Source organism: Cyrtonyx montezumae, unplaced genomic scaffold (genome assembly GCF_038088225.1).
Source record: "Cyrtonyx montezumae isolate F1298 unplaced genomic scaffold, pur_monq_1.0 scaffold_3, whole genome shotgun sequence".
Classification (NCBI taxonomy): Eukaryota; Metazoa; Chordata; class Aves; order Galliformes; family Odontophoridae; genus Cyrtonyx; species Cyrtonyx montezumae.
Window position 1 is genome coordinate 49,131,452 of NW_027072034.1, and position 880,075 is coordinate 50,011,526.

Consider the following 880,075-nt stretch of genomic DNA (forward strand, 5'->3'; position numbering starts at 1 on the left):
AGGAGCTACCAATATGTGTAACATTTCACTGGAAAGAAGCATTTTATACATGTAAAATCTTTAATTGCAGCACAATGGAAGAAAATAAATATTTAGGGACCACAGTATTCTACAGTCTACCCCTAACTCTCTAGGGGTAGGATATTAGAGTGAGTAGGTAAGAAATGGATAGAGAGGCTCATATTTTTAAAGCTCTTGTTTGTGTGTATGTGTCTGGGTGAGAGGGGAACAAAGGAGAAGTACAGTTAGACTGTGAAAAGCGGTAATACAGTACTGCAATATAAAGCTTCTGTGCTAGCTCTGTTGGTATTATTGCACACTACTGCATCAAGATTAATGTAACTCCATTAAGATATCTAATATTAATAGTTTAAAAAAGTGCAGAAAAATGTAAAATGAATTGTAAACATTTAAAAAAATTGTTTACCTGTCAAAAGAAGAGCAACAACAGATGCATCACTCAGAAAGAAAATGCTTGTACTTAAGGGTAACTAGATGAGGGCGGTTTGTAACTGAAACATATCAGCTGTTCCTCAGATGTGAAATGCTCAGTTCTGGGCTTCTGGTTTGTCCTCAGAGGGGTCACTGCTAACAAAAAGAATGAACAGGTCTTCGTGTTATTCTCAGAAAGGATTAATGTGTCTGGATTTGAGTATAATTTAAGCTTCTTAACTATGCAAATGTCCTCATTGGATTATGAAAAACAAACTAAACTTCCATTACCATTATGAGCTGTTAACTGTAGATTGCCTTTCTTGTCACACAACAATGAATATGAGTGAATTCATCTCTGGAACAGTTCTGTCATACATTTTTCGGAAAGTTAATGTATGGAAATGGAAGAAATGAGAGAGTTGTATCAGTGGGCAGTTACATGATAGCAGAGGATTCTGAATTTTAGATGTTATAGTTAATGTAACTGTGCATGGGAAGAGAAAGGATTAAAATAAATGTTCTGAAAAGCACACAGTTTTGCTTGAAGATGACTGTCGTTTCTGAGCATTGGAACTAGTTTCAAATGAATGCAAAAATGTTTTTTACTTTTTTGAAAAAAATAAAAACAAATAGTAAAGAAACTTAATCAGGACTTATGGGAAGATAAGGATGGGGAGGTGAAAAAAGAGAAAAGCTTGATGCTTGTGTATCTTCTGCTGGTGAAAAAATTTAAACAGAAATATTACAAGTAGGAAAAAAAGCCTAATAGCTCAGAATGTTATTAGGAGACAGAATCAAAATGTCTAATGCCATAGCTAACTTCCTGCCATCCCTGCCATAACATACCTTATTTTTGGTTCAGCTCATAGCACACAGCACACACATTTGTAGTTATGTGCTTATGAGCTAAGATACAAATCCTAAAATATTTGCACATTTATGTGCAGTCATAAAATACCATGTATTAATGGGTTAATGTGTAACCTAAATAATATGTCTGGATTTTCAGTATGCTACTTGGACAATGCCTTACTTTTTACCCCAAAATTTCCCAGTACTTCCAATTCTTCCATTGGTTCCTGTGGTATGTAGCATAGCTTGAACATGTAAGGATATAAAGCTAACTTTGGAGATATTCTGAGCATTCAGTATTAATGGTGTGTTAGTCAAGAGATTAAAGTGCCTAACAGAATGTGGCCTGATTTGTGTTTTAGCTCAAAGATAGACAAGTTGTCTTGTTTGTTTTCCTATGGCAACAGAAAATAACACTAGTGCTTTTGAAAGCATCTGCAAATATGGATTAATCAGTTCTGCCTTTGTGAATACTTAGTCTACATGTGTGATATACTGATAACACTATTTACAACATCACTGTCTCTGTGCAAGTGCTTTCAAACATTTGATATATTTTAATAGGGAGGGTGTAATGTATTCTGAATGAATGAGTTGTGAAGATTTGGGTGTTACTGTTACCTAAGAAGATGACTGGGAGGAAGTAGGGACTAAAATTCAATATGAACAGGAAGATATTTTGTGCTCCTATCTCAGATACCATTAATGTTGTTCTCTAGAGATATTTATGCATTCAAATGTGGTGATTATTGAGGGTAGAATATTTCTATCTGTTAATTTTTTTTCATTGAGTGCATTTGGATTCATTAAAGTGCTGACTAGGTGTACAAATCTGTGGCTGATACTGGAGAAGCAGTAGTGGACGTTTATCACATGACAGGTACAGTTTAGGTATGTTTGGTCTGAGGCAAGGTTGGCATCCTTTTGAATGTGTCTTTCTTAACTGTTGTACTTATCCCCTCCCTTCATCTCTTTGAAAATATTCTGGTTTTGCCAGACTAATGTATGGAAAAAGATACTACAGAAGCCCTTGAACAAACAACTGTGACATTATAACCTTTCAAGCAATCAGAGGAAGATTTGCTTATGACAGATGTCCTACTACTAAGTAGGTAGTAAATTGGAATTCAGTTTGAAATTTGTGTGGGGTTTTGATCTTTTAGGATATATTATGATAGATATGGTGCCTACAGGCACACTTTTTAAAAATAATTATCACTAAAGGATACTAAACTGAATCTAAAAGAGCGTTTTATTCATTGTTGTATAACTGATACATGGAATAACTGGAAATGTCATCTTAGTTAATGAAATGCAAAAACGCTAAACCAAAACAAACAAACAAAAAAAAAAACATCCTGAACTTTCTTATTCTTACTACTTAATTTGGGTAAGCTATATGTTTTGCTGCAGTTTTTATGGCTTCATAATTCATACTGGAAGTTTTTAAAGTGGTAATGTTAATACTACTTTACATAAAGTTGTTGGTTTCACTAGTCGTGTGATCTAAAGTAGGTCATGCATATAAAAATGAATAACAAACAAAACCTAAAAATGCTGTTCTTTCCCAGCTCCTATGTACCTGAGCTGAGTGCTGTTATGTGATGAGTACTGAACAGCCAGCTGTAAATTGTCTTGAGTAGACCAGACCTGAGAAGGCTGTCTAGAGCAATACAATGCAATGAGTTTGACCCTGGAACACTGACTCATAAATTCTCATCTCCTGCTATGGTTTTGCTGCATGGTGGTTACTAAGGCTGCTTGAACCACTTGGCATTAAAATAAATAATAATAAAAAAGTCAGCAGCAGCAGCAGCTCTGTTTAAAAAGTAGAATGTAACACTTGTCTCCCAAAGGTACCACAGAGATTAAGCAGGGAACTGTAATTGTCCATTAATTATTACTAAAAAACATAGTGAAACATGATCAATGAATGAACAATATATGCAGTTTACTGAGCACATGGATAGCACCATTTCTACCTTAGTTTCTTCAAAAGGACTATAATTTTTTGCCTTATTTTCCCTTTTGGCACAATATTTACAGTGTAGCTGCAAAAATGATGGATTAACTTGTGAACGACTTCATGGAATGGTATATAATACTGGTGTATAAAATGGTAGGAAAGCATTATACTCATGTTTCACAGACATTGTGCTTTTTTGGTGAAACATTTTACATTATATTAACTGCCTAGTGATTGGGAATTAATTACAAATTCGTTGTCTTTTGCCTTTTTCTAGCTGAACTAAAACAGTATATTTACTGTTGCAGAAATATTCTTTAGTGACAAGGAGAGCAGTGTACTTCTAGTTGTTCTTTTTCTTTTTTTAACACAAAACTGTTAGCAGAAACAGTTGGAATTTAAATTGGAGAAAAGAAAAGCTTACCATATTTATGTTTACAATCAGGAATGCAGTGAACAATGTTTACTTACTATTAACAAAGAAACAGATTTTTTTTGTCACTAAAAGTAATTCTGCTACTTCCTTAATTACGTCATTGATTTTTCAGCCTGTGGGATATAAAATGCAGAATTTCTATTTTTTCAGTTCTTTGCTGAGTTTCAACTTCCAGGTGACGAGAAGGATTTCTTCTGGTACCATTACCTAAAAAGCAGTGAGGGGGAGGACACTCACACCAATGGTTCTATTCTGCCTGTTAAACTTTAAAATTCTGATTGAGTTAGTGTATGGCGGCAACTGCTGAGTCAGGTCCTGAACCACTGATTGAGCGCCTGGAAAAAAGACCTGGTCAGCCCTGGGAGCACAGGTGAAGGCGATTCACCTGTATGACCAGAAGGGGGTGGTGGAGCCAGGCTGCACCCCTTGTAGACCTTATTTAAGGGCTGACTGCCACTGAGGAAGGATCTCTTGTTGGAGATCCCTCTTTTGTGGAGTTATTCCTGCAAGCCTAGGTCCTCAGAGATAGGTGAGCATTCAGTTTTCTTCTTTTTTTTGTAACACATTTTCATTGTGTTGGTCCTGTTGCAGTTACAGTAGGTGAAGTATTAAAGGTCTGTTTTCTCCTTCTATGTGTATAATAGCATGTTTGAAGGCCTGTGTAACTTGTGTCAGCTTTGGGATGGCAATGAATATTCATTCCTTCAGTCTTTGTCTACAATCTGAAAACTTGCAGTGAAATTCTGCCTTCCATAAACGCCATACTGTGCCTCTAGCTCTATAGAGGCTCTTCTTTCCATCAAATCTGTAAACTTTCTGTAATCTTCCTCTCACAAGTAATACTTAGTTTCCTTCAAAAGTCTCCCATTTCAGGTAAGTAGCAGTGGGAGTAGGAAAGGAGCACTGCACACATTTCTTTACCTCTGGTAAAGAACACCTGCTTATTGTGTTTCCCAAGGAAGGATGCACAGCCTTGCAAGATTTTTTCCCATGGCTGCAAACTGTCCTTTGCAATGTTGGAGCAGAGTAACTAGGAACAAGTCTCCCAACCAGGCTTCCACTGTACTGTTATTTACATCTGTTTCAGTAGACTGAAACATACACTGCCTGTACAATGAGCTATAAGCAATCAGTTTGTTACAAAATTACACTATCTAGATTACATGCCTAGTTCAATTCACCATGTGTCAGTGTTTACAACACTGATCAGTGTACTACCTCAGAATTCCCTATGTTGATGTCTTGCCTGACCCAAAGCGCTGCTTGTGGCACTGCAGAGGTACATCTAAGCATCTTAGTCTGGAGGCAGACAGCACTGTTTTTTTTTTTAATAGGTACCATTGTGAGATCCTGACAAAATTCTGAGAACTTCTAGAGCTTAATTTCTTACATTCCTATTGGCATGAATGTCTTGTGATGTTTGTACTCCAGAAAGTAGGAGTTCATTGCAAAGTGGAATACATTTGTGTGCTTTGTTGGTTGTGTATTATGTTAATAAGTTTGAAGTCTTAGGAGGTTTCTTTTCTTCTTTCCCTCCTGAACCTCAGAAACAAAGACAGAACTTCTCAAGAGAGATGGGAGTTAAATAAAATGTTGTAGGAAGTATGGTGACTGGGGCCTTTCAAAGGTAGAGGAGGGAATGAAATGTTCTCTCATCTTTGTGAATGTTTGTTGTGTGAAAAAACCCAACAGATCATAACAAGGCCTCTCCTTGGTTGCCCTTAGTGCTGCTGTTGGGTATTCTGTTATTCTGAAGAACTTCATTCTTTAGCATGCATGTAAGCTTTCCTTCTCTTAGCCATTTTGTATTGTAACACAGGAATGGCTTTTGTAATGAATGAGGACTGCACAGCTCTTATTACTGTCTAGTGATCCTTGCCAGTATTCATTCTTCTGCAGTGTGTACTGAGCTGCTGCAGTTTAAGATAAAGCTCTGTTAGTCTATATCATTCAAATGAAAAAAAAAAGAGTTCTACAGTGCAATGGAAAAAATGCAAAAGAATAAATTGTTTTAAAGCTCATCCTTAAGAATGAAGCTTGCATATCTATCCAGGCATTTGCAACACCTATGCAGGTTATTAAATCATGTAAAAAACCTTATGGCAAGCCTTATGGCTGGCCTGAGTCCCTTTTCTTGTCAGTGATGGGTATGGCAGATTGCAATAACCTTCAGGCTTAGCTAGAAGAAAAAGTATTTTTTAGCATAAAGAAAGTAAAGAAAGCATGGAAGTAATGGCAAAGATAAGGAGACAGTGTGCTTCCCTTCAGGGAAAAAAGCTGGCTAGAAAATCATCAGTGAATCATGAGCTGATGACTGAGAAAGACAGTGTATGGTAACTGACCTGGAAAAAAGGCATTATGTTTAAATCCTCTGCCGTCCTACTCTTTCTGCCTCCTACTCAGCTTCCACCTCCACGGAAGAATTGGAAGGGAATTCAGTCTAAAGATCTAAATTTTAAGGATTTCGGAGCTGACTGAATTAGCTTTGGTGGTTACACTTGGGGTTCCTGAAATGCTGTGAGGCTCAGAAAGTGTGAAGGCATTATGGAGAGAACAGATACTGCAAGAGGCTTCACTTTCTGTGGCATTGTTTGTGGAAGGACCAAGTTTTATATATCTAAATGGATGAGAAACTATGAAAATCTGTTATTAACTCTTACATCTTAAGGTGTGAAAACTAATACTATTCATTCATATGCCATTCAATAAAATAATTATTAGAACAAAGACATCAAGTTTGTGGATGATTTCTTATGCAGAGAACATTTTTTTTTTGTTTTATTTTTATTTTTTAAAATCCATGAGAAGTGTATTTTATTTGTATATAGTTTCTGCTATTTATCTCTATCAGCCACTGCAGATTGACAATTTCAGATTCCAGGTTTCTGATTTAGAGTTATAACATGCTGTATTCTAAAGCAAACGTCCCTCTGCAGGAAGCATATAAAAACTGGTTTTGCTTCTAGAAACTGAAAGGAATCATTATTATTTGTGTTGCTATTGTCTCTCTGTTACTGCATATTTTTGGAAGAGAAGAAATTCTGTACAGTTTTATTGTAATTTAAAAGATTAAGTTTAGAAATGGGACAATGAAAAACATTATTGATATTCCTTGAATGTCACCTCTGAATATGGCTGCTTTGTTAATAGGAATTTTGTTTCCAGTTTCCAGTTGCATCTGAGAAAACTGAAACTTATACATGTTTGGACTACCTTAATAATGAAAATCTCCTTTAGTAATACTGTAACACTCTGACTTGTCTTGTACTGACATGCTTTGAAAGAGGCACCTGAAATTTTATTAAGTGCAGATCCCTCGTATATGGCATTTAGTATGTGAATATGCATACAAGTTTAATCAGCCTGTATACATAATTATACCAACTTCTGTTGTTCAGCCTCTGAAAAATCTACTCATACCTCATGTTTTTAAGTGGATTTCTATGAAGAGCTTTCATGGCTTATGACAGAAGGGCTTGGGCAGCTCTTCCTTACAGTTTTTACACTTGTTAGAGCTACCTCCAGGAGGTCCTGCATTGCTTGAAGATTTAGGCAAGAATATTCATGGTCACACACGCAAAGATTTGTGTAGCTGCAGAAGGAAGAGAGAAAATGAGAGTATGGTGTTAGATGGAGAAATTAGATCAGCAAGTGTTTCTAGGAATATGAACGGAAGTGCAGAAGACAAATACAGGTGACAGATTAAACAAGAGCTCGGGACATCAGAGAAGGTTAGGGGAGATGAAAGCTGCAGAAAAGCTTTCTATAAATAAAGTACTCATGCTTGTAGGTCCTGAGAACTTAAGAGTTGTGAACAGGTCTAGTAAAGAGTTGGTTTATGTTCTAGTAACAGTCGTGATGCTACTCCAATAGAAAATATATATGAAAGAAGTTAACAGCTTTGTACTGGGTGCTCTGGTGGATGACAGGTTGGTCATGAGCCAGCAGTGTGCCCTGGTGGCCAAGAAGGCCAATGGCATTCTGGGATGCATTAAATAGAGCATGGCCAGAAGGTGGAGGGAGGTGATCCCCTCTACTCTGCCCTGTTGAAGCCTCAGCTGGAGTACTGTGCCCAGTTCTGGGCTCCCTCGTACCAAAAAGACAAGGATCTCCTTGAAGGAGTCCAGCGGAGGGCTACAGAGGTGATAAAGGGTGTGGAACACCTTATGAGGAGAGGCTGAGAGACCTGGGTCTGTTCAGGCTTGAAAAAAAGGAGACTCAGGGGGTCTGAGGAGCAGAAGGCAAAAGGCTGGTTTCTGCTCTGCAGTGTGTGGCAGTAGGACAAGGGGAAATGGCCACAAAGTGAAGCTTAAGAAGTTCAGCATGGATGTGTATGGAAACTAATTCACAGTAAGCGTGATGAGGCGCTGGCGCAGGCTGCCCAGGGAGGTTGTGGAGACACCCTCTCTGGAGATGTTCAAGACCAGCCTGGACACCTACCTGTGCAACCTGGGCTAGGGAGCTGCTTTGGCAGGGGGCTGTACTCCATGATCTCTAGTGGTCCCTTCCAACCCCTACAGTTCTATGATTCTGTGAAGTTGGGAGAAAGTGTTGATCTGCCCCGGGGATAGGAGGACCCTACAGAAGGATCTGGACAGGCTGGATTGCTGGGCTGAGGCCAATGGGATGAGTTTCAGTAAGACCAAATGCTATGTCCTGTGCTTTAGCCCCAGGGAGTACTGCAAGCTTGGTGCAGAGTGACTGGAAGACTATGTGGAAAAGCACTAGTGAAGACAGCACCTTAAGTACTGTGGTTCAGTTTTGGGCCCCTCACTACAAGAAAAGACATCAAGGCCCAGAGGAAAGAAACAAAGCTGGTAAGGGTCCTGGGGAACAGCTGTGGGAACTAGGATTGTTTAGTCTGGAGAGAAGAAGGCTCAGGGGAGACCTTATTCTTTACAATTAACTGAAGGGAGGTTGTGGTAAGGTGGGGATCTGCGTCTTTTCCCATGTGACTAGTGTTAGGGCTATTTCATTTGTAACCAGTATTTTCGCTTGTATCTAGTAATACCAATTTTGAAGAAAACTTGCCATTACATTATTGCAAATTTTTAAATAACATCTAGACTTTGTTTTACAAGCCCCCTTTTACATGATCTTGGAGAGTTAAGCCACTGAAGCAATAAGGCCGCAGTTTGTACAGTAATTCCAGTTTACTTTGTTGCTTTGAGAGTTTTGAAGGGAGTAGTTGCAAGGATTCCCTGGAGGTAGTGTGAGAGGCACTGTGGGGAGGCCAGGTAGCTGCAAGCTGTGTTGTTGAAGCAGCAAGGTCAATTTGAAGATAAATATATTCCAGGCATATTCTTTATTCTGTTTTTTCTTTCTTTTTTTTTTTTTTAGAGCTTATGTTGATAAATTATGTTGATATGTGAATGGCCATCTGTGAATGACCTGACAAAAGCTCTAGATCATTCTTGTCCTTAGGATATAAAATCCATGATTAAACTCTGCTTTTTCAACCTGTCATATCTCCAGAGAAGATGAGGGTGCAGGGGGAGCTTGAAGTATGTTCCCCACACCTCTTGTTAGCTACCAGTCTAAGGACCACACCAAGACATTGTGGCCTTTCTCTGCTGTGAGGAGTAGGTGCCATAGAGACTTAATGGTAATGTCACAATGGGGTTTTGAGAACATCTGGAAAAACATTGAATCACCCATGAAATTAAAAATAGAGATAACATTAATCTAAAAATTCTTAAAGTTTGGAGATGTAAGAATTCACTCAGGAAATATTTTTCTAATTTCTAGATATCTTCTATTTGCTTTTTGTTTATATCAGAGAGAACGGAGTAAATACTTCTGTCCTTTGAGATACCCCTGGTCAAAGAAGAATATCTGTCACCTGTGGACAAATATTTGTTCAGTTAGTCTTTTTAGAAATGCTTCATGAAAAAAATATCCACTGAGAGAGGAATGCAAATTGCTGCTATGTGAATCTTGGAAAAAAAATAGGCAAACTTTCTCAGCAGGCAAGGGAAAATAATAGCTTGTGAAAAACTGAAAAAAGATGAGTTCTACTCCAATGGATACTAGTTTTTTTTATCAAATGATTGTTCTAATTCTCCTGACTGTATCAATTCATATTTACCTTTCTGTGTATTCACCTTGAATTGTTGCTTGAAGGTGAGGATTTTACTTTCTGTTGAATGGAATGTAGCTTTTTCCAGTGAAAGCATTTACAATATCCCTGTATAGTGTAGAATAATGTATCTGTAGCTCAATTTTCACTGAAATCTTCTGCTTTGTCATCAGTACTAATATGAAAGTTGAAAAAAATCCATGTCCACAGAAAATGAAATGGGTTACTCAGTATTCATTCAGTGTTATCAGTCTCATAAAGATTTGTAACATATAAAGCAGATATGTCTATTTTCCCCCTAATTGTTCTCAAAAACTTTATTCCTGTTTCCTAGATATTATCATTTCCTGCCTATTGAATGAAAAATGTATCTTGTGCTGGTTTATATCATATGCTGTTTCAAGATGGCATTTCAGAGATCATAATACTGGTAGAACATTGATTCTCATTACTTGTAACAACAAAGTGTTAGAGAATATTTTTAACCTTTGAGAAAATAACAGTGAATACAGTCTCTTATAATATAGTATTTTCATGTAATAGCATTGGCTTTAGTGTATCTTCAGTGTTACAAATTAAAAACCTATACTATGCTTCTGCATGCAGGAGATGTTCCCAACTCCATTTTAGGAAAATGTACACTTGAAAAAATACACATACTGGGGCTGACTTTACCAATGCTTATTCACTTGCAAAATCTCTACTTGCACAAGCAATCCTGTTGAAGTTAAAACTCCCAGATACAATGCAATTACTCACATGCTTTAAGGTTGCATGGATCTTGACAATTGTATTCTGCCCCCCAGCTAAAGGCTAGCTTGAGTTTCATCTGATGAAACCTTCCAGCTGAATGCATCCCTGCTGTGAATATATGTTTTGAAGTCTTAAGAAGCAGAAAGCCAATTATAAACTGGCAAACATTTTTTTCTACGAGGAAGCAAATTTGGTTTTCTTTCAATATTATTTCCATCTTTTCTCTGTTTTAGAACTTTGTTGTTTACCTCATTTAAGAATTGTTCTTCTTCAAGAATACATGACATAAGATTTCTTGCTGATGTTAGGAGAAGGCAGAAAGGAAATGTGAACATTCTTACTATATCCTTAACAATGGCCTTTGTTGTTGGGGTAAGAATTGATGTTGTATTTGCCACTTGTTCCCAGACTGTTCTGCAATGCTGTTCTGTTGAAGCATAGATTTTTGAAAGCAGAATTTTTTGGTAAGATGGAGACAACTGTTTGCAAAACAGCAATACCGAAGCTATTTTTTTTTTTTTTTTACTTTTTAGTGCCTTAAATACAGTATGTAGGCTGACTGCATTCTGCTCTAGGTTATACTGTCATGACTTCTAGGTACGCACTGTATGCATAGTGGATATATGTGCATAATATCTTCTAAGATAATAGGAATGATTAAATTTTCAAAGTGGATGGTGCACATGCTCTTGCATTAAACTGCCTTGGCTTTGTTAGGATAACTGTCATAAATTAATTTGACATGTCAGTAGTGGCTATTAGCTAATTATGTAATCTGGCTCTTTGATGTGCTACACATATGCAGTTTTACTTTCAGACAAAGCTGCCAACAGAAGAAGAAATGGAGTTTCCTTTCTTCCTTTCAATTACTTAACAACATACCCGTGTACTCATTTTCTGCTGTATAGAATTCAATGATTCTTAGAAAACTATTAAGTCAAGAAGTCTTTGGAACACAGTTGTGTGTGAGTGAGTGAGCACTTATGTGTGAGACAGAGAGGAAGTGATGCTGAGACTGGGGGCGTCTTTGTTATTTGTGCAAACTGAGTTAATGACCGGTTTTACTGCAAATATCCAGTGCTACATGCCAAACCTCAGAAGCATTTCCCTCTGAGTATTATTGTAATAAGCACTGTCTTTTAGGAACTTCAGTTCTCTGTGCTGGCTGTCTCTCCACAGCAACAGTAGGATTTCTGGCAGGGAGCTAGTAAGGAACATATGGGATTATGGTATTAGATAGAGATGCACTGCTGATGGAGAAAAGTGTTAGGTCTTTACCTTGCAAGGATGATGGTAAATATCTAAACAACATTCCTTGTTTGTCAATTTGAAAAGAATGATGTAGAAGTATATTGGATGGAAATGAATTCAAGTGTTTACTTTCTATTTTCTGTACATTTTTTATGGGCCATCTATTGTTTTTTGCATGGATCTTTAAATCGAGCATGTATTCCTTCACTGCAAAATGAATGTGCACCTTAGCTCATGCACTAGCTCACAGAAATTTCTGCAGCTCTATGCAAGTCAGCAAAATAATGTAAATGTATATCAGTAACACTGTGACCTGATTATTTGTTAAACTGCTGTGTGTCACCTCATTAGATATACTGAGGTTTATGAATATCAGCTGGATGTAACCTGTTTTCTGCTGTTTAGCCCATTTATCTGTTTAGCAAGCTATGAAATTACTTCTTTGTTTCATTCCTGTACTAAGGTGATATCTTGTCCACTTATTCCCTTTCCTTTCTACTGGAAAATAAGGAAGTTTTCTTGGCAGTGATCACTGTGATCCCTGATTTGTGTTATTCGTGTGAGTGCAAATGTTTTTCATATAGCATTATTTCAATTGTTCACTAACTATGAACTATCCTTGCTGATTTAAGTGGGATTGCTGTACTGCTGAATTCTGTTGAATTACATTTTTTGTCTGTTCCTGTAAGTGGAACATGGAAAGCTTTGAAAGAAAGTAAACATGGAAGCTTTGTTATCCTTATCCTGTACTAATACACATCAAGAACAATCTTCTTAAGATCAAATTGCTATTTTACGTAGAAGGGCAATGGTGAGTAGCACCCTACTACTCTATGTAAGACTGTTCATAGAATCATAGGGGTTGGAAGGGACCTCAAGAGATCACCGAGTCCAGTGCCCCTGCCAAAGCAGGTTCCCTGCACCAGGTTACTCTTGCTCTCTTTTCCTGTTTTTCCACCCACTTTTCTTGATATGATAAAGCCATTGTGGATTAAGTTGCGTTGTACTGTGCTCTGTAATTCAGAACTGAGTTTTATTGTTTTAAGCACCTCTTTATTCAACATGGAAGTGAAAACTTCCAGCAGTTTATTTATTTCATGAGGATTTTGTTAACAGAAAATTGATTAAAACATAGGAAAGAAATACTGTGTGAACAGTTGTAGGTCTCATTTGGTTGTATTCATTTAATGTTTGTTCAATACAAGTCCCTTTATGTATATTAGAAATGTTCTGATGTAACTTTTCCTGGATCATCTGCACAAGACAGCTTGTAAAATGTGGTTTGCAGAGCTCTGTGACTAGCAGTACTACTTAAGCAGTCTTAGCATATTTTTTAATAACTATCAGCCATCTAGCTGCTCCTAAATAATACTCTTATCATTTTAATGGATGTGATATTGACCTCTTTTGGCCTCAAAAGCTTCAGTAAATATCATGGGCCTGCAAGAATTATTTGAAGGAGATTATTTCCACCTGATCCCTTCTTTGTTCGCTATTTTTCTTTTTAAGAAGTCAGAGGTGTCTACTGAATGTTAATATTAAGTTACATAGAAGTTAAAACAGTGGATAAAAGGTCACTGTTTCAAATCTGAGCACTTGTGAAGTGTACCCACAATCTTGGAAGTGCAGAAGGAAAACATTATTTAGGAATGCTTAATAAAGGATGATTTTTTTGGGGGGGATACTTAATGTGTAGGTCACTGAAAGTAATGCCTCCTATTTATTTCCATGAAAACAACAACAGGTATGAAGAGTACAGTGAGACTGTTTGATAGAGTAAATTGTCATCTACAAAACATTATTTTTCCAGCATAGTCACCACTGATACGTATAGATGAGCTGATAAAGACACTCTTCATGGTGTGACAGCTGTGCACAATTATCTGGAATGTGGCTTGTCTCTCATATTGCTGTCACCAGTGCTGATACATACCACCTGCCACCTCATGGTGTGAACAGCCACTTTTCGGTCTCCATAAACATTCAGAAAGTGTGGATGAATGTCAGTGGGTGCAGTTCTTCCACATGGAAGAATTCAGTGACATACCTTTGCTTCATCCACACTTCCATGTCTGACGCTGTTGTCTCAGACTGTCCCTCTGCTTCCATCTGATGCACAGCAACATGTAAGAGGATATTGGTGGAAGGGTTCAACCAATTCTGCCAAGACTGGTGCATAGTGTACTGAATTTGTATTCAACTTACTACGTTTGATGTTGTGGTCCTTCTTCTCCATGCTTGAAAGAGGAATAGATATAAGGGAGTCAGTGCTCTGAGAATGCCATTTTGTCAGGTTTCTACTGAGGAAAAAATAGCAAGAAAATATTAAGTATGTAAGGAGTATCAGCATATTCAACAAGAAGTCAGGATACAATACTATCTTTGCTGGGTGGATTTATACTCCTGTTACATACAGGATGTTAAATAAGATGTAAACATTTAATGTAGCACATGAGCATTGGGCACTGGGAAAAGGGCTGTAGAAGCAGCTTAAATACTTGCATCTGTATTTCCTGATGCAGAGTTTCTTGCTTGTGTACCAGAGAAAAAAAATGCGATTTCCAAGCCTACCTATAATGTGAGCATATTACTTTTGGCAAGATCTTACCCTTTTGTCTGCTTCTATTTAATTGGAACAATTCCATTTTATAAAAGCAGCTTCCAAGTAATGTCACCAGAAAATCAGGAAGAGAACTGCTAGTCTGAGGGTTGGGAAGCAGCTCTTCCTTTACAGCATATAACATATTTACTAAACATGTTTGCAGTTTATTTCTTTAGTTTAGGAAAAATTCTGAATTATTGGAGAACCTTGAACTGTATTAGCCTTTAACAATACTAACCTCCATCAAGAAGTTTCATTTATTTAAAGGTGAGGGAATGATGACTATTTCAACTCTATTTTCATTTTATTGTTTTCCTGATACAATAGATGCAGAGGAAAACAAATGTTTCCAGATTCCTATGTAAATGAAAGAAAAGGGTGTGCACTGAAGCAATTTGCTGTGTTGATTTCTGCAGAGGTATAAATAGCGACTTGTACCTGATGCAGCAGAACATAGTACTTGGAGGTCAGTCACTAAAGAGGAGATGTTGCTGGAACATCCCAGTGTCTCTGCCAGACTGTTATCTGACTGTGCTATCTCACACCTACTTTGGTATATACAGGTGGTGGCTTTCACTGTTTTTATTCTGCTGCGGGAGATAAGAACATAATGGTTGTCTTTGGAAAAAGGAGTAACAAAACCAGATTTGTCTGGAACCTATTTATTGCTTGAAATGAACAGCTATTGTTAGTGCTGCCATAGAAATTATACCTTAAAAAGACTAGCATTTCCTCTCTTCATTGCATTCTATTGTATATAATATTGTGGGGGGGGGAGGAAAGTGTTTTAAATAAGTCTATGGAATGTCACAATTCTGACTGATCTCTCTTGGTCTTATTAAATTTCTTCAGTTACATCTTTCTTCTAAAAGCCCTTGAAAGATATGCTGCTGCCAGTGTAAGTGTTAGACAATTCCTGTGTTAGAAGATTATTTTCTCCTTTTTGTTAGAAGTTGTGTATCTTTTAAGCATCAGAAATGTGCTGCCAAGTACAGATCACAGCATGAAGATAAATAATGCCATTAAACTAGAACACCTTTTAATGATTGCTGGCTACTCAGTAGGTTCATTTCCTTACAGAAATTGCTGTAGTTATTCCAACTTCTAAGCCGAGGAATCAGTTCAAGACAAAGTTATAGTATTCTTTCATTAAGTAGGTCATTGGTGGTTTTCTGAAAGCTTGCCTTGGTGATTTTTGTATTCTTCTTATTCCTGTGAACAGAAAGAAATAAAGAATATGAGGATTGTTAAAATAGCATAAAATTATTTCAATTTAGCAGGGACTATCTAGGAATAAGGCATGCTGTGGAGGTCATTCTTAACTCCCATGAGGATAGCTGCAGTAAGTTGACAAATAGACTTTGCCAGATTCACTACCCCGCCCTTAGAAATTGTTAAGGAGCAGAGAAAAAATGACAGGGTCTCTTTACTACATCTGGTCAACTGTGATTTCACATTTTCTTTGTTTACTCCAGTTTCCACTACTGGTTTATGTCTTTAATTGCTTACTATCAGCACAGAAGAGACTCCAGCATTTGTTTTCCTTTTTACAACTATGTTATTATTTATACCTATATATGTTTACCTTAAATAAAATATTGCTGATTACCTTAAATAGAATATTGCTATAAAGTATATAAAACTGATCAAAATATGTATTCCCCATAATTAGAGAAATGGTTAGCAAATCTTAAAGCACATGAAAGCTTTTTAAAGACAGAAAGAAACACAATGGGGAAAAAAAAATCAATGCCAAAATTAATAACTGAAGAGGTTATGAGAAATAAAAACTAAATCCTTTGCAATCATGCATATGAAACTGATTTCTCCTTTTTTTAAAAAAAATAAATCAATTGAGCAAGCAGCAACAGAGAATAGAAAGTTTAAAGGAAACTTTTATTATTTTTTTTCCTAAATGCAGAATATCTTATGAAAGGGAGGTCAGAGTTTGGTGATTTAACATGGATCTAAAAATTATCTTCTATCTGAAGAAAATGTGTACTCAAAGCTACGCTAGGTATAAAAAAAAAATGAGTGCATTCTTTCAGATATGATAGCACTGCCTCCCTGCAAAGCTCAGCTCAGCCCTCCCCTTATGTCCCTAATAGATCTGACAGATGACATTTTCTAATTTCTTTTCCTTCCACACACATACACTGCATTTCTAAAATCTGAGTAAGATTCTGTAATATTTTTTTTGTAGCCATTAATTCATCAAAGTACTCTTATAATCTTTAAGCACATTAGTATTCAATTAAAACTTTGGAGAATATATTCCCCTCTTCTGTCCTCTCTGCTGCAGTTCTCAGTATTTATTAGTAGGCTAGTATTAAACACTAAAATCTTCTTTTGAAATCTAAAAATATAGATGTAATTGTAAATTAAGTAGCTAGATTTTCTTCATTCTTTCATAAATATTTGACTTGGTTGAAAGTTTAGGGATCGTTCCAAACAGCATTAAAGCAGAATTATTAAATATCTTCCAAACTCCCTGAAATCATATGCATAAACATGGAGCCATCTGACTGCTTGAGCAGGTTTTGTTGTTCTGATCTTTTCTAATTTACAGTCCTAAATAATTTACTGTTATTTGTTTAAGATTGTGATTTTTTTTTAGCGAGTGTTTTTCTATGAAAATTGGATGTCTGAGTAGCTTCTTAAAGAAGTCTTTCCCTCGTTGTCTTTTTGCCTAAAATTCTAAAGGCACATGAAAATGAGTAGGAAAAATATTCTAGCGTGGTGTGCATCCTCTGTGAAAATTAATTCTTAAATCTTCTGAACTTATTTCACTCCTTCAGAAGGGCTGTCATTTGGAATACAGTCAGGTAAGCTTTGTCTTAATTTTCACCTTTTGAATAAGCATGAATCTGGCAAACTTTATTTCTCCATTTACATTTTTTTTTCTTGATTTCTGACAGTAGTTCCATGCTCTTTCCAAGCCAGCTCTTAATATTCTGGATAGAAGCTACCTTAATAAGATTTCATTCCTTTATAGGAATGAAAGTTCAATTTTATTTAAATATTAAATACTAAACATGGACATTGTTATATTTCTTTGGAGCATTATTCAGTAGAAAAGCTACAGGCTTGTGGCCTGAGGGTAGTTCATTGGATGTACATGAATCATTAAGAATGAAGGGAATGTCTAAATTTTTCAGAAAAACATTCGTACAGTTGATTTTCTGAAAGTTTATTAGATTGCTAATTTAAATGAAGTGTAAAAAAAAAAAAACAACCTGGAAAATAGCTTTGAGATTATCTTAATTTGAAAAGGTGATCATCTCAATAAAATCAGAATTTGTGATAAGTCAATTTACTTTAGTACTTCAAAGGTGACTATTTTCTATTTTCTGTTATTATGCAGATAATTGTCTTCTGAGACTTCTAAGCATTAAGGTTATAGGAGCAAAATGGGAGCTGTCATCTTCTTTGAAGCAATATGACTTTAAAAAAAATAGTAAGAGAAAGGAATAAAAAAGATCTGCTAGTCCTTAAGCTGATATCCTCCAACAAGTGGCATGGTTAAAGTGAAATATAATTTGACTAATAAACTCAGGTTTTTGGTGAGGGGACTGAAAGGGTGATACTCCAGTAATCTGGAGCCTTGTCTTGCCTCTTTTAGTAATCGAACTATGCTGAGAACAAGATTACAAATTGGAGCTCTTTTGTTTCAGACAATATTATACAAGTATCATCTGTTGTTAGGGTGATACTCATCCAGGGAACAGTCATCAAAAGATAGCATGATGCCTTTGCCACTTTCAAGCTTGTAAAGACGGTTTAGTTGAAAACAGAATGGTCCCTTCCCATTTTATTTTAAGCTACACCAGCAGCTGCCATAATACATAAAACTAGCTAAATGTTTCCATAACAGTATTAATGAATTTAAATGAGAGCTGCAGTCTATTCTTCTCCAGTCCAAAATTTCAGCTAACTGGGATGAACAAACTACAGTACAAGGGAAAGTAGTTTCTTTTATCCATTAAAAAAAAAACACTAACAATTAGACTTATTCACAAAGAAGAGAGATTATCCTTGTTGAGGACATTGTACAGCAAATCAGTTGAGCTATCAACATTCAGAGGGAAAATCTGCTTGGCTGCAATACTGACATTTTCACAGAGGGAAGACAAAATTAGTAGTAAATTGGTGTCAATGATAAACCATGGAAATGAGTTTATCTGAGTTTGTTGTTGACAAAAATCACAGCTAACCTTTACTGATAACAGGCTTACAGTGGGAGTAAGCTCCCAGGATAGAGCATTCAATGCAGATTTTAGTTATTATTGAACTGGATGTCCTTAGAATGCAAGATGCATGTGCTGAGTTTCCTTATTATATGAAAGCTTCCATTTCACATGGGGAATTTAGAGAAAGAGATTCATGGAACGTTCCAGTTAAGCAGATTTAATATAACAAAAAGCTTGCATGCTTTAATGTATATATATTTAACATTTCAGTATTGACCCTACAGGAGTAATGATTACAGCAGAGAAATTATTTCATTAAATTGTTCCAGTAGAGTTTTTGTAGTTTTATTCGCATTTCAATGGATTCTGCAATACTTAGAATGCTGCTCAAAATAACAACTTTAGACACCTCACAAAATGTCATCTAAATATGTTCATGTGATAAGCAGGCAGTTAATTGCTAAACATCTTACTGAAACCACTCAATCTGGCTATTTTATTTAAAAGCAAGAAATCAATGAAAAATCAAGAATCGTTCTGATTGGATTTTGGCTCATTCCACTATAAAATGCCTTCAAGCCATTATCTGTTGAGAAGTATTGTCTCACCCACTTAGAAAATGGAAAAACAGTAGATTTGTTGAACAGGGATCATTTCACTTGCTTAAAAATTAAGCATGCCCTTAAATCCATGCTGAAATTACTCTGTGCATTTGGTGCAAATTCAATTATTTCATTTGAGAATCTGCATTTCACAAAACCTGCAAGTTTGAGGTGAACTCTTCTTACGTAGAATGTCTGAGTCCCTGAAAAAGCTCAAAAAATGGTTCTGTGCCAGAGTGATTATTTGGTCTAAAGTCGATAGCGTCATGTTTGTGAACTGTATTGACAGTTAATTGCTGCGTGGTGCCACAGTGTATTCACAGTGTTCCATAATTAACAAGTGTGTTGCATGCTAACCTTACCTGCTTTTCTGACTCAAAGCTATACTCAGACATTCCAGTAAGTGAGGTTAGTCAATGATATTTAAGAATGGCATCATAAACTATAGGTGAATTAAACCAGGGATTCAGTGACAATCTAGGCAGACCTGTGTGCTGACTGTAGCTGCGCTATCTACTTCTATCTCATCTTACCCTCTTTCATTATCTGATCTTTCCTTGGGGATTTTCTGTTTGCAGCATAAGTGAATAGCTCTTGTACGCAGCTCAGTGAAATGTGTGCTAGATACTGGCATAAACCATGGTGGGGGTAAAAACTGGAGTGAAACTATTAAACTGTAGAATCGGGTGAATAAAATTTTAAAATCAACAGAAGCTTTGGGCCCCCTCAACTACATGTTTGAAAGACAGATGTCTCGTAATATAAACATAAGGATATACCTACGCTATAATCTTGATGTTGGATCTGACTTGTTTTACTCTAGCAAATCAATCTTTTAATGTACCTGTGGCAAGCTAAGTGAAATTTCTTTCAGTACGTCAAAGTGCTGTACAGTTTCATCATGTTAAGTTGCTATGCTTTGATCTTGATGAATGTGAGTGGTGTTTCTTGTATTGGCTTCTGCAATGCCTTCTGTCAGAGGTAAGCCACTTCAAATGAAGTGTGATATTGCTACCCGGCTTTGCTACTTTCCACCCTCTCTTCAGACCTTTCTGCAAAGCTTCTTTATTATCTACCACACACCACCACATTTATCTCTCTTGTGTCTGATGGTGATTTGTCATGAATTTTCAGATGTACCAGCATATTAGCAAGGACATATTTTCAAGTGTTTAGAACTTCTTAACTAGCACAAAATACATAAACATGAGGGAACCAGAGACAGGGGTGATGGAACAAGACACCTAATTGTTCAGCCTCTACAGCTGTGCCTCAGGCCATTTTATGTACCTCTCTTGCTTCTGCTGCTGTCCTTTCTCAGCATACATGGGTTCAGTATTTCTAGGAGGAGGGAGAATGTCCTTTAATTCAGAAGAGCAGTTTTAAAATCTGCTTTGAAGGAGTGCTGTACTTTGAAGCATACTTGCAGACTGGCTGGAAAAAATGTCTTGTATGGAACGTGGTCACCACTTCTATTCTTCTAGGTCCCAAGTAGTGCTTTAACTCTTCACTATAAGGATGTATTTAAACTACTGTCAGACTAATCCTTGAAAAGGCTGTTGGTACAACTCTTATCTCAAGGAGCATGACTAAGGACAAGATAAAAATTGCCTGAGAAATAAGGACCATATTAATTCATTTAATCAAACATAACTTTTAAACCATCTATGGTTGTAGAATAGTGGACAGGCATGTTTACATAGTGACATTTGTCCAGATGTATGCAGAAATCCACCAGCAGACTCAGATTTCCATTCTTGTGCACTGGGTGTGAGAACATCCTCTCTGCCCACCAGTACTCCTGACAGCCGGACCCCAAATACAGCCAGAGATGGCCTCTTCCCCTTGGTAGCTGTGAAGACAGTTTCTCAGACAAGGCTCCCAAAGCCTGACCTGTGTAAGTCACTTCCAGGTGAGGCCCTATTGCAGGACCTGACCTGAGCTAGAGCCCCTGCTACCTCAACCCAGTCCTGCCCAACCACAAGGGTCTTGATCCAGCCTTGTCCCATCCCTGTCCACAGGGGGGTGCTGGGGCCTGGGGCTGTCTGGGTGCTGGAGCAGTAGGATGGACCCTGACTGCCAGGTTCCTCTGCCCTAAGGGCCCCACATGCGGATCTGCCCCCATGGCTCTGGTCCCAAGGAGCTGCTTCCTTCATGGAGCCCTGACATGTGTGGTAAGTCTGCTCAGTCAAAACAGAAGATGCTGTTTTGCACAATTTGCTTGAGGTTTTTAAGATTGCTTTGATGTTCCTTACCCATTTTGTTATAGTATGTTTGCTTTTAGGCTGTGTACCTTGCGTTGTATATTCTCCTTTAGACTGAGAAGAAAACAGGGATTTTTGTCTTGATAACAACAGGGTGCTTGTTTCCTCACTGTAGCCATGGCATTGCCCTCAACCTTCATAGGTGGTAGAATATTCTGGCAGCTTGGGGCCGTGCCACTGCTGTGTGCAGCCTATTCCATGCCCACCATCCTCTGGTGCAGAACCTTTCCCTAACCCTGCCTGGCGCAGCTCCATACTGTTCCTTCAGGCCCTGTTGTTGTCATCAGAGAGCAGAGCTGAAAAAAGAAGCAAAAAATGGTCCTTTATGCAAAATTGCAAGATATGTTTGTGCATGAGGCAGCCTCTTTTATTAGTTGCTTGACCCACTGTATGTAAGCAATTGAAAATACTGGGGAAAAAAATCATAGCAGGTTAAGTTGCTGTCATGCAACTGTGTGGACACAAGCATAGCAATGCTACTGTTTCATGTGGGTCTGAATTTGCTTTAAAAATTGAAGTTTAGGTTAGTTAATTGATCCAAGATTATAGCTGAAACCTCAACAGTATCTAAGGCTTGTACATAATATGGCTAAAAGCTTATTGGTAAATGTAGTGAGTTACATTAGAGCTGTGCTAATATTCTCCACTTAAACCTTTGTTTACTTCAGTATTCTCTTATTATACTTGTCTCCACTGACAGTTCATTTGCATGCAATTATGAAGAGTATATGCTTATTAAACAGAATTTTCTATGATTTTCTAAATGTATAAAAGTAAGCACTTCATGCTTTTTTTAGCTGGTCTATTTTTACATAATGATTGCAGTTATTACGCATTGCATAGTGTAAAGTGTGTAAAATTGTGAGCAGGACCTGTGGGGTGATGAACAATAGACAATGACAAGTATCAAGCTACAGTGTTTAATTTTACAAGGTACAGTGATGTTATACTCACATCTTTTGCTTAAAGTGGATCTAATGCAGATCTGCACTCTGAATTCTTCCGTTCTCCCTATTTTGTTTCCTGAACGGAAGTTACTGTGGGAGCATTGCAAGCAGATAGTCTTAAAGGTTTTCTTCTCTGTATGAATATTTTTCTATATACCTGTAGGAGCTCCTATGATTATCCAACTGTTATAAATATAAATAAAGTAGCGCTTATAAAATATTTCACTGCCTATGAAATAAATTAATATTGCAGGTGCATCCACTGCTGTTCCCTCTGTCTTGTCTCGCTCACTGGGTTTCGAGGGAGGTGATTCTTTTTCTGTCCCCTGAGTCATGCCTCCTGTAGTCAGCAAGTGGTTGCTTCCTTGATAGAGTGATCCAGAACTTGAAGGAATAATATCTATTATTTATTGAGAGCATTCTTAACAACTAACAAGTACTTGGAGGTAAACTTGGCTAATTGGCTAATTATAATTAATAAGCGTTACAAGTAAGACAATTTTATGTAATGGCTACTATGAAAAGAAGAAAAGAAACGGAGAAAAGATAGAAAACAATTAGACAAACAGATATATAAACTAAGCAAAGCAGTTCACCGCTCCTAGATCTGCCGATGTCAGGTGCTGAGCTTCAGTAGTGTTGGGTTGTTGGAGGTTGTGTTGTTCAGTTGAAGATGACTAACGACGACAGTACAAACTCTTATTTATAGTCCAGAGTGGTTGAGTCAGCCCTTTAGGAGCAACAGCTTCTGGTTTGGGTTCTCAGCAGGAACTCCTTTGTTCCTATCTTCCAGACCATGCGAATTTAAGTTATCAGACAAGAGGAAGCGGGGAGACACCAGCTTGTGTCCTGTCTGGTACGTGGTATAATCTCCCAGTCTCCCATACCAAGCTCACAGGCCAAGTCTTCAGCCAGTAAACATTCCTGAGCTCTTCCTTTTTAAGGCAACCCACTCCAAATAAATGCTTTCAAATGTAAAATTGTCCACACAGTGATGCTGATTGCCTCATGTTGCTTTGATACACCAGGTTCAGACACCTCCTGTTAACATGTGAACACAATAGCCATGAACAATCAAAAGATGAGCAGACAGGTGAGTTACTTCTTATGAGTCATCTGCTGCTACCCAGTTCAGTGCCTTCCCAGTTCACTGCCTGAGGATGGCATGGTTGCTAAGAGAGAGAAGGAAATCACACTCCTCTTTAGTGTGCAATGGGGTTGTGCATGAGCTATCAATGTACTTATTTTGAATATGTACCTACAAACACTTATTTCAGACATTTATTTTTAAAGAGCCAAAACCTTAGCAGTAATATTCTGATACAAATTTTTGTGTATGTTATTAATCTGTCATAGTAGTAGTTAGTAGCATGGATTCATGGATAAATTCATTTATATTCAGTTTTGAATTCTGTGGAAATGAGATGCGTTTCTACTGAGCTTTTAAAGTTTCCTGAGGGCTTTCACAATAGGAGCTGATAAAGTTTTATGGAATGCTTTACTTTTATGTATAGTCAATATGATGAAAATCATTCTACCCCATACAGCAGGATGCAAATTAACTGAATGGTTTTGAATGGGCCACCCATAAACACTTGCTACATTTATTTTAAGTGATAACATCTTAGTCAGTGCAAACTATTCCTTTGAAAGCACACAGTGTGTGTGTGTGTGTTATGAAGTTAGAGAACGTGGTCTAAATTTCTTTTTTTTAAGTCTTCTTGATTTGAAGAATTTGAACCCATGTTTCCCAAATCCCTTATCCAATTATTTGGATGACAGCAATCTATATCATTTCTGGCTATAACAACGCTCTGTGCATCTGTGCATGCTAAGTTCAGGAGCCTGGAAAGAGAAGCAACACAAGACAAATTGTGGCTTAATAGTTATAGCACTTCTTCAGGGAAGGAAGAGTTCTAGGATTCCAGTCTCTTCTTCTGTGTTATTTCTATGCAACATCTCCTCTGTTTTAAGATCAAAGGATTACAATTAGGGGCTTGGAATTCCATATCTGATCCACCATGGCTGAGACCATTCTGTTTCTCAGTCTCTTCCTGATTCAAAAATATTTGAAATCCCAACTTTGACACAGTAGAGGCATACCTATTCCTAGGAGGAAGACACTCAAAAAAACCCATTTTTTTGAGGATATATTTTTTTTTTCATTATTCTGAAAGCAAGATTTTGATGTATACTGTTACAGTAGCTCTCAGCTATCAAAACTGCAAGAAACATATGGAATGTACTGCAATTACTGAGTAATTAATACTCATCCTTTGACCTGGATATCTGTAAGTCTTTACAAGATTTGTTTTCCACTATTATCATCTGAATCAAATGTTAGGTGGTTTTGAAATAACCATTGTTATCCATCAGGCTATTGCAGTTTTAAGGCTGAATATCATTTATTTCATGGCTAAACACTCATAATACATTATTGGTACAGGAAACCCTTTCTCTTAAGAAACCATCCTCTTACTCTTGGCAACAAATCTAGGAAAAGTTATTAATAAGAACTGCTATTCATTAGCACTTATAAGTTCTAATTGGATTAGTCCAGGAACACTCCTTTTCTGACCTTCGATCTAAATATGGTTTTATAGAGTCATAAAGTCTCGTACTGTCATTCTGCTGTTGGGTAGTCCTACTTGCCATGAAGAATCCTTATATAGGCATAAGAAACTTGAGTCATATCCACTCTTGGAAGTTCTCTCCCTACAATTTCAATAAACTGTAAAAGTATGTGTATTTATTATATAGATATCATTAATGATGTATTCCTTTACGAGCCAATTTAATGACAGTAATCCTTGTAGTTTTTTTAATAGCTTGCATTAAGATACAGGATCTTAAGTATAAGGCAGACTTGCCTTTTTAATAAATATTTCTCTTCAGGTGGTTTCTGTTCTTGTTTGAATAGTGCATGGTTTCTTTTGTCTTAATAAGGTAGTAAATTGGCGATGAGATCCCATACAGAAACTGAATTTTTGCTACCCAGATGTCTTTATATGAGATTCACTTACCTAAAAATTTTATTATAAGCTGACATCTGAAAATAATTTGATTGTAGGTAAAGAAATTGGTAATATTGTGCACTTCTAAAACTTATTGTTTGTTCTTAACACAAACTTAATTACAATCCTTGTATTTCTAGGGGGAAGCAATGACTTTCTTCCCAGGCTGCTTAGAGCATTAAAATCTCATGACCATTTTCCTGCCAGAAGCATTCAGGCCCTGGTAAATACTGTTATTTTGGGACTTCAGACCCTGTGGAGCAGCAGGTACCTGCCTGCAGTAAGGTCTGGCTGCCCTCTTCCACTGGAAGCCGTGAGCAGTCACAGCACAGCCTGTGCCTTTGCCTATGTGCTCTGGACATTGTACTCATACCCCAAGGCTCTGGTAATGGATGAGAGACGCTCAAGGGGAGTCTGTGCAGGGCTGGGCATGCCCAGATATGATAGCAGATTACCAAAATATGCTTTGGAGAAGAATAAAGTATTTGGTAGGTGGGCTGTGCAAGAGAAGGAATAAATGAAACACCTGCTTCCACCTTTCCACAGCCCTAAATATACAGAGTGAGCTGAAATATAAGAAATGTAAATTAGAGCCACTTTCCTAACTTCTAGTATGGCAGAGTTGAGTAAGGATTAAATCGGAAACGTTGTACTCCCAAGTCTAAAGTTACCCTGCATTAATAAGATTATGTAATAAGGATCAACTATGAGAAAAATGAAAGCATATAGCCTACTGTGTGAAATATTAAAGGAAACCATTAATATTAATGCTATATAAACCAGAAATCTAAAGTGATGGTGAATAAGTTTATTATTTGGATTATTTCTACCCAGAAATTGGCCAATGGCTCAGTGTCTGGATGGAAAGTCAGTGATTACTGGTATCCCATCAGGATTCATTAATATCTTTAATAACATTATTACAGACATCGACAGTAGGATCGTGTACCAAGCTCAGTAAATTGATCTGTGTGGTCATCGTGCCTGAGAGAGTGGGATGCTATCTAGAAAGACCTAGACTTAGATTGGCTCAAACACTGGGCCCAGTGGGACTTTGTGAGGTTCAACATATCCAAGTGCTAGGTGTTGTGTCTGGGTTGTGGCAACCCCTACTAACAATACAAGCTGGGATATGTAAGGTTGCATCAAAAGAAGTATGTCCAGCAGGTTGAGGGAAGTGATCCTGCCCCTCTACTCTGCACTGATGAGACCTCACCTGTAGTACTGCGTCCAGATGTTGAGACTTGAGTACAGGAGAGACAAGGACCTGTTGGTTCTCATCCAGAGGAGAGCCAAAAAAGATCAGTGGAATGGAACTGCTCCCCTACGAGGACTGGCTGAGAGAGCTGGGGCTGCTGAGTCTAGGGAAGAGAAGGCCCTGGAGAGACCTGATAGTGTCCTTTCAGTATCAAAGAGGGGGATGTGAGGAGGAAGAGGATGGATTCTTTAGCACAATCCCCTTGTATTAGGATAAGGGGAAATGGCTTCAAACCATTTGAAGAGGGGACATTTGTACTGGATATCAGGAAAAAGTTTCTTACATTAAGGTAGTGAAGTACTGGAAGAGGTTGTCCAGAGAGGAGTTGGGTGCCTTGTCCCTGGAGGCATTCAGGGTCAGGCTGGGTGGAGCTCCGAGCTGCCTGATGTAGCTGTTGGTGTCCCTGTTCTTTGCAGGGAAGTTGGACTCCTTGACCTTTGAAAGTCACTTCCAACACATGTGATACTATGATTTTATTATCCTGAACATAAATGTTCTGTCAGAATATCTACAGTGGAGTTTCTGTCCTTCATTTTGAGGCAAAATGTCCCTGTCATTAGTGAATGAGGTGGATGATTTTATTAGAGAATTTTTGGAATTAAACTGTTCCTAGAAGTGTCATTGGGAGTCAAAGTTACTAGAATATTCTGTTATAAAACAGGCATCTGCTTGTACTAAGAACTTTGCACTGTTTTAAACTTGTGCTGGTACATATTTTTTTTCTCATGTAAAAGCTCCTAGCACTGAAAACAGAATCTTGTATATTCATTGTTTCTGTACCTCTGTGTGAATCACACACTAGCATACTTTTCCAGGGCTTTCTTTTTTATTTCTTGCCCCTATTGCACCAGCACTAGTTGCATAATGAAGTACTAGGTTTTTTTCACTCTCTCCCAGGTCACTCAGTTGTAAAAGGAGTGGTAGTCCTGGTATGTTTGATTCGTTCAGCTGAACACGTTATTTGTGCAGGCTCTGCTATGTGGGAATTAAGGCCTTGCTGCTTATCTTGCTTTCAGATGGGATGGTGAATTGCCCTTAGTTCTTTAATAAACTGAACAGCACAAAGCAGATCTAATGGATACTTCTGTCATGACTGTTCAAGAAGATGTTTAAAACAGAGTGGCCAACTTCTGTTTCTAAAAGACAGGTGTAGCTCAAGGCAAAAACATGTGCTGCTCGAAGAACATGAGTGTCACAGGACCCATCACAGCTATGTAGGCAGAGACACTTTTGACTGTTAGAGCCAACCTTGATGAGTTATGTGGGACTGATAGAAGATGTCCTGCTGACCTGTATACCACAAGACAATGTGACACCACTCAAAAGCTGTAATTTTATTGCTTTGTTTTCTTTCTCATCAGTGGTTCCCCAATGTACATGTCAGATGGTTTTCAGCTGACTTTTTAATTTATGAAAATCAATTGAATTGTTTATTCAATAGCGGATGCTCAAGGATATGGTGTATGACATTTCAATTATATGCAATCTGCTACCATTTGTTTTTTCTTAATAGAAAAAGCACTATCCAGAAGTCTTGACCACTGCCTACCACACAGAAAGTCACTTAATAACATTACTGGGAGCACATGAAGCAATGCAAGTGGTCTGTAAAATGTTTGCTAGTCTATCTCCTTAAGTGCAAATGCTACACTGATGTTGTACTCAAAAATGGAAAACAAGTAGCCCAGACAATTGTCTAGTTCTGACAGTAGGTTTCTTTCTTTATAGAATCTCTTTTTTACTACTTTAAATGTTAAAGCAAAGCAGGTTTGTTTGCTGAAACTTTTGGGAATATCAAATTTTTCTTATGTATAGGAGATTCACAGAATGCTGTTAACTAATTCTAGTCAAATCATCATTTCTACAGTATCTTGCATGAGGGACAGAGTTCATATCATTAGCAAACTAATCTTATTAATTGATATAGCATTTTAATGACAAATGAACCCTACAGTTCAGTGTTTGTGACAGGAATAATGCCAAAAGAAAGATGCCTTTTTTCTTATGCTTACGATGTAAGTATGTGTTAAGACACATACACTCGACAGATCAGTGAGAAACAATTTCTCAATTCTAGTTAGTTTGATAAGACTTCCCTAAAACCTCACTGCTATGGAACAGTTGTGAAGTATTTTGCAGGAATCATGATGTCCTACATTTTTTTTCTTTGAAGGGGATGTGGTGGAAGATAATGAAGTAGTTTAGGACTTATATAAAAGAATATCCTTCCAAGTTAGGAAGGCAGCACAGGAAGAATGATTTTCAGATAATTAGCTGATAGATAGTAGCTAGCATTTATAGACTAATGCTGAAATACAAGCCCGTAAATTTACAGTTAGAGACTGAGCCAGTAGAAAGTTTCCTATATCAATTAAGTATAATTTAGCATTTGGGAAGGACCCAAAATGAACATAAGTAAAATTAGGAAAAGAGTTTTTTTTTTTTCCTCTTTTTCATTTTATCGCTTTACAGGAATTGCTTTACTGTAGTTAATTTAATTTCTGCTGAGCTGTTTTGGGGAGCACGTGTGTAAGGGTATGCATTCTCCTCACAGTGAGTATTTATGACAACTTAAGAAAAAAATCATACTTGGCATTACCCCAAGGAACATTAGTGCTGAGATGCAGCTGTATTTCTATTTCTGACTCAACTGCAAACATACTCAGCAGTACAGATGCTAGGGGCTTCCTATGTCATTTTGGTTTCAAGCAATGACATTTTCTACAAAAAATTTTTTTTTTAAACTAATAATGTGCCCAGTTAAAACTTGTGTGGAATACCTTTATTCAGAAATATTCAACAAGATTTCATATGATGCTTCATGCAAACAAGTGACCCACTGCTGCACTTCTAGAATGGTGAATACTGCTCAGAGCTGAAAAATGCTTCCATTCTTGCTATTGTATAAAAAAGGGCAATGAAAAAAAATTAAGTATAATTTTAGTCTACTGTTCACCCAAAGAGACCAGCAGTCTTAAAGACAAAGTTTGTAAAATATACTGGTGTTCATACAACTTCAGAAGCAGCAATGAAGTCTGTAACTACCATACATTGTCTTAACTTCTGGAAGAATTAAAATGATAGACAGGCCTTTTGTACATGCATATGTCAGCTGTGTATCTGCCTACTCTTTCAAGAAACAGCAAACTTCTGTTATTTCCATTTTAAATAAGATTTTTTTAATTAATAATTCCTGCCTGTTTACTAGTAAACAACTAATTGATGAAAAAAATAGCTGTTTCCAAGCTGTTTCATAAGATATCACTTTAAGTGTTAAGAATTTGGATTCTCAGAGTTATGTTTTTATTTTGTTTTTCAGTTTAAAACCTAACTGCATCGTGGAATATAGGCCTCAGTCATGCTCATTACAGTAGCAAAAGAATTTTCTGTGTATTATGAGATCCCTCTTGGGATGTTTCTTTTTAACTTCCTTCTGACTTGCTTATTTTATCTTTGCAAGTAATTTCAACAAGGTGACATTTTTGAGAATAGTTAGTTGCTGAGACATTCACCTGGAACAGGAGACACGTGATGTTAACCACCTGCTTTGAATCAGTCATGAGAATGATGTGAGCCATGTTCTACAGCTTCCTTAATGATGTCCAAAGGCAGAAGGCACTGATTTCACTAAAGTGATCTTTAACTTGCTTGCTTTTGTTTGTTTGTGTTTTTGATTTTTAAAATGAAGACAAGGCCAGCATATAACTTGTGCTGCAGGAAAGGTAGTGGAAACCAGAAGGGTTGGAAGACCCTAGGGAGAATCTGGATAAGATCTGCTTTATTGCTCATATTGCTCCATGGAGGTAATGCCTAGTGCTGGAAGCCATTTTTTTTCCTTCACACCCTGTAATGGTAACTACTCAAAGACAGCAGCAGACTTTATTTTTCTGGAGATTTATTACAAGCTTCTTTTGCTTATGCCTTTAAGCCAGACCTTAATATCTGGTAATACCTGAGAATAAATGTGAATGGGACTGGATTCTACGGTGGCACAATGTTTTATATGCAACTCACGGTTAAAAGGGCTTTTTTTTAATAGATGTGACAATTTAAATGACTGAAATATAAATGGACCAAAACAAGTATTTAGTTGAAAGAGATGTTTCTCTTTGATATTCTTGTATTACAAAGGCTTTCTTTAATAGGTTCAAGCTCTGTAGCTTTTGCTCAATGCTTCTCTTACAAATACATGTGTACAGACATATATATTTAAAGTGTGCAGCTGTATGTATTTCATAGATTCATAGATACATTAGGTTGGAAAGGACCTACAAGATCATCTAGTCCAACCATCCTCCATCACCAACCCTACCCAACTACTAAATCAAATCCCTTAGCACCTCATCTAAACGCTTCTTGAACAGCACTAGGGATGGTGCCTCAACCACCTCCCTAGGCAGGCCATTCCAGTGCCTGACCACTCTTTCAGAGAAAAAATGTTTCCTCAAATCTAATCTAAATCTTCTCCAGTGCAACTTCTGGCCATTCCCTCTCGTCCTGTTAATAGTTATCTGGGAGAACGGGCTGACCCCCACCTCACCACAACTCCCCTCCAGGAAGTGGTAGAGTGCAATAAGGTCTCCTCTGAGCCTCCTCCAGACTAAACAATCCCAGCTCCCTCAGCCGCTCCTCATAAGACTTGTGCTCCAGACCCCTCACCAGTTTTGTTGCCCTTCTCCAATCTTGTGGGACTTCTCTAGATAACCAGGAATGCCGATAGATGGCAGAAAGTGGCTTGGCGATCACCTCTGCCAGCTCCCTCAGCACCCTTGGGCGGATCCTATCTGGTCCCATGGACTTGTGGCACAGTTCAGATGGAGGAGCAGGTCTCTTACCGTCTCTGCTTGGATCACAGGGGGTGTATTATGCACTCCGTCCCAGACTAACAGGTCAGGGCAAGTACCCCTTTTACATGTCTTTATATATTTACATGTATTTACATGTCTTTTAGAGTAATCAGGAATCTTTTTTTTTTTTTTTTTTTGGATGGTCAGTAAAGATGTTTTTGGATCTGCTTTCACAATCAGAAACTATTTACTGAATTTGTAAATGTTTAGTAATCTTCTCTTGTTGTTAGGACAGAAATAGGCTCACACAGAGTAAGGTGCTGACTCTCAGTAGCCCTTGAGGCTGAAGATATCAGCTTCAGGATTTCCTGCGGCATGTTAGTGCAGTGAGAAATGGGATTTTGATTGCAGAAATGCTTGACTCAGGTCTGCAGTAAAATGTTGCATAACACTTTGTGATATCTGTTCATTGTCTCCTGGAAATATAACTTTCATTTCTGGCTTCCAAAATGCTAAGCTTTTATGTCATTTATCATGCACATGGTTGTGTTGTTTAGTTAAACAATCTTGACTAAAAACGTTCATATTGTTGCAAATGTAGTGAAATTCCCTATGTGACATTTAATTCCTTTGCTGATAGGTGATTTATTGTCTAACCTCTGTATGGTATGTGAGCATGGATAAATTTTAGTCCTTAAGCTGCAGTACTGAAATGCTAGAGTTTGTTCACAGCCAGTGAATGTATTACTAAGCATTGTATTACTAAAGCAAATGTATTACTATTTCTTTTAATCTCTGTTTATAAATATCATTATCAAAAATTAGATAACAAAAACTGCTGTTTTCTAACTGTTTTCTCACTCATCTTTAATAAAGCCACAATCATGAATGCGTTAGGTTTGCACTTACTTCTCAAATACCCTGAAATGTTGCACTTTTGAAGATAGATTCTTCAGGAGTCATCATTGTTTAAGTAATTCTTCCCATAATGTGTTCCTTTACACCTCCACTATTTTTTATTTCCAACCTGTTCTCTTCTAAAATAAAGCTTTTTTAAGATACTGATTTCAGAAATGTCTTGGGTACTCAGTAACCTGACTGCCAATGAAAGTGCAAAAGATAAACGGTCTCTTTTGAAATCAATCCTTGAACAATGTGGTTCGAGAACATTTTCAGTTTCTGTACAGGACTGTGATCAGCAGAGGTCAATATCAAAACTCTGTTGGTTTCAACCGAGTCTTAGAAATTTCAAGAACCACTGATCACAGCCTCTTCTTTTGTTATGTAAGACTTTACATAAAATACACGTTATCATGAGATAGACTACTTTCTAAATGGTCTAAACAGAAGACTTGGCTACCTTCACAAATTAAAATATTAAAATGTAGGTTTTTAGTCCTTTCAGCTGTTTTAGAACAAAGCTGGAACAAGATCATGAGTAGATTACATCCTTACACCCTCTGAATTAACAAAATATGTGCTCCCTGTTTTCACCTGCTTCTCATACCTGAGAACATGAACAATAGAAATGTGTAGATGTATCACTGAGAACATGGTCTATAGTGATCGCAGGCACAGGTTGGTGGTTGGACTACATGATCTTACAGGTCTTTATGGTTCTGTCAATAGAAAGGGAAATCTTTGTTTACATCTGAAGAGGTGAAGGCCGAATCACAACCTGATTTGTCTCTCTCTTGTCCTAAAACATTCTCATTTGCTGCAGTGAATTTGTTTGATCTTGCTTATGGGATTTCAACTCATATAAAAGGAACTTACAGGAATCTCTGGTGGGCCTTTATAGATCTCTGTTCCCAAGAAGATGACCACATTTGATTGTAATTCATTGCTTGTTTCATTGCAAATCTTGTGCTCAGTCTGTAGAACGAATAAATGGAACCAAACCAGTGCAGAAGGGTGTTATTTTCCTTATTTTTATTTTTATTTTAGGGAAACAAAGTTACATGGTAAAGAGTAATTTGGTACTATTTTTTCAAGAAAATATAATTTTTCGTATGATGAATTCATCATAAAAGTTTCAGGAGATCTTTTTCAAGGTTTTAACAGAGACATGGTGAATTTTCAATATGTCTACAAAATTAGAATTATTTCTGTAGGTTTAAATGCGATGTGTGTATGTTTTTTCTTTAAGGTGATTTCAGTTTACATATTCTATTCAGTAACAATGTATTATTTTGGTGCATTAAGTTGCTCACAAAAAAAAACAACACAGCTGTATTCAACATTTCTAAAATGCCAGTGTTATAATTACTTGCTACAAAGTTGTTTCAATATCAACATAAAGCTAATGTTTTCTTTTTTCTTTTTTGGTATTCTAGGAAGCAGTTGTGGAAAGAGAGAAGATGAAAGTTCCTATTCCAAACTTGATTCTCTTGTATGCTACTCTAACTCAGAGCCTGAAGGTTGTGACCAAAAGAGGATCAGGTAAGTAAATCTTTATCTCTGTTCTTACAGTGCATTTTGGAAGAAGAAATTTACAAATATACACTATGATGTTGTTATAGTTGTTTGGAGCATAGTTATAAAAGGATTTCAAATTCTGCAGCGAACTCTTTAGCAACTTCTATGTATCTGTTTTTATCTGTTTGGTACGTACTTCATGGTGAAGAATCTCTTGGATATGCAGTTCAGGTAGCTTTGGCTTAGGTTGTTTTTATAACAAAAAAAACCCCAACAGTTGAAGTACATTAAATTTAATAAATTTAATAACCATGAAAAGTGAATAAGAAAATTCATTTTTGAAAGGGCTACCAGGTACGATGTTGAAGAGATTCATGCAACAAGGAAAATACAGGTGGCTTTTCAGAAATCCAGCAGAGTGTGATATAATTTGCCCATTGTCTTTCATAGTATTACTGCGAAAATAACTTTGATACTGAGACTGTGGTGTATTATTTTTATCATGAAATTCTAACTTTCCCCTCTTTTCATTGAATAATGAAAAATTGCCAGGATAATATTTCTGCAAACTCTTACTTTGATCTGTGGGTCTAGAAAACTAAATCCTTGATGGATGTCTTGATCCCATGTTGATAGGATTTATTAATTAAGTGTGTTATAGGCAGTTATTTTGCTTTAGTCATTTGATTGCTTTAGGTGGCATTTGTTGTACTGTTCTAGAAGTCTGGCCTTGATTTTTTTATTTATTTGTTTTCTTTTCCTTTTATCTGTTTCCAGCTGGAGTTGGCTGCTAGCAATGCTTGTAATAGTAAAGAGATGCTTAGGGAGATCTTTGTACGTTTTGGGCAACAGTTTAAAGAACATCTTGTTTTTTCAATAGATTCTACTTGTAACATTATGAAACGTGCTCTATCTTGTATGTTTTAATGACTGAGAAAGAAAGAAAAAAGAGTACCACTCTAATCTTAAAATATTTCTCAGTCAAGACTTGAGACAATGATATGTTTAAGCTCAGGAAAACTGGATTCTATTCACTGTGTGCAGAACAGAGGAGTTGGCGATGAGATTATTTATTTGCAAAATCATGTCTACCTAGACAGAAATCATTTTAATGTATCTGAATGAGGTTGTTCTTTTTGATCACAGTTGAGCATTTGTGAGCTTTCAGTTGAGTTCTCTTAATTCAAATGTAGTATAAACAGCACTGATCCTCTTGAAGCGATTTTTACAATATCCACCCTTTTAAAAGGAACCAAAAAAGCAGCCAGTTATAAAATGCTACCTCAGTGTGATAATAATAAATTCTCAAATTTTCTTTGCATTTTATTTCATTGTTTTTGCTTGTATCATCTTTTTGAGATGAACCAATTGAAGGAAAAGTGTTAAATATTCATTTTAATTTCTGTTTGGGAAAGTTATGATTGATGTCCAGACAAAGAAAAACAGACTTATTTCAGCTGTACTGAATATGTTCTCATCCTCTGCTGTAAAAAAGGAAATGCTTTAACGGAAGCCTTTGAATCTTACTACAACATGGGGTTCTTTATGGTCTTGCATGAAGTCTGCTTTTATGGTATTTAGTTTCAGTCAGCTATATTGCCAAGAAGACTGTTTTGTCATAGTGTATGGTGCAAAAGAAAAACCTGTCTTTTACTGAAATTTCAGGTTTTACTGTCTTTCTTCATGCCATTTAGTGACTTTAACTTGGTCTTTTATAAAAGAAGGTGGAATGTAAGCATAGATGATGATGCTTAGCTTGATTTTAGTTTTTTTTTTTTTACTTTCTATCCTTGTATGATTGGGAGGATTATATTTTAATTCTGAATCGTTTCTGTGAAGAGATTTTTTGTTGTTCATGGAAGTTTTAGGAAATAAGATTCACTTATGTGTGCTGTAAAAATGTACTGAAGCTAATCAATTTACAGTTAAAAATAAGGAAAAATATGTAGTTTAATGGTGAACACGTTAATCAGAGGCAGCTGATGCTGAGGTTCATTTATGTTTAGCTTTGTATATTGCATTCTGCCACATGGATCAGAAGTTTGGCTGTGGCTTACTTTATATTCATTACTATGTCTCTGGGAATCTCGTTATACATGACTGAAGTGTGATTTTATTTCAGACTTGAATGCAGCTGTCCTTCTCCTATTTCTTTCGTAAAGATTGAATATCAGAGCAAAATAGAAAACTGTAATGTTTTAATATGGGCAATTTTTGAATGAAAACAAGAAAAGAGAAGTAAATCTTTCATTTGGAATTTATTGTGATTCAATTTTTTAAGTGTAATGAATCAAGAGTAAACCTAAATTGAAGCATGATGTAAATGTTAATTGTAATTGAAGAAGCAGAGGCTTCAAAATGAAATCTTCTACATGCCTTTTTAGAATAATAATTTTTAATAATAATCAAATAATTGCTCTTATTGGCATCCTGCCACCTGATTCTACCTTTTTATAAAATGTTGTATTTTCATATTGATGAGATGATGTAAATAAGAAGTAGTAGCAACCATTTTTTACAGATTTATTGCTTTTTCTAATATTCATCAAAGCAATGTATTAAGAGTGAAGATGTTGTTGCATTAGTATTCTCAATGGTTGTCCTGACTGTGGCTTATTCCTTTGAGTTTGTTTTTGTTTTCTCCATCTGGTAGAATTGCATTACTGATCTTTTTTCTGATCTGTGAAGAACATGAAAACCTACCTTCAGAAAGTTAGTGAGGATTCATAGCGTGCCAAAACTCTGAAAGCATTTGCAGGTTCAAATGGTTTGGGTTTTTTTTTTCAATGGGTATTAATTCTGTCTGTCTACTAGCTTTCTGGATTTAAGTTGCATCCATAATTTTCTTTATGTATAATCAATTAGGATCAATATGACATTCTTGTCTGTGCTTGTTGTTGACTGAAATTACAACAGTATAAGAGAAGGTTTAGATTGTGCTGTTTTGAACTAAACATTTGGTCATAAGAGTTGTCATTATGCATTTGAATGACATTATTTAGAGTCAGTCTTTGGATCTTTCGTAAGCAGTAGAGCAATTACAAACTTGTTCTACCACTGTGTGGTGTTCATCACTTAAATATAATAAGTGTGTATAGGGAAAGGTACTAATGAAATATTTATTACATTTTCAGTAAAACAAGTTTTAAATTAGCTGTGTTCCATACTTGTGTAACACTTTTATATTTGATTCTCTTTCTATCTGACTGAACATACATCAGTTATTTTCTGGATTTTTTTTTAAATTAGTTCAGTTAGGCAGTGAATGATTTCAAATGACTCTTAAACATAAATGGATTTATTTTACGTTTTGAGTACTGAGTAACTGTGTTATTACATAAAAATGTCTAGGCAAGCAGTTTGAGTAACAATTCCATTAATATATAAAAATTATGCAAGAAACATATTCCTTTTTATTCAAGTGTGCCAGTAAATAAGGCTTGAACACATCTATACTTTTCCTGTCAATTTTATTTGAATGCACAACTCCTGTAAGTTTTAATGTCTTGTCAGGCAAGGAGGAAAAGATACTTCATCTTAAGCTTTGCCGTTCCAAAAACTGACTTTGATGCACTATTTAACAGCTTTTTGGTATCTTGGCTACATTTCTAAAGGTTTTTAATTCTGCAATTTTTCTACAAATTATCCTGTATTAGTTTGAACTAGGTAGATATTTTTATCCACTTGTTTTACATCCTGAGTAAAAAAAGGAAAAAAAAATTGTTCCTTAAAGTCTTTTCTTATCAGACCAAGTGGTATTTGACTGCGGTGTAGATGTGAAGAATGTTTTTTTGCATATTAACATTCTAATATTCATCAAACAGGCTAGGAAAGAGAGCCTTGTACTGATCTATATACATATTTTTCCCTGTAAAATGTATGCTAAGTAAAATACTGGAACATACTATTCCATCTTGTGATTTTTATTATTATTACTATTTTTACCAAGGTTGCTGAACAGACAGGATGAATTTTTTTTGTGTGTGCTAATTAATCTTCAAAAGGGTTGGGAAGAATGGGGAAAGAAGTTTGTTTTTAAAAAAAAAAGACAATATTATAACCACATTATGTAATTACACGATTAGGATATTGTCATTTCTGAATAATAGCAATCTGATGCTCATCTTATACAAAAAAAAAAAGCTGAGAGTTATTATTTTCTGTGTTCCACTGTTCTTCTACTGATCGTTTTGTGTGGAGTTATTGAAGAAGCTGTATTCTGTGCTCAGTTGTGTGAGGGGAAGTCTTCTCTTCAACATGTTTATTCTGTGATAGAAATAGAATTTAACTGAGAGGACAGTCTCTCCCATGATGGTTTATCAGGAGATCTTAGGAGTCCTTCACATCATTATTATGAGATTAAAGTCTGCTGATGTATTATTCATGAAGGAAAAAATGTTTCTCTTTTTAATATATGGCTTTTTTTTTTGTCTGAGCTATTATTAATGGATATGAGTACTTATAGTCATGAACTTCATGAAAACAGGAAGACAGATTTTGACTCTGCAACCCTTTTTGTTGTTTCTCAATTTAAGTTTGTCTTGTAGGAGACATTTATAAGTACATAATTGTATCCAGATAAGTGCAATTCAAGGTGCATTTTTGTTATAGAACTAGTGACATTTTGAGGAACAGAATGGAAATGTATATTAAAGTAATTGTTTTGCTTGGCTAATTTTGTAACTTTTAATAACCCTAAGAAGACATTTTTCTAAATTATGGCCCTATGAAATTTTAGGAATGATTTCTTACATACATCTAATTTAAATTATAGTAATAGTTATACAATGCATAGCTCTATACAAATGAGATACTTGTTTTCTTTTCCTAAAACATTTCCTTTAGCTTGTAACTGAACGAATGATCTTAGCAATGTTGTCCTTAGCATCAAGAATTCCAAGATTTTTTACCTTGTAACAAATGCTATAATGAGAATTCAGTAATTCATAATAAATAATAAATGCATGGAATAAAAATTCTTCACCTTAACTATATGTAATGAATTTATATATGGCATTCAAGACAGCTTTGAGAACTCTTTCAAAGGAAGTGTTATGTTTGGTTTAATCGTTTGTACCTACCAATGGAATTATCTCTACTATAAAGCAGGAAATAACAAAGAAAAATCTGCAATCCAGGTTATCTGGATTATTTTTTTTTAATATACATTGTACACAATTGAGTACTGAGCCAGAACAGGAGTCTGGTACCCATTAATTGAGTATCTGTATCTTACCTATTTTTTATAATCATTTTGGGTGAGACTTGGTGTTCCATTTGCATATTACTATATAATGGCCATTCTGTTCTTCTGAGCATCTTCCCATCAGCGATGTCATTCTCTTTGTCCTTCTGCCTGTGGTTTGTTTGCCTAAGTATTTTCTTTTGGAATCTTGTCAAAAGGTAATTAGTTGATGAATGTCATACTGGATCTGATATTCACTGAATAGTAATCTGATGGTTCAAAAATTAAAATAGGAGGCATATATTTGTTCGTTATTGTTTCTTTCTGTACAGTTTATAGACAGTGCACTCCATATATTGTATTCCCAGTACACTGAGGTTGGAGCAAAGCATTTACGATGGTTAAAGGCTAAGTTTCTTGGGAAACACAGGAGTTTGTGTCAATTAATATTAATGGCGTCTTGCTGTTGTTTACACTGTTACAGAGTGTTAGTCTTCCGTTATTAATTGATGGGTCTTGTGGCCTTTTGGTTGGTTACACAGAATCTAAGCCTATTCATGTCTATCTGACACGTAAGATTAAGTTCTATGAGTGGGGAGTTTTCTGCAGTTTAGCAATTAAAACTACTATTACTGCTAGGAAAATCATTTATCTCTGTTTAGTGACAAGAAGCAGAGAGAAAGCCCATTGAAGTCCTAAGTGAAGATGAATTTACCTTATGGGATTTAGGGGATTGAGGAGGGAAATCTTTTTGCACCATTACCTCGTTAAGTAGTTAACATTATTTTATATGAGGACTGTTTCCAAATACTCTTGTTGAATTGGCATCATAATGCACAACCTCGCTTGTTCTATATGTGAAACTGAATGGCAAAACAGTGAACCACTTTTCTTGTTGAGGGAGGAGGGAGAGAAAGATGAAGGAAGCACCATGTGTAGGTAGCAGAAGTATCCACCTTTCCGTTCTACAGCTAAAACTGGCAAAAATCTTTACTCCAGGTTTGATCTGATTCTTGCTGAGGAAAAAGTCCATGCTTTTCTATTTTTATTTTTTTTTTACTCAACGGAGAAAGTAGTTGTTTAGCATTAACTTATGTAGTAATAATAGTGCATGGTTCTAAACCAATTTCTGTGTGTTTATGCCAATTGTATATGAGAAGTGTGCATTTTCTTCTTTAAAGGAATGTTTCGTTTTCTACAGAATGCTGCATGTGTCATGTTAGTAAGGAGTGATTTTTAAACATAGCTTTTATTTCAAAGCTCTGAGGAATAATCTTGTTGGGAAAACTGCTGGTTTTGTTATTTAGCTTCAACAGATGTTTGCCATGGAGCAGTCTGGCTCTACTAGGTTTCATTCAAATTTTCTATGAAAAGGACACTGCAGTATGTCAGATGAGCAGCAATGATGGTTGCAGGAGTTGTATTATTAAGGAACAAGACAACACAATTCTGTGCCACTAGAGGATCTAGACGATAAGAAATGACTGCATCACCAGCACAGATCCTTTGTGACACATTTCTTATTTTGGAGACTGTGAAGATACTATTACTTGTCCTGTGAGCATTTATGAACAGGATGGCTGATGTCTTAAAAACAGTTATATGACCTTTCATTGTTGCTGGGATCCATACTGGTACTTACCCGAGTCTTGAGTGATGGTGAGTAATGCCCCGGTATGTGAAAAGACTGCAGAATCAAAGGGTCAGTGTTTTATAGTGTGCAAAACATATTTAGAAATGAATAATAATAGTTAAGGAGACAAAATAAAATCTAAAGCCAAGAGGACAGCAATAGATATTCTTACATAGTTAGGTCACTGAGTTTTAGTAGCTATTTAGAGTGAATCTGCTTCCATGATTCCTGTTGACTGTAGGGAAAGGTTAGCAGTAGTTTTGCTGATTGGCATCTGTTGGCAAGGGGCCTAGAAGATGTAAAAGAGCAAGTGACCTTTGATCAGAAGATTTATTTATTTGAATATTGTGCTGTCATTTTTATGTAGAATAATGACTGTGGAGAATAAGGAGACTGAAAACCCCCAAGGACAAACAATGACCATGTGGTACATTTTTCTTTTTTATTTAAGTGTAGTCAGTTGTGAAATATTAAAATAAAGAAATGAGTTGTGATAATAAGGTTTGCCCATTAGAATATGTTTTGTTGCTATGCATAAAGTAAATTAAAATTGATGAAATGTCCTAGATGAAAATGCTTACTGTCGTGTTCCTTCTGAAAGATGGAAAGAGAAGGTGCTATCAATGCAGCATGCACAAAGACCTACGGAAAACAGCTGAGTGTGAAAAGAGAAGGCTGCTGTCCTTTAGGTTCCAGTACTGAATTCTTCAGTCACTCTTACTCAAAGTAGGTTTTTTTTTTTCTGTTATGGTCTTTAATTCAAGTGTGAAATACACAACATCTGTCATTACTGTAAGATTAAAAAAAATCTGTTTCTCAGAAGAGATTTTGTATGTTTCTGTTGGGTTTGTGGTTTTTTTTTTCCTTTTTTTTTTTTTCTTCCTAGTTTTAAGGACAATTATCAGACCTCTGTGACAGTAAATTACAGCATAGTCATGTTATTTGAAAGTTGAATGCTCCTGTAATTTGAATGTCTTACTCTGAACATCTTACTCATTTCAGGAAACTGTCAGGTGTACAGATGCAAAGCAGCCAATTGTGTTGAAGCAATCTGCAAATTCGTATAGAGTAGCTCACTTCCACAAATGACTTTTTCATCCTTGGCAAAAAGGAGTGATTTTTCCAGTCTTTTAAATTAATTTTAATTCTATTTGAAATAATTCCAACTGATAATTCCAATTTTAATTATAGAGTCATTTACATTGGAAGGGACTTAAGATCATCTAGTCCAACCCTGCTGATGCAAGCAATGTCAGCTAGAGCAGCTTGCTCAGCACTGTGTCCAGTTAATTACTTCAAGAATGTTTTTTTAAACACTCTTTTGTAAGGGAATTGAGGTAAGCCTTTTAGAGACTATATGTATGTGTCCTACAGTACAGTCCATGACCCTCAATTTCCCAATTCAATCTGGCCAAAATTTATCTTTTGTAATGATCTGCCTTATCTGTCTTCCAGTGGAAGTAATGTGTTAAGGGCAATACTTCTGAGTTGCTCTAATGTGGAGTTGCAACATTGCAAGGATACACCTGGTCAAGTTTTAAAAATTGGCTTACCTGGAGGCAATGTTAGTTAAGATTGCTTGGTACCTGTTCAGGCTGTTCATTTATTTTTGCAATCAGATTGCTTCTTTAAAATTACAAATACTCATATTCTAGTTCATATGGAACTCTGTGTTCTGGTTTCTGTCCATTGCCTCTGGATCTATTCCTGAAAACTCTGAACACTTGTAGTCAAATAGCCTGAGCCATATTTGATAAGTAGTCCAACTGCTTTTTCTAGGAGCAAATTTTGGAAGGGGCCTTCAAGTATTCAGGTTTGTTGTTGTGTTGTAATTCCACTGACTGCATGAGACCACTTTCTTTACCTTTAAACAAAGATCCATTTTTGTATTGTGGGTTTAATTTTGTATTGTTGACTGATTTTTGCCCTTGGCAGTCTTTTAGTTATACTTTACATTTTTTATAATCAAATTTTAAGCATTTGATTTCTAAGAAACTGAGTAAGGATCAGTAACAGCATATTAGTCGAGTAAAAAAGACCTGTGAGACACTTATTCAGGAGAAAAATAAGTTTATTTTGCAAATACGCATGTATCATTTTATAGTTTACTACTAGCTGTGGAGTTTTAGCAAAATTGAACTGTTAAAGGACGAAGTAGTAAGAAACTTATAATGAAGACAAAAATTGTTGGAAGAAATTGTGACAAATAGTGTTTGTCAGAAATTGATTTTATTCCGGAAAAAGTAGCTATCTTGTCAAGGAGAAAAGGAACAAACCATGAATTGGCTGAGCCAAAACATTGCCTATAACTTAATGCACACAGAACATTAAATTAATTTAAATTTAGTTTCTTGATAGATTTGCATTGAGATTTTTTTCTGTGCCATAGTTCAGCACCTTTATCTACTGTCTTTACTTTTGAGTACTTCAAGTTCGTATAAATACTCTTCTCCAGCTCTTTTATAGTACCCGAATACTTAGTCATGCATCAAAATCTGAACGTAACAAAAACTTGTAAGAATTCATGGAGGGGAAAAAAAAATACACAAACATCACTTTCTGCATCAACAACTTTGGAAACGCATACCTCATCTGCAATCTAGACAGTCTTAAGAGATAAGTTCTAAGCACTTAAATTAACACGCCGTTTAGAAATACTTAAGACTTTTGTTGGGTACATTAATTAGCAGAATTCAGATTTGGTGAGGCCAAAACAGAAGTTTGGAGAATAGCAGTACTAATAGTCTTATTAGTATGTTGCTCTATTAGGCATTAAAATGCAACGTCACACAGAACAGTTGTTAGAAGGTGAAAAACATCTCTTAATAAACCAGGAAATTCAGAATGAGAGCTCAAAAAAGCTCTTAGAAAAAAGCTCTTAGTTTCCTTTGATTTTGGTTATTGGGAATGATAGAACACAGTGGCTGATATTTTTTAATCTATCATAGCCGTATTTTTGTTTATTTGATTATATGCATTCCATAAAAACACTTGAAAATTACTCATACATGAGCAAGAGAAGGGAGAAATCTGAGATATAGAAAACCTGTTTTTTTTCTTATTCTCAGATTTTTAATGAAAGCTAATCCATAACAAATGCTTCTAAGTCTGTTAGTAAATGTTATTGATTACCTTGAAAGATTATATCTGTTGCCTGATATTACTGTTTTACACTTTCTAGTTAAATTATCAAATGTCTATGCAATAGGATAAATAGTATGAGGTGATTTAACAAACATTAGTTTTTTCACAGTATCATTTAACAACCTACAGATTTATAAATATAAGAGTTTACTACAGCAGTACACCAGCATGCAAGAGGTCAGTGCCTACCCCCCACTCCAGACTAACAAACAAAAGAAGACTTAAGTTGCTATGAAAATAAGATAAATTCCAGATGGGAGAGCAGTGTTTAAAATGTGTAAAACTTCTCTTTCTGATAAGCCTAGGTGTGAGATTAAAAGAAAATACTGAAGTCCTGTATAAAGTCTACAAAACTTAGGGGAAATGTTGCATTTCTCAGTTGTTCTGGTTTTGATCTTTCACTAAAAGCTCGCTGAAAAAAAAAATGCAGTTTTCATTGTACTATAGGACTTTTTCCCATTTCATTCTTCCTTATAGAAACACAAGGTGAAAGATGTAGTAAGGTTGCCCACCACTGCACAGCAAATTGTTATATGTCCCAGTGCTGAGAAACATGGGAAAGGGCTTGAAAGCTGCTTTTCCAGATATTGGCAATTGTGATCAATAGAGGGAGGCTGCTGTCTGACACACACAATTTCTTGTGTGAATGTAGGCAGTGTAGCAACTGTCTTCCTGTTTTTAAACACTGCTCTTGGGGATTTTGTGCCTAAGTACTAAATCCTGTTGAGCAGAACTGTAATTTTATTTAAACTGAAAATCAAGTTAAGTTAGTTTTCTGATACAGGTAGTTGCAAGTATTAGTAATATATAGGAACTGGTATTGTGCTGGTTGTATAATGTTGAAGTGATCCAATTCTCTATTTTTTTGCCTGTAACAAAGATGATATGATATCCTCCAAAATTTTGCAATCCATTTCTTCTTCTACTTAAATTACATTAATTACTTCGGAGTAATTATGTGATTTACCAAGTAGATTTTATTAATAGTTCTGTTGAAAATAGCTCTTTCTTTTCTGTCCCATTTACTTGGTCTTAATTTCTAGGCCAAATTTAATATGAAGTCTGTGAATCGTTTCTCTCCCTTCCTGTAAGGGTCAGGCATCAAGTTCAATCCCACACTAGAGATGAGTATGCTCTGTTTGCTTCCTTCACAGTCTTTCATTGCTGTGATGAATTCTCAATGATAAGTCATGTGTGAGTCATTTCTGTTTATTTTATGAAAGAAAAGGTGAACTCCTTTTTTTTTTTTTTCCCTGTCTTGAAATCCTATTTATTTCTTACTGGCTTTATTGTTAATTTGTTGACTATTTTAGATATTCTACTATACATTCTACTATTTATTATGCTATAGGTAATATATTTTGAGAGAAGTTATATCTGATGAAGGAGTAGCTTTTCAAATTTGAGCAGCGTTAAGTTTTTAAAATGAACTAGTAAAGTTGCCTTGAAAAAAGAATTGTCAGTGAATTTCCATCTGAATAAGTTAAAATGAAGAAAATGCTGAGTCAGTCACAAATTATTTAGCTTTTTTTTTTGTACCCAAAATGTTTCCGCATTTAATGCATTTCCATTTCCAACCTGCTGAAGCTGACTGTTTCTTACAAATCTTCCAGTACTTTGAAAGACTGTAACTATGATTATGTTTGGATAAGAAGAAATAGAGTAGAAAAATATAATGAGGTTCTTGGTTTGTGGAAAACTTCACAATTGTTAGCGTTACCGACTGAGAAATTGTATATATGTAACTGATTTATTTTTATTTCTTATTTCTTTTCTAACAAGGTTGATTGATAAAACTAATCTGCAATAGAATTCAAAAAAAAAAAAAACTAAATTAATGCTTTCCTTGAAAAATATATTCTTGCAGTATTATTCTTCTCTCTTTACTAAAGGATCAATTGATACATATGTATTTGTGGCAAGCAGTGGAGCATCTGTACAAAACTGTCCTTGGCCACCATTCACTTTATAATAGTAATTAAATCTAGAATTTAATCACATAAAGCACTTTTGGAGTTTTCTGAATAGGATGTTCCACCTTCTAATACCTTCTACATGATTCTTTGGAGTATCTACTGGGTACCCTGAGTATAAGCTCAAGGATGTATTTTTGAGGCAGAGGTCATATCTAATAAAATAACTTGGAATCAGTTGATTATAACAGCCTAGTTATCCTTTATTTGAAATCAGCTACACTAAGAGTTTATTTCAGATGCTGGAATATCTGAAAAGTGTTATTACTGATTTCAAAGAATGTAAAAGATGTAATTTAACAATTATTTTAAGTATTGTTAAGCATAACAAATACATTCCCACTCAAAATAATTTATACGAAGAAAACTTAGCAAATTAAGTCTCAGTCTCAATTAAGACTCAGTCTATCATGATATTTACTTAGATTTTAATTAATTGCATATTAATAGTCCGTAACTTTTCAGATCTACTCAGGTCTCCTTTCTGGGTATTCATTTTTTTTTCTAACCAGCAATTTCTCTATCCAACAAACCAGGTCTTCCAGCAAATTTTCCCTCTTCACTTTTGAGGTGTTACTAAGCTTCTCAACTTGATGGTCTCTGTCCACAGAATGTCTTTCCTCTAACTGTTTTTGAAGATCACCACTGCTGACAATCAGATTCTCCGCAAATCTTTATGATATATTCTCAACAGTAATAAATCTCTTCAAATTGAAGGACCTTAATGGATTTCTGGGGCCCTTTTTTTTTTTCTTTTTTGACACTTTATTCCTTTGCTTTAGAGGAAGAAAGAAAATGGCAAATGACTCCTCAGTTATAGCCTTTAGGAATCATCCATATATTTCAAAATAGATGGAACTTTTATCTGCTTTCTCCCAGTAATTGATTTTAGCATTGTATTTCCTTTGTTAAGTACAGAAAGTGCAATGGTGGAGCTCTGTTATTTCATGAAATGTCCTAAGGGCGTCAAAACTCAGGCAAGCAGCTGAGTCACAGCTCCTGTGTCACTGTTGCTCTGGGCAAAAAGGATGATAATTTGCTCCTGGCCTAATTTTACTAGCACAGAATTTCTAGTCTCTCCTCTACCATCTCTTCCTGTCTTTACCACTTCAATTCTTTGGCCAGGAAATGCTCCCTGATCCAAATTTTCAGCAGGCTGCACAAGGAATGAGGGGAGATTAATCTTGAGAAAATCTCTTGTTCAGTAATGATTGAACTCATCACTTTTAAACTCTTTCCAATAGAACCTCTGTTGTGTTTAGACACTTAAAAATCCACATTAAAAAATGAAAAAGTGATGATATTAGAGATGTTTTCCTTGCATTTCAGCTAGATTGTGGATGAATGCTAACTTCCACGATTTTTCTATGTTTAAAGGCAGTTTCTTGTCTTTAGAGAGTATGTTTCCTTCTGTGTTCAATAAACCAACATGTACAGCTTGAAATCAATGGATATATAGACAAAGTCCAATTCATTGCTTAAAAAGCAAAATGTCATTTTTAGATGGAAGGTGTCAGAAGTCAGAATTTGACTTCTGAAATACCTTTAGATCCTTGTTGTTGTTTCTCTGTGCATGATTATGTACCTCATAATTTATTTTTCTGTGTTGTGCTACACATCCCTGATATGCTGACTGATAACTTTTTCCTGTAACATTATGGTTTTTTGAGAGAGATTCTATGGGATGACATTCATTTCTCCTGTGTTTTTTTTTTTCTTCAATATTTCTATGACTTTTTGTCTAAAATATGTTAGTAGTTTAAAAATGGGGTAACCTGCCAGGTTGGTTGCAGAGTGGACTGGGAGGCCAGCAGTCAGGCAGACTGTAAGGAATGTTTGGGTTTTATACAAAATTGTAGTATTTAATTAGGAACATAATCATTTTAAATCCCATTAAATAGGACTTAAGTTTTAAATTGGTGTTAAAATCACAGAGGTGGGCTATTTTCTGATGTTTTACTTTAAGTAAACTGAAATTCCAATTTGTTACCATGCAGTTTTATATTACTAAGGAATCAGTTTACATAAACATCCCTCAGCTGTAAGCAGACTCTATAAAATACTTTTAGACAAAACTAATAATATTGAAAGTTACATAGTATTTTGCAGTTGAATACTTATCAGTTTAAATAGAGTATTCCTCACAAGTATTTGATTCTTTCTTGATGCGGGAGATCATAATATGGAGGTAAAATTAGCACCACCTAAGAAACTGACTTATAAGTTATGTAATTTCTAATAATAAAGGTTCGAGTCAATTTAGACTTTGTATTCAGCAGAGTAAAGAAGAAAAGATGGGAAAGTTGGAACACACATTTGGTGCCAAACGTGCAGTCTGATAAAAATTGCTGTGACTACCACAGTCATCATGATGTATGAAACCAAAGTGCTAAAAGTTCACCTGAAACTGACAGACAAAAGTCTCTGGTGACCAAACAGTGGAGGCTTTTTGGATGTACATGATTTCACCATCAACAGTATAGGACCAGTTTTGACCAGTTCAGTTTTACTAAGACTAAGAGATGCCTTGCAATAGACTTCTAGTTGAACAGAGAACATTGCAGAGCATCTCTATGGGTCTCAAGCTATAAACTACTTCCCAGCATCCCACAACAAATCCAACTGTATCAGTGCCACGGTCAAAGATTTCACAAATGGAATTTCACTGGTTAATGTAACCATGTGATTGCTGGTAAAGACAGAACATTTCTTCTGTGATGAGTAGAGCAGAAACCAGTCCTGTTAATTCAGCCTTACTTTTCATTTTTCATCAGCAATCACAGTATTGTAGGGATTGGAAGGGACCTCTAAGATCATCTAATCCAACCCCTCCTGAGCCCAGGTTGTGCAGGTAGGCGTCCAGGCGGGTCTGGAACATCTCCAGAGAAGGAGACTCCACCACCACTCTGGGCAGCTGTGCCACTGCTCCGTCACTGCACTGTTAAAAAGTTCCCACACTCAATATGAGAACTACTAGCATTTTCTAAAAAGCATGTAACATCTGTCTCACTGCATTTATGAAACTTCTAATGATGATGATCTTTTTCTGGGTAATATGTTGCAATACTTCATCTCAACATTTCAAGAAAAAATCATCCTCTTTCTTTACTCCAATCTTCTGACTGTATTGCACGTTGCTTCCTGTTTCTTTTACCCAGGCAGGAATAGGCTATTAAATACATTTGTAACTTTGTTCAGTTCCCGTTCTCTGAGTTTCCTTGCTATGAATATATGATAAAATGTATTTCCTCGTCTGTGATAATGTAATAAGCTACATCCATTCCTGTTTGCTTAAATGAAGTATTCTCTGAGTGAAGGGAAGATTAAAATCACTAAAAATATCTCGTTTTAATTATCAGTTTTTCAAAGCCTCAGAAGTTGACTTTAAATTTTTTAAATCCATGTTCTCTTCAAAAGGTTGAGGAATTAAGTCAACAGTTTTGTTTTTCTTTGATTACTTCTTTCAAAGTTGGATTAATTATCTCTACAAAACTATCATTTAAATAAACCACCTTGTTTTTGTTTTTTGTCTTCTTTTTGAAAGATTGGTGCTTAGAAGTGTTGATTTGGAAGAAATAGCATGCTTTGAATCGAATTATGTAATGTTACAGAACAGTGAATAGTAAAAGGCTTCTACCAATCCATCGTCACCTCTCTTTCTTCTTCCCTTAACTCCTCCTAGTACAGGAAGTTTAACTTCATTTTTCCCAACACAAACTTTATTGACAGCTCAGTGTAATAAAACAATTCTATAAAACAATTCTAGAAACTGTAAACTGTGTGATTGTTTTTGAACTGTAGGTAAATGGGGCTACAGGTAGACATGTACCTTAAACTTTCTAGAATAAAGTAGTCCTGGGTGTGAATAAATCCTAATTCCATGTGTGTGAATGATAACAGCAAGATCATACACAATAAGGTTGACGCCTGTTTAATGTGGGAATGAAGAAAATACATTTGAACTCTCAAAGAAGTTTTGAGGAAGAAACTTTTGAAATGATGTGGTTGGAGCCAGATCACCAGAAGAAAATATCTGTGCACTTGTGTGCAATAAATACTTGAAATTTCATATAGATTACTCAAACAACTATTTGGGGTATGATTTTGGTCATAAGTAAAAAAAAAAAAAAAAAATTGATTCAATTACAACATGCTCGTCATATTTTCCATTTCCTCCCAGTTCAGTTACCAGTGGTGAATGGAGTGAACCACATATTCTAATTTCCAGAAACTTCTTCTGAGTCTGATTATATTCTTTAAATTTATCTTGGTCAATTTTAGCTTCATCTCAACTAGTATTTATTTGAGATGTCCCTGGGGTGATTTTTTTTTATTTATTTTTTTTTTACAATTTGCTAACAGACAGCAGAAAGTAATAAGTTTCTTGGTTCATCTGTTAATCAATAAATTAACCCTGTTAATGTCCTTTTAGTTTACTCAGATATATTAATGCTGTAAAACCAGTGTTTAGGTTGGATGGTGCACAATTCTCCCACCGTTTGTAAAAATCAGTGCAAGAAAATTCATAGATTTATGATTCCTTTGGATTTATTTTTTCCTCCTTGACTCTGTTGATGTTATGCATGTAGAATTTAACTTTGTATTATGTATTTTTCCATATGCTGCTCTATTTGAATCTATATTCTGGATTCAGGCAGCTTTTGCATACTCTTACAATTAAGGAGATTTGCTGAAAGCAAGAGAGTGCTTTGGTTTCCAATTACACAGATTACTTATAGGTTTAAATGCATTCAGGAAGGTTCCAGTCGTTTCTGCTTTTTGCTTTTTTTTCTGCCAATTCTTATTTTCTTATGTGTTCTTTTCTCTCGATACATGGAGATTTTTCATGTCAGTTAAGCAATAATGGAAGCCAGATTCTTCTAATTCAGATTATTAAATTAAATTCAGATTATTTTAATTTTTAATTAATTTTTAGCTTTAGAATGTTTACAAAAAAAAAATGAATTGGCAAACATTTTAAAACTAAAACTAAATTCTTATATTATATATTCTAATAAGTATTAGAGGCAAGAGAATGGAAATTACTGTAATACCAGTTCTGAACATCTAACCTGAACCTTTAGCAATTTTTAATGAATTGCAATGGCTTGTGATTGAATAATGCTGAAGGAAGTGTATGTATTTAACGTTACACTGAGTAAACAATGGAAGAAATAGAACAATAAAATGAAAAAGTTACATGTCTAATACTTACAGTCTTCAAAGAAAGAACAAGTTTTTTTTTAACATCTTGTTATTGCTAATTTTTAAGCGATTTTTAACAGAGTGCCTGAGGACAGTGTGAGGATTATTTATGACTTCTGTTCTGCAATTTCCAATTTTTCTCATTTCATATGTTTCTAAACTTCTTTAGAAAAATGTTATTATTTGGTTAATTTGATACTCCAGCGTTTGATTTCAGGCACTTAGCTACTGCATATCCTATTACTGAGGACTGATCCTGTGGCCTGAGAAACTGCAGTAGAAGGATCAGAATGTAATCAAAGAAGCATAACTCAACTACATATTACCAGTCTTTCACAGATGCCTAAGTTCTAATGTTGCCATTGTGTGGTGTAGTTGCAGCTGGGCCAGGTTGGAGTTAGTTCTTCATAATTATGCACAACTGTCAAGGTGTAAAAACAGAGTAGCTGTAGGAATTTGCCTACTACAAATGGGCTTAATTATGGTTACAAGATGTCTCCCTTCTCTGTATTTTGCAAACTTCAGAGTGCATGGTTCTAGCCCATGTCTTGGCAAGATCTTAAATTAATAGATTATCATATACCTGCCTCACGTGCCACAGTGTATCTTAGAAGTATCTTAAAATCTATCATCAGATATTGATCCACTGAGTGTCCTGTCAATAAGATAGCAGATGGCACCAAATTGGCAGGAAGTGTTGGACTGCCTGGGAGTAAGAAGGTCATACAAAGGGGTCTGGACAGGCTAGATACCTGGGCTGAGGCAAATGGGATGAAGTTCACTAAGTCCAAATGTCCCAGGCAGTGCTACAGGCTTGGGGCAGAATGGCTGGAGGACTGCGTGGAATAAATGGTCCTGGGGATGTGTTGGTCAAAGCTTGGCTGAACATGAGCCAGCGGTGTGCCCAGTTGGCCAAGATGGCCAACAGCATCCTGGCTAGTATACATTCCTGTGTTGCTAACAGGAGCAGGGAAGTGATCATCCCTTTGTATTCAGCTCTGGTGATGCCTCACCTCAAGTACTGTGTTCAGTTTTGGGCCCCTCACTACAAGAAGGACATTGAGGCCCTGTAGCGAGTTCAGAGAAGGGCAGCAAAGCTGTGAGAGGTCTGGAGCACAAGTCTTATGTAGAGCAGCTGAAGGAACTGCGATTATTTAGTCTGTAGAAGAAAAGGCTCGAGGGAGACCTTATCGCCCTCTATTACTACCTGAAGAGAGGTTATATCAAGGTGGGGGTTGGCCTCTTCTCCCACGTAACTAGCTATAGAACTAGAGGGAATGGCCTCAAGTTGCACCAGGGGATATTCATGTTGGATGTTAGAATATACTTCTCCAAGAGAGTAGTCAAGTGCTGGAACGGGCTGTCCAGGGAGGTGGTTTAGATGTTGTACTGAGGGATGTAGTTTAGTGGGAAAAACTGATAGGTGATAGGTGGATGGTTGGACTGGATGATCTTGGAGGCCTTTTCCAACCTTGTTGATTCTGTGTTCTTTGGCCTTATGATTCTTATTCTACTAGTGAACTTCTAGTATTCTTCTTTTTCTATTCATTGGTTTTAACCTCTGGGATCTCTTACAACTGTCTTCTAGTAACTACACTTAATAGTTTGTTTGTTTTCCTTTTTTTTTTTTATATATATATATATAATCCTGAAGGTGTGAACATGTACTGTTAGGTTGGATTTTTTTTCTTTTTTTTTTCTTTTTGCTTAAACCAAAATAACTTATCATTTTTAAACCCTATGTATTTTCGATGTTGTTAGAGAAAGAAAAATTATTTATAAAATTCTTGCAATTCAGTAATAGCATTTTTATACTCATATTTTCTCACAAACTATATTGAATAAATATATATATGTATATTATTTTTTTTTTCCAGGAGAATCCAATGTTCAGAGTTTACAAGAATGAATATTCATTTCATTCGGTAAATTCATTTCTCAGTTGTAACTACAATGTATGTGAAGTTATTTTTGCAAAATTATACAGTTTACACAGTATACAGAAGACTTACTGCAGTCTTGTTGAGTGAGCAAAGACCTTTCTGAGAGTGTATGTAATTATATACTAATAGCTTTTTCCACTTTCTGCTTTTATGATTTTTCTGACTGTAGAAAGAAAGGATTTAAATTAAAATAGTTTATAATACATATGAATTTGTACTTGTTGTGTCATGGTGTTTGTGTTTGGCTGTGTTTCTCTTTCCGCATGTGGCTTTTTTTTGCATGTATGGTTCTCTGGCCTGTTTGACCCTATTGTCTCACACTGACTTTAAATATGATGGTAATTCCAACACATTTATCACCAGATATGTGTGCAATTTTCCATAACTTAAGTGTTCTGCACTTAAAATAATATGTTTGTGCTCTTTTTATAAAGTACCCTGTATTTGTCCACATGAGCTCTCTATTCTTTTTGTAGTAAAATAAAAACTGTAAACCAGTTTGGTTTAGCTCAGCTCAAAACTGTTTAGATAACAAGTTAAATCACCAACCAGTTATCACAGGGGAATTTTATTTTTGTGTAGTTTAAGTGGAAATATTTCACTTCAGCAACTCACTCATGGTGTGCATTCCTCTCAGATTCTTTGTCAGTCATGCGTCTGTGTCAGTTGAGTATAATAGGAACATATTTTTTCTGCAGACTTTACAACCTCCAAATTCTTTGCTGTTTTATACAATACTAGTGACTAGTGACTTCTGCTTTCTGAAAGCATAAGGGGCTATCTAATAGGGACATGACATCTAATACGTATGATATCTAACATCTAATATCAGGGTCATAGCTGGAAGACTCCCAGATTTGATGCACCCCACTGACTACTATCCGTTACTCATAGTTCAGGCAGACACCGATGAAATAACTCAAAGAAGTGTGCTAACTATGAAAAGAGATTTCAGGGGTTTATGGTGATTAGTTCAAGGGGTGGGAACACAAGTGGTGTTTGCTTCAATACCTTCTGGGTTGGTGAAGGACACAGAATGGGCTAGGAAAACACAGGTGATGAATAATTGGCTGAGAGGCTGGTGTAGAGACAGACACTTCAGGTTTTTTGACCATGGGGCAGTTTACTCGGCTCCTGGCCTGTTATCTGTTGATGGGATGCACCTGTCTCAAAATGGGAAACGAATCCTAGCACAGGAGCTAGCTGGACTCATTGAGAGAGCTTTAAACTAGCTGTGATGGGGGAAGGGGATAAAACAGGGCTCACCAGTAAGGAGCCCAGGGGGGCTGTGCTGGAGCAAGGGGTGGGGCAGATGTCTCAGCTGAAGTGCATCTACACCAATGCACGCAGCATGGGCAATAAACAAGAGGAGCTTGAAGCCATTGTGAGGCAGGGTAACTATGACCTTGTGGCTATTACAGAAACATGGTGGGACCCCTCCCATGACTGGAATACTGGGATTGATGGCTACATGCTCTTCAGAAGGGATAGACAGGGAAGAAAGGGTGGTGGCATAGCTCTCTATATCAAAGAGTGTTTTGATGTTGAAGAGCTTGAGATTGGAAATTACAAAGTAGAGTGTCTATGGATAAGGATCAGGGGGATGGCCTGTAAGGGTGACATTGTGGTGGGGGTATGTTATAGACCGCCTAGTCAGGATAAAAGAGGTAGATGAGATATTCTGCAAGCAACTAGTAGATGTTGAACGATGGCCAGCACTTGTTCTCATGGGAGACTTCAACTTCCCTGATATATGCTGGAAATATAATATTGTGCAGAGGAAGAAGTCCATGAGATTTCTAGAGTGTGTGGAAGATTGCTTACTGACACAGCTGGTGCAAGAATCTACCGGGAAGGTGCCTTGCTAGACCTGCTCTTCACTAACAGAGGACTAGTAGGAGATGTGAAGGTTGGGGATTGTCTTGGCCAGAGTGACCATGAAATGGTGGAGTTTGCTATTCTGGGTGATGTCAAGAAAATGACTAGCAAAACTACTACCTTGGACTTCCGGAGGGCAGACTTTGACCTGTTCAGGACGCTTGTTGCAAGGGTCCCCTGGGACTTGCTCCTGAGGGGTAAAGGGGTCCAGGAAGCCTGGATGCTCCTCAAGATGGAAATCTTAAAGGCACAGGAGCAGGCTGTCCCTGAGTCCCGTAAGTTGAGCTGGAGAAGAAGACTAGTGTGGATGAACCGAGAACTTTTGTTGAGACTCTGGGAGAAAAAGAGAGTCTGTGTCCTCTGGAAGATGGGACAGGCTACTTGGGGAGACTACAGAGAACTGGCCAAGATTTGCAGGCAGGAAGTTAGAAATGCAAAAGCCCAGCTTGAAATTAGGCTGGCTACTGCAGTAAAGGAGGACAGAAAATCCTTTTACAAATATATTAACAGCAAGAGAAGAACTAAGGAGAATTTCTGTCCTTTACTTGATGCAGCAGGGAATGTAACCACAGAGGATAAGGAAAAGGCTGAGGTTCTCAATGCCTTCTTCACATCTGTCTTTAATAGACAGAGCAGTTATCCTCAGGGTACTTTTTGCCCTGATCTGGAAGTCTGGGATGGAGCGCATAATACACCCACTGTGATCCAAGCAGAGACAGTGAGATACCTTCTCCTCCATCTGAACTGCCACAAGTCCATGGGGCCAGATGGGATCCGCCCAAGGTTGCTGAGGGAGCTGGCAGAGGTGATTGCCGAGCCACTTTCTGCCATCTATCAGCATTCCTGGTTTTCTGGAGAGGTCCCACAAGATTGGAGGCTTGCCGATGTGACTCCCATCTACAAGAAAGGCTGTAAGGAAAACCCGGGGAACTACAGGCCTGTCACCCTGACCTCGGTATCAGGGAAAGTTATGGAGCAGATGATCTTGAGGGAGATCACACAGCACGTGCATGGTAACCAGGGGATCAGACCTAGCCAGCACAGGTTCACAAAGGGCAGGTCGTGCTTGTCCAGCCTCATCTCCTTCTATGACTGGGTGACCAGACTGGTAGATGAGGGGAAAGGCTGTTGATGTAGTCTACCTGGACTTCAGCAAGGCCTTCGACACGGTCTCCCACAGTATTCTCCTAAGGAAACTGGCAGCCCGTGGTGTGGACAGGTTCACTCTTCTCTGGGTGGAGAACTGGCTGGAGGGCCGTGCCCAGAGGGTAGTGGTTAATGGAGTTAAGTCCAGCTGGCGTCCTGTTATGAGTGGTGTCCCCCAAGGGTTGGTACTGGGGCCCATCTTATTTAATATCTTTACTGATGACCTAGACGAGGGAATTGAGTGTACCCTCAGTAAGTTTGCAGATGACACCAAGTTGGGAGGATGTGTCAAACTGCCTGAGGGTAGGGAGGCCCTTCAGAGGGATCTGGATAGGCTGAATAGCTGGGCCGAGCTCAATGGGATGAAGTTCAATAAGGCCATGTGCCGGGTCCTGCACTTTGGCCACAATAACCCCATGCAATGCTATAGGCTTGGAGCAGAATGGCTTGAAGAATGTAGAGAGGAAAAGGACCTGGGGGTGTTGGTTGATGGCCTAACATGAGCCAGCAGTGTGCCCAGGTGGCCAAGAAGGCCAACAGCATCCTGGCCTGTATTAGAAATAGTGTAGCCAGCAGGAGCAGGGAGGTGATCATCCCCCTGTACTCAGCTCTGGTGCGGCCCCACCTCGAGTACTGTGTTCAGTTTTGGGCCCCTCACTACCAGAAGGACATTGAGGCCCTGGAGCGTGTTCAGAGAAGGGCAACAAAACTGGTGAGGGGTCTGGAGCACAAGTCTTATGAGGAGCGGCTGAGGGAGCTGGGATTGTTTAGTCTGGAGAAGAGGAGGCTCAGAGGAGACCTTATTACACTCTACCACTTCCTGAAGGGAGGTTGTGGTGAGGAGGGGGTGGGCCTCTTCTCCCTGATAACTATTAACAGGACGAGAGGGAATGGCCACAAGTTGCGCCGGGGAAGATTTAGATTAGATTTGAGGAAGCATTTTTTCTCTGAAAGAGTGGTCAGGCACTGGAATGGCCTGCCTAGGGAGGTGGTTGAGGCACCATCCCTAGCGCTGTTCAAGAAGCGTTTAGATGAGGTGCTAAGGGATTTGATTTAGTAGTTTAGTGGGTAGGGATGGTGATAGGAGGATGGTTGGACTTGATGATCTTGTAGGTCCTTTCCATCCTAATGTATCTGTGAATCTGTGAATATCCTAAGAAAAACCACAATCTTTGCTCATAACCTTTTGTAGGAAAATTCAAAATACCATGATGTCATTTTAAAGATTTTAATTGTATTTGTACTTTTATATTGCTAGTACCTTCTTGCAAACTTTTTTAATATTGTTTTTCTATACATCTTCTTCATCTCATTTTTTTTCTGATGGAACACAAATCAGAAGTCACTTAGAATTCATTTTTCCCTTTTTTATACCCGGTTAATATTTCTGTCTGCATAGCAGTGGGAACAGGGCATGAACTTTTACTGCTTACTGTGCATGAGCACAGAACAAATCCTTTTCTTTATACATAGGCGTTTTCTTCTTACCTTTAAAAGAGATCAGGAAATTGCTGAGTTGAATCTTGGAGATGAAGAAAGCATTGCGCTAAATGCACCACTGAAATACACAACAGGAAATTGAATATTGTCTTACTCATACTGCTGCTTAGTATTGAAAAGGAGAAAATAAGGAAGATAAAGCTCTTCCTAAGCGTTACAGAATTATGTTGCCATATATGATTGTTTAAAATAGTTATATCAGTTCCTGATTATTCAAGCTAGTTTTTCACTGCCAGGCCATCTTGGAATATTCTATTTCAGAAAATGGGAGGGATTAAGTGAGCGGGAGAGAAAAAAAGATGAGATAAATCTATGTATGTTAGCCTCTGAAGGATTTCAGAGAACATTTGTGGTCAAAAAAGCTTTTGACATGCATGAATTCTGAGACTAAAGAAAGAAGTAAATCCCACCAGACTCTTATCTATTATATCAACAGTGTTATCTGGGCTTTTCTGATTTCCAAATTTCATCCATAGTTGTCATGATTAACACAATTTTCAGATCTTTGTTTATGATAACATACATACATATCAGCTTTCCTTACACGATTTTTAAATAGAAACAAAATTCTTTACGTTTCCATTCTCCCATTCCTTTGCCTTGAGGACAGTGTAAGGATACAGCCTTGGTTCTCTTGGTTGCATTACATTTGTGTGTCTGCTTTTTCTATGAAACCAGTCAAGTCAGACTGTGGAAAATTAAGTGGAGGATATATTTTTTCACATGCTTTATGAATTTTCATCAGTTTGCAGTAAATCACTGTGTAAATGTAGTTGTAGCAAACTAAGATATTTCCTAAAGTATCCTCAAATTCCAAAGGAACTGCTGGAAGTCTTCAATAAAAATTTTTATGATCTGTATAGTCTGTGTTCTTGGATTTATGATGTATTTCTACATTTTTAAATGATTCACCTGTATCATTTTTTATGTCTGTATTTTATGGAGAATGGTAAGTACAAGTAATCTGGGAATTATTTCGTGGAAATGGCATGGGCTTGCTATCAGCTTTAGGACTGCTAGTGTGAACTGTTGCTGTAAAGAATAGATGCTAGCACCTAATGAAAAGAGAGAAAAGGTACAGTATTTTTTTGTTGCAATTCTGTTTGTTTTCTCGTTTACTAGGAAGGCTAAAGGGTTCATTTTCATTAGCACTTTTTGCCACTCTTAGATCATATGAAAAATTTTTACTGGTGCTGATTAGTATAAAGTTCTTTGGATTATCAAGAAAATAAATGGATTAACTTACAGTTTTTACTCTATAGGTGCTCTCAAAAGTATTGCTTTGTCAAATTAGGTTGCATGTGGCAGATTATGGCAGATATTTTTAGTTATGTTCAGTGGTAGGAAAAATAGGGTGTTGATGTTTGGTCTCATTGTAAAATATGCTTATAATTAAGGGTTATTATATAATTAATTATAAAGTAATTTGAAGATAGTGGGGGAATTTAAAAGCAAAACTTGTCAAATTTAAAATTCAGACCCTCATCAGTAGTATTTGAAGTGATGCGCAGTCAGTTCTATATGGCTGCACGATACTCCTAACCTCTCCTGAGGTTTGGAAGAATAGACTTCAGGAGTATTGCACTATAAAATCTTACTACTTTAAAAAGCTGTTAGTTTCTTCAGAATATAGACTGTGCATTTTAGCTCCTTTGCAAAATGGAAAACTCAGCAAGATTTGCAGGAAGGTCAAGTATTGTCTAAAATGGCTCCTATAGTTCTACTAGTACATTTCTGTGTGGTCTGAGAAATTTTCCTGATACTCAGAGCTAGTCTATAAATGAACCAGTGAATGCCTGTTGAAATCCAGACTTAAATGTGAAATCCAGATTTATTTTAAAACTAAGCAATATTTTACTGTGAAGGAGATAAACAAGCTTGTCCAGAAATACTTGATGACTGAATCGCAATAGCTTTGCATAGAAATTTAGCCTAGTACAAATCGAATCTTATATACATAATAACATTTTGCGTTTTTAATACTCACTTTGGACTTTCTTTTTTCAAGTATCAGCATCTTTTCATCTTGCAAGTCCCAGAAGCAGTGTTTGAAATTTTCTTGAAGGATAGCAAAAATGCTGGTACATGCATAAAAAATATTTAGGAAGTATAGGTCTGATAGATTTCAATCAACAAGACTGACTTTTCAGAATTTGTCAATCTGTAAGTATCTTAGTTCGCATGAGATGTATTCCCTAGTAAATCAGCCTTTCCTATAATTTTGCCACTGCTATATAAAATTGACTACATGTGATAATAGTTAAATATTTTTTACATTTTAAGTGTTCTATGTTAGGATTTTACATACATTGAGTTTTCATGACTTAATTAGCTAGTTCAGGCATCTGTTTACATCAAAGAATAGAAATAAGGTTTCCATCTTTTTTTGCTATTTCCCTGAAACCTGGAAAAAAATATCCCGTAACTTTACATTTACTGGCAAAGCCTTTCAAAACAATTTATATCATGCCCTGGCTATACATACATTTGAATAAATCTTCCTGTCAGCAGTATTGAAAAGACTTATTTATTGATAAGCACAGTCAGGGTAAGGTTAGGGAAGTAAATGCAATATAGGCTACATAGTCTCTTACTAAAAATATTTAATAGCATTAGGATTTTGTTCTATCCTCTCTCTTTTCTTATTCAATTAAAAGTAACCCATTTAAGCAATGTTTGTCAGATTCAGTAATTAAAATTTCATTAGTCATAGATATTTTTCTTTTCACGTGTAGCAAAATATTCTTCTGGGGTCATCTTACCCTATCTGATTCTCCTAATTAGACTGCTGTCATCTTGTGTGATGATCAAAAGACATTTATCATTACTTATTTCATCCCAGACAAACTTGTTTTTTTTTTCTCTTAAAGAACAGAATCTTCTGCTGATATTTTGCTTTTAATAATAAAAGATTTATATGAAACAACACAAAAAATAACTTTCTCTGTGTAGTTCTAAGTTTCTGTGACCACTGTGGAACTATGTGGATCATTTTTTAAATTAATAAATTTATTTTAATAAAATCTGTGCAAGTAAAACCTAAGGGGACATATTAGTTTTTTTTCATCTTTTATTATTCAAATTATAAAATTGTGAAACTATAATCAGTTCTGTAATCAACTGCATACTTGTGTAATGAGATACATCTTCCAGAATTACAGTTATTATTTTCCTTTAGTTCTTAATTTTCAGATTTCAGTTTTCAAGCTATTCTTTTATTCACATGGGTTAGATTTTTTTTTTCTCATTAAAAAAAAAAAAGAAAAAAGATGAAAACAGAGGTGTTTAAAAGTGCTTTGCTTTAATGAAAGGAAAACCAAGAAACTGATGACTCAAGGGGCTAAGAATGCTCCTTTTTTTTTTTTTTTTTTTTTTGGATATTGCAGTGCCCCACAAACAATAATTAAAAAAAATAAATTAAGAAGTCCAAAACATTAAAAATTATTTTCTGTTTATTTTTTGAGAGGACTTATAAGTCCTGTCATGTCTTAAATAAATTTTCCTCTAAGACAAGTAACCTGGATGCTGTAAAGTCTGCAGTTTAATGGCACTGTATTCACCAACTGTCACAGTATTTGCACAGCTTTTTTCAGGCTTTGTGGTGATCCGTACTGTAACTAACTGACAAAACTGTCATAATTCTATGTATGGTCATTTTCATCTCTGATGATATACAATATGATTTTGTTTTGAAGCCATTAAAATATTTCTAGAAATATTTCTGTATTTTTCAGAAAGGGAGAAAATGCTCAAATACTTAGATTGTTTTTATTTTTTTTTCTCCTTGCTGAACATAAGAGAATTACTAGGATAATACAGTATGTTTCTTACTTTTAATTTAACAGGTAGTGTTAATTTTTTTTCCCATATACTATTTATCTTCTAACGTATTCATAGACTGTACAAAGGCATATGGGAGCTAACATATATTATTAACTGGAAAAGCTCAAGATTTAAATTAAAGATCCAAGAATCCTAAGACAGCTGTATAATTTTTTTAAGCTGCTCCATGTTGAATGGACATAAAAATACACATTTTTTTGTGAGTTCATAAAATTCTATCGTTTATAAATGCTGCTCGCTATTGCAAACATGTATCTTGATTTGGATAAAAGAAATAAGTTAAATTGCCTCTTCTTGTTGCTTAGAGTTCTGTTTTACTTTTATAAAATACTTCAATTGAATCTGGACTGGTTTCTATTATGTAAGAAATTTCTCTACATAATTATTTCCACTACAGAGGTATGACTGCCTTCTTTTTTTCTAATATATGTACATGAGGGGTTGGACTCAATGATCTCTAGAGGTCCCTTCCAATCCCTACAATTCATGATTCTGAGATAAGCCACAAAATGCCTCAAATAGCCACTTTTTTTTGATGTGAGATAAAGTAGTATGCTCTTGTGGGTGGATGATGTGGAAAAGAAGTTGTATCTTTGAAATATATCAGGATTTGAATTATATTTTAGAGTAATTAATGAGTCTACTTAGTCACTTATATCTTTCTGTTTGCCTAATGTGCCATAGGGGATTCATATTTGTCACTTCACAAATCGAAAAAAAAACAAGCACCCTTCTTCAGATTTTAATTAAGAACCTATTATACCCAGTATGCTTTCCAATCTAATTCCTTTTGTGGAATATAAATAGTGGAAATAAAAATAAACTTCTCAACCTCTCACAACTGAATTCTTTAGAGATTTTTTTTTTCAAAATGAAAATTTTTAAGAGAATCAAAATATTTTCTGAATTGTGTAGTGTTGCAATTCAGTCTAATTATTTAAACTTATAAATTCTGTAAAGTGTGCAGATAGGACCAAGCCTTCACTGTTAAGCAGTGTACTTAGTTAACATTCTAAATCTGTGCTTTCCTTATTATTTTCTCTTGATGTGGATTTGGCATTAGGAAAAGCATATTATACCAACATACTCTGAAATATTAAAATCAGTACATTTAAACTGATTTGAAATAACCAAAGAACTGAAACACACTATCTCGTAAATCTTGAAAATTACCTGGTGATTCACAAACTTTTCTTGTGAGCTATCAAAAGGGATGATTTTCATTTTATTTCTTACAATTACTTGAAACAATTACTTTAGTGCTTCTAGAAGCACTAAATACATCTACTCTGAATGTGCAGTCAGATGTTTAATTGTGTGTCTGGATATGACTCCTGGAGCAAAACTGTACACCACAAAAGTGAAAGGAGTTAGAGAAAATAAGTTGCTGAAGTTTTGCAAAGGTACTGAAATTGATTTTCACTTTGCGTTATTTTCTTAGAATGGTACAATATCCTGAAGTTGGAAAGGACCCATTAGGATTGAGTCCAGCTCCTGACTACATGCAGTACTACCAAAATCACCATGTTTGGAAAAGACTTTCTAGATCATCCAGTCCAACTGTCCACCTATCACCAATATTGCCCACTAAACCATACTGGACACCGCAGCTACACATTTCTTGAATATCTCCAGGGATGGTGACGCCACCACCTCCCTGGGCAGCCGGTTCCAGTGCCCAGCTGCTCTTTCAGAGAATAAATTTTTCCTAGTTTCCAACTTGAACCTCCTCTCATGCAACTTTGGGGCCATTCTATCTCATTCTCTCTAGTCCTATTGTGAGTTACGTGGGAGAAGAGGCCAACTCCCACCTCACCTTCTAAAAAGTTGTAGAGAGTGCTGCTCATTTGTCTTCCCATCTAGAACCCTTGTTGGATTTGGCCAATGATACACTGTCCTAAAAGATTTTTTAATGACATTAATTTGTTTATATTTCATATATGTAGAGAGCATTGTTTTAATATGCTTCATGTCCAATTCTGAATTGTTTTCTTCCCAGTTCCTACTAAACATATTTTGAGAAAACTGCTGAAAATTAAGGATTGAATATTCTTTAGCAGGGCGATTTCTACAGTGCATTTACACTTTTGGCAGTGCATGGGAGCTGTGGGATGTCCTCTATTCTCCACTTCTGAGTCTTTCAAAACTTTGTAGATTTGCCATATGGTGGTATTTTGATTTGAGTTAAATTAGACAATGTAAATGATCTTGTTTAATTTTTGTACTTGTTTTCTTGAAACATGCATTACTTCTCTTGTTAAGATTGCAATGAGTTATTTTTATAATAGTTTTGTGAAGTCATAAGCTGTGATTCTATTGACGTAGCCATGAATGGGGAAAGAGCATACATGGATTTTTTAATGGAAGAGGGCAGATTGAGTTTTATTTAGACGTAGGTTGTACACATAAATATTTTCATCAATACCTGACGTTTTTTCTGCCCTCAGTTGTCTCAGGATGTAATAATTACTTTTTTTTTTTTTTTATCATAAAACCAAGCATTCTGGATTATTACAGTGTTTTACTTAATCCAAAAAGTATAAGATAGGCTACTTAATAGTTGTGGATTTAAACAAACAAAAAAAAAAAAGAAGGAAGAAAAATTATAATTTTTGTTTTAGCAGATGTGGTCTTACTTACTATACTGAAATATATTTCAATTTACATGATGTATACTGTGCCTAAAAGATTGTTTCAGGATCATCATTGTCAAATAAGCATTTTATCCTTCAGAAGACTCTAGTTTCTTGTGAATGTTTGGCAAAAATTTTTATGGAAAGTTCTATCTATAAGGTTGACATCATAATGAGGAATAAAACTTAAACATTTCTGGAAAGGATGTGAAATTAAGGGTTTCACTTAGTACCAAATATATAAAAATTGGTGTTGCCTGTAAATATATTGTCATCAGTCTTCTTTTGGTAATGTTTTTTTACTTAGGCTAAAGCACTTTTTTTTTTACCTTGGGGATTCTGGCTAGTGTAACCAGAGGTTGTTATTGATCACTCAAATGCTGGAAGGATTAAAAGAAAATACACAGTTAGATTGAACATGTTTTAAGTAATTTTCATAAAGCTGTGCAGCTGAGGTAATCTGTGCCTCCAGTATATTTTCCAGAGTCAAAGAGAGTTGTTTATCACTCTCTACAAGGCTTCTCTTCTTAGTAAAGAATATTGTTTTCAGCCAAGAAAAGGCATTTTATCAGAATTCTTCAAGATTAAGAACAAGGATTTATTTCTGCATTTTTTGTGTACGGAGGATTTCAGTTAATAGAATAACACATTTACGAAGTTAGTATAACTAACTCCAGTAATCAAATAACTTAGTAGAAAACTTCTTACTCGTGTAAGTCCTAATGTTTAACTCCTAGTTCAGATATCAGCATTTTGTCTCTTTCCTTTTCTTGTGTTTGATGTATCTGCTATATTTGAAGTACTGCTTTTAAACAGTGATGTAATTTATTTTTTTCCATGATGAGAGAGCATTAATATGGAAAGTTTTTCATGATTATAAATGTGATACATGCTAGAAAAGCTCCTGTTTCCATATGAAATTACGTGGGCTATCATAAAGAGTCATTCAATAAAAGATTCTCACCAGGAAGTTTATCGATACTGGCAAAGATAAGGCAATGTTACAGTGTAGTGTGCAAAGCTATAGGAGAGATGGAAACATTATTTTTGTTTATTTCTTATGTTCATGCTGATGGGCTGAATTCAGTGTTTGACCAAAATGCCATGCTGACTGACATTCAGCCTTGTGCTTCTCATAACATAATTGACAGAATCCAGTGCACCCTGAGCAAGTTTGCTGATGACACACAGCTGAGTTATGTGGTTGACATGACAGAAGGAGGAGATGCTGTCTGGGGTACTCCTTGATGAATTCGAAACATGGGCCCATGTGAACCTAATGAGGTTTAACAAAGCAAAATGCAAGGTTCTGCACTTGGGTCACAGTAATTCCATATACATATACAGACTGGGAAAGGAAGTTCTTGAGGGTAGCCCTATGAAGAAGGACATGGGGTTTCTGGTAGACGAAAAACTCAACATGAGCCAGCAGCGTGCTTTTGCAGCCCATAGGACCAGTGGTATCCTGGGCTGCATCAGAAGAGGGGTTGCCAAGAAGGGCAAGGGAGATGACTGGCTCTCTCTCCTCCACCCTCAATGCCATCTGGAGCTTTGTGTCCAGGTCTGGGCCCCCCAGTATAGGAAAGATGTTAAGCTTTCGGAGAGGATTTGGAGGAGGTAAATGAAGATGATCAGGGGGCTGGAGCACCTCTCCTACAAAGACAGGCGGAAGGAGCTGGGCTTGTTCAGTTTGGAGAAGAGAAGGCTACAGGGAAACCTCACTGCAGCCTTCTAGTATTTAAAGGAAGTTTATAAACATGAGAAAAATCAATTTTTTACATGAGTAGATAGTGACAGGAAAAGGGGGAATTGTTTTAAAGTAAGGAAAGGGGGATTTAGATCTGATGTGAGGGGCAAGTTTTTCAGAGGATTGTCAGGTGTTGGAACAGACTGTCCAAAAAGACTGTGGATACTCCATCCATGGAGGTGTTCAAGGCCAGGTTGGATGTGATCTTGGGCAACCTGATCCAGTACTTGATCTAGTGTTTGCAACACTGCCTGTGGCAGTGAGGTTGGAATCTGGTGATCTTTGAGTTCCCTTCCAATCCATACTATTGTCTCATTCTCTAATTCCATGGTTCCCTCTGATTGGCTATTAAATGGCAATCCTGAAACTGCTTTTGCATGAGGAAGCCCTGAAATGAAAGCTATGGAGTTCCACAGGCAGGAGTCAGCAGCGCTGAGGGGAATTGGAGAACTAAATAGGAGAATGGTTAGCCTGGCATCTCAGGGAGACCAAAAGACAAATGCTTCTTGTGAAAGTAACAAGCAAGTAAAACAATTAGACAGTCACTGACTAATACTATTAAAGGAAGCATTTTCTGAAACCTCCTTTCTCTGTAGCAGAAGAACTAGTCCTGGGAATTTCTTTCACGAATCCTATACGTGCTGCCATCTGCTTTTATGTATTTGTTTTCTCCTAACACCTAAGTATTTGTTCTTTATTCTTGAAGACAATATTTCTTTCTATAGGTCATCATAAATAGAATTCTATAAATGAAATATGCTTTGGAATGTTTTTTGAGACATAAAACAGCCATGTGTATTAAATCTCTTTCAAGAATTTTGGGCTCAGGTTTTTTGAATTTGTGTAGACAGCATGTACATTTTGAGATTATTTTCGGTAGTATGGGGAGCAGCAGGAGGAACAGTCATAATTTTAAACAAAAAACCCATCAACATGCTCAGTATTGTACTTAGAATAAAAAGAAAACAAATTAAACACTGATATTTCACCATAAACATTAGCTTCAGTCAGCAAAATTCTCTTTAAAATGTATGTATAATTTTATTTTTGCATTGCAGTTGGAAAAAAAAAAGAACACTGAGGTTGCTGAATCAGATATTTCAGAAATGTCATCTCTCTCACATCAATAGTTATATCAAATAGCATACTTTGATAAAACATCTCTGCAGATGTACATTTTCTGCTTTTCTGTATATTTTTCTTTGATAGCTCATTCCTGTTAGCTGTTAATCTCTTAAGATTCATAAAATCATTCTGTAGGATTTGGAGCTGTTTCAGGAGAACAGTGACCAGTAGCGCTTCTATGAGCAGAAGACTTTTTAGGAAAACTCTAAAATAGATACTCTCCCAGAAATGCCACTATGAAAGTAACATTTGTAAGTGTATGTATGCTTGAGATTTAGAGGACTTTTGAGATCTTTAGATGTCTTAGGAACCAGTAGTGTTCAAAGCAGTTGTTTTCCAATTGATTTGTAAGAATCCAGGAAGCTGAATGTAACTCTCATGTACATGTGTTGAAGGCACAGAATTTAGTCATTAGTAAGACTTACAGGACATATGCCAAGAGAGGAATGTTCTAAAACTTTCTTCTGGTTTTCTAGTGTATATTTTTACACGTTACTTCATAAATTATGTCTGTTCTTCTGAATTTATCTAAACTCTAGAGTCAACAGTCAATGATGGGAATTATAAGACTAGACTTAGGTTCATCTCAGAAATACACTTTTTCAGATCAAAATGGTTAATATATTTTTTCTGTGAAACAGAAGTGGATTTAAATATACTCTGAGTTGCATATATTGTATCTGTATTTCCAGCACTGTTATGTAGGAGTTCAAAAGCTGAAAGGTTAAAAGTTGGAGGCACAGGAGTTTTGATATTTTCCATTAATGAAAAGTCTAGATGCAAAAAAACAAAAATAAAGTGTTTCCCTTTTCATCTTTTTTGTCAAGGATAGAGTTTCATGCCATTCATTTATGCAACCTCTAAGCTTAGGACTAAATCTTTTTGTGGTTATTGTGGATGCACAACACTATTAAATTAGAACAGATTTGACAACTAACTAATATAGTAATAACCTAGGTGTGCATCTTGCCATGTACTTTTGGCCTTTTAAACCTTACATACACTGCCATTATCAAACACCATTAGGTGATTTTACCATAGGCAGCATTATTCTAGTCTAGTTTGTGGGTACTTATGGTTTCCTTAGATAACTTCTGTAATAAGTTAAGAAGGAAGACAGTCTTTTCACTAAAGAGCTATGCTTTTGTGCTGTAAAATAATGAGGAAAGTTTTTCGATATTAATTTTCTCTATGGATTTAAAGTTCAAATTTAACACCTTGGATTTAAAACAGAAATACACAACATTCATAAATTATTAAAAGCAATGTTGAAGGAAGGATTAAAGATGCAAAGGTCTTTAAAAATATGAAGTGATAAAGGTACTGCTGTGGAGGAAAGCAGGAAGAGGTGAAACAACAAAGAATAATCCATTGCTCTTTCCTCACAGTCTCATTTCCTTCCGTATATTAATGCTCGAACGTAGATCTTCATAAGTGGATTAGAAGTATGTGGAACTGCACAAGAAATATATTAGGTACTCTAACTTTGCAGTCTCTGGTTGCCTTCTTGCAAATGTCGTTTCAAAAAAGAAACTTCTGTCACATTAACTACGAAATAAATACACTAGCTTGCCTGCAGCAAGCAGCATTCCCCTGGGGTCAGTACTGGGGTCAGTACTGGGTCCAGTCTTGTTTAACGTCCTCATCGATGACCTGGACAAAGGGACATGAGAGTTATTTCTTTTCTGATTAGTTCTGCATATAGTTTTTTTTCTTTAATTTACATCTCTCTTAAGTAGAGCTTCTCAGATTTAGGTTTCTGCTGAAGTGCTTATACATCTGTATATATACAGATGTTTGTGTTTAAATGCTCCTCCACTAGAATATGCCAGTCAAAGCTTAAAAAAACCCAACAGTCCTCTTAGATATTGGGTAGTTGATAGGATCTGTATTTCAGTATTTACCATATTCACCTAGTCTGTGTCTTTTACTCTGAACACTCCTCAAAATGTAGAACTATATGTATCCAGAATCCACAAAGAAAATAAAAGTAGATTACCTAGGAGACTTACTATATACTATGAAACAGAAGAATGGAGCAGTAAATTATATGACTGTCCGAAATGCTACTGAAATGCATTAGATTGGAAATACTCCAAGGAAAAAAAAACAAAAAAAAAGCACACAAAAAAAAACAATATAGCTTTGATATTTTGGCAAGACACTTGCTATTTAAGTAAATAATTAGGAAATTAGTGGGAAGGGGATTAATCAACTTCATTGATAAATCATATCTGTTTGAATTCCTATTCGGGGTATTTGCAGCTTCCCAAGGTCGAAGAGGAAATAGCCAGGGGAGCCTTGGTAGGACACGTTACCTGAAATAACTGCATTTCTTTCACTGCAAAAGAAATTTACTCTTTAACAAATGAATAAAATTGCAATTTTAATAGAAGAGGAGCAGTAAGACATTTAAAAATAGAACACATAAGCAGAATTTTTTATGCTTCATTCAAATTAAAAAAAAAAAAAAAAAAGCAATGCAATTCATTCTTCTGTGGCAAAGAAGCCCTTCATGGATGATATATTCATAGTCACCACTTATCTGACAGGAATGCTGCCATTATAAATAGGAATATTGATGAGTTTGATAAAATTCTGCATACACATGCAAACAAATATGATTCTTTTTTGAGTATGCATGTTATTAATGTAATTTGTTTGAAAGAGGCTGTGTATTTCAAACATGTTGTCTTATTGCATATGCTGGCAATTCTTGTGTAATTTTCTATATCCATTGTGTTTATTATATTGCCTCTAATAAGCCAGATATAAGTGATATTTAGTGGGAAGATAACTTTTCAGTGTAATTGAAAAGAATGTTTGGAGTTCTAGTGAAAATGTAGCTACCTGCATCAAGCTTCTAAGCAATATTTTTTTCTTTTTTTTTCCCCGAAATGTCTTTTTCAATATCTATTGCATCCAAATATTCTATGATTCTTAATATTTCAATAGACTGAAGAACAGACATGTTTACAGCTACTATATTCACCCTTGAGCATTTTATGAAGTTGAAAACTGAAGGCTTTATAACTACTTTATTGCATGATAGGATTTAAAAACTAAATATATCTTACCTTGAGAACAAATAAAAATAGGCAATAAAATACTGTCATATTCACACTGCCATATTGAGGCTTGCTGTACTGGAGCAGTGGTATGTTTTCCATTTGATACTATTATTACATCTTAATTTGTTAGTTGATAAGGAGAATCTGATATTTTGATCCTACTTAGAATTACAAGTATCTGTGACCTAAACTAAAACAAGACTGGTTTGCCAGTGACCTTTATAGTGTGTTCTGTATACTCTCTCACAGTCTTCTGTATGAGCCTATGATTTTATCTTCTTAAAACAGAAAATGAAGTTCAAGGTTAGTATACCATTGTTTTGGTAAGACATGAGTTTCACTGACTCTCAAATCCATGACTTATCTCATCTTATGATTAAATCATACTTAATTAGTGTTAGAAATCCACTGAGCACTTAGTTTTCTTTGCTCTGTGACTGACTTTCCATCCAGCAATGTACTGCATGTTGACATTAGCATCATTGTGACAATGAGTTCCAGATGATTTTTGACCCCAAATCTGTTACTCAGACTTGCTGAAGTTAACTGCTTGGTTTGCAGGGGCATCTTTAGATTGATAAGAACCAACACTGTAATAAATATTTGTGACTTTAGATCAAAATCTGGAATACAATTCTGATTTTGATACCAAAAGCAAGGATTGGCTATTAGTTTTCATTCTACAAAATTATTTTTCCAATTGCACATTGTTTGTCCACCTTGGTCTGAGAAGAAAAAAGCTAGTCTGTTTCCTTAGAATAAAATTCCTTTATCTTAGACAATAAATTTACTTATTCAAAATTATCAGTGAATGTGTCTATAGCAAAGATGCCTTGAGGATGTACAGTGATAAAAGGATCACGTTATGCAATCCTGCTATACAGTCAGACACAGAAGGTTTCATTCTTCAAACATATCTCTAATACTCTTTCTTCCTATTTACTTACTAGCAAAACAGTGATTTGCAGGAACAAATTCTGGCCTTTGTTTTTCCCTGCCTCAGAGGCTGATCTGAGGTGCCCAAGCCATTGATTTGAAGAGAGTGAAGACAGAATGAAATTTGCCAAGCCTTCACTTTCAAAATGATTGGGTGTTTGAAAGGACAATGAACCAGGATGTAGTATAGCAATTACTTTTCTCTTTCTGATTATTGACTATGGCTATGAGGAGTAGGAGCTAGCTAAAGCTGACCCTGAAGCCACACTTCATCTTATATCTGAAGGATATATGTAGTTAAAATGAGGATCTAGCTTCATTTCTGGATGTAAACCTGCAGTGATATAGCATGTAATGCTTCCTTTAGCCAACTGGAATCATATGAGGATCTGTACTCTATTTCTTGTGCTGACCTATGTGATTTTTTTGCTGTCATTTATTTTCAGTGAAGGTCTAAAAAAGTGCAGGTATTTGACGAATACACGTTTTCCACAATTAGATGAAACTGCTGTGAAACTCAGTTAAACTTAGGGAAAAAAATCTACCATCCATATTGAAAAACTCACTATCTGCCTGTAACCACTGTCATTAAATGGAGCTTGAGGAAATAATGAAAATGTAAAGCAAGCATAAATTACCTCAGAGAATACCAATCTACAATCAGTAATTTTACTGTCAAAACATGGAGTTTTCACTAGGGGGTAACATGCAGGCACTAAAATTAAGAAAAAATATATTATGCATTTTGAAAAGGCATTTCAAAGCCATAGATTATTGATGGCTGTACTTTTTTTACTTGCAGTGTACCACAGGGTGATAGAAGTGCTGACTCGATATAGGGATAGTGATTTATTCTTTGTCAGACATCTTTACCGTCGACTAAATATTATTTTAGTGCATGAATTCTTTTACAAGTCTACCAGACAAAATAGTTTGTAATGATTGAAATTTTAATTTCAGGTAAATTATCACTGCTGTACACATAGGTAAGCTGCAGTGTCAGTGGATACAGACTTGAGTAATGCAAGGAATAAAATAAGAAGGTCCTGAAAATCATTCTCCTAATCAGAAAGAGTTTGAATGTTTTTTTTTTCCCTTGGCGATTCATTAATAATGCTGTTACAAGCTATTTTTACTAGTTTTGTAAATAAAATAAAATAGGCTTAAAAATTCTGCCATTTGTACAGACATTTTAGTTGTTTCTTTTCGAGTGGTATAATTGGAATTATTTGAAATACAGTGAATCATATCTGTGACCAGAGGACCACAGAAATGATGAGGGGCCTGGAGTGCCTCCCATATGAGGGCTGGCAGAGAGCATTGGGACTATTCAGCCTGGAGAAGAGAAGGCTGAGAGGGGATCTCATCAATGCTTATAAATACCTAAAGGGCGAGAGTCAGAAGATGTGCCAGGCTCTTGTCAGTGGTGCTCAGAAACAGGACAATGTCTTGCAAAAGACACAAACTGGAACACGGGAAGTTCCATATGAACAGAAAGCAAAACTTACTGATTTTGGGGGTGATAAAGCACTAGAACAGAAACCCAAAAGAGGTCTTTGGAGATACTCAAAACCTGTCTGAATGCGTTCCTATATAACCTGCTGTAAGGAACCTGACTAAGCAGGAGGGTGAACTTGACCTCTCCAGGTTCCTTCCAACACCTATGATTCTGTGATTATAAAACATTACTGATACTCATTGTTACTGCCTTGATACTCTCTGCATGTTTTATGTGGAATGTTAACATTGCAACTTCTACATGACTTAACCTACTTTATATTTAAAAACAAACTGAATTATTAAACAAAAGGTCCATCTGTCAAAAGCGCTGTTCTGTGCTCTTTGGTATCTCTGTGTTGGCTTAGGTCAGCAAGAATGAATATGAATGAAGCAACACTGATACGCTGTCTAACAACTTATTACGATCACTGTAAATGATCATTCTTATTTATGTGCGTTATTTTATTTCAGCAATGACAGAAAACATCATAACTCACCATACTGCAATATTATTGTAAATAAATTACTGAATTTGGATCAATTTTGTAAACAGTAATGAAACAACTAAATGGTATATGATAATGTGATCTCATTCAGCAATATGAATGAGAACTGTTTGAAATTATGGCTGAAAAACTGAAATTCCAAGTTATCAGTACAAGTAAGTTGAGTTTGAAAAAGATTTTTCTTTTACATCTCTTAATACATCAGTCATTTTTACAAATATACTAGCTTTTGGTTTTGCAATGTGTGATTTTTGCAGACAGAATGTTTTCAAACTTTGTGACAGTCCGGATTGCTTCATTTAAAGGAAAATATTTTAACATCCCTCACTAATCTTGATCACTGATACTGGTCTAAAAATTGCTAGCAAGTATTATGGACTTGGACTTTATAAATTTTCATATTCTACATTGTTTTCATTTACAAATGTTTCTACAGAGAGTGAGAAGTTATATCTCTGCACAATTGACACACCTGCAATTTCTTTTTTTCCTGTTACTCCCTGAAAAGGAAAATCAGAAGGGAATGGAGAAGTGAAAATCAGTTTGCTCCTGAAATGAGTAACCAGAGAGATCGCGGGACTGGCTAATTAGTGAACAAGTTTGTTCTCTCTCTTTTACTAACTTGTAGTTTGCACATAATATTTAAATTATAAGCATACTATTCAAATAGAGAAGAATGTATAAAATGTTGGAAATAAGAGCAGGGCACTCTGAGTGCTTCCACGTGGGTTCCCTATTGCTATGGAAACTAGGTATTGATATATTCTTTTTGCTTTGACTCCAGGAGGAAAGGAAATCCTATGTGGTTTCAGAGAAAGAAACAGATGAATTAAGGATGTAATGAATGTAGGAAAATGTCTAGTTTTTAGCTGAGTGACACAGGGTTAGTCTCTGTTAACTTTTGTGGTATCTCTGATATACAAATTCTTTTGGCTTTTTGTGAAGGACTTTCTAGATGCTTTAAAACAGGAAATAGAGAATATGAATTTTATACAAGCTCTGGAATTATCTCATTTTTAATTCTTTTTTTCAGTGAAATATCTTCAGACACTAAAGATCTATGATTCTTTTGAGCATGGCAGAAGGAATCATTTAAAATTGCTAGGTTTGCTCTTCAATCTTTTTTCTGTTTCTTTAGGTCACAGTCTCTAGGATAATCCCAAATCCTGCATTATGTTTATGCTACCTTTTTTTTTTTCCCTGCTAATCCAAGCTAACACTTGTTTAGCTTCAACTGTCCTGTCCTGAAAGGAAATTAATTTTTCCCTGCTGAAGACTTTCTTTTATGTGTTAAGTTTCATTTGGAATTTGAATAGCACGTGTATGTCTTCTCACTGTTCAGTGACACTAGTAGCCCAGAAAGCAGTAAACATGGCTGGCAAGCTCTGCTAGCAAACTACAAAGAGATTCCATTTTTGTTTTGATTTCTGTAGCATATGAGTATAAAGGCTGCTTTCTAACACTATATCTTCTGATTAAAATTGAGCACATCACAAAGATGTATCAGTGACAAGCAGTGAAATATAGTGGTAACCATTGTGTACTGTAGAAAGCTATTAATATTAGCCTTTAGTATTCAATATCTGATTTTCTCCAGGGTGCTTCAGTAAGCATTGGTTTGAGAGGTTAAGATCCTAAAAATAATGCACAAAAATAATTCTCATTTCATTTAAAGCTTTTACTAATCACTTTAAGTCATAATAAAGTTGCTTAATCTTCCATGGAATAGTTGAACATTCCTTTTGACTGTGAAGTACACTGTGTAAGTTAAAATTTGTATGTGAATGTATTTGTTATGTTTTTAACAGAATTTCTTTCATAGTGGCCAAAAAAGTTGGGAAAGCAGTTTCTTTTAAAAGTAGAGAATGGGCATGAGGTGCTTCTTGTATAGTCAGAGCAGCTGAGGTATAATTTTCAATTTTACAATTATCTTTTCATTGTTCTTGATTACTCATTTTTACCTGTAATCATGTTGACAGTGAAGAATTCAAGGCCATGTGCACAATGTTGAAAGAATGGAAAAAGGCTTTTTCGTATAAAAAAATTTGAAACTTGAGTCACAGCCTTGAAGACAGCAAAGAAAAATTTCTTCAGACAGAAATCTTAGATCCAGTTGCTCATTTCAGGAAGGTTATGCAAAATGATTGAAATGAAAAAAACTAAACAATCACTGTCATACAGTTTCTTTTATGATATTAATACAAAAAAAAAAGTATACTTTTGTTGTCTTCAAGAATAGGACAGATAGGATTTGACAGATAGAAAATCACAAACAGGAGGTGAGGAGAGAAATAAGGTAAAAGGATATTATAAGAAAAATCATGAGACAGTTTATTTTCCTCCAAATAAGTAAATGTTCTAAAGCATTTGAGGATCTGGGGTGGTACGTAAGCATTATTATTACTGTGTTTTCAGTTGAGATGACAGACTATAATATAAATTCTATAATTTTTAAATATCTTTCTGAAACAAATCATAGTTATGAATTAATAAAAATATTTTCAAAAGACAGGCAATTTAACTTAAAAACCCTGTTGTGTATTGTTATATGGTTCTTCTTAATCTTAGTTTTGGAAAGAAAATAAGTGTAGTGGAATTGAGAAGTGTTTGTATTTGATTAGCTGTGATGGTCTATATGAATACAAGAAGCATGACAGATGCCAAAATGAAATGGATGTAGAATCCTTCTCAAAGATAATTATTATGATTTTTAATTTAGAAAAGCATGTAAGTCATTTTTTTTTTACTACAGCTTAAGCAACTAATATAAATAGTTCAGAATTTACATATTTACTGAAAATGAGCTTCAAATTCATTTGATACATTTAAAAACCTATGTAGAGAAAATTACACAGGATAAATCGTCAGTTAGATGACTTTTGGTTTGATGGCAGAATTGTGTGTTCTATAAGCTGGGAAGTGATTGTCCCTCTCTACTTAAGTGAGGCCCCATCTGGAATACTGTGTCCAAATCTGGAGCCCCCAATGCAAGAAAGGCAGAGAGCTGTTGGAGAGGGTCCAGAGGAGAGCCATGGGGATGATCGGAGGGCTGGAGCATGTCCTGCACAAAGACCGGCTGAGGGAGCTGGGCTTGTTCAGCCTAGAGAAAAGAAGGCTGCGGGGTGACCTAATTGCAGCCTTTCAGTACCTAAAGGAAGCCTATAAACAGGACGGGTGTAAACTCATTGAAAGGGTAGAAAACAGCAGGACAATGGGAAATGGTTTTAAGCTGATGGAGGGAAGATTTAGGTTGGATCCTGGGGGAAGTTTACGATGAGAGTCGTGAAATGCTGGAACAGGCTGCCCAGAGAGGGAGTGGATGCCCTGTCCCTGGAGGTGTTCAAGGCCAGATTGGATGGAGCCCTGGGTAACCTGGTCTAGTATTAAATGGGGAGGTTGGTGACCCTGTCTGTGGCAGGGGGATTGGAGATTCATGATCCTTGAGGTTCCTTCCAACCCAGGCAATTCTGTGATTCAGTGTTTCTGTGATAAGCTCTCAGGCTAATTTCCATGAGGAACTTCATAAGAAGTGGATAAATTTTCCAAAAAAGGTGAGGATAATATAGTAATTTGGAACACAGCCAGGAGGTAAGAGACAGTATTCCCACTCTTAAAAAAGTTGGTGGAATTGATGTCACTAATTATTTTCAGAGCAAATCAATTTGAATCATTTTGTGGCTTGTGACAGAAAGTGGATGTTTTCTGCCAAAATCACTAAGCAGTTAAAAGTCTACCCAGCCAACTGATTGGCCAGCTTCAACATTTAAAAAGGTGAAAAAAAACTGAAGTAATTTGTCCTACAAGTGTGAAAAGTTTTTGAATTTCATGTGAGGTTCCATGTATGTTTAAGAAGACAAGAAACCTATTTAAATTCTAACCTCTGATCAAATACCAAATGATGAATTCAAAGTTCTGTACACATATGATTAGTTTAGCACCTCTTTTAAAGGCAAAAAGATTTCATTATTGACCAGACTTTCTTGTCCCATTGTGTGCAATGTTGATGGTTTTTCATTTAAGCTCTTTATCAGAGAAGTCTGCTAGTTTTGTAGGTTTGTCAGTTCTGTGTTGTTCATCCATTGCTGTTGCAAGTATTGGTCCCAAGTGTTAATTTACTTTTATTTTTTAAGATTTTAAGTTTGTTTTTTCTACATCTTGATGTAAGCGGAGACTTCAAAATGATGTGGTGGAAGCACTGTTTATTTTGTGATTTGAATGGGGTAGGAGAAACTGTTTTCAGCAGAGAAATGGCGTACTGTGGAGGAGTATACCGTTACCACTTGTAAAATCAGTATCTCCTGCTTTATCTTTCACCTTCTTTTAACACCATTGACTTGGAGAGAATGGAGGTGAACTCTGAAGTATCTTCTGGATGTAGGAGATAAGCAACTTGAATATGTTTGTTTTTTTTTTAATAAAAGTATTGACTGTCATAATATCAGAGTTCTAAGAATGGCTTGCTTCTCACAAGACTGTGATGTTAACAAATGGTCTTTTAGATGAGGTCCCCCACATCAAAGTGTCATCTTTGACTGTACTGCAATATTCAAACACAGTGCAATCATAAACTATAGTACACATGCTCTATTGCAGATGCTAATACTTCTCTTACTGGACACTTTACATCAACATTATAATCAGACTACCAACATGGAAGCTTTATAGTGAACCTATGCACTGGGTATCCCTTCTTGTCTTTAAAAATCACTGCTAGCTTTTATACAGAGCTTTCAATTGTGTTATGATGTTTGGATTAGTGAAAAATCTGAAATAAATAAACAGCCTGTTTGGATAGATTTGAATTTTTGTATCATAATCAGATTCTCAGGTTTCTAAAGTACTGTAGTAAAAATTGTTCTGCCAGACTCCTATTCCTGTAGATCCTTTCAAGTAAAATGTTGTTACATTTCTTCAGTTTCTCTTCTGGTTGTGCCTGAAATGGTCGAACTCTGCTGGAAAGCTTACTGAAATCACCACCTCCTTTTAAACACATTGCGCTCTCTTTTAACTTATTCATTGATCTCTTATTTATTTTTTTTATACTTCTTCAGTTCTGTTTTCTGTTGCCTCCATTTCCACTCCTTGCCATTATTTTCCCTTTCAGTACTTTTATTTTTGTTTCTCGTAGTTCTTTCCTTTCTTTCTGAGTAGACCACTCAGTCGGGATCCACTAAAAGACAGTCCCCTTTCTTTCTTACAATACTACATAATATCTGTAAGTTTTTGGTTCTTCACCTGTGAAAGTATTTTAAATAATTCTATAACACGTTACTGTGTCTGTGTGACTGTGATCCACAATGTAAACACAAATATAGAAGAAAACGAATTAATTTTATGATCAGTATGAAAGTGTGCATTAACATTTCATTGTGTATTCTTAGCCCAAGTGAACGTACCACATAGTCAGGAAATGGCCAAAGGTCGCACAATAGAAAGCAGTTCTGCAATAGTATCACACTCAGTGAAAGAAAATAAGGCATATATGCACGTTTTATGCAGAATGTACACTCAGTAACTAAGCCATCACTATATGTTTGTTTTGAGTAAGTAAGGGAGAAATAGAGATAGTAGGAAATTGGGAATCTCCAGGTAACATTCTCCTCAACTGTCCCAGATAAAGTGGATACAAATTTACTCACTGAGGGTATACTGAGTCTGCAAGATAATTTATTTGTAGGCAGAGTTGAGCTCTTCAAGCCTCTTGCACTGAGGTTAAGTTACTTCAATAAAAATTCTATTAAAGAAAGTTATCTCCAACATTCTGACACATCTGGATGGATGAGTGAATACAATTAATCTGGTAATCCCTGACCTAATTGTCAAAATAGAGTTTTAGGTACTGTCATTTTTGCCACGATATATTAAATACTGAGAATTTTGTTTAACAGAGCAATAGCATTCTTCACAGCTGTAAATAGTTGCCTGTCTTATATTAATTCATGTCACTTGTGACTCATGTCACAAGGTTTTTCCTCAGAGGCAGTAAAAAGGGTTTCTCTTAGTGTTATACCTTTATCCCTATTTTTAGTTTTATTTTTTTCTGTTTAAAGTAGGACTATAATGTGTTGATTACAATATTTTTAATATCTGATTATCATAGAATGACCACTCCCATATGATCACTTTGGTATGGTTTATTTTTCTTCCCATGCTTTACCCAGCAAATTCAACAGCAGTGCTGGCCCACCTAGCAGGATTATCTTTGGTGTACTGTTGCCTTCCTATCTCCCTTTGCTGAGAAAGAGAACAGCAGTCATAAACAACACATAGACGTACAGAACTCACAAGTTTTCCCTCTTGACCTTAATCTGGTACCTAAGTGTGAATATATGTCAGTATAATAAGGTAGATTGGTAACATTTGGTACCTGCTGATATTTTCTTTCTGAACCTTGTAATGTATCGCTTTAATATAGTTAATGGTAGCAGCATAGGTAAGTAGAAAAGTGAAAACAAACAAGTACACAAAATGTATTTGCTAAACAAAAATCTGAATAATGCTTGTGTTTTTTGCTGTGACATTATCCTTACAGATGACTGAATTTTTTATTTAATTTTACTGGAAGCAATGAGTTTTTTTTAAGGGCAATTTATATTTAAGAGCTAGTGCTACTTAGGGCCTGTGATAAAAAGTACCTCAAACTAGTCAGATTGCTTGTGATACCACTTCTCCAGCTCTAAAACGAATTTAAGAAAATTGAGAGATTGGATAAGAAAAGAAGAACATCAGCTACATGCAAGCTGAAGAAAAAACATAAAAATAGGGAAAAGCCAATAAAAGAATCAGAGAGGAAAAGCTGAAATGGTTACAACATTTGATATGTAAGACCAGTATCATCCTGACATAACTATAATTCCTGGTAATTAATTTGTATCTTCACATATTTTAACTACTGCTCAGTGTTTGATAAATCAAAGATTATTTATATATATTTTTTGCTGTTTTTCAGATTATATTTTTTTAGTGCTTACAAATGTATTTCCAACTTTTAAGTTGTAAAAGATATGGATTTAATTTGCGGCCTATTCAGTGGATGAAGATGTGGCTGCAGGGTCTAGTCCAGAAAGTGGTGGCCAGTGGCTCCGTGACTGCCAGACTCTTCAGCAGGATCTGTGGTGATAGAACAAGGGGAAATGGTTTCAAGCTTAAAGAGGGTAGATTTAGGTTTGATAAAAGGAAAAATCTTTTACAGTGAGGGTGGTGAGGCACTGAAAACAGGTTGCTTAGAGATGTTGATGCCTCAACCCTGAAGTATTTCAAGGTCCTGGACCTGGGCATGCTGATCTAGCTGTAATGTCCATGTTCGTTACAGTGGAGTTGGACTAGATGACCTTTGAAGATCCCTTCCAACTCTAAGGATTCTGTGATTCTATAATAGAATATAATAGTAATAATGTAATAGAATATTTGAACAGAAATAGAAATCAATAATTTAATCAAAACCTTTTAGTAGAAATAGAATATTTTAATGCATTTCCTGTACAATCCCAATTCTATAGTAAATACATCTGTGTACTTTAATTTCTGAACCAAAACATAATATATATATGCTGTATATTTCCCTGTTAAAAAAAAGACAGGGATCTCCTCAATGAGTCCAGTAGAGAGCTACAGAGATAATAACGGGTGTGGAACACCTCCCCTACGAGGGAAGGCTGAGAGACCTGGATGCATTCAGCCATGAAAAGAGAAGACTCAGAGGGGATCTGATCCATGTCTATAAATATCTAAGGAGCAGGAAGCAAAGGGATGAGGCTGGCTCTTCTCAGCAGAGTGTGGTGATAGGATGAGGGGAAATGGCCACAAGGTGAAGCATAGGAAGTTCTGCACAAATGTGCGTGGGAACTTCTTCCCAGTGCAGTGACGGAGCAGTGGCACAGCTGCACGGAGAGGTGGTGGAGTCTCCTTCTCTGGAGACGTTCCAGACCCGCCTGGACGCCTACCTGTGCAACCTGGGCTAGGGAGCTGCTTTGGCAGGGGAGTTGGACTAGATGATCTCTAGAGGTCCCTTCCAATCCCTACGATTCTGTGACTCTGTGATTCATTCTGTTATTAGAGTCAACATGAAAGTATCTTATTAATGTTTTGAATAAATATTGTTAAGAGTTTCACAAGAATATAATAAAGAAGAGATGAAGCATCATCTCTGTAAGATAAAGGAATTTAAAAAGCAAAACCTATAGTTTTCAGTTTCCAAAAAATATAGAAAGCTCTAACCTATTGAAGTATCTGTCTAAGTGATTCAAGACTACTCTCACACAATTGATAAACTGTTTAACTTCTATTCCTGCTTGTTTTTTCATCAGTTTACTTAAGTTGCTGGAAGAATTTTCAGTCTGGATCAATTTCTTCCAGTACCTTCTGTGGTACAAGCTGTTCTGGTCATAAATGGACAGAGATTGTCTCCGTCTTTTGGGGCTAAACAAGCTATTTCCTTCTAAAGTTCTAATAGTTAAAATATGACACATTTATTTCAAGGCTTCTGTATTACTCAGTAAATATAACTTCCTTCATACTGTAATTTTTTTTTGCGGGAAACCTAATCCCTCTTCCCTTGTTACAAAACATGTAGTCTGTCTTTAATATTACAGACAGAAACTAAAAAGGCAAACAACTCTGTAATACTGATGTGGGACAATGAGCAAGAGCTTTTGACTTATGTATGAAACTGTACAGAATGGCAAAACAAATAAGACAAAGTCACCATGCTGCCCTGAAGTTCTTAAATGGATGGAAGATCTCAAATGCCAACAGAGCAGGAAGACTAGGGAGCACATCTACACGTCTGAAGATTTTAGGCTCATTACCAGAATTAAGTAGCTGGAGCAGCTGAGGTAGCTTCAGTTTTTCAGTCATGAGAAGAGGAGGCTCAAGGGAGACCTTATCACTTTCTACAAGTCCCTGAAAGGAGGTTGTGATGAAGTGGAGGGGTGGGGGGTCAGCCTTTTCTCCCATGCAACAGTGATAAGAAGTGAAGGGCTCAAGCTGAGCCAGAGATCATTCAGGTTGAATATTAGGAAATTTTTTTTCTCCGAGAGAGTGATGATGTACTGGTATAGGCTGCCCAGGGAGGTAGTGGAGTCGCCATCCCTGGAGGTGTTCAAGAAATGTGGAGACGTGATGCTGAGGGTCATGGTTAGTGGGCAGTGTTGGGGGTAGGTGGATGATTTGACTGCATGACCTTGGAACTATTTTCCCATCTTTCTGATTCTATGTTTCCCTGTGATCTGAAATGGGTAGAAGTGAGCTGATCAGTGATGGACAATTATATGCAGTTCTTAGGGATGTATAGTGAAAGTGCAAAATGTTTTTGATTTTAAAATGAAATACTGGATAATGTACTATCAGAAGTAGTATCATGAAGAATTACAGCATGGTACTTAAAAGGCTAACTCTGTTGCTTTAATTGAACAGGGTTTTTACCTTCCAGCATAGTTTCACACAAGCATTTGAAATATAGTCCTTTGCTGCTGCTGCTGCTTCCTCACTTCACATTTTTTCTTTTTTTTTTTTTTTTCCTCTTAAGGTATTGTGTCCTTCAAATTGGTATACTTTTATTCTGTCTTTAAACACAGTTCTCTGGTTTCATAGAGTGAAATGTGGCTTAATTAAAGGGAAGTGCAACAAAAGCATTTTTGCCAGAGGAATCAATGAAAACTATCAGCCTCAAAAAGTAACTGCTTACACATAGTAACAAAGAAAGATTAAAACTCAAAGCTGAGGTAAAGAAAAGACTTGTTGAGTATTTTGCTGTTGATGGAATTTCTGTAAAAGCTGAACAGTACAATTTTCTATCATAAATATCATACGGACAGTAGTATCTGATGTATCTTTCAGTGGCAATGCTGAGCATGAAACTTTTGTTCCCTAGCATAGCTTATAGTGCTGATTTTAAGTGTTCAGTGACTGTGTCTAGAACCTATTTCATATTATAGTTTTCTTCTGTTGTCAGTATTCATGGTTATATTTGTTTACTGTCCAACAGAGATGCAGCTACTACCTGTTATTAGAAGAGTTTTTGAGTTAGCTTTGATCAAAGTGTATGTACTGCCTGATGAGTACAGTATATTTTGATATTTGCATTAATGTTTGAAGCCAAACATTAAAATCAGTCCACAATAAGTACTTGGTCTCTGAGGTCAGTGAAAAGATGTTCATGGACTTCACTGACTTAGTATTCCATGATAAAATTCATATTCTTAAAATAACAATGAAGATCTTAACTTTGGAAAGAATTCAGTCAAGGTTTTTAGTAAACCCAATTTGACACTAAAATTAATGCTCAGCTTTGAAGCTATTTTCATCATAAAAGGCTCCTTGAATGTTAGTGAAAAGCAAGTACTTTACTAAGTATACTAAGTGGAAAAGTGCAGCGTGGAGCTTCTAAGGTACCTCATTAAGAGAAAGAAGTATAATTCTGCAGACCTTAAGTTTTCTGTTTTAAGACAATAGCAAGTTAATTGGCTTTTAAGATACTCATAGCTACTTTTGAACAGTAATTGCCATCATTTTTTTTCCATTTTTTTTGCTAAATTAATTTTCATATATACATAAATAATATATATTTATTTGTATTTCTTCCTATAAAGGAATTTGTTAGAAAATCCCCCAGTAAGATAGAAGGATGCTTCAAAGGTTTCAATAAATTCTTATAATCTGTCCGATTACTGTTTATATTACACATGGAAACAAAATCCAGTTTGTCAAATTTATTCTGAAAATTATGCTTTCTGACACTTTGCATATATTTATGTGGAGGTCTAGATGGTTGTAAAGTAGTTGGAAATGCTGAGAAGTGAAAGGTAATAAAGTAATAAATACTTTGAGTAAATACTTTACTACTAAAGTAATAAATACTTCTTAAAAAAAGTAAGGATAGACACCTTTGCTTTGTGAGTCAAACTCGTCAATTTCCTAGAGGCTAAACTAAAGTCCGTTCAAAATCAATGTAGTACCCTTCAGTGGATGCAGGATCAGGGCCTTCAAAGTGAACTGTTACTTAAGGTAAAAATGAGAAGCAGTTTTCTCAGTGAAAAGGCCTCAAGTAAAATAAGTTTTCTTTCATTATTTTTCTTCATAGATATTTGTGAAATTAATAACATTTTTTCATTTATTTCAGTAAATGAAAATAGCCCCTCATTATCCATGCTAGAAAGAAGTATGAAAAATCAATACAGAAAAAGTTAAGAAAAGGGTAACAGGCACTGACTGCTGTCCCAGCAGTTAAAATAGATAGCTTGACATCTTCCTTTTGTCATTTGCACATTCACTTATGCAAAATTATTATGGTTAACATGAGTACTTAATGATTATTTAAGGTTCAGGTTTGCCTGCTAAATGAAGTCCTTCAGAGTGTGTTCATTAAACTAGTTGAGAGTTCTTTTCCTGTAGACCTGCTCTGTTTTTTGTTTGTTTGTCTCATTTTTGTTTATTTGGTGTTTGCTGTTGTTGTTGTTTTTGGCTGGTTGTTTTCTGATGTTTTTAAAACAAGTACTTAAGCTACCTTTCTTTGTTTTCATCAGTTGGATATTGCCAGTTGGCAGTCACTGTGCCTAAAAGCCTTTAGGAATGTGGATCCAAAAAGTTAGAGACCTGTTGCTAGGTTTCTACTGTTTAAAGATACTTGAAGATTTCATAATACTTCTGAGGGCTATAATTAGGAATGACTGCCAAAATATTAGTGTCTTTACCAGCATTGATGAAAACATATTTTTCAAAAGATATTGCCCGCAGTTTTACCTCTATGTGGTTATACATTTACATATATAAGGATAACCATGGTATGCCAAGCTCCTTATTTTACAGTTGATGTGTAAATACGTTTTTGTACCCCTTTATAAATATATATTGCCACTTTACAGTCTGCATTTAGCAAGTGTATTTTCTTGTGCCAAAATGATTTTTAAAAGGAAATGTGTTGTATTTTATACTATTTTACTGTTTCTGGCAAACCGTGCAGAAGAAGAGCAATTAAGTAAGTGAGAAGGTTTGAGGGAGAAAAAGAGCAATGCTCCCTTTTGCTGAAGGGACTTCTCCTGGCAACCTCAGTGAATAAATACTTGTGTTAGGTCTGTCCTGCCTGAGCTATAAAATGTCATTTGTTTCATTTTATTTGTGACAAACTATTAATTTAATATTATGAGCATTAAGTGTGGTTTGAGTTGTTATTCATCACAGCTAAGTACCTGAGAGGACACATGTAAAAGGTGTATGCTGTACTGAATTTTTATACAGTAGGTATGAAACTAATGCACTCTAAGATCAAATCTATACATGTCCAAAGAATGAAAATTAAGCAAAAGATTCAGTTTTTCAGTTTTTCAATTTTTCAGTAGCACACATCAATACTAAGATTATTTCTGGATGTCACTATAAGATTGTAAGGGAATTTATACTCATTTTGTACTGGGAAATATGCAAGGACATTGTATGTATAATGGAAAGATAATGAGATAATAGTGCTTGAGGTCTTGTCCTAGCTCTCATTACATACTGCCATTTTTGGGTATCTTACATTTTCTTCTTCATTCATCCATGACTCACAGCTCAAAAAAGCCTACTGTTGTGGCAGTAATGTACATATATTTTTTTCTCACTCTCTTGGCACAAAGAGCGTGTGGGAGTTAGCCATGAATATTTATTTCCTAATAGGTTTCACTGTATCAGTGAAATGAGAGTTATGCTCAAAAGATTTTTTTTCCTTTCCGGATGTCTGAAAAATAACACTGAGAAATGTATTGCTAGTTAACTTGAATATCATAATCACAGATTAAGTTTTTCACAGAAAAATTTAACCTTGGACATAAGCCTGGGACAGTGATGCTTTAGTAGAGCCCAGTTCCCAGCAAATAAGCATACTGATAAAAGCCTCTGTAAGGAGCTAGGGATTTTTATCGAATGCACTGATGCCTGTATTCTTCTGAGGTATGACTGTTATGAATGAACATTCCAGCTTAGTATTTGAAATATGGAAAGAGAGAATTTTATTCAGAGAAAGAGTACTCCTTGCTTTTAGGGTGAGGCAGACCGTTCCCTAGTGCCTGCCTCTTTTCCTGTGTAGCTTACAGTCCTTTTTTAGGAGCAGATGAATAGGTGGAAAAATATGTTTGGCTAGGAAAATAGCAGTGCTAACCAAAGGGGAAAGAGCGAGATCCTGTTAACACATCCTCATGGCAGATATTTCCTTATAAGAGTTGCATACATATTGTTATTACCATACAATATTATGCTCATACACCAAACTGGAAGGAAGATTCAACCTGAGGTTTATCAGTCTTTGCTTGGATTCCAGTTTGAAGGATATAACTGGCCATGATGGTGGTACCTGCAAAGGCTTTTCCTGTTCATATTGTTTTTTTCATGATCTTCTAGTCCAGAGGACAGTGTTTGCTACTATATTATGTATCAACAAATCAGTCGTATCTGAGGGCTTTAAGTTTGCAAAGGTTTGATCAAGAGCTTCTCCATGCATAGTTTCCATTGCAGCTCCTGTTTTCAGGAGATTCTTCCAGAGTAATGAGAGTATATCACTTCTCCCATAGACCTTGTTTGAGAAAGGCATCTTATACTAGTGGGACCACTTGTTAACTGTTACCAAATGGTCGACTTCATGAAGGAAGTTCTTACCTTACTAGCATCAATATGGGGTAGAGTCATGAATTTCAACATTTTGAAGTGGCCATCTTTTCTTTTAAATGTGGAGGCCAAAATACTGTGGGAAGGACTAATCAGAAATATGTCTTTATTAGAATGTAACTGAACAACGTAATTCCCTCAACAGACAAAACCTGGATCTTCTGGATCACAGAGTCTAGTATAAGATGTTTGAAAATAAACCTTCCCAGTTCACTGTATCTTTGTGGGATGTCTCAGCCCAGTGGCTCTTTGGGTTACAAAAACTTTGTATTCTCCTTTGGGTTCCTAGGAAAATCATATGATTTTCATTATCTTTGACACCTCTGAAACTGTTGGTTTTCCCCTGTTCCTCACAGGACACTCCTGCAGTGGCTTTACTGATGCTATCATATCAGTAGAGCCAGTGCAGACTTCCTAGTTTATGCTGTATATCTGCATTCAGAAATTATTTATTTTGAGCACACTTCTTTTTTCTTGCAAGGTTAGAACTATCTCTTTTTTGATTCCAACAAGTCCAGTTCTGTGATTCTCTGTGATAGGTGGAGCAACTGTGGTGGAGTTCTGTGATTCTTTGTGATAGGTGGAGCACTGGAGCAACAGGGCAGCAGTCAGGATAAACTAGCTTTCTTTATGCTGGCCAGGCTCAATCTTAAAATCCATACTTATACAGTAAATTTTGATCAAACTAATAAAACAAGTCAGTGTTCCTATTCAGTGGGATGTCAGTGAGATGAAATTCAGCAGTACTTAGTGTGTAGGTGGTTCATCCATTATGTGGAGGTTTTGCATTTTTTTTAGAGTTTGATCTGTGTAACTTTGCTGACTTTTTCAAAAGTCATAATATCAGCCACTATTGTGGCTTTGGCTTTATTTAATTTGATACAATGATTTAACGTTTCTCTATTTTCCTTTCCTTCCCATACTGATCAAAGAAGAAAGATGACTTTATATATTTTTTATTCTCTCTATTTTATGCAAAAATGCTATAAAGATTTCAGTCATTAGAGTTCTGAAGCTGAAAATTGACTTGTAGCATACTGCCTGGGAAAAAAAAAGGGTGGTTCACTGTGAGTTATGCTTTATCTGTCTTAATATTTGCAGATCTCTTATAAAATACATCGCATTGTAAATTCAGCGGACAAAAATGGGTCTTAGACCTTTGACTCATCTTCAAATTACCAACGTCTGCATTAATTTTACACTTTTTCTATATCTATCAATGGTATCCATAGATTTTTTTCTAAAATATTTCTACTAAGATAAAGGAATGACAGTTCTTTGATGACAGATATTCTTGGAGACAAAAAAAGGCTTTCACCATCACAGATATTTTTTATTTTATCAGTATCTACTTATCTACACACTTATCTACTACAGTATCTATGTTTTGTCTACAATGCAGGTAAGAGCAATTAGTTCCTGGTGCAATATGCATACATCCTTTACAAATGAATAAAGACCATTTCATATTTGAGGAAGAGAGAACATACAATTTTCTTTAGAAGATGCGTGCTATCCATGTAATTTTGTAAGTAACTGAATGAAACAGGTGATAAAAAACAACAGAGAAAATATTCTTGAATGGCTTGCTCCAGTGGTTGGCAACCCTGCCCATGGCAGGGGGGTTAAAACATCTTTGAGGTCCTTTCAACATAGGCTGTTCTAAGATTCTATGAGAATCAGTGATGTCGATAAGAGAAAATACTCACTGATCTGTTCTTTGGGAAAGTTAGCTAATCAACAAAGAATAAGAAACTAGTTGAGATAAAAACATGAAAGAATGACATTAGAAAAAGATGTGGTGAAAAAGTAATATTTTCCATTTTGCTTCTGGACAAGCAGAAGGCTGTGAACTAAGTCTTTTCTACTTCCAAGAAAATGCAGTCTTCCAGTCTTTGTAATTGTCCAGTGAATCATCTAGATGGAAATAATACCCAATTCAGCATGAATTGGAATAACGGAATTGGTAAAATGTACTGATAATATGAGTAGTTTTGTGTTCATTTTTCGTTACTTCTTGACTGTTGTTAACTATTTCTTTTCTGAAGTCTTTATTCCCTGTGTTCTGACTGTGATTTTTTTCCTCTAGTGAATTGTATGTGTATGTGTGTGTAGTCCTCTTAGTCACGTCAAAACAGCACAGAGGATCTGATTTCTAAATCTAACAATGAAGTTTCATATTCTGAACATTATACTTAAATCTTTTCAGTGTTTTCTCTGAGATGACAGTTCATGAAAAGTCTAGTTGAGTATGTGCTTAGTGTGGAAGGTGTCTCACAGAAAGTAGCTTAAATAATTGAATGTATGTCATTAAAAGGTAGAAGTATAGTGGTATGTTACACTGAAGAAGTAAGCTGTAAAGACTTATCTCACCCAGCTTGACATAAGTCAGGCCTTTCCAGCCTGCTATATCTGTCACCAATACAAACTATGCTTTCAGTATGGTGAAATCTTTCAAGAGATCAGGTTTGCAATTTCCTGCACTGTTTCCCATTCTGAAGATTGGAAAGTGGTCAAATGAGAAGGAGAAAGAGCTGCTAAAGCAGAATGGACAATTTGAGTAGCCATGTAATCTAGATGTTCTGATTTTAGGACTTCTCTAGGATAAATATATAAAAACTACAGTTTTTAAAATTAAACTGCTTACAATGTATGGCTGTAATTTCACTGTGGCCTAAAGACCTTGTTCTAAGTGCAGAAAAAAAGTTCCCATCCTTTAAACATTTAACTAAGGTTTTGCTTTTTATTAAACCAAGGTCTTATACTATTCACTTTTCATATGTGAGATATTTTCTCCTTTGCAAAGAAATTTATCCATGCACACTTTAATGTAACTTACTCAAGTACTGTTTCCAAGATGGTAATAGAGGACATCTTTGTGAGAAGAATGCACTCACATTGATTCTTTTTCGTCACTTTGCAGAATGGGAACAGAATAAGCTTCCTCATTTAGAAAGTCTTTTTGAAGGAAAGAGGTTGTAGGGAACAAAAGAAACTGGTTTCTTCAAATCTGACAGTTTAAAGGAAAACTTTTTACAGAAAGTTAAATTCCTAAAATGTTGTCCATGTTTTATGACATTATAATTTAGATGAAAAAGTGTATAAATATCCATCCCTATTTCAAATTTTTAATGTTTTCATTGCTTATTTCTCTCAATCAGGTATAGATTCAAATCATTAAAATATATTACTAGATTTTCTAAATCAGTCTTTAAAAAAGCTAGAATGCATATGCAGTTGATGTAAATACACTGTCCTTACAGACTGCAATAAATCTTTACAATTTTTGGTACTAAGCATAGGGATAGCGAGCTTTCCTTCATCTGTAAATATAAGCTATAGACCATAGCAAAATAAGATTATCCAATCAACACTTTCCTTTACTTGTTCAATAATAAATACAATCATGTGTTTAAGAGTGTATGATATTACTTAATGTTTATAGAACTCGGTGTCCACTGTGTTGTTGTAAAAGGCTCAATGAGTACAATTTATTCACTGAAGCGATTGCAAACATATAATTATTTTTTCTATTACTAATAATTACCAAGCTGTTTTACTTAGACATAAAAAAGGCAAAATATTAAATTAAGGCAGCTTGTGAAGGAGGAAAAAATTATGTTCTTTACTTGCGAACTATAAAATAAAATATAGAGTGCCAATGGGCCAAAAAATTGCTTTTGTTAAGCAGTGAAATAACCCTTGTTTCTGATAGCTATTTTCTGTAGAACTTCCATCACATGGATATTTGTAAATTTAGCCTTTTTTTTTTTTTTTGTGGTATTTGCTGTATTGCCTATCTCATTAGGGTTTGCAAGATAATTTGTGCCACTATAAAACTGCTGATTTTGTACCATTACCTGTTGATAGAGTTGGTATCGGGAAGAAGGTGATTCTGGAGTTATCTACACTGCTGAGAAAGTCCTCCCTTGGTCTTTGAGCAGATTATGAGCTTGCAACTAATGTAATTACAGTGAAATGTAAAATAGATCTATAAAATCAGTGATTAGATCACTGGTTATTTTGTTTGTTTGTTTGTTTGTTTGTTTTTCACTAAAAAACCTGGAAGAAAGTTAAGATTCACAATTTGTAGTTTAATTATTTCAGATTATGTTTTTAAATTAGCTCACCTAGGACCTATTTCACAATAATTTACATACTGCTGGAGATACTGCACCCCTTTTTTTTTTCTGACAGTGTTGTATTTGCATTCAGATGGTGTTATGGACCAGGTATAGAGGTTCTTTGAGAAATACTGGAGAAAATAATTTAACACATTGAAAGAAAATATAAGTGACTAACTCCCTGCATATTCATGTGAACATTTCCTTCTCTTTACTGTAAGATTAAGGATCGAGGAAGAAATAAGTGTCTTAGCTAGACTAAAATTCTCAACTTCTGACTTTTTCAGCTTTCTGACAAAGCTGACTTCTGAATCCTTGTTATGAGAAAACTGGCAAATCCTCAGGGCATATTCACTGGATCAACCCACAGTGTTGGTTGCCTGAATATAAATATTAGCAGAATAGAATTTCCCTTTTGCCCATCCCTGACCCAATCCCTTAACTGTGGTCCACTGATTTCTTGGTCGTGCAGGCAAACATAATGAACAGTATTTCAGCCTGTTCTTTAAGGCTGTGTTCAGAAACTTCTGAACTAAGAATAAAGTCAAATATATTAAATAGTCAGATAGTTTGGTTAACCTAGATCCAATCAGTGATTGCTTGGAGCTTATTTATGCAATGACAACTTACAGTGAGGATTTGTGCTCGAAACTGGGCCAAAGCATAGACAAATTTTCTTTCATCTGAAATGTATTAAAATCTATTCAATATTCAACTGATCCTGTAACTGTGATAGCAGTATTGCTCTTCAGAGAAAACAGATGCAGTTATGTTAGCATTTTCAAAAGGCAACATTTCAGTTTCATAGTGGGTTTGTGGTCTCTGTAAGTACGTATCAATATAACTCATGCTAAACACTGTGGGATCAATCTAGTAAGTTGGTAGGAGGGCTAATTGTTGATATATTATCTGATTGGTCATAATCTCATATTTTGCCCTCTGGATTTGTACTGCTGTAAATATTCTTTGGTTGATTTGTACTGCTGTAAATATTCTTTTACATTTAATTAAATCTTCTCTGTATGTATCTATTTGGTAGGTTATATATGATTACACTACTTATTGTTGTTTTAAAATAACATTACCCAGTACTGTCTAATAAATGCCAAACACATACAGATCTGTTTTTGAGATACATTCTCCTCCGAAGGAAGTTTCATTACTCCCATGTGCCAGATTTCCCTTGTGTATCCTTGTTCACCCTACAGAAGCTCAAATCTTCAGAAGCTCAAAGCTTCTGTAGTTCTTTGAACAGAGCTAACCACTCCAGAACATGCTTCTATCATTTTCCAGACTTATTCCTGAAAGTTAAGGAAGAAATCTTAAACAGAACTACAGTTTCTCCTCCTGCACACCATTATAGGAAAAAATAACACTACCCCTCCCACTAACAACAAAAACAACTGATCAGAGGTAGAAAAGCTTCTGCAGAGCTAAAAATATAAGGTGCAAAAGCATACTTCTAGGCATCTCACCCTGCAACAGGTTCCTTTGCTGTATTTTCATCAGAAACCACTCAACATTTTTATAATGTACTGTTTCCCTAGAAAGAGAAAGTTATTGTTTATCAAGTGGAACTTTATCAGAAAGCAGAACAGATGCAATGAGAAAATGTACTTATATTCCAGCTTTTGATCTTTTCCTTCATTTTTCTGTATTGCTACAAGATCTGTCAGTTAGGAAGCCAGTGATACACTGCCTCTAACAAATGCATTAAGGATTGACATCTAACCTGGTTTCATTTCTGTGTGCTAAAATGTCTTCTCTCATTCTGGCAAACTACAACAGTACCATTACTGATATATAAGCAGAAGTCTTTCAGATTACAGCAATATGAGTTCAAGTGAGGCTTATATCACCCCAATTAAATCCTTGTAAGATAGTGTAGAGTGTTTCATATTATTTATTTTTGATTAGATGAAAAACAAAAGGAGAAGGAAAATGAAAGTCCACATTGATTTATTTTTAACGATTCTGCATTTAAATAATAATTCATCATTGTATCTATATCTTTATCTGTTCTCTCAAAGCTGTCTCTTTCCTCAAACAGTACTTCATTCCTTAAGCAAACTATGCAAACATCTTTTCATTCAATGTCTCCAGTCTACTTTAGCATTAAGATAACCTTCAAAGAGAGGGAAATCTGAATATACTAGCTTTATGTTGTATTTTTTTTTGTTTTATTTTTCTTTGGAGAAAAAACAAAGTAGAACTTACAGCTTAAAATAAAAGCAGAAACAGAAAAGAAGAAGCAAAAAAAAAAAAAGAAAATACTAGCAAATGACAATAATACATATCGAAAAAGTGATACATAATGGAGTTGCTCACTGCTTGCCAACTGATGTCCAACCAGTCCCCCTCCAGCCAACTACCACTGATTTTCCAAGTTTCTGTCACATTATGTCATATGGCATGGAACATCCCTTTGGCCAGTTTAGCTCAACAGTCTTGATTCTTTCCCTTTCCAGTTCCTTGTGCCTCCTCAGCCCCCATCACTGGCAAGACAGTGTCAGAAATGCAGAAACTGAAATGTCACTGTGCAATGTACAATGCTGCTCAACAACGACTAAAACTTTGTTTCGTTATCAACGTTGTTTTTTCACTTTGTGCCAAAACAGCATCATACCAGACACTGTGAATGAAAAATCCATTCTGTCCCACCTGAAACTAGGACTCTGTTCAATTCTAGATTTCATCCTTCCAGTAGCTCATGGATTGTTTATGAAAATTATGGATGGCCATGCACAAAAGCTAAAATAATGGAAAATTAATGGTAAAGTTATGCAATTTGGATATTAGATATTTATGAATTTCATTGATTAACAACTTCAGACACACCAACTGCATTAAATCTAATTCTGTAATTATAGATGATCCTAAGTACAGGAAGAACCAAATAGATTCTCTTGATACGCAGGTAAGTTACTTGCTCAGAAAAATCTTTATTTAATCTCGCATATTTCCATAGATAGCTATAATTCAACAGAGAATTATGTTCTCTCAAAGACTGAGATGTTTAGTCAATCAAAAACTTTCACAGCGTACTGTAATAAAATGAGGTAATAAAGATGATTGGAGGGCTGGAGCACCTTACCTATGAAGAAAGGTTCAGACAGTTAAGCTTGGTTAGCTTGGAAAAGAGAAGGGACAGTGGAGACCTTACTGCAGTCTTCCAGTACTTGAAGGAAGCCTACAACCAGGACTTTTTACATGGTCTTGTAGTGTTAGGGCACGGGAAATGGCTTTAAACTAAAAGAAGGGAGATTTAGGTTAGATGTCAGGAAGAAATTCTTTACCCAGAGGGTGGTGAGGCCACGCACAAGATACCCAGAGAAGCTGTAGTGCTCCACGCCTGGAGGCATTCAAGGCCAGGTTGGATGGGGCACTGGGCAGCATGAGCTTGGGGGGAGGGGACAGCTCTGCTGACAGCAGGAGCTTAGGACTTTAAGGATACCCTCCATATTAATTCTGTGATTCTATGTGGCTTCTGGAGGCTGTTGTATAATGTGGATTCAGACTGTTGAAGGAGCTTTCCTGCTCAATGGTGATTACATGATCTTTGGAAATCTCCCATGGAGTTAGATATATTACTTCACAACCTCACCACTGTTAACAGTTACTTATTCAGTGTTTTAAATTTGAGAAGGCTTCTGTTGTTATGCCATTCCTTCCACTACCTCCAATAAATTGTTCAGCTCAACAGAGTACATTATGCTTTACACTACTGTACTGCTTGTTCCATGGCCATACCAGCATAATTGATCCTTTTGTGTAAGCATTGCCACTCCTTATCAATCTTCATCATGCATAAGATTTGTATGTTTGTTTAGTCTAATGATTATTGTGGTGAAGAGATAAATCATCCTGCTAAATATTGTCACACTGGTTATTTTCTGACTCCTCAGAGAAACAAGTTAACCTGAGCAGTCTGGCATGAAATTTGTTGTGTTCTTTTCTCTTAAATAAATAAATAAATACATACATTTACATATATATATACACACACGCACAAAAAAACAAAAAAACAGTGAATCATTGAAACAGCTGGTAGAGAGCATTTTTTTTTCTTCATTTATATTGCAACTTGATTTCTACTTCGCTGACTCTGTGATAGTGGAAGATTTAGTTAAAACAAGCATGACACTGACATTTAAATCATTCTGAAGAGCTGATAATTAAAAAAAGGAAAGCCTTTTATTCTCTTAGTATTTAATCTTTCTAAATTTTTTTTAAGTGACAAAGTTTTGAAAAAATATGTTGAAGAAGTACTGGGAGAAATTTCAAGACTGAAAAGTCTCCAAAAATGCATCTCAGCGATCTGTCATCACTTTTCAATGGTATTTAAAACAAGAGTTGTAATTATCCTCATTTTTTCAATTTATTATTTTTTTTTTTTAACAAAGTGAATTTTTGGTCAGTTCCTTGTTTTGCTGCATTAAGAAAATATGTGTGTGGCAAAGCAGTACCTTCTTCATAAAATGGGAATGATTGATAGAAGGGATCTTTGGAGTTCATTACTATCTCAGAGGAAAGGGCAGATGATGTGTTGCACTTTAGGATTTCAAAGCTGACAGGCTGATATTTCTATATGTAAGTTTTATAGATGTACAGATTTTTTAAGCATTTGCTTAGCATTTGGGTGGAATTTTCAGTGCTGCAGACTGCCTATTGTGTTTATTAATTTTAGGAAATTATTCCAGAATTTAATCAGTAAAATCTTTTGGATGGTAAATTTTGAGGGGGTTTATACAACCCATTGTTATTATTTTTAACTAATAATCAGACAATGATTAGCTTAGGTGACACATCTGTATCATAAATCTTTATTGAAGTATACAAGTGACACCTAATTCTAAAAGCATAATAATGCTAGATTGGAACAAAGTTTATTTGAAAATGGAAATGACATTCACATTAATATAAAACAAATGTCTTCCGACTGCTGTTATTGCAGTGAATATCAAATGAATTTATGAAAATGAATGCTTAAAAGCATCATTCCTTCCAATATACCCTAGCGTTTAGTAATACAAATATCCATCATATGGTAGTGAAAATCCTGAATACTGAAAGTCTGAGAATGACTGGAAGTTGAAGGCAGGAAAATAAATTAGGTATGAGACAAATAATACTTCTATATTATATGAATATGTAACCACTGGAAGAATTGTTGTGGTGGATTCTCTTTTTTAGTAAAGACAAAAACTAATCACAGGGATTTTTTTTCTCCTAGAAATATTTTCCAGTACAATTAGAAATTATTAGAGGAAAAAATCCTGTAGCTAGGTGTATCTATATGTTGAAAAATTAATGATCCTTCTATTGTTTCAGGACTTTTAAACTGTTAACCAGAACAGAAAAACACACTTCGACAATTTTAAGGTGGAGATAAAATTTAGCAGTGTTAAAAAAAAAAAAAAACAACAAAAGAACATTTTTACAGATTTCTTCCAGGGTAAACTTAATCCATAACATTCTTACATTAGTTTTTAGAAGGGTATAACGCTGCTTTGTCTACCCTGCCCAAAATTCATAGAAGAGATTCCACAGGTGAGGCAAAATAGTTTCTGTATTCCTTTTTCCTTTATGTATTTCTAATTATAATATATGTTTATTTTTTCCTTTAATAGTTCAGTCTTGCTTCTTGAAAATGTGCACTTAACATGTACTGATGGGCCATTAGCATTTTTGCAAAGATCTTGCAGGCTTCTGGTAATTGAAGTCCTGATTAGGAACAGTATGCTTAAAATAATTCTGCCTTTTTTCTGTTTTATTTTTTACTGGTTTTGTTTAATCTCTCTCTATTTTCATCTTCATCGCTACATTCCCACATATTTCCAAATGCAAGTGATTTGGACTAGTGCTCATCTTCTTCCTTGCCTCTCTTGCTTTGAAAGTAAGAGTTGTCAAGTATTTCTCTTCCTTTCCTTTCCAGGTCACAGAATCACAGAGTCACAGATCTGTAGGGATTGGAAGGGGCCTGTAGAGATCACAGAGTCCAACCCCCTGCCAAAGCAGCTCCCTAGCCCAGGTTGCACAGGTAGGCGTCCAGGTGGGTCTGGAACGTCTCCAGAGAAGGAGACTCCACCACCTCTCTGTGCATCTGTGCCAGTCCTCCGTCACTGCACTGTGAAGAAGTTCCCACGCACATTTGTGCAGAACTTCCTATGCTTCACCTTGTGGCCATTTCCCCTCATCCTATCACTACACTCTGCATAGAAGAGCCAGCCTCATCCCTTTGCCTCCTGCTCCCTAGATATTTATAGACATGGATCAGATCCCCTCTGAGTCTTCTCTTTTCATGGCTGAATGCATCCAGGTCTTTCAGCCTTCCCTCGTAGGGGAGGTGTTCCACACCCGTTATTATCTCTGTAGCTCTCTACTGGACTCATTGAGGAGATCCCTGTCTTTTTTTTAACAGGGAACCCAGAACTGGACACAATACTCCAGGGAAGGCCTCACCAGTGTGGAGAAGAGGGGGAGGATCACCTCCCTCCACCTGCTGGCCATACTCCTTTTAATACACCCCAGGATCCCATTGGGCTTCTTGGCTACCAGGTCACACTGCTGGCTTATGGCCAGCCTGTCATCTACCAGGACTCCCAGGTCCCTCTCTGTAGAGCTCCTCTCTAGCAGGTCATCCCTCAACCTGTACTGGTGCAAACTCATTTGACTTCAGGAACTTGAGGTCCAAGATGCCTTTTTAATTAAAGTTTGTGATTTTTTTCACTTTTTTTTTTCCTTTTTTGATTTGTTATATTGCACAGAAAGTGAAAATAAGTTTCAATGACAAACAGAACTAACAATGAATTTGTAGAAGAAATAAAAAAAGATACTTTGGTGGCAAAAATCTAACCTCAGTCTTGGGCAGCATCTGCAAGCCTGAAATGCAGTGTTTCTTCTTAACTACTTTTTTTTATTAACTACATGCTTGGTAAATGGGCTGATGGATATATAATGACTAAGCATGTACCTTCTCTTTGAGAAGGAGAATTCATGCATCTGAGGAATAGGAACTTACATATATTATATTTATAAACAGCCATTTGTCTATTAAGCCAAAAGAATTTTACAAAGTGCTAATCCCAAAGGTGTCTTTCATGCCTTCAAGCAAGTGTTAGTGGCTTTTATTTGATGGCTCTAAATGGAAGTCTATCCATCCAGTGCTCCTGATTATTTCTTTGTCTTTGGGCAAGGACAGAAAAGAAAGAAAGAAGAGAAGGAAATGCTTGCAAACCCATCCTCCTTACATGTATAATAAAAAATAATAATTATTTCTATTCAAAAAGTTTCTCAGATTATGAGTTATATATATTAATTACCATTAACTAAGGTATTTTTTGTTTTGTTTGTTTGTTTGTTTCTAAAACTGACCTTCACAGAAGCAAAAATTTGAAGACTTGATTTGTTAATTCGGACGTATTTATATGAATGTAAAAACAGTTTTTGTTTTTTATAATTTTTCTCATTATATCCTAAAGGCTATAAGGCTATAATGGTATATCAGCAATGTATGTTGACTGAGAGTCATTCTAACTGACATTTTTTTCATGTGAACTTGATGGACTTCTTTATTTTTATTTTTTTTGTATGAATGCAAACTGTATACTGTGTGTACATACTTGGCTGTCACAGCTTTTAGTCCTCTGACATTCGTAGCTTCTGTATTAGCATTTCTAAAGACACTTTGGCACTGGCTCAGATATCTAAGCAAAAAGAGTCCTAAATCACTGCACAGTCCTATGTAAAATTTTAATTTCAGAAATAGAATAGAATAATTAACAACTTTGGTTGCACAGTTGCAGTAGAATTGTTAGGCCACAGCCTAAACCAGTGGTTGAGCATGAGGTGAGAAGGCATGACTAACCCAGGGTGCAAGCAATGTACCTGAGTGACTGGAATGGGCGGAGGCTGGATCCACCCCTCCTCACAGTCATTTAAGGATTAGCAGCTGAGGGGCCAGCTTAAAGAGTGCATTTCTGTCAAGCTGTCACTGGTCATCAGAAGAGATGAGCTAAGTTTTTTTTCATTGCCTTCTTTTGCTGTACTACAGCACTTTCTAACATTGGTTTATTTTTCACTGTGAAGCAGCAGTATGGCTTGGGAGGTACAGCTTGAGCATGCAAAAGAAGTGTGACCATCAGTATTTGCTGTGCCAACAGTCTGCTGTATCTCACAAGGAAAACACAAGAGAATGATATCTGTTACTATTTATAGGGTAAACGTCCTATGCAAATTCCAGCTGTTGTTCATGTCATCGATATTCCTTGTAACCAAATACTGCTTCCTGCAGCTAGCTCAGGCGACTGTCTGTGGTCTTTGCATTTAGAAGTCCAGTTTGAATAATTCAAAGAAATATTATCTTCCATGCACATCAGAAGTCTCTTCTCTAAGTATTTATAGAGTAGAACAATATAAGGACATGTAAGCCATTCATAGCGTCCTTATATGCCAGATATAAAGAGGATCCTATAGAAAGCAGTTAACTCCTTCAAGTTTTCATCTTCAGTCTTAAGAACTGATCTTATCTAGAAAGAATCATCACTAACATTAGTGGTCAGTTTTGAGTGTCAGGGGTACTGAAAAAAAAAAAAAAGCTGAGAATTAAGGGCTTTTGAGAGGTGCTTCTGGTGCAGAATCCCATGAAGTCTCACTCCTTGTGCTATCAAAACCCACAATAAAGCTTCACATTGCCTGCATCACTGAACTCTTGAGTGGTTTGCTTTATCATACGGCAGGAGCTACTATTGGTGCACATGTTCAGGCTCACATCCTTGGATTTGTTTTTCTTCATAAGTGAAATAACGGATTGCAGATCTCTACTTTCAGTCCCACACCTGTCGTTTTCAATGATACTTTCTAGGTCTTCCTGTCTTTATCACAGTTGCCTTCAGCAATAGATGCACACCTGCCAGTGTGAGTCAGAGACAAGTTAGCAGTCCAATGCTAATAGGAACACTCAATCACTGTCTTGCTGATAAGTTTGTGTGATGAGTATGTGTGGGCTGACAGCACATTAGTACTTTGTACAAATATATATAACACATGATCCTGGGACTTCATTAATGGCCATATAATTTTCTCTTAAGATAAGGAGTCTCTTCAACTCGGTTTATTATACTAGACACAAATGTCATTAAAAAACAAACAAACAAACAAACAAAAACAAGCTAGCAAACCAAAAAGCTTGTTCACCCTCATATTCTTTCAGTGGTCAGAGATTCTATGTTTTTGTACAAGCAGTTTTTGATTTGTATTTCAAAGCCTTTTTGCTGAATTGTTGTTCACCCACTAAAGAGATAATTTAAAGTTTAATGTGATTTTTAGTCTAATATTTCTATTAATCGAAATACTCAGTTCTTTGTATTCCATAGTCTTTGGGGCAGAAAATAGCTTTTCCTTATTCTCCTGCACTTCTTTACAGTGGCAGTCTATGTTCATCTTAATAATGAAATAATTTATAAACATTTCTTCCATGTTTTGTTTTTCTAGAGTGGACCTGATACGTCACTAGGTCCTGCAGTTCTGTTTGTTTTTTTTCTGCCCGTTCTTTCTTCCCCTTTTGGTTTTCTATTTTATTCTATTCTTTTTTTTTTTTTTTTTAACTGATAGTACTTTCTGATTTCTGTAGCCAACTTTCTCTCCTGAAATTGAACTCTCACTCATTTTGTAAATGGGACAATACCAGAAGAAAATTCCAGAGATGTGTGGAAGGCTCAATAGAAGCTAACTGAATACACAATTTCTACTGTGATACATTGCTTCTAGGACAAATAAATTGACTTAATACAAGAAAAAGGAGAATAAGAGTGCAAATCTAGAACAACACATTCTAGTATTCTGATGGAGTCCAGCTTGAAAAGAAAGGTCATAATTGTTAGTGTAAGCTTCTCCATGACTGTATATGTTTTTCCTAATGATTTATCTTTAATATTATTTTTAATCTCCTGATCCAGTTTGCATCAGTTTAAATTCATGCATTTAAGTATCTGAAATATTTTTCTTCTGTGAACAAAGTAACAGGATTCTCCTGTAGCTGAGGGGGAGGAGGGATGGGGTGGATGTGGTGGAGAAGAGGTAGAGTAAGTTGAGTGTAAGGGATTTCCAAATGATTTTGAGAAGGCCAGTCTGTCTTTTGTTTCTTACAGTACTGAAATCTTGAAAATTGGGTACGCAGCGGATAAGTAATTATGATAGTCCTTGCTACTTAGATTTTTTTGATGTAAGACCAATCTATCATTGTCTAAGTATAGCTTTATTATGGCCAAAAAAGCCATATTTAAAGCTTTTTTTTTCCTTGCTCATACTTTATCATGTTCTCAATTTTGGTATGTTGTGAGTATTTAATCATGACTTCAAGATACTTTGAGTATAATTTCAAACTACAAAGCTTTACAGTAGAACTGTTATAATACTTATATGCAAGGATGTACAGTTGTTGATAAGGATTCCAGATTAATAAGAACATATTAATAATACTTTTCCTCAGTTATTAACTATTAATTTAAATATATTCTGAATTTGAGAGAGTAATACTAGAGAAAAGGAATGTGATAATTGTTCAAACAGATAATTTTTTTTAGAAACAAAATATTTTTAGAAACAAGATATTATTTGTGTCGTCCAATTTTCTTTCATTTACAGTGCTCTTGTGGTATAAGAATCAGCAAAACACTTTTTTAGAGATATTCTAGTGTTCTACATACGTAAAGTAAAAATTTAATCATTACTGTGATATGATTAAATTTTATATATGTACATATACATATGTATATATGTACATATATATATATATGTATGTATGTATGTTATGTAATGCCTTATGAGAGAAAATTTCAGAATGGTAACTGAAACATAAAAAATGATACAGAAAACACATTTTGTACCATTATTTTCCTTTTTTTTTTTTTTTCCCTTAAATTACTTTGTAACCAACAGAAGGCTTATCACTTCCTGTGGAGTTCTTGATAATTGTCAGCTCAGTTATCTAAAGATAACTTTTAAACTTGATGTGTAGGTAGGTGTGGATATCTGCCATCATAAATGAAAGCATTTGTTTATCTTCAGTATTCCCTTCATTGCATTAAAAAAAAAAAAAGCAGGAAGGAGCTTAGCATAATATTAACTCTACTACATTAATTGTCACTTGAAAAAAAAAAAGTTTTTGATAATACTAAGGGGTTTTTCTGTAAGAGATGTTCAGTTTCCATTCTTCTTGTATTTCATTTAAATCTTAAATGGCTTCCTTTCTCACATCAAGAAGAATTTCTATTTGACCACCTGAATTAATTAAATATCTTGCAGTATTTTTTTATCCAGTCTTTTCATTTTGGTAAGCATGACCAGAGTACTAGAATTTCTCCCATATCTTGAGATATCTCTAAATTGATTGGCAAAAATAAAAGTAGTATATTTTAAATTTGGTTTGTAATATGTTAATGATAATTGTAGGCAGTAGGTAATTGTGATTAGTCTTGTTGTTTTGAGAAGATTAAATCTACAAATAGTTCTAAATACCAGATGGGATCTTAATTTCTCCCTGCCCTTTGCTTGTTTTTTTGTGACTCCGCCTCCTCATTGCTTTGTTGTTTTACTAACGAAAAGATCAAAAGTGACTGGAATTGTGAATCATTGCATTCTGGAAGACAATCACCTAGCATTTCTGCGAACACTTTATTCTGACAAATGCTTGTCTGCAAAATAACACTCTATTGTTCTCAAAGAATAAAATATTCTAATTTAAATGTTATGTACTTCATAGAAGTTTCTAAGACTCCATCAGTGCATTTATTAGAATAATATATTAGGATTCTAAAACTTCATTAATCTACTACTTATATTAACATAGTGGCTAGTAAAGAGCATAGGAATTTTTGTTGACATAAATCATATTCATTGTTTGTATTTATATGAAGTCTAAGATTTAGATTTATTTTTTTTTCGTCCATGTCTTACCATAGAAACCAAGACCACATTTCAGCAGGCTTTACCTGTATGTATTATATACAATATTACAGGTATAAGGTTTTTTTTCTATCTCCAGAAGATAACCAAACAACTTTAACAGCTAAATAACATTTCCATCCAGTTATGCAGCTATACCTTGTTGCATCACTTGCTTTGTTTCACTAACTGACCCAGAAGGTGTTTTTACTTACTGACTTCTGCAGACATGTTCTGCTTTTTCTGATATTTCACAAAGAAATGCTTCCATTTTGAAGAATTATTTGGCTATGTTTGGAAGCTGAGGGCTTGAGAAAGAAGAAAACAGAAAGAAAGAAACAGGAAGAGAATTAACAGTGTATTAGAACAGATAAGTGATTAGGAGATTCACCTGTGGTGATTTCAAATATACATCCTCATTTGCTTTATGTTAAAAATACTAAATCTAACCATCTGCACCAGCTTTTTTGCCCCCTACTGTGCCAGTAATTTTTGCTGACCTGAGCACTTAAGCTATCAGTGTGTAGTTGATTACAGACATACTGACATATGAACCACTGATGACAACCCTCTGTGCACTGCCAGTCATCTATCCCACACTTCATAAGTTTCATAATGAGATTGTGGTGGGAGATGGTGTCAAATGCCTTGCTGAAATCAAGGTACAAAACATCCACTGCTCTCTTCCCATCTACACAGTCACTGATGACCTCATAGAAGGCTCAGATTGATCAAGCATGATTTCCCCTTGGTGCATCCATGTTGACTGCTTGTGATATAACCATCTTCTCTTCCAATTGCTTGGAGAGGATATCCAGATCAAATTGCTCCATCGCCTTTCCAGGAATGGCGATGAAGCTGACAGGCCTGTTGTTTCCCAGATGTTAAACTTCCCTCTTTCTTTTGTATGCGCGCTTTCAGATGGGAGACATCCCTCAGTTTCACAGTTTCTTACTAGCCTCATCAGAAACAGTTCTGGGATGGAAAATGTCTCAAACAAAGCAGGGAGTCATCCAATCTCATCTGCTCAAGACCGTGATGTAAACTTGTTATGTAAATAGAAGCAAAAAACAAAAGAAAACAAAACAAAAATCTTGTCACCTTATTCTTCGAGGAATGCTTTTGAAAATTACCCTCACTTTTACTTACTGTCACTTAAGTGCATCTTTTCTAGTTCTGAGGAAATCCTTTTACAATCTTCAGAGTGCCAAAGGGATCTTTACTTGTTATTTGAAGAGTGCTAAGTAATGTATCAGAGGTGTTGCTTGTCTTGCTTTAAACAAAATGCAATGTAAGAGCACAGTTATTAAGAAAAATGAAAAATGCTTTTCTTTGTAATTTTAAATGTTAAATGAATCCAGATGATCATTTGAGATGGCCCCTGGAAACAAAAAAGCAAGGCCAGGAAGGATAGCTTATGACTGAAGTCTCCACTTTATCTTCATTTACATTAATGATATACTTAATTAAAAGGTTACGTAGCCCCATCCTTCCCACTTCCCTGCTCTCCAAATGCAGGTGATTATAAGGCAGGGAAATCTATTCTTCTATAAACTTAAAGATGCTGTAAATTCATTTTAAGCAGTCAAACCTGCGTTCAATCTGCATACATTATTGTCTTCAACTTATATAACTTCTGTTATCAAGTGAATATAATTGCCCCCTTACTTCAGTCTCCTTGATGAAAATGAGATAACATGAAATACAGAAGGACTGTATGATCTGAAATGAGAGAGATCCCCTTGTTTGTGTGTGAACACTGTAAGAACCTTTCTGGATTGTCAGTTCTTCATGATCAGATTGACTTGGAGGGATTCAGTATTGTTTAACCCATCTACTTTAAATGTAACTGCTGGGAAAATATATGCATATATAAATAGAACTTTGATGCAAAATTTCAATTGATCCCTTCGTAATTCTGCATTGTTTTGTGTAATAACAATCACAAACCTTGAACACTGTAGACAACTGTGATAAAATCAGACATTTGGTGGTCTTGACTTTTCTTCAGTGTTGGAAAGTGCTATGCTACTCATTTTTTTTTCTTTACTACATTACAATTTTGACAGTCTTCAAGATGGTTAGCCTATTGGAATCAAAGAAATACTAACAGTGTTTCACACAAAATGGAGAACAATGTATATACAGTTCTGAATTTGTATAATGTGAGCCTCTCTGTAATTTTGATGTGCTTTAAAGCAACATTCATGCTGTGGGAGGCTCGTGAGCTTTATGTTATAGGGCTGAATCATTAATAGTGCCGAAGTCATGTCTTGACACAGGATAAATTCATGCTTAAAGTTTTTAGAAATCTTTTAGGGAATACCTGTGTGGGAAATTAATAACATGAAGTTCAAAGGGGTTGATGAAGACGGTAAAGACTGCAGAGAGCAAGATGTGTAAAGAGCAGTTGATGTCCTTTGTTGTGCTGAGCACAGAGCAGAGGAGCTGAGGGGAGGCCTGCTGGCGGCTGCAGCTCTCCCAGGGAGCGGAGGGGCAGCGCTGAGCTCTGCTCTGTGTGACAGCGACAGGGCCCGAGGGAACGGCATGGAGCTGTGTCAGGGGAGGGGCGGCTGGGGGTTAGGGACAGTGCTGCACCACAGCGCGGTGGGCATGGTCCCAGGTGTCAGAGTTCAAGAAACTCATGTCAGAGTTCTCAGACATAGTGTTTGAATTGTGGGTGGTACTGCGTGGACCCAGGGGTTGAGCTGAGTGGTCCTTGAGTGTCCCTTCCATCTGATGATACTGAGTCTATGATTCTGTTATTCCATTATTCTATTTCAGCACTGAATTACATAAGTAAATAAACTAAGACAAAGTTCATGCTAGAGGACATACAAAAGCGTAAGTGTTGCTATTGTTTAAAACAAAAACAAGCAGACAAACAACACTAACAAAAATAGCTACTAAAAAAAGCCTGCAATGCTCTCTGCCTGTCTAATCTAATACATAATCATATATAAACATGTATAGTATGTATATATGTTACATACTCATAATTAAGATTGTTTATGATTGTTTAATATGTTCTGGTTGAACAGATTTCTGAACTGAACCACAGATAAATGTTCTCTATATAGAAGATATGTATTGAAAATACCTTATTTTCACTAAAAAACCATGACCAAACAATTTATTTGACGCTTCTGTACATAATACTGGTTGGACTCAAGTTACAAACTCTGATTTAAGTGTCAAGGTTTATTAGACCATGTGGTTTCACTGTTTCTCCTGAGATTTTTTTTTTTTTGGGGGGAGTGATATCAGAAAGAGTAACATAGACATTTCTGTCATTATACAATATCACAGAATCATAGAATCACAAATCCCCCTGCCAAAGCACGTTCCCTACACCAGGTAAATATAACCATTATATAATTTAATTTTTTTTCCCCCCTCCTTTATGAACAGTTTTTTAACTTCCTAACAGGAAAAGATGAGTAAAAGTTCTGCTGCCTATTACCTATATCATTTAGAAATTGTAGGAAGTAGATTAATCTAGCCTTTTTTTTTTTTCATTAGAGTTTGACATGAAATAGAAACTATAGTAAAAGTCAGTGTCCAGTGTAGCTTTTAGAAACAAATCTAGCAGTCTTGGTATCACCTTTTAGATGACTGATAGTATTTTTTTTTTAAATTCCCCTCTCAGGGAAGTTATGTAATAAATTGTGCTTTGTAATTCAGAGTGACTGAAGGGCTAATTTTAGCTCTGATGGGTTTTTACATCTAAATTGATCAATAAATTATATGGATTAATTAAGTTCTTCTGTCAAGGCCAAGGACTGTCAGTGTGCAGCCTTGCTGATGTATCATTTATTAGCATCTCAAAGAACAAAAACTTTAAAATGTCTCTCCATATCCTTTGCTGTTTTAAGGCCTTGAAAACATTTCAAATGAAAATAAAATTTTATCCTTCTTGGAAAATGCCAAGTCCCATCAATAATAAAGACTAGCACTCTAACTTGAAAGATAAATTCAGGAAGAATGTAATATATTAATGAAAACTGAATATGTTAGAAGTACGTTTTCTGACAAATGAATACAGTTAGATTTTGTCCACATAGCCGAAATTTCACTTGATCAGAATGAAATAATGTAGGGGAAAACTGTAGGAGTGTTGATGTATGAATAAATGTGTATAGTTACTGGCATTTTTGTAGAATCTGTTCACTGGATGTGCTTATACTGAAAATACTTGTTAATAACTAGTTAGTCCATTTCGTACTCAAAGTAAACTGCAAACCAAATTATTATTTCATAATCTCACTGGTTTACCAATTCTATAATTTTTAGTTGTTTTGAAGTTATCTTACAATGTTACTAATTAGCTGGCCATCTTGAGGAAAATTGAATTATCCATTTATTTATTTTTTTAGAATGAAGAAGCAAAAGCGTATTCATAATTATAACATTCTGTTTAAGTTTTATATACAGTATAGCATATATAGAATTTTATGACACAGTTTATATCATTCTATTTTTTGCTTCTTCATTGTCTCTAGTGGTTCTATCATTTACTCCTGAATCAGCATACAATACTTTGTCCTTTATTTTTTCAAAATGACTTTGACTTAGGGCTTTGAACTGAAAACAGTTTAACTCCAAGAGCAAAATCAGAACCTTAGGCACTTAAAATTACTGAACTTTCTTTGCATCATATATTTGCAGGAAGTTTTTGATACCTGAAGCTTCACATGGAAATGGTAAAAAATCCAGTAATCTCTTTGGTAACCATTCCCTGTAGGCATCTATATGCAGAATATGACTTTAATACTTTCAGAATCCCATCAGTGTGTGAACCGCATCGTTAAGTGCCTAAATATGTTTGTCAGTCTCGCTTTTGTTCCTTCAGACTCTACACAATGAAAGGAATAGTTACAGTGACTCAGAAGGAAACATGGTTATATGTACAATAATTAAATAAGCACGCATACATTTATGGTAGAGGTGTATGATTCTTCTATCAGTTTGAGGACAAAAAAATATTAACATCTAAACTTAAGTTTTGTATTTCTGCTTTCACAGTCATGAGCTCCATTTCTTAGGTGACTTTCTGTAGTACATTACATTACCTTAACTGACTTCAAAAAGCCTTGCACTAACTGTAAGAAATCTACTTTTCATATTACGATGTTGAAGAGTTTCTTGTCTAACTAAGCCACCATAACATTGTGTAAACGACTACAACAGCATGATAAAAACATTAATGTATTCTTAATTAGTACTAGTCAGTAGTACTTGGTACTTAGTACTGACTTCTGTTTTCCTGCTCAAAAAAAGGAAACAAGAACACAGACATTTATTGATGACATTATATTTTTTCCTGACTAGTCTGCTGGTTGTCACAGAGTAGACTGAATTGAGTCCAGGAAAGAAAGTTGAAGTTAAAATTCCTTATGAAGGTAACTTTTGCTTTCCAATAATTTATCTACAGATATCTGCAAGTATCTACTGCAAAATATGCCCATAAGTCTGATTAATAAAATGAATTTACCAAAATGCAATCTGTACATTTGAAAATAGTAATACTTCTTCAGTAGTTACTCTAGGATTAATTTTGTATTGTATGCTATAATCCAAATCAGTCTAACTTTGTTAATACTGTAGATTAAAGCTGTGTTGATCCCAAGATTAATTAAGTAGTTAAGTCATTAAGACCTGCTGTATATCCAGCATATACACTTCTCCCAGTGCTTTCTTGTGCCTGAAAATGTTACTGCTTTTATAGTATGTGGGAGTTTTTACTTGCAGTTTACTAAGCCATGACTACATTGCAAATTAAGTTTTGAGAAATGGAATGTATTTCTAGTTTATAAAATGTTTCAATATAATATGGTTGCAACAGTATAAAGTTAATTCTGCAGTTTCAGCTGTCACAGCGACAAGTTCTTCGCATGGAGGACACTTCACACTTTTATTTATTGATAAGCTGGCAATGCTGCTGTTCACCATGCTTCAGCTGACTTAGTGTACAGTTCAAGGTTTCAAGCTGTCAGGCTGAAAATAATTAGATGTTCAAGTTGCATTATGAAAAAAGAAACTGCAGCCCACAGGCCCTGAACACTGAAAATGTAAGAACTACTCTCACTAATTCAAGGAGAAAAGTACTCTTTTCCTTCTGTTTCCAGCTTGACTATTTTGATTTTTGGAAGGACAACATTTTCTGTTACTGAATTGTATTATCAGAAAATGTTCAATGGTAATTGAAGAAACAGGAAAAAATGATTGTTACAAAATCAAACATTTAATAGTAAGCACTGAAATGTCTATAAATGTTAATCACCTTGTAAAAAGGATTTCAGAAAAGGTAAATGCTAGATCCTTTGTTCTGTGCATAAGTAAATATGCATTTTATTTCTGATTTTAAATGTCAATACTTTTATAAAGTATTTTGTTCTCAGCTGTTGGTGCTTAAAGTATTTTTCTGTCAAATAGTTTCCCCTTTATTGTTGAAAATATGGATAAGAATAGAAATCTCTTGTACCTGTTTAACATTGAAAAGATTAATTTTTTTTAAATCTACTTTATTAGAAATTTCTTCTCTACAACATCCATAGCAGAACTAAATTTTTTAGCCAGAGTCTTGGATTGAAACATTGCTGGATGAATAACTTCTTTTCATTGTGGATGGATTATGATTAATGGGAGAAGATTTTGAATTGCAGCTGTCATACGTTGCAAATTGTTTTCAACCTTCCATAGATGTAGTAAATACTGCTTACTTTAGTAATATCTGAAAGTTTGTTGCAAAATCAAATTTTTGTTGATCAAGGCTGTTTCTGAAACCGCTATATTAAATTAAAAAGAAGAAAAATCATTGAGATGTATTTGACAAAGGGAAAAATCACACATGGCTGCTTGATTATGTATCATGGTACATTTTTTTTAGCTTTAGTCTGATTATTGAACATTCATCCACGACTGCTAAACAGTACTGCATCAAAAATGAGATTAGAATGTTAATTATATTACAGTATGACATTATTTTTATATTAATAAACTTATTAACTTATCATTGACTTATTTTTTATTTAGAATGCATATTTTATGGAACTTATGGGACATAAATATGGGGCAGAGTGCAATTTATTATATTGGCCTGTTTCAATACTTTTCATATTACATAGACTACAGAGCTTATTAGTCTTGTGAATTCATTATAAATATAAAATGACACTTTTTGTGCAAGACTGTTTTTTAGTGAATCCATATGGGTGAATGTACAGTAATTGGATTTAACAGGTAATGTTACATGGGAATATATGTATAGTTAGCTAAAGTAAGGATATTAACTTCTTCATTTGAGCATCTAGGGCATGAGGGTCAAACCTTTTGACTTGTCTGGGCTGCACTGAGTGAAGAGGAATTGTCGTAGGCCACTTTTAAAATAAAGAATACATTTTATAAGTAATAGATCATATGTATTTTTAAAGAAGTTTTAATGTTTTGAAATACACTTTTTTTTTCTTTTATCTGTGTTTAAGATTTTGCCATAAAATGTTTAACTTACATTACTTTGACACACAAAAAAGTGGCAACTAAATATGCCATTTGGCTAATTCACAAATTCAGAGAAAAAGTGAATAAATGTAGGTATAATAAATACCCTCTGTAAACCCATCTTTATCATGCTTCATTAGCAAACTGATGTGATTTTTTTTAGGAGGGAACACTAATCAAATTGCAAAGTGAGTTAAAAACACATCACAAATTATTTTATACTGTTTGTTTTTGAGCTTCTTGAGATGTTGAGAATTAAAAATTTTTCAGTACTGCACAAATCATATCATAGAATAGCGTGGGTTAAAAAGGATCTCAAAGATCATCTAGTTTCCCCTGTGGGCAGGACACCAATGACTAGACCAGGCTGTCCGGAGCCATATCCAACCTTACCTTGAATGCCTCTAGGGAAGGGGAATCCAAATCTCTCTGGGAAACTTTTCCAGTGTGTCATCACCCTCTATGTGAAAAACATCCTCCTAACATCTAACCTAAATCCCCCCTTAGTTTTAAACCATTCTCCCTTGTCCTATCACTGTCAACACATGTAAACAGTCATTTCCCCCTCCTGTTTATACTCCTTCAAGTATTGGAGGGCAACAGTGAGGTCTCTTTGGAGCCTTCTCCAAGCTGAACAAATCCAGTTCCCTCAACCTTTCTTCACAGGAGAGATGCTTCAGCCTCTCTGATCATTTTAGTGGCTCTCCTCTGGACCCGTTCCAAAAGCTCTGCATTTTTCTTGTGATGGGGATTCCAGGGCAGATGGTCTGGATATTTCTTCTGCAGTTAACTTACTAAATTGTTTAAAAAAATAACACTAGCCCAAGTTTAATAATTCAATGACAAAACTTACGTAAGTGCTTAGTAACAAAAAACGTCTTCTCTGGCATACATCTAGATATGTTGAATTTATTGGTAGTCACTGTGTTTTACTCACCAAGTGCTACAGGTGCATGTAACCTGCAATAAACATCAGTTTCTGTTTGACTGGGTGCATTTGGCTAGTGTGAAGGATGGAGCTGTGCCCTCGCCTCCACTGCATTCCTTAGTTGCCTAAGCAATTTGCACTTGAGCTGCTTGTAATCTATTCAGGAGAAATATTGCTAAAAATCACACACCAGTGTTAAATGTTTACAGTCTAGTGGAACTGCATTATTAGTTGTTTAGGGCTTAATGGAACCTGTGAGCTACTGATTAGACGCACTTTGTCTAGGGTGTGGTTGTCCAACTTTCTGGATTGCGTGGCTGCACTGTGTGAACAGGAATTGCTTTGACCCACATATAAAGTATGTATTTTAATGTATTTCAGTAACAAAACAAGTTTTGTAATGTATTAATTTATTGAAATATATATAAAAAAAACACAACAGTGCAACAGAAACAAAAAACTAGTGGGATATTTGACCTTATTTTTGTAAAACTGATGCAACAGTGTGGTTCAGTGTCAGTGGTTGTTGTTCCTAGTTAGTTCTTACAGTGTTTGTCAGAGATTTTTAATGAAATATTACTCTTCCTGTTCTTCATCCTTGACAATAATTTTTCACAACCATGCATACTGCCAAAAAAGCAGTGACGTGAATAAGGCATGGCTATGAAGCAAGGGATATATTTGTCCCATAATCAACACCCATACTTCTAAGGAACTCTTAGAGTTAGTGATGATTCAGTCCCTTGGACTTCATGAAATTCATAGCTTTGATGATGATTTGCATGACATTATCCATTTTTAAAGCTTTTGCGAATAAATTTTCTTGATGTCTGATGCAGTGATATTTCACCAAATGTGGGTTACCAGTGGTTACTGCATCATCTTTTGTTAAATTTATAAGTCCTTTTCTACCAACCATCACCAGAATGCCATCAGTAACTATACCAGTTAACAGTAACTATACCAGTTATGTCGACAAAGGTTAAAAAAATTGCTTCTATGTATTTTCTTCCTGATTCATACAAAGCAAGACACTTAGTTGTATCTTTCAATGGTATTTCTTCATTGATATTATACTTCTTCAGTGACATTATATTTGTTATCAATATCTGCAATGAAAATGGCAAATAGCAATCTGAGCATGTCTTCTCACTTAGATAAAGTTTATTTATGCATTCAGTTTGTAAGAGTTAAGAAGTTAAGAACTTAAGAAGTTAAGACAATATCTGGAGGAGTAAGGCTTTTCTTCTCTGATAAGTGCAGAATCAGACACTGAACGAAGAAATAAAAATTGTTAGGGCATATCAACAACTTCCCTGGATTAAACAATGATTATGTCAGTGTAGAAACTTCTATCTACATTGTATTATGTTATCTGTGTTTATTATATATTCATATTTTTTCACTTAAGAATTGGAGAGTGGCTTGAAATACTCCTTCTCAAATAACTGAAGAGAGCAATTTTGTTCAGTGGAAATGCTTAAAACAGAACACTTTTTTCCAGTGCTTTCAGTATTACTTCCAGTATGATTTCTTGAATTGTTCATTAATTAAAGCAGTACAATTCAAGTTAGTCAATTTCAGGCTTAGAAAGACCAAAATAAATAAATTTTCTGTTAAAAGGGGAAATGGTTCTATTATTGGAAAAATTCTTGTTTTATTTTATTGTTTACATAGCTGTAATTGAACTATAGTACACTTCATTCCTGCATTAAAATTTAGTACAATAAAAATATCACTTTTTAATAACATCAAATTATATGTCATTAATGAAAACTTAATTACCATGGTTCACATTAGTTATAATTAGTTAATGATCTATCAATCTATATAAAACACAATGTAATGATGTAACACTTCACATAATAAAATAGCTAATCTAAATCCAGGAAGTAACTAGATATCATCTGTGCCATTTCTCATTGCCCATGAGGAATTATCTGGTAAAATATGCAATAACAAATTTGCCCTTTTAATTTACTTGCCCACAGTTTTGTTGTTGTTCTTGTTGCTATTTTTAGTTCGTTTTTTTTTTTTTTTTTAGTTGTTATTGTTTGTGTTTAAATGATATAAATATTCTTGTCTTACTTTTCCTTTGTATTGTTTTCATTGGTGGCAGTGTATGTTGATAGTCTCTCCTTCAAGTGAGTGGTACATTAGATTTTATTAGAAATGTTGAGTTCAGTTTTCTTATGTAGTTCAGTATATCAAGAATTTTCATTAGAGAATTTAATTGTACTAAAATGAAAAATCTTCTAAAAGAGTGTTTCAAGTTTTCCATAATGAAGTTTCTCAGATATCCTCTGTAGAATTTCTGCTCCAAAATCAGTGAGAAAAGGAAGCTGTATCCAGCTAGTTCAGTTTGCCAGACAGATAGCTTACGGTTTCAGCTTCGATGTGAATATGAGGTAACCTACCTTGCAACTCCTACTTGGACTGCTGTCATTCTCTGTCGTTCCAGTTGCTTAAGAAAATACAGACAAACTAAAGTCTAAGTAACAGAATTCCCATGTCCTTAATATTCAGTTTGGGAAAAATAGGTATTACATGCCTTAGTTTTGTGTGAAATGTATAAATCAGAGAAGTGGGAAATATAAAATTAAATATTGTGTGTATTGTATTTGATATGTAAAATAATTGAAATTGAATAACTGAAACCTGCAGTGAAGTTCAAATCCATGAAAACATCTGAATCTGAAATGTATTCAAAAATATTTTCTTATAAAATATATGTAATAAAAACCATGTAATTTAAGTCATGAAGCTAGCTTTGAATTACAGTGGAAGTATTTTTTTTTCTAACTAAAAAGCATGAATGCAATAACAACATGCCCAGTCTATGTCTTATGAGTAAGTTCCTCTTTAGCCATTTTCATATCTTTGGAACACTGGGACTGATGTCATATATTTACTTGGTAATTTTTGAAATGCAGAATGCCTGACATATGGTCAGTGTCTGCACTATATCCAGAAATTGCACCAAACACTTCTATTTTAAGTTGCCTCAAATTTTTAAATTCCAGTTTCCTCTAATATCTCTGGTAAAAAACATATTTGTTGTCATGAGAATGAAAGTACACAAAGATACACTATTGTTAAGAAGTAGAAGAGCAATTTTTCACTTAAAATTATTTTTGTCTGCATATGTAATAGTCATATTCAATACTGAATTCAATAATGTTATGTCACATTTCATAAGTCAAACATATCCATGTATTAATAATGATGTAGGACTTATTTGTTGATGAAAACATCTTCCAAAATTATGAATGTTTTATAAATTAAGATCCGGACGCAAATCTATATCAACACTAGACCCTATTGGAGTCTAGAGGAGTGCAGCTGTGATTTGCCATGTGGTTTGGATTTGCTTTCAGATTTATCAGCCAGTCCTCGTGGAAAGCATACCAGACTAAACATCTTACCTAATGTATGTCAACTGAAGGAGCATACCTGCTATGCAAAATAAAAGATATAATGTTGTTCTAATCAAATAATTTCTTTTTGTGCATCTTGTTCTAATTTATAATAATTAGCACAGACCAGATACTTACAGTGTGAAGATGGTCCTTACTTGGCTCCCAGAGGAAAAAAAGAGACATAGCAATGCATTATTTTACTGATTTTTCAGACCTTGTTGTGCTTCCAGTCCAAAATCAGTAGATCCTTCTAAGCTCTGTGGGACTCGATGCATTTTGAACTGTGAAAGCTGGTGTATAGATAAGGTTTCATTTCAGTCCAGGGTTGCTTACTTTTATTTGCTGCTTTGCTTTGGTCAGAAGTATTTTGTTCTCGGTGCTTCTTGATAGAGAATGTAATTTCTTGCATTTTGCTGATGATTATCACCAAATAGGAACAGATTTGAATTGTTAGGCTAAGGAAATATACTTTCCTGTGTGCAGTTCTGCTTTATCTAAATGGCTCCATGCCACAGGCCTTAGGAGAAGGAAGATGGAGACCAAACTGTTTCTGGAGCAACAAGTTTCAATGAAACCAACACTATTCAAATGTCCAATTAGTTTTGTTTATTCAAAATAGTGAGACTGTGAAAACTGATATACAGTCTTTCTTATAACCCTTTTCTCTGTTGTGCTTTCCATTTTCCTGCTCATCTGGGTCCTAAACTCAGTGGCAGAAACCTTCTCCAGGGATAAGCAGGATCTCAAAAGGGCAGTGTTCCACGCAGTAGAAAAATGCTCAATAGTTAGTGGTAACTACATAATCAATATTTCGTGTTCCCTATCCACGAGGAACATGATGTGGGTGTGAATTGTTACAGATTTACTTATGATCCTGTTTCTCCTTTTGACGCCACAGTCTGCTTGCTTGGTCTTTCTTTAACAGTTATGCCTGAAAGCATATTTACTAAGGTTCTTTTTTGAGCAGAAATTCACCATTTATGTTTATAGCCCTAGAGACTTGTGTTTGCAGGTTCAAAGCTTTTTATTGCATCTCGTGCTTGTACTTCGAGGGACCTCAGGTACAGCTCCTTGTATTTCTTCAGAAGGTGGCTTTTGTTAAGAATGTAGCTAATAACATAATGTTTTGATAGCATAACTTAGTCTAAATATATATATATTTGTTAACGCAGTCTGTATTAGTCCAGTTAACAAAAATAATGATCTGTGAGTATACATAGAAAACCTATAGAAACGTTTTAGTACAGTCTCGTTATTAACGAGAGTTAGAATCAGTTAGAACAATACCACTGATGTTCACTCTCAAAATTTGAAGATAAATGTGTTCTTCCAATTATCTCTGAGGAGCTGCTGAGAAGTAACAGGTCAAAACAGAAGTTGTTTATTATTAATCCAAGACATCTGTCCTCAAGCAATGCCATCGTAGGTATGGAAGTCATTTAGTAATAAGACTGAAATTCCTAGCAGATTTTGCACTGCTTCATTTTTCACCTTACCTCTAACTTCTTACACACATTGATTTTTCTGCCTTTGGAGACAAAGGTTGAAATTGAATCTTTCCTTTGCACATGCTTTAATATGTTTTAAGTTATATATGGCATTTTATGCTTAACAAAGATTTAAAGAAGTCAGTTTCATTCATTGATCCTGACATGTTAGACAGTTATTAAAATTCATATCACTACATCTTATCACTCATGTCAAATCTTACTATAAGAAGTCCTAGTAATCAAAATTATCTACTTTGTCTTGGAGGAGTACAATTATTTGTTGTTACCAAAATGTCAGTGAGAAATTATTGACATATTCTCAATTATTTTTTAATTGAAAATATATTTAATATTAGTTTTATATACTGACTGATACTGCAAAAACTGTCCTGTGGCATGTTAAATAGAGTACTTTCTTATGCATACAATTCTTTCCCACATTATAAGTATTTTTTGTATTACTGTCATTATGGAATTTGCAGCTTTTTAAAACTGAAATAGTACGACTAATATGTCACTAAATAGTAATGACTGAATGTAACGCCAAAGTCGGTTTGGGGTTTCTATTCATTTCTTGCTTCTTTTCTAAAGTTGTGTTTAGATCCTTAACTGCAAAATATGCTACTCCTTGCTATCTTTAAGACTCAGGTTTACATTCTCAAAGATCTGTTATTATGCAACAGAAGTACAGGAGGCATTTCATCACAGACTGTTAAAGTTTGCCTGGGCATAAGAAGCTTAATGCATGAAAAAGTAATACGTTGGGGGATATTAAAAACAAATGGCGTAAACACTGGCTTTGCAAGACCTTGAGTCCTTGATGGAACTGGGAAGGTTAACTGGAGTTGCATTGAATATGACTGTTCTTATATTGTTTGCTGTACCACTAACCAGCGATGGAAACAGAATGCTTCGTCTTTTGAGACCTTGCATCTGTGGTCTTACCTGAAGGGAGAAAAGCACAGCTCTTAGTCACGTACTGATAGTTCCCTCCCTGGTTATTGGGACTGTGATGATTTGTAACAACAGTGGATTTTCATTTTCACTTTCTGTATTAACTGTGAGCTCAGACAAAGCATCTGTACTCACTACATGATGTAATCACCAATCACTCAGTAGAGAGTATTATGATAATGTTGTATTATTGACTTGGATTTTGAATTATTTTGGATTTTCAACAAAAGGTCAGACTTCCTTTTCACCTGGAGGGATTTGAAAGGTGTGATTGTATGTATTCAATAGAGTGAAACTAGTTTATGTATTATAGAATAGTTGAGAAATGAAAGGAAGTATTTGATTTGTGTATTTAGTGCTGATTAAGGAGGAATATTAGACATACAAACTGTTGTTACCTATTGGTAGGGCTAAAAAATGCTTGTTTTGCCTTGATCTTTGCCTGAAGCAATTCCTTGTTGGCATTGTAAAGCTCAACTTTTGTCTCTTCAGGAATATAATCATCAGTTCTACTTAAGGCAAGTTTGTGAGAAGAAAATATATTTTGCCTTCTGCTCATTTCCTTATTCTAGAAGTTTCAGCAGAGATTTGTCAGTGCTACAATCACAAACTCAGAAGTTTGTAAGAAAATAATTGTACTATCTAGCCAGGATAATCTCTCAAAGATGCAGTGTACTTAATGCAAGGAGAAGGAGACTTGTCCTTTTTAGTATTCATTATATATGAATATTTAGTCGGGATTTCTTTCATCATATTTGTGATTATCACAGCACCAAAAGTTCAGGTATAATCAGGTGTCTACACAATTCTTGGGTTTTAATTTAGGATTTACAAGAGATAATCAAAGGTTAGTTCAATAATAATCGTAAGTCTTTATAAGATATAGAGTAATATAGGAATCCTACCAACAACAACAACAAAACTTAGAATAATCTCACACTGTTTCTGGTGAAGACTGTACAGTTTGTTTGTTGTTGTTGTTGTTGTCAATTTAAGTCCTGTAATTCATTTTGTTATTCACAACTTTTTTTTTTTTGAGTAGTAAATAATTACATACCTAAACCCATAATCTTAGACCTGTACTCTTTTCTTCCTCGCCATACAAATTCTTATCTACATTTTCAAATTGGAAGTTATCAATTTTGAATCTTTCAATGTTCATTAGTAGATCAGAATATTTCATGGATAAATGCTGTTTTAGCATTTTTATTTAGATACTCTGTATAGTGATCCATTGTATATTGTACAGCACATATTTTAAGTAATCAGGTCGATTTAAAATTGGATGTGAGGGATGTTTCTGAATCGTAAACTGCAGGTGTCTGACTTTCATAGGAGGTTTTAGCTTAAGTACTATTTATCTTTTCAAAGGCTCACTTTGTATTAACAGTATTAAAAAAAAAGGACAGTGAAACTTGCAGAGTCTAAAAACTACAAATCCTGGAGAGTCGTACCTACAATGAAATCTTTAAATTGTTAGTTAACTGGGAGACAGCTTTATAATAAAAGACCATGACCAAAAGAAAGGGAGCAAGAATCAATAACATGGTGCCTTTAAGTAAAATCTTACATTTTGCTCTCTCTCCTTAAATTGATAAAAAGATTGAGAATACAGCTTCCCAGATATTTTTTATTTCTATCTCTGATTATTTTCTTCAGTTTCATCCTAACTGTTGTTACAGGCAATAACAGTCAAACCACAGAGGTTTTATTTTTCCCTTTGTGCTGTAAGTGTCCAAAATTCACTCTTCTGGTCTTTTGTCTCACAGTCTTCTTTGAGATTGCTTATTCCTGCCATAAAAATGTGTTAGAAAGAGAAACCATCCTTTTGTTGAAGCAAAAATGAGACATTATTTTCTCTCAATAATGATCATATTACGTATACTTGCAATTTGTAGTTCCTCTCTGCATTGTCACCATTTGCCATCCTGGACATATTTAGCTGAACTGTCTTTATGTACGTATTCTCAGTGTTAATATCACTCTACACTTGTGATATATACATTTACACTATATTTACACTAACCTGTTCTATGGTGGGGATGTGTGTGTTTTCTGAAGAGCTGCCCATTCCTTCTGTGAAGAAGTATTTACCCTGAAAATCCTGTTGTCATCCTTTTTATCAGCGACATACAGAATTTGCTGAAGCTTGCAAACCCTTGCAAAAGTGTTTAATCCCATGCAGCTCTTGCATGCTTATCCAAACACAAGAGTATTTGTTCACGTTGCTTTCTACATCACAGACAAATTCTTGAGCTGTGGTTTTTGGAATTCAACTGAAAACTTTATGTTTTTCACTCATGCTTAGTTTTGAATTTTAAAAAATGTGAAAACATATCAGAGAAAAAACACCATATATAAGCATTGTTCTAGATATGGTGAATTGTTTTTCTCAGAAAGCTCATATGGAAAACTTTGACTATTTACAGGTAATTCATTAATTTATTTCAGATCTGAGATTCAGTTATAATCATAGAATCATAGAATGTTTGGGCTGGAAGAGACGTTTAAGATCATCTAGTTCCAAGCCCCCTGCTATAGGCACCTCCCTCTAGACCAGGTTGCTTAGAGCCCCATCCAGCCTGACCTTGAATGCTTCCATGGAGGGGACATCCACACCCTCACTGGGCAACCTGTTCCAGTGCCTCACCACCCTCATGGTAAAGAATTTCTTCCTAATGTCTAGTCTAAATCTACTCTATTCCATTTTAAAATCATTCCCCCCCCCCCCCCCCCCCATCCTGTTGCTACATGCCCTTAAAAAAATTCCTCCCCAGCTTTCCTGTAGGCCCCTTCAGGTACTGGAAGGTCGCCTACTGTTATACAGAAAGACAACTCAAAAATGAGAGTTTCCATCTTATCTACTACATGGTCTGTGTTATTTCTTTTTGTAAATTTTCTGTTTCAGAATCTCTAACTTTTGTGTACAGTGACGAAGACATGAAATTTTGAGTATAAACTCAGTATCCAGTGGTTCAGGTTGTGATTGGCAGAAATACAGTTGTTTTGGTAGTATCTTTCTTCTGCTCCTTCAGGACTCTATAAAGTGAAGTTTTTTATGTAAGTAAGCAGATGGGAAACACTTCTTTTCATAATTTGTACTGTTCAGTGTTCACAGATGAGACACAGCACATGAAAGTATTATTATTAGGGCAGTCTTTTTTTTTTTCCTGTCTTCATTTTCTTGATGTATTTTACATTTCAGTAAGTTTAGGATAAATGAGAAATAAAAGCAGATGAAAGTCCCTAAAGGAAAGCAAATTAACAAGTTAGGCATGAGGTCATACAGAAAGTAAATTTACAGCCTGTAGGCACTTTAGAGCTATCGTACAGTAACAAATATGAGCATGCATGTGTATACTTAAAAAATAAAAAGAAACAAATATGAGCATGCATGGGTACTCAACAGAAGTAATAAACAGAAATAAACCTTGAGGTAGAAAAGTTTAAATAAGAGAGGGAAACTTAGGAGGAAAATACATTAGAATAAGTTATGTTATTTTGTGTTTTTCTTACAATGTTTGCATACTTGCTCATCATTAGGTAAAAAGAAGTAATAAAAAATAAAACCTTTTAGCAAATAAACATACCCTTCAATCTTTTGTTTCAGTTTCAATGCTGCTACAAAAAACTTATTCCTTCTTTTATTTTATGAGTATGTTCAGTGTCTATTACATAGACAGTAAATATTTAATGTTTAAATGACATTAAAAAGCACTCCATTTTCTTACCTCCAGTCAGTACATAATGGATTTAAATAAAAAAATTGTATTTAATCTAGATACATACTTTCTTTTTTTTCAGTGTTGTACAGCTTGTCATGAAATATGAAGTTCTTGAAATTTCATCTTCAGGAGGAAATCTTGGTACATATAATAAATAAATAAAAATACTCTAAGAAATTAAGGAGAGGAGTTATATATAAGTGCATTTTGATAGTACATGCACGTTCAACTTAGAAATAAACTTAGAAATGAATAATGTCAGACTTACTGTATAATTTGAGATTCATTTTGCACCCCAAATAGCTGAATCATTGTACATATAGCAAAACATACAGGTTAGGAAATGTGTCTTAAGAATATTTATTTCCTGTGAAACTGAGTAGAATGCATATTCCTCTTTCCTATTGCGATTTGCCTGTTATTTATCTGCAAGTTATGTATAAATGTCATTTGCCACGGTGAAACTAAGAAGGTACCATAACATATGGAATCCTGTCTGTCACATACATTGGTAGGACTTGATTTTGGCAGCTACTGCTCATGTATTGCTGTGGCATATTTTATGAGTGATTTTTTGAAAGCTTGCAATTGTCTTGGTATAAGTGTCAATGGTTTATGGTCTGGTTTGGCCTCGTTCTGTGGGGGGACCCGCAGACCCATGCCCTGGGAAGAGAGGAGGGAAAAAGGGAAAGGGTAGAGAAATGGGCCTAAAAACAAAACAGCTGCAACAATCTTAGTATGAAAGTTAATTCACTAAATAAGATATTTGAATGCAGGGTAACACAATATAATAAGATATAATTGGAATTGAAGGTAATACATCAAGTAAAATGATCGAGTGTCCAAAAACCAAACACCTTATTCTAATGCTGAAGGCGAGACAGCTAGGGAGCACACACTCTGCAGAGATGAGCAGAAAGGCCGTCTTGTGACTTGCAAACGGTTTTCTCTTTCCCTCTGAATGGAAATGCAAAGTCCTCTGGTGAATGTAGTTCACTTCTGAGAACCAGGTACCTGGAAATACTGAAAATCCACAGAAGTGGGGCATTAACTCTTTAACTACCAGTGCTCTACATGATGTTATGATGTGGAATATCTATAACAAAAGTCATAAAACCATCACAGTAAGTAATAATTAAATGCATAAATTGTAATTAAATCTACCTGTACAAATCAGTGATAGGATGTAAAGTTGTGGTAATCCATGATGGATAACAGAATACAAATTTAAAATCATGCTTATATTCATTCCATTCACTCAAAATGACAGTTTTTAAATGGATAAGATTTAGAAAGCAAAGTAAAATTCAGAAAAGCTATCAATGAAAACTCCCACTCTAACTGATCCATCCCTATTTCTTTTCTTTTCTATTGATTTTTTTTATTGTGATTGAAGTGTATCTACTTTTCTTTCTGTAAGAACCAGAAACATTTTCCTTGAATGCAAATGACAGTGAGTAATTCATTTCCACATTGATTTGGCTTGAAAAATGAAAGTACTAGTAAATAAACTTTGTAATGAACTTCCTTTTTTTGCTATAATAATGTGCCACACTGCTCAAGTATGTATTATTTCATAGAATCATAGAATGGCTTGGGTTGGAAGGGAATTTAAAGACCATCCAGTACAAACCCCCCTTCCTTAGGCAGGGCTGCCATCCACCAATTCAGGCTCCCAGCTCCCCATCCAGTCTTGCTTTGAATGCCTCCAGGAGTGGGACATTCACAGCTTCTCCAGGTGGCCTGCTCCCTTGCCTTACCATTCTCACTTTTCCCCATAATATGTAATCTAAATCTCCCTTCATTTAGTTAAAATCCATTCCCCTTTGTCCTTTCACTATCAGACTGTAAAAAATCAGTTTATCTTCTTTCATAAGCATTTTTTAAGCACTGAAAGGCCACAAAGATTTCTCCCAGAGGAGAATACTCTCTCCAGAGGCTCTGCATCTTTCTTGTTCTGGGTATCCTACGCCTAGGTGCAGTACTCCAGATAGGGCCCTCTCTCATCCTGCTGACAACCCATTTTTTGATCAAGCTCACTATGCACTTGTCTTTCTGGGCTGCAAGAGCACACTGCTGGCTCATGCTGAGTTTCTCACTCATCAGAACCCCAAAGTGTTTCTCCACAAGGATGCTCTCAATGAGTTCTCCCAGTTTATAGAAATATCTGGGATTGCCCAATCATGGGATTGCTCAACACCTTGCCCTTGTTGTTGTTGAATCCCACGAGGGTCTTGTGGGATAACTTTTCAAGATTGTCTAGACCCTTTTGATTGTCATTCCTTCCTTCTGTTGTATCAAATGTACCACTCAGCTCAGTGTCATCATCAAACTTGCTCAAGTACACTGCATCTCACTACTTGTGTTGTTAAAGATGTTGAATAGCACCAATCTCAAGATTGACCCCTGGAGGACACCACTCGTCACCAGTTTTCACCTGAACATAGATTGTTGACCACAATTTTCTGGCTGCAAGCATCCAACCAACTCTTTATCCACCTAATAATTTACCCCTCAAATGTACATTTCTCCAGAGGTAAGGATGTAGTGTGGCACCATGTCAAAGGCCTTACACAAGTCCAAGTAGATTTCTTCATTTGCCCTTTCTTTGTCCACTGGTGCTATCCGTCCATCATAGAAGACCAGCAGATTGGTCAGGCACAATCTGACCTTGGTGAGGACATGCTGGTTGTCTCATCTTACTCATTCCATAACATAGCTTCCAGGAAGATCTGCTTTGTGATCTTCCTGAGCACAGGCATGAGGCTCATTGATATGTAGTTCCCTGATGTTCCTTCTTCCCTTTCTTAGTAATGGGAGAGATGTTTCCCTTTTTTTTGGTTGCTATGGAATTCACCTGACAACCATGACTTTTCAAATATTATGAAGAGTGGCTTTGCAACCTCAGCTAGTTCCTTCAGGACACTCGGAGAATTTCTACCTTAGTTAAAAAGAAAAACAAAACAAAATGAAATCCATATTTTTGAAAGCTCTAGAAAGAAGTAAGTTACAGGAATTACAATTAGAACTGCTTATATACTATACCAACATATACAGTGTAAAACAGGAGGTCTATACCAAATATTAACTGAAATAGATCTTTTAATTAAAACAGCAGATAATGCTAAATAAATTTTTTAAAAAAAGAATACAAATATGGTTTCTTGTCCAGTTTTTATATATTGAATTCCAAGCATAGATGTTTTACTTGCCTAAGGCTAAAGAGTAGAACAGTGGCAGAAATGAGAATAGAGGTTAAGAGTTCTCCCCAAATATTTATTCACTTAGACTGTCTGCTCTGGGACAGGTACTAATGTATTTTTAAATCAGTAGACACCAATAGAAATTCTAAAAGAACTCTTAATATATGTTTGGGGATTTAACCAAAATAAGCCAAAGCCTCATTATGAAAAATCATTACATAAATAGAAAGTGTTATATCTTTACTCTCCAGAAGGTGAATTTTCGTATCAGAGCATGATCAAATGTATATTCTGTAAAACTTTTTTCCTCAGCTGTTCATCATTTTGAGTGGAGAAGCTGTTTGGTTCAAAAAAGCTTATTCAAATACTACGGTAATAAGCATTTCAAAAGATAATGCATGGAGTAAAAATTCATTAAAGGAACTACGTTCAGAAAACTCAAGTAGTGGAAATAAAAAAAAATTAAAAAAAAAAAACAACATGGTACACAGAGTAGAAAAATTCTAGTAATTATGGAATTATTCTTAAGAGTAAGATCGGGGCAAGATTTAAAAGAAATACAAAACCTTGAGGGAAATTCCTTGGAACATTCTATTACGCAGTGTGCAACTGTGAAATGAGTTGTTCTTTCTTCCTGCTGCTGATGGCTGGCTACAGGGCAAATCACAAAGAAGGAGAAATACATGAAAGGAAGTGTTTTGCCCAGCTAAATGAGTTGTAGTGCAAATGTTACAGAATTAGTATATCTATACTTCATGCAACATGAACATACTGTTATGTAAAAATCCCTCACAAATTAAAATATTGGTATTTTTAATAAATAGATCAAAATTTCAGCAAATAGTATTCAATAATAATATTTTAAATTAAAATTGATATTAAAGAAAAAGTTTGTTGGCATGTTTTATGACATTTATTTCTAGCATTCTGTGCTGCTTAGGAAATAAATAAAATGTTCCTATCATTTAGTCCAACACTGCTTGCTAATCCTTAAAAAAAGGTTTTATTCTAGTGGATCAGAAAGAGCTCTTTGTACAAACTGTAGACATTTCAGCATCTCAGGTTGGAGCTAGTACTACTGTTAAAGGAGTATGATCTGTAATACTGGTATAATTAACAAACAGCAAAGCATGGTCTCTCCCTTTCTTCTTAGAGGTATACGCTTCAAAAATTTTGTTGTTGATAGTGTTCAGACATCAATAACTGAAAGTCAGATAGTGAAAATTGTGGAGATATATAATCTAACCATTGTCTGATCTTTTTATTAATGTTTGATTTCCATTACAGAATGTCACGATCACTTATAATTTATTCCTTTTCTTTTTTTTCCAGCAGTTCTTAATCTTCATTTCTCACAGTATATGTGTTCTGGCAAAAACCCATGCTACAGCAAAAGCTCATCTACAGTTGTTATAACAGAACACATGCAAATTATACATTACATATAAGCCATATTCATATGATATATATTGTGTAGAAACCATTAAACGGTATACTCTTTGAGAAATAATCTATTTCTATTGCATTTATTTAAGCCTTACTAGATTGTAATGTTATGCTATTTGAGATTGGAAAGAATTATAAAATTAAGATTTATTCAAGGAATTTTCCAGACTTTAATTTTATCAAACCATATGTCTACATAAATTCATTTATTTAGATTCTTGAGAATATTTCTTGGGGCCATGATGGAATTTTGTAATTTCAATAAAAAAGGATAGAGTGAACCTAAGGAATAGAAGGACTCCTAGGAGGCCAATGGAGACTTGCAAAGATGATAAAAGGCCTGGAGCGTCTCCCATGTGAGGAAATGCTGAGTAACCTGCATCTGTTCTGCCTGGACTAAAGAAGGCTGAGAGGGAATCAAGTGTACCATCAACAAGTTTTCTTTTGACACCAAACTGAGCAGTGCAGTTAATACAGCAGAAGGAAGGAAGGTTCCAGAGGAACCTCGCAGGAGCCTTGATCAACTTGAAAAGTGAGGTGCTTTTTTTCTGAACCTTGTGAGGTTCCATAAAGGAAAGTGCAAGGTATCGCACTTGAGTCGAGATAATTGCAGATATGTATACAAACTGGGAAAACAACTCCTTTAGAGTAGCCCTGCTGAGAAGTACTTAGGGGTTCTGGTTGATGAAAAACATGATCCAGTGTGCTTGCAGCCTGGAAGGCCACTGGTATCCTGGGTTCTGTCAGAAGTGGGGTGGCCATCAGGAGAGAGAAGTGATTGTCCCTCTCTGTTCTGCCCTTGTGAGGCCCCAGCTGGAGTATTGCAATCCAAGTCAGGTCCTCAACATGGGAAAGATGTGGAATATTTGGAGAGGGTCCAGAGAAGGGCCATGAGGATGATTCAAGGGCGGGAGCACCTTTGATGTGAAGATAGGCTGAAGGAACTGGGATTGTTCAGATTGGAAAAGAGAAGACAAGGAGACCTCATTGCAGCCTTCCAGTATTTAAAGGGAAATTATAAACATGAAGAAAATCAACTTTTTACATGGGTAGATAATGACAGGACTAGGGAGAATGGTTTTAAACTAAAGAAAGGGAGATTTAAATTAAATGTTAGGGAATTATTTACTGAGAGTGGTGAGGTGTTGGAATACGGAGAGATTGTGGATGCCTAGTCCCTGGAGATGTTTAAGGCAAGGTTGGATGGGGCCCTCAGCAATCTGATCCAGTATGTGATCTAGCAGCTGGCAACCCTGCCTGTGTCAGGGAGTTTGGATCTTGATGATCCTTGAGATCCCTTCCAACTCAAACTATTCTGTGCTTCTATGACTGACCTCTTGAGATCCATTCCAACCCCTGCAATTCTGTGACTCTGTGCATAGACTGAGAGTCATACACAGTAATTTTTCAATGTAGCGGTTAGGAAGATGGAATCAGAAGGTAGCTCAATGATCCCATTTTTTCCTGTTGCTCCTGTTGCTGCTGTTGGAATTCAGAAAACTCACAGTAGTCATAAAATCTAGTTATTTTCTGCTGTTGAAGGAGTTACTAGTAATCTGTAGAACAGTTATTTTGAAATGTTATTAATTTAATGGACAATCCTTATACTTTCAAAAGAAAATAGAGTGAAAGCATCTACGATTAATTCTATGGTCTTGAAGTAGCCAACTCAACATTGCTATATTGTCTGTGCAATTCTTAAGCTAAAATAAAACAAATCTCTCTACCGATGCTTGTCTATCAAATACATGGTTTTATCTAAATAGTCAAAACAGTGAGAAATCTTTTATGTTTCATATTATCTGTAGAATATTTCTGAATAAAATAGCAGAAAATTATATTAGTTTAATCCCAAAACAACTCTGTTTTCATTAGTGTAACTGATAGAAACTGCAGTTTTAATGTCATAGTAAACAACTTAGTCCAAAAACTGGGGAGGAAATTATTTTCCTGATTAGCAAGATTTTTGAGGCATGAAATATTCCCCTCAGTGTGTATGCATGCTTGATCTTGAAAATTTTGCTCTGTCCTTTCCATAAATGGACTGTTTTTAACCTTGTGTTATGACAGTTCTTCAGATCAAGTCTTCAAAGTGAAGACATAACTAGTTATGGTAATTATTGGATTACCTGGTGGAGCAATTATTTTCTTGTAGAGAGAGTAAATATAAACTCCCTTTAATGCGTAGTATTACTAAGACCAAGATTGAGAGAAAACTGTTGAATCACCTTTATGGATTCAGTCAATAAGCCTAATAAAATGATTTTAAACACTCAAGATGTGAACATACACAAATTTAAGTGTATTTAAACATCTGCAGACCATCTCATTCAGAATTAAAGTGACTTTAGAAGGCTGTAGTTTATTAGTCGAGTGAACAGCAGCTGTGCAGTTAAACTTTGCATAATAAATATCTCATATTTATATTATCGGAGGTAGTGGTGCTGGTGTGGATGCACAGGGAGCAGTAGGAAATGTATAAAAGCTCTCAATCTGCTTCAGGTTTCATTCTTCAGTGTGCTGCTTGCACAGCTCAGCTGTGGGCTCCAACCCTCCAAGACAGATTGTTGTGAGGCTGTAATCCACTCTTTTCTGCTTCCTGACAGGTAACTATCAATTAGTTGTAAATTAAGCTGAAGGTAATTTTGAATATTCACCCAAGTCTCCTTTAATACTTCTTCTGGGAATGTTTCACTATCTAAGCTTAATCAAAGAATTTGTTTCTGTGGGTTCCCAGATCTTTGTATGTTTTATAGCTTTTGTTTTAAATCAAAATAAAGATGTGGTTTGACAAGTGAACCTGTAGACATAAAACTGTGAGTACCTAGCTTTCTATCTCAGTGACTCCAGACTGGCTTTGCCTAGCTTAACTTCAGATTACTATTTCTTTTTTTAATTGCCACTTGTTTGTAAGGATGTCAAGGTGAAATACATTGATATGAGGTTGCAAACGTATTGATGGAGGCATGGCTTGTTACACTGAAACTTTATTTCTAGTAAGGAGAGGTACTATACTTCATTGCTGTCTGTAGTATAATTTAACAGACTGAAAATTCTCAGTATCTTTTCCATAGGAAAATAAGACAATTAATGAGAAATGTAAACAGATCTGTAATTTGGAGGATTTTTAGAATCGCATTATTTTTCAGAACAGATCTTACAGTGGAGGTATCAAGGTATCACTTTGTGAAAACTTTATTCTACAAAAGATAGTGTAAAGCAAACAAGCACTTATGCACTCCTGGAAGCACAACTGGAAGCACAACTGGAAGCATCACCAAGAGGGAGAGAGAGAGAGAGAGAGAGGACAGGTGGATCTGGGCTCTTTCGCTGTGGTCACTCAGGTGATTATTTACTGGTTCAGGCTGTGACCAGGCAACTCCATTACAGATAGGTATGCAAAAATTCTTTTTGTTTTGTTTATTTTTATTTCCCATAGCCCTTATAATATGAATACTGATATCATACAGTCCTTAATGGAACATTTTGTGTATCAGTTCCATTGAAACATTGTATTAGAAACATGTAATGATGAAATAAGATAAGTATGCAGAGATCTATTTTGTCTATGAAGTGTCTTTAGAGAATGTTTTCATCTTCCAAAAAGTTTAGACTATATAGTTGAGATAGCATTATATCAATTTTGCTCTAGTCTACAAAAGATGCCACAGTTTAATTAGTTAAATGAATGCTCCTTTACATAAAGTTATTTACAAAGTCATCAAGTGCCAATACGTTTTTATAACATATAATATATTTTGGTTTTACTTTTTTTTTTCTTGTTTGAGTTGATTCATGAAACAAGAAAGTATTTTGGACTCACTGGTGGTGCTTCATTCCCTAGAGATGTTGTTCCCTGTGGTAGCTTTAATGGAGGTTATCGTGCACATAGAGCCTTAAGTCTATTGACTCTTTAATGTAAGAAAGAAAGTCTGTCATCTGTGGTCGTGGCCACTGCAGGAAAACTAGTATTGTCAGTTAAGTGATTACATCTATATTGTGTGTAAATATTTTTTCATAGTGCTTCTCAGTTACATCAATTTATGGTTTTTTTACTTGTTAATTTATATGTCTACACTGTTATTATTATTATTATTATTATTATTTTTTCCCCGTGGTTGACTGTTCTTTATTACAGTATATTTTGGAAATGGGATAAGGTAATTCTGTCTTTGCTTCTGTTACCTTTAAGGTATGATTCTACCCCTGGAGTTTTCAGTTTTTCTAGACTAATGCTATTTCTTTATATTTCAGTTTCCTCACACATTTTATCTTCTTTATCCTTTTTCATCTCTAATGTTAGTATTTTTTCTATATCTAACTTTTCTGTAGTCTTTCTAACTGGTGCTACCGGTCATCACAAAGTAAGACATAAACTTCATACAGTCAGAAGAAGAGCCCCAAATATAAAGTCTCTGAACTAAAATTTAAGGTGGCTCAACCACACTGGAAATGCCTTGGTACAAACTGATGTGTAACAATGACATTTTCAACTTCTGGCTTTAAGCAAGCCTAATCAAAATTCAACCAAAATCTTCTAAAGAAAAGTGCAATGCCTTCTCAGCTGTGCTGCACTGAGGCATAAACATTTTAACAAAAAAATTATAGTAATTGCAGATATCTATGCTATTAGGTGATACCTTCTTGGCAGAAAGTATGTTCATCACTGCTGATTTTGCATGTAAACTGTTGTGGTAAGATATATAGGGAACACATATTGGTCCTGTTTTATACTTTGTTTTTCTTATTTAAATGTAGCAACATTAAATCATGAATCATCATGGATTTCTGACTTGTTAACAATTAGTAAGTCATAGAACACATCTATTTTAAATTATTCAACTTGAAAATAAAAAATATTAGACTGTTACCTTAAGATAATTGTGTGGATCTCAAGAGTAAATCTGATTCTTTTTCTAAGGCAACTTTTAAGGCACAGACAGAAATTGAAATATCTAAAAGTTTCTAGTTCCATTTTTCATTAATGTATAAGCAAACCAAAACATCTGTAGCAGGGTAATTAAGAGAGTTTCATTTTTGTTTGACTGAGGAAGTATACCAGAACTTTAGACATAAGTCAGCATAATGATTAAGAAAAAAAAAACAAACAAACACTTCAGCAAATGGCATGCACTCAGTAGTTGAAAAGAGGGAATGCTATGAGGAAACTTAAAAATATTAATGTTGTGAGCTGACAACAGTCTGTTGGGCTTATGGGGAATATGTTTTTCTATTTAATTATTTTCATGTTAGAACAGAAAGTAAAATCCGTGACATTTCTCATATTCTGCTGGGTAATCCAAACATCCCTTTAAGGAAGAGAAAAACCTGACAAGAAAGAACCAAAATTTAACCCTATGTCTTTACTTAAAGCTGGTGAGAATCAAACCTCCTGGGACTCTTCAATTACATTTTTGAATTCATTATCCAGTCAATACTGATAGAATTGTAGCTTTTATAGGTGTACAAATGTTATGTATAGAGTAAATAAGTACCCAAGAGAATGAAACTGGCTCAGAAGTATAAGGGAGGAAGATTTCTCCTTGTTTTCTCTGTCACTTTGCAGAATGTGTGGCAAAGCATTAGTGCTCAACTGCTAATCTGCCTCAAGGCGCTTCTGGCTCTTTTTGGACCAGACTGAAGAGCAGATTTCAAGACAAATAGCAGGGAAAAATACACAGCTTTACCCACTTAAAAGTAATAGTTCTGGCAGCTAGCATACTCTACAGAAGAGAGACTTGGTCTTTGGAATAGATTTGGTATGCAGGATTGACCGTTATCTTTCCTCAGGATTTTGCAGCCTGTTTGACAAAAGCGTAAGCTAAGCTGTACGTGGGTGATAGTTGCAGTGGGAATCGTGCAGTACCCTCAGCATGGCTATGCTGAGCTGGAGGCAGCAAGTTCAGGCTGCTGTGGGTCACCTGAGTTGTCATCAGAACCAGGAGCAAGTAAAAGAAGGAGACAGTCTGTTATCTTTGTAGGAGCCTCCTACCTTTAGTAATGTATCTGTATCCTCACTCAGCATACATAATACTGTTGATATCAGATTGATTGGCTATTTACATAGTTAGTAATAAAATATTACTATTATGATATTGCTAATATTGCTAAGATTGCAATCTTATGCAACTCTTGCTGTACCCACTAATCTCAGTATGCCTGTATTTTTGCTGCCTGGCTTCCCTATTTTTCAAATCAACCCACCCTATCTCTGTATGTTTACTCTGAAGCTACACCAACTTGCTTTTCCAGCAGTGAAACTCTTGCCTCCTCCTCTATGCTTCAAATTATCCTTTTCTCTGAGGTAAGGCTAGGAATGTTGGTGGATGACGGAAATAGCACACCCTGATGCATTCTGAGATTGTGTGAGAAAATCGACTGTGTTTTAAGGGACTGAAAAGCATGGGAAGCAATCTCAGCCCTTTAGATGGGAGGGGAGTTGGAGCAGTGTGATGTGTGAGATGTCCTTGAAATCCCACCAGAAAGGCTGAAGTGAAACTTAAGCAAAAAGAGGAAGAGAAGGGAAGATAGCATCCAAGAGGATGGGTTTGTGGGCAGCTCAAATTGAGCAGGGACCAAAGGGACTGAAACTGAAGTTAGCAGAGGGGCATGGGTAGTGCCCAGGAGGAAAGTTGTGGGCAGGAGCCAGTTTTGGGAAAGCAAAGTCAAGTGAACATGGGTCAAAGCATTCTGGACAGTCATTTTTTCAATCATGATATCAGTATGTACCTTGTAGACAGTAACTTAGTATTACCAGTTACTCTGGTTCAGAAATCAATTAATAACTTATATGTTTAACCATGATTAATTCAAATGTAATAGCTTGCTATTACTAGAAACGTAAAATATATAAAATGTATTAAAAATAAATTTAAATTAATATTATTGCAGAAATATCAGAAATTGTTAGGAGGTTAACTGGTTCAGTTCTGCCCTTTTTACATTTTTATTATTAACCTGTCCAAAAACAGGAACTCTGTATAGACTGTAGGTAAGCTGAGCTTGGTTTCAAGAACAAGAAAAAAAAATTTAAAGGAGATATTTTGTAAGCACGTGACTGGAATGATTGTTTAAGTAAGAGCATGTCCTTAAATAATTCTTAAAGAGCCTACCGTCTTCTTAAAATAGTGTGGATATAGCTACAGGTCTTTACTGTTATTTCTATTAAAAAAAAAAAAAAGGGGTGACTGTTAAGGAAATCAAATATTGCTTCAAAGAGCTGAATGTGTCCCATCTATGCCAGAGAGTACATGAGTATTTTCATAGAAAAACTTATTGGCTATTTATTAATGATTGATGCATTATTTTCAAGGTTTGAATGCCATATCTTGAAGTCTGATTAACAGCTGGTCGGAACATCACTGAAAATATTGATTGCTTGTTGTAACTTTAAACCCCTGAATTTAGAAGTTACTTCTAATTTTTCATCTGTGCTTCTATTACTCTTCTCCAGAACAGGATAATAATATACTCCGGTCTCATAGTGGTGCAGAAATTGATTTATTGATAGCTATGAAGAGTCAAAAAATCCAATGAGATGTTGGTGTTTGTTTACAGACAATGATTTGAAGGATCTAACAATAAGGACGAATGAGTGTGTTAAGTAATTCTCATTAAATAAGCACTTTTTGTTATATAACTGAATGCAGCAGGGGTTCTATGGGAAGAATACTTTATTACATGTCAATAAAGATGTATATGCAGAAGGATTTTAATGTTTAAGCAAGAAATAGTTTTGTAATACTGTGAATGTTCTTTGAGAATAGTTATTTTATTTCTGTTAAATATGAGTTTAGTCATGATTTGTGTTCAGAAGCGTAAAAAATGATTTTGTCACAATGCACAACTAAATAGATGTATTTCTAATGGAGGGAACCACTAATACCTCACTTATAAATCAAAGTTCCATTGACATCCATGTGTAACTTGCATTATATTACTAGTACAGGGAGTTCACTCCACATAAATTCTTTTTCTTCTTACTTTCAGAATGTGAAAACACAGAGACCAGGATTACATTTTATATTCTAAATAAACAAATCTGCATGTTGAATGTTATTTAGATAAAAATTCATTCATTCATTCATTCATTTATTTGGGGGGTGGGGGGAGTTAATATTTCCACTTCTAATAATTTCTAATTCCATTAAGAGCCACTGCTATTGCTGTCTGTATTTCTGTATCTTTAGAATGTAGATAGGGAAGGTTTTCTTGTTTTCTTTTATTTTCCTGGATCACCAGTGAATCACCATCATTTGAAGTGAATCACCATCATTCCTACAATTTAGTCTTGACCATTTTATTATTTGATATTTAAACTATTATGTAAACAGGAGCAAATCTCACCAAAAATTTAGAAATAGAATTGAGTAAGGCTGTAGTGATACATCAATATCCTAGGATCTTTTTTTTTTTTCTTTTCACTGTGGAACCAATGCTGATTGAAATGTTTACATGTTGTACTAAGGGACATGGTTTAGGAGGAAATGTTGGTGATAGGTAGGTGGTTGGGCTGGCTGATCTTGGAGTGGATCTTTTCAACCGTGGTAATTCTGTGATTCACATTCGTGCCATCTGATTTCTGTATAAGTAACATTTGTTTACACTTGATGGTCCTTATGGATCCATTGAATTCTGGATATTCTATGATTTTATGGTCTTTTTCACTCTGTGTGTAATAACAGTATTCATAGTAGCTCAGAGGAATTTTAAAAAAGTGCTTGTTTTTTAAGATAATAACAAGTATCAAAGTGTTTACCGTAGGCTTTCCAATAAGATAGGATTCTTTTATGCCTTCCCACAGGTGAGTTTTGCTCTGTGAAGATAACATGAATGAGACTTTGCTGTATATTGTTTAAGCTTTTTTGAAAGACTAACATAGATTTATATCAGTTAGTAAAGAAATGTTTTTCTCCTCTAAGTTGATTTATGTTCTTATGCTTTGTCTTGTCTGTAACACTTTCATAATAAAACCGTATGTGCTGTAACTTTCCTGCATGGCAAATTGAGGTATGTATGTTTGTTAACTATTTGTCTTGCTTTTTTGAGCATTACTTACATTATGTATGTTGTTAGGAACAGCTCCTTCCGCAAGATGTGGGTAACAATGTGGGTAGTTGCATCTGAGTCAGAATCACTGATCCGTAGGGGTTGGAAGGGACCTGTGGAGATCATGGAGTCCAACCCCCTGCCAAAGCAGCTCCCTAGCCCAGGTTGCACAGGTAGGCGTCCAGGCGGGTCTTGAATGTCTCCAGAGAAGGAGACTCCACCACCTCTCTGTGCAGCTGTGCCACTGCTCCGTCACTGCGCTGGGAAGAAGTTCCCATGGACATTTGTGCAGAACTTCCTATGCTTCAGTTTGTGAACATTTCCCCTCATCCTATCAGCACACGCTGCTGAGAAGTGTCCCGCAGACCCAGGTCTCTCAGCCTCTCCTCATAAGAGAGGTGTTCCACACCCTTTATCATCTTTGTAGCCCTCTACTGGACTTTTTCAAGGAGATCTCTGTCTTTTTTGTACTGGGGAGCCCGGAACTGGGCATAGTACTCAGGTGAGGCCTCACCAGGGCAGAGTAGAGGGGGAGGATCACCTCCCTCCACCTGCTAGCCATGCTCTTTTTAGTGCATCCCAGGATACCATTGGGCTTCTTGGCCACCAGGGCACAATGCTGGCTCATAACATTTTGCAGCTGATTTGGACATGAACATGATTTCATCTCAGGAACTTCTGTTTATAACGTTCAAAATCAATCAATAATATTTAATGAAATTGCATTCCATAAATTTTGGACAGGACAGTCTGATGTACGAGATCAACAAGACATTTGGATAAAACAGCTAAGTAAAAGGACTTAAGTATGAGTTACAGGAATGAAATTCTGATTGTTCTGATTCTCTTTTTAATAAAATTCCTCTGTATGTATGACAATAAAACTAGAAATTTTATTGCTCTGTCATTTAAACTTTTGAAATCACAGTCCTCATCATTAGTTTTTTAAAAAATAAAAAGAATTAGAAAAGTAAGTTCTGGGTTCTGATTATGTTAGAATTGGAAACTTCCTTCGTTGGATGCAGATGCATTTTATGTATGTCTGCTGCAATCGAAATGATTTCCTACCTCTCTCCTCAGAATGTGCTTCTTCTGTGGCATATTCTTTCACTGTGCACAGAGATGTGCAACCATATAAATAGATGCATAGAGTATACTGTTCAAAATACTGTCATATCAAGTTCAGTTTGGCTTTTGTTTATTGTTCTTCAGCTTTACTCATGCTTGTTATTTCATAAGTAATAAATATTTTGGTCTTGGTAAAAACACTTTCAGATGTTAGTTAAAAAGTATTTAAGCTTTCCACTTCATAAGAGGAGTGACTTTAAGAAAAGGTTTGATTCATACCTTTATGGCTTCCCGTTTCAGTATAATTGACTGTAGATAATGTTTTCTGGGGTGAAGATGTGCATTAAGTACATGTGAAACAGAGTCTGTTAGTATAATTTCTGATTGTTGATGGTCAGTGTGTGGATCTTTGTGTGAACCTTTCCCTTCTTGAAATTTCTTGCTACCATAAAATAATTATACTCTGCTTGTTTGCCAAGGTGGCTGATGATATTGAGTTGCATCAGAATGTCAGTGACTGCTTCTCTTCTCATTAATATAATTGGAACTACACTACATCAGATACTCTCAAGGCATAAAATAGACATGAGAAAAATTACACAATTTATTTCAGAACTTGTCTCTAATGATAGGAATGTAGAAAAATATTTTTCTAATAAGGCAAAACAGTTCATTTTGCCTTTCTCACATTTTCTCTCCTTTCTCTTCCATTTATATTCACTTTCCCATCTAACTTGTTCACTGAGCCTAAAGGCTTTAGCACAGAAATACAAGAATGAAATAGCCAACTTTTCTTCCTAGTAAGTTCTTTCTCTTCGTAGTATTTTTCGCATAGGCTTATTTGATAACCAGACAATTCAGGGCAAAGTCTTTGACAAATGATGGATGTTACCACGATCAAACGATTTTCCTTTGCCAACAAATTAGAAATCTAACACAGGGACTTCCCAAGTAAAACTGTTCAGTTTCAGATTTTCTTTATAAAACACATGACATGATGATTCCTCGGAAAATCAAAGGAGTTCTGCGGTGTATATTTATGTACAGATACTCTGTTTAGTATCAATACAAAATAAGAAGGCTTCTCCAAAAATGAAACCTCCTATTTTATTACGTTGTCTCACAGTGCCAGAGGTAGATGTTGGTGGTACGGCAGTAGAGGCTGAACCTTCCCACCAATATTCCTTTACATTTTGTTGCCATGTGTCAGATGGCAGAACAGAGGAAGTCTGACGGTATGGCGTCTGACATGGAAACGCACAACATACAAGTATATATAATTGAATTCCTCTATGAAGAAAAAATTGCATCTGTTGACATTCATCGATGCTGGCTGGATGTTGATGGAGATCTGACAGTGGATGCAAGCACAGTGCGGTGCTGGGTGGTACAGTCCAGTGGTGGTTGTAGTAATATGAAAGACATGTTACATTCTGGAAGACTGTGCAGAGCTGCCACATATTAGGAGCATCTTGATCAGCTCATCTGTGCAAATCGGTGAATTTAAACCAGGGAACTGTGTATAGAGTTAATTATCACAGAATCAGAGAATTGTAGGAGTTGGAAGGGATCACTAGAGATCATCTAGTCCAACCTCCCTGCCAAAGCAGCTTCCTAGTCCAGGTTGCACAGGTAGGTGTCCAAGTGGGTCTTGAATGTCTCCAGAGAAGGAGACTCCACCACCTCTCTGTGCAGCTGTGCCAGTGCTCCATCATTGCACTGTGAACAAGTTCCCATGCACACTTGTGCGGAACTTCCTATGCTTCAGTTTGTGGCCATTTCCCCTTGTCCTATCACCACACACTGCAGAGACAAGCTCAGCCTCATCCCTTTGCCTCCTACTCCTTAGATATTTATAGAGGTGGATCAGATCTTTTCTGAGTGTTCTTTTCTCAAGGCTGAACAGACTCTGGTCTCTCGGCTTCAGTGCATGGGAAACAGTAGTGGCAATGCTGGAGTAGCACCAAGTGAGCCTCCTCTGGTGCAGATTTTTACAAGTGTGGCACGCAGGCACTTGTTCATCGCAGGTGAAAACACATAGCTAATGGTGGTGGTGGCTGTTGAAAAACAGTTTTTTTTTAGCTGAAGTTTGCTCTATCAAGTAGTGTTATTGTGTTCTTTGTATTTGTTGTTGTTTCAGTGGAAATAAGTAGAAGATGTTTTTTTCAGAGTAACACACATAAGTTTGAGTCCAGAAAATATCTCACACATGCAGAATCCTTATGCATTTTACTGTTAGAACAAAAACAGCACATGTTCTGTAGTGTCACATCTTAAATTTCTGGTTATGCATCAGTTACAATTTATATTTATTTGTTTATTTTTGAATTAAAAGTTAGTTTTGATGATGCTCTGTTCAACATTAGGAAGCAGAGAAAGCCTCTGGCTGTGAAGTAGGTGTCCTGGGGGCCCTAAACCTCTAGCTAAGTTTGTCCATCTCAGCACTTCCACGTTCTCTCATTACAGAGCCCTGAATCTTGTAAGCTCCAGGCTTTAGAACACTACAGTTCATTTTTCAGAGTTCTTGGAAAACTTCAGCACCTTCTCTTGTTGAGGCTTTCTTCTATTGCTGCCACAAGGGAGAGTATTAAAAGAATGACTTCCAAGTTGTCTAAGTAGGAAAATGCTGGAATCTGCATGACTAGGGAATTATGCTTGGATGTATTACGAAGTGTAAAACCAGAGCTATTTTCATACAGCATTTATTGTTCACTTAATTGACTTTGGAAAAATGGTTAAATTGCTAGAGAGTTCAAGGGGTTTTAGGTCAATTGGGCCTCAAGGTACCATTTCTATTGAACGGTAGCAGATGGAGGGTAACTGTTTTGGAAGCCTGACAAAATTATAATGGGGATGATAGGCAGGGACCTATTGTGAGAAAATATCCTTTTAGCTGCTGAACTTTGCAAAAAATTGTAATAAACGGTAATGCTTTAGAAAAAGAAGAGAAATTGCTATTTTGATATTAGAAGAAAATGTACTAAATCTGTTCACAACATCTCTTGAAAAAATACTTATTTGTAATTGTGCAGAAACAAAATGTAATTCAGTGATATTTGTAACTTTCTGTACTTTTATAAAAAAAGATAAATTAATGAGTGATTCCTAAACATGTTGGACAATTCCCTCATTCCTGTAGGCAGTCCAAAAAAGCTAGCAATTTTCAGTCTGTTTTTGAAAATAATAATAATAATAATAATAAAACAAAATATTAAACAATTGCTGTCTATATGAAGTCTTGTGGGGGAGTAAATGTAACTTCTACTTTCCTTACTGTGTGATCTTGGTCTGCCTATTGAAAAACATAAAATAATATGTATCTTAATTGTGTAGATTTTTAAAATAGGGAAGTGCATAATATGTCTGTGGCAAGGAGACATGAGATTAAATATTGAAATAATGAGCTGTATTAAGCTTGATGAACCTTATATATCTTAATAAAAATAATAATAATAACAATAACACAACAGCGGTGGGTTTTACTTTATAAGTTTAGGTTGATTTTAGTGAAGCAGGAACACGGGAACACATTTGCATATCATTGATATTGCTCTCAAAGGGAGATTCCTGTAAACAACACAGTAAAGTAGAAGTTTGGAATATAATTATATTTTTCTACATTTCATCAGTCTTTTGAACAGTAAACATTTCACCCAATTAAGCCACCACCCTGGGGATAATGTTGACCCTTGTAAGTGTGAGAAAGTGAAGATGCCATGAATAGCAGCAGTGAACACGATGGCCACAGTACTTCTAAGTGTTCTTTTCCTCTTTTATGTGGTCATTGAACTGCAGAAAAATTAAGTTTAAATACTAATACCCCAAGCAAATTTTTTCATCAGCTAATGTTATAAAAAATTCTGTATAATATACATCATCCTTTGACATACCACTTCTCTCAATAGAATAAGTAATCATTAAATGTTGTTGTTTTGCTTTGTTTTCTTTTCAACCTGTTTTATTTTTTTTTCTGCTTCTGTCCAGTTCTGAAGTGCTTATTCAAAACACCTTTGTTTAGAAAGATGGGCATTCTAATTAGTAATATAATTAGTAAGGACATTAGTAATTAGTATTAATAATTTAAAAAATTAGTAATTAGTATTAGTAAAATAATTAGTAAGGACAGCATAGATTTATGTCTTCTTAGCTTAATTAATAATACAGAAGTTTAACGATAAAAGAGTGGGGAATGCCATGTGCTAAACAATATATTTTTAAAAAAACTTATTCCTGTGTTTTTTGTTCATAGGCAAAATCCCTACGTAGAAACTTTCTTCCAAGTACTTCGGTATTTTTTGTACCCTTTGCATTGAATTTGCACAGCAAAAGACTGAAAAACGCTGCTGAGTCTTAACCCAGTTCAATTCCATTCGCACTGACAAACTGAAGGACTTTCAAACATGAGTTTCATGTCCTTCTTTTCACTGTACATTTTTCCCACTTCTGTTTTTCTCACCTTTTCAATCAGGGAAAGAAGAATCTTAGGTCTCCCATCACTCTGTCTTTTAAGTGTTGAATTTTGTAATTTCTTTAGTACTGTTGCTTCTGCTGGAAGTCATGCCTGTTTTCTCTGACATATTTGGTCATTAAAGCTCAGTCACCAAATAAGGAATCTTTTGTGTTATTATTATTTTTTAAAATTAGTTAAAATTATAGTTTATACCCTGAATCCAGACTCCTGGAAGCAAATGCAAATTCTGTCTCTCAGTTTCATCCACTTTTCCTATTCCTTCATGACAACAGTGAGATAAATTAATAGATACTGTCTTGTCTGTCATCCAAAAAGCTAGGACACTTGAGTAACTTACTAACCTGAATTACCTTTTAACACATCTTACTGTCACCTATAAAACTAATACATATTCTTAACCATTTCTATCTACTATTATTAATTTCTTACAGTGTTTTGGGGATAACAAGTTGATTGGCAGATATTTTACTTCTATTTTTTGTGTTTTCAATACAAAAAGCCTTTTTTCTCTCTATTTTTTTTTCCCTTCTTCAATTTACTGCAGGAGTAGGTAGGAGAAAACAACAAAACAAGAAATCTTAAGCACTATCCTAAGGACATTGCAACTATGTCATAAACCCTCTGGCTTCTAAACTTCTTTAGATCTCACTGTCACAGAGAAAAGAAGTGAAGAGGAATATTTGTTGCAGCAATTTGTGATCATGTTTATCAGGAAAGACTGAAGATGCAGAATTAGACAGGAGATAATATCCATGAAGAAATATACAGAACTCTGTAAGAAGTCTTCCACTTGCATGCATATTTAACATTATTATGTGGAGACCACAGGAATTCCTTTTCACTGGATTATCATACGGTTTCATAGTGAACACTTTAGTAAAACAAAATTTATTATCCTTAAGAGGTACATTTCACAAATATTAATACTGTGAATTACTCTTCAGTACCTAATAAATTCTCTTAAGAAAAATCTTTTGCAGCCCTGTTAAGTAACAGAAAAGCTGAGATTCTCAGTGAAAAGAGGCGATGACAGCCTCTTTTTCACATTTTAACTATTTCACAAAAAATCTATTAATTGGTTCTGTCAGTTATTAACACAAGTAAGCAAGATGCCCTCTGAATGTCTATCAGGTTGACTGGCCTAATCTGGCCCTGTAAATTCAATGAGTATTTTGCTAAGCTTAATTAAAATTCATCCCTGCATTTGAGCAAGCCGCAGTGGTTTGGCAGACCTTCAAAGGGCTATACTGCAGCACAACAATAAGTGATAAAGGCACACAATGTCAATAAATATAATGCAAATGTTCCTATTATTCACAAATCATTTAGGAAGTTGCTTCTCTAAGTATTTTCTCCTTTCTGTGGTAATAAAATTCAATTTTTTTAATTTTCAATCTCTGTGTTATTCTTAACAACCTATGATTTTGTGTTTCTAGCAAATGTAAATCAGTCAAAGAATTCAAAGCAATATTGTGTGTACTGTGTTATTCATTTATTACTCAGGGTTTACCAATCGCAAATCATGACTTTTGCTTTGCAGTGACTATGTCCTGAGAATCTTATTTGATAATGTATCAGCTGAACTAATGAATCCTTCAGGTCCTTTCATCTACTTTTCTTGACTGTATAATACTAGTTCTAGATTTTTCCTAGAATTATGTAAATTACAGTTCTTTGCCACCAGACATGAAATTGAGCCTTCCCTACTTTTACTTTTGATTTCTGTATTATGATTTGATGTCTTTGAAAATATTTGATTTCTTTTATTAAAAAATCCCCACATATCCTAAATGTCTTCATTATTTGTTATCCCATAAGAAAAATGTTATTTAGACCATAGTATTTCTTCAGAAGTAGAACTTTTCATTGAAGACTGATTTGTTAAGATCACATTGAATATACAGGCCTCTGTACCAGAAATCACTTGGAGCAAACTCCCATGTCATGTACTTAGTGATCCGTGTCCCATTGGTTTTGTAACGTTCTATGTCCTACAGCCATTTTAAATTTCTGTTTACTTTCTTAGCACTACAACCAACAATCAATGTGAGCAAAAGATTTTGTTTTTTGTTTTGTGCAGTTTATGAGGCATGGACTCAGATATGGATGATCCAAATCATTTATTACAGGTTCTAGCATCCCTTATATGCATTCACAAGTTTCCTCTTTTAACTTTCCCACCCGCCTTTCCATGTCTACAAAATACTCCCCAAACACTCCTTAACCATGCATACAGGTGCTTATCCAGTCAGGATCATGAGTCATTCCAAGCCTCTTCCTCCAATTAGGGTCTGCAATCACACAGATTGAACTTGTTTTCCTCTGGAGTCTTCTCGGTTCTCAGCCTTCCTTTCTCATGCTATTTATCTTGCACCGCAGTTTCTGCTCTGAATATACTTTCTTGTATTCCCACAGATTTGTTTTTAAGGTGGGAACTCCTGTAACAGCTGTTCCATTCCTTATTTTGTGGAGCAAATTAAACTGATAGTCATGGAACAGATTTTTATATCTGATAATGAACATAACAACCCATTTTTCAACAAGTACCTGGAGCAAAAGAGGAGAAAACAGCAAAAACTGAAGTACATTATTGATCAGCATTTCTAGAATCATAATTATGTCATAATAAATAAACCTCAGAATGCTTTAGAAAAAAAAAAGATAATTGTAAAAATAGAAAAATCACTTCGGATAAAGATGCTTTTGTAACTGTGACCTGTTGTTTGCTTTGATATTTAGTGTTTGATAAACTTCATTATCTCTACAGAGATGCAATCAGAATCATAGATATTTTGCAAGGTAAATAAAAATCTATCTATATATAAATAAAATAAAGTATACGTTGTAGTAGAAACAGTAGCTTTTCATAGGAAGGTTAAAATTTCTGATTTAAATCAAATATTCCTTGAATGATGAGAATTAAAAAGTGGTTTAGTACAATAATTAAAAGATGTTGGCTAGGTCATCTTGTACTTTACAATTCTATTTTCTGCAAATCTTATCTGGACTTTGTTTAGTGAATACCTTTGTTTTTCTTGAACAGATTTGCAGAATACAGATCTTTCACTAGGTGACTGTTCATTGTCCATTTCTATCTACTCTATTCAGGATTACTGTTGTGTTGCTTCCAAAAACAGTTTAAAATGTTAGGAAATTTCTATGTCCTGGTAAAAAGTAGAAAACAGGATGATGCAGCTTATGGATTTGGGTTTTGTTTGTTTAGTTTTGAAGTGTAGAACAGGATCTCCCAAAAAAGGAAAATGAGTAAGCATCCCATCAGGTAAAATATTATGAGTACTGTCTAACAATGTTGTGAAATTAGTCTATGAATAATTGTGAAATGTTATTGTGGAATTAATATAGATCTAAAATAACCTGAAATTTCTTGTTTAGCTTAGCATAGAAATGATAGCAGATTAGGTGTCCCTGGTTATTCAGTAGAAAGAGAACAGCCCAAATAGCTCCCATGGCACTCATACATAATGTAGGACAGTCAGAACCAGATTATGTGTGGTGAGAAGCTCAAGTGGTTGGAGCCCTTATAAGGGCACAGCTTATATTATTAATAATTTTACTGTAGCATTTATTATTGTTTGATTAAAATAGGAAAAGAAGACACAGCAGTAGAGAAAAAACAGGCAAAGATCATGGGTGAAACAGTAACTAAGTACTTCAAACACTTCAAGTATTTTGAGATCTGCAGTTTAACACTGTCCACAATAGTGTCATGGACTTTTATAAGGACTTTACTAAAGTGTACATCCAGTCCTAAAATTTTGCTGTACGTGTATATGTTGATGCTGTCTAATTAGAAAAAAATACTAAACTGAAGCAGAAAACCTTCTTACAATTTCATGTAACTTCAACCCTATGCCACATAAAGACTTGGAGTCAGTTTTGTAGTACTTAAGGGCAGTTTACTAGTCAACTGTACAGGCTGTCTGAGCTAAAACTGTATACATGTACTTCATACATATATCACATGTTTATGCTAGAAATATGCATATCTATCCATATATATATATGCCATATATGTGCATATCTGTCATGCGTGGACACCTGTAATGCTTATATAATATTTATGTCACACTGCATGTTTCTGTGCATATCAGCCTTTGGTCTATCTTCAGATACAATTCTTACTATTTATTAAACTTGTTTTTTCATTCAGCTGCATTACTTCAAAAGGTGGCACTTGACTAAAGTGTATTCTAATATTTACTAGCTGTAAGTCTAAAAATCATTGTATTATTGTAGGGAAAATGGTAGCTTATTGCACTGAAATGTGTACAACTTGAATACTTAATAATGCCAATATCATAATAATGATAATTTTAATTCTGGTTCACATGATCTTCATGTTTAAGTTTCTGGAGGATTGGGAAAGCTGTTATATCACTTCCTTTTTTTTTCATATGGTACTATGATAATCAGCATAGCAACACTATGATTGAAGTAGGTTTGAATGGCAAATATATACATTTTCTTCATTTTGTTTTGTTTGGCACTAAATCAGTCAGTCATAAAATCAGTCATAGAATTGCTCAGGTTGGAAAAGATCTTCAAGAGCATCAAGTCCAACCACAACCAAACCATACTAGCCTAATTCTAAGCACCCAGTGGTAAATCATGTCCCTGAACACCACATCCAGACAGTTTTCAAACACATCCAGAGATAGTGACTCAACCACCACCCTTGGGAGCCTATTCCAGTGCTTAACAACCCTTTCTGTAAAGTTTTTCCTGGTATCTAACCTAAACCTCCCCTAGCACAACTTCAGGCAATTTCCCCTGAACACTGATCTGTGTACAGCTCATTTCACTTTGTGTTATTTTTCCTTTAGAATTATGAGTTAAATTTTTTGAGAAGGGAATAGGAAAGAAAATTATTTCACGTTTACTTCATTTTGACTTAAAAATTCGTGACTATACTGAAACATATGAGCATGTATATAAACTTAATTTATATTATAATCTTGGAAACAATGAATATGGCAAACTGACAACATTCATGCTTATGCTTCTGTGCCTTCTATTTAATGCTAGCATCACATGTTAGTACAGTCAGAGAGAAATGCCTGAGAAATAATTTATTCCTGTAGTTACCCCAATTATTTTCCAAACCACGCAAACTATCACTCTAATCCCATGAATTTCACTAGATTCATGCACTTAGGTAAAATACAGTGCTAGGAGATTCTATGTGGTCTGTGGCCCTGTGTGTTGGGAAGCAAGAGGGATGAGACACAAAGATTAAAAAAAAAAAAAAAGAAATCTGTCTTCTTATTTTGTTGATCACATAATTTATGTTTTGAAAAATCTTCTGGCTGATTGAAGTAGATTTTGGTATGTGAGATTTAAATAATACTGACTGTGACATTTACAAATAGGAAATTATCTGAAAACAGTATTTGAATGTTTATTTCCCAGCAGTTGCAAAAACTGTTACGCTGGCATGTGTCCTTATGCTAATTAATTTCTGAAGTTATTATTTTTTCTTCCAGAATCTCTTTCAACTTTAAGTCATAAGTCTTTCAGTTTCAGTCATAGGAAAATACACAAGAAGGAGACAAGTAGTGTTGCTGTTTTCATGTCTTATTCAGCAGATACTTCATGTGACTACTTGATTATATGATGAGATCCATGGATTGATCATTTTTAGGAATGTTAATGCTACTACACAGTGCAAATCATGCATGTCTCCTCAGTTAATATCTCTCATGAGTTCCTACTTGGGCTCACTTTTGTCTGTAGCTCCTGAATCTTGAAATTATAAGCAATTATAATTATTATTAAATTATTATTATTAAGTGTAATTATGTTTATATATTTACAGAATAGCTACTTACATTTTAGTTATACAAATATTTCTGTTATAGCCTCCTGATTTAGCTAACTTACATACATTAAAGCATGTACCGGGTATGTACATGTTGGTTATTCAACTACATCAGATTAACAACCTTCACTAAGATGTTACCAGAAATTCATAACTGTACTGTGGATTCAAAAATCACCTGAACAAACATTCATTTATTTATATGTTAAGCTTCTGCTTTTGCTGAGGGACGTTTTTGGAAAAACACTTTCATGGCCTCTGCCTTCAAAGCTTCACTTAGCATTCTGTTCGTACTCAGTTTTAATTACCACTTTATAGTTTGTGAAGATGGTATGCAGCTGTAAAATTCTGCTCTTTATTGCAGCAAGAGCAATATTTATCTGAACAGGTACATTAGTGTTTCTGTAAAGAATGGGCCTATTTTACTTTATCAGCAACTAAGGGGAAGGTTAATGGTTGTGCTGTATCATTTATGTTGTGTATGAAACATGGAGTGTTCTGTACTGTAAAGATTTACAGTGTGGTTGTGAAATCTTGCAGTATCCAGGCACTTTTAACAGCATACTGTAAACTTGGGAATTAACTTCAAAGCACCTAAATAGGTTAAAACAGCATTAAGACTCAAAAAGAAAATCACAGTCTTCTCATGAATTTGTGCTTTTATTTTTATGTGCATAGGAATGCCTCAGTTTTTTAATGCTCTAAAAAATAAATAATTTAAATAACCTAGATTTTTCAGTATTTTGAGTATTTCTGTCTATAATGCATCAGAACTCAGGAACAATCACAGAGATCTTATTTATTTGTTTGTTTGTTTGTTTGTTTGTTGAAAATGAGTGAATGAATCAGTGTCTTCAGAAGGAACATCATCATCCTTTAACATACTATCTTGAAGTCCAGACTGTTCAGTGAGAAGGGCCATGTCCCAGCTTAGAACTATGTAAGTAAGTGATAAATATTACGCATAACCCTCAGCTGTTGGGTTTGCTGTCCCTCTCTCCTCCAGACAAAAGTAATAGAATGGATGGCCTACTTTCCCACCTGGCCTAGGCATCCCAGTGACTGTCAACTGAAGCAACGGAAGTGTTGGAATGCTGCTGTTTCCTTAAGACAGAATGTAATGCCATTTGGTACAAGAATAATTAGGGTTTCAGCCATTAAGGATTCTACATTCTTCAGTGATAGTAATATTGTGTTTACTATCATTAGAACAGAATTCAGAGGTACATGTTTTAGACAACTGTGCCACACATTGCAAATAAATGGTTAAGTATGTTGCAGTAGGATTCTAAAAGTGTCATCGTATGCCAACCAAAACTGCCTAAAATCTATGTGTTTACTAGAACTGTCCAATAAGACTAAGATGACAGGTTTTTCTGTAGTTCCATTTGTTTCCAGCATCAAAATAACTCTTTTAAAGTATGTTGAGATTTCTTCCATTTGACTCAGCTTATATATCTGATTTATTCTGGAGGGATTTCATCCTATACCTACACCAAAAGGCCACTCCCTCTGTGTTGCTGTCCTTTCCTAGAAAGAGGGTAAGATTCATTAGATTTAGAAAGAATATGAAAGACAGTCATTTTTGCAGTAGTATGATTAGATCATTGAGATGATTAGGAGCATTATCAGCTCTGATAGTTGTTCCCAAGAACATTTATTTTGATATATTTATACAGATTTATAGTCATTTAATTTTAAACTACTCCAAGAAGCTAGGAATCAGCTACTATGTCTCCCTTCTTAGCACTAGTTAACAAAGTTAAATTCCTATTTCTCTACTATTTGTAATTCTGAAACTTGAGTTCCTTTCATTAAGGTGACCCACCTTTAATGTCATGCAGAGGAGTGACACAGATTTCACAGAATCACAGAATTGCAAGGGTTATGAGGGACCTCAAGAGATCAAGTCTAACCCCCTTGTTAAAGCAGGGAGAGCATACAAAAAAGGTCACTTAGATAGGCATTTAGATATCTTGAATATCTCCACAGTAGGAGACAGCACAGCCTCTCTTGGAAACCTGTTTCAGTGCTCCGTCACCAATTCTGTAAAGAAGTTCTTTCACATATTCATATGGATCTTTCTGTGTTCAAGTTTTAGGCCATTACTCCTTGTCCTTTTGCTATGTACTACTGAGAAGAGTTTGACCTCATGCTTTTGCCTCCCAGTTCCATTTAGATATTTATAAACATTAATAAGATCCCCTCTCAGTCTTCTTCTCAGGCTGAATAGACCCAGGTTACTCAGTGTTTCCTCATATACCCAGGTTACTCAGTGTTTTCTCATATGGGAGATGCTCCAGAGCCTCAGTCATCTTTGTGGCGTCTGCTAGACTCCTAGGAGATCAGTATCTTCTTTTGAACGGGAGAGCCCAGAACTGGATGCAGTATTCTAAATATGGCCTCACCAGGGCAGAGTAGAGGTGGAGGATCACCTTCTCTGCCCTGCAGGCCATGCTCTTTTTAATTCGCCCCAGGATACTGTTGTTCTTCTTGGCCACAAGTGCACACACAAGTGTTCCTCTATAGGACAATTCTAATTAGTGGTTACAAGCATTTCGGGTAGCTTTTCTCTAAAGTAAAGTCTTACCTGATACTACAGGTATATTATTTGATAGATTTTCATGTTTCAAAATACAAAAGTTTGTCCTAAGAAGGGAAAAGAATTATTCCATTAGGTAGTTACTGGTATTTGTTTGAGGGCAAGTCACATTCTTGAGTGCATTAAATGCAGCATATCCAGCTGGTCGAGAGGTGACTCATTATAATTCACATTGGTGCGACCTCACCCTAAGTATTGTGTGCAGTTCTGGGCTCTAGCACATAGAAAGAATGCTGTGGTCATTGAAAGCATCCAGAGTGCAACAGAGATGGTAACAGGGCTGAAAGCATGCTCTGCAGGAGGAGGCTGGTCTGCCCAGCCTGGAAGAGAGGAGACCCAGAGGTGACCTCTGCAGCTCCCTGAAGAGGAGAAGCAGAGGGAGTTGCTGGGTTCTCCTCCTGTTGCTGACAGGACAAGAATGGCACAGATTTGCCAGGTGAGAGTCAAACTGGATGTTAGGAATTTGTTTTTACAATGAGAATTGTCAAACACTAGAAGAGGCTTCCTGGTGTGGTGGTTGATGCCCCAAGCCTATCAGTGCTCAAGAGGCAATTGTGTAATGGCATCAATGGTGAGTTGAAACCTGTGGATAGCCCTGAAGAGGATCGGGCAGTTGGACTTGATGGTTTTTGCATGTCCCTTCCAGCTGGACCATTCTATTCTGTTCTGAATTTTTAAGGGTTTCTACATTGAGTTCTGTGTCTAGTATTTTAAAGAGAATAATGCTCAATGTCACTTTAGTTAATTTACCATATTTTATTTATCCATCATCTGCACTACAAGACTTGAGAACAAAGCTGGATTTTGTGTGATGAAGTCTTCCCAAGCATGATTCTTTTTACTTACTTAAATACTCCAATGTTTTATTTTCTTTTAAACCTAAGCATTCTTCCCATTTTGGTTAGTTTACCAAGATTCTTTCTGTCTTTACATTATACTTTTTCAAGCAACAGGCATTCTTCATAGTTTCAGACCTTCAAACTGAGCATTTTTGTGATAGGGAAGAATGAAGTTTCAAGTTAGAAATAAGTGTTTTTCTAGCAAGTGTTTTTGTTGCTATTGGTTGGATGTTTTGTACTGTACTCAACTGTACATCAATTGTTCATCAGCACCATGTGGCTGATGAAACTCATGGGTTGAAATAAGAACTATTTGATAAGACAGGAATGGAAAATGGAAACAAAAAATAAGATAACTATCTCTCTCTCTTGCTCTCTCTCTATACATATATCTACAATGCAATTACACTAGCATCCAGCCCCTGACAAACTCCCCACAGATTTATGGCCTTCCGTATGATGTTGTATTATACAGGTACACTCCCATCACTCAGTAACAACCAAAACATCAGTGTGCTATTGATACTGCCTTGGCTGAAACCAGTTTTGTTTTGTGTCTATCGATCGGAAATAATTATATTTCTATGTATTAAATAAAGTTTCCAGCAAATGATGATCAGCTCAACTTTTCACTTTGAAATGAAGCTTTGTTGGTCTTTAGGAAGGGTATAATTAGTTACTCTTTATTTGTGTTTTTTTTTTTTCTTCTGTAACAGACATTGCAAATTTTTCAGACAAGGACATCCTTCACAGTGTTAGATACATTTTCAGTGTTCCATCTGCAATGTTTTTTATTCTAGCAAAAAAGAAAAGTTCCAGTAATATTTCCATATTGAAAAAAAAGTATCTTTAAAAATGCTGTTATAGCTAATGGTAATACGTATATGTTCATCATACATATATATAGTAAACACAGGATGTCTTTGATCGAGTAACATCCCATTTTACTTATTTATTTATTTTTTGGTTTTTATTTATTTTAGCTTATTGTTCTCATATGCAGTGCTAAAGTGAATAGGTAGTGGGAAAAATCTGCCGAGTTTGGTAGTTGCTGTGAGTTTGAGATCCTGCTATTGATCCTGCCGTTCTGTTTTAAGAAATTATGATTCCCGTGTCTCAGCATCACCTTTACAGAACAGTTGTTAGATTTTTTTTTATTTATTTAATTGTACTGTTGAATTGAGACTATATTGTGCATTTAACTAAGAATTAAAAATAGTAATACTCACATTACTATCATTTTCCTTCCAGAAGTCAAATTCCATGTCTATCATATGAAGTATTTAAATACTTTTTAAAAAGTTTTTATGTTAAAGAACTAACGTGCATTCATTCTTCTGGTTCATTTCTTTTATCAAAGTGTAAAACCATTTTTTACTTAAATATTTAAGATTTAGATTAAGATTAGTGAAGTTCCTATCAATCAATTTATACTTAATTTTTAAATTGGCTCTTCCCAACCTATTTTTAATTTTGTAGTTCTAAGAGAATGTCCTTTCCTTTTATCTAGAAGAAAATGAAGTATTCAAAGATTCAGTTGTTCGTCTTTGATTCTTTGGTAACACAAAGACTTTCTTCTCCCAGTATTTCAACTCCTATTCTAGCTCTATATTGCCATGATATTCTAGCATTATATTACCGTGATATATACCGTGATTGGGAACAAAGTAACCTTCTAGGAACTGTATTATTATTATTTAATGTAAAATTCATTCTATGTTTGTTGAAAGACTCTCTGATATTGCTAGATCAAATATCCATATACCTTAAACTGATAGTAGGATACTCCAAAATCTTAACATTGATACACTTACTTGTTTAAACTGTATTCATGCAACATATTCTAAAGCATTCAATCTCTATAAACTTCTATTGTGAGAACATCTTCCAAGGTGAGCAATGATACAAGTAAATCATTTGTGATCCCCGCAGAGATGCCTGAGCTGCTTAATATCTTCTCATGACCATTAAGAGCCATAAAATCCTGGATTCATAAATCATCTCTTCTGTTTCTAGTTGTTTGTTTCTTTTACACCAGCTCCTAGGGAAAGATGCACAGAGCAGAACTGTAGAAGGTTTTGGCTAATGCCTTAAATTCCACCCACCACTCCCTATTCTCTAACCATTCCACCTCATATGTCTATCTGCAGGCCTGCAGGTGAGAAAACAAGATGTTCCAGAGGAAAAGACTTCTGAGTACTGCTGTCATAATGAAAAGATCTGGCTTTTGTAGGATTTAGAAGTAAAATTCTAAATGTAATGCTATGTACTGTATTAAATTTAGCTTAAGTAATGAGTTCTTTAAGAAATTAAAGTTAATGTGAGCTTTCACTAGAATATTTACAGATGCAATTAGTAAAGCTAGCTCAAGGATACTGAATAATTTCCTCCAAATAAAAGCTATCTTAAACATGTAGAACTGGAATAAAATATTGATATTGAGACCACTGTTGAAAGTCCTGAACAACTCACTTCTCAGAAATTTGGATGAAAATTACAGTAAGCTTATAAGAATCATCTAATCTTTTAAGTTATATCCAAGCTTTCCATCTCACAGTTAAGTGATATTTTATATGTATATGCATTTTATATTTATATGCATGATATTTTATATAGTAGATGTCTCTTTCTAATATTAATTTTATTTATTGATGCCCTTTTAAAGGCTTCGTTGTATTTATTTATTTATTTTCCTTCTTACCAAACCTCTCTCAGTCCAATACAATCAATGGGAAAAATTCCAAACACCAAAAGCATGGCATAAGTAGTGAATGTAGTAACTTCAACACTTCAGGTCATGTTCATTTTTTATTTCTACTCTCAGTGATTACCCTTACTCTAACACAAAGGTTTGTTGGTCTTTAGTATTGTGATTTTTTTTTAATTTATTTCCTTTTTTTTTTTTTTTTTTGCTTGATTGATTGATCTGGCTTGAACAAAACAGGATTTTGATTCCTGCTGGTAAATATTTGTTCCATTCACACACTTGCACGGTGCAGCATGGGCACTGATGACCATGAAAACTGTCCAAGAAGAAGAAACAAAATTCATAATAAATTTTCTTTTTCTAAGAGTGCTTGACCTGCATGTTTTCTAATCCAGGAATGCTTGCTGTGAGTACTTGCTACTCTAGCACATAAGATGTGTTAAGTGAAGAAGTGAAGCTTTTTAAAGTAGCATAATAAATATTAGTGTAAAAGCGGGAGATGCTGTAGCCTCAGAGAGTGTCTGGTGTCAGAGTAGATACCTTGAGGGCATCTTCCTGAGTATTCCCCATGAAAATTCCAGTGTACTTTCCAGAACAGTGCAGGTTTCTCACATTTTTATGTATGCAAATGTCTTGCAAATCTTAGGACACTAAAAACAGCACTCAATATCACCTACTATGGAATTGCTCCTATAATAGGCCTTAGATTCAATCAATCCCAGGACATTTCATAGAATTAATAACTGATGCTACTTAATACAATAAGTTTTTTTAAATTTTCTTTGAATCTTACAATTTCTGAGTTGGCTTGGTTTCTGTCTCCACTGTGGTAATTTGGGAATGCAAGCTGAAGCTGTCTCAGAACCTTAAATTCTGTCAACTGAAAAAGTGTTTCTTATTTCACCTGTTTTAAGTGTAAAGAGATTAAGTGACTTATTCAACACTAGCCTGAAATCGTAAGAACAAAAACCAGTCGTATTGATTCTTAGTATCTTGCACAAATACAGTTTCTGTGTTGCTGCCATGAACACCTCATCATATCTGGTTCTTCTTCTTAGAGGAATTGTAAGACAAGCTTTTTCTAAGGATTTAAATTTTCTAATGTGATTGAGACGTCTCCTGATATCATAAAAAGCTCTGATTTGTTTGTTTTTCTGTCTGTTTTTGTACATTTTATTAGTATTTTTAATGCTGTGAAGGAGAGATATAGGGACAAAAACTCTGAAATTGAAGTGTATCCCTTTCCAAAGGAGTCACCATGCTCCATTTTATAACACTGTTTTTTAATTGCATATATTTTCCATTAAATTTATTGGATTCAATTGAAAATCAAGTTAGATATTTCTTCTTACAAAATCAATAGTAGCATATAATTTGTCATTAATTTTTCCATGGCTTAAGTAATTGTGATTATGCTAGATCAAAGATCTAATGGCAGAATATCTGTTAAGTGCTGTGTTTTTAATCACAAACTGTGTGATTCTTTCAGATTCACATCTTCAGATTCAGATTCAGGAGAAAAAAATAATTAGTGGAAGGCTTCATATTGTGTTTACTGTGAATGGCCACAAAAAAATAGAAGAAAATTTTTTATACTCTATTCACCTATTTAGTAATTCAACTTGCTTAACAGAAGCAGAGTGCATTGAATTTAGTGGAATGAAAAACTGATGTGAAAAAAAAATCATAATTTTAAAACTTTGAATGTTTGGATGGAAAATAATGGGAAAGCACGTTTGAGAACACTTTCAGTTAAAAAGATAAAATTCTGTACTACAGAAAGGTGAGTTTTGCTCTGACCTTGTTATTGCTTCTTTTAAAGAAAGAGAAAGGGAAATATTCTTTACGTGAATCTCTTGATGAGATCTCACTTAACTGAACTCTATCCCTAGAACACCATGGTTACATTCTAGACCAACAATGAGGATTCTTTTATGAGGATAGGAAAAGACGTATTTCATTGTCTGTTTTCTAAGACAGAAATGCTGCATATTTTCTGTTTTCGTTTTTGTTTTTAATAGCTGTGATCTATTCAGATAAATAACATTTTCTTCTATGCACAGATGTAATCAAGAATATAATCTTTAGATTTTTGTATTACAAAGAAAATAATTTTCTGATTCATGCAAGTGAATCATCAGAACTGTAAGTTTATTGAAATAAGTAAACTGTTCATGCGCTGAGGGCCAAATTTTTGTCCAAAGTACATTTTTATTCGTGATAAGAAATTTAAATCTTGTCAGATCTGCTGTCACAGTCAGATCTTAGAAGTTTTATTCATGAAAGTGGACTCCAACACTATTCAGGGTGGTTGGGCCTTAAAGAGGAAAATATAATTTTAGTCAGTGCTTTAGCCCAGGATGCTCATAGCAACTTTTGTATGAAAGCGGGATTTGGAGGCATAGGACTTCTTAGTTGCACAGCCTGAAACACACAGTCAGAAAACTTTGAAGTTGAAGCCAATTGCGTATTAACATTTGCTGAGCTTTTTATCTCCGTGCAACAGTGATCTAAGGACATTTGTACTAATATCTGCTTTTGATCCAATAGCGACATTATTTTGAAATGTCATTGCTGCTTACAAGTTTATTAGACATGCATTCTGGCAAGGTGAGTGTTTCAATATGCAGAATTATCTAAAATAAAAAAGTTTTTCAAAGGTGTTCAGTACCTCCCGTTTAAAACCATTTATTATGTAAACACTGATATTCTCAGGCTGGAAGAACTTTTCCAAAGTAGCTAGTATCATCTAGAATACAGGTAGTCAAATCAACTCATGAAGTTGCAATGTAGGACTAATAAGGGAGTTTCCAGATATTAAAGGTGATGTTAAATTGCAGTTTATTTTATCTGAGAACGAGAGATAATTGACAGTATACTACCTGCTTTTTTAATGGCTTATTCAAAATATATCCTTCTTAGTATAAGAAAGGTGAAAATTGTCACCAGTCTGCTATGAAATAAACAATTCTGTGTCCAGGTGCTGAGCTGCTAAATGTCAAGATGCTCTGTAATTTTCTTTATTTCTTATGATTATTTATTTACTTATTTGTTTGTTTGTAGGAAATCCTGCGCCATTATGTTAGTATAAAATGTACAAACATTTAAAGGGAGGATTTTCCTTTTATTCCTTCATCACTACAAAGCTTGTTAGGATGCATTTACTGGTAGGCACTGTATAAATGCAGGATGTTTGCTGACCCAGCAGAGATTAAACTAAATGAGAACACACTTGCTATAAATTTGACAGAGTTCATTTTCTAAAGTGACTGCTTTATGCATCTGCAAATGGCCAGAAATAGAGCATGAAGCTCTTAATTCTTTCTACACAAATAAAAACTGAAGTACTGAATGTCTTCATTAACATCTTCAAAGCAGCATTATTTTATTAGATGTGAGAACGAAGTACAATTTGTAAAAAAGAGGGAGATCATGTGGGATTTTTATATTATACTCCTTAAATAAAAGTGACCTGTATTTTGTTTGCTTATTTGTTTGTTTAATGATCTGTATAAATTCTTAAAATGTGCCACAAATCACTGGATTTTAATTTTTTGCAAACTTCTGTATTAACAGCTGCCTGGGGGTAGAACATGGCATAACTTTCACTGGAACATGAAAAATATTTTCTGTGGGATTTTATTTGTGATTCTGTCAATTTTTAATTCTTGTCACTCACAGTAATTCTACTGACTTGAACAGAACAGCATTACTAAAATTCATGTCAGTTGCTGTACATAAGGTACATTGAGTTTAAAGGCAGCAGTGGGCATTATGGCAGTTACATCTTTCAAAACCAATATCCCAAACAACCAGGTACTGTAAATAAACTGGTTCTCAAAAAATGAATGGTGTTACATTTTAAGTAAAAAGTTCAACAGAAAATCAAACAAAGTTAACTTTATATAGTTGTTAACTTTGATAACTGTAAAATCTTTCAAATCTATGCATGACCGCAATAAAATTTCATGTCTTTTCTCTCTTAAAAAATAGTCTAATGTAGTGTTAGAATATCGTGTTGCATTGAATATAGGTAGTAGTTAAAAAACAGTGATTCATCTCTGTATAGAAATACAATTTTGGTTTCATAGCTTGTTATATTTTTTGTGATGTTATGTTAATTTCCCCCTAGTTATAATCTGACTATCAAATGTAGTTATATTTAGTACTTTTCTAACATTAACAATGAGTCATAAATATGTCTCCTGACAGGAATGCTGGTTGAATAAGTGGAAACCAAAATTCGCGTGTGTGTATGTGTATGTATTAATAGTACACTTATATTCCCAGAAGAAAGTGTTTATTTATATTATACAAAGAACAGTAACATCTAACCGTGAAGGAAAATGTTACTACTGGCTCTTACAGATGTCTGTGCACTACCTTTATAAAATATGTCTATTTATTAGATTTCATTTGAGTTGAATAATACAATTATTATTTCCACGTGGGGGTAGGAAGATGCCTAATATCACAGTTCTAAGATACTGTATGGCAAATCCTTAAGCTGGGAGGGAAAACTGTTTATGAAAATGGTTATTGTACTTTTTCCTGCATTTGAAGTAAAGAGAGAAAGGATAGAGCAGGGAATCATCTATACTCTAAGTCTAAAGTGCCAAGGGATTAGGCATGCCAAGGCATCCCAAGAACTGTGATCACGAGACATATGTTTAAGACTTTCAGTATGTTAGCTTCATTGTCGCTGATTCTCACAGGGAAAAAAAAAACAACAACTTATATGGCATGGAGCATGGAAGTCTGCTGTGATTGTGCATCAGTCACATGTACAAGTAATATGTCAGATATTAAAATTCTAGATGTTTGGCTCTGGTAGGGAACCCTAAAAAGACTATTCCACAGCTTCTAGTTCACTGGGGCCTGTGTAGGTCCCAGCCTCTGGTTTTAGTGTGATCAGTTTTCATGGGAATGTTCAGTTTTATGGCATTAAGAAAATGACTACTGTCACTTCTCCATTTTCTCTGAAACAGTTATCCCAAATGTTATGCTGACTTGTAAATAACCTTGATTTTTCAGTCAGATAGAAATTGTTGATCTCAACTCTCTGTTTCTCTCAGCACTGTTCAACTCTGTGTTGCTAAGGGTCTCTTTCTCTTGGTCATTGGAAAGGATCAGGATCTTACCACTACCAGTGGCAGCTCTTAACTGTTTGCTCAGGGGAATGTTAGTCTAATAGCAAAAAAGTTTTGTTTTTCTCCCTGTGCTCAAACAAGCTGACACACATTTAATTGTATGAGATAGTGTTAAAATTGTGTAAAAGTCTAGATGCTAACATCTGTAGAAATGAAAAGTATAAGCAACTTCAGACTTTGATGTGAGTTAGAATTCAGAGAAGATAATGTTTGGTTTGAAACCACCTTGTGGTTATTACAGCTGTATGTTCGCTGTTTGTTGTTGGGTTTTTTTTGGCTTTGATAGTGTGTTTGTTAGGCAGTGGTACCTCTAATTATTTTTTCAATTGTAATGATGTCCATGAAAAATATGTGCACGCAAAAGTAATTGCACCCTGACAGGGTGCACTTTTCAGGAAGATGCATCATGGGAATGTGCTCTAGGCCTTAGGAAATAACTTCTGTTCCAGAAAATTCAGTGTAATTTTCAGGAGATAAGTGATTAGTTTTATAACTTGTTTTCAGAAATTGCTCTCAGGATGTTATTTTTTTTTCTTTTTTCATTTGTTCATTAGTCAGTATGTACTATGTTCATTAGTTTACATGTTTTAGTCAAAGTTGGGAAACTTTACCAATCTAAAATAAAACCCAGGAAAACATGTATGACATAGATGTCAGATACTCAGTATTGTCTGTGTTAATTTCTGTTACATGTTCTCTATTTCTTGTGGTGTTAAGAAGCCAAAGCTCAGTGATTTCAAGACTGTTTTGTTCAATTTTATTATTCTTATTATTTAACTTACAAAATGAAACTAGCAATTTGCTAAGAGCTGTATCTTTTCTACATTTGCAACTAAATCTGATCCTGTCCTCACAAATATTAAAGGAATAAATTGTACTAGTTAGATACTATTCAGAAAAGTCTCTGTTGTATTACTAATGGTCTACAAGTTGTTTGGAACTTAGGAATTCTTAAGTTATTTTTATTTAATGGACAAAGTGATGAAGCATTCCTCCCATAATATAAATATACTCCTTGAAGAACAGATTTCACATGAAAGCTGACTAGATACATTTAAATAACTGTTTCACTGGAAAAAAAAAATCATATACACTACATAAACAGAGTTGTGCCTTCCAGTTTAGAATGCTGCAGAACTGAAGCTATCCTCCCTATTTTTTATGGCTATAATAATCTGTAAACAACTATTCTGTAAACTGAATAGGCTCATTCAGTGCCTAGAAATATTAATAGGATTTTATATGCAAAGAACTTTACAGAATCCATTCAGTATCATCATGATTGTCTAAGTATTTTTGTGTGGGTTAAATACTGACAGCACCCAACTCCTGATATCTGAATTGTGATTTATCGTCCCTTCAGTGTTTGTGTAGAAAATGGAAAAAGAGAATACCTTCCAGTGGATGTTTTGGACTAGTTAGGCTCTTCATTCAGGCGCCAAGTTTAGGGTGATGATAAGCTCTCTTATTCCTTCCCCCTTCCCACTCCCTCAAATGATGTGAAACATTCATCTAGCACCTGGATGTTTACAGAAGATAAATAGAGAACTGGTAATGGTGGTGGAGAAGATATTTTCGTTAGAGTTAATTCCATTTTTTTGTTGCTGTTCTCAAATTATTGCTATTTTAAGTGTTTAAACAAATGTGTTGCTGAAAAAAGAGGTAGAGGTGCATATAAAGGTGAACGCTTGCCATGAATGGTGTTCACTCTGAAGAGACAAGTGTATGGAAAAGCTTCAACTGAATTTTCTGCACAAAATTGAGGTCTCAGTGCGCAGAATTTTCATATCAGCAGCAACTTGACTAAAATGAAGAAAAAAAGTACTACTATGAGAAGTGAGAGCTCAGGATCTTACGATCTGTCAAATCTTTGCATACAGTGTAACTCAAAAGCATTTCTCTGAAGTGGTAAGCATTTCAAAAAATGGCTTTCTGCTCTGACTGGCAATAGACCATTACTTTAAAGCAACAGTTTTGTAGCTGAAAATACAGCGTAAGATTAGATTTGCAACCTAGCATTGACTGAAATACCTGGGGGAATCGACAGCCTAACCATATGCCACAATGTTCAGTGACTTGATTTACGTTCATTCTAAAGTACAACAGCAGGAGTATGGTATTGCATTAAATGTTCACATGAATAAACATGCAGCACCCTGGGAGCCACCAGCTCCAGTTTTCTCCTCCCTACAATGCAGTAGCTTCTCCACAAGTCTTCTGCAAGATCAACAAAAGGCTACAGACAACATGGCTTAAGCATTCATAGCCAAGAAGCAGATTTTATCCTGTCTGTTTTACTTCCCTTTCACGATGTTCTTCTTATCACCTATTGGTGTTCAACTCCAGTTTTACATTAGTTAAAGGAAGGAGTAAATTGCTTTCTGACAATGAGTACAGAAATGGCTTCAGAAACTCACCTTACACTTTCATTCATTTCTCATGAGATTTGAACCAAATTTTTCCCTGCGGAAGAGCAGAGCCAGAGGCTGGAAGAGTGCAGGCACATAACCATGCTGTGAGGACTATTAATTTATTTATTTATTCTGTTTTGTTTTTAATTTAGACATTTGCTGTGGTCCAGTGTTAGACTTGGTTTTATGGTCTCCATGAGCTTTTGATATGAATCAGTGGACTCAGTGTAGCCATTTCTGTGTTCTATACTTTCACAAAATGTTCTAAGTTACAGAATAAACAGATTTTTCATCGGTATCTTACATAATACTTAAGAGAAGCCTGAAATGCCAGCATTTTTTATTAGAAAAATAAAAAATCCTGTTCCTAATAAAATTCTGCACAAAAAATGTCAGTAATTTCTGACCAGTTTCTTTTTCTTCGTGAACATTGTGCTCATTCAAATTGCGTAGTACTTGACCATTATGGAGCTCAGCCATGTGTGCAGCACACCTGCTTGCATCGGTAATATCTGTAAACTGTATTCCTCCTATAGCTGAATATTTAAAAAATCTAAAATGATCTGAAATTAGGTAGTTCATTTCAAGGGGCCATTTAAGTAGTGTTGCTGAAAATTCAAAAAAATTACACCTCAAAAAACTGTATCATGTTAACTGTGAATTAAGTAAAACAATGTATGATTTAGTATCAATAAGTGGTAGTTGATTCTTCTTCATTGCTTGTGAGTCTCTCCAAATCTTATAACTTTTCAGATTTATATTTTCCCCCCAGAGATACTGAAAGATTTGAAATTGATTTTTCAAATACAATGATGTATAGATTTTTATCACCGTAAGACCATAGCTATTTGGACCATCTAAATGCTAAAAAAAAAAAAATCCATTAAAGCAACATCTCTTTCATAATACTTAATTCCTAAGAGAAAATCCTGTACTTGCAGTAGGGCAAATTTTTGCTAGATTTGTTAGGCTTTACAAATCCCACACAGAGTCCAATAGAATCCTATCAATGCCAAGTTGGCAGTGGCTACAGTATTAGCTACAAGAGGGCTTAAGAAAGACACTGTCAACATTTCCTCCTACAGGCCCTAAATAGCTACGGGACATGAAGAGAGCTTTGTATAACACTGTGCTTTTGTCCAGCACAAAAAGAAAATCAATTCTGAATTCATGCTAGGGTGTATCGTGACAGTGCCTCTCCTCCTCTTCACTAGGTTTTTTTACTCTGTAAAACTACAGCAAAATAGTCTCAGTCTGCTCATTTTGAATTTTCATAATTTCAATAGACTAAAATAATTTCAAATAGATTAAGTTTTGAAAAAATAATATCTTCTCCTCTGTCTTTTTTTATTTTTCATTTTTTGTAATATCTCCTTTCACAAACAGAAAAACAGTCCCTGAAAAGTGCAGATTTTTTGAGGTAGCAGTGGAGTGCTTTAGGCTTAGAGGGAGGTGGATGATTCAATATCACTGTTTGACTTTAGAAGTAAGTCAAATTCTTTGACTTGAGGAAAAGTGCTGCCGCTTCTGGACCAGTGAACATAAATCCGTGTATCAGTGCTGCCCTTCCTTTATCTTGAAACAGTCAGATCTCTTTGTGATAGATGTCTTTGTTTTCCTACACCTGTCCAGTAGAGTGGCTGTTATATATTGCCACAGAACATCATCTCATTTTAAATAAGATTCAAGATATTCATCTTCGAAAATAAGCCAGTATAATGCCAATGTACAGGATCAGGCATTCGATCTTTGTCTACGACAGCTCCCAGTCAAATATTAAATATTAGTGACAGTGACAAAACTTAAGCAGAAAGTAGGGTACTTCACAGCCCACAGGCAGTCCTTGTCATAGTAAATATGTTTTTAGTTCTTCCAAACTGTGTGTGACATTTAACAGGGCTTATGCCCTGTTAAAATAATTAGTGGCTATGCCAAATGTAGGCAGATAGAGATTCATGAGGAGTTAATTACTTGATTTATTTTATTTTGCAAAATATAACAGCTCTCTGAGAAAACAAACAAACAAACAAACAAACAAACAGAACAAAGCAAAGAACCAACCCGAACCCGAAACATACATTTGATTTTGAAATGCCAGTTGTTAGTATGGTAGTTACTGAAGTATTACACAGTTCACAGAGTACAACAAAATAGGAGCTGGGCTCTTGTGCCATATGTGATTATACATAGTTGAACAATGTAAGGCTCTTATGGAATTCTTTCAACCACTGGATAAGCACAAATACTTAATGTGTAGCATAAGGCATTTCATAACATTCTTTTTCTTAGCAATACAGGAGAGCTCTTACAAACTGTGTCTTGAGATGCCTGTTTTGGGTGTTAGTGCGTTCTCACCACATGATTTGTAGTTTTGTGTGAAAACAAAAGATGTTTAGCCAAAAATCCAACATGCAAATTAACTTTATATATAGTTTATGTGCTACTACTCATTAAATACTACTTCCTTCTTTTTGATATTCTGGAGCCAAAAGTTTTCTGAAATTCTGCTTCTCCAATGAACCTCTAATGTGATATTTCAGAATTCTATTCTTCAGACATAAAATGATGAATAAAAGTGTTGTCTTCTGTGTCATAAGGGAGAAACAGCACCAGAGAATCTACTTTGACCTTTCCAACTAAATGCTTACTTTCTGAAAGGCTGATAAAGGTAAATAAAAAAAATAGAACACTTCTACCTTCTGAGAGATTAATCTTTCCCAGATCCTTCGTAAGTCAGCTACTACATCTGTAATTTTCAGTGAGTTTTTCCTATATAATGTGGAAGTCGTTCATTTTTCTGGAGGATTTTATTTTCTGTTTATTTTGTACTCATACTGAGTATTCTACAGCTTCCAATTTAAATATTTTCACTTTTATTTTTGATACCTCTTCATGAACAGTTCATTAACTTTCATTGCATTTAAGACTTGTTTTGTGGACTTCTAATAGTCTACTCAAACACTGGATAAAGAGACCAGGATAACATTCAAGAGCAAGGTACCTAACTTCAGTTGTCTGTGCATAGGAAACCGCAGTTCTGCCACGGTTTCAAGATTTCCTTATAAGTTGAGACGTGATCAATAAAATCAGTGTATTTTTACAACAATTCATTTCATGCTGAAGCTGTTATTGTAAAGATCACTGCCTGTATTAACTAGGAATGGGTTTCTCCTGCAGCAGGAGAGCTAGTATCTTAAAGACATCCCAGTACTATCGTGTGACAGAGCCTGTGGAGACTTGGACCACTTGGGAGCAACAGCTGATATCAAGGAGGGAAACAGTGCAGATGGCAATAGATAAATTTGCATAGGCAGTTGAATCATGCTTTCAAAAATATTACTATTAAATATTTCCTTCCTGCCAACACAGTGCTTAGTCTGCTGCTTAATATTTCTACCAAATAGTATATGTTTGAAGATATGTATCTGTTTTGTGATAAAGCTTTTAGCATTCCACAAGATTTGAGGTTTATGACTTCAGCATGAGTTGAGTTCTTACAAGCACATACTGCATCTGCAAATGTTAGTTTCTTATGTTTTTATGGTTTTATATCCCTAACTTCATCTTAAAACTGAGGAACTTAGCTTACAACATATCTCGGTTTTCTTCTTTGACATTTTGAGTCATTTGACTTTAAAAGAATTTGTACTTTGATTTCTCTTTCTGTTTTGAAAATGTAAGATGATGAATTGCTAATGAAGCCAAGTAAATAAAACAGATGGAAAATTTTTCTAATGGATACAGAAGGAAATGTCTGATTCTCTTACTATAACCACTCAGAATATATTACCTGGGTTTATGTATGGGTGTGTTACTTTAAAAAAAACAAAAAGATTTACAATGTCATCAGCTAAAGTCACTTATTTCTAGGTTGTGTATCATCTAGCATTGCTGGATTAACAGTTTGTCTACTGTGTTAACAGGAGTGGCTAAAACATTATTTAATGGGCAGAGATTGCTTGTTACAGAAGCATTCAACTTTCAGTTAATAAGGCCATATTATGTGTGGGTTTGTGGCTGTGTGGATTTATCCATACACAAGACTGTAAATGAAGAATGACAGAGGAAAAAAGCCCTTTAGTTATTTCCTTTTAAACCAAAATAAAGCTGTTAGATAAATGACAATAAGATATCACACAACTGTCAGCGTTACTAATTAATAGGCTTTGAAATATTAAGCAGTATGACTTCTTGTTTGTGGCTAAAACTGAATGCTAATGATCTATGTAGTTTCACAATATAGATAGCACATTGTTAGTTACTGTTATAAATGCAATCTCATTTGTACAAAGTCTGTAAGGACAAATAAATATATCTGTGATTCTTTTTAAAGTGATTATCATCTCAATTTTGTGCGCAGAATCCTAGTTCTAAATCTCTATGTGGCTGTTTTCATATTTAAGATGCTCAACATTAATGCTGCTCTATAAAGTTTTATCTTGTTCATTAAACTGAGGTATGTCTTTACTCCTGCTGAAGTTAACGTGAACTTCCTTGTTTAATTTGCTGTGTATGAGTTTCACATCTCTTTACTCTGTTAACGATAACCCTCTTGAAAATCAAATAATAACTTCTGTTTTCTACAGGAGTATAAGAGGTTATTGCAATATATATACATATAAATAACTTCTCTTTTTAGATGCATGTAATAATTATATGTAATACATACACGTAAATCAGTGTATGGTAAGAATATATTATCCTTTAGCCAGATATAATGCAGTTCAGTACTTCGTATATTTCATGAGCCTTTTACTTTTCTAGAAACCTGAATGAGTCCTGGGAGGCAATGTATGCTAATTTGAATGTGCAATCATGTATGACATTTAACCATTCACTTTTTAAAACCCTACTTAACATTAAATATATACATAAGTATTAAAGAGAAAGACCGAATAAGAAGCTGCTGAAAGACATACAGAAAAAAAAGAGACTAATAGCAAGTTTATAGACTGATCTGAGAATTTCCATTTTTCATAAGTATATGTAAATAGGTAAGTTTATTTACATAGGTAAATAAAGCAGAATCAGAGATTCAAAAATGTCAGCCATATTCAACTGTCCTTCAGTCAACCTATATCCTAGCACATTTTAAATATATCCCCTGGGATTTTTAGCACGAAAATATTGTGACACTTATCTGAAAACTACATTTGACATATGTGAGTAAAAATATTTTAAATATAACAGTTTGTAGTTAACAGTGGTATTTCAAAATTCTACAAATCCAAGTATATTTGTCTTTTAACTTCATAAAACTTCATGAGAAAATGACCCAAAGGAATAGTCATAATGAAGTGAGGAAGTGTTGACTGCATGGAAGAGATCATCTTATTTTTTTTTTCCGTTTTGATTTGTGAGGGTAAATAATGTCTAACAAACAGAGTTTGATTAAGTCTGAAGAAACAGAAAATCTGACTGAAGTTAGGAACCTTGTTGAGGCAATTAAACAACAAAGTTTGGAGAGCAATCGGGAGGGGCAGGTCAAGATGGTAAACTACCAGGGATTTGAGGAAAAAAAACCAAACTGTTCTAGGAAACTTTGGACCTAAGAGATCAGTCCAGTGCAAACTACAGTAGTTTGTATAAGATTCTGAAAGATGAATAGAAGGAAGAAGATGAACTTTTTCAGGAAGAGATTACATTTTACATAGAGCCAAAATTGTAATCTTTGCCTGCCAATGGATTTGATTTAGCACCCTAAATATTCAGTTGTCTGTTACAACCTATTGTAGATATGTTACTCAAAAAACAACAAGGACTTTCAAGTTAAGTTGACAGTTGACCAACTTGATGTCTTTTCTTCGCGTTCCTGCAGAATTCCTTTGGTTAATCCATACCTTTGAGTAAATCTGAAATACAGTACTCCTACTTGCTGGAATGAAAAAAAATATATATATACATAACAAGACAAAAACGAGCAATTAAAAATAAATAAACAAATGAACAAGCAGACTAATTAATTATTCAATACTATTGGACAGCAACAAATGCATCTTGATGTTTGGAAACTTTTGTAAATTAATTAATAAATAAGATATTCAGATAATGAAAAGAAGACTGCTGAGAAATGGGGGATTACTAGCCTGCTACCTGAATGAAAAAGACAAAAAAAACCTAACAAACAAACAAACAAAAAATTTAAAGCAAGACTGTAAATACAATATTTTTCCTACCTTGTATTATGAATGCTTATATTTTATGGAAAGAATACCAGTAATATGCTATGCTTGTTGCCAATACCAGCACTCTTATCAGTACTTATTTATTTGCTTTTAGATCATGCGCATATGCTTTCTAAAATCTGAACTGTGTAAATAAATAGCTGCCTTCGAGTAGCATCTCTGGGTTGGCACTATTTTTATTCATAAGCAAGGATACAGAGGGATCTGGACAGGCTTGATAGCTGGGCTGAGGCCAGTGGTATGAAATTCAACAAGACCAAGTGCTGGGTCCTGCACTTTGTTGACAACAACTCAGGCAATGCTACCGGCTTGGAGCAGAGTGGCTGGACGATTGTACAGGTGACACACCTAGGGGATTTGGTTGCTGCCAAGGTGGCCAGGAAGGCTAATGACATCCTGCCTTGTATCAGAAATAGTGCTGTCAGCAGGAGTAGGTGAGTGACTTGTGTACTCATCACTGGTGAGGCTGCACCTTGAGTACTATGTTCAATTTTGAACCCCTCATTACAGGAAAGACATTGAGGAGTATGTTCAGAGAAGGGCAATGAAGCTGGTGAGGGGTCTGGAGCATGAATCTTATGGGGAGCAATGGAAGGAACTGAAATTGTTTGGTCTGGAGAAGGCTCAGGGGAGAACTTATCACTACCTGAAAGGAGGATGTGAAGAGGTGGGGGTCAGCCTCTTCTCCCATGTAACTAGTGATAGGACTAGAGGGAATGGGCTCAAGTTATGCCAGGGGAGATTCAAGTTGGACATTAGAAAATATTCTCCGTAACAGTGGGCAAGAGCTGGAATTGGCTGCTCAGGGAGGTGGTGGAGTCACCATCCCTGGAGGTGTTCAAGAAATGTTTAGGTGTTGTCCTTAGGGATTTCATTTAATGGGAAATATTGGTGATAGATTGTTGGACTGGATAATCTTGGAAATCTTTTCCAACCTTGCTGATTCTGTGATACTATAGTACATTTTTCGTTTCTTCCACCAACATAGTCATCAGTTTATAAATTCACGTTGTTAATCATTAATATACAGTCACCTTCTTGAACCTTCTATTTTTTGAAAATACACTTCAAATACATAAATTTTTTTGAGATATGTCTCAGGATTCTCATATTTTACCCTAATGTTAATTAATGTTCTTAAGGAGAATCGCTCTTTATCAAGCTGTGAATGTTATACTTTATTTAATAAGTACTACTTGACTTCTTTTTTCTTTTTTTTCTTTTTTCCTATTTGTTATATTAATTCACATTTGGGCCATGGAAGCTTTGAAGAACAGTTTTTCTAAAATATTGAAGAAACCAGTTATATGCTAGATGTTCATGGGGAAAGTGGCTATTTTTAAGTGAAATGAAACCAAATACTTAAATTCCTCGGAGTCTACCTACTGTGATCTATGTCACTTATTTTATTCTGCCCTTTTATTCTAGAGCTGTTGCATTTATAACGGAGTTTATAGAAGTCTCTGATGATCTGAAGCAGGCATGCTGTGCTTTTACTGATCCCATTAAGTTTTCATTTGGAGCATCTATCATTTTGTTCCTGAGGTTGTTGCAATTTCTATTGCATTCTTTGTCCATGAGAGGATCAGTAGCTAAAAAAGGGGAAGGATTTTTTACCCATGCTCAAAATAATTTTGTTTTGAACAATCAGTTTCTGTGATACTAATAAATAACCTGAGATCCAGTGATCCAACCCCCACCTAAGATATGAATCTGTTCTGTAGACAGCATTACAAGAATCTTGAGTATATCTAGGACGTAAAGCATATCTTAGATAAAGGAGAAGCTACATGCAGAATGTAGGAGAGAGTAACTTTAGAAAACTACCCTTGTTGCAATGTGTCTTTTTCTTTCTTTATCCCCCCGCCCAATGAATCAGAAGATAGATGCAATTCTGCTAGTTCACTTTTGCTTTTCTGTTTGTGAAAGAGCACCACCAAGCTCCCACAGTTCTGAGTCAGTTGTAATAGTGATGAACTTAGTTTCCCTTTGCCTCTTGGTGAAGGGTGGAAATTATTCTTTCCTCTCTCTGTTCAGGTGAAGAGAGAGTGTGCACAGGGATGGCATGGCTAGGAGCTGCAGAGCCCTAACTAAATAATCCACTGTCTTTAGGAGAATGTGATGGAGGAAAATTACAATATACACCTTTTTGTAGTTCTGTCACAAAACATATGGTTAGCCAAATTGTAGACGCTGTCATGGATATTTTTCATCAGGTTTTAAAGGTTTGGAAGATGGAAAATCTATTGATTTTCTTTTCAGAATGTAATGTGTATTAAACTGCATTTAATTGCTTGGAACATATAGTAATGGTATTGCAAGGAAAATCTGAAGTCTTTGCTAGTTGCCAAAAAGCCTTTGCTGCTCCACTTGATATCAGTATGTTTGCTATGTGAATGGAATACTTACGAAAGACGATTTCTGTTTTATATGGTAGATCTTGCTTACAAAAGAAGTAATTTAACAAAAAAAGAAATTATAGAGCATTACAGTTACTGATCCTGACTAGACTGATACTGAGATTCGCTGGCTTTCAATTACTTCAATGAGAATAATGTACTGAGGATATTAAGAGCAGTATACTGTCCAGATATCATAAATATGTGGAAGAAATCTGTTGATTTCAGAGAACTAATCTTTATTGTTGATCACTTTACTAGCTGAACTATTTTAAAAGAAGTTCAGCCACACAATAATCTCCTAGAAGACAGCTGAAGACTCTTGCAATTATCTCCCCTAAAAGAAGCTGATTGTTGTTTTTTTTTTTTTTTTGTTGTTTGTTTTTTTCCATTCTAGGTTAGTTGTGTAGATATCTTTTAAAGTCAAAAAGAGATACTAGAAATTCCAGAAGGCACGTTTATTTCACTCATTTTAGCTAATTCTGTCCTTTAGCTTTTTTTTCTCCCTGTTAAATAAATGGAATACTTAGAAAAACAGTTCATAATAAATGCTTAACAAAATAATTAAATTTAGATGAAGTAAATTCAACTAAGTCATCCTGAAAGCTGATTAATTCTGAATGAGTCTATCTGTATGTTTTTTCCCTTTCTACCTATATGGACTTTAGCTTCTATAGCACTGATACAGGTTGAAATCAGATTTATAAAAAGGTTCTTCCCCTTCACAGGTAATCCAGATAAGAACATAACTGAAGAAAATCAATGCAGTTAGAAAAATTAGAAGCATTACAGGAAGCATTAATGTTTACTGTATGTCTTCTTAACTATGGTAGCTAAAGTGATTGACTCTTAATTTGTAAGCTATAATGCACTAAAATGATCTAAAAGGGACTGAAACTCATCAATGAAGATTGGTTGTAATTTTACTTAAGTCTGCACGTTTACTTTTCAGTCTAATACACATTGTCCTGACTTTGGGAATTCACTTGCATTTTTTACACTGAAAAATCCATTAGTACACAGAATTCTTATTAAGAATACATACTTCAGAAGTTCCATAATTACCAGTATACATTTGTATTTATCTGCCAATTGTGTTTTATGGCTCAGTGCATATTCATGATCTATTGTGTGTGAATAAAGTTTGAAGAGATTTTTAGAAAACTTTTTAGAATTTTGTTTTAATAATATATTGCAACGAAGCAAGGATCAGAAGTTTGACAAAGGAAACCGAGAAACAGAACACTGTTTATTTAATTGTTGACCTCAACTGATACAATTTTCTCATTAATTAGGTTCTGATATAGCAGTTTATTACTATTTAAAATAACATTTGAAACTAATAAATATTGTTGACTGAATATGAATTGCCTAGATATTGCTTTAAATAGAATCCTGTCCAATATTCAATTTAACAAAGTTTAATTCTGATTTTTATTACACATTAGAATAAAGAAAAGATGCAGGGCAAAATCAGCATGAAAATGGTCAGAACTGTTTGAAGAGACAAAAACATATCAATAAAAATTATTAAGAGAGGAAATCTTGACTTTTCCACTCTAATTTCTAAAATAGAGTGGCTTCCTCAAGTTAATGGCAAAAGTCAGGTGGCTTTGATATTTTTACTCTTTGATGACATTGTTCGGTGCAAACCGGTTTTCCAGAATCTGACCTTCAACATCAGTTCACTGAGTACATTCTACCTTTGTAACCTGTTAAATCTAGTGATTGTCACACATTTTTTCTGATGTGTGATATATATCACTTCCAACGACCACAAAAAGATAAAGTAATTGTGTAACAGATATGCACAGCAGGAAGACAAAATGACTACAGTCCAGGTGTTGTGGTTAGCATATGACCAGTTATTAATTTTTACTTAAATTTCCTGTATTTTATGTAAGGGAAATTGATTCATTGCTAATGTAATTCTAAGTGATTTTAACATTTTTCCTGCGAATATTACCCATGTTCCAGCCTGTCCCATTTATTAGACCACTTTGTATTTCTCTCAAGTATCTTCCTTCAAAAGGGATATCTACTGCATTTCTGTATCATATCCAGCATCAATCACTTTGATTAGGGTCTCTCTCCACAAACAGAACAGCTTTTCTTCCGTGGCAGCTCCATATGTTTGCTGCAGCTGTTACACATTCCAGGCGGAATCTGGCTGTGCTCTGTTCATAGACTGTATCCATGTCAAAGAGGCAGTAAATTATTCCTCTCTGCTTTGATTTGCCTTGAAATTAAGTGGCTTGAAATCTGTCCTACAGTTAGTCTACTGTTCCCTCCAAAGCATAGATGAAATTGTATCTACATGATCTTTTCCTAACTATCAGGAGAGTGTATGCTTCCTAGGTTTGTTCCCACAGAACTGTTTGAGTACCAACTCAATGGTTACTCCAGGGAGATTTTCAGTACAGACCCAGTGATGGAGTACTACTGTCAGTTGCAGGCTACTTTGTGGATAGAAGGGAGTTTTATTTATGATTTTAGGTTTTATCTCTTAGGAAACTATTGTTTTGTTTATTATCTTGTACTGAAGTAATACGTAGAACTACATATTACAGCATTAAAATACCAATTACTAAAGCACACTGAACACATGGTGAAGAATACACTGTCTTGCAGACAGTCTCTATTTGCAGAAACATTATTTCCATGAAGTATGCCCTCACCAGTTCACTGTGCTTTTGTAGAAGTAATACCTACATCTATTCATAGATTCATAGATACATTAGGTTGGAAAGGACCTACAAGATAATCTAGTCCAGCCATCCTCCTATCACCAACCCACAAAACTACTAAATCAAATCCCTTAGCACCTCATCTAAATGCTTCTTGAACAGCGCTAGGGATGGTGCCTCAACCACCTCCCTAGGCAGGCCATTCCAGTGCCTGACCACCCTTTCAGAGAAAAAATGTTTCCTCAGGTCTAATCTAAATCTTCCCCGGTGCAACTTGTGGCCATTCCCTCTCGTCCTGTCGTTATTTATCAGGGAGAAGAGGCCCACCCCCTCCTCACCACAACCCCCCTTCAGGAAGTGGTAGAGTGCAATAAGGTCTCCTCTGAGCCTCCTCTTCTCCAGACTAAACAATCCCAGCTCCCTCAGCCGCTCCTCATAAGACTTGTGCTCCAGACCCCTCACCAGTTTTGTTGCCCTTCTCTGAACACTCTCCAGGGCCTCAGTGTCTTTCTTGTAGTGAGGGGCCCAAAATTGAACAAATGAAGTACAGAAGCTCAAGTTATTAAAACATGTTGACTGTCCAGATAAATATGCAGCAGATCATCAAATTTTGGGAACTAAGAACCCAATTTGTCTTGTTTAAAATATGCTTGTAGTAAAACTTACAAAAAGAATTATGTTCACGTGACTGGTATATTTAGGATCCCCGTTCATCCACAGGGCTTTTAAAAATGCATTTTGACAATTAAGGTGTGCTGCCTATGAATAAATGTAGGGTATTCACTATTCTAGGAATGTGAAAAATGACCTTGGTGTCATAATAACTTATTTTGCACAGATCCTCTGCCTCTGTGATTTCACATTACTGCTCTGGTTTTAGCAACTCTGGTTACTGGAGGTGAATGCCGTTCATGCCGCTGATGTGCAGTGTTTCTCTGTATGATTTCATGATGACTGTAAGTAGCTGAACTGTCATAACACAGAAGCTTCTCTCCCACCAAGAAAGAAAAGTGGAAAGCACATGCAGGCATTCATACAAGTGCATAGTGATAGCAATAAAACGACTCTTCCAGGAGCTAAGACTGTTGACACAATAGAACTAGAGGTATGAAAAATCCTCCCCAAATCTTTTAAGACAGCTTTCTTTGTCAAAGTGCAAAGCCTCTGTCTGCAATTTTAAATTCAATAAAGTAGGCCTTTTTCAGATAATTTTTTTCTTCCTTCCCACGAAATGTAAATTTTAGCTGAATATGAAAAAAAAAAAAAACATTTTGCTTAATGTTTAACATACAGAAAACTGTCACCTAAGAGCAGAAGATTGTTATTTGAGTTTTGTTTGTCATTTTTTGGTAAAATGCTTAACCTTTTCACTGAATACAGCATTTTTCTATACAAGTTTCAAGTCATAGTATTTTGTTTATTGTTTACCTAAAAAGGCTTAAAAAACAACAACCATCAAGCCTATTCCAAAAGGAATGCTCCTGAGCTGGAATATGAAACTGAAGTATGTTATGTATATTAACCTTCTTGTCCAACAAAGCACTTAGCTTTTAAGTATGGACACCACTGATTTCAGAGACCCATCCAGGATGTTTAAGTACTTCTCTGAGCAAGGTTAGAGAGGGAAAGTTTCTGAATAGCTAAATTTGCAGATGGACACATCTGACTTTATGAGACCCATAAAAATGGTCAGTTGTGCCTTCGAATACTTGACTGATCCTTTCCCTAGTCATTAAGCACTAACTGGGTGCTCTTGTGTTCATGTAGGAAGAGAAGAAGGAAGAAAGGGAGTGATTAGGTACTTGGCAGAAGCCTATATGGGGCAAGGGGCTGAGGCTTTCTGCAGCAACTAGTCTGGCATTACTGGATATGGTGAGAAAAGCTAGTATGATTTCCGATCCCTCAGGAAGATTAAATGCTTACTGTAAGCCAGTTTGTGTTCCAGATTCAAGCACTTGTATTCTAGCTAAAATCATGTTCCCTCTGTAACTGTGACATAAATGACATTTGGAAATCATTTTTGTAAGTCAGCCCTGGTTGTTAGCTCAGACCTCAAAATTGCCAGCACCTGATGGAGCAGACTCCTTAGCTGTCTCAAACTGGTGTTTGTGAAACTGTAGACACTGTGTATCTCATTGAAGGGCTGAATCCCAGTAGCTGTGTATAAGAAACATTCTGAGAATGTAATTAGTGCTTATTTTGGCTAGAAATCATCAACTATGGGAAACACACTGCAGTGTGTGGAAATAAGACTAGACGTCACGGTAGAATCAAAGTACTCACTATTGTCCAGTCATTCTTGCCACTTATAAACCTGTTAAACACTTATAAACCTGTATAAACATGTATCTGTTCTTGTTATTTAGATTTTTATGTGCATTGTGTCAAAGTCTAGTCTCAGAGGCATGGGCAAACAGAACGTATATTCAGCCAGATATTCTAAAATAGGGGTAGTCTGTAGGTGTATATTGAATTCTTACATTTATCTTTTCCTATGTATAAACTAAACTTAATCTCATCTTTGTGTACAAAAACAATCAGTCAGTCAGACTTCTTTCAACAAATAGATTTGGTTTACTCATTTCAGGAGACAGGGATGTCATTTTGCTGTCATTGAGTGACTTAACCAGAAGCATAGCTTCTTCATTAGAATTTAGTTCTTCATTAGGATTTAACATACTTTGTAACATAATATTTGAGTATATACAAAAAATAAAAATAAAAAAAAAAAGATAAAAATCTAGACTTTAAAAGAAACAATCAGTAAGTCAGACTGCTTCCAGGTTAAACAGAATTTGGCCTGGATTCAGGAATATGTGTTACTCTTTAGATCTCAAGCACTTGGATCTGGTATCATTAGGTACAGTGTCCTATTTTTGTTTTCAGATGTTGAAATGAATTCTCAATGACTGTAATGAATTCTTTCCTTTCTGGCAGGTAATAATATGATTCCCTAATATTGATTCAGTTCCCTTGAATATTCAATGCAGAACCATTGGAGATTTGTTATTAGAAGAATTAACGTGCACCAAAAAGGAAGTACATCAGGGAGATTATATTTGCAAATAGATTTTTTTTCTGCTATGCTAAATGATGTTCTTTCTCTATAGATCTTTGTTAACACTGCCAATTCAGCATCTTTAACCTGATTGTTTCATTTGCATGCTTTGCCTTTGTGATTGGATTACAGTTTGTTTTACTTTACTCTTTATTATTAGCTCTCTGGATATATAATTAAGGTTTATTACTTAACATTCAATTTACTTTGATCAATGTTTGAATATAAAATGTTCCACAAAAGCAACAATGCATAAAACTATTTTTCTGCTCTTACAAGTTCATGTACAGTCCTTCATTTCTGCCTCAGTAATTTTGGGAAAATTCTAATTTGGAAATGAAAATATACTACCGCAGTAGCGACGGCCAGTGGAAGAACTGAAAAGTAGGCTTCGGTTGCTATATGAATTGACCATACCATTTAATAAGCAATTGTTCATGTCATTTATGAGCTCTTTTAAGACCTCCATAGGAGATTCTGTAGCACTCTCCATTCCTCCACTCTAATAAATAATGAATACACTTTTAAAATTGTCATTATTTATCTAATTTTATGTATTGTTAAGAATAAAAGATTCAACTTGGTCATTTTTCATGCGGACTGCTAGAGAAACAAGTCTACTTCTGAAGATTAAAAAAATGTAAATTTATAGAGCTGATGAAGAAAAACAACATAGTAACATAAAGATGAAAAAATAATTTAGTAATGTTTTTGTTTTTTCAAGGTCATTAGAATCTTATTAGATCACTTTCAGCGCTCCTTTATCACGGATAAGTGTTTGACATTATGCCAGGGGAACATGTTACAGTCAGTGCTGACTGTTGTTTAGAAAAGACTATAGGCAAATAATACAGAGCACTACAAAAGTAAGTATAAGAAAGATATATATATATTTAACTGAGATTGTTCCAGCTACTTGGCTACAGCACAGCGAATAGAAACAAGTCAAATGATAGAATAATGCAGACAAATTATTTGGCTCAATGGATTAAGAGCAATTTTAATAATAATATTAATAATTTATAATTATCAATAATTTTAAATTATAATAATTTGTTATTAAGAATAAGGCTTTATTAACAAAAATAGCTTTGATTCCCAATTTTAGCAGATAGTCATTATTTGAATAGACTGTAAATTTAATTTGAATTGGATGATGGTTAGTAGACAATACATAGCCATTTAATCATGAATCTGTACAAATACAGTAGTCAAAGTGCTCAACTTCTTTTAACAGGTGCTAACAATGAGAAAACAAAATGTGGCAAATAACATCTAATTGTTCAAATATGCTTTATAGTAGTAAAATAATCTCCTAGACAATCATTATATGGGATTTCTACTTAACCTAGAAGCCCTTTTGCTAAAGAGCTGGCCACTGACCAGTAAGTTTGGGCAAACTAGAAGAATACAGAGGATTGTTTATCTCATAATTTCCTAGGCCTAATCAGTGACTAATGGGGCACTAGATGGATTATAGTTTTTCTTTCTGCTTGTTTTACAAGAGGATCTTCTTTGGTTATTGTTTTAAGATCATGCACAAGTGGTTATGGAATAAAAAAACTCAAAACATTCATTACAGGCCAGGTGAAGAAGAAGCAAATAGAAATCCTTTGCAGACTTAATTATGCCTGAAAATAAGCTCTGAATTTAAGTAACAGCACTTTAAAGTTTGCTATTTTCAGACCCAGCTACAGCAAGCTGGTAAACATTTAACAGAGCACTATAAAACCTGCATGATTAAGCAGCAGCATTATGTTTAGCCCTCTGTAGTCACTGCTTAATGAGCGAATGGCTACAGCAAATGCACAGCAGCATTTGAATAGAGTTGAAAAAAGATGTTGACTAGGCAAAACCATTTTAGAAAAAAAACAAAACAAAACAAAAAAACAAACAAACAAAAACCAATAATTGATTCTGAGGCTTCTCAGATGCTAACCTTTGAAGTTGCTTCTGTTTTGAACTATTAAAAATCTTTAAAAGAAAATATTTTTGGGGTATAGCCTGTGCCTATTTTTATTGTGTTTGTTTGCATGGAAGTAAACACACCTTTTTATTACAAATTTGAGGAAGAAAGAAAATAATGAATTGGTAAACTTCATGGCTTCATCTTTGTATTACAGTAATATTTTTAAAGCTTTTAATATGAAAAAAGCAAATGTTTCAGAAAAAGTGAAGAACTACTTAAGATAAATAAGTCATTTTACGCCATTGAAATAATTTTTAGCTAGCAACATTATCTTTAAAATATGTCTGAACTAAGAATTTTATATGCTGAGGTTTTGTTGTTTTTTTTCCATTAAGTATCTCTTAATGAAATAAGAGTATGAATACCATACAAATTTCAACATAAATAAATATAAAGTATATATATATGTAAATATATATATATGTATAGATACAGCAATATTATTATTGCTAAGCAACCAGTTCCTTCTGCCTGCTTCTCTGATGAAAAGTGCATTTACTAGAGGTACATGAAATTGTATTTATCCTGAGAAATCCTTGTGTTGAGTCTAGGAGGCATTTAGTCATAGACGTGTTAGGATTAAAAACTGATGGAAGCGCATTAGAATTAAAACCTTAGCAATATTATTGACAAATCTGAAACACTGATTCAACAAACTCAGTTCACCTTGACTGTCAGTAGTTTCGATGAAACTATGATATGAAACTATGAACAGTGAAAGAAAGATTAAGTGGAATGGCTCTAATTTTTATCTTCAGAGTTATCTACACTGTTTCTAGGAAGCAGGTCGATTGACTTTACTGTATGAAGGTATATGTGAGTTTGCCATACAATTTCGATGTATTACCTGTTATTCTGTGTAGGATTTCACATGTTGCTAGAAGAGCTGACCTGCTCAATTGCAACCATTAATAATGTTCTGATTTTTTGCTTATAGAGCAGTTTCTATGCGACAAGTTCTTAATGCAAAGATATTTGCATTCTAAAACTTAAAAACTGAAAATGATTTTTACAGTATCATTTTTGTTTGACAGGTAAACAATACAAACATACATAAGAAAATGAAGTTTCCTGGTTTAGGAAATACTGTGTGTCTTGTTCTTCTACATCCACTGAGCCATTCTATGATGAAGAAGATACCATTTAGTGTGATTACTGATAAAGTGTAAATATCTCTGTTCAGTCACTCGGTACAGAGTACTGTCTATTACCTATTGTTGTACAGCATTTATATCTCTGGGCTAAAATGTACTGTATGCGTAGAAGCATTGCATTCCTCACCATTGCATGTATAAAGAAGAGACACTCATAGTGGTAATTTCAAAAGGTAGTTCCTTTTAAAGTCTTTTAGAAGATCAAAGCTTTTTTAGTGCCTAGTCAATTTTCTAAAATAATAATAATAAAAAAAGGAAAATAATCTTTTTTTATATGTCACAGAAAAGTGCACATTGTGTTGCTTTGTAAGGATAGGTGGCATATGGATAATTTTCTAAAAGTCATACATAAAAATTTTGGTACAGTGAGCAGGAAAGAAACCCTGTTCTATCACTTGAGTGGCACCATGTAGTGCTCTTAATTTCAAGGGAATATGACAAATACAATGAAGAAATATATATATGTTTTTTTTTGTTTTTGTTGTTCTGGTTTTTTTTTTTTTTCATCACTAATCCAGGAGGATTCTGAAATTGCTAACAATATTGAAGTTGGCTGTAAAGATCACTGCATCCACCACTGAAATGTAAAGTAGCAGCTGCTGAGGAGTGTATAGTGGTAATTCCTTTCTCACACTGCTGAGCAGAGTGCTGTATCCAATTGGGATTGCAAGGCTTACTGTGAAGATAGAGGGCAGTTACACTGGAATAACACCTTTGGTCCTGTGAAAAGTGTTACATGATAATTACTGACCCTAATAGTTAATGTGTCCATCACACCTAAGCTCCAGATACAAGCATGTACCTCAGTACAGTTGGTTTTAACTATTTTATTTGTGGATTTGAAAGAAATACCGTGATTTCTGTGCATCTTGCATCTTGGCCATTCTAACTGCACATGCCTATGAAATTCATCCAGAACATCACTGGATGTACAATGAGAATATGTAAATAGATTATAAGGTAATACTGGTTTAGGTATGAAATTTTGTTAGGACTTCTCTACAGAAAGACAATCAGGAAAGTTAACCCAAATTGACTAAAACTGTGAATTCAGAGCATCAAAATTAAAGTAGATTAGGGGACTCACATCCTGAATAAATTAAGTTAAATCAAATGCAAGCCTCTTTAATTCTGTATGAGAGTGTCCAGGCATGAGTTTAATGTAGTTTAACTAATCAATTTTAAAAGTTAATTTTGATTGATTTTGATAAGTGTTCATGAAAACAAGGGATGTTAAGGTGTATGTGTGTGCATGCATGCAGAATCCTATGGAAAATTAGTAAACTTATTAAAATTCAACTTTTTTCTTATACATTTGAAGGTTGGACTTGATGATTTCTAGAGGTTCATTCCAACTCCTACAGTTCTGTGATTACAGTTCTGTTTTTTGCTGTTTCATGGAGTATACTGATTAAATGTTAAGGGTCATTGATGTGGTAAAGGTAAAAAGGTTCAGAGTTTCCAGAGATGCTGTTTCTAAGAATAATGAACCTCCCAGGTCAAACTCTATGTAGGAAGGCATTATTCACTTTTGTGTGTGGATCAATCTCATTCAGCTTCCTGCTACCTTTAATAGGAGTGTTAGTCTACAGAGGCAACATGATTAATGATCTATACAGAAAACTTTAAACAAGGTAGCATTATATACAATAAATAAAAACATAAATAAAAATGTACATATACTATTACTTAAATGAAGATAATCTGTCCTCAGTGCATCTTCAAATGGAGAAATTGAACTGGAAAAATTAGAAGATATAAGAAATGCAGACATAAGAGCAAAGTAGATCACAAGCTTGTTTATAACCTCCTGTTTAACTTCCTGGTTTGTTTGCCACATATATTCCCTATGCAGCTTTTAATACTGAAAACTTTTCCTTCATTGTGCGAATTCTAAGACATGTTTTCAGCACAATTGGAAGTGTGCTACACTTGTATTTCCTTAGTATAAATGTGCCTTAATATTTACATAGTTACATATATAAAATTTATTATTGCAGTTCCTACTTTCTGAATAATTTTGTTCTTCAAAATTATTATCTGTTTGTACAGAGCACTTCTTTAGCAGCTAAGAGATTATCTAATGAGGGAAACTTTGCATGCTGCATAGCTAACGTGGAGTGTTGATAGTGAATTACTATTAATAACACTTCGTATTAGCCTCAATTTCACATTCTCTGATGCAGCAATTTGCTGCAATAAATTGATTTTAAATTTGAGCTGAAATTCAGAGATGTTTAACATAAAAAGAGAATATTTTCGTACACAAATGGACAAAAAAAAAAAGAAATTAAAGACGTGAAATTCCCATTTCTGGGTAGAAGGTTAGTGTGCTGTCGTTGCCCAGAAAGATTTGTAGACATGGTATTGCCTGCTTTCCTGCCTTCTCACCTACCTTCCAGGTGAATTTTCATCATCCTGTGAGTGAAGCCTTATATATGTAATCATATATATATATGATTCTGTAAGGTTGTGTTTCAGCTGTATATATTGGAGCTGTTGTCAGCTTCCATCTCATACAGCAATATCCTTGTGGTATCCTGTCCACATGCAACTAAGACTGAATTTCATACAGTCTTTCAACTCTTTACCATTGCTTCTACTGAAAAGAAGCAAAGATGTGTAGCCTCAAAGTATTCATGAATGTGGCAGAGTTGAAAATTGCCAGAAAGCTGACCTGTACTTGCCCTACATATTCAATAAATAATTCATAACTCCTGAATATGGCTTCTGGGAATTTTTGGTCTAACTGTTTCCATGAAAATATTAATATGCACAGCTATGAAGTGGTTGGGTTAAATAGTCTCCTTATATGACATCTAGGGGTATTATTTCAGAAAGGAAGTCATAACAGTAAATATGCTAAATTTTCAGCATATTTAATAGGAAATGTCAAATACAGATTACATCTCAATGCTTTTTGCTCTTTGAGGGGTTTTGGTATAGTATTTGCGAGTACAGAAATACCCTGTGTTGTTAGGATTCACAGTTTTACTATTAACCTTTATTTAGACAGTGAAGTTTCTTCTTTAAAAAATGAAACAGAGACAGTTTTCCTTCTAAACCACAATGGGTACAGTTTTTATTTAATGAGCTATCTCTCTGCCAGCACCAGAAATCCATCACATTAACCCACACTGTGGGAGATGTGGACTCCATCATCTACATTAGAAGTGTTATAAATATGCACCTTCCCACTTGCTTCTCTGAGGCAGGGTTCCCATTCATTTAGGATGGGTGTTTATTTTTATTTTATTTTTTATTTTTTTTAAGGCAAGAATTCAAGTATCATATGTTAAAGAGAACAGGCACCAGAAAACACGACAGTCTAGGCCAAGATACAGAACTGCTGCATTAGAAGTGAGTTTTGATCCCTGTTCTCCTGTTCATGGTGCTGCATAGAGGTTTAGTACATACAACCTGAACAAACCGTATTGTGTGGTAAAGGAAGACTGCACCTGCTATTTCTATTCTTTGTCGTACTTTCAGTGAAGGGTGATCTGTTTCTTTTTGTCTAGCTCAGAGCAGTTCCTAAAGGATTCTGGAGCCCTTGAGATGGGGCCAGAGTTGGAGTTAACTTCTTCACTGGGACTTGGTTTAGGATTTAAGTACCAGAATTATTGTATCCATATACAGGATCTGTATGTAAAATCTGTGTATAGAAAATCTGAAAATTCAATTTTATAGTCTAAACATAAGTACAGTGCTATTTGAGATATAGTAACAACACCCCCAGGGTGTTTGGTAGACAGAATAGACGACTCAGACTCTTCTGGAAGGAAAGTTGAACTGAAGTGGGATGCTAGAGTTCATCTGAAATAGCTCTATATCATCTGTATTTGGATACCAAGACAATTGTATTGAGTCCTAGCTATCCCTTTACCAAAATACCATTTTTTATCTTCTCTCAGCCCCCTAGCTCACTTAAAGACTGTTTTAAAGACACCTCTGAGGGTCACAAACATGATGAAGTTCCTGAAGCATCTCTCATATGCGGAAAGGCTGAGTAACTTGGGTCTGTTCAGCCTTGGGAAAAGATTGTGAGGGGATTTATTAATGTTTATAAATATCTAAAGGAAGGTGAGAGGCAAAAGGATGAGACCAGGCTCTTCTTGTTGCGTAGTGATAGGACAAGGAATAATGGCTTAAAATTTGTACACAGGAAGTTCCATACAAATATGTGGGAGAGCCTCTTTATGATGAGGGTAATGGAGCACTGGAACAGGTTGCTCAGAGAGGTTGTGGAGTGTCCTATGGAGATATTCAAGGCCCATCTGGACGCTTAACTTTGTGACCTATTGTAGGTGCTACCTGCTTTGTCAGGGGGGTTGGACTCGATGATCACTTGAGGTGCCTTCCAACCCCTGTGATCCTGTGGTTCTGAATTGAATCCCACCATTAATATGTAACTGAGTATCTAGGTGTACTTTACTGAGAAACATAATCTGGAATTTGGCTATCTAAGATTCATCTCTCTTAATATCTTCTATGATTGCCTATGAGTTATGCTAATACAGGTTTAAAATAAGTGTATACACTGGTGGCTTTTCCTAAGTATGTGTTGACAAATACTTCCTTTTAATTAAAAATTATTAGTTTTAATATATCTACAGTAGGCTTTAGAATCTTTTAAATGAAATGTGGTTTTGAGTATAGCATTCTGTCTACTAAAAGATTAGTTAAAAGAAGGACAGTAGCTTTTTTTTAATGTTTTATGTATGTTAAGAAAAGTAAGCACTTAAATAATTTTGTACAGTGTGACACATTTGAGGGTGGTTTTTTTTTTCTTTTTTTTTTTTCTGTGCTCACTAGGAGAAATGAAGTATTAGTTCAAAAGAGAAATAATGTTAAAAAGTCAAAATCGTATCTAACCTTGGTGAAATAGGAGACCAATCATTTTCCAAAAGCGGAAAAGTAAGAATTCCTTAGAGTACATGGAGCACTAGGCTAAAATAAAGGCGTTGCATCTGGCTTGTTACATGATTTGATAGGTAAGAGGGTTGTAACAGCCTCTGTGATAAAATTACTAGTGAAAACTGTTAGAAGCATTTTTGTGGTTGTTCTCTGTTACAAAACAAGTGGGTCTCCAACTGCCCAAGGGAGCTGGGAAACAGAAAGGTAATCGTACCATACTATTCCCTATTTTCCTTTTCAGTTCTGACCAAAAAGCCTGCAGATATACTGAGGTATGTCCAGTAGTAATTAGATTAGCATAGTAATTGGATTATAACTTCTCAATTCATGCAAATGAAGGCTTTTTTTTTCTTGTTTTGTTTTGATTATGATTATGATGAATGACCAAAAGAACAGCTTATTTGATGTCACATTTAGTTAACATTTTTCCCTAAATGTCAGACTTCTGGATAGATGAGGAAGTTCTTTGAAGCTTAAAATGATATTTTATATGAACATGAAGATGCTTTATTTTCAAGTTTAACATCATATAAGTTATGATGTTCTAATCTTTACTGGAATATATACATTGTCTCAATACAAAAGTAGCAGTATATAATTAGATATTTTTGGAATGATGTAGAGTTGAATGTCCTTTTTTTTTTTTTTTAATTTCTTCAGTTCAGTTATCACCTGCTCAATAGCTTGAGCACATCCTGCAGGCATATCTTACAGCCCCCAACCAACATTAACCTTTTTCAATGTTATTTCAATTCTATTTTAGTTGTCTTTTACTTAATCTAAATCAGACGTATTGATTGCCCCATTTCCTTAGTTAACAGAATATAGTGTGACTTACAAAGCCCTATACTCGTTGCCTGAAAGGTGATCTGATAAGTTTTACATTAGAAGTACAATCTCTTCTAGGAAACCTGATTTTGCTGAGCTGAACTAGCAATACTTCAATTGTTTCACAATATGTATTCATTACTATTTCTCTTTTATTTACTTTTACATAATTTGTAGTTAACTTACATGTAGCATGTGGGAATGGATCTCATTTGATGTGTGAATGAGCTAGTAATGCATCAGCAAACATGCACACATTCCCTACCTGTTACTTGAAATTTATTCCTTCTCCTTCTGTGAGGTAAAGTTTGGTGCTGTACTGAAATAATGCTTGTGCTCCTTATGCCAGTAAGAACAGCTATACCATAAAGTATTAATTAAAATACTGTGTTTCAGCACCATCACAAGAAAGAGCATAGTTATCCCAGATACTGGGAATACTGAACTGTGCAGCACTGCATGATCCTATGGTTTAGTCATGGCATGCTGTACAAATACAGTTCGTCAAGAGTTCATCAGTACTGTGGACTCCTCAACATTGTTAGCATATACTTAGCTTTTATCATAATAAATGTTGGGTTTTATTTCCTCAATTGACACACATTCACCTAGACACCTTTATGCATCCATATGCTCATGCACATACCCCATCACGTTTACACTCCAGTTGAATGAAGAAGTCTCTCAAATCCTGTGTTTTCTTCTCAACACAGAAGACCCCATGTGGCAAGTAATTGTGTTATCTATGGAGCTTTTAGGGAAAGGAAGACTGAAGGGAAGGTGACAACTCATATACTGTGTTATTGCTTTTTCAGTAAAATTCCTATTTTGATATATAGGCATAGGTTGAAAATTGTCATGCTTTGTAACCACAAATTCATGCAGATACAATGCAAACAAATTTGTAAAGAAATGAAAATAGCCGAAATAACAGGAAGAATTGCAGATTAGAATTTAGTTGAAAACGCTGAAGAGCATCTTGTGTTTTGGAAGAATGTAACTTTTGCAAATCCTGTTGTCTGAGGAGGAAAAGAGGATGACTTAGCTGTTACATTTTAATAGTTTGATTGCTAACTGTGAGAACAGTTTTGATACAGAAGTTTGCAAGTTATTTGTTTCTAGTTGTGTTGAAATTTATCTTAACATGTTCTTTGAGATCTGTGATAACTGTGGCATAAACAAAGCTGTAGTCATGCCCTTTTGGAAAGGTCAGATCCGTTATTTCCTAAGCTGCTGGTTAAACTTGCAGAGGAAGGAAGGGTGAAAGGAATATTTAGAGGGAACCAGAAATATTGTGTCAGCATTGCTATGAGTCAAAGTTAAAATTTGCGTAAAGAGGCATAAACACAACATCCTGACAATACGCATTTGTGGCACCTCAGGTCTCAGATAGTGGAAGATGGAAACTGCATTGACCAAATTAAAATAACTGATTTATTTATCTATTTATTTATTTATTTTCAGAATTAAGACTAGATAATTCCTCTAGTAATAGATGTAACCTGGAAAAGAGTAAGGGGATAGACCCTCTATTGTTCTCTGGTTGTACCAAGCTCTTGATATAGAAATAGGATGAAATAGGAATCAAGAAATAGGTCTTGATATAGACATAGCTATTTGTCAGATATTTTTGGATTATGTAAGTATGGCGATGAATAGACTTGAACCAGGTAAGGGTCCCTGCACGCGAACATGCTCTCATGTAAAACATTGCTTATGCCTTATGTTTCACAACTCTTAGACTTTCTTTAACTGGGACTAAAGCAGTGGTAATTGTGAGATTTGGCTGTCATTTAATTTTCTGTGAGTATCAAATAAGCCATCAACAAATGAAACCGCTCTTATATACATCTCAAATAGTTAAATGCAAACCCTTACTTGCTGCAGCCTTGAACCTTGCTGCTCAGCTGTCAGTACTGTACTTTCCATTGAATTACATGTATGTATGTAAGTATGTGGTTTTTAATTGCTAGAATCTTTTAATCTTTGCTGAAATGTATTCTTATTCATTCTAGTTTTAGAACTACTGAAATCAAAGATGCTGTGTGATGACAGTATTTTTTTTCCTCTCTTCCAAGTATAGAACTGATTACGAAGTGTGAATTTCTACTGTGTATTTTGATTTTTCTCTAACTTAATTAATGATGATCCTGGTTCTCTGTTTAATTTAATCAAACTTTGGGAACCAAATAATTTGTATTAATAAGAACATAACTTCCCCATTTTAACATGGATTAATCTCTACTAATTAAGGTACGTACGAGGGTAATTCAATTACTGACTATGAGGAGTCTGAGTAAGAGAAGAACACTCAAGAAATATCAGAAAGTGATCAGGTAGCAGACTTGTGTCTCAGGTATTGTCACTGGCACTCCATGTGGCTATCTTTCTAAGGTGTGTTAACATGCACACTGATAGCTGTGGGCTTAGAATGATCAAGAACTTTTTTTTACTCAGAGTGACTGAAAAATAAAAGGAGGGCTAGGTCTGAACTGAGAGAATCTGCTTTCTGCCATGTCACTGTCTGCTGAGGACAAGGATTGCCCAAAGCCATGTTCTGATGGGTCAGCTGGGCCATTGTGTGGTGCTGCACCCTTGAAACAACTCAGCAATGTCTAGCTACAAGATTTCTGTAACCATTATATTAAACTGTACAGTTTAACTTCTTCCTGCTGTGAAATAAAGAGAATAAGAGTGCTGGTACTGCTTCAGTCTGCTGTGACCTATGGAACCCCACACTTCTATAATGAAAATGTCTTTTTAAAGCTGTTACCAACTGTTAAAAATGAAGTACAAACATCTACAGTTCATTTCTAAAAAATATTTAGTTTTAATATTTCATTTTTGTAATACACTTAATGGTTTTAGTAGTATGCATCATAAACTGTTTAATTTAAAATATGTTTTGGACAAGTCAAACAGTTTCATTTTACAGTGATTCAGTATTAAACTAAGCCCAGAATTTTTCCATGTAGTTTGATTTTTTTTTCCCTTTTACTAGTTATCTTCAAATTAATCCTCTTTATCCCCCCTTTAATGAACATCTTGATTAAACTATAAAAATTTTCTTTCCCAGTAATCTTTGAAAAGAATAGGTGTCTCTACCACTCTTTCTTCACAAATAGTTTTAGCATTAAGATATTTTTCAGAAAAAAAAATCACTAAAAATATTTAACTGCTATATTTCTAGAGCTAGACAATATTGCCTACACATAACTGTGTGTCTTACCTCTTGGCCATCCCACATCTCGCAGAACTATCAAATGTCACAAGTCAATGACTAATACCCATCATGGCAGAAACCATAAAGCATCCAAAAATATTTTAGAACAATGAAGTTTGTTTTGTTACACATCATTAAACCAACTGATAGAGGAATAAGACAAAATGTCAGAAGTCAAAGAAATTACAGTATTAAAATTTTCACACAGTGAAGTTTCATTTAATGCAAAATGTGTTACTGCATAAATTTGTCAGTATTTCACTTTTTCATTCAAAATAAAATATGAGTAACATAGTATTAATTTGCCTATCAGGGGCTGACTTGTTTTTGTCTGTCAGATTCTTTAGGCTTAGAAATTCACTCTTCTGCTGTGGCAAAACACAGATCTGGTGACTTTGATGTAATAATTTAACTTTGTTCTTTTTTTCCCATGGTGGATTGGAATATTTATTGAAGAAAATTTAAAAGGAAAATGTAGTCAGTTTTTTTAAGAGGTATCTTTATGTAATGAAGTGTACTGGGAAAACATACAGTTCAACTGAGTTAGTAAGTGTCACGCTCCAATATAAAGGAGGGCGACGAAGGTTCATTTGATTATGTATATACCCAGCGTGAGATTAAGAAACAACGGTTCAGATGTTGGTCCGACCAGTTTATTACCACTAAAAACCAGGGAGATGGGGAAGGCGGACACTGTTAGGGTGATGGGGAAGGGAAGGTGAGCGATAGGAAAGATAGGAAGGAAGCAAGGGCTTGTACAAAGCAGGGATAGTCAGCAGCCAGGATCCCAGGGGCGGTCCGGTTGCAAGCGGCTCCGACGGTCCGAGGCAGAAGAGCAGGGGCGGCAGAAGCGGGGAGAACAGCAGCAGCGACGGGCAGCCCTGAGCAGCAAGCAGCTGTCCGTAGAAGCAGCACCGGGTCAGCACAGGAGGAGGGGTGCGGGGTCAGCACGGGAGAAGCGGCGAGGGGTCAACCCCCGGAGGGGCAGCAGCGAACAGTGATCAGCTCGTGAGGTCTCTCCAAAGAGAAGGCCTCTCCAGGAAGCAGCAGGCAGTGATCAGCTCGGGAGGTCTCTCCTAAGAGAAAGCTTCTCCAAGAGGAAGCCACTCCAGAGAAAACCCTCCTCCTTCGTGGCTGCAGGACCCGTCTATTTATCTCCCAGATTTCTCCAGTCTACATGACGAACCCCTCGAACCTCTCCTGCTTGGGCATCAGGCGGGTATCACCTAAGATGGTTATCTCCCCCTGGAGATGAGTTCCATAAACGAGTGTTCTCCGGTCATTGAGCTGCAGCACTCCGGTCATTGAGCTGCAGCGTCAGGGGAGTATCACCTGAGATGGTTATCTTCCCTTGGAGGGGAGTTCCACAAAAGAGTGTTCAATGGCCACTGAGCTGCAGCTTAGGCCGCCCCAGGACATGCCCATCAGCTTGTCCCTGAGACAAAGGATTTCACAACCCTTTCCCAGGACTAACTTGGACATGTTCGGACATGTTCATCAGCAACCTTTGAGGCAATGGTAAAAGATATTAGTCTCTTACACCACCCCGTGACTCAAAGGTTGCTTAAAAATTGGGCACTGGTGATCCATGATGGTGAGAAAAAGATAGGAAGCAGAAGGGTAAAGGAGGGAGGGGTGTAGGGAATCAAAATGTTCATATAATTGTTACACACTTTTTTAGTCTTGGTTACAATTGTTGCCCTGATATGTTTCACTTCATCAGCAGAGGAGGTTGTACAGTACATAGAAGATACCACATGTTTTCCAAGTTTACAATTGAATAAAACAGGGTATCATACAAGGAACAAACATAAGAGTTGCAGTAACACACAATAAAAATCTGTTTAGCCAAGGGCCACCTGGGAGCCAGGAAGAGGTCAAGGTCTGGGCTTTTCCAAGTTTGGACAGGAACATATGCTATTTTTCATATACCTGGAGCAATTTGTTTGCATCAATCCCATTATCATTAATTTTAGACAAAAAGTAGAATAATATAATTTGCCACAGACACCCCCTTCTTCAGCTAGCAGGTAGTCCAGAACAATGCAATGCTGGAGTACTTCTGCCCGTGTCTGTGAGGCTTGATCTGCAAGGAGATCAAGGGCATAACATTGGGTGGATTACTCCAACATAACATACCCCAGTCCAGTTGTCCAGTTTACAGGTAGTCGTTTATATGCATAATGAAAACAAATCAAATAATGTCCCTTCAGTGCTAGTTGTGAGCTTCCTAACATTCACCCTTCACCCCCCGCTCACTTGAGAGGTGAAGGTTTCCTGATGACTCTGGTAGTTCTTCTGGTGCTGGAGAGGCAACTAGGACCTAGGGTTTTGCTTTCCTCAGATCTAGTTGGCCATCCAGTCACCAGCATTTCGAGCCTATCTGTTGTCAATCCATCCATCAAATTTCGTGGAATGCCCTTTTTCCAGCCCAGAGTCCAAAGACCATTACGTTTATGATCAATGCTTCGCCTACCCGTTCTTAGTGGGCATGAGAGCTTTTCAGTTCCATCAAGCTTTGGGCTAGGTGACCTGAGGACAAGCCTGGCTGCTGCAAGCCTTACTCCTCTTGGCTCAAATTTACTGGAGGAGGAAACCACTGGCCCATATTTTCTTCCATAATCAATTAACTCTTGGGCAACCTCCCCCCATGTCCATACTTTGCATCCTGACTGCAAATTATTAGAGGTTGCAGTTCCTTCTAACATTGCCCGGGTTCTTTCTCCCTGAGGCATAGCCTGTATCTTTCCTTGCAACTGTATGCCTATGGGTTTCAGTGATTCTGGAAGCCCCCTGATTAGAGGGGTCATTCTCTCAGGATCAGCGGGCAACATCATGGGAGATTCATGGTGTAACTGTAGCTTCCTGTCATACATCATTTGGAGACAGGCAGCCTTCTGAACATTCTCTACTAGTTGATCAACAGTTCCAGTAATGGCAAGGGGGTCTCCCCTTTCTAGGGGATTAAGACCACCTGCCCAATAGGCAGCTCTCTGTGTAAGGGACCAAGGAGCACGATTGTTACCAGTAGTTAAAAATACTCCTGGTCCCCAATAGCCTTCAGCCTCCTTTTCAGTTAAAAGTATCTGATCTCCACCTGTGAGGCTGACCCTCCATACGTACTCTGTTTCTGATTCTTTAGGAGAGCGGCCAAAATCTCTTTTCAATTTTGCTAGCTCGGTAGTAGAGAAAGGGATTTCTTTAACGTTCATTTGAGGATCTAAATCCTCGCTATTATCGTATGAATACTCAGTTTTTATTAAAGGACGCAACTGAGCTGGGGAGGCTTCTAACTTGTCTACACTTGCCATTATACCTTGCAGTTCCTCCCTTGGATATGTTTTTTCTTGAGATGCACTAGCACCACTGGCATCCTTACTCGTTAACACTTCCCTTAAAGCTATTTGCAACAGATCAGAATTATGTTTTTCTCTTTCTACTTGCTCTTCTAGGTTTACAATTTGATTTTGCAGAGCTTTTATCAATTCATGACTTACTTTAACTGATTCATGCAATGCTTGTAACGCTTGGCTCTCTGCTTTAAGCTGCTGGTCGCGGAATTCTACAGCTGCAACCAGAGCAGAGCCCAATACCGCACAAATAAATACCTTCCCTTTTCCAGCTCGGGTACGAGCATTCTTTTGCAGAACACTAATACGGTCAGAGACGCTCTGCACGTTATACCAGTTCTGCCGTGCCCAGTCTACCCCTGTTAACGAGGGTTTAGCACCATGCTTTTCCAAAAGTTCAAATAATACACCTTCACAACCCATTGTGGCACTGTCACACATTTTCTCAATACCCACAAAAGGTCTACACCGAGGGAGAGAGGAGGTATTCAAAAGCACAACTAACACCTCACCCCCACCCAGGGAGGCACAACACACCTATTAAGCAAGGGTAAATACTGTTCCAATCACTCCTCCCTTTTGCTGAGAGGAGCACACAAAAAGACAAAAGCTAAAAACAACACTTTCTAAGGTAAACAAACTTCTTGAGGAGGTACACAATTCCTCACTACCCAAGAGGCGCACACGAAAAAGCTTTAGTTATCAAACACCAAATGCAGAGAGGTCTTCCCGAGGAAGCATGCACGTATTTCACAAGTCCTCGAGAGGTATACACATAAACAGTAAAGTTTCAGAATTTGGAGCGGTCTTCCTGGAGAGGTGCCCACATCTAAGTTTTCAAAAATATCGCTCCTTGCATCTCCAGGAGGTACACACAGGAAAACATTCAAATTTCACAGTTGAGTTATCAGAATTCGGAGTGATCTTCTTGGAGAGGTACACACATTTAAATGAAAAAATATCACTCCTCACAACTCCAAGAGGCACACACAGAAAAAAAGGTTCAAATTATATCTGGAAGGACAACACTCTCACGAAGGGTATCCTGCCGACTACGCCATTAAAAATGTCACGCTCCAATATAAAGGAGGGCGACGAAGGTTCATTTGATTATGTATATACCCAGCGTGAGATTAAGAAACAACGGTTCAGATGTTGGTCCGACCAGTTTATTACCACTAAAAACCAGGGAGATGGGGAAGGCGGACACTGTTAGGGTGATGGGGAAGGGAAGGTGAGCGATAGGAAAGATAGGAAGGAAGCAAGGGCTTGTACAAAGCAGGGATAGTCACCAGCCAGGATCCCAGGGGCGGTCCGGTTGCAAGCGGCTCCGACGGTCCGAGGCAGAAGAGCAGGGGCGGCAGAAGCGGGGAGAACAGCAGCAGCGACGGGCAGCCCTGAGCAGCAAGCAGCTGTCCTGGAGAAGCGGCACCGGGTCAGCACAGGAGGAGGGGTGCGGAGTCAACCCTGGGAGGGGCAGCAGCGAACAGTGATCAGCTCGTGAGGTCTCTCCAAAGAGAAGGCCTCTCCAGGAAGCAGCAGGCAGTGATCAGCTCGGGAGGTCTCTCCTAAGAGAAAGCTTCTCCAAGAGGAAGCCACTCCAGAGAAAACCCTCCTCCTTCGTGGCTGCAGGACCCGTCTATTTATCTCCCAGATTTCTCCAGTCTACATGACGAACCCCTCGAACCTCTCCTGCTTGGGCATCAGGCGGGTATCACCTAAGATGGTTATCTCCCCCTGGAGATGAGTTCCATAAACGAGTGTTCTCCGGTCATTGAGCTGCAGCACTCCGGTCATTGAGCTGCAGCGTCAGGGGAGTATCACCTGAGATGGTTATCTTCCCTTGGAGGGGAGTTCCACAAAAGAGTGTTCAATGGCCACTGAGCTGCAGCTTAGGCCGCCCCAGGACATGCCCATCAGCTTGTCCCTGAGACAAAGGATTTCACAACCCTTTCCCAGGACTAACTTGGACATGTTCGGACATGTTCATCAGCAACCTTTGAGGCAATGGTAAAAGATATTAGTCTCTTACAGTAAGTTCTTATGCTGTGATTCTGGGACCATGTCTTTCATAAAATCATTTACAACATGAAATAAATACTTCAAAAGTAAATCTGTAAAAATACAAATGAGTGCTGGCCTTTTGTGTCTGCTAAATCCCTGTTGTTTATAATGTACATTATTTACTCCTGTGCTGTATTTTATGTCATAATCTCAAACAGTGGGTTGTCTACAGAACAAAAGTAAAAATTGTTGCAAGCTTGTACCAGGAAATAAAAAACAGGTAAGAACTAGAGGTGTTGAAGTTCAAAACTGGTCATCAGGGCTTTGGCTGTATCTTAAGAAACAGGCTGGCTGCACAGAGATTATAGAAGAATAACTATGAAGATATGGAACTTTCAGTATGAAAATTATTATTGTATCTCTGGGAGTTCAGGTAGTGAAAATGACCTAGAAATATGAGCAGAGTTTCATGAGGAGTGAAACCACTAATTTATTTTTGTCCTTTTAAATAAAATCCAATACATTTACATTGACAAATGCATTATTTTTTTTCTAAAACTTAGAAATTTTGAACTGTTTCTCAGAAACTACCTTTTACTATCATTCATGTTGTTCCAGTCACACTTAGGGCAAATAGTCAAGGGAAGAGAAAAACAAGTTGAGGATTGTGGGATGCAGAGAGGAAAAGAGAAATCATAAAGCCTAGTAGTCCTAAACTTTCTTTTATTATAGCAGTTTCAATTGCATGTTAATATATGGGTACTAGAACTTTCCAGGCAGATGGCAATTCAAGACTGATTTCTTCTCTCTGTTCACAGAACTAATTCACACAAAATGGTCAAGGAAGTCCTCTTTGGACAATTCTCCTTTGGATAAGTAGTCCCTTCTTAATTCTCTTCAAGTCTATAAGTAAATACCATAACACCTCCCTACTGACCACTCTTAGGCCAGTGTCTGTACTGTTCACTATTGCCCACTCATCATCAGAGTGAGAATTGTGTTTCTCCAGTGGAGCCTTTATTGTAGCCCATCAGAAGGTAATTTAATCTGGATCAATTCTCATTCTAGGTAGTTATTGATTTTCAAATTAGGGAAACAGAGTCAGAGAATCATAGAAAAATGTAGGCAGACATAGATATTTCTGTTGTTTGTGTGACATGTGACAGCTCCAGTGCTCTGCTATTTCTTCCATCTTACCAGTACTCTTGCTGTTCATACCAATCTACTAACCTAATATTGAGGAACAGAAACGTTCTTCCTAAGAAATCTTCCATGCTCTTGCTACACTTAAGTAAATAACTGCTGAAAATCTACCAGTTGTTTATACACACTTATTCTTGTGTTAATTATTTAATTTATGTTGAAATTATTAGCTTCCTCTTGTATATGCTTTATATTTTTCTTTTCCATACATGTAAAATTTCTAATTTAACTTGTAAGTCATTCCATGGGTATAAAGCATTAACCTCATGAAAATTATTTTTTAACTGAAAAGTTAATGTTACTCCAAATCACATGTGATTTTGTTACTGTATATTTTAAAAGAAAGTGAAAGGATAAATATATACAAGATATATTTCAGAATTTAAGAATGGGAAGTTAGAGTTTACAGAACCCATTTTTAATGTAATATTTGTTATTTTTGTTTGGTTGGAGAGGGAGATCTCAAACACTATTAGGATAGGTAACTTTTCCAACCTTTTGGGTTAGCACATTATGAATGCATGAGGGACAAAAGAAAAGCTATGAAGATTAAAAAAAAAAAAGGTAACAAATTGGCCAATGTTTGAGTGAAGCTGATCTGTGAGTGATGCCAGGGGATAAGATAATTAACATGAAATGTTTGCATGGCCTATTTTGGTGTTGGCTACTATAAACATAAAAATACTGCTGTGAAGACTGATGCTATGTAGGATTTAGAGACAGATATAAAATGTTAAAATGTAAAAACAGTGCTTTAAACCCCTCAGCAACTCGTAGTATAGTAGTGAAAGAGTATTAGCATATATGTTTGAGTGGTTCACGTGAAGGATGGTAGGAGAAATGTAGTCAGGAATGTTAGAACTTTGTCCTAGAAAGCTCATTCTATTCTGTACTGGGCTTGTTCAGAAGTGTGTGTCAGATTAAAGTTCAGATTTAGGAAAGTTGCTTTCTTTGACAATAGTAGAGCACTACAGAATAGATATTAAAAAAATTACATTGAGAAATTTCAGTTTGTATCAATGTAAGTTTTCGTTTCAGAAATAGGTATTAGTTAAATAGATTACATGCATTCTACTCTTCTCTCACAATACTCCACTTGGAGTATTGCATCCAGTTATGGGGCCGCTAACTTAAGAAGGACATGGAGATGTTGGAGTGAGTCCAGACGAGGGCCATAAAGATAATCAGAGGGCTGGAGCACATCCTCTGTGAGGAGAGGCTAAATGAGCTGGAGTTCTTTAGCCTGGAGAAGAGAAGGCTCTGTGGGGACCTTATAGTGCTCTTCCAGTACCTGAAATAGAGCCTACAGGGAAGGTGGGAAAGACTTTTTATAAGGGCATGTAGTGGCAGGACAAAGGGAAATGGTTTTAAACTGGAAGAGGTAGATTTAGGGTAAATAGTAGGAAGAAGTTCTTTACTGTGAGAGTGGTGAGACACAGGAATGTGTTGCCCAGTGAGATAGTGAATGTCTCCCTCCCTGGAAGTATTCAGGATCAGGCACACCTGCACTTCACCCCTGTAAGCAAGTCTGAAAAGGCTTCTCAGATGCTGCAGAGAGCACTATAATTTTATGCAAGGAGAAAAATCAATGCTCCATACATAAGTGAACTAGGAGTAGGGGACCAAAGATCTTAAATCTCAGGACTCTAAAATTAGAACTACAACCTGTCAGTAATCACTTTTACACAGACTTTTATTTTTAAACCTCTTCCATGAAGTTATCTGGAGACAAGAAGAAGAAACACTGTGGATGCCATGCTTCTAAAGAGAAAAAAATAGATTTTAGATTACTACCTATAGTCTTGCTATAGACTATTTTTCAAATAGCTATCCATATTTCAGAGCTGTTGTCTTTACTTCTTTTAATAGCAGAGGTTGAATTTCTCTAATACCTTAACTGATTCACTATACATCTCTAGATATAAGTCAGAAGGAGGTTATATGAGTATCTGTGCATGGAAAGTTGGTTCAGAATAATTAAAATATAAGAAACAACAACAAAAGACTTAATGTGGTTAAAAAGAGGAGCACTTAAAGCTTTTGTTGATAATATTTTATTTCTGTATTACATTATAATGTAATCTTTAATTATGTGATTTCTACCTTCATGAAAGTGGAAAAACTACTGCTTCATCAAGACAGTGAATTTGCATGGAACAAATAAAATGTTTCTCCAAACCTTCGATCCAAATCTTGCAGAATAGGAAGTCTGTTGTCAGGTAGGGATTTCTTCATACAGGGATTTTTACTTCTGTTAGTGGAAATGTCCAGACAGACTATGCTTCCATTAGTGCCATTCCACCTACATTGTTGGAAGCATAAGCTGTATGAATAGTAGTGTGTAAAAATTCTGATATCAATTAGAGAATCCTGGATATTCAGTATCCTCTAAACATTACAGAGAGGCTTGCATTTGTCAGCTTTGCAGTATTGAGATTTATATAAATATATATATATACATGTAGTCATTTTGCTAGTGACACAAATGATTGGAATAGCTTACATAGCTTTTGTCTAAAAGAAAGGCATTTACTTCTAATAAACTTCATTATGTTAAATATTGACTTATCATCTGATGGTGATAAAACAGAAAAATATTATTTAGCACCGTCTTGGAATGAGGATGTGTCAATCTCCAAGTTGCAACAGGACCCCCTCAGGGGTCCCTTGGCTCTTGGGAAACCATGGTAACACTATCTTGAAGATAAGAGAGGAGGGCAAGTAAGGCCAAATATGGGCAAGACAAGACATGCCACACATCCATTGGGTAGAGATAACGGTAGCACAGGTGATTGGTAGTATTGTAATGTAGAAAGCTATAAGAAGAGTGTGTTACTTAGGATAAATGCCATTTGCCACTCATCATATTGGTGCGTTTCATGGTGGCAGGTGGACCAGGCGGGGCACAGGACCGATAGGGTCGGGCGCTGGGCCTGTAGGCTGTGAAACCACTGCAGGCCGGAGCGTACCGTAACTTAGGTTGCAGGGGAAAAGGCAAATCCTGCCATAACCTTACAAAGTGAGCAAAATGATGCATCATCTTATGCATAATAGCATTCAATCCCACAAGCTTCTCGTTAGTGAATATGCACTGTGCCTTATGAACACACGCAAAGGGTAACTGAGGAGGACTTTCTCTCTGCTAGTTCCTCTAGAAGAACAAATAAGCAATGGTTGTTTTCCCTCCTTCCTTAATGGTTTTATTTACTCTTCTCTCTTTTATGCAACCGACTTGACCTCTCTTCTGTAACTCATGAAAAACGTTCTACACCTTGTGGGTCTTGATTTTTTTCCTCTTCTCTTTTTCATTCTGCCCCATCCCCCCCCAGCAGTTGGGCCAGGGGCAAGCCATTGCAGATGGTAGAACAGAAAGGAATAATGGGAGCAGCTCATGTGATTAGAGTTTACAAATGCTCTTTTTATCATCTACACGCTCCCCTGGACGCACGTATAGCTCTGTCCTACATCACTCTTTTTTATTTACCTCTATCTACTGTTCGACTTTTTCCATCACAGTGGTGGAAAATGTGTGCTCCATTTCAACTTCCAGATACATCACAGCAATTACTATTTTGTCTGCTGCAGTGTACAGGATTTGCACCCAAACCACTCTCCAGACTTCTCCTATACCCTACACAGGTACTGGGCTTTCGCTATTCTCTTTTTATCTGAGTTAAAGTTAATAAATGAATTTGTACTCTGCTGTAGCATCTACCCAGCTGGGAAAATATCAGTGTGCAGAGTGATCATCTGTGTAAGCATATCTATTTCATTATCTTACGTAAAAGGACCAGAACTCCTTTTAAATTTGCTACAGCAATGCATATTTTTCAGAAGTCTCAGAGTTTGAGTACAGCATGTTCACTCACAGATTCTGTACAGCTTTCTTTAGTGGATGGTGTTGGAACTTGAGTGAATATGTGAAGATCTGCCTCCATTGAATTAACTTTAGGAATCAGTATTTCTCTGTTAACATAGTTTCTATGTACTCATGCACTTGTCATTACCATCAATACATCTTGCAAACTCTCTGTCTGTGAGCAGTTTGCTCAGTTTAGAAACAATTTACTGTTTTCCCGTCTAGGTGGGAAGGGCTAAATATTTAAGAAAGCAGTGGCAGAATCAGTAATGAAGCATTCAGATTCATATTTGCATGCTACAAGCCAAACCAAATCCTCACCTGGGATTTTGTGGAAGAAAATTTAAAAAAAGTGATTTTCTTTCATTTATGGGGGTGTGTTCCCTACAGTGAGAATAAATATTAGCAATCGTCTGCATGTACTTTATACAAAAAGTATTTAAAAAGTGAATTTGTCAAAAATCATTGATCCAATTTGAAATATATTATATTTTACTTTGTGATCAGTTAAAATTTACATTCTTCTCCTTCATCAAAAATATGAAAATACAGATTCCAAATGATATTTCTCCTGGAGCAGATCAATTTCTTGTTATCTTTATGGAGATCTGTCTGAGCAATTAAGTAAAATAACAATAAAACCTTAAGGAAAATATTTTCTCATTATTTGATCTTTTGTGGGAAGGGGAAGCTGCAGTTTTTTAGATAGGAAAGCAGAACTCTGTTGTCACATCTGTAAAGGTTCTTCACACAGGCAGTACCTTAGTGTGAAGATGTTCTTTGAGCCTGTACACAGATGCATTTGGTTACTGTTAGAACAGTAACTTTTTGTACCCAGAAAGTATTTCTGTCGGCAGGTCTCCTGTGTTGCTATGGACAATGGTGTATGGTGTTTGGGTAACTTATAGAAGTCTGCAGATCAATAGAAAAAGTCAAATGCATTGCATTAGGTAGGTGAGGAGTCATGAAAAATTGTATTGTACTAACTACAGAATTTCTGCTTTACCTTATGCTGTTTATTAACACTTTTTTTCCTTTTTTATTTAACTTACGGATTTTCTCTATCAGTTAAATGGAATATTCACATCCAAAGGTGTGAGTTTAAACTTGTTGAGATTAGGGGAGAGTTGTTGTTTTACTTTGAGATTTTTTACTTTCTGATCGCTAGATATGTTTGACCTCATTCTGTTGAGCAGTAAGCTTTAATATTCAGGGGGCTGTATTTTTCAAGGTCAACCTGAAGAGTGCAGGTTTCTTCTTGGAAACTTTGCTTTTGACATTTTGTTACAAGCAAACTTTTCCAGCACAATGAAAACTGAAGACTAGACCTCAGTGATAACATGAATAAAGCCTCTGACATCTAAGATTGCTTTTTCTTTTGAGATGGCTTTGCATAAAGATTGTTTGAAATTAATATATTTTTTAAAGCAAAGTAAAATATTTTACATCATATATTGGGCATCGCCAAGAGAAAAAATATATACATATATTCCTCCTATTTACAGAATGTAATCTGAATATCATCATTTAGAAGAGAAAACAACTCCTTTAGGGGAAAAAAATAACAGGCATCTCAAAATTATTTCCATAGAGAATCTCAACATTTCTGAATCTTGATAGAGGTGCTTAAATGAGTCAACTTCAGTTTGTTGGGCTTTTCTTTTGTTGATTTATATTTGGAAGGACATTAGTTCCAATTTTATTTATTAAGCTGATAACATTTTACTCAGCTGTATCTTCCCTGTAGATAGCAGGAATTGAATTTTCCTTTGAGAACTTCAGTTATTGTCTGTTGGTGTTTCACTGAACATAAAACACAAAAGATCTCATGATGTTTTAGTAGATTTTGAGGAGAACAATGGCATGTGAAATAATAAATTGATTTTTTTTTAATGTTTTTACTACTTTTTCTGTAATGAATTCACCATTGTCTATAGACATGAATATCAGATCAATATGCACAGTGTGCAATTGCTTAGAATATTTTCCTTCCTCACCATCAGTGTTCTTACCTAGTTGAAATAATGAAAAACAACTAATCTGTAGCGTATTCCAACAAGCTCAACCACAGCAAGCAGTTCAAGGTAAGCACAAAAAGAATAAAACATTCAAGTCTGTCTTCATTTCCCAGTTGGTTTACTCTGCTATTTTATTTCTGCATTAATGTCATATTTAATGCATTGAACTTCCAATAACCTACTAATGAATCAAATCAATGAAGTCAAATGCATGCTACTGATATAACAAAGCATTTGTTTTGGTCTTTAGCTGTTTTTATCTTCCTTATATCATGGAAGGTGTCAGCGGGATTCACTTAGGCCAAATTTAATTTTCAGATGTAGCCATCTGGTGCTCTCTGCATAGTTGGTGGAGTGGAAGGCAACTCTAGAAGATGAGTCATATTACCCTTGGATGGAAAGCTGCAAGAGTTCAGCAGAGCTGAAAACTGTTTTTCTTTACCTGTTTAATCACAAAAGAAAGCAAATACCTGGAGAGCTTACTTGAGGAATAAAACTCACTCAACATCTGATTTTTTAATAAGTTAACATTTAATTTTTATGTGATATTCTGCCCTGAGTAATGGACCTACAAAAAGTGTGATATGTGAAATTCATAATGACTATGTGAAATATATACGTACTCTATTATTTGTAAATATATATTGGGAAAATAGTATTCTCTCCAAATGGTACTACAGGACAAAACATCCACTGCTGTTTATATAGCACAAGCCCGTGAAGGACTGTATCTCCCAACTCAGAAATAATGGTGCTTGATGTATTATCCATTCGATGAACCTGTAGTGGGTGATTTTGCTATATTTGCTGTTCTTTTTCTATTATAGAAATTAATTAAATCAGTTGTGAAATTGACATAACTGCAGCAGTTCCTTGGAGCACATGTGGACTGTTACATAATCTTCTGTAACTGAGGGAGTTTTGAAGTAAAAGTGATTTTCAGTAGACAATCTCTAATCAATCATATACAAAAACACTCAGTTGTAAAATGTTATGTAAAGGGGATGAACACATGGAATGACTTGTATCAATTGTAAGGTCATTTAATAATCTTTGTTCTCATTTTCTTTAATGGTAATTTACCAACATGATTATATAAGTCCATTAGAATTATTTGATAACAGTATCATATTATTTGCTTTGTAGTGAATGTACGTAGATTATATCAGTGATCAGATCTTTCTTCCATAGTTAAAGTAAAATATATTTGAAGTTACAAACATGATCTGTCAACTAACATTTCACTAATTTTACACTGTATTTAAAGTGTTATTCTTGCGTAAGGGCTATTAAGGAACAATTAACTTGCCTTAACAATGAAAGGCATTTCTCATTTTATGAGATAATCAGCAGCGCCTTTTATGGTCTCCAGGTGTCTGTCCAGAAGATGAGGAATTCCTACCACAGTGCCATGTCTACCATTTAACATAGCGAATCTAAATAATATCAGACATGCTTAATTTGTATATAAGCAGCTGAACCCCCCTCCTCAGATTCATCCTATTTTCTTGTGATTACATGATACACAGAAGGACTGTGTAACAGACTTTGCTCCTATAGAAAATTCTAGGGGCTATCTAGTGGAAGACAACAGCATGTTGATAAATAATGGCCTTAGTCACTTGTGTATTTAAAATTAGAATGCTAAGATTTGTTTTTTTCAAAAGTAAGTAGCTTACAGCAGCAGATTTTAATTAGATCTTTTTAAAAGTATTTTATACTTGGTAATGAAAAGTTTAAGCCCTTAATTCTAACAGTAGTTACTTTCAGGCTAATTCAAAAAGGAATAACATTCATTAAAATGAAGTGAAGTGGGTAGATATATTTTTCAGAAGAGCTGAAATAGGGTGAACAAATAATTCTCCTTAAATTTCTAGTAACTAGGCATTTTGGAAAACAGCCCAATATCTTAACTGTGCTAGAGAAATCTTAATCTCTGCAGAAAAGTGATCCTCAGAACTTAAGTCATTACACAAAGCATAATACTAGATAAGGATGCCATATTTGTTATTGTTTTATTTATTTTGAAGGTCTTTTGTTATGTTTTTGGGAAGGTCTCTTATCTTTTGCAAAATGCTTTAAAAGCATGGGTATGAATTTTATGACTTAGGAAGTTATATGTACATAACCAAGTAAAAGTGTACCATAGTGAATGTAGTGATGGAAGTGAGACTGGAGTCAAAGCAGTAGGAAAATGAAACAAGTTTACAGAAGATAAATGTGAAAATGCTGCGGTTGGTGAAAGCTTTCTTTCTTGTTGTCTAGCCTTCAAGTAACTCTTTTCTGATGCCATTCTGAACTAATGAGTTCTTGCCATACAGTGATATGAATAATGATGTGAACACCTCACTTTAGTGACAGTTCTAAGAATTACTCAGGACAGAAGAAACCTCAAGGGTCTAACCTCTTGCTCAAAGCACTGAATTCAAACAACTCAGTCAGGAATTTGTCTTCCAGATTGTGGACACCTGGTGGTATGAATATTCTACAGCTTTTCTGGACATCTTTGTTGAGTCCTGCAAGGGCAATGAAGGGAATTTTTTTTTCAAGTAAATGAATTTGAACATCCCCTGTTTCTGCTTATCACTTGTAAACATGTTTAAATCATTTCCTTTGTTGCTTTTGAAATATAAGTATCATTTGAAAAATAAGTACTTTTTTGGTACCTCTTTGTCACTGTCTTTGCATTGTCTGTTAAATACTATCCATATTTTCTCCCACATTGTAATAACTACAAAATGAGGGTTAACTGAAATGCATATTGTCTATTGATCATTTACAGCACAGGGTTTTTTCAACACTTCCTTCCCCACTGAAGAAAAAAAAAATGGAAACAAATCTTTCTCTAATATATCAGAGTTTGTGAAAAATCGGTGTGTTTTTTGATGTTATACCTTTTCCATCAGAAAGACATTTTAATCAATGTATTGTTAAATCCCCTGACTTTCTATCTGCTCTTCAGAGATATATACTTCTTTGATTTATTCTACAATGTACTTGGAAGACATTTTGTCTACTGAAGCATAGGATTCACTGGCAGGGCCATTGCTATTCAAGCCAAAAAAGTACTGAAACCCATATGATTGCAATTTTGATAGAGGTATGCCATCTGAATCTGTATGCACTTGAAAAATCTATGTAGTGCATAAGCAAAATAGTATTGATCTTGTCTGGCTTAGTAGAGTTATTGCTTTGCACTTCTGTGAAGGAAATGATTTTCTTTCCTCTGCAAAAACACAAACCGTGCAGAAGGAAATTAGTCTAGGAATCATAAGTAACATGGATATCATAGAAGGTGTGAGATCAAAGGAAGGTGAAGGTTTATGTGAAGGTACAAGTCCTTTTGAGGAAGCTCTACTGAGTACAAAGTGGGTGGAGACAAATGCCATTGCATTTGCAGATCTATTTCTTTACACTGTCAGAACACTATCTATATATATTAATTTTGATCTTCACAATGTGCACTGATTTTAAGTGCATTCTGAAAATCTGCAGTGGATTTGTGAGGCAGTGCAGAATTAAAATTCCTGGTGTACAAACCAGAAAGGAATAACAAATTCATGTTTTAGTCTGCAGCATTTATGACAGCGACTAAAAGTACAAACAGTAAAGCACAGGCTGCATACCTCATACAAGGATATATTTGATTTCCCTAATGTGTAGGGAAAGATGCAAAAATCACTGACCTCAAAATCTCACACTGTATTTTTAAAGAGACTTACAGATAGAAATACATAACAAAAAGCCACTTGACAAAGCACCAAGAGAATCTTCTTCAGAAGCATCACCAAAATAATCCTCAATTTAGTCTCTGTCAAGTTGGCATCTCTCACTTGTGTGAGCTATTGTGTGATGGCTGCAGCATGGGAACTACAAAATTGGAGCACAGAATACACATTTAATTACAGTCTCTGCTTTTGCAACTTCTTATGAGAATAACTGTTTTTATATATGTACGTATTTAACCTACAGGCAATAAAAGGGCCACCGTAGAAAAGTTGTGTCTTAAGTAATCATGTTATCATACTCGGTTGAAAAGAGAATGGAGAATATTTTACAGGGTTTGGTTCCAGAAACACTTGATTTCCCTGTACTGACAATATAATTTGATTCAAAACAATAGAATTGTTTTTCCAGCCAGTCAGCATTTCTTCATGCATTAGCATAGACCAGGTTTAAAGACCTGTTTTAGCATTTGATGGCACAGAGCAGAATGCTGAATATGTCATGTTAGGATATGAACATTTTTGTCCACGGTTTATAATCTGAGGGCAAAGATATCAGCACTCAGGTATTTAGAGCAAAGTAGCATTTCTGAATGTAATAATACAAGGAAAAGGTGATACATAATTCAGAGTGGTATTTTTGAGTTAACTTAAACAGTAACAAAAAACAGAAATTTAACCTCTAAATAGCGATGAAAATCAGGTTTGGAAACACTGAATGTTCATAAACCAGTGGGCCTACGGACACATGGGGTGATCTTAAGTTGAAAAGAGCACTGTCAAGTAGAAATTGTATTTGTAGTTGAAGAAAACATATTGGTACAAAAATTTCTTACATAAACTTAATATTTCTTGTGGTTAAATTGGTAGATTGGTTCTTTGCATCTTGTTTTTTGAAATTGCTTGACTTTATGTATTTGATAACAGTCTTAATTACCTTTGCCAGTGCTTGGCTGGTTGACATTTTTTTTCCATCTGTGTTGTTAGATAATTTAACAATGGCAGGAGAAGCTGGAAAGTGGGAAGGAGCTGGACTTAAAGAAAGCTTTGAGACTAATGCAAATAAGAAAGTAGGGACACTGAGAAAGAAGACAGGCAATTACAGGGGCAGTAAATAAAGCAGGAATGCAAAATTTGGTAAGGGGAAATATTCAAGGAGCATAGAGAATACAAAGAGAGGAAAAGAATATATAAACATATTTTGAAAGATAGTAAAGATGGCAGATGCAAGAAACACCTAATTTTAGTTTTGTTTTGATTTTTTTTTCTCCTATCTATGGAATTGTCAAGTTCTCAAGTCCATAGAAGGGAAAGGGCTATTACTACTACATAAAATGATGTTTTTGTAACTCTGAGACAGTGTATAGGGGAAAAGATAGCAAGTTACGTTGACACTAATGTAGGTATTTTAAGGATAGGTTTCTGAATGAAAATACGCATTTTTGAATGTATGTGATATTACACGCACTATTACACTGCTAGAAAAGTACGACAAAATTAATAATAGAGTTATAGAATGGCCTGGTTTGGACAGGACCACAAAGCCCACCCAGCACCCACCCCAGCTGTGGGCAGGGCTGCCCCCCAGCATCTCAGGCTGCCCAGGGCCCCATCCAACCTGGCCTTGAGCGCCTCCAGGGATGGGGCACCACAGCTCTCTGGGCAGCTGTGCCAGGGTCTCAGCACTCTGATATGGCTGTTGTATACAAAGCACTACTCTGGGAGTATGCTGTTGGTTAGAGGTACTACATGTCTGGGCTCAGGGAATACTGGTGGGGATGAAGAAGCATCTAACTCTCATGTCATTCAAAAATGCTGAAAAGTGAGAAAAAGAAAGGAGAATGTTTCCTTCTCTTCTGTTCCTTTCTAGTATGGCCCCAGTGGCAGCTTGGAGTGTCTCAGGGATCTGTGGCAGCAAGCGAGAGAAAACGAGGGAAGTCCTGGTACTGTCCTCAGCTCTGAAAGCTCTTGTGCCAAATGGGTAATGCACTAGCTGGTGCTTGTGGTGGATATGTAATTTGATGTTTGATTCATGCAGGTCTTAACTGCCATATGAAACTACAGACTGACTTTGTTAGTTGCAGAATTCTTGGTATATTTAGTGTTATGGTACTTTATTTTCTGCAAGATAGCTTTATATCTTCTTTCACTATTTAGACAGAATTTCTATTAAAATTCTATCTGTGCATTGAGTGGAAAAAAACAAACTAAAACACCAAGCAATTTGCATTAGAAAATGAGATACTTTCTCTCAAACGTATCTTATGTTTTTTTTTTTCCTTGATATTCTGAACACGTCTGAACTATGTACTAAGTGTAACAGCAATATGCAGCTCAAAACTTAAGTAAAGAAGAGTTAGGATACTCTAAGGTCAGTTCATTTCCTGTCTTTGCTAGGGTGATAAAAATATAAAGCTAATGAAGTAAAAAAATATTTTTCATCTGTCAGGATATATGAAAACTTTCTAGCAAAAATGGCACAAGGGAAAAAAAAACTTAGTGAAAAAAAGCCACAAAGCTTTCTTTTTAAATAGTAGATCTGGGACAAAAAATGCCTAGCTGTTTTACCCCAAAACATCGTTACCTTAAGTCTTTGAAATTTGTCTGTAACTGCTTAATTATCACAGGACTCTGAAGCAGTGTGATGGACTTGTTATGAAGATAGAGAAATCTACTCAATCTGAATTCTTTAAAACTAATGGAATATTTCAGATTTATTTATTTATTTATTCAAGTAAAGAACTGAAATAAACAGTGGACTCTTCCTCCCTCAAAGGTTGCCTTTGCTGTAATAGATCTGAAGTTAATCAACCCACATAGATGTAAGAATATCTCCTATCATTTGAAATGAAACTATCAGTAGTGGAAGACAAGTATGCTCAGATAAGGCTTTATTACTTCTGGGTTAATATAACTAAATTATTTGTAAGGGAGTTGTGGGAAGGGGAAGATGTTTGTCTTCTCCTTAAGATATTCTGTATTATACTAATGATGTGTAGAAGTAACGTATCCTCTCCTAAGCTGTTTATCAACCTAGACCTTCTTTCTGTTTCTGTATGACCCTTTTAATATCATTTTTCGTTATCCTGCAGGTGCTTCCAGAAGGTTAAGTAACCCAATTATAAATTAATCAGTAAAAAACAGTATGTCTTACATTGCCACAAATAAGAACACCTTTAAGTCTTACCTTAAAGTACAGTATTCCAGAGCAATGCATTGAACAACTTTTACAAGTACAACTTACTTGTTTTTAAATATAAAAAAATATGTAAAAATATGTAAAAGAGAAAATAAAAATAATAAACACAAACAAAAAAAAGAAAGTTTTTGTATTTCCTGATTAAACCTGTGTATTGTATTGTTTCTAATACCATTTTTTTAGAAGCAGGTAGGTGTGAGATGGTGGCTCTTATTCCTAGAGAACAGTCGACAAAGCCTGAAAATCCTACCTGTAAGATAAAAGCTTCCAATAAAAATTTTTGTTCGTTTTGAAGTTTTGAGTCATTAGAGTATGCATATTAAAAGTATATTTTATTTCATTCTAATTAAAGATTACTTTCAAAAGAAGTATTTTTGTTCAGAATAAAGAGAAGTATGTGTTTCTTTCAAGATAGTGGCCTAGAGTATCAATAGTTGACACAACTGTATTGTAAAAAAGGAAAGTCATAATGCACCTCTGATGTATGCCCATTTGCAACCTGGGTTCAATTTTGTTACAAGCAAACAAAAGAATATCCTTGACACTTATGAGGTATATTTTGGAACAGTAATATTTTGCCAGAAGGGAAGATGTTTTGCTTCACATACATGTCATTTTGTCACTGAATCAAAAATGACTGAAGACTTTTTTTCTCATAGTTATTTTCCTGACATTTGGGATTTCTGTGATTTATATAACAAGGATATGAATTTTTCATTAAAGTTCAGAAATGAATTCTATAACACTACTGCCTATTATCATTGAAATGTGGAGTAATTCCTAATTAAAGGAAAATGTCCCCCTAACCAAGTAGAAAATTACTAAGAATAATTGTACAAAATTATTTTCCGCAGTCTTGTGTATGTTCTATATGTATGTTTTACATATACATGCCATCACATGAATATGTAAAACAATCATGTATTTAAGTAACAGTGTATTAAATTCAGTTAGAAATTTTTAAAATAAAATTAAAAAAAAGTAATACTTTAAGAAAATAAATACAACAGGAATTATCATGAGGGGGAGGGTCAAGATACAGGAAACAATCCTAGCAAGAGAGATTAGGATGTGGTATTGTAACACTTAGAATAGTGTTGTATAGCATTTTGTGAGAGTAGTCGTACCAGGTCAGAAAACACAGTCCATCTGGTTCAGCATCTTAATTTTGACACCTTTTTGTGGTAGACAGGGAAGAGACAGGAACATGGCCAACCACATGCTTATACTTTTCAGGTGTACTCATGCTCGTCATTAGTCACATGGAATTGTTTGGAGTCATTCTGATTGGATTTGTTTTTATTGTGTTTTGTTGGTGGTGGTGTGTTTTGTTTTGTTTTTTTTTCCCACAAGTTAAGATAAATGTTTTAAGTCTGTAAACTTACTCAATTATTTGCTAACAGGTGCGGAGTTTTAAGAATGAGCAAATTGTTGGATACCTCCTGTTTATAACTTTGAATTTGATTATTTAAGTCCTTGAATTCCTTTTTCATTTTATGACAAACAGTGAACACTCATTCCTTACCTGCCTTTTTCATGACATCTCTGGTTTCAGAGACTTCTCTTACGTGTCTGAGATTTGAAAGTTAGCTCTCATATAGTAGTGTTTATGTATTTGACAATATTTTCTGACCTTCTGTCTTTAATTTTCTAGTATTATTTTGGTGGTATGAGGATGTGAACCATTTTGTTTTCTTTTCCTTACTACTCTTAAACATGTTTCATTTATTACCCTTTTTGTCCTTTCTTTCTTTCTTATCTTATTACTGTTTAGCTAAAATTTTCATAGCAATATTTATTTTATTTGAAGCCCTTTCACCTACTTTCACCAAGTACTAAGTTTAAGAACTGGTTAAACAGTCCTGAAAAAAAATCAGAACTGTTTTTTTCCTGTATGCATCATTTTAAGATTTTAAGTATTGGTTTATATGTAGTATCATCAAGTACTATCATATTACTCTTCTGCACCTTCTGATACTTTTTTCAGGACTGTAAGTACTCAATTAATAAATAAATGCATAAATAAATAAATATTGCTTCGGAATGTCAATATTTAAAATAATCAGTGGCTTTTCTGTTGTGTTTTTTCTATGTGGCTGGTATATTTTTAATATGGTCAGTAGAGCAATGCAGCTTATCATTACCTGAGTCCCCAGAAGATGATTCTTTACCAAAAATGTATCCTCCTCACTGTTGGCTGCATTTATACTTACAAAATAGTGAAGTGTATGGCTGAAGAGTATTTTGTAATTCTCTGTATTTTAGAGGAATTACAAAACAGACGAGACCAGACTTCCAGTCTGGTACTCCGGGCTCTTTGATACTGTCAAATATAATATATTTCAAAAAGTAGCAGGCATATTCACAACAACCCATTTGCACAGTATATTTCTTTTTATATCTGTCACACTTTCCAGTTTGAAGCTTCAGTCCTTCATCCTTAAAGTCATAACCATCGCTCCTCAAGGGACAAGTTAATCTTTAACTGACAAGAGTACAAAGATATGTTTCAAGGAGCCAGGTTACTCCATCATTTTCCACCAAGGATATGTTGTGTCTTCCTCTGAAATATGCAGCCCTGGCTGGTGTTAAAAACAGAGTTCTGAACATGTCTGCTCCTATACAGCAGTTCATATAAAAGCCTGGATGATCCAGTGTGCATACAGCACTTCCTATCTACAGTATGTAAGAATTTAACTCCAGCTGAAATTGCATAGTAATGAGTATCAAAAAACCAAATGATATGTCATACATATATATATATATGCATGTATATATATATTAGATTTCATACCTGTGGTGCAAGCTTTGTTTTTTGTGGTTTTTTTTGTTGTTGTTGTTGTTTGTTTTTCTTTTAATAGAGGGCATATTTGCTATTTCTTTTGTTTTCACACATGAGAAATACTTTACAATTATTATTATAAATATTTTCCTTTACTGTGTATTGAATGGAGAAGACATCTGCAGACTGGAATTGCAGAATCGTCCATCAAAACCTCTTTTTCTCATGTATTTGTATGTGCATTCTACCTGTCATTGTTTCCATAATTTAAAATGGCCACACATAACTGAAAATAGTAATTATTCTTCGTCTCCAAAATTTTTTCATAATTAGGACTATTCAGTTTCCTACTCCATCTTGAGTAAATCACTGCTGTATGTTCAGTAGATCTAGAACCTGCTCTCCAACTAAAAACGAGTCTTTCTAACTCACTATGATGAGTTAGAAATGCACTAAAGCCATTAACAGTACTAGTGATCATCTAATAAAAGATTTGAGAGCAGTGATCATCCTTCACTGTGTTGATCACAAAGCACTAGAACATGTTACCCAAAAAGGCCATAGAATCTCACCCTTGAAGATCTTCAACATCTGTCAAGCAGTTCTGCTCAAAGTGATTGGACCAGAGTACCTCCAGAGTTCTCTTCCCTACTCCACCATTTGGTGATTCTGTTTCTGTAATCCAACATAGTTTTCTTAGACAAAATCCTCAACTGTTCCTTACTGAAATTCCTTCAGAAAAGAAATACTGTTCATGCAAACATTTCCACATATATTGACAATCTGTATGTACCATGAAACAGACTCAAAATGTTTGTATTGATCTTTGCTCCTCAGTAGACTTCTAAAATAGTGTTATAGTATTCACAACCACTTGCATACAGAAGTTATCTTTATTTTTGAACTGTCTCCTCCCCAGTTGACCACTTGTTGACAACTTGCAAAAATTTCTCTTTCACTTCCTAAATTAATTTTATCTTACATATATGTTATACAATCTGCATTGCAGAAATCAATCTTACCCTATGAGATTTTTACAGTAGATAACATTAGTTTTGAGATAGGGTAAAATTAAGGGATTTGGAATATGTCTGAACATAGACATCCAGAGTGATGCAGATAAAAAAAAGTCTATGCTGAAAAATAGCTTTAATCTGGTAAACTACAGAGAAATGTTTATTGAAATAAGAACATAGAGAATAATGTTATATAAATAACTTCTGTAAAAAAAATACATCCAAATTCTGCTGTTACTTGTATGTGTACAAAGACAGAATGTGTCTGTCTGTATGAAAATTTTGTAAACGGAAGGTCTCTTCTGTGATGTTGCTTATGTGTGTAAGAATAGAATAAGCAGCACAGCAGCTTATTAAGTAAGATGCATGTCAGGTAAAGGAAAAATACACTGGAAGATATGCTGCTAGTTAAAATAATGATTAGCATTCTGTTTCACCCCTAACCTTTTTATTTATTTATTTTTTTAAGAGCTTACTGGAATGCTTGTGGCTTTTAACACTTGTACTAGAGTTCACAGTCAAAACTACTGGGAAGCTTTTTTTATAACAATATTGTTTTAAAGACATGAACCTTTAATACAATACTTTTAAAGACCATAGGCTGTCTGGCCTCCTGTTTAATTCTCATAAATCATTTTCAGCATTTCTAGATCAAATTCTTGTTTGTTTTATAAGTGGTGACTCTGTAATGTAAATTTATTAATCAATATTGTCTTCAGTTTTAATGAATTCAGTCAGTAGATCTGTTAAGACAAATATTGAATTGTCTTCTAATTGCCGTTGGCTTAAGGAATGATTGGGTTTTAAATAATTTGGTGACTTGTTTTGCTCTAGAGTAATTTATCTCAATAGCTTTCAAAGGGTGCTTTGTAGGTTTGCTAGTTCTGTGCTTGCAGTTTTAGAGAGATGTACAAAATGTACTTTTCCTCTGAATTCTTCTTTTATCAGAGTGTACCCAGTTTTTTAAGCATTTATGTTATTTTTGTCATTTATTATTGGAACTTTTCATGCACTTGGAGGCTCTGCATAGACTTACATAACTGTATACATCGGTTTTGATTTTTTCTTAGCTTTTTTTCCAAGTATTTTTTAGTAACTATGGACTCTTTGATTATTCTTCTTGACCTTTCATTGTGATTGCCTACTTGCCTTCTTAGATAAATATATACTGTGACATTAGTTTGTGTATGAATATGCAAATGTTTCTGTGTATATTCACAAATATATCTATTTATATGCATACACATATGGATACACAGTTGTGTATATATGTATAATAACACAGAATAGGTCGATATGCATAATATCATATTTAGGCATATAAGGACGCACAAAGACCTTAGCTGCCAGAGTGGCTAGCTTAATAAAATTATCATGGAGCATAATTTTCTTTCTCTGCTCTTTTCAAGGACTCTAGCTTTTCACAACATTTTCATAAGTCAAGTGTATAGTAGTATCTGTTCATCACTGTGACAAAGCATTTTTGTCTCTGCAAATTGAAGTACATTACATTAGTGCTGATGTTCTCTCAGCAGGTGGTCGATGTCAATTATTTTTGCTTCTGTATAATGAAAGCTGCTACATATTCATTTCAATTCTGTTGCAGAGCTCTGAAGTTCTGACAAGCTGTGAGCAGTTCTTCAATCAGGTAATCTTATGACCAGCTTCATACTAGTTGGAATCATCATGTCCTGACTAACCTGGATTTCTCACAACTTGTCTCTATGTTTGCTTCATACCCAGTGGTTAGGCTGTCTTTTTTACTTTTTTGAGCTTGTGGCAGCAAATGGGCATGTAAGCCTGACTTGTTCACTTGCAACAGCTCTTTCCAGACATAGGACAAGGTGAATACCTTGCAGTGGGTGCATGCTCAAGATAGCTTTCATTGATCTGACACTTGGACCATTTCCACATGAACAACCTACCTTGCCCTTGTCCCAGACAGCACAGTCTCTAATCAGATCAAGCTGAATTCTGCACCTCCGGCAATAAAAGCTTTTCTGTCAAGATCAGAATCCTGGCTACCCTTAGCAGTCAGATGGACGTGAAACAACTTGGTCTTAAATCTTGAATAATCATACTGCATTCAAATGAAAAAGCACCAGCACTTGACCATGTGATGGTAGATTTAAAAGCTTTATTTCATCAACTATTCTACCTGCTGCACTACTCAAATTCCTAATTTCACTCATAGGAGCTTGCCTTAATTCTGATAGATTTTACACATATTTGTATATATGTATTTTTGTCTTATCTCTATCTTTAAATCTGTTGGAAAAAAATATTTATTTTTCCAATATTCAAAAAATTTTTTAGAAACATAAATGTTTTCCATAGTCTTTGTTTCTTTCATAACCCACGACAGGGAATGCAACTCATCCAGTACTCTTATTACTTAACCAAATCTACTGAGGAAGTTCAGAGTAGTTGGATATTATTGTTGTGTATATATGTTACCAGAGCACTCTCCCTAGTATATAGAAATACACTGCCAGTGATCAATAATGATGTAGGATCAAACTAATGGGGCCCCAAACATAAAGAAAAGAGAGGTGAAAAAATTCACTTGATGTAGCTGCAAAATTAGTTTTTATGGTGGAAATCAGGAAGAGTATAGCAGCTGTGGAGCTAGTTATCTTTGACAGAATTGGTTGTCCAGACTCATGTAGTACTGTGTGCATTAAGTAGGTAAAAAATTGTTTTTAGGACTGTAAAATCATCTGTCATACAAGTTTAATGTGAGAGAATCATGAAGAAAGAGATTGCAATATAGAAATAATCTTGTGGAAAAGAGGTTTAAAAGTTGCATAAATTGTTCATTAAATCACAGAATTGTAGCCTATCATACCAGCTGAAACAGACACCTCCAGTGATCATCTTTCAACTCTTTGCTCAAAGCAGGGTCAGCGAGAGTGGGTTATTCAAGACCGTGTCCAGTTGGGCTTTGAATATATCCAGGGATGGACACTTCACAGCCTCTCTGTACAACCTGTTCCTTGTTGGACCAGCTTGACAGTAAAGAAAATCTTAAGTGAAATTTCCTGTTGTGCTTCATTGACTCTCTTCCTGTCGCCAGTTACATCTAAGAAGAATCTGTCTCTCTCTTTCTTACTCTGTCAGGTATTTATACATATGGGTAAGACGCCCCTGAACTTTCTTCAGGCTGAGTAGTCTCAGCTCTCTCAGCTTCCATTCCAGTCCTTTGATAATCATTGTGGTTCTTTCCATATGTCCATATGCTTTTATGATCAGGACTGAGCAGAGGGAAAAGATCAACTCTCAGCCTTCTGGCAATGCTCTAGCCAGTGCAGCCCAGTGTGCCATCAGCCTTATTTGCCTCAGGGATTCAGTGCCTCTTCTAGATCAATGTGATGTTCACCAGGACCACCAGGGCCCTCTCCCCAAAAGTACTTTCCAGATGCATCAAGTTCATGCATCTAAGGGAGCTTAAGTTATTCCTTCTCATAGATAGGACTTGGCATTTCCCTTTGCTGAATTTCATGAAGCTATTTAAATCAGTAGCATACATTAGTCAATTAATTTTCACTTGTTGGTTGTCTAAAAAGAAGATAGTTGTCAAATGATAAAAAGCTTTGATAGTTTATTATAGTTTGTCCTTTTCAGAGTTCAGTTGTTACCCTGTTTTTAGTTCAGGAGGTTTTTATATTTACTTTACTCATTTCTGCAAAGTTCTGTAGATATTCTCAAAAAGTAGTGGGTTCCCTGAGGATCCAGGAGGGAACATTTAATGTTTCATTGAGTTGGATGTCTAATGCAGACTATTTCCCACCATTTATAAATGTGCATTAGTAATATTCTCCTATATTCTTCCAAGCATGGTGAGCCAGTTTGATATTTCTTAAGCTGTTACACTGTGAGATTATAAACTTGTCAGGCTTCTTTGCACTGAGACTTCTTTCTTATTTCATAATCTGACATGTAGGAAGTAAAAATACATAACTAGAAGCAGAAATTCAATGTTATCGTAGTGAAATTTCCTTATGCTTCCTTCCTTATCCTAATGCAGCTCTTGCAGTAGACTAAAATTCTTCTGCAATCTTCTCAAATAATGTTTTTTTTCTTGTTCATATTGTGCACTTGGAGAACAAGGATTAGCAAATATATCTCTTTTGGTCAAAGGTGCCAATGACTGAGGAAATAAGGCAGTACTGAGAAGGAGAATGACAGAAATAAAAGTGAGTATTAAGTGTATCTGTAAATGATATCAGTACAGCATCACAAAAGGTTTTAGCACCAGGCTTCAGTTAAGTACTGCCCCTTGTGCTGTTCATGGAAGCTCTTTTTAAACAAACTGTTGTTTCACCTGTATGTATCATTCAAGTGTAAAAAATATTGGTATTTTACTGTATTTATCCCTTATGGCCAGTGAGAATCCAACTGCTTAAACTAGCAAAAGTACCAGGAATTGACCCATCATACTTCTCTTATACTTCATAGTTACAAATCTGCCACAGTTTAGCCTTCTAGCCACTTTGTTAGCCTTCTTTCAGGTAATAGGACATCCTCCTCTGTAAATTACCAGTAGATATCCACGTTGGTAATGTATACAGATAGAGAGGTGCAGATGCTATAGTATCATGCTAATACAATTTTCTATATGCAAATTCTTAGAAGATCTGTAGGCTAACAATAAAGTCCTAGATCTGAAAAGAAGATGAGCTACATAGAAAAAAGATGGGTGAGGCACATCCTTAGTTTTGTACTTTTAATTAATGTTTTTGCTCAGAATATCAGCAATTAATATGCTGGACTCAAATAAGTAACTGTCAAGACCAGCAGACCCCTGTTAGTCTTTAGCTCTGCAGACATTCAACTTTCTGTTTTCATTGATAAAATGCCAGAAATTATTTGTTTTTTTCCTAAAAAGGATCCTGTCTTTATCACAAAGCTGTAATGAGGAAACTCAGGAACTAACTGTCTATGTCACCAGCAATATTTTGTGTCCAGTTCTGGGCTCCCTGGTAAAAAAAAGAGATCTCCTTGAAAGAGTCCAGTGGAGGGCTACAAAGATGATAAAGGGCATGGAGCACCTTACTTATGAAGAAAGGCTGAGAGACCTGGGTCTGTTCAGCCTTGTAAAAAGGAAACTCAGAGGGAATCCAATCCACGTCTATAAAAATCTAAGAAGTGGGAAGCAATGGGACAAGGCTGAACTTCTCTCTGCAGTGTGTGGTGATAGGACAAGGGGAAATGGCCACAAACTGAAGCATAGGAAGTTCCACACAGATGTGTATGGGAGCTTCTTCACAGTGCAGTGATGGAGCACTGGCACAGCTGCACAGAGAGGTGGTGGAGTCTCCTTATCTAGAGACAGTCAAGACCCACTTGGACACCTACCTGTGTAACCTGGGCTAGGGAGCTGCTTTGGCAGGGGGTTGGACTCAATGATCTCTAGAGGTCCCTTCCAACCCTTACAGATCAGTGATTCTGTGAATATAAATGCTTAGGAATTCATACAGATGGTACCAGTCAGCAACATTTGTACTCTGCAGGCCAAAAATGGTTGAAGAGGACCTGAAAAGCCTTAGATACAAGGCTTATATATATAATATATATACAAGGATATCCTTACCTCCTGAAAAGCTTTAGATACAAGAGGATGCCTTTCCAACCATTGTGCTCTATATTCACTTTCTACTTTTATAACATCAGAATCAAGGATATTCCTTCTTTCTGAACTAGCTTCTTTTGGGGCAAGATTTGAAATATATTGATAGTCACGATAACAAGTGATTTCTCCTGTCTCTCCTTGTTTATATACCACAAATAACTGATTTTTTTTTTGCATTAACCTTTTTTTAAATTATTATTTAATAAGAGAGTCTGATTGTAGTGTCCATCATTTCTAGTACAACAAAAATGTTTTGTTTTTCTACTTAAATCACAAGTTTAGAGAGAGAAATTTCACAGATATATCTGTTTATGAGGCTTCATTAAAACCACAGTACATTAAAAAACATTATAGCTGTCTTTTTTACTTACTACCATCCTCTGACACAAGTGATGAAAAATCAGTAAATCAGAGTAAATATGTTGTAGGCTACCAGTTGTGAAAAATCTTCTGTAGATAAATATTTATATATGTGTATAAAAATGCTTCCAGGTTCTGTCAGTCTACAATTCATGCTCAGTAAACTAATCTGAAATAAAGTTACTGATTTTTACTAGACTGTCATGATTTTTATTGGTATTCCATACTATAACATCATGCTGTAAGCTATTAGTACCGATTGCTTTACATCATGTCTATGGAACTAGCAATATTCATCTTGGTATTGAACACTTTTATAACTAATACTGTGAAAAGTCACAGAAATAAAATGTAAAATAAAAATGTCTTTTAGAACAAAATACAACAGAACTGTAATCTCTGACTATCATGATTCATACATAACAGTGTCATCAACATTACACTGGCATTACAAGTTGGAAGGAAAAAAATACATTTCTCTGAAAAAAGCACAAAAAATTGACTTGATCGTTTTCTTCTTGCAAATATAAGGCACAAAATGGGCCCTTGTCAGTACAGTTATGAACATATGAAATTTCTAATGTGAATACTAAAATAATAAGAACATGGTTAGCAATAAACTGAACATGTATTCATTTCGAGGGAACAAAATGTCTTTATTTCTTAAGATTCTTTTTTTTTTTTTTTAAGTTCTCCCATAGCTTAGATAAGTTCCCTTGAATCTGGAATTCAAGAATGAAAAAGACTGGAGATCCTTTATCAGTAGCTGATACTGTATCACTGAGAAAACTTTTAAAGGGAAAGAAAGGAATGTGTTTCAGAGAACTGTTAGTTCTAGCTTTATCCGTGTTTCTTGGCTGCTGTGGAAATGTAGAGTTTGTTCATGATTCAATGTAAATTGCTGTTATGTTAGACATCAAAGTGGATAGTCTGCTGCCTTTCTGGCATTTTCTTTTTCATTTTAACTTTCCAATGTTGAAATTAGGAATGCAAACTGAAGGTAGGAAAAGAATCTTTCAGTTTTTTACTTTAGATTCTGTAAGGTTGTTCTGTATCTTCTCTGAAACAAACTTTGTGTTCATCAACAGTATGATAACTTGAATTATCTGACAAGCAGTTCCTCATGGAACACTGAAATAAACCCTTTTTTCCATAGTTTTCTGTCTCTGTAGAAGATACACACTGTCATCTGCTTATTTTCGTTAATACTCAGTTAAAACAACCCTGTTCTCTGTTACATGACTTTTCAAGAAATGTTGGAGGTCTTTTAAATGTTGAACCTTATCTGTGTGTGTCTGTGTGCAGTGATCTCGATATAGTTGAACACAAAAGGTTTTGGTTTTTTTTTAGTCTGCATAGTCCTAGTGGATTTATTATCTTTGAAGTTAGGACACAACAAAGCAGTACTTATGTCAACTACATCATTTAGCAATTAATTTTAGAGGCCTTCAGCTAAAGATGAAAGCTCCTTGCAAAGCATGGTTTAATCAGATTTAGTGTTTTCTTTGTTTTCTGATGTCCAGCATTTCACAGTCTATTATTTCCACACTTTGTCAGTTTATTTTGTCTGTGAATAAAGCAAAAATCAGAGTTTATTTCACCTATTCCTTCGTCAGCTCAAGACCAAGGAATCAAAACTATATGAGCTTTGGGACAGCTGAGCAAGTAGTAGAAATGGGATGAGAGAAATATCATGAAGCTCAAGAAATGGAAATTTTGCCACCTCTTTGACACAGGGAAGAATAACCTCAGGCATTATCACAGGCTGTGGGCCAACCAGCTAAACTTTGCGGAGAAGGACTTTTGAGTCCTGGGAGTCTACAAGATCATGAATCAGCAACCTGCCCTTCTAGGCCAACAGCGTCCTGGCATACAGCCAGCAGGCTGAAGGAGATAAACTTTACTCTCTGTTGGTCACTGTAGAAATATGTCTGGAGTGCTGTGCCCTGTGCTGAGCTTCCAATACAAGACATTGAGAATCAGAAGGCTAGCAAGGGCTGGAGCATATAGACAAGAACAGACTGAGCGAGAAGGGTTTGCTTAGTTGGGAGAAGGCTCTTTAACTACATAGAAGGAAAACAGAAAGGCAGATTGTTCTCAGAAGTGTACCGTGAAAGAACCAGATGCTACAAGCTGCAAGAAGAGAATTTTCAAGTAGATATCAGGAAAAAAAAATCTCCACTGTGAATTGACAAACACTTGAATGGATTTCTGGAGAACTTGTGAAATCTCCATTGCTGGAATTACTGAGGGCTCAGCAGGAGAAAGCCCTGATTAGCTTGTTCTACACTGAAGTTAGGTATGCCATGAGGAAAGGTTGTACCAGGTGATCTGACAACCAGTTAATTTTCATACATAAATTATTCTGTGTTGAAATTATCTTCTATATTTTCAGCTCTACGTACAAGTAATGTAGAACTTGATTGAAAAACTGGGCCAGGAATCAGAGGTGATTCTTTTGAAGAAATAGAAAATCTCTCATATCCACTTATTATAGTGGATAATTCTGAATAATGTTCTCATATGAGAAAATTCCTCTTAATGCCATTCATCAGGGAAATATTTTCAGCAGCATGTAGGAGATTTAGTTGACTACCTCCCATTATAAACAGAGCTTCAGCACTTGGCTGTCTACCTCTAACTAAAATTTAGTCTCCTAAGAATGAGGTTAGTGAGATTAAGCTAGTTTATAAAATTTTTCACGTACATCAGTAGTGAATATTCTTGCCTGTTTCCCTGGCTTGCAACCAAATATAATATAAAAAAAAAATCATGGATTTCCTAATCCAAACTAAAATAAATGGTCTCCTTTGAGGGACTACTTCAATTAAAATTAAATTACAAACAGCAGTTCTGATTTTCTAAGTAGGCAAACAGTGGAAGGGAATCAATAAAGGGCAGATTGAAAGAAAGAAATATTAACTGAAATATTAAAATCTCATTCTGTAAAAATATTTTTTGTGAATACGTTAACTGTTTAATAATTACAATTGCTTCCTGTAAAGAGTTAAAGATATAAGCACTGGTGATGAATGCTGAAGTTATGAATTTCCTTTTCTTTAAAATATTTAATTGCATTGGGAGAATAAACATTTTACTTTGCCTTTAACACAGAATTTCAGCTTTAAAATACGTAAAAAAGAATACATCAGAGGCTTGCTAACAAAAATTAAAGCTCACACTATCATGGCAAGCAAATTAGGAAGAAACCTTCATACTTCAGCTAAGTATATTAAAAATAAGTCTCATGCAATGCTGTCAAGATCAGTAAGACTTACCACTTTCTTTCAGTTTTGCTCTTAAGAAAAAAAAATCTTATCGGAATTTGTGGTGAGGCATCGGAACAGGCTACCCAGGGAGGAGATGGATTCATCCTCCCTGGAGGTGTTCCAGAAACACATAGATGTGGCACTGAGGAGCTTGGTAGGGATGGGCTGACAATTGGACTAGCTGATCTTAGAGGTCTTTTCTAACCTTAATGATTCTATGATTCTATTCTATGATTCTGCAGTACATACAGAGACTTGCAGAAATTACTTCAGAGTTTATTGTATTTTAAGACAATGCTTTAAAAAAAATCTTAAGGGCATAACAATTCAGGCTATTGATCCATATCTTGGAGATTCAACTAATTATCTCCAAACTTCCAAGTTCAATGAAACTTTTCAAAACTAGCTTTAAAAAGTTAGGAAGATTAATTCAGGTGATCTGTAGTGTTTCCTCCTTAGGGTCAAGTATGAAACACTGTAGAAATGCTTTTTATAGCAATGCAGCTCTTTTGACTCCTGCCAGAATTGGAAAGTGTATAAAGCTTAAAGAGAAAAAAAATATGTATATGAAGAGAATTAAGCAAATTTCCTGGAACTTTCAGTTCCCTCTCATGTCTTCAGAAATTTATTTTATTACCATATTGCCCTCCAGATATCCTTCAATTTGAAATAGTTTTGCTGTAAATTCAGTCTTTTTACTTATTTAACTCTTTCTGCTCTGGGAGTATGCCCTTTGGTGAGCTTCAAATACCAAGCAAGTACATCTGTAAATCAAGTATGTTAAAAAAAAAAAAAAAAAAAAGGAATATAACATTGCTTTTCAATTTCAAACATGAAAATAAATCCTAGTATTGGCATAGCTAGGGATAGCAATACATGGGTTAAAAGCATTCTGAAATTGCTGAAATGTATGAAAAAATAAAAGCTAAAAAAAGAACAGAAGTGAAAAGAACAAGAATAAATGTGTTTTGTGTTTCTGATTGATGGTTTTGTGTGTGTGTGTTTTTTGTATTATTATTTTTTCCATGTAGACCAAGTTCAGACAAATTTAGCCACTGGTGGCCAAAAACCCTAAGGATGATGTGATGTGTCTTTCTGTTTGTCTCTAATCCTATATTCAACCTTGTATTGAAGTCTGTTAAACATTGATAAGATTTTTTTGTGTGTGTTCTGTAGGTCCTCCGAGCATTTGATATTTGTGTCTAAATTCTGTAGAGGCCTGAAATAGTTTTATACATTGTTGAGGTAGTTTAGATACATCTCACTCTTTCCAGGCGGGAACATCAGCATAACTCTATATTAAAATTGACATCATTGTAATTATTCTCTGGATAGAAGAATCTAAATACCTCTAAATTCAGTGTGAATTTCCAATGCTCATACTTGGTTATGTGAAGTGAATTTTTTCATCCTTAAGATACAGGACTTATCAAAGATATCGGAAATTCAGATAATTTCTGATGTACAAACCCTTGTTCAGAAAACTTTTCACTTTGCCTTTTTATGGAGGATTTTCAACCCATATAATACATAGATTCCAAAATGTTTTTTCTCACTCTTTTTTTTTTTTTTTTTCTTATTTGTCAGAGGTAGTAGGAACATTTTTCGGCACAATGTTTCTCCATTAGGCATAAGTTTTGCATATGGAAAAAACCTTAATATACAGGCTGTTTGAGTGAAGATTTTTTTTTTGTTCTTGTTTTCTAGGAGATAATTTTAAGGACAGAAGAAACCTTGCATTATTAACACAGTCCACCTTTACATTTTTCAGTGTCATTTTCTGAAGTCTCTTATTTTTACTCCATTAAGTACGTAGAATCATTATTTCCATATCTGCTTCTTTGTACAAATCAGTGGAGGAAGTAGGTAGGTTTACCATTTTCAGAATGCAAAAAATCCTGAACAGGATTTACTCAATGGTGTTAAAGACTGCAGAAGTATAATAAACACAAAAAGCTCTGTTTCGGTACCTTGAAAATCAGTTCTGTTTATCTTATTTGAAAATTTATTCCATATTATCTTATTTAAAGGATTTAAAAAATTAAAGAACTTGTGTTAATTAAGTAGTGGAAAATTAATCGTATCTAATGGAAAGGTTATCTATATCTAGACATATATAAAAAGTTTATTGGACTTAGCAATACTAAACCACATTGGTCTACCTGTTAGAATTTGGAACAGTACTTTCTATAGCAACTGCTAATCGGTTTGTCTGAATTATGAAAAAATATAAATTTATTTGTAGCTTAATTAAAATAAATTTATAAAGTAAATTAATATCAAAAATTCCCAGTTATTAATTTATTTTATTTTTAGAATTTTATGAAATATGTATTTTTTTATTGTACTTATTGTTCAAGTCCTGGAAATCTTGACAGTTCAAGCATAATGAAACTCAGCTGGTTCTGGCATAAACATACAGGCTAAACACACTGAATGTAGAGAGAGAAAATTCATGCTGTTACTGCTCTGTCAAAATAAACCCATAATAGTGCTATTTTTCACTCATCTTTCTTTCCTTTTTGCTGCCACCTTCTACCACTTTTTTGGTATTTTCCAACTTGTAGCCTGAATTGTATATTTTAAAAGCTAACTTAGTATGCTTTTTTATTACAATTCCTCTTAAAATGATTTACTAATTTAATTTTCTGTGCATTTGTTGACTGATATGAGCTGTGCTGAAATGCAGGCATTGTATTTTGCTCCCAGAGAAGCAGGAGTTACTCCTGGATATGCAATCCCTTTTTCAAACTCAAATGCTAGGAAAGAACAGTACAATGCATTTCTATAACTTCTGCTTAGAGCATTTTACCATCCAAACCTAGCAGATGTTGTTTATCTTTCAGTATCCATTTCTTAAAGCTATACTGCAAAGTACTCAAGAAGCTTATCTAATACATCTTCATTTGCTCTTCACTTGAATGTGCTTGTGTTTAGATGACTCTTGGATCTCTGAAAGCAGCTTAGTCCAGAGAGATTGTTCTCGGTATCTCAAGATTGCAGTTGTTCAAGGCAGTTTCCCTAGTAATATTTGTTGGTATTCCTAAATGTCTTGCTACCAAGTGGAATGTTAACCTGATTATTCTCTACTGTTTAGCCAAATGTTATCAACTCACTTCAGATTTTTCCTAAAATCTTTTATCTGCATGGTATTAAAAAATAAAATAAAATAAAATAAAATAAAATAAAATAAAATAAAATAAAATAAAATAAAATAAAATAAAATAAGATAAAATAAGATAAAATAAGATAAAATAAGATAAAATAAGATAAAATAAGATAAAATAAAATAACTTTTATCACTTTACTGTGAGTATTTTCTGGTGTATACGTTTGCTTTTGGGAGCAGACTCAGTCTGTTTCTTTCAGGATCTGATAAATAAGTATATTTTACCACAAGACAACTCAGTATTTCTATTAAATTTTCTACTGAGAGATTAGAATTGTTTCTTTCCTTCAGCTTGTCTTAGAAATCTATATGGAAATCCTTGGGGGAGGGGAAGTTACAGTTGTTAATAGTTTATTTTATAATTTCTGCTGTAAGTTCATTACAGTCACAGCATCAATGTGTCAGAAGTAAATAAAGGATCACACTTGGTATTAAAACTACTTAAAGTCCAAGCTAAAAGAAGATATGACAAGTTTAAAATGAAATGAAAGGAAACCAAAAAAGACTGCAGAGCTTTGCTTTTCTCATTTCATAACTTTCTATAGCTAGGCAAGGAGACAAGTTAGTACTAAGGAGATTTGCAGAAGCAGCCCACTGACTTTCTTCTGGATGGCAAGCTTCTCTTCTGTTTTTAAAACTTCTCATTTTCTTTTTAATTAAATTAAAATAATGTTTTTTCTCTATTGTTATGTACATTTATGTTTTCTACATCAAGAAACATTCTCAGCAGCCTGATGAAGTATATCATGTAGCACTAATACCCATTTTTTGGCATTGTCTGGTTAAACCCAGAATAAATTAATTGTTTGCAAAGTGGCATGCCAGTAGGGAGCTGTATGGCTCCCAGACTCACAGCTTGCATACACATGTCTTAAACATTGATGCTAGCACCTAATCTCAAAAGTTAGTGTATGCCCAGTGTCTCCTTTTTCTAATTTTCTTTCCTTCTTTTTTTTTTTTTTTTTTTTTTCCAAAATAGGAGGTATCATACTAAAATAAGTGATCTAACTGGAACATTCAGTAGGTAGCCAAAACAGGAAATGGAAATATACTGAAGTTAGACACATTTTATAGATGTGATGCCTTGAGAGACTGACTGTACCAGTAATGGCTGATAGAAACTTTAGCTGAGGCACTCTGTAAAATGCAGGCCTACTTTTTTTTTTTTTTTTTTTTTCCATTTGTGTGTGTATGGGAACTGTTGAATCACGGCCTGAACCACTGATTGATCACCTGGGGTGAGCACTGAGCCAGCCACAGGAGCACAGGTGAAGGTGATATACCTGTGTGATTGGAAGGGGTGGAGCCTGGCTCCACCTCTCCCAAACCCCATTTAAGGGCTGACCACCACCAGGGAAGGATCTCTTCTTGGTGATCCCTTCCACATGGAGTCCACAGTGAGCCTTTATCATCCTAAAGGTGAGCCACCCTCTTTTGCTAGCTATCTGTGTAACATCTATATAGACCTACTAAAATATACCATCTTCCATACTATTTTTGAGTACCATCCTTGGAGATTTACCCTACAGTGTGGTTCATTTGATAAGTTGCAAACTATTTAGATTGTTTGTGTGTGAAGGCATGTCTGAAAGCGCACAGGAGAGAAACACAGAACAAATCATTACTGGATATGTAATGAACTACCCCTTCCTTGGCTATGCACTGCTTGTGAAATCTTGTGCTGTGGATCAGCTCAGCAAGGTATTGCCATAGAAACAATATTTCCATAATAACATGACAAACTTGCTTTGCACATTCTTTTTAGCTTTGCCCTTCTCTACCCCCTACCACACCTCTTCTCAGTGATTTGTGTTCAAATGCTTCCGTTTTTTAAACTTGTCAATCTGGAACTGTCTGTATATGTAACACACCAAGTGTGTTCTTCCTCCATGATCAGCACACACTGAATATCAAGGTTTTCACTGTAACTATAGAAAAATCATGTATTTGATCTGAATTATGTTTCTTTTCTTTCTTTTTTTTTGTTAATATATTCAAGAGTTTTAGGAAGGTAGACAAAGGTGGTTGCTAACACAAGTGACTCTGCACTCCCATGACACTTAAAATTCTCAGTGACTTAAATATTGTAGGTCCAATCAGACACGAAAAACACAGCTTTGGAGTGGGCTTACTCAGCTTGACAAGCACGCTTTATTTTTATTGTTTTCATCAGATTTCATGTCAGCCATGACGTATTGTTCTCTAAAACCTTAGCTCCACAAGCCACTGAACTGTTCTAATGGCTTAGAAGTGTTCTCATTGCTCCTTTAATCTTTGCTGGGATAAGCCCCAAAATGCTGCTTCATTTCCAGCAATATGACACTGCTGTTAAAGAAATTCTTACTAAAAGACAAGAGGAAAAATAATTTAGGATTGCAGTGAAACATTGAGGAAATACCAGAAAACTGTCCCACACTGTCTCTTTTTCTAGGAAACTGAAGAGATAGGAGAATCCAGCTCCTTCTCCTGTACAAACACTAAGGCTGTCTACATTGAGGGCACAGAAAACTCATTATCATAACTGGTCTGAAACCAAACTAAAGTTTCATCTCATTTTTAAGTGTACAGCAATTTTAGTATATATGTATTTGTTACAGTGTCCATAGAAAAGCAAAAGGAGAACATATGCAACTGTGCAAAGTGGTGAAGCATTATTGATCCTTATTTCCTATCTCTCTACAAAGAGCTCCAGTAACTTCAGAGTGCCCCTTTTCCACTACAAAAGAGTAAAAGAAGTGTAGGGATATTTGAGAAAGAAAACAAAGGAAAAATTATACCTGAAAACCTTTAAACTGTAAAGTGTACCGATGGGCAACTTCCTGCTCAGTGTCTAATAAAAATAAAATAAAGATGATAAGGGGCCTGGAGCATCTCCTGTACAAAGAAAGGCAGAGAGACCACTGGGGCTGTTCAGCCTGGAGAAGAGGAGACTGAGAGGGGTTCTTATCAATGCTTATAAATACCAAAAGGGTGATAGATAAATGGATGAGGCCAGGCTCTTGTCGGTGGTGGCCAGAGACAGGACAAGGGGCAGCAGGCACAAACTAGAATGCGGCAAGTTCCATACAAACATGAGGAAGGACTTTAATGTGAATGTCAGAGCACTGGAACAGGCTGTCCAGAGAGGTGGTGGAGTCTCCTTCTCTGGAGATACTCAAAACCACCAGGACACTTTCCTGCTCAGCTTCCTATTGGGAGCCTTCTTTTACTGGGAAGGTTGGACTACATGATCTCTAGAGGTTCCTTCCAGCCCCTACAATTCCCTGATTCTGTGCTTCCGTATTTAACAGTTTTTTCATTCAGGTTATAGACACAAATAGTAACTATATTTTCCGCAACTCTTGGATTTAAATGATTTTGGTGGTGACCTATGAAGTTTAAGTGTCTATATTGGAGGGGAAAAGAGCGTCTGATTTTTTCGGATTAAACTGCCTTTATTCTAAATGTATTGGAAATAAAGGTTTGAGTTTTTCTTTTTTCTTTTTTCTTCTGTTACTTATGTTAAATCTTTTTTATATAGACATGATGCTACTGAACTTACTGCATTAGAAGTTCTGCTCCACAAAAGCGATAGAATCTGTTCCAACCAATTTTTAATCTGACCAAGCAATTTATTCTGTTACATGTGAAGTTTGTAAAGTTCCAGAGTGCTATTACTTCTTTTTTACATCCCTCTTCAGAAATATATTCTTAGATACATGTACACAAACTACAATTGACATCAGTAGCAGCTGTGCATATGTAACTAAGGGCAAAGCTTAGCCTTTAATCAAAATAATTTTCTGGTGCAGAAATTACAGTTATAATTATTCAGTTTATACTGCAGAGAAACCATTCAGTTATCCTTCTCTCTTCAGTAGTATATCATAAATTGTAAACCTTCAGTAACTATTTGTTTTTCATTTACATTGCCGAGTCAATTAATATGTATTTAAATTAGTCTATGTTCTAGACATGTCTTAGTATTCTGAGCTTATATGAAACAATCCAATAAGTGGTGGTCTCTCTGTAAATGAAGTATCAGCCTTGCTAGTAACACATTTCAGTACTCACAGTAGTTTTGTAGAGACTCTGGACTTTTCAGGCTCTGTCATAACTCCTTGTGGCCTGCTAGAGCTTTGTTTCAGATCATTTAGCTGTGACAACAATATTCTAATGGCCAGATGGCTATTTCCTAATTTTTTTCTTTTACTGAGCTTTATGTCGGTGTTTATCATAACCATAATAGTAGTAAGAAGGTGGAAAATGTGTTAGAAACATAAAAAATGAATCCTGGAATGAGAAGTGAGAATCTATCAACATTAATATGATTCTCCTTAGGGATCATTGTATAGATGCAGATGACATTCTACAGCCTCCCCTACCCCTAGACTGATGGTACAGACTGTAGGAGCTGTAGAAGGAGTAAAAAGGTGGAAATAACTCTACAAAAAGAGACGCATACTAAGAAGTTTTTGTACAAAACTTATTTTTATTGAGATTTTCTGACATAATATTCTTATTTTTTTGTAATAAGCAATTCAAGACCAGTATTGAGTATTTGAATAGACATTTCAATTACACTATTAACAAACACTTTACTTTGCATTAAAGGTTTTTTCTTTTGCCAGTAGAAAGATTTTGTACATAAAAAAAAATACAGATTAAGTTTCCACTGTAGAGAATGCAACCCCGCCATTGAAGTGTAGATCATGCTCATGCATTTGAGGAGTCTCTGCATCTCAGTGAGATTCTCTATGCATAACAATTCTTCAACTTATTCAAGTGTGAATTTATCTAGCAAAAATAATTTATCTAGCAAAGTACACCATAGAATTTTTCAAATTTATTGAATTAGAATTTTTGATAAGAGGTGAAGAAACCATGCATGCCTCCTCCCAAAGAGCACATCTTATACAACTGTAGAGTTCAGTGTCTTTCTGTGCTTTGTCTTGGAAAAAAAAAAAAAGTAGAAATAGTATTTTGCATTTCCAGCAAATATCACCTGTAAAGTTAACACGTGGTTTTCTAGGTTTTCCTATGTCATAAGCTAAGAAACATCATTTTTCCTTTATCTTCTGCTGTTTTTGTGGGAAATAGATATTTTAATATTAATGTAAACAATCTAGTGTGAAAATTTTCCACTACCTAGCTTATTAAGTATCTGGTTCTTGCTGTCATATCTTGACAGCAAAACCTTCTCCAGTGTTGTGAAAATGAATTCCCTGTCTTTTCATGTTACTTCAACTATTATTTATTAAGGAACTTCATTAACCATTACTAGAACCTCTTACGATTATATATATATGTGCCAATAAAGACAAATTCCTTCTATATTTTGATATGTTTCGATAGATCATTGGGTCTGATCTAAAACCTTCCTGTAAACAGAAGATAATGTTGGACCTAGTCCAAGTTGACAGAAATGAATAAATAAAAATGAAAATGGAACTCAGAAAATAAATATCATAATCTGTTTCTATTTGCATTTCTGTCCATCCTCCCTCAGTGTTTTAAGATGTTTTGTTATGAAAGTAAACAACACATTGAATGTCAAGAGCTGAACAAGAACTGAAATTCATTTTTAGGATGAGGAAAGTGACATGAAATTGAATAGAACTTTTACCATCAACATTATTCATAAGGGCCATTTGTTGATTAAACTGTCTGTTGTACTCTCAGCATGTCATATCACATCAATCACATATGAATTTAAATTAAAAGCCATATTCCGAAAGATAATAATTGTCAAGTTGCCACGTGTACCATCTGAGTGCTAAATTTAAACTTTTGCAGTACTTCAGCAGCTGCATGAACCTATGAATAATTCATTAACTATATGAAGTAGTAGATTAGAATTAACCAACTAGTTGAATATTTTTGCTAATGTTTAGAATGGAAGAAATGTAACTAAAATATATCTTAATCAAAGGCAGTTATTTTATGTAGCTTTTTGGAAGATCTGCTTAATCCTAAGTATATACTTTAGGCAAACAGAGAGGAATTGAGCTAAAATTCAGATTTACAAAAAGGAAAATAAAGCAAAACAGAAAGAACAGGAAAATAAAGTCTACAGCTAGGTAGTGCACAAGTGTAACATAGCTCCAGGGAGTCTTGCTCTTGGGTATTTTAAAAGGCAATTGTAGATTTTGTTTAATTGCTTAGTTTCATCTTTTTCATGTCCTATTTTTAATCAAGGAATTAATTATTTTCTATATGCAACAGGTTTTTTTATTATTTTTATTTTTTAATCTTTCTTCTGAGTAACTAACATAAAACTCCTCACTCCTAAATTGCCAAAGATAGACTGATATTAGACTTAAATGTTTTTTGCTGAAAGTAAGCAAAAATAAAAGCCTGGAGGACTTCTGGAAGAATTTAATCTGCAGACATTGTACAGTCACTCTCAGAAAAACATAAACAGTTCATTTAACTACACTTTGTGAGGTAATGTACTTTTAAAGGCAAGAAAATAAATGTCATATCTCACCTGATGCATAAATGATTTTCTTCAATTAACCTAGTCTAATCAATTGTACATTGATTGCTCTCAAAGTAATGCCTGGTATTTATTTCCATTGAAATGACAACAGGTGGAAAGAGCACAATAATACTGTTTGATAAAGCAAATTTGTAACTACAAAACACTGTTTTTTCAACACAGTCACTACTGTAAGCTAAACATTTTCATCAGCAATGAACAAGAATGTGTGCTGCATTTGTAACAATCTGCATCATTGGAGGTGACCCACTCCTGCTGTCACCACTGCTGAAACGCACCACTAATCGCATCACTGTCCTCACATCCACTGCCTGGTCTCCACAAATGTTCAGCAAGTGTCAATGAATGTCAATGAGTTCCATTTTTTTTCACGTGGAGGAATTCAGTTCCATCCCTTTGCTTCATGTGCACTTCCATGTCAGACCAGTGTGTCAGACTGCCCCTATCTGTCACACGACAACATCATGTAATGGCATATTGTTGGGAATGTTCAGCCTCTGCTGCCATACCACCACCATCTGCCTCTGATGTTGCAAGCCTACATCATAAAGTAGGAGGCATTACTTTCAGAGCAGTGCTTGTACAATGCTGAAGCTTATTGGAGTTAACAGGAGTAACTTTCTAAATAGTTATATATACTTGTCCTCAGACTTTTTAAAGCATGTTTCCCACAGAAGATGCAGTTCACGGCCATTGTGTCTTATCAGGAATTATTGGAAAAGGAATGATCATTTAAATACAATGAAAACCTATCTGATGTTAAGAAGTAGTACTGTTAATTTTGAAGTATTTTAAGTCAGATTATAAGATATAAATAAGACTGGTACAGAGATAGGATATTTACGGATGTAAAATGTTGTAGTTTTTCTTGATAGTCTGCTATTTTTCCATTAAAAATATGGAGGAATGGCACTTCTGTGCAACAAATTTGAACTCATACAAAGGATAGGAGACAGCTATCTTTATTTGAATGAGAATATTTAATATTTTTCAGTATTTTTCTGTGAAATAATCACTCCACCAAAGTGCAGGTAATAAAAAATATTGTTTTACTTAATATGGCTGTGAACTAATTTTGTCTATACATAAAATACATTCATTACTGAAAAATTATTAAACATCCTTTACAGATAATGTTTTACCTAGGATCCAAGTCATTCCTGAATAGTAACAAACAAAAAACACTGGTCAAGTAAAAAAATTGGTTCATCGCTAAGTGTATTTATGGCGAATAACACTTTTCTTTCCCTAAAGGTCAGGCAAAGCGTGCACATCAAAACATGTTTGTTTTCATAGATTAGTTTTATCTGATATGGGTCACAGGGAGGAAGTAGATGGGAATTCTGATCTTGAGATTAGTAAAATTTTATCATTTGAAGATTCTGACATTAGTGAACCAAAAGTAATGGTGCTAATGAATAGACAGAACCTTTTGAGAGTAGGATTTCATTCACTTCCTCTTTAATGTACTTACTGAAAACTGCAGTAGTCTTCTAAGTTATATCACTTGGGTTTTGCATTTTTCTATCTGAGGTTTACTATGAAAAGAAGAACAGTCAGGGATTAATTCTTTTAAGGACGTGTGCTGTCTGATTTTTTGAGATAAATTTTATTTCAAAGTCATTTCTTGTGTGCTACTGGACAAAAAAGGGGCAAAAAGGTCCCTCGATGGAGAGAGGAGAAGTGGAAATTTATGTTTCTTTCTAACCCTAGGTTTCCTCACCTCCAACTGTCCTGGATTAATTTCTACATATATCTAGATGCTTCTAGCTGTGTCTTCCATTGGTCCCTTATGTCTGAAATATCCATCAAGAGGATGGTGCTAAATTACTGCTACTTGGATACCTTCAAGCCTTGAAACTAAACTGATTTCCTTTTTGGCTGTTCTGAAAACATGAGTGAAAGTAAGTTTGTTGAGAAAAGAGAAAGATTGGTTATTTATCTTAGAGATTAATAATTAAAGTTAGATGACAGTTCATTAAAGTTTCACTTCTTTGTAAGAAACATCTCAAAACTAAAATGTGTCAGGATTCTGCAAAACTGGTTGTTTCAGGATGAGATGAGAAGCAATATGTTTTGTCTAGTTTCTACTGTGTGTCTGTAGGAATAAGGGACAGAATAAAAAATAAAATATCACAGCTATTTTAGAAAAATAAAAACAAAACAAAAACAAAGGGTGTCAAATTAAAGTGTTTAGGTCTTGTTTTCTCTCATGAAAAGATTCAGGTTGTAGTTGCTGGTCAGTCTGTAGAAGTTCTTTATCCCTAAATAGGTGTATTTTTTTTCAAGGTGTTTACAGTTAAGTACGGTGCAGAAAAGTACTGCTCAGACTTCTCCTTCATTTACTGTCATCCTTTCAAACCTGAGTCCCTCTGTTCAGGTTGCTTGTTTCTTTTCAGCTGAACTGGAAAAAAAAACATGCCAATTTTCTGATGTGAACAAACAAGGACATGGAAAACCTGTCTAGCATAATTTTACTTGACACTTAAATTATAGCTGTGTTTGTACTGAGGAAATAAAGAACTGAGCAGAAATCGACTGGGCCATTTTTCCTTTAGGGCCACTGCATTTTCTATTGTCATTTTCTGTACACCAAAAATAGAAAGGTTTTGTCCTTTACCCAGTGACCTAAACAAAACTAACTGAAAGTTTAGTTTTGAATATTTTTCCATGGACCTACTGTAAACTTAGAGCTCTCTTATTGTGTTTAAAAACCACCAATTTTTACCTGTTAAGCTTAATGCTATTATGATAGAATTTCACGGAGTCTACTCTCATTTATTTTTGTATGGTAGATGAAGAGCTCATCCAATTTTAAACATGTATAATGTTCAACACAAAAACAAATTAATGCATTCTAGTGGTATATTAACTTAAAACTGATGAAGTTTTAATTAAATCCAAGACAAAATTGGATTTCAGGTGTTATATAACTTTGATATTTTGCCAACTTTTGAAAAGAGATATCCTTTTGTATCAGGTATCATTTTCTGAAGCCATTATGCTTTTTTGTTTTGAGTTAGATACCTAACCTAAAATACCAATATACATTGAAAGTGAAATAAATAGGGGAAACTTTTTTAATATATATAGGGAAGCTTTTCATTTTTTTTCAGAACTATTGCAGATGGCAACAGCATGCAATTTCTAGAGATACTACTTTTGTCTGTTCCAAGGAGTTTTTACCTTGTCCATCTTGATTGTTTAAGCTAAGTCTCACCATTGCTGGCTCACAAATAGATTAGGAACACCAGTTGTTGCTAATTATATAACTAAGGCATTTCTCCAAGAAATGGACAGAAACAAAAGGACACATACATCCTATTTTATCTTCCTCACAATTTTTACAGATAGCATAATTCCTGTGGGTGTAACTTTTCCTTTATCTGTTTGTTTCTTTGTTTGAAGTTTTTTTGCTAAAAATTGCTGATGAAAGCTCCTGTTTCTGACTCACTGGGAAATGAACAAAAATGTCACTTAATATTAATCTTGGAATGAGAAACTTAAGGTTCAAGGGATTTTGATGAGCATGAAAATTTGAGATGATTATCCAAACATGAAACTTTGATTAATCACAACCTTAATCTATCATAATGCTTACTCAAACATCAGCTTTTTCAGCTTGTGGATGTTTACTTGATAAGTAAAGTTGAGTGCATTTTTTTAACTTTTTTTTCCTGCGTCTTTTCCCTGAAACTTATACAAAATTCAGAACAAAATTTATTTTATTCTTATTTTGAGTTGCTGGAAACTTACCAGAGCTGCAAAGATAGATTAAAAAAAAAAAATCTTAACCAGCAAAGCAACACAAATCTACTTTGTTTCAAAGATCTAAAAATAGGAAATTGGGAAATGTTTCATTGCCTTATAGTTCATATCTGCTCCCACGAACGGACTATGATTTAGTGTTTGATACTTATTCTTCAAGCATATTATAGACTTTTTATCAAGGCTAGGGTGATATCACCAGGTTGACCAGTAATATGATGAAATTCCTATTTACAAGAAAAATGGTTTTACCTTGTCTATGGAGAAAAAAAATGTCTTGACTGATACATCATTGTCAACCTTTTGTGCTGTTGTTTGTTCTTCTGTGTATTCTGTGGAATTTCTTCAGATTCTCTCAGTCTGTAAATCACTGATTTTGCTTTTTGAAGATGCTGGGGCAATGTAGTGTTGATTCAAAATCTTTTTATGTAATGCCTTAGGATATTTTTTTAGAAAGCACAGAGATGCACATACTAATGAATATTTGTTTGCTGTATGAAGAATAGGTGCAAAATACATGAAGTACATTGATAGCTACTTCATAGAGTTTGTTCGATCAGTTTAATAAAACACAAGGTGTCACACATGGCTTTGTATATTTTGAATTTTTGTGAACATAATGTTATAGTGTTTTATTATTTTTTTTAATAATATGTAGGTAAGGGATGGAAATGTTTTATTATATTTGGGAAGCACTAAAACTACTCGGTTAATCTAGAGAAAGAATGAAGCAATTTTCAGGAAAATAAGTAGAGGGAACAAAAATAGGCTCCAGGGTAGGCTAGCTGGCACTGACCCAACAGAATGGACTAGGTGATGGGTTTAAAACCCTCCCAGCAGTAAGCCTTATAAAAGGAGAAAGCGGCAGAAGTCAAGGAAAGCAAGAAGTTAAGAAGTAAGTAAAAATCACAGAAAAAGGAAAGGTGATCCAGGGGTTCAATACGTAACAGTGAATTATCAATCCTACAACTCAGGCAGTAAAGGCATCTTGTTTTCAGGTTGTTTGAGTCTTTTAAGTAAGCTTTTTTGCGGCCTTTTTGAAGAATGTTTATAGGTAGCTGATAAAACTTTGAAGGCCTACTCTCTGTATCAGGAATATGAACGTCCAGAGCATTGCAGAACAGATTTGTAGCTAACAGAGAAATGCCTGTTTTTTTTCTTTTTCTTTTTCTTTTTTTTTTTTTTTTGTCCTGTAGAGATGTAGAGGTTTCACAAGATATTTAGGCAAGAATACTTAGATGTTCATTAGGGTGTTGAAAAATCTTCACGTTCCTCACTTTCTTCAAAATCATGTGCAATTGTTATTCTCACCATCAAAGACTTGGACTGAATCATTCAAAAGCACTAAGAGCTGAAAGGAGGTGCCATATCTACAGTGTGCTGTATGGAAGTATCAGAATGCCATATCTACAGCTTGCAAAATGTGTTCATGGGGAAATTGTTTATATTCATGAAGCAGAGCACAACAGACTTGGCTAATATTGAAAGCCAAACTCCCAGTGCTTGTGCATGATAGCAATCAAGCTGTTCAAATACAGTTTCTTCATCAGGATTCAGACGTTGTTCCCCTAGTGTGGACTGGCTTACAGAGAGTATACAGTAGTACATTTTGAGTGAAACATTCACTCCAAAACGTGAGGATTTTTTACCTCCTTATCTCTTCATGAATTAGATATTCACATTACTTTCAGTGAAATAAAGTGCTTGTGTCAGATTCTGAATTCCCCTTCATTTTAGGCACCATGTTGTGCCTGCTAGAGGCTGGATCAGGCTAGTGTGGAGCAGGTCTTGTGGGTCTGCCAGGAGTTCTGCTTTGTGGAGCCACAGAAGTATCCTTGAGCAGCTCAGTGTACACAATGAGCATCATTTACCTTTTAGCATGCTGCAGTGTGCTATTATGGCCTATCTGGCACCTCTGCTAGCTGAGGGGGAGAAGACGCAACAGAGCAAGATGCTGGTTGCCCTTCCCCACCCTCCTGAGTGGTGCACTTGAAAAAAGGAGTACAGAGACTGTGAGACAAAAAGCCATGACTGTCAACCTGAGTCACTCTGCTTTCTCTCATGTTCTTTTCATAATCAGAGTTTAGTTCTGTTTTCTTTGAGAATTGTCATGCTATATGATTGCATGATATACTGCCACAGGATAATTTAATTTTGGAAACCCACCACTGTCCTGTGTCATTACATGGCTTGTTCACATGAAAGGCTTGATCTTCCTAACATCTCTCTGTGGTTTTACAACTCAGGGAATCCAGAACAAGCATAATTTCATTGTTACAGAAACATTTTCACACAAGTGCAGGTGTTTTTCAGGGTTTCTTTGATTGCTCTCAAATTAATAGACTTAGTCACATTAATGGTTAGCTACTGGCCACGTAATACTTAATACGTAATATGCTTAGATGACTCAAGCATTAAATGAATTTTTCATCCACCGTCATTTCCTGGGAAATATTATTCTTGTTAAAAGACTTCTGATACTGCACTGAAATCTTACTGATGTGTACAACATGATCCATATGATGTTATTTTTTCATTAATACCAGCAAGCGCATTTGAAACCCCAAAAAATAGATTGTAAACTTTTTACATTGACATTACTAAACATCAAACTTAAATACTTTAAGAAATAAAATCAGTGTAGCACTGGAAAAATAAAGGGACAAAAATATATTTCAACTATATATGACTCCTTTCCACCTATTGGGGAAGATTGGGATTTCATTTGCACAGCTATACAGAGGGCATATTTTATATGCTGTTTTTCAATCATATAAAGCAGAATTTCTTGATCCTACTGTCATATCTTTGCACTTGATATTGATTTTCCTGTACGGCTATTTCACAGGAGAAATTAAGGAAACCAAAATTGATAAAGCCAAGGGTCAGGCTGTTTAAAACCCTGTCTATAAAAGAATTTCTGAGAGCAGCCCCAACTGGGAGTATGGCTCTGTGCAAACCAGGATACTCATGGGCAAATAAGAGGATCACCTGAGCTAAGCCTGATAGAAACAATTTTGCTGGGCAGTCATCTAGTTTTGATGAGACAACTATTTGAAGGTTCTGTCAGATTGTTGATCATTTTCTGAGAGACAGAAGCATGTAGGAATGGTGCTGTAGCAGAGTCTGTATGTGGCTCTCACAGCTGAACCAGGCTGACTGAGGGAAAAGAGTTGTGAGGACATCTTCCAACTGTACCTTGTTATTTTGGTCCATCCCTGCCAACTGACTAGTATGTGTCATTTCAGAGAAAGTGTTTCAATTAATGCAAGACTCTTAAAGGCATGCTGCTAATATTGTACGGGATTTTATTGCCAGAAAATGTCAGTCAAATAAATGCTGCTTTGTCAAAAATATTAATTCAACAGAAAGTTTTGTTGGACCTATTGAAACTCAGGACTCTTGAACTCTGTTTCTGTAACTGAGGCATATGTTGCAATAGTTCAGAAGTGAAGTCTGAATCTCAGATTCCTATGACATATTATTCTTGTTATGAATATATCACATTCATTCCTATCTACCTCAGTTTGGTAAATTGCTTATCATGTATTAGAATATGGCTGTACTATAGACAATAAAGCCTGTAGCAATTCTTCCCTGTTTACATGGTGCTTGTCCCCTTCCATTTCTTACTTATTTGATAGACTCCATAATAACAGCTTTTATTTTAAAAGTTTCTTTGTTTTCTGGGTTTAAACTAATGCCTTTGTATACATCATTTTTGGAGACGCTGTCCAAAAGCATTACACAAAGGATATATTATTTAGTAGACCAAAGGGCAAAATGTTCATTATCCAGTATGCCATAGGTCACTACATTTCGAAATGACTGCATTCTTTCTGAATGATGCTAGTTCTGAAATGTAAGTTTGAAACTGACAGCACTTCAGTTAGTTTGGGAAAACACAAAGACTTCAGAAATGCATTGACTCATGATTTGTAGAGCTTAGGCAGTATAAATATATTTCTTTTGCTATGTCTTTGGTAGGAAACCGGAGTTTTAGATTCTGTATCTCTGTTCAGCATTATTTTTACATTTAATATGGTCCATGAGGAGTTATGCAATACTCATGGGTCATATTTTTTATTTACATTGCAGTTCTTAATGACATTTTGATAGGTCCGTAACGACTCAGAACTTTTTGTTATACACTATGTCCTTTTTTCATTCAAGGAGATAAATATAGTTCTCTAATTCCTACACTGTGATATATTTTAGAAATCAGCAGCCGTAATTCTGGTGTGAGTTACAGTCTTATTCCTTCCCTTCCTTTGCCAACACAGAATAGCAAGAGATGTTTTGTTGTTGCTTGTTCTTTGTTTGTGTAAGTATGGTCTCCTAGTCATATTAATTTAAGGGTTCTGTGCTTTTTCGACTATCGTCAGAAAGATTATGATGTGTTATCATGAAAAGACTCAGAGTTGTACTCTTTTCTAGTGCCATTTTTAAGGTTGGATTTATATCTTTCATAATTCTGCAAGAACAACACACAAAAAAGATCTTTTTTAAGGTGCACCAAAAAAGTATGCCACGTTACAGACAATATACATGTGTAAATGCCATAATTAATAGTTATTTGATATTAATTTCCATCAATATTGCTTATCCTGAAACACTAAAATAAGAAACATTTAATAAGCCAGCTGTTAATTAATCTAAGGATATTTCCTGAAAAAAGTATGCATATGGAAAAATCTCTAAACTTATTTATACTTTTAGGAATGCTTTTAATACTATACCTTTACATTTAAACTTATATAAAATAATGTATTTCCTATTTTAGTGCATAATAGTAGAATTCTTGAAGGAGGTTTTTGTTGTTGTTTTTTTTTCCCCCATTATAAGTCAATTATGGATATGTGAACAGTATCATTTTCTAAATGTCCAGATGTGTTTACTCAAGGCTGCTCAAGATAGGTGACCCTATGCATTGTCTGTCTGTTGGGAATGATTACAAATTTGTGGTCCGCTAACCACGCAAAAGTGGATTACTGTGTTTCCAGAAGTTACTTTCCATTGTAGTCCATTCCAGTGCCACTAGGGAGGCTAATTAATGGGTTGAGCAAGCATTGCAGCTTCCCTCCAGTGCATACGCAATAGATTCATTTAAATAGCTGCTGATCTTTAGTTAAGAGCAATCTGAGCCAGTAAATCCCCTCAGCACAGCCTTGTGTAGACATGGCAGTATCTCTCAGGAAGCATTGCAGTGTTGGGGTAGTTTCTGCTTAGTGTAGTGTGGACACATCTGGCTTCTAGGTTCAGGGCATTTCAAGGAGAGCTAGCTGAAGGGATATGCATCTCGTTTTCATCTTTCAGGATTAGCTGACACACAGTTATCTTGTACCTTTACACACTTGGTGCGGATTACCTTCAGTCACCAAGATCTTAAATGTCACTGGTTTATACTGGCACTCCCTTCAAGAGCTCAGTCTCTGAGAAGATAATGCTTTGCAAGTTTGATTGTTTGGTTGTTTTTTTTTTTGTTTGTTTTGTTTTGCTTTTTGTATTGCATTTCACACACTGTGGTCTGTGGCTGAATTCTGATAAAAACTACAGTGCAGCAACAGCACCGATAAAGATTATAAATGATTTCTGAGTGGTTTCATATTATTATTTCATAATGTTTTGATATTGGATATGACTGTTATAGAATTTCTTTAAATGTAGATGATTTTCTTTATTTTCTTATTTTTGATCAACATGGGGAAAAGTTCTCAGATGTTATACCTCCTTCTGGCAGAGGAAGAATTATCTTCTGGGAAGAATAATTATGAACATAACACTATTTTGAAAAAAAAATACTATTTTTCAAAACTGTCTGAAAATGTGTTTTGTTTTAATAGTCAATTAGTGATACTAAACAAAGAGCACCATGTCTGTAATATGAAAGACATCTTGATGAAACCATATGCTTCTTTATTGAGTCTATAAATATTAACCCTGAAACACTGTTGGGTAATAAACGTTGTCTGTAGCTTTGCAGTGAATATTCTGTGCCACCCAGGGACATTTTGCTTTTGTAACTACAAATGTTCAAACTACTTAACCAATTTTGTTGTAGTATCCTGCAGCACAAAGAAAGTAAAATGGTGAAAAAAATCAAATTGACATTATAGATACGCAGTATTTTCTTTAATTTAGTAAGTAGTATTAAGACAGCTATTTTATCCTTTGCTACAAATTAACTCATGTCCCTGTGTTTCATAGATTAGTGACATTTTCATCCATTCAGTATGTGTTGCAGATGTATACATTCTTTTGATAATCCAAAACTTTTGTACCAGATTTTAATTACTAATGATGTTTTAATGAGCAGATATTGTGTTACATTTCAATTCCCACAAAAAATCATTTTGTTTGTAAAGCTGTTTGAAGGTGTTGAGCTTACAGCGAGATATGGATGCATAGATGCATATATGTATTTATATATACATGAGCATCTGTATAGGTGGTATCTAATAACTTTCTTAGTACACATTATTTACTTGTCTTGATATATCTTTATATATATATAAAGCAAGAGCATTCAAAAATGCAGTAATTATTTTTTTGAAATTACTTTGAGAAAAGCTTGATAAATTTCATTATTGGAGTTGTAGCAGTCATTGTCATCACACAGCAGTGGGAAAACTTTCCCTGTCTGTCACATTTAAAGCCAATGTTCTTTAATCTTATTGTCACACAGAGGCTATGTAGGTTGACAAGTTACTGGGGACTCCACCTATAAAACAGAGAAAGAGCAAAAGAATGCACCTAGACTGTGTGTGTAAAGCAAAGTGTCAAAGACTCCATGTCCTCTTCTCTGATGAGGTGAGCCCAGCTTATAGCATGCTAGAGAAAGATTGCCATAGATAACGCTTCTAGCTGTGTCAGAGATGATTAATGAGAGAGATAAGAGGATATCCCCCTTTTGACATTAAGGAGCAGATAAAGGAGAATGAAAGAATGAACGGAAGCAGAGCATCTGTATCAGAAAAAGTGATGAGGGTGAGCAGAACTCTGATCTTAAATTAGAGCTGTGTCCATTTGTTGTTGAAATTTGACCCCTTCTGTCTGATAAGAAACTTTTAAGAGAAGATGGTTAAAAAAAAGTTCACTATTGAGAAATGAATGAAAATCTTTGAAGGAAACAAAGCTACCAAGAAGAATACATGATGTGAGCAAAGCAAACAAAAAACAGAACCAGGCACTTCTCAGAATCTTATGTAGTATTCTTCAGCTCTGAGGCAAGTTTTGTTGATACAGGAGTACAATAAGCCAAGTCAACTTCTTTAGTAAAGGTTCTTGAGACAATCAGAGGCAAGAGCAGTGACAGAAAGAAGTAGTATTGCAGATTGTCTTGAAATACACATAGGGTGCTGTGACTACACAGAGAATGACCTACCTCTTCGTTTCATAGAGAATCAGAATCAAAGAATCATTTGAGGTGTAAAGGACCCTTAGAGGTAATCTAATCCACCTCCCCTGCAATGAACAGGGACACCTACAGCTAGATCAGGTAGTTCAGAGTCCCATCAGACCTTCAATGATTATAGAAATGAGGCTTCCTTCTAGCACTTCTTTGGGCAACCTGTTCCAATGCCTCAACACTCTTACTGTAAAAAATTTCTTACATATATTCAGTCTAAATCTCCCCTTTTTTAATTTACATCCATTTCTGTCACCACAGACCTTCCTAAAGAGTCTGTCTCTTTCCTTCCTACAGCTCCTTTTAGCTACCGGAAGGCCACAGTATGGTCATCCCTGAGCCTTTCTTTCTCCAGGCTGAACAACCCCAGCTCTCTCAGACTGTCCTGGTAGGAGATGTGTTCTATCTATTAAGATATTAAAGGGCATCAGTCCCAGTACTGACCTCTGAGGGACTCTGCTCATCACTGATCTCCATTCTGACACTGAGACATTGAACAACACTCTCTGTGTACAGACTCACAACCGCTTCCTCATCCATCAAGCAGTCCACCTGTCAAATCCTTATCTTTACAATTTGGAGAGAAGGATGCTACAGGGGAACATTCTAAAGTCCTTTCTGAAGTCCAGTTAGATGACATCAGTGGCTTTTCCCTTGTCCATTGATGCAGTTATGCCATTATTAAAGACCACTGAGTTGGTCAGGCAGGACTTACCCTTGGTGAAGCTGTAATGTTAGTTCCCTATCACCTCCTTCTTTTCCATGTGTAGTTTCCAGGATCATCTGCTCTGTGATCTTCCCTGGCGCAGAAGTGAGATTGACAGGTCAATAGTTCTGGGGATTATCCTTCCTAGTTTTCTTAAAAATGGGTGCAGTATTGCCTTTTTTACACTCACCTTCATGTGGCTGCCGTGACCTCAAATATCATCAAAGTGTCTTGGTGTTTAGATCAGCCAATTCCCTCATGACTCTGAGGTACATCTCCTTGGAACAATAAACACTTATGGAAGTTATAGAGGATGTTATGGATTTTGGATGTACTTACTGATGTGATATATATGTTATATACTTGGGAATTAGCCAAAAGAATGTCGTCAAAGGAAGTGTCGGGAGTCATGAAGGAGCTTCCTCCTAATGCATGCTATAGAAAGAAGAGATAATTCCTCATTCAAAGTATTTGACAAGTATTTTTTGCTGTAAGCAGTTTGTAAATAGAAAGTTATTTTTTTAAACACTGAGTTTGTCATAATCAAAACCACAGTGTAATCTGTCATGTGAGTAAATTGTATCAAGCCTCATGAGGAATTTGAATGGCAGATTAAATTAGCTAAAATCTCTGATAGAAAAAACACTGCAATAAAGTTACATATTTAAAAATATATAATCAGCCCTGGGAATTATGGAATATTTGTGTTACAATGAGAGGAGAACTTACACTTTAAAAATGTTAGTTTTGCTTGTATTATAAGACACACACACAAAAAAAAGACGTTTTTTATAATTTCATTTATTTATTTTTACCTTATCCGTGTTTGGAAAAGGAAGGTATTTGGGAGTTCAGATAACTCTATGCTTAAGCTGAAAGATTGAGTGAATAAAATTCACTACCAGTATTGGAAGCTGTAGTATTCTGTTCCGGTTATCCAAGATTGCCCAAGGGAATGTAAACAGCATGTGGCAATAAATAGTCTTAAATGACTATGACAAAAGAGAACAAAATAGAAATGAAAACTTGACCTTTAGTGTTTATTATGTTCATTTCAAACTGTGTTCCAGAAATTAGGTTACTATCACATAGTATACAAGATTAATACCACTAGTTCTTCTTTGTGTCAGAGGGGGGAAAAAAGCACACTTATTTTATCACTTTATTTAAGAGATTGCTGTATTCTCTTCTCCATAATATCATAACGCTTAAAAACATAGAAATGGCCTTGGCTAATTTTGTTTTTAGAAACTTACTAGCTCTATTCTTGCATAAATTTTGTGCCTCTAAGGAAAAACAATTTCCCAAAACTTTTGTGGTAAGGTTCCAATTTAACAAAATGCTAATTCACTATATTTAGTTATAGAGTGCTGAAAGATGGACAAGAGTAGGGCCCTTGAGAGATCACTGTATGAGGCTGTATAGCAGAAGCTGCTTTCTTTTTTCTTTTCTTTTTTTAGAAAAGATGATAATGTCTAAATCAGTATTTCTTCCACATCATAGTCAGAAATCTATCACCTTTAATCTTCTCTGGCTTTACTGATTAACTTATTGATGGTACTCATTCGCATCAATTTTATATATGTGTGTGTGTATGTATGTATCCAAATTCAGCTTAACAGTTCAGTTTTCTAAAAAAAATAATAAATGAAGTGTTTGTCATATGAATAGCCTTTCACAAAGAGAAATATATAGTGAGAGACAATATAAAGTAGAAAGGTATAAAAAGATTCAGCATTTATAAGCTAGCAGCAAACAAATTCCAGCAATAAGCACTGTGCTCTTATTACTGACGACAGTTACTTTCTGGAGAAAACTATCTACAAGTTATTAAGCTTAAGGGAGAAACACATTGTTGAAATGTAATGTCCTGTAGTATATGAGGTTTGACCGGGCTTTCTTGACCTAATTTATGTTACTGTATAATGCTTCTTTTTGTGAGTAAAAAGATTGGAACGCTTAATAAGCTTAACTGTCTGGATTTAAAATGAAAGCTGTATTTACATTATTAATTTTGCAAACAAATTTAATTGTGCTCTTGCACATTTTTAATTCTGGAGAAATTTTACTTTCTTCAATTTGTTATTTGTTCACACCAGGAAATATACCTTGAACCTGGGTTATATATGACCAACTTCTTTTTTCAACGCTTTTTAAGAGGCTATTCAGCATCTTTAGCTGCATCTGCATTTTCCCTCTGAGGTTTCTGTCTAAGGCACTTGTCTGTGCTTCCTTTCCATAGAAACTATCCTCCAACTCAGAGATTGAAGAGCGTGAGCTTACTGTAGTATAGGATCATAATATGACTGGAAATTCCTACATTCCATAACTCAGATGAAATCTCTGAACTTCTTAGAGGTCGTAAATTAGGAAAACCATCTCATGAGTTCATGGCAAGTTTAAATAAGATCAAAAGTTTGGACACAAACTAATTAGAAAAATATCATAGATGAGATGCATTCTATGATTTTTTTACTTGTAACCATCAATTTTGTTATGTTCATTCATAGATTAAAATCCAAGAAACATCTCTTGTTCTGATAGAATCTTAGCTTCCTGTATGAAGGATAAGCGTACTACAGGAAGGAAAGGCAATCTAGCTTTGATTTTAGGCCATTTTGATTGTTTACTCGTTACTAGATTTAATTTATTTGTATCAAGAGGAAAAAGAAAGCAAGATCTGATAATAGTCCTTTCCTTTTTTTATTGTATGCACATGCTAGAAGGGAGACATGAATAAGTCATAGCATTTGTGGCCCCAAATAGAATCTGTGTATATTGCATTTAAAATGCTGACTCAACTCTCGGATTCTTCTACAGGCTTTTTTGAGAGATTCTTTTCAAGTTAGGCATGCACTTATATGAGTCTACAGATTGAAAGCTGAGAACTGTGAAATTTTGGTTAGGCTAATAGGAAGCCATCCATTCAGATGTATTCAGGCTTATTCTCCTTCAGACTTCTGAAAGGCAACTGCAGCAAAACAGTATGAGAGGGTGTAAGAAAATGTGATCTTTAAAATGTAATCAATTATTAGTGCTTTCTTTATCACATTTCAGAAAATATACCTGCATTCTGCCATTGTTATGTACAGAAAAAGAGTTTGAAATCTTTAAAATCGTGATCTACTGATCTGTGTTACTCAGAGGTTCTGGTTTTCACTATATGTTCTCAGATTTACAGTTGCATGTAATTGGTTCAGTGATTAAGTGCAAGTAGGTTCTTGAATGCTTTCAATTAAATTTTGTGCATAATTCTTTTTTTTTTAACTACTTAAATTTGATTTTAAATAGGGTCAGAAATCTTATATGTATGTCAATAAATCCAAAAAATAATTCCAATGTTCTTAAAGTCCATATACTGGAGTAATATTGGTGTTAAACTGGAGTCAAGTGTCAAAACGTTTTCATGACCTTGTATTCATCAGTCATGGATCCACATTAGTTTTGGAAATGTCAAAAGCAGAAATCAGAATCAGACTTTAATTTCTTCTAGAAGGTGCTTGTGGGTTCGTTATAAGGTCCAGAGGTCAAACTAATGTGCACCTGGGACCTTTGCAATCAAATGAGCACATCAAAGCATGGGATGTAAATAGAGCAAACCCAGCAAATAACTCCTCAGCTTGTAGGCTGCAGCTCCAGAATCTTTTATTTGCCAGGGCCTCAAACCCTTTTCTTCAGTTCTAATTTTCATAAAAGCAGGTTATGTACATGATAAGTAAAGTTAGACTGGATGCTGATTCAAACTACATTTTATAAAACTGGGAGCCATTCAGTTTTAGCCTCCTGAAAATGACTCAACATTCTGTTCATAGAGATTGGATTTAATGATCTTGATGGCTACTGACGCATCAGTCTTTTCAAATTCCTTTCTGTCTGTACAATTACATTGAAGGTTGGCACTAGGGAATCTGGTGCTCTGTCAGGTAATATGTTTTTTTTTCCTAACATAGAATGGAAAGACTGTACAGGCAGTGAGGTATTCTGCTTCACTGGATCTGGAGGAAAAGAAAGAGAATTATTGGCTTTTGTACAAAAGCTGAAGTTTTGTGTTCACTACACTATTGTTATTAAGAGGTCCTCTCTGAGGACTGTTTCTATATTTTGTTTACATATGTTTGCTTTGAACCACACACAAGGTTTCTATGTAATTTCACTTTGGAGAAGAAAGTATGTTGTTTTATTATGTAGTGAAATCCCCTCCATTTTCCTCTCTTTGTAGTTGTTGACAGGTCTAATTTGTCAATGGTGTCACCATACACCTTTTACACTCAAGCTGCAGTGTAGATGTGTAACGAGTCTGGCATATTTGAAGACAGACAAGCTTTTGCTCCTCTAATAATATTTGGCAATCTCAATTTGACAGATTTTTTTTTATAATTTTTGTTTCTCCATTTAGATGCATGAACATAGAAAGAGGTATGATTAGGAAATTACCATTTACAAATGTAATGACTACACAGATAACTATTAATATTCAAATGCTTGCAAATATCTCCAGAACAGAAATGCACATAGAAAATTAAGCAATAATCATGCAGCTTTTGGTTGTGTTTTTTGTCTGAGGGGTAGTTTCATTGAAGAGGAGGAATGTCGTTAACTCTGATAAGGCATAATAACATTTCCCTGGTTTATGCAAAGTCTTTGTGAAAGTGCTTTGCAAAGGGATCAACTAGTAGACCACACATAAAATGTCTGCAAGAATTTTCTGCTGTCAAAAAAACTGAAAACATAATAAACAGATATGTTTGATTAAAAAAAAAAAACAACAACTTCATAGCAGCCCTCCTGATTTCATAGTCAGGTCCTATCAGGAAAGTTATCAATGCGTGTAAATCAAGTCGTTGAGCGTGTATATGTTGTTAACAAGCATCAGTCGCAGATACATATTGTATATTTGTGGGAACACATATAGTATTCATAAAACTTAACTTGTAGGCTATTTTTTGAGATTTTTCCATACAATAATTTTCTCTTTTGCTTAAAAAAAAATGAATATAGGGAATGCTAATGGGTCATCTGGGATAGCAGTAAATAATTTCTAAAATTCCTTTTCTAAAACCGGCATGTCTGACATCTGCAGTTGCTGTCCAGTGACAAATGCAACTTCTTTTTAGTCACAGTGTATTAGCACAGATTATGACAATATTGAAGGCTGTGACCTTGGACAGTGTCTTTGCAAATGAGGAGGCCTGTGCTACTAATGGCAGAAGCAGGTTATTCATTCTCTTCCCTCGCCGTGAAGTAGTTAGTGTGATGTGATCAAGGTGATTACAAGTAGCAACATATATTCTAACTCATCTTCAGAAAAATTGTTTCTATTCAACTTCCCTTTGTGAGGCAGTAGCTAACGGAGGGATGACTGGCATTTTACTGTCCTTCTTGACCACGGCTGCACTCCATGTTCTGCTAAAAAGACTATAGTGAGTCCTTCCAAAATATGGTAGGTGATGAAAGTGCCACCGTGCATAGGAGTGGCTCACACATGAGACCATGTTAAAGGTGCACGATAAAAAACACGTGTATACACACAAATCTATCTGTCTCTCAAGGCATTGTAGATATTGACATAGTTGGCTGAAGTATCACAATCCATTTCAGAATTTCTGATAAACCATTTTTGCAAACAAAGATTTGAAATTAAAATACATAACTCTTTATGTGAGAAAATGTTGACAGAAGTCTTCTTTACAAGGATGACTTAAGTAAGAAACTGTAAGTTCTGCATCCTAGAACTGATAGAACACTGTAGTTATTTTTATGCTAATTCTTATAGCATATAAGATTATATAAAATCCTAGATTTTAAAAAATAAATAAATTGTCAAAATTTCAGAGTTAACTTAGTCTACATCAGGGAAACTTTCAATAACCATTACTGTTGCAAGTTTCACATTGAGAGTTGGCTCTGATGAGATAAAACAAAAAACCCACATATTCTCTGCTCAGTACTTTTCTATATATATATATTTTTTTCCCTTTTTTATAGCAGTCTCAATCTCTCGGCTTTGATTAAACAGACCCTTAGTAAGCTAAGGAAATAAGAACAGTGTAACCTTCTTTGTGGTTACCAGAACACTGGTAACTTATGAATGCTATGAGCTTAAGATCTGTAGAAAGATCTTCAAAGATACTCTGTAAATATTTTATTAAAAAAAAAAGTTAACTTTTTCTCATCATGTAGAATTTTATTAATCTTAAATAGTCTTAAGGCCCTGTTTTTCAAGCAAAAATGAAAGGCTGCTAGAGTAGATTTGTTGTGGCATTGCGTATGCTAAAACAAAAATTTCAGAAACAGTTGTACATGTCTATTCAGGACAAACGCAGTAAAAACGCTCAAGAGATATGCAAAATAACTGGCTGATTTAAATAACTGTGGTAGTATGCAATTTTATTTAAAAGGGAATTTGTGATTTGAATGCTACCATTATATTATATGTAATTGTTTTAGTAACGGGAGATGTCTGAAATGTGTTCAATGTTCACCTCTTTTTATTATCTCCTTTGCCCTTCAGAATAAATTCACAGAATAGAATAACTCCAGTTTTTAAATCTTAGTGTTGTATACACAGGCACTATTGTTTTGTCAGACCTGAGTTCTGATTATTACTTATGAATATGTATTTGTTCCATTGTCAGATTACCTCAATACTGTCACAGCAAAGGAAAAAAAGTACTGGAAGATATCTCATCAGTATGAGGAAGCCATTGTGGAGGAGGGGCAGGGAGCAGGATATGTTGGCAGTGGAGGTGTTGAAAAAGAAGGAAAATAAATCTTTACTGTTAGTAAAAATGAACAAGAGAGCTGAGCTGTTCGGAGAAGGAGACTCCTGTTACCATCTGATTTGGTCTAGTAACAGATTTGGAAACTTGGAAATACTTAATAGCCTCTGATGAAGAGATGAGACCATGTATTCTCCTTTCCTTAAGCTGTAACTGATGCTCATGTTTGTCTTCACCAAGCTGACAGAGGAGCTGAATGGAACACTGATTTCTTTATTGAATATTTGTTCTGGTTTCTTGGAGGTTTTCACCTTCCTTAGATCTTTGTCCTCCCTCTCAATAGCACAGAGATTTTAATATGACTTGCTGTTCTCTTGAGGTTCCTTCCAACCCCTGTGATTCTTTGATTCTGTGATTACAGGGTTGTTCAAATGTTTTCTTTCCAATAAGACCAATTACACATTGACAATTTTTTGTGACCTGAGACTCAGTGCACTGGCTGGTCATGAGAAGCATCTAACCTCTTCCTCAAAAATGTCTTTAATCTTACAATATTCTGCCATTCTGGATCATTAAAAACAGTCAAGCAAGCAAACAAACAAAACAAAGCAAACAACAAGAAAACAGTATGCATAAAGTATAAAGCATAGCTCAGGATCTATAGCATAGATACCAGAACAGAAAAAAAAAAACCTTAATTGCTTCAGGAGTTTATTATTATTATTATTATGGCTTCTAAAAGTGATGATTTTCATTTGTCTGTTTTGGATGACTGTTTCACAAGTGAGAAAATTAGGCTATTGAAGTAGTGAAACAGCAGTAGCAAAAATTTTCCCTGGGAAATGAGGTCCCTCCTATATGATAATTGGTATATAATATCCTTAGCCACTATGACTTTGAAAGAAAAGTGCAGTTTTACTTTTAAATGTGTTTTGAAAAGGTATTTTCTATACTTGTTCATGAGCCTTGAGGATTTTTTTTAGCAAATAAAACAGTGGCAGAAAATTGCATGGTCCAACCCCTTCTGGGGTGACACGCGTACATCCAGCAGCTGTACACATTGTACACAAACCAGTACATTAGGTCCTGGTTCATATCTGTTCCAGTAACCCCACATGCACAAACAAATGCAAACCTCTTTAAGTGTCCCCTGACAATGAGGTTGCTTATTTGCTGTGACATCCCTGGGATGGCCAGGACAGTGTTACCCCAGCTGTCTGTATGCCTCTTTTCGTGATGTGTATGGAGATGAACTTTTTATCATGTAACTTAATGAAAGAATTTTATATTTTATTTCGTTTTTTTTACTATGCAGCGCAGATTTCTGTGCTTGAGTTGAATGTGTGAACTGCCTATCACAAAGAAAAATAAACACCATAAATGAAAGATTTATTCCCAGAATCATTTAGATTTCCATTTCATATACAGTGCAACAAGTGGATAAGTTTGCTGATGATACAAAGGTGAGAGGAGTGGCTGACACACCAGAAGGCTGTGCTGCCACTCAACAAGACATGGTCAGGTTGAAGAGTTTGGCAGAGCAGAACTTGATGAGGTTCTGCAAAAGTAAGTGTAGAGTCCTACTCGTGGGGAGAAATAACCACACTCGTAAGTACAGGTTCAGAGCTGACCTGCTGGAGAGTAGCTCTGCAGAGAAGTAGCTGGGTGTTCTGATGGACAGCAGGCTGTCCATGAGCCATCAGGGTGTCATCGTGGCCAAGGAGGCCAATGATATCCTGGGATACATTAAAAAGAGAGTGGCCAGCAGGTTGAGGGGGGAGATCCTCCCCCTCTAATCTGCCCTAGTGAGGCCACATGTATAACTGTGTCCAGTTCTGGGCTCCCCAGTTCAAGACAGACTGGGAACTTCTAGAGGGAGTTACGCAGAGGGCCACATAGATGATAAAAGGCCTGGAGCAGCTCTCTTATGAAGAAAGGCTGAGAGACCTGGGGCTGTTCAGCCTGGAGAAGACAAGACCAAGAGATGATCTCATCAGTGCTTATAAATGTCTATAGGGCAAGAGGCAATTGGACAAGGCAGGACTTAGTTTAATGGAGTGTAGAGAGATAGAACCAGGAGCACTGGCCAAAAACTGAAATATAGGAAGTTCCAAACTAGCATACGAACTTGTTTACAATAAGAGTGGTGGAGCACTGGAACAGGCTGTCCAGATAGGTTGTGGAGTCTCCTTCTTTGAAAATATTCAAGAAACATCTGGACACCCACCTGTTCGACCTACCATAGAAGTATAGAAATACTCTTTTTTTCTAAATCATACAGTGCACAGGTAAAATGTGAAAGAGTAATAGCCAAATATTCACAAAACTTTGTTTCTTTTAAACCTTAAAGAAATTATACAATGAGTTAACGTTAACAAAATCATCCTGTTTCCCAGCTTAAAATGTAAACTTTCATCTTCTGTCCCTAAGAAGGTCATAAACATAAGCTCATCCAATTAGTTATGGCAGTATGTCCCACAATTTTAGAATTTATTGTTCAATGAGTACAATATAAATAAACATCTTCCTGACAAGTGTCTAAAATAAAATGTGTTATTCATAACCCATTAAATTATAAGGGTCTGATTTAATGGAGTGTAATATATGAAAAAAATATATATGGTTGTTTCCTGATGAACTAATTTTTTGAAGTTACTTAACCTTTAAATAGAAGTTAATAATTAATGATATAATTAATAATAATTAATTATAACAATATAATTATTAATATAATATTATTAATAATTAATAATATCCCTTTTTTGTTTGTCTGTTTGCTTGAACTTTGACATTTCTCTCTTCTACGTCTTAGCTCAGTGCAAATACTGTTTACGATTCCAGGTAAAATTGTTCTGCTTTGAGGGAGAACTCAAATGGCATGAAGGGAAAGAAGTGAACAAGAAGCTGAAGGTGGTTAGTTAAATAAAGGCAAGGAGTTGAATTTTAGAATGTGACTATTTTGTAATCCTTACACTTAATACTTTATAATACACTTAATTTGTAGTAATATCTCAGCACTGTGTTGCTTTGCCAAGAAATTTGTCCCCGCTATCTCAATTCACTTAAATGTGTCTGATTATTTGAATAGAGCACATTTCCATGAAAGGAAAGGTATTTAAAATTAAGGTCATAATTGTTTTACAGAAAGATTTCTCTTTTTTTTATTTTTCATGCAAAAAAATAATATATATATATATATATTCCTAATACCTGCTTATAGGATCTGAAAGACAAATCAGAACATTCTGTCAATGCATTTCTGAGATATGTTTAAATGAAAGGAAATTTCATTTAAAAAACTAAAAAACAAAAAAAAACAGTATTTGATAAAAATAACAAAAGGGATGGACTGGAATGCTAGTCAAGTTTTCCAGGAGCAACAACAAAACACATGTATATATCAAAGGATACTTAGGCAAAAAGTTAAAGGAAGTAAGACCTGGAGGTTGGCAGCTTTCTCACAAAATCAGAACAACTCTGATTTTTTCTTAGCCTTAGCTCTGATAATTAGATAACTCTTCTTGCCTAAAATGTAATGGAAAGAATGATCTAAGCATACTTCGTACTATTCCATACCATTTATTCCACTGTGGCCTCAAGTTGTATCAGGGGAGATTCATGTTTGATGTTAGGAAAAACTTCTCCCAAAGTATGGTCAGGTGCTAGAACAGGCTGACCAGGGAGGTGGGTGTGCCACTGTCCCTGGGGGTAAGAAATGTTTAAATGTTGTACTAAGGGATGTGATTTAGTGGGGGAATATTGGTGACAGGTGGATGCTTGGTCTGGATGGTCTTGGAGGTGTTTTCCAACTTTGGTGTTTCTAATATTCATATACAGAGCTCTACAAATGTAGGCAAGCATTATGGCCCCTCATGAAACTGACCAATATGACAGGTTGTAGTATGGCAGGTTATAGAAGTGACCAGTCTTTCTCAGTGCTACAGTTTCAACGCAACAGCATTGTCAGAGTTATCTTAACTGCTATGTTTCTTCAACTACAGTTGGAGTTGATGTGATCTGTTGTTTTCACTGAAATTTCTCAGTGTGACTAGAAGTATTGTGCACATCCCTGCAATTTGTTCCCCATCCTCCCTTACCACAACTGTGTGGAAAGTTCTCAGTTGAATAAAAAGAGAGCAGGAGATGAGAACAGAGACAGGACAATGTATTCTCTAATTACTATAAGATTAGTAGCATTTTCAGGCATGAACTTGTCTAGAAGTTACAAGGTACTCCTGAGGTCTGTTAGTGGAAAAAAAAAAAAGGAAAAAATAGTATCAGAAACGTTATTTCTGAGCTTTCAAGGGAGAAAAGTGAAGACTGAGGAAATTCTATTCATTCTTTTTATGCATAGATATTTTGAATTATATATTTCAGTCCTGTGGTCTCAACTTTTATTAGATCCTCTGAAAAAATTAATGATTTTGAATGCATGCTGTACTTTTTTTTTAGCTACTAAGACAGCATTTCCTGCTCACAAGTGGCTCTTATCTGAAAGTGTTTCCTAAAACAGCATTTTCTGGGATTGCATATTTGCTGCATGTCATTGACTTTCAGCTCAAAGCTGTTTGAATTCACACTTGTTATTATGAAGTTTTTAAACTATTTTCCTTGCAGAGCAACCAAGTCAAATCTTGCTGTGTTGACTTGTTTTGCAATGGATTTCATTGTATAAACCTGAATCTGTTACCATACTGAATGAGTATATGTAGATACAGACATCCATTCTGTGTTCAAGTAAGTTTGTGTTCTCCTCCAGGAGCTTCATTTTAGTTATGCTTTTGTTTTGTTTTGTTTCATAAATAAATTGTGAGATTGCTCCTTTTCAGTGGAAAACTACAAGATGTTCAGACAGAAATAGATATCCAATCCAAATTATCTATGCTGTTTCAACTGCAGAACACTTGTCTCCAAATTATGTTCCTGCCTTTCCCGTTAATATTGGTGAACCTACATAGTTGAAACTGAGGTCAGTTTTCCCTTATCATTCACAGAACAAGAGGTTCCAGCTGGTGTTCCCATCAGCAAGATAACTGTTCAACGACATCAGAAATAAATAAGAAAAAAAATAAAGCTAGCTTAGTTGATTAAATGAATAGATAAATGATGATTCTATGTTTATTAAACCTATGCAAAAGGGAAATGCTAAGTGTCAATAGATGCATTTGAAGAGTTGAATCATTACCTTGCAACTCATTAAACTTTTAAAGCAAATTTTAAGGACTTTAACTGGTTCAAAGACTTAACTGAGTTAAAGCAACTTAATTGAGTTTCACAGTGTTAAATTGAGCTGATACACAGTCCAGGACTTAATTAAAAAAGCCCTACATAAGCAGTATCAGAATTGCTCTTTGTATACTGTCACATCTCCTTTTTTTTTTTCTTTTTTTTTCTTTTTTGGAGAAAATAATCAAATATTAGTATTAGTTATCATTTAATCAACTCAATAGATCTAGCTCAGCTCAGGGATAGTAAGAAAAGATTTCTTCTAGCTCATGAGTCAGATTCATTTTAACATGGTTGAGAAAGTTCTGTACCTGCAGTTTGTGCCTTTGCAGTGCTGCTGCTGGTGTTTCTGTTGGTCCGTAGATATAGATTGTATCATCCAGTATCAATAACTTCAGCATTTGCAAGTGAAGATGAGATTTAATCATGGGGGATGCAGGGCAGATTTATTTTTCCTTTCCTTAATTTCAAACTTAATAAAACTTGGTCTATATATTTAAAGCTTTTTCTTTAATTTGTATAGGCTGTTTTTAAAGAAACTCAGATTTGGAATTCTCAGAAGCTGAAGAATAGTGGATAAACTACTTCAAATACTTTAGAACTCATTTAATTTAAATCAAAACAGATTCCCTTAAGTCTTAAACTGAAACAATGTTAGCTAAAGGGCTTTCATAAAAGGATTACGTTCATGAGAATTAACTACCTTATGTCTAGGTGTTAAGCTCCTAAAACATCTTGAACTGTTTGGGTGGGCTTAAATGCTTGAATTCATCAGTAATACTTTAGTTAAATATCAGCTCAGTGCTAAAATGCCTTACAGTCACTTCAAAAATTGAACTATTTTTCTTTTTCTTTTCTTTTTTTTTTTTTGTCATAATTAGGCCAACTTAATGAAGAGAAACTCTGTAATGTAACTACTCCAAACTTGGCAAGTTAATGTCGTTTAGTGAGGAATTAGAAATTTGCAGGATTTTCATCAAATAGAACGTTGTATTATGCAAAAGTTAGATTTAAGAAAGAATTTGGGGAGCATGAGGTGCAGAAAATGTGGTAAGTAGGGAAAATAATTACAGACTGATAGATTTTTTAGGAGATTGAGCTGTGCAAAATTAAAAAAAAAAACAAAACAAAAAGCAAGTACTCAAGTCGAATTGGTAAGATACCATTTGGTAGCTTTCTACAGTTATGAATGTCAGAATGAAAAGTTTTATAGGCAAAAGCTTGGCACTTCAGTGAATTTCTTAACAGAACATGTAAAATCCTGAAGAGTTAGTATGGGTGTTAAAAAGAGAAGGAAAAAAGAATAATCTTTTTATATGTAAAAGAAACATTCACTAGAAAAAAAAAGTAAAAAAGAAAACTAAAAAATTAGTTTTAAGTTATAGAGCAAATGGTAAGTCAAGGCAAAAAAAGAAAAGAAAAAAAAGAAAAGAAAAAAGAGAAAATCTGCAATTTTATAAAGATAAAATTACTTTAACTGAAAAACATTGTAACATTGAAAAAACATTGACCCTAAATTCAGTACACTGATGTTGTACTGAAATTCTATCCTAAGTAGCAGTAGTCAGTTTTAGGCTGTGTCTGTATCTCTGAAACAACTAAAATAATTGACTCATATCATGAACCCACTTTTGCAGTTGTCATAATATTTACAGCAATGTCAAGAGCTGAAAGAGCAATCCAAATATCTTCTATGAAGAAGTATATCTTTATCATTCCAGAATTATTAATTTAATTGAATGAAATTTTGCTTTGCAATTCATTTTCATGAGTTTTTGAAATCCTTAAAATGAAAGTAAGTTTATTTTGTGGATCTGTCCACTCTTGCAGTTGGAAGCTTGAATGCAAATAATCCTCCCTACTAGGTTTTCTCTAAATAATTTCAAAATGGTCACACAGCCCTGAGTTTGACAAAAAGATCCTAGGGACATTTGAACGGCTGAATTGAGATTCATTCTACACAATCTTTGTTGAAACTTACCTGTGCAGTAATAACATGCATGTAAAAAATAATACAGTAAGAGGACTGTGTTCTTATTCGGCTGACCTCGTATTTGGTTTTCTTGTCAAAAATAGCAGTAGGCTTTCACTTGCACGTAAGAGTAAATATTTCATAAAATATTAAATCATAAACATATGTTAATGATTTATTTTGCTGTCTATTATTCAGAAGATACTATCTTTAGGAGGATATAATGGAATAACCTATGACACAACAGTTGATGCTTGTGTACTAGGTGAGAGTTATGAAGATACTATCTCACAGACAATTAAAATTATACAGACTTTCTCCTAACTGTGTATAGACAAAATCTTTCATGTATTTTAAAATAACTAAGAATGAGTATCATGACTTTTGAAGCAATTTGTAATAACATGTATTAGTTACTCTATGACTGATTCAGATAACTTATATTCCTGACTGTCCTGAAGGAACTGATTCTCTAAAAATATCAAGATCCAGAATGTTACACTTCAAAGCTATCTATCAAATCAAATATGTTTTTAAGCTCACTTTGAGATTTATGAAGTTCAAAAGTTCTGGAGTACTCTGAAGACATTTTACAAGTGATGATCCCTTTAGCATATGAACATTTTTTGGGGAAAAGTTTACAACTTTATCATATTTGTTAAGTGACTGCAATGAAAGCAATTTGATTCATTAAATTATAACACTTTTCTGGAATAAAACTCATGAACTGCATCTGCTTTTTGGATTGCAGATCTTGGCAGAAACTGAAGCAAAAACCCTCTCAGCATGGTCTGTCCTCAGCATGGTGTATTTATACTCATTAGATATTTATCACAAACCTCTGGTGGCCATAGATCAATCTCTGTTCTGTGGGGAGCATTTAGAGAGCAGAATTGTAAACAATTTGTTTTGAACTAGAGTGTATCAACATAAATATTTCCATTTGCAGTGCCTAATATTCTAACACAGGCCACAGACTTGTAGTTTTGTGTTACTTTTATTTGATTGATGTATGGGAACTTCTGAGTCACAACCTGAACTACTGAACGTGCACCTGAGGGAAAGATCTGGTCAGCCCAGGGAGCATGTGTAAAGGTGATTCACCTGCATGACTAGACCTCATTTAAGGGTTGACTGCCACCGAGGAAGGATTTCTTGTTGTTGATCCCTTGTTTGTGGAGTTCCTTCCCTGTGAACCTAAATCTTTTGAGGTAGGTTAGTGGTAGTTTTCCTTCTTTTATAGGACTTCCTTGTTCATGCTGGTCTCTTTGCTTTTTCAGCCTTTCCAATTGAAATATTTTGTTTGTTTATTTGTTTTTCTTCTTAGAATGCAATTATAAACCACTTATTGTTGCAAGAAATGTAAAGTTCACTTTCTCTCATAATAAATGTCCTTATCTGTAAATGTTTTCTTATTTTAAGGCTGACTCGATAAAAAAGAAATCCCAATAAGTAGAAATCTGACCACTCAGAATTCTGTTACATGAACCTTTTGTAACTTTGTCTCCGTTTCAGCTGAGACTGCTAATAGTGTAATAGTTTTTTGGTTATAGTTCAGAAATAGGTGTGAGACTGATACCAGGCCGCTTAGCAGAGTTGCTGCCATGATGGCTGTGAGTAGAGCCTGGTCAGGTGTCCTCCGTTAGCTAAGTGACTATTTCAAACACCATAGCATGGGGCTATGAAGCTGTAGGGAGTTGGCTAGGGGACTGATTGCTGTTCAAGTATTGGCTGTGTGTTGGTTGTCCACTGGTAAGTTATTGCACTGCAGATAAATGTACAGAAATACATATGTCTGTAGATTATTATCAGAGCATTTTTGTTTCTGTTTTCCTTTTCTGCCTTAGTAAATAGTTTTTATATCTACTTTTTTGTTTCCAGCTCTCTCCCTCACCTTATTAGGTGGACAGTGGGGAAAGGAGTAAGCACCTGTGTGGCGCTGAGCTACCTACTGAATTTAACCACAAGTTTCTAAAGTAAAATAGATGTAGTGTTTTATTTGGCTTGTTTGTTTTCAATAGTGGTATAGTATCATAGCCTTGCTAGCCTACTATACGTGACTGACTGCTCCTTTACATTAGAAATCTATTCACAGGTAGCAAAAGTGTGTTTTCTCAAATGTCAGAAAAGTGTATCTATTAACTAGTATTTTAAGAGTATGTCAGTAGTAGCTCAGCAGTTACTGAGGGAAGTCACAGCTTTAACAAGACCTAGTAAGTAAAATGCTCATATTGGTTTAGATTTAATGGAAACATGGTTCTAAAATTTGGTTAACAATATACTGAGGAAAGTATCTGTGCTCAATTTGAAGTTCTGTGTCAGGACGAAGTTAAGCTTAGTTATTTTGAATGGCACTGGAAGGATTTTTCAACATAACACACAAAACTAAAGATACAAATAAATTTATATTTGTGAAACACTTTGTCTACATTCTTTTTCTGGAGGTTATTTTAGAAATGTATTTCTAAATGATGGGTTTAGGATAATACTAAGAACATAACTTCTGTCCTGTACAAAAGTCTTCATAAGTTTAGTGCTTCCTTGTTTTAAAGTCTAATTTTAGACTTTTCAGAGTCTAGTTTTAGAACTAATAGTATGTTCGACAACATGAAAAATTAGTGTCAACTGTAGTTTCGTGCTTAGATATGCTTCTTAAAAATAAACTAATCCTAAGATTAGGCAGTTTTGATGAGGTGAGAATGAAGTTCAATTATAGCTGTAAAAGCATATGTTTTATTATTTTTGGAGGACCATCAATGAAAAGATTTGTAAAAGGTAATAGTAGTAATTTTTGTAGTATACTTATTTTTTGCAAGTTTAAAACATTCATGTGAGCACAAACTCAAAAAAAAGTTGTTTAGATTTCATCTGCTATAAATAAAACTATTTTTTTCTCATCTTTCCTGTTGTATTTATATGTTATTTAATCAAGTTAAAAATAATAAGGAAATAATTTTTAAAAAAACAGTGCTGATACAAGATCAAGCAGTTATAAACTATTTGTAAATCTGTTATAACTGACAAAGGTTTTGGAACAGTCTTCGGAGAAGAAGTACTGTGCAATAATACTAAATATAAAATATTACTTGAAATATTTCATAGCCTTTCTTTCTCCCTTTACTGAATCTTGAGGTTTTCTTCCATCTGACCTTCAGGTTTACTTAATCAGTAAGAACTGTAACTATCACACAGTTGGCTCAACAAGGGCTATTAGATATAAAATAGTACAAATGCCAGAAGTCAATGTCATGATTGAGCTCTAAAAATAGAACCATTTCTTGCTATTTGAAGAGTACTTTTGCATTTTCTGGTAGACTGGTAACAATGTATTTTGGGTTATTTATACTGTTTCAGATGTCCTTTTTATTGTATTGTCTTTTATTGTATTGCCACTTCAAACTTCAGGTTTGCTTCTGAAACACACTGTGTTAAACCTCCATTAATAACTGTCCTCTAGATAAATTTCATCTGTATGTATTTTGCTGGTGGCAAAATGTAATTGAAAAGCATCTAGAACGTAGTATGAGATTTATTCTCTTTGACCTTAATGTTTCCTCAGCTATGTTGGTGAGGAGTGGAAAAATCTGTATCCTCTATTGTTGGGGTCAGTTGAATTCTTTAAATAGCCTGGAAATAAATAAATAAATTATTTCTTAAGCGTTTAAGAAACTTCATAAATGTTATTTCCAGAATTGTATGCAGTTGTATTATACTAAATCAAAGTTTCAGTGGTACTGAATGCACTATAACTGAAGATATTTAACTAGTTCTTAAAATCTGTATATGCACAGTGAAGTTTCTATGTGTGGCCATTGTACATATCACATAAATATTAGTTCCCACCAGAGTAAATGATACTGTGATTGCTCTGAGTTCTGTGCATATCATCTTACTTATCTAACCTGAAAGCTTGCCTTAAGTATTATGGGAAATCAACCTATAATGAACTCCACATCATTTGTTTGTTTCCTTTCATGATACCTTTGCAAATTATAAACTTTAGAGATCATTTGATTAAACAAATTAGTAGCATGTACTTCTCAGATTGAAATTCTAAGATTGTTTCCAAACTTTTGATTTTCTTCGTTGTGAAATCTGAAGTCAAAATTGTTTACTTTTCCATAATGTTGTTTTTGTCATCTCAGATATTTCTAGAAAAATTAACAGCTAGTTATGTTAGACTGATATGTATACCTTTTTTGTATGATCTCATGGCTATCAGTGCAGACTACATATTTACATAGTACTACATAACTCTATAAAAATCTTCTAGAATTCAAGGAAAAGTTTCAGAAAAGTTTTATACATTAGAAGAGAAACTTTTGTACCAAGAAACAAGAGTAAGGTGCTAAAAACAGTTTTGCATCTCTTCTGTTCTTTATGTATATGGTGCTTTGCAACACTGGAGGTATTCTGGCAATTTAGTGATTAAGTATGTTAAAACATTTAATATTAAAATCTTATTGTAACTTTAGTAGAATTAAGACTTCAATTGGCATCCTCAGCCTGTTCAATAGTAGCAGACTACAATGTGTTTCTGCTAGCATTAGGAGGGCAAAAGTGGCTGGGATCAGGATATCCTGAAAGGTCTTTCTTTAAGTATCTCCCATAAAATGTCTGGATTTGGACAATGTCCAAATAATGGATACTTGACTTACAAAGGTGGTGTTTCAGGAAGAGTCCTCAAATTAATAATTCCCTATCTACATTTGGCATATGCAAATGTTTTCTTTTGGAAATAACTCACCAACAGATGCCCAATGCTATTAAGCAGAATGTAAGACTGACATTAAAAAACTCATCTCTCAGAAATAGTTTTATTTTCCATTATTATTAAAATAAGTTGTTGTAGGAAAGATGAACTAATAAGAGAGAAATAGAAGTAAGAAATATTAAAAGTCAAGGAAATCATGAAAGACTTTGCTGCATTTGATAATAGACAACTTCCTAATTTATGGATATTTCATTTGCCATTCCTTATGTTTCATAGCGATCAAACTGTTTTCTTTAGATGACTCAGAACATCTGATTGGGGGGAAATTAAGTCTCAGGCTCTTGTAGAAGTCAACCAAGACGATCTGCTTCTCTCAGATAACTGCCAACTATTTTAATTGCACTTATGTCGGTATTTTGGAGCATAGACTACAGTATTGTAAGAAGCAAGACATAGTAAAGAAAGGGAAACAGTATAAGAAAATCATAAGTTCATAAGTTCATAAGTTCATTAGGTTGGAAAGGACCTATAAGATCATCTAGTCCAACCATCCTCCTATCACTATCTCTACCCAACTACTAAATTAAATCCTTTAGCACCTCATCTAAACTCTTCTTGAACAGCGCTAGGGATGGTGCCTCAACCACCTCCCTAGGCAGGCCATTCCAGTGCCTGACCACTCTTTCAGAAAATAAATGCTTCCTCAGGTCTAATCTAAATCTTCCCCGGCGCAACTTGTGGCCATTCCCTCTCGTCCTGTCGTTATTTATCAGGGAGAAGAGGCCCACCCCCTCCTCAACACAACCCCCCTTCAGGAAGTGGTAGAGTGCAATAAGGTCTCCTCTGAGCCTCCTCTTCTCCAGACTAAACAATCCCAGCTCCCTCAGCCGCTCCTCATAAGACTTGTGCTCCAGACCCCTCACCAGTTTTGTTGCCCTTCTCTGAACACTCTCCAGGGCCTCAATATCCTTCTTGTAGTGAGGGGCCCAAAACTGAACACAGTACTCGAGGTGCGGCCGTACCAGAGCTGAGTACAGGGGATACAGGTGATACAGATCACCTCCCTGCTCCTGCTGGCTACACTATTTCTAATACAGGCCAGGATGCTGTTGGCCTTCTTGGCCATCTGGGCACACTGCCGGCTCATGTTGAGCCGAGCATCAACCAACACCCCCAGGTCCTTTTCCTCTCTACATTCTTCAAGCCATTCTGCCCCAAGCCTATAGCATTGCATGGGGTTATTGTGGCCAAAGTGCAGGACGCGGCACTTGGTCTTATTGAACCTCATCCCATTGAGCTCAGCCCAGCTGTTCAGCCTATCCAAATCCCTCTGAAGGGCCTCCCTACCCTCAGGCAGTCAAATCAAATCAGTAACTTTCTTTTTTATTATTAAAAAACCCTTTTTTCTGTCCCTGTGAAAATAATACATTATTTTCAGAATACCTTCATGTGTAGCTTTGCAAATAACCATTCTCCTGTTTAATGATACTTGTAAAATTACTTTCAGGGATTTGTTGCATAATTATATTCCTAATACCAAGTTATCTTAATTACTAGGTTTCACAGATTCTTTAATAATGCATCTTCATTGAAGTTGTTGTATGTGCATGCACACATTAAAATAATAAAACAAAACAGATAAAACCAGAAACTGTTAATGATGAGGTAACATGTGTGGGAAATGAATAATGTATGTATAAATTGCAAGCATTGCTATGATTTTAATTTTTAGACACATTTATTGTCAGTATTGTTTGCCTTAAAATGTGTTGACATGGTCTATAGTTAGATTCCATTATAGATTATTTCCATCAGGTTTCTTTCATTGTACATAATTTTTATTACTGTGGGTTCTTTTGGCTTTGGAAACATTTGGATTATTGCTTTCATGCTTTCATGTTTACGTATCTAAAATCTGGGTTGAATCCCTATTCTTCAAATGTTATTTCAAAACTGGAATTTCTGAAAGAATTTTTAGAATGCAGAATTTTTACTAAAGAATGTGACAAATTTTCTACATGATAAATTTAATATTCATAATAGACAGAAAGGATTTGGCAGTAAACTGATACATTGATTATCAAGGACTAGGAAATCAAACCCAGTTGGCTTTTGAACTGCCCTTTCTCATGGGATGAAAGTGTGTATGTGCAGGCAGTAGGTTATGCCTACTGTTGTTTTCTTGATTTTTCTTGAATAGACATTGGAATGAAGAAGTCCCCCTCTTTTTTCTGGTGTATGTGTTGGTCAACTGCCTGTCATTTTCAAAGGATACTTACAAGAAAAGTCTGTTTCATTAGATTGGCAATTTTATAAATAACACTTTTAGAATTTCCTATTCAAACAAGTCATGTGATTTTTCCTGCCCTGTCAAACAGAAGCATTGATCTGTAATCATGTTTTTAGTATCCTGTTGAGAATAATTCTAAGCATTTGCAAAGTTGTAATGAGCAACTAATGAGCTGCTGGTAAACAGACAGCTGTCTTTAAAACAGTAAAGTCTGGAAATGAACAACTATGTTCTAGTTTTGAGTCGTTTTCATATCATAGATGATTAATATTATTTTGTAAATTATGATGATAGAGTCATTGAGATGGGAAATGGCCTCCAAGATCGCCTAGTCTAATTGTCAGTGCACCATCTTATGTCCACTGAGCTACATCCCTCAGTGCCACATCTACAAGTTTCTTGAATGCTTCCAGGGATTTCTCAGCCTTTTCTCTGGGTAGCCTGTTCCAGTGCCTCATTTCTTTCAGATAATTTTATTCCTTATATACAACCTGAGTGTCTTAGGTAACCTCTTTCTTTGTTGTTACAAGAAAAAATGTAAAGTTAATTGATTTTCTTGCTTATAGATGGTACAGCTGAGAGGTGTCGTGAGAAATTAAAAGCTTAAAAATGATCATAAATGCCTGTGTTGCTATGTGGCTTTTTCCCTTTAAAATAAAGGCAGAGGGGAGGAGGGCTGCATTATTATTTTTCTACTGGAGTTAATCTTCAGTGGTAGCTTTGCTCTCAAATGGTTGAAATTTCTTCTTACTCTAACATTAACATATTTGGTACTCCACTGTCTAATATGTTCTAAGGCAGTTATATGATTTCTGTAGCAGTGGCTATATTCTCTGGTGATTTGGGGGTTCAACATTGTTTTTGGTCTATGAAGTGTTGATAGGCTGTATTTCATACTCTCAAATTAAGAATCTGTTTTATTTGAAGAACGGTGTGCTTTTCTCAAAGGAAAAAAACCCTCAAAACTATCGCTCTATTGAATTCAGATATTAAACACACTGAAAGAGAAGATGTTATTATCCATTAACACGTGCTTCAACAGTGTTCAGTTTCTATACCTCTGGCCATCATTTCTGTAATATTACATTGCTCATTTATTCAAATGTTTGAAATATAAGTTAAACTTAGTGATGTTGAATATGTAACTGGATATCTCTCTAGAATTGTGTGCTTCTCATTAAATTACATTCCAAAATAATGCTGACAGGAATTTCTTTGCAACCATTTGAGAAGTTATTTACATCCATTTCTGTTATGTAGTTTACCAGAAATGCTGTCACAGCTTTGAACCAGTGATAGAGCACCTGGTGGGAAGGCAGGGCTGACCCAGAGGAGTTCAGGTGAATGCAATGCACTTGAGTGACTGAAAGTGGTAGAGCCAGGAACCACCCCTTCCCAGATCTCATTTAAGGGCTGGCAGTGGAGGCAAGGGTGTTTCACTTGAGATCCCTATATACCTGAGGCATTCCAAGGGTAACCAGCTTTTTTTCTTTATTTCTGTGCTCATAGCTGTTACATTTGAGCAAATCCTTACTTACTGCAGTCTAGGACCTTGTTATTCTTCTGTCATTGCTGTGCTTTCTATTACATTATGTGTAGTAACTTTTCTTCCTTGCCTTTATCTTCAACCAAGCAACAAAAGTGGGAAAACCTTTACTTCCAATTCTATTTTTCTTCCTTTTCTTTTTCCAAAGAGTTTGGAGTTGAGTCATTTTGCTTTATAGAAGTGTTTGATTATACTTTCTAAAACTACAGTTGTACATGTTCGAAGAAAAAAAAAAGTTAATTGTAATTTTAGCACCCATAACTCAAATATTCTTCATTTTCTTGAAGATTAAATAAAGTTTAGTTAAAAACAGTGATTTATCAGTCATGGATTTTCTTCTATGAATTTCTATGAACTGCTCTTTCTATACTGAATGCTGCATCTGTGGGAGACTACTTCTCCACAACAAAATAGTGTTATCTTTTCTGTCACAAAAGGATGGAAATAGAAATCAAAATAGTTTATGCTAAGAAATCTTATGCTCTCTTTAGTGACTTTGCTGAGGACTGGATGTTCACTTCAGGTTTTAAGCCTGGTTCAGAGAAAGTAGGTTCATAAATGTTTCCATTTTCTGAGCACTAGCATTAACCATCACTTAGATATCAAGATACTATGGTGATTAATATGTATTCTGTGACACTGTAATTTTAGTATGCCTATTTGTTTTCTTTTCCTTCACAAATAAGAGTGATATGAGACCAATAGGAGATACGTTGAGACTTAGAGGACATTGTACTAATACTGTGTTTTGGTGTCAGACAGTAAAAGTACTTCATTTTAGCTCATGCAGGTTTTTTGGACCACCACACTGCTAGCACAGGACCGAGTGATACTTAAACCATTGCTTTTTAACCTTCTATCTGCTGCGTTTGGGGTGAAATCTTGCTTCAAGCGAAATTGATGGGATTCTTGTTAGTACTGTTAATAAGGCAAGAAGATTTTTCATGACATGTTTGAAGAATTGTACTGGCAATGGTTCTAGATTTGTAGTTAACTGAGAATGTGTGTGTATCCATACTGAATACTTACGAGACTCAAGGGATCTCTAAACAAGTGTGACAAAGAACTGCACCTATAAACAATTGCAGAAATAGTGTGGGTGGTATGTATATCATCATAAGCAGCAACAGTAATGAGACAAGTTACTCTGTTTAAAATTCAGCAGAATTCAGTAGGGGAGAGAGAAGTCAAGACTTATGTACTATCATGCAAATGCCCTGTGTGTCATGGTGTTCTGTGGGATATCTTTCCGTTGATTCTGTTTGGTTATTTTCAGCTCTGTATTAGTATGCTTGTTATGCATTAAAAAAAAATAGGAAAAAATGTTATCACAGTAACAGTATATGGTGGTGGGAATCTTTCTGGCTGCAGAAGTTTGCAGTCAAACATGAAATGTAGAAAGAGTGAAAATTAACTTACAGGGAAAAAAGAAGTGAGATTTGGAGTGACTGATGTTCTAATGCAGATTAATGTACAGTAGAAGAAGTGTTATGCGATGATGGAAGATGGAGACAAGAAAGGGGAGTGTCTGTTTTTTCTGTGCAAATCAAGTATTTCTGATGTGAGTGCTTTATTGAGAGGATTTTTGTTTCTCTGCTGAGTTAGCACATGCAACTAATTGGGTAATTTCATGGTATCCTTAGAGTTGGCAGGGACCTCTGAAGGCCATCTAGTCCAGCTCCCCGGCAATGTACATGGGCATGCACAGCTAGATCAGCTTGCCCAGGACTTCATCCAAACTTGCCTTGGAATTCCCCAGAGAGCAACCACCACATCACTGGGCAACCTGTTCCTACACCTCACCACCCTCAGTGTAAAAGACTTTCCTTATATCTAACCTAAACCTGCCCTCTTTAGGCTGGAAAGCATTTCCACTTGTTCTGTCACCACAAACCCTTATTTCCTGTAGCTCCACTTTGGATACTGAAAGGCTGCACCAGTGAAGGGTATAGGGGCAGGATCAACAGAATTGTAGGGGTTGGGAGGGCCCTCTAGAGATAGAGTCCAACCCCCCTGCCAAAGCAAGCTCCCTAGACCAGGCTGCATAGGTAGATGTCCAGGCGGGCCTTGAAGACTCCACAACCACCCTGGCAGCCTGTGCCAGTGCTCTATCACCCTTAGTGTGAAGAAGTTCCCATGCACATTTGTGTGGAACTTCCTATACATCAGCTTGTGACCATTTTCCCCTTGTCCTATTGCCACGCACTACTGAGAAGAGTCCAGGAAGTTTAGTTTAGTCCTAGATGAGACGTCTTCAAGTCTCTAATGTTATTGCATGAGTCCAGACAGCTTTCCCCTACTTTAATACAAAAATTTAAATCTTTAAAATAACATATACTTACCTGTCACCTGTTTGCTCATTTTCCATGTACCAAACAGATTTTTAAAATGTTACCAAAAAGGAAAAAAAAATAAATAAACTTCAGAACTTAAAGAAAAATACATTTCATATCCTTTGCTCTTGAAGAAGTGGTTGGTGCAACTTCACAAAAGATTAAGAATTTGAGTTCCTTGTATATACACAAAGTTTTGAAAGACTAATTGACAGCAGAAAGAACAAAGCTTGTCTTAAAAGCACTTTTTGAGCTGGTGAGTGTATTAGGGAGAGAAAGTATTTTGAATTAGAGATTTTCAGTGTTGCCAAGAAAACTAATAAAAATATTCTGAGGTTTAGTAATGCAAGGAGGCTTGATTTGCAAGATTTTTGGATTTTTATGAGTTACTAATTGGCACAGTAAATCAGCTCATTTACTAGTAAATGAAATGCTAAGAAATCCCTGGAATATTGTGATTGTTTCAGTTTGGAATTTCTATACTAGACTGAATGATGTGAATTAGAGAGTTCATTCTGTATTATACAAGATAATTATTGTGGTCTTTTCTACAGTCAACTTCTGCATCCATTAGATGTCTAAATTTATTAAGTGTAATTCAGTAATTGTTGCTGGGTGATCCTCTATTAGTTTTCCTGAGAATGTGCTGTAATAACAATAATTATGTATATGTAACCTTGTGATTTATTATAAAATCTCAAACTACTTAAATTTTGGGTGCTTTCTGTATTTTTTTTTTTTTGATCCTCTGTGTAAATACTAGCATTTTTATTTTGTTTTCTGTTTTCACAGGAAGATAAAATCTAGGTGCTTTGTGACTTTTCTTAACTTTTTACATCAATGCATTTGTCAGCGCCAATGGCTGACTTACTAAGCGGTTTTATTGACTAAAAGTCTTAAGGGGTGATAAATATTCTAAAACCTTTTGCAACCTTTTTCTTACTACATGTTCTCTGACAATCACTGTCTCTTCAGATTATCTTTTTCCCCCAGGTTACCTACAGCTGTTTGCTAACTAAATTAGATAAAAATCCCTATATTGTAGTATATAGGCACTGTTGAAAGAAGATATGCTGAAAATATATGAAAATTATTTCAAATACAGTGTGTAAAAATGTTGGTCAATATCTCATATTTTTTTTAATGCAGTCAGCATATGTTGAAACAGCATTTCTTTGTATCCCCTAATGCTGCACATGATAGATCTGTACATGTACATAGGTAGACCTGATGCTTGTACGGTTTTATCTAGAAACATAACCCTGTAGATCAAGGCAAGATTCTCAAGTCAACTCCAAATCGGTTTCAAATATTTAAATCTTCTTGTTTGCTTTTTCTTTAGTCCACTTTTAGTCTTTCTGGGGGAGCGAAAGAGAGGAATATGAGTGGACTGAAGTAATAAAAGGTGCTGTGAAAACTGTACAGATGTTCCAGTTGAATTGAAGGTTATTTATAAAACATAATAGATTCTTTTTATTTCTTTTTGCTTAGGTTACTAATGAATATACTCATTTAAAGGTTACTGCAGAAGTGTGTTCTACATTCCTCTCTCCATCTTCTTAGAATATAGTATATTTCTTCAAGGGACTCTGTGAGGAAAACGTTTTCCACTCGGGATATAATTCTTCATTCAAGAGAAGAAAAAGTAAAACCAAAAATATGTACTTTATCATTGGGAGATCATATCCAAACACAAAATTCAAATCTAAAATAAATAAAATCAATTGAAGAAATAGCTGTTTGTTCAAGACTCCTTGTAATGTGTGGTGGTTGGTGGCATGTGCTGGCTTCTGAGTTTATCAGCAGAAGAGGAACAGAGGATTTGGTAACTGAGGCAGAAGGATACTGTTTAAAGCTAATCTCCAGTGATATCAGCAATTTGCTGATAGGGAAACTACAACTGGTGGTTTAGAAATGTCGGTAAAAAGTGGTCAGAAGTAATGAAATAAAGATCAAAAGCAGTGTGGGAAACCACAATGGCTTTGGCAATCTAACTGCTGAAGGAAGATTTGTCACTTAGTATCTAATCCAACAAAACTGATAGTAGTGGGAGCTTGCTGTGAAGTTTAATGAATTTAAAATAATACTGTAACTGAATCACTTTGAAATGATGAATTCATTTTCTTTTTCCTGTCTTTCTCTTATTTAAATATATTTTTTTTGAAAACTGAACTGTGACATTGAGCAGAAATGTTGAACTGTCCCCTGTATTTGAAGAGATCACCAATGCATTTGATTAGCTTTTAAAATGGTATGTGAAATACTGCATTGAAGTTATACCGATGGATACCCAATATAGCCTTAAAATATTAAGCGTTCTACAAAGAGCTGTGTGCTTTCTTTTCAGCAAGTATTCATAGTTCTGAATAAGACCAACAGTTTTTCTTAATTAAAGAAAATATGCAACTAAAACACTACTTGGGATCCACTTTAAAAAGTCGACCACTTTAGACCCATAATAATAATCAGCATTATGCCATAATTTTAAGCTTTATTAGCATATATTTCATTTTGTCTCATGATTAAATATGAAAGCTTATTTGTACCTCATGTTAGCAAAATACAGGTTTTAAGATTTAAATGTTTATTGCTGCCCTTACAGTTATAACTTTGGCGTGCAGTTTGAGTTGCATATGGATCTTTCTATTTGAGTGTTCTGTCTTAAAAACATGACTCTTACATATAAGAAAATATTAATCCTTTCTGGATGTCAGCCTGGTCAGCTTTATAGTTGGACATGCTTTAGAGTATAAGCCAATGATGGTTAGGCCTTAGTTCTTAAGATTCACTTAATTATGAGTGCTGTAAATAGCAAAATACAAATACATGCTAATATAAAACAGTTGTCACAGTACCAGAGAGGGCTATGCTTCAAATTTGTTTTAACTACTTTTGAGTGCACCTTCCAATGACAGCGCTTGTTTTCTGTTCCACATTCTAAGAAGAAACCATACCATTTACCCAAGCTTTTAAATATAATTAGGCTGAAATCTTGCTACATTTAAAGGCTGTTTAGATAAATATACCACAGAATGGGAGAACTTTCCTTTTGGATGAAATTTCCAGCATGCAGCTTGACAAGTATATGATATGATGAGTAAACAATTGTCTGACAGGTCATGATCAAAAGGCTGTAGTAAGCAGGGTTACATCAGGTTGGCAGCCAGTCACTAGGGTGTTTCCTCAGGGCTCCCTGTTCTTTTCAGTGATTCTATAGATCGTCTGGATACAGGTGGTGAATGCACACTAATAAAGTTTATGCGTGATACTGAATTAGGAGGTACTCTCAAGGGCAGAGAGATATCACAGAAAGACTTTGACAGAAAGACCTAGTATGCTGGGCAATCACCCAGCCATGTGAAATTTAAGATGAGCAAGTTCTGAATCCTTCTCTTGGGATGGGGATTGTGGGAATGTGCTCATACTAAAGGATGAAAAGCTGGAGAGGGATCTGGTTATTCTGGTTGATGGCAAACTGGGTCTGAGGCAGCAGTGTGCCTTGGCAGCCAAAAGAGCTGGTGGTATCCTGGGGTGCATGAAGCTCATCACTGCTAGCTTGGCAAGGGAAGAGACTGTCCCTCTCTACTTGGCATTGTACAGATCTGCCTCAAGCACTATCTGCAGATTTGGGCTCCACGAAATGTGGATGATATAATATTTCTAATTTGCCTCCTATGGAGGGCAGCAGGTGACTGGAGACTTGTTAATATTGTGCCTATCTACAAGAAGAGTTGGACTGAATATCTGGGGAACTATGGGACTATATCAGCCTGACCTCTATATCAGGGAAGGTTATGGAGCAGCCCATCTTGACTGCAATTATGCAGTGCATGTGAGACAAGCAGAGTATCAGGCCCATCTAGCTTGAATTCATAAAAGGCAGATCTTGCCTCTTTCTCTGACCGGGTGACTAACCTAGTGGATGAAGGAAATGCCATGGGTGTAATCTACCTAGACTTCAGTAAAACTTTTGACACTCATTCTGTTAGCATTTTCCTGGATGAGCTGAAAGCTCGTGGCTTATTATAGTGTACTCTTTGCTGGGTAAATTCTGACTAGCTGACCCGGACCTGAGAGTGATGGTGAATGGGTTTAAATCTAGCTGGTGTCCAGTTGAGTGGTGCTCCTTAGGGTGTCAGTACTGGGGTCGGTCCTGTTTAATGCCTTCATTGATTATCTGGCTGAGGGGATCAGGTACAGCCTCACTAAGTTTGTAGATGACACCAGTTAGGAGGAAGCGTTGGTCTTCCTGAGGGTAGGAAGGTCCTAAAGGATCTGGATAGGCTGGATGACTGGGCAAGTTGCATGAAGTTCAGAAAGATCAAGTGTCAGATTCTGCACTTACATCACAATGACTCCAGGCAGTGTTACGGGGTTGAAGCAGAGTGGCTGGAGAATTGTGTGGCAGAAAAAGATCTGGGTGTTGGTTGACACTTGGTTGACCGTGAGCCAGCAGTGTGCCCTTGTGGTCAAGAAGGCCCATGACATCCTGGTATCTATCAGAAATATCAAAGCTGGCAGTGCTAGGGCAGTGATTGTCTTTCCTAAGGTGAAAGCCTTCTTTCCCCATTACTGACGGTTCCTTTTAGCCCAGTTATTCTGATATCTTCCTTGAATGGGCTGACTGTGTCTTGAAATAGGCTGTTGGCAACTCAGCACTGGTGTGCCTTTCTTGTTCACTTCCTTTTTGGACTAGCGTGGTTAAGGTATTTCTTTCTAAGATGAGGAAAATTGATTATTTGAATATAGTAATATAATATGTCAGGCTAAAAAAATATTTAAATGTCCTTCATAAAACAGCATGAGGAGTGTTACCTTTGACATCATTTTGCTTTTATTTTTACATCTGTCATTTGGAGGAGGATGGAAACATATTAGTAACATTGCATGCATGCAGCAATGTAGCATTTATATTATCATATACTTGTTGTTGACAATCTCTACAGAAAAATTTAAGCCTTTTTTTCTTGAAATTTGACTTATCTAGGTTAAAGATAAATGTTCAATAACTGAAATTATATGTCCAACTAGATATAATGAAAGATGACTGTTGACATCAGTGGAACTGTTATTACTGCTATTGTTAGAGGTGCTTCTTTCCCTGTCAAGATTAAGATTTATTTGCTAATAAAAGATAATGTTCCAGATGAAAAATGTCTCCTGTCTCAAAGGAGAAAACTTTTTTTAAAGATTATAGCCTTTTCTAAAAGCCATAAATATATTGACTGAAAAACTAATCAGTGAAGTTTATTTTTCACAAACCGAAAGTGGCATGTACTTGATCTGTCATTTTTTTGTTTGTTTGATTTTACACAAAGATCACTTCATTTTCATGTTTCATAGTAAAAGCATTGAATCTGTAGGGTGTGTAGAAGAGTTTGAAAGACTAAAATGTCTTAAATATAAAATGCTTGAAGTAGAGCTGAAACTTCTATTTTTTTAATTTGCAATGATAATTTCACAAAGTAGATTTAGAGTTGTTTTTTTTTTAAGAGAAAAACACAAGTGATCAAAATGTACCATGAACTTCATAAAATCTAATGGAAGATTTAGTGACTGGGATAGGAGTGTCTATGTAAACAAATGAAATATATGTATTTCTGCTGGTATTTATGATATCTTATTCTACTATTTAAGCTTTACTCTTGTATGGTAATCCAATATGTCTCCTATAACACACTGTAAATCAAAATGTGTATTGGGAAGAAACTGTCCTCTGTCAAGTATGACTTTTCTCCAGTACAAATCCCATGAGCCATAGCAATAACATCACCAAAGCACTATCTTTGCTTTCACTTTATTTGCCAGAATAAAATATTTTCAGTTGAGGAGATGAAAGGGAAATTGAACTTTTATTTGAACTAATTTCATCATGCTGTAAAGAAAGGGAGATCGGGCTTTTAATCATGAAAGAGGAATTGTTTGGCTTCTCAGACTTACAGTATTTCTCATACAGGAATTGATTTCTACTGTAGCTAAACTGAATGCATTTGCAACAAAGGACTGAAATGTGAGTTGAGTGATATTATTTAAACTAATACATTAGTGGAACACCTATTCTAGAAGCTGGTATGTCAACAGCAGGTTGCAGTCTTGCATTTGTCTTGTATGGAATGATAGCAGTCAGTATCAGCAATCAGCAGTCATGAGTACCTGCTTATGAGAGGCAGAACAATGTCCTAGAAGATACTTTGAGAAATTGACTTGATAAGAAACTCTATATCCAAGAAGCACTCTACTGTCAAGATGTACACATGCCCTGTAGAGTGTGGAAGAAAGCCAGAAATTTCTACTTCCATTCAATTCAGAACTCGGTTTCCCTCACTCCTTCAACTTCTTGTGGGGAAGGATGGAATTGTCTGTGAAATAAACTTTTTTTTTTTTTTTAATTTAAATATGCCTTTCGCCACTTAGAGACATATTTCAGAATGAATTGTTGATATTCTTTCAATAAATCAAAAATATGAAAATATATATCTTTTAAATAGTTAGGAAGTATGCTAGTTTCATTCAGTGTGAATGATTAAAGACTTGTGTTTTACATTAAAATAGCACTTACTTTAACCCTGTCCATTTTTGATGGCTGATGGTCCTTCGATATACTCACTACCAAGGGGGGACAGTATGATGTTTCTAGTTAAGAGAGGATGTTATATCTACTTGTTTCAGCCCCAGTGAGGATAAGGAGGACTACCATGTCTCTAGAGGAGATATGTAATGACTGGAGCAAGGCAGGTTTTCCAGCACCAAGGCACAATCTGTACTCCTTGAGGCACCAAACTTGCCATACTTGAGAACACAGAGAAAACGTAGATGATGGGCATCGGATGTTGGAGCATATTTTCATTACTCTAGTCAGAGAGGATATATTAGCAGAGAGATATCATACTATAATGCAGGCTCAGAATGAGAGAAGATATATATTTCAAAGACTTATCATTGCTTCATCTTAACATTGTTCCATTAGCAAAAAATAAGTCACACAAGAGGAACTATATTTGAAAGAATCTCTATTAAATGCATGTTCCAAAATGCCCATTAATTTTAAATAAGCTGTACTGGGTATTACTGTTAACTTTTTTGTTGTTACTGCATTTTCTGTACTGATAGACTGTGATAGTTCCTTATGTATTAAGCTATAGAACTGTATATTACATGCATCCAAACTGATGTTAATTTAGATAAACTTAACAAGTTAATGAATATCCTGTTTCCATTTTGATTTTTCTTCTTCTATTCCCAATCATTACAGTTATTTAAACACTTACTGTCTTGCCAACACACTAGAGGGGATTAAAACAATTGACTAACTTCTTGGAACAGTATGAAAGTCTTTCCTCCTTTCATGCATGGCTTTCAGTAGGAGAAGAGGTACAGCTTGTTAACAAAGAGGTAGAGGTAGTGCTTGTTGCAGTGGGGAACAGGGAGCTCATAGAAGTTCTTTATAAATGTCAGGTCTTCATTTAATTGTGGCTGTGGTTTGTCTTGAGTTACATAGTTGTATGAATATCTTTGGAGTACAAGTTCTAATGAATCATGTTTTGACGCTTTGTTGACAGGACCCTGAGTTATGTCATAAATTATTTTAAAAAGTGTTCTATCTAACCACATGATCATTCTCCCTCAACTGTGTTCCTGTGAGGCAAACAACTGTGTGTTTTTGGAAACAAGCTCGATATGCTGAGAACTCTTCTTTTAGTTCTGACATAGTATTCATCATCACTGAGAACCGTAAGATATATTTGTTCTGTGGTATGCTCTTACTGTGCATACATAATTCAACAAAAATAGAGCTAAAGTAGTTTTGACACTTAAAGGTCAGTAGGAGAGTGGTGTTCTGAACTTTGGTGGGCGTGGGCACACCGGTTCAATTTTGAAGCTCACACAATCTTTAAGGACTGTATGATGTCCAGTGATTGATAATCACTACCTTCTTTAAAGAGCTAATGATGCTAAAAGTAAAACTAGTCTTCTTGATAAGGAATTTCACAAAACCCAAAAAATACAGAAAGAAAAGTGTCATATAAAATACTAACTTTAAACTGAGTTAAAACAACTTGCTGGATTTTTTTTCAAACTTTGATTTTATTGAAGTAAATTATATGCTTTATATTTCTGATGCAAGTAGCCATTGCAGTATTAGGATATATATACTTTAAGCCATTGACGACATTTTTCTGATATCATCTTATATATAAAAAAAATACTATTGCTTTCTCTAGTGCACATGGAAAATAGGCTGTTTTGGGAAGCAGGAATGGGGTTGAAGTGTCTTCCTTCAGTTACTTTCCAGTGACCCAGAAGGGTCCCAGTTAACTGGAAGCTGGCAAATGTTGTCCCAGTTTTCAAGAAGAGTAGGAAAAATGACCCTAGTAATTACAGGTCTGTCAGTCTTACTTCAGTGCCTGGTAATATTATGAATATCCTGGGACTTTCTGAAAAAGACTTGAAAGATAATGCTTTCGTCACAGCCAACATGAGTTCATGAGGAGAAAGTCCAACTTAATTTCCTTTTTTGACAAAAGTCTAGTCAACTCATCTAGTCAACCAGAGGAAGCCAGTAGATGTAATCTTTTTGGATTTCAACAAAACTTTTGATTGTCTGTCTCACAGCATCCTATGCAAAATGTCCAGCTAGACAAAAGCATAGTATGATAGCATACAACTCAGGGTCAAAGGGCTATAGTAAGTGAGATTATATTATGCTGACAGGCAGTCATTAGTGGGGTTCCCCAGGGCTCCATGATAGGGGTAGTTCTCATCAGTGATTTTATAAATAATCTGAATGAAGGAGTTTAAGTTTATGGATGATACTCAATTAGGAATAGATGTGGACTCCCTCAAAAAGTCACTCTCTCTGGTGGCAGTGATAGAACGTGAGGGCACAGCATGAAACTCTATCAGGGGAGGGTCAGGTTGAGCAAGCAAAAATGACTTTAAACTAAAATTGGTGAGATTTTAGGTGAGATATTAGGAGGAAGTCCTTTACTCAGAGAGTGATGAGGCCCTGATACAGACTGCCCAGAGAAACTGTGGTGCCCCAGGGGGTGCTCAAGGCCAGGTTGGATGGGGCTTGGGGCAGCCCTGTCCATATCTGGGATTTGTTACTTGACGATCTTTAACCCTTCCAACCCAAGCCATCCTGTGTTTCCTTCTATGATAAGGATAACTATTTCAAGCAGTAAAGAAGGACTAAGTACAATTACAATGAGCAGCTGAGTTTAGTGGTCTGATGAAAATTAAATGTTTAGCATCTTTCCTATCTTAAAACACAGTCACCACTGGCTATGTGTAATTAAAATATGAAATTATCAAGAAAAGCCCTTTTCTATCTTGTGGATTTTATGATATACTTTGACATTAGTAACAGCTTTTAAATAGAAACCCAATCAGATTTACTACTGAAGTTACATTATATATAATTGAAAGGATTCTTTTTTTTGCTTGTAAAAATATTTGGTTAAAGAACAAAAAAATGAGACTGTTTCTTGATTATAGAGAAACATTCAAAACTATATAAGAATACTAAGGTCATACCCATAGTTGGATTTAATGATGTGGAGGATGGGTATGGTTTATCAACCCCTTGATATTGTTACTAGGCTTTTTGCCTTATTTCAGAGTCAAAGAAATGTGTTTTCAGGTATTTATGGTGCCATCATGTGGAGATTTCTTAACATTGAAGTCCTTTTCTTGATTAGAGTAAGAAAAGAAAGTATGATGTCCAAACTAGTGCTTATCAGCTTGAGATGATAAAATGATGCTCTTTCATGAAATTTTAGCTCATATCGTTGTTGACAGACTTCTGATCTGTTTGTTGGCCTTAGGTGGGTTTGCATGGGCAATACTCTACCCATCAGATCTCACTTTTAAAAGAGATATTTGCCTGTGAATTGTTCTAATGTTTGTCCTTCCTAATGTAATTTGCTCTTTGCCTAACATAGCTGAATGAAGATAATGCTTCTGTCTCTTTCCTGAAATAGTTAAATAAATTTGAAATATATATATATTTCCAAGTCCTAGTACTGGCCAAAACTGTCTTGGGTTAAGTGTATGCATTTGCATGAAGACTGGAAGGTTTTACACAGTTATATTAAAAACACACGGCCAAATTTTTAGGTATCCAGACTTATTTAAGATTAGAGAAGCAGTTCTGCTTCTTTACATATCATCTTAGAAAACAAAAGAATTTTCAAATGATGCTTTCTTTTTTTTCCTCCATCTCAAGGAAGAGACCATATAATCTATTTAACTAGGCAATGTGTGTTTATATATATAATTATCCCATACTGTGAAGATATGATATTATAATAGTTCCAGTAGCACCTTTTAATTCTACGAAAGTTGGCCTGTGGATGACTGTGATTCACTGTGAGAACCTATTTATGTTCTTGTATTAGCTGTGTGAAAGTTGTTCTCTAACAGTTCTTTTATGAGCATCCAATTGGATGCCTCTGTGTATTCAGAATAAAAACCCCAGGGAAAAGGAAAAATTAACTCTCAAAGTCTGCAGTAGATTTTTTCTCTTATCTGATGAGACAATGAAATAGTTTTCACTTTCATTATAGGATGTAACACTTCTACTGCTATTTGAAGAAACCACATAGTTAATGTAATTGATGTCTCAACAGTTGGTTATTAGTTTTTTTAGATCTGTTTGTGAGAGGGTTTGTCTTTGAAGAAAATATGCTGTCATTCAATTTGGAGACTGGATTTGAGTTTATGAAATCTATTTCAAAATGTTTCCAGAAGTTTATCCAAAGAGTATTTATTTACTTATTCTTCCATATAAATCACAGTACTGTGAAAAAGGAATTTCCAACATCCCATCATGTATTTTATACATGACTTTATAAGAGATGTCAATTATTTAGATTATGGATATATCATGAAGAAATCAATTATTTAGACTTAGTCCATCTGGAAGATTTTTGTAACTTTAAACATATTAGCAGAAGATGAAGATTTATGTAAGAGACTGGCAGAAACAAATTTTGTCTCTATAAATTTTAAGTGGAATTTTGATGAAGTGATAGATAAGGCCGGAGTGGACTATGCAGGTATTCTTGTATGTACATATATTTTATTGTAAATATATGCTTTGCATTATCAATTTCTTTTTCTCCTGGGTGTTAATTTTAAAAGTTGTTTTCAGGACTCTGAGAAAAGATGTAACATGATAAGTCATATTAGAAATAGTTTGCTGTTTAGGAGAGAAATCCAGAGAATGGGGGAATTTTATACAGGCAGAAAAGATACATTTCAAAGTAAGGTAGTTGAGAAACAGGAAATGATCAAGAAAAGAAAGCAAAATACGTGACCTGAATAAAACTATCAAGCTTATTTATTTTTAAAGGATCCTTTACAAGTAGGTAACTAGTTAGAACTAGGCTGTTAAAATTCCTAAACCTGCTTTTTTTTTTTCCAGTACATGTTATTCTGTTATAAAAATAGAAATGATTATTGAGTCCTGTGGGCCTGCTAGAAATTACATAGAAAACTTATTGTATCATTACCTCTTAGCCTTGAGTAGCAAGAACAATTGGCAATCTGGGGAATTGTAGTACATCACTGTATTGTAGAATAGATATTTACTGAGCTGTATGACTTTACTGTTTGCAGGGTTAGCATTATGGTAAAAATAAGGAATTTATAATGTGTGGCATTATACTTAGCTCAAGTGGAGAAAGTGATATAAACATGTTTTCTATCAGTTTAAGACATAAGAAGGGAGGGCGGTTTCCATTTGACTTCAATTTTTGTGCTGATGAGTTTGGGGCAGAAAAAGGCTTTGCCTTTCAAATGAGATCTAAGCACTCAGAACTGCATCAGCAACCCGATTAGAGCTGTAATGATTAGGCACCTTCAAACTTTTTGGAAAATAGCTAATCAAATTTCACTTCAAGTCAATTATTTCAAATTATAGAGGAAAAAAGTTAGTATGGCTTTTGTTGTTGGGAAGTTGCGATTCTTGGAAAATATGAGGGGTGGAGATATTAGATTTTCTTCCTTTTTTATAGGAAAGTAAGATCAAATTCCTTGGAGACTAATGCTGAATTATTATTTTATCAATGCTTTTAATGATTTTTTATCAATTTTTATCAATTTTTATCAATGCTTAATGAACGACTGCTGGTGATAAAAATGAATATCTAAAAGCTTTAAAAACCCATTTTCTTTACTGGATGTAGATAGACAAGTCTGATTAGAATCAGAATTAAAAATTGTTGTTACCCTGACATTTATATTGTGTGTATGTCAAAAGTCAACAGTTTCACGTAGCTGCTGTATAAACATGTAAATGAAGAGATGGTCATGGCCACATGATTGAAAGTCCAAAAATATGAAAGCAGCAGAACAAAAAAAAAAAAAAAAAAACAGGAGTAAAACCAGGAGCCCAGACAGTCTGATTATGACAGTTTACAATCAAGATATACTAATGGTTTCATAATTGCTATCAAGGTTTGCAGCTTGAACGAAGGAAGAAAATGAGAAATTGTACCTGCATTTAAGAATATCTATTTTGTCTCTTTTTGAAGAAGCACTTCAGCCAAACAATAGCTACTTAGAGGTGGGGGGGGGAACCAAAAACTAACTTACAAGAAGATTTACAGTTCAATTGAGAATTACAACAGACCAGACTGCCAGGATCTGGCAGGAGAGTATATCATATCAGGACCTTGTGAAAGAAAGTCCAGAATTGCTGCTGAAGGAAATGGGACTATTTGGGGCACAGAGGATGAAAAGGTCAGAGAAATATGTACTATGATAAACATAAATTTGTACAACACTGATACTCTTTCTGACAGTCATATAGCAGTAAAATCTACTTGCAAAGGTGGTGCAGAACCTGCGCGCTTCCTTTCTTGAAAGAACCTAATTTTTTAAAATGGTTTAAGAATCCCCAAGACTTGTATGGGGATGTACTTCATCTTAGTTTCAGCTGGGATGGAATTCTTTTCTTCAGAGTACCTGGTCTGATACTGTGTTTTGGTTATAAGAGAAAAGCACTTTTGATAACACATTGATGTTTATTGTTGCTGCTTAGCAGAGCTGTATGGAGCCAAGGCCGATCTCAGTGAAGGGACCAAGTTGCTGGAGGGAGCAGAATTGAGATACCTAACTTAAACTGGATAAAGGGATATTCCGTACCATATGACATCATGTGAAAGGAGTTTTGAGAGGGTGGAAGTTGATCTCTCTTCCACTAGTCAGAGTCTAGCTGGACATTGGTTGGGGAGTAGTGAGCAATTGCTTGCTCCTCACTTGTTCAGTCACACATATATATATTTGTCATATTATTATCCTTTTTCTCTTAGTAAACAGTTTTATCTTACCAATGAGTTCAAATTTTCACAATTCCTTTCCTGATCCCATTGGAAAGGGGGGAAGAGAGTGAACAACTATGGGGTACTCAGTCACCTGGCCAGGTCAAATCACAACTAGTGTAATGTTAATACTTTTCCATTCATAGTTTCTTTCACTCAAGGATTCAATATGCTGATGTTAAAAAGTAGTTGAAAACTATTATGATCCTCTGTCTTCATGGGTCACTTTACTCACAACTACCATGTGTTGAAGAAGGACATAATCTTTTAGGTTGTGAGGGAAAAGAAGCAAGATGCTGTATCAGAACTAAAGTATTGAGATGTCAGCAAGTACAAGTATAATCTGATCTGGGCTAAGAACAAACAAGAGAAGCAGAAGTTCAACAAATGAGGATTTTATGGCAATTCTGTCATGAATACTCCATTATTGTAAGAAATGAAATAGGTCTTCGAAGAAATTAGAGTAGGCTTTTGTGATCAAGTCTGGTGAATAATCCCATGTCATTATGAGGCTGTTTTTCCTTCCAGAAGGCATGAAGTATAACTTGTAAAATAAATACACTTTCAAACAGTTGCATCCAATCAGAAAATTGCTAATATTCTTATTTCCACAAAATCATTCCCTTTTCTATTTGCATTATGTTAAATGATCACAGTAAACATGCAATAACTGATCTGTTTTTTGCCTTTATTTCAGGTAAATGAAATAAGCTCAAATGATAGTGAGTGGAGGTGTCTTGATTTATTGTTATTATTATGACTCTTTTTGACTTAGTAGTTCAGTGTGAATGAGTGAATACATGTTTTTTAAAACAGCGTATGTTTCTGAAAGCTTGACATATAGAAACAGTCTCTGTGAGTAAGAAGAGAGTAATAAGAAGGATTTTATCCAACATTATTTTAAAACTGAAAAACAATACTAGGTCAAATTTACCAGCCCTGCTGACTTTGCTGAAGCCTTTAGACTGATTTTGTACATTACAGGAAATTAAAGAGTAGGTAATAAAACTAATTTTGCCTTAAAAAATCCATGTTATGCAAAATTTATTTTTGTAACATTTTGTAACAAAAAAAAAAGGATATCAGAAGCAAAGTTAATTTAAAGTTATTTTGTAACACTCTTCATGGATGAAGAAAAAGTGGTAAATCATAACCATAGTATTACTATAGTCAATCTGGTAGTGGTCAGCACTGTGCACATGCTCACAAAAGCACTTTCCTATACTTAGATAACTATCAAATCAATGTGGAACAAAATAAAACAAAGCTATGAGAAAAGGAATGTCAGTATAAAGAATTGATGAAGGACAGAATTTGCTAAATGATGCAGTGTAAGCTTGTAGCTATTGGACTCTTCTGAATGACACCGAGTAATCAAAAAAATACTTTTGTTATTCATTTTGTTTACCATCTAACATTAAATGTGATAAGATTTTGTCTTTGACTTAACCCTCAGGTGCTTGGTGTTCCATGATTTAATTTTATATAGTCTCACAGCAAGGGACTAATGGGGAATTTTCTTACATAAAAGTAGTTTAGTAATCGGAGAACTCATTCCACAGATATATTCTTCAGTAATCGTGAAAGGTTTTCTTTTTCTTTTGAGTTCCATCTTTTATATGCAAGTAACATTATAATCAAAATCAGCAAACCAGTTTGTCCACCATGAAGTAACTCCTCAGCTTTGTGTTTACCTCCTGTAGTGAATGCTATTATAAATCTGTCAGTTACTTCCTCCCTGTGATATGAAGAGCCTTTTCTGACATAGCAGGAACAAAAGATCCTTTGCTGTTTTCCAGGCTTAGGACTGAGCAAGCCTCAATATTGTGAGCTGGCTGAAGGAAAAAAAAAATACTCAACATTTGCAAAGTAAAAATCAACTTAGATTGGTGATAGAATACTTTGTAACAGGTGCAGACAGATCAGTATAGTCAAAATTTTTGGAGGGAGGTATCTTAATTTTTATAATGCAGATAAATTCAAAGGTGCACAAAGAACATTTATCCAGCTGCTTTTATATAACCAGGTTTGGATGCTCAGTCCCTCACAACTCACTGCCTCACAGGGGATGGGGGAGAAAATCAGAAGTAACAGAGAATTCATTTGTTGAGATAATGACAAAGTAAGGCAAAAACAGTATTCGCAAGCAAAGCAAGACAAATTCATTCTTTGCTTTCCATTAGCAGGCAGATGTTCTGCCTAAAATGCAGGGATCTGTCACATGTCACCAATTTCCTGGAAAGATAAATTCCGCTACTCCAAATGTTCCCCTTCCTACAAATGACCATTCTAGCAATAAAACTGGACCATCACTTTCTGATAATTCAGTCTTACCATTGGAAGGTGTAATTTGAGGGAAGAGGAAAAAAAAATACCTATAGAGTTGTTAAGAGACTGCTCCTATATGTATACACATATGGAAAGGACTATCCTGTTTAAAGTTACATACAGCTTTCCCGTATATGCGTAGAGAAAAGGAGTGTAAATTACATTTTTTTCCATTATTACAATATTTTGTTTTCCTCTGAAGTTTGTATGGCTGTAAAGATTCATAATTGCATTTGTTTAGAAACAAATGTTCATATGCTTTCATAGACTATATTTTTTTTCTGTTAAATAGCCATGTGCAAATGCTGAGTTCTACTACACAGGCTGTCCATTTACATTACATTTTCAAGGAGTCACATATTGAGGACACAAAGATTTGCCAGCTGGATGTACTTTTTAATGTAATTTACTATTTTCACTCTTACACTTATTCATTTTATTCCAGGTTGTACCTCATAATATTATACTAATAATGTAATTGGAAATTCTGGTTGAAACAATCAGCACCAGAAATGCTGCATACAGAACATGCATTTGTATCAATACAGATGGTTGCATACCTCTTTAAAGAAGAGTACAAATACTGACAATGCTTGAAGGTGGAACTTGGCAAAAGCTTCTAAGACCTATGTCAGTCCTTTGGAAAAAAATCTTGTATGTAAATGGTCCTTCCTATTGTTTTAGAGGATTTCTAAGGATTTCTGTTCTCATTTCTGTCTTCTGCTTCACTGTTGAAAACAAAGTTTGTTTCTCTTCCTTCTTCAGGAAGTTACTTGTATAAATGATGAGAAGTTAAAAAAGCCAGCTGAGGGTAAGGTCAGATCAGTAGGTAGATCTCAGAGAACTATAAGGCTTTCTGAATATGTACTGAGCCTAAATTAGCATTTTTTATTTGAATATGCATCAAAATCATTGAATGATGTAATTACTCTTAAGTTTTAGCCCTAGTCACTGAGAGTCAAGCATGAATAAATCACACTTGGTTCATTGATCTCTTCTTAGATTGAGTTAATTGTTTCCACGTTTTCAGGTTTATGAAAATATATGAACAAAAATCATTAGTTCTGCTTAAAGTGGAACATTATTATTACTGAAATTAATAATTTGGTTGCAGTTGTTCCAGACTTGACTGGCTTGGTTTTAACCTTCGTGTTTCTCCTTAGATGATGTGCAATGCATCATGTCAGCATGCTATAGGAATTATCTGCAGCATATTTAAAACTAAGAAAGATTCAAGCAATTAGCATTGAGATTAGATCCAGAAAACAACAAACAGACTTTCACAGTTCTGTGTAAGTTTAGCCTTCTACAGATCTAAGAGAAATTCATTTCCCTACAAGAACACCTTACTGAAATTCCTTATGTTCTATTGGCATTAGTATAAGTTAAAGAGAAGCTTTGTGCATGATTTAAATGACTGCTATAGAAAAAGTAGACCAGTAGATTTAGAGTCTAATATCTATACATGGTAGCAGGGAGATATCTAAGATTTCTACTTACCTGAAATTCCCAGTGGCCCAATTATCTTTATAGCATGGCACTAAGACTTGATATTTTTCTTTATTTTCCCCTTCAGAAAGCAAGTTTTTATGCTCTGAATTATGCAGTGACCTTATTTATAACATAAACTCCAAAATAAGTTGACAATTCTGTCATGTATTTCATGTAAACCATTTCAAAAGAACCTAATGCTGTGAAGTAAAGCAGAGTCTTTTAGATAATATATATTGCATGTTTGGTGTTTTTGAAAAAGTGAATAATAATAATGTTACATTTCTTGAACTCGTGTATTTTGAGGAAATATATTTCACTGTGAAGAAGCCATAAAATGTAAATGTAGAAGTAACGTGTTTCACAGATAACTATTTTTGGAAAGCAGAGCAGCCTCTGAAATTATCCCTCTCTAAATAAAATATTAAAAAATAGCCTGCCATCTTTATGGAATGTTATAGGATTTCAAACAGAGCCATTTGTTTTTTTTTTTGGCAGTGTGAATAACTGAATGCAGTAAAGTAAACAACCACAACAAAAACAATGTCTTTTTTTTTTTAATTAGCTAAGCACTTTTGTAGTATTTCAGAGCAGAGTTTTTAAGTGTATGCAAAATTGGTGATTTTCAAATGGGTTGGGAGACAGACTGGAAAATTGGAAAGTTTCTAGAAGGTATAATCAGAGAACTGACAGTGTCACCCACCATTGGGAAATCAGTCTATAGCATTTAAGGTCTGGGGTCCTTTGGGGTACCAATCATATCAAGTATATATTTCTCTGGATGTCAAGTTGCATAAAACTAGACTTTTTAGTTTTCTTGAGATAATGGAAAGGATAAGCAGAACTAGTAGAGGGAGTAAAAGCTAAAACTGCTTTGAAAGTGTGGTATAGCAGCATTTTCAATTCAATTTTCAACCCTCACTCAGAGGAAGAAATGGTCCAACTACCTTTATGTGACAAAAATCAGTTACAATTTAAATAAAGGGAATTAAATTAAATGCTTTCAGCTTATATAATTTTCCTTCAGAAGCTCTTAAACAAGAACTATTTGTCTAAGGGATGCCAATTATAAGATCACCATAAGAAAACCAAAGCTTACACTGTGACTCTGTGCAAAACAAAGCTGTATCTGACTATAGTCCAAATTAGTTGCTTACCAATTAGTTTCTGTGATCTTTTGATGGATTTTCCCTAGTATAAAATTAAGTTACTTTGCTTGACTGTTGAGAAACTGGAGCTTTCATACAGCATCTGAAATTTACAACCTTCAGTGGTTCTTTCCTTCTAGTGAATAGGGATCACTGTCTTTCTCTGTAAAACGCTGCTTACCTGTTGTCTTGCAAATAATTAGGCAATAGTTCATTCTGCTGGTAATTTTCTCTCTGATTCAATATCAGTATTTCTAAGATTAATAAAATGTGTTTTATGAGAAAATTGAAAAAAAAAAGTCAAGGATTTTTTAGTTGAATTTAGTGATAGCATACAAGGTTTTGAAAATTGGAAGAAAATTCTTGCACTCTTTACTACCAGTCCAACAGTGAGATGCTATGTCATGAAGACTTTTATGTGCATTTGTGGACACTGCCCAGACAGAGGCCTGTTGAGAGTTCAAAAAGTAATAAATGTGGTGACTTTTTAAAAGAAAGTAAGCAAATTAAAAAGGTAAATTGCACGGTATCATTAAGATTTTGGCAGATATCTTGGGGCTTCAAGGTCAATAGAGAATAATATAAATTGAAATATAATAATAGTTATAATTATATAAATTCAAAACCATAGTTGTGTAATTTGAATTGTTTTGTACTCTTGGATTGAGAGTGTAGTTACCTTAAAATGTGCTTCACAATAATTTCATAAAACTAGTAAGGTCTTTCTATAGGAAAAAGTACTTCTGCTGCAGTGTACAGAAAGATTTTCTAGGAAACCTGAATTATTTGTAGTTATTGAATCAACTGGACTGCATCAAAAGCAGCATGGGCGGCAGGTTGAGAGAGGTGATCCTGCCCCTCTGCTCTGAGCTGGTGAAACCTCACCTGAAGTACTGCATCCAGATGTGCAGTTCTGAGTGGAGGAAAAACACGGACCTGTTGGAGTGTATCCTGAGGAGGATCAAAAAAAGGATACAGAGGATGAAACACCCCTCCTACAAGGACAAGCTGAGAGAGCTGGGGCTGTTCAGCCTGGAGAGGGGAAGGCTCTAGGGAAACTTCATTGTAGCCTTTCAATACCTACAGAAGGGCTATAAGAAGGAAAGAGACAGATACTTTATCAGGATATGTTGTGAATAGGACAAGGGGAAATGGTTTCAAACTAAAAAGATGAGATTAAAACTGGACATAGGGAAGGTTGATTTTTTTTTTTTTTCCAGTAAGGCTGGTGAGGCACTGGCACAGGTTGCCAGGAGTTGTAGTGAATACTTGAATGCCTAGAGATTGTCAAAGTCAGACTAAAGGAGGCTCCAAGAACACTGACCGAGCTGTCGATGTCCCTGTACATTGCAGGGGAGTTGGATTAGGTGACCTTTAAGGGTCTCTTCCAACTTAGAAGATTCTATGATGATTCTATGAATTTTCTCATTATTCAGTGATAGATCCAATACTTCTAATTCTTTTGAATGCTGCCAGTATAAGAACTTTGCTTTATCCAGTATTCCTTCTTCCTAGCTTGTATACTATATGAAATTAACTTCACTCTGAAAAAGAAAAACTTTGTAACTAGTTAGAAGTTTAAATGTTGTTATGATTTTGTGGATCTGAGTTTTGTTTATTTCTTAAAATATGTTAGATCTTGAAGATACTGTGATAGCTAGTTCATAGGAAGTATATAACCTGACAGGAGAGCTTGATTGCAGTCATTCGGGTTTGTGAGACCTGCAGACCTTGATGAGTAACAGCCTACCCCTCCTTTTCAGACGTGTAGCTGACTCAGAACATCTCTGATCAAAATGAGGAGAGGGTACTTGTGGAAGGCAAAAGATAGTACACTACTCTTAGTAATTTTAATTAAAAGCTAATTTTACATTCTTTTTCTTAGCTTAAGGAGTTGTATAAATTCTGTAGATATTCTAGTAAAAAAAGTTTGGAAACATCCCAGGAATTGATACAGGACTTCTCAGTTCTGACATGAATATATTCTTCTATAACCCATCTAGAGCAAGACTATACTAAAAAACTGAAGTTAGGGCTATGGAGAAGACCAGGACTTGGTGCAAAATAAGCTTGGAAGCACTTGGCCTAGGCACAGCTGAAAGAGTTGTGAGTAGCCTTTTTCAACTTTTGTAAGACAAAGAGAAATAATGTTGATGAAGTTTAAACACTTGCTTAAAAGACATTTGAAGCACTTTAAAACTATGGTATACTTCTGAAAAGTCAATACATTTGTATTACTAAGGTGATCCCAGCATATTAAGGATCTTGGAGAAAACACTTATTAGGGAACTATTTTCAATTTTTCATCTTTAAATTGCTTAGTATGTAGCTACCTTTTGAAGAGTTGCCACATCATTGGGAATCTAATATTAATCGTTGAAGGATGAAATGGGAAAATTTTAATCCTGCTTTAAGTGTGCATCTCAGTACAGCATGAACTATGATTTTGAGATTCTTCTGTAATATATTTGACAAATGATGCTGGACAAATTAAATGAATCAAGCATTTGATATTCAGTGAGTTTTTGTTTTTTGTGTTGGTTTTTATTTTGACAATGTTTGCTTAGGCTTTATAAAGTCTTATGGATTTTTCACGACTGTGATAAAAAATATTATTTTGGAGGGCCTGGAGCATCTCCTGTATGAGGAAAGGCTGAGTAACCTGGGTCTGTTCAGCTTGGGAAAAAGAAGTTTGAGAGGAGATCTGATAAATGTTGATAAATACCTAAAGGGAGGTGGGAGGCAAATGGACAAGGCCAGGTTTTTCTTGGTGGTGCATAGCAGTAGGACAAGGAGTAATGGCCTAAAACTAAAGAATTTCTGTACTAACATGCAGAGGGACTTATTTATGATAAGAATGAGGAGCTCTGAAACAGATTGTCCAGAGAGTTCTGGATTCTCCTATAATGGAGATATTCAAGACCCATCTGGATACTTACCTTTGTGACCTCTTGTAGGATAACTGGTTTAGCAGGGGAGTTGGTCTCAGTGATCTCTTGAGGTCCCTTCCAACTCTTGTCAATTTTGTGATTCTATGATATTAAGGTGTGTATCTTCTGAAATCTAACTACCAGAGTAGTACAATTGTAGTGGGAGTAAGCTTTTTTCCATGTATGAGTATGAACGTGATATAGTGTGTCATTTAATATCTAAAATGTCTTTTAAGGATATATGGGAAAGAAGCAAAAATCAAAACTCTTTCAAGAAATACGTTTTGCTAATTTGCTTCACTGCATTTACATATATAGACTTAAATATTATTTCACCTGTTTTCTATAGATGCTGCTTTAGACAGTATGAGTACTTTGACAACATTATACACAGATTTGTCACATGGTACTATCCCTCCCTTCCCTCTCTTCCACCACAACGATCTCAGACAGTACTAGAGGCCTGGGACAAAGTTGCTGGAAGACTGTATGGAAGAAATAGAACTGGGGGTTTTGGTCAACACTCAGCTGAACACAAACCAGCAGTGTACCCAGGTGGCAAAGAAGGCCAATAGCATCCTGCATTGTATCAGAAATAGTGCTGCCAATAGGAGCAGGGAAGTGATTTTCCTTCTGTACTCAGCACCTCAGGTACTGTGTTCAGTTTTGGGTCCCTTAATACATAAAAGTCATGAATGCCCTGAAGCATGATTCGCGAAAGGCAAGAGCTGGTGAGGAGTCTGGAACATAAGTGTTATGAGGAATGGCTTAAGAGCCTATAATTGTTTAGTGTGTAGAAGAGGATGCTGAGAGGAGACCTCATTGCTCTCTAAAACTACCTGAAAGGAGGCTGTGTTGAGGTGAGCACCAGCCTCTTCTGTCATGTAAATAGCAATAGGATAAGTGAGAATAGCCAGGGGAGATTCAGGTTGGGTGATAGGAAACATTTCTTCCTCGAAAGAGCGATCAGGGACTGTAATGGGCTGTTCAGGGAGGTGGTGGATTCACTGTCCCTGGAGGTGTTCAAGAAACTTTCTGATGTTGTACTGAAAGGCATGGTTTAGTGGAGAAATTTTGGTGGATGGTTAGACTGGATGATCATGGAGGTATTTTCCAACCATGGTGATTCTTTTCCTTCCTTTCTTCCTTCTTCTTTCTTACTTTACTGTGATAATTTTAAGCTCACTAAATATTCTGGTTAGTAATTCTGAATAATTTAATATATAAATCAAGATATTTCAAGATAGAAAGGGAAAAGCATAATTGTGACAGCTTGTCGTAGGGAATTATGAAAAATGTTAATCACTCCTGTTTAAAAGAGGAATAGAATGCAGTTAAAGACTGGATTAAATTGCTAATTCTTTTGTTGTTTAAAAAACAGGTAAGTTATACAAGATGTAGGTGGATATTTATCTTTAATTAAAAAGATATTAAAACAGAAGGGTTATAAGTATTCTGTTCAGGGACTTTTGAACCCACAGTTATTACATGGAATTATGAATTAAGTGTAGGTGTTAGGAGAAATTACGAGGCTTTGAGTTCTTGTGTTAGCTCACCTAAAATACTATGCCTGCAAAGTTCAAACTTTGTCTCAAAGATGTATGTTTTGATGTCACCACCTCTTTGCGATACTACATCTGTCATAAGGTTACACATACTGCAGTTCTACTCTATTCACATATGTTCTGGAGTTGTTTTGCAAAGGCTATCTTACATTTCTCTTTTTTGGTTAAGAGTATATTTGATTGTCACTGGAGTGGATGTCTGATGGGATGATGAACAAGGAAATTTGACTGTGTCAAAAGTAAGATCTGTAGGATAAAACAAGTTATTTTGTGTGAAGCACTGAACATTAATGCACGTAAGTATTTTATTTATTCTAAGTAAGTCTTCCAAAGCAACTTATAAACTAATAATGGTACAGTGGCTTCTGAAGGAAAAAAAACAACAGCAGTAGCTCACAAATTCTCTTTTGAAATCACATAAATATCAGTCAGTGCATGTGCCATGCTTCAATAACTTATTAGTTTTAGAATGAGTTACTTTGCAAAAGGCTGTTTTTATATTCAGAATCTTTCTTTTACACTCAGTCTTGTTATGGGCAAAAAGGGGGCTACTTGTTACGTGAAAGTCAAAAACAAAGCCCAGAGCAGCCTGTTCTTTCTAACCCTGCTATGAACAAGAGGCGGACTACATGATCTCAAGAAGTATCTTCCATCCTCATCTGGTCTGTTGTTTCCTGATTTACTAAGCTGCACAGTTACATTGTTATCTTGAGGGGTTGTTTTCAGAAAAAAATATATTTCTATTTAAAACTTTCTTATCTGAGAAGCAAAATTGTGCCATATATTGTCTAAAGATACTTTAGCAAATGGAGAGGAGGAAATGATGACCAGCAAAAAGAATACCTTATTTTGTTTGTAGCTTATTAACACTGTTGACTTCATGCATGATCTTATTTTTCTTTCTAAATCCTCTTCTAAAGGACTTCTTATATCATTAATTCCTAGTAGTTGGGAATGTTGTGGATTTATATTCAGTAGGAAATGAGATAATCAAGATTCTAATTCACTGCAAGCTTTCATTTGTCAAAGAGACCTTTTGAGATACCTAGGAACAGAAAATCATATCCTAGTTCATACTCCAATGAAGGCTAGGAAAAAAAAAAAATGGTAAAAAGTTTATTTCCAAAGTAGAAAAAACGTTGGAAATACTTTAACGAACTGCTGGTTAACATCAAATATTTTGAGGGATTTTGTTTGTTTTCATTGTTTTGTTGTGTGTTTGTTGTATGATTTTTTATTTATTTATTTTGTCAACTTTATACTTCTACCAGTTAGGATAATAAGACATGCTCACTTTGACATCACTTTCTCCCCTTCTCCCTGTTCAATTCTGGCCTGATATCATACTGTTTTCCTTAATTTGGAATTCTTTGAATTTCCATAATTAAGGAAACTGTTAGGAGGTGCACATCTACATGACTTACAGTTTTGGTTTTTTTACTCTCTTATTTTCTAGTATTTTTATTGATCTGTATTTTTTCCTTTCGGAGTAGGTATTCAAACCCACCTAATTAGTATCTCCAGTTTGTTTTTATTAAATGCTGTTCTGTACTTTGATTATGGATGAGGTTGTTCGAATGTTCAGTGATGTCTCCATTTAAAAGAAAAATGTAGCCACTCTTCTCTGAGGAAGGGAGTACCATACTTGCAATGTTACATTTGTCATGGAAGCACTTCAATATATTTATAATGGTCATGTAAGAAGTTGGGAACTGATCTAGATATCAAAGTGAAGATTTCCGTTCAAAACTGTAAAAATCTTTAGAAGACTGAAAATGATCCTACTGCTCAAATCCTATTTCTGCTTTTCAGTGTGAAGCATGAAACTGGCTGTGTCACTTTACTCATATGGTCTGATTTTTGCTTAGTCCATTACTGAGTCAGAACTTTGACTTGATGATCTTTATTGGTCCCTTCCAATTTGTGAGATTCTATGATTTTGTTATTTATTTATTTGTTATTTGATTTGCTCTTGGTCTCATCCAACCTCCAGATTATACTGTTTTCTCTGGAGAAACAGTTCTACACATTCTGAATTCATGTGACATAAATGACTCGTGTAAAATCATCACTGAAATGCTATGAGGTTGTTTGTATGTCTGTGTTTATATGAACTGTTCCCTACACCGATCTGTTTCTGTTCTAATTTACGGTATTGCTATATTTATTTATTTTGTATGGATACTAGAATTAGTAGGCAACATCCCAATTCTCTAACTAACCTTATTACACTGATCTACAGGCTGTGACATGTAAAACTTTTCCTACTGCTGAAAGAGGCACAGTACTAGTTTTCTTTTAAAAGCTTAGAGAGTTTATAGAAATAAAACATTTGTTATGTGGCAGTTTTTATGTCACTGAGAGTATTTTATTATTGTTTTGTTTTGTTTTATAAATTCAACTCTCTCATTAATTGTTTCCAAAAATGAAAAAAATAAATCCAATATCTGTGCAAGTTTCATGACTGTATCGTTATCTGAAAGGTTTAGTGAAGTGAAACAACAGATGTTTTAAAGTTGTAGCTCTTGCCTTTTTTTGAGATGCATCTGTTCAGGTAACGCTTGTTTAGCAGTGATAGCTTGGCTGTTGTCCAGCAGTTTAATTAGAACTTGTTTACCTAATCTCTTATAGCAGATAATATTACAACTGAATTCAGGGATTCTGAAAATTTCATATCTGACAAAGTAGGCTCAGTAATGAAAATCACTATGTTCTTTCATTGTATTTATCTTGGAAAGAACACCTACTAAAACACATTTATTCTCTACTAGTGAGAAAACATGCAGTTCAGGGTTGCAATCCCCGAGTTCTTTGCTCTTCTGAAAGACAGAACTGAGCAGGAATTAAAACTGAATGAAAACAGAAATGGGAGTTGAAGAGAAGGACAAAGTGTACAACAGAGCATCATTTTCTAGACAGATGTTAATTTGTTTCTCACAGGGTGAAACAGATCTGGTGTAACGTTTCTGTGTGGATTTTGAAATGTTTTTGAGCAGAATATCTATGGAGCACTGAAGGTTGACTCCAGTCTCTGTGTTGGTTCAGATGTCTGATTTCTTCACGCAGGCAGATTAACTTGATTCTCACTTGACAACTGCTGAGATGATATGTGAAGACATGTACTCGCAGAATAAAATTTTCTACTTTTTTTCTTTTTTTTTTTTCTTTGGTGAAAGGAAAGGAAGCCTGCTTAATAAGTAGTTCTCAGAAGCAAAACTGTCTTGGTTTTGTCTCTTTCCCTTCAGCCATGCTCTGGGCCCCTTTCTGGGGAAAAAGCTGAGGAAGTATATTGTTAGTGATTATGTCTGGATCACAAAAATAAGAAGCTGTATTACAGATTTTCTTTCAGTGAGAAACTGTCTTTCACTTTTTAATAAAATGAAAATGTTGGTTTGTTTCAGTTATGTTCTTCAAGATATCTCTACAAAATGTAGAGATCCTTTAGATCCTTTAGATCTTTATTTATCCTTTAGATCGGTTATATATAATAATGACCAAAGTGAGAATACAAATTTTATAATTAGTTTTTCTGTTGAGATCTCAAATTCTGCCAAGTAGTATATCGAGCTTTTAGTTGTAAAACTCAACATGTGAAACTGTTCCATTTGGAGCACAAGGGAAAAATTAAGCAAAGGAAACATGGTAACATATAAAATGATTTTTCTATTGTCAGTATGGACACTGGAATAAAACTGTTAAAGTTACAGAAGTCCTTATAGGAAATAACAGAATTTATTCTAATGGACTGTATTGGAGGAGAACAATAAAAAAAAATAAGGCTATTACCTACATTGCTTGAAGCTCACAGAAAGCTAGAACCATTAAACAGTCTATGTTTTGCTGAACACTGGATTGTTTTAATAAAGAAAAAGTGAGGATTATTTCTTTTTTTAAATACTGTACCTCATAAACTTCAGCAGTAGTTTTACTTGCTTGTATAAATTAATGGAATGGATCTTAGGACCTCAAGAAGTAACTACTAAAAGATTAAAGAGAGAATAGTGACAGGAAGATTAAGTTCAAAGATAAGCAGCTGCTGGCAACTCAGGAAAAAAAGTAGAAATATTTTATTAAATATTTAGTTTCTTTTTTATTTTCTTGATGATTTGTCATTGTCATATGCCTACTATGTAAGATTTTATTTCTAATGTTTTGGAATTTAATTTTGATATCTTTTGTCTGCAGGAGTTGCTTTGTTTACTGTTACATTGTTTAGAATGTCTGCTTTTCAGTGGGGCTTAGGTCACATGTTTATTTGCTATGGTTAAGCCATAAACACAATCAAACCTTTCCAACAGGTATGCTTATTGCCATTATAGATCATGCCTTAGAGAAATGTGGTAATTAAACTACTGATGACCCATACAGAAGCTAAGTTTACTTACATACTGCAACCCAGCAGTGTAGAAAACATTACTCAGCTGGAGATTATTTCACTTTCAAAGACAAGTTTCCCTTGATATTAGGAAGATTTCAATGAGAATAAATATTATTTCTTACTCTGTTTACAACTCTAAGTATAAAATAGGACTCCAGTTTCAAACTGGAGGCACATATGCCTTCTCCTACTGTTTAGCTAATGTGCCAAAAAATGGCATGTAAACAGCCATTCTGAGCTACTGGAACAGTGCTAATTTATTACTATAAAACAGTACAATGAATACCACCAGTTACAAAACCCTGAGGGAAGTGTGTAAAAAAAAAAAGGGGGGGGGGGGGGGGGGGGGGGTGAGATAACTTTTCTGAATGCTGTCAGAGACTGAGCTGCTTTTCCAAAGGGAAGTACAAATCATACCTCACTTTGAGATGCCAACACTGACAGTTGTGAGCTTTGCAGCTCTCCAGACTGGAATCTGTAGTGTGGTTTTGTTAACACAGTTACTCCCAGCCTAAAGAAGAAAATGGTTTCTGTGCTCCCTGCTAATATAGGGAAGATTTATGTCAAGTCAGCTCAGGCCAGGCTGAAATGAGACAACTTTCCTTGCTTTATTAATCTATAAATGGTGTTTTTGCACTCATAACAAGTACAAATATTTCATCAGGAAACAAATAAAAAATCAATGATTCAAAAATATATGTGTATATTTACATATACTTGTTTGTTTTTCCTGGTATCTTAGGTTGAGTACTTAGCAGAGTACTGCTCTTCTGTTACTGCTTCTCTTACTGCTATCCCTATTTCAGGCAATTAACCTGGTGACTAAACACCCATTCAAGCAACTAGAATGTCCCAGTTATTTTCACTGGAATGCATAGAAACTGCAAGAAGTCTAGGCTAGGTGACTTCCTTGATTATCACCAAGGATCTTGCATTCAGAAGAAATTTCCTCCCCATATTCCAATTGCAAGAAATTTAGAAATTGAATGTTGCATAAATTTCTTACATCCTTCTACTACAAATTCCTTTTCAGAAAACATTTATCTCAAGAAAGCAATGAACACAGAGACCTTAAACTAATCAATAATGCATGCTTAAACTTAGCACTGTAGTGTTTTCTAAGTTGATATATATATATAACTTACTAGGGGAAAGCAAATGGGGAGGTAATGTGAACATCCGCTTTTGTTTTTAAAATTTTACTATAAAGACTTGGATTCATGGAGGAAAAAGAAGAAGAAAAAACAAACAAAAAAGCTGATTATGCACTAACATTCATAAAAACACAGAAATCTTAATTAACTACGTTGTTTTTTGTCTGTTTTTCTCTGCCTGTCAAGACCTTTTTCTATTGTTTCCCTCACTTAATTCCCTTCAGCTTTGTTACCTTTAGTTTGAGAGAAATGAAAGAGGAAAATGGTTTCCTTCTGACCGAAAAGGTTCCTAGTGCTTTTTTTCCTCTCAGTCTGGATACACAAACATACATTCAGCTTTGCCTGCACAAATGATGGGATCTATCTCTGTTGGCCTACCTCATCCATGCCTCCTTTGGCAGAAATCTGAGCCTATGTTTGCACATTGCAAATGTAGCCTAATGCCTACAGTATTAGCAGCAGGCTGTGACACCAGTGATAGTAGGGTTGCGCAGCTCTAGTCTGGACTCAGATTACTGTCTCATCACTGTTCCTTACACTATGGAGCAAAATTCATCATTATAATTATAATGTGTATGTAAGTGTGTGAATGTGCAGAGGACACTGAGGTGGAGAAAAGGTGAATTAGTTACTAGACTGAATAATCTCTGAAGAAATTTTAAATAACCACAGATCAAAATCTATTTCAGCTCTGTGACCTTATCTTGAAAAATATACTACTGTTTTCTTTACCTCAGTGCATTTGAGGTAGCAAAAAGGCTGCACAGAGATGAAACAGAGTGAAGGGATCACTCAATAAAATTACTATCAGAGGAATATTTGGGTTATAAGGTGCTCTTACAACCATTTCTAATTTCATTGAATTTCTTTACAAAAATGTTCATTCTTCTGGTGACTACAGTGATGTACTGTGAACATGTGGGCCTTTCTTTAGTCTAAAATATAGACATTACTATTTACTTTTCTGCACTAATAGATTTTTGAACATGCCATAAGAACATTTGCTCATTTATTTTAAAGTGGTTAAATTTTCCATGTATCTGAAATATGACTGACTGATAGAATTAACTAAAAGCACAGAGAGTAAGGGGCATAAAATGTTGTATCCAGGGCTGTATGCCTAGTGCTACTTTGGAGTAATGCAAAAGCTTTGGTTTCAGGCAGACATGTGACTTCTAGACTTGACTGGAAATATAGTTTATTATAAACATTTTTGTTTTTTGCGGGAATTCTTTACATCTCAGGAGGAGGAAAAAAACAGACACCTTTCTTGAAAGAAAGAAAGAAAGAGGAAATAAAAAAAATTATAAGTGAGAGTATCACCACTGTGATGTTTGGTGCTGTAATTCCTAGTCCTGTTGATTTTGTGTGCTAGCCTTCTTTAAATAATATACTCTGTAAGGATCCATGTAACAACTAAGTGATGGAATGCTAACCTTTTCTGGAAAAGAGTTACATGTCAGCCAAGAAATCTGTCTAGCCCATGAAAGTCTGAGAGCCATGAGATTCAATTTCTTTGAATCAAACTGGTAGCATTTTCAAAACTGAAATCCTATCTTTTCAACTGGAAAGCATTCTTAAGGAAAATTTAAATTTCAGGACATATAAACACAATTAAAACACAAAGATTTTTTTTTTTGCTGCCTGGTGAAGTTAACTATTCTCCATAATGTAAACAAATGTGACAAATAACAAAGATAATCTCTTCTTTGAAATGCTATGTAAAGTAAATAATGTAATGAATCCCACAGAAATATAGTACAAATATAGATTGTGTAGGTTAGAAATGCAGGAAAAAAGATTGAGAATGCGACTGAGTTGAATTCTTCACTTAATGGCTTGAGAAATGTCAAAAAGTACTTTGCCTATTTTATATGTACACTGAAACTGTAAAGACAGTGTTAGACTCTCTCTCTCTCTATATATATATTTATATTATCCTCACAGTAATTTAATATGATTACATTTTATCTGCTACATTTATCTAGTAGAAGCACATCTTTTGAAGTTGATTTGACCCAATTTGTGTTTCATGTAAATGTGAGTTAAAACTATTCTTAAAACAATCAACATAAAATTGCATTTTTTTTTTTCCTGCCTCGGAAGGTACAATTTGAACATCCAAAGTCCAGACTGTTTCTCCCTTGCAGATTTCATGCTGAACACTATGTCTACCAGTGTAATTTCATTTGCAACATTTATAGCTTCAAGGATTATGTATCACTTGTCTGCTAGGAACTTTGGTTGTTAGGGCAAATGTGAGCCATCTGACCTGATCACAAAGAAGTAATTCCGCGAAATAAGTCTGTTAGTTAAACTCTACTATTTCCAAATATAAAAATAAAAAGCACTTTGACTTGAAGACAACATGTTTTTCCCTTGAAGAAGATCTCAGTATTTCATTCATTCAAAAAAGTACATTGCATTTATTGAGTCAAGATGCAAAAATATATTAGACGATAAAAATGTGTTTTGTTTACCTTGTCTAAAAAGTCTTAATTTTCTTTGGGATGTAGTCTGGGGAATAGCATAAGCAGCAAAAGAGAAATGCTCTGATGTGATTTTGCCTTTGAAATTCAATGCACTTCAGCATACTTACCTGATCCATAAAGATATCTGAGGAAGCTATTTCTCTGAGTCCCTGGAGATTTGCTTTCCTAACTCAATTAAATCCATTCTGTTTCTTTAGATATGCTCCAACCCAAACATTCATGGTAAGCTTTAAAATCTACTTTGGTGAAAGGAGCAAAGTTTTCTCCTCAAACTCATATAGTAATGATTTTTATTTCCGTTATCTAATGAGATTAAAGTATTGAACTACTATATTACTCTAGTGGCCTCTTTGGTAAGCGGGCTCAAGTGTGGCAAGCATGTGGCATCTGGTAAGAGAGAAAATGTCAAGCTAGGGAGCAAAGGTTTACAAAAATTTAATATCTTCGTAAGCTTTAGCTTCTAAACTTAATATTGGAAAAAAAAAAAAAAAAACAAGAAAGGAAAAGGCCAGATGCTGTAATAAGATGGGTTCCTCTAAAATGAAAGGAAAAGTGTACAAACAGATTTATAATGACTTTTTATAATCCACAAAGTGCAGATTTACTGTAGTTAATATTTTCTCTTTAAAGTTCGGTTTATATTGTTGTTTCCTACTACATCTTTCACAAGGTTCCTGTAAGCATTAAGCTATCATGTTTTGGGCTTGGTAGCCATCTGCAGGAAAAGAAAATACACCGTGAAAAGTTATTCAATTAAAAAATTATTTCTATTTCATCAGCAAATGTGTTTGGTTTTTTTTTGTCTTTTTTTTTTTAATAATTCAATGCTTATTCCTATATTGCATACAGATGTAAGTTTTCATTGCAATTGCAGGGAGAAAGCATGGGTTGTCTTTTTTTTTTTCTGCAGTCTTTTATATCCCATTTTCATTAAAAGAAAGTACTTTTAACATAAAAAGGGATCTACTTTAATTTTTAAATATATCAAATGGCAATAAATAAGTTTCTTATTCTGGCTAGAGTCAATTGTTATGCAGCTGAACATTGTAGTGTGCTGGTAGTTAGCTTCAGAGTAATATAAAAAAATCCTTTAGTCACTTGTGTATTCATCCTGTAATGCTTAAAGGGCACTTGGGAATGAAAATGCTAAACAGAAGAAATATGTGTTCTTTTAAAAGTCCAGGACATTTACATGCATGTACACAAAGTAGTACATTCAAAATTTAGCTTTATTAACTGAGAAGTGCAGATGCTGGCTTGAACTATCCCGTGGAAGAATCCTCTGGCTCCTTACTTTGTGCTAATGTCCACGTCACACATTGGTACTGTAATATCCATAACTATCCAGAATACTGTAATGACTTGCTCAGTTCTTGTGTGTAAATATACAATTAATCAAAGTGAAACAGTGATGCAACATATACTGAATTTTATTTGAAAGTAATCTTAGCTTTTGGGAGAAATAAATAATTTTATCTTATTGAGTAAAGAAAAAGAAAAAACTTTCCAAGAACTGTTTTATGCTATTAAATGTTATACTGCATATTAACACTAGATACAGGTATGAATGTCTATCTGACATATGTATGACCTATGTTTTGATTCTAGCAGTATTACTTCTGGGCTCTAAATTGTCATCAGATCTATAGGATTTCCATGCAGTTGACATATACTTCAATAAGTAAAACTAATATTGTCTGTCCAAGATTGCTTTTTAGTGTATTACTTGTCTCCTAGTATTTAAACATCAAAAGTAATGTAGACAACCAAACAGAAATATGAGTTTTTAATATGCATTATTGCAAGCAACCTCATGGCCTATGTATGCTTAATTACATGCTTAGAGCTTTCAATCTTTGAGCTTTTTAAAGTCAAAATTATCCTTTGATTCAAAGTCTGATTGAAATAAATTATGCTTCTTTGGGTCTCAGATCCTCTGAAGCACTCACTGCAAATCTTTTCATTTCTGCATAGTCCCAGTCAAACAACCATGCTACTGCAGCTGAAGAAACTTCTGGTAGCTAAGTCAAAGCAGCAAGGTGCTTGCGCTCTCCCGCACACATGGCAATTTGATCAACTGTAATCCTCTTATATTTCAAACAGTAATATAAGAATGAGTATTATATTACAAACAGTAATATTAGAGTCAGTTGGATTCTCTTGTATTTATTGCACATGGAGAAACTTTACATGTTCAATTATTTCAGTTTAGCTGATATTCCAAAACATGATTATACAGTTACATTCTTTATAGGAGAAAAAGTTTAAAGTGTGCAGCTGCTACCCAAGTGCTACTAAAATATCAGTGTGAAGAAGAACTTGATCTCATTCATAATCTCTGAAGTGAAGCTACTAGAGAACAGAATGAATTTTCAGAAGCAGTTTCAAGAGTAAGAAATGCTTTTGGGATAGATTAAATAATTTGCCATCTGCTACACAACAATACACTAGTACAGTTCAGGGAATCTTTTTTCTTGGAAATCTTTCTAAAAGCCATCCTAGCTTGTGTTTGTTAAATTTTTATAAATTAACCACTTGCTGTGGTAATTTTTCTTCAGTTTGTTAGTATTAAAGTTATTTGCAATTACAACATGATGTCTAAGGTCAATACATATATCAGAATTCAGATATGTAAATCATGCAGCTAACAATAGAATTTTTAGGTCAATGGAAATAAGGAGTTCTTTCAAAGTAAATCATATAATGTTTGTTGGGACCAGGGAGGGATGAGGCTTGCATTCTTAAGGTCTAAAAAAGAGCCACAGGTACTGTAGTGCAGTCACAAAAGAAACAAAGGCTGCAGAATTGTCCTCAAGTAAAGATGTATACTAAATAAACAAAAATCATTTCAGAAGAACACTGATCATTAATGCAGATAAGTATCAAGTCAATTGAAATTATGCTAGTAAACTAACTGTTGTGTTTTGTGATTGCTGATTACAATATGCTGCCATCTTTGTTCTGTGAATGTACAGAAGGTCTCTGTATTGAAGATGAACTATTGGAAGAAGGGAGCACAGAGAAGCACAGAAAAAAATTGGGTACCTGTTTTCTGGATCTGACTGGAAGGAGTTAATTTTGGTTTTGGCCATTTATAAGATTCTGTGTATTGCATTTGTGACTAGAACAGTGTTGCTAATGCACAAGTATTTTGATTATTGCTGACCAGTGCTTGCACAGCATCAAGGCTTTCTCCCAGTCTGCTCCCTCAGTAGAGAAGACTGGTGGGAAGGGATGGATAAAAGATTGGATGCGGTCACAGCCTGCACAGGCAACCCAAATTGGCAGAAGGAATATTCTACAACAAATAGCATCATGCTACGTAATAAAAAAAAATAAATAAATAAAGCAGTTTGGCTTATGTGGCAGCTGTTGCTTAGAGACTGGCTGAGTATTGGTTTCCTTGTGGAAATGCAAGTGAATGCTTTTGTATTAGTAGTTTTGGGTTTTATTTTTATTTTATTTTATTTTCTTGTTAAACCATCTTTACCTTGTTCCATGATATTTCATGCTTTTTCTCTTCCTATTCTTATCTTCTATCCCATTGTAAGTGAAGCTTATTGAGTGAGTAACTGTGTGGGAGCTTCTTTCTCCATTGCTTTTCTTCCTGTGGACTTGTGCATTTGCTATGGTTTGCCGGAGAACAAGTCTTCCACGTTTAATGCTTCTCTCAGCTGAGACTGAGTAATTGTAATTTATGGACTTAGCTTATTTAATAGAAGATATGATTCAAAGTAATTTTTCCATCAACATCAAATGTCCTTCAACACTCTCCTTTTCCCTTACTGACGTCACTCCATACCAGCCATCACACAGTGCTAGACAGAGATCAAAATATTTAGGTTTTTAGCTTACAGAGTAATTTTTGAGAGTTTTATACAGAATGTAAATTGGGATTTCAAATGGAAAGTGCTGTCTCAGACATGAGTGCTGCATAGTAACGTGCAAATCTGTAATAGCAGTCTTAGTGAAAAAAGGAAATCATGTATAAAATGTGTAAAAATGTATAAAATAGATATACATAAAATATATGTATAAAATATATTTTACATGGTCATTTGAAAACTTTACTACTAATGATAAATACATATTTTTTTCATGTTTCCAATTTTACACTGGTCTTCCTTGGAAATCTAAGTGGTCTAAGAATAGAAGTGACCACACACTTCTGTCTCATCTCCCCATGTACACTGCATTTTTAACTCTGTTACTTCATTTATATTGGAATTCATTTTTATAGCAAATGAGAGAATATACAAGCCCAAAACAGCCAATCTTTGCATTCTTCATAAAAAGAACACACAGCAGAATAGAGTGTTATGTTGCATACAGTGAATAGACTCAAGTATTTTAATAAGTATAGACAACGTGATATTGCAGCTAATTATCAGTGCCCACTGGAATGGTGTTCTTTTTTTTTTTCTTTTTAATGGTGCCTCATATAAGCAAAAAGAAACAACCAGGTTGAAATGAGATCATTTCAAAATGAAATGTTGAAAGTTTTAATTTTGTGATTTTGATGGTAAAACATTATTGTGAAAACTGTCACCTTACAATAATTTTGTAAAGAAAGGCTTGTGCATCTCTTGATGTACTTCTGACAAGATTTGCTATAAATAGCCAATTAGCAGAAGCTTATTTTACTAGCAGATTCTGCCTCTGAAATCCCTTCCCTACCCAACAATCTTAGCAACGTTACTGCATCATCCTTTGTTCACTTTCTCTGTCTAACATATTTTATCTCCTTAACAATTACCAACTTCTTTCGGTTTTCATTAAAGCCTTCCTCAGTAAATTCCCAGTTCTAAGATCAATACCTGGTGCCTTCTGTCTTATGTACTCATCTTTCACAATTTATGAGATTTATTCTTACCTGTCACTTTTTTGGGTTTTTTTGGCAAATGGTTTATGTTTTCAAGAATCCTGAAGTGACTGGCCACTGACAAATAGTACACTGTGATATTGCATAACTCTCTGTGTAGGTCATTAGGTTACAAATACAATAAAAAACATAAACATGGGAAAAAGAAAGGAATATGATAATTTTTCTTTTGTATTAAATGCAATTGATTTTGAAGAATTTGCTATTACAGTATTACAATTATAAATGCTTTAGGCTGTTTTCAACTAATGTCATACCTAAACTGTTTAGATTTCAGATAATTCAGATTTCCGTCAGTGTATCAGTAACCTAAGTGTCTACATGAACTCTGAAACCTATAAATTGAAGTAATACTTTTGAATGAAGCCAACTTTTGGCGGTGACTGTAGCAGTCAGTATAGATCTATTTTCTCCTTCTCAGAACTGAATTTCCCCTTGAAAATTATGCATATGATCCTGAAAAATGAAAGGGAAAACCCACTCTGTAATGTTAAATTATTCTGTATGCTAGGTCTTGTCAAAAATTACAGCTTGCAAGGAGGTTGGTTATCCAGCAGAATAATCTCATTATTTAGGACAGTGATGTAGTATGGTTTACTTCATACATTGAAATCACTCAAGGAAACAACTGAGTGAATTATATTCAGCCTGGTTACCGTGTTTTGTGATTATGTATAGCAATAAATGGCAGCATAATTAAATAGAGATCACGGACTAAAACCATTCATTTGAATTCAGTTCCAAAATTTCAAAGCTGTTGAAATATAGAAGTATTTTCCAATTTATAAGATAAAGTAATAATAATAAAGAAGATGGTTGACTGCTTGATGTGACGAAAGAAATAAAAACATTGGACAAGTCTTGGGGTTAGTTTTTTCCACAGTTTCTTTTTTTGCCACCTTTATGTTGGTTATGTGCTTGTAGCAGCTGTAATTTAAAAAGTAAACCCTGGATACTTTCTTCAGAAAATACCCTGAAGAAAAGAGAATCCAGTCAAAACTGAAACGGATCACTGTTAGAAGGCAAAACCTAACAGTAATCCATAAATTTATTTAATATTAACATGTCTGGATAAATATTAAGCCTTTGCTCTTGTATATTCCTATTTCTGAAGGTAATAACACAAGTGCTTAACACCTAACTGCAAGTATGTGATGTTTTTAAGGCACCAATGTCAACAGAATAATCCAAAGATTTCTCTGAAAGTAAAGTGTATTTTGCATATAATTCATCTTTGGGTCTTTGAAAGTTACATTCTTAAATGAGTTGGAAATCAAGATTTCAATTTGTTTTACCGTACATCCAAGTTTTTCTTGACTGAAGAAAATGCATATGTACTTCATGTACTACATGTAGAGTATATGTAGGCTGTGCCAATTACAGCACACACATGCCATCATCTGTTTGAGTGTTCACAGCAGTCTCATTTTCTGATTTTCTTTCCATTATATGTTTTTAAGCATCTATTTATACTTCTCTGTTACAGTGGAATTTGTGCATTTCAAGCACAGAGAGACAGTTACCTCCTAAAATGCCATCATTATCAAAAATATCACAGAAGAGTGACTGTGTCTTGTGTGTCTTGTGATCAGAATTATGAACTTCTTTTATAGCTGTCAAAATCACATTAGCACCTTCTTGCAGATGAAGGCACATTGGCTGAACAGTAGTGAGTGGTGTTTCCTGTGCAACTTTTATTACCTACTAAAACTTCCAGCTATGATGTGGTTAATACTGTTCTAAGTGATTTGAATGTCAGTGTTGGCAGAGTTTAACTGGTTTGGTATTTCTATAAACAGGAAGCAAAACACTGTCATGTTCACTTCATTTGAAAAACCATGCTGAAAAGAGGGCAAATAATCCTTCAAGATCACTGAAGATAACTTTAATAAATCAAGGCTATTTCTCTGAAGAGGATGAACTTTAAAGTTTTTATTTAATTCCTTAATGTGAAAAAAAAAAAGTACCCATTAACATTCATCAATGCTTGCTGAACATTTATGGAGACTGAACAGTGGATGTGAGCACAGTGAGGCAGTGTGTAGTGCGTTTCATCAGTGGGTCACCTCCACTGGTGCAGATATTTATAAGTGCAGCTCTTGTTCATCACTGGCAAAAATGTATAACTCATGGTGCTGACAGCTTTTTGTAGCTGAGAATTTGCTTTATCAAATAGTGTTAATGTGTTCTTTTTATCAGTTGTAGTTTCTATGGAAATAAATAGGAGGCATTACTTTTGGAGTGACCTACATAAACCTCAAAAATCACTATCTGTTGTGTTGCTCTCCCAAATAGGGTTTTTTATTTTTATTCTTCTTCACTTGCAATGTGCTATGCAGCTTTATCCTGCACAGTGGCTTGAATTCTCAACCAGCTCAAGGGTGAGAGGCATCAAATCTGAATTTAGCTGTGCAAAAGCAGTCTGGGCAAGCTGTTGAAGTTAACTTCGTAAACTGAAAGTTTACAAAGGAAAGTGGCAAATTCAAAGACCAAATGTTTATATAAAGTCATAGTGGCATCCGTAATCTAGGAAGAAAGCTCTCTAACTCCAGTGTGGTGTTAGAAAGTTGTATCCTTTATTCCTCATGATATACTCAGTGCTTTGACAAATCAAGCATGAGTGCTCCAGAGTTCAAGTTCTACATTTAAACAGTTAAGATATACATATGCAATATATTGGCATACATATTCATTCTTTTCCAAGAACTTATTAGTATATGCTAATGTCCCTCTGAGTATGCAGGGTAGGTGCTTTTGGTGGTCTTAGGCCACCTATTTTCTCCTCATTTTTCCATCATCAGCTTAATCACAGTGACTATTGGCCAACTTTTAGCTTTTCTTTTGTGAATTTCCATTGCTTGTGTCACGCTCCAATATAAAGAAGGGAGACGAGGTTCTTTATATGCATATGTATACCTGATGGCTAAGACACAACGGGTCGAATGTTAGCCCAACCAGTTTATTACAAATACTATTTGCTTAGGGATATGGGGAAGGGAAGGTGGGCGATAGAGAAGAGATGAAAAGCAAGGAGACTTGGCAGAAAGCAAGAGAGATATAATCACCACCGTGGATCCAGTGAGGTTCGTAGTAGGTCCGTTGATCTCAGGAACTTGTCTGGTCACCGCGGGGGATGGGAGATGGCAGCAAGCAGGCCTCGGGGTCCGTCCTAAGTCTCTTCGGGAGTTCTCCTCAAAGATCTTTTCTTTGGGAGTTCTTCTCCAAAGTTCTTTTCTGAAAGTTCTTCTCCCCCAAAATCCTTAGTTCAGTTAAGGCCTTTTATCCCTCATTTCTCAGGTGTTTTTTCCTTTTCTCTTTGTGTGACATGTCTGGCCCAACAGATAAGCCAGCAGCGGATGTGGATTGCCATGCAGGAACATTGTTGTCTTTTCTGTGGTGGTCAGCTTCTCCAAGTCGTACCCCCCCAGAAAAGACTATCTGCACCTATTTCTGCTTATCTTTACAACCATAAGCAGAGACAATGAGGCACCGTAACAGCCATCCAGATAACCGGCAGTTATCACCCAGAGTCTTGTCACCAGAAAAGGCCTTAGGAAGCAAGCTTTGAGACAAAAGAAAAGGAAAACAGTTTCTGTCTTTCACAGCTTGTTATGCCATATTGAGAAACTTTCTATCTTGGTGCACTATTATCCAAAACAATGTATGTTAAAGTAAAAATAAATAAATAAATCATTGCAACTGGTGGATGCAAAGATAAAAATAGTCTGTTGTGTCTTTTTAGCTTCTGTGAAGCTGAACCTTAAAGAAAAACAAGGCTGTTCACACACCGAGCAAAGCTAAACTGGAAAGCTTTAGAACTAAGCGCTCATTGATTCCTGTTGCTAGGCTAATACATTAGTTCTTGAACAAACATACCAATTCCTATTGCTAAACCAGCCTGTATCAATAAGTACATTTTAAGATGAAATAAATTGACCTTTGGGTGTACTGATTGCTTTATAGTGACTGTAGTGGGGGCCTTGTTAACTAGCCAATGCTGATCAACAAGGTTTTCAGTGAATGAATTTAGTGGTGAATTGCTATTGTTGAAATTCCTTTTGTAAGGCTATGTGGAAGGAGAGTATCTGCTCCTTTAAGGGTATTTGATTAAATAACATTTTCAGTGTGACACTAGTTAATGAGAAACGGAGGAAGTGATTAAGAAGAGGAAAGCTAAGTCTGGGTAGTCACACTAACCAGCAAGGGCATGTGAGACTGTGGGAATGTTTATTATAAATGGACAACCAGATCGAATATTTCTAAACTGGAAGAAAATCACAAGAAGCATAAGAGAAGGTGTGAAAAGTTTGGTTCCATATCAGTCAGTGTGATTGTCTGGCAAAGCCCTGAACCTGATCACCATAGTTTTTCCTCTCTACTTATTTTTCTCAACTGTTCGTGCTTGAGTTGCACAAAATATAAAATACAATTGCTCAATTATCTCAGAAATTACCAACATTTAACACACATACATTTCTGTGTTCTTCATAGAAAAGTGCATTAAATTAATAGCAGGAAAATGCAATTAATTTTGCCGCAATCAAAAGACTACTACTGTTCACTCAATGGACCCTTTCTTAAAGGCAGTTCTCTCCCAGAATGAAACTTACTGTATAAGCAGTAGTCTTTTGAAGCCTTTTGTAATCTCTTTTAATCTTCTCTTCTCTTTTAGCTGATGGATGCACTGACTGGTCTGTGGATTACAAGAAATATCAAGTTCTAGTGGGAGAGCCTGTTCGTATAAAATGTGCACTCTTTTATGGATACATTAGAGCTAATTACTCTCTAGCTCAAAGTGCTGGACTCAGCTTGATGTGGTACAAAAGCTCTGGACCTGGAGATTTTGAGGAGCCTATAGCTTTTGACGGAACTAGAATGAGCAAGGAAGAAGATTCCATTTGGTTCCGACCAACGGTGGTACAAGACAGTGGACTCTATGCATGTGTGATAAGGTACTGTATTTTAATATAATGCATTTTAATGACATATATTTCAAACATGGCTCTTAATAGTGAGACTTTTATGCAAAGGAAAAAATGTTTTTGAATTTTTCCTTTTTCTTCTTCTCTCGCTATTTCCTTATCTGAAGCTTTTCATGCTTAATTAGAAATTACTGTTCAATGTCTGGGATATTTGAAAAATGATGTTGTATAAATTTAGGTAATTTATAGCAATATCCAAAATTTTTAAGGTGAGTAGGACTGGATATGTAAGTCTTGTGTTGCTGCTTCTGATTCTGGTTTAACTCCTACAGTCTTTGTTCTGAAGTTAAAAGTTCCTTTTTCAAATTTGGATTTCTTTTTATATGAGTTTTGTTCTTCGGTTTCTTTTATTTCTTTTTCTTTTTTTTTTTCCTGAAAAAAGTGATTTTTTCAGTAGTTGCATGAATGCAAATAGAGTATCACTATGGTGAAGTTTCACAGATTTTTATGGACATACATATCCTATAATTAGAGCTGGTTTAACCTTATAATGGAGACTGGATGCAAGATATATTTAAGCTTCAAGGTATCAAGCTTTATCACCATAACTTGGTCTAGATTCCTATTCCTGCTTTCTAAAACAGGTGTAGAGCTTCTTTCTTTATCTTTAAAATGCTTTGCACTGAGGTATTGTTTCCAGCCCTTTGATTAATAATAATCTGGGAAATTTCTTACTTTCTAGCAGATTTACACAAGGTTTTAACTTGGTTTGAAATTATGCAGATTAGAATTTGAACCTTAGAGTTATAGAAGACAATTACTACTAATTGTTCTAGGTTTTGAAATGATTCTTTGTACTTATGTGAGCAGATGAAGCAGTGTTCCACTCCTTCAGCCTATTTATAAAAGCCATGCTACTATTCACACACCACAGAGTCAAAAAGAAAGAAAAAGTCAGCTGAGGGTCTAGACAATAAAGGCATAATGAAGCTACTCTGATACTGCAAGGAAAATAAGAATGCACCTGAAGAGTCCTGTGATATTTACTGTCTACTAATCTTTCCCTTTTGTGGGAGTCTAGGCTGTCTGGACTGTGTGTGGCAAAATATTTTTCCATTTGATGTGGTTTTTAACATTTGTTTTAGAGCTCTTTTTATCACCTGTGAGAGATTTCGCATTGCATCATTCCTCCAATAGTATTTTCAGTATGTATATTCTTCTGATCATGGCACCTTTTTTTTTTTTTTTGAATAAAATAATACACATTATGCTACTTAGGGGAACATTTATACTTTCATTAACATGTTTTGAGGTGCATAACAGTAGCCATAAAAAGGCAATGTTTCTGTCAATTATTCAGTCCTTCTACTTGAAATATCATGAATAATTTTCTCTTTAGAGAAAGAAAACTTCAAATATCTGATACTGAACTTTCCAAAAGTTATAGATACATGCTTCATTTCGTCATTCTTCAAAAATTTTTCATCATTTGAACCTGTGTTAGTGTTTTATCCAAACATATTTCTTTTAAACTAAGTAAGAACTTTTTCTACCCTACATTAAGCCACATCCTGCTTTTGTAGCACATGCTTCATTTTCAACTGTCAGTAATCTTATGTGAAGAAAGAGGAGAGATAATAAAAATAATTACAATTAGCTTGTGATCCTGAGTACTCTCATGAAAAGTTACAAAGTCTCTCAGGTTGAGGACGTCCACTAGTATGAGCAGGTGTCAGTTGAAGAGTACCCAGGAGTTTCTGCCTAATGTTTTCTATCAACGTTTCAGAAGTAAATTTTTTTCCAGGAACTTTTAAGTTGTATGATCAAAGTGATTACTGATAGAAAACAGTCTGCATCTCAGAGTATTTTATGCTTATTGTTAAAGATTATTTTCAGATAGTTTGGGATGCCCACTTACAATCAAGTTTAAAACAATAATTTGTGTTCCTGAGATAAACATATATTTAGCATTTTAACCAGATATAAATAAAATAATTTCCTCAGCAGTGTAGTAGTTCCTTTTTCTTTCTTTGTTCCTTCATAATATTATGCTATAAACTGATTATCTGAATAAAAATAAAAATAAAAGAGGCTGAATTGATGCCATCAGGCAAAAATTATGTACTCTATCTGCACTTAAAAAGTTACTGCTATCAAAATATAATATATAAATATATAGAAATAGACATATTACATAACTGTCTTCTGATGCTTCTCTCATCTTTGAAATCAGAATACTCAGCTGTAACAATCAGAATACTCTACAGCTCTCCCTGCACTCAGCGCTGGTGAGGCCACACCACGAGTACTGTTTTCAGTTTTGGGCCCCTCACTACAAGAAAGACATTGAGGCCCTGGAATGTGTCCAGAGAAGGGCAATGAAACTGGGGAGGAGTCTAGAACACAAGTCTTAAGAGGAGCACCTGAGGGAGCTAGGATTGTTTAGTCTGGGGAAAAGGAGGCACAGGGGAGACCTCATTGCATTCTACAACTTCCTGAAGGGATGCTGTGATGAGGAGGGGTCGGGCCTCCTCTCCCAGGCAACAAACAGGACACAGGTTGTACCAGAGGAGGTACTGACAATTAAACAAACAAACAAACATACAAATACATAAATAAGGTTTTATGGATCATTTAGCTTGAGTTCTGCATTGATATGTCAGTTAGATAATATGTAGAAGTCATCTTCATCACCTCACACAGTGTATGTAGGAATTCATGTATCTTTTTGAATTGAAGATGCTCTTAGAAACTAGTGACTTTTTACTTACAAAATCATCTTACAGTAAGGTCTCTATTATAACTAGAAATTCTGCTTTTAGACATAATGTCTTGTATCTTATACACTGTGGCATTAAATCATACAATTCTCCTTTGTCCTCTGTTCTTAATAATGGTGGTTGCAGTATTCTATCTACTTTTCTGCAGTTTAGTCTTTGTAAAGGCTTTTGTATTTAGGTGTTTACAAATATAATTGCTGAGATAATTAGAGGAGAACATATACAAGTGAACAAGCCCTGTTCAGATACCTGAGGAACTATAAGCAAAGTGTTAAGTTCCAGACAAATATACATAACAAAAGAAGTTAAAGTTAACAGCCATGATTTCACCAGTGGTGAAAGGAAAATACATAGTTAATTCCTTATATTAAATACTTCCAGATGCTTGAGAAAATAGAACACAAAGGCAAATAAACAGCTTGTAGATACTTTCAAAACTATTTTGTCTCCAAACGTTGCTTATAGACTTTTTTTTCTTGCTTTCAATCAAGTCAGACACCAAAGATACTTTAGGTTTGATAAAAGTAAAAATATAACACCTAAGTACTTTATACCCAAGAAATATATCTTTTTTGTTTTGTTTGTATGGGAACTGTTGAATCACGGCCTGAACCACTGATGGATAATCTGAGGCGAGCACTGAGTAAGCACAGGTGAAGGTAATGCACTGTGTGACCAGAAGGGGTGGAGTCTTGCTCCACCTCTCCTAGACCCCATTTAAGGGCTGACTAGCACTGGGAAAGGATCTGGTGTTGGGGTTCCCTCCCTTGTGCTCCCTTTGTGAGCCTCAATCTTTGGTGATAGGTGAGTGTTCTTATTATTGATCTCTTTTTCATCAGGTTAACCCTTCTTAAATACTGTTGACGCATGATATCGTTGGTATTATTCATTGTTGTTTCACCATACATCTGTTATCATAAAATGAGGTTTTGCATGTAAACATAACCTAAATAAAGGTTCATGTTGTAATGACTTTATTTTATAATGAATTTTTTTGCCAACTCTAACGGTGAATGTAGTCTTAAATTGGTGGATTTACAGATATATATCTCTTCCTGATATAACGCTTTTAAGCCAATTTACTAAGTCAAGTTATTTGTAACACTGAAAATAATGTTACGCAGACAATCCTACTGTGGAAAAAAACTAATTCTAATTGTATCTTGGTTGCTTACTTAGTGCTGCTGTCTGTCAAAATAGTACTAGTTGCTAATCCTGGCTCTGCTACTTTCATGGGTGGTGTGACTGATGAAACTGGTCTGGCAGTGTTTAATTGCAAATGGTGAAAATATAATGATCAGATACCAAGATTTGCTCCATGATCTTAGTTCCTTCTTTTAATGCAGGAAGGATCATGATATAATCTTTGAGTTAAAAAAAAAAAAGCTAGACTTCACTTATAAAACTAATCATTACTAAACAGTGAGGGGGCTCCTATTTTCATTTATTGCAGGATGCACTGCACACGTGTAAATATATCATTAAGTACATATGCATCTATCTACAAGCATGCATCAGGATATACACATCTATACACACACACACGGATGGTCTATAAGGAAGAGAATTAAAGGTATGAAAGTATAGTCTGGTTACAGCTAATGAAGATGTGCCTGACAACAGGGTTTAATTTATGTCTGTGAAATATTTCCTGTTTGAATATAGCCAAGTCATGTGACCCAATTTGGCTTTTCTCTTTCTGAGGCTACACTTTGGATTTTAACTGCTTGTTTTGGTACTAAAGTGTTGCTATCTGCAGGGCATGCTTTCAACTTTTTCTATGATATAGTGATAATAATAAAAACTATGCAAATTACATTTGTCAGTCTGCAGGATATCTTTATAACATGACCTTTGCATTATTTTGACAGTTATTTTTTCATCCTTGCATGCTAATCTTGACATAAGCTATTTAAAATGCTTTGAAGCATATAAAGAGATAAGATTGTGTTTTGGACTAGCTGCTTTATTTGTGTTCAGTTTTGTATATGTACCTGCTGTCAGAATGTGAAAATACTCCCAAAGGAATGCATTTAATGGACTTAACATAATGAAATTTATTTAGAGGATTATATATAAAAGGAAATGGATGAAATTTTTAGAAAGCAGTCTCAAAAGGAAATTATAATAACTGTGTATTTTTGCTTGATATATTAGGTTGCTGTATGAGAAGCAGAAAACATTTTTTTATATATTCAGTTTTCAGTTATTTACAATAGGTAGTGAAAAGAACAAGTAATAGTTATGTATGTTTTCCTTGCTTAACACATCTTTCTGCTCTCAGACATAAGGTGAACTGGAGAAATTTAACAGCAGGGAATAATAAACCACACAGTCAACTTTATTTCTGTGATGCTAAATTTCTGAGATTTAAGTTGGCTGGCTTCTAAGGGCGAAGTGTGCATATTAAAGTGTGTTGCCTTTAGATGTGGTCTAGTAAAATGGCAGATATTCTTTGAGTAAATGTAAGAACTAATGCATTTTCAATGATATTTTCATGATATGCTTTTTTGAGGAAGTGGTCAAGTTTGTGGGTTTTTCATGTTTGTTTTCTTTATTTTCTTTTCCTGAAATGTGTCTGTCTTGTCTGGACTTTGTATTCAGTGGAGATAATTGTGAGCAGCTCAGCTAAGTGTTTGGGCCCATGTATATTCTGCTATACTTCTGCCTCAGTATTCACACTAACCATACTGTTTTTTGTTTGTTTGTTTGTTTTAAGTCTTATGGACTTCTTTCCATGTGTAGCACCTACCCTCATGCAAAGGACAGGCATTGTGGGGCTTCTAGTATGATTATAGTAGGAGTTAAGATTATATATTCAATCCCAAGGATGCTGGAGCAAATAATGTCTGTTAAATGAGGCAACAATGCTGTATCTCTTGGATTTGCTGTGTGTTTTAACTTCCTGAACACATTCAGGATAATTGATAGGACAATGCTTTGGAAGAACTACTGGGAGAAATATTATGAGTCCTATGCTATTAGGAAAAATACAAATTATTTCTGTTCTATAACTAGGCCAGTGTTAATCTGGGGTTGAGGAAGAAGACAGAGGGATGGTGCAGGAAGGAAAAGTGATGCTATAGATAGCATGTTATAGATATTTAGAAAGGAATGTAAAGATTTATTTGTCAGTTCAAAAAGAAATTTTGAATACCAGAAAGGGAAAACTTAAGGAACTACAGGTTTTCAGTTGCACGTAAAAGCTATCATTGACCCCCTTTCAAATTCTTCTCAATGTATTTGCTATTCTGTATTCTTGTATTTCAGGTTCACCCAGTCAGAAAGCAGAATTCAGTTACTGCTACTTTTCTTGATCCAACAAGAATGAATGACTTTTCCCAAAATTTCTAGAAAATATGCTGCTAAATATTAGAAAACTGAACCCTTCTCCTTCATTCATAGATTTGTATGTGTCTATATTTGAAAATATGTACACAAGTTGCTCCAAAAGTAATGCTTCCTATTTATTTCCTTGGAAACTACAGCAGATACAAAGAGCATAACATCACTGATAGAGCAAATTCTGAGCTACAAATCATTTTTCAACATAGTCGCTACCATTAGTTGATTTGTGTGGATGAGCTGATCAAAACACTCTTTGTTTCATGGTGTGACAGCTCTGCATGGCCTTGTCTTGTCTTGTATATCACTGTTGCTGTCACCACTGCTGAAACATACCATCCATCACCTCATTGTGCTCACATCCACTGTTTTATTTGCATTCAGCAAGCCTTGATAAATTTCAGTATATGCTTTTTTGTTGTTTGTTGTTTTTTGTTTTTTTTTTGTATGGAGGAAGTCAGTGATACTCCTGTGCTTCATCCTCACTTCCGTGTCAGATGCCATTGTTTTGGAGCGCCGCTCTGCCTCATAACAACAAATAACAAAATATTGGTGGGAGAGTTCAACCCAAAACTGTAAACTGAATGAGTTTCAATAGGGTCAAGTGTCAGGTCCTGCATTTTGGCCACAACAACCCTGGGCAACCCTACAGGTTTGGGGAGGAGTGACTGGAAGTCTGATGAAAAGAGACCTTGGTTTGCAGATGGGCAGTTGGCAAAACATAAGCCCACTGTGTTCCCAGATAGCCAAGAAGGCAAACAATGTCCTGGCTTGTATCAGGAATAGTGTGTTGAGCTGGACTAGGGAAGTAATCCTGCCCCTGTACTCAGCACTGGTGAGGCCTCATGTTGAGTACTGTGTTCAGTTTTGGGCACCTCAGTACAGAAAGGACATTGAGGTGCTGGAGCAGGTCCAAAGAAGGGCAACAAGGCTTGTGAAGAGCTTGGTGAATTATGTCCTATGAGGAGTGACTGAAGGGTCTGGGGAAGAGGAGGCTGAGGGGAGAGTTTATTTCTTTCTTCAAATACCTGAAAGGTGATTTCAGTGAGAGCAGAGTTAGTTTCTTCTCACTGGTGACGGAGCAAGGGTAAATGGCCTCAAGTTGTACCGGGGGAGGTTTAAGTTAGATATCAGGAAAAACTTATTTACAGGAAGGGTTGTTGAGAACTGGAATAGGCTCTGCAGAAGGGTGGTTGAGTCACCATCCCTGAATGTGTTTGAAATCTGTTTGGATGTGGTGCTCAGGGACGTGATTTAACAGTGGGTTCTCAGAGTTAGGGTAGTATGGTTTGGTTCCAGTTGGATCTGATGACCTTGAAGGTCGTTTCCAACCTCAGCAATTCTATGATTCTCTGATCACTCCTGCTGCCACACCACCAATGTCTGCCTCTGACATCATGGGCCAACATAATAAAACAGGGTGTCATTGCTTTCAGAGTAGCCTTTGCAAGTTCATTGTACTTCCAGTGTTGTTTAAAATATGAGCATTGTTCATACGGTACTTTGATGCCAGAGTTTTGAATAATTTTTTTTAATTCATTATTTGTCTTACATAGTAAAAGTAGTTTTGCTAACACCTTTGCTTTTGATTGTATTTTGCCTGTATTGCTCTGTTTTTCAATTATATTATTTCTAATAGAAGATAAGGTTTTATATATTTACTTAATCATTTATTTCACAGAGAATGTAAATGAAAATTCAGATTAAAAACATTATCTTTTAATGGGAACGTGCTTTCAGTTACCCTTTTCATTCAGTGCTGAAGGAAAGAATAATAAGGTGCTTAGATCCCAAGGCTTTGTAGCCATTCAGCGTATGATCAGAGCAAATTCTCAGTCCCAGGAAGCCCAAGGTATTCCTACTGGAATGCAAATTAAAGATACATTGTGTGAAGTGTACTGCAGTATGTTGCTGCATAACACTCAAAAAATTAAAAATGAAGCTTCTAAATAATCAACTCTGCTCAAATCACTTCAGCAGCACTGGATAGACAATATTCTAGGACTGACTGGCATTAGGTTTGTCAGTGCCCCTACTCACAGACGAGCCTGAACAGTGCATTTTGTGATTGTACATTTCAACTAATACTACAGCAATAAATAAATAGAAATTTACTTTAGGAGCAATTCTTTTTCCAGTACACAAAAAACTATCACCAAAGTGTAGAAAATACTTCTCCACAGAGAGCTGTTAACTCCCAAAGTTTCTGAGTTTGGATTGATATTCTGAGAATGGGTTGATAACTCCAGCAAGTCCTGAATTTGCAGTTATCTTTTGTAGCACACTGCAGAACTGTTCATCACTGTGAACATATTCTTCTTGTTTAGCTAACTTAATTTCCTTTTATTACAAGGTCACCCATCCAGTTGACCAAGGGAAGCCAATTGATGTTACCTTTCTGGATTTCAGTAAAGCTTTTGATTCTTTTTCTCACAGTATCCTTCTGGAGAAAACATCCAGTCTACAGCTAGATAAAAACACAATGCAGGGGATGTGTAATTGGCTGATGGGTCGGACCTAAAGTGTTATAGTAAATGAGGTTACATCAGGCTGGTGGCTTGTCACTAGTGGAGTTTCCCAGGGCTCTATTTTAGGGCTGGTTCTCTTTAATGTCTTCATAAATGACTTGGTCAAAAGCACCTTCTAGTCCTACATCCAAGTTTGCTGGCAATACAAAGTTGGGAGGAACTATTGACTCTTTCAAAAGTGGAGAGGCCTTGCAGAGACATCTAGACAAATAAGAGAGCCAGGCAATTACTGCCTTAAGTTTAAGAAGTGCCAGTTTATGCAGCTGAGAATGGGCAACCCTGGCTATATATATGGCCTGGGGGAAGAGACTTTGGAGAGCAGTTCTGCTGAAAGGGTTATGGGAGTCTCAGTTGACTGCAAGTTGAATGTGAGTCAGCAGTATGTCCAGGCAGCCAGGAAGGCCAACTGTATCTTGGGGTGCATCAAACGTTGCATTGCCAGCCAGTCCAGTGATGGTCCTTTTTAACACTGCACTTGTGTGGCCTCACTTTGTGTAATGTGTGCAGTTTATGGCACCACAGTATAAAAAGGCCATAAAACAAGAGTGTTCAAAGTGTTGCTTCAAAGATGGGGAAGGGTCTGAAGGGCAAGGTGTGTGAAAAGCAAGTGAAGTACCCTGTTTTTTTTCAGCCCAGAACAGAGGAGGCTGAGGGGCAGCACTGAGCTCTGGTGACAGTGACAGGACCCAAGAGAACAGCATGGAGCTGTGTCAGAGGAGGATCTGGTTGGGGGTTAGGAAAAGGTTCTGCACCAGAGGGCAGTGGGCATGGAACAGGCAGCCCAGTGCAGTGGTCAAGACCCCAACTTGCCATAGTTCAAGAAGAATATGGACAATGTTCTTGGACGTTCTGGTCTGATTTTTGGGTGGTCCTGCATGGAGCCAGGAGCTGGACTTGATGATGCTTTCAAGTCCCTTTCAACTGCAGATATTTTATGATTCTATGATTCTTTTCTACACTGAAGTGTTTTCATTTGAAGTATAATTTGAGTGTTTCTGGTTATGTATTTGTTAAAGACTTCTCTTGAATGTAGAGAAGGGTACTATGTAATGCATTCAAACAGCTGAACTCCGTTCTTCAATTTGTGTCAGTTACACGTGGAGTAAGAAAAGACTTTCAGCTGAGAATTCCATGTACATGACTAAGTGGAACTGTCCTTTAAAAAGACAGGATACATTGGAGAGCAGTTCATCTGAAAACAGAAAATTTGTTACCTCTTTTAAGACAAACAACTGATGAAGTTTGTTTTACTAGTTTTGAGCAGAGGGATAGAAAAAATAATAATTTCCATGGAAGATTGCAGTCAAATATTGTGGTTTGAAAGGTGAGAGGTTAATGAAAACCTTTGATAGGGCAGTGATAAAACTATATAAAAGTTTATAAGGATATTGAATCCTTTGTATTCAGTACAGTATATGCAGTAAATAGAATTGGGACCAGCATGCTGAGCAGTAAGATAGAAAGTAAAAACAGATCAGAGCATATTTACTGGGATTGGTTATAGTGATTGTATCTCCGCAGTAGTGTTTAAGAAGAGGAGCTTGCTGATTGAAGGAAATGTTGGGAAGGAAGAAATTTGCTTGTGGTATATGAAGAAAATGTAATGTAGGCACACAAGGTGACAGGATTAAGGAAACTAATTTCTCTATTCTATTGCATTGGCTTTTCTTTGCTTTATATTTTTTCCATGTACTTTAATTCTACAATTCCGTGCTTGTTAGAATTACATTATTTTTATTTTTAATGGGCTATATGTGCACAGTTATAATTGATATGTCACCTGTGCTTCTTCTTTCCTCTGAATTTTATATTTTTATATTTTACCCCAGGCTGTATGGCATTCAAGGGAGAAAAGTCACTAACAGATTGTACAGCTTCAGGTTTACATGAAATACTATTGGATCCTCATCCTTAAAACTTTCTCTGAAACAGTAAATGTAGTAGTTGTGTGTTCAGCTTCCCTATTTCCAGTTTGTATTGCTCTCTTAAGCTGATGTGTAAGACTAAGTGGAGACAGTGTCCTCAAGTAGGCAGTTTGAGGCCAGTGATGACACTGAGGATGCATCACATCTCCCCATGGCAGAATGCTGGCTGCTGCATCCTATGCAGAAATATTTCCTTTATAGTGCCCTTGTTTTCTGTCCCTCTTCTGCTGACAACAACGTTACAGTGATTTGTTTGCCACTTTAAAGTAGAAAAATTGCCTCAGATAAGTGTAAGATGTATGGGATTGTTATGTCATTAAATACTCAATTTGTGCAATTGCTAATTTCTGTGTCTGACTCTCAGGTACTGAAGCCAAAATAGAGTGCACATTTGTTTCTTGGCCCAAGGAGCACCTCAGTCTCAAGTCTGTTCAGTATTCATGGAGTGTTACATAATTTGTCTAGCCTGAAACACTGTCCTTTGCTTTTGAAAGCCTGTTTAGTTAGTTTTCCATAACAAAGCAAATTTTTGTTTATTTTTGTGAGAATGTTTGTTTAACTTTAGGGGTTTGTTCTGAAACTGTACAGGTCCCAGCAGCAGGTTTTTTGGTCACAGGGAGTCTTCAGCAGGAAGTGAATGAAAAATAGGGACTCTTTAACATCTCATGTTGTTCACTGGAGAGAAAATACCTAGTTGTTAATTAGAGCAATAAGCCAGCAGTGTATGTAATGATCTAAAACTTGTTTAGAGTGGTAGTTGTAAGCTGTACTTTCCAATTCTTTATGAGAAAAGTCCTCCCACACAGCTTTAAATCATATGGGTGTTTGCTGCATGAAGGAAGTTGGCAAAGATCAAATGAAACAAAATCAGCTAAAATAGAAGAGTTCAGAGGTTTTTTTTCCTCCTATCTTCTAACATGCTTATATTCAATATAATAAATGCCAACCAGATTAATTGTGAGAGCTACATACTTTCAGTGCCAAATGAAAGATACAACTGCATGTACATAATAATACATTGTAGTCCAGATATTTCTGGGGCATTCTTCAAACACAAAATGATTCTGATTGCATATGCTTACCTTTGCTTTAAGATCAGCTCTTTTTTAGATATTGATTGAACATTGCATTGCTGTCAGAGAAGTCAAGGTATTCTGGACAAGGAGGTTCCTGCTGTGTCTCATACTGGACATAAAGTGAGTTAGATGAGAAAACAAGTGTCATCTGTGGGATATATGGTAGTTGTCCAGCATGTGCATCTTCTTCCTATGACAGTAGGATGGTAGGTAAATGAGTGGATAACGCTCTATAGAAGACTAAAGGTTTCACATTTGTGCACAAAGCAGAACAGCAATTATGGCATGAAAATCCTAACTTCAGTGAGCTGCAGACAGTGCTGTCACTCTCTCTAAGACTCACTCAAACTGTAACATAAAACAGCCTACTTGCTTTTTAGCTCCTTGCTGCTGCTGATGTTGCAATATTGTGTTTAAATGTAGGTGTTTTACTCATCCTGCATTACTTTGTCTGAATTCTTGTCATGATTCCCTATTTTCATATGAAGTGTTGAAGGGTCTCTTTTTTTCAGTTATTCTGTTTTCATTAATTAGCAAGTTACCTCTTCATTCAAGGGACATTCAGGAGTCTGTACATACAGAATGTTTCAAAAAGGTCTTTCTGTATATACAGTATTTGTGGTTCTGGCTAGATCATAAACTTCATACAAATTAATGCGTTTAGATAAGTGGTGGATGGAAAAGTTCTCTCAAAAAGTTTTCTCACTTCTTCTCAAAATGAGCCAAGATTCCAGAGAAAAAAATATATATACAATTAATGTTAAGAATTTTCAGTAAAGATGGTTATGTTTACCACTATCTCTGTGGAAGATTTCTTCATAACCTCAAAGATACACATTTTGTACTTGCAGACCATTAAAATGATGCCTTCCCCATTTAATCTGTTGTGACTCCAAGAACAGACGTTATGCACAAGCACGATTTTGTTCTGGAAATATGACAGATTAGCTTCTTGCAAATAATAAATGTCTTCAGCTGGAAAAATCTCTTCCAATAGTAGCTTAAAATATTCTTACAAATTCTCTGGAGGAAAAGAGGTAGAGGAGGATACGCATATTAAGAATGCGTGTATTCTAAAGCAAGTGTTTACAGTATGTATTGCTTGCATGATTTATGCAGTGAGTTAAATGTCTTAAACTATTTGGAGATCATTATATATAACTGTAATGCTTTTGAATAAGTTTTTTAAAAAAAATTATAACTCACTCATGCCTTCAGAATCATTTCATTTTCAGTAATGATACAAAACAAAACATCTGGCTAAACGTTGTGTAAAATGTTATAAACAAAGTCTGATCATTTATATGCTGCTGTTTTGAGTAAAGAATATTAGTTCAGTGTAGTGTAATATATAAGAACTATTTTAAGTCTGTGATCCACATTTTTCTGCCATCCTCTTGTGCAAACACTACTATTAGCAACCATTGTTATAAACTTGAACTGTTAGATAAGGATCTTACAAGAAAGCTAAAATTTTAGTTATATATAGTCCAGACTGTAAATACAGTTATTTGATAATTATAAGTAATATATTAATATATCTCAGTAATTATAAATTTTAGGATTCATTTAGGGGAAAAAATATTATTGTATTCATCTCATCTTTGACAGAGGTAATTAATAAGCAAAATGCCTCCAGGAAAGTATGATGACTTAGACTTTGAACCTTCCTAGACAGACAGCTGTCAAAGGTATCCCTACTGTGTATCTTTAAGGTACCACTTAAACATTTTGCTGTCAGTCACAGATTTCCATTTTCTAGAGAGAATACTGTTATTCCTGGAAGACTTCTACAAGTGAGACATTGAGCAGATGATAAGTTAGATAGCAGTATATACTGATTTTTAAGCCTCATAATGCAGAGTCAATTCAACAACATGAATGTTTAATCCCATCATAAATTAATTAACACTTCCAGAACTGAGCAGGAGTCAAACAGGATAAGAAATTCTGTATAGAAGTGCAGCGATTGTTAGTTTCACTGCAGTTATTGTAAATAATGTTCCCAAATGAGTTTCTGTTTTGTTTCTGTTGCTATTACACTAAACATGTTAGAGAGGAAGGGAGAACATTGTCAAGTAGGATGCTGATGAAGTTCTGTGGTAGGAAACAAACTACATATAGGATAGGAGCAAGTTACCCATTTATTGCTGCTGCTTTTAGAGTCTCATACTGTTGAGGTAATTTGTTAACTTGCTGGGAAGTTTAAACAAAGTAAAACTATCTCTGTAAAATATGTTACACCTCAAACAGTACTAAAATTATACACTTAGTTGCATGCATACTGAAGATGATTAGATCGCAGGGTTAAAATCCAATCCTTTGTGTTTTTTAATAAATAAAAATTAAATGAAATAAAAAGAACCAATTGTTTTGGATAATAGAACAGGTTCTGTTCCCACAAAAATGTGCTGTGTTGTGAAACAGATCCTTCCGGGAAATGTCAAAAGGAATTTTGGTAGACATTAAGAAGTTAACATCATAATGCTTTCAAATATTTACTCTCTTGTATTTTGTAAAATGATTGTGTGTGATCAATAGCATTATCACTAATTCTTTCTCATTCATCCCTCACTGTTCTTTCACTTTTTTTCCTATAAGTATATAGTAGGAGGACATGATGTATATATAATGTGAATTTCGGTCATAAAAGATGAAAAAGAATGCTCTATACAATAATAGAAAAAATTCCAGGGATTTTCAAGACTTAGCTTGTTTCCATACATCATTTGAAAAACCTCACAAGTTCTAAGGCAGATCCTTGTAAATATTTGCCATATGATGAATTTATACACACCTAGCATTGTCTGTTATTTGTGATCTGCATTATATAGGAAAAGACAAAATTGCAGAGGGGTTTATGCATTGATTAAATGCCTTGCCTTTGGTCTGGTATTTAATCAACTCCCCAAACGATTTATTCATAACACACCCAAGCAATGTAAAAATTGTTGCTTCATCTTGCAAGTAGAGACAAATACCAAAGATTCCAGATCTAGCAAGGGGAAAAGCTTACATGTTGTAGTATGCATATTCATTGTTTGTATGCATGTACATTTGTATGTGTAATATCCAGATAAGGAAAAGAATTTTTTAATCCATATGAGTAGTTCTTGACTACTGTTATCTTGTCTCATTAAGGAACTTTGTAAGTGGAAAGTTAAATCCAGAAATATTTCAAAAATCGGAGTGTGTTCTATGTAATGTAGTCTCCAGGTGGGGAGATTCTTTTGAATATTATTTTCATGATTCAATTACAAGGTCAGAATGATAAGCTTTTCATCCCATTTCTTACTACGTTTTTAAAGTTAGCAGTCAGTGGCATCGTCTAGTTCAAACTGGTTCTTCTAACACTATAGTTAATAAATTAGGTTTTATGACAGAAGATGGGGCACCCATCAAATTATTGAAGCATCAGTAATGTGAGGTATAAGAACAAAAAATAAATTAAATTGCAGCTTATCTTATCCTTTCTCATCCAGAATAACTGGAGAACTTTGGGATACTTGAAAAAGTTCAAAAAGGTTGTATAGCATGGATTGTGGAAATTAATGTGTGATGTGCCAGGAGCAAACCATTAATGTTAGATTTTATTTTTCTTGCAGTTGCTCTTACAAACTGCTGACACTGAGCAGTTTTTGTTTACAATGGAAAGATCCTACTCTGCTAAAACTAAACACTGTGGCAGCTGATGCGTTATACCAAATGGGAACTTGGTTCAATGATAGCCTTGATCTCAAGAGCACAGGACATAAAAAATGAGATAAAGGTTAACACTAAGAGCAAAAGTAAACTGACTTCAATGTGATAAAAGAGCAGGTGGAGGAGGGTTAATAGAAACTATGTTTCCAGAGTCCTGGTGCAGTTTCATATCCAGCAATATGAATCAAAAAGTAAAAAAATAGGTCAAGGTTCTATTATCGTAAGGTAAATGTTCCTGAGAGCCCTAAGAGACTGTTTAGCAACTCAGGCTTTAATGTTATCATGTTTTTCCTACATTAGTTTAAACAATTTTCTTAGATTAGAAAATATAGAGTTGACGTGAATAAGCCTAATGTTTTTTCTTTGTTTTTGTAGTTTTATTTTTATTTTAGTCTATTTTTAAGAAACTGGTAAATCACCATGGCTATTTTCTAGGTAAAATAAATTTGAGATTGTCTCTCATCCCTCTTCGCTTAAGTGAAGCATCATTATGTAAACCTGTGATTTAAACAGAAAATTATATCCACGTCACAGGAAAAAAAAAACAAACAAAACATAAGGGCACTTTAAAAGAAGCAAAAAGTGTCGCACTAGAACTAAGAGTTTAAGTGCATTAGACTAGTTTGCTGGAATCTCCACTTAAGAGTACTAAGTTTGCCTAGAATAAATGAGTCTTTGCATGCTTGCTTCATGTATAGTTTTTAATGGGATAAAGCTTTTGGAGATTTCTCATTTGTTAAACAAAATAAGTAAAAACATATTGTCCTTCTAGCACCTGCCTGTTATTTTAGTCTGCTGTTTCCCAATGTTTTCTTCATGTGTTAATCAAAAATATTCTTTTCTTTCTATTCCTCTTCTTTTCTTCTCTCATAAAAGCTTGACTACATGTGAGAATGAACTAAAAGTCCTATCAATCCACAAGGCGTAAATGTGCAAGTGTTTTACTTCAATAACATAATTTTAGCTCTTTTTATCAGTAGCTAGAAATCACTAAAAATGCAAATGATCCCTTAAAAAATAAAACAGGGTCATATCATTTTAAAAATGATATTTGCTTTGCAAAGTAAGTTTTAGTAAAATAACAAGCATGAGCTAATAATTCTGCTTTTGCATCATCAGTCTCTGATCTTGAGTCTGCAGCATCTTCTCTGATCTTGTCTCTCTGATCTTAGGGCTGTTTCCCAATAAGGCTTTTCATCACCCTACAGTGAAGCTTTTTGGAAGATGCTCTAGAAGTAGAAAACATGAGGAAGAGACAAATATTCAGAGGAAAGCCAGTAACATTCAGGATTAATTTGACCAATACTTGGATGTTTTAACAAAACTAACCTTAAAAAAAGTCATATTAGCCACTAGAACTAATGCTAACCAACATGCAAATGGGGAGGAGAAAGGGATTTTTATCCCCAGTATATTCAAACTGTGTTACAGTTAAAGTGGTATTCCCTCATTTGTGATATGTTAGATCTAATTCTGTGATAGAAGCTTTTGAGAGTTTTATAGATCTGCAAGTTACAGTTTCTAAAAGTAAAGAATGTGTTTAATGTTGTAAGTTAGTGAAAACCAGATTTCACTAACAATTTCTAAATGATTCTTTACACCCGTGGATCTTACCAGATATCTAATGATCAGGAGACACATGGATGGGGCTAGGCTACTTTTGACAGTGCCCGGTGACAGAACAAGGGGCAATGGGGACAAACTGGAATACAGGAAGTTCTGTCTGAAGACGAGGAAGAAATTTCTTACTTTGAGGGTAAGACAGAGCACAGTAACAGAGCACTGGAACAGGCTGCCCTGAGAGGGCAGCAGAGGGTTCCTGCTCAACCCCCTGTAGGTAACCTGCTTTAGCCGAGGATTGGAATAGATGATCTGCAGACGAGTCTTCAACCCCCCCCCCCCATCCCCCCAATTGTTATTCTTTTGTGTTTTGTTTTTATTTTATTTTTAATTTGGAAATAACTGAACTTGGTTTCTATTTATGTGGACAATATCACTCAAATATTTTTTTATAATAACTCTTACAGTACTTTCTAAAATAAGGTTTAAAAAAAAGGAAAATGATTTTTATTTTTTTTTTGTCTCTATTTTCCACACATACAAGTGTTCAAACCTGCAATTAAGAGTATTTCAATGCCAAGTGCTGTAGGGATTGATGTGGAAAGCAAAGCAACTAGTGTAGTGGATCTGACTTTTACATTACACGTTTCTGATGATTTTTTTAGCCTGTACATAGTCTGAAATGTTGGATTGACCTTCTGTTGGTTGTCAGAGTGCATTAAGAGTCATCCTGGAGCAATCCTTCTGTTTAGCTTTCTCTGATGTAGACTGGTCTGTACAGTCTTACACTGCAACATGGATGATCCAGAAATTATCTTTGAAAGAGCTCTCTTGATCCAAATTAAAATGCTAATGTAGATTTGCTCTTCCCCTTTTCTTATCTGTGACTCCTTTTCCTCATTTTGATGTTGGCAGTTTTATCTGCCTTAAGCTCTTCTGACGTACTGCTGCTGCTAGTTCACTGTCTCAATTATACCACCACCCGCTTCTCTTTTTTCTTCTAAACAATATACTGCTTCTTCTTCTCTGACCTTGCACTTCTTAACCATGTTTTATCTGTCAGATTTGCTACTAATTGGGCCATCAGTTCTGCCCTGATATAACTGTTTACCTGTGTTTGTGCAAAGGAGCACTCTCATTTGAAAGCCCTACAGTTTCCCTTCTCTTTCCAAAACCTTGTCAACGCTCATGTCTGTAGTAATGTATACTGCAACTTGTGGCTTAATTAGAGCTAGATAAGTGACAAGCTAGGGTTACTTAACATTTTCAAATTCTGTTTTGTAAAAAGAGTGTAATACTCATAGGGAAAATGTTTTTTAATTATCTATGTGTTCCTCTGTAAGATTTATCATTTCTATTAATTCCTTGTTATAGCTGGATTTGCAGCTGTATGTAGGACTTTTTCCTCTGACACATTTTTTCCAGAATATGTTCAGCTAAACTGAGTTCAGCAGCGGGTGGGAGAATCTCAGCTTATTCTTTGAGTGTATGTTTTTCCACATTGCCTACAGTGTTGGATATTGCTTTCAGATAGAGAAGCAGTCAGTTTGTGTAATGAGTTTGGTAAGAAATTGTTCTGTCGTATGGCAGAGTTAAGGTATTTTATTTAAGCTCTTCTGCTTTGGTTTCGGTCAGGTTTAACATAGAATGGTTTAAAGCAAGTCAGTTTGATAAAATAAATTCTAAAATATTTATCTCTTTATCTCTTGTTCTTTTTTTTTTTTTAATTCTTGTTTTCATAGAAATGTATTTTCTTCCATTTCAATTAATGATTGTTCTTTAGGAATACCAGAAACCCATATACATGTCTGCTCCGGCAGCTGACAGCTTCCTATTGACAGTGTTCCAGTGATTATTTTATTTCTATTTGTATTTTTGCCCTTTTAGAGGAAGAAAGGAGGTTTCTAGCTGTGATAGTCCTGAGTTGTAATTCTCACTGAGCCCACATATGGGTGATTGCATACGAGCCACTTGACCTCAGTATGACTCAATTAACCCAGCAGCAAAACTGTGTAAACATCAAAATCTCATTCAAAAGCAGCTGCTGCACCTAAATTGAATTGTCTAAAATTGCATTGTGACAGTATTGCCATTGGGTCTCTGAAGACCTGAATTTTAAGTGTTTTGCACCATAATGATACGTGAAAACTGCTCTAAAAAAGCATGCAAGTAATGATGTCTCTATAGTTTTCCAATGACATTGCCTGTATACTTTATGCAGGCATTTAGGGGAAAATCTATAAAGTAACTGATAAGTTTTCTTCACATTTTTCAGATTTTGTCATAACCACTTACATGAATCTTTACTTGCAAGAGGTGTGTGTTCATATAATTTTGCATCAGATAGCGGCAATTTTGTCTTGAGTTCATCAAGCAGCCTTAAGAAAGTGATTGATGTACTAGGCATCATCCTATGACAGATATTAAATTCTCCCTTGATATGAACATGCCTCTTTTCAAGTTTGTAATATCTACTCTTTCAAGTAATATTTAGATCAGGCGAGATGTTCTTTGCTTAAGCTGTGTATACAAAGCCTATAAGGCTACAGTTAACTGTGGTGGGTTTTTTGTTTGCTTTTTTCCCCAAAAGTGATGGAACCCATGCTTCTGAAGTCACGAATGGCTGGGGCTTTCTCTCTCCTGACATGTTCAGTAAAATCTTTTTGACAGGGCCTTAGATAATGCCTTAAAATTATTTTTCTCTTCACATGAAAAAAATATTTACTTGTTTGTATGTTTAAATGCGTATTCAGGCTTATCACCCTCTTTCTGTTCAATGGGATTTTAATTTGGGATTTGACAGCTACTTCCCTCAATGTACTGAGGATCCTGTATTGCTCTGGGATCTTTCAGCCACTTTGAAAATAATCACTATTACTACTGATGATCCAAGGTTGTTGTTTTGTTTGTTTTGTCATCATAGTGCCCAGAGCTTCTGAGGTTATTATTCAGTTATTATCATTCAGTGTATTGCATAAAAGTAATCATATGATGGAAATGTGATGCCTGTTTCAACAACTGGCTTTATGATGCTTGTGTGTGAATACGCAATTTGCTTACAGTCAGTAATCTGCTTAACTATGTAGCAGCAGAAAGATTAGATACTTTTTATGTTCTAAAAATTAATCAACATTTCTAGTTAGGGAAATCAAAGGACCAGCTTGCTTGCACCTAGCTCTGCATAACTTCAATTATTCTATCTTATTTACTCTTCTACTATATTTGCTAATAGAAATACTAGTACTCCCATAGTCACAAGTGTGTGATATTAGCAAAATAAAACATATCCTTGATAGAATTTCCCATACAGATTTTTTTGTCAACTGTAGGCAATATTAAAAAAAAAAACTGTATTCTTGAAATAATAAGTAGAAAAAGAGATTTCTGGAATAGTATTATAAGAATCATAAGCAAGCTTTTTTATTTAGTAATGTAAACAAAACCTAAAAATTGCTATATTCAGTATTCTTTATTAGATACCATGCATCGTGAGTAGGATATAAGACCAATATGTCCCTCTGGCAACATGAATTTCAAGTGTATTGTGTCTAGCAGTACAGATTTGATACTTTAGGTAATGTGGTAAACTACAAATGCCTGCTTTAAAAAAAACAAAAAACAATGCTTAATTTGACCTGAACTAATTTTAGGTAAATGGCTTCATATAGCAAAACATACATTGCTAAGGGGTTACATGATATAGAAAGTAAGTCCACCCATGAATCCCTGTTATGCATGGACACTTATGTAACCTTTTGCTTTTCCTTTTCCCAGCTGTGTGATGTAAATTACTGTAATGAGCTACAGGATGACCCATAATCTAGCTGTCCTACAATGAGAATTGTGAGTAAGGGTGAAGATAAATGATTTTAGCGTATTGAAGATGGAGCAGAAAGCAGTTAATTTCCAAACTTTTTAATTACTGAAGACTTTCAGAAAAGATGATAGTGTCTTAAAAGAGCTTAGTAAGTAACTATATGCCTATGAGCAATCAAATGATTGGTTGATCTGTCATCACACAATCATAGGATCCTTTCGGTTGAAAATATTCCTTCAAGATCATTAATTCCACCCATAATGACTTAATGTCTTTTTGCTTCCTCCCTGTCCATAACAAATCAGACAGCTAAGAGTGAATGGCACGTGTAAAGCAATGATTCATTTCCTGTAAAAATATGAGGCCATACTTCTTTCTTCTCAAGCTGACCAGAAGCAGCTGCAGGGCATACTTTTTCAATGTAGAGTCTGTGAATGCTGAAGATGCTGCCAAATCCCCCACCCTTTGTGCTGAAACATAGAGACCTCCTTGAATTCTCAGTCCAGCTCTCTACCTGGGATTTACAGGGGGAAATATGTCCCGCACATGCCCATGGGGCACATAAACTTATTTAACTGGTGACCTGACACCAATCAGGTCAACTCCCAAATGGGCATTTGTAAATGTTTCTGCCTTGCATCTGTGGCTCCATTTTTCTCGCTTCTGGGACCTTCTCATCCAAACACAGGTCCATTAGTGGGCAAATTTGTGCTGTCTGAATACCATGGCTCAGGATATGAGATAATTACCTCAGGAGCACAAAATAAAAAGTCCTTTTGGAGCAGTAGGTGTAACCTTGCAGTATCACTCATGGGGTCTCCTGACTGATGCCCAGTCTGTAGGAAGATGAAGATTTTGGTGCAAACATCATACTTTGCTTCATAATTCCTTTCTGACTTGTCTGAGACATCTTGTTGCTGTGGTGTTTTTTTTCCCCTTTTAATTATTTTTCATTTCCCTTTAAAAGCCCATCATCTCTTGCATTTTCTCTTGGTATTAAAAAAAAAACTGGTGCTCCACAGTCCAAAAGAGGAAAAAGGACAGGAATGGAGAGATTCCATTATCCCTAGGGATTGTGTTCTTTTCTCATGTCACATCTGTAGGCATCCCTTTTTTTATTTTGACCCTTACATCTCATATATACATATAATGCCTTCTACAGGGACTTGATTTCCACAAGCTACATTCGCTTTCCCTGTTTGAAGGATGAGGGGAGATGATTTAATACTTCTGTGTACAGCCTGAATCCTGTCCCTGTCTGGGAAAATCAATAGGAGCTGTAGTCACAAGTGTATGTTCAGGGAAGAATAATGACAGAAGAAACTATTTTCATTGAGCTCGATACTCAAGAGCACAGTTTGATATATATGGGGAGCTCAAACTTCTGCAAAATTACTCAACAGCCCAGTCACCAAAGATTTTTCTAATCCTGGTAATGTTCTGTTGCTTTGTAAGTTATCTTACAATTTTAATTGATTCTAATAATTATTTTAACCCATCCTAATGAGTAGAACCAGCCTGTAGCTCTCAGTGTTTTTATTATTAAAGAAAAATATAGTGGAAAAAATTATTCATATAGCATTAGCTTTGTTGCTTGGTATTCTAGGTTATATTTTATATTCACAAAGTTTTTGTTTTCAGAAATGAATACTAATGATTAAGAACTCATCTCAATTTAAATAATCTTTAAGAGCTTTTATTAATGTATATGAATAGCGATGTGAACAGAGTGCCCAGAACTGCCCACTTTATTTTTTAATGTTTTATTTAGCATCTGAAAAATAGCAAATTCTCTATTTCTGAAAACACAGTGGCACAACCTTCTCAATATTTTTGTTTAATGTTCAAGTGAATAAATAATGCTAGCACCAATTGTCATCAGTAATAGTAATTTGTGTTATACAACAATTTTCAGATGAAGATCTGCAAGGTTTTCACAGAGAATAATTTACTTCTGCATTAAATGGATAAACTGAGTCAAGCAGAGACATAATGTTAATGTCTCTATATTCTCTTAGTGAAAAGTGAGATGAGATTCCAGGTCTCTATTTTTAAATGCCATGAAAATTTCAAAATGCAATGCATAACATACATGCAGTACATTTGAACTGGAGAAGTATAACTAGGTAGCATTTAAGTCTTTTTCTAATCTTTTTAGTTATTAAGGATCCTAAATCCTGTTTCATTCTATGAAAATTGTATACCAAACATTTAAAAGAATCTGAAGTAGTTCAAAATCATACAGAAAAGATATGGTAGCAGATGTTGAAAAAACCTCTGCTGAATTCCTTGGCCAGCACCTCAGTCAATTGTGTGATTTTTTTCCTCCCTCCCAAAAAAGGCATTTGATTAGGAGGCTAATTTTTCAGACTTTAAGAAATATTATGCCTTTTCATGGTAGTGTTCTGCTTCTTGAAATTCTTGGCTTTTTTTTTCCTCAGCATTTATAATTGGTTTTCTCATCATATATGACTTTAAATTACATACTCTCTCACATCTTAAAACATTTTTTTCTGGGTAAAGTTAAGCCAAAATCTCTCAGTTGCACTGCACCAAATTGGCTGTGGGTTAGACAGCTAAATCCGAAGAGTGACAAGGAGCTCCAAACAAAAACTGAAATTCAGAATATGATAACATATACTACAGAATAACAGAATATTCTGCCTAAACATCATGAAGCATTTCTTTACTGTGCAGGTGATGGAGCATTAGCACGGGTTTGTCATAGAGATTGCTGAATCTTCTCCTTAAAGATCTTCAAAAGCCTCCTGATTGGGCCTTCAGAGGTCCCATCTAAACACAATCATTCTGTGAAATACTGCGTAGCATAAATTCATCTGCTAGGGATTACTCACAGCTGAGAAAAGAATAAGTTTCAAGTGCCTTTGGGGGTTCCTAGTGCCCCATTCCATCTGAATAAATAAATAAGAGTTTCTTTATTAAGATGTATGCTTGAAGAGTTCTAACTTTATTGATCTATTTTATCTTGTGAGGTAAGGGTGTCAGATGAAGTGCATCTGTACCAAGGCATGCAGCATGGGCAGCAAACAGGAGTAGCTGGAAGCCCTGGTATGGCAGGCAAACTGTGACTTAGTTGCCATTATTGAAACATGGTGGGATCGCTCCCATGACTGGAGTGCTGTGATGGATGAGCTCTTCAGAAGGGTTAGGCAAAGATACTGGAGTGGAGGCATGGCTCTCTACTTGAGAGTGTGTTTTGATGTTGTTGAGTTCAGGGCTGGGAAGGATAAGCTTGAATCTTTATGGGTGAGGATCAGGGTAGGGGGAGGAGGGGGAGTGCAACAAGGCTGTGCCATCCTGATGGGGATACGTTATAGACTGCCTAGCCAGAATGAAGAGACAGATGAGGCTTACTGTGAGCAGTTGGTATTATTTGCACAATCCCCAGCCCTTGTTCTCATGGGATAATTCAACTTGCCTGATATGTACTGGAAATATAACAGTGGAGAAGCAGCATTCTAAGAGGTTTCTAGAGTGTGTGGAAGATGCATTTCTGCTGCAGCTAGTAAGAGAGCCTACCTGGGAGATGCCCCACCACACCTGCTGTTCACAGAGAAGGACTGGTGGAAAATGTAGAAGCTGGTAGCTGTCTTGGCTGGAGCAGCCACAAAATGGTAGACTTCTCTATTCGTGGTGAAGCCAGGAAGAGGGGCAGCAAAACTATTAGGTTGGACTTCTAGACTTTGAACTATTCAGGACACTGGTAGGGAGGGTCCTTTGAGACCTTAACATAGTCTACAGAACTTCAGCAAAGCCTTTGACACTGTCTTCCACAGTATTCTGCAGAAGCTGACAGCCTGTGGCTTGAACAGGTACGCTCTTTGGTGGGTAACAAACATGCTGGAGGGCCAGGCCCAAAGTGTAGTGGTGAATGGTATTAAATCCAGCTGGTGTTCAATCACAGGTGATTTTCCCAAGGGGTCAGTATTAGAGCCTGTCCTACTTGATATCTTTACTGATGACCTGGGCAAGGGGATTCAGTGCATCCTCAGTAAGTTTGCAGATTACACCAAGTTGAGAGGAGGTGTCAATCTGTCTAGAGACACAAAGGCGCACAATAACAACCACAAACATACATATACTTGACTGTGAATATTAATTGCATTTTTATGCCTGTAAAATGTCAGTTTCTCTCTTTATGTTGAATATAAACTTCAATTTCAGCTTTTGATATTGCTTTGATGAGGTATGTGTTTTACCTCTTTAATTATTTTTAATAGTCCCTAAGCAGTAGCATTTATTCTTAATATTTTATGACCAGTTAATAATTGCACGTTGTCATATAAAAGGATGCAGATTTTCAAAGCTGGACTGAGCAGAGAACTTTCAGTGTACAGACAGGAAAATTTCTAACTAATGATTAATATTGTATTCACATTACCATAGATTTTTTTACACAGCTATATCAAAGAAAAATAGTCTTCTAATAACCAATGATCTCTTTTCTTTGTCACTTTCATAATCTTCATCATCTGTACTTAAGACTCAGCAAAGCATACTCTAATTTTTCCAATCAGAATATTTATGTTCTGAAAAAAAGTTATTGTCACTACAGGCATTGTATTTGTAGCTGATTAAGTATTTAATAAGCTAAAAAATTTTCCTTCTGCATTTCGCAGTGTTCTGAATTGCTTTTCTTTCATTATAAACCATTTTGTAATGCTACTTGAATTTGTTACATAAAATTTTTATTTCCGTGAACATCTATGGAAGATTAAGCTTGAATACAAGTAGGTCTTGCTTACATAAACAGTAATATTACTTGTATATCCTTGGGAAAACTGTAAAGCAAGTTTGCACAGGACAGCTTCCAGGTCTGTCTTATCACCTGAAGCCATACTGGTACCATTTGCCTACTTGGTTGTGCTTTCAATTTTTGTTCCGTAGTCTTTATTTCTGAGTAGTTCCATGGAGGAGTACCATGGTCCTGATTAGTACTCTAATCCCGGGTTACTGATATTGTCTACCTTCCCTGTAGGTGCTACCTTCAGCTGCAAATGGTGGGAATGTTTTTAACCAGATAACTCTAAAGTACATTTGAGTGGTCTACTACTGAAAAGAGAAATGAGCAAAAATAATTTTACTTCTTTATTTTTCCTTGGAAGATAGTGTGCTTGCAGTCCCTTGAGAGTGTTTTTTATAGTATGTCCTGCACAATTTTGTGCCTGATTTCACAAATATTTCTGTAGAGAGTGGGGAGTGATTGTATGTAGGCATATGGGTCTCTACTCTGTTAGCTTTGCCTGTTTTATCTAACTTAAAACTCTCTGCAGTTTTGATGTATGTACTCTACTGAATTGAAGAAATACATGTCTCTGAGACTGTCAAAATTACATAATGATGCAATGTACTATATGTCTGAAGAAGCATATTTTTTCCTGGCTCCATATGTAAGAAATTTGAGTAACAGCTGCTGACACAAGCAATAATTCTCAAAGCGGTTTTTTCTCTCTGCTTTCAAAGCTGTTTTGTTTCATTTCTCTGAAAACAAGAAATTATATAGTCACAGCATTTTAACTAATGTGATACAGAAATATATTTAAAAGTATATTTCACAAAACTGGGCTATCCTGGGATTGTTTTATTCCTTTTTTTTTTTTGTCTGTATCTTCCCTGCATTCTCTTTTCCATTTTATATACTATTCAGAAGTATAAATCCCTCTTTAACCTGTGTCTTCTGAGATGCTGATTTAATTATAACAAACATCCAGACAAATATATATTTTCCTACATTTGCTGGAACACATTGTCTATGACATGTTGCAGTTGATCCTATCTGCTTAGAAGATCTAAGTAGCATATGGATGTTTGTGCTCTGCAGCATCTTTACATGGATTCGTTGTATAAAACAAATTAATATACATATAAGGTTTTTCTTTTTCTTTTTGTCTTTTCAGACTAAAGTACTGCTGGAAATGGGTATATCATGCATTGGCTTCTCCTAAATTATTGGACTGGAGAAGTAGTTTCCTTAGGAATTGTATTCCTACACACTGCAGCAATTCTAACAAGATTTATTTCACTTCAGGATATTGGAAGCACCAGATGAGCAATCTCAGAAATTGCCTCCAAGAGCAATCCTAGGGCATGTTTGTGTGCTGCAGTACTGGTCCATCCGTGGGGTGTGTGATGATGTGAGCCTTGTCTCAGAGCAGCGCTGGCAGGGCTGCACCCACGCTCTGGCATATAAAGGACAAATTGCAGAGATGACTTGGGAAAGGGAAACATACTACTCTTTCTGATGCTGGCTCTCGCAGGGTGAGCTGAGGACACTGGAAGTCTAATTAAACCCTTGTGAAGACACTTAGAGTGTGTATGCACAGCACTCTGACTGACTTCTTAGAGAATTTATTCCATCTTTCTTTCTCAGGAAAGAAACTTACCAAAAAAACAACCCTGATCCAAATTTGTTCAACTAAGTTCCTGTTCACTGCAGCTGACTTTAGATAAGGAACAAAGTGACCTTAATCTTCTTCTGTGATGCTTAAGAGATCATTTATCTTGGTGTCTAGCTTTGTCCAGCCCTTCCTTCCTAACAGCCTTCCTGCATACCCTGCGTTCCTCCCACTTCTCCTCAGGATATGAACAGTTTCTTTCATATTTTTCTTAGTGATCTACCTATCTCCACTTACAGTCTAAGCATGCTCTTCCTTACTTATTTTGCCACTTTGGAAAAAGACGCAACATAAAATATTAGAGGAAAAAAAAAGTGAAAATTCAGCTTTGTATATTAAACAGTCTTTCTCCTCATTTTGTATGGTCTTTTTTAATGTAAGATTTTTAGTCATCTTATTTTGTGCTTTTACACAGCAACTTAAAAAGGGAGCTATTCATTTTGACTGAAGCATTTTGACACTACTAGAATAAAAAGTGTGTTACAATTCTAAGTCTTGGACTATAAGGAAAACAGGAATTCAGTTTTTTTCTCAGTAAACAGGCATTTGTGAGAAGGGGGTTAAAACTGATGTGTTAAGAGAGAGAAGGATTTCTAAACTCTGTTCAGTTCTAAACATTTAAATGCACCTACCATGGAGCATTTGTCACCTACCAAATAGATCACAAAGGTCAACCTGCTTAGTGAATAGCATCTATGTTCAAGTTGCTTCAATTGGCTAGACACTGAAAGCATACAAAACCCTAGCCCAAACTTTTATAACTCTTACTGTTGGTTTCAATGCTGAATGATCTGTTGCATTCAGCTTTCCTCACCAGGGAGCTGGCTAGATGGTTTGCACTCAGTGTAACACCAGTACTTCTCAGGATCCAAAGCAGTAACAGTTTTGTGCTAGTCCTGCCTACAGTAATTCTTCTTGTTACTCCATAGCTCCATTGCTAGAACTGATTTATTTTATTTACTGCAATTCTTGAATTCTTCTATTACATTTACTGCAATTCTTGAATTTGTATCTTTTGCTACTTCCACACCAACACTTGTGGTTGTGCTACCAGCATTTTGCAAAGCATATGAAAGGTGCTACTGAAAGTATGTCATTCTACGCTTATTTTTCATGATAGATAAGGGTTACATTCAAGAAGTTTTTACTCTTGATGCAATGTAGGTTAAAAAGAATATAAAGTAAAAAAAGTTGAATCATAGTTGAGATGTGGCAAATGCATCTTTAAGAGGTAATAAATAAAATGAATTATTTCAAGTAGAGAAAAGAACTCTGGCTTTGGCCAGCTGTAGATAATGATGTATTTTGAAGTGATTTCTCAGTGCATTGTGGCTCTGCTTTTTTTTTTTTTTTAAGTATTTTCTCTTCCACTGCAGTGGTTTCTGGTCATTTTTTAAAGCCAGATTTCCAATTAAGCTATGTTTTGTGGTCTTTTTTTACCATTTAATATTCAAGATTATAGTAAAATACTTGGTATGGTACATCAAAATTATGTTCTTGTCTGTGGTCCAAAAGTGATGTTTAAAACAGTGGTAGTCTTGCATACAGTTTTACCTTTGTGCTGGCTTTGTCTCCTCTTTAACTGCAGAAAATCGTGCAAGACATGTCTAATTGAATAAATTTAGACCACTCTAAAAGTAATGCCTCCTATTTATTTCCATGGAAACTACAACAGAGACAAAGAATACAATAACACTATTTGTTACAGCATACTCTCAACTATAAAACACTGTCTTTCAATGGTCACCACCATTATCTCTACATTTTCACCAGCTATGACCAAGAGATCCTATGCAGTCTCACAAAAATGAATCATGCGACTAGTGGTATTTCTCATGAGTTGGTACTGGTTCTGATCTTGTTTAACATCTTCTTCAACAGCCTGGTTGAAGGGATGGTGTTCATTCTCAGCAAGTTTGCTGATGATACGAAGTTGGGAGCTGAAACACTGTTGGCTGAAACACTGGAAGACTGTGCTACTGTCCAACAAGACCTCAACAGACTGGCGAGTTGGGCAGAGAGGAACCTGATGAGATTTAACAAGAGCAAGTGTAGAGTCTTGTGCCTGGGAGGAATAACTGCATGCATCAGTATATGTTAGGGGATGACCTGCTGGAGTTCAGCTCTGCAGAGAAGGACCTTGGTGTTCTGGTGGACAGCAGGTTATCCATGAACTATCAGGGTGCCCTTGTGGCCAAGAAGGGCAGTGGTATCCTGAGGTGCATTAAAAAGAGTATGGCTGGGAAATTGAGGGAGATGAGGCTGCATTTAGTGTACTGTGTCCAGTTCTGGGCTCCCTGGATCAAAAAAAAAAAGACAGGGATCTTGTTAGAGTCCAGTGGACGGCTGCAAAGATGATTGGAGGACAGCCTTCTTGTTTGTGAGTTTCTCCTGGGCTTCAGGGAGCTTCTGCTTGATGCTTGGAGCACTTCCCGCCTTCCTTCTGCACTGACCTTGGTGTCTTCAGGGCTGCTTCCCATTTTCTCTCACACATCTGCCATGTAGTATTTATTAGTCTTTTGTAAACATCCCATTGATATAGCTTTGGCCAGTACCAGGACAGCTTTGGCTCTGCTGGGCCTGGGGTGTCCCTGGCCTCCCACAGAGACCACCCCTGTACTCTCTCTTTTTCAAAGCCTTTTAATTTAAACCCAGTATAGCCCTTTACCTGGTTCTTCTAATGAGTACCCTGATGTATTCCTCTTTGACAAAGGTTTAGTCACCTCTATTGAGGCTACTTTGGTCTTAATGTAACTTCAAAAATTTCCCATATGTTAATACTCTGAAGTTTGATGTTAAGTATTGCTATGAACAGCTTTTGTAAGGTTCAAACAAGTGCTGGGGAAATGATAGGAGTTACAAGAATTGATTGCTTGACTTGATATGCTAAAAATAAGATGGGAATGTTTTTTGTTTTCCTGTATTCTTTCTAGCTCATTCTCCTTCATCTAATAACGTGCTAATTCAGAAACAGTGTTGGCTATAGATGGTAGATATCCAGAATTCTGTTTAAATTATTTTTGTGGTATTTAGTCGTATCGTTCTCTGGGAGGAGTGTGAATGTAGTCTTTCCATGTTAGTACTTTCTTTGCAAAATAACGCTTTTACACTTTGTGGATGATGAGGCAAATGTATTACAGAGTATTAAACACTGGGCTGTCTTTGGTTTGGGTCACAAGCAAAAATCTAGTCTAGAGAAGAATGAGTGGTTTTGTGTTTCAGAATATATCTGGTAGCGAAGTGCACACTTCATGTACTGGGTAATGGTAGTGTTGATCAGCTGCTCACTATGACAGCAACTTGTTCATTATTGAAGACTGATGAGTAGTTAATTATTCTGTCCTATAGTCTGTTTTTCTTGATCGGATTATTGCAATGGTCTCAGAACAAAACAGAAAGGCGTATCTCATTTTGTTTTGTGATGAGGCTTTCTTTTAGAGGGAGAAGAAAGCTGTATGAAGACATATGTGCATTGAAGTAGTTACTAGATATGTGTTTCCTGAGTGTTCACATATAGTGAATCAAAAAAGAGTAAATTTTTTTAACGGACAAATAGAACAGCTGTTTTAATATCCAAACTGAATATCCATAACTTTCTTCCTGCCTTATTTAGCTGACTTAAGCTTTCAAGTCTAATGTAACTTCCTCAGAAGTTGTGCTAGAATTGTGACTAATAATCTTTTCATGTTTATACAACATGTGTACGCATGTACGTGGTACATATGCAAGCATTATCCCAATATTGGCTAGGTTTCGTTGACAAAAAAAAGACAGATAATTCAATAAACATATCATTTGCTGACTTTATTGCAGTTTCATAAGCTGCACTGTTATAAAAAATGGGTATGACATTTGCATTTCTGTTTAATTGCTGTGGAGTGATCATAAAAAGATAAGAGAGCCAAGAGAGCTTATTAAAACTGAAATGAGGGCAAGTGATAAAAGAGTAATATTTTTGTGGTGCTGCAGTCATATCTAAAACAATTTTTTATTTTCATTTTTTTGCAGAGAGAGGATATAGGTTTTATACAACTGCTCGTTTTCTTTCGAGCTAAGCTTTATATACAGGATTTCTCCATGCCCGTGCTTTAACTCATGGTGCAAGGGCCCTCAGTTGCCCCAGGAACTTTCTAGAGAATAACTTGGATTCTTATGTACCATTTCCTTTTTGTTTTTCCTCTGGAAGAAATCAAGTTATAGTTCCTCGTGCCTCACTATTGTGTTGCTCATAGCTGTATCACAGAACTCCACTATGTCCAATGAGATTTACTGTTTGCATCATCTTTTAGAGAAATTATTAATAAGAGTGTTACATAGTTAGAATTGTTAAACATTTGACTAATATACACTTGTTTGAAGTTATCTAAGTTCTCAGTGAAAAGTACCTGCAGTTTACATGGCAGTTTGCACAGGCCGGGCATACAGAAAGAGAGGCTGGCAGCCTGTTTTATCTCTGCAGGAAGCAACTCTATCACAGCACTACATGCAGGCAGGGCACTATACCTGGTTTCTAGGTTCACGACTTTGGGAAGTGCTCTTGATCTCCACCACTAAGGAGCTGGGCACTCACCTGAGGGCTAAAACGCGTTCCCCTATGGGAAAATCCCCTGAGAGTTCTGATGCTTCCCCCCAGACAGAACTGGTAAGAAAGGGGTTCAGGCAGTCCATTGCACTAAGTGCCTTGAACCTTCTGCTAATGATAATCTAAGTACCTAAAGAGGGTGAGCACAAGTGGATGATCTTTTACAAGTGGATAAGTTGCAAGTAACAGCTAAAAGGCTTCATAGCATTAGGAGTGCTGAGAGAGAGACAGATATATTGTTTAATAATCAAATTCCAGCAGCAGCCAACACCGTACTTCCTTTTCTTTCTCTGCAGTGCCTGTATACCGACACATACAGTTTGGGGAATAAACAGGAAGAACTTGGGGATATGTGTGTGGTTGAAGGGGCATGATTTCATTGCAATCACAAATTCATAATGAGGCAGCTCATATGACTTGAATGCTATCATGGCTGGCTGGCTATGTACTTTTTAGGAAAGGCAGGCCAAAGAGGGGAGGTGGTGGTTGTTCTTTATGAGAAAGCAACTAGAATGTATACAGTTCCACCTGGAGATGAATGAGCAAGTGGAGAGCTTGTGGGTGAGAATTAAGGGGCAGGCTAATATGGGTGACACCATTGCGGGCGAGTACTACAGGCCACTTGATCATGAGATGAAGCTGATGAGGCCTTCTGTAGACAGCTGAAAGTAGTCTCACGATCCTAGGCACTTGTTCTCCTAGGAGACTTAACTCACACTGGTATTTGCTGGAAAAGCATCAAGTGCACAGTCTAGGAGCTTCCTGCAGTGTATAGCACTTAACTTGCTGATACGGGTGGTAGAGGAGCCAACAACTTAAGGGCAGAGTTCAGAGGTTTACAGTGAGTGGCACAGAGTCTAGTGGCGGGCCTGCAGCTTCCTCAGAGATCAGTACTTGTTCAACATCTTTATTGGTTACTTGGATGAAGGGTTAGAATGCACCCTCAGCAAGTTTGCTGATGATATTAAGCTGGGAGGAATGGTTGACGCATCAGAAGGATGTGCTAGCTTTCAGCAAGACCTGAGCAGGATGGAGAATTGATTATAGGGGGACCTTCTGAGGTTCAACAAGTACAAATGAAGAGTCCTACACCTGGGGAGGAATAAATGCATTCAACAGTACAGGTTAGGTGGCTGACCTACTGGAGAGAAGTTCTTCAGAGAAGGACCTGGTGTCTTGGTGGATAGCAGGTTGGCCATGAGCCATCAGGGTGCCTTTGTGGCCCAGAAGGCCTATGGTACCCTGGGGTGCATTAAAAAGAGCATGGCCAGCAGGTCGAGGGAGGTGATCTTCCCCCTCCACTCTGTCCTGGTGAGGCCACATCTGGAGTGCTTTGGTCAGTTTGGGGCTCCCCAGTTCAAGGCAGACAGGGAGCTTGTGTAGAAAGCCCAGAGTAAGCCTGGTAGGGCACAAGATTATTAGAGGTCTAGAGCATTTATGGAACAGGCTGCACACGGAGGTGGTGGAGTCACTGTCCCTGGAGATTTTCAAGAATAGGCTAATGTGGCACTGAGGATTATGGTTAAGTGGACATGGTGGTAATAAATTGATGGTTGAATCTTGGTGATCTTTTCCAGCTTTAACAATTCTAGGATTCTGTAATCTCCCATATGAGGAAAGACATGAGACTTGGGACTGTTGAACCTGGAGAAGAGGAGGCTGAAAGGGGAATAGTTACATAGAAGTCTGCTTTAGCAGGGGAAGGGCAGACAAGATGATCTTCGGATACCTACAATTCTGTGATTCTGTAATCATAACTACTGCATACTGTATGTACCCACATACATGAAGGTATGCATGAATTATTGATTATTTGCATTAAAACATTATAATAAAATCAATGCTTCTAAAAACAACTTTGTAAAATTATCATAGTTTTAAAACATTCAATATCTATATATAAATATACATATGCTTCTTGCCACTGTAGGGACTCCCTTCAGCTGCATCTCATATGCTGCCTTGCAGTCTGAAACAACATAGGTCATGTATTTGCTAAAGCCACAAGAGTAACTTGTGCGCAGGAACTACCAGCAGGAAGTTTTCTTGCAGGAACTTGTGTGCTAGAAAAGGTGGTAAATCTGCTTAGGCATTTCAGCAGATTGCAGTCAAATTCTGCTTTGTCAACAAAATAAACCCAGTTCTCCCAAGTGTTCAGTACAGACTTCAGTCACAAAGAAATGATGAGCTGTCAGTGAACTGGTATGAGAAACAGAACTCTCTTACATACTTTTCCCACATAAAAAAAATACTTTCAATTCCATTCTCTGCAAGGAGATCCATAATTCTCAGTATGAAGCTGTGTTAGCTTGCTACAAAATTGAGAAAAGCTACTCAAATAACTAAAATCTATTCCCGTAAGATTTATTTTTTTGTGTGTGTTCAGTCTTGCTGCTCTAGAACTGATAGCTTACATCAACTATAAAAATGAGGGGCAGTCCCCTGAAATTCAAGAGCTTTCTGGGTCTAGGTAATGAATACTAATGTCCAAGATCATCTAAGCTATTTCTAAGTGAAGCATGTCCACAATCTGGCCTCACCTCCAAACATACATCTTGATTGATTATTTGCAGACATGTATGGTCTGAAAGAACAAATTCTGAAAGCAATAATTTCTGGAATTACATCATCCTAGTGATATGGTTTAGCTGGATAGGCTGAAATGAGAAGCAGCAGGAATACAGAATAACCAAGTATTCTGTTTCTACCAAGCCTCTGCATTACTGAGACAACTAATACTCATATGCTAATGGCACTTAGAGGTGCTTTTTTGTTGTTGTTTTTGTTTGTTTGCTTGTTTGATTTGCCTGTTTGCTTGGTTGTGCTTTTTTGTTGTTGTTAGTTCCCTTGTTTATTGTGAAAGAGTAAAATCATTAACACTTGTACTAAAAAAACTGCAGAAACTAAAAAAAAAGAAAAAACATATTAAGCCATGAAAGCATTATCTTATTATGTTTTCCTAAGAGTGTTTTTTATTCTGTGAAAACGTCTTTGGTTTTATAACTGTTTTATTTTTGTAATTATAGACTGGATTGCTGTCATGCTAAAGCACTCTTGGGTAACACTGGTGTTTATCAGAGCTATCATACGTTAAAAATTATGGTTCTTTTTACACTGCAATATATTTGAATATATCATTCAATTCTAGTCTTGTTTTATAAAGCTGCCATTTTTTCAGATATTTTGACTGTGTTATGAGGAATTACCTTAACCAACTTATTCATTACTAGATTCAAACATACATAAAATATTCATTGTTGCACTTTAGGTACCATATACGTTCTTTTTGAGGCAGTGAACATTTCTATATGCATATTCTCATGTATTTCATTTAATAGCTATAGTTTAGTAATTTAGGTATGAATGACTAATATTTAAACAACAACTACAATAAAATTGTTTATTACAATTTCAGAAAAAAAGTCTATAATTCTATGGGATCCATACGGGAGGAGTAAATAAATTCTTAAGGGATTAATACTTCTGTCACCAGCATGTCTTAGGAAAGCATACTAAATACAATGTTCATGTCACTAATGCCAGCACATCTATGTGTAAAGGAAAAATGTGCCTCTGTAGATTGAAGCCTGTAGGACATTTACTATTGATCTCAGAAGTAGCAAGATTCTTTCATAAATTTCAACCAACAGAAAAAGCAAATGGAATATAATATGAAGGCTTCAAAATTGTGTTCCTCCAAAGCTTTGCATCAGTTTTCACAATTCAGCAAAACCCTTTCCTTGCATACTTTCTTTGGTGTATTACAAAAATTGTGCTTAGTCAAGATCTCAACTTTTCGGTGTTGATCTTTATCTTTCAGTAATTGGAAGCTGAGATATTTGAGTTATTTTTCTGTTCCAAAAAGGAGAGAAGAGAAAAGAGTAAAAAAATTAGTCAGAAAGTTTCAGTTTTATGGAGTAGCAGTTGCTGATCCATAATTACCATAGAATCATAGAGTGCTTATAGTTGGAAAGGACCTCTGAAAGCCACCTAGTTCAACTGCCCAGCAACGAACAGGGAAACCTCAGATAGATCAGGTTGCCCAAGGCCTGATCTTGCCTCACTTCGAAAGTCTCCAGGGACAGGGTATCAACCACGTCACTAGGCAACCTGTTCCAGCACCTCATCGCCCTCATTGTAAAAGATTTTTTACTTGTATCTAACCTAAACCTCTTTGAGCTTGAAGCCATTTCCCCTTGTTCTATCACCACAGACCCCCCTAAAGAGTCTGTCCCCTTCTTTCCTGTAGCTCCCCTTTAGATACTTGAAAGGCTGCTATTAGGTCGCCTCGGAGCCTTCTCTTCTCCAGGCTGAACAGCCCCGTCTCTCTCAGCCTGTCCTTGTAGGAGAGGTGCTCCATTCCATGGATCATTTTGTGGCTCTTTTCTGGATGCAGGTCTATGTCTCTCCTGTACTGAGGACTCCTCATCTGGATGCTGCAGTACACCAGGTGAGACTGGCCACACTTCTTTTGAAACCTTCTATCTTATGATGGAAGTTTTCCCATAATAATCACTGGTAAAAAGAAAACAAGCAGACAACAAAAGACTCCAAAAAAATCTCCTAAGATTTTTCTGAAATGTTCTATAATGTTCTTTGTGTCTCTCCTCACAGTACTTTTTGGGTTTTTTTTTTGGTGGCATTTATAATTATGGTATCTCACAATGTCAACTGTCATTTGAATTAGTATTTTATGTGTTTTGTTTGTAATATCTCCAAAACTGGTTACCTTAGAAAAAAAATAGTTGTTATTTTCTTGCTCACTATAAAAAGAAATGTTTGGCAAATTTTTTGACACGTAAGGAGTTATACTGATATTGCAGTGAATTCTGTAATGTAAGCAAATACGTTTTGAAATACATTGAATTGTGTGTACAAAGAGAATCATAAATTTGTGAGACTAATCAGGAATAAATATTACTACAAAACTGAACATTAAGCTATATTCACTAAAACAAACTGTGTTTTTAGGAAGTTGTTTAGGAGTATGCAGAGGCTAATTACATAGTTTGTATATAATTGCCTGAATTTTTTTTTAAAACTACAGAAAATCAATAGAGAACAGTTCTACTGGAATGGTATGGATTCGAAGGTAGTAATAATCACGCTCGCAGATTGTGGCTAATTTAATCAAAAGTTGCCATGGTTTTGTTGTTGTTTGTTTGTTTGTTTTTTCCTGACATTTTGAATAGATTTCAAAGTCTTCAGATTGAATAGTACAGGAAAGACAACTAACCTTGTATAGAAAAATACAGAGAAAATTGATGTATTGTTCAAGAGATACAACAAGAGACAAGTTAGAAACAAAGGCAGGAAAAACCACACTGGGAAATAAAGATGACCTGGAACAAATCTGAGGCCTGTTAAGAGTGTTACTCTGCCCCATCCTTAAGAACAAGTTGAAAATCTTCTGTTTTAAAATACTGGTACATTGACAACTCTTCTATGTGTGGTACAGTTAGACTGCTTGGTGCGTAAAGCTGATCATAGAAGCCTTGGTAAGGGTCAGGGGAGCAGGGACTGGTGAGACACAGCCATGAGCTGTGGGAGAAAAGCCGTACAAAGTAGTCATCTCAAGACTGCTCCAGAGAGTATGTAGGTTGCTCCTAAAGTAATGCCTTTTATTTATTTCCATGGAAACTACAGTGGGTACAAAAATCACAATAATACTATCTGATTGAGCAAATTCTCAGCTGCTAAACACTATTTTTTAAGATAGATAGTTACCACCATTAGCTATGCATTTTTGCCATCTATAAACAAGAGCCTGCATCCTGCATGTACAAAAATTTGCACCAGCAGAGGTGGCCCACTGTTTCACAACTGTTATTTTCATTGCTAGGAAAATGTTACCCACACAGACCATCTCTCATTGGCCTAAACAGATGGAAGTTAGTAGGCAACAAATCCAGACGATATAGTCAGTGTGGTAGTACAATCCAGCCTAGACTGACAATGTGCTTCACTGTCTTCAAACTGGTATGGGGTCTGGCATTCATATCTTGCAAGAGAAAGACTGTCTTCCTCCACTTCAGAGCCATTTTGTCTGACATTCCCCTTTGCTGCCTTCTGTCACATGGCAACTAAATGTAATGGAATACTGGTGGGAAGGTTCAACTTCTACTGTCATACCGCCACCATCTGCCTCTGATGTCACAAGGCAACATAGCAAAGCAGGAGGCAGTACTTTCTCAGCAGCCCTTGTAGTTCAGACTGAGGGACTTACAGGACTCACTGTGGGAAGCTGTAGGGAGTAGGAAATCTTTTATGGATGATTAAAGAAGTATGGTTAAATGCTGGAGATGTATTACATTTTCTGGGGAATGTGTAGAGGAAGTACAAAGATGGGAAAAAGATCAAGTATGGGGAAAAAAAGGAGAGAGTACAGGGTAAAAGAAAAGGCATAGAAAAGGAGATTAAAAGGTTGTCCAGTAAACAGGCTAATGTGAAGCAGCCTTGTCTGTAGTATCATAGAAATTGTTAAGGTTGGAAAAACCTTAAGCATTTTCTAGTCCCATCATCAACCCATCCTCACCATGCCCACTAGCTATGTCCCTCAGTGCAACATCTCCACAGTTTCTGAACACCCCCAGAGATGGTTCTGAACACCCCCAGAGACTCTACCTCCTCACTGGGCAGCCTGTTCAGTGCATCACCACTCTTTCTGAGAATAACTTTTTCCTCATATACTACCTGAACATCCCCTGGTGCAACTTAAGACCATTGCTTCTTGTCCTATCACTAGTCACCTAAGAGAAGAGACCAGATGGATAACTTGGTTGTAAAAGAAATTAAATCACTTGAGCAGGGCATTCCCCTCACAGACCTGTGTTGGCTATGTTCCACCACGTTACATTTTTGTTAAATTTGAAAGTCAGTTATCTGATACAGCCAACTTTCAGAACACATTCCTTGAATGGGTGGTTTAAAAACAGATATTTCAGTTGCATCGAAAGCTAGAAGAACAATCTCTTGTTGTGTTTTTTTGAAACACAAAATCAAATTGAGAGTATTTATCTTCTTTATTATTAAGTCTTACAGTATACCAGACACCCATGGGAGTAGCAGGCACATAAACAGGAGGGAGCTGTAAACAGCCTAGGGAATGTGGAAATGGAGTTATGTCAGCCAAATGCATCCAGGCGTGTATTTACTTTAAAATAACAGAGTCCTTTCCAAAATCAGAAAATAAATGTTTGAGCCCTTTCTCTACTCAGCAATTAACGTATCTACCATAGCAACAGATTTCAAACTTAAATACACAGAGTATATTTATTGTTCTTATAAACTCAATTATTTATCTTTCCTATGTCATATTCACAACAGATGCTTTTCCCTCTGTACAATAATTTTTATCTTCTATTCTCATTAGGAACACAAGAGGAAAATGATATGGTTACTGTATAGCAGCTTTTTGCATGATTATCCTATAGGATTTTTGTCCTAATCACTGCATCATGGTAAAACAATATGGAGTGAGTCCAGAGTTGTGGGCAACCATCTACCTATTTATAGGGATTGACAGGAGTGCTCCTGATGCTAAAGATGCTCTATAAGTCAGCATTGATTTCTTGGTCCCTTGTTTGCTGTGGCTGAGTTACCCCTGGTCAATAAAGGAGCAAGAGGGTCAGGAGGAAAAATGCCTAAGTGGTCTGCCAAAAATGAACGTGTTTCTTGCCAAATGAGAGTTAGCCAACTTTTTTGGAGCTCTCGTGGCTCTTTGGTCAGCAGCCTAAAATTGCTGCATGGAGTTGCTTTGCTACTGCCTTTCCCTTTTTGAGAAGAGAGCTCTCCAACTCCTGCAGCCTCCCCTTCCCACAGTTATCCTGCCATAGAAAAGCACAGCATACACGCTGATCAGAGACTTGGACAATTCTCATACAATTTCCTTTCAGCCTAGATTTTCTCTTAGTCTCAAATAGTCACTAGTGTCCCCATTCCCTCTCCTTCCTTTTGTAAATTATGGTAAAGATATATTACATATGTTTCCTTTCTACATTGCCAGCAATGTTCCTGAAATTATTGCAACACCTCCTCCAGCTGAAAGCAAACCATGTGCCTTAGCTATTCCATCACCAAGAAGATTATTTCCCAGCAGTCACTCTCCCTTGTCAGCTCTGCTGTGTGCAAGGCCTGGGAGCTGTTTAATGTGAAGCATTGGATAATTATTGCAGGGGACACAAAGCCAGGGGTGCTCTGTGTGCCTTTAATTGATTAATACAGATGTCGCCAAGGAGCCTAACATCAGAGTGCTTCTGTTCCTTCATTTTGCCCGTTTATCGTAGCGTGAAACTTCTGCCTTCTGCAACAGCCTGCTTCCAGTGACCCTCTTCTATACACATAGCTTGTGTAAATCTGCTCAGATGAAAATTACAGCAAGCTTCCATCAATTTTAGTGACAGTGGGACTAAGTATACAATGTTGTCATTGACCCTACTGCTTGGAGCTCAGCAAGACAAGTTTCAGTGTGGTTATTTGAGTCTAATGCCAGGTTCTGAAAAACTGCAAGTTCTTCACTGTCTTATGTAGCTATTTCTTCACACTAAGCAGTCAGACTGCGCAAGAAGCATGGGCAGGGCTTCCCTGTGCACCCTATTTCAGTGCAGTGTTTCTGAGCTGATGAAAATAGCTGTCTAACTCAAATTGTTTAAATATTTAGATAGTTGTAAATAAATATGAATTCTTCCATGAAAAATGTGACACAATATATATCTGATACAGAAATTTACAGATTCCCTTTCTCCTCCACTAATTTGAAAAGTTGTTAGTGAAATAGAGTGCAAAAAGAATACTACATAACAGAATATATTGTGCATAAATGACAATGCAGGTTAAATTTTTTATTCAGGAGGAGTTACGTACTCACTCAATTCTCTACCAGCTATACATACTGATGGCAGTGTTCTGAGCCACGGAGACTGTATGAAGTGAATTAAGCTGCTGTTTCTACGTTCAGGTAGTGAGGAGTTAAGCATGAAGTTAGGTCACGAGTAACAGGAAATGATTAAGCAGGCAACATCAGACCAAATGCAAACACTGCCCTGCTGCAGAATAGGGCAGCCAGACAAACCAGCATAAAGATTCTAATTTTCTTACAAATAAAGCTGACTTTTCTGTGAGACCACCAAGAAATAAGGTGAAGTAGCTGACTGCTACCTGTTCCTCACATGTCTGTGCCGAACTGTACTATGATACACATAAAGGCTGGGCCACGGTTCAGTGAAAAGTAAGGACGGTGAATTTAAATCATCAGAAATATATTTAGATATGTTCCGTTTACCTTTCACATTTTAGTTGTGAATTAAAATCTGTAGAGCAGAGTTTATTTTGTCAAACTAAAATAACATACACTCTACATACAGCTTGAATTAGGTAAAATTATTCAAAACGGTCAGGGCAGAAATGTTTTCGTACATTTGTACTGCTGCTATTCACATGGCTTTGGACTTTTTATGTCTGGGTATTCTGGGTGATTCATGCTTCTGAGGCTGAGAGGTAGTAAAAAGCTTGAGAACTAAAACAAGAAATGAAAATATATAGTTATGGTGTCTGGCACCTGTCTGTGCTTTATCTTCATACATCTCTGTTGGGGCAGATGAAAACTGTGGCCTTTTTACTTTTAACCTCAGAGTTGTTTATTTTGGTGGTTGATAATTAAATGAAATAAAAGAGTACAGTTTCATAAATCTGAAACTTGAGGCTATGCTGACTTCACAAATTCTGATTAGGGTCTGCCAATGAAGGTGGAAACATGGCTGTTGAGGCCAATAAAGGTACACACTTGTCCTTGTTTTCATTAAGCAAAAAGAGGGAACAAGGGAAAAGCCATTCAGCATCTTCTTTATTTCCAATTAAGCTTTCAGTTTTAGGAGTATAGAAGAAGGTGCATTGTGTTTGCAAAAAGAATGATTTGCTGCTAAAAATGTTCCAGGATTTGATGAACTTCTGAGTCATCAGGATGTAGTAACACCTGGTTGCTCCTGACAGCAGAATATTGTGTAGGCACAGCTACTAGTTCATGCATCAAAATGATAGCCATCATTTTAAGAGCCTCTGGCTTCAATGGCTATGCATTTTTTTTCCAGATTTTATATCTGTTCATTCTCCTACAAAGTCTTTTTTTTTTTTTTTTTAACTTTAACAGTTCCCAGTCCACCTCCTGCATGGGAAAAAAATAATAAGAAATTGAACAAAACAAAAACAAGAAAATAGCAACTCAGAAACAAAGCATGACCAGCAGGTTGAGGGAGTGAACTTTCCCTCTCCTCAGCACTTAAAGGGTCGTAACTGGGCTGTATCTGGTACAAAAGACCTGTTCATACTGCAGAGATTCCAGTGAAGGGCCATAAAAATGACTAAGAGACTGGAGCACTTACCTAATAAAGAGAGCCTGATAGAATTGGTACTGTTCAGCTTAGAGAAGGCTCATTCAATTTACATAAATTACTTAAGAAAGAGTAAAAAGAGGATGGAGCCAGGCTCTTTTCAGTGGTACCCTGTGTTAGTACAAGTGACAGTATGCACAAACTGAAACACGGGATGTTCCATCGGAACATCAAGAAATGATTCTTTATGCTGAGATTGACAGCACTGGCACAATTACCCAGAGAGGTTGTGGAGTCACTTCACTTGGAGATCTTCAAAAGTCACTTGGACATGGTCCTTGGAAATGGCTGTAGACATTCCAACTTGACCAGTGGGGTTGGACTAGACAAGTGGGGTTTTAACTATACTCTCCTTCATGATCACATAGATTCCAACAAAAGACGGAATTATGAGGATGTAGTCTACCTAGAGGGGTTTTGTGCAAAGGTATTATCTTACTGTAATTGTTGGAAAACTAAAACAATACTCATACATCTCTTCATATTTCTATTTCCTCTGGGAAAATATATCAATCTACTGCAGAGAAAACATTCAGTGTCATTCTGTCACTCCTCCATTTTAGCACTTTCGAACTCACTGGCCCCAAATTTCTTCACTAATGATCCCAGGAAGCCTGAAATGAGTAGAAAACTTAGCACTACATTTATAAGCAGCATTAAAATATTCAATGTATATTAAATTTAGACTAGTGCTGATTTATATTGTACTTGCCATGTATAGTCTATGAATTATGTCTTTTTGTTTAATCCCGATCTTCTTAACCAGATTCAACATGTTATCCAATGTGTTATTCCCTGAAGGAGTTCACATACCACATATTTTCTTAGAAACTTGTATTTATAATGTGTCTTTCCTCACAATATCTATAACACATAGGTATAGTATTATATAAAATGCTTTATATAACTGTACATGACATCTTTCTTAACTCATATTCACATATTCTCTCTGATTAGTTATACAGTCACTGGAATCCCAACTATTCCTACATTGCTGTTGTATATATATACATATGTAAAGACTTACAGTGTATGAGTATCTATCTAAATACTTTTGAATTGTAGGAGTATGGTAAATTTTATCTAAAATTTTGAGGAAATTTATTTGTAAGAATGCTTTAACATTAAGATATTTATTTTAACAGAGAGATTGATTAATTTTATAAAATTGTATTTTAATATAATTGTAAGTAAAATTTTCTACTTAAGGTTATTTTCACAGTTTTGTTCAAACATGTTTTATTAAAAAAATGAGGTTTTATTAATTTTAGGTGAAAATCAACGTCAAATTGATTCTAGATTGAAACGGATTAAGTTTCACTTGGGTTTTAAAATAGTCAGATAATACAGAAAATTTAGTAATGAAAATATGTATGTTTATTTTTTTTTCCTATCTTACTCACAAAAGAATCTTTGAGGTATTACATGGATAAGAAAGTTCAATTCTCTTATCTAGAGACTTATTTGCATTTCTTTTTTGTTATTAGAGCTTCAGTAAAAGGCCTTTCATGTCAGTAAGTACTTCTCTCTTACATAAGGAATACATTATTCTAACCAACTTAACACTTCCACATTCTTTTTCAATGGAGAAGGAAACTTGGGTTGGCAGCAAGTACCAATCATGTTAGAAGAAGTTATCATGTGAAACTTTACAGTTTCAAGCATAGAAGATGCTAAAGCAGATCAATATTTCCTGATGTGGCTAATTTGGACGTATTAAAACAAGTGTCTTACAGAGCATTGTTATTCAAATAGTCCTGGAGGCTTGTGTGCATTAGCTCATTTCATAATATCACGTATATAATTAGGTGACCCTTGAGTGAAGAAATCGGTATTTATGTAATTCAGTTGAGGTTGAAAGCAGTTTTCAAACTGGGTTGGCCCTCAGGGGTGTGGAAGCTGGAGATAATTCCTAAGGTGCAGTGGAAAATTTCAGCTGGCAGCTGTCTTTCTCCCTTCACTTTTCCTCTTTCTGCTCTCTCACCACTAAACCAGCATCTACAGCTCAATTCCCTCTGGAAGCATTGTGAAAAATGCAATTTGTGATTTCAGCTAACAGAGTGAGAACCAGCCGTTCCTGATCTTGGGTCATAAAACAGCAGCAACAACAAGAAAAAGTTAACCTTAACTTTGTGCAGAAAGTTTGAAGTGCAATTCTGAAAAACAATTTGAAAGCCACAGACTGCTGAAGGTATCAAACCCCACTGTGAAGGAGACCTCACTGCATGGTAGCAATTCTGGCTGCAGTATGATACTTCGACCTTCTTCTCCTGCTGTGTGGTCGAAGACTCAAAGCACATCCCCTAACAATCCCACATCTATCTAAAGGCTGGAGGTTTTCCCTTTAAATGCAATCAACCTTTATAGAAAGTGAGTACAACAAGCGGCCAAATTTACATAATGTAATTTAAAATACTGTGAAGAAAAGACATTCTGAGACCTTCTTTTTAAATGCAGATTTCATGAAGAGCTGGAAATAAGGTAACATTTCCAACACATCTTTTATGAAAGAGATAGTGTTGATTATATTTTTGTTCCTGTTTGCTTTCTTCAGTTTCTTTGCCTAGGTAAATAGCATAATCATATAAATAACTAATAGCACTTAGTATAAATAATTAATTTCTATTAACTCAAAGCTTGACACTTTTCTAAAAATGTGTAAAAAATGAATTTTCACGTACGTTGAAGGAAAATATCTGTTCTGCAACCAATTGAATTCTTGATAAGGCATGTTAGTTAATAAACACTTCAATAAGCCAGTATCTTAACAGGCTGTGTACTTCAAGTATAACCTTCTCTTCAAATGATGGAGAAGTAAAAGGTATGCACAGGATTGTCAGGACAATCCCAGATATGAGTACAAACTAGGAGATGAACTCATTGCAAGCAGCCCTGCATTGAATGAATTGGGCGTCCTGATGGACAAAAAGCTGGATATGAACCAGCAGCGTGCTCTTGCAGCCCAGAAGGCCAACAGTATCCTGGGCTGCATCAAAAGAGAGATGGCAGCAGTGAGGGGGAGGGGATTGTCCCTCTTTATTCTGCCCTCATGAGGCTCCAGCTGGCGTACTACATCCAGGCCTAGGTTTCCCTGTACAGGAAGGATTTGGAGCTGTTGGAGAAGTCCAGAGGAGGCCATGAGGATACCAGAGGGCTGGACCACCTCGCCCATGAAGACTGATTGAGGGAGCTTGGCTTGTTCATTCTGGAGAAAAGAAGGCTTTGGAGTCACCGTGACCTTTCAGTACACCAATTAGACACCAATTAGAGAGCTTATGAAAAGGAGGTAAAACAACTTTTTACACAAGCAGATAATGATAAGACAAAGAGGAATGATTTTAAGTGAAAAGAGGATATTAGATTAGATATTAAGAGGTAATTATTTACTCAGAAGATGGTGAAAGCAGTGGCACAAGCTGCCCAGAGAAGCTGTGGTGCCCCATCCCTGGAGGCACTCAAGGCCAGGTTGGATGGGGCCCTGGACCCCATGTGGCCTGGTGGGAGGCAGCCCAGCTCATGGCAGGTGATTTAGACTAAGTGATCTTTTAAGATCACAATCCCCAAACCGTTTTATGGTTCTATGAATGCAAAGAATGTAGACTGTTGTTTTATATTAAGAGAGTTAGTGGTTGTTGCTGCATTTGATTGTTTTTCTTATTGCCCTATGATTTTATTACACCTTACTTGGATCTACAGAAAGATGTTCTAGCTCCCAGTCATCAATGCCAAGATCAACAGAAGTCTTTTTCCTCTCAACTTCTACTTCGAATGCTCCATTTTTACTAGATGAAGATAGTATCATCCTACACACCTCAGATGGAACTTGATTCTTCACACAGAAAGCAAATTTTGGCTCTACTGCTCACAGCAAAACAAAATAAGAGCTGGCTCACTTCACTCCTTGGAGTAGAAGTGGAGGTAACTTTCCGCAGAGCACTTTATTCTAGTCTCAGCAACTGTATGTTTTCAGTATAAGCTATAATCCTCTGCACTGGCATCCTGGTGAAAGGAATGCATGGTAAAGCAGCAGAGTGGTCAGTGAACTGTTTAGAGTTCCAGTTTTCCCATTTCTGTGAGGAAAATAAATGATGAGGAATGCTGCCCTGGGGAGCACCAATGTGTATGGATTCACAGCAGAGCTCTGACTGGTGCAGCTGAAAGCGAGATGGCTAATTAGCCATTTGTATTTATAACATTTCAGGAAAGAGCAGTTTCATAAGAGTAACTCATCTAGACCTATTAAGAGATTTCTTGTATAAAGAAATCAGGATGTAAGTACCTAATCTTTTAGGCAGTTCATTCAAATGCAATGTCTATATTTTAATAGTTTAAATTTAGAGAAGCTGTTCTGCTGTGTTCTCTTATCTGTTTCTCCCCTTGTGTCTCCTTTTTTTTCCTCCTCCTCCCTTTTCTTTTCTCTGTAAAAAATTACACACTAATTTAATTTTGTTCAGAGAAGTTGCATTTAAATTGATTTGCTGTATTAAAGAAAAATCCCAATACATCTCGCTTTTTATTGCTGTATTACGTATGCTTAAGATCTGATCTTTTCTATGCTTGAAAATCTATTGGATGAAATAGGTAAATGAAAAGCTTACCTTATATGTGGAAATAGATACAAGTGATTTTTGCACTTGAATGTGTGTAACTAGGTCACCAACTTCTCTCATTATATCATTCAGAAATAAATAAAATAAAATAAAATAAAAAACAGGTCTGAAATTATCATATGACCAGCAAGTAGACTCATTGAGAACAGATAAAATCTGAGATTAGGCATGATGGAAAAACATTTCTTTCTCAATACTAACTGAGTTTTCCTATCCCAGAGGCACTTGACTGCTACAACAGAAATTTATAAATCAGTAGATGGTCCATATTGTTGCTTTAAGCTCCTTGAAATATGATGGTCCTACAGGAATGTACCACATAGACTATCACTATAAGTCACATATGTATCACATAGTCCATGCCTCAGACTCTGCAGTATACATTTATGCACATGAAGAGAAGTTATTAGTAACAGTCTGGCATTTGAACTTAATTCAGATGAAATAGAACTGTTACTGATTTAAATATAGCCATATTTGGTAACATGGTGCAGCTATCACTAGTCAGTGGTAATTGTTGGAATTGTTAGCAACTGCTAGTAATCTGTGATGATTGTCTTCATTATCTGTCTCTGTCAATAATGAAATTAGATCCATTTAGATTGATTTTCTTTCTTCTATTCCTAGCCTCCTTGGTTGAGTCTCTTATATATTAGCAGTAAAACAATATTTAAACTGGTTATGTGTGTGAGACTGTAGCATTTCTACCACCTACTTTTCTTTCTACAATGGCAATTATATTGGCTTTTAATTTGCTATGTTGTATTATAACATATTATAAAAAAAGTTGTGCAAAAGATTGAATATAACAGTTGAGTTATATTGAGTACATACACAAAGATGATGTGGAGCCTGGAGCATCTCCTAATGGAGAAAGACTGAGAGACCCAAAACTGTTCAGTCCTGAGAAGAGAAGACTGAGAAGGGAATCTCATCACTGTTTATGAATATCTAAACTGCGGGAGTCTCTGTGGGCACACTCTTAAATTCCATGCAGGAATAGAACAAGGAGCAACAGGGAGAAACTGAAACACGGGAAGTTCCATACAAACACAAGAAATACCTTCTTCATGTTCAGAGTGACAGAGCACTGGAACACATTGCCCAGAGAGGCTGTGGAGCCTCCTTCTATGGAAATATTCAAGACCTATCTGGATACCTACCTGTGCAACCTATTGTAGGGAACTTGCTTTAGGAGGGTCTTGGAGTTGATGATTTCTAGAGGTCCCTTCCAAAACCTACAATTCTGTGATTCTGTGAATCAAAATACGTGTATTATTTTTCTTCCCTAACGGTTTCATGTTGTGCAGATATAGTTACATTTCTGTATTGGATTAACTGATACCACACTTGACTAAGTACTGTAATATACATATAAGTGTATATCTGGAATGAAGATATTTTATCAAAACAATTGAACCTTTTGACTTTACTACCTAAGAATTCCTCATCTGTTCCTGTGCTTTTTGCTTACTAGAATGATAGGAAAACCGTAGTCTTCTGCATGACTACAGGCCTACAAAAGTATTAAGTGATTGACACTGCTGCAACTGTCAGTTCTGTCCAGTGTTTATTTTCAAAAGCTATGTTTGATCTTAAATATATGCAAGTGTATGAAAATATGCTTGAAATATTTTATCTAAAGGTCAAAAAGGTCTTGGAGATATCTAACATGGTAAAAATAGAAATATCTGAATAATTTCCTTCCTTGATTTTTCTTGTGATAGTATTAAAGTATCTGACGCAGATGATTTCTATAAGGAAAAAGAAAGTATGTATATATATATATGTATATATATGTATATATGGAGGTGTATATATATATATATACACATATTATATATATATGTATATAATATATATATATATATATATACAGCCACACACTAATATATATATATATATATATATATACAGCTACACACACACATAGGTTCATAGGTTCATAGGTTCATAAGGTTGGAAAGGACCTACAAGATCATCTAGTCCAACCATCCTCCTATCACTATCCCTACCCAACCACTAAATCAAATCCCTAAAATGGTTTAAACTGCTGCCTTTGAGCTTTCCACAGACATACCTTCGTGTTTTTCTGTTCTGATATTTTGATCTATTGGGGACTTGGACAACCAGAGACTGAGAAACTTCACTGTTGCATCACTCAGGAAATCACACATATATCCCACATCCAGTGTGGGGAATGAAAAGAAAAACAACAAATATATTTCCTTTATATAAGTATCTGTTGATCTTATTGTAGAAAATACTAACTTGGGTCAGTATTTAAGCAGGCTTATTATGATGTTGCTAGGACTGCTGGGTCGCTGTCTGGAGAAGGCAGTGGTTTTGTTAAGTGGCTATATTTATGATTGTTTAAAAGATCTCATCTCTGCATTTTTCTTCATTCCATCAATACTTCCTCTTTATTCAATTGTACTTTCATTTTCTTTGCGAGACAATTCTACAATTCATCCTCTTCTCTCACACAGACTTTACCATGTTCTTTTACTTCTGTATTTAGAGCTTTTCCACCCTTCACGTTATCACAATCCTCTGCCACATGTCTGAATATAAATATGCCATATGGCAGATATCCCATTTGTCAGATATCCCATGTGAATGTATGTCTACAATAGTTTCAAACCAACTAATGCTAAGGTGAAATAGGTACTGAGTGATGAGGTACTAAGTGGTGAGGTGAATGTCATTTCAAGCAGACAAAAGGGTGAAAAACAAGTTTAAGTCATAGACTCAGAGTAGCTTGAGTTGGAAGGGGCATTAAAGGTCACCTAGTGTTCCATATGGTTACAGATTTAACCAAGAAGTTAAATAATATCAGGTAAGAAATGATGAATTATTGCTTCAGAAAAACTATGGGAATTTGGGCATTAGAGCAATTGCTCCCTGGATATAAAGGAAGATATGGAGATTTATGTCTTTAATGTGTTTATTTGTCCTGTTGTCATCACAGGGTTCTGTCAGAGCTTCACTGCTAATGAATCCTGAATAAGGATGTTGAATGGCTACGAAAACAAAAGACCTGTAATGAAATCTGTATATTTAGTAGATACTATTGATACATTGTTTTTACTTTAAGGTTTATAGTTCAATAATGTACAAATCATAATTTAGTGTGAAGAGAGCCTTATAAATCAAACTATGGTGAAATCTCTGTCATAATTTATGGAGTATGTTTTGTACATCAATGAAGCATGTGACTTCCTACTCCTAATAAACAAGTTTGTTTATGAGGAAATATATACAGTCCTAGTACGCCCTCCACAATGTATTTATAACTTCTGTGATTTTTTATTGCTTTTTTATATTTGTATGGATTAGAAGCTTCAGACTGGTCCTCTTTTGAAAGGTAGCTGTGTAGTGCTAAAGGTGTGTTGATTGGACAATACTGTAGAATGAAAGGAAGAAAACTGTTGCATTTGCTCTTAATGGGGATTGTAAAAATGCTTGAGATGGTTTATAAAATTTTCTTAAATTCGTGATGTAGGATTTTTTATTTGCTTTTTAAATGGAGTGCCCCCAGAAGGAGACATATGGAAAATTTTCTGAACCCTAACACACTAACATTTTGACCCTCTTCAATATGCATACTTGCCAGAGGGATCTGCTGTGTGCTGCAGTTTCTGAGAGCCAAGAGGCTTCATATCCACTGCATCCATTATACCCCAGACATAATCAGAAAACTCGCCTCATATTTCTCCTTCTAATTCCCACCTAGGGACTGTTTCAGTTTTCTCTCTTTCTCTGTTATATGAGCCCATTAACTTTATTTTCTTTGCTCATATTGTTGTGCTGCTCTGGCTTTCATACCACTCTTTTTGAATTTTGTTTAATCCCAGTAGTTCTGGTTTCTGACAGTTTTGGAGAGGTCAGATTGACAGTGTAGTTAGTATTTAGAGCTTCAGTAAAAAACTCTGTGCCACCTTGGAGCAGTATTAAGTTCCTTGGATAATACTTTGGGCTGTTGAGAGTAAATTCTGCCAGAGAACTTAGCTACAAAATCACAAATTATTTCAGTACCATATACACCTGACAGGACAGGTTAGTACATAATTACCTTGAAGTCCAATTCTGTGCTTCGATGACCGGGAGACAGACATATGACTAAAATCACAAACAGATACGTCATTAAGTCATTAAATAAAACCATTGTCACAAGATCATTGATTCAAAGAATGGTTGATGTTGGAAGGGAACTCTAAGGTCATCTTATTCAACCCCACTGCTCAAGCAGGTCCATCTAGAGCTTCTTGCTCAAGATCATGTCTAGATGACTTTTGAAAATTTCCAAGGAGTGATTCCACAACCTCTCTGGACAGTTGTGCCAGTGTTCAGTCACTGTCAGAATAACTGATGCATGGAGTTGTTACAATATTTTCCTATTGTTTGTTTTAAAATCATGAGATAATATTCATTTGTGATAATATTTATGACAGTATTTAAATGTGAAATTAGTCAGTACCTCCCTGTGTACTTGCATTTATCCAGTAGTGTATACTTCTCTCAAGTAAGAGATTGATAGGTTTTTTAAACTTTCTCATTGTTTCCAAGGGATATGTTTTTCAAGAACACAGAGAGAGACCAATCTGGGAAAAAACTGACATAGGTGACTTTAAATGAGGTTCTCTAGCCGCATATAAATACTCCAAGGAGAATCTTTGTGGAGGAATAATGTAATGTACAGGGAAAAAAAAAAGTTTTCATTGCCATACTGAATGGTTTTGAATTGTATGTACATATGAGAGTGTTGATTTGCTCTTGAACAGCTTAAAACCAGCCAGAGAAATCCATATTCAAGGGATACATTTTTTGCTTTGTATAAACAACTTGATTCAGTTTAAACAGATGGGTTCTTGTAGGTAGTTCTGGAGAAAGCAACAACATTATCATGAATAGCTGCAGAATACATAGAAAAAACTGTGTTTGGTTTTCTATCACTTGATTGGGATGAAAATTACGACTTAAAATTAATGGCATGTACATCAGCCTTTTTTACATTTCAGACTTTTATTTCTATTTTTATTGCATTACAGAAACTCAACCTACTGTATGAAAGTGTCCATTTCGCTGACGGTGGGTGAAAATGACACTGGACTCTGCTACAATTCAAAGATGAAATATTTTGAAAAAGCTGAACTTAGCAAAAGCAAGGAAATCTCATGCCCCGAAATAGAGGATTTTTTGTTTCCATTTAGGGAGCCTGAGATTCTGTGGTACAAGGTAAGGAATGCAAAAGGTTTTTGCCTTCATCAATACATGATCAATATTCTAATGATTTTCACAATCTAAATACTATATAAACTTTGACTGTTTAATAATTTCTGAAGAATGGATAGAATCAAAGATATAAAAGAATGAATTAATAGATAAAGAGGGACTCAACTGCTTCTTATGGTAAACTTTAGAGCTGATAACAGATATCTGGTAACAAAACAGATAAAGAAAAAAAAGTGTTATAGGTCCAGGTTGGTTTGATATCTTCAGGGGAAGCCGTACGAGCTGTGTACACAGCAACTGCTTGCACTGTATTAGAGGAAACACTGAAGGGTATTTCTAGAAATTCAGACATAAAATATGTTTAGAAAAATGGGAACAGAATGACTGTGTGCACGATTATCTAAATGAATGACTTGATTTAGCAGCATAAAACCCAAAACTTTAAAAAATTGGATACAATAAGGTTTACTTGAAATTATCAGAGATTTGATAGTTTGTTACTTTATTTCAATACTGTGTACTTATTATCAGATTGTTACTTAGGGGTCAAGACTCATGAAAGGGCTGGGGCATCTCTTCTATGAAGAAAGTTTGAGGGAACTGGGCTCGTTTAATTTGGAGAAGGATCCAAGGAGACCTCATTGTGGCCTTCCAGTACTTGAAGGGAATGTATGAACGGAAGGGGAAACAACTGTTTAAATGAGTTGATAGTGACAGGACATGGGAGAATGGTTTTAAACTAAGACAGGCAAGATTTAGGTTAGATGTTAGGAGGACATAGGAAGTTTTCAGTCAGCGTGGTGATGCACTAGAACAGGTTGCCCGGAGAAGTTGTCCTTCAAGGCAAGGCTGGATGTGGCTCTGGACAGCCTGGTCTAGTGGTTGGTGACCCTGCCCATGACAGGGGGGTTGAAGCTGGATGATCTTTGAGGTCCTTTTCAACCCAAGCCATTCGATTATCTAATAAACAAAAAGTTGTAATCTAGAAGGATTCTGGCTAAATTAACTGGCAGAATATCTAAGAGGTATGTAATCAACTATTTGTTTATATTCCTCTCAGATTTTATGTGTATAATACAATGTATACCTGAAGATTTATCAAATTTAAAACTGTAGCTGGCTTCTAAAGAAAATCTCTGAAGATTTTAGATTTTTACAAGTCATTTACAGCATTTGCATGAACAAGTTGAAACAACCTCTAATAATTAAACATTGAAAAAGAAAGCCCATGATGTATAAACAATGGTTATGTTAAGATAACCAGGTAAATACTTTGTGACAGTCCATCAAAAGATATTATGTCTGACGAAAAACATCAGTCAGTTCATGCATTGCTTATCAAGAAAAAAAAGACCCAGAGACAAAAGAAAGCAAAATTCTAAGAACTTTTTTTCAATTATCACTTAAATTAATGGTGAAAATATAATAATCACCTCAAGGAGTCAAAAAACATGTACGGAAAATATGTCACAATTTTCACACAAAATCCAGTGTTTAGGTAGTAAAAATTGGAATGATTATTTTTGTTGTTGTTGTTACTTCTAGTTATAAAATTTATGAACATTGTAAGATGTTTACAGAATGAGATATCTAATTTATCATCATTTCTCCTTGTTCTCATCTTCTGTTTTTCTACTTTTTTTTTTAATTGCAATTTTATTTAAAGTAAACAAATTCTTCTTTGCAACCTCTAGCTACTTCTGATATAATGGTCATGAATTACAGACATAAATGTAATGGCAAATAGTTAAATGAAATAGGAGTTCCCCCCCACCCCATCAAAAACTAAAGCAAAACCACCAAATAAATAAAATTCTTTTATTTTTCTTGTCAGAATGAAAGAAATGTCAGTTGATAAAATTTTATAGTCCTTTCTTTTTCGAAATTTTACTTCACTGAACTGTTTTTTAAGATATATAATGTATATAAAGTTTGTAACTATCTCTGTCTAGCCTTCCTTTCTTTGAGTAGCATTGTTAACAGTGGCTCAAGTGTAAGAACATGGTCACTGAATTATGTTATCTTTAAACAGGAATGCAAGTCAAAGACATGGAGATCAAGTATTGGGTTTATAAAGGACACTCTTGTCATTCGGGAAGTTAGAGAGGATGACATTGGAAATTACACTTGTGAGGTTAAATATGGAATCTTTGTTGTCAGAAGAACTACGGAATTAACAGTCACAGGTAATCACAGGCTCTTATTATCTCTTATGTGTAGAAAAAAATGTTTAATTTTGTGATTAAACAAATTCTAACTATTCTCTTATTCTGTACTTTGAGTTGTACGTATTTGAGTCATCATACCTACACAAGCCCCTCTCTTTCAAAACTTTGCTATGTGTGAATGTCTGATACATCAAAATTGTCCTGAACACTTTACAGTAGCATGTTCAGCACTGTGATTAAGTCTGTGTTGTCTACTACAAAAGGTTTTGGATAGGTCATGTTTTTGAATATGGGAACTGTGGACAAGGATCAGGTACTTTCAGGAAGTGCTACCTCTAACCAAAAAATAAGATCATTAAGTCCATCATACTTTTCCTTGTGATTAAATACGTTAGGATGTAAGAATCTCTATAGCTTCATGCCAACAACAGTAGCTCTGATTGCCTTGGGACGTTAGATGAGCTGTAGCTGTAAACCAGTAGCCCAGGAAGACCTGTGCAACAAGGTAGCATATGTGTGGGCATAGTGATCAAATAGTGCATAACTGAAAAATAGTAGCATTTTTCCTCTATTATTCTCTCCCAGCATTCTATAATTGATAATTCAAGAACTTCCTGATCTCAGTGGTCAGTTAACTTATTTTCAGTTAGTCTAATTATTTTTAATCATTTATTCTCAGCTGTAAAATTATTATGAGGTATCAAGTTCCACAGACTAGTTATGTAACATAAATAAATTGTTATCAACCATCAAGCAGCAACTGAATAAGATGCATTTAATGTTATCTTCATTTAAGGCTACTTTACAGATAGGTAAAATCCCTCATAGCTGAAAACAGTGTATATATAATAACAGTAACATGCACAGCTCCAGAACGGTATGAAGAACATTAACTTTTAAATTCCTCGCTACACCTCAAGCCTCTGTTTTTGAAACACAGGAAGAGTATATCTGTATTTTAATGTAAGGCAGAGAATTAACTTCGAGAATTATAGTATGATGTTGAAAGACAGAAAAATATCATGATCAGTATAGCATAGTGCAGTTCAATAGAATCTTCCCTGAATAAATATCCCTCTGAAGCTGGTGTCATTCACGAAGAGCTCTTGCTCAAAGTACATAATAATAATAATAACAATAACAATAAACAACAAACAAATCTTAGAGACTGATTTTGTGGGCTTTTCTTGACTATTTAAATAAATAAAATTAGTTTGCATGTTGGTAATAAGTAACCACACTTATGTTGTATATCAGTTTATTTTTATGGTGAAAGGTTTGTTTTTATGGTGAAAAGTCTGCTTCTTGTTCTGATATATCACATTTACTCTACATTATCAGAAACTAAAGTGAATTATGGTTTGCAATTTTCTTCCATTAGATCAGTCTGGAAATCATATTGTTTATGTTGTTTTGAGAGAATTCTGACAATCAATCATGTTTATTTAAGTTCAATATCCAGGATCTTTTCATAATTTTTCCATTGCATGGAATTGAATTATTTGGTCAGTACAGACAGGCAATTACTGTTTAGTGATTAAGCCCACGGTAAACATCCATATCCATATAGAGTCCTCAAGAGTTTGATTTACACCAGAATGAGGGTATCTATTACCTTTTGCAGTATATGGTGTGTATACTCAAGGAATACTTATTTCCTTAGTCCTCAAGTCACCCTTATGTCCCTGTAATTGGTGCTCCACTGCCCAGCAGTATTTCAGGCAGATTTAGGTCTGAGAGAATGGGGAAAGAAAAAAGCATTGCAAGTAGACATGTTGCTATTTGTAGTAATAGTTTAAAAAAAAATAATACAACCCTTGTGGTGTAGGTAGGAGTTCTATGATTAATGTTAACTAGATAGGGTCAGAGAGAAACTTGGCTGATTTTGATGTGTTAATAGTAAATGAATGCATAATGAGATAATTACATATTTTCCATTCGTGCAAATCCTGGGAAATGTGAAGACAACCTCCAAAGGAGTAAACTGCTCAAATAGTACTGTAGTTCTTCATGTCATCTGTATAATATTATCAGATGAACTACACAGAACAGTTTTCCTACATAGTACAGCTTTAGTAATGATGTTTTCTTAAGATTTTATAAATGCTTTATAGGAAGAGATTCAGGTCTTACATGCTTCTCTTATGCTTTGTCTCTGTCCTGCAAAACAATTTGAGTTGCACTGGAAATAATACTGAGGAGTATATAGAATAAATGGATTTTAAGATTTATTTTAAAAGGAAAAAAAAACTTATTAATGGCAGCAATGTTGCACTAACATCTGTAAATAACACACAGAATCTTCACATGTTGCATACCAGTTCCTTACCAAGAGTAAGTATATACTTAAATTCCATTCCAAAATATGATTTCTTCTTACAATATAGATGCATCTTACAGGTGTTTGTTTTTTTTTGTCTGTTTGTTTTTTGTTAGGATAAATCTTTTTTCTTTGCTTTTCATTCTTTTGAAAATCTGAATCTCATACTGAAAATACATTATCATCTATATGATTTGAATTAGTTTTCTTATTATGCTATGAACTGACTTAGAAATTATCTGCTTTTCAAAATACAAACTTCATAATGATTATTCTAGCTGGTAGCTAAATTCAAAGAACCAGCATAATTGGTGGTTCCAGGATTATGGCTATGTAATTACATACTTTAAAAAGTCCACAATGTACTAAAACATTTTTAGATATCTATACCTGTAGACTGGCCAGCATTACTAATTCTTTCTTTTATATAAGGAATATTAATTAAAGCATACACGATATTCTTAATTAAGGGACAAGGTCACATTTTAACAGCATAATATCAGTACTAATTTAGTCATACTGAACCACATAGGTAAAAATGTTTTCCAGCAGTGATTTATTTTCATTAAATGCTATGTCTAATAATATTGGTTGTTGTTACTCACACTGCTAAAACATTCACAAGGACAAACTTTTCGTACAGGTCAAATGATCTGGTCTGGGTCTAAGAGAGGATATGTTCCTCACAGCAATATCACACAGTTTTTCTGGATGAACATGATAGAGCATACTGACCATCAGCCTTACTTATTCAATTCATTTATGACTTTTTTCGTTATAAATATCTGAATTTTTTTTTTTTTCATTCTATTAGAAGTTAGAAATTCTTATACCTTTCAGAAGGATTCAGAGCTAATCAGTAGGTTCCTATTCCCAAAGGCTTCTCTCAGGGATACCACTTACTGACTTTGCTCATTGATTAATCATCTTCAAAATATCTTCTTCTGGAAGGAGCACAGTTTTAGACTTAGAGCATGTTCAAAATCTAATAACACTAAATTTACTATGAGTTGATATGATCATTTATTATTTTTTACTTTTAGCCTATTTGGTTTAAATGTCGGTAACAACTTTGCAAATGCCTGTTAATTCTCTCCCATTTGCTAATTGCAACTTTCTTCTCTAGATTTTTACGTGAGAAGGTTGTATCTGTCTGCTTCATAGTTACAGGATTTCTAAACATTTGGGATTAATTGCACAAGCTTTACCTTTTTTACTTTCTGACAGGATTATTCTTTGTTAGAATAGTAGAAAGTCTTAAGTGACAATAAATATTCAGTTTTATTCTGGAAACTCTACCATGAAAATAAAAATTATTAAGTGAAAATGTTATGTATATAGCCTGAAAACTCACAACATTTAACTATAATTTATAGAATCTTCACACTGGTATTCACAATGTTTTGTGGGGAAAAAATGAGGATGGTGGACACTGAATGTTTTAGCCTGCTTAAAGTGGTCTGTATTTTCATAATGTACAACAAAATGTGCACACTTTTTTTTCTCGACAAAATGCTTGCATCGATTGTTTCCAGCTCTGCTGCACTTTCTCCTTCAAAGCATTCAGATATAGAAAAGGTGCTGTAACAAGCATTTGCTCCTTTATTTGTAGCTGGTGCTAAGTATTACAGAACAAAGAGGGTTGTTTTCTGAGCATTTAGAGCTTGAGAACAGACTGCTGGGTTTCTGCAGTTAATGACAGGGATGAGCCATTTTGGATAAACCAAGCCCCTCTTTGCTCAAGCTGATCCCAATAATTATCAAAGCTGATGTTCATTCCTTTTGTTCATCATGAATTTAATTCTACTCTAGATCATATTCAGAATGAAATTCTATTTACCAGTATTATTCTGTTCAAAGACTATATAAAATATAAAGCAAACAATAGATTCATTACGAAAGCATCATGTTCAAAATACCGACGTAGCTTTTTTATAATATAGAAAATCCTCTAGGCTTAACAAATTCATGGATGAAAAGTGGGTTAGGTGTTGGGTTCTTAATTAGAAACGAGTGATCTTCTTTCATTGTGGAATTGTTTCTGTGTGGCTGAAAACAAGGCTCTAAATTAATCACCTGGGTGCATTTCAGTAATAACAATCAGAACATTTGATTAAAACATTCTCCATAAATGTTCATTTAAGTTACTGATTGTAAATGTTTTACTGGGTTATTCAAAACCATCCTTAAATGAAGATAGCAACAAGGAAGCTTTATGAGTAAAGCTAATTCATGCATAATACACCTATAGCATTTTTCATTATTGCTGTATTTTTCAAGTCATTATAAAAATGAAAATTCCTTCATAATATGGCTAGTATTGCTAACTTTCCTTATTCAAGTACATTTTTAATTTGTATTCCCATACTATAGCCCAGGACTTCCTCTCTACCTGGTAGGGTATCTTCAGAAGAAGAGAAAAGATCAACCTCTTGTGGCTCTTTTTTTGGATGTTATAAAAATAGATCAATTGCTATAAGGTTCTAATATACAGTTGAAAGTTTTGTCTAGTACATTAAAGTAAGATTCAGCCTTAAGATGCTCATTTTAGGCATCCTTGTTCTTGTGTATCGTGATCCTTGATGCCTACATTAATCTCATAGTGTCAATGAGTAGAAAAAATACCTAAGCTTTGTAATATTTGCTTAAACAGTTGCTACAATACCATTTAATTGATTATGCAGTTCTAACTTCTGTTCCCTTAGTGTCTTGTTTCAACTCCCTGTTGAAAATACAGTGTCAGTGAAAGCAGAGTGGAGTTTTTTAGCATGTATTCATTGATAAATTATTCTTATTTGCTGATTAAAATGAATAATTCATTAAAATTAGCTACTGTTTACCAAACATAGTGTGTTCCTGTGCATACTATTGCTAAAATGATGTCATTTCTGCTTACTTCTTTCCATTATGTCATTACTAGAAACCAGGTGACTTTTTTATAATTTACATTAGATTACTTTGTTTCAGATGTTTGTATTTCTTGTGGCTTTGTGTGTAAGGTTTAAAACTAATATACAAAAACAATATCTCAAAAAAAAAAACCTATTTCAAGTTTGTTAAGAATAAATGCTATTTCTTGTTGTGAGGGAAATTTATTTGTGTGAGTCAGTTTCCTTTCATCAGTAGTCATATCGGAATATTGAAATACAAGCATTTCAAGTAGATGTTGTTACCATGGTGTTGCTTCCCATTGTTTCAGTTTGGTATGATGCAGTTGTCAGATGAGCCTCATTCTACAAAGAGAAGCATAGACAAGAAAATGTAGTGAAACATTAAGTGTTGGTGAATCCAGAAGTCACAAAAGTCCTATAAAGCCTTAGCTCATTAAGATTTTACAAAAATTAAATAAATCTCTTCTTAAGACACTCAAGGTACTTTTTAAATATCCTTTAAAATTACATTCAATGTTAATGTTTCACATTATTGCTATGGAATCAGAAGATTTCGTTTTAGTTTTACTTTACCCTTGATTATGTTAAATCCAACAATATTGTCCTAAACTAGCATTTATCTTTTCCATAGCATTTCTTTGAAAGCTTTAGATAATTTATGCATAAAGTGGAGTCTTCTAGCATGATATTTTAGTAAACTATAGTACAGTAAGTCAAAGTATGGTAACGTATGGAACTGGAGTTGCCTCCATCTTTAAAAAGTCTGTACACATCCTGAAAAAAAGTCTCTGCACAATTACACTAAATCAATATTTAGCCTTAAAATGGAGGACCACGTTGAAATATATTATATTATATTTATAATACAATTAATTGGCACTTTTTGGCATATGAGATTTTGTTTTAATGTACTGACTCTAAAATAAAGTTCAGCATTTTATATCCAACCGAAACTATTGTTCATCATGATTTACCCAGTGTTAAATTGACTGATCCTGTATTTATTGGAATCAGTGTGGCAAATATGCCCTATTGGCTTATTAGAAAGTGCAGGTTTAAATAAACTTAAAGCAGTCAGAAGAATATTTTTTTATGGATGAATGATATATGAAGAGGATTGGGAATCAATAAACCAAAGTTATTTCATAATTTAGCTTTCAGTGTTTCCATTATCTGTGTGAGAGCTTAATATAGGAATACAGTTTCAGCAGCATATATTTTCTGTGGGTCGTTGATAATACATGATAATTGCTTGAATATAAGAAAGAAACTGGAACCAAAAATGACATTTTTTAATTTCTTTGAAGTCTTTTCTTTTTCAATTTGGAGTATTATATTCACATCCAGAACTGCATTAATTTAAAAATAGGAACTATAACTTTATAGAAACAAATCTGAAGAGGGTTATAATTCAGTGGATTTACTACTTTTTTAATATATATATATAAAGTGGAAAGGTGAGAATTAGAATGCATTTGAGTTTTCTCTCTTTCTAAATTGTTCTGTCTCTTCTCACTGCATCCTTCCCATGTGAAACAAGTTGCATATTCTCCAGACACAAGGATGACAAGAATAATTCCCAGTCTTTAGTAAGTCCTTTATGGATGCAACAGTCCCACAGCATAATTTTATTCAAGTAATGGGAGACTTATTTATTGTGAGTGTATCTGTTGAGTTTTCTCCAGGTAAGATTCCTCTCACCAAGCTTTCATATTTATGGCCATTTATATAGGAGCTGGTGGCTCTTTACAGCACTTGTAGGGCATGACTTGTCTCCTCCGAATGTCAATGTATAAAATATCAGATGAGTTGTTATACAAATTTCTGCTTCTGTCTCTTGACTAACAAAGGATCTTTGAGTGACAAACACAAACATAGAATTATAATGCAGAAGTGAATTCTACTTTACTATTTTAGACTTGTTATGTTCATAACCTTTGGAAGTGGGAAGCTGGCTTTACATAGTATTTTGTTGTTATAAAACAACTCCAAAAATTATTGGTACCTTTTTCAAGCAGATGATAACAAATCTGTAGTAGAAGTTTTATCTTTTTTTAGACTGAGGTGTACAGCTAAAAAAGAAAAAGAGCTTTTGGTTATACAAGGCTTTCTTCAGACCTCAGGGGCTTAATATACCAGCTGGTCTAATAAAATACATTATTTTTACCTTGTTTTGCCTAAGCCATCATATCTACAACAACATTATTATTGTTTTTCATGGTATTTAGGTTTTCTTGCATTGGAATCACAGCATGAATTTCTTCAAGCACTATGCAAAATAAACATACTCTTTTTTTATTTAAATATTACGTTTTGATTCGTTTTGGTACCTAGAATATACTGTGCTTCATGCTTCCATTCTGTTCATTATTTGAAAGTGATGCTTGTTTTTACAAAACCACTGAAAACTTTCATGTTTTACTGTTCTGAACAGAACTCAAATTAAACATCACATAATTCAAATCCTCCCTGAAAACCAAGTTTTTCATTTGGGAACAGCAGTGAACAGAATAAATGTTTTATTAATAAGTAAATTAGATACACTGTTTCAGAATGGTACATTTATTTTAAACTAGTATGCTTGTTCACTGCTTAACTGCATCTTCTGACAGCATGTTTGTGTTTCGTTGTTTTTATTTTTTTATATCAGCTGCCATTAATGCCTGGGTGCATGAGGAACTTGAGGAGGGAGAAGACTATCATTTTATTGTTGCACACTTCTGCCAGGAGCCTCAGGCTTCTGTTCTATTCCAGGTACCATGTGACAGGCACTCACCTCCTGCTTCTTCAGCAGCCCTGGGCTCCATGATGGAGCCTAAGCACCAGTTGCCCTGGAGCATCCTATCCTCCCTCCCCAGACTTTTCACAACTAGAGATTCACATGGCTCAGACAGGCCTGTCTCACTTTGCCAAGTGAGCCCTTTGAAAGTACAGGCTGGCTCTGGGCACACTGTGGCTCTGGGCACACCTTTGGTGATGCTCTTCATGGATGGTGGCAGTGGGGAGCTCCTAAGCAGCCTCACTGCCTCTTCACAACCGGCAGTGTGGGTTGCACTGATCACTGCTTCTGTGGAACCAAAGGGAGCCCTCACCCACCAAGATCATTATCTCAATGAGGTAGCAAAGCCTTGCTGAAACCTTGTTTTGATTTTTCAGATTTTTTTTTTCCTTCAAAACAGTTCCATTAGGTTTTCAGCACTTTTGAGCTCACATTCAAAATTAAAGAAGTCACTAATGTATAACTTTGCAATGGGTAGAAAATGAATTGAGATAAGAAAATTTAAATAGAAATAGGTTCACTTTTGTGTGGGTTGTGTGTAGTTGGTTTTGTTTTGTTGTTTCTTTTTTTTTTGCTTGGTTGTTTTTTCGATATATTTTTAAATCTTGATTTTTATGAGCAAATTCAGTTTTCTAAAGAGCTACCTCTACACCTTCAGAAAAAAGGAAAACCAGTCTAGGTGAACCGTTTTTCATTTGTTTAGAGCTAACAATATTTAGACTTTGCTTTTTGATAACATTTAAAGAATGATGGTTTATTGGGATTAATGGAATGGCAGGAGCAGAGTTCAGGGAAGAACAGACACTGGAAAATGTGGATAATGTCAATTTTACTTGAAATCATGTGATAATGACAATGATAGCATTTATTTTTCCCAAATGTGCTCAAATAAGAAGCCATAGACTTGAAATAAAGTAGATGGAGCTACTTTTCTGACAAAGACAGGCTCAAGTGACTGAAGGAGAAAAACGTTTGGAAGATCTTTTCTGACTTATGGGAAAGTCAAGGACACTTCACAAAATGTTTTCATGTTCTCTTTACTGCTTTACTAATATATTATAAATGCTAGTTAGCAGATTGTATCTCACATCTTCAAAAGCTTTACTCTGTACTGTTGGGTTCTAGGTCCCTTCTTGTCTGTGTGGCTCATGAGGACTCATGATCTCTCAGAGCTGATCTGAGATGCACTTAAAGCTAAGGGAATGATGATTTATAAACTCTACTGTCATGAAACCATGACACTACTCAGGAAGATAAACAGATACTATGGGAGGGACAGGAAACATGAACTGCTGAAAATGTCTTCCTTTATGCTGCAGTTTATGCAAATTGGAAAAAATGTTTTTTACAGAAATTGAGAGTACTGCTACTCCATAATTCCATAAGAGACAGGATAATATCTTTTAAATGTTATTTTCGCTTTTTTGTTTGTTTTGTTTTGTTTTGTTTTTGTCTATTTTCCTTATCTGTTTTGTTAAAATTGTAGTTGTGGAAAAAGTTACTCAATTCAGCGAAGAAAAACACATTAAAATGATATAAATGATACTTTTAAGCCTTCTAGACCTAATTAAAAGACTTTCATGACTTGAAAATATTATTTTAATATGTGGCACAGTATTCTTCTAAAAAACATGCTAGCTGACCCAGTTTCCTTATTAAGCAGCATGCTTCATGGTATCAAAGGACAGAAAACTTGCATTAACTTGATTAAAAAGACTATCCAAAGTCTACAATGATGAATCTAGTCTTGGGATTTTAAAAGGATTTTGTGAGCCAAATGGAGACATTTTTAATAAGCAAATGGTTACAGATGTATGAAAGGTGCTTATAGCCCTTCTCTTTTATGTTATGGAAGTATAAATTGAAGAAGTGGAATAAGGTAGTCATTGCTTAAGAACTAAAATGCTCTAAATGGTTTAATTTCTGTTTTAATTCTTGTTATTGCAGTTGATAACATCTAGATAAAGTAATTGATATACTGATAAATTCTAAGAATATAAAATGCTTATTCATTGTGCAAAACGATGTTTATTCTGTCAGATACTGTTCAGCTTTATTTACAGGATAGGATAAAAAAAAGAAATGAATTCTGCAATTTCTGACATTAAAACAGAAGCTAGGCCAGTAGTCTGCCATAGAGTCAATATATCAAAGTGGGTTTATGTCCTCACTGTTTGTATTTTATCTTAGTTCATATAGGGTTTTGGAAAGATAAATATTAAAATAAAATCATCCAGTCATTAATTCTGCAGTCATTACACTAAAATATTTCACAGGAATTGATAAGTGTGTTCATCTAAGCTAGTGGACACTTTATTATTTTTTACATATTCAAGTATAAGGCATAATTATATGACTTTTTAAGTAAGTTTCACATGCCAAGTTTTCATGCCTATAGTAGTGCACAAAATCTTTTCACCAAATAAGATGCATTGCTGAGAACTGTAAATGAAACTGAATGAACAGTGTATTTCTTTGAGACAGAGGTCTTTTTTTCTAACATAAATCAAGATGTCAGAAGGACTTTAATGGTTCATAATAGGGCTGTAGGATCACAGAATGGCTCAGGTTGGAAGAGACCTCAAAGCCCACTCACCTTGACCCCAGGCATAGTCAGGGCTGACCCCCACCAGCTAAGGCTGCCCAGGGCCTGATCCAATCTGGCCTTGTGTGCCTCCAGGGATGGGGGCACCACAGCTTCTCTGGACTGCCCGTGCCAGGGCCTCACTCCCCTCTAAATGAAAAATGTCCTTCTAATAAGTAGATCTCCCATGGTTTAGTTTAAAACCGTTTATTCTTGACCTATTATTATCAGACCATGATTGTTTATATATGTATATATATACAATTAATAAATTATATATTCGAATTATTATTATTTATTTATTTATTTCTCTAAAGAAGTAGATTCTGTACAAGTTTTCACTTGATGGTACTTAACATCAAAGACTGCAGTGGCCAGAAGGAGGAAGATAGTTATGCAAATATAGTTGTGTCTGCTATCATGAACATCTACTATAATGGTAACTTCTAAGACCTGCTCTAGCAGACCATGGCACAATGGAGCTCTTCAGAAGTTAAATGACTACTGACATTCAATTAAAGAAAACTATATAAGTGAAATGCATATGCTATGACTACCAGCTATATTTATTCATGCATTCAGATAGTGAAAAATGTACCTTACGTAAATCTCACAGAAATGATACTTCTGCTTAAGTTTACTGCCCAAAATTGGTATGGATTGGTCCACATATTAGTCAAAAAACAGAGGTAGACATCATTTGCTTATTTAATAAATAATTATTTGACCCAAATTCTAGTTTTCACTAGCATTTTACAATTTATATGGAATCCATTGAAAAGTTGTCCCTTTACAGTTTTGCTTTTCCTTCCCATCATAAAATATTTCAACTGCGTTATGCAGCTTTTTCCCATTTTATTAAGATTTGTAATTGTCTTTATGATCTAATTGTCTTTATAGTCTAAGTAATATAATAACTGAGAGGTTTCAAATTCTATTTGTAACTATTGCTATATAATGTATTATAAAATTTTGGTTTATTTGCTCTAAAAATGTCATTATAGCAAAGCAAGCAATACTATCAAATAGATTAACCTATTTTCTCCCTTCCGTATGGTTGTTAGCTATTTGTTCAGAATGGCTACCTATTTAAGAAATATCCATGCATGTTATATACAAATGTTAAATAGTATTGTTATCTAAGTATATAAATAATACCAGAGCTGTAATTATTTTTTAGAGATAAAAGTCATGTTCAGTGTGGCTTTATTAAACAAAGAGCTTGTCATAGCCTGTAATCCTTTTATCATTCCACTCCCTCACAGAAAAAAGAAGTCCAACAGTTTAGCAAGACAAAAGAAGAAGCATTTTTTATTTTCTTTAGTCGAACTAAGGTAGTATTTTTGCAACTATAGATAACATTTATTTTAAATAACCTTTACTGAATTTTAGAACTTGTTTGCATATGTCTGGTACTTCTGCAAAGCATTGTTATAGGGGTCAGATAGCAAGGTTCAGAACATGTGAGTAGAGTATGAAGCAACTCAATAACTAGACAAGCAGTAGAATTTTTATAACCTTTTTTTCATGTTTCATCTTTAATGAAATAGCACTAAGGGCAGAGCCTAAGGTATTTTTTTTAATGCTATCCCCTTGGCAACTTTGGAAAGCAGAAGGGCAATTTGTCCAACCTTCTTGCTGTCACATGAGTGGAAGAAAATGTAGTTCTAGGAATGGTCTGGAGGTCATTGAGGAGCTAATGAAAGCTTTCCATGAAGTATGATATCGAAGTAGGAACTTTAACCTCCATTAGTATTCAAGTAAAACCTACTGAGTAAATTAAGTTTTAATCAACTACCCCATAGCTCTTCATAGATTTCCTCTTGTATGCAAGCAGCAGTTAAGATAAAAATGGTATAAATTCAAAATACTTCATTTTTCTGAAATAGTTGGTTTATCTTAAAAAGTGGTATAGCTCTAAACCATTCAAGGTGAATTCTATGTTATGTGGATGTCCAGACGCTGTTTGGAACATAGTATATTTATGAATCTAACTGGATTCACAGACTGAAGTCATATCCAGATGAATTTTCTTCCACTCAGAATCTGATAAAAAAAAATTAGTAACCGAAAAAACAAGCACACAGAGAAATGTTGCTTGTCTATACCTGTATTAAGAAAAGTTAGGAAAGATTTCAGAAAAAAAAAGAATTCTACATTTTACTGTGTGAAGTTTATGGTTAGCCCAACACTGTCACATCCAACCTGTCTTGATGAAATCCTATAGGTGGCAAGAAAATCTTGCTTGAAACAATCTACTTTTACCTGCCAACACCATTATTTGAAGTTTACTTCTTGTTTCAGTGGTGTAAGGCTTTACCGTCATAGGCAACTGCATATGGTGCTCTTTTCACTGTCTGTTTGATATGTTGCCTAATCTAAAAGCATCGTCATCTTTAGATAAAGAATTACCAAGTGAATCCTGCTGGAAAACATTTCACAGTTTGTCTCTGAGCAGCAGGGCTGTGTGTAGCCTGAGAACCTGCAAAGAGGGAGATGGGGTGCAGCACAGGAATATTACAGTTGACCTTTCTGGAAAGGTTCCATGTCTGTTCCAGCTCAGCGTTCTGTTTTCCAGTAGCATTGATTAGATAGAAGCAGCTGAAATGCAAGGCAGCCATGAATTCAAAGGCAATTGCTTTAGATGTGAGCAAAACACTAGCAGCAGAGTTCAAATATTCTGCCTTCCCTTCACTTCTTGGGATGAGCAGGATAAGGCAACACTGTCAGTTATCCTGTATGTTAGTTAAAAGTAAAATAATCTTTCTGAATGCTAGTATTTATATCTGCACTGCAGGCAGCAATTAAAGAAAAAAAAATAGAAATTGAGTAAAGGAGTTAAACATTTCAGTAGTTTAGAAAATAAAAATATAGTTTCCTTAACAATGATTTCACGACTGCTGTAAAATACTGCTGAATGGAAGGAATTTCTTGCAGTGACATAGGGAAATTCTGCAACTATTTTCCTTCATTCTGAGTGTTTGATAGGCTTTGAACCTAGACAAAATTTTAATACATATCTGAATTAGGCATTCAGATGTTCCTTTTCCATTTCTAAAAGAGCTGCAGACAAACAGATGAAAAATGCTTAGAAAACAGCCCATTTCATTTCAAATGAAGTAATTCATCCTGAATAGTTAATGGTCACCATACTGTGAACTAAAGTACCTTATGTATCTACAAATCTAAGAAGCAGAAAAGTTTTCTCCATCCCTCCTTGGTTATATGATAAATGGCTTATGTACATTTGGTACCCTTTCTAATAGTGAGGCTGTTATCCCAGCCAAAGCTATTCAAGTCTATCTTCTTTGCTGAGATTACCAGTGAGGGTGCCAATTAGTGCTGGCTGCAGTGGCTTTTTTTTTTTTTTTTTCATGTGATGTAGAGTTCTCAGAAAGGAATCAGAATGAGACAAATTGCCTAATTTATAAAAAAAAAATTGGTGTCTTTTTGTCATTCTCCTGCACATAACTAGGAAATCAAGTGTTTCTCTTGCTCATGAAAGATTTCATCCTTTATGTAAGTTTTAAGTGTTTGAATTAAACAGTGAAACTAAATAAAAAAATAGTGAAACTAAATTAAAAAAAAAGAGAAAAAAATGTCTCCAAACCTTAAAATGTCCAATCTAATCAAGAAAGCTCCTTTCTATTGCTTACATTATAATTCAGTGTCTGTTTAAAATATGTTTGAAACATAATTATGTTTTAAACATAATTACAAAAATATGTTTTAAACATAATAATAATTTTACATAAAATATGTAAAATATGTTTAAAATATTTGTTGGTGAAAGATTCATAGACACTTGCTAAGATATGAACATATACAGATACAAGGAAATAAGAATAAATGATGTGGCTCATAGAACCATTGAAGCGTTAAAGTTTTCCTTTTAAGCATTTCCAAAAAAAAACCCTGAAACTTCATGAAAGTTTATTTATTGTTTTTGATTTTAGTTTTTATTTTTTTTATTTGTTTATATTATAACTCATTGAGACTTTTAGTATTCTTACTAGTTATTATGTGCCCAGTACGACTGTAGTTTTAAACAAAAAAAAAGCTGAACACTACATAGTAATTTTTCAAAGCAATATCTTTTCTAACTGCTTGGTATGAAGTGTAGGTGTTGTAGTACTGGTAGTGGCCAATAGAGGGGGAAAAAAGGGAACATGAGTCTTTGTGTAGTGTTACTTGTAAACTCAAAAAATTTGCATGTGTAGTGACATAATAGTACAAAATAAAATGGCATTGAAGATTATTTGACGAATGTTTCTTACTTAATACTATTTTACAGTGCCTGAGAAGTAATGGTTCTTTTCTTAGTAAGTGATGTAAGTCAGTGCAGTGTTTCATCTATGAAAATGAATTGATAGTACTGTCTTTCAGATTAGCATATATCTGTAGCACATTTTATGAAGGAAAAAACAATTTTGCATAATAGGACAATAGTCTGGCAAACAGAAACTCACTAGTGTGACTGACTGATGGTTAGCTGTTTACATGTAAGCATTGAAATTAATTACTACCTTATAATACATTTAAAACCATTGGATCACTAGTAAGGCACTAATTGTAAATTTAGATAAGGTTTAGCTGTAAGAAAGTGAAAAAAAAACAAAGGTATTTATATAGTCTATGCCAATACTCACACAACCTGACAGTTGTCAGGTTTTATTTGATGTTTTTCAGTTCCTATATCACAAAAGCTAGCTAGTTAGTAATCCTTTGCAGTTTTTCTGTCCACTCATGATTTTATAGCTCTCTCTCATAACTGCCATACATTTTCTGAGTGTAAAGTCCCAGATTATCTACATATTCTTTATATGAGCATGTTTTCTCAAGTTGAAGGGAGTGGGAAGATTGTATGTTTGTAAGAAGACATTCAGGTATAAAAATTTTAGACAATTATTTTTGGAATAATGTCAACATGTTACTTGAGATTTGACAGTTCTTCCAAAGCCTGCAACTTCTTTACTTTTCTATATGTTTATGTTGTCTTAATCCTTTAGTATCTTTATTTCCTTTATTTACTTCAAACTTTAGTAATTATGATGTTGATCTATTTGTGTAGGTCAAAATAATTCATCCAGAAAATAGTAAAAACTTTTTTTTAACTATTTCTTTCTTCTTATCTCAGAGATTCCTCTATCATATTTGGGATAAGATAAAACAAAAATGTACATAATACATAAAACTATACATGCATATTCTCTCTAGGTAAATATCTTGAAAGGTCTATTTTACTGCTCAAAGATTAAGACTTTTGAATGCATGTCAGTTTAAAGCTGGTATTTATGATTAGTACAAGCAAATCAGAGGAAATTTAGTATACTTTAGTAAATATTGAGCGTGACTTTATATTCTTATGTACATTGCTGAAAATCAAGAACAAAGTGTTCATTTCTCTCTTACCTCTTTTTGGGGAGACCATGTACAAGTTACATGGTTGCAATTAGTGAAATTATATCCATTCAGGGTAAGCAGAAATCATCAGTCATTTTCAAATGAGTAAAACTCATAGAGAGCAACCTTGTAGCTGAAATTTAAGTGTTCTCAAGCTTTCTACTAGTTTTGACTTTTACCCTCTTTGTACCTTCATCTCTCTTTACAAAAAGAACACAACTACTTTTCTTCTATTTGTCAAGCAGTATATCTTTTTAGATTATCCTTTAAAAAAATATTTTTGAGGTCTCTTTTGCATTCTGCAATATAAATACTAAATGACAATGTTCCCTGTCGCATATGCTGGATTTAAGATATAATAACCCTCTCAAAAAGCATTGGTTTCTCACCTAATACCCCTTCTTTCATGTATTCCTTCCTTCCTTGTTGTTGCCGACCCAGAAATAGGACAGCCAAGTAATCAGGAAGTTTCTCAAAGGAAATGATTCATATTAATGAATGTCCAAATCTGCAAAACAATCTGAGTTATCAATGCTGTTCTCAGGAAAGGGTTTCAAAGTAATCAGTATCAAATGGGAAAAAAATGGAAGAGCAGTACTTATGCTGTTGAACAGCATTTTCTGGTATGAAAGACAAGAAAATAGGGCTCAAGAGATATTTTTTTATTCTGCTCAGTGCACACTATATTTCACTTTAAGCTCCAGTACTAAAAATTCCCTGCTCTCATTAATTAATCAAATTAAATTATGAAATTAAAATTTAAGTTGAAGTGCAATGAGTTATGAAGTATTGCCATTATGTTAGTAGTATTTAAACACATTTTAAATATTTTTTCTACTAATTGATTTATAATTATGATAACAGTTTACATATTAGCGAACTTATTATGACAAATATTCATTAGCAGGTGAATTAAAATATCATTGAATTTGCAATACCAAATACATTGTATGTGATTTTCAGAGAACATAACAGGGAGTCCAGTAGAATGTGTACCAGTAATACTATATGCATCCAATGTAATACTTGCTTAAGAATATGATCTGTACTGGCATTTTTAGATGGAAGTTGTGACCATATTTGAAGCTCTTTTAGAAGAGTCTGAAGCAAAAGATAGTCATGTTTAAACAGAGCAACATAACTCCATTTCTGTTCTTACAGAGAGCATGATGTCTCCAGTAAGGTACTGTAATTGTCACAGTAACTCAATAAATACTAGCAACAGCTCCCAAATAGTCATAAAATATAGCAGAGCTGAAATCTACTCAGAGCACTCCGCCATATTTTTAACTGAGCTTATGGCATCCTGGAACATTTCATTAATTCTACAGTCATCCTTCTTGAATTTGCCATGTAATTCTTTTTACTTTGATCAAGTCATTTTGTACAATTGTTACGGATGTATTGCAGCAAAATTCCTAATACCTAAGTATGATGCCCCTTACAAATTCATCTAAGCCTCCCTGCCCCCTTTTTTTATTTTTTATCCTGCTTTTATTTTCAACTTCCTCTCTTAACCCCCTCACACTGAGTCTATTCAGTCTGCAGCATCTCTCTTTTTGGCTGATGACTGGAAGTGTCTGAAATCCAATGAAGGATTTCAGACACATCTTTTCTTGCACTTTTCTTGATGTAATGATGTTAGGAAGGGCTTGAAATGGACATTATAACTATAGGTTTACAATGCTTCATATTACCATAAATACATTACCATATATTCACGTCTAATCCCTCCCGTGATTTCCCAAAGAAAATGGTGTCTCCTAATTCTGTCATGGAATAGAAAGAGAGGCTTCCCATATTTCATTTAATGAAATATTTACTTCCTTAGGACAGTGTACAGTTCTCATCATAATTATCTTTGCCAGTGTTTTCTGAAGAAACATGGTGAAAAGACATATGATTTTATGTACATTGTTCTTACATACGTCAGAACACATCAGTATTTCTACTTTATAAAAATCATTCTATCCCTTTACTTTTATCATTGCTCCCTAAATCTATTTGTTTTTCTAGAAACACTGAAACATCTGAGATTAAAGGCAAAACAAATATTGGGACTTAGAGCAGAAAATTATGCAGGTACTTTTTTGATTTTATATATTACCTGGTAAATGAAATATCTTAACACATTAATAAACCCTCAGGTACCATCTCATGAATATATTTTGTGCTGACAATCCTACTAATTGATCATTAAAAATATTCTTTTATCGCAGCAAAAAAAAATGGAAGAAAATTCATAAAACTGTTACAGACTATTATATCTTGGGACCAAATAAGATAGAAGTCCTTTCCTTTATGAAGACATTTTACATAGAAAAACAGAGCAGAAGAGTTTGAATAACTTATTATATATGTAGTGATATATATAAAATTATCAGAACAAACAGTATCTTTTCATTAAAGAGTGAAAGAAAGTTACAAAATTAAGGGAGATTGACAACAGAATGAGTAATCATGTATATTAAAAATTGAAATGCGTGGAACTTAGTTGTATACAGAATGTTTATGCTTTAGGAAAATATTCTGCTGTTTTTATTGACATTGCGAAGGAATTTAATTGTTATAGGTCTGTTGTTGCTGTTTCCAGACTGCAACATTCAGTTGTAGTCGGTTCTCAGGTGACTGTAAAGGAGCAACCTTGCTTCTTAATCTTAGAAAATAAAACCAGTGCTAGGCTTGCTGATACAAGGTGTGCATGAACTTACTGCAGTGTGCCAAGGGAAGCACCTTCTGCAGCACCTGTCATATAAAGAGAGGCTTTAGAGAGCTGGGACTGCTCAGCCTGGAGGAGAGAAGGCTTAAGGGGATTAAATCTTTATGTTTAATTGCTTGATGGTGGAAGACCATTAGAGGTAAACTTTTCCCAGTGGTGCCCAATGACAGGAGAAGCAGCAATGAACACAAACTGAAACACAGGAAATCTATGTATGTCTTTGATCATTCAAAGACTTCCCTAGCATGTACAGAGACTTGGACTACAAAACGTGCAGATGTGCATTCCTATCCTGATTGTTCTGTGAATCTTTGAACATCTATTAATGAAAGAAAAAAGAGAAAAAATAATAGCTGTGGGTAGGAAGTGCCAGTCCAAGAATCCTGCTGTGTCATGCTTCTTTCTTCATGTTTTTCATAAAAATTCATTTAATAAATTTCTGCTGCATCGGGACAGGTTGAAAGCATACCTAAATGGAGGTAGAAAAGCTAGTGATTTTAAATTATATCTGAACTTATCTTCATTTCTTTAGTTCACGAGTACTCTACGGTCATTAGGTAGCCATACAAAGGGCAAATAAGATTTGAATTTCTTAACAAACAATAAATGACTGACAGCTGCATTCTAAAAATATCAGTTTTAAATTGGGTCCAAATATAACAACACACTGAACTTTGGTGATACCAGTACGAACAAGAGAAAGTCATGTGAGAGACAGTGTTTTGTAGCTGGAATGAAATTATCCATCAGCTGGAATGTTTAGTAGCTGAAGCACATTTTAATTGTGACAGCTATCATTTTGCCAGACAATGCACAGAAAGGAAGTATGGGACTGAAAAAAAATGAGAAAGAGATGAGGTTTTATCAAGGCCTGATGGAAGCTGACAGTCTCTTTTATACTGCAGTGTCCTGGTGACTGGCTTCATTGGCCATGCTGCTATGGGTCTATCACTGAGCCAAGCTTTTACAGGTCTGTCACTGAGTTCCTGAGTAAATACTGAGATGAAGGCCAGCACTCAATAGCCACACTGAGCACTTGCTCTTTGCAGTCAGCTTTCACACTAACTGTGCTGCTTGTTGGCCCCCCTGTTCTGAACGAATTTCAGTATGCATAATTGCAATCTGCTGAATGTAATTATCCCGTGTTTCAATTTGCTGTAATACTCACTTCTGGCTTTGTGCAATTCTATGAACTGTTATTAATTATTTCATTTTTATTCCAGAAAATGCTATATTTTAGCAGAGAAGGAAATGATTTTTCACCCTCTTCCTCCCTTTCCCTCTCCTATCTCTCTGGACGCACATTTGTGCAAACTTATTAAAGCAATTAGTTACTTGTATTACAAACTATTGCTAAATAAAAACTGAAATATAACTTATCAGATATTTATGATACATAGTTTAATCTTTTTCAGATTAATTGGTTTTCTGAGCATTTCAAAGAGATTTAGAGTAGCAAGTAGAATAGTTAATACCTCTCCCATCTGGCAGTGTTTCAATTACATTCCATGATTTGAGAGGCATATCTTAACTATATCCCAGTTAGAGCAGCAAAATTTTTTGAGTTTGAGTTGATGAAACAGATATTTTAATGAGTATAACCTTAACAATACTGCAGGTATCAAGGACATCTCTGTACCAAGACAGATGTCAGACAAAATGCATTTTCCATGCAAGATAAAATTAAATCATACTAGCAGATAGAATGTATAAATCAACCACTGATTTTCAGAGATGAATGTAGAGAAGGTTAGTGGGGAAAAGTACTCCGTGTCTTCAAGGCAGTTGAAGCTGTATAATTCTCATGAAGATTAGTTGAGAGAAAATTCAAAATGTAATTTGAGCCAGAAGATCTGTTCTGAAATTTGCCTGTGTGCTTCCTCCCATGTTTCAGCTTGAGTTTCTCCATAACAGTTCACAATACAGTCCATAAAGGAACTATGTACTGATTTCACTGGGAAAAAAAAGCAGCAGTACTTATTAAAAAATATATATATATATTTTGTAATTCACCAGAAATAACTGCCTCTGATAGATACCGTGAACCTCACTTAGTTTTCTTTGTTTATGTTTACAGTGTTTCAGATCCCCAAAGTTACTGAGAAGCCCAACTTCACCAGCAGTCTATGCTTACTGAAACAGTTGCTTATACCGAATTGAATATTAGAAGCCCATTTAATTTTGGGATGAAATAACTGGTTATTTAAGAAATAAACTTCTAAACTGCTATTTTGTTTAAAAAAAAAAAGGTACAGCTAAGGACACAAAGAATCAGACACTTGCAGATCTATTGTAAACATCTTTAATCTGAACAAAAATGTGACAATTAATTTTCACTTAAGGTTAAATTTAAGCTTTTTTAGCATCACTTTATTTCAGCAAGACTTATAAGTGTTATTCACTTTTATATGAAGCATAAGTATGCAAGTTCAACACTATCCCATTTATGGTATTAAAAAGAGAATGCCTGGAACAGATTTTGTGCTATCAACCAGACTGAACGGACTGTTTGTTAGCGAGAAAGAATTATTAGACTTGGTCTTCAAATGTGATAAAATATATGAGGGTAGCTCTGGAAGTAATGCCTTCTATTTGATTATGTTGGCTCATGATGTCAGGGGTGGATGGTGGTACTTTTTGTATCTGTTGTCATTTCCATGGAAATAAATAGGAGGCATTACTTTCAGAATGACCTACATGTATATGCTGCTATGCAATGTTAGATAACACTAAATTCCATTCAAGTGAGGAAAATAGGAACAAATGTTTAATTCGAATACAAAGGACTATTATTCTCTTTTCTACTTCCAAGGCCTTGTTTAGGATTGATTACACTGTCCTGCTGAATACTAGTACTATGATCCAATCACCTTCACCTCATAAACAGTAAGCAGCCTGAGACCCTTGAGCTCTAATTCTCATAATAATCTCTCTAATCTCCCCAGTTCCTTTTAAATACTTAGAAGCTTGAGTGACTATAGTCATGGGGTGGACTATGTGGAGTAATTATTGAAAAAAACTTATTGCTATATTCCCTTCTTTGAAGAAGAGCAGCATTGGAGAAACCTGGGGTAAAATGTGACGAATATGCAAGAAGTCTGTTCCTTGACTCCTAAGCAACTCCCTAAGCAACATTAGATGTGCAAACCTTAGACTGTTGGCTGCACCAGAGGAATATGATATGCTGATTCTAAGAGGGTTTTAGATATAAGATTACAGGGTGGAGTGAGGTGTAAAACTCCACAGTGAAGTTCAGTGCTAAGATAGATTGCAGTTATGGAAACTAGGTGATACTATGGAACTGTTAGACTGTAAGAAGTCACGTGGAGTGTGAAGAGCTTTTCAATTTTCTGTTGTACCAATTGTAGTAAAGATAGGTATAATTAGTCACTCAAACTCCACCTTATAGGTAGAAAATAATACAAAAATGGCTTAAAGAGGTAAGGAATTCTGGGGGAGATTCCTTCACAGACAAGTCAGGAGGACACTGCCGACTTCCAGGACCAGAGAACAGGCTGAGCCTCTCTTCTCCTCTCATAGGGAAGCTTATTGGGTAAGATTCACACACTCAGTTATACTGAGAGCTTCCCTCAGAAATTTAGAAATGAACAGTTATTCCGTGGTTTAATGCATTTGCAGTCAATCATATTTTTCACATTATGGTTATTCATATGTGCTCTGTAGACAGTGCTTTTATCACCAGCTATTCAAAAGAATCTGTAATCTGTTGCTCCACTAAAGAGCACTATTCTGTAAGCTAGTCTTGAAAGTTCTGATTGTGCACAACGAAACTCTGTGAGGATGGTCATAAGAGTCCATTTGAACATGGCTAGATGAAAGTGCTCTCAGCTATGGATGAATTCATAATCCTATGAGTTTGCATTGGGCACGGCCAAATTCCCTAATATTAGTCATACAAGTCCTTACCAGTGTGATCAGACCTATAGTGCCAAAGGGGTATTTACCCTTTAGCATAATATCTCCTTAAATATTTTATGGTTATGTACCATTTAATATGAAGCATTAGAAAAAAAACAACAACAACAAAAAAAAAACAACAACACACTTCTTGTGGTATGTAATGCAAATTATAGCATCCTATCTTGCACAGGTATAGAAAACAATACTAACAAGCTAATGATCTTTATGCATGTTGCTGATGACATTTGGTGTCAAATTGTTTTCACTTTCTATGGTTAATGGGTAATACGTATACATCATAGAGGAAAAAGACATACTTTGAATGTAGTTAGGAGGTTCACTGTCTGAATGCGTCTCTCTCTCTGTCACTTTATCAAATTTCTGAGTACATGACTCCTTATGACAAGTATTCAGAAAGCTCATTAACACTCAAATACTGTTGATATGTATTTTAGAAACTCCCATTCTACCATTCAGCATCTGTGTATGAATTAGCATATGGAGATATGAGTAATTGTTTTAAAGAAAATGTCACCTCTTAAACCTCATTTCTCTGAGTTCATTGTGAATATAATTAAGTCTGCCATAGTTCTCTCCCTGTGAACCTGCAGATAAGGCTCAGAAAAAAAAATATGTTTCTTATGCTTTAATCCTCCTGCTTAAAGATAATAGAGAGGCAGTGATGAATTTAATACCACTAATGTTTTCTGAACTAGACTCCTCTATATAATGAAATATCATGTCTTTTTTGTTGTAAGAAACACTTGGGTTTTTTTAAATAAAGATGGAATATATCATTTAAACAAACACATTATACTGGACTGACAATAAATGGAGAAACATATCCCACTCAGGCAGGAAATCTGACACAAACTAGATTTGACCTTTCATTAATAATGACCAAAGGAATGTGTATTCTCTTGCTGTATCCTCTGTTGCTCTGTTGTAAAACCATGGTTAAATGTTTAAACAATGGTTACATTATTTTCTGTATGTGAGCAGTTATAGAAAGATTTTAACTTTGAAATGAATTCAGGGATATATTCCATATATATGTGAGACTCAATTTCATGAAAAATCTTCCATGAACTGTGAGGATTTAGCAAGTTCTAATTTTAGCATCACTTAGCTAATGGACGTTAATGTTTTTGAGCTTTGGCTGAACTCCGCAAATGCTCATCACTTTGTCACATAAAGGTACTTTATTTGAGAAAGAAATTTTCTTCAAAATTTCATTTCTAATGCAAGATGTCCTGTAAAATGAATATTCTGTTACAATAGAGGGTCTATTTTACTGGCAGCATTATTGAATTTTTATGAAATGCTCCTATTACTGAAGGAAATGACTCCAGAAAAAGAAGTGCTATCGGTGCAGTGAGTCTTTAAGTTTTATTTCATAGTTGTTTTTGGTGCACTAGAAAAGTGTTGGGTGTTTATAAAGCACAGGCAGAGCAGAAGATACTTATAGAGACAATGAATGATTTCCAGAGCTTAGGTGAAACCATAGCAATGATGCTCTTGAAAAGCTGGCTGAAGAGGTTACAAGGAATTATGATTTTATGAAAGACAGTTTACTGGTTTGTCAATGAAATGCATGCTGAATGCAAAGGTATACACAACTATCAGAATTATTCTCACCAAAACCATGTCAGAAGATAACAATGAAACATTTGGATCATCTTACATTAGGATTTCACTCATACCCCAACAAGGAAACAATTGCTTTTCTACTGTTTTGTAAATTGTAAGAGTGACAATTAATTACCAAGACAGTTTATGAGAGCAAAGGAAAAGGGTGAATTACACTGGAAGTCATCGCGATTTGTCTGGTTAAGTTATTCAGATTTATCTGTCATTATTTGCTGTTCATACAGGTCTTGAAGGGAATTTTTTTTTTCTATTTGTTGTAAAAATGAGCTACCTGATCCAAGATCAGCTGGTCAGCTGGTACTGTCAATTTTTCACATAAAGCAGACTAAGTCATTTCAGTACAGAATGCTCTCTGGAGGCTGAAAAGGTCAATTTCTGGCAATTTTAGCCAATTAAAGGAATTGGATGCAGGAATATAATAACCAAGTTTACAGAGCAATTGCTCAACTAAAATATGCTAATTCAATGTAATCACAGCAAGATAATGATAACCTTAGCTAACCCTTCAGTGAAACACATAAAGAAAAGAAAAGGGAAAATTGAAGGGAGAAGAGTCTACAAGAAGAGAACATGATGAACTGTAGTGATGGAAGGAAGGTAACAGCATGGAGTTCTGAATCACAGAATTGCAGGGCTTTTAAGGGACCTCAAGAGGTCATTGAGTCCAACTACACTGCTAAAGTAGGTTCCCTACAGTAGGTCACACAGGTAGACTTCTGTATGGATCTTGAGTATTTCCACAGATGTAGATTCCACAACCTCTCTGGGCATCATCTTCCTCTTACCACAAAGAAATTCTTTGAACTTCCTATGTTCATGTTTTGGCCATTACTACTTGTCCTGTTGCTACACACCACCAAGAAGAACCTCATCCATTTGCCTCCCACCTCCCTTTAGATATTTATAAATATTTATCTGATCCCCTCTCAGTCTTCTTTTCCCTAGGCTGAACAGACCCAGCTTACTCAGCCTTTCCTTATGTAGGAGATCCTCCAGACCTGTGATCATCTTTGCAGCCCTCTGCTGGACTCCTTCTAGGAGATCCCTATCTTTATTGAACTGGGGAGCCCAGAACTGGATGCAGTTCACAGAAATCATTATTTACACAGTTAAATTCCTACACTATATGACAACCAAGGAGTCAGTAATATATAGTTCATTGTTTCCATAGAACTGTTACAGTAAAACTTACTTATATATTTATATAAAGTTTTATGAAGAGGTCTGGCCAGTGGAAATGTGTGCTGAGAATGTCAAGGAAAGAAAGAGACATTTTTTGTGATCCAAGTACACACTTATTAATTAATTATATATATATATGTACATTATTTTTATGTATACATATAAATGCACACACGTACTCACATGCATGTGAAGGCTGCTCCAAAAGTAATGCTTCCTATTATGTTGCCCCATGATGTCAGAAACAGATGTTGGTGAGATGATGGAAGAGGAGGGGAGGGTAACCACCACACTTTAATAAATATTTCTTAGAGTTAAGTAAAAGTGTATATTTGAGCCAACCAAATAATGATTCATCAAGATGCTTTTGATTGAGACTGCTATTAATAATATAATATTTTTGTTACTATCTTCCTTTAAAAATGTTATGTATTTCTGAGTAATTGTACAATGAAAAATCATTGAAATGTAGCTGTTGATTTTGTGAATGCTTCTCAACTTGTGTCATCACAATTCACATGAGTAAATATCTAATGATTATGTTAAATAATCATTTTTTGCTATTTTTAAATTTTCTTTTTATCAAAAACAAAAGCTGTTGAAATGTAATTTTTTTACAAATATTGTGGAGCCCCTGTTTCTGACATGTGGAGATCATTATGCTTTTATCTATTCAGAAAAAATAATAATTCCCAAAGCCAAATTGCTGTCTTAGAGAATTCAAAGTGGAATATATGGTCTGTGACCTTCAGGTCATGAGTTTAAATTCACTTAGGTCATTTGCATCTTCAGATCAATATTATCTGGTAGCTCACTAATATAGGAAACTTGTACTACAGTGGTTTGGATCAATAAATAGAGGTCTTCAGTTTCCATCGCATTTCTTCCACACTTTTCATCCTTTCTGAAGTTATTGCATCCGTGTCAGAACCAAAGTCTTTTTTAATTGTCCACTTTGTCATGCAATCTGTCGTCCATACCCTCAAGTTCTAGACATCTCTGAATAATGTATGACTTTCCTTTCTAGCCCTCAAACTGACTTAAGTGCCCCTACAGTTCTTTTGGTTGATTAAGGGCCAGCATATTCAATATCACAATGGAGACAACAGTCCATTTGGAATTAATGAATTTGAGCTCCTATATTTTGGAGAAGCAAAGCAGAAATACTGTAGCCATTATGCTTATTTAATAGCTATATTAAAAACAAAAACAAAAACAAAGACCGTCAATGAAAAATAATGCTGAAAGAAGATACATATAAAAACAAAGATTTTTTTCTTTACCTCACAATTTTTGAAGCTCCTCAGATCTTGAATCTGAAGAAATAGGTCTTTTTTTTTTTTTTTTCATTTTCTGGTTTATGGCTACAAAAAAAAAAAAAAAAAAAAAAAAAAAGGGCCAGCAATGACTTCATCATGAAAATTCTTTTTTAAAAAAAAACTCCTGAAAGAGAAAAGCAACCTATCAACATAATTAAGGAACATATTCTCTTCTGGCAATCTCTTTGTCATCTGAAAGAAGATGACAAATTACATAATAAATTTCCTATAAGGTAAGGTAACATGATGTATTATTGCTTAATATTAGTAATGGAAAGGAAGACCTAAGAAATTACATTGAAGATAAGTACAGAAGTTCAAATATTTTATCAATAGTGAAAATTATAATTCAGTAATTTGATTATATAATATTTCCTATGTATGTGTTTTACTTTTATATACTCATATTATTATAAGGGAGACTTGGTAACTATGTGAATCAATAATCTCACATACAGCATTCTTTTGCTATTCATGAGTGATTCCTCTAAAAATGTATGTTTAATATTAAGATTTTTTTGTATTTCATTTTGAAATCTAAATGTGAAAGTCTTTTTCTTTGAAATATTGTTAGAGATTTTTTTTAAATGGCTATTAGTACATTAGTACAAAAATGTGAAAACCTATTGCACATCTTCCTTTGCATATAGAACATATTTAAATATACTTTAAATATATATTTAAATATAAAAATATGATTATGAATATTGTGGTGAGAATTTCAGCATCTCATTAATCTATCCACCTTGATCTATCTAGACAGAGAAATATGAAGTTATGTAAGTGAAGTATTTACAAATAAAACCTTTTTATTATTGTTTGTATACTGTTAGAGTTGGCAAATGGTTTTGAAAACTGAAGTTATAAAGATTACCAATTATTTTCATATGTGAATCTACAAGTGCACATAAGAGGGTATGACTGTTCTTTTTTATTTTTTTTTTCTGGTCTCCTCATATTAAAAAAATTGCACAGAGGGCTTTTAATGAGCAATTCGAATACTCTTTTATGTTCTTACCAACCCTAGATTTTCAGGAGTTACTTCTGATAGAGGCTGGTAAAGTAGGTTGAATATTAAATAAAAAAAAAAACTGAAGAAGTGAGTATTCTGTTCAGGAGCCAAATTGAGGGCTAGAAGTCAGAAAACCAGCTGTGAAGGCAAATTGTGATGTAGATAAAAATTTATTTGTATAGTGAAAACTATTTGAAACAAAGTGATCATTTTCTTTATTTATTACTTTAGGGTGAATACAGGAATAAGGATTAAGGGATATCCTTATAGTTTTAATTTACTAAGAATTTTCAAACCGCAGGTTGCAAGGAGTCATTTGTAATAAATCAACAGTTTTATTTTTGCAGTTAGTCTGAAAACTAAGAGACTTGGATGCTAAATTTTATATACCTCCTGCCTGCAAGGTCCATCCCGCAGAGTCAGATTTTATAAGTTTCACAAACTACTCAGGAAATAGTATGAGGGAAAATACAAATTGATTTATTAATGTTATCTCCCACAGAATGCAACTATAGAGATCAATCAGATTTGCATAAGTATCCTCTTCCTCACATCTTAACAGATAATTTTTATTAAAAAAAACAGGCATTTGGAAAATAGAAACACATCAAGATGCCCTTCAAGAAGGGTATATGAGGTCATAGCTTAAGTTTCATTTCTTGCTTTGTCTAGTGAAACGTCTGTGCCTTATATGCCTTACACAACTATACAACGATGTGTAACAGCAGTATATAAAGGCTGTGACCAACCTCATCTAACACTGACAGTAGTTGACAATAGTCTCACTCTGAGCAAATTGGATGAGGTGACCCTCCTGCAATCCCTTTCAGCCAGCATTTCTATGATAATACTGTGCTTAATTCTCAGGAAAGACAGATATAGTAACTTATCACACTAATGCTAAAATTGCCCCAAAATACGGATATGATAATGCACTGGGTGATATACTTCTTTATAGTTCTTGAAAAAATAGGACCCCTGTTCATTGGTCAAAACGTTTTGCAGACCATCATAACATGAAAGCCCTGATTGGCAGGTAAAGAATATAGCCTATCTGATCACACTTGACAGTCGTAGAAAATGGTATCAAACTTTTTTTTCTGTTGTCAGCTTTGGAAAATGTGTTCACTACCTCTATTTCAGTAATAATAAAATCAATAAAATTAGGATATATTAGTACAGAGCCATGCAATTGATCATGAATATGCAGCCCATTTGATGATGTTCTGCATTTGTGAATCAGAAGTAGAGTGGAAGGAAGCAGACTAAGGAGAGTGGTAAAATTATATGATCTACCAAAAAATTCCAATGATTTTTTCCAGAGGAAAAAACTTAAGAGAATACTTAAAATAAATAAATAAATAATGAAAAGGTAGCAGTAGTTAGAAACAAATATCTATTTCAGATCTAGATGTTACAGAGGCTACAGCATATAATAAAACTGGCTTACCAGTTTAAACTTGAAAAGATAAAACAAAAAAAGTAAGTTTGAAAACTAGCAGAAATTGAGTGAGAGATTTTTATTGACATGACTAGCAACATGTAGTATGTACATTCAGTATGTAGCAGTATATGCATAATTGTACAGCAGTAGTTTAATTGTGACTTGAAATAGGTAGTCTTCCTTAATCTCATAGATCTGTGAGGAACATGGTGAACATCAAGCTATTAGATAGTGTTAACTGTCTTCTACTGTCTCATCTTTGGTCAAAATTGGGAGGATGAGTTTGACAGTGAACATCATCTTTCTGAAATGCAATTTGACAGTTGATGGGCAGAGATATTCTGCCTGACTTGGTCACGCTGAAGTGCCATCTAGTCTCCAGTAATGTTTGTACATTTACACATTGACATATTTTTGAAAAGTTCATGTGAAGAGAACATATTTGAATGATTTACAAGAGACTCTTTTCTGTAAGTGTCATGAAAGATGGATCTTCAAATTACTGATATGTCAAGACTGAAGTGTGTTCTTACCTTATTTACCTATCTGCATTGCCAAAAAGACACAATATGCTGACTAAGCAAAAAATTCAAGTGAATCTTTATTTCCTGTTCCTCCAGTCTTCTAACAGATTTTTAGCGCAATATAACACATTCATTCTGTAAAGAACTTCAAATAATGTGGGATGCTTAGAATTTTTTTTTCCTTTGATATGAAAGTTAGACAATGATGAGTCAGCATGGTAGGTGCTTACAAGGGGCAACAGCAAGACACATTTGGCATAACAATTTATCATTATAATATTTGTAATCCCAGCATTTTATCAACCTTGCTGTTATACTTTACATCTCCAAGGTATAAAAAAGGTATTTACAAATTTGTTTAAACTTAGACATTTTAGAGCCTTTTCCATGATCATTTACAGTTTACTTCGTCATAGAAACACTGTGTATTAGAATGGAAGTAATCGTGTGCTTAATCCCTACACTGGACGTGGAAAATTAATGGGTGCCAGAATAGCTTTCTCAGGACCACAAGAATATGGTCAGGTCATGAAAGCATGACTGCTTTCTTTTAGATGTAGACAAGGAAAAATAAAGAGTGGACAAACTCCAGGAGTTGATCCCTTCTTCATCACAAATTGGAAGCTATGACATATATCAGGAAAGGATTAGAAAATTAAACCTAGGGAAGTCTGACAAAGTTTAATTTCTGTTTAATAGTTCCTGAAAGATATCTGAGCTAGGGGAGTCCAAGGCTGGCTAAGATTTCATTAAAAAATTGTTTGAATAAAAGGCACATTTGAAATTGAAATCAGAAACTTGAACTTCAGTTTCCTGAGCACAAAATATTTATTGTTTGTAACAGGTGTGTTTCATGTTATCTACAACTGCCTGAAAGGAGGTTGTCACAAGGTGGGGGTCAGCCTCTTCACCACTGTAACAGCAAATAGGATTAGAGAGAACGTCCTCAAGTTGTGCCAGGAGTGGTTCACATTGAACATGAGGAAAAAATTCTTCTCTAAAAGAGTGGTTGCAGACTGGTACACACTGCCCAGGAAGGTGGTGGAGTCACTGTCCCTGAAGGTGTTCAAGAAACGTTTAGATATGGTAGTTACAAACATGGTTTAGTGAGCAATACTGGTGGCATGTGCATGGTTGGAGCAGGTGATTTTATAGGTCTTTTTCAACTGTAATGATTCTATGCTTTCTTCTTAAATGGTAAAATATATATAAAAATAATTATAAAAAGGGAAATTCCCTACAATTATATCTTCTTTAGACAAGTATCTTATCTTACAAAGTATTTTTCTAGTCGACTAAATTTCCATCAAAAATAATCACTTGCTGAATAAATCCAATTTAGAACAAATACTAAGCAGTCATTTCTGTGACAATACAAGTTGTAATGAGATAAGATAAGAAGATCGAGTCAGATTTGCATTTTGACATAAATTATGTATTATATATATTCAAAAATTGAAAATGAAATCCGGTGCACATTATGTCCTGAATGGTAAACAAATATTTATTTTAATTGCCTGCATTAGTGATAGTTTGGTGATATGTATTAACAATAGTAGTGACAGATAATGACAAGAGTGATAGTAAGGGATTAAGCTAATGCAAGTCATTCAGTTTTAAAACTTGAAATTTATAAACTAAAGGAAACTGTGCCTCAAATAAACTCACTGTATTTTTGGAGAAATGTCATTGTTTCAAAACACTGCTTTCAAGTATATCTTCCTTCTCCTCACTGTGTTTATTCCTCATGAGCTTTTGAAACAAACACCAGAATGCATGGAATATTTCCAGCTCAGTATGAGTATTGTGATGAACTTAGAGCAAAATTATTTGAAATGCTAGAAGTCCTGAGCAATCTTTTACTTCGGTAGTGAGATACACCACCTGTAAACCTAGTGTAGAAAATCAGGTTCAAAATAACTGTCTGGTGGATTAATGTAAGGGATTTATGTGATACATAGGGAAGATTTAGACACTATGTTAAAATAGTGTCTATGGAAAGAAGGGAGAGAATGTGATCTAAATTATTATTTGCTGGCATTTAGATCAGTGTTACTACCATTTTGCTGTCTGCCACTGCTATCCAGTAGCGGGCAAAAATAAAACAAAACAAAACCCTATAATGTATACAGATACTGTATGAAAGTTATAAAATAATATTAAATTATTCTGATTTCAAAAATAGTATTGTGTAGTCTGTATAAACACAGAGATTTGATCCTTTAGGTTTCCTTATTTCGTTTGTTTTATTGTTACTATTATTATTATTAGCCAAAAGTATTTCACTGTGAAATGGTTTGCTTGCTTTTTACAGAGAAAATAGAAATGCACAATTACAATTTACTGAGTATGCGCTGAACTGAAAGCATTATGTAAATGCAGATGCCATAATGGATTTCTGTATTTAGACTTCAGTATCATATAAACACAGACAATGTGATGAGCTTAATTTCAAGATATATTAACGTTAGTGTATTTATACTATGGGTGTTGGATCAAGGACAGACCTTAAAGTCTGGGAATCATAGAATCATAACCATACATCTTTTTTCTTTTTTCCAAAATAATTTAGTCCAAACAAGCTAGAATACAGTTCTGATGTTATTTTAGTTAAGTGCTACAGTGATGAGAAAGACCAAGAAAGGAAATATGTGAGGACTTTGATCTTATGTAGAGCCTTTCGAACAATAACAGTTCTCTCCTTGCACTGCATGTAATAACGCACCACAGTTGTGAATGGTCATTCAATCCATGAAATCAGAATAGGTTGGCTTTTTTTTTCTCATGCTTTTAAAAGCGCAGTTTTCTACCCAAGCAAAACAAAATCCTGGATTGATTATATAGGAATGTCAGGTCTTTAGCACTGGCTGTTTTATTCAACTCTTCTCCTATCTATCTATACTATTTGTTGTAGACTGCCTCTGTTATTTTTGTTCAAAATACTTAAAGCACATATCAATTTTTTCACAATTAAATAAGTATATTGATAATTTTTGTCTCTAGTCTGTAAGATTTTGATTGCTGTTATTAATCTGCCAAAAGATAGACCACACTGATCAGGCTGAATGTGATCATTAAGTATTTAGTTATATTTCAGACATATATCAGCTAATCACGTAATCACAGCCAGATAAATCAAGATTTTTGTAAAAGAAAAAAAAATATGTATTTTTTTAAAAGAAGATTTCAAAAGGCTATGATCTGTGCAAATCCCTCTCATTCATTAAAGGAATTTATCTTTTATAAGTGGATTCACCTAACATCAGTTGTCTGCCACACATATTAACTGTCTAACACCTCATATTATCTTTTTTTTTTTTTTTTCATTGGAAGCCCTTGAAAATGCACTTACTTTATGTTTTATTATATCGTTTATCCCCCTTTCAGAATTCCAGACACATCATCAGTCTGGAAATACAAAACACTTTCTCCCATGTCAACATCTGCATACAGAATGTTTTCCCTAAGTTAATTTATATAAGTAGATCTTCTGTGGGTCTATTTAACACCCTCTTCTTTCAGACTGTGTTACTGACTATAAATGCATCCTTATGTACAACAACAGTTTTACTCTTTGCTGAATATCTGTGTTTATCACAGTTTTTCCCAAGCCCAAATAATGCTTATCCTTCTGCATAAATTACTACTAGGTAATCCATGCTATATTTCCACATCATGGCATGCTTGCCAAAACTTTGATTTTTTTAATAGAAAAGAATGACTAACATAAAAAAAAGAATTATCGCAGTAAGTTTTTAATGACTCCATCAATAAGTAATACATACAGTATTAATACAGTACACACTCTTTATTTTAGTAAATATAGAAAAGAGTATATAATACATTTCTGAGAGCGAGGTGTTTTGCACTAATACTATTTTATAAATGTTTTGTTCTGAATACGTAGACTCTAATGTTTCACATTTATGTTTAAAATATTTAGGCAATTAGGGAAACAAAGTACTGGGTTCTTCTGTTTGCCATACTATATGCCAAATATTGCTAAAATTAGTGAGAAAAGAAGTAATCACAAGAATTAATTCAACAGAAATTTCTATGTATTGTTGAGTATTCTTGCTCTTGCCTTTTCTTCCAAAATTTTGTATGGCAATTCAAATTATTATTAGTTGTACTACTTCTCCCAAATTAACCACGAATGAAAGTTGATTGCAAAGATAATTATGCTGCCAGCAGCTAGGCTTTACATTAATCTAAGCAGTTTGTATTTATATTACATCAAACTGCTAATAAATAGAAGCATATTATACAGCCTTATTGAACAATTTTCTAAGGAATTAAAAATATTCTCAGGCTGTTTCACAGTATTTCTATATTTATGTTAAAACTTTTTCATCATTTGGTAAAGAGTTACAAGTTACTACAGTTTAGTACAGGGCAGACTATAAATGAAACAACAATCAGAAGTACCACATTGCATGTGGGCATGGGTAAGTGACTGTGCAGTGTATAGGAAAGGATTTAATAGCATATGGTTAAGATGGGGTAGTAAAAGTTAACATTTATAGCAATTTAGTAATTTCTGTTGTTATTCTTGTTATTAGCAAACCTATATCTTTTTTAAATAACTTTGTCTTACTCAACATTCTGTTTTGTGTGCACCGCTGGCTGATTTAATGACTCATGAAACTCCTCAAAATGAAAACATGGGTAATATAATGAAAAAAACCTTCAGCGAATCATTAATAATATGGCCCATTTGTGTTTCTGTTTAATATCTTTGTTGGGCAAGAAAAAACTATCAGTGTAAATAAAATTATTAACGTTATAAGAATTATTTTAATGAATAAATAGTTCCATAAGTCAAAATAAAAATTGGGAGACATGCACAGAATCACAGAATTTTAGGGGTTGGAAGGGACCTCGAGAGATCACTTAGTCCAACCCCCCTGCCAAAGCAGGTTCTCAAGACCAGTTTGCACAGGAGGAGATCCAGCAGGTCTTGGACGTCTCCACAGAAGGAGACTCCACAATCTCTCTTTGTCCTCTGTTTCTATATTTAATCTAATATACTTTAATTGAACTTTATCATGTAGTAACATTAAAAAAAAGGAAAAGAAAAATTATTGGCTTTGATTCTCAGTATCATACTATTTCAGAACAGATATGGTAAAAGACAGGCGAGGAATAGAAGCTCAGACTTTTTATTTAGGCTGCAAATGGTAGTGCATGGTTGTGTATAAGAAGCCTGCACAGGTGTGATGGTGGGCATGGAGGTGGGCAAAGAAAGGGGCAGAGCCACAGCCCAGGCAGTCTGCAGCACAGCTAAGGGATATGAATGCCACCCATTAGATGACAGAGTAATTTTCTTGGACCAGGACAGGGAAATCATGGGGCTCTCTGTTGGGCCAAATGGCAGAGAGAGGGCTGTCAAGAAGGGAATGGTGCAAAATCTCTGCTTGCTGTGGTTCTGTCTTCTTTAATGATTTCAGGTTTCTGTTTGTAAAAAAAGCCAAGATTTCTAGTGTTTATTTAATAAAGTGTAGCTTTTTAAAATTTAAAAAGTGATTTTAGGATGTTTCTGTTTGGTTTTATTTGAGAGCTTCATAGGTTTGGTACTTGGTATCTATTATTAACTTTTAACTTCTTATCTTAATGCTTTGGTTAGAATTGACATAATTCTCACCTTGAAGTTTTGAATCTAAAATGTTTTCAGCTTTGCTGATTATGCCTTATAAATGTCTATATAATTATATACATACTGGCACATTTCATTAAAAACTATGTTTTCTATATGATAAATAAGTAAACTTATTTTCTGTCTGGTTTAGCTTAGTTTCTCTTAGTAGCTTTGTATAGTTTAGTAGCTAGTTTCTACATGCTTTCTGAACCTTCAGCTCAGGAGAGGTGTTAATTAGAATTCTAGCATACACAAAATTGATTTTATCAAGTAATTGTGTTTGAATACCTCTTTTAATTGTCAGAGAATATTTTATGTAAAAGTAGCGGGATGAGGAATAAAATGAATCTAGACTCAATCAAAATATTGAATTCTTGCAATGGGTATGAATTTTCCACTGGAAAGAATAGTAGTTAGATCGTTGTATATTTATATAATTGAAATAAGGATTTGATTTTTCAGTGCATTGAGAAGGTATGTTTTCTTTCAAACAGAAAGAAATACGACGAAGTCTCCTGGCCTGTATTTTGCAAGAGGTCTAATTATATTATAGAAAATGCTGCTGTCTGGATTTTTAGTAGAAATATATCTACTCTATTAAATTAGCTTTGTTGGTTCATTGTTTGATCTTTGGTTTCTGGAAGAATGAGGCTGGGTTTTACTCCATGTAAAGTCTTTGAATAGACGCATTTTGAAAATACTGAGTTTTTAGTGCAGAACATGGTGATACACAGATTACCTTACTCTCTTACTGACAGAAATGTACTCTGCTTCGTCTGAAATATAAAGGTTGCTCCCTGTGCTCATGGGGCTTCATTTGGGTCAACAGCTTCATTATTCTGATGGAATGCAGCAGAAGGTTGCAAGAGGAGAGATGATAGCTGCCATGGGAAAGGCAGCTACCACAGATGGCTTTAAATAGCAGAACAGATAGATTGAGCTGATCTCTGAATTCATCTGGGACAAAGTGTGCAGGAAGGGGGATAATGTGTTCTCATGGTTGCTAAGCAGATGGCCTTTTGCATCTTATGTTAATTATGGCTTTTCTTCTAGATGGGTGCTTTCCTACCTGGGTGTTCTGAGCTGCAGTAATCAAGCCTAGAGGCACAAAACTCAGAGGTTTCTGAACTCTGGGCCAGGCTGGAGCTGTTTTTCTTTCTGATACCTGACTAGCCTTCGTTGGTGCAATACTGAGAACCCAAACCCTTAACCTATCTTGAACTTGTCACCAGGAAGGTGTAGCCATAACTATCTTAAAACACTGTGACCACAGGAGGTGCTCCCTGGCCTTTCCACATCAATACAACCACAGTTTGCTTAACTTTCAGCAAGTGTTTTTCTTGCTTCTAATTTCCTAGATCCTACTTAGGAGCTGAGAGGAAGCTGAAGATATAATTTGGTGTTTGATACAAGTGGATACAAGTCTCTATGGGGTGTGCATAATCTGACATGGTAACTTGTTCTGAGATTTAATCAAGTTTCTGAATATTGGCTTGATCTGGCAGATTATTTTTCTCAGTCAGAAGACACTTGTTTGAAGGAATACAAGATCAAAGTTATCTGCAGAGAGAATTATTTTAGTTGTTTGGGTTTTGTGTGTGTGTTTTGCCCTCTACATTTATTAAATATTGCAAGCAGTGGAACTTCTTTCATTTCCATACAGAGACTTCCATACAGAGAGCTTTTTTTTTTCCTGTCATCTTCAATAGTTCCAGTGTCAGAGCAAGCCAAAAGTGAAATCTTGTGGATTATATAAACTCTATATATGAGTAAAATGCATCTGTACATAAACAAACAATCTTTCCTCATCATAGGAACTGTTCTCAAATTAATGCACAGAAAAATATCCTCTGGAAATAGATGTCTCTCAGTGGTATTATTTTGTAGTAGAGTTTTACTTTGGTTCTGTTTATTTCAAATGTTTAATGAAGATCCTATGCTTTCAGAGATTCGTTTTTACTCAAAGATCTTAGGTAGCTCCAATTACAATACATTTTGGTAGCAATAGTCTGATCCTCAAAGTATAATCTTAAAATAAATAAATTAAAAAAAAGTGAAGATTAGAATCTACTGTTTTACTTTCTGTGCTTCAGACAATTCTACAGCTGCTGTTTCAAATTTATTTGCAAAGGTACTATGGCAAAATACAATAAAAATGCTTTTAAATCCTATTTTAAGGTCATAAATGATAAGCTGGGACTAAATTTCAATCACAGTAGCTGCTGTGCATCCCAATCCATAAGGAAATGAAAATAGCTCCATTTAATGCTGGTACTTTTGTACATACTTAAATCACAAGCAACTTTGTAATATTTATATGCTTTAATTTTTGAAGTCTAAGATGAGGAAACAAAGCTTCTATTTAAAAGTAGAAACTCTTCTGTATATTAGCTTGTTTGGAACATAGTCTCTCCTCTCATTTTCTCAACATACAAGATGGAGTTTATTCTTTTGTTTAGCCAGATTTATTTTTTCCCCCGTTTCATCTGTGAGCCTTTGTGTATCAGTGAAAGACTATATGGTTAAGTACACAACAATCTATGTGCATTTATGTAAGATATTTAATTGGTACCTTTTACAACTCTGAGCCACCAGTGTGTCCTTGTGCCCAGTAAGGCCAGTGGTATCCTGGCACACTTTAGGAGAGTGGCCAACAGCACAAGGGAGCCCTCACTACTGTTCCCTGGTGAGGCCACATCTGGAGTGCTGTGTTCAGTTCCTCAGTTCAAGACAGATGGGGTTTCCTAGAAGGAGTCCAGTGGAGGCCACAAAGATGATAAAGGGCCTGAAGTACCTCTGCCCTTATGAAGAGAGGCAGAGAAACCTGGATCTGTTCTACCCAGGGAAAAGAAGACTGGAGGGGGATTAATGTTTATACATACCTAAAGGGAGGTGGGATGCAAATGGATCAGGCCAGGCTCTTAGAGGTGTGTAGTGATAGGAAAGGAGTAATGGCCTCAAATTGGAACATAGGAAATTCCATACTAACATGTGGAAGAACTTTATATTGAGGGCAATGGAATACTGGAACAGGTTGTCCAGAAAGATTGTGGAGATATTCAAGATATGTCCAGAACCTGCTTTAGCAGGGGAATTGGACTTGATGATCTCTTTAGTTCCATTTCAGTCACTGCAATTCTGTCATTCTATGGCTCTCTGAAAAGCATCATGTATAAAAATTAGGATGATTCATGTTAAATGTTCCTTTAATATAATCTTAAGTATTTGAGTCCTCTTTTAGCTTGCAGAGTACTTGACTTCTTCCATTAGCTTGTTACAATCCAAGTAATGCACTTCACCTGCCTGTCTTGTGGAAAACAATTTTTATCATGGCTACTTATGCTTTTCTTCCCCTAAATGTTACTGGTGGGTCTACTTAGCTGTTGTACCATGGTGAGACTTGATCTTACTTTGTTTTCTCAGAACTCTATTTCAGAGTTTCTCTATTTCTGTTGGTCCCTTCATTGCAACCACTGCGTTCCTTTGAGTTTCCCTGGGCTCTTTAGCTGCAGCTGTTAATGTTAGTAAGAGTTTGCCAAACGTGTACCCCACTTAATGGCATATCATATTTAATCACTCTTTTTAAATTCTTGATATGGTTTAAAACTGATGTGGAACCCACACAACATTGGTAAATAATTGATAATGATTGTGTAGAGATTTTATTCAGTTAGTGTACTAAATATGTATGTGTTTTAAAAAGATCTTTCAGCATGAAAATTCTGCATACAATCCTGAAATTTACGATGATAAATGTGGCAGGCAATTCTCTAGTTCCAAAAAAAAAAAAAAAAAAATTATGCTCTACTGATTATCTATTTCTGTACTAAACCAAGCCCCAAAATTCTGTTTCTTGCAAACATATAGGATAAATCTCCCTAAGTATTAAACTATGATATTTTTTAACTTCTTCATGCTAGTACTGTAGAGAACTTTTATGTTAATTAATGATAATTAATTAATGTTAAACGTTTCCAACAAATGGGGCAACCTAGTTTTGCCCCTATCTGGATCATATGTGTATTGAATATACATGAAAACAATGGGATTTGCATTTTTTAATCCCTGATATCATACACAAGGAATTCCACACAAATAGGAAAGGTTAAATAATTCATCCCTGTTGACACAATTATATATGGTTGTGGTAAGATATGTTATGGGAAGGATGACATGCATAAGCCTTCCTACTGTTTTCTATTGCGTTTGTCTGTCCCCCACCTCCTTAGGTGTAAAAAGTATCTTGTAAGGTCTCAGAATGAGTTTTAATTCCCTTGATAATTTTTCACCTAAAAATCCTTTCTACATACCAGCAGTTTTCAGAGTCCTCTGCTGTAACAGTATTAGCTCCTACAGGAAAGACTGCTATTCTTACACAGTTCTGAAGGCCCATAGAGCATTGTTAAAACAAGCAAATGTTAAGTGTTAATCTTTATGGGTCTCTGAACTTAATCATGCATAACCAGAAACTTCATTTTTTTTAATTAAATCCCCCTCATTCATTACTTAGGTTATCCTCAATGGAATATCAGTGAAAAGGGTCAAAGTCTGCTGGACCTCTTGCTGTTTGTTTGAATTAGCACATCTTCTGATCAAAGGTGTGCTAACTGTGAAGATTTCTACATATTAGAAAAATGGGAGTTTACTCTGAATGACAGAATGAGATCAGGATTTCTAAGAAAACCATTTGTCCACAGCCTGTGTTTGTGAATAACATGCCCATTATTTTATAGTGCTCGGCAACTATGAAAATTCTGGAACAATAAAATGCTTGTTGCAAATTGCTTTTAAAAAATTATACAGGCTATTGTAAAAGTATCTGAAGAAAAATTTATCTTCTTTTATTAGGTTCTCTATGACAGAACCAAATAACTTTGAAAACAGGCTTTAAGGAGGAGAGAGAAGGGGAGATGTTACCTCATTGTTCATATATATACCATATAAATAAAAATTACTATTTGCGAATCTAATGTTTTTCTTCATTTGTAGAATATTTACTTATCCCAGGGGCTACTTGAACTACATTGCAGAACAATTGCTGTTGACTTGCATAAGGTTGTCCAATAAAATATTTTTGTATTTCATGTTACCTATTTCAATCTTGAAAGGCTCTTTTCAGTGGTTTGTAATTGTCTAATATGTGCAAGCCACAGTTTTTAAGTTGACGTGATTTGTTACTGTATCTTTGCGAAGCTGAAAAAAGCATATGAGAAATCACTACAAATTTTTGGTTTTCATATAGTGAAAAATCATCAAGGGAATCACTTCAGTAAACATTTTGTTTTCAGAGAATAAAAGCAAGGACTGCGACCTGCAGATCTACAAAGGACTTAATTGCCATGATTCATGATTTTGCAGTGCATTGACACTATTAACTAGCTCAGAGGCTGGAGACTGGTAAAGATTTTGTGAAAATCACAACAACTTTTCAGTCATGAGCTGAATTTATGCTGAATTTATGTACCTGCTCTTTTTGTATCTTTAGAGATGTTTTAAAAAAAGGAATATGACATGTAAAGATTCTGCTGTCTTTTCTTACTCTACCTATTTTAAAAGCATGCACTGATAACAAAAAAAAAAAATTATATTACTTTAAATTTTCATGCAACAGTGGTTTTGCACCAATTATCTGCAATTATTTCCTAACATTGCAAAATTCTACATTCTTTCTGACTGCTGTTTTTCACTGTGTCAAATTTAGCTGTATATAATAACAGAGAGACTGAGCTACACATCAGAAGTGGATACGTATAAAGCAGTGGCATCCCAAGCGAGACACAATGAGGCCATTCCTTCAGGCCGTTTTCACCCCAGGGCCCTAAATTGCAGAACTGCTAGCAGACCCACCAAAGCTTGTTTGATCACAGCCAGGTGCAGCTAAGCAACTGTATCATGAAATTGCCTTTGCAGTTATGTTTTCCTTTCTATTAATGTCTACTGTTCACAGTATAAATTATCTGAACCCTGCTTGAACAGGCTCTTAATTTTTTCCGAAACTAAAATAATTTCCATACAAATATTCTAGAACTCCTGTATCCAAGCATATTGTGTTCTGCAAAATCTCTCTCAAGTTCTTGCCCTATTCATCTAGCAGCAAGTATGTTGCCACTGTGCACCATTTGGTCATATAACAAATCCTGTTCCTACCTCATACCTACCTCAGAACTAATCAATAAGAGTTGAAATCTGCTCTGTGGCATTAAGCTAACCACAGTTGTCTAACATCTTGATATGAGGGAATACCTGAAGTTTCTATAAATTTGTTAATCATCAACAAATTGATATAAAAGTTGTATGAAATTTTCCTTGTATGTGATGGAAAGCAATTTAGTCCAGCCAAAGTACACACTTGGATTTTTTGGTCATGCTAGTGTATAGACATGAGCTGATGAAAACCAGACAGATTTATTCACAATTTCTTTCCAGTTAATCCTGGTTTTTTTTTGTTTTTTTTTTTGTTTTTTTTTTTTGTCAGTCTGAATTATTCCTGTTATATAAGGCAGCCAAGAGATAAAAACTTTATAGGAGCTTCCAGTTAATAAATTTCAGTCTAGCACAGGGGAGAAGTTAGTAATCCTTTTTTACTTCAGTGAAAACAAAATGTATACTTTTAAGAATTTATCACTAATCTCATTTAAGAAGCCTTTCTGTAAGGTACAAAAGATAGAAATATGCATTTATTGCCCTGGTAGTTTGTTTACTTTTTGTCTTAAAATTTGTAATCTTGACAAATATTTACTTTTGTGTTTTACTTGCTAATTAACTGTCATCCCCATGAATGGCGCACTTAGCATGAAAAGAATTATAAAGAGAATTATGCTGATCATTATTAGTGTTTTTAAAGCCACACCAAAAATATACTGATACTTGGATGCTGCTTTGTTATTTTTCAGAAGTATGTTTGCAGTTTGATTGATTAGTTTCTACCACCAAAGAGAAGCAGCTGCAGCTCTGAAAAAAAAAGTGCTAATGAAGCTTTCAAAGTGGTGATCAAAAGAAGACTTTGCTGTTCCAATTGTATGCTTTTCTGAAGATAACTAATTGTGCTGTTTCAGCAAAGCATCCATGTCAAAGCAGCTGAATCATACATTTTGGTTGGAACTTTAGAACATCTAATACTGTGATGGCTAATCTTTGTCACATCTGGTCTGTCAGTTGCAGAAAAGTAGAAAGTAATTAACTATATTTTTAGCACTAATTCATACTCTAAAAACTGATTCAGTCAGAAGTCTATTCTATTTTGCAATATATTCTATATTTGGTCATTGAAAACTATATTTACATGTATGTGAAGACACATGTCTAGGTCATTGTTACCCTATGCAACAGTTTTGATAATACTCTAATCTCATAACTTTGAGAAGCTTTTCAGTCTGGTGGACAGATGAGGTGATGTTTGAGGGTTTCAGGCACAATAAGGCCTCACATGCCCTAGAATAATCTTCTAAAAATTAATTTCAAGCACACTACGACACATGATGTCTAAGCTGAAGCCATGTACAGTTAAGACTTTTCCATCAGGCAGAAGGCAAATTGTTCCTTTTATCTTTGCTCTAAATTCAAAAGACAAAGTTTGATGCCTACAGTGAATTGTGGGCTGACATTTTTAGACTTATATGTTATCCAACCACCTACTTTACTGTACCTCCACCTCCTTCTGAAGCACATTTAACTCCATTGCACAGCATAGGAAAACTCACACAAAGCAGGGGCATACTTTCTCATACTAAAAACTGTAGTAAAATCAAAATATAGTAAAATCACCAACATTATCAAAATTAACCGATTGAGAGATATATTAAAACAAAAGCAAACAAAAAAAAATACAAAACAATCCATGCAAGTAAATAACTGAACTTAAATGACACTTCATATAATTTTGAAAGTCAAAGTTTTGAAAGAATAAAGTGATATATATTAATGCAGTTTTTAGTACATGGAGCAAAGAGCCTATGGCAGATCTACCTGGCTTTCCTGACAAACGATGTTCGTCATGTCAGTTGAGCAGTTGTTAATTACCCTGTTGTAATTAGAGCTTTTGTACATTTAATTCAAATTATCACTCAAAGTAACCAGTGTTTCACAAAAATCCAAGGACTCTGTTAGGGATTTCAGATTCAAATTACAATGGAACATGTAGTGACCTTATCAAGCAGTTTTCCTTGTGGTGTATCTAACATAATAATGTCCTGGCAGTACTTTGAATGGTAATGAATAAAACAGCTCCTCTGAATGACACGGTTTTTCTTTTAACTCAATCCACTAGAGCTCATTACATTCTTCATTCTTGATGTTCAAACTATAAAAATAATTAAATTTTATTTTGATCCTTTTTACTGTCAACTCTGAAAGTATTTGGCTCAGTGAAGTTGGTTTGGGTTGTCACAGACAAGACACATTGTTCTAAATGGTTCTAAAAGTTTGTAAATGTTGACTCTTGAAAAGACAACATATGAAATTATTATTTCAGTTTCTGTATCAGTAGAGGATGTCTGTGAAGTTTGATAAAAATTTATTTTGATCTTTTTAAATGGTTATTAGCCCAGTATCAGGAATTATGGCCTCCACAGAAAAGACTTCTTTTCTATTCTGTCTTCCTGCTGTCTCTCTGTGCTATGTATCTTTATGTATCTTTTTAAAAAGTGTAGTTCCAATTCAGTGAAATGACATGATTAAATCCTTGCTGCACAAAAGTAATCTTTCTGATTGTGAATTATTTTAATTACAAAGATAATAACATGAAGACAGATCATAGAAAGGTCAAATTAAGAGAATTCTTAAAATTCTTCTGATTTACTTGATCAGTGGTATGTTCAATAACACCATCTTTATTTCCTATTCTTTACCAAACTAGAAATTAAGTTGAAAATTTCCCTTCATTAGCAAGAATTATAAATGTTGAACCAACATTGCTTTCAATTCTTTTTTGTTCAGTATCAAACAATATATTCTAGTAATCTACAGTATTTTATGCAAGTTGAATAGTCATATAAAAATATTTTAGATGAAGTGTGTATTTTCAGAATATCCTGATTTTTTAGCCAGTTAATTTAGAAGATATAACTTAAATGTAAACACGTCTGAACTTCTGAAACAAAATGAACTTCTTAAACAAAATATTCTGTAATCTGAATAGAGAAAATAATAGAAAGAATAAATAATAAATTAATAATAATATACAATAATAATGGAGACTGTTTTGTTTCATCTACAGCTTTTATAGTTTTCACATAGAAGATGTCCAGTTGAATCAACTTCGTAATTTCATTTTAATTAAACCCTCATTATTGCCACGACTTTGGAAAAATATGAGTACTTGCACATTCAACTCTTCTAACCATGCAAACATATAAATGTAAGCTAAAGCAGCGGACACTTAAGAGGGAGTCTATGCAATTAATTTAGTTATAGGCATATGCTTTCTATTTCTGGTTCCACCACTATAAGTTGATATATGATTGGAGTAAATCAGGAAGAAATAATGATCAAGTTGAATCTGGATGCTAAAATTGAGTCCATAGTTATTAATCTTGCTTTTAATTCTAAAATCTTGATTTTGAAGTCACACTTAAATATTTCCACTTACTTTATCTCTTTGTTTTCAACTATTATTGATTGCTTTAAAAAGTATCCTTTATCCATATATTTATGCATATAGATATAATAGATTATATTCAATATCATATCTATATTCATACATCTATGTATCTGTAATATATATAGATAGATGTATATATAGATATAAGTACAAATGTGCTTATATTCTTTGAGATGAACCTTCAACAAAAAATCTGACACTCCTTAGGATAGTATTCTGTGTTCATACTCAAAGCTGTGCAAACAAAAAATATAGATTACAGAGTTATTAGCAAAATATGTTATTTTCTCAACTACTCTTTGAGTGGTGTTTAATCTAATTTTACTTTCTCTGAATACATTTTCAGTTACAGTAATCATTTCAGATCACAGCTTAAGCTGGAGTGAGCTGAGTCTTATGAAATACACATGAAACTGAGAAAACATTCAAAATCTGGATCTTAAGAAATAATTTTAGATGACTAGATGTTATTTGAATTTAAAGACATTTTCTAGACATTAGAAAGTAAAAGAATAATTCAAAAAAAAAAAAAAAAGCATAGAGATGTCTCCCTTCCATCACTCCAGTTTCTCAAATCCTGTCACTAGAATTTTTCTCCAAAAATCTCTACAAAACAAAAAAAAAAAACAAAAAAAAAAAAACCCACTCTCATAATGTTAGTGCAGACTGAAGGTAACTTTTTTTGCCTTATTTCTTAAAGAATACAAGGTACAAAAGATACAAAGATAGAAAAAAATTTTACAAATTACAGTTTTTTTTTTATAGCCAATAATTTATTTCAGAAAGTAATTGCAGCTTTAAATTAAGTAGCATATAGCAGTTCTGTGAAGATATCTGCTGGAAATCCTAGAAAATGAATAGAAAAATTACATTTTACTTTGGAATGACTGCTCTTTTCAAGGTCTCCAACTCATATCCTTTATTAGGATTTCTTCTAATGACCTTTCTCCTAATGACCCACCGGTGCCCTTTGCTTCTTCCAACCCAATGTTGGAAAGAACCTTTAATCAGTAATCCTGCCTCACATCATTAAGGAGAGGGTTCCAAATGGCCCTCTTCTCACAGGTATAGTATTACCTCTGGGGTCCATACGTTTATATCTCTTCGTAACATTGGGTCAGATGGCCTCTAGAACAAAATCCACATGGAAAAAAAAAAAAATGGGGCTGAAAATGTAAACTAGACACGCATACCATGTAAAATCTTACGTCCTTGTGTGTCAACCTGCTTGTGCTCATGTCATATGCAGAGTGCAAATGAGAGCTGGAGAGTGTGAGTACCAGCAGCAAGACACCTGATTCAGTGCTGGGCACTACTTTTATTTCTTCAAAAAAAAAGTGCATGTAGTCATTCTGGTCATTCAGAAGGACCTTCACCATTTTTAAAGCTTCACATTTCAGATTCCTTAGAGATTTCTGCAGTCTCCATTCCTTGTGACTGCAGTTAGAGAAAAGCACCCTATTGTCTTTATCATCCCTGGGATGACAAAGCTGTATGACTATTAACAATCAAACACAGAAATCACACAGAACGTCACATATTACTAATTACATTTTCATTGTCTATCTTTTTTATTCCTTTTATTTTCAGATGTTCTACATTCCTAAGAGTCTATTACTAATTTTTCAGTGTTTTTCTAATATTTCTGAATAAATTATTTTGTTAAGGTAAATCTCCAGTATCCTAGATTAAACTCATGCTGGAACATGGCCACACAGGCCGATAGAAATATAGTAAGCTTACTGAAGACTTCGCACTAGTAAGCAGAGCAAAATTCTTTCTTAAAGGAATGTATCTTTGTGTCCCCAACTGCCAAAGTGAAAGTGTAGCTGTGGCTAACTGAAAGACAGATGGAGATAACAGGCTGTCCTGTGAAACCGTGGCTTAGTTCACTTCATATCTCACTTCCTCCTTCCACCCCAGGCTAAGGAGGCACTCCTTGAAAGGCACTTCTTGAAAGCTAGCTTCAATTAGTCAGCTGTGCCTTATTTCAGGAGCCTCAGGTGCAGTGATTCTCAGCTTGCACAACCCTGGGAGGAAGAGGGAGAAATGCAAGGTTTTTTCTTCTTTTTCTCCCCATTTTTTCCCCCCTCTTTTAAACTTAAATGAGCTGAGATGGTTGGGAGGATCCAATACTTAAAAATCTTACTGATTTGATGTCAAAAAGAAATAGGGAGTTTTATGAACAGTTTATTTTTTTTCCTGATGAATGATTTAAGGTGTATGTTTCAGTACTTCTAGTAATTTTCCAGTCCAGTTCCCTACTCCCAGTCCAGAGTAGGGCCCAATGTATCCAGTTTCTGTGCCAAGAGGGTATAACATCTCATGTGCTGTTACCATATGCTACAGTTTAATCCTGATTCAATGTGACAGTAAGATCTTTTTCCTTCTGTTCTTTTATTCTGCCTGCTGATATCACTCTGTATCCCCAGTCCACCTTTCCTTTGCAGCATTTTCCTGAGTTATGTTGGTATGTGGCTCTGTATGCATATGACCTTGCAGCTGGGAGCAGCTGTGTAACTTCTTGTGATAGGGAAGTTTTCCACTCATTTCTGGGACAGAAGAGCAGGAGTACAAATGTTGGAGCCCGCCTTCACTGAGTTTCACTAGTGTGTGACTGTTTTTAATATTTCTCTCTTGATAAAGTCTGCTGGAAGTTTCTTTGCAGTGTTATTCAAAAAATATCTGTAATATCTTTGGTTAGTGCAAAATTTGTGCTTGTTTTTGTCTGCTGAATGTATTCCCAGGCTTTTTATAGGAAAGTTGATTTCACATTCATTATATTTTCCATTAGAAAAGTACTAGTTACTGATTAAAAAAAGAAAATGTACAATAAGATCATGTTAAGTACAATAGATGTAAATGCTGCACTAGAATACCTGTTTATTTTTTCTCTGTCTGGTTTTTGTTTTCTTCCATTAAATGTGCTTGACAAATTTCCATCAAAGATTCATGGTTACATGTGCTTTCTATTACATTATGACCTAAATGAAGAGAGTAGGCTGTCTTTCCACAGTGTGGAGGAAAAAATACGAGTAGATTAGTTAGTGCTTAATTGAATTCATACATTTCCTGTACTGGATATTCGGTTAGTAGTTAAGGCATTGTGCTAGAAGTGTGAAATCTTGTGTCCACAACTCCAAAGACTTCCTTTAGCATCTTGGTTGTATAAATTAAAGTCTCTGAGCTCTTTCTCTTTATTCACAAAGTGAGCATTTCTTACATCATGAATTAGATAATAAGCATATGGTGTTATGAAGTTCACTGGGCATAGGATAGGATAAATATTTGATTCTTTTTAAAAATTTACTAATTGTCTGTTTTCTCACCCTGCTAGGCTAAAAGTCTTGTAGTTATATCTTTGTGCTGAAGTTCAGCATAGAGAAAATACTATTACCCAGTACTCATCTATGGCTGGCAGTTGTACAAATCATACATGTAGCATTAAAAAATTAGAACTCATGGGTTGACATAAAACTATAAACTAAGACAGAGAAAAGAAAAAGTATAACAATTATGACTATATATGTAATTGTATATAACAAGTAGTGCACAAGCAATTGCTCACCACCTTCCAGCCAATGCTTAACTAGTACCCCAATGGGAGGAAGATAGCCATGTGAACACCCATCCCTTTCAAAATTCCTTCTATGTGATATCATATGGTATAGAATATCTCTTTGGCCAGTTTAAGTCAGCTGTCCTAATTCTGTTCCCTCCTAGCTCTTTGGTCCCCTCACTTCTAATGCATTGGCTCTGTACAGCTCAGCTCATCAGCAACTATAAACATCAGTGTGTTATCAACAGTGATTCTCCTAGAACCAGAACATAGCATCATACCAGACACTCTGAAGAAAACAATTATGTCCTAGCTGAAAGGAAAACAAGTGAATTTTTGTTTTCTTCTCTGTTTACCTGTTGCTGTTCCCATGTTAATCATCTTGGAGAAAAAAAAAAAAAAAAAAAAGCATTCCACTACATTGAAAATAAGTGTAGAAATCTCTGCTAAACAAGGAAAAAGCATAATCTTGAGACGTGGTTCTATTTGTTTTCTGTGTATGTTCTATTTGTTTTCTATGTTTGCTTTTATTATTATTTTATTATTATTTTGTTGTTGATTTGATTTTAATCAGAGTAGTAGATACTTGATACTTTATAGAGGATAGGTCCCTCCCAAAGTGTTCAAAAGCAGGATGGACCTTTTAAACAAACTGGCCCAAATCAGGCTCCTCTATGTTTTTGTGATACTTCAGTACTTTGAACAAGATCAAACTGAGTGATAGAGTCCATCCCAGTTCTCTGTTTAAGGAGACCAAAATTTTATTTACATGCAGTTACATTGAAATAACAGCAGCCTCATCCATGAAAGGAAAGTGTTATCATCTCCTCCCCAACTCCCGAGCATGGGGATATATAATTGCTTGTGAGCAAGTGATCGTTACTATCCTCCAGTGTCTTATAGGAGAAAAGAATGTTGAAGCACTATGCAACTATGGAAAACACATCATTTTGGTGCTAATTCATCAAAAAATTTATGAATGCTCTGACAGATGTGAAATCACAGTCATCTCACATTTTATTCATAATGGGGGGTTTATAAACTACTGGGACCAATTTTACTTTTATAATTTCCATTTAAAAGCCAGAGGAATATTTAATTACTAAACATAACACTGAAGTTATTTCACTACAACTCTTAATGTACTTCAACAATAAAATGAAGCTATGAATTCTGAGAACTGAAATGCCTTCTTTAGCATAATAACATGAAGGTAACAATTGGTTCTTGTGCTCAATAGTACTCTTTCAATCCCTTAGTACTGTTCTATGACTGTGATTTTATTAATATTAAATGCATTTAATTTCTATTTATTTTTTGTTTGTTTGTTTATTGTAATGGTATGTAGACCTCACTATTGCAGTATTTTGAACTCTTAATTTTATGGTAATTCTGGACAGTTATTTACTGTGGCACAGATGAACACAATGTTTTTCTATGAAATCAAAAGATATCAAATTTTTCCATTCTCTTTTTCTGTTTACAGTCATTAAACTCAGAACTTTTTACAGAGGCTTAGTTAGGATACTCCCATGTTTTAAATGAGCTTTAGTGACATTTGCACAGCCAAAATATCTGTGTAAATCTGTGTGACTAACTTTAGATACCCTATGGTAGAAATGATATTTGTACATCTTTGTGCAATATGAGATCTGCATTTATGAAAAAAGGGGTACATTTCTTCAAGGTAAGCCCTACAAAACTACTTCTAAATATATTGCACAAAACAAATATCTTGGGAAAATACTTCCTGAATTAATGAACCTATTGTAGTTATTATTTAAGGTACAGTATTTTAATGCATTACTGTAAATACAGAAATAGTGGAACTTTCTATTAGTTTCCTTCTACTCATAAATTGCCAATTGTGTTCCTGTAAATTATCAACAATAATTCAACATGTCTTTTAACTACTTCTCGGTGAAAAATGTTTATTTTTAGATTCATAGAATCAAAGAACAGAATCAGGGAATCACAGAATCATTAAGGTTGGAAAAGACCTCCAAGATCATCTAGTCCATATCCATATCACTCTGCAGGGCCTTTTTACCCCCAGGCAGACTGACACTTCCTCCCAGCAAAATAACAGAATTGTAAGGACTGGAAGGGACTTCTAGAGGTCATTGAGTGCAACCATACTCCCAGAGTAGTCTCTCAAGTTGCACACATAGATGTCCAGGCAGGTCTTGAATGTCTCCAGGGAAGGAGACTCCAGAACCTCATCTGCAAATTTACTGATGGTGCACTCAATCCTCTTGTTCAGATGATCAGTAAAGATATTAAAAAGGACAGGCTATAGTAAAGATACCAGGGGAAGACTACTCGTGACCAGTCATAAGGACTGCATGTGCAAATAGTATTCTAGTTTGAATATTAAACAATTCCTATAAAAAACCATCAAGCTAGTGTGTTGAGTGAAAAAAAATATATATGTTCCAAAGATAGTTTTCTAATTTTGGACATCTTAGCTAGATAAAAATTTTCATTGTTTCCATGGTTCTTTATGTATATTTGTCTAACTTTTCAGGAGGGTCTCTCAAATTTAAGTTTGTGAAGGCATTGTGAGTTTGCACTGAGGACACAGCAGTGTCATTAGCTTGTGGAATACTTTAATAATTGTTATTTACCAGAGCAATGTATAATCAGCACAGGGTACATTAGACTAAATTTTTTAAAATTGTACCTTCAGTCACGGAAGCCACTTATTCATAGTGCAAAAATTGTTCAGTTATGTTTCTGTTTTCTTTAATTATCAGGATATCTTATTTTTGGACTTCTGGTTTACTCCCTTAAATCCTACTTTCCTTTCATATGTTTTCAAACAAAACATTATTTAAAATAGGTTCACCCTGCAGGTGCATTGGAAAAGATTAACTTTAGAATTTCTGGAGAACAGATGTTCAATTAATATAAAAATTGAGGTGAAAAAAAAATAATCCCTGTGAGTGACTACTTCTTCTTTATTAATTCTGGACTTTCATTTTTGTTTTCCTTTTACAACTTTGAATGGACGAATACTTTAGGGTAGATTTTTTTGTTTGTTTGTTTTTTTCCTTGACTTTCTTATATGTTGAAACAATTTTTCAAAGTCTGAAACATGAAATTGGCAAAAAAATCCCATTCTGGGATTGCAGTTCAAGGAAAAGAAAGCAGACATTTTCCGGATATTATTGAGTGACAAATCTATTTTCATACCAGTGTAGTCTTTCATCTCTCCTGAGACAAGATACTGCAAAATATACAGTGCTGAAACATGTTTAAATTTAGTGACTTAGCTTCCTTCCATGAAAAGTTGAGAGAATTCTCAAGAGAAATCTCATGGCTCAGGCATGCCTTGGTTGAACTGCATTACCAGAGTTGCAAAAAAGCAGTATAGAATCAACATAAAGAGATGAGTCCAAAATCTAAGTATTGAACTGGAGAAGACAAATTTAAATCAGTAATGAGATTACTTATTAGTTACGAAATTAAAGGAGGAAAGCAAAATAACACAAAAAAAGCAAGGAACTATAACTTGTCTAAAAGGGAATCTGAGAATTTCCATAAAGAACTGAATTATTTTGTTCTCTCTAGTTTAGCACTTCCTCTTCTGCTTCAAACTGTTGTGTTTTTTTTCAAACAAATTAAAACATTGAAAGGGCTTAATAACTGAAGACAAGTACTATGCCAGTTTTCTTGTTAAATCAGTTTGCCAGAATTTGCATAAGACATTTTTAAGACCTACTTGAATATTTAAATAGACTACTGCAGTTTGGTAAAATAAAAATGATATACTGTAAAATAAAGCTACAAAAGGATGAATAATCCTTTAAGTGTTATGGCCATGATCATCTTCAAAAGCTTTATTTGGTTTGATTTTGTTGTTTTTTTTCATGACACTGTTTTGTTTCAATTATTATTTTATTTTATTTTGCTATTAACCCTGTACTTGATATCTTATATTCTTGCCTGAGAACAACTAAATGGTAATTTTATTTTCCAGTCACTGTAAGGATTGACTTTTTATGAATCCTATAAGAATAGAGGGGCTTGGATGGTAATGAACAGTGGAATGTCACAGCAATTTACCTAACAGAAGCAAATTTTTCTGTTAATTAAATAACTTCAAAGACTTTACTGTTTATCTGTGTTTCTGAACATACAGACACTTATTTGCCTTTCTTCAAGCCTCCTTGAAATATGTGAAGTTTTCTAGTCAAATAGAAGGTGTCAAGATCACTGCTTTGATCATAATTTTCATTACTTTGTCCAAGCAAATGTAAATTGATGCTCTTATTTTCTGCACTGGAGACTATTCTGTGCCCTCAGCTTATAGTAAAAGTGAAATTTACTTATTTTATCTTAATGTAGCATCCATTACTCTCAGTCAATATATTTGTATTATGATTTCCATATTGTTCTGAATATTGGCTGAATTTCCTTTAACAAATTACTGAGTTTTAGAACTTCAGTGTGAAGCTTTTATTTTAATTTGAATGTGAATTTTTAATTTAATTTGAAATGTGAATTTCTGTTCATACTGACATGCATGGATTGATGTGTCTATTTCAGTGTGATTGTTTTCTACTGAAAACAGGTGACAAGCGTGGAAAATCTAAAGCCTTTAGGTTGACTACAAGCAAAATATAGCAACTAGTGCCTCATTACATTCATATTGAAATATTACATTACTTTTGGATATGGGAGGTTATTTCTTGTTGAGCCTGAAAATTATGTTATCAAGTAATTAATTGTAATTCTGTTTTGACAGATAAGACAAATTCAACAAAAGTTGTAGCTAAAAACTCATCTTTGAAATCTGAAGTGATTAGGAAACTTTCAACATATATTTAAGGTATTTAAAACTAATTGACTAATGTCCAAATAGCTCATAAAAAGCTACTTATTCACTTGAGTGCAATAATAACTTCTGAGGGAAAGTTTAGCATTTGTTTTTATTTTACAAGGATTAGAAAAGTACTAAATATATTTACTTTATATTTACAGAAATGTTGTCAAGGCAAAGTTTTGTTTAAAATGATGTATCTTCTGAAATCAATCACAAGCAACATAAATGTGGAAAAAAAACATTCTGCAAAAATGCTGCCTAGTAAAATTTTGCCTATTACTTATTAATGTTCAAATAGTCGTTATTGAAGAATATATTTAAATTATTTAGTAATAGCTTCAACAGCCTCCTCCAAATCATTGATTTTATGGTATTAAAAATCATTTATACATTCCCAAAATATTAGGAATAATTTCTAATTATTAATCTAGACCTACTGAGCACATTCAAGTAGCTACCATTTGCAAATCTACCAGTAGTGAAGGACAAAAAAAAAAAAAAGCTCCTTCAATTTGCACTGAAATTAGTCTTAGTCTCTCTCGAATGCAGTCACTCACAGCTAGTGTCCAGTTAATAACATGACAGAGTCTAAGTTCCTGTTATGCTCCTGCTTACATTGTATGTTCCAGTCATGGTGCCTGGAGTTCTCTTCCACATTCCTTATGACTGCTTTTGGGCTGTATGTAATCCATTACTTATATTAGAAAATCCATTACTTATATTTACTTATACTTAAGGGATAAAACTAAAATAAAGGAATGGAGACATATGAAATCTTAAATTTGCCCTGTAGTGATGCCATCAGGGAGGAAAATGAACAAATTTGCCATTAAAAATCAATTTCTTAGAATCACAGAATTGTAGGGGTTGGAAGGGACCTCTAGAGATCATCGAGTCCAGCCCCTAAACCAGGATGCACAGGTAGGCGTCCAGGCGGGTCTTGAACGTCTCCAGAGAAGGAGACTCCACCACCTCTCTGTGCAGCTGTGCCACTGCTCCGTCACTGCACTGGGAAGAAGTTCCCACTCACATTTGTGCAGAACTTCCTATGCCTCAGTTTGTGTCCATTTCCTCTTGTCCTATCACCACACACTGCTGGGAAGAGTTCAGCATCATCTCTTGGCGTCCTGCTCCTTAGATATTTATAGACATGGATCATATCCCCTCTGAGTCTCTTCTCAAGGTTGAACAGCCCCAGGTCTCTCAGCCACTCCTCATATGGGAGGTGTTCCACACCCTTTATTATCTTTGTAGCCCTCTGCTGAATTCTTTCTAGGAGATTCCTGTCTTTTTTGTACCAGGGAGCCCAGAACTGGACACAATACTCCAGGTGAGGCTTCACCAGGGCAGAGTAGAGAGGGAGGATGAGCTCCCTCCACCTGCTGGCCATGCTCTTTTTATTGCACCCCAGGATCCCATTGGCCTTCTTGGCCACCAGGGCACACTGCTGGCTCATAACCAGCCTATCATCCATGTCCCTCTACACAGGGCTCCTCTCTATCAGGTGAATTTAATGAATTTAATGAATCTAGGGTAATTATTTACTGATCATAATTACTTATTAATTTAATCTTGCAGTTAGATAAAGAAAGTTTTAAAACTATCAATCTCATATGCTATGTCTTATGCATGTGTAACTTAGATGCTCATTTTGACCATCAGGGAGTATAAGACATGCTTAGCATGAGTCACATAAGTGCAAATGAGGACTTGCTGCTTTGCCTATGAGTTTATATTTCACCCAAATATATTCAGTAGTTATTGAGGAGAGGCTTTATTTATTTACTGATGTGCTTGCAACATGCAGAATCTGGGGCATGTCAGGTTCCTGAAAGCTATGTAGAAAAAAAAATCTATACCTATACGGTGTTCTTTCTGTTTCCTTGGTAAGGAGAAGAAAATGTAATAACATCTAGTTAGCTTTCTGATTTCACTGAAGGTTTTATAAATGCTTGATTATTTTAATTTTAACAGATAGCTACTCCCAATGAAATTAACTGATGATTAAAACTGAATTAATTGCATATTACCATTGTAAAGAGGAGTTGCAGCTCTGTAACTGGACACATCTTTCTTCACTGATGAATACAGCATAAGCTAACATGTGGACAGTCATTGATTCTGCTATATACATTGCATATTCGTTATCTCATTAAGATTCCATCAACACCTTAATGAAGTACCCTTACTGGAAACATCAGACTGCTGGTTTTGGCTTTCACACACTGCAATGCAGTGCTACTTTGGCCCTAGGAGTCAAAACTTGATAGTGGCTAACATGATATGTGCCATTTTCCCTACCTTTAGGAGAAAATGCACATTGCAAAACCATGTAACTAGTCCTGGTGCCTCAGGAAATCCCATAGCATATATCTACGTTCTGGAAAGATATGTAGCTTAAGCTTGACTCTTTTGAAAATGTACAGATGGATACTTTCTTCAGCTTCCAGCATCTATGAAAACAGAGAATAAGCCCATGAAATTCTGAACAAAATGATTTTGAAATGACCCAGAAGCTGTTACCCCTCAAAATACCTGCTATGTATGTAATGTGACATTTCTTGAAAACAACATCATTAACTGTAGCAGAGAAATCATATTAAATTATATTTTCCCCCATCCTCAATTTTTGTTCTGGTCACACTCAGGTCTTACAGCTACTGTAGTGTGAATGAAAAGCTGTGATCAGCTGTGAGCTCTATTTAAGTAACCAAATGGCACAACTGACTTCAGGGATGAAACAAACAACACAGGCATAATAACTTTATTTAAAAGTGGTGTGTTATAGCAAGTCTGATTACAGCATAACGTGACTGGGGTATTTTTTTTAATGATGTGGTAATACAGCTATAAAGGGATATATCTTATCTGAATACTTTGGAACAGATTATTTGAGGATTCTGTATTGCCTGACTTACTAAAGGTGGTTTTATGGTTCAGGAGATGGAGGCACAGTTTTATCTAGATAAACTGCAATAGAAAAATTTCTATCAAAGTCAGGTTATTATGTGGTAAACTTTTGTCATACTGGCAACATCAACTGCTAGCATAAAATTTTAGTGTTTAGCTGTAAAAGAGGCATAAAACAGTGAGTGTGTCACCTTTTGTTTATCACTTGCTCTACTGAAATTACTTAACTCTGTTCCCTGCAACTCTTCTGTAAGATTTCATCATTAGAGAATTGTAGGAGCAGCCTACAGATAAAAAAATGCTAGAGAGAACTGACAACATTTATGAATTTCAATTGCGCAATTTCTGTGGCAACTTTTACAACAGTGAATTTACAAGTGAGAATTTAAGTAGAATTATGTTTTGTTTATAAAACAAGAAAAATAAATCTTGAGTCCATGAGTAAAAAGGACATGTGCAATGTATAGAGACATGCACAAAGAATGATTACTTTCAACTTCAGCTCTTATGTGCCATGTTACTTCTGGGTTTTCTTTCTTGTTGCTAGTCAGGCTCATTTTTCTTATGGCATACCTGGAGTAAAATAAATAAATAAATAAATAAATAAATAAAAATGCAGTCTTGTATAAAATTTAAGATTCTCATGGATAACTGTATTAATGACAGGATGAAAATGTAATTAGAAACAAAGTTATTTACTGTTTTGCACAAAAAAAAAAAACATGATCTTTTTCTAAAAACAAATTTCTTATCTTTTCTTCTGATGTCCTATTTCCTTAAAAGTTAGAATAGGTAAATCATTTATTTAAGAAATGATAACTGTCTCTCTTGATTCTCTCCATGTATTCCACGTGAAGTCTAACCTACTTTTTCCTTTTATTTAAAATAACAATAACAACAGCAACAAAAAGATATCTGAATTAAAAGTAAGGAAATAAAAAACAACCTTTCCAATCCCACTTATCTTGCTAATAAATTTATTGATCATAGCTTCTATATGTTTTTTGTCACCTGAGGTTTCTTTTGAAGATATGCTTATTTAATGCATTAATTGGCTGATGGGCTGCACTTCATTTGTGTGCTTTTGACTATGTGTTTGAAAGGGAAAAAAAAACTAGTTTTCTCACCTTACTTTTAAAAGATAAATGTGACTAACAGCATATAACCTGAAAAAAGGTTCTGAGTTGTATCTTTTTCATTTTCATTTACTTTAATCCTTAGTTTATAGGTGCATCCTTAAAAATGCACTAAGTAAAGAAGGTTTTCTACAGACGAGTCTTAAATGTTTGCTTAAGATAATATTTTTGAGGTAGCTTTAAAGAATCTATTTTTAATTGTCTACTGTGTTTCTTCTCTAAAACTACTGAACAAATAAGATTAGTTCTTCCTTATGTTTGAAAATAATAATTTAATTCTAATGAAGCAGAAAGCAAAGGTTTTCTACTCTAGTGTTAGAAACTGTAAAAAAGTGATGAATTGTGCTACAAAATCTTCAGAAACATGGCATATTTATGTAGCCTGTTCAAAAGTACTTGGTCTAAAAACATTTAGTGTTTGTCTTTGCTTTTTTTTTTTTTTTTACATTACACATTATGTAATCAATCAGGAAACCTCATTCCTAGGCCTCTAGAAAAGACATGACTGAGATTGTTCCTTGTTATTCCCTGTCCTCAAAAATCACCACTGCTCCTTCACCCACTCTAAGAAAAACAGCATGCAAACATCATTCCTTCCGCTGTGTAGGCAGGGAACTAACCAGGCTAATCTGTGAGATGGGAACCTAATTTAATCTTGGTACTCCAGAGCAGCCTCTCCTACAGTGTTATTCGCAATGGTTTTGCTACCGATGTTTTTAGAGATCTCAAACAGATTGGCAGTGGGAGTGTTATTTCTGTAAACTACGACAAGTGGCTGTTAGAATACCTCTAAGTATCCCAGATGCACCTCCTTGCTGCTCCATGGAAAGAGCAATGGCCACTGGACGTGCATGACAAGGTGTGTGACATTTAGTTTTAGGTAATGAGATCCAGTCTTAATGTTGTCCATTAAAAATTACTGGGGGAGGGGGGAAGAGAAAAAAAAAAGTCACCAAAGATAACATTTAAAAAATGAAGGTAATGCTAGCTAAAGTGTGGAGTTTTAAATTCTAAATTTAAATTTTAATAGAAGTTCATCAAAGATCTTAGGGTTTCTTCCAAGAAAGCTTTCTTCTTTTTAATTTCTATTAGAGTTTATACATTTTCTGCTGCAGCAGTATCTACTTGGTATAGGCCTGATTCTGTGAAACAGATAAAGTAGCTTACCAACTGATTGCATATGATACAACATCTAGGCTGACCATCAAAATATTCATATTTGATGAAGTATTCATTTGAAATATGGAATTGTTATTCCCCGACTTGTATATTTCTTTTAAAGCATAACTGCTTATTTAAAGGTGAAATATTTGTTCTGATGGTGAAGTTTTTAGGCTTTCTTGTCATAATTTCTATAAAATCTAATTCTGTCAGAAGTAAAGCTTGCTGTAGAGTGAATCAAAAGCTTGCCTTTACTGAATCAGAAGAATGACTCTAGTTATCTTTTACACTGCGGCTGAATACTGTGAAGGGTTCAGTGGTGCTTTTAAATTATAGTTTTGTTTTTTAGTTAATGAAACTTTTGTTAAGATGTTATATGAAGGAGGCATTCAGTCAGAACTAGTCTAGTTCTAGAATGCCTTGATCACAATCACTAGAGAGTCAATTCATACACTATACATGTAAACATGCATTAATGAAAATCCAAGTACTACGTGATCTGGGACTAAAAATGGAAAAAAAAAAAAGAAAAAATGAAGATATATCATGTCAGTGTATGTGTGGTATTGTGTAGATTTTCTCAAAAACAGAAGTATCTGCATACCAATTGACCTTATCTAAAACTTCATAGAACACTGCTCAAAAGGACCAAACGTCACTTGATTCTGTAGGCAAACCATCAAACTGAGACTAAATTTTGGTTGAGAGTGCTTTGGCTGCCTGGCTGGAATCTTCAAGTTGTCTTCTACTGAATATCTATTCAAATGGAAAAAGGAGCTCTTTATTATTATTATTGTTGTTATTGTTGTTATTATTTTTATTATTAATCTTTTATTTTATTTTTTCCCATGGCTTTTACCATTCTCTAGTAATAATTTAGTAGGATTATCAGTAGTGTCAGTGATGCCTGTAAATATGATCTTTTCCAATTGGGAACTCAGAAGTATATTACTGGCAGACATCTGACTGGGAATCTCAGTAGTTGTAGTGGATAGTCAGCCAGGAAAAGACTAAATTTGCATGTTCTCTATGTACTGCAAAGATCTGAAAAATGAACACTTGCATTTTTTGTGTCTGTGCTCAGGATATGATGATAGGTGGTTCTGTGCTTGGATATACAGAAAATATTTCTGACATAAGAGCATATTCTCATTATTTTCCCACAATGAACATTAGTATGTCATTGAGATTTGAGACAGTGCATGCAGTTCAGAAGTTTGGTTTTCAGAGCATTGCTGAGAATGGAATGAGTATGGAAAAATGCATATTTATCGGTTCACAGATAAACACTGGAAGCTATTGGGTTTTTTTTTTCACATAAAACAAACTTTAGAACTTCAAAAATTGTGGTGAGATTTCATTATTCTTTCTAACCTTTCAGGAAAGCAGTTCAATCAGTGTCAAAATTTTCATATCATGACATCATGCAATACAATACTGCAATTTTACTATCTCTAGTAGGCAATTCCAATGAAAATCCAGTGAAATGATTGACACCACCTCAGTGGAAATGCAGAGAAAAAGTATGTAATACTTTCCTCTAGAAAGACATATATCCTGGACATTTGGAAAGAAGGGGAGCAGATTGTTGGGAGAGAGGAAATATAATTTTTTGTTTGTGTGAAGTTTGAAGCATTTTAATCTCTGTAACTGCCCCTCTCCTATCCCCTTATCACTGCAGGGAATGCATTTTGTATGATAGGATTATGACAAATCATCTCTTTATAGTTCCACATTTTTCTCACTTTTTGGTTTAAAATGCACAACATTCTGAAAAATGTGTCACAAGAACTGAATAAAATAAGGGATCCCACCTTCCCTAATTCATCTCCTGTGTATCAGATAGGCTTTGAATACAGGTTGCAACAGAGTCTAAAGACCATAGGACCACACATGAATTGAAATTAGGAGGCTGTACCAAGCCTGCATTTATGAGATTTACGTGAATCTTTAAAAATAGCAAAAATGACCATCCTTTATAAGAGAGAGTGAGAGTGCTCAATTGTAGAAGACTTTCAAAAACAAAGAATTCTAAATATGTTTTTGAAGAAAGGGTCTCAGAGAAACTTGTTCATTTATGTTTCTGGATTTAAGTTATTGTGTTCAAAATATATGTTGTTTCTCTTTGCAAATTGGATTTTTTGGCATGGCAAATTTAGTCCAATGCCAGCAAAAATGCAGGATCTATGTACCAAGGAGCTTTTAGAATTTCTCTCCTCTGTATTGATTATTCTGTGAAAATTGTTCTCCTTCAAGAAAGCTGATAGGATCACAGAAATACTTCAGATCTCGAATTTCCATAACTCATTTTTGAAATAATAGTTCATTCTTAGAAAACTTCATGATCTTTTTTTTTGTTGTTGTTAGTTAGTTTATTTGTATTTGTTTTATACTATTCTGCTCCTCAAAATATATATGTCAGAAAGAAAAGAATGACGTCCTTTAGTAGCTCAGCTGGGAATGTAAGTAGAAATAGTAGGTAATGCTCAGATTTATTCATTCTGTTAGCCTTTTTAATTACTGTAATCGTTTATAACATTACAGTGTGTTTGGCTTTTTGCTTGTTGTTTCTCTTTAATCTTTCCAGCATTCATTTTAGACCAGTAGTGTAGCTTGTGCAGCATTAGGTGAAGTCAGGGAGAGCTTTTTGTATGTCTGTTTTACCGTTCATTCTCAATGACTCACAGTGAGTAACAGTGGTAAGATTGCTAACACAATCCTGTCCAGTGCAGTACTGTTGAATCTGCTGTTCACAGATAGATCCATTATAATGCCTGGTGTTGTATTTTTTTTTCTTTTTAATATTTGTCTTCAATTATTGAAACACTGGAGTTCCCTAAGTTTGCTTCAGATATGTAATCAAACAATAAGCAGTCTTCAGCAAGTTCTTGAATTAAAAAGAAGATGAATTCAGGCATATGTGTCAGGTAAAGATAATATTGCCGTTATGTCTGTCACACAGGCAAGCATTATTTCTTTTACCAGTAAAAATGCTGTGTAGAATTTCTTCTGCTACATTTAAACTGGTCTTGCAGAATTGCATTCACTTAACATTCACAACTGATGAACTACCAACAGGATGCCAGTACTGTTGGAAGTACTTATCTCAGTACTGAACTTTACAAGCAGCTGTTGTGTCTCCAGACTCCATTCATTCACAGTAGGTGTCAATAGCTCCAATCCAAGCAAACATGAAAAGCTGTATGAAATCTATAGAGCTTCTTTGCATCAGAGAGCTAGAAATACAATCCAGAAATTACTATTTATTTCCTACAAAAATTTCAGAGGATGAATGCTATACTCTGAAAATGCTTCATACAATTTAGAGAGTATCTGCTGTAGGAAACAGCTGCATCTAGATGTGAAGTGACATGTTAGCTTTTAGCAAAAGGAGTACGGCATCCATGTATTAAGCTACTGCCACTGTAAGCTGTAATAAGTCACAGATGAATTTGTCATGGGAGGTCTGAGACATACCTTAGCTATATTAGTAGTAGTATTTTATTACTACTTTTACATACAGAAATTCAGCAATGTATGGAAGTCTTTACCTTGGTTCTAGTTTCAGCGCATTATGCCAGATGTTCTATGATGATTTCTAAATGAACTGAAATAACTAAGAAAATTAAATTCCTTCAGTGAAAATAATAATAAGCAAAAATATTCAATTAAGTGTCTTTTTAATGCACTTTTCTTCAGTGTAAACCTAGCAGTACAATGACTATAATTATATTATACATTTTGTACTGTCATGATTTTATGATTTTTTTTTAACTTGGTATTTCATGTCATAACATCATATAGTGCACTGGGATTTAATACTCCATTTAGATTATTTTATTTAGATTTAAAAAAAAAGCAATTATTTATGTTTTGAAAGCAGATATTTAGTATCTTCATAATTTTTGAAAGGTCTGTGTTTCTGTCTTCTGGATGGAGCTTGTATATGTCTTCAAGCTGTCAAAATGTCATGAGGCTCCTGGTGTGGGAGGAGAATAATGAACTACATACAGTGAATGACCCCCTTTAAGGAATATTTTACATCCAGTTTTGCAAATGCAGAGAGGGTTATTGAAAAACTGTTTTAGATTCAAGTACATAGCTGAGTCTTATAGAATGAGATCTTCAGTGCTTGGAAAGGAACATTTCTTGGGCTTTAGGATAGGAAAACAACAAAGTACAAGAGGACCACGAATTGGATGTAGTCGTTACTGCAAATGTTCATCCTGAGAGGCTTAATAAACCTAAATTGCTTAATAAACCAATTGTCCTCTAGTTTGGTAAAACCTTTTATTTTTTTCTCTGTAGCATTGCTGAGCAATTTAAGGGTTTAATATCAAACCGATTTAAACAGTACGAAAATCCTGTATTTTCCTAACATTTGAGCTAGTTTGATTTTTATACCTGACAGAAGGAAGGAGAAATCTCTGCTTAATTACTTCAGCAAAGGTTAAAAAAAAAACCTTCTATGGATATGCTCAGAACTAAGTGAATGATGATAGGCTAACAACGTTGTCTTGCCACCAATTACTGTGATTGTATGGGAAGAGTTCCTTAAATAATGAGCTGTGAAATAAAATTTGAATTCCCATTATTATGATGTCATCAAGCTTTCAAATTCTTATGCTTTTCAAAAGCAGGATACTTTTTCCAGGCAACAGGAAATGTGGATTAATAACTTCTGTGAAAATTCTAAAAACAAGATGTTTCACATGTTTGGTACATGCAGTGACAGAAAAGTTGCTGTTTTCTTTGGATTGGACACAGTTTGCATATTGATACATATTTGGACATGATGCCTAAAAAAAATAAAGTATTTTTCGCTGGTCTAGGTTTGGCAGATCTAACAGTAGCAACCCAGTAAGTGTAAAATATCTGATTTTTCAAAGACTTCAGCACAAACAATTTGGATAATTTGAGATACATTAAATAACGTGTTCAAAGATGGTTTTATACTTTCAGGAGTCTAATTACAGTGATATTTTGCTAAAAGATACAAGTGTGTAGGAGAAGTTTATTATTTTGGGATTTATTGGGAAGAGTAATTAATAATTCATGTTGTCATGCTTGTTGAAGGTTTAAATGAAAAATCTGCTTCTAGTAGGACAGCATTTAGAGCTTCAGTTACCTCTGTTTAATTGTTGCCTATAATCCCCTGCTAGGTATGGAACTGGTTATTAAACATATTACTTTACAAATAGCTTTAACAAGCTACTTCACTCTCAGTGTAAGCATTATTATCATATAAAAATTTCAGTGGTATTGTTTTCTGCCTTTTACAGAACATAGTAGAGAAGAGCATAATTCCCCATCAAATATATCAATTAGAATAGATTGGTTACACAAATTTATAGGAAAAAGCATCATCAGGTCAAATTTGAGTAGTCAGAGCAGAACTGTGTTCCTCGATTTTGAAAGGGACTTCACCTTTCTGTCATTCTGTTCCAAAGCACAACCTTAAACTAGACTATTTTTATCAACACAAACAAAAACCTGTATACATGTGTATTCTAAATGATTTATATAATAGTTATATATATACTTGTACATATATACCAGTATATATACATATATATACTGGTAATTTACTCTTTCATAGCACTTAAAAATACTTCATAATCACTCACTAATTAGCAGAGTGCTTACAGAAAGTGGCACTACACAAATGCAGTGTGTTGAGCCATTCTGAGATGTTTTGCTTTCTGACATGAGATAAACATATACTGACTTAAGAACATACGCTCTGTTAAATGTTTTTGCTTATAAAATCCAACTTCTAATATTCTTGCAATTCATCCATTTCTATTAAAATGTTTTTGTTAGTTTCGGTATCCCCCCAAAACTGAAGACAGCTTGATTTCTATTAGCCTTTTTTTTTTTTCTTTCCTCCTTTGATTGTTTACTTTTCTGAGTTAGCCTGTTTGAAAATGTTTTGCTTGAATAACTTTAGGGAGAACTAATATTAAGTATTGTTTCATTTCTGTTTAGCAACAGAGTTGAGAAGGTGTCTTACTGACATCAAACTGTGCAGTGACAGTTGGACTGAATGGTATATGGGAGCAGCTAATTCAGGTGCTCCTGCACTTAAAAATAAGCCCAAGAAAAGGCATCAAAGTTGGCTTTTTATATTAAAAACTAAAGCTTCTTCCACTGTTAAATATGATTGGAGGAGCAAGTACTGAAAAGCTTGTTCAGAATGTCTTGTCTGATGTGAGGACAGGCCCTGGAAAACTATTCTGAAATGAACAGAGGACGTTTTAAAGCAAAAGTCATGTCTAGTCTGGAGGAAAATTTCTGTGGGTTTCCAACAGAAAATGATAGCCATATTCTTAAATGCTTATCTTTTTCTACTTACACATATGGTATTTAAAGGAAAGAGCCCTCTTATATTAGGCTCCTAATAGGCACAGTGATGGTTCTTTATAAGTAAACTGTACAAAAAATCTCTAGATATTATTGCCATGCATGAAGATTTTGAGTTTATTACTCTTTAAATGAGTCATAATTTTGTAATACTTCAGCATTTCATTGTGCATGTAAGTGTTCAAAACCATCATTGAAACAGCTCTTATTTTTCATGTAAAATGAATTAGAAGAACATGAACAGAGCAGTTAAATGATGTTTTCCCTGTATCAGTGATGTTTCAAGACTTGACTGCGTTGAGAAAAAAAGCTTGTATGTTACTGGATATCTGGAATTGTTGCTGGGATGCTTTCCATAGAGATCAGACAGCGCTCTTATTTTATCTGTATCTGAAGTATTGAATCTTTTTTGGATACTATTCTAAAACACTACTTTTGCATCATGGCTTTGGAAATTTCAAGAACAACCTTCCCTCTGCTTCTTTTTAGACTGTTTTGTATTTTGATATATTTATAAATATGTATATATAAGCAAACAGTTTACTTTGATCTGATAGACATTTTTAGGGTTGAAAAAAAAAAACCCATGCAATTGTTACAATTAAATTCTCATATAAGAATTCTTATAAAGTCTGTAAAATGTTTTGGTGACTATGGCAACATCTATCACCTGGAAATTCATATAGGATGTAGTAGTGTAGAAATTCAGACCCTACTGTTGATTTGATAAAACCATCCTGTTCTTTCAAGTGTTCAGAATCATTTAGAGACAGGATTAAAAGATGTGTAAAGACAAAGGTTTCACTAACAAATATACTTCAAATAATTTATAATCTGTAGCAAAGATCAAATGTTGCTAGTATTAATTATCTGATTAAATGGATGTGGCGTATGTGAAGGATATGGGAGCAAATTTGCAAGGTATCAAGGAAAATTCTTGTCTCCAGCCCAACCTGTTGATGAGTGGATGACAGCATAACGTTCCTTGGCTTTTTGATGAGGACATAATGATCTGAAGAATGTCTCATCAAGTTAAAACTACTCAAGTTCATCTTTTTAACCTTTTAAAAGCTTAATATAGTGTGATTATGATTACAAATCAGTCTTGTGCCTAAGACAGGAACTGACAATTCATTCTGATCAACTAGACACTTGGGGCGTGTGTGGCCAGCATCTCCTGGCAGCTCACAGCTGGAAAGGCAGCTGACCTTTTCAGATGCACGTGGAAAGGCTATGGCCTCTGGGCAGAAAGAGCAGTGGGATACAGCCCACAAACCATCAGGCAGCTATTGCAGCATGTACTGTTCTGAATACTGTCATCCTGTAAGATGTGGAACAAGGTTCTTTAGCTCATAGTGCCTGTTTATTTTGTGTGACCTGTGAGGAGTGAACCATTTGAAAGATTGTTGGGCCTGGAAGAACAAAGCATACATCAGTATATTGATTTGCTACTTATTGATTTGCTTTGAAGTTACAAAAATCTCCTCAGTCTTAAGAGTAAGTTGCTCTGGCTTATATAGCCAGTGCTAGTCTTACATTTAGGTGTAGTTTGGGAAATAGAGAAGGAATCTAAGCTGCCTTGCTTTGGCATTAGTTAAGTTTCAGCAGGGAATATTTTGGGCACATGGCACTCCAGAAACAATTTTACAGTTCTAGAATAGAGGTACAGTGTTAGCAATGTGCTTTTTAGTGGAGGCTGACTAGTCAGTGAAATAGCAGCATATTTAATATTTCAATCAACATTTTTGTATTTCTGATTAAATTCATTTTTGGTGAATCAGAGCTCTTAATCCTTTCATAATTTCAGACTATTAGAGGCATGACTGCTCTTGTTGCTCTGTTTACACCTGATTCATATAATATGTTATTTCAAAATCGCAAGAGAAGATGCTATTTCTCTTCCTAAAAAAAATTTAAAAAAAAAAGCTCATATGTTAGAGGCATATTTATCTGAAGGGATAGTGATGTAGTGAGGAAGATTTGTGAAGAAATATGTTGCTAGAGTATTGTGCCAGCTAACTTCACCTTGCTTGTAATAATCTTCTCTGGAAAGAAAAGTCATTCTTTAAATATTTTTCTCTCGGAAGGTCAGAAGCATGAAGTGTTCCTTGACTGGGACTTCATTCATAGTAGTTCCAGTATGTTTAGAACTTATATAGATATATGCATATCTACATATGTGTAGGCTTATATGTGTTTTATGGTGGGAGAAATCACCCTTATGACAGACTGTTCCAATGAATCACTTATATAACTATGTTTCAGAGGCTGCTTGTTAACCTTTTGTGACATCTATCACTTAAAAGTGTGTTTTTTAGTAGCTGTTATGCGTGCCCATGTATTTCCTTTATGATGACCTCTGGTCTTCATTTCCCTACTGTTTCAGGGAAAGGGTGATTCCAATTTGCATACAATGTTGTTTTGTTTTGTTTTTTTAAGTCTTCTTTGTGTTCTCTACTGTATTAGTGCCTCTCAAAAGTAAAACATGGTTAATAGATACCAACAGAGCTCTCAGAATCTAGATATGAGTATTGGTACATATCTGTCTTTCTTCAGTAATCTGGCAGTAAAATAAATTAAGTATGAAGCAGTTGTTTATGTTAATGATTCATGAGTCTTTTCAATAATCACATGGTTATTACTGAGGAGATGAAAACACCCTTTTTTTTTTTTTTTACCAAGTTTCACATGTGCTTTAAGGATATGAATATAAATACACTGAGCATATTTTCTAGCACTGTTACTACTGTAATTTTTGATATTGATATGACAGGTGGAAATTGCATGGAATGGGAGGTGTGATAGGATTTTGCCCTCTATTTGCAGTTACTTCTTTGCCCCAACTTAATTTATATTTAATATTTCTACCTGCTATACATACAAAAATAAGTTTTAATTTTTAATAACAATAAACAGCACTCTGGCATGCTTGTTCAGTTTATCTTTAGAAGAACCATAATTAAACTTTTGTTTTGTTTTTGCTCGAAGACAAAACTCTTGAGTGGTGTCTTTTATCTTTTTTTGTCTGAGCAAAGGAAGAAACATCATTTTCACAATCATAACCTGACTGACAAGAAAGTAATAGTTGTTGTATTCAAGTTGTTTTGTATTTATAGAGGATTATTTTGCCTTCAGATTAAATACCTGATGAAGATAGAAGAATCATAGATGTCACTATTGACTAATGTGATTAATTATGCAATTTGAAATTTGTTCTCAGAATATTAGAATTTGTAAGCTTAAATAGCGTTCTTATAAATCTAAAAAGAAAAATTTTCAAGTGCAGACAAATGACTTTTTTTAATTCAAATAAATGAAATTTTGAGCAGTTTACTTCCATCTATTCCAGCTGAACTCAACTGAATGTTCAGATGTCTTCTAGAGATGCTGAACAGCTTACTTAATGTCATTTTATTTAATGTTACTGTATTGCTTATGAACTTGCTGTTATTTATGTAGCCTTATAATAATTGTCGTAAATATAATGTGTGACAATTATAAGAACATTGACTTTAATCAGTATTTGTTATGGCTGTCCAACCTAAAAATACAGAAATTGTTTGATAAAGCATATATGAAAGTGTAGGTGTAAGTAAAATCTCCAGACTGCATTTCATGCTAAGAAGAGCTTCTTCCTTTGTGTGAAAATTCTCACTGAAAATAAATAAATAAATAAATAAATGAATAAATGAATAAATAAGTAAATAAAAATAAAAACGTAATTTCTGGAGCACTTAATCTTTCCAAATATCTGCATTTTGCCTTAGTATGCTCTGCCACGTTTAAATGCAGTGATATATTTCATCTGTATGTGTAGTGAACAATAGTGAATCCATTCTTTTTCAGTGTATACCTATAGCTCAGCACTTTTTGAGCAACTTGTACAGACATATTTAAATTATGCATATCATTTGCTTTCTTCTTCATAAATCAGAGGGTAAAAAGCCCAAGCACCACCTTCTAAGACATTTGTTTCCTACAGTCTGTAAAAGCTATTAGAAATAACCATGTGGTATATGTGCTTCAGCAATATGTTGTCATTCACTCATCATATCTTTTTTTCCCCAAAAAGCATATATCACACATCGAATGAGTTTTGTTTGTTTATTATGGTTAATTCATTATGTGAACTGTGAAATTTATGAATTGTCACTTTCTGCATGTTTTTCTAACAGGAGACAGCTTGGTTTACATTTTCATTCTATTGATTTCCTCCTTAAGACATTTTGTGTTTAAAGACAATTACATTCATAACCTTCTCCTTTAAGATTTCTCTCTATCTGTATACTGTTCCCCTTCCTCTTTCCCCAAATACTGTTTGACAACTGCCTGGCAGCAAATGTTGAAGTGACAAATGATGTTACATCTTCTACAGCTGTAACGTGCTACAATGCAGACTAGAAAATGGGTTTCTGGCAAGAGTCCTGGCTTCAGGAACCAGGTCACTAATATGCAGTGGTGGAATGGGGGTTGAATGCTGATGCTTGATTGATGTGATGTGAACTACACTGGAAGCAGCTTCCCCAACCTTTTGGCTGAAGGCAGAGAGACTATGCAAGTGGCCTCCAGCAAAATGAGAGTGAATTAATTGGGAGACAGAGGGAAGAAACTTGAAGATTAATGTAATTCTGAAAGGGTCATTTTAAAAGTTCTTACTGATTCACATGGCTTTAAGAAATTATCATCATAACTCATAAAATTGACATACATTATTCAACAATATGCCCCTAGGTATAAGCATAAACTGAGTACAAAAATAAAAACAAGTTTAAAAGTTTAATCCGTCATTTGTTTCAAGATAATTTTAAATTCTTACTTTTTGAATATTCAGAAACACTTTAAATGAGTTCTAAAGTTAAATTGCTAAGTCATGGTTGTTAAAAATAAGCTTTTATTGTTGGAGCTGGTGCAGTGGCTGGACTATTTCAGGCAAATGCAAGACATCAAATGGTGACCTTTTACCAAACAAGCACTTCCCATAATTGTAATTGCCTTGGGCTAGTGAGAGCTACGATTATGTTCATTTTCACAATAATTGTACATGTATTTGAAGATGTGTCATATGTCTTTGATGTCTAACTTAGAATGGTTCTGTATGAGTACAGCTAATTAAATCAGATAAGAAAACTGTACTTAATCACGTTAATTGCTAATAAAGAGTTCCAGCAACCTGTACGTAAAGATAATAAATTATTTCCTACAAATTCACACTGAGTTCAAATTAGGTGTGCTTTTTCTTTCTTTTTTTTTTTTTTACTTTCCCTTTTTTTTGAAGTTATGTGCACAGTATTTTTTATAGTTTTTGAAAAATCATATCACTTAGCATCTTTTCACTTCAAGTTTCAGTTAAGCATTTGTTTTTTCATTCATTTTGTAGTCCTTTTATACTGATATTTCCTAACAATTTATTTTCCCTTTTTGTTCTAGCTCAGACTTTCAAATCTAGTGAAATTAAAAAAAAAAAATCTCATGAGACACGTGACATCTCATGAGATTGGTCTCAGCCTGGACAGAGATGGAGCTTGCTCCTCGTAAAGCAGTAGTGACTTTGTAGATATTCTTGTTTCAATAGCCAGCAGATCTGCCTAAGGAGATGCAGGTGGAGCTGTAGGTCCAGCAATATTGATCCACTTATAAATCTGTGGAAATTATTTATGCTGAGGAGTTCAACATGGACTGCTATGAATATTTAGATTTGAATATAAAATACAGACAAAAGTGCTGAGCAGCAGGAAAATCTTTAAGAAAAAAAGGAGTACTGTACCATTAAGATTTAACCTTGGGGCAGAGTAGTTTAATAAATCTATAAGAAAATATTTTTCAGGAATAGGATGAATGGGATTTAGTGCATTATAATTTTCATTTTGCAAAGAACTGTTTTGTTGGTTTTTACTTTTCATCTCAGTCTATTTAATTTCCTTGAATCTCTCTTTCATTAGAGATTGGTAAGATATGTCTATTAATTGCCCAATTTTTAACCATCCTACTATTGGAAAAATGTGGCATTGTAGTTGTTAAGATATCTACCTATCATTTAAAAGATTTATTTAACGTTTTCTTACTTGTCTTATCAAATAACAGAATCTTTTGTGTGTCCAACTCCTGTCTTTTTTCATTTACATATTTACAAACAATAAACACCAGAGAAATGCACATTGTAGCTACTAAAAATATATAGGAAAGGGTGTGGAAAAGAGAAAGTAAGAAATAAATTTAGACCTATGAAGAAAAAAATATAAACATAAAGAAAATTATAAAATAGAAAATATCTACTAATGAGATAAATCCATTATAGTAAATGCTTTTCAGATGCATTTGCAATAATAAAAATGCTTAATATGTGTGCAAATCTCAGTCTCTGTCTGTGCTTAACTTTAACTTTTTTCACATTATTATTTGTAAAATTAAAGAGGACTCTCATAAGAATTCATTCTTGAGATTAAAAGAGTATTATAGATTTTCCTAAGTCCACTGCCAAGGGTCAACTATTAATGATCTTTTACTCAGAGGCAGCTATTAATATGTCAGTGTTGGTGTTTTTTGTTGTTTTAATTATAACTTGGAGATGATATTGGCCATTATTTTCTTTGCAAAGAACAATATTATTCTAGTGCGAGTTCTTCTAGCAAAACTTCATTGCAAGAACTTCTTGTGTGAGCTTAATCAAGTAGTGATGAACTTTTTTTTGCAGTTGATTTGAAAAATCTGTTACTTTTGGCACTGATCTGATACTTTGTGTGTATCTTCCCAGGTTATATATTGTCATAGAATCATAGAATTGCTCAGGCTGGAAAAGACCTTCATGATCATCAAGTCCAACCACAACCAAACCATACTCCCCTAACTCTAAAACCCATTGGTAAATCATGTCCCTGAGCACCACATCTAAATGGATTTTAAACACATTCTAGGATGGTATCTCAACCACTTCCCTGAGCAGCCTATTCCAGTTTTTAACAACAATTCTTAAAACTTCTTGAATAATTTTTTCCTTATATCCAACCTGAACCTCCTTTGGCACAACTTGAGGCTGTTTCCCCTTGTCCTGTCACCTTCACCAGGGAGAAGAGACCAACCCTGCTCTCACTGCAATCACCTTTCAGGTATTTGGGGAAAGAAATAAGGTCTCCCCTCAGCCTCCTCTTCCCCAGACTAAACAGCCCAGTTCATTCAGTCACTTCTCATAGAGCATAATCTCCAAGCTCTTCACAAGCCTTGTTGCTCTTCTTTGGACCTGTTCCAGCATCTCAATGTCTTTTCTGTATTGAGATGCTCAAAACTGAACACAGTACTCAAGGTAGGGCCTTATCAACACCGAGTACAGGGGCAGGATTACTTCCCTAGTCCTGCTAACCACATCATTCCTGATGCAGGCCATGATGCTATTGACCTTCTTGGCCACCTGGACACACTGCTGGCTCATATTCAGTTGTCTCTCCATCAGTACACCAAGGTCCCTTTCTGACAGGCAGCTTTCCAGCCACTCCTCTCCAGGCTTGTAGGGTTGCCTGGGATTGTTGTAACCAGCAGGACCTGACACTTGGCCCTACTGAAAGCATGTTATTATGAATCAGTCATGAGAAGTACCCGTGACAGCTTTTGAAATTTAAGTGGATATCACTTATAGCAGTAAAAATCAAGTGCTGGATCATACTACAATTAGCACTTACATAAAGTCAAAGAAAAAGTGAGCTAATTGTTTTTGATCCCTGCTTTCATTCCTTCTGTGTTTTTTGACTTTGTTTTGGAATGTATGCAGAAGAAGAAAGAATAATCTATTTGTTTGTCTCAGAAAATCCTCTTCCTCAAACATTGCATCTTTCTGTCCAGGCTGGGGAAGTGCTGAGTCCTTTTGTTTACTCTGTAAATATTAATAGTAACATAGAGACAATTTGACTGCTGAGTGTTTAAGATTATTAAATAGAGATGCTAGTCCTTTGTGTCTGTGATTCCTACCCAGTGCACCGCACATCAAAGACAAGGTTAGTACTGCGGGAAAGTAACTTTTATTTACATTCTTTCTATGTCTAAAGAAACCTCACAATGCAATAGTTCCTTCCCACAGCTACTTGTGGATTGAGAAATCCCTTCTTCCTATGGAAGCTGAACACAGAAGCCAAGACTGAAATATTTCCAATGAAAGATCTTTCAGTAAGAGTAAGAATAAGAATAAGAATAAGAATAAGAATAAGAATAAGAATAAGAATAAGAATAAGAATAAGAATAAGAATAAGAATAAGGAGTTTCTGAAGGTAACAAACTTTTCCTATTGTCTCTAAAGTTTAATTTGTGAAAACTACAATATTTCTCAATCTCCCTCTATTTCTCAAGAACAACTTTTTTTTTTATCAGATTGACACAGTTCTAAATTTTTAAGTTCAAATTATTATGTTCTTGTTATTTCCCAGCTCGTTTTTCTCATGTCTCCAAAGTAGCAATTTAGGTGCTTCTTTGAAGATGCAAAGGATATTGGCAGTGTAAAGAAGAAGTAGAGTGTTTGTAAGCAAAATGGGTTATATTCATACTTTCTCCACACACTCTAGCTTTCTTTTTCTACTGGGAAAGAATCTAATGTGCTGGAAAAGTGGGTCTTCAGACAAAGAGAGCTTTTCAGGCAAGTCACATGCTTTCCAGGAATTTAGATTCCTCCTTCTGGATCTGCAAAAAATTAAACAAATGAGATCCATAGCATAACATTTTGAGACTTAGCATGACATTAAGCCTCTAAGTACCTCTACCGTTTTTTGAAAACTGAATTAGTACTCTTAAATTACTAAAAGTATATCACAGTGAGGTATTACACATTGGTTCTTAGGTCATACCCTAGAAGTAGTGCGGCTTTGTTTGCAGGACACTCGTCATGAGCTCAATAGCACGGATCATTAAGCTGTTGAAATAGAACATGTCTGCCCAGACACAATGGTGTGTCAATGTGTTCATTTTAATGAGACTCAGACATCTCTGAATATCACTAAATAGCACCTTGTAGACAAACTCCAAGATAAATTTAGAAATTCTAACATAGAAGGCTAGTCCCTCTGTTGAAAATTCAAATTTGTTTTTCTAATATTTATGATCTATTAACTTTGTGTCTGATTAAAGCCAAAGTATTGTGAAATATGAAATGCTTATACTGCAAGAACCAAAATGCTGAAACCTGGGTAGATAAAAAGTATTATCAAGGTGGCCTTACTCTAAAATGTTGTATCCAAAGTGAACACATGGATTCTAACCTGCAAAAAATAAAATAACGTGTTGGGTTTTAGTTATTTGTTAGATTCTCTAACATGAAGATGTAAAGTTTCTTAAAATAATATTTACCATTACAAATGATAGTTAATTTTAAAATCTCAAATAAGCCTCACTTTTCTGTGTAAACGTAAATGTTTCATTATAAATTCCTTGTTTTATTTAAATGAAATAAGAGCTTTGGGGATAACTAATGGAAGGAAGCCTCTGAATTACATCTCTGGGTCTAAAAAATTTTTTTTTTATGAAGAGGACTGACTAATCAAAATTTCTTCTGTAATTTTATTCTGGTAGTGATTCATCAAATAGAGTGGCATAAGTTTCTTGCCAAAGTAAACAAACATTAATCTATAGATTTTCTAACAGGTATTAATTTCCTTACTTCATAAAGTAAACTTTGTCTAAACTTTTTTCCAAAAAAAAGAAATAATCCACTTGGTTCTACATTGTTTACTAGCAACATTTCTTTTTCTCAATGCATTTGTAGTTAGAAGAGGATGTTTTTGAAATTCTTTTTTGATTATTTTATGTTTCAGTGTTGCATTCAATAAGGTTTTCAGGTTTGGGTTTGTTGTTTTTTTTTCCCACATTTAGTAAATAAGTGTATGTGCATTTATTTTTTACAAGTAGATTTTTTTTTATTCACCATTAAATAAATTACTGTTGTGTAACCACAAGATTTGGTAACATTTCTGGTGACCAAATGCTTATGATATCTAAACTCTGTTTGCTGCCAAGTGACCATATGATATGTGTTAATATAAAATCTGCCATACTAGATTTGTATGGCAAGCTTTATTCAAAGTTAGGCACGTCGGTCAGGCAAAAAGTGCCGGATATAACTTTTCAGTTCAGATCTTCTACTCCCCCTTACAGGTACTGTGTAATTTTTTGCTTCTGTGTGCTTTAGTAGACATTAATATCCTACAAATCCCGTTACAGAATTGAAGATTATGCAACTTGTGTGCTTAGATTCCGCACAGGTTTGTGAAAAGATTAGACAAATCTGAAGTCCTTTGTGCCAGAATGTCTGCTGTTATAAAAGTAGCATGTATACACACCATATAGAACCAGACAGATACCTTGTATAAGCTATAGAGATATTAGTGTGGTTTATTCAGTGTAGAGCCTACCTTGATGCTCACCTACATAGGCACTACTCAGGATGGCTTGGGAATTGCCTAGATTTTCTAAACCAGACTATGAGTGCAAATAGTTACTAAAAATAAAAATAGTAATAAAAAATAATCATTCCATAAGGTCACAAGAGTGAGACTCACAACTTGTGTGGAAAAATTCATCTGGAGATTATCTGGTCCAGCCCACTGCTCACAGCAGGTTCAGTGAGGGAACGTTGCTCAGGTCTGTGTGTCCCATCAGGATTTCAGTATCTCCAAGGTTGGATACTCCACAACTTCTCTGTTCCTGTGTGTAGCCACACTCACAGTGAAGAAATTTGTTTTTAAGTAAAATTCCCTGTATTTTCACTGACTTTCCTATATAAATTTAGTATGTTTCTTGTATATCCTGTGTATACCCATTGACTCTCATCCTGTCACTTGGCACCACTGAGAAAATTCTGGTTCTCTCATTTTAATTCCTTCTGACTGGTATTTTTATGCCTGGCTGTCACGCTCCAATATAAAGGAGGGAGACGAGGTTCTTAGATTATGTGCATACCTGGCGTGAGATTAAGAAGCAACAGTTCAAAGGTTGGTCCGACCAGTTTATTACCAATATTGAACAGGGAGATGGGGAAGGCGGACACTGTTAAGGGTGATGGGGAAGGGAAGGCGAGCGATAGGAAAGATAGGAAGGAAGCAAGGGCTTGTACAAAGCGGGGATAGTCAGCAGCCAGGATCCCAGGGGCGGTCCGGTTGCAAGCGGCTCCGACGGTCCGAGGCAGAAGAGCAGGGGCGGCAGAAGCGGGGAGAACAGCAGCAGCGACGGGCAGCCCTGAGCAGCAAGCAGCTGTCCTGGAGAAGCGGCACCGGGTCAGCACGGGAGAAGTAGTAAGGGGTAAACCCTGGGAGGAGCAGCAGCGAGCAGTGATCAGCTCATGAGGGTTCAGATGGTAGAACACCTCGAAGGAGCGGCGAGGTCCAGGAGAAAGCAGCATGTGTCAGGCAGCAGGCCCAGGAGGGAGTTCAGCAGCAGGGATCAGCTCATGAGGTTTCTGATGGAAGAACACCCCAAATCTCATGGTGGTCAATCCCTCTTTTATCCTCCATTTCTCTTGCCTAAGTGACAAATCTTTTTTGGGCCACCAGAAATCATATTATGTCCACATTTCTAGCCACACAAAGGGAGATTTAGAAGACCTAAATCACTGAAATGACTTGGAGAAAAAATGAAAAAGATGTACGCATTCAAGACAGAACAAAAAGAATGAGAACAAGTTGCTTTTTAAATCACGTGATTATGAAATAGAGAAACAAAATTAAAAGGTTGACTACAAATTCTGAAGGAGAAAAGCCAATGTAATAAGTAAAAACTTTAATTGTCGGGATTTTAAATGTCAGCTTTTTGGAAGGGTGGAAGTGGTCAGGGTGCATAAAGTTCTATTCCCTTCAGAAGGCCTCCTCAGAGACAGAGAAATCTTATTCTGAAATGTCAACCTTATCAACAGAAAGATTTAATTATGGAAAAAAAGCATAAAGTATCTAGAATTTGTATTCAAAGGTTATGAGTTACAGTATTTCCAAGAAATATCTGCTTTAACTCTCTCTCTAAAAAAAAGAGGCAGTAATAAAAGCAATGCAGGAAAAGTTCCTATAATCAGTGTCATACAATGAATAGAGATGTGAGAAAGTACACTCCAGTTATTTGAAATCTAAATCTGAGACTGCATATATCAACCTATGAACCTATATGAAATAACAGGGCAGAACTGGAAAGTAATGTTAAATTTCAGGGTGAAATTTTAAAGATTCTGAAAATATCAAGAAAAAGAAATAATAATGAATAATAAAACTGAAAATTCAACAGATAAGGTCAGAAGTCAGGCTGAACAAAAAATAGTATGTTCCTCTAAATAACTGGACAACATAATGATTACTAAAGTGAGATTTTTTGTGAGCCTTCCGGTAAACATGGTAATTGTTAGGAAAATGTATGTTTGGTTTAGTCATTGAGAACATATCCCCTGTGACGCGTTCAAAATTTTCTTTCCCATATAATTCAATCTAGAGACAAAAAAAAAAAAAGACAGTAAAGGGAATTATGTGAGAGGGGAAACCAGTGATGAAATACAGAGAAATTTTAATAATGTGTGTTGCAGTATTCTTGCTTGATGTGACGTGTGAGTTTAGCTTTTCTTATTTTTTCATAAACCTCATGAGTTATATACTTTATTTTTCTTCATGAATATATAAACTATTCATGTAGCTCAGTTGTTAAGGATACTGTTTATGTTTCAGTTTGTTTCACAAGCCTTATACAAGATTTATATAGCACACAACTTTGCTGATCATAAACAAAGTCATCTTGCCATGGAACTTAAAAAATACTCAATTCAATCTGCGCCCAAGTAGTTACTATAAGAGACCATTGCTCATATAGATCCCTCTAAAAGTCATTTGTATGAGCTGCCAGACTTGAAAAGAACTAGGAAACAAACAAGATCTAAAATCTTTTCATTTGTCTTGGAATAGAAGCAGTATCAGAATCAACACCACAAAGAGCTTAACTGAAGTCAACTGGTTTTGTTTAATCCTTTTCTCATGTAGTGATAAAGAGCAAGACAGGCCCTGTATTTTAGGGCATGTAAATATTTTTTTAGGGCTGTGTGTGTATCAAACTGGTAAAAGAGAATTCAAACCAGGAGCACACTACTTGAATATTAAAATGTTACAGTTGCAGTGGTCTTCTCTGTCTTTGACTGTTTTGTCATCTAGTTGCCACTGTAAGGGCAGGAAGAAATTTGAGGCTGATCCCATTGCTTTTGTTTATAAAACTGTTTAAAAGACTGCAGTGCAAGATCACACTGACATTTTCTGTAAGTCTGTCCTTTAACATGTAATAAGCAACAAGTGGTGGTGGTCCTCTCAAGAGGTATTAACATACTTATACAAAAGAATCCATTTATGGCACTCTGGCAGGAGCAAAGATGGTCATTTTGGCATTAAGACCTCATGCAAGCCAGGAATGTAGGGAGGGCAAAACAAAATTCCTGGTGAGTGAAATTCTGTAGGCCTGTACAACAGAGAATCTCCTGATCAAAGTGGTCCTGAACGTGTGGTTTCATTTTTCTGTTAACAAGACCACTTTTAATGAAACACACGGATACTGTATCAGATACTCGTTTAAGACAACAACAGCAACAGCCATCATGTTCAACACTCCTCATTTCTTTCAGATGATCTGATGTCCCGTAGGTGGAACAAACTTAACAGACTATACAGACAGACCATGCTTCAGCATGTGATTCAAAATATGAATTCTAAATCTGTCACACAAAGAAACTGATACTGCCATAATATTAGGCTGGTATGTCACTCAGTGGTTTTAACTATATATACTATTCAGTTCTTTTGTATTTCAGGAGTGCATTAGTATCTATGATGAGAGTACTTTGATTATTAGGACTTATTTCTTGGACACTGTTGGGCAAAGCCACTGCGTTTAAGAAAATTGTCAGATAAAAGGAGGAATATATACACCTTCTCTGAAGTCACAGGAGTAGTGCAAATGTCCAATCACATTCAGCTAGAAATGAGTATATAATGAAAACCCCAACACCTGGCTGCATCTGTTCTCCTCCCCTATTTACCCTGTTGTTGATCACGGGAGACTCACAAGCCTAAAGTATTTTAGAAATATTCCTGGAAAAAATATTCTTCCCATCTGTCATAGTTTCAGCTGGGACAAAATTGTTCTCTTCACATTGTTTGGTTTGATGCTATGTTTTGGTTCTAGGAGAAAAGCAATACTGATAACACACCGAAGTTTATAGTTGCTGCTGAGCAGTGCTGTACTGAGCCAAGGCGATTCTCAGCAAAGAGCCTTAGGAGTTAGGAGGAAACAGAGTTTGGACAGATGACTTAAAACTCACCAAAGGAGCATTCCATACCATATGACATTGTTCTGAAGGAGTTTTGAGGAGTGTGGGAGCTCATCCGGCTCTCTTCCTCTCACTGGGAGGCTATCTGGGCATCAGTAAGGGGATGGTGAGCAATTGCTTGTGCAGCACTTGTTATATACATCCATATATATATAGTCGTAACTATTATCATTTTCCTTTTCTCTTATCTAAGTAAATAATGAGTTCTACTTTCTTCCCTACAGTTCTCTTCCCTGTGCCACTGGGAAGTGGGGGAAGTGAGCAAGTGACTGTGTGGTGCCAAGCCATCTTCTGGGTTAAACTGTGATCCCATCTTTACTTCCTCAGTGCCTCTTCCTTTCCCAATATGCATCATTGAAACTCTTGCATAAAAAGTCATATTTTTTATTTGCACAATAATAAAAAAAATGATGAGCACTGGGTATTTATTAACTTTGTTACTGCTTTATCTGCTTATCTACTGCATTTTTTTTTCACAGGAAGTGCTGTGCTTCCTGTGCAATAAAGTAATTTACTGCATTACATTGTCATTTTATGAAAATGAAAAATGTTAAAAAAATATATAACGTAATTTGGGAAGAAAAAAAAAAAAACCTCAGAAGGAAGGATTTGGTGTGAAAGTTAATGTTTTATTTGTATGCTCAAATCAGTAGCGTTGTTTTTTTAATTAAATGTGGTAAACATAAAACAATGCCAAAAGCATACACTGAAAGAAGAGGCCAAATTTGTCACAGAATTCAAGATTTATGGGAACGGTTCAGCAGATAAAATCTGATCTTCAGTCAGTCTTTACGATAACCAAGTCACATTAAGCAGTTAATTTATGATTATATTATTCATGTATATATCCTTAGTAGCCTTATATGGATCTTTATGTGTAATTGTCCTCAGTTTGACCTGCTTGATTGAGGGTATAATCAGGCTTGTTCACACGGTGAGGCAGAATGTTCTTGTAGAGCCACTGTGGAATCCAGGGTATTTTAAGATTTTGTGATTTTAAGTGATGCCTTTGTGAATGAAAGATAATCTGATAGTAACTGAAACATCATATTTATTAGGAATACAAATAATTTACTTCTTATAAAAGATATTGCCAAATATTTCTTTCAAAAAAGGAAAAAAATATCTAGTGGCATATCTGAATATGTATGTTCAGGCTGCACATACTTAGTTTTATTGCATTCTGTTATATACTGTTGCTACAGAGGAGTGTCTTATGGTCATTTGCTTCAGCAAAGAGTGGGCAAAAGAGGGAAAAAAAGACAAATAAAGGCTTAAAAAAGTCAGCAGGAAAGTAAATATAAATGAGAAAAGGAAACAAGTGGAGCATTTTTCTGAACAGTACTATGATTCTATCTTCCAGGGATGTGCCAGCCATCTTTTCGTCTTCAGAAAATAAGTTTTACTTCAACAAAATATCTAGACAAGAAATGTTCTAAAATACAGATAACTCAAAACGACCAAGCAAGACAACCATTCTAGTGACCTTATTTCCTTTCAGGAATTGTCCTGCCTTTCCAGACAATAAATTATTTCTGAGTTGTAGACAGCTTCCTGTCCTGTCTACCTCTATGAAATGAAGTCTATTTGTAATCAGCACAGTTTCCATAGAAGAATCTGATAAATTTGTGAGTAGACACAAACACAGATCTTTGGAATTATTATTATTATTATTATTATTATTAAACTTGTTTGCTTTGATGCTATTTAATATTTTTTTTACCCAGGATTAGTCATATTTTGACGTACAATTCAGATTAAGCTTTTCTTCATTAGTTACATGAAACTCTATCAAGTGGCCAGTCTTCTCAAATAACTAAGTTTGTATACAGTAAAAGTATATACTTTGTGATCTAAACATCTGAAGTTGAAGATGAAGCTTAGAAAGAAAAATAGAAATAAAGAAAAGATTTGATGATTGCTGGAAGACAGTAGGTCAACTTTCTAAACTAAGCAAGAATTGCAGAAGCTCTGTGCTGCCTATGAATACCGATATCTACAGACAGTATAAAATTGAAATGCAGAGGGGCAGCTGAAATCTCCTCATCTTTGTTTTGGTTCACATGGCTTAATTGCCAGGAAATAAGTTGAACCTCAGTCAGCAAGGGCCAACTGCACATCTTTTCTCAAATGTTTAGCCAGCAGGTCCAGAGAAGTATTCCTACACAAATATTTAGCACCTATGAGAGCACTCTTGGAATGTTCTTTCAAAGTTTTGGTTCCTCAGTGTAGAAAAAGACATATACTGAATTGAGTCCAGAACATAGGAGATTAAATACTTGAAGTGGTGAATTCTTTATCCCTGGAGGCATTTCAAGCTTCAATGGATGGAACTACTGACGGTCTGATCTACTGAGTTTATTTTCAGCAAGAGTTTAAACCACTCCAGAATGTCTTTTCAGCCTACATACTCCTGTGAATCTAATATATCAGCTATATATCTAATTATTTTCAACATTTCTTTCATGAAATTCTTTGTTGAACACTTGAGTATCACAAGTTATAGGAAAATTCTCTTGGGCATAAATTATGTAATAATTTCATACTGTTTTTCAAGTGTAATTTATTTATATATTGCTAATATTAATGATTTTATTCCAATTCATTTAATAGTAGGATCTTAAGTACAGGACCATAAAAGCAATGTCTTTCCTTGCTTCAATTTGAAAAATTTGAAAAAATTACTGTTTTCTAGCCTCATTTGTTACATTCAGATGAACTTAACCAATTATGTCTTTAATACAATGAAAATTTTTTTTGAAGACTCTCAAAACAGATTTAGAACAACAGTGACTCAGAAAATGCTATCTGATAAATGGTAATTGAGTTGAGAGTGATGGAACTGTAAAACTAAATTTAAATTCAAAGTGGATGATTTTTTTTTTAAATGGCAATGTGCTGATAAATTCTGAGTCTTGATGGAGAAGTTAAGATTGGGAATGACTAACTTTGTAGTTTAAGAAAAAATGCAATTTGGATCATTTTCCCTTCCACCTACTTCAGTTCAAAAGGCAAAAAAAATAAAAAGGAGAGAGAGAGATAGGGAGATCAGTGTAAAGAAAAGTAACAACCCAGAGTTGTTTAAAAATCTTTGGTAACTGTGCGCTTTCTTTGAAATCTTAAACACAGAATGATTTCCTGTGGAAAATAGAAAAATGAACTGAAAGAGTGTTTCTGTGGCCCAAATCCATGTATTTTCCCTGAAGAAATATTTTGGTTCATCCTTTGCTCTGATGGATCAGCACGTAAGATTTTGCCCCATCACTGGCGGGGTTAAAGGCCCTGAGTGACCTGATTTGGTGTTTGATTTAGTGATTGGCAATATGGCAGGGGGGAACTAGATGATCTTTAAGATCCCTTCTAACCCACGGCATTCTATGATTCTATGATATCAGTTGGGTAGGTTTATGCATTGGTCAAATAAGAAAAATATCTATGAAACAGCAAAATACGCGTTAACAATGGATTCATTCTGTACTTGTTGCATGCAGTGTTAGTATTAAAGGGCATTAGAGATTTAATCAAAGAGTAAAATGAGTGTAGTAAAGAGAAAGCCGCTCAACCTCTCCCACAATTCAACTGACAGGAGATGAGTGTGTTTAGTAGATTAAACCTACACACGTGAATGTGTGTCAGTAAGAAAAGAAGTAGTGATTTGACAAGTTTGAGGGAAAAAATATTATACAGTTATATCAAAATGTCAAAAGTACTTTAAATCTCTGACAGCCTGTAATCTATGTTAAAGACTGAAATGTGAATTAATGTTGAAAAGCTAAATACCAAAATGTTCCAGGGAGCTAAAAATTTGAGATTTCCCATGAACACTTACTAGTCTTTTAAAGAAAAAAAAAAAAAAAGAATGTTCTTTTCATATATCATGCACTTGTCTTTCAGAGATCAGTGGAACAGACTTACTAACAGTAGTTTTTAGTGCTATGAAAGTAGCAATAATCAATTTGCTATTAATTAAGTATGTATAAGGTGATGAATCTAGTTAATAGCTGCACTGTTCAGCAGCATGTTTTGAACATGCTTCGCAAAGTTCCTATTAGCACCTTCAAAATGTTTTTGACCAGGACAAAACTCTTATTCTACAATTTACATCATTCTACCATAATTAATTCAGAGTAAATTAAAAGGGAAAAGGGAAGTGATTTTAGTAGGAGTCTCAACATTACACCACTGCATCTGTCCCTTGTATTTTAAAAATAAACCCCTTTTTATTTTAGTCCACCTTCAAATCTTAGATTACTTATTTATTTCAATGATAGTTACTCTATTTGGTAGGAATGTATTTAAATATTATAATAAGCAATAAAACATTGCATTAAAGCACATCTGTAAAAACACAGAATTGTAAGATGTTGCTGTAGGGTTTTTGAGAGAGTTTGAAGATATATATATATATATATATATATATTTAAGAAATGTCTCCAGTACCTCAGAATATGAAATACTCTAATTTTGGTGCTATGTTTACTCTGTAAGTAAAAGCATTTACAGCTGCTTAAAGCATTAACATTAATTAAGGCATGAACAAACAAAGAGAAAGCATTTCTGAACCAATGTATTGAGTTTTATTCTTCACATTAATTGTCAGAAAACTATATATGTGAATTTCTTTCTTTTCTAGCGCCACTAACAGATAAACCACCAAAGCTTTTACACCCATTGGAAAGTAAGCTAACAATTCAGGAGACCCAGTTAGGTAAGTAGTAAACACATAATTTCTTAATAAATTGTATGAAGATAATTGATGTGTTAATATGGGAATGTGATAATACAATGTCATTAGTACTTTCATTGAAAATACATTAAACATTCTGTGTTGACATGCAGAGGTGTATCATATAACATCTATAAGGGTGTTTTTCCCCGGAAAAAAAAATGGTAGAAAATAAGCCTGAGTACTAAAGTCTTGAATACTACTACATTTTTTTACCGTTTTTTCCATTACCAAAAGTCAGTTGTTATGTTCATGACTGAGCATTTCTTTCTAAAGATTCCCTTTCTTGTATACTTAAATATATCCACTATATATTAAAAGCTCAGTGGGATTTTGTCATTTGAATTCTGCTTACAAGACTGACTTGGTAATTACTTGTGGAATTGCAAAGATAGTCTGTATTTATACATTCTGGTTTTTTTTTAGATTTATACTGATCTAAAATTGTTCAGCAAACAGTGACAAGTTAACGTAATTGAGTGATAATTTCAAATTTACAGATATTTATATGAGTACTGACAGAGAGAAATTAATGTATGAAGAAAACATTTTTTTCACTTTTTCCAAACTAGTGGATGGTGGGTATATTTTGTCACTTTGATCTCTTACTGCCATACATGTAATTAAGTTTCCAAAATGAATTACTATAGCTTACAGAATATAGAAATTCTTCTTCTTTGTGGACTAACAGGTGGCAACTTCTAAGAAATCAGCACTCATCAATAGGTTAAATTGGACTTATAATGTACTGTCAGAATGGTATCCTGTTGATAGATCTTTGAGCACGTTAACTGAAGACACAAAGAGAAACAATATGCTGGTTCTTTTAATCCCATAAAAATAATTTAAAAAATAGAAAGAGATAAAATAAAGGAAAGAAAACCAAACTCAGGACATTCTGCAGTACAACATCAGGAGAAATAGATAAATAGATAGATAGATAGATAGATAGATAGATAGATAGATAGATAGATAGATAGATAGATAGATAGATAGATAGACAGACAGATAGATATTAAAAAAAAAACAAACAAACACAGAATCCTTGCAAATGAGTTTGGAGAGTTAACAACAGAAAATTTTATGGCGCTTAGCAGCCTATAGCTAATAGTGGCCATGATATAACTCATCTCTGTTTCAGTATTAATAAAATGTTACTTTATAATTCAAGCTATTCAAATAATGTTCTGAGGTTCTATATACATATTTTCTGAAAGTATTATGCAGTAAAGTGGTTATAGTCCCTAATAAAGCTAATTTTTTTGGTGTCTGAAGACATAATTTCTGTGTTTGATGACTCTTAGTGATTTTTTTTTCCATTCACCTACAATTCTAGGAATTGGAAAGGAAAGTGACTTACCAGTTATTTTTCTGACTGATGTTGGTTGCTGAGATATTTTTAATGAAAAAAAAAAGATATCCTTTTTGAGCTTTGTCAGTGTTTCACCTAATGTACTTAGTGAAATTAATTCAGTAAGAGCGTAACTATTAATGGCTAGCTAGAAGCTTTTTACCTATGATTTTAAATATTAATAATACCTTTTATTTCTCATAGTTCTAAGAAACAGAATAAATTATTTGAGAAGTGGTTATGGAAAAGACACTTTTCAGACATCTAAATGGATGTTGATGAATGTGAAAGGGTTAACTTGAAAATGTCACTTTCAGACACAAGATGGAAAGACTGACAATAATAAATATGAAACAAAAGTATTTAACCTTATATTATATATATATGTATATATATATTAATTTGTTGTTTAAAAGTCTGTGAAAAGTTGTGTGAGAGCTAGAGCAAGTGAAAAAAAAAAAAAAAAAGATTATTCTCAAATATTGTTCCACTTACAGATTTAATGCTTTGATCCTTCTGGGTAATGTTTGAAAGCGCTATGTTTCACTTTCATTGTGGTAAGCTATCATTAGTTTCGGTGGGCCTATTTACACCCTGTAAAAAATGAAAAATATTTTATTACTGGAATAATGTTAGCTAAACCTTAGAAAATTATCTCAGACAGCAGCCTCCCACCCATCTAATGCCTGGGCTAATCATAACTTGGATACCAATCTAGACAGTGACAGAAAACAATAGTCCTCTACAATCTGTTTAGGATGGTGTATTTGACTTGTATTTGAAAAATAAACAAATTGATGGAAAGAGTGGCATGGAAATAGAAGAGCAAGAAGGCAGGAGCCTGAGGTATTCTGGGATTTCATGCTTCAGGTCACCAGCTGATGCAGTCCTCTCTGCTCACATTTCAGTGCTTCTTATCTCACAGTCCTCCACACTGAGTGGAAATGAAGGCAAGGCACATGTCAGTATGTGTCCTTGGGCTGCACATTATGTACGGAGATGCCTGTGATTCTATGGGCACCCAAGGTGTACTGAAACATCAACAGTAATAGTTCACCTCAAAATCCTCCAGGGCTGGCAGGGCTTTTGAGAATGGTTCTGGACACTTGAGAAAACTCTCAGTAACCTTGGTGCTTTTGTTGTTAGAATAGCTTTTGGAGTTCAATTCTTAAATCAAGGAATTGTGTAAATTCTAATGGGAATACTGGATCTATCTGATTTGTTTGTCTCCAGCACTGCAGGCACCTGGAATTTATTGCTGAGATATATTTCTCTCTTCTATATACCAGCAATTAAAATAAATGTCATGCAAATACAGAGCTGTTATTGTATTGCATGGCAGACAGTATCAGACCACAAGTTGACTAGACATAAAGAAGGAGTTTCTCTGAGTGACTAATGAAGCATTGTGATGTTTGGCTTGAAGCAAGACAGAGGTGGAGAATCAGCAGCCCTCAAGTTTTGAACTCACAGGCTCCCATGGTTTAAATGTAATCTAATTGGTCAGTTATGGAAAATGTGTCCCACTATTCACCTGGTATTTGGAAGTTTATTAAACATGGCTACAGTGCAATAAGCAACCTTAGAGAAATGCAGGAATCTTGAGACCTTCTTTGAAATGTCTTTATCACACTGAACAGTAATCAGAAAATCCCTGAATAGAAGCATGGCTTAGAAATTGAAGGAGAAATTATTTCTCAAAGGCTTTTCTTAAAAGACAGCACAAGGCAGCTAAAGCACGAGGCAGATAAATCCTTGATGAGGAAAGAAAGATTCATTCCAAACTTGTCCTGCTCTACATTTAATGTTTTTTGTTTGTATCCTCACTTCCAGTTTCATGATCGATCACTTACTGCTGTTGCAAGGGTAAAAATACTGTTTTCTTTTTAAGCTTTTCTCCTGACAAGGAGTTCCTAAGTAGCTGTGGTGACTTCAGTATAAATTTCTACTCTGGAAACAGTGACTACTGAGTTGAATATAGTCTTTAAAAGGACACAGCCTTGCAAGAATCTTGGAGCTATAAGGAGATGAGGTGTGTTCCCATTCAGCTCTGGACCATTCTGTGGGCTGGAAGCATCAGCACCAGCTGGGGAGTGGGGAAAAGCAGGAAATGAAGGGGAGATAAAGGGAGACAAGGCACAAGTAATGAAGAGCCACATGCAGGCCTAATGAGCTGCATTCCATGATATTTCCTCTCTCACTCTCAACACACTACAAAAATCAGCAAGCAAAGCCACACTAACATTAGAAAAAAAATCTAATAATAATAAAAACAAGAACCTCTTAGTTCAAACTTGAGTAGAAATGACATTTTTCTAATTGACATTATTTCTTATATATGAAAATCCTAAAATATCTTGTAATTATATTTTTTAAATTCTGGATTTATGTAGGTGATATATATATTTTTAGCAGAAATACATATATGATGCATATTTATTTAACAGCTATGTTCTGTTTTTCTGTATTGATAAATTTTTAGGCTTTTTAATTTCACCAGACTTTCAGGCAATGTTATTTTTCCCACCAGCACAGTAAAACATATTTTCTCTCTCAAAGAAACTAACAGTATATTGTTAGTCTTACTGTAGAAAATCTCATTCTGTTATCCAGTTGGTCCACAAATATGGACCAGAAGGAGACAGGTGTGTTACCATAACATAATTCAATGGATCAGAATTTAAAAAGAACAACAAATACAAATAAGCAAACAAAAAACCCACAATACATGTGCACAAAACTCAGAAACTCAGTAGTGATCTTAAGCAGCTCACAAAATTGGTTAGCCTGTGTCTTCCCTATTTTTAAGTGTATTTTCTGATTCCACACAAACCTCTAATTTGAAATGTCAAAATTCACCTAGAAAAATAAAGTAATTGTTAAATTATTTTCGTCTAGACTCGTTAGAGAAAAAAGAAAAGGAATAAAGATTCTCAGAACCATATGAATGGGTCTGAAACATAGACAGGTACCTAAGCACTTTGTGATCTGAATGAAATGTGCTTTCAAGAATTTCATTAAACGCCAAAGTTTATTCTTGTTACTAAGTCTACAGTGAATGTGGTTTTGTTGTTGTTGTTATTGTAGTAGTTGTTTTGGTGGTTTTTCTTATTTGATTTTAGGGCATTATTTCCATAAAATAAAATTGAACACTCTCTAGTGAATAGGGCTTGCATCTCTCTGTCCTGAACATGTTATTGATAAAAGTCATTATACTGGCTTTTTATGTGTTCCTTCTAAAATAAGAATATGAAAAAAGTACCAGAAGGAGCTGAGACTACTTCAGGAAGAGTAGGATACTATGTCATTTATAGCAACATATTTTCATAAAAATATTCCATACAAATTATTCTTATTAATGATAAAAAGCACTCCTTAGCTAGCCTAATTAGTAGCTGTATAAATAAATTACCTAAAGTGATGTGAAATAACCAGCAGTATGTATCTTCTTTCTGGATAATAATTAATAAGTAAGAATGCCTAAAATTATTGTTAACTATCCACAATTAATCTAACTGCCATACTGATTACATGAAACGTACAAGATCTTTAGGGATGTTAGGGATTGTTACATTGATCTATTTAATTGGTCCAGTGTTCTTAACACTAAAGTAATCTGTTTTTGAGGAAGATAGACTCAACATTTTCCCAGTGCTTCCACGTGGCTGCATGATCTTCTAACTGGAACATGTCTGTGGAAAGGAGGCCCTGGGACAGACACTAGCCCAGCAAAAATCAAAGAAAATGGGGCCAACTCCCAGCCACCTCACCAGTCCCCTGCACAGGAAGGAGCCATATTCTGATTTGTATCTCAGCCCAGCTGCTGAGTCTTAGTGCTGTGAGTCAGATCTTCAAAGCCTTGTGCTCAGGTTCCTTCACAGTGACATGAGCACATTTACATCAAGAGGGTGATATCTCCATTCTCTTTAAATACCCATCTGTGTAATTTCTGCTGAAATATGGGAAGATAAGAGTTTAGGAATAAATTATAGCTAGGCCATGGGCAGGGCTGCCATCCACAAAATCAGTCTGCCCAGACCGCATCCAACCTGGCCTTGAGCACCTCCAGGGATGAGGCACCCACAGCTTCTCTCGGGAGCCTGTGCCACAGCCTGACTACCCTAAATATTACAAGGCAGCTTTGTTTAAACTTTTCTACTAAGTTTCAGTTTAATATAATTATTCAGTCAAATAGTGGATCTCCTGCCCCAATCATAACGGAACTGGGACAAACCAGCCTGTAAACCATTGTCAGTGTAAAAAGTTTTGATGAGACTCACTTGTGAAGTTGTTAATTTAACTGAAGACTGGTTCATGAAAGCTCATGTGTTTGACATATAGTGTAGAAGGATGAAAAATAAGTGTGTTTTCAGCATCTTAATTTAAAAAAAAAAAGTATTAATTTTTATCTTCAAAGACAGACATTGAAATTTAGAATAACCATGTAGGAGAATAATCAGTGGCAATCAGGTGAAGTCATGACAGTCCTCTCTGGTGACTGGAAAAAAAGGCAACATCACACCCATTTTTAAGAAGAGTAAAAAGGATGACTCCAGGAACTACCATCCTATCAGTCTCACCTCTGTGACAAGAAAGATCATGGAGCAAGTCCTCCTGGAAGCTATGCTAAGGCACATGGAAGATAGGGAGGTGATATGGGAGAACCAGCATGGCTTTACCAAGGGCAAATCCTGCTTGACCAAGTTAGTGGCATTTTCTAATAGTGTCGCTGCATCAATGGACAAGAGAAGAGACACTGATGTCATCCATCTGGATTTCAGTAAGGCTTTTGATACAGTTCCCCAAAACATACTTCTCTCCAAATTGGAAACAAAGATTTGGATTTGAGTTGTAGACCATTCAATGGTCGAAGAACTGGCTGCAGGATCCAGCCCAGAGAGTGGTGGTCAATGGCTCAGTGTCTGGATGGAGATCAGTAATGAGTGGAGTCCCACAGTGGTCAATGATGGGACCAATATACTTTAATATCTACATCAATGACATTGACAGTGGGGTCCAAGTGCACTCTTGGCAAGTTTGCTGTCTACACTAAGCAAATGCTGTCAACTCAGCAGAGGGACAGGATGCCATCCAGAGGGACCTACATAGACTTTAGCAGTGGGTCCAGGTGAACCTCATTAGGTTCAACAAATCCAAATGCAAGGTCTTGCCCTTGAGTCAAGGCAACCCTCACTACTAATACAAGCAGGAAGATGAAAGGATGTAAAAACACCTCGGAATACTGATGGATACAAAGATGAACATGAGCCAGCAGAGTGCCTTCACAGCTAAGAAAGCTAGCCACATCATGCACTGCATCAAAAGAAGCACAGCCAGCAGTTTGAGGGAGGTGATCCTGCCACTCAACTCTGCACTGGTGAGATCTCATCTGGAGTGCTGCATCCAGATGTGGAGTTCTCGGTACAGGAAACACATGGATTTTTTTGGAGCATGTCAGAGGAGGGTGACAAAAATGATCCAAGGTTTGGAACAGCTCATAAGAGCTGGGGCTGTTCAGCCTGGAGAAGAGAAGGCTCCAAGGCAACCTGATAGTAACCTTTCAGTATCTAAAGGGGAGCTACAGGAAATAAGTGGACAGACCTATCTATCTTGGTTGATGGTGATGGAACAAGAGGAAATGGCTTCAAGCTTAAAGATGGTAGATTTAGATTACATATAAGGAAAATATCTTTTACAGTGCAGGTGGTGAGGCACTGGAACAGGTTGCCCAGAGGTGTGATGGGTGACCCATCAATGGAGACTTTCAAGGTAAGGCTGGATAAGACTCTGGGCAACCTGATGTAGCTGTGATGTCCCTGATAATTTCAGGGAATTGGACTAAATGATCGTTAAAGGTCCCTTCTGACTCTAAGGATTCTATGAACCTATGATTCTTTGATAATGTACAATAAATTTTTACTTAACTCTTACTCAGGCAGATATTTAAATATTAATCTTATTGACTTCTTTTTATAAATCATAGTATGTTGATACCTCAACTGCTTTAAGCCTTGCTTTTCTAGTCTCAATGAGGAGTGTATCAGGGAAGGTGAAGTGTCAGAAATACCAGCAATGACAGAGAGGGGTTTTTTTGAGACAATTTAAGTAAATATAATAACTGTATGAGTTATGATTTTTATTTTTACTTTTTATTAAAGTGTTCAAGTTATATTATTCAGAGAGACTCTTCCATAAGTATAGCCCTTGAGTTTCATCAGACACAAACTGATCAAAATGTCATATATGTGGTTTTACACATTCTACTGAAAAAAAACAACTTTCATATATTTCTTGGAATTTTCAGTTGAGCATTGTGTTTCTAAATGGAGAAATGTAGCAGACAAATATGTTTACAAAGTAAATGAATTGACTGAAAACTTTCAAAGGTATTGACTAAGATGAAAAGTAGAATCTAGAGAAGAAAAAAACGCAGACACTACATGTTAATAAGTGAGATTACAATCACTGGGATCTGTTTTTTTGTTTTGTTTTGTTTTGTTTTGTTTTGCAGTTTGTGTGTGTGTTTAATTTTATTAGTTAATTTTATTAGATATGTTTGCAGTTACAGCTCAGTGAGAACACATCAGCTAATTCTCCTTCCAATCTTTTTCCTTATTTAATCACACCCTTAAAAGGTTATAAATAAGATAATTAGAAAAATCGTATTAATGCATTTACAGTATTTATATTCTTTCTTTCTCCATGTGTGTACATTAGAGTATATACATATACATACAAGTATATCCACAGCAGGATATAACATCAAAACTGAGAATATCGTATATACAAAATACAATATACCAAGATACACAATCTAGAAATCAAACAGTGTCACAGAAAGAAAGAATTGTAGGGGCTGGAAGGAACCTCTGGAGATCATGGAGTCCAACCCCCTGCCACAGCAGCTCCCTAGCCCAGGTTGCACAGGTAGGCGTCCAGGCGGGTCTGGAACGTCTCCAGAGAAGGAGACTCCACCACCTCTCTGTGCAGCTGTGCCACTGCTCCGTCACTGCACTGGGAAGAAGTTCCCACACACATTTTGCAGAACTTCCTATACTTTATTTTGGGGCCATTTCCCCTCATCCTATTGCCACACACTGCTGAGAAGAGTCCAGCCTCATCCTTTTGCCTCCCACACCTTAGATATTTATAGACATGGATCAGATCCCCTCTGAGTCTTCTTTTCTGAAGGCTGAGCAGACCCAGGTCTCTCAGCCTTTCCTCATGAGGGAAGTGTTCCAGGTCCTTTAGCAACCTTGTGGCCCTCTGCTGGACTATTTCCCAGTCATTTTTGTACCGGGGAACCCAGAACTGGACAAAGTACTCCAGGTGAGGCCCTACCAGGGCAGAGTCAAGGGAGAGAATCACCTCCCCTGACCTGCTGACCACTCTCTTTTTAATGCACCCCAGGAGGCCGTATACTATATGTTATTGGTGCCCTTTGCATTTTAGTCTTAAAAAGATTGTAGTTGCATACATTTCAAACACCAGGAATCATATTGTTCACCAGATTTTTGGTTTGAAGCTGCGCTTTGTGTTTCTAAATTTGCATGTAGACACTTAATTGTATCTGATGTTAAAAGTAACACCAGTGTCTCCTTTCAGATAGAAAAATAAAATATCACTTAATGGTACTTAACAAAAAACATACAAATATTGGACAGTAAATATCAAGATCAGTGATTAATATTTTGTCCTAAGTACTTATGATTTATAACTAACATTAATGAACTTTTCCAGAATATTCTGCTGCAGAGATAACAGATCCCTTTTGAGCAACAACAATTTTCACATATAGAGCTGATCTCATTAAGTATGTCTGTGGGCTAACGGTGGAACTACAAACACTAGCATATTTTTTTCTCTCAGGATTTAGTCTGCTTTCCAGTTACAATCTTTCCAATATTATTGGTGAAGTCAGCATATGCTCATGTAGTCCAAATTAGGAGTGTTTTTTCAAGAAGCTGCACTGAAAATTGTTTTGCTTCATTTTTGTCTTAGATGTAATGTGTATTAAATTTTGTGCAGTACACAGGTTTTATTCTGGATTAAAAATACATCTAAATTAGCATAATTTCATAATATCAGGATTTGGGAAATGTAGTAACACTGAGAGATTCAGGGGCTTAAGTGTTTGTAATAAATTCTTACAGTTTAGAGCATAATTCTAAACTAGAACTGTCCTGTTTTTACATCATCTTATCCTTCTGCCGATGGTAGAATTCTGACAATGGATTAATTAGTTACTTTTTTGTTCACACACAAGAACATATAATAGAAGATTTATTAAGTGCTTAGTTTTTGTGCTGATGTGAAAATACACGAAGATCTAAAAATAAACTGGAGTGAAACAATTGTTTAAATGAACATAGAAGTAGCTCTTGGGAACTGTGGAGCTGGAAAGTTAAAACAAAGAAAGCATACAAGTTCAGTAAAATCAGGATTTGAATGTACTCCCCTGGATCTAATTTTTCATAAGGCATGTAGGGAATGTCTGCCTTGGACTACACTACAGTAAATGTTACCTTCAAGTTTATCAGCCAATTCAGCTATTTGATGTATCGTTTATATAGAAATATTACTAATACTACAAATATTCTCAACTAGTTTATATTAATGGAAAATATGTGTAGGAAATGCAATATTAGAAAAATGCCATAATTATCAAGAAATTAAACACATCAAGTCATAATTTGTATTCACAACAGAATTTAGTTCAGTTAACTCATATGAAGAGCATTAAGAAAAAATTATAGCAAGCAAAATGACAAATGACCTCTTTTTACACTAATCTAATGAACAGATTTCAAATGCAAATCTAGAGACCCATGTGTTTTGTTTCTCATCTCTTCTAGGCAATTCATTTGATGCAATAAATGCTTGTGTTTTGAATATTTGAATAGTTAAAACAGGTTCTGATTTTTTGTACGATTTCTTAAAGTTTGGGTAGTGCTTTTAGGCAAAATTAATATCATAGGAGAACTAGCTTCTTCTCACTGGCTTTATACTTTTTATAATACCATTAACACCTACAGGTTTATTATAGCATGTTGCAGAGAGTTTGATTAGTTTTGTAGTCCATATTTTTTAATCTCTTGATACATTTTTTTTAACCAGAATATTCATCTCAATCCAGTAATAATATTTTTTGATGAACAATATTTTCAACTTCTAATATGGAGATACCATTGTAATGTAAAGAGGGATGAGTTACAAGTAGAGCAACCAGTGTTGTGCAAGTGGAACCTTTCTTCTTTTCTTTTCTCGAGTGGTAATTTATATCAAAGCAGATTTTTATAAATATTTAAAATACAATACCCAAAATAATATTTTTTTTGTTTCTCAATGCTTTGTAAAATTCAGGCATTTTAAAAACTTGTGTGTACTGGTACCTCTTGCCATGTGAGTACTAAAATCCATAGGACTATTCTTTGTAGAACAAAAAAAAAAAGTTTTACAAGGTTTACAACTTTTTAAAAGTTTTACAGAGTTTTAAGTTTATATAAATAAATTTACAAGAGCAAAGACCAAGACTGAAATTATTTGGAATTACTACTGAGGAATGAACAATCTTCAGTTTATCTAAGCTGTTGTCAAATTTACCCACTGTAATAAGTATATTTGCTAGTGCGTTACCAACAATAACAGTTCAAACTGAGCTTAAACCAAAAATTAAAACGGGAATTAAGATGTAGGGAGCCTGCTTTGGCAGGGGGTTGGACTAGATGATCTCTAGAGGTCCCTTCCAACCCCTATGATTCTGTGATTCTGTGTGATTCAGTGATGTTATTTTAGTGTTTACTGGAGGGCTATAAAGAATAGCTTAGATTATTTGAAAGACTTTTCTGCAAGCATTGCTACCTGTCACAATTCCCTGCCTGCCAGCTGAGTTGAATGAATACTGCTTTTTTTTTTTCAGAGACATTTTGTTTGAGGAGTTCCTTATATCAGTCTGTCCTTAAAGTAAGGAGGACAGGATCAGTTGAAAATAAAGGCTCATTCTGAGGACAGTCTAAGACAGCATTAAGAGCAAAAGGACTGTACAAGCTTCTACTTTTATAGAGGAGTCTATAGAGGAAGCAATTTTTTTCTGCTCCTCTATAGAATCAAAATATGAAAAGATGCTTAGAGTCAGATGCACAAAATTATTCAGAAGCATAACTTCTGTTGCTCTCGATACGTTTGATTTTCTGCTGTTTATGTATTACGAAGAGTGTTATCTTTGCTCAGCTAGAGACTTCTGACTTGAAAAGGTTCTTGAATTTGTGGAGCCTCTTGAGGGCATACAATTTTACCTGGAAAGGTTAGCCAATAATGATGTGATGTTTCATGATTGCTTTAATGCAGTATAAATCTGCGCAGCTCTGACATCTGCCCCCTGGCACTCTCCTCTTCTTTAAGCCAGCTTCAGCATTCATGCTCAGAAGGGTTCATGAGATGGTTGAGGAATAATACAAGAAGAAAGGAAAACAGTTTAAGCTAAGTGACTCACTACGCTATTGGTGATGTGAGTGCAACAAACTTTAATGCCAATATATGGTGGGGGAGGGACGGCCATGGAGTGAAGTGGCAAGTAAACAGCATAAAGGTTATTTGGCTCTAACCAGTGAAACACCAGTCTGAGTCAATACAGAAAGTTTCCCACAGCAGCAATACATACAGGGTCACTAGATAGAGAGAGGCACCATTATGACATAAATCATACTGTCAGAGTGGATCTGCTCTACAGCTACCTGCATCTTCTTCTAAAAGTGGCTTTGGGTTGCACTTCAGTGCATTGATGATTCACTCTGTTCACTGTATAGTTCACCCTTTTTGCTTAGACATCTGGAATGACATACTTGAAGTTGGAGTGTGTGAGCATCTTCCTTTATGATACCTATGTACCACAGGTTAATGCTTTCAACAGTATATAAAACAAACCTTTCAAAAACATTTTATATTTATTAATTTTATAGCCAGAAATGTGACAGATACAGTGTACCATAGAAATGTATAGCCCAGATTTTCTACTGTGCTTCTATTTTTGACTGTTAAATTAATGAAAATGCAACTCCATAGTTGAAGATGTGTTAATGGTGTATCATGACCAAATAGAACAGGTAATTATATCACTAATCATTGTTTTGTTGACCTTCAAAGTTACGTATGATTCATACTGTTACTTAATTGGCTATTTGATATCCAGTTACAGAAACTTGAGAACATAGAATTCATTTTACTATGATAAAAGAAGAAATTTTGTTAGGCATATCAACTCTTTAATTATACTTTTTTAAAATTTTGTTTGTTATTTTTTCTTCAAATCTTTTGTACTCATTTATATGAGTAAAGAAGATAGTTCTTGTTTTTCATTTGAAGTATACATAATAAATAGTGATGCTGAGAACAATGTAATAAAGATTTTTGAAGGGTTGACTGTATTCATAGAGCTCATCAAACTTAAAAGACTTTTGGTTTTAGTAGATTATATTTTTACTGGTAAATTATCAATCTTTTAAAATTGTAATGGCAGAAGATTTATTTTTCAGACTTTTTTAGTCATTCCACTTACTGATATGACAAAAATAATCTTGGGATTGTTCCTGCCTCTGATATCTTGCTTTGTTACAGGAAAAAAAGCCATGCCAGTTTTGATACAATCTACACATGTAAAGTTATTGACTCTACTTTATCTATGCAATACACTGAAAAGTTATTGTATGTTTAAACTTAAGATTAAGATTAAGGTGTCTTATTTTTACTTTAGTCTGTCTCCATGTAATAAAGAATCATAAGTGGAAATGTTTCTAAATAATTTTAAAATAAAATGAGTTTATTTTTGAAACACATTCTTTTTTTCATTGCAATGAACTAAATAGTGAACTACTGTGATCTATATCTATTTGCGCCAAACTACCAAATCATCACTTTCTCTGCAAATATATTCAAGCATCCTTCTTCCCAACTTCATTTTGCTTAAGTTTTTTGGGTTTTTTTTTTTTTTTGTTTTGTTTTGTTTTATTTTGTTTTTTGTTTTTTGTGGGTTTTTTTTTTTGCTTTTTTATGTAATAGAAAGTAGAGTTTCGCTATGAATGAAGTAGATAAAAAGAAAAGACTGTATCAAGAGAAGTCAGAATCTCCCAGACGTTGAGTGTCCTCTCCTTTGAGTTTTGCTCATCATTTAGAAGTGTTATGATTGCAAGAAAATGTCAGTGATCCAGCTACCACACACCATGCAGTCTTCCTGCCTTATCTCCTATTTTGTTTTGTGGCAATCTGTTAACAAGTGTGGGAGTGAATCAACTCCTCTGAGCTGTCATAATATCCCATGGCATAAAATGCAATTCATCAGGTTTTCTGTCCTAAATTCACCATGCTTTCAGAATTACTCTAATGGATTAAGATAACTTTGCAGGCACTTGACAGTCACACTGCAGGGAGGTTATTCTGATATTTCAGTGCTGAGTTTGTGTGTGGAGGCAACTCCAAACCTGCACAATAGAGGAACCTCCACTGGATTGAGAACATGGTTTAGATAAAGGCTGTATTAATGTGGAAGTTGTTGGTTGTTTTACCCTCCAGATGGAAAGTTGTGTTTTAGGGTTGAAATGAGTCTGACTCTTCTTGGAAATAATAAATAAATAAATAAATAAAACCACGGTATTCAGTACAGTATTCAGCATGTCTGAGCTTTTCAAGGAGTTGTCTAAATCATCAGAACAATAGAGGCTTCAGACAGGTGGACAGAGAGTAGGTTAAAACTGACAAAGACTACAGGCTAATTTAATATGGAAGCAGAAGGAGCTTGGCTACTAAAGTACTATCATGGTTTTATAATTTTTGTTACTGGTATTTCACATCATAATATCATGTAGAGCATTGGGAGCTAGGGTTAATGCTTCAGTTCCATGGATCATCAATAGTTCTGGATATACGCATCTCAGAAGTGAAGGACTATGTACCCCAGAGGACTTTATGTTACTTTGCATTTTTCTGTTTTCCGCTTTGAGGGAAAGATAAAAACCATTCACATGTCACTAGACACAGGCTCTTTCCTTTTTCAGTCAACCCAGCAGCAGGTGCTCCCTAGTTCCCTAGCCTTTAGCATTAATTTAAGGCCTTTGGTTTTTGGATACACTCTCTCTCTCTCACTCTTATTTTCTTTGATTTATTGGCTTCAATTCCAAATGTATTCTATTATATTGTTATTTTGCTTTCTGATATCAAATTTAGTAAATTAGCTTTCCTCCTCAGATTGTTGTCACTGTTTTGTTTTTAGGCCCATCTCCCTTTTCCTTTTTCCCTTTTCCCCTTCCCCTTTCCCAGGATGTGGGTCCATGGGTCCCCTCACCCCAGTCATGGAACTGGGCTGAACCAGCCCATAAAGCATTGACAACTACTAACAGTAGTAGTTAGCTAGTATGAGATTCTTCAATAATCTTGGTCCCTGGTAGATTTAGATAAGACAAATTTTTGAATGGAACTGATTCCATTTCAGTTTAAGTCTGATGTACATGTAACAACTTTACTGCCTTAACCCACAGACATAAAGAAAGGCTGCCAGTAGTAGTTGAAATGCAGGACTTCACTGGTTAGGCATAACTGAAGTTAGCAAGTGTAGTGTATTTATAATTAATGGTTTTTCTCAAGTCACTTAATTTGGATGTCAAGATCAGCTGAACCCCTGTAATAGATCAGCAGGAGCAAGTATGGAAATGTGTATTTAATGCATTGTAAATACAAGGAACAATATTGCTAAAATTTAATATAACCTGATATTATTTGCTTTTCAAATGAGTAACAATATGCATCATCTGTTACTGTGTGTCAATGTTCTGCCGGACAGTTTGACCCAGTACCGTGACAGTTGAGGCAGGGGACCCACAGGCCCACACCCTGGAGAAGGAGAAGGGGGAAAGGGAAAAAGGGAGAAGGGAGATGGGCCTAGGAACAAAACAGTGGCAACGATCTGAGGAGGAAAGCTAATTTACTAAATAAGATATCAGAAAGCAAAATAACACAATATAATACAATATAATTGGAATTGAGGCTAATGAATCAAATAAAATGAGCAAGAGTGTCTGATAAACCAAAGGCCTTACGCTAACACTGAAGGCAGACGGCTGCAACAAACACCCACTGCTGAGCTCGGTCCCGAAGGGAAGAGGGACCATCCCGTGACCACAGACAGTTTTTATTTTTCCCTCTGGGTGGAAACATATAAAAATACAAAGCATCACACAGTCCTCTGGGGAATGTAGTTCTTCTTCTCTTCTGAGACAGGCATATCCATAATTATTGATGATCCACAGAGCTGGAGCATTAACTCTTTAACTCCCAACACACCACATGATGTCATGATGTGGAATATCAACAACACAACAAAAACCACAGAACCATGACACTGTGACAGCAAATTCTTTGCCAATCCTTAAACTGCGATAACACTTTTTTGAGGTAGAAAAAATATGGAATCTGCACTTATTTATGTTTCTAATATCTATTTTGTCTATTCAGAATCTATACAACTCCTTCATGATTATTAGTGATAAATTAATGATAATTTCTAGAAATTACTGTCTGAAACATTTCAACTTAAAGTGCTGCATTTCAGATATATGCACAGTGCTGGATACATCAAATGTTATACTCTTCTTTGAAATCTAAAAATATTTTTCATATTCATGCCTGTTACCTGCTAGTAGTATACCTATATATATCAACTGAATTTCCAGGAAATTCCATTCTCCTTCCCCTTCCCCTTCCCCTTCCCGTTCCCCTTCCTCTTCCCCTTCCCCTTCCCTTTCCTTTTATGTTCAATAAAGGGAGGGCATTTATGTGCATTTTTATGACCTCCATATACTGAATGATAATTTATGTGTCATATTTGAAGGGTATATTTCAATAAATGAAACATTTAAAATTTACTTTGTCCCTGCACAGCATTTCTTACAAAGGTAAATATGTATGTGTACAAGTACATCATTTTCTAAGTATAACATGAGACTATATTCAAATAAACTTCAGGGCTTACTTTCAAAGTTATTTGAAAAATAATCAACTTAATCATCTAAAATTATTACCAGCAGTTTTTGTAAATCATATTTTGAAGCACTCGTATAGACTCAGCTAGGTCAGAAGACAAAAGTGACAAAACCTGAACAGAGCTAAATCCAATTTTTCTTTTAGTTACAATTTTACAGTTCAAGATAGAGGAAATGTAAAAGCATACAGCTTTAATAATGAAAAACCAATTTGTTACGTATCATCAGTTTTATTCCCTAATAAACTCTATTGGTAAAAATATTGTAGAATGATGCATTCTTATAAAGCCAGCAGTCTCTCTTTAAATGTAGCTATTTAAATGGTGGAAGTTTGATTCCAGTACGGACACATTGCCTGTGTAGATTACAGACACAAGCAGGACCGGATTATAGTAATTATAGATAATGCAAGCTGAGAGGAAAACACATACCTATCAACACCTAAAAAATCCTATGTTGTTTTACTCGTAGATGAAAATTCACATCCTATATCATTGTCCTTATGGTAGTAGAAGAAGCCATAAAAGTGTTTTATGAGACAAGGAGAAGTTGAGTTTTATCTATTGACTGTTTTCTGATAAATAATAATGAAAAAAGTAAATAAATTACTGTTAAATTTGAAGGTTACAACAGGAGCTTACTCTGACCAAAGACAGCAAAGAAAAAGTTTTTCAATGAGATTAATTTTTCATTATGCTTTTGTGCTACCGAGGCATACTTACTTAGAGCATCAATCCAAGTAATTTTTATTTTTCTTGAAGCAAAGAAAGGGAGCAAAGAAGGAAGGAAGAGAGGGAGGGAATGAAAGAATGAAAAGGAAATCAGTTAATCATGATTCAAGACCATCAAATCAGTGTATCATAAGATGAAAAAAAGATGAACTGAAATTAGGTGGCTTGAGGGAGAATCTTTAAAATGTAACTGAAGGAAATTTTTTGATATATTGTTAGCTTTTTTCGAATAGTCATAGATTCATAGGGGTTGGAAGGGACCTCTAGAGATCATTGAGTCCAACCCCCTGCCAAAGCAGGTTCCCTACACCAGGTCGCACAGGTAGGTGTCCAGGCGGGTCTTGAATATCTCCAGAGAAGGAGATTCCACCACCCCCCTGTGCAGCTGTGCCAGTGCTCCGTCACCCTCACCGTAAAGAAGTTCTTGTGCACATTCGTGCAGAACTTCCTGTGCTGCAGTTTCTGTCCATTCCCCCTTGTCCTGTCTCCACACACTGCTGAAAAGAGTTTGGCCTCACCACTTTGTCCCCCACACCTCAGATATTTATAAACCTGGATCAGGTCAACTCTCATTCTTCTTTTCTCAAGGCTAAAGAGACCCAGTTCTCTTAGCCTTTCTTCATAGGGGAGATCCTTCAGGCCCTTCACCATCTTTGTGGCCCTCTGCTGGACTCGGTCCAAGAGTCTGTTTTATACTGGGGAGCCCAGAACTGGACACAGTACTCCAGATGAGGCCTCACTAGGGCAGAGTAGAGGGGGGAGGATCACCCCCCTTGAGGTGATAATCATGTCTAGTACTGGGTGAAAAAGAATCTGCAAAATCCTGATTCGTTAATTAGAATCTGAAATTTAATTAAAAGATATTTTTATTAAAAATTCATAACATTTATCTGTTTTGTAAAGCTTCACTTTTTACTAACATATTTCTTAGAGTAATTAAAGTACAGTGATGTGGAAGTCAAACAAATGATATATTTTTATAGATGTTGCACCAAAAAGTAATTTTATGAGCTTCTCCCATGATTCTCTTTAGCCAATCAACTTCAGAAGTCTTTACAGTTTAAAGCCTTTCCAGTTACATAACACTAATAGAGATTCAAAATTTTGCATTTCTTTGTCTATAGATGATTAAATTATTAAATGACATGATTGATTCTGTATTGGAAATAAAATATAACTGAGTCTTTAAAAAGCTAAAGCAAGCACTCTCCACTTCTTAATATATCTACATGTAAAATGTCCATTCTTTCTTTTGCAGTCTTCCTTCTCTAGATGGTTGTACACTTTTGTCTTTGGTAATCTTCATTGCAGCTGAAAATAGTGAGATTTACAAGCAATATTGCTGGCTTATATATCCTTAAAAAAAAAAAAAGGACAAAGTTACTAAATTTCCCTCCAGTTCTGTTTCTTAAATTTCTTATTTAAAATAGCTGTCTTCCTCTATTTAAATTATGTATATCAACCCTTATCAGAAATATTTTTTCTTTTGTAATGAACAGTTATGCTAATTTTCTGTCCTGGGTTACTACTATTTCCTTAGAGTTGTTTTCGTCTTATGAGAAACAGCTGAGAGAACAGGGATTGTTCAGTCTGGAGAAGATGAGGCTCAGGGGAGATCTTATCTTTCTGAAAGGAGGTTGTAGCTAGGTGGAGATTGTCCTCTTTTCCCAGATAAAAGTGAAAGAACAAGAAGTAATGGCACCAGGGAAGGAAAAATAGGAAAAATTTATTCTCAGAGAGAGTGGTGACACATAGGAACAGGCTGCTCAAGGAGGTTACTTTGTCATGTCCCTGAAGGTATTCAAGAAACGTTTAAATATGGCAGTTAGGGACATGGCTTAGTGGGCACAGTGGAGATGGGCTGACTATTGCAATAGATGATCTTAGTGGTCTTTCCCAACCTCAGTGACTATGATTCTGTGATTCTAGCTGCATTTGATTATCTGAGATTCAAACATTCTGGCTTTTCTAGAGCTAGAATGCTTACCAGTGATGAAGAGGTCTGCAGTTGCCCATGTAAAAGACAAGTATTGAGTTTCTCATAAGTCCTTGGGACATATACTTCTCACTTTGAGTAAAGAAAGAAAGATATACCAGAAAAAGCACATTTTGGAAAAGCAAAACCTTCTTAGCTAGTAGTTAATGTAGTGAAAAAGGCTTCCTTTCTTATAGATTTTCACCTGTGCTTTTGAGAGTAGAAGACAATTTTTCCTTCCCCAGGAGCCTCCATAAAAGCCACGGAAGATTCACTGAAAAAGACGCAGTTATTTATATTGAAGCATGTTCATCTTCCCACATGTTCACTTGAATTCAGAGAGAACATAAAATATCCTCTAACACTCACTCAGACAGAACATTACATAAACAATTCACATGGCATAAATAGCTAAGGCAGATATTTATTTCCGAATAGATTTATTTGTGATTGCAAGACAGATCAAACTGTAACTGGAATTATTAAAGCTTCTTTGATTTACAGTCAACATATATTTTCCATACATTTTGTTAGAAGCAAAAAGTGCAAACTTTCAGAATAGATACACTATTCTGTATACACTATTCTCATGTATATAGTATTGCTCTAGACACTATACAGACTGTCTAGAGCAATGCCTGACTACTGATGTCTAGTCACAGTGGCTGCTATCACAACAGTAATTATTGTTTTGCCCTTTCTGTGGAAATATATTTATATTCCAGTTATTACTCCTCATTCCCTTCTTCTCCACCATGCTGACCTCAGCATGAGCCTATAAATGTGTCAGTCCAGTAAAGGGCACTGTATTGTCCTTCCTTCAATGACCTCTACTCAGTCAAGAGCAGAAAGAAAGGCAAAGAAGAAAAATGCATTCTATACAGTATAAATATATCTGAAAATAAATAAAAAGTCCCCGCACATTCTATTCGGTACCCTTCTGATTTGGAAGCATTTAACAGCTGCCAGACACCTCAAAAGACTCTAAAATTATAGGATCAATCAGTGATTTTTTGTAGCATTCATTTAATATTTCTGGCTACTGAAAACTCTGTAAGGATTCCTTGCACTAAGATTCAAAAATATCCTGCATAGTACAGCTGCCATTTGCAATTTCATCAGCTTTGCAAAGAATCAGACCATATTTTAGGGAACATCCACCATCTATCTCCACTGCCATTTTAAATGGGAAATAAAAAGTAAAGAAAATATTTTGTATTCATGAACGCAGTAAAAACTGTAATAATTTCATATTTCAATAGGGTATTTGTTTGTGCTGTCCTCCTCACTGATCCCAAACGATCATTATTTGAATGCAAAAGCTTATTCATATTTCAGCAATACAGAGAATATGTTCCCATCTCCATCACTACCTTTCTTCTGCCATGATCTAAACTGATGCAAAATGTTAAAATGCACGCCGTCAGATTCAGTGTACCTGCTTTCTTTTTGTTGGACCACTTTGTACCAGCAATATAGTTTCTGTGGCTTAATGAGCTATGCATGCGTGAGCTTATGAGACATCAAACACAAACTTCCTCATTAGCAGTTTACGTAGTTACGGAAAGAATCATTGTGTGGAAATGTTTAATGAAACATGAAAGAGCTTTTTACATGCTCCCAGCATCTTTTGCTCTATTCTATATTTATGGCAGTTTTTTTTCACTGTGAGTGCTTCTTGTATTCTTTATCTCTGTTATCAGATATTGGTTTTTATCAACACGTACACTATTTCAAATTGAAATCTTTCTTTGACTGGTGTTGTGCTTGAATTTCAATTAAAGCCAAAGCTTTGGAAAAAACTTTAAAGGTATTTGAGGTATGCTTAAAAGATCTCTAACCAAACAGCTGGCTCTGAGAAAGCAGAAATGATATGTATGATAATTAGTGTAAGAAATAAGAAGATTCTGAGACTAGATGTAATGGGCATAGTTCAGAGAGCAGAATGAAAAACCAAGTCTATTCAAAACCAAAGGTTCAGGCATCAGATAGTAAGGTTGTAGAAAGCACACAAAGCCTCTGCTAAGGGAAAAGATCCTTGCAGCGGCTGGACAGAAAACAAGCAAAGATTGGGAAGAGCAAAAGGAGAAAGGGATCATGGAGTACAACACAACCACAGCCCATTATGGAGAATATCATTTGTGTGTTCCTCATCATGTGACAGAGGAAAGGGCAATCAACAAACCTCACTGAGCAAAGAAAACTCATGTGCCACAAGAAACACTGACATACAGAAGAGAAGAACAATGTATTTTTAGTGAATATGTTGAGAGTGGCCTGGAATGGGAATGGGCATAAGGGAATAGTAGGAAGAAACTGTTTATGTTGAGATTGCAATAGACAGTAAGTGAGAGATTCTTTAATAATTTTCTAATTGAGATAATGTTAGCCTTTAAGGCTAATACTGATTCCTTCTGTTTGTTAAATGAAAACTGAAAGAAATGTAAACAAATCCTGTTTCAGGAAATAAATTAATTTTCTAATGATATTGAACCGTGCTGGGTTATAATTATCCAGTTGTGTTTCTGTTGGGTATTTATAGATAAAACTAGATTTTAATTAGTATCAGAAAGTACGAAGCAATGAAAACTGGTTGGAAATTAAAAACAAAGGGAAAAAATGTGGAAAAGTTTCTCAGCAAATGCTCTGTCTTTTGAGAATGATTGATAAGGCATTCTTCATTTGGTGTTTGAAGCTCTAGCATTTCGGTATCTTTTCAAGTTATCTATTCACTTTCAATTTAAAGCTGATTACTGTCATGTAAGATTTGTGAAAATGACCACTCATGACTAAAATCATCTATGGAGGATGATACAGAATCTGTCCAGGAGAACTCTACACTAACTTTAACAAGAGTATGCTTGCCTTCTTTGCACCTCTCTGGGCTACACTGAGCATGAGAATTTGCATTTGGTATTGTATACATCTGTGATTATCTCTGTTGGATTATCTGTATTCTTCACACTTATATCTGTGTTTGCTAGCAAAATCTGTGTAATCATTACATGCAGACCAGGAATGTCTTTAGTGAACAGAATTAATTTTGAAATCATAATCAAGTCAAGAGTCTGTTTCTGGTGCTTCAGTATGCGTCTTTATGTATGTGTGTTCATCCACTGATACACCAAAGCAGTTTTTAAATACTGAAGTATTTTGTCAAGCAATTCGTCATGTTAATCCTCACTTTAGCAAAGCTTTGATAACCTCAGTCCTGGAATTTCCAGAAGCTAATTCTTCATTATAGGCTTGGTTCAGCTGACAGGAACAGATGAGAAATATATAACATTTTTGCCTGTGAGTTCCTTGTACAAATCCAACTCAGGGATGCAATAACTGAAGGCTATTACATGGGCTTTAGCAGTAAAGCTATCGGCATTAATTTGAGAGTGCTTATGGAAAGGCAAAGGCTTAGATTAGTTACAGAAAATGAATTTAACCTTCTGAGATGGGCCAGGATCAGAACCTATGGATGCTTTCACAGCAAGTCTGGTGACTGACCCCAGGCTATTGCCTCTGAATTCAGAGCTATCCCCTTGTCTATCTTGTCCTAGACGAGCCCATGAGAAGAGCCACTGCAAAAATCACTAATGACAGTTCAATCCCTTGCATATAGGTTTCTCTCCAGGGTTAAGGCTGTCATTAGTGGGGAGAAGTTACTTCAGTCTCTTTATGATAATCTAGTTTGAAAAACAGTGATGAAAATATTCTACACATTGCTAAGTATTGATATGGTGGTAGGTTGCTGAGACCTAAGGGCAGATACACATAAGAAGGAGGAAAACTGATGTTGTTTGTATCGAAATGATTAAGCAGAATACTATGCTAGTGGACATGCACTGTAAAAACTTTTCTTTTTTAATATATAAAAACATATCATTTAAAAGAGGGGGAAAGAAGAAAACACTAAAAAATCATGGATATGTATCATTTAATCTTCTGCCTCCAGGGTTTGATTGCTGAGAATTTTTCCACCTTAAGGAGCTATAGCAGACTGTGTTGGGCATATTATAATTGCTAGTATCACTCTGTCCTCCAGATTTAATTAAAAGTAGATAAACAATACATTCTTAGCCTTTAATGGCCTTTTTTTTCCATACATAATACTATTGTTTGTTTTTTTCAACTTTAATTGCTAAAAGTGTTTGGAAAATGATTTTATAAATGCAAGATTTCTAAGGCTTTTGTAGTCCATGTGGATGTTGTAGATCTCTGTCAAGTGAATGTAAGACATAAAAGCTTTATGTTTTACTACCAGCTCTTTTCCATTAATCACTGCTTTACCAAGAAAATATCTTTAAAGGGATAAATGAATAACAGCAGAGAAGTAGAAGTACCAAATTATGCATACTTACTTAGGATGCCCTCAATAAAAGGTTGTTTTAGAAATACAATTAGAAAATAAATTCAAATGCAATATTTATAAATTATTTTATTTTTTAACCAATGGGTTTTATGGATTAATGTTAATAAGTGTAGGTAGAACAACTGTCAGCTAGTTTGTTCATGTGCTATATTTTCATGTTTTTTCATGATTTTCAGAGGATAAGGAATGAATAATTTAAATGTTCTCTAAGGAAAAAGAAAAAAAAAAAAACAACAGGCTATAATATTCCCTCTATTGATTCACACCTAAATAATGCAGTATGTAAAAATGTATTCTGCTTTAGACGCAATAAAAACCTGAGTCAGAAGGAGTTAGAGAGCTCACTTGTCATGCTGGGAAAAAAGGCACACAGCATGGAAACTCATTAGAGAAGCTGTAGGCATGCTGCCTCCTCATGGAAAAACAAATAACAATTCACTTCTGTCCTCAGGATGCTTCCCTGTATGCACTAACAAAAATATTTTCCTTCCATAAGAAAAGTTTAGGGATTTTCTAATACCTATGTCTTGAATCAGGGATACGAAAAAAAACTTCTTATACTGTAGAACAGATAAGTCTTTCGTATTGGTTTCTTGGTTTTGAGGGTAGATAAAAGCTAAAAGTCTTCAAACATTTAGTAAAACTTTCTCTACAGAGCCTAAATAAAGCAATATGTTTTGAAAGATATTATTGCATGTGTTCTGTGTATGAGGATTTTATTCAAAAAACAAATAAACAAACAGAAAAAAAACATATTTTTAGATTCTATACCGAAAATATTTTCTTGAGATCTGTGTCTAATTCCAGATTAAGGAAAGGAATAAACTAACAGACAAATATTAGGAAAAAAAAAAACCAACCATATACATCTACATCACTCTGATTGTTTCTGTTACTTAGCTGAGGTTGCCATCCAAGCATCCAAGCAGGTAAACATGGGTTTAAGCCTTCGTTAATGCAACATCTTACTTTCAGTCACCACATGTAGCATGCTACTGCCTGCATTTGTGCATGTTTAGTGGAAGTATTTTGTTGGACCGCTCCAGCTCCATGGAAGCCTACCTGCAGACACTCTAATTGAACCTGATGTTCTGCTTTCACTAGCAAAGTGCTTCCATCTTCTTTATCAAATCCACAGACTCTGTAGAGTACCAGAGGATCTGTCTGCAGCATCAAATGTAAGTCTTCCAGGGAAGGAAAGTTGCAGAATCATAGAATTGTAGAGGCTGAAAGGAACCTCTAGGGATCAAGTCCAACAGCACTGATAAAGCATGTTCCCTGCAACAGATAGGAAGTCCATCATGGCCATTCAGAAATAACATCTGTAGGAATGGAGTGCCATTCTTCTAGGCACAAATAAGTCAACAAATAAGTTAATAATATCTTTGAATAGTCTGCTGTAATGACATGTTCCTTTTGTATAAGCTTTTTATTAAGGGTGAAGTGTAGATGCTTCCAATATACCGTTCACACTGTGTTTTGTAGCCATCCTGGAATAGTCTCTTTTTTTTTTCCTGTTTTCTCTCCTATTACTTTAGCTTTATTGCTTCTGAATCTGTTGTTTTATGGTTTGTTTTATGATTTGTTTTATGATTTGTCTAGAAGAGCTGCTAAGCTGGTGGCAAGCAATCAATCAATAATGTGGTGGTACTGTGTTTTTCAATTTGCATTATCCTAAAAGATACCAGACTTTCTCATCACAAAATCTAGCTTGTGTCCCAGAAAACTTGTGTCCCATGCTCTACACTGGAGGGTAGCCTTGCTGTATGTCTATTCTTTCCCCTAGAACTATAGCAATAATACTCTCATCCCCAGCACATAACAAGATTTGCTATTCCCTTTTTGCTGCCATACGTGGCAGTGCTGCAAAGAACTGAAACTTCTACATACAAGTGGAGATTTGGGTTGTGAAGATGGTTTAGGTGGAATGCAATTTCCTAAACAAAGAGCAGGGAAGGAGGCATTCCCAGTGCCCCAGTGGGATTTTATACCCTTAAGTGTGTCACTGATCAGCCAGACATGGCCTTGGCCTAAGTATACCTTTCTTCCTTGACCTGCTTTAGTCCACTGTGAAAGAATTTCAATAAGAAATAATGTTGATAGCAGCCCTTGCCAGGGCAAGGCCAGAGCCTTGCCATTTACACCCAACTCACTGAAATCTCCGAAAGGAGATCTCACATTTCTAGTGAATGCATTGGTTCTGATTTGTATTGTAGACTCATGATTTTCACCTCAGGAAAAACTGCTTTTAAAGCATCTGTTCCTCTTGGGAAATCTGTCTAAAAGCTCTATATTTATCAGAGCTAGGAGACAAAGAAAAAGCCTCTTCAGCTAGCCAAATGAAGTGACATAGTGTTTATGTAAGACACTGCAATACTGGTCTGGGCAATCCTGGATGGGCAGAGGAGTTACTAGGTAATGATACTATTGTGATAATGTTAAAGGCTAAATGTGCTGGATCTGCACCAAGCACAGGTGGGAACATTTCCTTTTAACTGACAGTTGTGGTGACCATTATGAGATTTCCTTGTTCTGGATTACTAAACTAAAACTTAAAAATGTATTAAACAGAGATTACATTTTTGTATATACTGCTGTACAAATTTAAATAATGTAAATATACATATAAAAGTTTCTTTCCATAATGAAATGATCATTGTACCCTCACTGAATTGATGATCATTCAGGTAAAATAATATAATGATCTCCCTATTGAACAAGTTAACAAAACTTCATTTTACTTGCAAAAATTCTAATGAGATTTTGAATTCCTCATCTACTGCTCACAGACTAAATTCAGGGGCTTCAAATTAAATTGAGATTTTTTTTTTCTTGTCAGAATCATTGGGGAATCCTTGAAAAGGGAGATCCATTTGTGAGAACATAGTTGACCATTTCCTTGTTATTTTCTTGTTTTGGTTTGCTTTGCTACTGAGATATGATAAGACGTTCAATTTTTAGCATCTTTTATAGTAAATGATACCTCTTTTTTTTTTTTTTTTTTATAACCTGACATTCATTTTTTAAAAAGAGGTATAACATTAAATTATAGTTTTTATATTGCAGTGATTTAGATGGCATTTTGCAAATATCATGGGGGCTTTTTTGCTGTAGCTTTTCAGACCAGTTGAAAAAAATGACTTCTTTTAAAATGTGTTATTTGTATTCCATGCCTGTCTCTTGCCTGTGCTGTATTAGCTCACCTTCAACCAGCAGTAATAACATGGCTCTTGTGCACATGTGTTACAATTCACTGGTCTTAAATTTGAAATACTGGCTGATGCTGCCAGAGTTGCTAGCAAGTTGTTATTGGGATCACTCACAGAGATAAAATTATTGCATTTATATGTAAATAACAAAGTGGTGGTTAGAATTAAATTCCTCAGAAATTTATCTCAGAAGATATATTTAAATTCTGGCTAATTTACCACCTAGACTCCACTTTCTTCCACTGTACTTATATTTTGTGGAATTTACTACAGCACCAGATTAAGCTTTGCTGATAAATGAAACCAATACATGTAGTTACGTATCATCACTTGGTATAAGTTTCATCCATCATTTCAATACTCTCTAGAGAAAAACTTCAGTTGAACTTTAGATTAGTTGAAGTAGCTGGGCTTGTTTAGCTTGGAGCTTCTTCAGAGCAGCCTTCCAGTACTTGAAGGGAACTTATAAGCTGGAGGAGGACCAACGTGTAACGGAGTTTGACAGTGCCAGGACAAGGGGAGATTTAAGTTCGATGTTAGAAAGAAATTATTTGTTCAGGGGGTGGTGAGGCTCTGGCACAGGCTGCCCAGAGAAATTGTGAATGTCTCATTCATGGAGACATTCAAGGTCAGGTTGGATGGGGGTGCTGAGCAGCTTGGTCTAGTGGTTGGCAACTCTGCTCACCACAGGGGGACTAGAACTACAAAATAAAATCCGTGTCAGCTTGTATTGTGCTGCTGCTGCAATGAATATGTACCTGAACATTTAGGAATGCTAAAGATTTTTTTTTGACAGAACAAAAACAGAAACAAAATGTTTCAATCACCGTTTCTTTGTCTCCGGCAGAGAGACTGGAAAGAGCAGTCAACCCTGCAGCCTTCAAGTTTGGCAATGAGTCTAGCAAGACTGAAATAGGTATTTAGGAATATATTGACATACCATCAAAGTTACATTTTTAAGTCTCAGAAGAGAGGAATAAGAATGTCTTGCGATCTGTAAACCGACAAGAAAGTTAGAAAAGACATACAAGTAAAATTTACAAAACCCAGTTTACCTCTTTGTTGTTGTCTTCTTCTCAGCTCTAGGCTAGATAATGCATTGTCCTGAAATACTACAAAGTTGCAAAAAAAGAAAAATCTGCTTATTACTATGATAACATAACCGTTAAAAATATCAGATTTCACTTTATCTGTTAATTAAGTTCTGAAACTTATTTTTATGAAACCTCGCTTTACAAATTTCTGTCGTCACTAAAAATATATTTTTTAACTGATGGAATCATAGAATTGCTTAGGATGGAAAAGAGCTTCAAGATCATTAAGTCCAACCACAACCAAACCAGACTACTCTAAGAACTCATTGCTAAATCATGTCCCTGAGCACCACATCCAAATGGATTTTAAAGACATTCAGGGGCAGTGACTCAACCACCTCCCTGAGCAGCCTATTCCAGTGCTTAACAACCCTTTCTGTAAATAAGTTTTTCCTTATATCCAACCTAAACCTCCCCTGGCACAACTTGAGGCCATTTTCCCATGTCCTGTCACCTGTCACCAGTGAGAAGAGACCAACTCTGATGGCTTTTATTCAACTTTCATTGATTAGAGAATAACATAATTTCACTGCTGACAACATACTATATTTTGACATATGAGTGAAACTGCACTTTTAAGTGATTTTTAAACACTGAAGTCAAACTGCTGGTGTTTAGGATTTAAACTTATTTATTCTTAATGTCCAAGAACATAGGCTAATGAGTATAATGAGACATGTCTCTCTGCAAGAGAGACAATCTCCTTTCACAGTTCAAAAGAGTAGCCAGAAACATCAGCACTGAAGATGAAACACACCACAAGCTCTAGCTGCATGTCTAGTTTTTATTTTTAATGTATAGATTCCTGTCCTTAGGGAAGCTAATTGTATGGTTCATTCTCGATCAGTGGTGAATGGTGTTACTGTCAGGAAAACTCAGTACTCTTTTATCCAGTACTTGGTTTATGATTTTTTCACTCATTCCTCTCACGCATGGACATGCTATGGGCTGTTTCTTCAGAGTTCAGAAGGATTTTGAATGTCTGCACTTCTCTCCTCTGTGCAGCTCATCTCCCTTGAGAGCCAAACATATTCAAAAAGCTGTTGAGAGCGTTTTGAGTTCTTATTGTAAGTCACACACTAGAAATACCTTTCATAGATCAAATATCCCTATATCGTACCCTTCATAGATCAAAACCATAAATTGCACAGCTGTTTATTTATTCCACATTATTGTCTGAAGATTTACTCCTTCTCATGTTACTTATCCACCCTGCACAAACTAGATGGCATCTGAGATGAAGGAATATCTGTTTCTTCATCTCTTGTTCCTCCAGTGCCCTGTTGGAGGGAATTCATCACTCTTTGCACAGAGCTCCAAGGTCAGGTCAGATTTCAGTAGAAAGGCCGTGTAGACACCTTACCTATTTCTTCAACTGGAGTTATGAAGTAAAAATGAAACAAGATGGCAATAGGAAATAAAATGGTTTACTAAGAAACCCTGGACTGGAATTCGGTTCTGGAGGTGCACAGATAAAGCAATACTACAGTCTGTGTAGAAAAACTAACAATTTCTCACGGTGGAATGTAGCTGCTTATAGACAAGACTAAAAGCAAGATTACCATTCTTTTATACTAGAAAGGGCTAACTTCAAGTAATGTTCACAAAAGAGCTCACACCAGTGTCACATTGTAGAGGGAGATAAGAGGCAAGGTGGAAAAGAGTGGAAAATTAGGCATGTGTAAGAATACAGTAGAGCATCTTTTATCAAGAATGGTTGATGTCAGCTTTCAAATGCTAGAAGAGGAGATGGAAGACATCCAGCATGTAGGAACGCAGAATGCTTCTGATAAGAGATAAGCTTAAAGCCAGCCACCTTTCTTAGTAGGAGTTTGTGGGAGTGGATGACAAATATCAAGAACAAGCTGTTCACATAAATTGTGCCTCTGAACTCTTACATCATTTCTGCAACTTCACCTGAAATCTTGAGTCTGTAAATGTCATACATTTAACAGAATCACAGAATTGTAAGGGTTGGAAGGGACCTCTGGAGATCATCTAGTACAACAGCCTGCTAAAAACAGGTTCCTCTGGGAAAGCATCCAGGTGGGTTTTGAATATCTCCGGAGAAGACTCCACAGTCTCCTCAGGCAGACTGTTCCAGTCCTCTGTCACTCTCGTAGAAAATATTTTTTTCTTTCACTGGGCATTGCTGAAAACAGTCAAGGGATCCCATCCACTTGACTACCACCTTTCAGATATTTTTAAGCATTGATGACATCTCCTCTCAGCCTTCTCCAGGTCAAAGAGTCCCAGATCTCTCAGCATTTCCTCATCTCCCATATGAGGAAATGTCCAAGGCTACACTGATGCAGGATAATGTATTTAACTTGCTTAATGATTCCAAATGTAAGAAGAATCTCATCTTTATATGAGTTTTAGTTCCCATATTTATATCCCTAATTTTAGTTCCCATTCACAGCAAAGCAGTATTGAATTACTTTGGGCCATGAATAATCAAATTTGTTATTTTAAAGAAGAACCCAGGTTTGTTCTGTATCTACAAAATATCTAGATTATCTAAAGTTTCCATACATGATTTGAAAATGCACAGAACCACAAAATTTCTATTGAAGACTGAAAATGTTTTCATTCAGAATTTAACTCTCCGTGAATAAAATTGTGAAATCTTCAATTCTGCAAGAAATTTCTAATGAACAGTTTAAATAGGGAAAAATCAAGAAAGCATTTCTTAATATCTATTACCTATTAGAGTATCATAATCTTGTCTGTTTTAGATATACAAGTGGAACTGCATGCATTAAGCAAAGGCATTTTTAATGTTCTTTGAATTAGTCAGAGTGCATAGTGTTAATTAACAGGTTATACATATGTTTACTTTAACATCTATTAGAATTTTCAGGGAGAGCAAGAGAAACTAGAAGTTTGTTAAGTATTTGAGAGATTGTGGCCTTTTTAATATTAACAGTATTGTGTAATCTTAGTATTAAATATATTTTCTTTGTTTTATATTAAAATCTTTTTAATTCAAATGAAAAATGTAAATGCTAATGTAAATTAGGATCTCATTGGAGGTGAAAATCATAAATTATTAATTTCTTTAGACATTACTTCAGGCTTTCTGTTGTAACCAATTTTATTAATATTTCTACCAAGTAACATACTACAAATTACATACTCAGTGTTAGAAAATATACATATATAAGCACACACTTTCTGCCATTGACAGAGGATCTCTCTTCTCACACACGCTGATAAATAAATAGTCTGCACACAAATACTGTGAAAACTGAATCCTCAAAGACTATCTTTGTGTGTTTCTGTATGCTTATATATAACTCTGAAAGCTGTTTGGCTCAATAGCACTATTAGAAGAACAGCACCATTTAAACATTCTAACCAAGTTAATTTCTTGTTGGTTATCTAATCTTCTTTAGAATTCTGCACATATTCATCTCTCTCTGAAAGCATGTACAGATTTATCTAAGTTGTCTTTGCTTGTAAACAGCTCTGTGGCAACACCTACTTATGTAATACAATGGCCTGCTTCCTTGGAGATACACGATGAGTCTTTCACTGAATAATACTCTAAGGTTGCCTTCATGTCCTTCCGATCCACACAGTGTTATCTGAGAACTCAAAATTATGTTCTACAAACTGCCAAACTAACTGGATAAATACCAAAGGGTGAAGATGGGAGCAAACTTTCTCTAACTTAGCATATTTAGTCTAAGTGTAGTTAGTGTATTTACAATAAGTATATTTACATTAAGTGTATTTATTAGTGCTATTAATAAAAAAAAAAGGGGGGGGAGGTTTGGGGGGGAAATGTAAATGCTCTTTCAGGAAGCTATTTGTTCTTTTCTAGAAAGTTGTTCTAAATATTCTCATACTTTTCATACTGATGATCAGTGCTTAGGTTGGGCATAGAATATTTTCTATGGAAATGCCTCTGTTGGCAGATGGCTCCTCTCCTTCATTCAGATCAAGCTGGTAAGCCCATACTGAATCAAGGAAAAACCTTGCTGCCCTCTAAGAAGAAAAAGTAATGATTGACCTGATATCATCCTACCTGTAGACCAAGTTAAATCCTACACTTTTCTGCCAAGTGTTGACAATCACATTGCTAGTGCACACAATTTGGGAAAAAATAAAAATTAAAAAGGATATTATTTTGTTTGGGTATTGTTATTAAGCATTTGTCTTCTATGTTGTGAGGCAAATTACATCCCAAACATAAACAGTGTAATCTGAACATTAGATAATCAGTACTTTTGCAGTTTGTGAGATCTTTTCAGAAGAAGCATTAAGTCATCTTCGGCATCCTCTAAATGAATGCCAACATTACCTGATTCAATGCCAAGACAGACAAAAATGAAGCTGCAATTAGCATTGTGAGTGAGTAAGCTAGTACATTTTGACTTTCGATTCAGATTAGATTTTCATCTGTCTGGTGATGACCAAAAGCAGAGCTACTTCAGTATCCCAGGGAACGCTGTATTCAAATATAGGAAATGGTGCAGCTGATGGAATGAAGTCTTCATTTTTAGGCTTAGGAGTAGGGCGCCAGATCTGATGAATCCTTTTTCTGCTCGGTCGTAAGTTGATCATTTCATGCTACCCTTATGTTCTCACTATTTCTTCTTTTATGTTGATTGCTTTTGCAAACCTCATTCTTCAGCTCATCTACATCTAGCTGTCCCCACCTAAAGTTGTAGACAAAATTTTCCCTGACTTAAGATTTTTTCTTCTTCCTTCAATTGAATGCTTCACTTACGTAGTGCGAGATATCCAGAAAATATTTTCTGCTTTTCTTTTTTCTGATGTTCTGGTGCTACGAGTTTCCACAAAGCTATTACCATTTTATTTCAGATTCCTCCTAAAACTGTTTTTTTATTGTGATACCATAATGAAATAAGGAAAATACTTTACTGTTGTAACAAACCTTCTATTTTTAATGCCACTGCTGTTTTTTCTTGCATTTTTCTATTTACCTATATTAATCTCTTGCCTTCCAAATTAATTGCAAAACATCAATTTGAGGTAATCAAATCTAGATCATCTGTGAATATTGTAGAATGATTGTCTTGATAGTGCTTTACTGCATGAGTGGAATCATTAGTCATTATATTAATGACAGTTACTGAAATTTATCTGAGTTGAGAGAAAAAGATTTTTTCTCTACACTTATAGGTAAAAAAGGAAAATGAGAATTCTATCTCATAAAATGTTTTAGCGTTTCATGAATTGGAAAGGAATGCTATTTATAACATTTTAGTAAAGACAGTAAGAAGAAAAGATCATGCCTCATAAAATCTGCCTCATTCTTAAAAGACTTGTGTGAAATGTAAAGGTCAGTTCCTGTTTCTGTATAAAGAAAAAAAAAATTATGTGTATATATATTCATTCATTATAAAATGTCTTTAGAACAGACCTGGGGAGTGAGATAGTAGAATCAAGATATATCTAACATGCTATCATAAAGTGTCAGAGTTTTATTTGGCCAGAATTCCCCCTAGGGAAAAACAGATAAATAAATAGCAAGCAAGCAAACAAATAAGTAAATAAATATTTTCTTCTGAGGAAGAAACCATTCATAAAAAATGCAGTGTTTCTGTCTCCTAGTGGAGAATATCTGGTTTTCTTAATGTTTTTGATCCGTAATTAAAGGAGGAAAATAATTTGCTGTCTCTATTGCTGTGTTGTGATAATGCATTAATGTTTGAAAAGCACCTAAAGTGCCTCAGGATGAGAGCATCAGTGTCACATATGCTCAACCTTATTAAAATATTCAATATTAACCTAATTTAATATGTGAAAAATAATATTTGTTATGGTTTTCATGATTATTTAGATTGCGTATAAGTACATACAATATACCAAATCAACAAGTTTTGTAACACAGAAGTCAGGAAATGCTTCAGTGTATTTTGAAAATTTCTCACTTTAAGAAGAACTGCAGGAAACCTTCCAGCAATGTTCTTCTATAAAGAAATCTAAATGATGTATACAAAATCCTGGGAGGACTGAATTAATCAGAAGTATTGGTTTCTGTTCATATATCAACAAGATTTTTAGAGACTTGCCAGCAGAGTTCAGCAAGTATCAAGAACAAAACAGCAAGAAAAAGATGTCAAATAAACACATGCTGTTATAAACGTAAGTTTATATTCTTCATGTTTGTTATCTGCAAACTTTGCTTTGTATATAAATATATTTTAAATGTTTATGCACAGAATACCAACATGATTGTTGAGGTTAGAGTCTGTTTCGTTTTCTCTCTTTTACTGTAATATCATGCTTACTAAAGATCTGTAATCAAATCAGAACATTTAGCTATTAATTATTAATTGTGAAGAAAATGTTAGAAGCTCCTAAAATATATATATATATGTGCATGAAATTACACATTTGAAAGTAAGTCCTAGTAGTGCTGATTACTGCTTTTTCTGCTCTCCCCAAATCCAGGATTCCTCTTGTATTATACCACCATCCACACAGGATGCTTGCCACATTCCCCGCAGTGAAAGTATTTCCCACACTTTCAGACAAAAATAATGTGCTGCTTAGTTACTGCTTAAACACTTTTAATTAAGCTGTTAATGTAAGAATGGCTTATCAGTTAGCAACACTGTTCAGTGAAATAAATATAAATATATTCATCTAGATAACAAGTAAGGCTCAAAACCAGTGAAATAAACAGTCATAAAAAAAATAGTTCAGAAAATTAAAAAAAATAATCTGAAGTCTAGTTTAATCAAAATGTGCAGCTTAGAATAGTGCTGTGTAATTGAAAAGCAATAGTAAACGTTTTTTGAAATAAAATATCCAGAGTAGCAATAGTTAAATGAATTCTAGAAAAGGTGAATTTTGGGAATGAAGATGTGGATCTTATACATCTAATATCAAAACATTTATTTAAAAAATAGATACAAAATATATGTGGGTCCTGATTTCAGCTGAGATAATTTTCTCCCAAGTAGGTGGTATGGTGCTGTGTTTTGGGTTTAGGATGAGAGTAGTGTTAATAACAGAGATATTTTAGTTGTTGCTGAGCACTGCATACACAGAGCCAAGGACTTTACAGCTTCTCAGGCTGTGCTGCCAGCAAGGAGATGGGGACTCTCAAGTAACTGGGAGAGGACAGGACCGGGACAGATGACCCAGACTGGCCAAAGAGATTTCCCATCCCATATGGTGTCATGCTGAACTATTAAACTGGGGGAACTATCTGAGAAGTAAGGCTACTGCTCAGGGACTGGCTGGGCATTGATCAGAGGTTGAGCAATTTTATTGTTCATCACTTGTTTTACTTATTCTTTTAATATTATTATTATTTTTCCTTTTCTGTCTTATTAAACTGTCATTTTGTCAACCTAGAAGTTTTCCCTCTTTCCGATTCTCTCCCCCATCCAGCAGGAGGAAAGGGAGCAAATGGCCATGTGGTGCTTAGCCCTCCTGCCTATCCCCTCCAGCCAGCTCCTCCTAGTTTTGTAGTTCAGCATGGTGCCATATGCTATGGGACCACCCTTTGGGCAGTTTGGGTTAGTTGTCCCTCCCAGCTCCTTAAGTACCCCCATATCCCCGTGTACCCCTAGCTTCTCACTTGCAGAGCAGCATGAGAAGCTGGAATGTCATTGTCTCTGTTAAACAACTAAAACATCTGTGTGTTATCAACATTATTCTTATCCTAAGCCCAAAACAGCACTACACCACCTACTAGGAAGACAATTAACTCTATCACAGCTGAAACCAGGACAATGAGCTATATGGCAATGATCTCTTACATGCGTAATATGGTCTTTCCCTGAAGCATTTAGAGTAGGTTAGTGTTTCACAGTCAGTAAAGAAATTTCTGTATTTTTATTTCAGGAAAACGTCAGTACTTTTTGAAACATCAAAATTGTAAAAAAAAAAAAAAAAAAAAAAAAAGCCTCCAACCTTCTTTTTTCTCTAGGGAAGCTCAGTCTCATAATACCATGGTGTCTATGTTTGCATTCCTCTTATAGCTATCATCCAGAACAAGAGGCATCCTTGCATTACTGCTGCATCAAAACAAAAGTATTAGGAGAAGGTCATAGCTTGCTCTGAAGAAAAATGATTATGGTCTCAGAATTGGGCAAGAAAAATATTTGTACCTCCTCTGAGTCATAAATTCCTCTAATTTTCCCACTGTTTTTTGCCTTCTGGAGGAATGAGACAGTTTCTTTTGAACTTTGTCACTGAGAGTCTGCTGAGATACTCTAGGCACTGATTGTGAGGAGTCCTAATTAAGTGACCACACGTTCTTTTTCCCTCTCCTAAAGGATTTAGAGGAAGTATTTCATAGTCTTCACTATTGTTTCCAAGTTTAAAGCCATAACCTAAAGGAAGCTAAGTCTGCAGTCTATAAAACTTTCACCTCAGCATCCCCAGCCCAAGTGCTCAGCTCTTTAAAGTGGATTTAAGATGCTTCCTAGAGTACAGAGGGGAATGTTTGTACACGTTTTTAACCTCAGGCACCTAATCTCTCCAGTACTGATTGTTATGGTATGTGAGGGAAAAATTCATTTTTTACTTTGATCAGTAGTCACATCAAACAAAAATAAGTAACTCTGAACAGAAATAGAGAAATGCTTGTTATAACATTTTCCCCATCAATTTATAAACTGCATGCTTCTGCAGAGAACAAAATTGTTCCTTTAAAGTACTGCCCAGTACTTAAAGTTGAATGAGTCAAAAATAAGTTCGTATTCATTTAAGACCCAGTCATTTGCCAGATCCACAGATGCTTCTCAGGTGACTTTCTTTGTAGTGACCAGCATCTTCCCTTTGTTTCCATACCAGTGTGTAATTCCTGTTCTGATATCACAAACTGTAGCCCTATATAGTGTAGCACAGTGCTCTGATAGCAAAGTCAAGTATTTTCTGTTCATAATGTGAATGTTCTTCATTTTCTTTGCCATTCATATGGACAGGACTGGACCTCGGTTTACCCTGGAGATCAGGATTAACTCTATATTCAGATGTCCTGTTTCAAGACAAGGAGGAAAACTCATGAGGAGGAAGCAAACCTCTAGAAAGTTAAAGAAACATCACTGTAGATAGTGATGCTCACCTTGCTGGGGAGTCACTATTTCTGACTGAGGGCGAGAGGAAAATTTTGCCTTCAGGCAGAGGCAGAGGAAGTGCCATGGTTTAAGTGGTTAATCCTCAATCATACATTTTGAGTCTTTAAGCTAAAAGGAACTTAATATGTTGGAGGATTTGCATGCATTTGCTTATAACTTATCTAGACCTGCTGTTAATATTCCAGCAACCTAAATGTGCGCCAGTTCAGTCAGATTATTAATAGCTTTAAATGAAGGCTTATTTAATGGCTGGAGGTGATACTACCTCCTGAGGTCCATAGACAGAAGTCTTTCATATCCAGTTGAAAACTCAGAAGAACTACCAAGGAGGAAAGGACAAGAAAAAAAAAATGGCATGAAATGACATAAGTTAAAACCCTTCAGCACTGTGAAGACAGTTGTTTTTAATAGTAACATTATTTTTAATAGAAGAAATAGCTAGAAGGACTTCCCAATAGACTGAAGGATCTTTCCTGAAATCAGAGGCAGATTACAGACTGCGAAAGATGATCTCATGGAGATAATTCACCCCTGCAAAGTCCATGTAAAGTTAGGACAGTGTGTCAGACTTCTGGACACAGTAAATCAACACCATAAACTCCCTGAGTTTTTATGCTCATGGTGTAATGTGGAGTCTGTCCCACTCCACTTACTGGAGTAGATGGTTTGACATATATCTAGATAGGTACCTGGAGAAAAACTAAGGCAGCAAGATGCCAAATGCTATCCAATTGATTTATTACAAATTCTAAGCAGATAAAGAATGCAGGGAAGGTGGGGGCGTTAGTGATAGTAAAGAAAAAAAATCCTAGCAAATGTTTTATAAAGCAGAAATAGTCTCCACCAGGCATCCATCGTTGATCCATAGGGTGGCAGCAACATGTTGTTGACTCACACAGCTGCAACTTGGCGGTGGAGGTACTCTCTACCTCAGAATTCTTCAGGTTTTTGTCCTCTTCACTGTGTCATTTTGGTTGCCAGGGGCAGCAGTTGGTTGTCAGAGGCACTTCTATTTAGTTCATCAGGGTTTGCATTAGTTGTCAGGAACATTTATGTTTTGTTCACCAGAGGTGATGGTAGTTTTCAGAGGTACTTGTGTTTTGTTTGTTGGGGGAAACAGTGTGTCTGTAGTACGTGCCCATTTTGGTGGGTAATTGGCAGTTGATCATGCAATTGTTGCATGGTGGGCTGCTAGGTATGTGTGTTGACTTCTTGGTGGTTCTCTCCTCCAAGATGGCTCCCCTAAGTCAGTTTGAATGACCAAAAGGAGCAACAGCTGTAAATAGTTTCTCCTGGTCACTTAGCCACATATGTTTCTCTTACTGCTGTGCTCATGAAAACCATTAACCCCAAAAGCTTGTTGAGCAGGTTATGTCTCAGATTTTTGAGCCAGTGGTGGTACAGTCACTAATAATAATGACACATGGTGTAGCAGCTCATTCCACAAACATCTCACTAGGAAAAATATACATGATGTATCTCCCATGAAAAACATTCAGTTCAGGAGATTTAGTAGTGGTGTTTCTATATAAGACGATCCATATTCAAGCTTAAAGGAGACATATTGAAATCTCTTCTATTGCAAGTCAAAAAGTAGTAGATATTCCTAGCTATTATAAACTTTGTAAATGCATTGAAATTTGTGTTTTTGAACTGCAACCTATTTGTTCAGTATAGAGAAAAAATGAATTTGCCTACATCACACAAAACTAATCATTTATATGAAACATATATTGGTTACATATGTCTGTGCATTGACATTCAGACTGCACTCAGAGCATACAAACTCTTTCTAAAATGACCTTTCTTTCTACTATTTTCATTCTAAGACTTCTACGTGAAAGATTCATTTTTCAGAAGGAATATGATACTGTATCTTTGTTTAACAATGGTACAGTTGAATTAGGAAATCTGTTTCAACAGCTGCCATGTCTATCATTTTTTATTTATTGCTAATTAAGATCTCATGCAGAATGACTTCTGGGTCATGCGTAAGTATGTTTCACTTATAGTTCTTACTTTTTCAGTCTGTCAGTGCAGAAGATTAACTTCCACATCAGCTGTGTAGTATAGCTTCAACAGAAGGAGAGTCAATTTCATTACTAAGGGGGAAGAAAATAAATAAAACATACCCTTAAACAGTATTCTTGGCTGTCATCCTTATTTTCCTCTGTGTCTTAATTTGGGATGAATACTTCATCCCAAATGGGCTACACTGAAAGAAGGTTAATTAGGTAATTGTCTTGAACTGGCATGATATCTTAGCTTACATCAGGAGGCAGTTCTTGACATTTTAGTACACTTTTTTGGGCTTTTGCCAGTTAGAGAACAACCCCCCCTAAACCTTCATCCTAGCTCTTGAGCAAAACTTTAGATTATACTTCATAATCTTACTTTTTGGCAAATATATATACTTTTAGTTTTATTGTTCTTATGCTTAATGGCCAAAAGATCACTGCTGAACATAACGTGATGCTATAAAATTGGTGTGAGACAATAGCTAAGCTTTTAAAACCAGTGACAGAATGTTAATTCTTAGGATCACTTAGCTGTAGTCTAAACCTCTTCCTTCCATTCTTCTGCTGTGAATAGGCTTCAGTGGGAAAAGGGGTGATCAGGAAATATGGGAACAGAGAGATTTTAACATTTTGAGGTTAAACTGAAACAGCACTTCTTGGCAAGGAGCACATTTCATGTTTGGCAAATGTTGCATAAGGACTGCCAATTGTTGCCTTTTCCCTTGCTTAACAGTGAGAATGAGTTAAGGTTGCTGTGAACCTCGCTGAAGAAACTGTGGGCTGTAATCAGTAATTCAGACAGATTCAGACTTCTCTATTTTTTTACACCAGTTTATGAATCCATCTGTAATATATAACATTTTTACATAGTTTTCCTGTCTTTTTTACTTCTCAGTATGAGAATGGTAGAAATTACATGTACTTTTCATACTAATTCTATGGTAAATATATGGTTTTATAAAATGTAATCTCTTTTTGTTGTTGAAATAATTTTTAAATCACTGATTTATAGCATATGATACTCATGACTCATTTAAAATTTGTATAGATATATAAGTCTCATTTAGCATGACAAATATGTGACACTTTGCATTATAAAATATGTAACACATTTTCAGTGATTATGGAATTGCCCTGCTAATTCTCATCTTAGGAATCTTCTTTCAAATAAGCTTACAAAAACTAAGTAAAATATTGAAAATATAGCACATTTTATAGCTCTGTTTCAGTGTTTCTCCACCCTCTAAGTTAAAATTTTCCAAACATCTAACCTAAAGGTCCCTTCCCTAGTTTATAGCCATTCCTCCTTGTCCCATCACTATCAGACTGTAGAAAAAGTCAATCCCTCTCCTGCTTGTAGCTCCTTTCAAGTACTGAAAGGCCACACTGAGGTCCCACTGGGGCCTTCTCTTCTCCAAGGTGAGCAAGACCAATCAATTCCTTTAACCATTCTCCATAGGAGAGGTTCTCCAGTCCTTTGATTATCTTTGTTGTCTTCTTCCAGACCCGCTCCAACAGCTCCACAGTCTTCCTTTCCTGGGCATGGATACAGTATTCCACGTGGAGCCTCATCCCAGGACACTGTTGGCCTTCTGGGCTGCAAGACCACCCTGCTGGCTGTGTTCAGCTTTTTCTCCATCAGAACCCCCAAGTCCTTCTCCACAGGGCTACTCTCAATTAGTTCTTCTCCCAGTCTGTACTCATATCTGGGATTGCTCCAACCTAAGCACAGCAACTAGCACTTGGCCTTGTTAAGGCTCATTCAATTTGTGCGTGGCTACATTTCAAGCATGTAATAACATGCTTTTTTTAACTTCAGGCATGAAATTCTCTGGCCTACTTCCCACCATTTATTTAAAGACAATTGTATGTCATACAACTTATATTTTAATACCTCATCTCTTCATTTTCCATTAAAGTATCAGTAGCAAAATTTAGTGCCAATTTCTCTGGGACGATAATGTAAGCATTTTCATATAGGCATCCCTTACTGTTCCCTAAGTGCAATTTTGAGAGCCCTCATAGAGTGATAGTGCTGCACTTTGTACCTCATTATGTATAATTATATTTTATCACATTCAGAAGTTGTTAAGAAAAAAAAGACAACAGGAGAAAAAGCTGGAGGAGTACACTGGAGTTGCAAATGAGAGAAAAATGATGATACGCTGTAGTGAGAGCTAAGTAACTGGTACCGTACTGTAGGTTTCTCACAGAGCCATGACCTGTGAAGCCAGCTCCATGGCAAAGTTTGGCTTCAGAAGTTAAACTGAAATCAGTTTACTGAGCAGAGGTGGCAGTGGAAAAATACTTCTGTGAATGCACCTTAAACAAGTTCAGTATATGTATTACCAGCAGACTGTTGCATAGTTCTTTTACATAAGTAACATTATTGAAGACCTTGAATTAATTTGGGTATGCTGTGAGAAATTCTGAATTCACCTAAAAGAGGGCTTAACATGGTGGAAAATAAGAGTTCTGAATGCAATTAATCTAATTACTAACTTCAACCAGGAAAAAAACAAACAAAACAAAACAAAAGCACCAACTATTAACAACCAGAAATAGAAAAAGTGCATTCAGTACTTATCACAATCCACACAGTTCATGAGCATCTCCTAGCAGAGTCCTGACAGATGCTTTGTGTAAGAGTGACTGACTTTGGTGAAGGTGTTAGCCGAGCCATGACCTCCCCAGTGATAAGAAACTGCTGCTCTTTTGCTTAAGGCTCAGTTCAAGCTCTTGTTATACATCATGCTGATGTCTATCACTGAAACATACAGGTTGGTCAACAGGATGTCTCTTCACCTCCTGTTGTAGTTAGCTGAAACTGTTAGAATACTCTAAAAGAGTAGCACATTTGTCAGATTATCCTAGTTAGGAAAACAGTGCTTTACACTATTATCTTCCTACCTATACAAGAATCTTAATGTTTTAAAAGCACTAAAGACTTCTAGGAGTCCCACAGAGTAAAGAATTCATACATGTATTCCACAGACAGGGAAGCCATAGAACAAAGAAGTCGTCATTCTTCTAATGAATGAAAGTTTCAAAGCAGAGTATAGTTTGTAACATCTGAAATGGCCTCAAAACATTTTAGATTCTTATTTGTGTAAATCAACCCCAATACTTTTTTGTATCCTCCTCTATGACTTCTGTTTCAGGTGTCTGATAATATTGCTTTATTGCAAATGAACAACCTAAGTTATCATTGAATGCTCTGAAATATATCAATCTATATATTTGAAAGGGAGGAAATGTTCCCAAGACCTATGTGAAACTCAAAAAATCATATGATAAAACCTAATTTTGTAAAAGCTTATTAAAGTGAATATATTAACAGTGTATATAATTAGCTTGCTCCAAAAGTCATGTCTGCTTTTTTTATTTTTTATTTTTTTTTGCATGAAAACTGCAACAGAGCAAAAGCACAATACTTTTGATAAAGCAAATATGCAGATGCAGAATGTTTTTCAGCATATTGACCACCAGTAAATATGCATTTTTTGCTGGCAATGAATAAGAGCCTGAATGCTGTGCTTGTAAATATCTGCATGGCCTTTTGGAATACGGCTTGTCTTTCATGTGGCTGTCACCACTGCTGAAATGCACCACCCACCACCTCACTGGGCTCAGATCCACTGCTTGGTCTCTATTAATCATTCAGCAAGTGTGGATGAATGTCAATGAGTGCAATTTTTTTTCTACATGGAGAAATTCAGTGACACACTTTTGCTTCATCCACACTTCCATGTCAGACGCCATTTTGTCAGGCTCTTCCTCTGTTGCCATATGTCACACAGCAACAAAATGTAATGGAATACTGGCAGGAAGGTTCAACCTCTACTGCCAATCTGCATCCGCTTCTGACATTGTGGGCCAACATCATAAAACAGGAGGCATTACTTTTAGATCAGCCTTCATATAAACAGATAAAAGCATATCAATATTTGTGACAAATTCTGAAGTTTTTAAAATGATTCTAGGAACTTCAGGATCTGCAAAGTCATCTTACAAATCTGAACAAGAACATCAACATTTTCAGTATGTTGTTCAAAAATTTAAAACGTGAAAAACATTGTTTTGTGTTAGCAAGTCACTTTGCTGAAGGTGAATTATGATCTGTATATGTCTAGTTACTGTGAGAAACTGCACCTAATGGAAAGTGATGTTAGAAATAAAGGATATGATTCCTTTAGACAAAAGTGAACATCTGCAAAGCAAAATTTTGACCTGTGTGAATCTTCTGTGTTCAACAGAAAGAAATACATTTCATCATAATGCAGATGACTAAGTCAGATAATCGATACCCTAATAGTTTTTTTAGCTCCCATGTAAATGACTGCAGTGTGACCAGATAAAATCAGGTAACACCAGATCCTCATTTTACTTGTTACCTAAAAAAATATAAAAGTAAAAAAAATAATAATTTAAAGAAAACTTCTTTGTTTTACTTTGAGCCAATATTTTGTTCCAAGTTGGTAAATGTATAATAGCCAATGCTGTTGACTATCTGGATCTTTCTGACATGGAGATGTCTTTCCCTTTGAGACTCCTCTAAGTTTCAGAAATGCGAATGTTTTGCAGATACAGGACTCCAGCATTCATTCCCTACTGGGTAATCTTGTATGAAGATTTAAAATGTTCTGCTCTCTATTTCTCTTAGCTCTTAAGTAGGTGCTTCCCTATCACTCAGAACAATGCCACTTCCCCTTTCCTTTATAAAATTTCCTACATATTGATATATTGAGTTTTTCTGAAAACTGCTGTGTCTTGTGGTATTTACACACTACATAAATTTAACCTAGACAAGGAGCTTGTTGCTGAAGTTCTGTATTTGGAGTTGGGGTTTTTGTTGAGTTTAAAAATGAAAATCTTCACCTCATTTTGGAAAATATGTAACACTATTACATGGATAAAAAAAGCTTTTACAGATAGAAATAATAGCTTGTTTAACTCTTTACTATTTCTATCAAAAGCAGAAAGTTAATAATCCAGTAAATGGAATTTTTATTTCTTAAAAAATATATTAAACCAGTACAGTGATCTCGTGATGCTTCAATTAGCTTACTTTGTCTTGCTTTGCTTTAGTGAGAGGGATAAACACAGTGTAGAGTGAGGGTCTGTACTGATGAAAATGTCCTAGCAAGTGTCTTTGATAAACAAAAAGGGAGAACTGGCTTCAGCAGACATGGAAAAGGCTGAGGTACTCAAGAAACAATAACATTCCTGGATAAACTAGTAGTGATTTGTTAAGTTCCCTTAAAATCTTACTGGATTCATTCTGATTGACTAGAAATCAATTTGCTAGTTCATGTACCATGCTTTTTACATTTTGTATCAACTTCCTGTGGTTGAGCTGTATCTTTCACTGAAGGAAAATGAGTAGTCTCTGAGAAGTCTCTGCTGTTATTTTTATGATTCTAAATAAAATCTTATCCATTAATTCTCATCAGAGGTTCAGGAGGAAGCCCAGTAGAATAAAAATGAGTTGAGTTTATCCACAAGTGAAAAAGAGCATTCATAACATCTTTCAGAACTCTGTTCTTTAAAATCAAGTATAATAAATCTTAGCTATTTTGTCATATATACTGTTAAAACCTTTTCAGGTTTTCTAAGTAGGGGAAAATGAATAGAGTAGGAAGGTTTTGAGTTTTCGTGGCCTGGATGTTTGTCTTAGGAGTTGCAATATAGCCTATTCTCAGACAAGTACCAACACTACATGGAACTATGTTGACCCTTGAAGATGCTATTTTCAAAGATTGCAGAAGCGGTAGAACTTAAGTTTAAAGATGGACAGAATTTATTTCCATTTTAGTGGTTGGTGAACAGCTTCTCTGGGAGTGTGGTGAGCCTGATGCAGATTCACAGTCACATCATTAAGTGTCTCCCCTCCCTTTCATGTTATTTTGTAGCTATAACTGTGAAGGTGAATTATTCATTTTATTTAGAAACAATAAATTACCAGAAAATAAATGGAAATTAATTATCAAGCAATGCTCTAAAATTGCTGATTTGAAATACAAACAGAAATAGTAGAAGAAATCGTGTTCATATGTGTCATTTTTTTATCAACATGTTCTGTTCCGGTTAATAGAGACTGAAAGAAACAAAGGTAAGTCATCATGGTCTCTGCTTCTCCCTGTTGCAAAGGCCGACTGCAGAAGTTATCCTTGGTTAAAGGGTCAGAATGCTCTGTGTGCATTCATGAAAACATTTCCATACTCTTAAATTAAGAAAGAAGACTGGAGTCAGTTTTCAGTTGCCCATGGTTTCAAGCAGTGATTATTGAGTTAATATTCATATGTTTTCCCATTATGTTTCAATTTTAGTCATATCTCAGATGATTAAGAATAATTCAGATTATTTTTGTAACTGGTTGGTAGCATTTAATACAATCCTTAATACAATTACGAAAAGAAAAAAGGTTTAATACAGTGAAAACAAAATGTCTTCTAAGCCTGAAGGAAAACAGAACAAAACAAACAATAATCTGTCTTAGTTATGTGCTTGAATGTCGCCTTACTGCCTTACTTAAGCTGAAGAAACTTTCATAATTTTTTCCAGCTTACCCTTAAGGATTATATCATGCATGATGTCATAATCAGTTATTTTATTTACAAGATTTCCTTGTATTTCATGTAAGTTAATTAGCATTCTGATAGTATCACAACACTCTAATTATTAGTAATAAATATACTGGAGAATTCAGAGTTAGAGACTTTGATTATCAAAGCATTTTATTTTTGACCTGTTCTTTTATATACCCTAAGCAAAATGAGTTAACAATTCTGCTTTGCAAGAGGAAATAAATAGATATTTCTTATCTAATAAGCCTAACCGTAATTACCTTCCACTTGGTTTTGTATAATTTATCAGTTTGGCTTTGTTTCACTAGTAATGCAAGATCCCTTTCAGGTGGCAGAAAATGAAATTAAAAAAATTACTCTACAGTTGGAAAAGTCCCATCTGTCTGCTGTTTTTACATTAACGTATCTTTCCTGATTATGTTTTGCTGTTTTTTGTTGTTGTTGCAGTTTTCATTTCATGAGTCATTAAAAGCAGATAAACTCTACTCAGTTGTGTGTTGCTAGTGAATTTGCTAGATGTTATATTTTGGAGATGTAACCTTGTTGAAAAAGTTATTCAGTAACTGATAATCACAGACTGTCTTTCTGATACTACATTTTCCTTCTCACACAACTACATGGGAGGGGGCACACATGGGACAGCTGACCCGAACTGGCCAAAGAGATATTCCATACCAAATTACACCATGCTCAGTAATAAAAATTGGCTTCAAAAAGGATGCAAATTGAGGACAGAGATAGAGATCTCCAGGTAGCTCATTACAGTTCTTTATGCACAGATGAACTTCCTGTGTTCCAGTTTGTGCCCATTAGCCTTTGTGCTGTTGCTGGGCACCAATGAAGAGAGCCTAGACTCATCTTCTTTAGACATTTTTAAGTTTTGATAAGATCCCTTCTTGATCTTCTCCAGGTTTAACAGCCCCATTACTCTCAGCCTTTCTTGTAAGGGAGGTGCTCCAGGCCATGCATCATCTAAAAGTTCCCCGTCTTCTTTGAACTGCAGAGCCTAGTATTCCAGATGTAGCCTAATCAGGCGAAGTAGAGATGGAGGATCACCTCCCTTGACCTGCTGGCCACGCTCTTTTTAATGTACCTCAGGATACCATTGGCCTTCTTGGCCACAGGGACACACTGCTGGCTCATGGCCAGCCTGCTGTCCATCAGGACACCAAGGTCCTTCTCCACAGAGCTCCTCTCCAGCAGATCAGCCCGTAACCTGTAATGATGTATACAGTTACTCCTTGCCAGGAGTAGGACTCTACACATGCTCTTGCTTTACCTCATCAGGTTCTTCTTTACCCAACTCTCCAACCCAACCACGTCTCACTGAACAGCAGCACAGCTTTCTGATGTTTCAGTAACTCCTCCCAGCTCTGTATCATCAACAAACCTGCCTAGGGTGGAGTCTATGCCTTCATCCAGGTCATTGATGATGTTAAACAAGACTGGATCCAGTAGAGACCCCTGGAGAACGCTGCTAGCTACAGGCCTCCAACTAGAGTCTTTCATTGATCACATCCTTGAGTTCTGCCAGTTCACCTCACTGTGCATTCATCTGTTGCACACTTCTTCAGCTTATAACTGCATTATGAAACTTTTTTTTCCCACAGTTGTTTACATTGTACAAAAATTAGTTTTGTCTATTGAGTATGCAATGGAACAGATGTATATATGTATACCTATCTCAGAAATATATATGAATACAATACTTTTGTAAAACCAGCTTTTTGTAGAGGAAATGGTTTCCTGACAGCTTTACTTTCATTATCAAGTTTTCAATAAGGCAATGAAAAAGATTGCTGTAGTAAGATCCACAAGTGTTCTTTCATGGTAAAAAACATCAGTCTCTCACCTTGATCACTTGAAAAAAGAAATACATTGAAATAATGCTGTCGAAGTTGTTAGGCTTGATCTTACTTCCCTGTGACAAATCTATTAGAAACATGCCAATGTGGTTTGAAGGAAGGAACGTGTAGCAGCCACTGAGGAAATTTTGCTTTCTAGTAATTGTGCTTCCATATATATATTAACATGAAGAAAATCACTTGTCTTAAGTTATACATCCACAATACCTCTTTATTCTGGCAGTTGTCCACATCACTCAGAGTAAGCATGTGCCAGATTTCAATAGCACACCTGCTGTAGCAAGAGAGGTACCTCTTCAGGAAACTGTCATTTTCAGCTCCATAAAACACCAGACTTCCTCCAGCTCTTACTCAGACCTCTTACACAGAAGTTTCACTTTTTTCTCCCTTTCCTGGTTGGTGGGTTGTGTAAATATGGGCTAGATCTTATATTTTGATCTTTCTCTCCATGTATATCTTTGAAATGTGTGCAGTAACAAGGACTAATGTTAAAAATGATGAGGATGTAGTTTGCACAGAGCAAAATATTTTTATACATTTGAATTTCCAGTTTCTCTGGAAAATGTGTTTTCTTACTGAATAAATACAGCTTTTCTCTTAAAGTGGAGAAAATCTTCAGTTACTGCCCTAAAACCTGGTACATCTCAGATTAAATATTTTAAACTCAGAAAGATCCCTTTGTCCTCAGGCTTGTAGAAATCAGAGATATGTGTTGAATAGGTAGAGGATATTTTATCTATCTTATGTCAAATTTACTAACTAAACCTTTGAGATTCTTAGAATAAAATATGGTAACTAGGAACGAGAGTAGTTCTATCATTAGACACTTAGTCGTATCGCTTTACCCAACTCAGAAGTCCTTTTCTAGAATATTATGTCTACAGTATTACAGCAAAATAAATCAGCAATATGAACCATTACACAGGATTTTCTCACTATCATATTCAAGACTAGATAAATCAAAAAAGTGGGACATTTTTGAGTGTTATCTTAAGTTATACATTTCCAGATATGCCTGCTTTTATAGTTTAATTAATTGCACTAATTCTATTCTTCATCAAACTTCTAAATTAACTGTACCTATAATTACCAGAACATATCTGGTACATGAGAGAATAGCTGAAAGTTTTGTGACAAAATTTGTCAATTAAAATGTATTTTGAAAAATATGTTTACATAAAAATGTCAGAGCAGTTCTGAGTCGCAGATTTCAGCATCACTTGTTTAAGTTTTTCTTCCTTAACATTTCTGAATCATTTTAATGATTTAATATTGCGGTAAGATTACGGACTTCTTGTGGGAGGGGTGTATCCAAAGGAACTAACAATCTCACACCAGAAACAGTTAATCACAGATAATTTGCGCAAACTGATATTTATGTTTGTTGAAGCAATGAGGCATAGAAACAAGCAAGAATAGTGCTTGATTGTACCACACCAAAAAAAAAAAAATGTAGCAATGAGGATACAGGCTTTGCATCCAGCAGATTTCAGTTGGGATGAAATGCATACATAGAAAATGAATGTTGTGTAAGCAGAACTGAAAGCAAATGTGACATTAACTCTGTGTTTCTAGGGGAGAAAGGAGGTAAGAGCAGCGTTGGATGAACAGCACTGAGAAAGGTGTAAATGCAGCTGGGGCTGCAGGGAACATCCAGGCACCCAGCTCATTGTATCAGCGTCCCTGCAAATAGTGAGAGCAGTTGAAATGCTTCCTTGGTCCCAAGCAGCACCCTGGCAAAGCTACCCTCAAAGCCCATGGGGTGGCTGGCTCTACACGTCATCTTCCTTTCTTGCAGGGGATGAACACGATAGGAAAGGATGTGAAAATAAATTGCTGTGTGTAGCTTGCTCAGTAATCACCTGAACAAATCTGGATTTCAGGAACTGATCCTCAGCTTAGTCATTGCATGTTATTCTGCTCCCTCACACCACTTGTGGTATTCACGTCAAAATGAATCCATTTCTTCAGTTGTATTTACTGTTTCCTGGCAACCACACACCTTGGAAAAAAAAAATCCTGCAGCATGAGAAGGCATGGAGGGTCCTCTCCCTCTCTTTGCCCTTCCAGAGTGTCTTCCTGTATTTAATTCCTTGTACAGTCAGATAGCCTGTATCTCAGTTACTTTATTCAGATAACAGTTATGTAAATTGATTAGGGGAATGTCAAATCAACTTGTTATTTAAACTCAAAAAGCTTAATCATATGAATAATTCTGATTTATAAAATTAAAGATGTGGTTTTCCTTTCATTTTCTCAGCATGTTCATGCAGATGGTCTGTTTCAGCTTGGAAAATGAAGTGAATCATACAAAAATGACTTCATACAAATATTTTTCTCATATAACTATGGTAGAAGATTAATTGAAGGATAAAATTAGCAATGACAGAATGTTAAACAATAAATAGCTTTTGGGAGTTACTTAAAGCCAAATAATGATTGTTTTTATTATATTTCAACAAAGTGCATAGGGTAAATATATGGAGACAATTATGAAGGAATATGAGCTGCAGAATTCATGGAGTCTTTACTTGTAGACAAAACCAAGATTTTCAGTGCACATTGAGCATTTATTGAAAAGATGGATCATTTAATATATTACTTATATTATTTTTATTGATACTTGAATGTTGCCTGTTTTTCATCTATTACTATGCAGTTAATTTATTCTTGGGATGTAGCTAACATCTTGGGATGTAGCTAACACCTTGGGATGTTGCTACATAATCTGTAACAAAAGAGCAAATTTCTGGTATTAAATTGTACAGTCTCCTAAACTTCTATAACTTATGTCTTGGGGATTTTCATACTTCTGCTTTCTTATGGATAAGTAAGAAAAAAAAAAATAAGGCAGATACATAGAACAGATTAGTTAAGGCAGATACATGCAACATTTAAATTGTACTAAGTCATGAAGAGATGAAGAGTAGGAATCAGACAAGTTTCTGAAATTGTGCAAGGTCTCCCAAATCTTAATGGAAAATATAATTGTGGAACAAGATGCAATGATTACTGTGCAGTAATCTGTGCAGAGATACTATATCAGTTGCTCCGAAATTGATGCCTCCTATTTATTTCCATGGAAATTACAATAGATATAGAGAGCACAATAGCACCATTTTATAAAGCAAATTCCCAGCTACAAAACAATAATTTTTAACATAGTCATCATCGCTAGCTACGCATTTTCACCAGCAATGAGCAAGAGCCTGCATAATGTGTTTGCAAATATCTGTACAAGCAGAAGTGACCTACTGTTGCTTTCACCGCTGTTGAAACGCACCACCCACGCCTCACTGTGCTCACATCTACAGGTTGGTATCCATAAATATTTAGCTAGTGTCAGTGAATGTCAATGGGTGCAATTTTTTCCACATGGAGGAATTCTGTGACGTACATTTGCTGTATCCACTCTTCTGTATCAGACCCGTTGTGTCAGTGCCCCTCTGCTTCCATCTCTCACACAGCAATAACATGTAATGTACTGTTTGGAACACTCAACCTCTACTGCCATACAACCAATATCCTCAGCATCTGATGTTGTAGGCCAATGTCATGAAACAGGAGTCATTACTTTCAGAGCAGCTTTTATACACAGGATCTGGAAATTGCACATATGTATGACTGAATACAACTGAGCATCCTGTAGGTCCTCTGTGGTAAGTAGTCTTGAGTGGTGTAAGCATTTAAATGACTTCAATGAGGTCCTCTCTTTGAGAAGGTCAGAAAACAAGGCTTACCAAAAGAAGAGGTCAGATCACTCTTCAGAGCTAGGGAGTGAGAAATAAGGTTCAAGTGAAAGGACCAGTGGTACAATATCTTGGAAAGACTAAACCAAAGGGCCAGTAGGGAGGGACCTTTTAAACATGTTAAAGAAAAAGACAAATAAAAAAATTGGAATTTGAAATATATCTCCCATCTTCAAGTTACATTTGTGATGTGAACCTTGATTAATTGAACTCAACATGCTAGTGGTGAAACAAAGTTCACCGGTCTATGAGAAAAGATGCTAGATTATTATTAGTGGAAGCTGAATGCTTCAAAGGAGAGAAATATCTGAGGCCACAATTTCAATAATACTTAAGTCTCACCAATTTGTGATGGCATTTAGACTTACAAATCAGTCAGTTAAACAGATGTTAACTTTTTTTTTTTTTTTTTGAAGTTCTGGTTTAAAATTATTACTAACAAAGCATCCCTCCCATACCAACAAACAAAATAGCAATGAGAAATATTGTGCATCTGGTAGGATGGACACTTAAAATACAGCAAGGTCTGTTTAAAAATATGTTTGAACGTACTTAATCTCACAAATAAACAACATTGAAAATACTACAAAAATGTGTCTGGAGGCAGACACAGCAAAAGCTTTTATTTTATGAGATTATGCATTCTAATCCTATTTGCCATGGGAAGAAAAGCAAACTCTTACATGATGTGATATATGAAATAATGAATGAAATACACTAAATTCTATTAACCCTTTTCAGTAACACAAAGACAAAAGGAATTAAATTACAAAACATTAAGAATGAGAGGTTCTGCTTCATACATTATGTAAATGATCTGTGGAACTCAGCCTTACATGGATTAGTATTTTAGAAAATACAGTTTTATGATTTTAAGTAATATTAATATGACTACTATTAACAGACTGCAATATTAAAAGGAAATAGTCTACTAAACATTCCATTTGAGTGTAAATTTTCTCCCCAACTTTAATTTTTGTCTTTCCAGGTCTTATTGAAATTTTTGAGATTTCCATTTAAAATTTGCTTAAAATGTTCCAAATCTTACATATCCCATTAACCTACCAATTTTTGTTTTTGTGCCAAAACCGAACCAAACAACATCAACATGAATTAATAATAACACTGAAATCTCATTTCAGTAGTATAACAGGATTAAAATGTGTGTTTATTATACATTGGAATCGTATGACAGGAGGAATCGTAAAGGTGAAAATGATGTTAGTCTACTGATAACGTGACTCATTTTGAGAAGCCTGATCTACTGGGAGTTTATGGAATCTTTCTCTGAGAGAAGAGGAAGAACATTCTGGTCACAGCCCTTAGAAGCTGGTGAAGAAGGATTCAAACTAAATTTGCTGAGAGGCAAGAGCTTCAGTCCATTCAGCTGCTATCAGTTCAATACCAGTGCCTGCAACAGATGCCCAGAGCCTGAAGAAATATAACAGGACAACAGGAGAGCACCTGAAGAGCAGCGCAAAGGAATTCCAGCCACTCCAACCAGTAAATTAGCTTCATCAGTGTCTCAACTTAAATTCCTTCATTCAAATGCCCATAGCATGGGGAACATGGAGGACTGAGATTTACACACTCCTGCAGGGCTATGGTCTCTGCAGCATCATGGAGACATGGTGGGATAGCTTACATAAATGGAGTGATACAGGCTCTTTAGGAAATACAGGCAGGAGATACAAGGGGGTGATATCATCATCTGTGTCAATGACCAGCTGGGGTACATGGAGGAGGGGTATGCGGACTCAACCAACAGCTCATGGGTCAGAATTAAACTGAAGACAGAACAGGTGACATCATAGTGACAGTCTTCTACGAGCCAAAAGATGAAGATTACTGAGTTCATGATGCCCTCCATAGGGCCCTCACAGATAGGGAGCAGCCTCATGTTCACAAACCTTTGTCCTCATGTCAGGCTTCAAGTACCTTAGTATCTGCTGGAGAGACAGCGCAACAAGGCATAAGCAATCCAGAAGGTTCTTGGAACATGCTGATGATTACTTCCTACTCCAAGTGATAGAGAAGGCTACAAGGTGAGGTGTCATGCTGGACCTTGTTCTCACCAGTCATTAGGGACTTGTGGGGAACGTGAAGATCAAGAACAGTCTTGGCTGCAGTAACCGTGGTTCAGTACAAGATTCTTAGAGTAGTGATGAGAGTACATGTCAAACTCACAAGTCTGGCCTTCAGGAGAGCAGATTTTGGCTTGTTCAAGGATTTACCTGTTAGATTTGAGTTGGATAAAGCCCTGAAAGGAAGGAAGACCCAAAAAAGCTAGTTAATATTCAAAGATCACCTCCTCCACATTTAGAAGTAATGAATCACAACAAAAGGAAAGTCAGGAAAAAGTGCAAGGAGGCTTACATGGATGAACAAGGAATTACTGAACAAACTCAAATACAGAAAGGAAGCCTATAGAAAGTGGAAGCAGGAAGAGGTAACCTGGAATAAATACTGTGAAGATGACCAAGCAGACAGAGTTCAACTTAGAAAAGTCAAAGCCCTCATAAAATTAAACCTTCCCAGGGACATCAAGAACAAAAAGAAGGGTAGGGACAGTTGAGGCTTTTCAGACTGGAGAAGAGACAGCTCTGAGGAGAAATTAGAGAGGCCTTCCAGTACTTAAAAGGATCCTAAAAGAAAAATGGGAAGGCACTCTTTGTCAGGGAGTATAGTATTAGAAAAAGGAGTAACAGTTTAAAGATAAATGAGGGTAGATTTGGATAGATATTAGGAATAAATCTTTCACTGTGAGGGTGGTGAGGCAGTGGATTAGGATACCCAGAGAAACTGTGGATGTCCCATCCCTGGAAGTGTTCAGGGCAAAGATAGATGGGGCTCTGAATAACATGATCTAGTGGAGTGTACATGGTCTTTAAGGTCCATAAAAACCTGAACAATTCTGTTAAACTCTAATGTTCTGAGCAATTATGGAAATAGATTATTTGATAGGAAGAGGGAAGTGGATACACTCAGACAGCCACCAAATGAAGAATGCAACAGGGCCCAAAGTCTATGTCAGTTCTTGAAGTTGTTGCTCTTTTAAGATAGAAAGGAGAAACAAGAAGCCCTTTTCACTTTGATTCTGATAATTGAAATACACTAGTTGTCTAGGACCATGGGCTCCAGAGAGCTTATGATTCTCAAGGAAAAAAGGAGAGAAGATAGCACAGAAGAGACAACAAGCTTAAAGAAATCAGATCTAAAGCTCCAAGGATTGCTATGTTAGATAAGAAGAGACAAATCTAAATCTTCAAAAAAAGGGAGGCTCAGGAGAGTTCACTGTTCCTTAATGACATTATATTGAGGACACATTAATACTTTCCATTGTAAAAAGTTATATCAGAAATTCAGCAATCACACAATATGCCTGAATTAGAAGCTCTTTAACTGCCAGAATATTGAGCATAAAGTAAAAAAAGGAAAAGTTTAGGTTATTAGAGATGAATCCATAAGAATGCTTACATATTTAAGTACAAAATCAGAAAAACACAAAGCTACCAAGGGGCATAAAGTGCATCAAGGAAACATTATTTAATTTTAAGAGGATCTAAGCTACTTTTTGACATGTGTTTTTATTGCTGAGGCAGACAAATTTCTGGGTTTTTTTTTTTGTGAAACAGTAGTGTGAACAACAGCTTTTTCCCTTAATTTTGGATCACAGAATCACAGAACTGTAGGGGTTGGAATGGACCTCTAGAGATCATGGAGTCCAACCCCCTGCCAAAGCAGCTCCCTAGCCCAGGTTGCACAGGTAGGCGTCCAGGCGGGTCTGGAACGTCTCCAGAGAAGGAGACTCCACCACCTCTCTGGGCAGCCTGTGCCACTGCTCCTTCACCTATGAACAATTTTCCACGCACATTTGTGTGGAACTTCCTATGCATCAGTTTGTGGGCATTTCCCCTCATCCTATCACCACATATTGCAGAGAAGAGTCCAGCCTCATCCCTTTGCCTCCCGCTCCATAGATACCTATAGATTATAGGATCACTTCTATGTCCTTCTTTAGGCCAGGCTAGTAGTGAAACATTGAACATACCATATTTTTCTATTGACAGAAAATTCAAAGTATACCTCTCACAGCATTTCCCTCGCTTTTTATTTTTCCTCCAGGTAATTCATCATAGGAATAATCTGGATAGCTTAAAGTCTCTGTTTTATGTTGCACAGAAGAATGTACTCCTCTAGAACAAAGATATCAAGGCCTGGATTAAGAAGCTCAGATTTTAATGCAGACAAAATGAATTCTTTTTCCCTCACACAGCAGTAGTGTAATTGACAGATGATTATATATCACCCCTTGCCAAGAATTTGCTAAGCACTTTAAGCCTGGCAAACTATGTGCTAGATTGCGATTGGTTGAAAAATCTATAATTTTCTCTTGGGGAAAGGCCAATCTATCTACTCAAATGTTATGCCATACATTTTCCATCACAAAATTCCAGCTGCCCACATCCTCCTAAAAGGATGTATTGCATTTATTTTTTAATAGAATTGAAAAATTATTAAAGTAAACAGCAATAGCTTACCAAACTTGGTGTTCCAGCTGTTAATGTCTTTGAAGTTAGAAGATGCTTTGGCTTCATTTCTGAATTTCAGCTTGTACATGAATTGTAAAATTAATAGTGGCAATTCATTTTCAAGGGTGGTAATGAGCCATACCTGGAATCGTGGAGCCCCTTCTCTCAGTGTCTCTGTATCTCAGATAAGCTTCCAGTTGTGCAGCCTTTTTCTGGAGTTGTGTATTCAGAAAAGCTTTTGCTTAAATACTGCTGTGATTATTCTGTTTGGTCTAATGGGCTATTTGGGACTAAGAAAGCCTTTTATGAAGTGTGAACCTTACAGATAGTTATTGTTTAAGCAATAGAGCTCATTGCTGAATTATGTTTGTATACACATATATACACAAAAGAAATTGCTGAAATCTATTTCATGAGAAGGTAGTATTTTTAAATAGTCAGTTTTACAATGTTATTCACAAAATGTCTCAGCACTCTTTCCTTTTTAGAAGACAGCATTAGTAAGCTCAGCCAATAAAGGAAGTATTGTTTCCTGGTAGGCTTTTGCAACACACAAACAATTTTGCAACATTTTGTGTTTGTGAAGGAATCAACATCAAGTTTCACACAGTTCTTATTTAATAAAAATTTTAATAAGTTCTTCCTGCTTTCCCCTTAGAGATTTTTATTAGTAACCTTTCCATATTTCCTCTCTCTTCTTAGTCTGGGTATGGTTTGAGGGTATTTTACAGTGCAAATGTTATTCAAATATATTTATATTGGCAGGATACTGAAGTTTTAGATATTTTCTATTCAAATTATAGAAATACATTGTTTAAATGAAGAAATGATTGTGAGCCTTAACCAATTTGACAATGCATGCATAATGGGAGTTGAATCCAATCTGCTAGTGAATAGCTGGCAGCCATCTCAATTCTCTGACATCTGATTTGAAAATGCATTGCTGTTAAAAGGAAGCTGTTTCTTCTACTTGAATGACAAACTATATATATACCTGATGGTAAATACAAGGATATTTTAGAACTATAGAAGAAATAAGGCAGAGCCATGGGAGGTACAGTTAATTATTATTAAAAAACAAAGCAAAACAAAAAAACTGACCACCCCTGACCTACATTTCTTGTTGGTCTGAATTAGTTACTTTTTACTGATCAAAATAATCACATAGCAGTTATGCATATATTCCAACCATCTACTGTCTCAGTAAAAAGAGAGTCAAAGATCCCCTGATGCTTTGAATGCTAATCCTTTTATATAAAGTAAATGAAACAGCCCCTTTACTGTCAGTTGCAGTCCTTTAGGACAAATAATCTGTCTGTTTTGTGCAGAAAATTAATCAAGAATGCCTGCATAATAAAATGTGCTTCTTTCATACAATCATGGAATCTTTTGAGTTGGAAGAGACCCTTAAAGGTCATCTAATCCAACTCCCCCACAAGAACAGGGATACCTACAGCTTGATCAGGTTGCTCAGATCCAGATCCAGCCTAGCTCCAGGGCTGGGGCATCCACCACATCGCTAGGCAACCTGTTTCAGTGCCTCACCACTCTTATTGTATAAAACTCCTTCCTTATGTCCAAACTAAATCTCCCCTCTTTTCATTTGAAGCCATTTCCCCTTGTCCTTTCACAACAGGCCCTGATAAAGAGTCTGCCCCCTTCTTTCTTATAGTTCCCCTTTAGGTATTGAAAGGCTGCTATCAGTTCTTTCCAGGGCCTTCTCTTCTCCAGGCTGAACAGCCCCAGCTCTTTCAACCTGTCCTCATAGGGAAGATGTTCCACCCCTTGGATCATTGTTGTGGCACTCCTCTGATGCACTCTAACAGGTCCATGTCTTTTGTGTACTGAGGACTCCACATCTGGACACAGTACTCTGGGTGAGGCCTCATCAGCACAGAGCAGAGGGGCAGGATCACCTCCCTTGACCTGCTGGCTATGCTTCTTTGGATGCAGCCCAGGGTATGGTTGGCTTTCTGAGCTGCAAAGGTACACTCCTGGAGTTTGGTGGGGCTTGCCATGACCCAGGTGCAAGACCTTCTGCTTGGATTTCCTGAACCTCACGAGGTTTTTTGGACCCACTACTGAAGCCTGACTAGGTCTCTCTGAATGACATCCTATTCCTTAGGCATGTTGGCTGCACCACTCAGCTTGGTGTCATCTGCAAACTTGTTGAGGGTGCACTTGATCACACTGTCTGTATCACTGATGAAGATGTTAAGGAGTACTGGTCCCAGTCCTGACCCCTGAAGGACACCACTTGTCACTGACCTTCATCCATAGTGCCATTGAACTCTGGGTACAGTTTCATAACCAGTTCCTCATTCATTAAACAGTTTCCCCATTCAAATCAATATCCATTAGTTCTAGAATACTAAGCAAAAACTCTTCTGAGGTGAAGCTTGTAAAGCAATTCCTTTCTAAACAAAAGATATCTTTTCTCATTCTAATTAAGATCAGAAGGTATATTTGACTGTTTAGTGTCCACATTCATAAATTATTGAAAGATCAAGCACAAAACATAACTTGTTTTTTTTTTTTCCTAGAGATACTGCAAGTGCCTAATTGGAATTGAAGTTATCTCTGGAATGACAGGACTTTAATGCACATCTTAAATGGCATTCGTTTCCAGAATCTCACACTCTTGAATGTTAGAAATCTGGGGGGCAGCCTAAGCTGTGTATGTGGGGAAAGAAGCTCAGTAATGAAGCCTGATAGTGAGGCTGTAATCACAACTTTCATGGCAGTTATGCTGTGTACAAAGCAGGACTTCAACTCTTAAAGAAGGATGGACAACGAATGCCAATTTTTGACCTGCCTTTTAAGACATTCTTAACTAGAATAATTTAATTGGGATCACATAATTACTCAAAAGTCAATCTCAAGTGTATTATCATCCTCCTTTGTCAGCACTACATACCTTGTTATCCTGTTATAGTTTGTCAAAAAATTGTCACAGGAGACTGAATCTTAGAGAGGATAATAACCCTACTGCTGCTTCTTCCAGGCTCAAATCTGAGTTCTGAAATAATGAGGAGATTCTGCTGCTGGGAAAAACCTTTTCTCTTTTTTCTTTCTTCCTCTTTTTTTTTTTTTCCTCTTTTTTACAAGCTAGACCACCTAGATATATCTGTCACTGTAGTGGTAGAGTTTTGGGTTTTGTTTTGTTTTTTTTTTTAATAATTGTAACGGTGGAGTTTTCATGGATTTTGTTCACTGATTTATTATGCACTACTTGCAGAGATGTCTAACAGTCCTGGGTTATATATGATATATTTCTGTTCTAATGATCCCTTTCAATCTTGGCAGAAGAGAACATGGAAATAACACTTTTTAGGATGTTATATACATTTTTACAGAAAGTTTACTAGTAGCATTTACTTTGGTTTTCTTTTTTATTTCATTTGAAATCTCTCTGAAGTTTGATAGCATATTGTTGCTATGTATGCCTTGGTGTTATTTGTAGTATTCGATAGCAAAGAGAGAAGAATGAAAATGAAGTAAGGAAAAATTACTTATTTGCTTTGTCATTCTTGCCTACTCCCAAGGGTTTTGAATTTTACAAAACTGAAGGAATCTAAAAGAACTGCTAATATAAGTAAAGTCTATCAATAAAACATGGCTTTTAGAAACACATTAAGTCAGATAATGCTCATAGTAAGGTAAAACTAATAAAAGACTGATATTTAGGTTGGATTCACTCTAATGGGCTAAATTACACCGCAACCACTTTCTCACTCCCCCTCATTAAAGTAAGATGGGGAGAAGATATGATGGAAGTGTTTGAGTGGTCTCAGAAATATGGTGCATTTTGGGTAGTCCTATGTGGAGTAAGGAACTGACCTCAATAATCCAACTCTCAGGATATTTGTGATTTTATGAAATGGACTCAAGGGTTGAGACAAAGACAAGATCACTCACCAATTAAGATCACTAGAAAAGAAAGCATAGGAAAATTAATACAGTTTTTTGCATATTACTAATAGAGCAGAACAGTAATAAAAGCAAAGTAAAAACACCTTCCTCTTCACCCACCCTCTTCTAGCTCTTCCCAGGTGGTACAGGGAAACAGGAGTGGGGTTGATGTCAGTCTGTAAGACTTAATCTCTAGCATACCTTCATGGTCACTCTCTGCCTCTGCTCCATGTCAGTCCCTCCCATGGGATATCTTTCTTCCCACAGGCTGCAGCTCTCCCAGCACTGCCCCAGCACAGCTCCATACCATGGGGCCCACCCTTTAGGCACTGCTCCACACTGGTCCCCATGGGCACTCCCCTATCCCTCCTACCCCACCATGGCCTGGGCTGCTCCTGCAGTGATATCCACGGGCTGTGCCCCCTTCAGGCCTCATCCACTGCTGCCCCATGAGCTTCTCCATGGATGCATGTGGAGATCTACTCCATGCAGTGCCCATGGGCTGCAGGGGAGCAGCCTTCTCCATGGGCTTCTCCTGGGCTGCAGGGAGCTGCTGCTGTGTGCCTGGAGCATCTCCTGCACTGACCTTAGTGTCTGCGGGGCTGCTTCTCTCTCATTTCTCACTCAACTCTTCCAGCTGTTGTAGTACAGCAGTTTTCCCTTAAATCTGCTCTCCCAGAGTGTTGCTCAGCTATGGCAGTGGTGGGTACCTTTTTAGTTGCTCCTCTGACATGGGGCACTGCTGAGCTCTGCTCAGAGGCCACCTGGGCAACCCTCTTACTATGAAAACCTTGTCATATAGACCCAACACAGTTTGTATGATTTCCATCAGGAAACTGTAATTGTTGGAATCCCCAAATTGAGGGGTTTTTTTTGTCATTCTGTACCAGACACCATCACTGCTCTCAAAAGAAGATATTGTATGTATTTTATTATTCTTGTATTTCTTTTTAGTTGGACATCATTAACTTCTATAGGAACAGCTGTAACCCTCGCTGAACAACTCCCTTGCCAATTTCCAGGGGCTTTAGGCAGCCACTCTGAGTCTCTACAGATTCTGTAAATTTTAAGCCTGTTTCCCAGCTAGAAGTCATGATTTATGCTCTTCAGTTTTACCCATAAGCACATTGCTATACCCCACTTTTCATTCATTTGCCAGACCACACATAGTTCTGTATCATTCATAGTGTGGATTTAGTAAAGAACAGCATCACCTTTCATCTCACCAATTTTCTGTGTAATGCTTTTGAGATCAGACAAAATGAAAAAAAAAAAAAAAAAAAAAAAAAAACATTGCTGTCAGCAGGATTGGCTTTTTTTGCACATATGAGATAGTCCATAACCAGATCTTTCACTACTGTGAGTGCTCACAGCAACTCTCATATATTTCTACTTGAAGTGCTTCCATTTGGAGCTGTTAGGCACAGATTTTATTCCTCTGCATTTCTGACAGTAACAGAATGTGATGTCAGATTGTAAGAACAACAAAATTAAGCCCAAGTAAAATTGGAAATGACTTAGGCTTCCTATTTCTAAAAACATTTTAGACAGACTCTCTTTAGTATTAGTATTAATAAATAGCTGGAGATTGAATCTCTTGTGGTGACTTGACATAGCTTTATGACCCATAGATAACTGCAGACCTGTGTGAACAAGGCAGTGGTGTGTGTACCATAGAGGTGATTCTGTCTATTGGGAGAAGCAGTTTAGTACGTTGTGTTGGCTTGAGACAACTGAGAAAATGTGGGACAAATTGGGGCAGACGTTTTAGATTATAAATTATATGTGAGTCAAAATAACATAATTGGTATAGTAAGAATCAATCAATTGGGATATCCTGTATGCAGGTGAGCTTAGAGTGCTGCAGAAAGAACGATGGCTTTATCCTTTCTTTTATGCGAGTGGCTGGGCCACAGTGGGATTGGTGTGTAAGTAGAAAGCATGTATCTCTTTTATGCTTATATGGATGGGCTACTGGAAAAAAAAATGTTCACCGTAGTTAAGAAAAGCTATTTGAAAAACTAAATCTTCTGAGCACATAAGGTTAATTCATGCCATGACCAAGAATTCTGTGTGAATTATTTGATCTGTGGAAATTATTATCTTGGAATACAAAAAGAAGCAAAAGCAGTTGGTGTTATTACTGTCAGTTTTCCTGCAGCCAATTCATGAGGAAAATAATTACTTAACTTTTCATAACATTTCTTATCATATATGTTGTCTCTTTTTAACAAATCTTACTGTTAGGCAACTGATGCAGGAAACCCTGTCTGTAGCTAACTGTGATTAAAAACTTAGAGTTCCTAAAATGTAAATACAAATGTACAAAATATTTCATTTTGCTGACAGTTTTCTATCAAATGAAGCATACAATGAGATCAGTGTATTCAAATTCAGTCATTTTAATAAATTCTGTTCACATTTCTTGAAATAAGATTTGAAGAAATTTCAAAACAATTAAATTAATGTAGTTTTGTAAACGTGTTTATATTCTGACTATAAGTACATACTTTTATAATCTAAGCAGTCATTTTGTTGAAGAGGAATTAACAAAATATTTCACAGTTACAGAAATTTTGTTCATTCTTACTCATGAGCTTAGAGAATTAGCAAATCAAACAGAAAAGCAGGATTTGTGGAAAAGGCAGCTATCTCTCATCTTTATTTTATATGCAGCACAGGCTAATTAAAATCTTTACTACAGTACTCAGACCTCATTCCACATAATTGCCAGGCAAATGAAAATACTCTTATTTGTTCTTCATTGCTTTGTCCTCCATATGAGTTTTTATTGTGCATTCATTATACACATAATAATCAACTGGATCTTTTTTCTTTTTGTCTTTTTTGTCTTTTAACAGGTCTAAGTCCTCAGCTGTTTTTAAAGTGTAATGTTAATAGCAGTAATTATGTTCTCAGTTATCAACATTTTTGTTTAAATTATCACTCACAGTTATTAACACGTGAACACGTAAATGGCATTTTACCTACTGCTAGGCAGCTGAGCAATGTCACTCACATAATTTATAACAGGAGTAATTAACAGCAATGAACTTGCTGTAATGTTCTTTCCATCGTTTACTGCATGAAATTTATTAAAATATTAAACGCTGCAACAGTAAATTCCTTATTCAAAGTAGTAGTAAGCATGTATGCTTTCTGCCAAACTGAAAGTAGTTTGAAAACAGTTGAATGACAGCATGAGGCTTTTGTGCATCTCCTCGAGGTTTTCAAATGGTTCTCTGAACATAGCTTGTATCTGCAGGAATGTCTTGAATATACCAACTCCACTACTCCTTACTGGGATGGCATTCTTCTGTAGAATGAAAGGCTCCTATGAACCTTTTCTGTGTAATTGCGCTTACTGTATTTCATCTTTCATTCTTACTTACTTGAGGAATGTGAGGATATTATTTATATGAATTTTAACAGCCTATATCTGCCCATTGTTCCTAATATTTGTTTGCTTGATGTCATTTACAATAAGTGCTGTGGGTTATTTTCTCCTAACTACATAAATGGCTCTTGTCACCATTTACTGTCAGTCACTACAGAGAAAGCATTGTTCTCCTCTGTTGTCAGGAAAGGGCAAAGACAGCATTCAGTGTTCAGCAAAGTAACCAAGTCTTCCAGTATCACCAACCTTAGAAGAATGTATTTTATTACATTTCTTATTACTAATGTGGTAAATATACTCTTCTGGTATGTAGAAAGCATCAAATTAATTAACAATAGCACACAAGCAATGATATTGTTCACTTTAAAGAACTTTGCATAATGCCTCTTATGATTACTAAAGCAATTAGAATACCAGTTGTGTGCTATTATTAATCATTTTAAAAACTTCTGTATACTAAATCTAGTTCATTTTTTAAGTCCTAAATCAAAATATACCTTCACATGATATTCATCATGACTAGTTACTGTTATATTGTATTTCCTTTCTAATGTCTTTTCAATTTGTATTGTTTTCTTCAATAACCACAGCCTTTTTAATGGTAAAAGTTTTCCCTTATTTCCCATTCTTTAAAACAAACACTTATAAAAATGGAAGCTGAGAATGAAAAAAGGGCTAAGAAACAGCTATCCTTCTTATTATCTCTGTGGAGATCATTTGCATTATGAATTTCTATTCAGTACCTTTTTATGAGGGACAGAATAGGGACAGTGGTGAGCTTGAATGAGAAGAATGGAAAATGCTTTGTAAATGCCGCATTCTATCATACACTCACAGTTTCATTCACGGGTAGCAGTGTAATGAATTCAAATTCTGCACACTGACCCCAGAGGTAACATTTTGGATTTGTGGTGATGGAGACAGGTACACACCAGGGCTGTACCTGGAAGGCTACATTCTGCAAGACAAAATATGTTTTACCAGAGTTGAACAGAAGGATATAAGGGGAGAGGTATCAGAAATACAGGCTTTCATCTGTTTGCAAAATCCACTCTTCATTCTGTGTATTAATAAGACTGTACACCTAATGCACTCCTGTTTTAACTTAATGGTTTATACAGTATGAAATGAATACTGTCTTCAAAATACTGCCTCATGCTTTTTCTTATATTCTCCTTTCATGTGACCTAAGGAACCTTCTCAGAGTGAAAAAATAAACTGAAGATTTTGCTCTGAAATATGTGGTCAGAGGGTGATTTTTTTGTGCATTACTTTGGGAAAGCAGAATTAGTTGCAACTAATAAAGATCCAGGTTTTGTATGCAGTGCATCACATGCACAGAGTTATCAAGCTCAGGTCCTGGCTGGAAAACACATCCTTATCTTAGATTACTTGCTAACTCCATCTCTTTTTTGGAAATCAGTTTGTGTCCTTAAGGACAGGGTTGCTTCTAGGTGAGCTGCTTCTGTATCCATAGAAAGTGAGAGGCTGTGTCTCTCTCAGTTTTATTCCCCAGTCACTCTGATCGTTGCTTCACACAATTAAAGCTTATCTGGTATGGACATATACATTTTTCTTTTGCATCTTGTAAGCACAGGTTAGATTGCCAGTGTTTAGGTATGCAGTCATGGTTCTCCACTCCTCTAGGTCTCATCCATGCTGTACCTATAGACGCCTTCCAAATTGATTACTGTTTCATTTTAATTTTTTTTTATTTTTATTTCTGACAAGAAAGGAGGCATGACAGCATCTTTATCACAAATTAACACAAACCCCAACCTAATGTGGAATGAGTTTTTTGCCACTGGTATAAGCATTAGGAACTACCTTGAATTTCCCCTGACAAAAAAAAAATATATATATACGTGCATTACAACACATATGTATAGAGCAATCAAGATTTTGCCCTGGTTCCTAAAACCTCTTGTAAAAGGCCTTTATCTTTTTGTCCCATTGGGAAGCTCCTTTCTTTGCCTTCCCTATTAATACAGCTGATTTCTTCCTTAAAAATCTTGGGGAAGGAAGCAGATGGGAGAACAAAACTGGTGTTTCTCCTTGCTGCTTCTGGCTATGGTTGGCAGTAGAAGCTCTACCTTGTTTCTAGCTGTTGTAATAGCTAGGCTTCACAGAAATCCTGCAAAACAAACAAGAGGGGAAGAAGACACTTTCACTTGTACTTTTATGAGGACATTTCTTTTTTTTTTTTTCTCCTCACTTCTGCAAAATATTGTGCCTCTCAGACATTGATGCAGTGTACTGACTCTACTGTGTGCTCTCCTTTATCTAGTGTCCTCAAAGCCAATTGGTTTTCATTATAAAATGTCACTACACATCTAAGAGCAGGGGAAAAATTAGCAGTTCAGATCCAATATAGTTCTTCCTGTGCCAACTGAGTTGTAAATTCAGAACACTTACCATAGATACTACTAGCATATCTTTTCATTTAATCAATATGGATATTTCAGATACTGAAACACTTTGCAGTATGTCGATCTTCTTGTTTTCCTTCCCCTAAGGGTGACAACTCATACATCGTATGATATATATGTAGCACTTTTCCATTTTGTTCTTCAGCTCAGATAGCATCATGTATCTTTGATAAAGAACACTACTCAATAAAGGGAAAAAAAAAAAGAAAGAACAGAAAGCAGCTACATTAACTGTGTTCAAATGCAGGATTATTTCATCCTAACTCCATATACACGATTCCAAGTTAACATGATCTTCTATTAATTTTCATTTACAAGAAGGTACTTCTTGGATGTTTTTGTCTTCACTGTTTAGCATAAGAAAATAAGATAATTAAGCTCTCCTCTCAAACTACAGTTTTAAGGGCTGACATAATTGAGCATGAATAGTTCTATTTTATTATCACTACAGGCACATTATTAAAAGATTTTTGAAATCTGAAGAAAAAAGTCTGATGTTTTTCTTTCCAGATGTCTACCTTAAGGTATAGATGTCCAAAAGATGAGTAGTCTCAGTTCTGTTTTGTGTCAATTTTTAAGGTGTTTTCATTTTTCTTTTTTTTTTTTTTTCCTATAGAAGGCTTTGGCTTTTTACAAGGTTAAACAAAACGTTTGAGCATTTTCAAGGCACAGAAATATGCTGAATGAGAATATGGGGTGAGAATGTGCACATTTGTGTCTGTACTCTATATTGTCTCCATCTCACACTGCACAGTTCTTTATTTTAACAGTTCATCCTTCATCAGAGGAAAAATCTCTGAGCAGCCTTTCAGCTTTCTGAAAAATAGGATTTTGATGAAATTTTGCTTGCCAAGAATATCTAGCTAACTCTGCTATACAGTAATCTATTCTGCTTTTTCTGATGGTCTGCTCGATGCAAGCTTCTCCAGAATCCAGCTGAACAACCTGGGGCAGAGATAGTTTTATGCCTCGAGAAGCATGTATGGCATTTTGAGTGTGGTGTCAAGAGGAAGGAGAAAGTGGGAGGTGTCAAGAGGAAGGTGGGTGGGAGGACATGGAGATGGCAGTGTGCCTTCTCCTGCCTGTACACACAGCCCAGCCCAGTGTGTCACTGTTGCCCATGTTTTCTGGTGACATGTGGCACCTCTGTTTGCTGAGGAATTCACTTGGGATCAGTGCTATCTGACTGGAAGAATGAGATGAAAGGGTAGCATGACTTCCTTTTACAGGAAAGCTTATATTACTAATGCTTTCTAATAAGGAAATAGTTTTAGATTTTTACATTTCCAGATCTGAATATTTTCCCTGGAGAATCCAGGTATAAAAAGTTTGAGTTCAGACCAAAAGTTTCTGCTTTATTGAGTTTTTCTATCCATATTCCACTTTTCATCACATATTCCACTTTCTAAATTGCTTAGAGAAGCAAAAAGGAGGTTTTGTAATGTTAATTACTTCTAAAGTTGAAGGTCTTCACATAGCAATAAGAAAAGGGCATTTCCAATGTCTTATATTTTTTCAATAAGGAGAAAGGAGGTAGACTGACATTTCCTGCTATCTCTTGTCAACATCGTTTTTCTTTGCTTCAGTCTTTACCCAGCTGATATTCAGAACCAAAGCTAAACCCTTCAGATTACCTATTCTCTTTCACTGTCTCAGACTTTATATGCAAAAAAAAAAAAACTGCTGCAAAATATTTACCCATCACAGAAATGTCAGTACCCCTTTCCAGATTGGCTCCTAAAGCAAAATCAACAAAAAATGCAAGCAGTGCTTCAATTCAAGATTTTCAGATGGTGGTAAAATATCACTGGGAAAAAAAGAAAAAAAGAAGAAAGTGTAAAAGATGCCAGCCATCTGTTGTTTAAACTAACCAAAATATATTTATTGTAATTCTTTCATAAGGATTGTGCCTTTAGAAGCAAACACATGTACATTTGTTAGCAGCAGAAGTCTGTTTTTAATTGTAATAGGATGAGGAAACATTTCTCTTTCCTTCATGATACAGTACTTGGAAAAATAATCATTTTTATCAACAAAACCAGAAACATTCTAAATGAAGGATCCAGTGAACAAACATACTTCCTTGCATAGCTGACAAGTTGTTCTAATATTATAAATCAGTCAGATGATGAGTTATAAACAGAAGTCTGCAACACATTCTTTCTTACTGACTCACTCAGTTCATTTCACCAAAATATGATGCTGTCAGAGATTGCAGGCAAAAGATGGCAGAAAAAAAATGTGGACCAAATGTGAAATAGACATGAAAGAGAATCTGAATGATGCAGTTATTTTTATTGAATTTCAGTCCTTTGAAACTTTATGTGCATCTCATCTCCAATTTGGATGAAAACAAAGCAAAATAAAGCAAAACAACAACAACAACAACAAACCTTTAAGAATCTGATATTAAGGGATTTATTTATTAAAGTGTTAACAATACTTCCAAAGCAGATAGATCACCAAAATATTGGAGAGTTTATATGCACACAGATTCAACTGATAACAACTATGAACTTATATGTTTCCAGATCAAAATAAGAATAATTTGAATAAATTTCAGGAAGCACTTGTCCATTGGAAACTTATCTAAGTACATCACAGGGATTATGTCAAAGTTCTAACAGGAGAAAACTCAGCAATTTTAATTCTACTCAAAAAAGTTAACATATTAAAATTTGGAAAAGCAGAATGTACAGACATCGTAGACAAAGTCATGCCATTTTCATGAAATAGCATTGCACACTAATGACATCAGCTTATCATGTTGTAATGACTGTGGAACATGGTTGTACTGATTTTATTCTTTAAATTCATATTCTTCTCCTTCATTTGGTATCAGCACAGAAAAATGAGTTGTTTTATTTTTTTTTTTCTATTTCATTCTTTTTTTCTTCTTCTGGACAAAGATTCATTTGATTTACATGAAAGTGCTTTGAAATTATGCAGCATTATATTATTTAAAGAATTTAGAACAATTCTAACTCTGGAAACTGCATTTCTTACAGTAATCATTTTTAACTTAATTTTAGTTTGTATTAGGAAATTCTGTCTCCAATTGAGAGAGAGTAATATTGTCATAAATTGAGCAAGGATGTCATCCATAAGATAATTTCCTTCTGAACAGAAAAGCTACTTTAAATTCAGAACTTATCACAAATCCAGTTGAGGAGCTAGAACCAGGAGCTGTACTAAAGGAATTCTAAGTTCTGCTTTTTTATCACCTTCTGTAATGGAAATGAGACAGGACACTTTCCAAAGTCATACCAGTATCAACTTTTTACAGCACAGCAGTACCAAATGCACTGTACAAGTTACATGATATCAAAATAATTTTTAAACAGCTTTGTTAACATTCTTAATACTTACAAGTACCTTGTAGTTAGGACAGCACTGCCATCACTGTAACTTGTATTGCATTCACATTTGTGCATAGAATATGTTGCAGTCAGGATCTTTCTGGATGTGAAAACAAGTAGGACTCTAGGAACTAAGAACTTCAGTTTCTTCGTGCCATAAAGCTACTGTTATGACTTCCATTACTAAACTAGTTGACTTTGTGAATGTAGTTTAAAAAAAAATCAGCTACTCTTGGTCTTTTATTAGTGTAATCTTTTCAGGAAGAAGCAGTGAAGCACTGGTGCTTCTCTATCTGTGCTGGAAAGAGCTCTGTCCTCTTCCAGAAGAGTATAAGGAAAACTAAAAAGGAGAAATATTAGATAGAAGCTGCTTAAGATGCCAGAATAAGGTTCAGTAAAGCGGACTGGTGGATAATGTATGCCACAGATAGCAAAGTGTTGCCTGCTGCACTGAAATCCTGCTTCATGATAAAGATTCCCAGAGGTTATTGCCTTGGTAATGCCCGTGAATGAAAACAATAGTGAGAGCAATAAATATGTGTATTACATCTGAAAATGTGCCAAACGTTAGGGACACAGTTGTACCAGGCCCATGAAGGCAATTGACTCTAATATATTTTTAATATTGAAATTCTCCTGAAGTTAAATGATTCCCAAAGCAATTCCTTTATTTAAAGTTAGTTGTCTCTTAGGGGAATGTGAAATAATGTGTTTTATTTCATACATCTCAATTGTTTTGTTGGCCCAGATGTCACCAAGTATTTCTTCTTTTAATCTATCACATCATTCATCTTTAATCATCTGATAAGGCTGGGTATATCAGTCCTGCATGTAAAATCATACCTTCATCTATACCTTATTCCAAAAGCTTAAGAATATACTCTTTTCCTTAAGAGTCAATGCTATGAGTTTTTTTGTTGATTGTTTGTTTGCTGTTTTTTAATTATTGTTTTATTATATTTTGTAAATGCACAGTACACAAAATGAATAGGATATAAATATTTTGAAGCACAAGGAAACAGAATGGCATTATACCAGATTTCCATTAACTGGACACCCTTTTTCAGGTCAAATCAGGAGATTCCCTGATTGTGTGGACCCAGTCAGTGATAGGGAATAGCACTGTGCGAGGAATAATGGATTAGTAAGTAGTAGCTCAGTTATGTAATATTTGTAGTGTGTTTTCTATATTAGTTTATACACTAATATTTTTCCAAGCTGTATCCCGGGAAGCATCTGCCCTCCCCCTACCCACATTCTTTGTTAATCTTCAGTTTAAACGGTAAAATAATTTTACAATTTTGGCATTAAAATTATTGAGTGCAAAATATAGATGTATTTGAAAGGTCAGAAATTATTATGTTTTCAGTACATTTAAGTCCAATCTACAATCCTCTTGTAGATTGATATTAAGATGTTCTTTCTTTATACATAGTTCATGTTCCATTTCATGTTAATGATATATTCAAGCACTGAAGTTAATTTTTACAATAGGTAGCAGCTGCTTGTGGTTGATTGGTTTAGACTTTTTTTTTACTTTTTTTTTTTTTTTAATTGCAGACTTTCTGTCTCTTTGTGGGTTTAACTTGTCCAAGAACTATATAAGGGTTCTTGGTTGTTATTTTGTTTTGTTCTGGGGAAGAAGAGGGGTGGAGAAGCAACAGAAAAGCTTTATTTTTTTGTAAATATGAACCCAAAATCTTACTGGTATAGAATATCTATGCATTGTCGAAACTGAAAAACAAAAGTTAAAAATTAAACTCATATGATATTCATGACTATTTTTGACATGGTTAGATAAAATTAGAATAGCGAACTTTATCTAAATAATAAAAAAAAAATTATTAGCAGGTAAAATTCCTACCTGAAGAGTTGGTGAAAACATTGTGGGCCAAAATATATCCATTCAACAAAAAGATTTTGTTATAGCATATGGGCTTATTCCAGTCGTGTCAAGTAGCCACTGCACAAAAGCTTTCAAGAATCAAACCTGAAATGACCCAAAGGAGCTTTGTCATGAATGAAGATTTTGCATAATATACAATGATAGAATTGAAATTTTGAAAGTGAATATACTGCATGCAGAAACTAAAACAATCCCAATCACTAGTAGATAACAATTGCACTGCAGTCTATAGTGAAGATTCTTGTGGGCAAATCCGTTATACTGCACAATTCTAGAAGTACCATTTTTAAAAAAATATATCATTGAAATACCCTTTCAACAGAAACAGGTGGGATCAGAGACAGACTGTGGTATCAGTGAAAATGACAGAAGTATTGGATGAATTTTCCTTTGGTTACCTATGCACATTGTTACTTCATTTCCAGAATGAACATCTCAGGTTACAGTCTTAAAGAATAAAATCTGATATAATGTATGATATTATACAAAAATATAGTATAACCAAAGTCTACAAGTTATGAGAAAACAAAAATAATTATTTAACTGAAAGAAAAATTCAGTATATCTATTCTATTTTTAGAGAATATGTATTTATTAAGAGAAGTGCTACTTTTCAATGTTTATCATTTAACAACTAAGAATTTCCTGAGTGCATGCCATATGATCTGACATGGATCAGATTTATTGACAAGGGAAAATGTATTCTGGAATAAAAGCATTGTCTGAAATATTTCCTCCATATATTGCTGTATTTCTGGTGTCTGTATTATTAACTAGGAGAAGTTAAAAATGATAATGCATTCTGATGAAGCAATTTCTTTCATTAAAATATTTTTCTAGGCCCAGCATGGCTTGTGAAGCTTCCAATTTTATGTTGCTCATATAGTTAATCCATGCAGCCTCAAAAACTCTACAAAGTTTTATTTTTTAATTTATTTTCATGATAGTGAAGTCATCTTCATAAACAAGAAAAGCAAGACTTTTAATTGAAAATCTTGCGAAAAACACTGCTTTTTTTTTCTTCTGTAAGGCACATTACATTTCTTACATTGTACACTGTTTGTGTTTGTAGTCTAGCAAAATTCAATCAATTCTACCACTTTATTTATTATCATTAAGTGAGATATTCCTGAATGTGAAATTCATCAAAATAAATTATATTAGTAATTGAAAGAAAACGTGATTTAAAGCAGGCCTGTGGTTCAATACACTGTCAAATGAACAAAACTATAATCACACATGCTCTGGTGCTGACTTTATTCTGCTTTGTTTCCATAGTAACTATAAATAGATAATTGTGATAACTCAAAAATGCTTTTCCTTTCATTTTCCTGATAAAAGATGTTGGTAATTTTATGAAGGGCAAGATTCTGTGCAGTAAATGTCAACAAAACATTTAATGTTCAAAAGACAGCTAAGCAAGTCATTAGGATAAATAGCATTTTGCTGACTGGAGGTATCTTATGGCTTTTCACAGCAGTGAATTGGAATTATTCTCACATGAATTGTATACACTGATTATATGTGAAAAAACTGTAGAGAAAGAATAACAGTGGAAGCATTACTACGTAGAAGTAGTAATATGTGTTGTATTTATTTGTTTGTCACTGAGATTTAATATTTATGCAGGGATTAGAAATGTGGCCTAAAAATGTTGGCTTGAGGAAAATGTGAACAGATACATTTCCAGCAAAGTAACATATTATCATTTAAAGACAGCAAGCAAAATGTATTCTAGAATTTCTTCCAAACATCTTAATGATGAACAGCTGTTAAGGTCAATCTACCATGAAAACAGTTGTATAGGTGGCTAACAAAACTTTATTATGGCCCTGAGGAGTATGATATTTCCAAGCAGTGCAGTGCAGTTTCATATACTGCTATAGAAACACCAAAGAGATGAGAGTACTGTGATATTTTAATAGGTTATCCATAGAAATATTTGCATGTGGAATTCCTTGAGTAGTTCTGAATATTTCTTAACAGAAGTGTTGATTGATTTTTTTTTCTTATTTGGACTTCAAGTAGTATTTGCAACATAGGTGACACAGGGGTGTCCTTAAAGCTCTACAGGGTTGCAAATATCATATTTGCTTATGAAAAGAGTTAATTTTAATCATAATTCAGAACTAGAAGTGTCACCTGACAAAAGTGACTTGAGGTCTGGAGGGCTGTACAGACCTTAGGAATTCAACCAGGTTTGCCTCTGCAGAACCTGTGAATAGAGAACTCAGATTTCATTTATGTTTATGAGCTGTCCAGGGCACTGCATATTTCTTACATGCAAATGCAACTCATCTCATCTTCGTGAAGAGATTATGTCAGAATAACAAGATGTCAGCAATTACATTGAAGCAGTATGAGCTGCTGAACTTAGTGTTGCTTTCTAAGGACTAGTCTAGAACAGCATAGTACGGAACAGCACAAGCCTGACTTTTTTAACCCATAGGATCTTCCTGGATGTGTACAACAAGAAGGAAAGGACAAATAGAAAAGAATAACTGTGGTGGCTCTTGTTATGCGGTTCATTTGGATGCATGTACATAATAAATCCAAAGGAAAATAAGGGAGATGACTCTCTTTACCAGTTGTTTACAAAGTTAGCTAAGGTCTAACAGGGGGAGACTAACCTTGAGGCTACAAATCAGTAACAGGACTATCCACTGGTCTGTGTCCACCCCTAAAAGATACATGTACATCAGAGTGAGAAGTTGGAATTAGGGAGAATTAGAAGAAGAAAAGCCCAAAATGATCTCTGGAAAGGGTCAGTCTAGCCCTCTGGAAAATAGATATAATTGCAGTAGAAGCCAAGAGCAATGTACTTTTTGTTTGCTTGTTTGTTTGTTGTTGCTGTTGTTTAGATTGTTTTGGTCTTTTCTTTTTTTTTTCCTGATACTAGTATTTGTAAAAATCATGTTCAAAACCACTTGCACTGGCACAAAAACAATTCTGCCAATGACTCAAACTTTAATTCTCAATTAACATGTTATCTTGCAGCGTATATCATCAAAATTCTACTCTAACCCTCTGTGAGTAACCATCCTAAGTAGTATCTCTCTGCTTCTTGGGCACCAGAACATGGGTAATAAAAATGTTATATGAGAAAATCTGAGAACTGTTTTGATTCTGGTTTCTTTACTTTCTTGCAGAATGCGTTCAGTCTAAGTGGATATCAAAAAAGTATATTAAAAATCATAGGCTGATTTCTTGGGCTACCATCTGTAGTTTAACAGCTCTGCTCTGTTCATCAAAACTCTTCAGAATATACTTCAGTGCTCAGCTGAGTAAACACAGAGTATTTTATGAACTGTGTATGTAAAAGATTCAGATAAACCTCCTGATTTTAACCTTAATATCACAAGGCAAATATTGTGTCTAGTAACCAATTATTTATAACCACCTGATGAGTTTTCAAATTGATTGAGCAAACCTTGATAATGAATAGAAATATAAGAATGAGAGTATTGCCTACTCAGCTAAGGAATGTTTCTTTCTTTTGATAATACATGAATAACGACAATTCTATTTTGTCCATGCCTGAAAATTTATATATATATAAAAATTTTATATATTTATAATTATTTTTATGGTACTTTCTGCAAGTTTAAAGTAAAACTGAAAAACATTTCTGTTTAAACATTAAAGAATTTCAGAAATACCATCATCTTTTCCAGTAGAGTGGTTGGAGGCTGCAGGGCATCTGAACCTAAGGCCACAACGTGATTGTGTGGCCAAACAAAATCTTTGTTTTTATAGAGATGAGAGAGTAGTAGGTGTAAGGTAGGTAGTGCTATCCACAATGTTAAATGGAATTTATTGAAATTCTTTGCACAGTTCTAATTTCAAGAGTGTAAAAGGGAAGTCAGCAGCTGAGAAATTATTTGGAAAAGAACTTAAAGAATAATGTAAAGTTGAAAAACCTGTTTTGACTGTAAAAGACTGAAGAAGTTAATCCATTTAACTAAAAAAAAATATTGTTTGTGAATTGTTTGTAGTCTGCAGCTGCCCACATGAAGAAAGTTTTTTTGGTAGTAAAAGGCTCCTTAATTTATGAGGAGAATGGAGACCCTGTGGCTGGAATTAGAAGCTTAGTAAATTAAGAGTCAAAATCAGGTAGACTTCTTCAACAGTAAAATGTAAATAAGCTGCAAAGCAATTTGATGAGGGTTGTGGTGCTCTTTCCATCATTTATATATTTTACATTAATTAAATACACAATTAATAATTTAATAAATAAACATTTATTTATTTTACATTTGTCTTTTTGTAAGACACACTCAAACTCCACTAGGACTGTGCTCAGTAAACTCTTTAAACAAATCAGTGTTTGAAATTTTCAGGAATTGGTTCTCTGGATTAAAAAACATCTAAATTTATGAAATTTCTTATCTATTTTTCTTTCTCATCTTGAAGACTATCTTCCTTGGGAATTAATCCCTTTAGAATTCAGAGGCTATATGTGTATATTATATTAATTACATTATATTCTATCATATCATACTATGAGTGTCCAATATGAGTAACAGATTCTTGCTCTCAAGTATACTGCTTTCCAACATCATTGTGTTTTAGCACTAGTAAACATATAATGTTAAAATTTGTTTTCACATTTCCTGTGACTGTGACAGATCGTTGTACTATACTTAGTGTTGATTCATGATATCCTCATGTAAATTACACTCTGGCATGCCTTTTTTCAGGGTAATGTTTGGCCAATGGTCACTGAGAAGAAAGTCCTTTGAGAGCTTTTTGACCCTGAGTTCACAGGGTTACTGAAGCATGTGAACCACCGCTTTTACAAGGAAAAACATTCATTTCCTCCAGACTTGAGTGCTAAAAGAGCTGGAGGGTGGTTCCTTTTGTGATCCCCTTAAAATAGACCGTAAACTGACTGCACATAATCACCTTGCTACTTAAAATGGGCATGTGTTTTGTGACAGATGCTAACCTAGGTGTAATTATGTATTAAAAGAAGGTATTAAAATATTCTGTTGAAGCTGTTGAGGCAGCTAGGTATGTAGGGAACCTGGAATGGAACAGGAGAGGGAGGAATAATTCAGGGCCCCCCAACACAAGGAGGACATGGAGTTGTTGAAGCAGGTCCAGAGGAGGGCCATGAAGGTGATCAGAGGGCTGGAGCACCTTCCCTACAAGGACAGGCTGAGAGAGCTGGGACTTTCAACCTGGAGAAGAGAAGGGTCCGGGGGGACATTATAGTAGCATTGCAGTACCTGAAGGAGGCCAAGAAAGAAGCTGGGGAAGGACTGGAAGGGAATGTAGGGAATGTAAGAAAGGCTTTAAACTGGAAGAGCACAGATTTAGATTAAGTATTAGGAAGAAATTTTCACTGTGAGGATGGTGAGACACTCGAACAGGTTGCCCAGGGAGGCTGTGAGTGCCCCCTCTCTGGAAGCATTCAGGATCAGGCTAGACAGGGCTTTGAGCAACCTGGTCTAGAGGGAGGTATCCCTGCCTATAGCAGAGCAGTTGGAACTAGATGATATTAATGGTCCCTTCCAGCCCAAACCATTCTATGATTCTGATTCTACTAGTATAGTGATTCACCTCCAAATAGTATTGCCATATTTCTGCTTTCAGCATACATATGTGAACAGTACAGTGTCTACATAGTGAGGTTTTTATGTTGAGATATACAAGATCTAGTTCTTATGTGTAAACATACACAAAGTACAGAGGTCTCCAGCATAAATGGGGAGATATGTAGCTGTCTGTGCTCTGTAAAGCTCATCTTTGAATGCTCGTTAAGTGTTCCTTGGAAAATGCATTGGATTGACTACCTATGTATTATCCAAAGCAATTATTCAATATTGTACATTATGTCCAACATATCTTAAATGCATGTACAGTTAATCCTCTAATGTATTGCAACCAGCTCCAGACAAATGGCCAGAACACTTGTTTCTTTCACCAGACAATGCATGGGAAACCAGATGCAAGACATCTAGTTAATCTTCATCTCTTTATAGCAAAGATTTCATTATTTGTAGTCTTGAAAGTTCTCCATGTCACTGATTCAAATAATTCCAGTGCATAGAGTTGATGTTAGATTGTACAAAGAAGGATTCTTATGCGGTGCATAACTTAACATGTGCAGTGAGGATGATTCTGTGGATGGCTCATCATCAATCAGTTTTCAATGACTGAAATGCAAATTATTCTATAGTATAATATTTAAAATAAATTCCTAGCAAAGGTTAAATTGCATTCACAAACATAAGTTAACTGATTAAAATTTGCCATTGAACAAAAGTGTTGTTCCCCATTTATGGTAAACAAAATGGCATTCCAAATGCTTATCTCCCTAAAATACAAAATATTACATTATAATTTAGAGAGCAGCTTGCACTCATTTTATGGGCCTAATTCCAGAAGCCATAACTAGCAAACTGCCAATGTGTTTTTGAAATAGCTCATATACTTTTTCATAAAAGAATACATTGCACAAATGTTACTAACTTGCTTCTATATGCTTTGTGTTTGCATTATAATTCTGCATGTAATATTCAAACCAGCATAACTCATCATATATATACAATATATTCATAGGTACAGATGTTGGCTTTTTAATATTAAATTAAATAGTTATTTTAATTTTATTTTTACTTGTTCTTTTCTTACTTTATTTTCTAAATGTGAGTACTGCATAAATTGCTGATTTTATTAAACATTAGTTGTGCAAAGAGTGGAATTTAATATTAATCCCTTCAGGTCTGGATAATTATACATAATTATATAAAATTATATGAACTGATATTTAATTCTCTCCAAACAAGTGCTTCAGAGGAGCTATCCACCAAAAGCTTGGCTACATCTACAATGGAATCTGCACTCTGTAAAGTATGTTCATATGTAAACTTCTGCAAAAGTGGTAATGAAACAGCATGTAGACGATGTGAAAAGTACATTTTTAGCAGCCTTTGCAAAAATGAAATTGAAATCAGTTCAGTGATGTAGTTCTGTCCAATACAGTGTGAAATCAAACCTTTGCAAATTGATTCTTGGTTGGGGGGGGAGGGGGAAGGAAAAAAAAAAGATTATGTCAACTACTCTGTCAAGCAAAGAATGCTGTATCCTTCAGCATACTCTTCATGCCTGTTGATGAAGACCAAGATGTTTGCTCTTCACTTACTCTGAAATCAGTTGAAATACAATTCCATATCTTTCATATAGTCAGGTTGATCTGCTTTGCATGCAAATATTTTTTTTTCCATATACCAGTGCAGCAGTCAAACTCTGGCATGTTATCTCACTGGGAGTGAGCAGCAGAAAGGCATGGCAGTGCAGAATACCTTGGATTCCCTCAAGAAATCTTATCTACCCCTTTGAAATATATTTCCTTTTCCTTTTTGCATGTCATAGGACAAAATAGGTGGAACACAAACAGATTTTTGATAGCTTTTACTTTCAATAAATAGACTTACAAATGAAGTTGTTTCCAGGCTCTTCAGGTATGCAGAAATTCTCCATTTCATCATCACTTTGAAATATTAATGTTTCTCAGTGTATTTGGATAGTTTGGGGCTTTTTGGTTTTGGTGTTTGGTTTTTTTTAATTTATTTATTCACTGAAAGAGGACACTGTTTATTTCATATGCTGTATTTGCTACTAGCTGAAATGAATATTAATCTTTATTAGTTGAGCATTAACAACTAGAGAAAAAGTATGCAAAATTAATGAGAATATTCCTTCATTCTTCCATGCTTTCTTCTACCTCCCTTCTCACCAGATTTGACAAAATTCAGTTTCCTGAATTTGACTATCTAAAAGTTAAACATCACAAATTGCTATATATGTAAGGGCAGGAGAGGGATGTAACCCAAAGGTAGATTACATGAGCAGAATAGAGATCTTTTACTTATGATAACAGAGGGAACCTAGGTTTTCTTTAACTGGACACTCAATTTTTAAATGATATATATAAATAACCACACTCAGAAATTCCTGTTGTTTTTGTCTGCCCCTTGTACTCCACCGTACCATAAGCAAAAGTGTAAGGCCATCACTTCTGCTGTAGTGGAGTACTGTGTACCTCTGGCAGAAAGAAACTTCTCTTGGCTAAATAGGACTGCTATTAAAGTTGTCAGTATTTCTCACTTCTTGTAGCTGTTAGATCCTGCTAATGTGCATACCCATATGATCTTTCCATTGTCTGTTACTGACATTCCATGTTTTGCAAGTACACATATTGCTTGTTGTCAAATCTCTGCATGTTCTCCATGTCTTGCCTCCTACTTTTTTTCTCTTGTCTCCTGAGTGCTTCAGGAGCTGATCTACTCTTATTCAGATGCCAGTGTGGGTATCAGTGTATTGCACAAATCTGCAACAAAACAATAGATGAAGTTTGAAATGAACCTATTTCAATCAGAATTTAGGATAAGGAAGGCTGTTCTGTTCATAAAATTGAATATTAAACTGAAAAGGAAATGATTAGAGGTAGCACTTTTCCAGCTTAAAAGCTTTCTCATTAACTTATTTTTTTATTATTATTATGATAGTGGGATTTCCAGTGGAGAGAAGCAGTTGAGAAAAACATTTTGCTTCAGTTAGTTAATTCTTCCCTACATGTGCTATATTCAGTGTATCCATTTTAAAACTAAATGAGGCATCTCTGTCTTCTTTACAATCTACAGCAAACTCAATAGCAGTGACAATTTTAGAGTATATGTATCTCTGTGGGAAAAATGAATTTCTAATGTTTATTATATATTGAAATTAAAATAATTAAAAAAATGATTTTTTTCCCAATAGCAGAAAATGCACCAGTTGCTGAATGATTTTTATAGTTCTTCTTCAACTCAGCTATTAAAGCTAAGCAACATGGTTTTTAGAAGTCATGGAATAATCATAGAATCACCAAGGTTGGAGAAGATCTACAAGATAAATACATATGTATATAAATACATAATCCGGTCCAACTGTCCACCTACCAACAGTAGTTCTCACTAAATCATGTCCCTCAGCACAGTGTCTAAGTGTTCTTTGAACACCTCCATTTTTGGTGACTCCACCACCTCCTTGGACAGCCCATTCCAGCACCTGACCACTCTTTCAGAAAAGTAATATTTCCTAATGTCCAAGTTCCTTGGTGCAACTTGAGGCTATTCCCTCTAATCCTATCACTACTTACATGAGAGAAGAGGCCAACCCCCAGCTCACTACAACCTCCCTTCAGGTAGTTATAGAAAGCAATAATGTCTCCCCTAAGCCCCCTCCCTGGAAGCATTCAGGGTCAGGTTGGACAAGGCTTTGAGCAATCTGGTCTAGATGGTGTCTCTCCTTGTATCAGGGAGTTGGATCTAGATGATCTTAAAGGCCCAATCCAACCTAAACCATTTTATGGTTCTACGATAAGATCCTGTCCTAATTATTCCTTTGCTATGAAAGGAAACGAAATACATATTTCATAGCACGATAATATTTTTCATAAAGCAGTCACAAGCATTATGACTTCAAAAGTCAGGGGCTCTCTTTTTTCCTCCCTCACGTGGAGACTTTCAAGTAAACATCTGAAGATACATTTTTTCCTGTACCTTGAGGACTTTTAAAGAAAGTTAACCAGCCTGCTATTTTAAACTATGTATTAATGAAATAATTGATTTGGAAATAATGATTGAGTTACAGTATCATTTCACTTCTAACTATTTTATATTATCTTTATTCTTAAAGAAAAGATAAATCTTTTTTTGTTTGTTTTGTTTTGTTTTTTGTTTTGTATGTGATTGTTTCTAAGGTTCTTTTTCTTTAAAAAAAATAGCAGGTATATCTGATTTTTGTGTACTGGGATACAATAAGTCATAGCACACATTTAATGTCTGAATTGATACTAATGTCTGATTGGACACTGCACTAAGCTTGATACTACGTATAATCATAGAATCACTGAATGACCTAGGATGGAAGAGATCTTAAAGATATGCCCAGGGCCCAGTGCCCCATCCAACCTGGCCTTGAGCAGCTCCAGAGATAGGGCATCCGCAGTTTCTCTGGGTAGCCAGCCTAATCTAAACAATTGTAATTCCCTCAATCTTTCTTCAGAGGAGATGTGCTCCAGCCCTGTGATAATCTTTGTAGTTCTTCTGGACCTAGTCCAACAGCTCTGCGTCTTTTCTGTACTAGAGGCCCAGCTCGGACACTGTACTCTAAATGAGGCCTCGCAAAGGCAGAGTAGAGGGTGACTGTCCCCTCCCTTGCCAAATTGGCCACCCCTCTTTTGATGCAGCCCAGGATCCTGTTGGCCTTCTGGACCCCCAAGCCCATCTCCATAGGACTGATCTCAATGAGTTCTTCTCTCAGTCTGTATTCCTATCTGGGATTGCCTTAATCCAAGTGCAACACTCTGTGCTTGACCTTGTTAAATCACATTAGATTCTCATGTACCCACTTTTCAGGCGAGTCCAGGTCCCTCAGGATGGCGTCTGTCCTTTCTGTTGTGTCAACTGCACCACTCAGCTTGGTGTCAACAGCAAACTTGCTGAGGGTACACCCAATACCACTGTCTGTGTCATTGACTGGGGTGTTGACAAGCACTGGTCCTAACATAGACTTGGGGAACAGCACTAGTGACCAGCCTCTGCCTACACATCAAGTCACTGACAACAACCTTCTGGCTGTGACCATTCAACAAATTCTTTATCTTCCTAATAATAGTCCATATCTCTCCAATTTGGGGATAAGTATGCAGTGCAGATCATATAAAAGGCCTTGCACAAGTCCAAGAAGATGACAACATTTCCTCTTCCTTTTTCCACTGATGTCATCACTCCATCTTAAAAGGTCACCAGATTGGTTGGGTATGATCTGTCCTTGATGAAGCTGTGTGGGTTTATTCATCTCACCTCCTCATTTCCCATGTTCCTTAATGCCAATTCCAGGAGGATTCACTCCACAATCTTCCCAGTCAATAATGTAATTCTGTTCCCAGTATTTGCTATTGACCATCTCTCAAAAACCATAAGGTTGTAATGGATCTGATTCAGAGTGGTAATTTTCATATAAAACATGGTTTTAGACTGTTTTTAAAGATCCTTTGAGACACTGAAACATTGGATAAAGAGGTGCTAATAACTGGACTCCATTGCAGGACTTGGCTCAGATCTCAGTGTGTGGATGCAGACATTTTCCCACATCTTTACTACACATTGCTACAAAGGACAAGCAATGACAAATGCTCAAGAAATTGTGGGCTCAGTACATGAGATTGGGTGAAATTTAGTTATATGCAGAATTTGAATTACAATTTAAAAGTTGGAGATCTCTGAAATAGAAATAAGGCTGATTTTGATGTGGCATCATCAATCATTTGGACACGAGCCTGGAAGACATCTTGTCACTAGCATTTTTGCAGGCCGTTTAAAACTGTCTCTTTTCCAAAATTGTGTGCTTTAGAATCTTATACTGCTGGGAAACCTGCTGCTGATAATAATTATTATTTCTGTTGTCTGAGCCACTGACTCTTACTTACACACAGTCGTCTTTCCTTTAGGACCTTAAACCAATCTGTCCTCAGATTATTTTTTTATTTCATGGTGTCTCCTTCTAGTAGTAACATTACAGAGACTGAACGTTTGTTTTTGTTGGTTTTTTTTCCTTTTAAGACCTTAAATTTTGAATGTGTTTCTTTTCTTTTCTTTTTTTCTTTCCTTAGGATTAAAAATGGCTTATTTTTCTAGTGTCTCCCTGTTAGGAGGGTTTGGGAGTACTGGATGGAAAATAAACAAACAAAACAAAACAAAACAAATAAATAAATAAATAGAAGGGAGTCTTGTTTCATACAATTAATTTAGTAAATTTAAAGCTTTCATCCCTACTCACAATAATACTTCAGAGTTCATAAAGACTGTGGCTTGGGTGTTCAAAAGCACCTACCTGTGTGTTGTGTGTTTACACTGAGGAGCTGTTGTTAGGGTAAATTCAGATAAGAGTAGGGATGTTTTCCAGAAAGTTCTGACAAGATGCACTGTAGAGAAACTGAATTAAGTTAAATATCCAAATACATAGGCATTCAACTAACCAGTGTTATCTATTTTTAGTGACATTTATTTTTACCGTAATAAATCTGCTGCCTCATCCCATTTACATTCAGTGCTACGTATCAAAAAGCAGAAGCCTAAAAACATCTATAGACAACACTGTGTTAAGGGTTTCCTAGATGAAATGGCTTAATTCTTAGTCATTTTCTGAGTGACTGTTGTAAACCCACTTTCATTCCATGCATTACAGTCATAGGCAGATCAGCAGTGCATCTTAATGTAGATCTTCTCAATGACAAACTTCTCTTTTCTGAAATTAAAATCATATTAATTATAAAATAAAGTGAGATAACTGTGGCGCTAACAAGGAGGCATAGTTAACTCACAGCTATCCATGGAAGGATGATTTATGCTGTGGATTAGCTGGCATGTCTCTGTAGAAATGTAGTTTTTGTCGTTCCCTATTTCTTTATTATTTTAATGGCCAGAACTATAGATATAACTGTGACATCTTAATAACACTGCAGTCCAAAAGAAAACATCACAAAACCTTTGTAAGGAAAACATTAGTACTAGTGTTGTGAATTCAATATTTATATGTCTGAAGAGTAGCTTTCATTTCTTTCAGCAATGAATGGAGACACAGAAGAAGCTGCATAATCTGAGAGGTATGCCTTCTCTTTCTTCTGGCTTAGCTAGAGACACTCCAACAATTTTTAAGCATCCAAACTTAGATCAGAGGATCACAGGCTGGAAGGGATGTTTGGAGATCAGTGAGTCCAATGCCCCTGCTAAAAACAGTTTCTGTACAGAAGGTTGAGCAAGAAAGTGTCCTGGTGGATCTTGAATCTCCCCAGAGAAGGAGGCTCCAATGCGTTTCCGAGCAGCTTGTTCCAGTGCTCTGTCATCCTCACAATAAAGAAGTTTTTCCTCATGTTTGCATGGAACTTCTTAGTTAAATTTTGCACGTTTGCATTATGAACCTCGCACTATCAATAATTTACTGTATTCTGCAAGTTGTTCAGAACATAGACATTTCCTAGTTGAAAAACTTACTTCTCAGTTAATGTTTGATCCGTTTAGACATCACACTACTGATTCTCCAGCTCATCTTTGCAACAGTATGCTGTGGATTCTCTGAAGCAAACTGCTGTGCTGTATAACAAAAAAATGTCTGGGATCTATCACTATCACTAGATTGCATAGGTATATGGCAATCATATGTCTTGAAACCTTACTAATTAAAATACATGGCATTAGGAAAACAAATTAATTAAACAAAACAAAAAACTCCACACCACTACTACCACCACCAACAGAAAAGAACAAAACAAAAGAAAAGAAAAAAACGACAGAGAAGGGTTAGAAGAGAAAGTATTTCAGTAATTTCAGGATCAAAGCTCTTCAAGGCTAAGATTAGCTCTGCATGATCAAGAACTTCTTCCTGCCAACCTTACATCTTCTGACTGCATTCACTAAAAAACATCTTTTGGATAAAGGAATGATAACCTGCATATTTATAGTATCACTTATGTATATATTTAACTTCAACATTCTTCTTGTCCTTGAAAATATTGGCAGTCAGTTCACCAGTAAGCATTTTCCTTCATGGACTGCCAGTTCTTCTTATCTTGCTTTAAATGCTGCTGTCCTTTTGACAGGATAAGTGCAGACTTCTCTCTCTTCCTGATTAATTAGCCAGTAATTAAGCTAAGAGTAAAATGTTGTTTCTGTCCTAATTCAGCAATATAGATATTCAATGTATGCATGATATGATTCCATGATTTGTTGAATTTTGTATTTTATATAAATATATAAAACAAAATAATATGCGCGAAGTTCATTTATACAAATAATGAAAATCAATACTTCATGGTTCAAAACCAAGAGCAGATGTGATTGCAGGTCAGTATCTCTGAAGTGATGGTTGTCTTTTTGTTAGCTGACTGAAGTTTTGGTCTGTAAGGGGTCTTATAACCATCCTTTCTCTCTTAGTACAGAGAATAGAGCTTATCTAAAACAAAAACTAAAAGTAAATGGAGAGAAAAAAAAAGAATTCTTGAAGAAAAAAAAAAAAAGTTTGAAAATGTGTATCCAAGCTTTAACACATTCAGGCTATAAGTAAACCAATATATCACTGTCTACATTACACTGTAAATCTTAAATTGCAAGTTCCTAACATGATGTCAACAGTTTACAGGCTGTTTTGGCCTGGTTTCATGATGATTGAGGCAGGGGACCCATGGACCCATGCCCTGGGGAAGGGAAAGGGGGAAAGGAAAAAAGGGAAAGGGAAATGGGTCTAGAAAGAAAACAGCAACAATGATCTGAAGAGGAAAGCTGATTTACTAATTGAGATATCAGAATGCAAAATAATATAATTGGAATTCAAGCTAATAAATCAAATAAAATGAGAGGAGAGAGTGCCTGATAAACTGAAGGCCTTATGCTATACACTGAAGGAAAGATGATCAGCGAGCATGTGCTGCTGGATCAATCCAGAAGGGGAAGAGTCTGTCTCGTGACATGTAAACAATTTTTATTTTTCCCTCTGAGTGGAAAATGGAAAAATGCAATGCAATGCAAAGTCCTCTGGGGTACATAGTTATTCTTCTGATCTGAGACAGATGTACCCAGAGTTATCGATGATTCACAGAACTGGAACATTAACTCTTTCAGTGCACTACATGATGTTATGATGTGGAATACCAATAACAAAAATCATAAAACCATGACACATGAAGATGAACATTACTTCTGAACATTTACTTCTGAACATCTTCTCCGAAGTGCATGCACAATAAACAAGCAAAGAGCTTTAAACTGATATAATTTAAGTCAACATCATTGATGCCAAGAAAATCACTGTTCATTTTTGAGTTTTACTGGCCTTCCCTGTTTCTCAGTTACTTATGGAATCTTGTCATGTTTTTATGATTTTTGGTACTGGTATTCCACATCATAACATCATGTAGTGCATTTGGAGTTAAAGAGTTAATGCTCCAGCTCCGTGGATCATCGATAGTTCCAGGTATACCTGTCTCAGAAGAGAAGGACTACATTCCCCAGAGGACTTTGCAATGCTTTGCGTTCTTACGTGTTTACTCTCAGAGGGAAAGATAAAAACTGTCTGCGGTCACGGGACACTCTCTTTCCTTTGGGATGGACTCAGCAGTGGGTGCTCGCTGCCGTCCGCCTTCAGCGTTAGCGTAAGGCCTTCAGTTTATCCAACACTCTCTCTTGCTCATTTTATTTGATTTATTAGCTTCAATTCCAAATATATTGTATTATATCGTGGTATTTTGCTTTCTGATATCTTGTTTAGTAAATTAACTTTCCTCCTCAGATCGTTGCCACTGTTTTGTTCCTAGGCCCATCTCCCTTTTCCCTTTCCCAATTCCTTTTTCCGGGGGCGTGGGTCCATTGGTACCCCACACCAATCGTCACGGAACCGGGCCGAACCTGCCCATAAACCGTTGACAAATCAAATTTTTACTCCTTCATGCTATTATTTGAGATTCAAAAGCCATTTTGAAACTGCCAGTTCTTAGTGACCTCTTTCTCTGTCACTTTTATATTGACTTTTTTGTCCTCCTGGTGTACAAACATCCTCTTGCAGTGTCTCTCATTCTATTGCCCTGTGAAGTAGTACCAGCCAAAATGATGGGAATATGAGCCCCTTCATGCTGTCATACAACTTCCACAGAATATTGATAGTTTATTTTAAACTATATATAATTGTTCACAACTGCAGTTCCTTCAGCATCTCTATGGATTTATTTCACATGATACCAAATGTCATTTACTGAAATAAATTACTTTAGGTTTAAGAAGGCTTAATTAATATTATGAAGGGAAGTGCACTGTAGCTATTACTGGAATATACCAGGTCTCTCAGCAAGCTGGTAAGTGCTGTTTCCTTAACTACACATTGATAATAGAATTATAAAAATTAAAGAATAGAGAAAAAAAAGTAAATTAGCTCATGTAATCCACTCTTCTTGCAAATGCTTTTTTTTTCCTGCAGAGAAAATCATCTTCTCCAGTGATTTGACATCTGGTATCATTTCAAATGGCTATATTTTCCATTCTTTTCCCATGGAAGAATATTACACATTCCAGACAAAATGTTGTCGAAAAATTATAGATCAGTTCACACTGATCACAGTTCAAACTGCTTTCTTGCTTCTCTCAAGTGCTCCCATGTCTACTCTGTATCAATTTTAGCTTCATCTAGTTTCTATTGGAGGTATTATATCTGTACCTAATGATCTGTTCCAGTACAACTTCACTAGCACAGTTACACTGTGCCTTTATGTTCAAATTTAAGCTGAAAAATGGAGAGTGAGTTCAGTAATCTGGGAAGGACTTCAATTTATAAATGTTTTTTTTTTTTTTTTTCTTATTAGCCTGACTTGCTATCAAGAGTCCCACTGTCTGCATCACTTTTTTATCTGGTATAAAGTTATATTTGTTCCCCAGAATGGCTTAGTAATACTGAGAGTTGAAAGATACAACATATGCAGTCCTAATGTTTTCATTTCAGCATGCAGATTTTTGCAATTTAAGAAGCTAAAGTTCACGTTCATATTGGATCTCACAAAATGAAAGTTTGGAAGCACTGAATATGTCTACCTTCACAAATAATGTGATGCAGTATCTGTAGTCCAGTGTATTGAGATAGATTGTGTTGAGGCCTGAATTTCTAGTATTTATAGTTCAGGCTTTTGCTTCAGAATAGGTTTAGACCAGTCCCCTAGACTTCATGGACTCTCCACATATGTGGTTCAGAAGTGCCCAGATGGATCAGATTTGACCCACACTTGGGGCTCGCTTTAAAAGTTTAGTTCACACCAAGACTTCAGACTTCATCAGTAATTGGCAGATAAAACAGAGCAGAGAATTGCCTGCTGAGCTGCAATACAGTTTTGAACAGCTTGTTTAGATCCTGAGGAAGAATGTTTTAATATGCTACAGTTTCATGGTTTATTAATACAGTCCACCTTGTACTTCTTCACCCAAATGTAAATAGGAGAGGAAGAGATGAAACAGAGTATCGGAGATTAACTTTGAAGGGAAGAAGAGACTTTCACCAGTTTAAGTAGAGAGCAGAGTCAGGCAAGCACCTACACACCCTGACATGCGCTGCAATGTCTTCCTAATGTCAGTACAAGCACAGCCTCTGCTTCAGTTTTGACCTCCATACCATCTGTTTACCCCCAGTGGAGACTGGGTACTCAGCTGGAAGGAACTTTGACCTGACCTAGCATGAGCTGTCTCAGCCCTAGTCAGTCAAGATTACCTATACAGTTGTTTTAAAAATGACTGTACTGGAGAGATCCAGTTACCACTGAAAAACTCACTAGTGTTGCCCTTTTGTAAATCTGGAAATTCATCAGAAATGCCAAAGTTTGCTAGAATATGAGCTGTCTATAATTTATATCTTGTGATTTCCACTGGCTATATAGTCCTTTTCAGGGAAAAAAGTAATAAGGATTTTTTTTTTATTCATGCTTATACAGAGACTAAAGCTTCAAAGGTGGTTTGGTATCTTTTCTAGTTTGTGTATTTCAGAAATGAACAAAGAAAAGAGATAAAAAAATTTATGCTGTAGTTTATTGTGCAGAACCTTCTCTTTGAAAAGATTTGTTGTGATGAGTTTTAAAGCCTCCATTAGAAGATTTAATACTAATCATATTTTTCAAAATAGTAAAATATTACTGCAATAGAAACAGAAGAACCAGTTTAAAATTATAACTCTTGACTTAGGAGAAATCGAGCGTTGTTGATCCTATAAATTTGTTAGTGGATTCAGACATCTTTATTAAATTTGAAACAGACCCATCTGTCCTCCAACTGCAAGGGCACAATTCTCCAAAACGTCTTGTGTCATACTCACCCATCTGTTTTGCCAGAGGATAGGGTCAGCACAAAGGTCACAGATACCAAGGTAAAGAAGTACGTTTATCTTTACTTAAGTTTAAAGCAACGAGATAATAAGTGAAATGATACAGCTATAAAAATACAGAACAAGGCAATGCACCTAACCATCACTACATGAGGATAGCGACAGTGATTAAGAAAGATACAACACCAATTGCCCTAATACTTTAACCATCATCCAGATTTGCAGATGCTGAGGAGACTCAGTTGCAGTGAGGATTTGGAGAGCCCTTGCTGGGAAGGGCTCACAAGTTTATGTGACAATTTGGCAGAAACATCTGGTTTCATTTTCCTTTTGTATTTCACCTCAAGCCTGGCTCAAGGAGGAACCAAGGAAGCTTGAGTACTAGTAGGCCTTATCATTATGCTTCTAAACAAGAAAAAGTTGATACATTCTCATAATGCTAATGAGATGTTTAGTCCAAAATACATATTTCACTAATGATCATACATACTTCACTAATGATCAGATACTGATGATACATAACACTGGGTTGTGAGATTCATTTAGAGGTCAACTTTGGTTCAAGGCCTACTCTTCAAGCCTTAGTACTTCACCATTCCACAAAGTGTCTTGAATAAGTTCACCTGAAATGACACTCGATATGTAAGCGTTAGCATCTATATTGAGCCACAGTCACCTCCTTGTACCACGATGGAATGATCCAGCACTGAAAAGAATACTGATTTTGTGTTTGAGTTCTTTTCAGCAAAGTGTAATGTGCAATTCCTTCACTATTCTATTTAACTCGCTGCAGTCATAAAACATGTGGGCTGAGGTCAAGCATGTGTACAGAAAAATAAAAAGACTTTCTCAATAAAAATTCTGTTAATGTGAATTTTAGCCTAAATTTTTTTGCCCTAAGTATATAACATTGTAGTTAGTGAAAGCCAAATGTATCAAATAAACTTGTATTTTTATTTGGAAAACTGTATGTGTATTTACTTGCTTAAAGTCATCATGGCTAGAGATGTTGTTTAGCCGTTCAGCAAAGCACATACTGTTTAAACATGGTTAATGGGACCATGCAAGTTTGTAAAAAATAATAGTTGCTTTCGTTTTTTCACAAGCTTCTAAAGAATTATACCATTTTAATGCTTTGGGTTGATGTGAAGGCAAGAAAAGGGAGTAGGGAGGGTGAGAACATGAGTCAGTTGTATTACGCATGATTAAATATAACGACATGTAGAAATTATTATACTACTCAAATGTTCACATGACTGTTAGCAGAACTAGGATTTAAAGGAAACTTAATGTTCAATCCCTTGTTCTGCAGAACTGATTTTCACCCTGGTCTTTGATGATGTATCTACCAGAAACTAATATGGAGAACTAGATTCTTAAAGCCTTAAGTGGAAAACAGGGAACACTTTGGCCTAGTTCCACAGTAGCACTTCACTGTAATTCTTCTTAATCTATCCCAAATAGAGCAGGATTTATGTTTTAGGATTTGTTGGCATAAATATCTTTGTGACTGTTCCTTTATTAGAATAACAGGCACAAGGGTGTGAAATGCAGACAGTAAATTAGATCTACTACGTTTGTGGAAAAGCAATCTGGAAAAAAATAGAATGACTGAAATAAAGCCAGAAAAAGCATTATCATTTGTGTTGCTGGGGAAAAGTAGTAAAGCTGCCCTTGGAACAGTAGGAGATAGGAGAAGAAGAAATGCTTCAGTAAGTGCTACAGAATGCTTCAGATATCTAGACTGTCAGCATGAGATCTGAGTAAGAGAAGGAAAAAAAGCAATACACTTGAGAGAATTATGATTACAATGGTTTCAGTTGTCAGTGAAAGAGTTTGAATAACAAGTGCTTTGAGAAAGTTCTGTAACTGTTGTTAGTGTATTTAATTTTACTAAGCTTTTCTCAGGCTAATGAAGAACTGAAAAATAATCAAGGAAAGAAAGCAAAAAATAGTAAAAGTAAAATAACATAAAAATACCAATTTGACACTTTATCCATTTGAAGAAACTGAGAGTTTGTCTTTACTTGATCTTTCAGTCCAAAAACAAACAAACAAACAAAAAAATCTGATTTAACTGATTGAGAAATGAGTGCTCTACTTTGCTAGCATCCTTATGCTATGCCCATTACCATATTTTCTGAGCTCTCCTGGAGTTTGATAATAATTGCACAATGGCCCATTCATTTGGACATTACAGTATCATTATTACTATTTAATTTGCAGATTAAGATGCTTATCTGTGGGTGTCTTAATGTGAGCTAGGCTTCTATCTTCCTGTTACAAGCATAGACAACACAGTGAACTCCGGAGAGATCTTCATTTCATTTTGAACTTCACGGCAGTACTAACTAGTTTTAACACTGGCCTTTTTTTAACTTACAAAAACATTTTTAGTTGATCAGCTATTTTGTCTGTGTAAAGTAAATGCCTAGGAAGTATGTCATTATACTGCCAGTTATCAGCAAAACTGCAGCCAAGAAGGAACAAGAGCAGAGGAAGTTAGAGGTTTCCTGCTCTTTTATGTGCTGAACTTGATGAAAAAAAAGTCTTAGCTGTAAGAGACATATTCCAATTATTTTAGCATGTTTATGTCTTGTTTTGGCTATTCTACATCTCAGAATTACCTCAGAGAAGGATTACCAATGAGCATCAGCATGACAGTCTATTAGTGAAGGAAGCAGTGTTTCATGAGTGCTTATCATGACATTAATAATTGTGTGAGTTAATGAAATGCAAAAACTAAGCACTTAACAGGAATTTAATCTACAGAAAAGTAATTTAACAGCACTAACAAAGTATACCTAATACAAAACATAAGCTGACCTTGCCTTTGTTTCTTGATTGATGAAATGGTCTCTGTAACTCATGTAACTTTAGTAATTATGTTTCTTGGAGAAAACAAATATGAATTGTTGAAGAACAATATTCTAATAAGGTTATTTACTTCTTAATTAAAAAGCAAAATAATTAAAAACAAATTTAACATTCTATGTCTCTGGAACAACTTATGCAAGAGAATTACTCTAGACTACTAGACAGCTTTTGTCTTGTATTGTAAACTATTCTTGCTGAATTTAAGTTTAGGGGGATGAGCTCCTTTTTTCACTAGTACTTCCTGTACAATTTGGTTTTACAGAGTCACAGAATCACACAGAATGGCCCGGGTTGGAAGGGACTTCAAGAATCATGAATCTCCAACCCCCCTGCCACAGGCAGGGCCACCAACCTCCCCATTTAATACTAGACTAGGCTGCCCAGGGCTCCATCCAGTCTGGCCTTGAGCACCTCTAGGGACAGGGCATCCACTACCTCTCTGGGCTGCCTGTTCCAGCACCTCACCACTCTGATAGTAAAGAACTTCCCCCTGATAGCCAACCTAAATCTTCCCTCCCTCAACTTAAAACCATTTCCCATTGTCCTGCTGTTATCTACTCTTTCAAAGAGTTTACTCCCCTCCTGTTTATGCTACCTTTAGGTACTGAAAGACTGCAATTAGGTCACCCCGCAACCGCCTTCTCTCCAGGCTGAACACGCCCAGCTCCCTCAGCCTGTCTTCATAGGGGAGGTGCTCCAGCCCTCTGATCATCTTTGTGTCCCTTCTCTGGATCCTCTCCAACAGCTCTATGTCTTACTTGTACTGGGGGCTCCAGACCTGGACGCAATACTCCAGATGGGGCCTCACAAGAGCAGAGTAGAGTGAGACAATCCTCCCTGTCCCTGCTGGCCATCCCTCTTCAGATGGAGCTCGGGATATCATTTGCTTTCTGAGCTGCAAGAGCACACTGCTGGCTCATGTTAAGTTTTTCATCCATCTGGACCCCCAGATCCTTCTCTGCAGGGCTGCTCTCAAGGTCTGCTCCTTCCAGTCTGTATAAACACCTGGGATTCTTCCAGCCCAAGTGCAAAGCCTTGCACTTTGTTGTGTTAAACTTCATTAGGTTCACCATAGCCCACTTTTCAAGTCTGTTGATGTCCCTCTGAATGGCATCCCTTCCTTCCACCATGTCAACTGCACCACTCGGCTAGGTGTCATCAGCAAACTTGTTGAGGGTACACTCGATTACACTGATGGTGTCATTGATAAAGATATTAAAGAGCACTGGTCCCAAGACAGACCCCTGGGGGATGCCGCTCATTACCAGCCTCCACATAGACATAGAAACATTAATCACCACCCTCTGTCTGCAGCCTTCCAACCAATTTCTTATCCATTGGGTGGTCCACCCATCAAATCCACATCCCTCCAATTTGGAGCTAAGAATGTGGTTTTATAGGTCATATTTTTGTTTTCTATCTGAAAACAATAAATATCATTAATATTTTTAAATGTGTGCTTTCTCATGTGTATATACACGACTGAAAAATATGTGTCTGAGTGTATTAACTTACAGTTTAGATTCATAAACCAATGGAATATTGATTCAGCATCTGCAGCTAGCTTTTCCTTATAGCTAGTGTCATTTAAAAATATGAGGTGCAGCTCATCTTCTATCTTTATTACAAAGTTCTTTGTTATGAAAATAAATCACAGGTTTTCCCACATCAAACTTGTGATAATATATTTTGCTTATCTGGCCCTCAATTCATGCTAGTTTTATCTTTATGAAAAAATTGTAATGAATTAGTCTTTAATTGAACTATTTTAAATAGGGAAGGTAAAAATTTTGTTTTATATTGTTATATTGAGGTTATTTTACAGACTTTTTGTCCTGTTTTATATCTTTCTGTATGAACTATAATTTGTTTAAAATTATATTTTTAATTGAGTATGCCAATGAGAAACAATAGAATTAAATCCACTATACTTGGAATACGCATTCTATTATTTCTCTGTCATTTTATACATGTCTTCACCCATCTCAGAATTGATGCAATGGACAGGAAGAGCCAAATTTGCTCAACAGTTTGTTTTCCAGTAAAGTATTAATAGCTTGTTCTCTGCTGTTCTAAAAGCTTTGATCAAACTATTGATTTCCTCTCTGTAAAGAAACACAGATGTCATGGAATCATTGTAGTAATTCCTGTACACTACATTCAGCTACTGACTCACTAGCATAGTCAGAGCAACATAGTTTATTTTCCTTTTTGAACACATTTTTTCTTTTATTCTTTTCAATCCCAAATGGAGATGGGAAGAAGAGACAGAGCATTATAAACCTTAACTTTGACAATGTACAGTATCATAGATCCTTAGCTGTGATTTGGTTACAATGAAATTTATAGGAATTCATTTAGGGGTGGTAAAAAAATAACTCAGGTGGATACTTGGGTTTTACATTTACGTACGCTTGTTTAAGCTATGATCAATTAATCAGAATTAAGTAGTGTATAACAATATAAAGCCAGTGAAAATGAGAGCATAAACAGCCCCAGTTTTCTATTCTTATGAATAAACAATTCATGTGCGTGGGGACTTCACAGTAAGGGTGATGGAGCACTGGAACAGGCTGCACAAAGAGGTCTCCTTCTCTGGAGACATTCAAGAATCGCCTGGATGTCTAGGGAGCTGCTTTGGCAGGGTGGATGGGCTAGTTGATCTCTAGAGTTCTCTTCCAACCCCTACAATTCTGTGATTCTGTGATCTTAGTACATTACAGTGCTTATAGAGTTACTGAGATAGACAACTTTAACACCCAGACACATGCATTGCTTCTTGTACTATTATTTATAATACCAGTGCAAGGAGTAACTCTATTAAGTACATTTTTAGGAGGAGAATTGCTCTGTTACTGAAGCAGTACTTTAGTAAAATAGAAGTAATAACAATTTTGTCATTTAATGAGTGATGAATACCAATATAATAAACAACAGGTTCAATAAACTATTTTGTTACATGGAGGAAAGGAGAAAGAGTGGTTACTACTACTCATTGTATGTATATGTTATATATATATTTATAATATATATATAAACCAGATAAATATACTAAGTGGTGTTTTGTCTTAAAAACTAAGTCAATTTAGAATTGAAATGAAGATTTCTTATGAAAAGTTGAATTATATGTGAAGACTCATTCAACAGAAAAGTAATGGTTTCCTGGATCTGGCATAGCTTAGTTATCATCTAAACCTTTAGATGTTGTGCTTCATTATTGCTCACTCTGGAGGAACACTCACTGATTTTATTCCTGGGTCAGTTAATAGTACTGACTATAAATTACTTGATGAACATTGTTAGAGTGGAGAATTTTTCAGTGTGCACTGTAACTAATATTCAGGACTTGAAATGTTCTTCTTCATATTCTGTTCTTTCTTCATCATCAGCCTGCAGAGATAAATGCCCACTTTTTTTTAGAATAGTTTAAGTCATTTTATATGCAGGCTGAAGCGAAAGTTTTGATGCATTTAGAACACTCATTGCAGAATACATTGATATGAATAAGAAGAAAATACTAGCAGATCAATTGAATTCACCTTTTCCCAAATATTTTTCTCTTATCCTTTAAAAAAAAAAAAGCTCACAAAATCACAAACAATCATCTAGTTTTGCATTACAAGCATGTTAGAAACAGTTTTTAGCCGCACGGCCTTATGTAGAACGTGACCAGGTTCAGACTAACTTCTAAGATGTTCATCATTAACATTTGGACATTCTCTTAGCCTGCCTGAACTGAGAAAGATGAATTCATTACAGATAGGTAAATAAAATAAAAAAAAATTAAAACAATTCTCTCTAAATTATTATAATGACACACTTACATGATGGATCTTCTAAATCATTTTCAGATTATACTTTTTCTCTCTCTGAGTTCAATTATCTTTGTCATAAAAAGCTTTTTCATAGACAACCTTTAGCTATTTTTCATGGGCTAATTTAAATATAAAACTGTTAACATCTCATTGTAAGGATTATGATAGATTGTCTCTTAACCAATTTAAAATTTTCAGATTAGATATTATAATATTCATAGATAAAATGTTTCCAATTATAATAAAAACTCTGAAAACACAAATACCATTTTACCCTTGAAACCTGACTTGTGTGTGAATACAACTGAAGCTGTCATGCCATACCACTTTGCCACAGTAAGTTTTATGATTTCTTGAATTTCTATGTTTTCAAAGACAACACTGAAAAGCCAGATTTGTCTGAGACTTTGATCTGATATATGTAGCTGAAATAACTTTACCTCAAATACTTCAAATGCTTTCTTCCCCATGTAGCTTCATGCTAAAGTCAGTCCACTTATTTGTTTCAATAGAGAGATAGGCTATGATAACTATATTACCTTTCTGCTTTGCTGTGATAATTTTGGTCTCAAAAATTAGAAAGTCTGTTTTAATGCAATAAATAATAACGTGGATACAGAATTTACTTTTTCTGAGCATTGGAATAACAAATAATATTGATTAAAGACGTAACAGACATCTCTGAGGTGGAAAAGGTTCTCTGAATTTAAACCATATTGATAGGTTACATATCATTCATAGATAAGTATTCTGTATATATCATCAGAGCTAAAGGAGCCAATACACCATGGCAAAAAGTTTTACATCACTGAGATTTCCCAAACATAAAATGCTGGCTAGATACTACCAACCAGTAGAACTGTGAGCCTGCAGCAACAGCCAAGCTTTTTACCAGGTGATGCATGTAAAAGCCAATCTTCTCTTTACCTGCAGACATACCCTCATTCTGTTACAGGAAAGATTTGTGTCAAGTATGGAGTAATTTGCCTTACATGAGCTGCTGCACCATGACAGAGAACAAACTAATGTTGTATGATCTCATCTGTGGCTATGCCTCCTTCTCCATGGATCCAGCTGAGGCTTTGTCCCTTATAAAATACACTGATGCTACCTGATGTACCTGACACTATTTTCTGTTTTCAATGCAATTGCTAAATATTAGATGTTAATTTTGCTACTTGTTTTGTGATGAGCTTTCTATTGTTGCATTTTTTTCCTTGATCTCCAAAAACTTGTAAATACCTTTAGCTGACAATTACCATTAGATTCTATTATTCCTCCTCCACAGTGATTGTATTTCACAGAATCACAGAATTGTATGAGTTGGAAGGGACCTCTACAGATCATGTAGTCCAAACCCCCTGCCAGAGCAAGTGTCCAGGTACGCATCCAGGTGGGTCTTGAATGTCTCCAGAGAAGGAGACTCCACCACCTGTCTGGGCAGTCTGTTTCAGTACTCTGTCACCATTACTGTGAAGGAGTTCCCGTGCATGTTTGTGTGGAACTTCTTATGCCTCAGTTTGTGGCCATTTCACCGTGTCCTATCACCACACATTGCAGAGAAGAGTCCAGCCTCGTCCCATTGTCTCCTGCTCCGCTTAAGACGTGGATCAGATACCCTCTGAGTCTTCTTTTTTCAAGGCTGAACAGACCCAGGTCTCTCTGCCTTCCCTCAAAAGAGACAGTTTCCACACCCTTTATCGTCTTCATCGCCCTCTACTGGACTCCTTTGAGGAGATCCTTGACTTCTTTGTACTGGGGAGCCCAGAATTGGACTGCTGAAGGAATAGAAAGGAAAAATGTCATGCTAAACACCTTATTATGAATTGTTACTGAATTATTTCATGGGTTTCCTTCCTTCCTTCCTTCCTTCCTTCCTTCCTTCCTTCCTTCCTTCCTTCCTTCCTTCCTTCCTTCCTTCCTTCCTTCCTTCCTTCCTTCCTTCCTTCCTTCCTTCCTTCCTTCCTTCCTTCCTTCCTTCCTTCCTTCCTTCCTTCCTTCCTTCCTTCCTTCCTTCCTTCCTTCCTTCCTTCCTTCCTTCCTTCCTTCCTTCCTTCCTTCCTTCCTTCCTGCCTTCCTGCCTTCCTGCCTTCCTGCCTTCCTGCCTTCCTGCCTTCCTGCCTTCCTGCCTTCCTGCCTTCCTGCCTGCCTTCCTGCCTTCCTGCCTTCCTTCCTGCCTTCCTTCCTGCCTTCCTTCCTGCCTTCCTTCCTGCCTTCCTTCCTGCCTTCCTGCCTTCCTGCCTTCCTGCCTGCCTGCCTTCCTGCCTGCCTTCCTGCCTGCCTTCCTGCCTTCCTGCCTTCCTGCCTTCCTGCCTTCCTGCCTTCCTGCCTGCCTTCCTGCCTGCCTTCCTGCCTGCCTCCCTTCCTCCCTTCCTCCCTTCCTCCCTTCCTCCCTCCCTTCCTCCCTCCCTTCCTCCCTTCCTCCCTTCCTCCCTTCCTCCCTCCCTTCCTCCCTTCCTCCCTTCCTCCCTCCCTCCCTCCCTCCCTCCCTCCCTCCCTCCCTCCCTCCCTCCCTCCCTCCCTCCCTCCCTCCCTCCCTCCCTCCCTCCCTCCCCCCCTCCCTCCCTCCCCCCCTCCCCCCCTCCCCCCCTCCCCCCCTCCCCCCCTCCCTCCCTCCCTCCCTCCCTCCCTCCCTTCCTCCCTTCCTCCCTTCCTCCCTCCTTCCCTCCCTCCCTCCCTCCCTCCCTTCCTCCCTTCCTCCCTTCCTCCCTTCCTCCCTCCCTCCCTCCCTCCCTCCCTCCCTCCCTCTCCCCCTCCCCCCCTCCCCCCCTCCCCCCCTCCCTCCCTCCCTCCCTCCCTCCCTCCCTCCCTCCCTCCCTCCCTCCCTCCCTTCCTCCCTTCCTCCCTTCCTTCCTTCCTTCCTTCCTTCCTTCCTTCCTTCCTTCCTTCCTTCCTTCCTTCCTTCCTTCCTTCCTTCCTTCCTTCCTTCCTTCCTTCCTTCCTTCCTTCCTTCCTTCCTTCCTTCCTTCCTTCCTTCCTTCCTTCCTTCCTTCCTTCCTTCCTTCCTTCCTTCCTTCCTTCCTTCTCTCTTTTTAAGTGCATAGGAGAAGGTTTAATTGCATTAAAAAGGAGAGGAAAAAGTTATTTATATTTGTTAAGATTTACGTTAAACGAAGATTTCTGTCATTAAATTTGTTTTATCATTTATCACAGAAAGCAGGGTAATTTTACCCACCTGATATGATCACTCTATCAAAATCCATCCTACTTGACTCATTACATTGACTTTCATTATGTCACTTACTTCACCGTTTGGGGACAAGTTATGATCCCCAGTAATATTGTATTCCATGCCCAATTAACCTCCTTCACTTGGTGCCTTTTTCACTGTAGTAAATCCCACCACAGAAGCAAGAACAATGACCTGGGACTTGCTCACTCAGCACAACAGGAGCATAAAGCTGTAGCAGCAGAAGCATTGCCTCCTTCAGATAAAGACTACAACTCTCCCAGAGCTTCCCTAATCCGGTCTCAAAAAATTAGTATGAGGTTCCAAGTCACCAAACAAAGTATGACTTTCTTATTTCCATCTTTGCTGGCAAGCAGTACTGGCTCATGTCAAACAGACTCAGTACTCACCAAATCTGCTTACCATGATCAGTAGTGCTGTTACTATGCTGCCAAACATGAATCTTTCTCCTGTGACTGAGAAAATATCATTACAACAATAGACAGTATTATGAGTAATTAACAGTCCGACTTAAACCTGTTAAGGTAACAAGGGCTAGAGTTCAGTATGACAAACTATAGTATGTCCTTGATTCAGGATTCTTGGAAGAAGTTTATCACTACAATAGACGTGTGCCTTCCAGAGAAGTATAGACCCAATTAAGGTATGTTTTTAATGTGTTTTTAAAATACAAAATATTCAGAAACTTGGAGTAGGTGACTTCTTCCCTTCTAGTATCTTCAGGAATCAATGATTCCATAATGTCACATTACTGAAATCAGTGTATGCACATTCCTTCCAGTGTTCCCTATTCCTTCTCTTTTGATTTTCTCTTCTCTTGATATCCTTTTGTGCTCTTCTACCCTGACTAGTTCACTCTCCTCATTCCAGGTGTTCTTCACATTCAGAGGCCACTGGCAAGCTTCCTTCAGTCAGTCATTTCTTGTTACCATGAAATGTTATCATCTTATCCCATCTGGTATTGAGTAGTGTTCTGAGTTAACTGTCAGTGCAGGTACTTTCATAGAATGCCTTGCAATACGATTGTAAAATTTCTTGTATAAACACCAAGGACATTGTACAGATCTTATAGCTTGCTTATGGAAAGCACATAAAAACACCTACTTACATTGTGAATATCAGGAAACTCAAGTCTCATTAGAAACAAATTGCTGCCGTTCTCCATTATGCTTCTATTGCATGTTTTCAATTTAATTAAACTCTCAGAGTTCACATCCAAAAATTTTTAACAGGGCTTTTTTAGCTGACCACCCCAGTTGACAGCATGGGAAGTGGAGAAACCAAATTTGTAGTCTACAGAGCTCTGCAGAACAACCTTAATGAGAAGAAGGGTGAAATGTCATCATTTAAGTAGCTATACATGAAGCCTAAATATCAAAAGCACGTATTTGTATAGACAGCTAAGGCTGGACAACACAAAAACCACTAAGCATATATCTTACCCTGACAAAGCTATAACTTTAAAGAGACTGCCAAGTGCTCAGCACTTTAGAAAATCAATACTCTAAGCAGTTCATAGTTAGGATTTAGGTACCATCTTTAAGATACCATTTTATTTTCTTAATTACCAGGCTTAAAACAGACTTCTAATGAAAAGCTGCACATATTTTTCTCAGCACAATAGTCTGAAAGCTGACAAGGTGATACATGCTGGTATCCCTAAGTAAACTCCGATGTGTTTAGTTTAGGTGAGTTTTCGTTGCAGCTAAAATCATATACCTTTTCAACAATGGGTCATTTCTGGCACTCAAAAATGGGAGAATGCTTCAAATGAAATATTGCAGTGAACTTAAAATGTATTAATTACTGGTAATACACTTTTAGGTAATGTTTTACATTTTAGGATTGCTTTGTGTCTCACTGTTTGTTTTGTTTTGTTGTTTGTTTGTTTTTTGCTTTGTAGTACCACAGAAAAAAGGAAACAAAGCATTTTCCAGGGATTTATTTTAAAATTAGAGAGTTAGCACTAAAAATACAGAAGGTGTGTAGATTTTTTTGTATAATGGTAATAAGTATGCATTGTGAATTTGGAATCTATGGAACTTCTTAAAAATGCTGTGCAAAAGGTGTGATAATGCAATTAGTGTTTCAAGTGGAAACTTACAAATGTGGAGGGAGGAGAGGGCTAAATTTGCTGTAGCACTGCTCCCATTCAACACAGCACAGTAGTTTTTCTACCCAGGTCCTAGTAGCTGAGGGTTGCGTCAATCTAATTTCACTAACATGCACTTAAATTAAATATATTGTTAAAAGAAATTATAAATGATCCAAAAATGGGATGCCATTCTCTCTTAGGTCATAGTGGCTGTAAGTACTGTGCTTCATGTCAAGCAATTTTACCCAACTACAAATTACTTTGCTATTGCTTAAAACATCCAGCTTTACATACCACTGAAACAAAGATCCTTGTCAAACCTGAATACAATGCTTTCTATTTCATTTGGCAACTCAGATGATCCAAGTGATTGTTTTCTTCTTGGTTTATAATGTCAGCTACCAGAACCTGGAAGAAGCTTCCCCCCTGTCTCCCAGGATCATGTAATGGCCCTTGGGAAATATAGAACAACTCAGTGTATCTTCCTCTTGGAAGATCAGAGCACTGGCACAGGCTGCACAGGGGGGTTGTGGAATCTTCTTCTGAGGAGATATTCAAGACCCGCCTGGATGCCTACCTGTGCGACCTGGTGTACAGAACTGCTTTGGCAGGGGGATTGGACTCGATGATCTCTTGAGGTCCCTTCCAACCCCCGTGATTCTATGATTCCATGATCAGAACTAACGTGAGACTGCTAGAGAGCACAGGACTAGAAAGTACAGCATGACAGTGTATTGTGTCTCTACACCCTACAGCCTATCGCATGATGTCATGAAATAGAATATTGATCTAAACAGCTGATGTTGTGGTTTAGCGCTGATAGGCAGCTATGTCCCACACAGGTGCTCTACCCCTATCCTCCTTGGCAGGACTGGAATGACAGGAAATAGAGATGGAAGGAGATAAAAACAAAACATGCAAATTTGAGATAAGAGCCATTTAATGCAAGGAAAAAGCAAAGGCCATCAGGAAAGAATAAAACAATTATTCTCTATTTCCCAACACCAAGAAATTTTCAGCTACATTTTCACAAGCAGGGCCTTAGGGAGTGTAGTGGTTGCTTGCTTGAAAAGAGTTTCATAAAGAGTCCCCCCTTGTTCCCCTTCCTGTCCAGCTTTTATTGTCGAGCACAATGACGTATGGTACAGAATGTCCCTTTGGTCAGTTTAGGTCAGCTGTCTTGGCTGTGTCCCTGGTCTTTGGGGCAGGGAGAGAGATTGCAGAGACAGCCTTGCAGCTGTGCCAGAGCAGCTCAGCATTAGCCAAAATAATGGTGTGATAACAAAGCTATTCCAGATACATGTTCTAGTTACAGCTGATGGTATTCTAAGAAGGAGAATGGCTACAGATGAAGTATGAAAAATAGCTGGCCGATCAAGTAGTGATGACTATGACAAACCAGCAGTCCGCTGGTAGCTGGTGCTACCAGCTTATATGTAAGGAAATAAATTGGGAATGAAAAGAAAGAACAAATGGCTAAGACGTTCTTCAATTACTCCACCAAATGCAAAGAACAAGTGAAATAACCAGTTGGAGAAAGAATCAAATTTTTGGAAGCCCATTCCCAAATGCTAGTTTTCTCAGGATGTATGTTTTTTCACCTCCAGGATATTCACTCACTTTTTTATGTATTTGGAAACGTTGTTATGAAAAATGAATCACTACATTGTATGGATAGATTAGTCACAGTACATTTGCTTATAAGGAAATACTATATATATCCTAGACACCATAATGCCAGATGTCTTAGGGTATCCTGTGGGTTAGGATCAGGTTTACTGGGAAGTTATGAAAAGTACTTGTGATCACAAATAAAATACAGTCTTTTAATCATGCTCACATAAATACTTTTGTATCTATGTAGCAACATGGCTGTAAAATGTTAAAAATCAATGAGAAATTAATCTAATGTTTTCAGTTTTGTATAGAAAAAAAAAATATGAACTGTAGTTCAGCTAAAAAAATGTTAAATTTATTATCTGCCTCTTAGCCTTCCATTTTCATTCTTCTTTTTAGAATATGTGGTCCTAATTATTAGGTCAATGTGATCTCTAAGGATATTTCTTTTGGGTAATTATTTGTATTAATCAAACTAATTATGTTTTCAAACTAATTAGTTATGCATTTTGACTTGAAAAATGAGGTGCAGTAGTTAGACTCAGTATAGAGATTTTTCAGGTCATTGTGGCACTGATCACTGAATATGTTGATTGCAATATAAAGATTTAAGAGTGTAAAGAATACTCAAAAAAAAACAATTCAAAAACCAGAACAACAGAGCTAAAAATTGCCATACCTTGTTTTTTGGTTACTAGAATCTGAAGTGGAAAACATAGTCCCATAATCTCCCTCTCTGAAGAAATTGAGGTGTATACATACTCTTCATAGCAGCAGAGAGCCAGCTCAAGTACTTCATATGAATACTGAAGAGCAGGATTTGACTTAAATGTCACTCTTCTCAGAGATTTTGGTACTTAACTCAGGTCTGCAGAGGGGGGATTCCTGTCAGACCGGGACTCATGGATCTAAGCTCCATCACAGTTTGCCACTGAAGCTGTTCTCTCATTTTCCAAAAAAATAAAAATAAATAAATAATGCTGCTGCTAATAATAATAATAATGATGATGATGATGATGCTAATAATAATAATAATAATAATAATAATAATAATAATCACGTTAGTGAAGCATCAGTTCTTTCTTTTTAAAGAAAACTGGTAGGAACATTTATTTTACCTCTGCTGTTGCACTTTGGAAAGAGTGAGGCTGGAGTCTAGGCATTCTGAGATGGATTGTACACAAATCTGCCTTTGTCTCCTGAAGATTTCTGAATGTTAGTTACAAGCTCCTGGGAACTATGTACCACTTTCAAAACATAATGTAATATTTATTGGGCCAGACAGAGGGAAAGTGAAGGAGCATGGTTCTTTGATAAGGTACTGACCTCAAAGGGAGTAACTGTGATCAGTAACCTTGTCTCCCAGGGCTAATGAACATATTTTGTGCACTGAGCATTTATTGTAAATGAAGGGAAGGCAGTGGGAGGCAATGGAGAATTTGATATTCTCAAGAACAACAGAAGGTAGGCAAATGTCAGTGAAAAAGAGGAACTAGAAGACAGCAAATGATAGAAGGATGTTATGGGACACAGACAGCAGCCAAAAGAGGACAATAAAAAAATCTGTCATGTTTCAGATGTGTCACTTATGCGACTTGTTACCCATGTAAATAGCCTCATGTGGGAATGTGATTTCTCTGAGCAAATCTGCTCCAAGGGTTACAGCATCTGCATGAACAGGCCTGAACCAGACCAAGATCTGCTAGCACCATTAGCAGCTGCATTCATGATAGAAGAATTCATATATGAACTGCTGGCATGCCTATAGCGTACTGAGGAGTATCCCTTCACAGCCATGGCATTGAGATAAACTCTCTTGTTTGGAAGAAGCAATATTTTTCTACAATGCATGATGCAGACATACTCATTTTGGGGTATAATTCTCCTCTGAGATTCTGTTTCACTCATTTCATATCACAGAAATGTTTGAACTATGTTAGTCTCAACTTCTATTGAGGATCTTTTGTTAGGTCTGACTAGTAAATACTTTGAGAAATAGAAATACATTCAGTTTCCATGGCAGATCATGAATAGTAATGAACTTTAACATTTTGCACAATGAAATACTTTTGTCTGAGGGAAGTCTCGGAGAGATACAGAGGAAAAAAACGAGTATTTCACATGAGGGTGTTTTCAGCGCAATCCTGTTTTTCAGAGAATATGTTGAAAGAGACCAACTGTCTCAAAGGGGTAAAGCAGCTTTGTTTGAAGCATAAACAAGATTTCTGACCCTCTACACATTAATTAAAGACAAAGGAATATGAGTCATAAATAAAATAAATTGCATTTCTTAAAATATTTTTAGATGACAGGCATATATATCAATTTGCACAGATAGTGTGATAAGGCTGGAATAATTTTGTTAGGGCTTTCAATCTCTGACACAGGAAAAGTGTTCTCTCGTCAAAAGGAGATTGTCTTCCAGCCTGCAATGCTGTTCACAGCAACAGTTCTGTGATGGGGAGAGGCTGATGGTAATTTCAGGAAAGCAAATTTCCATTTCACTAATAGGTCATTTTTTTAAAACAGACTCTGGGAAAAAGCATTTCATAAATAAGGATCTATGAAGCAATTCACTTATTCACTTATCTGTTGTCTTCCCTTCTAAAATATTTATCATGCGAATGAGGTGGCAGGGAGAACTGCATATCAAAGCTGTGGGGCATTACAGGTCTCATAAAATCTTGCTGCCTTTGATGGCTCACTACTGCCTCTGTAGGGTAAGATCCAAGCTGAAAAAATAAGAAGAAAAAAACACTGACTCACTCCAAGGCAATTAATTATTAATGAGGATGGTATAGTATCATGCCAACAGCACATTCAAATGAGGGAGGCTGAGATAAGGAAAGTGCAACCCTCTATGAGGAAAGGAGTTAGGTTAGAAAGACGTTGCAGCTGGTGGAAGCTTGCGTTCTAAAAACAGAAGGCAAAAGAAAGATTTGTTATGTCTAAGCATTGCCAGACAACCTAAACTCTGAAATGTCCATGATTTCAAAGGGGAAACGTGTTGGATTTGACTGCCAATTAGTGGCTTCTGAATTCAGAAGGCAGGCATTGTAAGGGACAGAATATGTCTATTCCTGCATTTATGAAGTGCCAAAAAGTGGCAGTCATATTGCATAGCTACCACAGTAAAAATAAAAAGATGAAATTAATATTCCCCTGTTTTCATCCTTATAGTGGGAAAACAAGAATAAAATTTACTTCTACCTAATAATAATATATAACATATTATATTAATACATATTAATATTACATTTTATATAGCATATAAATAATTTTAATATATAATACATGTTCTAGACAAGAATCCAGCCAAACTTACTATATATATAAATGTGCATATGTGTACATAAAAAATGTATAAGTACACACACACATATATAGTATTTTTTACATATAGATTATATATAGTATATTTGCCTGGGTTTCTGTCTAGAACATTTCATGGCTAAGAATAGAACACGTTGAGAATATTGAACTAACACTGGAAAATGGCTGAGACAGACTGGAAAAAATGTTTGTTATTATAGCTGGTAACGGATAGCAAGCACATTTCCAATTCTTTTTTTTCTGTCTCTTACTTTAGAGTTACTCTGTATTTTCAAATTGAGTTTTTAATCCAACCCCAAAGGGTTTTAGATATTATTTCCTCCTGCTGAAATTCTACATGTAATTTGAGAAATTATTAATGAACTATTCTGTCATTCTGGTTGCGCTTATTTTATAATAATGCATTGCCCAATGATAATTCATGCTGTCTTTCATAATATTATGTATTTGTTAAGTAAAAGCTGATTTTTGCCCCAATCTCATCTTTGCCTGATAATACTGTAAGCTGGGCAATCTGAATTTGTTAAAGAAAGCACTACTTAATATATGAACCTAATTAGTTTTTTATAATCAAAGAAAGTGCTCACATGTTGAGAGTTGAGGAGAAGAATGAGGGAAGAGCTGCTGGCATAGTGCACTAAAGAGGAAGCATGTTGGATGAGAAGTGGACTGTTACATACATTGTGGAGAGCACAGTTGCATTTCAGCATTTGGCTATTTGCCCCAAGATAAGGAAATTTGATGACCTAAGATATTTCTTTCATTGTTTTGTTCACAAATTACTTTTGATCTAAACCTAAGTAGAGTTTTCTCTCAAGTCCTTTAACTCCTACTTAAGTCCTCTCTGATCAAACTGAAATAATGTCTGGAATAGACATCAAACCCAAAATTCTTGCACAGTATTCTATAATATAGGTCATATTCTCTGACCTTGTTTTTCAGAGTGTTCAGTTCAATAAAATGCATTCATATGCAGCATGCTTCTTCTTGTCATCCTAATTTGGATCTTTGCATTCTTAAAATTTTATTATGATTCCTAATGGCTGAGATAATGTTATCTATCCTGTCTTCTGAAAATGAAACTATGAGTGCTAATTAAAAAGTTATCCAAAATTATTACCACTCCAATCCTTTAAAACTTTCATAAACTCGTAACTAAATAGAATAATAAGGGTCTAAAAGAATATTGCAGTCAGGAGGAGTAATTAGAAATAAATGACCCAAGAAATCTTGTATTCACCATGAGAAATCTGTTCTTAGTATTTGCCCACTAAGAATAAATCTAGTAAATACAAATAACCAAATGAAAATATTATGTGTGAAAATTTCAAGAAATATCTTCTCTGAGACAAAACAGAACAAAAAATGTGAGAAATAATTATAACTTTATAATATAAAAATAAAGAAATAAACACCCTGGAAAGGAGGGGATGGAGTTGAAGGTGGCTGATTCCAGCACTTGTTTTAGTTTTGGGCTGGTACTATTAGCTCTAACCCAACAAAAATAAAACTCATGAGGTTGCTGAGACAGGTTTGTGACTATGTGTATTAGCCAGAAGAGGAAGATAATAACAAATGTGAACCAATTTAAAGACACTGTTGGAGAGACATTTCTGTCATTGGTGGATTTGGGTTGATTTACTGAGTGAAAGAGATAGATAATTATGTTGGAATCAAAGCAGATGTAGTTTTTCTGCTAAGTACTGATGGAGAAAAGAAATAAAATATGTATGCAATGGTACATAAGCAAACAAGTAAACATCATATACTTTTCTTATTTGTGGAACTTATTTCAAATAAGTGCTGCTCAAAGTCATTTTTACATGACTAGTAATGGTATTGGGGATCCTCAGTTCTCATTCACTTGTATGTGTGTTTTAAAGATCAGTAATCTGCAAGTTTTCAAATGGTTTGTCAACATCCAGAAAATTGACTTGCATATTCTAAGAGAAAGATATAAGACACCGGTGTCCCTGGGTAGCACATAACACAATTGAAAACATGGTTGCCTCATTAAATTACATGTGAAATTAGTAGGAATAAATTTTATCCATGCCTGAAAAAAGTTTATCTTCTTTATGCAGTTATTAGCTTTATGATAACTCCATCACATCAGCTCACTTAACTCCAGTAATTTTAATTGATATCTACAAATGTAGAATAAAATTACTGGCTAAGATTCCTGAAGTACTTTCAGATACATAGCATAATTTACAGTGATTCATCAAGTATAGATCATAACAGAAAATATTTTCTTAATTGGAGTAGAAGAAATGTTATATTTTAAGCTGTGTTTCTGATATTAACCATTCTGAAATAAATTCTTCACAGTTTCATCTACACTGAATTTTACTCCCATTTTCTAGGAGGAGGAATAATGCTACAATGACTGTACCAGAAAATATCAGTGGCAAGATAAGAAGATGGAGGTCAAAAGGCTGCAGATCAATTAGAGTTTCAGCTAATTAATCAGCTGCAACTCCACTTAATAATCCAGCATAAGCAATTCAAAAAAAAAAAAAAAAAGTCTCTGTAAATATCTGAACAAGCTAGTGAGGAAGAAGTAAACTACTCTTTTGTAGGAACAAAATCAGGTTTTAAAATCTTTCTTCTTGGCATTTTTAATCATTTTTGCATCTAACACTAGTGTTACGTATTCTTTTTTAAATAACTGTGCCTTGAAGATGCTCACACTGCAAAGCAAAGCACAGTTCCTGAGGGTACAGTTTCTCCATTGCAAATCTGGCTTTAAGTGTCAGTGCTCACTGAAGTACATCACTAAAATTAATAATGCAGTTCACACTCATTTGTCTCCTTTGCTTTAGATTTTATACACTAAAGATGAAAAGGCCTAAAGTTTTTAATGTCAATATGTCGTTTCAGGTAATTTACTTGTTAATTTCCTTCATTTCTGCACCCATGTTGGGAAAATATGTAAGCACCTGTGAGAGATTAAATTGTGCTATGCTCAGTGCACTCTAAAGCCACACTTAAGTCATCTTATAATCATCATATATTCATTTTGCCTTGAAAGAAGTAGTAAGACATTGTTAACAATTTGAAAGCCAGAAGATATAGCTGTGTGTTATGGCATAAGAAGAGACAATTATAAAAAGCACATGAGATGAAGTACCTGCTTAGAAAGCTGTAATTTTAGCTGGTAATTAAACTCAAGTGTTTCATTTTCCCAGTCAGCTCATCAGTGACTCTAGAAAATAAATGGTCTGAAAGCAAAATCCTTTGGGGGAAACAATAGTAATTAATTACTTTTCTTGAGGGGCAGTATATTGCCAAAGCTCATTTCTGGGTAACCTCTTGAGCAACAGACATTATAATGTACAGGTGGCAGTGTAGGGAGAATGAGGAAAAAAAGATAATTTAATTTGAACATTGATTAAGGTTCCATCCTGGCCTGCAGTCTACCATCATTTTCTTAAAAATCACAGAATCAGCACTAGATTCTCATAGTATGTCACAGATAATCTGTCATCTCTGAACTCATGAAAATAAAAACACGTTTTACAGATTTGTTATTCTATTTTCCTCATCATTCTTCCAAAAGTTAATTACATACACAGGCAAATCAGTGATAAAAATCACCTGCTAGGTGAAAAAGCAATATGTATTTGAAATGCAGGAATTCTCCCAAGTGAACCTTCTATTTTTTGTTCTATACTGGATTTAAGGCTTGAAGTGTAGGGAATACTCCTTTTGTTCCAGGAAAATAATTAATTCTACTTTTTCTAATATTTCTCTGACTGATTTTTCTTCTGATTAATTTCCTTCCATTACATCAACTTATTGTGTTTACTCCCTGCATGACCATCAATCCCTTCTTAGTTTTTGTTTATCTACTCTACACGTATTACAAATTTAATCTATTCTTTCACGTCAATCCCTTCAGACCTGTTACTTATTTCAGTATTTTTCTCCTTAATCCTTGTGTTCCACATTCATGTTCTACCTACCAGTCAGCTACAGTGAAAGCTGAATTTAAAATCCCTGTTACCAAAACCAGAGGTTTTATGGATCAAAGTAGACTTCTTCCAAGATATAAGCTAGCAGTTCTGATATTGTTGTGGTAAAATATAAGTCTGTTCTTTCCACTCCCTGAAGAAAGTGCCTACCTGCATCAAGTTGAGTTACTGCAGCTCCCCAACTGCACAGGAGCAACGAATCAGATGTTTGCTGCTTAAGAAAGAGGAGTACATTATCATCCTTCAAAAGGCCACCACTCTAGCCCCTCAGGTGTATTTTTGGTATTATCAGATCAAGCATTGCTAAAATGCTGAATCCTGCATTATACAGGATCTCAGTGTTCCTATCAAGCTCTAAGCAAGTTTGTAGGCAAGAGGAAAAGAAGAAACTTTTTTTTTAAGATTATCTGGACTAGTAGTGACCCAAAAACATTATAAATTTTAGAAATGGGTTATTCACTGAATGTTAGCATTTTCTTTCCTGTTAATATCTTTATTTTTTTTTTTTTTGTTATTTTTTTTCCTACTCTGGCCATTGGAGCTCATATAAATGAGAGTGTGTCAGAAAGATGTATTTTCAGTTGCTAGAGCTTGTTACATCCTCGCCATGTGATCCCTCCTGTAAAGATTAAAGTGCATCACTTGAAGATCCATCAATAGCCTTAGGTAGGATAGCAGTAAACATTTATCAAAGATAAATGTGCATCATGTATCTGTACCTCCTTAAAATATATATTTCCTTATTACAACTCAAATTGATCCAGCTCTGCCACATGAAGATTAGCATGGTTTCAAATATCCACATCCATGAAGCTGAAAATTCTGACAGCATAATGAAAGAAACCAAGGTTACTCATTTCCTTCAAGTCTATTTCTAAATATCCTAGCTACATCTTTTTTTCTTTAAACTACCCCCAAGAAGTTAAATTAAACAGAGAAAAAAAACTATATATTTTTTTTTTATTTTGGCTACTTTTATAGCTAAAAAGTAGTGCTAGAATATCATGTATATTTTAGGTAAACAAATTAGTTATGAAATACCTCATCAGAAAAAGTCCCCAGTGTCTCACACAAGTGTCACATAATGGCAAAGATAAAAGAGCATAGAGTTTATTTGAAACCTGTTTAAAAACTGTTGCACATGCATCAAAACCAGCTGTTCTGGGAGAGATTTTGAATGTAGGGTTGCTAAAGAATTGGTGAATCCAGTGCAGAAAGATGACATCGTTTATGTGGCACTCATTGACTGGAAATAATTACAGTGACACATGGAGTTCAAGATGAAGTGTTCTCATCGTTGTGAGTTGTCTGAACAGCAAAGACACGATGACATCAATGACAAGAATAAAAAAAAAACACCAAAGAATAACAAATGATATATATAAATAATTCAGTGCATGAGAATGTTTATCTGGATTTTTGAAGCAAAATTTGATTATTAATTCCAACTATCTACAAGATTAAAAAAAAAAAGAAACACATGAAGCAAAACAGAACTGAAACAGCATATCTATTGTTTATTTATTTATGTATTTCTGTATTATGTTACTGCCATGGGACAATTTTATTAGACATCCTGCAAGTACATTACAAAGACATTACTGTTCTTCAGTAAAATCTGCTGTAGAAAGTAAGACAATAAGATTTAGTGACTGGTCATTGGGCTGCATCTTCCCAACTGCAGATCTCAGAATACATAAAAAATCTACAATAACAAAAGAAAAAAGGGGGGGGGAAGAAACAGGCACAAAAAAACATAGACATAGAAGACTTCTGTTTTACATATTGCTCGTTTTCAACTTCAGCAATATGTAAAGTGATGAAGGACAGCACTTATACCAACTAGCCTTTGAGTCCTCGTGATCAACTTCTTTGAAATCGGCACAGCCGAAGCTGCAGTGGCTGATTTGAGGTATGGAGGGGTTTCGGGAGGTTCCTGTCTCACGGGAACCGAGTGAGAGAGGCCAGACCCTTAGGCTGTTCTCGCGAGAGGCAAACGAGGCGTAGGCGTTGCCAGGGTAATGGTGCCCTCGCCCACACCCCTCAGCTGAATAGGGCTCAGGGAGGGCAGCGAAGTGTCACTACCGTTTGTTTGTGTTTATTTTATATATATATATTAATTATTATTTTTATTTATTTATTTTTAAATTATTACGATTCATATCTATATATATTATTATTATAAACTATTATTTATTTATTTATTTGCTTTCAATTTTCATTTATTTGTTTTTATTCTTTTTTGTGCCATGGTCTCTACTAGACAGAGGGCTTGCCTTAAAAAGGCTGTGGCGACCCAGACAGAAGGTCTGCCTAGAAGCATGGCTACACAGGTCTCTGGTTGCAAGGAGTGCCAGAGCCTGCTGCTGCTGGATGAGGGTGCTAAGCAGTTCTCCTGTGCAAGGTGTGAGCAGGTGGAAGATCTGCTTAGCATGGTGTCTGAACTGAAAGAGGAGGTTGAGAGACTGAGGGCCATCAGGGACTGTGAGCGGGAGATTGACTGGTGGAGTAGCTCCCTCAAGCACCAGAGAGAAAGGCGCCAGGGAGATCCCCTGCAATTGGTGGTGGACTCCCTGACCTGTTCCGTAGGGCAGAAGGGGGATATCTGAGGGATGGGGAGGGCTGGCAGAGAGTCCCTGCTCAATACCCTTCTCGGTACTGTGGGTAATTTCCCCCTCTGCCTCCCCTGTGTCCCCAGATTCCCCAAAGGTTTGCAGCATTGGATGTCGGAGAGGTGATAAGGGAGGAAGTTGTCACGCTCCAATATAAAGGAGGGAGACGAGGTTCTTTATATGCATATGTATACCCGATGGCAAGATTAAGACACAACGGGTCAAATGTTAGCCCAACCAGTTTATTACAAATACTAGTTGCTTAGGGATATGGCGAAGGGAAGGTGGGCAATAGAAAAGAGATGAAAAGCAAGGAGACTTGGCAGAAAGCAAGAGAGATATAATCACCACCATGGATCCAGCGAGGTTCATAGTAAGTCCGTTGATTGCAGGAACTTATTAGGTCACCACGGGGGATGGGAGATGGCAGCAAGCAGGCCTCAGGGTCCATCCTAAGTCTCTTCGGGAGTTCTCAAAAATTTTTCTTTCTTTGGGAGTTCTTCTCCAAAGTTCTTTTCTGAAAGTTCTTCTCCCCCAAAATCCTTAGTTCAGTGAAGGCCTTTTATCCCTCATTTCTCAGGTGTTTTTTCCTTTTCTCTTTGTGTGACATGTCTGGCCCAACAGATAAGCCAGCAGGGGATGTCGTCTTCATTGCCATGCAGGAACATTGTCTTTGTGGTGGTAAGCTTCTCCAACCCATACCCCCACGGAAAAGACTATTTGCACCTATTTCTGCTTATCTTTACAACCATAAGCAGAGACAATGAGGCACCATAACACCCATCCAGATAACCGGCAGTTATCAGTCAGAGTCTTGTCACCAGAAAAGGCCTTAGGAAGCAAGCTTTGAGACAAAAGAAAAGGAAAACAGTTTCTGTCTTTTACAGAAGTGCAGGAAGATTCCCCCAGGAGGTCACCAATGGCAAGGCAGTCAACTCCGTGCATTGAGACTGCAACTACCAAGAAAGAAAGGAAGGTGATCGTAGTGGGTGGCTCCCTTCTAAAGGGAACTGAGGGCCCCATTTGCAGACCAGACCCAAACCGCAGGGAAGTGTGCTGTCTCCCTGGGGCCCGGATCAGGGACATTGCTAGAAGACTCCCGAATTTGATACGCCCCACTGACTACTATCCGTTACTCGTAGTTCAGGCAGACTGCAATGAAATATCTCAGAGAAGTCTGCGAACTATGAAAAGAGATTTCAGGGGTTTAGGGCGAGTAGTTCAAGGAGTGGGAGCACAAGTGGTGTTTGCTTCCATACCGTCTGGGGCGATGAAGGACACAGAATGGGCTAGGAAAACACAGGTGATGAATAATTGGCTGAGAGGTTTGTGTAGAGACAGACATTTTGGGTTTTTTGACCATGGGGCAGTTTACTCGGCTCCTGGTCTGTTATCTGTTGATGGAATGCACCTGTCTCAAAGGGGGAAACGAATCCTAGCATAGGAGCTAGCTGGACTCATTGAGAGAGCTTTAAACTAGCTGTGATGGGGGAAGGGGGTAAAACAGGGCTCTCCAGTAGAGCCTAAGGAGGCTGTGCTGGAGAAAGGGGTGAGGCAGATATCTCAGCTGAAGTGCATCTATACCAATGTACACAGCATGGGCAATAAACAAGAAGAGCTTGAAGCCATTGTAAGGCAGGCTAACCGTGACCTTGTGGCTATTACAGAAACATGGTGGGACCTCTCCCGTGACTGGAATACTGGGATTGATGGCTACAAGCTCTTCAGAAGGGATAGACAGGGAAGAAAGGGTGGTGGCATAGTTCTCTATATCAAAGCGTGTTTTGATGTTGAAGAGCTTGAGGTTGGTAATGATAAAGTAGAGTCTCTATGGATAAGGATCAGGGGGATGGTCTTTAGGAGTGACATCGTGGTGGGGGTCTGTTATAGACCGCCTAGTCAGGATGAAGAAATAGACGAGGTGTTCTATAAACAACTCGTAGATGTTGCACGATGGCCAGCACTTGTTCTCATGGGAGACTTCAACTTCTCTGACATATGCTGGAAATATAAGACTGTGCAGAGGAAGCAGTCCATGAGATTTCTAGAATGTGTGGATGATTGCTTCCTGACACAGCTGGTGCAAGAGCCTACCAGGGGAGATGCCTTGCTAGACCTGCTCTTCACTAACAGGGAAGGACTAGTAGGAGATGTGAAGGTTGGAGATTGTCTTGGCCAGAGTGACCATGAAATGGTGGAGTTTGCTATTCTGGGTGACGTCAAGAGGGTGACTAGCAAAACTGCTACCTTAGACTTCCGGAGGGCAGACATTGACCTGTTCAGGACACTTGTTGCAAGGGTCCCCTAGGACTCGCTCCTGAGGGATAAAGGGGTCCAGGAAGCCTGAATGCTCCTCAAGATGGAAATCTTAAAGGCACAGGAGCAGGCTGTCCCTGAGTCCCGTAAGTCGAGCCGGAGGAGAAAAAGACCAGTGTGGATGAACCGGGAACTTTTGTTGAGACTCTGAGAGAAAAGAAGAGTCTATGTCCTCTGGAAGATGGGACAGGCTACTTGGGGAGACTACAGAGAACTGGCCAAGATTTGCAGGCAGAAAGTTAGAAATATTAAAGCCCAGCTTGAATTTAGACTGGCTACTTCTGTAAAGGAGAACAGGAAACCCTTTTACAAATATATTAACAGCAAGAGAAAAACTAAGGAAAATTTCTCTCCTCTACTTGATGAGGCAGGGAATGTAACCACAGATGATAAGGAAAAGGCTGAGGTTCTCAATACCTTCTTCACATCTGTCTTTAATAGACAGATCAGTTGTCCACAGGGTACTTGCCCTGACCTGGAAGTCCGGGACGGAGCGCATAATGCACCCCCTGTGATCCAAGCAGAGACGGTCAGAGATCTACTTCTCCATCTGAACTGCCACAAGTACATGGGACCAGATGGGATCCGCCCAAGGGTGCTGAGGGAGCTGGCAGAGGTGATTGCCGAGCCACTTTCTGCCATCTATCAGCATTTCTGGTTATCTGGAGAGGTCCCACAAGATTGGAGGCTTGCTGATGTGACTCCCATCTACAAGATAGGCCGTAAGGAAGACCTGGGGAACTACAGGCCTGTCACCCTGACCTCGGTATCAGGGAAAGTTATGGAGCAGATGATCTTGAGGGAGATCACACGACACGTGCATGGCAACCAGGGGATCAGACCCAGCCAGCACGGGTTCACAAAGGGCAGGTCGTGCTTGTCCAACCTCATCTCCTTCTATGACTGGGTGACCAGACTGGTAGATGAGGGAAAGGCTGTTGATGTAGTCTACCTGGACTTCAGCAAGGCCTTCGACACGGTCTCCCACAGTATTATCCTGAGGAAACTGGCAGCCCGTGGTGTGGACAGGTTCACTCTTCTCTGGGTGGAGAACTGGCTGGAGGGCCGTGCCCAGAGGGTAGTGGTTAATGGAGTTAAGGCCAGCTGGTGTCCCGTTACGAGTGGTGTCCCCCAAGGGTCAGTTTTGGGGCCCATCTTGTTTAATATCTTCATTGATGACCTAGATGAGGGAATTGAGTGTACCCTCAGTAAGTTTGCAGATGACACCAAGTTGGGAGGATGTGTCAAACTGCCTGAGGGTAGGGAGGCCCTTCAGAGGGATTTGGATAGGCTGAACAGCTGGGCTGAGCTCAATGGGATGAGGTTCAATAAGGCCAAGTGCCGGGTCCTGCACTTTGGCCACAATAACCCCATGCAATGCTATAGGCTTGGGGCAGAATGGCTTGAAGACTGTAGAGAGGAAAAGGACCTGGGGGTATTGGCTGATGCTTGGCTTAACATGAGCCGGCAGTGTGCCCAGGTGGCCAAGAAGGCCAACAGCATCCTGGCCTGTATTAGAAATAGTGTAGCCAGCAGGAGCAGGGAGGTGATCATCCCCCTGTACTCAGCTCTGGTGCGGCCGCACCTCGAGTACTGTGTTCAGTTTTGGGCCCCTCACTACAAGAAGGACATTGAGGCCCTGGAGCGTGTTCAGAGAAGGGCAACAAAACTGGTGAGGGGTCTAGAGCACAAGTTTTATAAGGAGCGGCTGAGGGAGCTGGGATTGTTTAGTCTGGAGAAGAGGAGGCTCAGAGGAGACCTTATTGCACCCTACCACTTCCTGAAGGAGGGTTGTGGTGAGGTGGGCCTCTTCTCCCTGATAAATAACGACAGGACGAGAGGGAATGGCCACAAGTTGCACCGGGGAAGATTTAGATTAGATCTGAGGAAACATTTTCTTTCTGAAAGAGTGGTCAGGCACTGGAATGGCCTGCCTAGGGAGGTGGTTGAGGCACCATCCCTAGCGCTGTTCAAGAAGCGTTTAGATGAGGTGCTAAGGGATTTGATTTAGTAGTTGGGTAGGGATAGTGATAGGAGGATGGTTGGACTAGATGATCTTGTAGGTCCTTTCCAACCTTATGAACCTATGAGCCTTAAGCATGTGATTTCACTATCCTCATTGGTACTAACATTTATTTGTGGAACTGGATAGGAAAAAAAATGTGAGGAGAATGTAAGAATGTGAAGTAGAACATGTGATATCATTACTAAAAATTCCATTAAAAAGTTAATGGAAAACTCACAGAACTTGTAGTTTAACCAATATCATCTCTTACAACTTAACCAACTATAGTCTAAATATTATCTATATGTACATGAAATAATTGCTTATGGAAAATGTAAGAATCTCGAATATTCCCATGCCAGTTCATCGTTTAATTCCTCATTCACTTTTGAAAGTTGGAAACTGTTTAAAAGACAAATCATTGGCCAGTATTCTTTATTTCTTTAACATGTGTTTAAGGATATACGTGACCTACAGCACACTCCTTTCAAGTCTCACACGATACAGAATAAGGCATCCCTTAGGAACAAAGGTCTTCCTGATTTAAAAAAAAAAAATCACTCACCAAAAATATTTCTATGTGAAGAAATTAATTACATCAGGCACATTTTGAAGTATTCCAGTGTATTGCCTCTCAAGACAAGCAAAAAATAACCAAGGGTGATAATATTAAAGCTATTCTTGAGTTATTAAAACAATTTAGCAACAAGGAGTTCTGAACATACCAACTGTTCTACAGACTTATAGGTGAAAAACTGTAGAAGGGGGTCACTCTCTATGTATCTCAAAGGGAGGCTTTTTTTTGATGTGAGGGAGTTCATCATGGTGCCCTAATTTCAGCTGCCAGGGAGGGACGCTAATGTCCAGAGAGAGATTTTTCTCCTGTTTCTGAGCACTGCATAGGAATCTAAGGACTCAAGTAAGCTTCAGAAGGCATTTTCAGAAGCTGTATTCTTCTCTGAATGCTGGCCTCTTGAGAAAACCAGAATGGAGGGCAAGTTCTACCTTCAGATGAGAGGCTGTTGCCACAATGATGATAATAATAATAAAAAAAAAGTCTAAGCAGGAACTGATTCTTAACAGCTTTAATTTTTTGTTTCTCATTTACTTATTTCTAATGCCTGGCAGATTTTAATAAGTGTGAAGCAGTCTATGAATGCTTTCTTTAAAAGATCCTTATTGTAACATATACCACAGAAGCCATAATACAAAAATCTCATGTAACAGCGATTGCTTAGGACTTTGTTAAGACTTTTGTTACATAAAATTTTAAGTTAAATATATATTTTTAAATAATTAGAGAAATACATATTGTGTGTGTGTGTATTTAAACCTTAGTAGAAAAGACAGTTCTCCAGTGGCTTTTCTAAAGAAAAGAAATGAGATTATTTCCACATTTCTGTAACAGAATCCTTCATTTCTGATGACTTTATTTTCATTTCAGAATTCAACTTAATTATAAATCAGTAAATGAGAAGAAACTTGTCAAGGTGTGAAAAAATCCTGTTTTAAAATTGCCGAATGATCAAAACACAGACCTATGGAAAACTGATTTTGCGGTAGTGAAATATTATTTGATATATTATGTATGGCTCTGCTCATAAATCATAAATAATATTTATTTCCTTGCTTATTTTAATCTTTTTTTTTTTTTTTTAACTGAGATCTACTTACAGCTTTTGTTAATCTGGAGCAAAATAGAAAACTCTGATCTTCCCCTGACTTCAAGTCATGATTTTTTTTTTGCAAATAATTCATTTTCCAGCTTTAGTCTTTCCAAACTCCTTAGATAATGTAGATAAGAATGAGTATTATCAGATAAAAAATAATAAAATAGGACTGTTGATCATTCTTCAGGCAAACATTCCAGTTAAGGGAGTTCAAATTGGGAGAAGATTTTTTTTTTCATTTTTCTGTCCAGTTAAGAGAAAGTCCTTAAGTTCTCCTGTGACTTCTTTCCAGGTTTGTAGACAGTGCTGGTAGAATAAATTCACTTAGAGGTTGGCATGGGATTAAAGCTTTGGTTGTTGGAAATTTAAGCAAAGAATTTTTGGCTTCAATTTTTCTTGCAAAAAAAAAAGAAGATAAATGAAGAAGTGGAAACTAAAATGTAGGTCCTATTCTTAGTGTTTAACATACATGCATAAATAAATAATAAAATGAATGTATTTGTGTTTGTTGAAGATACCTGAGAGCCTGAAGAAACAGATGGGAGGAAAACATGCTCAAATCTCTGTTTGAAAACTGTCAGCCAAGCAGTGTCAAGATAAAGTTCTGCCAAAATGGAGCAGTTTTGTCGTACTCATTTTGTACAGACTTAAATGGCCACAGGCAGTGAAAAATGAAGGCCACAGCACACTTGTTTACCACCAATTTGTTTGATAAAGTAGCACTTTGCTCATGTATGTAACAGCTATTGTCAGAAACATGATCAAAAATACAATTTCTGATATAGGACTAAAAAAGCAAATTGAAATTCAGACCAGGGAAAAACATCTAGCACTTGTTGCAATTCATTTTGAATTGGCTGGCCACTTCCAAAGTCAATAGCATGGAACAAAAACAGTGGTTCACTTTGAATGCTTGTTTAGCAAAAATTAGCATGCAAATTTTGTAAGGTTTTGCTGTGTTTGCAGATTTATAAGATTGGATATGATGAATGTAAATCAAACATTATGAAAAATTAAAAACCACAAAAGCAAATGACAGTTTCCACCTTCAAATCAGATATTTGAAGTTCGTATTCATTGATTAAAATGTTTCTGAGATTTGTAGATCAGGTAATATGAAGCAGAAAATCTTATTGAGTTCATCAAAGTTTATGAGTTTGATAGTTAATTCCTGCACTATCGGTTATTAAATTATTTTTCCTCTTAGAATATTAACTCTATCCTGCTTATTTGTTAAAAATGTTTTTCTTCGTATTTTTCATTTTTGGCTATAAAAACATTCTTCTGAAGCTTTCATGTAAGGCAGATGTTTTGCAGTATACCATAACTTTCTGTCCTTGATGGACAAAATATTGTACTTTGTGTTCTGTTTTCTCTTTCAGTCAAACGTCCTGTGTTGCAGGGTCCTAGTCATGTCCTAAAAATCTTTCGGCTTCTTTTGGAATCTTAAGTTTTGTATGTTCCCAACCCAAGGACAAATCTGATTACTGGTTGTTGTTTACTGTGGTTATCCATTCACAACCAGCTCCATGTTCTGTTGAATGTAAATATAGACACCTTCTCAACTGAAAATTTAGTAAATAGACAGTGATTAGACATACATGTTTGGCGTAAAATTGCTGCTAAATCTTCCTTTCTAATGCTGTAAGGTCCATGTCCAGAGGCTTCTGGTAATTAGTACTTTTATTATTCATGTCAGTGTATTAGTGATTTCATTACAACATATGGCTAAAATTTGTGCATGATGTCTAGGAAGGGCTGCGGAATATATATTTGAAAAGGGGATGGACCAGGTACATATTGTCTTGTGAGGACTGTGGAAAAAAAGGATGGAAAGAAGGCTGCACAAGCAGAGTATAAAGATGAAAACTGAGCTGTGATTGGAAAAAGGCCAAACATACAGTGTTTCTCAAATTGAATACTTGAGTGGCACAAGGAACAGATGTTTTCTCTACTTTCTACAGTATAGTTTTACAACATTTTCTGAATACATAGAATACTTTAGAAAAAGAAAGACATTTTCAGGTTGCATATATCACTAGGGTAGACAGGACACTGAGTCTTGATTTAACATCTACATAATGTATTTAACTGTAGTATTTAGGAAGGAATGCAAACCAACATTTGCATTTGCTATGACTTCTCAGCCCAGGAAAGACAGTGAAGGGACAATTGTTTGGTCACAATTACTGCTCCTCCTAGGCTGTTGACTCATTCAACTGATTCAAACTAGATGTTAAAGCTAAATAGGCAGGGAAAAACATGAGAAAATAATGACCTATTGCTGTTTCTGCCTCTTACATTTAAACATCATATATATTGAGAATTCTAATGATATTCTTAATGACATTCTTACATACTGTACAACAAATGATTTTAAAAGTGGCTTCTATAAATCTCTTTCACTTTTTGACATTATTAACATACAGTATATAGCTACCTGATTCCGACTCTTCTAAATATCATTTATATATCGCTTTATAGTATATTTTTGGCACACGGAAGGATACATTTTAGTATAACCTCAGAAAAAGAGCACATAAAATATAGTATGAAATAAAATGTAACTGATAAAAAGCAAAAATAAGGTAACTGCAGTAAGACACCACTGTAAGTTAAACTTGTGAGAGGTTGAGGTATTTTGCGCTTTGTTCATTCCAGGCTGCTCTATGAGATCTAATTGTTTAGTACAGATATTGAAATACTATACCCTATATAATGAAGGCACATTGTAAAATCAGTGAAATTTACTCTCTGTAGCAGCTGTAAGATTTGGCCTCTGGATTAGTGTAAAAGAATAAGAGAAGATTATTCAGGAAGGACGTATATTTTATGAGCAGAAACAGCAATGCTAATTGAATTCTACACAGAGATTATCATTGAAATGTGAAGAGCCTTTGAATAAATTTATGGCCACAGTATGCCTTCTTTTTGCATCCTATTGTGCTCATCTGGCTCATAATTTGACTCCAGGAGCCAAATCCTCAGCTGCTATAAATTGGTGTCATTCCACTGAAGACAGTGAAGCTGCAATGATTTATACCATCTGTGGACCAAGCACACTAATTCCTTCTGAGTTGGTTTATTTTCTTTATTTCTTTTTTTAATGTATTTGAATGAAGATATAGCCAGAAAAGCTGCGATTACCTGAAGAACAGATGAAGTAACAGAGTCTGTAGTATTTCTATTACTTGAAGCAAAAGATAAAACTCAAAGTAAAATTACAAATTAGTTAACTGGAGATTTGGTGACTGTTGTTGCTTCATATGTCATTAACTACCTATCATATTCAGCTCAGGATCATTTAAATGTTTATTTCATCTGTAAGAAATCAGCTAAAAATGAGTGTTTGTTTTGAGAAAGTTTGGTTATTTTATGTGTGATTTTTTTGTGTGTGTGTGTATTTCTTGTTTGCCAGTTTATTTATTTATTTTTTACTTTGTTTTCCAAATCAATAGATCATTCACTCTTCTGTGTTTTTTTTTAACTCAAAGTTTTTCAATAACAACAAATTTCATACATATATATTTTAATTTAACATATTAAAAGGTGAAGCATTGATGTACATTTCCTAAATTTCAATACTGTATTGGCTTCTGAAGTCATAGACTTCCCAATCTTATTGCTTCGATTTTTATTTTGTTTTTATCTTGTCTGATATTAGTTTAGTAAGTAAAAGCAGTTTGAACTAAAAGATGGTAATGATCCCTTAACATTTATTTTTTTTATCATGCCTAGTGCAAATGAGATAGTATTTCCTGGTAAGTTTTCTACACATTAGGATACACATGCAAAAATATAGATCTACATAGAAAGAACAGATATTCTCCACTTCTCCAGAAACTAATCTGCAGTGTCATTTAAGCGTAAATTTCCACTGACTGGATGGTAGTGGTCAGTATGATGAAAAGGGCTCCTAATTCTTAGCTATCCCATTATCACTTCTGTAGATATTTCTTCAATACTGAGAATTGTAAGGCTAAAAGTGTGTGCCAGAAGATCATAAAAGAATTCTGAATGTCCTTGACTGAAGATATCTTGGAATTTTGTGAAGTGATTATCAGCTATTTGGAGTATGCTAAGGGCATACACTGAAGTACTGAATTAGTGCTTACTTATAGAATTTAGTTAGTTAGTTGCAGTGTATCACTGTCTATTGGAAGAAGTAAGGAGAAAAGAGATTTTTTGTGACACGCAAATCCTGAGCCAAACAGACTGTGCATATCTTAAATCAGAGGCCATATAGTTGGGAATGTAGGTTCCCTACTGTAAATTATGGCAAGAAAATAAATGTGAAATAAGTTTTGAGTAATATGAAAGCTGTTCCTTCGCGAAGAAAGATCTTTTTTAGTTTTAGTAGTAAATAATAATTTATTATAAACTGTTACTTGGTTAATAGCAGTCAATATGTAGTTGCATTCATAATTAGGTAAATATGATTAATTGCTAAATAATGATTCACTAATACTGATCTGAAGCCGATTAATGAATAATAGTGATGATTATAAACTCTACATATAGTGTATTTGCAGTAGAACTAGATATCCATTAAATATCTGTTCCAATAGTAACTAAAGGACAGATCAATTGAATTACAGTGAGTTAACCCCCTTATTGTTTTTACAATATCTGAGCTAATGGATGGGAGCCTCTAGTTTGATTGCACTGGAATATAGCCTAGATGTGAGCAATTTTAAAAGTGAGGGGAATGTTAGAAGTTATGGTCCTTAATCTGCTATCCAAAGTATACATATATTTTACTTCAGAATTTCTCTGTTTTTGGGGTGATTGTTTTTTGTTCTCTTTTGTTCTAATATTTGATGTTTGGAAGAAGTGTTTTGCGTTTCACAGAGAATGAACAGAGCATGGCTGATGAAATAACATAAAGTAAAATTGTATCCCTCCTTTGTATAAGTCTGATTATTAAATATTTTCTGAAAGAGCTGTGTGAAACTTTAAAAGTGGTGTTAATCAGAGTATCAGATTTCCAATCCTTTCCTGACCAATACTTTGAGTAAAGTAGAAATAATTTTTTTCACTCTTATGACATGTAAAAGAGTGAAAAAATGCACAGAAAAGCATAGCACTCCCTGACAGGGCTGCTCTTCTTGGATAAGTGAAGCAGGAGCTGGATAAATACCAAATATGCTGTCCCTGACTGTTGAAATGTGGTGTAAATCAAGGAATAAGTACTGTGTTAACTTCTTGTATATGCTGTACCTTTTGACTTAATGTTTTCCTGGCTGTCATCTTTTTATGCATTTCTAAATTTTAAAGGAGATTATACAGAACTTGAGAAATTTTGAAGAAATATACATTTGGAAAATGATTGAAATTCTACCATTTCAGTAAAGAGAAATCAAATTCTGTTCTGCCTATATGTCATTCCAGTAAACATAACAGCAATTTACAAGTATGAACTAGTAGGATTTGACCTGAATTTCTTCTCACAGTAATAAAAAAGAATGCTCTAAGGGATATAGAATCTCTGTAATTCCTGTTGGAATTTTTTTACCAATTCAAAACAAACAGGACATGATTATGCTTTTCAGAAAGGAAGTACACACAAGGAGGCAATGTGCTTGAAAAAATCACTGCCTTCAAACAGAAGAATGGAAAGTTCCATTGAGCTATGCATTTAGTTTCCCATCCTAAGAAAAAAAGTACTTTGACACAGTATGAAAAGATGTCTCATGAGGAATGAATAGATGAGGCTTTAAAATTGAGTTTGTAACAAAATTTTCTGAAAAAAATTTACACTGATTTGCTTGTTGAAAAAGAGTTGGAGTAATAATGCAAAAGGCAGTTCTGAACTAAACTGCTTTTATGCAAGGGCAGTGTGTAATTTGAGGTGGAAAAGAATCAAATTTAGGAATTTGGATCAAATGCTGTTGTAATAAGCCTATAATCTAGATGGTTTTAAGTTATCTTGGCTGGATCCCAAGAAAATATACTGCAAGAGAGCTTTCAACAGCAAGTGATGAAGCTAAATTAGATCTATGAGCACTACATCAAATTTTGTCCTGGCAAAACACAAGTTTTGAAACCTTAGAATTTTAGCTATTTATCACGCTATCATGCTCCAGAAATCCAGAGTGTCTAAATCACCCAACTCCCATGTAATTCACAATTTGCATCATATTGACAGATGAATAAAGAGACGTGAGCCTCTTTCACATGACTGAATTTTATCCAGCTCTGTATTTGTTCATTTCTTTCAAGGATATTACATTCTCTGAGCTTTTAACATTAACAATAGTCATTGTGCTATCTCCAGCCACAAGAAACTTTACATCTAGTTAGTGACTTTGGCTTGTATTTGAGTACTGACAAGATAATGTAATGTTTAAGCAAGGCAAAATCTTGGCCCTGAATACAAACCAGATGCAAATATGATTGTTTGGTGTTCAGTGTCCATGTGAATTTCTATAATTGTTTGGTGAAGCTTTGTCTTATTTTTTCTGGGGGGCCACTAAGAGGAGGAATTGTTTAGCTATGTGGGGCAAGCAGTGCAATGCTAGCAAGCACTAAAGCTGATGGTTTAACACTGTGGGGACGACTTGTCCTGGAAAGTCTAGCACTGGATTTCTATGACTAAGGATGAGTGCAAACTTCTCAAGCCTTTGATGTCTGAAATTCTAGTGTTCTTTGCTGTGCTATTAAAAACACCACATCAACCTGCATGTATAATACTACTCGGTATGTTTAGAATGTGCTCACCCATTCCCATTCTGAAAATATGCCAATTCCTTGTTGTATGAAATAGGAAGCTACAGTAGGTTATAAAAATTTGATGAATGATTTAGGTGGCTATATTCAGCTGTAAGCAATAAACGCTGAGCTAGGCAGAAACTACTAAAGGCAAAAACGCAAGTGATTTACTAGCAATTTAAAGCACATGAGATTTGTAATGCATGAGGCCCTCAGGCCCATCACTTCTCTTAAGTAATGGGAAACAATATTTTGGTGAAAAATGGCACATTTAATTTCAACCTTGTGCTGTAAAATATAAAGGCAGTCTAGTTTTCTTCTTTTCTTGGAATGTAGCTATTTGCATCTTATTCAAATTGCAAGTCAGTGTTCAAGAAACTGGGGATATTAATGTGCTTTGTGTGAGTTTTGTTGTGAAGAAAACATTATTTCAGAATAACTACAGCAGTACAGTTTTAAAACTTCTAGTCTAAATGAATCAGATTTTTCTTATCCATGACATAGCTGTGTAAGTTTAACTCCATACTGAGCCAATAGAGCTTTGATGTAAAAAATAAAAATATCATCTACACTGAGAAGTCAAATACTTAGTGTGATAAGGATAAATACCATCCAGATGAGGGCCTACACTGAATTTTTCCTGACACGTCTAATGTTCAGTTCACAAGAGAACCTTCAAAACACTGTTCCACTTTGAAAAATAAGAATGTAAAAATGATGTAGTTGATCTCTCTGTGAGTCTGAAGGATTAGGAATTTAGGTAAGAACTTCTTTTTTATTGTCAAATTGCCCAGTGTGACCTAAAGACTGAAAGGTACATGCCAACTAACCTGTCTGGTTAAAAATTTGAGTAAAATCCCCTTTCTCCATTTGGAGAAAAACAGCATTTCGACTCGTCAAAGCTAATCTGGTTTTGCAATTTGCCCTGGGTTACTTCCTATGCGTTCATGTTATCTTAATTTCTAAGCTACCACCCGCACTCAGAAAAAAAGTATTGATGGTAGTCAAGTTCCACTTCAATTGCAAATTCTTAGTAAGTAACAAAGATCATGTATCAGTTTCCTCCTATGACACTAGTGACTGACCTATAGGTTACTGATAATCCAAGCAGGTGCTGAACAGACTTTCAATGTGCTACTCTAAAACTGGCAACTCTATTGCATCTCTGCTCTATGCAATATATGGCCCTTCTCCTTGCTCCTTTGCCTTCACAGAATAAGCTCTGCCTGTCACACCTTTGCAGAAAGCATTAATTTTAAAATATTTCCTGTAAACCTAACAAATTTCAGAGATAATAAAATATCCTGAAATATTTCTTCTGGATAGATAGATAAATACAAGAAATTTATAGCCAGTCATCCATTTGCTTATGAAGGTTAAAGCTCAGTAGTAGGCAAAGAAGAAATAATGTGTCTAATTGTTTTGTCCTAAATATCCAGCAAAGCTTTTGCTTCTCTGAAAAGTTGAACCTTTATTTATCACATATAAACTTTATCTGAGAAAGTTTCTAAACAGAAATAATGTTGCTTGATGCTACAAATATTTAGACCAATAGTAAGAGGCAGAAAGGATGGAGTTAGATAATGTTTTTATGACGTACCAATTGAAACCATGGTAAATAAGAATCATTTCTGTTTTGACAGTGTAAACCCCTCGAGAAAAGAAGGGATTAAGTTGAAGAGGAAGTAGTAAAAACATTTTCTGTCAAGTGGTGATGTACGTATCTGCTTAAAATCAGATATCCATCAAAAAGCCAAACTTTTTGCCAAGAAGCGGTTTTTGTGTCCTATAATGATTATTTTTTTTCCAAAGTCTTCAATTGGAATAACAAAATTAAAATCATGGAAGCTTTTAAGAGCTAAAATCTCAAGATAAATGAGATCAGTCAGAACTTTTCAAGACAGTTTTTGACTTTATTTCTTTATTTTCACTTTCAAACTGAAAAAAAAAAATCCAGCATAATGATTACTTTATTAAATGATTGTGATGGCCTTTATTTTTTGTAGTAATTCAGGACATATTGTTTAAATATTAGAAAACTAATTGAATAAGGAGTTCTGAATGGCCTTGCAGGTAGAGATGTAAAGGATTTTGATAGGCAGAGTTGCTTCCAATGAAGCTTACCCTTAGCCAATCATGATTTTGTGTCAGTAGGTGAGAACATTTTATAGGACTGCTAGAGAGAAGGCTGCTGTAGAAATTTGTTAAAGTGTTGTGCGTCTTCAGATATGAGAGATGTCAGGGAAGAACAAATTGTCACAAATTCCATGGAAGAAAATGACAAGGTTCAGACATTCTACATTCATGGTGTGAGAAAGTGCTGAAGCTGATTCACAACTTTTTTCTTTCAGTTGCGTGCAAGGAAATGAGATCAGCTGCAGAACATTTAATGCTTTCTTTTCCCTTGAGATAGTACAGAAAGCAAGTTGTATTTTTACCCAGTGCTTCTACTTTTGACTTCTCCTTCTGTAGAAATGTCTAAATGTCCAAGTCTTTGACAGTGTAGAACTATTTTCTTGTGATTTTTCTAATGTAATTTCCCCTTTTACTCTCCCAGTCATCTGTGGAGTCTTCTTTTTTTTTTTAATTTTGTTTCTGTTAGCCATGTGTTTACGGAATTTTAATTAAAAACTATCAGTTCTCAGAGCATTAATAATTACTGTTCTTCCTAACTCATACATCAGAGGAAATCTAGAACTAGCAAAGGCTTTGCAATTTATGTCAAATAATTGAAGTAGTACACCTGATAAAGCAGAAATATTCTCTCTCTTCATTCAGTGATAAATGGGTTGCACTGAAGTCTGAAGACACTGGTCTCTCGTAATGTAAATTGATTTTAAATCATTTCAGAGTCTCTCTTAGCTGACCATGATTGCATAGACTTCTATGAAAAAGAGTTCCTCTGCTCTGCATCCACATTAGCATGGCTTCAAATGAAGGTGATTGCAACCATGGCAATGCAGTATATACTTGGAATAAAATTAGTTTCCATGCCACTGGATTTTAATCATTTTCATGAGCATACAATGTCTGACCACTTTATTTGGTTGTAATTTCATAGTTTAGAGTCTGACAAAAGACCTGCAGTCCTTTCTTTTGCCTCTTTGGGCTTCTGACTGCAGTCTTTCTTTCCTGGGAAACTCTTTTACAGAGATACTCAGAAGCAACAGGCAAGGATTCAAAAACTGCAATGTCCTTGTAGAAGGGACAAGTAAGTGTGTGCCTGCCCAAACTATCTGGTGTTCAGATTATGGCATATGACAAGTAAGTGTGTGCCTGCCCAAACTATCTGGTGTTCAGATAATGGCATATTACAGTAGCAAAAGAACCATTCTGGCAAGTGCATAGTCCCAGGAGAACTGTGGTAGTAGCTACTGTAGTATCCCAATCTATTTTGAACTTTCTGTTTTAATAACTGTATAGAATCAATGGCATTTCTGACTGTGCATATGAAAGTAAATATATTACATAACAGAGCTATAGAAAAAATAACTTTGAAGTGATGGAAAATTTTCATATATATTTACCTGAAATCCCCTTTTTATAATATACATATCACATTCCACTTCCACCCTGAATTTTATTAATGGTGGTGGCCCTCCATCCCAATGTTGTCTCTTTTCAGCAATGGTGTCATATGCATATTTTATTTGAACTGACTCAGAATGTTATGGAAGAATAGAGAAGAATTAAATGGACTTTTATAGCTTTGTCATTCATATGATATGGTTCACACTTTAATAAATGACACTTTGAATACTAATAACTTGAAAGTTTTGATTTTAATCCCTGAAATCTGGAAGTGTAAGGATTAAAAATGTTATAGTAACTTGCATGTTAACAGTCCACATCTTTCTTCAACTACAACTTCTATTTCCAACCAAAAGGATGAATGTGGGCAGAGCTGAACCTTTCACTTCTAAGCTTCTGTCTCTGGAATCTTTAAATTACAGTCTTACTGCGTTATATTATATTTTGTTAATAATTATTCTCCACTCAAGGAGAACATCATTAAGCAGTAGGAGTATTAGTAGTATGGAGGGACTGTGATTGGCAAGTGGAATTTCATGCTACTATAAAAAACTGTAGTAAACAATAATAATATAGTTAGAATATTAATCCTACTTATCTATATTTTCAGAGTAATCACTACTTAAATATCATTACTGAAAGAACAGTGTGGTTTACGCTAGATCACTTTCTTAATTTGATGTATTTTGATTTTCTGATAATGTGAGCGTCATTAAAATGGAAATTTTGCCAAGCAATCGTATTTTTCCTTTTTGAAAGATTGTGCTACTTTGCTATACTCAGATATAAGATGTGTCTAACATGGTAAATTATGCTTAATTTTTTTCCCCATTGCTAAGTTCTCACTTTTAAATTCAAACTACAAAAAGAAAATGTTGATATTTTCATGAATAAGTAATTCTCAGAATTATTTAAAAAAACAGTATTTACTTCTCATGGTGCTGAAAGTAGCCTATATATATATATTTTGTCTACTATTATTTCCTCTTGAAATAATTTTTCTAGTCTTAATATTTAGAGTACATTACTCTTAATTAGGTCATTGTCATGAATGAGAGTGAGACCACTTTTAGAAACTTTTAGAATTTCTAAAAGGATTAAAGGATTTTTCCAAAAGTTAAGACCAATTAAAATTAAAAGCCTGGTGTACTTTTAATAATGGAGGACTTGCATCAGCAAAAATTGGTACTGTGAGATGCTTGCCCAAGAAAACAATTTTTTCTTCATCTGAAAGAAATGGAATAATTCAGTAGGGATTGCTGGATACTTAAAAGTTAAGCAAACACATATCTCTGTACATCTGTAATCTGTAACTAGATTTTAACACCTGTGATAAGAACTATTACAAGCAAGTACAGGAATATGAAATATATTTCAAAAAATTCATCACTGCTACAGTATCTATTATACTGATACTGAAACATGTCAGTGGAAATTATCTTTTCCCCTTAGATCATTTGATGCCAGTTCATAAAATGGTGGGTTTTGCCTAATTGATTTAATTTCAGTAAGTGTAACAGAGGTGGAACTGAGATGTTTAAAGTAAAGCAAGCTCTTTGTACGCTGTTGAACCAAATATTTGCTTAGGCGTTGTCGTTGTTTCAACCAAGACAGTGTTAGAAGCACACTGCTGCATCCATTGTTGCTGAATGATGGAAGTAGCAGATCACTGGGTGGGGAAGAGCCACTGCCTTTATAGAGAGGCATCAGGAGGCAGGGCACAGCCAGGACAAGTGGCCTGAATTAGGCCAAGGGTTACTCTCTGTACCACCTCCATAAAGCTGTGGGGAGTTGGCCAACAGACAGCCACTGGTCTAGGGTTGCTGGGTATTGGCTGAGACCTTGCATTTCTGGTGCGTTGTTGGTCAGCAGGTAGTTGTACTGTTAGCTGGGCATCAGTCAATGGGAAGCAAATCATTGCAGTGTGGATATCTGTATACACACTGGCCATTTTGAAAGTAATGATTGCTATTTGTTTCCATGAAAATTATAATGGATAGAAAGGGCACAGTAAGACTATTTGACAGAGCTACAAAACACTATTTTTCACTACCATAAGCTACGCATTTTCATTAGCAATAAACAAGAGTCTGCATGCCACACTCATAACAATCTACAGCAGCAGAGGTGATCCACTGCTTCACAGCTGTTATAATGGCATCACTGGTGAAATGCACCACCCACCACCTCACTGTGCTCATATCCACTGTTTGGTCTCCACAAACATTCAGCAAGCATCAATGATGTCAGTGGCTGCTATTTTTTCTGCATGGAGAAATTCAGTGACATATTTTTGCTTCATCTGTGTTTTCATGTCAGACAACATTGTGTCAGTCTGCCCCTTTGCTGCCGTCTGTCATACAGCAACACAATGTAATGGGATATTGGTGGAAAAGTTCAACTCCCTACTGCCATACCAGCAACATTCACTTCTGGTGCCATGGATTGACATCATTAAATGAGAGGCATTACCTTCTGAGTAGACCTTGTACCTGCACTTCCTGTGTTCTGTTATGGCTGCTAGAACACTTGATTATCCTTATAGCATCTCAGAATCAGAAAGCATCAGCTACACATTTGGATTTACAAATTATTACTTTTTGCCATTCTGTGAGCATCTTAATAGTTCTATGCTTACGCTGATAACTGTTTTGTAACCTGATTTTGTGGTGAAGGATTTTTTAGTTAATCACAAGGGAGAATTCCCAGCATTTTCTTCCAAGTGCCAGAGGTAGCTTCTGTAACATCAATCCAAATTAGTCTGAACATTAAAAAAAAAAAAGAAAAAAATCCTAAGCAAAACTTTAAAGATCAGTTTATTTATTTGCTACAATGTGGTGACACTAAGTATAGAGAAACAGAAAGCTCCACGTAGCAAGTGTTATTCATTTCAGTTAATTCTGAGCCACAAATGTGGTGGAATAGGATAAAGCAGAGATTGTATCTGAAATGCAAGTCAGAGTCCAGACACAAAACATTCGTCTCTATGGTTCAGGAAATTTTAAGACCTTTTCTTTATTCTTCTGAAATTCACAAGCAATTCTCCTGATTTTATATTGGAAGTGCTAAAATAAAGGTCAAATTGTTCTCAATTTGAGATGGTGAAGACACTGCAACAGAAAATGCATAGAAAATGCTATTGTGATGATAGACACTGTTCCTAGCCTAAAGACTCATTGCCCTTTTCAATTTTGGTATACCTGTTTTCTCTTTTTTTTTTTTTTTTTTGTAAATTATGAGTAGACAGATAAACTTATCTTGGCCTAGAGCATTGTAAAAATCATGCCTTTCTGGAGATATATTGCCCAGACAAATCAGGACCTACAGAAATAATCTTTCCATATTACCCTGCTAAGACCTTTGATTCCATTTGTTGGTTTTAGAATAAAATCTGCACAGGCTTCTCTATGATTTCTTAGATATGGTGTGTCTCCATGTCCACATGCTGCTCTGCATCCCAGCAGAATAACAGTGACCATAGAAACTTAATCTGTTAGAAGTCACTCACATGGCATGTAATAAATGAAATTTGAACCACATACAATAGTTCAGCCAAGGCAGTCCTTGCTCTGTGGGTTTCACAATGACTGTGAGACTGAAGTTTTCTGAGAGCATTACACGTAAGACTAGATAGTATGTCACCTGTATATGTGACATATGATTATAATAAAAAAAAAGCTGGCAGAGAAAAAACTATTTTTAGTGAAGTTCTGCATATTTTCTGTATGTTTCTGCACAGCTCTAAGACACAAAATTCTACAGATTGTGTTTACATCTCACTCCTTGACCCAATTTGTATGTTTGGAATGTCTCCTCTTTCCCTCTTGCTCTATCAAATACCATTTGCTTAAAAGGTTAGGAGATGGTGAAAGCACAATTTTGACAGAGGAGCTTAATACTGTAAAGAAATCTGTTCACACATTCATGACCGAAGTTCATTGTGATTTGAATCTGCCAAGGGTTAAGAAATGAGTGAAAGTCTGGATTGGAATGAAATAAACTTTTCAGGAACATTTAGTGCAACGGTGAGGCAATAAAATATTTCATTTTGGATTAGCCAACTCCTTTCATTCAGCAAAAAGTAATAAGTTGCATTTCCTTTCCAGTATGTTTAACATCCTTTGAAGAACATTTCTTTTGTCAGGGCAGGTCAGTTCTCAAAATAAATTAAAATCAGAAGCATTGACAAAAGTTAATTTGAAAATGTCAAGAGATGTATTGATATTTTCTACTTTTCTCTAGTATTTCAGGTAAATCCTGTTGGAAATCACAAATGAGGCTGAGATTTTATTTCTCTAATTTCTAATTAGATATTCACTGAAAACAAACAAACAAACAAAACCATGAAAAACTTTGCTCTAATCAAGGTAAAGAGTCATAGAATCATAGGATCAGCAAGGTTGGAAAAGACCTTCAAGATCATTCAGTCCAACCATCTGCCTATCACCAGTATTTCCCACTAAACCATACCCCTCAGTACAACATCAAACATTTCTTGAACATCTCCAGGGGCAGTGCCTCCGCCACCTCCCTGGTGGCCCATTCCAACACCTGACCACTCTTTGGGAGAAAAAGTTTTTCCTAACATCCAACCTTAATCTCCCCTGATGCAACTTGAGGACATAAAAGAAAGATGTAAAACCATTGTGTAAATCTGAGGGAGCCATAGTGATGGTCTGGGATCAAGACAATTGGGAATTTTGTCCTTTGTTTCAGGAAAACCCTGTACTGTCTTACGTGACTAGTAGGTATTTCATCGTTCTGCTAACTTCAGTCTCTCTGATCTGTAGAGAATTTCCTCTCTCTATCAAAAAAAAATTCAAATTTTATCCTATTTTTGTCTCTGTCCTTGAATAGTTCCAGGCAATTTATATACATGAATCTTTTAATTCACTTAAAATTGTTTTCTTAGGAGGATAAGAATTAGTAAAGAAGTATTACTAAATAGGTCAAATCCCATGATGTTACAGACTCTGGATGGCCCTCCAATTTATGCTTCTTTTTTTTTTTTTTTAATAGGCTTATCTCACTGTGACTTTTAGAATCTTTATGTGCCTTGTGAATTCAGAAGAAGAGTAAGGAAGAATTAATATTTAAACTGAATTGTTATCCAGTACTCCCCAAGAAGATACAGTTTGAACCTAAGCAAACTAGGGAGATTACTGGCAAAGTAGGCAAAGAAACCATTACCATAACTATTCTATCAGGCAGCTCAGAAGAGAACAAGAATAAGCCTTTATTTCATGAGGGTAAATATTCCCTTCAAAATTCTCCCAAGGGGAATATATTTCAACCTACCAATAATGGGGCTGCATTACAGAGAATTATAAAGCTTTACAGTGAATAAAAACTAATTATATAATATTTAATCCAAACACATTTGTCTTGGCATCTATCCAAATCTCTCACATAATTTTGCAACTTTGTTTCTGGTCTTTTGGCTAAGTTCCAGTAAAACAAGAGTTTAATATCCACTAAGTAGGTTGGAAGTATGAAAACTATATTCCACACAAAGGACATCAGCTTAGTGGTCTGAAGGGTCTCTGTTGCAGTTACTGCGTTTCCATGACTACCTTTTTTACTAATAGTAAGAATTCTGCATTCATTTATTAACACCAGAGATAAAATCCTCACTTTTTCATCTCAACTCTCAGAGCAATCACTCTCTGATTCCTCCTTCCAGTTTACCTTTTATATGCGGTCATCTCAAATTCATTTGAGGGTGGAAGACAGGAAGCATTCACTGGGATTCTCTTGAAAATGTGAGTGAGAAATAAAGGAATCATGTCAGTGATTGTTTCAATCACTCATATTTGTTTGGTGATGAATGAAAGACTGACTAAACTTCATTTTTTAAATCCACACAAACATTTCAATTCCATTTGCCTACTGTTCACCCATAATAAAATATTCCTGGGTGACGCACCATTGCATGTAAGGAGTAAAATACGCTGTCCTCTTGCATTTATCTCACAGCAGTAGAAGCCTTAAATGGTTTTGTATTTCATTACACCACTACAGCTGTTGAGTTGGGCAGTGATAATGATGGGTGTTATTTTGCCAGCCATCAACAGATGGCATATTACTGTGTAAAATGCCACAGTACTGTGAAGAGAGTGGGTGAAATCCCAGGCTAGGATGGGAGTTTTTCTGTCAACCTGGGTTGAACTTCAGCAACTGGTTTCTCATCATGTTAGCAATCGTGAACATTAATAAAACCAATCATTAGTTTTGGAAAAGTTGTTATGCTATTTACCAGCACTTTAGAATACAGAGAGAAGCTCAATTGTAAGGCAGTACAGAAATACAAGATGATATTTGTAAAAGTAGAGGTAAAATGGATCATTTTGTGAAAATAAGTGGGCCAAAGTATATGTAATTTGGAGTTACAAACTAGATTACATAAAAAAATGAATCAATATATGGGGCACACAGTGGTCATAGAGCATGGAAGTGAGAAATACTTTAATTAGATTTAATTGGACAGAAGGCATATTTCAACTCTGTAATGAATGTGTCAATTTCTTCACATCAGCATCTTCTAGCAAATACAATCTCTACCCAATTAAATAAAAATAATAATAATTTAAAAAAAAATGGACTATATATAGTTTGCATACAAATATGTCCCTATTATAATTACATTAACAACAGGAGCTATGATGTTAGGCTTGAAGATTTATATATGTTCTGAGTCAATAAAGTTGGAATCCCTTGAAATAATAGCAATACTTGAACAATTAAATAGCACATGGATTGCCATGGAAGAGCATACATCTTTCTCTGCATCACAAGCTTCTAGATGTCACCACAATTGTCAATAAATGGCAGAGTATTGTTAGAAGATTAACAGAATGTTGCCAACACACTCTTTTCTTCCACTTCCACATATTGGACCTTTCTTATTGCAGTGAATGTGATTAGAAAACATTTTCCCTAATTTTTATCTTTACTGAATATTTCCCCTAATTTTGCAAGTGCCTTTTTTTTTCTTCCAACAAGAGCATGCAGAAAGTACTGCGGTCATTACAAGTCAGTAGAGAAAGAGCAGCAAAAGTAAGGGGAAAGGGAAAGGAAAGGAAAGGAAAAATCAGGGAAATTACAACTACAAAATAATTTCAAAGATATCTCTAACAAAAGCAGGAAGATTTCTGAAATAGAAAAAAAAGTTTCAGGCATGTGATAAGCATGAGAGAAATTATTCTCTTCTCTCATGAAGCTTATGATCCAATGCCTCCAGTCTGTGAACGGTTATGTAAATGCTTAATATGAAGCATATGAGTCATCTTATAGTTTATAAAGTGCTATGCAGTTTCCTCATGGCAGAAGTGTAGCCTAGACTGGAGTGATAATAAGGGTCCTTTTTGCTAAGGTTTCACTAGCAATTTGTTTAGGACCCACTCCAGTCCATTACCATTCAAGCTTTTATTCTTTTCCTAGTAAGTTGCAAGTTAGTTTGCCCTACATCTTACACTGCATTAAACTTGACACCCTTTACATGAAAACATTAATAGATCTTCCCCTTTCTTCACACTTCCTCGTGTAGCCTGCCAAAATGAGTAACCTCTTTCATAAACAGACAAAGAAGTACTGAACGAAGGAATAACAATCAGAAATGTAATTAGTAATAATACTTATGACAGTGACATTTACTGGTTTCCACCAGAAGGAGGATCCATTGCGTTGGTTTGGATAGAAGATATGGTAAGGATAGAAAAACACTATGCAAGACATCTACAGTTACATCACTGATTTGGTTCAGAATGATTAAGCTCTGGTACTGCAGTAATACAGCTGACCTTATACAGCCTTTTGCAACTATATTGCTTTCTGTATTTTAGCTGTTGTGCCTGCACATTGCTTCACTGTTTAGTGTACCCAAGGCTACTCATTCATTCAGCTGTTGCTGGGGAGTCCCTAATGTGGAATCTCATTGACTTGCTGCCCTTGCAGTTTAATTAAACAAAACAGAGGACTGGAGAACAAAATTGCTTTGAGAGCTGGTGGCAGGTAAATTAGGATGGAAGTGTTAGTAACTAACCCAAAATTATACACAACGTGTAGCAGAGATGGAACTGCATCTAAATATCAAGGTCATAAATTTTTGGTAAAAGATTATTTCACCCAGATTAAGTGGGCTTCACAGCTTTTTATTAGATCATACATATTTGATTTTGGAGTCAGTGGAGTTCCTAAGCTTACAGTGCCCTTATCTTGAATATGGACTATCATACATAACCTTTTACACTTTTTGCAATATAACTGGAAGTGTGAATTTCTTATCAGGGCTGCAGTTTTCATCACTAAGGCAGCCTTGCTGTGCAGTATGTTCAGAATGTCAGTGATCTTGCTGCATCTCTAGTCTTGAGATGGTGAAGAGGGAAGTCATGCTGAAAGATGTACCTTCACGAAGCTTGTGCTTGGATTTCAAAGACCATTTTTCCAACCGAGAAGCCATGGAAAATCACAGAATCACAGAATTGTAGTGTTTGGAAGGGATGCCTAGAGATCATCTAGTCCAGCCCCCACCGAAGCAGCTCCCTAACCCAGGTTGCACAGGTAGGCGTCCAGGTGGGTCTTGAATATCACCAAAGAGGGAGACTCCACCACCTCTTTGTGCAGCTGTGCCAGTGCTCTGTCACCCGCACTGTGAAGAAGTTCCCATACACATTTTTACAGAATTTCTTATGCGTCGGTTTGTGAAAAGTTTCCAAGATCATTGATGTAAAGTTTGTTAGCCGTAAAACCTTGAGGTTCTCAACTCCAACTAAGTTGCTCTCCCTCATGGAGAGTTTTAAATCTCCCAGAAGTATAGACAGACCCAAGATATGCAGGATTTTCCAAGCCTCCTCCTTCAGCACTTTAATTCCTGATGTGCAAATCCTGGGAGAGATCCCAGCATCTTGACTTAACAGCCCAGCTTTCTTTTGCGACTATCCAGAGCTAACAGCTCTGAGCTACTAGGCTATTCAAATTAAAGAAACAGTGGACAATAAAGAAAAAAAGAAAAAAATCAGGAAAACAGAATGGCAGTCCATTTTTTACCAGAAATGCTACATTCTGAACATCTCTGCTCTTCTATCCTGCTGGCTAAATTACAGAAATTTAATCCTATTCCATCTCAGCTTGTCTACTCCAGAAATCAGTCATTTATGGTCAGTTGATTAATCTGTAAAAATTATGTAAGAGATACAAAGCTGTGTATTTTTCGTTTCTGCCTAACCAATAAGCAATAATTTGCAGTGCTAATGTTGGGTAATCTCCTATTTACTCAAAGGAAGTACTAAGTACTCTAAGTTCTTAGTATGTCTTAGGGGTTTGCAGCTCTTCAAACAGCTCATCTGCAATATCTTCTATATCACTAGAATATTATTATTTTTTTAATAAAAGTGACATTTGAATAGCTAATAGCTTCTCAATAGAAATATCTCGAAAATGAACATTAAAAGCAGATTTTTTTCCTCAGTCTTCATTTATGCAGAAAATGTCACGTCAACCTTTTTCTTCTGCCTTGTCAACAAATGCTCTTTTCAAACTTACATTTCAGTTTCATTCAAATATGTAACATGTGCTAATCACATTAGGAATTAATTGTTTTATTTAGGATGCCCAACTGCTTCTCTTAGCTAGCTCTGATTTGTAGTGCTACTCTTAAAGCTGCAGCAGGTTCATCTTCAGAAAGAAAGAAAGCAGCTGCTCTCTGGGTGGTTCCCACACATCTCTTTTACAGTATTTTGCTTCATTTTATTCATGACTTTTTTGATGATGTAATTTCAAAATATGAAGTGGTCTTTAAGGGATCTGGCAGATTAGAGCCCTCATATCAAGACAGAGGTGTAAGATGTATCTCTGCAGTTTAGGCTGCCCCTCATCTGAACAGGATGCTGGAGTGTTTGTCCTGCAGCCATCTCCAGACAAGGAGATTTTTAGGATGGGGAGGAGAGCATGGGATGTGAAAGGATGACAGTGGGAACACAGAGCACCAAATGTGTTGAGAGCTTTTGCTTTGATAATAAAAATTAATATCTCCCTCCCCCCAGCTCAACCTTTTGCTGGAATCTTCTCCTTGACTACTGCTATGTTGGTAGGCAGGTGCCAGCATCCTGCCTCTATGAGGACACCTCATTACTGCTTATAGATTCCTATTATCCACAGAGGGGTCACATTCTAATTCCAATGACAAAACTCCTCCTGCCCATACAGCGACGACTTAAACATTAAAAACTGGAATACCTTTTACCAAAACACCTTATTGTATTGGAAGAGGATGCAGGCAGAACATTTCAAAATCAATACTGTGCATCCTGCTAGAACAGAGAGATAACTGCCAAAGAGGTCAGCCATATGACCCTCCTTTTAATTATTAGCACTGCTGTAGTTCCAAGCCTGTCAACACTTTCATCATAAAGCAAGAGCTGCTTTCAGGGACTGTGGCTCTGATATCTAGATATTGGCATTCTGCTAATAAGCACTGTGAGATACTCCTACTGCGATGGGGATTTTCACTTTGCTTCAGTATGGGTGGCTGCTTTGCTCCTTACCATTTTTTGTATTTGAAGATTAAGAATCCTAAATAAAAAAATATTTGTGAAAGTGGAAGAAATTTTAAAGTTTTTTTTCCTCTTGATCTTACTTGAGCAGCTCCGTGGGACTTCATTTGAAACAAAGTATGGGTTTGAACTCCACAGAGAGTGTACATCATATGTTTAAGAAGTTGGCTGAATCCCTCAACTGTTTGCGGGATGGTTTGACCTGGTACCATGACAATTGAGGCAGGGGACCCACAGGCCCACGCCCTGGGGAAGAGGAAGGGGGAAAGGGAAAAAAAGGAGAAGAGAGATGGGCCTAGGAACAAAACAGCGGCAACAATCTGAGGAGGAAAGCTAATTTACTAAATAAGATATCAGAAAGCAAAATAACACAGTATAATACAATATAATTGGAATTGAGGCTAATGAATCAAATAAAATGAGCAAGAGAGAGTGTCTGATAAACTGAAGGCCTTACGCTAAAGTGGAAGGCAGAAGGCTGCAACAAACACCCACTGCTGAGCTCGGTCCCGAAGGGAAAAGAGACGGTCCCGTGACCACAGACAGTTTTTGTCTTTCCCTCTGGATGGAAACACATAAAGATACAAAGCATTGCACAGTCCTCTGGGGAGTGTAGTTCTTCTCTTCTGAGACAGGCATATCCATAACTATTTATGATCCACGGAGCTGGAGCATTAATTCTTTAACTCCCAATACACTACACAATGTCATGATATGGAATTTCAATAATATAACAAAAATCATAAAACCATGACAATGCAATTATGCATTACTTAGTGCTTAAGGCCATATGTTTTGGTCTGTTGTATAAATAATACTCATTTTTGTATGTCTATTATTACCATGTTTTAAATGGGAAGACATTTAGATGCCAAAGGGCTGAAAGTAAACATTGCACTAAACACTTTCTAAGACTGCATCTTTGCTTAATTGATTGGTAAATGGTAACAGCGCATACAAATTATTGCGGCAATAAAAGGCAAAGCCTACAACTTCAACAACATACTTTAGATGTGAGTTATGATAGTTCAAGAGTTAACAAAGCCTCTTCTTCTGCAGACCTGGATTAAAACTCCATCTCTATGTCACAAGTTTTTACAGTGGGTTTGACAGCTCCCTCATGGGCAGTTGTCCACACTGGAAACCATGGGTGGGATATGGATGGGATGAGCAGTGGGGCTGTGGGGTACCCTCTATCATTGCAGGGAGCTGCACTGTCAAGTACACTGGCTTACAAGTTGTGCAGGATAGCATAATGGATATTTGTCTCTATTCCTGTAACAAGCAGCTGTTGCACTTTACTGTCACTCATAGTTTGCTTTCATTCCTCACTTTGAAGCCTGCAAAAATAGCTAAAAAACAGTGCTACAATGTCCTGCATTCCTAGGGCCTTGATGAAGCAAGGTGAAATCTTGCTTTACTTTCTTCCTTATACTTCTCAGAGCAAACAAAATGTAAACAAAGTAAAAGAAAAATTATGGTATTGGTGGGCATGCATCAAGACAAAGCTACATCATACAAACCAATAAGGAAACTCACAATTATGCCAGTAATGAGGATTGATATCCTGCTAGCTAACTTCAGGTATTTGGCTTTGTATACGGGAGCCCTAAACCTCTCAGGATCTTTGTTGGCAGGACCCTACACAGTGTAACTGTAGAAACTGCAAATAAAGGAGGATGAAGGCAGACTGTAGGCCCACATGGCAGCTACAAGAAGATAAATTAAGTCTTGCAGTTGCCCAGATTTTCCAGCGTTGAGGTCTCTCCTGAGAGAAATGTACAAGAAACAAAAGTAATCTGATGATTAATTGCTCTTGATGAGGAAATTATTTTTGAAGAAACATGTTTTATGATGCTAAACATTGCACCTGCTTCAAACATAGACGGGCATGTCTGGCTCTGCTTCTTCCTTTTGCATCCCTAATCCAGCTAAGCCATTTTTCTGTTTAGGAAAGGTATCCAACTTAAAGCCAGATATTGAGCAGGTGTTTTTCAAGAAAACAAGATTAACTCCCACACTCTTGCAAATGTGATGCAAGAACAGCACCTCCAGGTTGGAGAACACAGGCCTTCATCTATCCAGAAAACAAGTGTAAGGAAAAACATATTTCTGGGGCTGAGGCCATTAGGCAGACTTTGATGTGGAGCAGAGCTCCCATTAAAAGAAACCAGAGGGAGAAATTGTTGTATGAGGCAGAACTGTGTATAGTTCTGGGTTCCCTGATACAAAAAAAGACAGGGATCTCCTTGAAAGAGTCCAGTGGAGGGCTACAAAGATGATAAAGGGTGTGGAACACCTCCCTTATGAGGAAAGATGGAGAGAGCTGGGTCTGTTCAGCCTTGAGAAAAGAACACTCAGAGGGGATCTGATCCATGTCTATAAATAGATAGGGAGGGGGAGGCAAAGGGACAAGCGTGGACCCTTCTCGGCAGTGTGTGGCAATAGGATGAGGGGAAATGGTCACAAACTGAAGCATAGGAAGTTCCGCACAGATGTGCTTGGGAACTTCTTCCCAGTGCAGTGACGGAGCACTGGCACAGCTGCACAGAGAGGTGGTGGAGTCTCCTTCTCTGGAGACGTTCCAGACCCGCCTGGACGCCTACCTGCGCAACCTGGGCTAGGGAGCTGCTTTGGCAGGGGGATTGTACTACATGATCTGTAGAGGTCCCTTCCAACCCTTATGATTCAGTGATTCTGTGAATATGCAGAAAGAATTTGCTCAACAAATAGTGTTACTGTGCTCTTTGTACCGATTGTAGTTTCAATGGAAATAAATAAGAGACATTACTTTCAGAGGAACTTAGATTTATGTGACTCAAAAGCTGATCATTTGCTATATGAACTCAAAGTATCTCATGATTATACCAACACTACAATCTCTCTTTCCAAAGCAGATAAGGAACAGGTATTATAAAACCACAGAGTAAAGCTTTATTTCTGTCATTGATTTCTTAGTGTTGTATAGTCCAGGGCTAAAATGGCCACAAGACACTGAATAGATGATAATTTGTATGTAAACTGCATTGCCAAATCTGTTCCTTAAGATTACTGATATTGTTTAAGTGTGTTCTGACACAGTAAGTTGTTTGTTACAGCTCCCCAGAGTTAAACTCTTTTGAAAAAAAAAGTGTGTAATTTATCATTATCTAGAATCCAGGACAGAGTTTGCCTTTCTCTCACATGGAAAGCATTGTATGGTGCAACTGAGCAGGAGGCTGAGGGATGGTGCTGGCACTGCAGCTGGCTGCCGTGATTGATGTTCAGTGCTTTTTGATATGGACTAGCACCCACAAGAGACCAAAGCAAAACCAGTACATTCTGTTCAGAAACAACAAGATTTATAGCAAAAACTCCATGATAAGAGATTTGAGTGGTTTCATCTGTTGTGCCAATAATAAAATAATTAGAAGAAAAAATAAAAAAAGAAGTCTTTTATTTTAACAGTTTGCATGGGTTAAAGAAAGCAAAAAGGAAAGGCTGCTATGGCATTGCAAGTGTATTGTATTACAAAATTATTGTGAGTTTAGGAAGCATGTGTGGACTGAAGTTTACCCATTATGTACCAGTAGCTCCTTAACAGAACATGTTTAGTGATGCTGGTGTTCTGCCTCAGAGAAGCTGTCTATTTTCCACTTTCATTCTCTTGTTTTGATTTTGAATTTTCTATGGGAATTAAGAGAATGTGAGAGTTGTAATGGTTGTAGAGTAATTCTGAGTTTGACAATTTCTTGGAGGCTCCAAGCCATGTATTGAAGTCTGAATTTATAGTCCTTATATTTTTCATCAGTAAGTATTTTAACTTTTGTTGTTGTTGTTTGTTTGTTTGTTTTTAGTTTTGTGTAATCTAATGTCTCTGAAATGTAAGATAAACGGGAAACCCTTTTTGCCCTCCTAGGCATCTCCCAAAACTTGACCCTCTTGTGACATGGAACTTCACAAAGCTAAGGCCACGAGAGGCCTTCCTGACATTCAAAAATTGCTGAAGGGCAATGACACTCCTAGGTCTTTGAACTATCTGCCTTGCTTTCAAGGTGTAGAGACCATTCAGAGTATTGTTTCCCATATAGGAGTCCAAGAGATCTTCATATAAGCTTGTTCCTACCATGTAGCACCATTAAAATGCAAAAGCCGTAGCATCATAGTCAAAAGCCATATGGTCAATGAAGAATAAAGAAACAAAAGCATGAAGAATGCTTATCTATGCACAGTATAGACAGATTTAAACATAAATAGCTGTAAGACTGTAAGAGCTGAAAAACAAGTGAGGTTTGACATTTAAAGCCACCTCTGATATTTTTATAGGAGGTATTTTGTTAGAAAGGATATTTTCTTGTGACCTATCTAAAAACAGCTAAGCTTTTAAAATAGAAATTGTCATTTGATCTGGCAGAGATCACAAGAATAAAGAGTTCGGGAAATGCATTTGTCTAAAACAAAAAACAAAAAAAAGTTTCTGGAGTAAAAGTTAAGCTTGTAAAGCAATTCTGGTGAATTTACTTATTGCTTTATGCTTGTGATAGTCATCTCCCACTCCACACACCACTTCTGAAGAGAAAAGAATGAAAAATACTTACTGAACAACTAATTTATCAGTCTGACATTACCATCTATCAAGAGGAGAGGCCTGCTGTTAGGAAAATCAAGACTATTGGTTCAGGGGTTTTATTTCCTCTTGTGAAATGAAGGTTAGTGAGACAATGTACATATCTAAGAGATGTCCTGGGCATTTTGAGCCCAGAGTCCCATAGATCACTTCTTCTTCTGCAGTCTGCTGTAGCAATTCTCTCATTGATGTTCTCATGTTCTCATTGACTGCCTGTAACAGTCCTGCTGCTGAAGATCACATTCCAAGCAAAAGGGATTTGACTTCTTTTCCTTTACAAGCTATGATGCAATCCATCAGAAAAAATTAATACTTTAAGGTTAATCTTAAATCTTACCGTGTGTATTTCAATGTAACATCTTATTAAGTACGACAGATTCAGACAGCCAGGGCTGGTAGGCAGTGTGTAAGGAGTGACATGTGGTCACCTACATTGATTTTCATAGTTTTGAACTGTAATGCAGCAGCTGGAAGCACTGTGCAGTACAGAGCTTTTCATGGGACAGTGAATGACTGCTCATGGGCAAATTAGTCTGTCCCAATTGCTGAGTGAGGACTAGCTTCTATGTAAAAAAGATAAAATAAAATAGCAGAAAAACCTCTAATGAGCAAGATATAAACTTTTTTCTTTTTAACTAAAAAGCAGAAATTCAAGAAGTATTTTTTAACCTTTTTAATAAGCAGTGATATCTACAAATTCAGAAAAAGGTTCAAAAGCTACAGTCTCTCTGATCTTGTTGCAAATCTTCAGATTTTATTTTATTCATTTATTTATGGAGGACTGGTACACCGTGTGTACTCTGAATTTATACATTTGTGGCCTGAGGAACTCATTAAATATATAAGTCCCATGCAGTCAAGTTTCTGCTTAATGGGATAGCAGAATGAGGACAAGTCTAATAATGAAGATATATAGCTGTATAATCACATTTGTCCAGTTTGTATCACACTTGCATGATAGTATTGAATGCAGTGTTAATACCCAGCCCTTTCTGAATCTACATCCACTGAATTCTAAGTAGAAGAAAACTGCACATTGTGTCTTTGCAATTGTATAGATGTAAGACATGATGACTTGCCAGAGACATCACTTCATACCACTCAATGACAAGATTAGAATTTATCTGTTCTCAGGTTGCCATTATATTAAAAAAAAAAAAAGTATTTTATTTTATTTTAAATCTTTCACTAACCCTCTATATGATACAATAAGACAGTTACAATCTGGTAAGAGAGTACAAGATATCAAGATATGAAAATAGTAATGTGAACCAGTGGGAAGCATATCAGCAAGTGATGATTTGTGTAGGCAAGGAAGTAGACTAGAGGAATCCCTGCAGATCAGATCACTGCTCCAAGAGAAGATTTACAGTCCCATATGATCAAGTATCATGGCTGAAAACTGTATGTTCAGTTACCTGTCTTCTTTTTCTTTTTTAGTTATGTTTACAACAAGACTTGCAAAAACTGTCTTAGGATGTGAAACTTCTTTGAAAACATGAATATGTTCTCTTTACCTACCTGCCTGCTGGGCTTGTCAGATAACACTGGCAATCTAAATGAGTCACTGACTTTGTTAGGAATAGCCACTTAGTCATCAAACCTAGGAATTCAGTAATTTTTACATCCTTCTAGCTGGAAGATTGAAGACATTTGATCAGTACTTTTTCCTCTAAAATGAATGGAAGGAGTGTTATTTGTGTGTGAGAGATTTTGATTCCATCTGCCTTGGCTTTTTACTATTTCATCTTGTAGTGTCAATATTACAAATAAATGGCATGTTTGTAAGCTTGTAGGTATTTCCTATGCATAAGTGCTGTAAATGCTTTACATTGCACAGTAAAATGAAGTTCCATATTTAAGCACACTTAACATTTCCACTCTTGGCCCTCAGCATTTCTAGATGTTGTTCGTGGCTCTCACTTCATTTCTTTAACACCTTTGAGAATTCTTTTAGAAAGAGATTGTAAAAGATGTCTGGTAATTATCACTAATTCTCACAAAATTGTTGCATTTCCCATAAAGAATCTGTTGAATCAGAAGTTGGAACCAGTGTCATCACAGTGTATAATAACTCGTATGATTGAGTGCAATTCAGACTACCCATATAAGAAGACATTTCACTAACCGCAAACTATTCAATTTTTGCTGATTACAGCTACAGATTCTTAGCAAACCAGTGTTTTTAATTACAGCTAATACAGTAGGAATTTGTTTTGATTAAAAAGCAAAATAAACAAACAAACAAAGAAAGAAACAAAAAGTTTAGAAGTTAGACAGTGCCCTCTCCTGGATGGAGGTTCTCAAAGTAGAGGTGTACAAAGTGCCCCAGATGTTGCCTATTAGCAAAAATGGGTACAAACCATCATCTTGATGTACTGTAGGCATTTGTTTGTTGTAAGGAAGTACGTTTAGTTGCAGTCCTTCTTTACATTCCAGTCTACTCAAAAGGAGTTTTGCAACAAAAACTATTTCTAGTTAAAATGGTGAGGAACATTGGATTTATTTAGTTTGAACTCATCTAGCTAGAGTTGGCAGTGCAAATTTATCACAGGAATCAGCAGTAATATTTAGTAATATTTATTCCAGTTTTTACAAAAATCAACTGTCATTTTCAGAAATAAGGATAATGGAAAAATACTTAATTGAAGCTTGCATTTTAGGTATAATTTTACATGTCTTCATAGTTTTCTGTCAAGGTAAAAAACAAAACAAAACAAAAAAAAAAGGAGTAAAAAAAAGGAGTCATACTGAGGAGCTCCAAATAGCTCCAAAGTGTCATTTTCCTATTTATCCTTCCTTGACTTTTTACATAAATGAATGAATTTAAGTTTCATTTAACAGCTCCAATCTCATGACTCTTGAATTCAGTCTGTAGAAATTAAATAAGTAATGATAATGACAAATAAATGATAGCAAACAAACTTAACGAGGATCTAGATTGAGACAGAACTATCTCAAGATTTTACAGTATCTCACCACAGAGGTGATAGAGAGATGGATTTCCCTAGTAGTTCATTCAAAACACGTATTTAAATCCCTTCAGAGGCGGACTATGAAATTGTGATAATCCAGCATTTATAGGAAAAATTTAAATTAATGGCATAAAAAGCATTAGACATCCCCACTCACTTAACATTTACAGTTCTCAACTCAGTCCTATGATTTTTTTCAGCATGGGAAACACAGGAAAATAGTTGTTTGGGGTAAACTATGAACGATGTGAACAAAATGGCTCACAGATTGCTCCGTATGCTATCTTAAACACAAAGCAAAGTAGCAAAATTGTTTTTATTTACCTAAATTTTAACCACTTTCTAAAAATCTGCAGACTTATTATAAATAGACTTCCGATATAGAACAGCCAAACTCCATGCTAAGCTCTGCATTTTCTGACTGCTCACTTCAAAGGTATGCTTCTACTGAGAAATGATGCCTTAGCACACTTGCACTTATGTGAGGGCAGCCCTGGAGCAGGGATGAGGATATGCTCCCAAAAAACGCTCTTGCATATAATGCTGCTCTTCAGTAAATCTTTACACATTATTTACATGTGCCTGCAGCTGTAAGCATCTCTGCTCCAGCAGGTGAGCTGTACTGCCCTCTGCAAAGAGCTGCAAGCTCAAGAGTACAGACCTTTTCATTAATGGTAACACCCGGTCATTGGATGGTCACTGAATCTTTCTTGATGACCTACTAATGAACTACTCACCATCTTTCTGTAAAGACTGGCCAAGGTAGATTGTATAGGTAATTTATAGCTTAATACCTGGCACGTTAATGTTACCTTTGCTCAGTGATTCTAACTGACACAGTGCTATTAAGAAGTAGTACATCCTTCCCAATCTATTTCTCAAGTAAAATATTTCATGTTGAAATGAGTCTTTGGATTTTGTGTTTAAAAATGTGTTCAATAATTTTATTTAGGGGAAAAGTTCTGTAAGAGATTAAGAAAGTCTTATTATTTTACAAAGGTGGAGTTTTGTTTTGTTTTTTGACATTTCTCCCCTCAATTTTTTATTTTCTTTTCTATGAGAAAAAGACAAAAAAGCCCAATGTATGTTAGCATTCACCTGTTAGTCTTAGAGGCCTGCACAGTGTAAAAACCAGCTGTTAGTGGGTGCCTGTTAGATGCAGGAACCTGGAGAGCTTTTATGATTCAGGACCCATGGTGCCTAATCTCTGTGAATCCTGGATAAATTGGCCAGAAGCCACAGTTCCTACAGCTGTGATCTTACCAGCTCCCAAGAGTCAGAAAGTTTCAACTGTACCTTGATTTTGTAGGAAAGCTGCAGAAAAAGCCCAAGAAGTGGCAGCGATGAATTAGATAGCACTCTTCCTTCTGACACTGGTGGATAATGCCATCAGGGTTATCCATTCATCACAGAACCCTGCCTTTGCTTTAATTATGCAGGGGCTTTCTCATGGTTTGAAAGTGATTGGGGCTATGATTAGTAGGCATTTTACAGCTTTGAGCATGTGCTAGACTGGATGACTGTAGACAATATATTCATAATCCTTCATGGTTTATATATATATAATATATTATATTTTTATATATTATTTATATTTTATATTTAATATTTTATATTATATATAATTATAATTTATATATATGATATATTATATTATATATATTTTCATAAAACATATAAATATTTTATATATATATATTTTCATTTCCACGTATTTGCATGTTATAGGCAATTTATGTATTTGATCCAAGAAAGCAAGTTTGCATCTACTTAAATGTCCTGGGAACAGTTGGGAAGTTTATCACATCCCATCTTTCACATCCTTAACCCTCATTAAGTGGAGCCCTAATGATCAACTCATTCCCTGCAAATGGCTTCAGAATCACCAAAATCTCTCTGGTGTTTCAGATGGCACTTTCTGTGCTCTTCCTGTGTAGAGACCAAGGAGATGGGTTGCTAGAGAGGAATCCTGACATTTCAGGAGGTGATGATGTAAGAAGGTGGTTTTGCAAAAAGCAGTCCTGTCCACTGCTCCCAGGGGCATTACTCACATTGAAGATCTTCAGCTTATATTCAGCAACTTTGTTCTAAATGAGATGAAATTGTCATAATGTCTCATACCTTTTGATGAATGAGACCTTCCTCTCCTAGTTTCAAGTACTGGTATAATCCTGTCTCCTTAGTAGGCATTGCTAGCAAATGATATTGTTGTACCAATGGTAGGTAAGCTTTACTGAAATGATCAAAAGCAGCAAAATTCCTCATGTGATTCTCCACATTTTATAGTGTGGTTATAAGAACTCAAGCCAGTTAGAGGAGTCAGGTGCTTTCATAGAAAATCATAAATCTTTTCAGATAGGACATATTTAATAATTATTCATCTTCCTGTTATACTGCATCCTGCATTTGTTTCCATACTTAAAAAAAAAAAAATTAGAGATTTGAGAAAGAATACAAAATTGAATCCTGTTCCTATGCAACATTTAAACTCCAATTTATTGTCTTTATTTTCAGCAAATACAATGAAAAACATCTGCAAAAGAAGTAGATATGTTTGGACATTTCCAACAGTGATTGGAAATTGAGGGTCTTTACAGATGTACATAGTTTAAATCAGTTTCCGATTCAAATATGAATCGTTTTTGTAAATTTTAAAATAGCATCTTTTCTTTCTTTCTTTATAACAGGGAGTTCTGCTAATCTAACTTGCCGAGCTTTCTTTGGATATAGTGGAGATGTCAGTCCTTTAATCTACTGGATGAAAGGGGAGAAGTTTATTGAAGATTTGGATGATAGTCGAGTCTGGGAAAGTGATATCAGGTAAAAAAATATATATATAGTCTCTAAGCCAGTATGTTTTTTGATAGTTAATGTAGTAGTTACTATAGATTAATTCAGGAATGTTTTGGGTTTGGTCCCTTTTTTGCAATGTACATTTACATTTTTTCAATTTCATTTGTAGAGAACAGAAAAATATAGCAAGACCTGATGCAAAGTGAGCTGCAAAAGCAGAATGGCTGCCTAACTACTGTCATAATGACTTCTCAAAACTGTGAATAACTACAGAAACCAGTAGCACTAAGTTACTAAACATTACCATTAGTTACTAAGAAAAAATAAGAAAAGTAAATATACCAAGAAAAGTAGGTAAAAATAAGTACTTTAAAATGCAGGCTCTTAAATAAAAGCTGAAGTCTGACTTCTCTTTCTGAATGTATTGGCTTTTCTTCTTCAAAGAAAGAACTGAGTTTCCTGGAATGTTATTTGGCCTGTGAGATCTAAGCCTTCTGTTATGTGGGCTGGTTATAGCTGCTGAAATATTTGTTATAGAAAGTATCTGGTGATTCATGTCATATACTTTTCCTGTTTCTGAAAGTGCTATATCATTTGGATATTGAAAAAAAAAAAGTGGGTTTATATTGCAAATAATATACCTGACATAGCTTTCCAACTCCAGTATAAAGTGACTTCTTGAATCTAAAGGGATTTTTTTTCCATTTATAATTGTGTGTGTGTATCACTGTGTTTGGATAAACCTAGTGATGTTGGCAAATCTAAGCGTTTACTATCAAGGAAGTTAAATAATCACAGATATATTATCCACAGTGATTGTCTATAATAGAACTATGAGCTTATTTTCACCTGAACTCTTACATAAGAGTTTACTACTTCATCAAAAGACAAAAGTCATATTCATTTTCAGCTCTGGCCTGGACTGCTTCTGTATTACTGAAGAAACTTCCTTTATCAAATTCAAGAAGGCCACATAGATATTCAGGGTCACTATGTCCCCGAGTGTAGGCAAAACTGAGATATATTTCATTAGTGTATGTCAAGTCTGTTCTATAAATTTCAAGATCAATACACTAAATAGCACAAGACAACTAGATCAGCTGCATATCTTATATAAAGGTATTCATAAGCCTTTCAACTAGAATTGGCATTTTGAAAGCTGTCAAAAAGATGACAAAAAACTTCATCATCACTTTTTTGTTTTGTGTACTGGGGCTCCAGAGGACTGGCTTGCACATACGTTGTTGAAGCAAGGGAGCAGCATGTAGAAGTTTGTAATTTACTTTTCCAGGTTCCTAAAACCACTGCTGGGCTTTATAAGGGGGAAAACAACAGGAAGACAAGTAGAAAGTTCTAGAAAGGTCTTTGCTTTTCTTTATCATCTGAATGAGTGGCAGCTAGCATTCCAGCTTTTTCTACTGACTTACAATACTATACTTTATAATACATTCAAGTAATATTCTTTACATTTTTTTTTGTGGTCAAGACTACTAGTATCACTCTAAACCTGAAAATAACTGTATTCACTTTTTTCTGTTCTAACATTTCAAGATTCTACATACTACTGATCAGGGTCTCCATCAAGAGTGTGCAATAATGTGTTATCAGTGTGTGCATCATCGTGTTTAAATACAATTAACTGGAGCTTTCATTAACATTTACAAAACCAAACCTCTTCATTAGAAGTGAATGAAAAAAGAGCATGAAATAATTTAATTAAGATTTCATAAAACCGTAGCTAAATTTGAAGCCTGAGAGTTGTGAATTGTAAGTAGCACTATTAGGTCATTATTAGCTAATCCTATAACATGACAAAGCAGAATATCAAATACGATTTCTTTTTTATTAGGGTTCTCAAGGAACATCTTGGGGAACAGGAAGTTTCCATTTCATTGATTCTCAACTCTGTGGAAGAGGGAGACCTTGGCAATTACTCATGCTATGTTGAGAATGGAAATGGACGCCGGCATGCCAGTATTCTCCTACATAAAAGGGGTAAATACATCTCTTCCCCATTAAATGATGCACTGTAGGGGAACCTGTATACATTTGAAAAGCATCCTATGAAGAAAATATTAGTTTTGTTTTCCTGAGATATTAATAGGTAATGATTGTTTTTCCCAGGCGTTCGTATAACTTTCAAAATAAAACAGAAAGGTTGCTGTTAATTCTGGCTGTCACTGGGATAAACACAGTAACACCTTTTAATTATATTTCAATCACAGATGCATTTTGTAATTCATGAACTTTAAAACTAATGAAGACTCAGTACAGAAAAAAGAAGGAACTTAAAATTAATAGAACTAGAATCATTTTCTATTGGAAATAAAATCAAATATTAAAAAAAAATTAAAACACAAATATATTCTATTTCTACCAATAAAGTCACCTAAACCTCGTAGAATCCCAGCATGTTTGAGGTTGGAATGGCCTCAGGTCACCTAGCCAAACCCCTACGCAAGCAGGGAGCCCAGGACACATGTCCAGGAGGCTTATGAAGATCTCCAGGAAGGAGATGACACAACCTCTCTGGGATGCCTTTGCCAGTGCTCTGTCACCAACAAAGTAATTACTTTAAAACCAGTAATTAACAAACTGGCTTTTACTAAGTCATGTGTTGATGTTTAGTCCCTGTTTTCCCTTCCATACAAGCAATAGTACCAACTGACATTTTTGTTCTTTGGTCACTAGCTTTTAAAACTATCAGTGTGCATGCATAAATTTTGCAAGGATCCTACTTTCATTCGTTCCTTTTTCAGAGAAATCAGTGTATCAAACTCACTACAGCATGTGGTCTCATGACGACATAATTAAGAGGAAGTAATCTCAATATTTAATTGCCTTTATAAACACTAAAAAGCAAAAATAGCAAAAACTCCTCCAAAAGATTAAGTAAGGCTGAATCTGCAATTGTGATTTAGAAGCAAAGTCGGTTGTGCCCATAAAAACAAAAGATACCTGTTACAAGCCTTCTACATACTTTGCAGACTTTGACAACTGTTTCAGTGAAATGATAAATTAACCATGACAGACAGAAATTCAAGCTTGTCTCTCAAGTCTCCTAGGAAGGGGAGCTTACACTGCTTGCATAGTCTCTTGTATATCACCATGACAACATTTTGTTTTAGGTTTCCCTGTTTAGATCCACATTTAGTCCCTGATAGAGATGAGTTAGATGTTTATTAATTTCTGGTTATTTGCTCACTTAGAACAATGGGGAACTAAACTGAGGCAAATCGGCTTTCTGAACACCAAGTTATTAGTTTTGGACGGTTTTCTAGTTGTAGATCTCACCTTTATTTTTTATTTTAATTATTTATTTTATTTTATTTTATTTTATTTTGTTTTGTTTTGTTTTGTTTTATTTTATTTTATTTTTAAATCCAGTATAAGAAAGCAGAAATGCTAAATCTCAAATGTTCACTGCTTACCTGAAGAAAATTTGATAATCACTCATATATCATACGTGGCAGATTGGTAGGAGCAAGAAAGCAGGAAGCTCTGTAACTGAAGGAAGTGTGTTCTTGGGAAAAGAGATATTTAGGGCTAAATGCTGCAGTGGTTATTCAGGTTCCAAATTTAAGCCTTTCAACTGCCTTTCTGCCTTTTATTTCATAACATATGAGGTTCAACAAATCCAACTGTAAGGTCTTGCCTGGGTGATGGCAATACCACTACTATCAGTAAAAGCTGGGAGATATAAGGATGGAGTGCAGCCCTGCAGAAAAGAACTTGGGGGTGCTGGTGGATGGCAAGCTGGACATGTGCCAGCAAAATGCCTTTGCAGCCCAGAAAGCATATCCTGGGCTGCATCAAATGAAGCATGGCCAGCAGGTTGAGGGGGATGATCCTTCCACTCTACTGTGCACTGGTGTGGCCTCACCTGGAGTACTGCATTCAGATGTAGTGTCCTCAGTACAGGAGAGACATAGACTTGGTTGAGAATGTTCAGAAGACAGCCACAAGTTGATCCAAAGGATGGAACTCATCCACTATGAAAACAGGTTGAGAGATCTGGGGCTGTTCAGCCCAAAGATGAGAATGCACTGGGGAGACCTGAAGTGGCCTTTCAGTACCAAAAGGTGGGCTGGAAGAAAGAAGGGGACAGACACTTTAGCAGTCTGTTGTGACAGGAGAAGGGAAAATAGTTTCAAACTAAATGAGAGAAGATTTAGGTTGGATATAAGGAAAAAATCTTTTACCATGATAGTGGTAAGGCACTGGAACAGGTTGCCCAAAGAAATGGTGGATACCCCAACCCTGGAGGCTTCCAAGGCAAAGCTGGATGAGGTCCTTGTCAACATGATCTATTTGTGCTGTCCCTGTTCATTGAAGGGGAATTGGTCTGAGTGACCTTTAAAGGTTCCTTCCAACTCTAAGAATTCTATGATTCTACGATTCAATACAATTCTGTTTTTTCACAGGCTTTTAATTAATGATATCAGACCCTCATATAATAAATAAAAATGTAATGCATAATGAGAAAGAATGTTCTTCTACAGTGTTGTATTTTCCAAAGTACGACTTTTGTGGTGAATGAAATCCCATTTAATTATAAATCAAGCTGGAAATCCAGATTATTGTTTAATTTTGTGATTATTTTTCTGAAAATTCTTGTCTGCATATTACCAAAATATGCTAAAATACTGAAGCAAAAATAATCTGAAATTCTATATTATAATAATGTTTATTTTAGTTATATTTTTAGAAGCTAAATAATACACTTACATTTCTCATGGAATAGCTACCAAACCTGAGAACAGGTAATATACCTTATGCAAAAGGAGACACCAAAGTGACTCCTTAACTTTCTTCTAGTTCTCTCAGTGCTCTCCAATCTTCTGTCTTATATATCTTATATATTGGGTTTATTTTCCTCTATCACTGAGTATTTAAGGTTCTGTCCTTCAGCAATTGAGTAACTGATGGATGGTTAAAACAACTTGATTTCATTTTTTCTGGTGGAAACATAGAGTTTAAATAAAATAAAATGTTAAGAGGAAGAGATTTGTTCTGTTTGAATTTGTCCACGAAAATGTATGTTTGAAATGAAAGCAAGTTATGCACACATTAACATGATATTAATATTTCCTTTTCAATTTAGTAGCAAATTCAGAATAATAGGAAACAATGAATTTTCTTCCTCCAGCTGTTAATGGTAATGGAATTGTTGACAAGCTCTTTAAATTACTGTGTCATTCACAAGATAGTGTAAATCTGTTTTATAAATTAAGAACTTGAGTAATATAAATTTTTGATCTCATGAGCATTTCCAGTCATTAGAACAATTTCTCACAGTAGTAGTCATGTGTGACAATTAAGACTTAAAGGATAAAAGAAACAGCAATTCTTGTAACCTCTGTGAAGAAATCTCATGTTACAGTTCCCTTTGCCATAACGCTTCATGACACTTCTGAAATTTCTGAATGGCATGTATCATGTGAGATACGAGAGAAAGGAGTTTCATATTGCAGCTTCTGTTAATTGCCCTTCATTACTTGAAAATTTGAAGCAGAAATTTTAAGAGCATAACTCTTAAGTCTCAGTGGAATCAAAACTGCTCTGAAACTCAGATACACATGGTATGTTAAGACCTCACACATATGTATCTTCCTGCATATAAAGCATTCAGCTTTTACTCAGCACAGCAGGAAAAGCTCTTTTGGGTTCCTCTCTGTGTTTCAGAATTGAAAGTGAAATTAGATTTGATTTGATGCAAATTGATTTCCTCCTCTATGGCCATTGAATAAATCTTCTGCTGGGAAGTACAAAGATTCAGTCGCTCAAAAAGTTCATGACACTGGGACAAAAGTGTAATTCACCCTGCCTACCTTCCCCAAGCCTAACCAAAAATGTCTGTTCTTTTTACACTCAATATCTCACCTAAAATCAGCAAATTAGCTAAGTACTATTAAATAGTGTTGAACAAAAAGTCTTCATAAAAATCTTTTCTTCTTCATCAAGGTTTTTCTAATCCTTTAAAAACTGGAGTCAGACAACTCCAATGAGAACATTAGTCAGATTACTAAGCATGTGCCTAAATCCAGTTCCCTTCTGAAGAACTGTCAAGCAAGTTGGTTGTTTAACATATTCCTTTTTAAAACAGCTTTTGTTCCACTTTTGAGATATGTTCTTTTTATATAATGTCTATATATATAATTCAATTCTAACCTTGATTAGCGAGGAAGAAAATATTTTAATATAAAGTGTCACAAAATGTTTTATAAACCATGCAGATGTAAATTATTCATAATGCTGTCCTTAGGAATAAATGCAAACAGCTTGTTTTATGATTTTACATCCTTGTAACTTGGTACTCCATTTTCTCCACAATTTAGCACCTTCTTGTGCTTCTTACATTCATTTATTTCAACAGATCTAAGAGAAGTAATGGTGTGGGATGTTTGATGTCTCTACTAAAATAAGCAAATCGAAGCTCTACTAATCAGTAATGTTTTAAGTCATGCAAATTTTACTTTTCTTTTCTGAGTTAACATACTCAAGATTGTAATTATTCTTCTGTTGGGAACAGGTATCCCGAATTTCTCAAAAGGAATAAAAATGTCATGACTAGGAATATAAAAACTACTATTTTCCATCATTTTCTCTATTCTAGTAGTACTGAAAAATCCAACAGACCCACAGCTTGGATATGCTGCTTGTTGTTGACAAAATTCCAATCTGGTACTCATACATACATGTATATACAAAATAGGGAGTATATATTATATTTTGATCTAATAAATGAGGTGAGATAACTGAGCCTTAACATTTCTAACATATAAAATGTATTGTAAAATAAAAAAAACAAAGACCCCTGTAATTTAAGTAACGCATCTTAAGTGAACTGTGCAGGCAACTACTGTTATGTACGACCCTCTGTTGGCAGGAAGTGTACACTTCGTGTTAAGAGACGGTTTCATGATCAAGGTAATGGTCACTTCAAATCTGCTACCCCAAATCTATTGGCATCAGAAATTGTCCTACAACATCTGTAAGTGGTTACTCACAACAGTATCCATAAAGCAATCTTGATTCCTTAAATACAAACCAATTTATTTGGCACTTAGGAACAAACGAAAAAATTCTCAAAATGTAGAGAACTGAATATGCAAATACTGGTACACACGATTACATATATATATGCATTAAAGAAAGAAGAAAGCAGCATACTTCTCCATTCTCAAAATGTGAATATAGTTTTTTTTTTCTCCCTCATATCCGTCTATTATTTACTGCTGATGTGTTAAAAGAGCCTCAGATGAATATTCCTTTGCTAGCTGGCCTCCTTTTTCCCTTATGGGAAGCACACATCTCTGCAGTCAAATCCGAATCTTATGACACATCACTCCTGGTTTCCAGTATCTGCCTTTTTTCATTCTCACAGAAAACACTAAGAGTTTTAGTAAGCATCAGCTTTAATTGCCCCCTCTCCAAATTATAGCCATTACTTCAGTGTTTCACTTAATAATTGAAGTCTAGAAACATATATCTAGTTAAACTAAGAACTGAATCTAGGCAAGTGTTTAGCTTTATGAGTGAATTTGTCCAAGACAAGTGGAGAACGAAAATGCATCTAGGCACAAAGTTACAAAGATTTAAGTGTGAGATAACCTGATGCTCTGTGAATAGTCCAATTGACTTCAGAAGGATTGCTTATCGTCTGTGAAGTTAAGCAGTCTGCGTAATTGCAAAATTGAAACCTTAGATAGACTGTAATTGGATTTTGAAAAAGCTTCAGAAATTGAATACACAGCTATAAATCACATATTCTCAAAGAGCTATAAATCACCAAAAAGGATACTTGAAATATAATTATTTTTCTTAGTAGCTCAGCTGTATACAGGCTAATGAATAGAATAAGATTAATTTTAAGTTCTCACAGATCATTTAATGTAAGGTCTCTGAAGCACATCGTATAAGTCACAAGATATGAATATTGAAAGCTCCCTTTTATTTACTTTCTTGTAAACTAAGATTAGTGCATTACATGTGTGACAGAGAGAAGGGAATGTTATAAAAAATTAAATCCAGGTGAAGATCAAAGGTATGCCTGATAATTAGGATAGGATCAGTATAAAATGAATATGTTTATTACCATCACATTATGCAGATATTTAAAGAGGACATGTACTTTGTTTTAATTAGCTGTTTCTTTCTTTGGCTTTCCAGGCCAAAGCCTCCTGATAAGGAAAAAAAATTGTAGCCATTGGTCAAACTGCTTGTAACAAATCTCGTTTTAAATTGAAGCTATTTATTCAGAAACCAATCTACAACTGCAGCAGTAATCAATGCGTTTTCCCTTGGAGTAGAACTGTTCCCGTGCTACTGGAGGACTGTTGTTAATTGCCTGTAACTAAATGATTGCTGTGCTTCTGAATGTAGCTCCTTGGCGCTCGCTCGTTTGTTGTGTTTAACAGAATGCTTGTCCCCCTAAGGGTTAGCCTAGTAATTTTCCTCTACGACTTTTTATATTTGGTCTTGGTCCTTAAGGAGGGCAAGGTCTGTAATTTGAGCAACATAACACAGAGGTTAAATGGGTTTTAAAACGTTTGTACTTTTTGTCTCCCCCCTCTGATGCTGTATTGTGCTGAAACTGAATCTTTTTAGCATCCAGCCACTGTGGGAAACCTGGGTTTCAGCAGGAAAAGCAGATCAAAGGCAGTGCAGTGCCTGCTGTAGCAGTCATACTCAAATTGCAAAGCAAAAGACAGAAGACAGCAGCGCTAAAAAATTCATGTTATTGCAAAGGCAACCTCATACGCTGTCCTTGTTGTGACATGATTACTAAGCCCTTGCTCTTATACAAATCACCTTCACAAGGCACCATTCAGGAATAACTGCTCCCAGGAAGGAATTCAAGTACTCCTTCCCACTTCACACAAGGAACTCTAAGACACTAAGGAAAGTGAAATGATGGCTGCCATCTGAGGGACCAACACCAATGGCCAGACTGAGCCTGCTGCTTCTGACACCTTCAATTCTGTGCAACGCACAGTGATGCTCTTAAATAAAATCCTGAGGTGTACAAAGCCAGCTAGATTCCCTGTACAGTTAGTTTAGCAACTTGGGGAAGCACTGGCTCAAGGCCCAAAAGCACACAGTTGCATGTGGCACTGTGCCCAAGCTAATCTTTGCTGCCCTTCACAGCACTATGCAGATGGGGCTGTACCAGTTGTGGTATTTTGGGGGCTGGCTTTGGCATTAGTGCAGTGGGATGTAAGAATACAGCAGTCTGCTGGGCTCATCACTGTGTCTCTGCCTCAGGACCTGATAAACATCACCCGAGACAGAGGGTGAGCATGTGCTGATAAACATAGCTCAGCATGGATGAAAATACCAGCTTGCTGTGCTCAAAGGGTAGAGCAAGAAACTGACTTTGCAAACAAATCTGTTTAAGAAAGGCCCATCTTACCCTTCTTGTGCTCATCAGTGACTATGGTGGCAGTAGATAAAAAGGAAATTTTGTGAAACTTTTAGGGTGAACTGAGATGTTTGTTTCTTACTTTGCTTATCTAATAGGTTTGAAGTAGGTTCATGTGTGTTCAGATAGACTTTATCAAAGAAAATATACAGGAATAGTCTTGAATTATTTTGGGGAGAAAAGAGCGCTTGGGAGGGCCTCTCTAATAGCAAAAGTGATGCAGTCCATTTATTTGATTTCATGCACAGTGTTAGAGAACAAGTAACTAGCTGCAGTTATTTTTTCCATTTAATCTCAAAATCATTAATTTAGCAAAAACTTCTGTTTTCCAGCTGTAAAGTTTTCCCTCACTTTTAATGAGCTATAACAGCAGGCACATAAATAGTGTATTTGGTACCTAGCAACCCAATGTATTAAGCCTTTCTTCTAGTCCCTGTTGAACAGCTGCATCACCTGTAGTACAAAATGATAAACAGGGTATAGTAAGCCCAGAGTAATTTCCATTTCCATTGATATTGTAAAATACTGTATTATTTGTCTATGCAAACAATTTTTTGTTGGCCGTTTTTAATAACATTCCCTTCTCTGGACCAGAAAAGTATTAGAAAATATCTAACACAAAGGAGTTTCCAGCACAGTTTTGGAAAGAATGACACAGGACATAAATACTTCTTTATTTCATTTTATTGCACTTTTAGTGTCTTCTAGAGAGCAATGAAATCATCTTACAGTCACTACAAAATAATAAAAAGTATGTGAATCTCAGTAGATATAGTCAAAATAAATGGAATTCTCACATTTTTCTATAATCTTTTATTTTTCTAATTGAATTGTATTATGTTGTGTCTGCATAACCACACACACACACACACACACACACACACACACACAAAAATTAAAACAAGTTAGTTGGTTACATCAGGGCTACAGTGCTTCATTCAGAAAGAAACTGCCCACTGTAAGAGGATGGCATGAAAGAAACATGGAACTGACCTTTCAACAGTACAGATTTTATGAAGCAAAACTGCATCACTTGGATTTCCAAGATTTTACTTCTTGTCATTCCTTAGAACTGAGCACATTGGAAAAATATAGGGGGTCATAATATATGCCATTTATTACTTAGTTCAAATTACAACAGTGCTAACATTCTCACTCTTTTCGTTTGTTGCCACTTGCCAGTTTCCTACTGATAATCAAAAGCAGAATGGATGTCATGTAGCTGGCTGAGTTTTCTTGAGCATGCAGTGGTTTAGACAGGGAGGAATGAAGGTCTGTGATGACATTACTTATTCACTGACAAGTGACTCCACTGAGGAGGTCAATGTTAGATAGATATGGCTACATTTGATCAGAGTCCCCATCCTTTGGAAGGGAACTACATGGCATGATCTCAGTCATGTCATTCTCCAGTGACAGAGTGCAACAAAAGCCCCGGCGGGTGCCCATTGTCTGAATGATGATGTCAGAACTGACAAATTGGGATGGTTTGCAATGTCTAAACATAAGCCAACTGCTTGTGGACAGACAGGAGAATAAAGATGAGTTTCAGATCATTGGAAAACAGTGTCAAAGGTATTAGTAGATATCTGAGAAGTGTGGTTTTGGAGTTCCTTGGATAATTTGTCTTCACAACACTCAATCTGTTTTTTCTCTTTGCTTTTTGTTTGTTTGTTTGCTTGCTTTTCTTTTTGAGGAAAACAAATCCTAGTTTGATCCAGCCAGTAGACTGAAATTCATCCAAAACCTGAGATTTTCTTATTTATATGTGAAGTAATGCAGAGGATGTGTTTTCATTATAATACCCCATAAAAAAAACATTCACCTTTGCTTTCATTGTAAATGGAATGTCAACATTTATGTGTATAAAATGAACTGGAGTGTATCTGCAGAGAGAGAGATGGACGAGGGTTATCAAATCTCTCATAGGTATGCATATGCACACACATATTCCAGCATCTGTTGTTTTACAAAACAGCAGTTGAGATACCACACCAGAGGAAAAAGTATGTCAATAAAGAAAATACATTCCTACTTACTTTCACGGGATCTTCAGAAAAATAAAAATAACCCTATTCCTCATTATTTTATTTTAATAATTTACATAAATATGAAGTCTGCTGTTAATCTTTTCTGTTTTGGAATGTGGTTGTTATTGCATTTTGTAATTCTTTGCAGAGCTGATGTATACAGTTGAGCTTGCTGGTGGGCTTGGTGCTATTCTGCTGCTGCTTGTTTGTTTAGTGACTATCTACAAGTGTTACAAGATAGAGATTATGCTCTTCTACAGGAATCATTTTGGAGCTGAAGAACTAGATGGAGGTAAGGCAGCTTTTCAGTATGTTTCATACTGTCTAAATGTGCCTATTTCTCTTCATCAAGGCCCAAATTTAATTTCAGTTCAAGATACATTAACAACTGCAATTTTTATTTCCCACTGCATTAGGCACTGACTTTAGTACACATTCCTCATACAGCACATTAGCAGCAATGACTACTCAGCTGATGTTTGTGTTGCTCTCTGGATCTCGAGGTGACACACATCTCTTGGATCAGTACTCCCAGCATCACATGAAAGTTACTAATACTGAGGCTTTAAAGACTTCCTTTCTGTCAGTGCTGAAAGCCAGTTTCACCTCCTCGTAAACTTGGAAGTGTCTTCAGTAATTATATTTCCCTAAGAGGTAGAGATTGGACTGAATTTCAGTTTACTGTTTGTTTAAATGGATCAGTTTCAATAAACTGCTGAGTGTTTGGGAGCACACCCAACACTCCATTTTCTTGAGTTCATTTACTTAGTCACTGGGAGAGTGGTTAATGATCATTAGCACTGTTTTGTGGTTCAAGGACAGTCAGCTGAAACAAAAGTAATCTGCAGTGAATGTTCTAAACTGTGTCAAATATATACTTTTTTTTTTTTTTTTTTTTTTGAGAAACAAAGAAAATCCTCTCTGCCCGCTAATCAAAACTGCTGCTGGACAGCAAACCAGGTTGAGCTGCAGGTTCTGATTAATTAGATTTGGTTTCTTGGGTCAGAGTTCTTGATGTTTTGTGCTACTGCTACATCTTTGGTGAGAGAACTTCCCTATTTACTCAAATACTGCTGAAAGTTATATTATAGTTCAAGGTAATAGCCTGTGGATAGCAGCTGCTGTGTGACGTACTATAAGAAATACATACTACACTGTCCAAATCTGCCACTGATGCAGGAGAGTGGCAGTAAAATTAAAGGTCTGATGTAAGGGAAAGCCTTCCATATTAAGATCACTAGGGTATGACCCATTTCCACCTCCAATCTAAAAATGCACAAGAATTAAAAGTAGAAAATGCCCAGAACAACAAAGAGCCTCAGAACATTGGAACATTTTGTTTCTTACCAGAGTGACTAAAAGGATGCATATTAATACAGCAGTTCAGTTGGGAAAAATAAAACACAACAGGTTACTAACTTTACAGAACAGGAAACTGTGGCCCATCAGGACTGTGATTCAAGAAGTATTATGACAGACACTACTTTTTTTCAGAAGCCGAGATCTTCTAAAATGCAACCCATCATTTACAGGAGTGTACTTACTTGCATGTATGAATTCAATATTGTTCAATATAAATATATATATATATAAATTGAATTCAATATTATTCTTATGAAAGAAAAAAAACCATATGCCTTAGTAATTGTTTAAATAGTTGCAATTTAATGTTTTCTCTCTCTGTGTCAGTAATTCTTACTTTTACAGCTGTCATTTATTGTTAGTTCAAATCTCACCAATTTATTTGCTGACTTAGTGTTACACACCTATCTCTCTCTCCTCTCATCCCATACATCAGTGACCTGAGAACAGAATCATCCATTTTAGCTTCTAAACAATACTATTCTGTAATTTGAGAGAAGGAAAAATAGCATCAGTTTGGTTTTTTTCCAAGTAAATTTAATTTAATTTACAAGATAAAGCTTGGATTCTCCTTATACGTTCAATGCAGACTCATAGTGTGAGTGTTTAATTGAAGTAACACACCAGGAAAAATAATACTTGCAGAATCTCATAACAGAATACTGTAGCTTCTGCTGTACTCAGTATACTAGAAGCATGGATAAAACCTGCTGTGACAATGAAGATACTGCAGCTGGACTTCTGATCTGTCTCACCTATGCTCTTGCAGAATTAAGAAGACAGAGAGAAAATGCCTCAGAAGGCCAAGCCAGAGTTTGTGTGGAAATAAATTGCAGACATAAATTCAGGTCCTTTCCCTTGGCTTCACCTGTTACTGACAGGCACAAAATGCTGAACTGTAAAATCTTTTTCTGACCTGAACTCCTGCAACGCCACAGCCAAGTGCCTACATGCTATTCAGCATTTACATCGTGCGCTGGCATACTTCTGGATAGCACATATATAAGCAAACATCAAAATGTCATAGGCTTTTTGGGTTCACTGTGTTGTATCCAGACAGAATTTGAAACACTGTAAAAGTGAGGTCCAGTTAAAATTTTCCTTTGAAAATATTTATAACATGCAATGCTTCATTTCTGAACAAGGCCTTCAGGATGTTGAATGTTGTCACAGTTCCTCTTTCTTTTCCTTTGACACTAGATTTTCTCATGCACATTTCTGTGGGTGGCATGGGTAAATTGTGAGAAATAGTTGAAAACAGAATATTTAATCCTTAAAACTATAGTAACTTAATTTATTATTTTATCTGGGAGCGATGGAGATTAAACAAATATTCACAGATGCTGATTCCTCATTTCTTTACCTTGCATCTTTGAATATTCCGTTTTCTCTCATCTCAGTAACTCTTGTTTTCCTCTTTTTTTTTCCCTCCAGCAAACACTTCAGCTCAGTCTTGTCTTCTGGGAAAACCCTCTTTTTTCCCTTGGTTAACTCCCTTTCTTGGTGAAATAGAGCATAATCAAATTAACACTATGCTGGATTGTGGTTAGTGGACTTCATCGCTAATGTCTGACACATCTTCCTGGGAGATGAAGCGCAGGCAAAGCTCTCTGAACAGTGGCAAAACATCTTTCCCACTTGAAGCTACTTGGCATAGCCTTGCCTCTCAGAGAGACAGCTCATCCAGTGGGTTGGTCTAAAACCTCTTTGTCCAGCAAATTTTAATTCAAGATCTGACAAGATCCCTTAAGCACCATCTTGAAATGTTCACTAATATTCTGAAAAAAAAAAAAAAAAACACAATATTTTCAGAAATAGATGCTTCATTGGGAACTTCTGGGGCTGATCATTCTTAAATGTCAGGCATTCTTTTTAGGTTTAAGACTCTAAATTTAAAAGTTCATTTTAAAAAGTCTTTTCCATAATGTTCACTTTAAGTATTAGTATGCTATAGTGAAAGTGGCTTTAAGAAGTGATTAACTCTTATGCCTTATTGTACTCAGAGCCCTTACATTAGAGTTTTATAGCACGTTCATCCTCTGATAAGTGTTTTAGCTGTTACTATTTCTGTATTTTTATTTTACATGGATCTTCTTTGTTGGCTTTCTCAGTTTCAAATGAACTTTGAAGAAATGAACAGCAAAGATTAAAACAAAATGCAAGAAAACATTTGTAATTACCTTGGATCAAGACATACCAAACTTCTTACACTCTCTGATCTTAAACACCTTTTGGTATCAGAGGAGATAGTACCACTGTATAGAAATCTACTCTTCGTTTTCAAGAGAGATGAAACCCAGGCCTCCAAAATCTATGGAAATTTTCCCAGGGCTTTACCTAGGACAATTTCCTTCTTCAAGAGACTGTTTCTGTACATGAAATCATGGAAGGATCAATCACAAAGTAGGACAGCCACCAAGACAGTCAGCAAGGGAAGAAGGAGAGTCAGATGAGCAGCATCCTTTCTGATGCTGCCTTAGAGAGTCCAGGAACTCCAATTCACCAAGATATTCAGCTGATAACTATAAAGAGAGACCTTCATTTGACAGTTGATTCAACAACCTTCTAAAGGACCCTCAGTGCCTTTAGTTCCCATCAACTGTTTCTACAGTGTTGGACAGGCCTCTCTCGATGGTGTCTTTCACACTATTCTTAACTTTCCCTGCAAAGGAAACGTGGGAGAATAGAGAGACAAGTTCTCAGGCTATACATGGCCAGGCTTGGCACCTGGGAAAACAAGGCCCTGGAGTTTCTCTGATTTCACTTTGTTTCCTTTCTTATTTTAATTTAATTTCTTTTTTTAAAGTGTTCCTAAGATAGTTGAAAAGTGTCATTGCCAAGCTCTTTAAACTTAGGAAATCTTTCTTGGATTCAGTATATGACACCTGTAGTGGATGTTTCTGGTCTGGGAGTGTTGCACTCTATTAAAAAATGGGTTTTGTTGTTTTCTGAGAGGAATTAAATCAATTCTCACATTAAGAAACTGATGAAATTGTTTCTGTCTTGAAATGTCTGTTGCATCTGGGACTACTTAAGTAGATGTGATTTTCATCTTTACCATTATTTAGTAGCAAAATACTGTCAGGGTTCACAGGCAGACCTATGGGATTGCCCAAAAAATAACACTGCACAAATTAAGATGAAGTAGAACACTCTTCCCCATACTTTCCTGTGTTTCGCCCTAGCAAACCTCTTGTTCAACAAAGAAAGACAAAGCTTTCAGATTATTAACACTTCTGTGTGACTTAGCTGCTAACTTTCATATATAGCTTTTTTCAGTGGCCTAGGCATCTGCTGAAGTGCTTGTGTTAGTGATCACGCTCTGCAGGTACAGCTAGACTGAAATTACTGCTGAAGTTAGTGACTTTGAAATTACAGAATTTTCCCTAGGGATTCATAGAATAAGTTTGCAGTAGCAGCCTCAGCACGGTATACGTATTCTTGTTGGCTATTGGCAAATGGTGGCAATAAGAAATCCTACTCTATGAATGTCAATTTCAATTTCTATTAAAATCACCTTTAGAAAAAAAAGCTGCCTTCATCTTTCTAAGGATTACTAGTTACAAAGCAGGGATTTTCCTCTTATTTAATTACAATTTTATTGTTGGATAATTGCCTACATTAGCTCTTAACTCTTATCATTTATGCTATTTATTTATATCTGAAAAGCAATTCAAATAATAAAATCTCTATGTCTCCAATGAATATAGGATTTTCTAGTTTCCTTTGATACTTACTAATTCAAATAGAAGATTCTGTTTTTTCCTCTATCATTATTTTATTCTCTCCCTATTTTATGGCACATAGAATCATTTTAAAAAACAGTGAACTAAGGATGAAAACAGAGTCTACCATCTGAAGACTGAGATATCTCCTGTTCCTCAGCCAGCAGCTCTGTCAAATGGCTCTGAGCTTTGAAGTTGTTTTTCTTGTTTTGTTGTTGTTGATTTTTTTGTTGTTGTTGTTTTCAAAGGACATATTTCCAAGGTAAGCAAGATGAATGCAGCATATTGGCATCCAATTTCTAGAATTTTAGATTGAAAGCCTTTTTTCCAAGCCATTTCTCCCCTGAGGTTTTTTTTGTACCCACAAAAACTTATTTTATTTTTTATTTTTTTACACCAAGGCTATCTCAGCTCCAGTTTTCACCTTATATAACCCAATGATTTAAGTACTATCATAGACCACTTGAACACAAATAAATCTGTATTTTATATAGGTAATAAGCTGTTTTGTTGAATTAGGATGATAACAAGTAGTCATTACTTGACACTGTCAGTTTAAGATATTTATTTTGTACAGAAAATATTATATTTCTTTTCAGACTTTACCTGACAATTATTGAATTTCTTTTCTTTAAAAAAGGATCTAGTCTTTCTTAGATATATCCTATGCTATGCTATGACTCCTTACTAAGTAGTTACCATTCAGTCTTTCAGTACCTACTACCAATATCTTTTTCTGAGACCAGCAAATTGCTCGTACAAACCAAGAAGACATCTTCTAGCACCATATTTTAGTTTTCAAAAATTTTAACATTCTGATAATGGTATATAAAACTTTGCATTTTCATGTCAAGAGCAATTTTTGAGATTAACAGTGCACCTGCTTTTTATATTAAAAGCAGAATTACTTCAATAGTAGTATTTAATTTAGCTACTAACTTCCATATTAATGAAAATGGCTTAGAAACATTGAAGCTTTCCTCTTCATTTAGCTACAAATTAGGAATCTGAGTAAGTACATGAGAAAAAATCACCTTTAATAACAGGTTATTCTTTCTAAATAAGTAGTAATCTTACATACCTATCATTAAGAAATTTTAGTTGTAGTTATATATAATAAGGAAAAATATACCTTAAATGTGGCTGACAAATTAATAGGAAGGGAAAAAAATGCATACCTGCTGCTTTCATATTTTTATAAATATACCACTTACGGGCAAAGGACATTTTTATTTTTCCCAGTCTATGGTGTGCTGAGAATACTCAAGAACCTTTTTAGAACTGATTATACTTCTTTAGCCTTTTTACCAGTGTTGCATTTATAATCTCCCTTCAATTCACCATTTAGCACTTCAGGCAAGGATCTAGAATATAATTAGGAATACTCCATTTAACAGGTACTTCACCATGGCAAAGCTGATGTTGGCAGTTCTTTGTTTTTATTAACAATAAAAAAGGCTTGGCATTTAAAGAACAGAAATTAAAGTAAATGATAAGGTGAGCATCACAATCAACAGTAAATAGCCTGAAGAAAAACAAGTCTTTTGAAAGTCTCATAATGATTTGGTGCTTTTAATCATCCAAGAATGTAGGTTATCTTTTTCACTGTTTTGAGGGTGATGAGCGCTATTGCAGTGTGAAAATTAAATGTGTGAATAATGAAACAGGCACAAAATTCTCTCTGAAATTTTGAGAACGCACCCCTTTGCAACTCTTGCTTACCACTGTGTTTTCAAAGAGGAATGCCTTGCAGCAGTTCCCTGCAGCACTTGCAGAATCCATCAGCTGTCCATCTCCCTGCAGTTCACAAAGGGAAGACCTGGGAAAGCCAGAAGTGTCTCTGGATACTCCTGGTGGCAGAGTGGGCCATGTGTTTTCAGCTTCCTTTGGAGCACTGCATATTTCTGCAGTTGCCATTAATGACTCTGGAGGATTACAGGACACACAAAGGTGTAGGCAGTCCCTGGTGTCTAGGTGTACAGCTTCATTAAAATAAGATTCAAATCTATCTACATCATGAACTACTGCATTGTATGTTTGTCTTTATTTTGATCACTCTATTTCTCTCTTGTTATAACATACTATGCCAGCTGAGAATCAAAACTTGTCATCTGCTTGAACATGGTTGATAAGAAAAATATAACTTTATGAAGGTACTTTTCTATTTTTAATTTTTCATCTATATATAGTTTCCTGTACTCCATTAGCAGAAGTAGCTGCAATGCTTAAGGTTTAATGAACCCTCAAAGGCCCAAAGTGTTGTCCCCTTGGAGGGCAACATGCAAATTGTTAGAAAACATGTACATATATAATAAAAATTCAAAGTTGAATTTGTCTGTTGGTCGCTATAGAAGAAGAAAGTAGATTCATATGGAGTCTGAGATTCATTTTATGCTTACATTGAGCCTTTAAAAGATTGCTGCTGAGCACATCCTCAGAATAATAAGCAGCATTTACAACTTTCTCCCCTAAAAATTTATATGACCTCTTCAGCATTAACGCTCCAGAAAGTTACAAGGAATATAAGCATTTCTACATTTGGATGATCACTGAAATAAATGGACAGCATCAAAGAATTCATGTTGCAATGATGCAAAAGGTGTTTTGGCTAAAACCCTGAGTTGCTGAATGAAATAGTTTCTCAATTTGTTCTTAATGGATCTGGCAGTTCACCTCCAATATCTACCCCTAAGACTGATCCAAAAATTCTTTTCTGACCTTTGGCTGAGTCCAAGACCATTACTCAGTGTCCTTACTTTCAACTTCATGCACCAATTAAAATGCTATGGCAAAATTTGTTCTTCACAGCCTGTTTGAGAAGGGCCTTGAGGTACAATCGGCCTTTGGTTGACTGACGTGCATTGTACCTGGAGTATCATCCATGTCTGACCTGACTGTACCAAACTAATCTAGAGCTTCAGTGTACTCTCATAATTATTTACAGTACACCATGAATTATTATTTTTCACTAAATTTGCCTGTGTGAAGTCTATTTTATGTTTTATTTCAGCCTTTTCAGTTTATGAATACAACACACTTTCATAAAAATGGAGACTGTTGAGCTGAAGAGCTTCATCCTAGTTGTATAGTACCTAGTAGCAGTGGAAAACAATTACAAATCTCATAACCAGAGAGGATTATTTGTCCATCCATAAAGAATGGGAAGAGGTGAGAAGCCTCTTCCCATCTACAGCGAACACTATTGTCATTATATGGTACTTTATGTCATACTCAGATGCATTTACTGAATTAAAGGACTGCTATTGCATAAAACAGGCTCTGCAAAGTACCTGGAGGCAAAGACAGAAAAATTTATTCGGATACATTTCTATAAAAAAAGAATTCTGAAACAGTTAAGGAAAGAACAATGCTTTCAGGTACAAAAGTAAATGTAGCAAATTGCTCTGAATCTCCACGGGAAAAAGAAAACTTTCAGATGAAATGATCAAAATCCCTTCATTTGACAATTAGCAGGTACTTTTCTTCCCAAGTCTGGGTGGAAACAGGTAGTGAGTAACTATAGTCCTGTTTACTGGTAATGCACAGGAGCCTGACAACAAGAAATATTTGAAATGGAGTAATCTGTATCTAAAGCCAAAGTTCAGTAACAGGCAATCACATCTTCACTCTGAGGATGTTTGTATAGAAGACTTCATTGTTTGCTGATGAGGGGAAATGAGTAAATTATCTTTGTAGAATTAAGTCTGGGATGCTTCCAGCTTTGTTTCATTTTTGGATTTTTGCCTTTGCATTCTACAACTAAATATTTGTTCTGGACAGTATATGAACTGATTGTGTACCCAAATCTGGGAGTATTTAGTTATTACAATACTACAGTAGTATCACGTCTTTTGTAACTTTACTGTGATTAGGATAAGATTAGGAAATTTCTGATTAAATTTTTGTTTGCTTTGTATGTTTGGTTGGTTGGTTGTTGTGGAAAGAGAAGATATGCTGAGACCAAACATTTTCAAATATAAAATATATGTTCCAATGAACAGGCAAGAAAACAGAAAGCAATGGTGTATTTACTGCATATTTGCTATAGTTTGGGCTCTCCTGAATGTGTTGTTATGCAAAAGAAAGCCTATGTGGTAAACAGCCCAACAGCAAAGGGTTTGCAGAGCCTCTTTATTCCATGTGAAATGGCCAAAAGACTAGCTAGTTGTGAGTCCCAGCTGCCAGGCTTTGACCCAGCTACAAGAGCCTGATGGCTGCAGGCTCTCACTCTCAGTCCATTGAGACAACCAAGAATGAAGATCAAAAAGACCTTTAGAATACAGACGTCAGTTCCACCCTTTAAAAACAGAAGTTGCTGGAGCCTTTTAACTGAGAAGAGCCCTGATCAGAGAGGTCATCTTCTCTGTGTTAAAATACTTTCATGGAGATGGGAGGTATGTGATCATACCCTGTGTATCCCAGACATCTCACATTTTTAGAATTGTCTGCTTATGCCAGTATGTCAGCCCATTAGATAACAAAATTACTGCATAAAGTAATTCTGCTGTAAATTGAGCTTTCTACTTTTCATCAAAGTTAAAAATAACTGACAGATGGGGAGTTTAATAGCTCAGGAAAACCACTGTGCTATAGCATCTAACAGTTTCCCAGAGTGGACTACACATCTAGCTGTACTGGATTTGAATAAATTCATGATTGCCTGAACCCATCTGTGTATACAATACTCAATCCTGTCCAACTTAGCCTTTCAAATACTACTAAAACTAGGGAACTAGGATTGAAAGATGTGTTCCCTGCAATCATGGATAGTGCAGCTATAGTCAGTAGGAATGCTGGATGGTATGAAAATGTATATAATTTATATTAAAAAAAAAATGCATTAGAGTCATAATTACCTGTGCAAGAAAGTTGTGCATAGTATGAGTAAGTTTCCCCCTAACTAAGAATGTGCAAACTGTCTTCATGAACAATATCCTGAAGCCTTCAAAACAGTTGGAACACTGCATTATTTTTGTGATTCACCCCTTTGAGAAATGACACATTTTCATATTTATTTAAAGGCTTCCAAAGACTAATGCTGCTTTAAAACATGTAATATCGTTATGACGATTACTAAGGCAATAAAAGAAAATGGCATGACCACATCATCTTTTTGTCATTTGTGGAGATTTCTCCATATATCTCCTGACTTTTCTGTGTTAACACTGTCACTGGGTTAAGACTTTTCCAATATAGAGATTTATAGAAATTATACTATAGAATTATGGATCATAAGTACTGCAATGATGGAATAATAGATCAAAGGAAGACATTTTTTACCTCTTTTGTTGTTGGTTTCTTCATTATTTTCTGTGAACGTTACACTCCAACAGATAATTTCACGTAAATTGTGTAGGAGAGAAGATGAAGCACGCAGTAATTTCATTGGATTTGAAAGTCTGAAAGAAGTTTTACCATTTTAATTTTATCTTCTGAAAATTTTAATAAGCACAGTATGAGTGGTTCCTTGAAAGGAAGAGTGGACAACTCCTTTCCTACTTTTGTCAGGCTTTTCCAAATAGTGTAACAAAAAAAGTACAAAAAAATTGCAAGATCAAAAAAAGGATTGGCTGAGCAAAAAAAAAAAAAGAAGTCAGCATTGAATGAGTGTAACACTACTTATAACACATGGTAGAGTATTCAATCAGGTCTCTTTTACAAGCAATTGATATTCTTGATAGCCTGGGCATAATGTTGTCAAGAGAGTTAGAAAGATGTTAACATTTCATTAATCTTGCCATTGATTTTTTTCTGCATTCTTCACAACAAAATTCAAAACATGACCTCTTATTCCACCGAATTAGTTCCAGAGCACTTGGCATTATCGACTTCTTAATGAAAATTAATGATGACTTTTTTGATTCGGTCTTTCAAGTAAGCACACCAAGCACATTTAAGATACAGACACATATATTTCACTTAATTGAAATGAAATAACACACAAGACCAAAATGTACATTAATATATAATTAAATTTGCATATTTAGGCACATAGAATTCAAGATACTTAAACTGCATAATTGGAATTTGTTTCTATAAAGATCTAATTTTGGCAATAATCCCAGGCCTGGGAAAATAATGAATTTTAGAAGTAAATATATGCATATGTTTAGAACATTTTAAGCCTTAAATTTATTGTGAAAATTTGGCAAAACTGAAATATTTTTACTATGCAAGAGAAAGAATTGTTCATTGGTATGGGTATTTCCATGCTTTTCCATTTTAAAGCTAGAAAATAATTCGGATTCTTTTTAGTGACTTTTATTCTGTGCTCACAAGCTGCTACCAGCCAACTGAGTGGATTTCCTTCATACAGAGACTCACACAAATATTTATGCACAAACTGAGTTCAGTGTATGGGTATGGATCCCTTCTGTCTTACAGCCATTTAAATAAAAATTAACTCCACTAGGTGGAACATGAAAGGTGAATATTTAATAACTGGAAATTAGGTAAAAAATTGCTATTTTGTCTAAATTATTTACCGTTCCTGAGAAACTCTTTGAGGAATAATTCCTGGGCAATCATCTAATACACGAGAACAGCAAGTAATCTAATTTACTTTCTTTCCTGTATTTCTTTTTCCTATATTTCTTTAGACAACAAAGACTATGATGCATATCTTTCCTATACCAAAGTGGATCCTGATCAGTGGAATCAAGAAACTGGAGAAGAAGAAAGATTTGCTCTTGAGATCTTACCAGATATGCTTGAAAAGCATTATGGATACAAGCTGTTCATACCAGACAGAGATTTGATTCCCACAGGAAGTAAGTGATCTCTTTATGTTTGTGTATTTCCTATACAGGATATGCTGTGATTGTGTATATGATTTAAGTGTTAATTCTATGCTTACTCCTTTGGAATGTCTAAATTTCATCATTTTAGGGAATAAGTCACAAAATATGCTTGATATGCATTTTCTAGATTAGAGGATTATATTTTACTAAGTCTATTATATTCATTGAAGGTGAGACAGTGCTGAAAGGGCATGCACACGTAATAGAAATTAATGAAATTAATATTTATTCACAGATTTTTTGAAAGCCTTCACATCTAGGAATTAATATTTTTTATTATTATTTTCTGTTCCCTGGAAATATATCCATCACACATTTAAAAATAACTAAATAAGTAATTATCACTATCCATCTATACAGAGACACAGGAAGTAAACAGTTGGGCTAAGGAAAGAGCTGAGAAAAGACATCTGTAGCAGTGTAATTAAAAGACTGCTGGTAGTATCCACTACAGATAAATGTGTAGTGGATGCACAGAATCATTTTCAGAGATTGAAAGTGAGAATTGATTCAACTGATATAAATAGATCTTTCTCGTGTATATTTAACATATGCCAACCTATGCTCAGTACTGTTTGTAAATTGTGGTTCATAACTTCATTTGTAGCCATTTATAAAACTACTAAGTTCAAAATATTTTACTGAATTTATATTTATAAGAAAGGATGCTTGATATAAGTAAAACACAACTTAAGCCCATGGATATTTTCAAATATACAGTATCCTAAGCATTAATTTTCAGGAGACAACTCTGTTTCTGTGAATGTATGTAGGAGGGCATGAAAGGAAGATAAGAATCTAATGCATCAGTGGACCTTAGAATATCATTAGTCTGACAATAAATCACAGCTTCTGCTCTGTTGCCTAATCTGAGTGACTTCTTTTTATAAAATGGTGATGGATAAAATGATCATGGACACAGTTGTTCCAGTGAAGATATAGGCACAAACTGACAATTCTACAAACACCTCCAAACCATAGCCCAAGGGGAAATAAATACTTCACTGAATCACAGAATGTTTGAGGTTGGAAAGGATTTCTGGATGTCATCTGCTCCAACTGCCTTGTTAAAGCAGGTTCACTCAGTGCAGGTTACCCAAAAACCTTGTCCTAACATGCAAAGCTTACATGTTCGAAAGTGATGTTTTTGCAGCATTCAGTGAACGTGTCTGGGATAAGGGAGTTTGCTCCTGTTGTTTCTCTCCAGCCTATGGGAATGAAGTATTTTCTTGCCTTGTTTTTTGAGCAATTGTCTTATTTTGTAGCCTACATTGAAGACGTGGCAAGATGTGTAGACCAAAGCAAGCGACTGATCATCGTCATGACTCCAAATTATGTGGTAAGAAGAGGTTGGAGCATCTTTGAACTGGAAACAAGGCTTCGGAACATGTTAGTCACAGGCGAAATCAAAGTGATACTGATTGAATGCAGTGAACTGCGAGGAGTTATGAACTATCAGGAGGTTGAGGCCCTGAAGCACACCATCAAGCTCCTCACTGTCATTAAATGGCATGGACCAAAATGCAACAAGTTGAATTCCAAATTCTGGAAACGTTTACAGTATGAAATGCCTTTTAAGAGGACTGAACCCATCACACATGAGCAGGTTTTAGATGTCAGTGAGCAGGGGCCCTTTGGGGAACTGCAGACAGTCTCTGCAATTTCAATGGCTGCTGCCACCTCTACTGCTCTTGCCACTGCCCATCCAGATCTACGCTCCACCTTTCATAACACATATCATTCACAGATGCGCCAGAAACACTATTATCGAAGCTATGAATATGATGTACCTCCTACCGGCACCCTGCCGCTTACCTCAATAGGTAACCAGCATACCTACTGCAACATCCCTATGACACTTATAAATGGGCAGCGGCCACAGACAAAAACTAACAGGGAGCAGAATCCAGAAGAGGCTCACACAAACACTGCAATACTGCCCCTCTTGCCACGGGAGACCAGTATATCAAGTGTCATTTGGTGACAGAAATGCAAGGGGCTGTCCATCCCCTTGAGTAGAAGCTGAGTCTGCAGTCCGGTGCCTGGAACTACATCCTCGACTGCTGCTGTTAATCATGCATTACAATCGATAATATATGAGGAAAAACAGGGTCTTGTACATACGTTTTTTGCAATTTCTTTGTAGCATCGGTCTTCCTGTTTTACCCATGTTCTCTTCCCATTCACATTTTCGACTTTGTTTTATATGTCATTGGAATTTGTATATTTACATTTTTTTAAATGAAGAGACTGCTGTATAGATAGGAAACGTTTTTGCTTCATTAGTATAGTTTTAGACTTTTTTTGTTTGTTTTTAACCTCTCTTGGGAATGCTTGGATAAAGCTATGTTGATTTCAGAAGCGCCATCCATTTTGTTGGCCTGCCTAGCCTGATTCCTGAAGGCCATGCCTGCTGCAGTTCACCTGTTTTGGGTAATATTTGTTTTTAGAATGACCCCACCCGCTCTGAGAGCTTCTGTTTCATTTCTTCTCCTGTAATGTGCATTGCTCCCTCCCTGCCCTTACTATGGCTTCATCTGGGGTAACTCTACAGTCTGATCATCTAACATTTAACTTGGTAGAAACTTGTCAAACAACATTATATACCCAATCTGTATCGGTTGCTTCACAGTAGTCACTACAGAGTGTGTAGAAAATAGAGATGGTTTGATTTTTGCTTTCTCGGGGGTTGATTTTTTTGTTTGTTTGTTTTTGTTTTAAGAATGAGTCATTTGTACCCCTTTTATAAATATAAAAACAAACCCTATTTTTTACACTTCCTGGTAAAGTATTGATGTGGTCGTGGAATTTATTTTTAAGCATTCGACTTTTTTCTTTCCCCCCCTTTCAGAAACCTGAAGATAAAACCGTTTCCAATTTTTAGGCAAGTAAAACAAATGAGGCAACAGGCACTGAAGTGCAGTGAGCCCTGCTGATATTTAGTGATGATTTCCAAACCAAAGGGGAATAAAAAGGCAGTATCAAAGATGGTTGTCACCTTGTATTAAAGACAGTGTTATTTTCTGAAAAAGGAGGAGCAAAACATTATTTTCCTGTGGATTACAGAGTCCCCTTGTATTTTAATGTTCAAAATTGTATTTGCTTTAAAATGATATATTGAAGATGAAGAAATATTATTTCATTTGTTTTTTTTTTGCTTGCAACAATAAGAAAGCTTAATTTTAACATGATTTCAGTAAGAACTCAGGCAAAAAAAAAAAAAAAAAAGAAACAAGAAACATGAAGACCAACAAATAAAATTGTTTTCAGAAAAAAACTTTATTTATACAAAACTAATATTTAAATAAGACTTTGAAGTATTAAAACAATTTATTCACTTTAATGAATAAATAAATTAGTTTTATTTTTTATGTATGATTCTATCTTTGAGGAATTGCAAATAATGTGTTTACCATGGTTGCCAGGGAAGAAACAAACCACTGTGTTTACATCTGGGCATCTTTAAGGCAAATGAAACAAGCATCTCATATTTTAAATAACAGAAGAGTCCTTTCTGGTTTGAGAAAGAGCACAGACCACTGCTGTAGCTGTATGAGCTATTCAAGCTGTCTGCCAGTCTCTGCTAGCAGAAGCAGAGGAGCAGAGGCAGAATCACTGCTTGCAGCACACTTTCATAGAGTCGTAGGTTTGATTGATTCTGGCAGAAACGTAGCTGGTAGTCTGGCAGACAAACCTGTCTGTTTCTGCAATTAATTAGCTTTAGGAATTTTTGTGGTAGCTGACTGATATTGGCCAATATAAGGGATGTATGGCGTTTGTTCATATTAATTGTCTCAAGGAGAAAAGTACAGCTTATAATATTTTTGTCTTCTTAATGAGAAGTAATGTTTAGAGAAGAGGTAAAATGCAGTTCGGGGCATGTTTGTGGGAGTAATCCAGAACTGACAGCGTGGGAGGATGTAACTATGATCGTGTTGTGAAAGTCAAGAAGTCTCAGTATGTGCATAACAAGCCAATAGAGCTTTGGGACGTGCACAGATTTTTGCTTGCTTTAAAATGTTCATTTCTCTGACAATTTGCTCAAATCCTTTTCTACAATCTATCATGGTGTCTCCCTCTGGACATGTGCCAAATGTCCACAAAATGGAAATGAAGCTGCCAGGCCAGATGAAACTCTAAAAGAGCTTTACACTTCTGTTTTCTTCATAGTTTAAGAAAGCTATTATTTATTCACTCACAGACACCTGTCAGGCACTGATGGCATTTTTCTTCATCCAACTGAATGCCACATGTACCAGTTCCTCTGAAAACAATCCTTTTTTTTTTCTTTTTTTTTTTTTTCCTTTTTTCCTCCCTTTTACATGCCCTGGAGAAAAGATTGGGATATGGAATAAATGTAGACTGTAACTATCTGATCACATTTACTTTTAGGCAGTGTTAGGTAGATTTGTCCTTATCCACAATGGGAATATTTTTCTGTTCTGTTTTAATGCAGATTTAAGCACTTTGAATAACATGATTCAGGGACTGACGGATACCATTTGATATTCACAGTACTTTTCTAAAAAATAGATTATAATACTTTAATCATAATGTTAAACAAAATAAAAATAGGAAGAAAGAAAGAAGGAAGTAAAGATAGAGAGAAGGAAAGAGAAGAAGAAAGAAAGAAATGGAGAATCTATCTGTGATTTGAAAAACATACCTACTTAGTATTCCACCTCTATGAACAGATCTGTGAAGGAAACTGTTGTGCGTTCACATGCTCTATGTTTGACAAAAGTTCTGTTAGAATAAAAATAAAATGGAAAAAAATAATCAAAAACAATAATTGCTCTAGGGATTAGGCTCCATTCTTTATTGGTGAAGGTGTTCTAGTTTTGTCCCTACAGTCTGGGTGTGCATGCAATAGCCACATTTAAGGTTTAGCCATAAACAAATAGCACTTTATTTTTAAAACCGCACAGTGTGATGATTGGATAAACTTACACTGCCTGTTCAAGGATTTTGGGTCTGTATGTGGATTCTATGCACATGAATTATATAAATGTGGAGCTTTATAAGGCTCTATATTATCAGGGTAATCCTTGAGGTGAAGCTAAGGGACTCTGTTGTATAACCTATGGAAAATCAGTTTATAGGTCTTGGCAGCACATGCAGCAGGACATAAGTGGAGAGTTGTATAAAATGAAGCTAACTATTTTGAAGATAAAGTACATTGCTCGGTCTGATTCTGTTCTAAGTTGCACCAGTACAAACTGAGAATAAATCTAATAAGGCTGAATGAGCATAAGATGAATTCGTGTGAGAGAAGAAAATTGAAAAGGCAAAAATAAAAGGAATTCACATTTGGGGTCTGTGACAAGCTGTGGCTGCAAATTGCCTTCTGAATTTTAGTATGGGCCCAGTTCTCACCCAGCAGCAAACATCAAGCGCTTCCAGTGTGATCTGGTTCAGAACTACTCTTATCTTTAGATGCAAAATAAGATTTTTCTATTACTAGACAGCTGTGAAAATCACATGTATGTTACGTGATTAATGGTAGTCAGTTTCAAAATATTTGGAAATCCTGTTTTAACTACTTGAATAAATTAAAAAAAACTTACTTATTGTGCATTAATGACATACAAATTATAGATAGATCAGTGAGATAGACTTATAGATAGACTGGAGAAAGCTTGCCTGGTAAACAGACTTCTTTAATTCTTAAAATAGAATAGTCAAGCTAGCAAGACTAAGGAGAATTAAATTAAGATCCAATGAAGAAAAAAGAAAATAACAGCAATAAAGCAAGCCAAAAAACAGGATAAATGCCAATGGAGAATAAAGTTTAAAATATCCACCTGTTTCTTGACTGTATTGTGGCTTTTTTGTCATGCAAAGTGCTCTACTCTGGCTGACCTACATAATGCAACTGGTATTTTTGGGGCCCATCCAGATAGATGAGCAACACAAATGTATCTCTATGTGCTTAATACACTCCTGAACAATTTGCACTAGCCAGTTGTCTAGCACAGAGAGCTTAAGTTGCATCCACTATTGTCATAATACAGAAGATGACAGAAATATGTCAGTGCTAAAAACACTCTCTGTGGCAGGCTTAATTTATTATTCATTGTAACTATTTGCCTTCAAACTCACCTCCTATCTAATTTGCTGTTATTAGAACACTTTTTGTAACCCATTTTTCAGATGAGTAACAGAACAATTTGGCTAGAATCAGAAAAACCTAAGCATTTTCACAGCAATGAATCTGCTTGTATAATAATTGCTTTTTTTTTTTTTTTTTGTTAATCAATCACAGCTCTTCACATTCTAAATAGTCCACTGAGTGAAGATTGAATGATGGACATCTGAGACATGTCCCATTACAGGGTTTGTACATTGGACTTAGTATCAATACCAAACTGACACTTGTGATGTCATTTCTCTAGGCTATTTCCTTTTGACTCTGGCTATAATCTCAAAGAAAATGTGTGGGCAGTATTGTGCTCCTCTAGCTGGCCTTTATTTGATGGGCCAGAATTTGGAGCTGTTGCCCTGGGGAGTAGAAGTAATTTAAATGTTTCTGCTATCAAGAGCTTTCATATGCTTTTTGTTTAAATTCTGCTTGAGACAATTCAGTTCTTTGCTCTGGACCAATAAACACTGTAGGTGGGAGGTTGAGTCCATTGAGTTATGTGGTAGTCAGAGCATAAACTGCAAAGGCAGGCCTAATGACTTCTTTGAAACATATAAATTCTGCAACTGGTCATATTACTAAGAAATAAGCACACTGAGATACAGAATTGTTGAAGATAAGTGTACTCTTTATTACCACAATTGGCTTCAGTTCAAGAGCATTCTTACATTTAAAAAAAAATAGATAATTTCAGAAACATTCAATTATTAAAAAGATATATTTTGGTAGAGTATGAGTATTATGATTCTCTAAGAAATAAATGGTATATGAAATAGGTAATCTTCATCTATTACTGAGTTTAAAGAAAGTACAGACATCTCTTTGCCTTGTCACTACTATTAGGAAAATAACCTGAAGTTAAATTTCAGAGAATTTGATTGAGATATTCTTGATATTATTTTGCTAAGACATAACTCTTACCAGCCAAGGAATGGCAGAATGAACTCAAAGATCACTCCAGAAATAAAATGGATAAGTTTTTAACAGTACTTTTCTCTCTCTCTCTCTCTCTCTCTCTTTCTTTTTTTTTTCAAATATTAGCTCTTTTCCTTCCTCTCCATTCATTCTGAAAAAATGAACGCCTACAAAGTCCTCTGTCTCTAGCACATTTGGTGGCGGATGAGGCAGTGCGAGGTGGTACAATGGACTGTGGAACACTGCAGGCCTGGAGCACCCACAGGGCCCTTTGGCTGTCATGCTTAGTCAGGGATGTATAAATGAAACTATGGTCTCAATACATCACCACTTTTTTCCTGCTGTAGGAGTGAAAACAGAGATAAGCCTAGAAATAAATTATTTTATCAGGTTAGAGCTCAGACCAGTAAATGACAATTAGAAGAAATTGCTGTGTGGATCAGATAACCTCAAACCTAAACTCTCTTGCAACAGCTCCCATCCCGTCCCGTCCCGTCCCATCCCATCCCATCCCATCCCATCCCATCCCATCCCATCCCATCCCATCCCATCCCATTGTCTCCCCTGCACTTGCTTTGCAGGGTATGTTAAAAGTTCAAAGCTTGCCCTGGGTCCTCAAATATGTGTACATGAGAAAAATCTTTGCAGGAAGTAGATTTCTTCTCTACTGCAAAGAGAAGAAAGCAAAGCAGGAGCATAAATATATATATATATGTGAGTATACTCTTTAGTTCACACACTATTTTTTACATCCCCACAGAATGCTCATATGAAGTAATATCCTTATACTTCCTGTGAAGTGAAAAGGAAGTTTTAAAAGGTCAGTTTGGGCTCAAAATATCCTCGTGCTTCTGCCATATAGCTCCAGGGTATGAACAGACACTCAAAGAAATAAATAAAAGTTAACAAAGTAAAGCAAAACAGCAATTCAATTGCTAAGTTCTATTTCAACCAATTTTTAAGGTCTTCTTTTTCCAAAGCAAACTGATTTTTCTTGCAGTTTTGTGGGAAATTATGTGAGAAAGAGTTTTAAATTTTCTTTTCATTGCTTGCGTGACAGATAAATCACAGGGAGATTATACTTATTTTTTTAGAAAGTCCCATTCTTCATTGCAAGTTTAAGACACAAATGAGAATGAATATACAGACTTAGAAGAAATTGTTTGTTGGAGTAAATGTTCTCAGGTGAACATTGCAACTCTAATTAAGGTCTTAGGGACATTTCAGCAGACAATTTAAACAATTAGTATTATGTGTGTAACTTCAGCAACACATTAGAGTGTTGGACATTTGTCTTCTTAAAACCCAGGCAACTTAAAATGGAACGATTATGCAAATACAAAGCAGAGAGAAAAACAGCTACATAATTGTCTCTTCATCTATCTTAACAAAAGTGTTCAGTGACAACAAGCTCTTTGAGATTACCAACCTATGTCTACCTCAACAAAACACATGAATCATGACAAATCATGCATACATCTGGGGAAAAATTGTTGCGATAGGCACACTCAGAAGCTTGCTACATCTCAAAACACATTTCATGCTTTTCTATGCCTACACATATGTATTTAAACTTGTAATCGTTTACTCACAGAACAATGCAAAAAAATAAGTAGCTTTTTCATGAAAACTGAGGGAAGCCACCAACAACTGGGCTTGTTTGGAGGACCATATCCTCCATATGTTGCAAAATGAAGACAAGCTTTTAACCAGATCATTGGTGGGTGGCACTGTGACACAGTTGGGTAGCTGGAGGTGGCAAGAGGGTGTGAGAAGCATAGTGTAGACCTTTCTTGAGGCATGGTGATATGTGATGAAATCTCAACTAGCCCTGCTGTCATGGGTGATTACAAACATTCTTTGCCTGTGGGACACTAAATACTTAGATTTCTCAGGTACTTCCTTCCCTTCGTGGGTGCTATCTGAAGTCATTTGTATAATCTTGACAGAGGTAGGAAACGTTCTTCCTACATGACAAGATCTACCTGAGTCACAGGAATATCTGCCAGAGTTCCTGTCATTATATATAATAATTAGTGTCTGTTGGGTTTGTCTCCTATTTTCTTTACTTAACTTTTTGCTATTCTCATCTCATAAACAAAAAATTATAAATAGCTAACAATGCCATATAGGAAAGAGCAGTTCTACTTTTTTTTTTTTTTTTTTGCTGTTTGATATTTTTGAAGATAGAAAAGTATCATCAAAGACACTTGAAAAGACACTTGCCAACTTGATCTTTATGTAATGTTGGAGAATACATATTTGTTCTTTCATCTTAGACATGATAAATTCTATGCTTCTTTTTGGATCTTGGAAAAGAGCACTCTAGAGAATAATAGGTTGGAAACATTGATCAATCCATACATATTATTTTCAAAGATATTTTAATTCCTTGTTTCTTTCCATACTATTTTTTTTTAGTTTGTTTTTCATAAGGAAATAGACAGCAGGAGATATCATTGCACTGCATTAGATAAGTGGGGGCATAAACACCTTTAAAAGAAAGGAGTTGAGCTACAGAGAACTGAAAGTCTCCTACCTGTGTATAGGTCACCAGTTCAAAGAGCTGCTGGATTTCCTCTGCTCCCATTTTATTCAGTTCTCCACCTCAGAGACACTCCAACAAAGATGTTTGAAAAGGGAAAATGGTGCTTTCAAGTGCTCCTCTCCAAAACACCTGGGCTCAAACACAGTGAGTTCAATGCTACACACTCACAGATAGATTAGGAGTCTGTGAGAAACCTGAAGTTTCTTTCTCGGTTTGTTCTCATTGCCATTCTTGTCTTGCTAAGATTCTCCACAGACTTTAAGACTAAGATAAAGTCAGTTATTTCTCAAGGTGGATAAATAATCGCCTACAGTATCACGATTGGTTGTTTCAAATGGCTGACTAGAACAGACCAATTTGCACCTTTTTCCTTCTCTTCCTCCTGTCCTTATGCTCAAGATAATCACAGTTTATAACTTATTCTAAATGTCCAGAAAAGAACTGATCTAGTCTTTTTACTAGTAGTTATCAAGCACAGAAATAATTACATATAACATCTTGATTACATTGTGAAGATTTGCAGACTCATTAATGCTTTTATGCTATCCCTGTCCAGAAGCAAATAATATTAAAGTAGGCAACTGCAAAACGTTGGGCAGTGGTGTGATAACTGACACAGTTAGTGACTTGAAGATACTAAAAGACAAAATATTTATCTTAAATCATACAACAAATGGCATTAAATACTCCTCCCAACATTACTTCTTAAATCCAGTGATGTAGCTTAAGTCAATTTTGAGTCACATATAAATAAAATAAAGCACAGTATCAAGTCTGCACAACTATTAGTGTCATGAGACTATTCATAATACAATAAATGTAAGCAAATGTAACATCTCATAGGTAAATATTTTATTAATATATAGTACATATGTAGAACACTCTGAAGGTAATGCTTCCTATTTAATTCCATGGAAACTACAATCAATGCAAAGAGAAAAATGACACTATAAGATAGAGAATATTTTCAGCTACAAAATAATGTTTTTCAACATAGATACCACCAGTAGCTATGCATTTTTTGCACCAGCAGCGATGACCCACTGTTTCATAGCTGCTATGATGGCATCCTTCCAAGGATGTGTGTTTCCCATGTAGTTAATCCTTCATCAGCCCAAACAGATGAAAGTCAGAAGGTGTCAAATCCAGACTGTATAGTGGTTGTGGTAGGACGGTTCAGCCAAGGTTGACAGTGTGCTCCACGGTCATCAAACTGGTGTTTTGGGGGGTCTAGTATTATTATGTTTCAAGAGAAAGGATGTCTTTTTCTATGGCCTGACTCTGGAAGTTCAATTCTTAGTGTTGAGATGTTGCAGTAAGATTTGATGTTTTGTCCAGTTTTCAGAAAACCCAGAAGAATTGCTCCTTTCCTATTTCAAAAGACAGTGTACATCCCTTTACCTACTCAGGGCCATGTCTTGAACTTTTTCTTCAATGTGGAATTCACATGTCACCAATCCATGGTCTGCCATTCTGACTGTCTCACAGTGGTGATGCCACGTCTTGTCCCTGGTAACAATGTGATCCAGGAAAACTGTCACCTTTAGCCTCGTGCTGACAAACTTGCATGTGGTGTTCTTTCTGTTCCAGTGTGAACATTTGTGGGACCCACCTGATGCAAACTCCATGATATTCCAACATTGCCACCATCATTTCCAATGCACTGAAGCCAATATTTATCTCTATACACAGTTTCCTGGTTGTAATTCACCAATTATTGAAGATGAGCTGGTGGAAAAATTCTTCATGTTATGGTGTGACAGATGCACATGGCCATCCAGACCATGTTTTGTTTTTCACATCACTGTCGGCACTCCATAAGGACAACACCCTCCATCTCACCATGCTGACATTCACTGTTTGGTCTCCAAAAACATTCAGCAAGAATCAATGAGTGCCAATTTTTTCCACATAGAGGAATTCAAGGGCACATCTTTGATTCATCTGCACTTCACTGTTGGAAGCCATTGTGTCAGACTGCCCCTCTGCTGTCACATCTCCCACAGCAACAACAAATAACAGGATGCTGGTGGGGAGGTTCGACCTCTATTGCCTAAACATCCATGTCTAATGTCATGGGCCAACATGATAGAATAGGAGGCATTACCTTCAGAGTAGCCCTTGTAACTGCACTTTCTTCAGAAGATGAGAAAGCAAAATGACCAAAAACTTTACAGGAAATAACAAGTGCCTATTTGCAATAGAAAAAGAAATACTGCACAAGTTTCACTTTTACAAAAGAGCTGCAAATGCAATACAAATAAAGAAACAGAAATCTCTAGAGAAATACTTGATTCTAGTGTAAATGCAGCATCTTTTTACTAGAAAAAAAATTGTTCAGTTTTCTTAATTTCATTTAGCTCAGGAGGAGCTGGTTCAGAATTCATGTAACAATCTTCTTGAGAGCACATTATTCAAAGTTAGTAGCTGGATAAGCATCTCTATAAAACACTTTATTCAAAAATCTATCAGTTGGTCTTCCAGCATCCTGAGAAGAGTAGATGAAGTGCTCTGTATCTCCTGCTAAATGCATGCATGTACCTTACAGGTATAAAGTTATACTCACCAACTTAACAAAGTTTTGCATTGATGGAAATAAGCAAGTGCTGTCCTGAGCTCTGAGGTCATTCTTGATTTCATCTATGGTTAACATAAGTCAGAAACTATTCTGTGCAGAGCAGGAGTACTAATACTGTCAGACTGGTATAACAAAAAGCAGAATCACACCAAGAGCTGACAAACATAAATTTCTAGTTACTCCATAATTTAATTTTCAAGTTCAGAATCATTGCCTTTTCCAAATGTCCATTACTGTTGCCATATAAACCACACATTAACATATGCTTACATATCAAGGTTTTCTTTAAGTCTTCAGGTATGGCAGAAAACCAGAAATGTAGATTTTGTGCAGAATCACTGAAGTTAAAACAGAAACACAGAAGTAGAGACACACTGACCTATATTTATGCATACTGTATATTAAGATATTTTACTTAAAGAGATTAACTTATATTTATTTTTTAAAAAATTAGATGGGTCATAGATAAGAACTACTGCATTTTTGTAGTAATAAGTACACATTGCTGAAAAGCAAGAAAGGTGAGATCAAAATGTTGTCTAGTTTCAGTGTATATTACTTTAAAAAGAAACACGTTTGATCTTACTGTAAACCTTCAGAAAATTCAACAAGCCTGATATATAAAATGGAACAGCTCATTGTAACAAGTATAGCACATTAAAACTTTTTGTATTTTCAATTTTGATTCTTACAGGAGAAATTATATCACTCACTAAATATGAATGCTGCACATGTTAGCAATAGAAGTATTGATTTTTGTAACTTTGCACTTGCCTTAACTTTTCCACACATATATACAAACACAATTAACATATGTAGGAAAAAAAAAAAAAAGAGGGAAATAAAATCCACAAAAATAGGCAAGTTCTGTACCAGATATAATTTTTTGTATTATTTGATGAAGAATGACACATGAGCATATTCACTAGAATCCTTGTAAAGAGTATTTGAGCACATGATGCTGTAGGTTTGTTAAAGCACAAGGTGTACTTTGTCTAGATTAAAAAAAAAGCGAAAGAAACAACAAAAAAAAAAACATTTTGTGTGACTTTGCTTTAGATTTAAGAAAGTTGGATGTTTAAAAAAGATCTTTATTACTTGAATATGAATATTTTTGTATAATAATATCTGAAGAAGGTTTTAAAAGAAACAAACAAAAACATAACCTACTTGCTTTATGGTGTGCAACTTTTAGAAAAAAATAAACAGGGTATGTGTCCAGTTTGTAAAAAAATGTTCTTTCAAGATTCCTCTTTCACTGGCTAAATGAAAGGTTATGTTATGACAACTTGAAACACTTTTTTTTTTTTTTTTTTGTGAACCAACGACAAAAATAAAGCAATGTGAGTAAGTTGCGTATGCAAACTTTTTTTAAAAGAGTTTTTTTTTTTTTTCTAATAGCAATATGAATTTAACAACACAGTAGAGAAGGCTTGGAAGGTTCCTGTTCTGTGGTTTGACTTGTGTGACATACTGGGCCAGAGAATATGCATGGATTAAACTGGTACAGCTCCAAACAGAGGCAATGGAACTGCTCCAGCTTACATCAGCAGGAAACTTGACCTTTTGTATTAGAGTATATCTAACAGTAGAAGTCCCTCTATTAATGTTTTCTTACCTTTTGTTTTCCTTTTGTTTTGCTGTTTCGTTTTTTATTTATGAGGCAAGTATTCTATGTGTATACTTCTTTCTTAAAAACACAAATGATGATGGATTTGGTCATGACAAATCTAGTAGTACAGTCTCCCAATTCTCTGAGGGAAAGACTGTGTGCAAGTCTGTGATGGACACCTGCATTCCTCCATTTTTACACCCGTTTAGCTCTACTGGAACCATAGGGTACCCAGGGAGTATAGGAATATGGCAGTGAGTAGGTTTTATTGGTGCTTGTGTCGTGTGTGTGAACAGAGTGGAAGAGCCTGGGTGGTAATGGAACTCTAGAGAAACAGAACTAGCTCAGATCTCAGCAATGTTGTCATTGTACATGTGAAATCCAACGAGAAAATGTCCAAGTAAGCATTATTGAAAACCCGGATTACTGCTTTGCCTTTTTAAATTTGTTGAATGCCCGAGTCAAGAAAAGTTCCATCCTTGATTTTCTGAACAAACAATAAGCTCTGTGGTTCTTTTCTTGATGGCAATGGCATACATCAGGAGTTTCACTATCCAGTGTAATGGGTTAGCATTCATCTTACAGTCACTTGATGTGGAATCATTGTCTTTTTAGCTTTTCTACCCTTCTTATCCTCAACTTTCTGAAAGATGTAAGAAACATTGTACTTATTTCCACTCTTTCATTTTATTTTTTAATTTGTATAAACCTTCAGATTCCAAGAGGATTGCTCCACATTTGAACCTCTGTGACACAATTACTTTAAATGTTGCAATAGGGGATAGGCACCAGGTCACAGTAGTTCTTACAAAGGCTGAACATACACCATAGCTAGAGCTAAAGTCTGCAGAAGAGATAGCATTCTTCTTGATACAGAGGCCGAGACCATAAACCAGCTGATGTGGTTTTAGCTCATGAGTGTCACAAGACTTTGAAGACTTGTCAAATGGATCCATTTACCTGCAATAACACGTACTTAAATATATTTTTTAAATAACGATTTTATTTTGCAGCTGGAGACTGGAGCCCAGAGTCAAGCTGACTTAGATTACAAAATAATGTCTCTACAGTCACCTTATTGTATTTTGAAGCTTTCTGTTACATCTACTCCTCATGATTTTTTTATATTTGCCATGAGAAATAACAAGACCATCTGATTAAAAAATCATAGTTTATCCAATATCAACATGATTCATTGGCTTCGTATGGTGGCAAGAAATATATTTCCATTCTGTTAAGCATCGTATGAATTATAATTGCTCAACTGTCAGCATGTCAAGTGCACAGAACTATGGGATCCACTGTAAATTCAAAATATTTATGTATTTTAGTTACATTTTTTAAAATATTGCTATTAAAAAGACATTAATAAAAAATAAATAACAGAGGACTTTATTCTTTACTTCATTACACTGCATACCTTGCTGCTCTTAGGCATACTACTGAGATGAGTACAAGTGCAGGAATTATGTAAATTGATGGTATTTTTTTTCATATATACATATGTAATATGTACATATTACATATGTAATATTTTATATATACATTTACATATGTATATATAAAATATACATATGTAAATGAGATGGAAGCCATATAATGCTGCCTACTTGAAGAGATACAACCCAAGAAAAAGTAAGTAAACAAGATTTCTTGGAAGGCACTCAAGTTCTGGTTCCAAAATTTAAACAAATAAAGAGTAAAAAAGACTAACAAAAAGAAAAAGGTAACAGCGAGCTCTAGTACTGATGAAAATTTTAGAGTGCTTCTGGCAAGCTTGTTTGGAGTCTCCTGACCTGCACCACACAGAGTGTCAATCCGAGACTACACATTTCATGATTGCTGTTTTCTGACAAAACCACAGAATCATTCTTGTTTCCTTTTCTACTACTATGAGCTTGGATCTTCACACAGTCCTCCCCATCAACACACTGAAACTCAGTTACAGGAAATGAAGTTCCTGAACATTAGGAACTACTGCTTTCTTGGCTTTTCTGGATTGCCATACTATCATTATCACTGATTATTTACTGTTTTATGATAACATTATTTAGTTGATAAATTTTCCCTCTTCTTTCCTTAATACTTAATTCCTTTTTGCCTTTTTGCCAACATGCTTTTATATTGGTTTGGTTTTGGTTTGTTTGTTTATTTGTTTTTCATACTTATTTTCCATAAATAAATGAATTGGTTAGTAATGAAAAACTGTCATTTAAGATATAGCTTTGTTTGTGTAGGAATTTAGTGTGGTATCTATATTTGAAAAATAGGCTCCAGAAAACTAGTCAGATTTTTAAACTGCTTTACCTTCCAGTTATATTCAGCATAAACTGATATTCACTCTTCTACTATGTCATAATCACTGATGGAACTTAACCAGTTTAGTATGCTCTCCATACTTACATTATAGAGGATTATACACTGAGCAAAGTAAATCTAGGACAGATTATCTGCCCTTTATATGCCACTCAATTCTGTCTTGAGAAATTAGGTGTTGTCTATCATGAGATATAGTATTGGCTATAATGGTGACAGCTGTCAGAAGCAAACAGTCCAAATATTTGAGGTGGGAATATACCATGGCTTCTCTGACTGCAACACTGGATATGTTGATAGTGACAGCCATAAGATTTTGTTTACAACATTTGTAATCCTGCATGCTCTAGGAGCATCATAAGTATTAGCCTGACTGGAAAGAGTGTAAAATCACTAAAGGAGGAATTTACTGTGAAAGAGAATGCAAATAATGGAGGTATTCCTCCTCTGCTGGTTCACATCTCATCCTACATGAGATGTGCCTCCATCTAGCCTTTCTTGTTACCAGATTCTGGCCCTAAACAAATGAAAGTGACAATGCTGAGTCACACCATCTGAATTCTTCTATGCAGTGCTATCCCAGCTTTCTCTACAGTCCCTAATGTAGCGCATGTCTTCTAAATCTCTTGTGAATGCGACTACTAATATGCTCTACGTAATCACAGCATTTCATGCTATTTCATCAATACATCATATTTTTTGTTGTTTTCTGAGAAGATACTTCTTGTACTTTAAATCTTATTTATTTCAATACATGTTAGAGAATATTCTTGTTATGGAAAATTGGTTGTAAAGTTGAAATGTATGTTTATTTGGGTATGTAAACGTGATGGCTTGAAAACAGAATCTAATTTGAAGTTGTAAGAACCTGTGAAAAGGTGCAGGTTTTTTTTAGTGATTGAAGTCATAGAGTGTACACCTCTAAGAAGACAATTAATTATTAGGCAAGGTAATCAATAGATGCCTGGGAAAAAAAATCTCCTCAGATTATAGTTATATGAAATACAATAGAAAGATATAAACTTCCATTTCTATTTGCCAAAAAATATGAATATCTTGTAAAGGAACCGTTACAAGCTATGAAGTCCATCACATATGTATATAGATTTTTAAAAGCTCAGAAGCTGTGTATGAATCCATAGTAACTTTGCTTAATCCCTCTGGTAAATAATTAGCATTTTTAAACTGATTAAATAAATATTTATATTACAGATTAGAAGTGGTTTCAAGGACTATTACAGGCTCTCTTTGTTGTAAATGGGGTAGAATGGCTCTGATCTAATCTCTTGGGTAAATAACATATTCTATAATCTTTAATTAAAAATGGAGAAAATTATTTAAAACAAATATTTATCCAACGTGAAGGATTTGTTTCAAAAAGTGACAAAAGTCATTATGCTTAGAAACCAGAAATCTATTCAACTTTTTATTTCTTTCTTATTCATAAAACATAGTAAATGCCAGTTACTGGAGCTTCCCTTCAGAACTTGTCCAGTGGGGCTAAGAAATGAGGTCTGGCCTTCAAACTTATGTGGACCAGTTTACAAAAACTATTGTAGCCTGAAGCTGAATAAACTTCAAGTATATGTTCTGTAAGATTTGCCTTCTAATCTGCTTTATGGAACAGCAGAGTCTAGAGCACAAATTGCAGTGTTATACAGCTTTATTTTAATGTAGAAAGCAATTAGCTATGTTTCCTGAAAGATTCTGCTTAAAGATAATGAAGTATGCAATGATTCATCCATTCTGTAATAATAATAGTAAGATATCCTCTCAAAAACAGAATAATAGAATATGCTGTTTCTCCTAACTTCTAGTTACAGGTGACTTAACCACAGAAAAGAGAGGTCTTCACTCTCTTCTCACAACTGTAAATATATTTACAATGAGTGTGAAATAGTTTCCTCTCCCTTTGCTTAGTTGGAAAAATATTTCTGGAGAAGTACTTTAATTGTTGAAATCCTTACTGTCTTACAATGATCTGTAAGTTGTGGACACTGTTAGAAAATGTATTGTGAAACTGCGGAGTAGAAGAGCAAATCTCCTCTATTAGGTATAAAAAGGACATAACCATGAAAGTAGCCCAGAACTTAGTGCTTGCTTCACATAGCTTTTAGAAGATGCCAGTAGTAGAGATAAAAGTTGGTCCTGTAAGTATAAAACCAAGACAAAATCTCCTAGCTGTCAAGTCCAGTCTTCTCTATCAGTATCCAAGGTAATACTTTTTTCAAGCTTAAATCGTTTTTTGGCTGTTGTTTTTGGAGACAGTTGTTTAAATCCCCCATCAATTTTCAGCCTTTAGTTAAGTATTAAGGGCTTCTGTTGTTTGTGCGTATGGTTCTTAGCTTTATTTTCTGATAGTGCATATCAAAGTTGTGGGCCAGAACTCTTCATTAGGACAGCCCAGCAAAGAGAAAAGGACTGATAATTCACAAGACTGAATGAGAGCTCCATTGCCAGCTCATCTTATTCAAAAGATTTCCTTTTCTATATACTCCAGCATAAACTTCTTTATCCTGCCTTTTATCCAACTAAAAAGCAATCTGTTTACTCACTAATAGTTTTCCTTGTGGCATCATATTAAAAGTTTATGCCCAAATGCTAAAGCCTGGATTGATTAGATCTATTTTATTTCAAATATCTAGAAAAATAAAATTTTCTAGAAAAGTAAATATCTTACCTGGACAGTATTTCACAATGCATAGGTGATAGACTCATGCTATTCAGCTTCCTTTTCATATGCCTCCATGAGTATTAGTTGTTTCTGCTAAAAAGTGTTACAGAATCTTGCATACTAGATCAGAGAAAAGAATAGCTACAGAGTTCTCACTTTTTCCCCATTTCTAAAGTGTAGATGCTACAAATCTAAATCTTTACTCAAGAAATACAGTTATCTCAGCTGTACCTGATAAAGGTATTAATAGTTCTTACTACTCAATACAAATTTTATATGTAGCTTTTTAGACTTCCATAATAGAAATCTCCAAATTGATGTTTATTTCAGTCCTTGATTAACTAATTCAATTTTTCTACTGTCTTTTCCATTATCTTTTGAGAGAGTAAGCTAGTCACCTTCATTAATCATATCAGAAAAAGGGGCTAAGCTTAGACTTCCATTTGGGTCCATAACGTTGCCTTTAACCTTTGTTCCACCTTTACTCTGTAGCACAGCAGGAGCACTGGTGCAGTGACTTTTCTTTTTTCTTTTTCCCATTCTTCAGAGAGGTTTTTGTCTTTCTTATATTTGAGGAATATATTTACCCAGAGCCTACTACTCTTCCCCATACTTTTTCCACATATGTTTTCACAAGTTCTCCTTACATTGTTTGTCTTGAAACTACCAAATTCAACATTAATTTGATCTGTACTTCGACCCTGCTGCCAACAGGTTCATCAATTCTAATACAATTTGTCTAATACAAACAGTCACACAAACTTGCTCAGGAACCAAATAGAAGAGCCCTTGGTAACCCAGAGTAAAAACCATGCCAAAGATCCTTCTAACAATGTGAGAGTGAGATATGAATAATAGAACACCACAGGCAATGTTTAATTAACTAGTGCAGATGACTCACTGTGTTCCCTGACTCTTCATGTTCACTGCAAAAGAGTACAGAAGGTTGTTAATTCTAATGAGTTTCACACATCTGGAAGTATTTCTTGAAACTTAGACATTCATAAGGAAATCTTTTTGGATAATTTACCATCTTTTTTAGAAAAAGATGCCCAACCCTCACAATTTCAAAAATCATTTGTAAAGCACAAAGTAGTAACAAACTAAAGTTTTAGAAACCTGAAATATTTTCCTTTTCAATAATAAAGGTCTTGTGATTTTTTTTCAAGAGGGTCCTCGCTTTCAGTTTTTAGCACTAGACTATAGACCATTTGTGACGACAGATTTCATACAACTTCAACTTTGCTAAGCAGCATTTACCTTGCAAGTACATTTTTAATGAGTTTTTAAGCAGTCAAGCTTACCGTCAAATACAAAGGCCATGGTATCTTCTGTCTCCAAATAGACATCAAGGAGTCTGGAGTAGCCTAGAGAGTCTTTGATGTTCTCCTTCTTCATAGGACCTGAAACTATGCTATATTAATATCTAAACATTTTCTTATATGTGAGAAAAATTAATGTTCATTCAAAAGTATATAGAAAGTAGCTGCTTATATATTTGAGCTCGGAAGTACAATTTCATTAATAGGTTATTTTGTTGACTTTTTTTTCTTTTTTCACAGTGAAAGAAAAATGATCAGCCACTGCTTACAGTCTAAGCTTTCCATAGATGGTATTCTGAACTCATTTTTTCTTCTCATTGTTCCTTCATGTTTTTTCTTCTCATTTCATTATCAGTAGGCTTCATCAAGGTCTGTGAAATAAGGAAGATGTTTCTTCTATGTTTTAATTCCAACCACTGACATAATTTAACAGCAATCTTCAGGTTTTGTCAGAGAAAACTGAACTGGACATGAATCAGCACATATTCTTCTCAATATCTGCATCACTCTGTTGTGTGAACCATCATACAATGAAAGCTAATGCATTAACTGAAAGAAGAGTAACATGAATAATATTTTGCAATGCACTTTTTGTGGATTTGTAAGAATTGTTTCCAACATTCAAAAAATAAAAATAAAAAAAAGAAGCATGAGAAGTATTGTGTCTCAGCTAAGTCATAGAGAGAAATAAAGATTCATTATTACTGATGGTACATGAGAAAAGGAGATTCTCTAGGTCAGCGAAGATGAAATCTATTATTACATCTTACACTTTGACATGACAGTCAGTATATTTTTGTTGTTGTTGTTGTTCTATCCAATAAGCTTTTTTGAGACATGATTTATCCTTCCTTGTAGTCATTGTATAAGAATACAATGATTTTCTAGTCACACTTTGATTCTGTTGAAAAGAAATCTGAGTATCTTAAGGTTCCTGATTTGGATTCATAGATACATTAGGTTGGAAAGGATCTGCAAGATCATCTAGTCCAACCATCCTATCACCATCCCTACCCACTAAACTACTAAATCAAATCCCTTAGCACCTCACCTAAACACTTCTTGAACAACCACCTCCCTAGGCAGGCCATTCCAGTGCCTGACCACTCTTTCAGAGAAAAAAATTTTCCTCAAATCTAAAATTTTTCCTCATATCTAAAATTAACACACAAAGAATTTTCAAACAATGAAACTATCCCTTTGTTGTTGTTTTTTCCTCTGAGGTGTTCCTCTGCAGTAAAGCTACCAGGATACTATTTCATGCAACTGTTATCAGCACTTAGAATTGGATTTGCTGAATTTCTGAATATTATTTAATTTCATGTATCTCTAATGCTGTGGAGACTTTTTCCTTATGGAGATATTCTTTTATAATCTGTAATTTTCTTTATAAGTTCAGTAATGTGATCTGAAATCAGATCTTGTTAATTTGTTTGGAAGCTTTCCAAGCAAATAATTTTTATTTTTGTAAGTAGTCATTGTGCATATCTACTGAGGAAAACAATGTCAATTTATAGAATCTCAACAGTTAAAATTTTGTCAGCATTAGGTTGAAAGATGATTGATATTCTCTAGAAAGCATAAAGCATGCCTATTCCATTTATTTGTGTTTTATATTGAACAAAGAATCACAACCAAAGAAATATTAATTTATTAAATTCATTTAAAATGAATTTTAACTCTTTACTGCTTCATTTGTGAAATATATGCACAGGTCATTTATCTATGTCTTGGTATGCTGAGGGAAGCATCTTTCAATTACCTGATTTCCTACTTGGCTTAATATCATACCCACAAATTAAAAGTAATCTGTGTGTTCTTTATGACTGTTTCTTGTTTTATGACTGTTTCTTGTCTTTCTACACAGAAGGAAGTCTATTTCTTTTTATTAAGTGTACCTGTAACATGCAAAGGACGACAGTGTTCTAACACAATCAGGAAATCTAAAGTGAAGGTGCCTAACATGTCCTTGTCACCTGCCACTGTAATAAACTAAATAAAAAGAGGGCGTGAAACAGGCACCATAGTGAGGATTATGGATGAAGTGTCAAGCATTATTTTAAATCTTCTTACCTTCTTAAATCACATTCTTGAAATCTGCTTGGCAGAGAGGAAGGAGGTGGCTCTGTGAAATGCTCAAATTAAAAATGTTTCTTTTGTCCTATGAAATTGTCTCACTCCTGACATATACTCAGAGTAATACCTGGTAAATGTGCTAGCACATATAAGATTTTATCACTTCTGCTGCTATCAGTCCAGCAGAGCCAGCTACAGATGAGTGCAAGTGGAGGCTTCTGTACAGAGATAGCTAAGGTAATGCTGCCAGCAGTCCAAGGCAATCTGAAGCAATGACTCAATTTACTAATATCCTCAGGTCACCCAGGTGCCACATCTGACAGAAAATGATGGCAATGCGACTATACAGCTGTAACCAAGGGAATGGGAATGTCAGCAGGGCTGCAAAAATGTACACAGGAGTATGATCTTACCTGAAGAACATTTGCTACAAGAAGAAGAGAATGAGGCAGGAGAGGATTGACTCTAATACCTCATGTTGGATGGAGAGAGAAAAACAAAGTACCATATTGTCAGCATGGTCTGCCCATTGCTGGATCCTTCACCATCAAATTCACTGCCACACGGAAGTACAGCATGTCCTCATGGAAGAATCTGAGACTGCTTAAGCAGTTACTCTGAGGATGCAAACTGCCACAGCATTGCTCATGTTTGAGATACACGGTTACCTAGCGACGTTCATTGCTCTTCCTAAGGGTTTATGTTCTCTGCACTGTTCAGGGAGAAAACCTCGTACTTAAGAAAGCGAATCACAGAAAACAGTACACAGAGTAATGAACATCTGAGCCAGAGGATACAAAACGATGAGAACAAACACATACAATAAAGTGTACCTTTCTCTCTGAATTAGACATTTCCCTGCAGGCCAACATAGGTTGTCTGTACCCAACAGTGCAGCCCCTGAGTTTAGTGTCTGTGAAAACTCCATCACAGACTGGTTCAAGGGCTGTGGAGGCTTTGTGCTGATCATTCTCTTGCCAGGGGCAAGGGGACTGATTTAATCATTGTCAGGTATGGATTTTTGAGGTAGGATCTTAAATCTCTTCCGTCAAAGCTGTTGCACTTCACATACAGTAATTAAATATTCAGTAGTCCAAAGACAGCGTACAGATAATGACTTTGTAGCCTATGGGTGTGTAGATCGTTTATGAAGAAGATGTCTGAATTCATATACCTTCTGCACATAATATTCCATTCCAATCACACTTTGCTCAAAGTTTGCTGGTTCATTCTCTCCAGCAAATAAATTATTATTTTTACATAGATACATTTAGACAGATAAAACCATTGGATCCCAGAATATCTCATACCCTACATTTAGAGCCCCATAGGGTTCTAATCTCCTTCCTTTGCCTCAGCCAGATAGGGAAACTGATCCATATCACCTACATTTTTGTTAATAGAATTTCATAAGTATCTTCAGAGTTAATCAGCTGTTGAGCATTTACATTTTAGCTTTGGATGTTTTAAAGGTCAATTAGGAAGTGTACAGTATTTTACTGTTATGTCCCACAGAATTTTGGCCAACAGGTCTGCAAACTGTTTTGAACTCTCTGTAGATGTTACTATGTAGGGACCGATGAGCTGTTCTTCCAGCACTGTGCTTTATTCTGTGGTAATGACTATTCATATTACTTTATCAGTGGTAATGACTAAATTTTAATGAATTTAGCATTTCATTTCTTTTATGGATGGTTTTATTTTTTTGCAGTATTTTTTGTTTTGTTCTTTGTTCTCCATGGGAAAATATGGACTATTCAAAAACAAGCAGATTTCTAATATTAATAGCAAATTTTAGCTCTATAAGACAAGATGATATATACCATTGGGTTTTGGTATTATTTTGTGGGGGGGGGTTGTCTATCTGTTTTTGTTTTAGAGGAAAGGGAATCAGTTTTGCTTCTAATGGAGCTTAAGAAGCCTAGATAAAATTACTTAAATGATTTGACACCGAATTACTGCTGCTTCCGGAAGTCTCTCATGACTTAATTGTACAGCTATGCAGCATGTCTGAATGGGACAAATTGTGAGATTAATACTAAGGAAGAGGCACTTAAGCATGCAACAGTTTTAGTTGGAGGTGAAGATCCAGAAAAGTGAGATTTTCTGCCTCTTGAGAAGTACCTTTGAGAATCTGTCTCAAACAGGAATTATTTCTTACAGCTGATATTAAAGGTTAATTTCTCCCATGTGTTCCTATTCTTTGTTTAAACCACTTTATTTTGCTTTTTTCCATTTAATTTATTTACTGTTTTGATGAAATAGAGGGTTTTCTTAAAATCTTTGTAAATGCACCTATTTATAAATCTGCAACCTTACAGTTGAGGAAAAAAAAAAAGGTGTAGTTGTTCAAGATTTAAAACACAAATGAATCTTTCAAACCCATTAACAAAACACTTTCTTCTGCTCTCACTTCACATGATGCATGTGCCTTTTTTCCTTTAATATCTCGGAATATTTTTGTTGTTCTTTTTTATGGATAGAAGTTAAGGGGGATGATTTTACTGTTGTTTTTTTCCCCTTCCTGAACTTCCTGAAAGATTAAAGGGCAAAAAATAAGTCTACCAAGAACAAATACTTTATAATTGTGACAGGAATAATCATGCAAACAAAGGCAAGTACTGATAAATTAAAGTGGGTGAAGATGAGTACATAATAATTCATAATTTACTATGAGTCAGATACATATTTTAATGGGATTTTCTTTGTTATTAGGTTGAGATACCATGGAAAACACAACAATCATAACTTATTAAAGCTTATCTTGACACATGGCATAAACATTAAAAAGACAGTCTCGTGGACTTTAAGAATAGGCTTCTGACTTAGTAATTTTCTTCAGAAAAATCCTTATTTTCTACCTTCCTTAGCCTCTTGTTCTCTTGGATAGTACTGCATTTACATTAATGATGACTACTGAAATGGTCTCACAAGTAGAAAAAAATCAAGTGAAGTTTGCATTCAGACTATTGTTTCTTGCATAAGGTTTTTCATATCTCATATACGCAGTGTTGTAAACATGCTCTGCCTAAGCTCTGTGCTATCAAGCAAACTCAGATCTGACAGATATGTAAGATGAAAAAGGTAGAAAGATTTCACCAGTGCATCATCCAAGCACAACATCCTTCAGTTAAAGCTTTCTGGAGTCTATTACATGTAGAGTGTATACCATATCTTGCAAATAAATAATTTATTGTACCACAGATACAAAAATTTCACAGAAGAAAAATATAGGTCCAAAAAATAAAAAATAAAAATAATAATAATAAAAGAACATGCCATAATTTGAGTAATAAATAAATGTAGCACCAACTTATAGCACCCAAAACCTGAAATGCCCATATGGTAAATAACCGAATAATAAAAATAGTTCTACAGTAGATCTGAGTTGTTTATATTATTATTATTGTTTATATACACCTAATTGCAGTCAGTGGCGAAATTTCTAAAATTTTTTTTCTTAGTCTTCATGTGGCACAATCTCAACATCCACATTCACTCTGTGTATGATGGTTCTTGCTTTCATCTGTAATGAACATGAATGCACCTCCTAGGAGCATTGGATTTTGATAGTGTGGTCAGAGTGAAATTTATTTTAAAAGCAAGTCAGAATTATGAGAAGTGTGTTCTTTCTCAATTGGATCATTTTTTTGTATAACTCAGATCTGTTCACTGTTTACCTGCTCTTAAGCCATATCTGCGAATGTCATCTGCTCATCAGTTAGAAAAATTCCATTTTGGTGACAGGAGAGTAACTCTCAGAGTACCAAAAAGTAGAACTTAAGTCAGCACCCTCACAAACAATACAGACATGACCATGAGTTTCTCCTGTGATCAATCCTCTGCTCACATGAATGAACACAATATTGTGTTTCTGGAGCATTTTTAATTCATTGTTTCAAAATAATTTTGCAGCAGTTGCCAAAATTTCAGCTCATACATGACCAAAGCAATTATCAGTAACCTTGTTTAGCAGAAGAGCAAACTTCATGTTTAAAGTTTGCTTACAACATTATACCTTAAATTGTTATCAGTTAATCTCTTCTATTAATTTAAAAACATAATTACTTGTATAATTTAAAATTTCAAGATTATTAGTTTACTAGTAAAAGGATATATCAAATTTAAAAAGAATTTTGTTATTGTCACTTAAAATATGAACATTCCAAAATTCCAGAATACTGAATTACTCTCAACATATAGCTGTATCCCTTTTTATTAGAATTTTTTTTTTCAATAGCAACAAAGGACCAAAACTCAACTGAGTAATGCAGAAAGTAGAACTAAAGCTAGGCTTTATTTAATATTATTAAGCTAGCATATCTCTAAAAATATTTACCTTTTAGACACTATAATACTCTAGCTATGAACCTTACTAGAATATGTGATATACTAAAACATAATTATAAAACTTTGATGTGGACCTAAATTCAGAAAAGCAATGAATAGCATGATAGACTAGACTAGAACTAGAATATAATAGGAGTTGAAGTAGGTTTCATTGCAAGGGACGTGAAAAGATCATTGAATTTAACTGTCTGGACCCCTCCAGGGCTATCCAAAAGCTGCAACAATTCATTAAATCTATTACCCAAATGGCCCAGTGACTTTTGAGCACTGACAGGCATGGGGCATTAACCCATGCTAGGAACTTTGCTCCAGTGTTTGACCATCCTCATGGTAAAGAAATTTTTCCTAAAGCCCAGTCTGACCCTACCCTGGCAGATTCATGCCATTCTCCTATGTCCTGTTATAGGTGACAAGGAGTGGAGCCTGGCACCTCCCTTCACTTCCCATCCCCGGGGAGCTGAAGAGAGCAGATCTGACTCCTCCAAACTGAACAGCCCAATGCCCCTCAGCTTCCCCTCACAGGACATGCCTTCACCCCCATTACCGACTTTGATTTTATCCTCTGGACGCTGAAGGATTTTAACATCCTTTTTATATGGTGGACACCAGAATTGTAGGCAATATCCTAAGTGAGACCTCATTAACGCTGAATATGGCAGAAGAATCACCTCCTTTAGGCTGGCTGGCTGTTTGTATGTAGAATATATAGTATATATTCAGATTCAGTAGCAGTGGCCTTCCATTTACATTCTATAAAAGCAGAATTAGACCTCAAGAGTTCCAAATGGTAAGGGCAAAGCTTAGATAGAGATAATATTTCTGGGTTTTTTTTTCAGGAATAATAGGAAGTTCTTAACTAATATTATGAAAAGAAAACCAGAAAAAAGTAATCAAAACCAGACAGAGGCACCAATAACTGCTGCAGAGGATAAAAGTCCATGCTGTCTTTCATTTATTTTTCCCCCTTAATTCCACCTCCACTGGAATTTTTTTTTCTTCTGAACTAGGCTCTCTTTACTCTTTTGTAAAAAATACCTTTCTAAATGTTTAGAAGAAGAGAAATCTTAAACTATGAATAAAGTATAAATTTATGTCATAACAAATAGTTAAGGCTTCCACTTCAGGACAGTGGAAGAAGTGTTTAACCCACTGCTTCTGTCCTTATGAGTTAGAGCAGAAATAGAAGGACCCTCAGTCTGGGTGCTTTCCCTGTATGTCAAACAGTGTTTGTCTTTTTCCTCCTGGAGACGAAACTGTGACAGGAACAGACATAATATTGACATAGATATGTAAGACTTTGAAAAAATGTTTGTCCTCATGATGAGATTTAGTATAGATTGTTCTTCAGAGCAGATATGAATGGATGCTCTCTGCTCTAGTTTTATAGAACACAAATTTCATAGGTACATATTTCCAGCCCATAGGTATTGTATCCTGAAGGAAATTGCATGCGCCTCAGCACGATTGACAGTCGAGGATCTGATTGCACATATACATCTGTTCTCTGCTGTTAACTTCATATGGGAGTTTTGTGGTTTTGTGGTTTTGATGCTGGTTATTCCACATCGAAACATCACGCAGGCAGTTAAGGAGTTAACGCTGTCGGGAGCAGCAGAGGGGCGGAGCTCCGCACGCCAGGCACGCACGCTCTGCCTGGGCGCGTTCTCTCTCGGCTGCTCTGGAGGTTCAGCACGTGTGCTTCCCCTGCAATTCGTCCTTAACGTAAGCTCACAGCTTTTGGTTTGGAAACTTCATTTCTCTCTCAGTTGTTCAGTTTTATTAGATTTAGTAAAGTTGCCGTTCCTTCTCAAATCGTGCCGTAGTTTTTTTGTAGACCCATCTCTTCCCGCTGTTTCTCCCCCCCGGAGCGCGCGGCTCTGCTCAGGCGGCCGTGTGGCCACTGACGGTGCAGTTGTTTTGTTTTGTTTTTTTTCTTTCTCTCTCCCTTCTCGGTTTCCCTTGGGTCACTGTCACGGTGGAATTAGACATTTTTGACTGTCCACATTACAAAGGACATGCATAACTGAGAACAATTCCCGGTACCATGTCACCAATCCTTTTTTCCTAACAAGAAGCTGACTGGACAAGTTCCATTGGCTCATTTGTTGTAAAGAGACGTTGATGTCTTTATTAAGGAGAAAGCAAATGAGAATTCTGTTAATTCTAGAGTTTGATTATGTTTCCACAGAATTTATTTTCCCAGAGTTTGAATCTAACATAAAAAAATATACAAGTTTGTTAGCTCTTGAAAAACATAACCATAATGTACATCAGAAGTTCAGTACAGCTGTTTACCTAACAAGAACTGTATGTCCAGCTCTAGATATATTTTGGCATCATGCCTGATGATGCCTAGATGTGCTAGTCTAAGTCTCAGTGTCTCCCATGATAATCCCAATGAGCAGAATTTAAGAAGACAATTAAGAGAATTTGTTGTTTGTAGGTAAATGGAAAAGGAATTTATTTGCTTCATCTCACTTGCCAGCTGGTGATGGTGAGAGGTAAATTGAATCTTATGTCTCCAAAAGTGAAAGTGGGTGAAAACAATGTTTGTTTTATTGACATGCAGTAGTTTCCTGAGGCCTGTTCTCATTGTACGTCTAAATCTTACAGCTGTTGTAAATCTTACAGCAACCTTAACACAAGTAGCAAGTATCTTCTGCCAGCTCCCTGCCTGACAAAATTGCTCAGACCATTTCAGAGCAGTCAGTCTCTGTACTAACATGGGTGGCTTAGTGTTAATTCTTGAGCTAGTGACAGTTTCTGCTGTATTCTGTCATGGACAGATTAAGACTAGAGTTATGGAACAGGGGAGCAACAAGGCACTGGGACATTTATTGCCCCGTCTTGTAAGGCTAGGGCAGGACTTCTTCATGCTGTATGTTTTAAGATACTACTAGACTTGATAGGTGATGGCACTATAATTTCATTAGAGTTGAGAAGTAACAGGATTAAAAGAAACAAGTGTTTCCGTAACATGCTAGGCCCACAGAGTCAGAATGTAATTATTTTTTTCCCGGAAATCTGAATGGCTTAATATTAATTCTGAGACAAACATTTTGATCTAAGAATTATAGAATCATTAACGTTGTAAAAGACTTCTAAGATAGTCCAACTGCCAACTTGTCACCACCATCCTTACTAAGCTTCTGAATCTGAGAAACAGTTCCTGTGGGAGCATTTGCTATTCAGCCTGAGAGATTTTGGATCTGATATGAAACAGACTTCTGGAATTAAGTGTTTAAAGGCAGTGGGACGGAAGTTAAGATTAGGCCTGGGATAGCATGGGTTTGTCATATAGCTTTACAAGGGATTGTGAAAGACTGGTAAGATGAAGAGTTATAGCTGTTTCAGGAGGAAGGATATATGAGCACTGGCATTTAAACCACAGTTAAGAGTAGGAACTGGGTTAGAGTATAGAACAGCACTGAGTTTGAAGATCTCTTCAATTCTGGAAGATCTATTAAGGGATCTTGGAAATCTATTAAGTGTCTATAGAAAGAAGAGTGTTGGACTATGAGTTGTCCTCCATGAATATGTGTTTGCTTACATCAAGGCTAGATTTCCAGTTAGAATTCAAGTTAGCATTAAAATAGTCAAAATTTTGCAAGGCTGCAGAGTTATAATTTTGAGCATAGCAAGGGCAAAGCTGTTTTGGCTAGTTTAGTGCATAGTAATTGTCTTTTGTCTGTGATGTTGGACTAGAGTTGGGTTTGGAGTTAAAGGAAACATACACAATAACAAGTGATAGAGTTTTAGAAATATTGTTGAATGCTCTGATTCCCAAGACTAAGATAGATAGATAAGAAAGATAACCTCTTTAAATTAGCCCTGTGTAGTTAAAGTGCTTTGGGGTGTTTAGAATTAAGTAGGAGCCTGTCTGGAGCTCTGACTGTGAGGCAGAAAAGGTGAAAGGACCAGAATAACAACTGAATCAAAATGAGCCAGCAGGTGGCAAGACTTCCTGCCTTGAAACCATTAATATTGTACAGAACCTTTCCTTAACCAAGCTAAAACTATGACTGGTTTACTTCTAAAGTAAACATAATTTCAGAGTGGCATCAGATTGACAAAGAAAATACTTCTCTTCCACAAGTATCTACTTTTTCCAATCCCTTCTAATCCCTGACATTCTGTGATTCTGTGAAATAATCAAAATCCATAATTCCTATGCAGATACCTTGAAGCTATTCAGTAGTATCATACTCCTATAGGGATGACTCCTTACCCTAGCTCCTTAATTGTTGCATTTTACAGGGTAAAACCAGTTCCTGTCCCCACAGTTGTGAGCACCAGTCTTAATCATGAACTTCAACAGAGGATCAGTCTGATGAAAATCCAGCATTAATAATACTATTTCCAGTTCTCAACTTATCCCCAGGCTTCATGTTGGCCACAACTTTCAGCTAGCCAGGAGTCAGTCACACAGGTATTATGTAATTAAACATTTTACCAGTATCCAAAATGTACTTTCAGTTTTTCAGTTTCTGAAGAGAGATATGTACTACCCATCAAGGCAGGAGCCAATCTTGTATAGTAAAGGTAGCTTATTTAATGAATGAAGAGTCCTTTTAGACTGTCAAACCATAGTCTACCAGATGATCTCAGAGCTCCAGTTAAATACCAGCTCCTCCTTGGTTGCTCTGGTTTTCTTTCTAGCAGAAATTAAACACATTCTTGTTTCTTAGCAAGCCCCAGACACTGCTAGTTAGTTAACTTTTTTGCCATTAGCTTTTCCCTTACTTACACCATTTTGTCTGAATTATTTACCTAGATATACCTGAATTATGTACCTATAAGTACAGCAATCTAATCACAGAGCTAGAGCAAAAAAATTTAAAAAAGACAAAACCATCATTTTTCTATTTGACACACAATTTAAAAAACACCCTTACATAGCTTGCCAACTGGCATGTGATTATATGTTTATAGCAGTTCATCATCTGAACCATCACTGACTGGTAGCCTCAAAAATGAGTTAGCTTGACAGTCAGGACCTTCAGACGTTAAAGCTGAGACCCTCTTTATCCCTACTGTCATAAATGGCAAAGCAAATTCTGCTTCAAATTCAGACCTTGCCCTTCCTTGCAATAAGACCTTGTTGTTTCTCACTACATGGTCACCTGCTTATCAAAATAGAGAAGAACAGTCATAGATGTGAAAGATAATTACTGTTTTAAGATGTGTTTCAGGGCTGAGAAAATATTGAAGTAGGCTCTCTAGTTTGAATATAATCCAGATGAAATAAAAATAATAAACTGGATTATACAAGGCTGAGGCAAAGTCTCTGTCTGAGAAGAATAAATAGTTTATTTCTGTCTCTGGACCAGGAACAGACCACTTGTCATCAAAGCATATGGGTTGGGATTTGAGGTAGTAATGTCTAAAGAAACAGATTAACTGCTTAAAGTATATTATATACTTATGGCCAAAATGATGAAAACTACAAATAATCTTAATGCATCTCTAGTAATGTCTGGACATGGCTCAACTTCAGTTTAAGGTTCAGGACAGAAAAGACTATAAATACCTAGGATTACCACTGTAGTCAGAAAAAGTCTTACATTTAGTAAAAAGAAATATAATGATCTCTGATCTAAAGGCAGAGAGGAAAAATTTTTGCTTCTTGACAGATGAAGGTAGAAGACTGGCAGATTTAAGCTCAGTTGTATTGGTGTGGTGTGCAGTTTGAAGGGCATTTCACAAAAAGTAAGTAATCCAGAAAGTATTCCTAGGGTACAGGTAAATGAAGGATGGCACTTGGCATCCACATCTGGGTTGCAGTTCAGGATCTTCAATTTCCTCAGTATCCTCCTAAATTTATAAGGACAGGAGTCTGGGTGTTAGCAGAAGCTGAGTTTATGGTTTACAGTTCTGGCTTATATGGCTGTAAACATACACATGTATACATGCAAAGATGAAGTTAAAAAGGTGACACTTACAGCCACAGCTAGACTTCTGTTCACTGCAGAACAGGCACAGTTCAGCAACCAGTGAACACAAGCAGCAGCCTCCATTCTACGTTGAGCACTGCATTCTCCTGAGACAGGTTTCTTTCTTCTAATGCAACATTGCTTTAGCCTTAGCTTAAACTAGTGACAGCCTGTAAAACTGTCTTCACTCCAGCTCAGAGAGCTCCGAGGGGCACTTGCCTTGAGCAGTATATTCACAGATCCCCACATCGGTGTCTAAGCCCTCCGGTGTATTGCTCTGCTCAGATAGCACCAGCTCACAGGAGGAAAGAAGGGAGCAGAATACAAAGCATTGCTAAAGAGGCCCAGCTACAACTCTGTCTAAAAACATCATGGAAATGGCATTAAATCGTATTTCTTTTCAGTCTGTATATGTCATCCAAGAGGGCAAGAATAGGAAGATTCAATTTTCTACAATGGTAAATTCATTGACATGCTTGTTTCCTTCGTTTGATACCAAGTAAACGAATATATTCAGAAAAGGAGAGCATTTTGGTTAGTTATTTCACTAGCTCATCAATTTTTGCTCTCCAAGTTATAAAATACAAGGAAGAGTATAATAAAAGCTTTAAAATAATTAGTTCAGGACTACTTTTTCTTGCAAAAATACGAATCAGATAGAAACAAGTAATTAATTCATTGGTTACATTGTTCTTCCTTGTTAACATATAAAAATTATGAGAAATGAAGATAATTTTAGGATAATTACTACATAGATTCAATTTTTCTTGTCCTTTGTATTTAAAAAGAGCATGACAGATAAGTTGCTACAATAATCAGTTTTAAGTGAATTCTGGGCTGGTAAATGAGGTCAGACTAATGGTCTTCACGAGTGAAGTTTTCTGAAGTAGTGCCAGTTGTCAAATTGGATCTATTATTTCTCCTATAGAAAAACGTTTTTTTTTCCTTTTGATGTAAATTCAAATCCTTCATTTAGTATTGCCTCCTTGGAAATGTCACCATGACTTCCTAGAAGAATGCCTTTTAACCTCATTGTCTTAGCTGTGGCTAGTCCTCTGGCTTTCATGAGCAGCTGCCCCACTACCACATCCTGAGCCCTGAATATGAAGGACATATCAGTCAGGGAAGGAAATGGACACATGAAACACACAAATAACACCTTCCGTGAGTCTGTTCTGAAAATTTCTGATCTAATTTCTTTTATGTTGAGGTGCACTTTACTATTATGAAAGCCAGACAAAAGCTGTCTTTGAAATGTCCCGTACTCCTATAATACTTCTTAAGCGTGCTCCCACGAGTGGACTAACTCCCTGAGGAAGCATACAACAGCAGTGATTTCCAGTGTTCCTCTATTTGATCTCTCTAGAAATTTCCTTCCTGTCATTCTTCTTACTTGCCTACATGAACTGAGCTTATCCATGAAAACTGCAGCTGGTACCCCGTTCTAGAGAACAGTATGTGTGTAGCAGTATTCAGCCATGATGCACAGGAAAAAAAAGAGGACTCCTTTTAAGGGTCAGAAGTGCCAGAAAATGCTTACTGCTTTGCTTCAGCAAGCAAGAGCAGAGCAAAGCAAAAACTGTATTCTGTCATTTCTGACCCTCACCAAAATCAGCATTGATCACATTGAAGTGTACGTGAGCTATCCTAAAATAAAGCATTTGGATTTCCCACTATGGGTAAAGCACCAGCTCTGATGCTTTTACAGGAATTAACAAAACCCCTAAATCTCAGAGCAGTTTTCTGATAGACTTAATGAATAGCTGTCAGCACAACTGGTACTAATTGGCATGCTTTGGGTACCTTGGAGGGACAAACTCAGGGTGGATAGTAATCTCACATTTCTTTGATTTATAAAACTTCAGAGTTGGACTGACACTTCATTTCTAGGGCAGTGCATTGATATTTGTACTTTTGTTTCTGTGCTGTTTCTAATGCTGAGCACATTTAGAGACCATAATGTTTCCAAGATATAAATTTTGTATTTTTGAAGAACACCCTATGGAAGGAAACAAAAGATTTTTGTGTAGGCAAAAGGAAAAAGGAAAGGGCTGTAAGATAGTAAAAAAAAAAAAAAAAAAAGAAAGAAAGAGAGGAGGAAAGGAGGAAAGAAGGAAGGAGAGAGAGAAAAAGAGAGGGAGGAGGGAGGGAGGGAAGGGATGAATCTACCATACATGTGACACTTACAACCTGAGTTTCATCAGTTATCTAGCTATTGTGCTAACTTTAGTAATTCCTGACATTCTGAATTCTACCCAGAAAAACTCAGGTCTCATGAGATTTCTGACTTGTAAAGCTTTGCCATGGTCAGAAATGTCTTGAGAGTGACATTTAAGTGCAGGATACTTGTATGACACTTTTAATGGGGGTTATGTTAAGGCCTCTGCCCAAATTTCCTGTGTGCATATATCATTTGAACATTAACATTATTATTTTGCCCAATGCAGGTAACCATGGAGGGAATACGTAAATTGACGATGAGTCATTAGATCATTCATTAAAGGCTGTTGATGTAGTCTACCTGGACTTCAGCAAGGCCTTTGACACGGTCTCCCACAGTATTCTCCTAAGGAAACTGGCAGCCCGTGGTGTGGACAGGTTCACTCTTCTCTGGGTGGAGAACTGGCTGGAGGGCCGTGCCCAGAGGGTAGTGGTTAATGGAGTTAAGTCCAGCTGGCGTCCTGTTACGAGTGGTGTCCCCCAAGGGTCAGTTTTGGGGCCCATCTTGTTTAATATCTTTATTGATGACCTAGACGAGGGAATTGAGTGTACGCTCAGTAAGTTTGCAGATGACACCAAGTTGGGAGGATGTGTCAAACTGCCTGAGGGTAGGGAGGCCCTTCAGAGGGATTTGGATAGGCTGAACAGCTGGGCTGAGCTCAATGGGATGAGGTTCAATAAGACCAAGTGCCGGGTCCTGCACTTTGGCCACAACAACCCCATGCAATGCTATAGGCTTGGGGCAGAATGGCTTGAAGAATGTAGAGAGGAAAAGGACCTGGGGGTGTTGGTTGATGCTCGGCTCAACATGAGCCGGCAGTGTGCCCAGGTGGCCAAGAAGGCCAACAGCATCCTGGCCTGTATTAGAAATAGTGTAGCCAGCAGGAGCAGGGAGGTGATCATCCCCCTGTACTCAGCTCTGGTACGGCCGCACCTCGAGTACTGTGTTCAGTTTTGGGCCCCTCACTACAAGAAGGACATTGAGGCCCTGGAGCGTGTTCAGAGAAGGGCAACAAAACTGCTGAGGGGTCTGGAGCACAAGTCTTATGAGGAGCGGCTGAGGGAGCTGGGATTGCTTAGTCTGGAGAAGAGGAGGCTCAGAGGAGACCTTATTGCACTCTACCACTTCCTGAACGGGGGTTGTGGTGAGGAGGGGGTGGGCCTCTTCTCCCTGATAAATAACGACAGGTCGAGAGAGAATGGCCAGAAGTTGTGCCAGGGAAGATTTAGATTAGACCTGAGGAAACATTTTTTTTCTGAAAGAGTGGTCAGGCACTGGAATGGCCTGCCTAGGGAGGTGGTTGAGGCACCATCCCTAGCGCTGTTCAAGAAGCGTTTAGATGAGGTGCTAAGGGATTTGATTTAGTAGTTGGGTAGGGATAGTGATAGGAGGATGGTTGGACTAGATGATCTTATAGGTCCTTTCCAACCTTATGAACTTATGAACTTATGAACTTATTCTCTGTAACTGTATTTGCTTAAGCTGATATGTTAACGATAATGTTCTTGAATTTAACAGAAAATGGCTCAAATGGACACTTAGACCAAAACTGTTCACAGAGCCTATGCAGAAGGTTGCCATATCTTCAAACATTGTCTCTTGCCTGCACCAGCATAAGTTTACAGGTAGCAGAAAATAACTCAATATTATAGCGAGCTTTCCATTTGCTCATATGGATTTTGGACAAAATCTGGAAGTAACAAATTACAGAAATGGTAATATCAATAACAGTACAGTTATCTACATATAGCTAGATATATTTTCTGTTGATTATCCAATTGGTAGGACCAAATGCAATCTTTAAAACTATACAAACTTGCAAAGAAATCAAAACATCACATTTTATTCATTTAAGAAGGAAAATTATAATGCAAGTGAAATATACAATTACAGTTGAATCAGAAGAAAGTGAAATGTAATTATCTTCTTAAATGAGTGTTTTGTAATTGTAGTGGTGGCTGGATTAATTAGATGTCATATTAACACCTGTAATAAAATGTCTTATATAGTTTTCTCAGCAGAGAGAAAAGTTGCAGAAGGCCGGTGAAACCAAATGTTAAAAGAATAACATTGTCTTTCTCATGGTAGAAATCTAACAATTAAAAAGCACTGAAAATCATTACACAAACGAGGTATATGAATTTATTTACTTATTACATCTTAGAAATCCAGAGAGGAAAAAATGTTGGGGAAAATGTATACTTTAAAAAACATTAAAAACAAAGCATAGCCATAGCTTTTACAACTGGATGAAAGAGTGGTTATGGTCAATGTTATCTAGTACTTCTTGTCTGTTCAGAACTGTTCAGGGCAGTTCTCTAAAGGCATCGATAGTTTCAAATACATGTATTTCTGTACAGTTCTCTACATTGAAATAGATGCACTAAAAATAGAAGGTGTTTTGGAGAATCAAATCCACTGCACTTTTGCACAATACGATGGCCATATTTCACACATAGCTCTCTGTTGCCCCAGAGCCAAGGCCCAGAGGACAGGCAGTGTTGCTTCTTCCTCTGCCTTTAGCCTGCCTTGGGCATCAACAGGGCTCACCCTGCACCTTTCTCACCCACCAGAGAAAATATGCCCATTTTTAAAGACAGGACACATTCTGTAGATGGAAACTGGTGTAATTCCGGGGTGTTCTATAGCCAAATTTTCACTATATCATGTTTCATTTTCACTCCTGCATAATGCATGAAATGACACATAGGAAAGCAAGATATAATGAAAGCTGCAGCTATAAATAAACATGAAAACTTACCCACATATTTTCCTAAAGGAAATCAGATAATGGAATCAGCCTCTGTCTGAAAATGGATTCTTGTCTTTTCAAGCACTAGTTTTATGAATATTTACATGACAATATTCTGAATGTTTTAGTACCCACAGCTACTGGGTTTGGTGAACTAAAGAGATATGCTTGCCCAGATAAATTTTTAGGAAAAAGAAAAGACCAACAGATTCTCTTAATGCTACCACCACAACATCCTCTGCTGAAAGGCAAATGGCTTACAGATTTCAATTCTTTTTAAATTTTTATTAATTTCTAGTGGATTAAGCCCCAGCAATTCATCAGATCATTTCTTTCATTCCACTTGAATGAAGCAATGAAGTCAAAAGTGCTTTTGGATATAATAAATACTGAGTTACATTCTCTACTCAGTTTATGTGCTTTGGCATCATCCATTAATTCTTGATTTAAAATATTTCTATAAACATTCTCAACTGACCCACCAGATGCACAACGTGTATATATATATATATATATGTATGTATGTATGTATGTATGTATATATATGTATGTATGTATACATGCATATATATATATATGTAACACAGCTAACAAAAAAATACTCTGCTTCATGGTTTTAGAAAAATTTGGCTTGATGATGTATCTTTAATTGCAACAGCTGTAAAATTATAAGGGCTCATTTCAGTTTAGCAGATTCTGAGTTACGTAGAATAATGGTTCATTAAAGAAAGCTTCCTAGGAGAGATGCTGTCTAAAGCATAATGATGCAGATTAGCTTTTCAAAGGAATTTGGAAGTGTCAGAGTCACCTTTGATCTTGTTTAGTACAGTAAAATGAGGATTCTGTAAATTGTCTGCAAGCTAAATCTATGGTAAAGGAAATAGAATAAAATGGATTATTTCCTACGTGAGGTCATTTGATAGATTTAATACTAAATACTCTCTCTCCAGAATTGCATGAGACCCTAAAATCTGGAGAACAGACAAGCAGGAGGACACGAATAAAGCCAGTGGTTAAATTCATCAGCAGACAGCAGCCTCCAAGACAAAGTTGGGTAGATTTTTCATAAGAAAGAAAGAATGAGGCGAGCCAGGAATTGCTAATGTTTTAAAGAGCCTACAGTTTGATACAACTTCAGTAAAATGGTCAAATGCAGCAACCCTTTTACACAAAAATTTCTGTGCTCTTCTCCTGGGTTACTGGGGATTCCAGTCAGGGATGTACCTTTGTAGTAATCAGCTTCCATATGGTCAAAAGACAAGTTCATCGATGAAATTTTCGACCAGTTATATATGTACATATGTGAGCTCAGTTTGCTCAGTATTTTTTTTCAGTTATTTTCCCATCTACACAGGAAAAGATTTTACATTTCTTATAAAGGCAGTTTTTCTTTTACCATATTATTTTGTAACTGATTAGATTTGCCAGATTTCTTTGGCAAAATCATAGATTCACAGAATCACAGAATTGTAGGGGTTGGAAGGGACCTCAAGAGATCATCAAGTCCAACCCCCTGCCAAAGCAGGTTCCCTACACCAGGTCGCACAGGTAGGCGTCCAGGCGGGTCTTGAATATCTCCAGAGAAGGAGACTCCACAACCCCCCTGGGCAGCTGTGCCACTGCTCTGTCACCCTCACTGTAAAGAAGTTCTTGTGCACATTCGTGCAGAACCTCCTGTGCTGCAGTTTCTGTCCGTTCCCCCTTGTCCTGTCTCCACACACTGCTGAAAGGAGCCTGGCCTCAACAGATTCATCTGTCTTCCTTTAATTATACCTCAAAGCTGGTGACTGAACAAGTCTGAAATGTTGAATGCTAGCTGGTGTTTGACCATACTGCAGCTGTATAAGTAAAAAGTCTAAATATATACAACTTTTAACATTTTCTAGCTCCCAGGGAAGCAGAAATTGTTATGGACATGTTCTGTTAAAGTAACTGCTAATAGACAGTAAGTCTGAATGTGGTATACTGAAAATTCTGTAGAGTCAAGAATTCAAGACTGATCTTAAATGTAATTCACTACTCATACTCACTAGAAATCCTACATGTGTAATTTCAAACTCGGTATATCAGATCTCTTTCAAGAAGGCAATATAACACTGGTAGTTTCTGAGAGGTTATTAAAACAGATTCCTAATAGCATAATAAAAACCACATTCATATAAAATTACATTTGTTTCTTTCTTTAAAAGGAAAACAATTAAAGATAAAGGTACTTATAGGGAAAAAATTAGAGCTACATCTAGCAATAAAAACTAGGTTTATGCTTTTTATTTTACAGCAAGCATAGCTTTTCCGCAGAAGATACATCTGTTCCTAACTACCAGAGAGCATGGGGTATCTTCTGCACCTTACAGAAGTGTATATCTTGTACTTTTATTCTGATTCAGCTATACATTTCTATAGTTCTGTGCTTATTCACCATTTCATCAACATAACTGTTTGTTTGTTTGTTGGTTATTTCAAGATACCTCCATATTTTCATTCCAATTTCTTCTTCTCATCACCATGGGAACCATTGTCTTTTTATCCTTCAAAAAAAAAAAAAAAAAACTTTTAGAAAAGCTCATCCTTGTAATAGAAATTTGCAGGTGAGATCAGTTTCTCATTTTATCCATAACGTACAGACAACTTTACTCACTGTTGCTTATGTCTACACCATGGTCAAAGCCGCCATTGCACCTCCTAGAAGTGCTGTCATGACATCCAATTTAATATTCAATATGAATTTAGCACTGTGCAAGGGTGAGGCTACAGCAACAGCAAAAGTTTTTAGCAGAGGTTATAAAAGTCACCCAGTAAGTCCCAGCGTCTGGAACAGCTGTTACTGCTACCCAAACTTGCAAGTTTTGGAGATACTAAGGGTCTGTCTATATAATGTGCAGCTACTATGGACTCTCCAAGCAGACACATTATTTTGACAGCCATCTCTGCATCATTCTTGGTTTTCATCGATAAATAATAAGGAAATACTTGCTTGTATTGATGAATACTAGGGAAACAAGGGAAAAAAGATCTAGGAGAGCTGAAGCGTTAAACATTAAAAATAAAAGGAATAGTTGAAGGGAGATGAATACCGCTTTCAGAGCTTAAAAGAAATTGTAAATTGCCTTGAAGTGGGTAGGTGATGCAGAAGAATGGGGATGTTCAATGTGTACCACAAGGGAATTTTAAGTTGGGGGAGTGCAGTCAGTAATTCCATGTATATACATATATATATGTTGCGTGTGTGTATATTTAGTGAATGTTAATCATTGTTCTTCTATATATATATCAAGCATGATGTAGTGATGTGGAATAAGGGGTGGAATGTCATGGTTTTATGATTTTTGGTACTAGTATTCCACATCATAACATCATGTAGTGCATTAAAAGATTAAAGAGTTAAAGAGTTAATGCTCCAGCTCCGTGGATCATTGATAGTTCCAGGTATACCTGTCTCAGAAGAGAAGAACTCCATTCCCCAGAGGACTTTGCAATGCTTTGTGTTTTTCATGTGTTTACACTCAGTGGGAAAGATAAAAACTGTCTGTGGTCACGGGACACTCTCTTTCCTTTGGGATTGATTCAGCAGTGGGTGCTCGCTGCCGTCTCACCTTCAGCATTTAGCGTAAGGCCTTCGGTTTCTCAGACACTCTCTCTTGCTCATTTTATTTGATCTATTAGCTTTAATTCCAATTATTTTGTATTATATTGTGTTATTTTGCTTTCCGATATCTTATTTAGTAAATTAGCTTTCCTCCTCAGATCGTTGCCGCTGTTTTGTTTTAAGACCCATCTCCCTTTTCCCTTTCCCCCTTCCCCTTTCGTGGGTCCGTGGTTCCCTCCCACCAATCATCACAGAATCGGGCTGAACCAGTCTGGTTAACTGTTGACAGATAAATAAAAGAAAGACAAACGTATTCCCAGGATAAATTGTTAAGAACAAAATATTATACCCATCTTTTGGTGAAAATCTCGAAGTTCTAATAGAATATTTTTCCGTTTTACAAGGAGTCACTTTTCCTTCACAAGGAAAAGTTTCACTTTTACTTCACAGTTTAGACCTTTTTATGTGGAACTGAAACTGAAATTCAGAAAGTTGTCAGTCATTTAGCCCAATTCCATACAACTTTTAAATTAGTAAGGTTGCTGAGCTGTGCACATGCTTTCCATTCTGTTCTTCTCTGCAGCCTGGGTTCCTCGACAGGCTGGGTGTCCCTCTCCTGCACACATGCAGGTCAAATGACTCCAGGGCTGGCAACAGCTCAGAGGCCATCACAGTAAGAAAACTACAGTGGAATTTGAAAAGAGAGCTTAATGCTTCTCTGCTCCCTTGAGGCACACTTCGGCTTTCAAGTCTATGAGCTACAGATGGTCTTGAAAGATTTCAGATAATATCACCTTATGGCAAAATGCACTTTGCTTCCTCATGGATTTGTTCAGTTTTCATTTACCAAAGCCCTGCAGTTTCTCTGACATGTGAAGAAAGGGACAGAGGGAGGAAAGAACCATCTCCTCATCAGCATGACTTGTCATTCTGGTTTCTGGTGACCTCATCTTCCTCCTAAACCTGGCAGTGTATGGAGCTCCCATTTCTGTGCCTGGGTGAAAAAGGGAATGACAAGTGTCTTATAATCTCAGGTGGTTGAAATGTTCCTCCAGACACCCATTTTCTATATTTGTACACAGACACGCAATGAAACACACGCTTGGTTTCTGGTCAGCATCCTCAAGCACTACAATACTGTATATAATAGCAGTTCTACACAGGCTAGCCAAGTACAGCAAGACCTAAGCAGTTATTCTATTTCCTAATATTTTTCTGCAGATTTTCTCATGTAGAAGGGTTGTGGTTTCTTATACATGAAGCGTAAGTCTTATGAGAACCAACTGAGAGGACTGGAGATGAGGAGGCCCAGGGGAGACCTTATCACACCTGACACCTGTCTGAAAGGAGGTTGTGGTGAGGTGGGGGGTTGGACTCTTCTCCTGGGTAACAGCAATAGGGTGAGAGGGAATTACCTTAAGTTGTGCCAGGAGAGGTTCAGGTTGGATGCAAGATAAAAGTTATTCTCAGAAAAAGTGGTGAGGCAGTGGGTCAGGCAGACCAGGAATGTGGTGGATTCATTGTCCCTGGAGGTATGAGCCACTGAGAAACAGTTAACCGGCATGGTGGGGATGGGCTAATGGTTGGACTAGGTGATCATGGAGGTCTTCTCCAATCTAAATGATTCTAAGATTTTACACCTGCAGAGCTAAGCCTTACATACTATGAGAACTTTGATTAACTTCCCTTCTGTTTTCCATGTTGTTTTTATGCCCTTCATAGTCCATCAGACAAACATCTAGGTCTGTAAGTTTAGAAACAAAGACCCAACACAGATATTTAGGTGCAATATTTTCCGATTGGTTTCTAAACACACCAATATTTTGTAGCATTAATGCCAATGTTAGAATTAAATCGCCAGACTCCATTTCATATTTCTGAGTACATTTACTGCACCAAGTGGAACCTAGTCAATTTGGGATTTACAGACATATTTCAAAATTGCTTTCATCTCTTGATTCTCATTTTGTTTCCCAGTGCCTGCAAGTTCAGAATAGTTTAAATATGTGATTCATCAGATATTACTCATGGGTTTCTGAACAAGTGCATTACAGCAAGCTATTAAAGAAAGTAAATTGTCAGGATATGAAAAACAAAGTACCATTAGGGTTTATTAAGAGCTAGATAAAGAAAACTAAATAGAAAAAACAATCAGTTTAGAGAATAAAGGTAGGTTATTCTCAGGCACATGTATCAATGCTGGTGAGTTGAAGAGGTCAGATAGGGAGGCAGCACAAGTGTCAGGTGGGACACTTATCTCTAGCCTAGGGACAACCTAAGCTGTTCTTTTCATCTCCTATGGAGAATAGAGGCAGCTGTAGTTCAACACTGAATAAAGGGAAAGCAATAATTGGATAGACATCGATGCATTTGGTGGGGTCTAAGCTAGCTAAACTCCTAGCTGGATGTAAAGGAACCATTTTGCACTCAAAATAAACCTCAGTCGATCTGTGTTTGTGGTGGTACAAACACGAGTATCCACTTGCAAATCAGCATGGGGCGTAGAAATAATCCTGAAACTTTAAACTCTTCATGTAAAATTGCAAGACAGCACGCTAAACATGTTATTTGGTTCTGGTTATCCAAACCAAATGTAACATTATAGAAACTGAGACTATTAAACAAGAAATAATGAGATTTCTAATTAAAAAATCAAGACGTAAGAGGTTAAAAAGACAAGGGCTGCTGATCATATGGTAATGAACAAGGTAAAAATGTATATGAGTACTAAATAAGAAAATAATAATTTTGAGAACTTTTCGTTATTCTAGTTTACAGAATTGCATAGGCTTAGATTCTAAACCAATGAAAAAAACGCTTATTCTAGACTATTTACAATTAATAAGTAAAATATATTTTGCAATTCAGCTTAAGTGGTATAGATTGGTGATAGTTTTCTCATCAGTGACTTCTTTGCTGGAAAGTAAACTTGCTGAAAATTTTAACAATTGTAATATGTATTGTAATAATCACAAAGATTTTATGTTAGTTTACTGAAATAAATGAATAAAGTGAAGATTATAGTTTCAGCACTACTTAATTCAAATGTTTAATTCTTGTAATTCCCTGATTTTAAAATATATTTACTTATTTCCTCATGCTTTTCTTTACTTTCCTTTTTATTTTGCAAATAATTGAAAGACTGAAGTACAAAGATTTAAGATACAGCAGAGAAAAAAAAATTATTCTTACCTCAGTGTTTTGACCAACATTTTTCAATCATACCTTTTAGAAAAGCAAACTTGTTTTAACACATTTACTTTTTTTTTTTTTTTGAAAGTAGTAATAGAAAATATTTAACATCCTGTCAGTGACCGAAGTGAGTCACAATGAAAAAAGATCATACTATGTAAGGATATCAGCCTTATTATTACAGTAGAATTTTTGTGATAATTTTTTAGATTACGAAGAAAAAAATTCCTGTGAGTAGGTTTCTTGGTTTTTGCAAGGCTGGTACAGTGTAGCTGTGCCAGTTCATTGGGAAACAGATAGAAATTTACTGGGAGACCACTCTGCTATAACTTCTCTTACCCTAACCAGTGTGTTGCGTCACACCTTATCTGATGACTGAGAGTATCTGATGCTTCACAGCTTCCTTCTCCCTCCTTTCCATCTAACTGCACTCTAGGAAGATCTGGAAATGTAAATTAATATTCTTCATGACTGAAAGTTTTCAAAAACATAGGAGAATATAAAATAAATAATATTTATAATTAATATAAATATAAATATAATATAGGAATATAATAGGAAAAATATAATAGGAATATAAAATGCCACTGTGCTGAGTATACTGAAATAGAATCTGATCTGCAGTCTGTAGCATCAGCGAGAACGGGGTTAGCACATACACTATATTTCTCTGCATGATTGTCTCAGCCTCCAATTAACCCCATAAAAGGTTGGTATATGTGCGTGTTATGGAATATACAAGCACTGGCACAGGCTGGCAGGAGTGGAGGCGGCTGTCCAGACAGATGGTGACACTGGCAAAGAAAACACAGAGGAGTGATGCTCCTAGAAGACATGGAAATGAGCCTGGGGGCTTGGAGTAACTCTGAGGGACTGGAAGGTGTTGCAACACACTTGGCCAGAGTACCTGCTAATAAGTGTAGGGAAACACAATCACTCAATGTGAGTGAAGCAGCTTCAACTTTATTCAAGTGACTTACAGGTTTATATATGCTATGCAGTAGTCTAATTTTAACTAGTAAGATATGAACAAGTTCATCAATCGTCTAGAGGACAGAGGGTACATGACACTAGATATCAAAGGGATAAAGAATACGTGTGCTAAGGAACACAGATCAAAGGATATAGTTAAATCATCTTAGGTATGTACAATGGTAATTGTTATCTTGGTTATCTTCCCAGGAGACTAAGGCAATGCTTGGTTACTGAATCATCTTGCTTGTTTACTGAATCATCTTGTATGTGACCAACTACTGGGGCATGAGGTCCTATTGTCCTATTGTTTTCCTGAAGGAAGGCTTCATTCAAGGGCATTTAGACCTCACCTAGAGTATTGTGTCCCCACATACTGTGACTTGGGGCCCCAAACACAAGAAGGAACTATTGGAGGGAGTCCAGAGGAGGGCCACAAAGATGATCAGAGGACTGGAGCACCTCTCTCCAGTGAAGACAGACTGAGGGAGCTGGACTTGTTCAGACAGGAGAAAATAAGGCTTTAGGAAGACTCTTTATGGTCTTCCCATACTTGAAGGGAGCTTATAAACACATAGGAGACCCGCTTTTACATGGTGTGATCATGACAGGACAAGGGAGAATGACTTGAAACAGAAGGAGAAAAAAATGAAAATGAAAGAGAAAATTTAGGTTATATATCAGGAGGAAATTCTTTACCCCGAGGGTAGTGAGGCCATGGCACAGGTGCCCAGAGGTGCCCCATCCCTGCTCAAGGCCTGGTTGGATGGGGCTCTGGGCAGCCTGAGCTGGGGGATGCAGCCCTGCCCACGGCAGGGAATGGGGACTAGATGATCTTCAAGATCTATTTCAATCCAAACTGTTCTATGGTTCTATGATTTCAGAATGATGCAGGCAAAACCTGGAGAAGGCAAACTAAGGCTGCAGCTCTTGGGGGCAGAAAGGTGCAAGGGGTCTGGGGAAGAGGGAAGAACAGTTTGTGAGCAGAGATCTGTTGCTGCGTGGATGTGACCAAGCTCAGGGTATGCAGGAAGCACCCTGGGAGAAGGTATGCTAGTCCTAGGGTAGAAGGGATTATGGATTTCTGAGGCAAAAGCAGGAGAAGAAATGAGTGTGGGGTCACAGGTTGATCTGCAGCAAAAGGAGCACCCCAATTCCAGTCTGAACATGTTGACTAGAGGGGAAAATTGAGGAGCAGAAGCCCAGTGAGGAGATAGATGGGAAAACCTCTCACTGCCACAGAAATCAAGTGACAGGATATGCAACCTCAAGTATAAAATACTGAAACTTCTAAGTGTAGCTTTCAGAATGATTAAACATTGCAGAATAAAAATGTTATTTTTTACTTCAGTAGTCACTAGATCCAAGCCAAGTTAGAAATCTCAAATCAAAGTCAGAATCTGAAATCCTTTTTAGTTTTCCCCCAGCTTCTCAAAGGTGCCTCTCGTCTAAGGGAGACTGTTATTTGTAACACTGAATTTCTATCCACAGGCTAAGAGAATAAAGTATTTAATGACTATTATCTAATTTTTCTTCACTAAAACTTTCTTAATAAATATACTAAAGCGGTCATTACATCGTGGTTTCTCCTGGAGCGTTATCATGGAATCTCATTTAGGAGTTGGAAATGGTTATCCATTCCAGGATTCTTTTCTTTGCTTCATGCCAATTTGCTCACTACCTTGCAAACTGCTACAATGCTTTTCTGATCCGTTTCTGGAATTGGCTGAGCAATGGGGACTGGAGACTGTTCCCCTGGGAAAAATAGCTCTTTGCAGTTAAGAAGCTTCTTTGCAATATCTACTCAGTCTACAGGACAGGAAGATTTATTTTGGATTTACCACTGAAATTCCTGTGCCACTGTAGAAAATATATGCTGGTGTGTACCGGGGTCTTATATTTGCAGATTCTATTAACAAATCTGGCAGCTTTATGGAGGATGAATTGAGCTGCAGTCTCTTTCATGAAACAAAACACAAATCACACCTCAGTTCAAGTAGTATACTTTTTCATAAATGTTTAATTCACAAACACAAATAAAAGGATGAAAGAAATTTTCTATTTCTTAATGTATGGTGATACGTACCTGCAGAGTTGGTGCTCATTCCAGTTAAACTTCCCCTTTGTCAAGTAAAGGTCAGGGAAACCTCTCAAACTTTAGAAAGTAATTTTCCCAGACTGGAGCACTTAACTCCTTAGATTCAATTTAAAAGTCATTTTGTGGACTGCGGAAATGCTTTTGCTCTAAAGTATTCCTCTTTCACAATTATGGCAGATATTGTTTGAACTGAAATTACTTTCCCTCGCAGCCTTTCCACTATCATCTTTGATTCAATCCTGTAAAATCTTTTAAATCCTCTCTCTGAAAGGTTTTTTCTCTCTTCTATACCATTATTTAAATGAACTCTGACATTTCCAAGTACAAATCGATCAGAGATTTAGCTGTATTGTAGAAGAGTTGGTGGAACAAAATGTGTAATCTACTAGGCTCAGTAAGATGCTCTCCTTGAATCAGCACATTTGCCCTTGTTCTTTGTTTCACTTGATTGGATAAATGTCTCTGCTTATGTTATATGTGTTTAATCTGTCTATCCTGGTTTCAGCTGAAACAGTGCTGATTTTCTTCATAGTGTCTGGTATGATGCTATGTCGAGGCTTTAGGAGGAAAACAATATTGGTAACACACCAGTGTTTTAATCATTGCTGAGCAGTTTGGCACAGAGACAGCGACATTTCAGTTTATCAGCTTCTTGTACTGTCCTGCCAGTGTAGGGAGCTGAGAAGGCACAAGGAATTGAGAGAGGACAGAACTGGGACAGCTGACCTAAACTGACCAAAGGGATATTCCATGCCATACAACATCATGAAAAAATATATATATAAAACTGAGGAAAGTTGACTGGGGGTGCAACTGCTGCTTGGGAACTGGTTGGGCACTGGTCAAGGAGTGGTCCAGACTTATTTTGTAAATATATATATATATATTTACATATGTGTATATATAGTACATATGTTATCATTATTATTTCTCCCTTCTTCTGTGCCCAGCGAGTAGTGGTTAATGGAGTTAAGTCCAGCTAGTGTCCCATTACGAGTGGTGTCCCCCAAGGGTTGGTATTGGGGCCCATCTTGTTTAATATCTTTATTGATGACCTAGATGAGGGAATTGAGTGTACCCTCAGTAAGTTTGCAGATGACACCAAGTTGGGAGGATGTGTCAAACTGCCTGAGGGTAGGGAGGCCCTTCAGAGGGATTTGGATAGGCTGAACAGCTGGGCTGAGCTCAATGGGATGAGGTTCAATAAGACCAAGTGCCGGGTCCTGCACTTTGGCCACAATAACCCCATGCAATGCTATAGGCTTGGGGCAGAATGGCTTGAAGACTGTAGAGAGGAAAAGGACCTGGGGGTATTGGCTGATGCTCGGCTTAACATGAGCCAGCAGTGTGCCCAAGTGGCCAAGAAGGCCAGCGGCATCCTGGCCTGTATTAGAAATAGTGTAGCCAGCAGGAGCAGGGAGGTGATCATCCCCCTGTACTCAGCTCTGGTACGGCCACACCTCGAGTACTGTGTTCAGTTTTGGGCCCCTGTCACCGGTTTGCGGGACAGTTCGACCCGGTACCGTGACAATTGAGGCAGGGGACCCACGGGCCCACACCCCGGGGAAGGGGAAGGGGAAAGGGGAAGGGGAGAAGGGAGATGGGCCCAGGAACAAAACAGTGGCAACGATCTGAGGAGGAAAGCTAATTTACTAAATAAGATATCAGAAAGGAAAATAACACAATATAATATAATATAATTGGAATTGAGGCAAATGAATCAAATAAAATGAGCAAGAGAGAGAGTGTCCGATAAACCGAAGGCCTTACGCTAACGCTGAAGGCGGACGGCTGCAACAAACACCCACTGCCGAGCTCGGTCCCGAAGGGAAGAGAGAGTCCCGTGACTGCAGACAGTTTTTATCTTTCCCTCTGAGCGTAAACACGTAAGAACGCAAAGCATCGCAAAGTCCTCTGGGGAATGGAGTTCTTCTTCTCTTCTGAGACAGGCATACCTGGAACTATCGATGGTCCACGGAGCTGGAACATTAACTCTTTAACTCTAAATGCACTACATGATGTTATGATGTGGAATACCAGTACCAAAAATCATAAAACCATGACAGCCCCTCACTACAAGAAGGACATTGAGGCCCTGGAGCATGTTCAGAGAAGGGCAACAAAACTGGTGAGGGGTCTGGAGCACAAGTCTTATGAGGAGTGGCTGAGGGAGCTGGGATGGTTTAGTCTGGAGAAGAGGAGGCTCAGAGGAGACCTTATTGCACTCTACCACTTCCTGAAGAGGGGATGTGGTGAGGAGGGGGTGGGCCTCTTCTCCCTGATAAATAACGACAGGTCGAGAGGGAATGGCCAGAAGTTGTGCCGGGGAAGATTTAGATTAGATTTAAGGAAAATTTTTTTCTCTGAAAGAGTGGTCAGGCACTGGAATGGCCTGCCTAGGGAGGTGGTTGAGGCACCGTCCCCAGCGCTGTTCAAGAAGCGTTTAGATGAGGTGCTAAGGGATTTGATTTAGTAGTTCAGTGGGTAGGGATGGTGATAGGAGGATGGTTGGACTAGATGATCTTGTAGGTCCTTTCCAACCTAATGTATCTATGAATCTATGAATCTTCTTTTTATGTCTTAGCAAATAGTTTTTATCTCAGTCAGTGAGTTCTTTCTTCTTTTTTCCCAATTCTTTCCACCATTGCACTGAATGATAGAATAACTATGGTGCTGAACTGCTGCTGGGTTAAACCACAACACTTTCTCACTTGTCATAAAAGAGGATTTGTGTCACTTCAGCTGACAGTGTGTGAGTATGCATGTTCCTATTAGTGTGTGGATTTATACATATATATGTTCTAGTAAGTGTACATACAGATGAGTGTGATTTCATACACATGCTGCATGTGCATTTGGGTCACTACAGACATTTCTGTACCAACATAGATTACACTGGAAATCCCCTATCCAGGCAGCCTTGTCAGTACTCAAGCACAGACAGCATTTACTGTCAAAGAGCATAACCATGAGATAACAAAACCTGCCTTAGTAAGTAGAGCTTATTTGCTCTACTGAAGAACCATTTTCACATGGTTTTCCACTTCTGAAGTGAATTTCCTTTTGAAGTACATGTTGTGCACAAGCTCTGCATTATGAGAGTAGATCCAGGGCATTGTACAAGGCAGCCCTATAGCATAGGATGTGTTTTGTCCCATGCCCTAAGGCATTTTGTGTAATCCAAGTACCAAGTACAGTGCAGAGCAAAACCAAATGAAGGATAGAACATTTTTTCTGCCAGATTTATGTGAAATTATTGGCAAGAGAAGGAGAAAGATGAAGCAAGAAGGCTGCTCCATTCACTTCTTCCTTCAGGCAGAGGTGTAGCAAGGGGAATGTACTAGAGTAAGGAATCTTTCCTGATGCAGAGTAATGGCATACCTTCTTGCATTCAAACAAGTCTTTAGATTGATCACATGCTGAGAATAACAAGTTATATTGCCAAGGGAGGAAAAAAGAAAAAGCTTTTTCAGTGTCCAGAGTCATTTTTATCTCCTCAAACACTGTGAGAAGCATCTAATATTGTAGGAGTGATGCCTCAGTATGATTTGTCTTGGATTGGAGGCAGTACTCAGAAGAGTGCACATTACTTTATGTCATGCAATAGGTCTTTCAAATGAAAGTCGTTTGAACAGTCATTTGTAATTGTTTCATGAAGTGAAAAGCGACTTCACCTGAGCAAAACTGTTCTGAATATAATCATAATTGTTATTACCAGCCTTTGTTTGTCACTGCTCATCACCGGTACCTGTGTATTCATAGAATCAGAGTGTCCCCATATGGACTTCCTTGGGAACAACTCACTGAGGCCACTCATGCTGCCACTGTCCTTCCTCATTCCCTTCTTGACATCTGCAGGTTCAGCAGAGACCCGTATGGAATGCTGACAAGTTATCTTCGACTTATGTGCTGCCTTTAAACAGTTAAAAATCCCAAAATCACAGGATAGTTCAGGTTGGAAGGGATCCTGGAGGTCATCTTGTCAAAACTCTGCTCAAGCTGAGAAAACAAGAGCGGTTTGCCCAGGACCAAAACTAGATGACTTTGAAATGATTTCAAAACAGAAAATATTGTATAATTCATATATTATTTTATTTCTGGCACACTAAAAAAAATTCATTTTTAATATACTTGATTCTGTTAATAGATCTAATATATACCACAAAATACTAAAGCTTTTTGCATATTTTTCACTCAGTTTAAAGACGAGTGGCTGAAGCTGGAAACTAATCTCCGTTTTCCTTGTTTCTACACTGGCCTGTACTTCTGCTCTTGACCTGATTATGACTGGTGGGATTGAAAATAAAAGTATTGTTCTTTACTGAAACTGCTACCAATAAGCACAAGCAAGGCAGGCAAAGCTGAAATAAAGCTTTTAATTAAATTACACAGACCAACTAGAAAGTTAGGTTGGTTATTTTGCTGTTTTACTTAGAAAATATCTCAGAAATGCAAAGCAAGAGTAAGTGCAGAACTAAAACAGTGACAAAATCCAACTGTTCCTCTAAGAGCTTTGAGCTATTAAAGGTCTCGGTCCCACTTGATCCACCTGTAGGAAGACTAAGAGATGCTGAATTTCTTCTGGACTGATTGCCTAGGGTATCTAGCGCTTACCGCTGTCATCAACATTTTTCTCCTGTACACTCCTGTTTGTTTTTTTTTTTGTATGTCAAAACTTATTGGATATACTAGAGCATCTCAGGCTTCTCAGAAGTACAGTCCCTTCTGGACTGAACTCTGGGTTGGTTGGAGATCAGCTTCCTCAGGGCAGGTAACTGAGAACTGAGAACAGTGTGGATGTAACTGCTCATTCCTCTGACCTGTGGAAACTATACCAGAGGCAGCAATTCAAAGCACTTCACAGTACCCTTGATTTATCTTTATATTAGCATTTGTAGCTAGTAATGATAGCAACATCTACTGTTCCTTGTATAGTAGGTGTTAGGCAGACAGAAAAAAATGTTTCTTTTTCTAACATTTTGCAGCTTTTTGTATTTTTTCATGATTCTCAAAAATGTCATAATTTTCCATTTCAGAACATTTTGCTAGAACGACTAAACAATACCGCTGAAAACAAGGCTGTGGCTATCACTAACTTGCTGGTTCTTGGAGCATATAGTGTAAAACTGTTTGCCTTTTAAACAATGTGGTTCATTAGTCAGCCTTCAAAAATAAAGAAAATAATTTATTTTTTATTTGTTTGCTTTTCAGTGAGGAAAAATGACTTGCTCATTAGTTGTTTATTCATTTACTGTCATATAATGTGGATCAGTTTCTAGGAAATTAGCTGGTATTTCAAACTACAAAAAATAATAACATGAAAAATGTAAGTCAGTTCTGTAAAGATGACGAAGTGTGAATCATCTCTAAAAGCATCTTTGTTCTAGCAATCATGAGACCACTCAAAAGCCAAATGTTGGGTTTTCTTCTTAAGAGAGATGATTTTTGTGCTTATTATTCAATCTTTTTAAGCAGAGGCGGAGCAGCTTTCTATTCTACAATAGCATATATATAAAATATACATCTGTCTATGTACATACAGGCTTTGCATTAGCCTATGTTGATTGCAACATGAAAGGGGCTAGTAATGTAGATTCTACAGTTTGCATGTAAATATAGTTATACTGGTGTACCAGTACTTCCTAATGACATGACTTGCCCACTTTCTCATACAAACTGACATAAGCAGCCCTCCTACACAGGTAGGAGTCATGGAGATATGAAACTTCATGTGCGTTCAGTTATATGAGATTACAAACAAAGACAGCTAAAGAGTGAATATACAGAGAGTCAGATTATTTGCACAGTTATTCATTGGTAAATATAAAAACACATTGAGATGCTTGCCTTTGAGTGAGAACAGCCTTTGCTACCATAAATACATTATGAGAGAGGAATCTGCCCAAGGCAAATATACACCATTTCATGTTTTTTACATGCCTCTACGCTACAGCTTTTTCTTATGTTAGTGTAACAAAAATAAAAGGATTGAAAGAATCTAGCTGCTACATATAGGCTTACCAGCATCTGAATTACCTGCTACCATATCTAGCCCATACTCATAATTTATGGTACACCAAAAGAATGATTATTAGGTTTTTGGTCTACTGTCTGATTCCAAAATAAAATAAAATCTTTGAGAAGCAAAGTTTGTAGGTATTCACTTGCTAGAAAAAAGTAAACAAATGGAATTGGCATGAAGAGACATACAGCAGAGATTCTCCGTTCTTGCTAATTTTTCTCTTTAAAAAGCTGGATGAGACAATTTTTGGTAAGGATGCCAGCACTTTTATTTATATTCTCTTAAACATTCAACATCGTTCATGTTATGGCTTCTTCTATGAAAAATTTGTTATCCCACAACAGTCATAAGTAGGGAGCAATTAGCATCATTTTTATTCTATTCCTGTGTTGAGCTGGTCAGTTCTAGGATAACAGATGTAATGAGAGTAATCACAGGGCTGTATTTTGATCTTGAGAGATCTGCTGACAGCAGACTGCCATGTTGTAAGCAGGGGCAAGCTGCTGTGAACTACAGCCAAGCCATGGGGCAGAAACAGTGCCTGGGCAATTCCTTCCCTGGTACCTGACAGCCCTCATTAGTTTCCTTCAAGTCACACTCTTTCCACTGCCTGTGGGGCTGTGCTCTGGTGTAACAGCAGCTTCTTGTTTTCTGCTCTTTAGCTTCCCTGAGAAACAATACAGAAAGAACATTTCCTGGAAACAAAGAAGATCAACAATGTAAAGGTCATAGCTTGGAAAACAGATCACTTGCTTAATATTTGATGCATGATAGAAAAAATGAAGAAGAAAAAAATATAGTGCTACATGATTTAGAGGAAAAAACAAACAAATGAATTGCTTAGTATAAAATATGACCTTTCTTTACTAAACAGATCTCACTTTTGGTCATGTCCTTGAGACAGAGTACATAGTTTCACAAATGTTAATTTCAGGTCATAATGCTTAAAGTAATACAGCATAATAAGGTGACACATTTAAGTATGTAAATTTCCATCAGAAGTGCTAATTATATTAAAAATGAGATTATATTTTTGGTTTAGATAAATGTTTAAATATTTCATTCTTTCCGTAACTGTACTGTTCTATAAAAACAAAAACAGAATATAAAAACAAACAAACAAACAAAAAGTTAAATGTTAAAGGTTTCATCCTAAACTGATGCACTGATTGACAATCTCCAGTCATTTCCATTTTTTTTATTGGCATCTTTACATGAAATCTAAATACTTAGAGAGCAGAAACTTCCCAGCTTTCTCTGGAATAACATGGTTCAGACTACCACTGGGAATATAGAATATATTTCAGAAACTAAGAATACAGTCTAAAATGTGAAAACATTACTTCTACCTCTCCTTTTTTTTCCTTTATACGGTTAGGTTGACAGTGACATGAGATTTTTTAGGAAAGACAGTAACAGCTTTTGAAATACCACATATTAAACCTGTAGGAAAAAAATAATGGTAAAGTGGTATTTTTTAAGTTTGAAAAAGTAGCAGATTTTTTAAAAATGTTCTAGTCTGGAAATAGCTGCTCTGAGTTTAATTTAATTATGCTACACAATTAGACAATCTGAGAGAAAAGTGTGGATGACACCAGTCAGGAAAAGGGGATGTGAGGAAACAAAGAGATGATAAGGTCATCAGCTCCTGTGAGACATAAAGAGAAATTAATAATTCTCACCTATGGAACACTGAGTTATCACAAAATGTCTTTGGGAAAACCACAGCGTGCCACAAAAGCAATTTCTCAATTGACTCTAGTGTACTTTGAAAACTGTACTTTATGAATTCCTGTTACAAGTGACATCAACAGTTTTACACTTAAATTTTGTACGGTGACTCAGCTAAGGAACCTATACCGAGATGATTCAGTCCCAGATACAGTATCAACTGAAATCAATGGGAAGATCAAAACCAGTGTATTTCTTTATTATTATTATTACTACTACTACTATTACTATTGCTAGTATTACTACGACTATAGATATAGGGTAGGCAATAGACCAGCAATAAGGAGAGAAAGATCTTTCATTATGATGAAGGTATATCTTTGGAGATTTGGAGGCTTGGAGACTTCATAAAGGTACTTGAAAACAGTAAAGGTGATAGAAATGTTCTCAAGCTGAATTTATTAAACTAAAGATTTCTTACAGTTATGAATTAAAACACAAAGTTGCAATTGTTTACAAAAGCTCTCATTCCAGCTAAATGACACTGTTTAGAAAGAGGAAAGAAAAAAGGTTTGCAAACTCATAGGTACCTCCCGCAGTACCTCTGGAGTGCCAATTAATTAGCATTCATTCTTTCAAATGGTGAACTGAGGGAGGAGTCAGTTAAAACTAATTCCACAGGGCAGCTATTTCTGCATTTTCTGCTCTAGGGGATCTTCTCCAGGAAGAACATTAGATAACTTTCATACCTCTCCAGCACTGCAAGCTATGAAATGTACCAGAGCCAGAGCATCAATCACATCCACAGTCTCTGTTACATGAGAGTCCAGTTACTCAATGCTAGCAAAATTCTCACTTGCGGATGCCATTTTTAGCCATTCTTGGATAATTACTTTCCATTCTTATCACGAGACAGCAGTTAGCACAGGAATAATGGAAGCTGGGTGACAGTAAGGAACACTTGAAACCCAGCAGAAGTGAATCACTAGATGCTGACTTTTGGGGACAAGTTAGATTAAAATGCATGGAAAACAATGGGAGTTAGTAAAAAAATATTGTTTTTACTACAGCACAGAACTTTCTCAGTTTTAACGTTAATGTGATACTGTTTTCCTCTTTTTATCAATTCACTACAATCCAAAAAAAATCACATAGATAAAACCAAGATTAGACAAGTTACATTTTTGTTGGTTAACCAGGGAATAAGGTAAAACACAAGAATGTAGGATGTTTTGAAGCTGAGGACTTCTGAAGTTAATTATGGGAACATTTAGATGATCCTCAGCAAGGTACATCATCTGATAGAGTTTTTTTTTCCCAGATTTTGCTGATACTTCACATTTTGCTGGAGGTTGATTTACGCATTTTTTCACATAAATCCTCTCATTTGTTTGTCACCACTGGCAGCTCTCTCATCTCTTGTAGTTCCTAGTGTCACAAAGCCAGGGCTTTTTTTAAACTTTTAAAACTTTTTAAAACTCTCTTCATTTCTTTTCCCTTCAGTATTACTATTAAATCCTGCTGCTCTTTCTTATATATCTGAGAAATCTAGTCATTTCTCTCTGTCCCTGAGAGCAAAACATGTGCTCCTACACTTAATACTGTTGTCATTAAACTTGGCTCGTATTCATTCCTCCCAGCAAAAGGATTTGGTCCAAACTCGTTTTTGTCTTCTCTTGCAGCTTAGACACAACCACCTTCTGCACTTCTGCGCTTTGAGCTGATGCCCATTGCTTTACCCAACTTCCAGGCAATTCTGCAAATCTTCTCAAGTGATCAGTTTCACATTTAGCTATAAAGCCACTGCTTCCTCGAGTCTATTATCCTTTATAATGGAAATCAAGTATTTAAAAAGAGTAAAAAGGGAGGAAACTGAGATTATGGAGAGGGAAGATAAATGGGAAGGGGCAACCTGAATTTTCATATACATATAAGAGCATACAATTATACAGGTACAAAATATATTCATGAGTCAGTGGGAGAATTGTGCTAGTGTGGCCTTTCCATTTCAGCACTGAGTTATGTATATCCTTTATTTCTCTGTGATTCCCTCTCCAGTCTTTCACTTGCTCTTCTCTATGGATCATCAAGACTTGAAGTCAAACAGTATCACAAGCTATTATTCACACCAACAAAGTGCCTTTCCCTCATCACATTTACATGCCACACTGAGGTAGGGAGGATAAAAACAATATAAAAGTAATATTTTCAGCCGTGGTGTCCGGATCCAATCTTTTTTTTCAGATTTGATATAAAGAAGTATTTTTAATTGACAAGTATTTCTCCTATACCCTCTGAGCATACTTTAGAAATACTTAGAAGTCCTGTATCTTGTTGATTTTCACACCAGGCAATTTCCACAGAGTGATAGCCATTTTAAGTTCTTATCACACAGAAAAAAAAAAAAAAAAGACAAAAGGCAAAAACTTTCTAAGAGGCAAAAACACAGCTGTGGTTCTTTAACACCAGAGCTTCTTGAGAGCCCTTTTCCTATGGTAGAAAGGAACACTGCTGTACACTATTACAACAAAGTGATTCATTATGTTTCCCAATTTCTGTAAGTTTTACAAATCCCAACAATAATATGTATCTGGTTTAGGGTACATTCCATCTTCAAAATGCTGAATTAATTATAGTTTTCAGGAGAATTTTCATCTTACTTTCCTTTCATTTTCAAGAAAATTGCATTTTTCTATTTCCCTTGAGGATCTTATTCTATTCCATCAAAACTGGTGGAAAAGTACTGCCTGTATTACACAAGAAGAAAGAGGCCCTTGGATTTCTGCTTCTCTTCTGGGATTTTTTTTTAATCATCATTTCTTGGTGTTTGTTTATTTGTTTGTTTGTTTGTATTTGTTTCTTTACACCTTGTTCCTTTAACAGATTCTCAACTCCTTTGCATAGCTTGTTTGAGTGCCTCATTTGTTCTGCTTTATATTATGTTGATATATCTCCCCTTTATTTTAATTATTTTTCAGAAACATTTGCCTGAATCTGTCTTAATCCATCTTGTTTCATTTCTCTTATTCATTCCATTTGCCTTCCTCTACATTTCTTCTGTTGCAGTAGATAGATATTATTGATTCCTGGTTGCATGTAAGAAAAACACAATTTCCTGGAGGTTTCTGGGTGAATAGAACCAAATACAGAGGAAAGCTTCAGGTATATAAAAAAAAGTCACATATACACTGTGCTTATGAATTATTGGTAAAATATTTTTTCTGAAAATACAGACCTCTGTGAAACTCAGTGTCAGGAATGAGCATTGTGTTGAAAAGGAAGAAAAGGAGAAATTTGAAGCCAAACCAACATATCTGAAAAAAAAAATGCAGAGGAGAAAATAACTACAGTTCCAGTGGTTTTGAGAGATGCTTTATTGTGTAGCTATTTTTCACTTGGCTGGTTGGTTTTATTTTCTTTACATCACTTGCTCTTACATTTTTGGTTTAATGGCTTTTTTGCTATGTATAAAATTGGACATCACATTTACACATGACAAAGGAAGGTAAAATCACTTGCAGCAATTCCCAAATAAATGCCATCACCTTTTGTGCTGAGATATACATAGTCAGAGGAGTTCTTCCTGTTTTGACACCCACATTTTGAGAGCATATGCTGTCAGAAGCTGATTTTAAACAATTGGAAGTGATGCTCAACTATTGTACCTAAGGGCAGGATCAAGCCCTCGGTATTTATCTCACATTTTCCATATTACTTTTCTGAATGTCACAGGTATCTCAATAGGATAACTGTGTGCCTTGATTTCAAACAACATTAAAAATTCCTAGCTTTTCCTCAGGAAATGCACGTTTTTTAAAAGATCTCTCTTAGAAGAAGTTGACATAGCAAAGCATACTTTTTTCTTCTTCTTCTGAATGTCTCAAAGCATCTAGGCTTTTCCAGACTAGCAGATCTACTTCTTTGTTCCTTTCTTCTTTTTTTTTTTTTCTTTGTTTTTAAGGTGAAAGTGTTACTGTCATAGAATCTGGGATGGGGGGAAAGTGAGCAGAGTGGCCTCCTTGCTCTCTTCAGCCTTATATCAGTTTCTCCAGTTCTGCTGTCTATAATGCTGTCTGACAGAAGGCCATGCATATGAGTAAGAGCCACTGAAGCATAAGCAACTTCTTCCCCAAAAGCATGCACACTTCAGTTTCAAGCTAGCTTAAAGAGTACTCCGAACAAAGAGAATGCAAGTTGTCTTTGTTCAGTGGTGTAGTTACTGGGCCATACCCTAACTCACAAGGTGAGATATGGAAACTGATCAGGCTCACACCCCGCCCATGCTTTGGGCTGCAGCAGAGGTGGATCACACCCGTAGGCTGTAGCAATAAATTCATCTATGTTTATCAAGTCCAATAGCTGTCGGAACCGAAGACAATAATTTACAGCGTTCTATATAAGAAGGGTTGGTAGTTATGACTGTAATAAGATGAATGGGATGCACCTGTTAAACACTAGTCCCCAGCAACAGCATAAACTGGAAGAGTCAATTTGTCTGCATTTTCTAACATATACAAGAGTGGAGAAATAGAAGGGAGCAAAAAGGCATATTCATAGGCAACTCTACAGATTATGTTTTCCTTTTTGAAGAGCTTCTTTTCTCTTGAGAGTCATGAAGCACCCGCAACCCACCATTTAGTTAAAAGTTAAATTAAATTGCTTATGCAAGGACTGAATAAAAATTCCATACTTATTCAGGCAGTACCAGAAAAAATATATATTCTGAATGAATAAAGATAGGATTTTTAAGATATGATAACTTTCAACTTCAGTATTCAAAATACAGTAATCTCATATTCTATAAATTAGTATAAATCCAACTGATGATGTTTAAATTCTGAAAATAGTTTCCATGTTATTTTCAACTGCAACACTTTGAATTTACAGTTGGGGCTGATTTTAAGATACTTTTCTGCACATACAATGTAAATTACAGGCTTACATACCGTGTGAACTTTCATTTTTTATTTTTTAATGTTGGGATGAATTTGTTTCCTTCAAACCTTTCTGTCATTGTGTAAATTCTCTAGTGATAATAGGGAGTGTAGAAAGGGAAATGTCAAAATAAAATGGAAGCTAAGATGTAGGTGGTGTTAAGCCTGTCTTAAGTCTGCAGATGCACAGTCTGTAGAGATTGCACAGGACTCATAAATCCTGACTTTTATTCTCAGTTTCTACAAGTCAGTGCAGAGCAAATGTAGCGAAGTGCTAGACTGTAGGGTACATGGAGATCTGTGTGGTTTACCATGAACTGTACAGCAAATCACTGCACTACAAACACAAATACAATAAGTTCATAAGATACCACTTGGCTCATATGCTGCTTATTCTCTCAATAACTGACCAGTGATTTTCCTTTTAAAAGAGTGAATGCATAGCAAGGCACAGAGGCAGAGATGCTGAAAAATAGAATGTCTCCACAGGTCAGTCTCTGGGGTTTTAATATTCTCAGCATTACATTGAAAAACACACCCGAAATGAGAGGCAAGTGCTGTGTTCCCTTCCAGGAACATGCCATGAGTCTCTTCCTTCCAGGAACATGAGAGATAGATTAGAATTCTATCATGCATTGTCATCTGGTGCACCATGGCTACATTGCCTGTAGAAAAGAACTGTAAAATTTCCCATTCTTCCTTGCTATAGACCTTTTTTTTACAAAAATCTTCTCTTTTTTATATATTATTTATTATTCATAGCATCAGCTACTCTGATTGCAGATGAAGACAGCACGGAGTACCATACAGGAAAAGTTATGGGAGAAATCCTGTACCTACTTATGAGTGGGACATTCTTTTCTTGGAAAAAGGAACTCATGCATTTCTCCTCTATGCAAGAGCTAATCAGACTAAAGGATTAAGAGTCTAAACCCTGCAGTCACTTGCGTGGTCAAGGAAGAGCCAGAGGAATAAATATCCACCATTTAAGATCCAAGTTATGACAACTGCTGTATGGCTTAGCTGATATGTACATGCACAGAGCATATTATTATAATACATTTATATTATACGTATATATATACATATACAATATAATATATAATACGTATATATATACATATACAATATAATGCATTTAATTTGCACTGGGAGGAGACAAGTAGGTTCAAAGGCAGTTGCATGTGTTTCTTACACTATTCTAAGTTTGTTTTTTCCAAAAGCTGCTGAACTTGCTTAAATGCATGATGCCATGGTCTCTATAGACTATTTGCCTTTTTGTTTTCTCTTGGCACCTCAAAGGAATATAAAGCAGCACGAAGCATTCACATTCTAAAATATCCATCAGGTCATTTCTGTGATAGTAGAACTAGAAAGTATAATGTATGCAGATGGTGCACTGCAGCCAGAACACTTACAGTACCTGAAGTGCTCATCTCCTCTCATCTGCTGTAAAATTGCAGATCATATAACAACAGAGGCCAGGTAGATACAGCTTGAAATTAGTGCCATTTATCTTTAAATGTCAGGATAATGTTACACTTAATGCCTGTATTTTGACATATTGTGCGATACCACATCCTTTTTGGTATTTCTTTAACCTGGGGTAAAAGTGGATATGGAATGAGAAGTCCTATTTAGGAGTACAGTCGTGTATGTAAAAGGATGATGTCAGTAATGTAATCTCCCTATTCACTTCCTGTACACACTTAACATTATTATACCCAAATTCTTTTTAGTCCATTTCATACTTTTAGTTCCTTACTCTTTATGGATCCCTTCTTTTTCATTTCCTTTGTCCTTCTTTTCCACTTCTGCTTAGAAAAACACCCTAACAACAAAATTTGCATCAAGAACAACTCCCAGCTTTCATGCCATTTGATTTAATAAATCAGTGGTGTAGAGCAGTTAAAAAAGGTTTATCTGCTTTCCACCTTTCCATAATGAGCTAATTAAAGATATATGAGTATCTTTATTGTGACATATGAAGTCTGTTCTTTCTGCATTACTTTTTATTTCTTCCATGAACCAGATCTTTCTTTCCTCCCACAGCCTCCTCTTACTGTGTTGTGGTTGGGATTCTGTAGGGGGGGTGGATATGGGGAGGATTATTTGTTTGTTTGTTTGTTTGTTTGTGAAATGGTGAGCAAGCAGAGTCATTCCAAAGCTAGTTTCTGCTTTTCTTCCAGCACTGTAGTAGTACAAGGTTTCCCAATTTCTGTGCGTTTTTTTTTTTGTGTGTGTGTGTGTGTGTGTGTGTGTGTGTGTGTGTTTATAAAATGCGCAAACAGCATCTCATGGCTTGGTTCAGCTGCCCTAACTTTCCAAAAAGGAAAGAAACTCTGCTACTCTGCAGATCATGAGTGTATTGTATCTGATTTCTGGATTTATGGAGTAGCACAAATGGGGTTTCAGTCTCCTTTGCAACAACATAGCAACATGCTATACGTTCTTCCTGTGAAGCAAGTACTAAGAGTGCTATATGTTTCTGTGTATGCTATCTGTAATTCATCAAACAAATCTCAGTCATCAAGTTTATAGATGTACTGCAGATATTTGTGGTCAGACTCTTAAACTGAAGACAATAGTACTTTTATTTTACTGCTAGATGAACGCAGTTTTCCTTCCATATTTGACTACTATATTCTCCTAAGACAAACAAAAAAACCCATTTCTTATGGAGTAAAGCTTCCTGGTATGATGCAAGGACAGTTCAAATCTTTGCTAGGAGGCAAACAGTGTTCTGGTGGGCTTGCTTCATCTCAGTTTTCAGGCTTAAGAGGGGATCCAAAATTTGTAAAGATCCACATTTCAGTACAAGGCCTGGACTTAGCCAGTATCTCCATCTGGAGATGGTTTATTTTTTCTGGGTCCTTTCTGGTGCTGGAGTTACTAAGAATAACTCAGGAGGCTCAGCTGTGCCAAAGCAGTTTGAAAATTATGCTAAATTCTGCCTAAGCAATATGCTGTCCCTTGATGAGTTTCTAAATGACTGAAGTTGACAATGAATTATACCAAATTGGTGTTTTTCATCTCTATTTTCCTTTTGTTTTCATCAGCTATGTGTGCTTCATTGTTATAAAAAGGCTGAAGTTATAGCAGGGAGAAAGAGATTAGGAGATTAGTGGTTTTAGGAGAAATGGAAAAGATAAGTAGGTATTTAAATTGTCTGCATAACAGGTATCTGAGGGAAGGAGGTTAATAAAATCGAATAAACATGTGCAATTGACACTTAATGTAGGAAAGGCACATACTTGGACTAGTGGCAGAACCCCAGGAATTCCCGACACTGGAAGGACATACCTAAAAGAAAATGGAAAAGAATTCCCAAATCCAGCGTGTGACCATGCAGCACACACTCCATTCAATGTATACCCATTTCACCCCTTCTCTGGACTGTTTCAAATTTTGTTTGTACCATATTTGCTGCAAAAGAGATCTCTGTCTAGTGCTGCTATTGGAATGCATGTTTAACTGTAAGTGTAGGCCTCAGGAGTGCTTGATTCTAAAATGTGGACAGGGCTGTAGGGGTTGTAAGCTGTAGAGACTCTGTAGTGATCAAATCTACAGAAGAATCATGGTCATAGAGTGACTACCTGAATCTTTTCCTATTGCCTTGACAATAAATAATAAGCAGTCTTTGTCACCAAGAAATAATGTATAGCACGAATTATGTTTCAGTAAGAAAGGATAATTCAATAAAATTCAATATAATTCTTGTACACTCAGTCAAGAGAAATCAAATCTACAACAAATGGTAATGGAAAAAGCTGTAACACAGTGCCACAGACATCAGATATTTCTTACAGACAGTGACATTTTCTTTCCTTCTTTATTATCATTAACTTGTGTTAAAATTCGGATTTAGCACCGGATTCAGTATCAACTGCTTTTTAATATGCTTGTTAATATGCCACCCTTATCGGTAGTCAAAACAGGCAGTTTAAGAAGAAAAGAAAAACGAACAGCAATTCCATTAATAGTATCTGTATGCAAAGGTAAGCGGTCAATGTGCTTTTGTGATGGAGCTCGTAAGTTATCAGTGTTTGGTTGCAGAGTAATTATAATTGTGAGCAGAAGACAAGGATACTGGTCAGCACATAGATGTGCCCAGTGATGCAGCTACGTCCAGAGTAATCTCACTGTGGGATGTGAAACCTTCCACACACATGCTGTCGCTAAGAGGACAGGTCAGGAAATTCATAGCTATCTATTCCATTCTTGAATAATTCCCTCTGGTAGGAGTGGGGAAACAGTAAATTTGCCAGCTTCCCTTTGCCACGAATGAGGGATAAAACAGTAAATTTGTTACTTTACCTCTACCTCCCCTTGAAAGCAATAGGTTGCTCAATCAAACCTCCAAGTTATTTCTTGGGCCACAGCTATTTGTTAATGCTATTTAAAAAGGAGCATTAGTCTTTGAACCAATGTTTTATTCAACTTCTAACTTAGGCAGCAGAGTGTTGTCTTTTCATCAACAGGGAGATATTTTTATCTGTGAGCAATTTTAATGTGCAGTGGTCTAACTAATCAGACTACCCTTGGATTATTGTAGTACAGCTACATTAAATCATTTTCTGTTCCCTCATTTCCAAAGGTGGAAGTTGTGTTTCAGTACTGATTACTTCAGAAACAGCTTGAACCCCTCATAAACATCTAAGATCTCATTCTCATTCGGAATGTAGCACTCCTCAAACCCCCTGTATGCCCAACTTCAGAACCCAAGGGGTCGGCCTCAGGTCTCTCCAGAAGCTCTTTGCCGCAAACTCCAAGTGGGACCTTCCTTTCCAGCAGCAGTGTAGAGGATGTTCTTTACATCCTGTCCTATCCGCACTGGCCCCAGGGCCATGGCACGGGCTATCTCCTGCTTAATTTGCTCAAAAAGTCTGCTGCTGCTCTGGGCCACATACAGAATCATTCTTCCACGTCACCCGGAAAAAGGGGCGCACAATGAGACTGTACTTTAGAACATGCATTCTCCAAAAGCCCACTACACCCAAAAAAGCTTGGGTGTCTGTCTTACTTGTGGGTGGAGACATGGCAGTGATTTTATTAATCGCATCTGTAGGGATGTGACAACGTCCATCTTGCCGCTTTATACCTAGGAACTGAATTTCTTGTGCAGGCCCTTTCACTTCGCTTCGCTTAATAATGAAGCCAGCTTGCAGGAGGACCTGGATTATTCTCTCTTCTTTCCCAAAAACTTCCCCTGCTGTATTGCCCCACACAATGATATCATCAATGTATTGTAAGTGTTCAGGAGCACCGCCCTGTTCCAATGCAGTTTGGATCAACCCAGGGCAAATGGTTGGGCTGTGCTTCCACCCCTGGGGCAAACGGTTCCAGGTGTACTGAACGCCCCTGCAGGTGAAAGCAAACTGCAGCCTACATTCTGTGGCCAAAGGAATTGAAAAGAAGGCATTGGCAATGTCAGTGGTGGCATACCACTTGGCTGCTTTTGACTCCAGTTCATATTGCAGCTCCAACGTATCTGGCACAGCAGCACTCAGTGGGGGTGTGACTTCATTCAGGCCACGGTAATCTACCGTCAGCCTCCATTCTCCACTGGCTTTACGCACCGGCCATATGGGGCTGTTAAACGGTGAGTGAGTTTTGCTGATCACTCCCTGGCTCTCTGGCTGACGGATCAAGTTATGAATGTGGAGCAAGGAATCCCTGTTGGTGCGGTACTGCCGTCTGTGCACTGTTTTTGTAGCAATCAGTACCTGTTGCTCCTCCACTTGGAGCAACCCCGCAACAGACGGATCTTCTGATAGGCCAGGCAAAGCAGACATCTGCTTACTGTTGTCTGCATCCACAGCAGCTATTCCAAAAGCCCATCGATACCCTTTGGGATCCTTAAAATATCCCCTTTTGAGGTAATCAATACCAAGTATACATGGAGCCCCTGGGCCAGTCACAATAAGATGTTTTTGCCAGTCTTTACCAGTGAGGCTTATTTCAGCCTCCAACATGGTTAACTCTTGGGAACCCCCAGTCACCCCAGAAATATAGATTAAGTCTGTCCCTTGGTGACTCGAGGGCATTAGAGTGCACTGTGCACCAGTGTCCACCAGTGCCTTATATTTTTGTGGTTCTGATGTGCCAGACCATTGAATCCACACAGTCCAATATACTCTATTATCCCTTTCCACCCCTGGCAGGGGGACAGGGGCTATTATGACTGGTAAGTACCTCACTCAGTTCTGAAGGAGAAGACATTTACCGTTCAGACAGGAAGACATCTCGCTCAAACCAAAAAGCATCTCTTTCAGGTTGGAAAGCACCTTGCTCAGATTGGAGACCATCTTGTTTAGACTGAGGGTTGTTGAGTTCAGATTGGAGGGCATCTCGCTCAGTATGGAGGGCATCTCTTTCGGTTTGGAGGGCGTCTTTCTCAAAGCGGAAAGCGTCTCACTTGGTCTGAAGGGTGTCTTGGATTGGAGAGCATCTCGATTGGACTGGAGACTGTCTAAATTGGACTAGAGAGTCTGATTGTCAGCTAAAAGACTCTTTCTCTGGATCTGGACACTGTCCCTTTCAACTTGGAGACTCTCATGCTCTATTTCAGAAACTATGCCTCTCTGGGATAGTATTGAATAAGGTCCGATTGGCATAAGACACACCCCAAATAATTTGGGCCTCCTCAGATCTGTCTGAGCCTCAACATCCCTGTTTCAAATATTTGCTTAAGTTCTCAGGATCTTGTAGGTGCTCAGGGAAAAATTCCCAGCACGTTTTAAGCATTAAAAGGGAAAAAAACAAAGAAATGCAGCCCCTTTAAGGGCAGTTTTAAAAGAGAAAGCATTTTTTTTCTTTACTAAAACAAGCTAGCAGCACCAAAAAAAGTTTACAGATATCCTAGAACAACTGGCAGTACGCCCAGACTTCAAGGTCGTGTTTTGCTGTACAGCACCTGCAGTACAGATAAGCTTCCTAACAAACCTCTCTCTGAGATCCAAGAGAGATTCGTTCTAAAAGTATGTCTCTGCCCAGCTAAGGCAGCTGGTTTTGCCCCACGTTCGGCGCCAAAAATGTCTAAGGTCTATGGGGCTGGTTCGACCTGGTTCAACGGCTGCATTTCTTAGAGAGTTCCCAAGGGGTTCGTCAGACATTGTCCAGAAAGTTAGCTCGCTCCCTGGGAGCTCAGTGCAGCCACGTGCCACTGAACACGGGCACTGCCGGGGCCGTGACCATCGGGTGGAGCTGAGCCGGGTGGGGCCAAAGGGAAGGGCTGGGGCGCCTGTGACATCACAGAGGACGCGTCACAATGTGGGGCTGCTATTGGAGCCATCAGCAGGAAGCACTGCACCACTTTGGCCTGGGCCATCGGTGAGTGCAGCAGCAGGGGGAAGGCTGGGCTGGGCCAGGCGCAAGCACCGGCCCGCAAGGGCTTTTTGGAGCCCGCACTGATGGCCCAGCGCTCAGGGGAGCCTGTGAGTGGCTCTCTGGGCAGCCAGCACCAGCGCTGGCCTCAGCCCCTGCTGCCTCCCAGCTCGCTCACCCCACTCCTACCTGCCCCCAGAGGCTGTGGCTCCTGGCCCAGCCCTCGTAGCCACGAGCAAATTCCCACCCAGCCCCACTGACCTCCACTCTCTCTTTAGTTCCAGATCATGTATTGGGCATTCTTCACCTTGCTGGCGCAGATGCTGCCATGTGTTGGCAACAGTTCGGATGAGAACACGCTCAGACGCATGCTGGAGCATAAGGTGTATCTGCGAGAGAGGATAACTGAGCTGCTGCATGAGGTGGAGCAGTACAAACAGGATGACAGCAGGATGGGCTTGCAAGCCCAGCCCTTCACTGTGTTATGTTTCTGGAAGATCGTGAGTGTTGTTTGTGTTTTGGGACTTCTGTTTTGGCTCATATGGAAGATCGAAAAAATGTTCTTGGAGGATCAAGACACCAGCGATGAGGAGAGCTCCAGCAGTGAGAAGGAGCAAGTGGAGGAGCTGGAGCAAGAGCAAGATGAGGAGGAGGAGGTCTCGAAAGAGCAGGAGATAAAGGAGGAGGAAGAGGAGGTTTTGAAAGAGCAGGAGATGGAGGAGGAGGAGGAGGTTTTGAAAGAGCAGGAGATGGAGGAGGAGGAGGAGGTCTCAAAAGAGCAGGAGATGAAGGAAGATGTGCAGCAGCAGGAGCAAGTGGAGGCAGAGGACGTGTTGAAGGATCAGGAGGAGGAGGAGGAGAAGAAACAGGCGAAGGAGGATGAGGGTGAGGAGAAACAGAAAGAGATTGAGAAGAAGGAGGAGGACCTCTGTGACATCAGAGAGGTCTCAAAAGAGCAGGAGATGGAGGAGGAAAAGGTCTCGAAAGAGCAGGAGATAAAGGAGGAGGAGGTGTCGAAAGAGCAGGAGACGAATGACGATGAGCAGCAGCAGGAGCATGTGCAGGCAGATGACGTGTTGAAGGAGGAAGACGAGGAGGAGAAGAAACAGGCGAAGGACAATAAGTAGGAGGAGGAGAAACAGAAAGAGGTTGAGAAGAAGGAGGAGGACCTCTTTGACATCCTTTGATTATTGTAGTACAGCTACATTAAATCATTTTCTGTTCCCTCATTTCACAACGTTTTAGTTGTAGCTGAAACTATCATAGATTATAGCTACCCTAAAAGCATCTCTATTCATTCTCGAAGCAGTTGCATAGATCTCTGTGTTCTGAATCCCCCATGTTCATAGGTTCATAGGTTCATAAGGTTGGAAAGGACCTACAAGATCATCTAGTCCAACCATCCTCCTTTCACTGTCCCTACCCAACTACTAAATCAAATCCCTATGTATTTAATAACTTCTCTTTACACCCAGAGAAGAAACTTTTTTGCCCCTCTAGTCTGAATATTATAACAATATTATGTCTGTTGATTCAGTAGCATGATTGGCATTGTGTACTGTGTCAGTGGTCCTGAGATGAGAAAACAGGAAAAGGTGGAAAGCAATAGACCTTTACATCTTTTAATATTGGTTTCCCAGGTTACCTTATTCATATGTTATTATGTATGGAAAGACAGCAAGGTAGCAAAGAGGCAAATTGCCTAAAACCGATAATTTTTTTGGGAAGGAAATTTTGTTTTTAAAACAGTCTTTCTGTCACAAATCTAAACCAGGTATCTTTATATCTCAGTAATAGAAAAGTAGCAGTAAAAATGATATTGCAGGATATTATATTTATTCTCCCACAGTGATTTCCACATTGTATTTTCATATTGCACAAGTCAAAACAGAGAGACAGACTGTTTCCTTGTTTAAGGCAGTACAAGAAAGTTGCTATGACAAGTTTGCTATATTTGAGTGGTAAATGAATTTAAGAGGATATGTGAAGTTGACAGAAGTATGTGGAAAGTTAATGGAGTTAAAAAGTGAATTATGATCAGTTGCTCTGTATGCTTTTCTTGATTTTTGTACTAACAATAAGTTTGATGTACATTTAGTTCTCATAGTCCACAAACTACAGTACTCTTCTAAACATTATTATGTTTATAAACATTATTATAAATGTTCATAAACATTATTATGGCTTTAACATCATGTACAAACCATCCGTGGGTTGATTACCTGTTAAAATCATCTTGCTGAAAATCAGTCTGATTTAGTAGCACACGTTAGAAATCACCAGGTGGATTCTTCAGCACTTTTAAGGATGCATTTGTAGTGTTGTGGTAACTGGAAAGAAGGTTTTGTACTTCTTAGGTTAAATGCAATGAATCAAGTGTACCAAAGGATGGAATCTCTCTATACTGCACCGTCATCTAGAGACAGATTGGTTATAAACACAATTAAGTGATATAAATAAGATATCTTCAGAAATAAGTAGTTGAAGGAAATAAAAAAATATGCTCTGTGTCTCATGACTGAATTGTTTCTGGTATCCAAGACAAGTTAATATAAAGCTGATTACACTAATTCTACTTTCACATACTGTTTTATCTGTGTTGATATATGTGTGTGTATATACATATGTGTGTATATATATACACAGACATATATTACCCAAACAGAAATTTCAATATTTCTTTCTATACGTACGAAAAGCAACCAGGTACTACATATCTTTTAGAGACAATGCACCATTTTCCTAATCCTTATTTCTAGAATACTGTTGCCAAACCTACTTACTGAAGTATTTGCTCCTAACATAGAGTGATAACATACTTGCTCTGCAAAATGATGAGTTAGGAATTTGGTCTGAAATGCAGAAAATAATGTAACTCCAGATGACCGCTTCTTTGATGATTCTGAAGAGTGATTTCAATGAGTTATATTCCTCTTGATTCTGTCACCTCATCAAAAATTCCACAGAAAACTGTAAGTAAATACAGCACAGTATAAAATCCAGAAAGCAAATAATACCAAGGAAAGTCCTGAAGAACAATTATTTTAATAAATTAGTCTTCAGTAAGATTTAGAGCAGAATGCAGGGACCAAAGTTTTCTGGGCTTAGTTCCCAGCAATGACAATTTATGGAAGAAAGAGACATCTCCAAAGAACATGATTCTAAAATACCTGTTCTCTAACCATTTTATTTTAAGCTTATAAATTATAGCATTCTTATTGGTGCAAAAAATCTTGGATGATCATCCAACCGCACACTGATAAAATCACTAGTAGTGGTGAGGGAATCCTCCACTTTTTTTTGTTTTATTTGTGAAGACTTTGCATAAATACCCATATTCTGCCTTTAAAAATCTCCCTCAGGATAGAAGGTCCTTGTGAGTTGATATGTAACTTGGGTGAGCCACTGAAATAGGCCATGAGAGCACTAGCAACCCCTGTGAGCAGGGAGGGCTAGGAAAAGCAGTGATCAGGTGGGCAGAATGAGAAAAATTATTAGTTATACAGCCTCTGAATGCAAAGGGCCTCAAGGAAGATGCTTAGAGAGAGTTCAGCAGTAAAGATGTTCCAGACAGGAGCAGAAACAGGACTTTAAGGAGGGAGGGAGTGCTGGGTATGAATCAAGGGCATTTGGACATCTATCCTTCTTTGCAGAAGTCTTTCAAATGGGGATAGTCTGAGGCAACCACATGCAGCTATCTGCTAATCTCTTACTATCTATTCCTCATTTCTCTCTTCCCACATCCCAAAAAAGCCTTGCCTACTTCATTTTTATCATCTGCTGGAGGAAACGGGAAAACATAGGAAAAGTCTCTGTAACACTCAGACTGCAACCCAGAGCCTTGAGTTCCAAGATCCCAGTGCAGGAATTTCACTTCTTTGTCTTCCAGGCAGTATCAGCCCTACAGAAGGCTGCATCTCTACTACTGAGCAATGCAGACCAAGGGTGGAGTCAAGTCCTGGTTATTTCCCCTCGGAAGCGATGTTTTGTTCAGTTAAACTATAGAAAATATGTGAGAACTTTTATTGTGATCCCTGCTGTGAGAATGAGTTTCAGTGCTGTACAGACTCTGATCCGGCTCTGAGGTGATGTCGTGTAGTAAATATCAGATGGGCAAGAATTTCTGAGTCCTTCCTAGAAGGGACTGATGATAACCAGCTGCAAAGGGTAGAAATTGCCTGGTAGCCCAAGCAAACTTGAGATTTCATGGCCAGCAAGCTCAGATACAAGATATGAAATACTAACATGCATGCAATTTGGATGTAACTTTCAGTAAATCCCATACTTCACCATCAAAAAACCAGGGAGGGAGAGGATGCTTTTTAGTGTTTTCCTGAAGTAGAAATTTTGAAATAATTCACCAATTAGGACCCCATTTTTCACTTTAAGGAACCTTTTTTGAAACCCAGCTTTTACCAAAACTTTTCACCACAGCTATAAAGAAAGACATAAAATTTGATTCATCTTCACATTAAGTTATGCTAGTATAATTGCATTTGTTCCATTGGATTTACATAAATGCAAATGAGGCCCAAACTATCTTTTATGCAAGTATTGAGATTTTTCAGGTTCTAGAAGGCATCATCTCTACCCCTTTAATTAGTTAATTCTCTTCTCTTACTAATTTAGCTATAAGAAGTAGGAATATGGCAAGGTGAAATGTGATAAGTTATTATTTAGAGTCTCATATTTCATTTTTCCACCTATGTTTATAGCTCTTGAGTTTCATCTTAGGTGTCAGAGAATATAAAATAAAGCACAAGCAAGCTTTACTGTCTCTCAAATCCTAATGGCAAAGAGTAGCATTCTTTCAGTGCTTTTACTGTAAAAACTGATTATTCTCAACAAAGACACATTTTCATTAAAAAAGTTTTTGTGAATCTCAACAAAACTACTGTAATGATTTCATTTGCAATGAAACCTAAGAAACAAGCACATTTCAAATAGTTTGGAGTATTGTTGGGAACATTTTGTTCAGCTCTTCTGCAAGCCAGGCACATAATTAACAGCAGGACTATATATATATAGTGCCTTTGAGATGGTGTTAGCCTCGGAGCCCCTTCAGAGAAGAATTTTGCTGGATCTTTCATTTTTATTTTGTTTCTTATTTGTTAGCAATGTTGTGACGATACTGGCCTTTTCATAAAACCCAGTAATTTGACTTTTGCAGGTTCAAATTTAAGTGTCTAGGGATGATTTGAGATAAATTTGGAGAATTTTATCTGATATACTATCTGCAAGTTCCTAAGCTGGGAATCAATAATTGTTTCAGGTAATTTTATGAGCAAAGTTTTTAGTTAGACACAGTCAGTTCAGTGATTACAGTTGATGTGGCAGAAGAAAAATTAAATTGTAGTGGGTTCAAAGAAAGATTTTTAAGCCATGGACAACATTGAAAAATATGACCAGGTACTTTATATTACTTTAAATGTTGCCTTTTTCTGAAACACCAGTTGGTCGCTGGCAGACCTAAAAACGGCATTGAAGCTCAACATTCTGCTCTGAGATCTGAGCTGTCAGCCGGCTTTAATTGCACTCTACTTTGGATTAATTCCAGTATCAAGGTTTAAAGATGACAATACAGGTATTTAGAAAAAGACATGTGAGAGCAAATGGCTTCAAGGCACATGACTCCTCTAATTTATAGGCATTGTTAGCATTAGCAACATCATTAAACAGTTTTAGCACAGTCAAAAGCATTACTCTCTGCAAGCAGATGGTCAGCAATTGCATGATTTTGTTTAGGTTTTGATTTACGTACTGGTCTAAAAAGGATTTAATTTGTTTATTTTACACTCAAATGAATAAGAGAGTTTGATAGTTCTCTTATAGGTAATCTGATATGCTGAATTATCTCAGCAGGACATGTTTCATTAATGTGCATCTTTTTCTTTGAATATATTTCAAATTGCATTTGTGGTTTCAATCTTCCTTTGCCTACCACCATCACTCTTTCAAATAAGATGCATGTTTAGTTCTGACTTTAATGAGTATTTCTGAACCAAGATTACTGAAAGAGCTCTGAATATATAAACTGGTTTTGATGGCCTTGACCAGTCTCACCACTGGCCTCCTGTCATGCACCATCACCTACTGGTCTCTAAGCTCAGAGCTCTCCCCAGTCCCGTACAAGCTATGTTACTGCCACCCCTGTCCCCAGCCCCATCCATCACCTGACCCAGTGTTATCTACTGAGTCCCAACTCACCATCCCCATCTCAGCTCTGCTTACCACCTTTGGGTATGATGGGATGGGGCCACTTAGAAGGCCCTGTTTCACTGCTTTGCTGCCCCACCACCCTGACACTGCCCACCCTGGGTATACTGAGCCCTCGTAGTTCTTTAGACATGGGAATGTCTATTAACTGTAACTATAAAAGACAAGACTTTCCTGGTCTTTACCTGGTAATATTGAAGCTAAGAAGTATATTGAAAATATAAATGTTAGAGTAAGATGGCAAGCTGTCCTACTTGATGTGACGATCTAAGTCAGTTAAGTGTCCTGTTTTTTTGATGAGTGAAACACGGAATGACATTTTTTCCTGCCTTGTGGCTTTAAGCTAAATATTTTTAAATTGTCCATTTCACAATGTAGATGTTGAGGTGTTGCTAATTACTATGAAGAAGCTTGCCAAACAGTTTCACTTTAATGTTAGAAAAAAATGAGCTGGCAATTATCTTGATTATCTTGGCAGGGTACCAAAATCTACAGATTTAAAAAGCGGGATGATTGGGTTTTATGCTTGTATTCAAATGGAAGTGTTATAATGATGGTTTTGCTTTGTTCCATTTGCTCTTACTTCTGCAGTTCTTTGTAAGTGGTTTTGAGGGAATGGGCTTTGCTTGTACTCCAGTATATATATATGTTTGTCAGTTCATTATCACTTTTTCAGTACAATACAGATAAACCCTAGCGTGATAATTTACTGAAATCTTAATTGCTGAACTTCTGTTTTGGTAGTTTAAGGCTTAAATGAAAAAGAATGTGGAGTATATTTTTATTTTTAATGGGGCGGTCACTTGGATATAAAGCAACATAAATAAACTCAGCAGTTGCCATAAAATTAAATTTATTCTGAAAAATGAGATGGAGATTAACAGTCTTATTTTGTTTGCCTCTGGCTCCACTAAAGAACAGGAAAAAAAAAATAGCAGCAGCTGATTCACCCTGGAATGTAGATGAACTTGCTCATGAGAGAAATAGTTCAGGCTGGATTCACATCTGTAGGATATCATAAAATCCACACAAAGCATTATTTTGCAGTCAATGTCTGTTTGCATTTGAAATTCTTAATCAGACTTGTCCACCGTTACCCAAAGTTTTCACTGATAAATTAAATGGTCTGTACTAGAAGCTGACTTCAACCTATGGAAATCTGCTCAAAATTCTCTAGAGACAGTCTTTCTTGAAGAGGCCCACACTTCCAAAGGAGACAAAGACCAGGTCCTCCTACATGTATTTGTCATGACTGCCGACTCTTCTTGATACACCCACTTAGACAGCCAAGCTCCTGCCACAGATGCTGGCAGGTGGAGTGCTGACAAAATCTTGTGTGTAGCAGGCTGTTTCTAATAACTATGTGGGCTTTGTCACTCTGACAGTCCCCATTCCCAGCTGGAAGCATTGGCAGAAATCATACCAGCCTATTGATTCTGTAACCCACGACACTGAGCAGTTTTCCACCTTCAAATGGTTGTGGGATAACTCTTTCAACTGTTGTGAGATACACTGAGACAGTTCAAAAGTTGTGGTTTAGTAGGGTATAATCTCAACAAGCCCATTCCTGTGCTGTGCCAAACCTTCCACACAAACAGCCTAACTAGGGGCCAGGTTTCTAACATCCCATCCATAGCTGGGAAGTTGCGAGCAGTGAGCTGAGTAGTACACGTAGTTGGGACAGGTTGGAGTCAGTCTCTGGACTGCTCCCAGGAGCACTCCTTCCCCAGACTCCACAGATTCATTACCTTCTTATAAGGGATGATTCTCTGCAGCTAAGAAACAATAAGCATGTTAACAAGAGATATTTTTTCCCCTGACAGGATAGGTTTTCAAATCTTTTTATTTTTTCAACAATTCCAATGTGGCTTTACTTACTTTATCTTTTTAGAAGTGGATATAGGAAGTTTTTCATAATAATCACAAACATAGAAGATTGTAGTATTTTGATTTATGATGTGGGAGAAAGGTTTGACTTTTCTAATTATAAGATTTAAATGTAGGGATAATGAAAGATTTCAGACAATAATAATTAACATCTTACAAACGGAGCTTGAATTTCTGCAATAGTATTAAAAAAAAAAATTAATTCCCCTTCTATGAATACTTATGAACTAATTTTAAAAAGTTGTTTCTTTGTGAAAAGCAAAAGATTGCATTAATAAAATTAACAGTAATGTTCACAAATGTATAGGAGAAGCAAACTTTTTTATGAATTCCCCAGTGTTTAAAATAAAGAGAGGGACCAGTAAACCCTGAAAATAAATTTAAGGATAATATTGTTGAAGATGAAAGATGAAAATATATCTTAAAATATTTGGATATACAATGTGTATCTTGTACAGATACACACAAATTATATACAGGAGGAGAACAAGGAAGCACAAACTGAATTTTCATGGACAGAACTGAAAGCATAAATGAAAAGATTGTTTTCACCTATAAGTTATCTATGAAGAGATGAAATTATCTGGTTTAATACAGGAATTTTTGATACTGCTATCATAAAACAATGTTTTTCAAGATGTTTTACACCGAATATTTTATTCTGCTTTTTCTAAACGTTAGAAGCTTTTAAGTTGGGATATACCATTCAAAGGAGCACAAGAACTGAGGAGGCTCAGGCCTCACCCTGTTCGGCAGCTGCAGAATATTCAGACAATTGAAATATTCAGTAAGCAATTTATTAATGCTGCCTATAAAATTTAAGTCAAGTGCTTTCCAAAGTGTACCACCTGACGCCATTACTCATATTGTTTCCAACATTTACAGCTTTTCATGTAGGTATGTAGACATTAAATAAGCAATGATAATTTGTTTACTTAGCTCATAAAATATTTGAAATATTAGCTCCATTTATTCACTATATTACAACAAGTTTGGCTAGAGAAGAAATGAAGGTATGGAAAATTGAACTTCTACATAGATCTGGCATGAATCAACTGAAAATAGTAATTGTGTCCAGCAGAATATAATATTATCTAATGCCAAATATTTAGAATTTTCAGGCAAGTTATGTTTTGTTAGCTTATAAATAATTTGGACCAACCAGAAGGTGAATACACTTCATTTTTGAATCTACATGATTCCTTGTGTCTCTTTTTCTGATCCACAAACATTTTTCAGTCCAAGAGTTATTTATCTTTTTTGCAAAGCTCTAGTCATAAAAAACCTTTTATTGAGTTGCAGTGCTTTATGTTTTTAGAATTATTATTATTTGGCTCATTAATTTCTCTTTAAAAATGAATATGAGATTACTGTGAAATATCTTGGCATATTCAGATAGCCATCTGACTTCAAGATAACAAGATGCATTCATAATACACACACATACTAGGACAATACAGCTTTTATTGAATTGTACTGAATTTAATTTTAAGTACGTTGAGTAGCATCTATGCTAACAAGTAAGGACCTATGAAAGCCAAGTGATGGTTACAATGCTATCCAGTAAAAGTGAAATAACATAAATTAGTGGGAATGTACTACATTATTTTCATAGAAACAAGAAGTACTTAGAAAACTGTTAAACAACAGAAGCAACTTTATGGAAGATAATATTTTAGGGTTCATTGCCTCTTCAGCTAAGACATTTATCAGGATGTAGCTAGCAGACCCCTCACAAATCAAGAAAATGCTGAACTTAGGCTATATCTTTGGAATGTGATCCAAACAGGAGATAGTTCTTAGGTCTGCTAGAGGCAAGTGGTGCTTAATTTTCACTTGAAAGAAGCACCAATCAGCTTCCACAGAGAACTCTGTATGTAGGGATCCATTATAGGGTTCCAGAGCTAACCAGCATTGAAGTCCACTCACAATTGTACTAACCCCCACCTACACTTATGATGTACCAGAACAGGGTGTTGTTGTGCTGACAAGCCTGGGAACTATACGGTGATGGTGTTGCCTGACGTAAATAAACTGCACCAATGTGGTGTGGCAAAAGTTCCGCTTTTATTGTCCCGTACATCTCCTTATATCTTCTTCCATGGCTACGCCTCTTAGGGTCTGTCCCTACCTTATCTACCAACCCTGTGTCGCCACATTTTCTTCTTTTGCTTCCTTCTGTAGCTACTATCGTTTATACTTAGTCAGGCTTAACTGTTAGTGTATGAGCGTAGTCATTAGTTACTGTGGTTGCTATGGTTATACCTTATTGCTTTTTCAGCTACTACAACAGGGATTAACCAAAAAGGAACTGCAGCCATCAGAGCAATTCATATGGTCTGCTGCAATCTTATGGGAACTACTTAGAGACAAAAAGAAGGAAGACTCAGAATAATTGCTTAGGCAGTGGCAGAGGCAGTGCCTTCCAAGTTTTTATCTTACTAAATACTCTTTTTTTTCTCTTTCTTTTATGACTACCTCTCTTGGCATGTCATATGATCAAGAGTGATCACAAGACCCCCAGGAAAAATAAAATATAGAGAATGAGAGGTCACCACCAGTAGAGAGGTTTGTCAGGGCTGCAGATGGTTTTGAGTTGCTCTTGGGAAAGAAATTCATGCAGGAAAACAAGAGTATGACCAGGATGAAGAAGAAAAATCCAATCTAAAATGCAGTTTCTTTGTCCTTAGTATCCAGTAGTACCTATTCCCTCCGTTCTTTTGTTTCTTTGCAGTACTTATCATTGTTTTTCTGCTTCTGTTATTCTGTCAGTCTAAGAAGCAATTCTGAAGGGGCGGATAAGATGAAGCGAGTTTATCAGACAGTCTCACAAGGCATTCTGTTCCACCGTTAAAGAAGCCTCACGGTTTTTTTGAGAAATTGCAAGCTAACAGTGTCAGTTCTGGAATCCCATTTGCAATCCATGAGTCCCCAGTCATGGCACAGCATGGCTGGGGCAGGCAGCCTTGGCCCACCGTCAGGAGTAGAGTTGGCCCAGGGATGGTGACAGGGCCCACCAAGAGCTACTCCCACACAGCAGTGCATACAGGAATGCGTTCAACTCAGGATTTCTCAAAAGTACCTTAGGAGTCAGCATGACTGATCATGTACCAGTCAGACAGAAGAAATACACTGCAAAGAAGAAAAAAATAAAAGAATAGATCAGCAAGAAAAAAACCTCAGTAGTTCTGAGTGCCATGCTTGCTGCCCATGCTGTGAGAGAAACGCTGTCTGGGCAGTGCAGGTAGGCTGTCCCACAAAGCTCTGAGTTAACAATTGAGCAAATTATGTTTATTAATTTTACCATATATTTAAAAGCTGGCTCTTCAATATCTCATAGCAGGCTTCTGGGAAAATGTCTCAGTTTTGCTGTCAACCCTCCACAACACCCAGTGATGTATTGTTCCTACTGTGCAGTGTACTGTGTTCCCACCATGCACAGAAGGTAGTGGGCTACAGATAGCTGGACTTTAGCAACGCAGGGATCAGAGTTTATGCTTAGATCTCATGGCTTCACAGTAGCAGAAAGTTCAGTAAATGCCACTAGCCTCATTGTGGCACTGTGTCTTATCCTTCCTGCCTAAAATACAGAAAGAATAGAAAAGTTACAGCCACTGAATCATATATTTAGTTTGGGCACAAAACAGACTCATCAAATATATCCCATCCATGTTTCTAACATTGTTAATCTGTTTTAAAATGCAGTGAAAGCTACACAGATAAATCTTCTGAAAACATATCCATTAAGACAGACAGCAGTAACATCTCTAAAGTTCTTGCATCTTTTTGGCAGTACTGTTTATCACACACATACATTTAGACAGTTATTTTGCAACCACAGATAGTCAAGGCATAATGAAACAGGAGCCATCTTTATTAGGTAATAAGACAATTGCAGATCCCAAGTGCCTCATCTGCAAGGGCATGGGTTAATTACTATCAGAATAATATTTAGACAAATGTGGGAATACAAAAAGTATATTTAGAGCCGCAGCTGTGGAACAGGATAAATAGCGTGAGAAAGGAAGGCTGAGAACCAAGGACACTTCCAGAAGAGGAAAACAAGTTCAAGTAAGCTGCATGATGGCAGACCCTAATTGGAGGAAGAGTGCATGTCTTGGGAAGATTCACAGCCCTGACTGGATAATCGCCTGTATGCAAAGTTAAGGACTGTTTTGGGAAGTTATATTGTTGATATGTAAAGGTGAGTGGGAAGTTACAAGAGAGAAATTGTGAAAGTATATAAGGGATGTTAAAACCTGTAAGAAACGATTTGGATCGTTCACATCAGAGTCCGTGCCCGAGACACTGCAGACAAATATGAAGTGGAATTATTTTTGCTATTCTTCCCTTTTCTTGTGGTGCTCAGTATTTTTTCACGCTGAGTTCAGATGCAGAGCTCTGAAGGGTCTCAAGGGTGAAAGAGTACTAAAGTTGTTAGCTTGAGACCAGGAGGTGAAATTGCTAAAGCTTGTTATTTTCTAAACTGAAGATGCAAAAAAGAGCTCTGAACAGCAAAGATGAGGATAAAAGAATTGATTACATTTTGGCAGAATAGCAATAAGCTGAAAAATGAAAAAAACTTGGGAACTGACTTTGAGCATCTGAACATAGCTGGTGCCAGAATAGGATATCTCAAAGAATGATTGCAAAGCAAGTCATAGTTCACCTAAAGAGTTGTGCAGAAGGACAGAGAATCCTTTCTCGTTTTCTAAGGAAAAGCATTTTTTATTGCAATGAAGTGGTGCAATTGATTACTTATATAAAGTAATAGCAAACCAAGAGTAGTAATTAGAAACTCTTGATGGTTTTCTTTGCAGATGGTAATCATTTAGTTTAAATGATTAGTCAAGGTTTTTAAGGTGCTTCAGAAGATGTTAAAAAAAAAGTGAAATGCTTAATCAGCAACCTCCGTGATTTCCAGAGATTCTTTCTCACTCTGCTTTCCACATCAAGATGACAGTTCCAGGGGGGTATTCTCATCCAGACCTAGCTTTTCAAGTGGAAAAGGATGCCAGGTTTTCACTCCCAGGACTTTCTGTCAGCATGGGTTCAGAATAAATCACCTGGGAGTAGAACAGTGGCAAATGTTGCTGATATTCATGAAATTTAGAATGAAAATTCAGATTCAGTGTAAGTTATTTCAAGGAAATGACAGAAAAATTTTATCTATCTGCTGCACTTAGCTTCAGCTCTGTAGGTGGCAAGAGCTATCACCTTAAACTACAGAGGAGAACTCACTAATAGAAGATAGAAGAAGATTTTGTTACTATTATAACATGGATAGAGTTATCCTTTCTTCAGCTGGGCAGAAAATGAAGGAACCTTTTAGAATTTTATGTCCAAAGTGATTACAGTGTGTGTCATTAGTTTGTTCAGCACACATAGTTCAGAGCCAAAGGTAGATGGCAAGAATCCCACTAGCTTCAGGAGATGAGAATGAAGGAGGTCTTGGGCTTATATCTACCAAAGTTCAGAATTCAGACAAGTTCACAATTCACCCTTTGTCATTTCATTATTTTCCAGCTTTTGCTATTTACTCTTTCCACAACCTCAATCCTCAATCCTTGATTTCTCTTGGTAGTGAGCCTACAGTAGCTTTCTGTATGTGTTTCTCTTTGCTGTCTACAGTGGGTTTTTGCTTTAGAAAAAAATTCTTCTCTTGCCCCAGTAAAGTTACATAATTTTCCATTTAGCCATACAGTCTTGCTGTCAATTTTAAGTCTTCCAGCTCATCTGTATACACACCATCTGTGTCTCTACTACAATGTTCTTATATGGCCTCCAGGCTTAGTTAGTGGTTTTAAAGTTTTATTACTTTGCCCTTCAATCACATGTTAATCATTTTGCACACTGCTTTAAAAATCTGCCCTTTCAAGCTTTGCTGAAGAGAAATCCAATACCTCCACTATGATATCAAACCCCATTGTACAGTGATGGCTGGTAATCAATGGAAATAATGTAATAACGAGAACAGAACCCAGCTGTTGTATTCAGCACAATACAAATTTATTAATTACAAAAGAACAGGGTAGCATTGAAAAAACATAGAGTAAGAGCCATATAAGTAAATATTAAAAAAAAATACTTTTAAAACAATCTCAGTTACTTTTTCTAATTTATTGAGCGATCTCAAACTGTGCCTACAGCTAATTGTACGTGATGGCAGCTGCAAATACACTCAAACTGTTGTGCTAAAGCATCTCAGTCTCTAATAACGTGTATTGTGAGTCCCACAAACCGCCCCTCAAATCTAAATTCTGCCTAATTCACCTAGGAGTACTTTGAGACTGAGAATTTGTGCAAACTGATCATAAGGTACACTAGAGCTCAGAAGGGACAGACAATCTATTTTACAAATTAGAAATATTTTGCAACTGAGCTGGGTCAATTTCAGACTGTAAGAGGAATGAAGGTTTTCTGATAAAGGCACTGAGTAGCAAGATGAAAGTGTAAATCCCAGCTCTGCTAGAGGTTTCATACATCCCTGGGCAAATTACATCACCTTTCAGTGATGCATTTCTCTTCTTACAAAAAGTGAATCATTATTTTTTCCTTCCTTGAGCATTTTGAAGAGTGAAAGATCTTTCAGAGTTAGACTTTTTCCAGCCATATGTTTGTACGGGAGTGTCAATGGTTTACCGAGCTGGTTCGGCCCGGTTCTGTGACAATTGGTGCAGGGGACCTGCAGACCCATGCCCCTGGAAAGGTGAAGGGAGAAAGGAAAAAGGGAAAAGGGTCTTAAAACAGCGGAAACAATCTGAGGAAGAAAGCTAATTTACTAAATAAGATATTGGAAAGCAAAATAACACAATATAATATAATATAATTGGAATTGAAGCTAATAAATCAAATAAAATGAGCAAGAAAGAGTGTCTGAGAAACCAAAGGCCTTACGCTAAACTCTGAAGGCGAGACGGCAGTGAGCACCCGCTGCTGAGTCGATCCCAAAGGAAAGAGAGTGTCCCGTGACTGCACACAGTTTTTATCTTTCCCTCTGAGCGTAAACACGTAAAAATGCAAAGCATCGCAAAGTCCTCTGGGGAACGTAGTTCTTCTTCTCTTCTGAGACAGGTATACCCAAAAATATCGATGATCCATGGAGCTGGAGCATTAACTCTTTAACTGTTAATGCACTACATGATGTTATGATGTGGAGTACCCATACCTAAAATCATAAAACCATGACATTCCACCCCTTATTCCACATCACTACATCATGCTTGATATATATATATATGGACAATGATTAACATGCATTAGATACACACACACACCATATATACAAGTATATACATGGAATTACTAACTGCACTCCCCCAACATCAAATTCCCTTGTGGTACACACTGAAGATCCCTATTCTTCTGCATCACCCACCAAGTGGACCCAGGTCCCTGAGCAAAGATGGTTCCACGGCGAGATTTGCCCTTTCCAGGAGCTGGAAGGACGCAAGCCGCTTTTCCCAACATGTTCTTCACATGTACTACAGGGACCTTATCTCCCTCTACAGTAGGTAGAGATCTGGATTGGGCAGGACCATTGCGATTGATGGATCATCAAGTGTTGACCAACTGCCAAATGCTTCTCCCAGTGCTTAAATGTTCCGCCACCCATTGCTTTCAACATGGTTTTTAACAACCCATTCTATCTTTCAGTTTTACCAGAAGCTGGTGCATGACAGGGGATATGATAAATCCATTCAATGCCATGATCTTTGGCCCAAGTATTTACAAGAGAATTTTTGAAATGGGTCCCATTATATTGACTCAGTTGTCTCTGGAGTACCATGTCGCCACAGGACTTGTTTCTCAAGACCTAAGATGGTGTTTCGGGTGGTAGCATGGGGTACTGCATACGTTTCAAGCGACCCAGTGGTTGCTTCCAACATGGTAAGCACATAATGCTTGCCATTGTGAGTTTATGGCAAGGTGATATAATCAACCTGCCATGCCTCCCCGTATTTATACTTTTGCCATTGTCCTTCCCCCCAAGGAGGTTTCATCCTCTTGGCCTATTTAACTGTGGCGCATGTATCACAGTCATGGATAACCTGTGCAATAGCATCCATAGCTAAGTCCACCCCTCGGTCTCTAGCCCATTTATATGTTGCAACTCTTCCTTGATGGCCAGAGGTCTCATGGGTCCATTGAGCTAAAAATATTTTGCTCTTACGTTGCCAGTCCAAGTCTACTTGAGCCACCTTAACTTTGGCAGCTCAATCTACCTGATGGTTATTTTGTTCTTCTTCAGTTGTCCGGCTCTTAGGAACATGAGCATCTACATGGCACACCTTTACAACCATATTCTTCATTCGAGCAGCAATGTCTTTCCACAGTTCAGCAGCCCAAATAGGTTTACCCCTTCGCTGCCAGTCATTTTGTTCTCATTGCTCTAACCACCCCCATAAAGCATTTGCCACCATCCGTGAATCAGTATAAAGATAAAGCACTGGCAACCTCCTTCATTCAGCAATATCTAAGGCCAGCTGGACAGCCTTTACCTCTGCAAATTGACTTGATTCTCCACCTTCAGTGGCCTCTGCAGCTCGCTGTGTGGGGCTCTGCACATCAGATTTCCATCTGCAGTGCTTACCCATGATGCAACACGATCCATCTGTGAACAGGCCATATCTCTTTTCACTGTCTGGTAGTTCATTATATGGTGGGGCCTCTTTGGCACATGACACCTCTGCTGGTGTTGTTCTAAACTTTTTACCTTCAGGCCAGTCCATGGTCACTTCTAGGATTCCTGGATGACTGAGGTTCCCCATCCAAGCTCGCTGTGTAATCACTGCAATCCACTTTCTCCAAGTGGCATCAGTAGCATGATGGGTGGAGGGAACATACTGTTCCTTTGAACATCCAGTTCAGCACTGGCAGTCGAGGTGCCAGAAGTTGTGTTTCAGTACCTATTACTTCAGAAACAGCTTGAACCCCCTCATACACGGCTAAGATCTCCTTCTCATTCGGAATGTAGCACTCCTCAAACCCCCTGTATGCCCAACTTCAGAACCCAAGGGGTCGGCCTCGGGTCTCTCCAGAAGCTCTTTACCGCAAACTCCAAGTGGGACCTTCCTTTCCAGCAGCAGTGTAGAGGATGTTCTTTACATCCTGTCCTATCCGCACTGGCCTCAGGGCCATGGCACGGGCTATCTCCTGCTTAATTTGCTCAAAAAGTCTGCTGCTGCTCTGGGCCACATACAGAATCATTCTTCCACGTCACCCAGAAAAAGGGGCGCACAATGAGACTGTACTTTAGAACATGCATTCTCCAAAAGCCCACTACACCCAAAAAAGCTTGGGTGTCTGTCTTACTTGTGGGTGGAGACATGGCAGTGATTTTATTAATCGCATCTGTAGGGATGTGACAACGTCCATCTTGCCACTTTATACCTAGGAACTGAATTTCTTGTGCAGGCCCTTTCACTTCGCTTCACTTAATAACGAAGCCAGCTTGCAGGAGGACCTGGATTATTCTCTCTTCTTTCCCAAAAACTTCCCCTGCTGTATTGCCCCACACAATGATATCATCAATGTATTGTAAGTGTTCAGGAGCACCGCCCTGTTCCAATGCAGTTTGGATCAACCCAGGGCAAATGGTCGGGCTGTGCTTCCACCCCTGGGGCAAACGGTTCCAGGTGTACTGAACGCCCCTGCAGGTGAAAGCAAACTGCAGCCTACATTCTGTGGCCAAAGGAATTGAAAAGAAGGCATTGGCAATGTCAGTGGTGGCATACCACTTGGCTGCTTTTGACTCCAGTTCATATTGCAGCTCCAACATATCTGGCACAGCAGCACTCAGTGGGGGTGTGACTTCATTCAGGCCACGGTAATCTACCGTCAGCCTCCATTCTCCACTGGCTTTACGCACCGGCCATATGGGGCTGTTAAACGGTGAGTGAGTTTTGCTGATCACTCCCTGGCTCTCTAGCTGACAGATCAAGTTATGAATGGGGAGCCAGGAATCCCTGTTGGTGCGGTACTGCCGTCTGTGCACCGTTTTTGTAGCAATCAGTACCTGTTGCTCCTCCACTTGGAGCAACCCCACAACAGACGGATCTTCTGATAGGCCAGGCAAAGCAGACATCTGCTTACTGTTGTCTGCGTCCACAGCAGCTATTCCAAAAGTCCATCGATACCCTTTGGGATCCTTAAAATATCCCCTTTTGAGGTAATCAATACCAAGTATACATGGAGCCCCTGGGCCAGTCACAATAAGATGTTTTTGCCAGTCTTTACCAGTGAGGCTTATTTCAGCCTCCAACATGGTTAACTCTTGGGAACCCCCAGTCACCCCAGAAATATAGATTAAGTCTGTCCCTTGGTGACTCGAGGGCATTAGAGTGCACTGTGCACCAGTGTCCACCAGTGCCTTATATTTTTGTGGTTCTGATGTGCCAGACCATTGAATCCACACAGTCCAATATACTCTATTATCCCTTTCCACCCCCGGCAGGGGGACAGGGGCTATTATGACTGGTAAGTACCTCACTCAGTTCTGAAGGAGTACCGTTCAGACAGGAAGACATCTCGCTCAAACCAAAAAGCATCTCTTTCAGGTTGGAAAGCACCTTGCTCAGATTGGAGACCATCTTGTTTAGACTGAGGGTTGTTGAGTTCAGATTGGAGGGCATCTCGCTCAGTATGGAGGGCATCTCTTTCGGTTTGGAGGGCGTCTTTCTCAAAGCGGAAAGCGTCTCACTTGGTCTGAAGGATGTCCATGTTGGATTGGAGAGCATCTCGATTGGACTGGAGACTGTCTAAATTGGACTAGAGAGTCTGATTGTCAGCTAAAAGACTCTTTCTCTGGATCTGGACACTGTCCCTTTCAACTCGGAGACTCTCGTGCTCTATTACAGAAACTATGCCTCTCTGGGATAGTATTGAATAAGGTCCGATTGGCATAAGACACACCCCAAATAATTTGGGCCTCCTCAGATCTGTCTGAGCCTCAACATCCCTGTTTCAAATATTTGCTTAAGTTCTCAGGATCTTGTAGGTGCTCAGGGAAAAATTCCCAGCACGTTTTAAGCATTAAAAGGGAAAAAAACAAAGAAATGCAGCCCCTTTAAGGGCAGTTTTAAAAGAGAAAGCATTTTTTTTCTTTACTAAAACAAGCTAGCAGCACCAAAAAAAGTTTACAGATATCCTAGAACAACTGGCAGTACGCCCAGACTTCAAGGTCGTGTTTTGCTGTACAGCACCTGCAGTACAGATAAGCTTCCTAACAAACCTCTCTCTGAGATCCAAGAGAGATTCGTTCTAAAAGTATGTCTCTGCCCAGCTAAGGCAGCTGGTTTTGCCCCACGTTCGGCGCCAAAAATGTCTAAGGTCTATGGGGCTGGTTCGACCTGGTTCAACGGCTGCATTTCTTAGAGAGTTCCCAAGGAGTTCGTCAGACATTGTCCAGAAAGTTTGCTCGCTCCCTGGGAGCTCAGTGCAGCCACGTGCCACTGAACACGGGCGCTGCCGGGGCCGTGACCGTCGGGTGGAGCTGAGCCGGGTGGGGCCAAAGGGAAGGGCTGGGGCGCCTGTGACATCACAGAGGACGCGTCACAATGTGGGGCTGCTATTGGAGCCATCAGCAGGAAGCACTGCACCACTTTGGCCTGGGCCATCGGTGAGTGCAGCAGCAGGGGGAAGGCTGGGCTGGGCCAGGCGCAAGCACCGGCCCGCAAGGGCTTTTTGGAGCCCGCACTGATGGCCCAGCACTCAGGGGAGCCTGTGAGCGGCTCTCTGGGCAGCCAGCACCAGCGCTGGCCTCAGCCCCTGCTGCCTCCCAGCTCGCTCACCCCACTCCTACCTGCCCCCAGGGGCTGTGGCTCCTGGCCCAGCCCTCGTAGCCACAAGCAAATTCCCACCCTGCCCCACTGAACTCCACTCTCACTTTAGTTCCAGATCATGGATTGGGCATATATCTTCACCTTATTGGCGCAGATGCTGCCACATGTTGGCAACAATTTGGATGAGGACATGCTCAGACGCATGCTGGAGCGTGAGGTGTATCTGCGAGAGAAGATGATCGAGCTGCTGCATGAGGTGGAGCAGTACGAACAGGATGACAGCAGGATGGGCTTGCAAGCCCAGCCCTTCACTGTGTTACCTTTCTGGAAGATCATGAGTGTTGTTTGTGTTTTGGGACTTCTATTTTGGCTCATATGGAAGATCGAAAAAAAGTTCTGGGAGGATCAAGACATCAGCGATGAGGAGAGCTCCAGCAGTGAGGAGGAGCAAGAGGAGGAGCTGGAGCAAGAGCAAGATGAGGAGGAGGAGGTCTCGAAAGAGCAGGAGATGAAGGAGGAAAAGGAGGAGGTCTCAAAAGAGCAGGAGATGAAGGAAGATGTGCAGCAGCAGGAGCAAGTGGAGGCGGAGGACGTGTTGAAGGATCAGGAGGAGGAGGAGGAGAAGAAACAGGCGAAGGAGGATGAGGGTGAGGAGAAACAGAAAGAGATTGAGAAGAAGGAGGAGGACCTCTGTGACATCAGAGAGGTCTCAAAAGAGCAGGAGATGGAAGAGGAAAAGGTCTCGAAAGAGCAGGAGATAAAGGAGGAGGAGGTCTCGAAAGAGCAGGAGACGAAGGACAATGAGCAGCAGCAGGAGCATGTGGAGGCAGAGGATGTGTTGAAGGAGGAAGAGGAGGAGAAGAAGAAACAGGCGAAGGACAATAAGGAGGAGGAGGAGAAACAGAAAGAAGTTGAGAAGAAGGAGGAGGACCTCTGTGACATCACAGAGGTCTCAAAAGAGCAGGAGACGGAGGAGGAGGAGGTCTTGAAAGAGCAGGAGATGAAGGAGGAGGAGGAGGAGGTCTCAAAAGAGCAGGAGATGAAGGAAGATGTGCGGCAGCAGGAGCAAGTGGAGGCGGAGGATGTGTTGAAGGATCAGGAGGAGGAGAAGAAACAGGCGAAGGAGGATGAGGGGGCGAAGAAACAGAAATTGATTTTGAAGGAGGACCACAGGAGAAGGAGGATGGTGTTTTGTCCCTTTGGGATTTGCTCCAGCGACCGATCTGAAGCCACCAAGAAAACTGTGAAGTCATCCTCTCGCCGTTGAATGACCTCATTTGTATAAGACAGTATTTCATAACAGATACTTTCTTTCCAGTGCCAGCACCCTCCACTGAGGTAGGCAGCTCTTATGAAGGCTGGGGTCCCCTGGAGGAGGAAATTTTCCTTTGCCTACTTGTGCCCTGATAGCCCTGTGTGGGCACATTTTCCACCTGGAACTGGGCACCACACAGGAGCTGCCAGGGAAGAACTCCCATATCCGTGTAGAGCTGAAATGCACGTGTGGGTATGAGCGGAACATGAAAATGCTGTGCTTTATCCACGCCTCAAAGAACAGGCTGAAAAATCAGCAACCCAGCCTCCTAGACAGCCTCTGCACCAGCTCCTACCTAGACGTGGAGAAGACTCCCTACTGGTTCACGGTGATGATCAAAACTGCCTGGAAATGCATGCCTCAGTCAGCAATATGCAGCTTGAATGTGATGCGGTCCGGGTGCTCCTGCAAGCTTCAACTGAAAGATATCTCCGGAATAACCTCCTTAACTGAGATCACGTTTGGCATACAGCAAGGCAATACTGACATCTTTCTGAGCAGCCAGGAGACAGAGGCTGCCTATACGCCCAGCACAACCTGGCCACAGATCTGTGCAGTGGCAGAGGCAAAGTTCTTCAAGCATATAGCCACCCGTGCTGAAGAGGACAATCTCTACCTCAGATATATGCAAGTATAGTCCTGGTGGGCTACAACTTTTCCACCTATGAGCTGAAGACAGTGCTCATGCACCTCCTGACTGACATCCCTATAGAAAGCTGGAGTTAGAGGTACTTCGTGCTGTGGATGGACGACATCTTGCGCTACCTGTGCAGCTGCTGCTTGAAGGAGAAATGGCTGGACCACTTGTCTTCATAGGGAATGAGGCGGTGCCTGTGGAGATTATCTTGCCGCGGGAATTCCGAGTGTCCCGACTGCCCAACCTGTTCCAGCACCTGGCGCAGGATCCGGACAAACATGAGCAGGCGCTGTATTAGATGGAGATGCTGCAAGATCGGTTCACAACTCTGCTGGCAAGTGGGAAATGACAGACTTCCACTTGTCCCACAGCCGAGCATGGTGGACATGGAGGAGATGTTGCTCAGTATGCAGAAGGAATTGCTGCTGAATGTTTCCTCCACGGCAAATCCTCTCTGGGGGCAGCCAGACCCCGTGCCGATGATGAGGGTGCCGCATGGATGCCTAAAACAGAGATTCCTCTAACCAGCTGGGCAGAGACCACGCAGCCTCTCCGAGAGCGTCCGTTTGCTCCGGGAGCATTGTCCTCTACAAAAACGGGCAATGAATGGCTTGCCTGAAGAAACCCTCTGCCCATATCTCTTTCTCAAAGAAGAAGGGATAGGGTGCTGACTGCTCGGCTGCCACAGGACCGGGCAGCGTGTTGCAGAAGAGGTGATTGACTCATGTCCTCTCCCACCTCCTCCTCCACAACGCAGTGGTGGCAGTCTTCCTCTCTCTGGCAGCTCTGGGCGTTGTTGAGGCCTTGCAGAACAAGGGAGAAGATCTGCACGCTCCTCAGTAATCATCCATCAAATGAGCTGTGCGTGTCTGAGTGCTACAGAAGCTCAGGCTTCTTTCTGCTTGCAGTCGGACTGCAGAATGCAGCCATTTCTTCCACGACGTGCAAATTGACCGGAGTCCCCCTCGCCTTCTCCTGCAGCTTGGCAAAATCCTGTTAAAACTGAGATCACATGCTCTCCACACACCCTTCACAAGATAGTTTTCCAATGTTATCGTTATTTCTCTCTTTGTTTTCTGACTTAATAAATAAATAAACCCACAAGTTGCAACGTTTTGGTTTCCATTCTCCCCCTGTCCCCTGCGAGAGAGGGTGTGAGCAAACGGCCGCGTGGTTCTGAGCTGCGTGCCAGCTCCAAAAACAACACTTCCTTTGGCATCCAATGGGGGGCCTGAAGGATTTAGGTCAGGGCAGATCTGAGCAGAACACGCTTACACAAAATTGTTGTAAGCCTTGCAGTAGCTTGATAGCTGCCGGCATGGACTTTCCATTCACAACAGGGCTTTATTTGCTTACAAGACTCTTTTTCTCAACTCCTTTTGCCTGTCTGGGGGCTGGCCTATTAGCTCATTTATGGTTTTGCCTACTTGTGTGGAGTGTGCACTCGTGTTTCACCCATGATGGATTTAACTGGGTGTTTGTACTCATTATGGCCATCGTTTTTGCACCTCAGGAACCTTCCCACTGAAACAATTATTAACTAGTCCGCTCTTTACTCCAGGCAAGGCACAACGGTTTTTCTCCATCTGGAATATTCCTGGGATATTCAAGTGCGCAATCCTAAAACGTAGACAGAAAGCTTCAAAACTCTGTGCCCTGATCCTGGCAATGCCACAGAGTTACAGCTCACTGTGGTGTGCCTGCGCCAGTCAAACACTATGCCACGAGAGCCAGAGTCCTCAAAGGAAGAAAATGCCTCCAGATCCGACCCTGCCCTGCGACAGGCCCTGCGGCTGATCCCGAGCTGCACCAGCTCCTGCCGGCCCTGCAAGGGAACACTGCACCTCCGGCCTGGCCTCTGGGCCTTCCTGCGTCGGGGCACACGGCACCCTCATCAGCCGCCCCTAGGCCGGTGGCTGGGGCCTTCAGGGAGGGCCCTTGGGATCTTTGGCGGAGCAGCCATTGGCTTCTGAGAGTTACATCGCTGTCCTGTGGGAACTGAATGTTATTTCTGCAGTGAATATTGAGAAGTGTAATTAATCCAAAGAAGTGGAATTTAATATTTCAATATTCTGTAACTTAACCCTGGAAATAGTCTGTGTGGAAAGTAGGAGTACCGTATACATTTTAGCAAAAGACTCTAGACACATAGTTACTGAACAGGCTCTTTCTCACAGAGCCACAATAGAATGTAGATGTTCCACACAGTGAGAGTATAGTCTTCTAAGTTAGTAGAAAGACATATTGCAAGGTTGTGCTAAGTAATCTTTGCTTAGGCGAGTAACAGTGAAATACAATTAACAAGCTTCCAAGGAGCCCAGGCCTTTATACAAAGCATAACTGTCCCGCTCTGTGGGAAGCTTAGGATGTCACAGGTAGGCTCCAAGATACCCTTACTCCCCTGCATCCTCTTTCCAAAGTTTATCTCTGTGCAAGGACAGACAAAGATACAAAACAATGACCGAGTGTTAATGGAAGGGGCCAGAGGGGAATGTTTATGTTTAAAGTGTAAAACAGGTACTTGACAGCCATGACCTGGTATCTGATCCTAAAGCAATGACCAGATGCTATTTGCCAGTGTTTAGATAACAACCATTTGTTGTTGTTTAGATGACTAAGGGATTTATGTTTTTTTGGTATTTGTATGATCAGAGAAGCTTCGCCAAAGAGTGCGAACCTGCAGTACTCTGCCAATGAGGAACCAGGGGAGAAAGAGATAAGCATTGGGCAATAGGGGATAAAATATGTAACACTCTTGTCTCTGTGCGCTCCCTGCTTATGGGGCGCCCGCCACTGCAATCAGGAAATAAACACTGCTTTATCAGAGGTACCATCCTGACAAAATTATTTAGATATTTCCAACAGTCCCGACAACCGACAGCCGTTGTGTGCTGTCAGCTACACTGCTGTCCAGCCGACAGCCATTGACATTCATCAGTTACATTGCTGTCCAGCCGACAGCCGCTGCGGTCCATCAGAACCAGAGAATCAGAGCAGCAGGGATTGGGAGAATCACAAATTCACAGACGTGGCAATGGTGCCCCAGGGGCAGCTGTAGCACCCACGGCCGCGGTACCAGCTCCCCGTCAGCTTCCTCGTGAGGTTGCTGCAGCTGTGCAAATGGAATCCCCTTCTCTCACCTGTCGAGATGCCAGTGGGAGACATGCTTTGCTTCCTGCAGTGCTCTGAGGACGAGCTCCATCCAGGTGCTGGATGCCTTCAGAGCTGTCCGCGTGGAGGCAGTTAGGGTACAGCAAAGGTTAGGGAGCATCTTCCAGAGCAGCCAGGAGGCAGAGGCCGACGTTACAGCCAGCACAAGGAGGCCGCAGAGCCCTTCAGGCACGTGATGCTAGACGTGACAGTTTGTATGTCAAATACCTGCAGCGGTGCACCCATATCCTGGTGGCCACTGGCATTTCTACGTATGCCATGGCAGTCCAGCCTCCAGGCTTGCCTAGGCCACATGGAGTGGAGTTGTCTTGGGCCACACAGAAAATGTACATCAGGAATAAAACTTGGCTTTTACAAGTATATTGTTTATTAAAAGGTAATAAACAACAACAACAAAAATAAAACCAGCAGTATACTTGACCTCGTCTTGCGAAAAATAAAGCATCAGCTTACGGCTCCATGGCAATAGCCACAGTTCTTAGAGAGTTCCCAGGGGGTTCGTCAGACATTGTCCAGAAAGTTAGCTCGCTCCCTGGGAGCTCAGTGCAGCCACGTGCCACTGAACACGGGCGCTGCCGGGGCCGTGACCGTCGGGTGGAGCTGAGCCGGGTGGGGCCAAAGGGAAGGGCTGGGGCGCCTGTGACATCACAGAGGACGCGTCACAATGTGGGGCTGCTATTGGAGCCATCAGCAGGAAGCACTGCACCACTTTGGCCTGGGCCATCGGTGAGTGCAGCAGCAGGGGGAAGGCTGGGCTGGGCCAGGCGCAAGCACCGGCCCGCAAGGGCTTTTTGGAGCCCGCACTGATGGCCCAGCACTCAGGGGAGCCTGTGAGCGGCTCTCTGGGCAGCCAGCACCAGCGCTGGCCTCAGCCCCTGCTGCCTCCCAGCTCGCTCACCCCACTCCTACCTGCCCCCAGAGGCTGTGGCTCCTGGCCCAGCCCTCGTAGCCACGAGCAAATTCCCACCCAGCCCCACTGACCTCCACTCTCTCTTTAGTTCCAGATCATGTATTGGGCATATATCTTCACCTTGTTGGCGCAGATGCCGACACGTGTTGGCGACAATTTGGATGAGGACACGCTCAGACGCATGCAGGAGCGTGAGGTGTATCTGCGAGAGAAGATGACCGAGCTGCAGCGAGAGCTGGAGCAGTACGTGCAGATCAACAGCTGGTTGGCCTTGCTAGCCCAGTACCTCGCTGAGTTACCTTTCTGGAATCTCCTGTGTATTGTTTTTGTTTTGAGACTTCTGTTTTGGCTCATATGGGAGATCAAAAACATGTTCTGGGAGGATCAAGACACCAGCGATGAGGAGAGCTCCAGCAGTGAGGAGGAGGAAGAGGAGGAGCTGGAGCAAGAGCTAGATGAGGAGGAGGAGGTCTCGAAAGAGCAGGAGATGAAGGAGGAGGAGGAGGAGGTCTCGAAAGAGCAGGAGATGAAGGAAGATGTGCGGCAAGTTGAGGCGGAGAACGTGTTGAAGGATCAGGAGGAGGAGAAGAAACAGGCGAAGGAGGATGAGGGGGAGAAGAAACAGAAATTGATTGTGAAGGAGGACCACAGGAGAAGGAGGATGGTGTTTTCTCCCTTTAGGATTTGCTCCAGCGGCCGATCCAAAGCCACCAAGAAAACTGTGCAGTCATCCTCTCGCCGTTGAATGACCTCATTTGTATAAGACAGTATTTCATAACAGATACATTCTTTCCAGTGCCAGCACCCTCCACTGAGGTAGGCAGCTCTTATGATGGCTGGGGTCCCCTGGAGGAGGAAATTTTCCTTTGCCTACCTGTGCCCTGATAGCCCTGTGTGGGCACATTTTCCACCTGGAACTGGGCACCACACAGGAGCTGCCAGGGAAGAACTCCCATATCCGTGTAGAGCTGAAATGCACGTGTGGGTATGAGCGGAACATGAAAATGCTGTGCTTTATCCACGCCTCAAAGAACAGGCTGAAAAATCAGCAACCCAGCCTCCTAGACAGCCTCTGCACCAGCTCCTACCTAGACGTGGAGAAGACTCCCTACTGGTTCACGGTGATGATCAAAACTGCCTGGAAATGCATGCCTCAGTCAGCAATATGCAGCTTGAATGTGATGCGGTCCGGGTGCTCCTGCAAGCTTCAACTGAAAGATATCTCCGGAATAACCTCCTTAACTGAGATCACGTTTGGCATACAGCAAGGCAATACTGACATCTTTCTGAGCAGCCAGGAGACAGAGGCTGCCTATACGCCCAGCACAACCTGGCCACAGATCTGTGCAGTGGCAGAGGCAAAGTTCTTCAAGCATATAGCCACCCGTGCTGAAGAGGACAATCTCTACCTCAGATATATGCAAGTATAGTCCTGGTGGGCTACAACTTTTCCACCTATGAGCTGAAGACAGTGCTCATGCACCTCCTGACTGACATCCCTATAGAAAGCTGGAGTTAGAGGTACTTCGTGCTGTGGATGGACGACATCTTGCGCTACCTGTGCAGCTGCTGCTTGAAGGAGAAATGGCTGGACCACTTGTCTTCATAGGGAATGAGGCGGTGCCTGTGGAGATTATCTTGCCGCGGGAATTCCGAGTGTCCCGACTGCCCAACCTGTTCCAGCACCTGGCGCAGGATCCGGACAAACATGAGCAGGCGCTGTATTAGATGGAGATGCTGCAAGATCGGTTCACAACTCTGCTGGCAAGTGGGAAATGACAGACTTCCACTTGTCCCACAGCCGAGCATGGTGGACATGGAGGAGATGTTGCTCAGTATGCAGAAGGAATTGCTGCTGAATGTTTCCTCCACGGCAAATCCTCTCTGGGGGCAGCCAGACCCCGTGCCGATGATGAGGGTGCCGCATGGATGCCTAAAACAGAGATTCCTCTAACCAGCTGGGCAGAGACCACGCAGCCTCTCCGAGAGCGTCCGTTTGCTCCGGGAGCATTGTCCTCTACAAAAACGGGCAATGAATGGCTTGCCTGAAGAAACCCTCTGCCCATATCTCTTTCTCAAAGAAGAAGGGATAGGGTGCTGACTGCTCGGCTGCCACAGGACCGGGCAGCGTGTTGCAGAAGAGGTGATTGACTCATGTCCTCTCCCACCTCCTCCTCCACAACGCAGTGGTGGCAGTCTTCCTCTCTCTGGCAGCTCTGGGCGTTGTTGAGGCCTTGCAGAACAAGGGAGAAGATCTGCACGCTCCTCAGTAATCATCCATCAAATGAGCTGTGCGTGTCTGAGTGCTACAGAAGCTCAGGCTTCTTTCTGCTTGCAGTCGGACTGCAGAATGCAGCCATTTCTTCCACGACGTGCAAATTGACCGGAGTCCCCCTCGCCTTCTCCTGCAGCTTGGCAAAATCCTGTTAAAACTGAGATCACATGCTCTCCACACACCCTTCACAAGATAGTTTTCCAATGTTATCGTTATTTCTCTCTTTGTTTTCTGACTTAATAAATAAATAAACCCACAAGTTGCAACGTTTTGGTTTCCATTCTCCCCCTGTCCCCTGCGAGAGAGGGTGTGAGCAAACGGCCGCGTGGTTCTGAGCTGCGTGCCAGCTCCAAAAACAACACTTCCTTTGGCATCCAATGGGGGGCCTGAAGGATTTAGGTCAGGGCAGATCTGAGCAGAACACGCTTACACAAAATTGTTGTAAGCCTTGCAGTAGCTTGATAGCTGCCGGCATGGACTTTCCATTCACAACAGGGCTTTATTTGCTTACAAGACTCTTTTTCTCAACTCCTTTTGCCTGTCTGGGGGCTGGCCTATTAGCTCATTTATGGTTTTGCCTACTTGTGTGGAGTGTGCACTCGTGTTTCACCCATGATGGATTTAACTGGGTGTTTGTACTCATTATGGCCATCGTTTTTGCACCTCAGGAACCTTCCCACTGAAACAATTATTAACTAGTCCGCTCTTTACTCCAGGCAAGGCACAACGGTTTTTCTCCATCTGGAATATTCCTGGGATATTCAAGTGCGCAATCCTAAAACGTAGACAGAAAGCTTCAAAACTCTGTGCCCTGATCCTGGCAATGCCACGGAGTTACAGCTCACTGTGGTGTGCCTGCGCCAGTCAAACACTATGCCACGAGAGCCAGAGTCCTCAAAGGAAGAAAATGCCTCCAGATCCGACCCTGCCCTGCGACAGGCCCTGCGGCTGATCCCGAGCTGCACCAGCTCCTGCCGGCCCTGCAAGGGAACACTGCACCTCCGGCCTGGCCTCTGGGCCTTCCTGCGTCGGGGCACACGGCACCCTCATCAGCCGCCCCTAGGCCGGTGGCTGGGGCCTTCAGGGAGGGCCCTTGGGATCTTTGGCGGAGCAGCCATTGGCTTCTGAGAGTTACATCGCTGTCCTGTGGGAACTGAATGTTATTTCTGCAGTGAATATTGAGAAGTGTAATTAATCCAAAGAAGTGGAATTTAATATTTCAATATTCTGTAACTTAACCCTGGAAATAGTCTGTGTGGAAAGTAGGAGTACCGTATACATTTTAGCAAAAGACTCTAGACACATAGTTACTGAACAGGCTCTTTCTCACAGAGCCACAATAGAATGTAGATGTTCCACACAGTGAGAGTATAGTCTTCTAAGTTAGTAGAAAGACATATTGCAAGGTTGTGCTAAGTAATCTTTGCTTAGGCGAGTAACAGTGAAATACAATTAACAAGCTTCCAAGGAGCCCAGGCCTTTATACAAAGCATAACTGTCCCGCTCTGTGGGAAGCTTAGGATGTCACAGGTAGGCTTCAAGATACCCTTACTCCCCTGCATCCTCTTTCCAAAGCTTATCTCTGTGCAAGGACAGACAAAGATACAAAACAATGACCGAGTGTTAATGGAAGGGGCCAGAGGGGAATGTTTATGTTTAAAGTGTAAAACAGGTACTTGACAGCCATGACCTGGTATCTGATCCTAAAGCAATGACCAGATGCTATTTGCCAGTGTTTAGATAACAACCATTTGTTGTTGTTTAGATGACTAAGGGATTTATGTTTTTTTGGTATTTGTATGATCAGAGAAGCTTCGCCAAAGAGTGCGAACCTGCAGTACTCTGCCAATGAGGAACCAGGGGAGAAAGAGATAAGCATTGGGCAATAGGGGATAAAATATGTAACACTCTTGTCTCTGTGCGCTCCCTGCTTATGGGGCGCCCGCCACTGCAATCTGGAAATAAACACTGCTTTATCAGAGGTACCATCCTGACAAAATTATTTAGATATTTCCAACAGTCCCGACAACCGACAGCCGTTGTGTGCTGTCAGCTACACTGCTGTCCAGCCGACAGCCATTGACATTCATCAGTTACATTGCTGTCCAGCCGACAGCCGCTGCGGTCCATCAGAACCAGAGAATCAGAGCAGCAGGGATTGGGAGAATCACAAATTCACAGACGTGGCAATGGTGCCCCAGGGGCAGCTGTAGCACCCACGGCCGCGGTACCAGCTCCCCGTCAGCTTCCTCGTGAGGTTGCTGCAGCTGTGCAAATTGAATCCCCTTCTCTCACCTGTCGAGATGCCAGTGGGAGACATGCTTTGCTTCCTGCAGTGCTCTGAGGACGAGCTCCATCCAGGTGCTGGATGCCTTCAGAGCTGTCCGCGTGGAGGCAGTTAGGGTACAGCAAAGGTTAGGGAGCATCTTCCAGAGCAGCCAGGAGGCAGAGGCCGACGTTACAGCCAGCACAAGGAGGCCGCAGAGCCCTTCAGGCACGTGATGCTAGACGTGACAGTTTGTATGTCAAATACCTGCAGCGGTGCACCCATATCCTGGTGGCCACTGGCATTTCTACGTATGCCATGGCAGTCCAGCCTCCAGGCTTGCCTAGGCCACATGGAGTGGAGTTGTCTTGGGCCACACAGAAAATGTACATCAGGAATAAAACTTGGCTTTTACAAGTATATTGTTTATTAAAAGGTAATAAACAACAACAACAAAAATAAAACCAGCAGTATACTTGACCTCGTCTTGTGAAAAATAAAGCATCAGCTTACGGCTCCATGGCAATAGCCACAGTTCTTAGAGAGTTCCCAGGGGGTTCGTCAGACATTGTCCAGAAAGTTAGCTCGCTCCCTGGGAGCTCAGTGCAGCCACGTGCCACTGAACACGGGCGCTGCCGGGGCCGTGACCGTCGGGTGGAGCTGAGCCGGGTGGGGCCAAAGGGAAGGGCTGGGGCGCCTGTGACATCACAGAGGACGCGTCACAATGTGGGGCTGCTATTGGAGCCATCAGCAGGAAGCACTGCACCACTTTGGCCTGGGCCATCGGTGAGTGCAGCAGCAGGGGGAAGGCTGGGCTGGGCCAGGCGCAAGCACCGGCCCGCAAGGGCTTTTTGGAGCCCGCACTGATGGCCCAGCGCTCAGGGGAGCCTGTGAGCGGCTCTCTGGGCAGCCAGCACCAGCGCTGGCCTCAGCCCCTGCTGCCTCCCAGCTCGCTCACCCCACTCCTACCTGCCCCCAGGGGCTGTGGCTCCTGGCCCAGCCCTCGTAGCCACGAGCAAATTCCCACCCAGCCCCACTGACCTCCACTCTCTCTTTAGTTCCAGATCATCGATTGGGCATATATCTTCACCTTTTTGGCGCAGATGCCACCACGTGTTGGCGACAATTTGGATGAGGACACGCTCAGACGCATGCTGGAGTGTGAGGTGTATCTGCGAGAGAAGATGACCGAGCTGCAGCGAGAGGTGGAGCAGTACGTGCATATCAACAGCTGGTTGGCCTTGCTAGTCCAGTACCTCGCTGAGTTACCTTTCTGGAAGATGCTGTGTATTGTTTGTGTTTTGAGACTTCTGTTTTGGCTCATATGGAAGATCAAAAAAAAGTTCTGGGAGGATCAAGACACCAGCGATGAGGAGAGCTCCAGCAGTGAGGAGGAGTGTCACGGTGTTGTCCATGACAGTGACCCAAGGGAAAACCGAGAAGGGAGAGGGGAGAGAAAAAGAAACTGCGTCAGTGGCCGCGCGGCCGCCCGAGCAGAGCCGCGCTCCGGGAGTGGGAGGGGGAAACGGCGGGAAGAGATGGGTCTACAAGAAAACAACGGCACGATCTGAGAAGGAACGGTAACTTTACTAAATCTAATAAAATTGAACAATTGAAAAAGAGATAAAAATTTCCAAATTAAAAGCTGTGAGCTTACGTTAAGGAGGACCTGCAGGGGAAGCACACGTGCTGCACCTCCACGGCAGCCCAGAGCAACGCGCCCAGACCGAGCGCCGCCTGCATCCGGTGCGGAGCTCCGCCCCTCCCCTCTGCTGCTCCCCCAGCATTAACTCCTTCACTGCTGCGTGATGCTCTGATGTGGAATACCGGCATCAAAACCACAAAACCACAACATTCCACCCCTTATTCCACATCATCACATCATGCTTAACACACATCTATACATAACCAAACAGTAATAACATGAGTTACATAGAAACATATATATATATATATATACATACATACACACGTAATTACAGACTGCATTCCCCCAGCATCAAATTCCCTTGTGGGACACACTGGACGTTCCCATTTTTATCCATTACCCACCAGGTGCACCCAGGTCCCTGCGCAAAAACGGTTCCACGGAGGGGTTTGCCCTTTCCAGAGGCTGGAAGGACCCACACCGCTTTTCCCAACATGCTCCTCACATGTACCACAGGGACCTTATCTCCCTCTATGGTCTGTAGGGAGCCGGACTGTGTAGGACCCTCTCGGTTGACTGATCCCCTAGTGTTGACCAGCCAGGTGGCTTCTGCCAGATGCTTCTCCCAGTGCTTGAATGTCCCACCACCCATTGTTCTCAACGTGGTTTTTAACAACCCGCTGTAGCGCTCGATCTTACCAGCAGCTGGTGCATGGTAGGGGATATGGTAGATCCATTCAATGCCGTGTTCTTTGGCCCAGATATCCACAAGAGAATTTTTGAAATGAGTCCCATTATCGGACTCAATTCTCTCTGGAGTGCCATGTCGCCATAGGACTTGTCTCTCGAGCCCTAAGATGGTGTTTCGGGCGGTAGCATGGGGTACTGCGTATGTCTCAAGCCACCCAGTGGTCGCCTCCACCATGGTGAGCACGTAACGCTTACCATCGCGAGTTCGTGGCAAGGTGATATAATCAACCTGCCACGCCTCCCCATATTTATACTTTTCCCATCGCCCTTCCTGCCAGAGGGGTATCATCCTCTTGGCCTGTTTAATTATGGCACATGTGTCACAGTCATGGATAACCTGTGCAACGGCATCCATAGTTAAGTCCACCCCTCGGTCTCTAGCCCACTTATAGGTCGCATCCCTTCCTTGATGGCCTGAGGTCTCATGGGCCCACCGAGCTAAAAATAGCTCTCCTTTGTTCTGCCAGTCCAAATCGATCTGAGACACCTCAATTCTGGCAGCTCGATCTACCTGATGGTTATTTCTCTGCTCTTCAGTAGCTCGATTCTTGGGCACATGAGCATCTACATGGCGCACCTTTACACCCAACCTTTTTGTTCGGGCAGCAATGTCTTTCCACAGTTCAGCAGCCCAAATAAGTTTACCCTTCCGTTGCCAGTTGTCCTGTTCCCACTGCTGCAACCACCCCCATAAAGCATTTGCCACCATCCAAGAGTCAGTATAAAGATATAGCATGGGCCACCTCTCCCGTTCAGCCACATCTAAGGCCAGCTGGACAGCCTTTACCTCCGCAAATTGGCTTGACTCTCCTTCTCCTTTGGTGGCCTCTGCAACTCGTCGTGTGGGGCTCCACACAGCAGCCTTCCATCTGCGATGCTTCCCAACAATACGACACGATCCATCAGTGAAGAGGGCATACGTCTTTTCATTCTCTAGTAGTTCGTTATATGGTGGGGCCTCTTTAGCACGTGGTATCTCCTCTGATGGGGATGTTCCAAATTTCTTGCCTTCAGGCCAGTCCATGATCACCTCCAGGATTCCTGGACGGTTGAGGTTCCCAATCCGAGCTCGCTGTGTAATCAGTGCAATCCACTTACTCCAGGTGGCATCGGTAGCATGATGGGTGGGGGGAACCTTTCCTTTGAACATCCAATTCAGCACTGGCAGTCGAGGTGCCAGGAGGAGCTGTGTCTCAGTACCAATTACTTCAGAGGCAGCCCGAACCCCCTCGTATGCGGCCAAAATCTCCTTCTCAGTTGGAGTGTAGCACTCCTCTGAACCCCTGTACGCTCTGCTCCAAAATCCAAGGGGTCGGCCTCGGGTCTCCCCAGAGGCTCTTTGCCACAGACTCCAAGAGGGACCTTTCTCTCCAGCAGCAGTGTAGAGGATGTTTTTCACATCCTGTCCCAACCGAACTGGCCCCAGGGCCACAGCACGGGCTATCTCCTGCTTGATTTGCTCAAAGGCCTGCTGCTGTTCAGGACCCCATGCAAAATTATTCTTTTTCCGAGTCACTTGATAGAGGGGGCTTACTATGAGGCTGTAGTTTGGGATGTGCATCCTCCAAAAACCTACTACACCCAGAAAAGACTGTGTCTCTTTCTTGCTAGTGGGTGGTGACATACTGGTGATTTTGTCAATCACATCTCCTGGAATGTGACGACGTCCATCTTTCTCAAGGAATTGAATTTCTTGGGCAAGTCCCTTCACTTTGTTCCGTTTAATAGCAAAACCAGCACCCAGAAGAATTTGGATTATTCGCTCTCCTTTTTTAAAAACTTCCTCTGCTGTATCACCCCACGCAACAATGTCATCAATATACTGGAGGTGCTCAGGTGCCCCACCCTGTTCCAGTGTGGTTTGAATCAGCCCATGGCAGATGGTTGGGCTGTGTTTCCACCCCTGGGGCAAACGGTTCCAGGTGTACTGAACGCCCCTCCAGGTGAAAGCAAACTGTGGCCTGCATTCTGTGGCCAGAGGAATTGAAAAGAAGGCATTAGCAATGTCAATAGTGGCATACCACTTGGCTGCTTTTGACTCCAGTTCATATTGCAGCTCCAACATATCTGGCACAGCAGCACTCAGTGGGGGTGTGACTTCATTCAGGCCACGGTAATCTACCGTCAGCCTCCATTCTCCACTGGCTTTACGCACCGGCCATATGGGGCTGTTAAAAGGTGAGTGAGTCTTGCTGATCACTCCCTGGCTCTCTAGCTGACGGATCAAGTTATGAATGGGGAGCAAGGAATCCCTGTTGGTGCGGTACTGCCGTCTGTGCACTGTTTTTGTAGCGATAGGTACCTGCTGCTCTTTCACTTTCAGTACCCCCACAACAGACGGATCTTCTGACAGGCCAGGTAAAACAGACAGCTGCTGAATGTTGTCTGCATCTACAGCAGCTATTCCAAAAGCCCATCGGTACCCCTTGGGATCCTTGAAATGTCCCCTTCTGAGATAGTCAATACCGAGTATGCATGGAGCCCCCTGTCCAGTCACTATGGGATGCTTCTGCCAGGTTTTACCGGTGAGGCTTATTTCTGCCTCCAGCACAGACAGTTCCTGAGAACCCCCAGTCACTCCAGAAATATTAATCAATTCTGTCCCTTTATAACTCGAGGGCATCAGAGTGCACTGTGCACCAGTGTCCACCAGTGCCTTATATCTTTGTGGCTCTAATGTGCCAGGCCATCTAATCCACACAGTCCAATACACTCTGTTATCCCTTTCCCTCCCCTGGCTGAGGGCAGGGCCCCTCTATTGGTTACCTGCAGTGACGGGAGCAATTTCATTGGTGGCTGATCTCTGCTGTAGTTCTCTCACCCGTGCTCGCAGTGCAGGAGTGGGTTTTTTATGCCACTTCCTCATGTCCTCTCCGTTTTCTCGTAAGAAGCTCCACATGGCCACACGTGACATGATGTTACTGCCGTCATTTGCTCGTGCAGAGGGGCGGTTGCCTTTGGTGGCCGAGACTTTCAACAGTTTGATCAATTGCTTCATCAGATTCTTTGCGTCATGCTCGTCTTCATCAGGTGTTTCCAATACTGACACAGGTTCATCCCTATTCATCAGTAATGACAGTTCGTCCAGTATAGTTTTCTTTATCTCACCTACTTCTTCTGCTACTATAGCTGCAATGGAAGCACGTGATGGTGGGAACTGTTGTTCAAAGTTTTGGAGTGTAATAGTCAATTCATAAACTGGGAGTTTTCTGTCTTGACCCTCGAATCTATGGAACATTGCTACCAGTGTACTTGCGTACCTCTCTGGTGCTGTTTTTGAGAGCTTGCGATATACATCAGGTGTGCACCTTACTCTATCAGGATCACGGTCCTGGTGTGGATTGTTAGGGACGAAATTGGGATCATACAGCATCTCTACTACGGCTGTTTCTCTCAAAAATTGGATGCCTTTCTCCACGGTGTTCCATCTTTCCACCTTAGGCTCCAGATCATCTTTGTAAGGGTATCTATCCTTTACAGCCACTAGTACTCGTTCCCAGAGGGTAGCGACTCCATTCAGACATCTGCCAATTCCTCTGTCGATAGCTGGGTCTCGGGCAATGCTTGCCAGTTGGCGGGCTTCGCTGCCATCTAGGGACACGCTGCTGGCACCGCTGTCCCAACACCGCAGCAACCAGGTGACAATAGATTCACCCGAGCGCCATACAAACTCCTTTCTTGAACCTTGTATTTCAGTCATCTTTAGGGGCCGACGAGTAGTGGTAACAGTGACTCCATCATCATCATCGCTGTCTTCTCCATGTCTCTCACTTTTCTTAGTGGCCTTCTTAGGTGGTGGTGGTGGTGGTGGTGGTGGTGGTGCTGAGGAGGGCCCCTCGCCTGGATCTTCCTTTTTTTTCTCTGCTTCTTCTTCTTTCCGTTCTAGGCGCGAAGACGGCCGTGTCCATTTCTGGCCTTCCACAGGGGCAACCGACACTGATACCGGTGCTTCCTGTGATTGGTCAGGTCTAACTTGGAGGTTTTCATTTTTGCTTTGGACCTTGGTTTGGAAACCATTTCTCTCCAGAATATCAATTATGGCTCGATAAGCACAAGCCAGACCCCAAACAATACATTCCTTCTCAGATCGTCCTGAGTCACATGACTCCTTACCTAAACACTCACTGAATTTCTCAGGATCCCACAGGTGCTCAAGATCAAAATTGCATAACACCGGGGGTCCCCACGCTTCTAATTTCTTTCCTAATTTTTTCCACCTTCCCTGCCATTCAACACTCTCTGGTTTTGAGGAAAGCTTCCTCCACATGATGTAAATTACTATTGCCAAGAGTGCATTCAGAAAAACAGATAACACAGTTGCCGGGCTGACATCTTGAATATAGGTAAAGACCTGAAAAGAGTAATTGGAAACCGTTCCAAATGCCGCATAATCTGTCATGTTAGCCAGGGTGCTTAGGTAGGAGGCATGTAACCCCCTCAGCACACTAAAGTAGCTGTATATCCACATTACTCCGGTGCTGAACGCGAGGAGCTTAAAAAGACGCCAGCATGCTGTAAGGTACATGAAAAACCTTAGTCCACTCTGCACCAGATTTACAATGGAGTGCCAATACTGCACTGCCCGCATCCTCCACCAATAATTGTCACGGTGTTGTCCGTGACAGTGACCCAAGGGAAAACCGAGAAGGGAGAGGGGAGAGAAAAAGAAACTGCATCAGTGGCCGCGCGGCCTCCCGAGCAGAGCCGCGCTCCGGGAGGGGGAGGGGGAAACGGCGGGAAGAGATGGGTCTACAAGAAAACAACGGCACGATCTGAGAAGGAACGGTAACTTTACTAAATCTAATAAAATTGAACAATTGAAAAAGAGATAAAAATTTCCAAACCAAAAGCTATGAGCTTACATTAAGGAGGACCCGCAGGGGAAGCACACGTGCTGCACCTCCACGGCAACCCAGAGCAACGCGCCCAGACCGAGCGCCGCCTGCATCCGGTGCGGTGCTCCGCCCCTCCCCTCTGCTGCTCCCCCAGCATTAACTCCTTAACTGCTGCATGATGCTCTGATGTGGAATACCGGCATCAAAACCACAAAACCACAACAAAGAGCAAGAGGAGGAGCTGGAGCAAGAGCAAGATGAGGAGGAGGAGGTCTCGAAAGAGCAGGAGATGAAGGAGGAGGAGGAGGAGGTCTCGAAAGAGCAGGAGATGAAGGAAGATGTGCGGCAGCAGGAGCAAGTGGAGGCGGAGGACGTGTTGAAGGATCAGGAGGAAGAGGAGGAGAAGAAACAGGCGAAGGAGGATGAGGGGGAGAAGAAACAGAAATTGATTGTGAAGGAGGACCACAGGAGAAGGAGGATGGCGTTTTCTCCCTTTGGGATTTGCTCCAGCAACCGATCTGAAGCCACCAAGAAAACTGTGCAGTCATCCTCTCGCCGTTGAATGACCTCATTTGTATAAGACAGTATTTCATAACTGTCGCTGTCCTGTGGGAACTGAATGTTGTTTCTGCAGTGAATATTGAGAAGTGTAATTAATCCAAAGAAGTGGAATTTAATATTTCAATATTCTGTAACTTAACCCTGGAAATAGTCTGTGTGGAAAGTAGGAGTACCGTATACATTTTAGCAAAAGACTCTAGACACATAGTTACTGAACAGGCTCTTTCTCACAGAGCCACAATAGAATGTAGATGTTCCACACAGTGAGAGTATAGTCTTCTAAGTTAGTAGAAAGACATATTGCAAGGTTGTGCTAAGTAATCTTTGCTTAGGCGAGTAACAGTGAAATACAATTAACAAGCTTCCAAGGAGCCCAGGCCTTTATACAAAGCATAACTGTCCCGCTCTGTGGGAAGCTTAGGATGTCACAGGTAGGCTCCAAGATACCCTTACTCCCCTGCATCCTCTTTCCAAAGCTTATCTCTGTGCAAGGACAGACAAAGATACAAAACAATGACTGAGTGTTAATGGAAGGGGCCAGAGGGGAATGTTTATGTTTAAAGTGTAAAACAGGTACTTGACAGCCATGACCTGGTATCTGATCCTAAAGCAATGACCAGATGCTATTTGCCAGTGTTTAGATAACAACCATTTGTTGTTGTTTAGATGACTAAGGGATTTATGTTTTTTTGGTATTTGTATGATCAGAGAAGCTTCGCCAAAGAGTGCGAACCTGCAGTACTCTGCCAATGAGGAACCAGGGGAGAAAGAGATAAGCATTGGGCAATAGGGGATAAAATATGTAACACTCTTGTCTCTGTGCGCTCCCTGCTTATGGGGCGCCCGCCACTGCAATCTGGAAATAAACACTGCTTTATCAGAGGTACCATCCTGACAAAATTATTTAGATATTTCCAACAGTCCCGACAACCGACAGCCGTTGTGTGCTGTCAGCTACACTGCTGTCCAGCCGACAGCCATTGACATTCATCAGTTACATTGCTGTCCAGCCGACAGCCGCTGCGGTCCATCAGAACCAGAGAATCAGAGCAGCAGGGATTGGGAGAATCACAAATTCACAGACGTGGCAATGGTGCCCCAGGGGCAGCTGTAGCACCCATGGCCGCGGTACCAGCTCCCCGTCAGCTTCCTCGTGAGGTTGCTGCAGCTGTGCAAATTGAATCCCCTTCTCTCACCTGTCGAGATGCCAGTGGGAGACATGCTTTGCTTCCTGCAGTGCTCTGAGGACGAGCTCCATCCAGGTGCTGGATGCCTTCAGAGCTGTCCGCGTGGAGGCAGTTAGGGTACAGCAAAGGTTAGGGAGCATCTTCCAGAGCAGCCAGGAGGCAGAGGCCGACGTTACAGCCAGCACAAGGAGGCCGCAGAGCCCTTCAGGCACGTGATGCTAGACGTGACAGTTTGTATGTCAAATACCTGCAGCGGTGCACCCATATCCTGGTGGCCACTGGCATTTCTACGTATGCCATGGCAGTCCAGCCTCCAGGCTTGCCTAGGCCACATGGAGTGGAGTTGTCTTGGGCCACACAGAAAATGTACATCAGGAATAAAACTTGGCTTTTACAAGTATATTGTTTATTAAAAGGTAATAAACAACAACAACAAAAATAAAACCAGCAGTATACTTGACCTCGTCTTGCGAAAAATAAAGCATCAGCTTACGGCTCCATGGCAATAGCCACAGTTCTTAGAGAGTTCCCAGGGGGTTCGTCAGACATTGTCCAGAAAGTTAGCTCGCTCCCTGGGAGCTCAGTGCAGCCACGTGCCACTGAACACGGGCGCTGCCGGGGCCGTGACCGTCGGGTGGAGCTGAGCCGGGTGGGGCCAAAGGGAAGGGCTGGGGCGCCTGTGACATCACAGAGGACGCGTCACAATGTGGGGCTGCTATTGGAGCCATCAGCAGGAAGCACTGCACCACTTTGGCCTGGGCCATCGGTGAGTGCAGCAGCAGGGGGAAGGCTGGGCTGGGCCAGGCGCAAGCACCGGCCCGCAAGGGCTTTTTGGAGCCCGCACTGATGGCCCAGCGCTCAGGGGAGCCTGTGAGCGGCTCTCTGGGCAGCCAGCACCAGCGCTGGCCTCAGCCCCTGCTGCCTCCCAGCTCGCTCACCCCACTCCTACCTGCCCCCAGGGGCTGTGGCTCCTGGCCCAGCCCTCGTAGCCACGAGCAAATTCCCACCCAGCCCCACTGACCTCCACTCTCTCTTTAGTTCCAGATCATCGATTGGGCATATATCTTCACCTTGTTGGCGCAGATGCCGACACGTGTTGGCGACAATTTGGATGAGGACACGCTCAGACGCATGCTGGAGTGTGAGGTGTATCTGCGAGAGAAGATGACCGAGCTGCAGCGAGAGGTGGAGCAGTACGTGCAGATCAACAGCTGGTTGGCCTTGCTAGTCCAGTACCTCGCTGAGTTACCTTTCTGGAAGATGCTGTGTATTGTTTGTGTTTTGAGACTTCTGTTTTGGCTCATATGGAAGATCAAAAAAATGTTCTGGGAGGATCAAGACACCAGCGATGAGGAGAGCTCCAGCAGTGAGGAGGAGCAAGAGGAGGAGCTGGAGCAAGAGCAAGATGAGGAGGAGGAGGTCTCGAAAGAGCAGGAGATGAAGGAAGATGTGCGGCAGCAGGAGCAAGTGGAGGCGGAGGACGTGTTGAAGGATCAGGAGGAGGAGGAGAAGAAACAGGCGAAGGAGGATGAGGGGGAGAAGAAACAGAAATTGATTGTGAAGGAGGACCACAGGAGAAGGAAGATGGTGATTTGTCCCTTTGGGATTTGCTCCAGCGGCCGATCCAAAGCCACCAAGAAAACTGTGCAGTCATCCTCTCGCCGTTGAATGACCTCATTTGTATAAGACAGTATTTTATAACAGATACTTTCTATCCAGTGCCAGCATCCTCCACTGAGGTAGGCAGCGCTTATGAAGGCTGGGGTCTCCTGGAGGAGGAAATTTTCCTTTGCCTACTTGTGCCCTGATAGCCCTGTGTGGGCACATTTTCCACCTGGAACTGGGCACCACACAGGAGCTGCCAGGGAAGAACTCCCATATCCGTGTAGAGCTGAAATGCACGTGTGGGTATGAGCGGAACATGAAAATGCTGTGCTTTATCCACGCCTCAAAGAACAGGCTGAAAAATCAGCAACCCAGTCTCCTAGACAGCCTCTGCACCAGCTCCTACCTAGACGTGGAGAAGACTCCCTACTGGTTCACGGTGATGATCAAAACTGCCTGGAAATGCATGCCTCAGTCAGCAATATGCAGCTTGAATGTGATGCAGTCCGGGTGCTCCTGCAAGCTTCGACTGAAAGATATCTCCGGAATAACCTCCTTAACTGAGATCACGTTTGGCATACAGCAAGGCAATACTGACATCTTTCTGAGCAGCCAGGAGACAGAGGCTGCCTATACGCCCAGCACAACCTGGCCACAGATCTGTGCAGTGGCAGAGGCAAAGTTCTTCAAGCATATAGCCACCCGTGCTGAAGAGGACAATCTCTACCTCAGATATATGCAAGTATAGTCCTGGTGGGCTACAACTTTTCCACCTATGAGCTGAAGACAGTGCTCATGCACCTCCTGACTGACATCCCTATAGAAAGCTGGAGTTAGAGGTACTTCGTGCTGTGGATGGACGACATCTTGCGCTACCTGTGCAGCTGCTGCTTGAAGGAGAAATGGCTGGACCACTTGTCTTCATAGGGAATGAGGCGGTGCCTGTGGAGATTATCTTGCCGCGGGAATTCCGAGTGTCCCGACTGCCCAACCTGTTCCAGCACCTGGCGCAGGATCCGGACAAACATGAGCAGGCGCTGTATTAGATGGAGATGCTGCAAGATCGGTTCACAACTCTGCTGGCAAGTGGGAAATGACAGACTTCCACTTGTCCCACAGCCGAGCATGGTGGACATGGAGGAGATGTTGCTCAGTATGCAGAAGGAATTGCTGCTGAATGTTTCCTCCACGGCAAATCCTCTCTGGGGGCAGCCAGACCCCGTGCCGATGATGAGGGTGCCGCATGGATGCCTAAAACAGAGATTCCTCTAACCAGCTGGGCAGAGACCACGCAGCCTCTCCGAGAGCGTCCGTTTGCTCCGGGAGCATTGTCCTCTACAAAAACGGGCAATGAATGGCTTGCCTGAAGAAACCCTCTGCCCATATCTCTTTCTCAAAGAAGAAGGGATAGGGTACTGACTGCTCGGCTGCCACAGGACCGGGCAGCGTGTTGCAGAAGAGGTGATTGACTCATGTCCTCTCCCACCTCCTCCTCCACAACGCAGTGGTGGCAGTCTTCCTCTCTTTGGCAGCTCTGGGCGTTGTTGAGGCCTTGCAGAACAAGGGAGAAGATCTGCACGCTCCTCAGTAATCATCCATCAAATGAGCTGTGCGTGTCTGAGTGCTACAGAAGCTCAGGCTTCTTTCTGCTTGCAGTCGGACTGCAGAATGCAGCCATTTCTTCCACGACGTGCAAATTGACCGGAGTCCCCCTCGCCTTCTCCTGCAGCTTGGCAAAATCCTGTTAAAACTGAGATCACATGCTCTCCACACACCCTTCACAAGATAGTTTTCCAATGTTATCGTTATTTCTCTCTTTGTTTTCTGACTTAATAAATAAATAAACCCACAAGTTGCAACGTTTTGGTTTCCATGCTCCCCCTGTCCCCTGCGAGAGAGGGTGTGAGCAAACGGCCGCGTGGTTCTGAGCTGCGTGCCAGCTCCAAAAACAACACTTCCTTTGGCATCCAATGGGGGGCCTGAAGGATTTAGGTCAGGGCAGATCTGAGCAGAACACGCTTACACAAAATTGTTGTAAGCCTTGCAGTAGCTTGATAGCTGCCGGCATGGACTTTCCATTCACAACAGGGCTTTATTTGCTTACAAGACTCTTTTTCTCAACTCTTTTTGCCTGTCTGGGGGCTGGCCTATTAGCTCACTTATGGTTTTGCCTACTTGTGTGGAGTGTGCACTCGTGTTTCACCCATGATGGATTTAACTGGGTGTTTGTACTCATTATGGCCATCGTTTTTGCACCTCAGGAACCTTCCCACTGAAACAATTATTAACTAGTCCGCTCTTTACTCCAGGCAAGGCACAACGGTTTTTCTCCATCTGGAATATTCCTGGGATATTCAAGTGCGCAATCCTAAAACGTAGACAGAAAGCTTCAAAACTCTGTGCCCTGATCCTGGCAATGCCACGGAGTTACAGCTCACTGTGGTGTGCCTGCGCCAGTCAAACACTATGCCACGAGAGCCAGAGTCCTCAAAGGAAGAAAATGCCTCCAGATCCGACCCTGCCCTGCGACAGGCCCTGCGGCTGATCCCGAGCTGCACCAGCTCCTGCCGGCCCTGCAAGGGAACACTGCACCTCCGGCCTGGCCTCTGGGCCTTCCTGCGTCGGGGCACACGGCACCCTCATCAGCCGCCCCTAGGCCGGTGGCTGGGGCCTTCAGGGAGGGCCCTTGGGATCTTTGGCGGAGCAGCCATTGGCTTCTGAGAGTTACATCGCTGTCCTGTGGGAACTGAATGTTATTTCTGCAGTGAATATTGAGAAGTGTAATTAATCCAAAGAAGTGGAATTTAATATTTCAATATTCTGTAACTTAACCCTGGAAATAGTCTGTGTGGAAAGTAGGAGTACCGTATACATTTTAGCAAAAGACTCTAGACACATAGTTACTGAACAGGCTCTTTCTCACAGAGCCACAATAGAATGTAGATGTTCCACACAGTGAGAGTATAGTCTTCTAAGTTAGTAGAAAGACATATTGCAAGGTTGTGCTAAGTAATCTTTGCTTAGGCGAGTAACAGTGAAATACAATTAGCAAGCTTCCAAGGAGCCCAGGCCTTTATACAAAGCATTAACTGTCCCGCTCTGTGGGAAGCTTAGGATGTCACAGGTAGGCTCCAAGATACCCTTACTCCCCTGCATCCTCTTTCCAAAGTTTATCTCTGTGCAAGGACAGACAAAGATACAAAACAATGACCGAGTGTTAATGGAAGGGGCCAGAGGGGAATGTTTATGTTTAAAGTGTAAAACAGGTACTTGACAGCCATGACCTGGTATCTGATCCTAAAGCAATGACCAGATGCTATTTGCCAGTGTTTAGATAACAACCATTTGTTGTTGTTTAGATGACTAAGGGATTTATGTTTTTTTGGTATTTGTATGATCAGAGAAGCGTCGCCAAAGAGTGTGAACCTGCAGTACTCTGCCAATGAGGAACCAGGGGAGAAAGAGATAAGCATTGGGCAATAGGGGATAAAATATGTAACACTCTTGTCTCTGTGCGCTCCCTGCTTATGGGGCGCCCGCCACTGCAATCAGGAAATAAACACTGCTTTATCAGAGGTACCATCCTGACAAAATTATTTAGATATTTCCAACAGTCCCGACAACCGACAGCCGTTGTGTGCTGTCAGCTACACTGCTGTCCAGCCGACAGCCATTGACATTCATCAGTTACATTGCTGTCCAGCCGACAGCCGCTGCGGTCCATCAGAACCAGAGAATCAGAGCAGCAGGGATTAGGAGAATCACAAATTCACAGACGTGGCAATGGTGCCCCAGGGGCAGCTGTAGCACCCACGGCCGTGGTACCAGCTCCCCGTCAGCTTCCTCGTGAGGTTGCTGCAGCTGTGCAAATGGAATCCCCTTCTCTCACCTGTCGAGATGCCAGTGGGAGACATGCTTTGCTTCCTGCAGTGCTCTGAGGACGAGCTCCATCCAGGTGCTGGATGCCTTCAGAGCTGTCTGCGTGGAGGCAGTTAGGGTACAGCAAAGGTTAGGGAGCATCTTCCAGAGCAGCCAGGAGGCAGAGGCCAACGTTACAGCCAGCACAAGGAGGCCGCAGAGCCCTTCAGGCACGTGATGCTAGACGTGACAGTTTGTATGTCAAATACCTGCAGCGGTGCACCCATATCCTGGTGGCCACTGGCATTTCTACGTATGCCATGGCAGTCCAGCCTCCAGGCTTGCCTAGGCCACATGGAGTGGAGTTGTCTTGGGCCACACAGAAAATGTACATCAGGAATAAAACTTGGCTTTTACAAGTATATTGTTTATTAAAAGGTAATAAACAACAACAACAAAAATAAAACCAGCAGTATACTTGACCTCGTCTTGTGAAAAATAAAGCATCAGCTTACGGCTCCATGGCAATAGCCACAGTTCTTAGAGAGTTCCCAGGGGGTTCGTCAGACATTGTCCAGAAAGTTTGCTCGCTCCCTGGGAGCTCAGTGCAGCCACGTGCCACTGAACACGGGCGCTGCCGGGGCCGTGACCGTCGGGTGGAGCTGAGCCGGGTGGGGCCAAAGGGAAGGGCTGGGGCGCCTGTGACATCACAGAGGACACGTCACAATGTGGGGCTGCTATTGGAGCCATCAGCAGGAAGCACTGCACCACTTTGGCCTGGGCCATCGGTGAGTGCAGCAGCAGGGGGAAGGCTGGGCTGGGCCAGGCGCAAGCACCGGCCCGCAAGGGCTTTTTGGAGCCCGCACTGATGGCCCAGCGCTCAGGGGAGCCTGTGAGTGGCTCTCTGGGCAGCCAGCACCAGCGCTGGCCTCAGCCCCTGCTGCCTCCCAGCTCGCTCACCCCACTCCTACCTGCCCCCAGGGGCTGTGGCTCCTGGCCCAGCCCTCATAGCCACGAGCAAATTCCCACCCAGCCCCACTGACCTCCACTCTCTCTTTAGTTCCAGATCATGTATTGGGCATATATCTTCACCTTGTTGGCGCAGATGCCGACACGTGTTGGCGACAATTTGGATGAGGACACGCTCAGACGCATGCAGGAGCGTGAGGTGTATCTGCGAGAGAAGATGACCGAGCTGCAGCGAGAGGTGGAGCAGTACGTGCAGATCAACAGCTGGTTGGCCTTGCTAGCCCAGTACCTCGCTGAGTTACCTTTCTGGAAGTTGCTGTGTATTGTTTGTGTTTTGAGACTTCTGTTTTGGCTCATATGGAAGATCAAAAATATGTTCTGGGAGGATCAAGACACCAGCGATGAGGAGAGCTCCAGCAGTGAGGAGGAGGAAGAGGAGGAGCTGGAGCAAGAGCTAGATGAGGAGGAGGAGGTCTCAAAAGAGCAGGAGATGAAGGAGGAGGAGGAGGAGGTCTCGAAAGAGCAGGAGATGAAGGAAGATGTGCGGCAGCAGGAGCAAGTGGAGGCGGAGGACGTGTTGAAGGATCAGGAGGAAGAGGAGGAGAAGAAACAGGCGAAGGAGGATGAGGGGGAGAAGAAACAGAAATTGATTGTGAAGGAGGACCACAGGAGAAGGAGGATGGTGTTTTCTCCCTTTAGGATTTGCTCCAGCGGCCGATCCAAAGCCACCAAGAAAACTGTGCAGTCATCCTCTCGCCGTTGAATGACCTCATTTGTATAAGACAGTATTTCATAACAGATACTTTCTTTCCAGTGCCAGCACCCTCCACTGAGGTAGGCAGCGCTTATGAAGGCTGGGGTCCCCTGGAGGAGGAAATTTTCCTTTGCCTACTTGTGCCCTGATAGCCCTGTGTGGGCACATTTTCCACCTGGAACTGGGCACCACACAGGAGCTGCCAGGGAAGAACTCCCATATCCGTGTAGAGCTGAAATGCACGTGTGGGTATGAGCGGAACATGAAAATGCTGTGCTTTATCCATGCCTCAAAGAACAGGCTGAAAAATCAGCAACCCAGCCTCCTAGACAGCCTCTGCACCAGCTCCTACCTAGACGTGGAGAAGACTCCCTACTGGTTCACGGTGATGATCAAAACTGCCTGGAAATGCATGCCTCAGTCAGCAATATGCAGCTTGAATGTGATGCGGTCCGGGTGCTCCTGCAAGCTTCAACTGAAAGATATCTCCAGAATAACCTCCTTAACTGAGATCACGTTTGGCATACAGCAAGGCAATACTGACATCTTTCTGAGCAGCCAGGAGACAGAGGCTGCCTATACGCCCAGCACAACCTGGCCACAGATCTGTGCAGTGGCAGAGGCAAAGTTCTTCAAGCATATAGCCACCCGTGCTGAAGAGGACAATCTCTACCTCAGATATATGCAAGTATAGTCCTGGTGGGCTACAACTTTTCCACCTATGAGCTGAAGACAGTGCTCATGCACCTCCTGACTGACATCCCTATAGAAAGCTGGAGTTAGAGGTACTTCGTGCTGTGGATGGATGACATCTTGCGCTACCTGTGCAGCTGCTGCTTGAAGGAGAAATGGCTGGACCACTTGTCTTCATAGGGAATGAGGCGGTGCCTGTGGAGATTATCTTGCCGCGGGAATTCCGAGTGTCCCGACTGCCCAACCTGTTCCAGCACCTGGCGCAGGATCCGGACAAACATGAGCAGGCGCTGTATTAGATGGAGATGCTGCAAGATCGGTTCACAACTCTGCTGGCAAGTGGGAAATGACAGACTTCCACTTGTCCCACAGCCGAGCATGGTGGACATGGAGGAGATGTTGCTCAGTATGCAGAAGGAATTGCTGCTGAATGTTTCCTCCACGGCAAATCCTCTCTGGGGGCAGCCAGACCCTGTGCCGATGATGAGGGTGCCGCATGGATGCCTAAAACAGAGATTCCTCTAACCAGCTGGGCAGAGACCACGCAGCCTCTCCGAGAGCGTCCGTTTGCTCCGGGAGCATTGTCCTCTACAAAAACGGGCAATGAATGGCTTGCCTGAAGAAACCCTCTGCCCATATCTCTTTCTCAAAGAAGAAGGGATAGGGTGCTGACTGCTCGGCTGCCACAGGACCGGGCAGCGTGTTGCAGAAGAGGTGATTGACTCATGTCCTCTCCCACCTCCTCCTCCACAACGCAGTGGTGGCAGTCTTCCTCTCTCTGGCAGCTCTGGGCGTTGTTGAGGCCTTGCAGAACAAGGGAGAAGATCTGCACGCTCCTCAGTAATCATCCATCAAATGAGCTGTGCGTGTCTGAGTGCTACAGAAGCTCAGGCTTCTTTCTGCTTGCAGTCGGACTGCAGAATGCAGCCATTTCTTCCACGACGTGCAAATTGACCGGAGTCCCCCTCGCCTTCTCCTGCAGCTTGGCAAAATCCTGTTAAAACTGAGATCACATGCTCTCCACACACCCTTCACAAGATAGTTTTCCAATGTTATCGTTATTTCTCTCTTTGTTTTCTGACTTAGTAAATAAGGAGCAGGAGGACGGTGTTTTCTCCCTTTGGGATTTGCTCCAGCGACCGATCCGAAGCCACCAAGAAAACTGTGGAGTGATCCTCTCGCTGTTGAATGACCTCATTTGTATAAGACAGTATTTCATAACAGATACTTTCTTTCCAGTGCCAGCACCCTCCACTGAGGTAGGCAGCGCTTATGAAGGCTGGGGTCCCCTGGAGGAGGAAATTTTCCTTTGCCTACTTGTGCCCTGATAGCCCTGTGTGGGCACATTTTCCACCTGGAACTGGACACCACACAGGAGCTGCCAGGGAAGGACTCCCAGGAGAACGTGACAGTCTGAGAAAAAAAGGCTTAAAAGGATAGAGAAGATGCAAGAGAAAGACCTAATTCATAACAGTGTTGGAGAAGGTTACAGGAATATGTATCCTGGGGCCCAGGAACTGAAGCTGCCAAGGCTGAGACGAAAAACACCAAAATAGGACACCAGCAATGAGGAAGGGGACATGACAGGGGAGGGAACTTTAAAAAATGTTCCCTCCCCTGTCATGGGAGAGGAGATTATGCTAGTGAAAAACAAGCAGAGCAGTAGATACCCCGCAGAACATGCCCAGAGCTCAGAACTGAAAGCAGGACTCCAGTTTTAGCATTTTTCTCCTATCAACAACTGGTAACTGAGAAACCCTCTGCAGCTCATCTTGCCCCTAGCTGAGCATTGCTCAGTTGAAGAGTGGATAGCTTTTCAGTATCCGAAATTCTGTCAGCTCAGAGTGCCTTGGTCCCTGAAGCAGGTATGCAGATTAAACCAGATGATAATTATTCTTTTTTTTTTTTTTTTTTTTTTAAGATAGCAATTTCAACTCAGAAAACTAAAAGCAATCATTGTTTAGAGTGGGGGATGTTAAGAACTGGGTACCCTGTATGATTTTAGTTGGCTTTCTGCTGGTTGTAGATGTTGCAGATATTATTTTTTTACATGCCACAAGCTATTATTTTTCCTCACTGAAACCCAACCTCAGTAGCTGCAAAGGAACACTGGCAGTTTTTAGCTGGTCCTGGAACTGATCTATTTTATAGATGTCTGCATGTATATACTTAGGTGTGTTGTGTGCCTGTTTGTACGTACTTAAATATTTATCTTCACAGTTGAACAGTGGTTTGTGATTTATTTACTGCATGTTATTAAAACCCTGCTCAGAGAAAAAAAAAGTGTTATTAATTTTCTCTCTGGGTTCTCTGTAGCTATCTGTACTGTATTATTTCAGTGCTAAACAGCTACTCTGTTCACATCATCACAGTGGCAGCTGAGACGAGAGGGAAACAAAAGTCATTTTGCAGACAGCTCTGAGCTTCTAACATAGAAAGATTCAAGTCCAAACAATTGCCATTATTTTTTCTCTTTGTCATTTGACAGCCCTTAGCTTGCTAGTTTTGAAAATCTATTTCTATATACTGTGCAGTGTTTTCACAGCAGTTGCAAAGATTTAAGTCCTGAATCAAGCCAAATTAGGGATGTGGGTCTGGATGGTGATAGAGCCAAGCATGGGCTGCTTTGCCAGGGAAACAGAAGAAGCAGGATGAAGAGGCAGAGCCCCGAGAACAGCCTCAGAGGAGGGCTAGGCATAAAATTTCTTCCTTTCTGGAAGTGTCACATTCAAATGGATGCTGGAGAACTGGATTTGCTGTTTCTTCTGCACCCAAATAAAGAGAGATGGAAATACCTGGATACTTCCAAGAGGATTTTTACTTCTTCATGGCCACATCTAATATCTTACATCCTCCAGACTTGCAGAATTTTGACCAAGGCAGAGCCCAGTGGGGTACAGCTGTTTTGCTATTCCCATTTTTTCCTACTCTGTCTGCTGGCCCACTGCTGCCCATTTTCTGCACACTTAAAGCCAACCCTAGATATACAACTGACAAAATCTGACTGACAACCAGATTTTTATATCTGAAGTACTTACCATTCAGCCCTGCTAAATATTTTCCTTTTGCTTCTTGCTTAAAAAGCTCAGTTTGGAACATCACAGCAATTGGATTGTTGTTTTTCTGTTTTTAAATAATCCAGATTAAAGCCATTTTGCCCAGAGATAAACACTGTTCAAAACCACAGGGGTGGCTGGTTATAAAAAAAGCTGTCAGAGTACAAAGAAAACTGTTCATCTGCTGTATATAAAGGCATGAAACTTCAGAAAAGTTGAAGGAGAGTAAAAAGGGACAGTCAAGAAAACTTTAGAGGAGTCAGATTAGAATGAGCCAGAGAGAAGCAACATGCGCTGTGGAGACCAGGACAGCTCTTCAAAGGGGAACATGAGAAATGTCTTCCTATGTTTAACAGACATATCTTCATTTGGATTAGTATCTCCCTGTTATACACATGAGGTGCTGTCTTTTTCCAAGAGTGTTTCATGCACAGAATATTAACCTTTTTTCTTTCAAAGGTAACAAAGATAGTAAAGTGAATTCACTAGAGACAGTAGAACAAATAATCATTTCAAATTCATTTTAGAATATTTAAGTCAACAAGACTCACATCTGGGCTAGATAGACTACTACTACCTTCCTGGTGAATTTATACCAAGAAAATTCCAACAGGAGCATTAAAGAAAATTGTAAGCTTGTTTGCTCATGGTAAGGAGTAGGGACAGGGGAAATGACAGTCAACATCAAGCAACACAAAGAGGAAGGAAAGTAAAGAGGGGGAAGAAAAAGACTGGCAGGAGTGTGAGGAGAAAAGGCAAAGGATGGAAATATCTGGCCACTCCTCAGAAATACCTTAAGTTCAGTAAGTATGCCTTAGATAAGTAAAGCTACCTGTAGCTTTTTTTCTGCTAATTAACTTTGATGATGGCTTGGGTAGTTAGGGGTCGAGACAATTTGAGCAGTACAGTGTCTGTGTCTCCTTAACAGGAGACATCTCCCATCTCGCCAGTGGTTTCCAATTTACTGAACATGAAAGAAATGTGAGGAATCAGGAGACTGGGGTTCCATTTCACCTTCAGGATGCCTGAGGTAGTAAAAGTAGTAATCGATTTGGCTGAACTTAGCAAACTCATAGTAAAAAGCAGCAAGGTGAAATGGCTGCAGCTTTAGTACAGAGCACTACCTACATGGACCACAAAAAAAGTAGGCATCTTTCTATTTAAGTCTCTTTTTAAAATGGAGATTATCACTGCCTTAAATTATCAGGATTCTTAAATGTGACAAGTCATACCAGCCTTGATCCACATTTGACACAGAAATCCCCTGCAGGCAGTTAGCCCAGTGCATGCTCACTGAAGGGAGGTAGATCTCGTAGTTTTCCCTTTGCCACCTTAGGATCTGCACTTGCAGGAACAAGCCTCAGTCCTGTTTTTTTTTAAGCCATGCTCAAGATAACCTGTAGAACTTGCTGTACAGCTGAGTGTATGCCTAGTGCAAACTGAATACTGCAAGATTTTTACAAGTCTGTAAATAGTTCTGCTAAGCATGTAGGAACGTGGCTTTTGAAAGGCTTTACAGGCTGGCCAAATCAGTGTAAATAATCAAGCAGAAGTATGGCCACTTTTATGTCCTCAAGACTAGTCCTCTGCTAGAATTTAAATGCACTGTAAGGAAAACAAATCCAGTAGGGCTCTTCAAAGGGAGATGCTGTGACTCAGGCAAACTCTCTCTTCATTTCACTTTAGTCTTGTACATACTATGAAACATTAACTGCAAGCATTACCGTTATCTTTACTTATGATAAATAAAAGAGCACAGGCAACCAGCAAAGACTACAGTGTGCTGTTTCCCTTGCCACCAGCTCATGCTAAACTTTACACAGCATTGTTTACTGAGATAACACAACACAGATAATAAAAAAAACCTTTTCCTCATCCAGTTTCCTGTGTACTCGCTAGTCTTGTATCTCCAGTGAAACATAGATCAAACACGAGTTGCTGCTTGAAGTAGGGCATGTTTCTCTACCTTTCTTTTTAGGGTGTGTATAAATATATTCCTTCTCTAATTAAATTTATCTATTTTCTCATCACTTGAAAGGTTATTTTTCTTAAAGAAACAAATGAGTCTTTGTGTTTCTGGATGCTTGTTAGATTGTAAAATGAACTCCTTCAAGTCTTTTTTTTTTTTTTTTTTTTTTGAGAAACAAAAGAATTCCACGCTACATTGGACAGACAGATCTTTAGTCCACTAAACCAGGAAAGAGATATTTTATTAAAACTGTATGAGCATTCTGCTGCAAAAGGTAAGAGAAACGTGGCCTAGACCGACCTCTAAAGACTTAATGGCATTTTCATTTCTAATATCTCATTGAAGGAGAGATCATTTTTCTGTTTGTGTCTCGGGATGCACTAACTAAACATGATGTCCCTATGAGAAAAAATAATATCTTCACTAAAAATCGTGCATCATGGCCCAATTGAAAGTGAGGGAGCAGTGCCATCTGCAGGATGTGTTCCTGCATTCCTTCAACGTGTTACCGTGGTCATCCCCTTCACGCCGTCATGTGTAACTAAAATAGTGTCTGTAACCACTTTGTAGTATATATTGGAGTGTCTGTTCCAGATGCTTAGAAGACATTTTACATTGTGCCCTTTCTCTTCTGTGTATAATCAATTTCTAGCATGCCTACAAGCTCAGGGTTTCTCTGAAGAAGGAACAGCATTTTATTTTGCATTTCTGGATGGGAATCTGTGAAAACACAGTGCTGTGAGAGCAACAGTATTCAATGGTGAAAGGAAAGCAATTATTTCCGCAACAAAAAATACACACACACACACACACACACACACACACAAATGATATGAGTTACGAGATGTTTAATCAGTAGCACTGATCTATTATTTCCTAACTAGAGAAAAAATGTTCCCAGTAGGCACCAAAGCAGTGATTATGAACAATCTTTAAATAATCAAAAAGTACAGATGATTTCTGAAATTTACTGAAAGAGGTTACAGTGGAGTTGGGGTTCTTCGGGTTCAGAAAGGATTTAGACCACTGCATGGATGGCAGCGGTTGGTCCCTCATCACTATTAGAAAGGGTACTCTGAATGTGATTTCTTTTTCTAGGAAATCCCACAATTTCTGAGGACGAGAGGGAATGGCCACAAGTTGCGCCGGGGAAGATTTAGATTAGACCTGAGGAAGCATTTCTTTTCTGAAAGAGTGGTCAGGCACTGGAATGGCCTGCCTAGGGAGGTGGTTGAGGCACCATCCCTAGCGCTGTTCAAGAAGCGTTTAGATGAGGTGCTAAAGGATTTAATTTAGTAGTTGGGTAGAGATAGTGATAGGAGGATGGTTGGACTAGATGATCTTTGCACTGTTACATCTTATGCACTGTTTCTTGTATTCATTCCCTTAACATCTGTATTTCTTTCTACTGGGAATGCTATAACCAAGTGCAGTGGACTTTCTCTTGACTCAGTGGATCCATTACACATATTTCTAGGGAAAAAAAAAAAACACACACACACATGCTTACAGGAACAGTGTATTACGATCTCCAATGGAATAAAAACAAAAAAGCCAATATAGGTCTAGTAAGCCATAACAAATGTCAAGCAATATACCAGGTGATACATGACACTTTCTCCACTTCTTACAGTGGAATAAGAACCTGTTTACTTTGCTACATGTCCCTATTAAAAAAACAAACAAACAAACAAAAAAAAAAACCACCAAAAAACACAGTACAAGCATGTAAGCTTGGAAGTTTGCAAAACTGCTGCAAGACAAGATTTCAGAACTTGAGATTTCATCGCTCAGAGTATTGCACGGTGATAAGAACACTGCATTAATGAATGTCTTGTCTCCTTTTTGAGAAAGCTTCCTACATTTAGCAACACTATATAAGGTGGTCTGGTTTTAGTAACTGACTTAATCACTGAAGAGACAGAAATATAGATAGAAACATAGATCCTCTTATCAAAAGTTTTGGGAAGGATTCATGTATTCAGAGGTTTCTTTCATTTTAGGACTAAAATAAAATTCTCTTATTTTCAGTGTCACTGAAATCCATCATCACAGATAACCATGTAAGTGGCTTTACAGTTCCCTCCTATTCAGTTCAGGATTTTTCCATACCCTGAATAGAGATAAGTATGCTGTCCACCATCAGTGTTTTCTACTTTTTTTGTTGTTGTTGTTTCTTACTACCACATTGTGCTTTGGCCTTTAGAATGGCAGCAGTCCTGAAGTGCACAGTTTGCATCAGAGAAACTGTATGAGAATCACACAGTGCCAGTCTGGCACTATTCTTTTCTTCTGCTTTCAAAGGAATGAGAGACCCAGTAGCTTCCATCTAAAATGTGTTCATTTAAAGGCTATCATGTTCCTCTAGAGTTCTCTTATGACTTCCCCTCTTCTCATTTATAAATCAGAAGGCTTCCAATGTTAATCTGAGTTCTTCTAATCAAAAGAATGTTAATTTTACTGCCTTATCACAATTTGACATTAACAGAACTGATTACTACTCTGGTACAGTATTATGCTAAGATTTTGCTGTTGTGGAAATATTTCATAGTTTTACACTGTTTGCAAGAATTTTCTTCCCTATTTCCTTTCTCCATAATCTTAATTACTGATAATGTTCATGTTTGCCTTACACTTCTCCTGCTGCACATTTTCAAAAAGCTAAGATCAGTCAAATTAACCAACTTAGAGATACCGCTATTGAGCCTGCTTCCTGAAGAAAGAAAATGTAGAAGTCAATTCTGCCTGTTTTGAGCCTTTGCATCACCAGGTGTCATTTAGGGAAGTACTCAGCAGCTGCCTACAATCAGCTGAAAAAGCCTCAAACAACCTTCTTCTGAACCTTCCTAAGAACAAGTGGAAAAATGGGGGAAGAGTGTGAAGTATCACATTGAGTGCTGCAGGACAATTTAAGCTCTTCTGAGGTCTGATTTCTGTCCTGAAATACTTGCTTGGTGCTGTAATTGAGTCAGGTGCTTTGACAGAACAAGGAACAGAATCTTAAAGCCATGAATTTTATATAATCTCTTATGCTGGGAGATCCAATATGCCTTTTCTTAATGAAGTATTTAGAAAAATGCTGTTTGACATTGTCATAAACCTTTATTTTAGTCATTCTGTAACTTTCCTTAATCTGGGTGTGTTTATTAGCATCCTTCTTCGTGGACTGCCTCAGTAGGTATATAATGTATTCTGATCACATAGCATCTATTCATCTATAATGCTGTTGAGTCAGTTGCAGAACATTTAATAGTTTAACCTTGATATAAATGGTAGTCGAATCTCTTTTCACCACACCCAAATATGTTCCTGACTAGTCATCAGTTTTTACTTCTATTCCCTTGTCATTATTATAATTCAATTTTTACAGCAGAAACCCTCCCTCTTCAAAATGTTCTTCGTTATCCAGAAATAAATGACACCACCATCATGCTTAATATATACTAGTTTTGTGTGGGTGTTTGTGAGTGAGTGGGTGAATGCATGTTCTTTCTGAAATTTTATCTTAAACTGAAAACCTGCACTTTGGTTCCAGACAGAAATGTAGTTCTATTCCTAAGGAAAATAGGGAGAATAATATCTTACCCTCCTGAACAAAAGTAAAATGTACGTGCTCAGCTTCAACATCATCAGAATTTCACCGTCTTTGAACTGGAAATGTGAAAATATGAAAGAACAAATTTTGCAAAGTGTACTGTGCATTCTGGGTTATACCACAGTTGGTGTTATTCATCAGTATTTACACCTGGGAAGAACTAGGTGACAATTTTGGGAATGTGACCGGAATCATATCATGATCATCCATTCTTTTCATGTGGGCGTGGTGGTGCCTCATGTAGTCCAGTCCTGTGGTAACAGAATTCAGGAAAGGAAGCCATTCCAAAAGCAGTTTTTAGGTGCCCCCTGAGCCAAGAATAATATTTCCCTTGAAAGCAGAAACCCCTGAGGGGTTAAACACAGCAGTTTCATAGGCTGATTGTGGTTCATACTCTAGAAGCTGGGCTACTGTGTAACTGACAGCAGTGTGAACCCTTGTCAGTCATGGCAAGGTTTTGAATGTACTGAGGGGACGTATGAAAGAAGCTGAATGAAGGCAAAAGTAAAAATGTACAGAATGTAAAGACAACAGTTCCTTTTATTACTACGTATTTTTATTATGTCATATTTTTGTTGTTAAATTACATATCCCTACACAGAATTCCTGCTGGATGGTCTGGATGGTTTAGTTGGCTGCAGTTTATTATCCTTCTTAGTCTGCAATAAATATACATTATTGGTATTTTTTTTTCCTTTTTAGATATTGTATCCAAAAGATTACCAACATATCTTCTAATCTTGCATATAGAAGATATAGAAGTTTTGATGTGAAAATGACAGGCATAATGCATGTGGTTTATGTTTTTCTCCAGAAGATTAGATATTTGACAATAGCTTGCTGAAGTATATTGGCTTCATAAAGCTGAAAATCTAGAGTTTCTACAATCTACAAAAGATGGGAACTTATTAAATATATGCAGTAATTGGTAATTAAAAACGTTTGTATACTATAGTCTATAAAAATAGGATCATAACTAACCAATTACCATAAAGACAGAAAGTAGTGAAATACTCAGAAACAGAAGTTAAAAGTTCAGATGGTGTAAGAAATCCATCACTTCCTTTACAGTTCTGTTCCTACTGGGAAAATATAAGCTTGCTATGACAAGATTCATTTTTATATAGCTCCCTTGTTCATCTCAATATTTCTTTAAATATGCTACCAAATTTTTAGGCTCATCTGCATAGAACCTCGGAATCATGGCTGCAGTTGATGAAAATAGGTTTTTAAGTTGCTTAATTATAGTAAATTAATGTATGCATATATATATATATCGTTTTAATCGTGATTATAATTATTTAGATCTAAGGATTAAAATAGTCTTTTCTTGACGAAATGACAAGTCCAATTTTATAGCGTTTGCATAAATGCAGTATATAAGTTGGTACTTTTATAGTATATTTGAGCACATTGTGGAATAGGAAAAGGCTTTGATATGTTCTGCTTTGTTTGAATTAAAGCTTCATATGCTAAAGCAAGAGAATTACTGTGCTACTAAATTTTAAGTACCAAGAAGTTTTAAAAAGTGGTGTATATTTTATCACAACACAATCATAATTGCATCTAGAAGCAGAATGACCTAATTATCTCAGTTTCTTCAATTTGTCAAAGTTAGATTGTCTCTGCCCCACTAACAGCTCTTTTATTAGTTTTCCCTGCAGGTATCACTGAATGTTTCAGTATGGCTTTGTATTCTGACAGGGATTTTCCCAGTATGCTTTTCTTATTGGTGCCTTTTAAATCTGGCAGTCAGCAAGGTGACTGCCCTATGTGATTGCTGTAGGTTGGTCTGCTTCTCTTTCTTTCTAAATGGTAAGCTATTTTTAAGTTCCTATTACATTTTGACATTTTACTTCACTGCTCTGAAGTGCATGCTTACTGCATAGTGATAATGTTCCTGGTATGTGCAAAAAGGAAAAAAGGTCTGCAGATGTTGTCTACATAGATTTTATTAAAGAATTTGATTATGTTTCATACATTATTCTCCTGGAGAAACTGGCTGCTCGTGGTTTGCACATGTACACAGTTCTCTGGGTCAAGAACTGATGGGATGTCCAGACTCAGACAGTTATGATGAATGGGCTTCAATGAAATTGGCAGCCAGTCACCAGTAACACTCTCCAAGACTCAGAACTGGGGTCAGTTTTGTTTAGTGCTTTTATCAGTTATCTGGATGAGAGCATTCTGTGCATTCTCAGTAATTCCACAGACAATACCAAGCTAGGCTGGAGAGCTGATCTGCTTGAGGGTAGGAAGGCTCTGCAGAAGCATATGGATAGGCTGTGTCATGGGCTGGGAAGTTGCCTGGCAGAAGAGAAACTGGGGGTGTTGGTCAACAACTGTCTGAACATGAGCCAGCAGGCCAAGAATGCCACTGGCACCCTGCCTTGCATCAGAAACAGCGTGGCCAGTAGGACTAGGGAGGTGATTGTCACCTTGTATGTGGTGTACTGGTGGACCACACCTTGAATTCAGTTTTGGGCCATTTAGTACAAGAAGGATTTGGAGTTGTTTGAGAGTGTGCAGAGAAGAGCAACAATGCCGATGAAGGGACTAGAAAACAAGTGTTATGAAGAGCGTAACTGAAGGAATTGGAGTTTTATAGTCTGAAGATGAGGAGGTGGAGGGAAGACCTCATCACTCTCTATGTTACCTGAAAGAAGGTTGAAAGCAAGGATAGCATCAGCCCCTTTTCTCAGGTGATAAGTGATAGGATATAAGACAATGGCCTTGATTTCACACGACACGTGCATGGCAATAAAGGGATCAGACCCAGCCAGCACGGGTTCACCAGGGGCAGGTCGTGCTTGTCCAACCTCATCTCCTTCTATGACTGGGTGACCAGACAGGTAGATGAGGGAAAGGCTGTTGATGTAGTCTACCTGGACTTCAGCAAGGCCTTTGACACGGTCTCCCACAGTATTCTCCTAAGGAAACTGGCAGCCCGTGGTGTGGACAGGTTCACTCTTCTCTGGGTGGAGAACTGGCTGGAGGGCCGTGCCCAGAGGGTAGTGGTTAATGGAGTTAAGTCCAGCTGGCGTCCTGTTACGAGTGGTGTCCCCCAAGGGTCAGTTTTGGGGCCCATCTTGTTTAATATCTTTATTGATGACCTAGACGAGGGAATTGAGTGTACCCTCAGTAAGTTTGCAGATGACACAAAGTTGGGAGGATGTGTCAAACTGCCTGAGGGTAGGGAGGCCCTTCAGAGGGATTTGGATAGGCTGAACAGCTGGGCTGAGCTCAATGGGATGAGGTTCAATAAGACCAAGTGCCGGGTCCTGCACTTTGGCCACAATAACCCCATGCAATGCTATAGGCTTGGGGCAGAATGGCTTGAGGAATGTAGAGAGGAAAAGGACCTGGGGGTGTCAGTTGATGCTCGGCTCAACATGAGCCGGCAGTGTGCCCAGGTGGCCAAGAAGGCCAACAGCATCCTGGCCTGTATTAGAAATAGTGTAGCCAGCAGGAGCAGGGAGGTGATCATCCCCCTGTACTCAGCTCTGGTACGGCCGCACCTCGAGTACTGTGTTCAGTTTTGGGCCCCTCACTACAAGAAGGACATTGAGGCCCTGGAGCGTGTTCAGAGAAGGGCAACAAAACTGCTGAGGGGTCTGGAGCACAAGTCTTATGAGGAGCGGCTGAGGGAGCTGGGATTGTTTAGTCTGGAGAAGAGGAGGCTCAGAGGAGACCTTATTGCACTCTACCACTTCCTGAAGAGGGGTTGTGGTGAGGAGGGGGTGGGGGCCTCTTCTCCCTGATAAATAACGATAGGACGAGAGGGAATGGCCACAAGTTGCGCTGGGGAAGATTTAGATTAGACCTGAGGAAGCATTTCTTTTCTGAAAGAGTGGTCAGGCACTGGAATGGCCTGCCTAGGGAGGTGGTTGAGGCACCATCCCTAGCGCTGTTCAAGAAGCGTTTAGATGAGGTGCTAAAGGATTTAATTCAGTAGTTGGGTAGACATAGTGATAGGAGGATGGTTGGACTAGATGATCTTATAGGTCCTTTCCAACCTTATGAACTTATGAACTTATTAACTTATGAGATGCACCAAGCAAGTCTTAGACAGGATATCAGAAAAATTTTCATCATGAAAAGGGTGGTCAAGCACTTGAACAGCTGCCCAGAGAAGTGATGCAGTCCCCATCCTTGGTGATAATTAAAAGTCATGTGGACATGGCACTAAGGGACAATGTTTGTTAATGGGATTTGTAGGTCAGGTTGAAAGTAGGGCTTGGACATCTTTTCCAACTTAGATGATTCTATGATCACATTATGCTAATATATGGAAATATTAATTCAAGGGGAGCTCATTAGTGTAAGCAGAATTGCTTTGGGATAAATAAACAAAGAAATCAACTAGCCTAATAAAATTATATGGAAGGAAAAAAAGAAAAAAGAAAAAAGGTAATTTATAATAATTTGTAGTAACCATTTCTTAGATAACTCTGGAAAAAAAAATAAAAGGGTGACCAATCAAAAGGAATTAAAAAAAAAAAAGAAAGAAAGAAAAAGAAAATAAAGTGTGAGAGAGTATTTAGGAAGCTAATATAAATTTTCCTAGCTATCCTAGCAAAAAATAAATAAATTAAAAATTAAAAGATCAAAGCCAGTATGAGCAAAAATGCTTGAGAGTTACCTGTGAAGTGTGAAAAATTTTACTGATGCTTGACAAATAATACCACTTGAATTATACTGTATATACTAAATAAAGTCCTAAGACTTTGTTATGGTTTTATGATTTTTGTTGTATTATTGATATTCACATCATAACATCATGTGGTGTAGTGGGAGTTAAAGAGTTAATGCTCCAGCTCTGTGGATCATCGATAGTTCTGGGTATGCCTGTCTCAGAAGAGAAGAATTACATTCCCCAGAGGACTGTGCGATACTTTGCATTTTTATGTATTTCTGCCCAGAGGGAAAGATAAAAACTCTCTGCAGTCACGGGACTCTCTCTTCCCTTCAGGATCGGGCTCAGCAGTGGGTGTTTGTTGCAGCCGTCCGCCTTCAGCGTTAGCGTAAGGCCTTCGGTTTATCGGACACTCTCTCTTGCTCATTTTATTTGATTCATTAGCCTCAATTCCAATTATATTGTATTATATGGTGTTATTTTCCTTTCTCATATCTTATTTAGTAAACTAGCTTTCCTCCTCAGATCATTGCCGTTGTTTTGTTCCTAGGCCCATCTCCCTTTTTTCCTTTTCCCTTTCCCCCTTCCCCTTTCTCGGGGCGTGGGTCCGTGGGTCCCCCGCACCAATTGTCACGGAACCAGGCTGAACCTGCCCGTAAACCATTGACAGACTTAAGACTAGGAAGTCAAAGAGATGTTTTCTATCCTTCTGAGCATACAGAAGTTTTGTTCTACTAAGCTAAAAGCATTGAAGGTAAAGAGGAGATGAGGTGATGGATAAATAACCTATTTGATTAACATTGTTTACTTCAGCTTTAACTCAATGTCTGCAAAGTTATCATTTGCACATGCTAATGGCCACTTCCTGTCAGTCCCCATAAATTTTATTTCAGGATTTAATTGTTTGCTTGCTCCTTTGTTAACTCAAAATAGTACTTACACAGGTGTACTGGGTCTGGCTGTGATAGAGTTAACTTCCCCTGTAGCAGCGTACACAGAGCTGTGTTTGCACTGATATCATACCAATGCTTTGCTATTGCTGAGAAGTGTTGGCACAGCATCAAAACTCTCTCTGAATCCCCCAAGTCAGTAAGTGGGCAAGAGGTGGAAAAGGGACACTGCTGGAGGAGCTGATCTAAACTGTTCAAAGGGATGCTCCCTTCCAAATCACATCACTCTCAGCAATCAAATCTGGGAAAGGGGAAGGAGGAGAGGGGATTTTTGTGAAAACATCTGTCCTTGTGAACAACTATGCACATTGAGGCTCTGCTTCCCATATCATGGCTTTTAACTGGTGGGAAGTAAAGAATAATTTTCTCTCTCTAGGCAAAAAGTCCTAAGCTTTCATGAGTCGTATCAACCACATATCCTCTCATATTCCTTCCCCCCCACCCCCCATTTCGATATTCAAGCAGCTTTCTGTTGTATGTTTCACCTGCTGGGGTTTCAAAACACAGCCTAATGTACAAAAACTGTACTTCGTAAGTTTCACAGTTCACATCTGCTATGACAAAGCAGATGAGAAGAAAAGCTGTTTAATTGTGCTTCCCAAAAGCAGTTATCTGTTCACTCCATTGCCACTTCCTTAATGCATTTTTATTTTCTTTATTACAAATGCAGCAAAGATAATTGTACATTGCACATTCTCAGTATGTGACAGAGAGCTCTCAAGAAAACTACTGTCTTGAAGGAGTCTTAGTGGCATGTTAGTGTCTGCAATCTGGCAAGAGGGCACAACAATGGAATTTAAATCTGGGCCTTAGGAGTGCAGTCTCACAGGCAAGGAGACTTTGATAATGATGATAAATGGATGCTGAACAGGAATGAGTGCTCAGACAATTCAGACATAGATTTCAAAGACATCCTCAAATCACCCTCTCTAACTCCTTCCCACACATGCACACTCAGGTGCAGATTGTCTGCAGGGAGGTGCCATTCAACAGATCCTGACTGGAACCATGTGGTAATATTGTGCTAAAAAAGCCCTATTTGTTGCTCCAGGCAGGTAAATTTAAGCAGCAAACACCTGTGCACAATCAGATCATTTCTACATTTTTGTGGGATACAGCTGAGTAAGGTAGCTCCTTGGTCAGGGGAAGGCATAAATCAAATTTTCAGGTGTGGATGCATGAAAACTGTGGCTTTGATTTCACAAAGCAGGAAATAAGTCATCTTCTCATTTTACTTGCAAAGCTTGGGGACATGGCAGCTGAAACAGACATCTCAGGCCTTAAAGAAACTGAATGGACAGGATTTGGAGCATTCTCAGCAGTTGGCAGAGCAGTGAAGGAGCAGGCTGCAGCTGCCCACACTGGGTGGCCAAACCTTCTGGTCACAGCTACAGCACCTTGCCAGGGGGCAAAGGCCAGAATAAGATGATCAGCTACCTGTAGTTAACTGAAAGCTTGGAATGAGGATGTGGCAATCTCCAAGTTGCAACAGGACCCCCTCAGGGGTCCCTTGGCTCTTGGGAAACCATGGTAGCACTACCTTGAAGATAAGAGAGGAGGGCAAGTAAGGTCAAATATGGGCAAGACAAGACATGCCACACATCCATTGGGTAGAGATAACGGTAGCACAGGTGATTGGTAGTATCGTAATGTAGAAAGCTATAAGAAGAGTGTGTTACTTAGGATAAATGCCATTTGCCACTCATCATATTGGTGCGTTTCATGGTGGCAAGTGGACCAGGCGGGGCACAGGACCGATAGGGTCGGGCGCTGGGCCTGTAGGCTGTGAAACCACTGCAGGCCGGAGCGTATCGTAAATTAGGTTGCAGGGGAAAAGGCAACAGCTGCCTTACTACTGATAATCACTACTGATATGGTAGTAGAGACCTAAAGCAAGTCAGGAGTAAAACTAATTGCAACAGCACCATGTAAATTTTAATGTATGCAAACATATAGCTTTATATAAATGAGTGTTAATATGGCTATATTCATATAAAATAATTGACTGAAATTCCAGAGCTATGCTTTGCATAGACTGTAAAAATCAATACTCTGTAGGAGCCTGATTTAGCAAAGTATATCTGAGTTGAGTATTGCCCCATTTAAAAGCAGCCATGTCAGAACTCTTACATATCAGGTTGATTATTAAATTTTATAAGATACAGAATTCAAACTGAACTATTCCTAATTGACATATGCGGTTTGATTCACCATGTCTTTCTGTTTCATATTTACAATAGCATTGTTGGAATAAAAAGGAATTTTTCAGGAGATTTTTATTATAGAATTCAGACAGCTTATTCTTTAGAACCTAAAAACACCACATTCTTATTTTTTAAAAAAAGGGAAAGTACTTCCTGAAAAAACTTATCTGGTCCGTTTAAGAGACTCTTATTTTATACCATTGCCTCAAAATTTTCTGATGAACATGTCCAAGCTAGTCCTGGGCAAAGGTTGTGAAATCCCTTGTCTATGGGACAAGCTGATGGGCATGTCTTGGGGCAACTTAAGCTGCAGCTCAGTGGCCGCTGAACACTCTTTTGTGGAACTCACCTCCAGGGGAAGATAACCATCCCGATACCCGCCTGACGCCCAAGCAGGAGGGGTTCGTCAGGTAGACTGGAGAAATCTGGGAAATAAATAGAGGGGTCCTGCAGCCACGAAGTTGGAGGGTTTTCTCTGGAGTGGCTTCCTCTTGGAGAAGCTTTCTCTTAGGACAGACCTCCCGAGCTGATCGCTGCTTGCTGCTTCCTGGAGAGGCCTTCTCTTTGGAGAGTGCTCACGAGCTGATCACTCTTCGCTGCTGCCCCTCCGGGGGTTGACCCCTTACTACTTTCTCCTGTGCTGACCCGGTGCCGCTTCTCCAGGACAGCTGCTTGCTGCTCAGGGCTGCCCGTCGCTGCTGCTGTTCTCCCCGCTTCTGCCGCCCCTGCTCTTCTGCCTCGGACCGTCGGAGCCGCTTGCAACCGGACCGCCCCTGGGATCCTGGCTGCTGACTTTCCCCGCGTTGTACAAACCCTTGCTTCTTTCCTATCTTTCCTATCGCTCGCCTTCCCTTCCCCATCACCCTTAACAGTGTCCGCCTTCCCCATCTCCCTGGTCAGTATTGGTAATAAACTGGTCGGACCAACATTTGAACCGTTGTTTCTTAATCTCACGCTGGGTATATACATAATCTAAGAACCTCGTCTCCCTACTTTATATTGGAGCGTGACATCCATTCATTTTTATTTTTCTGAAACAGACTGTGATGTACACTGCCTAATATTTCAAATGGAAAATTCAGAGTCTATGAACTTTAGTGTTCCAATGAAGTAAGAGAAAAAGTGGTCATGCCCACCTGGGCACACTGCTAGCTCATATTCATCCGACTGTCCATCAGTACACCAAAGGCCCTTTCTATCAGGAAGCTTTCCAGCCACTCTTCCCCAAGCCTTTAGGGTAGCACAATGCACAGTGCCAATGGCATCCTGGCCTGTATCGGGAATGGTGTGGTGAGCAGGACCAGGGAAGTAATCCTGCCCCTGTACTTGGTATTGGTGAGGCCTCACCTCGAGTACTGTGCTCAGTTTTGAGCACCTCAGTACAGAAAGGACATTGAGGTGATGGAGCAGGTTCAGAGAAGGGCAACAAGGCTTGTGAAGGGCTTGGAGAATATGCCCTACAAGGAGGGAGTAAAAGAACTGGGGCTGTTTATTCTGGGGAAGAGGAGACTGAGGGGAGACCTTATTGCTCTCTTCCAATATCAAAAAGGTGCTTACAGCAAGAGTGAGGTTGGTCTTTTCTCACTGGTGACAGGTGACAGGACAAGGGGAAATGGCCTTAAGCTGCACCCAATAAGTTTAGGTTGGATATCAGGAAACACTTCTTTACAGAAAGGGTTGTTAAGCACTGGAATAGGCTCCCCAGGGAGCTGGTTGAGTCATCATCCCTGGATGTGCTTATAAACTGTTTGGATGTGGTGGTCAGTGATGTAATTTAGCAGAAGGTTGTTAGGGTAGTATGGTTAGGTCATGGTTGGACTCAATGATCTTTAAGGCATTTTCCAACCTGAGTGATTCTATGTTTCTATGAAATACTGCTTAAGGAAACAGAATAAAAAGTTAAACTCCCTCATGTTGAGTTTATGCATAACTAATAGAACAAAAATAAAGTCTTTAAATTTATTTTATTATTTTTTCTCCTAGGATGTTTAGCATCAGTGCACCACACACTTTCCCTTGCTCTGGGAGTCTGTGTAACCTCAGCAGATGGCTCAGGAGGACATCCCTGAGACTCAGCCACACAAGCCAACCTGAGGTGAGCTGCAGGCCCAGTTCATATCCCTGTAACAGGGGATCCCAAGTGTCACCGGTTTGCGGGACAGTTCGACCCGGTACCATGACAATTGAGGCAGGGGACCCACGGGCCCACACCCCGGGGAAGGGGAAGGGGAAAGGGAAAAAGGAGAAGGGAGATGGGCCCAGGAACAAAACAGTGGCAACGATCTGAGGAGGAAAGCTAATTTACTAAATAAGATATCAGAAAGGAAAATAACACAATATAATATAATATAATTGGAATTGAGGCAAATGAATCAAATAAAATGAGCAAGAGAGAGAGTGTCCGATAAACCGAAGGCCTTACGCTAACGCTGAAGGCGGACGGCTGCAACAAACACCCACTGCCGAGCTCGGTCCCGAAGGGAAGAAAAAGTCCCGTGACTGCAGACAGTTTTTATCTTTCCCTCTGAGCGTAAACACGTAAGAACGCAAAGCATCGCAAAGTCCTCTGGGGAATGGAGTTCTTCTTCTCTTCTGAGACAGGCATACCTGGAACTATCGATGGTCCACGGAGCTGGAGCATTAACTCTTTAACTCTAAATGCACTACATGATGTTATGATGTGGAATACCAGTACCAAAAATCATAAAACCATGACATTCCACCCCTTATTCAACATCATTACATCATTCTTAATATATATATATATACATAAACAATGACTAACAAGCATTAAATACAAACACATACAACATACATATATACATATATACATAGTAATAGAATTAGTGAGGGCGCTCTCCCCACATCAAATTCCCTTGTGGTACACACTGAACATCCCCATTCTTCTGCATCACCCACCAGGTAGACCCAGGTCCCTGAGCAAAAACAGTCCCACGGAGAGGTTTGCCCTCTCCAGAAGCTGGAAGAACCCAAACCGCTTTTTCCAACATGTTCTTCACATGTACTACAGGAACCTTATCTCCTTCTACAGTGGGTAGAGAGCTGGATTGGGCAGGACCATCGCGATTGATGGATCCTCTGGTGTTGACCAACCAGGTGGCTTCTGACAAATTCTTCTCCCAGTGCTTAAGTGTTCCACCACCCATTGCTTTCAACATTGTTTTTAACAACCCATTGTACCTTTCAATTTTACCAGAAGCTGGTGCATGATAGGGGATATGATAAATCCACTCGATGCCATGATCTTTGGCCCAAGTATTTACAAGAGAATTTTTGAAATGAGTTCCATTATCAGACTCAATTCTCTCTGGAGTGCCGTGTCGCCATAGGACTTGTTTCTCGAGCCCTAAGATGGTGTTCCGGGCGGTAGCATGGGGTACTGCGTATGTTTCAAGCCACCCAGTAGTTGCCTCTACCATGGTGAGCACATAACGCTTACCACTGCGAGATCGTGGTAAGGTGATATAATCAACCTGCCACGCCTCCCCATATTTATACTTTTGCCATCGCCCTTCCTCCCAAAGAGGTTTCATCCTCTTGGCCTGTTTAATTGTGGCGCATGTGTCACAGTCATGGATAACCTGTGTAATAACATCCATAGTTAAGTCCACCCCTCGGTCTCTAGCCCACTTATATGTTGCATCTCTTCCTTGATGGCCTGAGGTCTCATGGGCCCACCGAGCTAGAAATAATTCACTTTTGTGTTGCCAGTCCAAGTCTACTTGAGCCACCTTAACTTTGGCAGCTCGATCTACCTGATGGTTATTTTGCTGCTCTTCAGTTGCCCGGCTCTTAGGAACATGAGCATCTACATGGCGCACCTTTACAACCATATTCTTTATTCGGGCAGCAATGTTTTTCCACAGTTCAGCAGCCCAAATAGGTTTACCTCTCCGTTGCCAACCATTTTGTTCCCACTGTTGTAACCACCCCCATAAAGCATTTGCCACCATCCATGAGTCAGTGTAAAGATAAAGCACTGGCCACCTCTCTCGTTCAGCAATATTTAAGGCCAGCTGGACAGCCTTTACCTCTGCAAATTGACTTGATTCTCCTTCTCCTTCAGTGGCCTCTGCAACTCGTCGTGTGGGGCTCCACACAGCAGATTTCCATCTGCGGTGCTTACCCACAATGCGACACGATCCATCTGTGAACAGGGCATATCTCTTTTCATTGTCTGGTAGTTCATTATATGGTGGGGCCTCTTTAGCACGTGACACCTCCTCAGCTGGCGTTGTTCCAAACATTTTACCTTCAGGCCAGTCCATGATCACCTCCAGGATTCCTGGACGGTTGAGGTTCCCCATCCGAGCTCGCTGTGTAATCAGTGCAGTCCACTTACTCCAAGTGGCATCAGTAGCATGATGGGTAGAGGGAGCTGTTCCTTTGAACATCCAGCTCAGCACTGGCAGTCGAGGTGCCAGGAGGAGCTGCGTTTCAGTACCGATTACTTCGGAAGCAGCTCGAACCCCCTCGTACGCGGCTAAGATCTCCTTCTCAGTTGGAGTGTAGCGCTCCTCAGACCCCCTGTACGCCCGACTCCAGAATCCAAGGGGTCGGCCTCGGGTCTCTCCAGGAGCTCTTTGCCACAAACTCCAAGTGGGACCTTCCTTTCCAGCAGCAGTGTAGAGGATGTTCTTTACACCCTGTCCCGTCCGCACTGGCCCCAGGGCCACGGCGCGGGCTATCTCCTGCTTAATTTGTTCAAAAGCCTGCTGCTGCTCAGGGCCCCACACAAAATCATTCTTCTTCCGCGTCACCCGATAGAGAGGGCTCACAATGAGACTGTAGTTTGGAACATGCATTCTCCAAAAGCCCACTACACCCAGAAAAGCTTGGGTTTCTGTCTTACTGGTGGGTGGAGACATGGCAGTAATTTTGTCAATCACATCTGTAGGGATGTGACAACGTCCATCTTGCCACTTTATACCTAGGAACTGAATTTCCTGTGCAGGCCCTTTCACTTTGCTTCGCTTGATAGCAAAGCCAGCTCGTAGGAGAATTTGGATAATCTGCTCTCCTTTCTCAAAGACTTCCTCTGCTGTATTGCCCCATACAACAATGTCATCAATGTACTGTAGATGCTCAGGAGCACCACCCTGCTCCAATGCAGTTTGGATCAACCCATGGCAAATGGTTGGACTGTGCTTCCACCCCTGGGGCAAACGGTTCCAGGTGTACTGAACGCCCCTCCAGGTGAAGGCAAACTGTGGCCTGCATTCTGTGGCCAGAGGAATTGAAAAGAAGGCATTAGCAATGTCAATGGTGGCATACCACTTGGCTGCTTTTGACTCCAGTTCATACTGGAGTTGTAACATGTCCGGTACAGCAGCACTCAGTGGGGGTGTGACTTCATTCAGGCCACGGTAATCTACCGTCAGCCTCCATTCTCCACTGGCTTTACGCACCGGCCATATGGGGCTGTTAAAAGGTGAGTGAGTTTTGCTGATCACTCCCTGTCTCTCTAGCTGACGGATCAGGTTATGAATGGGGAGCAAGGAATCCCTGTTGGTGCGGTACTGCCGTCTGTGGACTGTTTTTGTAGCAATTGGTACCTGTTGCTCCTCCACTTGGAGCAACCCCACAACAGACGGATCTTCTGATAGGCCAGGTAAAACAGATAGCTGCTTAATGTTGTCTGTGTCCACAGCAGCTATTCCAAAAGCCCATCGGTACCCCTTGGGATCCTTAAAGTGCCCCCTTCTGAGATAGTCTATACCAAGTATGCATGGAGCCCCCTGTCTGGTCACTATAGGATGCTTCTGCCAGTCTTTACCAGTGAGGCTTATTTCTGCCTCCAACACAGACAATTCCTGAGAGCCCCCAGTCACTCCAGAGATATAAATCAGTTCTGCCCCTTTATAACTTGAAGGCATTAGAGTACACTGTGCACCAGTATCCACCAGTGCCTCATATTTTTGTGGTTCTGATGTGCCAGGCCACCGAATCCACACAGTCCAATACACTCTTGTAGGGATATCTTTCCCTCACAGCTACTAACATTCGTTGCCAGAGGCTGGCGATTCCATCCATATACCGGCTGATCCCTCTGTCGACAGCTGGGTCACGGGCAATGTTTCCTAGTTGGCGAGCTTCATTACTGTCAAGGGACACACTGTTGGCCCCGTTGTCCCAACACCGAAGCAACCAAGTGACAATACTCTCATCCGGACGTCGAATAAACTCTTTTCTTGAGCCTTGAATCTCAGACATTTTCATGGGTCGACGAAACGTGGTAACTTTGACTCTCTCATCATCCTCATCATCACTATGTCCATGCCTCTCACTTTTCTTTGTTGCCTTTCTTGGTGGTGGTGGTGTTGAGGACCCCCCCTCGCCTGGATCTTCCTCTTCTTTCGCCACCTCTTCTTTGCGTTCTAGGCGTGAGGACACACGTTTCCATTTCTGGCCTTCTACCGGGGCAACTGACTTTGATACTGGTGCTTCCTTTGGCTGGTCAGATGTGCCTGGGAGGTTTTCCTCTTTGGCCTGAGCCTCAGTTTGGACACTCTCTCTCTCTCTCTCCCGAACAGTATATATGCCTCGGTAAGCATAAGCCAAGCCCCAGATAAGCTGTTCCACCTCAGATCTTTCTGAGCCACAACACCCATTACTCAGATACAGGCCTAGCTCCTCAGGATCCTGCAAGTGTTCAGGAGTAAAATCCCATGGCACCGGGGGACCCCATGCTTCTAATTTCTTTCCTAAAACTCTCCACTTTCCCTGCCATTCAGCATTCTCTGTTTCTGGGAAAAGCTTCCTCCACATGGTGTAAAGTGCCATTATAAGGGATACATTCAGGAGGACCGATATCCCAATCGTTAACATAGTCCCTAAGCTGTAATCTTGAAAATTCATAAGGAACTGAGAGGAGAACCTGGACACCCATTCAAATGTTGTTTGGTTTGTTAACACAGTATCGTTTGTTACATTAGCCGGGGTGCCCAGGTATTTGGTAGGTGCCTCCATCACTGCTTTTAGTTTGTCATATAGGGACCAGGCTCCATAGATCAGACTGGCAAGCTTAACCAAGTTCCAGTACGTTTTGAGCATTAAAAGGGAAAAAGCAATGAAATACAATCCCTGTAAGGGCAGTTTTAACAGAAATAGTAAAAACATTTTTTTTTCTTTTACTCAAACAAGCTGGCAGCACCCGAAAAGTTTACAAATATTCCAGGAGAACTGACAGTACGCCTGGACTTCAAGGTCGTGTTTTGCCGTACAGGACCTGCAGTACAGATAAGCTTCCGAACAAAAGACAGAGATTCACTCTAAAAATATGTCTCTGCCCGGCTAAGGCAGCTAGTCGAGCCCCACGTTGGGCGCCAAAATTGTCACCGGTTTGCGGGACAGTTTGACCCGATACCGTGACAATTGAGGCAGGGGACCCACGGGCCCACACCCCGGGGAAGGAGAAGGGGGAAAAGGGAAAAAGGAGAAGGGAGATGGGCCCAGGAACAAAACAGTGGCAACGATCTGAGGAGGAAAGCTAATTTACTAAATAAGATATCAGAAAGGAAAATAACACAATATAATATAATATAATTGGAATTGAGGCAAATGAATCAAATAAAATGAGCAAGAGAGAGAGTGTCCGATAAACCGAAGGCCTTACGCTAACGCTGAAGGCGGACGGCTGCAACAAACACCCACTGCCGAGCTCGGTCCCGAAGGGAAGAAAAAGTCCCGTGACTGCAGACAGTTTTTATCTTTCCCTCTGAGCGTAAACACGTAAGAACGCAAAGCATCGCAAAGTCCTCTGGGGAATGGAGTTCTTCTTCTCTTCTGAGACAGGCATACCTGGAACTATCGATGGTCCACGGAGCTGGAGCATTAACTCTTTAACTCTAAATGCACTACATGATGTTATGATGTGGAATACCAGTACCAAAAATCATAAAACCATGACACCAAGGCACCTACCCTGCAGCTCCCACAACCAGTGCTGCTCAGTTACTGCCAGCTGCATATTCTTCCCCTTCCTTCCTCCCAGAAATAGCAGTTTTCCAGGTTGTATGCATTTTCTATGTATTTTCCATAGCTGATTTGTTATTTCTTTTTATTTTTTCATGGTGACTGTGAAACTGTAGGTGTCATCTAACTATGTGGACTTTGTGATTGTATTTCCTTGTGGGCATGCAGGTTTGTTAGTACCAGCGTTGAAATCGAAGCTGGTAGTGGGAAATAAAAACTGTGACCAATGAGTACACAAAAAAAACTGTCCTTTCCAAACCATATTTAGGAAAGGATTAACTTAACCAATCATCATCAAGTTGAAGTGCTGCAATAAATAAATAAATAAATAAATTATTATTACGATAATCATAACATTCCCTGCCCACCGCAGGGGTCAGAATTGGTAGATCTCTGAGGTCCCTTTCAACTCAAGCCATTCTATGATTATAAGATCTTATACTCCAAGACAGGGGAGTCTTTTTTTTTTCTTTCTATAATTGATTTTTAAATTATTCAAGAAAACTTAGAATAAAAGAAAACAATGTGCCTCCATAATCAAAAAAAAAAATACAACACTGCAGTCATTATCTCGTTTTATTTAATTTTGAAGAGAATAAATTTTACACAGGTTACAATGCTGAAGGGGAAAAGAATATTTGCATATAACAACTTTTATTTCTGCTGTGAAGTAATATACCTTAAACAGCAGTAAACATTCTAATGAAATAGCAGCTGAAGCAGTAGAGCATAAAATTAATATGCATCAAATGACAAAAAGGAGATGATCAGTTGATAGTTATTCCATAAAGTTTGCATGCATAATTCAAATTCACAGGACAATTCACAGACCTCATTGTTACAGCCCTCTTTTATTGCCAAGTCACAAAATATACTTGCTAAGGTACTAATACCACTTTTTTTTCATGGCAAAGCTTAAGCAATTCAAATGTCAGGCACTGGATCTGCCCACGAGTGCTTTATGAAAGGGGGGCAGGGAGAGGAGAAATAAGTACAGTGAAGATTTCACTTAATGCAGAGACAATAGAGAAGTTTTTCATACATTTTTTACAATGTAACTTTTTGGCATAACTTCAGCTCATGGAGGGAGACTTACATTAAAACTGAGAAATATTCCAGTTTTCAGGGTGATTACTTCAACATTGTTGAGGCATAAATGCCAGCAATTTCAGCTATGAAAAATAATACCATACAGATTGCCTGTAGAGAAAAGAGTTTAGATATAGAGTGGTTTGTATGTGGCTGTAGAAGGAGTTTATGCTGCAATGGAGAAAGAGACTGTTATATTCTGCTGTTTGCACTTAATATCCAAACAGGAACAGAATGTTCTTCTTAATATGCACAATCTTTTAAGATTTCTGATCTGTCCAAACTATGAATTATATATAATACAGGTGCAAAATGATTTTGGCCCCTGGCTCTTCAAGGAAAACAGCGATGAAAATTACATGGAAATGTATTAGTGACAAACCAAGAAACTGGTATGTTCCTGTTATGCATCTGAAAATACACACAGATTGCTAAAAGAGGGGGGCAATTATAGCACAGAAAGATGCAAATAGCAAGCTATTACACAGTCATGCAGCTCTCTGCTAGTCAGTGTAAGAAGAGTACTGAAATTAGATATTTAGTGAATTTAGTAACTAACATTTTTTTGTATAAATCAGCTGGGTAATTAAACAGAAAATAGCACAGACAGTTAGACTATGAAGAGGCAGTATAGAGATGGCTATTATTATTAAGTGTTAATGCGTCATTGGAAGCTTTATCACCTGAAGTTTTAAATTAAATAAATTCTTTTGCTGCAGAACTTTGATAAGTCCCTTCCAAGAATAGAATGCCTGAAAGAGGCCAAGAAGAGGTAATTTATTGGCTGACTGGAGAAATCATTAACCAAGAAAGATCAAATGGGAAATGCATTCCAAACGTTTCCAAACATTTCACCTGCCATTAGTGAAGGAGAAATCTAATGGTATAACTGCATAAAATATGGAAAATCTGCTTCATGGAGAAATTCAAACTTGGCTTTGTTTTAAACTGGACCAAACCCAGCGTTTTCTGATGTAATTTGCAGAATGGCTCATTGAGAGAGGAGGGGAATAATGCTGTCTGTGAGTCAAACTTACTTCTTCCTGCTTCATACTGGTGATAATAAAAGTTATAAAGAAAAAACTAGAAGAGCAATTTTTATTTTGTTTCAGTGACACTGAGGAGGATGTCAGATTACTGAAGAAAACATTTATTTTCAAATAAAATTACTATAAAAGGCACACCATTCTTGAAACTCTAATACTGATATACTGCACATCCTCAGAGGATTTAGCTTTTCTGACTGAGGAGTTTCATCTTAAGAAAGATATCTACTAGGGCTTAAATATTAGGAAAAAAAAATGATGGTGTCTGTTGAGTCACAGTTCTGTGTTGAAAATTTCATGCAGATGGATTGTTGAATGGGCCCTCTAGACACATTTTACTATGTGTAGCCCTGAAAGATATTGCATATTTTTGAATCTGTTCTGCCATTCTAGAGGCAGGGTATGACTTGCATAGCTATGAGTAGGTTATGAGTAAGACAGTGTATTAAACTCTCACAGAATTCTTTTTGGACACTTTTAGTCACTAACAATGAATTCCTGGCCGTGCTGAATTTGCTGTGGAGCTTGATGGTGATTTTTATGTAGTCATGATTTCACCTGTTAGTGTCTATTTCAGCGATGCAAACTTGCACTTAGCTTCTGAGTGATTCAGATTCTGCCCTGCTAGACTAGAAAAGAATGATTTAATATTGTGAGGATAAAAGGGAAGATCCCAAAGCGTTATATATTTTTTCTTTGATTATGTGCACTCATTTTCTTGAGATTTTATTCCTTTGTCCCCTCCTATTTGATCTTTTTGCTAAGCATCCATTGCAATAAAGTGCCATGTTCAATGGAGTTGCAGTAAGCAATTTCAGTAATAGCAGGTGTCAATGTGTAGGAATTTTGATTGTAATGTGCTACTGCAGAGAACTCATGCATTTATACCGCACTACATTCCTGAAACCATTACGGCAATAAGTCTATCAGCTTGAATGCGCCAGGGACACCTCTACAAATGTATAGAGCTGATGGAATTCATTTCAGCCACTTATTCTTGAGGTAGGATAAAAGGAAATTTTGATCAGATCATGCATCTCCAATTTGCCTGCAGCTCTGAGCTCTGGCTAACAGCAGAGTTTTCAAGCTGAGCACAGATGGGGATAGACAGTATCTGGGTGAGAAGCTTCCAAAAAAAAAATCTAAATGCTGCAGTGTGTAGGTGTTGGTAACTCACCAGGCAGCATGCCTTTACTCAGGTCTGCTCTTCACAACCTTGCCTTTCGCTATGGTAGGAAACACTAGCTTGCTAAAGGTATTGCCTTTGAAGATAAGAGATAAGATTTAAGTTCCTTAATAGTTGAAAATCCTGCTGTATGTTCTCCAGTGTGAATCTTAATATAATGTCTAGCTCCCACCTCAAGCTGTTGAATTACATCCTGGTCACTTTTCCCCATTACATTTTCAAAAGGAGAAAATTAGAACTGCTGTCTACAAAAAACAGTTATGATGTTCATCAAGGCTCGCTGAATTTATGGTGACTAAACACTTGATGTGAGCACAATGAGGCAGTGTGCACGGCATGGAGGCTCTTGTTCATCACTGGCAAAAATACATAGCTAATGGCAGTGACGATGTTGAAAAATGTTGTTTTGTAGCTGAGAATTTGCTCTATCAAATAGTGTTATTGTGCTCTTTGTATCTATTGCAGTTTTCATGGAAACAAATAAGCAGCATTACTTTTGGAGCAATATTCATACATTTACCTGTTGAGAAACTTACTTATGAGATTGTTTGTTAGGATAAACTCATAATCTCTTCAAGTTTTCTCAAGTCTTGTAGTTCAAGTTAAGCTTCATTTTTGGAACTATGACTTCAATTGTACTCGAAGATCTCAATCGCAAGTTCAAGCTTCAGGGAAGCTGGGAATACTTTCAGCACATTATGTAGGCAAATATAAGGTTACTTACAGTTCACTCTTCTATAAAGCAGTTGATAATCCACTAGACGTGATGTTGAACAAGAACTACTATGGACCACTCTGAGCTATAGTAGAAAAGACATTTTTTCAGGTACTGAAAGTGTGCCTTGCTTATCAGTTTTAACAGTACTTTGCAATCCAAGCTAAGGATCTCAGATCTATTTCGAACACATTAGCAGAAATTCTGTTAAGACCTCCAATTACAAAGGAGATTTTTACTGACTTCTATTGCACTATTAATTGTGCATAAAACCTGGAAGGTGAGCTTAGTGCTCAGAAGCCATGCTGATATTCATTTGGGGTCAGGAGGCAGATGATGTGACAGTGTGGTTTAGTGAAATACTGGTCACCCCCTGGGACAAGGCTTGCTGAAGTCAGTCCTACCTGTAGAAAAATCAGTGGGGCTACACAAATGCGTAGAGTCTCTTCTTATCCTAAATTTTCTATCCTACTGACATTGTTTTGAAATCAGTGTCTGATTTTTTTTTTTTTTACTTCATATTGTTTGCAGGTAAAATAAGTTGTACAAAACATAATGGAGAACTTAAGAATAACTCTGTGAAGTTACATGGTAGAGCATTACTTTTATGAAGCGCTTAGGAATTGAAAGCTGCTTTTACACCCACTGACATAACATCATCACATTTCCTCTCTAACTCGCCCCCAAAACTAACAAATGTAGACAGGATAATAATTGATGTAATTTTGGTGATGAAATTATCTATCATCCACCAAAATTTACTCAAGAGATGTCATCCTGCACTCTCTCAAAGAAACAGAAAAACATATTTTGTGTAGTAATGATAGTGTGTTTTGGCAGACAGAACATGAAGTGACTTAACATATAAATTATATCTCCAGTAGACTAGCCATAGCTATAATAAAGACCTAAAATTGAAGCACACCAGATATCAAATCTATCTCAGAAGGCAAGTATTTAGGATGGGGTAGCTCTTTTATTCTCTTGCAGCTGAGCTATTTTTTTCTGTCTCTCTGAATTTTAGCTAAGTGTAGATACGAGACAAATTTGGTATATGACAAAAGCTGATCTGCAGACCTACAAATGAACCTCAGAGAGAGTAAGGAGGGGGGAGTTCTGCCTGACCACACTCAGGCCTGCCCCAGGTGCCACCAGCTCATCAAAGACCCATCAGAGGCAGACAGGGGGACCCAAAGACTCACAGGAAGGGGCACCCTGTTTCGGATCCTCCCAAGGTTGTGCCAGCAGATCCAGAGCCCTGGCATCCAGTTGTGAAACTCACAACTGTGAGACACTGGGAACAGTTCTCCAAATCAAATTGGACTTCAGAGAGTTGCTGCCTTGGCATGGGACATATTATGGGATGTAGGGAAGGACAATTTGGGTTTGCATAGGATTTACTGTAGGATCTGTAGGGGCAGGATCAAAGGTGAGAAAAAAAGGAGGGACATAGGTAATTTGGGTAGGGAAAACTGGGAGAAACAGTGTCACAAAGAAATAAAAAGATTCATTTGTACTTAAGCAAGCAGTATTGAATGCACTTGTCTGGTTCTGATCTGCATTTAGAATCACAGAATCGTTGAATTGTTTTTATTGGATGCAGTTTTAAAGACCATTTAGTTCCCACCCTGCTGCCAGAAGCCTAGACACCTTCCACTAGATCAAGTTGCCCAGGGCCACATCCAACCTGGCCTTCAGCACTTCCAGGCATGGGATATCCACAGCTTCTCTGGGTAGCTTGTGACAGGGCCTCATCACCCTCATTGTGAAATATTTATTTCTTATACCTATCATCTTTTAGATTAAAACCTTTAGCCCTTGTCCTGTCGCTACTGCCTGTTGGGCATACATTTTCAGGCTCACTACTGGAAGCACTTAGGGGTGTAGACTTGCAGTGGCCTTGCCTCTCTTGGACTTCCAGATCCAGAAGAATATATGTAGATTGCTCCAAATATAATGCCTTCTATTTATTTCCACAGAAACTACAATTGATAATAAGAGTACAATAACACTATTTGATAAAACAAACTCTCAGATACAAAACACAATTTTTCAACACAATTACCACCATGAGCTATGCATTTTCAACTGTGGTGAAAAAGAGCCTGCATGTTGCACACATAACAGTGTGTACCAGTGGAGGTAACCTGCTGTCTCCACTGCTGAAACACACCACCCACTGCCTCTTTGTGCTCACATCCATGGGTTGGTCTCCATCAACATTCAACAAGCATGTGAATGTCAATGGTGCAATCTTTTCTGTATGAAGGAATTCAGTGACACACCTTTGCGTGATCCACAGTTCCAAGTCAGACACCATTGTGTCAGACTGCCCCTCTGCTGTCATCTAGATATCACACAGCAGCAAAATGGAACGTGATATTGGCAGGAAGGTTCAACCTGTACTGCCATACCACCACCCTCTGTCTGACATAGTGGGGCAATGTAATAAAATAAGAGGCATCAGTTTTGGAGCAGCTCTTGTATTTTCCTCTAATAGGATGAACATCAGTTTTAACAAGTTATAACAAGGATAATTAGTTTCCTGAATGTAGTCCCGTACTGACAGGACAGATTTATTTCACCTATTGGAAGCAGTGCCCACTGCAGGAGTCCACTGATTATCATGAGATCCTCAATCAGTGCTGGCAACCATAATTTGCATATATAAAATTTCCCATTACAATCATTCAAATACAACAATGCATCTTAATCTTATCCTGTCAGTTAAGTGTTAGAATAAGAAAGATCAGACAGAGCTGAGTTACAAATGGAAGAAGGTTCTTCAAGGTACAAATAATGCTTTGCTGTGTCTAACATTCAAAATCACATGTATAAGCAGGGATTGCTCTTCCAAATGGATAAGTTGCACACTAATGAGAACTCAGTTTATCTGAATGCATGACCACAGGATAATATTGGGAAGTATTGCTCAACAGGAATTACTGTGCTATAAAGACATTCACATGCAAAATATTTTGACCGAGTAAAATATTTAAATGAAGAAAAAAAATAATGCTTCAATAAGAGATCCAAAAAAGAATTGGATTTCAAGGAAAACAGATGGATGTCACAGAATATAATAGCTAAAAAATGCTGACTTCCATGTAGCAGCTCTGTAAGGTAGAGAAAATTATTAATATTCACTGTGCAGATTACTGGAAAAATCCATAAACCTTTAAAAACCTTAATTGGCTATTCTAGTCTCAAGAAAGAGGTGAAATAAGCCTGCTATTGATAAGTACAGGAGAAGGAAGGAAAGCTTTTGATAATGTCAGCATGGAACTCAGCCCCTTTTTTCGTGAGCATAAGGTGAATATTGATTAGTGTAATTCCCTTGACTTCTGGCTTATGCTGTTTTACATTTCTGTGAGGAAGTTCTGAAACAGGCTTCAACGACTAAGGCTTTTTTTTCTTCCTGCTGCTTAGGATACAAATGAACAGTATCTGCCTTCTTCCCCAGCCATAGCAATGATATTTTACTGCTACTTTATGTTTAACCAGTTTAATGTGTAGAAAAACACAACACCAGTGATTCTGCGGAGTAAAATGCTGAGGGAAACATCAGACTGCTGTTAGAGGCAGTGATGGGGTGACAGGAAGACCTGGTGCTCTGTGAATGGAATCATCAATGGTCTCTGGGAAAATCCGGAACAGCAACATCCGTGTTTCACTGAGCTCTCACGAGACTGAGTGTTCTGGGTGCCTTTTATTACAGGTTTTGATGAAGCTGAGATGGTATCATTGCATGTTTCCAAGATTAGAAATGTTAATGTTTCCTTCACCACATTTGGGTTCTGCTTTTGACAGAGTATGGCATAGCAGACACAGACCTGCTGTGTTGCAGATTTGCCAGGCTCAGTAACAGTCGTCATACGCTGCTTAAATTTTCCTTTTTTACAAAACGAAAAAGTGAAAGCTATACAGTAATGATAGTGGTTTGCTTCTGATATAAAGCATTCCTCTTTGGACATGTTGCAAACAAGAGATTAGCTGTTCTCCTTCCATATTCTTAGCATACTAATTCCACTAAAACTGCTATGTCATGCAAGCACACGGGTCTTTTTCTCCTTTTCTTTCTTTTCTATTTTAAACTGTCTTAAAAGAAGTAAATTAAAATCCACTGTTAAGTGAAACCAGTTCTTCTCAGGAAAACATAATAATGGTCATTGAGACAATGGCACATGCTGATACTGTAATGAACTGATGTAATGCACTGCATTTCATAGACTTGAGGTAATTAGGCACTGAAAATTAGCCATCCACAGAGCTTACCCACCCACACTGACAGTTTAAGAACAGTCAGTCTAGGACATCTCTTAAGTGTTTTGACCACTTGTATGGGAACTACTTAAAATATACCATCTTCTATACTATTCCCTGGTGGAGTATCGTCATTAGGAGTTATTTACTCTACACCACTCTAGGTTTTAAATTCCACAGGCGTCAAGACTCCCTTTAAAAAAAAACAGTCGAAGAGGTACTTCAAGTATATATGCATTTAACATCAAATAATATAACCTTGAGGTTAGAAAAGTGTTCTCATTTACCAAAATGCAATTCATATATATGCAGAATATTTAGAACTGCAGCTGGAAAATATACTTTAGTGCTGGTTGTTGACTTTCAAAAGATGCCACATTGATACAAAACTAAAAAGTATTATCTACAGAGGATTACTATGCTTTTTAAAAATGCTATGAAAAAAATAGTGTAAATGGGTTGTACAGGAATATAATACATTTTTTGTTTAAGTAGAAAATCTGGGAATTGCAGCTCAGGAAAAGTGCTGGCTAAATAGGTGTCCAGAGGAGGTAAGAGGTACAATTCAGGCAGAGAACTTTCCACAAAATGATGTTTAAAATTAATAGTCTTCAACTATACAATGGTCTTCTGCCATAATTTTTTCTGTGTTGGTGAATTGGCTGAGAAAATAGGACATTCTTACAGTACAGAAGAGTCATCTCTGATGCCTGGACAACTTTTGAATTTTAAGTGTAGTGACACAGAAATAGGCTGAATGTGGGTGTCTTACCCCTTCACTGAAACTTTTAAAGACAGGTTAGACAAGCTTTTCTCAGGTCTGATGCGTGTATAATTCATCCTGTCAGATTGGAAGGGGGGGGGGATTAAATGATCACCTGAAATCCCTTCCAGCCAGATGACTATTTAGAAGATCTAAATATACACTTGCTGTAATTTATAACCTATTTCAGCTTTACTGCTTCTCTTCATTACTTTTTCTTGTCACCTTTACTGTTCAGTAATAAAGTAACTGATGGAAAAAGGGCTTCTTTGTTGAATTATTCTTCTATGTCTTACATTAAAGAAATATTGAGAGCATACCAAGTCCAGGCCTACTTTGGGAGCCAAGCTAAACTTTAGGCTCCTACTTCATGCTATTAGAAGTAGCTTTATGCCTATAAAGGCTCCAAGTCTGACCCATAGATAATGTATCAAACACAGCTGAATGTTTGTCCTAACATTAGTATATATATGCAGAGATAAACAGAACCAGGAGCACAATACTCAGAACAGCTGTCTACACCTTTCATGATGCATACCAAGTAAGCAGTGCACACTGCAGTTTGCCCTGACTATTTCCTTGGTAATCCAGCTGAACAGCCCAACTAGAGGAAGCCACAACTCACTTTCATCTTCCTTCCTAAAAAGAGGAGAGCTAAGGAGAGTAGACCAGAGCAGAGGGTGTGCATCTAGGCACCAGAGGTAGCAATATTTCCAGTTTGACTGAATGAGTTCTTAATGTCTGAGCTCTTTCCAAGAAGAAATTCTACATGAAGTAATTAGTTGCACCTGATTCCCATAACAGTTTTAAAGTTTAGAGGTATGACCCTGTTACCTCAGTTTTAAGAGTTACAGCATGTTAACTGCTCTGTGATAACTTTCCCATAGCAAATGTCAGTGAAAGGTTTCTGTTCACAACTCAAATACCATGGAGGTGATATTTGCAGTTGCAAATCAATCAGCTTGCAAGTGATAACATCTTAAGCTTATCAATGCGTGCTCAGCCTTCATTCTTACATTCCTCAATTTCAACACAGTTTAACTGATCTGTAAATTAGATACAAATAACTCAAAGAGCAGGTCACGAATGCTCCCTTACTCATTTGCCCTTAGTTGGGAACAGGAGATGTTCCTGAGTCATAGAATCATTAGGTTGGAAAAGACTTCCAAGACCATCTAGTACAACCAGTAGCCCATCCCCACCATGCCTGTTAACCGTATCCCTCAGTGGCACATCTCCGCGTCTTTGGAACACCTCCAGGGATGGTGACCCCATCACCTCCCTGGGCAGCTTGTTCCAGTGCCTCACCACTCTTTCTGAGAAGAAATTTTTCCGAATATCCAACTTGGACCTCCTTTGGCACAACTTAAAGCAATTACCTTTTATCCCCAGATCTTCAGATCTTGGCTGACTGAGGAGGACACTAATCCCTCCGGACACTAGAAACACAGCACTGCTCCCCAGCATTCCAGAAACCATCCCTAAAAAGGATCTCCACCTCTTGTTCACCATGACACCAGAGTCCTTGGCCAACAAGTCACACACTGGATGACTGTGTCCTGCTACATTGTGACCATTTCAATCCTGAGCCATATTTTCTTATGGCTTCCTAGTAAAGATATGTCGAGGGAAAAAAAATTCTAGTCCCTATACTGATCATTTTGATCACTTGCTCTTTCAGTTCTATATGCTGATTTCAGTGTCAAAAACAAGAAAAAGATCTGTCGCCAAGCAGCTAACCTTAGCTAACCTTCTTCCAGAAGTGAGAGTGACACCACAGGCTCCAAGCTTCAGCCAGCCACAGTGACTGTCACATCAGTGCGCAGCCCGAGTCTCACCTTAACCCGCTAAGAAGGAATCGCTGCCTCCCTCGCAAACCAGGTGAGCCGGGATCAGACGCCATCTGGAGGCACTTGTGCCGCTCCGCTCCCACCAGACGGAGCCAAGGTGCTGTATGGCAGATTTACAGCCAGCTCCGTTTCAGCAAGACTGAAATTCCCCCTACGTGCAAAATAATTACTGGTAATATAAAACGAAAGGACAGGCTCTTTTCTTCTGAACCAGAAACTACTGACATTTTCCTTATGTAAAATCGGTAAATAACATAAGTATACACAGAAGAAAAGGTGTCTGTATGCCATGTGTGCTTGTATAAACACTTGTGTGGTTATTTACCTCATCTAGACACAGTGTGAATATCTAAAAAAATCCGGGCCAATTTCATTGCTGACATAAGCACTGAAAGGACTGCTGATTGAACGTGCAGGCTTGTAAGCCTGCGGTGCCGGCTAACAAGCCTCAACCTTCATCCCCACAGTGCTGGATGATTTAAGGACGTTTTAGTTCAAGTTCCTCTGCAAGCCTCTCATGACATGAGCTAGTGAGTCTTAACTATGTACCTTCCAGACTTAAAACACCAGACTTAGATAATTTAAAACAAATGTTAAGAGTGCTAAGGCAATATGCATGTGAAGATCTCAGGCTACATCTCAAACTTCGAAATGTCCTGATTCAGTATTTGCTTACTGCTTACACTGCATGACAGAAAAACAGATTCCTGGTTGACTTTCTGACTTTATATTTTATTTTCCTTTCTTTTTTCTTGTTCCTTGCAATGCTCAAGAAGTCCACTAGAGGAAGAAGGTCTATCTTTAAAGACACAGTAAAACAGATTCAAGCAGTTCAGCCAATACAAGGGGCCATTTCACAACGAGAAAACTGAAGTTGCAGAACCACGCCTTTGAGAGCAGGATATTTCTCATTAGGCTTCATCACCATTCATATCCACATCAGCAAAGTGCTTCAACGTTCAAAACAAACTATTAAAGACTACCTAAACAAAAGTTATGTATTAAACTTGAAAGATGCTTGGTTTTTGTTGCATGTTTTTTTCTTATCTGAAAGAAACGCTCATAACCATATTAACTACAAGTCCAAGCAGGTTTCTAAATTATCCTTTCTCAAACCTCTTCAGAGAAAGGGATATTGTAGGAATGGTGCTTTGTGATTAGCAGCTGGCTGCTGCTGGTCCTTTGGTGCTGACCACCCGTGCAGAGGAGCTCTGGGGCAGGTGGGAATGGCTTTTTGGTACAGCTCCGCTTCTATGCAGCAAAGGCAATCACTGAGAGGGCCATGTAATTAAATGGCCTGGGAGTTTACATTTACTTCAGATGTCTGTAACTTGAGAAAAAAACGTGCTCAGAAGATTCATACTCAGAATGCTAGAGGTAGGAGGCAAATTGGAATGTTGCAGATATATTTTTAAAAGGTGGGGAAAAATTTACAAGTAGATATACAGCTGGGCAATACAAGCAATGAGCGTGCAGGAATTATGGTACTTGGCATGGAACTAAGGAGAAACCACACACGATACTGCCTATGGAGGCTGCTGTCCCACACAAAGCAATTCATTCAGGGCTGCAAGATGCACTGTGAGGTGATTTCATACATCAGATGCTGCACGCCTATAGAAGGTGCCCCAAACTCAGCAGATTAAGTATGAGGTATACAATCACAGTGCCATATTCAGTAATTCTGCAGTACTTTCCAGACTCACAACTACTGGAGCAGCACAGGTCTCAAGGCTGAATTACTGTGAACACAAGCTGCTGAAAGAGCAGCTGAGATAATATCTTTCCTCTTTTGCTCCTTCTTTCTAACAGATGAGAAGAGCCACAGGGTCCCTGGTCTTTGTTATAGTGCTGAGAGGCAGCAGCAATGCCACAGTCTTATTCCCAAGACCAGTGCTGCCCCTGGACTCTGCAGAGCCCCTGCACAGTGTGGATCAGCACTTGAAGGATGCCAGGTGTGCAACAAAAGAAGGCCAGGACAGTGCCTTCTATTGGGATGTAAGGAATGCTAGTAAGCACTGTAGAGTGACAGACGATGACAAAGAAGAAAAATTAGCTCACCCCTTCCAACAACCAGTAACAGCTCAAGAAAAGTACAATCCCTATCCAAAAATACACTGACCCCTTGGCTGCTAATCTGTAAACGAGAGTGAGGAGAGGCGGACCCAGGCTCCAGTCACTCAGGTACATTGCTTGCACCTGAGCTCCCTGGGTTAGCTATGCCTTCTCACCTCGTGCTCAACCATTGGTTTAGGTCGTGGGCTGGCCATTCCATTGCACCAGGCAGTGATTCTTTAGCACTCAACTCCATTGGGTTCAGAACCATCTCTGCCCTGCTTCAGCAAGCAGCCATCAGGCCAAGCACTAGCTGTGGGTCACAATGCCCAAGAGCTGAAGAGTAGAAAAAGGCACTGTTAGCCAATGTTGTGCTGCTCCCATAAAGAGCTGAGTTCACAGCACAAAGTTGCAGTGCTCTGCATAAGATGGAGCTGGCAGTAAGCTTTGTCCCTGCTGCAAGAGACATCCAGAGGAATCATCTCTCATGTCACAGAGATGGCCACACAGACATCCAATTCAGAGTTTATCCACCCTGCAGAGGACAGAGGCAGAAAAGGATCTGCCCCAGCACTTCTTTCCAGTGGAAAGTTGAGCTTTAGTGTTCCAAGGGCCAAAGGCCTTGGACAGCAGAGCAGCTTTGTTTGTGGCTTCCTCTTCACAGCTGCTGTTCTGGCCCCTTTTTCAACCCAGCTGACAGTGGAGAAAAGAGCAAGCTATTCTGTCCCAGAAGGCAGTCACTCAGGAGATATTGGTGCCCTCTGCATCAGCTTCCTGGGGTGGTTCTTCCCTACTCTGTGGTATTTTCTGGACATGACACAGAGTATCCCCCAGACACCTTTTGCTTCAGCTCCGGTCTGTCTGGTGATTTACAGTCTCTGTTTACTTCCAGTCAGCTCTTGGCACATTGTCTCCTCACTAAAATCAGTCCCTTTCCCATCTGGTTCCCTAATCAGAACAGTTTCTTCTCCCATTCCCATGTGGATCCTAAGCCACCTTGGTTTATCCTGTAAGCCATTTTTAAAATTTTTACCTAATCATTCCTGTTCCTTTGACCTATGAAGTGACTCGTTTTTTGCCAGTTTTTTGCAGAAAGCCTTGATAAATGGCTTTTCCCATTCAGATTTCCTATTTACTGTTCCCAGGTGCTTCCATCAGTTACTAAATGACTAACAGTATAGCTGGTCCAAGAGAAATATGATAGAGCACAGTGAGTTCAAGGTGAATTCATTGTGCACAGAAGTGGTATTTTTCATGACAACTTCAGAAAATTGAATGGAATGCAGAATTTGTTCAGAGAGGGATACTCCTGCTTACCAAACCTGGAGATGTAAGCACCTCCACCAGAGTCATGAAAACTTCTGTGTTTAGTGGCACAATAGATCCAAAACATCTCAAGGTGACTGCTCAGCTGAAAATCCTTGCTTGCTACAAAGGCTGACACTGCCAAGTCTCTTCCACCACTCAGCAGGAAAGAAAATGGAAATATTTCCATCCCTAAGTGTGAGCAGTATATTACAAAACTCAGTGTTATATGAAGATGTTTTAATCTGAGCCTCTTTTTTTTTTTTTTTGTCTTTACCCAAGACCCATCTGCTGGCTTACATTTACTGTGTAAATGTTCCATCATCGTGCTTTGTGCTTTTTGGAAAAGAGAGTTGTCAGGTGTTGCTGAAAGCTCACCATTGTGAGCTCATATGCCATTTACACAGAAAGAAGGAAACACACACACGTTTCTATTTCAGAGGCGTTAAGACAGTTTAAAAGCTACTGTGAGCTCATACAACACTTATAAAATATACACTGTACGTGAATGTATATGCTTACTATATGTACGTGCAAATATAAAAATTAATTGAATAGAGGCTAAGCCTGCTCTTTCATGGTGTGAACCATCTTGAGTCCGAACTAGTAGTGAACTTCATTTACATTCTTTTTGTCCTTTGAAATTTTTGAGAAGCTTCTTGGGGCATACAACCCTACCCAGAGTTATGTGATCACCACAAAAACACCCATTTAAACTATATCATTAGCTTTCAGGATGGGAGTTGGTTCTTGGTGTTTTGTGCAATGGAATCCCAGTTCATGATGAGATCCTTATTGCTACAGCAATACAAACCTCACTGATAACACCCATGGATGAATTTGTCCTCCAGAAACATTTGGCTACCTCTCCAGCTATTTCTGCCTTCCACAAGTTTTTTCCCAAGTAGGTACTAAACAACAGTCCACTCTACTCCCAACCTGAGTGCAGGAGCTGTAATTATCCTTTGCGCAAGGTGGCAGCAAAAGAAAGCTTTTTCCTCTCTCCCTTGCACACCTTCTATTAATAATGACTGCCTCAACTATATTAACCCTATTTAAAAAAAAAAAAAAAACCACATCTTAATGCTAGTGGTTTATGTATGCATAGTTGCTACTGCCTTCTAATCTACACTTACTCTCCCCCCCCCACCCCATTTTTTTTAACCCATTTACTAGGGGGAAAAGCTAGAAAACAGCACACACAGAAAGGAAAACCATGAACCGTATTCACTGATTTTACCTTTCTGATTTTAAAATAGGTAAGATTTTTCTCTTTCTTCCATACAAAAACCACAGCTCTTTTGGAAAAAGAATCAAATTCCAAGAACAACGACAAAAAAAGAAATGAGCACATATGCTCAGTGTTTAATGACGACATCTATCAGAATTTGCCAGCTAACAAGAAGATATACCAGTAGCACACCATTTTCAACAAAATAATTTTCTGTTTCTATGGGAATAAGTAGTCTGAAGAAACTAGCTATCAAAATCCTAGCTAGGAAATGAAAAGCTAAGCACAGAGTACACATCCATAGTTCTCCTGACTCTGCCACACTGTTTGTTTTTCTGGCTATTTTTAGAGTTGTTTTTGTTTTGTTTGCTTTTTATTTGGGGGAGTGGAGTTATCTTGCTGGGTTTTTTTTGGCACTCAACATGTGTTGAATGGAACATTTTACCACAAGTATTAGTTACCCAACCAAGCCACATGAAGTTTCATTAAATCTCCATATTCATAACAAACATTATGCATTTTCTCAAATACTCCTTAATTACTTCAACTCTGTTTAAGTCAACTGAAGTAGTTCACCAACTCTTTGGGGCCAGTATTGAAAATACGAGCAGAAGTAATTACAATATTCAGTATCTAATACCACTGAAACAAGCCATAGAAATGGCTTGCTCGTTCCTATTTCTGTATGCTAGCTATGTCTAAAATGTAAACCTGAACTAGCTTTTATTTAAAAAAACGTTACTACATTGTACTTTTGAGGTGAGCAATATGTATGATCTTTATTCATAGATACAGTAAAAGTAATAGCCAGTTGACTTGGGATATGAACATTCTTGGCAACTTTAAATCTTATTCTGATGACTGTAATCTTAATGCAAAAAACACCATGTTTAATAAAAATTAATTCCAGAACTTAAAGGCTATTTTAGTATTTAATACAAAAATACTATCTATGTAAAAACAATAAGTTAGTTTATTTACAGTACTTTACACTATTCTGCTCTAAGAGTTCCTTCACACTGGATTTATTTTCATTACTTTACACACCTTTATAATTTTGCACAAAGCATTTCCAAAAGCATGTCATCCATGTTCACTGCTCCAATGATGGGCCTGAAGAACAGTTCAGCAATCACATTAGCGTTAATAGATCGTAACAAGGACAGAACAACATTCAGCTTGGCAAATCTGGCTTGGTCACCTCTGTGAATGAGTCTGACGTGTTCATTTAGAGCTTGCTGTGCTTCTCTCTGCAGTCCTTCAATGTACTGTGTGCACTGCAGGCCAGGTAGATCTGAAAAGAGAAATAAATTACTTTATTTACATAGGCTTTGTCGATAAAACTATGTTCTTAGAGAATAATAACTGCAGTATAGTAAGAGATCAGAGATTATGTCATAAATGAAATTCTTATAGGACTTCCTGTACCAAGAAGCAACCTGCCTCATGTTACAGTGCAGTTCAAAATCTTTAGCTGGTGTTCCAGACAGTCAATACTCTTTTCTATTCAAGCTCGAAACACAATATTTGCATACATTAATTTAAATGAGAAAAAAAAATATTTGCCAAAAACAAACTTTCACTGAAAAATGAAGCACAGAATCATGGTTTGTGTAGGAGGGGACTAAAAGATCCCCTAGTTCAAACCCCCACATTTTCACATCCAAAAATCATTTTACAGATTGCAAGAAAAACAAAAAATAAAATAAAGGCTTGCTTTTGTTTACTCCTACAAAAGCATTCACGTTTTAGGGTACCCTTCTAAGGAGTTCCAGATGACACGCAGCAAGAAGCGTAACTCCAGGACGTGAAAGTTTCCTGGTGAACGTTACTAGGGATACTGAAGGGCTGAGAAAACAGCTTTAGCTTTTCACTCTAACAGCGGGAAAGCAAAAGCGCTGAGCACAGCTTTCAGGTGGAAGCGCCATCATTTTAAGTGCCATAGCCAACCGGCCAGCTGCCTTCCAGGTTAAGGAATCGCCAAGACAACCGCTCCCTGCCCACGTAGGCAGCTCCAGGAAGCGCCCTACTGCTTCCCCCACAGCGTGCGGAGCGCTCCGGGAGCGCTGCCGGGCGGGGTCCCCGTGCCACCACCGAGCCCTCCCTCGGGGGACCCCCGCACTCACCCGGGTTGAAGAGCACCGTCCCCTTGAGGTAGGCGTACTCCTTGGTGCTGATGTCCAGGCTCCAGCACTTGGCCAGGAAGCCCTTGATGGCCTGGATCTCCCCGGCCGAGGGCGGGTGCTGCCGGCCGGGAGCCGTGGCGTGCTCACCGTGCCGCCGGGTGGTGAGGATCCTCTGCAGCATGCTGGGCTCCGCGCTCTCCACCGTCTCCAGGTGCACCCGCTCCTGCGCCAGCCCCAGCACGAGCAGAGGCGCCCAGCAACTGCGGACCAGCACCAGCTGCTCGTCCAGGGGCAGCTCCTGGAAGCAGGGCACGTTCTGCACGAAGCGCAGCGTCTTCACCAGCACGGCCGAGGCCGCTTTGCAGGCCACCTGCGGGCACTTCAGGGCAACCCTCCTCTGCGAGCCGCACGAGCAGCCGCGCCCCGCCTGTGCCCGCCGCGGCCGCGGCCCCGGCCCCTCAGCCGCCGTCTCACGGCTCTTGAGGATGCTGTAGAGGATGCTGCCGTGCCGCCGGCCGTCCGCGCAGCAATGGCAGCGCTCCAGGCACGCCATGGACGGAGCTCGGCTGCCCGGCCCGCCGGGAGACGAGCACTGCTCGCCCTCTACCCGCCTCTTCACGTATTTATAGCCGGCGGCCGGCGTGCGTGAGTGCCGGTGTGGGTTCAAAGGGGGCAGACGCTCTTCACTGGCTGGAAAAGAGAAAGAGGAGGGGAATAATAAGAAGGAAAGCCCTCCTCCTCGTTTCCCGACGGGGCGGTGCCGTTCCCTTCCTCTGCGTTCCAGTGCGTGGCGGACCATCTTTCTGTTCTCACGATAGGTGCGTTTCACCCATCAGCCTAAAACATTTCCCTCAGCTTACATCTCTGCTTTCCTGAGGTCTGTATGACATGGTGGCGTCCTCCGAAATGAGGAAATATTTACTTTCATATTTATCAAGGTGGGATAGATGGATAATGATTGTCCAAATCTGACGTGGCACTTGAATGAAAAGCACACTCACTTTCTGAGCTGGACCGTCTAGAAGTGGGTGCAGCAGAGCGCAATACTCCCTACAGTAAGTGAAGGGTTACATCTTTATGCGTCGTGGGGCAAAACAGTAACATTTTAAGTTTTATGTGAACTAGAAGAGCCTTGTCACGCTTCTAGAGAAAGCAGTGGGTTGCAAGTTGCTTTCTGCACCTTCTCCATCAATATCACTACTAGGAGATGTTTAAATCACCCTGGAAATGCTTATTTCAGTAAAAGGATGCAGGTCTTTTAAACAGTACTGCTGACTGCTTTGGCTTCTTGCAAATTTTAGCCTAGATCTCAGCAATTTTTTTCCCTGTGAAGTTAGTGCTACCATATCATCTTACTTAAGGCATAGAGTCATATAATCATTTCACTCTGCATATTTCTTCACAATGGGGCACAAAAGGGGCATTCAGAGAAAGCATAAAAAAATATATGGGTAATATAAAGCACTAGTAGGTTATTTGCCTCAAGTAAACTTTGTTGTCCAAAATCCTTATGATTATACTTGGTTTTATCTGTGAAATGCATCATATAATTTAAATTAGTTTCATTAAAATATTATTGACTTTTATGGTGTTTCCTTAAGCAGACTTACTTTTTTAATGCAGGAATTTCAGATTTTTGTCTAAGATCCTATAAGTTCTTTGTCTATCTTTTTTTTTTCACAGATCCAGATAAGATAAAGCCCTTTACTGGTTTTGCAGTGGTAGAGAGCTGTTACATTACACCAAGAAATTGGGGTATACAGTTTGCAGACAGGTGAGATTTGTCCCTGGAACAGAAAACAATGTTTCACTGAACATTCTTTAAGAAAAAACAAAAATTCTTAGAACTCCAAAACAAATGTAATAATACTAAATGTTGTCATTTGAATAGTTACACTGGTAACTGGAAATTACTTGTGTAATTGCTTAGTACATTTTCTTGCTGTTTCAGGCTGTTTCATGCTATATTCATCAGTGTTTTCTCAGTGGCCTGTCTCTCATGAGGTGGCTGTTATTGGACTGACAATAAAATCTAATTGTGTTTTTTTATTGTTTTGTAACCTGGAATGCATCTGTGGGAAACTATGAGACATCTGAGACTCAAATCATTGACTTAGCAGTTTTGAACTTGTACTCAATTTATGGAAACATTCTGCCATTTAGGGGAGGATAATGCTCAGACAAGGCCCTTATGTAATAGCAATATGAATCTTTTATACCAGGTCTACAATGGAATTGTTTCCTGATGTAGCAATGTGGGTTGCAAGTGTTTTGTTTTTCAAGGCATTTTTCTTTTGACCAAGTTTCAGATGTGGATGCAACTCTACTGTCATATAATAACTTTGATGACACTTCACTCTCAACCAACCTAAACAGAAAATATTTTTCTTTTATAACCATGTCAACATAGGTATCTTATACTGAAACTGAAACTTGAGTTACCGTGCAGTGCCAGAAGTTACACTAATATAGTGTAACTTCTCTCATAAGAGCATTTACACACATGTCACTCTTTCTAATGATTAATGTATCAAAATACACAACATTTTATTCAGGGCAGATAATTTCTTTGCATTTAAAGCACCAAAAATGCTGTAGAAACTTTGATACTTGATGATTTGATCAGCTTAGTTTTTTCATGTTGGAGGAAGGCATTCAAGTTAAACCAAAGACAACAAAGCTCTCTATTTAAAAACAAAAACTTAAACCAAATTTCCTCATGGACAAGTAAATGCATTTTGTTGGAAAATACATGAAAACATAGCAAAAAAAAAAAAAAAGGATATGTCCATTTTCTGCTAAAAGATCTTAGGTTATTATTACCTAGCTCTGTATTGTTCAGTCATGAATAGGTTTACTTATTTCCAGGGAAAGAAAATGACTGCTTGTTTGTTGTTTGTTTGCGCTTTGCTTTGTTTTTAACTCAGACAAAAGCCTTGGATATAAAGGTGATACAGTGCAGTCTTGACAGCAGTCTTACGCTTTCATGTTTCTCTTCAGTGTCTCTGTATCACTCATCTGGTAGTACACTTGGTTCTTGGCCAGAGGGCACGACTTCAGTTTCAGAACAAGACCAAACAAGCATTTGTTTTTGTGCCATTAGTGCTTTAGTGCACCATTAGCTTGAGAGCTTTTTTCCAGTGAGAAATTGATATCAATATCCTCTAAAATCTTCTATAACCCAGTGTGAAGGATGAAAAACAAAATTTGGTCTTAAGGTCAGATGTAAAACGGGCTCAATTCAGTGACTTGCACAAGAAAAGTTAACCTTTCACCTGAAAAAAAAAAAGTTCAATGTGAAATATTATGATTGTTCAATTAGCAAGATGTGTTTGGTATAAGAGAAGCATTCCATTAAAACATTTTTTGTATTTTACAGGGATATTTACTTGAAAATTAGTGGGGATTAAGGGAAAAGTATCACCATTAATAGTGTTTTACCTTTATATTTTATCAGGTGTTCCTGATGCACTGTTGCATCCTTCCTCAATTTGAAATAGATTCATTGGGTAGAACATATTGACAGCCTGATTGATTCAGTGTGAGCCAAAGGCAGTTGATCTGTACATGGTCAAGGAATGCAGAACCTGAATTTACAGAGCTTTTACAGCTGCCCTAAAGCTGTGATTTGACTTTTTTTTTTCCTGTATTTTTACTGTATTTACCGCCAGCTCATCTAGCAGGGTGGTGTATTTGTTTTGGATCAGGATGAGCATGTGGTGACATTTTGTATGGGATTAGCTGGACTACACAATAGTTTGTATCAGTTTTAGACCTTTATGCAAACTGCTTGAAAGTCAGTGGTACCTGATCCAGCATAAACTATAACAATGCAAAATGAACCCTTTTATATTTCTTAAATAAATTTGAACTTGTGGTTTTTATTTTTTTCAGATCAACAAAAGGCCATGGCATTTTGTATCCAGAAGTAGGAATCCTGAATTCAGATTTTACTTGTCTGTGCACTTTACTGTCATATTTCCATTGGAAGATAACCAATTTAAGACCTCCACACATCACATACATATTTTTGCATTCATATGCTAATTTACCTTAGGTTATGCAATTAGGTTTCAGGAGGACATAAAATTTGAGACTTTTTTGTTTAAAGTGAGTGTATACATTCCCAAACACCTGTGTGGCATGTTTACAGTCGCAGTCCCATGAGAGAGGGTGAACCAATAGCTCATTGGAGCTAAAAACCCTGGTATGTATTTGCTGCTGTCATTTTCCTTGTGCCAGTTTTGGCACTCGTCAAAGCTGGCAGCATTTTGAGAATAGTAATTACAAGAAAGGTAACAAAGAAACAGATACCTTGCCATGTGTTCTCCACGCTTTATTTTCCCCAGTAATGCTTTCTTAGGTCCCGCCCAACCTAAAAAGCTGTAAGAGCAGTCTGTAATGTCGGATTTTGTTTGGATGAATCAGCAAGAAACTAAGCCATCAAGAAGAATAGGGTAATTTTTTGCCACTTTACTGATCTGAGCTCATTCAGATGGAGATCACTGCTGTATGTCCTTCTCAACCAACACATGGAACTCCTCACTCAATGGGAACAAACCCCTGAGGCCTGAGTTCAGGGGAGAGAGGGCTTTGAGCAATCATTGTTTTTAAATCAGTCTTCTAAATGCCACCTGAAATTGATCTGTACTCTTGCTAATGACACTCAAATAAGGAATGTGTACTACAAAATATTAGTGTAGAAATAACTTTGAATTACTGAACCTAGCTTCAATTATTTGCCTTGAGGAATACATTGCTGGTAAATAAAAACAGACAAATGACATACAAAAGCTGGCAAATTAAGCTCTTTAATACACTGTTCAAGAAGAATAAAATGCAGTCTAGCACTGCTGTGGCAATGGTACACCATATAACACACGAATTCTGAAGTTGAAATTACTGCACAAAAACATGTCATTGTAACTGATCACCTGAGACTGACAAGTTTACAAATACGTTTACATTTGTGAGTAAGATGCAAGAATACGCTGCTAATAAAAAGATTACATTCAAATAGATTTAGAAGTTAGCACATATTTTATGTGAAAATCAATGTGAGGGTTTTTAAAATGCACACATATTTCCGTATATCTTAGATGAGACATATTTAGCTTAAGTTGGATTTTTAAAAATACAACCCTTCTGCTGAGGCAGTATATCATTTCTCAGTCAGATTCACGTTTTGGTATTAGAAAACATACTAATTTCATTTTTTATCATTCTTTTAACACAAATTTGACAGATAAATAAAGGAATTACAGGTTTATCATACAATCTAAAGTCTGTATCTCAAATATTTATGACCTTCAAGTAACTTCTGTAGTTCTTTGGCTATACTCTTTGCTTAAATCACAGACTACCATTCTAAAATCTGTATGTATTCTGTATAGAACAAGAAAGGCATTTGGCATTCTCTTCTGCTGGCATATGAGATAGATTACATCTTCAGTTTTGTCAAAGTAACTGAGCTTGCTTGCGGTATTTAAAGAATGGATTTTTCCAACTCAGATCACTTCAATAGAACTTGATAAGGGAGTGATCCAATAGTTACGTTGGTACATCTGTTATGTTACAGTCATTGATAGCCCAGTGTACAGTGAGAAGCACTGACATCTTAATCTAGCTCACCTGCAGCCAGATAACATCCTTGGTTGGTCTGATAATCAGAGAATCCCGGGGCTAGCACTGTCAGTGCCTAACGGCACTATCTCTGCTGCTATACACTGAGCTTTTGCTGACTGAAGTGCAGCTTGTTCATCTCTATGCATCTGCCCCAAACTGTTCAGTCTTGATTTGGATTTGGTGCGTATGAAGGCTATACATGTTTTTTTCAGTGACTATGGTAAGGAGAAGGTGTGGTCATTAAATACTGTATTAGAAAAGGGGAGGGGTTGTTTTTTCATAAGAAATGATCTGTTGAGGGTGGGATTTTTGTTATGGTGCTGTTGTTGCTGTTTGTTTCATCGTTCATTTTTCCATGGACATTCAGAAAATGCAAGGCACTGAACAGAAAAATAGTATGAGTAGCAAACTGCAGTACTCTGGCATATAAGTGGCTTCTCTTTCAGGGGCATGGACAGTAAAGCATACACGTTGATGTTAAGCATGAAGAACGCGGGTTGAAGGAGAAATGGTGCGAATGCACAAAGGAACAGGGCACTGCAAATAAGAATGGAAGGTATTGCCACTGGATAGGCTTAGAGTTGTCATAAGAAGAATGTGTGAAACAGAAGGTGAAATACAGTAAATGGGCATGTTGAGGAAAACCAGCTTAGAAAACCAGAAGAGGAAAATTGCCAAGGGTTGAAAAATAGACAAGGGAAAAAAAACTGGTAATACAGTAGTGCGTGCAGCAGGAGAGAAACCTTATAGGGACAGACTGAAGACAGTTTGTCCAAAGATAGAGAAAGATTGATAAATCTATTTATTTTTACGCTTGTTTCTGGTAACCTGTTGCTATGGGGTTTGTTTATTTGGTTTTGGAAACATGATAAGGAGTTTGATTTAGAGAAGAAAGACTCCTTTTTTTTCTTCTAACCCCTGGAAGCTATAACCCATGTAGGTTTCTTTTTCTGGTCTAATTTCACCAGAATTCCACTATTTCATTAATTTCACTGATTTCACTGTGCATCTCAAGGTGCATCTTTCCAGGCTTTGGCTTTGAAAATATGGTTGTCTTGGAATAGGAAGATTAGCAATTCCTTCTTGCACACCTTTATCATTTATTTTGCTTTCCAGTTATATTTACATTGTGCAGAACATCCAGGTCAGAAGCAGAAAAAATATATACCTAAAATGTCATTGTTGACATTTCATTGTCTCTTTCTTGCATCCAGAAATGTGTTCGGTTTATATCTTTCACTCTTCTCAAGGACGTTTTCACTGTATACCTGTAAGATAGTAAATCACATCATTACCTTGGACTTTTAATCTCAGAACTGCAGGACCATGGTCTGAGAATGACAAATGAGCATGTTGCTGATTGTAGATTTTAATATGTAGAACCTTAATCAATTGCATGAGTGTAGTTTGGAGTAAAACAGCTACTTTTGACTTATTAATCTCTCATTATCTGTGTTCTGCCCTTACAATAATTCCCATAAGGAGCATAGAAAATTTAATCTGATATTTCATAGTTGCTAACTTCTAGAGAAGACTTGAGTGCTTTTCTTTATCAGACTTGAGAAGGGCTAGTCCTTTAAACACACAGAGGACAGAAGTTCCCTGGAGATCTTTTTCACTCAGCAGTGTTCTTCCCTTCCGCCTCCAAATCCCATAGCAGTTCAGCTTTTATAAAAGTTTCTGTGTCATGACCTCCACAGATCTTTGACAGTCTTTCCTGGTAAGCAAAAAGCAGTTCACTTAGAATAAGGTCAGGCTATAATTTTAAAATGCAACTCTTCTACAACTGAAACAGTGTAAGTGGCTTTTTTTCAAGGTCTCACCTACCAGGAGATATGAAGAGTCTGATTCCTTGCCGTGCTGATGTTGAACTCCATCCTGATTCATGGAATTTTTCTTTAATCAGTGATATAACACAGGTGACAGGGCTCATGTAAAAATGCTTTGCCTTGGACTGCTCAAAGAAAGTCCTCTAAGGCTCTGTCCACCCCATAAAATTAAACAAGAGTAGTTTTAATAACTCTAGCAGGAGTATCAGTGACATGATAGAAATCACAGTCACAGTCTAAGTCCTCCAAACTGTCAGTGATATCACCTTCATTCCTGTGACTAAATTAAAGCTAAATTAAAGTTTCACATTTTCATTTTGCTGAATTGACATACTCCTAATATCTGTTGTTAAATGATTTGATTCAAGTAATAACTACAGCTCCCTGATGTTATGAGGCAACATAAAAAGAAAATCCCACGGGTTTCTAGCATATGGTAATGTACTGTGAGACTGTAATTTGGGAAGGATTAAACACTACTAAAAGAAAATTACCAGAATTTTTCCTAAATATTTAAATGTTGAGGTGTTATGGCTGTACCATCATTTAATGTCTCTCTTGCTGACACAGCCGAGGTTGAAACAGTTTTAGTGAAGTCATTACAGGGTCAATGTAAAATCTCCATGCATATCTGAAGTTTTGAATGATTTATGTGAGTCCATGGATATTCATTATGATCATATTCTTTCATGTTTCCATTGACAGGCAGAACAATGTCACCGGTAATGTCCAAAATAAATTATATCATCATAAAACTAGACCTTAAATGCAACAAAATTAAATTTAAGCTAACTCTTAAAGTTTGACAATTAAAGAAAGTTAAAGGACGTTTCTCAAGTAGCACTTGGCATCCTAAATTGCTCTGTTCTGGGTAAGTGTTGACATGCCATAGGCTTTGTGAAACAGAAACAGGCATATCGTCTGTAATCTGTGCTGCAAGTGCAAGTAAAAGAATGCAGCGTGAAAGCTTAGTCTTGATTCTCTCGCCTCATCTGGTTTATAGGTACTGTGTATCAATGCAATGATTTCAGTGCCACGTGTCTCAAGAGTACTGCAGTTTTCTGTATTAGGCATGTGATGTTTTCTGTAGCTATCAAAAGATTCTCTTCAGTGAGAGTTCATGTGCAAGTACTCGTCATTATCCCCAGCAATTCTGCAGCTGGCCCCAAAGAAAAAGAAGACTGCTTATGTATTTCACGATAGTCTGCTTTTATATTGTCATTTATGTAGAAAGATGATAACTGTGGACTGATACAAGAATGTCATTGTGTTTAGGAGCTCTCTACCTAGTAGTAAGAGAGTCAGCAGTCCGTCACAGGGAGTGTCACAAGTGACTGAAGAGAAGCAAAGCCAGAGAGGGCAAGCAGAAGAGAGTTGAAAATATTTGCCTGATGTTATTTATCAGATCCAAAACAGAATTAGGAAAACACCACTGGAATTAAGGCTTTCTTTGTGTCAATTCAATAGATTCAATAACACTAGGATTCATCTGTTTCCTATACCACACCCAGTAGCACAATTCACCTTGATTTAAAAAAAAAAAAAAAAATCACAGGCAATATTCAATACAGGGATTATGATATTTTTTAGTGAATATACAGAAACAAATTGGAAACTTGCTTCTCTCATGAGCTGAAGTAGAGGTTATCCAATTTCTTAATCAAAATCCAAGTACTATTCACAAACACCTGAAGCATGCTGTCTCTAGATCAAAGCGCCACTTGCATAGGAATTGTGGAAGTTAACATCAGTGGAGAAGCCAGCATTTTTACTACCAACATCGGGATCAATGTTTGGGCTCTTTGTCCTCCTCTGATGATGTGTCAGGTGCCTTTGTGCCCAGTAAATATTCCGGAATAGATTAAATTCTGCAGTAATTCTCCCTCCACTTTCCTTAACCTCATTTGTTCCCTTGCATTTGTGGTTTTATGCAGGTGGTTGCTCTATGAATTCAGTTTTTCTCTGAAAACGTGTAGCAATTTCAGTAACCCAAGCTTCAGGATCTAGTCATATTTTAATAGGTTTCTCCAAAACATAGAAGATACTGCATCTGTATTTATTTCTTGTAGGCATGCACTTTCATGGGTAGGGAGCTGGAGGGAAGAAAATGTGGTTATAAAAATGGATAGGAGTGCCTGTTTTTTCAGATTCATCTTACACCATTACAGTGATATTTTAGTTTTCATGTTAAAAATACCTAAGGTAGGATGACGACCAAGGGAAAGAGTTAGATATAACTCCATTTTTCCAATGCAGAAACATAGCAACATATATTCATTTGATTCCTTGACAGTCTTACACATTTTCATGCAAAATTCCCTGCCAACTTTATTTTTTATTTATTTCATACATATGTGTAATAAGAATACAAATCCACTTCCTACTGGTTACAGGATTAGTATTTTTTTTTTAAACAAATGTGTAAATTGTTGTATAAGCTCAATGGATCATCCTAGGGATGCCCTGAATCTTTTGACTGAAAAATAAGAACCCTCAGTCAAGTCAACTGATTTGGAAATTTTTGGGGTGGGAGAGAGGCAGGGCAGTTATTTTAAGAAATCAAGGGAAAAAAATGTCTTGCTTTGCTGTATAGCTCTTATTGTTTCGACTCAGAGACATCAATCCCTTCTTTTTCCTCAACTAGTAGCACTTTCCTCTAGGGCTAATATTTGTGATGTCTCTAAATTAGTTGCTTCTTAGTTCTCCTGTCATAGTGAGTTTTTTATTCATTTATACAGTGTTGTGGTTTTGTGGTGTTGATGCCGGTATTCCACATCAGAGCATCACGCAGCAGTGAAGGAGTTAATGCTGTGGGAGCAGCAGAGGGGCGGAGCTCCGCACCGGATGCAGGCGGCACTCGGTCTGGGCGTGTTGCTCTGGGCTGCTGTGGAGGTCTGGGCACGTGTGCTTCCCCTGCAGTTCCTCCCTAACCTAAGCTCACAGCTTTTGGTTTGGAAATTTTATCTCTCTCTCAATTGTTCAATTTTATTAGATTTAGTAAAGTTACCGTTCCTTCTCAGATCGTGCCGTTGTTTTCTTGTAGACCCATCTCTTCCCGCCGTTTCCCCTTCCCCCTCCCGGAGCGCGGCTTTGCTCGGGCGGCCGCGCGGCCACTGACGCAGTTTCTTTTTCTCTCCTTTCTCCCTTCTCGGCTTCCCTTGGGTCACCGTCACGGATAACACCGTGACATACAGTCTGTACTGTTAAAAGATATCACAGGTTAGCCAAGTCCTTAAAGGTTATCAGTCAGCAGTCAAGGGGAGATGGATCTTGACCAGTATTCTTTGCATCCTACCTTTCTAGAGTCTAGCTGTTCCCTCATTTGCCATTTCACGTCCCATAGTTCATCACTTAAGGCCCAAACTTGTGGAAAATTCTGTCAATGTCTAATTTCAGGCACATAATTATTTTCCTTGGATTTAAGAAATCTGATCTGATCATAGTATTTGTAAGCTTAGAATATTGGAAAACTTGCCTCTGTGAATCTTAATTAAACTAAACCTCTCAGTTCAGATCTTTATCACAACATTACAATTTAGTCCTACAATTAACTTCAAAATGAATCAAGCATATCTGGTTATTTGATTTGGTTTCTTCATAATTTCTTGGCTACATTTTTGCTATCAGCCATATTTACCAGTCAAATAGAGAGAATCTACCTCTCTTATTTGTCTTTTTTGGCCCAGCATCATTCACTGGGAACATAGGGAAGTGCCACAAATAGGATCTTAAAAGAGTAGAGAAGAAACATTTTGCCTGTTGCATATTCACACACAGTAAGATTGGATCTTTAATTATCTATTAATTAAAATTCGAAACAGTAGAAACACTACAACATATTGTGCATGAAAAAATCCAAGATCACTAATAGATAAGATGGAGACTTAAATGTTTCTTTGGACTGATTTGGTTTTTATTTTTTTTTGTTTGTTTGTTTTGTTTTTCTTCTTTATGCTTCCCAGCCATTAGGTTGTTTCTAGAATATACTAAATAATCCATTTTTCTCTTTACTCTGACCAGAGTGTTAAGGTCATGTTAAGGAAAGGGTAATTTACTACAATGAAATAATGTAATTTCCTATACGTTCTCATTTGTTTTAATTGGATGTTCTTCACCCTCACACTTCGCAGTATTCATTGTTAAGTTACCATGTATTTCTGTAGCTGACAGATTGCAGCAGCTATAGCACTGCTGGAAGAGACCTGTTTCATGAACATGATCCAGGCCTATGCTTTACACACAAACTGCCTTGGTTCTGCTGCAATTGAATTGGTTAGAAGGAAAGAAGGCAACAAGACCTTCAGTAGCTGCACTGAGCAACAAGTACAAGCTTTTTTATGTCCCAGAGTTCTAGTGCCACTAAGACATCAAGCCTATGCACTGAAGTTTTCTGTCAACAGAAACCAAGATCCTTGAGATTTGGCTCATGGGATGCTGTGTTTGTGATAAGTAGAAGCCTAGAGGACATTTTCCAAGTGCATTTATACTGAATTTATTAAATTTTTTTCTTAATTTTAAGAGAAGTTTTCCCTACATGCTTGTTCATAAATGAACAAACAAAAAATAAGTCAATCTGCTCTTTCCTATAGTTAATGTAGTTGTTGGAAAATTTTTTAGTGTAGTTAAGATTCTTCATTTTTACAGATCATCTCAACAAGAGTGATATATATAACAAACACTGTTTGGGATCTTTGCAGAAAGTATTGTGAAAGTCACCCTTTTTCTTCATTAAGTTACCTGCATTTGCTTCCTGGAGTTTGACTTAAATGATTTAGTGATTCTCAGAAAACAAAGCAGAAGGGCGACCCTATTTTCAGTCCCCTCTTCCCTTATGATTCCTCGTTCAGAATTCTCTGTAACTTTCACTGCTGAAAGTTGTGTTTCCCCATTTTGTTCCAGCCAAGTCTCACTCAACCCATCTCAAAACTATTGTCTAAATGCAATGTAGAGATTGTTAGAAAATGTAGAGAAATGCAGAATATTGTGTACTAATGCTAAAGCATGATTGCACTGTGTCTTAGAATCTCAGTCTAGTGATGAAGAGGCTACATGTCTTTGTGTGCAGCAAGGCTACTAGTACCAATTTTCCACTGTTTTTATTTATGTATTTATTTTATTCACTTACTAAATAACAAACAGAAAAAGAGCCTTTTCCAGAAAACATGTAATTTAGTGTAGATGTGGTTGGACTGTCATTTTAAAACAAACAGGAGGCAGTTTTTCCTGGTATAGAGCAGCTGATAGATATCAGTTCTATTTGCTGTCATTACTATTAAAAGAATGGCCAATTAAAACTTTTCTTTCCCCAGAGAACCCTAAGTAAAAGCTCCAAGGACATTTCCAAATAGACTGTAATAGTTCAGTTCTCTTATCACATTATGAAACTGCTAGCTTTCTCTTACTTTTTCTACAAGTCAGGCTTTTCTCATAAGCACCAGCAAAGGAAGGCCAAATTCTCAGGATGTAAGTGCAGAAACAATACCACTAAACCACTTGGCACTAACACAGACACAGCTTTTCTTAGTGCCCAGCCTTCTATATCTATTGTAAGTAACTTGCTGAAGTTCCTTCTGTGGAGCATTTGTCCACAGTTCAATGAAAGCTGTAGTTGATTCATTTGAGGGTGGTATGCCTCGTAAAATACAGTGAGATTCTCCTGGTCTTAGTGATTAGACTAATCCCATTTAGAAGAAATACTCAACATAGCCAGTAGAGGTTAAATATTTCAGGACTGCCTAAAGAGCAGATAAAATCACTTCTTATTCAAACTAACATCCACTAACTCCCACCTCTTGCTTTTATGTATTTTGCTTTTTTTTTCTAAACTGTAAATCAGAGCCTCGTTGTGCTAATTGCTTTTAATTGTTTGTATAATTGTTGTAAATTAGAGACTGACAACGCCGGTCTTGTCTCAGTACTGTTCATAAGAAATAGTGGAAAGAGAAATAGATGCATGTGTTTTATCTACTATTAAAAGCAAAACAGCAACAGGATTAAGGGATTTGTGTTTCTCAGTGCGAACCCCTCCAGATACCCACAAATAATATTTCACAGTAGATCATTAAATTCTTTATTGTACCAACCTCTGCATTGCTAGGACTAGAATCCCTTTGTCTTTGAAAAATAAGAGCAAATAGTTTAAACTGTATCTCCTGTAGAATGACATTACACTAGTACAAGAATTGAAATTTAAGCAGAAGAAGAGGCAAATAAACTCCTTCTATATGTTGGAGACACTTTTTTATCTCAGTCTGTACTGCATCAACTATGTATAAAATCACTATTCTTTCAGTTTAAAAGCTGCATGCTGAATTACATAAATGTCTGTTGCAATATGCCCATTGTTTCCTATGACACAGTTCTTTGAGTGACTTTTTCATTTCTTTTTACATTGAAATGCATCTTTTTGTATGCATGGTTTTGTGCTGATCATTGGACAACAGAAGTGTGGTACTTACAGGCTGCACCACAGTGAACCGAGGTGGGTAAGGTAGGGGGGAAACTTGTTATAGATCACAATTACCACAGTAAGACAATGTTCCAGCAAATTAACAATGATATTTTTAGACTGCAGTTTAGTTGGCAGTCTAACAGCTTCAAGTACACCACACAGACACATACTGTCATATGCAATTGTACTTTGATGTGCTGTAATGGGAATAGAGTAAAGATACAGAGATTTAAAGTTCAAAATAGACTGAATTGTTTTCTCTATGAAAAAGCAGTCACTGACAGCACAGATATTTTATATTTAAAATATATTTAAAATAATGTGTGCTAAATTATAAATTTATGTGATATTTCAGGGATGTGTAAAAGTTTTGGCCAATCTCCAGAATTTATAGCAACTGCTATAGGTGTCCCAGGGTACTCTGGCCCTGTTAGTATTAATGGAGCTTTGCGTAGATGCTGTGCATAGCAATTCCTGTGATTTTCATTATTCACATCATCTTGACCTATAGTAAAAGATTATGACTCTGTTAGTAATACTGTGATTTGTCTTTCTCTTCATAACTCAGCAGTGAAAAAGTATTATGTACCAATTTTTGTCACTGCTTGGTTTTCTTGATTTCTTTGACTTAGCTTTGTGAGTTCAGTGATTTAAAATGGCTGTTCAGAAACATAAGCAGACAGTTCATTCTGTAACTGTGTTCATGCTTTGGGTGCCAGGTAAACAAGCATGAAAAACAAAAATATAACTTTCTGCACCTAATTATGAGGATTTTGTCTAAAGAAAAGTTTATTTATTAAAAGTTCATCTGTGACCTTTAAAACCATGATGTACATTATTCAGATATCACAGAACTATAGAATCACAGAATGGCTTGGGCTGGAGCAGAGCTTCAAGCGCACCCACTCCAAACCCTGCCATGGGCAGGGCTGCCCCCCACCAGCTCAGGCCGCCCAGGAAATTCACAGTAAGATAATAGCAAGATATGTTTGCCTATTGCACTTTCCTAATGACACTTTTATTTATTTCTGTTTACCACTAGTTTCATCTCTCTGCTTACCATAAGATGTAATTTTTCTCATGTTAATGGTTTCTAGATAATCACCATCTGAAAGCATAAAGTGAAAGCTTTTCTATATATGTGAAGTTTTTTCTTCATACAAAGAAAATGAGAATTACAGGCATACAAACTGGAAGTGTTATAACTACTAACCTTATTGTAAATGTCTGTATAGTTGGTTTTATTTGGCAGTAAATTTGGTGCTTTTAAGTTTCAGATTTCAGATCTAACCCTTTCTGCTGTACTGTATAAATCAAGGAACCCTGTGGCATGATGTGGTTTATCAGCAGTGGAAGATATGACATTATGTAGTTCATGCTGGAAACGCTGAGAATTGACAAGAAGTGAAAGTATTCTATTTCCATTTTAGCATTTTATTTGAAAGTACAGTCTGGAACACAACAAAATGAGATTGTGAATTAAATAATAACTTTGATTAACTTTATGCTGCTGTACCACTTAATACTTGACACTGACCTACTTTTCAATTATTTTTAAAAGTCCTTGTTGTTTGGAGAAAAAAAATATCATACTGTTGTGGGCTGTAAAAAATAGCTGACATTTACTGAAAGTTTTAGCTTCAGCTGTGTTAACTCCTTAGAAGCTTTCAAGGAGACTTGCAAGCAGCAGCTTATTTTAAGCTGCTATCACATCTAAGTTAAGGTCACAGTCGATATAAAAATAATGATAGAATTAAATGCCATATTGGCTGAGTACGAGTGTAGGACAGTGGAGATGTCTGCTCATTTCCCAGTATGGACAACAGACACTGTGACTGACCTTGGATAAAGTAGTCTACTCAGACTTCAATTTCCCATCTGTGAAAGGGGGCTAATACCTTCCTACCACAGAGGCATGTTTGTGAAAATAGTGTCTATTCATGACAGTGAGGCAGTTACCCTGTGAGGTTTATGTAGACACCAGATAGTTTCAGCAGCTGTAATGCCAGGTGGTGACATTGGTTATGAACAGCATGCCTACCTAGGGAGGAGGCATTACAGCTACTAAAATAGGTTGCTATTGTTCAGTACTTCACAGGACCACTGAATTCCACCTCAATCATCTGTACTCATATTCATAGTAAGTGTTTTAGGTGTTGTTTTGATTTTTTATATATAACCATTGGCTTTAGATACTTCTTTGTACTCTAGATTGCTTCTTGTTTCTCAGGTGTAGTTGCATTTACTCTCACGAGCTTTTAAGTGCGGATTTACACTTAACTTACACACAGCTGCTGAAATGTGTGAAAAGTTGTAGTAGCTGGTGCAGGTGTCTAGTGTTCATCTTTGCAGTAGACTGAAAGCTAAAAGCATCAATTGAGAATTTTGATCTCTCATAACTGTGGCTCTTTAACATTCAGATTTTCTTTATTGTTTTCAGACAGTTCCTTAAGCATCCCCATTTTCTTTTGCTACTATGGGTAGACCATCTTCTGGCAGCTCTGTTTTTCACCTCATTTTTTGAGGGGTCAGTATCTCAGAGAGCAAAAGCTCCAAGAGGGTGAGAGATGCTATTGTTGGCATAAGAAAGTTGTGATAGTGTATAAAACGTAGATGGTCACACAAATATGTGACAGCTGTTAGCAAACCTTCCAAGGCAGGTGCTTCATATAAGGATCAATTACAGAGATGAAGTTAAACCAAAATATTACTACGTTGCAGAAATAGATGATAAATTTGAAATTGTGGGATTTTTTCTTTTTTTCAGGCTGATAGCTCCTGATTGTCAAGAACTCATGTTTAAAAGAACATAAAAAGGGTGGCTATGAGCAGCATCTAAGAGTTATTGGAGTTGTTTATAGGCTTTAAAATCTAAAAGTGTGTCTTTGCAGACGACTCTCTAGACAGAAACTGTTAAGTTTTATACTCTGTGTTTTGTTAATGATTGACTACAAACAGTGCTAAGAGTTCTTTTTTAGCAGTGTTACTACTAGGCCTAAGTACATGCTAGTCTGCCAGTGTAGGTCAGAAATAATCTACACTAGAAACAACCAAGGAGAGAGGAAAGGAGGTTCATTTTTCCAAGACATTATCTACTTTGCTAATGTTAGATCTGAACAGTCACAGTCTTTTCTCTAAAACATTTGAGTGTGAGAACTGGGATTTTTGTCTGAATGATTAAATTAAATACACAGGTTTCAGGGAGGGTTTCTAACTGGAACTAAGATTCTGAATTATGCATTAATAGTGTCTAAAGAAAAAGATACATTAATTATAGCAAATTCAGTTACTGATCTCTACAAACCTTTGGTTCTCATTAACCTTTATTTTTAAGCGATGCAAGTAAATCTAGGAACAGTTCATATCTTGTCATGGACAAAGGTGAAAGATAATGTACTCAGATGCTCTAAATGCGGCTGACAATAGTTAACTTACTGACATCCCTTTCTTAGTTGCTCTTTAATTGTAAAATGTTCTCCCATCTGTAAGCCACAATTTCCTTTCACTGGGAGTTAAGCAAAAGATGTCATGGGTCACTGTGGTTTGTATTGCTCATAAGCTGCCAGTAGGACACACAAATAGGTTGGACTAAAATTTTTTGAGTCATTTCTGCTGTTCAGAATTTACATACTATGACTGGTTGATACTTACCGGTATTTATCTCTTAGGCTGAGCATATATAGTGGGAAAAACATTCAGTAGACATTCTGAAGGAAGTGTAGTTGAAGATGCAATTCTGCTATAAAGAAAGCAAACATTAAAAATAACATTAGCAACTCAGTTCTATGTGCATTTTGAACACAGCTGCTGAGCTGAGTACTAACCTTAACACAGTACTCCCTCTAGCTCACAATAGTGTTTCCAGAATTGAATACCAGACAGAGAACATGAGATCTATTACAGTTTTAATAGGCATAGGCATTCCTTAAATTTTTGCTATTGGTCTTGTAATTCACACCTTTTGAATCCCATTAAAGCATGTCAACAGCTGGCAGTATTTGCAAAACTGTCATGTGACAAAAACATTGTTTCATTTTAATGGAAGGAATAGATCTAAGTAGAATAATAATAATTAATAAATAAATAAAATCCCACAAAATACACAACAGTGAAGGGAATAAGATTTCACTGAAAACCAGGAATCTGCCTGAATCCCCCTTGCTTTCAGAATTTATTAGGAAATTCTTCAGAACTGGAAAATGTTTGTATTTGGGGTTACAGCTACTTCCCATAATAAAGGTTCTCAGTGTGAAATTGTACATTTAGCATAGGCAGAGACACCGCAAATCTGGTCACTGACTTGGTTGTCTCTGATAGCACTACACTGAGCAGCATAGTTTAATCGATATGAATGGCTCAGCCAAGCAGCACCTCAGAAAAACTGAAAACAGTATATGAGCATGATAAATATTAAATTTAAGGAAGGGTTTTCAAATTAATTCTGCTATGCTGTATACACATTCTTTCACAATGATTTAACTGTTCTAATTTCTAATCTTTGGTTCGAGCTGCAGGATACTTTTTTAATAAAATGTTCTCCAAGACAGAGCTATGCTGTGTGCTTCTTCAAGTCAAGAAAAGACTACTTTCAGCTTTACTACAATTACATCACTTAAGCTGTTCATTCCATCATCACTGGTGCCATTGCTAAAGAGAACACATTGCTTTATCTTAGAAAGCTTCCAATCCAGTACTGAAGGAAAAAAAAAAAGGAAAAGAAGAAAGGTTTAAAGAAGTAACTTAGTGCAGCAATCCGGTCGGTGTTTTAGCTTATCTTAGAAATGCATTTTCAAAGTCCACCCCCTCAATATCTCCACAGACTGTGTTTTGGTTTGAATTGCAGAGTGGCTGTGGATTGCATAATCTTCATTATTCCACGGGAAGCTAAACTGCAAAGTGCTCTTCAGAAACGCCCCTGGCACTCTTCAGCTGTTAATGAGATTAGTCCTTGAGACCAGGCTGGTTAGCCTAAAGTAAAACTCCAGTGGTATAGGTGTCAAATCCACAGCACCACCTGTTTATTCTGTGAGCTTGTTCCCGCTGCACTGCAGCACTTGCCAACATTGGCACAGCTTGATTCTGTTCCTCCTTTATGTAGTGCTATTGATCTCTCACAGAGGTGTTGCAGGAGATCAGTTGTAGAGGATCCCAGTGTGAGGTAGATAAGAAGCAAAAGTTCTTTCAAGGGAAGGAATGTTGAGCTACACGTCAACAATTATAACTACTTAGTGTAAAGGATGCTCTTGAAACTATTATATACAGAATCCTGTGTTAAGAGAGTAAACTGGATTCCTAAAAGAGTGAGGAAGACAGCTCTTCAGAAAAGGAGCAATCTAAGTGACCAGGCTGAACAGAAAAAGCATAGATGCAGACAGAAGCAGGTAATGTCTTTACATTCTCTTGTTTTCTGTTCTGATTGTGGAAAGAAAAAGGTTGTTAGACGAAAGAGCAGAAGAGTACTGCTGCTTCTTCCACTGCAGACATTTTTTTTTCTGTGGCATCAATCAACATGTATAGTGAAGAAATACATATTTCTTCTCTACATGATTAAAAAAACATTTCAGTGTTTATCAAGGCTGGGACAAAAATATCACTGTTTGCAGACAGAGTCATGCTGTGCGGTGACCTGCCAGGCTACCAAGAGCACATACTCTGAAATAGTTTTTACCCAGACACACAAAATTTGTACTACAGCCAAGAGCATCAAGAGAAAAACAAACATGGAACATTTCCCCAAGAGAGCAAAGCTAGCATCACTGAGACCTTCACAATATCCTCAGCTGACAACCGTGTGAAACCTAACACTTTTCTCTGGATGTTTCTGAGGTAAGTGCAATAAATCTGGAAATACAGAATGATCAGTATGAGCACTACCTTTTTTTGGCTATTATGTACAAAAATTATGGCATCCTGGAACTACAGAGTATAGATTCCTGATTTAATAAAGTAGTTGCTTTTTATTTTTTTCAAAGAAACACATGCCTAGCACCTTACAATGGGAATTGAAGTGGCTGACAAAAGTAAATGGGCAAGGATGTCTCTGCTATTCAAGAGCGTTTTGCAAAGTAAGTTGTCTGGCTTCACTGTAAATAATTATGCTTCACTTAATACTGTGGTGAAATCCAGAGATAAGTAGTGCAGAGGAATGCAGAAAAGGTCCCTTCCAAGGATTCTCTATGACAGGTCAGTCACTCCTCACCCAAATATCCAGCATGTTCCCCAGAACCCAATTTTTGTCTTCATAGATATTGCCCTTTCTATCTTGTTCAAATACTGCCGTAAGATCTGTCTGTTTCTTAAAGGAAGAGGCAAATAAGTCTCTTTTGGGGGGACATAAAGTTTGATTTGCTTCTGCTATGGTGCTTGTAACTTACAAAAGGATAATGAGACCTCACTGTCTAATGCTCAAAAATACTGAAAAGCTTAAAATCATTCCCACATTCTGCCTGTATTTTGGTGAATACAGCTTGCAGAACAGAATGCTTCAGATTTGCTTGCTGCTCTGTAATTGTTATTATAGAGTATCTAGCAGATTACTGGAGAGATGATAAATTGAATAGGATCATATTTATCAAAATGTAAGTATGAGAAATTAGTTATTACATCTGTGAAGAAATCAGATTACAGAAAATGGATCACTGCATTAATACAGCTCTCTTGATTTGGTTTGTCTTCCAAGTGATTTATTGCTCCATTCATCTTACAGATTCTTCATATTCAGCTGATGAAGGTTCACACAGCCACAAGGGTTGGGGACCTAGTTTTCAGAACAATTTTTTCTTTCCCAGGGAGTCCTCTTTTGGTTTCCCCTTCTTGAAAGAATCTTTTAAAGACAAATTTACACCTATAGCCTTTATTTAGATGTAGGAACTGATTTCATCAGGTCAACTGTTGTTTCCGTTCCTTTTCATTGTCAAGCTGGGGATGTTTACATAAGCATAGCACTGAAACTCTTCTGCTAGGCAGATTCAACTAAACATAGTAGCTACTCAATCGTAAATGCACTCTGACTTGGTGCTCATTAGAATAGTAATAATATTCTAATTTTGATTACACTAAACAAATGTATCTTCTGCAAGTAAAATTCTTTCTACTCCTGACCTAAGAATTTAATAGTTTTCAGCCACTGAATGTTTATCTAGTATTTTGTAACCTACCTACTTCAAAACATTCTACACAAGTGTAATTGAGTAAACAAATACTGTCTGTCCATAAGGAATCTGTACAAAATAGCAAACACTTGTGTGGAGAGCTGTTTTTTTTTTTTCTTTTTAAGTACAGTACTGAATTTGGCAGGTATGTGACAGTTGTAAAAGGTAGAGTCAACAACAGACACTGATGCCAGACAAAAGGCACTGAAAGCTCTTAACAAAGCCCTAATTTTAGCAAATTCGTGCCCAACTAGAACATGCATAATTTTCTCCTGTAAGATTCACATAAAGTCTGCATTTGGAGTGGTAACCTTGATAATCACATTAGCCTAATATCCATTAGCAGATGGATACAGGACTTTATTCTAATAAAGTTCCTTCTAATAGTTCCTTAAATGAGCATGAATAGAGTTCACTTCTTGAGTGATCCCTTCTAGTTGTTATCCCCAGAATTTCTTACAATGATGATAACAGTATTAGCCTAGTTCTAGATTGTTAAAAGAATTCAATTCTTACTGTACAGCTTAAAGTTTGTATTCATTTCCTCTAAATTTCATTTATACCCTACTTTTCACTGGTGTTTTTTTTAAATATAGTTTCAGATCCTGAGAAAAGGAGGGCAGTTGCGACTTGAGCTGAGTTCAAAAATAGCTTCAAAAGTCCAAAGCACATGTTTTCAGATAGTTTAGGATTTTCTCTAAATCAACTCTTCTCCTTAGTTGTATTATTCTCCCAACAATTCATCAACAGATGCCATGAATCTTTGTTACAAAGGTTATGTATGTGGAATAAATCATAGTAACATAGTAAACTGCTAATAGAGCATGTTGAAGTGATTTAGTTAAACCTGTGATTTACTAAAAACTTTTCCACATATCACTTCCCCATTTTAAAACACAGGGAGTGTTATAACTCTCAAAGTCACCCTTATACTCACCACACTGTCACACTTCCTTGAAAGTTCCAATATCCACCACTGCACCTGTGCTTATGCATCCTTAGATGCTCTATTCGTCTTTTCATATTTCTTGCTGATGCTGTAAATACCTGTTAATGTATGCAACAACTTCAATTTCTAATTAAGAGCAACTTCTTATCTTAGCTGTTATATGAGCATATCCCAAAAGCCCTTCACAGTGGGAGAAACATAGAAGCAGTTAGTGAAAGAATAAAAGATGTAGCCTTATTAGAAAAATTGATAATTTGACCTTACAAATGCTTCAGATCTAATCTGTTTGAAGGAAAATTGAGGTAACACTTCACACACCAAAAAAAAGCACAAGATTTTTGAATAATTGCTAACATTGAGCTGCTGATTCCTCCACAGCATTTGACCAAGTGTGTATAGATTTCCGTAGATTTTTAATGAGTTTTTAAATGACCAAAAGTACTTCCATGCCCTTTCAAAAATCTTTAAACCTTATTAATAATTGTGACTGCTGTAGTGGAGGTGATAAATGTTTTAATTGTTGTCAAGTACTCAAACAAGAGTTCTATAGTAAAAAGTTTTCAAATTCATGCATTCTTGCTCTTCATACAGTTGTAGTACTGTACAAACACGTTCCAGGAATCTGCAATGATGATGCTCCTGATGCACTGCTCTTGTCACCTTATCGATCTGAAGATTAAGTTACAGACTTGCTTCTCAGCTTCTCCAATACTGCACTTTAGTTCTGAAATTAGTATTCTTAGGGATTGCTGAATAAGGGCAGTTAGAAAATATGTTCTGTAGCATAAAGAACCCTTATTTTACATTAAACGTATTAACTTGTAAACTCACAGGGCTGCTTAGTAATGTCAAGGCCCTGTGTTGCTTAAAATACTTGCGTGTCACCAATATTTGAGCTTCGGATCATCCACTCTAGAAGGTGACCATGACAGTTCTTATGTGGAATATTTCAGCACGCACCCAGCAAAAATAGCCTTGTCTGTTTCCCATGCCACATACTAGTAATACCAACAATAGTATTCCATCTAAGAGGAACAGGGGTTAAGAATCCTTTGGTTGTAGCTTGGAGTATTTCTGAAGGACAGCAGAAATGAATCAGACTTCTTTTCTTTCTTATGAATTAATTGAAATAAATACTTGTTAACCTTCTGATCATTTGGCATAGGAACATAAGTGTTTTAATGCTGAAAGGAAAACAGCTAGTACTTATTTTTCAAGGTCTGAATGCTTATTTACTTTAGTGTTGAAACTGTTTATGCTTTTGATAGACTATGTGTCCATACAGGTTTTGGCAATAGGATTACACTGTAGTCAAAGAAAATCAATTGCTAAGTAAATAATGAAGAAATTTTACTTAGTTCAAGCCTTAATCAAAAATTGCTCCTATATTTGTGCTGTGAGAGGCTGCATATTTTTATCTTTCAATAGGTTGCACGTGTGCCACTACTACTACATGTGTACTGTAAACTACTGCAAGCAGAAGTGTCCTACAAGAATTATTTGTGCCTTCTTCCTTTGCTCACTTAGATAATGTAAATAAACACTATAGGGTGCATTTCACCACAGTCATAAACTAATCAGGGAAGCACCTGAGAATTTTGTATTATATCAGGCATTATCTGTTGCTAATGACCTTAAAACTAGTCTCTATCTGATGTAATAGGGCTCAAAATCAAATTTCCTTCTATTTTGAGAAGAGATAATTCTAATTATGCGAGAGGTATAACGCCACAATTTTTCTCCTACTTGTAAGTAAACTCCTTCGTTCCTAATCACCTTCAGTTGAAAGCTCTTGATCACCAGCAAGCTAGCACAGTTTCATCAATTTCAGTAGAAGTATGTCATTTACAAACAAATGAGGACCCAGTGATAATGAAGGGGGAAATAAAATGCTGGTAAAAATCCAGTGATTCCTGAAGGCCTGATTTTTAAGAAGATATTAGAAATTAAATGAAAAATCATAACTAGACTGTAAATACCCTGCTTACTCTTTAGAAATGAAGGCTGAAGACTGAAATATAGTAGTAAGGGAGAAACAAAAGTAGTGGCTCAGTTGTTGCTGAGAAAGCTTGCCCTTGATCTCATTCTTCCTTGAAGAAGTCCTTCTCTGAACCAAACTGCTTCCTGCAGAGAAAGAGAAGGGAGAGCTTTTATCATCCTACTGAAAACAGATTGAGTCTGTATCATATACTTAGAGACTAACCTACATAGATACATATACACTAAAACATTCTGGGATTAGTTCAGCAGCTGAGGATGCATTTCAGAATAAACTTCATGTAAAGCACTGTAAAGGCAAAGGGACCAGCACAAATAAGTAGATGCTACAAAACAAAGCAGAAAGAATACTCACCTGCCTCTGAAGAGCTAGGCTCACAGGGAAAGAACTCCAAGCAAAGAACATTCCTCAGTGGCAGTCAGCCCTTAAATGAGGTCTAGGAGGGGTGGAGCCTGGCTCCCTTCCGGTTGCACAGGTGAATTGCCTTTACCTGTGCTCCCAGGGCTGACCAGGTCTCTTCTTCAGGTGCTCAATCAGTGGTTCCGGCTTTGACTCAGCAGTCCCCATACAAACATAAATTCAATTACTTTCTTAATGATCTTTTCTTGAGAATTTCCACATGGAATTACGGAATTGGACAGAAAGAGCAAAACAATCTCTTATGTACTCCACAGAAACTTTTTATTCAGCTATTGTGATGTACACTCCAGACAGCTATTGCCCTTTATTCTAAGCTACTCACATCTGCTTTATCTGTTTCCATCATAGGTCCAAATTCTTTACTGTGCATTAAAAATGCCTAAGCATTAATATTTGAAAAATGATACGTCTAAACTTTCAATATTACTGGCACAGAACCTACTTGCAATAGAGGTAATGCCAAAGTCTCTTTAAATAATATTTTCTTCCCATACTAATTCTAATTTTTATATATGACCGTTAAATATAGCTTTTACATGACCATTATGTTTTTGTCATTTCCTCTCCTATTCCATCTTCTCCCAGATCAGTATATTTCTGTGCTGGAATCTTCAGAAACAGTTGAGAATAGCTGGCTAAGGCTAGTATTATGAGAAGGCTGAGCTTAGAAATGTAGTACTATATGTAGGTAACCATATTTTCTAAGATAAATTATGTGTTCTGATCAAAAGAAGGAGCATGTATTAACCTTATGCTTTGCTTCTGCAGGACTGAATAAATTCTAACCACTTCAAAAGTATTTCTATAGTCTCTCATAACCATTGACGAGAAGGAAGAGTGTAGCTGCCATTAAAATTCCCATTAATGTGCAGGTAAATAAAGTTTATTACTACTCAAAATAACAGAAGCTTTTATATGAGCCTTGTCAATAGGGAAAACCATTGATTTTGTGTCTTTGTCAAATAGAAAGCAAAAGTTGAGCTTCAGTAATTCTGTATTTGGCAGGAATTCCACCAAAACAGAGAAAACAAAAATCTGCATCGTTTGTTTGCTACTCCTAAATCTGAGATCTGGTGAGAAACATGAGAGATTATATCAGGAATTTTAGAAAAACAACAGTTTAAGCAAGCAGCAGGGAGCAGGGCAGCTACAGATAGGGTAAGTGTTCTGTGGCAAACCAATACTGAGGAGCTCTCTGCTTTAAAAGTAGTAAAAGAAAATGAGTCAGACTATAGAATATAAGTGTTTTCTGAGGGTGAGGGGATGAGAGAAATTCCAATGCCTGAGACAGACAAGCTGTCAGTTGCAAAAGTAAGTTGATAACTGTTACTTACACCTTTCCTCTATTGTTCATTCTCCTATGAATTAAATGTTATATTCTAAATCTTCTGTGATATATTGCCTGAAGAACATAAACTGAGAAAATGAAACATGTAAAGATTTGTTTTTCCCTAAAAGCCATTTTCTAAAGGAACAGAAAGCCAATTAAATGAATCCCTTTCCTGTAAACCTACTGTGGAAAATTCCTGAGCAAGGTGAACCAAATAGATATGTTTGCATAAGCAGTATCATGGTTTTCTATGACTTCCATGTGATGTTTATTTAGCAAACAGGCCCACTATCTCTTCTGCATTATCAGTGGCTTATATGCATCCAGTCTGTGAAGCTCATCTGGTAATCTTACATCAGCATGTGGTGTTCCAGATTTCCTGTGACTTTGGACAGATTTTTAAGCCTTTTAGCTTTGCCCCTCCAACCCTTGCCCTGTTGTAAGCCTAGTTAAATAGATACAGATGGTTCCAGAAAAAAAGGAAAAAAATTGCATAACAAAATTTATTGCCAAAATGAGCTAGCAAAGATAGCAAAGCTGCAGTCATCAATGAACAGGTCTCAGCTGGATCCCTACACTAAAGGAATGGAGGATAAGGTCTAAACTTCCTTACAATTGTGTGGATAGTGAGTACTATTAAAAAGAAGATAAATTTGTGGAACAGAGCTAGGTGTGCAAATCCCTTGTAGTCTGACTGTTTTGACATTGACAGCTCATCTCAGTGCCTGACAATACCAGTCAAATGAACTATTTTCTTCTATTTTTTTCCTCAAAACTATAGCTGGCATGAAGTCACTGGGTAATCCATTGAGGATTTCTTCCACACAAACTCTGGGAGAGGGATATTCTTAAGCTGAAAAATGAGGAACTCACTGAAATAGGGCAGGCCTGTCCATTTCTCTTCTTAAGCAACCAAGGTATAGACTTGGAAGCTTTATTTGCTAAGATGTTTATGCCTTCTATTCTTGTTGATTTCAGCAGAAGTAACAGATGCAATGTTCCATGCAATGTTCAGTTGTGATTGTATCATTTATCAGACTGAAATTCTGCAGGTGTTTTTATTGTTAAGTGTGACATTAAATGGACTAATTTACCCTATTCTTACAGTAGGTTAAATGACACCATTGACAAGTTTCTTCTTCAATATTGTACTTCCAATTTTTCTTTTTTTTTTAGTGCTAACTTTAGGTGTTTGGAGTAAACATTTCATAGTCATTTCTTCTCATTGCTGTCAGTTTCATGAAGTGTTAGAAATTGATGAATCCAGTTGCACTGAAAATCAGAAGATCTTTATTGCAAGATCCTTTTTAATTTTCTTATCATTTACCACTTTAGAATATCTTTGACATTCCTGTCATGGAGAAGATTATTGGTTGGAAAAATAAAATAAAAAAGCAAATAATTATACAACAGGTATATACAGGTTTTCTGTATATACTCTGTTAAGTAATCTGTTTATATAGATTACTGTGTATACAGTATCCTTTTTTTTCTACACATAATAAAAGTCAAAGAGCTAACCAGAAACATCATTTGGCTCTGATTCATATTAAGTGTTCCTTTTCTTAATATAATTTTAATTGTATTCACAATCTAAGAAGTCTGAAAATCAGAACTAGATGTTAGACTGTTACATTATGAAAACAGTTATGTCCATTTTAACAAAATGTAGAATGGATTTGTGGGGAGTGTAAGAGAATTTATGTATCCTTTGTATCCTATTTACATTATTGCATATTCCATTTTCAGAAAACTACATCAATGCCATTGTGTGGAGTCATTGGACAGATGCAAACAGCATAGAGTTGTTATTTATGGCTGATTATTATTAGTCAGAAAAGAAGAATGACAAAGTTCTAGTTAAGTGAAAAGATCTTCAATTAAATATACATGTTCTGTGACAACATCTACTGGCAAAAAAAAGAGACATTAGAAATTGATATTTTAAAAAAAGTGAATAGAAAATTATCCCCTCCTGTTGGTGATAATACAGGTAAATAGGATTCTGGACCATGTCCCAGTGTTTTGGCTAGAATTGATTTTTTTGTTATAGAATCACAGAATCACAGAATTGTAGGGGGTGGAAAGGACCTCTAGAGATATATAGTCAAACAGTGAACTCCTAAACAGTCTGTTCTTCAAGTGAGCCCACAAGTAAATGGTGTCACTCACAAGTAATTCAGATAAATTGTGTTCTCTCATCTGCTTCCACACTTCATGGAAGGTTTCTCACAATTTCAGTGGAACAAAAGTGGAAGTAATCTGACAAAGAAACACTAGAAATAAGAAGTTCATAATAGTAGCATAGTCCAAATTCTTTTCGATAGGTTTTAAGGATTCCACTTTCTAAGGATCTGACAGTCAGATTGTAGCTTCCTATTATATTACTGATCATCATCTGAGTAAATGAAACTGCATGATACTCTTTCTTTACTCATGGCAATTATCTGCTTTTTAACTTGAGTAGTACAATTAGGATGAATTGTAAGCATGTGATGAAATTCATCTTAAACGAAAGGTAGTCTTAATCAAAATAAGTTAGTCTCACTGCAGAGAGAATTAATGAGAGAGAGGTACTCTTAATCATAATGAGTCTCATCCTAGCCTTCTATCCTATTGGCTAATCTAAGACATTCATATGCCTGAGCCCTGAAACAGTTTTCATACTGTTTGGCAGCCTGCAGAATAGATACAGCCCACCAGAAATACCCATCTGTCATGCACTCTGTTCTCTAGTAGTCCCTTCCACATAATCTTGGAGTGGGCAGAGGCTTAATGAATTATTTCTGGCATATGAAGATACTACCTTAGGACCTCTATCCTGTTATGTGGCCAGATTTCCTTCATATATGTCGTGTGGTAGATTAAGCCAGATATCTTCATCTGCCTGTGTACTATTTCATCAAGTATCAAACTTCTGTTTCTTGATCAATCTGTTCTTCTTTGTCCTTAAATGGTCCAACTACAAAAAGGAAAACAATGTTCACCCTGCCCACTTTACTCCCAAACTATGCATTCTCTGACTGTGGCCATACTTTTTTATTTTTTTAATATATTATCAGGACAATTCTGGGAAAGTCATGGGACATATTCAGATATGAACAATTTAAAAAGGAGGTTAATTAGTGAGTATTTATTCACATAGTGAAAAGAAGTTGATATATAAGGAAGGATAGCTAGAATAAAAAGTCTTCACACTATAAAATGACTTTACTGAGATTATATCTTCAATATTTTAAGAATATTGAAGAACATGATGCAGCAATGAGAAGATGATATTCAACATTGTGCAGCAGATCGAACAACATTATTGTAGTCATCCTTTCAGGTCTCAAAATACATACATCCTTATTCTGCTCATTTTTCTCTATTGGAAGTGGATTTCTCTAGAAATGTTTAAACTGACAGACTTATTGAGGTTTAGGTTAATCAAGGAGTTTGAGCAGTTACTAGGAAAGGAAGTAACCCACATTTGATTGGTGTGATTTTGGCAACTTGCAGAAATTTATGTTTATAAGGAGTGAAGAAATGTGTGAAAAGGTGAATCCTCAGGAGTTGTGTAGAAGGGTGAAAAGAAATCAGACAAGTAAAATAACTGAAAAAGGGAGATAGCAGATATTTATTTAGATGTAGTAAAGAGAAATCTGTGCCTGTCTGATACACCTGTGTCCGCACAAGTCTGAAGGACTGCAATGCTTAAATTAGTGGACTACTGCTGATTAATGGACTACTACTATTAGGCTAAGAGAGTTGGGGTTGTTCAGACTGGAGGAAAAGAATGGCTCTGGGGAGATGTTATAGCATCTTTCCAGTACCTAAAGGGGGCCTACAAGAAAACTAGAAAGGGACATTTCATCACAGAGTGTACTGAAGGACAAGGGCTAATGGCTCTAAATTAACACAGAGTAGATTTAGATTTAGACATTAGGAAGAAATTATTCACTGTAAGGGTGATGAGGCACTAGAATATATTCAGATATCTAAACTTCAAAAAGAAGATTGATAAAAGCCCACTCCATCCGTCAAAGCATTCACATCCTGGTTGGATGGGGATTTGGGCAGCCTTATCTAGTGGAAGGTGTCCATGCTCATAGTAGTGGTATGGGCACTAGATGGCCTTTAACGTCCCTTTCAACCCAAACCATACTAACATTCTGTGTTTCTATGATTATTTAGTTTGTTTGTAGTTGACATTTATTATTTCTATGACTACTATAGTTTTAATCTTTATGGAAGAAAGATTATTTTTATACAGAACTGGAAAAATTACTTAGATACTTAAGACCTTTTATATTTTGTTTTAGTTTATGAAGGTCCAGAAGGCGAGCATTAAAAAAAGGAACTAAGCTATTCTCTGAATTCTCGGCTTCCATGAGAAGAAGGTTAAAAATAGATGACAGTCTTTGCAAGAATCTTGTGTGTATTCAATTGCTTTCAGCAACTCAGGTGACAAGAGATAACTGCCTTTGAGAAACAAGTTTACACATCTCTGAGTCAGTAATTGATTATGGATAGTCTACTCCCTGAAACATAGGCAAGGGATACCAAGAACAGGTCTTGTATTATGCTTTTGAAACAGAACACGTAGCCACAGCTTCCCAGAGGGATGGCTCTGAAGAATACTTGGCAACCACATGGCAGTCATCTAATCACAAGCCTACACTTACCTTAGGAGGTTGTCAGGCAACTTCTAGCCTGAACTTCATGAATGAATATAGAAATCATCCTTCCTCATCTTCTACACTCAAGTCTCTTTCTGTTCTTGCTCATGCATATCTGCAGTATATTCTTCATATTTGCTTCTCCTCCCATTATCTCACTCTAATGAACCTATTTAAAATGTCTGCACTGTGTATGGAACTGAAGGCTTATGAAACCTGTTATCCCATTTTCGTAGCTGGGATCCCAAAACAGCACAAGTCTTAAGAAGCCTTTAGGATGGAATTTATCTACTTCTTTTCTAACCAAAGAACTGAATTATTGATGAACAGAGTCCAAAGCATTTAAGCTTAAAATTTATGTTATAAATCATATGCCAACAGATGACCCCAAACTGGAAATATAGCTGAATTCACTTCAGTTTCATGTGACGTCAGTGTTGCCCATTGGATGAGATAAAGCCTTGCATTCACTTTGAGGCTGTTATCTAATACGTCTTACTTGATTCCGAGTTTCAGGCAGGCAAATTGACCATGTATACTTGCTTGAGTCAGTAGCTAATTTTAGGTAGCTAGTCTAATTGAAGATGTTATGCTCCTTTAGCTTGTCAAATACAAATTCATATTTTCTGATTAATGTGATTCATTTATATTAAATTTGACCTGACAGGATGACAACGTGTAATATAGAATACAAGGATGACAGGGTTCTCCATCTCCTTTGTCACATTTCATTATTAATGGTGTAGTCAAGGCTGTGGCCTACAGCATCTTACCCACAATACGGTAAAATTTGAACAGTATTGCAGCTAAATATGGTCTACACAATATGTTCTCACAGGTGGTGATATACTTCCAGTAGGGTGACAAGTTAAACAGCTTTCCTACGTTTGTAACACTTATATGAAACTGACTCTCTGACATTCTGATGTGATGGAAAAATTACACAGAAAAAGTAGAAGAAAAAGAGAAAATCCTTGAAAGAAAGCTAAATAAACACGATATATATATATATTTATAGGAAGGGGGAAATATTCAGTGGAAGACAAACACATCAGTTGACAGATGAGGGAATGGATAAAATGAGGAAAATGGAACAGTAGGTGGAAGTTGAAAAATGTGTCAAGAAATAAATGAAAAACATGACCTCTAATGAAAGAACACCAGTAACCTCAACAAAAAATTGGGAAGACCAGCAGATAGGAGAAAAGCAGTTCACAGCAGAGCCCACAGAGAAGTAATATTTTTGAGCTCATTCACAAGAAGCAACTGTGTGCCAGGGTGGTAGAGGGTGTGCTGTTGGTCCAGCATCTGTCAGAACTTGAGCAGCAAAGGCAGACAGGAAGTGAATAGCAGAATCTTTCAGATTAAAAGTGTGTTCCTAAGTAGATTATCTGTTATCAATTATCTGTTCTATTGCTTCTATAGGTCAAATGGCTTGTATACATAAAGAACACGTTGAATACTCAATTTTCCTTGCCCATGATACTCTCTTTTCTAACTTAAGTAGGCAGCCTAATACTGTGTTGATATTCTGGTAAGGATAGAACACCACATGCTTAGTAGATTAGTCTGCAAAGCCCATTGGTTGTTCTGCAGTATTCACACTACAGATCTGTACACATATAGCTGTCACTGACTCATAGCAACATTTGTGTTGGAAGGAGCTATAAGATATTTCTAGTACAGTCTCCTGCTCAAATTAGACTTAGTACTGAATTCAGGCTTTTCAAGGCTTTGTCCAGTCAGGTCTTTAAAGTTCAAAATGTGTCTCCAAGAAAGCAGATTCCAGAGCCTCTGAGATACCCATGTTAAGGCCCCCATCTTTTCTTCTCATACAAAGATTTCTACTCTGTTCTGTTCCATTCCCCCATTCCACAAGTATTCCATAGGTTCATAGGTACATTAGGTTGGAAAGGACCTACAAGATCATCTAGTTCAACCATCCTTCTATCACCATCCCTACCCACTGAACTACTAAATCAAATCCCTTAGCACCTCATCTAAACGCTTCTTGAACAGCGCTAGGGATGGTGCCTCAACCACCTCCCTAGGCAGGCCATTCCAGTGCCTGACCACTCTTTCAGAGAAAAAATGTTTCCTCAAATCTAATCTAAATCTTCCCCGGCGCAACTTGTGGCCATTCCCTCCTGTTCTGTCATTATTTATCAGGGAGAAGAGGCCCACCCCTTCCTCACCACAACCCCCCTTCAGGAAATGGTAGAGTGCAATAAGGTCTCCTCTGAGCCTCCTCTTCTCCAGACTAAACCATCCCAGCTCCCTCAGCCGCTCCTCATAAGACTTGTGCTCCAGACCCCTCAGCAGTTTTGTTGCCCTTCTCTGAACACGCTCCAGGGCCTCAATGTCCTTCTTGTAGTGAGGGGCCCAAAACTGAACACAGTACTCGAGGTGCGGCCGTACCAGAGCTGAGTACAGGGGGATGATCACCACCTCCCTGCTCCTGCTGGCTACACTATTTCTAATACAGGCCAGGATGCTGTTGGCCTTCTTGGCCACTTGGGCACACTGCTGGCTCATGTTAAGCCGAGCATCAACCAACACCCCCAGGTCCTTTTCCTCTCTACATTCTTCAAGCCATTCTGCCCCAAGCCTATAGCATTGCATGGGGTTATTGTGGCCAAAGTGCATGACCCGGCACTTGGTCTTATTGAACCTCATCCCATTGAGCTCAGCCCAGCTATTCAGCCTATCCAGATCAATTTCTGTTCTCTACATTTTTGTACTGCCTCTGGGAAGGACATAATGGGCAAGGATGTAATGCCTGTTGTTCTACAGAGGCAACTAGGCAAGTAGAGCTGCTACTGTGGTTTCCAGACTTATATATAGAGATCTTACATGACTGTTAGTAACAGGACATGACCAATACCTTCACGTGTACCATGTTTTTAAGTTTTATGTGTGGCAATTTGAGAAATGCTCCTATTTTCCAACACAGACTTAAAAAATATTTTGTGTGATATAAGAGTGTCATAGAACCTGGTCTAGAAAGTTTTTTGTCTAAATTGTCTTATCGTAGTGCACTTGGAGCACACCTTTTTCAGAGTAGTATCTCCAGCAGACTTTGCGCAAACTCTATTTACTGATGGTGTTAGTGGAGCCATTGCAGAGTTACCAAAACTTCAGATACATATTAAATTTCTGGCCAGTACAAAAGTATCGCACTGGTTGGGATTTTGCTTCTCATGTTATCTGCAGAGAATGGAAGTTGCTGTTTTTCATGAGGTCGTTTTACTTTGACATGACATGACTGATAGATCTGAACACCTATCTGTCTTTTCTTCCTTGATTATCTCTAAAGCCCTTGAGAAGACACTCTTAACACTTTAAAGCACAAGTGGAATAAGCGCCTTGATAAATTATTTATATTTAAAATAAAAAAATTTCAAACTTTTTAGTGTGTAAAATAGATCTAGCGTAAGAAGGCCCCATTCCCACTTCCTCCCTTCTAAGGTACAAAGTGAGTAAGACTTCTGAAAGGAGCTTTTAAACATTTCAAAATTACTCTTGGACATGCAGCCTTCTGCAGTAAACAGGAGAGATTTCACAATATTTGTGGATAAATGGAAATTATTACAGTAATTAATAATTAATAATAACTGTTGTGATAAAATGATGAGGCATTGTAACTGGTTGCCCAGAGATGTGGTAGGTGCCCCATCTCTGGAGACATTCAAGGTCAGATTGGATGGGGCTCTGAGTACCCTGATGTAGCTGTAGACTTCCATATTCGTTGCAGGGGCGTTGGACCAGGTGACCCTTTAGAGTCCCTTTCAACTTAAACAATTAAAAAATAATACAGTTGTATATCTCTTCAGTTAGGTTGTGCTCATCTAATAAAAGGACGTTGTCTTAAACACTACCAAAGTTCAAACTTGAGCCTTTATGTACTCAAGTGCTGGGTCACCTAAAAAAGGGAAAAAAAAAAAAAAGATGTTTTATTTAGATGAAATAACAATGACACATTCGAAAGTTATTGCCGATTGGAGATACAAAACACAGATAAACAGGACAAACAATGAATATTTCCTGTCAACCAGTATAATATAAATACTGAATATGTGCTTCAGAAATAAAAAGCATGATTTATATTCTTTGTTCTCTCTTCTGAATATTCATACACTTCAGTGTTTGCCATTTTGCAGATGTTGTTGCAGCTGTAATGATCTATGTTGGACTTGTGAAAATTCATGTTTTACCCACTATTCTAGTAAGATACATCCCCTCTCTAAAGTTTGTCTCTGCTTTACTGTGAGAATATAGAAAGAGATGTGAGAGTTACAGCTATCAACTGCAGCAAAACAGTACACACAAAGGAAGTTATATAGTGCAGTATGATGCAATAGAGAGAATTCTTTGCAGTTTGTGGATAAGGAAAGTACATATGAGAACTAAAAGAAAAAGGATTAAGGATGCTTAAAATTAATAAATATATTAAACTGAGTAACGACCGCATCACATGCTACATGTAAAGTGGAAATTGCAGAAGGAAGAATAGGTCATTAGGGACCTTTGTAAAAAAGACCTGAAAATATTTTTTGTATTATTTTTTCCAAATTGTAAGATTTACTCTCCTTTCTTCCCATGCTTTATTTTTTAAAGATGATTTAGAATGAAAGAGGAAAAAGGTTTATGCATCTCTAAAAATAAATATTTCATATTTTGTGTTTCTCAGAGAAAAAATGCACACATTTTTAGACAGATATTTCAGTTAGCCTTTTTGATATGTGAACGGTAATAAAGATCTACAAGCTGGTTTAAACACACTTGGCAGTAAAGTTAAATTGTTCTGCAGTTTATTTAGAAATATCACAAAAGGGGGTCTCCGTCTTTTGTGAGTAATATATGTGATGCTACACATAGAATCATATATGTGAACACAAGAATAATACAAAGTGTGTTAAAACCTCAAAGCTGTGTTTTGATGGATCAAGTGTGAGTGGAACCCACTGTTCGGGAATCCATGGATGTGAATCAAGGAGAGTTTGACATTCAGAGTTCCACTGTTGCCAAACTGTAGATACTCCTCTCTAATAAGTCCCATTGTACAAGTTATTTATTGCTAAAAGTGCTTTTTCCAAAGAACGGGTTCAACCTGATCTCAAGAGTTCTTCTCCTGTTACCTGTTTTCAGTTTGTCTAATCAGAGTCCCTGTAGCTTGAGTGGGAAGGCCAGTCCAATTTGATCCCTCTATAAAGCTGTATAGCACTTGTAGAATTATCCCAATTTAATCTTTGATGTTAACCTGTCATTAATTTCTGGTGCTTCCATCTTTTTTGACCCTTCACTATATATTATAACTTAGGCACAAAATGTAATTATTTCAGAATTCCTGAGGCAATCACTTGTGTGACTGTCATATTCCTTGCTTACAAATCACTGTGGTAGTTGATACAGAATTGGAGGTGAAGATAATGGAACCAAAATGAGTTCATAGTAATAATAGATCTCTTCCTATTCATTACATGAGGCATTCTAATTCATTTAATGTTGCTTCTCCAGTGGGGGATGGCAATAGATTGCCCATTCTTGAGCTCAGTATTAATTATGCTTACTAGTGCTTCTCCAGTTGAAGGTCCCATGATAAACTTCTGTTTTATTTTTAGGGATTTAATAATTCATCTTTAAAAGCCCACTTTGGACTGAAATATGTCCTCACCATCTTATGCTCACTCATCTGGCCCAGCAATAATATATGATAGATATGGAAGGAAGAAGCTGCACTTTGAATAATTCAAGGTGATTACTGCATGTGAAAAATCATTCTTTTCATGTGCATGTCATCAGGATGGCCATATAAGTATGCACCTAACATCGACAGGCTATATCTCATCTTAGCTTGGTGTCAATAAACAGGCCAGATGCATTCCCTTCTTTTTCTTCCTGATAGAATTTGCATTACAGGGACTGAAATATATATATATATGTATATATATATTAAAGTCATGAGAAAGTGTGGAAGAAGCTAAATGTATCAGTCTTTTGACATTCCCAATGTTAGCATACACAATGGCATTATTTTTAATGTGATGCCTTAATTTGCAAGTCACCAAAGGGGAAATCATCTCTCCCAGTACTTATTTTATAGTGGCTTTTTGGAGATTCTGTGGCTATTCAATTTGAGAAATGAGTTACAATGTTAGAGGACAGGTGTGTGCATCACAAGACTGATGACACTAATGAATGTTTAGATGAACAAAATCATCAGACTTAGTGCTTTTTCCAAACTATAGACTCAGCTCAAAATTTAATTCACTCTGCCAAAGAACACAATTAAAATATGAATCAATGGAGCATGCAGCTGTCAAAGTACAGTCATCAGAACAATGATTAAGCTACCCTTTCAGTATAGGAAATTAAGCTCCTACTTAATCAATCTCCATTCCAAGAGATTGTGAAATAATTCCCTCCTCTCCTTTTTCCCAAATTCCCAAGTGATGGGAAGCAAACCAGGTACTCACTGGGTGTCAAGAGACATCAACCTAAAATAAGATCTACCATACAAAAGCCTTATCTCATTTCCTCAATGTATATGCTGATTTTTTAACCCTTCCTCAAAAATCTGATTTTACACATGTATAATATTGGTCCCCAAAAATACAGGAGTGGAAAAGTGAATGTAGTTACAGGATTGTAAATAACTGTTCTCTAGAGAAGTAGAAAACTCTCTTCTAGCAACGGTTTCAAGATGTATTTGCTGTTCCATTTCCTATACTTTACTTCACAGAAAATACATTTACATTCAGAACTAAAGCTGTTGCAAACACTGCTGAAATGTTCATCCTTTCCCTACCTTTTCCAGTTATAATCCCCTCCAACAGTTTTCTGATAGTAGTGGAAAATAATACTTCAGTTATGACATTTTACATATTTGCTGGCCATTTAATTCTCCTACCAAAATGTACAAGGTATTTGTTTCTTTCAGAGTACAGCTGTTAGCACCTCACCTTAATCTGTACATATTGCATAGACTGTCAGTAAATCCAGGCTCTTTTGGAATTTTGGTATTGAATTAACGGGTATCTCCATAATTCATATCTGACGCAGCATGGTTCACTTCTGAAGTTGTCTGTAACAAAACTGTTGGATCTATAGCGTTAGCATTTTAAGTGTAGTCCCATGGTGTCAGCCTTCAAATAACTGTATTGTGAGGAATTAAACAATAGTAAAAAATACTCCTTATTCAAAAGAAAAACATTTGTCTAGCCTCAATTTTCAATCCTTGCCTAAGCTGCTATTGCTCAGAAGCACAACTCCAAGTCTTCAAACCTATCTGTGAAGAAACACATGGGAAGGGAGCACATATCTGAGCTAGGCTCTATTATTTAAAATGCTGTTTTAAATATAGGGACAAGAAATACCTAAAAGTGGTATCTTTTAAGATTCTGCAGTTTCTTGGAGCCACATGCAAGGTGTGCTATTCCACTGATTATACCTGAGCTGGTGATACTCTCATATGGGCTCTCCTTCAGAATTTAATTTTAAGTACTTCACAAGTACCGAAAAACATTTAAAGAAAAGGAGTTTTAAGCTGTATGGAACTGAGATGAAAATTCATTCTTTATAATGAGATGACTATGTATTGTCTTAAAAGTATTTGATTTTTTCGTAAAATTTTTCTTTTAATATATAATTCTGACTGGATTTCATGAGAACATATCTCCAATGTGCTATAATGAAGTCTTTCTAAAACTATTTTATCACCCATCTTTACAAAGATCATTTTTGAATCTCTACCTGTTTTCTTAGCTTTTTAATGACCTTTCTTTACTTACTGTTCTCATGTATGTGTGTAGGAAATGAGCTGATTTTACAATCTTTACACCTATAGTGCTCAACTGAAATGAGCTGTATCCAAATATTTATTGCTTGTTGTAGTGATATATGTTCAAGATAACAGACTCCCAACATGAAGATATACATCAGACATATGAGTTCACTTCTCTCTCATATTTAGAGATTCTCAGTATTTCTTCATAGGTTTTATTTATAAATCCAATTTGTTCTTTATTTTTAAGAAAGTTTCTTTTTTTCTCTCTCTCTCAGCAGTCTAAAAATGTACTTCAGTCCTTCAGTCTTGTCCTTCAGTCTGATATGCAATGAGACTGTATAAAAAGTACCAACTTCATTTCTCCTATCACTTTCAAAGCACAGCTTACAAAACAAATGGTTAGAAATACCTTGGTTTTCCCAATGCAGAAAATGTAGTTTCAAAAGCTGACAGTAAGATATGTTCAGCAGAGTCTGAACTGGTGCAGTCTCTTCAGTAATAAAATAGTAGAAATCACTACCATCAAACTGAAAATACCAGCATAAATTATAGTCTAAACATGTTGTAATTCCCCATTGTAACTTCAGGATATTGATTAACCTTGCAAATCACAAATCCCACCTGAAATCTAAAAGCTGTGCATCATTTATTTTTGATAACATTAATGTGGATTTCTCAAAAAAAGCATCACTTGGAGGTGTCAGTATTACAACTATACATTCCTTTGCTCCTTTCTCTTTCCTTTTTTATCTGTTTGAAGAAAACTAAGCAACAAGCAATAACAAGGAAACCCACCACTGCTCTCATAAGATAGCTCTTGTTTCCTCAGCTCTTCTATACCTCAAATGAAGAATTACTATTTTGGTGTAGAGGACATTCTGATCTAACAAAGCTGATGCAGGAAAGGCATTCAAAGGGAAAGATGTTCAGTTAAGAAGCTCACGTGAGCAGGGCATATGTTCCGTCCGTCTGTGCCTCTTACATGTTTTGCTTTTGAAGAAATCATGTACTTCTATGTTGGTCAATGTCAGTTCACTGAAACTTGTATGTGAGAAACTCGTTGAGAAAATTAAGAGTGATGAAGTAGCCCATGGAGGTAATATCACAGTGAACGGGAGATTCTGATGTGAAGACCTAGCTTCCTAATTGTTATTATGCTTACAAGGACACTGTTAAAAGAAAAATGAGTGCCTTGCTTCACACCTGCTGTAAAAGGAGCTGCAACTCTGGACCATGTTTAAATCATTCTTCCTGAAACAAACTACCAAATGAAATTCAGGCCATTTAATTTCCAAATACCAGTAATTAAAATGAGTCACATCATCAGAGTTTGGCAGAGCTACAGCAGCCTTTTATTTTTTCATTTCCACATAAATTTCAGCGAAGGTCAGATTTGTTGGGGGAGGAGAAGAACGTGCCTGCTTTTGTGCTCGTGGGAGGTTAAAATATGACTTGTTCGCAGTGTCCCTCATAGTTCAGGACTTAATGGCCCTTGACGGGGATAGCCTAGAAGTTAATTTTACTTTGTGTCCCAAAAGCAGTCATTGTCACTGCAATTCTTCTTGCAGGCTGAAGGACCTGATCAGACTTTCAATAGCGATTGATGAGCAATATCACCAATGAATAAGTACTTTGCTGGTGCTTTCTGGTAAAAGACAAATGAAAAAGAAAGAACGCTGCTGGCTCACCTTTTCATAACTTTCAGCCTTTCCTGTGTTCCTTACTTTACATGTCATCTTTTGCTCTTTGCAGAAGTCGAACGCTGTAGAGCTAGAAACTTCTTTTTTCTTTATTTTCCTTTGCCTTCTCCTTTTCCTGCCCTTCCCTGCCCTTTCCTCTTTTACTTTCTTCTTTATTGCTTGAGTCATGCCAGGGAGAAGGATGAGTGCTTAGTGGAGATAGACATCCTCCTACTTTTGTTATGCAGAGCAGACTCTGGATGCTTGAAGCCAGAGACGAGCATTATCAGGAAGGCCTGTACTCAAATCTCTGGGCAGCAGTGTGTCCCATGATCGAGAGAACATTAAAAAAAAATAATAATTCCAGACTCTGATAATCTCTAGTGGAGTCGTCTTGGCTAACATGCCTTTGAAACATGTATAAATATGATTTATTTGTTTGTTTTTGTAAAATTTAGCAATCTGGGGCACGCTATGCATGTTAGGCAAAGCTTTGACAGCATAGCAGCCCTCTAGGCTTCTTTAAAGTTCATCATTCCATGACCAAAACATTTGAATCTTCTCAAGTAAACAGCTGAAAAGCTATTTTTATATCAGCAAAAATAAGTTTTTCTGTTCCCTACTCCTTAGAAAGTATTAGTGACTTTTATACTTAACTTGAAATGTTCTGTACTGAATGGTTAATTCTTCAAAAGGGAAACATCCATCTTGAAACCATTGGCATTTATTGAAAAACAGATAATGAGAGAAAGTATAGGATTGCCTTACCATCTACTACAACTGTAAGTAATAGCTTCATGTGTTCACAGAAGCTAAAACAAACCACTGTGGTCTCCTAATGTAATTTCTTACACAATACATGCCATACAATGTCTGTCTGAGCTTCCTAAACTGAGAATTCTGATTTCTGTTTGGAAATGTATGAGATTTAAAATATAGGCAGACAGAAAATAAGCCAGTATCCCTTTTGGTTTAACTACAGCTGAATTTCATTAAATTCTACAATAAAATAATAATGCATGCATTAGAAGTAAAACTTCTGTGTAATTAAGATCAAAAAACAGTAAGATTGGAAGTCTGTAATGGGTGAGGTAATACCAAATTTCAGTTTACCACTGCATGTCAGTAACTCATCACAGCTCATCTGAGACCATACAAGCTGGACCATGGAGGGCTGGCAGCTGCTCATGCTTCCCAGATAACTGGGGACTGTGGCCACCGTCAGCTATTTTCATGATTCTTTTAACTTACTGCTGAGACCTTAAACAATACATTGACATTTACAAAGTAAGAATTGCCCTGAAGACCTTAAAAACAAACAAGAATGACAATGCGAGGTTGAAGGCAAATTGTAAGCAGATTGTATATCTACCTGTATTAATCTGAATTTGAGAGTTACCTGGTTTAAATGACTCAATCTGATTAAGATCCACCAGATAATTATGTTGAAACATTCTTTTGCATTTGAGAAGGATCACCACTGTATGCTCTGAGTGTCCTATCCGAAACGCTGCACAACAGGAAGTGATTGAACACCGAAATTATTCTCAAAACACATGCAATGTTAGGGAAAAATCAGTGATAAATATGCAAAAATAGATGAAAGTTTTAAATGAACTCTCCACTACAAGTGCTTTTAACAGCTAAAGTCATTGGAATAACAACTGTATTGTCATTTATAATTAATAGCTCACTTTCCAAACATAATTCAGATGGTTTTCAGTAGTGCTCAACAGAAGTTTAGCTTAACGTAACACTGTCTGCTGACTTGGCAAAACCTTTTGGCCTTGAAAGATATGTAAATAAGCTTCCCCATCCATGTTACCCTAGTAACTGATAACGTTGCCTTGTGAGTATTGCTGATGGTAAAGGTGAAAGTAGGTTGTATGTTTCAAGTGGAAATAGGCTTTTTTTTTTCAGTTACATGAAACTAGCATTTTCTTAGCTATGAATGAGATAATTAACTATGAATGACAAATTATTTGTCAAAAAACATTTTTTACTGGTGTCATCTCTTGTGTAACATTAACAAAAAGAAGCCTGTAGCAGTACCAGGAATAATCAGAGATATTCCCCAAACTTAAATTTCATTGCAGAAAAAATAATCGACAAAACAGTTAAAAGAATAATAAAGAAGTGCAAAACATTCCTTAAGGATCTTTCTAGGCAATGCACAGACCACTGCTAGAAGTTCTGCGACCTCTGCTAGAATTTCTGTTTCTGTTGTTGCTGGACAGTACCGATTTCTGTGTTTGGACACTTTTTCTTCTGGACACACAGAACAGAATTAGTATTCTTACTACGGAATTAACAGAGTATGACTTAAAATTGAGTATAAAAATAAAAAAGTTAGATATCTGATTTGATCTAAAATAGATATATGCTTATGAAGTGGCACTAATTTCTTCACAGGTCTCCTTAATTATTGTTACCTTTTTCTCTTCGTATGATAAGAACACCTCCTAACACACATTAAATACACATTCGTCTTGTAGCACAGTACTGCTGCTGCAATGCTCTTTTTGAAGCAGAGGTTGTATACAGCTGCCAGCAGGTTCCTGATTCCAACACACAGAGTAAATTCTGTGGGCCCAGCAGCCACCAATGGCAGATCCCCACTCTTTCTCAATTAGTTCCCTCATTCAGGAATCACTTACATGTGCTGTTGATGCCTCAGACATACAAACTCCTCTGAATGAAGCTTTCCCCACAGGCACCCTTGAGTCTTGCCAGGTGGTTATTTTTTGACATCTGCTGAAGTGAGGTCACATCGCTACCTTTTCTGAGCCAATTATTTAAATGACATTTAAAGGAAACTAATTGCCTCCGAGATCTCTTCCCCCTGACAAATTTAGATAAAGTTTGTGAGTGAATTAAATGACTTTATAAATTGGCATATAAGGGTAGGTAGTCACCTACACAAAAAGAGCCTTAGGAAAGTGCAACCTGAAGAAATAAAAAAAGGATTGTGGGATGCTACACTGAGAAGAAGAACGCATGCTTTCCCATTTCAGACAAGAATAAAAACATTAATAACCCAGTTTGGTAAAAGAAAGCACAAGAAAAATATGAGCAAGATACGCAACATAATGAAGAGAACAGAGGGGGACAACCAAACCTTCCTGTTTTGAAGGACAAGAGGGCATTTTATGAAAACATAATGTCGTGAATAGAAAATAGAAAAGGCCTGAGGCAAAAGCCTTCAAAAGATATTTAAAAGGCTCCAGGATACAAAGGACAGCACCTGCAGCTGAGATGGTAATTTTACTATAACTTTGCTAAGATGTTAATACTTTGGAAAATAAACTAACTGCCACAATCCAAAAATCAGCCCTCTCAATACGATATATTACATACTAACATGATCAATGTTGCAGAATAAGGCACTGGACCTTAATATGAAGCATTTTATGGAGTTAAGGGCTGTCACTGACTTCTTTGCAGTCCCCCTCATTCAGCTCCTACACTAACAAGTAGCAGTACTCAATAGGAAGTGTTAAGAAATAGCTCAGCCTTTTTTATTTTGTTTCTTAACAGCCATAGGCACATCCTGCAAGAGTAACGGCAGCACCGTTTAGTAAAAAATGTGAAAGGTTTGAAATAAACAGCACTTCTCCTTTCCAAGGGAGAAAAGACAGACTTGATTGCTCAAATAATAAATATTGACTATTCTTAGGGCAAGTTCTTGTTTTTATTATTGACAGTTTCTTGGTTTCACTGTGGATAATATGTACCCTTACATGTAGCAGAGAAATATCCTTGAAACTTCTCATAGGAGTGTGAGTTTTGGAAGTCATTATCATTCTTTAGCTACACGCTAAAGTGTTTCCATATTTGCACTGGGATTGGTATTATCTCATTTCATGCTTTGGTTTGACCTTGTTCACCTAGATACTGTGAAAACAAGCTTACTGTTTTTTCCTTCTGACAAATATGCTAAGGACATACTTAATCAATTACAAGTACTAACAGTACTAACAGAACTCCTTCAAATGAAATCATCATTAAAACAAAGCACATTTCTTCAGTTTACTGTGTCACTTGCTTTACGATTTTGCACATTTTTGCATAACATATTGTTCAGTGGTCTCTCGTGGCACTCCAGACTTTGCTATTTAGTCCTTGCAGGAACAAATAAAACTTCTTTTATATTCCATTCTGCATATTCATCCAGCCTGGGTTTTACCTTCTCATTTGCATCAGTGCCTCGTTCCGGAAAACAAATCTAAATTCATTTTAACTACCTGTGGTGTCATAGAAAAAATTTACCTGAGAAAAACTGAAATTGCATTAAGCTCCTTTTAAAAACTAATAATTATTTTTACACTGCAATAAAGATATCTTTCACATTTTTGCTGGGAAAAAAAGAAAAGATACATTTTTACCGAGTTGGAAAGTTTGTTGCCTTGTGGTAGAATTTGTGCTCCTTGTTTCTTTACATGAACTTGAAACTGTGAACCTGAGGTTTACTGTTTTATTGGGTAATCAGTGCTTTTTAAGAGTTATTTTCCTCTTTAGAAAACAAGATATAAATTCACCTGCCTGTTTACATTCATTACCCATCCAATCTACATCCATTTGAAGCATCTCAAAATATTTAATGCATTCATTCTCAGAATGTTCTGTGAGGTGCACAGTGCTATTCTCCACATGCTGCAAGAGGTGTGTTTCAGAGCAAGCAATTGAATGAGTCTCCATATTGCAGGCTAGCCTAGTGCCTAAACATTTGTACCTGTATGATTTTCCATACTCTCTTACGATGAATAAAAATTGTGAAGCAGAACAAACAAGAAAGTCAGCCATTTAACACCATTACCTATTGAGCTTTGGTATTTCCACTCATTTATTTACAGTTAATCTTGTAAGAAGCAGGAGATAATTAAAGCTGAAATGCTTAGCATAAGCAGGAGAATGAGCTGATAATCCATTAACCTTTTACTTTTTACTCACAGTTTAAATCAAAGTAAATGCTATTCTGAAAGGACTTTAAGGTCACTAAATACAAAATACATTAAAAAAAAAATCCTAAAAAAAAAAAGAAAGACAATTTAATATGAATGTTATTTCTCTTCCAGTACTGAGGCACTATGAAGCTGCTGTTAACCTGCTAAAAGGTGAGGTGAGCATAGCCAGGAAAACATATACAGCTACTGACACGAAGAACACCAACAACCAATGTGAACTTCTGTTACAGAATTGGATTGGAAGATATCAAAATCATTGTGAGGATTCAAATAATAATAATCAAGATGCTAAAAACTCATTATCTAAGTAGCCAAGTCTGTCTGTTAAAACTTCTACTCACTGAAACATAAGATAAATGCAAGCCACTGAATATGAATCTGGCTTTCAAGGTGCAGTCTGACTGATCTCAGTATGAGATACTGGTCTTCATCTTCTCTCAGCCCCAAACCATCTTTCCCAATACTAGTGCTGTATGCATTTCCAGCTGAATGCCTGTTCACATTCGAGTTTTTGGAAAAATATAGGGATTATTTATTATAATGAGAAACTTTTTTTATTTTAAATGTACCCAACTTTCATAAGTGCTGAACTATGGAAGAAGAAAAAAAAAAGGGTTTTAGGTCCATCTCTGTTGCATCTCTTGAGAAAAAGATATGTAAAGTGCAAAACAGAAAAGAAAAGATATAACTTAATTCAGTCGCCATTTTTCCATCACCAGAAAAAGGCTGGGCACAGTGAAAAATTAGAAAGAACATTTTGTTATTATCTAACTATACACTTAGCCTCCCACCTGCCTCTACTGGCCTGCATGGTAATCAGAGTAACAAAGAAAAAGATAGCACATTACAGTATGTATTGCAAAGAAAAGGACACACGTCTACGAGAGTATAACAGTGCACCATGACCCGCAGCATGTTATCTCAGAAAAATGCATCCCACTCATGCAGTGACATCATAGGCATTTTCAACACCTTTTAAAGTGTACACAGATCCTCCAGCCTTTGACTTTTTGTGCTGCAAGGGAGAAGATTTAACCTGACAAACAGACAAGCATGATGATGTTTCCTCCTTGGGTTTTCATGTATTCTCTTGTTGTTGCTGCTGCTGCTGTTGTTGCTGTTGTCACCATCACTGGTTACACACTGCAGTCAGGAAAGCTCTTCAGACACCTCTTTACCAGAATTCTGCAGACCTTCAGATTCAGAACTAAAATGGTCTTTGCACTAAATCACATTAAATGTTTCAGACTCAATCTGAGCCATTGTCCAGCATCTCAAATTTCACTGGAAAAAAAAAAAAAAAAAGGCCAAAGTCAGAAGACATTCATGGGTATTGTATTTTAATCTAACCCAACCTCCAAAGATATCTTAATACCCTGTGCAAAGTTAGAGAAGGTATTTCATTTCTAAGGCACCCAAGAGTGTTAAAAAGTACATTACAATTTTCAAACTTGCCTGAATACTGCATTTCCAAGTCCTGGTCCCACAAAACTGAAGTGATGTGAAATCATATTGTCCCATTCCTTTATCTCCCTGATAGGAAAAGAAGTCATTCCCACCTCCCAGAACCCAATCCTGCTGCCAAAACCTCTCAAGAAATCTTTCCCAGGCAAATGACTCCCAACAAGAACAGAAAAAAAGTAACAGCAAATGCCAAAAATGCTTCAAATCAGCAGTGGTAAGAAAAATATTTCTGGGACAGGATGACCCAACTATTACCTTTCTTTATAACCACACAGATTAGGTTAAATTATGATTATTTGCTTATTGCTAGGTTGCATAAACACTGAAGACTCCAAAACAGTTCTCACCCCAAAGAGTTTGCAGCCTAAAACCAAGTAATTTGTTTTAAAAAAAGCTAACAAAAAATACAAGACAGTGATTGGCTGACTGGGTATATTTACACATCATGTCTTCCTAAGTAGAATTAATAATCCTGGCAAAAGATTTACCTCTCTTAGTTGTAGTGACTTGAAAGGTTTAAACTTATTCATTAAAACACTTCAATGTCTTGGAGATCATTCCAATTAAATTCTTTCTCTTTTTTTTTTTGTCTTTACATTTTAATTTTTGGTAATATCACTAAGCAAATTATTGGGAATGCCTAGAAATATTTTGGCTTCAGGAAAACACCTTATTCAAGATAAGGAGTCAACCACATACAATAGAGCTACGATTTTACCACCCTAAGAAAACATTTAATTCTAAAGATATGAATGATTTGTCTTCTTTTTCCCCAATAATAGAGTCACAAAAAATCTATTACTGGGTATTTCATTATTATTTATTATCAAGATACTAAGGACTTTCCAAATACGTATTCCGAGAAATACCCTTTCTTGAGAAGCATAGAGATTAAGTAGGTAAGGCAGATATGAGAAGGGGAATTCTACCAATAATTCTACCAATTCTACTAATAATCTAACAAATAATACTTAAATGCCCAGAATTTTGCAGAACTACACATGTATTTAGTTATGATATTCCTTGATATGTAATCTAAACAGCAGCTTTGACCTAAAGACAGGAATAAGTATGTTTAAATTTAATATTTATGATTTCACTGGACACCTAATTAAATCTGCATACGCATGTGTGAAAGTCTGACATCAAAAAAGTACTCTGGATGCCTTATAGAATAGCACACTACAGACATTTTATTTTTATTCTCTCACTCTGGAAAGAAATGTCCAGAAATGTCTTTTCTTACAGAATTACTGCTCTTTCAATTCTCAGCCCAGGCATCACATCCAGCCCCTTTTGGCTGTTTTGATACCAATCAGAAATTATTTTTTAGAACTATAAAATATGTGAGCCAGGGAAAAAAAAAAACATCTTTGAGGTTGTTAAATTTCTATCACCGTTGTTACAATTGTCCAATATTTATATTAAAAAACAGGGGTATGAAGAATTACACAGCAAACTCATAATAGTGTTGTTTTTCTAGGAATCTGTACTGTAGAATTTTTTAAATGTACTGTTTGCCAGTCATGGACAGTGGTGATTTTTCCTTTGGTTTGGGTTTTGAATTAAAATGTGATGAGAGGTCAGATCTCACCTGAGTCTCCTCATTCATCCTTAATCAGTTTATAAACCCAGAGATTCGGTTAACCATGCCGTTATTTGAAGAGATCTTCAATGATAAAGACAAAGCATGTTCTCTATGTCCAGCTAAATCAGTATGTTAGTCGTCCTTCAAAAACTTCAGGGAGAAAACACTATTTTAAAAATCATTTTGCATTCAGAGCGTTGTGCTAGGTGCAGAGTAATGGCTGATAGGCATGAACTTCAAATAAAACACCATCTCACCTTAATAATATTGCATGCTGTGGAATTGTCCTTTGGAATCTTAGCACTACGCTCAAAATGCCTAATGGGTACGGCAGGCATAATTTCAATAGGCTGGTGATATTGTAGAGGCTGAATTGTAAAGTTACTCACTCCTGGATATCCATACTCTACAACACTCTGCTGATAAATCAGACATGAGTCTGTGATTCAAATTAAAACTTCTGCCACAGAGAAGTTTTATAGTTGCTAAAACCTGAAGATTGGTAAACATAGTTATGCCAAACCAGTCAAACTGTGTTGTGAAATGTATGCTACAGTCTTAAAGAAATTATAAAATCAGGTTGTTTGTTGTTCTATACTGGAAGTGAAGGAAGAAAGAAGGGCAACGGGTACACCTTCAGGAAGTATGTACCACCTCTTGCAAAACTGGATGCACACCAACATGATGCCAGAACTGAAAAGGTTAAAAAACTCAAGAATCTAAGACTCTAATCAAACATCAAAGGAAAACAGCTAACATTGAAGAGTTTTTTGTCTTGTTATAACTCTCTGGCAAACGGCTGGAGAAGAGACATGAGAGTGAAGAATCATTAAGATCTATGCACCATCAGGAAGTTTCTAAGATTTGCTGGTAGGTTCCCTGCTTGCTTACACCACAAGATAGCAAAATATCAGAAAGTCACCCTAATCTCCAGCTGAGTGACTAGCTTTCATTGAAGTATTAGCTTAAAACAAAAAAAATTACATTGATATTATTGTTCTTTTGTCAATCTATAGACCAAACACCTGTGTTCAGCAGAATTTTAAAGATGCTAGTCCAGTGTTTTTCATAGGGCTGCAGGATCCTGTGGGCTGGAGGGGACTGCTAGAGGCCATCTGGCCCAGCCCCCTGCTCATAGCGGGTCTGGGTAAAGCACGTAGCTCAGGGTTATTTCACATCACAGTCTGAGCCTCTCTGATGACAGAGACTTCAGAACCTGCTTGGGCTTCTGATCCACTGTCTGGCCACTCTTACAATGAAAAAGTTTTCCCTTGTATACAGTTACAATTTCTCTAGTTCCTGTTGTTTCCCAATGCTTTCATTGTTCACTTCCATCTTTTCTGACCAGATAATGGATCACCAGCTTCAGAACACTGTGTTTTTGCTGACTTCATGAAGTTCTCCAGCATGTTCGAGTTCTTCTGAATGAGCCTAGCCTTCTCATTGCCATTGATTGTTCCCCCCTGGTCAGATGTCATAGAATCACAGACTCACAGAACATTCCAAGTTGGAAGGGACACATGAGGATTGTCAAGTCCAACTCCTGGCTCCACACAGGACCAAAAATCAAGACCGTATGTCTGAGAGCATTGTCCAGATGCTTCTTGAACTCTGACAATCTCAGTGAATATGTGTTCATGAAATGAATACGTGTTCCAGATAGTTAATAAGGCCACTGAACAGTACTGGCTCCTTTTTGAACCCCAACTACTGATCTGCTATCAGCTGGACTTTGTACTGCTGATTTTTTTTCAGAGCAGCAGTCCAGCCAATTTTCTACTTGTTTCAACATCTAGTTTATAACTCACCGGTTTAAGTCTAAGAATGACTATGTCAAAGGCCTTTGTTAAGACCCAGGGGAACAACATTCACTTTTCATCCACACCATCAGTCATTTCATCAGAGAACACAATCAGGTTGGTCATGCTCAATCTGCCCTAGTAAATCCATTCTGATTGTTTCCAATAACCTCCTTCACATAACTGGAAATTATTTCTAGGAAGGTTAGCTCCCCAGCTTTTCCAAGGACAGAGATCAGGCTGATGAGAATGTTGTTGCCTAGATCTTCCTTCTTGCCCACCATCATTCAAGGAGAGGCTTTGTACTAAAGGATGCAGGGAAAGCCAAAGCTGCTAAGCATCAATGTCCAAAGTTCAGATCTCTAAAAATCCTTGCCTTTATCTTAATTCCATAAATATCTAAAACTAATAGTTTTCATATAAAACATAGAAGCCACTTCATGGTGAGCTGATAAATCCCCAGGTTGCACAGTGCCAAGTAGGAAACTGAAAACTTTCTTCAAGAAAAAAAAAACACGTCCCTTTTCAGATTCAGTTGAGCCTTTGAAGATTACTGAACAAAACACACTTCACTCCCTTTTACCTGGAAATTTGAACAGTTTTCTTTTTCTTCCTGAGCAAACCAAAGCTGAGTGTGTCACTCCTACCAGAGGTCTGTCTAACTTTTTCCTCAAAAGCCACCAATGACAGAATTCTTTCTAATTCCTAGGGCAATTTTCCATAATGCTTCACAGTTTTTCCACGCTGTCTTTGCACCTTTTTTGCTACAATTTATGATTGCAATTTCTTATCTTTAACAGAATTGAGAATAATGCACCCACTCACTAAATTTTCCCTCATCAGCAATTTAAGAGCCACTTTGATCATCATTTTACTCCTATGTGCACACTCTATATTTTCAGCACAGTGTCCTGAGCCAGTACAGCCACATTCATACAACACAAAGCAAAAAGTGTTAGTTGTTGTGCCTTAAAAACAAGGATCTTGTTCAGGACCCCAATATGTGGTTTCCCTTCGTCTCACATGGAAAGAATCCAGGTGTTTTCTCTCTTCCCATATTTCTATTGTCTTTTTTGGGGGGGAGGGTGGGGGGTAGGGGATTGGGGAGGGGAGGGAGGCATTTCATTCTATGAATACAAGAAAGACCATTCAGAGCAGAACCTGTGAAGCAAGATAAACAGCACCTCATGTGTGTTTGCAGGGGATGGCACAGTATTCGATTTGAAAAGTTAAGGATATGGCTCTTCAACAGTGATTTCAGCCTGGGGATCATACCTCCATACTTGTAGATATGAATGACTCACCCAGATCTCTGTAATTGTAATGCATCTCTCACACCACAGTATTCCTCTGTTTTGTGAACAAAATCTTCAAAGGGATTGGGAACTCAGGTGCTGCTGGAGCATTGGTGCCATTTGTATAGATAAAGATTTCCTGAATAACAGTGATTGGACTCAGTTACCGACTCCTGGAGGTATAACACATTTTGGCAAAGTCCCCCTGTGAGATGTTTTAACTCTGTTCACTGAAACTTGGGTTGCACAAAAGGAATTGCCAGTGGAGAAGGTCAGATGAGAAACAGCATTTAAAGGAAAAATGCATAGACAAAAACTTCTGGATCCTCTGGCAGTCCCCTTTTAAAGAGTCATGTTTGACTCGCTATGAATGCTAGTGAAAAAAAATCCCTGGTTGTAATGAATAGTAAGTGCCCTTTTTTTGTTTGATTTGAAAATGATACAGATTCTGAACTGTTAGGAGGCAAGCAGCATTTAACAGTGTGAGAGTTAAACAGCTACCTGCAATGTCCTGAGATGAGTGTGACCCAGCAAGGTTTTGTCAGGAGTGTCAGTATTTTTGTGATTGTTAAGCTATTCCTGTGCACAATATGCACACAGCTGGAGAATCTAGCTAACCAAAAAAGCAGTATGACTGCACCTGTTAGCATTTTATAGTAAGATTTCTTTTCAAACGGCAAGCTGGAGGAACAATTGTCCTAACAACAGGCATGCCTGGATGTGGATGCGGATTATTTCAGCAAAGCAGAGGCAGAAGACATGGCCTGACTGGATATGGTGGGAAGGACCACTGGGTACCACCTCCCCTTGAGTACTGTGTGCAATTCTGGGCACCTCGATGTGAGGGCATCCAAAGAAGGGCTACGAAGATGGGGAAGGGTCTGGAGGAAAAGAAGTATGAGAAGAGGCTGAGGCCCCTGGGTGTGCTGAGCACAGAGCAGAGGAGCTGAGGGGAGGCCTGCTGGCGGCTGCAGCTCTCCCAGGGAGCGGAGGGGCAGCGCTGAGCTCTGCTCTGTGTGACAGCGACAGGGCCCGAGGGAACGGCATGGAGCTGTGTCAGGGGAGGGGCGGCTGGGGGTTAGGGATATTCTACGGTTCTGTGATCATCTTCTCTCCACTTTTGGACTCATTATGTTTCCACACAGTAGAGAAGTGGAAAAGGTGATATTCAGAGGTGTGAAGTACACTAGTCTGCCTATTGTTTGAAGATGTTTGAGTGGTTTTTCTCATCTCCTTTGAGTCCTGGCCCTATTTGAGCAATACTGCTCAGAAGCAGGATGGTGGCTGCAGCTTTACAAAGTGTCAGCTGAACTAAGTGAGCTTTGTCATAAGAAAGTTCCACATTAATGAGAATTTCTAAGATTTATCCCATTTTATAGCAGCTTATCAGTGTTCTATAAAACTGCTAACATTTTTCAGGGAATCCTAACTATCTGGTACTGCAAAGGAATGTCAGGAGTATTAATCTAATTGCACAGGTGTTGGAGAGAATATGAACTGTAACGTTTGCTGCTTGAAAATTGTTTGGAGCAGAAATGAGATGAAGGGTTTACATGATGTCTTATGTTTTTCCACGTATACCATGCAAGAAAAGTACACTCTGAGATTTTGCTGTAAATTCTGCCGTAATCCCATTAGGTAGGGCTGCCACTTCTATATTGCATACTGATACCATAGAGTTAACATATTTTCTCTTTCTCAGACTATCATGACAGTCCAAAAAGCGACCAGAATTACCAGCCAATTGGCATGATGCTGATGCAAGTCCCCCAACTGTGCAGCTGCTGCCCTGACATCCATGGTGATTTAAATAGCAATGGTTGGCATGCATTAATTATAACAGCAGGGAAATGGCAAGTTTATGACATGGCTTAAAGAAAATCTGAATGCACATCATTAACACAGAGGAGAAAAGGTAGTGTACAATTATGTTCCCTTTTTAACTGTTATTTAAATTGTTACTCTTGTAATTTGAGCACTCTGGCATGTGATAGTGTGAGTGGAAATGTATTTTTAAGCTAATGGGTCAGTTTATTGCCCTTATATGGTTTTATTTACCAGCTTTTAAAGACACCTGGCACATGTCAGCCTGGGCAGACAATGTCTGCAAATTCCCACTTGCTTGCACCTCTGGTACCCTGTAAGGATGCTTTGCAGACTCTCAGCCCCAGCTCTGCTGCTGCCACAGGCTGGCAGCGACTAACGAGAGTGCATGAAGCAAGAGGCTGATTAATATTGACCGCAGGTAGCGCTCCCTGCCACGCCACCACCACAGAGGCCTTGACAGTTCCATGACCCTCGTCCTCGCGCCGCTCCACTCCCTCCGGCTGCCTCCCACTCTGCTACTTGAACAAAACATCACATCAGCATTGTTTACTGCAGGAACTCAGCCGAGGAAGTCATAACAAGACAATAGACATATAATCTGATAACCTTGTTAGCTTGGTGGAATCAGAACTCCTAACAAGTAGAAGAGTTCAGTAAAGCAGAATAGAAGTATTACAATATTTGTTGTCAATGGCTTTTCAGCTCTGTCTTTGAAAATGGTAGCATTTCTTGTGCTTTTATTTAAGATTAAAGCTAAGCTCAAGGACACTAAACAAAATAGCATGAACAAGGTCAGACGTGACTTAAAAAAAAAAAAAAAACACAATAAAATGATAACCAGAGCAGGGAGACAGACTCCATTGTGTTCTAACAGCAGCAAGTAAAACTATAAAAAGGATGAGTTTACCATTCAAAAATCACTGTGCAGAAACAATTGCAGTGCACTGTTTCATATTTTCTTAGGACCAAGCTGTGACAGTGCCAGAAGTCTGAAATGAAGGGCAACATGCATGAGCACCATTACATTAGCAACTAAAGAGCAAATTGGTGACTCCAATCATGTCAGAGAAGCATCACTGCTTCTTCAGGCAAGGAGCCAGAACCTCCCAAATGCCCCATTCCCATAGCAGTGTCCTTGCTCTGACCGGTGCCCCAGAGCAGGGAAGAAGCCAGAAGTCAGCACTTCTCACATGCTTGCTGCTCTGGGGCCACTTGTCTTGCTTGAGCATCTGTGTGTGTATACTAATTTGTTAGCAACCAACCAGTCATAAGCCTGGAAAATGATGGTTTTATTCAATATATTGCTCTCGATTTTTTTGGCGATGAACATTATTAACGGAAGTCTTTGTATTTTTCATCTTCCATATCTATTAATTTTCTCTCCTTTACCTAACCAAATGATGGCACCTTTCATTTTAAAGTATCCTGGGTTAAAGTTCAATGATGACCTGATAAAATACTTCAACAGAAAGTTGCGTGCAGTGCTAAATAATGTCTGTAATAGTAGAAAGGGAGAGCATATTATCTGTGGTATTGAGTTTCTTTCCCTCGAGGAATAATTTATTGCATGGGATAGGAGTATCATTTTGATTGTACCATTTTCTAAATGCTGGAGAAGAATCATAATGTGAGATGCTGCTCATTAAAGCAGGGATTTGCTTTCTGTTTATTTGTTTTAATGGAAAGAAAATCAATGGAATTGGTAGCATTTGTTCTATCTTTTGCAAGATAAGTAGAAAAAAATTACTATATGGAAATAGTTGGAGAAAAACCTACAATCAAGATTTGTCTGACTTGCAGCATTTCTGTAAGTGTTGGTAGTGACTGAAAAGCAAGCTGTTTTGAGGGGAATATGCTATGTGCACAGCTCTTCTGAATATCAGGTTGCTTGTCCATGTGCCAGAAAATAGATTTGAAGATCTAACTTCAGGCAACCACACTTCAAAGTACAGTGGAAAATCAATCCTGTGGTAAACTGCTGCTCCATTTGTACAGTTGCATCTAAATTTCAGTGTGTGCACACTTTTCCTTGAATAAGCTGTCTTGTTTATCTGACAGCTCCTTGTTTATTGATTTTGCTGCCAGAAAACAGTTGCAACTATACTGGTGGGTCTGTGCATAATTTCTATCAGGACAACAGCAGAGTAAAGCTATGAATTTTGAGTAAAGGAAGCTGTGTTTGTAAAACCCAGTTCTGACACTGAAAGTGTGACTCTCTAAGAAAGTCCTGCTGACAGGAACGAATTGGAGACTACATTTCTTACCACCTCAAACTCAAAATGTAAGCTAGCCAAGAGCATTTCTGTGCACAAGCAGGAGTGATTCCTCCACAGCTTCAGAAGGGATGGGCACGAGGAATTCCCAGGAAAATGTCTTCGAACAAATTCATGTTTTACATGGACTACGAAGGTGGGGAAACATCCTGATAGGTGATGTCAAGGATGGAAAATTGGGCTTAACCTTCTCTGATCCTTTAGGGAAAGGGTATATAACTTCCTGGGAGGCTCATTCTGAGTCATATGTCACCTGCAGCATGCGCAGGCCGAGGTTGGCTGCATTCCCTGCTGGCTGCTGGTAGGGGCTGCCCAGGGCTTTGTTCACAACTCAGCCATGCAAGGCTTGAGCAACCTGAGTCAGTGCCCCAAGCATTCTGCTCTAAGCAGGAGTTTGGCCTCTCCAGGACTAATGTATTTCAGTACTGTGCAGTGAGTCAGTTTCACAGAAAGAAAGGCGGGAGTCAACTGCTTGTCTTCTTCCCCTTTCCTCCACTATAAGCAGGCTAAAGTGATATGCTAGCAGTAGCTTAAGGCTCAGAAGATAATCCTGACCTATAAAAAGTGCTTACACTGTAAGTATTTTCCTTCCCATATTTCTTCCTCAGCTTCATAAGCAGGGCCTGAATGCTCTTCATATCCTTAACATTCTCAAAATTTATCTGTAACCTTTTAATCTTCTTATTTATGTCCAGCAGAGTACTAAGAATTGTGTATTCTCAGTACTTGACTGAAGTAAAGAACATTATTGAAGCCATACTTCAAACCACAGCACTTGGGGCTGCCAAGAAAAAAGATCTTAGGGGAGTTTCTTTGTATTTTTTTTTCCAAAGATCACAAAAGACTTTAACAGCATCTTTTAATAAATACAACTGCTATAAATCTGATACTTCTTCACCAACGTCCACATCATCTCATAACTGCAAATAGTGTGCTGCTATTCCAGACACCAGAAAGTTTTGCATTCTGATTTACATTGCTTTCCTTCTGTGTAGCAGCATGGCTGTGGCCTTGAGAGGCACCCAATTGTGCTGCATGGGTGAAATGGTAAGGGTAGCACAGCATAAACAGGAATTATTACTAATTCCCGTTTGCTGTGGTTTTCCACTGAAACATGAACTTACGACTTACTACATAAGTGATGTGCTGTAGGTTAGTGGCATTGTAGGAGTCAACAGTGCCCTAACAGTGTTTCACTGCTACAGAGATACTGGAAAAAAAATGTTCCTGGAGGCTGAACTCCTCAGAGGACCTTGTGCTGTAGTAAATAATGGGTGCATTGCAGATGTCAGGCTTTATAACTGAAATACATGGCATCAAGCGTCTGTTTCAAGCAGTTCTTATAGCTACAGCTGTGTTCTTGACAGTGCCATGCCCACTATGTAAAGCTTTAGGTGCACTGTTCTCCTTAGTGATGGCAACAAAGCACAATTCCTACAGAAAGGGTATTATTTACAGAAAAAGAGGAGTTACATGAATAAAACTCCACACTATGCTGAAAATGGACCTTATATCTTTAAAGTAATAAACATAATCTTACTATCTTATTAATCTATTGTTATTCTCAAGTCTTTGCTGATTTAAGGAAGTTTATTAGAAGATTATCACTTATTACTTCTTAACTTACTTTTTTTTTTTTTTAATTTAGGAAATTTATCATCTTCCCAGCTGATGAAATTTTAGAAATAACTCTTTACTAAGGAAGAATAATGTTGTTTTCTAAACACAGATTAGCAGCAGAGGACCTCATTTGTGTGGTTTTCTAAAATTCTAAGTAGAGTAAGAGAGGTTTTGAATGATGCATAAAGAGACACTTGCATTCTCCTACTCTTTCTCAATCCAGGCCCCAGTGAGACAGCACACTTCCCTGTGTTTTGGGTCTGGTCTGCAAATGGGGCCCTCAGTTCCCTTTAGAAGGGAGCCACCCACTACGATCACCTTCCTTTCTTTCTTAGTAGCAGCAGTCTCAATGCACGGAGGTGACTGCCTTGCCATTGGTGACCTCCTGGGGGAAATCTTCCTGCACTTCACCCCTTATCACCTCTTCAACTTCCAATGCTGCAAATCTATTGCTTAGGGGTATCTGGGGACATGGGGAGACAGAGGGGGAGATTGCCCACAGTACCGAGCAGGGACTCTGCCAGCCCTCCCCATCCCTCAGATATCCCCCTTCTGCCCTACGGAACAGGTCAGGGAGTCCACCACCAATTGCAGGGGATCTCCCTGGCGCCTTTCTCTCTGGTGCTTGAGGGAGCTACTCCACCAGTCAATCTCCCGCTCACAGTCCCTGATGGCCCTCAGTCTCTCAACCTCCTCTTTCAGTTCAGCCACCATGCTAAGCAGATCTTCCACCTGCTCACACCTTGCACAGGAGAACTGCTTAGCACCCTCATCCAGCAGCAGCAGGCTCTGGCACTCCTTGCAACCAGAGACCTGTGTAGCCATGCTTCTAGGCAGACCTTCTGTCTGGGTCGCCACAGCCTTTTTAAGGCAAGCCCTCTGTCTAGTAGAGACCATGGCACAAAAAAGAATAAAAACAAATAAATGAAAATTGAAAGTAAATAAACAAATAAGTAATAGTTGATAATAATAATAATATATATAGATATGAATTGTAATAATTTAAAAATAAATAAATAAAAATAATAATTAATATATATATAAAATAAACACAAACAAACAAACAGTGGGTAGTGACACTTCGCTGCCCTCCCTGAGCCCTATTCAGCTGAGGGATGTGGGCGAGGGCACCATTACCCTGGCAACGCCTACGCCTCGTTAACGCCTCGTTTGCCTCTTGCGAGAACAGCCTAAGGGTCTGGCCTCTCTCACTCGGTTCTCGTGAGACTGGAACCTCCCGAAACCCCCCTGTACCTCAATCAGCCACTGCAGCTCCGGCTGTGCCGATTTCAAAGCAGTTGATCACAAGGACTGAGTAGTCCTCTCTAGATTAGTTCTCTCTTATTGCATTTTCCCATACTTTCAAGGTCTGTGTGGTTTGAGATTTTCTTCCAAAGTGAAACTGAACCAAATAACATTTGCTATGTCTTTGTTTAAAGAGCTATGTTTGATTTGTTAATTAGCCCCCTAGTGAATTTCAGATGAAGTAATAAGACTTTTTTCCAGTACTTAGTAGAATTATTAAGGCCATACAAGTAGATTTTTGAGAGAATTTTAGAGTTAATTTGCATATTTGTATTTAACCACCAGGAGGCCACTGCACGTTCTGAATGGTGCTGAGCCCTCTCACATCTACCAAATCTAAAGATAGTGTGAATGTCCTTTGCATGTTATCTTCCCTGATGGCTCAAGGCAAGCAGGATAATTTTCTCAGGGAGTCTGTAGATAAAATGCTTGCCTTTTACCCTGATTACCATAATCAGAGAAAGATGATTTATCCATAGTTACCCCTTTCCATCCTTTTGGCCCAAGATAAAGAAATAGGCAACCTACAATTAGCTCAGCTCTCACGTGGGAGTCTCCAAATTCTAGCCTTGCCATTAGTGGTCAGAGAAACTAATGTCAGCATTTGATACTATAATATTCTTGTTCTAGCCTGTGCAGTGTCATGGGTGTTTCTGCTTAAGACTATTGCAGCAAGCCTGATCTTCTCTTCAGTTGTTAATTTGCTGTAGTGAACCCCTGAAGGTTTTCAAAGGCCTCAAACCTGCTGCATGTTTGAATCTCAGTGTTCTGTTTTACTGTCAAGATATCTTACCCTCTTAAGCCATTGAGCTTCTACTTTCAATCACACCCTCAGTTCCATCTTTGATACAGTTATGAGCTGCAGATGCTCGCCCTAACTTTTAATTTTATCAAAATTGATCCCACCTGCTCCTGCGGATTTCATGTAACTGATCATTTGTTGGTGGGTACGCACAGGTTTTGGAAGCAGCGTAACTGATTATGTCTCTCAGATAATAAAGCTACTGTCTTCCAAATGTGGAAAGCAAGATAGTTTTGCCCTTCCCATGCAAGAATTCTGCCCTTCTTTATTTTAGGGTCTTATGGCAGCCTGTCTCTGACAGAAGCAGACCCCCAGCCTGAGGTGCCTGTATATATTCACTCTACACATACGCACTTGAACAGCACAACTCTATTACAGCACAAATAAGAACTGTTTACTCTATCTGAGCTTTACAATTAACAAGTCTGTTTCTTCTCACATAGCAAGTCAAATAGGGCAACAGGAGGTGATCCATCGAGTTGAAACCGTTAGAGCTCTACACTGGGTATTCACCCTGAGTGAGTGCCGGGCATACTTTCTTCCTAACCGTTGTCTAGTCCACTAATGCCCACTAGTGGTTGGAGTAAAATAGGCTCCTGAACCACGTTCTTGAGCTTGGCTTCAGCTGAAGGGAATCCAGTCTGACGTGCTAAGATTGTTCTACATTGAAGACAGAAACGCTACAAGGGAAAGAAGTTGAGAGACACTTCAAAAATTTACTTGAGATCCAAATTAAAATGGTAATTTAAATATAGACTGTAGGTGGGACGAATGGTGACATCCTTTTAATCAGTCATAGAAATAAGTGCTCCTAAATTAAAATTCAGACTGCAACACTAGAGGACAAGCATTTTCTGCACTGTGAACTTATTTCTTCCCCACCTTTGAAAGTATTTGTCTTGTCATTTGCTTGCCCTGTCTGGGCAATCCATCAAAGCAAAGGGAAAAGGGTAAAGCAAGCAGAATAAAGCTAAGAACGGTATTTGTAAATTCCCTGATTAATTGGAGGGCTACCAAGAAGGTTATCATAACTGGCTTTAGGCATATGTAATTGTGCTGTAGCCTGTCCTACAAGAGAAGCTTCAGTGTCTTCCCACCATCTGTTTTCCATTCTAATGGCTGAAACAGGGGTTCGACTAAGAGACGTACTAAAGTGTCTGCTTTAGCAGGAAGCTGGTTCTTTGCCTCCATCACCATTTTCCTCAGAGTTGCTTCATTTGTATTTACAAGGGACAGGACTGAAGCAAGATGTTGCTGAGAGAGTTGCTTCTACATGGCAACCAAAGGAGCACCAATGCAATTTGTGCCTTCCATACCATGGCTCACTTCTACAGAGGCTTGTCTGAGTCCCATTCTTGGTAATCGTGGTGAGAAAGTAAGACCATAACTAGTACTACAAATAGTGAAGCAAAATCTGGAGGATTTAATGATGTTTTTCTTGGCTGCTGTTGCAGAGAGAACTGTGTTCTCATTAGTGTCCCACTCAGTCTTCTTATTGACTCTCACCAGGATGTGGTAAAGATTGTCACTTCAGTAATGCCTTCACTGACATAAACTCTCATGAAGAGAGTTTTTCGTTAGATTTCATTAAATCCTTATGAGTAAGCTCAGAAATCTGAGTGTAATTACACTTGACATAGACTTTGAACAAAACGTTATCCACCCTGACAGAACATGGGTAATACACTGCCCTTCAAAAGTCTAGAATGCAGTGGCCACCTGCTAGAATGGTGTTTGTCACCAAATATTCCTCCTACATTACCAGTCTTGCCACAGACCCTCCAACACAGTCTAATATTAAACTACTACTAAAGATAGTTTCATTTTCCATTAAGAAATGCATAAAACTAAATATTTAAAATGGCAAAAGGACAAGTCTCCTCCTTATTTACTGAGTCTGTATTTCATCTTTATTATTGAAGGTCTGGATGGGTCTTTGGCCAATAATATCCTCTGTCTCTTTTTAGAATATGATAAACAGTCATTTCAAAGACAGTTTGAAATCTCTTTATATTTCCAGTAGTGAAATATTATGCATAAAATGCAACCTGATGTATAAGAATTTCTTATCCAGGAAAAAAATACAATATTCCTTGAATGAACACGTTATATTGTGTTACCCTTTTTCCCCTACCCAGGGCTGTTTACTATTTATTAAAACATATTTTTTTTTTATTGTAGAACCATGTTCTGACACTTTTCTGTTAAAAAAACTGTGATATATTCCATTTTCATTTGAGAATATGCATGGTGTAGTCTTTCAAGTCAGATAATTATGTTTAAAATATTTTCTAGATATTTAAAAATGAAAAAATTAAGAAAAAATGATCTACCTGTAAGCTTGCGCGTGCTCCCATTGCTGAAAGTTAAGAACATAAAAAATCTGCCATCATCTTAAAAAACTAGATGTTTCACTAGAATGGCCATTAGGATAAAATCTTGGGTTATAGCATTGGGTTTAAGCAGTCTGTTCTGGAAAAATAAATGTCATCACATTTGGAATATCAGGTCTTTAGTTTAAACAGACAAAAGCAACTCCTACTGTTGTTATTGCTATATGTGCTTATTATTACTGTAATTAGAATTATACAGTTATTATGATCAATAAGCTTGCAGACATAGCAACAATAAGAACAGTGTTCATATCTTAAAGTAGTTAAAACACTGTTGTCTAAGATCTCAGTAACAGAGATGTGTTCCTTCTGACCAGATTTAGGTACCTCTTATATCCATTTATGTTATAGGCATAGCTCCCTAATGTTCTGTAGATGAGGTGGTCATTCTCTGAGGAGCCAATGGAGAGCATGCCACATCAGATGCATATAGTTGGCTGGTGTGAAAAGCCCTGTAGGTGACCACATGAGAGTCAAAGAGGGGTCAGAGGAGTTGTAAATGAGCAGCAGTGGACAGGGCTTGCCAGGGACAACCTGCAGCAGCTGCTATTGTGATGGGCTGATGGGAATTGGAGGCTCCTGAATGCTGCTGGGACAATCACAAGGAAAGACTGCAGTGAGATGTGTGGGGGTTGAAGATCTCCAAGGAAAAGCTGTGAATAGGTTGTTCCTGCATCCTGGCTAGTGGGACACCAGATCCCTTTGAGCAGCAAATAGAGAGGTCCTAGTGCAGAGTAGAGACTGAACTGTGATTTAAGGAGTTTTACAATCACCTGGAAAAAAAACAGGTTCCTTCCAAATGGTGAAAACAACAATTTTTAAACAGCTATGTAACGTTGATTCCAATTTTATTTTTATTAATGTGATGTTTTACTGCTGGCATCTCATATTTCTCAATAGCTTCTCCTTTTTGAAAGAGCATAAGAGGGCTTTGAAGAACCATATGGTCTGTAAAGCCACAGAATCAACTTCTCGTACATCTGAAATGCCAACTGCATTTCAGAGCTACTTTCCCTCTCCACAGTAACTGTTATGTCACTGGATTCCATACAAAATACATAGAAGGTAATATGTTGTCTTGAACTTTAAGAGACAAATAGCATTCCTGAAAGATCCCCAAATCTATTGCTTTTCTATAGTGCAATTATTTGGAAAACAAAACAAAACAAAAAAAGAATCTATTAAATTCAGTCAGATGAAAACTCAGTAAACAGACATTTATAATATGGCAAATGCCATGTTTTACCCTCATGTATACAGATCTGATTGTTATTGTTATAAGCATGTCAAGGGCATGCATGAAACATTCATAGTGAAGGGAAACAATGATATTAAAAAAATAATTCATTTTTTAAGGGGAATTATTTTTAAAAATCAGGCAAGTGAATGTGCTTTTCTTAAAAAAAGCGCTGAGGTTTGTCTGGTGGTGTGATGCTGTGAGAATACACATTAAGCAATAAGATATGACAGACAGCACATTTCTGAAGGCTAAAATATGAGTAAAGGTGCAGTATGAGACACAAGGCTGAAGGAATAGAGATTTCAGTTCGTGGAGCAAGGCAGTCATCTCCTGTAAATGGACTGCCTAAAGTGACTTATGATTATTGTACAAATACAGAACAAATGTAATACTACCATTAACTACAAATTCTCATATCTCAAGACCCTTTATTAGTTGGTTGAAGGTAAGCATGGGCAAGGGATGCTGTTGCCTGAGGTCTCTGAAGCTCTGTAATGTTGGCCCTGTCTCAGGCCATTATTATAAACAACTGCTTTGGCAATGGAATTGGTAGTGTTTCATGGCTGGAATTATCCAGAGATGTGTCTTACAGTGTAATAAAGCTCTTCTAGGTTTATTGGAGACACAGCTGATAAAGCTTTCAAGCAGAGCAGGAGCTGCGTAGCACAACTTACATGTCCCAGGAGATGCTTGGCAAAGACCAGCAGAAATACCTCTACAAGCCAGGGCTCATAGTTTCCCTGCAGTTTCCAGCTCAGATGCAGTAACAGTTTCAACACTGTTACACTATCAGTAAAGAGGTATAACAAAGACTGTATCTACTTATTTGCTGAGAAGTATGAATTCCAGTTGTTAATTTCTTAGTATTCTTTTGGAAGCAAAGTCAATAGTAATTGACTGTAGTTCAAATTTGTTAATTGTAAGAAAAGTCATAAAATCATAAATCAAAAATTCAAATTCTAGCTTGAGATCTGGAACCATGCAAAAGCTACAGTCTCATTTCATTTCACTGACACAAGGCTTATTACAGTTCCTCATTTAAAGAAGAAAAGCAACCTGATACGAAACTATAATCCAGAAGATATTACTAAATGACAGTCAGGTCTAACTCAGAAAATCAGAGGTATTGTTTTTTTCAGCTCAAATCATGACTTTTCACAATGTCCTTCTATGTTCTAAATTGGTATAGAGATCTAATAAGATGAAGTCTCATATTTATTTCAACGTTTTTAAGTCCATTTCTTATTCCTGTGTGACCAATTCACATTTTGGAGTATACTACAAGTTATTCTTTCTTTCTTTATAGATCTTTCTTAATTAATAGAATTGTCAGTATGTTGCACTTGTCTACAAGAGCTGTAGAAACAGACTCCCTGAGATACGCCCCTTCAAAAGAATAGAAGTTAACACTCAGTGTCCAAGTGGAGACCAGTAACAAATGATCCTCTGGGATCAGTGTTGGGACTGGTGTTATTTTACATCTTTGTAGGTGACATGGACAGTGGGATTGAGTGCACTCTCAGCAAGTTTGCAGATGACACCAAGCTGAGTGGTGCAGCTGACACGCCAGAGGGAAGGGATGGTATTCAGAGGGACCTGGGCAGGCTTGAAAGGTGGGCCCATGCCAACATCATGTAGTTCAACAAGGCCAAGTACAAGGTCCTGCACCTGGGCTGGGGCAATCTCAAACACATTAATAGTTTGGGCAGAGAATGGTTGGAGAGCAGCTCTGAGGAGAAGGATTTGAGGGTGTCTGTTGATGAAAGACGCAACATGAAACGGTAATATGTGCTTACAACCCAGAAAGCCAACCTTATCCTGGATTGCATCAAGAGAAGTGTGACCAGCAGGTTGAGGGGGGTGATTCTGCCCCTCTGCTCTTGTGAGACCCCACCTGCATCCAGTTCTGGGGCCCCCAACACAAGAAGGACATGGATCTGTTGAAGCAGGTCCAGAGGAGGGCCATGAAGATGATTAGAGGGCTGGAGCAGCTCCACTGCAAGAACAGGCTGATATCTGGGTCCTTCAACCTGGAGAAGCGAAGGCTCTGAGGAGAGCTTATAGCAGCCTTCCAGTACCTGAAGGGGGCCTACAGGGAAGCTGGGGAGGGACTTTTTAGAAGGACATGTAGTGACAGGATGAGGGAAAATGGTTTTAAACTGGACGAGGGTAGTTTTAGACTAGGTATTGGGAAGAAATTCTTTACTGTGAGGTTGGTGAGACACTGAGTGAGTTAGGTTGCCCAGTGAGGCGTCCTCCTGCAAGACCAGGCTGGACAGGACTTTGAGCAAGCTGGTCTAAACAGAGGTGTCTCTGCTTATACCAGGGGGGTTGGAACTAGATGATCTTAAAGGCCCTTTCCAACCCAAACCATTCTATGATTCTCTACCTATTTTAATTGTTTTAAAGAGTGAAGATACATCAATGCCAGCTAAATTGTGGTGCTTCAGTACAGGCAGAAATAATGGCATATCCTAACCAGCATGACAGGAACCACTGCTGAAGACAGTGGTATCCAGCCCCATATTCCAGCAGCCTCATGTTGGAAAACTGGTCTTGTTCTTGCCTAATGAAATCTCTTGCTTTAATCACTTCCCAAAACAGTGAACTGTGAATCCGACACAATAATTCAGAATTTGTAATTATAAATGTATAATTTATAAAATTCTCTTCCTGTAATTAGTTTCCCTTTAACTGCACTATGGTAGATGAAGTCTGCAATGCACCATTTCTTAGGCTGCTCTGTTGAAAAGACCTCAGGCTCCTCTTACTCATATCTCTAGTTAGGAGCTTATGTTGCCCTCAAGAACACACCGTAGGGCATTTAGAATTTTACAGACAAAATTGTCTTAATGAAAAGTTAATTACATTTGAAGTGGTGAAGAATCAAAAGAAATAGAAGTGAGAAGCAGCAAGAATAACAATTCATAGAAATGTCTTCCACCTCTGCTTGCTTTCACCCTTGTACTTGGTTGTAATGGATAAAATTACATGAAAGACTGCTTATGATTCAGACTAAAAAAAAAAATTCCCAGGCTCATGTGCAGATTTCCAGGAGTCTGTTCCTTTCCTTAACTGTCTTTATTTTCTTATCCATCTTGTTTCTCCTCTCACTGTTCTTGTTATTATCAGACATTTTGTGCTTAAAGATCTCTATTTTCTACTGTATTTTTCTCTACAGAATTTTTCAATTCATAAAGAAGAAAATATATATTTTAAAAAAGTAATGTATTATAGTATAGCAGATGAACTCCCTATTCAATCAGAAGTAACCATTTTTCTAGAGCAAGTTAAGCATGCTTTTTCCCTAAAATTTTTGCGTATTTTTACAATCAAAATAGTTTGAGCTTAGGTATAACGTATCTTGTGGATGTATGTAGGAATGGAAATAAAGATGAAAAATAGGTACGAAAAATATACGTTTAGGTATGAAATATGATGCTTAGCGGTTATATCTGTGGAGAGTGACCCCTAAGAAAAAAAGAGAATTAAAGCTACTGTTTTCCTATAAAAAGGCAAAAATAGAAAACTGTTCTGTGCTGAACTGGGAGACCAACCATGATGTTGTGATGTCTGAAATCACAGGAAGGAAGTACAAAACATCAGGCAATTACTGTATGTTCAAATATTTTGCTGAAATATAGGGCCAGTACTGCCACTGAGCTGACATGAAATTGGATAAATAGAAAAGCTGAGGAAGGGTTTAGAAAGAGACCATATTAGTGACCTGAGGTACACAAAGATATCTGTTACAGAAAAGAGAATAGTGTGTTATTTAATATGTGGCAAACAAACTCTGGAAGCCTATATTTGCTGTTCTTATGTAATTCACAGAAGGGATCAAGTTCAGAAATTCTTTAACCATCTACATGTATGAAATTTCTAAAAGGCTGTGCATGTGCACTGAAAAGTGTTTGCGTCCACAAACTGAGAAGGGTTGTCATGAATTAACAGACTTTTTAATACTTACCCATGTAAAAGGAAAGAATATATTTTTTCTGCTCCAGGAAAGTCTTGTGGCAAGATAGCAAATCAAGTTCAACTGTCAGAGTGGTCCTTCCCATGCCATTTTTAAACTTTGTTGTCATCATTTCCTTTGTAGGATCAACAGTTATTATCATAATTAGTCTTCAACCATTTGTGGAATGAACTTGATTTCCATGTGACTCCAGAAATTACATGCTCACATTAAGGTTTTTCACTGCTCAAATCATTAGAAATGTGTCCAGGATCTTTCTGCTTATGTTTATGTCCCATCCCCAGAAACACTCAAGGTCAAGCTGGACTGGGCTCTGAGCACCTTCATCTAGTTGTAAGTGTCCACATTCATTGCAGGGAGGTTGGACTAGATGGCCTTTAAAGACCTTTTTCAACTCAAACGATTCTATGATTCCATGGTTTGCACAAACCATCTCTTCATACGGTTATGAAGTACAGACTTTGGATATATACGCTGCCTTCCTGTATTGTTTTTGTGGAGGTCATCATAGGTACTAGTTTCTCCTCTTTTAGTATGTCCCCTTTTTCCATCCAAATATACTACTAGTCCTTTTTACCATTATTCAAAGTTAATTCTTTCAGATGTTGTCTCTGTCCAAGATAACCTCATAAGCATTGTTCTGTGTTCTTTGTTTCTATGCTCTGGCTTCCTTGGTTATGAGCAACCTCACTTCTTTGGTTATGGGCAACTTAAGTAACCCAGGCAGCTTTATATGAATAATCTGCCTCTTTTTATTTACCACTTTGATGTTTATGACATTGACAGCCGATACCAGCTAAGTTTTCCATTTTCTTCCCATTAAAGCACTGAATAATGCAGGGGCAGTCATCTTAGTGGGAAGCCTTGAGACAGACTTCTTTTCAGTGGACGAGTGCAGCTGGAGAGCCAGACTTGGTCCTGTAACTAAGTTATGTGATACGATCTCAAAATCTCTTTCTCAATTTGCAAAGATGTTTTGATTTCTTTCAGAAAATAAGTTAAAGATGCATTAAGCCCTAAACTTAGTTGCCTTAATACCGAACATAAAACTGAAAAGTAACGTAGGACATAAGCATTGTTTTTAAGGTCAGGTCACTCATATCATCTGATTATATTGCAAGCCCCATAACCTCCCAGTTCAAATATGAAATAAAAGGATTATCTTATTTTTATGATGTCAGGAATCTTGGAATCTTCCAATAATAAGCCTTGTCCTAAGGCAATAACCCTTTCTTATGTTATATTCTCAGGTATGAATGTGTGTGTTCTCCCACTACCATGTCTGAATAATATAGACTGCTATAGTTACTGTAGTTACAATGTTAACCAATCCAAATGTAACTGAAGGATTAAAATGTATGCTACTTATGTGAAGGACAATTTGTACCTTAGGATTTTTTAAAGAGCTGCTAATAGTGAAGGTGTTTTTTTAAAAAAAAAAGATTAAAATTAAACGTGTATTTTTCTCTATTGTACTGTATCTGATTTTTTGTCAGAATGAATCTTGCTGATCTTGGTTTCAAGGTTTCTATTCTGTGTGCTTTTAAACCAAGGTCAAGCAGTAGGCAGGAGAGGGACCTTGAAGGTGTCATTGGCTAGAAATACATAAGCTTTATAGCTATACCACTAATTATTTATCATTCATAAGAAGAAATATAGATGGGCAAAATGATACAGACACAGATACTTCTGTAGCTGTGTGCACACCAGAATGTCAAAGTACAGGTGCCTAACAGTATTTGGCAGTGCATGAGAGTATAGGTGTATGTTCATGAGTCCACACAAATGTCTATATGATTACATGCATTCCTACTTCTTTTTCCGTGTCCAGAATGAAACTGCTTGTGTATGTGTTGCACTGCACACACATACAGCCTAATAAGCCTGACAAAACTGTGAAGGGAAAAATCATTTAATAAAGCTGTCTGTCTAGTATGATTATAAACTACTACATGTTTTTTCAAGGGTAACCTTGAAGCTGTTTCTCTTCATTAAAAATAAAGCCCTTGAAATGAGGCCTTACACCTGAGAAGGCAGACTTTTTTTTTTTTTTTTTTTTTTTGAGTGGAAAAAAAAGATTTATTTTAGTAAACTGGGCAAGGATTCCTTGTTTTGTTCTTCCTTAAATTTGTGATCAGTGTGAAGAAAAGGTACAATATTCTTGTACACATTAACAGTAAGTTATGACATCGTCTGTTTAATTTGTATTTAAAGCAGAGCATATAGGAATGTTTAATGTATGTTCACATATAGACAGATAGGATTTATTTGATATAAGACTTCCGTGACTTCTAAAAGGCAGAGCTTTGCATTTGCCAGACAAAAACAATGCAGAATTACATGTGGAAATCTCAGGAGAGATATTTTCACACGAAGACAAACCTTCTGGCCCAAGTATCACCCTTTGTTCCTCCCACCAGCACAGGAGCTCTGTCCAACCTTCTTGAGACAGGCAGCCTCAATAATGTAGAACATCCTAAAAGCTTGTCTCCTAAGTTTTCCAGCTCTGGTTGGTATTGAAGTACACCATACTTCAGCCATCAGCAGTGAGTCCATATCTCTCTCCCTCCATCTTTGCACCCTGTCTCAAAGACCAACTGAAGCCACGGTGGGCAACTGGAGCCGGGAACTGAGAAATGCATCTTCTAACCCTATGGGTTAGATGTTCCTGCAAGCACTTGCTGCCAGCACTTTGTCTAAATTAGCAAGTAACACAAACAAATGGGGCTGAAACAGTTGACATGGAGCACCTGACAAACAAAACATTGGCTCATAGGTTCATAGGTTCATTAGGTTGGAAAGGACCTACAAGATCATCTAGTCCAACCATCCTCCTATCACTATCCCTACCCAACTACTAAATCAAATCCCTTAGCACCTCATCTAAACGCTTCTTGAACAGCGCTAGGGATGGTGCCTCAACCACCTCCCTAGGCAGGCCATTCCAGTGCCTGACCACTCTTTCAGAGAAAAATGTTTCCTCAGGTCTAATCTAAATCTTCCCCGGCGCAACTTGTGGCCATTCCCTCTCATCCTGTCATTATTTATCAGGGAGAAGAGGCCCACCCCCTCCTCACCACAACCCCTCTTCAGGAAGTGGTGGAGTGCAAATAAGGTCTCCTCTGAGCCTCCTCTTCTCCAGACTAAACAATCCCAGCTCCCTCAGCCGCTCCTCATAAGACTTGTGCTCCAGACCCCTCAGCAGTTTTGTTGCCCTTCTCTGAACACGCTCCAGGGCCTCAATGTCCTTCTTGTAGTGAGGGGCCCAAAACTGAACACAGTACTCGAGGTGCGGCCGTACCAGAGCTGAGTACAGGGGGATGATCACCTCCCTGCTCCTGCTGGTTACACTATTTCTAATACAGAAATGATATATCACAGGAGATTGGCATATCACAGGAGATTATTCCAGACAGCTTTATTCTGGCTTCATGGATTAAATGTCCATTAGCAGTTGAAGGGCCCTATGTACACACCAGGAGAGCATCTGCCATTCTCTTTCACAAAGGAATTTGGTCATGTCCTCCAAGAGTATTCCGTGATGTGAGGCACAGTAATTGGAGATAGTAACACAATCCTGATTCAAACTAGAACAATGAAGTAGACACATGGTCATTTCTTGGTTGTGGCAGGCTGAAATACGTGATCTGTATGGCTTACTACGTTTTCTACAGTAGAAGTATGGAAAAGTACTCGAGTTTTGCAGATGTATTTTTCATAAGAAAAATGCTCTGTGTTTGAAAGGACAAATGAGTTTGATCCAAACAGTAAATGGCATTGTTAATCAAACTGCTACAAAGCATTGAATTAAAACTGACTAAGTAAAAACACTGGAAGAAAAAAATCTATTAATAAACTTCCTTCCATTCTTTAATATGTGACTGAAAATATTTGAGTTCATCTAGCAAAGTTGTCACTGATTTTGGCCAATCCAGACTTCATAGATGTGCCAGGAAATCACGAATTTTCCTGCTTTCCCTGGAAATAAAAAATAATAATTTCTCTTTAAAACTAATAGATATTCAGTTTAGACCACACTACAGCACACAACTTCCATTCTTTCAGTCTTCATTCCCTCTAAAGGACTTTGTAAGATAAAGGTTAGATCCCAAAGTTTCTTCTTGTACAGGTTATATAAGCATTTGTCTGCCTTTGGAGCTGCATCACATTTTAGTATCTTTCTCAGTTTCTCCGTGTTCTTTCTCTCTGTTAAGAGTGGCACTTTTACCCTTTGCTTTCATGACCACTTCCCAGGCTTTTGTTGCTTTACCCATCTGCTGCTTGCTATTCTATCATGTTTCCAGAGCAGTGAGACCCCAGAATATTGTTTCAGTCATTGGTAAGGACAAAAAAACCTCCACATTTTTAAGTCTGATACATGATTTCTGCATGAAGGTGACAAAGGACAGTCTTTTGCAGGCAGACATGATGAAATTTTGCTTCCAAGGACTAATTCCTTATAGCTGAGTCTATGGTACAAGTAAGGAATTAAATCCTACTGAAATGTTCCCCTGCTCTGGGATACACACCCTGTTTTTTGGTGTTTGTTTTATTTTTTTTCTGTGCAATTACTTCCATTTTTTTTTCAATATGAGTCTATCTTCTCTTTGTGAGGATTTTTCTTATCTACCTTGCTCCACAAACTATTAAATTATAAAAAAAGAGATTCCCTCAGCATGGTCAATCTTAAATATGCAAGCAGATTCAAGGTAATGGTGGAAGATGAACCAGCTAAAAAGGGTTGAAAAATTGCAATTTGTTGTACTGATTTGAGAGAAGGAAAGATTTAGAATGCTAAACTACTTACAAAATACAGCACGCGCTGCATAGTTATTTAGATTGGTCTATAGATAACATTTCAAAACAGTACTTTCTTAGAGTGAAAAGTTCCACACAGCTCTATTTGTGATATTGTTATTTCCTGAGTGAGTCCTATACTTCAGCCTTTTTCCAGCATTGTTTTAGCTTCTCTTAGCATACTACATGTTTGACGCTGCAGACTTCATATCCTGTGACCAAAGTGAAGCATGATTTTGCATAATGATTCTTTACAAAGGGAAAACTACTCAATTTTTTATCAGAAATGGGTTTTGAGCACTCCGCAGGGAGTGCGTCAAATCCGGAGCTTTCTCTACAGGCCTTCTCCTTTTATGCACCAACAGCATCTCTAATGGAAATGAGACTCCTAATTCCTACGTTTAGAAGGAGAAGATGGGAGGGGAGAATGAATTTGAGAGGCAGCTTCATTAGTCAAAAGGCAAGCGGATTTAGATGGGCTTTATAAAGCTTTTTAAAGTGATCATTGAGCTTGTTAATGTCTTGTGCTGTTAACTGGGAGTGGATATATGACATCTGTGCTGCTCTGAATACTGTGGGATTTTCTGAGCATCAGTTCTGCCATTGTTAACACTGCAGACCAACTGTTGCAGACACAAGGTCATTCAAACCCTGCGTATAAATATCAATGCATCAGATTAATGAGATTTGTTGGGAATACCACTGCTGAGAAAACTCTAGAGGTGGGCATGTCTCCTGATGTGTCTTTGCTCACAAAAATATCCTTCTTAATGCTTTTTCCTTCCTGCTGGATAACCACATTCCTTTCTTTTATTGTCTTTCACGTCCTTCCATGGAGCAGCAGAACTCCAGGCTGCTGCACACTGCCTGGGGAGAGAGAAGCTGCTCAGCTCCGTCAGAAGGGGCACTGGCAACAGTGGACTCCTGGCTAAGCTCTCATCCTGCCTCTTCCTTTCTGTGAACTCCGTGCCTTTAGGGCCACTGCCTCCTTTGCAGCATTTACACATCTGCTCTTCTTCTCTGTTGAGAAATTAAATCATAGTTGTTGGATAAGTGTAAAATGAAATGCAGTCTGATAGTGGATAATTCTGCTGTCGTTGTGGTTAGCTGTTTTTGTTTTTTTTTAATTATTATTTCCCAGTCAGACAGAAATAAACAGAAGCCTTGCTACTGAAATCAGCTAGGGCCTCATACATCTGGCTTTGCATTTTTATTTCTAGTGTGGGAACAATAATTTCTGTAAAATTTCACTCTATAAAGTATACTGATGTACTTTTCCAGTACAGGGGTACCCACGAATGACAGAACAGGGAACTGACCCAGTAGAGCTGGAATCTGACTTTTACATTTGCTGAAAAATTGAGTCAAGCAAAAAGGATCATATGTTATAATTCATAATGACTAAATAAATATTTTTATGATGACATTATATGTATATAGTACTGTAATTTTGGTCCCCTCGAAGTCCCAAGGAACACTAATCATAGAGCTTTAAAAACCTTTATTAACAATTTAATTTCTCCAAGGTATTCAGACTTTTTACTACTTTCTTTGACTCCTCTCCCTCCCCTCCCCTCACCTCCCCTGTATGGATATTCAATAAGGCTCCTAAAACTGGTTTTTGAGGCACTGCACTTTTAACCTTTCTCCTGACCAGGAGCAGCTTAATCTTATTCTGTGTTTCCAGAAGCCATCCTGGAGCCCACAGACAATACCCTCAGCTCCTCAATTTACTGACGTACACACTCAAGCACCACTCTGCCACTAGAGAAATGTAGTCAGAGTGAACTAAAACACACAAAAGAAATTACATAGCATGTGACGTTGCTCATAAGTGAGGGTCATATGAAATTTAAGCTGCAGAAAAATATCTGTTCACACATCAAGTAGTCAAAAAATTATATCTCCCCTATGTTTTTTTCCAATAAATTTCATATTTTTCATACATTTGACAAAAATTGAAGTTAAATAATAAATACATACGGGGTTATACTATCCAGTGTTGGAATTTAGCAGAAAGAATTTTGCTTAGCAAGTGGGCCTCTATTTTCACTTATATTACATAATACTGTGGGGAAAAAAATATAGAAAAGGTTGATATTTCAATTGACAATGAAAGAAAGCTTTGGAGTTCTGGGACACTGAGTTGTGCTGTCACCATTCCACCCCAGCTGCATTTCAGCGTGAGTTCCATCCCTAGCCCACTCTCCAGGCAGTACCCAGCTGGACCACCTCATGCCCAAGGAAAGGTCCCATGTCAGACAGACCTACCAGCATCACAACATCCAGTCATCCTTTCCTTCCTCCTATGCTGCTCCACCACTCCCTATTCCCAGAGGGAGTTGCACGCTGTGGTTTTCTTTTGAAGAAGGGCACTACAGGGAGGCTGACCCATCCCACTGACATTTTTTGCCTGCTGCCCTGCTATACCATGCTCCACAGAACCTGGGTCCTTGAGGTGCAATTACTCTTTCTTAACTCCTGGCACCAAATCTCCGGAATTATCATTACTTCCAAATGCAGACAAGCATCTCTCTGCTTATTTCCTTCTTATCAAACAGTGAAATGTATCCCTTTTATTACAAATAAATGCAAATATTTATTACCAATGTGTACATCCATTATTATTGTTCTCCTGATTAATGCTGTCTCTGAGGCAATGGCATGTGAAATATTGCTTATAGCATCCCCAAGTAGATGCAAAACTGCTCTTAAAATGTTCTTTTCAGAGTTTAATACAAAGAGCAAAAATAAATAATGTTAGGCCCTTGCCAGGATCTGCCCATTTTAAACTTTGCAATGGCACAAATCATCATTAATGAAGCACTTAACATTACACTCTCGACAGCATAGTATAAAAATTACTGCAGTCATCCAAAGGATAAGAAGAAACATGGCAGATAACTTCTGGAGGGGAAAGATTTATACTCTTTTAACAAAACTTTATGGGTTCAAGTTTACATTACAATAAAGGAAGGGGGTAATGTTTATCTCTTAAAAGCTTTTGGGGGAGGCATTTGGAAGGAAATTGTGGTGTTTTGTTTTCCAAATGAATGGAAGAAAGATCAGGGAGCAAGGTCTCAGCAGCAGTGAAATCTGGTTTGCATCATCAGCTATTCTGTTATAAAATACTGTGGCTGGAGTCACAGGACATGAAATTTATATTATAATGTAGAATAAAGTAAATTATACTATGTAAATCCTCTTGGTACATAGTTTTAGCCACTGTTTGTTCCAAAAATATTGCTGACAGTAAGCTAAACAGCTGGTACCTAGTGCTTCTTTCCTGTTGGTAAAAGCATAACACCATGCTGTTTGTGCTAAATTATGCCTAGAAAATAACCTCAGGATCATATACCAGTGCAATGCAAAGTGGAACAAACATCTCTGTTTGTGACATAGTCTACAAGGAGAGCCCAGCTGAGAACTGCAGAGCCAAGGCCTCACTTACTGCCACTGAGGCCTGTAGCAGAGCAGCGAGGTGGCTGAGCCTTGCTGCACCATGACAGAGGGCTGCCCCATCTCCATGGCCCTCTGGTGGCCACAGGGCCTGCCAAAAGGAGAGAGGAAAAGGTCTATAGGCAGTCATCAGCATTTTTCTTCAGGGGACAGCAAAGGTAGAAAGGACTGAGGAAGCATTTAGCAAAAATACACACAAAAAAAATCAGTCTGCAATCTATTTTTAACAGAATCAGCAGAAAGAAGAGGTCGCATTTGACTTTATTCTGTAATGCATGTAGCTAGAAATAAAAGACTTGTGTATTTCAATGCCTTCCAGTCTCTCCCAACATAGAAACTTCTTGCTTTGTTTCCAGAGCAAAAGATACTTTCCATAATGCTTCACACTATTTAGCCCAGTGAATGCAGAAGCAGCTAATGTACATCAGAAATGAGCAACTCTACAGAGGATGTGGTGTTGTGTTCTTCCATGGGAAACAATCTGAGGAAAACTAAAGTGGTATACTGAATGGAGAGAAGAGTTCTGTCATCCTGATCTTGTAAAGATAGAACCTATGACCTGAAATTCAACCTGCCAGCTTATCAGGAGGAACATTTACTCTTGTTATTGAATTCAATAGATCACAATGAATCCCTTCTCAACTACTGTTATTTTCTCAATCTTACTAGACTGAAAAATTAGGATTTTCCCTTGATTTCTGAAGCAACGTATTTCTAAATTTAATCCTACTTTATTTTCTGTCCAAGAATGTGATTTATTTAAAGCCTGTTTGTTTTGTTTCACCCTTTCCCTAAGTCAGCATCATTCACTACCAAATTTATCTTAATGTTTGCAAAGAACAGATTGTCTTTGGGGAATGACCATAAGGATCTTAAAAAATCTTCTTCGTTCTCTGTATTCCATACAACAGTTCTCCAGAGCATCATAGATTCTCCCAAATGTTTATGTGCTGAAATAACAAATAGCAGCAAGAAAAGTAAGAGAAAATTGTATGGTTCTCACATGCTAGTAATCAGGGATGGTGTTAAGGAAGGCTGGCTTAAAATTGAAGTCTCGTTCCTAGATCAATGTTTCTGTGTTACTTGTATCATAGATAATTTCTGAAGATCTGTTGAGTTCATAAGCTTTATGACAGTACCTCAGCAGGAAAAATCTGAATGTTTTTTAGCACAAAGTTCTAGAAAATGCATGGCCAAAATGTCATGTAGAATTGAAATAATTTGTTGCTTTCCTTTTATCCACTCATTTTGCTCACCATACAGAAAGAGTCAATTGTTCCTCCAGTATGATTTTTTTTTTAATTAGAATATTTTGGGGGCAAATTGTTGTGTACAGCACAGCTCACCTTAACATCCATTAAGTCACCTTCCAGAAAAAAAAGTCTGTTACAAATAAGTCCGCCTACTATTTTGCTTTCAAACAAAATGTTTTCATTTGACCCATTTTCTTCTGGGATTCCTGATGGTTGCCATGGGAAACCAAGACAATCCTGAGATTCTGTTAAATTAAAATGTGTCCCTGTGGTTATTACTTTTTTTTTTTTTTTTTTTTGTAAATACAGGGCATACACTTCTCAGCACAGATGCTGGAGAATATGTATTTGCTATCATGGTGGAAGATTTTTCAAAGACAAAAATAGTTGTTGAGTGGCTCTGAATATTAGTAAGAGGTTGGTAGACAGCATCTGCATCACTTTTGATAACAATGACGTGGGAAAGAACAAAAAGTAGTTTGTTCTCTAAATGTCTGTTCTTTAGTGGTCTTCCAAAGCAGCCTCTTTTTATTGAAAAGAATTATCCTAAGAGATCTCCTCAGTTTTTCTTTACCACAGATTCAAGTCTTTGACTTCACAGATTTCTGTTTTTCCACAGATTCAAGTCTTTGACTTCACTCACTTGTCCACTTAAGCCATATGGTCTGATTGGAGATTGAAAAGAAGTTAAGTCTGGTGAGTGCAAAGTTTGATAGCCAGGGCAGTCCCCTAGAATACTGCTGTTTTTTCCTCCCACCTGTTGGAAGTTGCTTTTCATCCTTCTTGTTCCTGCACCCAGTACCCACATATCTCTCCAGTGGCAGCAGAATTGGGCACACTCAGTGCCCTGATATTTCCGTCATGGTGTCACCACATCTCATGCTAGGCCTGACTGTGGTCAGTGGTAATTATACAAGGATATCTATTTTAAGAGCAAGAGCTGACTGAGCACTGGGTGTTGTCACTGCATACTACCAGAGGCGGCCTACTTAGCCTGGAAGGATTCTGAAAAGACAAATAGTACTCTGATATTTGTCCTTTTCTTTGGTGCTTGACTGTATTCAGTGAATTTGCTGAATACCCACTGTGTAAAAAGCAGGCTGTACAAATGTAATACATGATAACACATTGCCTGGAAGGTATTCAGGGACCAAACAGTGCCTGCATAAGCAGCTCCTGAGCAGCTACTGTAAATCTGGCAGATGCAGAAAACCCTTATGAAATGAGGCTTGTCAAGCCCTGAAATGAGTATTAGCATTTCTTTGCATTGCTGCTCTGAACATCATAAAAACATTTTCAGAAAGGCTGCAGCACACTCTCAGAGTGCTCTCCAAAACCTCATCCATCTGCTGCAGGACATGCTGCCCTGGCAGTATGGCCAAGTGGGTGCCAGGGGCCCTTCACCTGTCCCCACCTCATCCTCACTGCCAAGGCTGCCAGAGGTGGCTCAGCTATGGCTGAGCATCCATGCTGAGATGTATGGAGGCAAAAGGGATGGATGGAGATACTCCTTCTCCAAGGCTGGGAAAGTCAAGCACACGGTGAAAGCTCCTGCTTTGGTGGTTGTTTTTTTTTTTTAATGAATTAGATGTGATTCTCATAACTCTCACTTGATATTCTGAGCTCTTTTGTGTAAGACAGATTCATCGTTATCACTGATTATTTTCCATAAGTTCATAAGTTCATAAGGTTGGAAAGGACCTATAAGATCATCTAGTCCAACCATCCTCCTATCACTATCTCTACCCAACTACTAAATTAAGTCCTTTAGCACCTCATCTAAACGCTTCTTGAACAGCGCTAGGGATGGTGCCTCAACCACCTCCCTAGGCAGGCCATTCCAGTGCCTGACCACTCTTTCAGAAAAGAAATTTTGTTTGAAGTTCTGTTTATTCATGGAGAAAGCAACTAACCTCATGGGAAACAGTCATGGCTGATCGGTTGAGCTGGAAAGAGATCATTAACACAGTGACATTTGGAGAATCATTAGCAAAGGTGAGAGGCATCTTTGATAGCCTGGAGAAAAGATTCAACACAGCTCAGATATGTCTTATATTAGCTCCTGTCCCAGCAGTTTGACTCATACTATGTCTGCCTTTATTAGATTTAGCTGTTACTACTATAAATATTGGTTTTGTGAAGACTGATTTGCAGTTAAATACTTACAAGAATACATATGCTGGTTAATGAAAACTACTGAAAGCAAAAATAAAAGCAGAATGAAATAGCCAAGCACACTGAAACCTGCTGCAGAAGATGAGCATGTGTAGGCTAAAAGCAAGAACAAGTGGAACTCCGGGACATAACACAGCAGATGCCATACCGCTAGTGCTGCTGTCAGAATGCTCTGTGAGATGACATCCCCACAGAAAACATCATGTAAAGTTTAGTTTGCCTTGTGTATGAGATCAAAGAGTATGTTTAGAAAAAAAAAAACACTGGTAAAAAAGAAGGAAAAACAGGAGAAAATCTATGTGCTATCTTACTACTTAATTTTTTAGTATCAACACTGAACTACAGCTTGATAGCAGCTTTGCTCTCTGGCTGCTCAAATACTATATCTATAACATACCAGTACTAAAACTAAAAAGAAAAGTCAAGACAATAGAGCCTCTCCCTGTGGCAGGCCCAACTGATAATTAGCACATAGCCTAGTGTCTTTCTATAATCGTGCAAAAACTGGTAGATTTAAAATTTAAAATAAATTCCTTTTCTTCAAATACTTGTATGCTCTTCAGAGTGTGTCACTGTTTATTTACAGAAGTTGTAATGACTAAGACTGTTACTTCCAGCAACCTTTTCCTATGCCACTCTGTCAGCATTCATCATTCCAAACTGGAAGAATATTTCTGAGGGTTTTGAAACTTTGGAAAGTACACTGAAATTTCCAAAATTGAGGATCTACTCGCTATATTTAACACTCATTTCCAGTTGCCAGTGGTACAATTTAATACATACTAGACTTTTATTTATTTATTTATTGTAATTAAGTTCACAGAATCACAGAATTACAGAATTGTAGGAGTTGGAAGGGACCTCCAGAGATCATGGAGTCCACCCCCCTGCCAAAGCAGCTCCCTAGCCCAGGTTGCACAGGTAGGCGTCCAGGCGGGTCTGGAACGTCTCCAGAGAAGGAGACTCCACCACCTCTCTGTGCAGCTGTGCCACTGCTCCGTCACTGCACTGGGAAGAAGTTCCCATTCATATCTGTGCAGAACTTCCTATTCCTCAGTTTGTGTCCATTTCCCCTTGTCCTATCACCACACACCACTGAGAAGAGTTCAGCCTCGTTGCTACATTCATAATACATGGATATACACAGATTGGCTGTATCTGGCCTTCATGGCTCAGAACTCAGCCATCTTTTGTCTAACGGCAAATGCCTGTGTAACACACCAGCAGGCTCCTGCTAAAATAGCAAGCTTTCCTACTCAACCATTCAGAGATACATCTGATGTTAAGAAACTTGAGTGTCCTCTCCAAGGGCATAAGCACATGGGTAGAAAATCCCAATAAATACCTACCCATCCACTATGCTGCCTCCCCTGTGCTAAGACCTTACAACTCCCTTAGTGCATCTTCTTTCCCAGGACTTCTTCCAGCCTTGCAAGTAAATGCCTGGTCTCTCCCACAGTATATGTGAGCCAACTCAGCTTGCTCCCTCCTTTTCCCTTTCTTTCATCCCCTAGCTTTTCTGAAGGCTTTTGCATAATGAACTTTAGAAACAGTGTTTCTGGCTGCCTTTAGCATAGAAAAAATAGCGCAATGCCTGAGCAGCTCCCTTTGTAGTCCCAGTTCAGAGCAGAGGGGAAATTCTGGCTGAGCAGACAGCTCTCAGCATTCCACTAGAGAATCCCTATAGAAATGGTGAATACCTCCACAGGCTTTCTCTGATAAATTTAACCATGTTTTTACAGCTAGGTATCTATCTGGAAAATCTCCCAAATGGATTAATAATCATGAGGTCTTATTTGGCTGATGCTCCTGTAGAAAACTGCTGTATTAGCACTTGAGCTCATATTCTTAATAGTAGCATCACCGTATAGTAACAGCACTGTTATCTGTAACAGACTCAGTATCCTAGGAAGTGCTGCATATCAACACCAGTCCTCATGTCCAGAAGGAAATAGAGCAGCAAAGCAGTAAGGGGCAGATGCAGTGGCTGTGGATCTGACACACACCTGAGAGGGGCAGCACCTGCTCTGCTCCAACTGCCACAACTGATGTTCACAAATGTGGAAACAGAAAGAATTGATCAAAAAATCCCTTACCACTCATCAAGGTACAGGAATCCAATGGCCGCACTGAATGCCTTTATAGAAGGAAGGAGAAAACAAACCAGCCTGAAGACCTTGAAAGCTCGGTGGTAGATTAATAGGTGTCAAGGAGTACTTTCTGATTTAGTCTTTGACAGATTGCCATTTTCTACATTCCTCATGCAACTAAAAACTATATAATTATCTGTGTATGTTTCCCAGTTCTTAAAATGCCAGGCAAAGGAATTTTTGCTTATTTTCCCATAGTCAATTTTAAAAGCTGATTTTGGTAAAACAATGACATCTTGTGACAGAGAGGAGCAATCACACCCGTATAGCAACACAGTTCCAGGAAAGCATTTCCCATAAATAGATGACATCCCCCAGAACTATTTTGAATTATTGATGAGCTCAGTTTTAGCTACCAGCTTTGTCTTAGATCTTTCTCCTAACATGCTTCTTGATGTTCACAACATTTATAAGAATCTTCCCAGTGATAGACATATTTATTTAGATAATCATTATTCAAGACTGTGGCAATTCTGCTAGATCTATAATTACTCTTCACTCATTTAATACATTAGTTTTCCTAAAAAAAAGCACACAACATCCTTTTTCTTCTTTTCACACCTTACTTCTAGCAAATCAAGTGCTTTGAAATGTACTGGAACTATGCAAAACTGCTAACAAGAAAGATGTGCTGCCTGTTGGTTTTATGCAGGTTAATGGGAGGACTGCAGCTGTCTGGAGCTTTCTCAGCAAGGAGGAATTTCTATTATAATTATTTTAAACGGACATACAGACTTTGGATTAATTTGAAAACGTTGACTTTACATCAGCCGCATTAACTTAAAAAGACTGGAGAGCTAATGATTTGAGAACAATTTTTCCACTAATTTGAGGACCATTGAAATCAGAAGGTATTAAAAAGTCAAGTGGATGACAATTCATAGGAACACAAGAAAAAAAAAACAAACAGCAAGATTGTACCAAGCACTCATGTAAAATATTTCAAGTTTCATATAACTCCTGATTACTGTCCCATCCATTAAGCACCAGCTTTCAGGAGCTGCACTAACTACCAACCTATCAGTGTCTTTTCTGACCTCCATTTAGACAAGAGATACGGCAAATGATTGGGATTTTGAGTGAATGATGATCTGATTAACATGACTGGTGAGCTATTCCTGGTATTACATTATGCAATTAAGATGTTATGCCTGCATTCATATATTTTATAACTGTCTAAAAATTAATATCTTTTTTGTCAGCATAATAATGCTGCTGGGACTGTACGCCTCAGTTCCAAGGGTATTCTGGGGACAAGAATGAAACCAACAGTGTTTTATAAAAAGCACATAATAGTCAAAGTAGTGATATACAGGAACAAGGCAATTGGTGTCTCTATCATTTGTTATTGAGAAGTTTCAAATATTGACACCCTTTTTGCATCAAGACGCATTTTTTTTCCAACCTGATGGCAAAAAGTATGCTTTACATTTTTTACATTTACACAATTTACATTGGTGTAATGAAAATTAAAGAATCCCTAAGTAGGATTCACCTGAAACATTAGACAAAAAAACAAGTCAAATATACCAGCACTGGCATATAACTAATGTCACACTTACACAAAATGTGATGCCAGGAAAATCACTTTACCTCTTGTAAAGGAGCTCTTGATAGCCAATTACTGCAAAATCTAAAGATGCTTTAAGTGCTTGCTACTGTGGGCAGCGCACATCCACAAAATCCTAGAGCTTGTCTAACACACATTAAACCCTAAATATCGCCTCTCACTCAGTGTCAGGGCTGCAGCACAGGACCTGGCACGTGCCCAGCCACATCTTCCAATTTTCAGGTTTCTCAGCTTGTCAGAGAACCACAGAAGCATGATTTAGGTTGGAAAATACCTTCAACATCATCAAGTCCAACCATCTACATGACCTACAGAGCCCCATGGCTCCAACATGTCCCTTAGTGACAGGCAATCCAATATCACTGATAGAGGTCCAGAAGGTGTGCTGTGGCTGGGAGACTTCTTGTCTGATAGGAGCAGTACTGCTGGCTGAGGAAGCAAAGACATGACAATTTGCCCCTCCCTTTTCCAGTATTGGCAAATGTGCTCACCACACAGACACAACCAGTCCTTGGTTATATTGCTCCTCTAGATCCTGGTATGAAGGTGAAGAAAAGCTGAGGGACAAGTTTCTCTTGGCCAAGCCTCTTCTCAACTCCCATTTATTTGTGTTCACTCCTCTCCCACTGGCATCGCAGCTCACCATGTGCTAGAACACCTCTTGCATCCACCAGTGCTTCAAAGCTCACAAGCAGAAGAGTTCCTACCTACAGCTTTACAGCTGTTCTGGAGCATACAGTGTTAACCTTGGATTTTTAATCTGTGCATGCTCTGTGAAATCAGGGGCTTTATCATGGCCATTAGGATATGCATCAATATTAGTGGGATCCCAACACTTTGTTCAAATTCACCTTGATTTACACCCATTTACTGCCTTCCGTGGACATTTCTGTATTTGTATTTGTAGTAGAAACAATGGAGTTCATCTGTCTGCATATCTTTTTATAAGATAATATAATATCACTGAACAACAGCACGTATCTGTTATTCTGCTTACACATAGTAAATTAGCCAGACAACTCCCGAAATTGAGATGGGCAATGTTTCTTTCTTAGTCCATGGAAAAAAGGATGTTTATCTCAGGATCTGCAGAGCAAAGGTGTTTTAAATTTCTTGCTGTATCAATGAGCTCTTAGAAAAAGAGAGTTGATGAACATGAATTTCTATGTCAGAAACAATGAATGAGTCTTCCTTTCTTCCTTTGTTCCCACCTTCTGTTTGTTAAGTCCTAGGAAATAATAAAAACTGGTACTTTCACAGCCCACAAATGAGAATTAACTGTCCCTGCTATGACTTTAGAAAGGATTAATTCAACTTTGCTTTGACTCTGCTGTGGACTACATCTGTTGCATTTTTAGTATTTTATCACCTCAAAAACAAAAGTAGATAAAGAAATCTTGATTCTGCTGAAATCCTTTACCTATGTTTTTTTCCATTTCTGATTAGTACCCAAACACTTTGCTTCTTCTGACCTATTTTCTTGCCACATTCTTGGGTTCCCTCAGCGCTAAAGGTAGCACAGGGGGGTTTGAAAGGTCTGCTTTTGGAAATATCTGGATGCTGAAAACATCAGACATCAGTAAGACTGCGTGTCATCCACTCAGAAAGCCTCCAAAATCTGTTTGCCTCTCAAAAGCTTTTTGAGAAGTAATGGCATTTTAACATAAGAAATGTGTGAACCACACGTCAGAATGATGATGTGCCCTTTTCCAGCCTTGTACAATTCACTTGCTACAGCTCCTGCCAAACGTGGAATCCTAACTAAAAAAAATAATGAGATCTTTCCTCTCCATGGGCTGTCTCACACTAATATTTGAATTAGAATTAAGAGCTGCTAAAGCTCAGAAATCCTCACATCAAAATACAGCCACAGGAAAAGCTCAGGGAAATTATCCTGTGTGAAATTTGAATCTGGCTAGAAACTGGATGGCACGGTTCCAAAACTTCCAGCTTGAAGTGGAACAGAGAAATTGTTCAAAAATTGATCAGTGTCTTTTTCTCCTCTGTTTCCAAGCTCCCACATGTAATCGGTCATTCCCCTTTGCATTCTTGTCTCTGCTGCTGTGCCCGGAGGGCCACAGAGCATGTACAAATAGAGCAGGGGGAACACCTTTCTGCTGTTGGTGAAATAAACATAATCATAAGTCAGTCTCTCTTCCATTGTGGAGGTAAAAACAATAACAAATGAAGAGATTGGGCTCTTCTAGATATGATCTATGGAGTAGAGCAGTTGGTGGAGGTACTGGCTGAGCCCCAGGGAAAGCCTGCAGCACTGAAGCTGAGCTGCCTTTGCCGAATTTGAAACAGCAGCAGGAGAGATTTTGGTTTGCCAGCCCCTCTCTCACTTTCTGTTCCATCCATCAAAAAAGAATGGAAATTGGCTTGCATTTGGCATGTGTAATGCTGGCTTCTTTGCTCAGAGCCATTGTTTCAGTCTTTCTCCATAATCAGATAGACAAGCAAATATTGCATCCAGTTTCAAACTTTTCTTCACAACCGTTATGTATAAAAAAATACTTCTGGGGTTAATGGGTAGCTCTTGCATGATCACGTCTTAGGCTAAGGCATGCTCCTACATCTTTTGCTCCATGTAACTTCAGTCATTCATCATTCACCTCCATGGAAACAAAAGGAAAAAATATTTGAGAGTGCCTGTAATTCTCCAGCTACTTTTGTACAAATATTGAACTCTAAGCCTCTGCACCAGGGCATGCCAAGCCTTTAGTGTTAAGAAGGAAGTCTGCTTTCCAGGAGAACACTTGCCTGTGTCAGGACAGACAGCTAGCACCCAGGGGGACTGAAAAAAGAGGAATTTTAGAAGTTGTTCTGGCAGCCTGTGCTGCTGGGCTTACAGCTGCACTTAGCAGACATCCCACTGCAGTGAGTGATGGCCAACAGTGGCTGCTCTTTCTTCTTTCATCTACACATACCTCACTTCTGGTCTTGCCTTCTCTTCTTCTGTTGGCTACTTATAGGAGTATGAAGTATTTAAAATCAACACTCCATTTTCAAACATTTATTCCATCCTCAGACAAACTTTCACATTAATGAATGAATTTATCATAACAGCATGTTAATTTCTTTATGAGCTTATATATAATGAAAAGATATGTCAGATTCACATGGCTCTCTGGGAGGATGAGGTTTGTTTGAAAACTGTGAGCAGTCTGAGACTAAAGTTCACAGTGGAAGCTGGCTTGAGTCAGAACTTACAATCAGTTCACGTCTAAGCCAAGCAATATGACATCTCTAAGAGCATGTTATATAGGGTGTTTCAATTACAGGAGCTGTGGACTAACATTATTGCCACACAGGCCCATTTAGTTAACAATTCCTCGATGTGTAAACCTTATAAAAAGGATTTAAAACCAAATTTATTGAAAAAAAAAAGAATCCATTTTTAGCTGTATATTTAGATATATTTTCACTACCCTAAATATAACCACAACATTCAACGAGGCTGTTAATGCGAGTAGTACTACTAACATATTTCCTGAAAATTAGTTGTTTGGCTCTTGAATTCAATGCAGCTGTTTCCTGTTTAATATTAATGCCCTTTTTCAATATGTGCACTAGATGTATGACTTAAATACCCAAATGAAAAATCTCTAAATCTGAGTAAAACTACATTCTTTAAATTACTCTTATGAAAAGGCTTTTTATTTTGTTCTGCTTGGCCTTCTGTCTTTCACAGACTAAATATTTGCTAGTTCTTCAGTCACCGTTGAGTCTTTCAAGGAGGATTTTAGTCTGATTCATTTCTATAATTAGGCACAAACATCCCTTAGTAGTTACTGCCAATCCAGTCTTCACCTTCGTGTCATTTGTTGTTTTTAGGCTGTTGTCTCTCCTTTCTTGTTAAAGCAAAACTACATTTGCAACTGATTTACAGTAAGGAAGAAAATGGAGGTCACTCAATTTCAGTGGTCTACTTGTACATGCTAATACACCCTTGAGTTGCTTAACAGATGGAAAGACTGTCAAAAGACCCTCCTCTTCTCATTCTATTCGACATTTCACTTTCAGGAAGAAATTGATACATCTAATTTATTATTTTTTATGAAGAATTGTCTATTCTTTTTTTTCACAGGGAGATCAAGAATGGAATTGGACAATTAGGAAAACCACATAGTGATCCAAAGTATTTTAGACCTCAGAGCACTATGGACCACTACTGGTTCCAACATGTTTCTCTAGAGACTATAATAGGTCTCTCATTTCTACACTGTATTTTTAAACAATTTCTAACACTTTGAAGGAGTAAGAAAGTCTGAAGATGACATTTTACATTCATCAAAATATTTCAAGCCAGATGTAGTAGGGCTTTCTTTTTCTAATTTACAGACAAATTGAATGAGGAGATTAAAAAAATGATTTAAATGAGATAAAAGGATGTGCATCAGAGAGACTTCAAAATTAAGCCTTAGGTTGAGACATGGAGAAGAAACAGTACTAAATACAGCTTTAAAATATTGCTCTTGCTACAAAGTTGCTCTGCAGCTTATATAAAAATTCATACAAATTTAGATCAGGGAGAAAAGGCTACACTCAATATTTGGTATCTGCTTGTGGTCCTGCATACCTATTTATTTCCTTCAGAGCTCATAGCTCAGAGGCAAAGAACGATCTTGTTTTTTCTCTTCAGCATCTGTACTAGACAAGGTAGGAAGCAACCACCACTTCCAGTGTTTCTCAAATGCAGAAGTACTCAGATGAATATCCGTTTCCCTTACAGGGTTTGCCATGATATCCAAAGAAGCATATCAACAAAAAGCAAATTCTGACCCCTCTTTCTGTCAAAGATATGATCCTTATTTACAAAGCATGATAAAATCTCAAAATTAGTTTAACTCATCACTCAGTCCAAGCAATCGTAGAACATTATGTCAAAGAGCCATAAGAATTCTCTACCTTTCAATCGAGATCAATTTCTTTTTCTGGAAAATGGAGCTGGACATAATGCCTTGGATTTTGTTTTCTTCAGACTGTATATTAGTTGCCTATAATGTGGAGATGAAGACACATCTCAAATGTATGCTTTACATAAATCTACGCCTTCAAAGGCTAGAAACAGTATGCAGTCACAGTAGGCATTAAGGACCATATTCATGAGGAATTTAGATCTATGAAATTGGATACCAAGGCCTCTGTATAAATGTGCCTTCAATCAAGTCAAGCTGCTCTAAATCATTTTTTTTTCCTCAGTGTCCCACTCGGCCATCTCAAATCTAGAGGCCTGATTTTCAAAAGCCTTCATATTTCTGGATTCCACTACAGCATATAAAAACAACAGTATGTCTTTGCATAAATACTATATACTATATACACAGAATACTGTAATACATACCACTGTATGGTATGTGGCACAAGTAAAAGAAATATAACTGATTATAAGTTGTTAAAAATCATTTCCCATGCATTCTGCCTAGGAAAATCTTTTCCATCTCTATGACCGCTTTCTCTTAAGTGCCTGTAAGGAATGAGAAATGATCAGCTATTTCTGTTCTCCATCTTCATTTTTAAGAAGAAAAGTAGTTGAGACACAGGAAAGAGAGGACTGTAGGAAAGTTGCCAGCTCTCTGTTCACAGGGACATTGGGAGAGTCAGCTGTTAGGGCTACACGCATTTCCATTGTCAAACTGTTGCTCAGATCAAAAGAACCATGTAAGCTTTGCAGAAAATTCCCATCACAGAATATCAAGGGTTTTTTCCACTTACAATTAGGATACTTCCCAATTGCATTTCTTTCTTTTCATTATTGTTTCACTCCATAAAACAAAATGACTTCATATATCTAAGTAGGTAGAGAGAACTTTGGTGTGATATCATGACCTCTTTACCCTAGTTGCTGTGTCTCTCTGACTCATAGCACAGTAGGAAAATCTCTAGAGGAAGATCTAGAGGAAATATTGAAATGTGGTAATCTTAGACAAAAAGAGGAACCTGGATGTGACTTTTGTCAGGCTACATCAGAACCATTACACCTCATTTCTTCTTCCTCTCTTTCTCTTACCATCTGTGTGGAATGACCACTCCATTTCTGAGTTAACATGCATTTGGAGTGTATAGGCATTTCCTTCAGCTTTAAAATGTATTAAGGAATTATGTCTTATCGATCAGTACTACTCACATAGCTGCCTTATACTGCAGGTTTACACTGTGTGCTCTGGATCAAAGGATCTAGAAAAAAGTTTTAGAGTTTCTTGGACACAATAGAGTTTTGTTTCAGTCACTCTCGTTTTTGCACTCATTCTCTCCTCCTGAGTGCAACGTTTTAAAGTCTTTTCATACCTCCCAGCTCCTGTGATACGAACCCATAAGTTTTTTCCTCAGTTTTCATCCTAAGTTTCATTTTTTTTCTCTCCACAGCCTCCTACACACCTACAGATCCAAGGGTAATTATTCACACAACCCCCTGACTGTATGTTTCTCCACGATGTTAGGCAGCTCTGGTCAGTTCTTCAGAGCAGTTGCTTCTCTGATCTCTCACCGTGTTTTTTCAGTCCAGTCACCATCTGGGCTTCTTTCCCACATGTCTCTAACCAACAGTACCATGACTTTCATAACAGCCATCTGGTTTGTCCAGTTTGATAACATTTCTTAATCTTAAGATATTTCCTACTCTCTCCTTTTCTCCTATAACATAATTATTGATTTTCCTCATGCTTTGATCAGATCTTCTCAGTCTTTGTAGCTAAATGACTCTAATTTTCCAATTCATTGGAAGAGACAGACTTGTTGTTTTCCTTGCCACCTTTTTCCTAATTATCTCTACATTTTTTTCTCACAGAACTGTTGATCATCCAAACTTAAAATTAGATTTCAACCTTCCAGGTTCCAGGGCACTACACTTTTTCTTGCTGCAATTCTCCTACACTTTCACTTCCTTTTTAAATTTAATCTCCTCCACATGTTTCTGTGGCTTCGTGTCCCTGGTATCATTTCTTTTGCATTTCTCCTAAAATTCTCTTAACTCTTCACTTTCATGATACAAATGTCAAAAAAAAAGGAAAGGGAAGGAAAGGGAAGGAAAGGAGAAAGGAAAGGAGAAAGGAAAGGAGAAAGGAAAGGAGAAAGGAAAGGAGAAAGGAAAGGAGAAAGGAAAGGAGAAATCTTCTCCCAAACTTCTTTTCATTTCTAAATCCTTGTTTTGACTACATCATTACTCTGTCTTAATTTCTCCATTGCTATCCTGTCTCTATGTCATAAAACATGAATAAAAATAACTACAGTGTATCTAGTAACAGTCTATTCTTATCCCATCTATCAAGAGCAAAATAATAGAATCATAGAATCATGGAATCATAAAATGGCTTGGGTTGGAAAGTACCTTAAACATCATCTAATTCCAACACCGCCACCATGGCTAGAGCTGTCACCCACAAATCAGGTTGCCCAGTGTGCTCAAGCATGGTCTTGAACATCTCCAGCAATGGAGGATTATAACAATAATAATAACAGCAAACACAGATGCTACCAACAAAATTAGCAAACTTGGATGTCTCATACTGGCAACTTTAAGTGGGAAGATCTAAACACATAGCTTTACAAACATGTCACTGAACTTACTGTTCAATTAAATTAATTTGATCAAGCTATTGGACAAATTTGCTTTCTTTTCTTTATTAAAGTCTTTCAATTGATGTCCTCATTTAGCACTTTGTTTCATGACTCAGTCTGTTGAGTTTATGACTTGAAAATAAAAGTGCTATTTAATTGGAGTAAGTGATAAAAACTCACACATGTTCTTTAATTTTTATTTGAAATATCACATATTCTTTTTCATTTTCTTTTGCGCTATTGCTGTTTAAAATATGCAATTCCTAGATAAGGATCAAAGGCCGCAGGACTATGCATCAAGGATTTTTTCCGATACGCTGCTAATCATGGTGTGAGCAGAATGAAGAAACAGGTCACTAATGAACTTCATTTCACAGTATGTAGTTGGGATACAAACTGAATGTCACCTCAAACTATTTTATCTTCTTACAACTGCTTTTGAACTTTTAACACAGTACTCTTATTTTCAATACACAAATATTTCAATAACCTTTATAGTGTATGTAATGACAACTGACATCAAATTAATGGACTTTTACACAGTACCTTAGATATATGATGAAGTCATTAGGAAATAATCATGTTCCTGCTTGGGAAGTAATGTGTTATTTTACAGAAGAATGAATCTATTATTTTAATAGTTTCAAGTTGACTTAGGGAGTATTATTCTAGCAACTATCATTCTCCATTTTTCCAGCCTGCAGACAGAACCAGACATTCTGTGCAAATCTTTAAGGTTTCTGTGTGTCCAGAGGATCCCTCTGGAAAATTTTTGTCAACAGACCATAGGCTAACAGAAGAGATATTAGCAGATGTGTTCTATGAACTGCATGTTGTTCTAATTGTTTCATTTTAATTGGTTTTCCAATGACTTAAATCTCCAGCTTCTTTTCCAAGTTTAGTTGTTGAGGCCTAAATTAAAAGAAATTAATTAAAAGAAGGAAGAAAGGAAAAAATGACAACTTAGAGCTGCACAGTATATTTAAATGTCTAATGTACTTATGGTACCCTTATTTCAAAGAATAGCACATGAAATGCTTGCAAGGTCAGAGGGGTATACAAAAAGTGAAAAGATGATATTTATAAAAGCAACATCAGGAGAAATGAAATGAAATTAAACAAGTGCTGACAGATCAACGATGCTAAGAGAAGTTTTTAAAGGAAATGTCTACAAAGAGTTGGTAGCCTCACTGGAATTCAAACTATAAACTTACCACAGGGGTTTTAGAAGATAGTCTGAAACAAAGCAGAAGTAATTGTGCGAATTAAGAACAACCTCCCCTAGCTTTTTGTTTGTTTGTTTTTCTACTAATAAACACCTTGCAAATTTTCTTTCCTAGTCTCAGATTCATAGCTGTCTGCTATGACCTGCACAGCTTCATAGGAAGCAGAATGTCTTTGCAGCAATTTCATTTGCATATTTCCAATTAATTTGTGTACAGCCTGAAGCATACATTTTTTTCTGATTTTTCTTACAGAAGAAAAGTGAAGAGCTTCTGATGCATGTACCAGGTGAGAATAAGAGGATGTGCATTGTCTGCCTGTGAATATTAAGAAAGAACATGTCCTGAGCCATGGTTTTGTCAAGCATGGAAGTCCCTCCTTGAGTTTAGAAGATGCTGGGACTAAGAACCACAGTCATCCATACTTCTCAATATGGAGAGAGGCACTTAGGAAGGTGAGCAGCTGTATATGCAGGGCAGGGGATGTCCATGATGGCTTCCGGTGGGGCACACAGACATGGAAAGGCACTGCACTCCATGAGGCCTCTTTGCTCTGTGTGCGCAGGCCTGGCAGCAGCACAGCACCTCAGTACCAAAACTGTCCATGGTCTGGGAAGAAATGCTAGCTGGTCACACTGACAAAAACAAGGAAACTTCAGCATCTTTCCTAAAGAAGTGAGGAACAGATGTTTCCAGATGCAATTTGAGTATTTCTCATCTGTGAATCAGCAAAAATCAATCTTCCTGAGGATAAGAGCTGTCACTCCCTCCTGCAGCTCCTGAGTCACTTCAGTCCCCCAGAGATGGATGCATGAGCAGCAGCCACTTTTTAAACTCTGCTATGCACACTCTGATACTCAGCACTTAATTCACAGTGATTTGTGATTGCCTAGTTCCACTCAGGGTCAGCTGCTGGCCTCATCAGTGCTGATTTTTGGAAAATGTCTTTTGATAGTTTATCTTCTTCCTACCTGTTAGACTATGTTTTTTATAAATAATAAATTCTATGTTCATATAATTGAATAATCCAAGTGTTGTTTGAATTCTTCAGGCCTAAAAGAAATCTGCTGTGCTTTTTTTAATATGACCTTACTAATGCAAAACTCACTGCTCCATAAATCAGTTTTTTTTTCCTCTAATTGTAATGCTTTAGATAAGCACTGTAATTCTGGAATGTTTGCCTTCAATGTTTCATATGTTTCTTTCTTTTGATGAGCACTGTTTGTCTGGAAATGATTCAAATTTTGCTACCTGTGTTAGAATGGTAGTGTTTAAATATCTACCATTTGGTTTTGTTGTTGGTTTGATTGTTTTATTCTGTGGTACTCCCAGCCACCAACAGGGTCCAATTTTAAGAAAAGGAGTTTGTGTTCAAACATGAAAAATGGCAAATTGTATCAACATAAGTTACCTAAGTCCTCCTACTTCCAGTGCAGTCGCAGGGAAGCATGGCTGCAGAGCTGCTGTGAGATCAGGCCAACCACATTAGATGAGGCTGCATGGCAGGAGGAGGGAGGAAGGGAGAGAGGAAGGGAGGCCTCAGAGCACCCCTGAGGGCTCTGGCATGTTGACATGCAGTGTAGGAGCATGTGGTCACCAGCCTTTTGCAGTGAGAAAGCAGGAAAGTAATGCTGGAGGCACCACAGAGTGCAGCAGTAATCAGATGCTAATTCAAAATGAGGCACTTCTAATCTTCCTTAAGGGCATTTCCATTTCAGACAAGGTAGTTCACCTGACCTTTTCCCTGGCAAAGATGTAAGAAGGTCTGAGAACAAGCCTTGGGAGCACTGCTCCATTCAGCTCTTGGGAAGCCTGCTTAATATTCTGAAAAGTCACCCTAATCCTGTCAGCATTAACAGCAGGGAGATGACAAGCCAGCTCTTCCTGATACAGCAGAAGCAGTGTTACAATGCACCGAATAATTCCATTTTGACCTAAAATTCTGTTTTGTTACATGTTAGTTATTTTTAGGCAGGCATTTCTACTACAGCGATGCTTTTATCCAGAATAACATGGCCCTTGGTCTGTGTTACTTACTGAGCTGAAGCCAGCCCCGCTGGCTCACACTGGAAGAGAAGCTGTATGCAATTAGTGCGGCTGGAGCTGCTCCTGCTCCTCTTGAACCTTCAGTAGCCGCTGTAGCCGTCTGTGGGAGATGCAGTACTCTGGGAGCACAGTGCAGCGTGTGCATAGCAGCTGGCAGAGGCACACAGTGTCCTTTATGAGCCCAACAAAAGGCACTTAGTGAGGTTTGTGGCAAATCACTAGCTCCACCAATTAGCAACACGCCTTTCATATCTGGGTATTGGCTTAAAATCTTTAGCCACCTCATCACTCAAGCATGGTGATCTCCCTAAGGCAGTGATTATCCCTCCTGAAGGGGAACAAGTTGTCCTCTCTCCTGTCCACAGTAGAACAAACAACATTTCACAGAAATTCCAGTAATCACGGTAGCAAAACATGTAGTCCCTTTACCACTTTGTCCCCAAGCCCAGACTAACAGCTAGTGGCACTCCTTGGTGGACTCATCTCTGAGAGAAAGCCATGGCAGGAAGAGGCTCAGTGAAAGGACGGACCTGATGAGCTCCCCCTGCTCTGTGGCCATGGAAGGTCTGGTAAGCAGTGGGAATGAGCCAGGGTTCGGGTTGCCCTCATCTTACCCTGGGCCTGACCCTAGCAGCTGCCCTAGCTCCGAAGCTCCAGCACCATGCCCAGCTGCTGCAGAACTTCATGTATTTCAGTTTTAGGTGCTTAGCTTTTTGTTTTCATCTCAACACACCAATCGGAGCGTGAAATACTTGCTTTCACATTCAGCACAAAGCTCAGCCTGCGCTTTATATCCCATTTCCTTTCCCCAGCCATCAGGTCCTGGCACACAACCAGCAACCAGAGCTGGCATAAAGGATAAGCCCAACCCGTGACAACCTCCCTTTCTCTCTCTTTTCTCCTCCCTGAGGCTTGTGCTGCACACACTGGACACCCAACCTTTCAGGAAGATCCCAGGCCTGTCTGGTGGCCCTGTGGTGGCAGCCTTGGACTCCTAGGCACACAGTTGCACTATATATCAACAATACAACTCCTAGATGCAAATAGTCATGTTACCAGCAGTGACTAATATGTTCTGTAAGAAATGCCAGAGGAAGCTGCTAGAATATGCTGAAGGTGGTTATAAACTGTCCTTCTGAGATAAATTTCTTCACAATTGGTCAAAATAGCAACAAACTGATCTATTATTGAAATCTTTGTTATGTTTTTTTTTTGTTGTTGTTGTTGTTGTTGGGTTGTTTTTTTTTTTTTGTTTTTTTTTTTGCCTTCTCAAGTGACCTTACTCACTTAGCTCTTCTGCCAGGAAGCACTGTGAGGCCAGACTACGTGCTCTCCTTTCAAACCACACTCCTCAGCCACTGGGACGCCACCAGCATTGTGATAAGCCCATGTCCAAAAACTATGTGCCCTTAGCTAAAAACTGATTATTTAACAGAGCTACTAAAAAAATTGGGATCTCTCTCTTTAAGCGTTTGACCCTGAGGCAGAAGAGGAGGGGAGGGAGTGAGGGAGAAGGGGAGAGAAGATGGTAATCCCTTTAGATAACAACCTGACTCATGGTAATAGCAGCCTAATTGCTATCCAAGGGCTTTTAGCTGGAAACAGCCGCACCTAGAGAGGCACTCACGCAGAGAAATATTAGTTTTTAAAGAAAGGAGGACAGACATTGAAATGAACTTTCATCTGAGCACAGTCGAAAGTAAGAAATATTTGTTTGCTTATGCAAAATCACCTTACGTTCAAGAGTTACTCGGTATAGGGGATGGTGTGTAATTCATGTGAGAAACAGATACACACCAGGGCTCAAAGTGAACTGGGCATTTTTTCTGAAGCAGGGGAAAAGAAAATAGTCATGTTTTGGGAGGACGTGGTTGAATGCTCTCTTTCAAGAATAAATTAGCTTCCACAATGATTTTGACCCTTCCTTGAATAAAATTTGCAAATGTCAGCTCAAAAACATAAAATAGGACCTTTTTGTGAAAGCAGGTGTCATCATACTAAGCAGTTTGCTTAGAAGAAAGCTTCATACAAGTGGGATAATTTGTAATTGATTGGTGAATCCCATATAAGTATCCAGTGTGCCCCCTGAATGCAACAGCACTTCTGTCTCACTTACACCAATGACCTGCCTGCACTGCTTTGTAGTGCCCTGCAGAAGTAGCTCTCTCCTTGGAATATCCAACCGCAAGCCTGATTGCAGCACTTTGCCACAGCAGCTTGAGGGTCAGCCCAGTAAATGAGATTGCATTTCCATGATAGTCTGTGGGCAAGACGCTCAGACTGTTTCCCAGGTGCTGTTACTATTTCCTAAATCTGTTCTCAGAATGGAGGCTGTGGCAAACAGGTGCTTCCTGTAGCTCTCAGTCACAACCCTGCTAGTTAGGAGAATCAAGACCTTCTGAGTCACAGATGATAAAATGCTACTTTGTTCACACAGCATGTACTCTCTGCAGTGAGTTTAGTGTGAGAATCAAGTACGGCCTCTGATTAAAGTGTCAGGTGTGTATGTGTAACTATACATTACTTTGAATGTTTCCCTTAAAAATATTGTTTTTCTATTTGTAACTTGCATTTCATATCTAGAAATACTATAAGCCAGAAATTATCCATCTTGTACTGCCGAATAATAGTATCGGGGTAGGCTGCTATGGCAACAGACGTATGATCCCCAGATTCACATATAAAATGTTCATACAGTAACAGGTTTTTTTATACCTCTTCAGCGTACAAGCAGAAAAGTATACTGAGCCATCCCAGCAATCTCTGGGAAGAGAGCAGCTATAAAATAAACTGACATTTTTACTATGCTACATCGTTTTTGAAATAGACATAAATGCATGCCTTGCATTTACCAAAAAAAAAGAAAAAAAGAAAAAAGAACACAGAGGCCAAAACAACAGAGTTGAATCGTTGACATAAAAACATTTGATGAATATTTATTATAAATTAGTATCTACACTGTACTTACACTTGGAAATTCAACCAACCATGGACTGGTGTTGCCAGTGTGTTACATATCAAAACGGGTAACCATCCTTATCCATGAGGCAGCTAATTACTCTTTTCTTCCTCTTTTTTAAGTGTTTTACAGAAAAGGACCTTTCTGTTAGAAATCTATTAGGTTCAGATAACCTTGACCAAAGGTCAAAGGAAATGTTCACATTAATGACTGGGACTGGGACTTAGCCTTAATTCGTCAGTTTGGAATTCTCTTCAATAAGAGGGGAAGATGAAGTAGAATTCTCTTTATTATCACCACTATCCCTATTTGGACACTCCACAGGTGCAGGTCTCTAGGTTGCTGACAGACACAGGTCACAGGCATCCACCATAGAAGTTTGGTTCATACCATGAAGTCTACAGCTTCCACATGCACACTCCCACTGATGATGTCTGTCTAGAAACAGTTTTTGCTTGCAGAAATGTTTAAATAGGAAGACACATATGGAATAATTAGAGCTAGTATAGAATAAACTCTGAAGTGCCTATCACTTGATAAGTTTGAGAGCAGATTATAACAACAGCTGAAGGGGTGTCATAGTGAAGCTATTTGGGTCAGGGAGGTGGGCCAGTCTGAATTCTCTATTTCTGAGGCTCTTCAGTCTTCATGCTTTCAGTGTTGTAAGCCATAGCTTCACACGGGCCCTCAGGTAGTAAGGCAGATTCCAGGGCAGGAAAGTTGAAGTGAGATGTCAGACAAAAAGGAAGAAAGATAACATCTGGAAGAATGTCATATGTTCTTAGTCATTTTTCTACCAAAATTTTTTTAATGTCCATAGCTCACTGAAATAGGTCTTTGGGGAAAAACTTTTTAAAAAAACTGTGAATTGTCTGGCGCATATCTGCAAGTACAGATATTTTTACTTCATATGTGCTGGAAGATTTAACTGGTTGATAGTAAATAAATCTTTATGAAGCAGAAAGATGTCTTAAAAGAGAAGAGCAATTTGAGTTTTCAGAACATAACAGCTTTCTAACTGCAGACATTCAAATACTACACATTAGTGTTGCTATATTGGGAAATATGCAAACTGGGCGTGCTAATTTCTGAGAATATTTGTTCACTGGCTATTTGCAAGAAGCGGCTGATTACAATGTCCTTGGCCTTGGTGGTCTCCATTTTCCTCTCTCGTGATACCTGTGTACTGATGTGGTCTACATTAGTCATGATGAGCTCTGAGGCCAGGATCTGAGTGGGGGACGCTCTGTTGGCTGTGCTGTCCATGATGTACTGCTTGTACAGCTCCGTAAGCTTCTGCTCCAGGTAGTCATTGAGGGCAGAGTCAGAGAGGGGCTGCTGGTGTGGCACCAAGCTTGCCACACGCCAGCACGATGAGAAACCTTGGGCCTGCTTGCGGCCCATCTCGCTGGGGGGGACCCGCACGGACTCCATAGGTAGAGGAATCTCTGATGACTCCAGGAAGGGGCCTATGCCACTGTCACAGGTAAAATCAGTTGTCACTGAGCTAATAGGTACCACGCAATCCCCAGCTATGTGCAAATCATTGTAGTTCTTGCAAATGCTTTTGCAGGACGATGGAACCAGGTAGGTGTCTTTTCTTGCCAGCCCTTCGCAGATATCCATAGCTGGAGATGTCTGTCCTTCAGGCAGTGGGTGCTGAATGGGCTGTTGGAGACAGTCTTTCTGCTTTCTGCTGTGTTTGCTGCCTCTAGAGTGAATTGAAGAAATGCATTTACCAGCAGACCTGCATCTCTGAAGGAGGCTTTTTCCTTGTGCTTCATCCCTGGAGAAATAATTAATGGACCTCATTTCATACACCATTTCCTCCACTGCTTGGTCGGTGCAGAGCTCAGAGTCTTCACAGAGGTAGGAGATTCTGTAAAGGTAACCTTCCGACAGCATCCTCCAATAAAACAAAGGAACCACCAGAAGACAGAAAAATGACAAGAAATCGTTAGTTCATTACCAAGTCATTGAGTGGTGACTGTACTCACAGTTCTGTTACTAGCTACAGAGATATCTTTCCAATCTGAGTATTAACAAGCTTCTGTCTTTCTGGGAGACTTAGTGAAGCAATCAGTTTGTTTCCCTATTGCGATGTTAACTCAGTCACACATCAAAGTATATTCTGTATAACATAGTGTATGGGATGGATAATCCATTCAAAGACAAGTGAGTTGGGAAAAGAGGAACAAGTGGTTTGTTACAGTAATAACAGCTGTAATAGTTTACACTTACATATTCATACTTTGCCATTTCAGTTCAGAAGCCAGGGGCTTTCCCCACCTTTCCCAAATGCTTTGAAGCAACTTTTATTGTGTGTGGTTTGTCACCTGTTTCTGGACTGTGTTAATTTTAGATTAATATTTAAAGTGTAACCCTGTCTTTTCGATATTGTTCAGTGACTGCAGGTGTGATTCCCTTTTCACTAAGAATTCTCAGATTGTGAAATTAGCGTTAACTGCTTTTGCATGGGTAACCTAGATAGGCCTGAGCAGTGGGCCCAAAAGAACCTCAAGATGTTCAGCAAAACCAAATGTAAGGTCTTGCACCTGGCTCGTGGCAACTACCACTATCAGTACAAGCTTGGGGATGTAAGCATGGAGCACAGACCTATCAAAAAGGACCTGGGGGTACTGGTGGATGGCAAGCTGGACTCAGACCAGCAGTGTGTTCTCACAGCTCAGAAAGCCAACTGTATCCTGGGCTGCATCATAAGAAGAATGGCCAGCAGGACGAGGGAGGTGATCCTGCCCTCTAATCTGCACTGATGAGTCCTACCTGGAGTACTGTGTCCAGATGTGGAGTCCTGACTAAAGGAGAAATGTGGACCATGGTGTGTGTCCAGAGGAGGGCTACAGAAATGTTCCTGATGACCTCTCCTATGAGGACAGGCTGAGTAAGCTAAGGCTGCGAAGGAAAGACCTGACAGTGGCCTGTCACTATCTAAAGGGGGGCTATAAAAAGGATGGGGACAGACTCTTTGTGAGTGTCTGTGGTGATAAGACAAGAGGAAAGATTTAGACTGGATATAAGGAAAAAGTGGGGTTTTTTTGTTGTTGTTAATCTGTTTGTTTGTTTTAACATTGAGGGTGGTGTGGCACTGAAACAGGTTGCTCAGAGAGGCAGTGGATGCTCCACCCCTGGAGACATTCAGGGCCAGGCTAGAGGGAGCTCTGAGAAATCTGATGAAGCTGTAGATGTCTCTGTTCATTGCAGAGGAGTTGGACTAGATGACCTTTAAGTATCTCTTCCAACACAAACAATTTTATGATTCCATGATAAGCTGGATGGAGTTCTCTGTAATTTTTAGACATTAAGATGTCAGTGGCATAAGCAAGACTTCTCAGAGGCATGTGTTCATCAGCTCTGAAATCATTGTTTCCATTCTAGCAGTCACTGACCCTCTCCAGGTACTGGAGCTGGCAGCTCAGTATTAAGAATCTGTGTAGACATGCTGTCAGTGAAAGATAAGACTCACTAGCAGGAACAGAAATGTCTTTGCACTTCACCAAATGTTCTACTCTTGTTTAAGCAGTTCCACTGTCATATAATTGTTATTATGTCCACCTTTGTGTCTTTTATTTAAACAGATGTCAAAGACATGATTCACAGGAAATATGCCATAAAGAAATTCGGTGGTTCGGCAAAGAGAACGTAAATCTCAGTTACATAGATAGATTTTTCCTTAGTATAAAATATCTTGTGATAAAGAAGCAAATAGATTGTCTTTGTATAAACAGTGATTACTTCTTTCACTTACTGTTTAATCCATTCATACCACTTTAATCCTTATGGGTATCGTCTGTACAGCATTTGAGCATATGTTCCAGTTATTTGTCAAAACACCTGCTGTGATTGAGTACTATACCTCACACTGTGAGCAGAGAGGTGGGATCTCTCTGGCACATGCCATACTACTCCATGCTGCTGTTGACTGTTAGATTCTTCACTTACAAGAGTGAAAAGATTTTCGTTTCTTAGTAAGGCTTTTCTTGTGTTACAGTTGCTAATGCAAAATGCTGCAGTAGTAATAAATGTTGGCTAAATCCTGACTATGGACTTTATGCAGATGTTGGCAAGAAGACAGCATGAGACCTTCCCCAGAAGGGAAATAAATCATTTCCACATTATGAAGAAGGCAGCTGGATGAAAAATAAACTTCCTTTAAAACGAAATGTTCGTGAGAATTTAATGTATCCAAACACTTGATTTGGTGACCCTGCAGCCCTTCTGCTGCTGCAAGTTGTGTGAGATTTCCACAGGCAGGTGACATTTAGTGAAATATAGTCTATTTACATGAGAGGCAAAAAAGAGCATGCATATTTGGGGCTTGGCATTACGTGGGGTACCTTGCTGTTGCCTTGCTTTAGATTTTAGCTGTGGATGAAGCATCACCAGAGATCTTACCGAAATGCTTGAGCTGTTCAGGTTGTGAGCCCACCTCCCTCTCCTCCTTCTCCTTCCTTGCCCTCCTTGTGAAGTGCAAAGGCTGTTCCCTTCCTTTGCTCCCTGGGCCAAAGATTTAGTGCCAAGTAATCACCAACTTAGGCTAGCTTGACTCTGGAACTGTTATGCACTTATTCCTACACACATTTTTAATGTTGATTCTGAGAAATGAGTGAAAATACAACATGCAGCCTCTTCACTTTTTAACCAACATGCACAAAGCCACGTGTGCTCAGGTAGCATGTGACACATCTATCTTTTCTTCTGCCCAGATGTATCTTGTTTCTGTCATAAGTTGAAATGAAACTGCTGGTTTCATTTCTTCATGCTGCATTCTGCAGTACTTGTTTTCAGAGGTTTAGAGCACACAGTTTGAGACTACACTAATAGCAAATACAAAAACTTCAGGCTCCCATCATGCTTAGGAATTGCATGTTTGGCTCTCAGAGTTACAAGGCTACCCTCAGAAGGTTGCAAACACTGGCACTCATCTGATAACACCCCAAAAACTGCTAGGAATTCTAATTGAAATTTTATTAGGAAGTGTTCAGAGCTGGAACGCTAAGTGAGCTACGTGTGTCTCTGGTCCTAATAATATATAACCATCCCACATTATTCCATCACTGCATTCAGCTGGGTCACCCTTAATTTTTGTATTTTATATCAGACAGGGATGACAGTTCTCATTAATTCTGCTTTCTTGTGTCTCTTCTCTTAAATCCCCTCTGTGCCATACACGTGTATACACTAAGATTCCAAGTGCATGAGAATTATATCTACTGTTTCATGCTCCTTAAATTCAACATTCACTTCTCTTGTCCTGAAAATAATTGTGTGACTTTTGTTGCACAAGGAAAAACAGTCTTGTTTACAATATTGATCTGATGCACTTGGTATATGAGTTGAATAGATATTTCCTTGTGCAGTTACTGCATCAGCAATGGGAGTTATCTGCATCTTACCTAAGCACAGATTGCAGCAGAGGCACAGGAAGAAGGCTGTCTGATTTACACTCTTTTCTGTTACCATAGTCTTTACTACTCTCAGAAGCTCTTCAAAAGGCATATCATCTTCCCTGGGGTTTTTGTTCAGTTCTTCAGAGGAAAAAAAGCCTGAAGACAGGATGAATGTTTAAAGCCATGTGGAGAATACAGTGGTATTCTACTATTTTCTAAGTGGCAGCAAATTTGCTGGAATATAATGCCTGGAGATGGTGCCACTGTTTGCTTAAAGACCTCATGCTAGAATCTGAGTGCAAGCAAATAGAATGGGAGTTATTGGCTCAGAATAAGCAGAAAGCTTACGGAAAGCCTGAGAGGTGTACACAAAGATATATGATGAATTGTGACCTACATAAAAAACCTGAGCATGATCAAAAGTTGCTAGGGAGAATGGAAAGAGCATGGTGCCAGCTGGGATCACAGCTCAGCAGGGAAAGGGATGTTCTTTTGCAATGCAAAAGGAGGGAATTGTAAGCTCACAGAAGAGACAAGCCTGTTTTGAAATGGAGGATGTCTGGCTTTCAGCTCTCTGAATGAGACTCTGAACAGCACTAAAATTCTGCTGTTCAGTTCAAGTTATAGCAGAGGGTATAGCTTTAAGTATAGCTTAGTTAAGCTATTGGCATTGCTTAACTCAGTTCTAGCTGACTTACTAGATTGGACTGTAAATAAAGCCTTTATCTCAAGGGAACCAAAATCCTGTGGATTCATCTTTAGTACTCTTTTGCCCAATCTTAACAGACACTTGTATTGTCTATGGAGAAACTGATTCTCTCATCAGGGTTTGAAATCCACCTCAGACTTCAGTGCATGGATGTGAGAGGTACTCTGGTAAGCAGGATAGGCTGGGGCAGAGAGCCTGCATATGCTGCAGAACCTAAAGGTCACCTTTTACCAGCTCCTGGGATGACAGCATGAGGAAATCAGGACAGTGAAGAAGGTAGTGAAATTAGCTGTGCATATGGATGAGTGTAGCCTTTTCTTAATGCATGAAACCTAAGGATTTTTAGTGTCTGAACTCTGTTTGATAAGGATAATGTCCAATGTCCAGAACTGGCTTGAGTAAACATAATGGAGGCTGCTCTTTGAGGTTTGAATTGTCCTACTTGTTTGAGAGAATTATAATCCTGTATATCTCCTTCCTCAGTGACACAGTACACTTTATATGTTTGTTGTACTGATGAATGTTCTTGTTTGACCAGTGTATAGCCACTGAACTTCAAGAGCAGCTGGCTTCTCTTGGGTAAAAAAATCCTCAGTATATGTCTGACTGGTGGTGTGCCGTTAACTGAAGTTTTGTGAGACAGGCTTCCATAAAAATACAACAAAAACTCTATAGGGGTAAACAGGGCTTCTTGAGCTCTTAAATCACTTCCCATCTAATTCTGTTTTATTAGTTGAAGTTCCTTGAAGCCCTGTACAAAGCAAGCCTGATTCATCACTTCTTACTCTCCCCTTCCTTAATCATCTATACCTACACAAAGTTATTTAGGACACCATCTATTTGATTTGATAGCGTTTTACATCTAATACACAAAGCTGTAAGCAGCAATACAAAATGAGGCAGGAACAGATCAAGCTCCACATTCATAAAGGCAACTTGACTGCAAAATAGTTCTACACTGTGCTATCCTTCAGGGTGGAAGTCATTTCATGTCTCTAGATTTCTGCGTTTATTTCAGTGAGTTGTTAGTTGTCTCAATGACTGAACTATTTGGTCTGAAATATTTTGTATCTAAGAAGTTGAAGTATAAGGGACTGATACAGAAAAGAATGAACAGTAAAGGAAGGAAGATAGAAAATGCTGAAGGATCTTTCCCAGAAGAGGGAGGAAATGAACAAGCCTTGAAACACTGATCACATCTGCTGTAGGGTGTGAAAAATAGGAAGGGATCTGTACTGAACCAGAATATTGGCTCTAAATTAGGAAAATACAATGACAAAAAGTCTTTATTTTTAGGGTGGGTTTTTTTCATTATTTTTCTATGAACATATTTTAATACAAATCCCAATCCACGGTGCCTATTTTTATTTCAAGTTTACAAATAGGGTATTCCACTCCTAAGATGATTTGGACAGCATGCCACTATGTAAAGAAAGACCAAAAAAAATTCCATTGCTATGGTAAAAGCAATACATCTGGTAAGACTTCCTTTAAAGGTATTTTGAAGTACAATATTTTGGTATGACTTTATGACAGTCTTTAGAAAGATCACAGGACCAATCAATATTCCTTTTACATTCACAAACACAGTCAGTCGTGGCTCTGAAGACAGATGGCACTTCTGAGATACTCTTATCACTTCCTGAGGCAGCAGAAATTGCCCGTGGCTGGTGGCTATGACTCTGCAAACACATGCATGCACTCACAACAGTTTTAAAAAGTATATCTTCATTTTATCAGCTACTAGATGTGATCCCTCACAAACAGAACCAAGCCACCTTGCTAAGCAAGAGCAATGTTTTCAGGTCTTTATGTAACACGTAGTATATTTTAGTTCTTACCTTTGAAAATCAGCAGCTGATCAGTACAGAACACTAGTCGTCTTGCAATCAGTTTAAAGCTTCCTGTGAGTCTGTCCTACCCTAAAACGCAACCTTCTGTTTTTATTTCCTTTTCAAATGCACTTCTAAGATGACGTGTTTTATTTCTAATCCCCTATAGTGCAGAAGTATAGAAAGAAAGTCCCTTAGGAGATAAGGGGTTTTTCTAACTGGCTGAACTTCAACATGCTTGACTAGCTTCCTCTTTTATGTCTAAATGAAACTTGGTTGCAAAACTGTGTATTGTTAAAATAGCTGATTGCAACATACTCAGTCCATGCAGCCAGACTTCTCTTTATTGTTATACAAAACAAACAAACACAACCAATAAAACCCAAGTGAACTGAACAAGGACAGAGAAAATACTCATATTTTGGTGACTTGTGGCATACCCCCATTTTAACCATTGGGTATCAATTTATTTTTAACTGACATGTCAAGACATCTAGTTCAAGAAGGTCCTGCCAAATACACGTGCCAAAGCAGAAACACACTTCACAGCAGCTCTATTTTGTTGTCCTCAGACCCTCTGCCATCTCAGCTTCCACAAAGCAGCAGTTTAACTTCCTAGAGAGGCTTTGCTTTTGGAGTATCTGCAAACCCTGTCGTGAGGAAGGTTAGATCCCACATGTGCTCAGTACCTCAGTGCCTGCCATATCCAGGCAGACAGCATCTCTTAGCAATGGCAGTGTGTTAAAATTCATTGGACAAGTAGAGTTCACTCTCCAAGCTTGAGATGCACGAACAGCTATGGTTTTGTGATTGGTGCTAGGGTATTCTTCAAGGGTCAAAGGACATTTACTTTCTGAATGATGTAAAGGCAAGTCCAATGCATCAGGAATGTATTCCCATCCTCAAAAGACAGAACTGCTTCAAGTGAGCTGCTCCACAAAGGAGGTTTAGTATAAATCTGTGCTTAACCTAGGCCTGCTTTGTCAAACAGTTCAGAGGCAGCTAGCTGCCTGTCAGCTGCAGGTGAAATGTCTGTTCAAGAAATTATCAATGGAGAGCCTTTGAGAGGACTCATATACCATAACTTTTTCTTAAAATTAGTACTAGGAATAAATGCAGATAATAAATCAGTTTTCTTGTTCATGTACCCAAGCAAGTATATATGCACCAAGTGCATACTCTTTTCAGTGCATGTTCTTTTCTCCTCTCATACTTAACAAAAATTAGGATACTGCTCTTGTCATAATTTGGAGGTCTTTCCGTCTTTCCCTTCCATCTCAATTTATCTTCATTAGTAATTTTTTTTTTTTAACCTTGAGTGGTCAAATAGTTTTACTTATCTTTTTTTCCTTACTGTACAAGTGGTCCCACTGACAGCAGAGAGTATGCTGTGGTTTCCTGTCACAACTAGGTATGGGCACATAAGCATATAAGCCCTGTTATTTAATCTGCAGTGTATGGTTCGCTGGTGGCTTGAAAATTGTCAACGGGCAGTGTTCAGGGTTGTCTGGCCTCTTTGTATTGACAATGCTTGTGAAAAAGCCAAAGATTTTTAATTCTTTTTCAAAAGATAATTCAGATAGAGATGATTTTGAACAAAACAAACAACAACAACAAAATCTAAACGTCACCTGCTTTATTTACAGAACTCTAGCCGCCTCAAATAAGGAGGATAAAAGGTGATCCACAATGTATAGATTGACAGATAGATACCTACTGAGACCAAAGTACACAGTAAATACTATCAAACATCAGAGCATTTCAGTCAGCAGCAGAGAGCAACTTGAAACTGCATTGTGCTGTGAGAAAGCAAACTGTACCTATTCTTTGAGCAATACAGCTTATTATTTTCCCCTCTCAGCAGCCAACTTGACTAAATAGGCTGTCAGCAGCTATATCTGTAGTGCTTGCACCTAGCAGATCTTTTTAGAGTTCTCTGTGGTCATTTTTAAAGCTTTTTAGAATGTAAAGACATCAGTCAGCTGTGCTCTTTCCATAGAATTTGTGTTGCAGTTGGACTAGTCCATTTTTTAGAAAGTCAGTTTGCACAGAGGAAATTCAGCAGTGCCTTTATTTTCCTGCATTTTAACACAAGATACATTCTCCCCTTGTAAGTCTTTAAACTATCAAATTTCTCAAGTAAAATGTGAAGATTTGCAGGTTCTCATTCTTCAGTTTAGTTTAATGTTTTGCGTACACTGACAACTTCTTTAAATGCACAAAAACATATAAATATTTTCTGAAAACAAAGCAAAAAATAAACCTTCATTATCACTGTCTGTTTGTAAATCTCAGTACGTGTAGCAGATAAACTTCTGTCGGTAAACAAATTCAGCAGCTGTTCCAGATCACTACACATAAATGCTACTGCAGAATAAAAGAAAGCTTGAACCTGTGTCTCAGTTCCATACTGCCAGACCAGTTCCTACCACAGGAATGCCTGCTTCTCTGAACACCTTGTATTACAACACATTCTTTTCTTCACGCATCCTACCTGCTCACTTAATTAAGTAATTACATCCTAAGTATCAGATAGAAAGGCATCATCATTAGATCCCTGATTAGATGAACCAGTAGATCTGGGAGGAAATTCTTTGGCTGCTTGGGATGTATTTCCACTTTTTATTCAATATATAATATTTATTTTGTACAGTGCAGTGTCTGGAGTGGAGACTCCCCTAGCCAACAGCACAGCCCTAGATGAGGACGCTGACACTGTTTTGCTCATGTTGCCAGAGCAGTGTGTAGCCTACCATTCTCTCCTCCCCTTGGCTTTCTTCTCCCAGAAACTTTTTTCTGACTTTTTGCCTTCGGGTGAGCTCTTCATTACCTTCTCAGCAGGTCTCCAGATTTAATAAGCTTAACCTTCAGCAAGTCTCAGCTGTGGAGAGGAGCAGATTGTTTCATCTGCTGTGCCTTGAGTACTATTCATCTCCACAGGACCAGCTCACTACAGTATCAACATTTTTCTTCCTGGCTTTCCACTGATCATATTTCTTCTGTGTCTGGATGGACTCTCTTATAAACCAAGATTAGCTGTGTAAACTATTTAATTATACAACTTCCACATGAAATTCAGTGGCAACACATACGTGCTGTAACACTGCCCACCCGTATGAAAGCCTACCACATGATGCATATTTTAACTTCGTATTGATTCTTTCAGTTTTACTGAGTCTTTAGTTTTAACAAACTAAATCACACCTCATACTGCTAAACTACTTCTTGGTTTACTGACAACTAGTCACTAGTGGTGATGTTTCAAGACATGAGCTTTTATGCGAAAACAGGATTGTGCAATATATAGTCTTTTTCCCCTCTTTTTGTAGTTTTTTTTTTAGAATATGCCAACATAACATAATAAAGTTGAAACTACTCAGGCTACTAAGAAGGGATTTTTGGATAGTGTAGCAAAATACCACGAAAAATTGCAGAAATCCAAGGTATTACAGAAGTCTGGTTATTTTAGTTGTATTGGCACATGTCTGTACTTTCCAGGGAGAGCCACCCAGTGGCAGCTGGCTGTATTCCTTGTATATTTTTCTCACGCACCGGTTCTTATTTTGACTGATTACTACATTCCTAACTTCCTACTTGTATATCTTTTCAGCAACCAAGAAAATACATTCTTTCTGTTCAGATTCCAAAATAGTAAAATTCAATCAAAAATTATGTCTGAATTCAGGCACTGTCTTCTCAAGGTCTACAACAGAGATGACTGGGGAAATAGGGAAGCTGCAAGAGAACAAGCAGTTGACCTGCTGACTACTCTTAACATCATAATAAAAAAAAATTTCCATGCTTTGGGCAAGATTCCAGAAAAGCATTACTGTGGTCTTGTTAGAGTCAGTTATTCTTGGGCAAACTTGCCCTAGAAGAAGATCCCCAGTGCATACTGACGCAAGTTCAGCACAGGGCCACGGGGTAATTAAAGGACTGGAGCATCTCACAGAAGAAGAAAGGTAGAGGCCACTCAGCTTCAAGAAGAGAAGGCTCAGGGCAATTTACTCACATGCATAAATACTTGGCAGGGGAGTTCCCACAACCTGGAAGTGTTCAAAATATCAAAAACAGCAATGCTGACCCTGCCCTGTGAAGAACCTGAAGTGGACAATTTTCAGAGGAAATTGCACTTCCAGCCTCAGTCTGGGATTCTACATAGGAAGGAGGTAGAAAACACAGAATTAGGTACAAAAGACAACAAATACTT

The 880,075-nt window shown here is 37.0% G+C and overlaps 3 protein-coding genes, 1 long non-coding RNA gene and 4 pseudogenes across 5 annotated transcripts; 6 read left to right on the plus strand and 2 right to left on the minus strand.

Annotated features, from left to right (window-relative positions):
• The first annotated feature begins 33,787 nt into the window (after positions 1–33,787).
• IL1RAPL1 (interleukin 1 receptor accessory protein like 1) lies at positions 33,788–617,685 on the plus strand. Of its 2 annotated transcripts, none has more exons than XM_065741550.1 (10): positions 33,788–33,878; positions 304,859–305,138; positions 356,886–357,072; positions 359,102–359,255; positions 443,123–443,197; positions 592,255–592,387; positions 594,210–594,355; positions 603,963–604,106; positions 615,501–615,671; positions 616,967–617,685. In XM_065741550.1, exons 1-10 carry the CDS (start codon positions 33,797–33,799, stop codon positions 617,683–617,685), a joined length of 2,091 nt encoding a protein of 696 aa, XP_065597622.1. In that variant the 5' UTR covers positions 33,788–33,796. The 2 variants fall into 2 exon arrangements, with proteins under 2 accessions (XP_065597622.1, XP_065597621.1); XM_065741549.1 differs by having other exon boundaries at positions 33,797–33,878; positions 443,123–443,201; positions 592,259–592,387.
• Positions 617,686–702,945: 85,260 nt separating this feature from the next.
• Positions 702,946–705,181, plus strand: LOC136053249 (inositol 1,4,5-trisphosphate receptor-interacting protein-like 1; annotated as a pseudogene).
• A 3,776-nt stretch (positions 705,182–708,957) lies between these two features.
• LOC136053250 (inositol 1,4,5-trisphosphate receptor-interacting protein-like 1) lies at positions 708,958–710,692 on the plus strand (annotated as a pseudogene).
• A 3,228-nt stretch (positions 710,693–713,920) lies between these two features.
• On the plus strand, positions 713,921–725,137 carry LOC136052822 (inositol 1,4,5-trisphosphate receptor-interacting protein-like 1; annotated as a pseudogene).
• A 3,777-nt stretch (positions 725,138–728,914) lies between these two features.
• On the plus strand, positions 728,915–730,664 carry LOC136053251 (inositol 1,4,5-trisphosphate receptor-interacting protein-like 1; annotated as a pseudogene).
• Positions 730,665–770,931: 40,267 nt separating this feature from the next.
• On the minus strand, positions 770,932–772,871 carry NR0B1 (nuclear receptor subfamily 0 group B member 1). Its single transcript, XM_065743977.1, has 2 exons — positions 772,296–772,871; positions 770,932–771,463 (listed from the first exon to the last, which is right to left on the minus strand). The coding sequence occupies exons 1-2, from the start codon at positions 772,846–772,848 to the stop codon at positions 771,219–771,221; spliced, it is 798 nt and encodes a 265-aa protein (XP_065600049.1). The 5' UTR covers positions 772,849–772,871; the 3' UTR covers positions 770,932–771,218.
• A 52,122-nt stretch (positions 772,872–824,993) lies between these two features.
• On the plus strand, positions 824,994–844,931 carry LOC136053253 (uncharacterized). The gene is made up of 4 exons (XR_010622617.1): positions 824,994–825,200; positions 827,793–827,960; positions 843,862–843,981; positions 844,366–844,931. It is a non-coding gene; the product is annotated as an uncharacterized LOC136053253 (long non-coding RNA).
• Positions 844,932–868,810: 23,879 nt separating this feature from the next.
• On the minus strand, positions 868,811–876,093 carry TASL (TLR adaptor interacting with endolysosomal SLC15A4). Its single transcript, XM_065743978.1, has 2 exons — positions 875,875–876,093; positions 868,811–869,822 (listed from the first exon to the last, which is right to left on the minus strand). Exon 2 carries the CDS (start codon positions 869,819–869,821, stop codon positions 868,952–868,954), a length of 870 nt encoding a protein of 289 aa, XP_065600050.1. The 5' UTR covers position 869,822; positions 875,875–876,093; the 3' UTR covers positions 868,811–868,951.
• Between the last annotated feature and the right edge of the window lie 3,982 nt (positions 876,094–880,075).

What these genes read in the sequence shown, in the direction of transcription:
- IL1RAPL1 (XM_065741550.1), top strand. Translation starts at nt 33,797, where the DNA reads ATGAAAGTTCCTATTCCAAACTTGATTCTCTTGTATGCTACTCTAACT. An exon ending in CTGAGATTCTGTGGTACAAG is followed by an intron (nt 357,073 to 359,101) that starts GTAAGGAATGCA and finishes ATCTTTAAACAG; the next exon opens with GAATGCAAGTCAAAGACATG. An exon ending in TACGGAATTAACAGTCACAG is followed by an intron (nt 359,256 to 443,122) that starts GTAATCACAGGC and finishes TTTCTTTTCTAG; the next exon opens with CGCCACTAACAGATAAACCA.
- NR0B1 (XM_065743977.1), bottom strand. Translation starts at nt 772,848, where the DNA reads ATGGCGTGCCTGGAGCGCTGCCATTGCTGCGCGGACGGCCGGCGGCAC. An exon ending in GACGGTGCTCTTCAACCCGG is followed by an intron (nt 771,464 to 772,295) that starts GTGAGTGCGGGG and finishes TTCTCTTTTCAG; the next exon opens with ATCTACCTGGCCTGCAGTGC.
- TASL (XM_065743978.1), bottom strand. Translation starts at nt 869,821, where the DNA reads ATGCTGTCGGAAGGTTACCTTTACAGAATCTCCTACCTCTGTGAAGAC.